Source organism: Sceloporus occidentalis, unplaced genomic scaffold (genome assembly GCF_023333645.1).
Source record: "Sceloporus occidentalis isolate IW3139 unplaced genomic scaffold, rSceOcc1.0.p SCAF_1, whole genome shotgun sequence".
Taxonomy (NCBI): domain Eukaryota; kingdom Metazoa; phylum Chordata; class Lepidosauria; order Squamata; family Phrynosomatidae; genus Sceloporus; species Sceloporus occidentalis.
The window spans coordinates 219,058,524-219,995,819 of record NW_028316981.1 but is presented as its reverse complement, the minus strand read 5'-3'; the positions used below and the strand labels follow the sequence as shown (position 1 = coordinate 219,995,819).

The 937,296-nt window shown below is 42.1% G+C and overlaps 6 protein-coding genes across 41 annotated transcripts; 2 read left to right on the top strand and 4 right to left on the bottom strand.

Annotated features, from left to right (window-relative positions):
* The first annotated feature begins 6,903 nt into the window (after positions 1 to 6,903).
* Positions 6,904 to 17,957, top strand: SYCE3 (synaptonemal complex central element protein 3). 3 transcript variants are annotated; one of them, XM_089489016.1, is made up of 3 exons: positions 6,904 to 7,037; positions 15,361 to 15,469; positions 17,642 to 17,957. In XM_089489016.1, the coding sequence occupies exons 2-3, from the start codon at positions 15,361 to 15,363 to the stop codon at positions 17,809 to 17,811; spliced, it is 279 nt and encodes a 92-aa protein (XP_089345142.1). In that variant the 5' UTR covers positions 6,904 to 7,037; the 3' UTR covers positions 17,812 to 17,957. The 3 variants fall into 3 exon arrangements, with proteins under 3 accessions (XP_089345142.1, XP_089345143.1, XP_089345144.1); XM_089489017.1 differs by lacking the exon at positions 6,904 to 7,037 and adding an exon at positions 7,055 to 7,244; XM_089489018.1 differs by lacking the exon at positions 6,904 to 7,037 and adding an exon at positions 12,823 to 12,898.
* Positions 17,958 to 54,918: 36,961 nt separating this feature from the next.
* On the bottom strand, positions 54,919 to 550,485 carry ADGRL3 (adhesion G protein-coupled receptor L3). 26 transcript variants are annotated; one of them, XM_089489003.1, is made up of 29 exons: positions 550,085 to 550,485; positions 519,137 to 519,222; positions 421,852 to 422,001; positions 403,130 to 403,335; positions 388,856 to 389,069; positions 332,806 to 332,915; positions 297,987 to 298,001; positions 296,167 to 296,967; positions 267,758 to 267,838; positions 256,802 to 257,104; positions 250,009 to 250,112; positions 244,151 to 244,336; positions 217,991 to 218,029; positions 202,294 to 202,477; positions 195,889 to 196,011; positions 194,828 to 195,036; positions 193,600 to 193,776; positions 185,147 to 185,356; positions 182,270 to 182,490; positions 156,711 to 156,777; positions 155,493 to 155,584; positions 125,864 to 125,890; positions 116,956 to 117,124; positions 116,261 to 116,386; positions 98,014 to 98,110; positions 81,733 to 81,861; positions 63,486 to 63,537; positions 61,210 to 61,309; positions 56,483 to 56,567 (listed from the first exon to the last, which is right to left on the bottom strand). In XM_089489003.1, the coding sequence occupies exons 4-28, from the start codon at positions 403,212 to 403,214 to the stop codon at positions 61,222 to 61,224; spliced, it is 3,909 nt and encodes a 1,302-aa protein (XP_089345129.1). In that variant the 5' UTR covers positions 403,215 to 403,335; positions 421,852 to 422,001; positions 519,137 to 519,222; positions 550,085 to 550,485; the 3' UTR covers positions 56,483 to 56,567; positions 61,210 to 61,221. The 26 variants fall into 26 exon arrangements, with proteins under 26 accessions (XP_089345113.1, XP_089345117.1, XP_089345119.1 ...); XM_089488987.1 differs by lacking the exon at positions 61,210 to 61,309 and having other exon boundaries at positions 54,919 to 56,567; positions 63,520 to 63,537; positions 550,085 to 550,482; XM_089488991.1 differs by lacking the exon at positions 61,210 to 61,309 and having other exon boundaries at positions 54,919 to 56,567; positions 63,520 to 63,537; positions 193,600 to 193,773; positions 550,085 to 550,482.
* Positions 550,486 to 582,300: 31,815 nt separating this feature from the next.
* On the bottom strand, positions 582,301 to 599,322 carry LOC149323478 (dual specificity protein phosphatase 12-like). The gene is made up of 7 exons (XM_089478070.1): positions 599,087 to 599,322; positions 596,100 to 596,213; positions 595,885 to 596,003; positions 594,347 to 594,443; positions 591,933 to 592,119; positions 583,001 to 583,100; positions 582,301 to 582,658 (listed from the first exon to the last, which is right to left on the bottom strand). The coding sequence occupies exons 1-7, from the start codon at positions 599,320 to 599,322 to the stop codon at positions 582,543 to 582,545; spliced, it is 969 nt and encodes a 322-aa protein (XP_089334196.1). The 3' UTR covers positions 582,301 to 582,542.
* A 7,500-nt stretch (positions 599,323 to 606,822) lies between these two features.
* Positions 606,823 to 632,954, bottom strand: LOC149323477 (ganglioside-induced differentiation-associated protein 2). Of its 3 annotated transcripts, none has more exons than XM_089488984.1 (14): positions 632,850 to 632,954; positions 630,098 to 630,555; positions 627,265 to 627,404; positions 625,718 to 625,871; positions 623,038 to 623,126; positions 621,131 to 621,207; positions 617,190 to 617,349; positions 615,860 to 616,010; positions 615,413 to 615,489; positions 611,481 to 611,557; positions 611,087 to 611,226; positions 610,228 to 610,282; positions 608,948 to 609,091; positions 606,823 to 607,061 (listed from the first exon to the last, which is right to left on the bottom strand). In XM_089488984.1, exons 2-14 carry the CDS (start codon positions 630,256 to 630,258, stop codon positions 607,017 to 607,019), a joined length of 1,470 nt encoding a protein of 489 aa, XP_089345110.1. In that variant the 5' UTR covers positions 630,259 to 630,555; positions 632,850 to 632,954; the 3' UTR covers positions 606,823 to 607,016. The 3 variants fall into 3 exon arrangements, with proteins under 3 accessions (XP_089345110.1, XP_089345111.1, XP_089345112.1); XM_089488985.1 differs by lacking the exon at positions 632,850 to 632,954 and adding an exon at positions 631,562 to 631,733; XM_089488986.1 differs by lacking the exon at positions 632,850 to 632,954 and having other exon boundaries at positions 627,265 to 627,421; positions 630,098 to 630,166.
* Positions 632,955 to 632,978: 24 nt separating this feature from the next.
* On the top strand, positions 632,979 to 741,697 carry LOC149323476 (WD repeat-containing protein 3-like). 5 transcript variants are annotated; one of them, XR_016275165.1, is made up of 31 exons: positions 632,979 to 633,363; positions 636,600 to 636,809; positions 636,916 to 637,034; positions 639,936 to 640,014; positions 644,964 to 645,059; positions 647,824 to 647,934; positions 653,878 to 653,979; positions 654,092 to 654,189; positions 654,837 to 654,941; positions 656,081 to 656,311; positions 662,319 to 662,412; positions 664,770 to 664,871; positions 666,608 to 666,693; positions 667,538 to 667,673; positions 671,799 to 671,855; positions 672,299 to 672,399; positions 673,166 to 673,277; positions 673,391 to 673,525; positions 673,914 to 673,964; positions 675,853 to 675,918; positions 676,477 to 676,569; positions 677,825 to 677,872; positions 678,853 to 678,896; positions 683,179 to 683,307; positions 686,393 to 686,486; positions 688,054 to 688,299; positions 709,667 to 709,760; positions 711,326 to 711,571; positions 732,892 to 732,985; positions 734,551 to 734,796; positions 741,674 to 741,697. XR_016275165.1 is itself a non-coding variant. In XM_089488982.1 (26 exons), exons 1-26 carry the CDS (start codon positions 633,193 to 633,195, stop codon positions 688,207 to 688,209), a joined length of 2,826 nt encoding a protein of 941 aa, XP_089345108.1. In that variant the 5' UTR covers positions 632,979 to 633,192; the 3' UTR covers positions 688,210 to 688,753. The 5 variants fall into 5 exon arrangements, 1 of the variants encoding a protein (XP_089345108.1); XR_016275159.1 differs by lacking the exon at positions 741,674 to 741,697 and having other exon boundaries at positions 734,551 to 734,981; XR_016275171.1 differs by lacking the exons at positions 732,892 to 732,985; positions 734,551 to 734,796; positions 741,674 to 741,697 and adding an exon at positions 718,449 to 718,473.
* Positions 741,698 to 763,210: 21,513 nt separating this feature from the next.
* SPAG17 (sperm associated antigen 17) lies at positions 763,211 to 932,735 on the bottom strand. 3 transcript variants are annotated; one of them, XM_089488980.1, is made up of 48 exons: positions 932,572 to 932,735; positions 918,646 to 918,786; positions 914,028 to 914,093; positions 912,496 to 912,627; positions 908,308 to 908,527; positions 902,941 to 903,135; positions 894,594 to 894,775; positions 892,475 to 892,621; positions 890,164 to 890,245; positions 885,164 to 885,255; positions 878,925 to 879,062; positions 878,732 to 878,842; positions 874,718 to 874,868; positions 866,577 to 866,804; positions 864,887 to 864,939; positions 864,280 to 864,381; positions 862,465 to 862,619; positions 859,620 to 859,810; positions 856,204 to 856,289; positions 854,378 to 854,662; positions 846,906 to 847,017; positions 844,385 to 844,525; positions 837,886 to 837,999; positions 828,993 to 829,216; positions 826,234 to 826,351; positions 822,309 to 822,748; positions 821,290 to 821,416; positions 818,354 to 818,568; positions 818,000 to 818,144; positions 815,576 to 815,730; positions 814,678 to 814,869; positions 809,748 to 809,884; positions 807,630 to 807,760; positions 801,505 to 801,632; positions 797,510 to 797,692; positions 795,254 to 795,367; positions 791,609 to 791,651; positions 786,673 to 786,775; positions 783,994 to 784,047; positions 781,286 to 781,388; positions 779,329 to 779,455; positions 778,506 to 778,613; positions 776,471 to 776,622; positions 774,956 to 775,125; positions 770,880 to 770,940; positions 768,994 to 769,138; positions 764,916 to 765,053; positions 763,211 to 764,219 (listed from the first exon to the last, which is right to left on the bottom strand). In XM_089488980.1, exons 1-47 carry the CDS (start codon positions 932,689 to 932,691, stop codon positions 764,917 to 764,919), a joined length of 6,756 nt encoding a protein of 2,251 aa, XP_089345106.1. In that variant the 5' UTR covers positions 932,692 to 932,735; the 3' UTR covers positions 763,211 to 764,219; position 764,916. The 3 variants fall into 3 exon arrangements, 2 of the variants coding, with proteins under 2 accessions (XP_089345106.1, XP_089345107.1); XR_016275138.1 differs by lacking the exons at positions 763,211 to 764,219; positions 764,916 to 765,053; positions 768,994 to 769,138; ... (2 more) ...; positions 776,471 to 776,622; positions 781,286 to 781,388 and having other exon boundaries at positions 778,528 to 778,613; XM_089488981.1 differs by lacking the exons at positions 890,164 to 890,245; positions 892,475 to 892,621; positions 894,594 to 894,775; ... (4 more) ...; positions 918,646 to 918,786; positions 932,572 to 932,735 and adding an exon at positions 887,910 to 887,944.
* Between the last annotated feature and the right edge of the window lie 4,561 nt (positions 932,736 to 937,296).

Sequence of the window (937,296 nt, the reverse complement as noted above, 5' to 3'; positions counted from 1 at the left end):
TTCTGGATAGTTTTATTGCTTCAGTACTATATACTGAGCAGTTAAAAAGCAGGGATGAAATTGAGTCTGCTAGCTTTGCTGTTGGTGTGGGCTTTCAAGTCATTTCTGACTTAAGGCAACCCCAGTGCAAACCTATCAATAGGTTTTCATGGCAAGATTTGTTCAGAAGCCTTTGCCTTCCTCCAAGGCTGCGAGAGTGTGACTTGCCCACAGTGTCCAGTGGGTTTTCGGCCCCATTAGTTTATTTGCAAATGAACCAGCTAGAGATTCTCACATCTGGCCCAAGAAGGTAGCAAATTTCTTGGCTCATAAATAGACATTTAAAGAGGTCGAGAAAATAAAAATCCATATGTGTAGCAAACTGGAATGAATTAATAGTCATATCCGTAGCTGCAATTACCTCTCCTCTCAATAACAGTCATCAATTAGGATGACCACAGTTGATTCCTCCCAAGTGAAACCCGAGTAAAGTGGGGTTAGAAGATAATGGATATCATTCAAAAGCTCTTACAGCTTCAACACCAAAACCATATCAAGACCTCCCCCCCCCCCCTGTTAATTCACACTCAGGTAGGAGTTATCAAGACCTAGTGGACTCAAAGTGGTTTTCTGTATGCATATTTCCTTAAGGGCAGCACATACTACATCCCATTGTATTCACTACAGATTGCACCCTTCTTGCCATTCTGTCTTGGCTTGTTAAATTAGAGACTGGAATGTTAATAGAAAAGGCTTAAGTTTGGGAGTAGTGAGCTCAGAAATCTAATATATTTCTTTAATGTTGAGAGAAGGTTCTTAACATGTTGAATTGCCATTATGTCAATGTTAGAAACCAGGGAGTTGGTAGAAGCCTGCAAGTGGCACGTTCGTTTGCTGGATCCTTCAAAAGTGCTATTTTGGAATTAAACTGTCTTCTTCAAGTTGAGTTCAAACTGCCACTTTCTACATTTGTAAATATCCCATGGGCTGATTGCTATCTGGGGATGGTGGGATTTGTAGTGTAGTTCTTCCTGGAAGAGATGAATTGAGTATGACTACTTTAAAGCATGTTGTCTTAACAACAGCCTGTTACAGACTGCCAAAATAAAGCTGCTTTGGGTCTCTTTGGAGGTATGCTATTTAAATGATGCATGGGTCCTAAGAGCCCAGAGGTCGTGCCAAAGCCACACTCCATTTCTAAGCACTGGAGGGCAGCTTTGGTGCAGCTTCTGGATTCTTAGGGTACATGCATCATTTAAATAGCATACCTCCAAAGAGAACCGAAGCAGCTTTATTTTGGCAGTCTGTAACAGGCCAACCTCTACAATTTAGTTTTGCCACATCTTCTTTCTCCTTTCACCCAACCAACTTCACTCATGCTTCAAACAACACAGGTTAAGATAATTATATACAATTTGAAAAAAAAATATCCTAGCAAAATGCCATTTAAAAATAACCACAACAAGTTAAGTGTTTAAGTATCCCTGCCAACACTCATATAGTTACTTCTGAAATTAACTGTTACATCCTTGTTACCAAATAAAAGTAATTAGTTCAGGCAGACCAGTTCCTAAACACAGGAGGTAGACATTTGGAGGAATATGACACAGAAGAGGTTGAAGGGCCAGGGTGAGTTTAGAGTTTGGAGCTACAAAATCAATCAAGTTGAGTCTCTCCCTTATCAGGGACAGTGAGGAACAGCAACAAGAGCAACTGTGTCAATCCTCAGAGAACATGCAGGTGATTTTGGAAGATTCAGCACATAAAATGGCCCCTGTCAACCCTTAGATGAGATGTGTGGTAGTGGTGGTGGTATAGGACTCCCTGCTGAGGGAAACAGAAGCAGTGGTTTGTGGGCCTGACAAGTTGAGTCAAGAAATTTGCTATCTCCGTGTGGGGAAAAAATCCATGTTGTAGCACAGACTGACGAGACTCATCAAGCTCACTGACTGTTACCCCCTCTCTTTTGGTCCATGTGGTAGGCAATAACCCCACAAGGCATAGACTTCTGGGTATCACAGGGAATTATGAGACTGTGGGTAGGAAGCTGAAGGACCTTGATGTACAAGCTGTCATTTTCTATCTTCTCCCAGTTGAAGGATATGGCCCAGGAAATGAGAGAGGAATAGTAAAGACGAACAACTGGTTCCAAAGATGGTGTTGCTAGGAATGATTTGCTTCTTAGATCATGGTCTGCAGTTTCAGGAAGACTTCTGGCAAGGGATGGGTTGCACTTCACAGCCATTGACAGGGATATTTTTTTGCTAAGAGTCTGAAAAATCTCTCCAGGAATGTTTAAAACAGATGTGTGTGTGTGTGTGTGTGTGTGTGGGGGGGTATTCTTGAAGGCAGGAGTTCATCAAGTGCTGGAAATAATTGCACAAGTACCCAACAGTAGGAGGGAAAATTGTCCATGGTCTTACATGTCTTTACACTAATGCACAAAGCATGGGAAATAAACATGGTGAACTTGAACTCTAAACACAGCAAAGTAAATATGACATAATAGGCATCACTGGAACCATGTGGGATGAGTGTCATGATTGGAATGTAGTAACAGAGGAGTATAGCCTATGTTAGAGAAATAGATGAAACAGGAAAAGGAAAAGAAATATAATTATATGTTTAGGATGTTTATACCTGTAAAATGATCCATAACTTAAATCCAGCAAGCCAGGATGAGAGCATTTGGGTAAAAATTAAGGGCGAGAGAAACAGCAAGGATGTCATTGTGAGGGGTCTGCAACAGACACTCAGACCAGACTGAAGACTTGTATGATGCCATCCTCGAACAGATGATTCAGAAAGAAGAAATATAGTAGTAATGAGGAATTTCAACTATCCTGATATTTGTTGGAATGCAAATTCTACCAAGAATTTAAGGCCCCCAAAATTCCTTACTTTGCGGACAATTTCATTGTCTAGAAGGTGGAAGAGGTAGCAAGGGGATTAGATATTTTAGATCTGATCCTAACTAACAGTGATGAGCTAGGTAATAGTGGAAATTCTTAGTTGGCAACTAAGACCTTTGGAACTTTACCCCCAGAGAGGCCAAGATGACCCCGTCCCTGCTCTCCTTCCAGGGGCAAATTAAAACATTTTTGTGCCACCTGGCCTTTACAAACAATTGAGGTTAGGCTTTTAATGATTTGTGGTGCTGGATCTGAAAGTTTTAAAGGTCTGTATATAGTTTTATTTTTATTGCCTTAATGGTTAAAGATTTTTTAAACTCTTTTAATATGTACTGTTTTTAAACACTTTTAAATTGCATTTTAATCTTTTAATGAGTTGTGTATTTTAATACTCTACCAGTTTAATTTATTTAGTGTCTACTTTTGTATGTTTTTAACAGTATTTTTTTTTTAATTTGTAAGCCACTTTGTATCCCAATTTTGGGGGGAAAGTGGGATATAAATAAAGATGATGATGATGATGACGACAACAACAACAACAACAACAACAAATCCGAGTATTAAAAGAACTATTAGAAATAATCTCAGACCCACTGACAATAATCTTTGAGAATTCCTGGAGAACTGGAAAAGTCCCCACAGACTGGAGAAGGGCAAATGTTGTCCCAATTTTCAAAAAGGGGGAAAAAGATGGCCCTAACAATTACCACCTGGTTAGACTGATACCAAGACCAGGAAAGACTCTAAAACAGATTATTAAGCAGACACTCTGTAAGCATTTAGAATGGAATTCCATAACCACTAAAAGTCAACATGGGTTTCTCAAAAACAAGTAATGCCAGACTAAAGTTACCTCTTTTATTGATAAAATTACCAGCTTGGTAATACTGAAGAGAATACTGTAGATGTAGCCTTCAACAAGGTCACCCACAATATTCTTGCAAACAAGCTAGTAAAATGTGGGCTAGACAAGGCAACTGTTAGGTGGATTTGGAATTGGTTTGGAAGGCCAAATCCAAAGGGTGCTCAACAACGGCTCCTCTTCATCCTGGGGTCCCACAGGGCTCTGTCCTGGGCCCAGTGCTATTCAACATCTTTATGAATGACTTAGATAAAAGAATAGGGTGCATACTTATCAAATTTGCAGATGACACCAAATTAGGAGGAGTAGCTAATACCCCAGAGGAAAGGATTAGAATTCAAATAGATGAGAAAGCTGGGCTAAAATTAACAAAATGAATTTCAACAGGGAGAAATGTAAGGTACTATACACTTAGGGAGAAAAAATGAAATGCACAGCTTTAGGATGGGGGACACCTGACTTGACAACAATACATGTGAAAAGGATTTAGGAGTCCTAGAAGACCACAAGTTGAACATGGGCCAACCGTGTGATGTAGCAGCTAAAAAAGGCAATGCGATTCTAGGTCGCATCAATAGAAGCACAGTGTTAAGACTGAGGAAAGTAATAGTGCACTCTATTCTGCCTTGGTCAGGCCTCACTTGGAATAAGACTGTGTCCAGTTCTGGGCACCACAGTTCAAAACAGATGTTGAGAAGCTGGAGCATGTCCAGAGGAGGGCAACCAAAATGGTGAAGAGTCTGGAAACCATAAAGCCCTATCAAGAGAGACTTAGGGAGCTCTTGTTTAGTTGGAGAAGAGAAGGTTAAGAGGTGATACAATAGCCTTGTTTAAATATTTGAAGGGGTGTCATATTGAGGTTGGAGCAAACTTGTTTTCTGCTGCTCTAGAGAATAGGACACGGAGCAATGGATGAAAAAAAAGATCCCACCTCAACATTAGAACTTCCTGACATAAAGAGCTGTTTGACAGTGGAACACACATGTCAGAGTGTCATGGAGTCTCTTTTTGGGGAGGTTTTTAAACAGGCTGGATAGGCATCTGCCAGAGCTGCTCTGATTTTGAAAGGAATGGGGAAAGGGCTTTCAATATGGCATTACAGTTGCTCTGCTGATTCTCGCTAGGTCTAAGGTTCTACTCCACAAATCAAATGAATCAAGACCTCTCAAGCTAGATCTGCCAGGGTCACCCTTCGAGACTCCTTCTGCCATGTCAAAGTTAGCTTTGCTTAAGCCATATTGAAACCATTTTAGAATAGGAGAGGTAAGCAGCTGCTGAAAAGTGCCATGAGATTCAAGTTCCTTCTAGCTTGCAAAAGAATACAGGCATTGGGGACTGGGGAGCCCTAGAAGGGAGTTTTAATAGGGAAATTCATGCTGTAGCCTCAGATCAGGCAATGGATGTATTACTGTGCTGACCTCCTTTAATAGTGTATTCACCAAGTTAGATAAAGACAGGGCATTATGAGATCTCAATCAGGTTTCCAGGTTACCTGTCCAGGGTCCAGAACCTCTACTATAGACCAGGTTCTTCCCATCACCCTTCGTAATGAGTGTTGTTGCTTTTTTTTTTTACACATAATGTGCATGGACACAGACGCACCATTTGAGCTGGCGGACAGATTTGGGAGTTTTGGAGCAGCTGGAAACATTTTAGTTTTAAGCGCTCCCATATGACAGGGGAAAAGGAAGGGAAGGCTCCATTTCCATTGCCTGGATATGGGAAGTGAGGATGGCCTGGTGAGGCTGAGCTGATGGTTATCTAATGGCTAAAGTGGAGAAGGATGAGGATACAATAGCTGGGATTAAGGTTTAGAGGCAACTTTACTATGTAAAGCGCTGTGCAAACTTTACAGTGCTCTATAAATGTTAATAATAATGATAATAACAACAACAACTTGAGAGTGGTGGCTGGAGAGGATGTGTGGGCAGGGCAGCCCAAAGGAGGAAGATATTAGCGACTGATATGAATAGATCTTGCATGCTGGGATGCTCAAGTCCCATGAAATACAGTGGGCAGTAAAATGAATATCCCTTATATGAAATGACACAATCAAGAAATTGGCAGCATGCACTTTCGTAGACTGCAGTCTATTTCCTCAGATGCATTTGGGGGAATGCACAGATGCACCAAATGCATCTGAGGAAGTAGACTGAAGTCTAGGGAAGGTCATGCCGCCAACTTCTTTCTTTCAGTTAAACGGAGGGCCAACGACACAAAAAGACAAGACAAAGTGGGGGGGGGGGTCATTCTGTACTTGAATCGGGTCTGTTTTAAGACACACCTTCACCGCAAGCCTAGATTTGGGGCGAGTTATTTGTCCTTGAGCGTCCTTGATTTGCCCTTTTGTGAAAGGCAGAGAATAAAACGAGGGGCTCCAACCCCTCCTCCTTTGCCACACATTAGGGAGGCCTTCCAAATCAAGGGTTGCTAACCTGCTGCTTACTTTGCTTTTATTGTATACTAATTAGTATTATTTTAGTCATGTCATGTTTTAGATTGTACGCCACTTGGCAGATTTTTATTCTATGTGAAGCGCTGTGCAAACTTTACAGTGCAATATGAATAAATAAATGATGATGAAGGTGATGATAATAACTCAATTTCTGTGGTAAATTCCTCCCGCCCAAGGCTCTGCTGCTGCTGCTGCTTTTAATGGCTTCCCTCATCTCGGCAGCCATTTTGTGAAGGACAAACGCTGTCCCTCCCACTCAGGAGGAGGAGGAAAGATGGCCTCCTTCCCGCAGAGCGTGAGGGAGAGTGTTCCTAGCTCCCCTCAGGAAACAAGGGCTTCCCTAGGTTTCCATGGCTTAAGCCTCCATGATGACTCTCTCGGCTTCGATGGAGGAGAGGGGCCGCCGCCATTAACGCGGCCTCATCCTCCTCTCCTCTCTCAGGAACATTGTCCACGACGACGACGCCATTATCCCTGAAAGGGTTGTTTACTGTGCAGGAAACATGTTATTTACACAAATAAAGCCAGCTTTTTGCACAAAGTTTATTCGTTTTTGCCTCCAGGGATGAAATTTATGACGATTTACATTGCATTGGGCCAAGCGAACAACCTGGTTTTCCAATGCCACGGACTGGCAGGAAACGGTTGTTTCTTCATGCGCGGCCATTCTGTGTTTACTGTCAGGAATGGGGGAAAGAACGAGGGCCAGGGAGGGAAGAGGGCGGCGGGCGAGCAGGCAAGCGGCGGGGGTTTAGGCGGGAAAGGAGCGGCCTCGTCTCGCCTGAAGGAAGAGGGAAGAAAAGGCGCCCCTGCCGTTCCCTTTCTGAAGGCGATGGCGGAGGCCCTGGGAAGCGCCTAGCATGAGGCGGGCGTTGTGAAACTGAGCCCCTGAAGGGGAAGGACGGTTGGGCCGAGCGAGAGTCGTTGCTGAGGGGAGCGAGCCGGGAGGGAGGGCCTGGTGGCGGCGCTGGTGGTCTCGGTGGGGACCCATTGGAGGCTTTGCCCTGACGGGGGAGGCGCAGAGCTCGGCCCGAGGGTGAGTACGCCTCTCCGCCGTCGCCTCCTCCTCCTCAAGGAAGGAGAGGACTAGGGCGAGGCGAAACGAGTCGCCCGCGGCTTCTGGGCTGAAGGCTCCCTCCTCAACGCAACCTCTTGCTCCGCCCCAACGGCCTTATTTCATATCTATGGAGTTGGAACTGGACAGAAGGCAGAGGTGGAGGACATGTCCTGGAAAAGGAGGACGTGCCTTAATGTCACCCTGAACCAGAGTGAAGAACAAGCGCAAGGAAACAACAACACAACCACAGTTTTTTGTGGGGGTTTTTGGGGCTGTGTGGCCATGTTCTAGAAGAGTTTCTTCCTGACGTTTCGCCAGCATCTGTGGCTATGGGCATCTTCAGAGAATGCTTGCCTGGAAAGGAGTTGGGTATATATATACTGTGTGAGCCTGTGTGAGTGTGTGTATGTATATATATATGTGTGTGTGTGTGTGTGTATATATATATATATATATATATATATACACACACACACACACACACACACACACACAATACATACATACATACACCCAACTTTTTCCAGGCAAGCATCTTCTGAAGATGCCCATAGCCACAGATGCTGGCGAAACGTCAGGAAGAAGCTCTTCTAGAACATGGCCACAGAGCCCCAAAAACCCACAAAAAACTATGGATGCCGGCCATGAAAGCCTTGGACTTCACATTAAAAACACAACCATTCAGCCACTCCAGTCCTCGTTTCAAAGCTGCGTTGAAAATGATTTTAGCCATTTCTCTTGCAGGCAGTACTTTGAAGAAGGGGCACCAGTTGCTCAAGGGCTCTGCGCTTTGTTGTTAACTGCCCTCAAGCTGACATCGATTCATGGCAGCCCTATCAACCAGAGACCTCCAACCCTCCCTCTCACCAACAGCCCTGCTCAGGCCTTGCACACTCAGGCCCCCCATTGTGGTTTCCTCCATTGAGTCTCTTTGTCCACCTCCCTCTTTTCCTCTCTCCTTTTACCCTCCCAAGCATTGTCTTTCCAGGGAGTCATGTCTTCTCCTGAAAGGGCAGCAGTCTCAGTTTAACCTGAACTGAGAGTTCAGGCTGGATTTGCTCTTAGGCCAATTCACTTGTCTTTTTGGTAGTCCCTGGTGTCCACAGAACTCTCCTCCAACACCACATTTCAAGTGGGCTGATTCTCTTCCTATCAACTTTCTTCGCTGTCTGGCTTTCACACAACCCTATACAGAAATTTGAAATTTCATACACAGAAATCAGAAATTACATGTCTATGTAGAACTAAATTCAGTGGGACTTGTTCAAGAGTAAGTATGGCCTGTTACAGACTGCCAAAATAAAGCTGCTTTGGGTCTCTTTGGAGGTATGCTGTTTAAATGATGCATGCATCCTAAGAATCCGGAAGCTGCACCAAAGCTGCACTCCAGTTCTTAGGAATGGAGTGTGGCTTTGGCGCGACCTCCGGACTCTTAGGACCCATGCATCATTTAAATAGCATACCTCCAAAGAGACCCGAAGCAGCTTTATTTTGGCAGTCTGGAACAGGCCTATGTTTCTGCAGTGGGACTTCATCCCAGAATTATAGCCTTGAGGTGGCTGTCGTGTGCCTTCAAGTTGTTTCAACTTATGGCGACACTAAGGCAAACATACATGGGATTTTCTTGGTAGGGTGTGTTCAGAGGGGGTTTGCCATTGCCATCCTCTGAGGCTGAGAGAGAATGACTTGCCCAAGGTCACCCACTGGTTTTCTATAGCCAATTTGGGATTTGAACCTTGTTCTCTAGAGTCATAGTCCAGTGCACAAACCACTATACCACTCTGGCTCTCTGCATAGTAAAGTTATATAGGTGGGGTACAGACCACCCAAAAAGGGCGGTCTGCCGGCGCCTTGTTTTGCCGCGCGAGGAAGCCTCAGTGGACAAAGCGCACGGCTTCCTCGCGCAGCAAAAAGAACCCGCAAAAAGCGGGTTCTTTCTGCGGCGTCCTTGTGATGCCACAGTGTGCCAATGGCGCACTCGCAACATCAAAAGGAGGCGCGACGTGCGGACGCTAAGTGTCTGTCGCGTCAAAATGGCAGCGCCCGTGTGTACAGGGTGCCATCATTTTGACGCCCTTGTCACATTCTAGGGGTGAGGCACGTATGGGCAGTGTGTCCTCGGCCAACCTGTAGCACGTGACAAGGGTGCACTATAGGCCCGTCTGTCCAGGGCCATAGTAACTTATAATTCACTCCATTAGAAACCATTACTTTCTCATGAGATATTTATATAAAATAAAACCAGGAAGCTTGGTATTATTAAAGTAGAGTGTTCTTTTCTTTTGTTAAAAAAATCCAGGTGTCTCTCATAAAGTCCAAATATTAGATTTCAGTGCAGTTTATTAATAAATCTCTCTCTCTCTCTCTCTCTGGGAATAGGTCTCTCCCCAAATAGGGAAAGAAACCTAACCAAGTGAAGCATGAATCCATTTTCAAAAAGCTGGATGAAATGAAACAGCCAAACCGAATCAAACTGACCAGATCTCCTCCGAATCAAACTGGCCAGATCTCCTCCTATCTCGAAGGAGGAGGAGGCAAAATGGAGGGCACGATAAAAGAAAAGCTAAAAAAACCTAAAACACTTGTGTAAATATATAAATCCATGTTGCTTAGCCTACTCTTACAGTAGTAAAAGCTTGTAGTTCAGTTGTGGAGGCTTTTCAGCAATCTCTTGTTCTCCCCAGTTTCACATCTTGGCTAGTGATGATGGCCCTGTCCAGATAGGCCTTTTAGCACGTACTGAGTACATGCTAGGGTTGCCTTGGAGCATCTTTTACAGACGCTCCCTAACCCTGGCACATACTCCATACGTCAAAATGGCGCCACCCTGTACAGATGGGTGCCGCAATTCTGACATGACGGCTGTGCCGCATCCAAACAGCGCGGCACAGCCATTATGTGCTGCCACCGTTACAGGGTGCTTCTGGAGCCCTTTCAGCGGCATCTAAAGGAGCTTTGAAACAGAGCTCCTTTCGCCGCGCATATCACTGGCGCGGCCTTTACATGGCCGCGCTAGCGATATGGAAGAGGGCTGAGCGGCCTCTTTCTCTCTCTCCCCGCCACTGTTAGGGTGTCCTTGGGGCATGAAGCCCCAAGGACACCCCTTTCCAGTCTTTGGGGAAGCAGCATTTTGCTGCTTCCCCAAGGCCTGGAAAAGCAGTGAATCGGGGCTTCTAGGGCTGCCGCTGTGGCTGCTGAGGCCCCAATCTGTCGGGGAAAGGAGTGGTCTGTATCCCACCAATGCCTTCTATCTCTTACCTGAGGAGCTAGGATATCCCTAGCCATGGAGTATGCCAGCCATGGAGAATTTTTTTTCCAACTTGTTATAAACTAATTCGTCTTTATGGATAGCAAGCTAGAGTCACAAAGGAAGAAACAAAAGGACTCTCAGGATAATCCAGCAACCAGCTCAGCCAGGGAACAGCTCCCCACCCCCCCCAATAATCTTTGCTGTCAAACAAATAAATACATTTGTTTCCCATTCTGATAGCTATAATAATGGATGCTGCTAGATACAGCAATGCCCAAAGATATTAACTCCTTAGATGCCTATTTAGAGATGTATAGTTCCACAACAGAAGAGATAGTATTCCTTAGTGGATAAATGGCTACATGTTTAAAATATTAATGTTCTTCTATGTGTTAACTATAGCATCATAGAATAATAGAATCCTAGAGGAGAAAGAGAACACAAAGACCATCTGGTCCAACCTCCTGCCATGCAGGAATACACAAAGCCTCCACTAACAATGGTGGTCTATCATAAAAATGTTTGGGAATATTACTCTGACTTGTGAGAGGGTGGGCAACCTCTGGGACTGAGAAGCACCTTTTTATACCAATACAAACTGATAGAAACTCCAGGCACTGGTGAACTAAGAAAGCTTTTATTTGGGAGGAATCAGAGAATCATAGAGTTGGAGGAGGCCACAAGGCCCACCCAGTCCAAACCCCTGCCATGCAGGAATTCAAAGCACCCCTGACAGATGGCCATCCAGCCTGTTCCAAGGAAGGAGACTCCACTACCCTCTAAGGGAGTGTGTTCCATGTAAGAAAGAATGTGAAAGAACACATATACAATAATAACTCACTGTAATACATACAGCATACAGAGCTAATCAAAATGGAGAAGTGAAAGGAGATAGCTGATTTGGAGGGCTAGTTTGAAAGGTGATATCAAACCTGTCTCGAAGAATGGTTCACGAAAAGCAGGGACAGCTCAGACAGGAATCTGAGGGCAACAGCCATTGGACATAGCCACTGGATGGAGCAAGCTTGTTTTCTGCTGTTCCAGAGACTAGAACACAGAGCAATGGATTCCAGCTAAAGAAAAAGAGATTCTGCCTGAACATTAGGAAGATCTTCCTGACAGTAAGAGCTGTTTGACAGTCGAACACACTGCCTTGGAGACTGGTGGGATCTCCTTCTTTGGAGGCTGGGTGGCCATCTATTGGGATGGCTTTGATTGTGTCTTATTCCATGGAAGGATGGGGTTGAACTGGATGGTGCTTGTGGTCTCTCCCAATGCTAGGATTCTATGGTTCTATGTTAAGCCAGGTGTTGCCCATCCTATATCTATGCATTCCATTTTTATTGCCCAAGTATATGGGAAATACATTTCTCCTATTGCCCAAGTATATGAGAAATACATTTCTCCTATTGCCCAAGTATATGGGAAATACATTTCTCCTTCTTGAAATGTATTTTGTTAATTTGGGCCCAGTTTTCTAATCTGTTAAAGTCACTTTGAACCCTGATCTTGTCCTCTGCAGTCAACCCCTCCTGATTTAGAGTCATCGGCAAATTTGATAAGCATGCCCTCTGTTTCATCATCCAAGGTATTAATAAAGAAGTTCAATGGCATTGGGCCCAGGACAGAATGCTGTGGCATCCCAATAGTTACTTCTCTTTAGGATGAGAAGCCATTGTTGAGTACGCATTAGGTTCAGCCAGTCAACCAGTTACAAATCCATCTAAGATTCACATTGTCTAGCCCACATTTTACTAACTTTTTTGCAACAATAGCATGGGGGACCTGGTCAAAGGCCTTACCAAAAACAAGTTATATTACTTTCACAGCATTCCCTTCATCTACCAAGCTAGTAATTATATATATATATATATATATATATATATATATATATATAAAGATAAAATTAGTCTGGCATGACTTTTAGTAATCACAACATTCATTTTCAAGTGCTTAACAGGTTGTGTAATTATCTGCCCTAGAATCTTCCTGGTATTGACGTCAGGCTGACAGAATGGTTATTATTTGATTCTAGTTTTGATCCTTTTTTGAATATGGGGGCATTTTTTCCTCCTCCAGTCTTCTGGGACTTCTTCAGGAATGCTCAAAGATTATTGACAGTGCTTCTGAGATTACTTCTGCAAGTTCTTTTAATACATTTGGATGTAGCTCATCTGGCTCTGGAGATTTGAATTTATTTAGAGTAGCCACATATTCCTGTACTACCTCTCTACCTGTGCTACATTTTCCTTACTGCATCATCTCTATTTCCCCAAGATTCATCACTATTCTCCTTTTCAGAGAAGACTAAGGCAAAGAAGGTGTTAAGAAGTTCTGCTTAAACTTATCTCAGGTTCTCTTTCTGAAGATATGGTTGCTCCAGGTAGAGTTCCGGTACTTATTTCAGTTCTGGCAATCTCTGATGTCCTGTCTCTAGCTCAATAACCAGACTTAATGGATGAACCAGAAAGAGTTTATTGCAGATGATCATCACAGAAATCCATTCCCCCCCAGAACTGAACCCAAAGTGTCTGTGTCACTGTTATAACTTCCTGCAGTCACCATCATCGACATTCTTCTTACATTCCTCTCCCAGGCTGAATGGCCCTGGAGCTTTTCAGTAACAATCTGTGTCTGAAGCTCTGATTCTCAATCACACTTTCCTGCCTCGCATCAACAGTCAAATTACAGCTAACAAATATAACAATAAAATCATGGCAGAGGGAACCTATGCAGGAGACACTGGCAAATAAAGGAGGTAGAGGATATGGATATTTATACCAACGACTAGCATGTGGAGATCAAACATGTAATTGCCTTTTTGTGCATGTTTTTTGTCTGTTTGCTTGTGGTGTGTTAAGTTTTGTTTAATGTTTGTTAAGTTTTTCCTCCCTTATATGTAGTTTTACTCTAGAAAATGTTTGTGTTTAATAAAAATGTTTTTTTAAAAAGGTGTGGAAACAAAGCTTTAGGAGGAACAACATAAGGAGATAAGCATGTTTAGCTTTCGGAAGGCTGAGCTTATGATAGTTATTTTTAATAGCTAAAGGAATATCATCTAGAAGATGGAGCAATCTTGTTTCCTGTTCTCCAGAGACAAGAACACAATGCATGGATTCATTTCTGTTTTTTTGACCAGATACTTCCTTGGGAAAGGCTTGCCTCTCAGAGTTTGTGAGACAGGTGTATTATTCTCTAGGCCTAGTTAAAGTTCATTGATGATGTGTTTTAGTGGTCTCAGCTGGAGACTGTAGGCAATAACTAGGACTGTTCTGTCACTCTCTGTTAGGCTGAAAACAGAATCCACAACATGTGGGTTTATCCCTCATGCCCACTAGGTCAGGCAGTATCTCAGCACTCAAAAAATGTTATAACCATTGTTTCCGACCCTTCTCACCTCAGTTTTTAAATTTCCTACCTTAACGACTGGTCAGAGAATTAGACCTCTCTCCTATTAATCAGTAAGTTAGTAGTAGAAGTAAACGGACTACATTAAAATGTCTTCAGACTTAGGAAATAAGAAAAAGAAACAAAAAGAGTTAGAAGACATCTCGTCATCCAAAAAACAAAGACGTCAGGTGGAAAATGGCTCTGGGGCTTTTCAACTCTCTAAGATGCCCCCATGACGCCCTGAAGGCACCCAGAGCATCCGCATGTCAGCCAGCTTCCGGGTGTCTTGGGCATGGTGGTTACACGCCACAAGCCCCCAACACATCAGGAAGCTTCCCCAGGGCCGTGGAAGAGCCGCTAAAGACCAAAACATGTTTGTGCTCATTCTACCAGATCAATGGCATCATCAACAGCCTATGCAGTAGTTGCTTCCAAAGTATGTAAAGCTGCAAGCTGGAAGGAGTCGCTAACTTTCTGAAGCACTATAGAATGGACAAATTCAGATCTAGTCAAGCAGCCTTTGGGAGGACAGTCCTCCAGGCTCTTGTTAACCAACAGAATGCTTAGGCCCTCCCTGAGATTTGGTGGTTGGGTATATTCCATGTGTCAGCCTTACAGAGAATGAATGGTCGACGCTTACCAAGAATGGTCATTCTAGTGAGGCTGAAGACATAATCCACCCCTCAGGGGTAAAAAAGTTTAAGTAAGTAATGAAAGTATGGTCTAAAGTTGTTGGATTGCTTATCAGTGCTGGAAAGCAAAACTGAGGTGAATGAGGTTGGAGACAAAGGTTATGACATTTTTTGAATTTTGAGATCCTGCCTGACCTGGTTGCCATGAGAGATAAACTGTTGTGTTGTGGACAGTGTCTTCAGTCTCACAGGAATGACTATTCTTGGTCTAAATGCTCATTTTTGGTTTTGGTTTGTCTTGTAGTAGATGGCTCTTGCCTTGTTGATTTGTTTCTTCACTTCTTTAGGAGATTATTGTAGACCGAATAGGGAATATTGTGTGTAAAAAAGGTTTTCCTGGGGAATATATTTTGTGGGTGCTGGTGCCCTCAAAAATGGCCTTGTGGAAGCTGCATGCAATTCATGGGTGCACTTTCCCCACCCTTGCTCTTCTAGAGCAGTGGTTCCCAATCTTTTGTCCTCTCTTTGTTTTGGACTTCAGCTTCCTGAAGCCCCAGCCAGTTGAAGTCTGAATCATCTGGAGGATCAAAGGCTGGGAACCACTGCTGTACAGTGATTCAGTCACTCCCCCTCTCCCCACTTTCATTCTTACAGGTTTTAGATAAGCCACATGGGATATTTTCAAATGAAGACCAGGGTGAAATGCTTAACATAATTTTATCTCTTCTATGACAATTAGTAAAATGGCCTCAGGGCAATCTTTGATGTCAGGGCATTACATGTTGCATTGTCATTCATGTCACTGTTACTTTTTTCTTGTTAGATGGCCAAATGTGAAACCTACGAAAGAAATTATGACAACATGGTAAAAATGCTTGAGGATCTGAACAGAGACTTAGAAAAACTACTGGAAGACATGGAAAAACTATCAGGTGTGGATGTATGCTTGCATACTGCCATCTCAATCCAATAAGGGAGAAATGAACATGCAGCTGACAAAGATCCTACTGCCCATCTGGGACCCATTCAGTTTGTTGTAGATGGCTTTGACTCATACTTATCTGGTCAAGTACAAATCAAATGCAGCAGAACTGGATAACGTCTGTTTTATCAGAACAATACAAACACAGGCTGAAGTATTTGTGAAATACTTAAGAATTATATCTTTCAGCTAAATATGATTTGTCCTTGTGACATTTGGTATTTTGTAACTGCTGTCAATATGAACAGTGCTCATTTAAGCACCTTTAAGAAAGCTTTCCAATAAGTAAATTAAAGTCCTTCATTATTTGTGAAGAGATTTTAAAATGGATATTGTTCAATATTCTTTAAACTGTCAGACCAAAATAACGATAAGAACAAAATGTCTCATTTTTCTGATTCCGTTAACTATATAGGAAAAAAGTTTTCCTGATATAGATTATCTTAAATAAAAGCCTTATCATAAGTAAGGGCCAAGCTACAGATTGTGTTTGGCTTTTGTAAATAGCTTTAAAATGCTATGAGAAAACTAGCCATTTGTGAGTGGTTTTTTTAAAAAAGAAATGAGTGCACCACTTCTTATTTTCATCCAGGGACTATCAGCCTACTATAGACTTTAACTGGCTCCTTTAAAATAAAATAAAATAGATGCTGATTTGTTTTAATGTTTCTCTGTGTTGTTTTTAGAACACACCAGAGATTGCATGGTGCTCAAAACTGTTTTGGACAAGTGTGATCTTTTCATTCAAAAGCAGGATTTCTGTTACGTGAATTAAAGGGAAGGGAGATTGAGCTCAAAAAGAAATATTGTAAGAGCTGGGCTAGGTCAGACCAAATCTTTGCTGTCCCCATAGTTTCCAGCACAAACTGCACAAACAAGACATGAGTGCAGCAAAGATGTAGGATATCGTAATTTTGAGGCCTAGAAAATAGTTTTCTCATATTCCCCCTCATTTTTTGGGGGTAGAAAATGATGTTTTTGTGAAAAATGAGGGGGGGGGGGAATGTCATATCTACATCCTTTACAGACTAAAAGTCAACTTTGTTACTTCAGAAACATAAAATGTATTAGGTTTGATTTTGTTTGGCCAAAAACTGTTTGGTGTATTAAAAGAACAGCTTAATAGCAAATTGAATTTCCTTTTTAAATTCTAATTTTTTTGTGAAAGGGTCTTGAGCTGTAAGGAGAACCCTTTGGTTTAGTCAGTTTATTAAGAATGGGTAAATATTATTATTATTATTATTATTATTATTATTATTATTATTATTATTACCATCTACATAAATAAAGCAGAGGAAACTATTTTGTCTCCTCTAGTTCTCCATAGTTTGGGGTAGATACAGTGCAATCATTCCCATAAGAACAAGTGAGAAATGATAGCTGAGAAAAAAGAAACCAAGACCAGGCAATGAAGTGATGAAGTTTTATATATTTTCTTATGTAAAGATCTGTCAGTTTCATCTTCAGTTTGCTAATCAACAATGTTCTGTATACTTCAGACGTACACAGAGACTTTAAAACCTGTAACAGAAGAGAATCCCTAAAGGAATCTGAACTGTCACGTAGCATGTTTTTTCATTACTGGGAAGAGTTTAAAAGATTAAATCACCCAGTTTTTTCCTACTGCAAAGCCTAATATGTGTTCTCACTTTATGTGACAGTTCAGATTCCTTTAGGGGCCGTTTTCTGTTACAGATTTAAAAGCCCCTTATGTGTGTTTTGTAGTATATAGAACATTGCCCTTGTTGATTAGTAAACTGAAACCGATGTTGAAAACCATAATTCCCTTATGTCTCAAGGCATTTTTAAGTCTACTTTGTTTCTTAGACAACCAGTGCATGCTGTTTAGCACTGTCCACCTTATTTAGTATATTATCTAGTATATATAAATTTGTTGAATCAAGCACAATGCCCTTGTTGAAAGCTATCTGTGATCCCCAGTAGTTGGTGAAAACTTCCACAGCTAGGCTGTCAAAAACCAATCATTCAAAGACTTACCTTGAGAGTCAGTGATATGGAAAGTTGTGGGGAAGTTAATTAATTGGTAATTAATTGCCAACTTTTATACATTTCTTAATAAACCCCAGCCAATTACCCTTGTTTTTTTGTTGTGCTGTTCCAGTGCAGGCTACCTGGATGGCTTATGATATGGTGGTGCTGCGTGCTAACCCAGACTTGGCCAACTCAATGAGACGCCTGGAAGATGCCTTTCTTACCTGCAAGGAGGAAATGGAGAAAAACTGGCAAGAAATGTTGAAGGAAACTAAAGGCGCAGAACAAAAATCAGAATAAATACCAACCTTTAAAACATCTGGTGGAAATGTAAGCCTTGGAAAAAATTGTCTTGACATCACTTTGTTGACACATACATAAATGTCTGTTTATAAAATACATTTTAAATTCGATGTTTGACGTAAGTCCGCATTAAATTCCTGTTAGATAATTAGTGTTGCTTTCATTCATTTATATTTAACCATTGTATTTTCACAACTGACCGTGTCATCCATATGGTCTGGTTATATTTTGGTTTGTCCTTTAAAAGTAATGTCTATGGGAAAAATTATAAGGTGCTGCTAAGACAGATGACTTGTTTTTCCTATATATGGTTGTACAAAAGTAAGACCTGAGGAACAAACAGAACTTTCTCCCACCAACATGTGATAGGATTACAGTTCTTGTTCACAAATGAAGGTGGGAACAATACCTGCTGGGCCACCAGATGGCTCTCATGCAAATAAGGTTTCAGAAAGCAAACGTCAATATCAGGAACTGGTCGTTTCTGGAAATGTTTCTGGAGATATAGCTAAATAAGCAACCAGTTTAGCTAGGAACTCTCTGGGGGCCAGTGTTCTAGAGCTCTCTGAGCCAATCAATTTTCAAATACAGCATTTGGAGCTGCACTTTGACATCCATTATGTAACTGCACAATGGACTTCTAAGCAACGTGCTTTTTCGAAAACCCACTGATTGCTGCACATACTTATGTACCTCCATTTTCCCCCAAGATCCCCCACCCCACCCCATGGATACCAAAATTCATGGATGCTCAACTTCCATTTTGTACAATGGTGTAGTAAAATGTATAAAATGGCAAAATCAGGGTTTGCTTTTGGGATTTTAAAGAAAATATTGTCAAGCTGTGTTTGGTTGAATCCATGGATATGTAGGACTGACTATACTTGCTCATCCTCTAATGTGAAATATGCCATCCTATGCTAGCATTGCCCCTCTGCACTGGACAAACAAGACACTCTAAAAGCAAGAGGATAAGTCTATTCACTTATTCTGTGCTGAAATTCCCCTATTCTGTCCTCTGCTCCATTATCCTCAGGTTGAGCACCCTTTTCCTTTTCTGAGAAGACTGAGGTAAAGAAGGTGTTGAGTAATTCTGCCTTTTCTCTGTCTTCTGTTAGCATTTTGCCATCTTCTCTACGCAGTGGCCCTACCATTTCCTTCTTCTTCCTTTTGCTGCGGACATATCCAAAAAAGGCCTTTTTATTGTTCTTAACCTCTCTAGCAAGCCTGAGTTCATTCTGCGCTTTAACTTTTCTGACTTTACCCCTACATGTGCTTGCTATGTCTTTGAATTCCTTTTTTGTGGTTTCCCCCTTTTTCCATTTCTTATACATCTCCCGTTCAAAACTTAGCTTAATTGAAAGTTCCTTAGTCATCCATCCTGGTTTCTTGAGACACCTCCCGTTTTTCTTTCTCACTGGAACTGTTTGAAATTGTGCCTTCAGTATCTCCCTTTTGAGAAAGTCCCATCCGTCCAACACTCCCTTCTCTTTTAGTATTCCTGACCATGGGATCACCCCCAGTATTTCTCTAAGTTTACTGAAATCCGCTCTCCTAAAATCTAGAATGTGTGTTTGACTTTGCCTGACTTCTCCTTTCCACTGTACAGTGGAACCTTATTATACGCGAGGGATCCGTTCCGGATCCCTCCGCGTATAAAAAAATCCGCCTATGCTCGAGCCCCATTGTTTCTAATGGGGCTCGTGCGCGGCAGCGCGGCGGTGCGCGAGGCGCAACGGGTGCGTGCGCCCATTCAATTGAATGGGACGTGCCGCCCCTTCCGCCCCGCGCGCGCCGGCGGCTTTGAGCGCCTATGCTCAAAGCCGCCTATAAAAAGGCAGCGTATGAGGAGGCTCCACTGTATAACAAACTCCAGGAGAACACGGTCACTTCCACCTAATGATCCCACCACTTGCACTCCATTAACTAGGTCATCCTTGTTGGTTAGGATCAGATCTTAAATAGCTGACCCCTTTGTTGCTTCTTCTACCTTTTGGACCATGAAATTGTCTTCCAGGCAAGTGAGGAATTTGCTAGACCTTGAGAATTTGGCTGAGTTTGAATTCCAGCAAATATCAGGATAGTTGAAGTCGCCCATCACTACTACATCTCTCCTTTCTGAGTGTGTGGTCATCTGTTCTAGAAAGGCATCATCCAATTCCTCTGTCTGACTCGAGGGTCTGTAGTAGACTCCCACAATAACATCCTTGTGGTTTCCCTCCCCTTTAATTTTTATCCAGATGCTCTCCACCTGGCTTCCATGATTGATGTCCTGGATCTCTTGACTGGTGTAAATATCTCTGACATATAGTGCTATTCCTCCTCCTTTCCTGTTTGGCCTGTTTCTCTTGAAAAGGTTATACCCCTCTATTTCTACATTCCAGTTCTGAGACTCATCCCACCAGGTTTCAGTGATGCTTATTATATCATATTTGCTTTGTTGTAATAGGAGTTCGAGTTCATCTTGCTTATTTCCCATGCTCTGTGCATTAGTGTAGAGACATCGCAGACCACGGGTCCCATTTACTTGCTGCCTGTGCAAGTCTTTTTGCCTCCCACTGTTGGGTGCTTGCACTTTTTTTCTTGTTTCCTCTATGTCAATTTGACTATTTTTGCCATCCCTTTCACCTTCCTTAATATTGTTTCCCTCCCCCACGGAACTCAGTTTAAAGCCCTCCTGATCAAATTCTTGAGACTGTTGGCAAAAACATTTCTTCCAACCGGTGTGAGATGCAACCCATCCTTTGCAAGAACCGCAGCCCATGATTGAAGAATCCAAATCGTTCTCGGTGACACCATCTGCGGAGCCAGTTGTTCACATCCGCTATTTTCCTCTCCCTTCCTGGACCGTGCCCTTCAACTGGCAGAAGAGACAAGATGACAACTTGTGCATCCATTCCTTTCAGCTTCCTACCAAGCGCCTCGTAATCCCTTCTGATGTTCTGAAGGCTGTGTCTTGCAGTATCATTGGTTCCCACATGGACCAAAAGGAAGGGGTATTGGTCAGTAGGCTTGACCTATCAACTCATTTGAGATGAGGTGCTATAGAAGAGTGCTGAGGATACTATAGATGGCCAAAAAGACAAACTAATGGGACCTTGGACATATCAAGCCTGAAATGTTCTTAGAAGCCAAGATGATCAAACTGAGGCTGTCGCACATTGGTCACATCATGAGAAGGCAGGAGTTGCTAGAAAAGACAATAATGCTAGGAAAGGTGGAGGGCAGCAGAAAGAGAGGAAGACCACATGCCAGATGGCTAGACTCAGTCACAGAGGTCATGGGAATGAATTTGCAGGACCTACACAGAGCAGTGGAGGATAGAGGGGCTTGGAAGTGTCTCATCCACAGGGTTGCCATGAGTTGGGATCAACTTGAGCAATAGCAGTTAGCAGCTTTATTTATATACCACTTCATACTGGACTAGGCAGTCTGTAAGTGGTTTACAATGTGTAAGCCAATTGCCCCCAACAAGCTGGGTACTCAGTTTAGCAACCTCGGAAGGATGCCAGGCTGAGTCAACCCAGACCCCTTGGCTGGGATTGAATTCACAATCTTTTTTTTTTTTTTACTTTCCTTTTTCAATATCATTTACAATATATACAAGTTGATTTTCTCATACAGATGTCTCCAATCATTTATAGTTTACATTTGTAAATTTTTCCTATCCATATTTTTAATATTCCCAATAGAATTAAAAGATATTACATGTTATCAACAGATTTGTCCATGACCTTTCTATTTCTCTATCATTATATACCAACAGCCCATATTTAAGTATTTTTGTCCACTCCTTAGTACATTCTTCAAAAGCTTTTTTGTCCATGATCCTGTTTTGTTGGCATTTTTGTTGGTATATTTCCTTATATTATTGTGGGTTTTACATCATGAGATCTTTCTTGATGTTGAATGTCCTTTCCCAAAATTTTAATATCGGGAGCCATTCTTCCTGTAGTCTATTTTTGTCCTTATTATTTATCATAGCTGTAAGTCTGTCCATTTCTTTTAACTCCTGCCATTTTTGTGCCCACTCCTCGATCGTTGGCGGATCACTATTCTTCCATTTTTTAGCTATCACCAGTCTTGCTGCTGTCACAGTATATAACAATACCAGTACTTGTTTTCTATTTCCTTTTTGAATACAAATGTCATATTTAACAAGTAGAATTCTGGTAGCATTTCAAAATCAATCTGCAATATTTTTTGAATAGTTGAATGTCTTTCCCTCCAAAACTTTTGAATCTTGCTACATGACCACCACATAAGGTATAGTAACCCGGGTTGTTGTTTTTTTTACATCGCCAACATTGCATATCTATTATTTTATATATATATATATATATATATATTTTACGGGAGTGAGATACCATCTATTTGCTATTTTCATCTGGTTTTCTTTTAGATCCTATGATGCTGTAAACTTACCTGTCATTTTCCACGCTTTTTGCCAATCATCATATATTATTACCCGTCCGAACTCACAATCTGTGAGTGAGTGGCTGCAGTACTGGCATTTAACCACTGTGCCACATGGAACACCATGCCATCCATGTTCATCCTTATTTCTGTCTCCTCCCAGGCTGTTTTGGATGGGGCTGTGGTGCAGATTTTGCTCTCTTGATACTCGTACAAACATACTTAAGAACTCATGTCTCTTATTCACTTTTTAATCTTGCTGCAGTGTGACATTAATGTACTGCAGCAAACATGTTTGCCACATAGTATAGGAATAGTCTTACTGGTGGCACAAATGGGCACTCTCTCAACCTAACCTACCTTAAGAAGAGGATGAAATATGAAGATACATTGTTTGTAATGTCACCTTGAGTTTCCTGGTGATATAAATGTGTATAAAAGTGATTAAAGGGTAATATCTCTCACTGGCATTTCTAGATTGGCGCCTAAGATGCACCCTGTAGAGTACACCTGACAGGAATGCTACAGAGTGAATACCCCAAATAATCAGTATATAATCCTTCTGTTAATCATAATGGAAGCAGCATGGTGTGAAGAATAAATTTTGAAATATCTTGCAAAGCGGGGATGTCTGAATGCATAAGCCTAGTAATCAGACTCCATGTGAGTTTCTTCTTGCTAACCTGGCTGATTAATAAAGCAGCTGCAAACATTTGCTTTACCTGATAAGAATACTAATATTTGGGGGGCATGTTCTGCAAATTGCAGCCAGATTTCATTTTAAAAAATCCTGTCAAACATTTGCATGGAGTCTCTCCTGGACTCCCTCCTGATGGAGAAAACACATATGTTGTATGATTTCTTTGGCCTGTTACAGACAGCCAAAATAAAACTGCTTCGAGTCACAGTGGAAGTATGGTGTTTCAATGATGCATGCGTCCTAAGAGTCCAGAAGCCGCACCAAAGCCACGCTCCAGTCCTTAGGGCTGGAGTGTGGCTTTGGTGTGACTTCTGGACTCTCAGGACGCATGCATCATTGAAACACCATACCTCCACTGTGACTCGGAGCAGCTTTATTTTGGCTGTCTGTAACAGGCCATTGTTTCATTTGTAATTATTTGACATTTACAACACATATAGTTTGTACTAAAAATGTACTAAAAAGGAAACACAACAAATCACTGACATATTTTGTTTGTAGAAATTTCATTCGCCTTTGAATTGACTGACCATTACATTTAAGTCCATACTGAAATAAGAGCACTTTAGAAGGGAAGAAATATTTCCTTAAATAATAATAATTTCCCTCATTTGAATAGTTACAAGTACTTAATATTTAGCTGGCTTTTCATTTGTTTTAAAAGATGAACACTGCGTGAATGGGAAATTAATTCGTGAGTTTCATGATGTAAGCCCCTGAGGAGCTTAGTTTGAGCCTGACAGTCTCCTTGTAATAAGAGTGATAGAAATTTCTGGGGTTGTTGGCATAGATCCCTTTCATATGTAGTCTTGTTAAGCCAAGTGTCCCCCACCTTATATCTGTAATCTGTGCATTTCATTTTTTTTTTCTGCCCAAGTGTAGTGCCTTAGATTTCTCCTTGCTGAAGTTCATTTTGTTAGCTTGGGCCCAGCTTTCATCTACGGTATTCAGGTCATTTTGAATTTTGATCCTGTTCTCTGGAGTATTAGCTACTCCTCCTAATTTGGTGTCATCTGCAAATGCAGATGCCTCTATTTCTTCATCCAGGTCGTTGATAAAGATGTTGAATAGCCCTGGGCCCAGGACAGAGCCCTGTGAGACCCCACTGGTCACTTCTCTCCAGGATGAAGAATGTCCAGCCCTCCTCCCTGCCATGCACCATTCTATTCACTTGTTGAGTGGTGTCTGGAAGGGAGGTAGGCAGGGCCAAAAGGACTCCAGAAGCCTTGCCTGGAAGCCCCAACCCCCTCTCCAGCCAAACAATAAGGTCAACAATTATTATTATTATTAACCTTTATTTATAAAGAGCTGTAAATTTACACAGCGCTGTACATACAATCTTTTTAATTAGACGGTTCCCTACCCTCAGGCTTACAATCTAAAAATGAATTATTTCCCACACTCTTGCTGATTTTAACACTTTCTGTACAGTGGAGTCTTTTCAAATAAACTATGTTGGGGCTTTAAATTGCTGGATTCATAGTATTTTAATTTCTATTTACTGTCCTTTCTTGCTACTACTTAGAATCATAGAATCATAGAGTTGGAAGAGACCACAAGGGCCATCCAGTCCAACCCCCTGCCATGCAGGAACTCTCAATCAAAGCATCCTCGACAGATGGTCATCCAGCCTCTGTTTAAAGACCTCTAAGGAAGGAGACTTATAATTGTTGTAAAATAAAGGGACCCACTGTCTTCCACATTCACATTTGGTGTTGACTTACTCGATATTTCAGTTGTAGATGTGTTGATGCTGGAAGTAAAATGTCCCCATCAGCTAGCAGGTTCCCTTAATTCTCCAGGTTGCTAATTTGGGAAGTAAGGAAAGTTGCATGCACCATCAAGGTTCTTTTGGTGGCTTATGGGTGATCGTTTCTCCATGGCCTCCTCTATTCCACCCCTGTCTTGGTGACAACAGCACTTGTCACCTTGGTGCTAGGAACAGGAATTGGACACAAATGAAGCTCTTCTGAGCCTCCCTTTCCAATTCAGTGGGTTTGTTTGGTCCCAGCCAGCAATTGCCACACCCAGCTCAGGTGCCCTCCCCAGAGTTGCTAAAGGGGACTGCTGCAGGGCACCATCTTCCACCTGGAAATCAACCCTGCTTAGCTTCCAATGTCAGAAAGGACAGACTAACCCTCAGCATTTCTGAGAGAAAAGGCTGGAGACGCCAATAAAGACTTCTTCTTGATTACTTTCTTCTAGTGTACTGCTGCTCAGCTTAGGAGTAACACTCTCCTTGACTTTCAAAGTGTATCCACCAGGTCTGATGAGAAAGGGATCTCTGCAGATAATATAGCCGAGATAAAGCATCTAGTGGTACGAGTCAGTTGCCATGGGGAAGCCTATTTGTGCATATATCTGTCAGAAGTGGAGGAAGCAATTGCTTTCATGTCCAACTGGTCAAAAGCATTTGTTTAGGCTGGCATTTGGCCAGATGTTTATTTCACCACACTTGCTTTGGTGGGAATTAATTTTTTTTTTGTAAGCCTGAGGGCAGGGAAATGTCTAATTAGTAATTTGTAAGCTGCTCTGATAGCCTTTTGGCTGAAGAGTGGAGTATAAATAAATAAATATTATTAAATATTATCCTCACCTGTCCCACATTTATGTTGGTGGGAAGCAGATATTTGGTTTTCTCCTTCTTCCAGCTGATTTTTTAAAAAAAGGAATGAAAACCAAACAAACCAGAAAGCATGTGAGTGTTGTGCCTTCAGGTCATTTCAGACTTACAGCAACCCTAAGATGACGCTATCATGTGGTAGTGTTTATTCAGAAAGGGTTTGCTATTGCCTTCCTTTGAGACAAAGGAGATTATCACACGGGACGGGAGGCTCTCAATTTCGAAAGAGAAGCTAGCGAGGTCAATTCACAAATTCATGCAATTACGTGATTACTTATCCCACCTTAAATTCACTGTAATGGCATCCCCGAACGTGACCCAGATTCTGTGCAAAGTACGCCATCACATCGGTAGGTTCTTATTTGTGAATTGGCACCCTTGCGCATGATCTGTGAGACCCCAGATGACTGGAGCATAGCATATTTAGGCGAGAGAGAGAGAGAGGAACCAAGGAACCCCACAATTTACAAAACAGGTTGGAGGGGGGCCAGGAAGAATGGAGCATATATTCACTCTTGTCACGTTAAAATGTGAACATAATGGTTAACCAATAGCTTTGGGTCCATGCCTCTTAATTAGCAGGCAGCAGCCCCCCCTCCTCAGCAATTCTGAAGGACAAGCGGAAGCAAAATTGAAGCGGAATTGCAGCATGGCTTCATGGGAAATGCCCCCTTCTGGATGGGGGGGGAACCAGGACCAAAGGAGACATGCACATCACACCAAACAGCGCACTGAGTGCAAAGTTGCCCAGGAATAGGGTTTGTGACTTCGCTAGTTCACCAAATTTACTTAACTGTGGATTGACGCGTGATTGCGTTCGGAGTGTGTTTGGACTGCCAGCGATCGCGCGTGGTAACCTTTTGCGCAATAATGTGAATAGGCATGATTGTGTTCAGGATGACACTGGATTATACTTCCAATTTCAGTCGTGTGATATCCTCCAGAGAGCGACAGTGAGTTTCCACAGCCAAGTGGGGATTTGAACTCTGGTCTGCTAGAGTCCTAGTCCAACACTCAAACTGCTGCACCGTGCTGGCTCTCCCCAGAAAGTATGCTATAAATAAAACAAGACACAGAAACAATGGGGGTTGCGGTTACTCTGTTTTTAAAAAGTAATCAAGGATATTGGAAGAAATATCAGTAGCATTTTTTTAAAAAATAATAAAAATATTAAATGTGGAGGAATCATGCAATTTGTTTCTCATCCTTTCAAAATTGCTCATTTTGTTCGGTTTTTTAAAAATATGGTGCTGTTTACATCACTTGGGACTTTATATCCATTGAAATGGTTCATTGGACAAATGCAATGTAAAGTCACTTCCCTTTTCCTTCATGGTGTATTCAGGCTAAGGACAGATTGACTAGTTTATGTTTGGCCAAAGACAGTTTTGCATGTGTTCCTGCATCAGTCCATTCCAGCCTGTATCTTCAGATTTGTAAAGAAATCCACAGGAATATTAGAATGGAGTTTATTTACACTTGATGGTTTGAAATATGTTTAATGCACCTTTTTGTGCATTCTCTCAGTGAAAACAGAACAGTGAAATTCAGAACTAGAAGAATAACATTTCCAATCTAATTCAGCCACAGAAGAAGAGCCTTCCCTCTCTTCTTAAAGATGAAAATATCGCTGTAAGGAGCTGTACACAAATTTGTTTGTGCACAACATTAATCAGTTTATTAAAAGCATTATTCATTTTAAAAGATTTACAATCCTGTATTATCAATGAGCCGGTGAGATTTTGGGGAACTAGAATTGATCTTCACATGTAGAGGGGTATAAAGATGTAAATTAATGCAAGACAAGGATCTATGAGAGCATCAGTAAATGAAACAACCATATTTTAAATGGTGACCCTAAAAATGCATTGTTGTTTATTTTTGATGGGCAGAATAGAAAGATATCACACCAAAAATTCTTATGTTTTTATTAGCAGCCATAAAAATCACAATTGAATCTGCTAAATCAAATATGGCACCATCAGTTAACAATAATAAGAACTAAGGCCTGTTACAGACTGCCAAAATAAAGCTGCTTCGGGTCTCTTTGGAGGTATGCTATTAAAATGATGCATGGGTCCTAAGAGTCCGGAGGTCGCGCCAAAGCCACACTCCATTCCTAAAGCACTGAACTGCAGCTTTGGTGCAGCTTCTGGATTCTTAGGATGCATGCATCATTTAAACAGCATACCTCCAAAGAGACCCCAAGCAGCTTTATTTTGGCAGTCTGTAACAGGCCTAAGTTTTGAGGGACAGGGAATTGTCTTTTTTACTCTATTACCATAACACTTTGGCCCCATTTTAATTGCTATGGCTGCATCCTGTGGAATCGTGGGGATTAGTAGTTTGGTCAGACTACAGAGCTCTCTAGCAGAGAATTCCTCATGGGAATATTTCACAAACTACCAATCCCAAGACTCTATAGAACAACACAAGAGCTCTCTGGCTTCTTCTTGGTGGAGGTAGGGGTATGTGCCTTCATATTGTTTCGGACTTATGGTGGCCTTTAGGTGAAGCTATTACAAGGGTTTTTTAAACAAGATTTGTTCAGAGGGGTTTAGCTTCTGCTAGCACTGGCAGAGAATTCTAACTACTTTACAAAACTACAAATTGCAGAATTCCATGCAATGGAGCCATGATAGCAAAAGTGTTATCAAAGTACTATAAATCACAGAGTTGAAAGAAACCCCAAGGGCCATCCAGTCCCACCCCCTTCTGCTATGCAGGAACTCACAATCAAAGCACCTCTAAAAGTTGACCATCCAGCTTCTGTTTAGAAACAGTCTCCAAAGAAGAGGCCACCAGACTCTGAGGGAGCAGCGTCTTCCACTGTCAAATAGCTTTTGCTGTCAGGACATTCCTCTTAACACTGAGATGGAATTTATTTTCCTCAAACCCAGCAGGATACCAAAGTGTAGAAACTCAGGCTCAGAAGTAAAAACTCAGGCCTGTTACAGACTGCCAAAATACAGCTGCTTCGGGTCTCTTTGGAGGTATGCTGTTTGAATGATGCATGCGTCCTAAGAATCCGGAAGCTGCACCAAAGCTGCACTCCAGTGCTTAGGAATGGAGTGTGGCTTTGGCGTGACCTCCAGACTCTTAGGGCCCATGCATCATTTAAATAGCATACCTCCAAAGAGACCTGAAGCAGCTTTATTTTGGCAGTCTGTAACAGGCCTCAGAAACCATTATCAAGAAACTATAGATCCAACTGACTGTCAAACATGAAAACTGCCTAAATTATACACAGTTTCAAATCTCAGGTGGGTTTACTTCTTATTCATTGTAATTAATAAACACATTTTATTAATTCTGGAACATAGGGGTGCAAGGGAAAGAGTCTGCTGTTGGGGCTGATCCGTGGGCTTGCTCTCTCTTATAAAGTCATGGGGTTTGGGAGGGAGCCCCCCCCAGGTTGGCCTTGCAAAAATGGCTGTCCAAGATGGCAACCAATCTCTTTTGCTTGCCCTTGGGGTCTGGTGTTTCGTCTGGTTGACAGCTGTGCCTTAGCTCAACCCGCACCAGGTTTCTCCCCGTTTCATTTGCTCAGCCCTAGGTCTCAAACATTTTAGGTTTTAGGTCAGTAAAGATGGCCCTTGTTTAACCCCAAATACTGTGTGTCTTCTCTTTAATTCATGGTTGGTCAACAATGCTCCTTTCCTGTATTATCTCAGCACTGTGTCTGAGCAAACCCTTGTAAACCATAGTTTTCCTACCACATATTGCATCACTACATAACTCAACTACTGTGGCAGGACAAAAGCATGTGCAACTTCTGAAATTCATCCCCCCAAAACACACTTTTCCTACTCCCAAAAGTAAAAGTAGTTACACAAACACAGTGGGCTTTCATTATAAACATAAACATATGTCAATTTCTTCCCATTCAACCTGGTCCAGGTCTTCCTTCCTTCCTTCCTTCCTTCCTTCCTTCCTTCCTTCCTTCCTTCCTTCCTCCTTCCTTCCTTCCTTTTCACATTATGGCTGAGCACCCATTCATTCTGAGCATCAGAGAAATGTTTCCATTGAATGAATACTGAAATATGTCTTTATACAGTTTAGACTCCCAAGTCCCCCCCCCCCCCACTTTGTGTTGTTGTTTGACATCCACCAAGAGAGGAGGGGGCATTTTCGTCAGAGCATGCCACATGCTACACTCTGCTGCCAGTTTGAGTAAGCTGAAATGGAAAACAGAGTGTAAATGTTTGCAAGTGCTAGCTATTTGTTTGAATTCCTCTTTGGTGATTTCCCCCTCTTTCCGTTTCTTAACCACATCCCTTTTAAAATGTAGCTCACTTCAACGTCCCATTTTTCCTCCTCCCTTCAACTGTTTGACATTATGCCTTTAATATTTCACTTTTAAGAAACTCCCATCCATTATGAACTCTCTTCTCTTTTAGTATTCCTGACCAAGGTACAGTGGACCCTTGTTATACGCTGGGGTTTGGTTCCAGGATTCCCCGTGGATACCAAAATCTGTGGATGCTCAAGTCCCATTAAATATATCGACATAGCAAAATGGTATATATATATATATATATATATATATATATATACACAGTGCTACCTCGGGTTACGAAATTAATTCGTTCCGCGGCGCCGTTCGTAACCCGATACATTTCGCAACCCGAAAAGGCGCTGGAAAGCCGCTAGCCGCGCTTCCGATTTAAATTTCGCGCCGAAATTAATTTCGTAACCCGAAAAATCTTTCGTAACCCGGAACAGTTTTTTTAAATCTAATTTTTTCGTAACCCGGAAATTTCGTAACGCGGTCAATTCGTATACCGGGGTACCACTGTATATATATATATATATATATATATATATATGTTTATTAATGCTTAAGCCAAAGGCCATTCGCATAACATATATTTAAAACCAATCACAAAATTTCAGTATTACAAAATACTACATCAGTTAATTAAATAATTAACATCCAAATCTTATACTTTAGCTTAAAAAAAACAATTCCAAACGATTAACTAAAACATCATTAAAAACAACTTGATGGATTAGATAAGATCGTCCCCATGGCAATCAACTGCAATGTCTGCTATGACTCTAGCCCGAATTTTGATTGCTGCTGAGGTAAACAATGACACCTTATAGGTTACCTTGGTATCAATATCCGACAGGAGATAAAAAATCTTTTCAGTAATAGTATTAGACTGTAAATTGGACAAGATAGATCCCAAAAATTTAGTCCTTGGGTCAATATAAAGAGAGCAGAAAAGCAAATAATGGGGCAGGTCCTCGATTTCTGGTGCCCCGCAGATACATAAGCGGGAGGCCTTAGGTGTGTGTGAATATTTGCAATCAATCATGGCTGATGGCATTGTTTGAAAACGGAGAGCTGTAAAAGCCTGCCTAAGCTTTGGAAATGTAAGCTTTCCTAGATAGATGGCCATCTGATGGTCCAGTTTATATAGCAAAATGGTGTCCCTTATAAAAAAATGGGTAATGAAGGTTTGATATTTGAAATTTATACTTTTTGGAACATTTTCAAACTGTGGATGCTTGAATCCGTGTATAAAATATCAGTGTATAAGAAGGGCCGACTGTATTATCCCCAGTATTTCCCTTAGTTTATTGATGTTAGCTCTCCTAAAGTCTAGAAAGGATGTCTGACGATGCCTGCTTCTCCTTTCCACTGTATAACAGACTCCAGGAAAACATGGTCATTCCCACCTAAAGATTCCACCACTTGCACCCTATTAGCCAGATCATCTCTGTTGGTCTAAAATAGCTGATCCCCTTGTTGCCACTTTCTGGACAATGAAATTGTCTGCAAGACAAGTGAGGAGTTTGACGGATCTTTTTTTTTTTGCTTTGTATTGATACTTCTCATAGTACATAGTTTGACAAAACACAGGTTTTTATGTATCTTTACAAAAAAAGAGCAAAAATTCTATATAATATAATATACCATAATAATATCTCATCTTTTCTTTTGTTATATTTTAACTAAATGAATCTTCTGAATATTGAAGTACCTTGTACCACTGAATAATTCTATATATAATATATAAAACTAAAATAGAAAAAAAAAACCCCACAACTCTTTTGGTACAATCAAAAAATGTTCATCAGATCTAGGCCTCTCTTTGATTCTTATCTATCTCCTTCTTATCTCTATTTGTTATCCATCAAGTTAATATAATAAACCTATATATATATATATATATTCTTTTTTAAAGTGGGCCAGGCGGGCTCGAACCGGTAACCACCTGCACCGCTTCTGGTCAGGTACGCCGGTGCGCCATCATGCCTGCCCCAATAAACCTCCATATATTATGTGATTCATACACACACATGTACTCATACACACGTATTTTGTCTGCTGTGTCTATAACCCTTTCTTGTATATCATTTATCATATCTGTAATTGATTTTTCCATATACAGATTATCAACATCTTCAGTTATATCTATTTTTAGGACTAAAAATATATCACTGCTAGATTTCCCCATTTGTCCTTCCATTTCAAAATAACTTCTTTCCAATTTTTGAGCAGTTCTTTTTCAGTTTTGTCTTCAATAATATTCATTAATATATCTATCTCAGCCATACCCACTAATTTAAGTAACCATCTTCATCTGGGTTTTCCATATTCTTCCATTTTGGTGCATATGCTAAACGTGTTGCTGTTATCATATATAAGATAATCTTCCTATATTTATTTTTAGCTTGAGTATCCAGTACATCAAGTATATTAAGTAAAAATATATATTTAACATCTTAGAAATTGCAGTATGTATCATTTTCCAAAACGTTTTCGCCTTTTCACATTTCCACCACATGTGGAAATACCTTAAATTGGACCTTATTTTTTTGTCAGAGTTTGACTGCCGCCAAATATCAGGATAGCTGACATCTCCCATTGCTACTACATCTCTCCTTTCTGAATGTGTGGTCATCTTTTCCAGGAAGGCATCCTCTGGGTCCTCAGTTTGGCTTGGAGGTCTGTAGTAGACTCCCACAATAACATTTCTGTAGTCTCCTCTTTTCTAATTTTTACCCAGATTCTCTCAACCTGGCTTCCCGATTTATATCATGAATCTCTTCACAGGTGTAAATATAATGCTATAATGCTACAGGGCCTATAATGCTACACCTTCTTCCTTCCCATTAGGCCTATTTCTGAAATAGGTTAGACTCCTCCATTACTACATTTTAGTCATCAGACTCATCCCACCAGTTTTCAGTGATGCATATTATATCATGCTTGCTTTCCTCTGTTATAAGTTCAAGTTCATGTTGTTTATTTCCCATGGTCTATGCATCAGTGTAGAGATGTTTAAGACAATGGGCCATTACCCTTAGCTGCCTATTTGAAGCAATCTTGAAATATAGAGATTAAAATCTCCCAAAACATAAATACATTCAAGTAAGCATTTACTTTATTTACTTAAAGTTAAGTATTTACTTTAAAATCCAGTAAACCAAACATTGTCAAAATTCTCTCTATCTTGGTTAAGTGTCCAGCCTGTGCTGTGTGTTTCAGGAGTGGTGGTGTTGTAAAAGAAAAGTCCATCCTTAGTTTCTGGGGACCAGATTAAACTTTTAACAATAGCAATAGCAAGTATATCTCTATACTGCTGAGCATTCCTTAAGCGGTTTACAATGTGTAAGCCAATTTCCCTCAACAAGCTGGGTACTCATTTTATCGACCAATGAAAGGATGGAAGGTTGAGTGGACCTTGGAGCCCTCCTCTAGGATCAAACTAACAACGCCGTGGCTGCAGTACCAACATTTAACCTACTGCACCACCAGGGCTCCTTACTTTTCTGTAAGTAATGGTCTCTTCTGCCCTTTATTAACTACTGCCACCAGCTACAATGGCTTGCATCCTCAGAAACCAAAAAAGCCTCGGTGCCCTTTCTCATTGGCCTGTTACAGACTGCCAAAATAAAGCTGCTTCGGGTCTCTTTGGAGGTATGCTGTTTAAATGATGCATGGATCCTAAGAGTCCGGAGGTCGCGCCAAAGCCACACTCCATTCCTAAGCACTGGAGTGCAGCTTTGGTGCAGCTTCCGGACTCTTAGGATGCATGCATCATTTAAACAGCATACCTCCAAAGAGACTTGAAGCAGATTTATTTTGGCAGTATGTAACAGGCCATTGTAAGGTGTCTTCTAACATCTAGCTGAGAGTGATTGATACACACACAGAGAGAAAATGAATGAGTGAGAGAAAGAGTTTGAACTATTCCAGCTGTTTAACTCAGCTGCAGCTCCTAAAAAATCCCCTGTCTTTGGTTGCTGACTTTGCAGCTTTATAAATCTAAACATATACATACCTTCTTTCTTATATAGAAAAATCATCATTGAAAGTGGATATTTTGTTTAAAAAGGAGAAAAGATATTTGATATGATTTTGTAGGTGTTTACTATAGAATACTTAAATGAAATTATTTGTAGTACTGAAATGAAATCCCTGCATTGAAAAGGGGAGTTGGACTGGGTCGCCCTTGATTCCAACCCTATGATTCTATGAAAATGATGCCTGAAAGTGATGGCAAGGAGGAAAGTGGGTGTGGAAGAGAAGGCGCATGAGGCACAAATACTGAGCTTTGCTCATCTGGAGCAATAGCTTAGTCAGGTAATGCTCAAGAAGGGCCACCACAAGCCTACAATTGAGGCTGGGTGCACTGTGGAAAGTAACTACTACTACTACTACTACTACTAATATTTCTTACCCGCCTCTCCTCATGGCTGCTGTTTATGTTAGCAGTTAATGGACCAAGAACTAGAGTTCATGTTTGAAAACAGAGATATTTCTATGAGAAGACTTCCTGTAGTTACTGATTGTCTAACTAAAACATGGACATTCTGTCCTTTTCTTCCCAAATACCAATTGTTTAGCTTTGGAGTAATTGACTTGATAAGAATACCTTAGCAAAATATAAACCCAGGGCTCTCAGAAGTCTACACCTTCCCTTAAAAGCAGAATAGTTTCTCTCAGAGAAGCGTGAAAGAACTACTCTACAGCTAGTTGAGAAAAGACTATTAAGAAACATTAACCTTGAATAAGAGAGGAGATAGTAAGCACCCCAACATACTTTTTGTTAACAGAAATAGCTTCTGAGACACAAATGCCTGTGGTTATTCCAAAATGTTTATTGGAGTTGCTATACATTCCTGGAATTCTTCTTAGCAAACTACTGTCACTATTCAGGAACTCCAAATTATGGCAAAAGCAGACACAATCAAAAGCTGCCCGAAGAGCATGACAAAGATAGTCACTGATTTGTAAACCAAGCCTTAAAATCATAATCATAGAATCATAGAGTTGGAAGAGACCGCAAAGGCCATCCAGTCCAATCCCCTGCCATGCAGGAACTCCCAAACAAAACATCCCTGACAGATGGCCATCCAGCCTCTGAGCAATGTTTCCCAAACTTTGGACCTTCAGGTGTTTTGGACTTCAATTCCCAGAAGAAACCCTAGCCAGTTGGGCCAACAATCAAGAATTCTGGGAGCTGAAAACCACCCGGAGAACCAAGGTTTGGGAAACACTGCTTGTGAGGAACAGCTTAGGGAGTTAGAATCATAGAATCATAATTGGTAAGTTTAGCCTGGAAAAGAGAAGACTGATACGATAGCCACTTTCAACTATCTGATGGGCTGTTGTGCAGAAGTTCAAGTGAGCTTGTTTTCTGCTACCCGAACCAGTGGGTTCAGATCATAAGAAAGGAAATTCTGACTAAACATGATGAAGGACTCTTTGAGGGTAAGAGTGACTTGGCAGTAGAAGACTCCCTGAGAAGAAGAAGCTTTTTAAATCAAGCTTGGGTGGTCACCTCTCAAGGATGCGTTAGCTGTGGATTCCTATACTAGCAGGAGGTTTATCCAGGTAGCCTTTCTAATTCTAAGACTTTATGATTTTGTAATCTATAAGGCAGTGGTATGAGAAGAGCATATATTTCTTTACTACATATATCACAAGAAAAATGCCGCCGATTTCTCATCTCCTGTCACAAAAGTCTGCTTGCTCTTCACCCAAAAGATTTTCAGAGCAAGCTTTTTAGTTTGCCCAAAAGAAGCCTCAGCACAAAGCTTACTAACCACATTCTAATGCAGGAGTTCCCAACTTGGGGGTCGCTCGACCCTTTCTCGGGGTTCACCAGGTTGGGAATCCCCCCCGCCTCCCCCCTCTCCTTCACCCGCGGGGAGAAGGAGAGGAGGAGGGAGCCCTGACCCTGTCCCCTTCTCTCCGTGGCTGCTGGACAACCGTGGGGAGAGGGGGACGGGGACTGGTCTCCTTCCTCCTCCCCTTCTCTCCGCAGCTGCCAGACAACCGTGGGGAGGGGGGACAGGGACGGGACTGTAAGCCCTAGCAGCTTTTGCGGCCGGAGGTCCCGCCCCTTCTCTCCCCGGCGGCCTCCCTAATTGGTTGGGAGGCCAAGAAGGGGCGGGAATTCCGGCCTCAAAGCCCGCTGTGGCTTGTAGGCGGTTGAAAGTCACGCCCCTTCCTGGCCTCCCAACCAATCAGGGAGGCCGTGGGCGGGACTTTCGTCCTCAATGGGGGTCGCAGCCCAGCAAAGGTTGGGAATCGCTGTTCTAATGGCTTATTATTAGTTTTCCTATTGGGCCCAAACAGACAGGCCAAAATAAAGCTGCTTCAGGTCACTTTTGAGGTTTGCTGTTTAAATGATGCATGCATCCTAAGAGGCCAGAAGCTGCACCAAAGCTGTGCTCCGATCCTTACGGCTGAATCATGGCTTTAGTGCAGCTTCCGGCCTCTTAGGACGCATTCATCATTTAAACAGCATACCTCCAAAATGATCCAAAGCAGCTTTATTTTGGCCTGTCTGTTTGGGCCCACAATTGCCTTTAACAAATCATCAGTAGAATACCCAGTTCTGTGGATAGGTCTGAATAAGGGAGCTAATGCCAGGATCCACCAGTCAATACACTATATCTATCAGGATCACAAGAATCCTGTTCCTCCCAGATGCCTTTCCTGCTTTTGAACTTTCTTAATAGGAATGTAATGAACTGATCCTATGCACTGCCAACCCATCAGAATCTCACTGGGGTCATCTTGTAAGGCCAAGTAATCTGCCAGTGTTAAAACAAATCCAGCTCCTTCGCCATACAAGAAGGAATGAAAATGCCTCCTTATTTCATACAGGAATCCAATGGTAGCTGGTGGCTTCCAGCTCAAGGAAGCATTAAATTTGTTTTAAGCTTTGGTCTGATCTTTAAAGGGTCTTGCATTATCCTACTTTCATCCAGTTTACTTTGCCATTTACTTTGCCCCTGAGATGTTTGTATGAGCAGTAAAGAATCTGCGCTTTCATTAAAGATTCAAAATCCTTACTAAAATAGTACTTTTATTGGGTCATTTAAAAAGGTAAAAAGCAATGAGCTGCATATGCAGCCATTGCATATTACCACTGTAAAATTTTGATGTTGATATTGCTAGTGCCATCTGGATGTTATTGCCTAGGCATAACTAAGAAGTAAGAAAAATAATTCATATGTCCCAGTCTAATGAAAATGTTACATTAGACAGATAAAGAGCCATGATAATTTAAAAAGAACTTACCACCAGGCTGGTTTCAAGCTGTCATAATACTAGCGAGGGCTTTCCCCCGGACTTACAAACCTACAAACTAGAGAAAACACAGAATCATAGAATCATAGAATCATAGAGTTGGAAGAGACCGCAAGGGCCATCCAGTCCAACCCCCTGCCATGCAGGAAATCTAAATCAGAGCATCCCTGACAGATGACCATCCAGCCTCTGTTTAAAGACCTCTAAGGAGTGAGACTCCACTACACTCCAGGGGAGTTTGTTCCACTGTCGAACAGCTCTTACTGTCACGAAGTTCCTCCTAATATTAAGGTGGACTCTCTTTTCCTGTAGCTTGCATACATTTTTCTGTGACTCTGGAGCAGCAGAAATCAAGCTTGCTAATGTTGTCAGATCCAGTCATTTGAGTTCAGTTGCAATTGTTGATCACATATATATCTGAACCAATATTACTGTTCTGTCTAAAGGTGTTATAGGTGGGGGTTGGGTTATAGAGTAGAAAAGTTTTAGTAGTTTTAGCAGCTTGAGTTTAGTCAAGATGAGGCCTAGCTAGGAAGATTGGAATGTGGGAGATAAGGGCCTGTGAAAAGGCCTTCAAGGTTACGGTGTTTGGGAAAAGAACTGGTAGTCATGACAATGTGTGTGTGGTGGGGTGGTTGGAGCTGGCCTGGTGAAGGAGGGGCGATGGGTTTAAAGTGTAAGAATTTTCCTGTGGGCTTCAGATTATGTAAAAACATGTCAATAAACTTTGGCCTGTTACAGACTGACAAAATAAAGCTGCTTTGGGTCTCTTTGGAGGTATGCTATTTAAATGATGCATGGGTCCTAAGAGTCCGGAGGTCGCACCAAAGCCACACTCCATTCCTAAGCACTGGAGTGCAGCTTTTGGTGCAGCTTCCAGATTCCTAGGATGCATGCATCATTTAAATAGCATACCTCCAAAGAGACCCAAAGCAGCTTTATTTTGGCAGTCTGTCACAGGCCTTTATTTCTTTTGAATGAGTTTTCTTGTGGATGACTGGACTGAAAATCCCAGATCTCACAAATGTTGAGGTGAAATGTCTTTTCCTGGAGCTTGCATCCATTGTTCTGGGTTCTTTTTCTCTGGAGCAGCAGAAAATAAGCTTGCTCCTTCCTCAATATGACATCCCTTCAAATATTTAAACAGGTCTATCATATCACCTCTTAACCTTCTCTTCTCCAGGCTAAACATCCCCAGCTTGTCATTCCTCATAGGACATGGTTTCCAGACCCTTCACCATTTTAGTCGCCCTCCTTTGGACACGCTCCAGTTTCTCAACATCCTTTTTAAATTGTGGTACCCAAAACTGGACACAATATTCCAGGTGGGGCCTGACCAAAGCAGAATATAGTGGCACTATTACTTCCTTGATCTAGACACTATACTTTTATTGATGTCGCCTAAAATTGCATTGGCCTTTTTAGCTGCCGCATCGCACTGTTGATTCGTGTTTAACTTGTGGTCTACTTGGACTCCCAAATCCCTTTCACATGTAGATTCATTCAGCCAGATGTCCCCCATCCTATATCTGTGCATTTCATTTTTCTGCCCTAAGTGCAGTATCTTACATTTCTCCGTGTTGAATTTCATTTTGTTAGCTTTGGCCCAGCTTTCTAGTCTATTCAGGTCATTTTGAATTTTGATCCTGTCCTCTGGGGTATTAGCTACTACCCCTAGTTTGGTGTCATCTGCAAATCTGATAAGTGTGCCCCCAGTTCTGTTATCCAAGTAATTGATAAAGCTCCTGTGCTTGGAAAACAACAAATTAATAGAATAGAAATTACACAACCAAGAGGCGGAAGAAAGGAATAGGATCAGATTCAGGGTTTGTCTGTTTTCATGTGTGCACACTCAGTTCCTGAAAGTCTGCTTCTTCAATTAGTCCCAATGAGACTTACAATGAGACCTGCAAACCTTACATCATCTGCTCTCCAGTTCACACCTAAAGCTTTACATGGTCCTGTTTCCATTATAAACTGTCAAATCTGGGCTATAGCATATGTTGGGGATAGTTCATGCAGTTAGGTTTTGGGTTAAGTATTGCTCTGCTTCTATCATCATGGGCTTTTTGGTTGAACAGGCTTTGAGAGAATAGTATCAGCTATTTATGCAAGTAGGCTTCTTGGATGGGGGACACTTGGCATCAACTGTATATATGAAAGGGATGTGATGCAGCTGCCAAAAAGCCAATATGATTCAAGTCTGGTTATGGGACAGAGCTGGACAGGGAAAATGTATCCTGGTAGGTTCTGATGGACCTCTGGGATGCTTTTGCCACTGGTCATGCTCTCCTTTTGGGTCACCATGTGAGACTGGGATTTGGCTTCAATTCCTTTCTAGAAGATGTTGCTGGGGGATACTTCTTAGCCAATGAAGTCCCAACAGTCCCCCCAAAACCCATGTCAAGTGTGAATACAATTGACTGCAGCCTAAATCTCTTTGAGGGTTACTAATTAATGAACAAATTAATTAATTGGCCTTCTCAAGAGTTCGGTGTAAATAGCACTTTTGGGGCTTGATTACTTTTACTACATTTTTCCTTTCCAAACTTTCACTCCTTGACCAGGCTTAGTTACATAGTAGTCTTGTGTGGTTGAATTTCACCGATTCACTTCATGTGGAGAAGCAGGAAGGCAAGCTCCTGCTTTGTATCTTTGATCTTGGGGTGCATGGACAGAAAGTATCCAAAGTGGAGAGTGGCTGAGTATGACCAAAAGGAGAGATCTAGAAGGAGGGTTGCCTCCTATCTCTTTCTGGAGAGCTTTGTAAGATCCCTTTTAAAGGGAACTAGGCTTCAAAACAGGGAATATCTTTCCAAACGTTCATATTCCACAGTTCCTTCCTTGACACATATCCACTCGATGGGACTCAGGCTGCCACAGATGGGGCAAGGGGCTTGGACAGTGGGAGAGCAGGAGCCACAGAAGCCTCTCACTGGCGCATTACAGATGCGCCTATAGTGTGTGTTAGGGTTAGGAAAGGGCGTGCTAGGGTTAGAAAGGGGCGTCACTTTCAATGAAGAAATAGTAAAAGAATTCTCATATCTGGGATCAAACATTGATAGGAATGGGGACTGCAGCCAGGAAATCAGAAGAAGATTAAGAAGGGAGAGCGGCTATGAAAGAACTAATAAAGATCCTAAGAGATATACAACTGAGCACAAAATTTAGATTCATACTAGCCATTCTGTTCCCTATTACCATGTATGGATGTGAGAGCTGGACAGTTAAGAAAGAAGATAGGAAGAAAATCAATTCATTTGAGCTGTGGTGCTGGAGAAGAGTGCTGAGAAACCCATGGACAGCCAAAAAGACAAACAAATAGATCCTTTTACAAATCAAGAATAAACTCTCCCTGGAAGCCAAGATGATGAAACCGAGGCTGCTGTACTTTGACCGCATCATGAGAAGGGAGGACACATTAGAAAAAACAATAATGCTAGGGAAGGTGGAGAGAAGTAGAAAGAGAGGAAGGTTACATGCTAGATGGATGGACTTATTAAAAAGATCGTGAGTGTAAGTTTGCAGGAACTAAACAGAACAGTCCTGGAGATTTCTTATCCTTGGGTCACCATGGTCCGAGATTTATTCGAGGGTAGTTAACAAAGCAACAACCTAATCCTTAAACATATACTGACATAAACAAATTATTCCCTTAATTTTTGTAGAAATTCAGTGTTGCCTGTTTTCCTCTGTATACTTGATTGTTGTGGCCTGGATTCAATAAGCACCTTGGCAGTGCACAAGTCTCTACCAGAGTACCTACACTGTCGTTGGCTGCTGATTCAACCTTACTTTCCCCCCAGGTGTGCTGCATGAAAATATATATCATGCAGCTAAATGTCTCCTTGTCATACTCAGAAATAATCATGTGTAGCCCAGATATTTAAACCCTTTTCATCATCGGGTTTTTAACTAAATACGGTCCACTTTGAAGGTTGCAAGAAAAAGAAAAAAAGGCTGCTATTGGCGCAACGGAAATCTCCCCTTTTAAAACTCTATTGAATCTCGAAGGCTGTGCTCACTGTAGTTGACTCCTAGCCTGAACCACTCCACACACACACCATACGGCTGCCAACTCTTTTACTAAGTTATCTCAGTTTACCCCCTTTAAGCACCTTCACCTTCAGGTCACATAACTAGGGTTACACCTAGTGGTGTTACTGCCTGAGGTGTCAACTAGTGTGAGGGACAGGGCTTCTGGGGAGTAAAAGGGTATGCCTCTTCACCTTGCTGCTGTGCACTGGTCTACTCATTAGTAAAATAGCTCACTGCAGGGAGGGTAGGGTGCTCCGGGCTTTCTCCCTTCCTGCCATGCATCGGTCTACTCATGAGTAAAATGGCACATGGCAGGGAGTGGGGTGTGTTTGGCCCTCTTCTAGGGTGTCACCTGGCAGTGGCATCCTTAGGGTTGGTATCAGCCAATGCCGTAACTCATTGTGTGAGTTACAGCATTGGGTGCAGTGGTGTGCATTCCACACCATACAGAATCCTTAGTGACGCTTTTTTGCACTAATGTAATTGTAATTGTAATTGTAATTGTAATTCTCATATACCGCTGAATATCATTGCTAATATTTGTGATATAAAAAACTAAAAAGGTAAAGGTATTCCCTGTTGACAAGGTTGTCAAGTCGTGTCCGACCATAAGGGGCGGTGCTCATCTCCATTACTGAGCCAAAGCGCCAGCATTTTCAGAGACTACTCTGTGTTCATGCGGCCAGCATGATTGCACACAACGCTGTTTACCTTCCCACCGGAGTGGACCTGTTTATCTACTTGCATTTGCATGCTTTCGAACTGCTAGGTTGGAAGAAGCTGGGACTAGTGATGGGAGCTCACCCCATCATGTGGCACCCGGGCCTCAAATTGCCAACCTGCCAATCATGCAATCAACAGAGTCGTCATCTTAACCATTTGAGCCACTGCGTTCCACATAAACAACTAGTGTCATGGCCAGCCATGAGGAGGACTCGGAGGACAACAAAGAGGACTTGGTTCCTCAGGTGCAGGAGGAACCTGAGGCTGTGCCAGGCCCCAGTTCTGCCAGCTCTGCTCTCCCAGCCCCAGTGGATTTGGCTCAGCCAGACCCTAGCTCTGTGGGAACTCCTCCAGTGGAGCCTGGGGCTCAGCAGCCAAGCCTTGCTCCAGTAGAAGTGCTAGACTTGGGAGACATAGAGCAGCAGAGCATTGAGATTCCTACCTTCAGCCAGAGGAGATCAGAAAGGGCGTGCCTCTGGCGTTCCAAGAGGCTTGCTGAGAAACGCTCATTAGCCACTCAGCACCTGTGATAAGGGAGCTAAATATAAGGCACCTGGCAGACACAGAGCTCTTTGTCAGAGTCTATTAGTTCTCATTAGTGAATGCTGCTTGATCTGATTCCTTGCTTCCTAGACCTTTGACTGCCTTTGAATCCTTGACCTTGGATCGGACACTTTGAACAGCCCTCTGGCACTCTTGACCTTGGACTGGACTGGTAGTATTGCTCTCTGTAATCCTGAACTTTGGACTGGCTAGTGGCTTATTCTATTGGACGTCGTTTGGCATTGTTGCTTGAGGAACTGCTTCTTGGCAGCATGGCGTGGTTTTCTTTTGCCGAGCAGGCTCTCATCAGCCGTGTGTGTGTTGGCAGCATTCCCAGGCAACTAGCAAAATTAAAATTGTACCTTCAAATTACAATATCATATGCACAACTTAAATGTAAGTACATATGCACAGTGAAGATTTGGTTAAAATGTAATGTTTGAAAAATTTAAAATTTTGAAATGTTAACTTTAAAGATTATGGGGAAAATTATCCTTTCTCCTCCCACTGAGCTTCACCCCAATCCCACCATCTCTTAAAGCATTTTAAAGGGAAGCAGCTGGATGCCACAACCCATTTCTGCCAAAAAGTAGGTGTTTGAGGACCAGTGATGTCACCCCCCTTAATTTAATGTGTCACATGCTGTGGTCTGCATCCCCCACCCCCCTAGTGGTGCCACTGTCACCCGGTATGATATGCTCTCTCTGCACCCCCTAGTGATGCCACTGGCCTCACCACCTCCAGGTAAAGACCCATCCTGTAACTGACACTACCAATTGGATTGCTGCCAGAATCAAGGAATACTGTCAGTGGAGGCAGACACTGAGCAAAGGTAAGGGAGGTGACTAGAAGCCTACTGTTCTTACCAATGTGTACTTTCTGGGTGTGACATCCAAAGTGGCAAGCTGTTGCAGGATCATGCTCGGGTCTCCTCCACATGTCTTGACTTGATCTGTTCAGGATGCTTCTTAGCCATCTTTTCCTTAGCAGCTCCACCTGAAGCACTGAGGTCTTGCAGGGCAACCAGATACCTTACAGTCCTGCTTCATGAATGTCTCTAGCTGAAGGGGCTAGAACAGCGGTGGTGCTCTGTGATGTGCTGCCATAAACCTCGATGTGAAGGCAGTCGGTTTTTAAAACAAAATCTATAATACAATGCCTCCCCCCCCCCCCCCCCCACTGATGCACTCCAGTCCCAGTCCAGATCAGGGGCAAATACTAGAGAATCAGCTATACAACAATGTGGGAGGGTGGGCTTTGGAGTCACCACCGAAGTGTTAACATCTCCTTGGGCGGGGGGGGGGGGGAGGATTATTAGCTCAAAAGGAGGCATATGAGAGATAACCCAAGGGCATCTTAACACCTATGCATAGCTGTACTCACTGCAGAGAGTACTCCAGTTTCAGTAAATGAATTTTATTTTAGAAATGTGGAAAGGTATATGGAAACTCACAAAACCAATGTAACCTTAGAAACTGTACAGAAAGAAGCATAGAATCATGGAATAATAGAGTTGGAAGAGACCGCAAGGGCCATCCAGTCCAACCCCTGCCATGCAGGAACTCTCAATCAAAGCATCCCCATTGACAGAGGGGCATTCAACCTCTGTTTAAAGACCTCCAGGGAAGGAGACTCCACTACACTCTGAGGAAGGAGTGTGTTCCACTGTCAAACAGCCCATACTATCAGGAAGTTCCTCCTAATGTTGAGGTGGAATCTCTTTTCGTGGAGCTTGCACCCATTGTTCCGTTTTCTAGTCTCTGGAGCAGCAGAAATCAAGCTTGCTCCCTCCTCAATATGACATCCCTTCAAATATTTAAACAGGGCTATCATATCACCTCTTAACCTTCTCTTCTCCAGGCTAAACATTCCCAGCTCCCTAAGTCGTTCCTCATAGGTCATGGTTTCAAGGCCCTTCACCATTTTAGTCACCCTCCTTTGGACACGCTCCAGTTTCTCAAAATCCTTTTTGAATAGTGGTGCCAAGGACTGGACACAGTATTCCAGGCAAGGCCTGACCAAAGAAGAGTAGAATGGCACTATTACTTCCCTTGATCTAAACATTATATATCTATTGATGCAGCCTTACACTGCATTGGCCTTTTTAGCTGCAGCATCACACTGTTGAATCATGTTCAGTTTGTGGTCAGTAGACTCCCAGATCTCTTTCATACATAGTCTCCTTAAGCCAGGTGTCCCCCATCCTATATCTATGCATTTCATTTTTCCTCCGTAAGTGCTGTACCTTACATTTCTCCATGATGATATTTATTTTGTTAGCTTTGGCCCAGTTTTCTAATCTATTACGGTCATCTTAAATTTTGATCCTGTTCTCTGAGATATTAGTTACTCCTCCTAATTTGGTGCCATCTGCAAATTTAATAAGGATGCCCTCTATTCTTTAATATTCTTTATGGAGAGTTGTTCTGACAGAATCTGAAGGCGACATAGTGAGTGAGAGAGACCTTGTGTGCACATATGGTCCATGGGCAAACTGTGAGCAACTGTGAGCACATGAGGCTAGAACTGGTATATTGGATTTCATAGCCTCAAGGAGTACATGATGCTATCACACAGTGTGACAAAAGCTCGATGGTTTTCCTATGGAATAGACTCTGAAACAACTGATGGCTTTGTCTCTGGAGTAACAAAACATTGACAGTATTTGTGACATCCCTTAGATAGTTTGTAAGTGAGAAAACAAACTTGCTTACTCTCAATTGCAAGAGGATATGTGGAAACCATAGGGGAGCAAGCAGCAAACCCATTTAACATTTATTTTAGTAATATCTACGTCTCCCATATGTCCTCCCACAGCATGCCTTCTCACACATATAACTTCCTAATGTTCCAAAGGTCATTGTGACTTCTTAAAAACATGCCTGATGCTAGATATCAAATATGAAAATATGAAACCCTTTATTCAACAAGAGAGGTGTGAGGTATGCTAACAGCTACAAATCCCATGGTTTCTGGGGGGCCATTCAGACTACCTTTTATCCCGGATCAGGAACCGAATTATGCACATGAAGTTCATATTCGCCCCGAATGTCCCACAAGCCAATTTGAGTTTTGCACACCCATTCCAGGGCAAATGCTCATTTGAAATCGGAGTAAAAGTTGTATTTTTTTGGGGAAAAAAAAAGGGGTCCGGCAAATATGAACTTTGCGCTGGTCATGATCGGGACAAGTTCAGAGGAGGGATTTAGGTCAGAGGGAGGGCAGAGGGCGGAACTGGGGAAAGGGTGCCATGCCAAGAGAATTGGGGTGATGGAGGAGGAGCAGGAGGGAAGGAAGGAGCCTTGGAGAAAGGGTGCCAAGAGACGGAGGAAGAGGAGGAGGAGGATGAAAGAAGGAGCCTTGGAGAAAGGGTGCCAAGAGACGGAGGAAGAGGAGGATGAAGGAAGGAGCCTTGGAGAAAGGGTGCCAAGAGACGGAGGAAGAGGAGGAGGAGGATGAAGGAAGGAGCCTTGGAGAAAGGGTGCCAAGAGACGGAGGAAGAGGAGGAGGAGGATGAAGGAAGGAGCCTTGGAGAAAGGGTGCCAAGAGACGGAGGAAGAGGAGGATGAAGGAGCCGGGGGAAAGAAGGGGGCCATGAGGGGCAATTGAGGTGACGGATCAGGAGGAGAAGGAAGGAGCAGGACGAAGGGTCAAGTTCAGGAGAGGGAATTAGGTCAGAGGGAGGGCACAGAACGAATAGAGGGGTAAAATGCATAACAATAAAGGGATAGAAAAAGGGAGGGATGTTAAAACTGCCCCTATATTTTCCTCCTTGTTGGACCATATCCCTTTCTACTATATTTATATTTTACCTCCTCTGTCCCCTTACAATCTTTATTGTGCTCACTTTCTTCCTTGATTCCACCCTACAGCAGTGCTTCTTGAGCTATCTGTTGTAGGGGACTGGCATTTCCTCCCTTAATTTGCCAGGGATCAGTACCATATTTGTGCCCATTGGATACAATAGTTTATTTCCTGGAAACTTTGTAGGGACCAGCAGCTGATGCGTCGTAGATCAGCACCAGTTCTCGGACCACTGCTTTGAGTAGCACTCCCCTTTGTACTTTCTATTGCCAAATACATAAAATTGCATGTGTTACACAGAAATGTGTACTTCAGGTTAAGCATTTCTTGCCAAACCGTGCTGATCAAAAAGTGATGTGCCTTGGAACCTATTTTCAGTCAAAAAACAAGGTTGAGAGGGGGAAGGGATCATCTTATTTTTTCATACCGAAGCACGCAAAAGTGGCCATCTCTTTGAAAACTGTCAGCTGAGTTATTTACACAGTCTTCTCACAGGAAAGAGACTGATGTCCTCGGTGGTGAGTATGCTGCCAGTCAGCATGCTATAGGCCTGTTACAGACTGCCAAAATAAAGCTGCTTCGGGTCTCTTTGGAGATATGCTGTTTAAATGATGCATGCGTCCTAAGAGTCCGGAAGTCGCGCCAAAGCCACACTCCATTCCTAAGCACTGGAGTGCAGCTTTGGTGCAGCTTCTGGATTCTTAGGATGCATGCATCATTTAAACAGCATATCTCCAAAGAGACCCGAAGCAGCTTTATTTTGGCAGTCTGTAACAGGCCATAGTGTCCGCAATTATGTCCTTATCAGAGATGAACACGAGGTCTTTAAGCAAGGCGTTTGATTATTTTTTAAAACAGCTACCCCCAAAACTGTGTGAATCGAGGAAGATATGTTGGGGGGAGATAGGGGAAGGGAGACAAAAAAGTTTAGTTCAAATTTGGCTGGAAAAGTTGGTGCTTACAAAGGCCCCTTCTCTGTCTTTCCCCTCCACTCTTCCAGGCTTTTGTGAATACGGAGAAGAGGAATCCCAGGAGGGCTCTAGATACGCCAAGCGGCAGGTGGGAAAGGGCTCGAATGGAAAATGTGCCATCTCAGAAATAACACCTGCCTGTAAGAAGAACATGGGTGTACCACACACAGACTGCCACAAATCAAATACAAGCTTTTTGAATCAGGAGGGCCAGGGACAAGAGTTAGTAGAAAAGGGTATTCACCAGAAAGTGGTGTGCAAACTGGGAAGAGGGATAATTAGTGCCATAACTGGACCTGGAATTGGAACTCGATTTATTTTATCAACATAAATATGACATATTTGGATAAAATTGCAGCTAAGCATTCAAGATGTCTTGCTAATTCATCAATTTTTGCTGGTGTGCAGTTCACTGTGACACCTCTATTGCCATTTGGAGTGAGTAGCTTGTAGCAACCCTGCAATAGAGTCTACTGCTAACGTTTCATGCCAGAAAGAGACATAATAAAATTGCCCTCCCAGAAGAAATGGTCTAAATCTTTTGCACATTTGCTCATGAAAATACAACACAGACTCCTGTTTTTAATGCTACCATCTCCCCCATCAACCACAGTCCCAGCCAACAGACATACTCAACATTTTAGCTGTATCTATTTTGCCCTTTGGTCATCTTCCTTACACCATAATCCCAGGTTTGTTGAGCCCTCATTTTCAGAATGCCTACCGTCATGCAACTAATATAGCACAAATATACCCACAAACAAGAAGGAAAATATCAGCAGGCTTGCCCAGGGTGAACAATTTTTTTTAAAGGGGTGAATGAAGCGGATTCCCCTGCCCCCAGCCCAGGGATAATTTACTTAATGGGTTTTGGTCATGTGGGTGACTGAAGTGTGAAATGTGTGGAATGGGGTATGAATCCATCCTAGCCCTATCCTTAACTCTAGCCATGTTGGTTACAGACTAGGTCTCCCTCTGTGTAACCCTCAGATATAGTCTGGGCCACTCTGCGTTTTCCATGGCCTGTTACAGACTGCCAAAATAAAGCTGCTTCGGGTCTCTTTGGAGGTATGCTGTTTAAATGATGCATGCATCCCAAGAATCCGAAAGCTGCACCAAAGCTGCATTCCAGTGCTTAGGAATGGAGTGTGGCTTTGGCGCGACCTCCGGACTCTTAGGACCCATGCATCATTTAAATAGCATACTTCAAAAGAGGCCCGAAGCAGCTTTATTTTGGCAGTATGTAACAGTACCCTTACAGGATGGGTAATTATTGCCCTCTTTAACTCCTACCTTCTCTCTGTTCAACTTTCCACACCTTTCTTTCTGATAGCCTTGTAGATTCTTAAGGTCGCTTCAGTTCTTGTATGTCTGCATTCTTGCACATTTCTAAATAAAACATTTTACTTACTGAAACTAGATCACTTTCTGAAATTATTAGCAGTATACATAGGTGAAAAGATCCCTGCAGCTAACCTCCTCTTGCAAACTTCCTTTGAGCTAGAATTTCTCCAAATTTCAAGGAGATGCTGGCATTGTAGTTAGGGACCCCCCAACATTGTGGGTAGAGAACGTCACCTTTTAGCTTGGTGGAGAACATGGGCGACATCTTATATACTCCTGACTCATGTATCAATGCACATGGTATAGGAAGTGCAGATGTAGGGAAACCTGTAGTTATTTCAGAAGGCTTTGTGTGTGTGTGTGATTGCAGATCTGTGTGATCAATTCCTTGCTATCTGTATAAAGATCTATACACAGACAATCTCACATTAACTTTAACAGAGGGATAGATCCAGGCTACCTTTTGCTGGGGGGAGAACCTGCTGCTCACAGCTTTGCTAAAATCCTGGATTTCTTCACTGTTTTATCTTCAGCGGCTTTTGTTTCTGGAATGAGGGATGAAGGCATATAGAAAAGGCCTAATATAGGCATAGCAACACAGCACCCTCCAGATGTGTTGGACTATAATGCCCACAAACCCTATCTATCATGGTCAGTGGTCAGGTATTATGGGAGGCATTGTCTGAAAAAGTAGGAGGATCCCAAATTGTCTCACCTTGGTTGAGAGGAACCAGAGATTTGGCAGATTGTTATGCTGTTCAAGCACTTGACATTCTTTTGGTACTAAACCAGTAAAGAAGCTAGTAGGACTAAGCAGGTCACCCCACATTGCTTGTTTATTCTCTCTGCTCCCAATGGTCAGTGTTAGTCTCTGGGTTTTGTGCAGACAGGATTTCCTCTGCCTGGATAGAAAACCTGGCTGAGAATCCATTAGTCGCAGGAGGCCTGGCTGGGTGGAGGTGGAAAAGGCAGACCTTTTTCATCGTATCACAGAATCATAGAGTTGGAATAGACCACAAGGGCCATCCAGTCCAACCCCCTGCCATGCAGGAACTCTCAATCAAAGCACCCCCGACAGATGGCCATCCAGCCTCTGTTTAAAGACTTCCAAGGAGGAAGACTCCACCACTCTCTGAGGAAGTGTGTTCCACTGTCCAACAGCCCTTACTGGCAGGACCTTCTTCTTAATGTTGAGCTAGAATCTCTTTTCCTGTAGTTTGCATCCATTGTTCTGGGTCCTGCTCTCTGGAGCAGCAGAAAACAAGCTTGCTCCCTCCTCAATATGACATCCCTTCAAATATTTAAACAGGGCTATCATATCACCCCTTAACCTTCTCTTCTCCAGGCTAAACTTCCCCAGCTCCCTAAGTCGTTCCTCATAAGACATGGTTTCCAGGCCCTTCACCATTTTGGTGGCCCTCCTCTGGACACGCTCCAATTTGTCAACAGAACTGGACACAGTATTATTTCAGGTGTGGCCTGACCAAAGCAGAATAGAGTGCCAGTATTACTTCCCTAGATCTAGACAATATACTTTTAGTGATGCAGTTTAAAATTGCATTAGCCTTTTTAACTGCCGCATTGCACTCTATTTGGACTCCTTTTGTCCCCTCTCAAGTGACATGAGAACCAGAACAAGCTCCCTGAACACGAACGTGTCCTATGGGGGAGTTGTGCGCTTACATTTTGCTGAAGGATGAACGTCTTAATATTAGACAAGGGGTGTGTGTGCGATATGTTACTTCATACTTCAAGGATCCAAGTAGGGCTTAATTGCATATTACATTGCCTGAGATTTTGGGAGAGGTATATATATATATGTTCAAAGTCTATCAGCAAGAAAGCAATCTTATACCATTTTAAAAACAATTACCAGTTAGTAGTGTTGAGACCATAAGTCTTCCTTCAAGGGCTTTGTTTCCAGTGTTTATAGCCTAGAAGTCATAGGCACTGAGAACCCAAGCGACGTTGTGCTCCTCCGACCCCTAAATATTTGACTGTGTATATCCTGAGACTATGAAAACAGCCTGTGGCCCCTCTCTCAGTCACACTGCCATTTTGCAATGGTCCTTGTCCTCATGCTCTGGCCAAATGCATGGAGAAGGTCTCTGACAGGCGCACAGCTTTAGAGCCTGCCACACTTGCGTAGAAGGAAAATAATGTGCCACTTAAAATAAAATAAATATGTTAGTGTTTTCTTTTGACAAATACCATAACATTTTAAGACAAACACATTGATAATATGTTAGATTTGGTGCTTTTAAAAAAAAATACAGGAATGCACTAAACAAAAGAAAAATGGCAAATGTGGTCAACAATGCTCTCTATATGACCCACCTAAAAGAACCCCAACATTTTAGACGTAACAGATAAACATTTCTTGTTGCACCCAGAGTAACCAGCTGTTAGGTTACTCTGCAAAAACCAGGCCATTACCTCCTTCCTTGTTAGAGGTTACGGGTACTTTGAAGCTCTGAGAAGCAAAACCTGAGAAAGCGAACAAGAACACAAGTCAATATACAGTGGGCTCTCCCTGTACTTTAAAACCGACTCTCTCAGCCCTAAGGCAGAGGCAACCTGAAAGGCAGGAATGACCATGTGAAAGGCAAAGAAGGTCCTTGGCCCCATTCCCACTTGGCAGATAAAACGGCTTATATTGGTGCGATTCTGACTCGGATTATTTTCCGAGTCTAATTCAAATTTTTCCCATCGTTTCCATTACGAAAGGGGGCAAAGGACCTCGATTTATTTAAACTCTGTTTTCATTCCCATTTATTTTAAATCGCTGTATTTTAAAGCGGAGTAATTTGCTCCCTGTTCCCATTTGTGTCTGCAAGCTGTCAATCAAGCGCATAGGCTTCAGACGTCACAAGTGTCGTCACCTGATTCGAAACACTTTGACACGGTTTATTTTGCTCCCCGTTCCCATTTCTGTTGGTTTTTTTGAGGGGGGGGCAGCCAATGAAAATCGGCTGCATCCGAGGCTCTTCTGTGTCTCCCCAAACTCCCTCTAGAAAAGAGAGAAGAGGAGCCTCTATTCCCCTCAAATCCCTTGGCATCCAACCTCTTCTGTGTCTCCCCAGACTCCCTTTGGGAAAGAGAGAAGAGGAGCCTCTATTTGCCCCCAATCCCTTTGCCTCCCTCATTGCTCCCTGGGCTGTTTGGGGGGCGATACTTTATAATTTACTTTAGAAATACACACACACACACACACACACACACACACACATTTGTGTTTGGGGAGAGACTCTGCATCCAAAGCCCAGGCTTGGGAAATCGGATCAAGGGGGAGAAGGCAGTGGGTTTCAGTGGGGAGAGACTCTGCATCCAAAGCCCAGGCGTGGGAAATCGGATCAAGGGGGAGAAGGCAGTGGGTTTCAGTGGGGAGAGACTCTGCATCCAAAGCCCAGGCGTGGGAAATCGGATCAAGGGGGAGAAGGCAGTGGGCTTCAGTGGGGAGAGACTCTGCATCCAAAGCCCAGGCTTGGGAAATCGGATCAAGGGGGAGAAGGTAGTAGGCTTCAGTGGGGAGAGACTCTGCATCCAAAGCCCAGGCTTGGGAAATCAGATCAAGAGGGAGAAGGCAGTGGGTTTCAATGGATAGGTAATTTATCTTCACACAGATAAATATGATTAACAAACGCTAAGGAATGGCTACATGTGAAAATGAACAGTCTATTTAACGTTCCTAAATAGTTGCTGAAACATTACTGTGTCCGGTGTGTGAATGTAACTGTTTTGAAATCGTTTTGTAATCATTTATTGCTGAATTCTGATATATCAACATTTTAAGAATACTAACAGCCTCATGTGAAAATCTTCAGAGAGAAGAGGAGCCTCTAATCACCCCAAGTCCTTTTGCCTCCCCCATTGCTCCCTGGGCTGTCTGGGGGGCGACCAAGCAGGCATGTACTGCAAAGCCCATCTGCTGCTCAGGCACTCAGGCAGAAGCAAAAAAAAGAAAAAAAGAAAAAATAATAGTTTAAAATGGTGTTCAATGGGTCTCGTCACACATCGGTCTATGAATGTGGAGCAGTGGGGAGGTTGCAGGGGGAATAATGTGTTTACTGTGTTTGGAGCTCAATGTAGCGCGATCGCCTTACCCTGCTTCCCAGTCCACTGGGGGAAAGGCTATGCGAACGGAAGAAAATGGTGCCAGCGATGCAGAAAGAGAACAAAGAGGGTGACACCCCCAGGCCAGACCCTTGAGCACTGCTCCTGCCATCTCCAGGTTCCCAAATCAGACACCCTTTCGTTCCATTCATTTGCCCTGAATCAGACTAAGGAGGCAAAGGAAAACTCGCTAAAAAGCCACTGTTTTTTTAAAACCGGTTTATCGACCAATAATTCTGGTTTTTCAGGATATTTCGATTCGGATTCGAATCCCAATGGGAACGATATCGGAGCAATGCGGGTCGAATGTGCGCTCAAATGGAAACGATGCACCCATGATTCGCATCCTGATCCGCATTATAGGCCAGTGGGAATGGGGCCCTTGTGTTTTGATAACCATTTTTGCATCGCAGTGAGGCTGGTCCACGAAACCCAGTTCCAGTTCCTTCCACACCTTTTTTGGTATTGATTGTGATCTACACAGGACTAAACAACAAGAAGAACAAACAGTACGTGTATAGAAACAGTATGTCTAGTTTCAAAAGAGTTCATTGAAACTCCGTGTGAGATGTTCCGGGAAGCAGGAATAGCATTTAAACACAGCCTTCACAAAAGGACAGGAGTCACTGGATTAATTTTATTTTGACCACATATCATCTTTTGAACTATCTAGACTTATTTTGTTGAATTATTCTAATTAACACATTGGATTTTCCTAGTTAAGCCATTGGAAGTGTTATTAAATTCCTTTATCTCAATAAATAAACTTCAAGTAGCACTGGTGGATTTATTTTAATTTATTTTGCAAAATCCTGCAAGCAAGTATCAACAAAAGAGCACTTAGGTTGGGTTTATGGAATGGCAGAGGGGATCTCCAGAAGACACAGTTCAGCACAGCTGTTTCATTTTCTCCTGAATTTAGTGGGCTCTTTCCAATTAAGTGTTTCCCAATGTTTAGCATGCTAACGTGATTGAGAATAATGCCTTCTTTGCAGAAAACAAAATTAACAATTACCAAGCGCTAAAACAAAGAACTAATATTCTTGGAGAGGCATCATGAGAGCTGGCTTTTGTTTTTGACACAACACAGGGCCAAACTAGATGCAAGGTTAATTGCCCAAATGCTATTAATGTGCACCTCTTTCTACAGAGAGCCACCAAGGGAAGCCTCAGCCATTTAGGGGTGTGTGTCCACATGCACAAATGTGCATTCATGCCTGTAGTGAGCACATGGAAGTAAGTTTTTTCCCCCTACCAGACAAAACCTCTTCTCTGATGCTGGTATTTGCATTTCAGGGAAAGCTCCCACGGGTGTGAGAGCAGTGACTTCCATTGACAGGCAAATAATTGCAGAAAGGTTTTTGTTTGGATTGTGACAGGGAGGAAAAAATATTGAGCTTCCTCTTCTCTGTGCCACACAGTCTCAAAGGTACTAAGACTTCCCCGTGGCTGCTATATACACAACACAAAAAAGGTACATGTTATTAGCATTAATGCAATTACTTTAATTTTTCAGACCCTCTCTGTATAATTCTGTGCTGAATAATCTTTTTATTTGCATAGCTATCTTCACTCTAAAAGAACTAAAATCTTTTGCTAAAGATGGGGAAAGGGAGATCAGTTAGGAGAGACTGTACATACAGTGCCTTCTAAATCTTCATCAGTTGTTTATTGGTTGGCAAACAATTTTCACTGTTACAACAAATATTAGTAATGAGGTCATTCAATTTGGCGATCATACAAAATGCATCATAAATTTAAAAAGGTAGAATCTGTGCTGCTAGTTAACCTCTTGGGAAGGCCCAGAGTACTTTAAATTTTGTCAAATAAATATATTTCCTGTTAGGAAAAAAAATAATGGAAAGATTTTTTCCCACTTCAAAATAATTTTTTTAAAAACTTTGCTTTCAAACTACTGCAGTAAAATTGCAGTAAATTTTACTGCAGGAAAATGTTTTCTTGCCTATGCATTAGATTTTGACTTCTGCAGAAGCACTGAGTTCACCTTCAGAAAACCTCTTTAGGGTACTATCCAGACTCCTAGAAATGTTCCTAACACCTTCGTGAAAGACTGGTTGCCACAAGTGCTGCCACATCTCATCGGCTGTGCCTGCAAATATCAGCGTTTGTCCAGGTTTCTAGTTTGAAGAAGGGTCTGTTGGCAAATTTATAGACAGAATTAAGGACTAAAATGTTGAGGAAATACATATTATACTTCAGAAATGTGGTGTGCATTACTGAAAATAAACGGTCTTTATAAAGTGAATTACTTTGTTTTTATCCAGTGGATATTTTTAATGGAAAAATGGCCAAAACAGGATGTATGAAAAATCTTGCTTCTACTGGTAGACAAACTTGCAAGACCAGCACAACAGAAAAGTTTGTTTGTTTTTCCACTACATTAACAGGGACGCAAGTTCTGGCAGAACAAAAAGCAGACTATATGTGCAATGCTAATATCTGTACATTACATAGGAATTGTTCCATTTTTTTCTGCCATTAGAATTATCATCAGTTAATACAGAAAAATGTGAAAAATATGCTGTGCAGCATACAATTACAGACTTCCTTTCTATTTCATTAGGTATCGTTTGCGCCACAGCTAAGGGAGCTGTGGTTAAATCAAGTGGTAAGAGACCAGAAAACTATTATGTGATACAGATTTAGAATAGAGTTTTACTATTTTTGCTTCTGTTTTGTGCAGCACTCCAATCTAGATGCATCATTGCTAGTAGTTTCAAATGCATGTTTGGCCTTTTGTAAACCAGGTCCTTGGTAATAAGAGGAAGAGAGCATCCACAGATGCCTACTACACACAGTATAATCTGAGCAGGTCCATGAGAGGACCATTTCCTGTTGCGTCCCTTTAATTAGCATTCGGAAGTCTCTCCGGTGTGGGCCAAGGGCAGGGGGACAGGACCGTGTGGGGTGGGGGTCACAGCAGTTAGCATTCTTTCTGGGTGGGCCTACAAATTCCATTAAAAAGATATGAGAAGTGATGTTTAGAACAGCATGAAGTAGGAGAACACACAATATTATCACTGCTTTAACTCCAAACAGTCATCCAGGTGTTGGACAAAGGACATTTGTTGTGTTAAAATGTTTTCTTAGTGTTCTATAGACTAGTGACCAAGTGAGCTGGTCCTTTCAAAGTTCCTTCTGCTGGGGTCCCATCCTTGTTTGGTGGAACTATAAACCCATCGCTGCTGCCTCGCCCCAACTGGTAGTAAGTGTGTAGCTGCTGGACATGGTTCCTGGAGCCCAGGTTTGGCATGCTCTTGTAGTACACGTCATCAGCATCACTGCTTTTGGCTGGCGGGACATCGGTCTGAGTGCTGGTGGTGACACTTTCTGTGGCTGGCATGCCGACCAGAGTAGGCATGCTAGTATAAAGAGAATCCCTGTTGGGTGACTGGAGATCTTCTGTGTGTTCATTGGTCAACAAGGGGAAAAAACTCTCACTGTTGTCTTGTGGAATCCGTTTCCGGCTGTAATGGTGAGGCTGGTGGTTCTCCGCAGAGTAAACCTTGGGGGGCAGCAATGGGGCGTCTGATTCCTCATGGATGAGTTCCAAGCCCATGGTCTCTTCCTGGTTGAACGAAGTGACATCATCGAGAACGATGGCGTCATCCTCATTCCTGCTGCCTAGGTTGTTGACAAATTTGTTCATCAGATTCCTACTCTGTTCATTAGCGCGCTCGTGGTTGTTCAGATAGGAAGGTATATAGTTCGAAGTGAGTTCTTTCAGAATCTTTTTCTCTAAGGCAGTCTCGCTCTGGTTATAACTATGGTCAATGATTTGCACACAGTTGCTCAGGTACTCACTGTTGGCAATGCTGTAGCTATTGCCGTGGTTACCATTCAGTGGTAGAGTATCCATGACACTTGTATCCCTGGCATTGTTCAGAAGCCCCTCTGAAAAATATCACACAAAGAAAAGATGACTTGTATCAGAGGGTACAGGCATGTGAGTGTTGCTCTACAGAGATATTGCCCTAAGGAGCAAGGCTATACTGTTTAGGCAACAGAATAACAATAACAACACAAGAAGAGGTGGGGCGGAAAGAAAGAGAAATACATAAATCACAGGGTTTGGAGATGAAGAAAACAGCATGGACTAAATAAGCTTTATTCTGTACTACAAATAGAAACCTATGAAGCCATTCATCACCTTATGTAGTTCCGAGTTAGTTCTGAAAAATCCCAATTTAATACAGATACGTTGATCATGAAAGAAGCTTTTTGTGGCAAAGTAAAATAATAATAATAATAATAATAATAATAATAATAATAAACCCAAAGTGCAATGTAAAAGGATGGTTACAAATTAACAGGATAAAATAATATTTTCCATGCCCAGCAACCCTACTGGAGAAGCAGCTGCGTGTACAGTTCCCTAAATGACAACATTTTGAACTTGGTCTTTGGTCTACTCCACTGTGTTAAGACATTGCTGTAATCACTTTTTGTCTCTTGAAATATATTTGCCTCCTCAAACTCAGTGGTGGGAAACATCTGAGCCCCTGATTTGACTGGGTTAAAAACTTTCATCAGTCCCAGATAGCAGAAGAGGAGTTGTAGTCCACCAACATATGAAGGCCAGTAAAGTTCACATTCTGGAATCTTCTGGCCTCCAAAGGCTGGCAAATTACTTCTACTTAGTGGCTGACTACTGCTATGCAACATAAATTAATGAGGTTATTAAGGTTAATAATTAAGATCAAAGAACGATTAATCATCATGTTTTACAAACTCCCCAAATATGATGCTGAATACAGGGCCAAACTAGACAAGGCACCAAGTGACCAGATGCTTTTGTTTCAATACAAAGCAGCTGCATGCATGTCTCGGTCTGCAGCTCTGACTTCAAATGGAGTCTCTCCTCTCAATGAATGTCTTAAAGAGGTAAAGTGGATGAGGAAAAACAGATTGAAAATGAACTAAGAGACAAAACGGAGGTACTTACAGTAGGGGCCCCTAACCCAGGTATTGTGGTACAACCTCCAATCCTAGATGGGGTCACACTCCCCTCAAAGGACTGTGTTCGCAGTCTGGGGGTGCTCCTAGACCTGTCACTCTAAATGACAAATCAGGTAAATGCGACGGTCAGGATTGCCTGCTGTCAGCTTTGGCCAGCTGTGCCCTTTCCTGGAAGTGAGGGACCTAGAAAATGTGGTGCATGCATTGGTAACCTCACAACTCGATTTCTGCAATGCACTCTACATGGGGCTACCTTAGTTCAGAAATTAGTGCAGAACATGACAGCCAGGTTGGTTTCTAGCAAAGCCAGAGGCGATCACATAACACCTATTTTAAAATCGCTCCACTGGCTGCCCATTAGTTCCTGGGTGCAATACAAGGTGTTGGTTATGACCTTTAAAGTCCTAAATGGCTTGGGTCCAACCAATCTTCAGGACTGCCTCCTTCCATATAATCCACTCTGCGCACTCAGGTCCTCTGGGAGGAATTTATTGCAGCCTATGCAAACTAGGCTGTCTGCAACCACCGAGAGGACCTTTTTGGCAACCACTCCCAGATTATGGAACGGCCTGCCGGAGGAAATCTGTCACATTACCAGCTTAAACAGGTTTAAAAGCTGTTAAGACGGATTTCTTTTGGCAGGCCTTTCCCGAACAGATAACCGGCCACTAAAATCAGAACCCATTACCTCTTTGAATCTGCTATAGCCACTATTGGAACAGTTTATGGTTATGTTTGTTTATTTTAAGGTATGTTGTAAACTGTGAACTGTTTGTTATTTTAGGGGGTGGGATAATAATAATAATAATAATAACAACAACAACCCTGCTCTTCAGCCAATAGGCTATCAGAGCGGCTTATAAATTGTTAATTAGACATGGGAGCGGCTTATAAATTGTTAATTAGACATGGGACTGTACTGTTTTAGCTTGTAAGCCACCCTGGTTGTCCCAGACAAAGAGGCAGGATATAAATTAAAAAATATTATTATTATTTATGGTAGGGCTGGGTGTGTATCAGACTTGAGAAGCAATGCTGGGGAAAGGGATTTTTAATCCTTCTTTTATTATTTTCTTGATCTGAACAATATTTCTGCAGTTGGTCTTTTGAGACTCTGGACTTCATAGTTTCTGCCTCCCACCTCCAGCTATTATCCTGTGATTTCTCTGTTCTCAAGTAACTATCTTGTAATTGCATGATTTGCAACTGCTGTTACTGCAAAGCAACCAAAGCAAAACAAAACAATGTACCTTTACTACCATAATAATATATTTTTACATAAAAGAAAATAAGCACCTGCAAGCATGTCTCTGGGTTGGAAAACCATCTAGTTGCTATTGACCACAGCACACCCTTAAAACTACGTCTTTCCTGCCTTTGGAAAAGTGGGTGGATCAATCCACATCTAGGTGGGCATTCAGGGGGCATTCACACTCATTTTTTTGTCCTGAGGAGATGCAGATCTTTACACTGATGCACATCAGGGTTGTTGTTCCCATTTTGTTTTGGGTTTGTGAATCTGCTCGAGTCATTTTTACCCTAGTGTTATTCATACGTGCCATCGTTTTGAGATAAAATGGATCCGCTTCCTTTCAAAGAAACGATACAGTGTGAGCCGAATCGATCTGGAAACTTATTCACACTGCCAATGATGTGGATCTTTCAGAAAACGTCAGTAAAAAATCAAATATTCTGGGTTAAGTGGATTTCTTGCCAGACCCTCCCTAAGTGCATCGAGTGCATTCAGGACATGTGTGAACAACGGAGGTTCAACCCAGATCCATCCTGGATTATTTTTGTAGTGTGAGTGGGGCCTTAACGCAGGATAATTTGTACTGGGTGTTTTTCCATTGGGGGGGGGGGCAAGATTTGCATCATGGGCAGTGTGAATAACCAAAGCAAATAGACCTGGAACTGGACCCTACATGTCCAGCTGTGTCCTTCCCCTCCGGTGAGGAGAGGAGGACCCTCCTTCTCTCATCCCCCCCCCCTCAACAGCGCATCTTGGCAGCTGGCAGTTTCAGGGAGAAGCAGGAGGTGTTGTCAGCGCCTCAAGACACCTGGCTGTGGACAATTTCACACAGGAGGTGCTAGAAACCTTGTGTGGGAAGCACAGGGTTGGTGAACACGTGTGAGCAACAGAACATGGAGAGATCCATGGGGGGCACTACTACAACAATGGCGGCCACTGTACTAAATGAGGCTCCACAGTACCGTTTTCCAGCCCTTGTCCCTCCCAACTCCACCATCACTAAGACGAGGTGGCAAACCATGGAGCCAAAGCCCTGCAACACATAGCAGAACCTCTTTTGCCTTCAGGTTCTGGTGGTGACATGGGGAAGGTTCTGGTGGTGACATGGGGAGCGCTCATCCTGCAGTGGGTTGAGGTTTTCCTAGACAAGTCACACAACCCTGGTGAAAATGGAGGGCAAGGGGGGCAGTGTCAGACATCCAGAAAGGCAGGCTTTCCCCAGTAGGGGAAAGTGGCACTCCTGGGAACATTTGAGGCATCTCCTCACAGGGCAGCACAAAGGGGGCTGGCTTTTATAAGTTAAAAGAAAGAAAGAAAGAAAGAAAGAAAGAAAGGAAAAGGCCACCACTTTGCTTTCCTGTATGACGGTCAGCTGTCATCCCTTGCTGCGTTTTGCTAATTTTCTCTACTCCCAGCCCCCCTTGTGCAGAGCCACTAAATTTCTCAACTGGTGTTGCATTGATCTGCCTGGTCCCTGTGTGGTTTTCTCCCAAGTAACAGGTTATAGAGATGGGGAATCCCCTATTTGGCAGAACAGAACAGCGGGAAGGATTCAGCCACCCGGCCACAGTATCGCTTCCCAACTGACTCAGAGGCACTGCAGCTGCTGTGAATTTCAAGACAAAATGAAATTGGGAGAGATCTGATCATGGAAGGCATTTTACCTAATTTGGCCCTAATAGGCAGCATTAATTTAAAAAGAAAAACATTCACAGGTTGAAAAGTTCAATATACAGCAGTCACTGGGGCGTAAATTTGATTGTCTGTCCCAACTAGAGTAGACCTAGATCCAGTGGATCCAGTTGCTCTTAGCTAACTGGATTTTAATTAAGCAGTCCAAGGTAGCAATAAGCAGCCAACACACAATCCCATGCTCACTTATTAACAAGTCCCCAGCATTTCAGCAGGTCTTACTAGTAAGTGTGGATGGGATTGCCTCCCTCCTCAAATCTGATGTACGGCCAGGAGGAAGGTCTACTGAAGTGAGAGCTGGCTTAGTCAGTTTTTAGTTACTTGCTCTTACTTTATGTTTGATATGTATTAATTAGGGATAATAGTAACATTTAATTGCAATGTTTAAAACAGATTTCATCCTACTAACATTTTTAGATTTTATAATATTTTTATGATGCCATATCTTATTCTTTTTACATGATGTCTATTTTTGCCCTTTTGGGGAATGGTTCACTGTTGAAAAGTGGCATATTAATGTACTCAACCTCTATTATTCAAGTTTCTAGAAAGTCATTATAACATTAATAGCCAATTACATAAACAGATTTGTTTAACTTTATGCATGTAGGCTGCAATCCTATACACACTTACCTGAGAGTACCTTCAATTGAACTTGGCGAGACTTACTTCTGAGTTGACATGCATAGGATTGCACTGTAAGGATACAGTCCTAGGGTTTCTGAGATGGTGCCTGAGGGGACATAAGATACCTTGTGGGCAGAGAGGTACGGAGATCCTCTCTGGATGGCACTAAAATACTATGGCCACCAGTGGTTAGGGCAAAAAGGAAATGTTTTGGTTTGTATATTTCAGGGGTTGATCATCTTCTTACCCAGAGAAGCCCCTGGAGCTGGTAGCATTATTGTCAGCCCCACTAAAATCAGTACCAAGAAAAAATAAACAAAAGGGGGGGGGGACCCTGGTGCCAACAGAAATCAGACAGTAATCAATAGTAAGAACTTGAAAACATGACTGGTTTTGGCTACAACTCACAGAACCTCCAGACTTCCCAAATCAACCATCTTGAGGATTCTGGAAATTGCAGTCCAAACCTGTGCAGCAGGAGGCCCAAGACCAAGTAGGAACCTGCTGAGACCTTTTTCGGTTCACTGCAGGAAGTCATGCAGCTCTTGTCTTGGTCCTTCATGTCTCTGATCACTCTTAAACATTACTAAAACTTGTCTGACAGCTGTAATGTGTAACATTTTTATGAATGTGACTATATATATCTATATATATCTATATATATCTATATATATATATATATAGATATAGATATAGATATTGATTGATTGCTCTTTTGTCTTTCCTATCTTGGCTTTTATATTTTCAAAGGGAGAATAACCATTATTCCTTTGACTCAGACAGAGGCTCAGTGCACTTAAAGTAGTGCACAAAATCTTCCTAAACTATCTTAAGGCTGTAAGTACCATGCTTTACATGAGAAAAAATTCCAATACACTTAAAAATGAGTCTAGTGCTTTATGAACTATAGCTGGTCCTACTAAAGGTGTTTTGACCCTGTTCCTGTTGGGTTCTGTCTGTCATATGGCTAAGTGCAGCCATTGCAGCAGCCTGCATATCTTGAATATTCAGGGTTGGAAGGGCTGAGAGAACAACCCACTGGATCTCTCCAAGTAGGATGTTCTACAGGAGGCAACAGTTGGCCTTCAGAGGCTCAGGGTCCAACTGGGTTTCTTAATGCAAATTGCAATCCTTTACAAACACAGGAAATATGAGACATGGGCCTGTTACAGACTGCCAAAATAAAGCTGCTTCAGGTCTCTTTGGAGGGATGCTGTTTAAATGATGCATGCATCCTAAGAATCCGAAAGCTGCACCAAAGCTGCACTCAGTGCTTAGGAATGGAGTGTAGCTTTGGTGCGACCTCCGGACTCTTAGGACCCATGCATCATTTAAATAGCATACCTCCAAAGAGACCCGAAGCAGCTTTATTTTGGCAGTCTGTAACAGGCCATGATTAAGGCTTCCATACGATCTTTCCTCTTAGTTCAGATGTTGTTGCAAGAAATAGCAAACAAGGCTTTTGGAAGAGGAAAGCAATTTGTTGAGCACTTGTTGTCCATTCACATCGGGAAGAAAAACTATTCATACACTGTTTGTGTATCTTCTAACACAGTGATTTCAGTCTGCGTATGTGAGGCAGTATAAGCCCCATAGAACTGAGAAGTGTCTCTGCATGCAGAGCTTGTGATTATCACAGCTGAATTGTCCCCAAAATGTCATTTTTACTTGACATTTTAGTACTTTCTGGATATACATCTAATCTGTGTTTCAGACAAGCAGAAAAAGCTATGGATAAAAATAGCCATCACATATGTAGAATGAAGCCATTTATTGTTGTGGTATAAAACTCCATTAACAAACCACAGGGATATAACAACAGATACTTCTGGGTTACTTTGTGTTTATGGCTATGCACAAGCCATTGCTGCTTCTTTCTTTTGCTAACCATTTCATGGAATTATTAGCTGGATGCTCCCATTGTTGTTGTTACTTACAACAACAACAACAACAACAAATTTAGGACAATTAAGGGTTGCCTTGCCTTGAAAATGAATTATAGCTCCCATGAAATGTACCACAGCAACAGGAGAAAACAGCATGATTTTGCAGACAAAGATGTTTTAACCAAAAATAAATTTCATTCTCATACATAGTTACATAAAACTAAAACAGATTGGATGAAAGGCAAAACAAAAAGAGACAAAATAGACTTATCTAATCTCTATTAATATTTATCAAATATGGCTTATTCTTGATTTCTGCACTTTAAGAGATGAACTGTTTTAAATATCTACATCATTGATATATGATGCATTAAAAAGTGAACTGAAAAAAATTACATTTGATATGCAATGTTTAGCTTTACTCCCATACTTGTCTCTCTGTAGGGCTCTAAACGACAGCATGAAGAAAAGGAAAGAAAAAACAACAAGTAAGCTTACAGCGACAATAGGAGGAATATGAGTCAAAAGCAAACTGATGATATGCAGAAAAAAGTGTTAACAGAAAGCATTTCAGTTCCCGAAAAGTGAATGAAGTAACATTACATGGGCTATTCCTACTTGACGGCATTAGTCACATGTTTTAGTCACAATAATATATGCAGTAATTTAAAACCCGTCTTCAGATTTTTAAAGCAAAACCCAAAATTAGCCTGGCACCTGTAAAATCACCATGTCGGTGTCCTAAAGTATTTTCTGAGTCTTGAAAATGCTTTTATTTACTGTCAGTTATGATAACTAGTGCTTGAAATCAATTCCATGTTAACATGACTGATTCCCTTCTCTTTTCTGTGAGCACCACGTTCCTATTGTAGTTTTCTTTTCATACACAGCATTCAAAGTATTCTCAAATGAACACTAACATTCTGAAGAACATTTCCAAAGTTATGCCAAGCATTTTAAGGTCTTTGTGCAGAGTCCACAGCGATCAGTAAAACGGCTTTTGGATCGACAAATACTTTTTAGCCTAGTAGTAGGAAACTTTGGGAAACTATACTCAGTATGTAGATATAAATATTTTAAATCAACAGGAAAATGATCCTTCATAAATTTTCATCTTGCAGTGTCATTTTCCCTAGGATTTTTCATGGGGCGGATATCTTCAACCCCACGGAGAGTTGCTCCAATTGCCCAATGGCAGAGTCAGCCCAGCGGATGGCAGTCTATGGTTCCTGAGGTCTCCCTTCGTGGAGGAGCTTCAAGGCCCAGCGTGAACAGCCATTCCTCCTCCTGCTGCTTTTTAATGCAGCTGGGCCATGCTTTTTCCTCCACAGCAGCAGCAGACTACGGCTGCACCCCATGATTCCTACGTCCATCCAGGGCCTCATCCCCATTACCTTTTAAATTGGATCGCAAATCGATTTGAACTGGTTCAAACAACCTTGGTTTCCACTTAATCTAAATTGCTGAAGCGATTCCGAGAGGGGCCCCCATGCTCCAGACCCATTTAACCCACGTCTTTTTGATGCTGATTTTTTTCTGCTTCTTTTTCGATAAATCGATTCTGTGCAAGTGTGAACCACAAGCGGATGAAAATCGATTCAAATTTCCCCTTTGGCCATCTGGAACCAAATCATTTTGAATCAATTCATTCGTGAATGGGAACCACAAGTGGGTTATTTTGATGCCAGAAAATGAGATCGGGGCAAGTGTAGTGTAAACCATGATCAGATGTCGAATCGATCCATCGATTCGGATCGCACACCAATTTATCTGTAAGTGGGAATGAGGCCTAGGACTGTTTGCTTGCAAAGAGAATCAGCGGGTGCCATTCTAAAGGCATGAGTCGCTTTTCTTTTCTCCTGGGAACAAGTAACTCCTCCACACTGCAGAATTAATGCAGTTTGGCACTGCTTTAGCTGCCCTGGCTCAATGTTATGGAATTCTGGGATCTGTAACTTTGTGAGATACTTAGCTTTCTCTATCAGAGACCTCTGGTGCCATAACAAACTACAAATCCTGTGAATCCATAGCATTCAGCCATGACAATTAAAGTGGTGTCAAACTGCAGTGCAGATGCACCTGAGGATACATAAGTTAAAGTTCATTTGGTTGGATTCACCACAGTCACCTTGGAGAAGCACTTCATGCAATTAATGCCAAAGTTGAAAATGCCACATGTATTTACCACATGTCTGACATAAATCTGTATTGAATGAATGTTTCACCACATGAAACATGAACGTGCTCATGTGGGACATTCATATCTAATGGCTGTTTGTCAGTTGCCATGCATTTTTAAACAGTTTTTATACAGTTACACTTGCAGAGAGCAGAGGGCTCAGGAGCAGAGCCTGGTCCTTCCCAGCCAGCTCAGGCAAAAGCAAACTGTTGCAGCCCCTCCTAGCTTGTCTCTCCTGCCTTATTAGCAACTTTTGCCATCTTGACCACACTTTGATATCGTTGTCATCTGTCATCTGTGAAATGTTGAAGTGTAGGAGAGAGTAATAGCTTCTGCCTCTTCCTGCAACTGCTAATGCAGTGCATTTTTTTTTGTGGCCCTCAGTATCCCCTACATCCCCAAAGGCTCTCTGGGGTGGGGGGTGGGGGATCTGGGGGGCATTTTCACCATGCTATGTCCCCCAGGCCATTTTAAGACCAGGAGAGGCATTTTGCAAAACCAGAGGTAAAGCAGAAATGGCTTCTGGTGAATTCCTTTTTTGAAAAAAGGCTTCTCCTGGGCTTCAAATGGCCAGGTTGTGTGGTACAAATATGGCAGAAATGCCCCCCAGACTCCTTAAAAGGGCTTTGGAGGGCATCTGGGGCAGGGCATTTTGTGTGTGTGTGTGTGTGTGTGTGTGTGTGTGTGTGGTTGTGGCCCTCCAAGGTCTCTCCTGGAAGAGGAATCCAGCCCCCTTGCCTCCCCCTAAAGGAAAATGGAGGGTGAGATTTGATGGCAGGGAGGCTGTAGTTCGGCTACACAGCAATTCTCACAGGCACACTTTCTCTTTTTGTAATATGGCTGTAGTGTGAAAGAGGAAAGGAGAAGGCTATGAATGGTCTCTTAAAAGCCTTGAGACAAAGCCTAAGGTGTTGAGAGTGGTATCCCCGTCTCCTGTGGCTTTCTAGGTCCAGCATGGTCAGAAAGTGACTCAGCACCGTTCGGCCCCTCAGGAAGTAGCCTGTGAGTCATTGACCAACTGACTGAGGAGGGATCCCTCTTTGGCTTTTCTTTGAATCAAGGACTTGATTTCACAGCACAATCCTAGCCATGTCTACTCAGAAGTACGTGGCACTGGGATCACAGAACAGAGTGGCATTGTGTTGTCGTGTGCAACAGGGAGACCCCCTCCCTTTTCCCACACACACATTTCTATCTCCCCTTTTTGTGCTGCAGCTCCTGCCATTCATTGAAAATGTGTCTTTTATGTGTAGTTGGGCAGCTTCCCTCCCGCCTTCTCCTTTGCAGGCATAATATTAGAGCTGTGTCTCCTCAGTTTCCCTTTTCTGCACAATGGGTTCCTGAGCACTGTGGGTAACATGCAATGTTTGTCTTTCCATGGGTATGTTGCTAGCTGCCCTGCTCTCCCTCCCTCTAGGCCCAACAACATGAAGGTGCCCTTTGGCCCTTGGTAGCCAACCAGGTCTGGAGAAGAGACATTGCCAGAGCTTTCCAGGGAGGTCTTTCCTTCTTCCCAGGAGGACCGAAGGGCAGTGGCCAGGAAGAGAGCCCTTTCTACAGAGACCCCTCCACATCAGCCAGGCCTTCCTGGCTTTACCATCCTTTTGGCACCACCTTAAAAGGCTTCTCTGTTTGCAGGCATTGGCTAAATATCGGGCCACTGGATATGCATAAATAATTTCTATCTTTTAAAATATGTGTACCTCTGTATTACCCAATGTAGAAGACCTTTAGGATTTTTATTGCAGAAGGAATATAGTTTTATAACTTTATGTCACTCTATGTCAACTCCACTTTAATGCATATTGCTTATTTTTGGATATCATAAATTAATAAACAATGGAATCGAAAGGTGCAACATTTGTGCAGGGCAATGAACATGGAAAGTTTTGGCAGATCCTCACAAGTGCATAAATGCTGAGGTTCTGGACCCTGTAAACTTTGGCAGGGTACAGACCACCAGAAAGAGGCAGCTGGCAGCCACCTCTCTTTTGCGCGTAGCCACACCGCAGCAACCAAATTGCGTGACATGGCTACGTGAGAAAAAAAGGAGCTGTCGCAAACTGTGGGCAGTGTGAGCATATCGCTGCTGCGTGGCTCCAGGGACGTAGCCAAGGGGGGGTTCTTGGGGTCCGGACCCCCCTTCCATTAGAAAAATGAATGGTGTGTGCTGCTGCGCCACCACACCCAAGCCCCATTATAATGGTGGCACTTAGTCTGGACCCCCCCCCCCTTCCTAAAATCCTAGCTATGTCCCTGGTGGCTCCATCTGAAGGCTGCGCAGCAGTAACCTCATTGCTACGCGCACTGTCTATTTGTCACCATGCAGCGAGGACGCCCTCGTCACATGCAAGGGGAGTGTGGACGGGGCGCCCCTCGCACATGACGAGGGCGTCCTTCAGGGCCCGTCTGTACAGGGCCTTCGATAACAAAAATGACCACATGCGTGTTATTTATTTGTTTACACCTTACTATAGATATTCAAACAAACTGCCAAGGCCACTGCCATGATATGACTAGACATACCTTCTAAAATTCTGGCAAATATTGAATTTGTACATTGCCTTTCACAAATTCATTTTTTTAAAAACTTGTATTTAGAATTATGCTTTTTAGTCTAAGCTTTGTATCATTTTTGCAATATGGGATAGCAGAAATACAGTTCTTCAGGGCGTGTAATTCTATTGTCCATCACTTGGGATGTGTGTGTGTTTGTGTGTGTTTAATCACACTACACATTGCAATGGGAGAGCCAGCATGGTGTAGTGGTTTGAGTATTGAACTACAACTCTGGAGATCATGGTTAGATTCCATGCTTGGCCATGGAAACTCACTGGGTGACCTTGGGCGAGTCACACTCTCTCAGCCTCAGAAATGATAGGGTCACCTGCTAGAAACAATTTGTAAATATACAACAAAATCAACAGCATGCATCAATAAGCTCAAAATATAATTCAAAAATATTGCAGTGTTAGTCTCTAGAATCAGTATGTAGAGAAATCTTGTAGCACCTTTGAAACTAACTGAAAGAAAGAAGTTGACAGCATGCGCTTTTGTAAACTAAAGCATCTGAGGAAGTACACAGAAGTCTACAAAAGTGCATGCTGCCAACTTCTTTCAGTTAGTCTCAAAGGTGGTACAAGATCTTTCTACATACAAGTTCAAAATAGTAAGGGATGTCAATGTTTTGTGAATGGCCAATGTCAATATGGTAATGATCATTGTCTGTACTTTATGTAATTTCCCTCTGACCTTAGTTTACAGTACCATCCCCACCCCATTCTGGTCCCAACAGTTTAGCTATTAAAATGCTACAAGATTTTTAATTGGTTTTGTTGCAACAGACTTAGGGGCTATACAGACTGCCCCAAAGGGGAGGTCTGCAGCCGCCCCTTTCCTGGCTGGATCGGGGCCACAGCAACTTCATGCCACAGCCCTGATCTGGCTTTTGGAGGGTGGAAAAAGGAGCTGCAAAAAGTGCCTCCTTTTTGCACCCTCCAAAGGGTGCCATTGGCACGGCTCTAGGAGCCCCTTCAGCACTGCGTCATGATGGCACATGCTGTCTGGAGCACCATGATGGCACCATGGGGGCAGAGTTAGGGCAAACATCCTCAGGATGCTGTACCCTGACTCCACCCACACCCCAGCCTTTTGGGCCAGTCTGTAGAGGCCCTAAGGCAAGTATCCCTCTGGAAATCCAAGCAAGTGTTGCTCTACGTCTTGTCAGAAATATGTAGAAGAGGATAGCCCATATCACAGTGACTAAAACTACAGTGATAAAGTCAATAATAGTGATTTGAAGATTGCTCACAACTTAATGCATGTCCTTGAAGGACACATCTGATGGACTGCATGCTAAATACTAGAGAAATTAAAATACAAAATCAAGCATCTATGTTTCTGTGAGGCATTCAGTTCTTCAAACACTTGAACAAACATTCACATTACCACATCAAACTGTATGTACAAGTCCTTACTGAAGTACACAAAGACAGCAGCTAAGGACATCCAACTTGAAAAAAATGAAAAGGATTTCCAGGGGTGCATTACTATTCCCTGTCTTGAATGAAGTGAACTCCAAGAATGAAAGTTTCACTCACAGTGATTTTGGAATTAGGGCAGAGAAGACATTTGACAAACTGCAGTGTTATAAACAAGGTGGTTGCATGTTTTTGAAACATGTAAAATTCCTTGTGCTGAAGGAAGCAAACAAAGAAGTGAAAAGGTTAAATAATATATTTTTAACAAGTGGTATCTTTGGCAATCATGGGCCATGGCAGAAGTCAGCAACAGGAAGTATTGTTTGTGCTGCTGGAGGGTTTGTATAAGTATGATTTACAGTTACCATTGCAAGGGATGTTATTATTTTTCTACATTAGAGGTAAGAGAAGGCAAGGGCACCAACTCAAATTTTTTTTGAGGGAGGAATGAGGAAGTTCCATTATGCTGCTCTCATGAAGGCTTCCTATTCCTCTTCCAACCTTCCCTTCTGGGTCCCAATCCCTTTCTTCTTTCCCATCCAGTGAAAACAAAAGTTTATTTCTGCTTCCAAAATTCATTTGACCTATTTTCTCCTTCCTACACCATTGTGGCTGTGAAAACAGGCTTATTTCCAGTGTGCAACAGAGCAGAGGCAAACACTTTCTCGACAGGGAATCTGTGCCTCTGGAAAATGTCTGCTGCCACACTGGATCAGCTGCGAAGGGGGGCTGGGAAAGGCATAGATGTGCATGAATGCAATGAGTGCGTGTTGCATGTACACACATTCATGTGTGTCTTTCATTGTGGAATTTGGGCGGGGGATGCACATGCATATCTACAGGGGTTCCTGAACTACTTTGGAACCTCAACATCCTCACTTGCAGTTAGTTTGTCTCATGGGCTGAAAAAAGTTCCTTGCTCCTCTTCTAAGGGTTATTTTTAAGGCTAAATGCAACTGGAATGAGAATTTCCATTGGGATTATACCTGGGAGGGAAGATTTGGAGGGAAGATTTTCTCCATGGTTATTGCAGTCCTGATCAATCTCTCTCTCTGTCTCTGTCTCTCTCTCTCACACACACATGTACCTGGTTTTATTTTTACATATACATGTACTCCAGTCTTGCATTATACCTAATAGGTGGTAACCTGATCTTCTCCTAGAGAAGAATATATATAAAGTGACTACCAATATCAGCTTTCTAAAACTCTGACGTCACAACCCTAGGCAGCAGCCCTGAACTAATTGTTTCTTCCTTTCCATCTCCAGCCTTGTTTTGCCAAGATGCACCCTCCCAGCCTGAGGCTTGCCATTAGCAAGAGAACAATACACATGCAAATCACTCCTGCCTTCCCAGGTCACACAGTATATTTATACCCAACTCCTTTCCAGGCAAGCATTCCCTGAAGATGCCAGCCACAGATGCTGGCGAAAGGTCAGGAAGAAATTCTTCTAGAACATGGCCACATAGCCCCAAAACCACACCAAAAACCAAGGAAGCTGGCCATGAAAGCCTTCAACTTCACAATATATATATTGAAATCATCCACCATCCACACTAGTAACAACCCACTCTGTCTGAGGTACAATGCTTGTCACTACTCTAGCAAAGACTCCATGAGGCATACTAGCCCTTGCCTCTCCCTCTGGGGTCACAAAGGACCCAGCCACCTTCCTGAGTGACTTTTCAGACTGGCAGCATTCTACAGTACTTTACAGCATTTGTTGACTATCTTTTTGATGTCACTTCCTGTTTAAATGCCTAATAATTATAGCTCACAGTAACCCTTTAATACCTAGTTACTATTAAAACCCACATTGTACATTTTCCTTGTGACTCTATATCCCAACAATCCCCTCCAAAAATGAACAATGTGTGTTTCCATGAACCTTCCCGTTCCACACAGTACCTCAGGCTTTCAGCTTCCGCTCGCGGTGCCATGCCCAACTGCACTGGCAACATCTCGTGTCCGTCTACCTGTAGGGCCTTTGTGAGGATGTCTGCAACATTGTCCTCCGAACTAATATAGACAAGACTCAAGACACTGTTTTGTACTAACTCCCTCACATTCTGGTACCTCACACCTATATATTTCCTCCTGTTCTTTAGGTTTTCTGCTTCAGATATGGCAATACAAGACTGTGAGTCCTCGTGTACAACAGTTGGATCTGTACACTTCTCACCCAAGTCTTCCAGCACTTGCTTACCCACTGCACTTCTCCTGCCACCTCAGCTTCTGTGGTACTCAGCTTCTGTGGTATTCAGTGCCATGCAACTCTGCTTTCTGCTCCTCCAAACCACCGGACTATCTGCAAACTTGACCAACAGACCAGTCACCAACTTTCTGTCATGCAGCTCTGAGGCAAAAGAGCTGTCCACAAAACACTCCAGCTGTGTGTCAGATCCCTGCAGCACTAGCTTCCTTTCCTTGTTCCCTTTCAAGTATCTCAGCAGCCCTTTTGTATTGCTATCCAGTCCTCCACTTTTGGACTGCTAACTCTCCTGCTCAAGACACCTACAGCAAAGGAAATGTCTGGCCTGGTGTTATTAGCAACAAAAAGCAAACTTCCTATTATAGATCTATACAGATCTGGATGTTCAAACACTTTATCAGACTCACTGGGCTCTTAATTACCTTGGCACTCTCTAAACTGCACTTTTCCTCCAGCCTCTCTATGTTTTTGGTCTGACTCAACAAGATCCTGCCATCCTTAGTCCTCTCCACCCCAATCTGAAGATAGGACTTGAAGTTTCCCAGGTCCTTCAACACAAACGTCTTTGCCATCTCCTTCTGCACAGCTTAACTTTCTGCTCAGTCTGAGCAGCCACACATAGGTCATCTACATAAATCACAAGTGTGACCTCTCCTTTTGTGTACACACAAGCATCTGTAATGCTGTGCTTGTATCCCAGTCTCACCAGCTCTTCATGGATACAGAGGTTCCAACAGCATGCACTCTGCTTAAGCCCATAAAGAGCTTTCTGAGCTTGTATACCTTGCCTCCTTGGCATGATCAAACCCTGGTGCTTGCTCCATGTACACTTTCTCATCCAGCTATGCGTTCAGGTAAGCTGTCTCAAAATCAAAATGCCTAATTATCTGGCGATTCTTGGCAGCCAATGCTAACACTAATCTGAGCCTTTCTAGCTTTGCAGTTGGAGAGAATGTCTTTTCAAAACTCTCAAAATGCTGCTGAGAGACTCCTCTAGCCACCAACCTGGCCTTATATTTGTGGGTATGTTTTTAATTCAATTGTTCTTTTCAATTGTGAGCCACTCTGAGTCCCTATTTTGAGGGAAAGCAGGGGATTGGACTGGATGGCCCTTGCGGTCTCTTCCAACTCTATGATTCTATGATGGGTTCCATCTGGCATCTCCTTCCTCTTAAACACCCACTTGCAACCTACAACCTTCCGGTCTCCTGGCCTTTCTACCACTTCAAATACCTATTCACCAAGGATGAAAATTCACACTCCATGGCCTCAAACCATCTCTCCTGCTGTTCCCTGGGATAGGTAAGAAGCTCCTGGTAGCTCTCTGGCTCATCAGCCACAACAGTACACATTTTGACATTCTGCACCACAAAACAATCAGGTAGCCTTCTGGCTCTCTGAGTCCTCCTGGGGATTATTATCTCTGTACACCCCTATCATCCTCCCGGTCACTACTTGTCTGCACCTCTGCATCTGTACATGACACTTTCACTAATTTTCTAGTAGTGATGGGTGAGTTCTGTGTACCTGTGGGTTCCGTGGAGGTGCTAGGCTGGCCATCTGGCTTAACCTCTGCTGTTCCCACCCCTCCAGTTCCAGTACTGACTCCTTGTTGTCCCATTCTCACACACACCTCCTGGTTCGTGTGGATCTTCTCCCACCCAGAGTCATTTTCAAAATTTGCACTCCTGGACAACAGGATGCAGCCATTTCCCAGATAAAACCTGTAATTATTCCCCTGATACCCCACAAACATCAATCTCCACCACTTGGGGTCACCTTTCTTTCTGAAATTTTGGGGAACCAATACATTGGCATACTGCCCAAAAACCCTTAGGTAGCTTAGGTTGGGTATCCTCCCAAATAACATGAAGTAGGGTGTTTGTTTCACAGCAGAATTCCAAACCCGGTTAGTGATGTGGCAGACAGCCAGGATTATTCCCCCCACAAAGTCCTTCTGCAGGCCCTGCATCAAGCAGCATGCAAGCCTTTATCTGTTTTAACACCCCAATCTTTCTTTCCGCCAAACTGTCTTCCTGCGGAATGGCAGCATTAGTGGTGTTATGGCGGATGCCCTTCTGTTTCATCCAATTGTTCAAGCTTTGGGACAAAAACTCACCACCCCTATCTGTCACCAGAGTACCAACCTTGTACTCAAATTCCCTTTCCACCATCTCCACCCAGTTCTTGAATGTGGCAGCAGCCTGATTCTTTTCCCTGAGTGTGTAAGCATAGGAGTATCTGGTGTGTCTATCGACAATGACCATCAGATATCTATTATTGCCCACAGATTTAGTGAAGGGACTGGCCAGATCAGCATGCACCATTTGAAAAGGTTTCTGGGTGGTGCATTTGCTTTTCTTGGCAACAGGAAAAGCCTTTAGCTTTATCTTGCTGCACACAGAACAATCCAGATGATTCCTGCAGTCATTCAATTTCAGCCCAGGGCAAACACTTCCCAGTTTCCCCAAACTAGTGAAACTAGTGTGTCCCAGCACCTTATGAAAATAGTGTGCACAATTTGAGTGCAAAGGCACATTGCTTACTGTAGCACACTCTGCATGGTCATCTAAGAAATATAATTTGTTGTGCTTGTATGTTTTTGCACAAACCTGCCCCCCTTTAGTAATGACACAGTCACACCCCTTAAAATGTAGGGCATATCCATCTGTAGTCTGTGAGGACACACTGACCAGACAATTTTGTCATGGGGAACACACAACACATTCTCAAAGTCTTTAGCAAACCCAGGAAAATACACAATCCCCATGTCACTTATTTGGCTTGAACCCCCATCAGCCAAACCCACAGAGTCTACACATGAGGGCTTGCAGTTCTTCAGCAAAGACTTCCTGTTAACTAAATGATGGGTTCCTCCACTGTCAACAAGCCAAATGTATCTGGCTTTAGTGGTGAGATGGGCTTGACAGTCACGGTTCTTCACTGCCGATACAACTCCCTTCCTGTTCCCAGGAGACCTGTGTTGTCCTTCTTTCTGGCAGCAGGTGGATTCTTGTAGTTCTTCTTGAGATGACCTGGCTGCCCGCAACTGTAGCATCTCCTGGCTTTGCAAACAGCTGCATTCTCAGCTTTTTGAACTGCCTCTGATGATGTGTTTGGTGACCTTGGTTTGGCATGTTGCTGTCTTTGAATGCCTTTCTCAAAACAACATCTTTGGCATTCCTCCAAGACACATGTCAGCACCTAGTCCATTGAGAGCTCGCTCGTTGGAATCCCCTGTAAGCTGTACAGTATATGATCAAATTTACTGGGTAAGCTGCCTAGTAAGAGGAACAGGTGTCGCATGGTGGACAGATGCTCTTCTGGAGACTGCCCCTTTGGCATCTTGCAAGCGTACAGTATCTTGGCTCCAGAGCATTTTCGACAGCGCAGAGTCAGATTGATGCACTTCTCTCAGTGCATTCCAAACCTCCTTGGCAGATACCTTATCCCTTAAATGCTCTAACGGACTGGGCTCCAGAGTGAGACATAACGTAGCTCTGGCTCTTCTATCTTCTTCAGCATTTTTGACAGTTAAACCTGCTTCAATTACATCCCAGAATCCTTCTCTTTTTAGGACTGCCTCGGCATAGACAGCCCATTGGCTGTAATTGGAGTTATTTAACTTTGGAAACTTCACAAAATCTATGCCGGCAACAAAACAAACAAATGCTCGGCCTTGACAGCCTTCCACAGCTCTCACTATGTGCTGAATATAAGATAATGGCTGGCAGTTCAGCTCCTTAACTCTTTGCCTTCCGGCCCTCAGACAGTTTTAGTTACTCTTCTGGGTAACTGCTCACAAAACAGCTACTCACTCAGATGCACAGGCAGATCCTGAGGCGCACACTGGGCCCATAACCCTTGTTAAAACGCTTTTGATGTTGCGCAGCACGTGAGGCAACACGTCAACGTTTGGCACCAGATTTTCCACCTTCGTGACTGTAGTCAGCAGCTTGTGAGCTGGAGAAACACCTCTCCCTCTGGTGTCACAAAGAATCCAGCCACCCTCCTGAGTGACTTTTCAGACTGATGGCATTCTACAGTACTTTATAGCATTTGTTGACTATCTTTTTGATGTCACTTCCTGTTTAAATGCCTAATCATCATGGCTCACAGTAACTCTTTTATGCCTGGTTACTATTAAAACCCACATTATACATTTTCCTTGTGACTCTACATTCCAAGAAATAAAAGCATTGGTAGCAGGCAAAACGAATCTGTGAACCCCACTTCTTGGAAGATGAATTGCAGCACCTGGACTGGACTCTACAGGCTAATGGTACCCCAGCTCATAACATAACATCAGAATGGCTACCAGACCCAGAAAAAACCCAGAGGAGTGAAGACAAACAACCACTCAAAGGGAAGGTATTTTTTTACCATACATCAAAGGAGTCACAGATAGAATAGGTAAACTGGTGAGGAAAAACAACCTCCAGATGATCTATAAACCGACCAAGAAAATCCAGCAAATGCGTCGCTCAGCGAAGGACAGGAGGGACCCTCTTGCGGCCGCAGGAGTTTCTTTTATTTATTTTTATTTTATTATGTTATTTATACCTCGCCCTCCAGCCCTATAGGCTATCAGTTTACCGCATACCATGCAGCTGCGGACATGTCTACATAGGGACCACCAAATACAGTGTTCAGACAAGAATCAAGGAACATGACAGACACTGCAGACTGGGTCAGCCAGAAAAATTAGCGGTAGCAGAACATCCTGGGCATAAAATGCTGTTTGAAAACACTGAAATTCTGGCTCATGCCAACAACTATCAGGTCAGAATGCACATAGATGCCATTGAAATCCACAAACACCTGGACAGCTTCAACAGGAAAGAAGAAACCCTTAAAGTAAATAAAGTGTGGCTACCAGTCCTGAAAAACACCAAAATTAAGACCCAGCAAAATGCAAATGAAAAACCACCCAGAATCAGCAGACAATGAACCACTAATTAAGCAGACACAAATCCTCCTTGCATATCCTCCCAACCTGAAGCCTTGCCATTCAATAACAGAACAATACACAGATTAATCCCTCCTCCCAACCTAGAGTCACACAGTATACACACACACACGCTTCCATGTCAGCATTCTCTGAAGATGCGAGCCCAGATATGTAGGTGAAACGTCAGGAATAAACTCATCTGAAAAACACATAACCTGAAAAACCCACAAAAAACTATCCCCTCTTGGTACTTGCCCCCATTTGACATCAGGAGGGTGGGTGGAAGTTGGGCAAGGGTGCGATCTGATACTTCATTCATGATGGTTACGATTCAAGCGTTGTCATCGCACACTGGCTATCAGAATGTAGCCTTCAGCTTTGAGGAAGGGGAGAAGTGAGTCTTTATAGTGCTCAGGTCTATCTGAGGTCTGGAGGAAAAACACAAAAGGGCCTTGGGGACGATTCTCCTTATGGTTGTTTTTGGACACTAGAAATGCCCCTTTCTCATTTTTTCACTCTGAGTGCTTGAATCTTATTTCCATCCCTAGCAAGCTTCCAACCTCTCCTCATAGCAGAAATTCTATGCCATCATGTAGCTGTGTGTATTCTCAGTGCCTTCCTCAAGAAGACAAATCGAGGGAAACAGTACCTGCTAACATATATTAACTTGGCAACCCAGTGCAGTGCCTGGTTGACATTTTTGCCTGACCCTGAAGTTGGCCCTTGGAAACCTTTGGCAATTCCAACAGGAATTTCCCGGTCAGGACCACAGAACATATTTGAAACGTCCATAGTTATATCACCTCTTAACACCATCAGATAAATGGCCTGGTGGATAATTATATGGTGCTTTAGAAATTAAGATACAAAAATTTGTGAATTAACATTATAATGACTAGTACTGTATCTGGTTTTGCAGCAGATATACCCTATGCTCACAGCTTATCCAGAGGTATGGCATCTCAGTTTAAAGTACCCAACCTCTGGAATCTTCAATGGCCATGAGGTTATGAGCCAGAGCAGTGGAGGGGAGGTATTTCTTCCTTACATTTAAGACTTTATAGAGAAACACAGAACACTGTCAGAGATGCTTTAGCCCTTGCTCAAGAAAACCTGAAGAATGCATAAGAGCAAAAAGCACCTCAATGGTCTTGAACTTATTCTAGACGAAAGCAATTAGAATGAAGTATTTATCTGGAACAGCTTTGAAGAAAGATATTATTTAAGTTTTTAAAAATAGTTATCATAGCATTAAAAAATACCTTATCAAGGGGAGGATCTTTTAAACTGCCAATTCTTTTGTTAATCAGTTGAGGTCTGGTGACATATTAAAGGTTATACGATGGTTGCTTGTATCCGCTGGGGTTTGTTTCTGTCCCAGGACCCCTCATGGATACAAAAATTTGTGGATGCTCAAGCTTCATTATATACACAATTGTGGTAAAATCGTGTCCCTTATAGAAAATGACAAAATCAAGGTTTGCTTTCTAGAATATTTTTAAACCACAGATCGTTGAATCCATGATGCAGAATCTGTGGATATAGTGCGCCAACTGTATCTATAATAGTCAGATCATCTGAAAGTAAGGACTGTAGACTAATCACAGGATGCAGAAATTAATAATCTTTTTTTGGAAATTAATAATCTTTTTTTGTAAGGGCAGGTTTTGCTGTAAGATGTCAATTTGACATCATCATGGCCTGTTACAGACTGCCAAAATAAAGCTGCTTCGGGTCTCTTTGGAGGTATGCTGTTTAAATGATGCATGCATCCTAAGAATCCGGAAGCTGCACCAAAGCTGCATTCCAGTGCTTAGGAATGGAGTGTGGCTTTGGCGCGACCTCCGGCCTCTTAGGACCCATGCATCATTTAAATAGCATACCTCCAAAGAGACCCGAAGCAGCTTTATTTTGGCAGTCTGTAACAGGCCATTATCACCATCATAGAATCATAGAGTTGGAAGAGACTGCAAGGGCCATCCAGTCCAATCCCCTGCTTTTCCTCAAAATAGGGACTCAGAGTGGCTCACAATTGAAAAGAACAATTGAATTAAAAACATACAAAAAGTGAGCATTAAAATAGAATCATACATTGAAAGAATAAAATGAAATTTAAAAAGATAAAAGCACATAAAAATAGTACAGTTAAAACTGTACAGCACCCCGAGCCTGTTCTTTAAAAAGCATTTGGTTTAAAAGCCTCTGCATAAAAAGGCTTTAGCCTGGCAATGGAAGGGCAATAAGGAGGAGGCCATTTAGGCCTCCCCAGGAAGAGAGTTGTAGTGCCTATGGTGCAGCCATCGATAAGGCTCTCTTCTCTCGCGTCCCCACCAAAGGTGGGTGTGATGGTGGTGGAATTGAGAGAAGGGCCTCTCCTGAGGACCTCAGAGCCCAAGCAGCCCTTTTTCCTGTTTTATTTTTGATGCTTAAGTCCCAAGCAAGCTAAAAGATAAGGCAGTGTGGTAAGGGAAGACAAATGTGGGGATGCAACAAACAAAGAGGGCACACGGGACGGAGAGAAAGAAGAAGAATTATTCTATTTGGAGTCGAAGGCTTTCATGGCTGGCATCCACAGTTTTTTGTGAGGTTTTCAGGCTATGTGGCCATGTTCTAGCAGAGTTTCTTCCTGATGTTTCGCCAGCATCTGTGGCTGGCATCTTTCTCTGAAGATGCCAGCCACAGATGCTGGCAAAACGTCAGGAAGAAACTTTGCTAGAACATGGCTACATAGCCCGAAAAACCGACAAAAAACTATTCTATTTGGGTTTGCAGGTCTTCATTAGGAGGGAACATCCATGCAGTTCTGGGAGATGAGCTGTTGGATTATCAGCATTTGGTTTCTCTCATGTATTTTCCATGCTCCATTGAAATTCATGCTATCCTTTTCAAACCCACTTGTATCCCAAGAAGGCAACGGATTAATTACATCAACATCTAGTCATGGAGAAGACTTCTTAATTTACATGCTTCTTCATGTAGTGCCTTTTGTGGGTCTTGTGGCCAGATTCTTATGGTGGTTCACGTACTGATTTTACCATCAAAATTTAGTGGCACTAAAGAGCAAAAAGCAGAGCCTTTATTTCATAAGTGCCATTTGGCCTTTAAACAAAGTCCATGCTACATGTCAATGCAGTTCATATTTCTGGAAGGTTTCCAGAGCATGTATCTGCTTGTCAACAAGATGGGCAGGGAAGGCACACCTTGTTTATAGATAAAGTAGAGGAAGAACACTGCTAGATTTTGTCAACATGACAAATTTTAGATGCCTAATCAACAAACAACTATTAGGGGAGCTGCATATAATTTCTGTGTCGCTCACCTTGGTTTAATCTGTTCACACTGAAAATCACCATGGATTACATCTTGAATGAACTGAAACAGCTAGTACATACATTACTTTGCCGATTTTGAAAACAATTCAGGTTTTCTATGGCTGCAAAGCCAGAAATAATTGTTGTAGGAATATCATACAGTAAGCGCACCATTATCATTACACTTTATGATCTCACTTCTGATCTCTCATGATAATCTGTTGGCAAAATCCATTATGAAAAATACCTGATTCTCCTCTTTATAAACTCAGCTGCAATAGCCAGAGAAATCCATGCTGACTTGTGTACATTCATACAATACCTATTTACTTTATAGACGGATTTACTCCACAATCTGGATTTATCTATGGCATATGCGCATCTGAAACAATGTGAGTGAAATAAACAGTTGATTTATTTAAGTCCTTTACAATCTTTACTGTCCTCATCAGTGACTGGATGAAAACTATAATGCCACTCATTTCATTTCCAGGGACTATGTGGCATTTTTGTTTGCAGTTTGGGTCTCAATAAAAAACACAGACCATGTTTGCCCAATCAATGGATAAGGTGCCAGTCAGTGTTAGGAGAGAAGAAGCCATGGTGCAAACAAACACATTTTAACAAAACTGAACCAACATGACATGTCCACTTACACTATACATGCTAGTCTGTAAAGAAGTCTGTAGGATTTCTGAGTAAATAGTATAGGATTGTGCTGTTAGCCGAAATCAAGTTATTCATTATTTAAATCTCATTTATTTCAGTGAGAACCAAAGGCAACAATCTTAGTCTGGATCTGATCCATATGACAGGCCATAAATATATAATTGCAATATCTTGTCATAAGCACCACAGAATATGTGCAACACAAACTAACTTTTTTTAAGAGAACTGAGTATTCATAGGCTTTAGGATTATGGGAAATGTAAAGTATAATTCTCACTATTAGTGTCTGGTATGGCAACCTTTTTAAAAATAATTAAGGGTAAGTACAGACATGATTAATTATTTACATTATGAAAAAAAAAACCTTCCATGATTTATAATGGATATGTGCCACAGCAGTTTATGTTCTATAGCCGCCTTTTCATGGGACTGAATATAGAGCAAAGCATAACATGTATTGCAAGACATTAAATGTTTGCAGGAAAAATAAAGTCAGATTAACATGTTTTTGTCTCTTAGCTTGAAAGACTAATGAACCCATTCAGCATTTCATAGCAGAAGACCACACAGTCCAGAGAAGGTATTATTTGTATACTCTAATATATTTGAGAAAGGAGATTTCCACAGTAGGCATAAAACGTTGAGGGGAAACGCCAATAAGTTCTTTGCATTGTTCTACAAGTTTATGGGATAAATAACTCCATTCGGTTTATATTGTGTAATGTGGCTCCTCTCTCTAGGTTCCTATCCAACTAAAGGCAGCTATACCTTTCTCACAGAAATCAGTATTTTATAATTAATTTAAGCCCTATTAATTTAAGTGACATTTAAACCCAATGACACCAGCTGAATTGCTAGCCATACTTCATTAAAATTTGGGAGTTTGGGGAGACAACAGGGACATATTCTTCACTAAACTAACCTTACTCTGAATGTTAAAAATCAAGAGTATTTGAGTTAACAAGCTTTTTCAATATTACTTACCTTGAACAGCATTCCTGTTTCTTAAATGAATGATTTGACAAAGAAATATATGAAGGATAAATGGATACAAGTGACAAAACATATACTGGGGAGGGGGGGAAAACAACATGAAAAAATACTAAAATGAAGCACCACACATCTAAATAGATTTGATTAATGGGCATAATTAAAAATTAATTTAGATCCTTTGAAGAAAAGCCTGAGAAAATGTAAAAGTGTTCTGAAATGAGTGAGGAAATAATTATTTGTGCTCAGAAAAAAATGGGGTGGGGGAGAATAAAAAGAAAAAATTGTGCCTATAAAAGCCAAATAAAATGGGATTCTCACTAGAAAAATGAGAGAAACTCCGTCACACCTGGTGTGTTGTACATGCTGACAGAAGGGTTGTTATAGACGGCCGATTCCCCGAGCAATGTGTTATAAGGGTTGTTAGTGCCATGAGGACGAAGAAGAGCATTGGTTATAAGATGGTTAGCCATGGCTCCTGGAGCAGCCCAGTAGAAAGACAGAGGGAAAAGCAAAAGAAAAAGAAGAACAAAAAAAAGGGTCAATCAGGCCAATGTGATTTTAAAAAACCCATTCAGACCAACAACAATTTCAACGACCCTGATTAAAAACAACCAGCTAATTAATTTAATAAGCAAGTTAAATGCCTGCAAAACACAGATGCCACTGATGAGGAAAAGGAAAATGAGTGCCAGGAAACCCCCCCCACTAACTGCTCCAGGTGCAAACCGAAGGGAGACGCTCCACATGCCTTAATGCTTCTCACACTGGAAACAAAAGGAAAGGCCAAGCAAATATAATGAGTGACCAATACAAAATGGCACATTGAATATTCAGCACATGTTAATGAGAGCCAGGATGGTGTAGCAGTTTAAGCGTAAGACTATAACTCTGGAGACCAGGGTTTGGATTCCTGATCAGGCATGGAAACCAATTGGGTGATCTTGGGCAAGTCACATTCTCTCAGCCTCAGAGGAAGGCTAAGGCAAAACCCCTCTGAACAAATCTTGCCAAGAAAAGGCTGTGATAGGTTTGCCTTAGGGTTGCTGTAAGTCAGACATGGCTTGAAGACAAGACAACAACCAATAACAACAATAACATGTTAATCATGATTTCTTCCCGATTTTAGTTCTGGTGCTACAGTCTCAATAAAGATTACTCTTTAGTTCTTTTCCGTTCATTTTTTTAATATTTATAGCAAAGATGTAAATAACAATAGTCATTTTCCCCATCCTTGATAAGACAGGACATCTTTACCCATTGAGAGAGCCATTTAGAAATTATCAATAACTGCCAAGTTTTTCACAGATCAGGATTTTTTGCATAAATTTCATTTGCGCAAATAATACTATTTTTGGCAGGAGGTCCCCAAATGTGAAAAGTCATCATAAATGCACACAACTCATAATCTCATTCAGTGAGGAGTAATCCTTTGAAATTATTCATTCATGCATTTGAGAATTAAATAAATGAAAATGTACATCCCTAATTTATTGACAGTAGATAGAGTAAGAAAGATTGCTTTGAAATCATAAACCACAAAATTAACAATTAAAAATCATAAAATGGCAGGACTGAGTGAATCTGACAACAGGAGTTTCCCCCAAAACAGGATATGCCCTTGGAAAGCACTTTGTAAGGACTGAGAATGTCTGAGAAGTATGCTATACTGAGTTGCTCTCCATACACATTTGCATTCTTTTTCTTTTTACAGGGACAATCCTCAGATGTGTAAGTAGCTAACTCAGTGTGCAACCTGAAAGCTGACGGTTGCAAAGATAAAGAAAACCAACAGTGCCAGTTGTGCTCTCCATTCTTACACACTAACTCGTATGATCAGAAGCACGAAAAGAGATAGGGGTAACAGAAGTTTGGTTACTGTAATGGTGGTACAAAAACAAAGATACTGTTAGAAAAGACACTATTACCTTTATAAAAACAAGTATATTGATCTGTTCAAGGACCCACTTGTTTGTCTTTAAGAAACTATACCACTACTGAAAATAACCTGCTGCTCATATTACCTTCCTGGCTTATATCAGGTGACATGGGAAATTTTAGTTTGCGATATGGAAATAAATTAGGGATTTACTCCTACTTAGAATAATAGAACCATAGAGCTGGAAGAGACCTCAAGAGCCATCCAGTTCGACCCTGTTCTGCTATGCAGGAACACACAATCCAAGCACTCTGTGTGACAGATGGCCATCCAGCCTCTGTTTAAAAACCTCCAAAGAAGTAGACTCCACCACACTCCGAGGCAGCGGAGATTTTCACTGTTGAAGTGGAAGTTCTTTCTCATGTTGAGGTGGAATCTCTTTTCCTGTAGTTTGAACTCATTGTTCCAACTCTCTGGAGCAGCAGAAAACAAGCTTATTCCAACCTCAGTATGACATCAAATATTTAAACAGGACTATCATATCACCTTTTAACCTTTTCTACTCCAGGCTAAATATACCCAACTCCCTAAGTCTCTCTTCATAAAGAAGTCTCTCTAAAGAAGTTTTCAGATCCTTCACCATTCTGGTTGCCCTCCTCTGGATATGCACCAGATTGTCAACATCCTTTTTTAATTGTGGTGCCCAAAAATGGACAAGTATTATTCCAAATGAGGCCTGAACAAAGCAGAACAGAATGGCACTATTACTTCCCTCCATTTAAACTTCTATTGATGAAGCCTAGGAAAAAACTGCCTTTTTCAGCTGTAGCATCACACAGTTGACCAATGCTCACCTTGTGTTTTACTAGGATTCCTAAATCCATTTGATGTTGAATAGCAAACTGAGCCCAGGACAGAACTCTGTGGCACCCCACTGGATACTTCTCTCCAGGATGAAGAGAAGCCATTGCTAAACATCCTTTGCATTCAGCTGATCAACCAATTACAAATCCTTCTAACTGCTATTGTCTAGGCCACCTTTTACTAGCTTATTTGCAAGAATTTCATGGGGAGCCTTGCCAAAGGCCTTACTGAAATCAAGATATGCTTTGTCTACAGCGTTCCCTTCATCTACCAAATTGGTAATTTTAATCTGGCATGACTTGTTTCTCTGAAACCCATGTTGACTTTTTGTGATTATGGTATTCCCTTCTAAATGTTCACCGACTCTCTGTTTAATGATCTGCTCTAGAATCCTTCCTGGTATTGATGTCAGACTAACCTAACAGTAATTGTTCGGGTTCTCTTTTATCCTCTCCTTTTTGAAGATGGGGACAATGTTTGCCTTCCTCCAGTCTGTTGAGACTTCTCCTGTTCTCCAGGAATTCTCTAATGACTCTGAGATTACATTTGCTAGCTCTTTTAATACCCATGGATGTAGTTCATCTCATCCCAGAGACTTAGGCCTGTTACAGACTGCCAAAATAAAGCTGCTTCGGGTCTCTTTGGAGCGGTATGCTATTTAAATGATGCATGCATCTTAAGAATCCAGAAGCTGCACCAAAGCTGCACTCCAGTGCTTAGGAATGGAGTGTGGCTTTGGCGCGACCTCCGGACTTAGGACCCACGCATCATTTAAATAGCATACCTCCAAAGAGACCTGAAGCAGCTTTATTTTGGCAGTCTGTAATAGGCCATAAATTTATTTAAATTACCCAGATATTCCTGTACTACCTCTTTATTTATTCTGTACTGCATTTCCCCTATTATGTCCTCATTTTTCTCAGGTTCAGCACCCTCTTCCTTTTGTGAGAAGACTGAGGCAAAGAAGGTGTTGAGTAGTTCTGCCTTTTCTCTGTCCACTGTTAGTATTTGTTCATCTTCTCTGTGCAGTGGCTTTACCCATTCTTTCTTCTTCCTTTTGCTATGGAGCTCGTTACGTAAAGCTTTTTATGTGGATACAGAAGTATTTCCTAAAAGTGTGTGACTAAGGTCACTGACATGGGTAGTGACAGGGCATTTCTTTTAGTATATTAGCGTATTATTTTACTATTTTAGCATTTTACAATGTTGTATTTTATTGTTCATTTCTGATTACTTATGCTTGATGTTCCGCCCTTTGGTGGAGAGGATGTTATAAATAAATGTTGTTGTTCTTGTTGTTTTTACCATCATCGTCATTCATCACCACCACCATTTCTTGGATTGCAATTTTCAGGTCACTTTGTACGACCCAGAAGAGTGACACTTCCATAAGTTAGATATAAAGTAACAAATCCAAAATTTACTATTGAAAAACAGAAGTAATATTGAAAAATATGCTTTCATCAAGAGCACTTTCAAAGCCTATCTCTCACGTATGCATGCATTTGGACACCTCTTTCCATTTACCTGTGTACATATTTAAGCATCCCCACACTTAGCTGTGGCATAGACTATTTCATCTCCAGAAACTAGGGCTTAATTACATTTCAAGAAAACAAGAGGTGACAGGGGACTTTAGCTCAGGTTACAGTGGATAGAAGTCATGGTATTAAAACTTTGAATTTTAATTTCCTTCCAGAGTAACATTTCTACTGTTTGAATTTGAGATTAATTTGCATGAATTATTATGGAGCCCATGAAACTGAAATTAAACTGATTATCTCTGAATGCAGTTGCCACAACACTAGCCTTTTCTCTCTGTGTGCATTTCAGATTATGTCTCTGCAGAGACTGAAGAATATTTATTCAAATATGTATATGCAAGGTTGTACAACCATCAAAACATGTCTTCTTCAGAATAGTGAACAAGAATTTTCTCCATTTTTTGCCCTTCTCTACATCAGCTGAAGCACAGAGTTCAAAGTACATGTTTTGTTGAAAGGGTAGTTTTTAAAAATAATTATTTAAAAATCTTAAAAAGCATCCCCAGTTGAGACTGGGCCCTCCATTTTACCTGCAATCTGAAGGGTGGGTAGATTTTCCTCTGTCCTCCAAAGCTATTCATTTTGGGTTGTAAGCTTTCATGGTAGTTTCTTTCCTACTTTCTGACACAAATAGCAACTTTGGGGGCAGGTGTGTTTTAATTAACCCCAGGGGATTGGAATAAAGAGTTGTTGTTTTTCAAATACCCACCCCATTAATGTGATCTCATGCATGAACATCCTTTCCCTGGTATTTAAAGCTTTTTTAAAACAACAACATGCAATGCCAAATTATATGCTTAATATAAATATGTAATGTGCCTGTAAGACGAATGAGAATCTGATCCCTTAGAACTGCATACTATTCATACTTTGTTGGGTCTTCTAATTGAGTGTCTGAGTTTGATTAGCAGTCAGGGCTACATCCACACTGCAGAAATAATCCAGTTTGACACCACGTTCATCACTTTCAAACCACTAATTCTCAGAATTGTAGTTTTGTGAGCCATGTAGCTTTCTCTGTCAGAGAGCTCTGGTGCCAAAAACAACTGCAAATCCCAGAATTCCACAGCACTGAGTTAAATCTGGATAATTTCTGCAGTGTAGATGCAGCCCAGGATTTATTTGAAGATGGTAGTGAAATAAATGTGAAGAGTCTTGTGGCATCTTAAAGACTTAAAAAAATTAGCATATACTCACCATATTTACTCGACTATAAGTCAACCTCATATAAGAATCAAGGGCAGGTTTTCCGGGCCAAAATTATGGATTTTGGTATAGCCCATGGATAAGTTGAAGGTTAAAAATTTAGGGGCATGTAACAAAGAATCTAACAAATGAAGCAAAGGAAAGTGATGCCAAAGGACTTAGAAAATTCCAGCAGTCATAACTTTGGGGTCACAATAAAGGCTGGATGGATAAGAAATCAGAGAAGGATTGGTGCTTCCAGGACAGATTACATGCTTGCCTTTCACCAGGGGATGTTTCCTTTTAAAATAAGTGTTAAAGTACCGTACTTAACATTGACCCATGGATAAGTCAACTAAGTTTTTTGGGGCCAATTTCATGACTAAAATTTCTAGACTTATACATGAGTATATACAGTAGATATATTTCAGTCCACTTGATCAGGTGCATCTAATGAAAAGGGGTGAAAGCTTATGCCAGATAAAACTTGTTAATCTGCTGTTGTTTTTACAGAATAGGAGCCTTTGCACACAAGGCAGGTGTCAGAGTTCCCTATTTGGGTCCTTCTGCCATAGTGATGCTAGTGTATAGATGTGGTTGGTGTGTGTAGAATGTGCTGTTAAGGCAGGTGTTAGTATAGCAACACCATGGGGAATGTGGAGGAGGTGGTGGAGACAGACACCCAAGGCTGACTGGTTTGGGAATGAAATGTGTGAAGGGGTGGTGATAATATCAAAACTGCCTGTAGCTCCTCAGTCTCAGCAAGGAGTGCTTTCCTGTGCTGATCAACTTTAATAAACTCTTTCTGGTTCATCCAAGAAGTCTGGTTATTGAGTTAGGACAGAGATAGGACATCACAGCAGGTAAATTGCAACTAGAGAAACTTAATAGTACCTTCAGTGATGTTTCTGTCGTGTCCTCTCATGGGAGACAGCTTGGAAAGCATTTCTTTTTATTGATGCAAACAAGTCTGTTAATTACCTCCTTTCTTGCTATTGTTCTGCTAGGATTTCCAGTGCAAAAGGTTAATTCTGCTCTAATGCTGGTTTTGGGTGGTCAGTGAGTGTGGCTTAGCTGCCCTTTATGATCAAAGTGAAAGAGAAGCCAAGAAAACCTCAATTCAATTTGAGAAATTTTAAAGATCTTTTTTCTCCATGGAAAAAAATCCATTGGCAAATGACCACTCCCAGCCCCAATAGGGGCTTGTCAGAGAAGCTGAGAAGGCAAAACCTAGCCCATTGCTCCCACACCATCTCCTTCTCAGCAGAATAGTCCAGTTACCAATGCTCTTTTTCTCTTTCACACACACTCACCTGAAAATGAAAGTAGAAATAGGTATCAGAGGAGTTTATCACATGGGAGGGAAGCACCCAAATCCCACAAATAAACGGACTTTAAATCTGTGACTATCCCGCAAGAGCAGGATTGTTTTCAGATGATGGCGCATGATTTTGGCAAAAATCCCGAAGTTAAAAAGTGAAGTTAAAAATCCAGAAGTTAAAAAGTGGCAGGATTTTGCAGCTTTCTGCATGGGTTAATGCCAAAGTGCCCCGATATGTCTGAAAACAATCTTGCTCTTGCGGGATATTCATGGGATTTAAACCCTGTTTATCCATAGGATCTGGGCGCTTTGCCTTCCATGTGAGAAACTCCATAGTTAAAACAACATTTAGTTCATTGTTCTTCCTGATCTTGGCTGAGCAAATTTGATTAATCACTACTTTAGGTAAAGGTAGTCTCTTGACATGAATGTCCAGTTGTACCCGACTGTAGGGGGTGGTGTTCATCTCCTTTACTAAGCTGAAGATCCAGCATTGTCCGAGGACTGCTCTACTGGTCATGTGGCCAGCATGACTGCACCAAACGCTGTTACCTTCCCATTGAGAAGTGATTCCTATTTATCTACTTGCATTTTGCATGCTTCCACACTGCTAGGTTGGCAGAAGCTGGGAATAGTGATGGGGGCTCACCCCATCATGAAGCACTTGGGCCTCAAACTGCCAACCTTCTGATCTTCCGATTGTCAGAATTGGCGTCTTAACCACTGAGCCACTGCATCCCTTAATCACTATTCTAACTGCTGGCTTTCATCCCCCAGCAATTAATTAAGTGTATTCTGAATAAGGATGCTCCCCACCCCAAGAGAAAAAGGCATTTTAAAATATAAGATTGCTTTAAATTTATATTTCTGTGAGGGTGGATCTCTTTCTCTCTGTGTGTGTTTGTGTGTATGTGTGCATATCAAACTAGAAAAGGGGGTCGCATTGAGTGGGCAGTGCCAAATGCTGTATGTGATAAGTTCTTAGTGCAAACAAAGGCTGCAAAGCTGGAAAGATTATGAAGGAAGAGAGTGGTCCTTGTTGCGTAGTGCTTTTGACAACACCACTATTTTAGCAAGAGAAAATGAGGTGAATCTTGGGCCAGTTTTTGGATGCTGTAGCCCACTGGATGAGGACCAAAGAACTGAATGTCTGTGGGTGAGTGCTTCCTGTGCCTGTCCCTGGGATCTCTCTGTGTGTTTCTCTTCACAGTGCTATGCTTTGGCTACTGTTTGTTTACAGGATGCATTATGGGGTATTTCAGACATTCTTTGGGTGTACCTGGGGAAGATGCATCAGCCACAACTCTTAGGGAAACATGAAGCAGCAGACAAAACATGCTAGAGGCCAAGTAATGGTGAAGTACAGAGTAGCTACGGGGAACTGCAATTTTCAGGAATCTCTGTAGTCAGTGGAGTTTATCAAACGGGACGGGAGGCTCTCAATTTCGAAAGAGAAGCTAGCGAGGTCAATTTGAAAATTCACGCAATTACCTGATTACTTATCACACCTTAAATTCGCTGTAATGGCCTCCCCGAATGTGACCCAGATTCTGTGCAAAGTAAGTCATCACATCGCTGGGTTCTTAATTGCGAATTGGCACCCTTGCGCATGCTCAGTGAGACTCCAGATGACTGGAGTGAGAGAGAAGTACCAACGAACCCCACACTTTACAAAAGAGGTTAGAGGGCGGGTGGGAAGAATGTTGAAAGAACATGCTCTATCCACATTAAAATGAGCATATATTCACTCTTGTCACGTTAAAACATGAATATAATGGTTATCCAATAGCTCCCGGTCCATGCCTCTTAATTAGCAGGCAGCAGCCCCCCCTCAGCAATGCTGAAGGACAAGCAGAAGCAAAATTGAAGCAGATTTGCAGTGTGGCTTCATGGGAAACCCCCCCCCTTCGAGATTGGGGGGGGGGGAACCAGGACTAAAGGAGACATGTACATCACATCAAACAACAGCGCACTGAGTGCGAAGTTGCCTAGGAACAGGGTTTGTGACTAGTTCACCGAATTTACTTAACTGTGGATTGACGCGTGATTGCATACAGACTGCCACCAATCACGTGTGGTAGGTAACCTTTCACGCAATAACGTGAATACGCATGATTCCGTTCAAGATGATACTGGATTATACTTCCAATTTCAGTCATGTGATATTGTCCAGTGCTAGAAAATTAACAAGTTACTGCTTTTGTCTCACACATGCAAGGCAAATCTACCTAGTTATTGCTGGGATTTAGGAAAAGGCCATCATTTCATGGGTACGTTGATACATCTGCTGAAGGCTGGGGTAGTGGGAGAAGCAAGCCTAGCTGTACATGGGAATCAGGAATTCTGAGCAAGAAGATGTATGAGAGCACCATAGTCATTAAGTTTGAGGGAAAATCATGGAAACCACTTATGGATAAATGGTGCTATAGAAATGCCAGGAGGTAGTGGCATCCAAATAAAGAAACTGCAATATTTTGCTCTTTTCATTCCTGTATCTAATGCCTATTTTGAATGAGTTTACAGTTTAATAACATAGTTGCAGACTAATGACAGAAAGAGGTTGAGTGATAGCATTGTGAAGGCTGATCTGTAAGCGAAACTAAAACTGAATATGACACAGGCTGTGTTTCTTGATGCCTTAAAAAAATGATTTTCAAAAATAGCAAGAGGCCACTCAAATACAAATGTAAAAGGAATGGAAGCAAAACAACCCGGATCTAAGATTTTTTTTAAAATCACAATTAATTTCAACCATTTCAGTCTGAAAGTGCCCCATCGCCCATCTAGTCGCTGGGAAGGAGGATACAGCATGCTTAGAGCAGTGAGGGACATGGCCTCAGAGAGTAGATGGCAGCTCAGGGAAACCTATCGCTTTTCCGAGGTGGACTATTTAAAGCTAGCTGAAAGGATTCAGTCTCTGGATTCTAATGAGCAGGTACAGGATGGAAACAGTATGTATAAGATTTGTTCTTGGCCTAAAAACCTTCCAAAACCCTAGATCTTGAGAAATTTCCCCCAGGGGACAAAAACCTCCAATAAGCATCAGTAAACATGGAGAAGTCTGTGAACTAGATGTTAGTCTGAGGACTACGAGACTAATGGATTTTACATTGCTATCCGTACATGTCCTTGTTGAAGCTAAGGTACTGTGGACATGTCCAAAATGTCAGCAACTTTTTTGTATATTTTTAGGTAATTATATATTGTTTGTAGATTATTTTAATTGTTTTGACTTTTACTGAATTTTTAAAATGTTTTTTTATCTGCATGCTGCCTTGGGTCCCTCCTGGAGAAAGGCAGCATACAAATGAAATAAATAAATAATAAATAAAATACTCTGAATTTTCTAAATTAAGAAAAGATTATAATATTAAATTTTTGCCTCTCCATTCTTTAAAAGATTCCCAGTTTCCCAATGCTGTTTTTCTGATTTATATTTCTTATTTATCACATTACTATTTTAAAATGAAATACAGTGTGCCCGCATCATATGCGGACATGCTATACATGGATTTTAGCATATGCTGAAAGCCGCATACCAGAAGAGGCAATGGTGTGTAAGCCTGTGGTGAACACACTGTGTCGCACCATGGGCATGAGCCCCATTGTTTTCAATGGGGCTCCACCATACATGGTATTTCCTGTACGCAGGTGTGTGTGTCCAAAACGGATCCCCGCGTAAGGGAAGGGCGCACTGTACATTACAAAAGAGATATAACGCAAGGCTCTCACCGAAATAAAATGTCATACTGTAGTACTGATATTCTCAAATCTGCTTTGTTGCTGCTAACTGCTGTCAAGTTGACCTATTTCACAGCAACCTTATGGGTGAGACATCCCCAAGACCCCTGTCCCCCACATGTCCTATAGATTCAGGCCCAGATTGAGTCTAGCCATCTGGCGTGTGGTCTTCCCTCTATTACCTTCTACCTTTCCTAGCATTATTCTCTTTTCTAATGATTTGTGCCTTCTCATGAAGTGGCCAATGTATAACAGCCTCAGTTTCATCATCATGACTTCCAGGGAGGGTTCAAGTTTAATTTGTTTGTCTTTTTGGCTGTCCATGGTATTCCCCAGCTCTCTTCTCTCGGCTTTCTTCACTGTTCACCATACATGGTGATGAGGAATACAATGGATTAGACGATTCTAACTTTATTGATCAATTGTATATTTTTAAACTTTAGGATCTTTTTGAGTTCCTTTATAGCTGCTCTTCCTGTTCCTATTCTTCTTCTGGTTTCTTGACTGCAGTCTCCTTCCTGGACAATATTTGATCCAAGGTATAGTAATTCTTTAACTATTTCAATTTCATTATTGTCTGGGTTGAGTTTATGTATTTCCTCTGTGGTCATGATTTTTGTTTTCTTTATTGAACAAGCAGGGTGATAGAATGCAGCCTTGCCTGACCCTTTTGCCAATTTGGAACCACTCTGTTTCTTCCTATTCTGTTATAACCATAACCTCTTTTCCTGAGTACAGATTCCTTATGAGGACTACCAAATGTAGTGGCACTCCTATTTCTTTAATTTCCACAGCTTTTTGCAATCTATGCAGTCAAAGGCTTTGCTGTAGTCTATACAACATATGCTAATAATATTCTTTTGGAATTCTTTAGTGCACTCCATTAGCCATCGCATGTTTGTAATGTGATCCCTAGTGCCTCTTCCTTTCCTGAACCCTGCTTGTACCTCTGGGATTTCTCTCTCCATATATGATTGGTGTCTATGTTGTAGAATTTTGAAATAATTTTGCTTGCATGGGATAGTAATGCTATAGTCCTATATTTGTTGCAATCTTTTGTGTCTCCCTTTTTGTGGATTTGGATGTTTATAGATTGTTTCCAGCCTGTTGGGCATTGTTTTGTTTTCCATATGTGTTGGCATATTTTATTTATTACTAGAATTGATTTGTCTGTGTGGATTGTAGCAATTTTATTGTAATATCATATGTTCCTGGTGATTTACTCTTTCCAATATCTCTTATTGCTGTTTCCACCTTGCTGCATGAAACCTGTAAAGCCAGTGGGGCTAAGAATGCAACTCCTTGGAAGCCACAACAGGATGAAACTGTTGTTCCCTGCACCCTCGATTTATGTGGGTTTTGTAAAAGATTTTCAGGTATGTCCCAAGTAGTTTGTGAAATATCTTGCATGATTACTGCCAAAAAAACCCACGTACAACTTTTATGTTTATACCTTGAGGGAGGCATTTTGATTCAACAGACATTTTAATTCAGATTGACATCAAGAGTTATTTCAGGTTCTATAATCAATCTCAAGTAATGTGGGTAGTTTTTGGCAGCCCTTCAATATATTCTTAAGTATATTATTCAGTGTATTTATCTCAATTTATGTGTAGTACTTTGCATTATAGTGGGAACAGTTGTAGTGCCGAGAGGCCATTTTCAATGGTTAAATGGATACAAAATGATTTGTGTTCTTCCTTATCACAAGAACACCTAAGTAGGATTGTTACTGACTTCAGACGAATATAAAGTCAAGAGTGGCAATTTGACTGAAGACAATACTTTAAAAAGGATTTCCTCATTAAATAGGATACTACAGAATTGACTCTTAAATGACTAACTTCTATATTGTTATTTAGCAATGAACTGGCTATCACAATAAGCTCTTAAAGGGTTTTTGTGTGCACAAAGGAAGAGTGTTGGTTTATCTAAAGGCAATATACATGGAGAAAGTAGCATGCTTTTTTGTTCAAGACATGCATACATGTATTTTAACACTATATGTCAAATAATGTCCTCTTCTCATTGAAACAAAACGTAACTGCAGTAAATGTGAACAACATATTTATATATGCATTCACGGCATTTTCATATATAGAGAGGGAAATGAATTTTGTCTACCTGGGTTCCATATTTTTAAATGGGGCTTCAGAAGGGGTGCCACTGCTGTTAGGGAGGGAGGGGACTTGGCACAACATCTGGGGAGCTTATTACTATTAATGGGAAACAGAAAGAAGATCATGTGTAAGAACATTTATGCAAATTATTTTCCTGTAGCCATGAGTTGTCTAAATCTTGTGAGCTGTATTGGAGTCAAAGATGAGAGGAGCAAAGTCAGTGGACACTGAGAAGCAGTGTTCCAAAACTCAGCCTCTGCTGCTGGCCCAGGACCTCCTCCAGAACAGAACAAACAGGTTCAGGAACCCATCTGCACTACAGAAATAATCCAGGTTGACACCACTTGCAGCCAGAGATCTCTTATCTAGCTTCTTTGTTGACTACTGAGCATGTAATAGCTCCCTGGCTTCCACCACTCACCCACAGGAATAAATTAAAAATGCCTCTGAACATTTCAGCAAGTGCTACAAACTCTCCTCTCATCTCTTCACTCCTCTCCCAGCTCCTTCTTTAACACACACACACACACACACACCAGCAAGAGCTTATAGGGCAGATAGCAATGCTTCCCCTCTCACCACCACTTTCCCTGTATTTGTCATTTTAGAAATTAAACACTGTCCTCAAACACCTTTGAAAATTTACAGTCCAAAATTAAGAACACAGCAAGCCTTTCCCCAAGTATTACAAAATCAAATGAGGTGTTATACCTCAAGGCATCTTTCCCATCTGCACGCACATGGTGATGGAAGATAAATTTGTTAGGTTCATATTTTATATAAACCAACTTCATTTGCCCTTGCCAAATTAATGTACAAACCAGAGCACTATGATCTTTTGGATCTACCTGACGGAACTGCAGCTCTCACCTTCAACATTGGGTAAGGAATATATATCATCATATATACATATATTTCAGACCAGTTCCTACCACAGAGAGGAGAAAGAGAGAAGGAGCTAATGGTGCAAACTACATGTCCCACACTTCCAAGCATTCTTAGCATTTGAAACAGTACAAGCAGTCCCTTTTGCCATTGCAAACTACATGTCCCACACTTCCTAGCATTCTTAGCATTTGAAACAGGACAAGCAGTCCCTTTTGCCATTGCAAACTACATGTCCCACACTTCCAAGCATTCTTAGCATTTGAAACAGGACAGACAGTCTCTTGTGCCATTGCAAACTACATGTCCCTCACTTCCAAGAATTCTTAGCATTTGAAACAGAACAGGCGGTCCCTTGTGCCATTGCAAACTACATGTCCCACACCTCCAAGCATTCTTAGCATTTGAATCAGGACAGGCAGTCCCTTGTGCCATTACAAACTACATGTCCCACACTTCCAAGCATTCTTATGGAATTTGAAACAGTACAGGCAGTCCCTTGTGCCATTGCAAACTACATGTCCCATTGTCCCACTTCCAGGCATTCTTAGCAATCCCCCCCGCCTCTCCTCAGTGGCCAAAAAGGCTGAAAATGGCACCATGGGGCGCCAGGAAAGGGCCCTTTTCTTCCCCGCCCATGGCCGACCCAGAGGCCAAAAAGGCTGAAAATGGCCCCATGGGGTGCCATGGGGTGCCAGGAATAAGGGCCCTTTCCTCCTGCCCCATCCCCCCGTGTCCTACTTGGTGGCTACTGCTGCCAGCCCAGCCTGCTCCTCCTCACTCTCGGCCCTCGCCGGCTTGCTGCGCACCCACGCACAGGCCCAAATAAAGGAGCAGAGGCGGGTCCTGCATGCTCCTTGAGGGCTGGCCAACAGGGGGCAGGGCAGACCGGCAGAGCCCTGCCAGCTCCAGTCCTGCTGTGCTTCCTCAGCTCAGCAGCAGGGCTGGGAGCCTGGAGCCGGCCAGCCACCCGGGAACTGAAGGAGAGCGGGACGGGACTGTGCCCGCCTCCCAGAAAGCGGGCCAGTTCCCAGGATATGGCAAGCCTACTGCCACGCCACTGTGAAAACAAGTGGTGGGCAAAAGGGAATTATCACTGGGAAAAGTGAACAAAATGCTGGTATTAGCAGGGCCATAATCACTTATCAGAGGGAAAGATGAAATCATGATGGGTGATATTAATTGTCTATCAGGCTGCAAAAGGTCTAGAAAAGTAAATAACAAGATGCATGGTGTGGGTATGTGTGTATGTGGGTGGGTGAGTTAGGTATCCATCTTGCTGAAGAAATGGTGGGGAGAGAAGGAATTGCAGTTCCAACATTTCCTATTTTCCTGTTGCAGTATTTTACACTAAGCAAATAAAGAGGCTCCAATGCACACAGTAGTGAAGTATGACAATCACAGGTCATTTCTGGGATAGTTTGATCGATCAGATATTAACAGAGCTTTGAGAACTCACCAAATCAAGGTCCAAATATTATCAAAACACAAATAATTTTCAAATAACACCATTTCAATAATGGTGTTTTCGGTGCTCTCCAGAGATGTTTAAATAAATCTCAGAGAAATTCTACACCTTCCCTTACCTGTCTTTGATCAGAGTAAATTGTAGCCCCAAAGAAATCAACCACAGTAATCCAGTAAATTTAGCATACATGTAATTGCTTTGCACATAATATGGCTATTTAACACAAGAGAGAATTGTAATTTATTATTATTTTTAATTCCGAAAGGATAGGAATTTGGGTATCTTTCAGTCAAAAATAACCTGCTTTAGTTCCAAGGAAGAAATAAGCATCTTTGGAATAACAGCCACTGCAAATTTAGAAGGGATTCAGAGCACACTTTCAGGTTCAGGGCCCATAGAGAAGTTTCTGGCTGCTCACAGAATGGAGCCATAGCCCCCAGCCAAGAGTCCAAGGGCCAGTCAGATATCCAGGTCACTCAGGAGCATTATGCACTGGCCCACACTCTGCCCAGCATTGTTGGTGCAAGTCAGCCAGGTCAATACTACATTGGCCTGGCTGACCCATCCCCAAGAGCTCCACGGAGAAGCTGCCCCACATGCCGCTGCTTCTCCTGAGGGTGGTCTCACCCATGTAACAGTGAGAAGAGAGCGGAAAAGGGGTCCTGACCCCATGGTGGGGGTCTCCAGAGGCAGGTCTTCTTCTTTCTCTGTGTGGGAATGGCGCGGGCCTTGGTGGGCAATCAGCCCCCTGGCATGATTCGGGCCTGATCCAAGTGTTTGCATAAGCTAACCCACAACTTTGCTAATTCCAGGACAAGGTGGGGTTAATGAGGAAAGCCCACAGTATTTTGCCAGAGGTTGCTGTGTGTTGTGCAAAAGGGCAGCATTGGTTGAAGATGGGGCTTTTGACCCCAAAAGGCAAGGCCTAAGAAGAGTGAGGGAAGAAGACTTGCTGAAGCAAGACGGAAAAGGAAATGGCAGAAAGAATAAAAGGGGTTGAAAGAAGAATGATGGCTCATGGGAGAGGATTATATCACAGCCTTCCAACTTGGAACTGGATTCAGAATTTCCTTTTCCCAGGTTATTGAAAATCTTTGTTTCCAAACTCAGTTTTAAACTTCACTGAGTCCGTTCATTAGTTACTTCACATTTTAAACAGATTTCCCGCAAAGCTCTGGATTGTGAGTCAGACACCCATTTTGGATACTGAAAGATCTGCTTTATGCAGCAGCAGCAACAGCCTTTCACTCCCATAAGGCCTTCAGTCCTGTTCCACTCTCCAAGGAACCATAATGGCCAGCAGCCAGTCTCTCTCTCTGCAGCTGCCTGTTTCATTGATGGCAAGGAAGATTCACAACTGGCACTCACAAATGACTACATCTATCTTTCTGCCCTCAGCACCATCACTTGTGCAAATGGGAGGTAAAAATATAAGCATTTTTTTTAAAAAAAGAAGAAAACCTTTTTAGTTGCTGAAGAGTATTGCAGCATGCATTATTTTCCTTTTAGTACATGTTCATGCAAGAGAACACGGTACAGCACATTTCAAAGCCAACCGGGCATTGCCATTTAAACACCTTAATCATTGCAACAGTCACACATGTTTGAAAAGTTCATAATTACCTCTGTTGAGTGATGCTGAACTGTTTATATCACCAGTGATGAAGGACGACTCGGACTGCTTTCGAACAGTGTCGTTCCACATCCTGCGAATGCGGCTCTGGAGAAAGGGAAGGGGAAAAGGAAGGAGAAGAGGGTGAACTCTGAGCAGACCCTCAGGAGCAGAGGGGCCTGAGGAGGATCCGAGACCCCTCTTCTCCCCCATAATCTAGAGAACAGGCTTCACTGGTACTCAAAATGCCCAACAATCCCCCCAAACAACAAGAAACCAAACCCCAGAAAAACACGGTTCTGGCTTCTGAAGGATAGAAGTGGTGGGCCTGGGGCCCAAAGAGACTCTCCATTTCCCACTTGCCATGCCTCTCTCTGTGGCCTCCTTCAGGGAGAGAAGAGTAGCTGGTCTCCCATGTACTTCATCCCCCCCACCCCTGCCCTTCTGTTTGTTTGGTTGTTGTTGTTGTTGTTGTTGTGTGCCTTCAAGTCATTTCTAAATTATTGTGGCAGCCCTAAGGTAAACCTATTACTTGGCAAGAGTTGTTCAGAGGAGGTTTGCCATGGTCAAGCTGACCCAGTAGTTGTATTATTTATTTTGTAAGTTTGATTTAATTATCTGTTAGGTGCTCTGGCTGATGATCAGAAGATCAGAAGGCTGGTAGTTCGAGGCCCGAGTGTTGCTCCTGTCACTAGTCCCAGCTTCTGGCTATCAGTTCAAAATCATGCAAATGCAAGTAGATAGATAGGTACCACTTAAGTGGGAAAGTAACAGCATTCGGTGCAGTCATGCTGGCCACAACAGTCCTCAGACAATGCTGGCTCTTCGGCTTAGAAACGGAGATGAGCACTCCCCCTACAGCTGGTTACGACTAGACATTCATGTCAAGTGACTACTTTTACCTTTACCTTTGAGATGCTCTGGGACACACACACACACACACACACACACACACCCCATTTGATGTTACCTGTAAAACTTATAATCTAGCCTTCTATTCCATGTGAAGCGGACATATGCAGAAATTAATTGTTTAACGTGCTCTTGCAAACTCATATTGTGATGCATTGTTTAAGAGGTCACAAAGTGTACAGTGTTGCCTACAACTTAATTATAAAGAGTGTGCACAAAGGGTGGGATGAATTTAGAAGCCTAGCTGAATCACAACTCACTGCAATAATACATGGTTTAAATGTTAATTCAGACTGAAAGTTGGATTCCTTGACAATATGAAGAAAATGCAGTATGCAATATGAAATACCACATTTATTAAAATCAAATTTGGTTATGCGAAGATATCAAAGATACAATAAACACATATACTGTCCTGGGTCAATTTTCTTTTCCATATCAGACTAGGAAATTAACTGATATGGTTTACCATTTCAGAAACACGTATGGTATAATATTTTATTATAAAATTCTGGTTTTCTTGGATTTGCATGTGGAAACGGACTATAAAATGCTTATGGCCAATTAAGATTAAATTGTTAAGAAATATGTATCTCTCTATCTATTGATATATGAGGAACATACTTGGAATTATGGGCAAAACTTTCTGGTCTGTATCTGTCTGTTTTGGTGCAAAACTGCAAGCCTTTGGAATGGCTGCTCAGTAATGCCTCCCCTCTTTCCCCCCTTGACACTCCTTCTTTTTGGACTGCCATTGCTTGCTTTTGTCCACATTAGTAATACTGCAAAGCACTTAAACTTTTCAAGTGTATTAGGCTGTAAGATGCTTCATTTTACTTGAGATGCTCTTCTCCAGATACTTGGAGATTACATGTTGCAAGTAATGATGTTGCCATAATACTAGAATAGCAAAAGGGACAACATCTCCACCTGCAACAAAAATAGGGTGTCACAGAATATCTGGATTTTTTTCACCAGCCCTAAAAATTTAAAATATCAACCCAAAATACTTGCACCTGAAATCCCAGAAGCTAACCTCACTGCCGGGGGCCAAGTAAAAGGGGGCTGGCCATGCCGCTGGAGCACCCAGAAGCCAGCCCATTTGTGGGAAGCTGGGCAGCGTAAAGTGGGCTTTCAAGCAGCTTCAGAGCGTGCAGCATCAAAATGCAGCGCTCTGAAGCTGCCCGAACATCAGCGCAAAGGGGAAGTCTGTTTTGCCCCTAAGTCTTAAAGAAGTTTATGTTTGGTAAATGAAAGTAGAGAAGGATAGATAAAGTCTTTAAATGAATCTGAATATGCTTTCTTGGAATATAAAAGGTTTCAATATTTCACAGAAAGGAAGGAAAACATTTCATTATTTGAATAAAAGCAAATAACATATACAGTTGTCCCTCCACATTTGCTAGGGTTAGGGGCACAAGACCCCCGTGAATATAGAAAAACCGCAAATAACAAAAACACCATGTTTTTACTGATAGGACACCTCTCTAGGAATCTCTAGGTCCTCTAGGGCAACTCTGTGGCCAACGTCTGAGAGACACTGACCACAAATGCCTAGTAGTGTATCCTCTCTAGGAATCTCTAGGTCTTTCAGTGCAACTTTTAGTTAAAGTTGACCATAGGGTTGCACTGGAGGGCCTAGATATTCCTAGAGAGAGCCTATTAATCAAATCCATGAATAATCAAATCAGCAAATATGTAGGGATAACTGTAGTGTGTCTTCAGGAGACGCACATAAGAGAAAAGAATGTGAGGCTATTGGGGAAAAATTGGGTAAGGAATATATATCATTATATATACATATATTTCAGACCAGTTCCTGCCACAGAGAGGAGAAAGAGAGAAGGAGCTAATGGTGCACAATTTTTTTTTTGATCCAAAGAAATCTACAGCAGAGGAAGCAGGTGACAAGCAAACCTTGAGTCAGAACCTTGCCATTAAGTACAAGCTAGCAGCCGGGACATTCCTATAATGTTATATTCCCAGCAGATTGAGCTCGCTGTCAGAGACTGGTGAAAAGGCCAGGTCATCAGGGGCCTTAACGTTGGTGTTTACCAGAGGAATTTTTGAGGAGGAAGCCCACAGTCCTGTTTCAGTCATTACTAAAGATTTCGCAGTATAGACACTGAGGGAATTGCTGCAGTCACATGCAACTCTTGTGGGATGTTTCTCTTCTTGCCTAAAGAAGTGGAGAACTTCACATGCACCAAGTGCAAGTTGATAGCACTCTTGGAGGAGAAAGTACAGCAGCTGGAGTCCAGAGTAGCTACACTTCAGCATGTTAGGGAGCAAGAGGATTTCCTGGACAGAACAGAACTAACGATCTTGGATGAGTACCACACAGAGGAAGATGCTGGGGCGGAGGAAGTCACTTCACATACACAGGAGGCAGACAGCTGGAGGAATGTCACACAGAGAAGTAGGCCAAGAAGGGATTGTTTTGGGAGCTTGCAGCTAGAGAATTGATCCGAAGCTCTTTCCCTTACCAAGGAGGACGAAGATGAGCAGCATGGACAGACTTCAGGGACAGAGCAAGGGAGCCTGAGAGTCCCACCCGAGGGAACAGTCACTGCTAAGCCTCGGAGGAGGCATGTGGTCGTAGTGGGGGACTCCTTGCTGAGGGGTACAGAAGCAGTGATTTGTAGGCCTGACAAGATGTCTTGAGAGGTGTGTTGTCTCCCGGGGGCAAAGATCTGTGATGTGACAGAGAGGCTGACAAGACTGGTCAAGCCTACTGACCAATACCCCTTCCTTTTGGTCCATGTGGGAACCAATGATACTGCAAGACACAGCCTTCAGAACATCAGAAGGGATTACGGGGCTCTTGGTAGGATGGATGACTAAGAAACTTTCAACTGAGCTAAGCTTTAAACAGAACATGTATAAGAAATGGAAAAAGGGGGAAATCATGAAAAAGGAATTCAAAGAAATAGCAGACATGTGTAGGGGCAAAGTTGGAAAAGCTAAAGCGCAGAATGAACTCAGGCTTGCTAGAGAGGTTAAGAACAATAAAAAGGGCTTTTTTGGATATATCCGTAGGAAAAGGAAGAAGGAAATGGTAGGGCCACTGCGTGGAGAAGATGGCAAAATGCTACTAGGGGACAGAGAAAAGGCAGAATTACTCAACACCTTCTTTACCTCAGTGTTCTCAGAAAAGGAAAAGGGTGCTCAACCTGAGGATAATGGAGCAGAGGACAGAATAGGGGAATTTCAGTACAGAATAAGTAAAGAGATAGTACAGGAATACCTTGTTAATCTAAATGAATTTAAGTCTCCAGGACCAGATGAATTACATCCAACAGTATTAAAAGAACTGGCAAATGTAATATTGGAGCCATTCGCAATAAACTTTGAGAACTCCTGGAGAACAGGAGAAGTCCCAGCAGACTGGAGAAGGGCAAACATTGTCCCCATCTTCAAAAAGGGGAAAAAGGAGGATCTCAACAATTATCGTCCAGTTAGTCTGACATCAACACCAGGAAAGATTCTAGAGCAGATCATTAAACAGAGAGTCTGTAAACATCTAGAAAGCAATGCCACAATCACAAAAAGTCAACATGGGTTTCAGGGAAACAAGTCATGCCAGACAAATTTGATTTCTTTCTTTGATAAAATTACCAGCTTGGTAGATGAAAGGGAATGCTGTGGATACAGTATATCTTGATTTCAGTAAGGCCTTTGACAAGGTTTCCCATGACATTCTTGCAAACAAGCTTGTAGAATGTGGGCTAGACAAAATCACCGTTACATGGATTTGTAATTGGTTGACCGGCCGAACCCAAAGGGTGCTCAACAATGGCACCTTTTCATCCTGGAGAGAACTGACCAGTGGGGTCCCACAGGGCTCCGTCCTGGGCCCAGTGCTATTCAACATCTTTATCAATGATTTGGATGACAGAATTGGTTGCATACTAATTAAATTTGCAGATGACATCAAATTAGGAAGAATAGCTAATACTCCAGAGAACTGGATCAAAATTCAAAATGACCTGAATATACTAGAAAGCTGGGCCAAAGCTAACAAAATGAAACTACATCCAAGAGTGCCACAAAACCATGGTGGTGGTAGAAAAGCCAGGTTGGGACCGTGGCATGTAGTTACCACAGTTCCAACCCAGCGTGCAAAGGAGCGGTGTCAAGCTGTCCCTCAAGGGCTGTTTGTTTCACCCCTAAAAGAATTTGAAAAAAATAATAATATTTGGACTGACAATTAATGAGGGAAAAACCAAAATGTTGACAAAAATATATCACAAGAGAAAGAAGAGAAATTGATAGAGAGATCAGTTTTGAAATATGTAAAAAAGTAAGATATCTGGGAATAGATTTAACTGCTAATAATGCAAACTTATATAAAAATAATTATAAGAAAACATGACATCAAATCAAATGGGAAGAATCACCTGTATAAAATATTGTAATATACAGGAAGCCAAGATATCAAAGAAAACTATTATAAAATGTTGTATAGACAGTATCTAACACCAGATAGATTGGCAAAAATTTATGGAGCTGACAACAAATGTTGGAAATGTTCTAAAGAAAAGTGTATTTTTTATTATGTATGGTGCTCTTATAAGAAGGTGAAGAAATTCTGGTTAGAAATACATAATATAATAAGAGATATATTTAAGAAAGCTATAGCATTCACTCCAGAAATGTACTTACTGACTATTACAGATACTAAAATTGAAAAATTATATGGTAGGGTGTTATTTCATCTAATTACTGCAGCTAGAATGACCTATGCTAGACACTGGAAGGAAGAAACAGAAATATAAGAATGGATCAAGAAGATTTATGATTTAGCAGAAATGGACAAATTAACAAGACTTCTTTCAGAAGGAAATTTAGAAAAATTTGAAAAAGACTAGACATGGCTATCAGAGGATCGATCTCAGAAATGGGGGTGATAGGCGATAGAAGGGTTTAAAGACTAGATTGCAAAGAGGGGGAGGCAAAAAGGGGAAAAAAGGAAAAAGCAATATGAAATAAGGATTGGGGGGAAGCTGTACTGAAAATTAATCATGGTCTTTAGCTGTAATATAGATGACTAATTAACAGAATTACTTAATTGAAATTATAATTGTTGAATCTGTAAAATAAGAAGTATACAACTGTTTCAGAGTTAGAAAACAGGAATATAGACAGAGTTTAGAGAAAGGTTAATCTTCAAATGGGGGGGGAAAGAGGATCAAAACAATTATCGTACAGTTAATCTGACATCAATACCAGGAAAGCTTCTAGAGCAGTTCATTAAACAGAAAGTCTGTGAACATTTAGAAGGGAATGCCATAATCACAAGAAGTCAAGATGGGTTTCTCAAAAACAAGTCATGCCAGACTAATCATTTCTCTCTCTCTCTCTCTCTCAAATTACCAGCTTGGTAGATGAAGGGAATGCAGTAGACATAGCACATCTTGATTTCAGTAAGGCTTTTCACAGTCCCCCATGATATTCTTGCAAACAAGATAGTAAAATGTGGGCCCGACAATATAACTGTTAGATGGGTTAGTAATTGGTTGACTGACTGAATCCAAAGGGTGCTCAGCAATAGATCCTCTTCATTTTGGAGAGAAGTGACCAATGGGGTGCTACTGGGTTCTGTCCTGGGCCCAGTGCTATTCAATATCTTTATCAATGACTTGGATGACAGAATTGGGGGCATACATATCAAATTTGCAGATGACACCAAATTAGGAGGAGTAGCTAATACCCCAGAGGACAGGATCAAAATTCTAAATGACCTTAATAGATTAGAAAGCTGGGCCAAAGCTAACAAAATGAAATTCAACACAGAGAAATGTAAGGTACTGTACTTGGGGGGGGGGGGGGGATGAAATGCATAGATACAGAATGGGCGACATCTGGTTTAAGGAGACTACGTGTGAAAGGGATCTATGAATCCAAATAGATCAGAAGTTGAGCATGAGTCAACAGTGTGATGCAGCAGCTAAAAAGGTCAATGCTATTTTAGGTTGCATCAACAGAAGTATAGTGTCTAAATCAAGGTAAGTAATAGTGCCACTCTATTCTACTTTGGTCAGGCCTCACCTGAAATACTGTGTCCAGTTCTGGGCACCACAATTCAAAAAGGATGTTGAGAAGCTGGAGCATGTCCAAAGGAAGGCAGCAAAAATGATGAAGGGTCTGGAACCCATACCCTATGAGGAAAGACTTTAGGAGCTGGGCATGTTTAGCCTGGAGAAGAGATGGCTATGAAGTGATATGATAGCCCTGTTTAGGTATTTGAAGGGGTGTCATACTAAGGATGGAGCAAGTATATTTTCTGCTGCTGCAGAAAATAGGACAAGGAGCAATGGATGCAAACTGCAGGGAAAGAGATCCCACCTCAACATTCCTGACAGTGAGAGCTGTTCGACAGTGGAATACACTCCATCAGAGTGTGGTGGAGTCTCCTTCTTTGGAGGTTTTTAAACAGAAGCTGGATGGCCATCTGTCAGGTATCCTTTGATTTTGGTTTCCTGCACAGTAGGGGGCTGGATTGGATGACCCTTGTGGTCTCTTCTAACTCTATGATTCTTTGATTTTATGATGGAACATAAAAAGAGCAAGAGTAAGATTAGGAAGGGGGAAATGTATTTTATCTAGGTTACAAAAAGGTTGCATCTCAATAGTGAATGTTTGTAATTGTTAAATGGAATGTCTGTATGTTAGGTATAGATGTAGTTGTCAGTTTGTTCATGTATGTACATGCCAAGTATTTGGTTTGTTTGTATGAATAGATATATACTTAATGAAAAACATTTTTTAAAAGTTGCTGCTTTGCAAGAAATATCTTGCCAGAGTTTTCTCAGTCCTTCTCCGGCTTCTCTTCACCCAGATCCTCGGTATTCAACAGCAGCGAGATTTGTTTGGTTTTCGGAGGCCAATTACTAGTGCAGCATTATCCATTTTTTTTTGTTGTTGCAACAATTGTGTGCTACTTGCAAAAGTACTCCTCTTAAAAAGTATTCTGGTCTCCTATGCAAAGATCATAATGATTATTTCTAAGTTTTGGGGCACGTCTACGTGTGTGTGTATGTGTGTACTGACTGACATGATTTATCAAACAATGGCTTACATAACAATCATACTTTTTCAGCACGGAATTTACTCCGCATGTCTAGTAATACAATGATCATATTCAGATGTTGAGTCATATGATACTGCATATGTGTGCACATGTTTAGCTCATTGAAGTAATGTTTCTATTTAAGAAACACAGTGAGTGATTCATATATGGCATGAGAGAATATTAAACCAGTTCAATAAAACTATTAGAAGTGTTGGAACAGCTTTCAATAATCATATAGTTGGAATTTGTGTACCTCATCCTGGTTGAAATCCTGGTATTTTATTAGAAAGTAATAGCTCATAACTTCAACAATATTTTAAAATAAATATTCTCTGTTCATTTTTAAAAATAATAATAATAGTTTAAGCAATGACATTAACTTAATACTTGAATTAGGTACAAAATTGCTAAGAAAGCCCATGTATGACTATTTTGGAAGGAGGTTATTAACCCAAAAAAAAAAAAAAACAATTTAAGAGCAATATGTTAAACTTTCTAGGATCTTCAGTGCAGTGATTCTTGTGAATATGTGCATGTTTGAGATTTGCAATCTTGTGAACTGATCAAAAGAACCCCTGGAATGTCCAGTTCATTTGTCAGGATAAGGGAGAACAGTATTGCTTGGATGGCTAAACTGGTACTGAATACTGGAAAATCATGCATCATAGAATTTTACTTTATATTTTAGGATGGAATGAAATACAGATGATATATGTGAGGAATTGTTAAAAGTTTAGTAAAGAAAAATGATTTTACGTTGCCTGTGTGCTTTTCATGAGTGGTGATTTACATGTGTAATTTTTAAAAAAATAGCAGGAGAAAGTATTTTACACAGCAGTGATTACAAATCTGGTTTATATTACAGAGGCCTGGTTGGATGAAGATGGAGGAAAGGTCTGGAAACCATTAAGCCCTATAGGAGAGACCTAGGGAACTGTTTATCCTGGAGAAGAAAAGGTTAAGAGGTGATATGATAGCCCTGTTTAAGTATTTGAAGGGATGTCATATTGAGGTTGGAGCAAGCTTGTTTTCTGCTGTTCCAGAGACAGATTCAAACCACAGAAGAAGAGACTCCACTTCAACATTAGGAAGAACCTCCTGACAATAAGACCTGTTCAAGGGTGGAACACACTCCTTTGGAGTGTGGCACAGTCTCTCCTTTGGAGGTTTTTTAAACAGAGGCTTAATTGTGAGTTCCTGCATGGTGGGGATTGGACTGGATGGCCCTTGTGGTCTCTTCCAACTCCATGATTCTATGAAATCTCTCTCAGCTTTGCACACCAGGCTTCTCTGTGCAGCGCTATGCAAGACTTGGGAGACGATGTGGTGGAGGTAGAGTAGTCTGTTGCAGCTCCATCTTGTCCCCAAGTGCCCTTTCTCACAGGCTGCCAGGTTTGAATTGTATCTCTGAACTTAGGTATTTGGGACTGAATAGGGATTCTGCTGGTGTATCTTCTACTTGGTTGCTCACAGTCCCTTCCTAGCAGAGAAATTCTCGGTGTTGCTGAAGTCCCCTCGGCTTGTTGTGTTGGGAAAATTCAAAATCCGTGCTGAGACTACCCTGTCAAGGGAGGCCAGGATTTCATGTCCACCATAATGGCCACAGGCTTGTCATTCATGTTGCAGGACACACTCCAAACCTGGTTTTCTGTCTGGGGAGGCTGGTGGTGGTCTTTGGATGTGGGAACTCTCTGTAGTGCTGTTATCATGGGCAGATCATTACCTGATGGGGTTTAATCTCACAGGAACCTGGAGCATCTGCAGTCGTGGGGGCTCATTTGAGGTGATTTGAGAAAGAATCCTCATGGATCTGGGTCTTCTGATTACTCTTCAGGATTTTTGTTGTTGTTTTTTCAGCAGGTGATTCTGTCAAAGCTCTAGTTGGAAGAAATAACCAAGGGAGGGGGTATAATTACTCCTGTGCATCCTCTTCCATATAAGGCCTAAATCTCCAAAGGCACTAGATCTATCTGATCTAGGAAGCTAAGTAGGGTCAGCTCTGATTAGTACTTGGATGGGGTACCACCAATGGGTACCAGGTGCTGTAAGCTATATTTCAGAGGATGGAACTTGCAAACCCATCTTTGAATATTCCCCGCATAAAAAGATGCAGTGAAATTCATTTGGTCACCATAGATCGACAGGCAACTTGAAGGCACACATACAGATGCACATCCTCTCCCATGGAGTAGAGCCAAACTACTTCTTTAAGGAGTGGCTGGGGATAAAACAAGCAAAGCAATGGCAGTAGAAAAGTTAGAATGAGTCTGAATTCAGGTTAGAGCTGTCAGGAATGCCTACTTTGTGCTGGTGCTGGCAGCAAAACAAACAAACAAACAAAAAAGGCATTTTTTCTCAGCCAGCATTGCATCTGCTCAGAACTGTCCAGCAAAGAAGTTCAATGTGTCAAGAACTTACTACATTTTGGTCTATGAATGGAAGATATATACACAGCACGCTGTAAACAGTTTACACAAGTTTGTATATCCCAAAGATGTGAGGTAAGATGTAGATCCTTTCCATTCCTGGCTTATAAAAGTGGTCAGAGTGGGAAAATGACTGACTGAGTAAAAGGAAAGATGAAGGTATCTTTGCAATAAGAGAAGTTTCCATCAAGCTGAAAGTAGGCCATTGTGAGCATCCTGTTCAAAAATTTCTGCCTGAAACCTCTGGCACTGGATCACTACTGGCAGGACTCCATTTTGAGGCAGCATCCTGGAGTGCATGGTGGCCTCTCAACTCCAGGAGATAGATTATCTAGATCCATTTCCACTTGGTTTGTGGCCCGCTGGTAATGAAATGGAATCAGCTTTGTTTCGATGGACAACCTGTGTTAGGTGTTTCTCTAGCCATTCTGGACCTCTTAGCAGTTTTTGAAATCATCGATCATGGTATAATTCTGGGTTGTTCCTCTGCAATGGATGTGAAGATTTAGAAGGAGGTGTGGATGCAGCAGTGTGGGGCTCTGACATCATGGCCACAGTGCGTAAAAGGAGCCTGGTGCTTGCCCCTGCGGAACATTAGTACAAAAACATTACTAAGGATCCTCTAGGGTCTGGTATGGGAAGAGATCAACTGTATGTGTGTATGAATTATCACACCAGGTGATGCCAACCCTAGGGCTGGCTGCCTCTCAGCATCTCCTCCACTGCTACAAAGAGTACTCTGCCAAGGCTGAGAAAGAGTAACCACTCTCCGTCCCACCGCACTTTACCCAGCCAGATTTCCATCAGACGAGCCAGGTCAGCATGCTCCTCCAGAATCTAGCTGTTGTTTCCCCCTTCACTTATCTGGCATTGATCTTTCAACCCAGTGGGACAGCCACCAAGACTCTCCTGCTATTTGGAGGTGAGGATGGTTTGGGAGCAACCATCACCCTGTTAGGTTCCCTTCTCCTGCGGCAACATGGCTGTCTCCATGCTGGACATCTCCTTTTGCTCTCCATGACGGCCGTGGCCGCTCTCTGATTCCTTACACCTCCCCTGACCCTTTGAAAACATGTGCTCTTTTGTAGGCAGGCAGCAACCCCATATTAAAATATTAAAAATGCACAATATTCTGACAGACAGTCAAAAGAAGTAACTGTTGCTCCCTTTTATTACGGACAGCCGGCATGTTGTAGGGCTGGCATGTTGTAGTGGCTTGAGTGCTGGACTAGAAGTGTGGGAGACCACTATTTAAATCCCTGCTGAGCCATGGAAGATAACTGAGTAACAAGCCACACTCTCTCAGCCTCAGAGAAAGACAAAAGCAAACCCATTCTGAACAACTCTGGCCAAAACCCAAAACAAAACCAAAAATCACGATGGGTTCGCCTTAGAGTTGCCATAAGTTGGAAATTACTTGAAGGGACACACACAACACCAACATCTGATCCTCCCCTCTGTTAAATAGCGGCTCCTCTCCAAGAGGTGACCACACGGTGGTTGGGGTTGCTACCACAGAAATCTAGCTTCAATGTTGATGTGTTAATAGGGCACAAGTCCCAGTTACTGGTGGGTCGGGGCTGCAACCACAACAGCAATGACATGGGGGCTTAGTACAAATAATCATTAACAGAACAAATTGTTTACAGTTACACTTTGCAAAACACTGAGTAAAATAATTTCTGTTACTTATTTTGAATAATTTTCCAGAATCTGATCTGTGCCTTACTGAAAAGAACACTAAATCTCACCCGATAAATAAATAATAAATTCTGGGACTGCTCCATATAATAGAGCAAATAATGCTTAAGGTAGGATTTTGGAAGAAAACCTCCACAGTGTTGCAGAAGTATGGTACTAGAAAGAGGTGGGCAGATTCCAATTTAAGCAGAAGGCTGGCTGATTAAATATTGGTGGAGAGCAGGTGGACGGCAGGAACACACAGCAGCACATGAAGGCAGGAGCTCAGCTCACAGATATGATGGGGATAAATAATCGCACAACTGCCAACATTTCAGAGGTTAGAACAGAGCTATTTCTGCATACTCATAACAGAAAACCACATCAGAAAACCAGAGATTATTATATGCATTCTTCCCATCTTTATCCAATTATTACACAAAATTCTCCATTTATTGTATGGTATGTTCTTTTACTGAGCCACAGGTTTACCTGCACAGCTTTCAAAGTGGTTGCTTAAAGATATTCTAGAAAAACAACGTTCAATATAATATAAACAGTTTGAAATGAACCAAGTATCTTTTCATGCTGGGCCTATGAGTTAACATGCATGGATTTACAGTGGGCCCTTGGTATCTGCTGGGGTTGGTTCCAGGATCCACTGTGGATACCAAAATCCATAGTTGCTCAAGCCTCATTAAATACAATAGGATAGTTAAAATTGTGTCCCTTATGCAAAATGGCAAAATCAAGGTTTGCTTTTTCTAATGTATATATATTTTCAATATTTTCAAGACATGGATGGTTGAATCTCTGGATAAGCAATCCATCAAAACAAAGGGTTGACTGTATTTACATGTGCTCTAGAAGTAATATGCACCCTTCCTTCCCTTGCTGATAGTAATTATTATTATTATTATTATTAGTAGTAGTAGTAGTAGTAGTATCCCGCTCATTGCCCAGGACTGGAATAAAAAGAATGCAACTCAAACATGGTATCAAAATTTGAGAATGCATTACCAAAATCCCCTCAGCAGATAGCATTGGGACAGAGACCTACAAGGGGCAGAACCCAGAAAATAATCAAGGAATGGGGACTTTATCAATTATTTTGGCACCTTTTGCTCTATATGTTTTAATTTGTAAGTTTAAAAGGTACTGTCTGCCTTTTTGTTGCAGGAGAATATAAAATGTTGATATAAGCAACAGAATGGAAGCTTATTCTGGGTGTGGAGCCAACACCCTCCCCCCAATAAATAAGAGTTTGTATATGCAGTTGAGCATATGTAATAAAATGTATGCTCATGATAAAATGCATGCTCACAATTTAGCATACATAATAAAATTAAGCATGGCTCATACCTGTAATATACAGATACTAATTAGGAAGAACTGGCATATAGGAAAACATGGACAGAAAGCCAGAATTTTCATTTTGAGCACCTCAAATTTGCATGTTTTGAGGTGTATTGCAACTAGTTCCATGAGAGAAGAGATAAACAAATGCAAGGAATCCTATTAGGGATTAGCTAATGACCAGTCTGCCCACTTGGCTGCAACCAAGCCAATGCTGTGTGCTGACCGCAATCCTCAGGATGCACCTGAGGATGATTATATTTGTAAAGCATGCCGGTATAACAGGAAGAGTTTTACACTCAAACAGTAGCTATTCTGAATGAATGCAAGGCATATAAATGTACTACAGGTACTACATGTATTTAAATGATCTAGGCTGCTGCCACATTGCAGAATTAATGCAGTTTGACACCACTTTATCTGTCATGGCCTCATCCCATGGTATCCTGGGATTTGTAATTTGTTTGTGGCACCAGAACTCTATGTCAGGGAAGACTAGATATCTCACAAAACCAGAATTTCCACAGCACTCAGCAATGACAGTTAAAGTGGTATCAATATGGATTACATCTGCAGTGTGGTTGCAGCCTCAGTTGAAAAGTATCTGACCTATATTGTGTAAGAAACTAGAAACCTGAACAGAGGAAATACAAGTTGTAGTCTTCCAGTATTGTATAAGTTGGTGTTTCTTGCCATTGAAATGTATGACACATATCATGTTCCTTATAAGAAGAGAATGTATCTTCTACAAGTACTATGTTCCTTATAAGTATGAATGATTTTTCTTATGAAATGAAAGGTCTATAATATCTATGAACAATGATGTACATAGACTGGAAATGCCTGTGACGATCTTCCAGTTCTTATAGGAGTGGCAACTCTGTTTACTTGATAAACTTTAAAATGATATAAAGCTGCATATTCCTTCTCCTGTTATTAAAATGTACTTCAGATTTGACAATTTAAGAGATTCTTGAGGGGTAATCCAAAATCCACAAAAGAGTGATACTTTATTGGGACAACTAAATAGCATAAAATACATCATCCAAGCTTTTGATCTTGGTCTGGATCTCAATGGAAGTTACACTGCAGCTGCAAATGGCGTGAAATTTTGTTGCTTATCTATTACTGCCTATTATCCCCAGTCTCTGCACAGCCAAGAAGGAAAGTGGCGTCTGCCTGCATGGATACCCTTCTAGGCCTTCTTAAATGACAACAAATATCTCAGACAAGATGTAGGCCTGTGGTTCTAACACCATCACTTCTCTTCTCCTGTATGATTTTTTAACATCTTCACCTGATGAAGAAGCCAAGAAAGCTTCGGAAGCTTGCATGAGGTATTTTGTGTTTTTAGTTGTCTCCATAAAGGTATCACTGTTTTGTTGGGGATTTTGAATTTTGTTGCATTTTGCTGCATGGCCAACATGGCTGCCCCTAAATACGCTTCCTTGATAGGTTAAGAGAGAATGTTTGTGTTCATCTGCTTGCTAGACACTACTGTTGTTTGCATCCTTGAGAACTTAGGTGACTAAAATAGTCAACTCTAGAGTCCTCCATATAAATGCAGACTTACAGGCAGGAGGCCATCATGCCTTTAGTCCCTAACAAAGAACAAAAAGAGGGAGGACAGCACACCGATTCCAGGCTGTCATAGAGAAACAATATGGAGTATATCACACGGAGCTTTTGGGTGGTTTTCTGGGTCACTTCAGAGTCACTTCTGAAGTGACTGCACTTCCAATGATGCGGTTTCAGGTCGTAAAATGACCGTGTTATCAGACACCATTGATTTCTATGGAAGCTCATTGTGAGGTGCTTCAGCAATGATTCCAAAGTGACCTCTGATTTTGGTAAAACCAGTAAAAAAGTGACTTCACAGAATTCGCTTCCAGGCTCCCTTCGATTGCACTGCAGATTGGTCTGGAATGCAGCTTTGCTACTGCTCTGGTACTCCACCGCAAGCGCCCCAGGAGGAGGAGGAGGCAGCCCCCGTCCCTTCCTTCCCGTGGGTGCCTGGCACCCGTGGGAAGGGAGGGAGGGAGGGAGGAGGCATCCCCCCAGTCCCTTCCTTCCCAGGGATGATGCCCATCATCCCCAGGAAGGGAGGGAGGGAGGAGGAGGAGGCAGCCCTCCCAGTCCTTTCCTTCCAGGGGTCCCCGTCACCCGCGCCCCAGGAGGGAGGAGGAGGGAGCCCTGCCTCCAACCCCTTCTCCTCATGGGGGCGATTCAAATCGTTGAGCCCTCTGGTGTGGTAATACAATGTGCTCTCACTCCCCTTTGCTTGAATCCGCATCACGTGACTTGCTTGGAATCAAACTGACTTCACTTGCCCCTCACTTCAGAAGGACAACAGAAAGGCAGCCAGGTATGGTAAAACATCATGTTTTTACCTCAACTCGCATTGCGAGAGAGGAGTGACTCTGGATCTGGTGTGAAAAAACATCACACTTTGCATTACTATAACAGGAGTGACTGCGGATCTCAGCTGCAAACCCCACCACGTGTGATAAAGTCCTATATTAGGAGTAAGTGATGAGTCCAAAGAGTGAAAGATTTACAAATGGATTTTGATTAATCTCTTTCTCAAAGGCATATAAGCTTCATGCAGATTCTAACACTCATCAGAATGACAGGTCCTGAAGATATGATCAGAATTTAACTTCTAAATTGTGTAAGGAGAGAACAGAGAAATATGCGGTCTGGAGATTTCAGTTCAGATCTTCAACAGTGTGATGCAGCAGTGAAAAAGGTCAATGCAATTTTAGGCTGCATCAACAGAAGTATAGTGTCTAGATCAGGGGTAGGCAACTTTTTTGAGCCGGGGGCCGGGTTGCTGTCCCTCAGACAACTGGGGGGCCGAACTCAAAATGGCACCCAGAGCGGCGTGGAAGCTGCGGCGGGGGCGGCAATCGGTGGCAGGATCGGGCTGGGGCTAGTCCCAAGGCCTCGCCAGGCCGGATCCGGCCCGCGGGCCATAGGTTGCCGACCCCTGGTCTAGATCAAGGGAAGTAATAGTGCCACTCTATTCTGCTTTGGTCAGGCCCGACCTGGAATACTGTGTCCAGTTCTGGGAACCACAATTTAAAAAGGATGTTGAAAAACTGGAGGGTGTCCAAAGGAGGGCAACTAAAATGGCGAAAGGTCTGAAAACCATGGCCTATGAGGAACGACTTAAGGAGCTGGGGATGTTTAGCCTAGAGAAGAGAAGGTTAAGAGGTGATATGATAGCCCTGTTTAAATATTTGAAGGGATGTCATACTGAGGAGGGAACAAGCTTGTTTTCTGCTGCTCCAGAGAACAGGACCCAGAACAATGGATGCAAGCTACAGGAAAAGAGATTCCACGTCAACATTAGGAGGAATTTCCTGACAGTAATGGCTGTACGACAGTGGAACACACCCCCTTGGAGTGTGGAGGAGTCTCCCTCCTTGGAGGTCTCTAAACAGAGGCTGGATGCTTTCATTGAGATTTCCTGCATGGCAGAAGGGGGTTGGACTGGATGGCCTTGCGGTTTCTTCCAACTCTATGATTCTAGATCAGGAAGCTGCTTTGCTTATGTTCCTTCTGTCTCTCACTTCTGGGTCATCCTTTCATCACTTCAGCCATAAGTCAGCTAACAAGAAACTGCTCTGCTGGAGCATGCCCCACTAAGACTTTGAGTTTGATATTCAACGTATGTCGGGAAGTTCCAATATGGTGGTTGACTGTTCCTGTTGCAGAGGGCGGGTGGGAGGCTAAAAGTGGTATTTTCCCACATGCCTGACTTGACAATATAGCTAACATGCAGTGTAGTCTAACTTTTTTCCCCTAGATCACAGGATAACATCACAGTCAACGTGGTTCTAGCTTCCAGCTGTTCCCAGGCCAACTGAGATTGTGTGTGTTTGTGTGTGTGAGAGAGAGATAATGCATATCTTTTTTTCTCTTTCCTAAGGTACAGGATAAAGTCATAGCCAGTGTGATTCTAACTTCCAGTTCTTCCCAGACCGATTGTGACAGGATGTGTGTGTGACAACGAGGAGTCCTCTCATTATCAGAGCGCAAATGGAATCCCAGCAATGTCCTGTTGTGTTGCTAAACAGAGAAGTCTCAAATCAACAGGTGGTGGAAGTCAGAATCAATTAGATACGGAAGGTGTTCTCAAGGGATCCCATCCAGCAAAGTAGGAGGAGGATCCAGAGAACCCTTATACCTAGGAAGGGAGAAAATACATCCCTCTCCTGCTACTATGCTAGTACATTCTGGAGATCCAGGAACACAATGTCTGCTCTTTTGTCTCAGCTGTAGATCTGCAGCCGGATGCCACCTGGGTGCCACTTGGCCTTTCCAGGCCACTAACGTGTGCTCTGATACTGGAAAATTGCATTTTTTTGTGGTGGTGGGCACATTGTGTGAAGAGTTGTTGAACATTCCTTTCATGGGTTTACTTTTTTGGGGAAAATATATATGTATGTTAATATTTTCAAGCTGTGAATAGCTGAAGAATAAGGAGGGCCAACTGTACTGGTATAACATCAACAAACGTCACCAAAAGAATTCTGGCCTTGGTGTGGTGATGATGTGACATGGGGCAAATACACTGGGGGAGGTGGGGGGAAAACTACCATGGGGTTGTCATTTTTAGTGAAAGTATTGGATTGTTCATAACGTACAGTCCTGCCCATCTCTTAACATCAAAAGCAGTGCGGATACAACCTTGACAACCATATAAACAGAGCCAGGTACTCAGATACTGAACAGAGCTATAATGGCAAAAATTATTTGGGCCCATGTTGCTCAATCCCCCTCAAACTATGCGGTACTCTTTACCTGTGACCCTGTGGAGTATCGTCCAGGAGTTCGTGACCCAGATGTTTTTCCTGAGCCAATGGAGCTCTCTGTACTTTTCCCACTACAGCAATGTGTACGCAGGCATTTCCCGTATTCTTTACGTACCTAAGAAATCGGATTGCAGTATTTATTAACAAAACCTGATATTTGGTTACTGATGAATAATGCATTCTTACCGTTTATTGGTTATATCTGGCAATTTTATATTTATAACCCATGCGTATGATTTCTTATTAAATGCACGCCATCAAGAAAGAACTGAAAAAAATGCAAACTACCTATACAAAGTAGAGGTGGATAAATTAGGTTCTTTTTGGTGCGTATTACTTTTGCATGATGTTATTCATAAGTCTATTCCAGTTTATGCAATAATTTATGCATACATTTTTATATTTCAAAATTCTGCACAGAAATTATATTTAAATGAACATTTAAATCCTATGTGATTTTAGTGGTATTTTCTCTCTGAAAATATGCATTCTTGAATGCATATTCTCTCAAAATATGCACCTTTAAAAATGGCTACTGGTTATGTTACATATGGCATACTATTGTTTATGTGAACTGGCTCACAGTCCAGCTGTGACACCAACAAATGCAAATGTTGTCAGTAAAGTTTCAATGTACTTGCTAGATAACCAAATAGCTATCTTCCTTTTCTTCCCCAATCTTACCTTTTTCTGAAGAACACAGTGGAAAATAAATATAAACATTCCCTGTAGAGAATTGAAAATGGTGAAGAGGTATGCCATGATGACTGTGCTTTCATTAATATACATAAGTCCAAAGGCCCAGGTCAGTCCTAGCAGGCAGAGCAGAGCTATAGCACCTATAACCCATGACCTGTTGAGAAAGAGAGAAAGAAAAGAGACAGACAGAAAGGGAAAGTGTCTTTGTGTCATCGGGAACACAATGCACAACTCATGCTGTTCTTTGGGGAGGAGAAAAGTATTACAGGGATATTTATGAGAAAAGCACTTCTAGAATTCAATGCATTTTATTATCAAATGTTTAAGTTGGAAAAAGAATGCAGAGGAAGCTGCCATGAGTATGAAAATGCCTTTTTAGTAAATCAGGTTTGTAGTAAATGCTTTTGGAAAGGAGTACTGTAAATGAAGTGAAAAATGAATGCTGCATGGCACAGGAAAACACAAAATATTTTTAATTTGCCTCCATTCATTCCATGCCTTTTCTTTAAGGCATACAAGAGTCCATCCTACACAAGTCCACTTGAAAACAATGGGAGCATACTGGTCCTTTTGTATAATTTTGGGGCTGTGCAGAGGCGGTCTCCAGCCACTCCTTTTACAGCCAGATTAGGGCTGTGGTAACCACACGATATGGCCCTGATTTGGCCTTTGCAGGGCACAAAAAGGAGCAGCAAAAAGCGACTCCTTTTTGCGCCCTGCAAAGGGTACGATAGCTGTGGTGCCACGGCTTTACAGTGCCTCTTTCGGCACTGCATCGTGTCAACGCAGTGCCAGGTGAGCGCTGTGATGCCGCACGCCGTGTGGTGTGGCACGCAGCATCATGTTGCCCTGAGGGTGGATCCGGGTCATGCATCATATCGACGCTAAGTCCTGACTGTGGCACCAATACAGCCTTTCCTGCCGGTGTGCACAGTCCCTTCTTTAACTTTCAAAGGACTTGTGTAGACGAATTGTTCACTATGGCATTAGGTGTTTTTCTTTAAACATTTTCTGCAGTTGATTTGCCTCCCTAATTCTTTGTAACTGTTATTTCCAAAGGAATTACAAATTAAATAAACAGAATACTATATAAATACATCTTAAGGCTATGCTTCTCACATTGTCTGATCTGGGGAGCTTGTATTCCCGCTTCCCCATGTGCCAGGAACTGACAGCATATTTGTGTCTATTGGCTACCTTTCTTTCTTTCTTTCTTTCTTTCTTTCTTCCTTCCTCCTTCCTTCCTTCCTTCCTTCCTTCCTTCCTTCCTTTCCTGCAAACAGATTAGACTGGCAACTGATGGCTCAGGGAGCAGCATGGTACAGGGACTATCACTTTGACTAGTACTGGTTTAAGGGGTCACTTTTCCCCTTCAATTTTTTTTATTACCTTTGTAGTTGTTAATATCTGTTATAAATACTGTCCTAGCTAGCTGAAGAAATGCCTGAAATATACCACTATAGTACCAGAAAATGCATCAAGAACATGTGCGGCCCACAAAATGGGGAAAAGAAAATACAAAAAAGTAATATGTAATTGTTGTTGTTAGTTGCCCTTGAGTTGTCCCCAACTAATGGCAACCTTATGAATGAGAGTTCATTCATAAGGTTGCCAGTTCTCCATTGCTTTGCTCAGGTCCTGCAAACCTATGCCCATGACCTCCCTGACTGAATCCATCCATTTGGCAGCTGGTATTCCTCTCTTTCTACTGCTTTCTACTTTTTTTTTTAGCATTATTGTCTTTTCTAGTGAGTCATCTCTTCTCATGATGTGGCCAAAGTACAACAGCCTCAATTATAGTTAGTCAAATATTAATGAGAAGGAATAACCAAACTAAACAGATGCAAATGATACATACCCTAATTACCCTGTTGAAAGCTGCTTCCAAGGGGGTAACTGATATTTTTAAAAATGTGGTGGTGGGAAAAATAGCAAGAGGAGAAAAGAAGAAAAGTGGCACACCCACCCCTTTTTTGATAGCCTGTTTAAGTAAATTCTGCTTTTGTAATGGGCACTCTGCTACATGGATCTGCATGTAATCTCTATTCTGGCACTGATGGCATGGGCAGTTTGGAGATACTAAGTCTGGATTGGGTGGTTTCAATGTACAGATGGGGTCATCTTGTGTAGGAGCTGCTCCATTCTATGGTATGGAAAATGCCCCAAGCATATAGAAAGTAAAATCAATGAACATATAAAATACTTCCTCTCTTGATGCAGGCTTGGAATATAGGAACTGAATTCTAAAAAGTACATTATGATGCTCCAAACAAAAACCAAAGGGGGGGGGGGGCAACCTAGTTCAGTCTGAACACATGGCTCTTTTGAGAGGTTACTACATACTGAAGCAACATTTTTTGATCTAGTCCCACATTATATTTTCCAAAGATACCTTCCGATTTCTTAGTAAATCTTAATTACAAATTTGTAAACTTTAATAACAAATAATTGATAATATACAATCACTGATCAGTGGGCTGATTTATGTGGATTTGTATGAAAGAATAAGAAGATCTGGTTCTGTTCAAGATTTAGAAACCAGAAAAATAATTTTTAAAAAGATTGCAGGAAAACTATTTTAAAACACAGGGAATTCAGACACGAGAACAAGCAGCTACAATCTGTATATAAACCAAACATGAGGTGAAAATTATTATGTGGGAAAACAGCTACTACTATCATTTGAATCTGTTTAGTTTGGTTATTTCTTTACTAAGTATGATGCAAAAATAAAATAAAACATAATCTCACTCTCTTTTCAGAGGAATATGATAAAAATATAAGTAAGCCAATCAAGATCAAACTGCCAGAAATAAGACATTCAATGAATAGTTTTGGTGGCATACATGTGGGAAAGAAAACATCATAATGATCAGAACTCTATGAAGGATACATTTGGATTACATTTATTATTATTCTAATACTCCAGTCATTTTCATTAGGGTCAGGAATACATACTACCCTATATCTACAGTCTACAACTTTGGACTACAACTAGCATAGTGACCTGGCCCCAGGAAATCTTCTCACAGGAAGATTAAAGGCCTGTGGAGATATTGTTCTGCATATCACCTTTTATACATGACAGTGCGAGTTCATATACTGGGATCATTCAGCATCACAATAAATATGGTTATTCCATTTAGGTGGAACAGATTGGAAGGAGTGATTTTTATATTTAAATAACATGGTTTCAATTTAATCCTGTACAGAAAGTGAGATAATATTTGGGAAAATTTAAAAGGGAAATAGATGAAATGCAAATGGCATATGAAACCATAGTTAAATCATAACAGTTGCAACAAGAAGGGAAGAAGTGAAAGAAGATTCTTCTACATTAGATGCAATAGCTATGGACCCTTCTAAATTACAGGCCCAATTATGGATTACAAATGTTTAATGTGGAATATAAATGGGGCCAATATTTCCCAAGAGAGAAAAAAAAATCATTATCTGAGAAACTAAGATGTAATTTGTCTACAAGAAACACATATTAGAAAGAAGGATGCAAATAATTTATAAAAAGAATTTATCTTGGCAAGATTTTTTTAAAAATGAAGTTGTTTTCTTTATAAACCCCCAATTATGTCTACAACTGAAATTGACTAATGAACATAGCAAATATGTGGGGGTGCAGATCAACAGTCAAAGGGCTAAGATGTTATTGGTGGGCGTTTATGCCCCAAATGAAGCTAAATCAGCATTCTCTAAGGGACTTGTGGGAAAACTGTTGGGAGTTTTCTTATGCAAATTGATGACGTATTGGTGATTGGAAAGGGGTGGTCTCCCCAAAAAGAACAGAATGTCTGAGACAAACATTAAAATTTCACAAGGCAAGCTACCTATTTTAGTAATATTATTCCTCCTTATACAAACAACTAGGAATTTCTTCAGGAAAGAGGAGGAATACTTAGGTAAGCAGAATTTACCAAAATTTAGAGACAATCAAAGACAGATAATGAATGGTCCAATGACAGTAAGAGAGATTTGAGATGGTATTAATAAAACTAAAACAGGAAAAACATCTGGCCCAGATAGTTTATCTGCTCTTTCTTATAAATATTTTGAGGAGGAACTTTTATTACCTCTGCAACAAATGATGAATAGTATTTTGCAACATGGATTTGGAAAGAGGCTAATACAGCATTGATACCTAAAGAAGATCAGGACCTGACATCTTAGAGTCTGAAACCTCTGATAAGGAGGGCTTTAAACTGAGTTATACGGGGGAGGGAGACAGTATTCAGGAGTTCATCAAGTGCTGTAGATAATAGTCTTACTGCTATACAAAGAACAAGGCAAATAGTACAAGAACCCAACAGTGGGAGGGAAAAAACCCTTAAGGCAGCTAGGGGGAATGGCCCATGGCCTTAGATGTGTATACACTAATGCACAGACCACTGGAAATAAATATGATGAACTTGAACTCTTAACACAACAAAGCAAATATGATATAATAAGCATCACTGAAATCTGATGGGATGAGTCCCATGATTGCAATGTAGTAATAAGAGGGGTATAACCTATTTCAAAGAAATTAATCAAACAGGAAGGGAGAAGTAGCAGCATTATATGTCAGGGATATTTTCATCTGTGAAGTGATCCAGGACTTAAATACTGGAAGATAGGTGGAGAACATGTGGGTAAAAATTAAGGGGAAGAGAAACAACAGTGATGTCATTGTGGGGGTATACTACAGATCCCCAAGTCAGAGACCTATTCTGCTAATTTCTTTCTCTAAGGGGAAAGAATAAACTGGTTTCCAACTGCTTTGAAGGTGGGGTGTTTACATGACGCACATCTTGAAAGTGGTAGGAAACTAGACCAAAGCCGCACTCTAGGGTGAAAAAATAGAGCAAAAAGAAGACAGAATTGTCGGCCTCAAAGTGAAAAATGTGCATCTTTGCTGCTGCATATAAATGCTCTGATGTGAGTGTGAGACTGCAGCAAAGCAAAGAAATAAAAGTGCAACAACTCCAATGGATATAATTACAATATACACAAACTAGCCAGTCCAACAGGGGAACATTGGGTGAAGGGGGGGGGGGTGAAGGGGGCATGTATGTTCTTTGCCAGTGTATCACTTGCACATTGATGCACCTTTGACCTATACCAGTGGAGCATCACATGTGCAATTGCGTAGCCAGTCAAAGGGGCAGCCATGCAATGAGATGGCATCTGGACAAACATGGGAAGTACTTGGGGGTTGCCAGTGGTGTGCTTGTGTAACAGTGCATATGTATGGTGGGGAAGCAACAACAAAAAATTACCCAGTAGTGTGGTTTGACACGAAGCCATACAGTCTGCCCATGCAAATGCAGCCCACCTTGGGAGTGGGCCATGTGGGCAGCAGAGTTTCAACCCACTTTTGGAAAAAGCAAGTTTGAGCTGTTCCTTCCTGCCTGTCTGCTCCAGCCCTAAGTCTCAAAGGTACTACGAGATCCCTTTATATATTGCGACTTCTGTTGAACTTCTGGATGATACAAAATGAGAAAGAAGCTTTAAAGTGATATTGCTACAAATCTGAAATGAAATACTTCAAGATAAACGCAAAAGCTGAACATGAGAAATGAAAAAGGAGTGATCAAGTGTAAGAAGAACTTACAAGTGGCTAGTTAGTATCACTGCAGAAAATTTAGGAAGAGCTTATAGGTTATGAACTGAACATGAGTCAACCATGTGTTGTTGTGATCCTAATAAAGATGGATGGCTTGAAATCAGCAAGGTAGGCAGACAGATACCTACAGAAGCTACACAGAGTATCTGCCGTGCAGCATCAGAAAGTGAATCCCCTTAAATCAAATAGTTATCTTCTGTTAGTCATGTCTATGGAGGTCAGATTCTGGATCCAACCCAATGCTATTCTATTAACAAGAATATTGTATCTAAAACCAGGGGAGTGTTATTAGGACCACTTTTATTAACTCTAATACTATTTCATTTTGAATATTCCTCTAAAGCTAAGGATCACAAAGAGTGGGAGCAGATATGGGTGAGTTCGCAGGTCTATGGAGATTCTAAAATTTGAAGACTATCAATGTTACAAAGGAACTACTCATGTTTAATCAAAATAGGGCAGGGATTGCTACTTTAACTGCTCTTTTATGACACAGACATTTACACTAGGCTATAAATCTTATTTGTGTAGTTGATGCATCATTGTCCTGACATATATAAATTATACTGACACATTGGGTAATTTTGCTACTTCCTCTTTCAACTGCACAGACTGCCATATGCTGGCTTGCTCTATAGGAGAAAAAAGGTATGTTGGTATATTGGATTCCACGTCACGTTCATCTGATACAGATCAATATAGTTAAGCATTCATGCCATATCTTTCTGCATAACTCAGCTCCAGGATCCAACCACTCCCCCACCCCCCAACCTCCCACCCACCCCGACTTTCAAAATGGAGACATCTACCTGGTAATATACTCCCCCCCCCCCCGGGCAACCACCTGTATTCTATTGCCATTTCCATTCTGTTTTGTTCCTGCTAGTGGGACTTCAGACTTACATTCACAGTCTGCTGGGGGACTGAAATCCCCACCTTGTTTGGGTGGTAGGGCATGAGACCAAATGCATGAATTCAGAGTGAGAGGTCTCCTCTGTGCTGCTGCTAAACACTTTAACTTGGAATAATTCCAAGTGTCACAGTGTAACTTACTTTAGTGCCAGGTAGAATTATGGCAAAGTCACTGGGAAGAATAAACTCTGGGCTAATTACCAGTATCTACCTGGATTTCCCTAATTCCCTTCCAGCGCATCCCTTTCCTCCCTACCATCATCAGAGAGCAAAAAAGAGGCCTCCAGCAAAAGTTCACCTCTTCTGCCTATAAAGCTGGCAGAGAGGGAGAGAAATACAACATCCAATGGCTCCTCAGCCACTACTCTTGGGAATTTGAGATTCTAAATTAAACATTAATAACATAATAAATAAGAGATTGAACTGCTATGATAATATGACTAGGGCCTGAAACAGACGAGCCAAAAGCGTTGCCTTAATGCTGATCTGGAGGCATGGCGTTCAGATGATGCATGATCCCAACTGGGTCGAAGCCATGCTGTGGCCGCCTAAGGTAGTCCAAACCCGGTCACAAAAGGAGTGCAAAAAAGAAAAGAAACAGGGGGCCATTGGTTCATTGCTGACTGCGGTGGTGGCCAGTCTTAAGAATGCGGCGTCTGATCACCGCGGTCCCACACCAAATGGGGTGAGATGGGCTGCAGCGGCCAGAGGCCAACCCAAGCTGCTGGTGTGCTTTCCTTAGGAGAAATTTTAAGGCTCTGTTATTTATTTATTTGATTCATTTATATCCTGCCTTTCTCTCAATAATGAGATTCAAGGCAGCTAACAGCATACTTTCAAACGCTAATGATTAAAAACTGTACAAAAACTTGGATGAAAGTGTAACTCTAAAAGTTACTTAAAATGTGTGCATGTATAGATCAAAAAACACAAGAGTTGTGGGTCGTAGTCTAAATGTTTTTACCAGAGGTATGTAAGCACTATACTTTGTGATGAAGCTCTGGCTCAAAGATTGGCAGTTCCAATGGGTGTTTATGGATGTCATAACTATGGTGATTCTGCTTTAACTTCAGTTATCAGGTGGAGCTCCCTGGGAGCAATAATATCTTTACGTGAACTGAAATTTGCAAACCTTGAAGCAAATTTCTTTCATTTGCAACCCTTGAAGGAAACCTTGAAGCAAACTTCAAAGCTCTGGGTCACATACATGTTTGCTTCTACATCTACTCAAAGTGATTTCATTCACAGAGAAGTTTGAGGTTGCTCACTGTGTTTTCAACAGAACTGTATAGCAATTTTCCTGAGCTGCAGAAGACACAATAAATAAATGCCAGATGTTTTCACACCAGATACTGAATAGTAGTGGAAAAAGCTTTTTATTTTATGAACACGGAAGCGCCAGTTCAATTACCTTAGGAAACTGAAATTTCTTTGATTTAGACTTTTGTACGTATATCTCAGTGGAAAGGACTCTTCTGCACAATAGAATATGACTGTGGAATTTGTCCTACAATTGAAGTATATCATGAAACTTGACACTTTATTCATAACTGAAAATAAATTTTGGGGCGTCAAGCAGAAATTGTGCAATTTGAATTGGTTTTAAACTAGAAAGTTAAGTGAAGGCAGCATAAAATAGATTGTATTTTACAGATTTGTAGAGGATCTAATAAATGATATAGATGAGAATGAGACAAAATAGATGAACACAAAGGACTCTTCACCAGAAGAACAAACTGAACGTCCACTGTAAAATAGAGGCATTTGCATTAGATATACGACAGATCCAGCATTTTTATTGCAGGCTACATGATATTTTATTATCTAAGGCCTATAATTGTTGCTTCCTTGTTTCCATTAATTGTCAGCAATTTTGTACAGACTTGTGTTATTCAAAGGCTTTATTTTTAAAACACAGACATAAAATATTTAAATCTTGTCATGAAGCTATTGACTGTTTGGAAATTACAGTTAATGCAGAGTTTTCCAAGCTGTCACCCAGAATTGCCAATTTAGGATTCTTAAAACAACAACAAAAAAATCACCCCTCAAATTTATTTACTGTCCTAAGGTAAAATGATTACTAAATGTGTGTTCAGTATGCAGAAAAGCACATTGTGACACATCAAGGAGATGTTTGTGGAGGCATCAAAGTCTGTACAGGAACAGATGACAAGAAGGTCCAGGTGACAGCAAATCAAGAAACATGAAGCATAGAAACGCCTTACGGTTTTCCTGCACAGTTTGCTCTTCTGCCTTTAATGTGAATGACAGAAGCTGTAATGATTTTATATACTGATCTGACACCAGTTCATGAGACCACACTGATAAATTGAATTTATCAGCCATTCAGGTCATTCTTACTTGATGAAGGGTCTGTTATCCTCAAAGCTGAAGAATGCATAGACATAAAGACAAGAATGTCAACATTAGAATATAATGACAAAAAGGTACCATGTAGGTAAGCAATCAAACGAACTTATCCCCAGTTTGAATGACAGAAAGTTAGAACGATGCTACTGTCTTGTTTTCACTGAAGTGGTAACCATGTTGTATATGGAAACTCACATGACTGAATGTACTATCTCCCTCTCTCTAGCACACAGAAAATGATCATATCAGAGAGATGGGTGCTGTTGTGTTAGAGAAAAATACTCTCTCCCTGATATGTTAATTTTCTCTAAGTAGAAATATTTCTTCCTCATAAAGAAGCTTTCCACTCCTTGAGCCCCCAACTTCAATTTGAAACAATAGAGCCCAAAGATGGTTTACCATCTCATTGCAAACTAGCCCTTTATGAGCCCACAGGGGTTCACAGCAGGGGTCTCAAGCTTGATTCTGGGAAGATCAACTTTTGCAGCTGATGGTCCTTATTCTTGTTTGCCTTACAAAATGCTAATTGATTCTAAAATGTGATGCCTTTGAAAAGCATTATGACTGGAGATTAATAAAGATATTACAAACAATTATAGCATATGAATAATCCTATACATGTTCTTTACCCAGAATGTAAAGAAACTTCCTAGCACTTTATATTTCTAAACCACTTCATAGTGAACTAAACACTCTCTAAGTGGTTTACAGTGTGTTAGCCAACATCTTACATGCCATTATTATTTTTCCTCTATAAGCTCTTGACATAATGGGCACAACTTTATTGCATAACACAAATGTACTAAATCAATTATAATTTCAATCAGAACTCAATCATAATCCGGTTGTAAATCAGTCATAATAATGCCATCATAAATCAATCATAATGTCATCATAAATCTTTCATGCTATCATAAATGAATCATTAGGCCATCATAAACCAACCACTGTCAAAGATAAATCATTTATGACAAGTTGCATGCAAATTCAGGTTGAGGGGACACAGGGCCTGAAGCTTCCATACTTAGTCAATTGTTGAGTGGAGTTCCCTTCCGCTCCTGTCTGTTAATTGCACTCCATCCAATCAGTGTGATTTAGCCCAACTGGCCATGTGCAGGGGTGTCCTACATCTGCCCCAACTGTTATCCCACTTTTCTGTCAGCTTTGCTATTCCCGCATAGGTCCCTCATCCTCATCTTTATATTATACTGAATGTCCCCTCTTTCTTCTGATACTCACATGGAGTGCCTGATGCAAAATGCTGGCAATCATGTGGGCCAGCCTAAATACTCCCCTGAAGTCTTGTGCCAATTCCCGGGAGACCAGCAAGTCCGACTTGGGAGGGGGGATCTAGAGTGAGACTTTGGTCCCAATCTTGGGCGAAGTCTTGCACTGGTTGGAGACTATTGCAAGACGTGGTCATGTGCTCTGAGCAGCCACTTGGAGCTGGCAGCAGATCCTGGCATCAGTGCCCGCAGAGACCTGGTGTAAATGCCACCCCTCCATGAGGCATCGGGGTTAAGTCTTCTCAGCTTACCATACTGATTTTGCTGAGGAAGGGAATGGGTGCAAATAACATAAGGACAACCAATTGGCAAGAAAAGGCCACAACTTTATTAAATACAGCAACAGTGAAAACAAGAGGGTTGGCCTGAAAGCATGAGGTCTGGATCTGACATCCACCAACCCACGCTGGTCGATGAACTGAAATGCCTGATCTTGGCCAGGCTTTGGGATGACAGAGGGGTAACCGGCCTGAAGTGTGCCCCACTTAAAGAGCCGGCTATGCGCATATGCGCATCTTCGCCCCATGTCACCGGGGGACGCTGTATTGATGTTGCCCCCACACTGGTGACATCGCTACCCCTCAGCACCACCGGGTCCCAGTGGGACTCCCGATCCCGTGCTCCGCAGCACAGGAAACCATGCCCACCAGATCCGAGACTTATGCTACCGCTAAGTTGTGACAAGAAGCACAAGCAAAACAAGGGAGGGAGGGTGGGGTGCCGGCAAAAATGGCGCCGATCGCTGGCGCAACACAGGCCTAAATAGGCCTCCTGGCCAATGAATGGCTGAGAAACCGGGTAGGCCTGCCCCCTGTCCAGCCACTTGGCCAATCAATGGCAGCGGCCCCCTTCAGCATTTTTGTCGCCTTCCTTTGGACACGCTCCAGCTTCTCAACATCTTTTTGAATTGTGGTGCCCAGAACTGGACACAGTATTTTAGATGAGGCCTGACCAAAGCAGAATAGAGTGGCACTATTACATCCCTTGATCTAGACACTATACTTCTATTAATGCAGCCTAAAATTGCATTGGCCCTTTTAGCTGCCGCATCACACTGTTGACTCATGTTCAACTTGTGGTCTACTTGGAAAAAGGGAAGGCTGGTTCTCTGTGTCTATTTGCTTGGGTGAGATCTTAAACTTTTAAACTGTGATCCATTTCTGTGGGTCACTGGGAGGTGGAGCCTGAAGCCTAATTCTATATAACTCCTGGCAGAGGATTTCTAGACCATTCCTTGGGGGGGGGTCTTTTTTATATATATAGTCAATGAGGTTTTGAAGTAGAGAAGAGAAGGTGATCTGGGAACAGTGTTGGTGGGGGGCTCCTTTAATTTTTCACCTTTCTTTTCCCTGTTTTCCTTAAGGGGCTTGTAGGGACTTTTGCTCAGAGGAAGTGAGTCAGAAACTTTACTCTGGAAGGTGCTAGTAGCCAGGAGCTCTCTAGTTAACTAAAGGCCCAGTTTATTGAGCTCCCTAACAGAGCTTGGGCACAAAGGCCAAGCCAACAGGGGTCCTTTACACTGGTGTTTAGCAGGGGGAACCCACAGACTTGTTTCAGTGCCTCCTTAAGACTTCTCCTTATGGACACTGAAGGACTTGCTGCAGTCACCTGGAACACTTGTGGGATATTTGTCTTCTTGCCTAGAGATGTGGGGAAATTGACCTGCACTAAATGCAAGTTGGTAGCCCTTTTGGAGGAGAAAGTCCAGCAGCTGGAGGCCCAGGTAGCTACACTTCAGCATCTTAGCAAGCAAGAGGTTTTCCTGAACAGAACAGACCGGATGGTCTTGGATGGGAAACACACAGAGGAAGTTGCTGGGGAGGAGGAGGTCACGTCACATACAATGGAAGTAGATGGTTGGAGGAATATCACACACAGAAGAAGGGAAACCAGGGATCGTTCTGTGAGTATGCAGCTACAGAATTGATTTGAATCTCTCTATTACCAGGGATGATGAGGAAGTGCAGCATGGACAGACCTCAGGGACAGAGCAGGGGAGCCTGAGAGTACCACCACAGGGAACAACCACTGCTAAGCCTCGAAAGAAGCGTGTGGTGGTGGGGGACTCCTTGCTGAGCGGTACTGAAGTAGTGGTTTGTGGGCCTGACAAGATGTCTCGGCAGGTGTGCTGTCTCCCTGGGGCAAAGATCCGTGATGTGACAGAGAGGGTGACAAGACTTGTCAAGCCTACTGACCATTACCCCTTTCTTTTGATCTGTTGGAAAGGCGGTATATAATAGGGGAATTTCAGCACAGAATAGGCAAATAGATAGTACAGGAATACCGTGTTAATCTAAATGAATATAAGTCTCCAGGACCAGATGAATTACATCCAAGAGTATTAAAAGAGCTGGCAAATGTAATATCAGAGCCATTGGCAATAATCTTTGAGAACCCCTGGAGAACAGGAGAAGTCCCAGCAGACTGGAGGAGGGCAAACGTTGTCCCCATCTTCAAAAAGGGGGAAAAAGAGGATCCCAACAATTATCGTCTAGTTAGTCTGACATCAATACCAGGAAAGATTCTAGAACAGATCATTAAACAGAGAGTCTGTAAACATCTAGAAGGCAACTCCATAATCACAAAAAGTCAACACAGGTTTCAGTGAAACAAGTCAAACCAGACAAAACTAATCTCTTTTTTTGATAAAATCACCATCTTGGTAGATGAAGGGAATGCTGTGGATATGTTATATCTTGATTTCAGTAAGGCCTTTCACAAGGTTTCCCATGACATTCTTGCGAACAAGCTTGTAGAATGTGGGCTAGACAAGGTAACTGTTACATGGATTTGTAATTGGTTGACTGGTCGAACCCAAAGGGTGCTCAATAATGGCTCCTTTTCATCCTGGAGAGAAGTGACCAGTAGGGTCCCACAGGGGTCTGTCCTGGGCCCAGTGCTATTCAACATCTTTATCAATGACTTGGAGGAAAAAATTGGGGGAATACTTATCAAATTTGCAGATGGCACCAAATTAGGAGGAATAGCTAATACTCCAGAGGACAGGATCAAAATTCAAAATGACCTGAATAGACTAGAAAGCTGGGCCAAAGCTAACAAAATGAAATTCAACACGGAGAAATGTAAGGTACTGCACTTAGGGCAGAAAAATGAAACACAAAGATAAAGGGTGGGGACACCTGACTGAATAAAACTACATGTAAAAGGGATCTAGGAGTCCAAGTAGACCACAAGTTGAATATGAGTCAATAGTGCGAAGCGGCAGCTAAAAAGGCCAATGCAATTTTAGGCTGCATAAATAAAAGTATAGTGTCTAGATCAAGGGAAGTAATAGTCTTTAAGTATTTGATAGGGTGTCACACTCAGGATTGAGCAAGCTTGTTTTCTGTTGTTCCAGATACTAGAACACGGAATAATGGATGTAAGCTACAGAAAAAGATTTTCCACATAAACATTAGGAAGAACTTGTTGACAGTAAGAGCTGTTCGACAGTGGAACACACTCCCTCGGAGCATGGTGGGGTCTCCTCCCTTGGAGGTCTTTAAACAGAGGCTGGATGGCCATCTGTCGGGGATGCTTTGATTGTGAGTTCCTGCATGGCAGGGGGTTGGACTGGATGGCCCTCGTGGTCTCTTTCAACTCTACAATTCTATGATTCTATGTTGCCCATCCCTGTCTGAAAGTGATCAATATGGTTAATGGCTTCATGGAAAGTATTTACTATAATTCAGAATAAACTACAAACCACTAACCCCTTTGATCAGATTTTTTTTTAAAAAAATGGAAAATAGCCAACAGCACAAAAATATTGTTTATCACTGCTGCAATTCAACATTAATGTTGTTGTTGCATGCCTACAAGTAGTTTCTGACATATGGTGACCCTAAGGCAAACTTATCACGGGGACTTCTTAGCAACATTTCTTCAGAGAGGGTTTGCCTTTGTTTTTCTCAGAGGCTGGTAGAGTGTGGCTGGCCCAATGTCACCCAGGGACTTTCATGGCTAAGTGAGGAGTTCTGTCAATCATTTATTGTATTTGTGCCTTGTCTGATTCCTTTTGTTGTATTAATTTCCTCCACCAACCTTCCATCTGTACTAATCCTTATGCTCATAGTCGTATTGGTAAATAATTCCTGAATTAGTAGTAACAACCTCTTATCTATATTAGTCCTGCCAAGGTTATCCCACAGATGATTCCTATTGATAGTAACAAAAGCTGAGAAGTCGATAAACACAGCAAACAGCCATTTGGAAGGACCACTAGTGTATTTCTGAATTAAATGGTGTAATACAAAGATCTGATGCACTGTACTGTGACCCTTCCTAAACCCAGCTTGATCCTGGTCGAGAATATTATTCTCTTCCACCCAACTCATCAGTGTCTGTAAAAGAAAACAGCTATAAATCTTCAAACTAATGTCCAATAGACTGATTGGCCAATAACTTTGAGGGTTTCGTTTCTCTTCTTTCTTATAAATTGGAAAAATTATGCTCTGCTTTCAGCTCTCAGGAAAAATGCCGGCAGAGTTTATACAAGGAAATAATTTTGCTAAAAGAGGGGCCCACCAGTGAGAGTTGTTCTTATAAACCTCTGGTACAATCATATCCACACCAGGTGCTTTGTCTGTTGTCAGAGCACAAATGAGTTTGATCACTTCCTGTACTGATACTGGAGGCCAAGCTGGGATTTCCCTTAATAAAACCTGGTTGTTGCTGCTTGATCCGTTGTAGTTGCTATCCACATCACTTTCAAAAATACTGCTATAGTAAGAACACCAAATATTAGCTGAAATACATGCATCTATTGACGGATTAAAGCCAGAGTTTGAAATTGAAATCAAATTCCAGAACTGTCTTTCTTTCCTTTCCAAGGCTGCCAACCCCAATGCCTTCCATGAGCGAGGAGTTGAACCCTGTTCTCCAGAGTCATAGTCCAATGCTTAAACCACTACATCACACTGGCTTTCCAACATTAATATAGCTATCTTAAAAGAGGAGGTAAATACATCAGCAAAAATCATATAAAATACAAGGTAATGCTATATGAACAGAACAGAACAGAATAGAATCTATTACGGTCATAGACTAGAATATTATATGAGGAATAATAAAAGAGCAAAACACAAAATGATGAAATCTATCCACAAAGGAGAAAAATAGACGCATATAGATATCCAACTCCAAATGAGTGCCTACAAGGGAATATATAGCATCAATGTCAAGGCCCCATGTGATGAAATTACCATGTTTTTAAAGTGAAGAGAGACAATATATAATTAATTTACAGATTCTTTATGCTTTACTTGTACTTTTGTGAATAACTGATCCAAATACAAAAAGTATTTCCTATTTTGTAGTTGTACATTCAGCACTACCATCTGAAGTAGAATGCCACTCCCTCTGCAAATTAAGCTCCACTCTCAGAAAGGAGAGGTGATAGTAGGAAGAGAAAGGCCCCATACAGACAGGCCAAAATAAAGCTGCTTCGGGTCACTTTGGAGGTATGCTGTTTAAATGATGCATGTGTCCTAAGAGTCCAGAAGCCACAGCAAAGCTATGCTCCAGCTCTAAGGACAGGAGTGTGGCTTTGGCATGGCTTCCGGACTCTTATGACACATGTATCATTTAAATAGCATACCTCCAAAGTGACCCGTAGCAGCTTTATTTTGGCCTGTCTGTACGGGCTCACAGATTCCAGAAATGACAGGATGGGTCTTTCATCGGTTGGGAAATGACAGATTTAGGCATGGTCACATACAGTACATCACTTTTGGTTACTCGGATTGTGCTCACATTGTTCAGTTGGGATGCAGCCAGCTGAAGCTTAAAACATTTGTTCTGCAAACATCTCTGCAGCATTCCTCCTCCTCTCTTCTGTTTTTCTCTGTGTATTGTGCTTGTTCAGGTCTGTTCCTCATCCTGATTCCAAATCTTTGGAATCCAAGCAAAGTCAGCCCAAGATATTTTGGTGCCTGAGGCACCGCAGCACAAGATGTCCTCAAGTCAAGGAGTGTAATACACACATTCAGCCAAGTTAATTTGGTAGAATATCCAACAACCATTTCCCCCTATTCCAGGCAGTTAAAATATAATGATATGAAATAACTGTTCATTTGGTATCTCAAGTCTTCCCTTTTCTGAAATTTTTAAAATTTTACATGCCCCACATTTCTTGTTATTTTTGGCTTCTTTCTGGTCTTTATACCTTATGGCCTGAGAGGTCCTCCTTGCTGTAGAGATTGTGATGTTTTTTCTTATGCACTTTAGCTGAAGCCATGGCTCCTGATGGTGCTTCTCTGGGGGATTTATGGTGTTTACAGAAGGAGCAGGAGACACCTTCCAGTTGCTGCTCCCCAGGCATCTTGAGTTCAGCTGTATCCTGGAAGTGGAAGTTTGCTGTCATGACTAATAACCATTGACGGGCCTCTCCCTGCTGCCAAGCCAGGAACCATCACCATGTCTTGTGGGTTGTAAATTCCTGGAACATGATTGTTCATTTGCTGAAGTGTACAGTCTAGACAGCTCTTCATCTCTTTAATACCTGGAGTGAAGCTTGATTCATGCTAGACAGTTAATATAAAGGCCTGGATGATTGCCAGTCTCCCCAGAAGCTTTCATAATACCTGGAACACTTGCGATGCCGTGCCACAAAGATCTTGCTATATTAGGTTGTGGTCCTGTGCTTATTTCTTAAGGGCAGCAGCAAATCTTGATAGTCACTGAAGATGCTTATTTTGCACAAACTGACATATGTCCTGAGTGGTGTTCTGGGCTTGAGTCCACAGAGAAGCAAAATTCATTTGCCAATGCTGAGCACTTGATTTCAGAGAAGGAAGTCAAGGAACTGGTGACATCATCATTCATCAGAGCCTAGCAGCATTCTGTACAAAGAGTAACTTGCTATGCCTTGGAGAAATCCTCCACACTGGGTTATGAGTGCTGCCAAAGATATGGAAAGCACCATGATACATCATGAGAGGCAGGATGGCATAGTGGTTTGAGAGCTGGACTATGACTCTGGAGATCAGCGTTTGATTCCCAGCTTGGCTATAAAACCCACTGGTTGACTCACTTGGGCAAGTCACACTCTCTCAGCCTCAGGTTAGAATTGCCTTCTAACCAAATCTTGCCAAGAAAAACCCATTATAGAACTGCCTTGGGGTCACTACAAGTCAGAAATGACTTGAAGGCACACAATACACACATACATAATCCATCATGAAATCACTTTGTTGTTTGAACTGAAGATTCCTATGCTGTCACAGATGTGCACCTCATTTGGAGATAGAATGGTGATGGTTGCATCAGTGCTATTCAGGAAGATCTTGATAAATGTTTTACTCCATATAGCTATGGGCAACAGACTGACATTCAGTCTGTTAAAAAGAACTTTGACCATTACAGAATCATGAGAATGTGATATTCACTGGCTTACCACTTGAGCCAAATATTAATGATCTAGCAAGTCAACAATTAATCTCTCTTTGCTTAGGGTTCATATTATCATTTTAGAACTGAATATATACCTGCACCTAGTTTTGATTCTGCTGCACTTTCAATTGGCTTTTACTCTAAAGTACCCCAAAACAGCAAAAGTATAATGTTAAAAGGCTATTCAACTTGAAGAAAAAAATTAAAAAAAAAAAACTTTTTGCAAATTCATCTAATACCTTTCAATTATTCAAGGGCACCTAGTGAGATGGTAGCATAGCTCTATTGATGCCACCATCCATTTTACAAACTGCTGTGGGTAATTCTTGTGATTTCATAAGGAAAAAAAATGAGAGAACTTGCAAAACCCTCCAAAAACAACGAACTCTAGTCAATACAGCATGCAAGAGTCCTCTAAATATTGAAGGAATGAAGCCTGGTGATCACTGCTGCTGCTGCTGAATAAAAGCATAAAGGCCTCTCTGAAAAGAGAAGACAACATTTGGTGGAAAAGAGATGGCTGGTCAGACAACTATTTTGTCTTGATGCAAAACAAAGAAGGGGTCTGGAGTGGAGGGCACAAAACTAATTCAGTCTCCTGAATAATATTATACAAACTAGGCAAGTTACTTTCATGAACAAGAGATAATAAGGAGCTTATCCCATGGCATTTTAATTTGATTTACCTCTATCCGTTTTAAACCTTAATTCGGGTGGCATCCTGATATTATCAGATGGTTTTTGCCGCCTATTTTGCCACTTGAATACAGCCCGAGTCCATCTCTGCTTTCAGGAGTGCTCCGTGGGCCATTTTCTCAAGCTGGAAAACTCCTGTATCTGAAAAGAGCTGAGAGGAGCAGCTCTGGAAGCGGGGATGGATCCAGGATGTATTTGGGTGGCAAATTAGGTGGCAAAAACCATCTGATAATGTCAGGTTGCCTCCTGAATTAAGATTTAATCTGGATAGAGGTAAACCTAATCAAAACACCATGGGATAAGATCTACTTCTGTCATAGCCAGAGGTTCAAACAGTCCCCCTTCTAGTTGTAAGATACATGATCCAAGGAAGTATAGGCTTTCTTACACATAAGGGCAGAAATTATGATGCCTAAAGTACTCAGGCAAGCAGCCACAACTACCATGCATTTTGAAGATGTTTGTGTTGCCTCTGACAAACTGAATGCAAATACTGTGAATTGGAAGTGGTTAATACCAACTGCAGATTTCAGGAACTGACAATGGATTAAAGAGTAGTGTGAAAAGATGCATCTTGAAGACTGACAGTTGCCAAGTTCCATGATCAAGAAGAGGAAGGTTAATTTGGATGGTGACTGTATAGAACTTTTTTTTTTGCATTTAGAGTTCTAGGACAGAGCAACCTGCCACCTCTCTTCACAACCAGACAGTTACTGGAATAAAAGCCCTTGGTATCTTGGGAAGATGGGACAGAGTATACTGTCAAAAAGGTTAGCAGTTCCAAAATGGACCTCTGGTATCAAACAGGGAACCTTGTAAATGCTCTGCGGTGGTAAACAGTCAAATCTGATGGCATACCCTTTTTAGACTATCAATGGTATTTATTGTCTGATGTAACTCCTACTAGTGATTTAACAACAGGTAGAGTCTGTTGTTGAGTACATGCCTCTGCTTGGCTGTTTTCAAAGCTTTGCATTTAAACAAGGATTTATACTTCCCTTGACTTTTAGATTGGTGAGTTGATGAGGATGCTCAAGAAGGTGGCCAGGATGAATTGTAGGCAGGTGATTTTCTGGGTTGTTGGACACAGAAACAGCACTGCCACTGGATCAAGATGATGAATTCTCATTCACTTAGCTTGGTTCTAAGCTCATCGTAATGATCTAATTTATCAATTGGTTTTGTGCTGAAGAGGCCTGCCTCATCAAAAGACAGCTTTTCTAATATGAACATCTTATAAAAGACTCAAAAATCTAAGCCATGTGTGCCTCCAGAGAACCACAGTGCCTGCCAAGTTGTAACCTCACAAATCCATTAAGGATCTTGTGTCAGTTTGCTGGTCTGCAAATTGATAAGCTTTTATTTGATCATTAGGGAGTTTAAGAAGGATATGCCTTATTTCCAGTGGTATTGTTGGTATGCACCTAAGAAAACATGGTAGCTTAAGATGCACAAGAAGAGAGCAAATGGCAGAATAGAATCATAGAATCATAGAGTTGGAAGAGACCGCAAGGGTCATCCAGTCCAACCCCCTGCCATGGAGGAAATCCAAATCAAAGCATCCCCAGCAGATGGCCATCCAGCCTCTGTATAAAGACCTCAAGGAGGGAGATTCCACTACACTCCGAGGGAGTGTGCGCCACTGTCAGACAGCTCTTATTGTCAGGAAATTCTTCCTAATGTTGAGGAATCTCTTTTCCTGTAGCTTGGATCCATTGTTCCTGGTCCTAGTCTCTGGAGCAGTAGAAAACAAGCTTCCTCCTTCAATATGACATCCCTTCAAATATTTAAACAGGGGTATCATATCACCCCTTAACCTTCTCTACTTCAGGCTAAATATTCCCAGCTCTTTAAGTCTTTCCTCATAAGGCATGATTTCCAGACCCTTCAGCATTTTTGTCGCCTTCCTTTGGACACGCTCCAGCTTCTCAACATCTTTTTTGAATTGTGGTGCCCAGAACTGGACACAGTATTCTAGATGAGGCCTGACCAAAGCAGAATAGAGTGGCACTATTACATCCCTTGATCTAGACACTATACTTCTATTAATGCAGCCTAAAAGTGCATGTGTTTTCCAGTTTTCTCCTTGTTTTGTCATCCTGTACAGCAAGGCTTTTATTTTGCTCTGAGCTACATCCACATTAATATAGTTACAGTAGGATTCAGATAAATAAGACGGCACAATTTTTGTTTTAGATGGGGCATAGGTCTGGGTTTGTAACCTTTTGCTAACTATATCAGTGACACCCTTTGGCTTGTGGATTTCAAGTTCCAGTGCCGTAGCCATATGATTTAACTTTGTTTTGAGATCCATCGTGTGTTACTTTACTGCTATTGTTTTATTCCCTTTTTGTCAGCTGGATTTAATGCTGCTTTTATGGTTTTATGGCTTTAATAATTTAATTGTCTTTTAAACACAAGATAAAGCAGAGTACATAACAAATGACTATTAAGCTTTCTCCTCCTGTGCAACTGATTATTAAGCAGTTCATTTTCTGAGTCCCAGACTTTCCAGCTTTCAGTTTGAATGGTCTTTGGATATGTCTGTGAATATTAAATTTTATTTTAGTGTGTTAGAGGAGACAGAAGGCAGATACCTGCTAGAAAGTACGCTCTTTCAGTATTTGCTTATTTATAGAATAGAGCCTAAGCAGCCCACTGGTAGTAATCCCAAATGAAACAACTACATGTCATTGGATGAAGTACCAAAGCTGGGCTTGAAGATACCAAATTAGTTTCATCCGACACAAGTTGAGCCAAAGAAGGCAACAGGCAGTAGTAGGCAGAGATGGGGGTAAATCACTAGCAAAGATAACAGAAGAGAAGACTGAATTCTCCAAAGCAAGAAAAGAGTGTGAAAAGCTTTGTTTTACAACTCTGAGGTGGTTTAGTGTTGGGCTATGACTCTGTAGTCCAGGGTTTGATTCTCCACTCAGCCATGAAAACCCACTAGGTGACCTTGGGCAGGTCACATGCTCTCAGACTCAGGGGTAGACAGTGCCAAACCTCCCCTGAACAAATATTTCCAAGAAACTAGGAGTACCTTAGGGTCACCATAAGTCAGAGGCAACTTGAAGGCACATAAATGCAAGCTCCAGGAAAAGAGATTCCACCTCAACATTAGGAGGAACTTCCTGACAGTGAGGGCTGTTCAACGGTGGAACAGTTCAGAAATGCACATGATTACATACTACCTCATCAGAGACAAACGAGAACAGCCTCCATCTTAAAGAGAGAGCAGTGCCAATACGAATGAATTCATCACCTGAAGACATATCAATCAGCTTTCAATTGCGAATGAATGCGATTGCACCTGCGCAGAGAGGACAGGAACTTGTGTGGAGTATTTTACCTTTCCAGTCCTAAGGACACCCCCCCATCCCGGCAGTTAGAGAGAAATAAGGACAGTAAGGGCTGTTCAACAGTGGAACAGCCACAGATGCTAGTGAAACGTCAGGAAGAAACTCTTCTAGAATATGGCCACATAGCCCGAAAAACCCACAAAAAAACCTATGGATACTGGCCATGAAAGCTTTCAACTTCACAGTGGAACACACTCCCTCAGAGTGTAGTGGAGTCTCCTTCCTTAGAGGTCTTCAAACAGAGGCTGGATGGCCATCTGTCGGGGATGCTTTGATTGTGATTTCCTGCATGGCAGGGGGGGTTGGACTGGATGGCCCTTGCAGTCTCTTCCAACTCTATGATTCTATGAAAAACAGTGGAATGCTTCCTCCCAAAAATGGGCCCAAGACTCTCTGTGTCTAGACAAAATTATAAATGATCAGTCAACAGAAGAACTGGAGGGCACAGCTTATGAGCAATGGGTACAATGGAACTGAGGCAAAAATGGAGGGAAAGAGAGGTGGCATGTGCAGTTAGGTGAATGAGGCCAAAATACACTGACTGAGCTCTAGAAGTTTCTGGATGTTTTATCCAGATACAGGGCATGTTCAAGTTACACAGGGACTACAAAAACAAAACAAAACATGATGTAAGTTACTTGTAGTTCCTGCACTCATAATTAGAAGCATTATTTCTCAATTGTTGAACATACGGATATACAATAATCTTCCAGCAGAGAGGAATGGAATAATGCAATGACATCAGTTTAACATAAGTCAGATCTCAATATCCACTTACAAAAGTTATTGTGGCTGGAGATTTTAATGCAAGAATTGGTAATGACTCCTCCCTGAAACCTTCTAAAATAAATAATCTTAGGCCTGGAACAGACTTGCCAAAGGAAGCAACTTCTGGCCACTTTGAGAGCGTGAGATTTACATGACCCATGTCCGCAAAGCAGCCCAAAGCCACTCTGGTACTTTGGAATAAAGCAACAGGGAGCTGTGATAATCCTGGTTTGGATTCTGCAGTGGTGGTCCGCTTTGGGAGTGGATTGTACGGTCACTGTAGTCCTGGCCCACTTGAGTGGTCTTGGGCTGCTCCATCTTGCCTGACTACTCCAGACCATAGTGATTCAATTAAGAGCCTTCTCTACACATTTCTCTATAAAGACATTCATATAAAACTGGGTTTTGTTTAATAAAATTCCCTATTGATTTGATAACGTTATTCTAAATAGATTTTTGCCCTTTGATGTAGCTTCATCTAGTCCTGATTCAATGAGCCAGAACTCATAGAATCATGGAATCACAGAGTTGGAAGAGACCAGAAGGGCCATCCAGTCCAACCCCATTTTTCCATGTAGGAACTCTCAGTCAAAGCATCCCCATCAGATGGCCATCCAGCCTCTGTTTAAAGACCTCCAGGGAAGGAGACTCTACTACACTCTGAGGGAGTGTGTTCCACTGTCAAACAGCCCTTACTGTCAGGAGGTTCTTCCTAATGTTGAGGTGGAATGAACAGTTTGCTCACCTGTAACTGTGTTTCTTCGAGTGGTCATCTGCGAATTCACACAAATGGGTTTATTCTGCGCCTGCGCAGCAATCCTCGGAAACTTCTAGAATCTCCAGGCAGAAAGCAATGTATCTTTCTGCAACTTTTTGGCGGTAGCCCCACCCACCCATATATAAGGCCCCTGGTGGTCTGCTCCTCTTCAGTTCCGAATGAGCCGCTAATCAGCGCAGCAACAAGCGTTGTCAAATGAGCAGACACTGAGGGGATGGATGGGCGGGTTTGTGTGAATTTGCAGATGACCACTCGAAGAAACACAGTTACAGGTCAGCAACCTGTTCTTCTTCTTCGTGGTCTCTGTGAATCACACAAATGGGTTTAGACTAGCGAGCTATAGTCTATGGAGGAGGGAGTGTCAATAACCAATAATCAAAACAGAGAATAAAGTATGTAACCAAACAACTGTGTTATTTATTTACAGTGCAATAGGTTCAGTGCATGGCAGAAAGTAACACTGCCCTCCCAAAGGCTGCGTCCTGTCTGGCCCTGGCGTCCAGCCTGTAATGTCTTATGGATGTCAATGGCTGGGACCAGACTGCAGCCTTGCATACATCCTCAAGAGGGATCCCGGTCAAAAAGGCTGAGGATGCGGCTACCGCCCTAGTTGCATGGGCTCTAACCCGACCTGGCAAGGGCTTCTTGGCCAGTTCGTAGCAGAGACGGATGGTGTTGGCCACCCATTTGGAGAACCTCTGCGGCGAGACCGGCAGCCCTCTCTTGGCTTTGGAGTAGCAAACAAAAAGTCTCTCCGATCGCCTAGACGCAGCAGTTCTGTCCAAATAGAACGCCAGTGCCCTCCGGACATCCAGGGCATGGATCTGGCGCTCAGAGTCCGTGGTCGGATTAGGAGCCAAAGTCGGCAAAACAATGTCCTGGTTGATATGGAAAGCAGACACCACCTTGGGCAAAAAAGTAATGTCTGTACGGAGCACCACCTTGTCCCTATGAAAACGGAGGAAAGGTTGGTCCACCCTCAGGGCACATACTTCACCAGCCCGGCGGGCTGACGTGATGGCTACCAGGAAGGCTGTTTTCCAGGTCAGGAGTCTCAGGTCCGTGGTAGCTAAGGGCTCAAACGGTTTAGACACCAGCTGTGCCAGGACGGTGTCTAGACTCCACTGCGGTGAAAGGTCTGCGACGGGTGGATGCAGGTTGTTGAATCCCTTAAGGAACCTCTTTATGAGAGGGTCCCCAAACAGAGAAAGTTTGTTTTGAAACAAATAGTGCGACGAAATGGCAGAGAGGTAGCACTTGATAGAACTCAGGGAGAGACCTGCTTCTGTCAGTGTCATAAGAAAGTCCAGGACCACAGGGATGGAGACACGGGATGGTGGAATGCCCTTTGTCTGCAGAAAGGCAAGGAACCTATCCCATTTGTAGGCATAGGACCTTTGTGTAGATGGTCTTTGAGCTGTTTTGATGATATCCTGAACACCGGATGGAAGCGTGCTCAGGACTGAATCCTCCATGCCACCAATGGGAGGGACTGCATCTCGGGATGGTGGACTCTCCCACCGTGAAGCGAAAGCAGGTCGGGCTGGTGTTCCAGTCGGAGATGCTCCTGTGCCCGCTGTAGGAGAGGGGCGAGCCACGGCTGCCTGGGCCACCACGGAGTTATCAGGATTGCGTCCGTGTGGTCCGACAATATCTTCGAGATCACCTGTGTGATCAGAAGAAATGGGGGAAAGGCATACAGGAGGCCTTGAGTCCACTTGAGTTGGAAGGCATCCCCTTCCGATCTGGGCATTCTGTACCGTGAGCAGAATCTCGGTGTGTGGGCGTTCAGCCGGGAGGCAAACAAGTCCAGGAGAGGGGGTCCCCAGCGGTTGAAGAGTTGGGTCACCACTTCTGGATGCAGCCTCCATTCGTGGCAAGTGGACAATGACCTGCTGAGTTGGTCTGCAAGGTCGTTCTGGTTGCTGGGCAGATGGATGCACTGCAGTAGGATCTTGTGCTGTATGCACCACTCCCAGATGCGGATGGTGACTGCCAACAGAGTCCTCGATTTTGTACCCCCCTGTTTGTTGAGGTAGTACATGACCGTGGTGTTGTCGGTGAGAAGAAGCACCACCTTGTCCGTGAGGACCGTCTGGAAGGCTCTGAGTGTCTTTTCCACGGCCAGTATCTCTAAGATGTTGATGTGGAGAGTGGCTTCCGCCGGTGACCATTTGCCCTTTATTGTAAGGTCCAAAGTGTGGGCGCCCCATCCTTGCAGGGAGGCGTCCGTGGTCAAAGAAAGGTCCGGCTGCGGAGGTAGAAATGACATTCCGACGCAGACGTTGTCAGGCTGGAGCCACCATCGAAGGGACTTCTGTACGGTCCTCGGGATGGTGAGCAGCTTGGTAGGCGTGTCTCGGAGGGGGTCGAACACGGATAGGAACCATGATTGCAGGGGCCTGAGCCTTAGCCTGGCCCATGGTGTGATGAAAGTGGTGGAGGCCAGGTGCCCCATGGCGACTTGTACCAGACAACATACGCCTCCTGTCACTGGGCAAGTCAGCAATGGTGGGGTCCATCTTCTCCACCAGAAACTGGACGTAGGCACCCATGCAAGCCGCATAGTTCGCAATCTTGAGGTCGAGAGCTGCCGAGGCGTAGAATTTCTTTGCAAGGCCATCCAGCTTTTTGCTGTCCTTGTCGACAGGCGAAGAGGAGGTTTTGGGAGCGAAGGTGGACTGGGCTCCCTCCACAATAGCTGAATTCAGCTTGGGATGATTTGACAGCCAGGACGGGGCAGACAGAGTAACCCGGTACAGGTTCTCGATCCTGCGTGAAGTTGACGGGATGGTGGCTGGGGCGTCCCAAGAACGCTTGGCGATTTTCTCCAGGGATGGGAGGTAAGCCAGGGCTGGTGGAGCCGGGGCAGAGCCATGGATTCTCCTTTCCACCGGGTCAAGGGCATCATCCTCTGGATGGGCGATTTCCAACTTGAGAGCATCGGCCATCCGTATGACCCTGTCGGCGAAGGCCCGGACGTCATCCGTGGGCGACGGGACAGATGGGCCTTCGGGCACAAACGGGGCATCCTCATCCGATATGGGAGACACGGAACGAGGAGAGCCCGAGCCAGACCTCGAAGCAGACGGGCTCCGCCGTCTGGAGAGAAGATCGGATGTCCCGAAGTCGTCCCGGTCGTCCCGGCGGGAGGTGTCACCATCCGGGCGACGGGCCTGTGAATGAGCACGGAGGTCACCACACAGGCGGGACGGGTCAACCGGGATGAGGTACTGTCCCGTGTGCTGGTCGTAAACGAGATCCGGGAACGCATGGAAGAGGTCCCGATCGCGCTCTGCAGGGTCACAATGGTCTGCGGCCAGAGCCTCATCAGCTTCGGTCCCCAACGTAGCCCAGTCCCGTGGGGCAGAGCGTGGCCTTCTACTTGGTGAGGGAGATCTTGACCTCAGTCTCTGAGGAGAGAGTGGAGCATCAGAGTCCTGGAGCTCTCCCTCCGATTCAGAGTCCATGGTCACGATCTGTAGGCTGTCTGCCGGTAATAATAATAATAATAATAATAATAATAATAATAATAATAATACGTTTTATTTATAGACCGCTATTCCGCAATGATCATACAGAGAGATGACTGGTGAGGAGGACTCTGGGCTCAAGCGGCACCATCCGGGAAGGGGCCAGTACAGACGGAGTCAGGGACTTCACCGGCTCTGCGACAGGCGATGTCGACAGTACTGGCCTCGACTCAGGCGGAGGCACTGAGACCGTGCTTGGGGGCCCCTTGTGGCGGCTCTTAGAAGGCGGTGAGGACGAGCGAGCCCACTTCTTGTCCTGGTCGGAGTGCTTATCCCCTTTTCTCTTGGGGGCCTTGGGGGCATCCGCATCCCCAGAGGCTCCAGAGCCGCCAGGCTGGCTGAGAACCCTCTCATAGAGGGCGGTCTTGAGTGTCCGGTCCCTGTTCTTAAGGGCTTGGGCGGACATGGCCTTGCAGTGGGCACAACTGCTCGGAACGTGTGCCTCCCCCCCAAGCAGAGGACACACTTGTCGTGGCCGTCGGCCTTGGGGATTTTCACCCCGCACTTGGTGCATTGCTTGAAAGAGGCCATGGTAAGAAAGACCGTTACCAGTCCGAAGTCAAGCCGTAAATCAGAGAAAGTCGTCAAGTGAAAGTCCGAAGGTCAAATAGCCAGAGATTCCAATAAACAAAGCGCAAACGAATGCTAGCGAAGTTCCTCAAGCTGCTTAGCGCGGCGGAATGAAGGAAGTGAAGAGGAGCGGACCACCAGGGTATATGGGTGGGCGGGGCTACTGCCAAAAAGTTGCAGAAAGATACATTGCTTTCTGCCTGGAGATTCTAGAAGTTTCCGAGGATTGCTGCGCAGGCGCAGAATAAACCCATTTGTGTGATTCGCAGAGACCATGAAGAAGAACTCTTTTTCTGTAACTTGCATCCATTTTGATCCCATCCTCTGGAGTATTAGCTATTCCTCCTAGTTTGGTGTCATCTGCAAATATGCCCCCAATTCTGTCATCCAAGTCATTGATAAAAACGTTGAACAGCACTGGGCCCAGGACAGAGCCCTGTGAGGCCCCACTGGTCAGTTTTCCCCAGGATGAACTTTGACTTTTTGTGATTATGGAATTGCCTTCTAGATGTTCACAGACTCTTTGTTTAATTATCTGCTCTGGAATCGTTCCTGGTATTGATGTCAGACTAACTGGATGATAATTGTTGAGATCCTTCTTTTCCCCCTTTTTGATGATGGGGACAACGTTTGCCCTCCTCCAGTCTGTTGGGACTTCTGTTCTCCAGGAGTTCTCAAAGATTATTGCCAATGGCTCCGATATTACATTCGCCAGTTCTTTTAATACTCTTGGATGTAGTTCATCAGGTCCTGGAGACTTATATTCATTTAGATTAACAAGGTATTCCTCTACTATCTCTTTACTTATTCTGTGCTGAAATTCCCCTGTTCTGTCCTCTGCTCCATTATCCTCAGGTTGAACACCCTTTTCCTTTTCTGAGAAGACTTTGCAAAGGTGTTGAGTAATTCTGCCTTTTCTCTGTCTTCTGTTAGCATTTTGCCATCTTCTCCACACAGTGGCCCTATCATTTCCTTCTTACTTTTGCTGTGGACATATCCAAAAAAGCCCTTTTTATTGTTCTTAACCTCTCTAGCAAGTCTGAGTTCATTCTGCGCTTCAGCTTTTCTGACTTTACCCTACACATGCCTGCTATTTCTTTGAATTCCTCTTTTGTAGTCCCCCCCCCCTTTTCCATTTCTTATACATGTTCCGTTTAAAATTTAGCTCCGTTGAAAGTTCCTTTGTCATCCATCCTGGTTTCTTGAGACACCTCCCATTTTTCTTCCTCACTGGTATTGTTTTAAATTGTGCCTTCAGTATCTCCCTTTTGAGAAACTCCCTTCTCTTTTAGTATTTCTGACCATGGGATCACCCCCAGTATTTCTCTAAGTTTACTGAAATCTGCTCTCCTAAAGTCTAGAATGTGTGTCTGACTATGCCTGGCTTCTCCTTTCCATTGTATAACAAACTCTAGGAGAACATGGTCACTTCCACCTAAGGATCCCACCCCTTGCACTCCATTAACTAAGTCATCCCTGTTGGTTAGGATCATATCCTAAATAGCTGATCCCCAAGATGCTGAAAATTTAGCAACTACTATTTAAATTTTATTTTTAATTTTTAGTACCCTTGGTGTATTTTGCTCATTAGCCAATTACAAATCCACCTAAAAGTAGCTTCATCTAGTCCACATTTTAGCAGTTTGTCTAAAATAATATTGTGGACCTTCATTACGCAAAGGGATCTTGTAGGACTTTTCATACTAACTGAGCAAAAGAAGTTGTGGCATAAGCTTTCATAAACTTGGCCTATTTCCTCAGATGCATGGAATAAACTGATGCTCAGGAAGGATACACTATATCAATATTCATGGGCATCAGCTCACTCCATGCATCTGAGAAAGTACACCAAGTGTACAAAAGTGTTTGCTGCAACATCTTTTGTAGAGTTAGTCTCAAAGGTGCTACAAGATCCCTTTGCATACTGATATTCCAGGCTAACATGCCTAACAGGCTGTGCAGACTGCGCCAGCTGTGCTGGATTGGGGCTGCAGCAATCGCACACCGCGGCCCTGATCTGACCTTTCCAGGGCGCAAAAAGGAGTCGCAAAAAGCAGTTCCTTTTTGTGCCCTGGAAATGGTGCGATACCTGAGGCAGCGCAGCTTTAAGGCACTCCTTTGGTACTGCATCATGTAGATGCAGAGCCAGACTAGCGCTGTGATGCTGCGTGCTGTGTGGAGCGGCGCACGGCATCACATCACCCTGTGTCATGTGGATGCCATGCTCTGACTCTGCCCCCAGGCCAGCCTTAATTGCCAGTGTGGACAGCCCCTAAGTCTCTGAATTGTATTCTGAAATCAAGATACTCTGTCTTCACAGCATTCCCCTCATCCTTTGTTATTACTGAATTGTTATGAAATTATTATTATTATTGGGGAGTATTTTTGTCTAAGCTTCTTTGGGCAGGAGGACCTGTACAGGGGTTATTAGGCACTTCATTGGTGTCACGCCTGATTATAATTTCCCCTATTGCAGCTCCCTCTAAGGTCTTTAAGCTCCTTCATATAGGATAGCTGATTAGAATTTGGGGAGTAGAGAGTGGCTAAGGTAATGGGTGTATCTAGAAAAAGTCCTTGTATGATTATATATCTATTCTTTGTGTTTCTGACAGTTTTCTCTACTTTAAAAGGACAGGCACTGCTAAATTGCCACTCCTCTACATTTGTTGGGAGTCTCCTGTGTGGTCTATTGTGAATTAAAAAATGAGTCAGGAAATATGAATGTTTCATCTTTTTTTTTATCAGTCTCTTGTAGGAAAATAATACTGGGTATCAATTGTTTCAAGTAGGCAGAATTTTTTTACTTTGGCAGGGAAATTCAAGACTTTTCACATTAAGTGAGACTAATTTAGCTATACATGATGTCCGGGGCGGGGGGGGGGGGGATATTATGATTATGGCATTCTTCTTCTAAGTGCTCACAGGTTAAATGTTTAACAATATGTTATTTTTGCTCCAAAATAACTGCCAGCCTAAGCTCATTCTGAGTGTTAGCCTTCCTAACCTCCACCCTACAAATACTGACCACTGATCTGTACTCTTCCTTGGTGGTTCTATCAAAGGATTCATTTTAAAGCCCTCCTGATCAGGTTTGTGGGATTAGTAGTACACGAGGTTTTACCAAATGCCATGAACTGCAAGTCATGGCAAGCCAGAAAGCAATGAAGCACAGACCATGCCCCAAACAACCATTTGCACAGCCAGTTGTTCATCTGATGTATTCTTCTTTCTCTTGCTGGGTCCACAATCTTCAACAGGAAGGAATGATGATATAAAAATCTGTGGTCCAAGGTCACCTGAAACAGGTTGAATGATACTACCAGACACAGTATCATTTATTCCCATAAAGAATCAAAAGAAGAGTTTTGGTGAATGGCTTGATGATTTGGACATGCCTCTATCACCACTTGGATTATAGCATTTCATGAAGACAGCACAACAATTGAGACATCCTGCTTCTGTCTCTTTTCATGGTGATTTACCAACACCACCACATATCTCTTCCTCCTTTGCGAAGTGGTAGGAGTCTTTCCAGCTGCAGACCCTCCAAGCCTCCTAAGGCTGCCATTGTCATTTCAGTGACTGAGAATCCAAGGGAGGGCCCAGAACAGACTGCCTAGCTCCAAAGACATAACACAGTTCCTCCTAGTTCTGCTCTTGTATGTCACATTCTTCCAAATGTTTACTTTCTGGAATTAATTGTCCCTAGTATTGTCACTCTGTTCCGTCTATTAGAGTCTGCTCTGCCCTATTCAGAAACCATTAATCTTCCCTGATGAGTCTGTGAGTAGGTAAGAGTGTGGATAGGTGGGTCTCAAGCTGTTGTACCTTCTGTTCCAGCAGCACAACCAGCTTGCACTTACTGTAGGAATAGCCTTCTACAACCTCAGGCAAACAAACATGGCACAAATGTTGCTGTTCACTTCAATAGCTCCATCACTGTCCAAGTCTCTCTGTACTTTGCAGGCAGTCAAACAGCATGCCAGGCCTCCCCCTAAAACTGCGAGACTAACAATTCACTTAAAATGCCCCAGTTTAATCACAGGTATTTGCAAACTCAGACACTGGGAAAGAAGTTATCTAGAGCCAGCAGCTGCTAGCTCTGCTGTAACCCTGCCCAGTGACTCCCTTCTTCCCAAGCACAGACCCTCTGCCCATGGAGGCCACATGCTCCAGCAGGGCTCAGGCACCAATACACAGGAAATCCTCCAAACAACTCACAGCCCAAACACACCTACAATTAACAGGCAACCCTGTTTGGCTGGATCTACTGCACTAACCTATTTCTTATCTGATGATACTGAGGCAAGAGATAGTAACTAGGCAAACTCTGGGGCAAAATGTGATTTTAAAAATGAAGAAATGAAGATTTCTAAATAAACAAATAAATAAATAGGCACAATTTTTCAGAATACACATATTTTGGTACACTTTTTTTTAGTAACGTACATATTTGTTTACAGTTTTCCAGTTGACCATGACATATTTCTTTGCAAGTTAGGTAGTTTTTATTGTGCACATTTTTTAAAAGCTGTATACAACCTGGGAGTGTATTTTAATAACAAAATTCACTTTGTAATTTACAGGTTTCTGCAACAAGATGCAGAACTAAGGAGATGCAAAACTTCTTTTGTTTGTTTTTCTTGGGGAAATATGAACCAAGTGAATTTTAGCTTGGGTAAGTCACATGCTCTCAGCCGCAAGTGACGGTAATGGCAAACCTCCTGTGAATAAATCTTGCCAAGGAAACCCCATGAGTTGCCTTAAGTCAGAAAGGACTTGAAGGCACTAACAACAGGAGCAACAACAACAACAGGCAATGGATTGACATAAGATGATATGTGGAAGAAATATATAGTTGCATTGTGATGCAGCAAAAATAAGATATCTGTGCTGATTGATCCAAGGTAAGGTTGATGGTGGGATGGAGATTGTTGTAGTCTACCTTGAGAACACTACCTTCTAGCTTTATTGGGAGAGGAAGCCATAGTTACAAATAGCCTCTCTTTTACCCAGTATATGTGCCCAGTTAGCATTCTGTAGAATCATAGAATAATAGAGTTGGAAGAGACCACAAGGGCCATCCAGTCCAATTCCCTGCCATGCAGGAAATCACAAGTGAAGCATCCCTGACAGATGGCCATCCAGCCTCTGTTTAAAGACCTCCAAAGAAGGAGACTCCACCACTTTCTGAGGGACTGTCTTCCTCTGTCGAACAGCCCTTACTGTCAGGAAGTTCCTCCTAATGTTGAGCTGGAACCTCTTTTCCTGTAGCTTGCATCCATTGTTCTGTGTCCTATTCTGTGGAACAGCAGAAAGCAAGCTTGCTCCATCCTCAATATGACATCCTTTCAAATACTTATACAGGGCTATCACGCCACCTCTTAACCTTCTCTTCTCCAGGCTAAACATAACCAGCTCCCTAAGTTGTTCCTCATAGAGTTTTATGGTTTCCAGACCCTTCACCATTTTAGTCGCCCTCCTTTGGACACGCTCCAGCTTTCACATGTAGCCAGCTATTAAGCCATCTCCCATCCTATATCTATGCATTTCATTTTTTTTCTGCCTAAGTGCAGTACCTTATATTTCTCTGTGTTGAAATTCATTTTGTTAGTTTTGCCCCAGCTTTCTAATCTATTAAGGTCATTTTGAATTTTGATCCTGTTCTTTGGGATATTAGCTATTCCTCCTTATTTGGTGTCATCTTCAAATTTGATAAGCATGCCTTCTTTCATCCAAGCCATTGTAGCCACAAGATAATAATTTCAGAACTGGTATTGTGAATAGATCACTTATTTTGTGCTTGTCTGGGCCATGCCTCTTGGCTCAGTTATTTACATATTTCTTTATATGTCTCTGTGTATCTATCTCTTTGTCTGTCCATCAGATCTTTCATACATTTGATAAAGTGGGTTCAATTCCACACAATCTTGTGGCAAAATAAATGTTAGTTTTGTAGGTGACACAATATTATTTCCCAACTTACACACATTACTATTATGCAGCAGAATGCCATTATGGTGAAAGAGAGTTTTGGGTTGCAACTGTGCCACAGCAATAATATTAGAGCTAGTCCTGGGATTGCGGATTGCTGAGATCACAATAGAACCATGAGAATGGCCCCTCTCTTGTTGAAGCAGCAACATAAGCCAATAACTCAACCCGTGTTTTAAATTGTGTTTCAGAGGAATAATCAATACAGCAATCCTGAGCTCTAATGGCAGGCACTCTAGCACCAGCAGGATTATTGTTGTTGTGCACCTAAGTGCCTTTTCCAAATTACGGCAACCCTAAGTTGACCCTATAGTGGGGTTTTCCTGGCCAGATCTGTTCAGAGGGATTTTTGCCCTTGCCTTCCTCTCAGGCTGAGAGTGTGTGGTTCACCCAAGGTCATCCAGTGGGTTTCCATGGCCAAGTGGGGATTTGTACCCAGACCTCCAAAGTGTAGTCCAATGCTCAAACCACTACATCATGTTATATACTGTAAATCATATCGCTCCTCAGCCAAAAGGTTGGGCCTTTGGCCTCACCTTTGAACATTCTGATTTAAGAACAGTGATCTGCAAATATGTATTGTTTGATTTTTCTTCTTGCTTACATGCATTTCATATTGTTATCTTAACTCAAAGGGGTTTTAGTTTAGTGATGTCAGAGGTTCAATATCGTCCAGTATATTGGTTTCGGTTATTCTTGCCTGCCACTTGCCAGTGCAGAAGTACAAAGGGGACTGTTTCCAAAAAGGGGCCAATGTCTAGCTCAGGGGTAGGCAACCTGCGGCCCGTGGGCCGGATGCGGCCCGGCGAGGCCTTGGGACCGGCCCCAGCCCAGTCCTGCCACCGATTGCCGGGGGCCTTTGGGGGGCAATTGTCTATAGAAGCCTCAGAAACATGCATTTATATTAACATTTTTAAAAAAATCAGCAATTTTTTTCGCCTGTCCTCCATTTTTTTTAAAAAAGTGTCTTCCATTTGAAAATTTTGTCCTACATTTGTCCTGGTTTATTTTTATATTTAATTTTTTTAAAAAATATTTAATTATTTATTTTTTGGCTTCGGCCCCCCAGTTGTCTGAGGGACAGCAACCCGGCCCCCGGCTCAAAAAGATTGCCTACCCCTGGTCTAGCTTGTCAAACCCAGTTGGTTTACTGGCTGGACAAGTTAATAGCTTCAGCTCTCACTAGCCTCACATCTACACTTGTTTGGCATCTGCACACACACACATCTGTGTGGCACTGCCTGCCTCCCCCACTGTGCTCTTGTTAAATGAAGCAAAGTAAGAGAAGGGTCAAAGATTTCTGGTGGTCTGATTCCGAACATGAACTTGTCATGAGAGTCTCCTTTTGGCTTTGCTTGACAATTTCTATCTGAGGAATAAACAGGTGCAATTGCACTCTGGTGGGATACAGACACCTGTACCCGCCCCTTTCCCTGACGGATCAGGGCCTCAGCTGCCACAGTGGCAGCCCCAGAGGCCCCAATCCGCCGCTTTTCCTGGCCTCAGGGAAGTGGCAAAATGCCGCTTCCTCGCGGCCTGGAAAGGGGTGTCCTTGGGGCTTCATGCCCCAAGGACACCCCGACAGTGGCAGGGAAGGGAGAAAGGGGCTGCTTGGCCCCTTTCTCTTTGTATTGCTGGTGCGGCTGTTTAAAGGCCACGCCAGCGATACACATAGCCGAAGGAGCTCCGAAACGGAACTCCTTCTGGCGCCGCTGAAAGTGCGCCACAAGCGCCCTCCAGCGACGCCAGGACGTCACATCCGTGCCGCGCTGTTTGGCTGCGATGCGGCTGTGACGTCGTAATGGTGGCGCCCATGTAGAAAGGGCACCACCATTACAACATACTAGGGTTGTGGGGTGTCTGGAAAGGACGCCCCAAGGCAACCCTAGTATGTATCGAGATCGGTACTTTGCGCCCGTCTGGATACTGCCTCTGTTACTTGTATTAGGTTCTCACTAGTCCACACAATAGCCCATAATGTAAATGGCCCTTGCATTCTCTGCTCTTGAAGCTAAAGAGGGAATGGCCAAAGAAACTTCTCCAAACACTCCTTTCTTAAAGCAATGAAAGCCTTTGTTGTTTGAAATGTTGTTAAATTCAAAGTAAAAAAACACCAACCCCCTTTTGATCTCTAAATTTCATAGTGCTCAGTGAGTGATTTAGGTCTGAACACTTTCTTACTGTCTTGCAGAAATATTGTCCATGAGCTGGGCATAACTGAGGATAATGAGCAAAATTGGTGGTGGTGGTGATGATGATTGACAACAGTGACAGTTCTGGTTCTGACTTATAAAGCTCTTAAATTGATTAGTTCAGGGATGGGCAAAGTGTGACTAGTGGGCTGAATGAGGCCCTTGGGAACATGAAGTGCAGAAGACATCTACAGCCCGCAGCTCCACCCCAATTTTTTTTTTTAATGGTGGACTAAGTTTTGGGAAACCTTTTTGCCCCAAAACAGATGAAAAGCACTTTAAAACACAGCATTCTTCTTCCCCTAATGCTGCAAAGCCTCCCCCTCCCCACCCCTAGCCTCATGATCACACCAACAGTCTGGAGAAAATTGATCAAATATTGGCCAAAATGGCATTTGGAAGTGACAAAGCTCATCAGTGTGGCCCACTGGATGGGTGCTGGAAAGTAAAATGGTCCCTAACTCCTGTGCAGTTTCAGACTGCATCTCCCCATACAAAGCTGGCCAGACCCTGGCACCCATGGGAGGTCCTCATCTCTGTCCTATCACCCTCACATTATGGGGGCTGGTGGGAAGATAAGAGAGGGCCTCTTAGGTGGTTGGCCTGGACTTTGGAAGATCCTCCCCCAGGGAGGCTCCAAGGGCCCCCCTTCTTGCTGTCTTTCTATTGGCAGGAGAAGACTTTTTCATTCAGGCAGGCTTTTAAAATGGGAGGTTTTTAATAAAAGGGCTGAAAATGCTGCATTGCTTTTAAACTGCATTGTTTAACTTTAAAAACATCTTTTTTTAGATTGTATATTTTAGTTTTGTTAACAATTTATATTTTAATGTTTACTTTTTATATGTTTTAAACTATTATCTTTTAAATATTTAAGATGCCCTGAGTCCTAGTCTCAGGAAAAGGCAGGATATAAATAAAGATCATCATCATCATCATCACATAACACTTTAGAGAGAGAAAGAAAGAGAGAGAGAGTATTTTCATGAATAACACCTTGTTCTAAACTCTTGCTGCGCCATATGATCAGGGGGCCGTCTCTGTCCAGAATCCGTCCCTTATTTGATGCAAGGCTGACATCCATCAGGTTTAGCATCTTCAGTGGTGTGGCCAAAGCTACAGGAAAGTCTTCTATATGAAGCCTGTTTGTCAATTCCTTATCAGTTTTTAGCAAGTTAAGAGTATTTAAAATTGGTCATGTCCACAAGAAGTAAATTCCTCTGCCATTTTTTCTATTTTCTATATTTCTATTTATGCTGCACTAATTATGATACATCATTTAAAAAAAATCAACACAGGATAATGTTAAATTTCAAAACTGATTTTCAAAGGGCATGATAGAGTACTATTGAATAAATTTGCTACTACAGGGATTAGAAGACAGTAGCCAAGATCCGATGAGGTCTGTTTGGTACCAAAACCGTGCTCCAAACAGTTCCCCCAATTCTGGGAATCACTGATGTATACAAGCCCTATATACAGTATTTCCCTCTTTCTAGTCATTTGCAGAATCCCAAAGGAACTATGATTACAAGATTTGGAGAAAAGGATTTGTGTTTTACAGTTAGAATTTAATGGCTGTACTTCTGAATGAAGTGAAACAGATGAAAACAAGAAGAAGCAACTGAAGAAAAATTACAGATATCAAATTTTTAGATTGGTGGATGACAGAACAAATATTTAATTATAAGATCTTAGGTGATGTTATGGAGGCAAATACATAAAGCTAAAGTAATTTCAGTATACCATGGGTTCTGATACTAATCGAGAAAGAAAGGATAAAACAGAATTTGGTGGTTTAGACATGACAACAACCCAGGGTGAGTGTTGAACAGGAAATGGAAAAAGAAGCTCTGGAGAGCGGAAGGAGAAGAAAATGGAGGTAGAAATGGAAAAGAGCAAATATGCAAACTTGCAGCTCCAAACCAAAGTCTGGAGAATTGCTCTATTAGAATGAACTAATCCTCAAAATCTGTCTTCCATTCTGCATGCCTATGATTTTGAAGTAATGCCATGAGTACTGCAAACTATTGGGGACAATGTCATTCTACCGCAACACTCAAATTCTAGAAAAGACAAGATATAGCCACACAAAGATATATCCACTACATTGTATCATACAGAACAACTGATCTAACTCATAGTGAACATTGGTAAATAGTTTATTAGTGCATTTAAAACATTTTGTTATCAAACGTAATCAATTATCTAAGTAACAATTTAAAGAAATATTGGTATTGAAGTCATATCATGGAAGGATTCGATATGCTAATTTAAGGTATATTGAATAAACTGTACAACCTATAATTACACCCATTTTCTGAAGATTATTTAGTCTAACTTTCAGTATAAATTCTATGCATGTATTTTATTGTAAAAAAGAAATAAATGTTTTCATGTTAAAGATTCAGGTTTTGTTTTTGTTTTTGGTGACAACTGAAAATGGTCATCTGTAGGTATTTTTAGAAAGATTTCATTGTACAAATCCTCTGATGCCTTTCAGATGTAGAAGCAGTTACTGGCGTTGTATAAGAATGATGCAGAAAGTGCACATTAAATGTCTTTGACATGGACTCAGTCCTTAATTTCATGAGATCCCTTCAGAGAAAAGAAACTCCAGGCTGCTTCTATGTCATAATGGCACCTTCCTCACAAAGTAAAGCATTTATATAAAAAACTGGAACATAAGAAAGTGAGCAATAGGTGTTGAATCCATTAAAAGTTTGCTTCTATTGAAATTCACATTATCTCACTTTCAGTGAGACTGATGTTCAACTAACTTCTGGATCCACCAAAATTTTCTTTTTTTCTTCATTATGAGAAAATTATGATACTTCTGTTCAGAAAGCAACAGAAATAGTGACCCAGGTAGGTAGGGCTTGAAAAGACACTTTTAAGAGGATTGAACATAATGACACACCATAGTTATCCAAAGTACAGGAGTTGGAACTCGGCTCAGTTTTGGATGGCCATCAGATTGATTGCTATTAAAAGGGAGTTTCCAAGCCCTGACCACCTTGGAACAACTGAAAAGGGGAGAGCATTCACTTACTTGATATTGTCAAGACACCCAGACTCCGGTTTCAATATGGCCGTATGATGAAACATTTTATAAAGAGCAATTCCAAGGAAGATTACATTGAGCTGAAATTGAAGATTAAAAAAAAAAAACACAGTAGAGGGTCACATGGCAAGTTATGGGAATTATGAGAGACATGTTAGCTTTCTTTGTTCAAGGAATTTGATTTTGGGGGTGGGTGGGGTGGAGAAATGTTCCATTGCGCAAGTCCCCACCTCCACCTTTGATCAGACCAAGAGTTGGTGCTTGCTTACAGTCGTCCCTCCGTATCCGTGGACTTGCAATTTGTGGTTTTGTATTGACTCTCTCCTTCCCTTCCCTTATTGAGGCAGGACTTGGACGGTGTGGGTTTCTTTGTGCCGGCATGGCTTTGCCTTGGCCGGAGCACCGCCATGCTGGCTGAGAAAATGGCCGCACCGGCCAAAGGAAGGCTGCGCCGGCCAGGGCAGAGGCGCACCAGCCAGGGTCTTTTATCCAGCCGAGTTGGCCTTTGTCCAGCTGGTGCAACTTTGCCTTGGCAGAAGCAAGGCTGCACTGGCCAGTAAAATGGCTGTGCTGGCTGGAGGAAGGCCACGCCGGCCGGAGCAAGGCTGTGTCGGCCTAAGGAAGGCCTTGCCTCGGCAGTCGTGGTCTTCCTCCAGTCGTCGCAGCCTTCCTCCTGCCAGCACAGTTGTTCCCCCAGCCAGCACAGCCGCCAGTGTCAACCAATAAAACTCCTTTGCTCTCAAACATCAGCAGAAAATAAGGCAGGTCAAGAAAAGATATTAATGTGCCTTCGCCTCTCACCCACTGATATCTGTTCACGTTAGTAGCAACTGAGGATACAGTTTTCTTTCTTGAAGAGGAATTTTCTGAAATGGATTTCAATCTGAACATTTTTGTTGGAAAGGAAAATGCTTGTGGATGGTTATTTGATTATATTTTAAGATGGGAATGCAAACTCCACATGCCCCATTAGTAAGAACAGGCTGCCAGAATCTGCCTCTTTCTATTTATTCATCTTTTCTTCAGGGATTTAGCACCGAGGCACAACATTTTTGATGGGTGTATCTCCATGGGGGAAAATTTACGGACCTTTCCACCAGCTGTTCCTTCATTAAGCTGGTTTAAAAACATACGAAACTGTAAGTGGGTACTGGAAATTATATATCTGATCTTTAAACACCAAGGTATTTAATAAAAAATGCTTACCATAATGATCAAGGTTGCTGGTCCTATAAAGCTCCAGATGAAGTAAGTGTCAAGTCGAAGCCAACATCTGTAATGAAAATGCAGGGAAATATAGCATTCATGGTCTGAATAGGAGGCATATACTGACAGTGAATGACAGACAGGAAAAGTAGCTGCAAAATATTCTGCCAGGAGACAAGGAAAAATTATATCACTTCTTCATTTAACAACTCAGTTATATGTCTGTGCTCTGCCATGGTAAGCAGGAGGAAATGGACAGGTTGTTTACCTGTAACTGTATTTCTTTGAGTGGTCATCTGTGAATTCACACAAATAGGTTATATCTGCACCTGAAGCCCGGAAACTTCTAGAATTACTGGGCAAAACATAGTTTGCAACTTTTTGGCGGTAGCTCCGCACCCCGGCACTCCCGCTCTTTCCTCAGTTCCATAAAGTACGCCGCATAGCAACAACAAAGAGAATTTAGCAATGAGCAGGACACAACTGAGGGGAGGATGGGCGAGATTTGTGTGTATTTGCAGATGACCACTCAAAGAAATACAGTTACAGGTAATCAACCTGTCCTTCTTCGTGGTCTCTGCAAATCACACAAATGAGTTAGACTGACCAGCTTTGGTCAGTGGAGGAGGGAGTGTTATGACACAAGTTGTAAAGTTTCAAACAAGTTGTATTTATTTAACAACAATAAACTCTTGAACTTAAAGTTCAACTGTCAGAGTCATTTCTTTAGTTACAGCATATGTAATATGCAACACATTTGAAACTGACATTTGTAATTTTCAAAAGACACACAATAACAACAATGTAATTGTCAGCGTAAACGTTTTTGGTTTCAATAGCATATAGAACATATAACGTAATACAGGGGTAGGCAATCTTTTTGAGCCGGGGGCCGGGTTGCTGTCCCTCAGACAACTGGGGGGCCAAAGCCAAAAAATAAATAATTAAAAATTAAAAAATTTAAATGAATAAATAAACCGGGACAAATGTAGGACAAATTTTTCAAATGGAGGACACTTTTTTTAAAAAAAATGGAGGACACGCAAAAAATTTGCTGATTTTAAAAAAAAATGTTAATATAAATGCATGTTTCGGAGGCTTCTATAGACAATTGCCCCCCTTGCCCGCCTCCTCCTGATAGGCCAAAGGCCTCACACGAGAGGCCAAAGGCTCCGGCGGCAATCAGTGGCAGGACCGGGCTGGGGCCGGTCCCAAGGCCTTGCCGGGCCGCATCCGGCCCGTGGGCCGCAGGTTGCCTACCCCTGACGTAATAAAACACAGTTTAATGCAAACCTGACAGTAACACTGCCCTCCCAAAAGCTGCATCCTGTCTGGCCCTGGTATCCAGCCTGTAATGTTTGATGAAAGTTAATGGCTGGGGCCAGACAGCAGCTTTGCAGACATCCTCCAAAGGCACCCCAATCAGAAAAGCGGAGGATGTTCCTACCGTCCTAGTTGAATGGGCCCGAACCCGAGCAGGGAGAATTTTACCTGGGAGTTGATAACACAAATGGATGGTACCAGCCACCCATTTCGAGAATCTCTGAGCAGTCACAGGTAACCCCTTCTTGGCCTCTGAGTAGCACACAAAGAGTCTCTTGGCGTACCTTGAACCCGAAGTCCTGTCCAGGTAAAAGGCCAGCACCCTCTGAACATCCAAGGTGTGGAACTGGTGCTCACCATCTGTGGTCTGGTTTGGGGCCAAAATTGGCAGCACAATGTCCTGGTTGACATGGAAAGCCAACACCAACTTCGGAAGGAAGGTAATGAACATATGGAGGACCACTTTGTCCTTGTGAAATTGAAGGTAAGGCTGGTCCATCCGTAAGGCAAAAAGTTCACTTGCATGGCAAGCAGAGGTGATGGCCACAAGGAATGCTGTTTTCCAGGTCAGCAAGAGTCATTAAAAACTCCAAGAGTATTGGGACCGAGGCTCGGGATGGAGAGAGATCCCTGGTGGAGAGAAAGTCCAAGAACTTGTTCTACTTGAATTGGTAGGCCCTCTGTGTTGAAGGCTTCTGGGCAGCCAGGATGACCATCCATACCGAGTCAGGCAGTGTCTCTAGGGATGGATTCTCCACGCCACCAGGGGAAGCATCTCAATGTCTGGGTGAAGGATGTGACCTTCATGGAAGGATAGGAGGTCGGGACGGAACTTGAGGCAGCGGTATTCCCTTCGGGATAGGTGCAGAAGGGGAGAGAACCATGGCTGTCTTGGCCACAACAGTGTGATGAAGATGGCATTGGGCCGGTCAGATGACATCTTTTCCACAACCTTCATGATGAGTGGAAATGGAGGGAAGGCATAGATCATCCCTTCTGACCACTCAAACTGGAAGGTATCTCCTAGAGAACTTGGCATTCGGGTTCGAGAACAGAACCTTGTACAGTGAATGTTTTGAGGAGAGGCAAAGAGGTCGATTGTCGGCTCACCCCAAATGTGAAAGAAGTAGGCGGCTGTCTTGGGATGAAGAAGTAGACGGCTGTCTTTGTGGCATAGGCTGGAAGATCTGCTGAGCCGGTCTGCCAGTTTGTTCTCCTCCCCAGGGAGGTAGATAGATCGAAGGAGAATCCTATTGTGGATGCACCAGTCCCAGATTCAAAGCGTGATCTCTAGCGACATCTGGGACCTTGTTCCTCTCTGTTTGTTCAGGTAGAATGTGACTGTGGTGTTGTACGTCAGGAGAAGCACTACCTTGTTTGAAAGATGTGACTGGAATGCCCTGAGAGCCTTTTCTACTGCCAGCATCTCAAGGGCATTGATGTGAAGTTGACTCTCTAAAACAGATCACTTGTCCTTGATGGTGAAATTCAAGGTGTGAGCACCCCATCCTTTGAGGGATGTGTCTGTGGTAAGGGTAATTTGTGGAGGAAGAAAGGGCATTCTGACGTAGACATTGTCGGGTTCAATCCACCAGTGTAACGACCTAGCTATGGGCCTCGGGACCGTTAGCCACTTGGATGAAAGATCACACACGGGATCAAAGACGGAGAAGTACCAGGACTGAAATGGTCTGAGACGAAGCCTTGTCCATGGTGTAACGTAGGTTGTTGAGGCCATATGTCCCAAGGCTATCTGAACAGTCTGTGCCTCAGTTCGCTTGTGCAAAAGGTACTCTCAAACAGCCTGGGAGAGAGCTTGAAACCTGTCTTGAGGTAGATAAGCCATGGTTGTCTAAGAATCGAGAGTTGTCCCGATGAACCTGATCTGTTTGGATGGAGTCAGGTTGGCTCTGCATTTGTCTGGTCGGGCTCACAATGTCAGGCCACGGGCTCATGTCTCCTCTACCAGGAGGGATCCTGCTAATCTCGGGACTGAGGCTGATGAGGCAGCAATGGTTGATATCGACTCATCCTTTCATGATGACCTTCTATAGCAGTATCCTGATCTTGTGTTCGACCACAGCTCTGAAACATACCTTCTGCCGGTGAACCCCGACGATCTCCACAGGAAGCTTCCTTCTGCTCCTGCCAAGATTGTGACCAAAGCCCAGGTCATCTGGGCCTCCACTCTGACACTGCCGTCGGTAACACCTTGCTGGGAGTCATCGTACGACAAGCTCTTACTGAGGACTCCAGAGGACTCGCCTGGTTCTGGCTGGTCCTGGAGGGACTCTTGCTCGCCAAGCCTGGGTTCAGATGTGGTTCTCCATTGCTCCAACATCTAATAGAGCTTGATCCTGCCTCTCCATCCCCAGACTTAGACCTTCCCATCACCTTACCAGAGGTAAGCAATCGAAGAGCCGTCCAGGGCTGGGGCAAAGGCTGGTCATAGGGTCTGATCCCACAGAGCTGCCTTGAGTTTCAAATCCCGATTTTTCAAAGCTTGAGCCGTCATGGACTCACAAAGAGAACAATTCTTAGGGTTATGTGCTTCTCCCAAGCACAAGACACAGGAATCATGACAGTCAGAAGTGAGAATTTTAGCCCCACACTTGTCGCATCTCTTGAAGGAGACCATCATAAAAATCAACATAGTCAAACAGCAAAATGGAGAGAATAGTCAAAGAGTCCAAGTTTTCAATCGTCAGCAAACAATATCCAGGCAAAAATTCAATAAGAATGGCCAAAAACAAGTTGTAAGGTCAAGATTAAGCTGTTGGTCAAATAGAAAGTACAAGCATTCTAGAGTGAAGTTCCTTTGAGCTGCTAGCGCGGCAGACGAAAGGAACTGGGGAAAGAGTGGGAATGCCAGGGGTTTTATAAGGGTGGGCGGAGCTACCACCAAAAAGTTGCCAGTAATTCTAGAAGTTTCTGAGCTTTACTGCACAGGCCCAGATATAGCCCATTTGTGTGATTCACAGAGACCACGAAGAAAAAACTACTGTTTGCACTTTCTAAGCATCACTCCCTAACAGAGTGCCCTTGGGATGTACTGGACTGCAATTCTCATCATCCTCAGACAGCACATCTGATATGAAGGACACCAGATTAAGGAGATATTAAGATCTTTATCAGTCATGAAAAAACAGTTCACGTAAAGCCCTGTGCTGTGCACTCAAATAAAAGACCTGTTACTTGGAAAACACACTCATTTTTAAATCTTGCAGATATTCTTTAAAATTAAATTCCTGATAGAGTGCCCAAACACCATGCTTCCCTGGAGGTCTCCCTTGGCAGGGCTGCCACGCTCCTGGTTGACCAGGTTTGATCCAGCTTCTAGGCATGCCGCCCAGTACCACTTTGGACCACCATTTGGCCTAAACCCCAGGCTTTCATTAAAAAGGAAGCCAGACCATGTAAGAGCCAGGACAAATGTCTGGTGGCTTTGCAAGAAAGAGGTTGGCCCCTTCCTTCCAGGCACAAGGAACGTTCCAGACACAAGGGAGCAGGAGAGAAGGGAGATTGAGCAGCAGAAGTGGTAGAAGACAAGAAGGAAGAGAGAGAGGCACACTTGCTGCGTGCCTTCAAGTCCTTTCTGACTTATGGCAATTGTACAGTGAACTCATCATGGGGTGTTTTGGCACCGAGAGTGTGTCATTTGTCCAAGGTCACCCAGGGGGTTTCCATGGCCAAGTGGAGAATCGAACCCTGGTCTCCAGGGTTGTAGTGCCACACTCAAACCACTATGCCATGTTGATGTAAATGAGGATGCAAATGAGTCAAAAGAGGGAGTAGAAAGGGGAGGGGATTGAGTGGGAGAAACAGCAGAGCACACATAACAAGGGAGACAGGCTTTTCAAGGGCATGTGGTGAGGCAGAGGAGGGAGTAGGCGGGAAGGAAAAGTGAAGGGTGCAAGCAGCCGAATAAAGAAGCAAAGGAAGGAACCATGGTGAGGTGCAAGAGATCATAAGAGGGGAGAATCACAGAATCAGAGACCCATAGAGTTGGAAGAGACCTCAGGGGCCATCCAGTCCAACCCCATTCTGCCATGCAGGAACTCACAATCAAAGCACTCCCAACAGATGGCCATCCAGCCTCTGTTTAAAAACCTCCAAAGAAGGAGACTCCACCACACTCCAAGGCAGTGTATTCTACTGAATGCCAGGAAGCCCTTCCTAATGTTGAGATGGAATCTCTTTTCCTATAGTTTAAATCCATTGCTCCGGGTCCTATTATCTGACGCAGCAGAAAGTCAGCTTGCTCCATCCTCAATATGACCTCCCTACAAATATTTAAACAGTGTTATCATGTCACGTCTTAACCTTCTCTTCCCCAGGCTGAACATACCCAGTTCCCTAAGAGGGCTTTGTGGTTCCCAGAACTTTCATGATTTTGGTGGCTCTCCTCTGGACACGCTCCATCTTCTCAACATCCTTCTTAAGTTGTGGAGTGAGGAGCACACATAATGGAGTGTAAGAAACAAGAGAGGTACCAAGACGATGTGTAAGGTTTGGGAGGGAGTGAGAAGGAAGGAAGAGTGTGAGGTGCATGGGCATGTGGTAAAAAACTGATGGCAAAAAAAAATTACAGTGATCTGATAGGAACACCACTGTGCATGACAAAATGCTACTATTACTATTGTACTTTTATTTTTTTACCAAACTAGTAATGTGCATGATTTCCCTCCCTCATTAATCCCCATGAACACTGCTGAAAGATAGAGGCAGTCAAGGGCACGTGGTAAATTCCACAACCAAGCAGAGATCTGAATTTGGGTCTTCCTATTCAAAGTCCAGCATTTGAATCTTTACTTTATACAGGTTCTCTCAGATCAGCTTTTACAATATAGTATGAAGCTTGAAACACAGAAGAAAAATGCAACTAATGTGCTTAATATGTAGAATTTGAATGAAAATTAGTTAATTTATACAATTAGAATATTAGAACACCTCAGTTTGAAGAACTGGAATATTATAGCCCTGTCCTTTTGGATCTAGTTCAGGAGTGGGCAACTATGGTTCTCCACCTGGATTTGGCCCAGAACTCCCATCAGTACTAGTAAGTACAGTTCTTAAATATTCATGGCTACAGTTATGTTCAGTAGCAGTTAAAAGGAGCCCTGGTGGTGCAGTGGTTAAGTGCTGGCCCTGCAGCCAAAACACAGTGAGTTCAATCCTACAGGAGGGCCCAAGGTCCACTCAGCCTTCCATCCTTTTGTAAGTCAGTAAAATGAATACCTAGCTTGTTGGGGATCATTGGCTAAAAACATTGTAAACTGCTTAGAGAGTGCTTAGTTCACTTAAAAGCAGTACATGCTATTGCTATAATAACATTTGGAGTTCAATAAATCATGTTGAAGTTAAATTAAAGTTAAGTTGAATAGCATAACCAAATTTATTTATTTGCTTATTTACTTATTTTCACTTCTATGCTACCTTTCTTCCAAAAAGGGACCCAAGACAAGATAAAATATTATTAAAAAGTCAGAATAAAATTTAAAAACAATTAAAATAATCCAGTTAAAACAATATAAAGTTAACTTTAAAAACATACAAAAGTTAAAAACATAACTAAAACACACACCCCATATAAAAGCCATCCTGCCGGCATAAAAACATTTTTTACTTGCCGGCAAAAGGCCAGCAGAGAGGGAGCCAGTCTAGCCTCCTGCAGAAGAGAATCCCAAATTTGAATTGTCTCTCGTGTCCACACCAAACAATCCTGGGTGGGGCAGAGAGAAAGCCTTCTCCTGAAGATCTTAGGGTTCTCGCTGGTTTGTATGGGAAGATACTCTCTCTGGACTTTTTCACATGGAGAAAATTGGAAGGTTATCCCAGGGTCAATCATGTGGTTTGATGTTATTTCACAAGAGAATATAAAACGATATCGGAGGCAATCCAAACCCGATCTGAACGCAATCCCCAGTCATTGCAGGGATAAGTACATTTGGAGAAACGTTGAATTTATAAATCCTGTTCCACTCCAAATGTTCAGTCAATTGGTTTTTGCCTAGTATAGAATGCATCTCTAGCATGGCCTTATGGTTGACCAGAAGCACCTCTGTCTTGTCTGTAAGTGAAACTGCAGTCATAGGACGTTAACATCCTAGCACACTATGAATAAAAAGTATAAGCATACATGATAATATTTGTGGAGAGCCAGTGTGCTGTAGTGGTTTCAGCCTGCTGGGAGATCCAGTCCCAGTACCCCACTGGGCTACTAAGATTCACTTAGTGACCTCAAGCCAACCATTCGCTCTCTGTTTAGCCTCCCTCATAGATGATAGGTGTTAAAGTGAGGAGGAGGAGAAATGGTAGGATAAAAAGGCAATAAAGTATTAGTCACACAAGCATTTGCAGTAAGTTATGGCCTGTATGCTTTCCCCCCAGCCTCAGTAATGAGAGATACTGACATTTAAAAGACTCTTTCAAAGCCCTCTGCTGTGTTTTAATGAGCAAATTAATCCCTAGTTTTTTGTGGGTTTTTCAGGCTATGTAGAGAAGAATTTATTCCTGACGTTTCGCCGGCAATTTAATCCCTATTGCACTATGTGCACTCCTCACTCCATATTTTAAAAAGCGTTAACAAGATCTGGGAATACCTACTATGCCTGGTTCATGGCTTTGGAAGGGGAATCACAGCCAGAGAGAGTAGTTTTCAAAGGGCAGAAAAATGCTTCCATGCAATAACTACACCAATTCCTAAATTTAGCTCAGTGCTAATACATTCAAAAGACACCATCCCTCAGTGAAATGAGACAACACTTTGATTTTTGACACCTTTTCTAAGCATTTTTCATTCTTACTCTAGAGTAAGTGGGATTTCTCTTGCCAAAAAGTGATGCATTTACTTTAATGTGAAGTCCAAGGCTTTCATGGCCGGCATCCATAGTTTTTTGTCGGTTTTTCAGGCTATGTGGCCATGTTCTAGAAGAGTTTCTTCCTGACGTTTCGCCAGCATCTGTGGCTGGCATCTTCAGAGAATGCTTGCCTGGAAAAAGTTGGGTATGTATATACTGTGTGAGCCTGGGAATGCAGGAGTGATTTGCATGTGTATTGTTCTGCTGCTGATGGCAGGCCTCAGGCTGGGAGGCTAATGCAAAACAGGATTAATGTCTGCTAATTGGTGATCATTACCTGCTGGGAAAGCCCCTGACTCAGTGGTTTCCCATTTGCATTTGCTGAATCCTCATTTTGCTATTCTACAGGACTGGTAGCCATATTATGTTCACTTTAAGGGTTTCTTCTTTCCAGTTGAAATTATCCAGATGTTTGTGGATTTCAATGGCTTCCCTGTGCAACCTGACATGGTAGTGGTTGGCATGGTCCAGAATTCCAGTGTTTTCAAACAGTATTTTATTCCCAGGATGGTTTGTGGCATGTTCTGCTCCTGCTGATTTTTCTGGCTGGCCCAGTCTGCATTTACTTTAATGTTTAACTTTTTGGCAAATCTCAAAGAACCATAGAACCATAGAGTTGGAAGAGACCACAAGGGCCACCCAGTCCGACCCCATTCTGCCATGCAGGAATTCTCAATCAAAGCATCCCCAACAGATGGACATCCAGCCTCTGTTTAAAGATCTCCAAAGAAGAAGACTCCACTACACTCCGAGGGAGTTTGTTCCACTGTCAAACAGCCGTTACTGTCAGGAAGTTCCTCCTAATGTTGAGGTGGAATCTCTTTTCCTGCAGCTTGCATCCATTGCTCCGGGTCCTAGTCTCTGGAGCAGCAGAAAACAAGCTTGCTCCCTCCTCAATATGGCATCCCTTCAAGTATTTAAACAGGGCTATCATATAACCTCTTAACTTTCTCTTCTCCAGGCTAAACATCCCCAGCTCCTTAAGTCGTTCCTCATAGGGTATAGTTTCCAGACCCTTCACCATTTTAGTCGCCATTATTTGGACACACTTTGGACATGGAAGGCAATAGAACCCCCCCCCCCCCGAACAAATTGTTCCTGGAAAACCCAAGTGATAGGTTATCCTTTGGGTCTTCATAAATCAGAAATTACCTCAAGGCACACAACAACAAGAAGAGACCTCCCTCCATGCCATCGGTCATCATCCAGCCTGGGAGGGAATGAAAAGGCATGCCCAACTCCATCAGGCCTAGCCAAAGAAAGAAGAAGGGCCCTCCCCTCCAGTCCATCTGCCATGGTCCAGGCCTCAGAGGGAGAGAAGAACCATTGGACTTGATTCCCTTCCCCACCACCATTCCCTTCTCCTTTTGTGTCATTTCTTTTACGCCTGAGGGCAGGGAACCGTCTGAATAAATATCTGTAAGCCTTGATGTAACAAATTCCTTTAATCTTCACTAGGAAAAAAAGTCTTCCCTTCTAAGCGCTTACAAATTTTTGATTACAATTTTATGAAGTCTGTGTAAAATTAAAATGCTGTTTAATATTTTCAATATACATATCTCAGGATGGAGACTATAATCAGAATCAGAATTCATCATAAAATATGTGAGAGCTGGATAGTGAAGAAAGCGGATAGGAAGAGAATCAATTCTTTTTAGATATGGTGATGGAGAAGAGTGCTGAGGATACCATGGATGGCCAAAAAGACAAACAAATAGGTCATCGGACTGATCAAGTCTGAATTCACCCTGGAAGCCTAGAAGATGAAACTGAGACTGTCATACATTGGCCACAACACGAGAAGTCATGACTAACTGGAAAAGACAATAATGCTAGTAAAGGTAGAAGGGAGCAGAAACAGAGGTAGACAGCACGCTAGATGGTTGGATTCAATCAAGGATGTCATGGTCCTGACTCTATAAGATCTAAGCAGAGAAGTGAAGGATAGAGAGTCTTGGAGATAGTTCATCCACAGGGTCACCATGAGTTGGGAGGGCAGTTAACAACAATAGCAGCCTAAGACAGATGTGTCTTTCCCCAAGATCTTGCAGGCTATTTCTCTGTTCAGTCTTGGCCCCATTAACAGGCTAATGGCCTTTTCCCTCCCTCTGTCCCTTAATTATTTTAAGGAATTGGGGGCCCTGGAAAAAGAATTCATACTGGACCTGTCTAGAGGCCCTGTGACAAATGGAAGGAATAAGACCATCCTCCCTTCATATCTATGGAACTGTTATCCAGTGCTTGAACATGGTACAGTTGGCCCTCCTTATCAAAGGATTCTTTATCCACAAAGTCAACCATCCATGGCTTGAAAATATTCAAAAATTGTAAATTCCAGAGCAAACCTTGATTTTACCATTTTATACAAGGGACACCATTTTACTATGTATTTAATGGGGCTTCAGGATCCATGGATTTTGGTATCCATGGGAGGGTGACGGAAAAAAACCTCAGCAGATACCAAGGGACCACTGTACTACAGATAGATTAAATTGAATAAAATTAATCAATTCAAGATAATAACAACTCCAAGTTGTATAACACTGGAATCTTCTTAGTATCAGTGCCAAAATCCAAGTGGCCTTCGAGCTACCACAGAGACAAACATGCAAACATTCTCTTTTATTCAAAGATATAGCCATGTTAGTCTGTAGAATCAGTAGAATCACTCACATAGCTGGGCATGTTGGTCGTATATGGTTTAAGGATGGTTTAAGGGTTGCCCTGGATGACCTATTGCCTCCAGCATTGGAACACATATAGTTGGTGCCTCCAAATATATGGACAATATCCTTAAACCATCTCTCTCTCTCTCTCTCTGGCTTTGCTTCGCGAATGAAGATTCAGGAAGGACGCATCCCGCGCTTCGTACAAGCACGTTGGTGACTAAAAAGGCCAATTCGGGATAAACAGGTCCGGTTGCAGAAAGCACAACAGAAAGTCTCCTTGGGTGATGTTTCCAGGTTGTGGTACTTTCTGCGTTGTTGTTTCTCTTTGAGGCTCGTTTGGCGTGAGCTTTTGAAGAAGGCTGCAGCGTCATGGATAGTGCGTCTCCATGCCTCCCGATGCGAGGCCAGGGAGGACCATTGTTGCCACCATTAAATATCCTTAAACCATATGCCACCCCCAACTATGTGAAGGACACCATGGACTTCCTACAGAAGATACCATCTATCCACAACCTTCCAGGAAACACCATCTCAGCCACTATAGATGTGGAATCCCTGTACACCAACATCCCACACAAAGATGGCTTACAAGCCATCAGGAACATCATTTCAGATGGGAATCTATCCCACCTAGCCACTCAGGTCTGCCAGTTTGTTCTCACACACAATTACATCACCTTTGATAACAACATATACCTTCAAGTTAATGGCACTGCCATGGGCACACACATGGCACCACAATATGCCAATATCTTCATGGCTGACCTAGAACACTTCTTTAACACCTGTACCAAAAAACCACTTCTCTACCTGAGATACATTGATGGACTCATGGAGAGGACTCATTCAAGACATTTCACCAGAGTTTCAACAACCTCCACCCACCATCAACCTCAGCCTAGAACTATTATGCTAACAGAAGAAAGAGAAAAGGCAGAATTACTCAACACCTTTGCAAAGTCTTCTCAGAAAAGGAAAAGGGTGCTCAACCTGAGGATAATGGAGCAGAGGACAGAACAGGGGAATTTCAGCACAGAATAAGTAAAGAGATAGTACAAGAATACCTGGTTAATCTAAATGAATATAAATCTCCAGGACCAGATGAACTACATCCAAGAGTATTAAAAGAGCTGGCTAATGTAATATCAGAGCCATTGGCAATGAGCTTTGAGAACTCCTGGAGAACAGGAGAAGTCCCAGCAGACTGGAGGAGGGCAAACATTGTCCCCATCTTCAAAAAGGGAAAAAAAGAGGATCCCAACAATTATCGTCCAGTTAGTCTGACATCAATACCAGGAAAGATTCTGGAGCAGATCATTAAACAGAGAGTCTGTGAACATCTAGAAGGCAATTCCGTAATCACAAAAAGTCAACACGGGTTTCAGAGAAAGAAGTCATGCCAGAGAAATCTAATCTCTTTTTTTGATAAAATTACCAGCTTGTTAGATGAAGGGAATGCTGTGAATATGGTATATCTTGATTTCAGTAAAGCCTTTGACAGGGTTCCTCATTACATTCTTGCAAACAAATTAGTGGAATGTAAGGTACTGCATTTAGGGTGGGAAAATAAATGTATAGATATAGGATCGGGGACACCTGGATACAGATATAGGATGGGGGAAGGGATCTGGGAGTCCAAGTAGACAACAAATTGAATATGAATCAACAGTGCGACGTGGCAGCTAACCAGGCCAATGCGATTTTAGGCTGCATCAATAGAATTATAGTGTCTAGATCAAGGGAAGTAATAGTTCCACTCTATTCTGCTCTGGTCAGGCCCCATCTGGAATACTGTGACCAGTTCTGGGCACCACAATTTAAAAAGGATGTTGAAAAACTGGAGCGTGTCCAAAGGAGGGCGACTAAAATGGTGGAGGGTCTGGAAACTATGCCCTATGAGGAACGACTTAGGGAGCTGGGGAAGTTTAGCCTGGAGAAGAGAAGGTTAAGGGGTGATATGATAGCCCTGTTTAAATTCTTGAAGGGATGTCATATTGAGGAGGGAGCAAGCTTGTTTTCTGCTACTCCAGAGACTAGGACGCAATAGATGCAAGCTCCAGGAAAAGAGATTCCACCTCAACATTAGGAGGAACTTCCTGACAGTAACGGCTGTTCGACAGTGGAACAAACTCTGCGTGTACTATATGGCCCGTCTGTAACAGGCCAATGCCACTCTTTCAAGGACTCTTGGTGGCAGACTTTTACTCGCCTACATACAGCCTCCAAAGCTCAAACAGGTACTCATCTACAGGAAGACACATGACACAGATGGGGACACAGGTAGTAAGCCTGGCCACAGACCAAGACGCCAACTCTGCCCACACATTTGTCCAGAAAATGTCATCACAAGGCATAATGTCATTACCCACAATATTAGGGGGAACTTCATGTGCTCATCTTCGAATGTTATCTATACTATACAATGCGTGTGCGCCATGGAGGACACATTTTATGTCGCTTCCAGCTTACATATAAGCCGCTTGGGGAGGGAAACAATGGCGCGTGCGCCCGTGGCACACATGCGCCAATCTGCCACATGCACAAGCTCCATTATTTCCTATGGAGCATAGGCAGATTTTCCCTTAAACGTGGGGCTCCGTAAGGAGAGGGCCCACTGTACTGTGTCAGCAATGCCCATCAGCACTCTACAGTGGGCAAACAGGCCAGTCCCTGCACCAGACATAAGTCAGACATCAGGAATGCAAATACACATGGCAGAATATTTCATTTTCTCTGGGCATTCCATCTCAGATCTCAGAACAGTGGTCATTGAACAAAAGAACTACAAAGGTAGATTGGAAAGAGAAACAGCAGAACTGGATTTCATCCACAAACTACAGTTCCTCAGCAATGGATTGAACAAAGACAATGGTTTCCTGATACACTACACCCACTTTAACACTATCTGACCCCATCCTCATGGGGGTGCCTTATATTCATCTATTCCCCTCACCGCAAGTTAGTCCCATTGAAAAACTGAATCTGCCAGTTCATCTCCATGCCCATAGACCTATGTCTTTGTGCACTAACGACCATCGACCATAGTTAAAACTGGACCTGCAATTTCCATACACAAAGGATTTGTAATTTGAACTGATATCCTCACATACTAATGGCATATATATATATCTGTACCTGGTTTCCACTGCACCAAATGCATCTGAGGAACTAGACTGAAGACTACGAAGGTTCATGCTACCAATTTCTTTCTTTCAGCCACTCTCAAAGGTGCTACAATATCTCTCTATGTACATTCTCTTTTATTATTATTCATAGTTTCATATTAATTTTTTTAAAAAAAACAATTCACTCTTAGTTTGAAAAGCTTACAAATTCCAAGTACGTAATTACTATATTTAAGAATAAGAATTTCAAAAATCCTGCTTTTTGGTTGCAATATAATATATAGGTTGAATCTCTCTTTTCCAGAATTCCAAAATCTGGAATATTTCAAAAACCTAATTTTTTTTTCATGGGTAGTGAAAAAATGGATAGTGACATCTTTGCTTTCTGGTGGTTCAATGTACACAAAGTTTATTTCATGCACAAAATTATTACAAATATTGTATAAAATTACCTTCAGGCTATGTGTATAAGGTGTAAATGAAACATAAATGAATTTTATGTTTAGACTTGGGTCCTATCTCCAAAACATCTCATTTTGTACATACAGTATAAGCAAATATTCCAAAATCCAAATTACTTCTGTTCCCAAGTATTTTGAATAAGGGAGACTGTATGGCTACCTAATTTAATATTTTGGTGCACACTGTATGTTTCCTACTACAAACCCCCAACATACTTACTATGTTAATGCTAATCGTGTTCCATGTGGCCCTCCTCTCCCTTGCTTTTTATCTTCCCTTACAGTGATCTTTTTAACTACCAATATTTTGGTTTCTCAAATTATAACTAGAAAGAATTATAAAGTTCTCTTTTATTTTCTGCAGAAAAAGTAAAAAACCCATAAACGTTTCCTAGCGTATATTAAATTTTTAATAAACAATTATTAGCTCCATTCAGCTATAAAATCTGAAGAGCTCCAACTTGTCATGCTCTTTATAAATATATAATGTTGCCCCAAATAGTATGCAACTTCTTACTTCATATGTAGATCATATGTAGTAAAATCACAATATGTGTGTGTGTGTGTTAAAATTAAATTTAGTATTTCAATAGATCCAAATAGATTCCAGTGATCTTGTTGCTCATATGATGCTGAATTTATATCCAGCAATTATATCAGACTATTTAACTTGAATAAAATAATAATATAAGATACTGGCCCAAAACAGATGTGGCCAAAAAAGCTGGCTTCTGCACGGCTTGAGGTGTGGCATTTAGATTACGCATGCCGCTAACTTGCACAGAAGCCATGCTGGGATTGCTCCTGGGCCACCTAGGGCGGCCCAAACCCAGCCCTAGAAGGAGCGGCTCTTTCCTGCTCCTTGCTGTGGTCCATTTGGGACCATAGCAGGGGTCGGCATCAGGACCACATTGTGTGGTCACCCCAGTCCCAGGGTGCTCCGATGGGAATGGCCTCTGACTGCTCCTTCCTGCCCATCTGTTCCGCCCCATTGTTTTGAAGGATACATGGATACAAGGGATTTAAACTACTTCAGAATATTAACGGGGGGGGGGGGGATCTGTTATGAGGTTAGCCAAATCATTACAGGCCTAACACTATGTAATGTGCAAACGTGTGAAAAGTTAGGTATATTCCACTCACTTTTTTCAACACATGAGCACAAGAATGCCTAGACCCAGTGCCTCATCACTTTCCTCATTTAGAAACTGAGATGTTTGAAGAGGAGAACTTCATGTTCATATGGAAAGTAATTATTTCTTGCAAAGAATATGCCCTTCTTTTCATCTCAGCTCCTGGGGTTCTGGATGAGGTGGATTATCTACATCCATTTCAGTCTGGTTATAGGCTGGAGACTGCTTTGGTCACCTTGCTAGGCAACCTACCATAGGAACTTGGACAGGGTGAATGGGTCCCTGTTGCTTCTGCTGGACCTCTCATAGAGTAATACTATTGACCATGGATTGTCTCACTGGGATGGGGTTTGGAGGTCCTATTCTATTGTGGCTCCATTCTTTCCAGGAAGGGTGATCTCAAAGGGTGGTGCTGGGGGGTTTCCTATTCGACTCCGGGGTCCTTCAGGGCTCTCTTTTGTCCTCTATTCTGTTTGACATATGCATAAAACTACTGGGGGAGGTCATCTGGAGTTTTGAGATCAGGCATTACCAGTAGGTTGATGCTATCCAGCTCTATAACTCCTTTCCACCTACTTGCAAGGAAGCTGTAATGGACTGGGTGAGAGTGAACAAACTGAATCTAAATGTAGGCAAGAGAAGAGTGCCCCTGGTCAGTCAAAAGACAGATCTGGGAATAGGGATTGTTTTAAGGTTTATATATAATTTTTAATGAATTTTAATGTTTAATATTTTATCTCAAAATTATTTAGTTATTTTTAATAATAAAAAATAATAAAACTTTATTTATATCCCACCCTCTGTCAACGATAATTGAGGTGTCTTACAAGTTAAAATGACATATAATCCCATTTTAGAAAAACTTTTATATTTTTATGTCATTTTAACTTGTAAGCCACCTCAATTGTCATTGACAGAGGGGCGGGATATAAATAAAGTTTCAATCTCTTATACCTTTTGATGCTTTTGTTTAGTTTTGAATCTGTGGCGCGGTCCAGACCAGAGCTTTGCCAGGCCACATACTAGGCTTGCATGGTGGCAGAGGAACCGCACACACTGCAACCCTAGTACGGGGCAGCGGTGTAATCATGGCAGCCTCCTATCAACACAGGGGCCACCATGATAATGTCACACACGCGCCGTATCCAGCCTGGGGTGGCGCAGGAAGGAGCTCCAAAACGGAGCTCCTTTTGGGTGCATGCATCGTCCCCACAGCAACCAAATGGCTGCGGGAATGATGCCGAAGAGAAAGGGTTTGGGCAGCCCCTTCCTCCCATGGCTCTGGCTCCCAAGGTGTCCAGGGGCATGAAGCCCCACTGACACCCCTTTTCTGTGCCACGGAAATTTTGCTGCTTCTCTGTGGTCCGGAAATACTCTGGATTGGGGGCCGCAGGGCTGCCGGTGAGGCTGCCCTGCCTCCAACCCAGAGCTAAAAGGGGCGCCACAGACCCGCTCCTTTGTCTGTACCGCACCTGTGTTAGCTGACTAGAGTACTATTATGGAAAAAAGGTGGGATAAAAATTAATGAAAACAAACAAATAAACAAATAATTTTCATATAAGTTGCTTTTCAGACCAGGAAAGTGATGATGGAGGTGCCAAGGATATGTGTTCACCTGCCTGCATGGTGAACAATGTGAGATGAGTAATGTCTGAATATAGCTTCTGCCACCTGCTTTTCATAAGGAAAATCATAGATTTGTGATGAGACCTTCCTTACATGCCTGAGGTTACCTTATATTTACCCTGCTTCTATCCTTAAGTGTATAAGGGCCAGGTTCCCTAGCGTCTTCGCCAAACCAGTTCAGTATTTTAGGTAGCATGCTTGCCTTGCTTTATAGTGTCATCTGTAATAAAAAAATAAACATAACTTTGGCCTGAAACAGATGGGCCAAAAGAAGTGGCTTCTGATCACTTTGGAGGCATGTTATTCAAATGATGAACGTCTCCAACGCAGATGGCGTGCACTTGGGCCGCTCTTTCCCATCCGTCTGCTCCAGCCCTCAATTAAATAACATTAAGTTAGACAGTATCTTCGGTAGGCTTCTTCAATGTCAGGGTGCTTACATTAACGTAACACTTGCAGGCTTATCACAGCCCCCCCCCCCCCGACTTTCTTAAGTGAACTCCCTCTCATAGTCAGGATCCCCCTCTGATTTCCAATGGCTCCCCCTCAGATCCCTAATCTGACTCACACTTTAGTTCCTCTCTCAGTCTCTCACTCCTGCCTTTTATATGTTCCAGTTCCCCCACAGCCGTCCCGAGTCAGCCTGAACCATAATTGGCTGCCAGGAAACCAGGTCTGCCTAGCAGCTCCATCACAGTATTAGATATTACGTACATACGTTGCTTGTAATTCTGGATAACAGGTTATGCGGTACAAGTGTGATGTTGGGCGAAAATAATGTAGATTTTCCTTACAGCTAGCAAATAAGCAGGAGAGAGGGATGGAAGAATGCGCTATCAAGGCCAATTTGGTGGGAAATGCTTGATACAGAGGAAGGGAGGGGCAGCTCTGGGAATGGGAACATTTTGGTTAAAAGACAAATGGGGGGCAAGTGCAGGAAAATGTCTGAATTGCTAATTGCTTTTAATATAGAACAGAATAAATCTTTATTATGGTCACAGACCAACCACAGGTGCTTTCGATATACACTGTAACTGAAAGTGTCTCAGCCCTGACAATAATGCCGGTAGTTTCTTGAATAAAGCCTTCCCTTTGGCTGAATCTTGTGTCTCTGAACTGAAGTGACAGCTGAAAGGGCAAAACTGGAGACAGCTCCTAAACCTTTAACAGCCACAAAATCAGGTAACAAGCAACACTTGTGGAAAATCATTCTTCTATATAGCCATTAAAAGAACAGAAGCGGTCTTCAATTTTCACTCTGACAACCCAAGTTTGTATCATTCGACAATGGAGGATGGGTGGATTGGAGAAAAAAATTGTGTAGTGATTTGGAGTAGAGTAGTGATATCACCCATCTTGTTTTTTCTCTGCTCTAAATTCAGCCTTTACACTACTTTGAACAATAACAAAGCAGCTGCTTTAGACCTATTGGTGTCTGTATCTGTATAAAATAAGCATCATACTTATGCATTTCTCTTTCTTAAGATTGTATAGTCTTCTAAAACATTGATTAAAATGTTAGAGAGTAAAGACCCTCAGAGAGAACTTTGAGGTAACCACTCAAGACCTATAAACAAAATATAAACACATGGCAGATTCTATAAATTCTAACAATAACATTAGTTTGGCAGTACAGTGCGCTCACACCATGCGTGGCTTCAACCTTATGCATGGGCATCAATAAAACATCAATAAAACACACGATGTGCACCGTGAGCATACACCCCATTGGTTTCAATGGGGCGCGAGCATATGCAAAATTCCGCTTATGCATGGCGACCCGGAACGGATCCCCCATGTAATCAAAGGGCCCACTATATTTGTTCTGGACAAATCCATGCTGCTCCTACTGATGTCATCAAGATATTTGCAGACTGATTTCTATGCAATCTGTTTTAACTGAGGTCAGGCTGACGTGGATCTTCTTTTGTCTTTTTTGAAGAAAGGAATAATGTTTGCTTGTCTCCAGTCCTTTGGCACCTCAGCCATTTCCCAAGATTTCTCAAAAATTATGGCAAGAGGTTCTGTAAGCCCATCAGCAAGTGTTTTCAATACTCTGGGATGCAGTTCATCTGGCCCTGCAGATGTGAATCATAAAATCATAGAGTTGGAAGAGACCGCACGGGCCATCCAGTCTAACTTCCTGCCATGCAGGAAATCCAATCAAAGCATGCCCAATAGATGGCCATCTAGCCTCTGCTTAAAGACCTCCAAGGAAGGAGACTCTACTACACTCTGAGGGAGTGTGTTCCACTGTCAAACAGCCCTTACTGTCAGGAAGTTCTTCCTAATGTTGAGGTGGAATCTCTTTTCCTGTAGCTTGCATCCATTGTTCCGGGTCCTGTTCTCTGGAGCAGCAGAAAACAAGTTTGCTCCCTCCTCAGCTGATTTAGGTTAACTAGGTGATTCCTGACTAACTCCATATCAATACTGACATGCAATCTGGAGTCCTCATTAATGTCTCTGTTGATGCATGGAAGCACACAGTCTTCTTTTGGGGAAAAACCTGAAGCAAAATAGCTATTGAACAGTTCTGTCTTTTCGCTGTTAGTATTTTGCCATTCTTTTTGAGCAAAAGTCCCACCATTTCCTTGGTCATTCTCTTGCTTCAACGATATTTGAAAAAACCCTTCTTGTTGAGAGAGTGTGGCTGGCTGCTGAACATGGCAGGCATATAACGGCAGAGTGGGGCAAGATTTCATTGCTTTTCCCAAAACTGGAGATAATTTTGATGAAATTTTAGAAACAAAATAAATTCCCCTGATGCAGAACACCAACAGGTTGGCGGATCAAGATATTTCTACATTCTACCTAGAAGCAAAAGAGCTGAAAATCCAGTTGGAGGACGGAGGCCCAGATCCAGAAATGATATAATGCTCACACAGGAACAACAAAGATAGTAGAGGAGACAATCTAATGTCTCTCCTGAGCTGCTCAAAAAACTAAGGGAGAACTTAGTAAAAGATAGGTAGAAAGATTGGGCACTAGCCCTGGAGCATGTAAACTCATAACTGTCGGTGATTACAGACTGCATCCACAGTATACAAGATACTGCAAATGTGGCCTTTGGACATGGAGCGCAACACAAATCCCGCCTGTGTCAACTTGAACGAATGAATGAATACCTATCTAACAAAATGGAGGACTGGGAAAACCAAAGCAGACGCTTCAATATTCGGGTGGAAAGGAATCGCAGAACAAGCAAAGAAAAATGACACAATATTCTTCTTACTTAACTGGCTGAACACAACCTGCTCAGATCTTCATTTACAGGCATCTGATATCAAACAAGCACACAGCATTCCCACAAGAAGCCTAAATCAAAGCTCCATACCCAGAGACATCATCATCCGCTTCACGCATCATATTAAGAAGGCTTTGGTTCTAAGGAAACTTACCGGAAATCCACGCCTCACTTTCCAAGACGCAACCTTACAAATATTCCAGGACATCTCACCTGAGACACTCCAGAGGCGCCAAAGCTTTAAACTGCGGACAGAACTTCTACAGCTGGTGGGTATTAAATATAGATGGGAATTCTCCTTCAAAGTTATTATATTCAAGGGTGACACTGTCATGTTTGCTTTGACTAAGACCCAAATGCTCAATATCTGCAAGGCTCAAAGTGCCTAGGGAGCTGGAGCAAGAAATCCTGGAAGAAGCCCCATCTCCAACACCAAGCAAGCCTACATTCAGTGCCCCAAGATGGATGACAGCTCACCATGGGTGGAACAAGCGTAGGGAAGGAACTGGAAAACCACTATTTAATACATCCACCTAACTCTATATGACTCTGGTCATTCAGGCAAAAATCTCTTTATTCTATTTGTGAGTTTGTCCCTTTTTGGCTTGTTTTTTTTCCATGGTTGTACTGATTGCCTATCATCTTCTTCACCCTCTCATGCTAGTTACTTTTCAGTTCCTGCCATCTTGGCATCTTCTTCCCCAACCTGTTTTTTTTTTAATAACTCTACTCCAGCACATCTCCATTTTGTTCTCTCTAGTGACAATTATTTATATCCAATCTCAAATGTCACAAAGCCTCTATTGACCACTTCATTCACACCCACCCCTTACTGTGATTATAGATCCACTCAACCCCTCACCCTCTGCTGTTATATTTCACTCTCTTCTCACACCTTTACTGTGCTTATAGATCTATTCAAACTCTTGGCCTCTGCTGATATATTCTCTAATTCACTCTGCTCTCCATTACATACTAAACCTTTTCATTGAGATCTAAGTCCCTATGGCGGGATACAGACGGGCAGGGGAAGATGTCTTGGAGGTGTATTCTGCTGAATACGGAGCCTCCAGACTGCCCGCCCCCGGGGCGTGGCTCAGGAGATGGGGCTTCCACATGGGGGGCAGTGAAGACGCCTCACTTGGGGCCGTTTCAGACCCAGAGTTCCCAAACCGCCGCCTCGGAGGACGCTGCAAAGAGAGAGGCAGCTTCCTCACGGGCGGCCAAAAACGGGGCTTTTTTTTTCTTTTGCCGGCTGGCGGATGCGCAGCTGCGCAGCTGCAGCGCTAAGCAGCGGCGGCAGAAAGCCTATGGGCACATTTAAAGTGCCCAAGCCCCTTTAAAACTTTTCCCCCCACTCTGCCCAAGAACAATGGTGGTCTCCTGCCAGCTGGTGATCAGCTGGTGTTGGCATCCTTGTCCGCTTCCACTTTGCCAGTGTCACCAGCATCATAGATGCCTCCTCTCCTTTGGTCCCCGCGCTCCTGCTGAATCTGCAATGCACAGCCACAGCTGTCTCCGCTGCCACTGCTGTCCCCCTGCCATCCCCCATCACCTCCCTTGTATATATGTAAATATTTACAGTTTTAGCGTTTTTTATTGTTAGGTGAAAATGGCACAGGAATGTGTGTAGGGGTTCACTTTAAACTTTCCAAACTTTCCAAGCAGCGCATGCGTACATGTTGCTCTAGGGTTAGGGTTAGGGTTAGGGGTCTTAAAATGTGCTGCAGATGTGCTGCAGCTTCCACACCTGCATGGCAGCTGACGCTGCAATTAAAGCCTGACTGCAAACTGCGCATGTTCCAGGACCCTGACTCATTATGCGACGCAGCAGACACGGAGCTTTTAAATGGGCAACTTAAATTAGCGGCTTAGCAATTCTGGCGTACCGGTGCAGCAGCTTACAGACGGAGCTGCGCAGCTGCGCATCAAACGGAAAAGAAGCAGAGAAAAGCAGCACCTTTTTAATGCCACCTCTTCCCGCTTGGGGCGTGCGGGGGGCGTGTTCATGGCGGCATTCAGGTAAGGCCCGTCTGAAGGCTCTACCTTCATGACGTCATGAATACACCCCTTTTTGCCCGTCTGTATCCCGCCTATGTCATCATACATTGATGACATTTCACCCATCCCACACTCCAGGGGAGATCACCAGAGCATGGTTAGATTGAGGTGCAGGGCATGCCCTGCGCTTCCCTCCCCTTGATCTGTTCCTGATGTTGGTTAAAGTTTTTCAGTTAAGATTGTTTGTTCAGTTAAGATTGTTTCAGTTAAGATTGTTTGTGCTAGTTATAAGGATGTGATCCTCTGAAAGTGAAACTCTGAGTCTCTTAACATATCCACCACTCAATGTGTGACTGCTGATCCTTGCTATAAGGGCTATTTGAAAGTCAGGTTTCTTTGGGGTTCTATTCTAGGAATAATGTATTTACAGCCCAATTTTTCGAACTCTGGATAGACTCAGAATTGTATCTCTAAATGTGAAGGGGCTGGGGTCTCTCTGAAATGCACCTTTGTTAATGGTTACTTGAAAAAACTTAAACCAAGCTTAGTTTTCCTACAAGAAACACATAGGAAAAGGAAAGGGACAGGAAATATTCTCTCAAGGTCTCTCTTTGCAACTCAATACACTACAGATGACTCAAAGAAGTCAAGGGGAGTGGCGATACTTTTCCCAGATTCATGGCCATTCCAGCCCAATACAATAATACGCAACCCATCTGGTAGCTTTCTAATATTGAAAGAAACTGTAGCCAACACTATCATCATTTTGGCAACCTTCTATTCTCCCAACTCTAATCCACAAGCCTTTATATGATCCTTCTTGCAAATCTTGAGGGAGATGGCAGAAAGGACGACAATTATTAGGGGAGACGTGAACAAGGTGCTTGACTATAAAATGGATAAATCGCACCATCTTTTCAAGACTAAAAGAAAGCTATCCCCAATTTCAGACCATATATCTAAAGAAGGGATGCTAGACTCGTGGAGAACACTATATCCATCAACTAGAGATTACACCTTCTATTCACACACACACACACCACACTTACTCTAGAATTAAGTACTTCCTTGTGTCACGATCCTCCCTTTCCAATGTAATTGATGTCCAGATAGAACCTGTCGTCTATTCCAACCATGCAGTGCTGAACTGGCAGTTAAACCCAGACTCACAGAAACCTTGAATTTGGAGGTTTAACCCCAGCCGTTTTACCAACGAAAAGTGCAAAACCCAGATTCAAGATGTTCCCATGAACCCGAATAATCCCAATCCCTAAAACAAAATAGGATAGCCCCGAAACTAAATCCTTCTGCCCTATAGCTCTCCTTAACTAGGATGCCAAATTATTTACTTCAATTATGGCCACCAGGATAAATGGGTTTATCTTGGGAGTACATCAATCCTGACCAGGTGGGCTTCATGCCAGATAGGCAACTGGCAGACCTGATCTGTAGGGTATTAAACATTCTGCATTATGCCAAACAATCCAAAATGCCTCTGGCCCTTCTATCTCTTAATCCCTTAAAAGCTTTCAGCTGAATGGAATAGCCGTACCTTTTTGGTATATTAAAAGAAATGTATTTTGGCCATAAATTTATTGAAATGTTGTGTCATTTTTATGATAGCTCGGAGGGAACAATTTTAGTCAATGGGTATGAGCCTATACCTTTTGCCCTTACTAGGGGAACTAGACAAGTGTGCCCACTTTCGCCTCTTTCTTTTTGTACTAATGATTGAACCCCTAGCAAACCTCATCAGATCCAAAACCAGCATAACTGGTCTCAATATTAATGGCGAACATCGTAAGATTGCTCTTTACATGGATGACATGCTAATTTTTTTGTCCAACCTAGAAACATCATTTCCCACACTTAAAGAAGTATTTGAAATGTTAGGCAAATTCTCAGGTTTCCAAAGTAACTTTGATAAATCTACCATGATGACCCTGAATACATCCCACAAATAGCAGCAACATTGGCAATCCCCCATGAACTTATATATCCATCCAGATTTTACCTGCCTAGGACAAATATGGGACAAAGTATTTAATTCTCCAAGTACTTCTAATCAAACAGCTCTCATGATCAAACTTGTTATCACAAAATTGCATCGTTCTCAATTTTAAAATCAGGTCATTAATGGCTTTATGACAACTTTGTCTGGAGTTACAGCAGCTGAATAATCTTTTCCAGATGGAAAAGACTGTTTTTGGCAAGTCTTCCAAAATACTACTCTCCAATAGTCAATGAAGATTTTCATGCTTGCCTGCATCACTGCTAAAACATCCTCCAAACGGAGCTAAACGGAAAAACAAGCCCCTGTGTCTGAAAGCCTGGAACGCTGCTGAATCGCCATGGAAATTTGACTCTCTCCTTTGCGTGCCTGAATCGCCTCACAGGGAGAGGAATTCCTCTGAACTGCAAACTTTGCATTCAGAAGAATTCCTCTCCAAAGGAATGATTCAGGCATGCAAAGGAGGGAGGCACATTTCCATGGCGATTCAGCAACGTGCCAGCCGATGCAGGCAAGTGTGAAAATCTTCAATGCTTTACAAGTAAAAGGAGATGGTTCTTTACAAGATGCTATTGCTCAAATTCTGCTGAGAATTTGAAAAAGACTCCCTTTTCTCTCAAGCGAAATAGAAGCAATGTTAACAAGTCAAAGCCAAGAGCTGAAATGGAAAAGCTGCAAAGTCAGAGACTGAATATCAAAATCAAAAGCAACTTTAAGAAAGAAGCTTTTAATCCTAAGCAGAAATCCTCCAGTCATGTTGATATCGATTTGATTCAACAATTATTTCAAATTGTCACCTTCTAGCAACCAGCTGCCTTCCTTTCCTGCACCCAGAATGCTTCTGGGCGCTACATTAGTGCAGAAATATGTTTTTTTTAAAGGAAAGAAAAAGGCAGGAGGCAAAGGGTTGGGAAGGCCCCTGTCTGGTACTTTGGGGAGGGTTGCAAGATGACCTGGAGATAGGAGGGGGTCTGAAGTGTACCAAGAAGGGGCGAGGGAGGTGGGAATGATCCATGGGGGCTTTCAAGCTCACCGATAAGGCAAGTTCATTGTACTAGTTTCACAGATTTCCCCAATGACAAGCTGGGACACAAAATGACACTCACACTTTTCCTGTGCCGTAACTTCTGTAGTCTACTGCTGCTGAAACTGCTACAATCAGAGCAGGCATGCCATAGCCAACCAAGTAGAAGTATTTTTTACGTGAACGTTCACTCTCGAAGACCTCCACCAACATGATGTACAGCTGTACTCCCTCCAGAAACATCCAGGTGAAAGCAGAAAGGAAGAAGAAGTGCAAGAGGGCAGCAAATACAGCACAGGCTATCTGGGAGAGCAAAAAGACAAAGCAAAGCAAAAAATTGGAACCTGAAATGACAAATCAAATATGATGTGTTGCAGATGCCCTAGTAGAGATTAGTGTTCAAATGACTGGACAGTGGAAAGGACCCCAGCCCTCTTTGGAGGTTGCCCTATTGTTTACTGAAGAATGAAGAGGGAGTCATGATTTCACTAAAATGGGAGGGAACTGGGGCTTGATGTGCGTGAAAAAGGAATGATTCCAATGAATGGAAGGAAAATGGGCACTCCCTTACACTATCTCCCAGATCCCACTGGTTCCCACAACTTTCAGATATAGTATATTTGGATTTAATATGTACAACATTCTTGCACTGCTAGTAATGGTCTTTGCCACCCCTTCACCTCCCAAACTATTTTTCTGGAGTTGCCTCTGTTTGTGTCTTTTATTAAGGATCTATCTACATTTTCTCGATAATTCGAGCACTGTTGGTAACGATTAGGAAGATTAGGAATGCTTTTCATATTGGACCACACAATAGTCTTTTCTGAATGACAGCATAAAACACCAATCAGTGGCATATTGTTTGGTTTTCTAGTTATTGTTTGATTTTCTGGTGTGTATTGAAATTTTCTGCACAAGTACTGAAGTCTAATGTTTCCCTTGGCAGCATTTTGCAAATTCAAGATCAAACATCATCTCTGCAGTAGCATTTTCAACTATAATATGTTTGTCTACTCATGGATCACTGCAGAAAGCTTTGCAGTATAGCAGAGTTCATTTTCCTGCCTCTCAACATGCAGGCAGCCATGATGGTCTACTAGAAAATCTCCAGATTCTCAGGCTGAACACCACATAAAATAAATGGAGAGAAGAATGAGCTTTATGCTAGCCCCCCTGTTGTTTGTAAAGATCTTAGGGTGGAGTGAATTAGATGTTAATCAGTTACGATTCTGGGACAATAATAACTGCTGTTTCATTTTTTAAAATGAAAAATACAGCACTTTTCTGGGTCACTAGCACAGAATGGTGCACAAAGATTACCTGTGAAACAGAGAGCTGAAGGAAAGAGAAACCAGGTAACATTGTATTACAAGAGCAAGATGGGGTGGGCTTGTGCTGTACACATCTCTCACTCTGTGCAAAAAAATCAGAATCAGAAGATTTCCACCTCACCGCACCTGGACAATTTATGTCTTTTTACTGTGAAAACATTTATTAAAATGTGCAATCAAAATCTACTTCCCTGCAACATAAACCCATTTGATCTAGTTTATCCCTGTAGGGCAGCAGAAAACAAGCTGTTTGTAAAGATCTTAGGGTAGAGTGAATTAGATGTTAATCAGTTACGATTCTAAAAGAGATGAGAGAGAGAGAGAGAGAGAGCGTGAGAGAGAGAGAGAGAGAGAGCGCTAACTGGAACAATAATAACTGCTGTTATTATACATAGTAGCCCAAAGGTACATCGAAAGGGCCAAGGCAACCCCTCTCAATTTTCTCTTCTCCAGCAAGATTTATCTTGTCCCTTCAGTCTTGCTTCATAGGACTTACGCTGCCTTCCTCTAAAACCCCTCTAGATGATGTATAAACAGTTCAGAATAAAGTTTTGATGAAGAAAGCAATTGTTCTGTTAATGCAGCTTATATTTCATTAGACTTTTCTTTGGCAGCTATTTCTTATTGCTCAGTCCTGTGGGGCTTGTGATGGACACACTCCCTGCCCTTTTGGGACGTAATGAGAATCCCAAGATTCTCTTTGCATCTGTTTCCCAAACTGAAGATTAAGTTTTGTGGTGCGTTAGAGAGAGTCAACAGAAGCTAAATTGGGCAATATTACCCATTGGGTAACATTACCTAGTATTTGCAGAACATGTAAACCCCTCAAATTTAAGTCTTATCTTCTAGAGGTAGAAGATAATCTTTTCCCAAGTTTAGACTCTTTTTCCTAGACAGCCGTGATTGTTCACTATTATGTGCCATTTTAGTTCTAATAAAAATATCACCCTACTGAGGCTTTTACTTTTCTTCTCATGGAACAACACAGCTCTTTATGATTTTTGCATCTTTTGGAGAATGATTTTTTTAGTGTGAAGTCAAAGGCTTTCATGGCCAGCATCCATAGTTTTTTGTGGGTTTTTCGGGCTATGTGGCTATGTTCTAGAAGAGTTTCTTCCTGACGTTTCACCAGCATCTGTGGCTGGCATCTTCAGAAGATGCTTGCCTGGAAAGGAGGGGTGTGTGTGTGTGTGTACACTGTGTGACACAGTGTGTGTGTGTGTGTGTGTGCGCACACACACACACACACACACACACACAACTCCTTTCCAGGCAAGCATTCTCTGTAGATGCCAGCCACAGATGCTGGCGAAACGTCAGGAAGAAACTCTTCTAAAACATGGCCACATAGCCTGAAAAACCCACAAAAAAACTATGAATTTTTTAGTCATTCAGAAGAGACATAATGAAACGATTTTCTCCTCCTTCTGCCCCCAATTACAGCTGAAGTTAAAAGGATAGCTCTGGAGAGCTTGAAAACTCGCTCACTACTTTGTAACGTTTTAGTAAAAGATGCTCTGTTTAACTATCATGGCCAAAAAGCTTTTGATTTTCTGGAGGACAATGATGCTTTAGTGATGGACAACAATGAAGAAAAGAACTTTTGGTATTTTTCACTGAACGGTTACCGGCTGGTCTGCCCTGTTGATTCCAATGAGGAAGAGAAGCTCTGCCACAAAGAGGCTGATACACAAGTTTTTATGGATAGTGTTTCTGTCACTCTGTAGCCCACGAAAGAAGCAGAAAGTAAAGATGCAGAAGAGGAGGCAGACAAGGGACAGGAGAATGCCGACCCAGGTAATTACATCCAGGAGCAGGTCGTGGACGGTATCACCATGCTGCAGACACAATAAAAACAGAATTAGTCAGCAGTCACATACAGCTATCCGACTCTGTGAAAACATAATATGCCTGAAACAACACACAAGCCAGTCTCTCATGGTTGGGGGGGACGGGGAAGTGCATTAACTAGGATGTAAAGAATACTTGCAAATTTTATCATCAGCTACTGTGAGATGCTTTGCATCAACATTGTGAAAAAAGATTTGAGTTTTACACAAAAAACAAACACAAAAGTCTCATATGCAAAAATGTTTAGCAAATATTATTTTTTCTTCACATTTTTTGCAAAAAGGCTCCAAAGGAAATAACAAAAAATGCAAAAATTTCATAATTTCATCCAGTACTGAGAAAGATGTCGATATTGTTGTGGTATGCATGAATGAAACAAGGAAGGATTTCAATTCCCAGTATTAACAGATCAAGAGAGTGTGGTTCTACTTTTGCCTATCTGCAATAGCACAGAGAATGTACCACAACATTCAGAATCATAGAAGTGGAAGAGACCTCAAGAGCCATCCAGTTCAACCCCATTCTGCCATGCAGGAAGACACAATCACAGCACCCCTGAGAGATGGTCATCCAGCCTATGTTTAAAAATCTCCAAAGAAGGAGACTCCACCATACTCCTCTGAGGTATTATTTGATGTCATCTGTAAATTTGTTAAGCATGCCCTGTATTCCATCATCCGAGTAATTGATAAAGATGTTGAATAGCACTGGGCCCAAAGCAGAACCCTTTGGCACCCCACTGGTCACTTCTCTCCAAGATGAAGAGGAGCTATTGCTGAGCACCAACTAATTACAAATCTATTTAACCATTGCACTGCCTAGCCCACATTTTACTAGCTCACTTGCAAGAGTATCGCGGGGGACCTTTCAAATGCCTTATTGAAGTCAAGGTATCTTACATCCATGGCATTCCCTTCATCTGCCAAGATGGTAATTTTATTTTTTTAAAAGCAGGTAATATTAGTCTGGCATGTCTTGTTTTTGAGAAACCCTTGTTGATTTTTTTGTGATTATGGCATTCCTTTGTAAATGCTCACAGACTCTTCATTTAATTAACTGCTCTAGAATCTTTTCTGGTATTGATGTCAGGCTAATTGCACAGTAATTGTTTGGGTCTTCTTTTTTCCCCCCTTTTGAAGATGGGGACGTTTGCCCTCCTTGTCTGCTGAGACTTCTGTTCTCCAGGAATTCTCAAAGAGTATTGACAGTGACTCTGAGATTACTTTTGCCTGTTCTTTTAATACCCTTGGATATAGTGCATCTGGTCCTGGAGACTTGAATTCATTGTCATTCAAGTCATACTGACTGGACTCCATCACCCTCCAAGGCAGTGTCTTCCACTGTCAAACAGCTCTTACTATCAAGAAGTTCTTCCTAATGTTCAGGTGGAACCTCTTTACCTGTAACTTGCTCAAATCCACTGCTCCATGTCCTGCTCTCTGGAGCAGCAGAAAACATGCTTGCTCCATTCTCAACATGACAACCTTTCAAATATTTAAACAGGGTTATCATATCACCTTTTAACCTTTTATTACCCAGGCGTAACATATCCAGTTCTCTAAGTTGTTCCTCATAGGGCATGGTTTCCAGACATTTCATGATTTTGGTCACCCTCCTTTGGATATGTTCCAGCTTGCCCACATCCTTTTTGAATTGCCCAGGACTTGGCAAAGCAGAATAGAGTGGCACTATTACTTTCCTAGGCGCTATACTTCTATAGATGGAGCTTAGAATCACATTGACTTTTTTAGCTGCCACATCACACTATTGACTCATGTTCAATTTGTGGTCCACGAAGACGCCTAGATCCCTTTCTCATGTGTTGTTGTCTAGGTTCCCCCCATCCTATGTCTGTGCATTTCATTTTTACTGCCAAGAGTAGTATCCAACAATTTCTCCTTGTTGATATTCATTTTGTTAGTTTTAAGGTCATTTTGAATTTTCATCCTCTCCTCTGGGATATTAGCTACTCCTCCTAATTTGATATTACCCGAAAATGTGATAAGTATTTCCTCTATTCCTTCATTCAAGTCATTGATAAAGATGTTAAACAGCACGGGTCCCAAGACAGAAACAATTTCTTCTCATGCTCTACTTCAAGCATACATAAAATGACATCTTTTACACAAGGAGAAATTAAATTCTCAGCTATAGTATAATTCTTACCACATCTAGCAATACGATAAATACATAGGAAGCTTTAAGCCCTTTTTCATTATCTTTGCAAGCTGATGACAAGAACTATGTCATAGTCTGATGTTTTGCTAACTAGTGAAAAAGTCTGCATTCTTTGTATAGCTGATCTATTTTCTTTGTAAATGCCACAAGAGTGAAGAGGGTTTTTTGGTACCATTGGATGATACTTCCCTGCAAACTACATACTGGGTCTTAGGACAGTCCTCATCTCCTACAAACAAAAATCCATACTTCATGTCTTCATCGCAGTATTTTCTTTTTTTTGCCTTTTAGAAGAACTGAAGACTGTGCTTCTCAGTGTTTTGAACTACTAAAGTGGTAAACCTGTCCTGAGAAATTCCTAGTGATTGTTCAATATTTACAGCATGTTTCAGCTTTTTTTTACTCTGCTGGTTTTCAACCACTGATCCATATACGATATTACACAAACTGAAAACTTAATTAAAAACTTAAAATGATGACAAAGAGAAGAGATGTAGAGAAGACTCAGAATAATTCACTCATTGAGGAACACCTGCCTGAGTTTCATTTATGTTATACTAAATCTCTCTCAGCCTCATAAGAAGGTGAAAGCAACCCCCCTGAACAAATCTTGCAAAATAAAACAAACAAACAAACAAACAAACAAACAAAACCCTGTGATAGACTCACCTTAGGGTTGTCATAAGTCAAAACCACTTAAAGGCGCACACGAAGAACGATAACAACAAGAAAGCAAGTCAAGATGAGAAATCCAAGGGAGTGGGTTTTCAATAAAAGACATTGACAATATTCAGTTAAAATAATGTGAGTCCCCCTGGATGCAATCACTGTATGCATTTGGGAACCTATTAAAAGTGATCCATGAATGTCATGGGAGGTCCAGAATGCTCCTCCTGGATACACTTCATAGATGAAAATAAGCATATGATTGTTTTCTGTTTCTTTAGCATACCTTTTCTCATATGAAGCATCACCCCTTTAGTACAGGCCACCATGCACGCTTTTGCCCCCTATTCAAACCTCTTTCTGGTGTGCGTTCATTCATTCATTCATTGGGATATCCTCCATGGGTTTAGAAGATAACATCTATGTTTTCCCTTTTGGCTAAAGATATACAGGAAAAATTCAGCTTATCTGACAATGGACATCGCCATGACATTAGGCTATATATAGTACCTAGTGTGACAAATGGCAGAATATATGTGAGGAGAAACGGTGGCTGTAGTAGGTGAGCCCAGGTGGCGCAGTGGTTAAATGCCTGTACTGCAGCCACTCACTCAAAACCATAAGGTTGCGAGTTAAATACCAGTGAAAGGGCTCAAGCTCGACTCAGGCTTGCATCCTTCTGAGGTCACTAAAATGATTGTTGGGGGCAATTAGCTTACAGTTGTAAACCACTTAGACACTGCTAGTTCGGTATGAAGCAGTATATAAATGAAGCTGTTTGTTTGAGTGAATGGGAAACTCATCTATTCCAGCTACTTTCCACTTGCTATCAGAATCAAGAACTCAAAACTTCTGTGCATTCAGTGAGTAATGTATGTTGAAGCAGAACAGAACATTATTGAAAGTCACCGATTCACCAATTCAGGGTTTAAGCTGAAACTGCCCATCTATCAACACAACCTATATATTGAAACCCCAACATCTCCTAGTCCACCCACTAACAAAAGGCACGAACTCTATTCATAGAATCATAGAATCGTAGAGTTGGAAGAGACCACTAGGGCCATCCAGTCCAACCCCCTGCCATGCAGGAAATCCAATTCAAAGCATCCCTGACAGATGGCCATCCAGCCTCTGTTTAAAGACCTCCAAGGAAGGAGACTCTATCACCCTCCGAGGGAGTGCATTCCACTGTCGAACAGCCCTTACTGTCAGGAAGTTCCTCCTAATGTTCAGGTGGAATCTCTTTTCCTGTAGCTTGCATCCATTGTTCCGGGTCCTGTTCTCTGGAGCAGCAGAGAACAAGCTTGCTCCCTCTTCAATATGACATCCTTTCAAATATTTAAACAGGGCTATCATATCACCTCTTAACCTTCTTTTCTCCAGGCTAAACATCCCCAGCTCCCTAAGTCGTTCCTCATAGGGCATGGTTTCCAGACCCTTCACCATTTTTGTCGCCCTCCTTTGGACACGCTCCAGTTTCTCAACATCCTTTTTGAATTGTGGTGCCCAGAACTGGACACAATATTCTAGGTGGGGCCTGACCAGAGCAGAATACAGTGGCACTATTACTTCTCTTGATCTAGACACTATACTTCTATTGATGCAGCCTAAAATAGCATTGGCCTTTTTAGCTGCCGCATCACACTGTTCACTCATGTTCAACTTGTGGTCTACTTGGACTCCTAGATCCCTTTCACACGTAGTTTCATTCAGCCAGGTGTCACCCATCCTATATTTGTGCATTTTATTTTTCCGCCCTAAGTGCAATACCTTACATTTCTCTGTGTTGAATTTCATTTTGTTAGCTATGGCCCAGCTTTCTAGTCTATTCAGGTCATTTTGAATCTTGATCCTGTCCTCTGGGGTATTAGCTATTCCCCCTAATTTGGTGTCATCTGCAAATTTGATAAGTATGCCCCCAATTCTGTCATCCAGGTCATTGATAAAGATGTTGAATAGCACTGGGCCCAGGACAGAGCCCTGTGGGACCCCACTGGTCACTTCTCTCCAGGATGAAAAGGAGCCATTGTTGAGCACCCTTTGGGTTCGGCCGGTCAACCAATTACAGATCCATTTAACAGTTCCTTTGTCTAGCCCACATTTTACAAGCTTGTTTGCAAGAATGTCATGGGAAACCTTGTCAAAGGCCTTACTGAAATCAAGATATACTATATCCACAGCATTCCCTTCATCTACCAAGCTGGTAATTTTATCAAAGAAAGAGATCAGGTTTGTCTGGCATGACTTGTTTCTCTGAAACTCATGTTGACTTTTTGTGATTATGGCATTGCCTTCTAGATGTTCACAGACTCTCTGTTTAATGATCTGCTCCAGAATCTTTCCTGGTATTGATGTCAGACTAACTGGACGATAATTGTTGGGATCCTCTTTTTTCCCCTTTTTGAAGATGGGGACAACGTTTGCCCTCCTCCAGTCAGCTGGGATCTCTCCTGTTCTCCAGGAGTTTTCAAAGATTATTGCCAATGGCTCCGATATTACATTTGCCAGTTCTTTTAATACCCTTGGATGGAGTTCATCTGGTCCCGGAGACTTAAATTCATTTAGATTAATAAGGTGTTCCTCTACTATCTCTTTACTTATTCTGTGCTGAAATTCCCCTATTCTGTCCTCTATTCCTATCTATTCTCAGTATCAGGCTATTCGAAACCTCCTACTACATTCCAAAACTCTGAAGTCCAAGGTTGAGATAGCAGCCCATCTGTGCCTTCCCAGCCCCCACCAACCAAACCTTAGTTCTAACGCAATATCTCGAACCACAATACATGATTATCACAATCCCCATAATCCCCAACACATCTGGTAGGACTACCAAGTTCTAACAGCTAGAGACTCTTGCATGTGCAATGACACAACCAAATGTTGGTTCGGTTTGTGAACGACCAGGATATCCAAGGCTGTTTAGTTTGGTTGACTTAGTGGAGGCTTGCTTGTGTGCACATTACTGTCTATTGTTCTATTTTAGTTTGGTGGCCTTGTGTCTTTTGGGTCAAGGCTGATTGTGTGTTGTTCTATTGTGTATAGCCCCAGATCCCCTTTTTGAGCATCTGGTCTCAGGGTGGTTGGGCTCAGAGGAACTGAGTCAGACTTGGTGGTGTATAGAGACACCTAAGATCATAGATTATTCCCATCTGCCTTTTAAAGGTCCCCCCCTTCATTGTTCAGTTCTTGTGCTATTTGCCTTGTTCTCTGTATATAATTTAGGCTATTAAATCCAGCATCTGATGTACTCCAGCATTCAAGAATATTGTCTCACTCCCCCACACAACTCACTTTAAAGCTCTCCTGATCAGAACTTTCAGATTATTTGCAAAAGATTTCCTGCCAACTTTTGTGAGGTGCAACCCACCCCATGCCAGAAGTCCACCTCTATGAAACTACACATTATGGTCCAGGAAGCCAAGTAGTTCCCAGTGGCACCATCTGTGGAGCCAGTTGTTCACTTCCACTATTTTTGTCTCCCTTCCTGGGCCATGCCCTTCCACTCGAAAGACAGATGAATACATGATTTTGTGAGAGCTCCAGAAGCTCCCAGGACAACCATCCTTTCATGATTTGCAGGCCTCATATTGGAGACTGCGGGGCAGTTTTGACAGAGGGTTTTTACAGTTTTGACAGAGTTGAAAGGTACAACAACCCATCTAGTCCAATACTGTCAATTCAAGAATCCACAGCTAAAATATCCCTAACAAGTAGTCATTAAAACTTTGTTTAGAGACAAGTACAGGACCTCTTGTTTAAAAACATTCAGTGGAGGAGAGTACCACCTTCTGAGGTAGTTTATTCTATTGTCCAACAGTTCATGAAATTCTTCCTAATGTTTAGTCAGATTGCCTTTCTTCTAAGTTGAATTCATTGATGCAGGTCCTGCTTTCTGGAACAGCAGAAAACAAGCTCGCTCCATCCTCCACTTCATATTACTTCAGAATTTTAAAAATGCCTACCCTATCTCCTCTCCAGGCTAAACATAGCTAGCACCCTCCAACAATTCTCACAGAGTTTGCCTTGTAGGCCCTTTACTCTCTTGGTGACCCATCCGTTTTCCAGTATCCAGTGCCCAAACCAGGATGCAGTACCTGCACTGTTGCTTTATGGAGGGCATATAACTTTGGGAGATGATACATAACAGAGACGGGCAAGTGTGAAAGGCCACACATCTGCATTAGTCCTCAGGGGACCTAGGAGTGCCACACATGCTCCTGCCAAAACAAACAAACAAACACAAAAAAACACCCTGCCCCAAATACCTCTAGGGGGAATAGGGCATTTTCACTATGTTTGGGGGCTTTATAAAAGGCATTACCTGGACCTAAACTGACCAAGGGTGCTGCAAAATGTAGCAGTAATGCATCCCACGTCCCACACTGGACATCCTAGAGCATTTCAGGGGGGAAAGTTACACCACTCCAGCCCTGCTGTTTGAGAGGAGGCGTGCCTATGAGAGAGGCACCTTTAAAAGCTGGCTCACAGACCTTTGAGCCCAGGGACATCAACCCAAATGTTTGAGAGGAGGTGTGCCTGTGAGAGAGGCACCTTTAAAAGCTGGCTCACAGATCTCTGGGCCCAGGAACACCACTCCAGCCCAGCTGTTTGAGAGGAGGTGTGCCTGTGAAAGCGGCACCTTTAAAAGCTAGCTCACAGAGCTTTGACCATTTTGCCCCAGCCCCGAGCGGAGGACAAACCCTGGAGCTCGCTTCCCTGCCTGATACCAACTATGACCAGCTGTGAGCGGTGTCGAGGGAGCATGAGGCCACGCTTCAAAAGCCTCACGGCTCTCCTCCGGACCATCTCGCCCCAGCCCCGAGCGGAGGATGAATCCTGGAGCTCGCCTCCCTGCCTGATACCAACTATGGCTAGCTGTGAGTGGCCCTGAGGGATTCCAAGGCCAGGCTTCAAAAGCCTCACGGCTCTCCTCCGGGTAATCCAGCCACCAGCCTAAGAAGGAAGACGGACCCGGAGCTCGCCTCCCACCCAGTACCAAATAGGGCCAGCTTAGACGGAGTGTGGCATTTTACTTGTTTTGCATTGTTTTAATTGTTTAATAGCTCACCCCAATATATAAGTTGGATCCAGTATATGATATGTTGCATCCCTGCTGTTAAATTTAAAATTGGATTGAAATGCACAACATGCCTAAACTATTATGAGCCTGTTGGCAGCATTCATTTATAATTGGCCCCAAAGAACATAAGGAAGTGGAATACCTGCACAGGAAAGGATTGGGTTACTCTAGTATTGAGAAATGTTAATAGCCAGTCAGAATAGCCTTCACTTTATAAACACAGATGCTATTTGTCCTCACAATAACCAGAACCTACTGCTGAAGGATCCATCCATTCTTCCCTCTGTATATTGTAATTCTTACCTTCACTTCTACGTGAGCCATCAGGACAGCAAAGTTGGTTAGGTGGTTACAGGAACATGTTGTGTGTGTCTTGTTTGTTGTTAGCAGCCGACATCCTTGAGTTGACCAATATCCTGTCATTGTGCGTTTAGAATAGCTCCAGAATGAACAATTTGGGTTGAAATTTTCCTCTGACTGCTATAAATAAAAATAAAGTATATAGATAGACAGGTAGACTGGAAACACTGAAACATTAAACATATTATCTCAGCCACAAAAGCAGACATTGAAACACTGCAAATTCTTACTTTGTTCATGACTGATATCTATCCTAGATTATACTGAGCTTTTCAGAACTATTTTTTTATACTTCCACTGCAAAACAGAGATCAATTGCCGAGCAATGACAGTCCTTTTTGGCTGGATCATTGTCATTCTCTCTCTGTAGCCAGGATAAAGTAATACTAGGTTTGTTGCCTTAACAAAGCCTTAAAGGCAGGAGGACTGTACATCAAATAAACCACTCTCATTTCAAATAAATAAAAATGAAATGATTATATTAAAATAATGGTTCTACATCTTATGAATGTGGTGTGTATGACTAGATTTTTTTTCCCTTTTAAAAATTCACAGAAAAAAGATACCTTAATGCACACACAAAATGTTTATTAGATTCACAACGTATTGCCTGAAAGAAGTGATAGATTTGAGAAAACCTTGTAAATGCTTTCTGATATGTGAAACTGAAGGCTTTCATGGCTGGTATCCATAGTTTTTTGTGGGTTTTTAAGCTATGTGGCTGTGTCCTGGAAGAGTTTACTCCTGACAGTTTGCCAGCATCTGTAGCTGGCATCTTCAGAAAATGCTGGTGTGAAAATGAGTGGGGTATATATGCTGTGTGACCCTTGGCTGAGAAGAAGTGATTTCCATGTTAATCTCTGTGTTGGTCTGTTGTTGAATGGCAAGGCCTCAGGGAGTCTATTTAATTAGTGATCCACTGTCTGCTGGGAAACCTTCCTGAATCTGGGTGGATTTCATTTGCACTTGCTGGGTCTTGATTTTGGTGTTTTTCACGACTGGTAGTCAACCTTTGTTTACTTGTTTTCTTTCCTGTTTAAGTTGTCTAGGTGTTTGTGGATTTCAATGGCTTCCTTGTGCATTCTGACTTGATTTCTGGTATGTTTTCAGGAGAAAAGGCAGAAACAGCCTAGGCTATAAATATAGTGTTACCTGCAAGGTATTTCCTTACCTTAATGTGTCTGACAGTGAACACAACAGGATCAGCCAAATAAACCTTGTTGCTGAATTCTTTGTTTATTGCTGCTGTAATGATAGGAGAATTCACTATTACGGAATGATTTGTAGACATTGCTTCCAACCCCAGTTTCATGCTGGCATTCTCTGTGGACAGGTAAGGGCCCAGGTTGTTGTACAGGACAAAAGCCACTCGGATTTCACCTGGAGAGGAAAAAGGGGATAATGGGGAGATTATAGCCGTCGTCATAATCCCTTCCTCTAGAGCAGAGTAGCAACCCTTAAAGGTGTCTGTCAGAGATGGAGCTCTAATAGTGGGACATTCTAAAAAGTTGGAGGAAATCCTACCCACGTCAAGAACTAATGTGTTCACGATTCCTATTTTGCAGTGACTTCACAGAAAAGCTAACCCTGCCACTATGGCAGTTATTAAAAAAAAACCCACACCACATAGGTATTATAAATGGTAAGGTGAACATATTTATCATAGTGTTACACAATAAAATTAACTTATTTACAGACATGAGAGTAACTGCAGCATGGCTATTGCTGTACATCAACAGCACTGAGGTGACACTTCTTCATCACCAGAAGACACCAGCAACACTGGAAAAAGAGTGATCTACATGTCGATTGTTCCCATAAGACTTCACACTGACTACTAAATGGCAGCACTGGAGCTACTTCTTTATAGAACAAGGTAGCAAACGAAAGGCCGTACATTGTACCATTAGCTGTCTTTCAATGGGGGCCTTAACAAATCTGTCATGTTTGACTGATCCTTTAAGACAAAAAAACATAGTCCACAGTTCTGCAAGTAAAGACACACTTTCCAGGCTGAAGGTCCCAGTTCCTTCCTCCAGAGTAAGCATGGCTAGTAAAGATCTCTGTCTGACGTCCTGGAGAACTACTGACATTCAGACCAGATGGTTCTAGATTACAGAGAACCACACTTGACTCATGTCATTCTAACGAAGCAAAAACAAAGTGAAGTCATATATATCAGCTACACGAATGCATTGTTTAAACAGTATCATTGTGAAGTGCTGAACTTACCATTTCGACCATTCTGCTTCAGTGTGTTTGCCGAGAGCTGGATAGTGCTACCATAGCCCGTATTCTGTGGAAACCTAAGGCCTTCCAAGTTTCCTTCTGTACTTAATCTTGCTACTTCCAACTCTATTAATATGAAACAAGTAAAAATTGAATTCATGTAAGTCAAAGAGTGCAACTGATAACAAATATGGAAGCCCAAATGTAGTTCTTTTATAGTTCAAATATGCAACAATTATTTATTAAAACCTCTTGAGACACCCATCCCCCTGCAGATATCAAAATCCACCACACTTTTGCCCACTTATAAAATAATTCTTCAACCAGCTTAAGAGCTTCTAGTAAGACTTAGCTCTGAACTAGAACAGCCTCAAAAGGGGCAGTTTCAGGCTTTTTTGCTGGTAACCGCAGAATCGTTGCCATTTCTTGGAGTGGTGGACATGTGTGGAACAGTAGATTGCATGTAGGACAGACTCCAGGAAACCAAGGTTCAGATCCTCACTCAACCATGGAAACCCACTGGGTGATCTTGGGAAAGCCACATTCTCTCAACCTCAAAGGAAGACAATGGCAAGCTCTCTCTGAACAAATTTCCCAAGAAAATTCAGTGATTAGTTCCCCCTAAGGTTGTTGTACATCAGAAACAAGATGAAGGCACACAACAACACAATGTACAAGAGCTCATCTATGTAAAAAAGGTGAGATGCATTTCAACAGAATCTGTGACTGACAACTATGGGAATCACGACTTGTATCTTTCCTGTTCCTTTGTAATAGGAACAGGAATAATATCTTTAAACACAGGGGCCTCTATTAATGTGTGTCCTTTTAACTGACATCACAAGACCTGCCTATACTGTATGTACAGTAATTTGCACCTATGGAGCCTTATAATCTCCACAACTGTGGACATAACCCACCGTGGATCACCCCTGTAGTTGGAATGCAAATCTACATTTATTTACTTTCTTCAAGTAACATCCCCCCCCCCCCCGGACACCTAGGACATCCAAATGAGTAATTTGCACATGAATGCACACCCACACCCTAGAAAAACCCATGTGGGGTTTTTTTTTTTTTGGGGTATAGATTTTCTAAAATAAATTTCTAAAATTTACAAAAACAAGGACAATTTGTACTGGAAGCGTGGGAAAGAAGCAGGATCTTTTTATCATTGCTGATGGTCATGCAAAAAAGTGGGAAAATACTGGAATATGGTGAATAAAACACTATGTGAGATGTTGGACACCACTATCCAGAGACAGCCTGAATTGTATTTACTAAATATGTTGAATAATGAATTAGATAAAGAGCATGGGAAAATCCTTTTTTTATGTGACTACAATGGCAAGAATAATTTATAATTTGGCTTATAAATGGTATATAGAGATACACCAAAAAAAGACGATTGGCTAATAAAACTATATGAAGCTATAGAAATGGATAAATTGACATTGCTGTTAAGAGGTGAAATGGTAAATAAGATTAACAAAGGTGCGGTACAGAACGCCATAAAGCGGCATACCGGTGCCAATTCTAGGGTTAGGGAGCACGCACCAATCGCACGCTCTCTAACCCTAGTACGTGCGGGTGCCGTAACAATGGTGGCGCTGCCATTGTTACATAAGCGCTGTGCGGCATCTGCACATTGTAGTGTGGCGCTTATGTAACAGGTGCTCCAGTGGCGCACTTGTTAAGCCGCCCCTGCAGCTCAAAAAGAACCTGGTTTTTCCAGGTTCTTTTTCCTCCATAGGGAACCCATGTGGTTTGGTGGCTGCGGCTTCCCTCCAGATGAAAATAGACCACCGGCAGGCCGCCCTTTTTGGGCGGTCTGTCCCGGGCCAAAGACTGGGAGAAAGTAACAGAATACCTAAAAAATATGGGAGATATAACTTTTCCCTTGTCATTGGCTAGCATATAATGATATAATAACCTACCTGAACACTTCTGGAATTTTGATTGATGGACCGTTAAAGACAAAATGAATTTGGTAACAGAAATATTACTAAATTTAATAGGAGTATGATAAGAGGAGCAAGGTGTAGACAAATATACAAAACAAAGAATAGTGAAAGAACGCAGATGGAGTTAAAAGAAATAAATAGAACAAAAAGTTGGAAAATGTAGGAATGAAATAATCAGTAGTTGATAGGAAAGGAAGTTGGTGTGGAAGGAGAAAAAGAATGTGAATGAAGTTTAGAATATGTGAGAACAAAGGAGTTGAGGAAGGATTGAAGGAGAAGAAGGAAGGGAAGAAGAATGAGGTAGGAAGGTTAGAGGAAGGAGGAATAAGAAAGGGAAAGATAAGGAAAGAGTAAAGTAAGGGAATGTTAAGATACTGTAGATGTTTGGAAGAGAATGAAGAAAAGGAGAGTTATTGCAATGGGATAAGATACTGTATTGAAAATAAGTTAATGAATTCAAAAATATTAGTTTGAGAGTTTGAAGGATAAGAAAGAACTAAGTGAGTAACGTATGACTTTTAGATGTCTTTTATTGACTACAATAATAGTAATAATTGTATAATAATTACTTTAGTGGTCAGTTATATATGCAGTGCACCCTTGTTATATGCTGGGGTTTGGTTCCAAGATCCCCCGTGGATAACAAAATCTGTGTATGCTCAAGTCCCATTAAATATAATGACATAGCAAAATGGTGTCCTTTATAAAAAATAGAAAATCAAGGTTTGATATTTGAAATGTATACTTTTTTGGAATATTTTCAAATTGTGGATGCTTGAATCTGTGTATAAAAAATCAGTGTATAAGAAGGCCTACTGTAGCTTATATCTATTGTTCCGGGTCCTGTTCTCTTGAGCAGGAAAAAGCAAGCTTGCTCCATCCTCAATATGACATTCCTTTAAGTATTTAAACAGGGATATCATATCATCTCTTAAACTTCTCTTCTCCAAGCTAAATATCCCCAACTCTCTCAGTAATTCCTCATAGGGCATGGTTTCAAGACCCTTCACCATTTTGGTTGCCTTACTTTGGGCACGCTCCAGTTTTTCAACATCCTGTTAAAACTGTGGTGCCCAAAACTGGACACAATATTCCAGGTGCGGCCTGACCAGAGCAGAATAGAGTGGAACTATAGTGGACCCTTGTTATACTCTGGGGTTTGGTTCCAAGATACCCCGTGTATAACAAAATCCGTGTATACTCAAGTCCCATTAAATATAATGACATAGCAAAATGGTGTCCCTTATAAAAAATGGAAAATCAAGGTAAATTTATACTTTTTTTGAACATTTTCAAACCGTGTATGCTTGAATCCATGTATAAAAAATCCGTGTATAAGAAGGGCCAACTGTATTACTTCCTTGATCTAGGCACTATACTTCTATTGATGCAGCCTAAAATTGCATTGGCCTTTTTAGCTGACTAATCACACTGTTGACTCAAGTTCAACTTGTGGTCTACTTGGACTCCTAGATCCCTTTCACAGGTAGTTTCATTCAGCCAGGTGTCCCCCATCCTATATCTGTGCATTTCGTTTTTCCGCCCTAAGCGCAATACCTTAACATTTTTCCATGTTGAATATCATTTTGTTAGCTTTGGCCCAGCTTTCTCATTTATTAAGGTCATTTTCAATTTTGATCCTGTCCTCTGGGGTGTTAGCTACTCCTCCTAATTTGGTGTCATCTGCTAATTTGATAAGTATGCCCCCAATTCTCTCATTCAAGTCATTGATAAAGATGTTGAACAGCACTGGGCCCAGGACAGAGCCCTGTGGGACCCCACTGGTCACTTCTCTCAAGGATGAAAAAGAGCCATTGTTGAGCACCCTTTGGGTTTGGCCAATCAACCAATTACAAATCCATGTAACAGTTGCCTTGTCTAGCCCACATTTTACAAGCTTGTTTGCAAGGATGTCATGGTGAACTTTGTCAAAGGCCTTATTGAAAGCAGGATACACTATATCCACAGCATTCCCATCATCTACCAAGCTGGTAATTTTATCAAAAAAGAGATTAGATTTGTCTGGCATGACTTGTTTCTCTGAAACACCTGTTGACTTTTTTACACAATGGTGTTGCATTCTAGATGTTCACAGACTCTCTGTTTAATGATCTGCTCCAGAATCTTTCCTGGTGTTGATGTCAGACTAACTGGACAATAATTGTTGGGATCCTCTTTTTTCCCTTCTTTGAAGATGGGGGACAACGTTTGCCCTCCTCCAGTCTGTTGGGACTTCTCCTGTTCTCCAGGAGTTCTCAAAGATTATTGCCAATGGCTCCGATATTACATTTGCCAGTTCTTTTAATACTCTTGGATGTAGTTCATCTGGTCCTGGAGACTTATATTCATTTAGATTAACACGGTATTCTTGTACTATCTCTTTGCTTATTCTGTGCTGAAATTCCCCTATTCTGTCCTCTTCTCCTTTATCCTCATGTTAAGCACCCTTTGCCTTTTCTGAGAAGACTGAGGCAAAGAAGGTGTTGAGTAATTCTGCCTTTTCTCTATCTCCTGTTAGCATTTTGCCATCTTCTCCACGCAGTGGCCCTACCGTTTCCTTCTTCTTCCTCTTGCTGCAGACATATTCAAAAAAGCCCTTTTTATGTTCTTAACCTCTCTAGCAAGCCTGAGTTCATTCTGCGCTTTAGCTTTTCTGATTTTACCCCTACACATGCTAGCTATTTGACTGAATTCCTTTTTGGTGATTTCTTATACATGCTCCGTTTAAAACTTAACTCATTTTTCCTCTATCCTGGTTTCTTGAGTCACCTCCCATTTTTCTTTCACATTGGAACTGTTTGGAGCTCTGTGCTTCTCCCTCCAAATGCCCCTGGTTAGAAACCCATGAAAAGACCCCTGTTGGCTTGGCCTTTTCATCAAGCGCGGTCAGCTATAACTGTATAGAGAGTTATCGATTGCTAGCTCCTTCCACAAGCAAGTCTCTGACTCACTTGCTCTAGGAAAAGCCCCCCACTTAGCCCCCTAAATTAAAACAGTTAAAAAGTAACAGTGAACCCTTAAGCACAGTTCCAAGATCTCCTTCTGCTCTTCCAAACAGTCTGCTAGCTTCGCCCCAGTGACTCTCAAAACCCCCATATGCCTCAGAGTCCATTTTGCATTGTGTTTATTTCTACAGTTTCAATTATTTCCACAGGATGAACACTGAGCTCCTCTTGCTCAGAAAATATATGTGAGTTGGAACAGAGTACTTTCCCCACAGTTGTTTTTTTTTTTTTTTTTGCTTAGCTTTGATGGAAGTAATGGTCACCACAATTCGTTTCCTAGCTGCAACATGGTTTTCCTGACACTCAAGAAACTCAGTCAGGAAGAATAGCACAGTGGCAAGAACTTTGCATGTGAAGTTGAAGGTTTTCAGGGCCCTCATTCTCTGACTATGCCAGCCACAAATTCGGGTGAAACGTCAGGAATAAATTATTCTAGAACACAGCCACATAGCATGAAAAACCCACACAAAAGTTTGCATAGTTTTGGCCTGGAATTTGCATATTCCAAAGTATTTCACGAAATTATTCTGCACAAAAACACACTTAGGTCATCAGTACAAAGGCTGTGGAGGGTTGTGTAAAATACTGTTTCCAGAGAGCCATATGGCATTTTTAATGTTCAATATTGCTGGGAGTGTTTGTGTAAAAATGATAACCTCATGAGTTATTCTAGGCAGCAAGCAACATTTTCTCTGCAGAATATAACATTTCCATTCAGAAAATACTGTTGTCTGTACAAGATGGTGAAATACTAAGATTACAATGAAAAGGTAAAACTACTTATGTTGCTTCAATGTTTCCCCAAAAAGAGAACTGTGTGATAAGGGATCTGGGTTTCAAATCAAGATTGAGAGGCAGTCACCTGGTTAATCTCAACAAGTTGAAATCTGCAGGACCAGATAAACTTCATCCCAAAGTACTACCAAATAGTATTGAAGCCAACCAGGTTGTTATACGGCAGCTATTTGGCATTTCTTCATTGCTAAGTAACTGTTCCTGAAATTAGGCAACACCAAAGCTGTCATATTTTTGTAAAAACCTACAAAACGTCTACTGGGAATATTTCTTTCATGGTATTAGAATACTAGCTAAATGAGATAGAAAAAAAGCCAGTGCCACTTTCCTTCTAGGTATCAGAAGCATCACTAGTTTCATCTAACATTTCTGCTACCCTTGAAATTCACTGGATTCTTCAATTGAATGGGAACCATATTTTGTCTGCCAAACCATACCCAAAATCCACTATGCAATGCCACTCGATAATTCTTGACCAATTATTTTGGTTAATTCTATTGAAGACTTACAGACTACAAGTATCTAAATCCCACAGCCTCCTAATTTTGAAAACTTTATTATCATTTGGTTGTCAAAACCCCCCAGATAGGAACACAACTGAATACCAATGCAACAAATTCCCCTCAATTATTTTTGCTACTTACGAATGTTGTCAGTACTCTCCCTCACAATGTCAGTCTTGAGAAGGTTGTCAGCAAGCACAAAGGCACTTTCTTCCACAGTGTCTAGTAACATGGTTGCTGCACGCAACTGGTCACTTGCAGGTAAATCCCTCCAAGCATTCAAAGCCTGTGGCTGAAGGAGGTTATTGACAGTTTCAACCATGGCCTGTGAAGAAAAGGGGAAAAACATTTTCTATGAGACTCTTTCACCCATAAGAAGTGCAAATGTTGGTCTCCTGTAATTTAATAGTTGGTGTGCTTCTACAGCTCTTTGTTTTCTCTCTAACTTCCACTCAGCATTCCTGAGCTAAACCTTAACAAATTGGTATGTTCGGATCACCTGGGCCCAGCACACTGTTTGGAATATTCCCAAATTTTCTTCTCTATCATTCTTAGGAGGCCATAATGGAGACAGGGGCAGGAAATCACTCCTTTTCGTGCACACATATATGGGCCTGATCAGGCTCTACAGAACCAGTCAAGGACATCAAACTGATGTAAGCTGGGTTGGTAATAAAAGCACCCCTTCAACAATTCTTATTTCCCAAGTAATTATCTTATGCATTGCACCTGCTCACCACTGGCCAATGTTACCAGTGAGTCTGAATTTTATTTTCCTAACAGTTCCCAAAAAGAAAACAGTTGTTGGATTACAATTAGAATGGCACAGACCCAGAGCTCCTGCCGAATCTCTGATTTAGACTGATGTCCTCTCTCTTTTTTGACCAACAAGAAGTAGGAGACCATGTTTGGGTGTAAGGTCCTGCCTGCACAGACCACATAAAGCATACCCACCCCACTTCCTCTTGGTGGGGAAACCAGATGGTCCAAACCCAGGTTCTGGTGCAAACTGACCAGATGATGTCCAGCCTCGTAACCCCTCTCACTACACATTAAAATACCACCCTGCTTGCTCTGGATCTTCCCAGAAGATTCAGGCCCCTCCATTCCAATGTCAGGTGACTGTTTGAAATGCATCCTCCTGTGCCGCAAGTCTTTTGCTCTTAAGGGTAAGAGAATGAACAGTGATGTCATTGTGGGGGGTGCACTACAGATCCCCAAGCCAGGACTTAGGTGACTACACACTTCCTGGAACAAATGGCCACACACTCAGAAAGGAGAAAGGTTGTAGTAATGGGAGATTTCAACTATCCTTTCCTGATATTTGTTGGAAGTCAAACTCTGCCAAAAATTTTTAGGTCTAATTAATTCCTCAGTTGTCTAGCAGGCAGTTGTCAAGAAGGCGGAAGAGGCAACATGGATAACCAACAAGGATGATCTGGTTAATGGGGTGCAAGTGATGCGATCCTTAGGTGGAAGTGATAAGGTTCTCCTGGAGTTTGTTATACAGTGGAAAGTAGAAACCAGGCATAGTCACAAATGCATTCTAGATTTTAGTAGAGCTGATTTCAGTAAACTTAGGGAAATTCTGGTAGTGATCTTGTGGTCAGGAAGACTAAAAAAATAAGAGTGTTCACAATGGATGGAAGATTGTTAAAAGTGAAAATTTTCAATTTCAAAGAATTCCACTGAGGAAGAAAAAAATGGGGGGGGGGTGTCTAAAGAAACAGGATGGATGTTTAAGGAACTTTCAGTTGAGCTAAGATTTAAAAGGGACATGTACAAGAAATGAAAGAAGGGGGAAGTCACCAAAGAGGGGCTCAAACAAACAGCCAGCTTATGCAAGGAGAAAGTCAGAAAAGCTAAAGCATGAGCCTAAATGAGTTCAGGCTTGCTAGAATGATTAAAAACAATAAAAGGGACTTTTTTTGATTATGTCAACAGTAAAAGGAAGAAGAAGGAAACGGTAGGGCCATTGCATGGAGAAGATGGTGAAATGCTAACAGGGGACAGAGAAAAGGCAGAAATCTTCTTTGCCTTGATCTTCTCCCAAACAGTGCTCAACTTGGGGAAAGTGGAGCAGATGAAGCAATAGGGAAAATGCAGCAAAGAATAGGTAAAATAATATTTGGTTACTCTTAACGAAATGAGGTCTCCAGGGCCAGAGGAGACTACATCCAAGGGAATTGAACGATATGGCAGAAGTAAACAACAGAATGTGGGAGGATTATGATGATGGAAGATTTTTTTGGTAATAATAATAATAATAATAATAATTCTATTTTTACACAGGAAACAGAATATTATTTAAAAGGTAAGCCATGACGGCTTTATACACTTGTACTTTGTATTTGTTATTCTTGTTGACATCAGTCTAGTACCTTGCCTAATATATATTGTTGCTTTAAGAGTGACTGCATTGGCCAGAGACTCTGGGCAGGGAAGAGCAAGGGGGACCTGAGGCTACTGCCTGATTTTTGTACAATTTGTAATTCACTGTACTTAACTGTATTTATGAGAGCCGGCGTTGTGTACTGGTTTGAGTGCTGGACAAGGACCCCTGGGGGAACAGGGCTCGAATCCCTGGTTGGCAATGGAAATGCACTGGGTGTCCTTGGACAAGTCACACTCTCTCAGCCTGAGAGGAAGGCAAGGGCAAACTCCCTCTGAACAAATTTTGCCATGAAAAACCCTATGAAAGGCTCCTTGGTCAGAAATGACATGAAGGCACTCAACAACAATTCGGTTTAACCCTACCCTTCTGAAAGATGCAAAGCTCAGAAACTTCAGATTCATTCAAATGATTCATAACTACTAAGTTGGCAGCCCAGTCAGAAAACCCACAGAGGCGTGTTCCTGACGGGCCCTATGGGGCACCGTCGCCTTGCCCCTTGCGCATAACGACTATGTCAAAATGGCGGCGTTGCATATAGATGGGCACCGCCATTTTGATGTCGTGGACGCACAGCGCCTGGACGTTGTGCATCGGAAGTGGTGCTGCAAGTGTGCGCCTTGTGCCGCCTCTTCCGGGGCACAGGAAGAAGCACCATTTTGGCGCTTCTTTGTTGCTGCGCCCGGGAACCGCGCGGTTTGGCTGCTGCGGTTCCCGGATGCAGCAACCGGCAGCGGCGTGAGACTGCCCCTTCTGGGCGGTCTGTAACGCGCCAAAGATTCCTTTCAGTTCTCAGTCCAATGTCTTGGAAGGAAACATGATAACAATTCCAAAGTGTGAAACAGATTGGCAGCTTACAGCACTAGTTCCTTGTCCCTGAATACTGTCTCCCACTTCTCTCCCAAAGGGATGGGCTTTGTCATACTCAGTCCACTTGCTTTCAGCCCATCAAGTAGCAGTTTGAAACCCCCTCACTGCCGTATGTGCCCAGGTACATCCATTGCCAGATACGCAGTAGAATTCTCACAGAGGGCTATCCATGCCCACTCATTCTATAGGTCACTACCATGTAAAACTAGCCTACTCCCTATAAATGTTGTGGGGCTCCACCGTCTTGGGATTCATCTGCTCTTGTTACAAGCCCATCAAAATCTTAGGGGGTGATACCTTCCAGAATATTATTCCATTTGTTCTTAGGGCTGTGCATTTTTTTTAGTGGACAAGTTGGGAGCCTAGAAATGCCTGGTCCCAAATGAAGCACAACAAAGATTCAGACTGCATCCCTCCCTGCATTTTATCCAAGGTAATTTTGTTCTTTCTGTATTTTTTATTTTTCCCAGATAAGTCAAGATCCAGGGAACTATTTTAGGTACCTTATTCCAAATTCTATTTTTTTCAACCAAACTGTATGGTTACAGGGTCCTTAATAAAGATCTTGTTATCTATTCAATCTCCTGATCATCACTTGTACTCTTATTACCAAAAGAACAACTACATTAGCCTAGTTCTTAGTATGCTCATAACTTTATTTGAATATGTCTTTGAACATTTTTTGGCTGTTTCTAGACAACATGATACTCAGGAGGTACCATGATGATTGCCTCATTTCAGGTATGTCTCCAGACAGCTGTAGACCAAACAGTACCCGGCATCTTTTGTGCACTTCCAAGTATTTATGGCCAATTAAGAAGTGAGAACAAATAGGTCCTAGAACAGATCAAGCTAGAAATCTCCCTGGGACCAGAATGACTAAAGTGAGGCTGTAGTACTTTGGCCACATCATGAGAAGGCAACACTCATTGGGAAAGACAATTATGCTAGGAAAGGGCAGCAGAAAGAGTGGAAGACAACACACCAGATGGTTAGACTTGATCAGGGAAGTCAAGGGCCTAAATCTATGAGACCTAAGCAGACCAGTGGAGGACATAGGGATTTAGGGCTGCCTCATCCACAGGGACTCCATGACTTGAGGTTAACTCAAGGGCAGTTAACAAGTAAGTGAGGGCTATTTGTACTCCCTTTATATGGATAAACATACTCAAACAAACAAACAAACAACAAACAGCTTCAGTTATATACCGCTTCATACTGAACTAACAGTGTCTAAGCAGTTTATAACAGTAAGCTAATTGCTCCCCAAAATCTGGGTACTCATTATAGCGACCTCAGAAGGATGCAAGCCTGAGTCAAGCTTGAGCTCTTTTGTTGGTATTCAACTTGCAGCCTTATGGTTTTCAGTGAGTGGCTGTAGTACAGGCATTTAACCACTGCGTCAGCAGGGCTCCTACTCACTTTTAATTTCTTTGGTTTTCTTTGTCTCTCTGAAAAAATATTCTACCCCCTCCCCATTGAAGTCCATTTTGTACCACTGTTACTTTATCTTACTACCCATACCTTCTCAACTCTGGTCATAATATTCCCTTTGTGCATTTCCTGCTTTTTAATTGTCAAACGCTAATTCCTCACCTCCATCTTTCCTTACCTCTACTTTAACTAGTAAAGCTAGTCTATTACAAGTATATTGCTTATGGTGGTGGGAGGAAGCAATAACTATGGGGCATCTTTTCATAAATATTTAATGATACCATAAAGTTTTGTCCTTTATACCCAGTCTTTGTAAGGACACTGAATGACCTCATTTGAAAAAGTTAATTTGTCAGTTTGTGTTCAATCACAGTGTTTAATTTATCAGATACAAAATAGCAGTGAAGGTGGAGTCAATCACAAAATTATATCAGTATGCAAAGAGATCTTGTTAGTACCTTTGAGACTAACTGTGTGAAATGAGACGGTAGCATAAGCTTTAGTAGTCTCTGGTCCAAAATACACTGCAGAAATCATCCAGTTTGAGACCGCTTTAACTGACCTAGCTCAGTGCTAGGGAATCCTGGGAATTATAGTTTCTTGTGCCACCAGAGCTCTCTAACAGAGAAGGCTAAAGGTCTCAGAAACCTACAGTTCCCAGAATTCCCTCGCATTGAGCCAGAGCATTTAAAGCGATCTCAAGATGGATTATTTCTGCAGTGTGTTTTGGACCTTGGTCTACTTCTTCAGATTAGCTGGTGCCCTGGAAGAATTGTATGGATGCTCACGGAAATGCAAAAGTTGTGGGTATGGTCATGAGGGGACAAAGTCAGCTTTAACAATGGTCATTGAAGGACAAAAGCAGGAGTCACGATGCTGCCTAAAGCCAGGTTGGGTGGATGTCCATATTAAATGGTGCAAAGGAGTTTTGGAATGTGATGTGGGAAGGCTAGGGAGTGGAAAGGACATATGTTAAACTGGCTAAGTGCATTCAATATTACAATATGTGTAGTGTGCCAGGAAGCCATCGTTTTTGTTGTTGGATTGGAGTTTATGAATACATTGTAATTCAGCTGTTTCTCTTTCTAATCTCACTTTGTAGTTTTTTAATTCAAGGACTGCTGTTCTGAGGTCAGAGATGAAACACCTAGAAAGACTGAAGTGTTCTGCAACAGGCTTTCTCATTTCTAATATCTGATTTATTTATTTTTAAAATTATTACAGTTTCTTAAACAATTTAAAAATTACAATATTTCATTCATATCAAAACACCATCATGTAACATACAACATCCATTGTACATCATACATTCTACAATCAATCCATCACTTGATCTCACCCATAAACATTGAATCCCCTCTACCCACCCTCTCACTTCTTTAACCCTAACTTCTTGTCATCTTATTTTCTTATCTTCATGTCTTCTTCCCTTCTTCTCTTCTTATCCTATCTATCCCCATACACAACAAATTAACATTGCAACATTACAAATGAAAAAGAGTGATTCCTAAAAGAGAGAATACTTTATTATTATTTCCTTCTTTAAGTTCCCTCCTTATTACAAACTACTTTCTTAAACTTTTCTTGTTACATCTCTCTCCTAATCCCTTCTAACTTCTTTCCCTTACCTCCTACCTTCTTTGTTGGACCACACTCATCTATCTCCAACAAATTACATTCATGCACCTTCTTCAACTTCCATTTACCCTGTTGTCTGTCCTTCTTTCTTTCCTCTCTTCTCACTCTTCTTCATTCGTTCCACTCAACTATGAACTTCCCTCCTGACCTATTAGGGATTATAACATATTGTTTCTCAGCCCTCTTGAAGACTGATTTAATTAAAATTAATTACCTACAAAATTATATATAATCTGTCCCCTGTGTGAAATATTAAATTCTCTTTATTTAATTCACACGTTTTCACGAATACTTCTAGCTATACTATAATCCTCTTGTCTATTTAACCATATACTTCTCATTCCATATTACCTCCAAGTATAACATATTCTTATTTATTGCAAGAAACATGACTGAGTTAAATTAAATAAAACCTTTTCCTAATTGTTTTACCCATATCTTGTACTCTATCATTAATATTATCAATTATCATTATCAACATCATTCTCTTTTAACTTTACCCTAAGGTTTAGGATAATTTCATTTCACCTTTTTAATCATAAAAAGAAACTGTTTCTAAGTCTCCCTTCCCATTCTTTTTGTAGATATTGTAAAATTGGTTTCCATTCATTTTCTCCTTTCTTTCTCTTATCTCCTTTCTTTCCCAATCTTAAAAATTGTGTAAGATCATCCATTTCAATTAAATCATATAGTTTTAGCTTCCATTCCCTTAAACTTGCTAAACGTTTGGATTTCCATTTTTGTGCCAATTTAATCCTTGCAGAAATGATCAAATAAAATATCCCCCCCCCCCCCCCCCATATTTCTTATCCATATAGTCATCCCACAGGTTTAACAAAAATATCTCTGGTCGGGCTTGTATTGTTTCCTAAAGTATAAAATTAATAACATCACACACGTAATCCAATAATTTTTAACTACCTTACAGGTCCACAGACAATGGTATAATGTGCCAGGTTCATTCCCACATTTCCAACAAAGGTTGTTTTTGCTTTTGTATATTTTCAATATTTTATTTGGTGTAAGGTACCATCTATAAAAAGTTTTTCTTAAATTTTGGGATGGTGTATATTTTAATCTTTTAGTCCATACTTTCTCCCATATTTTTAATTCGAGAGTATGTCCAAAATTTTGGCCCATTGAATCATATTTTCCTTGATTGCTTCTTCTTCTAAATCCCATTTTAATAACAGTTTATAAAAATTGCCAATCCATTTTTTGTTATCTCCTTTCCAAATTTTATCAAATTCATTTAAGTTCATATCCAATCCTTGTAATTTGAGATTCATTTTGAAACGCTCTGAGATTTTTCTGTATTCAAACCAGTTTAAGTTATATCCCTCAACATTTAGCTCTTCCCGTGTTTTCAGTTTATAGTTACCCAATTTATCTTTACTTAAGAGCTTTTGGTAAGTTAACCCATTTGTGCCTTGTTTCTTTTCTCTGAATTGCTTCTTGCGGGGAGAACCAGAATGAGAATTTTGGCATAATTCTCACTTTATATGTGTTCCAGATATGAAATAGCAAGTGTCTCACACAATGAGAGTTAAAATTCTTATTTGCTCTAACTTTCCCATCTGATTTATGTCCAATTATCCTCTGGAGTAGAAACTGGCCTGTTTGCCTAATGTAAGTGCGGAAGAACTTCACTGACAGAGGATGGCACATATCACATTATCAGATGAGCAAGTGAAACTGCCTCCAATATTGTTGGTTATGTGGTTGGGTCCCGTGAGGACATTTCCTGAGTAGATGTTTGGGAAGAGTTGGCATGTGAGTTTGTGCCAAGGTCTTGTACCTGTCTCCTCATGCAGCCCCTTCTCTTTTGAGAGATAATAAGAAATAAAATGACACATGAGATGAGGCTACTATATTATTACTGCTAAAAAGTCACTGCTTATAGAAACAGGCCCAATCTACTTTAGAAATTCAGAGGCAAGATTGTTAAAGCACTGAAGTGTAATGGTTGCCCTTCATTTTGGATCAACATACTTTTCTTTCCTGGGGGAGGTGTTCAGATTTTACCAGCTCTGATCAAACCTATCCTTTGCTGTTTTGGAAGCTAACATTCTGACTACCTATTTCGAATATGTTTTCCTATTTTTGATGTGTGTATGGAGTGGGAACAAATCTCATTATATTTTACCAGCTGACTGAAGATGCCAGCCACAGATGCTGGCGAAACGTCAGGAAGAAACTCTTCTAGAACATGACCACACAGCCTGAAAAACCCACAAAAAACTATGACTGAAACACTTCTCAGGTTTTCCAAGTCTTAACTGTAAGCATAATATAAGCTAAAGCTTCTCAGATCAAATTGTTTTTAATAGATAACAACACCACAAGGTATTTTTCTCCAAGCTCCTTTGGAGTTTTATCACATGGGAGGAATTTCTCTTAATTTTGAATGAAAAGAAAGTGGGGCCAGAACGCATTCACATGAATTTGCTACTTCAGTGAATTTACATGCATTCGAACTGACTTCCCATTGCCCGAAAATAGCTTGCCATTGTCCAAAATTGCATGTGGTAGTCTATCACGCAATAACATGAAAACCCATCATTGCATTCAGACTGACTTCCCATTGCCTGAAATTGTGTGTGGTAGTCCATCACGCAATAACGTTAAACCCCATGATTGCATTTGGATTGTCATTGGATTATACTTCCAATTTCCCTTGTCTGATAAACTCCTTTGACACAGGACAAATAAAGAAATAGTGGGGGAGGTCCTTGACTTCATTCTGACCACAGTGATACTTGTTCCTGAAGACACAGGGGCTAAACAGACTGGCGATAAATGCCGGCATCGGGGTGCAGTGGGGGTGTGGTGACTGCACACTACATGCCCTGACTCCGTCCCGATGCCAACATCATGCTGTGCACCTGAAAAGACAGCGGGTGGCATCATGCCATTTCTTTGGCGCAGTGTTTAGACAAGCTGCACCAAAGAAACCCAGAAAAGCCTCCACTGCTGCAGCAAGGGCAGCCTTTTGCCACTTTAAAAAGGAGCATCATTTTTAGAGCCAGAAAAATGTTGGATCAGGCACGTGGCATGCGGTTGCTGTAGCCCCAATCCAGCGCTGAAAGGGGTAGTGTCAAACTGCTGCTTCGGGCCCATATAGTTAGATCCCTATAGTTTTGCTAGGCAATTTTCTGACATTCCTTTCTGTCTTAACCAGAAATTAAAGATAAACAGACAGATCTTCATTAGCCAGGATTGTGATTCCATTTCCAACCACAAATACTGTATTTGGGTGCATCTTGGGAACTCAAGAGAACTTTTAAATTTCTGTTCTGGATGCCATCCAAATCTGCAGCAACTTGAAAGCCCCCAAACTCAGATCTGTACAACACCTGGGGCTGGAGTTTCTGTTCAATTATATGCAAAATTGGGGAGACCTGCCTGCCTCCTGTGGTACACCAAAACCTAATAACTGCATTTATGAGCTGCTCAGCCTTGAGCTTTTTAGCTCTGACATGAAGTTGTCATGAACCAGAAGCAGCAAACACTATATCTAAGTACCACTATAAAGTCACCTGTTCTGTCTTATTTTGCCTGATATGCTCATTGTGCTTTCTACGTCCACCTCTGAAAACTACAACTTTGGTCTTTTCATAATTGGATGACAATTTGTTGGCTGAACAATATACATCCAGATTAGCCAGGAGTCTTCTAAGTCCAATTTCAGCACAAGAGAGGAATACCATGTCACTTGCATAAAGAAGCAGGGGGACTTTCCTTCCACAAATTGATCTGGGGGAGAATTTATCATTGCTTATATGATATAAATATCATTAATGAAAAAGTTAAAAAGAGAAGTGTCAATATGTAACCTTATTTAACCCCTCTACATGTTGGAATGGATTCCATAAAAGATTCCAGTGAGGAGAATCTCACCTTCACGATGTATCAGTATAAAGTATTCTGACAACAAACAAAATGCAATGATCAATGTTGGTATTAGATACCTTAAGACACACACAAAAAAAAAAATATCAGTAGTGTCAAAAGCAGCTTTCAGATCAACAAATGCTATATAAAAATATCCTTTCCTGTGTCATGAGTATATACTGGATGGTTCAGCACCAAGTTGCCCAAGGTGGAACATTCACTCCTGAATCCCGCCTGTTCTTCAATAAAGATACTGTTTACTGTGGCCCAGTTCTCTAACCTGTCTAAAAGATACTGGGGATATTTTTTGCTACTATATCTAACAGACTAATTGGAGACAGAGAAGATTTATTATCTTTTTCCAATAAATGATGGAGAAAGAAAAGGAAGGAACACTGTCATTCTTGGATGTCCTGGTCATCCGCAAACCAAACCACCATTTGGGCCACACAGTATACAGAAAACCTACACAAGAACTCCAACCATCACCCAGGACAAAACAGAAGCACAATAAAAACATTGGTAGGCTGGGCAAAAAGGATCTGTGAACCCCATCTCCTGGAAGACGAATTGAAGCACCTAGACTGGGCTCTACAGGCTAATGATTACTCCATCTCCAACATCAGAAGGGCTTCCAGACCCAGAAAAACCCAGAGGAATGAAGACAAAAAACCACCTAAAGGGAAGATATACATCAAAGGAGTCACAGACAGAACAGGGAAACTGGTGAGGAAACACAACCTCCAAATGATCTACAAGCCCAACAAGAAAATTCAGCAAATGCTGCGCTCAGTGAAGGACAGCAGAGACCCTCCCACAGCCACCAGAGTTTATCATATATCATGCAGCTATGGACAAGTCTACACAGGAACTACCAAATGCAGTGTTCAAACACAAATCAAGGAACACTAAAGCTGGGCCAAAGCTAACGAAATGATATTCAACACAGAGAAATGTAAGGTACTGCACTTAGGGCAGAAAAATAAAATGCATAGATATAGGATGGGGGACCCCTGACTTAACGACACTACATGTGAGAGGGATCTCAGAGTCCAAGTAGGCCACAAGTTGAACATGAGTCAACAGTGTGATGTAGCAGCTAAAAAGGCTAATGCAATTTTAGGCTGCATCAATAGATGTATAGTGTCTAGCTCAAGGGAAGTAATAGTGCCACTCTATTCTGCTTTGGCCCCACCTGGAATACTGTATCCAGTTCTGGGCACCACAATTAAAAAAGGATGTTGAAAAACTGGAGCGTGTCCAAAGGAGGGCGACTAAAATGGTGAAGGGTCTGGAAACCATCCCCTATGAGGAATGACTTAAGAGAGCTGGGGATGGTTAAGAGGTGATATGATAGTCCTGATAATCACTATCTTCAAAGGGCTCAACCATGAAGTTAGCTATTCTGTCTAGGTGGAATTTTAAAGACTGATGTAATCTATAACACTGGAACCTCATGAAGAAACATAGGTGAAATCTCCACATACATCCTGTGGTCATCTCCAATTGATACATCTATAGTTGATTTTATATAGGAACTTTGTCAGAGAGATTCCATTCACATTAATAAGGGAAGTCCTAGAATTTCAAAGGGGAGAGGGAGACGTAGTCATCATCTGCTTCTATGCAAGTCATAGCTGATAGGTGCTGAATGTTATCTATTAAAGGTCACGACTATAATTACGACAACATACAGGTAAGACTTTTTTTAGGTGTCTACAAAAGTGGAGAGGGAGTCTCAAAGGGATGTCTTTGACTTGGGACGATGTCATCACTGTGCGTCCTATGATGGAAGGGGCTGCCAGACCTCCTCTGATCTTTCCCTGCTCATCTTCAAGCAGGGAACTCTCATGGTGGGGCAGCTTTGGGGCCTCACAGTAAGTCAAAGGGCTGGTCTTAATGACCATTTGGAGCAGGTTCAGAGAAAGCAACAAGGATGATAAGAGGTATGAAGAACAAAAATATGAGAAAGCATTGAAGGAGTTGGGCATGATCAGTCTGGTAAAGAGAAGACTGACATGATCTTTAAATTCCTCAAGAGCTGTTACAGAGGGTGCAACCAGGTCTAATGGTTTTAAATTAGAGGAGGGTAAATTTTGGTTGAATATTAAAAGGCAGATCTTGACTGTAGGAGTGGTAGGGCAATGGAATAATTTGCCTAGAGAAGTGGTGGGGTCTCCTTCTCTGCACCGCTTCAAACAGAGCAGGGGGTTGGATCTTATGGCCCATGCAGTCCTCCCAAATTTATGATTCTATGAACTGAGGCCAAGATGGAAGATATTTGTGTCTGACCCACCTTGGTTTTTTTTTGCGGTTTGTTAACTTGTATCTTCAATTAACGCTATGTCTACAGTTTTGAGAGAAGAGGTTGCAAAGAGGGATAGTCAAGTGCTGTTCTTTGTCAACAAATGTCTTCCTTGGAAGGGTATGAGGCCCTTTGGGACAGCTACACCAACTGCTCCCTCTCTCTAACGCCGCACAATTGGTCCTTGTTGTTTGGGGCTCTCAATTGGAGGTACTGGTCTATCTATTCAGATATGACAAAATCCATCCTGACTTTGCAAGGTACTTAGTTATCTCTGAAGGTCCAGTTCAATGAAAGTAAACTGCACATTTAGTCTCTGTCTAAATAGCAATGACTTGTACCTTGAACCAGATGTTTAACATTCCAGCAACACCCTATGAGCAGCGGCCCCTGGAATTTAGAGGTGTGACTTTCTAGCACTTTCCTGGGCAACCTTTTTCCAAGCTCTGTGTGTGTATGAGAAAAAGAGAGCGAGAAAGAGAACGAGAGGAAAGCTGCAATAATAATAATTGTTAACTGCCCTCCTGATGACGACACTGTGGATGGACCTCCAAACCCCTCTGTCCTTCACTCAGGCCCTACAAATCTAGGTCTGTGTCCTCCCTAATTGAGTCTATCTATCTGGAGTGCAATTTTTCTCTTTCTGCTGCCCTCTACCTTTCCTAGCATCATTTTATTTTCTATTGATTCACTCCTTCTCATGTTGCGGCCAAAGTACTACAGCCTCAGTTTCATCATCTTGGCTTCCAGAGAGAGTTCAGGCTTGATATGTTCCAGGACCCATTTGTTTGTATTTTTGGCTATCCATGATATCCTCAGCACTTTTCTCCAGTGCCTCATCTCTAATGAGTTGATTTTCTTTCTTTTACATCTGTACATGGTTGTGGGGAATACAATGGCTTGGATGATTGTGACTTTAGTGATCTGTTGTATATCTTTACACTTTAGGATCTTGTCTAGTTCTTTTGTAACTCCCCATTCCTAATCTTCCTCTGATTTGTTGACTGCAGTCTCTGATCTGATCAGTGTTTGATCCAAGCTATAGGAAATCTTTAACTATTTTGATTTCTTCATTATCTAGAGATTGAATGTATGTAGACCTCCATGGTAATTGTTTTTGTTTTCTTTAAGCCTGTATTTGCACTTTCTTCCTTGATCTTCCTTAGTAGTTGTTCCAAGTCCATGATGTTTTCTGCTAGTAGTATGGTGTCGTCCATATATCTTAGATTGTTGACGTTCCTTCCTTCTATTTTCACTCGTCCTTCTGAGTCTAAACCTGCACTTCTTATGATATTTTCAGCATACAAGTTGAACAGGTAGGGTGCTAATACTTATGTGTATATAGTAAAATCATATCTGGTTCATATGTGCAACACACTGAATCCCATTTCCTACCACATTTCTATTAATGAGAGGTCAGAAGCAACCCCCTTTTCAAGTAGAATCTCAGGTCCACATGCCTAATTTAGCTCACACTGGTCCTCTATCTAGCAATGGCATTGCTTTTGCCCTCATTAATGGTCACAAATCTGAGATAATGAGTCATTGAAAGTGTAGGACATTTTTGCAGTGAAATGAACTCTGGTTTGCAGTTCTAGAAGGTATTCTATGGAACAGGAGCTTAGGTTTGCCAACAAACAAGGTTTTGTTTATAAGGACTGAGTTATGCAGACCGACAAGAATTTGCATGGTACAGAAGCTCAAGTGCTGACTGGGAAAGTTTCGTATGGTGCATGAGATTACCTTTACAGACTGCCAAGGTTCTTGCGTAAGATGCTATATTGGGGCAAATTTATAGATTTATATCTGCCCCTCTCCCATTCTACTTTAGTTAAACCCTGTTAGCTCCACCCACTCCTGAGACATATATCCAAGGTCCTTCCCAAATTGAAATTCAGCTCCTGGTCTAGAAAGATTTGTTATGGTGTGCCTTCAGGTCATTTCTGATTTATGGAAACCCTAATGTGGTTTTCTTGGCAGAATTTGTTCAGAGGGGGTTTGTTCTTTCCTCCCCCTGAGGCTGAAAGAGTGTGATGTACCCAAAGTCAGCCATTAGGTTTCCATGGCCAGACAGGGATTCAAAGCCTGGTCTCCCAATGCTCAAACCACAACATCACTCAATACTCAATACACCACTGGCTCTCACAGACAGGGCTGCCCTCCCCTGTCACAGAAGGCTTTTTGATGGCAGGTATGACCTACTGCAAATGCAAACTGATATATCATACACGATGGTGGTACAAAGAAATCTTCATTAAGTCCCCCATATTATGGTAGATTTCTCATAATTTGTCCATTTAAAAATTCAAACCATGTCTGTTGCTAGACGCAATATTAATACAAAGAACGTGGAAGTGAAAAGGGGAAAAGAACTATCACGATGAACAGGGTAAGAAGCCCCACGTGGCTAAACCAAATGAAAGAAATACCTTCACTGCTGGTTTCATTCCCCCTTTCAATCTCAGCTTCCACAGCAATATCAGGACCACAAGTGGTCTGGTTCCCCTGCCTGATTACCTTTGCTTGGAGAAATTTTTTTTGAGGAGGGGGAGCGCAGAAGACACCTGTTATGGTCCAGAGAGTGCTAATGGTCCCCCCCCCCCTGTTGTCATTATGGGAATTGTTGTGTCTGTCCCCTTGGCCTCCCATGTTTCCCCATTTCCTGAAACTGCACCTAAGATCACTGGAAGAGCATCTGTGGAGCCTGGAACACTCCTGGCTCAACCACTCACTGCTCACAGACCCACAGATAGAAGTCAATTCCTTCGACAGCTTTTTCAAGATAACCGTCAGCTGGATGACGGTAGATAGGAACTAAAATTTAATGTAGATAAGGCAGAGAAGGAGTATTTCCCATGCCAGAAACTGGGTACAAATGCTAATGTTGAAATGAGGCTTCGACTATATTGCACACAAGGCAAATTGCATACAAGTCTAAAAATAAACCAGCATTTTACCAGTCTGATGTGCTGTCAAGCTGTCTGCATCTGTAGATTTCACAAATGAAAATGTACCCATATTTTCTGAAAACTACGAAGGTGTAAAAACACTGAATTTACCAATGATATAAACACCACATACAACATTGTGTACGCTTGCTTAAATGGTCTGCAACTACTGAGAAAATTAGTGGTATGAATGGCATTTGTATATCATTGGTGTAATCTCTTTCTGTCTTCAAAATGTTTTGAACAACATTTCTGTCTTGTTGGCGCCTTCCTTTACTGTTTTCCTTGTTATTTAATATGTAAATAGCAAACACAAGACAAAACAACTCTATACAGAGAAAAAAAAAATGGAAATACCTGAACATAGGCTCTGCAGGAACGTTCCCGTTTCTGAAGCTGAATCCATAAAGATGACATTTATAAACACAGGATGTTTGGAAAAAAAAAGTTAATGTCAGGAAAAAAACAGTTATATAGAATATTTACAGTTATATAGAATATATACTCATTCCTTACAGCATCATTCCAACAATAAACAGCAGATAATAATAAAAACTTAAGCAGTCTATCAGTATCTTTGAAATCCAGTCACATGCACAGTTGTCAGTTATAAAAATATTTGGGACAAGCTGTAAACATCATAGATTCTCTTTCCAATTAACTGCCCCCATCCCAGTTCAATTTTTATTGAGGCCTTCGCTAGAATTGCTTCTTAATTCTTAAGACTTCATTTGAAAACTCTGTGATGGTGATGAGATGATCTGATTCAAAAGACCACTTTTGCATGAGTAAATTGCAAAACGCTTCCAGGTGGCATATCTGGAGAACATTTTGAAGGCTTCAAGGGACCTGACCGCCAAAGCTGGCATAGAAAATTGTCTAAATTGTACTTCACTGTATTGAATCTAGACTGATCTCCCTATGTAGAGCAAGCTGCACAATTTTATCAGGACTGATAAATATAAATAAGGCACACAGTTAAACATAAAAGCCTCTTACTGTTTTTCATGGGGTGGGCACTTGGATGCACTGGGGAACATGCAGCTCCCATTTATATCTGAGTATAGTTTGGATGTCATTACCTCTTGCAAAGTAATAGACGTCACATAACTGACATTAAATTCAGATGCATATCCAAATTATACTTGTAATTCCTGACAGTACTGTCGATTTCTTTCTCTTGGATTTACATGAAAAGCCATTGATTTCTAGTGCACAATGTGTGGAAGAAGAGAAAGTAAATTACTGAAACAGTGGGCTTCATCACCGATTTGCCTGATATGTGACTTGGGTCTCTCTAGCATTCAAACATGGATGTATTGAACAGTTTTGAAACTAGACCAAAGAAATTTGGTAAGATATAACTGTTTCGGTAGACCATTCTCTTTTTTGTCTTTTTCCGCCTTTTTGTCATCTCCATGTCTTGAAGAAAATGGTTTTAATCCAATGTGATCTATTGGATGAGAATTCATTTATTTGCCCTAATATTTTTATTAATCTTCATAGAAGACAAATTTAATCAAATTAAAACATCACAGAATAGCTTTAAACCAAACCTAAAAGTAAAATTAAATAATTAAAACAAAACCAAAGGTCAAACCAGGCTCTCAAGTCCCACAACCCAACTCTTCTTTGTGGAGAGACAGAAAAAGACCCCAGCAGTTTTGCTTCAGATTAAATATATTTCCAGGAGTTTTAATACATTTAAAGATCTGTTAATATCTACCTCCTATTTAGGGAACTAATAATTGTGATCATGATTACACAGACTCTTCAGTGTTGATAATTCAGTTCAGGGGCTGACTTTTATTCCTTATAATTTAAATGTTTAAAAAAATCTATATCTGGAGTATATATAATAATTATTCTTTATTTTATTAATGAATTTCCATGAAATTTATTGGTTTATCAAAATTCTGGCTAGCTTGGGTGCCAAAAGAAATGATTAGTTATGCTAAGAAGGAAGTAGGAGGAATGGTGGACATTTTCATTTAAGCAGAAATGTATATCATATATGAACTGGATTTTGTACATATAATCATGGAATACATTTAAAAGAGAAAAATATCATCTTTATTATTATTTTTAATGATTTACTATTTTAATAAAAGTAATATGAAAAAAAAAAGCACACACACAGCCAGCCAAGCAGTTGCCAATATCCAGCACTTTGTGTAAGATGGGCCTTACTTACATCATTGCTCTTCAAATGCCTGTTGGAATGAAAGCATTTTTGCTTGTTGGTGAAAAGAAAGTAGGGAAGGTGCCAGACTTAAATTCTCAGGGGAGGAATTTCTTTATAGAAATTCCTTTATAGAATCACAGAGTTGGAAGAGACCACAAGGGCCATCCACTCCAACCCCCTGCCATGCATTCAGTCACTGTTTAAAGACCTCCAAATAAGGAGTTTCCAACACTATCCAAAGAAGGATGTTCCACTATTGAACAGCTCTTACTGTCAGGAAGTTCCTGTAATAATCCTGGGGCAGCCACTGAGAAGGCCCTGTTTCTCCCGTGCCCCCCACCAGATGTACCTGTGAAGGTGGCAGAACAGAGAAAAGGAAGCAGACCAGCAGCCAGTGGAGCTTTCTGCAACAAGGGAGTTGTATACTTCTTGTGGCCAGCACCTGTTAGTAATCTGGTTGAAACTGGTTGTACTACTTGAAGTATCTGAACATTCTTCAAAGGCAGCCCCATACAGACAGTGTTAAAGTAATACAACTGGGATGTAACCAAGGCATTTGTCACCATGGCCAGATACAACATCTAAACTGCACTCCTGGCTTCTGCTGAGACCTGGGCATCCAGGCTGAGAGGTGAGTCCAGGAGGAAAAACATCCAAGCTGCAAGTCTGAGATTTCAGGGTTGTAACACATCTAGCAGAGGAGACAGACCAAGAGCATGTCTGTCTTTCCTGGATTTTTTCATTCATTCATTCATTCATTCATTCATTCATTCAACCTTTATTAGGCATACAACAACAAAGATTTACAATAAAACTTCAGGATCATTATTATAAAATTTAATCCATAATCTTGTTGCCTCCACCAGAAAATTGGCCATTAGCCTGGTAATATATCACATCCAAATTCTGGAAGACAATCCAATCCTAGTTGGAAATTGATCCATCTACCTCTTCGATCAGTAAAAGGCCCCACCCGCTCTAGCGCAAACGGTTGTGTCCAAACTTAAAAAGCACTCTTTTCTGCAATTTCATTTTATCCAGTTCAGTGACTAGAAGGGGGTAGTTCAGATCTGTCACTCCTTTCATGGAAGATAGCTGGCTGGCTCAATAAAAACTCAGATATGGAGTTCATTGACTATATTGGTAAATTCGACACTGTATGTTTACAAGAAACCTGGTGCCCATCTGATATCCTACTGCCAGGATTTGTATCCTTTTGTGTGCCTGCATGTAGATCTTCTAATAGGGATAGATATAAGGGGGTGTGGTGCAGAAAACACCCGGCTACCAATCAGAAGGCAGCTGAGGTCCAGCCAATAGAATGTGGGCTGGGACTTTTGAACATTCAGTGTGTCCATTGGTTTTGGCATCTGGAATGTTGACAGTTGGGATTTGACAGTTCAGGGAACAGTTGAGTCCAGGAGGGGATTGGGTTCCATGAGTTCCTGAGGGAATAGTCAGTTAGGGCTTGGAATCCTGAGAGTGAGGGTTCCAGGGATAGAGAAAGACGGTTGGGGTAAAGTCTGAGTACGAGGGTCATTCAACAAGTACTTAGCCTCACCGCCCGATGGCGCTGCTGTCACAAAAGAGTTTTACCATTGTGCAGTACATTCTTTTAGAAGCCTACTGTCAAAGTTTCAGTCAATTCCCTTCATTTGTTTTGTTTTGATAGCCTTTGGAAGCGAGCGTGTCGGTCGGTTTTACAAAAATGGAAAAAGAGCAATATCATTCGGTGATTTGATTCTTGTTTTTGGGAGGGAAAACACGCAGAGAAATCAAAGAGCGCTTGAATGCTGTGTACGGTGACTCTTCTCCTTCGATGGCGACCGTCAAGAATTGGTTCAACGAGTTTGTTCGTGGTCACACGTCGGTTTTTGATGAGCCATGCCCAGGTGCCTCAAAAACGGCTACTACGGAGGAAAATGTAAAAAAAAATCCACGATCTTGTGTTGGCAGACCGCCGATTGAAGGTTTGCGAGATAGCTGAGACTGTAGGCATCGCAGAAGGAACGGTGCATCATATTTTACATGAAGAACTGGGCATGAGAAAGCTGTCAGCGCGATGGGTGCTGTTCCACCACGACAACGCGCCGGCTCACACCTCCGCGGTCATGGCCAAATTGGTCAAATTGGGCTACGAATTGCTGCCCCATCCACTGTATTCCCCAGATTTGGCCCCCTGTGACTTCTTTTTGTTTCCAAACCTGAAAAAGTCACTCGCCAGGAATAGATTTGGGTCGAATGAGGTCATCGCCGCCATGGAGGCCTATTTTGGGAAAACGTATTTTTCGGACGGGTTGAAAAAGTTGGAGCATCGCTGGGCCAAGTGTATCGAGCTAAAAGGAGACTGTGTTGAAAAATAAATCGCCACTTTTCCCAAATTTTCATTTTTCTTTTGTAGGCTAAGTATTTATTGAATGACCCTTGTAGAAAAGGGCTCCCTATCGTTATACTTCCAGGACTCTAGGAAAGGGAGTGGCTGGAGTGTGATATCCTGTGGGATAGTGTTAACTTTGGTGACTGTTAGGTCTAATTTTAAGAGAGGAACTTAATAGAAAGATTGAGTGACTCTTAAGTTATAAGAAACTGGGGATTTAGATAAGATTTATAAACCCAACGGCAACTATAACAAAGTAGAAAGTAACAATTACATAAGATATTATATTAAAACCAACACTGTTAAACCTTCTTGTAAATAAAGTTTATTTGTTTGATTCAAGAAGGACACGCCTGGACTTGAGTTAATACCACACTACTCACAATACAAAACACGGGTGGCAGCAGTGGGAAACAAACTCCTAAGCGCCTGCCATCATAGAAAAGGATTGTGGTTTGAGTGTGCATTACATAATTTGGTGGCAGCGTTAGGGTGAAGGGTGACTAGATGGGGCCTTCACATAAATTGGATGCCACAATAGAAAGGGTATTCTTTACAGGGGGAACTGGCCATATTTCTAAAACTTTCTAGTGGTCTTAAGTATAAAGTACTGACATCATGTGCATCAACAGTGCAAGTTATTTCTTTGCAATTAAGAAACATTAAGATACTTCTGTTTAATATCTATATTCCCTCTACCTCAAATGAGCCTAATTTAGCCACTTACTGGGACCAACTGTTTAGCTATGTTGAAGATATTACCAATAAGTTTGTTTCTTTGAGGTGCATTTTAATGGATCTTTCCTGGATTAAGTTTCAATTTGTTCACCCATTACTGATAACAGGCACCAATTTAGAACCCAAACAGCTTTCTTGGCTTGTAATAATTGGAGTAATAGAGTTGGGTATTATCCTCATACTTAAGGCACCAAATCCCAAAACTCCAGACAAACCCCCCCCCCCCACCCCAGTAGTTTCACATCCATGTAAAACAGCTCAGGGGACAGAACCGAATCCTGAGGAACCCCACAGGCAAATGGCCAAGAGATCAAACAGGGGTTCTCCAGCAACAACTTCTAGCTTTGCCCCTCCAAAACAGAGCAAAGCTATTGTAAAACAGTGCTCCCAAGCCTCATCCCAGTGACCCAGCAGTTCGATGGTATTGAAAGCCTCTGAGAGGTCTAGATGGGCCAACATGAAAACACTCCTCCTGTCTAGCTCCTGATGTAGGTCATCTACCAAAGCAAACAAAGCTGTCTCTGTCCCATAGCCAGGCCTGAAACAGACTGATCATTCATTTCATCCAGAAACCCTTGGGGGTGAGAGGCCATCACACACTCCAGAACCCTGCCTAGAAATGGTTCTGCCCAGTTACTGTTTCCTGCTTAACAAGGCAGCCATTTAGTTGCTAAGGAAAGATTGCCCGGGGGGCATCTGAAACAACAGTTGTCGTCCTCCTGGATCTCCAGCAGGTAAGCAGCTAAATTCTGCTTAGTAGCTCTGCAAAATTCCCTGGCCACTAAAAGATCCTCGTGGCGGTGGGGGGCAGGGGTGGTCATGCTCTGCTCTTTGCCCTTTGCCCCAGGCTTAAATGTTGGTGGTGGGGGGAGATACTGTGTAAGGAACTTCTATATTGTAGCAACTGTGCTTTTAAACACCCATGTCCTTGTGCAAGGGATTCAAGGGACATATGCACACATAACCCTAAATTACCCCTACATGTGCTTGCTATTTGTTTGAATTCCTCTTTAGTGATTTCCCCCTTTCCCCATTTCTTATACATGTTCTGTTAAAAACTGAGCTCAATTGAAACTTGTTTAGCTTCTGGTTTCTTGAGGCACCTCCCATTTTTCCTCCTCATTGGAACAGTCTGAAATTGTGCCTTCAGTATCTCCCTTTTGAGAAGGACAGGTTGCATACCTGTAACGGTATTTCTTCGAGTGGTCATCTGCGAATACATACAAATGGGTTTTACTGCGCCTGCGCAGTACTGTCGGAAACTTCTGGAATCACTGGGCAAAGTACACTTTGCAACAAAATGCAACATTTTGGCGGTAGCTCCGCCCACCCGTTATAAGGCCCCTGCCTTCCCGCTCTTTGCCCAGTTCCAAACCTTTTCGCTGCGTACGCGACTTGTAATGAGCCAATCAAGAGCAGGACACTGAGGGGAGGATGGGCGGGATTTGTATGTATTCGCAGATGACCACTCGAAGAAATACCGTTACAGGTATGCAACCTGTCCTTCTTCTTCGTGGTCTCTGCGAATCATACAAATGGGTTTAGACTGACAAGCTTAAGTAAGCGGCGGAGGGAGTGTCCTGAAACCAGGAGTGGTTCAAACATAGTGGTTTATTACTCCCAATAAAGTTATTAACTCAATGGACTTGTGTACAGTCATTGTTGGAGTAACCCAAAACCTGTATAACAGGCATCATAATCCTGTATCAGCAAACAGTGCATAACAGTTCAAAATTGCATGACAACATACAGTAATGCAAACAGGTAACTTGCATGAAAGCTTTGCATCCGCAAAGAAAAATACCGGTTAAAGAGTTGTATATATACAAACAGCAAAAATACAGTCAAACCCTGCATGATGGAAGGGGTGGCGAGGAAAGAATGCATACGGTTGGACCAAGGCAAACATTGCAATCACTTGTCAGCAACATAAAAGCGTACATTGGACCACTTTAATGTAGCCCTGAAACCAGTACAGCCCTTCCAAACGCTGCGTCGCGTTTGGCCCTAGTGTTCAGCCTATAATGCTTAATAAATGTCATTGGCTGGGACCAAACCGCAGCTTTGCACACATCCTCCAAAGGGACCCCAGTCAAAAAGGCAGAGGATGCAGCCACCGCCCTGGTTGAATGCGCCCATACCCTGGCGGGAAGAGGTCTGCCCAACAGTTCATAGCAGAGGTGGATGGTTTCTGCCACCCATTTTGAAAACCTCTGCGACGATACCGGCAGACCCCTCTTCGGTTCCGAGTAGCACTGGAATAGTCTCTCGGATCGGCTCGAACCCGACGTTCTGTCCAAGTAGAAGGCCAAGGCCCTCCTAACGTCCAGTGTATGCATAGTCCGCTCGACCTCTGTTACCAGGTTCGAGGCCAGGGTAGGCAACACAATGTCCTGACATAAGTGGAAAGCCGACACCACCTTTGGCAAGAAGGTGATGTCGGTACGGAGGACCACTCTGTCCTTATGAAATCTTAAGAAGGGCTGGTCCCTCCGTAAAGTACAAAGTTCACCCGCACGGCGGGCAGACGTGATGGCCACAAGGAAGGCGGTCTTCCAGGTTAAAAGTCTCAAGTCCATTGTGGCCATTGGTTTGAAAGGCTTGGACTGCAGGGCTGCCAGCACAATGTCCAAGCTCCAAGCCGGAGTCGGTACCGACATCGGGGGGTAGAGGTTCCCACAACCCTTTAGGAAACCCTTCACTAAGGGGTCCCTGAAAAAGGAGGGTCTGCCCTCAAACTGGAAGTGGGAGCAGATTGCAGACAAATAGCACTTGATGGAGGTCAAGCTGAGCCCGGCCTCCAGCAGTGCCATGAGGAACTCCAGCAGCACCGGAGTTGTGACCTGGTCCGGGGCGAGGTCTCTCTCCGCCAGGAACTGCAAAAAGCGCTTCCACTTGGAGGCATATGATCTGCGAGTTGAAGGTCTTTGAGCAGCCAGAATCACCCTTCGCACCGAGTCTGGTAAGGCTGCTAAGGGAGGAGCCTCCAAGCCACTAGCGGAAGATGATCGACATCTGGATGACGAACCCGGCTGTCCTGGATCGTGAGCAGGTCTGGGCAGGGTTCGATGCGGAGCCAGGTTCTCCTCGACAGGTGCAGCAGCGACGGGAACCACGGCTGTCTGGGCCACCACGGTGTGATGAGGATCGCATCCGAGCGGTCTGTGGTCAACTTGGCCACCACCCGGACAATCAGTGGGAATGGAGGGAATGCGTAGAGCATGTCCCCCGACCAATGGAAGGCGAACGCGTCTCCGAGGGAGTTCCTGCTGCGCGTTCTGGAACAGATCTGGGGACAATGTGTGTTGTCGTCGGTTGCAAAGAGGTCGATCGAAGGGGTCCCCCATCGATCGAAGAGCTCGGCCACTGTCTCTGGATGGATTCTCCACTCGTGAGAGATTGACGACGTCCTGCTGAGCTGGTCTGCTAGGTCGTTCTCCATGCCTGGGAGGTGTACAGCTTGGAGCAGGATATTTCTCGGGATGCACCAAGCCCAGATCCGCAGGGTGATGTCCAGCAACGTATTTGACTTGGTGCCCCCTTGCTTGTTGATATAGAAGAGCACCGTTGTATTGTCCATTCTGAGAAGGACTACCTTGCCGGTCACAGTCTCTTCGAAGGCTCTCAGGGCCTTTTCCACTGCCAGCATCTCCAACGCGTTGATGTGGAAGTATCTTTCGTCTACTGACCACCTTCCCCTCATGCTGAGGTCGAGAAGGTGAGCTCCCCAACCCTCCAAGGATGCATCGGTCGTCAGGGTTAGCTCTGGCTGAGGCGGGCAAAAGGGTAAGCCTGCGCAGACGTTTTGGGAATCTTGCCACCACGTGAGGGAGGATGCGACGGGCCTCGGAATCGTGAGCCATCTGAGGGGAGGGTCCGACGCTGGGTTGAATACCGAGAGGAACCACCTTTGGAGAGGTCGAAGCCGGAGTCTTGCCCACGGTGTCACGAAGGTGGTCGAGGCCATATGACCTAGAGCTACCTGGACGTCCCTGGCCCTGATCTGCCTGTGCGTCGTAAGAGGCCTGATTGAGGATTGTAGTGCCAGGAAACGGTCCCCCGGGAGGTATGCGATGCAAGAGTCGGAGTCGAGGACCGCCCCGATGAAATGTACTTGTTTGGAGGGCGTGAGGCAAGATTTTTCTAGGTTTACTATTAGTCCCAGGGACCTGAGCATCGTCAACGTGAAGTCGATGGAGTCCAGGAGGTCGGCCTCTGAATCGGCTGCCAGGAGCCAGTCGTCTAGGTAAGGGAAGACTCTGTAACCCCTTTGATGGAGATATGCTACCACCGGCGCCATGCACTTCGTGAAGACCCTTGGAGCCGTAGCCAAACCGAAGGGAAGGACGTTGTAGTGATAGGCGTCGGAGCCGACGGCGAAGGTGAGGAATCTCCTGTGGGACTCCCGGATTCCTATGTGGAAATAGGCGTCCTTGAGGTCGATCGTGGCAAACCAGAGTCCCTGGTGAAGGAGGGGCAGAATGGAAGACAGAGTTACCATTCGGAAACGATGGTATCGAAGGAAAGAGTTCAAGTCCCTGAGGTCTAAAATAGGTCTGACCCCGCCGTCCGGCTTTGGGACCGTAAAGTATCTTGAAAAAAAGGCCCCCTTCAAGTCATCCCGCTGGACTGAAGAGATGGCCCCTTTTGCTATCAGAGAGCGCACTTCGTCGAGAAGGGTGTCCAAGGGTAGGGTTGACAGAAATTTCCCCTTAGGGGGAAGAGATTCGAATTCGAGGGCATAACCCCTACGGACGATGTTAAGTGCCCAAGAGTCTGTCGTGATGGAAGCCCAGGTGTTAAAGAAGGGCTGCAGAATATCTAGGAAGAATGGAGTGGGGACGAAGTGCGCTGGTACCCTTCAAGACCTTTTCTTGGCCTGGTCGTTATCCGGCCTGCGGCCCTTCCGGTAGCGAGGGGACCGCCGCGCCTGCCAGAGGAGGAGGAAGATTGCGAAGGGTACCTGGAACGCTGGGACCCCTGTTGCTGATACTGACGGTCCTGGCCTGCCGGTCTAAAAGACTGACCTTGAGGCTGCCAGGGGCGTTGCTTCTTCCGGAACGGAACCGATGCCGAGGAAGACATGCCGTGTTTCTTGGCAGCCACTTTCATCTTGAATTTCCGGTTCAGCTGGTCGTCCGTATCTGCATGGAACAGGCCTGAGCCGTCGAGGGGCATCTCCTCAATGGCTGCCTTCACTCCCGGATTGAGATCTGATCCGCGAAGCCAGGCATGGCGGCGAAGAGCCATCAATGCTGACATGGCTCTACCCGCGCAGTCAGTCACATTTCTCGACGCCGTGATGAGCCAGCCCCCAATGGAGTGTGTCTCATCCCTTATCTCGACAAGCTTCCTCTGCGTGTCATCCGGGACGTCTGGGATAAGCGGCGAGATCTCCTCCATGAGCGACTGCACATACGTGCCCATACATGCCATGTAGTTCACGGCCTTGACAGCCAGGGGTGTGGCGGAGTAGGCTTTTTTGGCCAGGCCATCTATTTTACGGGCCTTACAGTCCACGGGAGAGGTGGCCTGCTTGTGAGTGGAGGCGACCTGAGCCCCCTCCACGATGGCGGAATTCTGCCTAGGATGGGTGGACAGCCAAGCGCAGCTCGCGGGGGCGACACGGTACAAAGATTCCACCTTGCGCAAAGTCCCAGTCAAGGAAGCAGGGTTCTCCCAAGACCTCTTCAGGATTGTCTCCAAAGAAGGCAGAAGAGGGATGGATGGAGGCGTTGGAACACGCCCATGGACTCGGCGTTCGACTGGGTCCCGGGCCGACTCATCTGGGTAGGCGAGCTCGATGTCCAGGGCCCTGGTCATCTTAATGACATGCTCCGCAAAGGACCGAAGATCATCCGTAGGCGAGGCAGGCTCCGGGTGATGCATATCCTGAGGAGAGTCCTGAGGGGACAGTTCGTCGTCGGACTGGTAGGCCGATGAGGGCACTATCTCCAGGTCGGATTCTGTGTCCGATTGAATCCTCAGATCCTGAACTCTCCCTAGGTCGTGGGCCGTCTGGGCTCTGGGTTCAGTGCGCTTCTCGGCCACCCTGGCTGATTCTGGTCTGGGAGGACCGGATGGCGCCGTAGGTGTTTTAGCCTTGGGAACCTGGCGCCGGCATCCTTCTTCAAAACTACGTAGCGCCGTCTCTCTAGGGACCGCCATATAGTATTTGTCTGCCTCCGAATCATAGAACACATCGGGGTCGTTGAGTTGGACCTCCGATGCACGCCCGGGTGACGAACGCGGCACTGGAGTGGGGGAACGCCGTCCACCCGTAACGGAGTCCTCATCCCCCGAGTCTTCTACCGGAATCACGACGAGTCCAGGAGAACTTGGGGCTACCTCACTTTCCATCCGTCGAGGCGAGAGATGTTGGACGAGCTCCTCCCGAGCTCGAGAAGGAGGTGGCGAAGGCCGCGATGCAGGGACCGGTGTCCTGGGCACTCGGTCCGGAGACCGGTCTGGAGACCGGTGTTTGGAGCCCGAAGAGTGGCTTGACTTTTTTGGAGGCTTTGCCGACGCGGAAGAGTCCTTAGAAGTGCCATCATGGGTCTTTTTCTTTTTGTGGGCTATCGGCGAGGGCTCAGGAACATTAGCCTTCCTCTTGGAGCCTTTGGGAGCTTCAGGAGGGAAAAAGGGGTTGTCCTCCAACTCCACGAGCGCCGACCTGGGGGTCTTATCTCTGGATCCAGAAGAGGCACGGCTCGGTCCCGCGGTTCCCGGTTCCAAAGGGCTAGGTGCCGGGACGGAAACCTCCTTGTGTTTGGAGGACCTCTTCACAGGGTCGCCCGCCTTTTTGGATGGGACGGACTCCTCCCGGCCAGAAACCGATTTTGCAGCCGAAGTAGACCCAACTGGAGAAGCAGCAGCCGCTGCAGCCTCAGACCCCGACTTTTTGTGGGGGTGTTTAGAGGACTTGTCGGTGGTACTGGGCCTGTCTGGGCCGCAGACCACTTGCGGAGACTTGCCGGTGGCTCTGGGCTTATCCGGGCCATGGGCCGCTGAGGAAGAAGGCTGGACAGGAGCCGGGGGCGCCGAAACGGCACTGGACGGGCTGTCCCGGGGCTTGGAGACCAGGGAAATAGTGGAAGGTGAGGGGGCTGCCGGACGGGAAGCCTCCCCGTGCACCTTACCCTGTGCTATCGCCAAGGTCAAGCGGGACTCCCGATTTTTTCTCGCTTGGGACGTCATGGACTTGCAGAGCTGACAAGCCTTCATGTCGTGGTCCTTCCCCAAGCAGAGCAAGCAAGACGAATGCGGGTCCTGAACAGGGAGTTTGCCCCCGCAGACGTCACACTTCTTGAATGGAGGTGACATTATTCCGAAGATGTTGACGGAGTCAGACGGTCCGAGGTCGCAGCACAATGGGGAAGAACAGCAGAAGAATGGTCAAGCACAGTCCGAGGTCGAAGTACAATGTGGAAAACTAGACAGGAATGGTCAAGAACGGTCCGAAGTCAGATAGCCAGTGATTCAATGGAGAAGAGCGATGAGCGAAGTTCCAACAATAGCCAACGCGGCGGAAAGAAGGAACTGGGGAAAGAGCGGGAAGGCAGGGGCCTTATAACGGGTGGGCGGAGCTACCGCCAAAATGTTGCATTTTGTTGCAAAGTGTACTTTGCCCAGTGATTCCAGAAGTTTCCGACAGTACTGCGCAGGCGCAGTAAAACCCATTTGTATGATTCGCAGAGACCACGAAGAAGAAACTCCCATCCGTTCTGAACTCTTCTCTTTTATTATTCCTGACCAAGGGATCACCCCCAGTATTTTCCCGGTTTACTGAAATCAGCTCTTCTAAAGTCTAGAATGCATGTCTGACCATACCTGCTGTCTCCTTTCTACTGTATAGCAAAATCCAAGAGAACATGGTCAGTCCCACCTAAGGATCCCACCACTTGCACTTCATTAACCAGGTCATCCCTGTTGGTTAGGATCAGATCTAAAATAGCTTATCCCCTTGCTTCTTCCATTTTTTTGGCAATGAAATTGCCTTCCAGGCAAGTAAGGAATTTGCTAGGCCTTAATGTTTTGGTTGAGTTTGATTTCCAACAAATATCAGGATAGTTGAAATCACTCATCACTATTACATTTCGACTTTCTGAGTGTGTGGTCATCTGGTCTAGAAAGGCATCATCCAATTCCTCAGTCTGACTACAACAGATGAGACCTAAACTCTAATTGGAAGCCAAGATGACCAAATTGAGACTGTCATACTTCAGATACATCATGAGAAGAAATTACTCATTAGAAAGGTAAAAAATGAGGGTAGTAAAAAGAGAGGAAGACCACAAAGTAGATGGATAGACTCAATAAAGGAAGTCACAGCCCTGGGCCTGCAGGACCTGAGCAGAGTGACTGAAGACAGGAGGGACTGGAGGTGCTTCATTCATGAGCCCAAGTCAACTTGAGGGCAGTTAACAACAACAAAACCAATAGCAAGACTAAGCTTGTTCTGCATGCACATTAGCTTTTCTGACTTTGTCCTAACATGTGTTGACTATTTGTTTGAATTTCTCTTTGATGATTTACATTTTACATTTCTTGTACATGGCCTTTTTAAATCTTAACTCAATTAAAAGTGACTTCCCATTTTTCCTCCTCATTGGAACTGTCTGAAATTGTCTCATTTGATATCTGACTTTTAATAAGCTTCCCTCCATCATGAAATCCCTTCTCTTTTAGTATACCTGACCATGTGTTCATACCCAGTGCTTTCCTAGGTCTACTGAAATCAGCTTTCTTAAAGTCTAGAATGTGTGTCTGACTTTGCTTGGCGTCTCCTTACCACTGTGTAACAAACTACAGGAGTTTGGAATATTTTCAAGCCATGGATAGTTGAATCCATGAATAAAGAATCCGTTGATATGGAGGGCTGGTTGTACTTCAAGTTCATCTTGTTTATTTCCATGCTCTGTGTTAGTGTAGAGACATCTAAGACCATGGATCATTTCCCTCTAGCTGTGCATTTAGGGTTTTTCCCCCCTCCCACTCTGCCTTTTACTATTCACCCAGTCCTTTCTATAACAGCATCTTCAGGACAGAAGCCCAATTGTTCCTGGTGGCACCATCTTTGGAACACTTATTCCCCTCCACTATTCTTCTCTCTTTTCCTGGCTCACATCCATCACGTCCAGGGCCAGCCATATAACACCGGTTTTAAAAAACCTCCATTGGCTGCCCATTTGCTTCCGGGCGCAATACAAGGTGCTGGTAATGACCTATAAAGTCCTAAATGGCTTGGGCCCAGGTTACCTGAAGGACCGCCTCTCCCCATACATTCCGCCTCGCACCCTCAGAACATCTGGGCAGCAACTCCTTAGGGTTCCCGGGGCGAGGTTATCCTCCACTTCTAGGAGGTCTTTCTCCATCGCCGCCCTGGCCCTTTGGAACACGCTGCCCATAGAGCTCTGCTCAGTCACCTCCCTGGCCCAATTTAAACGGGAGCTGAAGACCCACCTGTTTAATATCGCATTCCCCGATTAGTCCTCATAGACCCCCCCGCCATAAGGCCGCACAGGCAATGGTTTGCTAACCCGGGGGCATTTGTTGTTGTTTTTTTTGCTTTTGTACTGTTTGTATTTTAATATTGTATAATGGAATTTTATGTAATTTTAACTATTGTGAACCGCCCTGATCTTTGGAAGGGCGGTATACAAATAAACCATTTATTTATTATTAACTTAGAGGAGAGACAAAATGACAACCTGTGCATCAAGATACTTTAGCTTTCCTATCCAGAACATCACAACCCCTTACAATATCCTGAAGTTTATACCCTGCAGTGTCATTGGTACCCGGGCAGACCAAATGGAATGGGCAACAGCCAGTAGGCTTCATAAGCCCTGTCAGCCTCACAGTCATATTGTGAATTTTTGCCCCAGGGATACAGCACATCTCTCAAAACATCCTGTCAGGTCCACAATGGCTTCTGTTCCCTTCAACATGGAGTCCCCTACCACCACCACACATCACTGGGGATTGATAGGGGCCCTTCCATATGCTGAATATCATAATCCAGAGCATTCTGTAGCATGAAGAAAGCGTTTTTGGTGCATGCAAGAATAGCTGAAAGAGTGAGAGTCACATACTCTTTATTTTGCTGTTTTGCATCCTTGTGGTGCTTTACAGTTGACAGATGGAACCTCTGGGTTTACTTTTGGTGCAATAATCATGGGATAAGCAGGTAATTGATAACAAACCCTGTGCTTTGATAGCATTATGTGCCTTATTGATTAAGTTATGAGCTCTTAACATCTCCTTTATGATCTGGAGTTGATAAAAATATTGGACAGGTCCCAAAGGAAAAGCACAACTCACAACTTTCTAAAAGAGCTGTGGGACCTTGGGAGTTTGTAATTGTGCAGGGAGTTCTCTGTGTCCTAACTACCACTCAGTCATTTGACAATGCAGCATTTGAATGTGCTACAGACTTTGCTTAGGCCAAGTGGGGTGCCATCTGCTTCCTCCCTGAGATCATGCTCCTTGTGTATCTCTCTACCACTAAGGAACAAGGCCTCATGTCATGGACCAATGCCACCCAAATAGTGACCATGCTCTTTTTGCAACACTCACAGCTGCAATTCCTCCCAGACCCATCAAGGTGATTGGAGGATGACATACAACATACCCTACGAATTCTGACACCCACCCACCCACACACACACACACCGTCGGCAGTTCTTTCTGACTTCACTGGCACCCAGTCTGTTGGCCCCCTTTCAAGATTTCACTATTTAAGCCCACCTTTCCATCATTCTGCTTCAGATATCACTGAACAAAGGTAATTTTCAAAAAGATGAACTCAGATTAAAGCCAGGCCATTCATTATTCCCAGCACATACTGTTCTATTTGCATTGGAGTGACTACCTCTGGAATTGTCTGGGGATTACTCACTACACAGATAGAGACAGCAAGTAGCCTGACCAATTCCAGATCCTTGCCCTGCGACATGCCAGATTAATCTACGCTACCAATAATGAGTATGATCATTTGTGGTCATTTCAATGTCTCACTTCCCTTCCTCTGGAGCTAGAGGGCAATCAGTGACAAACATCACAGAGGTCATCTTGGACTTGGAGCTGAAGTCTCCAGCTATCAAAGTTCTTTGAAATGCCAACATTCATATCTCTTACTCTGATAAGTAAATATTTGCAAAGCCTTGCAAGCATAAAATTGCTTGCATTCAGTCTGTCAGTTTCAAGTGAATGCCATTGTCTGAAGTGGGGCACATTAGTGTTACCTTGTCATATTGTCTTGGAATCTTTCCACTTTGTTTCTTCATCAAATGTTGACACTGTATTTGTAGAAATCTATCCAACAAAAAGAACATACCACAAGACCAGGAACAAATAAAAAGACATTGGATGCAAAACACTTAAGAGTTATATAAATGAGATGAACAAATGAAAGACAAAAGAATGAACAACCATATGAGGATGAACCCCAAATTCTAAAAAGCAAGATGGAAGATGTAATAAGAGAAACTGGGAATAATACATCACCAGGAACAGATGATATTCTAATCAAAGTGCTATAATCCACACAGAATCAACTCTAGTGTTAACCAATATATGTCTCAGCAAATATGGAAAACAAAATGGTGTTCAACAGACTGGAAATAATCAATATACATTCTCATCCACAAAAAAGGAGACACAAAAGACTGCAGCTCTTAAAGACATGGGAGTGCTACCACATGTGATAGTCCTGATGAGGAATCTGTACTTAGGACAAGAGGCTACTATTAGAACAGTATATGGAGAAACAAAATGGTTCCCAATTGGCAAAGGGATCAGGCAAGGATGCATATTACCATCCTACTTGTTCAACCTGTATGTAGAAAATATCATCTGAAGAACAGGGTTAAACTCTGAAAAAAGAGGAGTAATGTTAGGAGGAAGGAATATCAACAATCTAAGATATGTGGATGACCCTGTGGATGATTACTAAAGAAGGTCAAAGAAGAAAGTGTAAAGGCATGTTTAATGCTGAAGATAAAGAAAATAGAAATAATTACCATGGAGGACCTACATACATTCAACCTAAACAATGAGGAAATCATATAGTAAAATAATTGCTGTATCTTGGATCCAAGATTATTCAGAAAGGAGTCTGTAGTCAAGAAATCAGAAAAAGACTAGGAATGGGAAGGGCAGCCATGAAAGAAGTAGACAAGATACTAAACAGTAAAGATATACAACTGAGCACTAAAGCCAGAATCAGCATGTATGGATGTGAGAGTTGGACAGTGAAGAAAGCAGATAAATTCATTTGAAATGTCGTGCTGGAGAAGAGTGCTGAGCACACTGTGGACAGTCAAAAGGACAAACAAATGGGTCCTTTACCAGATTGAACTCCCCCTGGAAGCCAAGATGACTCAATTAAGGCTGACCTACCTTGGCCACATCATGAGAAGACAGGACTCACTCTAAAAGACAATACTGCTAGGAAAGGTGGAGGGAAGTAGTCATAGGAAGACCACACACCAGATGGCTAAACTCAGGGAGGACATGGGCATGAATCTGCAGGACCTGAGCTGAACAGTGGAAGACAGGGTGTCTTGGAGATGTCTCATCCATAGGGTCGCAATGAGTCAGGGCCAACTCGAAGGCAGTTAAGAACAACACCAATCCAACACATTCTTGATAGCCTACATAGCTACTAAAATTTACAAGGATAAATTTTGTTTTCCAAATCTAGTATTGTGTCAGATCCCTTTACCCAGGCTGAACCCCAAACTCCAACCCCTGGGAATCCTGCCCTTGTTTCCCCAATTTTCCATTGCTGGATTGGGTTAATGGACCTCAGGGTAACCCCTTTAAATGTGGACTTGTGGCTGTACTGTTGTGTGGGATCTTTCCAATCCAAGCTTGACAGACAGTCAAGGACAGGTTTAAAGCAAAAGCAGAAATTGACTTTTTAAACAGTGTATAAGAATACAATAAACTCTAATATCCTGTTTTTTAGACTCCCCAACATCATAGGCAGTTCTTTCTCAGATCCAAAACGCTATTCTCTATTAGCTCAAAATTGTCTGTGACAACTCAACACCAAGACAGTGCCAACTACCAACCCTGCCTATCTTGTGGTCTCTTCCAATGCTACAATTCTATGATTCTATGATACTAATCCTGCCTGCTTCATTCAGAGACACACTTCTCTTTTTATTGCTTTCTGATCACCTGTATTATTATTATTATTATTATTATTAAACTTTATTTCTAGAGCGCTGTAATTATACACAGCGCTGTACAAAGTCGGTAAAATTAAGTATATAAAAGCCTGCCCAAGGCGTACACTCTAAGATAATAACAATTAAATAGAGGAATAGATAGATGTAGCCCCCCTTCGCAGCACCTTCTCAGTGACAATTGCCTGCTTCCCTCCCAAATACTTTCTTAGGGCGTGTCTACACCATCCGCTTAATCTGGGGCCAGTTCGGAGCATTATGCCCCAGATGGGCCCCAGATTGACCATGATGGGGACCACACGCGGCATGGGTCAAATACAGTGAGATGCCACGTCATCCTGTGCATTGGCCAACTGGGCCCACACTACATCGGGCTTGCTAGCCTGTTCCTCATTTTCAGAGCCACCGGTTTTTTAAGGGCCAGAGCTCTGTGTAAAGCCTGCCCAGCAAGTGGCTGCCTCAATGTGGGACCAACAAGGAGCCCAGCTTCTCATTTGCATTTGCATGGCCTCATTGGAGACACCAAAGCTTTATGCAAAGCTCCTGTCCGCCAAGAAGCTATGGAAGCAGTTCCAAAACCAGTCCAATCCATTACCCTGGCTGCTCAGTGTGGGTGAAGAGGGATGGTGGGCGGGCAGCTGGATGACACCTAGTTGGACCTGATCCAGCTGCACATGTGCCAAAAGGACTGAAGTCACTCCAGAGGTTCAATGAAACCCCGGTATTTCCCCCAGTTGTGCTTAGTTCAGAGCAAAGTCACGCTAAAGGCAAAGCCCCACAGACCTTCCTTGGAAGTGGTGTCAAGAGAGAGTACAGCATTTCCCACAAGTGTAGACAAGCCCTTAGTAGTCATCCAATATAATTTGCATGCTCTGAATAATTTTAAGTGATGATAGAGAAAACGTCTATATATCTCTTAAGGATGTAATTATCCATCCATTCCCCAGGGGATTTGGAGTGCTGATGACCCTGTAAATCTTTGTCAGGCATCTGATCTCCTGTTTCCAAGCAACGCAACTGAACATGCGGTTGCTTAGCAACTCCAGGCATACCTGGATGATAAACATGTTCTTGGTCTCTTTTTTAGCTTGAATTTTGGTCATGATTTTTAGCAAGAAATCCCAGTAATGCTTAGCGTTATTCCACACTGTTTGAAGCAGTTACAAATTCTAGTGGGCAGACCCAAATTTGACCGACAATGATTTCTTTCAACAAGGGCATTATCTAATTAAAGAAGTGCTAAGACTAAGCTACTGATGAAGTCCGGATGCAGCAAAATTGAGTGACAGAATGGAATGAACCACTTCAGAGTACAGTGGAAGGGGGGCTCCATTCCTATGAATGTTACCCTGCCTTGAAAATATCCCTCCCCCTCCCCGCAGTGGGATCCTCACCAACCAGACTACTACAAAAAAGGAGTTTTGTGCAGTACTATAGAATTCCAACATGGAACCCTTAACCTGTAGTCTGAAATTATATTCTGTTTGTCACTTCAACATTTAACTGTCTCCTTCTACTTGTCCCTAGTCCAGTGATGGAGAACCTTTTACAGACCGAGTGCCCAAACTGCAACCCGGACCCCACTTATTTATTGCAAAGTGCCACATCCCTCTGGCTTTCTAGTAAGAAACTCTGGCAAACTCTGTGCTAAGGCAATAGCATGTGTGCCCATAGAGAGGGCTCTGAGTGCCACCTCTGGCATGCGTGCCATAGGTTCGCCATCACTGCCCTAGTCTATTAATCATATAATTTTAATAAATTGAGTAAACTTGAAAGACTTGACATACAGAAAAGAAAGAAAAAGAAAGCACATTTTTGAAAATGGTAGGTGTATATTTATGTGTCTATAATCTTGGCTTAGTAACGGAGATAATCACTGCCCACTACAGTTGGACAGACTAGACAATCACGCTGAAGGGGAAACCTTTACCATTTTTAATCATATCATATGAAGGACCTCCCTAGTGTTTGAAAGAAGGGCATGTTTCTTTTGAGATTACACTGGTTGGCTTCCTTTTTTGCAATTATATGTCTTAAAGACACAATGGGTCCTTGCTATCCACTGGGGTTTGGTTCCAGGACCCTCGTGGGTACCAAAATCTGGGGATGCTCAACTTCCATCATGTGGCACAGTGAAATGATGTCTCTTATTTTTTTTAAAAATGGCAAAAACTAGGTTCGCTTTTGGAATGTGTATTATTTTTGAGTATTTTCATGCCATGGACTCCATGGATAAAAAAATCAAATAAATTACTCAGGTTCCTGCCCCCCAGAATACATTATTAGATCACACAACAGCCTGCTGGACGTATTCAACAATCACTTTGCAGATAAAATCTCTCAAATAAGAGCCAACTTGGATGCTGGTATTATAGCAGAGTCGATCGGTGAGGTGTCCAGCAACTCCGTGAATGAGATTAAACTGGATCAGTTCGAGTCTGTGAGTACCGAGGACATGGATAAATTCCTTGGTAGTGTAAAGAAGACAACATGCCCTCTCAATCCTTGCCCTTCATGGCTGGTTGTTCTGGGAGAAGATGCCATAATGACATGCTTGAAGTGCATTATTAATGCATCTCTTCAGGAAGGTCAGCTTCCACCTTGTCTAAACGAAGTGGTCGTGTGACTGCTCCTAAAAAAACCTTCCTTAGACACCTTGGACATGAACAACAACAGACTAGTCTCCCATCTTCCGTTCCTGAGCAAGGTAATTGAGAGAGCTGTTGCCGTTCAACTCCAAGAAGCTTTGGATGAAACTGATTTTCTGGATCCATTTCAAACTGGCTTTAGGGCAGGATATGGAGTTGAGACTACCATGGTTGCCTTGGTTGATGATCTTTGTCTGGTTATTGACAGGGGAAGTGTGACCATGTTGGTACTCTTGGATCTCTCAGCAGCCTTTGACACTATCAACCATGACATCCTATTAGAATGCCTGAGAGTTAGGAATCGGGCAATGCATTGCAGTGATCCTATCTTTTGGGTTTCCACTTGTGGCAGGAGTCCAGAGTTCAGTCTGTCTGCAAGCTCGTTTTCCTCCCCGGGAAGTAGATGCCTTGTAGAGTGATGTGTCTGGAGATACACCAATTCCAGATCTCTAAGGTAAGATTGTGTTTGGTTAGGGTGACAAACAACCAGTCGTCGAGATATGGAAAAACAATGATGTTTTGCTGGTGGAGGTATGCTACCTCGACTGCCATACACTTGGTGAACACCCTCAGTGACGTGGAAAGTTCAAAGGGCAAAACATGGTAGCAAAAGAAGTTGGGACTGACAGAAAAGGCAAGGAGGTTTCGGTGGTCCTCTCTGATGCTGATGTGAAAATAAGCGTCCCAAAGGTCCAAAGTGGCGAACCAATCTGACTCCTGCAATAGTGGTAAGATGGAAGCGAAAGTTACCATACAGAAATGCTTATATTCAATAAAGGAGTTCAAGAGGCATAGATCTAGAATAGGATGGAGGCCTCCTTTGGGCTTAGAAACAATAAAATATCTGGAGAAAAAACAGTCTCGGATTTGAGGAGGGGGTACAGGCTCAATGGCTCCTTTGCTGAGCAGAGAGCGCACTTCGTTGAGAAGGGAGTCTGAAGGGGGCTTGGTCAAAATATTACCCCTTGGGGGAAGGGGTTGGAGCTCAAGGACGTAGCCACTCCAGACAATTTTTAATACCCAAGAGTCAAATGTTATGGAGGCTCAAGAATGATAAAAGTGGGCCAGATGGTCCCCAAAGGGGGGGGGGGGGGGCAAAAGATCAACGTGTGCTGAAAAACTTCAGAATCGACATTTGCCCTGGTCAGAATTCTTATTTTGGAAGGGCTGCTTGTACTTGGATTTAGATGGGCGTTTTCCCATCTTCCCAAAGATGTTGCTGAGAAGGGAAAAGCTGTTGTTGAAAATCAGAAGGTTGGTTGGATCTCCCCTGGTTGAGGGGAGGGTGGAGGGATAAGAAGGTTGTTGCCATCCCAAACGACATTGGTATGGGAAGGGAGACGGAGGAGTTGCGGAGGAGGACATACCGTATTTACAGGCTGTGTTCCTCATTTTGCTCTTAAACTCCAACTTCTCATCGGTGTCCTTGTGGGAAAAGCCTGAGGCATCAAAGGGGAGTTCTTCAATGGCAAGCCTGGCCTGGGATGTCAAGTCAGAGGATCTCAACCAGGCGTGGTGGCGGAGGGTGACGACCCCAGAGAGATGTCTGGCGGCACAATCGGCCGAATGTCTGGGAGAGGTGATTTGTTGGGAGGCCAGAGAGTGTGCCTTTGAATGTTCTGTCAATGCCAGGTGCTTTTTTTCCTCTGAGAGGTCATAGTAGAAAGGTAGAGCACGTTTCCACAATTGTTGCTGATATGCGGATATGCAGGCTGCGCACTTCGCGATCTTAAGGTCTAGAATGTCCATATGGAGGACTTCAACGTGAAGAGCTTTGCCCATTCAGATCACTTGCTCAGCAAATGACTTAATGTCATCGGTAAGAGAGGCAGCCTCATGGGCCGTGAAGGCTTGAACATGAGTGTAGTCTGAATTGGGAGTAGTCAGCTGATTCTGAAGTGTCTGAGGAAGTTTTGGGGTAGGCCCTCAAAGAGGTCTGCAAAGAGGAGGCTTGAAGTGGAAAAGACTGAGGACGGGCTGGAAGAGTGGCCTTGGGGGCTGGAAGAGCCTGTCGGAGTGGAGCCAAAGAAGTAGACAAGAGGGCTCACGCTGGGTCAGCGTGTGAGGTCGCCAAAATGGGTTGGGACTGAGAGGGTACTGCCAAGCTCGAGGCCATATGAAAAGGCAGATGTGGCTCATCGGTGTAGGAAGTCAGAACAAACCACCCAGCTTGCACCTCTGAAGGGTCCAGGGGCAGATAATATGTGCCTGTCCCATCATCAAAAATAATGTCTCGGCTCGAAGGCTCTGGAAAGCCAAAGGAAAGATGTTCCTCGGGCTCTTCCTCGAAATAAACCATGGCGGAGGTTTGTGAGAGGCTGTCAGCCAGGATTTGTTGAGAGGAAGCCAAATCCACATTCAGGAGCTGGCGAGGGGAGACTTCAAGCTTGCCTTCGGAGAGCTGATAAGATTCAGGGAAGCCATGAAGAGAATAGGGAGAGATTCAGCCCAAGGTGGTGAACGAAGATCATCTTGAGATGGAAGAAGAGATGTCTCAGTCTGGATGGGTATTTGGCCACACGGTACCGAACCCGAGTTTGTGTCAGTGAGCGCAGAGAGTTCATCTGACCAATGGTCAGCATCAAAGGTTGATTGTGGACGAGATTTCTTGTCCTTCTAGTGGGAGGACTCTCTGCCCTTGTCCTTAAAAGACTTGATTCTTTTTATCAGACTTAGAACCGTCTGAGGATTTTTTGTGCTTGGGTGAGGGCTGCTGCCCGGACCCCTTATTATCCGTTTTTCTGGAGAGGAAGACCGTGGAACCTCAGAAGAGGGTTTGCCCTCAGTGGAAGGAGCCTTTGCAAGGACCTTAGAAGCAGAGGGAGGCTTGAGAATCTGCACATAGAGCAGAGAATGAAGGCCATTCTCCCTGTTTTTCTTGGCCTTCGGTGTAAAGGCCTTGCAATGAGGGCAGATGAAGAAGGGTAGAAGACGAGAGAATGGTCAAACAAGCCATCTATTACTGCTGATCAGAGTCCAAACAAGCCAAACCCACCATCCAAAGAGAAGTCAAACCAAAACATTGTCAAAAGTGAAAGCAAAAGGAAGAAGCAGATTCCAAGTGAGGTTCCCTGTGCTGCTCATGTGGCAGACAAAAGGAACTGAGAAAGAGTGGGAAGACACCAAACCTATATAGAGGGTGGACGGAGCTACCACCAAAAAGTCTTCCCTAGCGATTCCAGTAGGATCTGAAATTGCTGTGCAGGCACAGAATAACCCATTTGTGTGCTTCACAGAGACCACGAAGAGGAATGACCTTTAAAGCCCTTCATGGCCTGGGTCCAACCTTCCTGCGGCATCACTTTCTTCTGTATAATCCACTCTGTGCATTAAGGTCCTCTGTAAAAAATGTACTGCAGCCAATAAAGACCAGGCTGGCTGCGGTTACCCAGAAGACCGTCTTATCTACCGCTCTATGGATACTATGGAATGGCTTGCCAGAAGAGATCCGAAACATTACCAACCTTGACAGCTTTAAAAACATGGTCAAGACAGATCTCTTCCGACCAGCCTTCCTAGAATAACCCACTTGGTCTCCCGTTGACATGGACCCCATACAGAATATTCTATGCACCCATCTCTTTGTTGTTGTTTGACTGTTTGATTGTTTTAATAATCTAAATGTCAATTTATTGTTATAAGGGAATTTTAATTGTATTGGTGGGAGGAATAATATTTTATTCTATACTGTTATATTGTTGTATTTTTCCCTTTACTGTGGGCCACCTCAATCCTGGTGGAGAGTCAGGATGATATTATTATTATTATTATTATTATTATTATTATTATTATTATTATTATTATCATCATTGATACAGAGGACCAACTGTAATTTTTTAAAAAATCAAACATGGCTGCTGTTTAAGTTTTGAATTTTTTTAATTAATTACTTATCATCTTTTTGTACACAGGTCAGTCCTTCCAATATTCCTCTGCTATCCTAGGCATGCTTACCTTGTAGTAAATCTCAGGGCACCTGAACAAAGGATTGCACACTAATGGACTAAATACTGATGTTAAAGTTTCATTAGTTTCAATAGAATTGCTTATTTGGGTTTTTGTTAACTTTAAGATGATAACATATTGTATATCTATCAATGGCATTTCATTTGTCCGTGTGACCTTTCTTTCATTATACAGCAAGAAACAGACATCCATTGTTCACAGAGGTTTTGCATTTTGAAACAATTAAAACACTTTAAAAACTGAACAATTTAGCAGTGCATACCATGTAGGCAAAACAGTGTGGCAATGTCTGAATGGAAGTGTGGCTGGATGTGTGCATGTGCACATTTGCAGTTGATAAGCATCTGGGAATAGTGGAGGGGAGGCAGACAAGCGGACCAAGAACTCACCTACACTACAGAAATAATCCACTTTATTTGGCACCACTTTAACTGCTAGAGCTCCGTGCAATGGAATTCTGGGATTTGTAGTTTTGTGAAATATTAACCCTCCCCTGTCAGAGAGACATGGTGCCCCCATCAAACTACAAATCCTAGGATCTGACAGGACAGAGCCATGACAGTTAAAATGGTGCCAAATTGCATTAATTCTGCAGTGCAGATCAGACCCAAGAGACACATGCCGTAAGGGGAGGCACCACATACAAAAGGCTGAAGAAACCACTGGCTCCCCTCCATGTCCATTATTGATTCTCCTTCTCTCTGTGTGTTTCTAATTTTCTTTACTCTTCTTGTCTAAAAACATAGGGAAAATATTGGGAGATTGTGGGGGGTTATACAACGGATACAGGCCAGCCAAGGACCACTTCACTGAATTATATCCTCTGTGGTTAGGACATCTGGGCCTAATTCCCACTATGGTTTAAACCGGATCATGATTCCAAATGATTCGGTTTAAACCACCATGGTTCCCACTCAATTTGAATCGCTGAAGCGATTTGGAAAGGGGAGGCATGATTTTTATGGGTAAAAGACACTGGTAATATGGAGTGTTTTTTCGGGTGAATTGATTTATTTAGAAATAAATCAATTCAGCCTAAGTGGGAACCAGGTGTATTCGAATCGGATTCAAATACGCCCTGGTTACCACTGGCAGCAGCTTTCCCCTGGCCTCTCTGCCCCAGCCATGCCTCCCTCTGTCCCTGGCCTTTTCCCATCACTGGGCTCTCTTGCCTGTTCTGTCCCCGGCCCCTTGCCTTCTGGTCCCCATGGTCTCCTTACCGGCCTCCCAGGGTTCTGTGCGACCTCTGTACTGGCCTCCCACTGTGCAAACACTGTGAGAACTACTGTGTTTGCAGAACCGGTTTCAGGAATCAGTTCAGGAATCAGTTCTAAAGGAAGTGGGAATTAGGCCCTGGTCACCCTGGCCATAGGGAACACTGGCCTTTGTTTCTGAGGTGTTTCTTACCTTGTTTAAGCTGCGTGCAGCACTATCTTTCCCTCCAGGCGTCAGGTTTCGGAGCTGCACATCCAATAAGCCCACCAACTGGTCCATAGCACGAACTGAGTAGGTGATGTCTCCAGCATTCAGGTGGCTTTTTGTTTGCTCAGCTAGTTCTCTGGCAACGTTGGCTGCTGTCTCTCCAGATTTCAACTATGATTTAAAGAAATTATCAAGATATTTCAATGCCTTCAGCAAAAATCTCTTTGTGTTTTCACATGTTCAACCTACTTTTCTTAAACGAATGGAATACATGAACTAAAAATACATAAAATACGTAACATGGACATAAAACATTAAATACATGTTTTTTAGATTACTTATTGCTAAATTGTGTGTTGTCCACAAGAATTAGAAGGAGTTTGCCAGCTCTGTATCTTGCTAGATTCTGTCACTGAGAACACTGGCATCTTCTAGGAAATCAATTGTCTCATTTTCTGCTCTTCAGTCACAAATCTTATAAGAGCTTGCATCAGACAGCACAGACCATTATGAAGGAAAATACAGCTGGTGGTTTAGCAGAAATAAAAACACTGGGTTTGGGTGGGAAGGTAACAGCAACCTTGGTCAAAGCGTTTGAATCTGCTTGCTCTTCACAGACATTCTGTACACAAACATGACAATTTATGCAATGATGCATCCTCAAAATAGCAGAGTTCTATAAGTACAACATACTGTTTGAAATTAAATATATTTCACATAATGATTCTTGCAGGAAATAATTTTTGTATTGTGTTCTTCTTTTAATGTTGTGAGCTGTTCTGGGAAAAGAGTGAAATATAAATCACCACCATCATCATTTTGCTACCCATAAATAACAAATATGGATTTGGACTATAACCTAGACTAACTAAAAAACAACAACAAAGGTCCAAAACACATTGCAGAAATAATCCACTTCGAGACCACTTTAACTGCCCTGACTCAGTGCTAGGGAATTTTGGGAGTTGTAATTTGTTGTGGCACCAGAGGTCTCTCACAGAGAAGACTAAATATCTCACAGAACCACAGTTCCCAGAATTCCCTAGCATTGAGCCAAGACAGTTAAAGCCAAAACTGGATTATTTCTGCAGTGTGTTTTGGGCCTATGTTATTTTCAATTCATTAGTGATAATGAAAATTGATAAATGATAATTACCCATCCCAAAGCCTTCCAAAAGAGTTACAACTAACAGGATTATTAACAATTATTATTATTACAGTTAATGTTATTTTGAAGATGTCTTTCCTTGCCACCATTACATGGACCCTGGAAAAAGGTAGCTGTTGGTATAGCAGTCCAATAAGGATATAAGGTTGCAGCCCTCATGAGCAAGCCATGGAGTCAACCTAGAGGCAAACATTTATTTGCTGAGTAGGCATGCTGTTAATTTTAATTAATTTTTTCCTGAACTAAAAATGCCATACTCGGTGTCATTCATGCTCTTCAAATAACATTGCAATGGTATAGACAGACCCAGAAAGAAAATAGCAATTAGCAATAGGTTTTAGAGATCTGAAGATAAAAAGTCTAATACAAAGCTCAATAGAAATTATGAGGATGGATCTGAGGGACCAGATAATATCTGATGTGACGCACTAGCTGGATTTATATTTATATTTTTATACAGGCAATGTATGACAAATATCTTCCAAAGGAGAACTATACACAGTATGAAAGTAAACATCATTTATACTGAAAACAAACAAAATGGACTGGGGGGAAAAATCCTGAACTCTTGCAAAAGACATGGCAGCTATATCTCTCCCAAATGAGATTATGTTCTGATGCCCTCCACATTTACTAAGCTTGGAATTGGTTACAGGCCCTGGTACCATACAGACATCATTCTGATGAGAAGCAAATTTGAATTAAAGAAAAGGTTTGGGCTTCTGTAAAATATAGTGCTGGCAATGAGGGAAATTGTGTTACTAGAAAATATAGGGCACTTAGTCTTACCCATGTTGTCCTTCCAAACTTAAGCATTATTTCTGATGTATTTCTTGCATGATGGAATGGAAATAATAATAATAATAATAATAATAATAATAATAATAATAATAGAGTTTATTTATATCTTCCCGCCTCTCCCAATTGGATTGAGGCGGGATCACAACAGAGTTTTAAAAATACAATTAAAACATTAACAATATTATTATCACACAGGTTAAAACCACAGTTAAAAACATAAAATCAACAATCATGGGGTCAGATGCTCTCATTGCATACAGAAACAGTCTGTAATTCATAGAAGGTCAGGTGGGTATGCATGTCGAAAAAGCTCTGTCTTAACTGCCTTCCTGAAAGTTTCCAGGGATGTAGCAAGGCGGATCTCCTCTGGGAGTCCGTTCCATAGTGTGGGGGCAGCAATACTAAATGCTTTTGGGAAGTAGAAACATATTTAGAGGCTGGTATCTCTAACAATTTCTTCCCATTTGTTCTAAGAGTGTGGGGCGGATTGTATAGGGAGATGCGTTCCTGTAAGTAACTCGGGCCCAAGCCATGTAGGGCTTTAAAGGTAATAACCAACACCTTGTATTATGCCCAGAAGCTAATTGGAAGCCAGTGTAGATCTTTCAGAATAGGTGTTATGTGGTGAAATATCGAGGATCCGGTGAGCAACCTGGCTGCTGCATTTTGCACTAACTGAAGCTTCCGAACTTGATACAAGGGTAGCCCCATGTAGAGCTCATTGCAGAAATCAAGACGAGAGATTACCAGAGCATGTACTACAGCTTCAAGGTCCTTTCGGTCGAGGTAGGGTCGCAGTTGGCGTATCAACTGAAGTTGATACCAAGCACTTCTGGCCGTCGCATCTACTTGAGATGACAAACGTAGAGACGGATCCAGAAGTACTCCCAAACTGCGAAATTCATTCTTCAGGGGAAGTGTGACCCTGTCTAGGAATGGTTGATAAATTTCCTTCCCCGGGCCTAAGGATCCTATGGCAAGTATCTCCGTTTTCTCTGGATTCAGCCTGAGTTTGTTTTTCCTCATCTAGCCCATTACCAACTCAAGGCAGGGATTCAGAGGGGAGATGTCATCCTTAGTCACTGTAACAGTCGGGGACATAGAGAAATATATTTGGGTGTCATCAGCGTACTGATAACCCCGCGCCCCATGTCTCCGGATGATCTCTCCCAGCAGTTTCATGTAAATGTTAAACAGCATGGGGGACAAGATGATGCCTGTGGGGATGCCAGATGTTAGCTCTTTTCTAGAAGAGCAACTGCCCCCCAGCCTCACCATCTGGAACCTGCCCAAGAGTTAGGCTCTGAGCCACTGGAGCACAGTGCCTCCTATACCCAACTCCCTCAGGCGTTCCAGAAGGATACCATGGTTGATGGTATCGAAAGCCGCTGAGATGTCCAAGAGCACTAGCAGGGTCACACTTCCCCTGTCTGTGTCCAGACAGAGATTATAGATTAAGATGACCATGGCTGTCTCCACTCCGTATCCTGCCCTAAAACCAGTTTGAAATGGGTCCAGATAATCGGTTTCATCCAAGACAGCTTGGAGTTGGAAGGCCACTGCTCTCTCGATCACCTTGCCCAAGAATGGTAATAGGGAGACCGGTCTGTAGTTATTTCTCTCCAGGGGATCTAGGGAGGTTTTTTTTAGAAGTGGTTTGACCACTGCCAATTTTAACTGAGATGGAAATTTGCCCTCCCTAAAGGATGCATTAATTATGGATTGCAATAGTGCAATCATAGCATTCCCTCCTTGGGCGGTCAATCAAGATGGGCAAAGATCAAGAGCGCATATCGCCTTCCTTACACTTCCAAGGAGCCTGTCCACTTCATTGGTACTTACAAACTCAAAGTGATCCAGTTTAACATGGTCCACGGAGTCTCTGGACACCTCTCTTACTGTTTCTGTTATAATGCTGGTGTCGAGATCAGCCCTTATCCGAGAGATTTTGTCTGCGAAGAAGTCATTGAAAGCATCACAGCAGGCTTTTGTTGGTTGAAGTAAAGGGTTCAGGGTGGGAGGCAGTTGGGTTAGCTCTCTAACCACCCTGAACAGCTCTGCTGGATAGGACTCTGAAGATGCGATACGTGCAGCATAGAAAGAATTCTTTGCTGCACCTATCACCACTCCATAAGACTTCAATAAGTTCTCAAGGAGTGTCTTGTCGGATAAGCACTGATGTTTTTGCCAACAGCGCTCTAGTTGTTGCGCGGCCTGCTTCATCCATCGGAGGTCTTCCGTATACCAGGGTTTTTTTATTCGAAGCGGGTCGGAAAGGATGCTTGGGAGCAATACTGTCTATAGCCCTAGTAATGTCGTTGTTCCAGGTATTGACCAGGACGTCGACAGAATTGCCATCAGTCCCAATCATAGAACCCTCTAGAGCTTCTTGGAACCTTTTGGGTTCCATCAGCTTTCGAGGGCGGACCATCTTAATAGGTCCTCCACCCCCGGGGGGGGGGATCTGGGTAATCACCTTCAGTCCCACCTTGACTAGAAAATGGTCCGTCCATGACAGAGCAGAGGTTTGAATTACCTCTGACTATGGCTGTTCCTGCTCCGTACTAAAAACCACATCGAGTGTATTACCAGCACAATGTGTCGGACCCGAGGCTAACAGACTCCAACACCAGCTCCGAGACCAGCTGTGTCAGCTCGGTCAGGGAGTCTGTTAGGCTACGGGGTGGACGGTAGACCAACAGAATCCCCAGGCTGTCTCTGGCCTTCAGGGTCAGGTAAATACACTCGATGTGGCTAGTTTTCCGGACAGGTTTTCTAGCCAAGGTGTGAGTGTTTTTATGAACTAAGGCAATCCCTCCCCCTCGCCCACTTTCACTAACCTGCTCCTTAACAGCGTAACCAGCTGAGAGGGCCTGGGCCCAGACTGCATTACTCTCGGCCCCCAGCCAGGTCTCTGTGATACAAGCCAGGTCAGCATTTTCATCTTCCAAGGTCGTAGATTATATGGGCTTTATTCCTAACCGTCCTGGCATTACACAGGAGCAGAGAAAGGGTTTGAGGTATGGTTGGGACGACCCTCGGTTCTCTTGGTTTAACAGGGTGGCAGGAAAGTGAGAGAGATATTAAGCATCAATCTCGTCTTCCTTTATGCCTCATGCCCACCCTGTTACCGCTATATCTCCCCTTGCCCCGCACTACTGTAATAGCTGTTCCACACCCTAAATCGATGTTATTACAATTGCAATTACAACCCTTTCCTGCCATACTAAAACAAGAGCACTAGCAAGTTGGTTTTAAAGGGAGCCGTTCTCACCTGGCCCCTTCCCCTCCTCAGTCACCCCAACTATTCTGGTGCTGGTGCTGGCACTGGTCTTCTGGGCCAAGTGGGGATACAGTAAGCAAGCTGGATTTAAAGGAGCCGCTCTCACCTGGTCCCTCCCCCTCCTCAGTCACCTCAGCTGATCTATCACTAAGATTGCAATGTTGTACCTACTGATGTAACATCAAGCCCTCTTGAACAACATGGAACTTACTTCCATGCATACTCAAAGGGAATACTTTTATAAGAAACAAGCACACAGGCAGACTAGTATCTCCTGCTATTTTTACTTATTTCTTGCAGTCTTGAAATATGTCTTGAAAAAAGTCTTGAAATATGAATAGTGGGAAGTCATGCCAAAATTCATCAGCATTCAATTTCTTACATTAGACTAACATCAGTTCTTCACTGCTTCTCCCTCTTTAAAGCCAATTTTGCATTTCTTTTCCCATTCCTTGCCTTCAGAATTGGATGCAATGATTTTTCAGGTCACTTCATTCATACAGTCACAGCAAAATCATATTTGCAGAACAACGCAATGTTGTAGCAGTAAGATTGTGAGCGTCAAAAAATAAGGACAAAGAAGTATCTTACCTTCTGTGTAATATGGTTGACCCAAAGCGAAGAGCAGTTGCTGAGGTCAGGTCCTTGGGGATCCCAGATCCCTCCGGGGGCAAGACAAATAAACGTTGAAACACCTGAAATGACAGAGAGAGCATGAAACTCAGGCAGTCCCATTGGCCTGCCCATCTCCCTACCATCCATTGGCCAGGCGCCTCTCTGAGGTAGGATTCATCTGACATTTCTCCCCAATTAAGGCTGAAATCCCGCCTTGGTAATGTCATATGTAGATAGCACAGCAAATCATGCGTTTATCACAGGTTCACAGTATAGATATCTTCACAAAAAAGACATTCACTTTTTCTGAGACATTATAGGATGGTAAATCTTGCCTAGCTTGTTACCACATGCAAAAATGAATAGTTTCAGCAACTTTTGCCCTGTTTCAATACTTGGTTGTGGCAAATTAATGTGTACAAAAATACTCATGGTTATCCTGTGCAGAAATCATATTTTTGGGTAAAGAAAATGCATATTGCACATAATAGACTGATTCTTGCACACAAATATAGATTTCTTGTCCAGAAAACACATGCAGGAAACCAATACATGGTTTTATTGCCCAAGAATTTATGCAAAACACATGGATTTTTGCACAGAAAATTTCCCAGCTTTTCTTTCTGGCCAAAAAACATGTTTCTTGCACATAGGTTTATGAAAACCTATTTTCAAAAAGGTAACCCAGTGGTTAAGACTGACTCTGTTGAGTGCAAGATCGGCAGGTTGGCAGTTCGAGACTGGAGTGACGCATAACAGAATGAGCTCTCATCACTAGTCACAGGTTCTGCCAACCTAGCAGTTTAAAAGCATGTACAGTTGTTATACGCTGGGGTTTGGTTCCAAGATCCCCCGTGTATAACAAAATCCGTGTATGCTCAAGTCCCATTAAATATAATGACATAGCAAAATGGTGTCCCTAATAAAAAACGGAACATCAAGGTAAATTTATACTTTTTTGGAACATTTTCAAACCGTGTATGCTTGAATCCGTGTATAAAAAATCCGTGTATAAGAAGGGCAGACTGTAAAATGCAAGGAGATAAATAGGTACCATTTCAGTGGGAAGGTAACAGTGTTCGGTGTAGTCATGCTGGCCACATAACCACCAGAGTCGTCTTTGGACAACAATGGCTCTTTGGCTTAGTAACAGAGATGAGCACCACCCCTACAGTCAGTTACAACTAGCTATTCATATCAAGGGACTATCTTTACCTTTCTAACCCCACCGAAGTCTTGAAATATAAAAACTCTCAGCATTGCTCTCCCTTTCCTCTATTTCCCAAGTATTGAAACACTCCTTCCCCACTAAGGATGCAAATATTAATAAGTATCCTCCACATCCCTAAGACATCATAAGAGGCAAAAAGAAAATTAGCCCTCATTATGGTAGATGCTGAGATGGCGTTCGACAGGATCAATTGGTCATTTCTCTTAAGGATAATCAAGAAAAATGGATATGGGAGATAAATTTTTGTTCTGGATTAACTCTCTATATAAAGCTCAAAAAGCTCAAATAATCATAAATCAAGAAAGAACGGAATTTATCAAAATTGAAAGGGGCAACAGGCAAGGGTGCCCACTATCACCACTTTTATTTCTGTTAGTCCTCGAAGTTCTGAATAACAAAATAAGAGGCAACCCTAATTATTGTAGGAATTAAAATAAAAGGCTATCAACAGAAGTTGCAAGCCTTTGCAGATGACTTAATCTGTTTTTTGGAAGAACCACAAAAAAAAAGCATTGGACATTTAATTTTAGAATGTATGGAATTTGGCAAATTCTCAGGTTTTAAAATAAATCAAGAAAAAAAATATTTGCAAAAATATGAATTTAGCGGAAGAAAAGGAAATACAACAGAAATCAAAATTTTAACTAAAGAACAAAGTGAAATATTTAGGCATGTCGATAACTAAAAGAAATATTGATTTATTTTCAAATAATTATGAAAAGATGTGGAAAGAAATTAAAAGTGATCTTGAAAGATGGTCCAGATTAAGGCTCGCTATAATGGGATGGGCATCAATTATTGAAATGAATATCTTATCAAGGTTACTATTTTTGTTCCAAAATTTACCTATAATTTCTAAGGATAGCTACTTTGATCACTGGCAAAAGGAACTTTCAAGCTTTCTTTGGCAAGGGAAGTGGGCCAGAGTTAAGTGGAAATTACTGACAGACGACAAGAATAAGGGAGGATGGTCACTTCCATATCTTAGATTATATTATCAAGCTTGCTGCCTAAAATGTTTGGAGAACTGGATAAAACTAGAAGATGATCACTTACTCTGTCTTGAAGGAAACAACATGCATTTTGGGTTTCACGGATATACATGGTACGAGAAATCTAAAGTGGATAGAAATTTTGAACAGCATTTCGTACGACGCTCTTTGTACAGAGTATGGACTAAGATTAGAAAACAGTTTTACAGAAAATTTCCACTATGGGTATCTGCCCAAGAGGCCTTTTTTGTATAGGACCAGAAATAGTAAAGAACCATGGCGGAAATATAAAGACATTTTATCTTTTGAAAATACCAAAGAAGACAGTATGAAAAGTTTAAGTCAACTACAAAAAGAAAAATTCAGTATAAACTGGTTTCTTTATAACCACCTGCAAACTTGATATAGACAAGACAAAAAAGAACAAGGAATAACGAAGCAAGAGAATGAGCTGGATGAAATATTTTTGAATAATAAAGAGATTGTACGAATAAGCAAAATTTATAAAATACTAAAAAGACTTGATTTGGAAAGAGAAGTAGTGAAACATACAATGATACGGTGGGCCCAGGACCTAGGGAAAATAATAAAACTCGAGACTTGGGGAAAATCATGGACGATTACAAATAAATTTACTCTGTGCCAAAGCTTAAAGGAAAATTACTTTAAGATGATGTTCCAATGGTACATGACGCCTACGAAAATATCAAAAATCTACAAAACAGGTTCCAAAAAAAAAATGCTGGAAGTGTAATACACAAGAGGGAAACTTCCTCCATTGTTGCTGGAAATGTGAGAAAGCTAAAACATATTGGAAAATGATTCATGAAATGATGATTCAGATATTACATATTACCCTACCTCTAGACCCTGAACTTTTTCTACTCAATATGATAGACAAGAAGATTCTTACAAATAATAGAAGATTAGCTAAATTTATAATTTATATGGTCGCATCAGCGAGAATCTTGTATGCCAAATATTGGAAAAACTCCAAAAGACCTACCAAAGAAGAATGAATATTGAGGATTAGGGAAAATATGGATATGGACTTACTCACAAGCCTATTGAAAAATGAGCCAACAAAACAGATCATAAAAGATTGGGATTGTGTTAAAGAATATGGGAAAAAACAAGGTTGGGATTTTAGTGATTGGTAAAAGGAAACTTGTAAATTGAATTATAATACGGTTGTAAGAAATATAAAGTAGATCTTTCTTTGTTAGACTAGTTCTGGGAAACTCGTTATCTATTATTTATCAGTTAAATTTCAAATAATAAAAATATTACACCTATATTTAAGTCTACTTTACAATTATGGAACAATGAAGTTAGATACTAAGCCTTGAGGATAAGGATGATGCTATGAAGATAAGGAAGTATCTTAATAGGAAAACTTATGATAATTTGAAAACTAAGCTCCTCTATGTTGTAGTTATGTTAGTAATGTATTTTTTCTTTTCTTATATGTTTTTGCTGTTATTTATTTTTGTGTTATTTGTATTCGTGTATGTTGTTTAATAAAAAATAAAATAAAAAATAAAATTCTTTCTCTTTCTCCTCTCAAAAAATTACATGAGAAAAAACCCTTGATACATTCTTGCAAGAACTCTAAGTAAGAGTCAACATCTATGCTAAAAACCTTCCTCACTGATTTTTAAAATAATAATTACATAAATAATAATGATTAGGACAAAATATATAAAATATGATGATTATGTAATGACTATATAATAGAACAAAATCATTTTTCCTTTCTCTTTTGTTAAAAATAATTATGCAGCCACCTTGAGTCCCTGTACCAGGAGGAAGGTGGGATATAAATAAATAAAATAATATTAATAATAAAATATTATAATTTTTATAATCATCACCAAACCAAGTAAAACAAAGCACATAGTCTTAAATATTTATAAAACATATCAGTCTGATTCAGGTGTACATTACAAGGGCGCATGGGGAAGAAGCATCAAACCAGCATGCTTTATTTTTCCTTCTTTTCCTCTCATGACAGTCTTGATTAATTCAGAGCACCATTCCCTACTATTTCTGAAATGGGGAATTGTACTTTAATGTCACTTTATTAACCGAGATTGTAAAACCATGTAGAAGTCATTGTGTAAGATGCCAGCTAATAAAGTGATATTAAATTAAAACTACTCATTTTAAACATAAGGATAAACTGTCGGCCTAGTTCTTCAGGACTGAGATGCTGAATTATGCATGTGAAGAAAGGCCCAAAAAAAAAGGGTGTGTGTGGGGGGGGGGGGGGGGAGACCCAGAAATATACATCCAAACTGGGCAATATTGCAATACATAAGGAATTGTTTCCAGTCACATGATCCTCCTGAACCTGACCGAAATAACTGAATGAAGTAATTGCTGGCATGTCTCAAATCCTACAGCACTCAGCCAGTTGAGCATGGCAGATTTCTCTTCTAGTAGTATGTTAAAGTTATTCATTTTTAAATTGTCTTTCATCCTAGGATATAAGAACAGTACAAAATATGCTGCAATACATGTCACCATACAATGCAATAACTATTTTAAAATTACCAATAAAGGCAGCAGGGCATATTAAGCATAAACTATCATGACACTTTAAAATGGCTATGCAAAAAGAGAAGTGTTAATCTGGCACCTAAATGATAACAAGGTCATAACCAATAATCAAATATCTATAGTTAATGTCCAAAGGAGACATCTTTCTTGTTCTTACAGAGCAAAAGGAGCCTGGAGACAAGTTTCCTTTGAAGGCCAGAGAGAATGGTAGGCCGGTTGCAGAGAGGGGCTTCAGTATTTATATTCAAAGGGCTCTCAGCATAAAGCACCAGTGGTGAACATCTGAATCATCTTCAAGAGAAGCCCCATATGTATCACATTATAGTACCCCAGTTTAGAGGTCACCATCTCACCATAGCCAGGACACACCTTCCCAGGAATATTTGTTGCTGGTGGACCATCCAAACCTGGTAAAATGCAGTGCCTCCACTGACAATGCTGTATGTACAAGAGTGTAGGTACTAACTACATGCCTGCTCTTTCATCAGGAGCCTAGTTAGTTGAGTTTGCACACCTAATACCTGGACATAATCACCTGTTGCCCAGCATGTCTTCATCTCGGTAGGATTCTATTACCAACCCCAAGTATTTGTCCAACCACTCAATAGTCTCATCTGCCTCATATAACATAGAAGGCTGAGTGCCATCAGTATATTGATAACCCCTCACTTTAAAATCCTTGATGATCTTCCCCAACAAGCAAGACCACAGGGGATAAGACGGATCTTCTCAAGACACCATAAATACCATGGAGAAACAGAAACTTTCACATACTAGTGAGCAAAGTCACTTTTAGAGGCTGATTCCTATCCTCCAAAGCTATGCTAGCAAAATGCAATGTATTATCAAAAACTGCTCCTGAAGGATCAAGAAGAATTAGCATTTCCCCATCCTTCTCTACAAAGAGATCAACATCAAGATCACCAAGACCTTGCCAATGCCAGATATGATCTGGAACCTGGATTGGAAACAGCCCATGTAATCTGCTTCACTCACAAGAACCTCAGGTCACAAGTAACCTTGCAAAAACGTTTCTCCAAAGGCAGATATTGAGCTAAGAACATAACCCCCAGAATCCAAACAGACTTTTGGATGAATGAGTCACCACACACCACTGCTTCCTCCTAGGTGCCAGGCAACCCTTCTTTTTGCAAAGAAGCATCAATCATAGCTTAGATCCACCCAGTCAGTTCCCAATAGCTTATTACTAACAATGAAAATGGGTAAGTAGGGCCTGGGCATTTGGCAAAACCTCTCCAACTTGAAGTGTTGCATGTCATTTCCCCAAACATGGTCTACCACAGAAACTATACTAATGCCACATTCAGTGTGAATATGAACAATTTTAATCTCAAACCGTTTTGCATAAATTGTCTCAGCAGGTTTTTGAGGGTTTGCTCAAAAGCACCACTATAGTCTGATTGTAATAACACATTCACGGCCCCAAAATCTTCATTGAACAGCTACTTACTGACAAAATGTTGGTGATGAAACAAGACTGCTTCAGCATCAGCACTGAGTGACAGTAGTCATAGCTTCTATGAGATTTGCACCCTGTGTCCCAGCAACTGCCTTAGCCTTGGGGCTTCCTGGGGTGCTGTTAAGGTCTGATTTGTAGGAGAGGGCACATGGAAGTGATCCAGTCAACAGCCCTCTCCACCTCAGTGCTTCCTAAAGAGACTAGTGCTTCTTCAGAAGCACCAAGAGCTTTCAGAAATCCTTCAGAACCCATTCTCCTACATGGGTCCATCACCTCTGTGAAGTGGATTAGCCACTAGCAATAAATATAATAATTTTCTTTAGAAATTGCAGCTGTCAGTGTGTTTGCTAGCATCACTAACTCCATCTTCTCAATCACATTTTGCAAAAAGGCCAGATAATCTATAGGAATTAGGTGACCCGTTTTCTGTCCAGTATGAAACAAATACAGAAGTCTGAAGGACTTCAACAGAGCAGGCCAGTAGCATTGTCCCACTGGGCTCACCTACAGTGCCCCTTGGGCAGGGCTGCTTGGCAACCTGTCCTTGTCGGGTTTTGAACCACAGAATCTCTCGGGCTTCCACCGTCTCACAGCTCTCTGCTCCTATTGCTGGCAGCTGGGAGGGTGCAGGCGGCAGGTGAGTGACCAGGTCATTGGGGATGTCTGGGGCCAGAGAAGGCGTGATTGTGCTCCTGTTCCTTCTGCCCAGAGGCGGCATGGTGGTCATGCGTGCAGTACTACTGGTAGTAACACGTGCGGTGGTGCTCGTAGACGTCCCACCCAGGCCCATGGCTCCAGATGTTGATCCTAGCAAAACAAAAACCAAAGTTAGAAAAATGATAGCTGCCTGGATTCTAAATCTCTATTATCTAAGTTATTTATTGGAATAGGGTGTTCTAGTTTTTAGCAGGGGTGTGTTCTTCCCACTTTTTTCTCCCAGCTGTTGTCAGTATATATATATTTTTAATAGTGAAGGCTGCACCATATGGGCTAAATGACAAACAGAAGGCAATGAAGGTAATCTACTTTGAGCTTCTCAAATATGCTGGGCTATATTCAATAACAGAAGCCAGTGTGGTGTAGTGGTTTGAGCGTAGGACTAAGACACTGGAAATCAAAATTCAAACCCCACTTCCATTCAGCCATGGAAACCTTGGCCAAGTCGTACGCTCTTTGCCTGAGAGAAAGGCAAGGGCTTCTCTGAACAAAGCCTGCCAGGAAAACCCTCAAGGTCTCTGTAAATTGGAAGTGACTTGAAGGCACACTAAAACAAGAACATGCTCACCAAAACACAAACCCACCATTGTAGAATATGATTACATTTCAAATGTAACTTGCCTTACTCCGAGTCACACCCATTTGTTCATCTAGATCAGTATTGTAATGGATGGGTGGCAGAATTGAGAGGTTTCAGGAAAGATCCTTTCCAAGACCTGCTTAGAGATACCTATATGCCTGCGGGATTTTTGTATCACATCTCAGGCCTCCAGGGCTCCCAGGGTAAGACATGGCAGATAAAGTACTTTAAAATCAAAATGTGTGTACAGTGCACCCGTGTCATACGCAGGCACGCTATATGAGGATTTGAGCATACGCTCAAACCCACGTAGAGCTGCGTGGGAGCACATGGGAATGCATGTCCCATTTAAATGAGTCTCATTCAAGTGAATGGGGCTCGAGCATACACGTTTTTTGGCTTACGCGGGGGGGGGGGGGTCCAGAACGGATCCCCTGCGTAAGCCAAAGGTGCACTGTATATGTCTTTTGTCTCCTGGAGACCCCAGGAATTCCATAAATTTTTCTTAGGCAAGAAATCTTCAGAGGTGGTTTTCCCAACTCCTTCCTCTGAAATAGAGCCCACAGCACCCGGTTTTAAATTTAGATTGGGCAAGTCACGCTCTCTCAGCCTCAGAAGAAGGCAAAGGCAAAACCTGCCAAGAGAACTCTTAGGGTCACAGAAGCAACTTGAACGCAAATCCAGGGCATAACAATTTCTGAAATTGGGATTAATATGTGGTACTATTTTATCACGCTTAGGAGTTTATCACACGGGGGAAAATCAGGGGTTTAAACTGTCATTATCTCGGGAAAGCTGCACAATTGTGCTGAAGATTTTCTCACCCATCACAATTAAAGAGGATTTATTCCAGCAATAATCAGGTAATAACCAGCAACAGGCTGTGGGCTCTATTTCAGAGGAAGGAGTTGGGAAAACCACCTCTGAAGATTTCTTTCCAAAGAGCAAGCTGCTAATGTGGTGGAAAAAAGGAACCGAGAAAGAGTGGGAACACTAGGGGCTTTATATAGGATGGGCAGAGCTACTGCCAAAAAGTTACAAAAAGTTGCAAAACAAAGTTTGCCTAGTGATTCCAGAAGTTTCCAAGCATTACTGTGCAGGTGCAGAAGAACCCATTTGTGTGGTTTGCAGAGACCATGAAGAAGAAATGGATCCTAGAAAAGTAAGAGCTGTTTTGATTTAGGAGCCTCCAAGAATGCAAAGGCAATTGCAGAATTCTTTGGAGTTTGCCAACTTTTATAGACAGTTTATTCACTCAAGTGGCCTTGCCACCAACTGATTTGCTGAAGATAAAAAAGGAAGACAAAAGATGTCAGAAACCAAGTCAAGCGCTAAAGTGAAGTGGGGTGACAAGTGTCAGAAAGCTTTGGAGGAGCTAAAGCAACAAGCATCCATTGTTTAGTTCTAAAACAAGGGGAAAGGTTTGAGAAAAGGAAGCTACAGCCATTGAGCAGACTCTAGAAGTGTGGTGGCATTTATTAGAGGGATCTACTTGTCCGTTTTGGTGTGAACTGACCATTGAAACTTGGAGGCATTGCAGACAAGGTTGAATCCAAAACAGATTTGGTGGGCAATGTTCTTTTATAAGTTCAAATTTCAGTTAAAGTATTTGCCTGGGAGAATTTTTTTTTCCTGGGGGATACATTGTCATGATTACCCCAGCATAAAAGTCAATGGGAGGATGTACTGGACACACTGTTCTCTCCTAAGCAGCTTGGGTTGGCTGTAATGATGCACAGCCAGACCAAACAGAACAGACAACAACAAAGGTGGAGGAATCCTTTCAGCAAAGTTTAAAAGAATCTCTGTGGGAGATTGAATGGATGAAAAATACCCCCCCCCCCAAAAAAAAACAACAGGAAAATGAATTGGTTTTGAAAGATGTTGCATAATGCAAAGGAGACCGAATATATGTAGTGGAGGGGTTGTAGCTCAAAATTCTGCAACAACGTCATGACATGAAAGCCACTTCAGGCTTGTAAAACTCTGCAGCCTCTCAAAAAACTTGTACCAAAATACGTGGGATTGTTTATCATAAAAAGACTTGTTAATGAAGTGACTATTGAACTAATGTTACCTAAAGCTTATAGACACATTTATCCTGTGTTTCATTTCAGCCTGTTGGAACCAGTAGGGTTACACCCATGGTGACAAATAGATCTGTTACTCCTACCTGTCTTGATTGACAGAGTTTTAAGGTGTTGAAAATTCTGATCTCTAGAGTTCAGAAGGGCAAATTACAGTATTTTGTATGATGGAAACACTTCTCGTCAAGGGAGAAGGAGTGGGTGGATTCCAAAGTTGTAAGAGCCCCTACATTGGTACAGAAATTTCATGCATACTACACTGATAAGCCAGCACCAGGTTAATGCTGGGTTGTAGTGATACTTAGTAATGAACATTGCTGCGAGGCAAAAACTATCCGGGTCGCCACTATCATATAAAACAAAAGTACACCAAATTTATCTTCCAGCTTTGAATCCGAGATCATATTCAACAAATAACATTTTGGTTCAAACTCAAATTGACATCCTAGTATCATCTGGATTTGTTCATGAACTTGGGTCCAATATTTTCTGGCATACTCACAGTTCCACCACATATGCAAAAAGGACCCTATAACCTTTTCACATTTCCAACATAGAGAACTGCTATTTTTGTAAATTTTCGCAATTTTTGCCGGAGTCAAATACCACTGATTTTACATTTTATAATAGTTTCCCTTAAGCTCCACACATACAGTATGTTTTAACCTGATTTTCCATGTTTTTTCCCACTGTTCCAGGAGCAAAGGCTCCTGTAAGTCTTTCGCCCATTTGATCATTGATGGTTTCACAGTCTCCTCATACATTTCAAACTTATTTAAACATTTATAGAATAGGGATACTTTTTTGGGATTGGGAGAAAAAATAATTTTGTCAAAGTCTTGAGTTGCCATTTCAATACCCATTAGCTTATTATCATATGTATATCTCTCTCTAATTTGGCGATATAAAAACCAATTTATAGGGATTCCCTCTGCAACCATTTCTTCTTGTGATTTTAATATAAGCTTATAAGTATCCCTATCAATCATGACCAAATCCTTATAAGTTAACCATTTTGTAGTGTGGCTAATAGCACTTTTATGAAAGGCTTCGTTAACTGATGTCCAAAAAGGCAATTTAAAAAAAATTAAGAATCTATATTTAAGCCAAGCCTTAATTAAGGATTTTCTTATACAGTGGTTAAAGAAAGCCTTGTCTTCTTTGGTTTTATCATACAAAAGATAAGCATGCATCCTGTATGTCAGATCTACAGTTTCCAAACTCAACAATTCTGTATTTTCAAGCTTGAACCGCTCTAACAGCTACTCAAAGCAACAGGAGTAAAAGTAAATTTTTAAGTTTGGCAACCCCATACCGCCTCTATTCACATCATCTTGCATGTTCTTAAATCTAACACACTTTTTTCCCCATTCCAGATAAATTTACTAATTTCCCTGTCCCATTGTACAACAGGTTTTTCATTCAAGATAACTGGGATAGTCTGGAACAAAAAAATAAGCTTTGGAAGGATATTCATCTTTACTGTAGCGATTTTTCCAAGCCAGGATATTCCTAGTTTTTTCCATCTAGCTATGTCATTTTTGATATTTTACCAGACATTTTCATAATTATTTTTTATAAAGATCCACATTTTGTGTGCTCAACCAGATTCCCAAATACCTTCTTTTGGTCTTTATTTTGGTCTATCTTATTTAAATTCATCACCAGCATTGACGTTTTTTACTTAATAACCAATAGATCGGAAACGTTCCCGAACTGGTCTAAAATTTTGTTCACATTAGTTATCTGATCAATTGGATTTGACAGGACCAGGATTAAGTCGTCTGGGTAAGCTTTTAGTTTAGCTTCTTTACCTTTGATTTTGATTCCTTCTATATTTCCATCATCCCTAATAGAGTTGGTGAGTACTTCCAAAACCAATATAAATAAAAGTGGGGGAGTGGGGGCAACCCTGCCTTGTGCCTTTGAATTTTTATTTTAATTTTTCTCCATTAATTATCAAACTCGTTTACTGTTTTTTATAAATTTGTTCAATCCAACCATAAAAGTTTTGACCAAGTCCCATCTTTTTAATAGTTTCTTTCAAGAAAGACCAATTCACTCGATCGAAAGCCTTTTCGAAATCCAAAAAAACCTAAAGCTAATTTCTTATCTTTTCTCTTCCCATGATATTCAATAATATTTAGTAAATGTCTTATATTGTCTTTCATTTTTCTTCCTGGTAAAAACCCTCTTTGATCTTGGTTAATCCACACCTTGAGAATCTTTTTCAATCTAGTTGCCAATATATGCACAAATATTTTATAACCTGCATTAAGCAGAGCTATCGGTCGATAGTTTTTAGGGTCCAAATGGTCTTTTTCCTCCTTGGGGATTAAAGTTGTATTAGATTCTGACCAGGATTCAGGAATTTGACCCACCAATAAACATGCTCTGCTACATGTTCCTTGAGTTCTGTGGGCTCCCTTCTTCCTTGGTCTGCTTGCCTAGTCTGATTCCCTGATTCATTCTCACCCCTGGGCATTGCTTCATCCATGACAAGACTGCTCCTCTCCTGTCACCCCTTCCTCCACTGCTCTTTCTCAATTGGTTTTTTATGCAATTTGCTCCCTGAACTCTTCCAAGTCTACACTTCCCTTCTTTCTTGACCTTCCTGCTTACTCCAATTATGGGTAGGGAGATGAGAAAGGGAGCCAGAGGAGGGAAGCAACAGGAGAGGACCAATCTCAGTGACATCCCTATCCCTGGTGTCACCCAGTACAGGGGGCTGCTGGGGGCGTTGCCAATATGGCATGCTCGCTCCTTCTCCACTGCAGTGGCAGCCACCTCATGAGGAGACTGTTGCCACCACTGCAAAGAGGGTCTGGAAACACTTGGCCTTTTTTTTTTTACCACAGTGGCAGCAGTCTTCTTCCATTGCTGCTGCCACAAAGCATAACTGGGTACACGTGGCCTTTTCTGTCCTTTGCCATCACCACTGCAAACTTATCCTGAAGAGGCCATGTTCACTGTGGCAAAGCCAGGATGGGCACACTCGCCTCTTCTCACTCCACAATGAGAGAAAGGCCCAATCAGATGTCACCCCTCTTCTGGAGTGTCACCCCGTGTGGATCGCAACACTGCACCCTCTCAATGATGCCACTGAACAGCCATGGTGGGGATGAAGTGAATTAGCAAGGAAGAGAAGCAATTGGGGAATTAGAGTAGGCAGACAGGTCAAGAAAGAAGGGGAGCACAGACCCAGAGCCCAGAGATTCAATTGTTTAGAAGTTCCTATGACTGGAGGGTGAAAGGGGCCTATCAATATCTTCTATCAAACAAGTCTAGAAACCAGCTCAAAAACTTCAGTACACAATATACCTTTATTTATTAATTCCTGGTATCTAATCCTGTGCTGTCTTTTCTCTCTTTCTCAAAAAGTTGTGCAAAATGAAAAAGCCATGGCCAAAGGCAGGTAATAATTATAATTATTATTATTATTTGGAGTTGTTCTTGGTGCAGTTCCAAGTTAAACTGTGCAAGTTACTTGAAAATGTGCAGTTTTTACATGTTGGGGTGACTTAGCCATCCTTTGCAAGAAAAAAAAAGCCCTCAAATACTTCAAGGCTATGGGAAGGAAGACCAATGCTTTTTTCTCAACATCTGTCAGAAAGGGGGGAAATCAAGAACTTTCATCCTACTATCCAGTAGCTATTTGGCACACCTGTCTGACATGGGAGAACCTATGTAATGTACTGGCAGTCTTTGACTCAGGAACCCAGTGTAAAATAGCAAGCTTTATTCAGAAACAAAAGCAATTCACAGGATGGTGATGTTGTTAGGACTAAGGCATTTCTGTTACAGAGTATAATAAGAGAACAATGCAATTCAAACTTTTTCCCATGCTCAAACCTCATTTGTCAAAAAGGCAAAACATTTTCTTTCCCAGGCCGCCCAATTGTTTTCCCTTGTACCGGGAATTCTAACGGAACTGACTTGGCAATCCCCAGTACATATCTCTTCACGTTCACATCTGCTCATTAAGCTAGATGTCCATTTCCTACCACATGGCACCACTAGCATGACCTATCCCAGCATTTAGTAGCATGAAAAAGGCAGTGCAAAGACAAAAGCCAATTAGATAACAGGCAAGGCAAGAACATGAAGAACTAGGATCCTGCCACTCTACCAGCAGCACTGCTATTGTCAGCATAGCCACCAACAAAGTAAAGATGAATAATTAAATAGCAAAGTCAGAAGCATCCAGGCCATAGTACTTCTGATTTCTGCATATGAGTGTGAAAGCTGGACAGTGAAAAACATTGAGAGGAAGGAAAATCAATTCATCTGAAAACTGCAATTTTTGTAATTTCTAATTGTAATTTTGTAATTGTATCTAAGAGTGGGAAATATGTGTTGAGGTATGTTAATGATATCCAAATATGTTTCTCCTTCCAATGTAAGGAAGGCAATTGATGATTTCAATACCTGTGGAATTGCTCAGAAAACTGAGACCCATAATGGACAAGAGAGAGATATTTTCGGTGAGTGTTCTATCAGGTCAGAATGCATAGGGGGGCCATTGAAATCCACAAACACCTGGAAAACTTCAACAAGAAAGAAGAAACCCTGAAAGTAAACAAAGTTTGGCTACCAGTTCTGAAAAACACCAAGATCAAGACTCAGCAGATGCAAATGAAAATCATCCAGAGTCAGGGGCTTTCCCAGAAGACAATGGATTATTAATTAAATAGACACAAATCCTCCTCACATATCCTTCCACCCTGGAGCCTTGCCATTCACCAACACACAGATTAACATGTAAATCACTTCCTCTCAAACAAGGGTCACACAGTATATATACACCAATCACTTCCATGCCAGTATTCTCTGAAGATGCCAGCCACAGATGCTGGTAAACGTCAGGAATAAGCTCTTCCCGACACAACCACATAGTCCTAAAAACCCACAAAACACTATGGATGCTAGCCGTGAAAGCCTTAGACTTTACAAGTGTTCTGTCTGTTTCAGGCAGGTCTGCACAACATATGGCCTGTGGGCCATCAGTACCTCCCAAAAGATTTTTGGCAGCCCATGGGAAAGAGCCAGGAGGAGGAGGAGGAGGAGGAGGCGGTGGCTTCGGCGGCGGCAGCTCCATGTTCCAGTTCCCAGAAGTAGGAACAATTGACAGAGAGAGCAAGCGGGGAGAGCTTTTAGTGGGCCTTGGTGGGCCTGGCAAGGCTTTAATCGGCTGCAGCGGGGGGGGGGGGGGGGGAGGAAGGCCACCGCTGCTGCCGCTGCCTTTCCCACACTTTTTGCGGGGCAGCCTGGCAGCAGGCAGGCCTTGGAGATGCCCAGGGGACCATGCCTTGCAGAGAGGGAGAGCCCCAGGGGACCCTTTCCTCCCTGCCCAGCAAGGCTTTACTCATGAGTAAAGGCTTGCTGAGCAGGAGGTAAGGTTTGCCCTGGGACTTTCCCTCGACCCAGTGGGTTTCATAGCCAAGCTGGGATTCAAGCCCTGGTCTCCACACTGGCTCTAATATGTGGTTCTTTTGGCTTTATTTAGAAGAGGTTTGCCATTGCCTTCCCCTGAGGCTGAGAGAGTGTGAGTTGCCCAAAGTTACCCAGTGGGTTTCATGGCAGAGCAGGGATTCAAACCCTGGTCTCCAGGATGGTAGTCCAACACTCAAACCACTAACGACGCTGGCTCCTATTTTCATGTGCTACCAATGAAATACTGTAATTGCAGACTTCTGTTGTTGTTCTTGTGTGTCTTCAAGTCCTTTCCAATTTATAGAAACCCTAAGGTAACCTTATGGGGTCTTCTTGGCAAGTTTCTTCAAGGGAGAGTTACTATTACTATTCTCTAAGGCTGTGAGTATGTGATGTGCCCAGGGTCACTTACTTGACCACAAATTGTACATACCACAGAATGCATCACCCAATATATTGGCAGTCCTTCCCCATAACACTTTCTCGTTTCCCTCCAACCATCACATAGCTGGGAGCTGGAAATAATTTTTAAAGCAATATTTAAATCTGGGCTATTTTTTTTTTAAGTAAGGTCCAAAACACACTGCAGAAATAATCCATTTTGAGACCGCTTTAACTTCCCTGGCTCAGTGCTAGGGAACATGAGACCAGAACTCTCTGACAGGGAAGGCTAAATATCTCACAAAATTACAGTTCCCGGGATTCCTTAGCATTGAACCAGGGCCATTAAAGTGGCCTCAAACTGGATTATTTCTGCAGTGTGTTTTGGACCTAGGTGGCCCATATGCTATTACTATTATTCAGTTTTGTACCTGTTATTATAGATTGGAAAGACATAGAGTGCAAACTACTCACGTATATTTATCTTCTAGAGTGAGATGTGCTTTTCCAGCCTACTCTCACCTCTAAGGAGAGGGCTGCCAGGTGGGTGAGGGGGTGGGAGTGCAATGGCATGGGGGCGCATCAGGAGCTTTTTTGTGCATTTATATTTATAAATGTTGTGAATTTATATTAGTGCTTTTAGCTTTTATTTTGTAATGTCGCCTACATTTTTCTTGAACGTCCTATATTTTGTGGTTTCTTTTCCTCCATTCTGGTTATGACATCTGGTGACCCTGCGCAAGGTTCCTTCACTGCTTGGCCTTCTCCCAAGAAAGAGTAGGATGGCGGCAGGGGAGGATGGAATTAATAGTATCACTATTAATTATTAATAACTATTAATAATTAGTCATTATCAATAATTAGTAATTATTAATAATTAGTGATTGACAATAATTAATTAGTAATAAATAATTAGTAATGATAATTCATTATAATAATTAATTAAAACCTATTTGCAGCCTGGAGAAGTTTGGCAGTTTTAATTTTGGCCCCTGCCTACTTCCAAGTTGTGCAGGCCTGGTTTGAGGGGTGTTAACCCCGTTATGGAAGAGCTTGCATTCCTCTTCAAGAATCAAGTATGCAGTTTGGATCTACCCTTGCCAATAAAAAGGCATATGACCTCCATGCCTTGGAGCACCTTTTATCAGAGTAGGCTGACTAATCAATTATAACCCCACTTAGAGAGAGATAGCCTTGCAACTATTACAGATATTCTAGTCACTTCCTATGTGGATTATTATTATTTTCAAATGGCTAGAAATGCCTGTAGCTCCAAACTCAGCATGTCAACAGTTAATAGGGACTACCCAATAGTATCATATTGCATGTTATGCCACTAGTTTGCCATCTGCTCTGGATACCAGTCTCCTTCTGGGCCCAAATCAAGGGCGGATATCCAGCATCAAGAGATAAATTGGTAACATATAGCTCTCTCTCCACAGCTACATCCGCCCTCAGAAACTCACCTTGTAAGCAATGCACACATCCCCTCCCAACATGGCCATTTCTGTGCTACTGGAGTGTGGGGAGCTGAGTGGGACTCTATTCAGCTCTCTTCCTCTAGCTGGATGCACAGCAATAGCATTTGGAGAAAGCTCAGAGGGTTTGGCACGCTCTCTGCAACTTACAACTTTGCAGCATCTCTTCCTGCAAGAAAATAGCTGGACATGTTCCTCCTCATCCCTCAAGCTCTCTGACAACATAGAAATGACCATGGGCTTACAAGGTGACCTAGTAATATTTTGGTTCTTCCATGGTCAGAACAGAATTTGACCAGAAAAGGGAGTTCTGACTGTGCACATTCAATTTATACCATTACAATTCACTAACTGGATGTCAGCCTAAGCGTTGGTTTTAAAGCCGTTAATCACTTGGGCCCAGGTTGCCTGAGGAAGCATTTCCTCCCATATATATTTGCCTTAACCCTCAGGAATTCAATTGAGGTCTTCCTCCAGGTATTTCAGATTAGGTGAGGAAGGTGATACAAGGGGCAGGGATTTCCAGTTCTGTATATAGGATTATGTCCACTATGAAGAAAACCCACCTTAGTGAAGTTTACCTCGGGCAGACTCATGAAAATATTCAATACAATACTTTAGGGACTATTGCATAAGGAACAAACAGGGGGAACCAGTCTAGCAAGCATTGTTTGTTCCTTATCACATCTGCTCAGTCCCTCAAACAAAATACTTCTCACAGGATCAGTAACTGTGGTAAGTTAATGCACACTTTCAGCATAGAATTATTACATTACCAACTCACCCTTAAATGACTGTTTCTCAAGATCAGAGTCCAGATGAACTGGAGGAACAAGGTAAGAAACTTGACCATGATGTGTCTGCCCTGTGAAAAAACAGAACAGATGCATTTCTAGGATTCATACTCAGATTGGCAAAGATCATAATTTACTACCTTAAAACATTATAAGCACAACATGTATTTCTCTCTGTTTTTTGTCTGCAATCCTTCTCCCATCCTAATGGTTATGAGAACCATACTACAGTGGACCCTTGTTATACGCTGGGGTTTGGTTCCAAGATCCCCTGTGGATAACAAAATCTGTGGATGCTCAAGCCCCATTAAATATAATGACATAGCTAAATGGTGTCCCATATAAAAAAGGGAAAATCAAGATTTGATATTTGAAATTTATAATTTTTTTGAACATTTTCAAACCATGGATGTTTGAATCCGTGTATAAAACCCCATGTATAAGAAGGGCCAACTGTAGTAATTTACTAATAGGGAGGTTTACTGGGAAGTCTGCCCCCAGCTAATGGTTTGCTTGCATGCTTGAACTGCTAGGCTAAGGGGAAACTATCTAGCAAGTGACACTAAACATAAAGTAACTCTTTTTATGTCAGTATACATCTGTTGATGTTTGACCATGCTGCTGATAAGGATACTCAATTCTATTTGCTTAGTGGGAGTAGGATCACATCCCGTACAGGGAGAGACGAGTGTACAACTGGATGATGAAGACACTGAAATGGTCAAAGATTTTCTGTACCTAATACTAAATCGATTCATTAATCAATCAAATAATTATTAATCAGTCACCAATCAAAATGGCTACTGTAGTGTAGAAATTAAGTCTAGAATTATAGAATCACAGAAGTTTAGAACTTGGAAGGAATGACAAGGAACATCCAGTCCACATCCTGCCATGGAGCTGCACAGCTAAAGCACTCCTGAAAGATGTCCGCTGAACCTCTGTCTAAAAGACCTCCAAAGATAGAGAGTCCACCACACTCTGAGGCAATTTATTCCACTGTCAGACAACTCTCATATTTAAACAGTTCTCTTTCTTTTGAATTTGAATCCATCAGTTTGTGTTGTAGTCTCTGGAGCTGCAAAAAAACCCCAAGTTGGCTCCATCTTCTACATGACATCCTTCGTATATTTAGAGATAGCTACCATGTCACCTCTCACTCTTCTCTTCTCCATGCTCCCTAAGTTGTTCCTGATAAGGCATTGTTCCCAGAACTTTGTTCCTCTTGATCATCCAAGCCTGTAAATACCACTTTTGAACTGTGGTGCCTCAAACTAGAAACACTATTCCAGGTGAACTTTGACCAAAGCAACATGCTCTGGCATTACTATTTCCCTCAGTCTGGACACTATAATCCCTTTGATACAGCTGAGAATTGCATTAGCTTTTTTGACCACTGTATCACAGTGTTAGTCTACTACTACCCCTAGAGAATGTGCACAACAACAACACCAACTCTAGATTTTTTTCACATGTACTGCTTTCAAGCTGAGTGTACCCTATCCTATTGTGTGTTTCATTATTGCTGCTTAGATGTGTACAAAATTATCCCTGCAGAAATTCATTTTGTTAGTTTTGGCCCAGCTCTAAAATTGAAGAAGGTAGTTTAGAACAGAGATTTTCACTATGCTCAGGAGCTGAAAATTATAATACTGAAATGTATTGAGGGCAAGGGTTGCCAGGATGATGGACATAAGGTCGTGTCAAATCCTTGGCTCTGGAATGCAACAACACTGAAATGGTTCCTGCTTTGACCCAAATAAAAGGAAGTAATACAGAGACAGTTTGGAGGCAGTAAAGAGAAACATCTAGATAATAGTTTGATGGATAGGTACCACAAGGGATAGAGAAACGCAGCTCAGACATATGAATAAACATCCAATTAGCGCAAAGGAGGTGCATATGTTTAATTCATATGTAACCAATGAATGTAATTTGTAAGTTTTCTTTGTCTAAAATGCTATAAAAGACTATATTGTCCGGAATTCGAGGCCCCAATAATTTAGATGTATTTCCTCTGGGGACACTGAAGCTCAATAAACTACGGTTACCTTTTCAAGCTGACTCCTGGGTCTCTCTATGGAAAAAAGAAATCTGCAACAGAAACTCTCAAAGTCATTTAGAATTCTGTATTAACTACCCCTGCCTGTCCCAACTTGATGTTGTCTTCAGATCTGATAAACCTGCCTTCTATTGCATTATCAAAGTAATTTTTAATTAATATTTTAATTCAATTTTTTCACAATCCATTGAACTACAATTAAAACTTCATTTTAACACAAACACTATTATATAAAAAAGAGCTGTATTTCTTTAACCTATCTTCATTTTTTCTTCCTCTTCTCTCTCTCTGACTCCTTGTTTCTTCCACTGCTACTATGATTTTACAAATACAAGCATAACTCACCTCATATATATTATATAATGTATACATCTCATATACATAATATGAAACCTAGAGGTAAGTAAAATATTAATCCATATTACATTGGTTACATTGATTGCACCATATATCATACACATACATTTTGCATTCCCTCCTTAATTACTTCTCCTTGTTCCTATATGAACTCTTTTATATCAACCTATTGCCACCCTGATTTGATTTAGCAATTTAGAAAACATTGTTCTTGTTGACTGACCTTATTTATATCACAGCACCTCTTGCAACATTTTGCTACTTATGTCTATTATCCACTTACTATCATTTGTTTACAAGCATTTTACATCACTTCTATATATTGGATGAAATTTTTACTGCCACATGCCATGTTTTGGTGAATATTTCAATTTTTTTGTAGTTTAGGTTGAATGATAGTAAACTACAGTTTATGTCCCATATCCCCACCCAGTATTTAACAACCGGATTCCATTCTTTTTCAATATGTTGTGTTGATTTGTAATTTATCAAATGCGTTAATTTATCAGTTTCTCACATCTCACAAATCTTTTGAAGCCATCCCTTTATAGAGGGGATAGCTTCTGTTTTCCATTTCCTTGCTGTAACTAGCAGATATAATAACATTCTTCAATCTCTAACCTCATCTTCTTTATTTAGTATCACAGTTATATTGAGTAAGTTGATCTCTGGATTGAGTTAATAGTGTAAGTTGAGCATTTTTTTGTATAATTGTATGTATTTTTGTCCAAAATTTCTTTATTTGGGGGCATGTCCACGTGTGGTATAATGAATCTATTTCTTTCTGACACGTCCAACATTTGTTGTTACTGAGATGATGTATTTTCATTGAGACTCTTCAGTAGACCTGCTCCATATGTTTCCAGATTTGGAAATAACGGATGAGCAAGATGTCCTAAAAGCCAGCTTTATTACATCTATTAAATCAATAATTTGTTAGCTCTTTTAAAAAAAGAGATTATAGATTTTCTCTAGCTTCCAGGGCGTATAATACCATCTACTAAACATTTTAAGAAAATTATCTTTTACGTCTTGTGACGCAGTGAATTTGTTTGTTCTTTTCCATGCATTTCCCCCTCTCTCTAGTGGAATATTATGTCCCGCATCTCGCGCCCATTGTATCATCAGTGGTTTAACTAGTTCAGCCTCTAGATCTCTTGATAACAGAAGTTTGTATAATCGAGTTACTTTTTGATTTTCTCAGGACGGAAATATTTTATCTATCTCATTAGAATTTTCCTGAAAACCTTCCTTAGAGCGATCTTCAATGAATATCCTTTTCATTTGGAGGTGACTGCACCAGTGCACATTAATATTCTGTTCTCCTAATTCCTCCCTTGTTCTTATGCAGATGTTACTTTCTCTATCTGTTATAATTAGTTCTTTATATGTTATCCAATGTTGAGATCCATGTAGGTATTTTATTATAAAATTTACTCTTTATTTGATACCAAAACTTTAATAATGCCTTTCTTATTATGTGATTGTTGAATTTTTTATTCACCTGTATTTTATTATACCACAAATGCTTGTATCGCATATCTTAGATTTGCACCTTCTAAATCCAGTGGCTTTTAAAAACAATTCACCCATTTCATCTGTCCATAACAATGCACAAGCTTGGTGGTATAGCTCTAAATCTGGTAGTTGACATCCTCCTCTTTCTTTATAATCTTTTAATGTTTCCCATCTAATTCTGGGTTTTTCCCCTCTCCAAATGAAATTCCTTAATTCTTTGTTCCAGTCTCTAAAGGTTTTCTTTTATCCATAACAATGGGAAAATTAAGAAAAAGAAATATTAATTTGGGCAGGACATTCATGTTGATGACTATTTTTCCAGTCAGGATCAATTTCAGTTTGTTCCATTTTTGAAGGTCACTCAGTATTTCCTTCCACAGAGATGTGTAACTATTATTAAATAAGTCTATATTTTTATTAGTAATCCATATTCCTCGATACCTAATTTTTCCTTTTTATTCTGCATCCTGATTTCACTTCAAGCTTTACTTCCTCTGATCTTTTCATATTTTGGTTAATATTCATGTCTTCTCTTTGTTCAAACTGAACCCTGCCAATTTTCCGAACTTACTTATTACTGACATTACATGTTTGATTCCTATCAGAGATCTTCCACCATGATAATTTATACGTATGTCCTTTATTGCTTTTATTCCTTTGATTTTTGCTGTATTTCTTATTCTATTTGTTAGAATTTCTAGAACCAATATGAAAAGAAAAGGCAAAAGTAGACATCCCTGTCTGGTCCCTTTGGTTATTTCAAATTTGTCTGTTTCCCCCCCCCCCCCCCATTTATCAATAATTGTGCATATTAGAGATTATAAATTTGTCTCCCTTTTCTTTGAAACTTCAAACATAAAGCTTGGATTGGAAGGGTCAAACTTCAAACATAAAGCTTGGATTGGAAGTCTACCACACAGGAGGCAAACTTTAGAACCTCTTCTAAGCATTTCTTACTTGAGGTTTAATTGTTTCAAATCTGGATAAAATTCTTTCTTCATGTGAAAGGTCTTGGATCTCCACCTAAACATACCTGGATTATATTGAAAAAACTTTGACTGTTGTTGTTGTTTTTACAAGAAACACATAGAAAGAGTACAGGAAACATACTATCACGGTTTGATATTCAATATACAACTTGAAATTGTAATCAATCCAGAGAGGTTGCAGTATTATTTTATTAGGTATGTTCATTTCAAGCTGACAAAGTAATATGGGACCCCTTGGGTGGCTACTTAATATGAAAGTTAATGTGGCCAATACCTGGCCAGCGATTTCAGTTGGGACACAGTGGGCTGGCAAATGATTAAATTCCTTCTCTCCATCTGCTATGTCCTGCTCTTGGTAGAAGATTCCCACTGGCAGTGGTTTCGACCATGCATTATAAGACAAATTACATTTTTGAACAACCAATTATATTTTCAGACTGGGCGTTTTTACCCCCCAATGACCAGCACACATTTTTGGTTCCATTCCTAAAAATCTAAGGAGAGATTGCAAAGGGCAATATTGTTATAGGGGATAATGTGAACTGCATTACATGTCAGACAAATCACATACACGTCCCCAAAAAATGAACAAAGAAATGATCACCAGTATCAAACTTCTTAACTAGCTTTGGATTTATAGACCTCTGGAGAGCGCATCTTGTAGAGACTATACTTTTTATTAAACACACACCACACCTACTCAAGAAGAGACTACTTTATAATTTGGAAACTATGCCTTCCTAGCATTGCCGATGTACAGGTAGAGCCTATCATTTATTCAAACCATGTTACCACAACACTAACCTGGCAACTTGGTCCTTATTTACCAAAAACATGCATCTGGAGATTTAACCCCCACCTTTTCATGAATGAACACTTTAAAAAACATATTCAGGATGAAATTAAGCAACTTTATCTTGAAAACACATTGCCTGAGACATCCGAGACGTTATTACGCGATATCTTGAAGGTGGTTCTCAGATGTTTATTAATTAAGGAAGGGGCTACACAAAAGAGACTTAAGGTAGCCTCTAGACAAAGCCTCTTCCAAGAGATAGAAAAGCTTTCATTAACTCATAAAAACTCACTTGATCAAAAGATATTCCTTCAACTCCAGAAGAAAAACAGCAGAGCTGGCAGTTCTTGACAATAGAAAAATTCAAACTGCCTTACATTATACTACATCTTCCTATTATGAAATTAATAAAAACTCTCAATTCCTTGCTAGAGCTCTCAAGCGTAAGGTAGGGAGAAAAACCATATCTCTCATATAGTAAAATGAGCCCTGGTGGCACAGTGATTAAATGCCAATACTGCAGTGACAATTTTGTGAGCTCAATCCTGGGGGCAATAGGGTTCACTCAGTTTTCCATCCTTTTGTAGGGCAGTAAAATGAATACTCAGCTTATTGGGGGCAATAGGCTTAGAGACTGATTAGAGACTACTTAGTTCAGTATGGAGCAGTATAGAAATGTAAATTGCTATTGCTATAAACTTCCTTGACAAAATTATGAAGGCATTGCAGGACTTTTATTCTAAATTATATACCTCTGAACTGCCACAAAATTTGGACCTGGACCATTTATACATTCTCAATGTGAAGAAGCTCAAAGAATCTCCGAAATCACTGTTAAACAAACCTATCCAACTAGATGGACTCAAAAATACATTAGCTAAGCTGAACTATTTGTGAGACCAGGCCCAGATGGCTTCTTGAGTCAATTTTACAAATTGTTATTTGACCAAATTTTTCCTCTTTTTTTTTTTTTTTGCCTTTTTGAACTCCATTCTTAATAATGATCCTGTGCCAACAAGTTGGCATAGAACCCGAATAACTGAAATTTTGAAAACCAAAGAGGAATGCCCAGAAACTAAATCTCCTCATCCTATTGTACTCCTTAACCAGGATGCAAAAATATTTACCTATTAAAATCAGTTTATTTTGGAATACATGGAGCCTTGCCTTACGTAGGGATCCATTCTGCACCCCGTGTAAGGCAAATATCTCGTAAGCTTGTGCTCGCGGCAAAGTGTGCATCATGGGCGCACGCACCATTCAATCAATAGCAATGCGGCTTCCACGTAAACTGGAAGCCGCGTATGGCACAACCGCGTATGGAGCGGGCACGCTGTATATTGATCCTGATCAGATGGGCTTCATGCTGGGCAGATGACTAGTTAGACCCAATCCACAGAGAACTCATAGAATCATAGAATCGTAGAGTTGGAAGAGAACACAAGAACCATCCAGTCCAACCCTCTGCCATATAGGAACTATCAATCAAAGCATCCACAACAGATGGCCATCAAACCTCTGTTTAAAAACATCCAGGAAAGGCGACTCCACTACACTCTGAGGGAGTGTGTTCCATGTCGAACAGCCCTTACTGTCAAGAAGTTCCTCCTAATGTTGAAGTGGAATCTCTTTTCCTGGAGCTTGTATCCATTCTTCCGGGTCCTGTTCTCTGGAGCAGCAGAAAACAAGCTTGCTCCCTCCTCAATATGACATCCCTTCAAATATTTAAACTCAGTATCATCCACCATTCCAACCAGTTGAAGACTCCTCTAGCCCTACTTTCACTTGATGCTTTCAAAGCCTTTGACAGGCTGTAATGGCCATTTCTTTTTGGTGTCCTCCAAGAGTGGACTTTGTATATGTATTCATAGGAGAACTCTGCCTGATCTATGAAAAATCGTAGGCATCGGTATTAGTCAATGACCTTGACTCAACACCTTTCACACTCTTCAGGCGCACCACACAAGGATGCCCGTTATCACCTCTCCTATTTCCACTAATGACAGAACTTTGGCTAACCTAATTCAACATAATGCTGATATCACTGGCTTTCACATCAACAACCAACATCATAAGGTTGTCTTTATGCAGATAATGTGTTGATTTTTTTTTCACAACCAGAATCATCATTTCTGCCTCTAAAAAAGACAACTGAATCCTTTGGTAGATATTCAAGTGTAAGAATTAACTATAACAAATCCACATTGATGGCTCTAAACCCTTCACATCAATAGCAAAAATCCTGGCAAGATCTAATGGGCTTGTAACTTCATCTCTCAGGTTTTTCCTACTTAGGAATAATCATTACTAAAGACATCCAATATGTCCCAAAACTATAATCCGATAGATACATGGATATTATGTAAATCTAAAGAATGAAAGGCTTTAAAACTTTCCATCCTTGGCAGGATCACCTTAATCAAGATGTTCTTCATTCCTCACGTCATTTTTCTGTTTCAAACAATCCCACTGAATCTCCCCCATCTAGATTTAAGAAATAGCAAAAATTAATTAATCAATTCATTTTCAATAAGAAAAGATCTAGATGTTCTAAATCCACTAGACATGTTACTTCCAAAGACAGACGTCTGGCAGTCTCAGATATCAGACCGTATTTCCAGGCTTTCCAACTTAGCCAAGCCATACAATTAATTAAGGACAACAGTGCTACCAGGTGGGTAAACCTAGAAGTTCATAAAAGGAAGTTGACTGAATTTACCTACCCTCACACCTAAACTTCAAAACATAAACTTAACAGGATATCTAACCTTTTCTTCATCCGGAACAAGTGGGAACACAAATTGGCCACTGACCCCTCTCCCATTAAACTCCTTTTCTTGCATCCTCTTTCTCACTCAATTCCCACTAATCAGACAATGGAGGCAACTTGAAATCTACCGCACCTTAGGCCTGTTTTCTGGTGGATTACTAAAGCCCACCACCATAAAATTCTCCCTATGACAAACTAATAATACCTGGCTTCAAGTACACGAAATTACTTGCTTCCTTTGCATCACACCTAGCCTCAATAGGAGAAGCTCCACAGCCGCTCTCCTTTTAAAAAAACTTTTGCATGAATGCTGCATCTCACACTAAAGGGATGGCAGCACTTATATACAAACAGCTCCTTAAGCACACATATTAGAAAGCCATCAGAACTAAAAATTACAATATCACTTACTGCATGGGCACATATTTGGTCTTCATCCCCAAACAAATCCTGTTTGGCATCAGTGGGGGAAAATACTCTAAAAACCATCCGTAGATAGTATCTCACATCTGTTACGATGTCTAAAATGGTCAAAACACTTTCTCCAGATTGCTGGAGGGGTTGTAAATCTAGAGGCTCTTATATGCCCATGTGGGCTGAATGTCCTAAAGTGAGAAAATTCTTGGATGCAGTCCTGTATCAAATTTCCTGTATTGCTAATCAAACCATAATCTTTTGTCCAATCTTGATTTTACTTTTCATATTTGTTACAGATAATTCTAAATTGAAACATAGGAAACGTATCATTTTTTTTCTTCACTGCTGCCAGATTAGAAGTTGTTAAATGCTGGAAGGCAGGTGACCTCACCATTGATAACTGGTGGATTAGAATGTGGACTATGTGATTGATGGAGAAACTTTATGATACAACAAGATTTTGCAATGGACAAAAAAGAACTGATACATTTCAGAAAGATTTGATGAACCTTAATGATTATGTAAATCAACATTCCCATCAACTTCCACCTCCTATTTCACAGATAGATCTCTGGAAAGACACCCTATAGCTGGACAAGACAGACTCTCTGGCTCTTGCTGAGAACCAATTTCTTGATTCTGTTGCAGAATCATATTGTAAAAACACAATAAAAAATTAAAAAAGAAAAAAAAAAGAAGTCATACCTAGAGCTCCTATATTTTCTGTATTAGTATTTCATTTGTAACTTTGCCTGCCCTTCTCATAGAATCATCGAGTTGGACAAGACCTCAAGGTCCATCCAGTCCAACTCACTGCCATGAGGGCATTTGGCCTCTTTTGAAGGCCAAATAGAAACCTGAAATGGGTTTATCTGTGAGGCACTTGGTGCCTTCCATGCAATGTCTTGTAGTTGTACAGCTATGATGTCATTTTAAGTTCTAGAAATAAAACCATAGAGTTGGAAGAGATCTCAAGACTGACTGGGTGACAGACTCTGCCCCCAAAGCCTAACCGGGGCAGAGCGGAAGGAAGGAGGCGGACGGGTGGGACTTTTGTCCCTAATAGTGGTGTGGCTGAGTGTGCACCACCATTGGGGACAATATGGGCGTGCCATCCATGGATGTCCAAATCCACGGATGGCAAATCCACGTATAAGGAGGGCCCATTTTACTAGCAATTACCAGAAATTAGCAACTTTAGACATTAGCAGAAATTAACAGAAAGAATATTTAACTGGTGAGGCAGAATTCTGATGGAAGAGAAATTCCTCCCCCCATTGGTATTCCCCTCACCATGCCCAAATCACTTCTAGCTTAGGGACAAAATCACAAAGCTGACATAAGGTTAGGCCACAGCAAGGGGAGCCTTAAATAATTTCCAGCATCCCTAGATTGGAACAAGCTTGGATTCACCATAGTTTTACCCAGCCTGGCATTGACTGAGCTGGCTCTTGGCCATCTTCACCAGTTAGGACGGTGCTCTTAATTTCATTGCCAATACATAACTCTAAACCCTTTGAAAAATTTTAATGCTTCTCTTTCTAAGGTAACTTGTAATTCTTTCCAATTCAGCATTGACTAGGATGTTAATTAGTATCCTGTTCATACTGTTCTCTCTGTGAGATCATTAATGGAAAAATTGATTATTTTGGCTTTGTTTCCAGTCTTCAAATTACAGTTCAGCCTATATTACGTGCTCATATACAAAGCCTTGTCTGAAGATGTTTCAGACACATGTTCAGTGGGTGGGTGGCATATTCCCACTAACAATTTAATCCAAAAGTCTATCAGGACTAGTTCCTATGTTGATGTGGAAGTTGCTGGTGATGAATGGAGGGGGGGATGTCAAGAACAGAGAAGCACCCATTCTAATAAAGACTGGAAATCTCAGAATACCAAAAAAAGTGGTCTGTTATTTGCTAAAAAGCCCAGTGATATTTGCCTGTAGATGCTCTTAAAGGTTTCTCCAAGGGCTATATGGGGAAAATATTACAAGAAGAGGGCACATAATGCATGGCATCCAGTTACCTAATAACATTGTTATATTTGTTCATTGCTTATACTTTGTACGTGCCTTCTATAAATCAAAGCTGGAGAAATATCTGAAACATGAACAGCAAAACCACTTACTGGCAGAAGAAAAGCATATGAATAAAGGCTGACATTGAATATCATGTATTTATGTGTTGTACTCTTGTGGACCACACTTCTAGAAAGAAATGATGTGATTACTAAGAGTCAGCACGGTCTTCTCAAAAACAAGTCATGCCAATTTTTTAATAGAAGCACAGCATCACAGGATCATAGAGTAGGAAGGGTCTGCAAGGGCCCCCTGGTCTCAGGGCCGGCTCTAGGTATTTGACCACCCTAGGCAAGAAATATATTGGCACCCCCCCACCGTAGCCCCTCAAAGTGTAGGGAAAATGTAGGGCACGATGTAGGACAAATTGTAGGATGTTCAAGACCACCAACTAGAAGCCAAAAACATTAATAAAAACAATATAAATTAATGTTTCTCAGTCATGCTCAAAATGGGGGACATTTTGACACACCTATCAGCACAACTCCAAGGCCCAAATGGACAGGTTGCTTACCTGTAACAGTATTTCTTCGAGTGGTCATCTGCGAATACATACAAATGGGTTTTACTGCACCTGCGCAGTGCTGCTCGGAACCTACTGGAATCACTGGGCAAAGTTTACTTTGCAACATATAGAAACTTTTTGGCGGTAACTCCGCCCACCCGTTATAAGGCCCCTGCCTTCCCGCTCTTTCCCCAGTTCCGCAATTTTTCCGCCAAGCAGGCGATGGAAAGAGCCAATAAGAGCAGGACACTGAGGGGACGGACGGGTGGGATTTGTATGTATTCGCAGATGACCACTCGAAGAAATACTGTTACAGGTAAGCAACCTGTCCTTCTTCTTCGTGGTCTCTGCGAATCATACAAATGGGTTTAGACTGACAAGCTTAGGTAAGCGGCGGAGGGAGTGTCCTGAAACAAAGCTATGGTAAACCAAAGGTATATTTATTGCAACAATAAATACCTTGAACAATAAAAGAGTCAGTCTTTTGTTCATGCACAAATCAAACATAGCAATAACCTTGCTAAACCTGAGAACGGGAGCAAAGGGTCGTGCAAGACCAGTCCCATTGAAATTGTGTAAACAACATTCTACAGAATGTAAAAACAGAGAGAGGCATTAAGTACATAAATGCTGAAGAACAAACCATCAGTAGTGCAATCAATGCAACCCTGAAACCAACACAGCCCTCCCGAAAGCTGCGTCTCGGATGGCTCTGGTGTCCAACCTATAATGCTTAATAAAAGTCAGAGGTTGGGACCAGACAGCAGCCTTGCAGACATCCTCCAAGGGAATCCCCGACAGGAATGCAGAGGATGCTGACATTGCCCTTGTAGAATGGGACCGAACCCTGCCAGGGAGAGGTTTGCCTAAGAGTTCATAGCAGAGGTGGATGGTACCAGCCACCCATTTGGAAAACCTCTGCGCAGAGACAGGCAACCCCTTCTTCGGCTCCGAGTAGCATTGGAAAAGTCTCTCGGACCGACTGGAGGCAGCAGTTCTGTCCAGGTAAAACGCCAGCGCTCTCCTGACATCAAGAGAGTGCAAGCTTCGCTCTGCATCCGAAGTCGGATTGGATGCGAGACTAGGCAACACAATGTCCTGGCACATGTGGAAAGCAGATACAACCTTAGGCAAGAAAGTAATGTCTGTCCGCAGGACCACCTTGTCCTTGTGAAACCTCAGGAAGGGCTGGTCCCTCCGCAAGGCACAGAGTTCGCCCGCATGGCGGGCAGAGGTGATGGCCACAAGAAAGGCGGTTTTCCAAGTCAGTAGTCTCAAGTCCGCCGTGGCCATCGGTTCAAAGGGCTTGGATTGGAGTGCGGACAGTACCGCCTCCAAGCTCCAAGCCGGCGTTGGTACCGACACAGGAGGATGCAAGTTGGCACATCCCTTAAGGAACCCCTTCACCAAGGGATCCCTAAAAAAGGAAACCCTCCCCCCGAATTGGTACTTGGCACAAATGGCAGACAAATAGCACTTGATGGATGCGAGGCACAACCCCTCATCCAAAAGCGCCATCAAAAACTCCAGCACCACTGGAGTGGACACCTGAGCAGGAGACAGGCCCTTTCGATCAAGGAAGAGGCTAAACTTCTTCCATTTCAGGGCGTAGGACCACTGGGTGGAAGGTTTCCTCGCAGCCAGGATCACCGTCCTCACCGCCTCCGGCAGGGCAGTTAGGGCTGTATCCTCCAGGCCACCAGCGGCAGGCTCTCGATGTCCGGGTGGAGAATCCGTCCGTCCTGGATCGACAGCAGGTCTGGGCGGGGATCGAGGCGGAGAAAGCATCTCCTGGAGAGATGGAGAAGGGATGCGAACCAGGGCTGCCTCGGCCACCACGGGGTGATCAGGATCGCATGCGAACGGTCCATTGTCATCTTGGACACCACCCTGATGATGAGAGGGAACGGAGGGAAGGCGTAGAGGAGCTCTCCCGTCCAAAGGAAGGCGAAGGCGTCTCCGAGGGATCCGTCCATTCGTCTCCTGGAGCAGAACTGGGGACAGTGGCTGTTCCATCTGGTCGCGAAGAGGTCGATCCGGGGAGTTCCCCACCGGTCGAAGAGGTCGCTGACCGTCTCGGGATGGAGCCTCCACTCGTGGCACACCGACGGAGATCTGCTGAGGCAATCCGCCAACTCGTTGTCCTCTCCGGGGAGATGAATCGCCTGGAGGAGGACCTGCCTTTGGATGCACCAGTCCCAGATGCGAAGAGTGAGGTCGAGCAGGGTCCTGGATCTGGTGCCTCCTTGCTTGTTGATGTAATACATCACTGTGGTGTTGTCCGTCCTCAGGAGGACCACCTTGCCTGCGACAGCGAATTCGAAAGCCCTCAGTGCCTCCTCCACTGCCAGCATCTCCAGAGCGTTGATGTGGAGAAGTTTGTCCTGGGTGGACCACCTGTCCTTGACGACCAAGTCGAGCAGGTGGGCCCCCATCCCTCCAGGGATGCGTCAGTTGTGAGTGTCAGTTGCGACTGGGGCTGATGGAAAGGCATCCCCGTGCACACGTTGCGACAGTCCAGCCACCATCTTAGGGAAGCAGCTACAGGTCTCGGTACCGTGAGCCACTTGGACGGGGGGTCCTCCATCGGGGAGAAGACCGAGAGGAACCAGGACTGCAGAGGTCGAAGGCGAAGTCTTGACCAAGGTGTGACAAACGTCGTTGATGCCATGTGTCCCAGGGCGACTTGAACATCTCTGGCCCTCACCCTTCTGTGGGAGATGCAAGGCCTGAGCGACGTCGTCAAGGCTTGGAAACAGTCTTGAGGGAGAAAGGCGGAGCATCTTTCGGAGTCGAGGATGGCCCCGATGAACTTGACCTGCCTGGTCGGTGTGAAGTGAGACTTTTCCCGGTTGATGACCAGACCAAGGGAGTCCAAGAGGTGCAAGGCGAAAGAGACTGCCTCCTGCAGTTCCTGTCGGGATTCGGCGGCAAACAGCCAGTCGTCCAGATATGGGAAGACCATGAAGCCTTTCTGATGAAGGTATGCCACCACCGGTGCCATGCACTTCGTGAAGACTCTCAGTGCCGTGGCCAAACCGAAAGGGAGCACGTTGTAGTGGTACGAGGTGAAGCCGACGGCGAAGGCGAGGAATCTTCGGTGGGACTCCCGGATCCCAATGTGGAAGTAGGCGTCTTTCAGGTCGACGGTCGCGAACCACAGGCCCTGGTGAAGCAAAGGCAGAATGGAAGCCAAGGTTACCATTCGGAAGCGACGGTATTCAAGGAACAAATTCAATTGTCTCAAGTCCAAGATGGGCCTGATGCCACCATCCGCCTTCAGTACCGTGAAGTACCTGGAGAAAAAGGCCCTGGAATATTGGTCGGGCGGTAAAGGGGAGATTGCCCCCTTTTCAAGCAAGGTGCGCACTTCGTCGAGAAGGGTGTCCGAGGGGAGAGTGGACATGAAGGCATATCCCCTACGGACGATGTTGAGAACCCACGAGTCCGATGTTATCGAGGCCCAGGTGTTAACAAAGGGCCTCAAAATGTTCAAAAAGAAGAGGTGTGGAGGGGAGACAAAGCGCGCTGCGTCCCTTCAGGTTCTCTTCTTCCCCTGGTCGGTGTCCTGCCGGCGGGACTTTCGGTCCCGAGGCGGGAAGTTGCGACGGCCAGAGGAGGAGGAAGACTGTGAGGGGTAGTGACGTCTCTGAGAGCCCTGTTGTTGAGACTGCCGATCCTGAGGGAAGGTCCCCTGGGACTGACCTTGTTGCTGCCATGGGCGCTGCCGCTTCCGAAATGGCAAGACAGATGCGGAGGACATCCCATGCTTCTTCGCCGCCGCCTTCATCCTGAACTTCCTGTTCAGGCGGTCGTCGGTTTCAGCATGGAAGAGCCTGGTCCCGTCGAGCGGCATGTCCTCGATGGCCGCCTTGACACTAGGGTTAAGGTCCGAGGCCCTTAACCAGGTGTGACGTCGGAGTGCCATCGAAGCCAACATGGCCCTTCCCGCACAGTCAGCCATGTTCCTGGAGGCGGTGATGAGCCAACTCCCAATGGAGTGGGCCTCGTCCCTGACCTCGACCAGCTGCCTCTGGACGTCGTCCGGGATGTCCGGTATGAGGGGGGAGATCCGCTCCATAAGAGTCTGTATGTAGGCCCCCATGCAGGCGTTATAGTTGATGGCCTTCACCGCAAGGGCCGCTGCAGAGTAGGCCTTCTTGGCCAGGCCATCCACCTTCTTAGCCTCCCGGTCTACGGGGGAGGTCGCCTGCTTCGTGACGAAGCTGTGCTGGGCTCCTTCCACAATTGCCGAGTTCGGCTTGGGGTGATCGGCCAACCAGGTGCAGCTTGCCGGGGCGACCCTGTAGAGGGATTCAACCTTGCGGGAGGAGCCGGACAGGGAGGCCGGGGAGTCCCAGGACATCCGGACTATGGTCTCCAAGGACGGATGCAAGGGAATGCAAGGTGGTGTGGGCACCCGTCCGTGCACTTGACGCTCCACCGGGTCGCGGGCATCATCCTCCGGGAAGGAGAGCTCGATGTCAAGAGCTCTGGCCATCTTCACGACGTGCTCACTGAAGGAGTGCACGTCATCCGAAGGTGAAGATGGTTCTGGGTGGTGCATCCTCTGCGGGGAAGCAGACGCCGAGAGGTCGTCATCGTCCGAGGGAACGTCGGATGGAGGCGGAAGCTCGTCCTCAGAATCCGTGTCAGAGGTGAGAGGAATGTCCAGAACCCTGACCTGGGATCTTGGCCGAACCAGGATGGGGCCTGTCGAGGACTGAGAGCGCCGGCGGGGTGACAATGGAGGCTTCTCCATAACCGAGACACTCGGGATCGACCGGGCAGACGTGCCCTCCCGCGGATCAGCAGGACGAGGCTTCAGCCTTGTAAACTCCTTGAAGGCCACATCCCTCGGGACGGACATGAAGTACCGGCCCGTCTCGGAGTCGAAGAACAGGTCCGGGGCTTCGTGACTACGGACCTCGTCTCTGTCTTCCTCATCCTCGGAGTGGGGGAACAGCGGGGGCAGTTCCCCAGGAGGGGAGGAGGGAGCGGCGCCTTCCACCTCGTGGACGAAGTCCATGGTGGGTTGAGCTGGCGTGTCCAGAACCGGGACCGGTTGTACCTCAGGAGCGGATTCCGGACCGGGAAGAAGTGCAGGGGCGCGGGCCTTCGAGGAGGAGCGCTTCTTGTCTCTAGGCTCGGAGGGCAAGTCCGACCCAGCATGCTCCTTCGGCCGCTTGGACTTTTTGGGCGCAGGGTCCCGATCAGCCTCCTTGTGGTGCCTCTTTTTTCCCGATCTCGGGGTCTCTTCTGGTGGGAAGAAGGGGTTCTCAGGAAGGTCCAAGAGAACAGCGGCTCCCGACGAGGAGGGCTTTGGAGACCTAGCCCTATCAGCCGTCGCTCCTGAAGACGAAGCCGGCTCCCTCGGCTTGGAGGCGTGTCGGGATTTGGACGCCTTGGAGGATGAAGGCGAAGCGAGCCGGACCTCCGCCTCAGTCCGTTCCCTCGCGTGCGAGCCGTCCGGTTTCCTCCCGGATTTCAGTTTCGGCTCGAGACCCTCAGTCCCCGATGACTTATGGGGGCGCTTGGAGGGTTCGTCAGTGGCGCTGGGCGGTTTGGAGCCACGGGCCACTTCGGAGGTGGTGGGAGCCACTGTCCCGGCCGGGACAGACACCACGCTGGACACGCTGGCCCTGATAGACGTCACACTGGACACGCTGGCCCTGGAGGATGAAACGGGCGGTGCGGAAGGCGGAAGGGATGACGAGCGGGGACCTCCCTCCTGCACCTTGCCCAGGGCGATGGCCGAAGTGAGCCGGGACTCTCGATTTTTCCGGGCTTGCGCCGAGAGGGACTTGCAAAGCGGGCAAGCCTTGGTATCATGGTCCTTGCCGAGGCACAACAGGCAGGAGGAGTGCGGGTCCTGGACGGGCACCTTGCCCCCGCAAACGTCACACTTCTTGAAAGGTGCAGGCATTTCCGAAGTCGTCAAAGCCAGAGGAGAATTCAAAGCGAGGTCAACAGTCCGAAAGTCCGAAGTTACCAGGGGCGGGAGACAAAGAGTAGTCAAAAACGGTCCGAGGTCTAAGTGATTCCAAAGAGCTAGAGAAGCGAGCGAAGTTCCTTCAAGCAGCTAGCGCGGCGGAAAAAAGGAACTGGGGAAAGAGCGGGAAGGCAGGGGCCTTATAACGGGTGGGCGGAGTTACCGCCAAAAAGTTTCTATATGTTGCAAAGTAAACTTTGCCCAGTGATTCCAGTAGGTTCCGAGCAGCACTGCGCAGGCGCAGTAAAACGCATTTATATGATTCGCAGAGACCACGAAGAAGAATCACAACTACTAATTCATTGGGGACAGAAAAAGAGAGAGAAAAACAATAGCACATGCAAGGAAGCCTTGGAGCATTCTGAGCATTGGAGCATTCCCTGAGACCAGGGTTCGAATTCTGGCTGAGCCAAGCAAACCCACACACTCTCTCTCAGCCTCAGAGGATGGCAAGGGCAAACCTCCTCTGAATAAATCTTGCCAAGAAAACCTCAGGATGCAGTCATCATAAGTTGAAAATGACTTGGAGGCACACAAGATTGTAAGCCCGAGGGCAGGGATCCGTCTAACTAACAAGATTGCATGTACAGCGCTTCATAAATAAAGGTTAATAATAATAATAAATAACCATAATATGAGAAGGAAGCCAAGATCCAAAGTGCAGAAAGAATCCAGTTTGAGACTGGTTTAACTGTCCTGGCTCAGTGCTGGGGAATTCTGGGAACTGCAGTACTGTGAGACATTGAACCTTCTCTGTCAGAGAGTTCTGGTGCCATAATAAACTTCAAATCCCAGAATGCCCTAGCACTGAGGGCAGTTAAAGCAGTCTCAAACTGGATTGTTTCTGCAGTGTGTTTTAGACCTTGGCTTTATGTGCTATAGGAGTCTGAAATCTTTGCTGCTAGGACTCAGTGTATATATACATACATATATATAGTATGTTTATATGTATACACACACACACACACACACACACATATATATATATACTTCTTAGGCTTCTTAGGTCCAAAACACACTGCAGAAATAATCCATCGGAGACCACTTTAACTGCCCTGGTTCATATAAAGAAATTAACAATAATAACAATAGCAGCAGCAATAACATTGAGAACAGCAAACTATCATCCCTAGAATTGTAGTTCCTGGGAGCTGTGGCTTCTTGTAGCCCCAGAGCTCCCTCTGACAGAGAAGACCCAATGTCTCCATAAAGTACAGTTCCCAGGATTCCCCAGCATTGAGCCAGGGCAGTTAAAGCAATCTCAAACTGGATTGTTTCTACACTGTGTTTTGGATCTTGGCTTTAAGTGGTATAGGAGTCTGAAATCCTTGCTGCTAGGTCTCAATGTATCTCTCTCTCTCTCTCTCTCTCTCTCTCTTATTCTTGGGATTCTTAGATCCAAAACTCAGTGCAGAAATAATCCAGCTGGAGACCCCTTTACCTGGTTCATATAAAGATATCATCATCAACAACATCAACAACAACAACAAATAACATTATTAGCAACAAACTACCATTCCCAGAACTGTAGTTCCTGGTGTCAGTAATAAATTCCCACCAGATGTTTTGGTCTTTAAAATGATGACGTCCGGGAACTGTAGTTTCTTGTGGCCTGAGAGCTCCCTCTGTCAGAGAAGGCTCAACGTCTCTCAAAACTACAGTTCCCAGGATTCCCTAGCATTGAGCCTGGGCAGTTAAAGGGGTCTCAAAAATGGGTCGATTTCTGCAGTGTGTGTCCTGGGGACCTGCTCCATTTGGGAGCCCCTAGTCCTGGAGGGAAAGCTGGGAAAGGAGGACCCACCTGTCCTGTCAGCAGCCGCAACTGCCTGCCCTTCTCAGGCTGGACTCTCAAGGCTCCAGGGACGTAGCTAGGATTTTAGGAAGAGGGGGTCCAGACTAATTGCCACCATTATAATGGGGCTTGAGTGCGGCGGCGCAGCAGCACACACCATTCATTTTTCTAATGGAAGGGGGGGTCCGGACCCCAAGAACCCCCCCCCCCTGACTACGTCCCTGAAGGCTCCCTTGGCTGCATGGAGGTAGGCACACACTGTTTTGCCTGTGCTCCTCTCCTCCCCAGCGCCCCCCTGCCTTCCAGGGCCAAAAGCAGGAGGAAGAGGCGGAGGCTCTTTCTTCTTATTGTTTTTGGGTGCCTCCAAGTCTTTTCCCTTCCTGCCTCTCTCTTCCTCGTCCCACGATTCGCGCCTGTTGGCGGAAGGAGGCAGGACTTCTGGGACTTCTCCCTGGCTCTCTCTGGCCTCCTTGCCATGCCACCCTACTAAATTTTGGCACCCTAGGCCGCTGCCTAGGTCGCCTATATGCACAAGCCGGCCCTGCAGCTTGTCTAACCGCTGCCGTGCAGGAATACCCACAACTAAAGCACTTCTGAAAGAGGCCGCCTATCCAATATCTTTTTGAAGTCTTTCAAAGAAGAAAAGTCTACCACCCCGTTTTCGCATGTACTGCTTTCAAGCCTTTCAATCTTATCCCTTTTTTAATAGAATTATCAAATATCTTGGTAGATCTTTGTAAATCAAGGGAATGTTGTAGATGTAGTGTACAGTTGGCCCTTGCCTTATGTGGGGGATCCGTTCCATACCCCGCCACATACGGGGAAAAAAGCGTAAACCCAAGCCCCATTAGAAACAAGTGAAGAGGGTGTAAGGAAAATATCATGTAAATTCAAGCACCACTGTTTCTTCCAGGGCGCGGGAGAAGCCTTTCTGGTGCAGCTTCCAGCATATGCTGGAAGCCACGTATAGTGCGCCCGCATAAGACATGGGTGCAGTGTACCTTGATTCAGTAAGGCTTTTGACAATGTCTCCCTTGATTTTCTTTCAAACAAACTGGTAAAATGTGGTTTGGTCAATGCTACTGGTAAATTAATTTGTAACTGGTTGATCGACTGAACCCAAATAGTTCTCACTAATGGGCTCTATTCATCCTGGAGGGAAGTGATCAGTGGAGTGCCACAGGGTTCTTTTCTGGACGCAATGTGGTCCAACATCCTTATCAATGACTTGGACGATGGAATAGATATCATGCTTATCAAATTTGCAGATGACACCAAATTAGGAGGGGCAACTAATACTTTCGTTCAAAATTGCAAATTGCCATAATAGATTAGAGGGCTAACAAAATGAACAGGAATAAATTTAAGATACTAAGGCCTGTTACAGACTGCCAAAATAAAGCTGCTTCGGGTCTCTTTGGAGGTGTGCTATTTAAATGATGCATAGCTCCTAAGAGTTTGGAGGTCGCGCCAAAGCCACACTCCATTCCTAAGCACTGGAGTGCAGCTTTGGTGCAGCTTCCGGATTCTTAGGATGCATGCATCATTTAAACAGCATACCTCCAGAGACCCGAAGCAGCTTTATTTTGGCAGTCTGTAACAGGCCTATGTTTAGGCAAGAAAAATGAAAATGAAATGAACAAATATAGGTTGTATGAGACCTGGCTTAAAAGCAGTACTTGCAAAAAGGATCTAGAAGTCTTAATGGACAACAAGCTAAACAACAGTGCGATGCAGTGGCCAAAAAAGCCAATGCAGTTCTAGCTGCATCAACAGGAACATAGTGTTTGCCTTGTAGGCCTTCAGTAACTAACTGGGTGTAACTGGATGTGCTGGGCTTTTAGTGCTTTAGTGCTGTAATGTATATAATAAGAAATTTTAAATTAAAGAGTATTTTAATATCTATAATTTACTGTATTTTACTGACATGTTTCAATATGCTTTAAAGTCATCTTCTACACCAACCTTGGGAAAAAGATGTGATATAAATAAGCAAGAAAATGAAATTAAATTATTTGGTTTGTTTCATGATTTGTTTTTTGATAAGAGGGAACTTCCTCAGTGGAAAATAAGGTTTAAATTGTGGAGTCGAAGGCTTTCATGGTCAGCATCCAAAGCTTTTTGTGAGGTTTTCGGGGCCTTGTTCTAGAAGAGTTTCTTCTTGACGTTTCGCCAGCCACATATGCTGGCGAAACGTCAGAAAGAAACTCTTCTAGAACATGGCCACATAGCCCGAAAACCTCACAAAAAGCTAAGGTTTAAATTCTTGATTGATATCAGCATTAGGTTTCACCAATTACTGAACACAACATAACAGTGGGGATGACTAGTTCTCAGGCTCATGGATTGATAACAAAACATAGTATGTGTAATCTATAAAGTCACTGTAAAAACCAACCAATGAATCCATTCACCTACTTTTCTCCAAAAACAGCTGAGACATTACCCCACCACTAAAATTAAAAATAATTCATATATATATCCATATCATATTTTTAAAAAGATTTTTACATTCGCTAAGGTTTGGTTCCAGGACCACTCACCACCCCCACCCCCCTCACCCCATGGATACTAAAATCTGTTGATACTTAAGTCCCATTATATACAATGGCAAAATCAAAGCTGGGGGGGGGGGGGGCTGGAGGAATATTTTCAAGCACTGTATAGTTGAATTTGTGGATAATCAGGGCCAACTTTATCACTCTTATTACTACCTTCTAGTCATCAGACTCATCCCATCAGGTTTTAGTGATGTCTGTTATATCATATCATTATATATTAATATATCCTATTTGCTTTGCTGTGTTAAGCATTCAAGTTCAGCTTGCTTATTTCCCATATTCTGTGTATTAGTGTAGAGACATGTAGAGACATTCCTCCTAGCAGCTTATTTAAAGTTTTTTTCCTCTTCCACTGTTGGGTTCTTGAACAATTCACCCAGTTCACTCTATAACATTTAGGCTATCTTCACCACTTGATGAGCTCCTGCCCTAAGGAATACTGTCTCCCTCCCCAACATAACAGTTTAAAGCTCTCCTGACCAGATTTTTAATACTCTTTACCAACTGCTCTGAGATGCAACCTATCTCTTGCCAGAAGTCCATCTTCCTGAAACTGTAGACCACGGTCCAAGAAATCAAATCATTCCTGATACCACCATCTGCTGAGCCAGTTGTTCACCTTCACTATTCTTTCCTCCTTTCCTAAGCCATGCCCTGCCATTGTAAGGAGAGACAAAATGACAACCTGTGCAATAAAGATCCTTCAGCTTCATACCAAGAGACTCCTAATCCCTTGCGATCTCTTGAAGAGTGTGCCTTGCAGTGTCATGCGTTCCCACATGTACCAAAAGGAAGGGGGAATGGTCTGTGGGCTTGACAAGATGTCAGCTTCTCTGTTACATCATGGATTTTTGCCCCAATAATTTTTGCACACCTCTTGAGACATCCTGTCAGGCCCATAAGCCACTGTTTCTGTTCTGCTTAGCAGTGAGTCCCCTACCACCTGAGCATTGGCAGGGGCCAATCCATGTGCTGAATACATCAAACATTCACATTCTCTGAGTACTGACACTTTTGCTCTTGTTCCTGTTCCTCACCATCATTGATAAGGGAGAGAGCTTCAAACTGATGCTGCAGCTCCATACTCACAGAATGATCCCTGGTCCTCCTACTATAACTGTTGCAGGTGAGTGCAGCAACTCCATCACCATTCATGTTCAGTAATGTTACTCCAGGCCTCCTCTTCAAAACTGCTGCACTAAACACCCACATAAAACACCTGTTGACCTTGCCTGTTTACTGAGCTTGAGGATCTGAGACTACAGCTGTATAGAGAGCTAGTGGCTGCTAGCACCTGCCTCAACCAAGCATTTGACTCACCTCCTCTCAGCAGATGCCCCACCTCCCAGAGACCATGTGTTCAGGGAGAAACAAGCAAAAGAACACTAATGCGCACACAACCAAGCCTCCACTCAGCTCACACAAACTATCATCCAATACAACTATACATGCATCGGCCAGCACACAAGCAAGCTTCGTCCCACACACACAAACAGCTTGACCCCAACAGATACATCAGCCTTAACTCAACCAACTCTCCCTAAATATTATCTGGGTCTGGGGAAGTTTAATCCAACACACACACAAGCTCACTTTATGCCATCTCTTCCAGTACGCTCACGCAAAATGCCTGTTAGCCTTACCTATTAGCCAAGCTCCTGTTCACCGAGCTCCAGGAACTAGGATACATGCACACACTACACGTAGCATAAATATAAATATATAAATATAGCATAAATTCCCTAACTAGCTTTGGCAGACCAAACCAATTAATAGTTGAGAATGTTAATGCTTTGCATACACACACACACACAAACACACACATATACACACATATTATTGAAAGTATGAACATTCTCATATGATTTTGGGTGCCAAGGAAAGCCAGTATAAACCTAGAACGAATAAGCTGATTTAGTTTTGTCTGGAAATGAAAACCTGTTTGCGCACAACAGATAATAAATGCACTCCAACAGCATATGGATATTTTTAGACTTCTGTAATTCCAAAACTATGACAAGATCAGTTGTTGTTGTTTCTTCTTCTTCTTCTTTTCTTTGTTTAACGATTAGTCAAATGAAAATTTTGTATTCAGGTAGCAGACCCAGTGGAAAGTTTCATGCATTCACAGTTGTCCCCTATTTGCTCCTAAGGCTGAAAAAATGGTAATCACTGCCTTTGCAAGAAGTAACTGTAGGAAAATAATTGAGTGTAGCTGCCATGGCAATGGAAAAGATGCAAGCCAAATTTAATTCAAATCAACAGGAAAACTTTTTAAATGCTTCTCTGTAGCAGCAGCTTTTTACTTGTTCCCTCTGGCTAAAGAGCAAAAATAGAGTGAGATAATTCATTGCACAACTAATTTCAATTAATGAGGCGCATACATTCCGAGAAAGATATTAATGAATAAGGCAGGCCTAAATAATGTCGCTTTTAGTATATAAACTGGAACAAATCATTATTTGAAGACTGGCCATTGCAAAATTTATCTCAAACACTGATTATCTGAAACACCCGAAGAACATATGTTCCGAAATTTTCAAAAATAACAATATTTTATAAAGTTGAAATGCCCCTCATCACATGCCAGTGACCTCTGCCTGAATCCATTGTCAAGAGACGCATATTTATTTATGACCTGTGTAATTTGTTTATTTTTGCTAGTTATATTGTTTTATAAGAAAATCACAGCATATAACATCACTTTTTAAACAGTATGTGTGTGTGCACGTGAACTCCTCAACATACAATGTAGACAAACCAGGGGTGTGTGTCTGTGTGTGTTTGTGTGTCCCCATGTGCATTTGAAAGTGAGATGTCTCCTCCCTTCAGGCCAAGATGGTTCTCCTATCGTGGCAGCTTTGAGAAGGAAGAGGCCCTTCATCTTCTCTCCAATGGCTGTTAATGCATCAAATTAAAAGTTAAAGAGAGTATTATTTTTTTAAAAGATAGGGGAGGGGAGCAAGCAAGAAAAATGGCAGCTAGGACCTTTCTCTCAACACATATGGATTTATAGATTAGAAATTAAATGTGTTGGTTTGTCCCTGCCGAAAAGTTCAACTTTTAAAATATACTGCGATCGTGCTGAAATCCAAAGAAATGCATTTTGCAGTGATAAGAAGAAAAATATGAGTATGTACCCCAGAAGCTTTGAACATACATAGTGATTTAAAAGGAGCAGGTCTAGGAAATAATTACTGTCTTTGAACTTTGAAATACTGGTAAAATTACCTTTTCTTCTACAGAAAAACTCGTGTAAGATTTTAATTGTGAGCTGCTTTTCAAATTTTAATAAGTGTCTGAAAAGTAAAGGTCAGGGATTGGTTGCAAAGGTGTTTTGTCCTACAAGGAGATATGGAAATGTAGGAACCCATAACCTGTACATGGCATTTGAAAGTTTGCAACCTTTACAAAGGAGCAACCAAATGAATTACATGATGGCTAATGATTTATTCTCAGAATATGCCCAGCTATAAGCCAGGCCACATCCCCAAAAGTGAGAAGCTACCCCACTGCCAACATGCACTGCCCATGGGACCACTCATGGATGTGCATGCACACAGTACCTCCGCCGTCACACAGTCCTCCCTCCAGCCCAACTGCCATGACCATGGCCCCACAGGGAGAGAAGAACAATGAACCTGATCCCTTCCTCACCTCCATTCCCTTCTCCTGTTGTGTCATGCCTTTTTAAATTGTAAACTTGAGGGCATTGATTCCATGATTCTAGGGTAGGGAATTGTCAAATTAAAACAAATTGTAAGCCGTTCTGAGAGCCTTCGTTGCTGAAGAGCGGGGTATGCATACTCCAAATAAATAAATAAGTAGCACCCACTACTATCTGGGCTACAATTAGATTTAAAACATACAAACAAAAACTTCAGTGGTCTCCACTAGTGATGGAAAGAAATTCACTGACTTAATATTTTTGTGTAGGAAAAATATCGTTTTGAGCTACTTTGGACCAAGGGAAACAGAAAAGGGGCCCTCCTGCTACTGAGCGGACAGAGCAACTAGGAATGGGGCAATTCTCTTGCTTCTGCCAATATTCCAAGCTTTGAAAATGTGTACATTTTAGAGGAAAAGCACACTCCGACTCATGGATTTCTTTACAGGGAGAAAAGCAAGTCTTGCATCTAAAGGCGTAACTGGGATGGAACAAGAACACCAGTGAGATCCTGGAGGTGGGGTGCAATGCAGATGAGACTGACTGATTCCCACATTCCTAGTTTCAGCCCATTTTCAGGTGGATCTCAGGATTTTCAGGCAGCAACATGGCGGGAGCAGCAAGAATTGTGAACAAGAAAACTGAAAATAAATTACTGAGGAGGAGGAGAATACTTTGTGAAGTGCACAGTGGGAGCGGAGAAAAACAAGACGAAATAGTACGGTATGTACAGCCTCTGGACCAACAGATTCGGCCTGGAATAGAAAAGCTGCATCATGACACCCCAAAAGACAATGTCTGGATTAACTTGAGGGGGAAAATTGATTATTAAACTTCTTGTTACAAGACGATCATTGTGGCAAAAAATTCAGCCATTTTTAGAGAGGGATTAAATATGGGTATACAATTGTATCAGTAAATCACAGTTGATAACGGAAAGCTTTACCTCACCCATCACTGTTTTGTGACTGGTTCAGCCTCTGCAACACAGTTTTGCCTCGGACTTGTTCCCCTTTCTCAGGGGCCATGAAAGGAGAAAGCATGAGACCTTTGGACATTCTTCGAGTGTGTTGCTACTAATACCAATGGGATTCACAGGACTGATCCCCAGACAAGAAAATAGTTTTGTTATTTATTTATTTATTTATTTATTTATTTCAATTATATCCTGCCTTTCTCCCAAGAAGGGACCCAAGGCAGCTCCCAAGACAAAACATTAATAAAACATCACAATAAAAATTTTAAAACAATTATCTAGTCAAAATAGTATAAAATCAATAAAAACACACAAAGTTAAAAAACATAACTAAAACACATACACCATATAAAACTACCTGATTATATGTTTAAATGCCTGCTTAATTAAAAACATTCTTACTTGCTGGTGAAAGGCCAGCAGGGATAATAAATAAATAAATAATAACAATAACAATAAATAAATAAATAAATAATGGTTAATAATAATAAGGGAGGGGGCCAGCCTAGCCTCCTGTGGGAAGGGAGTTCCAGAGCAGCCACCAAAGACGGACCTCTCTCTCTTGTGTCCCCACCAAGGGAGCCTGGGATGGTGGTGGGACCAAGAGAAAGCCTTCACCTGAAGATCTTAGGGCTCTCGCAGGTTCGTATGGGGAGATGTGGTCTCTCAAACTGTCTGGACCTAAGCTGTACAAGGCTTAACTTTTTAATTTTAAATTGATTTTAAAAGTAGTTAACTTTATTTTATTGTTTTAAACTTTAAGACAAACATTTAAGCATTCTAAAAATCCAGCTTTCCTATAGTTTTCCCTGAAAACCACTAGAACTCCTTCTTTACCGAAATTGTACATCTTGTCTGAGATACAGGGGAGTAGATTGCCTATATGTGGGGTATGCTATTATCAAAAACAGAAGTCACCAATTCACTAACATCCATCCTGATATTTTCTCTGCACTTAAAGAAGGCAACGAGGCACCCGACTGGCTCAAGCAAAGAGAACTACTTTAAGCAGAAATATAGATCTCAGTAAGAATAAAAGAGGACCAGTTTTGTTGTTAAATTCACCGGCTTCACAGAAGATGCACAAGGACATATGCTATCCTTAATTTACATGTTTATGACAGTGGGCTTTTGTGATAAACATTCTTTCAGAATTCTGTATATTTTGAGAGTAGTGATAAGTTTCCTGAAATGAAAACCACCATTTCATATTATGAAAAACAAACAAACATTAGAACAGCACAACAAAGATTTAGCATGGCAGATAACCTACTGATGTGTGTGTCCGCGCCTTCAAGTTCCCTGTTGATTTATAGCAACCCCATACATTTCTTAGGTTTTCATAGGCAAGAAAAACCCAAAGGTAATCTTCCCAAAATATAGCTCACAGCACCTGGTATTCTTTGGCGGTCTTCCATCCAAAAACTAACCAGGGCTGACCCTGCCTAGCTTCCAAGATCAGACATAATCCTGTGCCTAGAATAAGAAATGCATGCCTATTTTTAAGAGCAGTGTCCTACTATATTATGTCTAACATATTAACATAACACTGACAGACAACAACTTTCTCTAGATCTTTACACCAGAGATGCCAGGAACTAAATCTGAAGGTTTCGTATCAATTGTACAGTATATTCTAACAACAATAAAGATACTTGTCTTTCTCCTTCTTCGAAGAAATAGCGATTTGTGGGAGAGAATTTATATTGTGAAATACCCGGGGGTGGTTTTGCCAGGAAATTCTCGCTGTGGTTGTGGAAGGAAAAGATAGACCCCTGCCCCACGTCGCCTGAATCTCAGTCAAGATCCTGAGTTGCTGAGATTAATGAAATTGGGAGTAGCCTGAGCCTAAACCACCACCGAGTTTGTCCGTAAACATCAGAGAAAACAAAAGCAAAATTTGCCAAACAGCCTTACCTGTTTTGCTGTCCATGGGTCCAAAATCCAAGGAGTATTTAACCACGTGGTAATTATTCCATACGTAAAGAAGGTTGTCTCTTGGGTTATAATCCACAGCAGCAATATACTGGTAGGAATTTGGGAAAGGAACATCCACCACACTCTCCTTGCTTTGTTCTGTGTTGTAAATATAGTCTATTTTATTTCCCGTTGCTTCATTATCATCATCTTCATACACAGATTTCACCACATATAAAATGCCACAAACCATGAACGCGTTAGAAGCCGACCTCTTGTCATAAGATGTATCCCAGGTCCCTTCAATCCGCAAGGTGTAAGGGTTCAGCTGGCTAATGACAATTTTGCCGTTGTTTTGTTCAGTTGCATAGATTACCCAAAGGCCATTCTCGTCCACAGCCAGATCTATATCGGACTTGCCTCCCCATCGGTAAGGAGACGTGTCGTGGTAGTTGGCATTGGCAATGATGGCTTCCCCACTTTTTATTCTCGTCCGTAGATCAAATTTGACAATATTCCTGGTTCGTTCCTTGTTGAAAAACAAAGCCCCATCATACACCACAAACCCTGTGCCGTCCACCCGGTGCGGCAGCTTGTATGTTGTGGTTGGCCTCCCGGCGATGAAGTCATCTTTGGAAGAGTACTCTGTTAGGGTATCCGTCCTGTACGGGGTCCAGGGCATGTAGTAGATCTTGTCGGAGGCCTGCAGGGGATCCTTGCACCAGGCCCCCGACTGGTGGTCAGACTCAAACAAATGTTCACTCTGATATACGCCTTTCAGTAGTCCGGGGCAAAGAAAAACTGAAAGGGGGGGAAAGGTTAAAAACAAAGCCGGTTACTCAATGTAAGGGAGACTCCCTGGGATGCACTTAGAGATCTGCAACTGGTGGACAGGAAGCGAATTCAAAGGAACCTCAGACTCCCCTGAACCCTGAAATGAATGCATGGCTCCTTACATTAAGATGAGGGCAAGGGAAACTCACAGAAATTGCTCTCCATTGCTTTCGTCTTTTAAAAAAAAAACATTTTCGAAACTATGTACTTAACAGATACAATGGCACAGTAAAAGAAATATCTCTTCACATCCATAAAGGCACTTAAAGCACCTAGGAGGAATCAATCCTATTTCAATTCAATAATTTAAAAAAACACACACACATTTTGGAAACTGCTACATAAACGCACAAAGAATTCAATCACAGCAGTAAGGAAAGAACAATGAATGAATATGTCCAGAAGAAGAGAGAGAACAAGGATGGTCAGGAGAAAAAGGAAAAGCTCAGTGAGCCCCAGGCTAGGACCAAGATGCTAGCCAAGTAAAATGTCCTGTGAAATACAATAGAATTAAAGCATCAGTTAAACATACCCCAACTGCCAACACTGAGAAGTTAAATTGCCTGCTTCACAGGCCCCACAGCTATTTTTTCCTTTTCTCCTTCCTCTCCCCCCCCCCCCCCCAATATGATTCACCAAAGTGTAGGGTTTTTTGCTACTTTATACTAATAGGAAAAATGTAGCTGTAAAATGCTGGTTTTCAGAAAATATTCCTGGGTTATAGAATATTAATATTTCAGGAAATGTTTTATCTTGGTATAATTTTCAGGTTTTGGCAGTCTCCATTTCTTTTACAAACAGTCTTCCCATTCAGTTGCAGTCCATTGTACATGGGAAACTGTGTGTGGAAAATAGTTCTAAACTTTAACCAACAGATTTAACATGCTTTTAAGTTATTCAAGAAAGAAATTCAACTAAAGCATTAAAACTGTTAAATATTTTGTCCCATATGAATATGCAAAAATATGTGAAAGGTATTTAATTACCTTTTTGTTCCACTTCTATTGTAGAGAAAGAAGAAAAGCAAGAAAGGAGAAAAAGAGAATAGATTAATGATACTATACTGTCAAAACACTTTTGTTCTTGCACTGCTGTATTTATCAATCAGATTCCAATTGACTTCCTGCTATTAGGCTGGATCCAGGACCGGTGCCCCTACTAGACTTTTCAGAGAGTCCCCTTCAGTCCAATACCCACTCCATTCGACATGAAGTTTTTCCACCACTTTCTGCCCTACAACCTGCTGGATGGCTGGGTTTTCTAAGCTCACGGAGAGCTGACCGCTGAGAGGACGAGGCAAGGAAGTTTGGGTCTGCCAGTGAAGCTGCAAGCATTGGAATCTGGATCCAAACCATAGTTATTTTAGGCATTTCAATAAAATACAAATGCATCGATTGCCAAAGTTTATTGCAGTCCTTAACAACACCCAAAGGCAGTGCAAGGTTCACACTAATTTTGCTGGACTAAGGATTAGCAACCCAAGGAATCATGGGAACAGCTGGAAACTTTTGATGATAGCAAGAATCTTAGTCACTAGAAGATTAACCTTTCCAAATATTTTGAAAAAAATATTGACACATCCCACAACAGTTACACTGCCTTTAAAAAACAGATCTTTAACAGAAAAAAAATGAAATAATTGTAAATGGTTATTCTCGTCAGATAAAACAATATATACTATCAGCTGAGAAAAGCTTAGTCAATTGTTAAGTAATTAATAAATTATTTAATCAAATCTACACAATTAGCATACAATCAAGCTATAGCTGAAAATGAAAGTTAACACAGTGGTCTCTCTGGACGTGCTTCTCACTCTTCATGATGCATTTGGGAATAGTCTCAGCGATTAGGTACAGGTGTGGATTAATCCAAGCACTGTTTCCAAAGAGATGAAAAATGTATAAAGCTAAGGGCTAATCTAAGAATACCTGTAACTTTGGGGGGGGGATCTGTTATAAAAGTGATGGTATGAAATGCACCTTTGAGGAAGATGTGCAGAGGAGCAGGTACTGACTCAGTTGCACATCTGTTGCATTACAGTCAATATTACTGCAAGTTTTGCTTTAGTGTCATGAGATACAGCGGCTGTTCATTTGTTACTCTCCACACTGATGCCCCCAACATGTATGCCAGAGCAATAAAACTAGCTAAAAAGATGTTGGGATACAGGAATAAACAAAATATTGAATCAATAGAGGAAGGCTAGTTTCAGAAGTTTGCATTCTACAGAATGCTATACTCCGCTCTGTTTGCTGCTCCAGCTTTGCCCCGATGCAGCACCCATGAGGAGTGCCTGCTCTGTAGAATTGGCACAGAAGGGTTGACAGCAGCACAAAGGGAAGCGCCTGCCCAGCCCAGCCCAGCCCACACACAAGGTGCCAAACACAAACCCCCGCAGCTCAACGTGGGGGGGGGGGGGACAGGACCCAAGGCCAGCAGCTTCCTCAGCATCTCCCCTGGAAGGCTTCCCCACTGAGACTGCAAGTACTTCATCGCAGACCATCACAAATTACTTTCTGGACTGATTTGGGGAAGGAAAGCAGGACTGTTCCCCCTTTATCATGAAATGGTGGCGATGCTTCTTCTATTTCTTTTGTATGTTTAAAAACAAAGGGGTGAAACAAATAGGCCAAATAAAGCGGTTTCCACCTCATTTGAAGGTGGGGTGTTTAGATGTCGCACACGTCCAAAGGAGGCAGAAACTGGATTGAAGCCATGCTCTGGGACTAAAAACTGGAGCAAAAAGAACCCGTGATAAACTGACTCAAGGTGGAAAAATGTGCACCCTCGGCCATGAATGTACATACCGCAATGCGAGAGCAGTTCTAAAGTATCTATCCTAACCCTAAACCCTAAAGCTGAAGATAAACCCACCAGTGCAGGTGTGCATTAAAAAGAATGGAGCCAGCATACCCAAGCAGTCAGGGCAGCAATGCAAAAAATTGAAATTGTGACACCTCCAATGGATATAAGTAGAACATACACAAAACAGGTACTTCAAGACAGGGCATGGGGTGAAGGGGGCATGATTGTGCTTTGTCAGTGTATTACTGGGCTCACCAAACCTCTGATGCCCTGTGTCAATAGAGGATCAAAGTGTGACTGTGTGACTGACCAAAAGGTCAACCATACAATGTGATGGCATCCAGGTAGCAGGCCGTCGCCAGCGATGTGTGTGTGATAATGCGCATGCATGGTGGGGAGGCAAGAAAAAATATTACCCAGAAATATGGCTTGATGCCATGCTGTGTGGTCAGTCTGTGTGCATTTAGGTTTTGACCTGCTTCTGGAAAATCCAGGTTCAAACGACTTTTTCCTGCCATCTACTCTGGGCCTCAATCAGTGAGAGCATATCATCTGTTAGCCTAAAATGATGGCTGGCTTCCAGAATCTCTTGAGAATAGCTAAGACCCTCCATGTCTAATTAGGAAGGGCAGCAGAGTATCCCTGTGAACAAGGGCCAGAGGCTGGATGGAGATGACAGGGAGGCCCAGGTGGTCCCAGGACCAGGCTGGCATATTCTGGCCAGGGCAGGACTGGAGGTGCTTAACGGGCTTTTTTACAAACTTCACTCCCATCTTTAATTCCACTTAATTTAGGTTAAAAGGGAAGAGAAAGTCACACCGTTAAGATGCATCCAGTTAGAGAAGGTGATATGGGTAACAGTCTTACAAACTTACAGTGTGATGATGTTAAGTCAGTCATATTGGTTCTTATGCTGGGCCAAAGCTAACAAAATGAAATGCACAGATATAGGATGAAATGTAAGGTACTGCACTTAGGGCGGAAAAATGAAACGCACAGATATAGGATGGGGGACACCTGGCTGAACGAGACTAGGTGTGAAAGGGATCTAGGAGTCCAAGTAGACCCCAAGTTGAAAGTGCTGTTGGACAGTAGAACACACTTCCTCAGAGTGTATTGGAGTCTCCTTCCTTAGAGGTCTTTAAACAGAGGCTGGATGGCCATCTATCAGAGATGCTTTGATTGTGATTTCCTGCATGGCAGGGGGTTGGACTGGATGGCCCTTGCGGTCTCTTCCAACTCTACGATTCTATGATTCTATGATAATAACCTCCCTCACCTCACAGCACCTGGCATAGCCTTCCAAGTCAAACCTCCCCTTGGTCAACTGTCAATGGAGCCCATGGATAAAGTGGGCAATTTCATAAATATTGGCCAGCATTCTGTATCAACCATTTAGTTGCTTTTTGCATCCAGTCCAATGAGAGCGCAACGTTGGTCTCCAACCCTCACAGAAGGACAGGTTGCTTACCTGTAACAGTATTTCTTCGAGTGGTCATCTGCGAATACATACAAATGGGTTTCACTGCGCCTGCGCAGTGCTGTTCGGAACCTACTGGAATCACTGGGCAGAGTTTACTCTGCAACATATTGAAACTTTTTGGCGGTAACTCCGCCCACCCGTTATAAGGCCCCTGCCTTCCCGCTCTTTTCCCCAGTTCCGCAATTTTTCCGCCAAGCAGGCGAAGGAAGAGAGCCAATGAGAGCAGGACACTGAGGGGACGGACGGGTGGGATTTGTATGTATTCGCAGATGACCACTCGAAGAAATACTGTTACAGGTAAGCAACCTGTCCTTCTTCTTCGTGGTCTCTGCGAATCATACAAATGGGTTTAGACTGACAAGCTTAGGTCAGCGGCGGAGGGAGTGTCCTGAGACCAAAGCTATGGTAAACCAAAGGTATATTTATTACAAATAAAGACCCTGAACCATAAAGAGTCAGTCTTTTGTTCATGCACAGATAAAATAGCAATAACTTTGCTAAACCTGAGAAGGGAACAGAGGTCATGCAAGACCGATCCCATAGGACTTGTGCAAATCAACATTCAACAGTATAAACAGTGTAAACTGTATAACACAAATACATCAGTAGTGCAATCAATGCAACCCTGAGACCAACACAGCCCTCCCGAAAGCTGCGTCTCGGATGGCCCTGGTGTCCAACCTGTAATGCTTAATAAAGGTGAGGGGTTGGGACCAGACAGCAGCCTTACAGACATCCTCCAAAGGAATCCCAGACAGGAATGCTGAGGATGCCGCCACAGCTCTTGTGGAATGTGACCGAACCCTGCCAGGGAGAGGTTTGCCCAGCAGTTCATAGCAGAGGTGGATGGTACTAGCCACCCATTTGGAGAACCTCTGCGTAGACACGGGCAACCCCTTCTTCGGTTCCGAGTAGCATTGAAAGAGTCTCTCGGACCGGCTGGAGGCAGCAGTTCTGTCCAGGTAAAACGCCAGCGCCCTCCTGACATCAAGGGAGTGCAGGCGTCGCTCCTCATCCGACGTCGGATCGGATGCTAGAGTGGGCAACACAATGTCCTGGCACATGTGGAAAGCAGACACCACCTTCGGCAAGAAGGTGATGTCCATACGGAGGACCACCTTGTCCTTGTGGAACCTCAGGAATGGTTGGTCCCTCCGTAAGGCACAGAGTTCGCCCGCACGACGGGCAGAGGTGATGGCCACAAGGAAAGCGGTTTTCCAAGTCAACAGTCTCAAGTCCGCTGTGGCCATGGGTTCAAAGGGCTTGGATTGGAGAGCGGACAGTACCGACTCCAAACTCCAAGCCGGTGTTGGTACCGACACAGGAGGATATAGGTTGGCACAACCCTTCAGAAAGCCCTTCACCAAGGGATCCTTAAAGAAAGACACCCTCCCCCCGAACTGATATTTAGCACAAATGGCAGAAAGGTAGCCTTTGATGGATGTGAGGGACAGCCCTTCCTCCAAAAGCGCCATCAAAAACTCCAGCACCACTGGAGTGGAAACCTGTGCAGGAGACAAGCCCTTCCGGTCCAGGAAGAGGCAAAATCTCCTCCATTTCAGGGCATAAGAACGCTGGGTGGAAGGTTTTCTGGCAGCCAGGATCACCGTCCTAACCGATTCTGGCAAGGCGGTCAGGGCCGGATCTTCCAGGCCACCAGCGGCAGGCTCTCGATGTCCAGGTGGAGAATTCGTCCGTCCTGGATCGACAGCAGGTCCGGACGCGGGTCGAGACGGAGGAAGCATCCCCCGGAGAGGTGGAGAAGGGATGCGAACCACGGTTGTCTCGGCCACCACGGGGTGATCAGGATCGCCTGCGAGCGGTCCGTTGTCATTTTGGACACCACCCTGACGATAAGAGGGAACGGAGGGAAGGCGTAGAGGAGCTCCCCCGTCCAAAGGAAAGCGAATGCGTCTCCAAGGGATCCGTCGAATCGCTTCCTGGAGCAGAACTGGGGACAGTGGCTGTTCCAGCTGGTCGCGAAGAGGTCGATCCGGGGGGTTCCCCACCGATCGAAGAGGTCGCTGACCGTCTCGGGATGGAGCCTCCACTCGTGGCACACCGATGGAGATCTGCTGAGGCGGTCTGCCAGCTCGTTGTCCTCTCCGGGAAGGTGAATCGCCTGGAGGAGGACACGTCTTTGGATGCACCAGTTCCAGATGCGGAGCGTGAGGTCGAGCAGGGTCCTGGACCTGGTACCACCTTGCTTGTTGATGTAGTACATCACGGTGGTGTTGTCCGTCCTCAGGAGGACCACTCTTCCTGAGACAGCAAACTCGAATGCCCTCAAAGCCTTCTCCACTGCGAGCATCTCCAAAGCGTTGATGTGGAGGAGCTTGTCCTGTGCGGACCACCTGTCCTTGACGACAAGGTCGAGCAGGTGGGCGCCCCATCCCTCCAGGGATGCATCGGTTGTCAGCGTCAGCTGTGTCTGAGGCTGATGGAAAGGCATCCCGGTGCAGACGTTGGAGCCGTCTAGCCACCATCTGAGGGAAGCGGCTATAGGTCTGGGTACCGTGAGCCACTTTGAAGGTGGGTCCTTCAACGGAGAGAAGACGGAGAGGAACCAGGATTGGAGAGGACGAAGACGCAGTCTTGCCCAGGGGGTGACGAATGTCGTCGATGCCATATGGCCCAGGGCGACTTGGACGTCTCTGGCTCTTATCCTTCTGTGTGAGATGCACGGCCTGAGGGATGTAGCCAGGGCCTGAAACCGGTCCGGAGGAAGGAAGGCTAGGCAGTTGTCGGAGTCGAGGATGGCCCCGATGAACTTGACCTGTCTGGTCGGCGTGAAGTGGGACTTTTCCTTGTTGACCACCAGCCCGAGGGAATCGAAGAGGTGCAAGGCGAATGAGACTGCCTCGTGTAGCTCTTCCTGGGATTCGGCTGCAAACAGCCAGTCGTCCAGGTAGGGAAAAACCAAGAAGCCCTTCTGATGAAGGTATGCCACCACCGGTGCCATGCACTTCGTGAAGACTCGTGGGGCCGTGGCCAAGCCGAATGGGAGCACGTTGTAGTGGTACGAGTCGGAGCCGACAGCGAAGGCGAGGAATCTCCGGTGGGATTCTCGGATCCCGATGTGGAAATAGGCGTCCTTCAGGTCGACAGTCGCGAACCACAGGCCCTGGTGGAGGAGAGGCAGAATGGAGGCCAAGGTTACCATTCGGAAGCGACGGTAGTTCAAAAACAAGTTCACTTGTCTCAAGTCCAGGATGGGCCTAATGCCCCCATCTGCTTTAGGTACGGTGAAGTACCTGGAGAAAAAGGCCCGAGGATGTTGGTCGGGCGGCAAAGGGGAGATTGCCCCCTTACAAAGCAAGGTGCGCACTTCGTCGAGAAGGGTGTCCGAGGGGGGAGTGGACATGAAGGCTCCAGTTGGAGGGAGCTCTTGGAACTCGAGGGCATAACCCCTACGGACGATGTTAAGAACCCACGAGTCCGATGTTATAGAAGCCCAGGCGTTAACATAGGGCCTCAAGATGTCCAAAAAGAAGAGGGGTGAAGGGGAGACGAAGCGCGCTGCGTCCCTTCAGGCTCTCTTCTTCCCCTGGTCGGTATCCTGCCGGCGGGACTTGCGGTACCGAGGCGGGAAGGTGCGACGGCCAGAGGAGGAGGAAGACTGCGAAGGGAAGCGCTGTCTCTGAGAGCCTTGGTGCTGGGGCTGTCGGTCCCGGGAGAAGGTCCCTTGTGACTGACCTTGCGGCTGCCACGGGCGCTGTCGCTTCCGGAACGGAGAAGCCGGTGCTGAGGACATGCCGTGCTTCTTCGCCGCCGCCTTCATCCTGAACTTGCGGTTCAGGCGGTCGTCGGTCTCGGCGTGGAAGAGGCCGGTCCCGTCGAGCGGCATGTCCTCAATGGCCGCTCTAACCGTCGGGTTGAGGTCGGAGGCCCTGAGCCACGCGTGGCGCCGAAGAGCCATGGCAGCTGACATGGACCTCCCGGAGCAGTCCGCCATGTTCCTGGAAGTGGTGATTAGCCAGCTTCCGATGGAGTGCGCCTCGTATCTGATCTCCACCAGCTGCCTCTGGATGTCATCTGGGACGTCCGGAACCATGGGAGAGATCCGTTCCATGAGGGTTTGGATGTAGGCCCCCATGCAGGCGGTGTAGTTGGCGGCCTTGACCCCAAGAGCCGAAGCCGAATAAGCCTTTTTTGCCAGTCCATCGATTTTCTTTGCCTCTTTGTCGACAGGGGAAGTAGCCTGCTTCGGAACGAAGCTGTGCTGGGCTCCCTCCACAATGGCCGAGTTTGGTCTGGGGTGTTCTGCCAACCAGGAGCAACTCGCCGGGGCGACCCTATAGAGGGATTGGACCTTGCGGGAGGGTGCCGATAGGGCGGCCGGAGCATCCCAGGACCTTTTGACGATGGTCTGGAGAGAGGGAAGGAGAGGAAGGCATGGCGGAGTGGGGACCCGTCCATGCACCCTACGCTCTACCGGGTCCTCTGCGTCGTCCCCCGCGGCTGCGAGCTCGATGTCGAGGGCCCGTGACATCCTGACCACGTGCTCTGTGAAGGCCCTGACGTCGTCCGACGGCGAAGACGGCCCTGGGTTGTGCATCCTCTGAGGGGAGGCCGAACCCGAGAGGACATCCTCGTCCGAGGGTGCCTCCGAAGGTGGCAGCGGTTCGTCCTCAGAATCCAGGTCGGAGGAGAGGGGGTCCATCACCCTGACCTGGGATCTCGGGCGGGCGAAGTCCACTGACGATCGGGAGCGTCTGCGGGTTGAGGACGGCGACCTATCACGAGTACGGAGTGGAGACGGCGACCTCTCGCGTCTACGGGACGGCGATAATGACCTCTCGTAGACCGACACGGTGGGAACCGATCTGGCCGGGTCGGCTCGGTCTACGGGGTGGGGGTTCAGCCTGGTGAACTCCCTCAGGGCTCTGTCCTCCGGCACCGACATGTAGTAGCGGCGCGACTGCACGTCGTAGAAGAGGTCCGGGATCCCCTGTATGTGGGCCAAGTGACCTTCATCATCGGTCGCCGGATGGGAAGGAGACCGATGATCAGGAGAGCGAGGGGCGTCATCCGTCCCGTGGATGAAGTCCAAGGCCGGGGGAGGCAGGGATGTAACCGGGGTCCCCTGGTCTACCGGCATCGGCTCCTGGTATGGAGCTGGCAAGGCGGAGGCGCGGGCCTGTCTGGAGTGGGAGCGCTCCTTGTCCTTTGCCCTCGCCGGGTCGGTGGTGGGCCGATCCTTGGAGGGCTTGGCCTTTTTAGGGGCCGGATCACGGTCAGCCTTGTCATGGTGCCTCTTCTTCCCCGGCTTGGGAGTCTCCTCCGATGGGAAGAATGGGTTGTCCGGGAGGTCCAGGAGGACAGCAGCCGGTGTCGATGACGAAGGCCTCGGGGACCTTGATCCTTGCACCGGTTCGGTATGCTCGCTAGGCATCGCATGCCGTGGTCCCTTGGATGCCTTGGAGGACGAAGGCGAGGCGAGATGGACCTCCGGTTTGGGAGCCTCCTTGGAACGGGGGCCCTCCGATCCCTCCTTTGGCTTGGAGGCCCGTTCGGTACCCTCAGTCCCCGATGGCTTATGGGGGCGCTTGGAGGGTTTGTCGGTGGCACTGGGCGGTTTGGAGCCACGGGCCACATCGGAGGTGGTGGAAGGAGTCCCGGCCGGGACACACACCACGCTGGGGACGGCGGCTCTCCCCGATCCCACGCTGGAGACACTTGCCCGAGAAGATGAAGCGGGGGGCGGCAGAGGCAGGACAGAAGAAGACCGCGGACCCCTTTCTTGCAATTTCCCCAGGGCAATCGCCGAAGTAAGCCGGGACTCACGGTTTTTCCGGGCCTGGGAAGAGAGGGATCTGCAGAGTGCGCAGGCCTTGGGGTCGTGGCTTGGACCAAGGCAAAGCAGGCAGGTGGAGTGCGGGTCCTGAACAGGCATCTTGCCCTTGCAAATGTCGCACTTCTTGAAAGCCGCAGGCATTTCAAAGTCGCCAAGTCGATGGGAGATCCGAAAACGAGGTCAACAGTCCGAAGGTCCGAAGTTACCAGGGGCGGGAGACAAAGAATGGTCAAGATACAGTCCGAGGTCAAAAATGAAAGTGATTCCAAGCAAGCAAAGCAAGCGAAGGTTCCTCTGAAGCAGCTAGCGCGGCGGAAAAAAGGAACTGGGGAAAAGAGCGGGAAGGCAGGGGCCTTATAACGGGTGGGCGGAGTTACCGCCAAAAAGTTTCAATATGTTGCAGAGTAAACTCTGCCCAGTGATTCCAGTAGGTTCCGAACAGCACTGCGCAGGCGCAGTGAAACCCATTTGTATGATTCGCAGAGACCACGAAGAAGAAACATCATTCACTAAATCTTAAATTGCTGGCTGAGCAGTTCTGCATTCACAGCCTGAGCTTAGCCACCTTCATGCACAATCACTAGATGGCAGCTCCTTCCCCAAGTCACTCTTCCAGGGGTCAGCAGCACAGAGGGAAAGTGGGGGAGAAGTCTCTTCTGCTGGCCATTAAAACACAGAGGAAATTATCTTTCCATCATGTTGGGGCCAAGAGAGGCTTCTCTGTTAATTATACAGAATACTTAGTAAAGTGTACAGCTGATACAGGATACTGGCCTTTGATACCATGTCTGCCCAAAACAAGCACATAGCCAAGAGTTTATAATAAACTGCAATAAGACTAAAATAGAACAGAACATTGTGAAATGATAATCAAAATGGCTTCCCTGTGCATTCTGACCTGATAGTTGTTGGCATGGTCCAGAATTTCATTTTATGGCCATGATGGTTTATAACGTGTTCTGATACTGCTGATTTTTCTGGCTGACCCAGTGCAGTGTCTCTCATGTTCCTTGATTCGTGTTTGGACACTGTGTTTGGTGGTCCCTATGTACACTTATTATTATTATTTATTATTAACCTTTATTTATGAAGCACTGTAAATTTACACTTGTCCGCAACTACATGGAATGCAGTAAACTCCTGTGGCTGTGAGAGGCTCTCTCCTGTCCTTCACTGTGCAGCATTTGCTGGATGTTCTTGGTCGATTTGTAAACCATTTGGAGGTTGTGTTTCCTCACCACTTACAAATTTACAGTCAGATGATGTTAGGTCAGTCATATTGGTTCTCATGCTGGGCCAAAGCTAACAAAATGAAATTCAACACGGAGAAATTGGCTTAAGCAGAAAATAAAGTGGGCCGTTGGAATCCACTGGAGTTTGGTTCCCGGACCCTCCATGGATAGCAAAATCCATGGATGCTCAAGTTCCACTCTATACAATGGGGTATTATTCTTATTCTTGTTCTTATCTTAAACTTATTATTATTATTGCAGTGGGCCCTTGGTATCTGCTAGGGTCTGGTTTCAGGTTCCTCCATGGATACTGAAATCTGTGGATACTCAAATCCCATTAATTAAAATGGCACAGTAAAATGGTGCCGCTTATAGAAAACAGCATAATCAAGGTTTGCTTTTCGGAAATGTTAAAAACTTTTTCTTTTTAATTTTTTTTATCATTATCACTATTATTATTATTATTATTGAAACTAAAACAAAAAATACAAATATATTATAAAAATCTTACATGTCTTCCTAAGTCATATTTCAGTACAGCGCCCACATTATGCACGGGCGTGCCTTATGTGGCTTCCAGCATACACTGGAAGCTGCGCCAGAAGAAATGGTGCCGCGCACTGGAAAGAGTAATGGCGTGCATGCCTGTGGTGTGCATGTGCTGCCACCGCACCGCAAGCAGGGGTCCCATTGGCTTTAATGGGGTTTGAGCTTACGTGGAATTTCCCTTACTAGGGGGGAGGGGGTTCCAGAACAGATCCCCGCATAATGGAAGGGACTACTGTATATTTGACTTCCTCCAAATATGTTTTGTATTACAGATTTCTTTTTTGTAAACTATTTCTAGCATTGGTCACACTCTTCTTCAACTAATTAAAAAACTAAACAAAGCAAAGCAGCAAACAATGTTTCTATCTAAATTAAGCATATTAGATACATTCTTATATCACTACCTGTTCAATATATCCATTTTAACATTTTTTTTTGTTCTGTGACCAGATTTCATGTCCCTTCTCCGTTTCTACATAGCTGTTAATCTCACTTATCTATTAATTTATTTCCTTTTAAATTAATTCTCATTGATTCATAATGTATTTATTGGTTTTCTTCAAATCTTGTTACGTTTTACTGCTCTAAGTTGACTATTGATCTTTTATTGTTTACATTTCCATGTTCATCTTTAAATATCTTTCGATCTATATTCCAACAATTCTTTTCTTATTCTGCTTGTTTTTTCCAAATACATTAAAATTGGGGACCACCCCTTATCTAATTTTGCCATTCATTTATTTTCCATCATGCATTTTAATCTGTACATTTCTCTTAATTCATTTATTTTTAATATCCCATTTTCTAAAGAAGGCGCTTCCTCGTTTTCCCATGTTTTTGCTATTGTCAATCTCAATGCAGTTAGATATAGGATCACTCTCCAATACTCGATTTCATCTGGTGATTTTAAAGAATTGTTATGTTCAGTAAGTGGAGTTCTGAAACCAAAGGAAATTGAATATTGAAGATTTTTTGTATCTGATTATGAATTGTGGCCCAGTACTTTTTGATCTTAATGCAGGACCACCACATATGATATAACAAGCCTGTATTTGTCTGACCCCTCCAACATTTGCTTTCTTTTAAATTATAAATCTTTTTTAGTTTCAAAAGTGTATAGTACCATCTGTTTTATTATTTTCATGAAGTTTTCTTTAAGATCTTGGCAAGTTGTGAATGTATTTGTTTTCTTCCATGCCTTACACTAATCCTCTAATGGAATCGGGTGTCCCACATCTTGGGCCCATCTTATTATATATTATTTAACCAGTTCATTTTCCATTTCTCTACTCAAAAGTAAATTGTAAATTGTAGACATCTTTTTCTAATCTGGTTCCCATAGGATTTCATCTAATTTGTTTTGCGCATTTTCTATTCCTTCAATTTTCATGTCTTCTAAAAAAATGTCTTCAATTTGCATGTAATTAAACCAGTATACATTCTCTCTTATCAATTCTTCTCCTTGTTTTAGATATATATTGCCTTCCTTATCACTTTTAAATATATCTTTATATGTTAACCAGTTTTCTTCCTCATTCCATCTCCCATATAAAGCCTCTTGAGTTGATATCATTTATTTATTCCCCAGATCCAGGCCACTGCCAAGGCCTGTAGATTCTTTCTCCACAACATTGCCAAGATCCGTCCATTCCTCTCCATCTCTACTGCCAAGACTCTGGTCCATGCCCTAGTGGTTTCATGACTAGATTATTGTAACCTCCTTCTAACAGGGCTTCCTCTTTCACACCTCCATCCTTTAATCTCTGTCCAGTATTCAGCTGCCCGTATTGTCACATCCGCTCGCCGCTTTGACCATGTTTCTCCTCTTTTCTCCTCCCTTCATTGGCTCCCCTTCCCCTTCTGCATCCGGTACAAGCTTTTGTTACTGACTTTCAAAGCCCTCCATAAGTTGGCCCCTCCTTACTTATCTGACCTTCTTTCTCCTTACATTCCTACTCGCACCCTCCGCTCTGGTAGTCGGGGTCTCCTGTCACAGTGTAGGACTACCACTGCCCCCTCCCGAATTCGTCCCTTCTCGCTTGCTGCCCCTTACTCCTGGAACCTTCTTCCCCCACATGCACACCTCATCACTTCTCTACCCAGTTTCAAAACTGAATTAAAGACTATATTGTTTAGAGAAGCATTCCCAGAGGTGAACCCTTCTCTGACCCAGGAAGCCTCCTTCTAACCATCCATCAAGAAGCCAAGCCCTACCTCCAGTCCATCTGCCTTGGTCCAGGCCTCGGAGGTGGAGAAGATCTGCTGGACCTAATCCTATTCCCCACCACCACTCCCTTCTCCTTTTGTGTCGTGTCTTTTAGATTGTAAGCCTGAGGGCAGGGAACCGTCTGACTAAAAAATTTATGTACAGCGCTGTGTAAATTTACAGCACTTTATAAATAAAGGTTAATAATAATAATAATAATAATAATATCCATTGAGGTATTTTGATATAGAATTTTCTTTTATCTTTTCCCATGTTTTCAATAAGGCATTCCTAATTGGAATGGAGTTGAGACTGCCATGGTCGCCTTAGTCGATGATCTCTGTCTGGGCATCGACAGGGAAAGTGTGACCTTGCTGGTGCTCTTGGACACCTCAGCGGCTTTCTATACCATTGACCACGGTATCCTTCTGGAGCGCCTGAGGGAGCTGGGTATCAGGGGCACTGTGCTCCAGTGGTTCCGATCCTACCTCTCAGGCAGATTCCAGATGGTGAAGCTGGGGGACACTTGCTCCTCTAAGAGGGAACTGACATCTGGTGTCCCTCAAGGAGCTATTCTGTCCCCCATGGTGTTCAACATTTACATGAAACCGCTAGGAGAGATCACCCGAAGATATGGGGTGCGGTGTTATCAGTACGCTGATGACACCCAAATATGTTTCTCCTTTCCGTCTGACTCCAAGGAAGCTCTTTTTATACTGAACCAGCATGAATGGGGCCCTTGATTACATCCTGTTTGGACTACTGTAATGCACTCTACTAAAACTTCAGTGGGTGGATGCTGTGACCAGAATGCTGGCTGGGGCCAGTTATAGGTAGCATATAACTCCCTTGTTAAAACAGCTCCACTGTCTACCGGTTCATTTTTAGCCACAATGAAAAGTGCTGGTCATGACCTATAAAGCCCTACACAGCTTAGTTCCAGACTATCTGAGAGACTGTATTTCCCCATATGAACCTGTTAGATCCTCAGAAGAAGGCTATGTCTCAGTCCCACCACCATCTTAGGTTTGCTTAATGAGGATACAAGAGACAGGGCCTTCTTGGTGGCTACTCCCACCCTTTGGAACTCCCTTCTATGGGAGGCTAGGGTGGACCTCTCCCTGCTGGCCTTTCACCAGCAAGAAAAAATGTTTTTATTCAGGCAGGCTTTTTAATATATGATAATTGTTAGGGAGGCTTTTATATGGTATGCATTCCATTTATGTTTTTTAATATTTGTATTTTAATGTGATTTTGTACTGCTTTAATGACAGGGGAGCCCAAGATACAGACTGTTGCTGAAAGTCTCAGTCCTTGGGCTGGGAAAGGAAGGAAGGAGGGCAGGTAGCTGAGGATCTGTGTAGAGTTATAATGTTGAAACTGACAGTGGGGGTGTGGCATCCACACGGCGCACACCTGGATATTCCCCTGACACTGCTATCTTACCATGCGCCCAACTGCATGGTGGGTGGCATCATGGCACACCTTTGGCACTGGTTCAAATTCCTACTTGGCCATGAAAGCTAGGTTGACCTTGGGCAAATTGTGCACTCACAGCCTCAGAGGAAGGCAAAGGCAATCGCCCTCTGAACAAACCTTGCCAAGTGAACCCCTTAGGGTCACAGAACCAACTTGAAAGCACAGAACAACAACAACAAGTGGTGGGGGCAAGCAGGATTTGCTGATGGAGCAACTGCACTCGCCTGAGTCTCTCAGAGCACTTTGTGGGGATGAAGAGGTCTCAAGGGGGAGTACATTTCCAGCCACGTGAAGTTCAGGTTCGAAGGTCTAAGTGGATGGCAATCCTGCATAAAACTGTCTGTCCATTCTCCTCATCCGTTGAGTATTCAAATCAATTAAGTCTGCAGTCTGATCATGTTTATGTTCTGCGAATGATGTACAGCTGAAGCATCAACATAATTCTCTTGGCAAGTGAACCTTGTGCTGTTTCTGCACATGATCTGTCCACAATATGCTTTCAGAGAGGTTTCTCCTTATTTTCCAAGTTCGCAAATACACAGCATATTTAAAGGACTACCATGCAAATATCAATGATCTTTCAGTTCAAAGTAACCAGCAAAATAAAGAGACAATAAAATCCAACACAGACTGATTTGGAAATTAGTATAAAAAGCCCAGCATAAAATAATGCCCAGTCCTTAGGAAGCCTATGTAAGTATTTTTGTCTGGTTGTGAAAGGAGAATAAAAGCGGCATGAGTCCAACACCTCTGGGGAGATTGTCCTCCAAATGCGGTACTAAAAGGCCCAGTCTCCTGTCACTACTCTCTTTTGAGAGTGATATTAATGGTATGGTCCTGCATTGAGGTATGTGGTGGTTCAAGTGGTGAAGATGCTGACTCTGTTGATTGCAAGACTGGCAGGTTGACAGTTTGAGACCCAGGTGTTGCATGATGGGGGGAGCTACCATCACTAGTCCCAGCTTCTGCCAACCTAGCAGTTTGAAAGCATGCAAATGCAAGTAGATAAATAGGTACCACTCTGATGGGAAGGTAAACAAAGTTCTGTGCAATCATGCTGGCCACATGAACACAGAGTAGTCTCAGACAACGCTGGCTCTTTGGCTTTGTAAGAGAGATGAGCACTGCCTCCTATGGTTGGACACGTTTTGACAATCTTGTCAACAGGGAATACCTTTATCTTTACCTTTTTCCAGCAGGAGGAGGTGATAGGTAGCTTTGGCCCTAAGCTACCTAGGTTGCCATAGGTGGGAAACAGCTGTCTCAATTATACTTGGAAACCAGCAGCCAGGACAGCGCTCTCAATAGGGGCACAATATGTTGTATGCCATGGAAACCCCATATTTATGCATATATATTGCAGTGCCATGGTTAATGTGACAATCCCATGCACACCTGCTTCAAAGTTCTGTTGAGTTCTTTGGGACTAAATTTTAGGCAAATGCTGTCTAGGTTTGCAGTATGAGACTAAACGATAAGCTCAGAAGCCTCAAGGTGAGATCATGCCTCTAGGTGAGATCATGAGACTAATAGATGGCAATTAGACTTATTAGAGTTGCCAGATGGATCACTTTAATTATGTGTGTGAGATGCCATATGCACTTACAGGAACAAACTCTAGAAGATTTCACAATAGCAAACAACAGGATTGCCATACCTTGCATCACCTTTTCCATCATTCCAGCATCCCACCGAGGAACCCTCCAAGGAAATTTTGTATATGTCACATAACATATATTTTAAGTCAGACTAAATATATTTTTGGAAATATCAGTGTCTGCTAATATCAAACTATATGCTAGGTCCTCTATAGCCTATGCATTCTCCTTCCCTTCTCTCCCATTTTCCTTTCTTTCCTGTTTCTTATCTATATAATCACACTTTAAAAATCATATTTTAAAAATAAAAGTCAGGCTATTGCAAATATACCCTCCAAATATGGTGTGTCCTATTGAATTCCCTGGGGAAGTGTGTTCTACACATGCCACATAGCACATTAGTACAAAAAACATCTGGAATGAGAATAGGTCCATGGAGGGTGACACCATCAGATAACCATACTGGGTGACACCAATGCTAGTGCTGCCACTGAAGAGAAAGTTCAGCAACTACACTTCACCATATTAGGGTTCATAAGGTTTCCGTGGACAGAGCAGAGTAGACTGTCATGAATGAGGAAGACACCAGGGATATTGCTGAGGAGGAAGTTCGTTCTCAAGCACAGGAGGTGGACATTTGCAGGAATGTGACATATGGAAGTAGAAAACCAGGGATCATTCTGCGAGTTTGAAGCCACAGAATCGATTTGAAGTTATCTGGGACAATGAGGAACATCAATATAATTATCAAATTTGCAGATAACACCAAATTAGGAGGAGTAGCTAATATCCCAGAAGACAGGATCAAAATTCAAAATGACCTGAATAGACTAGAAAGCTGGGCCACAGCTAACAAAATGAAATTCAACACGGAGAAATGTAAGGTACTGCACTTAGGGTGGGAAAGTGATATATATAAGATGGGAGACATCTGGCTGAATGAGACTACATGTGAAAGGGATCTAGGAGTCCAAGTAGACCACAAGTTGAACATGAGTCAACAGTGCAATGCACCAGCTAAAAAGGCCAATGCAATTTTGGGCTGAATCAATAGACGTATAGCATCTAGATCAAGGGAAGTAATAGTGCCACTCTATTCTGCTTTGGTCAAGCCTCACCTGGAATACTGTGTCCAGTTCTGGACACTACAATTCAAAAAGGATGTTGAGAAAGTGGAGCGTGTCCAAAGCAGGGCAACCAGAATGGTGAAGGGTCTGGAAACCATGCCCTATGAGGAGAGGCTGAGGGAGTTGGGATGTTTAGCCTGGAGAAGAGAAAGTTAAGAGGTGATATGATAGCCCTGTTTAAATATTTGAAGGGATGTCATATTGAGGAGGGGGCAAGCGTGATTTCTGCTGCTCCAGAGAACAGGACCCGGAACAATGGATGCAAGCTCCAGGAAAAGAGATTCCACCTCAACATTAGGAGGAACCTCCTGACAGTAAGGGCTGTTCGACAGTGGAACACACTCCCTCTGAATGTGGTGGAATTTCCCTCCTTGGAAGTCTTTAAACAGAGGCTGGATGGCCATATGTTGGGGATGCTTTGATTGAGAGTTCCTGCATGGCAGAGGGTTGGACTGGGTGGTCCTTGCGGTCTCTTCCAACTCTACGATTCTATGAACTCTTTACAAGGCAAAGCAAACATAATATAATAGTGATACAAGATATGGCTTGGGTCTAGATTATTTTAAGGATCATATATCCCTTTACGAGCCCACTAGAACATTAAAATAGTCCAGAGAGGCCCCTAGAGCATTAAGATAGCCCTGGTGGCGCAGTGGTTAAATGTCTGTACTGCAGCCATTCATTTACAAACCACAAGGTTGTGAGTTCAATTCCAGCTATGGGCTCCAGGTCAACTCAACCTGTCATCCTTCCGAGGTTGCTAAAATGAGTACCCAGCTTGTTGGGGCAATTAGCTTACACATTGTAAACAGCTTAGGAAGGGCTTAAGTGCACTGATAAGCAATATAGAAATGTACTTGCTATTGCTATTCTCTCTGTCCCACCACCCTCTCAGGCGCATCTGGTGGGAACAAGACAAAGGGCCTTCTCAGTGGCTACTCCCAACCTCTAGAACTCCCTCCGTAGAGAGGCCAGGTTGACCCCATCCCTACTCACCTTTTAGCGATAGGAAGAAACGTTTTTGTGCAATCAAAATTTTTAAACTGATGAAAGTTGGACTTTCAAATGCTATGTAAATCAGATGTCAGGCTTTCTATATAACTTTAGGGCATTGTAATAGCATAATTGTTTTAACTTTTTAAATGTGTTTGTTTTTTAAACTTTATATTATACTTTTAAAGCTTTTTGTATTGTTCAAACAGATTGGAAATGACCAATATACATCTCCATCCACTAAAAACGACTGCAGCAACTATAAGACCATAGCAGTAATCTCACATGGAAGCAAAACCATGTTCAAAATTCTACAACATAGCCTTCAATCATACATGGAAAGAGAAATCCCAGAGGTGCAAGAGTGTTCAGAAAAAAACAAAGCATGAAGGACCGCACTGCAAATATATGAAGGATAATGGAACATATCAAGGAATTCCAAAAGAAAATCAGCATGTGCTTTACAGACTACAGCAAAGCCTTTGACTGTACAGATCATCTGATAGTCCTGTTGAAGAATTACGACAAGAGACTACTGTTAGAACAAAACATAGAGAAACTGAATGGTTCCCAAATGGCAAAGGGATAGGCAAGGCTGCATCCTTTCACTCTATCTGATCAACTTGTACGCAGAAAATATTATTTGAAAAGCAGGCTTGGACATAGAAATAGGAGGAATGAAAATAGGAGGAAGGAATATCAACAATCTATGATATGCAGATGACACCATAATACTAGCAGAAAACATCACAGACCTGGAACAACTAAAGTGGAATGTCAACAAAGAAAGTGTAAAGACAGGCTTACTGTTGTATATAAAGAAAACAAAAAATAATGACCATCTACATAAACTCAACCTAGACAATGAGGAAACAGAAATAGTAAAAGATTCCCTATACTTTGTATGAAACATAGATCAGAATGGAGACTGCAGTCAAGAAATCAAAAAGACTAAGAATGGGGAGGGCAACTATGAAAGAACAAGAAAAGATCCTAAAGAGCAAAGATACACAACTAAGCATGAGAGTTACAATTGTATAAGCAATTGTATTTCCCATTACCATGTATGGATATGAGAATTGGACAATTAAGAAAACAGATAAAAAGAAAATGAATTCATTTGAGATTTGGTGCTGGAGAAGAGTGGTGAGGATAACGTGGGCAGCCAAAAATAAAACATAGAACAGATCAAGCCTGAACTTTCCCTGGAAGCCAAGATGATCAAATTGAGACTGTTGTACTTTGGCCACATCATGAGGAGACATGAGTCATTAGAAAAAACAATAATGTTGGGAAAGGTGGAAGGAAGTAGAAGGAGGAAAGCTGCATGCTAGGTGGATGGATGGGTATGAATGTGCAAGAACTAAGAACAGTGGTGGAAGACAGGGAGTCTTGACATTGTCTTATCGAAGGGTTGCTATGAGTCAAGATCGACTTGAGGCTGGCTAATAGCAAATGGTTTTTAACCTGTAGTGGTAGTAGTAGTAGTAGCAGCAGCAGCAGCAATAATATCACTATCAATGAAATGTGGTGGGATGAGTCTCATGACAGGAATGTAATAAAAGAGGAATATAACCTATGATATTTCACAAAAATAGATCAAACAGGAAAGGCAGAGGAAGGACAGGTTGCTTACCTGTAACAGTATTTCTTCGAGTGGTCATCTGCGAATACATACAAATGGGTTTTACTGCGCCTGCGCAGTGCCTTCGGAAACTTCTGGAATCACTGGGCAGAGTTAACTCTGCAACATATTGAAACTTTTTGGCGGTAACTCCGCCCACCCGTTATAAGGCCCCTGCCTTCCCGCTCTTTCCCCAGTTCCGCAATTTTTCCGCCAAGCAGGCGACGGAAGAGAGCCAATGAGAGCAGGACACTGAGGGGACGGACGGGTGGGATTTGTATGTATTCGCAGATGACCACTCGAAGAAATACTGTTACAGGTAAGCAACCTGTCCTTCTTCTTCGTGGTCTCTGCGAATCATACAAATGGGTTTAGACTGACAAGCTTAGGTATGCGGCGGAGGGAGTGTCCTGAAACCAAAGCTATGGTAAACCAAAGGTATATTTATTGTAACAATAAACACCTTGAATCCCAAAGGGAGTCAGTCTTTTTGTCCATGTCCAGATCAATGTATAGCAGCAACATTGCTAAACCTGAGAAGAGGACACACGGTCGTGCAAGACCAGTCCCAATGAATTGTGCAAACAACATTCAACAGACTGTAAACAGCGGCATTGTATCCATAAATGCTGAAACATAAGCATCAGTAGTGCAATCAATGCAACCCTGAAACCAACACAGCCCTCCCGAAAGCTGCGTCTCTGATGGCCCTGGTGTCCAACCTATAGTGCTTAATAAAAGTCAGTGGTTGGGACCAGACAGCAGCCTTACAGACATCCTCCAAAGGAATCCCCGAGAGGAACGCGGAGGATGCTGACATTGCCCTTGTGGAGTGAGACCGAACCCTGCCAGGGAGAGGCTTGCCTATCAGTTCATAGCAGAGGCGGATGGTGCCAGCCACCCATTTGGACAACCTCTGCGCAGACACAGGCAACCCCTTCCTCGGTACCGAGTAGCACTGGAAGAGTCTCTCGGACCGAGTGAAGGCAGCAGTTCTGTCCAGGTAGAAGGCTAGTGCCCTCCTGACATCAAGAGAGTGCAGGCGTCGCTCCTCATCCGATGTAGGATTGGATGCGAGAGTGGGCAACACAATGTCCTGGCACATGTGAAAGGCAGACACTACCTTAGGCAGGAAGGTAATGTCCGTCCGGAGGACCACCTTGTCCTTGTGGAACCTCAGGAATGGCTGGTCCCTACGTAAAGCACAGAGTTCGCCCGCACGGCGGGCAGAGGTGATGGCCACAAGAAAAACGGTTTTCCAAGTCAATAGTCTCAAGTCCGCTGTGGCCATCGGTTCAAAGGGCTTGGATTGGAGGGCGGACAATACCGACTCCAAGCTCCAAGCCGGCGTAGGCACCGACACAGGAGGATAAAGGTTTAAACAACCCTTCAGGAACCCCTTCACCAAGGGGTCTTTGAAGAAAGAAACCCTCCCCCCGAACTGGTATTTGGCACAGATGGCAGACAGGTAGCATTTGATGGATGTGAGGGACAGCCCTCCATCCAAAAGTGCCATCAGGAACTCCAACACCACTGGAGTGGACACCTGTGCAGGAGACAAGCCCTTCTGGTCAAGGAAGAGGCAAAATCTCCTCCATTTCAGGGCATAGGAGCGCTGGGTGGAAGGTTTCCTCGCGGCCAGGATCACCGCCCTCACCGATTCCGGCAAGGTAGTCAGCGCCGAATCCTCCAGGCCACCAGCGGCAGGCTCTCGATGTCGGGGTGGAGAATCCGGCCGTCCTGGATCGAAAGTAGGTCCGGGCGAGGGTCGAGACGGAGAAAGCATCTCCTGGAGAGGTGGAGAAGGGATGCGAACCACGGCTGTCTCGGCCACCACGGGGTGATGAGGATCGCATGCGAGCGGTCCGTAGCCATCTTGGACACCACCCTGATGATGAGAGGGAACGGAGGGAAAGCGTAGAGGAGCTCTCCCGACCAAAGGAAAGCGAATGCGTCTCCGAGGGATCCGTCCATTCGTTTCCTGGAGCAGAACTGGGGACAGTGGCTGTTCCAGCTGGTTGCGAAGAGGTCGATCCGGGGGGTTCCCCACCGATCGAAGAGGTCGCTGACCGTCTCGGGATGGAGCCTCCACTCGTGGCACACCGAAGAAGATCTGCTGAGGCGGTCTGCCAGCTCGTTGTCCTCTCCGGGAAGGTGAATCGCTTGGAGGAGGACGCGTCTCTGGATGCACCAATCCCAGATGCGGAGTGTGAGATCGAGTAAGGTCCTGGATCTGGTACCACCTTGTTTGTTGATGTAGTACATCACGGTGGTGTTGTCCGTCCTGAGGAGGACCACCCTTCCCGAGACTGCAAACTCGAACGCTCTCAAAGCCTTTCCCACAGCAAGCATTTCCAAGGCGTTGATGTGGAGGCGCTTGTCTTGTGTGGACCACCTGTCCTTGACAACCAGGTCGAGCAGGTGGGCGCCCCATCCCTCCAGGGATGCATCGGTTGTCAGGGTCAACTGTGCCTGAGGTTGATGGAAGGGCATCCCGGTGCAGACGTTGGAACTGTCTAGCCACCATCTGAGGGAAGCAACCACCGGTCTCGGTACCGTGAGCCACTTCGAAGGCGGATCCTCCAACGGGGAGAAGACGGAGAGGAACCAGGCTTGGAGGGGTCGAAGACGAAGTCTTGCCCAGGGGGTGACGAATGTCGTCGACGCCATGTGGCCCAGAGCGACTTGGACATCTCTGGCTCTCACCCTTCTGTGGGAGATGCACGGCCTGAGGGATGTTGTCAGGGCCCGAAACCGACCCGGAGGAAGGAGAGCTAGGCAGTTTTCGGAGTCGAGGACGGCACCGATGAACTTGACCCGCCTGGTCGGCGTAAAGTGGGACTTTTCCTTGTTGACGACCAGCCCGAGGGAGTCCAGGAGGCGCAAGGCGAATGAGACTGCCTCCCGCAGTTCGTCTTGGGACTCGGCTGCAAACAGCCAGTCGTCCAGGTAGGGAAAGACCATGAAGCCCTTCTGGTGAAGGTATGCCACCACCGGTGCCATGCACTTCGTGAAGACCCGTGGAGCCGTGGCCAGGCCGAAAGGGAGCACGTTGTAGTGGTACGAATCGGGGCCGACAGCGAAGGCGAGGAATCTCCGGTGGGACTGTCGGATGCCGATGTGGAAGTAGGCATCCTTCAAGTCGACGGTCGCGAACCACAAGCCCTGGTGGAGCAGAGGTAGAATGGAAGCCAAGGTTACCATTCGAAAGCGACGGTAGTCAAGGAACAAGTTCAATTGTCTCAAGTCCAGGATGGGCCTGATGCCCCCATCCGCTTTCGGTACCGTGAAGTACCTGGAAAAAAAGGCCCGAAAACACTGGTCGGGCGGTAAGGGAGAGATTGCCCCCTTTGCAAGCAAGGTGCGCACTTCGTCGAGAAGGGTGTCCGAGGGGGGAGTGGACTTGAAGGCTCCAGTTGGAGGGAGCTCTTGGAACTCGAGGGCATAACCCCTACGGACGATGTCGAGGACCCACGAGTCCGATGTTATAGAGGCCCAGGTGTTAACATAGGGCCTCAAGATGTCCAAGAAGAAGAGGGGTGAAGGGGGGACGAAGTGCGCTGCGTCCCTTCAGGCCCTCTTCTTCCCCTGGTCGGTGTCCTGCCGGCGGGACTTGCGGTACCGAGGCGGAAAGTTACGACGGCCAGAGGAGGAGGAAGACTGCGAGGGGAAGCGCTGCCTCTGAGAGCCCTGCTGTTGGGGCTGTCGGTCCCGGGAGAAGGTCCCCTGCGACTGACCTTGTGGCTGCCACGGTCGTTGGCGCTTCCGGAAGGGAGAAGCCGGTGCGGAGGACATGCCGTGCTTCTTTGCCGCCGCCTTCATCCTAAACTTGCGGTTTAGGCGGTCGTCGGTCTCGGCGTGGAAGAGGCCGGTCCCGTCGATCGGCATGTCCTCGATGGCAGCCCTGACGGTCGGGTTGAGGTCGGAGGCCCTCAGCCAAGCGTGGCGCCGAAGAGCCATGGAAGCTGACATGGCCCTCCCGGAGCAATCCACCAGGTTCCTGGAAGTGGTGATTAGCCAACTTCCAATGGAGTGCGCCTCGTCCCTGATCTCCACCAGCTGCCTCTGGACGTCGTCTGGGACATCTGGAACGAGGGGGGAGATCCGCTCCATGAGGGTCTGGATGTAGGCCCCCATGCACGCGGTGTAGTTGGCGGCCTTGACCCCAAGCGCCGAAGCCGAGTACGCCTTCTTGGCCAGTCCGTCCACCTTTTTGGCCTCGCGGTCGACAGGGGAAGTGGCCTGCTTCGGGACGAAGCTGTGTTGGGCTCCCTCGACGATGGCAGAGTTGGGCCGGGGGTGCTCGGCCAACCAAGGACAACTCGCCGGGGCGACCCTATAAAGAGACTCCACCTTGCGGGAGGGTGCCGAAAGGGCGGCTGGAGAGTCCCAAGACCTCTTCACGATGGTCTGAAGAGAGGGAAGGAGAGGCAGGCACGGCGGAGTGGGGACTCGACCATGCACCCGACGCTCAACCGGGTCCTCGGCGTCGTCCGCTGCAGACGCGAGCTCGATGTCGAGGGCCCTCGCCATCCTGATCACGTGCTCCGTGAAGGACCTGACATCGTCCGACGGCGAAGATGGCTCCGGGTTGTGCAACCTCTGGGGGGAGGCCGGGCCTGAGAGGACATCCTCGTCCGAGGGTGCCTCCGAGGGTAACAGCGGCTCGTCTTCGGAGTCCAGGTCGGAGGAGAGGGGATCCGTCACCTTGGCCTGGGATCTCGGGCGGGTTGGAACGAAGTCAACCGAAGAACGGGAGCGCCGACGAGGTGGAGACAGCGACCTCTCACGTCCACGGGGTGGAGTCGACGACCTCTCATAGACAGACACGGTCGGAACCGACGTGGAAGGATGAGGTCGGTCCGCGGGAGGGGGGTTCAGTTTGGTGAACTCCCTCAAGGCTCTGTCCTCCGGGACCGACATGTAGTAGCGGCGTGACTGCATGTCGTAGAAGAGGTCCGGAACGTCTTGTCTGTGGGGCAAGTCGTCTTCATCTTCAGCTGCCGAGCGAGAGGGCGACCGGTGCTCCGGGGAACGAGGAGGCGCGGTATCATCCATACCGTGGATGAAATCCATGGTCGGGGGAGGCAGAGGCGTGACCGGTACCGGGGTCCCTTGGTCCAGCGTCGGTTCTTGGTCACGGGGAGCTGATGGAACGGAGGCGCGAGCTTGTTTGGAGGGAGAGCGCTTCTTCTCCTTCGGTCCCGGTAGGTCGGTAGCGGTCCGATCCTTGGAGGACTTTGCCTTCTTAGGGGCAGGGTCGCGCCCAGCCTCCTCGTGGCGCCTCTTCTTCCCATGCTTGGGAGGCTCCCCGGATGGGAAGAACGGGTTGTCCGGGAGGTCCAGGATGACAGCAGCCGCTGTCGATGACGAGGGCCTCGGTGACCTCGTCCCTTGAACCGGCTCGGTCCGCTCCTTCGGTGTCGCATGGCGCGATGCCTTGGACGCCTTAGAGGACGAAGGCGAGGCCAGATGGACCTTAGGCTCGGTAGCCTCCTTCGAACGGGAGCCCTCCGATCCCTTCTTCGGTTTGGAGGCCCGTTCGGTACCCTCAGCACCCGATGACTTCTGGGGGCGTTTGGAGGGCTTGTCGGTGGCGCTGGGCGGTTTGGAGCCACGGGCCACATCGGAGGTGGTAGAAGGCGTCCCGGCCGGGACACACACCACACTGGGGACGGCTGCTCTCCCCGATCCCACGCTGGAGACACTTGCCCGGGACGATGAAGCGGGGGGCGCCAGAGGCGGGACAGAAGAGGACCGCGAACCTCCCTCCTGCACTTTCCCCAGGGCGATCGCAGACGTGAGCCGGGACTCACGGTTCTTACGGGCCTGAGTAGAGAGGGATCCGCAGAGCGTGCAAGCCTTGGGATCATGGCTGGGTCCAAGGCACAACAGGCAGGAGGAGTGCGGGTCTTGAACGGGCACCTTGCCCTTGCAGATGTCGCACTTTTTGAAAGGCGCAGGCATCTTCAAAACGTCAAGCCAAAGGGAGATCCGAAACGAGGTCAGCAGTCCGAAGGTCCGAAGTTACCAGGGGCGGGAGACAAAGAATGGTCAAGATACAGTCCGAGGTCAAAAACGAAAGTGATTCCAAGCAAGCAGAAGCAAGCGAAAGTTCCCTGAAGCAGCTAGCGCGGCGGAAAAGAGGAACTGGGGAAAGAGCGGGAAGGCAGGGGCCTTATAACGGGTGGGCGGAGTTACCGCCAAAAAGTTTCAATATGTTGCAGAGTTAACTCTGCCCAGTGATTCCAGAAGTTTCCGAAGGCACTGCGCAGGCGCAGTAAAACCCATTTGTATGATTCGCAGAGACCACGAAGAAGAATAGCATTATATGTGAAGGATGTCTACACTTGTGAAGAGATTCCTGACTCGGAGCCGCAGGCAATAATCTTTGAAAAATCCTGGAGAGCAGGAGAAATCCCAACAGATTGGAGGAGGGCAAATGTCTCTTTTCAAGAAAGGAAAAAAAGAGGAACAAAATAATTACTCAGGTAATAATTACATTTCCCTTTTAAAAATGGTGACAACATTTGCCCTCCTCAAGTCTACTGGGACTTCTTTTGTTGTCCAGGAATTTTCAAAGGTTATTGGCAGTAGTTCTGAGATTACTTCTGCCAGTTCAGTAACTTTGGATGTAGTTCATCTGGACCTGAAGATTTGAATTTGTTATGAATAGCCATGTATTCCTGTACTATGCTATGTTATGAATAATACTGGCACATTATTATCCACTAGTCTCAAGCACTACTCGCACAAACAGATCTCTGAAATGTTGTAAGGTGTGTTATTATCCCATCCTTGTGGAGATCCCACAGGTGTGGTGCTACACACTTTCAGAATTGCATACACCAAATTCCTTATGTTGTTCTGTATTTGTATCTCTCCAAAAGATATGGAAAAATATTCATATAGAAGTATTCATATAGAAGTGAATAAAAGAAAATGCACATATAGATAAATGTGGAATAATTTCAGAAATCAGCAAATGCATTATATACTTACAGAGTATATAATGCTGGGGTTCTACTAATATCCAGGTAGAACTGATCTTTCATGGATCAGTTCATTGGCTGGAGATGCCAGGGGTGGAATCTCAGACACTATATTTGCTGGCATCTCCAGCCACAAAGAAAAGATGTCAAGTGGAAGGGCTACAGAATACTACTACCTTCTGCTGCCTTAACCAGCCTCTGCCAAGCAGAGCTTGACTACAGTATGGTTTTGTACTAAGGCAACCGTAAGAGGTGTTCATGTATGCCTCTACTGGGCATATAGCAGTGTTACAAAGCATATGAACCAATTAAAAGGCAGAGCTATCCACTATTTTTCCTGTTCCTTCTTCACTCCCCCTTATGTACTTGGACTCAGCTATACAGAGATACCATTTCAGTAGAGCAAATGTACAAAGAGGTTATTGTAGAGGCTGCTAGGCAGATGCGTTTTAGAGTCAAATCTTAACAGCTGTTCAACGGGGTGGAAGAGTTAACTGTTAGTGAGCTTGTTGGATACTTTTTGCTTTTGCTTTATAATTAGAGGCTGGAGAAATATATGGAGGCTGAGAACTACTTGCATAGTTCTCATTACACACTTTGATTTTTGTTTGCTTTTGTACTACATAACACTTGGGAGCACACCTTCCATTAGCTTTGATGGAGGGAGGAGACGGACAGGTTACTCACCTGTAATGGTATTTCTTCGAGTGGTCATCTGCGAATTCATACAAATGGGTTTTACTGCGCCTGCGCAGTGCTGCTCAGAAACCTCTAGAATCACTGGGCAAAGTACACTTTGCAACATATAGAAACTTTTTGGCGGTAACCCCGCCCCCCTCCTATAAAGCCCCGGTTCCCGCTCTTTTCCCCAGTTCCAAATTTTTCCGCCAAGTAGGCGATGTCAACAGAGCCAATCGAGCAGGACACCGAGGGGAGGATGGGCGGGATTTGTATGAATTCGCAGATGACCACTCGAAGAAATACCATTACAGGTGAGTAACCTGTCCTTCTTCTACGTGGTCTCTGCGAATCATACAAATGGGTTTAGACTGGCAAGCTTAGGTCATGGCGGAGGGAGTGTCCTGAAACCAAGCTAGGTTAAGCAATGTGTTTTATTGAACAATAAACCTCAAACCAGTCCAAACATGTGTCAGTTACCTTAGTTACCTGAGAGATACTCTACATTATCTACAAGGCAACACAACATCCAAGGCAGGAGAAAACGAACCCTGGATGACAAGGTAAAATGTGTACAACTGTATAAGAACAGTATCATAACATAGATTAGACAGCAGCCTGGTCAATGTAAACCTGAAACCAACACTGCCCTCCCAAAGGCTGCATCCCTCTTAGACCTGGTGTCCAGCCTGTAGTGTTTAATAAAAGTCAAAGGCTGGGACCAAGTTGCAGCCTTACACACATCCTCTAAAGAAACTCCTGCAAGAAAGGCAGAGGATGCCGCAACTGCCCTGGTCGCATGCGAGCGTACCCTGGCCGGAGCCGGCTTGCCCAAGAGTTCATAACAGAGGTGTATAGTGTTTGCCACCCACTTTGACAATCTCTGAGATGATACCGGTAGTCCCTTCCTCGGCTCCGAATAACATTGGAATAGTCTCTCGGAGCGGCTCGAACCCGCAGTCCTGTCCAAGTAGAAAGCCAAGGCTCACCGAACGTCCAGCATATGTAAGCTGCGTTCTTCGGCCGTGGATGGGTTCGAGGCTAAGGAGGGCAAAACAATGTCCTGGCATGTGTGAAAAAATGAAACCACCTTAGGGAGGAAGGTGATATCCGTCCGGAGCACCACCTTGTCCCTATGGAACCGAAGGTAGGGCTCATCCCTCCGTAAAGCACATAGTTCACCCGCCCGGCGGGCAGAAGTTATGGCCACCAGGAATACAGTCTTCCAAGTCAATAGTCTCAAGTCTGTTGTGGCCAAAGGTTCAAAGGGCTTGGATTGGAGAGCAGACAGTACCAGATCCAAGCTCCAGGCTGGGGCAGGAGCTGAGACCTGGGGATGGAGGTTGTTGCAGCCCTTTAAGAAGTTCTTAACAAGGGGGTCCTTTTAAAAAGAGGGCAGACCATTGTATTGGAAGTGAGCACAAATAGATGAGAGATAGACCTTAATGGACGAGAGGCAGAGTCCCGCATCCACTAAAGACATTAGGAATTCCAGTACCACCGGTACCGTGACACCATCCGGCGGCAGGGCTCTCTCTTCAAGAAAGTGCAGAAATCTCCTCCACTTGGAGGCATAAGACTTCTGGGTAGCCGGCTTGCGTGCGGCGCGAATTACCCTCTGTACCGAGGGTGGGAGTGACATCAGCTGCGGAGCCTCCATGCCACCATCGGTAGCGAGTCGATGTCTGGATGCTGAACTCTCCCTTCCTGGAGAGTGAGGAGGTCTGGCCACGACTCCAACCGGAGGAACTCGTCGTTGGAGAGGTGGATCAGCGACGGAAACCACGGCTGTCTCGGCCACCACGGCGTAATGAGGATCGCATCGACATGGTCCCTCAACATCTTGGAGATTACCCTGGTGAGGAGGGGAAACGGGGGAAAGGCGTACAGCGTCTCTCCGGAGCAATCGAAGGCGAAGGCATCTCCGAGAGATCTCTCGTGGTGCCTTCGAGAGCAGAACTGGGGGCAATGACTGTTGGAGGCCGTCGCGAACAGGTCGATCCGAGGAGCTCCCCACCGACGGAATAAGTCACTGACTGTCTCCGGGTGCAACCTCCACTCATGGCAGGTTGAGGAGGCCCTGCTGAGCTGGTCCGCTAGCGTGTTGTCGTCCCCCGGGAGATGAATCGCCTGTAGTAGGATGTGCCTCTGGATGCACCAGTCCCAGATTCTCAGTGTGATCTCCAGGAGCGTCCTCGACTTGGTGCCTCCTTGTTTGTTTAGATAGTACATCACGGTGGTGTTGTCCGTTCTGAGAAGGACCACCTTGTCCGTGACGCTGGATTCGAAGGCTCTCAGCGCCTTCTCCACCGCCAACATCTCCAGTGCGTTGATGTGGAGAAGACACTCTTGTCGGGACCACCTCTCCCTTACAGACAGGTCCAGAAGATGGGTGCCCCAGCCCTCCATCCGTCGTTAGGGTCAGCTGTGGTTGGGGCTCGGCGAAGGGCATGCCGACGCAGACGTTGTGGGAGTCTAACCACCACAGAAGAGAGGCGGCGACGGGTCTCGGTACGGTAAGCCATTTGTTTGGAGAGTCCGACATGGGGTTGAAGACTGACAGGAACCAGGCCTGAAGTGGCCTCAGTCGTAGTCTCGCCCAAGAAGTCACGAAAGTTGTGGATGCCATGTGCCCTAAGGCCACTTGGACGTCTCTCGCCCTCACTCTCCTGTGGAGCCGTACGGCGTTCACCGCAGCTGACAAGGTCAAGAATCGGTCTTGAGGCAGAAACGCGGTGCATTCTTCCGAGTCTAGAATGGCGCTGATGAAGCGGACCTGCTTGGATGGTGTCAGGGAAGATTTCTGTAGGTTGACCACCAGTCCCAGATCTGAGAGGAGGAGCAGAGTGAAGTGGACGGCATCCTGAAGCTCTTCTCGGGAGGGGGCTGCCAGCAGCCAATCGTCCAGGTACGGGAAGACTCTGATGCCCTTGCGGTGAAGGAATGCCACAACCGGTGCCATGCACTTCGTGAACACCCTTGGAGCGGTGGCCAAACCAAACGGCAGGACGTTGTAGTAATAGGCGTCGGAGCCGATGGCGAAGGCGAGGAATCTCCTGTGGGAGTCTCGAATCCCTATGTGGAAATAAGCGTCCTTGAGGTCGACTGTGGCAAACCAGAGGTCCTGGTGAAGCAATGGTAAGACAAAAGCCAAAGTTACCATTCAAAAACGTCGGTACTTAAGAAAAAGATTAAGATGTCTTAAGTCCAAGATAGGTCTAATCCCACCATCCGACTTCGGTACCGTGAAGTACCTTGAGAAGAAGGATCTAGACAACAGTTCGGGTGGGACCGGTGAAATTGCCCCTTTTTGGAGCAGAGAGCGCACTTCGTCGAGAAGGGTGTCCGAGGGGACTGTGGAAATAAAAGCTCCGGTGGGCGGGAGCTCTTCGAACTCGAGGGTATAGCCCCTGCGGACGATGTTTAAGACCCAGGAGTCGGAAGTAATGGAGGCCCAGATGGTGAGATAGGGCCTCAGAATGTCTAAAAAGAACGGAGTGGGATGGACGAAGTGCGCTAGGGATCTTCATGCCCTCTTCTTGGCCTGATCGAAGTCCTGCCGGCGGCTCTTACGGTACCGGGCAGGCTGGTTGCGGCGGCCAGATGAGGAAGAAGACTGGGAAGGATCCCTCTGACGCTGGCCCTGTTGGTTGAATTGACGGTCCTGGTAGAAGGACCTCTGGGACTGACCTCAGTGGTGTTGCCACGGGCGCGAGCGTCTGCGGAACGGAGAGGGTGCCGGGGCCGACATGCCATGCTTTCTCGCGGCCGCTTTCATTCTGAACTTTCTGTTCAGTTTGTCATCCGTCTCCGCATGGAACAGCCCAGAGTCGTCAATCAGCATATCCTCAATGGTGGCCCGAACGTTGGGGTTCAAATCAGAGGCACGGAGCCATGCGTGACGTCGCAAAGCGATCGAAGCTGCCATTGCTCTACCGGAGCACTCCACGATGTTCCTTGAGGCAGTAATTAACCAGCTGCCAATGGAGTGGGTCTCGTCCCTAATCTCAGTCAGAGTGCGCTGTACTTCATCCGGGACATCCGGGATAACCGGGGAAATGCCCTCCATAAGGGTCTGAATATATGCGCCCATACAGGCAGCATAGTTAGTGGCCTTGACCACCAAAGCGGCCGCCGAGTAGGATTTCTTGGCCAAGGCGTCGATTTTCTTGGCCTCTTTATCAAGGGGTGAAGAGGCCTGACGCTGGATGGCAGTCTGCTGGGCTCCCTCAACAATTGCAGAGTTCTGGCGAGGGTGAGAGGCCAACCAGGGGGCGACCGGAGAAGCCAGCCTGTAAAGGGACTCTATTTTTCGGGGCGGACCCAGAAGGGAAGAGGGGGCATCCCAGGAGCGCTTGACTAGGGTCTCTAACGAAGGCAGGAGTGGTATGGCGGGAGGCGTCGGAACGCGACCATGAACACGTCTTTCCACCGGGTCCTTGGCGGTCTCATCAGGGTAGGCCAACTCTATATCAAGGGCACGGGACATCTTTATGACGTGCTCACTAAATGACCTCACGTCGTCGGTCGGTGAGGTCGGTTCCGGATGATGAAGCCCCTGTGGGGAATCCTGCGGAAGGTCCCCTTCGTCGGAGGAACGATCAGACTCGGGGAGGGGGTCCGGTTCGGAGTCGGAAGCCAGCAGGTCAACTGTGACTCTGGGCACAGGGCGTTCAGCCGGGCGGTGGGTAGATGGAGCCTGAGTTGACTTAGAAGAGATGGCTACGTCTTGACGCCTATCCTCTCGGTGCCGGTCCCGTGTGGAGGGGAACTTGAGCATGGCTACATCTCTCGGTACCGCCATATAGTACCGGTCGGTCTCGGAATCGTAGAAGTAGGAATCGTCGTTGAGGTCACGGACCGGTGAACATGGCAGGGGGGTGGGCGATCTCCTCCGCTGCATTCGAGCGTCTACCTCCCTCGGGTGCGAGGCCTGAGTCGTTGACTCCGAAAGGCAAGGGGCAGAAGGCATGCCCTCTGCGGCCGAAACGCTGGGGCGGTCGTCCCGAGATGAATGGCGACGCCTTTCCACGCCTTGAAAAGAGTGACGGCGCCTGCCTCCGTCAGATGTGGCCCTTGGTGATGGAGACCGGGACCTGGACTGGTCACGCTGAGGGACAGCCTTGGCAGGTGGAGTCGACCTGGCCTTCTTGGATGTCACGACGTCCGAGGTCGAAGCGGAGGAGGGTCTCTTCTTGGTAGACCTCGGCTCCCGCGGGGCGTCGGGTGGGAAGAAGGGAATAGGGAGCTCCGAGACCCTAGATCCCGACTTCGACTTGTCCCTCTTGGTGGTGTCAGCTCCCGATTTAGCAGCCTCAGAGCCCTCCGGCTTAGAAGACTTGGAATGAGCCTTAGAATGCCTGGATGCGTCCTTGGACTTCTTCGGGCTCGAAGATGAAGTCGAAGCCACTGTGGACGCCTTATGATCTGAAGGTCCTCGCTTCAAAGTAGGCGCTCCAGAGGCATGGTCCCCACGGGCTGGTGAGGCAGGGACAGGCACCGCAGACCCCGATCCCCGGGGGTTTTTGGCGGGCTTGGAGGAGGCACTGGGTTGGGCAGAACCACGGGCCACATCAGAGATCAAACTGGGCTCCCTAGAGCCCTGGCCTGGAGTGGCCAATGTAGGCGGAGCGCTGGCCGGGCTGTCGCACGAGGAGATGGGAAGCAACGCAACCGAGGCAGAAGGTGCTGAAGAAGGACGCGGGTCCACCTCCCGGATCTTCCCTTGGGCAATCGCGGATGTCAGTCGCGACTCCCTATTTTTCCTGGCCTGGGAGGACATGGATTTACATAATGGGCAAGCCTTCGCATCATGGTCTCTTCCCAGACACAGGAGGCAGGATGAGTGTGGGTCTTGGACCGGGACTTTGCCCCCACAGACCTCACACTTCTTGAACGGCCGAGACATACTTGCCAAATGCCGAAAACGAGGGAGATCCAAATCAAAGTCGAACAGTCCAGTGGTCAAATAGCCGGGGAAATAGAGAAGCCAAATCCAAAAACAGTCCGAAGTCCGAAAAAACCAGTGATCCAAAACGAGCAAAAACAGCGAGGTTCCAAACAGCAGCCAAACGCGGTGGAAAAAAGGAACTGGGGAAAAGAGCGGGAACCGGGGCTTTATAGGAGGGGGGCGGGGTTACCGCCAAAAAGTTTCTATATGTTGCAAAGTGTACTTTGCCCAGTGATTCTAGAGGTTTCCGAGCAGCAGAGAGAGTCCTAAAACTACAGCTAGTCCTGGAGCTAGGCTGTCACTAACTTCAGTTTTATTGTTTTTGTTGTGGTAAAATGCTTTGCCTACTTTATGCAAATCAAACAAAGTGACAAGCTTATTTTCTGCAACCTGACATTCTTCTGTTATGGAGAACAACTAATATGTAACATTACCAGTACATTTTCAAGCTGAATGTTAATGCTTAAGGGGGCTTGAAGAAATGTCATTGGTTTAGAAATGTGTAATTAAGAAGCAAACATCATACCATGATATCTCATCATACACTTTCTCTTTCTGATTGAAAATTGCAAGAGAGGACTCAAGAATACTTAAACATAATTTTGAAATGTCACTAATAAATACCATCAATGTTTGCTAACACGAGTTTGCAATTATAAGAATGCTTAGCATTAATACAGTACTTTTTAAGAGTTCATACAAAATGTGTCATACAAGAAAAACGTTGCTGAGTCAGACCATGTTTCTCTAATCCCATGTCCCATGTTGATGAATTATGTGTTTCTAGAAAACTACAAAGGAAGAATGAAGGCAACCACCTTCTCTTGTCATTTCCCCACTCCTCCAAAGCTGCAATGTTGACAAACACAGATGCAGAGCCCAGAGGTTCTGTTTCGCTTTCTTGGTTGATGGCTAAGGGCAGGCAGTTGTGGGAATACATCCAGTAAAAAGCATCTAAGTGGTGGTTTTATACCTTTTCACACAAGAACTGGCATTGTTTCAGTTACAATAATCCCGCTATAATCACGGTTTTGCAGATTGCAAGGCTGCATGGGGAGGGACAGTTCAACTTCATGCCAACTGGTAAGTTTATAGTAGAAGCAAAAAACAAATTTAGCATTTTCTAAACTACAATCATTCTTTTAGCTGGAATATCACACCATTCCTCAAATTGTTTCAAGATAACAAATGTGATTACACAGTATTTTTTGAAATGTGCAACTAACAAGCTATATCAACATTCATGCACCTCATAATACTTATTAATTGCACAACAGATACAGTATACATACTGTAAGGGACACATTCGTATTGCACTTCTAGGTACTTGTATGTCCCTGGACAAGGGTCAGGAAACACATCTGGGCCTGCTACCACAGCACACTGTGTCCGGTTGCTGCACCTGAAAAACCAGCAAAAATAAGCAAAGTAAAAACTCAAACATCATTGCAGGCAATATTTAAATTAGGAATCCAAGCTTTCAAATGAACATTCAAAGTAAATGATGGCCTGAATCCTGGTAATTAGTCCCTACTAGAGTACAGTATGCCCTTGACATTTGCAGGGGTTAGGGGCAAGACCCTCACAAAAGTGAAAAAAAAATGCAAATACAGGGAAAAGCCCAGGACAAAGGAGGAAGAGAAGATGTACACCCTTCCAATCCAATCATGGGCTCCCCCCCCCCCCCCCCGGTCAGGAGCATGTGCACAGCCTTCTGAGCTATGCGGTAGGTGAGTAGAGCATGGGCAAACTCACAAATAATCATATCCACAAATGTTAAACCTGCAAACAATGGAGGGCTGACTCCATTGAATCGGTGAATCAACATGTAAGCAAATTCTACTGAATCTATTCAATCTGTCTAGTTGATATTAACCTCAGTATACACAGAGCAAAAGACAGAGAAAGAGAGAGCTCAGACATAAGAGATTATGGACTCTGGATTCTGACAAGCAAATAATTCAAAATTATTTGTAGGAAGCATTCTGATTTTCACTTGGTTTCCAAATATTTTAAAATTTGCGGTGTGTCTTAACAGCATGTAATATACATCATGTATTGCCACATCATCCACCCCAAATTATTCAGGCATAATATTGCCTAAGATGACCAGGATGAACTACGTTCTACTAAAATAAAGCACTGTAAAAAATTAATGAAATAAAGATTTTTGATACTTTCTTAGCTATGCAATGGGATAGCTCTATACTGAGAACCATAAACTAGTCAAATTTCAGACAGGTCCACTGGGAAATGGCTAAGAAACCACAATATCAAGAATGTTTCTGCTTGACAGCATAATACTTTTTTTTTTCCTGCACAGGTGGAGAGAGAGAAAACAACCAGTAGCCAAGAAGCCTGCAATGTCACCGTTCCAAAAACCTGGAATGACCTGCCGGAAGAGATTCGCCAATTATCCTCACTTGAGGCTTTTTAAAAGGCGACAAAAACCTTTCTCTTCCGGCAGGCCTTCCCCGATTGATAATGTCCAGAACCAATTGAATCCCCCTTTTATTATTTTTCTTATTTGTGATTTGTTTTTAACTTTGATGTATTGTTATGTACTTTTTAAACCTTTTTTTTACTGTTTAATTTTATAGTTGGGAGCGAGGGTTGGGTCAGGGTTTTGTGGGGCTTGTTGTTTTTATTGTTGTATATTGTATTTACTTTGTTGTTACGCGCCTCAATCCTCAATCGGAAGAGGCGGGATATAAATAAATATTTATTATTTATTATTAAGCCATTTTCATTGAGTGACTTCTTTTCAAACTTGGAGTGTTTTTGTTCCTGAGTGGTTGGGCTTTTGTGAGGCATTGGGGTGGAGGTATTATTATTATTATTATTAACCTAGGAGCCTAGTTGTTTTTAGCTGATTTTAGATGCTTTAGACCCCATTTCCTGCAAAGGAGGAGAGAGAGAAAAACCAGTGAAGTCAAGTAACTCACAACATAGAGCACAAGGTGATCTGGGAGCTGTGTTTGGGGGTTCTCTGTTAGTTTTTAACTGTTTTTCTTTAAGGTGTTAAGTGGGGGCTTTTGCTTAGAGCAAATGAGTCAGAGAATTGCTTGGGGAAGGAGCTAGCAATCAATAGCTCTCTATATAGCTACGGCTCCAATCTCTTCAGTTCGCTGACAGCTCTTAGTGAACAGGCCAGGCAAACAGGAGTCTTTTTGAGAGTGTTTAATGGGGGTCTTTTGGAGGGGGAAGCCCAGAGTCATGTTTCTCTGACTACTTTAGGCATATCAGTATGGACTGTGAGGGAGCTGCTGCAGTCACCTGTTGTGGGATGTTTATCTTCTTGCCTATGGAGGCAGGTAAATTCACCTGCACTAAGTGCAAGTTGATAGCCCTGTAGGAAAAAAAGGTCCAGGAGCTGGAGGCGCAGGTAAAGACACTTCAGCATATTAGGGAGCAAGAGTTATCCTGGAAAGAACAGAATGGATGGTCCTGGATTGGGAACACACACATAGGAAGTTTCTACACAAGAGGTCACTTCACATACATAGCAGGTAGACAGCTGGACGAATGTGACACACAGAAGTAGGGAAACCAGGATTCATTTTGGGAGCTTGCAGCAACAGAATCGATTTGAAACTCTTTCCCTTATCAAGGATGCCAAGGAAGAGCAGCAGAGACAGTTGTCAGGGACAGTGCAGAGGACTCTGAGAGTACCAAAGCAGGGAACAGCCATTGCTAGGCCTCGGAGGACTTGGTCATGTCCTCCATTTTACTTGAAAGTCCTACATTTTGCGGTGCCTTGTCCTTCTTTGCGGTTAGGACAGCCGGTCACCATAGGAGCCATGGGCAGCTAAAGTGGTGTCAAACTGCATTAATTCTGCAGTGTGGCAGCAGCCCTGGTCCTTGCACCTGGTGACCCTACTGGTTTTCTTCTCTTTCTTGTGACACCCTTTTCTGCCCCTTGGGTGAAGATTTTTAGTTTTTAGGGGTCATAGAAGGACCACTACTATCCCATAAATTCATGGGGGTAGGATCCAGATTTTTCCACATCATTAAAATGAATAATGCTTCCAGCTTGCAAAAGGAATATGTGTGCATTAGTCTCCATTCCAATTATCACAGCAATAAATTAGTATTTAACCTGTAAAAATCTAATTGGCTTTTTGACTAATTCTCAGTACTATGAAAAACGATTGGAACCTAAGTTTTATGTCATGTTTAGCTTTAACAAACGAAACAGTGGAAATCAAGGAGTGAAAATAATTATGAGGGGCGACAGGGGATGCTAAAATATTTCTCACCTAGGGTGGCCAAATACCTAGAGCCGGCCCTGATAAAAGGTGGGACCTGACCAAAACAGAATAGAATGGTGAGGGTGGGATACAGCCTGCAGCTGCCCCTTTGCGCCACCTACTGGGGCCAGGGCAGCCACAGCGGCAGTCCAAAGGCCCCAATCCAGCGCTTTTTGGAACCAGGGAGAAGGGGTGTCCTTGGGGCTTCATGCGGCAATCTGGTTGCTACGGGAATGAGGCGCCCTCCAGGAAGGAGCTCTGTTTCGGAGCTCCTTCTGGCGCTTCTGTTAGGCCTCCACAAGCAGCCTGACGCGGCGCGAACACGTCATGCCCGTGCCACATTATTTGGATGTGGTGCAGCCGTGAAGTCATAGTGTATACAGGGCACCACCATTATGCCGCCGCAGCTACGTGTTAGGGTTGCGAGGTGTCTGTAAAGAACGCCCCAAGATAACCCTAGCATGCATCCTGGCTGGTGGCAAAGTGCCAGTCCGGATAAGGCCACTATTACCCTTCATCTAGACACTATACTTCTATTGATACAACCTAAAATTACATTGGCCTTTTTAGCTGGTGCATCGCACTGTTGACTCATGTTCAACTTGTGGTCTACTTGGACTCCCAGATCCCTTTCACATGTAGTCTCATTCAGCCAGATGTCCCCCATCCTATATATTTCATTTTTCTGCCTTACATTTCTCCGTGTTGGATTTCATTTTGTTAGCTGTGGCCCAGCTTTCTAGTCTATTCAGGTCATTTTGAATTTTGATCCTGTCCTCTGGGGTATTAGCTACTCCTCCCAATTTGGTGTCATCTACAAATTTGATAACTATGCCCCCAATACTGTCATCCAAGTCATTAATAAATATATTTCACAGCACTTAAATCCTGGAAGCCAGGTAGAGAGCATCTGGATAAAAATGAAAGGGGAGGGAAATAACAAGGATGTTATTGTGGGAGCCCACTACAGACCCCCAAGTCAGATGGAGGAATTGAATGATGCCTTTCTAAAACAGATGACCAGTCTCTCAGATAGGAGAGATGTAGTAGTGATGGGTAATTTAAACTATCTTGATATTTGCTGCAAGTCAAACTCAGCCAAAATCTCAAGGTCTAGTAAATTCCTCACTTACCTAGAAGACAGTTTCATTGTCCAAAAGGTGGGAAAGGCAACAAGGGGATCAGCCATTTTAGATCTGATCCTAACCAACGGGGATGACCTGGTTAATGGGGTGCAAGTGGTGGGATGCTTAGGTGGAAATGATCATGTTCTCCTGGAGTTTGTTATACAGTGGAAAGGAGAAGCCAGGCATAGTCAAACACGCATTCTAGACTTTAGGAGAGCTGATTTCAATAAACTTAGAGAAATACTGGGGGTAATTCTATGGTCAGGAATACTAAAAGAGAAGGGAGTTCAGGATGGATGGGAGTTTCTCAAAAGGGAGATACTGATGGCACAATTTCAAACTGTTCCAATGAGGAGGAAAAATGGGAGGTGCCTCAAAAAACTGAGATGGATGACTAAAGCCTGTTACAGACAGCCAAAATAAAGCTGCTTCGAGTCACAGTGGAGGTATGGTGTTTCAATGATGCATGCATCCTAAGAGTCCAGAAGCCACACCAAAGCCACGCTCCAGTCCTTAGGGCTGGAGTGTGGCTTTGGTGCGACTTCTGGACTCTTAGGACGCATGCATCATTGAAACACCATACCTCCACTGTGACTCGAAGCAGCTTTATTACGGTACTTTCAATAGAGCTAAGTTTTAAACAGGGCATGTTCAAGAAATAGAAAATGGGGGAGGGGAATCACCAAGGAGAAATTCAAACAAATAGCAAGCATGTGTAGGGGTAAATTCAGAAAAGCAAAAGCACAGAATGAGCTCAGACTTGTTAGAGAGGTTAAGAACAACAAAAAGGGCTTTTTAGGGTATGTCTGCAGCAAATGGAAGAAGGAAATGGTAAGGCCACTGTGTGGAGAAGATGGGAAAATGCTAACAGAGGACAGAGAAAAGGCAGAATTACTCAACACCATCTTTGCCTCAGTGTTTTCAGAAAAGGCAAAGGGTGCTCAACCTGAGGAAAATGGAACAGAGGACAGAATAGGATAGGGCAAATGTTGTTCCCATCTTCAAAAAAAAAAAAAAAAAGGGGGGGGAGGCTCCCAACAATTATCATCCCGTTAATCTGACATCATTTCCAGGAAAGCTTCTAGAGCAGATCATTAAACAGAGAGTCTGTGAACACTTAGAAAGCAACACCATAACCACAAAAAGCCAACAAGGAGATCAGCCATGCCATCTAATCTGATCTCCTTTTTTTGATAAAATTACCAGCTTGGTAGAAAAAGTGAATGCTGTAGATATAACATATCTTGATTTCAGTAAGGCCTTTGACAAGGTCCCCCATGGTATTCTTGCAAACAAGCTAGTAAAAAATGGGCTAGACAATACAATTGTTATGTGAATTTGTAATTGGTTTACTGACTGTACCCAAAGGTTCTTCTTCATCCTGGAGAGAAGTGACAAGTGAGTGCCACAGAGTTCTGTCCTGGGCCCAGTGCTATTCAACATCTTTGTCAATGACTTGGATGAAGGCATAGAGGGCATGCTTATCAAATTTGAAGATGGCACCAAATTAGGAGGAATATCTAATACCCCAGAGTACAGGACCAAATTCAAAATCACCTTAATGAATTAGAAAGCTGGGCCAAAACTAACAAAATGAACTTGGGAGAAATGTAAAATACTGCACTTAGGTAGGAAAAAATGAAATGCATAGATGTAGGATGGGGGGGGCACCTGGCTTAACAAGACTACATGTGAAAGGGATCTAGGAGTCCTAGTAGACCCCAAGTTGAACATGAATCAACAGTGTGATGTGGCAGCTAAAAAGGCCAATGCTATTTTAGGTTGCATCAATAGAAGTATAGTGTCTAGATCAAGGGAAGTAATAGTGCCACTCTATTCTGCTTTGGTCAGGCCTCATCTGGAATACTGTGTCCAGTTCTGGGCACCGCAATTAAAAAAGGATGTTGACAAGCTGGAATGTGTCCCTAGGATGGCCACCAAAATGGTGAAGGGCCTGGAAACCATGACTTATGAGGAAAAACTTAGGGAGCTGGATATGTTTAGCCTGGAGAAGAGAAGGTTAAGAGGTGATATGATAGTCCTGTTTAAATATTTGAAGGGATGTCACATTGAGGATGGGAAAAAAGCTGGGAGGTGAATCCCTAAACAAACACAAGCAGGTGAATGAGCAAAAAGTTTAGGGGAGATGGACACTCGGCAATTTTATTTAAACAGTGTGTTGCACTCAAATGCAATGAATGTATTTAAAAAAATGTTAAAATACAAAGCATGCGATCTATAAAAGGTAATTCAAGCCTGTGGGCCACGCCCTACAGACATAAACGTAAAATGAACAATCAGTACTGGGCCAGAAAACTGCAAATCCCATGGGAACATATACAGTACATATACAGTACATGAAATATCAGTTCATTTGTGCCTCACAGAATGAGATTAAAGGGTATACAACAGGTTAGAGAGTGCAGAATGACTAACAAATTAAAAGGGATAATACAGTATGCCCATTACAAAATAATAAATGTTGACCAAACGCGTTTCGACATATGTGTCTTCCTCAGTGGTCATGTACAACTGTAAAAATAAAATGAAAATGGGTCACATACATTGCCATATAAGTAGTAGCAAAGACCATATAACTAAAAGAGCATATCTAGCACTGAGCCAGAACAGTTAATGAGGTGTCAAATTGGATTATTTCTCTGGTGCAGATGCAACCCTAGTTGCAAATCATTATGCTTAATTGTTAGAAGAAGCATATAGATCAGTGGTTCTCAACCTGTGGGTGGCTACCCCCTTTGGGGGTTGAATGAACCATCAGAAAACACATATTTACATTGGTCTTAGGAACCGAGACACCATTCCTTTTATGGTTGTGGGTCACCACAACATGAGGAACTCATGTTAAAGGGTCACAGCATTAGGATGGTTGAGAACCACTGATATAGATGTAACATGGGAACATTAGTTTAATAGTAACCTGAATAATTACACTTTTGGAATATGTGAAAGAGTTACACAACTTCTGTGGGCATCAGTCAAAATGGATGGACATTACTGAGTGTCTGTACATTTCTACTTTGCCTTTTTCTGCCACAAATGGGTTTCAAATTAATTAGCCACATTGGGTTTAATATATATTGGTTTATGCCACATATCAGCCTTAAATCAGAAAATGTATACAGTGCCAAGATCATGCAGGGGAGGGAACATACTTTATATAATATATACACATTTGAATGTGTGGAATTTGGCTTGAAAATCAGAATGCAAGAATAGTAGAAGTGGAGCTGTGAGGACGTTTCTCAAGAGGTATGTAAAAACAGTCAGCTGTCAACATAGCTGGCTGGTCATTTTAATGAGAAGAAGATTTATATGATAGTGATAAGAACTGAACTATTCTTCAATTTCGTAATGAAAGGCAATTCTATCTGAAAGTTTTAGAAAGAGGAGATATAATTAAAACCTGTCAATAAAACAACGCATTAAGCTTGTGGCAGGACCTTCCTATACAGACACTGCACAATTCAGGCAGTTACTCCATCACCCCAGTGCCTCAAAAGGCAATGGAAGACTCAGGTGGAGGAGGACTGCCTCGCCCCACCCACCATGATGATGATGGCTTTAGAATCAACAAGACATTAATTAATAGCCACTCATCTTTTAAATATAAGGAATCTGATATCTAACATCTCTGCTTCCTTCTCTTTTGATTGTTTAACGAATGGTTTTAATGATTTATTTTATATTTTATCATTGTTATATTTAGATATTTTGTTATAATGTAAAAGAGGGAGGGAATTATTTGTATTGTATTGCATTGCATTTGAATTGTATTGTATTTTATGTTTGTATTGGTTTTTATTATTGTACTAGCTGTACCTGGAAACGCATTGCTGTGGCCCAGTCTGGTTAAATGGAAAAGAAAAAGAGAAATATTTAATTTCACAATGCTTGTGGGTATACAATATTTTTTGTTATTCCATTGTCTGTGTAGATATAGAGATTGTCTGGTTTGCCGACTCTAGAACACGCAACATATAATTGTCCATGTGAGAAGCTCTTGCTGCTGGCTCCTATCCTCCAAGGCCCATTTGCTGGCCTCTCAGTGTCCCAAAGAGACCGACAAACTCAGGAGGACGGTGACCTATAAAAACATGTGTGTATTCAAATGGAACTTTGTGTCTAAATTTCAAAGCAACCGGTGGAAAACTTTTGGAGATTTAAGATTTTGAACAAACATTTACATTTTTATTTATATACATTACTGTATTATATTTTACTGTATTTTATGGATTTGCTTTTGTAATTTTGTAAACTACCTTGATCTTTTGGAAAGGCAGTGTGTGTGTGTGTGTATACACACACACACACACACACACACTTTATTATTGTTGTTGTTGTTGTTATTTTATATTCAGAAAGATCTGTAAGTGCAACAAATAATGAAGGTATTTACAATTTCATCTTTGATTAGATCTTGAGCCTTTGTGTCTACTGAAATACAAACATTACAATTCTCCTTCAGAAATCCCTTATCTTAAAACTTTAACAGGATAGTATTTATTTTGTTTTTTAGCTTGAATTAAATTTTATTAATTTTGAGCAATAAAAACATCCAACAAACATCAAACATATCATATCATCAAACATTAAAAAATCCACCTAATATAACCTATAATAGCTATCATATTCAATTCCTACTCACTTTCTTATATCCTTATATCTTCTTAATCCCTCAGTCCCTTTTTGTTCCCTACTTTCCTATCACCTGCTTAATTTCAATCTTATATCTTTCTTGTTTCCTATCTCCTTATTTCCTCCTTCCCTTATCCTTCCTCTTCTTTCCAACTTCTTCTATTCCCTTTTCATCATCTCCCCCCATACCCTTCTTTCTTCTTTTCTGTCTATCTTACTTAGTCTCCTCCTCTACCTTCTCCTATACTCTCATATTCTCTTTCACATATTCTAACCCTGTTTTACTTACTTTGCCTTCATCACATCCACCTACTCCCCTTTCTTCTTTTAATCTTTGTACTACTACCCCCCCCCCCCCCAATTTCCACATATATAAGTTCAAAAACCATACATTTCAACTTCCTCACTACCTACTTGTTTTATTTCTTTTTGGTTATAGAGGTGCGATACAGACCGCCCCTTGGGGCCAGAGGATTGGTGCCAGGGCAGCTATACCGGCAGCCCAGAAGCCCCAATCGAGCGTTTCTCCAGGCCACAGAAAAAGCAGCAAAATGCAACTTCCTCGTGGCCTGGAAAAGGGGTGTCCTTGGGGTTTCATGTCCCTGGACACCCCAGGAGCCAGAGCCAGGTAAGAAAGGGGCCACTTGGCCCCTTTCTCCCTGGTGTCGTTCCCGCAGCCATTTGGTGGCTGCGGGAACGTGGCGCACGCACAGAAGGAGCTCCATTTCAGAGCTCCTTCGCGAGCTGTGCCCGGACCACCCTAAGTGGCCTGGGGCGGCGCAAAGACGCCACGCCCACGACGCACCATTTGGATGTGGTGCGGCCATGACGTCATAATGGTGGTGCCCATGTACACAGGGTGCCTCCATTATGCCGCTGCCGGTACGTATTAGAGTTAGGGAGTGTGTACATGGTGTGCGCTCCCTAACCCTAACACTGGTGCTGGTATGCTGCTTTTTGGCAGTCTGTACTGCACCATTGACTCTCTTATTACCATCTCTATGCTTTCACTCCGCTACTATAATTCGTACCTTTTCCTTTGCAGCCATTACCATATTTGTTTCATGAACCTCTTATATCTCTAAATCTATTTCATATCTATATTATTTTTTTCCAGCAATGGAGGTGGAAACATCCTATATCATGGGTTGAGTCCATCTCCTTGCTCCAAATAGGCAGGAGAACAGACTTGAAGGAGTTGCCACCAGAGCAACCCCCACCATCCCTCAGTGTTTTTCCTGCCTTGGCTCCGAGTAGGCTATGTTTTTTTTCTTTACTCCACCTTCCTTTACTTTGTCTTAAAGACTTTAATATTTATTTATATTGTGCTTGCCTTTTTAAAAGAAGAGGCAAAGCTGGAACTGAAGTTGTGGCAGCCATTTTGATTAAGTGCAGCAAGGCTTTAAAAGAACTCGCTTTTAAAAAAAATAATTTTATTGCAATTTAAAAAAGAAAAGAACAATAGTAGATGTCAACATAACATACGCTATATGACAGTTAAACATCTGCATTTACATGGTTATATAAATTTTAACAGTGTATCCCAACAGCTTAAACTAATTACGATAATCTGTATTTTCCAAACCTTTCTTCAGTTGCTATTCTTATATTCAATATTTAAAAGAAATAGTTACTTCCTTCGTATAACATTCATCTTGTGTGCTTATTCTTGTTGCATTACATAATTTCCCTATAAATCTACTATATCTTTAATAACTTCAGTATATCAATACTGCTCTAATAATTTACTTGACCCCATTATTCTTATTGCAAAACCAGATTTGCTTTTAAAATTCTTAACTGTATTCAAATATATATTATTTCCATCGTTTACCACAATATATTTCTACCCTCTCCCATTCCTTTTCAGTTTCTTCTTCCCCCTTTCCGTGGATAATGTTTGTCAGGCGATCCATTTGCATCAAATCATACAATTTTAGTAACCACTCATCTAGATTTAGAAGCGTATTTAGTTTCCAATATTGCGCCAGGAGTAGCCTTGCAGCAGTAATCATATAAAGAATTTTATGCCAATGTTGATTCTCTATTTTCTTTGGAAGTTTATTCATCATGTTTAAGAGATAAGTCTCCGGAGGTTTTTCAAATTTCATTCCAATAATTTCAGTTATTGCCAAGCGGATTTGGTTCCAAAATTGCTTTATCTTGGGAGATTCCCACCAAACGTGGAACCATGTTCCTTTTGCTTCCTGGCATTTCCAACAGATGTTCGTTCCTTTATGAATTCTCGCAATCTTAGTCGGGGTAAGGTGCCACCTAAATTCCATTTTCTTATAATTTTCATGAAGACTCTGGCAATGTGTAAATTTCAGTGTTTTTTTCCTGGCATTTTGCCAGCTTTCCAAATCGATTGTTCTGCCGATACCTCTGGCCCATTGAATCATAGGCCCGTTACAGACTGCCAAAATAAAGCTGCTTCGGGTCTCTTTGGAGGTATGCTATTTAAATGATGCATGGGTCCTAAGAGTCCGGAGGTTGCGCCAAAACCACACTCCATTCCTAAGCACTGGAGTGCAGCTTTGGTGCAGCTTCCGGATTCTTAAGATGCATGCAACATTTAAACAGCATACCTCCAAAGAGACCCGGAGCAGCTTTATTTTGGCAGTCTGTAACAGGCCATAGAGTCTTTTACCACGTCTTTTTCAACCTTTCTTTGTAACAAAATTTTATATAGTTTAGATGTTAATTTTTGCTTGTCTTTTAGCAGTATTTCGTCCAGTTCATTTTTTTCCATTTGAGACCTTCTGTTTCAACATCCAATTTGAATCTACAGTGGTACCTCGGGATACGAAATACCCAGGTTACGAAATTTTCGGGATACGAAAAAATCCCATTGGAAAACATTGTTCCGGGTTACGAAAGTTTTTTCGGGTTACGAAAAAACTTTTGGTGCTTTTCGGCGCGATTTCACACGGAATCGCGGCTTTTCCCCATTAGCGCCTATGGGAATTCGGCTTGCGAAAGCCTTTCGGGTTACGAAATTGACAGCGGAACGAATTAATTTCGTAACCCGGGGCACCACTGTATTTGAAATTTGTGTGTAGGAAGCAATGTCGCTGTTTCTCCATAGGCTTTATTTCCTCTATCACTTTCAGGCTTAGCTTGTTCTCATTATTTTTTGTTAACAAATCCTCATATCTTAGCCATGTAGAGATCTGCGATCTGGAGAAGAGCGCCTCATGCGGGGAGACCCAACCACGAATTTTCCTGTAGAAAAGATGTTTTACTTTTAACCAATTTGTCAGAATAGCTTTCCGAATGGAATGATGTTCAAAATCCCTGTTAATTTAATATTTTTTGTACCAAAGGAATGCATGCCATCCAAAGCAGACATTAAATCCCTCCAAGGCGAGCAATTTATTGTCTTTTAAATTTATCCAGTCTTTTGCCCAGATTAAGCAGTTAGCTTGGTAATAAAGTTGAAGGTCAGGCAAACCACAGCCACCGTTTTCATGGGTATCAATTAAAGTCTTCCATTTTACACGTGTTTTTTCCCCAGCCCATACAAACTTCCTTATTTCTTTATTCCATTCTTCTAATATTTTTAAGTTGGAAATAATTGGAACGTTGGTGAAAAAATAATTGAGTTTTGGCAGAACCGACATTTTAACAGCTGCCATTCTTTCATAAATAGATTTAATTTAGTCCATTTCAGAAGACCCTGTTTAATTTTTTTCCAAGTTTTCTTATAGTTGTTCTCAAAGAGTTCCGTGTTTCTATTAGTAATACATATTCCTAAATATTTAGTCTTCTTTATTCTTTTACATTTCATACGATCTTGTATTTCCTTTTCTTCAGCTGAGGATACATTTTTAGTTATTATCATTGATTTCTGTGTGTTTATTTTAAATCCAGATGCAGTACCAAAGTTATTAATTGTGTTAATGGCTTTATGTATAAAAACAGAAGGATCTTCTAGAAAAAGGGCAAGATCGTCCGCATAGGCTTTGAGTTTGTATTCGAATTTCTTTATTTTTACCCCCGTGATTTCTGTATTTTTCCTTATTCTATTGTTGAGGTCTTCCAAAACAGTTATAAATAATAAGGGAGACAGGAGACAACCCTGCCTTGTCCCTTTTTGTATATTAAACTGTTCAGTTCTTTCTCCATTAATAAGAAGCATTGCGGTTTGTGTACTGTAAATGCTTTGTATCCAGCTAAGATATCTGTTGCCGACTCCAAGATTATTCAACATATACTCCCAATTGAGGTTATCAAATGCCTTATATGCGTCTATGAAAAACATTCCAAATTTTTTCTGATTATTTTTTTCAAAATACTCAATAAGGTTTAACATAGCTCTTATAATTTTGCTTTAAATGTCTTTCAGGTAAAAAGCCTGTTTGATCTTCCTCAATTGCTTAATTAAGACAGGCTTTAGAAGTTCAGCCAGGTTGAAAGCAAATATTTTATAATCTAAATTAAGTTTAAAAAAATTGGTCTATAATTTTTAATATGAGTGCTTGTCTTTGTCCTCTTTAGGGGGGACTTTATATCATTTATTGTCCATGAATTTGGAATTCCCTCTTCTGAGATTGCATTTAGCGTATTTTTAAAGGTGAAATTAACACATCTTTAAGGGGTTTTTTTTATATTACATAGCTGTAAAGCCATTACGTCCTGGGTATTTATTCGGTTTAAGATTTCTAATAGCTTTCCTTATTTATTATTATTATTATTATTATTATTATTATTATTATTATTAACCTTTATTTATAAAGCACTGTAAATTTACACAGCGCTGTACATACAATCTTTTAGTCAGATGGTTCCTTGCCCTCAGGCTTACAATCTAAGAAGACACGACACAAAAGGAGAAGGGAGTGGTGGTGGGGAATAGGATATTATTTCTTCTTCTGTAAATTCTGCATTCAGTTTGTTATATTGTTCTTGCGGTATTTCTCCCCATTTTTGTTTACCAATGTTTTCTTTTGTGGATCTTTCTTTTTCTTCTGTATATAGTTTGGTGTAGAATTTGGTGTAAATTTTTCTTTAATTACTTCTTGTGCTGTGATGGTTCCGTTGTTAACTTATATTTTTTCAATTAAATTCCTTCTTCTGTTTTGTTTTAGTTTTTGGGCCAGCCATTTTCTGTTTTTATTGGTGTAATCGAAATTCCTTTGCTTAATTATTTTAAGGTTCTTTCCGATTTCTCTAGCTACTTCTATTTTTAATTGTTTTTGAAGAGATTTCAACTGAATTTTTAACTTTTTGAAGCCGGCTCTAGCGTTAGTTCCTTTTCTTTTACTTGTATTTCTTCTTCAATCTTTTTCTGCATTTCATTTCTTACTTTTTTTTGTAAGTGCCCCGTTGTATTATGAGACCATGAACAAAAGCTTTACTAGTGTCCCATATCGCATTTTTTTTGTTTCTGCTTTATTGTTTTCTTGAAAAAACCTTTTGAGTTGAAGTTTCAAACTTTTCACAAATTCCTCATCTTCCAAAAGATTTCAATTTAATCTCCACTTGTATTGCATTTTGTTCATCTTAGGTTCGAGGTATATTAGTTTGTAGTCAGATTCTGTCCCCAGCAATGTAGACATATTGTCAATTTTTTTTAACAGTGTGCTTGTTGTTAAAAACAGATTTTTCACTATGCTGAGTTATATTGATCTGGGGGAAAAGTATATCCCGGAGTTTGATCATATACAGTAACTTGGTCCAAAGAAAGAACCCGTTTTGCGGGTTCATTTTCCGCTGGAGAGAAGCCGCATGGTTTGGCGGCTGTGGCTTCCCTTCGGGGGAAAAAGGCTGTCACCACTCCAGACATTTTCTAAGGTATGTACCGAGTCTATATGATCCATGGAAGCTGAAGGTTCCTGATCCTCCTCAAGGGAAGGATTCTCTTGCCCTTCCAAGTCTGGGCCTTTAACATCAAATACTCTATTTCACACAGATTTTATGAAGGTCATAAGGGCTCTATAGCTTGTTATTTTGAGACCAAATCGAATAGCTGTTAAAATATACACACGCACACACACACACACACACATTATTACAACTCACCTCAAATTGTCATGGGAATCAACAGATCCCAGTTGTGATTGCCGGAGTTTATGCTCAGAGTTGTCTCTGCTATTTCCCCTTTTTCTAGAGCTGCTAGAGTTCTTGCTAAGAAAACACTTCAGGGCAAAATAAAGTTCTGCCAGGGCATTAACAAATGACTGAAGGTAGTGGCTATTTCAGGAGACAGTAGCTTCAATGCCATTCAATGGACTCCAAGAGCACAACTAGTTCAGCTCCAGTGCAAAGGCAGATTTGACTAAAGGACTAACACATAGATGCTTGTTCCAAGCAAGCAAAATCTGACATTTCCACCCCTTACTAGGGGCAAATTGTTTGGAGAAAAATAACTTGGCTGAGACTAAGGATAAGAAAAAGGCCTTACCATCTTTTATTTAGAATGAAAAAGAAAAAAAATAGAGAGAAAAGGGAAAGTATGCTGACGATACTCTATTACTCTCTCTATCTCAGGTGGGGATGGTAAGAGCCTTGAAAAGATTTTCTGAATATTGTGACAAATTTCACCTACTGGTAAACTTTGAGAAATCCAAAATATTGGTATTTTCTAAGATATTTGTACCGAGAACGTGGAAGATTGGTAATCAAACAATTGAGCAGGTCAAAAAGTATGTTTACCTTGGTGTCCTTTTTCATTTTAACAGGCAATGGAGTAAACAGAGAGATAAAGTAATACAAACAGGGAAAAGATTGTTGGTGGCTATACAATCTTTTTATTATAAAAAAGGCAACCAGGATATTCTAGCAGCCTTAAAAATTTACAAAGCCAAATTATTTTTCAGCATATTCACCTGGATTCTAGCCTTTAAATAAGGAGATTGAATGTTTGCAGACACATTTTTTCAGGAGACTATTATCTGTACCGTCATGTGTACACCATCTGACTCTCTATGCGGAACTGGGATTGAATGCTCTTGAAACTGAAGCCTGGTTTTGGTTTAAGATACTTTTCTGGCCTAATAGATCCAGTCTTTTATGGTTCCTACTATCTGACATTTACTATGCTAGTTGGGCTAAATTTTATGAAAGTAAAGTAATTTTTATAGGTTTAAATGTTGATTCCCTCCTTTTACTTTCCGAAAAGGAGTGTCTTCAATCTATTAGGGTCTGCCTTGCAGAGAGAGAATATCAACTGACATATCCCACTCCTCCCAGAGTGTGTTCTCCAGCGATGCTCGGTATCTACCCCTTGCAGGGTAAGATACCAGACTATTTTCAAACCCTTTCACTGCTGGTGTTGAGGAAGGCCTTTTTGTTTGCAAGACTGAATGTACACCCCTCAGATGTGACCAGGGGCAGATATCTGCAGACCCCATTTTTGAATCGTGTATGTCACTGTGATCAAGCTCCAGATGTTCTCCATCATATTGTATTGCTTTGTCCATTTGTTAAGAAGGTTATTGGAAATGAATATCTGTTTGGATGGGTTATCAGTGGAATATTTATTGGAAGATCGGAATGCACATATTACCAGGCTAATGGCCAATTTTCTGGTGCAGGCAACAAGATTATGGCTTAAATTTTAATAATGATCCTGAAGTTTTATTGTAAATGTATGTTGTTGTTGTATTTCTAATAAAGGTTGACTGACTGACTGACTGACTGACTGACTGACTGACTGTATATACCTTCTTCAGTCCCACTGTTTTCTGTTAAGACGTTTATACCTGACTGCTTCAGCCTGAGTTGTTTGCTGGCTTGGGAGTAAAGTGGGAACAAATGCTTGTGCAGTAGCAATGGTCTGCATTGAAGGCCTGGTTTGTTTGCTAGGCTGACATGAGAGTAATGCTGGAGCAGGTGCTTGTGCAGTAGCAGTGGCCTGCGTTAAAGACCTGGTTTGTATGCTAGTTTCCCCTTCATACAAAGGTAGGAAGACCTACTTGTTTGCATGCATTTTACCCCAATTCTGATTAAAAGCAAAATTAGCAGACCTTGAAATGATAATTACTTCATTTTTGTCTAAAAATTACCATGCTTTTGCCTCTGTGCAGAACCCACCATAGTTAGCTTTCTAGCTTTTTCTTGTCCCTTTCTCCTAAGAGCTTTTGGAATGAAAACCTATGCTTGGGTTCCAAATGTTCGTAAGTGTCCTAAATAAGGCTTCTTCTGGTATAACATAAAATAAAGTGTGGTTTGAATAGGCTCATGCCAGAATCTGTTAAGTAAATAATTTCCAGTTATTATGGCTTCTCCCCCCAAGGTTTGAGGAAAACAAATCCTGTAACTGAATTCTGTAACAGAGAATCCTTCACTGTTTGTATTTTTCTAACAAACCTCTCTATTTTTCCATTCTCTGCACTTTGGTAAACACATGTAAGTTTGTGCCTTATTCCTTCCATTTCAAGAAAGTTTTCAAAATTATCCTCCTTTGTTATATGATTGTTTAATCTCTTTGGTATCTTGTTCGGCAAGTTGTCAATGTAAAGGTGGATCTAAATTTGTTTCAATAGAAAAAGTAAGGGACTAGATAAGCTTCACAAGGTAAAAGTAAGTAATTAAAGAAATGGTAATATGGTGATGAAGTTACAACAATTAAAAGAAAGGAAAGTTAGGTAATGATGTAAGGAGATAATCAGTGATCAATGGAAGAGGGAGTTGGAATGAATGGTAATAAGAAGGGAAGGAAGAAAAGGATGTGAGAAGAAGGTTAGCATATGTGGGAAGTCCCTCATGACCTCTCAGCAAGACGCCCTGTAACCAGTGGTGTTTCCAGCCTGGGTGTCACCTGGTGTGGTGTGGGAGGGCAGGGCAGCCTACACCCAAGCCTTCCGAGTCTATAGAGGACTCGCAGGGCAGCCTCACTCCTACCTCCCCTGATGCCCCTGAAACCTCCAAGGACTTGCAGGGTATCCTCCCTCCTCCCATGCCCCTGAGCAGGACATCCTTCCTCCCCCCGTGCCCTCCGAGTCAGAGGGGAGGCCACACTGGACTCAGAAGACAACTGGGGAGGTGCCAGTGGCAACACAATGGCCCTCCTCCTCCATCCTGGGCTTTCTCCCTGAGAGGGAACCCTGGGCAGAGCAGCCTGGAAGGGTGCGTGTGCACCCCTACTGACCCAAAGAGGGAGGGGGCCCAACCAGGTATCACCCCCCCCCCTTCTGGGTGTCAGCCAGTGCAGTCCGCATCCTCTGTACCCCCTCAGTGACACTATTGTCTGTAACTTGGCCCACTGCTGCACCACACACAAGCCATTTTTGCTCACAGATTTTTAAAAAATGGGACATTTTTTAATGTGAACGTGCTAGGAGAGGCTGCAGCCTTTCTTTTTGCCTGGGCCTACCCAGGATGGCAAGATTCTGCTTCTTTCTTTCAGTTATTTCAGTGCAAACTACTTTTGCCCTTCAGCTTCAGTTTGCAGCAACTGAAGTAAGCTGAACCAAAGAAGGAAAGTGGAAGGAGAAGAGAGAAACTGTAACATTTCAAAAGGAGCTGAAAAAAGAAGGAAGACTAAAGTTTCATTGGGACTGTCCCTGTCAAACTGTGGCACTTGGAGGATATGATGTTGTTGTTCTATGTTTTAAAGCCACATCCAACATAAGGTGAAGCTGACTTGAGCCTATCATAAGGTTTCCTTTTCCTTTTCCATGTTTAATTCAATCATAGCAGTGTGATTCTGGCTCCAACCTAAACTCAACAGCTCAGTTGACCTTTCTTTAAACCATGTTCCATGACTACATACATGGATATCCTTTTCCTTAAAAGTATTGCTCTTGTTTCATATTATTCAAAGCACTGGTAGATCAGCTCCTTTTACACTTGGCTCTAGACTATTTCTCACCAGGATGCTGACTGTCTAATGTAAGTGCCCTGATATCCCCATGATCCGATTTTTGCCTATATTTTCAAATCACCTTGCTCTGCATGGTTTGCAGAGGCTGCAATGACTTACAAAACACTGGAAAAAGGTAGCATTGTGGATATAGTACGTAGGCCCCAGACACATGGAAGGCTACAACAATGGAAGAAGGAGCTTGAGAGACAGGACCCTCCACCACATACACATACACTTTGTATTTCTTACAGAAGTTGAATATCAAAAGATGAGTTCTGTCAACTAGATCAAATGCGACCAGAATTCTCTTTTCTCCGCTGATGCATTCCTTCCTTTTTGCTTGTTTTGGTGTGCTCCAGATCTTTTCAGGGTGTTGTAAACTCAATGAAGCTACTATCAATCAAATTATATTTTCATCTTTTTTGATATCAAAGCAAGCCTTTTGGTCTTTCGAAAGGACTATCAGGTGGTCTTTGTTTCTCATGGAATCACCTTGGTCTGAGGCTGTTTTAAAGGTATAAAGATATAAATATGCCCAGGAAAACCTGGCTTCTTTGCTGCCCTGGTGTTGCCCATAGACTCTTGTACTGATTCACTCCTGCTTTCTGTCAGGACAGGTAGATATTAACCCTCAATCAAATCCTAAACTGCTTCTTTCACTTTTCTATTTTAGTTAGCTGTGTATGCTGGGTTTTAGAGTGAGTCCATCTCATCTGTGTGTTCTCCCATATCCTTCCCAAATAAAGGTTAATTATTTTGATCATGCCTGGAGTCTTCATCAGTTGATACCAATATATTGGTGCTTCGATCCTGATGTTACTCCCTTCCTGCAAAGCCAAGCCAAATTTCCCCACTTTACTAAAGATTGACTGATTTTTAGTATCCACAGGGGTTGGGGGGGGGGGGCCTGGGGCCAATGGATACCAAGGGCCCATTTTATTAAGTAGAGCATCTAAGAATGTATAATCAGCCCTCCTTATCATTGATTTTTTTATCCATGGATTCAAGCACCCAAGGCTTGAAAGTATTTTTAAAGAGTATAAATTCCAAATAGCAAACCTTGATTTTACATTTTATATAAGGGACACCATTTTGCTATGCTATTATATTTAATGGGACTTGAGCATCCACAGATTTGTTACCCACAAAAATTTTGTTATCTTTTTTCTTTTAAAAAAGATCTACACTTCTGCAATTGTATTTTTTTTTTTTTACTGTCTAAGGGGTTAAAGGTTTTGGATAGAATTACCAATCCTCTTTGTTATTTGTTTTCTAATCTCCAGATGCTTTACAGCATTTCAGTAAACTAAAAGGAGTTTGCTTGGCAATTAATGCCAAGAAATCACAGGATTTTAGTAGATAATCCTGTGATTTACATAGAGCTCAATCACTCATCAGGGGCTGTTTGTGAGATGGTTTATTTGGCCTAGAATATAGCAGCTGTCCCTAGTCCTGATTCTTTTCGAATGTAAAAAAGAAAAGAAAAGAAAAAAGAAGCAGCAATGTTCTTTGCAATTTTGTTTGCGTTTTGTGACAGCATCTATTAATCTGATTCAAATGAAATGCAAGGAGCTCAAAGAAATCAAGACAGAAAATGAAGCTATCATGAGAAACATGTTTTTTATTCTTGACATCTGCTAGATATCTGCTTCAGATGATACCAGGATTGTTTGGAGTGTCTGTTTTTAAATATCAGAGGCTTTTAGTTCTTCGAACAAACGTCTGCACAATGTTGCCCCAGTTTACATGCACATGGAATTTTTAAACTTATTTTTTCTGTGTCAATGAATGTCTACAAGGAAGAAGAGACCAATTCCTCTTTCAATAAACCCAGTGGCAGCAATCTGTCGTGATGATGGACTCTATATTAAGGCAACATACCTAAAGAAAAATGTGTTAATGCCCTCCCTACACTTTCTTCTTTGCAGTGGATGCAAAGAGGAAATTGGAAGCTTTTTTGTCGTTGCCAGCTGCTCTCAAGTAGACTTTGACCTATGGTGGCCCTATGAATGAAAGGCCTCTAAGCCACTTTTCTCCAGTCTTGCAGACTCAGGGCAGCCATGGCCTCCTTGAAATACAGTCTTCCTCTTTTCCTACTGCCTTCTACCTCACCAAACATTGGCCTGTTACAGACTGCCAAAATAAAGCTACTTCAGGTCTCTTTGGAGGTATGCTGTTTAAATGATGCATGCATCCGAAGAATCCGGAAGCTGCACCAAAGCTGCACTCCAGTGCTTAGGAATGGAGTGTGGCTTTGGCGCGACCTCCGGACTCTTAGGACCCATGCATCATTTAAATAGCATACCTCCAAAGAGACCTGAAGCAGCTTTATTTTGGCAGTCTGTAACAGGCCATTATTTTCTTTTCTACTGAGTCATGTTTTCTCATATGTTCAAAAGTGAACTTGGCTTCTAGGGAGAGTTCAGGTTTGATTTAATTAGGGCACATATATTGGTCTTTTTAGCAGTCCACAGTATCCAGAGAATTCTCCTCTAGAATCACATTTCATATGAGTTTACTTTCTTCTTATCAGTTTTCTTCTCTGTCCAGCTTTTATATAAAAAAGAAATATAATTGGCCCTCCACACCTGTGGATTTTACTTCTGCAGATTTGATTATTTGCAGTTTTGATCAATATGTTCTCTCTAGAAATCTCTGGGTCCTCCAGTGCAATTCTGCCAGAAGTTGTGCTGGAGAACTTAGAAGTTCCTAGAGAAAACATTTCTCTAGGCATTTGTAGGTCCTCCAGCATGATGCTATAGCCAAATTCTCGAAGGTGTTGACCAAAGGGTTGTACTGGAGGACCTGGAGATTCCTAGGGAGGTGTTCGCCTAAGTAAAAAGAATAGTGTTTTTTATTTGCAGTTTTTCCACATTCATGGGGGTCCTGCACCCCTAATCTCAGCGAATGTAGAGGGACCACTGTCCTATGCTGTGAACATTCCTAACTTTAGTATTCAATGATATACCTTCTGCATCTTTTCTAGTTCCTTCATATCTGCCCTTCCAAGTCCTAGTCTTCTTCTGATTTCTTGACTGCAGTCTCTATTCTGATTAATGAAAGAGCCAAGGTAAGAAAAATCTTTATTTCAATGTCTTTATTGTCTGTTTTAAAGTAAAGTAAATCTTGTGGTCCTTTCTGAATGTGAGGTCATTCTCCTCATGATGTGGCCAAAATACAACAGCCTCAGTTGATTCCGCCTGTGTGGACTGTAGTAATTATGATATTGTTCAGATCATATTTTGGTATGGTGGCTGTTTTTGTCTTCTTATTCAGCTTCATTCTAATTTTTGATATAAATAGTTCATGATCTGTTCCACAATCTGCAAATATTGAGCTTCTCCATCTTTTGATTACAATTATGTAGTCTATCTGATTTTGTATTGTATTAGCAATATTATTGCTAATGAGAGAGAGAGAGAGAGAGAGAGATAATATTAGCAATAATATTGCTAATACAATGCAAATATAGTGTAACACAATTATAATACTGATGTATAGTAGTATTATAAAGATATATAATATACAGTAGTATAACAGTAATAATATTAATTATATATAATATGTAATGTCTGATATACAAGAGTTATGTGTGAAAATTCATAGATAGGTACGTATACAGCTATGCATATACAGTGGGGTATGGTTCCAAGATCCCCTGTGGATAACAAAATCCATGGATGCTCAAGTCTCATTAAATATAATGACATAGCAAAATAGTGTCCCTTATACAAATGGAAAATCAAGGTTTGATATTTGAAATTTATACTTTTTTTGAACATTTTCAAACTGTGGATGCTTGAATGCATGTATAAAAAATCCATGTATAAGAAGGACAGGTTGCTCACCTGTAACTGTGTTTCTTTGAGTGGTCATCTGCGAATTCACACAAATGGGTTATTCTGCGCCTGCACAGCAATGCTCGGAAACTTCTAGAATCTCTGGGCAGAATGCAAAGTAACTTTCTGCAACTTTTTGGCGGTATCCCCGCCCACCCCTATATAAGGCCCCTAGTGGCCCGCTCTCCTTCAGTTCCGAATGAGCCGCCACAGCATGACGGTAACGTCAGCAATAATCATGAGCAGGACACTGAGGGGATGGATGGGCGGGATTTGTGTGAATTCGCAGATGACCACTCGAAGAAACACAGTTACAGGTGAGCAACCTGTCCTTCTTCTTCGTGGTCTCTGCGAATCACACAAATGGGTTAGACTGGCTAGCTAAAGTCAAAGGAGGAGGGAGTGTCCAAGCATGTGAATCAATGAAATTTATTGACACAGAATAAACAATACGACCAACAAGGCCCTGTCTGTGTAATCAATGCAAACCTGAAAGTAACACTGCCCTCCCAAAGGCTGCTCCCTGCCTATCCCTGGAGTCCACCCTGTAGTGTCTAATAAATGTCAGCGGCTGGGACCAGGTAGCAGCCCGGCAGACATCCTCAAGGGGAATCCTCATCAAGAAAGCTGAGGATGCTGCCACCGCCCTAGTTGCATGGGCCCGAACCCGTACCGGAGCAGGGACGCCTGCCAATTCATAACACAAATAAATAGTATTTGAGACCCACTTAGAAAATCTTTGAGATGAGACAGGCAGCCCCTTCTTTGCTTCCGAGTAGCAAACAAAAAGTCTATTGGAGAGCCTCGAGCCCGAGGTCCTGTCCAAATAGAATGCCAATGCCCTTCTGACGTCTAGCGAATGCATGCGACGCTCCTCATCAGTGGATGGGTTCGGGGCCAGAGTGGGGAGAATAATGTCCTGGTTGAGGTGGAAGGCTGACACCACCTTAGGCAGGAAGGTGATGTCGGCCCTAAGCACAACCTTGTCCCTGTGGAAGCGGAGATAGGGCTGGTCAGCCCGAAGCGCACACAGTTCACCGGCCCGACGAGCAGAGGTGATGGCTACTAGGAAGGCTGTCTTCCATGTCAGCAGTCTCAGGTCCGTCGTAGCCATGGGCTCAAAGGGCTTGGAGGTTAACTTGGAAAGTACCAATTCCAGACTCCAAGCTGGGGATGGAGAAGAGCAAGGCGGGTGAAGGTTGTTGAACCCTCGCAGAAATCTCTTCACTAGTGGGTTCCTAAAATAAAGAGGGTTTATCTCCAAACGTATAGTGCGAGGAGATAGCAGACAAGTAGCACTTAATGGAATTCAAAGATAGTCCCGTGTTGGTCAGGGACATAAGAAAGTCCAAAATCGTGGAAATGGAAACCTGGGATGGTATAATATCCCTCTCGTTGAGAAAGGCGAGGAATTTGTCCCACTTATAATTATAGGCCCTACATGTAGAAGGTTTCTGGGCCGCCATTATCACATCCTGGATGTCAGCTGGAAGGGAAACTAACAGTGGATCCTCCATGCTGCCAATGGGAGAGACTCCATGTCAGGGTGGAGGACCATCCCGTTGTGGAGGGAGAGGAGGTCGGGTCGGTAGTCGAGTTGGAGATAAAGACCTTGGGACAGACGAAGGAGTGGGGCAAACCACGGCTGCCTTGGCCACCACGGGGAGATTAGAATGATGTCGGCCTGGTCTGCCATGATCTTTGACAGCACCCTCGTCAGCAAAGGAAAGGGGGGAAAGGCATACAACAGCCCCTGGCTCCAGTCAAGTTGGAAGGCGTCTCCCTTCGAGCCCAGTCCCCGAGTTTGAGAGCAAAACTCCGGAATGTGGGTGTTGCTTGGGGAAGCAAAGAGGTCTAGCACTGGGAACCCCCACCGGAGAAAAAGGTTGGTGACCACCTCGGGATGGAGCCTCCATTCGTGGCAGGTCTTTGAGAATCTGCTTAGTTGGTCTGCTTGGTCGTTCTGATCCCCTGGCAGGTGGATGCACTGCAACAAGATGTTGTGGGCGATGCACCACTCCCAGATGCAGAGGGTGATCTCCAGGAGCGTCGTTGATCTCGTGCCTCCTTGCTTGTTGAGGTAGTACATGGTGGTAGTATTGTCCGTAAGTAATAGTACTACCTTGTTGGCAAGAAGGTAGCAGAAGGCCTTGAGAGCTTTCTCCGCTGCGAGCATCTCCAGGGCGTTTATGTGGAGAGGAGCCTCTATCATCGACCACTTGCCCCTGATGGTAAAATCCAGGACGTGGGCGCCCCAGCCTACTAGGGAGGCATCTGTTGTAAGGGTAATGTCCGGTTGTGGGGGCACGAAGGGCATTCCCACGCAGACGTTGTTGGGTTCGAGCCACCAGCGCAAGGATCTTTGGACCTTTCTCGGGATGGTGAGCACCTTTGCTGGAGAGTCTCGTACGGGATCGAAGACGGAGAGGAACCACGACTGAAGAGGTCTGAAGCGTAGCCTGGGCCAGGGGGTAACGAATGTCGTGGAAGCTAGGTGGCCCATGGCAACTTGGACTGTGTGTGCCCGAACTTTCCTTCGGGAGAGACAGTCCTTCAGAGAGGAAGTGAGCGCTTGAAATCTAGGACGCGGGAGGAAGGCCTTCATCTCCTCGGAGTCCAGAGTCGTTCCAATAAAGCCCAGCCTTTTCGTTGGGGAGAGATGTGATTTTTGTAGATTGACCTGGAGTCCCAATGCCTGTAGCAGCGACAGAGCAAACTGGACGTCCCGCAGCAGCGCCTGTCGGGACGGAACGGTGAATAGCCAGTCGTCCAAGTATGGAAAGACAGTTATCCCTTTCTGCCGCACATATGCCACGATGGGGGCCATACATTTCGTGAAAACCCTTGGTGCTGTGGAAAGTCCGAAGGGCAGAACCTTGTACTGGAAAATGTCAGTACCGATGGTGAAGGCGAGGAACCGACGGTGACTTTCTCTGATGGAGATATGAAAATAAGCGTCCTTCAAATCTAAAGTGACGAACCAGGAGTCCTTCTGTAACAACGGCAAAATAGAGGCAAGAGTTATCATTCTGAAACGCTTATAGATAATAAAAGAGTTCAACTCGCGTAAGTCCAGGATTGGTCTAAGTCCGGAGTCCCTTTTCGGGACCGTAAAGTATCTTGAGAAGAAGCAGTATCGGGCCCGAGCGGGGTTTACGGGCTCGATAGCGCCTTTATCTAAAAGGGAGCGCACTTCGTCGAGAAGGGTGTCCGAGGGTAAGGTGGAATCAATAGCTCCGGTGGGCGGGAGCTGTAGAAACTCAAGGGTATAACCCCGTCGGGCAATGTCTAAAACCCAAGAGTCCGTGGTGATCAAAGCCCAGGTGTTAAAGAAGGGCTTCAACCTGTCGGAAAAGGAAGGAACGAAGTGTGCTGGGGGACTTCAAAACCTACGCTTGCCTTTGCCATCTTTCTTCTTATAGCCCTGCTGGTATCTGGGCTGGGACATCTGGCGTCGATCCGGCTGGGCCGATGGAGACTGGGACGGACGGCTCTGAGGTGGCCTGTCTTGAGGGTGAAACTGATGGTCCTGTTGTTGGGACCGCTGCTGTGAGTGAGGGTACCATGGGCGCTGGCTGCCATATCTCATGCGAGGAGATTTGGAGGATGAGGACATTCCATGCTTCCGTGCGGCTGTCTTCATCCGGTAACGGAGCTTAACTTTTCGTCGGTCTCCCTGTTGAACAGACCGGAATTATCAAAGGGCATGTCCTCTATCGCAGACCTTGCTTGTGGGGTAAGGTCCGAGGAGCGCAGCCATGCATGGCGTCTGAGGGCTATCGAGCCCGACAAGATCTTGGAGGCGCAGTCAGTAGAGTGTCTGGCCAAAATGATCTGCTGTTCTCCAATTAGATGAACCTCATTGCGGAGAGCTGTCATGATCCGCCTCTTGTCATCTGGGAGTTCAGCGATGGTTGGGTCCATCTTCTCCATGATGGCCATCTGTTGGAGGTGCTTTGATTGTGAGTTCTTGCATAGCAGGGGGTTGGACTGGATGGCCCTTGAGGTCTCTTCCAACTCTATGATTCTATGAATTGACCTGTTTTAGGTGCCATCACTATCTTGAATTAGTATGCAAAAAAAGCTAGATGATTTGAAAGGAGCAATACATTCTGCATGTATAGTTCCTGAGTATGTGTGGACTACCATCTTCCATTAAAATGAAAGGGCAAGTTGTGGGCACGGTAATTTTGTGTGCATTTTGTTGTGCATATATAACTCTGGGTCAGACCTAACATTTTCTTATTTCTGTGATTCTAAAGTGTACTCTTTTATCCCTCTGAATGTGAAAAAGTTATAGCATCTGTCAAGCATATCCTTTTGGGAATGGGAAATTTCACCAGCCCCTGAATGAGGCTTTAAAAATGCAGAAAGCTTCTTGATTCAAAGGCAGCTGTGATTGATAAGGAGAACAGTGGACAAAAAAACTTGACTTGATTAACTTACTGACCTAGAAAATGTAATGGGCAGTGATTTCAGCACAGCAGAACAGAGAAACACTCATTACAGAGTCTCTTCCTCTGAAAAGATTCACAAATCTGACTTCCGCACCCAAAGCAACTATTCAGAAACTTGGACGCTCTGTTTAAGTCTTTATGTTCCTGACTGCCAAGAGCCAAAGAGAACAACAAAAACACACACAAGCAACTCACTCACTTTCTCTCCTTTTCTGTCCCTTCCTCTTCTTTCTTTTGCCATTTAAAAGAAATTTAGTTAGGTCTTACTCTAAACACTAAAATGATTATTTTATCTTTGCTGTTAACAAAGTTTTTATTGTTTCCTATTATATGTGTATCTACATAGTCATATGTATTCAGAGATATGAGGCATAGGTATTTAAGGCTGTGCTTGGATGTTGTGTAGCTGTTAAGTGAATTCCCTCTCTTCCTCCCCTCCAGCACAAGTGTGCGGAAATAGGAACATTTACAAATTGTCAAAATATACTCTTCCAAATTGGGGCTACTTTTATCTATGGTTTACAAAGCAAGCCAGCTTTGTTTTGTTTGTTTGTTTTAAATCTTGTTTCCTTTCCTAAACAGTAGTAAAGTTCTGGGTCAGCTTGACTTGGGATATCAATACTTTTCCTTAGCAAGCATTGGGGACAAAGCATTATCACCCTCTTTGTCACACCAGAGAGTGTGCATGTCAGACTTATAGCCCTGCAACGTGCCACAGAAGAAAACAGGACGCATGAGGCTGAACAATATCCATGTGTGGCCAAAAGTGGGTGGCCTGACAAAAAGAGGGCAGAAGTTATTAAATTAGTTATTAACACTACTACTATTCTAAGCAAAGAATTCTTAGAACCTATGCACTGAATTTAGAAAAGCTTGAACAAAAACTCAAATTAATAAATAACAGTATCTCTCTGTGTGTATGTGCATATGAATATAATTAACAAGAAATGCACTACTATATAATACATCACTATAAATTCAAAATGCCTTTATCAGCCCCTGGTACAGCTTTTTCCTGTGACCTAATGTCACTGCATGAGCCCTGCATCCACACCCTTCACCAAACTCCAATGGGGATATATATATATATATATATATGTGTGTGTGTGTGTGTGTGTGTGTGTGTGTGTATGTATATGTATATATATATGTATATGTATATGTATATATAGCTTCACAGCCCAAGTTCCTCACAATATTCATGTTATCACCTGAGAGTGGATCAGCCTCTCGGCCTAATCTACTTTATGTCCCTCTCCCCAGCTTAAGATAAAAATGGGGGAGCAGGAACATGTACAACACTTTTAGTTCTAGAAAATAAATGGAACAAATTTAATTAAAAACAATTTAGTTTTTAAAAAACATTATTGTTGCAATGAATTCCAATGGCCTTTTAGAATGCTCCATCCTAGCTACAATATATTATATATTTACAATATTTACAAAGTCCCACTGAACGCATTGTGCTTTACACCTGATAAAGATATGTAGATGGTGGCATTGTTAATAGAAATGGAGCAGAAAAGGCAGTGGCGTTGTGGAAACTCTTGGTGTCACCCCCATACACACACTGACCTCCTTCCTCACTACACCATACAGAATCCTTCGTAATGGTTTTTGTACTAGCATTACAATAGTTCCCATATATCACTGAATGAAATGGCATTAGTTGTACCATAAAGAACTAGCAAAATTAAAACTATAATTTTAAATTACAATATTAGGACAGCCTATTTACATGTTCATAGTTTCATGTGAAATCAAAAATCCATGGAAGGTGGAAGAGGAATCCCACCTTTCTCGGATTGTGTTAGAAGAATTCTTCCAATGCTGGCCCCACTTCCTGCCAAATTAAAGTTTCCATCTTCACCCAAGCTTTCTGGTTCCAATGACTGTGGCTTTACTTACAGAGCTGGATTTCTGTACATTGTTTTACTCTGTTGGATTGTTTTACATTGTTTTATAATGTAACTGCCCTGTACCTCATCTTGAGATCTCTAGATATAGGTCTACACACACACACACACATCCCACACCAACTACTAACATTTAGTTGAAAACAGAAGTAAAAGCTTCCTCATAGCAGCAAAGCAGGAGGGGGAATGTGAGCCTAAGGCTGATGCATGCAGTGATAAGCCTTTGTAGGTAATGGCTATTGCCTTGCATCCTGCTGGGGTCTTTCTGAAAAGAGAATATGTGTCTTCCCTTTTTACCAGATTTCTCCCTCTCAAATCAGTTGGGACTGGAAAGGTGGATTGCAAACAAATTGTCAGGCTATTGTCTTAAATAGGTACATGAATTCTGTTTACTTACACATGCACACTGTTGATGTAGACAACCTTAAAAGGAGGAGGAGGAAATAGATTGGGATGGAACAACTGTGGGTTGCAAGATAGTGACAGAGACAAAACCTTTCTCTAAAACTTTTTTTTACAAGCTATGGTTTAATCTCTTGAGTAGCACTTTTATTTATCCTTATGTATTTTAACTATTTGAATTGCAAGAAAGAAGCTTCTGAGTTGAAAAAAATAGGGTTTTATAGGCCCGGTCCAGACAGGTCTATAGGGCGCCCTTGTCACATGTTAGGAGTTGGCCAAAGGCACTGCGCCCACACGTGCCTCAACCCTAGCACATGACGAGGGCGTCAAAATGGCAACGCTCGGTACAGATGGGCGCCACCATTTTGACACAACGGACACCTAGCGTCTGCATGTCGCAGCGCCATAATGACATCGCAAGTGCACCACTGACACACTGCAGTGTCATTATGGTGCCGCAAAAAGAACCCGCTTTTCACGGGTTCTTTTTGCTCCGCAAGGGAGCCACGCGGTTTATCCACTGTGGCTTCCTCGTGGAGCAAACCAGGGCGCCAGCAAAATGCCCTTTTTGGGCACTCTGTACTGGGCCTCTGTTTAGGACTGCTTGCTGTAAATGTTAAGCCTTGTTGCGAGCATGGTATGTGAGAGTGAAATGGCCAAAGTAGTAAAAGCTTCCCTTAGTACTGCTGAGGGTGAGACTAACCAAGAACATAAGCAAAAGGAAGTCAACAATAATATTAAATGTGAAGTCGAAGGTTTTCATGGCCGGCATCCATAGTTTTTTGTGGGTTTTTCGGGCTATGTGGCCATGTTCTAGAAGAGTTTATTCCTGATGTTTCGCCAGCATCTGTGGTTGGCATCATTCTCTGAAGATGCCAGCTACAGATGCTGGCGAAATGTCAGGAATAAACTCTTCTAGAACATGGCCACATACCCTGAAAAACCCACAAAAAACTAATAATATTAAAGTACTGTGGCCACTCTGAAATAGGAAACAAGAAACATAGTAGAATATGTTCTAGGTCTATTTAGTCAAGTAAAGGCATGAAACATTTTAGGACTGAGCAATTGTTTGCACCAAAGGAAGCAACAAGCAAGCCAAATTCTAACCCTGTACAAATAAATAAACCTTTTTTCTTTCTTTTTCGTGGAACAGTGTTTTCAAGCCTTGGAAATGTATGACAGTGGACATACGGAGGGTGATATCTATACATGAGATATGGTGGAGTATGTGTTGCTACTTTCATTAGGAGGCAAAGGCACTCTCCCCAACCAGCTGCAACAGCAGCCACAACAAGAGTAGTAGCCCACTTTAGATTTTGTTGTATCTCAATGTTTGTTGACAGGACACATAGTCATTTCTTTATTTGAACAGCTGGCTAAAATCAATAGGAATATTCACAATACTGAGCAAGCATTTGAGGAATTTTCATCAAGGTACAATGAAGAGCTTAAAAGAATGGTTCAAGTACAAGCTAGAGGTAACAAGCTATATAAGAGGGAAAATGAGAGAGAATGAAGCATCAAACAACAGAAGAACACAAGTGAGACATTTCCAAGGTCCATATTTACAAACTCAAGCCCTTCAAGGGTTTGGGAAGAAAAATACATTGTCAATTTTGCTATCAAATAAAGATGTACTATATATTGAATATAACAAGGATAACTGGGACTGCTGGAATACCTTAAAAGCTGTAAGGCTCTCTGTTAGTAAACTCATGAGAATAAATGAAGACACAAAAGAACCTTATTAACATTTCAAGTAGCTACTACACCTTCTATGCTGCTCAGAATAAAGGATTTCCCAGTTTTTGGTGATCCAGTGGTGCCTCCCTTACTTAAGTCAAATAAAGTGAGTGTGAACCCAGTTGCCAATTATAATTAGGGACATGCAAATAAATCAGATGAGAGTCCACAAACTTAGCAAGATAAAAACAGACCTGCTGATGTTCCCTTAAACTTCTGGTGAGATGGCGCCATGAAAGGCTGGGTATAGGGTACACTCCTGGCTTGCAACCACATTAATGGTTTAGGAGGATGGATAAAAAAATATAATTTTCCATCAGAACTCCCCTCTGGTAAGGTGCTTGGTTGGGATCCAAGTAACCTCCCCGTGGTGGGCAAGAAGAAAGAAAATCTCTCAACTTGCAGCTAGGAGAAGCTTTAAGATCGAAGAGCTTCCACAACCCATTAATGTCATTGTCCAAGGATGGCATGAGCAGCATCTTCATCCTGTTTTTAAAGATAGCATTTGGAAAACAGCAATGACATTATAAAAGGTGGTTGAGATAAACCTTACCATGCTCTCTTGTATTGATGAACTTCTATATACAAAACTAGAAAGAATTCACTGGAAGGAGTGGCAAAAGCAGTCATAAAGAAGTTGTAAAACTGAATAATTCAAATAAAAAGGAAGTAAACAGAAAGAGGGGGGAGTAAGTGGAGAAAAGGGCCAAGTGGAGACTAAGCTAAGCAGAGTAAGTCAAGCAGAAATGAAGTGGAGCCAAACAGAACTTAGTGAAGAAAGCCAAGCAGAGACAGAGACAAGACAAGTAGAGATGGAGACAAGCGGAAACGAGCGGAGAAAGCCAAGTGGAGACAGAGCTGAGTAGAAAATCCAAGCAGAAATTCAGCAGAGCTGAGCGTAGCAAGCTGAACAGAGGCAGAGTCAAGCAGAGAAAGCCGAGAGGAGAGGGAACTGAATAGAGAAATTTAAGTGGAGATAGAGAAAGAGATAAGAAGAGGAAGGAGAAGGTGGGAGGAATCAAGTAAAGATTAAACAAAACTGAACAAAGCAGAGAAAGGAGAGACTGAGAGAATCCACAAAGACTATATTAGCAGCTCAAGAGAGAAATCCTATGGGAAAAGAAGGCCCAAATCAGGACTTTCATCAACTTGATGCAATTCAAGAAGATATTATCCATCAACTAAAAGGATTAAAAGATTTAGGGCTGTCAGATGAACTTATAACCAAACCAATATATGACATGGCACCTTCAAAATGCTTACAGGAAGAAAATAGCAGGTTGAAGAAATTTTGGAAGGAAAAAGTAACTTCAGGTGCCTTTGAACTAGGGAGTTGTGTCATAGATTCTGAACTAAATATTGTTGACAAACCTCTGAACAATGCAAAGATTGTCAGGAATCTCATTCCCTTTATAGATTTGGAAGTAGAGGAGGTAACAAGTAGAACTTCTCACACCCTACAGATGAGCAAATAACTAATATGGCCATACTGTGATCAATTTCAATGACACCAAGACAAACACATCCTATAAAATCTGGAACTCAGCTAGACCACTCGAGAATTCAAATAGACTCAGAAAAGAAGAAAGATTATTACAACATTGCTGATACAGTGAAAAGCCAGAGCAAAGGGAGTCATCTGCTCACCCTGTTTGTTTTTTCACTAGGTCAGCAGTCAGGACTTCAGAAGTGTAATAACCAGTATTTAATTAATAATTTGTCATGCATGTATAATTTCCATGAACGTGAAAGGCTCAGGGTTGGCAATTAAGAGACCTAAAACATTGAAGCAAACTGGACAACTTAAACCCAATCCTATTTTTATAAGAGACCCATAATAAAGGCTCTCAGGTTGTCTCACCTACTTGATATTTTGGTGATCAATTTGTGGTTGGAGAAATGGGGAAAGCTAAAGGGCTTACTATAATATTTGATAAAACTACCCCAGTTCAAGTGAACAACATTATCAGCAGACACAGAAGGGAGGTTGCAAAGTCTAAATGGAGCCCTGGTGGTGCAATGGTTAATAATAATAATAATTAGTTTTATTTATATACCGCTATTCCAAAGATCATAGCGGTGAACAGCAAGTAAGCTAATTAGCAAGTAAGCTAATTTGCCCCCAACAGTCTGGGTACTCATTTTAGCGACCTCGGAAGGATGCAAGCCTGAGTCGAGCTTGGGCCCTTTTGCTGGTCTTGAACTCGCAACCTTGTGGTTTCGAGTGAATGGCTGCAGTACAGGCATTTAACCACTGCGCCACCAGGGCCAGTTAAATGCCAGTATTGCAGCCACAAGGTTGGGAAAAGTTGAAGGCTTTCACAGCCAGCATCCATAGTTTTTGGTAGGTTTTTCGTGCTATGAGGCCATGTTCTAGAAGAGTTTATTCCTGATGTTTCGCCAGCAGCTGTGGCTGGCATCTTCAGAGAATGCTGGCAAGGAAGAGAATGGGATATATACACTGCTGGTTAAGAGGAAGTGATTTGCATGTTCTGTTGTTGAATGGCAAGACTTACAGGCTGTCTATTTACTTCATGATCCATTGTCTGCTGGGAATCCCCATCACCCTGGGTGGTTTTCATTTGCATTTGCTGGGTCCTGATTTTGGTGTTTTTTAGGACTCAAAAGGTTGTGAGTTCAATCCCAGGGGCTCCAAGGTTGACTCAGCCTTTGATTCTTTCATAGGTTGGTAAAATGGATACCCGGTTTATTAGGGGCAATTAGTTTACAGATTGTAAACTACTTAAAGAGTGCTGAGTTCACTGATAAGTGGTATAGAAATGTGCATGCTACTGCTATAATTCAGGCTTGTCCAATCACACTGGGCAATTACTATGCCACAAAATGTCCTTTTTTCAACCAACCTTATTGTCAGTGGCTCTGCATGAAAAAAATAATAGTGGGAGATTCCAATCAAGTTCTGAATAATTTTCTAAAGAGATTAAATACAGATGGTCCCACCACATCCTCCTTTTCTAATAAGATAGAAAATGCTAGGCTAACCTGTGGTGGACACTCCATATAAATGAACGTGGTTATACCTCCCTCCATACCTCATAAATCATATTCCCATACTGACCATTTTTTAATTACCAAAAACTCTCTGTCAAAGGCCATAGATATATCAGTCAAGAACATTTTATACTCAGACCATTCTCTCCTCTTACTGGTATGATCCCCAATAAATGAATTCACTCCAACTTTTCATTTCAGATCTTCTGTCATGGTGAATGAACCCTTTAAGCAAATGAGGAGAATAACTCCCCTGAAGCAAGTGGGGTGCTCTTCTGGGAGACCCTTAAGGAAGTGCTTTGGGGAGTCCTCATACAAGAAGGTGCTAAAGAAAAGAAACCTGGAAAATCCAAAATAGTTCAACTGCCAGATGAAATAAATGATCTAACTAAAACCCACAAAATCTCTGAAAGTCCCAAAGTATTAATTGAACTTAATAGGAAAAGAAGCTCTTTATAAAACTATGCTTCACATTAAGGCATATTATTCTGAAGATATTAATAAAAAGGCTAAATTATTAGCTAGAATGGCCAAAAGAAAAGCTTGTAAACAGATGATTTCTAAGCTTTTAGGAAACACTAAACATAGAACTGATGTAATTTTATCAGAATTTAAAAGATTTTATACAAGATTATAGACATCAAAGCAAATTCAGTATCTTGATGTTAAAGTCTTTATTTACTCACACTGATTAAAAAGAATTAGCAATACGCATAGCTCACATCTTAACGAACCTATTTCTGCACAAGTTATCAACAGGAAAATCTCCACGACCAGATGGCTTCTTGGGAGATTTTTATAAATCCATGCAAAATGAATTGTTCCCACACAGAAAACATTTTTAATAGGGTCCAAGATCTGTTTTTGAATGGGGACCCTAAATCAAAGAAGGAATTATTAATATCTCTTCTTCGTTTTCGTTCCAATTGGCTGCAACCAAATCAAATCACGGCATCCCAAAAAGCCAATTGGGGTTGAAGGTTGCCCCCCCCCCCCCCATACCCTAACCCTGTTTGAACAGTACTGTGTTTAAGGAGACAAAAAATTTAAAAAGGTTCTCTACTAACTTTTATGATTTAATTATGGACTATATAAATGGGAATGGTCAATTTGCAAATAGGTGATGAGAACTGGACTTAAACATAACAATTTCTGGTGCAGAATGGCTCAAAATTTGGAGGTCTGTTTCCTTTAAATCCAAATCAATTTTTTCTTAAAGAATGCTCCTTCCAACTGATACAGAAATGGCACCTTACTCCAATTAAATTTGTGAGAATTACAGGTAATATATCTCTCCCAAATGCTGGAGAGGTTGTGACTGTATGGGTACATTTTTACATATGTGCCTACACTGTATCAGGATCTATCAATTTTGGCTCTCTGTACTTTCAGTCAGAATCTAGTACCTTGCCCTTGGTTACTATTGTTGTCTATATTTATTAGTAACAAAAAGAACTTGGAGCATAAACTTATAATTTGTTTCCTTTTTGTTATTACTCATTTGGAGATAACACAGAATTGGAGGACTGGCTGCTTGCTCATGGAGAACTGGTGGCAAAGGCTCCAGAACACTTTACAAATGGAAAAGCTATCAGACAGGATGATCAGCTCTACTTTGTGCCATTATCCTTTCAAGGAGAAATGATTTCCCTTTTTGACTTTTGTTAATTTTTAAAAACATTCTCCTCCACCACTGTCTCAAAATTTGAACTTATGGAATGACACTGTTTCCTGACCTGACACATCTGCTCAAGGATATATATTGTAGTAAAGAACTTTTCTCAGTGGATTAACAACTTCCATAACAGCATCAATCACCCTGGGAAGATTTCACACTACTCTTTGTGATGTACTCAGCTCCAGTGTGGACACCATGGAGAGGATAGCTTTCACCTCACTTGCACTGTGACTGGGGGCAAATGTGGGGTGTTGCTGGAATGGAGGGACCTTCTCTTTCTCAAATGCAGGCCTCCGTTCATCTCACAGGTCTGATTGGCACAGGGAACTCAAAAGGGAGGAAGGGCCCAAGCACACAGAAGAGGGAAACCATTTAGTGACAGCTGGTGGGTCTCATGTGAATGGAGTAATAAAATGACAGTTGGAGTTTTAGCCCAAATTTTACTGCAGTTATCGAAGATCCTGAACCTACTGTATTTATGGAATAAAGTTCAACACATTGGACAGTTCCTCTGAAGTATGGACTAAAACCTGGAACAGGTTCACTGTCTTGCAGCCACCAGTTGTTCCTGGAACATAAAAATATTTGTAAAGAGAAGCTTCTTTGCCAGAGGCTTTTTAAGCTGATCATTTAGTACAATTCTAATAGATAATGTCCAAGAAAGCTCAACTACACAAGAGCATTTCTGGTCCAATTTTGTTAAGTCATTTCATGGGAGGGGGGCTCAGTCCCTGCAGCCTTGTCTTACAAGGGCTCAACATGGCATGTTTCAACTGTATAATGAAACTCACCCCCTTTAGACTTACCTAATTATGTAAGAACCTGATTCTAATTATTATTATTTTCTTTAACTCAGCAGATGCAACCAGCAGAAACAAGGATTCATTTACTTTTGCACCTATGTACTAAGTACTAATTCTTTTGGTTAATTTATACTTCATTTCCCTTCACAGTACACAGGATCAGTTAAGCCCTGTTGGATAGTTAAAGCATTGGTTTTGATTCATGAAGGCAATCATGATAAAACTATGAAGTGTAAACTTTTTCTTGCCACAGTACAGCTCAAATGCCTTAATTCGTCCCTGACTGAATAGCAAGTTATGCTTGCCTGGCTTGTAGATAAACTGTGTGAGAAGGAAATATTCCAACAAGAAGTCATGATCCTGACCTACTTCTGCACTAGGATTGGTGTGGAAAAGGAAGAAACGAGCAGTCAGAAGCTGGATAAAAGCTGGATTACTTTAATACTTTCTACGTATAATTGTTCCCCTGTAATGCAGGGGAAGGACATAGTAAAATGATGAGCATTTAAAGATGTAAGTGAGCAGAACATTGGATATTCCCACGTGTGCAAGCGAACTGTACCAGAGCCAATAAATCTGACTCAGGAAATTAGTGATGATGGCACATATAAAGCACTACTTGCTCAGCAGAAATGTTGGGGGAAAGGAAAGTGCTCATTCAGTCTCTGGAAAGACTGTCTGGGCCCACATAAAGAGGAAATTGTAATCCCTTGGCCAAAAAAAGAAAAATGCTACATAGTTTGTAGGGGAGGAGTAACCAAAAGGCAAGTGGACAAGACAAGGATGAAGTAGACAGAGCTCTGAGAAGAATGGCCAGGTGTGGAAGGATGAATGGATGAAGGAAACTGAGGGAAAAGGAAGGAAAATGGACCACTAGCAAATCAGGGAATGAAAAAGCCATGAACAGGAAAAATTGTAATAGGGAGTGTGTCATTTTTGAAATAGTAGTGGTTGGGATAGTGTGGTGGTTTTCTCTGCTTCCTACCCTGTCTTAAATCCCCTCCCGGGGAGTAAGACAGAAGCAGAGGAACTCAATACCAACATGGGAAGGTCCTCTGTGGTCTCACTCCACTCTGCTGAGCTGGATGGGGTCCCTTGAGACCACCTTAATCCCAAAACAAATGTGCACCACCACCCAGAGACTTAACTTGTCACATCCCAGCAATGCACTGGGACATTGCTGGGGCCTTCTACTAATAACCAACAATCAGAACAAACAGTAGCTAAGCTAAGGCTATTAAAAGGAATAAAGGAAGAAGTAGAGTACTAAAGAGTACTAAACAGTACTTGGAAGTTGGGCCCAACCTGGCTCTGATTTATTTCAAATCTCAGCCGGTCTGGGAACAACTGCAAGTTGGCCCAAACTGGCTGGGATTTCATCACGTAGCCCAAGAAAGGGAAAAACATAAACAGACATACATTTACCACACCACCCCCCAAACTCCGTTGGTCATAAAAACTAAGAAAGAACAGCTTAACAGACATGAACTACATGATAACATTTGTTAACTAGACATGTACATCTTAAACATGTAAAACAGATCAGCCAATTCATCCTGGATCCAGGGATGTAGGCAAGGGGGGGGGGGGGGGGTTGGGGTCTGGACCCCCCCCCCTTCAAGCCCTGGGGGCGTTCAAGCTCCTTCCTCCCCCCTCCTCCCATCCATCAAAACCATGGAGAACTTGGAGAGGGAAAAGGGGAAAGACAAAACAAAAGTTGCAAGCTCAGAGAGAGAGGGAGGGAGAGAGAGAGAGAGGAGGGGGAGGGAGGGGGTCCCTGTGATTTCTTTCCCTTTCGTTTCCATCGGAGTCCAGCTTCCACTTCTCTTCCTCCTCCCCCTCCTCCCTTGTGCTTTTGCCAGAATAAAAGTCTCTTCCTGGGGAAAGAGAGTAGGAAGAAGAAGGGAAGGAAGGAGAAAAAGGAAGGAAGAATGATAGGGAGGGAGGGAGAACTGAAGAAAAGAAGGAAAAGAAAGGGAGGAAGAGGAAGGGGAGAAAGGAAGAAAGAAAAAAGAAGGAAGGAAGCTTCTAAAAGGAAATATAAAAGAAAGAAAAGGTGACTTCTAACTTTCCTTTCAGCAGTTATATCCATATACAATATAGTAAAATAATAATAATAATAATAATAATAATAATAATAATATCCCTTACCCAAAATGCTGAGGACTAGATGTATTTTGGATTTTGGAGTTTTGCAGAGTTTGGTATATTTATATACAGTATGTCTAATGGGATATAATGGGAGATGGGATCCATGTATGTCTCATATGCATCTCATAGACATAGGCTGAAGGTAATTTAATGCACAATATTTTTAAAATAATGTTCTGCTTCTGTACGCTGAGCTGTCAGCAAAATCCTGAGACCACTATTCCTTGTATAATTCAATAATTCAGTGATTTCTCTAAACCTTCAGGATTCCCAGGTGTCCTTGAGTTGGGGTCAGACCAGATGCTCTCAGGGTCAGTTTTGGGTTTTGGAATAATTCAGGTTTCAGAAGTCCAAAGAAAGGAGACTCAGACTCTACTCTGGACATTTCTTCTGATAATGAACTCAGGTTTTCAAAAACAGTCATTCTGGATTTTTGCAACAACAAAAAAGAGGAGGATCTGTGATGCAAAAAGGCAAGAGGCTTCCTTCCAGCCTTGTTTTTTCTCTTTTTTAAAAGACAAAGAGAATAAAATACAGTTAGCTGGCCCCTTTTTAGCATGTCAATGGGGGTGCTTTGATGGAGAGTTCCTGCATGGCAGAATGGGGTTGGACTGGATAGCCCTTCTTGGGGTCTCTTCCGACTCTATGATTTTATGATTAATTAACCAATATATGGAATCAATCTAAGATGATGAATCGGGGCTGTGGAGTCCTATGGCCCTGCTCCAGGCAATGCTAGACTGCAGGCCCCATCATCCAGCAGCACCACAGATTGCTGGGAACTGCAGTCTAATAAGGCTGCACACTGCAGAAATAATCCAGTTCGACCCTACTTTAATGCTATGGAAAATCCTGGGATTTGTAGTATGTTGTGCCACCAGAGCTCTCTGACAAAGAATGCTAAATGTCTCACAAAACTACAATACCCAGTTGTTGTTGTTGTTGTTGTTGTTATTTTCTTATATCCTGCCTTTCTCCCAATATACGGACTCAAGGTGGTGATTTTCCATAGCATTAATCTATAGTATATCTTTCTACAATGTAGATGGACACCTCCATTACATAATTTGTTGAGGATGCTTTGACTGGGAGTTCCTGCATGGCAGAATGGGGTTGGACTGGATGGCCCTTGGGGTCTCTTCCAACTCTATCATTCCATGATGCTATAGCACTCTGAGCCTACTGTGATTTTAATTGTTTTTAAAATTATACAGTTTTAACGTTATAAAGTCTTATCGTGCAAACCATGCACTGATCGACTATTGCACTATAATTTTTTATTGATTGATTTTATATCCTGCCTTTCTCCCAAAATAGGATTCTCTTAAAGGGGTTTGTTTTTCATAAAAAGAAAGGAAAGTATAATGTCTTGAAATTTAAAATTATGATAGATAGATGGATGGATGGATGGATGGATGGATGAGTCTTGGAATTAAAAAGTGTGTGTGTGTGTGTGTGTGTGTGTGTGTGTGTGTCTTGGAATTAAAAATCCCTCTTGGACATGGGAATGAAATGTTGTGTGGATGCAGCCTGGGTTCTTAGCTCAGCTAAGAAGTTGGAATGCAGTGTCTCAAAGCATGAGCAGAGTGTCTCTGAGCATGAACAGGGTGGCTGTCACTCATTGCTTTGCTTTATCGAGCTGAATTTATCTGATGTAAACACCTTCAGAGGAAGGACTCAGTTTGCATCTGCACTGAAAAAATAATCCAGTTTGATGCCACTTTAACTGCCCTTGACTCCATGTTGTGAAATGCTGGGATTTGTAGTTTGTTGTGGCACCTGACAGATGACTCAACAGGTCCTCAAAACTACAGATCCCAAGATTCCATAGCATGAAGCCATAACGGAAGTTAAAGTGGTACCATCGAGGTGTCGAGGGTAAACACTCGGCCCTCTTTTTGTATCTTGGGGGGGGGGGCTCTTAGCCTCTCAAAATGGTGGCACTTAGTCTTGACCCCCCCTTCCCAAAATCCTGGCTACGTCCCTGCTGGATCATCAAGCCAATACTGCTAAAGTACTGAAAGACAATCTCGAGGTGACTCAGTGACTGTTCTTGGTGGGCTATCAGGGGAAAAAACCCAGGATGTCCACAGAAACTCACTGGAATGGTCCATCAGAACTGAGAAGCCTATCAACCATGCCCTGTGGTTCAGGCGACCTCTTCCTATCACAAACTGAGACCCACTTGCACAGTTCAGGAGACTGGGCCTCTATCTTGTTTACTCTGTCCATGCAGTTAAAAGACTGAGGTCTCCTCCCGGCTGTCCACTGTGACTTTGACATAGAAAGAAACTGAACAACCTCTGTATCTAGCAGACTCTGGTTTCCGAGCTCCCTTTGAAACATGCCCCTAACGTGAAGGACTTGTTTGAAAGTCTGCTGCATCCTGGCAAAAGGTAATATCTGCTCAGATGCAGAAACAGTAATTGCTGATGTCTGAATTTGTTTCTCCTTTATTCTGGGCACATCAGCCAGTCTCTGTCCAGCCTCTGCTTCCTTGGCCGGAGCTGGCACTGGAACGTCCACTGGGCTTTGCACTGCTGGTTCTTCCCAGAATATTTCTACAGTTTGCAATGTTGGTGCCTCCTCTGCTGCATTATACTCTTGTTGCAGATCAGTCAGGCCATGCTACCTGTGACTCTGCTCATCCACCATAAATTCCTCCACCCGCTTGCGCTGAGCTGATTCACACGGGCTGAGCACAGAGTACTCAGTTTCCTCTTTAAGCTGTTGACAGACAGAAGAATAACCTGGATGCTTTCCAGACTCTGAGGAACTGCTCCCAGACCTTCCTCTGAATCCTCTTCCCCCAAAACCTCACTGAAGGCTTCCTCAGTTTCTGCCTCTCCGGCCACCATTGTCACTGGCCTACAGCCAGGACATGCAACTCTCTCATCTTGCTGGGCAAAGTAGGACTCAATATGAAGTCAAAGGCTTTCATGGCTGGCCTCCATATTTTTTTGTGGGTTTTTCGGGCTATGTGGCCATGTTCTAGGAGAGTTTATTCCTGATGTTTTGCCAGAGTCTGTGGCTGGCATCTTCAGAGAATGCTGATCTGGAAGAGAAAGTGTGTGTGTGTGTGTGTGTTTGTGTGTACACACCCACTGTACCCACTGTGTGTGTGTGTATATACGCGCACGCGCACGCGCACACACACACAAGGACTCAATAGCTCAACTGTCTTCGTCTTCAAGACGAAGTATTTTATTATATATTATTACAGCCGCTCGATTGATTTGGGCAAAATATTGGAAATCCAGCAGTATCCCAACAGTAAGGGAATGATGTTTGAAGCTGAATGATCTAGCACAGTGATGGTGAACCTTTTCGAGGCTGAGTGCCCAAATTGCAACCCAAAATCCACTTATTTATTGCAAAGTGCCATGTCCCTCTGGCTTTCTAGTAACAAACTCTGGCAAACTCTGTGCAGGGATGATGGCACATGTGCCCACAGAGAGGGCTCTGAGTGCCACCTCTGGCATTCGTGCCACAGGTTCGCCATCACTAATCTAGCAACTTCAGATATGATATCAATGTCTAAAAACAACAGAACCTCACAACAATACAAAGAGAAATGGGAAAAAAATTCAAAATTATGGGAAGACAGCAGTAATGATGCAAGATAAATAGAATTAATAATTTTTTCATTTATCCATTTGTTATATCTCTCCTATGTTGTGTATGTTTATGTTTTTGTCTTAATAAAAAAAAAATAGCTCAACTGTCTGCTCTCCTGTCTTGACTCCTTACTGGAAGTCAACTGTTGCCTCCTGCATTTGGATAAGTTGATTGCCAGGCTGGAGAACATGCTTAGTTTCCACCTGGGTGTGCACAATTTCATCGGGGTTTTAATTATGGGTATATCTTATTCTAACCTTATTCTAAGCTGCTCATGTTGGGATAAAAATGGGATATACATTCAATAAATAAATAAAATCTGATACAGACTGAAGGTAACTGATTCAGCTTTGCAAATTGTGGCTTCAATGGTTTACATCCTTACTTGTGGATTAAGTTCCCCTGAAATACATAGAACTTTTGAAGAAATATGTAAAGGACTATGCTGCCAGGTTTATGTTTGGAAGTGAATGAATGCTGGGGAGTCAGTAATTCCTTTAGAAGTAGCTATTGAGATAAAGCCCGAAAGCAAGAAACTGAATTGGCAGTGGCAATGATGTTTCCAGTGCTGATCAAAGTGAACAGTCCCCTTTATGGGCACGATGGGAAAAAGGCAGATACATATAGTCAGGCCTGATATATTTTATGCATTATTTTCAAAGGAAGAATCTTCAAATTATAGAATTGGAAGAGACCTCAAGAGTCATCCAGTCCAGCCCCTGTCTGCCATGCAGGAATATGCCCACCAAAGCCCAAAAATGCATATTAGTCACAATACAAGAAAGGTTGCTACATGCGCTGAAATGTTCAGTAGCTCCTACACTAGTCTCAATGGCCTGGTAGATTTCAATTAAAGTGGGTAGACATGTCTTGTATTTTCAGCCATTCTTTCCATGACAAACTCCCCAGCCTAATCTGCTTCAAAAGCTGCCTTTCTGGTCGGCCAGAGAGCCAACTCTATTAACTCCATGTATGCTGTTAATTCACAAGCAGCAGATAAGTTTTCAAGATAAGAAAGTTTTCCTCCCTTTCTCACTCCCAGGATAGAGCCAAATAACCCTTCAAAACAAAAATCTCACTGAGGTGCCAGCTATGTTCTTCAAGGTGACTGTTCCTGTTTACTTAGAAAAAGAGGTGGAAGGAACAACTCCATTTTATTCTTAACTTCTTCATCCAAAAATGGCTTTTATTGCTTTATTTCCTTTGGGGAGGGGGTAGGTCAAAAAGGCATTACAATGAAGTATACATATATTTGGCATGCAGCTTTCCAGAAATGCCCACCAACATTTATTTAACACAAAGAAGTATATTCATACTATTGTTGCTGCATAGAATCATAGAGTTGGAAGAGACCCAAGGGCCATCCAGTCCAACTGCATTCTGCCATGCAGGAACTCACAATCCAAGCCCTACCTCTGAAGGATGGCCATCCAGCCTATGTTTAAAAACCACCAAAGTAGGAGACTCCTCCACCCTCCGAGGGAGTGTGTTCCACTGTCAAACAACCCTTACTGTCAAGAAGTTCCTCCTAATGTTAAGGTGGACTCTCTTTTCCTGTAGCTTGAATCCATTGCTCCATGTCCTTTCTCTGGAGCAGCAGAAAACAAGCTTGCTCAATGTGACATCCTTTCAAATATTTAAACAAGGCTATCATGTTTAACCTTCATTTCTTCAGGGTAAACACACCCAGCTCCCTCAGCCACTTTTCATAGGCCTTGGTGGTTTCCAGACCCTTCACCATTTTAATCATCCTCCTATGGACATGCTCCAGCTTGTCGACATCCTTTTGGAATTGTGGTGCCAAGACACAATATTCCAGGTGAGGCCTGACCAAAGCAGAACAGAGTGGTGCTATTACTTCCCTTGATCTAGACACTACATACCTATTGATACAGCCAAGAATCGCATTGGCTTTTTTTTAGCTACTGCATCACACTGCTGACTCATGTTCCCCTTGGGGTCTACTAGGACTCCTAGATCCCTTTCACATGTACAGTTGTCAAACTAGGTGTCCCCGTCCTGTATCTGTGCATTTCATTTTTTTTCTACTTAATTGCAGTACTTTACGCTTCTCTCTCATTTCATTTTGTTAGTTTTGGTCCAGCTTTCTAATCTATTAAGTTCATTTTGAATTTTGATCCTGTCCTCTAGAGCAGGCCTCACCTGGAATAATCCTGTGTCGAGTTCTGGGCACCACAATTCAAGAAGGATGTGGACAAGCTGGAGTGTGTACAGGGGGAGGGCGACCAAAATGGTGAAAGGTCTGGAAATCATACTGGCCTCTGAGAAGCAGCTGAGGGAGCTGGGTATGAAGTGAAGGTTAAGAGGTGACATGACAACAACATTTATATATTTGAAGGGGTGTCACAAGGATGGAGCAAGCTTGTTTTCTGCTGCTGCAGAGAATAGGACCCGGAGCAATGGATTTAAACGATAGGAAAAGAGATTCCACCTCAACATTAGCAGGAACTTAAGAGCTACTTGAGAGTGTAACACACTCCCTTGGAGTATGGTGGAGTCTCCTTCTTTGGAGGAGGTTTTTAAACAGAGGCTGGATGGCCATCTGTTGGGGGTGCTTTGATTCTATGACCCTGCATGGCAAAATGAGGTTGGACTGGATGGCCTTTGAAGTTTTTCCAGCTGTGTGATTCTATGATTCTATGAAATCAAGACTAGGGCTTGAAACAGCAGCTATGAAGGAACTAGACAACATCCTGAAGTGTAAAGATCTATCACTGAATACTAATGTTAGGGCCCATGTTACTGTATTTCAACCATCTATGTATTGTTATGAAAGCTTGGCGGTGAAGAAAGTTGATAGGAAGAAAATCAGCACAATAGAGATGTGGTCCTGGAGGAAAGTTCTGAAGATACCATGGACTGCTAATAACAGAAATGAATGGCTCCTAGAAGCAATCAGGCCTGAACTCTTCCTAGAAGCCATAATGACTAAACTGGAAAAGTCATACTTTTACTATATCATAATTAACTAGAAAAAAAACATTGTCATGTACAGCAGTCTTCAGTTCAGGAACACACGTTTTAGAAACGTTCAGGAAATTTTACTCAGAAAACTAAAGATATTCACAGCATAAACAATATTGTCAGGACTGAAGCAATTTTGGTTACAAGGTATATTAAAAACTCAACAATTTAAACAGCTTTGCACCTTGGTCTTCCTGTATCAAGCATTGACTTGATCTTGACAGTTCAAAGCTCCTTCTTCTTTTCACGCACATTTGTTCATTAGCCAGATTCCCCAAAGGAAAACAATCTCTCCACTCAGTGTCACCACTAGTTCTGTATAACCCATTATCCTGACAATGATAATGCTTAGAAAGGTTCAAGTCAGTAAGAAAACAGGACTCCAGATGGATAGACTCAGTCAGGAAACCCATGGCCCTGAGTCTGCAAGGCCTGCGCAGGGCTGTTGATGATAGGGTGAGTTGAGGTCTCTCTCTTATTTATAGGGTTGCCATAAGTTGAAGTTGACTTGAAGGCAGGTAAAAACAACAACAAATCAACCCTTGTTTGTCTTTTGCTGACTGAGGAAATAAATAAATCCAGGCCTGGAAACAGAAGTGAAGAGTTCTTCCTTTGGGAAAGGATAAATACTTCCAACATGCTTGCAATTCAAATGAGATGAAAGAAGCAATTTCGACTTGGTTTGTTTATCAACATGCCACAGATTTGAAAACCTCCTAATGCTTTTTCAACCTGAGTCTGCTCCTTAGGATGGGATTAAGAGTTAACCATGGGCTAAAAAGCTAACAATGGCCTGTTACAGACTGCCAAAATAAAGCTGCTTCGGGTCTCTTTGGAGGTATGCTGTTTAAATGATGCATGCATCCTAAGAATCCGGAAGCTGCACCAAAGCTGCACTCCGGTGCTTAGGAATGGAGTGTGGCTTTGGCGCAACCTCCGGACTCTTAGGACCCAGGCATCATTTAAATAGCATACCTCCAAAGAGACCTGAAGCAGCTTTATTTTGGCAGTCTGTAACAGGCCATAGTCAGGAGTTCCTGTGCTGACACTATAGAAATTAAATTAATGGAGATGCTATTCAAATATACACAAAAAGTAAAGCTCAAATACCATAACATGATTAAAATCTTGAATTAATTCATGAAAGTCCTTGCCTTCATGAAAAATAGGTTTGACAGGCAGCCATTTATAAATAAGACTATTTATTAATTCATGTTTGGCAGTGAAGCTCTACTTCCTGAAGTTGTTTTACTTAATTGATACTGTTGCTTTTAGAAAAACAAAATCAAATATTGTTCATAAATGTTAACTATGCTGATTAAAATAAAAGGAATTATATAGCTATGTATAATTAGTAAATATACCGATATGAACTATAAATGCTTTGGTAATCTGGAAAGATGGATTAATCCAAATGGAAGGAGGCCCATGTTTAATCCTGGAGTCCAGGAATTAAAACAATGAATGCTGTTGAAAGAGCTTATACTCTCAACTATTTTAATGACTGGGCTTGTATTTTTGTGTGCTTTTATTGACATTTTGTAACTGTATTGTTCGATTTTATCTGTTGTAATCCCGCCTCGATCCGCAGAGAGAGGCGGGAAATATAAATATTATTATTATTATTAAAACTACACAGAATTTTCTTTACAAAAACAGTCACTTTTGACTTCATAGAAGGAAAATGGTCTAAAATGAGAGAACTGAAAAAAGGAGAGTCAAGAAGGTTAAACTCACCACCATCTGTGGGAGTTACTCAAAATCTCAATGGCAATCTCTCGCCTTGTTGTCAGTGACAATGAAGATTATGGAAGTATTCCAGAAGAAAAGAAGGCTTATTTTGTACAACGGATTATCTCTAAACCAGCAGTAAAGAAGTAGTGAATGTGAGTAAGACTGATGTAATTGTATTTACTGTAATCGTTTGTTTTTGAATGTACAGTAGGACCTCGGGTTACGAAATTAATTCGTTCCGCGGCGCCGTTCGTAACCCGATAAATTTCGCAACCCGAAAAGGCGCTGGAAAGCCGCTGGAAAGCCGCTAGCCGCGCTTCCGATTTGAATTTCGCGCCGAAACGCGCCGAAATTAATTTCGTAACCCGAAAAATCTTTCGTAACCCGGAACAGTTTTTTTAAATCTAACTTTTTCGTACCCCGGAAATTTCGTAACGCGGTCAATTCGTATCCCGGGGTACCACTGTATGGAAGGAATGTATGTGTAACAAGGAGAAGGACGTGACAGAGCCAGAAGAGGGTTGTCCCGGAAAGGGAGAGGCGGTGTCGCTGCAAAGGGAGAACTCTGACTAGGGAAACTATAAGACCCAGCAATCCCTGGGGTGAAAGGAGAGAAGGGAAGACCCCAGGAGGCAGACCCTAAAAGGGAAAAGGTAGAGGCACTCGAGGAGGAGGGGGTGAGCGGAAGAGAAGGCAGTGAGGCAGTCGCGTGGAGAGAAAGAGGTCAGCATTTGGGCAAGCAGCAAGGCTTAGCCAAGAGGGGAGGACCTTGCCGGCTAGAGGAGGAAAATTCAGAAGCGGTGAGAGGCTCTGGAGAGGAGAGTTTCCTGGGGGAGTTTGCTCATCCTCATTCTCCAACCCCAAGCTCTTCTGAGAGAGGTTTGAGGCTTGGGTGCAAGGGGAGCGTTCCGTTGGGACCTTCAGGGGTGTTACTGGCCTGCCCAGGGGGAGGGCCAAAACCCCAAAGAAGACTTGTAAGACCTTACTGCCACTAAGGATTTGGGGTGAAATAACCCAAGACCAGAACTCTGTGAAGTAACAGTGCTTTTTGCTGGTGTTATTAGTTCTATTAAAGATACTCAGCATTATCTTTAAGTTCTTTGAAGTTATTGTCCGCCATGGACCCTGCTAAGAAACTTGGAGTTGGGGGCATGCCCTGTGGCCCTGCGACAGTATGCAATTTTATATAGAATCAAAGAATCATACAGTTGGAAGAGACCACAAGGGCCATCCAGTCCAACCTCCTGCCATGCAGGAACTTTCATTCAAAGCATGCCCAACAGATGGCCATCCAGCCTCTGCTTGAAGACCTCCAAGGAAGGAGACTCCACTACACTCCGAGGGAGTGTGTTCCACTGTCGAACAGCCCTTATTGTCAGGAAGTTCTTCCTAATGTTCAGGTGGAATCTCTTTTCCTGGAGCTTGCATCCATTGTTCCGTGTTCTAGTCTCTGGAGCAGCAGAAAACAAGCTTGCTCCCTCCTCAATATGACATCCCTTCAAATATTTAAACAGGGCTATCATATCACCTCTTAACCTTCTCAAAAATAATTTGAAAAATCCCAATAGCAGTAGTTTAGTCAGTATGTGTAACTACAGACCACAAAGCCGAAGAGGTCAGGGACAGAGGGAGGAGCTAGAAGCCACTGGCTCCCTATCTTCAGCTAAAGCCCCAGAGTGAAGCAAAGAGGCAGAGGCTAACAGGGGTGTTTGGTGCAGTGGAAGAGAAAGCATAAAGTAATCTTATGTCTGTTGAGTTTAACTTCTCCAGCTCTGAAGTCCTTTGGGAGAGTCTGTTGGGCTAAGGCTGTTGGTTCCTGGGAGCTGAGGGTAGGTTTGCTCTCTTAACCATGGCTGGCAGTTTGGGAAAGCTTGACGAAAGACCTAGACTGGGAAATGGACAGCAGAGTGTGACCCATTTGGTTTTGTAGAATCTCTTGCCAGTTGTTAATATCATTGCTCAAAGTGTCTTTCTAGGCCAGTGGTGGCGAACCTATGGCACACACGCCAGAGGTGACACTCAAGAGCCCTGTCTGTGGGCACACATGCTGTTGCCCTAGCACAGAGCTTGCCAGAGTTTCTTACTAGAAAGCCAGAGGGACATGGCACTTTGCAATAAATAAGTGGGGTCCGGGTTGCAGTTTGGGCACTCAGTCTGTAAAAGGTTCACCATCACTGCTCTAGGCCAACTCACAGAGATTGGACTTGGTGGCACTGTTTTACAATGGCTCTTATTTTCTGAGGGTAGGAACTGAGGGATTCTTGTTCGACACCTTACCCACAGGCCTAGCTTTTCCAGCTTTTCTTTTATTCCCCCATGTACAAAAAATCACTGGGAGATGTTATCCAGCATTTTGGGGTCGGGTGTCACAAATATGCTGATGAGACCTACCTCTACTTTTCCTTCTCACTATGCCAAAAGGGTAACTGTTGTCAATGAGAGCAAACACACTGAAACTTAATCTAGACATACCAGAGGTGTTCCAGACCAAATCAAATCCAGATTAGGGAGCAGGGATTCAGTTTTTGCTGCATGGGGCTACACTCCCCTTGCTGACATATCTTATGGGTACTCCTGGATTCAACCTTGAGCTAGGATGTACAGGTGTCAGTGGTTGTTGTTGTTGTGTGCCGTCAAGTCATTTCTGACTTATGGTGGCCCTATCAACTGGTTTTCTTGGCAAGATTTGTTCAGACAAGGTTTGTCATTGCCCTCCCCTAAGGCTGAGAGAGTGTGACTTGCCGAAGGTTACTCAGTGGGTTTCATGGCTTAGTGCGGATTCAAACCCCAGCCTCCAGTGTTGTAGTCCAACACTCAAACCACTATGTCAGAGAATGGAATAACTGTGATTTACAGATATCAGTGAAAACTGTTACTGTGATTTTAAAATACCTGTGATTCAAAACTGTGATTTCTGTGATTTTCTGTGATTTCTGTGATCTGTACACTATTTTGGAGCTCAGTAACAGAATGAATCACAGTCACAGAAAAAGTAGCAGTTCACAGTTTGGAGGCTCAGTAGCAGAATGAATCACAGTCACAGAAAAAGTAGCAGTTCACAGTTTGGAGGCTCAGTAGCAGAATGAATCACAGTCACAGAAAAAGTAGCAGTTCTGTGAAAATCACAGTTTGGAGCTCAAGAGCAGAATGTGTGGCTGCATCCACACTGCAGAAATAATCCAGTTTCAATCACTTTCAGTGCCATGGCTCCATCCCACAGATTCCTGGGATTTGTAGTTTGTTGTGGCACCAGAGCTTGTTGACAGGGAAGCCTAATGTCTCACTCACAAAACTACAGTTTCCAGAATTCCATAACACTGAGCCATGGCATTTAAAGCGGTGCCAAACTGGATTATTTCTGCAGTGTGGATGCAGCCACAGTCACTGAAAAAGTAGCAGTTCTGTGAAAATCACAGTTTGGAGCTCAGTAGCAGAATGAATCACAGTCACTGAAAAAGTAGCAGTTCTGTGAAAATCACAGTTTGGAGCTCAGTAACAGAATGAATCACAGTCACAGAAAAAGTAGCAGTTCACAGTTTGGAGGCTCAGTAGCAGAATGAATCACAGTCACAGAAAAAGTAGCAGTTCACAGTTTGGAGGCTCAGTAGCAGAATGAATCACAGTCACAGAAAAAGTAGCAGTTCTGTGAAAATCACAGTTTGGAGCTCAGTAACAGAATGAATCACAGTCACTGAAAATCACAGTTTGGCCTTCAAGCCAGCCACAGTTCCAAAATGTGACTAGTGAATATCTGTGAAAAAGTAACAGTTCTGTGATTCTATTCCAGAGTGAATTAGTTATTGGTGTGGCCGCTGTGCCCATTCCTGGAAATGTGTGAACTAGAAATGGTCACATGCCTTATTTGCATCCCATCTGGATTGCTCTAATGTGCTATATGTGGGGTTGCCTTTGAAAATTCCTCAGAAACCTTAGTCAGCCCAAAGTAATGCAACCAGATTGTTAAGAGACCTGGCAACACAGAGGACTCAGCTCCCTTATTGCAACAGGTCTACTGGCTGCTGCTCCATTTCTTGGCACAATTCAAAGTGCTATAAAAATATATATAGCCTTATCTTCCAAGATAATCCTGCCTGGACTTCAGTATATTCAGAGGAGGTTCTTCCCTTCTCTTTAAAAAATGTATCACTGTGCTCTTACATTCATCAATGTAGCCTGATAAAATATACAGCATGCATCCTTCAAATAACAAAATGAAGTCTCAGCAACATTCAAAGTGTTCCTCTACAGGTATTAATTAGCTGGCACTATGTTCAACATGTCTCTAAAGCACAGCACAAATGATGTCATGAGCTTCTCTGACATTTCTCCTGCATGCACGCCACGTCAGCATGGTTGGTCAGGAATATTCCTTATGATTCCAGAAGTTCCCGAGCTTTACTGCGCAGGCACAGATATAACCCATGTGTGTGATTCGCAGAGACCACGAAGAAGAAATTAAGAAATATAAAAAAGAAATGAAAAGATGTCAAATTCCTGCAAAGTAGACTCTTTTGATTAAAAAACCATACAATTTTAGAAACTGAAATGGAAACTGTTCTTGAAACAGTAAGGAGAACTAAATCACAGGAATAAATGGCATGCCAATAGAGAATCTACCCAAATATTGACAAAAATCTTCCAACAATGTGAAAAACAAAACAATGAGCAACAAAGAGAAAATACTCCATACATATTCCAGTCTACAAGAAAGGAGACACCAAGGTTTGCAATAACCTTTGGGCAATTTGCAATGATTTCCCATGGAAGAAAAGTAATGCATAAGATTTTACAGCAAAGACTTTTAGCATGATGAAGTGAGAAATGCCAGATATCCAAACTGGATTCAGAAAAGGAAGGGGCACTATAGATTGTATTGCAAACCAGCCTGATAGGATGCAGCAAGGAATTTTAGAAGAACATCAGTCCAGGTTTTAAAGATTACAGCAAAACCTTTTACTTGGTGGATAATAAAAAGCTATGAATTATGTTAAAAGAAATGGTAATGACACAATGTTTGCAAGTCCTTGCAGGAGTCTATCTGGACAAGACTGTATCAGGCCTCATTCCCACTTACCTTTAGAACTGATTGCTGAACCGATTCCTGAAATCAGTTCAGCAAAAAACATGGTTCCCACTGTATCTGCACCAGTTACAGGAATCGATTCAGGAATTGGCCAAGGGAATGAGGCGACGGAGGTAGCTGCATTGGCCCAAGCCTGTCACTGGCCTCTCCTGGCTCCGACGTCTCCAGCCCAGTCTCCTTACCAGCTTCTTTGGCCTCCTTTGGCCTCTTCCTGGATCCCCTGGATCCCCTACAGCCTCCTTCTGTTCTCTACGAGTGAGGAAGTTGGGAAGGAGGTCACAGAGAAGTTAGGGGAGATCTGAAACCTCCTTCTCATTCCTCGGCTTCTCTGCAACCTCCTTCACAGCTTCCCCGGCCACAGGGAATGAAAGGAGGCCATAGAGAAGCCAGGAAGAGGCCGAAGAAGCTGGGAAGGAGGCTGGGCTGGGGACATCGGGGCCAGGAGAGGCCAGTGATGAGCCAAGCCATTGCAGCTGAACCCCCCCCCCCCCCCATCAGAAGTAGAGGCTGAGCCGGAGGCACAGAGGCCAGGGAAGCTGGGCTGCCAGAGTGGATTCAAATCTACTCTGGTGCCAACTTTGGGCTGAATGGATTTATTTCTAAATTAATTTCTAGATTTCTAAATTTATTTCTAAATAAATCAATTCAACCCCCAAAACGCCCCATTTTACCAGTGTCTTTTTAACATGGGTTACATGGGCAAAAACCAAGGCCCCTTTCCGAATCACCTCAGCGATTCGAATTAAGTGGGAACTATGGTGGTTTAAACCAGATCGTATCAACTCACGATCCAGTTTAAACCACAGTCGTAATAAGGCCTCAGGAAACAATATGGAGAAACAGAATTATTTTCAATTACCGAGAACGCCAGACAGTTGGCGCACATGTTTTAAATGTGGAAAAGCACTTCCGGTCACTGCATAGACTTGGGCCTCCAGGTTCAGAGCTGAGTCCAGGAATACCCCAAACTGCGAACATGCGTCTTCAAAGGGAGTGTAACCCCATCTAATACTGGCTGAATCATCATTCCTTGATCTGCCTTCCAGCTAACCAGGAGCACTTTTGTTTTGTCTGAATTAAGCTTCAGGTTTGTTTTTTTTGCCCTCGCCCAGTCCATCACAGCTGCCAGGTACCAGTTTAGTACAGAAACAGCTTCCTTGGAATTAGTGGGAAGGAATAGTAGATCTCAGTATCATCAGCATACTGATGATTATCACCCCAAAACTCCAACCAGTTTCATATAGATATTATATAGCATATATATGCTCAGGATTGTCAGTATGCCTCTTGAATTGTGGCGCCCAGAACTGTTACTTCCCTTGATCTAGACACTACATTCCTATTGATGCATTCTAGGATCATATTGGCTTTTAGCTGTTGGATCACACTGTCAACACATGTTCAACTTGTGGTCTACTAAGACTCCTAGATCCCCTTTGTATGTACTGTTGTCAAGCCATGTGTCACCCATCCTATTATTTGTGTATCTTATTTTTTTCTGCTTAAGTATAGTGCCTTGCATCTCTACCTGCTGAAATTCATTTTGTTAGTTCTGGCCCAGTTCTCTAATATGTTAAGGCCATTTGAATTCTGATTCCTAATTTGGTGTTGCCTGCAATTTTAATAAGCATGCCCCCGATTCCACAAATGAAGGACAGAATGGGCCATCCAGTCAAACTCTGTGCCATGCAGGAACATGGCTTATTTCATTTGTGAAACAATTAAGTTTCAGGCCAAAAAGAGTATCTTATATCTGAAATGTTGGAATATATTTTTAAGTCAGGAGGGAAAGGAAGAATTTGCAAAAATTATCTCTACCACACCTATCCATTAATGGAACCTTCCACTAGATCAACAGCTATTTGCTTTAGGAGCTAAACCAGTCTTCACACACAACTGCATCCTAAAACCCATAGTGGAAACCCATGCTGCTGTTAAGACTGCAGGTCAGGATGTATGTCTGATGGTGACAGCAAAATATACTGAAGCTTCCTCAATAGTTAGTAGAAAAATTGCCAACAAAAGTGTGATAGGTAAAACACAGAGAGGCCATTTACACCTAGATCTGCATAACATGTGATGTAGTGAGATGGATCTCTGCCATCAAGCAGACAGGTTTTGAAGTCCAGCATGGCCAAACACTAATAGCTTACTATTAGTACTTAGTGACTTTCTTAGGGGCAAAACAGATGGGCACTAAACACCAGCATCGGGCTGGAGTGAGGGCATGGTGACTGCACGCCAGATGCCAATGTCACGCCACCGTCAGCCCACCGCATGGCTGGGTGATATGACACCCTTTCTTCGGCACAGCATTTAGATGCGATGTGCCAAAGAATTGACTAAAAGCCGCCGCCATGAGGGCAAGGGTGGCTTTTTGCCGCTCTAAAGGAGCAGCATTTTGCTGCTTCTCTTTAGAGCAGCAAACTGGTGGATTGGGTTTGCGGTTGCTGTGGGCCCAATCCAATGCTGAAAGGGGTAGTGCCAAGCCGCAGCTTTAGGGCTGTCTGTTTTGCCCCTTAGAAACCTTTCTGCATTAGTTTGGCACTTTGAGGCTGACACAATTCATGAAGGTTGAGAATGGATTAGCAAAATGAATTTTCCTCTGTTGCTAACCTGATTGTATAGTCCTTCTAACCATAGTGGTGGAGGTGGGTCATGCTTGCCCACTTTCTTTGTTTGCTTCTCCACTATATAACCCTTGGCAGTCCATCTTCCATTGGCGTTGCTGGGGTAATGGGGTGGTGGAGCCTAGAGGCTCCTCAAAGCTGACCAGGGATAGCTTGACTAGAATTGTTTGCTTAGGGGTCCAGTTCTACTATTTGCTGCAAGCTGGTGCTGGATGTGATCATTTAAAGGACAGTGGTGCTTCCTCTGCTATAGAGCATCTGCTGCATCATTTACTATCATAAAGCTGATCTTATAACAGTAATATGTGTCAGTGCTTGGTACCAAACAAATTCCTGGGACTACACCTTGTTCCAGAAGGGAGCCTGTAAATATATATCATAGATAGGCAGACAGACAAACAGATGCAGGTCACAAGGCCATAGATGCAAGGCATATAAATTAGATGATAGATAGATAGATTTTTTAAAAACCTACTCTTTAGCAATGCTTATTATAACTGAAATTCAGAAAAAAATAATCTCATTATAGTGAAACTATACATTATGTTGTCCAGGGTCCACTTCAAGGCCCCTGCAATCTCCTTGTACAACCCTTTATCTTGAAACCTGGATGAAACTTCAAGTAAAAGAGTAGACTTCTTTGGGGGACCAACACCATATTTCTGCTTATTGGCTACAATTGTTTCTTTCCTGGACACTCTCTAGGGACTAGGTGCCAATGGTTCAGGGATCATGTCTATGGATCACCACTTTGAACAGTATGGAAATAGATGACTGTCCTCTGCAAAGTAGGAAATATAGCCACTATAGAAGGCACACAATACCAACAAAACATCACAGGATTTATTTTTTGTTACAATGATACTATTACAATTAAATCTTAAGGTAAGGTATGTTCAATATACAGTATAATATAGCAACAGTGACTTTCAACTGGTGGAAGGGGATCACAGCTTAATTCAAACTGGGTCACAGCAACAGCATCGTAATGTCTTTGTCTGTTTGGACTCTTCTTTTAAGAGAGAGGGAGGGGGAGTTGTGTAGAAGGTTAGTTAGATGTAGTTAAGAACTGTGAGGTATGGTCTTCAGAGGATTGAAATCAGGAAATTTGAATTTGCCATGTTCCATTAACTCATTACTCATTTTCTGCTCTTGTCTCTCCACTCATGCAGTATGGCAGATAATAATATAGCCTGTCTTTGAACTAAAAGATTGCAGAGAAAAAAATATGAATCAAACTGAACTCTGAAAATGCTGAGAATTACTTGGGCTAGAAATGATAAAGGATGGGGATAATGAAACCGAGCCTGGAATCATTTGCCACAAAGAACTGTATACATTAATGTGCAGAAAGATTCCATATAGCCTTTTATAAACAGAGAAGTTCATAAATAGCAAGAAAGATTAACATAAATCCCACCATGCAAGAATAGAAAATGCCTACCTTTGAGTCATAATCTTATAAGCATCTGGCAGATAACAGCGGATATTCTCCATCTGAGCAGGATCAGAATCACAGATTTTATCGTCTGTCCTACCATAGTTGGCACTTTCAATCATGATAACATCTGTTCCTGGGCAACGCAGTTCTATTGGGTAGCTTTCACAGGAGAGTTCCCTTCGGACCACAGCCATAGGAACAGGGGCACGGCTAAAAGCTAGAAAGAGAAAATAACACATTTAAGGGAACTGCAGAACTCAAACATAATTAAATTTCTTTACATAAATGCAAACTATTGGGAGATTCAATGGTGCAGTGTCACTTTCTAAACCAAATAACTCCTTCAGATGCTTCCATGCAAAATTTTATACAGTTTATTCTGTTTATTCATACATTACAAAAATCAGAATTTATTTATGCTTTTTATTAGACTTCTGTGAATAAAATATTTAGCTGCAGCATAACTGAATTAATAAATGTGGTGGTCATCCCCAGAGTATCTAAAAAATCACCTCTCACTAACAAAATGCAATTGTTAAAAGCCCATTGAGTTTATTAAGGTAGCAAGTTCATGTGGGCATAAACGCACCCTGTCTTACCTTACTATTCCAAAAGCATCTTATTTAAACAGGTATTATATTAAATCACAATCAAATATATTAAGTCTTTATCTAGTAAGCCTTATGTTAAGTCATAGCATGGTAAAATGTGAACAGAAGGAACATTTTAAAAGCTACATGCAGGTGGGAGCGTTTATTTCTGTTTAATGCATTTTTAGATCTGTTGAAGGCATTGTTCATGTGCTTTCCCCAAAACTTTGTAACAGGAGAGCCCTCCCACAACTGATCCAAGATATTTTGTACTGGCACAGCTCCCATATAATTTAGAGCAGCTGCAGGAGAAGCCATGGTAAAATCAAGGGGGGATTTGCAGCCCTCCCAGTGGTAAATCTAGTGGCAAAGCCTCTGCTTCAGAGATTCTCCTTCACCCTGAACAGCATGGGTCTCCTTCAAATAGTGTTGGCACTGCAGGATCTGAGTCCCTGGCGGCATAGTGTGTTACTGATGGTAGTCTTTGTTACATTTGTCCCAGCTCTCCACAGGTCATTCACTAGGTCCCTCTATGTGGTTCTAGGATTTTTGCTCACTGTTCTTGTGATCATTTTCACCCCACGGGTGAGATCTTGCATGGAGCCCCAGATCGAGGGCGATTATCAGTGGTCTTGTATGTCTTCCATTTTCTAATTATTGCTCCCACAGTTGATTTCTTCACACCAAGCTTCTCGGCTATTGCAGATTCAGTCTTCCCAGCTTGGTGCAGGTCTACAATGTTGCTTCTGGTGTCCTTCAACAGCTCTTTGGTCTTCACCATAATAGAGTTTGGAGTGTGACTGTTTGAGGTTGTGGACAGGTGTCTTTTATACTGATAACAAGTTCAAACAGGTGCCATAAATACAGGTAATGAGTGGAGGACAGAGTAGCCTCTTAAAGGAGATGTTACAGGTCTGTGAGAGCCAGAAATCTTGCTTGTTTGTCGGTGACCAAATACTTATTTTCCACCATAATTTGCAAATAAATTCTTTCCAAATCAGACAATGTGACTGTCTGGATTTGTTTTCTCATTTTGTCTCTCATAGTTGAGGTCTACCTATGATGTCAATTACAGGCCTCTCTCATCTTTTTAAGTGGGAGAACTTGCACAATTGTGACTAAATAATGACTTAATAATAATAATAATAATAATAATAACAATAATAATAACAAATATTTATTTATATCCCACCTCTTCCGATTGAGGATCGAGGCGGGTAACAACAAAGTAAATACAATATACAACAATAAAAACAAGCCCCACAAAACCCTGACCCAACCCTCGCTCCCAACTATGAAATTAAACAGTAAAAAAATGTTTAAAAAGTATATAACAATACATCAAAGTTAAAAACAAATCACAAATAAGAAAAATAATAAAAGGGGGATTCAATTGGTTCTGGACATTATCAATCGGGGAAGGCCTGCCGGAAGAGAAAGGTTTTTGCCACCTTTTTAAAAGCCTCGAGTGAGGATAATTGGCGAATCTCTTCCGGCAGGTCATTCCAGGTTTTTGGAGCGGTGACAGAAAAGGACCTCCAAGAGGTCACCACCAGTCTGGTCTTTCTAGATTGTAAGAGGTTTTTCCCGGAGGATCAGAGTGTATGGAAAGGATTGTATGGGAGGAGGCGTTCCTTCAAGTAGACTGGACCCAGGCCATCTAGGGCTTTATAGATAATAACCAACACTTTGTACTGAGCCCAGAAGCTAATAGGCAGCCAATGTAGTGATTTTAAAATAGGTGCAATATGGTTGAACTTGGATTTTCTGGCGACCAGTCTGGCTGCCATGTTTTGTATCAATTGGAGCTTCCACTTCTACTTTTTTGCCCCACTGTATGGGTCACTTGCAACCTGATAACCAAGGAATTGGTTGCAGCTGGCACAGGACATGTGATGTATCTGCAAGGTCATCATGTACCAGAAAGCACTGTGATATGTTGAAAAACTAATGTAAATATAATTTTTTGTGGTTTTTTCGGACTATGTGGCCATGTTCTAGAAGAGTTTCTTCCTGACGTTTCGCCAGCATCTGTGGCTGGCATCTTCAGAGAATGCTTGCCTGGAAAAAGTGTGTGTGTGTGTGTGTGTGTGTGTGTACACATACATACTGTGTGAACCTGGGAATGCAGGAATGATTTGCATGTGTATTGTTCTGTGCTGATGGCTGCATTCCCAGGCTCACACAGTATATATATACCCACTTTTTCCAGGCAAGCATTCTCTGAAGATGCCAGCCACAGATGCTGGCGAAACGTCAGGAAGAAACTCTTCTAGAACATGGCCACATAGCCTGAAAAACCCACAAAAAACTATGGTTGTCAGCCATGAAAGCCTTCGACTTCACATAATGTAAATATGCTTGGTCATCTTGGTTGGTCCTTTGAACAAAAGCATTGTTAACAACCATTATTTTATGATAATTGTTGACCGTGATACCAGGTAGTCATATGTCATGACTCTGAAAGAAAAGAATGAGGCAGTCGATTCATTCAAGAATTGGGTCAACATGGATGAGAGGTAATTTGAGTACAAAGTGGGGGCCTTGGTAAAAGACAGAGGCAGTGAATTCCTGTCAAACAACCTCAAAAATCGGTTGAGGGGTAAGGGGATACGCCACAACACAACCAATCCTGCAGTTCTGCAGGAAGATTCTGCTGTGAAGAAAACCTCATATCACATGCTGTATGGGAGACTGCCCAATATGAAATATTTGAGGGTGTTTGGCCAGTTTGCGAATGTGTATGTACCTGCAAACTTCAGAAAGAAGGGCGGCCCCCAAGTGGCGCAGGCTGATGTTTGTAGGGTATTCAGGGAACAGTTACAGGTTTCACCTTGGCCATGGGCAGATCATGTTGTCAAGGAGTGCAAACTTTGAAAAGCACTCAGGTTGGGAAAGGCTACATGCCAACCAAGAGGAATTTCTCAAGCTGGGGCAAAAAGAAACAAGTACTGGGAATGGAGGGGTGAAGAAACATGAAGCTTCGCTAGAGAGCAAGCCTAGCACCTCAGAACACACTACACAAACATTCCCATCTCTTCCCTCACCAATATCAACTAGGAAATTTGAACAGGTGCCAGTTGTAGATACTGAGGTTCAGACTAGTTCTGATAGTGAGGATGAGAGAGGAAGGATTAGGGTAATTGCGCCCAGGAGAACCCAGAGAGTGAGGAAACCTCCAGAACGTTTTGTTGTTCAGAGTGCAAAGGTTTGTGCAGTAGTGGCTGATGAGCCTGAAAGTTACAAAGACCTGCAAACTTACCCTCAGGAGGAACAGGAAAGATGGTTGATGAAAGTCAATGGCTGGGACCAGACAGCAGCTCTGCAAACATCCTCCAAAGAGATCCCAGTCAAAAAGGCCTTGCATGGGCCTGAACCCGAACTAGAAGAGGTCTACCTGACAGTTTATAGCAGAGGTGGATGGTATTGGCCACCCATTTCAAGAACCTCTACACAGTCACAGGTAGTCTCTTCTTGGCCTCCAAGTAGCAAACAAACAGCCGCTCGGAGCACCTCAGATCTGAGGTTCTGTCCAGGTAGAAGGCCAATGCTCTCCGAATGCTGGGCAGGTCTGTCCTCAGCTTGGTACTGACGCTCCTGCTGTTGGTACGGCCGGTGTTGGTTTGGAGGGTACCAAGGGCATTGAGAACCATATCTCTGACGCAGTGATCATGCCAAGGATGAGGACATGCCATGCTTCTTTGCCGCTGTTTTCATCCTGTAGCAGAAATTAATTTTGTTGAAGGGCATGTCTCCTATGGCTGATCTGGCCTGTGGAGTGAGGTCAGAGGAGCAAAGCCAAGCATAGCGTCTGAGAGCGATGGATCCCGACAGAATCTTGGAGGCACAATCAGTGGAGTGCCTAGCTGAGATAATAGAGTAGAGGTCAAAAAGATCACGGTCGGGTTGGTCGTGAGCTTGGGCCTCATCAGCTTCTGTCCCGAGCGTGGCCTGGTCTCTATGTGGAGGAGAACGGGACCGAGAACTATCCCTATGAGTGAAGATAGGAGGATCAGGATCTCGGATCTCTCCTTCCAATTCAGAGCTCTGGTCAAGGTTGACAATCTGCAGATCGTTGTCCTTCAAAGTCAGATGGTTCGACAGAAGCACCCTTGGTTCCAAAGGAGTCGGAACGGAGGCTGAAACAGCCGTCAGGATCAAAGTAGTGGTGGGCATCGAGTCTGGTGGGGGCGCCGAGACAGTGCTGGAAAGGACCTTACGACGTGATTTTGCCACAGGGGAGGCAGATCTGGCCCGTCTAGGGTGCTCTTGCTCAGTCAGAGAGGACTTGGAGGACTTTTACTTGTCTCTGTGTTTCCTCTTGGAGGACTATGCAGTATCCCCAGACAGATCCTTCCCTGATCTTAGGGATATTTTCTTTGGGGCCAATGAAGTGGATGGCCTCGTGGAAGGCTCTAGGTGAGGAGCCGAAGTAGAGGCTGGAGAAGGTTGGAGGACCTTTTCATAAAGGAAAGCCTTCAAATTTTGATTCCGATTTTTCAAGGCCTGAGTAGTCATGGCCTTACAGTGGGGGCAATCCCTGGGGTTATGGGTCTCCCCTAAGCAAAGGACGCATTTCTCATGTTCGTCCGAAGTTGGGATCTTAACCCCGCACTTGGCACATCTTTTAAAAGAAGCCGTGGTCAAAAAGGATAGTCAAGAATACCGTAGTCAAGCCGTAGATTGGTAACAAAGCCCGTAGGATAGTCCGTGAGAGTGCTCAAGAACAATTCCGTTGGTCAGTAGTCCAGAGATTTCAACAAGAAAGGCCTATAGCAAGGTAAACCAAGCTAACAAAGTTCCTCGAGCTGCTAAGAGTGGCGGAATGAAGGAACTGGAGAAGAGTGGGACCGTTAGGGGCTATATATGGTATGGGCGGAGCTACCATCAAAAGGTTGCAAAGGGTTGCAAACTAACGTTTGCCCAGAGATTCTAGACATTTCTCAGCATTCCTGCGCAGGCGCAGAATAACCCATTTGTATGATTCGCAGACACTACAAAGAAGAAATTTCAATTTTGAAACTGCCTACTTGAATGCTCATCTTGATGAGGTGGTTTTCATGGAGAACGCACCAGGGTTCGATCAGGACAGGGATAGAAAAGTGTACAACTTGAACAAAGCATTGTATGGATTGATGCACGTTGCTGGAATCAGTGTATTCATGAAGAACTGGTGAGACCTGGGTACAAACGCAGCATTGCTGATGCGTGCATGTGCACCAAGGGGGAGATAACTCTAGTGATTTCTGTTGATGACCTTTGTGTGGCAGTGAGGTCAGAACAAGAGGTACAGTCTATACAAAAGGAGTTGTCTAAGAAGTTCATCCTAAAGGACTTAGGAAATCTCAAGACTTACCTCTGGATTGAGGTACAGTGGACTCAGGATGGCAGATGTTTGTTGAGCCAACGTAAGAAGATAGAAATTACTGAAATTACTGTTCAACACTATTTTCGTGACCTTCTATCTATTAACTCCAACCATCTTGGTCAGACCCTGGATTGATCTCTCTCTTCCCTAAATCTTAGGGATTCTGCTGATTCTGCAATGTCTTTACTTAACTCCACTCTTTCCTCAACTCTGGACAGCTTTGCCTCTGTCTCTGTACGCACTTCTTCCTCTATGACTAGGCCGGAGCCCTGGCTTACCCCCATTATTAAGTTTCTCTGGTCCTGCTCTAGAGCGGCCAAACGTCTTTGGAGAAAGTCCAAACAGTGGGCTGACTTTATTCATTACAAATTTGTTCTCTCGTCCTTCTCATGCGCCCTGTCTATGGCAAAACAGAATTATTACAAATCATTGATCTCTGCCAATGAGAAGCGCCTGCAGCGTTTGTTCTCCACCTTCAACACTTTGCTTAAACCTCCCTCTCCTCCTGTCTCTTCATCATTCTCTCCTAATGACTTTGCTAATTATTTCATCTCAAAGATTATCACAATTCACTATGAGATAGTCCCTCCCGATTCTTCTTCTGCTCATAATCTTCTATCGTCCTCGCCTAAAAAAAAATCTGTTTTTCCTCCTGCCTCTTTGGATGAACTCTCTACACTTCTGAACTCTTCCAAACCTGCAACCTGTTTTCTTGATCCAATTCCTACTCGCCTTCTAATCTCTATATCTCCCTCCTTTCTGCCCTCGCTTTTCCATATTTTCAATCTCTCTCTCTCTACAGGCTTCTTCCCGTCGGACTTCAAACATGCTCTCATTTCCCCAATTCTGAAAAAAACCTTCTCTTGACCCCTCCTCTTTGTCTAGCTATCGTCCAATTTCTCTTCTTCCCTTTCTTTCTAAGGTTTTGGAACGGGTTGTTTATTCTCGCTGTCTTGAGTTTCTTGAAGCCAACTCCATCCTCGATCCCTTTCAGTCTGGTTTCCGCCCAAGGCATTCTACAGAGACAGCTCTCACTAAGATCTCAAATGACCTTTTACTAGCCAAGACTAATGGCCTTTACTCTTTTCTCATCCTTCTTGATTTGTCTGCAGCCTTTGACACCGTTGATCACTGTCTTCTAGTTGATATACTTTCTGACCTTGGGTTCTCAGACTCTGTTCTCGACTGGTTTAGATCTTATTTGTCAGGCAGATCTTTTGCAGTGGTCACAGGTGGTCAGACCTCGTCCTCTGTTCCCTTATCTGTTGGAGTGCCCCAGAGCTCTGTTCTGGGTCCCCTTCTCTTTTCTCTCTACACACTGTCCTTAGGTAAACTCATTAGCTCTTTTGGTTTTTCCTACCATCTGTACGCCGATGACACCGAGTTGTATCTTTCCACCCCTGACCTTTCTCCAAGGCTTGAACAGCAAGTTTCGTCCTGTCTCACAGCTGTCTTGCAGTGGATGCGCCATCGGTGTTTGAAGCTCAACATGTCCAAGACGGAGCTTCTTGTCTTTCCCCCTAAGTCCATCCTTCAACACTCCTTTTCTGTTTATGTGGACAACATTTCTATTCAACCAGAGCAGCAAGCCCGTAGTCTTGGTTTTATCTTTGATTCTTCCCTGTCGTGTATCCCTCAGATCCAGACCACAGCCAAGGCTTGTAGATTCTTTTTATACAATATTGCCAAAATCCGACCATATCTCTCTGCCTCTACTGCCAAGATTCTGGTCTATGTCCTAGTGGAATCACGACTTGATTTCTATAACATCCTCCTGGCTGGGCTTCCGCTTTCTCACCTCCGTCCTTTAATTTCTGTCCAGCATTCAGCTGCACGCATTATCACATCCGCCCACCGCTCTGACCATATCTCTCCTTTGTTGGCATCCCTTCACTGGCTACCCCTCCCTTTCCGTATTCAGTATAAGCTCCTGCTGTTGACGTTTAAAGCCTTCCATGGGCTGGCCCCTCCTTACTTATCAGATCTTATTTCTCCTCACCTTCCCACTCGGGCCCTCCGCTCTGGTAATCAAGGTCTGCTGTCCCAGCCCAGGATTTTCTCTGTCCCACCTCGGATTCGCCAATTTTCACTTGCTGCCCCTCACTCCTGGAACCTTCTTCCCCCACGAGCAAGGGCCATCACTTCATTAACCAGCTTCAAAACAGAGTTGAAGACCATCCTGTTCAGAGAAGCGTTCCCAGGCATTGCGTGATTACCATTTGCTATGTGATGTTCTTTTCCCCCCTGTTTTATTGAACCATTTCCTGTATTGCTATCTATTTTATATGTATTATCCTATTATCTCCTAGATTGTACGCCATAGGCAGGCTTTCTCTTATATATCTATTGTTTTATGTACAGCGCTGTGCAAATCTACAGAGCTAAATAATAATAATAATAATAATAATGAAAGGCTGATTGAGAAATGTGGTCTGGAAAGTGCTAAAGTAGTTAGAAGTCCAATGACTCCTGGTTACACCAGCTGTGAGCCAACAAAGGATTTTGAAAATCCAGAACTGTACAGAAGTACAATAGGCAGCTTGTTGTTTATTGCAAATAACACAAGGCCTGACATTTCTTTTGCTATAGGGGTGCTTAGCAGAAAAGTAAGCAATCCCAAAATTGAAGATTGGACAGCAGTGAAACATGTGCTTAAGTATCTGAAGGGAACCAAAGACAGAAAGCTGGTGATACAGGGAAGCATGGATCAGCTTGATTGTTTTGTGGACAGTTCTTTTGCTTCTGAACTGCATGACAGAAAGTCAGTGTCGGGTTTGCTGGTGAGATCTGCAGATAGCCCAGTACTGTGGCGAAGTAGGAAGCAGAACTGTGTGGCACTGAGTACTACTGAGGCAGAATTTGTAGCATTATCTGAAATGGCTGGAGAAGTCCAGTGGGTACGTCAGTTGCTAGAGAACTTAGGTAAAAAATGCACAGGTCCAACTGTAGTGCATGAAGACTCGCAATCTTGCATTGCAATGTCTGAAACTGAAAATCTGAAGTGTCGCATGAAATACATACCTGTCAGAATGTCAGGGAGATGGTCCAGAACAAGATTTTAAGTCTGGAGTACATTGACACCAAGGACAACATAGCTGATGTTCTAACAAAAGCATTGCCAGTGAAAAGGCATAAACAGCTATCACATCTGTTGGTATGGCACCTTAAATGCACAAGTTTGGCTGTTCAGCTAAAGTGCAAAACATAGGCAGGATGGTTAAAAAATGTATTTGGCACAATGACACACACACACATCAGTACATTTTGGAGGGAAATGTTAAAGAATAAAGCCTGATATAAAATTTCCAGATGTGAAGAAGTGACAAAGGTAACTATGGTTCACTTGCAGCCTGATAACCAAGGAATTGGTTGCAGCTGGTACAAGACATGTGATGTATCTGCAAGGTCATCATGTGCCAGAAAGCACTGTGAAGTGTTGAAAAACTAATGAAAATACGCTTGGTCATCTTGGTTGGGGGACAACAATTAAGGTGACACAGCAGGAACAGGCTGAGCTTGGTGGCAGCATGGCAAAAGTGTATATAAAGCCCAAGCCTCATTGTACAGTGTGGGTTTGTTGGTTGTCGGTGGTGGATGTGTAGCTGTGGATTTTGGTTTCTGTATGTAGCAACTGGAAGATTAAAGAGCCTCTTTGAAGAGACAATTGTTTCAATGTGCTTTCTCAGCATCTGGAGGGAAGGAGGAGATCTGGCACACAGCTCCGTGACAGTCTGCTTAGTGTTTCTTGTGGCAAGAAGTTTCTGTGTAAATCCATGCAGTCTGTGCACTCTGCACATTCCAACACCTTCTGCCCCACCTCCGATATCCATGCTGATCCAGATGGAGGAGCCAACTGAAAACACGGGAGGCTGAAGAATCGGCCCCAAAACGCTCGGAAAGAAGGATAAGAGGGTGAGGCATGGACCAAAGAGAAGGGACTAAAAAGGGAAGAACCAGGAGGGGGTAGGTGCAAGAGAGATCCCCGGCCTGGAGTTGGATGGACACACTGAAGAGAGAAGAAAGGGGCTTGTGAGAGAGTGAGAGGCAAGTCTGGACTAAGAGGAAGAAGGTACTTGGGAGAGCCAATAAGGAAAGGTGGATGGGATTTTGGAGCCAGGGAGGTAGGCACTGGCAGCTGGTAAGAGAGCCGAGAGCCCTCCCAAGACCAGGTTTTGGGAGATATTTGGAAGGTCTGCACCCAATGTTGGGGAAGGAAGAGACTATGGGGCTAGAAGAAGGGATGGAAGGGGGACAAGGAACTGAAATGACTTGAAAGGGAGACCCCCTGCGGGAAGCCCACACAAAGAGATCTCCACACGTCCTCCTTGAGGAAGGGCATGCCAAGCCCTAGGGGTTTCAGCCTGTGAGAAGGGGAGTGGTGAGACGTCAGAGGCCAAAGGTGGAGTATAGGGTGAGGCTGCTGCAGCAATGGAAATGCCAACTGGGAAGTGTCCAAGAAGGAGAGAGGAGCCAGAGAAAGAAGTTCCCTTCCTTGGGGCCGAGAGTGAAGACTCAGCCATTTTATGCCTGTTTCACTTTTGTTTGTGTTGCGTGGGAGAAGTTTGAGTTACTAGAGGAAACAAGACATTGTGTCAATAGAGAAGATGTGTTGAAAGCATACGACCTTAGACTACATACTTCCATGGAGAAGCAAGGAAGGGTGGGACCCCATCCAGCAGTGGGCCAGAAAGAGGCCACATTACCCTTCAGATTCTGTCCTAAACAGCAAAGGAGCTATGCAGAATCATGAGTCCTATCACTACAAAAGGAGATTCACCACTCCACTGATAGCAATTATCCATATCACTTATCAGTGAACTAGCACTCTCTAAGCGATTTGCAATGAGTAAGCCAATTGCCCCCAACAAGCTGGGTACTCATTTTAGTGACCTACAATTCTGGCAAGCAGTCCTCATCCCTCCAGCTGTGGAGTAATATTGTTCTTGGTCAAAAAATAAACATGCAGTCCTAAACGTCTGCACTTCCCACCTGGAATGCTCCTTGCTTCCCATGATTCACATTAAATCTATATCACTAAATTTCAATGTCAAATCAAGCAACTAAATTTCAGTGACAAACTAATAAAAGCCATGGAAAGAAGCATAAGGGCTGCCACAGAAATTGGCAGCACGCTAGGAAACCCACATTTAAACAAGCATGTCCTCCTTGCTTTAACGACCTTTTCCAGTTCATTCAGCAGTAGGGTTTTTGGAACAGTATGAAATGTATATTATATAGAAAAGATTACAATCAATGCTTTAGTTTTTACCTTAGAAATGTGAGGAAGAAGCAAGAAGGAAAATTTATGATAAAACAAGATAAAGAAAAAGAGAGAGAGTATATTGTTAAACTATGAGGAACAAGAAGTAAAATTTTTGTTATGTGTTTTTTATAAAATTGTAAGAGGGACATGTGGGTATGTGGAGGAGATGTATGTACTTTGTGTTGGTAGGTTATATATGTATGTTTTATGTCTTTTGGATGTTATGTGGAAACTATAAATAATAATAATAAAAAAAGAAATGTATATTATAAAATGGTAGAGCTGTGCTTTGATGTTACCAGTACTTGTTGGGGGGGGGGGGGGCTTCCATGTGTAATAATAATAATAATAATAATAATAATAATAATTTGTTTTATTTATATACCGCTATTCCAAAGATCATAGCGGTGAACAGCAAGTAAGCTAATTAGCAAGTAAGCTAATTTGCCCCCAACATCTGGGTATTCATTTTAGCGACCTCGGAAGGATGCAAGCCTGAGTCGAGCTTGGGCCCTTTTGCTGGTCTTGAACTCGCAACCTTGTGGTTTTGAGTAAATGGCTGCAGTACAGGCATTTAACCACTGTGCCACCAGGGAAAAGGGGAGGGAGTCCCAAGGGTAAAAAGTCTAAGGACCGCTGCAGTAGAGAATTCACCAATGTTTCCAAGAGAAAGAGAATTATTCCAGGAGTTGGAACCAGTTTTCTTTAGAAGTCATGTGAAGTTTTCATAGAATCATAGAGTTGGAAGAGACCACTAGGGCCATCCAGTCCAACCCCCTGCCATGCAGGAAATCCAAATCAAAGCATCCCTGACAGATGGTCAGTGCTAAGATTAGTGATCACAGGAAGTATCCAATCAGACAATAGATGTTATCCAGATTATCAAATCTAATGCTGTACTACTAAAATGTTTATTTTTTTTCCCCTTTTCTGGCTTGTTTGATAGTCTTTATTACAAATAAAGCTTCGCTGGAGCTCAAGTAGTTTGCTGACTACAATATTTGGCTAAATTTTCCCTGTCAAATTCCCAGGATCTTCTTCCACTCTGTATAGACTTTTACATGCCACAGAATATGGCTCTAAATCCAGAGTGGATAACCTTTGGCCTCTAAACTGTCATGGAGGCCACTCAGGGGACCTTGGAGGGCTTCACCCCTCACTGCATTTTGGGGGTCCCCAAATGCCCCAAAGTTGCCCACTTGAAGCAATTTTATCCTATTTTGACTCTTCTCTGAACCATGTTAGGCCAAGTAGAGCCTTTTTAGCAACAGGACATGACCTGGAAGTTGACTTCTTTCTTTTTTCTTTTTTAAAATCTTTTAGCATACACAACACAACATAACATAACACAACAACACAACCCACTCCCCACCCCACCCACCCAAACCACCCTCCACCATTTAAATTAAAACATATGACTTCCATCCTCTTTGCGTAGTATGTTACTTCTAGTATCTCTTATACACAACCTATTTATCTCACCTAATCTTTTATCATCATCTTCACTACTAACTATACTTACATCTTATTCTTCCTATTTGTTTCTTTACTTCTTATTTCCTTCTCCATTACGAATGCTATACTTATTCAATAGATATTCAAATAAAAATACCCTCGAAACAAATACAATCTACAATCAAGTTAAGTACCACAAGCTCCCCCATTGCTTCCTCATATATTCAAACACTAACTCCCATTCTTGGTTAATTTTTTTCGAGATATTCCCTATAGATTTCTCTCTTATTATTTGAGTTAATTTATCCATTTCTATTACTTCCATTAGCTTCAATACCCATTCCTCTTTCTTCGGAATATCCTTTGATTTCCATTTTTGTGCTAATAGTATTCTTGCTATTGCTACCATATAAAAAAGTTGTTTTCCGTATTTCGTTTCTATTTCATTATCAAATATACTCAATAGGAAGCTTTCTGGTTTTAATTCTAACTTAATATGTAAAATTTCACTAATTAAGTCTCTAATTTGTTTCCTTTTTTACCTTTTTGCAGTTCCACCAACAGTGTATGAATGTCCTTATTACCTCTTCGCATTTCCAACATTTGTTGTTTTTATTTTTATAAATCTTTGCTAATCTTTCTGGAGTTAAGTACCAGCGATAAAACATTTTAAACCAGTTTTCTTTTATATTTTGTGATGCTGTATATCTCAACCCTTTTATCCAAACATGTTCCCACTTCTCTAATTGTATATTATAACCAAGAGAGCTAGCCCACTTTACCATCGTATCCTTAATGGTTTCATTTTCCATATCCAATTGTAGTAATTTTCTATAGATTTTCCCGATTAGTTTTTCCTGATGATTGATTAATAGTGTTAATAGGAAGTTGACTTCTTGTTGAAAAAACAAGGCCACTCCTGGCCCAAAATGCCCTGAGAAGCCCAAAAGTTTCTCCCCAGAGCAACATTTGGGAGTGTTTGGGAGCATTAAAAAAAAATAAGAATTAGACCACAATATCTCCACTCCTGTACTAAGCACTCATACAAGGAAAATGCAGAGGAATCAGTGGTGTGAATTACTGTAGCTTTCTTGCACAGTGCCAGCATGGTATTGTGGTGTGAGTCCTGGACAAAGATTCTGGGAAACCAGGGTCTAAATCCCTACTTAGTCATCCATGGCCCACTGTGTGGTCTTGGGAAAGTCACAATCTCTCAGCCTCAGAGGATAATGGCAAACCCGGTCTAAGCAATTCTTGCCAAGAGAACCCCATGATACATTTACCTTAGGATCAGAATAAGTTGGAAACTATTTGAAGGCACACAACAACAACAACACCTTCCTACCTGGAGGAAGGCCATGGAGGCGACTTGTGGACCTAATGCTTCCCTTTCTGGAGAAACCTACATATGCAATGTTTCATTTCTATGGAACACTTTCCAGGGGCAAGCAGAGCTATAGAACCCCGTATCTGTGAAAGCATTATTTTAAAAGGCCACACAGTCAATCAAACATTTCTTGTTTTTATACCCCAGCCAACACGATCTATTCCAAACTTTTCAAAGCTGCAGTCAACAGAAACTGAAATGGAGCATCACTTACAACTGACGGTGGATGCCAAGAGCATTGTGAAGAACAGCAGCTGCGATGGCCACATGACGGTGGACAAAACTTCAACGGGGCTCATCAGGGAATGTTTCCAAAAGTTTTCTTTCTGCCAGTAATCTTCCAGGAGACAGTCACTTTAATCCAAAAAGGGGAGGCAGACTTTACTGATCCACGTTTGCTCAATATTCAGAATTCTAGACCTAGAAGTAAGTGAAAAGATGAAGTTAAGCGTTTCCAGTAAAAAAATCCATATTATATTTGACATCTAGTGGAACAGTGGTTTCTAACCACAGCACATTATTTTTTTTAGTAACGATGGAATAATCAATAATGGAGGTGTGGCTGCAAGTGTGAGAAAGCGAAGAGACTATAGACAATGAGTAGGGAGGTGTGCCAGCTCAAGGTGGTGTTATTAATTGGGCATCCTCATCCTCCTCCCGGGCCCCATCTCACTCCCCGCTCTGTGCTCTCACAACCTCTCCCCTCTTCATGGCAGGAGTGGGGATGATGGAGCTGACTAGCAAAGCAAGAGGTGGGAGGAAGGAAGAGAGGCAAAAGGAGGGCAGGTGAAGACAGCTATCCATGGGGCTTGGCACCAACTCATCCACGCGTACATTTGTCTTGCTTTTAACGGTGCCTCATGGTGGCTGCCACTGAGGAGGAAAGGAGCTGATGCTTTCACCACTGCTTTGGGTACCTGCTGATAGTGTTCACTTGTCTTGCTGGAAGGCCCCACAGAGAGAAAACAAGAAGAATCCATCACCCTCCAAAGCAATTATTAGTGACCATTGTATTATCCTTGTTTGATCCTTACTGGAGACAATACACATGGTTTAAGGTATAAATATTTTAAATAAAATAAATCCAGCTCAGTGCTATGTGGCGATATTCCATAATGTCCAGACGGAGTGCAACGAAGTCAATTTTAACAATTTAAGTATAGTCTGCCCTCCACATTTGCAAATTTTCCATCACCACCTCTCAGCAATTCTCCTTGGTACTGTTCGAAGTTGGAGGCGTTTATGTGAATGCATGCACAACAGCCTCAAGCTTTGTGAGTGGGGAACACCAAGAACCTGCACCGCCAAACCCCCTCCCAACGTTAATATTCTAACAATTTAATTCTGTTTTAATGTATCACTTTTCTACGTTATTAATTGTATTGTTTTAAATGTTGTGAAGCTGCTCTGAGTCCCAGTTCAGGGAAAAGAGCGGGATACAAATAAATATAACAACAACTCCAAAGGCCACTGCCTCAATGGCGCCTCCCAAAGCGGGAAGCTTTTGTGAACTCCCCGCTTGCAAAGCCAGGGACACTTGTTAACACAAACACTTCCTGCTTTGATGTGTGCACATTGAGGCAGCCACCCTGGGCTTGAAATACCAGCAATATCAATTACAAACATTTTGCTAGCATACAATCTATGGCTGCCAAGGAGTACATAAGTGAAAATAAGGATGGGAACCAGTGCAGTAGAGGAGAATGACATTGATCTTTCCCAACAGTATTTTGGGAAATTAGTGCTGGAATGATACTGAGAACAAAGATACACATAGCATTGCATTGCTTTCAATCTTTCAGAAGTATTAGACTGTCTCCAAGATAGCTTAGAATCACAGTTATTTTATCTGTTGCATTTATATCCAAAGAATCAGATTGGCAGATTTGGTCCTCCTTCCCATATTTAATCTCAGTAACTCAGTAAAGGCAGGTTTTGCCCATTCTAGTCCAACACTACAATGTATAAATATTATTAAATCTCTTAGAAGCAACTTAATAGTAAAGGGAAACTGAATCAGAATTGCTTTAAGTATGGATGTAGTTTATATCTATATTTTTATTGTTTCAAGTTATTATTGTCGGCAACATCTTGACCAAAGTGTTGGTTTTGTTCTAAATCAGACACAGGAATGACAGAGACCTGGATATTAATTTGAAGACTGTTGGGTGTATGTGTCTCCTTATTATTAAATCAAGGTTCAAAACACACTGCAGAAATAATCCAGTTTGAGAGCTGCTCTGAAAGCCTTTCTGTCAGAGGAACAGGGTATAAATACAGTAAATAAATAAATCCAGTTTGAGACAGCTGAATGCTGGAGAATCCTGGGAATTGTAGTTTATTGTGGCGCCAGAGCTCTCTGACAGAGAACATGAAATGTCTCACAAAACTATAGTGCCCAGAATTCCCTAGCAGTTAAAGCAGTCTCATTATTGGCATGCAAAGCTATCACCACAAATTCCACATTCTCTCAATTGGGGCAGGCAAGCTGAAAGACTCAGATGCTGAAATCGGATCCCGCTCTGCATCTCTTACCTTTAAAAGTTTCATTCTAACAAATCTGTGGAAGTTCTGAAAGTCCACAGTTAAATTGGATCTGTTTTAATAATAGGCACAAGGATACATTTTTATTTATTGCAATGCAGGAACACATTTTCAAAATGCACGCTAGATTTTGTTGTTCTATCATTCTATGAAGGTTTTGTGCAGTATAAATTTGCTACCCCTGCCATGCTGTCTCACCAGATGGCATGCTAGGTATGTAATACTAGTTAATATGTGGGGTAGCTAAGCCACCTGCTTTGATTGTTTGATATAGTGTTTTAGCGGCAACATTAGAATTTTTTATTCCCTAAAAAGTCAAAAGGTCTTTCCTTGTTTAGCTCACTTTTGTCTATTTGTAGAGTAATATTTAAAAAACAACAATCCTGATTTTTAGAGCAGATATTCTCATTACTCAAAGCATTTTAAACATTATATATGATAGCATTTGTAACCTTAAATAAAAACTACATTAAATAAAAAGTACATTTACAGCGCTATAGAAATAAAATATAATAATAATAATAATAATAATAACATACAAAAAATTTATAGCCTTAAAATCAGTACTTTTCCCAGAAGTGACCATAAGAAATGTACAAGTCACAATAAACAAGGTCAAAATATGGAAACCAAGTAGCATAGAAATTATATAAATAAAATTTATTTTTAATCACTAACTTGAGCAGTTAGTTTTTCCACAAGTGTGCTATTCTAGATACCTATGTCACTAATCTAATGACAAAAATTGAGACAATTTTTAATCTTGCTGCCAAACATAGGAATATAAAAAGATATTTGTGTATCAATTGCTTATGATCTTTGGGGAAAACAGATAAAAGAGAAATTGCTGTTGAAACAGGAACCATCTGCCCTGTGATTATACTAATTTTAGAAAATGTATCTGTAAAGACTGGGCCTCCAGTCATTTGAGGACACCTCTCAAATCATAAAGGGTTAAGCTGGGGGGAGGTACATGCTAATGAGGGCTTACATCACATGCTAATGAGAATTTACATCATAGCTGACCTAAGGCCCAACTGGCCAATCAGTAGAGCAGGACCGGGTTTTTCAAGAACCTTCCGCCAGAGGTCTTTAAAAGGCCTCTGAGGCCATGTGGCTTTATTTTAGTCTTCTTGTTTTGGGAACCCAGCTGATTGGACCTGTGCCAAAAGGGCAGGCTTAAGGGATGCAAGTTGAGCTAGGCAATGAGAGCCAGCTCCTTGCATCCAAAAACCCATCAAGGACTGCAGAACCCATCTCTGTGTGAGTAGCTTAGGAAATGTGATAGCTAGTGCGTCTAGGCTTTTGTAATGTTTATCTTTTGGCTTGCCTGAAATGAACATCTTGTAACTATACATTCTGTACCTGCAAGGCAAGGAGGCCTTGCATGAATGTTACCTGTCTACTTAGAATAAATACTGTATTTTCCGGCGTATAAGACGACCCCCAACTTTTCCAGTTAAAATATAGAGTTTGGGATATACTCACCATATACGACTACCCCTCTTCCAATGCACACCAAATAAAAAATTTAAAAACATGAGATTTGATTTCAATATGGTAATTTTAATTGCAATGTTTATGACATGCAGGTACTTAGCAGGAAAACTTGTTTTATACAAAGCCCGTTTGGATTGGTCAGCTCTCCCCCTGCCTGCCCAGCCCTCCCTGTCTCTAAGACTATCAGAGCGGTAATGCAAACACAGCTCTTTTTTCCATACCCCGGACGTCCTGGACGCCTGCAGCTTGCTCCGCCCTTCACTTACACCTTCCCGGTGAGGTGCCCCTCACCTTGTCATCAGGACCACATTAAGTCACTTCTTTCCACAAATCCTGGTGAGTCGCCACATACAGTGGGGATGCAGCCGCGGCCATTTTGAGCTCCCCCTCACCATATGCGGCAACCGCAGATCCTCCAATCCGGCTTGGAGGTTTCAGCACCTGCCCTATAAGACAACACCCGCTGTATAAGACGACCCCTGCCTTTTGAGAAGATTTTCCTGGGTTAAAAATAGTCTTATACACCAGAAAATACAGTACCTTCCTTTAAAAATATCTGCTGTCTCTGTACTCTTAGCTCGGTCATCGCTTACGTGGGTTAGCAAGGGAAAATATACGCAATTTGAACAAATAATTCAGAAAGGAAAAGAACTAGAGGAAATTGAAAATATGAAAGGAATAACTAGCAAAATGTATAAAATAGAATAAAAGGGAAAAAATAAACCAAAATATTTGGAAAGAGATATGGGAAGAAAGACAAATCCCAAATTTTGGAGAGTGAAGTGCAAGCCACAGTCAAAATAACAGAGAATAATAAATCACCAGAACAGATGACATATCAATAGAACTATTACAATCCACAGAGGCAGAATGTTTTAACTAAAATCTGCCAACAAACATGTAAACAAAGCAGTGGCCCACAGACTGAAAATGATTAATATACAGTGGGCCCTTGCCTTATGCGGGGGATCCGTTCCAGTGTTAGGATGTAAATTTTGTGAAAATGAATGGAATAAAATTTGGGAACAAAGACATCTGAAAAATCTATAGGTACGAATTAAGGAAAAAGATTATAAGATGATCTGGAAAAGGTACTTAACGCCAGTGGGATTACACAATACAGATAAAAATAATTCAAAATACTGTTGGAGAGGATGCAATGAAGTGGAATCATATATACATATGTGGTGGCAATGTAAATATGTAAAAAAATTGGGAAATAATAGTATTAGAAATAGAAAATATTAGGGATATAAGAATAGATAGAAAACCAAGTACAGTGGTACCCCGGGTTACGAAAGTAATTCGTTCCGCCGCCGCTTTCGTAACCCGGAAACTTTCGCTAGCCGAAAAAGCCCATAGGCTTTAATAGCGAAAGCCGCGATTCCGTGTGAAATCGCGCCGAAAAGCACCAAAATTTCTTTCGCAACCCGGAATAACCTTCGTAACCCGGAAACAATTAATTAAGTGAATTTCTTTCGTAACCCGGAAATTTCGTAAGGCGGCGCATTCGTATCCCGGGGTACCACTGTATAGTATTGTTATCACTATATAATGATGTAAACTGGAAAAAAGAAGAAAGAAGTCTTGTAACAAATTTACTTACAGCAGTGAGATTAATTATAGCGGGAAGTTGGAAAACAAATATAAATGTGGAACTGGAGGATTGGTATAAAGAAGTCTGGCAAATAGCGATTAATGATAAATTAACATGTAAATTGAAAGTGAAGAAAGGATTATGGAAAAGAAATGATTTTGATGAAATATGCAATAAAATTATTGAAAAAGTATTAAGAAAAGAAGATGGAAAATTACCTTCATGAGATGAATTAAAATTTTGGTTGGAAGGAAATGGCTCCAGGGAAAGGGTGCACTGAGATGATTTTTAGTATAAAATAAGTAAAGTAGTAAAGCATGTATTTGTATGAAGAAAATGTAACAATTCGAATTGTAAAATTTAAAAATATTAATAAAAAATACCTCAAGGGCTACCACAGGGGGGAAAAGAATATCATCAGATGGTAAACACAAAAAACAGATAGACTACATAATTGGAAGTAGAAAATGGAGAAGCCCTATCCTTGTGACCAAAACCGGACCAGGAGCTGATTGTAGCACAGACCAGCTGGTCATAACGAAAGTCAGAATTAAACTGAAGAAGAAAGCAAAAACCATAATTATATTAACTGAATAACATCTCAGAAGAATTCAATGACAATGTAAGAATCAGATTTGAACTACTGACTACAATCAAGCGGAAACCGAAGAACTGTGGACAGAAGTCAGAGACATAATTAATGATGAATGAAGTACCAAAAGGAAAGATAGGAAACAATGGATGACAGATGAAACACTTCATACAATAAAAGAAAGAAGAAAAATAAAGCAAAGGGAGATAGGAACAAAACCAGAAGTATGAATAGAACTGTGCAACATCTGACACGCAGGAATAAGGAGAAATACTACAATGATCAATGCAGAGAAATAGAAGACAACAATAAAAAGGGAATAACGAGAGACCTCTACCAAAAAATCTCAGAACATAATACAAGAATGAGAAAAAATAAAAAGACTCTGGAGGCAATACACAGAGAGTTATACAAAAGAGATGGGGAATAAAGGAAATTGGGGGGGGGGGGGGATAAATCACCAGGAACAGATGATATCCCAATTGAACTGCTACAATGCACATAGACAGATGCAACTTTAGTACTAAGTACAGTCATCCCTCCATATTTGCAGCTTTGATATTTGTGGATTTGATTATTCACGGATTTCATTAATATGTTCTCTCTAGGACTGTCTAGGTCCTCCAGTGCAACTCTGTGGTCAACTTTAACTAAAAGTTGCACTGAAAGAGCATTTGTAGCAACTCCAGTGCCATTCTATGGTCAGTGTATGTTGGACATTGACCACAGAGTTGCACTAGAGGACCTAGAGATTCCTAGAGAGGTGTCCTCTCAGGTAAAAACAGTGTTTTTTGTTATTTGCAGATTTTCCATATTCACGGGGGTCTTGTTCCTCTAACCCTAGCGAATATGTAGGGACAACTGTAAAATATGCCAACAAATATGGAAAACAAATAGGTGACCAACAGACTGGAAATGCTCAATATACATACCAACCCACAAGAAAGGTGATAGAAAAGACTGCAGCAACTATAGGACAATAGCATTAATCTCACATGCAAGTGAAATAATGCTCAAAATTCTGCAGCATAGACTCCAACCAGACATGGAGAGAGAAATTCCAGTGGTGCAAGCAAGATTCAGGATAAGATATTGAAGAGCAAAGACATACTACTGAGCACTAAAGTTAGAATTGTTCAGGCCATTGTATTCTCAATTAACATGTACGGATGCTAGAGCTGGACAGTGAAGGAAGCAGGGGGGTTTGGGGCAAGAGCTTGCAGGATCTGGGCAAGGCTGTGGAGGATAGGGACACTGGGAGTCGACTCGAGGGCAGCTAACAACAACAACAAAAACAACGGGTGTAAAAATTAAACTGAAGCTATTCAATAGTGAACTCGAATATATCATCAAGAGAGGAAAGACAGGAAAGAAAAAGGATGCAGAGAGTAAAATAAATGTTGAAATAAACGACTGGAGAAATAAATAAGGAAGTGTTGTATGTAATATTATTCGGATATATGGAACTTAAATGTATGTTTTATGATGTATTATTTGTGGAAAATAATAATAAAAAATATTTTAAAAAAGGAGAAATGTACCATTTTACTATATGGATGAAACATATTCTGTTACGTAAGCATGCCAAGTTAGGAGAAAAACATTCAAGCAACAATGAACTTTTGATCCAGGAGCTTGACAGAAAACTGACACTTTCTAAAAAAAGACAACATCAAATTTAAGTTAACTGAAAATCATGTCCCTGTGAATCCACAGGACCTATCCATGCATTTACAGCTAGTGTATTGAAATTCAGTGCTTCCACAGTGTGCTCACTAATCTCCACGCACAGAGCTGAGGCAAGCTGGCTCTTGATAACATACTTGGCCTTGAGTTATCAGAACCTGGTACAGAGGTAATTTGAGCTGGTTGTGACTCAGAGAAGGGATCTCCAAAAAGTGGTTCTATGCCTTTTGTTGCCAGTGAGTTGCTACAGAGATCACTTCAGCCCTTTTGTTTCTTATTTCTATTAGGACCTTTGGAATCAATTCATAAAACCATAGAATCATAGAGTTGGAAGAGACCACAAGAGCCATCCAGTCCAACTCCCTGTCATGCAGGAAATCAAAATCAAAGCATCCCCATTCTCAAGGACAAGACTTGGAAGGACGACTGCAAGTTCCTTTTAAAAAGTAGCATTCCATTCTTTGTATGAATGTCAGGTGCTGTAGGCTATATTTCAGAGGAAAGAATTGGCAAAACTTCACACATGGGAAGAAACATACAAAGACAAATCCCAAATTTTGGAGAGTGAAGTGCAAGCCGCAGTCAAAATAACAGAGAATAATAAATCACCAGAACAGATGACATATCAATAGAACTACTACAATCCACAGAGGCAGAATGTTTTAACTAAAATCTGCCAACAAATATGTAAAACAAAGCAGTGGCCCACAGACTGAAAATGATTAATATACAGTGGGCCCTTGCCTTACGCGGGGGATCCGTTCCGGACCCCCCCACATAAGGCAAATTCTGCCTATGCTCAAGGCTTGTGCGTGGCGGTGCGGCGGCGCAGGAGCGTGTAGGGTGCCACGGGCGCGCCCCCCATTCATTTGAATGGGACGCGCCACCCCTTGCGCCCTGCGCGCTCCCCGCAGCTTGAGTGCGTACACTCAAGTCCGCGTAAAGCGCGCCCGCATATAACGTGGGCGCACTGTACATTCCTATACACAAAAGAGGAGACACAAAAGATTACAGTAACTATAGGACCATCACACTAATTCCCCATGCAAGCAAATTCATGTTCAAAATTCTGCAGCAAAGACTCCTACCATATGTAGAGTGAGAAATTTCAGATGTACAAGAGGAAGTGGGGATCACACTACAGTCATAAGATGGAAAATGGAGTGAACTAGGAAAGGCTTTATTGACTACAGCAAAGCCTTTGACTAGACAAACTACCAGAAGCTATGGAATGCTCTCAAAAAAGTGGGAGCGCTACTACATTTGATTGTCCTGATGGACAAATGGCTCTCATCAGAACAGGACAAGAGGCTGCCATCAGAATAGAACACAATGAAACAGAATGGTTCCCAGTTGGCAAAGGGGTCAGGCAAAACTACTTCCCCATCTGTTCAACTTGTAAGCAAAAAACATTGTATGCAGAACAGACTTAAACTTAGAGGAAGGAGGTGTGAAGATCAAAGGAAAGAACATTAACAACCTAAGACATGCAGGCAACACAATATTATTCGCAGAAACCAACAAAGAGCTGGAGCAATTACTGGAAAATGTCAAGCAAGAAGGTACCAAGGTTGACTTGATGTTGAACATTAAAACATTAAAAAACAAAAATTATCCATAACACACCCTGGAAGCCACTTTGAGCAACCAAAAAAAGGAGCGTGGAAAAAGGAATAATTTGGCAGTGGGCCACTTTAAGAGAAGGCTGTGCAGTTGCCATGGTCCCTGGGCAATCGCTGGGCGATAGCAGGTGGAGTGGCCTCTGGCCACTCTATCTTGTCCGTCTGTTTGACCCCAATAATGATCATGGAAGATCTACAAGAATTCATCCTTGATAATAGGAAAATTGAAGTACTCAAGGAGTTCTGAAAACCTTTGATCAAACATTAATCAGAACAGAGACTGCAGTCAAGAAATCAGAAGAAGACTAGGTTTGGGAAGACCTGCTATGAAAGAACTGGACAAGAGCCTAAAGCAGTGATGGCGAGCCTATGGCACGCGTGCCAGAGGTGGCACTCAGAGCCCTCTCTGTGGGCACACATGCTCTCTCCCTAGCACAGAGTTTGCCAGTTTCATACTAGAAAGCCAGAGGGACGTGGCACTTTGCAATAAATAAGTGGGGCCTGGGTTGCAGTTTGGGCACTCGGTCTGTAAAAGGTTCACCATCACTGGCCTAAAGTATAAAGATATAACTCTGAACACTATAGTGAGGGTCATCCAAAGCACTAAATTCCCCAACACCATATACAGATGTGAGAGCTGCACAGGGAAAAAAGTGAATAGGAAGAAAATAAATACATCTGATATGCGATGCTGTAGAATAATGATAACTATACCTGGAATAGACAAAAAACAAACAAACAACAAACATAAACAAATGTGTCCTTGAACAGATCAAGCCTGTACTCTCCCTGGAAGCCAAGATGACAAAACTGAGGCTGTTGTAATTTGGACACATCATGAGAAAACATGACTCATTTGAAAAGACAATAACACAAGGAAAGGTAGTGGGCACAGAAACAGAGAAAGACCACATGCTGGATGGATAGACTCAGTCAGGGAAGTCATGGACCTGAATCAGAGAAGTGGGCAGAGGCAGTCTTGGATATGTCTCATCCACAGGGAAACTGTGAATCGAGGTCGACCTGAGGGCAGTTAACAACAACAACAACAACTTCAAAAACCAAACCAAAAAAATACCAAAACCAAACTAAGCCAAAACATTATTCTTCAGCAGCAAGTTTGCTTCTGTTTGCCTGTACGCTATTAGAACTAAAATTATATTAAATCGCTTCTGAAGTGTGAAAAGGTTAACTCAAGGAGAGACTGGAAGAAAACCAACCTAGTGTAAAACATAAATCTGTTTTACATTTATACTTCATGTCACCCTGTAGCCAAAAATAGCAATGATCATTAAACTAAATTTGTTCCTAAACGTTAATAGAAATTTATGACATCTTGCAGCTCTGAAAGACAATTAAACTTAATTTTCTTACAAAGAACATTCCCACTGTTGCCTAGCTGGTATATTTATTTATTTATTTGGTTAGTTCATTGTAAAATGCTTGTGATTAAAGATAGTGTTGTCACAGCATCACACAGTCTCCTTCTCACAGTCATCCCTTTCTCTTCCTCCATTCACTAATGCACATTCTCTCTCTCTCTCTCTCTTTCACATACATATCTCACAATCCTACTCAGCCAAGCAGGCCCCTACCACTTCCCCCCACTACACAACCTGTCAGCTGGTGGACCTTGTGGCCGGGGCAGGGGTGCAGATGGTGCCCTTAGGTAGCATTCGGCTGCATTTCTGTGCCAGAAGCACAAATCAGGTCCACAGCAGGATTTATTTATTATTTATTTTGTTTCATTTTTTCTGCTGCCTTTCTCCCAGAAAGGGATCCAAGGGGCTCACACAATAAAAGGATGACATCTACTTTGTGTCCCCAGCTTAAGGAACACAGTGGGATGTTTACTGCCCTTCCCAGTTAAGAAATAGCTGAGGGATGCACTCCAGTAACTGAGAGATCATCTGTGCATGAAGAGGACATTATGCAAGGAAGCATTGGAAGCCCCTTCCCTCACTGAGCTTAAATATACTGACATAACAGGCATTTTGGCCCCATATGTCACCACTTGGATTCCAGCTGTTGTGGGCTGAGGAAGAGAGATCTTATTAGCAGTACAGACAAGGACTTTAGAGAGAAATTTGATTCCCCCCACCCCCTTGCAAATAAACCCCTACCCTGGTACTATCAACCACAGCATTCCTGACTCTTAGAGGTAAAACAAACGGCCCCAAAGGAGCAATTTGCCACCACCCATTTGAGTATGCAGCAGGCCTGATTCAAAACGCCGTTCCTTTTAAGAGCAGGAAAAGGGTGCCTTTGCACTTTTCAGCACTTTTTTTGGCGTGCAGCGTCTGAACGCCGCGCCAAAGGAGCTCCGTAATGCCACCTGCTGTGTGGTCAGGTGGGCAGCATGATGACGGCTTGGGGTGGAGTCAGGCCATGCAGTGTGCGGCTGCCATGCCCCCACTCCACCCCGACGCCAGGCCTTTTGGCCAGTCTGTTTAGCCTCTTAGACCAACTAAATACAATTTCCTGTGAAACCATCTCATTGTATTTCAGGAAAAATGGCAGACATGTTCTCTCTTGTCAGTGCACTCAGAAAGCAACTAAGTGCAACATGTATAATGTGCATTTTGGTTGGTCCAATAAAAGTATCACTGTTTTGTGGATTTTGGATGACACTGTACTTTGGTATATGGTCAAAACAGCTATTCGTGGAAATCTTTTCTGGATGTGAAGATACCCCATTTTAGCTGCCATAAGGGAATCCTAAAGAGAGAACCGATGGACTGGGACTTTACTATTTGAGGTTTCTGCCTTGAACAATGGTAAAACCATTTTTAAAAAAAATAGGACTGCATTGGTTACCTTAACAACACCTAAAGGTTTTCCCAATGCAAAAGCATGGAGAACTGCTGAGAATTCAGTGTTCTCTTACTAAAAAGGGGGCTTGTAGCCTCACAAAGGATTCAAGACAAACTGGACCTCAAAGGCACTAGCTTTTCGTCTTGCTAATAGACTTTAAAGTTTATTTCCTTGACTAAATCTCACAGCACCCACATGGCCAGGAGGAGGAAGAGCCCATCTGCACAAATACCCTACTAAACCATATGAACTGAAGAAAACAATCACAACATCTTGACAAAATGCAAGCCTTGTCATTTTATTTTTTTCTTCTTCTTCTGTGTGATTTTTAACACCTTTGTCTGATGAAGAAGCTAGTGGACCATCAAAAGCTTGCTTCATGTATTTTGCGCATTTTGGTTGGCCCCATAAAAGTATCGCTATTTTGTGATCCTGAACAGGCCTCTGGCAAGGAGTGGCTTTACGCGGCTCTCTGCGCAGCTTCTGGCCACTCTGGGGGTGTGCACCACACTTTCCTGCCCGTCTGTTTTGGACCTAAAGCAACTAATAGAATGAAACATACATTTTGTGAAGTCATTGAGAAGACTTATATAAAATCTCCAAACATAGCCTTCTTTCTTCAGTTTCACATTTAAATAAAAAAAATATCAATCATAACAAACATTTTATGAATTCTCTGAGTTGTATCAATGCAATAAGCAGTTCTTGGTACAGATTTCATAACTAAACAACTTAAAAGATTCTTTCCCATTAGAACTCTAATTTAAACACTTAATGGCATTAGATATTCTTTCCAATTTGCATTTTGTGCTGATCCTATCTGCTCCAATCAGGGCACTACTAGAATCAGAATCATGTTCGTTAAAACAAACAGAATTCAGTAAACAAATGCTTTCACTAAATGGTGCTTTTGGTACACTGAGAACAAGAATGCAATTAGCTGGAGTGTTTACAAAATTTTAATCCTAGAGGCCGGGCTCTCAAATTGCTGTTTACATTTGTTTGGCTGCTTCCTCTGCCAAGAATAAGTAATTTGACAGATTTTACAAAGCATGGAAGCAGCACACACAGCACAGCAGTTAAGTGATTTCATACACACCTTTCCTCCCAAGTGTCACAAGTTGGCAGAGTTATTTCTGTGGCATAATTTTCTTATTACAATTGGCTCACCCATAGCCAGAGATTTTGCATGCAGAGAGTTAACCATCTATGGACTGAAAATATTTTTTAAAATATTTTATAGTTTTTAGCTGGATGATTTTAAATAAATTGCCATTTCCCATAAAGGATACCATTTTATTATCCCATTGTACATAACCAGACTTGAGCATTCATGGATTTTGGTATCCACAGGGGGAAGGGGTGTCCTGGAACCAAATTTCAGTGGATACCAAGGGCCCCCACTAAATATGCATTCTATTCCTTCCACAAAGAATTCAAAATGTAATGAGAGAATGACACTCAAAATACAATTTTCAGTTTCTTTATTCACCAAAAGGCTCTGGATATTTCCCCACTCAGTTTTAAGGTAACCAAATAAGCTCATAGGTCAGTGATGGCAAACCTATGGCACACGTGCCAGAGGTGGCACTCAGAGTCTTCTCTGTGAGTTTATGTGCCATCATCCCAGCACAGAGTTTGCCAGAGTTTGTTACTAGAAAGCCAGAGAGACATGGCACTTTGCAATAAATAAGTGGGTTTTGGGTTGCAGTTTGGGCACTCGGCCTCGAAAAGGTTCACCATCACTGTCATAGGTAATGGGAAATGATGAGTGGAAAATTAAATTTCTAATTTTTTTTACATCCTCTAAAGGAAATCAAGGGTTTCCAGGCTGAAATGGCATTGTACCACAGGGACCTTTAAGAGCTCCTGCTCAAGGTTCCCTGCGCTATCCGAGAGGACTGTAAGTTTGCGGTTTAAACTGGTGGAAATTGCTTCCTGGGACTTAAGAGGCACACTCCACTTGAACCCAGCACCCGTTTCCAGTGGCAGAGTCCAAGAAACATCGCCGATAGCCATGGCATTATTGGCACAAATGACCCTCCCCCTTGCAAAAATGTAGGGTTCCACATTTTCAAGTCCCATAGGCTTGGATGGGGTGCACTCCGTGCGTGAGCATCAGGCATGCGCGCTGGTTGCACCCGCCATTGAAAACAGGAGAGGTCGCCTCTCCACAGATATACAGATACGGATCTTATATCCGCAAGTTAGGAGGGGCGACTATAATCAAATCTGAGAATGTTAAACCAGTAAAAGTCAAGAGTTGACTGTGTTTCTCTTCCACATAAAAAAGTGTATGACACAAAAGACCATATTTAAAGAAATTAAAAACTGCACATTTTCAGTAACATTACTGTATCAAACTCAATATACAATATACCAGGTTTAAACAATTTTAAAGAACTTAAAACCCCTACCACTATAGTATTAAATATGAGAACAATATAGCTTTATAAGAACACAAAGCTATTTGATATCTTTGTAAATTTCTTATTTTTACTACAGGCCAAATGAAATTCATTCCAGTGAAGAGGAATTAAATATGAATTATTCCAGCTGAAGCAAAAACATGTCCTAGAAAACCTGGAAGCTGGGACAAGACACCTGGGAGACTAAAATACACAAATTCAGATCAGCAGACTTTGGGGAGACATTAAAGTAAATAATAGCCAAAATCCTTCGGTAACATAAGCACATATAATCTACGTTTATGCCCACTTATCTTTTTGTACAGCCCTTTCAAAAAGCGTGATCCAACCGCTTTTTAGAAACACCCGTCCCCCTGCAAACTTGCTGTAAAGGGAAGATACACACATCTCTCAATCACTTAGTGGCTGGGTGCTAAGTTGTCACTGAGAGAAAAGAGCAGCTGTCCCATTCCTGTATCTCTAGCATCTTCTGTGGAGATCTGGAATAGACACAAGTCCGTTTTTATCACATCTGCAGAAGCTGCTCCTGCTAAATGGCCAAGAGGACACATGCCTGCGTTTTCAATTTTCCAAACAGTCTTGTCCACTCAGGCAATGTTACCCTGAGCAGAACTGCATGGACACAGCATTACACTTCGCCTCCCAGGATATAAGATATACTGAGTAACTCCCTCCAGCCACCACAAGTCATGGAACAGGAACTCAAGTCCGTTGGGAGGCTTGAAACCGTAATGCATGTGTTCTTCTAAACAAAGTATACCTAAATAACTTTTATAATTTATGCTGTAGGTCTAATATCTTTTACAGTAGAAACAATGTTGACTGCATACAGAGACAATACCAACTGAACCTAGTCGCCATCCATTATGTAAGATCGCAATGGCTTTTCTTTTCCCTTTTCAGTTTTAAATTGCATACATACAGTGGCTAAAAGTAGCCCAGAGTACTCAAATGGTTCAAAACTGCAGCCCAAGCAATATATACTTAATGAAGACAAAGCTTAATGAAGACAACAGAATGCCTCTATTCTACAGGACATGTTAAGAAATATAATTTCACCATAATTTCACCAATTTCACAGGACCCGGAAAAATGGATGTAAGCTACAGGAAAAGAGATTCCACCTCAACATTAGGAAGAACTTCCTGACAGTAAGGGCTGTTCGACAGTGGAACACACTCCCTCAGAGTGTAGTGGAGTCTCCTTCCTTGGAGGTCTTTAAAGAGAGGCTGGATGGCCAGCTATTGGGGATGCTTTGATTGGATTTCCTGCATGGCAGGGGGTTGGACCGGATGGCCCGTGCGGTCTCTTCCAACTCTATGATTCTATCTCTAGCTTCCAGTGATGGGAGGGGCAAGAAATGGGCAATGCCTCTATGGGCAATGCATCAATTCCAAAATGCAGGAGAGAGATATTTGGAGGAATGTGACACACAGTAGTAGAACAATTAAGAGCTATGTTTCAAGCCTGGAATTACACAATTGATTTACAGCCCTCCCCTTCATCCACAATTATAAGGCACAGGACAAAGGTGTTCTACAGATGTGTTCTATGGGTGGAATTCCCAGAGGAAGAATAACTGTGTGGTAGTGGTGGTAGGTGTAATAGGTGATTCCTTGTTGCAAGGAACATAAGCAGCGATGTATTGGCCTGATGTCTCAAGAGTCAGGGTTAACAGAGAGGCTGACAAGACGCAACCAGAAGAGTTATAAGATAGAAAAGTTTTCAAAGGTTCTGTGAGAACTCAGTCTATAGTTTATAATTAAAATGTATTTTTATTGTGGATGGGAGGGCTTATTAGTTATGATGTTTTACTGTATTTTAATGTTGTTTTATTATTGTTAGCCGCTTCACTCTGAGAGGTGGGATATAAATACATTATTATTATTATATAGACCTATAAAAACAATTACAGAGACAAGCTAAAGAAACAAGCTAATAAAGTATTTATACACTGTATCAATTGTAAACAGCGTCCACTAAAAGAGTTACTGTATTCAGCCTGACTTGTAAATAAATTGAGTATTTTGTTTCAATAAGCAGCTGTTTGAAGTGATTTCATAAACACATTAAAATGGTATGAACATTGAGAAAAGTCTTTTAGGTTTGGGACACATTAGATAGTGGGTGTGTGGCTGTCAAATAATAGTTGGTGCCAAGCTTGGGGAGGGGGGGACTGAAACCTAGAGGGCTGGCATCTAAAGAGAGTTACAATGCAGGAGACACTGAACAGAATCCCGGGTTCGGGTTTCTCAGGGATAGTGGCCATCACCGTCACATATTGGTGGCAGCAGTGGGATCAAAAAGATCCATTGGGCTGCCACCCAAGAAAGTAGTTGGATGGGTGAGTCTCATCGTGACAGTGGGCGACTGTTTTGTCGTCCATATTTGTTGGCAGGTTTGGGGTAGAACTAGAGCTGATCCTGTTTGTATGGATTGTACATAGCAGTTCAATTTGAATATTGTTTGTTCCTGGTTATTTATTCTTCCCAAATTCTTTGAGTGCATCTTTTAAATTTGGGGTTCATCTTATTATTCTGCTTTCCGTATGTCATTCATTCTTTCTTCTTTTCTATATACCTCTTCTGTGTGTTGCTTCCTTCATCTTTTTATTCCATCTTGGTCGTGTAATATGATCCTCTTCTGTTCATACAGCATACCCAGTCTTGGTTTGAATTTCCCTTTGAGTTCATGGATCTTGTGGGAAATTCTCTTGTTCTTCTTCTTTTCTTTTCTGTCTTCTATTTCTCTGACTTGATTGTTGTAGTACAGCGCGGCAGGTGCATACGCGGGCACACCATATGTGGCTCCCGGTTTATGTGAAAGCCGCGCTGTAATAAATTGAATGGTGTGCGTGCCCATGGCACGCGCACACCGCACCACCGCAAACACAAGCCCCCTTCTATTGAATGGGGCTTGAGCTTATGCAGTATTTACCTAATGCGGGGGGGGGGGGGTGTCTGGAACGGATCCCTGCATAAGGCAAGGCTCCACTGTAATTCTCTTTATGCTTGTGCACTAGTTGTTCAATAGTTGTATTCACAGTTCTGGTTCTGTTCCTACCTCCATTTTCTTCGGCTTCTCATCATTCCTTCTTTTTCGCCATAGATACCATCTTTATGCATTCTACTTTGATTATCTCCCTGGTGGCGGCGGCGGCGACTGTGGCTGATTCTTCTTCTTCTTTTTGAATGGGCATTAATTTTATTGCTTTTTTCTTTTTACCTTCAGACAGTTTACAAATTACAATATATTACAATACATTCCTAAGTTATTTTCACTAACACAGTTGTTTTGTATTACTTTGTAGTCTTTCAGCTTAAGGAGGTGAATTGGAAATAATTGCTTTCTACATTGTTTCACTTCTTTTCATAAAAACTATGACGTCCATTTTGGAAATTGTAACTGTTACATTTAGCTTATCTACTCCCTATTACTGTATTTTAATTTTCTGTACCTTCAGTTTGCAAATAATTATTCATTAATACCTTCAGTTTGCAAATAATTATGCATTATTCCTTGGAACTATTCTGGAGAGTTTGCTTTTTAAGATATTTTAATAAGTTGGGAGTTATTATTTAAGAACACCTCTTTTAGCAGAAAGCTGTGATTAATTCCCAGTCCTCTCTTGCTGATTCCGGAGATGTTCTGTCTATCCAATTGGATAGTCTATCCATTTCTACTGTGTCTAATAATTTCAATAACCAATCATCTAGTGATGGTAAGCCTTTAGACATCCAGGTTTGTGCCAAAAGTATTCTGGCGGTGGTAATCATGTATAATATCTTATTGCAGATTGCTTTAAAATGTTGTTGACCATATTTAATACATAGATTTCTGGTTGAATGTCAAATTTTATATTTAGAATATTGTTAATGATAGCATGAGAGCCTTTAGGGTATAAATACCATAATAAATAAATAAATAAATAAATAAATAAATAAAGTACATTTCTTGCAGTGAAACTCACCCTGGAATTTTAATATAGAAGGTTGATTTGATTTTTCTCTAGATAAATAATACTGATTTACGAATGAAGTGGTGTTCAAATTCTTTGTGAACCTTGTTTTTCCTATACCATAGGTAGGCATGCCACCCATAACATCTATAAAATCCTACCAAGTTCAGTAGTTTGTTGTTTTCTAATCTTACCCAGTGTGTGAGCTACATAAGTTAGCTTGATAGTAACAGCAGGTCGGGTAGATCACATCTTCCATTTAATCTGCTATCCTTTAAAGTCTTCCATCTAAGCTGGGGCTTCTTTCCTTTCCAGATAATTTTTTTTCAATTCTCTGTCCCATACTAAAAAAAAAAGGTCATAATTAGCTATGGATACATTTAATTGTGGATAAATTTGTAAATAGAAAATTAAATTTCTGCAGAATTGACATTTTAATTTGGCCTATCTTTGTAAACCTTTTTGAATGTTTTTCCATGTCTTGTCGTAGTTGTTGAAAAGTTCTGTAATCTTATTCATTACCCATATCCCTAAATATTTTGTTTTTGTAGCTATTTTGCATCCAGATTTTTTTGTAATGAAATTTCTTCTAAATTCATCATTTTTTTTTTTTTTTTTGTAATTAGTACTGATTTCTCTTTATTAATTTTGAATCCGGTTATCTTCCCAAATTTGGTTAAACTCATCATTAACATAGTACTGCTTTGTAGAGGGTCTTCTAAAAATATCACTAAGTATCATAATATCACTAAGTCATTCTTTTAAAAAAATATAACTTTTCTGAGTTGAACGCTGTTATTGGCATGGATAAGAGACAATTAAGAGAATTCCTTTTTTGGACTGATTCAACAAAAGATCTGCAGTCAGTCAGGACCTCACAATTTTCCTTTTGGTTCTCCTTTTTGAAGACTGGACGTTTTTGAGCCAGATATTTGACTAAACTCAAGTCGCCTACTTTCAGAATTGCCTTCACTGAGCTACAACTTCAAGTAATGCCTACTGCAGTTCTAGATGGACACTACAACAAAGTGCCTTTTGAGAACAGACTATGCATCTGCAGCCAGCCTCAGGTGGATGATATTGTTCACTACTTGTTAATTTGTCCGTTGTACAGTGACCCTAGAAAGAAATTTTTAGCACCCTTGCTGACAAACAAAAGTGGGAACTCTACTGTTGATTTGGTCCAGTTCCTTTTGAGTGACACCAACAACTATGTAACATAGAGTGGCTCTTTTTGCCTTGGATGCAAAAAAGATTAGAAAGAGAGAGTTAAATAAAATTGCCATAAAGTGCCAGGGAGATGCCAAGTATTAATTAGATTTCATGATTATATTATATATGTTTACTAATATCCAGGAAAGATGTCTCTTCTTCCTTTTGTCCTTTTTAAGCGTTAACCATTTTAATTGCACACTAAATGTTGGGACATTTATTATTAACCTTTATTTATAAAGCGCTGTAAATTTACACAGCGCTGTACATACAATCTTTTTAATTGAACAGTTCCCTGCCCTCAGGCTTACAATCTAAAAAGACACGACACAAAGGGAGTGGTGGTGGGGAAAGGGCCTCTCTAGTAGGATAATACATATAAAATACATAGCAAAACAGGAAATGATTCAATAAAAGCCTTTTGTTTCACCTACAAAGCTTGACTGGAAATCAGAACTCTTGGTTCTGACACACATATTTTGCAGGTAAGAACCCAACCTGGTCCTTCTGTATCATGTCCGTTAGGATCTTCTTTAGTCTTTGTTAAAATCAATGTAAAGATCTTGTAATCTATATTCACTAATGATATTGATCCGTAATTTCCCATTGCCGATCTTTCTTTCCCTTCCTTATGAAGTAAGGTGACATTTGCATATCTCCAGGATTCAATGATTCTGTCTCTTAAAACTGAATGTTTCTTTTAATGGTTTCCTTATTACTACTTCTAGTTTATACTAACTTGCAGTGAACCCATCTGGGACCGGGGATTTACCTGTCTTTTGATTTTGAATAGCTGTCAAGATTTCATCTTCCGTAAACTCTGCGTTCAGGATTTTCTGTTTATCTTCAGAAATTATTTGCGATTCTTCCTCTTGTAAAAATTCAGATATTAAATTCTCATCTGATACTGATCTTAAATTTTTTATATATAAATCTGTATAACATTTCGTAAATTTACACGTTATTTGTTCTTGTGTTGTTAGATTATGTTTACCATCTTGCATTTGTTCTATTACTTTTCTTTCTTTTGCTTTTTTCAGTTTGTTTGCCAACCATTTTCTTGATTTACTTGCAAAATCAAAATGGTTTTGACATATCTCTTTTAATTTCTTTTCTACCTGTGCCGTTAATTCTCTCTCAGTTTCCTTCTGTAGCAGTTTTAACTGGTTTCTTAGTGTTCTAGATGTTGGATTTCCTTTTAGGTCTACTTCTTTTTCTTTTATTTCCTCTTCTAGTTTTTTAAATTTTGTCCTGCTTCTTCTTTTTTATTTCTGCCCCTCTCTGAATAAGACTGCCTAGTGCAGTGATGGCGAACCTATGGCACACGTGCCAGAGGTGGCACTCAGAGCCCTCTCTGTGGGCACATGTGCCATTGTCCCAGCACAGAGTTTGTTACTAGACTGCCAGAGGGACATGGCACTTTGGGCACTCGGCCTCAAAAAGGTTCACCATCACTGGCCTAGTGCTACTGCCTTACTGGTATCTCATACAATATTCATTTTAATGCTTTCTGTTGTATTTTCCATGAAGTATTGTCTGACTTGAGATTTTAATTTCATTTACTTTCCAGTTATATTGGGTCTTTCTATTAGTAGTGGGCTGTGATCAGAGTCTATTCTTAGCAATATTTCCATTTTTATTGTTTAACGTAAGACCTGTTAGCTAAAACATATCAATACAGGATGATGAATCATATTGAGTCGAGTGGAATATATAACCTTGAGACATGAATCTGGCTACAGTGACACATGCCTTGATTACATCCCACTTGGACTACTATAACGCACTCTACGTGGGGCTGCCTTTGGAAACTGTCCGGAAACTTCGGTGGGTTCAAAACAACACAGAATGCTGACCAGAGATAGGGAGCATATAACTCCCATATGGAAACAGCTTCACTGGCTTCTGGTTCACTTCTGCACACATTCAAAGTGCTAGTCATGACCTATAAAGCCCTACACGATTTAGGTCGAGACTATCTGAGAGATCGTACCTCCCCATACAAACTAGCTGGAGTCCTAAGATCCTCGGGAGAAGGCTTTCTCTCAGTCCCACCACCATCACAGGCTCGTTTGGTGAGGACACGAGAGAGAAAGCCATCTCAGTGGCTGCTCCCACCCTGTGGAACTCCTGTCTGCAGGAGGCTAGACTGGCCCCCTCGCTGCTGGCCTTTTGCCAGCAGGTAAAAACGTTTCTATGCAGGCAGACATTTTAAAATTATGCAAGCCTGGTTTTATTTGGAGGAAGGTTGTTTTAGATTGTTTTTTAACTTTTGCATGTTTAAATTTTAACTTTGTACTGTTTTAATTAGGTTATTTTAATTGTCTTTAAAAAATTTTGTTTTAATGCATTATTATATCGTGAGCCACCTTAGGTCCCTTTAGGGAGAAAGGTGGCATAGAAATGAAATAAATAATTAAACGCTTAATATATATATATATATATATATATATATATATAGTATAGTATAGTATATGTAGGTCTATATGTACAGTGGTCCCTTGCCTTACGCGGGGATCCGTTCCAGACCCCGCCACGTAAGGCAAGTTCCGCCTACGCTCGAGTCCCATTGAGGATAACGGGGCTCATGCACGTGGTGGCATGGCGGTGCAAGTGTCGCGGCCGTGCACACCATTCATCGAATAGTGCAGGGCTTCCAGCATAAGCTGAAAGCCGCGTAAAGGGTGTCCGTGTATTACACAGGCACACTGTATGTATGTATGTATACTTATACCTATATCAACAGCAAAAGTAAAGGAACAGACAATATAGTTTGCCTTCATTACTTATTCTCTGTCTCTGTTCAGTCGCTCTAATTTTAACACAATCAAATGATTATTAATTGTTTAGCCTCAAGGGGGTTGTTTACATAAAACCAGTATCCTTATTAATTACCAGAAATATTTTCCTTCCCCTTTTCTGACTGGTTTTTAACTGTTATACCGAATTGTGATTGTATAACTAGTTTAATAGTCTCAAAGTGCTTGACAAACCTCCTTCCCAGAGATTGACTCTCAGACAAATAAAACAGTAAAAACAGTAAAGCAGTTAATGGCAATAAAACAATAAATCAATGAAGCAGTAAAGCAGTGAAGGATTAGATACCCCCTTGATAGTTGCTTACTTTGCTGACAATTACCCGTTTTTTTCCAAAGTAAAAAAAAAAAGTTATTTATTATGGTACAGTTCTTCCCCATTGACCAAGGGCAGTGAAATTAATTTTTTTTAGCTTAGTCTAGTTCTCATTTCTTTCTTAATGTTATCAGCACTTGTTTTCCTTCTGTCTTTTGTCTTCCTTGTTGCGTCTTTTCTGATGTCTCCCACTCCAAACGCACTGAAAACAGTAAAGCAGTAAATGGGCAATAAAGCAATAAATCAATGAAGCAGTAGAGCATTGAAGCAGTTAAATACTCCCTTGATAGTTACCTGCTTTGCTGATAATTGCCAGGTTTTTTTTTCAAAGTAAAAAGACTGTCATTTGTTATGTTACAGTTCTTCCCCATCTACCAAGGGTAGTGAAATTAAATTTTTAGCTTAGTCTAGTTCTCATTTCTTCCTTAATGTTGTCAGCATTTGCTTCTCTTTTGTCTTTTTGACTTCCCTGTTGTTATGTCTGCTCTGGTGTCTCGAGCTCCAAACGCTCTCAGCTGCTCTACTCTGATCACTCACAGCCAATCTCTCTCCACCCAGCTTGGCTCTGGTTGCTGTGATTGCTCCCAGCTGCTCCCAGTCCAGAGGTTCAGGTTAACTGTTTCCGGTGTCTTGGTGTATTTTGTTGAATTTATTTTGTTGCTTTTTCAAGACTTCAAGACACTTTTATCTGAGTAACGCGTCTTAGTTTTTAAGTAAAGATTCCCTTCTCCCAGATCTCACAGGTTGGCTTTCAGTGTCTCTGAGCTCCTGAGCACCTCAGGGTGGAGGGATTTAAAGTTGTTGGCACTCTTTCTCTCTTTGTTATCCAGGATTTATATGTGTTGGTTCTTCGGTTCAGTTATTGTATGCTGATTTTATGCTTCTAAAACCTTCTACTCCCACATTTCTGAAGTTGTTGCTACTCCAAACGGGGCCTTGCTTTCTCCTCTGGTTAGTTCATAAACTCTGATAAGTGTTTAAAACAAAAAAGGTTATTGTTGTTGTTGTTTTTAATTACAGCTAACTGAAGTCAATGTAGAAGTCACAATTATCAGGTTATTTCGTTTCTTTGTCCTGTGTTTCAACTGTCATTGATAGTCACAGTGAGGTTTTGCCTTGATTTTTCAAGGTATCCACTGGAGCAGCAGGTTGCTTCTCAGCTTGACTGCAAACATCCTGTGTTGTTCTTTCGCTATTCTCTTATTTAATCTGCTTTTTTTCCTTTTGGGGAAAAGGAATGCCTCCAGCCTCTTTAAGCTTTCTTTCCCAGCACCCTTCCCAGGAAACCAGGTAGCAGGCTTTTTCTTTGTGAAACAGTCGCCTCAGAGGTTAGAGGAGCTTCTCTAACACACATCTGAACACCCACCGTGACTGGAAGTCATCCTGGCTCCTTGACTATAGTTCTTCTGGTTCCCAGTTGTTCATGCTTAATAATACAAATCTGTTTCTCACATTGTCTGTAAATTCTGTTGGGATTTTCTTCAGATTATATTTCACTATGAAGACTGATTTGGTGTTCTTCAGCTTTACTCTTATTTTTGATATAAGTAGTTCATGATCTGTACCACCATCAATACTTTGGTCTAGTTTTGGCTGCAAGAATAGAGCTTCTCCATCTTCTACATCTAATTGTGTAATCTATCTGATTTTTTACCGTCTGGTGATGTCCACATGTATAGTGCTCTTTCTGGTTGTACTAAGAAGGTATTTGTGATTTAAAATATTGTTGGTCTCACAAAATTCTGTCAGTCACTCTCCTGATTAATTTCTTGATCCTAGTCCAAACCTTCCTAGGTTTTTTATTCTTCTCTACTTCCACTTTAACCTTCCAATCCCCTATGATTAGCAAGCAATCCTGTTTTGGTGTATTTTCCTCCTGGACTCCATCATATATTTTCTCAATTTCTTCTTCCTGCTCCTCTGCCTCTACAGTTGGTGCATATAATTGTATTATGGTGCTGTTTATAGGCTTTCCCCGATGTCTTGACATGACTCAATCTGACCTTGTATTATATTTTTGACTGCTCTTGTACACCTCTCCTCACTATTAAAGCTGCCCCATTTCTTTGTGTCTTGTCATTTCCTGAGTTTCCACTGCTGATTCTTGTCCGTTTTAGCTATCTAAATATTGCTATATTTATGCATCCCATTTCCTTTTTTATATGTCTACCTTCCCTTAGCTCATGCTTCTCATATTCCACGTTTCTACAATACGAGTAGTGCAACTTTGAACATTCTTTGTTTTACTGAACCTGTCTACTGCTCGACTCCCCTTCTTTTTGAGTCCTTCTGTGTCCTTGACCAGATCTCTGCTTGTGATTTCCCTTTGTACCTTTTAATTATGTTTGTATCCTAGTCCTCTCTTTTGTTTTATTTTGGATTGCCTCATCATAGGGATTTCTTCATTAGTGGTTCTAGAGAGGGGTTTCACCATTGCCTTCCTTTGCACAGTGTAACATACATTAGCAATTGTGTCACTGCTCTTCTCTCTCTGTAAAATCCTCCATCACGTTCACTCACACCACTACTGCCCACTAGTTGTTTATTACTCTATTACTTACTTTCTATTATTCTAGACTGAGTTGTGCCCTTCTCTATCTGCCCAAACCCCACTCTCCTTCCTTCCCCTCTCCAGTTCTTCTCCCTCAGAATGTTCTCCATTCAAGTCTTGTCAAGACCCCTCAAGTCCATCCCAATTTATGTTCTCTCCTATTGGTTTTTCTCCTCTCATGTCCATTCCCTCTTAGGTAAACTGCTGGTGCCGGGGCTGTGGCCATACTGTTCCATGGTGGTGGCAGCAGCTATGGTGGTGGTGCTCTGGCCATTCTCTCTTTCCACCTGCTGCCCACTCCTTCTGAAGACCAAATTAAGGGTAGAAGTATATATGATATTTGAGTAGTTAATTGGAAAGATACCCAGGTGCTACATTGACACCAATGCTGGGAAAGAAGGAAATCATGTTGATATTTAATGTTTCTTAATGTGAGTGTGGCATTTGTTTATTGCAGGATTTGTTTGTCAGGGGCATTTGTTTTTGATTATATACATGCATTATATACAGTTGGGGTGTTTATTATTATTCATATGTAAATAAAATATTTTTAAAGAAAAGAAACAAACCAGTCACCGTGCATAATTTAAATGTTTTTCAATTATTGTTCAATAAAAAGAAATGTAGACACACAAAATTATTACACTGCCATAACGTGAAATTAGTATTTTAAAACAACAAGCATAAAGTCAGTCCGCTATTTGTATGAAAGAATGTAAAGCAAGGCAACACATTAAAAGTCTGTTGATTCAGGGTATAAAATACCTTCTCAGCATTTAGTATGGTCTTCCAGTGACCGTTAACACTTCTCAACTATTTTTCTTACATTGTCCATTACCGTTTTTCAAAAAGATACATTTAAAAAAGACTGTTTTGGTTCTGAACAGTCTAGAAAAGAAGAGATATATCACATATATAAACAGCACAAACAATATCAAGCTGCCTCGATTATCTTTGATAGAGAGACGAGATAAAAATAAAATTTCATTTATTTATTATTTATAAACAGCAGATATGAACAACTGGCTCTGTAGATGGTGCCACCGAGAACGATTTGGATGCTTGGATCATGATCTGTGGTTCCATAAGGGAACTTATTGCAAAGGATGGGTTGCATGTCACGCCAGCTGGCAGAAACGTTTTTGCCAATAGTCTCAAAAATTTGATCAGGAGGGCATTAAACTGAGTTTTGTGGGGGAAAGAGACAGCATTCTGGAAGACAAAGGGGCTGGAGAAAATAGTCAAACTGTCATAGAGGGAACAAGGCAAACAGTGCAAGGACCCAACAGTGGGAGGCAAAAAAAACTTGCACAGGCAGGAAGTAGGGAGGAACACGTGGTCTTAGATGTCTCTATACTAACGCACAGAGCATGGGGAAATAAACAAGATGAACTTGAACTCCAAACACAACAGAGGAAATACAGTGGACCCTTGCCTTACATGGGGGATCCATTCCAGCCCCCCCCCCCCCGCGTAAGGCGAATTTCGCCTATGCTGGAGCCCCATTCATTTGAATGGGGCTCGTGCACATGGCAGTGTGGCGGCAGGCGTGCACCCCCATTCATCTGAATGGGACATGCCGCCCCATGAGCCCCGTGCGTTCCCTGCGGCTTGAGCGTGTAAGCTCAAAGCTGCATATAACGTGGGTGCACTGTATTATATAACAGGCATCACTGAAACCTGGTGGGATGAGTCTCATAATTGGAATGTAGTAATAGAGGGGTATAACCTTTTTAGGAGAAATAGGCCGAACAGGAAAGGAGGAGGAATAGCATTATATGATCATAGAATCATAGCAAGGGCCATCCAGTCCAACCCCCTGCCATGCAAGAAATCAAAATCAAAGCATCCCCGACAGATGGCCATCCAGCCTCTGTTTAAAGACCTCTAAGGAAGGAGACTCTACTATACGCCAAGGGAGTTTGTTCCACTGTCGAACAGCCCTTACTGTCAGGAAGTTCCTCCTAATGTTGAGGTGGAATCTCTTTGGCAGGAATATTTACACCAGTGAAGAGATCCAGGATATCACTCCTGAAAGCCAGGTGGAGAGCATCTGGATAAAAATTAATGGAGAGGGAAACAACAGAGATGTTATTGTGGGAGTCTACTACAGATCCCCAAGTCAGATGGAGGAATTGGATGATGCCTTTCTAGAACAGATGACCACTCTCCCAGAAAGGAGAGATGTAGTAGTGATGAATGACTTCAAATATTCTAATATTTGCTGTAAGTCAAACTCAGCCAAAACCTGAAGGTCTAGCAAATTCCTCACTTGCCTCAAAGACAATTTCATTATCCAAAAGGTGGAAGAGGCAACAAGGGTATCAGCTATTTTAGATCTGATCCTAGCCAACAGGGATGATCTAGTTAATGGAGTGCAAGTGGTGGGATCCTTAGGTGGGAGTGATTATGCTCTCCTAGAGTTTGTTATACAGTGGAAAGAAGCATAGTCAGACACGCATAGACAGACAGGCATTCTAAACTTTAGGAGAGCTTATTTCAATAAACTTAGGGAAATATTGGGGATGATCCCATGGTGTGGTATACTAAAAAGAGAAGGGAGTTCAGGATGGATGGGAGTTTCTCAAACGGGAGATATTGAAAGCACAATTTCAAACAATTCCAAAGAGGAAGAAAAATGAAACCAGGATGGATGACTAAGAAACTTTCAACTGAGCTAAGTTTTAAATTGAACATTTATATATTTATTTAGAGTACAGTCGGCCCTTATACACGGATTTTTTATACACGGATTCAAGCATACACAGTTTGAAAATGTTCCAAAAAAGTATAAATTTACCTTGATTTTCCATTTTTTATAAGGGACACCATTTTGCTATGTCATTATATGTAATGGGACTTGAGCATACACGGATTTTGTTATACATGGGAGATCTTGGAACCAAACCCCAGCGTATAACAAGGGTCCACTGTATTTATACCCCATTCGTCAGCCACAAAGGCTCTCAGAGCAGCTTGCAAATGGTTAGATGGTTCCCTGCCCTCAGGCCTACAATCTAAAAAGACATGACAGAAAAGGACATGGGAATGGAAAAGGGGAAGGGGATCACGTCCAGTAGTTCTTCTCTCCCCCGAGGCCTGGAACATGGCAGATGGAGTGCAGGGAAGGCTCTGCTTCTTAGTCCAAGCCAGGCCCAATTGAACTGGGCCTACATCTCTCTCTCCAAAGGCCGGATGGCACCAGATGGAACATGTATAAGAAATGGAAAAGGGAGGAGATCACCAAAGAAGAATTCAAACAAATAGCAAGCACATGTAGGGGTAAAGTCAGAAAAGCTAAAGTGCAGAATGAGGTCAGGCTTGCTAGAGAGGTCTAGTACAATAAAAAGGGCTGTTTGGGGGTATGTCTGCAGCAAAAGGAAGAAGGAAATAGTAGGGCCACTGTGCAGAGAGGATGACAAAATGATAATAAGGGACAGAGAAATGAACATTGGCTTACCATGTGACATGTTTGTTTTCAGCGATGGAGGTGGAGGAATTCTTGAGTAGGTTGGTTCTTTCTATTCCCCCCAATAGGCAGGGCTTAAAGACTTGCAGGGGACGTCACTGGAGGGAGCCGCCCCCTGCATCTCCAGTCGTTACAGCAGAAGCCGAAATATATATTAACATTAACCAATAACAGGTAAGTAAGAAAACACAGTAATTATACTATCTAACTAGTGTGTTAACAAATCTTCTCCATCACCAAAGGGCCCCCTCAGTTCTGGAAGGGTAGGATTCCTCTGCTTCCTTCACTAAAAACAAATATGTCACAAGGTAAGCCAATGTTTATTTTCCCAGCAATGGAGGGGAGGGTTCCTTGAGTGGGATATACCAAAGTTCCCTGACCACTAGGTGGGAGAACTGAGAATAATAAACGATTGGAGAACTCACCTACCAAATGACGCCTCTGCAGATTGGAAGACTTTGAGATGGTAATGACAAACAAAGGTGGAAGGCGAGGACCAAATGGGTGCTTTATAAATGTCTAATATAAGGGCATTGGTAAGTAGGGTGGCTGAGGTGCCAGCACTACGTGTGGAATGTGCAATAATGGCACGTGGAATAGAAGCATTGTTTGACTTGTAACATTTGGTGATACAGTCCCGAATCCATCTCGATAACGTGGAGAAGAAACCATTTTTCTTTTGAATGAAGAGGCAAAGGAGATGAACAAGCAGTCCAAAAGGCGGAAGCTGCGTGTGTGGTTGATGTAAATCAAAAGGGCCCTACAAACATCTATGCCAGGTTTTCTCCAGATCCTTTTTAGGATTGGGACAGAATGACGATAAGACAATCTCCAGGGATCTGTGCAATGCAGAATTGACTTGGGCACAAACGTGGGATCAAGACGTAATATCATCGAATTGTCTCTAAAGTTACATAATTCGCTTCTGACAGATAGAGCTCCCAGTTCGGACACTCTTCTGGCGTAAGTGATTGCTACAAGAAAGAGGACCTTCCAAGTGAGGAATTTGATATCTATTTGTTGTAGTGGTTCAAATAGGGCCTTCGTGAGAGATGCTAACCCTAGATGTAGGTCCAACTTGGGTATCGATCAACTGTGGGCGGTCCTAGTAGGGTGGCTGCCTTCAGGAATCTTTTAACATAGGGATGAGTCGAGATCTGATTGACAATTTTAACAGGTAGTGCTGAGGTTACAGCTGAGATTTGTCTCCTTAGGGTGTTAGGCTTGAGGCCTTTGTCCAATCCTTCTTGTAGATAGAAGAAGAGGTCGCCTATAGAGTAGGCCAAAGAGGATATTTTTTTGCTTTGCACCAAGAAGAGAAGTTGTGATATGAATATTCATAGATCCGTCTGGTGGAAAGTCTCCTAGACTGGATGATAGTCTCTGCGACCTGTGGGTTTAATCCATCTTTTAGCAACAAGTGGCATTTACAGTGCGCCCGTGCCATACGTGGCCTTGAGCATATGCGCTCAAGCCACGGTGCGTGCGCGGGGTGGAAGGGGCGGTGCGTCCCATTCAATTGAATGGGCGCGCACGCATGTTGCGCCCCGCGCTGCCGCGCCGCCGCACACGAGCCCCAATGTTTCCAATGGGGCTCGAGCATAGGCGGAATTCGCCTTACGTGGAGGGATCCGGAACGGATCCCCCGCGTAAGGCGAGGACGCACTGTAATCTCCATGAGTGAAGATTGAGCCATTGAGGGTCTGGATGAGAGATCTGTCCCTGTGTCAGTAGGTCTGGCTATGACAAGAGCTTGACCTGGTCCTGAGCCAGGCTCAGGATTTCCGGAAACCAAGTCCTTCTTCGCCAATGGGCGCAACCAGTATCATTACTGCTCTTTCACTTCTTAGCTTTTGTGGCATCTTGTGATCACTGCCGTCAGTGGGAAGGCGTAGAGGAGGTCTGTTGGCCACGGTGCATGGAGTGCACCCATGTCCTCTGCGTCCTGTGTTGCGAACCAGGAGAAGAATCTCGGTATCTGGTTGTTGATCGGAAATGCAAATAGATCTACCTGAGGTGTGCCTAGTTTGTGTGTTAACCCCTCTGAAACAATGAAAGCTAAAAGGAGATTGCTGGGGACCTGGCCAAGTACTCTGTTGTTGGAAGGAGATGAATTCTTGAGAAAACAGAAAGGCTGTAGGGGTCAAAGAGCTGCCGCAATCTACTAGAGGCAGCCGTTCCATGAAACAGCATTAATGATGCTGGCACTCTTTAAAAAAAATATCAGCTCAAGCAACAATTGAACCAAACAAAAGGAAGGTTGTAAAATCTTAATTTACAATTTCTACATCTGAGAACTTTTGTGGATGTTTGAAGGACATGAGAAGAAATACAGTTATCAAATGACATGAGGAATAACAGGGAAAACAAAAGTGGAGAAGCGGAGATGCCAAGGATGCCAGCGAGGAGGAAAGGGGGAAAGGAAAACAAAAGGGATGAATAGAGATGAGACAGAAAGAGGATGGCATTACCGCACCATAAAACAAAGACTTTCTTTAAAAAGGTAAGAAAATATAAGCATTGAAGTGAAAGGAAGAGTCTGCCAAATACCAAAAATTAGCACACAAAAAAAACACCTTTAAAATAACAAATCAAGAAATCAGCAAATTGACTAGATGAGTGAAACAAATATTGATTACAAAGCTGGTCTGTTATAAAAAGACGTATCACAAGCTAAGAAAAACAGATGCATTGACTTTGCTGATGGACTGACTTTGCTGATGGATTGACTTTAGAAGTGAATCATAGAATCACAGAATCGTAGAGTTGGGAGAGACCACAAGAGCCATCCAGTCCAACCCCCTGTGAATTAACTTTATTTTCTTTATAAACTTGGACAAATATAACCTGCACAAAAACAAGCTGCTATATAATAGGTATAATAAGAGAGTGAATCAGCATAAATAAGGAAACATAAAGTAATAACAAAGAATTAATGAATTACTTGGAGAACGGATGCTACCAACAGATGAGTTCTAGGGAACAGGGAAATATAAATAATACAGTACGGAATAGGGAATAGTGAAAGCGTTGGTAAAGGTTAAAAGATAAACTTGATTGTATATGTACAAATGAAGTGAATATATGAATGGGAAATAGATCTACTAGTATCTTGGGAACAACAAAAATAATAGAAACAATTTCAATCTCACAATCTATGACTATTAATAATTTAGTTATCACAATTTATTTTTTTATAAAATAATATCATCATTGACTATACAGTGGTACCCCGGGATACGAATGCGCCGCCTTACGAAATTTCCGGGTTACGAAAAAAATCCATTTAAAAACATTGTTCCGGGTTACGAAGGTTATTTCGGGTTACGAAGAAAAATTTGGTGCTTTTCGGCGCGATTTCACACGGAATCGCGGCTTTCGCTATTAGCGCCTATGGGCTTTTCGGCTAGCGAAAGTTTCCGGGTTACGAAAGCGGCGGCGGAACGAATTAATTTCGTAACCCGGGGTACCACTGTATACAGGTATTGTGCAACATTAAGACATTCTTAAGCACTGACTATATACAAATATTGTGATATTAAAAAGTTTATCTCAATTAATACTGTGCTACAGATTAACTACACTCTAATCTGAGTCTGTATAACTAACTGTGTTTATATGTGTGTGTGTGTGTGTGTGTGTGTGTAAATGGTATACACACAGATACTGATATAAATATAAAATGGCATCTGGAACAAGGAGTCATGATTCAATCACAAATACAGGTCACCTCACAAAGAAGAGGCTCAACAGAAGAATCATTAAGTTCAAAATGCAATACAGAGCCCTGGTGGTCCAGTGCTAAATGCCTGTACTGCAGCCACTTACTCACAAACCACAAGGTTGTGAGTTTAATACCAGGTGGGGACTCGGACTCGACTCAGGCTTGCATCCTTCTGAGGTCGCTAAAATGAGTACCCAGATTGGTGGGTGCAATTAGCTTTACACATTGTCAATCGCTTTGGGAGTGCTTAAGTGCACTGATAAGCGGTATAGAAATGTACTTGCCATTGCTATACTTCTGGAGAAGATAAGGAAAATAAAACAAGAGATGACAGAAAATCTGAAAGGACTTAGACAAGAAATGAGGGAAGAATGTAAAGAAACTAGGGCCGAAATAAGAAAAGATTTGAGTAAAGAATTAAGTAACTTTGGGGGAAAGATTGAAAAAAGAGCAGAATAGACCGCCCGAAAGGGGCAGCTTCAAGACACCACTGAAAGGGCCAGATTGGGGGTGTGGCAACCACACACTGCGGCTTTTCCCTCCTTGTTCCTGCAGTGTGTAAATGCCGTGCCACCAGAGTGCCCTTAAGCCGGCTGCCATGTGGGCAGCTGGGCAGCATGAAGCCAGCTTCTGAGCATCTTGGGGGCATGAGTCGTGAGTATGCCATGCCCCCAAGCCAGCTGGAAAGAGGCTTTTCATACCAGTCTGTACCGGCCCAAAATCATAAAAGATCTGACTAAGGTCCAAAAAGACGTCCCTCCATAAATTTTGTATGAAAGACAGAAATATAAATTATTTACATACCTCTTTAGAAAAAACAAAAAAGACTTTAAAGTGGGAAAGCATTGGAGGCCTCTCCTTCAATTTTTGTATCAGACAAATTACAAAATCAATTTAAGAGAAAAAAGCAAAGGAAATGGAGAAGATAAGACTATAAAGATAAAAACAAAGAGGAACACAACTCAGAAATGATAACAAGAAAAGGAAAACATCAAGAAAGAAAGAAGGAAAATCACAAAGGAGAAGAAGAAGGAGAAGAGGAAGCGAACTAGAAGTGATTAGGAAGAAGAACAAGAACAAACAAAAGAACAGTAAAAGAACAACAAAGACAGAAAGAAAATAGAAACAAAGGTAACAAGCAAACAAAGACATTCAAAATTCTATCATGGGACATTAAAGGACTAAACTCAGAACACAAATGAAGCACGACATTTCACTATTTAGAAAAAACAAGATGTGACATCATATCACAAGAAACAAGAATCAGAAGAAACAAGAATCAGAGAAAGAGACACAAAATACTTAATAAATCCTAACTTGGTCCACAATTTTATATCGGCAACAGAAAAGAAAGCTGTAGTGATGTATATCAACAAAAAATATCCAGCAAAATAAAATTTTAGATATTAATAGTTCCTATATCACCACAGAAATGAACTTAAAGGATTTGAAACTGTTGTTCAGAATATATGCACCCCAAGGGAAAAAGGAAAAATTATTCAATGATATATCTCCTTAGATATAAGGAAACTTGACTATGATAAAATATTACTCATGGGAGATTTGATGCAGTAATAGACCCAATAACAGACAGAGCATCAGAGAATTAAAAAAACAAACCACAAAGTATATTACCAAGATTTTTTTTTTTGAATTAGCAGAAGAATTTACAATGATTATTATTTGGAGATCAAAATATGGACATGCGAAAGGATATGTATTCTACTCAGACGCGCATCGCAAAGTTTCTAGCATTGACATGTTCATAGCATCAAAGACACTACAGCTGATACTCCAAAGTATGGAGATACTGCCTAAAATCATATCAGATCATAATCTCATTGTGTTAAAACTAATGGAAAAGAAAGCTGATTGTTCTTGGATACTTAGAGAAAGCATGTTTAAAAAGTAAAAGAAACATTAAAACATTATTTTGCAGAAAACTTCACAGAAGGTGCTACATACAAAGCACTGTGGGACACTAGCAAAGCAGTAACCATTGAGAGAATGAACATGGGGAAATTTTTTGAGAAATGGATTAAGGTGATATACAAAGAGCAAAATGCCCAGATAATAATCAGTGATGAAAAATTTGAACAAATTTATATCGGAAAAGGCACAAGACAGGGCTGTCCCCTATCACTATCATTATTCACTCTCACCCTGGAAATATTAAATAATAAAATAAGAGAGGAGCAAGACATTTGAGGAATCAATATAGGATGACAGAACTATAAAGCTTAAAAGTCCTGACCTGCCGTGCTTCATTAAAGGAAAAGTGAGTCCTCAAGTGGGGACTTGTTCAGAAAAACCAGTTGTACAGAAAAATCACCCCTTACATGGCCACTCTTTCCAAGGGGAGCTACTGTGTGAGTATGAAAAAGAACTTAATACTTCGTCTTTCTACTCAGTTCACTGGGACTTACTCCTATGTAATTGGCACAGAACTGTATTAAAGAAAGAACGACACCTGGAAATGTGGAAACTGACCAGAAATAAAAATGGACTGCAGGTACAGACAAGCCTGCTGCTCCTGCTGTGTTGTTTTATCCTGTTTTAAGCTGAACAGATGTATACTGAAGCATGTACAGAGTGCATCTCCTTCAGTCTTGTATAACTACAATTCAGTCCCATGATGCAATGTCATAATCACTAACACCTAACCTTGCCAGCTTGCCAGAGGATATCCATGCATGATATGATGGTTTTCTCTGCTTCCTACCCTGTCTTAACGCCATGCCCCCCAGAAGAAGACAGAAGCAGATGAACCCAATGTGAAGGTTCTCTATGGTCCCACTCCACTCCCCTGAGCTGCATGGGACTCCATGAGAGCACCTTAATAATAATATGAAAAGCATCTCGCTGCCACCACCCAATGACCTAACTTGTCACACCCCAGCAACGCATTGGGACATTGCTGGGGCCTTCTACTGGTAACCGACAATCAGAACAGACACTAGCCGAGGAATGAAGAAAGAGGCAGACTACTAAAGAAAAAGAGGTTTATTTTGAAGTAAAGAACATTAAAGAAAAACAACAACATGGACTCCTATATATAACACATAGTTATTAGAGGGTGTTGCTGTTTTACTCTACAGAGGACTGCCAGCTGCTGAACCCAGGATCGCAAATTACCCAGCTGAACCTCTATAGCCTTGACTGCTCAATTCTGCCTCACTGTTTCTTTCCACATCTGACTAAAGGGTTTGCGCTAACCTTTTCAGTCAAGTTCTTCCCACACTTGTAACAGTTTGGGCTTATAGTTCTTCCTGTTTTGCGAGAAACTTCTGCTTCTTGTCTTTATCAGAATTAATTAAAGCCCAGGATAAAAGCTTCTTGAGGGCTAAGTACAAAACTCTCAACTCATTCAAATACAGTGGGCCCTTGGTATCCTTAGGGTGTATTTAGTCCCAATGGGAAAGTTAGAATTGTTATTTCCCATTTTAAGCTTGAATTTTAAAAGAGTAGCTGTGTTAGTCTGATGCAGCAAACACAGCAATGAGTCCTGTAGCACATTAAAGGATAAGAAATTTTAATCATAATTTAAGATTTCATGCAATATTGCCAGGTTCATCATATGCTGTCACAGTAGTAGAAAGCTGCATAACAAATAAAGCTTTTAGACTCTGCAAAGTACATAAAATATTAAAAGCACCAGCAAGTTAAGCTGCAGCAAAGGTTGCAAATAACTATCGGTATCTCTGGACATGGATTATATCAAATGACTATTATAAAAACTTTACCGTCTACTGTTATGGTTATGTGTCACCACAGCATATGTGATACCATATACTTTAATTGTCTAGAATCATGGTAGCACGATAAAAAACATTGAGGGCTCCATGCTGGAAGGAGGACATTGCCACACGGCGTCCTGCAACTACGGATGGATGGCAGAGAGAGCAGGGAAAGAAAGGCGTGAGATAGAGGCTATGCAGGGCATAAAGAAAACAGGCTGCTAATCTGAATTGAGCACAGCATTAAAAGATTAATGAATCTGGGATAGAAAGATTGCCTCTTCTCATTTTAACATTTCTACATTACAAGAAAATAACAGCTCATATCCTAACCCAGGAATTACATGGAATTCCTCCAGTGCCACACTGCCCTCAGCCATTCTTGCTCTACTTCCATCTTATGCATCCTCAAAGGCTTAACTGCCTTCAGACTTGCTCAAAAGCTTGTTCTGACAGTTAGCCCTTTGGGTTCTTCTCAAAACAAATTAACTTCTATCTGAGATAATATATCACATAGATAGATAGATAGATAGATAGATAGATAGATAGATAGATAGATAGATATAGATAGATAGACAGACCGACAGATAGATAGAACATATATTCCTGTAATTTTAAAAAAAAAGGATTTTTAAAGATGTTTTGTAGAATAATTTTTTCCCTGAATCCACAGAACAACTGCATTCCATTTAAAGACCAAAGTGCGACAGCCTCAGTTTAGTCTTCTTTGCCTCCAGGTAAATTTCAGGCTTGATCTGCTCTAGGACCCACCTATTTGTTCTTTTTGCTGTCAACACTCTTCTCCAACACCACATCTCAAATGCATTTATTTTCTTTTTGTCCATTTTCTTAACTATCCAGCTCTCACACCCATACATGATCATGGGGAATACAACTGCTTGTACAATTCTGATTTGCGTGCTTACTTGTATATCTTTACTCTTTAGGACCTTTTCTAGTTCTTTCATAGCTACCCTCCCCATTCTTAGTCTTCTTCTGATTTCTACACTGAAGCCTCTATTCTGATCTATGTTTGATCTCAGGTATAGGAACTCTTTTACTACAGTGGGCCCTTCTTATACACGGATTTTTTTATGCACGGATTTAAGCATACACCGTTTGAAAATGTTCAAAAAAAGTATAAATTTCCAATATCAAACCTTGATTTTCCATTTTTTTGTAAGGGACATCATTTTGCTATGTCATTATATTTAATGAGACTTGAGCATACATGGATTTTGTTATACACAGGGGATCTTGGAAACAAACCCCAGCATATAACAAGGGTCCACTGTATTTCTGTTTCCTCATTGTCTAGACTGAACTTGTGAAGATCCTCCGTGGCTATTATTTTTGTTTTCTTTATGTTCAATAGTAAGCCCGCCTTTGTACTTTCTTCCTTGACTTTTCTCAGTAGTTGTTCTAGGTCTCCGAAGTTTTCTGCTAATAGTACAGTGTTGTCTGCATCTCTTAGATTACTGAGAAATGCAGGAAAACTAGTCATGCCACATAAGAACCATATTTGGAGATCTTCCTGGCCAAATATTCTGTCATTTTCCTGTAGCCAGTCAAAAAAGGAGGACATGCTTTCCAAAAGAAATTGCTGGTAAACCCCCATACTGGCTTCATAATTTGTAATGTGCAACAAAAGCACCACAGAGGCATAAGATATTCAGGCCATACTGTCCAGCTTTCCACTCTCTGCATCAGAAGGTCAAGAGTGCTGTTTGTGAGGCTTAGATGCTTGCACCACTACAGAGTTAGACTAAAACAGCACAGGGCAAGTGCCCACCTGTACCTTAAGCAGGTTTTAAAGGTGCTTTGAGGTAGACAGGATGAAGAATGGAGTGTTCCAAGAGTTACAATAAACTTTAATGGGGGATGGAAGCATTGAGATGGATGCAAAAGGAGCAGCTAGGGTTTGCACCCTTTTAACAGGAGGATCAGACTTCCGGTGGGAATGGCCAGACAGTAAGCATCACCTCAGTGTAGGTTTAATTAAAATTTAAAATCTGGATCTTCTTTTAAAAGTAGGATGCAGGGATTGCACCAGCTAGGAAAACTGACAGCCAGCTGCAGAGGGGTCTCATCTTTGTCCCCTCTGCCCTTCAGTGCCACCCTTGTTGTCATCATGGATCAGACCTGGAGCAGATTAAGGGGCACCTGATATCGACAATTGGCAAGTGACACGTCAGCAGCTACACATAATAAAGTTGTGGCCTTTTCTCTAACTTTGTGTTACGGTTTGATTTGCAACTTCCCTCCACAGCAAATTTCATTTTGCAACTATATCTTACAGTTAATAGTTTCTATAGCCTTTATTCCAATACAACCAGCTGGACCAGAAAGGGCTAACTGCAGTGAATGAGAAGAAGAACATTGCAGACTTGAGAATGTGAGTACTGCATTTTGCAACAGATGATATTCTAGCCGAACTGCTGTAATCCACGTTGTCAACTATAGTGATAACTAACATATGTCAACATATTTATGGAAAACAAAACAATGGCCAACAGATATACATCCCCATCCACAAAAAAGGAGACACAAAAGCCTGCAGAAACTGTAGAACCATAGTGCTAATGCAAGCAAAATTATGCTCAAAATTCTGCAACATAAACTACAAAGGGTACAAGGAGAGAGAAATCCCATAGATAGATCCAAGCAGGGTTCAGGAAAGGAAGAGGCACTGGGGACCACATTGCAAACATGTGGGCTAACGGAGCTCACCGGGGAATTCCAAAAGAAAATGAGCATGTGCTTTATAGACTAAACCAAAGCCTTTGACTGCATAGATCGTGAAGGGCTATGGAACATCCTTAAAGACATGGGAGTGCCAATACATCTGATAGTCCTGATAAGGAATCTATACTCACGACAAGAGGCTACTGTCAGAACAAAGCATGGAGAAACAGAATGGTTTCCAATTGGCAAAGGGGTCAGAAAAGGTTGCATCTTATCACCTTACCTGGTCAACTTATACACAGAACATATTGTAAGAAAAGCAGGATTGGACATAGAAGGAGGATTAGTGAAACAGGGAAGAAGGGATAGCAACAATCTAAGATACTCAGACAACACTATACCAGCAGAAAACCTCACAGGCCTGGAACTGCTAAGGAAGATTAAGGAAGAAAATGCAAAGGCAGGCTTACTGTTGAACATAAAGAAAACCAAAATAATGACAACATATGGAAGTGAGAGTAGGATAGTTAAGAAAGATGATGTCATACTGGATAAGAATGCTGAGGATCCCACAGACAATCAAAAAGACTAACAAATGGGTCCTAGAGTAGATCAAGCCAGAAATTTCCCTGGAAACCAAGATGACAGAACTGAGGCTGTCGTACTTCAGACATATCATGAGAAGGCACAACTCACTGGAAAAAACAATAAAACAATTAAAAAGATAGAGGGAAGACAAATGTGAAGTAACATTACAGTCGTATTGGGCTTTATTAAGTACTATGAAGAACATAATGAGAAAAAAGAGTATTGGCCTTTATAAGGAGCCTTGGATGCAGAGAAAGCCTTCAATAATATAAATGGGATATTCTTGTTTAAAGTACTATAACAAATGAAATTGGAGAATTTTCAAAGTTGGATCACAGCAATATATTAAGAACAGTATGCCAGAATATTCATTAATGGCAACCTGCCACAGAAAATCATATTGGAAAAAAGGACATGGCAGGGTTGCCCTCTGTCTCCACTGGTATTCATTTTATCCTTAGTAGTCCTGCTAAAGACCATTAGATAGGAAGATGAAATGAAAGGTGTCAAAGTGGGTGGTTATTAATTTAAGATTAAAGCATTCAAATATTACATTGTTATATTTTTAAAAGACCCTCTACCCCAAATTGATACTTTAGATGATATTCTTAAAAGGTTTGGTCATGTAGGAGACTTTAAAATTAATAAGAACAAAACAATGATAATAAGAACAAACCTTCCATCTAAGGAAAAGAGCAACTGAAAGGAAGATTTGGGTATAGCATATAAAGTAAAATAGTTAGGAAAAGAGGTAACTTCTAATAATAGGCAACTGTTCAAAAATAATTACCTATGAATATGGAAAGGTATAAAAAAGAATTGTGAAGACTTGAAAGGTTTAAACTTATCTCTACTGGGTAGAATTTCATCTATTAAAATGAGTGTCTTGTCCAGACTAATGTACCTCTTTCAAATGATCTCTATAATTACTTCCAATTCATGGTTTGATCAGTATAGAAAGAATATGTCTAGATTTGTTTGGGGAGGGGAAAAACTCCAGGTGAGGTATAAATTAATGATGGATTGTAAAGACAGATGAGGACCTCATCTATCAGAATTTAGACCTTACTATGAGGCAGCAAGTCTGAGCTGGATAAGACCATAGGTACTATTAAACAACCTCAAGCTGCTAACATTGGAAGGCCAGGATCTGTATTTTGGCTGGCACAGTTTTCTTTGGTATAACAAAGCTGAGGTGCAAAAATATTTAATAATCATGTAGCAAGACAAAAACTATATAAAGTTTATATTAAATATAAAGAAATATTATATACAAAATTTCCCCTTTGGTTATCATCCTGTGAGACATTTTCACTTACAGTGTTGCAGAAATAAGGACAATGACTAACATATAGAGAGTTGCTGACCCTTGTTGGAGGGGTTTATTGCTAATAAAATTTAAAAAGGATTTGATTTAAGAAAGAGCAAATTTGTTAAAAGATAATCATCTGATTGGAAATTTCTATAGAATGCTATGAGATGATAATTTAGAAAATGAGATACAGTAGTTAAGGACTGCATCATAAAATGGCCAAGAATATATAGTATAGACATGGATGAATGGGAGAAACTGTGGAAGAACAATATCCATAGCACTAAAAATTTTGAAGGGAAAGCAAATAACAAATTTACTAGAGATTGGGGAAAGTTCTATGTATATTTACAATGTAAATTGGATAATTTGATTACTTCTCAATTTGATCACTGTTCAATTGTTTAATTTCTGTTCGTAGGAGATAGGTTTATGCGGTGGATAGATTAATTTTTAAAAAACTTTAAATTTTTAAAGTATTAAAAGAAAAATGATATGATTGTATTATCAATTCTCTTTTTATGTTTGTACTAAGAAAGTTTATTTAACTATAATGACATAGCCTTATCCAACATTATCTGACAAGTCTCTTTTATCATATTGGTGATAGGTAATTGTTTTGTGTGTGTGTTCCCTGTGATATAGGCACAGTACAGACCGACGAAAAACTGCGGCCTGTCGGTGCCTATTTTTCCTCCAGAAGGAAGCAGCAGCCACCAAACCATGTGGCTTCCCTCCGGCAGAAAAAGAACCCGTGAAAAGCAAGTTCTTTTAAAGCCACAGGGGCGTAGTAACAAGTGCACCACTGTCACACTCATTACATAAGCGCCACACAGCAACATGTGGATGCCACACGGTGCTTACATAACAATGGCGGCACCCATGTATACAGGTCGCAGCCATTACATTCTAGTGTTAGGGACCGTGCAGTTGCCACGCGGTCCCTAACCCTAGAATCGGCCCTGGTACACCACTTATTGGTGATATGTATTAGGCCATAGAGTGTTTTCATGTGGATAAATTGTTTCATGTTGATTTATATTCTATGTGTGTGATATATCAATAAGGATATTATTGTTGTTTAAAAAAGCGAAACTGTCATTTCTCTGAAGATGCCAGCCACAGATGCTGGCGAAACGTCAGGAAGAAACTTTTCTGGAACATAGCCACATAGTTCGAAAAACCCACACAAAACTATGGATGCCGGCCATGAAAGCCTTCGACTTTACATTGAAACTGTCATTCTTTGTATAGAATTTTAGTGATAAAAATGAATGTTTTGTTGAAGATGCTTTTTATGTTCCAAACTATACCTGTTTTGACAAATGATGGTCCCTTTAAGCAGTGGCAAAGAGACGTATCAGTACACTTTTCCCTCCCTTTTTGTGGACTTGGAGTCTGCGGTCTTGCTCTTTGCAGGAGGGACAAGCAGGGAGGGATAAAATGGCGGCGAGCACCCACATATGCCATTATTTTCAATGGGACTTGAATATTTGCGAGTCGCCATTTTCACTGATGGCGATAAATAAATAAATAAAGAGTGGCAGCCTGCCTATTAAATCTCATGCACATCATGAATCAACCAAAATTTACAAAATTAAGTATTTAAACATTTCGTTTGTATAAACATTTCTATAGAGATATCATTTAACAAGTAAATGGGAAAGTAAATACAAAGTTATTTATTTATTATGTTTTCAACTGAGAGTTTTTCATTGTTAGCAGCTTTGAATACTATTCCTGGGGGAAGGATGGGGTATGAATTTCTAAACTAGTAACCTCAGGTAAATAAATATCCCTTTTATGGTAGTTCATTTGTTTAACTGTGCATGTACAGTATTTCAGAATTTTCTCAACAAAATAATATTTCATCCGTTTTCTATACCAATGTGTTTGTTTTAATTAAAACTGAGATAAATGAGTAGGACTCATTTATAGGACTTTAAAAATTACCAAGTGATTTAAGGTAGAAAAAATTACCACATGACTTAAGGTATTGGACTGTATTATTGGGTCTAATAAGCACCCTATTCTGACCGGCTGAGCAACTGGACTGAGCATTTCCTCCCCATCCACAACCACCACTCTTATAGCAACTGCATCACTCCTTAATCTCTACCTAGGGGACACAGAAACCCACGAAGTACATTCCATTATCACCAACTGCAGGCTCAAACAGGGCACAAACTGTGGCCTGTTACAGACTGCCAAAATAAAGCTGCTTGGGGTCTCTTTGGAGGTATGCTGTTTAAATGATGCATGCATCCTAAGAATCCGGAAGCTGCACCAAAGCTGCACTCCAGTGCTTAGGAATGGAGTGTGGCTTTGATGCGACCTCTGGACTCTTAGGATCCATGCATCATTTAAAGAGCATACCTCCAAAGAGACCCGAAGCAGCTTTATTTTGGCAGTCTGTTTTACTAAAAAAAACTACAAACATTTTAAACTACTACAAGGACAAAATCCATAGCAGATAATAATAATAATAATAATAATAATAATAATAATAATAATAATAATTTTTGTTTATATAGCGCTTTTCCAAAAGATCAAAGTGGTTTACAAAGAATTAAAACCAGTTACAAACATAAAAATAGACAAAAACCAGTAACACAATATACACTATACAAATCTAAAACAGTCATTCAATAGGGTGAGGCAGAGAGTCAATGGGGTCAAAATACACAACTTCATTTTCCAGAGGGGAAGGCTTGACAGAAGAGGCAGGTTTTAAGCCTCTTTTTAAATGTTTCCAGGGGGTGATAAGGCGGAGCTCCTCGGGAAGACTGATCCAGATTTGTGGGGCCGCTACTGAGAAGACCATCTGGGATGTGGTAACATATTTAGAAGGTGGGATTTCCAACAAGTTCTTCCCGGATGTTCTGAGTGTGCGGAGCGGATTATATGGGAAGATGCAGTCCCTCAAGTAACTCGGGCCCAAGCCATATAGGGCTTTATAGGTAATAACCAACACCTTGTATTGTGCTCAGAAGCGAATAGGCAGCCAATGCAGATCTTTCAGAATCGGTGTTATACGGTCAAACCTGGAAACACCAGTGACCAATCTGGCTGCCATATTCTGTACTAGCTGAAGCTTCCGGGCTTGGTACAAGGGTTGCCCCATGTAGAGCGCATTCATTACAGAAATCTAAGCGAGAGGTTACCAGAGCATGTACTAAAGTTTCAAGGTCCCTTTAATCTCCTTACATCCTAAACAACATAATATAAATGGAGAAATCAACCAACCAATTCCAACCACAACAAAATCAGAGACTGGAAGGCCAACAAACTGCTGGACAAGATCTAGTAAGCATACGTTGTAGCATCTACAGTTGTAGCTGTAGCATGTACTCACCTCTCTCTGCCTCACCCAATGTATTTCTAAAATGAAAGTATGCCATCCATCTATCCTTAGTAGAGCCATAACTGGGACCCTATAACTCAAAAAGTGCCATATATTTGCATTATGACATTGACAGTTTTATCTTCACTCCATTTCATAATTAATTTCTGCATCAAATTCACATTTTTCATAGCTGCCACACACTGGAATAGCAATTTAATTATACATCTACCAGAATTTCAAGAATCTCTCAATAAAAGAGTCAGGAAGTGGTCAGGAGACAAATAAAAAAATGACTATGATTAGTAAAAATTCATCTTTGAGTCTAGCATATCCCCTATAAACCTCTGTTCTTGAGATGGAGTGAGATTGGATTTTTCCCGACTGACAATCAGGCCTAGGGAAGCAAGAAAAGACAACGTGTAATCCATGTGACAAGAAAGCCTTTGAGGGGAATTTGCCAGAAAAAGCCAATCGTCTATGTAAAGAAAAATGACAATACCCTTACAGCCATGCACTTCACGAAAACTCTGGGAGCTGTGGAGAGGCCAAAGGGTAAGGCTCAAAATTGAAAGGCACTTCTTCCAATAGCAAAGGACAGGAATCGCCAATGTGATTCTTGAATTCCAACATGGAAATACGTGTTGTTGAGATACAGTACGGCGAACCAATTAATTTCTGCAGTAATGGGAGAACAGAAGAAATCAATACCATCCAGAACCATCTGTGAAGGGTATAGGAATTGACAGAATTCATGTCTTGAATATTGTAATAATAGGGAGAGTAAATGAAAGGTAAAGTTTAAAAAACTGGAAGGCGGTGCGACAGGAAGAACGTAATCCAGGGGGGAGGAGCCATGAGCGATGGTGTGAGCAGCTAAGATCGACCGCTCCTGAAAGCAAAGCCTAAAAAGCTAAAAAAATCTCTCCTAATGAGAAAAAAAAACTGTGAGTAACTGCAAATAAATATATTGGAAAGGAAAGAGAGCAGATTGGAACTGTTTAATTAAAGTTTTAAAGGGAAGGAAGAGAAATAAACAGCAATCTTACATACGGCATTGCCGGCTAGAGGTTTGTCAGCCGAGCGGACGCTTGGATTGCTGGTAGATGTCTAAAAGCCAAAAGAAAAAAAAAGGAACTCAAACAAACAGTGATAAATTGGGGAAGAGAGTCTAAACAACACCCTTCCGATAAGGCTTATAGTCGTTTGCAAAGAATAAGTTCACAAGAGAAGCTTGGAACTTGTAATAAAGAAATGAAAAAGACAACGTCTTTGGAGGCGGTGGGAAAAAATGGAGCTAGACCTAAAGAACATGGCGAAGTTCCGGGAACAGAGCCAAAACAAGAAGAAATAAAGATATGGTTAGAAAAAACTCTCACTGAAAACCAAAACAAAGGTTTTGAGACCATGAACGAGTTGATAATTAAAAATAATGCTATTTTAACAGAAACTATAACTAAGACAATTATGGGTGAAATGAACAAATCTTTTCAGATGATTACAAAAGAAATTGAACAAGTGGATAAAAAAGTCCAATTAATACAAAGTCAACAGAAAGATCAACAAAAAATAACTTTGGAACATTCAACCAGATTGGACCAGCTGGAAAGGAAAATTATTGACTTGCAGGATCGTAACAGAAGGAATAATATCCGCATCCGAGGCTTCCCTGAGTTGCCAAATAAAACATCCAGATCATTAAAAACAGAAATCCTTAAATGGCTACATAGCATTGTCCCTCAGATGACTTGGGCAGAGGAGGAAGTGGAACGACTACACAGAGCGTCAACAGTTAAAAGGGGCTTGACCCCTAGAGATGTAATCATGAAAATAACAAGTTTTTACAAGAAGGAACAGTTAATGAAAGAAATCAGGAAACTCTCAGGAGGACTGAAATATGGAACTACCACAATTGAAATTTACAATGATTTATGTCCAGAGACTATTATTTGGAGAAGAAGCATTAAGCCTTGTATTGCAGTTCTGCAAAAAAATGGAATAAGATACAGTTGGGGCTATCCTGTATTTTTGAAATTTCAATAGAAAGGAAAGCAGCACAAGATTTTCTCCATGGAGCAAGGATTGCAGCTGTTGGAGCAATTGGATCTGGCCAAGCAAGGAGGAGAGAGCGACAAGGGTGCAGCTGGAGGAGCCAAGGAATGATAGAAAACAAGGACAAGGACGTTGACTTTTTTGCTATTCTATAATTTTCTCTTTTTCTTCTTTTTCTTCACTTTCTTCTTTTTTTTTTAAAAGGACATGACAGGAGAGATTAATAATAAACAACCAGGAGGACGAAATGGACCACACATCGGAGAGATGGCTTCTTTCTCCCCCCCCCCTCCTGGAGGGCTAATAGAAGCCATGGGCGAGGTCTAAGACCTTGGGGATGGAGGAGGGGAAGAAGGGATAGGTGGGTTAAATGGGGAAGGGTGGGAGGGAGGGAGGGAGGGAGGGAGGGAGGGGGGAAATGTTTGTAGGGGTAGTGCACTGAAGAGCCTAGATAGAAGATGTAGAATAGCAACATGGATAACAAAATAAGGATAGCAACATTAAACGTGAAAGGACTGGGGTCTGTAATTAAAAGGAAAAGGATTGAATCATTAATGAAAAAACAGAAAGCGGATTTTTTTTTATTCAGGAAACGCACCAAGCGAAATCAGGATCGTCGGAATTGAAGATGAACTGGGTTGCCACATATGAAAAAGCATAAGGTACTTCTAAAGCAAGAGGAGTAGCAACCTTAATATCTAAGAAATGTGGGTTTGATATACTAAAAGTTAAGTCAGATGAAAAAGGAAGATTTGTATTGGGGCAAGGAACGATGGGGGGAGAAAAATACTTGTTGGTAAATGTGTATGCTCCAAATGAAAATCAAATGGAATTTTATGAAAAAGTATTTAAGGAAATGGAGGATATGCAGGGAGATTATACAATTATGGCAGGAGATTTCAATATGGTCATGGATAAGGTTAAAGATAAATCAGACCCAACAATAAGGGACAGACTTAATAAGATTACACCTTTGAACAAGATAATGAATAGGAAAGAATTAAAAGATGTATGGAGATTGATTAAAGGAGATGAAAAGAACTATACTTACTATTCAGTGGTTCATAAAAATTATTCTAGAATAGATTTCATTTTTGTATCCAAAAATATGATGTCAAGGGTATTAAATAGTGAAATAGAAGGAATAAAAGTTACAGATCATGGAATAGTAAACATGGATTTCATAATTAAAAAAGATTATAGAGAAGCAAAAAGATGGAGGTTAGACACTAGCATACTTAATAATAAAGAAATAGTGAATAAAATAGAGGAAGAATGGCAGGTTATATGGGATATTAATAACAAAGAGATTTCTCAAGCTTTATTATGGGATACTATGAAAGCAGTGGCAAGAGGGATTTGTATTAGGGAAACATGCAAGGTAAGGAGACAAAAGGAAGAGAGAAAAATCAAATTGGAAATGGAAATTGAAAAATTAAATAAGGATTATATAAAGAATAGAAGTAAAAATATATATATAAAACTGCAAGCGAAAAGAAAGGAATTAGAGAAGATAGAAATAGATCCGATCCAGAAAAATTTGATATATTTACGGAGGGAGTTTTTTGAATATAGTAACAAAAATTCAAAAATGTTAGCAAGATTAACACAAAAAAAGAAAGAAAAATCTGATAGGGGTTATAAAGGACAAAACAGGGGGAAAATGTATGCTGATGAAAGAAAAGATAAAGATATTTGAAGAATACTACAAAGATTTATATACAGCAGGGGATAGTTCAATTGACAAAATTGAGGAATATGTAGAGAAAAATTGGAGAACAAAGATAGAAGAAGAGGATAAAGAAATAATGGAACAACCAGTTTCGAAAAAAGAAATTGAAGAAGTGATAGATAAATTAAAAGGAGGGAAATCACCAGGAATGGATGGATTAGGACCAGAATATTATAAAACTTTTAAAAAGGTTTTAATACCTAAAGTAGAAGTGTTATACAATAAAATTTTAAATGGAGAAAGGATCCCACCATCATGGGACCACTCAATGATAATATTGATTCCAAAACCGGATAAAGATTTGTCAGATCCAGGCTCATACAGACCTATATCCCTTATCAATCAGGATGCTAAAATATTAACAGCCATAATGGCAAAAAGAATGAATAAGTTATATATAAATATATTCAAAATGATCAATGTGGATTTGTGCAAGGAAGACAAATGTCAAATTTAATAGGAAGAGTACTGAATAAAATAAATATAATAGAGAAAAGAAAGCAGAAAGCAGGAATAATGGCATTAGATATTTATAAAGCTTTTGATTGTGTGGAATGACCAGCATTAAAAATAACGTTAAAGAAATTAGGTATGGGAGAAAAGTTTAGAGGATTGATAGATCAGTTATATTTAAACAATACAGCAGTAGTAACAATAAATGATGGAATAACAGAACAAATTTCAATTTCTAGAGGAACAAGGCAAGGATGCCCTCTTTCCCCGGTTTTATTTGCAATAATTATTGAAATATTAGCAAATATTATTAGGGAGGATAAAAATCTGGAAGGAATTGGGATGAGAAAATTGAATAAGATAAGTTTATTTGCAGATGATACTCTATTAACAATTAGAGACCCCTTGGAAAAAATGAATAATGTGAAAAACCATTTAAAGGAGTTTGGACAAATGACAGGACTAAGAGTCAATTGGAATAAATCAGAGCTAATGTTGTTCAATTATCCAAAAACGGAAGAACAGGAATTTGTAAAGGATGGAAAGATAGATATAAAGGTAAAAGATACAATTAAATATTTAGGAATAAAAATTACAAAAGATCTACACAAATTAGAGGATCAGAACTATAAAAAATTAAGAATAGAAATTAAAAGGAAATTAGAAGAATATAAAAATATAAAATTATCATGGTTCGGTAGAATCGCATTAATAAAAATGAAAATTCTGCCTAAGATTAATTTTTTGTTTAGGATGTTGCCAATACAAATATCAAAGGTTGAAATTAAAAATTGGCAAGTATTAGTGAATAATTATTGTAATGGGAATAAAAAAGCAAGGATTAATAAAAGATATTGGTATAAACTCCAAAAAGAAGGAGGTTTGGGTCTCCCAAATTTAAAATTGTACTATAATGCAAACCAAATAAGATATATTATAGATGGAATCATAGAGAAAGGGGAATTAGATTGGTTAGAGATGGAAACAACAGGAATAGAGGAAAAATTGGAAAATATATTTTTTAAAGAATTTACTATGAAAGAAATGAAGGAAATAGAAAACCCCTTTTTAAAGAATATATTAGAAATTTGGAAAAAAAATAAAGAAAAACTAATGCCAGCTATTTCACCTTTAACACCAGTCATAATGCTAAAAAAATTTCCAGTAAATTTGAAGGAAGAAGTAGGGAAATTAGTAAAAGGTCAAGAAATATATAGGATAAGAGAATGGATGAAGACTATGAGGGAGAAAGGGAAAATAAAGGAGAAATTGCAAGGATCAAAATTAACTTGGTATAATTGTATTCAATTGGAACAATGGATAAAGAAGTATGAGAAAAATATAGGAGAGATTAGAGAATACACAAAATTTGAACAGTTGATTAGGCAAAGAGAAAGTATAGAGGCAAATGAAACTTTGAAAGGGGTCACAAGTGAAATATATAAATGATTATTAAAATATAATGAGAAAGAAGATTATTTAAAGACAACATGGGAGGTTGATTTAGTACAAAAAATAAATGACCATGAATGGGGGAAAATTTGGAATCAACGCCATTTAAAATTTTATTCTATACGAATAAAAGAGAACTACTACAAAATAATTTGGAAATGGTATTTAACGCCTGTAAGGTTAAGTCATATAAATAAGAATTATTCAAGGTTATGTTGGAGAGGGTGTCAAGAGATAGGCACTTATATGCATATGTGGTGGGCTTGTAGAACCGTAAGGAGATTTTGGCAAATGGTATTTGAGGAGATAAAAGAAATAACAAAAATTGATTTAGAATTTAGTCCAAAGATAGCGTTATTATCTTTATATGATAAAATTAACTGCACCCAAGTTATAAAGGATCTAATTACAAATTTATTAACAGCGGCGAGATTAATGATAGCAAAAAAGTGGAGAGACCAGGGAGATTTACAAATACAAGATTGGTATAGAGAGATTTGGCAAATAGCAATTAATAAGTTAACTAGTGAAATTAAGTTTAGAAGAGGAATAATCAAGAGAAATGATTTCGAAGCAATATGGAAAACATTTGTACAAAAAGTTTTAGGAAAAGAAGGAGGTGTTTTACCAGCAGAGGAAGAGTTACAATTCTGGAGATAGAGTAATAAGAAGACAGGCTCAGGGGATGGGGAGCACTTGGGGGAAGGGGGGAATTATGAAACATATATGATGAAAAGAAATATGAATTAAAGTTAGATAAAGTAGTAAAGAATCGAATATAAAGGGATATATTATATGTATGGGGAATATAATGTAAAAGTCTTTTTTATATATTATTGTAAGGTGAATTTAATCAATATTTTATCAATTTATTATAATAACATGTATTAATTTCATTCTACCAATAAAATAATTTTTTAAATAAATAAATAAATAAATAAATAAATATAATGGCAGAGCAAAAAAAAAAAGAACGTAATCCAGCAAGAGCTCCAGCAATGGTGGCAGGCATTTTTTGTACTGTACATCCTCCAGGGAGAGGGGTGGACCAGAAGACTGCAAGGAGGAAGGGGATAATGGCTGAAAAGAAGTTTAAGATGTCGGCGCTGGAAATTCAAATTAAACAAGGTGTGGGTTGAGATGAAGGGAATTAATATCCTTTCTCTCAATGTTAATGGTTTGAGTACTCCAGTCAAGAGATATACACTATATAAATTTTTACGAGACAAGAATGTGGACATCCTTATGATTCAGGAAACGCACAAAAAACAAAATAAATCCAAGCTTCTTAATTATGTTAACTGGGATAAACAGTTTAAATCCAGAGGAACTGATAAAGCTAGAGGAGTTGCTATTAAGGGAAGGAATTAACTTCCAGGTGGAAAAAATAGTAAAAGATACAGAGGGGAGGTATATATTTATTAAAGAGAATCTAATGAATCTGAAAGTTACCTTTGCCTGCATTTATGCATCGAACACAAACCAATGCAAATTTACAGAGAAGGTTTTTTTTTCAAAACTGGATCACTTTAGTGAAGGAGACTTGTTTGTTGGTGGAGATTTCAATTTTGATTTAAGCAAACCAAAGCTAAGTGGGGTAAAATATAGACATTCAGGAATAAATTTAATTACAGTCCGCACTTACTTTTCGCGGGGATCTGTTATGGACTCCCCCGCATAAAGCAAATACCCCCTATAATAATTAATAATTTGTTTTATTTATATACCGCTATTCCAGATCATAGCGGTGAACAGCAAGTAAGCTAATTAGCAAGTAAGCTAATTAGCAAGTAAGCTAATTAGCAAGTAAGCTAATTTGCCCCCAACAATCTGGGTACTCATTTTAGCGACCTCAGAAGGATGCAAGCCTGAGTCGAGCTTGGGCCCTATGCTCGAGCCCTATTTATATGCATGGGGCTCGTGCATGCGGTGCACTCCATTCGTCCCTATAGGATGCACCACCCCTTCTCCCCACGCGGCTTTCAGTATATGTTGAAAGCCACGTAAAGCGTGCCTGCATATGACACGGACGCACTGTAAATGGAATATGATAGAAGGTTATGAAAAGGTAGGGAATAAATCCCTTGACAATACATTTTATTCGGCAAGACATAAGAAATTTACCCAGATAGATTTCTTTATAGCGAAAAAAGACAATACGATTCAGATAAATGATATCAAAACCGAGGGGATCTGGTATCCGATCACCCACCCCTGTATGTGAAGTTAGCAATAGCATCGGTAAAAAGGTTAAAGAAGTGGAGATTCAATCCTATAGTGCCAATGAAAGAAGATAATAAGGATAAGGTAATTAAGGAAATTAAATCCTTTTTTTAAATAAATGATACTGGGGAGGTATCAATGCAGACTGTATGGGACACCTTCAAGGCAGTGATAAGAGGGAAATATGTTTTATAAAGTGAGAATATGGAGATAGGAATCAAGAAGGAAAATCATCAATATAGACAAAATTTGGTTAAGGAAGTAGAAATTTTATAGAAAGAATACCAAAAATATAAAAGGAAAAACATAAAAATACAATGGGACAAAAAGAAGAGTTAGAAAATTTAGACCAGGCTGCTAGTACAAGGAGTTTATTATATACAAGGAATGATTTTAAAGCTTGGGAAACTAAGAGCATGAAAGCTTGGGCAAGATAATTAAAAAAGGGGAGGAAGAAAAATTGGATTAACAAGATACAGGGAGAAAATGGTGAGATATTTTATAAAGGTGATAAAATAAGAGAAGTAATGGAAAAATTCTATGAAAATCTATATAGAGAAAGGGAGACACTAAATCAGAGGATAAATATTCAGACTAAATTAAAAGGTGCAAAGAAAATATCTGAATGCACCCATAAGAAGGGAAGAGATTGCAAAAGTAAATTGATGAACTGAAAGGAGTTAAATTTCCTGGCCCTGATGGGTTTTACCAGTATTTTCAACAAGATATTCAAAAACAAAGTAAGCAACTATATAACCAAAACATTTAATGAAATATTATGTACAAAGTTAATACCTAAGACCTGGAAAAAAGCAGATATAATTTTTATTTTGAAACCAAACAAAAACCCTGATAATCCCAAATCTTATGGTCGTATTACTCTGTGTAATCAAGATTATAAAAAATTTTACAAAAATTTTGGCTAATAGGCTAAAAACTCTTCTATCAAAATTAATTGCCGAAGATCAATATGGATTTATTAAAGGGAGAGTTATTGAGGATCCAATTAGAAATGTTTTCAGTGTTATATATCATGCAAAACAACGTAAGAACAAAGTGGCATTAATTAAATTGGACGTATATAAAGCCTTTGATTCAGTGAATCATAACTATTTGTAAAAAAATTGTACAGAATTTGGGCTAGGGAGCCACTTTAGTGAGGTAATAAAAGAAATATATACAGACAGTGAGGTCCAAGTTATAGTTAATGGGAATGATTCTAGGAATATTAAAATTAAGAGTGGGATGAAACAAGGATGCCCTCTCTCTCTTTTATTGTTTCTATTAGCAATAGAACCTTTGGCAAATGAGATCAGGGATGAAAAAGAAATTAAAGGATACTGTGTTGTTAAAGAGAAATTGAAATTAAATTTGTTCACAGATGACGCATTGATAATCGCTCAAAATCCATTCAGAAGTGTTAGCAAATTAGTAGATGTAATTGAGAAATTTAAGAAGTTATCTGGTCTTACAATAAATATGCAAAAATCAGAAACATTGTTCATAAATACCAAATTGAGAACAGAGAAAAATAAAAATTATTACTGATTTAATGTTAGGGATAAAGAAGATGCAGTATTTGGGAGTACTGTAACTTTAACCAAAAATTTGAATAACATAGTACAAGGCAACTATAATCAGTTATGGAAAAAGATAAATAACAAAATGAATAAATGGCCAAGTAAAAAATGGAATAGGCTTACAAAAGTGTCCTTGGTCAACAATGTGGATCTTCAAGGAGAGCTGACAAAGGACTAGTGAATCAGATGTAACCCATCAAAGTGAGCATCAGTGGGCCCACCAATACTTCCGGGAGATCTTGAACAGCAAAGGGAGGAGAGAAATAGATGCTGGCATAAAATCTTTGGACTGAATTTGATGATATACAGGATCCAAAGGTTGTAAGTCCTGCTGTTTTATATGTAAATCCATCCAAAGGACCTCTTCTGAGAAGGCCTGGACCTCATCAGTCATAGAATCATAGAATTGTAAGAGACCACAAGGGCCATCCGGTCCAAACCCATTCTGCTATGCAAGAACTCTTAATCAAAGCATCCCCAACAGATGGCCATCCAGCCTCTGTAAAGACCTCCAGGGAAGGAGACTCCATCACTCTCTGTTGGAGTGTGTTCCACTGTCAAACAGCCCTTGCTGTCAGGAAGTTCTTCCTAATGTTGAGGTGGAATCTCTTTCCCTGGAGCTTGCATCCATTGTTCCAGGTCCTAGTCTCTGGAGCAGCACAAAACAAGCTTGTTCACTCCTCAATATGACATCCCTTCAAATATTTAAACAAGGCTATCATATCAGCTCTTAACCTTCTCTTCTCCAGACTAAACATCCCCCACCTCCCTAAGGCGTTCCTCATAGGGCATGGTTTCCAGACCCTTCATCATTTTGGTCGCCGTCCTTTGGACAAGCTCCACATCCTTTTTTAATTGTGGTGCCGAGAACTGAACGCCATATTCCAGGTGGGGCCTGACCAAAGCAGAATAGAGTGGCACTATTACTGTTGCCTGCGACTAATGTTGGAGTGACCTGCTCTTCTCCTTGGCTGTACTGTCCCTCTTGCCTAAATTGGAACCTACTTCTATTTCATTGCTGCTTGTATTTTCTGGCCTCATTTTGCTTTTGCCTTTCTCCTCAAAAGTAGTCTTTTCCCCCTCTGAAAAATCTTCTAACTGTTTTTTTTTTTGTGCAGTAGGAAGCAGTTGCTTATTATCTTCTCTTTCCTCTACAACCCCCTCCAGAACTTTTCATCCAAATACTCACTCGAAGGTGATGTTCTCCAAGTTCATCCTCAATATTTGGTCAGTCTCCCAGTGTTTCAACCATAGAGATCTATGACCAACTGTATATACTCATGTATAAGTCTAGAAATTTAAGTCAAAAAATTGACCCAAAAAACCTGAGTTGACTTATCCACGGGTCAAAGTACTGTATCTTAACTGTTATTAAAAAGAAGGAAACATTCCCTGGTGAAAGGGAAGAGTATAATGAATCTTGGAAACACTGATCCCCTCTCCTCTCTCATCCATCCAGCCTTAAGAGTGAGCACAAAGAGCTATGTCTGCTGGAATTTTGTTAGTTTTTGACAGTGTTTTTCTTTACTTCATCCTTTAGATCCTTTGCTAAATGCCCATGAGTTTTACTCTCGACCTATCCATGAGTGATATCAAAATCCATAATTTTGGTCCCAAAACTTGCCCTCGACTTATACATGAAGTCAACTTATAGTCGAGTATATACGGTAACTGCTACTTCAGCCTTCTTAGAATGATAATTCACCAGAAGTATAAATCTCTCATTCTCATTAAGGCTATAGGAACAACTCACATACACTGTGTTTCTCCCACTATCACCAACCATTATCTAATACATTTTATCACACAACAGCTCTAGTGAAAACTCCCTTGTTTTCACAGAAAAGATCTCTAAACATATTCTCAGAAAAGATATTTGGGTTATACACAGTTTTTATATCTACAGTGTGAGCAGATAACTGGCCATAATAAATTCTCTGGTCATAATAATGCAAACAGCCCCAGGAATACTGTCAGGTATGTAACTAGATCTATCAGTCTCCAAGGGAACAGGCTCACTGAACAGACTCCCCATACCTGGAGAAATAAAAGCAGCCAATAAATGAAAACATTATCAGGTACCAATCTGCCCACAACAAATAAGTCAAATTCCCTCAACCGTCAAATCACCTATGGTCCTGTCTAGCAAACATCAAATCATGAATATGCCCTGCAGGATGATTAGGATGAGAAATTGAGACTGGCTAGTATTTTCATAGACAGCATTAATTCCCATGTTGCTGCACTCAAGGGGTCATTGGTATGGATGCCAGTATTTTACAGCCCAATCAGAGAAAAGATAAAATAGCCTCTGACATGTCTTTCATCAGTTTAGGCATATCGGGCAGTAAGAAGACATCAGCATAATCTCAATTCTCTCTTAATAAATCACTACTAAACTTATGCATGTGCAATTAAAGGATTTCATTATGGAAAGGCCAACTCCAAACATTTTGCTCCCTGAAGCAATGAACAGATTTCCCTATCTTTCACACTTCCATGACTCTTGTACTGACTGTTGAAGAAACAGAAGTAGTACAGAAGTGATCTGGAAACCATACACATTTAGACACAAGTATCATATTTTCATTCATACTGCATTGCATTTATCTTACTACCCACTTCGAAAACATGATGCTCTGCAGATTCCCCTGCCCTAATTCCTACTTACATGAAACATGCAGGGGTAGCTGTGTTGGCCATTTAACAAATGCAAACAAAAATCCATCAGTGATGCCTTCATTGGCCAACCAAAATGCACAATGGGGCTTTCTACACGGACATTTGGGACGTCCTCCGGACGTCCCATTTTAAAAAAGGGGCGTCTCTTTTAGACGCCCCATGGTCTAGTACGGACTCCGTCCGTACAAGATGGCGGCGCCCCTTCTACATGGGCGCCGCCATCTTTACGCATCGGACGCACAGCGTCCAGACGCGTCGCGCCGCTGCTGACGTAGCGAGCGCGCCCCTGGCGCCTCGCTACGTCGCAAACGCGACGCAAAAAGAAGCTCCATTTTGGAGCTTCTTTTTTCGGTCCGCGCGGGAGTCGGGCCGTTTGAAGGCTCCGGCTCCCCCGCGGACCTTCTGGCGGCGGTGCCAGACCGCTGCAAAGCGGCGGTCTGTACCCCGCCAATATACTTGTTGCAAGCTTTCGAAGCTCCATAGACTTCTTTATCAGGTAAGATGTTACAAACCAAACAGGAGAAAAAAATGCCTAATATACCATCTTTATTAAGGACTGAAACAACATTCATTCATTCATTCATTTATTAGAGTACTTATACCCTGCCCTTCAGCCCTAAAGGCTATCAGAACGGCTTACAATTATTATTTTTAATTAGGCGGTTCCCTGCCCTCAGGCTTACAATCTAAAAATGCAGACATCTGACTAACATCTCCAATTGTTTTTCCCCTCCTGTTTGGTTTATAACATCTTGCCTTATGAAGAAGCCCATAGAGCTTTGAAAGCTAGCAACAAATATATTGTGCATTTCAGTTGGCCAATAGGTATCACTGATGGATTTTTCCTACTTACATGGTTAGGGATGCTATGCTGGATATGCTACTTTTGAGGGCTGCAGTGATCCTAAATGTCAGAGGATAGGATCCGACATGAAATTTCTAAGGTGACAGGTACAGGCCCTCATATTCTTTCTACAAATTTCCAAGACAGTGCCTCCTTTCTCCCCTAACTTCGAAAGGATGTGAATAAGTATAGCTGTAGCCTGGAGAACTGTAGGGATACTCTACACATGTTCAGAAGCAGTATCTTACACAATTTTTCCTATTACAAAGAGCTCATGGGGTCAAGCCCTCTTGAAAATATTGCCCTGCTGATTCTCCTTCAACCTGGATAGACCCCAGGGAATAGACAGGCTTATGATAGTGAAAGGTGGTTAAAAGCTAAAAATTAAAAGCTAAAAAAAAACACACAACTAAAAACCAGCTGAAGACTAAAACTAAACCACCTTTACCTGTCCTGAGTGCCCTCAGAACCCACTCTACTTTCTGGGGTTTATCCAGGCTGTGAGGATCCTCATGCGAGGGGGGAATTTCTGCCCAGATTTCCCAGCAGACCGCACACAAACTCAAATATTTCAATTTTCCTCTGCAGTCTTATTTTCTGTAGTCCTGCTCACAAGGGCAATAGGCAGTACTAGAGGGTTAAGGTGGTGGATTCTTGAATGTATCTAACAAGCCCAGTCTTCCATGTACCCACTCTTATCCTAACTGTATAATTAAAAGGGGAAGAGGAGAAGGAATGAGATAAACTGCAGAATGGCTGAAGAAGGGTGAGAGAAGCCAAGGTAGAAAGAAGAGGGGGGATAGGTTTGAAGAAAACATTTTCCCAAAAGAACTGCAAAGAGGTTTATTGCAGCTAGACTTGTCCTAGAAAACTGGGGAAATCGTAGAATGGCGGGTCTAAAAATGTCCTGGTCAGCTGGGCATGTTTGAAGCAGCAGATCCTGGCTTCCTCCTTTGTTCCCAGCTGCATTTTGTCAGACACATCTGTTTCCAGTCCTTGTACTGAAACTAAGTCCACCATCCCTGTAACTGTATCTTTTTTTATTCTTATAACCGCTTGGATTCCAAGTGATTAAGCAGAATATAAATTATTATTATTATTATTATTATTATTATTACTCCCCTCCTTTTATTCTTCTCTGCAGGGACAGAGAGCAAGACAATGAAAAGAAAAGCCAGGTGATACAAGGCAGCCCTTTTAACACCTGAAGCTCTTTGGCTACTCTTGCCAGCAATATGGCAGGGGTCAGCTGGAAGGGCCCCCAACAATCACAGCTTTAAATTTTTGATGGGCGGGGAGGCTGAGGGGGGGTCTGTTTTTGGCCTTCTCTCTCTCTCTTTCTCTCCCCAAATGGACTTTCAGGAGATGGGGAGGGGTTTTAAAAAATGAATAAAGGCAGGTTTAATTTTAGGCAGAGCTCAGCTGAGACAGGAGGGTTGAGTGAGGGGAAGAAGGAGAAGAAGAAAAAGGAGAACAAGAAAAGAGTTGTAATTACAAAATATCCACTTTTCTGCACATTATAAGTAAATATATTGTGTTGTCTCCAATTCATATGGCTTAATGCATGGGATGGTGGTTTTGATTTTGGAAGGGGAGTGAAGCTGGCAGGAAGCACACAGGGACTTAAGGGGGGGGGATCCTGAAAACCCTAACCCTAATCCTTGAGGAGAGGGGGTAGAGACAAAAATGGGGTGGATGCTTCAGGATCTGGTCTGTGACACTGTCTGCCTTCCTCCCTCCAGAATGAACAAATGACTAAATATACCAATCCTAAATAGGTCTACTCTGAAGCAAAATTTATTGGGTTTGATAGGAATTACTCTATGTGCACACACCAAGTGACTCCTGCTAATCTAGCAGTAAGAGAAGAATCCTTTAATCAAGCCTAGATATGTCTACTTCAAGGGAAATGTTACTACGTTCAATCAGGCTTACTTCCAAAGTGAATGTGCCCCACTTACTCAACTCAATGGAATTGCTTCTGAGTAGCCACCAATGGGTTATACCTTGAGGAAGAGGACTAATGAAAATTTTGGCGGGATACAGACCGCCGCTTTGCGGCGGTCTCCCGCCGGCGCCATTTGCTCCGCGAGGGAGCCGCAGCAGCCAAACCGTGCGGCTCCCGCGCGGAGCAAAAAAGAAGCTCCATTTCAGAGCTTCTTTTTGCGGCGCCTTTATGACGTCGCGAGGCGCCTGGCGCAGACTCGCGACGTCATAGGCGCCGCGACACGTACGGACGCTCAGCATCCGATACGTAAACATGGCGGCCCCCATGTGGAAGGGGCGCCGCCATGTTGTACGTATTCTATACGTACTAGGGTTAGGGGGGGGCGGAAGCACCGCCCCTTCCTAACCCTAGTACGTATAGAAGACGTACTATATGGCGGTCTGTATCCCGCCGTTGTTAATAGTTTCAGTCACCTTTCAGGTTTTACAGATTTTAGTCATGGACATGATGGTAAGAGTTCAAACACCTGCATATTAATATAAAATGTTCCTTTGTTAAATGTCATGTTCTGTTAATTACAAAGGGGAAGCATGGGGAAGATTCTTAAAATGCATCTGTGAACTCAATTTTCCAAAGGGTTTTTTTGTTTGTTTGATTGATTAATTTTTGCACTACATTTGGAAAAGAGGGGTGCATCATGCTGCATGAGTAAATTTCCAAAACAGCAAATGTATTAGTCACATGTACCAAAAGCAAACTGTAAAATTCCCCATTTGAGCATTTTTTTAAAAAAAACACTCGGTAGGTCACACTCTCTCAACCTCAGAGGCAACAGCAAACCCCTTCTCAAGAAACCTGCCAAGAAAACCCTATGATAGGTTTGCCTTAGGGTCATTGTAAGTCAAAAATTACTGGATGCACAAAACAACAACAAAGGTAGGTTTGCTGAGAGGTCACATGATAAATTCCATGACCAAGCAGAGAAGTCCTGCACTTCAAACATTGGTCTGTACTGTTTCTGTCAGATCAGTTGTAATTTTTAAAACGATCTGAAGGATAAACAGAGTGGAATAAATAAAGCAATCATTAATGTGCTGAATTTGCATAATTATAATGTACATTGTTTACATAATTAGAATACAATCCTCTCTCCATTTTCACAAACTTTGAGTCCACAGTCTCGGTCCTTCACAGATTGGCAAGTGGGGAGGGTTAAAATGGTGCATGCCCATGGAACATGTGCCCATGAACACCAGTGGTGCAGGAATATGTGCGAATTTCCATTTTCTTGGGGGGGGGGGGTGTCCAGAACGGATCCCCCGTGAAAATGGAGGGACAACTGTATTTTCATAATTTGCAAGTTAAGATACCTAGATTTTAAGAAGTGGAATATCTTTCAGAAGTGGAAGAACAGGCTGCTTACCTGTAACTGTGGTTCTTCAAGTGGTCATTTGTGACCTCACAGATTAGGGTTTTACACCTGCTCTTTCAGAGGTTCAAAAGCTGAGTAGACTGGCAGGATTCAACCAGCCTGGGAGCCTGAGATAACAGCCCTTGCACAGGTGTAATAGGTGGGCAAAACAAGGCTGTCTCAGTCATTATGGAGCCACAAGGATTGCATTTGGCCTGTCCTCCAATAGCTTGACCACTACCCTTGCCACTAGTGGAAGTGGAGGAAAGAGGAAGCGGATCAACCAATCGAGGAAAGCGTCCCCTAGAGAGTTCTGGTCTGTGCCTGCTCTGGTGCAGAAAAGTGGGCACTTCGCATTCTCTGGAGAGGCTAAGAGGTCTATTTGAGAACTCCTCCAACGAGAAGTGATGAATCTGAATCTGAGTCCACTTGTGTCAGAGAGCCCTGTCATGGCTCAGAGAGTCCGCTAAGATGTTGTCCTTTCCTGCCAGATGGACTGCTACAGGATGGATGAAGAGGATGTTGCACCATCTCCACAGTTGCAGTGTGGGGTGGAGAAGAGGCTAAGAGTGAGTGCGACCTTATTTGTTAATGTAACAGATAGCGATGGTATTGTCTGTGACAATTTGGACCACCTTGTGATTGAGGTAGTTCTCGAAAGTTCTGAAAGCCCTGATGACAGCCAGCAGTTCTAGGGCACTGATGTGCATCTGAGCCTTGGTGGGAACCCACTGGCCCTGAACGTGGGGACCTGCCATGGTGACCATCCTTGAGAGCTGTGTGAAATGGAATAGCATCCCTCCCAGAATTTTCCAAGGGATGGTCCATCAATGGAGCAAGGCCCATACTTGTGCTGAAAGGGTTAAGCAATTGGACTGTCAGTTAGAGAGGTGGTTGAACACCGACAGGAACCAGTTCTGTAGAAGCCTGAATTTCATGCACGTCAAGTAGGCTCCAGCTGTGCTCAATGCCATTTGGCTTCGTTGGCTGAGAAGCCGAAGACACCTCTTGTAAGGAGGGAGAGGAGACAGCAAGGGTCACTACCGAAGGGGTAGAATTCATAGCGGCTCGAGGTGATACCAAGACCAACGGTACTGGGGCTGTTGGTACTGAGGCTGTTGATATTGAGGCTGTCGGTGTTGACGAAGGTTGTGTCCTCCTCAAAATCTTCAGTATCCTTGGTAATTTTGATATGGGAACAAGAGTCAGAGGACTGCTCCCAACAAAAAACTTTGAGACAGTGAGTCCTATTCCAAAGAGTCTGCACTGTAAAAGAATGGAAGATTGAACAGCACTCAACAACGTGGCTCTCTCCCAGACAAAAAAGACTGAGAGTGTCCATCTGTGAGTACTACTTTATAACTAGAGGAGACATAAAATTTAAAAAGAGAAGTAGACGGCATAAGAGGCAGAAAAAGAGAGTGTGCAGTTACTCTTGCAAGCAGACAAAAGAGAACTGAAGGTGGAGCTAGATTGGTGGGATTGGGCAAGCTCAGTACACAGGAATGAGTGGGGCTACCAATCTGCTCAGCTTTCAAACTTCTGAAGAGTCTCCGTGCAGACGGAAAAACCGTAATGTGTGAGTCACTGAGACCACAACGAAAAATCCTAGTCACAGCTCACCCTTAATAATATTAAAATATTACAGGTAGGATCTCCCTTATCTGAAATCTGCCCCCCCCCCCGCAAAAAAAAAATCATGGATAGTTGAGATAGTCACACCTATACTTTCTGATGATTCAACGTGCACAAACCGTGTTTCATAATTATTAAAAATACTGTATAAAACTGCCTTCAGATTGTGTGTGTAAGGTGGATATAAAACATAAATGAATTTTGGGTTTAAAATTAGATCCCATCTCTATGATATCTCAGATATTCCAAAATCCAAAGTAAGTCCAAACTCCAAAGCACTTCTGCGCTCAAGAATTTTGAATAAGGGAGACTCAACCTCTGTAGTACATTATACTGTAATACAAAATAGTGATTAGTCCATAATATAATCAATAAAAGGAGAGAATTTACTGAAGATAGTATCCCTTTGCCATAAAAACTTCAATCACTTTCTTTTCATACATTCCCATTCCATACAGAGGCTGTATCTATACAGCAGAAACAATGTAGATTTATACCACTTTAACTGCCATAGCTCAATGCTGTGACATTCTGGGATTTGTAATTTGCTCTGCCACCAAAGCTCTCTGCCAGAGTCGGCTAAACACCTCTCAAAACTACAAATCCAGAATTCCATGTCATTAAGCCATGGCAGTTACAATGGTGTCAAACTGGATTATTTCTGCAGTGCAGATCAAGCCAAACATTCTAAAAAGGCCCGCATTTCTGCTAATCAAACAAATCATTCTCTCCATCCCCATTCTTTTGCAAAACATTTTTTTCTGTTCTTTTTTAATTCTTTCCCAGACAGCTGTTCCTCTTTTCCAAAACCAGCTATCAGAGGCCCCATACAGACAGGCCAAAATAAAGCTGCTTCGGGTCACTTTGGAGGTATGATGTTTCTTTTTTTTTTTTTTTTTTTTAATAAATTTTATTATTAAAATCAAATACAATTGTTTACAACACAAAACACCATTAACTCTCATACAAATTAAACATAAAAACAAGAGAAAGCAAAATTCAGAAAAAATAAATAAAAATAAAAATAGAAATAAAAATAACCTCAACACAACACATTCTATATTACACTATACATAATGCCTAATAACTTATACTAAAGTATACACACAAAAAACTGAACTAAGTCAAAAAATAAAGAGAAAAATAGGAAAAAGGACCATACACAACCATACACATTTAAAACATGACCTTCCCGTCCTTTAAGCTGAATATTTATAATATTTCACATATTATGACTTTCCTTTACTTATTCTTATATTTCTTTACAAAAGTTACTTACTTTTCTTTTAATTAGATCTTCTATGTCTTTCTTAAATGTGTAAATATATAAATAGTATTGTTTATACTTTTGATATCTTTCCTTAGTGTACTATTACCTTAGTAACTTTTATTGAGTTCTTAACATTATTTTACTTTTACAATTGCCAGTATATTCATAACATCTTTTTTCCTTAGCACTTTAGCATCTTCTTAACAATCCTAAATACATCATACACATCTTAAGCAGATTTCATTTTTTCCCCTTCTCTGATAAATATTTCATAATTGGTTCCCATTGCTCTTCCGCTCTATTAGCAAAATCATTCCTAAGTAAACATGTCAATTTATCCACAATCATCATATCGTAAATCTTGTCGTACCATTCCTCCACTGTTGGGTTTTCTTTACATTTCCATTTCCTTGCAAAGACCATTCTTGCCGCAATTATCAAATAGAATATCAGTTTCCCATACTGTCTTTCAATATGCTCGTCTGCTATTATTCCCAACAAAAATAACAATATATCCTTCTTTATTTTAATATTTAATATTTTCTCGATTTCCAGATGTATTTGTTTCCAGAATTTTTTTGCTCTCTCACAATCCCACCACATGTGTTTGAATGATCCTACATTTTCTTTACAGTTCCAACACTCTAGCCTCTGCTCTTTGTTTATCTTACATATTTTCTCTGGTGTGAGGTACCATTTATATTGCATTTTATAGTAGTTCTCCTTTATATCAACACAGAGTGTATATTTTATTCTTTTGTTCCAATTTTTCTCCCAATCATCTAACATTATTGGCCTGCCAATATCTTGTGCCCAAGTTATCATATAGTGTTTTATTGTTTCATTTTCCATTTCCAGATCTAGTAGTAGTTTGTATAATTTGGATATTTTATGTTCATCGTCATAGATTATTGTCTTTGCCAATTGCGTCTCTTCCATTTCAATTTGTGATAATTTGGAGTCTAATTTATATCTTGCCCCCATTTGCATATAAAGGAACCAATTACATTTCAGGCCTTCTGCTAGTAATTCTTCCATCGTTTTTAATTTATATTGTCCTACCTCCTTTTTTAGTAAATCTTCATATGATATCCAATCTTCTTTTTTCATTTTTTCTCTCCTAAAAAAAGCTTCGTTAATTGACGTCCATCTAGGAATTTTTTGTATAATGTGGGGCTTATATTTTGTCCAAATTTTAAATAAAGATTTTCTTACCAGATGATTGTTAAAATTTTGATTTACTTTAATTTTGTCATAAATTAAATATCCATGCCACCCGTAGACATTATCGAATCCCTCTAGTTCTAATAATTCATGATTTTTGATTTGTATCCAATCTTTTATCCAATTAAGACAACATGCGTAGTAATATATCCTGAAGTTTGGCAATCCTAGTCCTCCTTTTTCTTTTCTATCTTGCAAAATTTTCAATTTGACTCTTGGCTTTCTGTTGTTCCAAATGAAATTAGATATGTCCTTCTCCCATGTTTTGAAGTGTTTATCATTTATAATTATTGGGATATTCTGAAATAAAAAAAGTAATTTAGGAGTTACATTCATTTGTATAGTCGCAATCCTGCCTAACCAAGACACATTTAAATTATTCCATTGTTTCAAATCTTTTTTTATCTCTTTCCACAATTGTTCGTAATTATTTTTGAAAAGATCTGAGTTTTTTCTTGTAATTTGTATTCCCAAATATCTGATTTTCTCTTTTATTTCACATCCCGATATTCTTTGAATTTCTTCTTTATCTTTTTTAGTCATGTTCAATGCCAATATATTTGTTTTATTTTTGTTGATTTTAAAGCCCGCCAATTCGCCAAATTCTCTAATAGTGTTGAATACTAAAGGTATTGTTTCCGAGGGATTCGATAATGTCAAGACTAGGTCATCTGCATATGCCTTTAGTTTAAATTCCGAATTTTTAACTTTTACCCCAGTGATTTTTTTGTTTTTCCTAATTTTGTTATTCAATATCTCTAAGGCTGTAATAAAGAGTAGAGGTGAAAGTGGGCAACCCTGCCTGGTTCCTTTTTCAATTTTGATTATTTTAGATTTTTGTCCGTTAATTAAAATTTTTGCATTTTGCTCCTTATATATTGCTTGTACCCAATTTATAAAGTTTTTCCCCAATTTCATTTCTTTTAACACGTTAATCATATATTCCCAATTTAGGTTGTCGAACGCCTTTTCGGCGTCAAGAAAGACTAAAATTGCTTGCCTGTCCTTTCTTTTTTCATAATACTCAACTATATCTATAATAGTTCTAATATTGTCTTTTATTTGTCTTTTTGGTAAGAAGCCTGATTGATCCCTATTAATCCAATTACCCAATACTTTTTTTAACCTTTCTGCTAAGATTCCTGTAAAAATTTTGTAGTCCGAATTTAAAAGAGATATTGGCCTATAATTTCTAACATCCTCTAGATTTTTTTCTTCTTTTGGAATTAAGGTTATATATGATGTTTTCCATGTCTCTGGTATTCCCTTTTGCAAGATTTCGTTCATTACAATTTGGAGTGGTCCTATTAATTTCTCCCCTAATTTCTGATAGTATATAGCCGGCAGTCCGTCTGTTCCAGGTGACTTCCCTTTTTTCATCTTATTAATCATATCCATAATTTCTTTTACCGTTATCTCCCTGTTTAGCCCTTCCCTTTCTTCCTCCTTAATTTGATTTACTGTCTCTTTTTTCAGAAATGCATCCAAATCGTCCTTGTTTATCTCTTTTTTTGAAAATAATTTTTCGTAATATTTTTGAAATGCTTTCTTGATTTGATTTTGTTCTGTATGTATTTTTCCACCCTCCTTAATCTTCCAAATTGTATTTTGTTCCTTTCTTTTTTTTAATTTCCAAGCCAGCCACTTTCCAGGTTTATTTCCAAATTCAAAATATTTCTGTTTTGTAAATCTTATTTTAATTTCCATCTCCTCTACCATAATTACTGAGATTTGTTTTTGAAGTTTGGCTATTTCTCCTATTATTTTTTTATTATTTGGGTCCTTTTTGAGTATTTTTTCTTTTTCCTTTATTTCTTGTAAGACCATATCCATTTTAGCACCTCTTTTTTTCCTCTTTTCAATGCTTTTTTGAATAAAGAATCCCCTCATGTATGCTTTGGAGGCATCCCACACTGTCCTTGTTTCTACCTCGTTATTTAAATTGAGTTTAAAAAACCATTCTAAATTTTCTTTAGCCTGTTTTAATACCTTTTCATCCTTTAATAAATTTTCGTCTAATCTCCAATTGAAATCTTTGTGGCTTCCTTTCATTTCCAGAGATATAGGGCAGTGGTCTGAAATTAATCTTGGGAGTATATCTACTTTATTAACTCTAGGCGTCAATGCTGATGTAATAAGAAACATATCAATCCTAGACCACGATTTGTGACAGTCCGAATAGAAAGTAAAATCCTTTTGTGTACCCGCTTTTTCCCTCCAGATATCAATTAGTGCCAAATTATCTTTCATGTCAAAAAAAGTCTTGGGTAATTTGCCCTGATTCTTTTTTATTAATTTGTCTGACCTCCTGTCTTGTTGTGGATCTATTACCCCGTTCCAATCCCCTAACAGAATCATATTTTCATAGTCCAATTGGTCTATCCTTTTTTTTAAATTTTGAAAGAAATTTTCTCTATTTTCTGTTGGTGCATAAACCCCCACGATTAGAATTTTTCCCTGTTGGCAGTTTATTTCTAACCCTAAATATTGTCCTTTCTGGTCTTTGAATATTTCAGTGGCTTTTATTTTTTCCTTAATATATATCACTACTCCTTTTTTTCTCTTGTCCCCACTTGCTACATATTCTTTTCCTAATTTATTACAAATTAAATATTTTTCTTCTGTTTTTTTTATTTTGGTTTCCTGCAAACATATTATATCACTTTTTAATTTGCCCAGATAATGATATACTTTCCTTCTCTTCTGTGGACTGTTAAGTCCTTTTATGTTCCACGATATTATTTTCATACAACTATCCATCTTCTACCCCGTTTTCTTCTGAGCTTAAAGCCTCTGCTTCCGGTTCTTTCGCTTCTTCTTCTGTCAGTAAATTTGTCTTCGAATTGGTTTTCCCTCCTTTATTATCCTCCTCCTCTTCTTGTTCTTTATCTTTTGCTAGGTCTTCCAAAAATTCTTTTGCTTCTAATAGTGTTGTAATTCTGACTCTTTTTTGTCTGTAACGAAATGAAATCCCTTCTGGTACCTCCCATCTATATCGGATTTCATTCTCTCGCAGTGTTTTTGTCAGAAAAGCGTAATCTCTCCGTTTCCTCAAAATTGCACCAGGGACATCTTTCAGTATTTGAAGTTCCACCTCATCAACAACAAGCTTCGCTTCGAAATATCTTTGTAGTATCGTTTCTTTCATTTGGGTCCTCACGAAATAAATAACAATGTCCCTAGGGAGCTGCTTCTGCTTTGCCACCCAAGAGTTCACGCGAAAGACTTTATCCAGTTCCCTTTCCATCGAATCTTTGTCTTTTCCAATAAATTCTGCTAGAATTTCAGTCATATTTTCAAAGATTTTTTCACCTTCTATTTCTGGCAACCCTCTGATTTTCAAACATCTTTCCCTCATCTTCTGTTCCCATATGTTCCTCTCCTCTTGCATCTCTTTCCTTTTTTCTATTTCTTGTTTTAGTTTATCTTCCAATTCCTGATTTTTCTTTTCCACGACTTTCACTTTTGTTTTAACCTGTCTTACATCTGACACAATTGATTTAATTGCTTGATTAATCTCTCCTATCTCTGTTCTGATCCCTTGGAGGTATGATGTTTCAATGATGCATGCGTACTAAGAGTCTGAAAGCTGCGCCAGTCCTTAGGACTGGATCGTAGCTTTGGCTCAGCTTCCAGACTCTTAGGATGCATGCATCATTTAAACAGCATACCTCCAAAGTGACCCAAAGCAGCTTTATTTTGGCCTGTCTGTATGGGGCCAGAGATCAGCACCAGAAAGTTCTCTCTCCCTCTCCTTCCTTTTTCCTCCAAAGAGGACTGGAAGATTAATCCACCTGACAATGAAGATATGTCATAGAATCATTGAATCGTAGAGTTGGAAGAGACCACAAGGGCCATCCAGTCCAACCTCCTGCCTGGATGGCCCTTGTGGTCTTTTACAATTCCTTCCATACAATCCTAATACTTCCCAAGGAAGCCTTTTTGTTTCCTGCATGTGGCGGAGGAAGCAGCAAAAGGGGGGAAAAAACTAATGAATTCTAGCAAATTATAACAACGCAATTCACTAAAGCACATTTTTAACTTCAGCATTAACTAGGGCATATAGAAAGTCTGATGAAATCACTAGGAAAACATAATATAGGAATAAATTGGTGATTTAATCAACTAACAACAACAACAACAACGTTCATTTATAACACCCTTTTCACCAAATGGAAAAAAAAATCAAACATATATAATCAAAACAGACGATAAAACATGAGACTATAAAATACTAAAATACTATAATAATATGCTAATATACTAAAGCAACCTCCTTATCAGTCACTACCCATTTCAGCAACCTTAGGCACACTCAGCAACTCAGCAATCTGGCAAATCGAAGAGGAAGGTCTTCAGCCTTTTACAAAAGCGAGTAAGATCCTCCTCCAGCCAGAGGTGCAAAGGAAGACTGTTCCAGAAACATTAAGCCAGATCCTGACAGGCTCGCAACCTTGATACGCATTAATGAAACTGCCAATAATCCTTTGCCTGTAGAGCTTAAATTCCTAGGTGGTACAACCATGCTAAATGAGCTGCCATACACTGGGGCAGGTTAAAGTACAGGGTCTTATATACCAGGAGATTTAAGACAACCCTATCAGCACTGTTTTGGATTAAAACCAGAGGAATAAAGGAGCGGGACGGTAAACCTGCCAGTAAACTATTACAATAGTCCAGGCATGAAACAACTAAGTCCTGGACAAGAAAATGGGCATTCTTGATGGTCAAAAACCTATAGATCCCATGTATGTTCAGAAAATAGAAACTATACATGTGTTCGCAGTTGCCCTGATTAATTCCAAGTTCTGCAAAAGAGAAAACAAAAAAACCACTAAAACAAGGATGTGGGTCACATCCTTTGCATTTTAAACAAAGATTTTCCTGGAGGTTTCCAAAAGAGAAAATTGGCAGAAAATAAAAGGTTAAAGTACTGTTCAGGACAAAACTACACAATATATGTCAGACTCAGTTCTCACTAAGCTAGTAAACCTGTGTCTATCCTATCTGAAGGTGGAGCTCACAGAACTGAATGTTCCTATATAGAACAAATCTGCTCTTCATTGAAAATTTGAAGCCAATGAAGTGATACGTTCAACAAGTGTCCTCTGGGAGCAACAGCAGAAGGTGAGTTTGTGCTTTAGAACAGTGTTTCTCAACTGAGAGCCATATGCCCCCCTGGGAACAACCCCCCCCCCCGGGATATTCCATGGGGCCACTGGTGAAAATTGTGTAAATGGGGGGGCCGCGGCCTGAGACTAGGGGCCACAGAGGGATGTGAGAACTGAAGAAGATACTGAGAAAAGAGAACAGAAAAGAAAATGGTACACAGAGAAGTAGAGTGAACAGAGAAGTGACCGTGCTTCTCCGGTGGATGGACTGCCCCATAAAATCAGTCTGCATCTGTATTGAATTTCATTTTATTATTTTTAGATATCCATGGCTGCCTCCGCAAAAAAGAAATTTCGACAATATTCAGCTGCGTATCTTGGCTACTGATGTATTCCATCACCAAAAGATTACATGATATCGATTGACTCGAAGGCAGCTAACAACAACTGGCTAAAACCTAATTTTTGCCCAACCTGGCTGGCTTCGTTAATGCTAATTGACAGCTTTCAATCTGCATGGAAACATGAATTATACAAGAACTTCTAACATACAGGTTCATACGTAATGTCTTGATAGCAACTCCAAATCTGCCATCAAACAATGAATAAGAGACACATAGCTACAAAATCACCTGAGCTCAATTGCCAAATATCCCATTAGAAATTATTACAAAATGTTTTGCTCATCCCAATTATCGTATTAAATTAATAATACAAGAAAGCTCTTACTCCAGCACAATTCAATTACCATTCAAGTCTTTACCATCTGCTGTACTGGAAAGAAAATATAAGAACTCTGTATTATGAATGCATTGTCCTTGTGCTAATGGGGCAGTAGACAACCCCAACCACATTCTTCTACACTGCTCTTTTTATCATGGGATATGTCTTGCTCTAATTACACACATTATTCAAAACATCCCAGGAAGCATTTTATCTTTTTTTTTATGCTCACAAACCAGGACACACAAATTACTAATAAGGTCAATAGATTTTGTGCATCTGCCATTGCAACTCATAGGCAGCTGATAAACCACCAGTAGAGAACAGCAATAAAGAACTAGCTAGCTGTGTGAGTTGCAAAGGAGTGGGATTTTCACATGGACTTAGATAAAGCACTTTCATTTATATGCGGGGTTATTCACAATTAGGATTAGCACTACTATTACTAAAAGGGAATTTTAAGAATTTTAAAGAATTTAAAGAATTTTAAATTTTAAGATTTTATTGTATTGCATTTTATGCCACTCTGTTTTATAGGACTCATATATCCTATGTATTTTATGGTAAAATCTGTTACTTTGGCTATGCTGGTCTATGGCCCTAATAAACTATTGATTGATTGATATGCTCATGAGAAAAGAAGCACAGATAAGCGAAAAGAAATAGAGTTTTGCTCCAAACATCAAGCCCATAGTACTTAACAAAGGTGAGTAGCGGAGCTCAAGTAGCTGCTTGATAAATACATAGTCGGAATGGACACAACAACCAAGAATGCAGATGAAGTAGAGACAGATCTTATGGAATGAGAATGCCTACCAGACTTCTTGACAATCTGACAGGCTAACAAGATGTTAGAAGCCACCCATTTGGAAATGCACTGCAAGTTTATTGAGTCAGAAAGTCCTATAGCTAATTAGTCCTATAGCAAAGAGTCTAGATTTCCTGAAATGCTTTATCTGATAGAAAGCAAGGGCTTGCCTGACATCTAGTGTGTGCCAGGTCTGCCCGTCATCAGTTGATGGATTCAGGAAGAAAGTTGGAAGCTAGAGTTGCTGAAACAAATGAAAAAGATAAATCCACTTTTGGGAGGAAAGTGGCATCCTGAAACAGGACCATCTTTCTTTTGTAGAACTAGAAGATTGGTGAGTCTACTTGAGAAGTAGCTAATTCAATTACCCTTCTGGCAGAGGTGATGGCCACAAGGTCTTCCATGTGGGAGACATAAACCACAAAATACCAGGGATTCAATTGACGGTCTCATCAATTGGTAGAACATCAATCATAGATCCCAATTATAGCAGGGGTTCCCAACCTGGGGGTCGCAACCCCTTTGGGGGTCACTTGACTCTTTCTTGGGGGTCGCCAGGTTGAGAATCCCCCCTACCTCCCCCTCCGCTTCTCCCTGCAGGTGCTGGCACCTACGGGGAGAAGGGTACGGGGTCAGGGCTCCTTCCTCCTCTTCGCGACTGCCACGCAACTGTGGAGAGAAGGGGACGGGGTCGGGGCTCCTTCCTTCTCCCCTTCTCCCCATGGCTGCCAGGCAACCACGGGGAGAAGGGGACGGGGTCGGAGCTCCTTCCTCCTCCCCTACTCTCCACAGCTGCCAGGCACCCGCAAGGAGAATGGGACGGGGTCGGGGCTTCTTCCTCCTCCTCTTCTCTCCACGGCTGCCAGACAACCATGGGGAGAAGGGGATGGGGTCAGGGCTCCTTCCTCCTCCCCTTCTCCCCGCAGCTGCCAGACACCCGCGGGGAGAGGGAGAAGGGGACGGGACTGCAAGCTCCAGCGGCTTTTGCGGCCGGAAGTCCTGCCCCTTCCCCCCGGTGGCCTCCCTGATTGGTTGGGAGGCAGGGAAGGGGCGGGATGTCTGCCCACTGGGGTTCGTAGGCAGTCGAAAGTCCTGCCCCTTCCCAGCCTCCCAACCAATCAAGGAGGTCGCAAGCAGGACTTTCATCGCCAATGGGGGTCGCAGCCCAACAAAGGTTGGGAACTGCTGACTTATAGCAATATGACTTCCTAGTTAACTCTACACACAGAGCAAAGGATGCCTCCAGGCATCCTAATAATAATAATAATAATAATAATAAAATTTATATTTTCCCGCCTCGCCCAGGTGGATCGAGGCAGTATTACAGCATAATATCAAATATCACCATCTTGGGGGGAGAGAGGCAGGCTGGCTCCAACTGCCTGCCTGAAGAAGACAAGCCCTCCCTTGTATTGTTTTTAAATTGTATGGGTGAGTTTTTGTATTGTTGCGCTATGTATTGGTTTTGATGGTGTTTTTGTAAACCGCTGTGATCTACAAGGAATAGCGGTCTAGAAATACAGTGGTGTATAGACCTGATATGATGTCTTTAAAAGTATGTTGACACCAAGATCCATGCTGTAAAAAAGAGGATGACAGGATACATCAAGTCCACTAATCATTACCATTTCCTTCAGATCCACACAGGAGCAGATTATACTGCAAGATACTTACTTCCACATACTGCAAAGTACTATGAGGTATTGTAGTTAAAAGATACTTCAACCACCCTGATATTGGTTGGAAACTTCCTAGTGGATAATTTAATGGACAATTTAATTGTCCATAACATGGATGTGGCAACAAGGAGATCAACTATTTCAAATCTGAACCTAACCAACAGGGATGGAAAAGTCAACGAAGTAAAGGTATTCAGACCCTTGGGTTGGAAGTGACCATGTTCTCCTGGAATTTTTTATAGAGAAGAAAGAGGCAGCCAAATGTAATCAGTCATGCACTTGAGCCCAGAACAGGTAAATAGATAATACAAGAATATCTAGCTACTCTAAATGAAATCATAGAATCATAGAGTTGGAAGAAACCGCAAGGGCCATCCAGTCCAACCCCATTCTTCCATGCAGGAACTCTCAGTCAAAGCATCCGAACAGATGGCCATCCAGCCTCTGTTTAAAAACCTCTAAGGAGGGAGACTCCACCACTCTCCGGGGAAGTGTGTTCCACTGTCGAACAGCTCTTACTTTCAGGAACTTTCTCCTAATATTGAGGTGGAATCTCTATTCCTGTAGTTTGCATCCATTGTTCTGTGTCCTGTTCTCTGGAGCAGCAGAAAACAAGCCTGCTCCCTCCTCAATATGGCATCCCTTCAAATATTTAAACAGGGCTATCATATCACCTCTTAACCTTCTCTTCTCCAGACTAAACATCCCCAGCCCCCTGAGTTGTTCCTCATAGGGCATGGTTTCAAGACCCTTCACCCTTTTAGTCACTCTCCTTTGGACACGCTCCAGTTTCTCAATGTCCTTTTTTAATTGTGGTGCCCAGAACTGGGCACAGTATTCCAGGTGGGGCCTGACCAAAGCAGAATACTTCCCTTGATCTAGACACTATACTTCTATTGATGCAGCCTAAAATCGCATTGGTCTTTTTAGCTGCCGCATCGTACTGTTGACCCATGTTCAACTTGTGGTCAGATGGCCAGATTGACTACATCCCTGATGGACTACATCCCAGAGTACTAAAAGCTCTCAGGGCCACTGTGGATCATCTTGGAGAACAAGAGAAGTCCCTACAGATTGGAGGAGGACAAGTGGTAGGCTGAGGCTGATGAATCATGATGGATTTCCAATAGGTCTGGGGGATTTTGCTTTCACGTGGGCAAATGATTCTGTTGAATCCCTCATTGACCAAGGCAATGAACATGATCATTCTTGAGTATTCTCTCTCATGGAGTGGTGCCACCAGAAATATTTAAACAAATAGCATGGGGACTATAGTGGCACTGGCAGGTGCAAGTCTGGCTGAACATGGAGCAGAGTCAATTTGGCAGTACAAGTAACCAAGAAACTATTCTTTTTTGCCACTATTGCATCTGCAAGTAGTCACACAGCAGAGCTGTTCCAAGCAGTCAGAGGTCTGTTACAATAGGGCCCCCAAGACAGAGTAATTCAGATCAATTCAACCTTGGATGTCTTGGTTGACACAGTCTGAGAGGATGTAAGATTGGTCCCTTTATACAGTGGAGCCTTGCCTTACGTGAGGATCCGTTCCGGACCCTCCCCCCCCCCCCCCCCCCACGTAAAGCAAATACGTGGGCTTGTGCTTCTGGTGGTACGGCACACACACACACCATTCAGTGTATTGCAGCACGGTTTCCACTTTATGGTGCGTCCACGTATGGAGCGGCCGCACTATAAGCTTAACTCAGTTTAAAGTTCTTTAGACACCTCCCTGGTTTCTTTAAACATCTCCCATTTTTCCTCCTCTTTAGAACGCTTCAGAATTGTGCCTTAGTATTTCACTTTTAAGAAAACTCCCATCCCTCATGAATCTTCTCTTTTAGTATCCCTGACCATAGAATTGCTGCCAGTATGCATGTCTGACTATGCTTGGCTTCTCCTTTCCACTGCATAACAAACTCCAGGAGAACATGATCACTCCCACTCCACCCCCATTAACAAGATCTTCACTGTTAGTTAAGATCTAATCTAAAATAACTAATGCCCTTTTTGCGTCTTCCACCTGTTGGACAATTAAATTGTGAGCAAGGCAACTGAGGAATTTGTTGGACCTTAAATTTGACATATAATGCTACTCTTCCCTTCCTGTTTCTCTGAAATCAGTTATAACTAGGGCACTGGACAGACGGGTACTATAGGGTGCCCTCATCGCGTGCGAGGGGCGACGCTTCCAGATGCCCCTCGCACGTGACGAGGGCATCAAAATGGTGGCGCCCTGTACAGATGAGCGCCACCATTTTGACACGACAGACGCTTAGCATCCGCAACTCGCAGCACCATAATGACATCGCAAGTGTGCCTCTAGCGCACTGCGGCGTCATTATGGCGATGCGCGGTTTGTCCCCTGCAGCTTCCTCGCGCAGCAAAACATGGCGCGGGCAGACCGCCCTTTTTGGGCGGTCTGTACCCCGCCTAAATCTTTGCTATGATTCTTTATGATAGCCATATTTAAATACCTGAAGGAATGTTGTGTAGAGAATAGAGTAGGGATCAAATCATGAACAAATGGATTCAAATGACAAAAATGAAAATAAAAGAGATTTCACCTAAATATTATAAAGAACTTCTTCACTATAAGAGCTGGACTCCCCTCCATTGGACATCTTTAAGCCAAGGTTGTACAGTGGTACCCCGGGTTACGAAAGTAATTCGTTCCGCCGCCGCTTTCGTAACCCGGAAACTTTCGCTAGCCGAAAAAGCCCATAGGCTTTAATAGCGAAAGCCGCGATTCCGTGTGAAATCGCGCCGAAAAGCACCAAAATTTCTTTCGCAACCCGGAATAACCTTCGTAACCCGGAAACAATTAATTAAGTGAATTTCTTTCGTAACCCGGAAATTTCGTAAGGCGGCGCATTCGTATCCCGGGGTACCACTGTATAGCCATTTTTCAGGCATGTTTTACCCGTGTGCATGGCAGAAGACTGGTCTAGACAGCATTTGTGGTCTTTTCCAACTCTATGGTGCTATGTGATGGAAGAAAATTGTATGAAATAATAATGCAGTTATATGAAATATGTGCAACTGTCTTTGAAGTTTAAAGTCAAGCACAAGTTTACAAAATTACAGAGCTGGAAGGGACCATATGGACCACCTATTCACATTCTCTAGCCAGGTTTTTTAACTTCATTAACAGAGAATGAAGATGCCAGCCACAGATGCTGGCAAAACGTCACGAATAAACTCTTCAAGAACATGGCCACATAGCCCGAAAAAACCACAAAAAACTATGTGAGAAGTGGCCTTTAGTTTTGATGATTTTTGTCCTCAGCTAAATCCCAAAACTATAGCCAAGAACAAAAGAAAGGTATTTTAATTCAATTGTTTTTGGGGCAGTATGTAAATGAAATAATCAGAAAAGGGCTAACTATGACAGGAAACCTGCATCACCAAAATTTCTCCAATATATTTTATTGGAGTGTTAATTTATAACTTTTATCATTATCTTTTCCTCTTCTCTTTTTTCTCTTTTTTATCACATATTTTAAAGTCTTAGATTGTGAATATTGACCCGTTGTTGTTGTTGTTGTTGTTGTTGTTGTTGTCTGTAGTCTTTTTCACTGAAAAGAAAATTATGGAGACTTTGTAGATGTGATGTCCTATTTAGCCAGAGGACACCCCAACATGCTCCTTAAAACTGCTTGCAGAATTTTCCACATCTGCTATTTATTAGTTAAATAAAAGTAAATTTGAATAAACCTCTAAAAATGGTACGAATATAATTTTATACTGAATAAATAATTAGACCAACTCAAGGAACTGAGCAGCTCGATCAGAAAAAAAAAGCCTGAAAGGTTCCAAATGTAAGAGAATCTTAAATTGTTAATGAAACTAAGGTGGTAATATATGTAAATTAAATTATATATGCATTTTCCCTTAAACCAGACTTAATCTGCATACATTAATCTGAATTCAATGTTGTAAGGAGCATAGGAAAAGGTAATTCACTTCTTTATTACTTTCAACTGCAAATGATAATTTACATTCTCTCTTAATACAAAAGGACAGGTTGCTTACCTGTAACTGTAGTTCTTCAAGTGGTCATCTGCGAATCCACACAAATGGGTTATTCTGCGCCTGCACAGCATTTCCACATACTACTGGAATCACTAGGGAACACTTTTTGGCGGTAGTTCCGCCCACCCTCTATATAGAATCATAGAGTTGGAAGAGACGGCAAGGGCCATCCAGTCCAATCCCCTGCCATGCAGGAACTCTCAATCAAAGCATCCCCAACAGATGGCCATCCAGCCTCTGCTTAAAGACCTCCAAGGAAGGAGACTCCACTACACTCCGAGGGAGTGTGTTCCACTGTCGAACAGCCCTTACGGTCAAGAAGTTCGTCCTAATGTTGAGGTGGAATCTCTTTTCCTGTAGCTTGCATCCACTGCTTCGGGTCCTGTTCTCTGGAGCAGCAGAAAACAAGTCAGCTCACTCCTCAGAATGACATCCCTTCAAGTATTTAAACAGGGCTATCATATCACCTTCTCTTCTCCAGGCTAAACATCCCCAGCTCCTTAAGTCGTTCCTTATAGGACATCATTTCCAGACTTTTCACCATTTTAGTCGCCCTCTTTTGGACACATTCCAGTTTTTCAACATTAAATTGTGGTGCCCAGAACTGGACACAGTATTCCAGGTGGGGCCTGACCAAAGCAGAATAGAGTGGCACTATTACTTCCCTTGATCTAGATACTAAACTTTTACTGATGCAGCCTAAAATTGCATTGGCCTTGTTAGGTGCTGCATCGCACTGTTGACTCATGTTCAACTTGTGGTCTACTTGGACTCCCAGATCCCTTTCACATGTAGTCTCGTTCAGCCAGTTGTCACCAATCCTGTATCTGTGCATTTCATATTTCCGCCCTAAGTGCAGTACCTTACATTTATTCAGGTCATTTTGAATTTTGATCCAGTCCTCTGGGGTATTAGATATTCCTCCTAATTTGGTGTCATCTGCAAATTTGATAAGTATGCTCCCAATTCTGTCATCCAAGTAGTTGATAAAGATGTTGAATAGCACTGGGCCCAGTACAGAGCCCTGTGGGACCCCACTGGTCACTTCTATACAGGATGAAAAGGAATCATTGTTGAGCACCCTTTGGATTCGGCCAGTCAACCAATTACAAATCCATGTAACAGTTACCTTGTCTAGCCCACCTTTTACAAGCTTGTTTGCAAGAATGTCATGGGGAACCCTGTCAAAAGCCTTACTGAAATCAAGATATACTATATCCACAGCATTTCCTTCATCTACCAAGATGGTAATTTTATCAAAGAAAGAGATCAGATTTGTCTGGCATGACATGTTTCTCTGAAACCCATGTTGACTTTTTGTAATTATGGAATTGCTTTCTAGATGTTCACAGACTCTCTGTTTAATGATCTGTTCTAGAATCTTTCCTGGTGTTGATGTCAGACTAACTGGGCGATAATTGTTGGGATCCTCTTTCTTCCCCTTTTTGAAGATGGGGACAACGTTTGCCCTCCTCCAGTCTGCTGGGACGTCTCCTGTTTTCCAGGAGTTTTCAAAGATTATTGCCAATGGCTCCGATATTACATTCGCCAGTTCTTTTAATACTGTTGGATGTAGTTCATCTGGTCCTGGAGACTTATATTAATTTAGATGAGTGGTTCCCAACCTGTGGGTCAGGACCCCTTTGGGGGTCGAATGACCCTTTCATGGGGGGTCGCCTAAGACCATTGGAAAACAACTATTTAATTACAGTTATGAAGTAGCATCAAAAATAATTTCATGGGTTTGGGTCACTACAACATGAGAAACTGTATTAAAGGGTCATGGCATTAGGAAGGTTGGGAACCACTGATTTAGATTAACAAGGTATTTCTGTACTATCTCTTTGCTTATTCTGTACTGAAATTCCCCTATTCTGTCCTCTGCTCCATTATCCTCAGGTTGAGCACCCTTTTCCTTTTCTGAGAAGACTGCGGCAAAGTAGGTGTTGAGTAATTCTGCCTTTTTTCTCTCTTCTGTTAGCATTTTGCCATCTTCTCCACCCAGTGACCCTACCATGTCCTTCTTCTTCCTTTTGCTGAGGACATATCCAAAAAAGCCCCTTTTATTGTTTTTAATCTCTCTAGCAAGCTTGAGTTCATTTTGTGCTTTAGCTTTTCTGACTTTACCTCTACACGTGCTTGCTATTTGTTTGAATTCCTCTTTGGTGATTTCTCCGTTTTTCCATTTCTTATACATGTTCCGTTTCAAACTTAGCTCACTTGAAAGTTCTTTAGTCATCCATCCTGGTTTCTTGAGAAATCTCCCATTTTTCTTCCTCATTGGAACTGTTTGAAATTGTGTCTTTAGTATCTCTCCTTTGAGAAACTCCCATCCATCCTGAACTCCCTTCTCTTTTAGTATTCCTGACCATGGGATCACCCCCAGTATTTCTTTAAGTTTACTAAAATCAGCTTTCCTAAAGTCTAGAATGCATGTCTGACTATGCCTGGCTTCTCCTTTCCATTGAATAACAAAATCCAGTAGTACATGATCACTCCCACCTAAGGATCCCACCGCTTGCACCCCATTAACTAGGTCATCCTTGTTGGTTAGGATCAGATCCAAAATAGCTGATCCCCTTGTTGCCTCCTCCACCTTTTGGACAATGAAATTGTCTCTGAGGCAAGTGAGAAATTTGCTAGAACTGGAGTTTGACTTCCAGGAAACATCAGGATAGTTGAAGTCACCCATCACTACTACATCTCTCTTTTCTGAATGTGTGGTCATCTGTTCTAGAAAGACATCTTCCAATCCCTCAGTCTGACTTGGGGGTCTGTAGTAGACTCCCACAATAACATCCTTTTTGTTTCCCTCACCTTTAATTTTTATCCAGATGCTCTCTACCTGGCTTCCATGATTGATGTCCTGGATCTCTTCACTGGTGTAAATGTCCCTGACATATATGACTATTCCTCCTCCTTTCATGTTTGGCCTATTTCTCTTGAAAAGGTTTCCATTCATGAGACTCATCCCACCAGGTTTCAGTGATGCCTATTATATCATATTTGCTTTGTTGTACTAGCAGTTCGAGTTCATCTTGCTTGTTTCCCATGCTCTGTGCATTAGTGTAGAGACATCGAAGACCATGTGTCCCCTTGACTTGCTGCCTGTGCAAGTTCTTTTGCCTCCCACTGTTGGGTCCTTGCACTGTTTGTCTGGTTCCCTCTATGACAGTTTGCCTATTTTCTCCAGCCCTTTTGGTTTCCAGAATACTGTCTCCTTCCCCCACATAGCTCAGTTTAAAGCCCTCCTGATCAAATTTTTGAGACTATTGGCAAAAATGTTTTTGCCAACTGGTGTGAGATGCAACCCATCTCTCTTGCCAGAAGTCCCTCCTCATGGAACCTCAGACCATGATCCAAAAATCCAAATCGTTTCATCATGGTCTCTGTGCATCACACATATGGAAAGAGAGTGACAAGCTTTCCAGAGAATGGTAGAGAGAAGCATGTAAAGCTAAGACAGAGGACAGCACGGCCCATCCAAAAGCAGCATTGCCCCAAACTCTGACATGAAGGTGGTAGTGAAAGATAAATGTGGAAGTCTATGCCCAAATAGCCACCCTGCATAGCTCAGGATTCTAGATGCCCACGAGGGCTGTGGAGATGGATGTCACTCTAGTCATATGGCTATGGATTAAGTCAGGTGTCAGCAGGTGCCAGCACAAGCTCATATGTGAGGAGAATGGTCTAAGTAATCCACATCACCAGTGTCTATGGAAACAGGCATTTCTCTGTCCACTGACCAAAATCTTGGTGTCAGGTGGAAGACTTATATGTGGGGAGTAAAGAATGCCAGAAGTCTGCTGACATCTAGAGTATGTAGATTGTGAGATAAGATGGGAAGGACATGGTCCTGGTTCAAATGGAAGGCAGAGAACACTTTGGGGAAAAAGGAAATGTCTGGCCTTTGTCTTGAATCAGATGATAAATGGTGGGTCTACCCTGACTGTCCACAGTTTGTTTGACAGCATGTGCAGTCATTACCACAATAAGGAAGAAGCTCTAGCCAGAAGCTCAAAAGGCACCTTGGTGAGATGTGTTAACACTATTGAGAGGTTCCATGTGGGAGACCTGAACCATCTTTATGGCTAGAGATTCAGTGTGCCCATCAGGAAGTGCTCAAGTATTGGCATCACAAAGAGGGATAGCTATAGAAATCGGAGAAGCAGTACAACCAGATAAGACCAGCTGTTTCCAACCTTTGTTGGGCCCCGACCCCCTTGTGGCTGGAAGTCCTGCCTGGCGGCTCCCCTGATTGGTTGGGAGGCCAGGAAGGGACAGGACTTCCATCTGCCTACAAGTCCCAGTGGCCTTTGCGGCCAGAAGTCCCGCCCCTTCCCGGCCTCCCAACCAATCAGGGAGGCCGCCAGCCGGAAGAAGGGGTGGGACTTCTGACTGCAATTCTGCTGGAAGCTCCGCCTCCTCCTCCTCCTCCTCCCCTCTCCTCCTCCTTGTCCAGTGCCGGCCAGGCCTCTTCTGGCCTGCCACCACTGCCACCGCCGCCGCCGCCTCCTCCTCCTCACCACTCCTCCTCCAGCACTGGCTAGGCCTCTCTGGCCTGCTGCTGCTGTGTGCTGTTGCTGCTACAATAGCAGTGGTGGTGGCGGCGGCCGCAGCCCTGCACAATGGCGGCAGTGGCCATGAGGAGGAGGAGGAGGCGGCAGTCCCAGCCCCACGCGATAGCAGCAGTGGCAGCAGCCGCGTGAAGGAGGGGGGAGGGAGGGGGCAGTAGCCCCAGCCCTGCACGATAGCCCCATGAAGGAAGAAGAGGTGAGGAGAAGAGGAGGTGGCAGCTTACTGATGGTGGCGGCAGCCAAATGGAGGAGGCGGTGGCAGCTGGCCAGAGGAGGCCTGGCCGCTTGGAGGAGGAAGAGGGGTGAGAATCAACCTGGCGACCCCCAAAGGAGTCACCACCCCCAGGTTGGGAACCCCTGAGGTAGACCTTGATGGAAGAGCAAGATAGCCCCTTCTTGTGGAGTGAGATCAAGAAGTCTATGTGAGAGAGCATGCAGTGTTTAAGGTCAAAATCATGTTGGAGCACATAAGCACAGAAAGCCTTACATTTACTTTCATAAGAGTGCCAGGTCAAGGGTCTGCAAGCACTGGCTAGAATTTGGGCAATTCTGTCCTGAGCTTGTGGATTCATATCCTCCAGGCTGTCTCCCAGGACATGTGGAAGAGTAGCAGAAACCAGCCCTGTCTAAGCCACCAGGGTGTTATCAGGATGCAATTTGTGTGTTCTCTCCTGATCTTGGACACCTTTTGTATGCAGATATAGGATATAGGAAAGAGTCCATCCATCAGAAAATAAACACACCTCCTTATGGCTCCCGTCCTGTGTCTGCTCTGCTGCAGCATAGAGACAGATCTGTGGTGATCTGGGAAGTGAAGTTATCCACTTGAGGACAACTCCAATGGCAAAAGAGCAAAAGACTGGGATGGAACTCCCACCTGTGCAGATCTGAGATGAATCACTATCAGGAATACCCAGTGCTTGATTAACCGTTTTCACAGTATTAAGTGAGGTAAAGACATCTCAGAGATTTTGTCTCAGCCTGGTTGTTGAACATCACATTATGGTGTTACTACCTGAACTTTTTCCCCTTGAGCAGAGTTGGGAAATCTTGGCACAACTTGATGACAGTCATTAATTCCAACAGATTGGTTTGACTCCTGTTGCAACCAGTGCCCCTGCACTCTATAATCTTAGAAATAGCCTCTGCACCTCTGAAAAGAGGTACACATCATCAGGTTCTTTTTTTAAAAAAAGGACCTGCCCGCAAATCTGGGGTGATAAGGCCTCACAATGGGCACCCTTGTCGCTGACTGCATGGCCCTATCTGCTTTTAATATCTGGGCCAATTCTAGGCCAAAATAGTGAGGGTTTTTTCCTCCTCCTCCCTTCCCAGCACTGCCAAAGGAGGAGGAAGGAAAAACCTCATCGTTTGCGCTGGGAACTGGCCCAGGTAGTTTGAAGATGGCACTGGGTGGTGATGGCAGCGTCAGTGGCAGGGACAGGAGTGAGGGCAGCGGACCCAGGAAACTCTGCAGGGATAGTCAGGTAGTGAAGACGATCTATCTGATGTCCCTGTAGAGAAAAAGGTATGTGGGGTGGCTCCAGGGCAGGTGCAGGGGCAAGATAGGCAGAAGTCCATTCTTACTTTTGCCCCTAGTGTAGACTAGTGTCTACACTAGGGGCAAAGTGCCCCTGAGTGGGGCAGTACACCATGTCAAAGTGGCAGTGATCTCCTGGGGTATGTTGGGGGGGGGTTCTTGGGCTTAGTTCTGGATGCCTAAGAGGATCGATAGGACCCAGGGCAATTTGCAGACAGAAGCAGTTGACATGGTTGTTGTAAGAGGGACAGACCTAATGGCCTGATTGAGGAGAAGCCTTGATAAAGAACTCAGAAGATGGTGTGGAATGCCGCCACTTAAAATTGGTGGGGAGGTGCATAGAATCCTTGACAAAAAAAATCCCTGCTTTTGGATTTTTATGGAAAGACATATATATATAGAAATAAACACAACATAAACAAATACAACAGATTGCACACTTTGTTACTAAGCTTTGGATCAGACCAACTTTTTTCAAGTCATGAGGAACCATCAAAGGTACCTTGCCTACAGAACCCAAATCCTGCTTGCAAGCCCTATTAAATCCAATGGGACTTGTTTCCAAATACAGAAGTACAGGATGGGAATACAGAGACAATTTTAGAAGTTTTCTCATCACATGTACACTTAGGGCCAAAACAGATGGCTCTAAAGGGGTGGTGTCACACTGCCCCTTTGACGGTCAGATTGCGGCAGCAGCAAATGCATGCCATGGCCTCGATCCAGCGTTTTTCAGGCTCAAAAAAGCAGAAAAATGCTTCTCCTTTTGGGGGCAGAAAAAGGGTGCCCTCACCACTGCTGCCGTGACTTTTCAGCCTTTTGGTGGCACGGCGCATGCAAAGGCCACGCTGCCGAAATACCATGAAGCCACCACACATGCGGTTAGCTGTGCAGCTTCCCAGAGGTGTGGGGGTGGCATCAGAGCATGCAGCGTCTCAATGCCACTGCCACTGCCACCAACCCTGTCCTTACTGCTGATCTGTTTTGCCCCTTAATGAAGCTCATTTCCATAGTGCTATCAATGAACATCATGTCTGAATATCCAAGTAAGCTCCAGCCCTGAGTTTTCAGTGCTGCTGATGACAGGTTGTCTTGGCATTCTCTCATTCAGAGAGACACTATAAATCAAAGCCAATTTGACGGCAATTAACAACAACAATAACATGCCAGAACACAGCCAATTTGACTCACACATTTGCTACTGTAGCATTGCAGGCACCTTGGCATCATTTTTGAGGAACAAATGTGCAGTTCTCAGATATATGCCTGACATAGTTTTTTTTCATGTTTAGCTCACTTTTTTAAACTGCCTACCTAAACGTGTAAATCAAGGTATGGATCATATGAACTTCCAGAAATTTGGGAATAACAAATCACAGCAGCCGTCACCACTGGATGTTCTGGACAGGGCTGATGAAGAGTTGTAATTCAGAAAAATTTGGATGGCTGCATGATTTCTACCCCTGGTGTAAGTGATCAGCATTCTCTTGGAAGATCTTAATGCTCCTTGCATTTCACACTCGCATTATAAAAAGAATTAAAAGATACAGCCGTCTTAGTCTGTAGAGTCAGTACGTATGTAGCACCTTTGAGAAAGGTTTGAGGAAGCAGACCAGAGACTACTTAATGAAACAATGGCTACTCCTGTTGCTAATATTGGACCATTTAAAAAATTATTTTCATATGAATATGTGCATAAATACATAGTAATTATTTTTTAAAAAATAAATCTGGAATCTTATCTAGTTGAAATGCAATTTATTAATTTATTTTAAATATACATCATATACTGGTTTTATCTTTTTAAAATACATTTTATTCTTTTAATAATTATCTGTTTGAATACCATAATATTTTAATTCCTTTTTAATGTATTTTTAAATGTTTTTAATTGTCCTGTTTTTAATGCTGTGAAGCCACTCTGAGTCCCAGTCCTGGGAAAAGAGCAGGATACAAATAAATAAATAAATAAATAAATAAATAAATAAATAAATAAAGTATATACTCGACTATAACTCAATAAATTTATGCCCCAAAATTGCTCCTAAAATCTTGGGTAGACTTATATAAGGGTCAATACATCTGTAGTGCTTAGAAAAGTCCTAAAACAAACAAGCCTTCCCAATTCCTTCCCCTTCCAGTCTGTTTTGCAAGCTTTTGCTTCTATGGAAAAACTCCCCATTTAAATCCACTTGCTTCTCTCTTGCTTTGTTTAGCAAGCCCTGGCTTCCCATGGAAGAACCTCTCCATTTAAATCCACTTACTTTCCTCTTGCTCCATTTTGGAAGTGCTGGCTTCCCATGGAAAAACCTCTCCATTTAAATCCACTTAGGGATCATTTCCTCTGCAGTTTGCTCCAAAGCGGGATTCAGGGCAAACAACCTTCATTCCCATTTGAAACCACTAACGATCCTCACTGGATCGATTTCAGGGGGAAAGAAACGGGGCAAACCCAAATAAACTGGGGTTTTCTGACACTACTTTCAAAATAGGTTTTTTTGGGAGGAATCAAAGAATCATAAAGTCATAGAATCGTATAGTTCGAAGAGACTGCAAGGGCCATCCAGTCCAACCCCCTGCCATGCAAGAAATCTCAATCAAAGCATCCCTGACAGATGGCCATCCAGCCTCTGCTTAAAGACCTCCAAAGAAGGAGACTCCATCATCCTCCGAGGGAGTGTCTTCCACTGTCGAACAGCCCTTGCTGTCAGGAAGTTCCTCCTAATGTTGAGGTGGAATCTCTTTTCCTGTAGCTTGCATCCATTGTTCCGGGTCCTGTTCTCTGGAGCAGCAGAAAACAAGCCCCACCCCCTCAGCAACAAGCACACTCTCCCAGAGTTTAAAAAAAATTCAAACACTCACCACTCAAAATGGCTGCCCAGTTCCTTCTCTCCTTCTCCTCTCTGTGGCAGGAACTGGCCTGAAAGGGTTCTGGAGGGAGTTATATAGAGCTAGTCTGCTTGCTCCACCCCCTAGTGACTCACAGATGTGACTCACAGAAGCTCCACCCCCTCAGCAACAAGCACACTCTCCCAGAGTTTTTTAAAAAAAATCAAACACTCACCACTCAAAATGGCTGCCCAGCTCCTTCTCTCCTTCTCCTCTGGTCTGAAAAGAATCGATTCTGAAGTATGCCCAATAAGTGGGAACAACAGATCAAAATAGATTCTTTCTTCTTCTTCTTTTTTGCAATAGAAATAATTGAAAAATCAATAGATCAATTTTTTGATTATTTCTTTTAAAAAAAAAAAAATCTCATGTCCTCCTCCTCCCTCCTCCCGGGTCTCCCAGCCTTGCCCTGCTTCGGGCAGTGCGGATGCAGCAGCTCTCCCTTCCTTCCTTCCTTCCCTTCTCCTCTCCTCCTTCCTTCCTTCCTTCCTTCCTTCCTTCCTTCCTTCTCTCTCTCCCCCTTCTTTTCCTTCCTTCCTTCCTGATTACCTTTCCTCTTTCCTTCCCACTGCTGCCACTTCCCCCGGTGTTGGCGGGGCTTGCAGTGCTGCTGCCGTGCTGCTGCCACTTCCCCAGAACTGGCAGGGTTGTGGTGCTGCTGCTGCGGCGGCACCCACACTGGTAATTAACACAGACTTCTAGGAGGACAGCCATTTAGATTCCTTTCTCCTGATGCAATTGATATCTGCCTTTCTCCCCTAGGACTAGCTTCCAAGCCAGCTTCACACGATCACTGTTCAGCCTCTCCTTCTCTCTGATAAACATCCCATGAGACTTCCTAAGACAGCTTTTCCTAAATCACTCTAAGAGTGGCAAAAGTGGTAGAAGGTACATGTGGATCTACAAGTAATCACTGGGAGGCAACAGTATCAATAAAATCCCTCCACTGCTTCAAGTTAAACTATTGAAATGAGGAAAGCTTGGGATCAGCAGAAATAGATTTGGCTGCAGAAGTATTATGAATCTTTTCAATTCTGGTATTTAAAACAAAATCCTGGGTCCATAATTTGTAACATTATGCATTTTAGAACATGCTCTGGCTGGTGAATCTCAAGGTTCAAGCTGAACAATAAAGTAGATCTCACACGCCTCATATGCTCACTCTTTCTTTAGAGCTATCAGTTCTTCTTCCTTATGTGGTCCATTCGCATATATAACTTCTCAAGCTCTCCCTTGCCTCCATCTGTCTCTATTATTGTTTTTTTAAAAACCCAGTACTTGATGGTCAAGTGCTATGAAAGTTAGTATACTAATCCAACCCTCTTTGTGTAAACATGTATGGTAAATAAAGCTGGGTCTGTGAGATTAATTTTCTCATCCCCATATGTTACCTGTAAATGACTTATTCATGAGGCTGTCAATGTTGTAAGAATAGTTTCCCACTACTCAAATTCGGGGGGGGGGGGGGGGGGAGATCGAAGGCATGTCTACTCACAGAAAAAAATTTAAAGCCTTCTACAATAACAGAGAATTTAAACTCTATCACAAACTGTACTGCAACAACGTTCATGTTATGCCACATTAACACAAAAGATTTTGAGATACGCTGAATAATACAAGCCCTATCCATAAGGTGGAAACAACATGAAGGCACACAACACACGAAATTAAACACCTAGAAGGAGGAACATTTTATCCATGTCCATCCTAACTAATTAAAACCACCAGAGGAGGACTGGCCAATGGAGTGGTTGTGATGAAACAGATTACCCGAACCAATTCCAATCTGCCTTCAAGCCTGGTTATGAAACAGACACAACCTTGATTGGATGACCTACACTGGGAGTTGGTCCTCCTGGATCTTTCCAGGAGAATATGGCAGCTAGGCTGGTCACTGGATGCTCCAGGGCCGACCATATAACATCAATTTTGTATGATCTCCATTGGCTGCCTGTTCGCTTCCGGGCACAATACAAGGTGTTGGTTATAACCTATAAAGCCCTAAATGGCTTGGGCCCAGGGTACTTGGAGGACCGCCTCTCCCCATATAATCCGCCCCGCTCACTCAGGTCAGCAGGGAAGAGTTTATTGATGATCCCTTCTACAAGATATAGGTCAACCTCTCAAAGGACATTTTCCATCTTGGCCCCTGGGATCTGGAACACCCTCCCCGAGGAGCTTCACGCCGCCACCTCCCTGGATCTCTTTAAAAGAGACTGAAGACCTTTTTGTTTCATCAAGCCTTCCCTGATGTTCCGTGATATGTGTGCTCCCCACTATATGATTAACATCTTCGAGTATATTGCTGGCTTGGTTTAATGTTGATTTTATGTATACTGTGCACTGTTTTGTAGTTTTAATTATCTATTGCAATTTTTATCTTGTATTGTATCGTTATTGCAATTGTTGTACACCGCTGTGATCAAATGGAATAGCGGTATATGAATAAATTTTATTATTATTATTATTATTATTATTATTATTATTATTATTTCAGTGGCATTTGATACCATCGTGGGATCCTTCTGGGTAATTTGCTGATATGGGGCCTTGTTTTACATTGATCCTGGTCTTCCTTGGCTGAACATTCACAGAGAATGGGGGCAGGGGGGACTGCTGTTCAGCCTTTTGGCCATTAGCCTGTGAGATTCTACAAAGTCAATGCTATCCCCTACACTTTTCAACATCTACATGAAGCCTGAGAGAGATCATCCAGGACTTTGGGACTGGTGTCATCAATATGCTGACAATCGCCAGCTCCAGCTGAGTTAGAGACAGAGAGATATTTAGGAGTGATGAGTACGACAACCTTGCAAGATGTATTATCTCAGAGTGTTGAATGGAAATAAAAACTGGGAAACTTGATAGAAATGTTTTTAATGGCGGGCATGGCTAGCCAACAGACATGCAGTTGCATAAAGAAAGAGCAGAACTGGATCTCAACCCATTTTTTCTCAATTGAGGTTTAATTAAGCACAGATAGCATCTCAAAACAGCACATCTGATGCAAGAAACAAAACGCTTCACAGATCAATCAATTTTGGGATTTTACCCCTTGGCGGAACAACAAAATTCCTACCAGAAGAATAACACTTATTGAGTGACACTAACATGACAGGTGGATTGAACAGAGGGACTAAAGGAGACCACATTCTAACTTTTGATCTACCTTTTCCTGAACTTTTAGAGACGCTTCGAGAACCTGGTAAGCAATCTCCAGAAAGACTGGGCTCTTCCATTTGAACCTCTAGACGTGAAGTTATCAGCACTTACCAGGCATATACATGATATAGAAGAGACAGCAAATGCAGCTCTTCAACAGGGTACTTTACATGAAGACAGAATACAGAAACTAGAGCAGGTAAATGATTACCTCCAAAACAAAGTAGAAATCCTGGAAAATCAAGAAAAATGCCTGAACATACATTTAAGAGTGTATGGAACATGGAGAACGAGATAACTTACTGTCATTCTTGACTAATTGGATCAAGCCTGCCCAGACTTGAACCTTAAGCCATCTGATATTGAAAGGTCACATAGGTCCTTAACCTTGTATCACAGATCAAATACTTTTGCACAGGACATCATTATTTGATTTGCCCACTATCAGACGGAAGTGCAAGTATTATCCAACCTCAATGGCATCTCTGATCTCACTTACCAAAGTTGCAAGATACAAGTACTTCAAGATCTCTCCTCTGAAACCCTGCAAAAGAGGCATGTCTTCAAACCATTCTCAATCCTACTACAACAAGCAGGTGTGAAATACAAGTGGGGATTCCCATTTAAACTGATCATTATTCAAGGTGAGACAATCATGTCTGCAACATCTAGTGAACAAATGCTGCATGTCTGTGAAGCTCTTTACATCAACATCCCCCGTGAGTTAGAGGGAGAAATGCAAGAAGAAATTACTTCCTCTAATAGAATGGCTATAAACAGAAGAGATCTCAAAATGGCATATAATCAAATGGAGAAAAGAATAAAAGAAAGGAAAAGAATCCACATCCTGAACTGAGCATCTTTATTTTGCTACTCATGAGTAACTGAAATTCATTGTGCCATTTTGGCAGTTCTTCTTCTTCAGTCTAGGTCTGGCCTTTAAACTGGTGCTGCAGGGAACTGTTTTCTGTTCCACCAGATGGCCATCTGCTTATGTCTTTGTCAGTTAGACCTTGCTATAAGGAGCTGCTTTTCTACAACCCTAAAAGCCTTTGCCATAACTCCAGGTCTGGTAGCTGAATGGTGAGGTTTGGCTGAATTTTGAACCTCCCAGACTCCAAATTGTGGCCCCTGCACTCTACCTACTACTCATCAAACCAGAGCGTGATACCCTGACTCATATCTCAAGTACAATTCTCATCCCTTGATCTAAACCACCATCTCCGCACCAGATTGCCATCACTCTCTGGATCAGATTACCAACACAGGAAATCGCTAAAGGCTCCTTTAATGGCGATCATATATTTTATTTTGTAATGTTATTTTGCCTAACTTGCCAATCTTGTATCTTGTTGCCCCAATATATGTACTCTTTTGAAGTTGCCTAAACAGTGTTTGAGATCCAGTCTCCCTCCCATCTACTGTTGTATTAAGATCCTCACAGTCCCCCTGCAACCCCACAGAAGAGATTAGCGTTTCCTAACTGATTGGGAGCTGGGTAACTTCCCAGACTCTCTTTCTCTTGCTACTTATATGGTTCTCAATTGTTTAGTTTTGTTAATGTTCTTAATTTCATAGTATGATGAAATAAGGTATCTTTCCTTGGTAGCCAATACTACCTACTTGGAAATAGGGGGACCAGGTAAATAGGAAAAGATCTGGTAAATTTCTAACATATCATATAGCCTTCCTCTGGTCCCAAACTCACTCTCAACTCCTCTACCTTGTCTCTGGATAAACTTAAAGTTGTTTCATTTATTATTATTATTTATTATTAACCTTTATTTATGAAGCGCTGTAAATTTACACAGCGCTGTACATACAATCTTTTTAGTTAGACGGTTCCCTGCCCTCAGGCTTACAATCTAAAAAGACATGACACAGAAGGAGAAGAGAGTGGTGGAGGGAAAGGGTAAGAGGTCCAGCAGTTCCTCTCTACCTCCAAGGCCTGGACCAAGGCAGATGGACTGGAGAGAGGGCTTGGCTTCATAATGGAAGGTTAATCTTCATCCAGGGAAAATACATACTCTCAAGTAGGATAATGCATATACAGTACATAGCAATTCAGGAAATGGTTTGATAAACATGTCAATGTCAATAAAAATGTCAAAGGTTTAGGTTAAGCGAGCACAAGTTACCCAATATTTAAAGCAACTCAAGCCAACAATTATATTTTTACAGGAGTTTCATTGCAAAGGCAGTAATCCTATCCTCTCTACATCTCTATTTAATCAGCAGTACACAACAGGTGACTCAAACAAATCTAGAGGTGTAGCAATATTACTTGACAAATCATGCCACTTTCAGTTGAGAATATACAAAGAGATTCCTGTGGACAATATATTATGCTGCAGGGAACCTTAGCAAGGAAACCACTCACACCTTTGGCACTTTTTACTCCCCAAATGCTAATGAGCATAATTTCATGCATTTTTCCTCAAAACCCTGAATGAGAAAGCATTGCGGGAAATCATAACTGGAGGAGATGGAAAAACAAAACAAACTGACCCACTCTTAATTAGCAGCTTTAATTTCTGAGTCAGATCTAATTAACCCATGGAGAGTCCTACACCCCCAAAAGAGGGACTACACCTTTTTCTCACACACATACACCCCTCTTACTCAAGGATTTACTATTTTTTATATCTAAAACACTACTTTCATTATATATGGAGTAAAAAAATAAGAGAACTAAAAAGCAAACAGTAATTCAAGAAATAACACAGTTGTCTCAAATTCATAAAAGCTCACCTGACCCAAAGATATATGCCCAACGTCTCCAGAAAAAAAATCAGATCTAGCTGCATTAGACACTAGGAAAATCCAGACCTCACTTTTTTATACGAAATCCTATTATTACAAATTTAACCACAAGAATCCTCATCTCATTGTCAGAGCAGCAAAACAAAAAGCATGTTTTGTATGACAAAACCTCTCAAAACAGCTTTTCCAGGATCCCAAACTGTAGCCGTGAACATTTATGAACATTTTCTTGAAAGTAACATGTGAGATTTTTTTTGCTTCTTCCTTTATTTCCTTATTTTGTAACAAGTTTTCATTTAAACACCATGAATAGTCTTTCTTTGCCTTTCTTTGTTTGTCTAAAACATTGGTTTCCAAACTGTGCTCTTTAAGAGATTTTGGACTTTAGCTCCCAGGTCTGAAAATACTCTTGATAATATATCTGTTTTTGTGGTAAAGTACGACAAATTTTTTGAAATTAGACGCAAATCTATTCAAGAAACAGACTTGTTTGTGGTGGTCTGAGAAGAAAGTATATTCCTTTACTGGTTCATTTTTATGTCACCATACATTAACAAGAGAGAAGTCCTCCATAATCTTAAAGACGTTTTTGTGGTGTTTTCCTTGATTTTTTAATTTAATCTTTCCCAAAAGTTTATTTTTAGTTGACTCCATTCCAGTCGCCTATCATTAAGTCATCTTACACATATTTTTGTAATATCTATTTCCTGATAATACGCCCTTTTACAGCGCTTTATAAATAAAGGTTAATAATAATAATAATATTACGCACTAATAGCACTTTTTGTCCTTCATTTTTAATTTCAAGTCCTATGTAATGCCCTTTAGGGTAATTGAAAATCTCTCTGGTTTCTAAATTTACAGGAGTATAAATCACCATCCCTCCCCTTTTTTTACTACTTTTTTTTTTACTCCTGCCCTAGTTTAACATTTCTTAAGAGTCTTTTATCTTGCATTGTAATATGAATACATAGACCCAGATCTGGTAGGCTTCATGCCAGGAAGACATATGACCAACTCAATCCACAGAGTTCTAAATATCACACGTCATTCCATCATGTCTAAGATACCACTAGCTCTCTTACCTCGCAATGCACTAAAAGTGTTTGACAGAGTGAAATGGCGGTATCTTTTCAGAGTTCTCCAAGAAATTAATTTTGGTAAGGAATTCATTAATGTAATCTATCAAATTTAATCATAGAATCATAGAATCATAGAATCATAGAATCGTAGAGTTGGAAGAGACCACTAGGGCCATCCAGTCCAACCCCCTGCCATGCAGGAAATCCAAATCAAAGCATCCCTGACAGATGGCCATCCAGCCTCTGTTTAAAGACCTCCAAGGAAGGAGACTCTATCACCTTCCGAGGAAGTGCATTCCACTGCCGAACAGCCCTTACTGTCAGGAAGTTCCTCCTAATGTTCAGGTGGAATCTCTTTTCCTGTAGCTTGCATCCATTGTTCCGGGTCCTGTTCTCTGGAGCAGCAGAAAACAAGCTTGCTCCCTCCTCAATATGACATCCTTTCAAATATTTAAACAGGGCTATCATATCACCTCTTAACCTTCTTTTCTCCAGGCTAAACATCCCCAGCTCCCTAAGTCGTTCCTCATAGGGCATGGTTTCCAGACCCTTCACCATTTTTGTCGCCCTCCTTTGGACACGCTCCAGTTTCTCAATGTCCTTTTTGAATTGTGGCGCCCAGAACTGGACACAATATTCTAGGTGGGGCCTGACCAAAGCAGAATACAGTGGCACTATTACTTCTCTTGATCTAGACACTATACTTCTATTGATGCAGCCTAAAATAGCATTGGCCTTTTTAGCTGCCGCATCACACTGTTCACTCATGTTCAACTTGCGGTCTACTTGGACTCCTAGATCCCTTTCACACGTAGTTTCATTCATCTATCACTCAGAAGCAACAGTTTTAGTTAATGGCATGGACTTGGTACCATTCAAACTCCATAGAGGCACCAGACAGGGTTGCCCGTTATTGCCCCTTTTATTTCCCTTAATGATAGAACTTCTAGCAAACCAAATCCAATCCAATCCTATCCTATCATAACTGGCCCTCATGTTAATGGCCATTATCATAAACTTGCCCTTTATGCAGATGATATCCTTTTATTTTTGAAAAATCCAGAAACATCTTTCACATCACTCAAACAAACCATAGAAGTGTCTAGCAAATACTTGGACTTACAAATAAACTTCCAGAAATTCCTGATGATGTGTCTTAATGTACCACTTTTGAAACAAAATGATAGGCACTCAATGATTAATCTACAATTGAAACCGTCTGGATTTACATATATGCGTATCTTGCTCACTAAGGAAATAACACAACTCATTCCAAGAAATTACAACTCCATTACTTCTTGGATGGCAAACAAAATGAAATCATGGCAGTCACTAAAGCTTTCACTAGTGGGGCACATTGCCTTAGATAAAATGTTTTTAACCCCATCAACTGTTTTTTTCTGTTCTAAAGCATACCTTTGCCCCCTTTCTACCTTTAAATTCAAACTGGCAGAAAATGATAAATCAATTCATCTTCAGTAAGACAAGACCCAGTTTTCCTAAATCTACTAGACAGCAAATACGGTGGCTTGGCAATTCCTGACTTAACACTCTATTTTGAAGCTTTCCAAATGAGTCAATTTACTAACCTAATTTCACAAAATTATAACACCAGATGGTCAGCTCTGAAATCAAAGAAATTTCTTCATTGGAATCTGCTTACCTATACTCACAAAACATGAGACAGAAGCTAGCAAAAGTCACAAAACCTAATTATTTGGAACAAATGCCCCAGATCAATCTCCAATAAGACCCTTCCTTAGTTCCGCAGTTTCAGATGAATAGTAATTTCTCACAATTTAACTCATGGAAAACCTGCAGGCTCTATAGAGTTGCAGATCTATTTGTTCAGGGAACCCCCAAATCCATAGACTCCCTTAAAATAAATTGTCAAGTATAACAAATTGTCTCTTTCATATCATTTCTAAACTTTTTGGGGGAAGTTCTAAGACCACAAACTTTTGCAAACTTCTCTGTATGGATGAGACTCCACAAAAAAAGAGGGGGGCGCTACTGCTGCAATTATATACAATCACTTAATTGAATATACATACGACCAAGACTGCTATGTGCAAAAATCTTGGCAATCAGATTTCAAGTTAGAGATATCAGATGCAGCTTGGTCCGGTATATGGTCCTCTGCCCCATATAAATGACGATCAGCTGCTACAAAAGAAGGGGTTCTGAAATGGTATTTAACACCAGTCCAGCTTTCCAGAATAACTAAAAATGTTCCATCATCCTGCTGAAGAGGCTGTGGAGCTATGGGATCATATGAACATATGTGGCTTGATTGCCACAATGTGAAAAGGTTCTAGACCAGATATCTCACATTACAGATCAAATTATTCATTTCTTCCCTACTCTTTTATTGTTATCCTTTTCTGTTAATGCTAACAGTAACTTGAAATACAGAAATTTAATTGTTTTTTCTTTCATAGCAACACGTCTAGAAATAGCTAGATATTGGAAATCAGGTGATCTAACAATAGATAATTGGTGGGAAAGAGTGTAGGACTCTCGGCTAATGGAGAAACTCTCCTATACAATAAGAAACTGTAACAGATACAAGAGACGAGACATTCTATGATGATTGGACAAAAATTATTGAATATATTAACAATCACTCACCATGACTACAACCTCCAGCTGCTCAAGTAGACCTATGGAAAGATATATTGTGTTTTGATTCCCCATCCGATTATAATATGTCAGCATTTGTTTATAATATTCTCTAGTACTCAATTGGCAAAACTATGGCGGGGTACAGACGGGCAGGGGAAGACGTCTTGGAGGTGTATTCTGCTGAATATGAAGCCTCCAGACCGCCCGCCCCGGGGGCGTGGCTCAGGAGATGGGGCTTCCACATGGGGGGCAGTGAAGACGCCTCACCTGGGGCCGTTTCTGACCCACAGTTTCCATACCGCCGCCTCGGAGGACGCTGCAAAGAGAGAGGCAGCTTCTGCACGGGCGGCCAAAAACGGGGCTTTTTTTTTTCTTTTGCCGGCTGGCGGATGCGCAGCTGCGGCGCTCAGCACTGGCGGCAGAAAGCCTATGTGCACATTTAAAGCGCCCAGGCCCCTTTAAACTTTTTCCCTCGCCCTGCCCAAGAACAATGGTGGTCTCCTGCCAGCTGGTGATCAGCTGGTGTTGGCATCCTTGTCCGCTTGCACGTTGCCAATGTCACCAGCATCATGGATGCCTCCTCTCCTTTGGTCCCCACGCTTTTGCTGAATCTGCAATGCACAGCCACAGCTGTCGCCGCTGCCACCGCTGTCCCCCTGCCATCCCCCATCACCTCCCTTGTACATATGTAAATATTTAAAGTTTTAGGGGTTTTTTATTGCTAGGTGAAAATCGCACAGGAATGTGTGTAGAGGTTCACTTTAAATTCCAAACTTTCCCCAATTCTAGCAGCGCATGCGTACATGTTGCTCTAGGGTTAGGGTTAGGGTTAGGGTTAGGGTTAGGGTTAGGAGCATTAAAATAGAGTGCAGCTGTGCTGCAGCTTCCACATCTGCATGGCATCTGACGCTCTAATTAGAGCCTCGGTGCAAACTGCGCATGTTCCAGGACCCCGACTCATTATGCGACGCAGCAGACACGGAGCTTTTAAATGGGCAACTTAAATTAGTGGCGTAGCAATTCTGGCGTACCGGTGCAGCAGCTTACAGACGGAGATGCACAGCTGCGCAGTATATAGAAAAGAAGCGGGGAAAAGCAGCACCTTTTTAATGCCGCTTCCCGCTTGGGGCGTGCGGGCGGCGTGTTCATGGCGGCATTCAGGTAAGGGCCGTCTGAAGGCTATACCTTCATGACATCATGAACACACCCCTTTTTACCCGTCTGTATCCCGCCATTGTATTGTACCATTGTTAATTGTTCTGTGTTGAAGTTTCTTCTGTGTATGGTTGATGCCATGTTAATCTACTATATTGTCTCTTTTTTCCCCTTATAACAAAAATTGCATAAAAATTAATGTAAAAATGTTTTTAATGGTCCAGATCAATAGTTTTTTACAGCTGGCAGGTGGTTGAGGCTAAGGCTGCTCCAAAATGCCCCAATACTGGATGAGGGGAATTACTGAGCATGCTGGGATTTGCAACTAACCAGATTGTCATGCTGAGCCAGCTGGACCAACTGGGAACCACCCCAGAAGACCAAGGGACTAGTGACCAAAGACAAGTGTGTTCAGTAAAAGGAGGCACAGATAGGACAAGCGGATCCCTCAAGATCAGCTGGAGGCAGATCTGGTATGATCCATGGGTGCCCACCTCTGTGTTGCTGGAAAAGTGAAGAAAATTGCTTAGGCATCAGCAATTCATAAATAAGCCAGTCAGGCCCACTGCCCCGCCTGAGAAGCCACTAAAGACCAGGCAGTTTTGTCATGATAGCATGGGATGAGGCTGAAATTGTAGAATATCCAGATTTCAACTACCACCAGGTTCAACTGGAAGATTGGTATGATTGTTGATGATTCAGGGTTCTGGGTGGGACCACCCTGCCCTTTTGCAGGACAGTCTGAACCTTGCCCAATGTGACTGTGGCAAGAGTGTGGGAAACATATATAGGTTTGTCACCATTTAATGCTTAAGAGTTGTGAGACTATAGGCTGGTACAGATGGGCACTTTACACCAGACTGGGCCCAAAAGTCCTAGCCCAGCCCTACTATCAGCGTCCCTGTACCATGTTGGCATGCCATGATGACGCATGAGCATCAGAGTGCCTAAACAGCACTCCGCGCAAGGGGCGTCATTATGGCACGCTGGCACACCTGTGACGCCCCTAAAACTAGGCAGCTTCTTTTGAGAGAGTGGGTCGGTGCCGTAGTGTGTTGCTGCTGCAGCACCGACCAGGGGCAAAGATGGGTGGCCCCTTTCAAGCCCCTATGTGGTCCAAGACTGGAGATCCATTATAGATTTTGTATCACCATATATTTGCCCCAGTCATTAATATATTTTATGTTTTGGAGGTGGGGGGTGGTTAGTTTGAATTTGTGCCTTTATGCCTATGTCTTAATGCTGCTTGCAACCAGCAAGAATTATGGTGCCTCCAAGGGGCTGCTGAGAATAACAGATATCCAGATTTCAGCTGCCACCAGGCCCAACTGAAAAATTTATATGATTATTGAATTTGCTTTGCATTGCTGTATTATGTATGGGTTTCCCCCCTTTTTTCTTAATAGTTATATGTGTTACTGTTTTTTCCCTTTAATATGTAACTGCTTGGTTTTAGGAAATAAGGGGGTGGTAGAAAGAAGTGATTCCAATATTTGTAACAGTGATTTGTTGCTTGTTATTATTAAATTGATGTTATGAGACAATTGCTTACATTATGTTCTAATGATTAGTCATTCCACTTTCTATGAATGGTCAAGATAAGGCAAAGAAGATCTGGCTCCCTCCGGGGAATAAGAAAAGATTGTAACGCCCCGAGAACATTCCTTGACCATTTGAGGGTGGAGTGTTGGGCCCAGAGTTTATGGTTTTAGTAAAAATGTAGTTCAGGCTTCATTTAATAGTAAAAATGCATAGATTGTGCTGTGAGAATGGGTCATGGAAAGTTCTCTGTACTGGGATGGTACAGAGGGGAGGAAGAATGACATTCCAGTTCTAAAAGATAAGCTGTTCCCAGTTCATCCTGGCACCTGGAGATTGGGGAAAGATCTGAGAAATCAAAAGGAAATTTAAACCAAGAGTTGGGATGCTATACTCCTTTCTTATGGATTGGAATGTATATCGATCATTTCCAATATGTGGGTCAACAGGGGAACACATTTCATGACTAATTAGAAATAAAAAGATAATGGAAACAATAAAACAAAGAACCATATAAGAGACATGGAAGGATGGCAGATTCACATCCAGAAGAACTATATGAAGATGAACTCCTAGTTTTAGAAAGTGAAGTGGAAGCAGCACTCCAAGCGCTAGGAACAGACAGCATACAAATAGAGCTGCTTCAATCTATAGAGACATACTCTACTCTAATTCTTACCAAAATCTGACAACCAATATGGAAAACAAAACAATGACCCACAGATTAGAAATTATCAATATACATTCCAATCCATAAGAAAGGGTTAAAAGGTATTGCAGCAACCACAGGACCATCACAAAGTGATGCTCCAAATTCTTTAACAAAGACTGTTACCATACAAGGAAAGAGAAATGCTAGATGACCAAGCGGGCTTTGGAAATTATTCAGTACATAAATTAATCAACACATATAATGCTGGTAGAGCTTACTATTTTATAAACATGAAAAGATCAGTCTATGAAAGCCAAAGTATTGTGCTTAACTGATTTATTTATTTTGGAGAAAAAGTAGCCTTATAGTTCTCATCAAAAACATGCTCTTGATTCAGATCAGGGCCCTCCTCCGTCCTTCTTTCCTTCCTTCCTTCCTTTCTGCTAGAAATTGCCCCTTGACAATGGTTCCTTTTTCGTCCTAGAGAGAAATCCAGCTCAGGTACCTCAGGAACCTGTACCTAGTGTTGTTTAACATCTTTATGATGGACTAGAAGGCATGCTTGCCAAATATTCAGGTGACACAAAATTAGCAGAGGTAACTAATGTCCCAGAGGACGGGATATTATGACTGCAATCTCCACTCTGAGCCAAGGTATGTAAAATCTTGAACTGTTTCCTGCTCTTCATATAATGTTTTCAGTATATATGTTAAACAGATATGGTGATAAAATGTAGCTTTTACCAATTGCAAATCAATCCATTTTTCCATAGACCAGGATTCAAAATGACCTTAACAATTTGGAGAGTTGGGCCAAAAATTAATTTCAACAGGGATAAATGTAAGGTACCACATTTAGACAGGAAAAATTAAATGCACAAATATGAGTTCTGCCTGGATTGGAAGTAGTACAAGTGAAAAGTATCTAGGGGTTCTAAATACTGGATGAAATCGCTTATCTAGATCCATTTTAATTTGGCCTTAGGTCTGGCTATGTGACAGAGACAGCTTCTGTCACCTTGGTGGATGGCGTATGCAAGGAACTGAATAAGGGGAGTGAGTCTTTAGTGGCTGAGATGAATGTTGAGATTCCACCTCAACATTAGGAGGAACTTCCTGACAGTAAGAGCTGTTCAACGGTGGAACACACTCCCTCAGAGACTGGTGGAGTATCCTTCTTTAAAGGCTGTTTTTAAACAGAGGCTGGGTGGCCATCTGTTGGGGATGCTTTCATTGTGAATTCCTGCATGGCAGGGTGTTGGACTGGATGGCCCTTGAGGTCTCTTCCAACTGTATGATTCTATGATTTTATACTTCTATGATTCGATGGTTCTGCTGGACCACTTAGTAGCTATCAATACCATGGTATCCTTCTGAGCTGTCCCTCTGGGATGGCATTTGGAGGCATTGTTCTACATGGGTTCCAGTCCTCGTGGAGGAGCAGACTCAGAAGGTGATGCTGAAAGCTGCCTATTTAACACCCTGATCACTGAGGACTCAGGTCTGTCCCCCATGCTATAAGGCCCCTTTGCATAGTGAAACTGCAGAGAGATAGCTTGGACATACTCATGGGCTCAGAACAGAGTTTGGGTGCCCAAATTGTGGCAGTAGCCAAATATGTGTTTGCACAATTAAAACTAGTGCACCAGCTGTGCCTGTTCCTATAAAAGTTAGATCTGCCTACAACGACACATACCTGGACTACAATCCTTTTGGATTACTCATCATCAGCCTTTACTGCAGTTAACAAACCATAAAGCAAAAACAAAAGCATTAAAATACATTATAAAATACATTATAAAAAAGAATTACTTAGCCTTACAGGTAAAATATTCAGAAACACAAGGAATTTCATTACCTTCTCAGTTACTCTTTTATCAGAGTTACTCATTAAATATTTTAAAAACCAATTCCAAGATCTTCCTGTTTGTTTGTTTGCTTTTTAAAGGGGGCTTAACCATCTCAACTGGGTTGACACACTCTCCGTGTGGCTTCCAGCTGCGTTTGTGCATCATCTAAACACCACATTCCCAAACTTGGCCCAAAGCCGGCACTTTTGGCCCATCTGCTTTGGACCAAAGTTGTCTATAATTGACCTTTCCCTTCTGAATCCTGCCTCTTCTCCCCCTAAGATTTTTTTTTATTCCATCCAAGCCTGGAGACAATTATTTTGATACAGTGCACAGACTTTTCCCACTACCGATGAAAAACTTATTGGTTGAAAGTTTGGGAATCGTTATCATCTTCTTTCTTGTATATCAGGATAGAGATACCATGGGACCAGCTAACTGGGAGTTTGGACGTTTGATTGATATGTGTAAAAAGTGGTGCCAAAAGTGATGCCCTTGAGATGTTTTCTCTTAGACATCCTGTCATGATTAAGTTAGGTCCAGGGGTTTTTCCAGGTCTAATTGATTATATTAAGCTCTTTTCCTGTAGCATCACCATTGACTACTGGAGGATGTCCAATGAGCTTCATCTATCTAGTTAATTCTTCACCTTGTGTGTTCTCTAATGCTCTGCAATCTCTAAAAAGGTTGGAACAACAAGGTTCCCAAGTATGTGGTGGTATATTACAATGTGGTAGTCCCACCCACCCCGGTTTCCCAACATAGCTGTCATTATTTCCCAGCATTCTGCTTTATCACACAAGCAGGCAAACAGGATTTAAACAAGAGTTAAACTAGAGAAGACGAGGAATTTCCTGAAGTTTATCACACGACGTTTCCTGGTTTCCCCTAATTTAACTCTCGTTTAAAACCCATTTGCCCGCTAGTGTGATAAAGCAGATTGTTTCGAATTGTTTTGAAGTACAAAATCTGATAGGGCCAACCACTGTCTACAGCAAGATTCCCCTTTTTTCTTTGCTGTGTTAGCTTTACATTGTTTTTTAATTACAGTCGTCCCTTCTGTTATGCGGTGGATCCGTTCCAGACTCCCCCCCCCCCACGTAAGAGAAATTCCGTGTATGCCCAAGTCCCATTTAAACTAAGGGGGCTCATGCCCGTGGTGGCGTGGCGGCATGTGCCACAGGCATGCGCGCCATTAGTCCTTCCAACGCAGCTTTCAGCGTATGCTGAAAGCCACGTATATCGCACCCATGTATGACACGGGTGCACTGTGTAACGTATCCCAAGATGCAGCTGAAGAACTAGGCTCAATTCTACAAAAGCTTATGCTGCTAACATCTTTCTTTCAGTTAGTCTCAAAGGGGCTATAAAGCCCCTTTGCATACTAATTTTCCAGACTAAACATTACTATGTCTTCGAAAAGTATCTCTTTGGGAGTATTCTATAGTTATCTCTCCTATATTTAAGCTATAGTTGTCTCAGGTATTTCCTATTTTCCATACAGTCTTTATACACCCCCATGACTATCCTTATCTTTCTGGGGTTCCCCCTAGTTAGTTGTTATTCATGAGACAATTGATGTGAGTTGGGAGTACTTTGGTAGAGCCTCCTCAGGCTTAGCTGTCTTTATATTGTCATTTTTGAGTCCTTTATTCAGAGATTAATTTAAGAAACTTGCCATCTTACATCCTATGTTTGCTGACCATTCCAATCTTCCTTTCCATCATGACATTGTCCTTAAACTGTTTTTGAGCCATTAAGTGGATTTCTTTTGGGAAGCAAAGGCTGAAAGTAATTGGCAAATGGTCACTCTTTGTTCTTGCTATCATATCACATTTTCCTATATGATTGTAAAAGAAATTTGACACTATAATATGATCCATCCGACTACTCCCGTGACCTCATATATACATATACTCCCTACTGAAGCTCAAGCTTGGGATCTCCAATTATAATTCATTTATTTTCCTTGATATCATTTCAGACTTTTGTTCCTTATCCATAATTTTAAATAATTTTTGAATATTCATCTTTGCTCACTTCTGGGATAGCTCTGACCTTTTCTTTGGCTATTTATGTTCTTACTTTTTTTTGTTGCTTATATTCTTTCTGCATTTTTGGTGACATTTGTTTATTGACTTTCTTCTCTTTATCTGCCTTCTTCCAAGCACACTACTGTTGCATAGCAAACTCCTTATCTGGTTCCTTGGAATCACCTCTAAGTTTCTACTAAACTCTACTAAAGTTTCAGTGACCGTTGTCAAAAGACCACTGTATTCAGAAGAATATTGCTTATAGATACTTACTCATAGTTATAGCCTGTCTTGTTGAGCCCTCTGTGGGATCATGTTTCTTTCACTCATCTATTGTCTTACACTGCGAGCCACTTCTCCAAAGCTATTGCCCACTCATCTTGCGTAGATTGCTTAAGAAGCGATTCATTTCACCCCAATTCTGGAGTAATATCCGCAATTTTTTTTCCCCTGCAAATGCAAACTCCTCAGCCATGTTAATGCCAGTTGTCTTATATGGATTGAATAGAGTTTCCACTCTAATTTTGTTTTGGAAAGTGATTCTGTCACTGGATTTTCTAATAATAAATAAATAAATAAACGTTTTATTTGTATACCACCCTTCCATAAGATCAGGGCGGTTTACAGCATTTAAAAATACACAAAAATTCCAGTAAAAACCATATCAAAAATTACATCAATACACTACATCACGAAACAAAAACAAAGATAAAACAACAACAAATGCCCCCGGGTTAGCCAACCATTGCCTGTGCGGCCTTTGCGGCGGGGGGGCCTATAGGGACTTAATTCTATTTTAATTTACTGGTATAGTGGTTCCACCACATTCGCTGGGGTTAGAGGTGAAGGGCCCCTGTGAATATGGGGAAAACGCAAATAAAAAAAATACTATTCTTTTACCTGAGAGAGGACCTGCCTAGGAATCTCAATATTTTCCAGTGCAACTCTATGGTCAACATCTGCCAGAGGTTGATCTGCCAGAATCATGCTGGAGGACCTACAAGTGCGTAGAGAAGTGTTTTTCTCTAGGAATCTCTAGGTTCTCCAGAACAACTCTGTGGTCACCTTCTGCCAGAGTTGCACTGGAAGACCTAGAGATTCAGAACATCAAAACCACAAATAATCAAATCAGCAAAAGCCAAAGCTGCAAACGTGAAGGGCCGACTGTAACAAGTATATATTAATTTCTTTTTGTTTTTTCAGATTCTTCTTTGTTTAAAGCGGCAGAGACTCCTTAGGGGGTTGACATGATGCATCACTGTCTAGTTAGGACCACCATCATTGCTGCTGTTAATGAGGGTTCCCCCAAGGGTTTATTATTTCTAGCTATAAAATTTTTATCTCTTTATTTTGTTGGCAGTAAACACCTTGGTAATTTGGACTGCCTTCATCGCTTGCTTATTTTTGTACTCTTCTGCTGGCTTTTATCCCCTACACAATCTATCAACTCCTACTCCTAGAAACTTTGTTGGTTTTCTTGCTTTTATTACATTATCTCCTCCACTTCCCTTTTATCTCATATGGGTAGCTCTGCACTCTTATATTTCAATAAGTCCAAACTATATTGAGAAACCTGTACATAGCTTGTATAATACTATTCTCACTACCAGTCATAAACTTCCTTTGTTTCTTTGTTTCCTAATCTCGAGAAATTATAATAGATAGTAAAGGTCACATTAATTACTGTGAGTACTACTGTATCTGAAATTTTTCCCAACAATCCCCAAAGTCTTTATAAACATAGTGAATTTCATTTTAAAAACTATGGGCCCATGCAGACAGGCCAAAAATAAAGCTGCTTCAAGTGACTTTGGAGGTATGGCATTTTAAATGCTACATGCATCCTAAGAGACCAGAAGCCATGCCAATGCCATGCTCCAGTTTAAAGACTGGAGCACAGCTTTGGCACAGCTTCTGGCCTCTTAAGATGCATGTTTCATTTAAACAGCATACCTCCAAAGTGATCCTTTATAATAATAATAATAATAAATGTTTTATTTGTATACCGCCCTTCCGTGAGATCAGGGCGGTTCACAACATTTAAAAGTACATAAAAATTCCAAAAACAGTATTAAAATTACAATACAAAAATAAAATAACAACAAATGTCCCCGGGTTAGCCAACCATTGCCTGTCGGCCTTTACGGTGGGGGGGTCTATAAGGACTTAATCGGGGAATGTGATTTTAAACAGGTGAGTCTTCAACTCCCACTTGAATTGGGCCAGGGAGGTAACTGAGGGGAGCTCTACGGGCAGCGTGTTCCAAAGGGCCGGGGCGGCGATGGAAAAAGACCTCCTAGAAGTGGAGGATAACCTCGCCCCGGGGACCCTAAGGAGTTGCTGCCCAGATGTTCTGAGGGTGCGAGGCGGAATGTATGGGGAGAGGCGGTCCTTCAGGTATCCTGGGCCCAAGCCATTTAGGACTTTATAGGTCATTACCAGCACCTTGTATTGCGCCCAGAAGCGAATGGGCAGCCAATGGAGGTTTTTTAAAACCGGTGTTATGTGGCTGGCCCTGGACGTGCCAGTGACCAGCCTTGCAGCCATGTTCTGCACCAATTGAAGCTTCCGGGTTTGGTACAAGGGCTGTCCCATGTAGAGTCCATTGCAGAAATCCAATCTCGAGGTTACCAGGGCATGTACCACAGTTTCAAGGTCCCTCTGGGCCAGGTATGGGCGCAGCTGGCGAAGAAGCCGAAGCTGATAGCAGGTGCTCTTGACCGTCGCATTCACCTGAGCAGTCAGGTGAAGGGACGAGTCAAGAAGCACCCCCAGACTGCGCACAGAGTCCTTCACAGGGAGCGTGACCCCGTTCAGGACAGGTGGAACCACCGCCATTCCTGGACCAGGGGAACCTATCACAAGTACCTCCGTCTTCTCTGGATTCAGCTTGAGTCGGTTTTCCCTCATCCAGCCCATTACTGACTCCAGACAGGCCACGAGAGGAGAGACGCCATCCTCAGTCACTGCATCAGTCGGAGACATAGAGAAGATTATTTGGGTGTCATCAGCGTACTGATAACCCCGCGCCCCATGTCTCCGGATGATCTCTCCCAGCGGTTTCATGTAAATGTTAAATAGCATGGGAGACAGAATGGCTCCTTGAGGGACCCCGGTTTTAAGGGCCCTCTCATCGGAGCACACGTCTCCCAGCTGCACCATCTGGGACCTCCCGGAGAGGTAGGACCGGAACCACTGGAGCGCAGTGCCCCCGATTCCCACCTCTGCCAGGCGTCCCAGAAGGATACCATGGTCTATGGTATCGAAAGCCGCTGAGATGTCCAAGAGCACCAACAGGGACACGCTTCCCCTGTCGATGCCCAGACGGAGATCATCGACTAAGGCGACCATGGCCGTCTCAACCCCATAACCTGCCCGAAAGCCAGTCTGAAATGGGTCCAGATGATCCGTTTCGTCCAAGACCCCCTGAAGCTGGATTGCAACCGCCCTCTCGATCACCTTCCCTAGAAATGGCAGCAGTGAAACAGGCCGATAATTATTATACACCAGGGGGTCGAGGGAGGGCTTTTTTAACAAAGGTTTTACTACGGCCAATTTAAGAACAGATGGAAATTGCCCTTCCCTCAGAGATGTATTGATTATCCGGCGTAACAATGAAGTTACAGCCGGTCCCCCCTGGGCTGCTAGCCACGAGGGACAGGGATCGAGAGAGCAGGTTGTCTTCCGAACACTTCCGAGGATCTTGTCCACATCCTCGGTACTAACCGACTCGAACCGATCCAGCTTAACTAAGTCCAGGGAGGCCCTGGACGCCTCTACGTTAGGTTCTGCCTGAATGTTGGCGTTAAGACCTTCGCTTATACGAGAAGTTTTATCCACGAAAAAGTCATTAAATAAGTCGCAGCAGGCCTTAGAAGGTTCAAGGATCTGGTTCAGGGCAGGAGGGAGCTGAGTGAGCTCCCTGACTACCCTGAACAACTCTGCTGGACGCGACTCCGCGGACGCGATACGAACACCATAGAACGAATTCTTTGCTGCTCGTATCGCCTCTCCGTAGTCCTTTAACCGTTGGGCTAGGAGAGTCTTGTCGTCTAAGCGAAGGTGTTTCCGCCAACGGTACTCTAGCCGTCGCAGCTCCCGCTTCCTTGCCCGGAGATCTTCCGTATACCAGGGCTTGCGCTTGGAAGCGGGTCTGAGAGGGCGCTTTATAACTTCAATTACCAGTATTGTTGCCAATAATGTATTTGTTATCTTAGAAGAAAAAGAGCCCTCCCTCCATACCATCTGTCATTATTCGTCCTGGGAGGAAGTGAAAAGGTACGGCTAGCTCTATCAGGCCTGGCCTCGATTAAGAAGCAGAGCCCTCTCTCTAGTCCATCTGCCTTGGTCTGGGCCTCAGAGGGAGAGAAGAACTGCTGAACCTGATCCCCTTCCCCACCACCATTCACTTCTCCTTTTGTGTCGTGTCTTTTTAGATTGTAAGCCTGAGGGCAGGGAACCATCTAATTAAAAAGATTGTATGTACAGTACTGTGTAAATTTACAGCGCTTCATAAATACAGCTTAATAATAATAATAATAATAATAATAATAATAATAATACACAGGGGGACCTGGATTAAACCTCATCTGATATATAAATAAAGCTTAATAATAATAATAATCCACAGGGGGACCTGGATTAAACCTCATCTGATAACTAGGGCACACCATATATTTGGATTACTGTAACTGAGATACCATCTTCGAGACACCAGTCTTTGGAAACTGTTCAGAAACTTTAGCAGGGTCAAAATGCTGCAGCCAGGCTGTTGACTGAGGCTAGTCATAAGGATCATGTGCAGATTGGGTCCAGACTGAAAGATGCTATCTCCCTATACAAGCCAGCACAAGTTTTAAGGTCTGCAGAGAAAGGCTTCCTCTTGGTCTCCCCACCTTCATGGTGACATCTGATGAGGACATGAGATATTCTACAGAAAATCTCATTCCCCCCCCCCCCCCCCATTCTCTTTCAATTGGCAGGTTAAGACTTCTTTATTTGGACAGGCCCTTGAATTGTAAATGATATAACAGTAATATGGATGAAGTGGTGGTGGTTGGGTGTACTTTTAAGTTTTTTCCATCTTATGGCAACCCTCAGACAAACCTATCATGGGGTTTTCTTGGCAAAATTTATTCAGAGGGGATTGCCTTTGTCTTCCTCTGAGGGTGAGGGAGTGTGACTTGTCCAAGGTCACCCTTTTAGGTTTCCAAGGCTGGGTTTCGAAGAATCTTAGTCAAATGTTCGAACCACTACATCATGCTGCTGCATCTACGCCATGCTGGCACACAAAGCGATACACAGTATTTTATTTTAATTTCCATCTCTTCATTGTAATTATGTTTTAAATGTGTTTTAACTGTTTTGATCATGGTTTTAATATATTATTTAATTCTTTCTTAACTTTTGTAAAATGAGATTTTAATTTAATCTTGTTTTAAACTTCTGGAAGGCCCCCTGGATCTTATCCTGGAAGAAAAGCAGGATATAAATCCAATAAGTAAATAAATAGCAGACCACAAATTAAACGTGAGTCAGCAATGTGATGCCTTAAAAATACCCAATGCTATTCTAGGCAGCATTAACAGAATTACAGGATGCAGAACAAAATTATGTAAAATTTATGTAATTTTATACTGTTTTTATATTGTTTAAATTATTTACAAAATATATGTTTTTATCTATAAGCCGCCTAGACTACTACTGACTACTGCTTGCCCAGATGGTTTTGTTCGCAATAGAAAGCACTCAGTGGGCAGTGGCAGATGCTGATTTCCACCTCAGTGGGGAAGTGGATCTACTCTGGGTTTCACTCCAAACTCTAAATAATGCTATCCAAGATTCTGAACCACAAATGCAAAATGAACTGACGCACTGCCATGGGTGCTAGCAGCTGCCACTGGCAGGATGGGTAGCAAAATCAGAAAAGTGGTGTAGAGCACCAGTTTTGAATTCGTGGCAATGATATATGTTGAAGTAGACCTAATCAGTCACCTTCAGTGTTGAATGAATAATGGATGCAAAAGGATAATGGATGCATAATGGATGCAAAAGGTATGACAGGATTATAACAAAGGGAAGCATATGAAACAGTGCAGGGATTCATATTATTTGGTGACTATTTCAACACAAATATACTTTAGAATTAACAGCTCAGTTGGGGGGGGGGATACTCTAAGGAGCTGTATGCATGGACCAAAAGGCCCATTTTTCCCCTAGCCTGGTATTGAAAGGTTTATTTCCTAAAGATATTAACATTTTTAAAATTATAGAGTTGGAAGGGGGCCTGTCCAACCACCTACTAGTTCCATCTGGGGTACAAAACCATCGTATCCTGCCCATGGATCCAGCCCTTTCCCACCCTGGACACTTAGCTGGTCTAGTGCAGCAACAGGCCAGTGTTCAGATGCCTGCCTACCATAGCCTTTTGTCTGCCAGCCACATCTGCCATCTTACCTGTTGCTACTGCTGTTCTCCTTGCAGGTCCCAGGTTCACAGCCTTTAAAGTCAGGAACAGGGCACCTGTCTTCACCCACATGGCCAGTTGCCCCCTTCCAACATCACAGGCTGTGACTGGAGCCTGCAAGGAGAATGGTAGCAGCAGTTCAGGTGGGGCATAGCAGTCTGAATTACCAGTTATTGCGGTTGGGTTTATGGGAAATTCTGTTGCAAACAGCTGGTTATTTAAAACTGGGCTAAGACCTGGTTGGGTTGAAGTCGGATTGGATCCATCAAAATGGCATCCAATCTACCATTCCTGGCCGGGGGGGGGGGGGGGTGTTGACCTGTGTTGTCTGAACTGGATAGTGCAAAGCAGTGGTATATATGCAAAAGACAGGAAGAGAGGTCAGACTTTAAAATAGCTGTTGAGATTTGGATGGGAAGGTAAAGAGATGCCATGGAGAAAATGTCTTAAAAAGTCAGAATATGTTTTAGCATCCACCCATGCACCAAAACTGGGTACTAATTCCTGCCCCATTTTTTAAATTCAGAAACAATGCGCCACAATAACACATACTGCCTCTTCAGTCCTTTGAAAAAGCAATAAAACCAATCTAAAAGATCGGGCATATGATTTCAATGGAATATTTCCCTTTCTGTCACACACTTATTCTGGAGGATTTAAAGATATTAACTGTGATTCTATATCATGGCTTACAATGGCTAACTTTATGTATACTCAGCTACATAGCAGAGGTACTATGGAACCCTGCTAAGCAAAGGCACATATCAGGACACTGGCAAGGTAAGTGTTGCAATGGGCATCAGGCTCTACTGAAGCACACTGGCACGACCTAGCCAGTGTCCTGGTTGCACATCAAGAGTATCCAATGAGCAATGGTCCCACTATGCAGCAGTCACTTCACTGGGTTCCCTGAATAGTAATGTCATGGTAGACTCTTGCTGAATGCAGGTGTTGCAAAACTGTTCAGTTCTATTTCTTGAAGTCCCATAATGAATTCCAGCCAATGATTTTTCTGAAGTTCCTTATGTCTGAGTCTTCAGTTTTGATCAGAGAGACTTAAACGAAGTACGTCATCTCTATTTTCTAGTTTGGGAGTTGCAAATAATACCCCAAGTGTGAGAGTTGCAAGTAGCTGCAGTCAGGGTGGAGCAAGAGCATCTACCATAGATGGAAATGTATACCATTGTAGGGCATGTAGGTGTATGGTGTAAGGTAATGTTGGATTTGTTGGATTTGTGACTGGAATGTTTCAAAGGTGTAAAACAGGGGTAGGCAACTGTGTTGCGGATAGAACCCAGTTATCAAGCCCACACCAAACTTTCACTCATGGACCACACTGGAAGTGATGTCACAGGATAAATGCCCCAAAAGAAGTATTTGGGGAGATGTGGAGGGGTCCAAGGAGGAAGAAAAGCCAAACTGTCACAGGTTGTTTTCTTTTATGTTTTGGAGCATTTTCAGACAAAAACACTACTCAAAAATAAGTTTTTTAAAAAAACAAGGACTTAGGATACCTCCAGAGGGCTTTGGAACCTGTCAAAGTAGGGTTCAGGAACAAATGCAGCTTGTGGGCCACACTTTCCCACCCTGGTATCATGTAACATTGATGTGTAAGTAACTTAAAAAGAGGAAGTGGAGCAGACTACTCAGAGGGTGGCAGACTCTCCTTCTTTGGGGGTCTTTAAACAGAATGTGGATGGCTGTCTTTTGGGAGTGCTTCGGTTGTATTTTTTCTGCATAGCAGGAGGTTGGACTGGACTGCCCTGGTGATCTCTTCCATTTCTATGATTCTGTGATTTGTTTTTCAAGAAACAGGGTGGGAGGGAGGAAAAAACTTCTTTCTACTTTTTAGTCTTCTCTTGATCCTCAAAACTGAACAGATACTTGGACACCAGCCATTCTTGCCTATGGCAAAAGATTCTGGGGCAGTGTTTTCTTCCTGGATCGCAGCTTGTTTTATAACAGCCAGAACTGTACACGGCTGGTATTACCTAATATATGAGCACCTTAAACAATGTTTCAATGCAAACAGACACTGCTCCAGTCTATTATTTTTGCTAACCATAGCTAGAAAACAGATTGTTGACTTTCCATGCCATGGCTTCATATTGTTTGTCTAATTTCATTTTCTGTACTCTTGGCCCTCTGCCTTATAACTTATCTCATAGCCTTGGGAAAATAAGGAAAAGTAAGCTGTTTTTCTATTTAAAAAAAAAACCCTGAGAAAACTAGGATTTGAGTAAAAAAAAACTAAGGAAATTTGAAATGTATTGGTTCTTCATAGCTGGGTCTCTCCTTTGTTAAAAGATAGACCCTGCTATGAAAAACTTATAAATTTCAAATTTCCTTAGGTTTTTTATCCAAAGCCTAGTTTTCTTGGATTTTTTTTATATCAAAGGAATAATTTAAATAGTAACTTAATTCTAGAATTAAAGTAATGCTGCACTATAAATTAAATCAGTGAATCAGGTTAATAACCATTTTAATTCTAACTTCAAAAACAATTCACTTATTTAACTTGTTAGTTCTTATCCATGTTCATCTGTTTTGATCTGGAGAAAGGAATACAAGTATTTTCTGGTTGAAAAATGTGACTGCATCCTGATTTTGCCTCTCTCTTTTTACATTAGATCCCAGTAGTAAATGGTTTCATTTCTCCGAGAATGCTGTCCCTATCATCAAACTGAACAAATAGAAAATTATCCATCAAAATTAGTCAAAGGATTGCCTCTACCTGACACATTTATGGTACATTCAAATTTATCTTTCTGAAAAGGCAGGCTAGAAATATTTTCCCCCTGAAACCATTTATCTGGGTATTTATAAGATACCCTTCATCAAAATATATCAGGGTGCCAAACAATAAAAACAAGTATGTAATAAAACAATAAGACAGCATAGACTGGGTGAGACTATCCGTCAATCATGGCACCTGTCTGATTGTGGAGTTTGGCTGGATCCCAATGACTACTCTTAAATAAATACAATAATTCAACCCTGAAAATTGGTACCATGATATAGATGTCCACACTTTAAAAAGCAGCAGATCAGTCAATTACGATTTTTATTTGTCTGCAAAAGAATAACAGTGGCGGGTTACATACCGCCATCTGGGACGTCCCCAGGACGTCCCAGTTTTAAAAAGGGGCGTCTCTTCTAGACGCCCCTACTCCTGTTACGAACTCTGTCCGTAACAAATAGCGGCGGCCGTTCCACACGGCTGCCGCCATCTTGATGTAGTGGATGCTGTGTGTCCGCACGTCGCGCGGAGCTTATGACGTTGCGAGGGCGCCATTGGCGCCTCGCGTCGTCATAACTGCGACGCGAGAAGAAGCTCCATTTTGGAGCTTCTTTTTTGCTCCGTGCGGGAGCCGCGCGGTTTGGCTGCTGCGGCTCCCTAGCGGAGCAAACAGCAGCGTCGGCAGACCACCGCAAAGCGGCGGTCTGTAACGGACCAAAGCAACTACAAGGAGGAGAGCTGCCACTTGCCAATATGGCACGTGGCCTGAATACAACAAGCAGAACTAGCAAACCTGGCTCATCTACTGTAGTGAGCTTCTCATTTCCACCTGAACATAGGCTCCGTAAGCTCAAAGAAACTGATTTCCAATTACAAGGCAAACTGGAGGATTTAGGGAACCAAAAGAGACAACTGAATAATCATCTGAAAGGGGTCCCGGAGACAGTGTCTTCTGCATCTCTACAAACCTTAATTGTTGCCTGGAGGAATTGATTATGTCCCAAACTGGAACTAACACCTAATGATATGGAATGCATTCATTGTTCTTTGACCCCACAGAGACCGGCCAATAAGACACCAAGAGATATCATTATGAGATTTGCCACGTTTCCAAAGAAAACCTTAGTGTTAAATTCATTATCACATATCAAAAATCTGAATTATGAGGGACATAAAGTGGCCATCTACCAAAACATCTCATTGGAGACACTGAGAATAAGACTTTTGTTCAAGTCTTATTGTTATCTACAGGCATAAAATAGAAATGGGGATTCCCCTTCAAGATCATTATTTTCCACCAGAATAAAATTTGAAGCACCAACACCACAGCACAAATTCTTTCAATTCTCGAAGCACTTGATATGGGAGTGCCCACAGAATTAGAAAAGGAAATTAACTTAAGACAGATCTATGGCCCCAGGCAATAAGGATCCACAAGTAACACACTGGTACAACATAATATATGGTAGATACATAAAAGACAAAAAGAATAAGACCGGTTCCCCAGCATCAATATAAAGGACTCTAAAATCTTCAAGCCTTGCATCTCTTCTGTATTATCCTGGTGCACCCTTTCTGAATGAAGTAGGGACACCACCCATATTACATCTCACCTTCCTGTCACATTAACTGCCATCTTAAGCTGCCATCTCCATACACAACTCACAAAAGTGAGACTACTTTTAACTTCCACATAAGAAAACGGTACTGCTTGACGTGACAGACCATACAACCCATCACACTGGGGTAATATTAGATGACACCTTGTATAATAATTACAAAAAAGAAACCCTGAGGTGCATAACTTCTATTAAGACCACGAATTGTGGCTATATTGTTTTGTACCAATGTACAATGTAAACCAATGGCACCCATAGAGTTAAACCTTCCTATTTCTTCCATCAAATTTATCAACTTTACCAGATCAAAAATCAGGGCACAGCCTCATAGCTCACCAAGCTATAGCTTGGTCCAAAGCAGTGATGCCCTCCCCCCATCCTCCCAGCAAAGAACAGAAAAACAAAGTCTGATCGGGACAGCAGAACCTCTTGATAACTTGTTAATTGTTTGTTATAGATATATATCTGATCTCACTTTGCAAACAAGAGTTTTAGAAAACCACACTGATATACAGAAATTTGCTTCTTTTGGCTGCTCCACACTAACCCAATAGGCAAAATGGACAATAAAAACTAGGGGCAGGAAGACCACATTTTCTCATATACCCCAATAGAGTGATCTATGACGACCAGCTGTTGAGACTGTGCACAGTAGTAAAAAGAGTAAAGATTCTTAAACAAATCGAGCAATTCGGCCTTTAAAAAATATGGCAGCCAGACTGGTTGCAGGAAAATCTATATTCGACCAAATAACACCTATTCTAAAATCTCTAGACTGGCTGCCTATCAGCTTCTGGGCACAGTACAAGGGGTTGGTGATTACCTTTTAAAGCCCCACATGGCTTGGGTCCAGCTTACTTGCAGGAACGCCTCCTCCCATATAATCCTCACTGCACATTCAGGTCCTCTGGGATTGGAAGAATCTATTGCAGCCGAAGAAAACCAGGCTCGTTGCGACGTCCCAGAGGACTTTCTAAGGTAATGTGTTTATGTTTTTCTTTGTATAAGTTTGTATTTGAATTCTGTTGTTACCCGCCTCAATCCTCTGGGAGAAGCGGGGTGCAAATAAATAAATAAATAAATAAATAAATAAATAAATAAATAAATAAATAAAATTATTGTTGTTGTTATTATTATTATTATTTTGTTTCTTCAACTAACCTGAAAGGGCCAGCCCCATTTTGCCTCAGAGTTTTTTTGGCAATCAATGGCGGGTTATAGACCGCCAAAAAATACATATTGAATACGTATTAGGGTTAGGAAGGGGCGGTGCTTCCGCACCCCCCTAACCCTAATACGTCTTTAATACGTATAATATGGCAGCGGCCGTTCCACACGGCCGCCGCCATATTGACATAACGGACACTCTGTGTCCGCACGTGGTGCACCGGAAATGATGCTGCGAGTGCGCCCTTTGGCACTTGTGGCGCCTCTTCCGAGGCCCGAGAAGGAGCGCGATTTCCACGCTTCTTCCTCTGAGCGTCTGGGAGCCCCGCAGTGTGGCAGCTGCGGCTCCCGGACGCCGCAAGAGGCGGTGGCGGGACAGCGCTGCTTCTCGGCGGTATGTAACCCGCCAATATGTAGAGGGGGGCAATTTACAGCTGACGAAGAAGTAAGTGATACCATGGGCTTAATATTAGAGGGGAAACTTAATATTAGAGGGAAAACCTCTCAGCTAACGCTACGTGTTTGACACATTCTACACGCCAAACACAACCCAACAACAATTTATGGTATCCATCCTGCACACACTAAGCGAAATAGCCACTGGAATCACAGTAGTAGGAAGTAACACTAACAATGTTGTACATTCCTATTTAGATAAATCACAGCCTCTCAAATCTTCCATCTTCAAGGACTTGCATTCAGCCTCTCTCAACCAATCAATCACATTAAATGAAATCAGAACAGCTATTCAAAAGTTTAGGCTGGGGAAATCTGGTCCGGATTAATTTACAGGTGAATTTTATAAACTATGCTACAGCAAAATTGGCCCACACTTATTTAACAAATTGATGACAAAAGGATTATGCCCTCAATCCTCTCATACATCCAAAAGCATCCCAGTCTTTAAAACTGGGTATTGTTCAACAACAAAACAGAGTATTGTTACCCCCCACCAGTTCAGCATTTAAACCAATTGCATTAATAAATGAAGACAAAAAATAATCTTACCTCCATTTTGGCTAATACTAAATGGCTTCGTAACAGACTATGGTCAGCCTTTTGTATCCACAGGGATTCCATTCCAGATCTTCCCTCTGTGGGGAAGACATATATGCAAGCTTCAGAATTAACTACTAACAATCCAGACTGATGTGCCTCAATACCATTTACAAAGATCAACTTCACATTCAAAAAATGACCAACCTCCAACTACATCTTTCAGACTTTATCTACTTAGGTACCATCCTTATGAAAAATCTCAACCCACTGATTCCCAGAAACTATAAAGTGTCAAAATGGAATTATTTCCAAAACAACACAATGGAAAACTCTAAAATTATCCATATTAGGTAGGATAGTCCTGTGAAAAATGTTGCTTATTCCCTGATTAATTTTTTTTTAATCCAAGCAATCCCTTTGCATCCACCATGAACAAAATTGAAAACTTGGCAAGATCTCATAAACAAATTTGCCTTCAACCATAATAAACCCAGATTCAGAAAAACTATTAGACAACTCTCTTCCCAAAAACAAGTGTTAGGAATACTCGATATCTCAGTGTATTTTGCTGACTTCCAACTTAGCCAAGTATCCCATCTCATTGAAAAGGATCTGGACATTACATAATTATGTACCAATGGAATTAAATAATCTCTTGACTGCTCTTCCATTATTCTTTCATAAAACCTCCATACAAAAAAATTAAAACCCCATGGCTACAAACTTCCATCCGATCCTGGTCGAAAAAGAAGCATATCTTATTACAGTCAACCCTTCTTATACACGGATTTTTTATACATGGAATCAAGCATACACGGTTTGAAAATGTTCCAAAAAAGTATAAATTTACCTTGATTTTCCATTTTTTGTAAGGGACGCCATTTTGCTATGTCATTATATTTAATGGGACTTGAGCATGCACGGATTTTGTTATACACAGGGGATCTAGCGTATAACAAGGGTCCACTGTACTAGACCCTTCACCCATTTGCCCCTTCCTGAGCAACAAGCTTTTTTACTCACCAAAAAAACCGCATCAATTTCCTGGTTGGGAAGAATGAAGTATTTATCACACCTGAGACCTTTTCCAAAATGGCAAACCCAAAATAGTAGATGACAGTAGTTAATAACTTCAGATGTAGCACCACTAAGAATGAATTGATTTCAGCTTAGAAAGGTAATGGCTTTTTCTCAAAAACTAGTATTGTCAAGGTCCCTAAAGCTTTTTGAGAAAAGGTGTGACCTCTCTTCTTAAAACACCAAGGGTTTAAATTCCATGATTTATACCTGCCTTATTGACTATTCTTATAACAAAAATCAGAGCTTTAAAACAGCTTGGTAAACAGATTGAAATATCTCAATCCCCAACTCAAACTGGACCACCAGCATATGGACCTGTCCCCATCTTAGATCCCGCTCAGTGTTAATTAGAGAAACTAATCTGAAAATGTTAAATTGTACATGACACTAGCAAAACTTGCTAAACGATGAGAAATGTATCCTCCAAATGCTGGAAAGTTTGCAACACTACAGGGATATTTCTACATATGTGGCTCAATTGTCTTGTCACAATGCCACAATAGAGGGCATGGCCAACCGTTCAAGGTGGCAGATGTGTTTTAGAGCAGCTCAGCACAGCTCTGGTGGCTGTCATCATTTATAAAGCATAACATGAATTGCATGGTTAGGAGACACCCTATGCAAGGCACCAAAAGCCTCATTTCAGGCTTCTGTATCCCTACAAAAGAAGCAAAACCTCCTCTAGAAGATGAACAGTATCTGGAAGAGGCAGATATGGCCCAAGGCCCTGGCAAAAGCCAATAAGGGGAGGAAGCAAGGGCAGCAATAATTAACAGATCCATAATTTGCAGATCTTCTAGCGCAGTGGTCCCCAAACTGTGCCCTTTAAGAGATTTTGGACTTCAGCTCCCAGAAGCCTCAGTCATGTTGGCCAATAGTCTGGGAGCTGGAGTCCAAAATCCCTTAAAGAGCACAATTTGGGGACCACTGTTTTAGCGAGACTGCATGAAAACCTTAGCTGGGATTTACCGAAGGGATGGTCTCTGGCTTTAGAGCTAGTGACCTCAAAACTCATAGCCCTTACTACTTGAATTAGTGACATTGACGACACTGCAAATGCAACCTTCAAACAAGGCTCTCTGTAACACTCCAGAATTCAGCAACTATAACATACTACAAATATTTCAAAGTAAGGTGGAGGACCTGCGGAAGCAGAGACAATGCCTAACTTTTGACTGACGGGTGTCCCTCAGAAAGTTAAACAGGGAGATCTACTCCCCCTCATCCTAACCTGGATCAATGGTCTTTGTCTCAATTTGGATTTTAAATGTTCAGGTGTAGGATGGGCACACAGATCTCTTGACACACCACTAAATTCAGGCACCAAACCCAGAGACATCAGCATCATCTGCTTCTACATAAAAACTCAATACCATCAATAAGCTCTCATATAACGAGTGTAAAGTGAAAGTATCTCAGGACCTGGCCTAACACCTTAAGAAAATGCCATGACTTCCAACCTCTTATATTCATTTTACAATGGCCAGGTGTAAAGTATAAATGGGGTTCCCATTCCAACGGATCATCTTACACAGAGACAAAACAATGATTGCCACAACTAAATTGCAAATGTATGTGACCATATGTTATTTAATATCACTATCCATTAGATATGTTTACGACAGTGGATATACAATATAGTAAGATTCCTAAGATAATTATAGGTATAATATATATACTTTAGTAGGCAATACATATACAGTTGCATACGTGTTTGTGAGGATAGGTATGTTTAACGATGCATAGTAAGAAGGTTTATAATATGAAATCATATATTATATACAATAGGATACAATATGTGATTTATACCTATCACACATGATCATACGTAACGTGCATAAAGGAAGCAATACACTACAGTGCACCTGTGCCAACTGTGGACTTGCCATCCGTGGATCTGAGTTTCTGCAGATGGCAAGCTGTGGCTTTTTCAATAGGAGCACATGTGTACAGTTGCGCACATGGACATGAGTGTGCACACATGACCGTTGAAAAGAACAGAACTTAAGATCCAGCGGTTTTTGTTATCCGCAGGAGGGGTCCAGAATGGATCCTCTACGGATAGTAAGGGACAAGTGTACACTGGTGCCTCGGGATACGAAATGATCGGGTTACGAAATTTCCGGGATACGAAAAAGTTGGATTGGCAAAAACTGTTTCGGGTTACGAAATATTTTTCGGGTTACGAAATTCATTTCGACGCGAAATTCAAATGCTGCAAAGTGCAGCTATAGGCTTTCCAGTGCTAACGGATTATTTTTCGGGTTACGAAATTTTCGGGTTACGAAAGGAATGGCGGAACGAATTAATTTCGTAACCCGAGGCACCAGTGTATGTGCATAAGGTATCTAAGGGTCTATATACATGCTCAAAAGAATTGCTGCCTACTTGAAAAAACTGAAATACAATATTGTTTTTCTAGAAGAGACCCATAGAAAACATGAAGCATCCATATTTCCCGACTCACTCTTTAACTCACAATATGTCACAGAAGACTCCACTAAATCCAGAGGAGTGGCAATTCTGATTAGCAGTATTTGTACTTTCAAAGTGGAGAAAACAATCAGAAACACAAAGGGTAGATGGACAGGTTGCATACCTGTAATGGTATTTCTTCGAGTGGTCATCTGCGAATACATACAAATGGGTTGTACAGCACCTGCGCAGTGCTGCTCAAAAAACTTCTGGAATCACTGGGCAAAGTTAACATTGCAACTTTTTGGCGGCAGGTCCACCCATCCCTTATAAGTCCCCTGCGTTCCCGCTCTTTCCCCAGTTCCAAAATTTACACCACGTAAGTGACATGAGAGCGAGCCAATGAAGAGCAGGACAATGAGGGGAGGATGGGCGGGATTTGTAGGTATTCGTGGATGACCACTCGAAGAAATACCTCGACAAGTATGCAACCTGTCCTTCTTCTTGGTGGTCTCTGCAAATCATACAAATGGGTTAGACTGATAAGCTTCGGTCAGTGGTGGAGGGAGTGTTATGACACCAAGTAAGGTTCAAATAAACTGTGTTTATTAATCACAATAAAACATTGAACCAAAAACTGTGTCAGTTGTATTCAGTACTTTAATAAACAGTCAAACGGCACAAGGTCATGCAAGACCTGTCTGTAAACATTAAGAATACAGTAAACCAAGCCAATTCTGGCAAAGACATTTTTTTCAATAACATGTAAACAAATGAAATGCAGTGCAATCAATGTAAACCTTAAACCAACACTGCCCTCCCAAAGGCTGCATCCCATTTGGCCCTGGTGTCCAGCCTATAGTGTTTGATGAAAGTCAAGTGCTGGGACCAAACAGCAGCCTTGCAAACATCCTCCAAGAGGACCCCAGTCAAAAAAGCGGAGGATGTCGCTACCGCCCTAGTTGTATGGGACTGAACTCTGGCCAGGAGAGGTCTGCCCAACAGTTCATAGCAGAGGTGGATGGTACAGGCCAACTATTTGGAAAGCCTCTGCGCAGACACGGGCAGTCCCAACTTCGGTTCCGAGTAGCATTGGAAAAGTCTCTTGGAACGGCTCGAACCCGCAGTTCTGTCCAAATAGAAGGCCAAAGCCCTCCGAACGTCCAAGGTGTGCAAGCGGCGTTCGACGTTGGTGGGCAGGTTCGAGGCCAGGATCGGTAAAACAATGTCCTGACATATGTGGAAGGCTGACACCACCTTAGGCAAAAAGATAATGTCAGTATGGAGGACAACCTTATCCTTATGGAACCTAAGGAAAGGCTGGTCCCTCCGCAAGGCACAGAGTTCACCCACACGGCAGGCAGAGGTGATGGCCACAAGGAAGGCTGTCTTCCAAGTCAACAGCCGCAAGTCAGTTGTGGCCATGGGTTCAAAGGGCTTGGATTGCAAAGCAGACAGCACAGCGTCCAAACTCCAAGCAGGTGCTGGTTCTGAGAATGGAGGATGAAGGTTGGTGCAACCTTTCAGGAAACTCTTCACACGAGGGTCCCTGAAAAAAGAAGGTTTGCCATCAAACTGGAAATGAAAACAGATGGCAGAAAGGTAACACTTAATGGAAGTGAGGAATAGCCCTGAAACCAAAGGTGTCATCAGGAACTCCAGCACAACCGGTATCGTCACTCGGGATGGAGAGAGGCCACTCGCAGAGAGGAAATTCAGGAACTTCTTCCATTTAGAAGCGTAGGCTCTTTTGGTGGCAGGCTTCTGGACAGCCAAAATCACCATCCATACCGAGGGAGGTAGCGAGTCTAGGGACGGAGCCTCCACGTCACCATCGGCAGGTTGTCTATGTCTGGGTGACGGACTCTGCCATCCTAGAAAGTGAGAAGGTCTGGATGGAGCTCAAGACGGAGAAAGTCTCTTCTGGAGAGGTGGAGCAGGGACGGAAACCACGGCTGTCTCGGCCACCAGGGAATGATGAGAATAGCATCCAAGCTGTCCCTTGTCATCTTGGACACCACTCTGGTGATCAGCGGGAATGGAGGGAAGGCATAGAGCATCTCTCCTGGTCAAGTGAAGGCGAACGCGTCTCCGAGGGAGTTCTCGCTGCGCACTCGGGAGCAGAACTGGGGACAGTGGCTGTTGAGAGTGGTCACGAAGAGGTCGATCCGGGGAGCTCCCCACCAACTGAAGAGGTTGTTGACCGTCTCGGGATGGAGCCTCCACTCGTGGCAGACTGTGGGAGACCTGCTGAGCTGGTCGGCCAAGTCGTTCTCCTCTCCTGGCAAGTGAATTGCTTGGAGCAGAATCCCCCTCGGGATGCACCAGTCCCAGATGCGAAGCATCATGTCAAGCAGGGCCCGTGACTTGGTGCCCCCTTGCTTGTTGAGGTAGTACATGACGGTGGTGTTGTCCTTCAGCATAAGCACTACCTTGTTGGTAAAGGTCATCTCGAAAGCTCTCAGGGCCTTTTCCACGGCCAGCATCTCCAGGGCATTGATGTGGAGAGACTGTTCTGTGAGAGACCACCTGTCCTTGATGAAGAGGCTTGATATGTGGGCACCCCAATCTTCCATGGAAGCATCTGTGGTCAGGGTGACCACTCCCAGTCCAGGCTGCTACCAAAGTCCTGAGCTGGACCACCAGAAGGAGAAGATTCTATCTGCTCCTTCTTGGCCTTTTTTGGCGCTACCTCGACGCAGCTTCAGGCTGCGATTGGAGTGTGTATGATGTAAATGCCACGCCCCCAATGTTGCCTGAAGCCATGTCAATTTGCCCATCTGTTTCAGGCCCATGTCAACTCAACCCTGATGGCATGGGTGCCCAACCACCATAAAATTGCTTTAGATGCAAATTATATTTTGATTTGTTTAAAACAATCCTGAGAAATCTTTCCCAATTCTAAAACATCTGTTCGAACTGTTTGGCACCTATTCAAACCTTAGGATTAATTTAAAAAGTCCTCTTATGTACATAAATTTATCTTGTCTACAATAGGAACACTGGCAGCAGTTGACTGACTTGCAACTAAGCCCCTCAGAAGTCCGCTATTTAGGAATACTAATTATTATAGATATCATAGAATGATAGAGTTGCATTAATTAAATTGTTCTTAGCATCTTGTTTCTTCTTTCTCTTTCAATCCATTCCTTTAACTCCTTCACTGTCTAAATTTAAATTGTGTCAGGTGCTCATTAAAAATTTCATTTTTGACAATAAGTGATCTAGATTTCCAAAAACAGACATGTCCTCTCTAATCTTGGGGGACTAGCTATCCCAGGCATCAAACTCTACTTTTATGCTTTCCAAGTGGCCCAACGTACCCAGATTATTAGACATACAGCCTCATCCAGATGGGTCAGGTTGGAGATAAAGTCTGCTTCCGCGCCCAAATTCAACATCAGACCTTATCACACGTGAAACTGGAACTCCAATCCAGAGCCAATTCAAAGTGAAGGGGAAGCAGAGTCAATTCGAATCCAAGGCAATTCACGTGATGAATTATCACACATAAAGAATGAAATTGTAGTCATTCCTGAGTCAAAGTGGAGCGAGTGCACATTAAATTATCACAGTGGTACATACCATGCGGATTCAACGATTCGAACTGGCAACCTTGCGCATGCTCAGTGGGGCTCTGAACGCATCGTGAACCTCTGCACTTCCGGGGTGCAAAAAGGGGGTCACTTCTTCGTACCTGTTTCATGTGAATGCAACCCTCACGTGAATTGTTCCTCTCATCTCTCCCTCCAGCTTCAGATCGCCCCTCCGTTCCTGTCACCTCTCCCTCCAGCCTCCAATTGCCCCCTCTGTTACTCCCATCTCTAGGTTGTGGAATTCTGGGAGCTGGAATTTGTTGTGGGGTCCTTGGTTCGAGGCTATGGAATTCTGGGAGTTGAAGTTTGTTGTGGGGTCCTTGGCTCGAGGCTATGGAATTCTGGGAGTTGGAGTTTGTTCTGGTGTTCTTGGCTCAAGGCTATGGATTTCTGGGAGATGGAGTATGTTGTGGGGCCTAGAGTGGAGCAACAAACCCCAACTCCCAGAATTCCATATCCTTGAGCCAAAGAAAGATGCCAAACTGGGTTATTCCTCTCTCTGTCACCTCTCCCCCCAAGCCTCCAATTGCCCCCTACGTTTTATTCTACATCCAAACGTGCCCTCAGTTCTTGAAGGAGCACCGGAAGCAAATGGAGCAAAATTGCAGACCCACATCATGGGAAATTTGCCACCTTGGAGGTTTGAAGGGAGAGGTGTACCAGGGTTGAAGCAAAGTTGCATTCGACACCAGAAAAATTCAGATTGAAAGCAAAGTGAGCTTGGAAACAATTTTTGTGAATTCGCTTGTTTCCGAGTTCACCAAAATCAGAAGTCACTTTGGATTGACTTTGGAATGACTCCCGATAGAAAGCAATCACGTGTGATAATACATCACGTTTTAACATGAGTTCGCATGGTTGGACCAGGAGTGACTTCGGATTTGAGCTGCAAAACCCATCATGTGATAAGGGCCATCATCTTCTCCACAATCGCAAGAAAATCATTCACAGACTGACAAAACCCATTTCTCTGTCACTCATTAACTAAATGGGAAAACTGGAGATATGTTTATAGGGCAGTTTTGCTTTCCTTCTTTCCTTTATTGCTTGTAGTGTTTTATCTGTCATCCACGGTTTCTTCTCTTTCTTTCTGTCTATTAAAAGTGTCTATCTCCATTCTTCTTTTATTGTTTCCCTGGCAATAGTTCTTCTCGTTCTCATTATGCTTAGTAGTGCAAATCTGTTCCTTATATTGTCAATAAATTCTGGGGAGATATTGTTTAGATTAGAACATATTTTGATATGATGACTGGTTTTGGTTTTTTCCTCGAGTTGTACTCTTATTTTTGATATGAGTAATTCATGATTTGTGCCACAGTCAGAATCTGGTCTCCTCTTGCCCACCATCCTTCTCTACAACCAGTTAATTGTCAAATGCCTATTTAATTTTTTTAAAGTCTGCAACTGCTGCAGAAGGGGATCAAACAGCAACCCAGCCAAGGCTCCTCTGGAAGAAAATTCCACAGCCTGGGAGAAGCCACTAAGAAGATCTTCTCACATGCCCACACCAGATAGGCCTGTGAAAGGCCTAAGAGAATGGCAAGAATGTCAAAATTCGTATAATCCTGCTTATACAAGTAGATACGGTCTTTCACATCATCTGAACAATAGATAGGGCTTTATAGTTTTATTGCCTGGAAGCCAATGAAGCTGCCAAAAAAGTAGTTTATATGTTCCCTGTAACAGCTCCATTCAGCATTCTGGACCCATTGAAATTTCCTATCAGCTTCCAAAGGCAGCACCATGTAAAGTGTGTTGCAGTAATCCACAGAGATCAAAGCATATGCCAGTGTAACCAAATCCAACATTTTCAGGGAACAAGTGCAGTTACTGCATAAACTTCAACTGTGCTACAGCAGTATCTTCTTTAACACATTGTTGCCAACTGTCACCAAAAACCTGTGTTTCTCCAGTCCTCCTTCATCATCCTCTAAATACTGATGCTTCTCTCTAAACAAAGGACAAGAAAGAAGGGGCGAGGAGTGCATAGAAAGACTTTGTATTTTAAAAAAACTTCTTTGTCAGAGGCTTTAATAATTGAGGTATCCCTGATTTCAACTGACCAGGAGAAGCTCTGCCTTCTGTATATTAAGCTTTAATTTGTTGTTGTTGTTGTTGTTGTGTGACTCCAAGTCATTTTTTACTTATGGAGACCCTAAGGTGAATCTATCATGGGGTTTTCCTGGCAGAGAGTGTTTGCCATTGCCATCCTCCAAGGATGAGAGAGTGTCACTTGCCCAAAGTCACCCACTGGGTTTTTATGCTTGAGTGGGATCTGAACCCTGGTCTCCAGAATTGTAGTCTAATGCTCAAACCACTACACCATGTTGGCCCTCAATTTGTTTACTCTCATGCAATTCTTTTCTGAGAGTAGATGCCACTCTAGCACCAAATTCCTTGGAATCAGATGAAAAGGAGAGATCTACTCTCACACCTTCTGATGGCACACTTTTCCATTGTTACACAAAGATCCATTACAATTTAGTCCTAAAATACAGTGCACCCTTTCTTTACGTGGGGGATCCATTCCGGACTCCCCCGCGTAAAGCAAATTCCACCTATGCTCGAGCCCCATTTAAATAAATGGGGCTTGTTCACATGGCGGCACGCATGCACCACAGGCACATACCCCATTATTCCCTATGAGACGCGCCACCCCTTCTCCCACCGCAGCTTTCAGCATATGCTGAACAAATGTACTTTGGCATCACATCCAAATGAGCAAACTGTGGTTAGCATTTGTCTTCTAAACCAAAATCAGAAAACAAATACGTTTCAGGTTCTGATTTGGAGGGGGTACACTATTTGTTAGACTATAAAATCCGTAACAAACTATAGTTTGAGTTGCAAACTGAAATAGTGTACCCCCTCCAAACCAGAACCGGAAATCCTAGAAACCCTTCTTTACAGTATCTTGTGGAAGAAGCTTCCAGCGCAATGGATCACCTGCAAACTTCTCTGAAGATGCTAGCCACAGCTGCTGGCGAAATGTCAGGAATAAACTCTTCTAGAACACAGCCTCATAGCCGGCCACGAAAGCCTTTGACTTCACATGCAGTTAGTCATTCCAGAACTTCAGCTGGAGTCCTCCTTCTTGTTTCCCTTCTCTTTTGTCCTCTTTTCCCAGCAGGAAAAATCCAGGGTCCTGTCAGAAACACTTCAAATTGCTCTGCTTCCCCCCTTCTCCATCAGATGGGAGGAAGAGGTGGGGGAGAAGGGTGGGCAGGCAAGCCAGCAAAGGGTCCAGCAGCCCTCCTCAGCATGATGCTAACTAGCAGTTAATTAACCCACACGTGAGAGCAGCATGGAAGAGAAAGTTACAAAGATTAGGAACTTGGGTTTGTGGTGTAGCTGCAATTGAGGTGGTGATGGTGGAGGAGGAGTGAGGGGGCTGTAGTTGCTTCAGCCTGGAGATGCAAAGAGTTTTTGTTGGTGGTGTCACAGTTTGAAGAGAAAGTTTGTAAGAAAAAGTGAGCTCCCCACCCCAAACTCTGGTTATATCACCTCTGGTCCTTGTTTTAGGTGACCTATCTTGGTCTCCTCACCTCCTGTTCAAAAAGGGGGAAAGGGTGGGTGGGTCTGAAGCCTTTCTGATAGGAACCTGGACTGCTCCCAGCTGCAAATGAGGGAGTTGAGAGGGACAGAGAAAGGCAAAGGCTGGCTGTCACCTCTGCTGTCCCTCGGCTGCTCAGCCTTCCTTCTCCTCCCTGCAGTGGTGCTGCCACGGGACAGGCAACGCCAGCCTTCGCCTTGACTGCCATCACACAGCTCCTCCGCTGCAGGGAGGAGGTGGTCTGGTCAGCCTTCAAGCCTCCACGGACCCCCTGTAAGGACTTTGTGGCTCCCTGGGGGTCCATGAGAACCAATCTTCTAGATGAACATATTTGTCAATTTAAGTTTTTTTCATCTATTAGTTACTGTAATTCTAATGTGAACTTCATAATGTGAATACATCTGGCCCTTGATGGTCACTACTATAAGATACTGATAAAATCTGGTCACTCATTATAATATACTGATCCACCACTCAGTACAAACGTGAGTTGAACAGCAGTTAGTCCTGGTGTTGTTAATGGTTTGCAATGAAGTCATTCTTTATAAGTGCTTTTAAACACATCAGAATCAACATGTGCCAGGTTTCTTAGCTATTTCACACCAGAAAAATGCTATATATTATGCAGATTAAATCCCTTCTTTGTATTTGAATGTTTAATTGTGCTCACTGTGTTATTTAATAATAACTCAGTTAGTCAAGGAAATCATTTAAGTGGTTTAGTTTTCAACAACTGATTAGCCTTTCAGCGATATATATAAAATTGGATAATAACTCTCTGCTAGAACAAAATTTTATGAAATGTACTTGCAAAAGAACACAACAAGGGATTTTTAAAGCTATTACCACATTTCTATTACCTTTATGATCTGCCTGTTACACTCAAAAGAGAAAGACAGCCAGCCATAGTAAGAATTATAACAACATTTCAGGTTGCATATCATCTACTAAATAAAATGAAGGGTTTCAACATCTTTCAACATCTTTATCAATGACTTGGAGGACAAAATTGGGGGAATACTTATCAAATTTGCAGATGACACCGAACTAGGGGGAGTAGCTAATATCCCAGAGGACAGGATCAAAATTCAAGATGACCTGAATAGACTAGAAAGCTGGGCCAAAGCTAACAAAATGAAATTAAACACGGAGAAATGTAAGGTGCTGCACTTAGGGCAGAAAAATAAAATGCACAGATATAGGATGGGGGACACCTGGCTAAATGAAACTACATGTGAAAGGGATCTGGGAGTCCAAGTAGACCACAAGTTGAATATGAGTCAACAGTGTGACGCAGCAGCTAAAAAGGCCAATGCAATTTTAGGCTGCATCAATAAAACTATAGTGTCTAGATCAAGGGAAGTAATAGTGCCACTCTATTCTGCTTTGGTCAGTCCCCACCTGGAATATAGTGTCCAGTTCTGGGCACCACAGTTCACAAAGGACATTGAGAAACTGGAGCGTGTCCAAAGGAGAGTGACTAAAATGGTGAAGGCTCTGGAAGCCATGCCCTACAAGGAAGGACTTAGGGAGCTGGGGATGTTTAGCCTGGAGAAGAGAAGGTTAAGGGGTGATATGATAACCCTTTTTAAATATTTGAAGGGATGTCATATTGTGGAGGGAACATGCTTGTTTTCTGCTGCTCCAGACTAGGACCCGGAACAATGGATGCAAGCTCCAGGAAAAGAGATTCCACCTCAACATTAGGAGGAACTTCCTGACAGTAAGGGCTGTTCAACAGTGGAACACACTCCCTTGGAGTGTAGTAGAGTCTCCTTCCCTGGAGGTCTTTGAGCAGAAGCTGGATGGCCATCTGTCAGGGATGCTTCGATTTGGATTTCCTGCATGGCAAGGGGGTTGGACTGGATGGTCCTTGTGGTCTCTTCCAACTCTATTATTCTATGATTATATGGTTTTTTTACTTCCCAAAAATTAAGTTTTGACCTGTTACTAAATTTTGTACATTTTAAGATGAGATGGATTGTCTAATAAATGTGCCTTTGCTTGTTTGTTTGTTTTGACTGTCCACTGTATCATCAGCACTCTCCTCCAGCACCACTTCTCAAATGAGTTTATTTTCTTCCTATCTAGTTTCTTCATTGTCCAGATCTCACATCCATACATGGTGATGGGGAATATGATGGCTTATACGAGTGGGGGCAAACCTATGACACGCATGCTCTCTCTGTAGACACATGGCCTCATCCTCCTCTTCCTCCACCCTCCTATCCTTTCAACTGTCTGTGGGGAGGCAGTTAAAGGCACGGGAGGAACAGGCGGGCACTGTCTCTTCCTCCACCTTCCCGCACAGGAGGGCGGGGTGGGGGAAGAAGGATCAGGCGCACAACTGTGCCTCTTCTCCCCACCCTCCCGTCTCTTTAACTGGCTTCCCAAATCCAGTTAAAAGCAAGAGAGGGCATGGAAAGGAGTGGAGCAGGCACGTGCCTATTCTTTCCTCCTCCCCTCATCTGATCATAGAATCATACCTTTAACTGGCTCCCAGAGTTGGGAAAGGGGCAAGTTGGTTTGCCCTTGCCATCCCTTAATGCTGAGAGAACATGACTTGTCTGTGTGGTGCCTTCACGTTGTTTCTGTCTTATGGCGACCCTAAGGTGAAACTAACATGGAGTGGTAGAAGGTGATGAATAAAAAGTGCCGCTAGAATTCCTCTTTATTCATGGGATAATGGTGCATTTATTGCAATGCTGTGCAATATCCGATAATCTCTGCACAATTGTGCAATAGTGATGGCAGCATCCCACTAAGCTTCCGTCATTTTTGCCCATGTGAAAATCTCCTATCTTTAAGAAACCATGGAAGACGAGAATTGCCTGAAGAGTGGGAAAATCAGAGCTCTTATTGAACTCCACCCAGTGGCATCATGGAGGGGGGATGACACCCAAAGGGGGTGTGACACCAGTGTTCCTCAAACACCTACCTTTTGGCAGAAAAGGGCTGTCACGTTCACCTTTCTCCCTTTAAAATGCTTTAAGAGATGGTGGGAGTGAAGCTCAGTGGGAGAAGAAAGGTGAGCCCCCAGAATTTTTTAAAATTAAAATTTCAAAATTTTAAATTAAAAAAAAATTTGTTGAATTTTTAAATTTTATTCTTTTTTTAAATTTTCTTTAAAAACATCACATTTTAACCAAATCTTCACTATGTACAGTCGGCCCTCCTTATCCATGGATTTTTTATCCATGGATTCAAGCATCCATGGCTTGAAAATATATTTTAAAAATATAAATTCCAAATAGCAAACCTTGATTTTCCATTTTATATAAGGGACACCATTTTGCTATGCCATTGCATATAACTGGACTTGAGCATCCACGGCTTTTGTTATCCACGGAGGGTTCTGGAACCAAGGACCCCACTGTATAGGTAAATACATTTAGCTTATGTATATGATATTGTAATTTGAAGGTATAGTTTCAATTTTGCTAGTTGTTTATGTCACAACTATTAGCATTAAAACCAGTGGAATATGAGAATTAACAATTTATGAGTAACATTAGTGCAAAAAAGCATTACTAAGGATTTTGTATGGTGTGAAATAAGAGGTCAATGGAGGGGGTGATACCATGAGTGACCACAATGGGTGACACTAACCCTAGTAACGCTACTGACATCACCCACCACTCAGGCTTCAGATGAACTGCCCTGGGGCAAATGCATCCGTTCTTTCCTGATAGTGCTAGCAATAAAATTGGAGAAAGAGTTTTTGACTTTTTTCTAGTGCCCCTGAATCATCTGTCTGGGTAAGTAAAAAAGTGGTAGAGTGAATCGTGGACCACTGGGTTGGAAGTAATTCCAATATTCCTGCATAAAAGAAGGAGGACTTATGCTCCCCTGGGCCCTGTTTTGAGGAAACAAACATTTCCATCCCATCTCTATTTTATAGTCAGCCATATGGGAAGGGTGTGTGTGTAACTACCCATCTGAGTGGGTGGGGAAGAGAAGCAGGTTTTCATACACAAAAGACATATTTATATATTCATTTGGAATGTATTATTATTATTATTATTATTATTATTAGATATTTATTTGTACCCTGCCTATACCCAATACTGGGCCTCAAGGCAACCTTACAAAATTTAAAACTTATACATTTTAATATCTACGAAAATAAAATAAATATATTACAATATTAAAAAAATTAAACATTTTAAAAATACAATTTTACAAGTCCTTAAAAACATAAATATAGGCTCAGGTTATTTCCCAAAGGCCTGCCAGAACAAAGACATGTTTGCCTGCTTTCAAAAGGAGGTGTCAAGAAGAGAGCCAGTTAAGTTTCCCTGGGAAGAGAGTTCCTGCGCACTGGAACAGCCACTGAGAAGGCCCTCTCTTTCCCATGTTCCCACCAGGCACGCCTCTGAAGATGGTGGAAGAAGGGCTTCCCCAGAAGGTCTCTAAGCATGGGCAAGCTCATAAGGAAGAATGCAGTCTTTCAAATAACCTGGACCCAAACTGTATAGGACTGTATAGCTCCAGGCCACCAGAACTGTTTTTGCAGGGGAGTTCTATGCTTCCTGTAACCAGCCCTGGTCAACAATCTAGCTGCTGCTCTTTGAACCAGCTGGAACTTATAAACGTGTTTGCTATCCTCCTGAAGAATCCTGTTTCATTGGTTGAACAACAGATCACAATCACCACACTGGAGAGATGTCTTGTGAAAAACAAGAAAATATGTGCTGTGGTTGGCATTGGCAGCTGCTTGGGATTTATACGTTCCATGAGCAAGCTGAAGAAGTATTACATATGGCTTCAGGTATTAGTGTTCCTGGTTTGAAAAGAAAGCCAGCATGTCATCAGTACAAGGACACATTGAAGAGAACCTTTGATTAGCTCTCTTATGAAATGAGCAAAGCATATTGCAACACACCGATTACACAGCAAGTGGAATGAGTGCTCCTCTCCCCGAAACAGACAGGGATACATATGTTTGGTTAAGAAAGGCTTCTCAAACTGAAAGAAAGCTCTAGAAAAGCGGTTCCCAACATGTGCTCCGTGGAGCCCTTGGGGCTCCACATGAACTTCCCAGATGCTCCGTGGCCGCTCCAGGAAAATGAAAGAAATAAAAATTGAATGAAATTAAAGAATAAGAAAAAAAAATAGCACTACTAAACACCTTTAACTTGTAAGACATAGGATAGACCTCTTAGGGGCTCCGCCATAGAAACTGACTCTAAAAAGAACTCCGTGAGTCAAAAGGGTTGGAAACCCCTGCTCTAGAAAGTTTGCATAGCCGTGAACATTCACATTTTCACCATGCAGCTGTTCAAATTATGGCTGCTGTTGGAAGTGGTGTAAATGACCATGCCATTTGCTCAGAAGGAAAATAGAAGCAAATGCAAGAAGCTAGAAAGGCACTGCTGAAAATGTAATTCTCTGTAAAATAACTTGCCTGCCAAGGCCTTGCAGTTTGTGGCTATACTGAAAAAGGATGAAACCTTAGTCAGCTCTTGCTACTTTATGTTGATGATATTCCCCAGTTGAGATCATAGCTGGATCATACAAATTACAAATGGATTTAACCAGCTATTGTGAATGAGTTTTTAAGATCGTGGCCACCATGTTCTACATACATTAATAGGGGTTGTTCTCACTAGGTGAAACCCCGCGTTCTGAATCGAATCCAAGGAGTGGCGTTCCTATTAGGATCCGATTTAAACCTAGAACGGTTCTAGAGCAACCCGCAATCGTCCCCACTACAAATCGAATTGTAGAGCGGAATAAAATTTTGAATCGAGTTTTCCTCATTTAACGCGTGTTAAAAAAACACTAGGGTCCGACCTACGTTTTTCCATTGATTTGATTTAGGAACCGGAGCATTTAAATAGGAACGACAGCCTTTGAAATTGCGTTAGATGAATGGGAGGAGCGGAGTGCGATGGGGCTGTCCTTGGGGGAGTTGCCCTTTCTGTCCCCATCCGTCTGGCTGTGGCCATTTTTGCTTCCCTCACCCCTTTGTCCGCTGTGGTCTTTCAATAAGAGATAAGGATTATTTTTATTTTAATGGTTTACAGGCGCTTAATCTCTTCAGCGCTTTAAACACCTGAAGTCCCAGCTGCTCAAGGCTTCCCCCGGTGGATTGCAACCTCCCCTCTGTGTGGGGAGAGCCCATTTCTAACGGAGGAGAGGCAGGGAAGGGATGGCTCCTCACGAGGAGACATCTGATCTCGCCCAGGCAGGGAAGGGCTCTAATCAATTGGGGGGGGGGGGTGGATGCCTTTCTCTCTCCCTTTCTCAAATGGAATCTGCCTTCTCCTCCAACCCTGGAAAGAGAATCTTTGGGAAGAGTGCTCCCTCCCTGCTTTTCCAGCAGCCTCCTTCATTGATCTCTGGGCTCTCTGATGGGATTCTCCCATAGTTCCTCTGGAAAGAGCTTCGCTTTGCCAGAAGCCTCTCCCGTTGATCTCTGTGCTCTCTGAAGGGATTCTCCCTGGCTGTCTTGGGAGACAGGATGCTGCCCTCCAAAACCTATCCCATAGTTCCTCTGGAAAGAGCTTCGCTTTGCCAGAAGCCTCTCCCATTGATCTCTGTGCTCTCTGAAGGGATTCTCCCTGGCTGTCTTTTGGGAGACATGAAGAGGGGATGCTGTCATGGAAAACCTATCCCATAGTTCCTCTGGAAAGAGCTTGGGTTTCCTAAATTCGCTTTCCTAAATTCGCTAAATTCACAAACAGTCAATGAAATGGAAACGATGCCAAAAGATAAATCGCTTCCAAATATTCCGGATTAACGTTACGTCATTCTGACGTACTATTGATTGACAGCTCCAAATAAGGTATGGAGGAGAAGAATCGCTTTATTTAAACACCGATTTCATGCCAAGTAGGAACGCTTGCAGGTAAAAACTTCGATTTAAATAACCAGATGGGAACGATGAACAAAGCGATTCGGATAGCGGGATAAGAACAGTGTTATTTTGAATCGATTTTATTAAAAACGTTGTATTTTAAATCGTTTCAAATCTTAAGTGGGAACAACCCCATAGACTGAAGTGGCTTTTTACTACAGTATAGTATACAGTTGTCCCTCCACATTAGCGGATTTGACTTTTATGGATTTTATTATTCATGGATTTGATCAGTATGTTCTCTTTAGGAATCTCGAGATCCTCCAGCATGACTCTATAGTCAACCTCCAGCAGAAGTCACACTGGGGAATCCAAATATTCCTAGAGAATACACTTCTCTAGGCATTTGTTGGACCTCCAGTACAATTCTGTTGTTAGGTTACAGCAAATATGAACCACAGACATCTGCTGGAGAACCAAGAAATTCCTAGATAGGTGTTCTCTCACATTTAAAAAATTGCATTTTCCCTTCACAAGAGTCCTGCTTTAATCTTCCTCTTAATAGGTGCCGTGGCCAATGCTACGATGCAGCATAAAATGTAGCTGGATGCATTAGTGGGCTGCAGGATCATATGAATGAAGAATAACTAATGTGCACTATGCGGCCCATGCTGTGAATGTAGTTGTGTAGGATGTATAAGGAAATGTTGCCATGCATAGAAACTTTTTTTGAGTGAAGTAGCTGACATTATTTTGGTTTGAAGTTCACCCAAAAGTGTTGCCTGGTTTAAAAAATTTCAAGAGGAAGACAAGAACTTATATCTGAAATGATTTAGTCCCGCAAGACCACAAAACGGACTGTTAGCTCATTGATTTCTTTGAGGCTGTGGCATCCAAGGAAAGGGGAAATGTGGGGGGGGGGGGGAAGCAGATAGATAAGTGCAAAGCTGCTTTTTTCTTCACGCTGCAGCTCTAATACTTGTGTTTGGCTGTTTGGATACACTAAATACAGCACTTCAAAAAAGTAACCTACAGTTCCATCAAGCAAAACTTCTTTTGGGGTCTGTCAAGGTGAGTATAAAGTAGCCAAGGAACAACTTTGAAGAGTTCTGGACAGAGATAATACTGGCAACTAAAGACTTAGATTTAGGAAGCTCTACCCTGCCCAGGCACAGAAAGTCCCTGTGACAAATTGAGCATCACCAGTCTGAGGAGTTTATCACACAGGACTGATCCTTTGCAGAAACTGGATTTAAACTGAAAAAACCCTGCAAAGGCGGGTAGTTTTTCAGATATTTGGGATTAACCCAAACAGAATGTAGAAAAAAACACACAAAAGTTGATTGTTTCTCGGATGACGTTAGCATTAATGAGAATTAACCACAATTCAAAAAGGACTTTGAGAAACTAGAGTGTGTCCAAATGAGGGCAACTAAAATGGTGAAGGGTCTGGAAACCATGCCCTAGGAGGAAAGACTCAGGGAGCTGAGGATATTTCGCCTGGAGAAGAGAAGGTTAAGAGGTGATATGACAGCCCTGTTTAAATACTTGAAGGGGTGTCATTGAGGAGGGAACAAGTTTGTTTTCTGCTGCTCCAGAGACTAGGACCCGGAACAATGGATGCAAGCTACAGATTCCACTCCAACATTAGGAGGAACTTCCTGACAGTAAGGGCTGTTCGACAGTGGAATGAACACTCTTCCTCGCAGAGTAATGGAATCTCCTTCTTTGGAGGTCTTTAAACAGAGGCTGGATGGCCATCTGTCGAGGATGCTTTCATTGGGATTTCCTGCATGGCAGGGAGTTGGACTGGATGGCCCTTGTGGTCTCTTCCAACTTTATGATTCTATGATTCTAATTAAGGCTACATTAACCCAAATGGAAACTAGACAAAACCTGCTCCTTTTTTATTTTCAGAAAATCCTAAAAGTAAAAAGGGGCAGGTTTTGTCTACTTTCTGTTTGGGTTAATGTGTTTGGGTTGTGTGTGAAAAACTACCCATTTTTGCGGGGTTTTTTCTGGTTTTTAAATCCAATTTCTGCATGGGATTTTGGCAGTTTGGCCCCATGTGATAAAGTCCATAGTCTACTGAGGCATTCTACTGGAAAATATTTTATGATGTGATTAAATTAATAATATCATCAGCGGTTTACACAATCATTTTTCCTCAGACGTGTGTAAACATATGAGCAAAACTGAAAAGTTTATCACTTGCGAGATTGACAGCACATCCATTGCAGGCTTTTATACGACCAACATGAATTCTTCTAGATTACAGCTTCATTGTGATATGCTTTTGAATACTGCAAGGGAGATGAAAGTTAAAGTTTCAGCTCTTCGGGGTGTAGTTGATCTTCTGAATGGGACACAAGGCAAATATCTGCAGCACCAACTATCAGAAATAACATAGCTGATCAAAATCTCTCTGACAATACTGGTTTCATCATGTTCATCAAAAAAAGTCAGGCCTTCCTAGAATAAAGACCTTTCTGCCGTGGTTTGCTATGAGGCAAACCAGGCTCAGTCTCATGGCTGTTGTAAATAGACATAAAGAGATCAGTCTGGAGATGGATGTGAATATTGCACCTAACGAGTTCATCCAGGCAAAAGAAATAGATTCAATGTGGAAGAATTCTAGAAGCTCATGTATTTCTTCGGCGTTGTGCTCTGTTTAGTTATCTACCCTTCAGTGTTCCCTCTAGTTGGTTATAATAAATTTATTTAAATCCATAAACAGAGTTTGTTGATCTTTACCTTGGGCTTGAACTCCTAGTACAACAAAGCAAATATGATATAATAGGCATTACTGAAACCTGGTGGGATGAGTCTCAGGATTGGAATGTAGAAATAAAGGGGTATAACCTTTTTAAGAGAAGCAGGCCAAACAGGAAAGGAGGGGGAATAGCATTATATATCAGAGATATTTACACCAGTGAACAGATCCAGGACATCAATCCTGGAGAGTACCTGGATAAAAATTAAAGGGGAGGGAAACAACAGGGATGTTATTGTGGGAGTCTACTATAGACCCCCAAGTCAGACTGAGGAATTGGATGATGCCTTTCTAGAACAGATGACCACACACTCAGAAAGGAGAGATGTAGTAGTAATGGGTGACTTCAGCTATCCTGATAATTGCTGGAAATCAAACTTAGCCAAAGCTTCAAGGTCTAGAAAATTCCTCACTTGCCTCGAAGACAATTTCATTGTCCAAAAGGTGGAAGAGGCAACAAGGGAGTCAGCTATTTTAGAAATGATCCTAACCAACAAGGATGACTTGGTTAATGGGGTGCAAGTGGTGGGATCCTTAGGTGGGAGTGACTATGTTCTCCTGGAGTTTGTTATACAATGAAAAGGAGAAGCCAGGCATAGTCAGACACGCATCCTAGACTTTAGGAGAGAGGATTTAAGTAAACTTAGAGAAATACTGGGGGTGATCCCATGGTCAGGAATACTAAAAGAGAAGGGAATTCAGGACAGATGGGACTTTCTCAAAAGGGAGATACTGAAGGCACAATTTGAAACAGTTCCAGTGAGAAAGAAAAACGGGAGGTGTCTCAAGAAACCAGGATGGATGACTAAGGAACTTTCAACCGAGCTAAGTTTGAAACGGAACATGTATAAGAAATGGAAAAAGGGGGAAATCACCAAAAAGGAATTAAATCAAATAAGCAAGCACATGTAGCGGTAAAGTCAGAAAAGCTAAAGCGCACTTAAGAACAATAAAAAGGCCTTTTTTGAATATGTCCACAGCAAAATGAAGAAGAAGGAAATGGCAGGACCACTGTGTGGAGAAGATGGCAAAAGACAGAGAAAAGGCAGAATTACTCAACACCTTCTTTGCTTTAGTCTTCTCAGAAAAGCCAAAGGATGCTCAACCTGAGGATAATGGAGCAGAGGACAGAATAGGGGAGTTTCAACACTGAAGTAAAGAGATAGTACAAGAATACCTGGCTAATCTAAAAGAATAGAGGCCTCCAGGACCAGATGAACTACATCCAAGGATATTAAAAGAACTGGCAAATGTAATATCGGAACCATTGGCAATAATCTTTGAAAACTCCTGGAGAACAGGAGAGATCCCAGCAGACTGGCGAAGGGCAAACGTTGTCCCCATCTTCAAAAAGGGGACAAAAAAGAGGATACAAACAATTATCGTCTAGTTAGTCTGACATCAATACCAGGAAAGATCCTAGAACAGATCATTAAACAGAGAGTCTGTGAACATCTAGAAGGCAATGCCATAATCACAAAAGGTCAACATAGGTTTCAGAGAAACAAGTCATGCCAGACAAATCTGATCTCTTTCTTTGATAAAATTACCATCTTGGTAGATGAAGGGAATGCTATGGATATAATATATCTTGATTTCATTAAAGGCTTTGACAAAGTTTCCCATGACATTCTTGCAAATAAGCTTGTAAAATGTGGGCTAGACAAAGTCAGTTACATGGATTTGTAATTGGTTGACCAGCCAAACTGAAAGGGTGCTCAACAATGGCTCCTTTTCATCCAGGAGAGAAGTGACCAGTGGGGTCCCACAGGGCTCTGTCCTGGGCCCAGTGCTATTCAACATCTTTATCAATGACTTGGATGACAGAATTGGGAGCATACTTATCAAATTTGCAGATGACACCAAATTAGGAGGAGTAGCTAATACTCCAGAGGACAGGATCAAAATTTAAAATGACCTGAATAGACTAGAAACTGAGTCAAAGCTAACAAAATGAATTTCACCACGGAGAAATGTAAGGTACTGCACTTAGGGCAGAAAAATGAAATGAACAGATATAGGATGGAGGACACCTGACTGAATGAAACTACATGTGAAAGGTATCTGGGAGTCCAAGTAGACCACAAGTTAAACATGAGTCAACAGTATCATGAGGCAGCTAAAAAGGCCAATGCAGTTTTAGGTTGCATTAATACATGTATAGAGTCTAGATCAAGGGAAGTAATAGTGCCACTCTATTCTGCTCTGGTCAGGCCCCACCTGGAATACTGTGTCCAGTTCTGGGCACCACAATTCAAAAAGGATGTTGAGAAACTGGAGCGTGTCCAAAGGAGGGAGACTAAAATGGTGAAGGGTCTGGAAAGCATGTCCTATGAGGAATGACTTAGGGAGCTGGGGATGTTTAGCCTGAAGAAGAGAAGGTTAAGAGGTGATATGACAGCCCTGTTTAAATATTTGAAGGGATGTTATATTGAGGAGGGAGCAAGCTTCTTTTCTGCTGCTCCAGAGACTATAGCAATAGCAAATACATTTCTATCCCGCTTATCAGTGCACTTAAGCACTCCCTAAGCAGTTTACAAATTGTAAGCTAACTGTCCCCAACAATCTGGGTACTCATTTTAGCAACCTTGGAAGGATGCAAGCCTGAGTCGAGCTTGAGCCCTTTCGCTGGTATTGAACTCGCAACCTTATGGTTTGTGAGTGGCTGCAGTGTAGGCATTTAACCACTGCGCCACCAGGAGTAGGACCCAGAAGAATGGATGCAAACTCCAGGAAAAGAGATTCCACCTCATTAGGAGGAACTTCCTGACAGTAAGGACTGTTTGACAGTGGAACACACTCCCTCGGAGGGTGGTGGAGTCTTCTTCTTTGGAGGTCTTTAAGCAGAGGCTGGATGGCCATCTGTCAGGGATACTTTGATTGAGAGGGCAGGGGTTTGGACACGATGGCCCTTGGGGTCTCCTCCAACTCTACGATTCTAATTCAACTTGGATGGTATATTTCATGGGCCTTTGGATGGTAGGATACTGTATAAGATAACATAATATTATACTTAAAATGTAATATTTTTGTTGAGTACTTGTTATTTTAATGTTGCTTTGAACATTCTATGATCTATTGAAGGGTGGTTTCTAAAAACAGAAATATATCAATACATAAATATAAACAAATGAGTCCAGGCCCCTTGCCCAGGTTTAGCCCCATGCCCACCCATTCCAGGAAACTGAGGTCTAACCCCCCCCCCCCCCAATGCTTTGGATAGGCCTGAAACTACATTTAGTTAGTCTCAACTAGAGTAAATGCACTGAATCAAATGCACATAACTATTGGCCCAGCGACCTGAACTCAGTGACAAAGGCCAAGTTTAGCAGGGGAAGCCCACAGTCTTGTTTCAGTGCCTCCTTAAGACTTCTCGGTATGGACACTGAAGGACCTGCTGCAGTTACCTGCATCACTTGTGGGATGTTTGTCTTTTTGCCTAGGGATGTGAGGAACTTCACCTGCACTAAGTGCAAGTTGGTAGCCCTCTTAGAAGAGAAAGTACAGCAGCTGGAGGCCCAGGTAGCTACACTTGAGCATCATAGGGAGCAAGAGGTTTTCCTGACCAGAATGAACCAGACGGTCTTGGATGTGAAATACACAGAGAAAGTTGCTGGGGAGGAGGAGGTCACTTTACACACAACAGAAGTAGATAGTTGGAGGAATGTCAGAAGTAGGCAGACCAAGGAACATTCTGTGAACTTGCAGCTACAGAATAGATTTCAATCTTTCTCTACTATCAAGGGTGATGAGGAACAGCAGCAGAGACAGACTTCAGGGACAGAGCAAGGGACCCTGGGAGTACCACCAAAAGGAACAGCCGCTGCTAAGCCTCGGAGGAGGTGTGTGGTGGTGGTCATGGGGGACTCTTTGCTGAGAGGCACTGAACCAGTGGTTTGTGGGCCTGACAAGATGTCTCAGGAGGTGTGCTGTCTCCCTGGGGCAAAGATCTGTGATGTAACAGAGAGGCTGACAAGACTTGTCAAACCTACTGAGCATCACCCCTTTCTTTTGGTTCATGTGGGAACCAATGATACTGCAAGGCACAGCCTTCAGAATATCATAAGGGATTATGAGGCTTTGGGTAGGAAGTTGAAAGGGATGGATGCACAGGTTGTCATCTCTTCTCTTCTCCCAGTTGAAGGGCATGGTCCAAGAAGGAAAAATAAAATAGCGGATGTAAACAACTGGCTCCGTAGATGGTGTCACCAGGAACGGGTTGGATTCTTGGATCATGGACTTAGGTTCCATGAGGAAGGACTTCTGGCAAGGCACGGGTTGCATCTCACGCCAGTTGGCAGAAATGTTTTTGCCAACAGTCTCAAGAATTTGATCAGGAGGGCTTTAAACTGAGTTATGTGGGGGAGGGAGACAATATTCTGGAAGGCAAAAGGGCTGGAGAAGATAGTCAAACTGACAGAGAGGGAACAAGACAAACAGTGCAAGGACCCAACAGTGGGAGGCAAAAGAACTTGCACAGGCAGCAAGTAAAGGGGACCCATGGTCTTAGATGTCTCTACACTGATGCACAGAGCATGGGAAATAAACAGGATAAACTTGAATTCCTACTACAACAAAGCAAATATGATATAATAGGCATCACTGAAACCTGGTGGGATGAGTCTCATAATTGGAATGTGGAAATAGAGGGGTATAACCTTTTTAAGAGAAATAGGCCAAACAGGAAAGGAGGAGAAATAGCCTTATATGTCAGGGACATTTATACCAGTGAAGAGATCCAGGACATCAATCATGGAAGCCAGGTGGAGAGCATCTGGATAAAAAATAAAGGGGAGGGAAACCACAAGGATGTTATTGTGGGAGTCTACTACAGACCCCCAAGTCAGACTGAGGAATTGGATGATGGTTTTTTGTGGTTTTTTTCAGGCTATGTGCCCATGTTCTAGCAGAGCTTCTTTCTGACGTTTCGCCAGCATCTGTGGCTGGCATCTTCAGAGAATGCTTTCACCAAAGTCCCCATAATGGACACCATGACACTCATCCAATAGATTTTTCCAGAAGACATCATAGCCCTGTTCAAACATTGCCTCACCACAAGCTATTTCCAGTGGGACAATGGATTCTACGAACAGAGAGATGGGGTATCAATGGGAAGCCCTCTAAACCTGGTGATTGCAAACTTTTACATGGAACACTTTGAAAAGCAAACCCTGGAAACAGCACCAAAAAAGCCCACAACTTGGTTCTAATACGCGGATGACACTTTCGCCATCTGGAGCCATGGAGAAGAAGACCTGGCTGTATTCCTGAACCATCTGAACAACATCCACCCTAACATCCAATTCACTATGGAAAAAGAAAAGGAAGGAACACTGCCATTTTTGGATGTCCTTGTCATCTGCAAACCAAACCTACGTTTGGGTCACAGAGTATACAGAAAACTGACACATACAGACAGATACCTGCACAAGAACTCCAACCGTCACCCAGGACAAAAAAGGAAGCACAGTCAAAACACTGGTAGACAGAGCAAAACGCATCTGCGAACCCCACTTCTTGGAAGATGAGCTGAAGCACCTGGACCAGGCTCTACGGGCCAATGGTTATTCCAGCTCAGCCATCAGAAGGACTGCCAGGCCAAGGAAAACCCAGAAAAGTAAAGACAAGCAGCCACCCAAAAGGAAGTTATTTTTACGATACATCAAAGGAGTCACAGACAGAATAGGCAAAGTGGTGAGGAAGCACAACCTTCAAATGGTTTACAAACCGACGAAGAAAGTCCAACAAATGCTTCACTCAGCCTAGGACCAGAGAGGCCCTCTCACAGCCGCAGGTGTTTATTGCATACCATGCAGCTGTGGACAAGTCTACATAGGGACCACCAATTGCAGTGTGCAAACAAGAATCAAGGAACACGAGAGACACTGCAGACTGGGCCAGCCAGAAAAATCAGCAGTAGCAGAACATGACACAAACCATCCTGGGAATAAAATACTGTTTGAAAACACTGACGTTCTGGACCATGCCAACCACAACCATGTCAGGATGCACAGGGAGGCCATTGAAATCCACAAACACCTGGACAATTTCAACCGGAAAGAAGAAACCCTTAAAGTGAACAAAATTTGGCTACCAGTCCTGAGGAATAGCAAAATAAGGACTTAGCAAATGCAAATGGGAAACCATTCAGTCAGGGGTTTTCTCAGCAAATAATGATCACCAATTAGCAGACATTAATCCTCTTTTGCATTAGCCTCTCAGGCTGAGGCCAGCCATCAACACAGAACAATACACATGCAAATCACTCCTGCATTCCCAGGCTCACACAGTATATATACACCCAACTTTTTCCAGGCAAGCATTCTATGAAGATGCCAGCCACAGATGCTGGCGAAACATCAGAAACAAACTTTGCTAGAACATGGCCACATAACCCCAAAAACCCACAAAAAACTATGGATGCCAGCCATGAAAGCCTTCGACTTTAAATTGGGTGATGCCTTTCTAGAACAGATGACCACACACTCAGAAAGGAGAGATGTAGTAGTGATGGGTGACTTCAACTATCCTGATATTTGCTGGAATTCAAACTCAGCCAAATCCTCAAGGTCTAGCAAATTCCTCACTTGCCTGGAAGACAATTTCACTGTCCAAAAGGTGGAAGAGGCAACAAAGGGGTCAGCTATTTTAGAAATGATCCTAACCAACAAGGATGACTTGGTTAATGGGGTGCAAGTGGTGGGATCCTTAGGTGGAAGTGACCATGTTCTCCTGGAGTTTGTTATACAATGGAAAGGAGAAGCCAGGCATAGTTAGACACTCATTCTAGACTTTAGGAGAGCTGACTTTAGTAAACTTAAGAGAAATACTGAGGGTGATCCCATGGTCAGGAATACTAAAAGAGAAGGGAGTCCAAGACGGATGGGAGTTTCTCAAAAGGGAGATATTGAAGGCACAATTTGAAACAGTTCCAATGAGGAAGAAAAATGGGAGATGTCTCAAGAAACCAGGATGGATGACTAAGTTACTTTCAACTGAGCTAAGTTTTAAACATGACATGTATAAGAAATGGGGAAATCACCAAAGAGGAATTCAAACAAATAGCATGCATGTGTAGTGGTAAAGTCAGAAAAGCTAAAGTGCAGAATGAACTCAGGCTTGCTTAGAGAGGTTAAGAACAACAAAAAGGTCTTTTATGGCTATATCTGCAGCAAAAGGAAGAAGAAGGAAACGGTAGGACTACTGTGTGGAGAAGATGGCAAAATGCTAACAGAAGACAGAGAAAAGGCAGAAATACTCAACACCTTCTTTGCCTCAGTCTTCTCAGAAAAGGTAAAGTGTGCTCAACCTGAGGAAAATGGAGCAGAGGACAGAATAGGGCAATTTCAGCACAGAATAAGTAAGGAGATAGTACAGGAATACCTGGTTAATCTAAAAGAATTTAAGTCTCCAGGACCAGATGAACTACATCCAAGGGTACTAAAGGAACTGGCAAATGTAATATCGGAGCCATTGGCAATCATATTTGAAAACTCCTGGAAAACAGGAGAAATCCCAGCAGACTGGAGGAGGGCAAACATTCTCCCCATCTTCAAAAGGGGGGGGGGGAGGATCCCAACAATTATTGTCCAGTTAGTCTGACATCAGTTCTAGGAAAGATTCTGGAGCAGATCATTAAACAGAGAGTCTGTGAACATCTAAAAGGCAATGCCATAATCACAAAAAGTCAACATGGGTTTCAGAGAAACAAGTCATGCCAGACAAATCTAATCTCTTTCTTTGATAAAATGACCAGCTTGGTAGATGAAGGGAATGCTGTGGATATAGTATATCTTGATTTCACTAAGGCCTTTGACAGGGTTCCCCATGATATTCTTGCAAACAAGCTTGTAAAAGGTGGGCTAGACAAAGGAACTGTTAAATGGATCTGTAATTGGTTGACCGGCCGAACCCAAAGGGTGCTCAACAATGGCTCCTTTTCATCCTGGAGAGAAGTGACCAGTGGGGTCCCACAGGGCTCTGTCCTGGGCCCAGTGCTATTCAACATCTTTATCAATGACCTGGATGACAGAATTGGGAGCATACTTATCAAATTTGCAGATGACACCAAATTAGGGGGAATAGCTAATACGCCAGAGGACAGGATCAAGATTCAAAATGACCGGAATAGACTAGAAAGTTGGGCCAAAGCTAACAACATGAAATTCAACACAGAGAAATGTAAGGTATTGCACTTAGGGCGGAAAAATGAAATGCACAGATATAGGATGGGTGACACCTGGCTGAAAGAAACTATGTGTGAAAGGGATCTAGGAGTCCAAGTAGACCACAGATTGAACATGAGTCAACAGTGTGACGTGGCAGCTAAAAAGGCCAATGCTATTTTAGGCTGCATCAATAGAAGTATAGTGTCTAGATCAAGAGAAGTAATAGTGCCACTGTATTCTGCTTTGGTCAGGCCCCACCTAGAATATTGTGTCCAGTTCTGGGCACCACAATTGAAAAAGGACATTGAGAAACTGGAGCGTGTGCAAAAGAGGACAAGTAAAATGGTGAAATGTCTGGAAACAATGACCTATGAGGAATGACTCAGGGAGCTGGGGATGTTTAGCCTGGAGAATAGAAGGTTAAGAGGTGATATGATAGCCCTGTTTACATATTTGAAGGGATGTCATATTGAGGAGGGAACAAGATTGTTTTCTGCTGCTCCAGAGACTAGGACCTGGAGCAATGGATGTAAGCTCCAGGAAAAGAGATTCCAGCTCAACATTAGGAGGAACTTCCTGACAGTAAGGGCTGTTCGACAGTGGAACACACTCCTTCCTTGGAGTGTGGTGGAGTCTCCTTACTTAGAGGTCTTCAAACGGAGGCTGGATGGCCATCTGTAGAGGATGCTCTGATTGAGATTTCCTGCATGGCAGAATGTGCTTGGACTCGATGGCCCTTGCAGTCTCTTCCAACTCTACGATTCTATGAATGCATCTGTATGTCCATTCTGTAAATTAAATAATTCAGGGAGGTAGAGAGAAGAGAGGAGGAGAAGATCCTTTCTCGCTTCCACTTGTGGGTTTAGCATTACGAAATAAAGCACTAAAACCTGCCAACCCATAAAAACCGGATCTCTTTTTAAAGAAAAGAATCATTCACAAGTAGATGTAGGAAGCATGTTTTGCAGAGTAAATATTTCACAGTGCAAATCTACGGCAATGTATAAATAAAGCATAATGATAATAACAACAACAACAGAGCAAATACATCTGTTGCCGAAAGCTAGTGGAGATCCTCCCAGCGCACAAATCAATGACAAAGACGAATGCGCCTTATGTCAGAATGTTGTGCCGACAAACAGACTCTGCTTTGCTGCTCCATTGCTCCTTCTCTTGCATAATGACAGGAGCAATTTCCATGGATGGCGATGAGGATGAGGATGATCTCCATGCTCTTGTGAATGTCTTGTTCTTTCTATACACAGACTCCAAGAGAAAGAGTCTTAGCTTCAGCGCTGGCTTTATTAAGGACTAAAGGAGCCCATCTTACTGGGCCTGGGTCTGCTAAGAAGGCGCCGCTTAGGCCTGCTCTGGATGCAGCCCCCTCCGCGCCCCTTCTCTGCGGCCCAGCCAGGAGCCAGGGGCCGCTCCTCCTCCTCTCTTCCAGAGCTATGCATCCAAGGAGCGCAGGGCTCCCCGCGAAAAGCAGAACCAGGCAGGGAATAACCGCTAGGCCGGAAGGCATAGAAATGTATTGACGGCGCTGGGCTCCCAGAGAGAGAGAGAGAGAGAGAGAGAGAGAGAGAGAGAGAGAGAGAGTCTCTAGCCACAAAAGGGCGGCAGGAAAAGAAACGCCCCTCGCGGGGGAGGCCTCGATCCGCGGCAACAAGCGCCCCCCCCCCCCCTTTTGAGCCCAAGGCGCCAAATAGAGGGACGGCGGCGACGCTCCCGTCAGAAACACGGAGGCTCGGGTTGCATCACCTTTCCAGCAGGGAGGGAGGGAGACGCTTCGCCTTATTCGGGGAGAGGAATAACGGGCCTCGTCGGCACCCGTCTTGGGAAGAGGCGCCAAGGCCTCGATGGGGGGGGTTAAAAAGAGGAGCAGGGGGGGGTTAAAAAGAGGAGCAGGGGGGGTTAAAAGGAGGAACGGGGGGGGCTCTGAGGCGCAGGTGACGCCCCTCCCTCCCTCCTCCCCCCCGACAGGCCCGGCTGAGGCGTCTTCGGAGGGAAAGCCAAGGGAACAGCGACTGGGGAAAGAGGGAGGCGGAACCCCCCACACACACACACACACAGGACAAGGCCCCTCAGAGCTAATGACACAAGCGTCGAATCCCCCGCCCCACAGCAACCGCCACGCGCCCCCGTCAGAAGAAGCACCGCAGCCCCGTCTCCTAGGCAACGGCGCTGCTCCCCCTCCCTCCCTCCTCCGCTCCATGGCGACGCCGCCAACCAGGCGCCCCCCCTCCCCCCCCCCACTCTTGGGAGGGCCTCAGCACTCGACTCAAGTCGCAGCCCCCCTCCCCTTGGCCCTGGCTCCCGGAGCCCCATCCCCTCCCTGCCTTCCGAATATGGAGAGCCTCGAACGGGGCCCCAGCATTACCTGCTGCGGCCACAGCGGAGGGAGGGAGGGAGGGAGGGGCAGGTCTCTGCGGACACTGAGGAGCCCCCCCCCCCCTCAGAGGAGGAGGCCGCGGCGAAGACACGGAGGGAGGGAGCCAGGCCTAGAAGGCGACGAGGAGGAGGAGGAGGAAGGGAGACGCCCGTTCGCCCAAAGCGGCCTCCTCTCTTACCTTTCGGGTCTGCGGAGGCCCTAGTCCTGCTCCTGAGGGAGGGATGGAGGAGAGGTCGTCCTCCGCGACGGACGCCTCGGCCCCCTTCGCTCGCTGCCTCTCTCGCTCTCCCTGGTCTCTCTCTCTCTCTCGGGCGCCCCCCGCCGACGCCGCTGCGCCTCCGCTTCCCACTCTCTCTCTCTCTCTCGGCCTCCTCCTCCTCCTCCTCAGCGCCCAGAAGCGGCTCCGCAGCGCCGCCGCCGCCGCCGCCTCCCCGGGCACGAGGACCACGGCCACCACCGCCGCCACGACGGCGCCATCGGAACCCCGACCAGGACCCCGCACGCACGCGCTCCCTCCAGAGCCAAAGCCCCGGAAGGGCAGCCGCACCCGAGGGGGCCGAGGAAGGGTCTCCTTCGATCGCAGGAGGAGGAGAGGGAGCCGGTGCCGGAGCTACGAGGAGGAGGAGGCGCTCGGAAGACCCGGATCGGAAGGGAAGGGAGCTCCGCCCACCGCCGGGAGAAGGGAGGGGAGGGCAGCTGCGTGCCCCGGCGTCCCCCAAGTCCCTTCAAAGGCGACGAAGGGGCCGCCGCCGCTTTGCCTCGGGCCCCGTTGGCAACGCGGGGCCCCGCTTCGCCTCGAGGGTCCCTCAGGAGCCGAGCACTGCGCGGACCGACGGAGCTGCTGAATAAAACACTGCCCTTCTGCGGCTTCCCCAGCCTCTCTGTCCGCTGCTTTCCCAGCCCTTCTCCTCCTCGTCCTCACGCCTTCTTCTCCTCCGCCGCTCCCCTTCGGTTGAGAAACTGCAGCCAGGTGTCCAAAGGAGGGCGACTCAAATGGTGAAGGGTCTGGAAACCATGAAGCCCTATGAGGAAGGACTCAGGGAACTGAGGATGTTTAGCCTGGAGAAGAGACGGTGAAGAGGTGATAGGATAGCCCTGTTTAAATATTTGAAGGGGTGTCATATTGAGGAGGGGGCAAGCTTGATTTCTGCTGCTCCAGAGACTAGGACCCACAACAATGGATGCAAGCTCCAGGAAAAGAGATTCCAGCTCAACATTAGGAGGAATTTCCTGACAGTGAGGGCTGTTCGACTGTGGAAGACACTCCCTCAATGGAGTGTAGTGGAGTCTCCTTCATTGGAGGTCTTTAAACAGAGGCTGGATGGCCATCTGTAGAGGATGCTTTGATTGAGAGTTCCTGCATGGCAGAAAGGGGTTGGACTGGATGCCCTTGCGGTGTCTTCCAACTCTATGATTGTAAAGTGGCCAGAGGACCACGTCCCCTTGGTGTCCATAGAAAGTGGGCTCCCTCGAAAAGGCCAGTTTCAGGGCTGTTCCCCACCCTGTGGCCCTCTGACCAGAAAAAAGTCCCTCCCATCGGACACTTCCTTGCAATGGCCGTCCATTGAAATTGTATAGTCTTAATTAGACAGTGACCCCTTGACGGCTTCCTCCCTCCCTCTCTCCCTCCCTCTCTCCTCAAGGGAAGTTGGTGAGCGCTGCTTCCAAGTGGAAGTCAGTCCACAAGACGTAAGGGGTTTGAGCGGCTGTCCTTCGACGCCACAAGCACCACTCTCCAGAAGCATATTTGTATTCACAGAAAGTGGCCCATAATGGATTGCAAGGGAACATACCTTTCCTTCTGCTTGTATTGGTAAAGGGACCCCCTTCCCCTATTTTACCAAGAGAATGAGTTAAGATTTCCTTAACAAGAGCAAATGGAAATGTGCTGGGGATTCAAATCCTGGGATTTGTAGTGCGGTGGGTGCTAGCACTCTCTGCTTGGGAGCGCTAAATACTCCTCACTAAACTTCAAATTGCAGGACTTCCAGTCGTCAGGATTTCAACCCATCCGCCCTGTAATCTCCATGTTTGGAGTTTATCACACGGGACGGGAGGCTCTCCATTTCGAAAGAGAAGATAGCCAGCTCAATTTAAAAATTCACGCGATTACATGATTACTTATCACACCTTAAATTCGCTCTAACGGCCTCCCCAAACGCGGCCCAGATTCTGTGCAAAGTAAGCCATCACATCGCTAGCCTCTTAACTGCGCATTGGCACCCTTGCACATGCTCAGTGAGACCCCAGATGACTGGAGCGTAGCATATGTAGGCGAGTGAGAGAGAGGAACCAAGAAACCCCACAATTTACAAAAGAGGTTGGGGGGCAAGAAGAATGGCACATATATTCACTCTTGTCACGTTAAAACGTGAACATAATGCTTAACCAATACCTTTGGGTCCATGCCTCTTAATTAGCAGGCAGCTGCCTCCCCCGCCCCCCCCTCCCCTCAGCAATGCTGAAAGACAAGCGGAAGCAAAATTGAAGCGGAATTGCAGCATGGCTTCATGGGAAATGCCCCCTTCTGGATGCGGGGGGGGGGAACCAGGACCAAAGGAGACATGCACATCACACCAAACAGCGCACTGAGTGCAAAGTTGCCCAGGAATAGGGTTTGTGGCTTCGCTAGTTCACCGAACTTACTTAACTGTGGGTTGACGCGTGATTGCGTTCGGAGTTCAATCGGACTGCCAGCAATCGCGTGTGGGAACCTTTTGCGCAATAACGTGAATAGGCATGATTGTGTTCAGGATGACACTGGATTATACTTCCAATTTCAGTTGTGTGATATCCTCCTTTCGTAATATGCTTTGGGGTTGTTTGTTTTTTCCCCAACCCCTCAGGACAGCTTTCCAGGGGGCCAAAGAGACTGCAGGACAAGCCTCATCACTTTCCCTTATAAAAAGGAGGACAAGGTCCAGCTCCAGCTGCAGCCCACACAAACCAATCTCATCATTCACTGCTAGCACTAATGCCATGGAAAGCATTATTGTAGCTAAAGATCAGTACACTAGGGATTCAGACACACACGCAAAATATGACAATTTGTGGATGCTCAAGTCCTGTTGTCCTTCATGGCAGCACAGCATTATAGCCAGGCCACTTGTAAAAAGAATGGGACTGAAGTCATAGAATCATAGAGTTCGAAGAGACCACAAGGACCATCCAGTCCAATCCCCTTCTGCCATACAGGAACTCTCAATCAAAGCATCCCTGACAGATGGCCATCCAGCCTCTGTTTAAAGATCTGTTTAAAGAACATTACACTCTGAGGGAGTGTGTTCCACTGTCGAACAGCCCTTACTGTCAGGAAGTTCTTCCTAATGTTGAGCTGGAATCTCTTTTCCTGGACCTTGTATCCATTGCTCCGGGTCCTAGTCTCTGGAGCAGCAGAAAACAATCTTGTTCCCTCCTCAATATGACATCCCTTCAAATATGTAAACAGGGCTATCATATCACCTCTTAACCTTCTATTCTCCAGGCTAAACATCCCCAGCTCCCTGAGTCATTCCTCATAAGTCATTGTTTCCAGACATTTCACCATTTTACTTGTCCTCTTTTGGACAAGCTCCAGTTTCTCAATGTCCTTTTTGAATTGTGGTGCCCAGATCTGGACACAATATTCCAGGTGGGGCCTGACCAAAGCAGAATACAGTGGCACTATTACTTCTCTTGATCTAGACACTATACTTTTATTGCTGCAGCCTAAAATTGCATTGGCCTTTTTAGCTGCCACGTCACACTGTTGATTCATGTTCAATCTGTGGTCTACTTGGACTCCTAGATCCCTTTCACACGTAGTTTCATTCAGCCAGGTGTCCTCCATCCTATATCTGTTCATTTCATTTTTCCGCCCTAAGTGCAATACCTAACATTTCTCTGTGTTGAATTTCACTTTGTTAGCTTTGGCCCAGCTTTCTAGTCTATTCCGGTCATTTTGAATCTTGATCCTGTCTTCTGGGGTATTAGCTATTCACCTAATTTGGTGTCATCTGCAAATCTGATAAGTATGCCCCCAATTCTGTCATCCAAGTCATTGATAAAGATGTTGAATAGCACTGGGCCCAGGACAGAGCCCTGTGGGACCCCACTGGTCACTTCTCTCCAGGATGAATAGGAGCCATTGTTGAGCACCCTTTGGGTTTGGCCGGTCAACCAGTTACAGATCCATGTAACAGTTCCTTTGTCTAGCCCACATTTTACAAGCTTGTTTGCAAGAATATCATGGGGAACCCTGTCAAAGGCCTTACTGAAATCAAGATATTCTATATCCACAGCATTCCCTTCATCTACCAAGCTGGTAATTTTATCAAAGAAAGAGATTAGGTTTGTCTGGCATGACTTGTTTCTCTGAAACCCATGTTGACTTTTTGAGATTATGGAATTGCCTTCTAGATGTTCACAGACTCTCTGTTTAATGATCTGCTCTGGAATCTTTCCTGGGATTGATGTCAGACTAACTGGACGATAATTGTTGGGATCCTATTTTCCCCCCTTTCTGAAGATGGGGACAACGTTTGCCCTCCTCCAGTCTGCTGGGACTTCTCCTGTTCTCCAGGAGTTCTCAAAGATTATTGCCAATGGCTCCAATATTACATTTGCCAGTTCTTTTAATACTCTTGGATGTAGTTCATCAGGTCCTGGAGGCCTCTATTATTTTAGATCAGTGGTTCCCAACCTGTGGGTCGGGACCCCTTTGGGGGTTGAATGACCCTTTCATGGTGGTCGCCTAAGACCATTGGAAAACAACTATTTAATTACAGTTATGAAGTAGCATCAAAAATAATTTTAATGGGTTTGGTTCACTACAACATGAGGAACTGTATTAAAGGGTCATGGCATTAGGAAGGTTGGGAACCACTGATTTAGATTAACCAGGTATTCCTGTACTATCTCTTTACTTATTCTATACTGAAATCCCCCTATTCTGTCCTCTGCTCCATTATCCTCAGGTTGAGCACCCTTTTCCTTTTCTGAGAAGACTGAGGCAAAGAAGGTGTTGAGTAATTCTGCCTTTTTTCTCTCTTCTGTTAGCATTTTGCCATCTTCTCCACCCAGTGACCCTACCATGTCCTTCTTCTTCCTTTTGCTGCGGACATATCCAAAAAAGCCCCTTTTATTGTTTTTAATCTCTCTAGCAAGCCTGAGTTCATTCCAGGACCCTCCATGGTTACCAAAATCCATGGATGTTCAAGTCCCATTAAATTTAATGGCATAGTAAAATGGTGTCCCTTACATAAAATAACAAAATCAAGGTATGCTTTTTGCAATGTATATATTTTTTAAAAAAATTTCAAGCTATGGCTACAGAGACTGGATGATCATCTTTCAGGGATGCTTTGATTGAGAGTTCCTGCATGACAGGGGTTGGACTGGGTGGCCCTTGTGGCATCTTCCAACTCTATTATTCTATGAGTCTATGATTCTATGTTCCATTTAAAACCTGGCTGTGTTGAAAGTTCCTTAGTCATCCATCTTGGTTTTTTGAGACACCTCCCGTTTTTCTTTCTCACTGGAACTGTTTGAAATTGTGCCTTCAGTATCTCCCTTTTGAGAAACTCCCATCCATCTTGAACTCCCTTCCCTTTTAGTATTTCTGACCATGGGATCACCCTCAATATTTCTCTAAGTTTACTGAAATTCGCTCTCCTAAAGAATGCGTGTCTGACTATGCCTGGCTTCTCCTTTCCACTGTACAACAAACTCCAGGAATGCATGATCACTTCCACCTAATAATACCACCACTTGCACCGCATTTACCAAGTCATCCTTGTTGGTTAGGATCAAATATAAAATAGGTGATCCCCTTGTTGCCTCTTCCACTTTTTGAATAATGAAATTGTCTTTGAAACAAGTGAGGAATTTGCTAGACCTAGAGGATTTTGGCTGAGTTTGACTTCCAGCGAATATCAGAATAGTTGAAGTCACCCAACACTACTACATCTCTCCTTTCTGAGTGTGTGGTCATCTGTTCTAGAAAGGCGTCATCCACTTCCTCCATCTGACTCCCGCAATAACATCCCTGTTGTTTCCCTCCCCTTTAATGTTTATCCAGACGTTCTCCATCTGGCTGCCAGTATTGATGTCCTGGATCTCTTCACTGGTGTAAATATCTCTGACATATAGTGCTATTCCTCCTCCTTTCCTGTTTGGCCTATTTCTCTTAATAAGGTTATACCCCTCTATTTCTACATTCCAGTTCTGAGACTCATCCCACCAGGTTTCAGTGATGTCTATTATATCATATTTGTTTTGTTGTACTAGGAGTTCGAGTTCATCTTGCTTATTTCCCATGCTCTGTGCATTAGTGTAGAGACATCGCAGACCATGGGTCCTCTTTACTTGCTGCCTGGGCAAATTGTTTTTCCTCCTACTGTTGGGTCCTTGCACTATTTGCCTTGTTCCTTCTATGACAGTTTGTCTATTGTCTCCAGCCCTTTTGTCTTCCTTAATATTGTCTCCCTCCCCCACGGAACTCAGTTTAAAGCCCTCCTGATCAAATTCTTGAGTCTGTTGGCAAAAACATTTCTTCCAACCGGTGTGAGATGCAACCCATCCTTTGCAAGAAGCGCAGCCCATGATTGAAGAATCCAAATCGTTCTCGGAGCCAGTTGTTCACATCCGCTATTTTCTTTTCCCTTCCTGGACCATACCCTTCAACTGGCAGAAGAGATGAGATGACAACCTGTGCATCCATTCCTTTCAGCTTCCTACCTTCTGATGTTCTGAAGGCTGTGTCTTGCAGTATCATTGGTTCCCACATGGACCAAAAGGAAGGAGTATTGGTCAGTATACTTGACCAGTCTTGTCAGCCTCTCTGTCCCATCACGGATCTTTGCCCCAATCAATAATCATTACCGAGTTATGTATCTTCGGGTTTTTTCTGTAGTTCAATAACAAACATATACTTGTCTTTTAAAATATAATTTCAATATTAATTTTACTTGTTTGTTTTTAACTCATTACAACATTTCAATCTAAATTCAGATCCTTATGTGCTCGTCTTAAATTTATTACCCAGCATATGAAATTTTCTAATCTCTTTCTCTTACTTACTTACCCCTTTTCCCACTCCCAGTATGGTTCTGAAAATATTTATTTTCCCATCATATTAATGGCAGACAGCAATACCTTGGTTTTCCAGCCTATTAACTCATTTATACCATTGTCCTTCTCAGGGGTTTCCACTAGATCAGTTCTTGCAACCGACAATGTATATCTTTTCATCAGCTGTGGACTTAACATCTCATCTGGTAAAAAGTCTCTGTTTCTTCCTGTTTCACTGGACCAGATTCTTTGAGTGCATTGAGCAGTCTTTAAATCTTCTCTCTCACATTGTAAAACATCTTTTAACTATGTCATCAAGTTTTTTATATAGGTCATCTCGATCTCTGGTCCTGCTTTCTCTACTGGATCTTTTTTTTCTGTTGTTTGATGTCTTTTGTTGTCCAACCACTGACCATCTGTCTTCTGGTCTTTGCTGGTATGTTTGACAGCGAAGTTCATAGATGCTAGCATGTTTTGTATATACACGTCCATTCTTTCAAGTTTCATGTTTTTAAAATTCTTCCAATCTCTTTGAACTAGACAATTCTCTTAGGTTACACCACCCAGTTGCCAAGCCAAGAATTCTCCAACAATGTCCCATTTTTGGTGGGTTTTTCGGGCTCTGTGGCCATGTTCTAGAAGAGTTTCTTCCTGACGTTTTGCCAGCATCTGTGGCTGGCATCTTCAGAGATGCTTCAGCCACAGATGCTGGCAAAATGTCAGGAAGAAACTCTTCTAGAACATGGCCACAGAGCCCGAAAAACCCACAAAAAACTATGGATGGTGGCCATGAAAGCCTTTGACTTCACAATGTCCCATTTGATATATAGCTTTCAGATATATGTCAGATCTGAAAGTATAGAAAGTACATCTAGCTGGGATCTATGAAGCTTATTATTATTATTATTATTATTATTAACCTTTATTTATAAAGCGCTATAAATTTACACAGTGCTGTACATACAGTCTTTTTAATTGGACGGTTCCCTGCCCTCAGGCTTAAGTTTGCCCTCTACATCTATAAGAGGTGGATTAAAAATGAATTTTTTCATTATTATTATAACAAGAAACTTGTTGAAAGTATTATTTTGTGTCTTTTTGACTTTGTAAGGTTGTTTTCCTTTTAACTTTGAGGTTTTCTCCTCATCTGATTTCAACAAAAGTTTTAAACTTTTAGGACTCTTTTCTTCCTGGCTAAATTCTTTTTTTCTTTTTAGCTCTTATGATCACAGCCAATTTTCCATCAGGTTCTTTAGACATATTGACCTTATTGTCTATGACTGGCACTTTTTCTTCCTTATTTACTGTTTTTTTTTTTGTTATTGTGAGTTTTTCCTTTCTTGTTGTTTAGTCTCTTTTTCTTTTCGTCTGTGACTCTTAGACTTTATATTGAGAAGTTTAAATTGGATAGAGTGTAATTTGTTTTTACGTGATAACATGTCTTTGTTTCCCATCTTTTTGTCTGTGTATTGCCTCTGTGGCAATTTTCCAAAAGTTTCTGAACTTCTTTGTCTTTAGAGTTTAGCCTATTTTCCAGTCTGGCAATCTCTGTATACAGATTTTCAGTTTTTAACTTCATGTTATCAAGTTCATTTTGACCTTTCTTGACTTTTTGATGCAGAATTTCATTTTTCTGTTTAAAATAATATACTTGCTCTTGTAACTTCTCATTTTTGTGTATTAAAGCCTTTTCTTTTCTGTTCTTTTGAATAACATTCTCATTTTCATCATCTAGCAAACCCTGTAGTCTGGTAATATCTTTTTTATATTTGTGTGGTGTTTCAGTGGACTGTTTAGATGACTGTTTTATCCCAGAAAATATATATTCTAAATCTGAAACTCTTTTCTTTCTTATCTAAACTCTATTTTAGAATAACAATTTTCTCTGTTTTCCCTTCCATAAGGCCTTGTAAAGTCTGGTTTTCGGATTTCAGCTCAGCTACTTTTTCTTCAAGTGTTCTAATAACTTCATCCTGTTTTTTAAAACTTCTCTTTAAAAACATCCAGTTTTTCTGTTAATTCACTGCACTTTTTCACAGAATCATCTAGCTTTTGTTCAGTTTGTAAAAGCTTTTGTTCAGTTGCTTATTTAGAATATCTTTTTCTTGAATTAAACTCTCCAAATTTTCTATCTGTTCTAACTTCCTTGTTGTGTCATATTTTCTTTAGGTAACTGTTGTTTTTTATTCTTTAACTGTTTACCACTGTGTTTCGTTATCATGGCATCTTAATATAATAATAATATGTTTTATTTATAGACCGCTATTCCGCAATGATCATAGCAGTGTACAATAAAAATTGCAATACAAAATTAGCCCCTACCCACCCCCTCACTCCCTCCAGAATGGACGATGACAGTTGGCCGTGGAGGGAGGGCTCTGTCCCTTCAGGGCAGTCCCGAATGTCTTTAGACCTCTGTCTCTGACTGGAGTTTCTGTCCTGTGATGACAGTTTTTCTACATAATAAATTGCTTTTGAATATGACTTTCTTTCCTTATTTTGTAACTTGGGACAATTATACTGTATTTTAAATGTCCTTGATTGCCACACTCATAAAATGCTTTATGGCTGGATTCTGAGTTATCTTCTTTAGACCAATTATTTTGTTATTTACCTCAGAGTCACACTCTCTCAAACCAAAACCTATTTCCTCAGCCTCATTTCTGCCAGGGTTTCGTATCTTTCCCCTCACTAGATCTCTCACTTGAAGCTTCCCAGTTTTCAGAGAATTTCTTGTCACCATACTGTGTTTTAATTTTTGTTAACTTTTTCTCATATTCTTCTTCTGATAAATATTTGTTATGCTTCAGTTCTCTCAACTGTTTTTTAAGCTCAATTTCTCTTAGCTGTCCCTCATGTTCTTTTCAATTCCCTCTCGTGTTGCCTTTCTTTTTCTTTTATTTCTCTCTGATATTTTAGTTCTATTATCTCTCTCTCATATTCTTTTCTCCATAATTCTCTCTTATGTATCAATTCTTTTAGTTCAAGCCTAATCATGTCAAGCTCTTTGTCTTTTAACTCCATATCATCACAAGCTTGTTCAAAATTAGCTATATATAATTCAAGGTTATCTCCAGTAACATATTTAGGGGGAAAAATTGCATCATATAGAGGGAAACCATTAATGTTATTCTTGACAGTATGAGTAACTCTAGATTCTAAACTGATCATTAAGTCCCATGTCTTCATCTTTATGTCATGCATTTTCTCTATTGTGAGCACTCTTATTCTTCAGTTCTTTCATTTTTATGTCATGTATTTTTCTGTTATGAGCGCTCTCATTCTCCCTTTCTTTTTCTTCTTTTTTAAGTCTAGCCATTTCCAGCTTGATTTTCCAAATCTCCACACTCTCCTGAGATTCAGAAATGGAAGAATCAAGACTAGCCACCATTTCTTCTCCAACCAGTTCTTCTTCTACCATTTCTGGTCCCGTTGGAGGTTTGACTTTCTTAAGAGATATCGTTATAGTATTTCCCTACAATTATCCAAAATTTTTACCTCAGGAAATACTTGTATCTATCTTTGCCTCAACTGGGTATGGAAGTGGCACTTGGACTTTAACCACCACTTAGTGATTTCCTACTTTACTCCAAATTTTTACCTCAGAAGTCACCCTCTAAGTTTGTTTCTTAAGTGTGTTTTTTCTCCTTTTCCTCCTAGTCTCAGCAATTTTACCTCAGAGACTAGATATTATCTATAGCGTGGTTAGTCCTTCAGTAATCTCTTACAAATACCCTTTCACAACTACCTCAGAGATTACTCCCCTGACACAAATGCCTAGTCACTCTTATTCACATTCAAATTAAGTATTGGGCTTCTGGCACCTCACACTCAGAACCCTATAACTCAAGCACACACTCAGCAACTGGGTTTTTCGGATCCCAACGCTGCCACCAAAATATGTGATGACCACTCTAAATTTTTCATACCACGGTTCTTATAGGTTGACCCTGGGCCTCCTAATAATAATAATAATAATAATAATAATAATAATAATAATATGTTTTATTTATAGACCGCTATTCCGCAATGATCATAGTGGTGTACAGTAAAAATCGTAATGCAATACAAAATACAAGGTGACAAAGGAGGGAGAAGTCTCATCCTTCAGGCAGTCCCTGATGTTGCTGGGTCTGCCTGATCGCTCCCTCTGAGGCCAAGATGAGAGTTGAGGAGGGAGGGGCCTCTTCCTTCAGGCAGTCCCTGATGTTGCTGGGTCTGCCTGATGGCTCCCTCTGAGGCCAAGATGAGAGTTGAGGAGGGAGGGGCCTCTTCCTTCAGGCAGTCCCTGATGTTGCTGGGTCTGCCTGATGGCTCCCTCTGAGGCCAAGATGAGAGTTGAGGAGGGAGGGGCCTCTTCCTTCAGGCAGTCCCTGATGTTGCTGGGTCTGCCTGATCGCTCCCTCTGAGGCCAAGATGAGAGTTGAGGAGGGAGGGGCCTCTTCCTTCAGGCAGTCCCTGATGTTGCTGGGTCTGCCTGATGGCTCCCTCTGCTTATCCCACTGCTGTCCCCCTTTCCTTAAGACCCTTGGGTGCAACTTATATTGTATAAGGTTTAGTGGCGTGTTTCTGTTTTACTACTCCAACCACATGTTTCTTGAAACAATAACAGAAGTTGATTTGAAAATAGAATTATATAAAGTATCAATGATATGAAGTTGTTATTATATTTTTTCCTTGTTTTACTAATATCCTTCTTTTTATATATATACTCTTTAACCACCCCAGGACTTCCCTGTCCCTCTTTGGGCAGTTCTTATCACTAACTCAGCCACCAAGGTTATTGTATCCCGCAGTATAATAAATAACCACAACCCTCTTCCAGAGTTCAGTTATCTCTCGAGTCTCTCAATTCCAGACTCTAACTATATCACTGTCCCTCACTGGACGTAACAGACCCTTCTTGGTCTAAAACCAAAACCCTAACTTGGAGTATCTATCAGGTTGTGAGCCCTTCACACTGGACTTAAACCTCAGTTCCCCTCTGGAACTCATAAAACTGTGTCCACTCACTGGACTCAACAGAACCTATCTGAAGTTCCTAACCAGTGTTGCCAACAAGCCTCGGAGATAATTCCCGGAAATGTTTGTCCAAAACCCGCTGAATCCCCCCAGATCACACGGAATATTCAGCCACAATTCCCGGAAAATTCCCATAATGTTAAAATGGCGGATGTTTTGCAAATAAACGTAAACATAATTGAATAAAAATAATTGTAACTTATTTCAACTCTCAAAATCACCATTGAACCAAAAAAAGAATCTTTCAGTCCTTTTAAGATATTTATTTTGACATGAAGGGGGTTCAGGAAGCTTTGTGCCAAATAGAAACGTGTTCAGCTGCAACCGCACTGCAGAAATAAATCCAGTTTGACACCCTTTTAATTGCCATGACTCAGTGCTAGGGAACCCTGGGAATTCTAGTTTTCGGAGACATTTAACCTTCTCTCTCAGCAAACTCTGGTGTGACAACAAACTACAATTCCCAGGATTTCATAGCACTGGGCCATGGCAGTAAAAACGGTATGAAACTGGGTTGTCTCTGGAGTCTGGAGTGAAGATGCAGCCTGAGTTAGGTCCAAGACACACTGCAGAAATAATCCAGTTTGAGACTGCTTTAACTGCCCTGGCTCAGTGCTAGGGAACCCTGGGAAGTGTAGTTTTGTAAGACATTGAGCCTTCTTTATCAAAAAGAGCTCTGGTGCCACAACAAACTATAATTCCCAGGATTCCGTAGCACTGAGCCAGGAGAGTTAAAGCGGTCACAAACTGGATTATTTCTGCAGTGTTTTGGACCTTCGTTATTAAAAATGCTCAAGGTCCAATCCATACTTGCAGAAATAATCCAGTTTGAGACCGCTTTAACTGCCCTGGCTCAGTGCTAGGGAACCCTGGGAATTGTAGTTTTGTGAGAAAGAGCTCTGGTGCCACAATGAACTACAGTTCCCATGCATCTGAGGAAATACGCTTAAGTCTAGGAAAGCTCATGCTGCCAACTTTTCTTTCAGTGAGACTCAAAGGTGCTACAAGATCTCTCTGTCATCATCACCATTATTATCATTATTAAATCCAAATGCAGCTGAAGAACTGGACTTAAATTGGCAACACTGATATCCTGTAGACTCATTCTCTGGGGCTGTGATATGGAAGCGTGGAGGCAATTCCCTTGTTCAACCAGGGAATCCTGGGAATTGTAGTTTGTTGTGACATGTTGAGACACTGCTTTTACCAGCCAGGGCTCCATGCATGAAATTCTGGGCTTGGTGGTTTGTTGTGCCCAGAATCCTATCATCGCAGGGAGCCTTGCAGTTAGAAGCAGTGCCAAACTGGATTATTTCTGCAGTATGGATGGCAATGGAAAAGGGAATGAAAAGAGAGCCACAAAACAAAATTCTGGGAAGACAGGGCAGGGATGCCAACTGACCAGGTGCTCTGCCCATGCTCAGAGGCATATTTAATCACTAACACACACACACACACACTCTCAGGGACATCACATTCACATCACACAACCCAAATGGTCCTGACAGTACAACAACGACCCTGAGAGGTAGGCTTGGGGCACTCTGCCCAAGCTCAGGAATTCAGAAATTCAGATGTCACTCTCAGGCAGACACAGAAGTCCACAACATCAAGCCATGAGACCATGATCAAGTATTGCCTTTGTGTGCCTTAAAACTTATGTCTGTCTTGGAAATCCAAGGCAATTTATAAGCCAGCCAAGATCCCTCACTCCCTGCCTCTCTCCAGCACTGCAGCCACTTAGCTTTGCCCCTGGAGCCTGAGAATGCCTGGGGCGGGGGGGGGGGGGGGCAATAATCACTGTCCTCTCTCTGATTGGCTGAACTATTCCTCCAAACAGTTGGGGTTGGTTGGGCTTGCTCCCTCCTGGCTCTCAGAGGGAGTCATTAGAGAGAGAGAGAGATGGAGAGAGTTTTTTCTCCAGCCCTCTTGGCTGAAAACTGTTACACTCCAGCAGTCTGGAGCTGAAAGGGCCAAAGTCACGGAAAAGGCACTGAATTAGAGCCAGGCGCGAAAATCACACGAAAAGCTCTGAAAAGTCCCCGTTTTCGCGTGAAAGTCGCGAAATTGGCAACACTGTTCCTAACTGCCACAGCGGAACTTTCAATCTTTCCCCGAAAGCATCTCATTGGCTGAGGGCAGCTGGCTCGTGATTGGCTGCCACTGTTTGCTAGGCTAAGCAACATACTTCCCCTCTTAATAAGTCATTGATGCATTCAAGCTATTTTTAAGCTTGCATGTGTCAATGAGTATTCAAATGATATTCTAAAACAATAATAATTAATTAATAATTTGTTTTATTTATATACCGCTATTCCAAAGATCATAGCGGTGAACATCAAGTAACCTAATTAGCAAGTAAGCTAATTTGCCCCCAATAGTCTGGGTACTCATTTTAGCGACCTCGGAAGGATGCAAGCCTGAGTCGAGCTTGGGCCTTTTTGCTGGTCTTGAACTCGCAACCTTGTGGTTTCGAGTGAATGGCTGCAGTACAGGCATTAAATCACTGCGCCACCAGGGCTCCTAAACACTTTACCTGTTTTTATACTTACCATTGTCTATAAATCATTCCTAATATCATATCACATTTATTTGAACATTTTATATATTCTTTTATATATAGATATCAGTTTTTTCTCTATTGTAAAAGCAATATTTAAAGATCCTCTTTAAATCAATAGTTATTATTGTTGTGGCTCGTGTGCTGCTCCCATAACCCTTGTTGGGACCTATGGAAATGACGCGCAGTGTCTACCACGACCACCTGCAGAGTTCAACCACGTCGACAGGACGCCAAGAAGAAGGAATCTGTGAAGATGTCTTCAACTAATAACGACTCTTTCAAGTCTTCACTCTAAACGAGGGCTTTAATCTTCCTTTGCAGTATTTGCAACATAGATATACACAGTGTATTGGACATCCGTCTCTAATACACATTATTTACACCAGCCAACAGTAACACAACCTCTGAGGCAGCCACATTAACACACAACCTTCTCACTGCCTCTCAGTAACAGACACAGCCCACTCTCAGGCACCAACTGTCTCTCTCTCTCTCTCTCAGTGACAGTTGAGAACTGACAGTTGACAGTTGCATCAACATTCCGATGATGCCCTGTTTGAATGCTGACACATCTAATTGCCACTAGAGCTGCAAATTATCTGCACAACAGCTCCCCCTAGTGGCCACACCAATGTCATTTCCTGACAATTATCACTTTACTATAACATACAATATAATTTTTATCGATAAGCATTACCAAGTTATGTATCTTCGGGCTCTTTCTGTAGTCCAACAACAAACATATTGTTATTGTTGTTGTTATTATTATTATTATTATTATTATTATTATTATTATTATTATTTCAAGATGTATATGTTGCCTTTCTCCCACAAGCTGTCTCACACTGATATGGGTGCTCTATAATGCGGTCTCAGAGTTTTATATAGAGTGTTTTACATTTTGCTATGTAATGTTTTTAACTTGTAAAAATAGCTTAATTGGGTCAGGAGAGGTGGTGAGATGAAACTAAACTGACCATTTGGAGTATAATTTAGGTTGAGGGGAGAATTTGTTGTACCTTTCATTTGTTATTACCAGTAACATAGGGTTGGGGTTTGGAGTAGGATTAGGATTAGGGATAGTATATAGGGTTAGGGTGAGGGTTGGGACTAGTGTTAGGGAAAGGGTCAGAACAGGTGATGTGATGGAATTAAATAAAACGTTTGGATTACCAGTCAGAGTACAATAAAAGACAAGGGTAGAATTTGATACAGAACTTTTTTTATTTCCAGTAACATAGGATTAGGGTTAGGATGTAGGGTTAGGGTTAGACTCGGGAGAAATCTCGGCCTCAGAGGGAGCCATCAGGCAGACCCAGCAACATCTTGGACTGCCTGAAGGACGAGACTTCTCCCTCCTTTAACTGTATTTTGTATTGTATTACGATTTTACTGTACACCACTATGATCATTGCGGAATAGCGGTCTATAAATAAAACATATTATTATTATTATTATTATTATTATTATTATTATTATTAAATGGTGAGATGAAACTAAACTGACCATTTGGAGTAGGTTTTGGAGTACAATATAGGCTGAGGGTAGAACTTGTTATACCTTTTCTTTTTTATTACCAATCACATAGGGTTAGGGTTGAATTGGGGTTAGAATTAGGATTATAGTTAGGGTTGGGTTTGGTGTTAGAGTTAGGGTTAGCATTAGGGTTGTGGTTGGGGTTAGGGTCTGTGTCAGGAGAGGTGCTGTGATGGAACTAAACTTTCCATTTGCATGAGCATTCAAAATACAATAAAGGAGGAGGGTAGGATTTGGTAAAGGTTTCTTTTATATTACCAGGAGCATAGAGTTAGAGTTAGGGTTCAAGTTCGAGTCAGGAGAGGTGCTGTGATGGAACTAAACTTACAGTTTGTATTCGAGTTCAGCATACTATGTAGGCTGAGTGTAGAATTTGGTATAGCGTCCTTTTTTAGTAACAAAATGACAGTATGTTGAAAGAGGGGTGAGAGCTGGCTTGCCTTTCTTTCCACAAATCAGTGCTAAACTGTGTAGTACTAGTGTAAGACAGAGAAGATAAATTGGGACGCTGTCCTAATTTGCTTATATAGAAAGTCCATAAGAGCTCCTAGGATTTTCTTGAAATAAGAAATGCAAGCTTGTTCATATTGAGTTTATATGCTGCCTGGATTTGCTTACATGAAATGGCCATCCTTCCTCATGGGATGTTTTTGAAATACGAAAAGCAGTCTTACAAATACGAGGGTAATTTGGAAGAACCTTCTATGGAGTAAGGTCTGAATGATGCAAATGGAATATACTCTGTGTCACAGCGAGGATGTAGCTGGATTAGGATTTCTTATCATCCTGTTCTAAATCGACTCTTTAATTGGAGATTGAATTTAAAATCCAAAAGTGAAGCATTGACTGTATTCATTCCACCTGAAAGAGATCATTGATTATATCTGCATTTCATCCAATGATGAAAGCATTGTTAATCTGTCTATAATAAATAAAGCAACATACATTTTGTTTCCCACTGTTACATATACGGTGGGCCCTCTCCTTACGCAGGGGATCCGTTATGGATCCCATTCAAATGTATGGGTGTGTGCGCCCATGCGCCCCGCACACCACCACGCCGCCGCACCGCCGCGCACGAGCCCCATTGTTTCTAATGGGGCTTGAGCATAGGTGGGATTCGTCTTACGCGGGGGGGTCCGGAACGGATCCCGCGCGTAAGGCAAGGGCCGACTGTATACACACACACACACACACACACACACACACACACAAAACTCACCTCAGTTTGTCATGGGAATCAACAAAGGAAAAGAGCCTTCAGGAAAGTCTTCAAGACCATTTGATAAAAGAAAGCAAAAAGGACTTTCTTACAGTACATTCCACAAATGAGGAATGGGAAGAGGGCGCAGTCTAAATATGAGTCTTTGTGGGGAAGAGGATGGATCTGGTGCAGGGACTCCATCTTTTGACAGGCTTCTTCAGACTGAGCATTTTGCAGTGTTACTACACAATGCAGCTGAGATCTTGGAATAATCTTCCTCAGTATTCCTGAGGGCCACCCCTCCACCCCAGTGAATTTAGAACAGAAGAACCTGATTTGCCACAAGGCAAAGGGGACTTTTCCTAGACCAACACCTTCAACACTAGATGCACTGTTCAGAGCTGACATCATGAAGGTGTCAAGGAAGAGTGTGTTAAATCTACCACAGTACACCTACATTCTATGTCTGTTAATAAGCTTTATCATTTACCTTGATGGGTAATGGCAAAATTACAAATCTATTGGATGGATGACTCAGTATAAGCCCTGGTTTTCTTCTTCCATTTATACTAAAGATGGAGAACACACACACACACACATATACCATATATACTCGTGTACAAGTCAACCTCATGGATAAGTCAAAGTGGGATTTAGGGGCCAACGTTATGGATTTTAATATGACTCGTGGATAAGTCTAGGGTGCAGTCACTGTCCCTCTTCTCCACTTGCCTCTTGGTGTTCCTTTGAGTGGCTGTTGCCCCTGAGCCGTTCCTGCTGCTCTGCTTGCCTTTTGGTGCTCTGTGAGGGGAAGCACCAAAAAGCCATCTCTCCTGCCATCCCCAGTGCTACCTCTCTCTTCCCCTTCCCCCTCTCCTGTGTCTCTCTCTTGGGATAGGGTTGCCATAATTCTCTACCACCAAACAAGGACAAAGTGTAGGACAAATGTAGGACAAAATTTAGGTTGAAATGTGGGACATTCAAGAAAAATGGAGGGCACAACCAACTACAGGCCAAAAACATTAACATTTTGCATCTGAGTAAGCAGACTTTAGGAAAGGTCATGCTGCCAACTTCTTTCTTTCAGCTAATATTAATAATAATAATAGAATTTAAAGACAGAGATTTTGAAGCACCTCTGAGACTAAATATATCTGAGGAAACACAACAGGAGGCAGCGGTGGAGGAGGACCAGGGGTCGATCCCTTGCTTGGGCATTAAAAAAAACCTCACTGGGCTAGTCACACTTGCTCAGCTTCAAGGGAAGTGAAAGGCAAACCCTCTCTGAATATACCTTCCAAGAAATACCTTGGACAAGTCACACTCTCTCAGCCTCAGAGGATGGCAGGCAAAGGCAAATCCACCCTAGGCCACTCTCCATGCACCAAAAGCGCAGGAAATGGCAGCAGCGGCCTCATTCTTCCCTCCAGCCCCCCCAGGAAAAAGAGGCATAGAAGGCCTAGATCCCCCTCTGCCACACCAAAAGCATGGGAAATGGCGGCAGTGTCCCCATCCTCCCCCCCCCCTCACTAGAAGGCCTAGGTTCCCCTCCACTGTTCTAAAAGCATGGGAAATGGTGGCAGTGGCCCCATTCTTCTCCTCAGCCCCCCCAGGGACGTAGCCAAGGGGGGGGGTTCTTGGGGTCTGGACCCCCCCTTCCATTAGAAAAATGAATGGTGTATGCTGCTGCGCTGCCGCACCCAAGCCCCATTATAATGGTGGCACTTAGTCTGGACCCCCCCTTCCTGAAATCCTAGCTATGTCCCTGCCCCCCCAGAGCCTATTAGGGCCTGGGTGGTGCCCCCTCCACCCTACCCCCCCAGGCGAGGCCTAACTGGCCTTCCTAGGCCTGGGCATCACTGCTGCTGCTGTTGCCCAGTGTTGCCACTGCTGCACCAAAAGTGCAGAGAGAGGCGGGGGCGGCGGAGGTGGTTGAGGAGGCTCCCTCCCAGGGCCAGCTCCTCAGCCACCGCCGCTACCACTGCTGCCGCCTTTAGACCCTCCCATACTGCTTTGCGGCATCCCATCCCAGAAGTCCCATCCCCTTTAGGCATTCCCATACTGCCTTGCAGTGTCCTGTTCCAGAGGTCCCACCCCCTTTAGGCCCCCGTTCCAGAAGTCCCACCCCCTTCCGGGTAATTTGGGGGAATTCCGGGGAACAAATCCAGGGAATTCTTCGAGGTTTGTAGGCAACACTGGTGTTAAGGTTTATGCTCCTTTAAGATCCATTTCCTTTCCTGAAGCAGATGATCTGGAGAAATCTCCCAGCCACTGCTTGAAAGAGAGGCTCTCTCAGTCAAAGGGGAATGGAGCTCTGTTCATGTTTTTAAAGGGGAAGAAACCCCTAATCTTGGCTCCTCATTGTGACGAACTGACTTACAAACCAGCCAGTCAGAAGCCAGAGATCCTAAGCCAATCAGGTGCTGGCTGAGGAGTGAAGATGATGTTGGCAGTTGGGTGGAGTCAGTTAGAGTTTGGAGTCCTGAGGGATAAGGCTGGAGTGGAGTTGGGGAGATAGTTAGGATTAGAGAGTGAGGGAACCATAGAGTCCAAAAGAGGACTGGGTTCCGATAGTTCTTGAGGGAATAGGCATTTAAGGAACTGTTTTGACCAGAGAGGGACAGTATTAGTTATGGAGAGTCTAGAGAGGAGAGACTCAGTGTAGCCAAACTCAGGAAGAGGGGTTTGGGTTACATAATTTCGAGAGTGATAGTATAGCCTGTCTGGCGGAGTTATTATTATAGAGTTAAAACCAAACCTGTATATTTGTAACAAAAGAAGACATAGGCCTATTACAGACTGCCAAAATAAAGCTGCTTCGGGTCTCTTTGGAGGTATGCTATTTAAATGATACATAGGTCCTAAGAGTCCAGAGGTCGCGCCAAAGCCACACTCCATTCCTAAGCACTGGAGTGCAGCTTTGGTGCAGCTTCCGGATTCTTAGGATGCATGCATCATTTAAACAGCATACAGTACCTCCAAAGAGACCCGAAGCAGCTTTATTTTGGCAGTCTGTAATAGGCCATAGTAACAACCTCACGTAAAAGTTACCTTTACCTATTCTGTTATAAAAATAAACTTTTACTCTTGTTTAACTATCCACTTGGCCTGTGTTTTAACATTCATCCACGCTACTGGCCTTCAAAACCCAAAGGGTTATTGGGCTCAAAGGAAAGAAAGGATTGTGAGGGGGTGGGGGATCGTTACACTCATGCTACAGAGTCCAAAGGGAGAGGAAAAGGGACAGAGGAGGATGTCTCTTTTTTGCTCTCGTGGAGCAAGTGAGGGAAGGGGATTGTTCTAGGAGCTTGCAGCTAGAGAATCGATTCGAAGCTCTTTCCCTTACCAAGGACGACGAGGAAGAGCAGCATGGACAGACTTCAGGGAAAGAGCAGGGGAGCCTAAGAGTTCCACCAGAGGGAAGAGTCGCTGCTAAGGTTCGTAGTGTGGACTCCTTGCTGAGGGGTACAGAAACAGTGATTTGTAGGCTTGGCAAGATGTCTCGAGAGGTGTGTTGTCTCCCCGGGGCAAAGATCCATGATGTGACAGAGAGGCTGACAAGACTGGTCAAGCCTACTGACCAATAACCCTTCCTTTTGGTCCACGTGGGAACCAATAATACTGCAAGATACAACCTTCAGAACATCAGAAGGGATTATGAGGCGCTTGGTAGGAAGCTGAAAGGAATGGATGCACAGGTTGTCATCTCGTCTCTTCTGCCAGTTGAAGGGCACGGTCCAGGAAGGGAGAGGAAAATAGCAGATGTGAACAACTGGCTCCGCAGATGGTGCCACCGAGAACGATTTGGATTCTTCTATCATGGGCTGCAGTTCCATGAGGAGGGACTTCTGGCAACGGACGGGTTGCATCTCACGCCAGTTGGAAGAAATGTTTTTGCCAACAGTCTCAAGAATTTCATCAGGAGGGCTTTAAACTGAGTTTCTTGGGGGAGGGAGACAATATTAAGGAAGACAAAAGGGCTGGAGAAGATAGTCAAACTGACATAGAGGAAACAAGACAAACAGTGCAAGGACCCAACAGTAGGAGGCAAAAGAACTTGCACAGGCAGCAAGTAAAGGGGACCCATGGTCTGCGATGTCTCTACACTAATGCATAGAGCATGGGTAATAAGCAAGATGAACTCGAACTCCTAGTACAACAAAGCAAATATGATATAATAGGCAACACTGAAAACTGGTGGGATGAGTCTCATAACTGGAATGTGGAAATAGAGGGGTATAACCTTTTAAAGAGGAATAGGCCAAACAGGAAAGGAGGAGGAATAGCACTATATGTCAGAGATATTTACACCAGTCAAGAGATCCAGGACATCAATACTGGCAGCCAGATGGAGAATGTCTGGATAAACATTAAAGGGGAGGGAAACAACAAGGATGTTATGGTGGGAGTCTACTACAGACCCCCCCAATCAGATGGAGGAATTGGATGACGCCTTTCTAGAACAGATGACCACACACTCAGAAAGGAGAGATGTTGTAGTGATGGATGAATTCAACTATCCTGATATTTGCTGGAATTCAAACTCAGCCCAGTCCTCAAGGTCTAACAAATCCCTCACTTGCCTTGAAGACAATTTCATTATTCAAAAAGTGGAAAAGGCAACAAGGGGGTCAGCTATTTTAGATCTGATCCTAACCAACAAAGATGACTTGGTTAATGGGGTGCAAGTGGTGGGATCCTTAGCTGGAAGTGACCATGTTCTCCTGGAGTTTGTTGTACAGTGGAAAGGAGAAGCCAGGCATAGTTAGACACTCATTCTAGACTTTAGGAGAGAGGATTTAAGTAAACTTAGAGAAGTATTGAGGGTGATCCCATGGTCAGAAATACTAAAAGAGAAGGGAGTTCAGGACTGATGGGACTTTTTCAAAAGGGAGATACTGAAGGCACAATTTCAAACAGTTCCAGTGAGAAAGAAAAACGGGAGGTGTCTCAAGAAACCAGGATGGATGACTAAGGAACTTTCAACCGAGCTAAGTTTGAAACGGAACATGTATAAGAAATGGAAAAAGGGGGAAATCACAAAAAAGGAATTAAAAGAAATAACAAGCATGTGTAGGGGTAAAGTCAGAAAAGCTAAAGCACAGAATGAACTCAAGCTTGCTATCGAGGTTAAGAACAATAAAAAGGGCTTTTTTGGATATGTCCGCAACAATAGGAAGAAGAAGGAAACGACAGGGCCACTACGTGGAGAAGATGGCAAAATGCTAACAGGGGACAGAGAAAAGGCAGAATTACTCAACATCTTTTTTGCTTCAGTCTCCAGGACCTTTAAGTCTCCAGGACCAGATGAACTACATCCAACAGTATTAAAAGAACTGGCGAATGTAATATCGGAGAAATTGGCAATAATCTTTGAGAACTCCTGGAAACAGGAGAAATCCCAGCAGACTGGAGGAGGAAGGACTTAGGGAGCTGGGGATGTTTAGCCTGGAGAAAAGAAGGTTAAGAGGTGATATGATAGCCCTGTTTAAATATTTGAAGGGATGCCATATTGAAGAGTTAGCAAGCTTGTTTTCTGCTGCTCCAGAGACCAGGGCCCAGAACAATAGATGCAAGCTCCAGGAAAAGAGATTCCACCTCAACATCAGGAGGAACTTCCTGACAGTAAGGGCTGTTCGACAGTGGAACACACTCCCTCTGAGTGTGGTGGAGTCTCCTTCTTTGGAGGTCTTTAAGCATTTCCTGCATGGCAGGGAGTTGGACTGGATGGCCTTTCTGGTCTTTTCCAACTCTACAATTCTATGATTCTAAGGAGAGAAAGAGGGATGCCTCCACTGTTGCAGGAGCAACTCTGTCACTGTTAAGGCAAGGAGAGCGCCGAGGAAGGGAAGGCAGCGTTTCTTTTAAGGGAAGTCTCCCTGGACAAAAGGATGAGCCAATCAACCCCCGCTCCCCCGAAACAGTTGCAGCCGCCATTTTTCTGAGCGACATTACCATATAGATCCGTATATAAATCTACCCAGGATTTTTGGATCCATTTTTGGCATAAATTTTTCGTCTTATAGATGAGTATATATGGTATATACATACACACATATACTGATGTGTGTATGCAGATGTAATACTTAAAATGGCACAAAAACCATTTTCCTTGGTGATTACCGCTGCATCGACTGTATCAACATTCTCGAGCACCACCTTTGTGTGGACTAAAGATTTTATCTATGAGGTCCCTCATAAAAAGAGAAACAAAATTATGCCAGAGAATCTACAAGCTACTCAAAGTGGCTACTTTCTCATCTGATGTCAGTCTAAATCAGTGGTTCCCAACCTTTCTAATGCCTTGACCCTTTAATATAGTTCCTCATGTTGTGGTGACCCGCAACCATACAATTATTTTCATTGCTATATGCAAGTATGTGTTTTACGACGGTCTTAGGTGACCCCTGTGAAAGGGTCGTTCGACCCCCAAAGGGGTCCCGACCCACAGGTCGGGAACCACTGGTCTAGATGTAATAGAATTTAGCAACAGAACATCGGCAGCCTCTGTATTAGTCTGAAAGCAGATTTTATATACAAACACACTGTCATGTAGATGCCTGTACTAAACAATATTTGATATTTTCCTCCTGTACTGGTGACACACTCTTTAAGGAATCAATGAATTGAAACAGATTAACGATAAGGGAATTATAAGCATGAACATTTTTCTCATAAAAAGAGGAAAAGAGGTCCCTTCATCAGAGACATTTCTCCTTTTGTCCCTATAATTACCATATAATTATGGTTCTTGTTGTACATGAGACAAAAGGTTTGGCAGACAGTGTTCAGAGCATAGTTTCCAACCTCAGCAGTAGTTCCAGACACAGGGGTTCACCACAGCCAACAACAACATCAGTGGCAGTACCTATCTTGATAAGCAGTAATGGGAGGTAAAGGGTGGGAGGAAGACTACAGTCTTTCTTTCACCTTTGGGAGGAAACTCAATAGAGCAATGGGTCCTCTCAACACTGAAAAAAGGTGCTCTGATATACTTTGTGTACCATTCCCATTACTTTTTCATTGCTTCCCCAAGATACAAAAAGACAGAGAAGCATCGTCTGAGGCTAGAAGCCACAGAACATCTAATCAAGATTGGGTCTATAGCAGGGGTCGGCAACCTCCGGCCCGTGGGCCGGATGCAGCCCGCGGAGGCCTGGTGACCGGCCCCTGGCTGCTGTTGCCACTGCTGCCGCCGCCGCCGCCCGTCGCAGCTTTTTGCCGCTCTGGGCGCCGCTATTTTTTCGCCCCAAATGGTGGCGAACTCTCACGCGACCTCGGGGGAGGTCATGTGAGACTTCGCCACCATTTTGCCACCCAAAATGGCGGCGCCCAGAGCGGCGAAAAGCTGCGACGGGCGGCCGTGGCAGCGGGCCTCTAGGAGGCCCGCTGCCATCGCTGGGGCCCTCCAGGAGGGCTCCGATGGCGGCAGGGGGCCTCTGGGAGGCCCTTTGCCGTCGCTGGGGTCCTCCAGTAGGGCTCCGGCGATGGCAGGGGGCCCCTGGGTGGCCCTTTGCCATCACTGGGGCCCTCCAGGAGGGCTCCTGCGGCGGCAGCGGGCCTGTGGCGTCAGGGGCCGGCAAAGACAGGGAGGCCTCCAGCGCTGGCAGTCCCCGCCGGCTCTTTCCCGGCCTCTGACAGGGCCTGGGGCCCCGTCAGGGGCCGGCAAAGAGGAGGTGGCCTGGCCCCTGGAGGTGGAAGCTCCGCCCCCGGGGCGGAAGCTCCGCCCCCAGGGGTGGGAACTCTGCCCCGGGGTGGAAGCTCCGCCCCAGAGGGTGGAGGCTCCACCCCCGGCATGCGGCCCCGCCCCCGGGGGGTGGAAGCTCCACCTCCCCGGCTTCGGCCCCCCAGTTGTCTGAGGGACAGCAACCCGGCCCCCGGCTCAAAAAGGTTGCCTACCCCTGGTCTATAGCAACTATACCATCTTTGGAGAGAACAAAAGATACTTATTCCAAATCTCTTTGTGCATTTAAAACAAACAAGCAGGAAAACAAATTGTGGAGAATGGTGCTAGAGCTGAAATGGGTTAATTGGTTTGTGAGGAAATGTGATTTCTGGCTGGTAACTGTCCACATGGTTCTGGAGGCACATCAGTCCCAGGGTTTTTCTGAGTCCCTGGACTTGATTGTAGTATGTTTGTGCATCCCAATTTACCCACAAGTATCTACACTTTGCTTACTAGGGGAAACTTTTTCCATACACGGCTCTACCATCCAGTCTGTTGTCTTCAACGGCACTCACTAAAGTGATAGCAGCACACTGGAAATAGTGGGGCCATATTCCCATACCTTCACAATGTCCTGATCAGATCTGATTCTCTTCCACAGGGTGTATTAGATGCCGTTAGTGCTTTCCTTCCAATCCAGACATGGTTTTCTGATAATACGTGGGCAGAGCAACTTAGTTCCATTTCAGAACCTACAACACCTTAGAATGATTGTCAATGGGTTGCTGGGGAGAATCTACCTGACCAAACAAAGGGTAAGATCCATCAGGAACAAGCAAGTAAGTTGTTCCCAGTTATTGGACATACTGTTATTGACACACTTACAGTGCCTGATTTCCTGCAGTTAATGGTTTGGCATGGGCACAGTTTCATGCCAGGAGCCTGCAGTGGTTCCTCCTACTGTATCCAAAACAAATGACACAGATGAATCACCTGCGCCGGCATGTAGCAAAATAAGTTAAAACCCCTTTGAATGGTGGTTGTTACCAGCAATTGAGAATGGTTGTTTGATTTGAACCCTGCTGGAGTTCCAAATAATGATGAACACCAGCTTAGAGGGATGGGAGCAGTTTGCGACTCCCCATAAGCAAGAAAAGTGAGATCTACCCCATATTATAAACTGGCTTGAGCTAATAAGGTTTGTTATTTAGGCTTTTTACCCATAAGTACAAACAGCTTAATTCTGATTCAGGTGGACAAGGTAATATTAAATGCACAAAGGTGTGAAGGTGAGACTCTCTCACCCAACCATTTTTCTCTCATGGCAGCACAGTGGGTCTTTTTGATCCTACCGCCACACCCCTTATGTGACGGTGAGACTCTCTCACCCAATTATTTTCCTCTGATGGCAACGCAATGGGTCTTTTTATCCCACTGCTGCTACCTATATGTGTCAGCTACCTCCAAATTGCACGGTGCCACCAAATTGCACGGTGAGACCCTCGAATTCAGAACCCTCACTTGAGTGACTCCCACACTTTTCATTTACCTCTGGGCTACTCTGTAGGAAGACAACGCACTCATTGTTTTGAATGTTCTGAACAACAACAGTATTATTAATCCCCAGTAGCATTTGGTTTATTGTTTCTTAAAATACCTCAAGTGACCACACATTGAACCAAAACAAAATAAAACTTTATTTACAAGGTAGTTGGTAACAGTAGCTCTCATCTGGTTGCTATTCAGAGTTGATGTGGTGATTATTTTGCTTAAACAGTTACAAAGATTTACAATATCTGTTACTATATTCTATAAGTCGTCTCTAAGTTACAGTTTCACTTAAGACTTTTGATTAGACTCTGAGCTTTAAAACTTTGTTGCTACTTTATGACTTTACCAGCCACACCAATTCAGTTTCCACACTTGACCTCTTTTTTTAGACCAACCTAGGTACTCAAAGCCCCTTCCAACTACTCCTTTCAGCAGTATGTCTCAGCTACCTTGGCTATTAAAACTCCTCAAGGTCTAATAAACCTCTAACTCAGAGCACTGTCCCTATCCAATTCCCTATTTAATTCCACACTCCTCACTCAGCCTATTTATACTTGCTCCTGGAAGTAGCCCCCACATTTTCTTGGCCAAGCTCCCATTAGCTGATGCCAGGCTCACTCTGACTGGATGTTGCCAATGCTCCAATCTACCTTTTCTCTCACTGTTGGAGTGCCAAATAATGATAGATGCCAGCTTAGGGGGATGGGGAGCAGTTTGTCTCCAAATAAGCAAGAAAAGTAGGATCAACAAGATCTACCCCAAAGTATAAACTGGCTTGAGTTAAAAACAATAAGCTTTGTTATTTGGGCTTTTTATGCACAAGTACAAACAGTGTAATTCTGATTCAGATGTACAAGGTAACATTAAAGGCAAATGTGAACCACAAAGGACGGACCGAATCCAGGTCACTGGTGGCAAAAGCAACATTTCTAATAGCTTGGTTCAAGAAATGATTTTAGCATCTTTTTGTCATAATCAAAAGAAGGAGTTGGTAAAATTGTGGCATGCCTTGGATGAATTTTAACCTGCTACAAGAAGATTGGGATATCTCTGATGGGAGCCGTTGTTGATCACTCCATTTACAGTGCAGATACTTCCTCTGCACTAGCAACAATCACACACATCTTAGATGAATATAGGACAGTGACATGCCCTTCATCTTCCCCATTTGCATGCTACTACTGTTAGGTTGCCTTTGAATCATAAGAAACTTCCTTTGGAAGACACATATTATATCTTGTGGTTTTCATATAAGTGATACGCCTCAGTTCACCCACCCATTGGTTGTGGAGTTTGGTAGGTCCCATGCTAGGATGTTTCCTCCATCACTGAAAAACGGTACACTGAGTCTTATCTGTGAGGCGTTAATTTTCAGCAACGGAGGTGGAAATATCCTCTCCACCCAGAAGTGAGGAGGCTGTTTTCCTTGGTTCTGCAAGTGTAGTTGTTAGTTAATATGTTTTGGTTTAATTTTATGTTAGTTTCTATTTATTATACTTATATTTGCATTTATCTGAAAGAACCAATGACCCAAATGGAACATACTCTGTGTCACAGCGGGGATGTCACTGGATGATTTCTTACAATCCTGTTCTAAATCAACCTTTTCATTTGAGATTCAGCGTAAAATCGAGTAGTGAAGATTAACCATAGCCATTCCACCTCAAAGATATCATTGATGACATCTGCCTTTCGTCCAATACAGCAAAGCTCTCCATTTGGGTATACAGAATCTTTGTTCTTACTATTAGTTTAGGATTTGACAGTTATGCACCCTGAGACGAACCAGCTTGCATGTCTTATTTTTACAACATTGTATGTGCTAGGAGGTAACTTCCATATCAGCTAAATAATCTGCTCTTTTGCATCCTGAAATTTTAGATTATTGAGTTTGTCCTGGTCAGCTCTGCATTGATTTGTAGAAGCAAAGTAAAGAGAGATTTCATCTCTGTATCAACTGGAATAGCCTTGGTCAATTTAGCTCTGCTGCATTCTGTAGTTTTGAGGTGCAGATGACAGGTGCAGGAAGGCTCAGAAACGTGTCAAATCCCCATCTTTCTGACCCACAGTATGTGAAGATTGGAACATTAAGATTGCACTCTACAAAAGGTTCTCCTCAGTAACACAGATATGAACAAGTTTGTCTTTCACATTTTGAGAAAACTAGAATCAATGTCATCACAGAAGTTAGGATTCCGTTCTCTCATTAGACGAGAAGCAGATCAACATTTTCCCTGTTGTTGGCATATCCAGAGTGAATGTTCTGCTTCACTCTTCTATATTACATTGAATCAGACTTGAGAGGGTCAATTTAGAACAGGATTGCAAGAAATCCTAATCCAACGACATCCGCTATGTAACTCACAGTATGTTACATTTGGGTCATTCAGATCTGACTGCATAGCAGATACCTTACAATGAATCTGATATTTAGAAGAATGCTTTTTGTATTTTGAAAACATCCAAGAAGGAAACCCAGAGAGCATATCAGCTTGATAGAAACAAGCTTGCATTTCTTAATTGAAGAACATCCAGGCATTAGGATGGGCCTTCAATGTCAGCTAAGTCGAACAAAATCAGGCTTCATCTGCTTCCACTTTCAGAAACTGGGATATAAAGTGTTACTGCTGGAATTGTGGAGGTCAAGCAAAGGCAGATCCCAAACCTCTATCAAAAATATGTAACTGAGAATTTTAAAAAAGCTAAATCCATTTTGACAGCCTACATTCTACTTGTCTCTGGCTTTTCTTCGCGAATGAAGATTCAGGAAGGACTCATCCCGCGCTTTCTACAAGCGCGCTGATGACTAAAAAGGCCAATCTGGGACAAACAGGTCTGGTTGCAGAAGGCACAGCGGAAAGTCTCCTTGGGTGATGTTTCCGGGTTGTGGTTCTTTCTGCGTTGTCGTTTCTCTTTGAGACTCGTTTGATGTGAGCTTTTAAAAAAGGCTGCAGCATCGTGGATAATGCGTCTCCATGCCTCCCGATGTGAGGCCAGGGCGGACCATTGTTGGTGATCAATTTGGCCGAGCCTGAGATGTTGTTTCAGGGAGTCCATGTGTCTCTTCTTTGGAGCGCCCCTCTTATGCTGACCTGTGGCGAGTTCAATGTAGAATACTATTTTGGGGAGGCGATGGTCCTTCATCCTAGAAATGTGTCCTGACCAGTGCCGCTGTGTCCTCAATAGCATGGCCTCAATGCTAGTGATCCCTGCTTGCTCAAGGACAGCAACATTTGTCACATAGTCAGTCCAATGTATATTTAGAATTGTGTGTAAACAGCGCTGGTGAAAGCGTTTGAGGAGTCGTAGGTGTTGGCGATAGGTGACCCATGTTTCAGATCCATAAAGGAGAATAGACAGTACAATGGCTCTATACACACTGATTTTTGTGCTTCGCCTCAGGTGTTTTTTACTCCAGGCTCTTTTGTGAAGCCTTCCAAATGCACTATATGCCTTTGCTAATCTGTGATCGATCTCTTTATCAATCTTGACATCTGAGGAGATGATGCTTCCCAGGTAGGTGAACTGCTGGACAGACTTAAGCACAGATTTGCCTACAGTGATGTGGGGATGGTAGTGTTCTTCCTGTGGTGCTGGCTGGTAGAGGACTTCTGTTTTCTTCAGACTGACTTCCAGCCCAAAGAGCTCTGCAGCTGTAGCAAAACAGGATGTTAGGCGCTGCAGGGCTGCTTCCGTATGGGCAACGAAGGCAGCATCGCCAGCAAAAAGCAGCTCACAGATTAGTTACATTCTACTTGTACCTCTAATACAAACGGTAAGTTTAGTGACCTCACATCTCCTTGGCTTTCCATGACCTAAAACTTATCCCTAACCCTAATGTGAACCTCAACTGAAACCCTAATCCTAACATTTGTCAGGACCATCTGGCATACTGGTCTGAAAAATGACATGGATGTGGCCACTAGGAGTAACTGGAGCAGATGTTAACTACTGTTCACATGGCTGGTGCATGAGTTAGTATTTGGTGAGCTGTGCATCATGGGAAATCTAATGCAACATGCACAGTAGCTGAAGTCAGACAGCAGTGCATCATGGGTAATATGATGATGCAACAGGTACTGGGTATGAAACCAGCCAGGTTTCATTGGTGGCATGACTCACATGACTTCCAAGAAAACCACCTATATAAGGGAGAAGGTGACTATCTCCATTGTTGAGCTGTTATGGTTAGTGGTTGGCAAAGCACTTTGTTAATTTGCATAGCTGTGAGTATTCAAAACGGCTGTCTGATACTCTGTGCAATCTTTGTAAATAGTTTGCAACAAAGATTAAAAAGCCCTCGTGTTGAGTGAAGTCTCGCTGTCCGGAGATTTATTTCCTCAGGCTAGAATTCAAAGCAGCAGCCTGTGTGTGGAAGGAAATTTGCTGTGCAGCTGCAAGCCTCGCAGAATCTTTGCTCTTTGCAGACCTTTCTCTAGGCGTCCTGCCTATGTGCATTGTACTCTGCATGTGGTCGTAAGGGACACAGCTTGTCTCTCAACATCCCAATATTAACCCTAGCAATAGCTCTTGCCCTGGCTCTAGCCCTAACCCTAACGTGAAACTCAACCCAAATCCTTACCCTAATCCTAGTGTGAACCTCAGCTGAAACCCTAACTCTAACCCTAATGTGAACCTCAGGTGAAACCCTAACCCTAATGTGAACCTCAGCTGAAACCTCAACCCTAACCTAGCAGTAGCTCTTGCCCTAACTCTAACCCAAGCCGTATAATGAACCCAAACTGTAACCCTAACCCTAGGAAAAGGCACCCTTGCCTTATGGCAAATCAGGATCCTCTGTTTTAGACTCAATCGGTTATGGGGTGGAGTGGTAGGATAATTCCAAGAGCTTAACTGCATTGTGTAGTAACACTGCAAAATGCTCAATCCGGAAAAACTTGTCAGAAGATGAAGTCCCTACATCACAGCCATTCTCTTTCTCAGAAAGCTCCCTATCCTCATATTTAGACAATACAGAAAAGACTGGGTTCTCTTTCCATTCCTTCTTTAAGGAATGTACTGTAAGTAAGTGGGTTTCCCAGAAAGAAGTCAATCCATTTTTTGCTGTTCTTTGTAGACCAGGAAGAAACTTTTACTCTTCTCAAATAATAATAATAAATAATAAACTTTATTCTTATATCCCGCCTTTCTGCTGCATCCATCAAGGCAGCTTACATGACTAGAATATATTGGAATAATACATACTCTCAATAAATAAACTGACCCCCTCTTTAAACCAGGATTAAATACAATACAGTTTAAAAATTCAACCTGTTAAAATGACAGCAATTTTCTAGTAGAGGCAGTGGTTACATAAAGTAGGGAGAGTACAGAAATTAGACTGAACTTTTCTGGGAAGGCCTGTCGGAAGAGATCCGTCCCGACAGCTTTTTCTGAAGTTGTCTAGGCTGGTTATTTGACGGATCTCCTCCAGCAAAGCGTTCCATAGTCTGGGAGCGGCAATGGAGAACATCCTCTGGGAAGTTGCCGTTAGTCTGGTTTTTCAAAGCTTTGCTCTTACACATAGAATTGTTTCTAGATACAAACAACTTTTCATGTTTTTTGTTTTTTAAAAAAGAGTAAATGCTATGATTAGGTAATTGCAGAGCATGGGAAATGGGGTTAGCCCTTCCCTTTTTGGGGTCCTGATGGCAGAATGGGATTATCATTAGGACCAAGGCAGATGAAAGTGGTTTAAATCCTCATTTCCTGGTGCTGCAGTCTTAATGCTGATTTCCCCCACCCAAATGTTTTTCTTTAAAAATGAAAAGAAAAAAGACACAAAATAAAGGAAACATGATCACACATTTCCTGCAGTGTTTATTTGACAGTTTGGTACAAAATTACTTTTGGTACAAAATCACATCAGAAAAATGCCAGTTGTATACTTCTCTTGCATGTTTCTGGAAAGCTGCAGGAAAAAGCTTTTACTTCAACCCACTGACTCATAAGTCTCATACTGTAAGTTCTTAGAGCTTTTGTGCCAACTGAACCAACCTCACTTTGTCACATCCAGCACAGCACCAACTGGCAGCCCCTTTGCTTCATCCACGCGGCTCTTGTGAATTTGGAAGGCAGGGGTAACCCAGTGGCCACATGAACACTGCGCCCCATGCCAGTGAAAGGAGCCCAACTTTGATGTACATTTCGGGCACAGCAGCTGTAAGGGACCCGAACATAAGGATCATTAGGCAAATTTCTCACTTCTAATCATTTTCCTGCTTAGTTTTAATCAACACAAAACATGGCCTCTTTCATCTAGTTTATTTTTATTTTTTAATTTTTGAATCAATTATTTTGAAACAATTCTAGAAAAACTAGAATAATTTAAGTTGGATCAATAATTTCAAATAATTCAAATAGCATAAAACTGTTATTAAATAAGGCACTAGGTTAAAACAGCAGAAAAAACTACAGCTGTTAAAACCATGTACTGTATAATTCAAGAAGAAATATGATTAGGTCCCAAAGGCTTTAATAAAAAGGAAAAGTTGGTACTTACCTGTGATACATTCATTTCCAGCATACAAGATCCCAGCATCCTGTAAAAGCAGGTAATTCCTCCCACTTGCTCCTAATAGGCAGGAAAAACAAAACAATACCTGTTCCCCCAAGGGAGAGGCTATCACCCCTTCAGAAGCCAGGCATTAGCCAGCCAAGATATACCAAACAATGACACAGTTCAAACATAGGTTTTTTGTGGGGGGTTTTGGGCTATGTGGCCATGTTCTAGAAGAGTTTTCTTCCTGATGTTTCGCCAACATCTGTGGCTGGCATCTTCCTGCTACGCTGCAGAGACACAGATATCATACCACAATTTCTCAATCCTCTGAAGATGCCAGCCACAGATGCTGGTGAAACGTCAGGAAGAAAACTCTTCTAAAACATGGCCACATAGCCCGAAAACCCCCACAAAAAACTATGTATGCAGGCCATGAAAGCCTTTGACTCCACATAGTTCAAACAGTTTTAACTATCAACCACTTTATTCTGGAAGGAACATACTAGAAAATAAGAAACCATAGACAAGAATCAATTTTGGCCACTGCCCTTGAAAACAAAATGTCCCCCCCAGGTGTCCAAGATGGCGTCCACCATCCACATGTCTAAGATGGTGGCTGCCATTCACCTGGGCAAGATGGCAACTGCTATCCATGAGGCCAAGATGGTGGCTTACTTCTGCCATGGTAAGGTAGCGGGCAGCTACTAAAACACTTGAGGCTCTCGCCTCTTAGCTCTGGGCATTAGAGCTCACTGGAGCTTGCCTGGGAGCGTCCAGCGGTGGCCTGACCCCTGGAAGGCGGCCAGGCTCACAGTTGAGTGGGTGGGGTTGCCAGAGCTGAGGGAGGAAGTCCCCGAAGAAGAGCCCAAATCCCCCAGGTTTCCCCTCACACTACATGGAAAAGCCCCACTATCACCAGCCAAGGTCTCCCTGTCTCTGCTCATCAGCTAAAGTCCTCTTAGGCAAGCGTCCACTTCGTGGGTGAATATCACCCGTTATGACCCAGGAAGGAAGCAAAGTACTTGCCCCCAGCTCCACAGCTCCAGCTGTTGCCAGCAATGCCTCCAAAAAGCCCTGGCTCTGAATGGGCTGGGTGGAGGACCTGGGGATCCACAGCGACTTGGAGGGTAAACCTCTCCCCAGTCTGAGCCCCAGACTGGGGAGAGGTTTACCCTCCAAGTCGCTGTGGATCCCCATGGACAGTAGCTCCATGGACAGTAGCTCAGGCTGCTCTCCAGTGGGCTGGGAGGAGGGTTATCCCCTGGCTGCGAGTTCAGACCCTTCTCCAGCCTTTGTACCCCTTAGACCCAAGAAGGAAAGGGGGAGGGGAAGACAGGAAGGAAGGGAGGCCATGTAAAAGCCTCCAAAGATGTTAATCCTGTGGATGGTGGCTAGCTCTTCCAGAAGCATCCTACTAGAAGTGTAGGTAAGAAAAAGGCTGACTTCCAGGGGGAAGGCCCCTTCCATGGGGTAGATATTGTTTTGTTTTTCCTTCCTGTTAGGAGCAAGTGGGAGGAGCTACCCATTTTTACAGGACGGGACCTTGCCTGCTGGGAAAAGGTGTTTTAATTTGGTTCCAAATAGGACAAAATTTGGAGACAAGAGCTCCATAAACATAGCACTACAAATAGCTATCCTCTGTTCTTGTATTACTCCTACTAGTGGGACACAGAGCAGAGCCTCATCTGGAAATCTTGGTTTTCAGGCAGGTAAAAATAACACTGTCCCAACTGTTAAGGTCTTTGAATATCATCACCAGTATCTTGAATTCAATGCAGAAGTGAATTGGCAGCCAATACACCTCCTGTAAGACTTGTGCTATGTGTTGTCTATATGATATTGCAGTCTGCATCTTGCACTGACTGTAGCTTCTGAGTCACCTTCAAGGGCAACCCCACATAGACCATGTAACAATAGCCTGATTTGGAAATTACCAGTGTGTGAACGACTCTGGTTAAGTTACCTCTATTCAGGGAAAGCTGCAGTTATACATGAATTGGTACAGGCTCCAAGTAAGACAGATAAATCTAGTATTCCCAACCTATGTGCTTGCTCCTTCAGAGAGAATGCAATTCTATTTGGTCCAGCTGCTTACCGCAGTTTCCAGCCCCAAGAGCAACTAATTCACAGAGCCTCTATCTTACTAGGATTCAGCTTCAGTTTACTGGCTCACATCCAGCCCAATACAAAATCTATGCACAGCATCAGCTGACTCCAATGAAGAGTAGAAAATACTGATAGCACCCCACTCCAAAGCCTCGTATGACCTCACCCAGTAACTTCATGTATTGAATAGCACAAAAGACAAAATACAGCTCTTAATAGCCATGAACCTAAATAGGAATCTCCTTGTGTTGTTCTCTGGAACTGCTCCCACAGATAAGAGTACAATGGGCCCTGCCCTTACGGGGGATCCATTCCGGATCCCTCCGTGTAAGGAGAAATCCACGTGTGCTGGAGCCCCATTAGAAATAATGGGGCTTACGCCCGCAGTGCACAGTAATGCACGTGCACCATGGGCACGTGCCCCATTACTTCTTCCAGGGTACGCGAGGGGCTTTTTCAGCGCAGCTTTCAACATATGCTAAAAGCCGCATATGCCGCGCCCGCGTAAAACACGGGCGCACCGTAAAAGCACTTTAACACTGTGCCCTTTCTCCCTCCTGATGAAGCCACTCCACTGACCAAAGGTATCAAAAGTCACTGAGTTATCCAGAAAGATCAACAGCGTATCGCTCCCTCTGTTTTTTATTCAGAGTAGGTCATCAGTAAGGCTACACAGCCCCAGGCAGATTGAAATGGGTCAAGATAATCTGTTTCCTTCAAAAATGTCTGAAATTGCTTCAGCATGTTGCCCAAACAGGAAGCACCTTGGCCAAATCAAGTAGGGAGAATGCCAGCCAACAGAATCTTCATTCTGTCTGGCTCAACTAAAAGTATAGACCCTCAGAAATGGTACTAGGGTGGCAGGATCTTCTCAAGGGGAGAAAGACTTATTATGGACGATGGCAGATTCTCCACTAGAAGTCTCCAATTGGAATTGGTACTGCACTGAATATCAGGGTGTACAAAGCTGGGAGAGGTCCACTCCACCAAGTCATGCACACCAGGTTGGCTCCTTTATGAGAAAGCTCATTTTCATACTCTTTCAGCAGCCTTTGAGTGAAGCAGAAGCTAGGTTTGGTGAGGCAGAAAGCTCCAGGACTGGAGCTTTGGGAGTATAGGCAACCCACCTCATACTTTCCCAGCAGTGTTTGCTGAAGATGTTGTGATCAAAGAGGAAGCTAGCAGCACATGCCCTATAGCATGTGTAGTTACAAATATTAAAGGGAGGAAGGGGTCAACAATAATTATAGTGATGGAGGCAGAAGGATCTGTAGTTGTCTGCTGAAATGTGTGTTAACGTTTGTCTTCTTACTGAAGATTTCACCAACTACACCTGCAACAAGTAGTGGGGCCTGGACAAAACAGCACCTATCCTACAGAATGAACAGGGTTCTGTTGTCAAGGAACTACCAAAGAAAACAAAGAGAATTGTTAACAGTGAGGGAAAACACTTGAAGACAGTCACCATCAGAAGCAGACCATGCAGAGGTGATTCAGAGCTGCTCCAGTAAACAATTGCTTCCTACATCTTCATGAGGACAGAAGTGAAGATGTTTAAACAGAAAACAAGCTTGAAATCCTAGCGTAGGAGGAAAAATCAGACTTTATAGATACAATAGAGACACAGAAAGATGATTCCCAGGACTGAAATATAACAATTATAGGATAATTGTTCAAAAAGAATGCATGTGGCAGATAATGAAGAGCAGCATTATATCTCCAATACAAATTCACAGAAACCCATGAGCATGATCTCTAGCTGAGAACATTTGGTTAAAAATAAACTGAGAAAGAAATTGCATTGTGGTAGGAGTCCACTATAGGCCACCATGCTGAGAAGATTTGGTAGAGATGAGGCTTTTCTGAAACAAATCTCAGAGATCCAGTAGGGTATTGCCCTACTTCAGCTACCCTGATGATGGGCTAGACAGTACCTTCTGGGAAAGATGGGTTAGCTGATGCTTTTTCTTCTAACAGGGCTTTCTTGTAACTGTAACACTTAATTGTGTTAGCTGTGCTTCTCTTTGTAAAGAAGGAATGCAAAATCACTAGGAATCTGGCTTTGGTTGGAGCTAAGTGATAATATGCTAGAAACATTTTAAACGTGGCAGAGGGAAGCAGGGTCAGTTTGTAGCATTTTGGAGTATCAGAAAAGCTTGCAAGCTTTGCTTGTCTACTTTCACTTTTCTTGCCTTGAACTGTTTGAAGTAAGCTGCTGGTCTGCAAAATGTAGCAAGTACCGGAGAACCAGTTGGTAACAGCTGAGAGAGACAGTGGAGAATGGATGCGTCTGGATAATGCAGAGGTAGTGAAGGAAAGGAGATTTGATAATACCTAGCTGGAATTCTGCTCTCTGTTTGAAACTAAGCACTGGAACTATTTAAAGCATCAATAATTTATGTCATGTAATAAACAAAGTTGAACAGCCTGCTAATCTGTAGCATCATACTATGTAATACTATAAATCACAACTGACTGACAGACAAAAGAGTATAGGCAAACACCAAACTTTGATTTCAGAAAAGCTGAGTTTATCAATCGCGGGAAAACAGTGAGTAAAATCCCATGGCTAGAGATGCTACAAGAAAAGGACACCCAGCAAGAGTAGGAATTCATAATGAAGAAACTGCAAAAATTACAACAACAAATCATCCCATGGAAGGAAAAAAAAGGATATACAGTGCTACCTCGGGTTACGAAATTAATTCGTTCCGCGGCGCTGTTCGTAATCCGATACATTTCGCAACCCGAAAAGGCGCTGGAAAGCCGCTAGCCGCGCTTCGAATTTGAATTTCGCGCCGAAATTAATTTCGTAACCCGAAAAATCCTTCGTAACCCGGAACAGTTTTTTTCAATCTAACTTTTTCGTACCCCGGAAATTTCGTAACGCGATCAATTCGTATCCCGGGGTACCACTGTATCTCAAAAAGCCAATGTGGTTTCACAGCAGACTCAAGTGCAAAGGAAAAAAAGAGCATGTATAAAGAAAGCAAAAAAGGACACTTCACCAAGGAAGATGTGTAGTAAAAGCTTGCAGGAATAATTAATAATAATAATTTGTTTTATTTATATACCGCTATTCCAAAGATCATAGCATTGAACGGCAAGTAAGCTAATTAGCAAGTAAGCTAATTTGCCCCCAACAGTCTGGGTACTCATTTTAGCGACCTCGGAAGGATGCAAGCCTGAGTCGAGCTTGGGCCCTTTTGCTGGTCTTGAACTCACAACCTTGTGGTTTTGAGTGAATGGCTGCAGTACAGGCATTTAACCACTGCGCCACCAGGGCTCCAATAGTGTAAAGAAAACTAAAGCTCAGAATGAGCTGGTACTGGCTAAGGAAGCAGGATTTAAAAAATGTATTTTTGGATGTATTCAAAGAATGACTAAGGAAACTGTGGGGCTGCTGCTCAGTAAGAATAGTAAAATGCTAACAGATTACAACAAAAGGCAGAACTGCTCAACACCTATTTTCCTCGTTTTCTCACAAAACAAGAATTGTATGCTTCCATGCATTAGCAAAGATCTTAGCAAAGGACCTGGATTGCAATCCAGAAATGGCAAGGAGATAACCAAGAATCACCTGCTTAAACTAAATAACTTCTAATTTGCAGGGCCAGAAAAACTGCACCCCAGAAGATTGAAGGAGCTTGTGGAACATGAGAACATGTGAAAAGGGCCTTAGAATTATTGTTGATTATAAATGAACATGACCCATCAGTATGATGCTGCCAAGTAGACCACAGGATGAACATGAGTTAACAGTGCGATGCGGCAGCAAACAAGGCCAATGCGATTTTAGGCTAAATCAATAGAAGTATAGTGTCTAGATCAAGGGAAGTAATAGTGCCACTCTATTCTGCTTTGGTCAGGTCTCACCTGGAATACAGTGTCCAGTTCTGGGCACCACAATTTAAAAAGGACACTGGGAAACTGGAGCGTGTCCAAAGGAGGGCAACTAAAATGGTGAAGGATCTGGAAACCATGCCCTATGAGGAATGCCTTAGGGAGCTGAGTATGTTTAGCATGGAGAAGAGAAAGTTAAGAGGTGATATGATAGCCCTCTTTAAGTATTTGAAGGGATATCATATTGAGGAGGGAGCAAGCTTTTTTCTGCTGCTCCAGAGACCAGAATGCAGAACAATGGATGCAAACTGCAGGAAAAGAGATTCCACCTCAACATTAGGAAGAACTTTCTGACAGTAAGGGCTGTTCGACAGTGGAACAAACTCCATCGGAGTGTGGTGGAGTCTCCTCCCTTAGAGGTCTTCAAACAGAGGCTGGATGGCCATCTGTCAGGAATGCTCTGATTTAGATTTCCTGCATGGCAGGGGATTGGATTGGATGGCTCTTGTGGTCTCTTCCAACTCTATGATTCTATGAAAAGAAGGCAAATAATATTTTACTCTGCATTAACAGAATTGTAATTTCCAAGAGAAGGAAAGTAATAGTAAAACTGATTCAGCCAGGCCTCATCTGGAGTACTGCATTCAGTTCTGGACACCTCATGTTAGGAAAGATACAGATAAGTTGGAGCAGGTTCAGAGTAGAGCAAAAAGGATGATACAAGGATTGAAGAACAAACATATTAAGTAAAGCTGTGGGAATTGAACACTAAGGGGTGAGATAATTGCACTCTATAAATATCTAAAGGGCTGTCACAGAAAGGAGTGAGCAGGTTTGTTCTCTACTGCTCCAGATGGTAGGACTGGATCTAATAGTTTTAAGCTGCAGGAAGGTAGATTTTAATTAAAGTTTAGAAGGAACTTCTTGATAGTAAATGCACTTTGACAAGAGAACCAAATTACCAGAGGGGTGGTGGGCTCTCTTTATCTGGATGTCTTCAAACAGAGACGAGGTATTTCCTGCATTATGCGAAGTTGGGCTCATTGGCTTATGAGGCCCCTTCTAACTCTATAATTCTACAATTCTGTGATTTCATCTCTTTGTCTAGATGCACTTTAAACCGGCTACAGAGAAGGATATGGAGTTGAGACCACAATGGTTGCCTTAAATGTGCCTGGGAAAGTGTTTCTGCTGGTACTTTTGAACCTCATTCCATATCATTGACCATGGTATCCTTCTGGAATGCTGGGTGGTAAGTAGGAATCGGAGGCACTGTGCTTCAGTGGTTCCAATCCTATCTCTTGGATATGTGCCAGATAGTGGTGCTTGGGGACAGCTGCTCTTCAAAAAGAGAGCTGTTATTTGGCATACAAGAAAGTATCATTCTATCCCAAATGCTGTTCAACATCTACATGAAACCACCGTGAAAGATCATCTAGAAACATGGTGAGGTGCTGATGACATTTAAAGATATTTCTCCATGCCTTCATAAACAGTCTCAGCTAAGGATATTGTGTCTCCTCTAAGTGAATGCCTGGAAGGAGCAGTGAGCTGAATGAGGAAAAAGAAACTGAAGCCAAATACCAAAAACACAAGAGGCGATTACTGTCAAAGGTTCCAACCTGGGTTTGGAGATGTGTGAACCAGTCCCAGATTGGGTTACACTCCCACTGAAAGATGTGTTTGCAGTGTGGGAGTGCTTCTGGCCCCATCATTCCAAATGGCAGCTCAGATAAATGTGATGGCTAGGAATGCTTACTATCAGCTTTGGTTGTTACACCCCTTCCTGGAGTTGGAGGCCCAAAAGATGGTAGTGCATGTGCTGGTAAACGCAAGGCTGGACTTCTGCAATGTGCTATACATTGGTCTACCTCTGTACCAAGTTCAGAAATGTCAGTCAATTCAAACCACGGCAGCCAGATTGGTTACTGGTACATCTAGGACTGATCACATTACAGCAATATTGAAATCACTCCACTGGTATTAGTTGGTTACAGTCGGCTCTTTTCTTCCGCAGGCTTACCCAACCCCATTCTCCCCAATGATGGCACATGCGCATTGCTGTACCAATGCAGTCATACACTCGTCACACCTCCATTGAGGAGAGTGAGACTTGAGGTACCATGGAATTTGCTATCTGCAGGGAAGAGGATCCAGCACACAATTGGCTCCTTTATGAGATATGAAGTGCCAATTGTCTTACATTTAATGCCCTCCATGGTTTTGGTCCAGGTTAACTATGGGATCTCCTCTTCCTGTAAAATCTGATCCATATCCTCTGGGGGACATTTACTCCATTCAAACAAGATTAGGGAGGCCATTTTGGGTGAAAGGTGGGATATAAATCCAACGAATAAATAAACTGTCACCCAAAGACTTTTTCCTCAGCTGCTCCTGGACCATGGAACAACCTGTTGGAAGAGATTAACAATGGAATATGCTGTCTGAATGTAAAACAGCGTTAAATATCGTCTTTCCTGGGAAGCCTATGGTTATATATGGGGTTTATATGTTCTTTAAACTGATGCTATGTACCTTAACTGCTTAATGTGTTTTAACTGATGTTATGTGCAGTGCACCCTTACTTTACGTGGGGGATCTGTTCTGGACTCCCCCACATAAAGCAAATACTGCCTATGCTCGAGCCCATTTAAATGAATGGGGCTCGTGCATGTGGTGGTGTGGCGGTGTGCACGCCATGAGCACACGTCCCATTCATCCCTATGGAACACGCCACCCATTTTCCCCGTGTGGCTTTCAGCGTATTATATTTTAATCTATTTCTGTTCCCTGCCTATATGAGGAGATAAAAAAATAAATATTATTATCAGTCACTCTAAGGAAGCATGTACAATGTGTTTAGCCTAATGATATCAATCAAGGTCTAGTTCTCTATATAAAAGACACCTTTGCTGTTCAGCCTTTAGCAATTAAATAAGTATTTTTACTCCTTCCAAAGATTAAGGAGGATTGTTTTCCTCACCTGTCCTTCCATCACTCCTAAAAGCACTGGCTCCATCCACTGTAGAGGCTCAACGAAGTAAGAAGTACAACTGGATCTGCCATTACAGTGAAAAGGAACAGGTTCTGAAAATTTCTTGTGAGCAAAAGCTGCCGGTCCTTTGCCTTCATCATGAGATAAGATGCTTGAGCTTTGAAAGAGCTGACGCCTATTTTCCAGATAAAAAGATAAGAGAATGACTTGAAAAAACACTAACAACATTGCAGCAGCAAAAATTAACTATTTCAAGCTATATGTTTCCTTGCATTCTTTGTTATTTAATAAGGCATATAAAAACAGTGAGGAAAAAATACCACTGCAAAGCAAATACATACCATTAAAGCATGCTTCTTATCAAGAAGGAAGTATGAAGTAAACAGAAACTACACCATGAAGAACAGAATTTTTTTTAATTACAAGGAAGACACCCTCTTGGTATATAAAGCATTTTGCTATTGCCAGTACTTCAAAGTTCTCCAGTATATGAATGTCATGGGAAATGGCTGTTTAAGAGTGGCATATTAAGAGTGTTTATTCTGACTTTAATTAATTATGGTTTAGCTAGCTGAGACTGATGTTTCTGACTTGGCCTACTCTCATAATGACCATTCAAAGGTCATTTCTGTTCTGAAAAGTACAAAATTATTTCCCATTGAGAAAAGTTTAATGTTTCAAGTTTAACAGGTCACTGTCAGATATCTAATGTTAAATGGAAGAAGTCACACTCCAAAAGGTGCCCAACTTTTCTAACCACAAGACTGAACTTTCTCATTATCACCTTAGAATCAGCATCCACAAAAGGAAAACAAACTGAACTCCATCATCAATGGAGCTCTGACAAAGTAGATTGTCACCGTGACTTACAGGATTGAACTGCTGTACCCAAATACCCCTCTCAGTGGCATCTTTTCTATCAGAAACCAGTGGCACTCAATGCTGCTATTGGAGAGGAGGTGCGCTCTAGGATCTGGGGAAGGAAATCCTACACATGGTGTAGGCAGAATTCTAGAGAGATTCTTTAAGACAATGTGGGGAAAGCTGCACATAGGACCTAAGGATGATATTTTTTTGCTCTCAAATATCCCCTTTGTGAGCATGGGAGGTAACTTCTCCACATTCCCCAGGTCATTTTAGGCCAAGAGGCCTTTTTCCAATGGAAAGACAACTTCTGGTCCTAAAATGGCCAAAAACATGAGGGCAAAAAACTTTTTTTCAGGGCATGTGGTGGGAAGATTCCCAGAAGGCCCAACTCTGCTCCTTCAGTTCTGGCCACTACTCAGACTATGTCAGTTTTAGCACTTCTTCAATGAGAATGCCACTTCTTCAAAATACATGCCTCAGGCTGCCTTGTTAAGATAACTATGATGGTATACACATGAATTCATATACATTTATGCATATGAATGTATGACAGTTATCTTTTAAAATCAGACTTTATGCTTACACTTATTTGGACTCTTATTCTGAAGCCATTTCAATGACTTGCATTGTGAGCCCCTTGGGAAATTAGAAAAATGCTATAAGGAACTCTGATAATAGAATCATAGTTGGAAGAGACCGCAAGGGCCATCCAGTCCAACCCCCTGCCATGCAGGAACTCTCGATCAAAGCATCCCCAGTGACAGATGGCCATCCAGCCTCTGTTTGAAGACCTCTAAGGAAGGAGACTCCACCACTCTCCAAGGGAGTGTGTTCCACTGTCGAACAGCCCTTACTGTCAGGATGCTCTTTCTAATATTGAGGTGGAATCTCTTCTCCTGTAGCTTGTATCCATTGCTCCTATTCTCTGGAGCAGCAAAAAACAAGTTAGCTCCCTCCTCAATGTGAGAATCTTCAAGTATTTAAACAGGGCTATCATATCACCTCTTAACCTTCTCTTCTCCAGGCTAAACATCCCCAGCTCCCAAAGTCATTTTTCACAGGGCATGGTTTCCAGACCCTTCACCATTTTAGTCGCCCTCTTTTGGACATGCTTCAGTTTTTCAACATCCTTTCTAAATTGTGGTGCCCAGAGCGGGACACAATATTCCAGGTGGGTCCTGACCACAGCAGAATAGAATGGCACTATTACTTCTCTTGATGCAGCTTAAAATCTCATTGGCCTTGTTAGCTGCCGCATCGCACTGTTGACTCATGTTCAATTTGTGGTCTACTTGGACTCCTAGATCCCTTTCACATGTAGTTTCACTCAGCCAGGTGTCCCCCATCCTATATCTGTTCATTTAATTTTTCTGCCCTAAGTGCAGTACCTTACATTTCTCTGTGCTGAAATTCATTTTGTTAGCTTTGACCCAGCTTTCTAATCTATTAAGGTCGTTTTGAATTTTAATCCTGTCAAAATGATCACAAAGGACAGATCAGAATATAAATTTAATAAATAAATGTCAGCTTCATACCGGCACTTCCTACACTTGTAAAGAACTTCACAATTTGGAGTCTGTTGTATGTTGTTTGGATCAACTGCAAAGACTTCTTCTGGAAGGTCCTGTGAATCTGAAAAGAAGAAGCAACACTAAATGTATGAACTGGCAAACAAGCATGAGGGAATTTTTGATACACTGCTTATTTAAAAATGCATAATAAATACATAAACTATTTTAATAACAATTTCAGGAACTGAAGTACATATCATTTGCTAAGCATCTTACTGGAACATCTACAGCACAATCCCTGGCTTTCTTTGCTAATTACAATTGTATCTATAAATGTTCAAATGTTTATTTTATCCTCATTTATGGGACTGTTGACAATGGGTGAATAATATAAAAATGTCATCAGTTCACTTAAAAAAATCAGGACAGTAGTATATTATGATATATAACATAGTTATATTATTATTATATAATAATAATAATAATATATAATAACATAATAGTATATTAGGACATTAATCCTTTCATTACTTCTCTGCTGCTGTGTTGAACAGATATAGTCTGTGTACGAGGATATAAACTATACTCCCCATGGCTACTGTTAGCAAGAAAACTCATCACACAAGGCCCAAGATGCCCATGTTTGCTTCCAATTAGCACCAAGAGGAGCCCTGCTTCCAATATACAGCCTGCTCAACTAGCCACCGTCATCCTTCTCAGATTTGTCTAATACTAGTTTAACACCCACTCAAGTTGGCAGCCATCACATCTGGCATTAAAAGATTCCAGAGTTTATATCTGCGCTTTATCTGTCCTACATTTTCTGCAACTCAGCTTCAGGGAGTGATTGCATTCTAGTGTTATCAGAAGCAGATCAATTCCACACCATACACAATTTTTTATACTCCTGCAATGTCCCTCTACCCACACATGTTGAATGTTCCAATAATTTATTTCTCCTCAGAGACATCCTCCAGTCCCGCGTATTCTGTACTTTACCAGCTCTATAATATCCTTTTGGAAGTGCAGTGATTAAGACTATGCGACAATATTCCAAGTGGAATTGCATTCGTGTGGATGCATTATTACACTGGTAGTTTTGTTTCCAATTTCCTCCCAATAATATGCAATGTTGACTCCGTCTTCATCACAGCAGTGGCACACTGAGCCAATCTTTTCAATAACCTTATTTAGTTCTTTCCTTGTCAGTTACCATGAGTTCAGATGCCATTAGCATCTATGTGAAAGTAAGATTTTTGCTCCACTTCACACTCACATACACAGGACACCATTCACAATGCTAATGCCTGTTCCCTGAGTCTGGATAGATTTTTCTAATGCTCTTCACTGTCTCTTTTTATTTTAATTATCCCAAATACTTCAAGCTGTAAACAACTTGATCACCTCCTTGCTAGCTGATAAATCCCAAAGTCCATGTTTTTGCAGATAAGGGAACTATTATTTACTGTCAAGTTTTTCAGTACTAATTTCTGTTCTGTCGCAACTGACAAAGCATAGCACAAAACAAAAATCTTGTATGTAATAAAGTTTAGTTCCCATACCAGGGTATCTCTCTGCAATCCTCTGCAAACGATATTGTTTGTAAACAGGACTGGTTACATTAACTTCACACCCCATTTTTTCATAGAGTTTCAGTTGCCACTCAAAGCCCTCGTTCATTCTGGAATAACAAATCAAAGACACATTCTTGCATCACAGAGAATGCATGCTCGATTCCTCAGGAGAATACAATTTTTAATAAGGGTGAAGAACGCACTTGGCATCGGGTTTGATGGCCTGGATGAAGGCATAGGCCTCTTCAAAGGGGAGATTGTTGGCCTTCATCAAATAGGCAGTCACAACAGCGACACTTCGGCTGACTCCAGCTTGACTGAAAATGCAAAGAGGACCCAAATAAATATAGTCATTACATAGTAATATCCAGCAAAACCAGGCATCTTGTTCTCTTAAAACATATTTTACCTTGAGACCTTTTATAATGTTTATAATGTAACATTATAAAGGGCTAATTGCAGTCTCAGAGCACTTTTCTAAGGCAGCTCCACATAGAGCTCATTGCAGTAGTCCAAATGGGATGTAACCAAGGCATGTCATAGAATCATAGAGTTGGAAGAGACCGCAAGGGCCATCCAGTCCAACCCCCTGCCATGCAGGAAATCTAAATCAAAGCATCCCCGACAGATGGCCATCCAGCCTCCGTTTGAAGACCTCTAAGTAAGGAGACTCCACCACACTCCGAGGAAGGAGTGTGTTCCACTGTTGAACAGCCCTTACTGTCAGGAAGTTCCTCCTAATGTTGAGGTGGAATTTCTTTTCCTGCAGCTTGCATCCATTGCTCCGGGTCCTAGTCTCTGGAGCAGCAGAAAACAAGCTTGCTCCCTCCTCAATATGACATCCCTTCAAATATTTAAACAGGGCTATCATATCACCTCTTAACCTTCTCTTCTCCAGGCTAAACATCCCCAGCTCCCTAAGTCATTCCTCATAGGGCAAGGTTTCCAGACCTTTCACCATTTTAGTCACCCTCCTTTGGACATGCTCCAGTTTTTCAACATCCTTTTTAAATTGTGGTGCCCAGAACTGGACACAATATTCCAGGTGGGGCCTGACCAGGGCAGAATAGAGTGGGAGTATTACTTCCCTTGATCTAGACACTCTACTTCTATTGATGCAGCCTAAAATTGCATTGGCCTTTTTAGCTGCCGCGTCGCACTGTTGACTCATGTTCAACTTGTGGTCTACTTGGACTCCTAGATCCCTTTCATACCTAGTTTCATTCAGCCAGGTGTCCCCCATCCTACTGTGGCCAGATCAGACTTCTCTAGGAACAGGTGCAGTTGGTGCACTAGCTTTACCTGTGGAAACACACTCCTGGCCAGTGTTGAAACCTGGGCCTTCAGGCTAAGCACCGAATCCAGGAGTACCCCCAAACAGTGAACCTGTGTCTTCAGGGGCAGTGTAATCCCATCTAACACCAATTGCATTTCTGTTCCCAGATCTGACTGACCAGGAGCACTTCTCTCTTGTCTGGATTAAGCTCCAATTTGTTTACCCTCACCCAGTCAATTCTACCTGGCAGATACTGATTTAGTCCAGGAACAGCTTCCTTGGTACTGGGTGGAAAGGAGAGATAGAGCTGGGTATCGCCAGTACCTTGGCTACACTTTGGACAACCGCTCCCAGCAGTTTCACATAGATGTTAAATAGTAAAGGGGGCAGGACTGAGCCCTGAGGGACCCACAGACCAGTGACCCCAGCACCTCCTCCTGGGTCTCCTTCCAGGAAAGGCCTCCACACATTGGTGACCCCATCCCCATCCCAGAGAGGTGGCCAGAGGCCCCCAAGAGCCCTAGCAGGGCCAAGAGGGAGGTCTCCTGTCCAGCTCCTAGGGCAGGACCTCATCTGAGGCTGCTTCTGCCCCACAGCTGCCCCAAGGTCCATCCCCCCCTATCTCTCTCAAACAGGGAAGCAATCCCATGAAGATGCTAGAGAATTGAATAGAATCGCTGTTACTTTGTCACTGTTGGAACTGTGACTGGCTTGAGCACCAAACTGTGATTTCAGTGACCGTGGGCCTGAACAGACAGGCCAAAATAAAGCTGCTTCAGATAACCTTGGAGGTATGCTGTTTAAATGCCGCATGCGTCCCAAGAGGCTAGAAGCCGTGCCAAAGCCACGCTCCAGACTTGAGGAATGGGAGGCAGCTTTGGTGCAGCTTCTGGCCTCTTAAGATGTGTGTGTGTCATTTAAACAGAATGCCTCCAAAGTGACCTGAAGCAGCTTTATTTTTTGGGACTGTCTGTTCGGGCAACGTGATTCGTTCTGTTCTTTTACCCGCTAGAACGGTGAATCACAATGGTAGTTGTAGAACCACTAGTAGTAAGTCAGAACAAGTGCTAGGATCACGGGAATCACGGTTCTGAATCACAGATATTCCACAGTCACAGTAACAGTTTTCACTGGCCCTATACAGACAGGCCAAAATAAAGCTGCTTCAGGTCACTTTGGAGGTACGGTGTTTCAATGATGCATGCGTCCTAAGAGTCCGGAAGCTGCGCCAAAGCTGCGCTCCAGTCCTTTAGGTCTAAAGCATGGCTTCCAGACTCTTAGGACGCAAGCATCATTTAAACAGCGTACCTCCAAAGTGACCTGAAGCAGCTTTATTTTGGCCTGTCTGTATGGGGCCTCAGAGTCACTAGAAACATTCACAGGGCTGCAGCCTAGGCATCCTATCACTCAGAATTAATGTATCCCTCCTGAAAGCATTTTAATAATTTCCTACTTTAAACTGGAGTAAGTGGGGAGGGGGGGGGAAGGATAAATAGTTAACATTTTCTGTATCTTGCCTCAGTCTTTAACATTAACAAAATGAAATTCAAGACTGAGAAACGTAAGGTGCTGCACTTAGGGCAGGAAAATGAAATGCACAGATATAGGATGGGTGACACCTGGCTGAATGAAACTACGTGTGAAAGGGATCTGGGAGTCCAAGTAGACCATAAGTTGAACATGAGTTGATGGGGGGACACTTGACTGAATGAAACTACGTGTGAAAGGGATCTGGGAGTCCAAGTAGGCCACAAGTTGAGCATGAGCCAACAGTGTGATGCAGCAGCTAACAAGGCGAATGCGATTTTAGGCTGTAAAGAGGAGTAGAACGGTAGAATCACCGGCGTCTTGGCAGAGGAGGCGAGGAAGGGCGAGAGGCAGAGGGAGGGCGGCCTCTCCCGGCCCCCTGCTCACCATCGGACGAGGACGCCCCTCCCTCGGGCCTCGTGGATGAAGCGCAGGGCTGCGTCCAGGCTGCCCAGGAGGTCCGTCTGCGGCTGGTCCAGCGCCTCCACGTGGAGCACCGCCTCCGCCTGCCGCTCCTCTTCCTCGGTGGGCGGCTCCGAGTCCAGCAACAACAGCGCCGTCCCCGGAGGAGGAGGAGGCGAGGAAGAGGAGCCCAGGAAGAGACCCGGCATGACGGGGACCATGGCCGAGGAAGGAGAGGCGTGGCCCCCTTCCGGATCCGGAAGTGCCTCTGCGACTCACACTTCCGGTTCCGCCTACTTCTTCTGCGCAGGGATAAGGCCTCCCTTCGGAAGCGCCTCTTTCCCACGTTCCCGCTTCCTTCTAGTCCCACAGGAGGGGCGGGGCCTGTTTCTGAGCCCGACCCCGGAAGTTTACCCTTCTTCTTCCGGTTCAATTGTCAGATGGAGGAGGAAAATGGCGGGAAAAGCGCTTGATAAAAAAAAGACAGTTGAAAACAGCCTCCCATTGAAAGCATAGAGAGAGCAATAAAGGAACAAAGGAACAGGAGGCTCCATAGAGTCCTATAACCCTGGAGTTGGAAGAGAGAGCCAGATTCAAGGGCCATCCAGTCCAACCCCCTTCTGCCATGCAGGAACTCTCAATCAAAGCATCCCCATTGACAGATGGCCATCCAGCCTCTGTTCAAAGACCTCCAAGGAAGGAGACTCCATCACTCTCCAAGGGAGTGTCTTCCACTGTCCAATAGCCCTTACTATCAGGAACTTGAGGGCGTAGCGGTTTGAGTGTTGGGCTAGGACTCTGCAGATCCGGGTTCGAATCCCGGCTCAGCCATTAAGACCCACTGGGTGGCTTTGGGTAACTCATACTCTCTCAGCCTCCTCAGGGGAAGGCAAAGGCAAACCCTCAAGGAAGCCTCAGGATGGGTTCACCACCTGAGGTTCAACATAAGTTGGAAGGTTGGAACCTAAATTGGAAACACAATAACAACAACAACAACACTAGAGATAAATTTCAGTACTGAAGAAGAGCTGAAGCTTGTCGGGATAAAGACTTCACAATCACAAGTGTAATTTAACCACCCTGTACTGCAATTCAATAATTACAAGAGCCTAAAATAAAAGAGCCACAACTGAGATGGATGGGATGGATGGTGGTTATAGCACAGCCCATCAATTGTCTCTTATGTGTGGTGACCACTGGTGCGGCTGTGATGTTAAAGGACTATAAGCCCATTTGTGGGACTATCTTTTACTACCCAGAGGAGTCCTCTGCCTGTCTTTGAGATCAACTAAACATTAAAAGGAGGTGTTTGGTCCCACAGCCATAGAAGGCTCCCCAATGCAAGGAGCAACGTTTGCCCAGATATGGAGCCGTGGCTTGAGAGCGCCAGAACGTCTGAGACTGAAATCCACCCATTTATCAGAAGTGTGATAGCGGGTGGTGTGCCTGGAATGTGTCAGAAAGTTGGAAATAAAAGGGCACTGCCATCCAGAGCTGATACCTCTTGATTTAGGATGCTGCATTTATTGACCGGCTATTTCCACACGTCTCTGATCACCCCCCCCCCCAAAGATCTAATCAAAATTCCTTAGAAATGGCCCTAAGACACAGTTCACCCCATAAAAATGGCTGTTTAGGCTATCCCAATTCGGTCTTGGTCAAAACCAGGCCGGACCATTAACAGATTTCAACACAAAGGCTCCTCCTTGGCATGGCTGGCCAACCGTCTCTCAGGCAGCATTCTGGGCACAATCCACTTCACAGACTTCCCTGTGCAGTTGCCCCAGCCCCAATCTGGCTGTAAAAGGGTCAGCCTGCACAGCCCCTGTGTGTGAAAGGGATCTAGGAGTCCTAGTAAATCACGAGTTGAACATGAGTCAACAGTGTGATTGGGCAGCTAAAAAGGCCAATGCGGATTTTAGGCTGCATTAATAGAAGTATAGTGTCTAGATCAAGGGAAGTAATAGTACCAACTCTATTCTGCTTTGGTCAGGTCCCATCTGGAATACTGTGTCCAGTTCTGGGCACCACAGCTTGAAAAAGATGTTGAGAAGCTGGAGTGTGTCCAAAGGAGGGCAACCAAAATGGTAAAGGGTCTGGAAACCATGCCCTATGAGGAACAACTCAGGAAGCTGCTGGGTATGTTTAGCCTGGAGAAGAGGAGACCTTTTTAGGCAAAGAATGGAATGGAAGCAGCATTCCATAGCGTATTTTTTCTTGCAAGGATTTCTCTTACCAACTTTGTCATGTCAGATAATGAAACTTCTAAAAATAAACAAATTAAGAAACCATCAAGTAACATTTAGTCGGAATTAAAAAAAAAAATGAATGGTTTTTCACCAGTGTGTTCCAGTAACCTGTAAAGACCTGAAGCAAGCCTACAGAATATCTGGACTTCACAGTTCAGCTACAAGTTTGTACTTGCAGTAGGAATTTCAAGGCGCAAACCCTTCCATGTCCTCTCCATACTGAGGTAGGTATTATTGGGAGGTTTTCTGAGGAGGAAATCATAGCTGCAGTTCTGAATGCTTAAGCATTCTGAACAGCCCTAAATGCCTTAGGGTGGTCATAAATTGTAAACGAAGGCACACAACAACCACAATGGTAGCTATGATTTTTCCATGATCCTATAACACTAATATTCACAATTAGCAGAATAAGCAAAAACAACTTTCATGTAATTATCTAGCTTTATAATGCAAGATACCTTGAAAGCAACCATTCTGCTCTGGCATTGTTCCACAATGTATTTCAGCCTTCAGTTTTAGAACTATAGAACCCATTCCTAATCACTGATTTATTGGGGGTTCTTCTCCCAATACTTCATAGTCAAAAAGGAGGATGGAGGACTCCACCCAATCTGGGACCTTAGAGACATCAATGCTTATAGTCCACACAAGCATTTTATGATGGTGAGCCTGTCTTCTATCGTTGTTGTTCCAAAGAGGGGACTGGTTCACCACACTTGATCAGTCTCCAGGATGCATATTCCCATACTGGGACTGACCGATGCATGGGCAATTCCTATCCTTTGCTGTGGGAAGAAGAGCTTTCCAGTTTCGTGTTCTTCCAATTTGGCCTTTCCACAGCTCTCCATGGTTTCATGAAATTCATGGCAACCATTGCTGCATGGATCAGGCAACGAGGGTTAACTGTTTTCCCGTACATATACAATCGCCTCCTGGTAGTAAGTTCTCATTTATTGTTGGCTCAATATGTGGATTACATCCTAGAACTATTGCCTTCATTGAGCATACTGGTCAATTGGAAGAAGTCAAACCTCACGCTATCCCAAGATGATTCATAGGCACAACCATAGATTCAGTAACAGCTGCTGCATATCTCCCAGAGGACAGGTTTAGAACTCCTATAGAAGCCATTCACAAACGCTTTGTATCAGCCAAGTGTGTACTTGGCTTGAATTCTTCTAGAGCATATAATACTAATATTTTTATTTGTATTTCCCGCTTCTCCAAAGATCGAAGCGGGATTACATCATATTAAAAATACAGTATAATACAAATATAAAGTATAAAATACTAACATTGAATTAAACATTCCTATTAGTTCCTTAATATATACAGTGGTACCCCGGGTTACGAAAGTAATCCGTTCCGCGGAGCCCTTCGTAACCCGGAAACTTTCGCTAGCCGAAAAAGCCCATAGGCTTTAATAGCGAAAGCCGCGATTCCGGGTGAAATCGCGCCGAAAAGCACCAAAATTTATTTCGCAACCCGGAATAACCTTCGTAACCCGGAAATAATTAATTAAGTGAATTTCTTTCGTAACCCGGAAATTTCGTAAGGCGGCGCATTCGTATCCCGGGGTACCACTGTATAAACAACTGTAGTCCTATGAGTGTCATTGGGAGTGGAGCATTAATTATGGTTTTATATAGAATCAGGTGGATATGCCTGCTGGAAGAGATCCATCTTAAGTGCCTTCTATAATGTAGATGATTAAGATGGATACCAAGATCTGCTTCGTAGTGTTGAACTAAAGGAGCATCTTTGTTCCGAGTTCAACCTTTGCCAGCTGTACTGAGGTTTGGAACAGCTTTGATAGCTCAAGGGTGTGCCATATTTTCATATCTGTGGCAAACTCCAACTTCTCATCTGTCTCTTTGCTGAAGAGACCTGATTAATCAAATAACAGGTCCTCTATTGTTGCCCTTGCTTGAGTCGTGAGGCCAAAGGACTGCACCAAGCATGCCTCCTGAGTACTGAACCAGTCAACATTTTAGCTGAGCAACCCATCACATGGCATGCTGAGTTGATCTGCTGATGTGCCAGAGTGTGAGCCTCCAACTGAATAGCACTGGCCAGGCTTTGTCTTTCTCTGGGAGCTCATCAAGCAGGGGCAGAACCCTTTGCCGAAAAAAGTTTTGCCGATATAGTTTTGCTGAATAGTGTATAATACTAAATACCAAGGTGGAAACCAAATAGAATTTCCTGGCCATAAAATCAAGCTTGCAACCTTTATTGTCAGATGGCGGTAGAATGAGACTTCTGAGGGTTCTTTTGACCAAGAAGCTTCCACTATCAGAGTTGAGTTTTGGATGCCGTAAAAGCCAACTTGAATCAAAATTGGAGATCCTGACCAAGAGGCTTCCACTATCAGAGTTGAGTTCTGGATGTTATAGAAGCCAACTTGAATCAAAATTGGAGACCCTGTACAAGTTGTCATTTTTTTTCGAGGCTGAGGGAATGGTTCAGGGGGTAGCCCATGACTTTCAAGAGATCCACAGCATAGAAGGCAAGAAGAGAACAGCAGCCAGAGTTAGGACTTTCTACTGAATATGCCACTACACAGTGTCTAACATAGAATCAGGAATAGCACAGAACCCTGAGGGACCTCATAGGCCAATGGCCAGGGGGTTGAGCAGGAGTCCCCCAGCACCACCTTCTGGGTTCGCCCCTCCAGGGAGGAATGGAGCAACTGTAAAACAGGAGCTCCAAGTCTCATCCCAGAGAGGTGGCCCAGAAGGGTACCATGGTCGATGCTATCGAACGCTGCTGAGAGGTCCAGGAGAACCAACAGGGACACACTCCCCATGTCCAGTTCCTGTGTAGGTCATCCACCAAAGGTAACCAAGGCTGCCTGTATCCAGGCCTGAAACCAGATTGAAATGGACCTAGATAATCTGTTTCATACAGAAACCCCTGGAGTTGGAAAGCCCGTGGAATTGAGAAACCCCTGGAGTTGAGTAGTAAGAGGGATGCTCTTAAAGTTTCACAATATCTATGATCCCAAGAATCCTCTTGGAATCTTCTTTCAGCTGTTGAATTCTGCCTTGAATGACACCTGCAACTATTAGTCTGGGAATGGTGATCTCGAAGAACAACAGACCAAGTATTGAGATAGAATGAGCATGGAAGGAATGATCTGAAAACCATGGGGAAACACATGAGAAGAAGAGGGTAAGGAGAATCATGCGTAGGTGGTTGCGGTTGTAGTATCACAAATCACACATACACAGTAGGAAAATGAAAAAATGTGTATTCCGCAACCTGTGATTCTCCTTACCCTCTTCTTCTCATGTGTTTCACCATGGTTTTCAGACCATCTTGCTTGGTCTGTAAAAACTACTGCCATGTGGATCCTCGATACTGTCATAAAGGAGTACACCACTGAGGTCAAGGAGTTTCCTCAAACAGAAATACTCCAGAGTACCAGCTGGAGAACTGCAGAACCAGCTGAAGGGTGAGCCAGAGGGGACTTCTGTTGAGATGCCATTTGCTTTTGGAGGCTCCACAATTTCTCCATCAAAGGCATACCCTACCTCTACTTGAACACCTGAATAGATTTATTAGGAGGTGAGTCTCAGGACCCAGGAAGAAACCTATTTGGTTGGTTCAGGGATCATCCAAGCCACAGCAATCTGAGGAGGTTTGGAAATGACCTCCTTTTCCACAGAATGCCTCAAATGCTTCTTTTTCCTTTCATCTCCTAAACAATGCAGTATTGAGGCTTGAAACTGAAGCCTTCCTCTTGGATAGTTTATTGTTTATTTATTTATTTATGTCACTTCTCTGTTGCCTTTCTCCCAAAAAAGGGACCCAAGACAGCTCACAAATGGATGGTTTCGAGGAGGCATTGTACTCCAGATAGTGCTATGACATATGACTGCTAAAAAGGGACGGATTCTTGATTGTGCTTCGGCAGCGTTGACATGGAGTTGACTCTGGCTGTTGATGGCTTGGGAGTTGGTTCAGAGGCGGACCTGGGTGGAGCAGACATAGTTGCCATTAGTGGTTCAGACAGCTTCAGAGGTTGCTCATACAATATCTTCAGGTGAGACTCCTGTTTTTTTAAAGCCTGAGGCCTTATAGTAGGTCTTACAGTAGACACAAGTATTGATGTTGTGTCCGTTGAACAAGCAAAGCAAACAGTAGGAATGACCATCGTGGCTGGGAAGCTTAGCTCCACAGTCAACCACTTAAAGAAAGAAGACCACCATTATCCAGAGAGCCGTAGTCTACAAACCCAAGCTGAGGTCAGTAACCAGATCAAAACCAAAGGGGCATGAAGAAGCAAAGTCGAGCATCAAAAACTGAGAAAACAAACACAGTTAAAGGATTTTGTGAAAGAAAGTGCAAGCGAGCCAAATCAACCACCAGAAGAGAAAACAACTAGTAAGGTACCTTAGATGCGACTTCTGCAGTGGATGAAAAGGAACTGAGGTAATTGAGTGGGAAAACTGAGAGATAGAGCTGAGGGTAGGCAGAGCTATCGCCTAGTGATTCTATAAAGTTTTGATAGTGTTCTGCACAGGCACAGAAATGTCCCACTTATGTGCATCACAGAGACCAGGAAGGAGAAAGAAAAGACTGCGTATCAGTCACAGCCTGGTATAATGAGCAAATGTGTGCAAAGAAAGTATGAGATGTAAATTATCAAGATGGGTAGTAAGGTGGGAAGCTTGTGGGAAGCTGTAGCTTGATAAAGGAGGAATAGGTGGACTAAGACCTGGGAAGACTGTATGTTTTGAGTTGCTGACAAATGGGATGAAGGATTTTGTAATGGGTGACTTGTAAATCTGTTACTGTGTAACTGGAAAAATTCTTCACTTCTGACAAGAACTATGTATTGTGATCAACTCTGCTGACAGAATAAAGCATTTTTGACTCTGCTGAAGGCTTGTGTTCCTGAAGTGGAGTTAACCTGTAACTTACAGAACCCAAGGACTACATGTGGCCTGCGTTTTGCCTACCTTTGTTTTATATGGTACAAACAGATCTGTTTTCCAAACCAGTATTTTTTCTCTGTACCAGCTGGAAATAAAAAAAAGTTCAAAGAAAATAAAAACTACAAGAGACATCTGTGATTTTTTTCCCCATTTTACAATTTAGGAAGGTAGCAGAAGTCTTACCATCGCACACAAGCCATGAAAAAAATAAATAGATTATTGCATTCCAATCTAAGTAGAATTTATAATGCTGAACGTTGTAGTTGTTTTAGGACTTTAAACAGGACTTTTCCCAGTCTGTAGATATTTCTAGAGAATTCTGCAAAATGTATCAGCACTAATGATGGATTCAATGTGCTAAATCTTCTTCCAAACTGGTCAAAAATGGATGGGGGGGGGCACTGAAAACTCACAGAGTCAGATTAAAATATGTTCATCAATGGATCTTTTCAGAAAACAGTATTAGTGTGGGTGATATGAAAAATTACTGTCATATGCACCTAGCAACCTTTCCACTTGAAAAGAGCTGAAACATAGTTGATTGTGATTTAATTTACTGATTGTTTGTATTCTTCCAAATATCTCCTTATACAAAAAAATAGCAGAGGCAGGATCACCCTCCCTCTGATCTCTGAAAATGATTCAGGCCAACATGGTTCATATGCTGTTGGCAAGTAATACATCATAGGGTGTTGGGAAACTAAATGGAATGGCAGAGCTGCAGAGTCAGAGGTCCGGAGAAGAAGGATAAGAATAGTATGATCCATTTTCCTGCAGAGACAAAAAAGATGTCCTGTTGTAGTGAACAGATATGTACACCAAGACAACAACAAAACAGAAATCCTTTTCTACTACCACTTAAAACTTTCTCTCAGGAGTGGGCAAAGTGTGGCCCATGAGCCATGTGCACCTGCTAGGGCCATTTTTTTTAACACACTAGGGTTACAAAAATTGTTATTCAAAATGCATTCCAAAATGCTCCCAAATGATCTCTGACACCCCCTTCTTTCTCCAATCAGCCCTTTGTCTCTTAAGGCATTCCATTCTGGACTTCACGGATAACAAAAAACACAGGACCTCAAGTCCCAAGGTTTCCAATGGTGGTGTAGCCACATGGACGCACTGCCATTGCCTTACAATGACTCAAAATACCCTCTAGGGCCTAGGAAGCCCAAACGATGCCTACCCCTCCATCAACTCAGGCTCTGTAGAAAACCACTGAAAACAACTGCACCAGTTCATGTGGTGAGGAGAGGGAGGAAGTGGGTCATCAAAAAAGCAGCCAAGCAACCCCAGCAGGCAGAGAGAGAGAGAGAGAGTGTGAGAGAGAGGCCTGCTCATTTTTACTTTCCTTTTCTCCCCAGCGAGGCAGGCTGGCCTCTGTATGCCTGAAGCTGAGAAGGGGTTCTTGGATTGCTTTTTAATTATCTGCTTCCACACTCCCCCTCCCGAATTCCAGCGGATCAGGCTCCATGGAAAACCACTGGGAGCAACTGCCCCAGATCGGTTGGGGGAGAGAGGAAGCATGGAAATGGGCCATCAAAAGGCAATCAAGCCACCTCATTCTGGCTTCCTGCACACCAAGACCAGCTTGGCTCACTGGGGAGAGAAGGCAAGTGAAAAAGACCAGGCTGTTGAAAAAAGGGGGTTCAGCTGCATACAGCCCATAGGGCAGCTGGCTTTGGGAGGTAGTTGGTGGCAGCCGTGGCAAATGCTGATGCTTCTCAATCCTGAAGTTCGTGGTATGTGAATGTGCATGTGGCTGCCTCAGGCTTTGGGAAAGTGGTGGGAAAACTATGAATCATAAGTTCTGTGAATCTCAAAACCACAAATGTGGGGAACTGACTGTAGTTTAGATAATGTAGCTTCACCAAGAAATATGAATCGACTCTTTTGGTAAGAAAAAGTGCTTTCATGTCCAACCCTGCTGTCGACGTTTAAAGCCCTCCATGGACTGGCCCCTCCTTACTTATCAGACCTTCTCTCTCCTCACCTTCCCACTAGGCCTCTCCGTTCTGGTAGTCAAGGTCTGCTGTCTCAGCCCAGGATTTCCTCTGCCCCATCCCGGATTCGCCCCTTTTACCTTGCTGCCCCTCACTCCTGGAACCTTCTTCCCCCACAAGCAAGAGCCATCACTTCTTTAACTAGCTTCAAAACGGAGTTGAAGACCATCCTGTTCAGAGAAGCCTTCCCAGGCACTGCATAATTGTCACTTACTATTTGATGTTCTTTTGGTGTCTGTTTTATTGAATCATTTCCTGTATTGCTATGTATTTTATATGTATTATCCTACTAGAGAGGCCCCTTCCCCACCACCACTCCCTTCTCCTTTCGTGTCATGTCTTTTTAGATTGTAAGCCTGAGGGCAGGGAACCATCCAATTATAAAGATTGTATGTACAGCGCTGTGTAAATTTACAGCGCTTTATAAATAAAGGTTAATAATAATAATAATAATAATAATAATAATAATAATAACCCCTTTACCAATGCAAACACAATCAGTTTAACATAAATTTGCAGACTAGGCAGATTCTAAAGCAATTCTGTAATCCTTTCAAACAATGGAAAGGAAAGCCATTTTTCAGTCTACTTTTTAAAATTATTAAGATATTGATTAGAAAGAACAACAGATATTTATCTCTTGAAACCACTTACCCTGGTATCATATTCAAGAACAAATGGGGGGAAGTCAATTTGTTCAGGGGGAATGGCTGTGAACAACTGTTGCAGGCTTTCCACATGGTGGACTTTGTCCTTTAGACCCGAAACAGTAAAAGTTGTAAAAAACCATGTTGAAACCTAGTGCACAGAAATTGAAAATTAATGGTAATGCATAATCTTTAATAGAAAACAATTGTCCAGAGAACATTCTAACAATCCATTTATTCTTCCAGCATAACTGTACATTCAAAATTCAGATTGTTAGTTTAACAGTCCAAGATACTGTTGCCCCTACTGTCTTATACCTCAGTTATGATATAATCTTTCTGTAGTGTCCATGAGCATTGTGCTTTAGAGTTATGTTGGCAAAATTACTGTATGTTGGGTCATTGTAAGAAATTTTAGTGAAAAAATTGACCCCCCAAAACTTGAGTTGACTTATCTACGGATCAATGTAAGTACTGTACTTTAACATTTATTTATTTTTTATAAAGGAACCATCCCCTTGTAAAAGGCAATAGTGTAATCTGTCCTGGAAGTACTGACTCCTTCTCCGCACCCCACCGTCTATTGTCTCATCCATCCAGCCTTTAGAGTGAGCACAAACAGTTATGCCTGCTCGAATTCTGTAAATTCTTTGGCATTGTTTTCTTTTGCTTCATCCTTTGTTACATGTCCCTAAGTTTTACCCTTGACATATCCACAAGTCATATAAAAACCATAATTTTGGTTCCCAAACCTGCACTGAACTTACATATGAAGTCAACTTATAGTCAAGTATATACAGTAGGTATGTTTTCCTCATTAAAAGAAATGAAATTTAAAATAGAAAATGGGGCGTGGGTGTGTCAAGAAATGAATTGTAGAAATGTAGTTATTTTATTCCTATCATAGTTGAGAAATAGGGAATTCTGGATTCTGAGGAGAAATTTAAATGAATATTTGGTTCTTCAAACATCTTAGCCAGTACAGCTTATTCAACAATATTTACATCCAGTCTTCAAGCAATGATAAGGTTAAGTTAACCACGAGAAACAATACTAAGGCAGATGGAATTAAATGTGTTAGATGCTATTGACAAAGGAGCTAGCTCACTGAGAACTAGCTAGTCACCAAATGCAAATGATTGCATTGCTTATTATCTTGCCACTGAACTAGCTCATAGTATTAAACAAAAATCTACAAGCTTTTAAGTAATACTGTCCAATACTTTGGGATCCAACACATCTACTTTCAAAAATGTCCACTTTCCACCTCTGAATGGCATACTTCACCTTAGAGCGAAATGTTGGATGGACAAAGTACAAGGCCTTCAGATTCCTTTTGTACCTAGGTTAATGACAAGAGTAAATCATATTTAAAACAAATGTTTGCATAAGCATATTAGATGTTAGCAGTCTTCCACCAAGACTTGTGCTCCAGATCAGAAAGGACACTTGCTCCAAGACTTCGTTTACCAATGCAAGCGCAAGATTGTCTTGAATAATTTCTCTATTGTAAAACAAAAGTACACAAGCAATGAAATGTGAAGTCTCATGACTGCTAATGTCTTCCCACATGTCTTCTTTATAAACTTATTCTAGCAACTGAATATGCTACAGGAAAGTATCACTTAAGCAAAACAGACATGCGCTAAAAAAAGTTTTCAGTACTGTAGTTCTTCAGTACATCTGTAGTGATTTTCACAGGCTAGCAAATGAGTACCAATTCAGGTGCTTGGCTGAGGAGCCAATGGGGCGAAGCTACCATATGTGGGATTATGACTGAACGCCTCCAAATCAGAATCCCCCCTAAAGGTAATGATACCGCAGCACCGAGGAGCCTTGGTTGGCCTCGGATAGCCATGCCTGAGCCCGCCAGCCCGGCGTGGAGAGCCATCCATCTCAGGAGTGGAGCGTGGCCGGAAGGGGGCCGCCTCCCGCCCATAGCGCAGCGCACATTCGTGGGAAACCTGGCACTAAATCATTTGTAGACGACCTGATTCTGAATTCTGAACGACCAAATCTTTCTGAATTGGTACTCATTCAATATCCTCACCTCCCCTGATTTCTTTTAGAAAAGAATTTCTGTGTATTTCCTCATTTGCTAAGGAAATAAAGGAAAAAGTTATAAGATATGCTAATGAATACTTACTTGAAATCAACAATGTCAAAAAGCTTCTTCAGAAAATCAGAGTCTAAATGATTGTAGGCGTTAGTGAGAGTGTGAAAATACACAATGACATATTCTTTTACAACAATGTGGTCCATCACATGGATGAAGTACAAGAGAGCCTAAGACAGAAAAAAGTCACAGATGTCAGAAATATTGTTCAGCCAGTAATTATGTCAATAATTTGTTTTATCCTAGCAGTAAAAGAGCAGGCAGCTAGTTTATGTAAAAGTGCTTTATAGTTTATTTTCTTTCAGCAAAGGTAATAAAATTCCCTTCTTTCAGCAGTCAAATTAGTAGCAGTGAGGTAAAAATCCAGAATCAGTGCAATAAGACTTTCTTACAATTTGGAGTATCTTCTGAAATTGTATCTCACCTTTTCCATGTCTATAAGAGTTACAGGAATATTTCTTCCAACCACTGCCATTACTGTACGACCACAGTTATCAACACCTACAGAAAGAATGAATATCAGAAACCCCTTCAATTAAAAAAAAATCCCAGTTGTTTGTATAACGTTATCCAGCCTAATAAAATTATGTTTTCAGCAATCACGGCAAGGCATTTTAAAGAAACTGTCATTGGATATCTAGTCTTCCATTAAAATTATTTGTTTATGTCTTTGTCACCTAGATATTGATATGAGGAGTTGCTTTTCTACAGCTCTAAAAGCCTTTGCCATAAGTCCAGGTCTAGTAGCTGAATGGTATGGTCTGGCTGAATTTTTGAACACCTCAGAGTCTGAATTGTGGCCCCTGCACTCCACCAAACCATCCAACTCCACCATTCATCAAACTAGAGTGTGATACATCTCTCAAGCACAGTTCTCATCCCTTTGTTCTCCTCATCATCATCATCATCACTTCCACACTGGAATGCCATCACTCTCTGGACCAGATTACACAGGGAATTGCTAAAGCCTCCTTTAATGGTGATTATATACATTGAAGTTGATTCATTATATTGTTATTTTGCTAACATTACTTGCCAATCTTATATCTCATTGCTCTAATATATGTACTCGTTTGAAAGTACCTAAACAGTGTTTGAGATCCAGTTCCCCCCCCCCCACTATCTACTGTTCCCCTCCCCTCAATTCCCGCCTAAGGCAATCATCCATGTCTGTGCTGATCAGGCTCCCAAGCCTCAGTTTGGGATCCTGTCCTTTTGGCGACAATGTTTTTAAAGTTTATTATTGTTATAGTTGGGTTTTTGCATTTTATATGTTGGCCTTGGAAAGGAGTATTATTGGGGAAAGCTTCTGTCAAACTGCACTCAGCTACAAGAGACAAGCCAAATTGATGCAGATGTTTAGGCTCTTTTTTGATCTGGGTAATCTTAGAATAGTTTCATTGAATGTTAAAGGGCTAAATTCCCCCTCCTCCCAACGTACCTGGATTGCAAATTATTTAAAGAAATTAGAGCCCAATATCACATTTATACAGGAAATTCCCATTTACTAGACAGAGCTGTCAAAAGGAAAGCTAACAAAAAACTAATTGTGTCATTGTCCTCCTGCAATGGCAAACTAATCAACTTTTCCAAGGAGGTTATCAAACAATTACATAATTTTTATAAAATCCTGTACACGTCAGAAATCTCAGGTGCTCCAACTACAAAAGATTTTATACAAAAGCTAAAACTGCAAAAACTCTCTGAATCTCATTGCTCCCTCCTAAACAAACCAACAGAATTGGAAGAGATAAAAAAGCCATAAACAAATTGAAAACATTTAAATCTCCATGTATAGATGGCTTTTCTGGTGAATTTTACAAACTTCTAATAGATGACCTCGCTTCTTCTTTATATATCCTTTTTAATGAAGTCATGGATGGTGGTCACCTCCCTGCAACATCTGGCACAGATCACAAATTATTCCCATCCCAAGATGCAAAATGAGAACCCCTTGCAGCACTACTGAACCAGGATGCAAGATTATCCACATCCATTATGGCAAACAGGTTAAATAAATTCATCTTGGATTATATTAGCCCAGATCAGATGGGTTTTATTCTAGACAGGAAAACGACAGACTCAATATGCAGAGTCCTCATTCTAATACACTACTCATCACAAACAATAACACCCTTAGCACTCCTTTTATTTAGACGTCTTAAAAGCATTTGACAGGGTTGAATGACATTTCTTGTTCGGGGCGTTAAAAGCGACAGTGTTAGTAAATGGGATGAGATCTGAGAAGTTTAATTTATACAAAGGCACTAAACTATTTCACCAATATTAATTGCACTCTATATTGAACCTCTAGCTGAACTCATTAAGTCAAACCCAAGCATAAAAGGTTTACAAGTCAATAAGTCGCACCACAAAATAATGTTGTATACAGGTGACATCTTACCAGCAGTGCAACAACCTGAAACTTCCTTCCCCCAAAATAAAAAACACATTAAACATCTCTGGGTAGCATTCTGGCCTTAAGAATAATTACCAAAACTCCAAATTGATGTATATGAATGCCCTCGTCTGTGGCCCAAACTGCCACGGCAAAAACCTCTGGTCTCCAATTATGTCTCGCAATGTTTTCATACCTGGGAATCCTCATAACAAAAGCTGTATCTCAGCTGGTCCCTAGAAACTATAATCTCATCATTAAATAGATGAAAATAAAACTTAAAGAATGGAAATTTCTAAATCTTTCTATATTGGGGAGAATCGTTATTGTCAAGATGTTTCTCACCCATGCCTCTTTTTCTTATTCCAATCCATCCCCATTTCAGTCATCCCCTCCAAATTCCAACTCTGGCAAAAAATGATCACAGAATTTAAATTTAATAAAAAGGGACCTAGATTCTACAAATTGGTTAGGTACACTAGCACAAAAGAAGGTGGATTAGCAATTCCGGACCTGAAACTATATTAATATGCATTCCTATTAAACTGGCTCTCCAATCTTATTATGGAAGCAGATTCCACCAAGTTGGTATTTATGGAGGTAAACTCACATAGTATGGTGGAGTTGAAATTGTTCTTCCATTAAGCACATTAAGAGAGATCCAAAAGATATTTCTTTATAATTCTTTTTTTATTTGGAAGCAATGGATTCATATACTAGCACCAAGCCCCTCCCCATTTGCCCAATTCTATTACATCCACACTTCTATGACACAGACAAACAAGCTCAGTTTAAAGGTTGGAAGGGGGTGACATTTAGAGACTCTGACAGATAGCCTGAGACACATCAATCACAACTGGATGCAGATATCACAGGTGTTATCCTTTGCAAAGAATGTGATTTGCCAGGGAACTACCCTTGTCTTCTATGAAATATTATGCATGAACAAGGGGCGGGCCTGCAAGGGAGGGGCAGCCATTATATATGAAAATTTAGTGCAATCTGTTGATGGCAAAAATCAATCATCCAGGCTAATGCGGCAATAGGACCTAAATTTAGATATCTCCAAAGCTATATGGGAATGCATATGGACCTCCCCCAGTATAAATCAAGATTGGCATTGACAAAAGAGGGGACCCTAAAATTAATATACAATGGTATCTAACAGCTGTGAAACTGTCCCAGATGACAAAAAGGTATCTCCTAAATGTTGGAGCGGCTATGACACCTTGGGCTCCTTTGAACACATGCGGTTGGACTGTCCCAAGGTTAAAGATTTTTGGAATGGAATACTGATGCAAATCTCTTTTTATTGTGAAAGAAACTGTAACCTTCTGTCCAAGCCTTCTCTTATTGTCAATTTACAGTAAAGAGGACACTTGTCTGAAACATCGTAAGTTCATCACATTTCTCATCTCAGCAGTCAGGAATATAATTGCGAGAAGCTGGAAAACAGGGAATGTACTAATAAATGACTGATGGAAAAGAGTTTGGGATGCTTGGTTATTGGAAAAGCTTTCTTACACTTTTCAACTCTGTAACGGACAAAAGAAACCACACACCTTTTTGAGGATTGGTCGTTTTTTATTGTTTACATCAACACCAACTCATTTGCTGTCGGACCTCCTACTCATCAAGCTATTATTTGGAAAGATATTTTGATGCCCACTTCATCAACTAGCAAATCTGAGTGATGTCTTTAGGACTCTTTTACTGCTATTATCCCACAACAGATAGCTATTATGCAAGTTTATATATAGTCCTCCAAGGCTATTTGTTACTTATGTATTCATTGTTTGTTCTGTATTGTTGTTATAAAACAAATAAAAATACTTAATTATAAAAAAATTCCCACATCTTACATGTGATGTTGACATACAGTACACTTTTCTTCAAAATATGCTTATCAATAAAGAATAATTATGAGGAGTAATTAGGACTTCAGGATTTGAACGTACCTGTTTGGTACAAAGCTTTAAGGGAAGCAATATCAGACAGGTCTTCAGCTCTTGCCCGACAAAGCCAGCGGTTGTAACTAGAAGGAAACCATATGATGTCAGAACTTTTCAAATAATCTAGCACCATGGTTAATGAACACATTGTGAAGATAAATACATCTAGCTGAACTTCTCATATAACATTAGGCTTTGTCATTTATAAAATCAAAAAGGAAGATATAACTGATTCAGAAGTGATTATGCTGAGGGGGGGAAGCTAAATAAAAAGAAGCAACATAGGATGCTAAAGTCTAGTGCAAATTACAGGTCTGCCTAATAATCCAAGTATGTTTTTAAAAATGAATGCTTCTTTTATGTTCTAAAAACTGCTACAATAAAACACTTTAGTGTAGCACTGGACTGAAATCAATGAATTAGAAATAAACCCTTATTTTGTAATTGTCTCACTTTCTCTGATGCTGTTTTTGTAGTGCTGCCTCTGAAAGCTGCCCTTGTAAGATGAGACGTCTCTGTTTATCAACATCTCCCTCCATGCGAGCAAAAGCATGGGAGCCAATAAAGGATAAATCTGCTTCTAGTCCCTCCTCATCTGAATTATCTGTGACAAAAAAACAAACAAAAAGCAGAGAGAGAAAAGAAAAAATATGTGAGAATAATGAATGTCTTAACAGAGCCACAACACAAGTCCAGTACAGGAAAATTATGACATTTGTGAAAGGCACCTAAGAAGATACACTGCACTAAAAGAGGTGCATTAGAATTTGGCAGTCTCTCTTGCTGTGAATGCCATGTTCTGGATTCCTTAGCTTCAGAAACTCAAGCTTCAGTATTGAACCAGGAAACTTTATTCAGAAATCAAAAGATTTTCTAGGAGATTTACACTGTCAGGACTGAAAAGACAGCATTAACAATGCATAATTAAAGCATACAGAAATGTAAACTTTAAGTGAGGTAACATCTCATTCAATCTTAAACCAAAACACTCTCATTCTCTCCCTGTCCCATGGGATCCCTTTCTTCTGATCTCACACTGTCCATTCTCACGTGACTGATCTTGAAACTCCAGGCACAAACTCAACTCCTTTCCCATCTGTTAGCTGACCATAAAAGAATGCAACAGTCTAAGCAATTAACACACTACTACATGTCCCATCTTCCAGCATCAGTGCCCATACAGTATGTTGTAAGCAAGCCAAGCTATGGCAAAGCAAAAGAGACCCTATTAATAATGGCAGGCAAGCTAAAAGACTCAGCTTCTGACAGTGAAATAAGTAGAACAGGGAAAGTTATGCTTTATTACCAACACAGATTTTATAGTAATGCAAAGTTCAAATACATAAAACAGGAATAGCAGACCAGTTCGAAAACAGAACAATTATGAAAGTGTTTCTTCATCTTGAAGAGGATGAGGGCAGGGAAATGTCTAATTACCAATTTATAAGCCACTTTGCTAGCCTTTTGGCTGAAGAGCGGAGTATAAATAAATAAATGTTGTTGTTGTTGTTATTCTTGGCAAAGGATGACTCAACCTACCAATTTTTCAGAAGCAGACTTGTCAAATTTTCCCCTGTCCAAAGGCTTTGAGAAATACAGAGTACTTTTTAGAGGTTAGATAAGTAGGAATGAATGAGCAATTTCTTTCTCTTGTTCTCTTCCATTCCAGCCACTATGGAGGTGTAGGAGTATTTCCCCAGTACCTCAAAGATAAATTAAATTGGCTTTTTAGATGACAACTGACTACCCTGACAGTCTCTCTTGACATGTATGGTTGACTCACCCTCTGAAACTCCTGGCTTTTCACTAATTCTGATCTGACGTTCTGGCACCACTGGTTCCCCTTGTGCATTGCCAATATCATCAGGAAGGAAAGGAAAGGACTGACTCTCTTCTTCTAGTGACCTTGGGAAATACAGAGGTAGCATCTTCTGATAAACAGCCTATGAAAGGGAGAGAATTTGAGAATACCTTGTCTTCTATGCCCACTTTTCAGGGCTAGGCTAGTTAGAAAATGATACACCAAAAAGATCATTGACTGTAGACAAAAACAAATGGAAGCTGTTTGTCACAGACACTGATCTGTATAGCATCAATATATATCTTCATAGCATCAACACCAAACTTGTTTCCTCAGCCAGTATTTATAATTTTCCTGCAAGTAGTGGCAAATTTCTTTAACAGTCTTCATCTGTTTTTTTCAAATTTCAACAAACATAAAATGTTCAGGATAGAAATACATAAATGATATATTTGAAAACATAAAGAAAAGCAATTATTTACCTCTGTGACAACTTCATTATCTATTCATTAATATCTTGTATAAAGCAGAAGCCAGAGCCTTGCTCACCATATTACAGTCTGCCCTCCCCATATGTGGGGGATCCATTCCGGACCCCCTGCGTATGGGGAAAAGAGCATATGCTCAAGCCCCATAGAAAATAATGGGGTCTGTGCTCATGGTAGCGTGCGGGGCATGTGATGTGGGTATGCGCCCCATTATTTTTGCTGGGCCTTGCTTTCCGCGTAAGCTCAAAGCTGCAGAAGGCAAGCCCACCTATGGGGAGGGCGGACTGTACTACATTCTAGGCTCTTTTCCAGTCTGGAGCATTTCTGCTACATTTCCAAGACAGTCAATGCAACTAGAGGGCTAATATAGCTTTTCTGGCTCTGTTATTCCAAGTGCTCCAAGCTGGACAGTGGGGTGCAGGTTGTTGGCTGGACAGCACCACTCTATTAAGGTCATTTTGAATCCAGATTGAAAGGATCTGGGGTATTAGGAATCCCTCCTAATCTGGATATCATCTGTAAATTTGATTAATAATGCCTTCCACTGCATCACCAAAATTATTTATAAAGAGTTGAACAACACTAGTCCCAGGTCAGAACTGAGGCACCTTAAAAGTCACTTCCCAAAATAAAGAGGAATTACTGGTGAGGAGTCTTTGGGTTCAGTCTTTCAGGTAGTTACAATCCAGTGCTGTTGAATCTTTGGGAAAATGTGTAAGACCTAAGCTTTTTGCAAACACTTAGCTCAAAGTAAACCAATCAGTCTGAACTAAACAATCGTATACTAAAGGCAGAAATGGACAACTGTGGTCAGGGGAGAACGGACAGGTCAAGAGTCACAAGAACAGCCTCAGGGAACACATATGGCTTCAGAACCTCATTTTTGTTAGCTCTTACTTTATAGTAATGTTATGACCGCATTCTGCCTTCCCTACTACAACCCAATATATGTATGTATCAAGGCAAAACACCAAGGCTAACAGCAGCAGCTGTGTGCTTTTGTCAAAGGCCAAAGGCAGATGACATGATCAGATTCAAGATTAAACAGACAGTAGGGCTTCTGTTTGGCTATTCAATATGACAGGTTGGACAGGAAGAATCAAGCTAAACGTTATATAATCAGGAAGCCTATTTTTGGATCCTCATGTCATCTGTTCACCCACAGAGCACCCACTCACTAGTAATTTTCTAGGTGGAATGTAAGTACAGTGGGCCCTTATTATACATGGATTCTCATACATGGATTCCAGCATCCACGGTTTGAAAATGTTCAAAAAAAGTATAAATTTCAAATATCAAATCTTGATTTTCCCTTTTTTATAAGGGACACCATTTTGCTATGTCATTATATTCAATGGGACTTGAGCATCCATGGATTTTGTTATCCACGGGGGATCTTGGAACCAAACCCCAGTGTATACAAGGGTCCATTGTACATTAGAAAGATCAAGACCAAACAAAATTGCAGCTTGCTTCAGGGAGCATACAACTTGCAGCAACAGCTCCACTGGCTGCCAGTCTGTTTCTAGGCCCAATTCAAAGTGCAGGAGATGACCTGTAAAATCTTTTAATTGATTTTAATGTTTAATGTTTTAAATTTATAAATTGCTTAAATAACTTGCTAAAATGCTTTTAAAGTAACTTATATTTATGCTTTTAGAAAAGTTTGCATATTTTAAATCTTTTTTTTTTGTTTTTAAATATGTCGTTAACTGCCTTGTGTCTCATTATTGGGAGAATAGTTGGATATAAAATAAATAAATAAATAGCTTAAAGAAATAAAGCAAAGTAAAGGCAAAACAACAGCTTGTATGTCTTTAACTTAAATGGTCACCTGAACACCAACACAAAAGGGTATCAGGCTTACACAGAGAGCTGAGTAGCTTTGGCTGGAATGCTGCCCATTCCTCAATACTGAGCTTGCTCCAGCACTCCAAAGCTACTCTCTTCTCAGTTCCATGGTCTGATGAGAGGAAAAGACCCTATAGCTGAAAAAGAAGGGCGAAGGAAGGATTGTGGGACAGCACAGATGGCACTGCAAAAACCAGTTACAAAAGCTGAGTGCTGTGACTATGTAACTTCCCTGAAGAGGTATGGAAGAGAAACTCTTTACAGTGGGGCCTCCGCATACGCGGACTTTTTTTAAGCGGCTTTGAGCGTATGCGATCAAGCCGCGGCACACGCGCGGGGTGGAAGGGGCGGCGCGTCCCATTCAGTTGAATGGGTGCGCGCGCCTGTTGCACCGTGCGCTCGCACGTTGCGCCCCGCGCACCTCCGCACCGCCGTGCACGAGCCCCATTGTTTACAATGGGGCTCGAGCATAGGCGGAAATCACCATATGCGGCGGGATCCGGAACAGATCCCCCGCGTATGGCGAGGTTCCACTGTACTTTAATAATGATAGGTATTCAGCTGAACTCATGAAGGGTTTACTGCTTGCCTTTATAACAAGTGAGACACAGTCCCCAATATCATATAAGCAGAACTATCTACAATCACCATAATTTTGTATTAATTATAAAATAGTAAGTCTATGAAGGAATAATTTGGGATTATATTGGAAAAAGACTAAGATTTGGAAGGGCAGAATGAAAGAACTAGACAAGATACTGAAGTGTAAAGATATATCATTAAATACTGAGGTCAGGATCATCCATGTCACCTTATTTTCCATTTATATGTATGGCGGTGAAAACTGGATAGTGAAGAAAGCTGACAGAAAGAAAATCAACTTATTTGAAATGTGATGCCAGAAAAGAGTTCTATGGATATTGTGGAATGTTAAAAAAGACAAATAAAATGGTCCTAAAGCAAATTAAGCATGAACTCTTTCTAGAAGCCAAGGTGATTGAACTGAGACTGTTGTATTTTGGCCATAACATAAGAAGACATGACTCTTTTAATAATGCTTCCCCTCTAGGAAAAGAAGACCACATTACAGATGGATAGACAGGCCTCAAACAGATGGGCCAAAAGGGCCACTGTCAGACTGTGTTGGGGGTGTGGCGTTTACATGATGAACACCCCAAATGCCGCTGGAAGCCACACTGAGCCTGCTCCAACCTGGAAGAACCAGGCCAAAGAGGAGCAGAAAAAATCATCTCCTTTTCAGCGGCCCGGATCAGGTGTGTGCGGTTGCTGCGGTCCTGGCGCGAACGGTGGTGCCGTGGACCTTATGGACTCGCTGTTTTGATGCCTCAATCAAGGAAACCATGGTCCTGAGTCTGCAAGACCTGAGCAGGATTGTTGATGACAGAGTGACCTGAAGGTCTCTCATTGATGGGGTCACCATAGGTCAAAGTTTACAAAAGCTAAACAACAATTTTGGCTTTAAGAAGCAAAACTGAGGCTATTGTGCACCTTAGAAAGGCGTCAATAGAAGCAGTGGAGAGGAATCCATAACTGCAGAGTGAATGCCTATAGTCATGAACATACCTCTTCAATGTCAGACACTGCAAAAACCACTTTTTCAAGTGTTTCCCCATGAACTTCTAAAAATCTCCTCACTGTTCCTGTGGGGAAAAAAGAAAAATATACAATAAGATGAAACAGCATTTAAGTCTATACTAACAGAAGCAAAATATAAACATTTCTTCCTTCATGTACTCCCCAGCTGAGAGCCTTCCTCAGACAAATGTGTCATCTATAAGTGTACAATGTTTAAGACCCAAACCATTTTAGTTTCTTCCAGTGAAATCTTTGTCACAGCTTCCCAGTTTCCATACCCTACTATGACTAATCCTAAGACTTTCTTACTTAAATAATTACATATTCTTCCCTTGTCTGCCTCATTACCTTCTTTAAAGTTATGTAAGTCATCTGTAGTAATTGCTTTTGTTTTCTTAATGTTCAACTGTAAAATTGCCTTTGCAGTTTCTTCCTTTATTTTTTTCAGTAATCATTCAAGGTTTTTGCTATTTTCTACTACTAGTATGCTGTCATCTGCATATCCTAAACTGTTGATAGCCTCTTTTCCAATTTTCAAGCCTCCTTCCTCTGAGTCTAATCCTGCTTTACAGTCAGGAGTTGCATATGCACCTTGCCACCCATAAAATATTGAGTAGCTGGTGTGATGGGTTATTTAATAGAAAAGGTCCAGCTCCATCAGGACTAGCCTGGAAGAAGGAAGAGCCCTCCCTCCAATCCATCTGCCTTGGTCCAGGCCTCAGAGGGAGAGAAGTATCACTGGACCTCATCCCCTTTCCCTCCACCATTCCCTTCTCCTTTTGTTTCGTGTCTTTTAGATTGTAAGCCTGAGGGCAGGGAACTGTCTCATTAAAAATAATAATTGTAAGCCGCCCTGAGAGCCATTAGGGCTGAAGGGCGGGATATAAATACCTAAATAATAAATAAATAAATAAATAAATAATGTTAAGACATGGTGACCTCAGACAGAGGTGCAGCGATAACAACGGAGGGGAGATAAGCATTGTTCAAGATTGTTTCAGTGAAAGGAATCTGGTGGCAATAATGCAGAAGGGGTGGTATGAAATGAGAGGGGGAAGTATATTTATAATGAATATGAATTAAGCCTGTCTGGGGTCTGAAATGGTGTACAGCTTAATTAGGTAATTTTAACATCTGCTGGTCAGTTCCGACAATGACTGTCACTAGACTGAATCGATAATTTTCTCTTGGAAAAGTTTTCCAAGGGGCGAAGCAGACTGAAGGCTGCTTTGGCCACAATTGGGCTGGGACTGTGGCAACAGCACAGCCTGCTTTGGAAGCCAGCCACCACCAGGAGCCAGTTTTAATCTGTTCCTTTCGCTGTGGTTTCAGGCCGTTTTTGGCGGCCTTAGAGTGGCTTCCAGACACTTTGGGAGTGTGTGTCATGTAAACACAATGCCTGCAAGTAGCCAGAAGCCACTTCTTTTTTCCAATGTATTTCAGGCCTGTGTTTCAATTACTGAATCCTGGATTTTTGAATTTGGTATCCTGCTGGATTTGACATTTACATATGACAGTGGTAGCGAACCTATGGCACTCAGAGCCTTCTCTGTGGGTACGTATGCTGTTGCCCCAGCACAGAGTTTGCCAGAGTTCATTACTAGAAAGCCAGAGGGACGTGGCACTTTGCAATAAATAAGTGGAGTTTGGGTTGTAGTTTGGGCACTTGGTCTGCAAAAGGTTCACCAGCACTGACATATGATATTTTGGGTATAAATGTTAAACAGAAAGGGTGATAAGATGCAGCCTTGCTTGTCTCCCTTCCCAGTTGGAAACCATTCTATTTCTCCATATTCTATCCTCTCACCTCCTGAGTACAGTTTACAGATCAGATCAGACGTTGTGGCATGATATGTGGTCTATATCAATAATAATGACATTTCAAAGGTACTTACGCAGTGCTATGTGTGTGGCATCCACTAAAGGATAACCTCTTTTCACAGTGTTTATCACACAGAATCCAACTGAAGCCATTGCTTGCTCCCTAAAGTCAGAAATGTAAACTACATTATCAGCAATTCACGAGCATGATGATGCTACTTGAAGATAAGCAGGCATAAAATCTCACAGAGTAAAAACAAATATGCTTCTCCTCCCTGTTCTAATATGTTCCTCCTCATTCTGGAGGGGGAAATGGAATATAAGAACTTCTTAGTGGGCACTGAGGAAAACCATTGGTCAAAATGAGTCTGGCTTCTATTTTACTGAATAATGTTTTACTGAAAATCTGTCAAGGACCTGCATCATCTACAGAATTATGCCATATGGACCATAACTCTTTACCACCTTGAATTGTGCATGTTTTGTTGTTGCTGTTGTGTGCCAACTGATGATTTCATTCACTTATTATATCCTTTTTATATTTGTTCAAATATATATTGCTGTTGTTGTTGTGTGTGCTTTGAAGTCATTTCTGACTTACGGCAAAACTAAGGAGCACCTATCCTGGAGTTTTCTTGGCAAGGTTTATTCAGAGGAGGTTTGCCATTGCCTTTACCTGAGAACATGGGACTTTCCAATGGGTTTCATGGCCAAGAAGGAATTTGAACCCTGGTCTCCAGAATCGTAGGCCAACACTCAAGCTACTATGCCATGGTACAGGTTAAGTATCCCTTATCCAGAATTTTGAAATCCAAATACCATATATACTCGACTATAAGTTGACATCATGTATAAGTTGAGAGCAGGTTTTGGGGCGAAAGGTATGGATTTTTATATAATCCGTGTATAAGTTGAGGGTAAAACTTAGGGAAATGTAACAAAGGATGCAAAGGATGAAGAAAAGGAAAATGATGCCAAAGCACACTTCTATTTTCTCACCCAGACATTAAAAAAGGCCAGAAGTGGCACCTTAATGGATAAAATAGAGAAGGATGGTGCTTATTTTAGTTTCTTTCAGGATGGACTAAGCTCTTGCTTTTTGCCAATCTACTCAGAGAAGGGGATGGTTCCTTTTTTGATAAGATTTAAGGTACAGTACTTACATTGACCGAAGGATAAGTTGACCCAGGTTTTTGGAGTCAATTTTTGACTAAAATTTCTAGACTTATAATTGAGTATATACAGTACTCCAAAATTCAAAATCCACATGAGTGCCTGAGATAGTGACACTTGGCTTTCTGATGGTTCAGTGTACGCAAATTTTGTTTCGTGAACAAATTTATTAAAAATATTGTGTATAAAATTACCTTCATTTACATAAAATGTAAATGAATTTCCTGTTTAGAATTGGGTCCCATCTCCAAGATCTCCCACTGAATCCCATTTTTGGGAGAAAGGTGGGCTATAAATCCAATAAATGAACAAATAAATTAGGTATGTTTGTATAAATATATAAAAATTCCCAAAAATCCCAAATCCAAAACACTTCAGGAAAAAGGAGACCTAACTTGTACGTATTTTGGAAAAGGGAGACCGAACTTGTAGGTATGTGTGTTCTTATTTATCTTCCAACTCTTTCTTTTCCATTAGCTTTTAATCTCACCAGTTTGTTTTCTGTAAAATATATTTAAAAAAATATATTTTGCTAATACACATACACTTCTCCCAAATGCTAGATGTGCCTACCTTCCTCAAAACTTTTTAGGATTCTGTTTTAAGATACAACATGTGTGCTAATTTTCACAATTCTCACAAGTTATATAGAAAATATTGGGACACAGTGTCTTAGTGGTTAAGACACTGACTCCGATCATTGCAAGGTTGGCAGTTCAAGCCCCAAAGTACCACATGATGGAATGAGCTCTGGTCACTAGTCCCAGCTTCTGCCCGCCTAGCAGTTTGAAAGCATGTAAAAGTGCCACTAGATAAATACTGTATATACTCGACTATAAGTAGACCTCAAGTCGTGGGTAAGTTTTGGGGCCAAAAGTATAGATTTTGCCATGACCCACAAATAAGTCAAGGGTAAAATTTGGAGGCTCCTTCAATGTATGTATGTCTGTGCGCCAGGCAAGAGGGACTGTTGTAGCAGTAGTCAACCACAAGGCTTTCTGCTTCAGTTAACCTGGGACAGTGAGGGAGACAGAGGTGTATAGGCAGGAGAGGGACTCTTAAACAGCTATCAATCACTCTTTCTGCTTGGCTCAAGAGAGAAAGAAACTGCTCTCCCAAATGAATGGGGAAATCTGAAAGAGCTGCTACCACATTACCATAGTGACCTGTAAATAAGCTGATCTGGAATTTTGGGGCCTATTTTTGAGCATAAATTTTTTGACTTATACACGAGTATATATGGTAGATACCACTCTGGTGGGAGGGAACAGCATTCTGTGTAGCCATGCTGGCCACATGGCCACTCAAGTCATCTTCAGACAATGCTGGCTCCCTTGGCCTAGTAACAGATAAGCACTGTCCCCTACAGTCGGACATGACTTGGCAATCATGTCAAAAGGGAAACCTTTAACTTTTCACATAAAATGCTTTCTAAATTGGTGTAGCTATACATCCACATATTTTACATATGAATGAGTGTGTGTGTGGTTGATAGCAACTGCACGCACACAGAAGAATGAGAAAACAAGTATATACAAACATGCACACGCATATCTCTTTATAAGCAGTCCTTACTCTTACTTTGCAAGTTGAAGGATGTTGCGGTAACAGCTGTACAAGGAGCTCTCTGCTGCAGTCCGATATCGACTTTTGTATTTGGGTCCCACCGTGTGAATAATGAAACGAGCAGCAAGATTATATCCCTTTGTCAGTTTTGCCTCCCCTGTCCTACAGCCTTGAAGATACCAAGAGTAAGAGACTCAGTATTGAAACAAATTAAGTATGAACAAGTAAAAAAAATCATAGAATTATTCTGCTTAGTTCAGACCCCACCTGGAATACTGTGTCCAGTTCTGGGCACCACAATTCAAAAAGGATTTTAATAATAATAATAATAATAATAATAATAATAATAAAATTTATTTGTATCCCGCCCCTCTGAGAACAATTGGGGCGGATAACAAGTTAAAAATATACAACATATCAAATCCCTGGTACCCTCCCCCCCCTTAAAAAGGTATTAAATCTAACAAAGAATTAAAACCATACAGGTTAAAACTGACTGAAGGGTCAAACAACAAAACAATACAACAGAACAATAATCAATACAACAGTGATCAATGGGAGCAGTATTATCTGAGGCCAGGTTGGCTATTCTGGAAAGGCCTGCCGGAAGAGATCCGTCTTAACAGCCTTTTTAAATTGGAGCATGTCCAGAGGAGGGTGACTAAAATGGTGAAGGGTCTGGAAACTATGCCTTATGAGGAAAGACTTAGGGAGCTGGGAATGTTTAACCTGGAGAAGAGACATTTAAGGGATGATATGATAGCCCTCTTTAAGTATTTGAAGGGGTGTCACATTGAGGAGGGAGTAAGCTTGTTTTCTGCTGCTCCAGAGAACAGGACCTGGAACAATGGATCCAAGCTACAGGAAAAGAGATTCCATCTAAACATTAGGAGGAGCTTCCTGACAGTAAAGGCTGTTTGACAGTAGAAGATACTCCCTTGTGTAGTGGAGTCTCTTTCCTTGGCGGTCTTTAAACAGAGGCTGGATGGCCATCTGTCGGGGATGCTTTGATGGCAGGGGGTTGGACTGGATGGCCCTTGTGGTCTCTTCCAACTCTATGATTCTATGATTGTAATGTTTAAGGAGTACTTTATACTAATATATCTATCAATTGCATTGATGGTACTACTAATACAAAAAATTTTTTGATACATACATAAAACATGTCTCTTGTAGTTCACAAGTTTTTGAAAGTTTCTGAAAGCTGTAAATGGCTCAGATGGTCTGAAACTTTGGCCAGCCTTCACATAACATGCAGTATCTTGAAAATACACATATGTGTAACTTACAAATGTGTAAGTCTCTTTTTAGATGTGGCACAGGGGGCTTGTCCTCTGAGCTCTGTTCAAGCCCTATCCCTCAGCAGCCATCAAATAGGGGAAGGAACTATACTATGGTCTCCCGGCTTAGTGTAGTATCCCAGCTAATGTATGTTTGCTAACACTTGGATTTTTTAAATAGTGAAATGAATAATGTAGATAGTCAAACTTTTAAACTTAAGACACAGTCCCTCCTTTGGTCAGTTGTATGTTTCTGAACTGAGTAGATTAAGAGCATTATACCTTTGAGTTTCTGTAGCTCAGCCCTAAGGTCAGGTCCTGCATGCATGTAGATACTTTCAGACACTGGATTCTTATCTGTCAGAGCTTCATTGCTGGTGTTCACGATGGCTGTGCAGTTCAGCAATGCCACATCACCTCGCCTGGTGAAAGATCACTACTATTCAGTGAACAGCACAGAAGAAAATAAGAGCAAACAAAATGACATACACAAAAAGGATGTTCTTCACAGTTAGTAGGTGAATTCTGCAATGTAGCTAGAAAAGTGTACTGTTTTGTTAGAGGAGTAGTAAAAATATAGAAGGTCAGGTAAGAGGAGTTTCATAACAAATTTTGTTATGATGTCAAATACATTAATTTCCCAATTCTACTATATGTGGACAGAGTCCTTACAAACTAAAGGGTTATCCTCTTTATTTACATCTCCTGAGCACTTAAGAGAAAAAGTTTTTATAAAAACAGTGAACATTTATTATGATATATGATAAAAAGGTGAAAGGGAGATAAAAGAAACTAGTAGCACCTTTGAGATAAGTGATTTATTAAATATGGAAAGATAAACTATTATCCTAAGCATTCTATAGTCTGCCCTTGCCATCCGCAGGGTTAAGCATCCGCAGATGACAATCCCACATTGGGTGGCGGGGTGGCAGAGGAGGCAGAGAAGACAAGGAGGTGGAAAAAGAGGCAGCAAGACGCGGTGGGATGAGGAGGAGGAAGAGGAGGCAAGAGGCAGAGGCACTGGTGCAAATAGGAGGAGGAAGGAGGCGGTGGGAGGAAGAGGAGGCAGCCTCTCTCAGAGTCTCCCTAAACTATTTCTCCCTAATAGTTAATTATCCTGTCCCCCCATTGTCTTCTGACCCTCCTCTCTAGGTCCAACCGAATCAAGGGGGGAGCTGAGACACATCCTTTCTCACAATACCACACCCCCACATGTCCCTTTCTTCTGAGCTCCTCCCAACCCCTGAATTTCCTTCATCTTCTGACCCTCCTCTCCAGGAAAGGCCCCTCAAGGGAGCCCCTAAGAAGGGAATAACAGCCCCTCCCCACACTGCCATTTCACAAACATAACACAATCCAGAACACACACACTAACCGTCTAGGGATGTCCCCACCTCAGTGCAAGGGAGCGAAACACAGCCAGAGCAAACATTAACCCCACCAGTCTTTTAAAATAATTTTCTTCTAACCTGGGGGGAAGAAAGCTGTAGTCCTTTCTCTTTCGAGATCTTCAGCCGCTGCCCTCCAGGGGAGCCAGGGTGGCAAAGAGGAGGAGGAGGAAAGAAGAGAAGGAGGAAGGAAAAAGGGCGGTGATGCCAGTGGCGAGGGGAAGAGGAGAAGGAGGAAGGCAACAAGGGAGAGGAGGAAGAGGAGGAAAAGCGGTGACAATTGAAGTGTAAGAGGAGGGGGAAGAGCCGGTGGAGGGAAAAGGTGGAGGAAGAAGATGGGCAGGGACAAGGAAGAAGAGGCAGCTTCCCGCTGCCTGCCGCAGTAAGAGTGGCAAGGCAGGATTCAGGAGGCAAAGTGCCATTGTCCCCAATGATGGTGTAGCCACCTGCCACACCACCATTGAGTACTATGGGACTTGAGCGTCCGTGGATTTTGGTATCCATGTGGGGATCCAGCATGGATCCCCTGCAGATATTGAGGGCTCATTACAATAAGTCTGAACCCACTTCCTTTTTCAGTACTGATCATTCAAGCTTACTAGTTGCCTAAATTATAGGCCTGAGGCTGCTTGGGGCTCCTAATCTCCTTTCTGTGACCCTAGTCCAGCCTCAGCAATACAACCCCTCCTATTGCTTTTCTGGATGAAATACTGCACCAAATGTGCAGGTGGCAATAGTTGTAATACTAACAAAATACCAACACACTCTCTCTGCCTCCCCCCTCCTGGTTTTCCAAATCAGCTGAAAATTCCGGAAGAGAAAACCTGAAGTAGACATTTTGCTACTTCCAAGAGAGATTATTGGATGAAAATCATGAAATATGGTCTTGATCTTAGAGCTAACTATGGCCTGTTACAGACTGCCAAAATAAAGCTGCTTTGGGTCTCTTTGGAGGTATGTTGTTTAAATGATGCATGCATCCTAAGAATCCGGAAGCTGCACCAAAGCTGCACTCCAGTGCTTAGGAATGGAGTGTGGCTTTGGTGTGACCTCCGGACTCTTAGGACCCATGCGTCATTTAAATAGCATACCTCCAAAGAGACCCGAAGCAGCTTTATTTTAGCAGTCTGTAACAGGCCATTGTAATATTCATCTGTACAATAGTACTGGTTGAGTACCTCTTAACTAAAATGCTTGGGACCACAAACGTTTTGGATTCTGGACTATCTCCATATATGTACTGGGAGACCTTGGAGATGGGATCCAAATCCAAGCATTAAATTAATTTATGTTTCATGTACACCCTATACAAATAGCCCTAAGTTAATTTTATACACAACATTTTAAATAATTTTGTGCATGGAGTAAAGTTTTGTGCACTGAACCACCAGAGAGCAAAGCAGCCTGTATCTCAGCCACCCATGTGGAAAATCTTGGATTTTGGAGTATTTTACAATTCTGGGTAAGATTTACTCAACCAGCATAGAAGTTAAATTGTATCCTGTTATGAAAGTGTCTGCGTAGTTTTCCGATGAAAAAAACAAACCCGTATCTCACTGCTTCTTTGTTGAGAGATATTTTACCTCGGTTTGTAGCTTAAAACCAAAAATGGGGACAAAAGCAACGTAACAGGAAAAAGGAACCTGAAGAGACATACCCCAACAAAGACATAGGCGACAACACAGAACAGGAATGTATAGGAAAGAAGAATCTCTTTATGAACCCACCACAGTATTATTTTTGCATTGATGTCCTTCCTACATGGAAAAGGTGAACGGACGTCATCTTGCTTGTTTTCAGCCAGTCGAGAAGAGTCCAGTTGGTCAGTTGCCCATCCTGGCAAACTATCAACGTCTACAAAGTGCGAAGGAGCGCCCAAAGGATCCATGGGATGAAAGGACCGGTGCCTCCCTCGGTTCACTTTGAAAACACTTGACGTGTTACACAGGTCTCGGTGGTGGCACTTTGGCTGAGAGCCACTCACAGTAGAAATGGGCTTCGGCTGCCCACCAGCTGCATCCAAGCGTCACGTGGGGCTGGCAGCTGGCAGCCCTGTCGCACAAAGACACCTGTGCTTGAAGAAGGAAAGCTCTTACGCTGTGGCTTTGGCGGCTCCGAGGTTCTTCTTTGTCCACTGGCATCCGACAGCTGGGCCTGGTTCCCTTCCCCTCGCTCTTGCCTTAGTCTTCATGGAAAGAAACACCATGGGTTAATGTGTTAAACTGTGACTAGGGTGTTTCCATAAGCCCCCTCTCTCTACATTCAGATCAGCCGGAAGTACACTCATCCCTCCACATCTGCGGCTTGACTTTTGCAGCTCTGGTCATTCGTGGATTGCATTAGTATGTTCTCTCTAGGAATATCTAGTTCTTCCAGCCCAACTCTATGGTCAATTTTAACCAGGAATCTCTATTGTTGTTATTAACCTTTATTTATAAAGCGTTGTAAATTTACACAGCGCTGTACATACAACCTTTTAGTTAGACAGTTCCCTGCCCTCAGGCTTACAATCTAAAATGACACGCGACAAAAGGAGAAGGAACGGTTGTGGGGAAGGGGATCAGGTCCAGCAGTTTTTCTCTACCTCCGAGGCCTGGACCAAGGCAGATGGACTGGCTTCTTAATAGATGGTTAAAAAGGACCTAAAGGCCTGTTACAGACTGCCAAAATAAAGCTGCTTCAGGTCTCTTTGGAGGTATGCTATTTAAATGATGCATTGGTCCTAAGAGTCCGGAGGTCACTCCAAAGCCACCCTCCATTCCTAAGCACTGGAGTCCAGCTTTGGTGCAGCTTCCGGATTCTTAGGACGCATGCATCATTTAAACAGCATACCTCCAAAGAGACCCAAAGCAGCTTTATTTTGGCAGTCTGTAACAGGCCAGAGATTCCTGGAAAGAGCTTTTGTGGCTCCTCCAGCGCAATTCTATGGTCAGTGCTTGTCAGACGTTGACCACAGAGTTGCGCCGAAAGACCTAGAGATCCCTAGAGAGAATACTCTACTAGGCATTTGTAGCTGCTCCAGTGCAGTTCTATGGCAGTGTCTGTCGGACGTTGACCACAGAGCTGCCCTGGAGGACCTAGAGACGTGTTCCCTCAGGTGAAAAACATCATGGTTTTGTTGTTTGTGGGTTTTCCATATTCACGGGGGTCCTGTGACCCTAAACCCAGTGGATGCAGAGGGACAAGCGTACCACCTCAGTGAAGCCTTTTACTCATTCAGGGAAGCACTGCCTTCCAGACGAACAGTGAATAGGACCCAATGGAGCCATGGATGCAAGCTCCAGGAATAGAGATTCCACCTCAACATTAAGAGGAACTTCCTGACAGTCAGGGCTGTTCAACTGTGGAAGACACTCCCTCAATGGAGTGTAGTGGAGTCTCCTTCTTTGGAGGTCTTTAAGCAGAGGCTGGATGGCCATCTGTCAATGGGGATGCTTTGATGGAGAGTTCCTGCATGGCAGAATAAAGGGGTTGGACTGGATGCCCTTGAGGGGATCTCTTCCAACTCTATGATTCTAGAGGGAGAGAAAGCAGCCTCTGTCCTGGACAGAAGCGGCTCCTGAGGCGCCCGAGAGAGAGACAAGAGAGAGAGGGAGGGGAAAAGGGCCCGCAATGGCAGGGGAAGGGAAGCGCCCGAAGCAGGCAGAGGCAGCCCTCTCCTTCCTTCCTTCCTTCCTTCTTTCCTTCCCTCCTTCCTTCTTTCCTTCCTTCCTTCTTTCCTTCCTTCTTTCCTTCCCTCCTTCCTTCCTTCTTTCTTTCTTTCCTTCCATCCTTCCTTCTTTCCTTCCTTCCTTCCTTCTTTCCTCCCTTCCTTCTTTCTTTCCTTCCTTCTTTCTTTCCTTCTTTCCTTCCTTCTTTCTTTCCTTCCTTCCATCCTTCCTTCTTTCCTTCCTTCTTTCTTTCCTTCCTTCTTTCCTTCCTTCCTTCTTTCCTTCCTTCTTTCCTTCCCTCCTTCCTTCCTTCCTTCCTTCTTTCTTTCTTTCCTTCCATCCTTCCTTCTTTCCATCCTTCCTTCTTTCTTTCCTTCCTTCCTTCTTTCCTCCCTTCCTTCTTTCCTTCCTTCTTTCTTTCTTTCCTTCCTTCCTTCCTTCTTTCCTTCTTCCCTTCCTTCTTTCCTTCCTCCCTTCCTTCCTTCTTTCCTCCCTTCCTTCTTTCCTTCCTTCCTTCCTTCTTTCCTTCCTTCCTTCCATCCTTCTTTCCTTCCTTCCTTCCTTCCTTCCTTCTTTCCTTCCTTCCTTCCTTCCTTCTTTCCTTCCTCCCTTCCTTCCTTCTTTCCTTCCTTCCTTCTTTCCTTCCTTCCTTCTTTCCTTCCTTCCTTCCTTCCTTCCTTCCTTCTTTCCTTCCTTCTTTCCTTCCTTCCTTCCTTCTTTCCTTCCTTCCTCCCTCCCTCCCTCCCTTCCCTCTTTCCTGGGGCTCCCTCGGCGTGCCTCCGGCTGAGGAGGCGCTTCCAAAGGAAGGAGGAGCGGAGGGCGGCCTTACCTCCCTCCTGCGGCGGCGGCAGGGCCGGGATCTCCCCCGGAGTCTCCCGGAGAAGAGGGAGGCGGAAGAGAAGACAGCCAGCCCTAACCATCGAGTGCCGCGCCTAGAGAGGCTCCTGCGCCCCCTCCCGCCCCTACTTCCGGTTCCGGTCTCCCTCCCGCCCCTACTTCCGGCCCGGCGCTTCCCTGAGCCTCGTGGGGGGACTGGGGAGAACACCGGCGACTGAAGCGCAGAAGGAGGAAGGCGCTCCGGGCGCCAGCAGCAGAGAGTGGCCCCGACGGCATTTTGGCCTCCATCGTTCTTCCAAGTCTTCGGCTTGCTCTTGCCCCTCGCGAGAGAGACCATGGGCCTCACGAAGCAGTACCTGCGCTACTCGGGCGCCGCTCTCTTCGGGGTGGTGGCCAGCCAGAAGGGGCGCGTGGCCTACGTGGCTCTGCGGGGGGAGAGGGGCCGCTACGTGGCAGCGCCCGCCTGCGAGCACGTCTTCATCTGGGACACGCGCAAGGGAGAGAAGGTCGGCGTCTGGCTGCGGGGAGCTGCGGAGTTAATTCCCCATTGATCCTTAATGATACTCATCCCTTTGAGTAATAGGTCCTCTCTAGGAATCTCTAGCTCCTCCTCCAGCGCCACTCTATGGTCAACTTGCACTAAAAGTTGCACTGGAAGGCCTCCTAGAGATTCCTAGAGAGGACACTCCAGGGGCCCTTGCAGCTCCTCCAGCGCAGCTCTATGGTCAGTGTCTGGCAGATGTTCACCACAGAGTTGCCCTGGAGGACCTGGAGATTCCTAGAGAGGACACTCCAGGGGCCTTTGTAGCTCCTCCAGCGCAGCTCTATGGTCAATGTTTGGCAGATGTTCGCCACAGAGTTGCCCTGGAGGACCTGGAGATTCCTAGAGAGGACACTCCAGGGGCCTTTGTAGCTCCTCCAGCGCAGCTCTATGGTCAATGTTTGGCAGATGTTCGCCACAGAGTTGCCCTGGAGGACCTGGAGATTCCTAGAGAGGACACTCCAGGGGCCTTTGTAGCTCCTCCAGCGCAGCTCTATGGTCAATGTTTGGCAGATGTTCACCACAGAGTTGCCCTGGAGGACCTGGAGATTCCTAGAGAGGACACTCCAGGGGCCCTTGTAGCTCCTCCAGCGCAGCTCTATGGTCAACGTCTGGCAGATGTTCACCACAGAGTTGCCCTGGAGATTCCTAGAGAGGACACTCCAGGGGCCTTTGTAGCTCCTACAGCGCAGCTCTATGGTCAGTGTCTGGCAGATGTTCACCACAGAGTTGCCCTGGAGGACCTGGAGATTCCTAGAGAGGACACTCCAGGGGCCTTTGTAGCTCCTCCAGCGCAGCTCTATGGTCAATGTTTGGCAGATGTTCGCCACAGAGTTGCCCTGGAGGACCTGGAGATTCCTAGAGAGGACACTCCAGGGGCCCTTGCAGCTGCTCCAGCGCAGCTCTATGGTCAATGTCTGGCAGATGTTCACCACAGAGTTGCCCTGGAGGACCTGGAGATTCCTAGAGAGGACACTCCAGGGGCCCTTGTAGCTCCTCCAGCGCAGCTCTATGGTCAACGTCTGGCAGATGTTCACCACAGAGTTGCCCTGGAGATTCCTAGAGAGGACACTCCAGGGGCCTTTGTAGCTCCTACAGCGCAGCTCTATGGTCAGTGTCTGGCAGATGTTCACCACAGAGTTGCCCTGGAGGACCTGGAGATTCCTAGAGAGGACACTCCAGGGGCCTTTGTAGCTCCTCCAGCGCAGCTCTATGGTCAACGTCTGGCAGATGTTCACCACAGAGTTGCCCTGGAGATTCCTAGAGAGGACACTCCAGGGGCCTTTGTAGCTCCTCCAGCGCAGCTCTATGGTCAATGTTTGGCAGATGTTCGCCACAGAGTTGCCCTGGAGGACCTGGAGATTCCTAGAGAGGACACTCCAGGGGCCTTTGTAGCTCCTCCAGCGCAGCTCTATGGTCAATGTTTGGCAGATGTTCACCACAGAGTTGCCCTGGAGGACCTGGAGATTCCTAGAGAGGACACTCCAGGGGCCTTTGTAGCTCCTCCAGCGCAGCTCTATGGTCAATGTCTGTCGGACGTTGGCCACAGAGTTGTCCTGGAGGACCTAGAGGTTCCTAGAGAGGTCTCCTCTCAGGTAAAAACACAGTGTTTTTGTTATTGGCGTTTTTTCCATATTCACTGGGGGCTTGTGTGCCTAACCCTAGCCAATATGGAGGGACAAGTGTACCTATTTAATCACATGTATGTAATTATTGAATTGGCTTGTAGATTTGCGAAAACATTAATGCTGAATGTACTTTGCTCCACGCCCCCCAGAAAACTCTCATGTGGAGTTTAACTGGTTGTTATGGTTAACTGGTCTCAAATCAGCCCTGCCTCATGGGGGCCCAAGCAGACAGTCCAAAATAACACTGCTTCAGGTCACTTTGAAGGCAGGCTGTTTAAATATGGAGGTATGTGGAGTCTCTTTCCTTGGAGGTCTTTAAGCAGAGGCCGCATGGCCATCTGTCAGTGGGTATGCCTTGATTGAGAGTTCCTGCATGGCAGGGGGTTGGATCAGAGCCCTTGTGGTCTCTTCCAGCTCTACGGTTCTAAATGATGCATGTGTCCTAAGAGGCTGGAAGTCGCGCCAAAGCCACGCTCCGGGCCTAAAGACTGGAGCGCAGCTTTGGCGCAGCTTCTGGCCTCTGAAGGTGTGTGTGTCATTTATAACATACCTCCAAAGTGACCCGAAGGAGCTTTATTTTGGTCTGTCTGCTTGGGCTCATGGTTTCCCTGAGGATAAGACATTTCCAAGACCCCCTGTCCTCTTCCACTCTGCTCTGGTCCTGTAAATTGAGGGCTATGGTCTCCCTGATTGAGTTCCTCTATCTAGCATGCAATAGCAAGCACATTTCTATACCTTTTATCAGTGCACTGAAGAACTCCCTAAGTGGTTTACAACTGTAAGCTAATTGCCCCCAGCAAGCTGGGTACTCATTTAAGCAACCTCAGAAGGATTCAAGGCTCCTCCGTTGCTTGGCTTTATCCTGAGAAGACCAAGCGGCAGAGGAAGAAGAGGGGCAAACATTCACCCCTCAAGGTTTCTCTGCCACTCGGCTTTCTCCTGAGGAGAGGGCCGGGCGGACAGAGGAGGGGGAGGACGGAGACCTCTGCACTGGCCAAAATGTTCCTGATGCGAGAACATGAGACATCTTGAGGGATCCGTTGTCTCTGGCTTCACAGGAATGGAGACATGTTGGATTGCAAAAGAGGAGTCCTTGTTGATATGCAAATGGACTTTAAATTTCCTGGACTTTGAAGATCTCTCTATTGCTACAGGACAAGAGGAGGAGGGGGCAGCCTGCTAAAGATAACCTCCCCATACCATCTTAAATAAGAACAGAAACAACAAAATGCAGGCTTGTTACTAATATCTCCAATTTTTCTCCTGTTTGGTATGTAACGTCTTGCCTGATGAAGAGGCCAGTGGAGCTTTGAAATCTTGCAACAATTATATTGTGCATTTCAGTTGGCCAATAAAGGTATCACTGTTTGGTGGATTTTTGTTTGAATTTACTAAATGGCCAACACAGTTACCCCTGCATGTTTTCATTTAAAAATGGTTAAAGTACATTATAATAGTTAAGAAGTCTGTGTTATGATCTCTGAGGCATATAAAATGTGTTTAATTTAAACTGTGTTCTCTCAAACTTTTCCCATGTACACTTGTTAAAAGGGCTTTATATTCCACACTGCAGGTTCTCGTACTTCAAGGTCGTAAGCAGGAGGTTACTGCTCTTTGCCCGTCCCCAGATGATCTACATTTGTCTGTTGGCTACGAGGATGGCTCAATTCGTGTATTCAGCCTCTTGAGTGGAGAAGAAGAAATCACATTCAATGGCCATAAAGGCACTGTTACTGCCCTGAGATATGATGCTCTGGGAGGGAAGCTAGCTTCAGGTTCCAAGGTAATAATTGAATACGGACAGTGGGGACAACTGGTCATTAATAAATGCAACTGTTAAATTGATCTGACAGTGTACAAAGAGCCTTAAGATTTTCTTTTTCTTCTAGGACACAGACATCATTGTTTGGGATGTGATCAATGAGAGTGGTTTGTACCGTCTGAAAGGTCACAAGGATGCTATTACGCAGCTTCTTTTCTTCAGCGAGAAGAATGTACTGATCTCCAGGTAAAGGTGTCATAAGATAAGGCAAATTTGTTAATATACGATGACTTGATTTAATGAGTTAATTTTAAGCACTTTGTAAATCTTACTGTAATAATGTTGTGAACCAGATAGTGACCAATCATGCATTATGGTCTGCTAAATTATTAAGCTCCCTTTTTGTATTCCTGGAAAGCAGGGTATGCCTTGCCATCTAGATTTCATTTCCATATTGATTTGTCAGGTGGCAATTTCATTCATCAGATGACAATTTGTTTGCTGTTTTTATTTACACGTCAGTATTTAAAATCTGATGAAATATTCTTTAAAGTATGATTACAAAAATAAAAGGAAAGAAAGAAGGAAAGATGAATGAATTAAAAGGATGGGAAAGTACATAGGATGGGAACATGAGGTTGTTATATATATTGATATAAACTAACCATATTTCTAAAAATACGTTTTCTGGAAATTGAGGTCTGTACATACGCATGTGCACATAGCTAAAGTAGTATGATGGTTTTGCAAAGTAAAAGCATGCAGAGTCCAACAACGTTGATTCTCAGTTAAATTGCATGTTGCAGGTATATACATTAATGAACGTGTACATGGAAAAATGCCAAAGATTTTCTGAATACAAAATCAATATATTGTAGTATATCCATCCCAAAACAAGTAATTGCTGAATATAGTGACATCATATGCCACAGGGAGTTCATGCATTATTATAGAACCATAGAATTGGAAGAGACCCCAAGGGCCATCCAGTCCAACTCCCTTCTGCCATGCAGGAATACACAATCAAAACCCTCTCTGTGACAGATGACCATCCAGCCTCTGTTTAAAAACCTCCAAAGAATGCATTTCCATTGTTGAACAGCTCTTAAGATCAGGAGATTCCTAATAGAATCTCTTTTCAGCATTGCAGCACTAATATTAAACTGTTACAGTCAGTTTCTTTCTTAAAAGGTGTTCAATACACAGTTGAAACATATTTTTTCTGGACTTAATGTCCAGATATGCAAAATTTTCTTGCTTACAGCAGTGTACCCAATGTTTTCTATTCCCCAGACACCTAGGAAATGTTTGATCAATGTTCGCACCCCTTAAAAAATAATCTATCTCTCTCTTTTTAAATTATCTTTTATTGGATTTAAATAAAACAGTTAGATAATCACATGTATCAATATACCACAACAATAACATTAACATTAGGACATCTCACAAACATCAGCCAACAAGACAAAAAAAGACATACAACAAAACAAAAAACAATCAAAACATCTTAACACATAACATCCTCAAAGAAAGTACAGTTACATATACATAGATTATTTACAAAGACAAATACAAAAACACAACTTCCTGAATTTCAACCAAGTCATGGTTTATCATAAATAATCTACCATTTCTTAGTTTAATAGCCATATCTAGTATTAAACTATTACCGTATATACTTGACTATAAGTCGACCTCATGTATAAGTCAAGGTCAAGTTTTGGAGGCAAAATTATGCGTTTTGATATGACCCTTGGATAAGTCAAGGGCAAAACTTAGGGGCATGTAACAAAGGATCTAAATGATGAAGCAAAGGAAAACAATGCCAAAGAACCTGCAAAATTATGGCAGGCGTAACTGTTTTAACTCGTACTAAAGGCTGGATGGAAGAGAGTAGAGGGAGGTCAGTGCTTCTAGGACAGATTGCACTCTTGCCTTATACCAAGATATCATTCCCTTTTTAAAAAGAGTTAAAGTATAATATTTACATTTGACCCATGGATAAGTCGACCTGGGATTTTTGGGACAATTTTTTGACTAACATTTCTAGACTTATACATGAGTATATACAGTAGTTTAATAGTGATATCCAGTATTAAACAAATTTTCCTTATCCTTAACCTCTTAATGCTAAATTACACATCTTTATCGTCCTTAACCCTGTGTTTATTAATATAGTCATAAAAGGGTTTCCAGATCTCACTGCATTTTCCCCAATCTTATCATCTTAAAATATTAGTAAGTTTATCCATCTGCACCAATTTCGATAATTTAATCAACCAAGAAGCAATTGAAGGGTGATCTGCAGCCTTCCAATTATTAGCAAAGACAATCCTAGCGCTTGTGGTTACATAAATTAAAAGTTGCCCATATAAATAATCTCTTTTGAAGATAGAGAATGTCTGAATGTTGAACCACATACAATACTGCGGATTAACAAACTGAACTTAAAAAACGAACAAAAAAAAGCTTTTAACTCAATGCATAAAATGCAAATCTAAATTTATTCAGCAAAAATTTGAGTGATGGCTCATCACACAAGCCACTCTTTGTTGTTTCTCGTCAAATTCCATCTCGTACCCCTGGGGAGGTGGGCACCTCAAGCTGGGAACCCTTGGCTTGCAATGCCATAGAGCATTGCAAATGTGTGTAGCAAAATACTATACAATAAAGTACAGTGGGGACCCTTGTTATCCTCTGGGGATAACTGGGCTCCAGGTCCCCCATGGATACCAAAATCTGTTAATATTCAAGTCCCATTAAATATAGTGGCATAATAAAATCACGTCCCACATATAAAATGGCAAAACCAAGGTTTGCTATTTGGAATTATACTTTTTAAAAAATATTTTCAAGCTGTGGATGCTTGAATCTATGGACAAGGAATCCGTGGATATGGAGAATCAACTGTATGTATCAATGGAGACAAATATGGTTATGTTTAGGTAAATAAGTTAATATGGTGTCACCTTGCAATGAGGCTGTCCATTGGGTAAAAGCTACATGTATCTCAGTATGCATAAATGTGCCTGATATTGTATGCAAGCTTCAGCCAGTACTGAACAATGAGGTTTGAGCGGATCTATCATGTATGTTAATTGATATGAGATCATTGCCATTTATTGTGCAATGTTTTCCCCCCTTCAGTGGAAAAGACACTCTGGTAAAATGGTGGGATCTGGATACTCAGCATTGCTTCAAAACATTGGTTGGACATCGAAGTGAGGTAACTAAAATGAAAGTACAAATGTTACAACTTTGCTCTTTTCTGTTTGATTTTCAAGTGAGATGGATTTTTCAAGCGAGTTGTGTGGTTTCAAACAGTTTGGTTTTGTTCAGTTTGCTACTTTCCAGGTTGTTCAGCTCTTTGGAGAGAGCTGTCAAAGATATCTTAGAGGAAACCAAAGGACGGGGGGGATGCCCAAGGATGCTAAAAGGAAAGATACAAAGTTTTTTTTCTTGTCTGTTGAACTGACATAGGATTTACATATCATTTAGCCATGGAATCATCAAGTTGGAAGAGACCCCAAGGACCATCCAGTTCAACCCCATTCTGCCATGCAGGAGCTCACAATCAAAGCACTCCCTGGGACAGATGACCACCCAGCCTCTGCTTAAAAACAGGCTCCAGAGAAGGAGACTTCATCACACTCTGAGAAATTGTGTTCCACTGTCAAACAGGTCTTACTATCAGGAAGTTCCTCCTAATGTTAAGGTGGGATCTCTTTTCCTGAAGTTTGCATCCATTGCTCTGGGTCCTATTCTCTGCAGCTGCAGAAAACAAACTTGCTCCTTCTTCAGTATGACATCCTTTCAGATATTTAAGCAGAGCTATCAGGGATTAAGATATTCTTGGAACATCACTCCCAGTCACTTTTGGGTGCTCAACAATGGTTCCGTTTCATCCAGGAGAGAAGTTACCCGTGGAGTGCCACAGGGTGCTGTCCTGGGCCCAGTGCTATTCAACATCATTCTCAATGACTTGGATGACAGAATTAGGGGCATACTTATCAAATTTGCAGAAAACACCAAATTAGGAGGAGTAGCTAACACCCCAGAGGATAAGATCAAAATTCAAAATGACCCAAATAAACTGGAAATCTGGACCAAAGCTAACAAAATGAATTTCAACAGAGAGAAATGTAAGATACTGCACTTAGGGCAGAAAATCGAAATACGTATAGGATGTGGAATACCTGGCTCAAGGAGACTACATGTGAAAGGGATCTAGGAGTCTAAGTAGACCACAAGTTGAACATGAGTCAACAGTGTGATGAGGCAGCTAAAAAGGCCAATGTCATTCTAGGCTGCATAAATAGAAGTATAGTGTCTAGATCAAGGGAAGTAATAGTGCCACTGTATTCTGCTTTGGTCAGGCCCCACCTGGAATATTGTGTCCAGTTCTGGGCACCACAATTTGAAAAGGATGTTGAGAAACGAGCGTGTCCAAATGAGGGGGACTAAAATGGTGAAGGGCCTGGAAACTATGCCCTATAAGGGAAGACTCAGGGAGCTGGGTATGTTTAGCCTGGAGAAGAAAAGGTTAAGAGGTGATATGATAGCCCTGTTCAAATATTTAAAGGGATGTCATATTGAGGAGGGAGCAAGCTTGTTTTCTGCTGCTCCAGAGACTAGGACCCGGAGCAATGAATGCAAACTACAGGAAAAAAGATTCCACCTCAACATTAGGAGGAACTTCCTGACAGTAAGGGCTGTTCGACAGTGGAACACACTCCCTCGGAGTGTAGTGGAGTCTCCTTCCTTGGAGGTCTTCAAGCAGAGGCTGGATGGCCATCTGTCGGGGATGCTTTGATCTGAATTTCCTTCATGGCAGGGGGTTGGACTGGATGGCCCTTGTGGTCTCTTCCAACTCTATGATTCTATGCTTTGATTGTGATTTCCTGCATGGCAAGGGGGTTGGACTGGATGGCCCTTGTGGTGTTTTCCAATTCTATGATTCTGCATTTGGGATGTGGTTGACTCACCACTAAGAGGAAAAGGGGAGATCGTGCTAGAACGCTACATTGGACCTTCTTTGCAGTCCCTTTGGGACTGGACCTTGCCAATGCAGTACACCTATTTGCGGTGTCATTGGCAGAAACAAAACTGTTTTCTGTATAGAGAAGTTGCAGAGACAAGATGCTTTTACTTTAAAGAGAATTAGTATTTTTGGGAGTATCCAGTAAGAACTTAAAAGCAAGGAAAATGGCCTCCATATGATTTGTGCATGAATACCGGCTGGTTTTGCTGAACTTCGATATCAAAGCAGCAACATTTGGTCTGTTTTGTTTTTTTTTTACATGTAAACAAAAGTGCATTGTGGAAGCATTTTTTTTTTTTTTTGAGAATGATCACATTCTTTCTTTGAAAACAAGCTGTCTTAAATATCCTGTTGAAAAGAGCTTCAGAGGGGCTATACAGATTAGCCTGAAGGCGGCAAGATGCCGCGCCTTTTTGTCCCGGATTAGGGCTGCAGCAACCGCACGCCATAGCTCTGATCTGGCCTTCAAAGGACGCAAAAGTGGGTGGCAAAACACAGCTCCTTCTTACGTCCTCTGAAGCGTGCCATATGTGCCACAATGCGGCGTGATAACTGTCATAATATTTAATGAGACTTGAGCATCCACAGATTTAATGAGACTTGGTATTTCCACTGGGGGAGGGTCCTGGAACCAAAATCCAGCAGATACTCCAAGGGCCCACTGTACTGGTATCTGTCTTCAGTGATAGACTGAGTGAGGACAAACAAATTTAATCTTAATTCCGACAAGACAGATTAGTTGAAAGGGAAACTGAATAATCAAATAGAGATTCAGACAAGACAGAGGTGTTCCTGATTAGTTGAAAGGGAAACTGAATAATCAAATAGAGATTCTGCTGGATGGGAGGCTAGACCGGCCACCTCCCTGTTGGCCTTCCACCAGCAGGTAAAAACGTTTTTATGTAGGCAGGCTTCTTAAAATTGTGCAAGCCTGGTTTTATGGGGGGGGGGGGTGTTCTTTTAGATTATGTTTTTTAACTTTTGTATTTTTAAATTTGAACTTGGTAGTGTTTTGATTAGGTTATTTTAATTGTCTTTAAACATTTTTATTTTAATGTATTTTTATATTGTGAATCACCTTGGGTCCCTTTTGGGAGAAAGACGGCATAGAAAATAAATAAATAAATAAATAAATAAATAAATAAATAAATAAATAAATAAAATTAGATAAAAAAATAAATGTGTCCTTTCCTTGATTGGACCCTCTTAGGAATGGTGAGGGGGCAGGAGGGGAGATGGGTGCCACTGACATGGTCTTGCAAAGCTTGTTTACTGTCCGTGCCTCTTTCTCTGTCCCCTGCTCATCCTTGCTGCCTCTTTCTGAGTGCCTGTTTGCCTTTCCTGCCTCTTTCTCCATTACCTTGCCTTCTCTTCCTCCGTGAATGTTTGGCTCCCCTGCCTCTTTCTCCACACCAGCTCACCCTCATTGCCTCTTTCTCTGCCTCACTACTCACTCCCACTGTCTTTTTCTCCCTGCCCACTCACCTTCCCTGCTTCTTTTCCCATTCACCCTCAGTGTCTCTTTCTCCGTCTCCAGTTACCTTCTTTGCCTCTTTCTCTGTGCAATGGAGGAAAGGAGCTCATTTTTTTCTCTAGTTTGCTTTCATCCTCTTTCCCCACATCCTTCCAGACCAACTTGCAAATAATAGAATCTGCAAATGTGAAATCAGTGAATGTGGAGGGCCGACTTGGTATCTTATATTCAGGCCTTTGTGTAGGGACTTTATCTTCCTATAGGTGCCCACCTAGCTCTAAGAGCTTTGCTGGGGTACTTTTCTTAGTCCCAACTCCTTCATAAGGATGTGTGTGGGACATTTGATGGGAGTATGGGAGAGGACTTCCTTTGTGGCTGCTCCGAGATTTAATTGTATAAGCCATCTTGTGTCCTGGTTAATAGCCAAAGGTGGGATAATAATTTATAATAATAAAAAATAAAAATAAAATGAGACTATTTGGTGAACCTTCACCAGGTGGTGCTGACACCATTGTGCCAACTACCAGCAGGCCTGAGTCAAGGGGCTACTTCCCCTTCTCAAATCAGTCCTGAACAGCAGTCTGAAAGGGATCACGCTTTCTAAGTAGACATTTGCCCTGTCTTTGCTGCTCTTCAAGCTGCAGTGCCCTGCCGCCCACAACTTGGATCTGTACTGCACACCAGATGTTTTATTTGGAGAGCAAAATACAACAGAATCCAAAATCACAAAGCAGTGATGCCTTTATTGGGCCAAATAGTATAGAATACATCATGTAAGCTTTAGAAGCTTTACTGTATTTTTCATCAGGCAAAGTCATACAGAAATAGAAGGGTGACAGTTGAATTTCTGGCCTGTTACAGACTGCCAAAATAAAGCTGCTTCGGGTCTCTTTGGAGGTATGCTGTTTAAATGATGCATGCATCCTAAGAATCCGGAAGCGGCACCAAAGCTGCACTCCAGTGCTTAGGAATGGAGTGTGGCTTTGGCGTGACCTCCGGACTCTTAGGACCCATGCATCATTTAAATAGCATACCTCCAAAGAGAGCCGAAGCAGCTTTATTTTGGCAATCTGTAACAGGCCTCTGTTACTTGTCTTTTGTTATCCTTTGTCTGTAGTCCTCACATGGCCAAGAAGGGGAGTGCTCTGCCTGCACTGAGATCCCTACAGACCATCTCAACGGACAACAAAGTAACATCTGAGACAAAATGCTGAATCTGAAAGGCTATGAGAATGAACTCATTGCTTTGTATATTCTCTTTGCCAATTGCATATGGAGCTCAATGTGAAAGCCTTATCTGAAAATGGAGGGTAGTTCATATTCTGTCTCTTCTTTATGTATCAATATTTTAAATCCTTTCTGAGCTTCACTAATTTTTATCCTGCTTAGATACAAATAGAAATAAAAGAGAAGCCAAAGGTCACTATTACTTGGCCAGAAGGTTTATTTGGCAGTTGAAGAACCTAAGCAGCTTACTCACCAGATTGGAAGGAATCAAAATTAAAAATCAGCCTTATCTCAAGGTTTGGGGTCTCTTGATTTAGTGAGTGTAAAATACAGAAACATATATTCTACAACAATGGGAAATGTTATAGACAGGGAGGGGGCTCTACTGATATTAAATAAAGATAATTAATCCTTCTGACATGGTCTCTTTTAGGTGTGGGGATTAGCTTTGGTTTCTCAAGAAAGCCTTCTTATTACTGGTTCTGCTGACAGTGAGCTGAGGGCCTGGAATATCAGCTTTTTCCAGGAAGTAAGTGTTTAACATTTAAATAACATCTTGATCTTTTGTGTTACATGTTTATATTTATATATATATATATATATTTGCATTTTATCAATTATTATAATACATTATTATACTTCATTGAATGCTTTATGCATAAATATGACATATAAATGTAAAAAGTCAAATAATATTTCTTTGTTCTGCTACATTTGCAATTTGTTCCATATCCAATGGGTTGTACTACTGGCTGCCTTGCGTTAACTCAAATTCAGAGGTTTTATTACTGTCTTACTTAGGAAAATATCATTTGCTTGCTCTGGTTGGTTTTATAGTTCTTTATAAAGCCCCTGCTTTAACCTCATGAGTAAAAACAGTATGTTCCTAGAATCTATGTGTATATGCAGTCTAAGAAATCCCTTTAGTTATTAAGCTGCCTTCAGTTTTTCTTCCACCCTCAACTTGAGAAAAATAGGGGATTGGAACAGGTCTTGTAGAATGAAGCCAGCTGTCAGGTTGCACTGGATGGCCAAAAGTACCGTATATACTCGACTATGTCGACCTCATGTATAAGTTGAGGGCAGGTTTTGGGACCAAAATTATGGATATTGCCATGACCTGTGGATAACTTGAGGGTAGAATTTGGATGCTCCTTCAGTGTGTATGTGTGTGCGGCAACAGAGACTTTAATTTCAGCTTTCATTTCATCCTTCATTTCCCAATCATCAGTTGGGAGAGGGAATCTGTTTGTTTATTTAAAAGCAATTAATCACCCAGGACTCTTTCTGCTTGGCATAAGAGAGAAATAAACTGCTCTGCCGACTGCATGGGAAAACCTGAAAGAGCTGCTATCACATTACCATACTGACCCGTAAATAATTTCTCAGTTTATAGACAAGTATATACAGTAAGTCCTTAAGATGAAGCATTTGTACCTTATTAATAGTCACAAAATCCCTGTTTTCAGTAGGTGTAGCAGTGCTGAAATTAAGGGGCTGAGCAAGCAGAGGGAAAACTGGTCCATTCCTGGGTTTTCCTGACATGACTGGCTCCCAAGGCAGGACAAACACTATATGGCTTAGGTCCAGATCATTTGAAGAACTGTGTCTCCCCATATGAACCTGCCAGAACTCTAAGGCGGGATACAAACCGCCATATAGTACGTCTTCTATACGTACTAGGGTTAGGAAGGGGCGGTGCTTCCGCACCCCCCTAACCCTAGTATGTATAGAATACGTACAAGATGGCGGCGCCCCTTCCACATGGGCGCCGCCATCTTTACGTACTGGACGCACAGCGTCCAGACGTGTCGCGCCGCTTCTGACGTAGCGAGCGCGCCCCTGGCGCCTCGCTACGTCGCAAACGCGACCGTAAAAGAAGCTCCATTTTGGAGCTTCTTTTTTCGGTCCGCGCGGGAGTTGGGCCGTCTGAAGGCTCCGGCTCCCCCGCGGACCTACTGGCGGCGGCGGCAGACCGCCGCAAATCGGCAGTATGTACCCCGCCTAAGATAGTTGGGGGAAAGTTTTCTCTCGGTCCCACCATCATCACAGGCTCGTTTGGTGAGGCCATGAGAGAGAGCCTTCTCGGTAGCTGCTCCCATCCTGTGGAACTCGCTTCCATGGGAGGTTAAACTGGCCACCTCCCTCCTTGCTTTTTGACGGCAGGCCAAGACATTTTTATTTAAGGAAGCATTTAAAATATAAGCACGCCACAGTGGTTTTTATATTGAGCATGTATATTGCTTTTTAACTTCCAGTATATTTTTAATGTAAATTTACATTGTTTTAGGTGATTTTTAACTGTTTTAAATTTTATTGTTATGCTTTTTAAATCTTTGAGCTGCCTTGTGTCCCTTTCATATACATGAAATAAATAAATAAAACAATAAATACACAAACAACTATCAACAGTCTGCCATATGCAGCGTCAAGCTGCTCTGCTCAGTTATTTTTTGCCTCCCCCATGCATGCGCACCATTGCACGAACACACTGTGACTATCAATTACCTACCTTATCCTGCCCAGCGGACATTCCATTGGATGCTCCATGTGTCCAGCTACACAGTTGTACAAGCACTACACCACCTTAGTGCACCTAGTGACACATTTACAGAACACAATCATACATGCCCCCTTCTCCCCATTGACCCCCATGGCCCCCTGTTGGACTGGCCAGTTTGTGTATGATTTTATTACATGCATTGCATTATTGGTGCTTGCAGCTGCATCTCAGCAGCTGTATCTCACCAGGCACCAGGGACATACTCCAGACCGCTTCCGTAAATCCCCTGGGTCTTCCTGCATTCATGTTGTGCTTTTTATATGCTGGAGCGACAGTGCACATTTTTCAAGTTGGAGCAGAGCAAAAGGCTTTATGTTGCTCTGGCTTTTCACCCTGGAGTACATTTTCATCCCTGTTTTGCCCTGTTTCAGCCTCATCCATCATATGAACAGCTGAGGCCTGAAATGGGGTGCAACTGCTGTTGTTGTTTTTTTGCCAGTGTAGACAACCCCTAAGTGTCTGACTACTCTTGTTTCAATTTGTGCCTATTAAGCATCACTTGTTTCATACTTGTGTTTGCCTATTTGCTTCTTTTGCTTGTCTGTACTTTGGCTGTATGTCCAAGCATATCTTGTGCATATTGTTCCATTTTGTAGTATTAAATTGTTAAATCAGAAATGTTCTATTTTGTACTATTAAATTGCAGAAATAATTGCACAGTGGGAAGACAGAATTTAGAAACTAGGTCCCAGTCTTCATTCTAAGTTTAAATTACATTTTTATTTAACAGGATGAAGATCCCAGTGAGCCTGAATATAAAAGAATCAAAGGATCTGCAGAGAGAATAAAAGACCCTACTGAAGAGGACAGGACAATAGATAAGGATGAGACCCAGCAGCAGGTATCTTTTCCAAGCAGTGAAAAGGTCAGCAGCACACTCTCAGCTCGATAGGCAGCAATGGTACAGAACTTTGTGGAGCACCCTCTAGTAAGAGCAACTCCTGAGAAAGTCAGTCCCATTCTTGCCTGCTGCATTTTTCTCTTGCTTCTCTTTGCTTCACAATCCCTCTCCCACATATTAAGTATATAAAAAAATGAATGAATATTGCTGAATGAATTTTTATGTGTTAAAATACAGTGCGCCCGCGCCATACGCGGCCTTGAGCATATGCGCTTAAGCCGCGGCGCACGCGCGGGGAGGAAGGGGCGGCGCGTCCCATTCAATTGAATGGGCGCGCGTGCCCCTTGCGTCCTGCGCGCGCCCGCGCCGCCGCGCTGCCACGCACGAGCCCCATTGTTTCCAATGGGGCTCGAGCATAGGCGGAATTCGCCTTACGTGGAGGGATCCGGAACGGATCCCCGCGTAAGGCGAGGACGGACTGTAATTCCTTTCTGAAGCAGGTGTATATTCTCTGTTATTATGAGGATATGTTTTCTGTTATCAAATCACCTGGGTCATTTCCATGGCTTTGAAATGCTTGTTCAACTGCCAAATTGATATAAACAGAAAAACAACAACAAAAGCAGCTGTTTTGTCCCACCCTACCTGTACTAGTGAAAATCAGCTGAGATAATGTCTGAAGCAACAGATTTCAATCGCTTACACATCATTTTTTGTATGACGTTGACAGTGGTATCTGTTATGTGATCTGGGCAAAGCAGCAGAACAGGTGCTTTTGCTTTTGGCCACCTTACATTATAAAGAAATAAACTAAATGTGTTTTGGAAGGAGGGCCTGTTAATTATTTCTGCAGATATCTACAGGGTCCCTGTTGATGGACACCAGGCATCTTATGTTTGGTGGGCAGATTTGGCCCTGCTAAATTATCTTCTCTAACTGCAGCATGTTATTTCTTCCAGTTGGAGTGAATGGCAGTGGGTGCAGTGGGCCTGTTGTTGGACTAGCCATCTGCAGATTGGAGCTCCTGAGGATTGTCCTGCCCTATTAGTTCATGTCAGTGCGCACACATATCCATGTCGACACTGGTGCACATATGTCACTGCCCATTGACTAATATGGGCTTGAGCGCCCTCATTTTTTTCCATCCATGGGGAGCCCCAGAAATCCTGCAGATGGAAAAGGCGTACTGTATTACACTACATTGTAAGAGATTGATATACAGTTTTACAGTGTTCTGTATAGTCTTTCATACTGTGTCATTCTAAGGGTCAGGCTAGATGCATGGGCTGACCGTATTTGTTCATATGGATAAGACAGCTTATAAAGAGGAGGAGACATAAAATGTATGTACATAAACCATATGTACATGCTGTTTTCAATATGTAAATTATACCTCCCATGAAAAATACCGAAATATAGGGACAAACAATGGACTTAGTTTATAAAAATTACCCAATCACATGCTGTCAAGTGCATGAGAATAGAGAAGGAATGGAAACTGGCAGCTTCCAGAATTCCTCACTGTTGACTATACCAGCTTGGATTGCTAGGAGTTGGCAGCGTTGTTGGTTCTCACATGAATAAAAAAAGGGTACTGATCTGTGCTTATGATGAGTTTTGGCAAGTTGTCAGTGACATCCCAGATATATGGGCACTTCCCAATTCATCCTCTCATGCTGGCACTCAGGTGCCTCTGAGCCATGGGTCCCCAACAGACAGCACCTTTCTTTTCTTATAGTTGGCTGTTACATTGACTCCCTCCTTGGCATGCAGGGTCCTTCTTGCTGGTTTACTGTTGCATTTTCACTGCTGCTGTCTTCATCAAAAATAGGAAGTGGTTGCTTAGTTGAAGTAGTTCTGAATCCCATTTCTATGTCTTCTTAGGGTGACTATTCTCCAGGTTTCTTTCTTCACTGTTTCAGGTCTTTTCATTTTCCTTCGCCATTTCTTTTCTGTTGGCTCTGTAAGACAAATTGTCCCTGTGTTGTATCCAGGAAGCCCTTATTATTATTATTATTATTATTATTATTATTATTATTATTTATATAGCGCTGTAGATTTGCACAGCGTTGTACATATAAACAATAAATATATAAGAGTAAACCTGCCTATGGTGTACAATCTAAGAAATAATAGGATAATACATATAAAATACATAGCAATACAGGAAATGGTTCAGTAAAACAGGCAACAAAAAAGAACATAAAATAGCAAATGATAATCACGCAGTGCCTGGGAATGCCTCTCTGAAAAGGATGGTCTTCAACTCAGTTTTGAAGCTGGTTAATGAAGTGATGGCCCTTGCTCGTGGGGGAAGAAGGTTCCAGGAATGAGGGGCAGCAAGTGAAAATTGGCGAATCCAAGATGGGACAGAGAGAATCCTGGGCTGAGACAGCCGATCTTGACTACCAGAACGGAGGGCCCGGGTAGGAAGGTGAGGAGAAAGAAGGTCTGATAAGTAAGCAGGGGCCAGCCCATGGAGGGCTTTAAACATCAACAGCAGGAGCTTATACTGAATACGGAAAGGGAGGGGGAGCCAGTGAAGGGATGCGGTGGGCGGATGTGATAATGCGTGCAGCTGAATGCTGGACAGAAATTAAAGGACGGAGATGAGAAAACGGAAGCCCAGCCAGGAGGATGTTATAGAAATCAAGTCGTGATTCCACTAGGACATAGACCAGAATCTTGGCAGTAGAGGCGGAGAGATATGGTCGGATTTTGGCAATATTGTATAAAAAGAATCTACAAGCCTTGGCTGTGGTCTGGATCTGAGGGATACACGACAGGGAAGAATCAAAGATAAAACCAAGACTACGGGCTTGCTGGACTGGTTGAATAGAAATGTTGATCACAGAAACAGAAAAGGAGTGTTGAAGGATGGACTTAGGAGGAAAAACAAGAAGCTCTGTCTTGGACATGTTGAGCTTCAAACGCCGATGGTGCATCCACTGCAAGACAGCTGTGAGACAAGACGAAACTTGCTGTTATAGCCTTGGAGAAAGGTTGGGAGTGGAAAGATACAACTGGGTGTCATCAGCGTACAGATGGTAGGAAAACCAAAAGAGCTAATGAGTTTACCTAAGGACAGTGTGTAGAGAGAAAACTGTGCTGGCCAAATGGCCGTAATAAAGTTATTATTATTATTATAGAGAGAAAACAGAAGGGGACCCAGAACAGAGCCCTGGGGAACTCCAACAGATAAGGGAACAGAGGACGAGCTCTTACCACTTGTGACCACTGCAAAAGATCTGTCTGACAAATAAGATCTAAACCAGTCAAGAACAGAGTCTGAAAACCCAAGGTCAGAAAGTATATCAACTAGAAGACAGTGATCAACAGTGGCACAGGCTGCAGACAAATCAAGAAAGATGAGAACAGAGTAAAGGCCATTAGCCTTAGCCCGTAAAAGGTCATTCGAGATCTTAGTGAGAGCTGTGTCTGTAGAATGCCTTGGGTGGAAACCAGACTGAAAGGGATCGAGAATGGTGTTGGCTTCAAGAAACTCAAGACAGCGAGAATAAACAACCCATTCCAAAACCTTAGAAAGAAAAGGAAGAAGAGAAATCGGATGATAGCTAGACAAAGAGGACGGATAAAGAGAAGTTTTTTTCAGAATTGGGGAAATGAGAGCATGTTTAAAGTCCAAAGGGAAGGAGCTTGGAGAGAGAGATTGAAGATATGGAGAAACGAGGGCAGAAAAGAGGGAGCTATAGAAATTAGAAGACAAGTAGGAATTGGATCAAGCGATCAAGTTGTTCTCTGATTGATTGTTCTCTGCGTTCTCTGATTGATTGAAACATCTCAATGCAAAGCAGTAGCATGCTGGCCTTCTTTTGCAAGAAAGCCATCAATCTGAATTTGCTGCAGATATAGTTTGAGATTTTCTGGCAAGAAGGCAAACGTTGCAGTTACATTGCAGCACATGACTATCCTTCTACCTCCATCATTGCAGTAATTTTTCTTCTCTTCCTCCCCGTAATATCTGTATGGGATATTACTGCACACTCTACAAAGTGTGCTCTGCTTAATTGAAACCCAGCTGCTTCTTCACTCATGGCACCTTCATCAATGGCTGGTCAAAAAGTATGCACTGGGTTTAGATGCTACAGCAGCTCCAGGATCAGATTGGACAGGGTGTGCTTCTGTGTTCAACACATTACCTGCACAAATTTATCACACAAAATCCTTTTCGAACACTAGAAACATACACTGCTGAGCAGTCCCTTCTTTGGAGGAGCAGCTAACTCCCCCCCCCCCCCATCTAAAGTTATGTGAGAAGGAAAACACCCTTGAAGGGTAAAGACGAAAGGGGAAGGGAGGCATCATTTTGTCCCAACCATTTTGAGAGCTTAATTCTCCTATCTCTCAGTTCACATTTATGACTTTTTAGCCAGATCACTTCTTTTTCTCCCTTTCCCCCTTCTCTCTCCCCAGAGCTTCAGAAGTCTTCAACACCTATTTTTATGTATCCATTCCACAGTCTCCAGACTATATGAACTCCATAGAAGGGTATTAAAAGAACTGGCAAATGTAATCTCAGATCCACTGGCCATCAGTTTTGAGAATTTTATGAGAAATCTCTGGAGGAGGGCAAATGTCCCCAAAAAGGGCAAAAAAGAGGACCCAAATAATTACCACTCTGTTGGCCTGACATCAATACTAGGAAAGATTCTAGAACAGGTCACTAAACAGATAGTCTATAAGCATTTAGAGAAAAATGCCATCATCACTAAAAGTCAACATGGGTTTCTTAAAAACAAGTCATGCCAGACTAATCTTCACTCTCATTTTGATAGTCTTACAAGCTTTGTAGATGAAGGGAATGTTATGGATGTTGCATATCTTGATTTCAGTAAGGCCTTTGACAAAGTTCTCTGTAATATTCTTGCAAAAAGGGTAAAATGTGGTTTAACAGACAACCCCAACTGTGCTCAGCATTGGCTCCTCCTCATCCTGGAGAGAAGTGACCAGAGGGGTGCCATAGGGTTCTGTCCTGGGCCCAATGCTATTCAACATCTTTATCAATTATTTGGATGAGGGAACAGAAGACCTGCTTATCAAATTTTCAAATGACATCAAATTAGGAGTGGTAACGAATACCCCAGATCAGAATTCAAAATGATCTTCACAGATCAGAGATTTGGGCCAGAAATAACAAAATAAATTTCAATAAGGATAAATGTAATGTTCTACACTTAGGCAGAAAAAAATGAAATGAACAGATATAGGATGGGGGACACTTGACAGTTTTTGGAAGGATGTCATATTGAGGATGGAGCAAGCTTGTTTCTGCAGCTTCAGAAACTGCTGCATGAAGCAATAGATTTAAGCTACAGAAAAAGAAATTCCACCTCAACATTAGGAAGAATTTTCTGGCATTAAAAGCTGTTCAACAGTGGAAGATGGTGTTTTCTCAGAGAGTGGTGGAGTCTCTTTCCTTAGAAGTTTTTTAACAGACGCTGGATGGCCATCTGTCGTAGGAGGGCTTTGATTGAGTGTTCCTGCTTGGAAGGATGGAGTTGGATTGGATGGCCATTGGGGTCTCTTCCATTTCTATAATTCTAGCACCCATGTTTCTTAGGGATTAGGCAGCTGCTTGTCCTTTCCCCCCATGATTCTTTGGCAATTTCTTATCTTTTTCTATATTCCAGGCCCTTCCTCTACCCTTGGTGGTGACTCCTGGGGAAGTGGTTGCTGCAAATAAGGTTTACCCAATTGCATCTCTTTGGAACGATGTCAAGAGCCACAAAGTTTGTTTTCCCCAAAGAGAATTGAACTGCCAGTGCTGTAGGCAGCTCCTAACTGCACTTTGACTGCTCGTACAATGTAGCTTAAAGAGAGAGGATCCTCTTCTATCTTCTTAGAAGTGTTTTTGATGGCTTTGTTGAATATGTTCCCGTTATATTTCTTTGTACTTCCCTTTGCTTCCCTTTCTTTTTTTAGGACATTCTGAGTTGCAGCAAATCTGGTTCTATCATGCGGGAAGGAAGAGACAGAACTGTTAGTCTTGGCACTGACCGGACAGGGAGGATTCTTGCTTGCCATGTAAGTTAATAACGTGTGGATTTCTCACGAGGTTAATGTTTGCCTTGAGCACTTTGCTATATTGAATTTTCTAGTTCAGAGAATTCTGCAACTTTGTCTGTTCTTTTTTAAGGGAACAGATTGTATCCTGGAAGTATTCCATGTCCTTAGCAAGGAAGAGATTGACAAGAAAATAGAGAAGAAGATGAAGAAAGCAAGGAAGAAGGCCAAGTAAATGATTATTAGATATATATTTCATTTTTATGTACTGACAATGGACTTATTCCATGTCAGAGTACAGGTGACAGATTGTGAGCATTTTTGAATTCACACTACAACTTAGTGCCCAGTGAATCCAGAATTTACAACTAGAATAAATGATAAGTTATAGCTAATTTTAGAGTGTGGTTTTTCAAGTTGATTTTCAATACATAATTGTAAAAATTCCAAAATATTCTTTCTAATCCTCTGTATATGCACTGTATAAGTAAGGCTGCTTACTTTTATATAACACAATTGATAAAAACCTTATTTAATTGTACCATTCCATAAATACTTAATCTACCTAGCCGTCTTGGTATGGGACTTCGGGGATTTTATAGTCTCAACACTAATTTCTGCTGGCTTCTTAACATACATACTGGACAAAGCAAAAAATAGCCTAATTACATTAGAGTTTATAGCACAGATGAGAAACCTCCATGTCTGCTGTAACAAATTCACTTTTAGAAGGTGCCTGCAATAACTAGGTGACAATCTCGCAGATAACTGAACCTGGCTAAGATTGTTTACCTTGTTTGTTTGTAATATCAAATTCTAAAACAAACTGAAATTTGAATTTAAATGTTTTAACTCATTTTTTCTCTCTTCTGTTCTAGGCAGATATCACATCTGGAGGAGGAAGAACTTGATGCTAATATAGAGTGTAGTCTGCAAGAAAGGATTCAACGTCTCATTAACATCAAAGCCTCTGCAAAAATCAAGTGAGCAGGAAGAATTGCCTATGATGGTCACAGTTTAGATTTTTCTGCTTATGTTAAAATTAAAATTACAGTGCCATCTATGTACATGGCGGTTTACACAGTATGTAAACAAAGGGGGAAATCCCATTTGACTTTACAACATAACCATTGACTGTAGAAGAGGCAAAAGAAGGAAAAACTAAGGGGATTGAGACATTGATAGGATGAGTGTGAACATTTATGTGTGCTTTCTTATGTGTGCAATTTTGGCTTGTCCATCATTCGTGACTTCTGCAGGATTCATTGCAGCATACAATCCAAAGAATTCTAAGGTGGCTTCCTTAGAATTGTTAAGGAGCACCTAAGACCCTCAGTGCAGGATAACTGGAAAATGTGAATTAATGGAGTGTCCAGTGGAATGAGATGCAGTGTTGTACAACCCTCACCTAATTCTGAACCTGATGGCAATGTCCCATTGATTTTTCTGTTTCATCCTATGTGGCCCTAAAATGTAGTGTAGAAGAAAAGTGACAACGATTCTGGCTGCAAATTTTACTCATATAATATGAGCAACATGGGACCCACTCATGCCACCATGTTAGAAAATCAGGATCTGGAGGACAAGGAATCTGACAATGAAGAGTTGCCCTGTTATTCTGAGGATAACTGGGAGTTTCTGGCTGCTCACAGGAATCTCATGCAGAGGTGCAGGAATCTCCAGTTATCATCCTCCACCCTCCAAATGACCTAGATCTCAGATTACAGATTCTCCAACTTATTTGGGTGTAGAGAGAAACCTAGTCAAATGTATTCCTTAGCAGTCACTTCTGTAGATACCTCTAACAGTTATGTGGTGGACTCCAGAAATAAGGTTGAACTGTCAAGAATGTATAGGCAAGAGACTACCTGCTCTAGGGATGGGAGCACGGAGAAGTTGTTCCAAATCAATTCAGTGTTTTAAGCAAGCTTAGTTAGAATTTCAGTTCTTCTAACTATCACTAGCCTGGCTCTTACATTAAACAATGAGTATAAATGATGGTTGTATGTATCCCTATGCTCTTCCTTTCCTAATGTGTGTTTGGGTGGCATTCTCAAATCTACTCAACTTTTTTACATGGCAGTTAATGTTTTTCTAATTAATTATTATTTTATTGAAATAGGTCTTTTGACTTGATACTTACTCCAAAAGGAGAGCTGAAAGCCACTGTAATGCTCCAGAACAACAAAATTGAGTCGTACACCTTGAATCCATCAGTGCAGATACCCAGAGCTGTGCAGATGTCCAATATATCTATCGGAGGTCACCGCAGTGATGTCAGAACACTGTCATTTAGCTCTGACAACATTGCTATTCTCTCTGCAGCTGCTGAATCAGTTAAGATTTGGAACAGGTATGAAATATAACACTGTAGGAAAGCTATAGATTCACAGTAGATGTTAAACAATTTCCGATGTGTTGAATATTGACTTCTTTTTCCACTTTTGAGCTTTGGATATATTCCTGTGATTTGAGAAGTCAAGAATGTGGAACATGCAGGTAGCTAAGCTAATTTTAGCACAATTCTTTGTTTCCTAAATCTAAATTAAATTTTATCCATGATTTAATTTTATGGATCCCTGTGGGTTCAGAGGCAGCATGCAGGATAGTGTTTTGCTCTGATTCCATACTTGTGGCCTTTACAAAGGAATCTGATTGCCCATTGTAGAGAACAGAATGCAGGATTAGATATACCTGAATGCTGAGCCTGAAAAGTAAGCTTGTTTGTATTCTTTAGTGAGTCTTTGTGCATCCGTCTAGGGCAATTACTTAACTCATTCTACCTTTCATATTTAAGTCTGGTGGTTATTCTAGAGGGGATGCCAGATAGAGCACTTTACCACATTAGCAGGTCCTTATTTTGTTGTTAAAAGTAAGTTGCTCTTTGCTCTTCAAATGGTATTCTTTCTGTACGACTTGTGTACCAATGGGAAAATTCACGTTGTTATGAATATTGTATTTTCCAGCAGAGAAGGAGGGTACCCAACTTTAATGCCACTTCCATAGAAGAAGTAGTTAAATGTTTTCCATCCTAAATTGATTATGATGCAAAATAGCTTAGTATGTCTTACTCTAAATTAAGCCTTTCACTCACCAAGAGACAGGACTAGTGCAAATCAGTTAGGGAGGAAAACCCTGTACAGTTTCAGGCTCTTACTGTAAAAAAGATTAAGGGTTGTTGTTGTTGTTGTTGTTGTTGTTGTTGTTATATTTACATCCCACCATCCTCCCAGTACATGGACTCAAAGTGGCTAACAAAATTTTGAAAAGTATAAGTTAAAACAGTATGAAACATTAAAAATACAAAGCTTAAAAAACAAACAATTCAAATGATTAAAATATTACATTATTAAGATTTAAAACTCTTTAAAACAAAAACAAAACAGTACCTGTGTCAATATGCCTGGCAACATAAAAATGTTTTTATCTGCTGTTGAAAAGAAAGCAAAGACTAGGGAGAGAGTTCCAGAGCTTGGGTCCCTTGTTCCCACCAAATGAGCATGAAAGAAGGGCCTATCCAGAGCCTCTAGTGGGCTCATACAGGGAGAATAGTCCTTCAAATAACCTGAACCCAAGCCGTATAGGGTTTTATAGTTCAAGACCAGCACTTTGAATTGTGCCCGGAAATGGACTGGCAGCCAAATGAGCTGTTGCAACAAGGGAGTTGTATGCTCCCTGTAGCCAGCTCCAGTTAACAGCCTGGCTGCAGCTCTTTGAGCTAGCTGAAGTTTCTGAGCACTTTTCAAAGGCAACCCCATGTGACCAAGGCATGTACAGCTGGGGTAATATCTGACTTCCTCAGGAGCTGGCACAGTTAGTGCACAAGTTTTAGCTGTGCAAAAGTAGTCCTGGTCACTGCTGATACCGGGCTTCCAGGCCCAGTGCTGAATCCAGAAATACCCCCAAACAGCGTACCTGAATATCGGGAAATATAACCTTATCTAACACAGGCTGAATCCCTGTTCCCAGATCTGTCTTTCAACTCACCAGGAACACTGGATTTCTTCAATTTGTTAGCCCTCATCTAGTCCATTACAGCAGCCAGATACCAGTTTAGGACATGAATAGCTTCCTTGGAATTAGGTGGAAAGGAATGATAGAGCTGGGTATCATCAGCTTACAGATGATACCTTACTCCAAAACTCCAGACAACATCTCCCAGCGGTTCCATGTAGATGTTAAATAGCATAGGCGATAACATTGAGTCCTGAGGAATCCTACATACCAGTAGCCAAGGAGTTGAACAGGAATCCTCCAGCACCACCTTCTGAGAGCGCCCCTCCAGGAAAGTACGAGGCAACTCAGAAGGATACCAAGGTCGGTGGTATTGCAAGCCGCTGAGAGGTCCAGCAAAACCAATAGGGACACATTCCCCCTGTCTAATTCCCTTCGTAAGTCATCCGCCAAGGCAGCTAAAGCTGTTTCGGTCCCATAACCAGGCCTAAAACCAGACTGATATGGTTCTTTATAATCCTCGCCCAGAAATGCCTGGAGTTGGAAAACCACCACACGCTCTAATACATTGCCCCAAAATGGAAGGCTGCAGATTGACCTGTAATTATCTAGTACAGTAGGATCCAGCGAAAGCTTTTTCAAAAGAGTCTTACCACAATCTCCTTTAGGTGTGTTGAGACCCTGCCTTGTTGTAAAGAGGCATTCATCACTTCCCTTACCTTCTCCACCAGTCCTCCTCTGGCCTGTTTAATAAGCCAGGAAGGGCAAGGGTCTAGTATACATATGGTGGCTCTCACCTCTCCAAGGATCCTGTCCACATCCTCAGGCTGCACAAATTGAAAAGTGTCCGTCAATATTGGACACACAGAAGCCAAGGTTGCATCTACTGACATCCTAAGTCAGAGTGAATCTGAGCAATTCTATCAGCAAAATGGTGGGCAAATTCTTCACAATGAGCTGTTGAATGGCTTACCTCCTCCTTAGGACCAGATCGTTTTTCTCAACTCCGGCAGCTTCAAGACCGTTTCAAGGCCCGAAGTATCTCTAAACTATTTTTTCTTCCCTTTTGATCTATCCTCTTCCCTGTTTTGGATTATGTCAATGAAAAGAAGGGAGGTGGTACACAGTGCAGTGCTGTCTGTATCAATCTCCAGAGAGCTGCCGGGGTATTGGGAAGACTGCACCAAGGGGAATATTCCCTTTGAATTAGTCAATTTCCAACTGTATGGAAATCTGGCCTATCTTCTCCCACTGCTCTGCTGTTGAGTTTTCCCAACCATGCCCCTTGTGGGTGTCTGTTGACTGGTAACAAAGCCAGCTTGTTTCCTTGAGTGGGCAGGCTTCTAGCCAGCAGATTTTAAACAATACAGTTGGGAAGGTATGATAGATCACTACCCCCTCTTCCTTAATAACAGAGTGGTAGAATAGCACAAAAAAACCTTTTGCGCCTTCACCCATCACACAAGAGACATTGCCTTTTTTAAAGATTGATAGAGGGTGCTTCTGCAGTCACTGAAGAGGTAAGCTTTTTGATGACCCCCTGCCTAAGATTTCCTTAATTAAAGGCTAGTCTTTTCATCCAGAGTTCTGCTAAAGGATTAAGAGATCCTTCCTCCTCAAGAACAAAATCTGAGCAAACTCCTTTTCAAGTGGGAGGTAGCTTTGGAGACACATCAGACCTTTTCTCCCAGCTTTCTGACAGGAAGGTCAGAAGGACAGGAGCTTTCAGAGGATATTCATCTTCTGAGTATTCTCTTGACTAGTGTTAGACTAGAAACTAGAACTAGTACTTGACTAGAAACACATTTAGTGTGTTTCCCCAAAGTCTTAGAACCCAAGGAGTAAAGTCAAACCACCACAGTGTATATGCCTCCTGGTTACCAGAGTTATGTCCATGTGGCACTGACTTCCAGCCTAACAGGTTGTTAGGGTAAGTTCACTTGAAATGAAAGAATGTCAGAAGCTGAGTTGGCAAGGGTAAATGTAAAGATTTTTGTTGGAAAATTTATGATTCTCCTATTTCTCTTTATTTAGATAGGGATTTCCTGCCTTCTCCCTCTATCATTCTGTCATTCTTAAGTGACAATTTAACTGACTCTCTGAACATTATAAATTGCCAGTATCCATCAATAACTGCAGTGTGCAGTCAGTAACAGTCCTCCTCTGAGTGAGGTCAACAGCTTTCTTCCTGCTATATTAACTCCAGTTAGATTAGGTTTTAGTTTTGTTATGTATATATTTATAAAAGCATTATTGTTTGTTTTTAAACCAGAAACTACATGTTTATTGTTTTTGAGTTATTCTTTATTCTTTAGGAAAGCATATTAAGATATAGTCTGACCCATGTTTTTGCTGCTCTGCTTAGGAAGCTGAACTCCAACAAGTTTATCTTTCATACCTGCATCTTTTAGTTTACCTTTAAAAGGGTGAACACCCTGGGAAACTAAAATTGCACCCCACATTTTTGGAATGCTGGGTTCTTCTGTTTCCTCCTCCATCAGTGAGAAATACCTCATTTGCAAGGTTATGTCAGATTATGACTAGATTTGTGAAGAGCTTGACATTCCTGAAGGGTAGAGTAAGAAAAGCCCCCTCCTGTTCTCTTTGTATTGTGAAAAGAAAGAGCCTAAGTGTGACCTGAAAAAGTAAGAAGTGTTTCCTTTTATCCATCATTGTTTCAGTTTGATGCATTAGTCCACAGATGTTCCTCCATATTGCGAAGTCATAAGAACTTTTGAAAACTTGGCAGTAAGTCATGTTGATAGGAACAATGCTGGTTGATATATCCAAAGATTAGTTGTACCAATCCAGGCTTTTTCAACCTTAGAAGCAGAAGATGCAGCAAGCTGCCATTACTTGAATTTTGAGGAGACTGTTAGGGAAAGAGGGCTAAATTGCCTCTAATAAGACTTCTGTGATTCTTTTTTCCTGAGCAGAGGTTATTCCCTCACAAACAGATAAGAGAGAGAATTTTCTGGGCAGAGACAAGGGCTTCAGCCAAGAATCTCTCTGACCTAGCAAATGGATGCCTGGGCAAATAATGAAGTTACTGCCAAAATTTTAATACAAAGTTAGAACCTTGTAGCACAATAAATGTCAGTTTATGCAAGTGACATCTCTTGCCACTAGGAGCTTAGCTGTGCCATTTGTGGCCAGCATGTTCACTCCATTAGTGGACATTCTTTTTAAGCAGCTGTGTGGTCTTTGGCTTTTTCTTTTGTTTGGTTTGGATAAGTTTACTTTAGTAGAAGTGTGCTTTGGGAGGAGGGTTTTTACATTCAACATGAAGCCCACCTGGGATGACTGCTTTTGGTGTACCCTAGAAAAGGAGACTGGTCCCTGCTACTAGAAAATGGATTATCGGTTCATAGAATCATAGAGTTGGAAGAGACCGCAAGGGCCATCCAGTCCAACCCCTGCCATGCAGGAACTCTCAATCAAAGTATCCCCGACAGATGGCCATCCAGCCTCTGCTTAAAGACTTCCAAAGACAGAGACTCCACTACACTGTGAGGAAGAGTGTTCTACTGTCGAACAGCCCTTACTGTCAGGAAGTTCTTCCTAATGGTGAGATGGAATCTCTTTTCCTGTAGCTTGCATCCATTGCTCCGGGTTCTAGTCTCTGGAATAGCAGAAAACAAGCTTGTTCCCTCTTCAATATGACATCCCTTCAAGTATTTAAGTAGGGCTATCATATCACCTGTTAACCTTCTCTTCTCCAGGCTAAACATCCCCAGCTCCCTAAGTCGTTCCTCATAGGACATGGTTTCCAGACCCTTCACCATTTTAGTCGCTCTCCTTTGGACATGCTTCAGTTTTTCAACATGGTTATTTACCATGGAAATTATTTTTCAGCAGCAGATGGAGGGTATCCAGAGTGTTTTAATCTTGCTGATAAAATGTGCTTAGTGTGTTTTTTCCTTCCCCTTTTCACATTTGATTTTTTTTTTTCATCTAGCATTTGTCGTCTAAAATTGGGTAGGGTTTTTCTCCCACACTAGGTAGGAGATCTAACTGATTTGCAAAGGTCAGGCCTCTTGGTGAATGGGAACAATTAGCTCAGAGTTAACTTTTCTTTTATGTTAAAATTTATGGTAACAAATGTTCCATTATTTTGCATAGAATTGGGGCTGTTTCTCTCCTTAGGCTCTTCCATGATATATCTTTTCTGGAATTTGTACTATTATATAGCATATTTTAAGGGGAGTGATATTCTTCACAAAGTCTTTGTCTTTTCTCTTCTAATATGTAAAACAGAAATTTGTTGTTGTTACTGTGATGTGTCTTCAAGTCAATCCTCATTTATGGCAAGCTTGTCATAGGGTTTCCTTGACAATATTTATTTAGAAGTTTGTCATTGCCTTCCTCTAAAATAAGTATATATATATGTGCTGTTTTATTCCTAGGTCTACCTTGCAGTGTATCCGGACCATGGTGTGTGAGTACGCACTTTGTTCGCTCTTTGTCCCAGGAGACCGACAAGTTATTATAGGAACTAAGGCAAGTTCTCATCCCTTCTTTAAGCACTAGGGATGATACTGAATATCTATTGAATGTCCTTTCCAGCATCAAGTAAAACTGTATCCATTTAACTCATATTTCTTTCTGTGTGTGCAATGTCCACTTGCTGTTACTTCAAGAGGCCTTCATAGTGGCATGATATCGGTGCTTGGCTCAGTTTGAGATCTTGTGACATTTTGAGCATTTTTATTTTCAGAGAACATATTGTGATAGAATTGTGGTAGTGTTTCTTCAAGTCGTTTTCAACTTATCATGGGCTTTTCTTGGCAAGTTTATTCAAAGAGGGTTTGCCATTTCTATTCTCTGAGGATGAGAATGTGTGACTTGCCCAGTGGGTTTAAAGGGCCAAAACAGAATTCGAACCCTGGGCCCCAGAGTCATAGTCCAGTGCTCAAACAACTACATGATGCTGGCTCTTTATTCGTATACTTCTTCTTCGTGATCTCTGTGCCTCACACATTAGGGATTTGTGCCTGCGCCGAGACTCCATTTGGACGTTCAAAAGCTGAGCAGGTTTATTATTTATATATTTATTTATGGTATTTATACCCCGCCCTTCAGCCCTAAAAGCTATCAGAGCAGCTTAGGTTGGTGGGTAGTCCTGTCCACTCCGGTGTACTGAGCATGTCCAAATCCCATCAATCTAGCTGCTCCTTCAGTTCTCTTTTGTCTGCCACAAGAACAACTTGTATTTGGTTGTTCGAGCTGAGCCACTCCCTGTGTGGTACTTTTGCTATCTTTTTCTTATTTTCTTAGTTTTCTACGTATTTTACTTTAGTTTGCCCCCCAAATTTTTTTGTTAAAGAACGGTAGCTTTTATTTTGTCACTGCCTGGTTGGGCATCCTTCCCTGCCTCTTATGGCTCTACCTCTCTCTTCAATCTTTGTATTTCTTGCCACCACAAGGTAGTTCTTTCTGATGGCCATTCCCAATGTCTTTTTTGTTTGGCTGAACACATTGTTGAGTGCTGTGCTGTTTGGCACTCCTTTACTCATCAGCCACTCCGTAATAGGGCCTAATGCCTTAATGTCTTTGTTGGTGGCAGAGCAGGCATCTGCCACTAAGGAGCCCCTAAAGTTCCTTTCTTCCATCACGCTAGCAGCTTGAAGAAACTTCATGTGTGGAATAGCTTGTACTTTCAGTTTTGACCTAACAGATCATTTTTGACCATTCCCTTGGAATTTCTCTTGGATATTGTTGATTGATCGATTGACCTACATATTGTCTGACCTTGTCTCTGCTTTATGAATTTGGTACCTTAACTCTAGTTGAAATGGCCTCCTTTAAGTATGACAGGAAAAGTGAAGAGGGGAGTGAGAAGTGGGGTTAGATAGGAAGATTATGGAAAGAGATTTAGGTTAAATGGGAGAAAGGAAGTGGAAATGGAAATGTATGGAAGAGAGTTGGGCTAGAGAAGAAGGTAAATCTTTTATTAATATAATATTAAGTGCGTAACAAGTGTTCTAATGTATGTGTAATGTATATGGTGGTATGTTATGTGTGAATATGGAACATAATAAAATTAATAAATTAAAAAAAAAAAGAAAAAGCTGAGGATTGCCATCTGTAGGAGTTTAAACTGCAGATGCCAAGCCCACAGTTGGTGCAGGTGCACTGTAATTAACTGATAATATTTTGTAATATTGTCCTATATTTCTAGTGTTTGACTCAGGGGCCAAAACTTCAGTGTAAAAGCATCAAGCTTTATTCAGAAGCTAAAGCAGTTCATAGCACAACAGATGTTGTTAGGATTGAGACATTTCAGTTGCAGTATAATCAAAAACACCACACTATTATAAACGCGAAAATGAGATTAAATATGATGTTAAATTCTTTGCATACTCTAAGCCACCATATTAGTCAGGGGTCGTGAAAACTTTTTTTCTGTAGAAGATTGTATTCCTTTGTGTGTTAATTTGCTGGAAGCTGTATTCCAGCAGTACTGTAGTGCGGAAGACTGACAGATGGAGCCAGAACCAAAACTGGTTGGAAATACCACTTTTCTTTCATTCTCTGTCACTCTCCAATTTCTATCTTTTCTGTTTTCCTCACCCTTCATTTGGACTTTTGGACAGATTGATTTTAAAGGGCCTTTGAAATTACACTGAGGGCAACAGGTTGCCCCCTCTCACCAATGCACACACACTAAGTTGTTGGGGTTAGTGGTAAGGGTGGAATGTTATCCAACCTATTTCTAAGTAGAGATAACTAAATTTAAGTAGCTAACCATTCCACTTCCTTTTTTCCCCTTGCACATCAAGCATTGAATTGTATTGTTTATTTATGAATTTTTGTGGTTTCTATAGCTAACTGACCAATTTTATAATTTCCTTTAGACTGGGAAACTGCAGCTCTTTGATCTGGCCTCTGGGAATCTACTGGAGAGCATTGATGCTCACAATGGAGCTCTCTGGTCCATCTCTCTTTCGTCAGATCAGGTACTTCATGCCCACTTTCTATCTATTGTATTTGAATTTCTCATTGAGCAGTTAGAAAAAAGTTTATCTGGCTTGTGGTCAAATGTTTCTCAAGAGAACTCTCAGTGGATTATAGCAAATCACATAGGAAAGCCAGGCCAGAGTCAGTCGTAGCTTTGTACTACATTTGGGGATGCCTTTCATCAGTGAGTGCTGATATAATGACATCTTACTGTATGAGGTCAGGGAGTTCACAAGTATGCTAACTATGCCAATGCCATACAATTTAAAAGTCATAAAATACAAACTATACAAAATTAAGTGAGTTATGCAGTTACATTACAAACTGTAAAAACAACTAATACATATAAGCAAATATAAAATTTTAAAACAATATTAAAATACAGTTCCAAATGCTTTAGAGAACAAGAAAGTCTTTAATTCGGATTTAAAACTATTAAGAGAAGAGATAGTCTTCATATGTTCAGGGAGGGAGTTCCAGGAGTATGGTGCAGCAAGTAAAAAAGGATGAAGCTAAGCCAAGGAAGAAGAAACCCTTAGCTGGTTAAGAAGCCCTGAGCTCCTGGACTGCAAAGCTCGAGCAGGATGGTGAGCTGAAATAAAGACTGACACATACGGGGGAAGCTAGGTTGTGTAAAGCTTTAAACGTTAAGAGAAGAAGCTTGTACCAAATCTTAAAAGGAATGGGTAGCCAGTGAAGAGATGCTAGAAGTGGGGTGACATGATCAAAATGACGAGCTAAAAAGTTAATCTTAGCAGCAGAATGTTGAATGGAAATTAGAGCTCTAAGGTGGGACAGTGGGAGCCCTGTCAAAAGAAGACTGCAGTAGGCAAGGTGGGAGATAACTAGGGCATGAACTAAGGTCTTACCAGAGGAAGCCAATAGAAAATATCTAATTTTAGCAATATTATAAAGATAAAATTGACATGACCTGGCTAAAGCCTGAATCTGTGGAGTGAAGGACAAAGAAGAATAAAAATAAAGCCAAGGCTATGTGCTTCCTTTACAGAATGATGAGTAGTTCTGTCTTAGCCATGTTAAGTTTTAGACACCAATGAAACTTCCATGATGAGATAGCTGAGAGACATGATGTAACACATTGTTCAGTATCTGACGAAAGTTCTCGGGTAGAAAAATATAACTACATATCATCAGCATAAAGATGATATTGAAAAGCATAGGAATTGATAAGATTACCAAGAGATAAGGTGTATAAAGAAAATAACAACAGGCCCGAAATGGAGCCCTGTGGAATCCCAACCAACAGACGAAAAGGAGAAGATACCAGACCTGACTTAGATTTTTGTAGTCCCTACATTCCTAATGAAGTGAAGGGAGAGCATTCATCACCAAATTTACAGTACAGGATATGAAATGCTAGGGATATTAACTTCATTGTGGACCTGTAGTATTGGTTCCCTTGATAGGTGAAAGGCAGGGCGTAAGTTAAATACTAGGAATATTGCGGAATTAACCTAAAGCGAGATTCTGCTGTGCAACTTCCTTGGGGGGCAGGGAACCTTTTGCCCTGTAGATGTCTTCAGCTCATACACTGACACCTCTGAATCCAAGCCTTTCTATAAAGTAGCTTCTCTTAACAGCCTAAACTGATAGATCTTGCATGAGATAAAAGTTATACATGTGATTACATTCATGTTTCTTTGGAAGGAAATAATTTTTATATGCAAAGGAAGTGACCATGCTTACTTTTAATTTAAGCATTGTTCTCCCTCAGCGTGGCTTTGTAACAGGAGGTGCAGATAATTGTGTCAAGTTCTGGGAATTCCAGCTGGTGAAAGATGAGAACAGTATCCAAAAATGGTGAGGATGTCTTTTTTCTGGAAATAAATCCCATCAGAGTTCCATTTTATTTTTACTGCTTGGCTTATTAGAGAGTGAAGCTTCTTAAAAATACAGCATAATATGCTGAGCACATAAAACTGCTTTTTGTCATGTCATTGGTTGTGTAGGTATGCAAGGGAGCATCGTTGTGATGCAACATACAGCTCACATCGTTTAACACTGTATTGATCTGTTGAAACCTCTTCTATAATTCCTAGTTTGCTTATCCTTTGAGTGTCATGTTACTTTGATAGCTCTAAACAAGAGTTTGCTACATTTCATTAACCAACCCATAGTGTGGTACAAGAAACTTCATGAGTGGCTAGGAGAAGTGTGGACAATAGAAGGGAATCTATATAATCTTGATCTTCCTGTAATGCCACAGGTCTGACTGAAAGCCCTCCATGTAGGTAGACAGTGGCAATATAGAGGTGAAAGTCACAGATCTTTAAGGGTCCTTTGGGCTCTGGACCAAATTCAGTGCCACGGAGCATACTGACTTTCTTCTTACTAGGCACAAATAGGGAGAATGAAATCTCCTATTGAAACAGCAGCTGGGTGTTCAACTGTCACAGGGAGGACTTGGATTGTGTCATCCTGCATGGCAGAATGGGATTGGAATGGATGGCCCTTGGGTTCTCTTCCAACTCGATGATTATAGAATGGCCATAGGACCAAGACAATAGAATGTATTTGAACCTATGAATACAAAGTAAATTTCTGAATGTGAGAAACTCCTTGTGTAAGAATTAGCAACATCCTTCAAAGCTGCCTGAACTTGATGTATTTTAATGCCATTAGTGTTTTACTCATCCCATTTTAGGCTCTCTGTGAAGCAAACACGTGTTTTGCAGCTGGATGAACATGTTCTCTGTGTCCGGTACAGCCCTTGCCAAAAACTGCTGGCTGTTGCCTTACTGGACTGCACGGTGAAAATATTCTACACTGATACACTCAAGGTAATAAACATGACCTTTGGCATTTTGGTAAAGAACTGAGAAGAGCAGTTGCTAAAGAAATTTATTTCAGGCATAAAACTGTAAGACCTCTTTATGCAGATGCAATTTATAATGCGGATGGAGGATCAGTAGGATCAGAATCTAGCTAAATTTTGAACATATACTTGAAATTGGTGTAATAGTTGAAAAGAATAACAAAATTGTAACTCACTTTAAAATGCAAAATTGAAACTTGGGGGCTGTACATAAAGCCCCTCGGGCAGCATGATGTCGGCCCTTTCCTAGCTGGATTGGGGCTGTGGCAACCTCACACTGTGGGCTCAATTTGGCCTTTCGAGAATGCAAAAAGGGGCCACAAAAGTGTTTCACTTTTGCACCCTTGAAAGGGCACTATAGCCGTGTTGCTGTGGCCATACAATGCTCTTTTGGCACTGCATTGTATAGGCGCAGTGCTGGAGGAGAACCATGATGCCTTGTGGAGTGGCACGTGGCGTCAGGGTGCCTTGGGGGCAGAGTCGGGCGTGTGTCATGAGGAGGCTACGCTCTGATCCAACCCCCATGTCGGCCTTAACAGGGCCTCAGTCTAAAGTAGCAGAACTGCTTAAACCCTAAGACAAAGGAGCAGTAAACCAAATACTGAAGTACTTCTTCCTATCAACACCACATCAGAATTTCTTATTCAAGTCATCATTCATCAATATTTAAAACAGAACTCTTTCTTCAGTGCAAAATCCTCAGCCAAAAGTGAGAAATGCCTGTTAAGGTATATTTGGTATGATGACAATTTCATGCATGCAAGTTCTTCTTTGTGGTCTTTGTGCCTCATACAAATGGTTTGTCCAGTGCAGTACTGGCACCATCTGGAACCTTCTTGAAGGCTATGTAAGTGTTTTGGTAGTAGCCACACCCACCTCCAACAACCATATGTAATAGACTTACAGCTGCAACTACCAGTTCCTTTTTGTTGGCCGCTGCAGCTGCATCATGAGGAACATTCCTGATCTTTTGCTTTCAGTTTTGCTCATCCTTTGGATGCTGGCTTTGCCATGTTTATTTTGTCTTTGCCCTCTATTTTGTTTAATTTATTGTTATTTTAACTAGTTATTGTGGTTTTAGATTAGATATGTAGTTTAATAACTTTTTAAGGGGGGAGGGAAATATATTGTTTTTATGCTGTATGTTATTTTAATGTTGTAAACCGCCCGGATTGGTTCACCACAGGATGGTATATAAATAAAAAATTATTATTATTATTATTATTATTATTATTATTATTACTAGTGTTTGGTCGTCAAAGCCACATCTCCCCTCGGGACTCAGACTTCTCCCTGGCACTGTTAAAGAAGTGCATCTCATGCAGAACCAAACATCAGGACATATAACAAATTACAGCAGCAAGACAATGGCTGGAGCAGTGGCATGCAGTAGTCATGCATGGCTATCGTCATTAGGGCTCTTTGACCAGGCTTAGTCAGTGATTGAGGACCTGCCATTTGACGGTGGTGGCCTTCAACACTGAAATGAATTCTAAGTTGGAACACACTAAAAAGATGAGATCAGTGGTCAAGAAAAACAGCTTTATTCTTCTTGTCTAGACAACCTCCAGATCCAGACACTAGTGGTACCAGTATGATACAACCTCCAAGATGCCTTTCCCTCCACTGAGGTCTCGGTACCATTGTATGCTCCTGTAGCTATCCTCTGCTGCTGAAGAGAAAGCTACTTCTGTACCAAGATACATGTCTGACAAATAAAATACAGTATACCCGCCCCTTACACAGGGGATCTTTTCTGGACCCTCTTGTGTATGAGAAATCGAGCATATGCTCAAATCCCATTCAAAATAATGGGGAGCGCTCTCGCAGCGCGCGCCCCATTGTTTTGATTGGGGCTTGGCTTCCACATGAACTCAAGTCTGCGTATGGCAAGCCCGTGTAAGGCAGGCCTGTGTAAGGGGCGGGCCAGCTGTAATAATAATAATAATAATAATAATAATAATAATAATAATAAACAAGGCAAGCTGTCTAAGTGCCTTTGACTCTTCCTTGGCTGACAGTTCCACTGCCACTATATCACCAGTGCCAAGGCTATTTTTCCCTGGCCACCACCAGGACTCTACTATTTCACTAATAGTAATGCTTCCATTTCATGATCATTTCCAGAAATACCACTCTACTTCAGTCTCCATCACTTAAAACTCCTGGGTCCTTGATATCATTGAAAGAGGCTATGCTACTGAGTTTGAAGAATAACCTTAGCCATTATTATAGTATGATAGCCGTCATTAGAGATGATATTCCAAGAGGTGGATATTCTCTTGCAGAAAGGAGTTATTGAACATCTTCCAGCTGTTCATTACTGCCAATGTTTCTTCTGTACTTCATCATCAAGAAGACTGGAGACCTTTGAGGCACAAACAGCTATATCTGTTCACACCACTTTAGCATGATGACTGTCTGTCCTTCCCTTGATACAAGAGGGTGATTGGTTCACCAGCTGGGCTTGAAGTTTGCCTACTTTCACATTTCGACCGAGGAATCTCAGGAAGTTCCTCTGCTTCATGGTGGAGAGAAAGGTGTACCAGTTCCAGGTCCTACCCTTCTGCCTTAGCACAGCACCTCATGTTTTCACAGAGATCATGGCAGTAGTGGCAGCATTCCTTTGGCAGTGAGGTGTTGTCTCTTGTCCCTATATAGACGATTGGCTCGCCATAGCTCTTTCCAAGAAACAATGTTTTGCAGACCCAGGGACAGTCCTGGGGCGTCTTGGACTGATGTTAAACAAAGAAAAATCTCCCTTAATCCCCACAGTGCAGATCAGATTCATTGAAGTGATCTTGGATCTTCAAAGATTCAAGCAGCCACTGCCTGTCTCATTGCAGGATGAGGACATGACTACCTGAGTGGACTTGAGGTCTAGGTCTCCATTCCAACAGCTATCACCCTCACCTTGGAGGGAGAGAAGAACTGGCAGCAACTGCTGGGCTTGATCCTCTTCCCCACTGCTATCTCCTCTTTTGTGTCATGTCTTTTTAGATTGTAAACCTGAAGACAGAGAACTGAAGGCAGAGAACTAACAAATTAGCAGTCTGCAAACCATTCTGAGAACATTTCTGACGAGTGGGGTATAAATAAATAGGACCAGTGCTGCCTTTGGGAGCGCTATTCTACATTCCAATTTGTCTTGAATACTTTTTTTGTACTTTGAATACTGTACTTACATGTTACAGGGGATTTCTATTCCTTGAAGCAGTTTCATGATTGGGTGGGAGGCATAATGTTCAGTTTGACTTGTTTGCAACAACACTCCCAGCTCCTTATGTGTAGCTTGCTAGTCTTTCACCTATGTGATTCACGGAGATCACAAAGAAGGAGGACAAGTTGCATATCTGTAACTATAGTTCTTCAAGTGGTCATCTATGAACTCACACAACCCTGCCCATCTTCCCCTTGTTGTGTCCTGCTGGTCACTATGGATGGCTGCATTGGTGTCCATGTAAGTAGCGCTTTCAGTGGGAAGCACCTTATATGGGCTTGCTGGAGGCCATAACGTTTACATAACATTCTAGATTTCAAATAGTGCAGGATAATCCATTTGAATGAATGCACAGATGACCACTTGAAGAACTATAGTTACAGATATGCAACCTGTCCTTATCTGATGTTGATGCCACTCATTGGATACTGTTCATACATATATGAATTCACTCTCTGCAGATACATCTGCTGCATATCTCTCTGCTGGTGGTCTGTTCACTTCTTCATGAGCTGTTATTATCAGGAGCTTTTAAGAAATCCATCCTTTTTCAATATTGTACTGAGCAGAACTTAATATTAGATCCTTATTCCATAACCTCTTGAAAATTGCTGCAGGTTAAAGTAGATGGTACGGCTACAGATGGACAAACAGTCTGCTTATCTTCCTTAATAGATATGATGAAAACTTAATGCAGAATGTGATATTGGTTGGATGAATATTCTTTCTCTACAAATAAATCAGCTCTGTTGTTTTGGAAAGGCATGTACCCTGCTACTGACATTGTGGGAGGGTGCAGGAAAGATTAAAGTATTTTCCATACTTCTCTACACACTTTAATGTTACTTATACATTTCTCTTGCTTTCTAGTTTTTTCTTTCTCTTTATGGACACAAATTGCCAGTACTGTGCATGGATATCTCTCATGTAAGTATATTTTGTACTGGAATTTTTAACACTTCTCAGTGTTAGGTTGATAAATGGCAGCTCTGTTCCATAGCAAATCCAGGGAACCTTTTTTGTATATAGCAAATTTGCTCTTTTGTTTATTAGCTTTTTGTTTATTAGTGAATTTCCATAGGGTGCCCATCAGTATATGTTCTCTGAGTTGTGATTGACTGGTGTAATGAAAAGCAGGGTGCGACTACTGAGCTTCTTCTAGGCAAACCAGGTGTTTCACTAGTGCTTCACTAGTGCACTAGTGACACTGGAAACTATACAAATTGTATATGCAAAAATAAGATGTAGAGTTGATTCCCTTTGTCTGCCTTTGAGTATAATGCCCAGGAAAGCAGTGGGGTATGCTTGGTTTTTTTACTTTGTATCAGATCAGGGACTGAGTTCCCCTTTCTTTTTCTGCTTTATTCTAGGATGGGGCATTAATTGCTACTGGCTCTGCTGACAGGAATGTGAAAATTTGGGGCTTGGACTTTGGGGATTGTCATAGATCCCTTTTTGCTCACGATGACAGGTAGGTAGATAAAGTACACCTAGATTCAGATGATGTGAAGGGTTTGGAAACCATGTTCTGTGAGGAGCGACTTAGGGAGCTGAGTATGTTTAGCCCAGAGAAGAGAAGGTTAAAGGGTGACATGATAGTCCTGTTTAAATATTTGAAGGGGTGTCATATTGAGGATGGAGTGAGCTTTTTTTCTGCTGCTCTAGAGAATAGGACATGGAATGATGGGTGCAAGCTACAGGAAAAGCGATTCCACCTCAATATCAGGGAAAAGCTCCCTGACAGTAAGAGCTGTTCAGCAGTGGAACACACTCCCTCAGAGGTTGGAGGAGTCTCCTTTTTGGAGGTTTTTAAACAGAGGTTGGATGGCCATCTGTTGGAGATGCTTTGATTGCAAGTTCTTGCATGGCAGGGATTGGATTGGATGGCCCTTGTGATCAAAGCACCCCTTTGTAGTCTTCTCTTGATAGGAGTTTGTGATGACAGCAGCAAATGCTGCTCATCATAGATGTTGCTGCCTTCTTGATTCTTCTTAAGTGCTGCTGTATAGCTGTATATGGGGTATTGTACAAGTATTTCTGGTACTCTTCCATGTAGAGCCAGAGACTCATGAGGGAAGATTATAAATGGGTGAATGGAAGGAAGTGCCAATTGAAACTTTTTCTGTATAAGAAGTCTGCTTCTTCCCTTTTCCAAAATAACCCCAGGAAGAATTGGTGCTTTTGAAGTGATACTTTTGATGCTTACTCATCATTAACAATCTTTTTCTCTTCTTTAGCGTAATGTATCTCCAGTTTGTATCCAAGTCCCACCTCTTCTTTACAGCAGGGAAGGATCATAAGATTAAACAATGGGATGCAGATAAATTTGAGCACATCCAGACCCTGGAGGTAAAAGATTGATTTTGTATTCTCTGGGCTTGTTGATTTCTCCTGCAGATGGTGGGTGGGCTGCAGGATTGACTTCTTTTCTCTGTTCATTGTCTTATCTATTTAATTTGTAGGGACACCACCAGGAAGTATGGTGTCTGGCACTTAGTCCCAATGGTGACTATCTTGTGTCTTCCTCTCATGATAAATCATTGCGTCTCTGGGAGAGAACAAGGGAGCCACTTATTCTGGAGGAGGAGAGGGAGATGGTAAGTACAATTGTGTAAGAAGTTAAATTTGCATCTATTAAACCCATATTTTTCTTTCAGGTGGCTCTTAAATCTCTGTTACTTCCATGTTTGTGGTCTTATCAGTTTTATCAGTATGGTGGTTTCATATTGTTGAAACTAGATTTTCCTGGACCAATTTGCTGTGTTTTTATTTGTTTTAGGTTTTAAAAAATATTTTTGATAATGTGCACAGGACAGAACCATAGGAAAGTTGTGGAATATAATTCTATGAATCTAAGGGCATTACAAAGTTGTAATTAATAAATTAATTTATTAAACAAATAGTGGGAAATGTGCTTCTTTGGGTGTTGTATGTCTGGAATAATTGTTTTTCACTTGCTAATGCACTGAAAAAATATATCTACAGCAAAGAGAAATGGAGTATGAAGACAGTATAGCTAAGGAGGACCAGCCTTTGGTAAGTAAGATCTCCTTAAACATCTCTTGTTTCTAAGGCTCTGGCTGAGTTGGAGAGTTTCTAGAAGCCTCATGATGCAGTTCTCTAATTAGAATGGAAGGTTGGGGTGATTTAGTACATCGGAGATGTTAGACACGATGACTGATACTTCTTGTGCATACTATTCAGAGACAGCTGTGTTAGTCTGGAATATTACTATGTAAAGTGATCTTGTAGCACCTTTGAGACTAACTGTGCAAAAGAAGTTGTAGCATAAGCTTTTATAGATTAGAGGTACTTCCTCAGATGCATGGAGTGAACTTATTGAGTATGCTTGCCCTTCAGCTATGATTTACAATGAGCCCCCGTATCCACAGATTCTGCAGCCACAGATTCAACCATCCATGGCTTGAAAATATTCAGAAAGAGATCTAAATTCCAAAAATCAAACCTTGATTTTGCCATTTAATATAAAGGATACCATTTTACTGTGCCATTGTATTTAATGGGACTTGAGCATCTATGGATTTTGGTATTCATGGGAGGTTCTAGAATTGAACCCCAGCAAATACAGAGGGCCCACTGTACCTTGCTTGTAGTTAGTCACATAGAACAAAACTGCCAACTGTCTCCAGATGCTGGCTGCCCTGTGGAGAGCTCTATGCAGGTGTACCCCCTTTTCAGGAACCTGGTCTTTTTACTCTCTCTTCCTCCACAGCTGGGTAGGCTGGCCTCTGCATGCCTGAAGCCAGGATGGGGTTGCTTTTTGAAGATCTGCTTCCACATTCCTCCGCCAGCTGCTTAGGCTTTCAGGGAAACCAGCAAGAGCCATCGTCACAGAGCGGGTGACGAGGGAAGAGGAGCATGGGAGAAAATCACCAAAAAGCAGCGGGGATTCTGCACCCCTAACCTCCATCAATGTGGGGGCCAACTGTACATGGATTGTGACCCTGTACTCAGGGTCACCATGGGGTGGAAATGACTTGAAGGTACACAACAGCAGTGAAGAATACTTTGACACTTTTGTTGTTAACTGCCCTTGAGTCAGCTTCCACTCTTGGTGACCTTGTAGAAGAGAGACCTGCAAGTCACACTCTCCCGCATCACCCTCCTCAGCTCTTGCAGATTCATGGCCATGGCTTCTCCAATTGAATCTGTCCACTTGGAATGTGGTCATCCTCTTTTCCAATTGCCCACCACATTATAGTTTTTCCTAGTGAGTCCTTTCTTCTCTTGATATGGCCAGAACCTCAGTTTAGTCATTTTTTCTTCCAGGGAGGGTTCTGACTTGATCTGCTATAGGACCCATTTGTCTTTTAGGGGTCTACAGTATTCTTAAAACTTTCTCTAACCACATTTTAAATGTTGATTCCCCCCTCCATCAGCTTTCTTTACTCTCCAGCTTTTACAAGCATACATATTATGCTTTGTATTCATAAAATACAAACATAGAATAAATAAAACAAAAACCATACTTTGATCCTTAAAGCCCCCAAAAGTGCACTATTTACTATGTTTGGGAATTAAGGTGTTTAATATTCTTGTCTTGGAAGTTTCTGTTATTATTCACCATAACATAGTAAGAGGAGCTTCAGGACTTGGGAGTATTGCCTGTTTCATTCTCATTGCATTTAATTTTGCTGTCATTCTGTCTTCATTCCAAAACGGAGAAGATAAAATGATGCATAAATTGGATGTACTGCGAGCAGTTAAAATGTTTATTTATACACACACACACGATTTTAGGAGAGCCAATTTCATGTTTGCATTGAGCTGCTAATCCCATGATCCCTGAACAATTAACCAGGCTATTTGGGACTGATAGGAATGTCTAGCAACATCTGAAAGGCCACGTGTTTCTGTATGTTGTGTTTCTCAGGTTTTGACTTAAATTTGTATTTCTTTCTAGATTGCCGGTGACGTTCAAGGGGAGTCTGGATTAGCAGGGAAAAAGACCATTGAGACAATCAAGGCGGTGAGTTGACCCTTCCAGGAATCTTTCCTGATAGCCATTCAGATGGGTAGAGGGAAGGACATGATTTAGATAACTTACTCCTTTAAAAAAATACAAATTACAGATTTTCTGGGTGTATTTTTCTTTAAATTACGCAGTATCTGTTAGTGCTTAAAAATCCCTCTTATGGAAACACAGACTTTTTAATACATTGAATTCCTCTATTTGTCTGCTTCAGCAAGAGACAGAATTCTCCATAATGAATGAAACTTCTCTTTTACAGCTAAAATTCTTTGTTAACATTGGCAGCAATCAGACTGAGGATTCTCTATCTCAATTTTCTAGCGGTTCTATAGCTGAAGAGGGAAACAGCATGCCTTTATCAGAGGATGATGAGGCAGTGCTATTGCTGTGTATAACCCACCAGAATCACTCACTCTCTCACACATACACACCTTAGGGGCAATGATTATTCTTTCAGCATTGTGTGTAATCACTCTAGCATGTAGATTTCTGTTCCACATTAACAAAATAATGTTTTCTTTTTCCACTCTTAACATTCTGTTTTTGTATCTGTAGGCTGAACGGATTATGGAAGCCATTGAGCTATATAGAGAGGAGACTGTCAAGATGGAAGAACACAAAGCTATCTGCAGAGCTGCTGACAAAGAAGTAAGGAAGGGACTATTCTGCATTATGCCAGAGTCGCCAGAGTGCAACCATTCCCTTTTCAGAGAAAATGATGAAAAAGCCAGAGAGAGAGAGTGGTTGAGGGCTGGCAGGATTATCCAGTCAGTCTGGGCAACATCTCATAGTTTTTCTTCCGGTTCTGTTCTCTACTCTGTTTCATAGAATCATAGAATCATACTCTGTTTAAACAACACATATTTTCATAAGTGTGAAGTGCGAAGCCTGTAAGTGGATTTTAAAAATACATTTGCCCCTGAGAAAGCTTCAGTTCTAAGTTAAAGACTGAATATAATAGTCAGTTCTGTCATTATTTATTTATTTATTTATTTATTTAGCGCTGTAGATTTACACAGCGCTGTACATATATCAAATAAAATCGATAAAAATGAAACCTGCCAATGGCGTACATTCTACAAAATGCATATATACAGTTCTGAGCAAAATTATGCTGAGGCTATTTCTTTGTGAATACCACTGCTCCATTTTTACAGTTTTTCTTTTCTAATGTGTTTTTGCTACTCACTATAAATGGAGACATATCTAAATAACTCTATACATATATATTAATGAAGTTTTACTTTCTGGCTTGTAAGTTTTCAGCACACTGCATGAACTTTGTCAACTGTGAAAATTAAGAGCTGCCCCTTTCTTATGCAATGATTTTCTGGAGATCCAAGTTCCCTACTAAAACACCACATTTTATGTTGTTTAGTAACATAACATGCTCAGCCAATCAAGTGGCAGGGAAATAAGTTAGTTTTTTTAAAAAAATAGAAAATAAAATAGAATACAGAAGAGAGGACTTTCTGAAAAAATTGATTCAAGAGATACGACAGGGTAGGTGTCAAAACAGAAGCAACCATTTATGAAAGGAGACCAATATATGGAAAAAAGTTCTACTGGCAGATGGTAAACTATGGAAAAACACTTTGGGAAATTCAAGGAAGCATGGTGTAGTGGTTTGAGCATTGGACTATGACTCTGGAAACAGGTTGAAATCCCTGCTTGGCCATGGAAACCCACTGGGTGACCTTGGACAAGTTACACTCTCTCAGCCTGAAGAGGGAGGCAAATGCAACCTCCCCCTCTGAACAATTTTGTAAAGAAAACCCTGTGATAGGCTTGCCATAAAGTTGCCATCAGTCAGAAACAATGTGAAAGCACACAACAACAACAACAGTGCCTATCCTGAAAGTCAGAAGTGTCTCTGACTTGTAATCTTTTTTGCTGTTTACAGGTTCCTCTTCCAGTAAACCCAGTTCTCCAAGCTTTCGGCAATATTTCAGTAAGTCAATCTGCTTTTTCTTAGCATGCGAGCATGGATTTCAGGATTTCAAAGAAATAGCTGTGTTACTCTGTTACACCATAAAAATGAAAATGGGTCGGGGAGGAATCTAGCAGAACTTTTAAGACTAAGTAATTTGCTTTAGTCTGAGCTTCAGTGGATTTCAGTCTCCTCCTATAGATGCTCTGAGTGATATTAAAGCCACAGGCATGGAGGACTGTATCTGATATTGATCAATCTGTGGCCATCCTGGGGTAGGAAGATGGACATATGTTTTTGTAACTTTTTCATTTTACAACAGCATAACCTTGCTATACTTTAGGGGTAGGCAATGGGACTCTCCAGAGAGCCTTAGCATGTATTGCCAGGGATGAAGAATGATGCAATATGCACTGGCAACATCAGTAGGGCCACAGTTTGGTCACCCTTGTTGTAATTTGTAACTCTCTTTTAAAGGGTCAGTTTTTTGCTCTCTCTCTCATTCTGGTGAATTCATTTTTTTAAAAAATAGTACCATCCACCTTCATTCTCCCTTTCTCAAATTCCCTCCTTTTGCTCAATTTCTTTTCTTTTGTGGGAAACAGGATACATGTTATTGTTGAGAGCACTTAGTCATGTGTATTCTGATGTGACAGAGATTTGCTACTTCATTGAGAACTGGGCCTAATTTATAGGTGATGACAAACAAGCCTATCTGTTAAGGGAAATTTGTTGTTAACTGCAGCTTAATTGAACTGGCAGTTAAGTGAAATAATGTGAGCAAAACCTGAGCATGTTCTTTGAGGCCAAACCCAGACAATGTAACCATGTGACAAAGCTCTTGGATGAGCTTCTTTTGTGGCAATAAACCTTTTAGTTTGCTTGTTTTGAGAAATATGAATTCATAAGCGTAAAGCTTTTCCTGGTGTAGATATTTCCATAAGGAACTTGACTTGACACGTCAGAGCTAACCATGAAATCCACTCATCTTTCTCTTGTAGCCTTCTGCTTATGTGCTAGAAGTTCTGAAGAAGGTGAAGTCAAGGTGAGTGCCAGAGAGCCTCTTGCTGTCAGAGGCGTTTGAATAGTTGTATGGTCCTAGTTGAAGGTAAACAAGGATGGCTACAACAAGCCCTGTGTAGTTTTGTTCAGGATGATCCATGCATTATGTTACTTTACAAATCATCGTCTTAGTCTCAGATTTCAAATTATATTTAAGGCAACTCTGCTATATAAACATTTCCTTTTCTGTCAGAATTAAAGAAATCACTTTGTCTTAGATATGGAATACGTTCCTAAATCTGACACATAAGTAAAGATTCATGTCAGTCTTTAAATGCTTTTAGTTCTCAAATCATCAACTTATCTATTGTTGATGATTTAACATAGGTTATTATACTGAATGTTTTAAGTAATCTATCACCATTCCCCATTCTCTTTCAAATTTTTCTCTCATAGCCCCTCTGAGTAGCAGTGTTAGTTTGTCATTATTCATATATTCAAACATCTTTGGCTTCCATTCATTTATTTCTGGGGATTCAACTACTTTCCATTTACTAGCATATATGACACTAGCAGCAGAGATCATATAAAAATGTATTTTCCCGTATCTCTTTTCAAATTTTTCTTCCACCATCCCTAATAGAAATGTTTTGGGTTTGATTTTCAATTTTATTTGTAAGATTTTCATTATGGCATCACAAATCTGTTTCCAGTATATATGTGCTTTCACACATGACCACCACATATGGAACATGGTTCCCTTTTCTATAATTGGTGAGAGCATTTTCCTGGTGATGGGTGAAGATCATGTATCTGAGGTCATTGATTCAAAGCATTTCCTTCATTAGCCACTTAGTTTCTTCTAGGACTTCTGTAGCAGCTCTTTCTGGGTTCTCTAGATATATCCTATTGTTGTATGCCTATAGCCCTAGGATATAGACACAGTTCAATTTTCCCTTCTTCTCCATTGTCCCTTATTTGTATTTGTATATTTATTTCACAATATAAAACAAAGGGATTATACAGTACACTAGATCTGAATATTTCAGTTTGCTTATCTGTTGTGTTAAAGTTGCCCATTACTGAAGGGTCTTCAGCTAGTAGCATCTCTTGGAAAACACTAGCTATTTCTCTTCAGATAGGCAGATGAATGGGCTCTTGACATTCTCTGAATATCAAAGGAGGAGCAGTCCATTCACTCTTAGGCTATTCCCCATAACTAGACAGGAGGGAGCCCAAACTTCTTTTTCTGTTGTGTTGGTTGACTCTGTTCCAATCTTAGTTAGTTTTTTGTTTCTTGCCTTTCCAGCTAGACATGTTTTATTCATGGGATGGCAGAGAAGAACAATCCACTTAGATTGGGTTATACCCGCATGCCAACCGAATCTGCAGAAGCCAGGCTTGTCCAGAGGATGGTGACTAAAATGGACCCACAGTTTTTGGTATCCATGCAGGGTTCTGGAACCAAACCCAGGGCATACCAAGGGCCCATTTTAATCCACTAGAAAATATTAACAAATGTCTGTTATTTTTGAAGAGTACTTTACTGAGTTTAAATCAATAACTCTGGTAATGGCATCTCTGCACCTTGAACTACCTTTCTCCTAATTACTGAAGCCACCTTTATCATCTTTCTTCCTGCTTTGTGATCTGACTTCACTATTATCCACACCTAGAGTTCTCAGTACCTTCTTCATTAGATTCTTAAAATCTTCTGTGTTGAACAGCCTATTTGAATCCAACTCCTTCTCATTTTCCTGGTCAGAAGAGTCAGATGCAGTGTCCTGTTCTGTATCACACACCATCTCCTCTTGCCCCAACTCCATATCAGAATCTTCTGAATGTTTTCTTAAGACACTTCCTTGGTTTACCTTTCTCATAGAATCATAGAGTTGGAAGAGACCACAAGGGTTATCCAGTCCAACCCCCTGCCATGCAGGAACTTGCAATTAAAACATCCCCGACAGGTGGCCAGAATCATAGAATCAGAGTTGGAAGAGACCACAAGGGCCGTCCAGTCCAACCCCCCTGCCATGTAGGAAATCTTAATCAAAGCATCCCCACAGATGGCCATCCAGCCTCTGTTTGAAGACCTCCAAGGAGGGAGACTCCACTATACTCCGAGGGAGTGTGTTCCACTGTCGAACAGCTCTTACTCTGAGGAAGTTCTTCCTAATGTTGAGCTGGAATCTCTTTTCCTGTAGCTTGCATCTATTATTCCGAGTCCTAGTCTCTGGAGCAGCAGAAAGCAAGCTTGCCCCCTCTTCAATATGACATCCCTTTAAGTATTTAAACAGGGCTATCATATCACCTCTTAACTTTTTCTTCTCCAGGCTAACATTCCCAGCTCACTAAGTCATTCTTCATAGGAAATGGTTTCCAGACCCTTCACCATTTTAGTCGCCCTCCTTTGGACACGCTCCAATTTCTCCACATCCTTTAATTGTGGTGCCCAGAACTGGACACAGAATTCCAGGTGGGGACTGACCAAAGCAGAATAGAATGGCATTATTAATTCCCTTTCATCATTGTAGGTTGTTTGTAATCCTGCTGGGTGGAAGGAGACTTCCACGCTTATCAGGCATTTTATATATATATATATATATATATATATATATATATATATATATATATAGGTTCAAATTGGCACAGTGGCTTTTTGTGCGGTAACCAGAGAAGTGAATGAAAGGCAGCCACACATTCTTCAGAAATAGGGGCTTGGGCAAATGCACAGAGTATGTGGATTGCTCCTCCTTTGCCATCCAGAGAATGAGAAGTTGATACTTCTTGTCTTTCCTCCTAAGCCCACCCTTCAACACTCCTTTTCTGTCTCTGTGAACAACATTTCTATTCAACCAGTCCAGCAAGCCCGCAGTCTTGGTTTTATCTTTGACTCTTCTCTGTCGTGTATCCCTCAGATCCAGACCACAGCCAAAGCTTGTAGATTCTTCTTGTACAATATTGCCAAAATCTGACCATATCTCTCCGCCTCTACTGCCAAGATCCTGGTGTATGCCCTAGTGATCTCACGACTTGATTACTGTAATGTCCTCCTGGCTGGGCTTCCTCTTTCTCACCTCTGTCCTTTAATCTCTGTTAAGCATTCAGCTGCACGCATTATCACTTCCACCCACCGCTCTGACCACATCTCTCCTGTGTTGGCATCCCTTCACTGGCTCCCCCTCCCTTTCCGTATTCAGTACAAGCTCCTGCTGTCGACGTTTAAAGCCCTCCATGGACTGGCCCCTCCTTACTTATCAGACCTTCTTTCTCCTCACCTTCCCACCAGGGCCCTCCGTTCTGGTAGTCAAGGTCTGCTGTCTCAGCCCAGGATTTCCTCTGCCCCATCCCGGATTTGCCCCTTTTCACTTGCTGCCCCTCACTCCTGGAACCTTCTTCCCCCACAAGCAAGAGCCATCACTTCTTTAACCAGCTTCAAACGGAGTTGAAAACCATCCTGTTCAGAGTAGCCTTCCCAGGCATTGCATAATTGTCGCTTGCTATTTGGTGTTCTTTTGTTGTCTGTTTATCAAACCATTTCCTGTATTGCTATGTACTGTATATGCATTATCCTACTTGAGAGTATTATTTTCCCTGGAAAATGATTAACCATCCATTATGAAGCCAAGCCCTCCCTCCAGTCCATCTGCCTTGGTCCAGGCCGTAGAGGTAGAGAGGAACTGCTGGACCTCTTACCCTTTCCCTCCACCACTCCCTTCTCCTTCTGTGTCATGTCTTTTTAGATTGTAAACCCGAGGGCAGGGAACCGTCTAACTAAAAGATTGCATGTACAGCGCTGTGTAAATTTACAGCGCTTCATAAATAAAAGTTAATAATAATAATAATACTTACCATGAATTTATTCTAGAATGGCAGAAGGAGCAATCTGCTCCTCCCAATTTGTGGCTTCACACCAAAAAAGAGATTAGGTTGTTCGAGAAGGCTTATAAATGAAACTGATAGAGAAAGGAAGGGAGTCAACAGAAAAAGGACCTTAGACTCCTGTCTACTTAGCTGGTGTATGGGATGTAACCCAAGAGTGTGTGATTTGCTCCTCCTGCCATTAGTGAACATTCACAGTAAGTACCAATCTGTCATTAAATCCAGGCAATCCCTTTTTTGTTTAGTAATTACATGGATTTCTTTTCTCAGAGAGCTGCCAGTAACCAAATGGTTGTTAACAGTGTCATCCTTGGCTTAGATGTCTACCTGTATTGATTGCTGAATTTGTGCCAGTGACATCTAACTGATAATGGAGTGTTATTATGGCTTGATGACTGGAATGGGAGGGATGTTGGAGTCATACATGCTTCTCTTTTCTACAGTGAATTGGAAGAATCTCTGTTGGTGCTGCCATTTTCATATGTACCTGACTTGCTTGTGCTCTTCAATCAGTATCTCCAGTTGGGTTCAGAGATAGAGCTGCTTTGCCGAGCTCTTCTGTTTCTGCTCAGGTAACCCTCATGGACAGAAAGAATGCATGGAGCCTTCATTGTTCAGAGGTTATTAGCCTTATGTCTAGTTCAGTGCCTATTATTATTACTATTATTGGTGCATTACAGACCGTCTGAAAGCGGCGGTCTGCTGCTGCCTCCATTTCCGCCACCAGGAAGCCTCAGCCTCCAAACGGGGAGGCTTCCCGGCAGCGGAAAAAGAAGCCGCAAAAAATGGCTTCTTTTCGTGCCGTGCTTGCAACACACAAGTGCGCAAATGGTGCACTCGTGACGTTGCAAGGCAAGGGGGACGTGCGGACGCTAAGCATCCGGCACATAAAAATGGCAGCGCCCGTGTGTATAGGGCACCGCCATTTTTACGCCCCCGTCACGTGCTAGGGGTGAGGCCAGTATGGATGCTAGGTCCTCGGCCAACCCCTAGTACGTGACGGGGGCGGCGCAAAGGCCCGTGCAGAACGGGCCATTGTTATTATGAAGGGTGCTGAAACATTCCTGGCCCAACCAAGAAAGGTATGACCTAGAGCCCTGAAACTTACATGCTATTCCACATATAGTATATACATGACTATAAGTTGATCTCATGTATAAGCCAAGAACATGTTTTGGGGCCAGAATGATGGAGTTTGGCGCACTTGGCACATCATTTCTCATGTTTCTTTGACCCTCCCCCCCAACTCTGATGTCTGGTTAAGGCTGCTCCCTTGGTACCGAGGGATGGCACTGTTTCTGGCTATATACGGTCGTCGCTGCGTATGTGGAGAAACAGAATAGTTCCCAGTCAGAAAGGCCGTCAGGAAAGGCTGCATTATGTCACCCTATCTGTTCAAACTGTATGCTGAAAATAACACAGACACAGAAGAAGGAGAAACGAAGGTTGGAGGCAGGAATATCAACGTTAAGATTTTCCATATCTTGGATCAGTCATTGATCAGAATGGGGGTATTGTAGTCAAGAAATCAGAAGAAGACTATGATTGGGAAGGCCAGCTATGAGAGAACTGGACAAGATCTTAAAGTGCGAAGGTATAAAGCTGAATACAAAGTTAGGATCATCCAAGCCATTTTATTTCCCGTCACCATGTATGGATGTTAGAGCTGAACAGTGAATAAAGCTGATAGAAAGAAAATCAACTCATTAGAGATGTGTTACTGGAGAAGAGTGGTGAGGCTACTGTGGGTAGTCAAAGTCTCCCTGGAAGCCAAAATGACTAAATTAAGACTTTTGTACTTTAGACAACATTCGTAGGGATGCGGTGGCTTAGTATTATATGACGCCAGTTCTGATGATTGGAAGATCAGAAGGTTGGCAGTTTGAGGCCCAGGTGCTGCATGATGGGGTGAGCTCCTGTCACTAGTCCTAGCTTTTGCCACCCTAACAGTGCAAAAGCATGCAAATGCAAGTAGATAGTTACCACTTCAGTGGGAATATAACAGCATTCATTGCAGTCATGCTGGCCACATGACCACCAGCACAGTCCTCTGACAACACTGGCTCTTTAGCTTAGTAATGGATATGAACACCGTCCCCTACAGTCAGTTATGCCTAGACATTCATCACAAGGGACTACCTTTATCTTTGGCTACTTCAGACACATCATGAGAAAGCAGAGTTCACTAGAAGAGACAATAATGCTCGGAAAGGTGGGCAGTAGAAAGAGGGGAAGACAGACACAGATTGGACAGACACAACCAATGAAGCTATGGCCCTGAGCCTGCAGGACCTGAGAAGAGAGGTTGAGGACAGCGGGGCTTGGTTGTGTCTCATTCACTGGGTTGCCATGAGTCAAACTCAATCTGAAAGCAGTTAAAAACAGTAACATTTCTTTCTCGTTTTACTTTTTGGGCTAGTGACGATAATTAGAGAAATGGTTTGAAATATCTTCAGAATTTGGTTAATAAGGAAATTGATCTTTGCTGCAATCTGTGTGGGCAGATTGTATTGTGGAATGTGTAACTTTCACCAGGCAATGCTGATTTTTACACTTCACAAGAATCATCTCCTGAGCTTAATATAATTTAATAAATTTAACACAAATGTCAAATTTCATTTCTGTCAATTAATTTGTATCTAGTGCAAATATTAGGGATGCTAATATCCTTAGTTCAGTTGGTTTCCAGAGCAAAGACATTTGCTCATCCTCAATATGACAGTAATTCGTACTGTTGGCCATCCATTTTTGTAGGGGATCTTTTCTGGACCTCCCTGCAAAAACAGAGGCTCACACATATTCAAGCTCCATAGGCTTGAATAATTTCTTAAAACTAGTCTTTCTGACTTATACCCACTGGAAGAGTTCCAGAGAGGAATATCTGCCTGTTATTTCAAATCCTTTTGCATAGCATAGAAATTTTGTTGAGGTCTATCTGCACTTCTCTAGATAAGATGGTGTTGAACTTAAAACTCCAGTCCATTTCAGAATTTAGCTCATCAGTTGTAAGCATACTTCCATCACCCTTCTCCTTTCTCTCATCCTTTAGTCTATTTTAGGACTCTTAAGTCAAGGACTAACTGAATGGAACCCAGGTGATCACTCTTTTATAGGCCATGCTAACCAGCATGTGTACCAAGTTTAAAAACAGGCACCTCTTTCTGTACAACATTTAACAGTATTGTTATGTGGCTCAGTTGATTGTCCGTTGCCTCCCTCCTGCCACCCAGTTTCCATTGCTTTTTCTATTTTAATAACAACAACAACAACAATCATAAATTTATTTGTATCTCACCCAATCAACGAGGAATCCTGGTGACTAACAACAATGGAAGTACAATAAAAATACAGTAAAAAACAAACTAATCCCTCCCAGCTCTCCAGCCATATAAAGCAGGCAATAACAATAAGCAATATCAATACAGTGGCAATCAATAGGAAAACATATTTTGTCTTTTCTGTCTTCTTTGACTCTCCCACTGGGCTTGAATAAACTAAGGGCACACACTTGCCTTATGAGACTGGTTTACCTCTTGACATGTTTTCAAATCTTTTATTCCTGCAATCAGAAAGCCATTAAGAAAATACAGCCAGCATTTTAATATACTTCACAATTTGAACCCTGCGATTTCCTTTTTGTCCATTCCCCCATCTCAGGATACACTTTGGGCAGATCACAAGCAACCAGCTGCTTGTTAAGGTGATGGAGAACCTGAAGAAAACCACCAAATCTCAAGTCAGTGAAGTGAGGGTAAGTGTGCATCTGTGAGGTGTTGCTTAGTGTAAAGAGTACACAGTTTGGGTGCCAGTCCAGTTCTCCCTAACTCCACAGCATCTTCCTTACTCTTATAGAGGGGGCAAGGAGCAGTGCAAGGTGGGTTAATAAGTAAATTCTGATTATCTTAGACAGTGGCTGCATTAGTGTATTGAAGACTACATTCAGCTGTGTTAGCTATAATACATTATGTGACAAGCTGCATTACAGGTTCAAAACATACAGTGGTGAGAGGTTTGTCACTAAAAATGAATTCATAACAACTGAAACAGTGAGAAGCATGGAAACTCAATATTGATACAGAGGCATCATATTCTACTTTAGAATATGTTCCCATCATCATCCATTCTTCCCTCTCTTCCAACTGCCAGCAAAATGGAGTAGGATTGGACAATTTACATCACAGTTGTGAACCATCATTTAGCAAGTTAAAGCCAGGATAGAGTTCTCTGACTGTGAAGGTTGTTATGGGACGATCTCTATTGTGCAGTAATACACATCTAACCGATATATAAATTAGTACTTTTAAGAGAATGATCATGGAAATCTTACCTCAGCTGTCTCAGATTCCCATCTGTGCCTTCCCCTAAAGCTGAGAGAGTGTGACTTGCCCAAGTGGGTTTCATGGTCCTGCTGGGATTCGAGCTCTAGTCTCCACAGAGTCACACGCTCAAACCACTATGCCACGTTGGCACCTGGTGACACCCAACGTAGGAATGCCACTGAGTTTGGGCACTCAGTCTCTAAAAGATTCACTGTCCTAGGACATTAGCTTGAGATTTTTACACAGGGCAGTTGAAAGAATAGAGAGGGCCCTGCAATTTGTAGCAGATGTGAGACATGACTGCAGTTTGTAACAGATGTGAGGCATTTATAGCTAGGAACATTACTGCTACAAAAGGCTCCTTCATTGGGAGGCTGATAAAAAATTTAGTTCAGATTTAACGTATATGTCTTTCAAACTACTTTTTGCAGAGAGACCCTAGAAAAGGTGTTACTGCAGAGTAGGGCTAAGAAGCAAATTATGCCTACAGTTCAGAAAAAAACCCTGAAAAGGAAGCAATGTAGAAATAACTATTGTCGTTAAAGGGGAGTTATGAAAGACAAGATTATAGTAGGTTTGGAATACCACAGTAGAACAGATCAGACTTTCAGCACAGGAGCAGATTAAAAGAGAGGTGAGCCAGGCCAGTAGAGACCCTGTGTTTGAGGCCTCTGCTCAGATCATCGAATTTACAGCCTGTGGCCTCGGATCATCAGTTGGAATTGGGGGAGGAGGGGAGAAGTTGCTCAGAATTCAACAAGTGATGTTAAAATGTCTTGAATAGGCCTTCAGAATAACAAATGCCACTTTTGCTTTTGTTTATTTTTGTGCCACATAAAATATTTTTTGTCTTCAGACACTGTATCTTAGATACATCAATTGATAGCCATGGCAGTGAAATAATTCACAGGTTGTAACATAACTAAATGTGGAAAAATCAAAAGGGAGCAGGTACACTGCACTTTTCCTGTTTCCTTCTTATATATTTTCCATCTACAGGATACGCTGGGATTTAATATGGTTGGTCTCCAAGTCCTAAAGAGGGAAATAGAGGCAAAAGATGAAGTGACTTTTTTTGCTGATGCCACTGCCCAATTTGAAGAGAGAAAGAGAAAAAGAAAGAAGAAACAGAAGATGATTCTTGCGATGGTTTAACTGGGACAGACTGTGGGTGGGATTTGTTGCTTGAAGGAGGAGGCTGGGCTGCTCTCTCCAGTATGCTGAGATGGTGGATGTAGGATGGAGGTAAGCAGGTATGTGGGAAAATCTGTTGAGTTGAACTGGATTTTCACTCGGCTGTTTTCATGTCAAAATGAAAGGAGTGGAGGGGTTCAGGACTTACCTGCAGCGAAAAAAAGGTCCCTGCCGAGGAACTGTATAGACAGTGGGCATTCACATCATCATTTTCATGCCACAAAACACTGTGATAGACATATTTGCAATTTGCTTATTAATGAAGGCAGTGCTTTTCTTCTACCAGATAGACCTGTAAGTGAATTCTTTCACAGAATTAAACATTTGCCTCAGCAATAGTGTTAAACATTGTGGCACTCTGACAGACATATTTGTAATTTGAGCCTGATGCTTATTTCTAGACCTTTTGAAATGTTAAAATGATGGAAGTGGCTTAGTACCTCATCCGAAATGCTTTGGCTCATTTTCTTTGAGGTTACCTGAATTAAAAGTGACAGAATAATTATTTGTTGTTGTTGTTATTTAGATTCTTTTAGCTCAGAGACACAAGCTTTAGTAAAACAGAAAGCTTTATTCCAGAAACTAAAGGTTGTTCACAGCATGGTATTATTGACAAAACTGAAGCGTTTTCAGTTGCAGAGTACAATAAAAGCACACAGCAATTCAAACTTTTGCATCTTTGCACCCTATTTGCCTTAAAATCAAAACAATCTTGTTTCCCCTTTTTTCTTCTTTGCATGAAGCGTTCCCATTGACTTGACTTTTACAGTTCAAAGCTCATTATTTTCCCCTCACATCTGCTCATTAGCCAGCCTCAACAAATAATGCTCCTTCTAAACAGCATCACCATTGTAGTAACACAACCCATTATCTAGCAATATAAAGTATATACACATTAGACCGGCAAACATGGTAGGAGCTATGATCCTGACAGCTGCCTGGTCATCATTGAGTTGGGGCAAGCTTGGTGAATGAGAGACCTTACCTAGCTTCTTCATAGCTGCTCTTCTAAGTCTTAGCCCTGTTACAGACTGCCAAAATAAAGCTGCTTCGGGTCTCTTTGGAGGTGTGCTGTTTAAATGATGCATGGGTCCTAAGAGTCCGGAGGTCGTGCCAAAGCCACACTCCATTCCTAAGCACTGGAGGGCAGCTTTGGTGCAGCTTCCAGATTCTTAGGATGCATGCATCATTTAAATAGCATACTTCCAAAGAGACCCGAAGCAACTTTATTTTGGCAGTCTGTAACAGGCCTTAGTCTTATGATTTGACAGCAGTCTGCATTTCAGTTAATGACTGAGCCAAGATATAGAAAATCTTTTAACTATTTCTATGTCTTTATTACCCACTTTAAAGTTATATAAATCCTCCATGGCCAGTAATTTTGTATTCTTAAAGTTTAGTTGTAACATAGCCTTTGCATGTTCTTCCTTAAATTTCCTTAATATTTGTTCTATATCTTTGCTGTTTTCTGCAAGTAATATGCATTATATACATATCTTAAATTGTTGATGTTCTTTCCCCCAGTTCTTCCTTTGAGTCTAATTCTATTTTCTGTATTATCTACATAAAATTAAACATTCTTTAGTAGCTATGTTGGCCATGCAGCGAGATAAAACAAAATCCACAAAAGAGTGATACCTTTATGCACAAAATGTACAAAACTCTTCATGAAAGCTTTTGAAGCTCCAGTGACTTTATTAGGCAAAGGATGTTTTTAAAAAAACCATACAGAAGTAGGAAAGTGATGATGTATGCCTGTATTTTGTATCAGATGTTGTAGTTTGTTGGTATGGAGGGATCTCAGTGCAGGCCGAGGCTGATCCCTTCTTTTGCCAATTTGGGGACCCAAAGGGGAGTCAAATTTAAACTCCATTAGCAGCAGTAAAGTAACTCCTCTTGGGATCCAGGATGTCTCTGTGTTTTGTGAAGACCTAGACCTCATTTTGGGGCATTTCTGAAGAAGTACAATTGGAAAAACATTTAGATGCTGTATAGGTAAAAGCTGAGAGCCAGTATGGTGTTGTGGTTTGAGGGTAGGACTAGGGCTCTGGAGATCATGGTTCAATTCTTCACTTGGTCATGGAAACCCATTGGGTGACCTTGGACAAGTCACACCCTCTCAGCCCCAAAAAACCCTGTGATAGTTTGCCTTAGGGCTGCCTTAAGTTGGAAATGGCTTGAAAACAGAGTTAAAACTCAGGCAATTATAGTCCCAATTAAAATGTTACCTTTGCTGGAAGTAGAAACCTCAAAGAGTTAAGTCCCAGTTCTTAGTTCCTTCTTGTTTAGGATTCCTCTTTTGCAGCAAAATCTGGTATCCTCAAATCAAGCAAACATATCCAGGGGTATGTGTGAGGGCCAAACAGCAAGATAAAATGCACAAAAGAGTGATAACTTTATTGTCCAACCAAAATGCACAAAACAATTTGAGCAAACTTTTGAAGCTCCACTGGCTTTTTTATACTAAATGATGTTTGGGAAATTAAATAGATAGGGTGATAAAATGCACCCATGCACTCATTGCCTTGCCAATTGGAAACTATTATGTTTCTCCTTATTCTGCTCAAACAGTGATCTCTTGTTATGCATCAGGATTACCAGGTATTGTGACAAACCCATTTCTTTTAGAGTGAACTATAGGCGGGATACAGACCGCCGCTTTGCGGCGGTCTCCCGCCGGCGCTGCAGCAGCCAAACCGCGCGGCTCCCGCGCGGAGCAAAAAGGATGCTCCATTTCGGAGCTTCTTTTTGCGGCACCTTTATGACGCATTCGCAACGTCATAGGCGCCGCGACACGTCTGGACGCTATGCGTCCAGTACGTAAACATGGCAGCCCCCATGTGGAAGGGGCGCCGCCATGTTGTACGTATTCTATACGTACTAGGGTTAGGGGGGTGCGGAAGCACCGCCCCTTCCTAACCCTAATACGTATAGAATACGTACTATATGGCGGTTTGTATCCCGCCATAGTTTCTTATGACCTACAAAATCAAATATCATATCTATCAAGCACAGGTTAATTTTCATCTGAAATTATTTGGTGCCTTCCATTATTAAATATATGTTTACAATATAAACCTAATGTCTCTTTTCTGAACCCAGCTTGGAGTTCTGGCATTTCGCATTTCATGGATTGTAAAAACTTGGTTGTAAAACTTGGACCCTCACTAGCTCTTGTTTCATTCATCTTGAGTTAAAAGGCTTGTAGAAGTGCTTTACTTCTGCACTGTACTAACAAGACTGCCATTATCTCTGTTCAGTAGCTGTTTGGCTGCCTGGCTCTGCAGCAAAAGCCTATTGAATGTGGAAGCATTCACATTGTTTCATGTCTCCCAGAAGCATGGAAAAGCTAAATCTAAGAAGACAGAGTGACAGTAGTGCTTAATCTATGAACAGTGAGAGAGCTGCAACAGTTGTGGTACGTTTGTGTTCTTGTGTGTATCTTCACCAAGTTGGTAGCCCTTCAGCATATTAAGGAGCAAGACGTTTTCCTGGACACAGTGGAGGAAGTTTCTGGGGAAGAGGTCAGTTCCCATACACAGGAGGTAGACAGCTGGAGGAATGTAACAAGTAGAGGTAGAGAACCCAGGGGTCATTCTGTGAACTTGCAGGTACAGAATCGATTTGAAGCCCTCTCCCTTATCAGAGATGATGAGGAAGGGCAGCAGGGATAATTCTCAGGGAAAGTGCAGGGGACCTTGGGAGTACTAGCACAGGGAATAGCTGCTGCTAAGCCTCAGAGGAGACACATGGTGGTGGTGGTGGACTCCTTGCTGAAGGGTGAAGAATCAGTGATTTCTGGATCTGACAAGATGTCTCAGGAGGTGTGTTGTCTACTGATCGTTACCCCTTCCTTTTGGTCTATGTGGGAACCAATGATACTGCAGGGCACAGCCTTCAGAATATCATAAGGGATTATGAGGCTCTAGATAGGAAGCTGAAAGAAATGGATGCACAGGTTGCCATTTCATCTCTTCTCCCAGTTAAAGGGCATGGTTCAAGAAGGGAGAAGAAAATAGTGGACGTAAACAACTGGCTCCACAGATGGTGCCACTGAGAATGATTTGGATTTTTTTGGATCATGGGCTATGGTTTTAGGGGGAAGAATCATAGAATCATAGAGTTGGAAGAGATCACAAGGGCCATCCAGTCCAACCCCCTGCCAAGAGGCCTTCTGGCAAGGGAATGGTTGAACCTCATACGCTTTTTCCCTGTACAGAATGGGTAGGGATGTAAGTATTGGTTTAGAGAGCTAGTAGTAGAGCTTTTTCTGCTTGAGAAGAAAGACCAAAAAGTGCCCCCTCTCATTCCATAAACAAAAGTCAACTAGACTGGCCATTGAATCATTTCTTCTCAGTGGTGATTAGATAACATCTGCCACACTTGGAGTAAACAGACTAGTAAAATGGCTGTGCTCACTGTCTATACAGCTTTACTTCTGACACTTTTAGCTTCCCTCCAGACATCTGCCACATGAAACAACCTACCTGACAGTAGGCACAGCTACTTTTACTGTGTTTATATTATACCAATCTACTAGTATGCAGCCATTTCAAATGTCATGGCCCCATTTTTCAGCATCATGAGTTCCATAGTCTGGGGAGGTAGTTTGACATCTTTCCGAAAGTTCAAAGATGTCCTAACTCACACCTTGTACAATTCAGGTGAAGAGGAGAAGGAAGAGGCAGCTTGCCAGGAATCCGCTACTCCTGATAGTGAAGGTCCCAAGAGCTGGGGCTGAGGTAGTAGGGGTCCCTGCTCCCCATCAGGAGGTTGCAGAGGCTGAGGATGCTGAAGACACACCACTACCCTTTGCTGAATAATGAACATTAAACACTGATCCCAGAAGCTGTAATGTAAGAGATGCTGATGATTTTAGTAGCTGGTGTTATTGAAGGAAATGCCCATAGTTCTTCCAGCAATCCCCAATGTCTTTGTTGTTCACAGCTGTCTTATGTAGACTGACTGAGTGTAGTTGTGACTCCTCGATTTTGGACTAGCTTTGGTTTGACAGCTTTGTTTACTCCTTGATGGCTTCTGGTGTCTTTAATGCTGATTTGTTATAACTACTCCTGGACTGACTGACAACCACCCTTTTGTTTCACCCTCCACCACACACTAGGCCTGAACTTGTCCCAAAACAGAGATCATTGGCGTTGGCACACTTGCCTCATCTGGGCAAGGCACCTTGACCATGGTCTGCTATATGGACTTTCAGGAGCAAAGCAAAGTCTAGCTTGTGACCTTTACCTTCAAAGAGAGTGCCCACCTTGTCCCATTCTGGACAGATTGAAATGCTGTATTGGAAAAGTGACATGCACTACCTTGTATGTTCAGTTTTTTTGGTTAATCTTTTCTATTTAAGCTTCAGTTTGTTAAATCTCATCCATCTTATTACTGATTAAGGCATCAATATCTTCTCTAAAATCTGATGGATAGACAGAATTGTGTGCCACCTGAAAAATGATGTTCAGTGTACCTCAGATCCCCTTATCCACGCTATAATTGTATAGTCTGGATACACTCACATTGTTGTCCTTTTGTGCACACAGAGACTGGGATTTCAGTCTACTTCTTTCAAAGTTCTTTCATTGACTTCTGTAGCGAACTTTAATTCTCAGTGTGGACCATATACAACCAATCCTATTCATTTACTCCAAAACCCTGTTTATTTCAGTGGAATCAACTCTTTGGGTGAGTAGTCTTATATTTCAATCCTAACTTCTTCAGATATATATGGTCAGTTGCAATCTGCTTTTAAGCAAGTGTGTATTGCATTTCTAACACCTAAAACCTATTCAAAGATATAGCTATGTTAGTCTCTTAGTCACAGAACATCTGAGGAAGTAGATTGAAGTCTACGAAAGCTCATGCTGCCAACATCTTTCTTTTTGTTAGCCTCAAAGGTGCTACAAGACCTAAAATGTATTGTGACTGAGAGGTCTATTTCACCAACAATTAGATCCAGAATTTAAAACTGAAACCATGAGGCTGACACAATCAAAATGTCTAAAATGTAAGCCCATATCCCTAGCTATCTGGCAGATAGCTATGTTGTCATAGAATCCATGCAGCATCAGGTAATAGAAGTGAAAAAGGCAAAGGAAACAAGAAGTAGTTTTTTATCAATACATTTATTTTTCTTTTATTATCTCTTATTTTTATTTATGCTGGTTTATCTTTATTAGTTTTAATATTTTGACTATGATGCTTTTTGAAAATTGATCTGCATGTGCCAATTCACCTAACCAGTGACTCCTGCCCAGTGCCCAGGGGAAGGCGAAAAACCTCCAGGATCTCCGGCCAATCTGCCCTGGAGGAAAATTCCTTCCCGACCCCAAAAGTGGCAGTCAGCACTAGCCTGGGCATGCCATGAGCAAGAGCCATGCGCAAGCGCACCACCCATGCTCCCTCTTCCCCCACCAGTTCTTGTGCTGTGCTCCTTGCTGGCTCCTGTGAAGAAAAACATTGTGAGAAGACACATGGAAGTGAGGATGTATAGCCTTCTTTGTGCAGCTCTGAAATCAACTGATGCTTTGGTGAACAGCTCTGAACATTGACTCCGGAAAGTTCACCTTCCTATTAAATTAGCAGAGAAATCACATGTACGTTCTTTAAAAAGGTTCAGCAGTATTTTGGGTACATAGGATTTTGAATCGGCATCAACATCAAGAAAACTTTTCCTGTCTTTTCTTCCTTAAGGACTCACCTCCATGATGGGAATGTTCATTTATGATGCTTTACACTCCATTTTAAAGAAATATGTTGTGCATCTTAAATTACTCGAAACTTGTTTTTGGAGCTGACTGCTTTTTCAACCATATTCATCCTTTACAGAAGATTTCTTTATCTTTCATTAACTAAGCTAATCCCTGCAAATAAAAATGGTCTTGTCAAATTCTATATACTTCTGTTTATTGCAGATGAAAATTTACCTTAAAGATCTCTCTCTCTCTCTCTTTCTCTTCAGAAAACAGAGGGATTCCACTTCTTAGCCTGAAAAATACTTTCAGATCAACAAAGACGTTATTTACAAAATGAGGACATAACCCTTAAACCATAAAATGTTTCCCGGTTCTTAGTTGCAAGATGCTGTCAAGTGAAGAAAAACAGGAACCTGTTAGAGACCTACCTTTTAGGGACTTACCAAAATGTTGGAGATGTTCATTGGAAATGCTTCTCACTTTTCCTTTCTTGAAGGAAAATGAGTTCTATACCGTGTGTTGGATAATTTCCTATTAAATGTGGAGAGAAGTCATAAATATGCTTTTAAAAATGGTTAACCACTATTTTCGGTACATAGGATTTTGAACCTGCCCATCATCAGGGAATATGAACCAGAAATCTTTTCCCTTTTTCCTCTCTTCCTACGGACTTACCTTTATGATGGGCAGATCCATTTACAATGCTTAACGCTCCATTTTTGAAGAAATATGTTGTGCGTCTTATATTTACTCCATACCTTTTATTAAACGTTGATTACTTTCTTAATCATGTTTATGCTTCACAGTAGATTGCTTTATCCCTTTTAAACTAAAGTAATCCCTGCAAGTAAAAATGGCCTTGTCAATATGTGCATTCTTCTGTTTATTGCAACTGAAAATTTACCTTAAAGATGTATTGTTCTTTCTTCAGAGAACAGAAGGATTCCATTTCTTCTTAACCTGAAAACTTTCTTTCAAATCTACAAAGAGCTCATTTATAAAAAAAGATGGTGTCACCCTTTAACTGTAATAAGTATTTCCCCGTTCTTAGCTCTAAGCGACTGTCAAGTGAAGGAAAACCAGGAATCTGTTCTCTTCCTAATAAAGGAACCTACCTTTTAGCGACTTACCAAAATGAAGATGTTTTTTGGTAACACTTTTCACTTTTCCATTCTTGAAGGAAGATGAGCTCTTTACCTTGTGACACATATTTTGGTGCATGTCTTGAACTTCCATCCTTTTCCTACTCAAATGTTATTTAGAGAGCCAGGCAAAACAGAGCACATAGAACTAGAAATACTGCAATGTGCACCACTTCTGCTGGATTGTTGTGTTTAAGTCTCTCCAAAGCATAAAACCATTTGTTCAAGAGCTACGTCTTTTAAATCTCACCTCACTGCTTTGCTATAATATTGTGCATTTTAAATGAAAAGCAGCTTTTTTCAACTGATACTCTTTAAATCATTTGGCTTCTGTTCTTCAGCCTATGTTAATGTATGATCCATTGAACTTTCCAAGATTAGATAAATAACAATGAAAAATATAAAGACTGTCTCTGTGTAGCTGAGATCTTTAAATATTATTTTTAGTTTTTAAACAATAAAAGTTCTCATACCTGCCTTTTTCTCACCTATGCCCTGTTGTAGTTATTGGAGCTCACAAATTTAGCTTCACTTCCATAGAGTTTGCTTTTGGAGGTCAATAGTTACTTACTCCGTTCCTCTCCTGGTTGAGCTGTGAATATTTGCTATATCCATGGCTGGAGAGATGTACAAAAGCAGCATTTATTGTGTGTCTTATATACAAGAACGTAAACCCGTTCCTGTTTATTAAATGAAGATCATCTATGCCTGGTGATAGCATTTTAGATAAGGCATTGACTATGACTTTTTAAAAACAGAAACAATTACCTTCTCAGAGCGAAAGACGTCACTTAAATTATCAAAACCATTTCAGCCAGCAGCCAGAAAAAGTGACCATGTACCTGTTTTCCTTAGCAATGGATACATCATAAAGACCTTCTTCTAAGTTTCTGAAGTTCGTCTATAATGTTTCTTATTCTCCTCTTTTGGAACGCTCTTTAAAAAGTTTAACCAGTATTTTGGATACATAGGATTTTGAACCTGCCGATCATCAACGAAAATTAATCAGGAATCTGTTTCCTTTTCCCTTCCTTCCTACAGACTCACCTCCATGATGGGAATATTCACTTATGGTGCTTTGCAAACCGTTTTTGAAGAAATATGTTGTGTACCTTACGCTATTCCAGATTATTTATTAGGAGCCGATTGCTTTCTTAATCAGGTTTATACTTTGCAGTAGATTTCTTTATCCTTTTTAAACTAAGATAATCCCTGCAAGCAAAAATGATCTGGTCAAATTCTGTGTTCTTCTAAGATTATTGCAGATGAAAATTTACCTTAAAGATGTATCTTTCTCTCTCTCTTCATAGAACAGAAGGATTCCACTTCTTCTTAACCTGAAAATTTCCTTTCAGATCCACAAAGAGGTCATTTATAAAAAGATGGTGTAATGCTTTAACTGTTATAAATATTTCCCAGAGCCAGGCACCAAGTGAAACTGTCAAATGAAGGAAAATAAGAGCCTGTTCTCTTCCCAATAAAGGGACCTACCTCTCATAGACTTACCAAAATATTGGAGACACTCCTTGGAATTGCTGTTCACATTTCTCTTTTTGAGGGAAGGTCTGTTTTATACCTCTTTTCAGATACTTTGGCGCATATTTGTGCTTTTCTTAACATTGACAGGAACTTTCATCTCTCTCCTAGTTAAATGTTATTTGGAGAGCCAGGCAAAACAGAGTATATAGAACTACAAATACTAGAATGTCTACTACATCTGCTGGATTGTTATGTTTAAATCTTTTCAGAGTATATAACTTTTTGTTCTAGAACTATGTCTCTTAAATCTCACCTGACTTCCTTGATATAGCGTTGTGTATTTTAAAGGAGCAGAACTTCTTTCCTCATCCAATTTATTCTTCATGTCGTTTAGCTTCTGCCCTTCCGCCAATGTTAATATACGATCCACTGACCTTTCTTTTGTTTCAGTTCTCCTAATAGTAGATAAATAACATATGAAATGTGGAGAGTGTACCAGTGTAGCTGAGGTCTTTATATTTTGCATTTGTTTTTTAAAACAAGAATAATTCTCACGTTTGCCTCCTTCTTACATACATATTATTGTAGTTATTCCAGTGCACAAATTTAGCTTCAGTTTCATCTAGTTTGACTTTTACAGTTGGTAAGTACTTACTCAGTTCCTCTCCTGGAGGAGATGCAAATCTGTGCTTTAAAGAGGCCTGGAGAGACTTACAAAAGCTGCATTTATCTTGTCTGTTCTGCTCAAGACTGTAATCTCTTTCCTGCTTAGGTGTTTATTAAATGGAGATCAGTTATGCCAGGTGATAACTTCTTTAGAGAATGGACACAGAAAATTACCTTTCAGAATACAAGAGCTCACAAAAGATATCAAAACAATTTCAACAGCCAGAAGAAGTGACTATGAATCTGTTTTCCTTAGCAATGGACACATCATAAAGATCTTCCAGGTTTCTGAATGCAAAGGGATACTGCAGTACCTTTGAGATTAACTGAAAGATAGAAGTCGGTACCATGAATATTCATAGAGTTGAGCCTACCTTTTCAGACGCAGGTTTGTGAAGTTAATCTCTGGTTGTTGCTCATTCTCCTCTTTTTGGAACAGTCTTCTGTTCGGTTCCTTGCCTTGCTCTGGGCTTTTTGATACTCATAGGCGTTGCTTAAACTCATTTATTAACTTGGGTCCCTGTTGAACTTGCAAAGTCACAAAGGTTATCTTAAACTGTTTAACCACTGTAGATATTTTCAGGCCTTGGGACGCTGAACAGTTCCACTTTATTTCTTTCTACAGAACCTACGTCCAAGAACTCACTTCCGCCTTATATTAACTTATGATATTTTAAGCACTCTTGTGAAAAATAAATATGTCTTACACTTCCAACATTGCACTGGACTTTTTGTTCTGCGTTTCTTGCTTAATTAAGTTGAAGCTGTCGTTCTCTTTATACTTTTTTAAGCCATGGCATTTCCTGAATCATCAAAGAAAACAAGCCAGAGATCTATTCCCTTTCCCCTTCCTTTGTAAAGACTCACTTCCATGATGGGAACATTCATTTATGATGCTTGATGCTCCAGTTTTGAAGAAATATGTTGGAAATCTTATATTACTCCAGACTTTTTCTTAGGAGCTGATTGCTTTCTTAATTATGCTTCTGTTTTACAGTAGATTTCTTTTTCCTTTTTAAACTGAAGTAATCCCTGCAAGTTAAAAGGGTCTTGTCAAATTCTGGGTTCTTCTGAGCTTATTGCATATGAAAATTTACCTGAAAGATGTATCTTTCTCTCTCTCTTCAGAGAACAAGAGGTTTCCACTTCCTTTCAGATCTACAAAGAGGTCATTTATAAAAAGATGGCATAACCCTTTAACCATAATAAATATTTCGCAGTGCTTCGTTCCAAGAGACTATTAAATGAGGAAAAACTGGAATCTGTTCTCTTCCCAATAAAAGGACCTTCATTTTAGGGACTTACCAAAATGTTGGAGATGTTCATTTTTCCATTCCATTCTATACCTCATGTCATAAACTTTGGTGCAGAAACCTGAACTAGTGAAAGGTTAGTTAAAGAACCAGGCAAAACAAAGCACATAGAACTACAAATACTACATTGTGTATTCCAGTCTTTCCAGAGTATGTAACTTTTTGTTCTAGAACTGTGTTTCTTATTTCTCACCTGATCTCCTTACTGTAGTATTGTGTATTTTAAAAGGAGCACAACTTCTTTCCTCATTCAATCTATTCTTCATATTATTTAGCTTCTGTCCTTCAACCAATGTTAATATATGATCACTAGCCTTTCTTCTAATATTAGACAAATAACATGAAATGCGAGAGCATCCCAGTGTAGCTGAGGTCTTTAAATCTTGTATATATGTTTTAAACAGTAAAGGTTCTCATACTTGCCTCCTTCTCACCTACACATTGTTGTAGTCAATGCTGTGCATGAATTTTGCTTTCATTTCATATAGATTGACTTTTCCAGTCAATAGTTTCTTAATCAATTCCTCTTCTGGATAAACTGGGCTTTAAATAGGCCTGAAGAGATTGAACAAAAGTAGCATTTATTTTGTGTGTTATACACAAGTTTGTAAACCCTTTTCTGCTTTGGTGTTTATTAAATGGAGAGCAGCCACGTCAGGAGATACTGATAAAATCTTTAGGGAAGGAAAAGACAATGAATGTTTTTTTAAAAACCAGAGAAGATTACCTTTCAGAGGGAAAGGACACAGGAATTATCCAAATAAATCAGCAGACAGACAGAAGGAGTGATTGCGTATCTGTTTTCCTGAGCAATGGACACATCACAAAGATCTTCTTCCAGGCTTCTGAAGTTCATCTGTGATGCTTTCCATTCTTCACATGTAGGTTCCTTGCCTTGCACAGAGCTTTTTGATATAAATACATTTCTTAATCTCATTTTAGGTTCCTGTTAAATTTGCAATGTCACAAAAATTATCTTCAAAATGTTGAACCAATGTAGATATTTTCAGGCCTTGAGATATTGAACAGTTCAGAATTCCACTTTCTTTCTCTCTATAGAACCTGCTTCTAAGTACTTACTTCCACCTCATATTAACATGATATTTTAAATGCTTTTTTTTTTTTGGGGGGGGGGGAGCCTTATACATCTTAGACTGCACTGGACTTTTTGTTCTGAGATTATCGCTTAAATAAATTGAAGTTGTGAAAAGCCATGGCATTTCCTGCAAAGAAACATTGTCATGCTATCATCATTTCATTCTTCTATATTGATGACAGTTAAAAACATACCTCAATTTGGAAGGTGTTACTGCTCCATCTTATAAAACAGAAGTGTTTGCAGTTCTTTTTAAATCTGAAAATTTCCTTTTAAATCTGCAGAGAGGTCATTTAGAAAACGGTGAAATAAAATGTTCCACTTTCTTTCTTTCTACAGAACCGACTTCTAAGGACTCACCTCCACCTCATATTAACCTAAGATGCTTTTAAACACTCTTCTTGAAAAAATACTTCTCACGTTGCACCGGATATTTTGTTCTAAGATTAATGCTTAAACTGGAAGCTGTGAATCTGAAAAGAAACATTGCTATGCTCTCACCATCTCAGTCTTTTATTACGATGATATTTGAAAACATACCTTAAGTAACCTGGAAGGTGTTACTGCTCCTCCTTATAAAACAGATCTATTGCAGTTCTTTTTAAATTCCTTTCAAATTTGAAAATTTCCTTTTAAATCTGCAGAGAGGTCATTTAGAAAATGCTGAAATAAAATGTTAACCATGGAAAATACTTCCCCATAATTAGGTTGAAGAAGCTATTAAGAAAAGGGTTAACAAGCACCAATACTCTGGTTTTTTTTCCAGGACCTCCTCTGTAGGGACTTACCAGAAACTTGATATTCACTGGAAATGCTCTTTCCTTCTTTTCTTTACTGTGCTTTATATCATATCTTTTAAGACCATGGGAAATCTCATCGTTTTTCTAGACAAAGGTTATTTGGAGAGCCAGGCGATCTAAAAGATAGAGTTTGGCAACTCACCTCAGCTGTTGGACCCCTTTGCTCCCATCTCCTTGGGAATCTACAACTGTTCATTCTAGAACTGAACTGCCAGCCTTGCCTTTTGTTCTGCGAAACAATCTGAATAATCTGAGAAGGATTATTCCACATTGATTGCATCATTTTGCCTCCATCTTCTGAGTAGTGGAGGCACATTAAAGAACATCACTTTCTAAGCTTTGGCTATTCGTACATCTCAATATCCTTGATTTGAGACAAATAAAAGAAATATATAGAAAGTTCACTTGGCTACGTGAAGTTTTGAAGTTCGGATGGGGAAATGGTTGGTTGGTTTGGGTTGCATGTCTCTCCCCCTCCCCTTTTTTTGTGTGTATCTAAAACATATGTACACAGTATCTTCTCTTCTGTTATTTTGTGCTGAATCCCCTCCTCCTTTAACAGAAAAGGGCCCACAAGAAATGCCAAGTGTCTCCCATGAAAGCTCCCTTCCTCCTTCCCCTTGCTTTCTACTAAGCTTGATGCATCACTGAAAGCTTTATGAATGCGCCTCAGCAGAAACATCACCAATTTCATCACAATCACAATGTGCAAATGGCAAAGTGTGGGGGATAGGGAGACAAAGTGGAAGTTATTTGTTTTATTTTATTTTATTTAATATCCCACCTTTTCCTAATATGGGACTCAAATGGTTTGAAATATATTAAACCAAAACAGCTAAAACAATACACAGGTTGAGTTTACCGTATCTGGAATTCTTAAATATTCCAAAAACCAAAACCTTTTCATGTATGGCTAAGATAGTGGCATTTTTGTTTTCTAATGGTTCAGTGTAAACAAACTTTGTTCCATACACAAATTTATTTGTAATACTGTATCAGAGGACCTCTAGGCTACGTCTATAGGATGTATATGAAACATAAATCAATTTATAGTTTTTTGTGGGTTTTTCGGGCTTTGTGGTATGTTCTAGAAGACTTTGTGAAGATGCCAACCACAGATACTGGCGAAACGTCAGGAAGAAACTCTTCTACAACGTGGCCACATAGCCTGAAACACCCATAAAAAACTATGGATGCTGGCCAGGAAAGCCTTCAACTTGACATAAATCGATTTTATGTGTAGACTTGGATCACATCTCCAAGATATCTCTTTATATACATATATGCGAATACAGGTATTTCAGAATCCAACGAAATCTGAAATCCAGAACACCCCTGGTCCAAAGCATTCAGGATAAGGGAGACACAACCTGTACAGTACAAAAGTTTAAAAACTGTTAAACAATGAATCAAATTAAACCATTAAATGATTTTTTAAAAATCAACGTATTTAAAAATATATAGCACACTCATTGACTATTCCTCTGTCCCAACCAGTTAAAAGCTGAAGGCCTGTTTAAATAAAAAGGGTTGCTCTGGCAGCAGAAAGAGAGCAGAGAGAGGGCAAAGGAGGAGCCCTTGGAAGGGAGCTCCATAGCTTAGGAGCAGCCATCAAGAAAGCTCTTTGCTGACCAACCATGGAATAATGAGATCAGATACAGCATTTGTGGTTAAACAAGGGCCATCTTTATTGATTTAAAACCTCATTAAATGTTTGAGACCTGGGGTCTGATAAATGAAAGGAGGAAGAACCTGGCACAGGTTTAGCTGGGGCCACAGCTGTCAACCTGTGAGACCTCCCCAGCCACCCTTGGTTGAAACACCAGACCCCAAGGGCAATCCAAAGAGACCGGTTGCCATCTCGGACAATAATTTTTGGAAGGCCAACCCTGGGGGCTCCTTCCCAAGCCCCACAACTTTATAAGAGAGAGTAAGGCATGTTACAGACCGCCCAGAAGGGGCAGTCTCGCGCCGCTGCTGGTTGCTGCGTCCGGGAACCGCAGCACTCAAACCGCGCGGTTCCCGGACACAGCAAAGAAGAAGCACTGAAATGGCGCTTCTTCCATCCCAGATGAGACGCCGCGAGGTGCTACTCACGCACTAGCAGCGTCACATCCGGTGCGCAACGTGCGGATGCTATGCACCCAGCATGTAAAGATGGCAGCGCCCGTGTTTATAGGGCACCGCCATCTTTATGCCCTCATCACATGCTGGGGTGAGGCCGGTGTGTACGCTAGGTCCTCGGCCAACCCCTAGCATGTGACGGGGGCACCGGAAGAGCCCGTCTGTAACAGGCCTTAGTGCACAGATCAGCCCCAAGGACAGACTCTTTTCCCAACTCAATGGTCTTATCTGGAGACAGTTCACAACATTTGGAGAGCCAAATGATTTCTGCCCCTGGGCTATAGTAATAGCCCCAAGAACTGGGTAACAGCTGAGCAGAGAAAGAGGAGAAGAAAAAGTATTTGCAACTACAGGAGAACAACAACTGGTTTAATGTTTCATTATACTCTTGTGTTAATTCCATAAACTTTATGGTGTAACATCATATAACTCAATGACAGCAGCAATCCTTTACATGAGGAGATAAGAAAGAAAATTGATGATGAAGATGATGATGAAGAGGTTTCCAGATTCACTTCCTGCAATTGCTCAGAGCTGGGAGGGATCTAAGAGACCTGCTGCCAGTTATCTTAGACCCCATTCCCACTGGCCCAGTTAACGTGGGTGGAACTGGGTAGATCTGGATGCCCCTCCCCTGAATCTCTCCATTAATGAGTGCCGACTACGATTGAGGGGCATTTTATCCCGAATGCCTTATCGGGTTTAACTTGAGGGCGCCTGCTATCAATCAAGCAATCGTCATAGGTGACATTTGCAGGGGCATTGGAAGTGTGCTTCCCCCATCCTTTTTTTTTAAAGAGCCATGCACAAAATGCCTCAAAGTATGCACATTTTGTCAATTTAAAATCTCGTGTGTGTGTGTGTGTGTGCGCGCGCGCATTTGGGTCAGTGCAGGGTATGATCTGCCCTTGGCTCCATTTTCAACCCCAAAATGCAAGTTAATGCATCCTGTATCCCCCACTCCTTGCCACTCCAGAATGCCTCTTACACATGTAATAATATAATAATAATAGATTCCTCACCTTGGAAATGCCAGAATAGGATGCGATTGCCTTGCATTCTTTTTTGCTTTTAAAAGCAATTCAGGGCTGCCCCTGAAGAGACAGTAGCAAAAGCATGTATCGTTTTGTCAGTTGCCTAATTGACAAGAGCAACAAATGTAACATTCACATTTTTGGATTGATTCGCAAAGGAAAAAAAGGCTAGCCCATTTGCAACATTTCCCCTTTTCTGGAAGCCAGCAAATGAAAGGGAAAGGGAACAAGCTGCCAGCCATGTTCTATCTATCTATATAACAAAACAAAACATGCGCATATTTTGTCAAAATTAATTTTTTTTAAAAAAAAGGGAGGAAAGTGCCTGATGGGAGCTCCATTCGTGCCCTGCCTTTGACCTGACCTGACCTGACCCCTTTCCTCCTGCTTACACTTTGCCATTGCCTTCCACTGAGGCTGAGAGAGAGTGACCTGTCAGTTCCAACTGACCCATGGAATCAATTGGGAATAAAAGGGAAATGCAGCGCAGGCATTCTGACTGTAGCATCCACATATAACACTAACAACAACAACAACAACAACAACAATAATAATGGCTCTTAAGTTCCAGGAGCAAGAGGAAAGCAAGCACCCAAAAAATCATGCGCATAAATTGTCAAAAGAGGCTGCTTCTACTGCATCCATTTCCCTACATCCCCCAGCTTGGCCCCACAGCCCTATTTCCCTGGGCAATCCTCCTCCTCCTCCTCCTTCCTTCCTTCCTTCCTTCTGACCCTCACCTCCCTCTGCCCTGGCTCCTTCATCCTCCTCCTCCTGCTCCATTATAGGATGCCCTCCATGGCTCCCTTCTTCCCATGGCTCCCTCCTCCTCCTCCTCCTCCCCCTCCTCCATCACTTTCTCCTTCCCCCCCCCCCACAAGCCCTTTGCAGCCCAGTCACCCTGATTTCCCCTTTGGCCTCCTGTCACCCTTTGCATCCAGATTCCCCTTTTTCCTTGGGCTCTTTCCTCCTCTCCCTCCCCTCCGATGAGAGGAGCGAATGCTCTAACCAATGGAATCAATTGGGAATAAAAGGGAAACGCAGCGCAGGCATTCTGACTGTAGCATCCTCATATAACACTAATACAGTGGAACCTCGCCATACGCAAGGGATCCGTTCCGGATCTCGTCGCGTATGGTGATTTCCACCTATGCTCGAGCCCCATTGTAAACAATGGGGCTCGTGCACGGCGGCGCGGAGATGCGCCGGGTGCAATGGGCACGCACGCCCATTCAACTGAATCGGACGCGCCACCCCTTCCGCCCCACGTGCGCGCCGCGGCTTGAGTGCGTATGCTCAAGGCCGCTTATGGTGCGCCCGCCTATGGCGAGGTTCCACTGTAATAATGATAATAATAATAATAATAATAATAATAATAATAATAATAATAATAATTCAGGAGCAAGAGGAAATAAAGCACAAGCAAGCACACAGACATGTCACCCAAAAAATCATGCGCATAAATTGTCAAAAATAAAAGCCTGATGTTACAGCCTGATTTCCCTACAGATCTCCTCCGGCTTGGCCCCACAGCCTAATTTCCCATTAGAGAAAGTGTGACTTCATAAACACTACTTGAAAAAAATGCTTAGGTTGACTATTCACTCCTGTAACCTGAATTCCTTTCGGCCTTCTCTATATCTTTCCCCATTCTGCATAATCTGATGCTTATAGTGAGACAGAGGGGGGGGGGGGGGCAGAGGGAGTGCAGGGGACACTGAACCCACATGACTGCCAGTATCACAACTGCCCTGGCAGTGAGGGCATCTCATTTTGTACCCAGAGACTAGTGTGATTGGAAGATCATTGACAGATATCCTTGTCAATTAAAAGAGATGCCCTCACTGTGTATCAGGAAAACAGCAGCTATGGGTCAGAGGCATCATTGTGTGATAAGTATCATGAAAGCCACTTTTTTGCCTGGCTGTACTCATGATTTCAAAGCCCCATGTAATAATCTTGTTGGTCTCCAACAATCAAACCAGATGTGTGTGTGTGTGTGTGTATGGCACTCAGAGTACTACATGGGGGAGCATACTACAATTTTCTCCTCTCCCACCTCAACTCATGACTCATCCTGTTTTAAGCTGGTTTCTGTCATGCAAGCCTGATAGTGAAGTAAGTGAGCAAGGAGAAAGGATTTAAAGATGGGAAGCGCATCAGGATCAGGTGGTGAGCCTCTTCTTCCACAAAGGTGTTAAGTCCCTTTTTGTTGCTAATACTATACTAAAATGGTGCACTCGTGACGTTGCAAGGCAAGGGGGACGTGCGGACGCTAAGCATCCGGCACATAAAAATGGCAGCGCCCGTGTGTATAGGGCGCCACCATTTTTACGCCCCTGTCACGTGCTAGGGGTGAGGCCAGTATGGATGCTAGGTCCTCGGCCAACCCCTAGTACGTGACGGGGGCGGCGCAAAGGCCCGTGCAGAACGGGCCATTGTTATTATAATGGGTGCTGAAACATTCCTGGCCCAACCAAGAAAGGTATGACCTAGGGCCCTGAAACTTACATGCTATTCCACATATAGTATATACATGACTATAAGTTGATCTCATGTATAAGCCAAGAACATGTTTTGGGGCCAGAATGATGGAGTTTGGGGCACTTGGCACATCATTTCTCATGTTTCTTTGACCCTCCCCCCCAACTCTGATGTCTGGTTAAGGCTGCTCCCTTGGTACCGAGGGATGGCACTGTTTCTGGCTATATACGGTCGTCGCTGCGTATGTGGAGAAACAGAATAGTTCCCAGTCAGAAAGGCCGTCAGGAAAGGCTGCATTATGTCACCCTATCTGTTCAAACTGTATGCTGAAAATAACACAGACACAGAAGAAGGAGAAGCGAAGGTTGGAGGCAGGAATATCAACGTTAAGATTTTCCATATCTTGGATCAGTCATTGATCAGAATGGGGGTATTGTAGTCAAGAAATCAGAAGAAGACTATGATTGGGAAGGCCAGCTATGAGAGAACTGGACAAGATCTTAAAGTGCGAAGGTATAAAGCTGAATACAAAGTTAGGATCATCCAAGCCATTTTATTTCCCGTCACCATGTATGGATGTTAGAGCTGAACAGTGAATAAAGCTGATAGAAAGAAAATCAACTCATTAGAGATGTGTTACTGGAGAAGAGTGGTGAGGCTACTGTGGGTAGTCAAAGTCTCCCTGGAAGCCAAAATGACTAAATTAAGACTTTTGTACTTTAGACAACATTCGTAGGGATGCGGTGGCTTAGTATTATATGACGCCAGTTCTGATGATTGGAAGATCAGAAGGTTGGCAGTTTGAGGCCCAGGTGCTGCATGATGGGGTGAGCTCCTGTCACTAGTCCTAGCTTTTGCCAACCTAACAGTGCAAAAGCATGCAAATGCAAGTAGATAGTTACCACTTCAGTGGGAATATAACAGCATTCATTGCAGTCATGCTGGCCACATGACCACCAGCACAGTCCTCTGACAACACTGGCTCTTTAGCTTAGTAATGGATATGAACACCGTCCCCTACAGTCAGTTATGCCTAGACATTCATCACAAGGGACTACCTTTATCTTTGGCTACTTCAGACACATCATGAGAAAGCAGGGTTCACTAGAAGAGACAATAATGCTCGGAAAGGTGGGCAGTAGAAAGAGGGGAAGACAGACACAGATTGGACAGACACAACCAATGAAGCTATGGCCCTGAGCCTGCAGGACCTGAGAAGAGAGGTTGAGGACAGCGGGGCTTGGTTGTGTCTCATTCACTGGATTGCCATGAGTCAAACTCAATCTGAAAGCAGTTAAAAACAGTAACATTTCTTTCTCGTTTTACTTTTTGGGCTAGTGACGATAATTAGAGAAATGGTTTGAAATATCTTCAGAATTTGGTTAATAAGGAAATTGATCTTTGCTGCAATCTGTGTGGGCAGATTGTATTGTGGAATGTGTAACTTTCACCAGGCAATGCTGATTTTTACACTTCACAAGAATCATCTCCTGAGCTTAATATAATTTAATAAATTTAACACAAATGTCAAATTTCATTTCTGTCAATTAATTTGTATCTAGTGCAAATATTAGGGATGCTAATATCCTTAGTTCAGTTGGTTTCCAGAGCAAAGACATTTGCTCATCCTCAATATGACAGTAATTCGTACTGTTGGCCATCCATTTTTGTAGGGGATCTTTTCTGGACCTCCCTGCAAAAACAGAGGCTCACACATATTCAAGCTCCATAGGCTTGAATAATTTCTTAAAACTAGTCTTTCTGACTTATACCCACTGGAAGAGTTCCAGAGAGGAATATCTGCCTGTTATTTCAAATCCTTTTGCATAGCATAGAAATTTTGTTGAGGTCTATCTGCACTTCTCTAGATAAGATGGTGTTGAACTTAAAACTCCAGTCCATTTCAGAATTTAGCTCATCAGTTGTAAGCATACTTCCATCACCCTTCTCCTTTCTCTCATCCTTTAGTCTATTTTAGGACTCTTAAGTCAAGGACTAACTGAATGGAACCCAGGTGATCACTCTTTTATAGGCCATGCTAACCAGCATGTGTACCAAGTTTAAAAACAGGCACCTCTTTCTGTACAACATTTAACAGTATTGTTATGTGGCTCAGTTGATTGTCCGTTGCCTCCCTCCTGCCACCCAGTTTCCATTGCTTTTTCTATTTTAATAACAACAACAACAACAATCATAAATTTATTTGTATCTCACCCAATCAACGAGGAATCCTGGTGACTAACAACAATGGAAGTACAATAAAAATACAGTAAAAAACAAACTAATCCCTCCCAGCTCTCCAGCCATATAAAGCAGGCAATAACAATAAGCAATATCAATACAGTGGCAATCAATAGGAAAACATATTTTGTCTTTTCTGTCTTCTTTGACTCTCCCACTGGGCTTGAATAAACTAAGGGCACACACTTGCCTTATGAGACTGGTTTACCTCTTGACATGTTTTCAAATCTTTTATTCCTGCAATCAGAAAGCCATTAAGAAAATACAGCCAGCATTTTAATATACTTCACAATTTGAACCCTGCAATTTCCTTTTTGTCCATTCCCCCATCTCAGGATACACTTTGGGCAGATCACAAGCAACCAGCTGCTTGTTAAGGTGATGGAGAACCTGAAGAAAACCACCAAATCTCAAGTCAGTGAAGTGAGGGTAAGTGTGCATCTGTGAGGTGTTGCTTAGTGTAAAGAGTACACAGTTTGGGTGCCAGTCCAGTTCTCCCTAACTCCACAGCATCTTCCTTACTCTTATAGAGGGGGCAAGGAGCAGTGCAAGGTGGGTTAATAAGTAAATTCTGATTATCTTAGACAGTGGCTGCATTAGTGTATTGAAGACTACATTCAGCTGTGTTAGCTATAATACATTATGTGACAAGCTGCATTACAGGTTCAAAACATACAGTGGTGAGAGGTTTGTCACTAAAAATGAATTCATAACAACTGAAACAGTGAGAAGCATGGAAACTCAATATTGATACAGAGGCATCATATTCTACTTTAGAATATGTTCCCATCATCATCCATTCTTCCCTCTCTTCCAACTGCCAGCAAAATGGAGTAGGATTGGACAATTTACATCACAGTTGTGAACCATCATTTAGCAAGTTAAAGCCAGGATAGAGTTCTCTGACTGTGAAGGTTGTTATGGGACGATCTCTATTGTGCAGTAATACACATCTAACCGATATATAAATTAGTACTTTTAAGAGAATGATCATGGAAATCTTACCTCAGCTGTCTCAGATTCCCATCTGTGCCTTCCCCTAAAGCTGAGAGAGTGTGACTTGCCCAAGTGGGTTTCATGGTCCAGCTGGGATTTGAGCTCTAATCTCCAGAGTCACACGCTCAAACCACTATGCTACGTTGGCACCTGGTGACACCCAACGTAGGAATGCCACTGAGTTTGGGCACTCAGTCTCTAAAAGATTCACCGTCCTAGGACATTAGCTTGAGATTTTTACACAGGGCAGTTGAAAGAATAGAGAGGGCCCTGCAATTTGTAGCAGATGTGAGACATGACTGCAGTTTGTAACAGATGTGAGGCATTTATAGCTAGGAACATTACTGCTACAAAAGGCTCCTTCATTGGGAGGCTGATAAAAAATTTAGTTCAGATTTAACGTATATGTCTTTCAAACTACTTTTTGCAGAGAGACCCTAGAAAAGGTGTTACTGCAGAGTAGGGCTAAGAAGCAAATTATGCCTACAGTTCAGAAAAAAACCCTGAAAAGGAAGCAATGTAGAAATAACTATTGTCGTTAAAGGGGAGTTATGAAAGACAAGATTATAGTAGGTTTGGAATACCACAGTAGAACAGATCAGACTTTCAGCACAGGAGCAGATTAAAAGAGAGGTGAGCCAGGCCAGTAGAGACCCTGTGTTTGAGGCCTCTGCTCAGATCATCGAATTTACAGCCTGTGGCCTCCGATCATCAGTTGGAATTGGGGGAGGAGGGGAGAAGTTGCTCAGAATTCAACAAGTGATGTTAAAATGTCTTGAATAGGCCTTCAGAATAACAAATGCCACTTTTGCTTTTGTTTATTTTTGTGCCACATAAAATATTTTTTGTCTTCAGACACTGTATCTTAGATACATCAATTGATAGCCATGGCAGTGAAATAATTCACAGGTTGTAACATAACTAAATGTGGAAAAATCAAAAGGGAGCAGGTACACTGCACTTTTCCTGTTTCCTTCTTATATATTTTCCATCTACAGGATACGCTGGGATTTAATATGGTTGGTCTCCAAGTCCTAAAGAGGGAAATAGAGGCAAAAGATGAAGTGACTTTTTTTGCTGATGCCACTGCCCAATTTGAAGAGAGAAAGAGAAAAAGAAAGAAGAAACAGAAGATGATTCTTGCGATGGTTTAACTGGGACAGACTGTGGGTGGGATTTGTTGCTTGAAGGAGGAGGCTGGGCTGCTCTCTCCAGTATGCTGAGATGGTGGATGTAGGATGGAGGTAAGCAGGTATGTGGGAAAATCTGTTGAGTTGAACTGGATTTTCACTCGGCTGTTTTCATGTCAAAATGAAAGGAGTGGAGGGGTTCAGGACTTACCTGCAGCGAAAAAAAGGTCCCTGCCGAGGAACTGTATAGACAGTGGGCATTCACATCATCATTTTCATGCCACAAAACACTGTGATAGACATATTTGCCATTTGCTTATTAATGAAGGCAGTGCTTTTCTTCTACCAGATAGACCTGTAAGTGAATTCTTTCACAGAATTAAACATTTGCCTCAGCAATAGTGTTAAACATTGTGGCACTCTGACAGACATATTTGTAATTTGAGCCTGATGCTTATTTCTAGACCTTTTGAAATGTTAAAATGATGGAAGTGGCTTAGTACCTCATCCGAAATGCTTTGGCTCATTTTCTTTGAGGTTACCTGAATTAAAAGTGACAGAATAATTATTTGTTGTTGTTGTTATTTAGATTCTTTTAGCTCAGAGACACAAGCTTTAGTAAAACAGAAAGCTTTATTCCAGAAACTAAAGGTTGTTCACAGCATGGTATTATTGACAAAACTGAAGCGTTTTCAGTTGCAGAGTACAATAAAAGCACACAGCAATTCAAACTTTTGCATCTTTGCACCCTATTTGCCTTAAAATCAAAACAATCTTGTTTCCCCGTTTTTCTTCTTTGCATGAAGCGTTCCCATTGACTTGACTTTTACAGTTCAAAGCTCATTATTTTCCCCTCACATCTGCTCATTAGCCAGCCTCAACAAATAATGCTCCTTCTAAACAGCATCACCATTGTAGTAACACAACCCATTATCTAGCAATATAAAGTATATACACATTAGACCGGCAAACATGGTAGGAGCTATGATCCTGACAGCTGCCTGGTCATCATTGAGTTGGGGCAAGCTTGGTGAATGAGAGACCTTACCTAGCTTCTTCATAGCTGCTCTTCTAAGTCTTAGTCTTATGATTTGACAGCAGTCTGCATTTCAGTTAATGACTGAGCCAAGATATAGAAAATCTTTTAACTATTTCTATGTCTTTATTACCCACTTTAAAGTTATATAAATCCTCCATGACCAGTAATTTTGTACGGTGGACCCTTGTTATACGCTGGGGTTTGGTTCCAAGATCCCCCGTGTATAACAAAATCCGTGTATGCTCAAGTCCCATTAAATATAATGACATAGCAAAATGGTGTCCCTAATAAAAAATGGAACATCAAGGTAAATTTATACTTTTTTGGAACATTTTCAAACCGTGTATGCTTGAATCCGTGTATAAAAATCCGTGTATAAGAAGGGCCGACTGTATTCTTAAAGTTTAGTTGTAACATAGCCTTTGCATGTTCTTCCTTAAATTTCCTTAATATTTGTTCTATATCTTTGCTGTATTCTGCAAGTAATATGCATTATATACATATCTTAAATTGTTGATGTTCTTTCCCCCAGTTCTTCCTTTGAGTCTAATTCTATTTTCTGTATTATCTACATAAAATTAAACATTCTTTAGTAGCTATGTTGGCCATGCAGCGAGATAAAACAAAATCCACAAAAGAGTGATACCTTTATGCACAAAATCTACAAAACTCTTCATGAAAGCTTTTGAAGCTCCAGTGACTTTATTAGGCAAAGGATGTTTTTAAAAAAAACATACAGAAGTAGGAAAGTGATGATGTATGCCTGTATTTTGTATCAGATGTTGTAGTTTCTTGGTATGGAGGGATCTCAGTGCAGGCCGAGGCTGATCCCTTCTTTTGCCAATTTGGGGACCCAAAGGGCAGTCAAATTTAAACTCCATTAGCAGCAGTAAAGTAACTCCTCTTGGGATCCAGGATGTCTCTGTGTTTTGTGAAGACCTAGACCTCATTTTGGGGCATTTCTGAAGACGTACAATTGGAAAAACATTTAGATGCTGTATAGGTAAAAGCTGAGAGCCAGTATGGTGTTGTGGTTTGAGGGTAGGACTAGGGCTCTGGAGATCATGGTTCAATTCTTCACTTGGTCATGGAAATCCATTGGGTGACCTTGGACAAGTCACACCCTCTCAGCCCCAAAAAACCCTGTGATAGTTTGCCTTAGGGCTGCTTTAAGTTGGAAATGGCTTGAAAACACACAACAGAGTTAAAACTCAGGCAATTATAGTCCCAATTAAAATGTTACCTTTGCTGGAAGTAGAAACCTCAAAGAGTTAAGTCCCAGTTCTTAGTTCCTTCTTGTTTAGGATTCCTCTTTTGCAGCAAAATCTGGTATCCTCAAATCAAGCAAACATATCCAGGGGTATGTGTGAGGGCCAAACAGCAAGATAAAATGCACAAAAGAGTGATAACTTTATTGTCCAACCAAAATGCACAAAACATTTTGAGCAAACTTTTGAAGCTCCACTGGCTTTTTTATACTAAATGATGGTTGGGAAATTAAATAGATAGGGTGATAAAATGCACCCATGCACTCATTGCCTTGCCAGTTGGAAACTATTATGTTTCTCCTTATTCTGCTCAAACAGTGATCTCTTGTTATGCATCAGGATTACCAGGTATTGTGACAAACCCATTTCTTTTAGAGTGAACTATAGGCGGGATACAGACCGCCGTGCGGGAGCTGCAGCAGCTCCCGCGCGGAGCAAAAAAGAAGCTCCATTTCGGAGCTTCTTTTTGCGGCGCCTTTATGACGCATTCGCAATGTCATAGGCGCCGCGACACGTCTGGACGCTATGCGTCCAGTACGTAAACATGGCGGCCCCCATGTGGAAGGGGCGCCGCCATGTTGTACGTATTCTATACATACTAGGGTTAGGGGGGTGCGGAAGCACCGCCCCTTCCTAACCCTAATACGTATAGAATACGTACTATATGGCGGTTTGTATCCCGCCATAGTTTCTTATGACCTACAAAATCAAATATCATATCTATCAAGCACAGGTTAATTTTCATCTGAAATTATTTGGTGCCTTCCATTATTAAATATATGTTTACAATATAAACCTAATGTCTCTTTTCTGAACCCAGCTTGGAGTTCTGGCATTTCGCATTTCATGGATTGTAAAAACTTGGTTGTAAAACTTGGACCCTCACTAGCGCTTGTTTCATTCATCTTGAGTTAAAAGGCTTGTGGAAGTGCTTTACTTCTGCACTGTACTAACAAGACTGCCATTATCTCTGTTCAGTAGCTGTTTGGCTGCCTGGCTCTGCAGCAAAAGCCTATTGAATGTGGAAGCATTCACATTGTTTCATGTCTCCCAGAAGCATGGAAAAGCTAAATCTAAGAAGACAGAGTGACAGTAGTGCTTAATCTATGAACAGTGAGAGAGCTGCAACAGTTGTGGTATGTTTGTGTTCTTGTGCGTATCTTCACCAAGTTGGTAGCCCTTCAGCATATTAAGGAGCAAGACGTTTTCCTGGACACAGTGGAGGAAGTTTCTGGGGAAGAGGTCAGTTCCCATACACAGCAGGTAGACAGCTGGAGGAATGTAACAAGTAGAGGTAGAGAACCCAGGGGTCATTCTGTGAAATTGCAGGTACAGAATCGATTTGAAGCCCTCTCCCTTATCAGAGATGATGAGGAAGGGCAGCAGGGATAATTCTCAGGGAAAGTGCAGGGAACCTTGGGAGTATTAGCACAGGGAATAGCTGCTGCTAAGCCTCAGAGGAGACACATGGTGGTGGTGGTGGACTCCTTGCTGAAGGGTGAAGAATCAGTGATTTCTGGATCTGACAAGATGTCTCAGGAGGTGTGTTGTCTACTGATCGTTACCCCTTCCTTTTGGTCTATGTGGGAACCAATGATACTGCAGGGCACAGCCTTCAGAAAATCATAAGGGATTATGAGGCTCTAGATAGGAAGCTGAAAGAAATGGATGCACAGGTTGCCATTTCATCTCTTCTCCCAGTTAAAGGGCATGGTTCAAGAAGGGAGAAGAAAATAGTGGACGTAAACAACTGGCTCCACAGATGGTGCCACTGAGAATGATTTGGATTTTTTTGGATCATGGGCTATGGTTTTGGGGGGAAGAATCATAGAATCATAGAGTTGGAAGAGACCACAAGGGCCATCCAGTCCAACCCCCTGCCAAGAGGCCTTCTGGCAAGGGAATGGTTGAACCTCATACGCTTTTTCCCTGTACAGAATGGGTAGGGATGTAAGTATTGGTTTAGAGAGCTAGTAGTAGAGCTTTTTCTGCTTGAGGAGAAAGACCAAAAAGTGCCCCCTCTCATTCCATAAACAAAAGTCAACTAGACTGGCCATTGAATCATTTCTTCTCAGTGGTGATTAGATAACATCTGCCACACTTGGAGTAAACAGACTAGTAAAATGGCTGTGCTCACTGTCTATACAGCTTTACTTCTGACACTTTTAGCTTCCCTCCAGACATCTGCCACATGAAACAACCTACCTGACAGTAGGCACAGCTACTTTTACTGTGTTTATATTATACCAATCTACTAGTATGAAGCCATTTCAAATGTCATGGCCCCATTTTTCAGCATCATGAGTTCCATAGTCTGGGGAGGTAGTTTGACATCTTTCCGAAAGTTCAAAGATGTCCTAACTCACACCTTGTACAATTCAGGTGGAAGAGGAGAAGGAAGAGGCAGCTTGCCAGGAATCCGCTACTCCTGATAGTGAAGGTCCCAAGAGCTGGGGCTGAGGTAGTAGGGGTCCCTGCTCCCCATCAGGAGGTTGCAGAGGCTGAGGATGCTGAAGACACACCACTACCCTTTGCTGAATAATGAACATTAAACACTGATCCCAGAAGCTGTAATGTAAGAGATGCTGATGATTTTAGTAGCTGGTGTTATTGAAGGAAATGCCCATAGTTCTTCCAGCAATCCCCAATGTCTTTGTTGTTCACAGCTGTCTTATGTAGACTGACTGACTGTAGTTGTGACTCCTCGATTTTGGACTAGCTTTGGTTTGACAGCTTTGTTTACTCCTTGATGGCTTCTGGTGTCTTTAATGCTGATTTATTATAACTACTCCTGGACTGACTGACAACCACCCTTTTGTTTCACCCTCCACCACACACTAGGCCTGAACTTGTCCCAAAACAGAGATCATTGGCGTTGGCACACTTGCCTCATCTGGGCAAGGCACCTTGACCATGGTCTGCTATATGGACTTTCAGGAGCAAAGCAAAGTCTAGCTTGTGACCTTTACCTTCAAAGAGAGTGCCCACCTTGTCCCATTCTGGACAGATTGAAATGCTGTATTGGAAAAGTGACATGCACTACCTTGTATGTTCAGTTTTTTTGGTTAATCTTTTCTATTTAAGCTTCAGTTTGTTAAATCTCATCCATCTTATTACTGATTAAGGCATCAATATCTTCTCTAAAATCTGATGGATAGACAGAATTGTGTGCCACCTGAAAAATGATGTTCAGTGTACCTCAGATCCCCTTATCCACGCTATAATTGTATAGTCTGGATACACTCACACTGTTGTCCTTTTGTGCACACAGAGACTGGGATTTCAGTCTACTTCTTTCAAAGTTCTTTCATTGACTTCTGTAGCGAACTTTAATTCTCAGTGTGGACCATATACAACCAATCCTATTCATTTACTCCAAAACCCTGTTTATTTCAGTGGAATCAACTCTTTGGGTGAGTAGTCTTATATTTCAATCCTAACTTCTTCAGATATATATGGTCAGTTGCAATCTGCTTTTAAGCAAGTGTGTATTGCATTTCTAACACCTAAAACCTATTCAAAGATATAGCTATGTTAGTCTCTTAGTCACAGAACATCTGAGGAAGTAGATTGAAGTCTACGAAAGCTCATGCTGCCAACATCTTTCTTTTTGTTAGCCTCAAAGGTGCTACAAGACCTAAAATGTATTGTGACTGAGAGGTCTATTTCACCAACAATTAGATCCAGAATTTAAAACTGAAACCATGAGGCTGACACAATCAAAATGTCTAAAATGTAAGCCCATATCCCTAGCTATCTGGCAGATAGCTATGTTGTCATAGAATCCATGCAACATCAGGTAATAGAAGTGAAAAAGGCAAAGGAAACAAGAAGTAGTTTTTTATCAATACATTTATTTTTCTTTTATTATCTCTTATTTTTATTTATGCTGGTTTATCTTTATTAGTTTTAATATTTTGACTATGATGCTTTTTGAAAATTGATCTGCATGTGCCAATTCACCTAACCAGTGACTCCTGCCCAGTGCCCAGGGGAAGGCGAAAAACCTCCAGGATCTCCGGCCAATATGCCCTGGAGGAAAATTCCTTCCCGACCCCAAAAGTGGCAGTCAGCACTAGCCTGGGCATGCCATGAGCAAGAGCCATGCGCAAGCGCACCACCCATGCTCCCTCTTCCCCCACCAGTTCTTGTGCTGTGCTCCTTGCTGGCTCCTGTGAAGAAAAACATTGTGAGAAGACACATGGAAGTGAGGATGTATAGCCTTCTTTGTGCAGCTCTGAAATCAAATGATGCTTTGGTGAACAGCTCTGAACATTGACTCCGGAAAGTTCACCTTCCTATTAAATTAGCAGAGAAATCACATATACGTTCTTTAAAAAGGTTCAGCAGTATTTTGGGTACATAGGATTTTGAATCGGCATCAACATCAAGAAAACTTTTCCTGTCTTTTCTTCCTTAAGGACTCACCTCCATGATGGGAATGTTCATTTATGATGCTTTACACTCCATTTTAAAGAAATATGTTGTGCATCTTAAATTACTCGAAACTTGTTTTTGGAGCTGACTGCTTTTTCAACCATATTCATCCTTTACAGAAGATTTCTTTATCTTTCATTAACTAATCCCTGCAAATAAAAATGGTCTTGTCAAATTCTATATACTTCTGTTTATTGCAGATGAAAATTTACCTTAAAGATCTCTCTCTCTCTCTCTCTCTCTTCAGAAAACAGAGGGATTCCACTTCTTAGCCTGAAAAATACTTTCAGATCAACAAAGACGTTATTTACAAAATGAGGACATAACCCTTAAACCATAAAATGTTTCCCGGTTCTTAGTTGCAAGATGCTGTCAAGTGAGGAAAAACAGGAACCTGTTAGAGACCTACCTTTTAGGGACTTACCAAAATGTTGGAGATGTTCATTGGAAATGCTTCTCACTTTTCCTTTCTTGAAGGAAAATGAGTTCTATACCGTGTGTTGGATAATTTCCTATTAAATGTGGAGAGAAGTCATAACTATGCTTTTAAAAATGGTTAACCACTATTTTCGGTACATAGGATTTTGAACCTGCCCATCATCAGGGAATATGAACCAGAAATCTTTTCCCTTTTCCCTCTCTTCCTACGGACTTACCTTTATGATGGGCAGATCCATTTACAATGCTTAACGCTCCATTTTTGAAGAAATATGTTGTGCATCTTATATTTACTCCATACCTTTTATTAAACGTTGATTACTTTCTTAATCATGTTTATGCTTCACAGTAGATTGCTTTATCCCTTTTAAACTAAAGTAATCCCTGCAAGTAAAAATGGTCTTGTCAATATGTGCATTCTTCTGTTTATTGCAACTGAAAATTTACCTTAAAGATGTATTGTTCTTTCTTCAGAGAACAGAAGGATTCCATTTCTTCTTAACCTGAAAACTTTCTTTCAAATCTACAAAGAGCTCATTTATAAAAAAAGATGGTGTCACCCTTTAACTGTAATAAGTATTTCCCCGTTCTTAGCTTTAAGCGACTGTCAAGTGAAGGAAAACCAGGAATCTGTTCTCTTCCTAATAAAGGAACCTACCTTTTAGCGACTTACCAAAATGAAGATGTTTTTTGGTAACACTTTTCACTTTTCCATTCTTGAAGGAAGATGAGCTCTTTACCTTGTGACACATATTTTGGTGCACGTCTTGAACTTCCATCCTTTTCCTACTCAAATGTTATTTAGAGAGCCAGGCAAAACAGAGCACATAGAACTAGAAATACTGCAATGTGCACCACTTCTGCTGGATTGTTGTGTTTAAGTCTCTCCAAAGCATAAAACCATTTGTTCAAGAGCTACGTCTTTTAAATCTCACCTCACTGCTTTGCTATAATATTGTGCATTTTAAATGAAAAACAGCTTTTTTCAACTGATACTCTTTAAATCATTTGGCTTCTGTTCTTCAGCCTATGTTAATGTATGTTCCATTGAACTTCCCTGTTGCAATTCTTCCAAGATTAGATAAATAACAATGAAAAATATAAAGACTGTCTCTGTGTAGCTGAGATCTTTAAATATTAAACAATAAAAGTTCTCATACCTGCCTTTTTCTCACCTATGCCCTGTTGTAGTTATTGCAGCTCACAAATTTAGCTTCACTTCCATAGAGTTTGCTTTTGGAGGTCAATAGTTACTTACTCCGTTCCTCTCCTGGTTGAGCTGTGAATATTTGCTATATCCATGGCTGGAGAGATGTACAAAAGCAGCATTTATTGTGTGTCTTATATACAAGAACGTAAACCCGTTCCTGTTTATTAAATGAAGATCATCTATGCCTGGTGATAGCATTTTAGATAAGGCATTGACTATGACTTTTTAAAAACAGAAACAATTACCTTCTCAGAGCGAAAGACGTCACTTAAATTATCAAAACCATTTCAGCCAGCAGCCAGAAAAAGTGACCATGTACCTGTTTTCCTTAGCAATGGATACATCATAAAGACCTTCTTCTAAGTTTCTGAAGTTCGTCTATAATGTTTCTTATTCTCCTCTTTTGGAACGCTCTTTAAAAAGTTTAACCAGTATTTTGGATACATAGGATTTTGAACCTGCCGATCATCAACGAAAATTAATCAGGAATCTGTTTCCTTTTCCCTTCCTTCCTACAGACTCACCTCCATGATGGGAATATTCACTTATGGTGCTTTGCAAACCGTTTTTGAAGAAATATGTTGTGTATCTTACGCTATTCCAGATTATTTATTAGGAGCCGATTGCTTTCTTAATCAGGTTTATACTTTGCAGTAGATTTCTTTATCCTTTTTAAACTAAGATAATCCCTGCAAGCAAAAATGATCTGGTCAAATTCTGTGTTCTTCTAAGATTATTGCAGATGAAAATTTACCTTAAAGATGTATCTTTCTCTCTCTCTTCATAGAACAGAAGGATTCCACTTCTTCTTAACCTGAAAATTTCCTTTCAGATCCACAAAGAGGTCATTTATAAAAAGATGGTGTAATGCTTTAACTGTTATAAATATTTCCCAGAGCCAGGCACCAAGTGAAACTGTCAAATGAAGGAAAATAAGAGCCTGTTCTCTTCCCAATAAAGGGACCTACCTCTCATAGACTTACCAAAATATTGGAGACACTCCTTGGAATTGCTGTTCACATTTCTCTTTTTGAGGGAAGGTCTGTTTTATACCTCTTTTCAGATACTTTGGCGCCTATTTGTGCTTTTCTTAACATTGACAGGAACTTTCATCTCTCTCCTAGTTAAATGTTATTTGGAGAGCCAGGCAAAACAGAGTATATAGGACTACAAATACTAGAATGTCTACTACATCTGCTGGATTGTTATGTTTAAATCTTTTCAGAGTATATAACTTTTTGTTCTAGAACTATGTCTCTTAAATCTCACCTGACTTCCTTGATATAGCGTTGTGTATTTTAAAGGAGCAGAACTTCTTTCCTCATCCAATTTATTCTTCATGTCGTTTAGCTTCTGCCCTTCCGCCAATGTTAATATACGATCCGCTGATCTTTCTTTTGTTTCAGTTCTCCTAATAGTAGATAAATAACATATGAAATGTGGAGAGTGTACCAGTGTAGCTGAGGTCTTTATATTTTGCATTTGTTTTTTAAAACAAGAATAATTCTCACGTTTGCCTCCTTCTTACATACATATTATTGTAGTTATTCCAGTGCACAAATTTAGCTTCAGTTTCATCTAGTTTGACTTTTAGAGTTGGTAAGTACTTACTCAGTTCCTCTCCTGGAGGAGATGCAAATCTGTGCTTTAAAGAGGCCTGGAGAGGCTTACAAAAGCTGCATTTATCTTGTCTGTTCTGCTCAAGACTGTAATCTCTTTCCTGCTTAGGTGTTTATTAAATGGAGATCAGTTATGCCAGGTGATAACTTCTTTAGAGAATGGACACAGAAAATTACCTTTCAGAATACAAGAGCTCACAAAAAATATCAAAACAATTTCAACAGCCAGAAGAGGTGACTATGAATCTGTTTTCCTTAGCAATGGACACATCATAAAGATCTTCCAGGTTTCTGAATGCAAAGGGATACTGCAGTACCTTTGAGATTAACTGAAAGATAGAAGTCGGTACCATGAATATTCATAGAGTTGAGCCTACCTTTTCAGACGCAGGTTTGTGAAGTTAATCTCTGGTTGTTGCTCATTCTCCTCTTTTTGGAACAGTCTTCTGTTCGGTTCCTTGCCTTGCTCTGGGCTTTTTGATACTCATAGGCGTTGCTTAAACTCATTTATTAACTTGGGTCCCTGTTGAACTTGCAAAGTCACAAAGGTTATCTTAAACTGTTTAACCACTGTAGATATTTTCAGGCCTTGGGACGCTGAACAGTTCCACTTTATTTCTTTCTACAGAACCTACGTCCAAGAACTCACTTCCGCCTTATATTAACTTATGATATTTTAAGCACTCTTGTGAAAAATAAATATGTCTTACACTTCCAACATTGCACTGGACTTTTTGTTCTGCGTTTCTTGCTTAATTAAGTTGAAGCTGTCGTTCTCTTTATACTTTTTTAAGCCATGGCATTTCCTGAATCATCAAAGAAAACAAGCCAGAGATCTATTCCCTTTCCCCTTCCTTTGTAAAGACTCACTTCCATGATGGGAACATTCATTTATGATGCTTGATGCTCCAGTTTTGAAGAAATATGTTGGAAATCTTATATTACTCCAGACTTTTTCTTAGGAGCTGATTGCTTTCTTAATTATGCTTCTGTTTTACAGTAGATTTCTTTTTCCTTTTTAAACTGAAGTAATCCCTGCAAGTTAAAAGGGTCTTGTCAAATTCTGGGTTCTTCTGAGCTTATTGCATATGAAAATTTACCTGAAAGATGTATCTTTCTCTCTCTCTTCAGAGAACAAGAGGTTTCCACTTCCTTTCAGATCTACAAAGAGGTCATTTATAAAAAGATGGCATAACCCTTTAACCATAATAAATATTTCGCAGTGCTTCGTTCCAAGAGACTATTAAATGAGGAAAAACTGGAATCTGTTCTCTTCCCAATAAAAGGACCTTCATTTTAGGGACTTACCAAAATGTTGGAGATGTTCATTTTTCCATTCCATTCTATACCTCATGTCATAAACTTTGGTGCAGAAACCTGAACTAGTGAAAGGTTAGTTAAAGAACCAGGCAAAACAAAGCACATAGAACTACAAATACTACATTGTGTATTCCAGTCTTTCCAGAGTATGTAACTTTTTGTTCTAGAACTGTGTTTCTTATTTCTCACCTGATCTCCTTACTGTAGTATTGTGTATTTTAAAAGGAGCACAACTTCTTTCCTCATTCAATCTATTCTTCATATTATTTAGCTTCTGTCCTTCAACCAATGTTAATATATGATCACTAGCCTTTCTTCTAATATTAGACAAATAACATGAAATGCGAGAGCATCCCAGTGTAGCTGAGGTCTTTAAATCTTGTATATATGTTTTAAACAGTAAAGGTTCTCATACTTGCCTCCTTCTCACCTACACATTGTTGTAGTCAATGCTGTGCATGAATTTTGCTTTCATTTCATATAGATTGACTTTTCCAGTCAATAGTTTCTTAATCAATTCCTCTTCTGGATAAACTGGGCTTTAAATAGGCCTGAAGAGATTGAACAAAAGTAGCATTTATTTTGTGTGTTATACACAAGTTTGTAAACCCTTTTCTGCTTCGGTGTTTATTAAATGGAGAGCAGCCACGTCAGGAGATACTGATAAAATCTTTAGGGAAGGAAAAGACAATGAATGTTTTTTTAAAAACCAGAGAAGATTACCTTTCAGAGGGAAAGGACACAGGAATTATCCAAATAAATCAGCAGACAGACAGAAGGAGTGATTGCGTATCTGTTTTCCTGAGCAATGGACACATCACAAAGATCTTCTTCCAGGCTTCTGAAGTTCATCTGTGATGCTTTCCATTCTTCACATGTAGGTTCCTTGCCTTGCACAGAGCTTTTTGATATAAATACATTTCTTAATCTCATTTTAGGTTCCTGTTAAATTTGCAATGTCACAAAAATTATCTTCAAAATGTTGAACCAATGTAGATATTTTCAGGCCTTGAGATATTGAACAGTTCAGAATTCCACTTTCTTTCTCTCTATAGAACCTGCTTCTAAGTACTTACTTCCACCTCATATTAACATGATATTTTAAATGCTTTTTTTTTTTTGGGGGGGGGGGAGCCTTATACATCTTAGACTGCACTGGACTTTTTGTTCTGAGATTATCGCTTAAATAAATTGAAGTTGTGAAAAGCCATGGCATTTCCTGCAAAGAAACATTGTCATGCTATCATCATTTCATTCTTCTATATTGATGACAGTTAAAAACATACCTCAATTTGGAAGGTGTTACTGCTCCATCTTATAAAACAGAAGTGTTTGCAGTTCTTTTTAAATCTGAAAATTTCCTTTTAAATCTGCAGAGAGGTCATTTAGAAAACGGTGAAATAAAATGTTCCACTTTCTTTCTTTCTACAGAACCGACTTCTAAGGACTCACCTCCACCTCATATTAACCTAAGATGCTTTTAAACACTCTTCTTGAAAAAATACTTCTCACGTTGCACCGGATATTTTGTTCTAAGATTAATGCTTAAACTGGAAGCTGTGAATCTGAAAAGAAACATTGCTATGCTCTCACCATCTCAGTCTTTTATTACGATGATATTTGAAAACATACCTTAAGTAACCTGGAAGGTGTTACTGCTCCTCCTTATAAAACAGATCTATTGCAGTTCTTTTTAAATTCCTTTCAAATTTGAAAATTTCCTTTTAAATCTGCAGAGAGGTCATTTAGAAAATGCTGAAATAAAATGTTAACCATGGAAAATACTTCCCCATAATTAGGTTGAAGAAGCTATTAAGAAAAGGGTTAACAAGCACCAATACTCTGGTTTTTTTTCCAGGACCTCCTCTGTAGGGACTTACCAGAAACTTGATATTCACTGGAAATGCTCTTTCCTTCTTTTCTTTACTGTGCTTTATATCATATCTTTTAAGACCATGGGAAATCTCATCGTTTTTCTAGACAAAGGTTATTTGGAGAGCCAGGCGATCTAAAAGATAGAGTTTGGCAACTCACCTCAGCTGTTGGACCCCTTTGCTCCCATCTCCTTGGGAATCTACAACTGTTCATTCTAGAACTGAACTGCCAGCCTTGCCTTTTGTTCTGCGAAACAATCTGAATAATCTGAGAAGGATTATTCCACATTGATTGCATCATTTTGCCTCCATCTTCTGAGTAGTGGAGGCACATTAAAGAACATCACTTTCTAAGCTTTGGCTATTCGTACATCTCAATATCCTTGATTTGAGACAAATAAAAGAAATATATAGAAAGTTCACTTGGCTACGTGAAGTTTTGAAGTTCGGATGGGGAAATGGTTGGTTGGTTTGGGTTGCATGTCTCTCCCCCTCCCCTTTTTTTGTGTGTATCTAAAACATATGTACACAGTATCTTCTCTTCTGTTATTTTGTGCTGAATCCCCTCCTCCTTTAACAGAAAAGGGCCCACAAGAAATGCCAAGTGTCTCCCATGAAAGCTCCCTTCCTCCTTCCCCTTGCTTTCTACTAAGCTTGATGCATCACTGAAAGCTTTATGAATGCGCCTCAGCAGAAACATCACCAATTTCATCACAATCACAATGTGCAAATGGCAAAGTGTGGGGGATAGGGAGACAAAGTGGAAGTTATTTGTTTTATTTTATTTTATTTAATATCCCACCTTTTCCTAATATGGGACTCAAATGGTTTGAAATATATTAAACCAAAACAGCTAAAACAATACACAGGTTGAGTTTACCGTATCTGGAATTCTTAAATATTCCAAAAACCAAAACCTTTTCATGTATGGCTAAGATAGTGGCATTTTTGTTTTCTAATGGTTCAGTGTAAACAAACTTTGTTCCATACACAAATTTATTTGTAATACTGTATCAGAGGACCTCTAGGCTACGTCTATAGGATGTATATGAAACATAAATCAATTTATAGTTTTTTGTGGGTTTTTCGGGCTTTGTGGTATGTTCTAGAAGACTTTGTGAAGATGCCAACCACAGATACTGGCGAAACGTCAGGAAGAAACTCTTCTACAACGTGGCCACATAGCCTGAAACACCCATAAAAAACTATGGATGCTGGCCAGGAAAGCCTTCAACTTGACATAAATCGATTTTATGTGTAGACTTGGATCACATCTCCAAGATATCTCTTTATATACATATATGCGAATACAGGTATTTCAGAATCCAACGAAATCTGAAATCCAGAACACCCCTGGTCCAAAGCATTCAGGATAAGGGAGACACAACCTGTACAGTACAAAAGTTTAAAAACTGTTAAACAATGAATCAAATTAAACCATTAAATGATTTTTTAAAAATCAACGTATTTAAAAATATATAGCACACTCATTGACTATTCCTCTGTCCCAACCAGTTAAAAGCTGAAGGCCTGTTTAAATAAAAAGGGTTGCTCTGGCAGCAGAAAGAGAGCAGAGAGAGGGCAAAGGAGGAGCCCTTGGAAGGGAGCTCCATAGCTTAGGAGCAGCCATCAAGAAAGCTCTTTGCTGACCAACCATGGAATAATGAGATCAGATACAGCATTTGTGGTTAAACAAGGGCCATCTTTATTGATTTAAAACCTCATTAAATGTTTGAGACCTGGGGTCTGATAAATGAAAGGAGGAAGAACCTGGCACAGGTTTAGCTGGGGCCACAGCTGTCAACCTGTGAGACCTCCCCAGCCACCCTTGGTTGAAACACCAGACCCCAAGGGCAATCCAAAGAGACCGGTTGCCATCTCGGACAATAATTTTTGGAAGGCCAACCCTGGGGGCTCCTTCCCAAGCCCCACAACTTTATAAGAGAGAGTAAGGCATGTTACAGACCGCCCAGAAGGGGCAGTCTCGCGCCGCTGCTGGTTGCTGCGTCCGGGAACCGCAGCACTCAAACCGCGCGGTTCCCGGACACAGCAAAGAAGAAGCACTGAAATGGCGCTTCTTCCATCCCAGATGAGACGCCGCGAGGTGCTACTCACGCACTAGCAGCGTCACATCCGGTGCGCAACGTGCGGATGCTATGCACCCAGCATGTAAAGATGGCAGCGCCCGTGTTTATAGGGCACCGCCATCTTTATGCCCTCATCACATGCTGGGGTGAGGCCGGTGTGTACGCTAGGTCCTCGGCCAACCCCTAGCATGTGACGGGGGCACCGGAAGAGCCCGTCTGTAACAGGCCTTAGTGCACAGATCAGCCCCAAGGACAGACTCTTTTCCCAACTCAATGGTCTTATCTGGAGACAGTTCACAACATTTGGAGAGCCAAATGATTTCTGCCCCTGGGCTATAGTAATAGCCCCAAGAACTGGGTAACAGCTGAGCAGAGAAAGAGGAGAAGAAAAAGTATTTGCAACTACAGGAGAACAACAACTGGTTTAATGTTTCATTATACTCTTGTGTTAATTCCATAAACTTTATGGTGTAACATCATATAACTCAATGACAGCAGCAATCCTTTACATGAGGAGATAAGAAAGAAAATTGATGATGAAGATGATGATGAAGAGGTTTCCAGATTCACTTCCTGCAATTGCTCAGAGCTGGGAGGGATCTAAGAGACCTGCTGCCAGTTATCTTAGGCCCCATTCCCACTGGCCCAGTTAACGTGGGTGGAACTGGGTAGATCTGGATGCCCCTCCCCTGAATCTCTCCATTAATGAGTGCCGACTACGATTGAGGGGCATTTTATCCCGAATGCCTTATCGGGTTTAACTTGAGGGCGCCTGCTATCAATCAAGCAATCGTCATAGGTGACATTTGCAGGGGCATTGGAAGTGTGCTTCCCCCATCCTTTTTTTTTAAAGAGCCATGCACAAAATGCCTCAAAGTATGCACATTTTGTCAATTTAAAATCTCGTGTGTGTGTGTGTGTGTGCGCGCGCGCATTTGGGTCAGTGCAGGGTATGATCTGCCCTTGGCTCCATTTTCAACCCCAAAATGCAAGTTAATGCATCCTGTATCCCCCACTCCTTGCCACTCCAGAATGCCTCTTACACATGTAATAATATAATAATAATAGATTCCTCACCTTGGAAATGCCAGAATAGGATGCGATTGCCTTGCATTCTTTTTTGCTTTTAAAAGCAATTCAGGGCTGCCCCTGAAGAGACAGTAGCAAAAGCATGTATCGTTTTGTCAGTTGCCTAATTGACAAGAGCAACAAATGTAACATTCACATTTTTGGATTGATTCGCAAAGGAAAAAAAGGCTAGCCCATTTGCAACATTTCCCCTTTTCTGGAAGCCAGCAAATGAAAGGGAAAGGGAACAAGCTGCCAGCCATGTTCTATCTATCTATATAACAAAACAAAACATGCGCATATTTTGTCAAAATTAATTTTTTTTAAAAAAAAGGGAGGAAAGTGCCTGATGGGAGCTCCATTCGTGCCCTGCCTTTGACCTGACCTGACCTGACCCCTTTCCTCCTGCTTACACTTTGCCATTGCCTTCCACTGAGGCTGAGAGAGAGTGACCTGTCAGTTCCAACTGACCCATGGAATCAATTGGGAATAAAAGGGAAATGCAGCGCAGGCATTCTGACTGTAGCATCCACATATAACACTAACAACAACAACAACAACAACAACAATAATAATGGCTCTTAAGTTCCAGGAGCAAGAGGAAAGCAAGCACCCAAAAAATCATGCGCATAAATTGTCAAAAGAGGCTGCTTCTACTGCATCCATTTCCCTACATCCCCCAGCTTGGCCCCACAGCCCTATTTCCCTGGGCAATCCTCCTCCTCCTCCTCCTTCCTTCCTTCCTTCCTTCTGACCCTCACCTCCCTCTGCCCTGGCTCCTTCATCCTCCTCCTCCTGCTCCATTATAGGATGCCCTCCATGGCTCCCTTCTTCCCATGGCTCCCTCCTCCTCCTCCTCCTCCCCCTCCTCCATCACTTTCTCCTTCCCCCCCCCCCACAAGCCCTTTGCAGCCCAGTCACCCTGATTTCCCCTTTGGCCTCCTGTCACCCTTTGCATCCAGATTCCCCTTTTTCCTTGGGCTCTTTCCTCCTCTCCCTCCCCTCCGATGAGAGGAGCGAATGCTCTAACCAATGGAATCAATTGGGAATAAAAGGGAAACGCAGCGCAGGCATTCTGACTGTAGCATCCTCATATAACACTAATACAGTGGAACCTCGCCATACGCAAGGGATCCGTTCCGGATCTCGTCGCGTATGGTGATTTCCACCTATGCTCGAGCCCCATTGTAAACAATGGGGCTCGTGCACGGCGGCGCGGAGATGCGCCGGGTGCAATGGGCACGCACGCCCATTCAACTGAATCGGACGCGCCACCCCTTCCGCCCCACGTGCGCGCCGCGGCTTGAGTGCGTATGCTCAAGGCCGCTTATGGTGCGCCCGCCTATGGCGAGGTTCCACTGTAATAATGATAATAATAATAATAATAATAATAATAATAATAATAATAATAATTCAGGAGCAAGAGGAAATAAAGCACAAGCAAGCACACAGACATGTCACCCAAAAAATCATGCGCATAAATTGTCAAAAATAAAAGCCTGATGTTACAGCCTGATTTCCCTACAGATCTCCTCCGGCTTGGCCCCACAGCCTAATTTCCCATTAGAGAAAGTGTGACTTCATAAACACTACTTGAAAAAAATGCTTAGGTTGACTATTCACTCCTGTAACCTGAATTCCTTTCGGCCTTCTCTATATCTTTCCCCATTCTGCATAATCTGATGCTTATAGTGAGACAGAGGGGGGGGGGGGCAGAGGGAGTGCAGGGGACACTGAACCCACATGACTGCCAGTATCACAACTGCCCTGGCAGTGAGGGCATCTCATTTTGTACCCAGAGACTAGTGTGATTGGAAGATCATTGACAGATATCCTTGTCAATTAAAAGAGATGCCCTCACTGTGTATCAGGAAAACAGCAGCTATGGGTCAGAGGCATCATTGTGTGATAAGTATCATGAAAGCCACTTTTTTGCCTGGCTGTACTCATGATTTCAAAGCCCCATGTAATAATCTTGTTGGTCTCCAACAATCAAACCAGATGTGTGTGTGTGTGTGTATGGCACTCAGAGTACTACATGGGGGAGCATACTACAATTTTCTCCTCTCCCACCTCAACTCATGACTCATCCTGTTTTAAGCTGGTTTCTGTCATGCAAGCCTGATAGTGAAGTAAGTGAGCAAGGAGAAAGGATTTAAAGATGGGAAGCGCATCAGGATCAGGTGGTGAGCCTCTTCTTCCACAAAGGTGTTAAGTCCCTTTTTGTTGCTAATACTATACTAAAATGGTGCACTCGTGACGTTGCAAGGCAAGGGGGACGTGCGGACGCTAAGCATCCGGCACATAAAAATGGCAGCGCCCGTGTGTATAGGGCGCCACCATTTTTACGCCCCTGTCACGTGCTAGGGGTGAGGCCAGTATGGATGCTAGGTCCTCGGCCAACCCCTAGTACGTGACGGGGGCGGCGCAAAGGCCCGTGCAGAACGGGCCATTGTTATTATAATGGGTGCTGAAACATTCCTGGCCCAACCAAGAAAGGTATGACCTAGGGCCCTGAAACTTACATGCTATTCCACATATAGTATATACATGACTATAAGTTGATCTCATGTATAAGCCAAGAACATGTTTTGGGGCCAGAATGATGGAGTTTGGGGCACTTGGCACATCATTTCTCATGTTTCTTTGACCCTCCCCCCCAACTCTGATGTCTGGTTAAGGCTGCTCCCTTGGTACCGAGGGATGGCACTGTTTCTGGCTATATACGGTCGTCGCTGCGTATGTGGAGAAACAGAATAGTTCCCAGTCAGAAAGGCCGTCAGGAAAGGCTGCATTATGTCACCCTATCTGTTCAAACTGTATGCTGAAAATAACACAGACACAGAAGAAGGAGAAGCGAAGGTTGGAGGCAGGAATATCAACGTTAAGATTTTCCATATCTTGGATCAGTCATTGATCAGAATGGGGGTATTGTAGTCAAGAAATCAGAAGAAGACTATGATTGGGAAGGCCAGCTATGAGAGAACTGGACAAGATCTTAAAGTGCGAAGGTATAAAGCTGAATACAAAGTTAGGATCATCCAAGCCATTTTATTTCCCGTCACCATGTATGGATGTTAGAGCTGAACAGTGAATAAAGCTGATAGAAAGAAAATCAACTCATTAGAGATGTGTTACTGGAGAAGAGTGGTGAGGCTACTGTGGGTAGTCAAAGTCTCCCTGGAAGCCAAAATGACTAAATTAAGACTTTTGTACTTTAGACAACATTCGTAGGGATGCGGTGGCTTAGTATTATATGACGCCAGTTCTGATGATTGGAAGATCAGAAGGTTGGCAGTTTGAGGCCCAGGTGCTGCATGATGGGGTGAGCTCCTGTCACTAGTCCTAGCTTTTGCCAACCTAACAGTGCAAAAGCATGCAAATGCAAGTAGATAGTTACCACTTCAGTGGGAATATAACAGCATTCATTGCAGTCATGCTGGCCACATGACCACCAGCACAGTCCTCTGACAACACTGGCTCTTTAGCTTAGTAATGGATATGAACACCGTCCCCTACAGTCAGTTATGCCTAGACATTCATCACAAGGGACTACCTTTATCTTTGGCTACTTCAGACACATCATGAGAAAGCAGGGTTCACTAGAAGAGACAATAATGCTCGGAAAGGTGGGCAGTAGAAAGAGGGGAAGACAGACACAGATTGGACAGACACAACCAATGAAGCTATGGCCCTGAGCCTGCAGGACCTGAGAAGAGAGGTTGAGGACAGCGGGGCTTGGTTGTGTCTCATTCACTGGATTGCCATGAGTCAAACTCAATCTGAAAGCAGTTAAAAACAGTAACATTTCTTTCTCGTTTTACTTTTTGGGCTAGTGACGATAATTAGAGAAATGGTTTGAAATATCTTCAGAATTTGGTTAATAAGGAAATTGATCTTTGCTGCAATCTGTGTGGGCAGATTGTATTGTGGAATGTGTAACTTTCACCAGGCAATGCTGATTTTTACACTTCACAAGAATCATCTCCTGAGCTTAATATAATTTAATAAATTTAACACAAATGTCAAATTTCATTTCTGTCAATTAATTTGTATCTAGTGCAAATATTAGGGATGCTAATATCCTTAGTTCAGTTGGTTTCCAGAGCAAAGACATTTGCTCATCCTCAATATGACAGTAATTCGTACTGTTGGCCATCCATTTTTGTAGGGGATCTTTTCTGGACCTCCCTGCAAAAACAGAGGCTCACACATATTCAAGCTCCATAGGCTTGAATAATTTCTTAAAACTAGTCTTTCTGACTTATACCCACTGGAAGAGTTCCAGAGAGGAATATCTGCCTGTTATTTCAAATCCTTTTGCATAGCATAGAAATTTTGTTGAGGTCTATCTGCACTTCTCTAGATAAGATGGTGTTGAACTTAAAACTCCAGTCCATTTCAGAATTTAGCTCATCAGTTGTAAGCATACTTCCATCACCCTTCTCCTTTCTCTCATCCTTTAGTCTATTTTAGGACTCTTAAGTCAAGGACTAACTGAATGGAACCCAGGTGATCACTCTTTTATAGGCCATGCTAACCAGCATGTGTACCAAGTTTAAAAACAGGCACCTCTTTCTGTACAACATTTAACAGTATTGTTATGTGGCTCAGTTGATTGTCCGTTGCCTCCCTCCTGCCACCCAGTTTCCATTGCTTTTTCTATTTTAATAACAACAACAACAACAATCATAAATTTATTTGTATCTCACCCAATCAACGAGGAATCCTGGTGACTAACAACAATGGAAGTACAATAAAAATACAGTAAAAAACAAACTAATCCCTCCCAGCTCTCCAGCCATATAAAGCAGGCAATAACAATAAGCAATATCAATACAGTGGCAATCAATAGGAAAACATATTTTGTCTTTTCTGTCTTCTTTGACTCTCCCACTGGGCTTGAATAAACTAAGGGCACACACTTGCCTTATGAGACTGGTTTACCTCTTGACATGTTTTCAAATCTTTTATTCCTGCAATCAGAAAGCCATTAAGAAAATACAGCCAGCATTTTAATATACTTCACAATTTGAACCCTGCAATTTCCTTTTTGTCCATTCCCCCATCTCAGGATACACTTTGGGCAGATCACAAGCAACCAGCTGCTTGTTAAGGTGATGGAGAACCTGAAGAAAACCACCAAATCTCAAGTCAGTGAAGTGAGGGTAAGTGTGCATCTGTGAGGTGTTGCTTAGTGTAAAGAGTACACAGTTTGGGTGCCAGTCCAGTTCTCCCTAACTCCACAGCATCTTCCTTACTCTTATAGAGGGGGCAAGGAGCAGTGCAAGGTGGGTTAATAAGTAAATTCTGATTATCTTAGACAGTGGCTGCATTAGTGTATTGAAGACTACATTCAGCTGTGTTAGCTATAATACATTATGTGACAAGCTGCATTACAGGTTCAAAACATACAGTGGTGAGAGGTTTGTCACTAAAAATGAATTCATAACAACTGAAACAGTGAGAAGCATGGAAACTCAATATTGATACAGAGGCATCATATTCTACTTTAGAATATGTTCCCATCATCATCCATTCTTCCCTCTCTTCCAACTGCCAGCAAAATGGAGTAGGATTGGACAATTTACATCACAGTTGTGAACCATCATTTAGCAAGTTAAAGCCAGGATAGAGTTCTCTGACTGTGAAGGTTGTTATGGGACGATCTCTATTGTGCAGTAATACACATCTAACCGATATATAAATTAGTACTTTTAAGAGAATGATCATGGAAATCTTACCTCAGCTGTCTCAGATTCCCATCTGTGCCTTCCCCTAAAGCTGAGAGAGTGTGACTTGCCCAAGTGGGTTTCATGGTCCAGCTGGGATTTGAGCTCTAATCTCCAGAGTCACACGCTCAAACCACTATGCTACGTTGGCACCTGGTGACACCCAACGTAGGAATGCCACTGAGTTTGGGCACTCAGTCTCTAAAAGATTCACCGTCCTAGGACATTAGCTTGAGATTTTTACACAGGGCAGTTGAAAGAATAGAGAGGGCCCTGCAATTTGTAGCAGATGTGAGACATGACTGCAGTTTGTAACAGATGTGAGGCATTTATAGCTAGGAACATTACTGCTACAAAAGGCTCCTTCATTGGGAGGCTGATAAAAAATTTAGTTCAGATTTAACGTATATGTCTTTCAAACTACTTTTTGCAGAGAGACCCTAGAAAAGGTGTTACTGCAGAGTAGGGCTAAGAAGCAAATTATGCCTACAGTTCAGAAAAAAACCCTGAAAAGGAAGCAATGTAGAAATAACTATTGTCGTTAAAGGGGAGTTATGAAAGACAAGATTATAGTAGGTTTGGAATACCACAGTAGAACAGATCAGACTTTCAGCACAGGAGCAGATTAAAAGAGAGGTGAGCCAGGCCAGTAGAGACCCTGTGTTTGAGGCCTCTGCTCAGATCATCGAATTTACAGCCTGTGGCCTCCGATCATCAGTTGGAATTGGGGGAGGAGGGGAGAAGTTGCTCAGAATTCAACAAGTGATGTTAAAATGTCTTGAATAGGCCTTCAGAATAACAAATGCCACTTTTGCTTTTGTTTATTTTTGTGCCACATAAAATATTCTTTGTCTTCAGACACTGTATCTTAGATACATCAATTGATAGCCATGGCAGTGAAATAATTCACAGGTTGTAACATAACTAAATGTGGAAAAATCAAAAGGGAGCAGGTACACTGCACTTTTCCTGTTTCCTTCTTATATATTTTCCATCTACAGGATACGCTGGGATTTAATATGGTTGGTCTCCAAGTCCTAAAGAGGGAAATAGAGGCAAAAGATGAAGTGACTTTTTTTGCTGATGCCACTGCCCAATTTGAAGAGAGAAAGAGAAAAAGAAAGAAGAAACAGAAGATGATTCTTGCGATGGTTTAACTGGGACAGACTGTGGGTGGGATTTGTTGCTTGAAGGAGGAGGCTGGGCTGCTCTCTCCAGTATGCTGAGATGGTGGATGTAGGATGGAGGTAAGCAGGTATGTGGGAAAATCTGTTGAGTTGAACTGGATTTTCACTCGGCTGTTTTCATGTCAAAATGAAAGGAGTGGAGGGGTTCAGGACTTACCTGCAGCGAAAAAAAGGTCCCTGCCGAGGAACTGTATAGACAGTGGGCATTCACATCATCATTTTCATGCCACAAAACACTGTGATAGACATATTTGCCATTTGCTTATTAATGAAGGCAGTGCTTTTCTTCTACCAGATAGACCTGTAAGTGAATTCTTTCACAGAATTAAACATTTGCCTCAGCAATAGTGTTAAACATTGTGGCACTCTGACAGACATATTTGTAATTTGAGCCTGATGCTTATTTCTAGACCTTTTGAAATGTTAAAATGATGGAAGTGGCTTAGTACCTCATCCGAAATGCTTTGGCTCATTTTCTTTGAGGTTACCTGAATTAAAAGTGACAGAATAATTATTTGTTGTTGTTGTTATTTAGATTCTTTTAGCTCAGAGACGCAAGCTTTAGTAAAACAGAAAGCTTTATTCCAGAAACTAAAGGTTGTTCACAGCATGGTATTATTGACAAAACTGAAGCGTTTTCAGTTGCAGAGTACAATAAAAGCACACAGCAATTCAAACTTTTGCATCTTTGCACCCTATTTGCCTTAAAATCAAAACAATCTTGTTTCCCCGTTTTTCTTCTTTGCATGAAGCGTTCCCATTGACTTGACTTTTACAGTTCAAAGCTCATTATTTTCCCCTCACATCTGCTCATTAGCCAGCCTCAACAAATAATGCTCCTTCTAAACAGCATCACCATTGTAGTAACACAACCCATTATCTAGCAATATAAAGTATATACACATTAGACCGGCAAACATGGTAGGAGCTATGATCCTGACAGCTGCCTGGTCATCATTGAGTTGGGGCAAGCTTGGTGAATGAGAGACCTTACCTAGCTTCTTCATAGCTGCTCTTCTAAGTCTTAGTCTTATGATTTGACAGCAGTCTGCATTTCAGTTAATGACTGAGCCAAGATATAGAAAATCTTTTAACTATTTCTATGTCTTTATTACCCACTTTAAAGTTATATAAATCCTCCATGACCAGTAATTTTGTACGGTGGACCCTTGTTATACGCTGGGGTTTGGTTCCAAGATCCCCCGTGTATAACAAAATCCGTGTATGCTCAAGTCCCATTAAATATAATGACATAGCAAAATGGTGTCCCTAATAAAAAATGGAACATCAAGGTAAATTTATACTTTTTTGGAACATTTTCAAACCGTGTATGCTTGAATCCGTGTATAAAAATCCGTGTATAAGAAGGGCCGACTGTATTCTTAAAGTTTAGTTGTAACATAGCCTTTGCATGTTCTTCCTTAAATTTCCTTAATATTTGTTCTATATCTTTGCTGTATTCTGCAAGTAATATGCATTATATACATATCTTAAATTGTTGATGTTCTTTCCCCCAGTTCTTCCTTTGAGTCTAATTCTATTTTCTGTATTATCTACATAAAATTAAACATTCTTTAGTAGCTATGTTGGCCATGCAGCGAGATAAAACAAAATCCACAAAAGAGTGATACCTTTATGCACAAAATCTACAAAACTCTTCATGAAAGCTTTTGAAGCTCCAGTGACTTTATTAGGCAAAGGATGTTTTTAAAAAAAACATACAGAAGTAGGAAAGTGATGATGTATGCCTGTATTTTGTATCAGATGTTGTAGTTTCTTGGTATGGAGGGATCTCAGTGCAGGCCGAGGCTGATCCCTTCTTTTGCCAATTTGGGGACCCAAAGGGCAGTCAAATTTAAACTCCATTAGCAGCAGTAAAGTAACTCCTCTTGGGATCCAGGATGTCTCTGTGTTTTGTGAAGACCTAGACCTCATTTTGGGGCATTTCTGAAGACGTACAATTGGAAAAACATTTAGATGCTGTATAGGTAAAAGCTGAGAGCCAGTATGGTGTTGTGGTTTGAGGGTAGGACTAGGGCTCTGGAGATCATGGTTCAATTCTTCACTTGGTCATGGAAATCCATTGGGTGACCTTGGACAAGTCACACCCTCTCAGCCCCAAAAAACCCTGTGATAGTTTGCCTTAGGGCTGCTTTAAGTTGGAAATGGCTTGAAAACACACAACAGAGTTAAAACTCAGGCAATTATAGTCCCAATTAAAATGTTACCTTTGCTGGAAGTAGAAACCTCAAAGAGTTAAGTCCCAGTTCTTAGTTCCTTCTTGTTTAGGATTCCTCTTTTGCAGCAAAATCTGGTATCCTCAAATCAAGCAAACATATCCAGGGGTATGTGTGAGGGCCAAACAGCAAGATAAAATGCACAAAAGAGTGATAACTTTATTGTCCAACCAAAATGCACAAAACATTTTGAGCAAACTTTTGAAGCTCCACTGGCTTTTTTATACTAAATGATGGTTGGGAAATTAAATAGATAGGGTGATAAAATGCACCCATGCACTCATTGCCTTGCCAGTTGGAAACTATTATGTTTCTCCTTATTCTGCTCAAACAGTGATCTCTTGTTATGCATCAGGATTACCAGGTATTGTGACAAACCCATTTCTTTTAGAGTGAACTATAGGCGGGATACAGACCGCCGTGCGGGAGCTGCAGCAGCTCCCGCGCGGAGCAAAAAAGAAGCTCCATTTCGGAGCTTCTTTTTGCGGCGCCTTTATGACGCATTCGCAATGTCATAGGCGCCGCGACACGTCTGGACGCTATGCGTCCAGTACGTAAACATGGCGGCCCCCATGTGGAAGGGGCGCCGCCATGTTGTACGTATTCTATACATACTAGGGTTAGGGGGGTGCGGAAGCACCGCCCCTTCCTAACCCTAATACGTATAGAATACGTACTATATGGCGGTTTGTATCCCGCCATAGTTTCTTATGACCTACAAAATCAAATATCATATCTATCAAGCACAGGTTAATTTTCATCTGAAATTATTTGGTGCCTTCCATTATTAAATATATGTTTACAATATAAACCTAATGTCTCTTTTCTGAACCCAGCTTGGAGTTCTGGCATTTCGCATTTCATGGATTGTAAAAACTTGGTTGTAAAACTTGGACCCTCACTAGCGCTTGTTTCATTCATCTTGAGTTAAAAGGCTTGTGGAAGTGCTTTACTTCTGCACTGTACTAACAAGACTGCCATTATCTCTGTTCAGTAGCTGTTTGGCTGCCTGGCTCTGCAGCAAAAGCCTATTGAATGTGGAAGCATTCACATTGTTTCATGTCTCCCAGAAGCATGGAAAAGCTAAATCTAAGAAGACAGAGTGACAGTAGTGCTTAATCTATGAACAGTGAGAGAGCTGCAACAGTTGTGGTATGTTTGTGTTCTTGTGCGTATCTTCACCAAGTTGGTAGCCCTTCAGCATATTAAGGAGCAAGACGTTTTCCTGGACACAGTGGAGGAAGTTTCTGGGGAAGAGGTCAGTTCCCATACACAGCAGGTAGACAGCTGGAGGAATGTAACAAGTAGAGGTAGAGAACCCAGGGGTCATTCTGTGAAATTGCAGGTACAGAATCGATTTGAAGCCCTCTCCCTTATCAGAGATGATGAGGAAGGGCAGCAGGGATAATTCTCAGGGAAAGTGCAGGGAACCTTGGGAGTATTAGCACAGGGAATAGCTGCTGCTAAGCCTCAGAGGAGACACATGGTGGTGGTGGTGGACTCCTTGCTGAAGGGTGAAGAATCAGTGATTTCTGGATCTGACAAGATGTCTCAGGAGGTGTGTTGTCTACTGATCGTTACCCCTTCCTTTTGGTCTATGTGGGAACCAATGATACTGCAGGGCACAGCCTTCAGAAAATCATAAGGGATTATGAGGCTCTAGATAGGAAGCTGAAAGAAATGGATGCACAGGTTGCCATTTCATCTCTTCTCCCAGTTAAAGGGCATGGTTCAAGAAGGGAGAAGAAAATAGTGGACGTAAACAACTGGCTCCACAGATGGTGCCACTGAGAATGATTTGGATTTTTTTGGATCATGGGCTATGGTTTTGGGGGGAAGAATCATAGAATCATAGAGTTGGAAGAGACCACAAGGGCCATCCAGTCCAACCCCCTGCCAAGAGGCCTTCTGGCAAGGGAATGGTTGAACCTCATACGCTTTTTCCCTGTACAGAATGGGTAGGGATGTAAGTATTGGTTTAGAGAGCTAGTAGTAGAGCTTTTTCTGCTTGAGGAGAAAGACCAAAAAGTGCCCCCTCTCATTCCATAAACAAAAGTCAACTAGACTGGCCATTGAATCATTTCTTCTCAGTGGTGATTAGATAACATCTGCCACACTTGGAGTAAACAGACTAGTAAAATGGCTGTGCTCACTGTCTATACAGCTTTACTTCTGACACTTTTAGCTTCCCTCCAGACATCTGCCACATGAAACAACCTACCTGACAGTAGGCACAGCTACTTTTACTGTGTTTATATTATACCAATCTACTAGTATGAAGCCATTTCAAATGTCATGGCCCCATTTTTCAGCATCATGAGTTCCATAGTCTGGGGAGGTAGTTTGACATCTTTCCGAAAGTTCAAAGATGTCCTAACTCACACCTTGTACAATTCAGGTGGAAGAGGAGAAGGAAGAGGCAGCTTGCCAGGAATCCGCTACTCCTGATAGTGAAGGTCCCAAGAGCTGGGGCTGAGGTAGTAGGGGTCCCTGCTCCCCATCAGGAGGTTGCAGAGGCTGAGGATGCTGAAGACACACCACTACCCTTTGCTGAATAATGAACATTAAACACTGATCCCAGAAGCTGTAATGTAAGAGATGCTGATGATTTTAGTAGCTGGTGTTATTGAAGGAAATGCCCATAGTTCTTCCAGCAATCCCCAATGTCTTTGTTGTTCACAGCTGTCTTATGTAGACTGACTGACTGTAGTTGTGACTCCTCGATTTTGGACTAGCTTTGGTTTGACAGCTTTGTTTACTCCTTGATGGCTTCTGGTGTCTTTAATGCTGATTTATTATAACTACTCCTGGACTGACTGACAACCACCCTTTTGTTTCACCCTCCACCACACACTAGGCCTGAACTTGTCCCAAAACAGAGATCATTGGCGTTGGCACACTTGCCTCATCTGGGCAAGGCACCTTGACCATGGTCTGCTATATGGACTTTCAGGAGCAAAGCAAAGTCTAGCTTGTGACCTTTACCTTCAAAGAGAGTGCCCACCTTGTCCCATTCTGGACAGATTGAAATGCTGTATTGGAAAAGTGACATGCACTACCTTGTATGTTCAGTTTTTTTGGTTAATCTTTTCTATTTAAGCTTCAGTTTGTTAAATCTCATCCATCTTATTACTGATTAAGGCATCAATATCTTCTCTAAAATCTGATGGATAGACAGAATTGTGTGCCACCTGAAAAATGATGTTCAGTGTACCTCAGATCCCCTTATCCACGCTATAATTGTATAGTCTGGATACACTCACACTGTTGTCCTTTTGTGCACACAGAGACTGGGATTTCAGTCTACTTCTTTCAAAGTTCTTTCATTGACTTCTGTAGCGAACTTTAATTCTCAGTGTGGACCATATACAACCAATCCTATTCATTTACTCCAAAACCCTGTTTATTTCAGTGGAATCAACTCTTTGGGTGAGTAGTCTTATATTTCAATCCTAACTTCTTCAGATATATATGGTCAGTTGCAATCTGCTTTTAAGCAAGTGTGTATTGCATTTCTAACACCTAAAACCTATTCAAAGATATAGCTATGTTAGTCTCTTAGTCACAGAACATCTGAGGAAGTAGATTGAAGTCTACGAAAGCTCATGCTGCCAACATCTTTCTTTTTGTTAGCCTCAAAGGTGCTACAAGACCTAAAATGTATTGTGACTGAGAGGTCTATTTCACCAACAATTAGATCCAGAATTTAAAACTGAAACCATGAGGCTGACACAATCAAAATGTCTAAAATGTAAGCCCATATCCCTAGCTATCTGGCAGATAGCTATGTTGTCATAGAATCCATGCAACATCAGGTAATAGAAGTGAAAAAGGCAAAGGAAACAAGAAGTAGTTTTTTATCAATACATTTATTTTTCTTTTATTATCTCTTATTTTTATTTATGCTGGTTTATCTTTATTAGTTTTAATATTTTGACTATGATGCTTTTTGAAAATTGATCTGCATGTGCCAATTCACCTAACCAGTGACTCCTGCCCAGTGCCCAGGGGAAGGCGAAAAACCTCCAGGATCTCCGGCCAATATGCCCTGGAGGAAAATTCCTTCCCGACCCCAAAAGTGGCAGTCAGCACTAGCCTGGGCATGCCATGAGCAAGAGCCATGCGCAAGCGCACCACCCATGCTCCCTCTTCCCCCACCAGTTCTTGTGCTGTGCTCCTTGCTGGCTCCTGTGAAGAAAAACATTGTGAGAAGACACATGGAAGTGAGGATGTATAGCCTTCTTTGTGCAGCTCTGAAATCAAATGATGCTTTGGTGAACAGCTCTGAACATTGACTCCGGAAAGTTCACCTTCCTATTAAATTAGCAGAGAAATCACATATACGTTCTTTAAAAAGGTTCAGCAGTATTTTGGGTACATAGGATTTTGAATCGGCATCAACATCAAGAAAACTTTTCCTGTCTTTTCTTCCTTAAGGACTCACCTCCATGATGGGAATGTTCATTTATGATGCTTTACACTCCATTTTAAAGAAATATGTTGTGCATCTTAAATTACTCGAAACTTGTTTTTGGAGCTGACTGCTTTTTCAACCATATTCATCCTTTACAGAAGATTTCTTTATCTTTCATTAACTAATCCCTGCAAATAAAAATGGTCTTGTCAAATTCTATATACTTCTGTTTATTGCAGATGAAAATTTACCTTAAAGATCTCTCTCTCTCTCTCTCTCTCTTCAGAAAACAGAGGGATTCCACTTCTTAGCCTGAAAAATACTTTCAGATCAACAAAGACGTTATTTACAAAATGAGGACATAACCCTTAAACCATAAAATGTTTCCCGGTTCTTAGTTGCAAGATGCTGTCAAGTGAGGAAAAACAGGAACCTGTTAGAGACCTACCTTTTAGGGACTTACCAAAATGTTGGAGATGTTCATTGGAAATGCTTCTCACTTTTCCTTTCTTGAAGGAAAATGAGTTCTATACCGTGTGTTGGATAATTTCCTATTAAATGTGGAGAGAAGTCATAACTATGCTTTTAAAAATGGTTAACCACTATTTTCGGTACATAGGATTTTGAACCTGCCCATCATCAGGGAATATGAACCAGAAATCTTTTCCCTTTTCCCTCTCTTCCTACGGACTTACCTTTATGATGGGCAGATCCATTTACAATGCTTAACGCTCCATTTTTGAAGAAATATGTTGTGCATCTTATATTTACTCCATACCTTTTATTAAACGTTGATTACTTTCTTAATCATGTTTATGCTTCACAGTAGATTGCTTTATCCCTTTTAAACTAAAGTAATCCCTGCAAGTAAAAATGGTCTTGTCAATATGTGCATTCTTCTGTTTATTGCAACTGAAAATTTACCTTAAAGATGTATTGTTCTTTCTTCAGAGAACAGAAGGATTCCATTTCTTCTTAACCTGAAAACTTTCTTTCAAATCTACAAAGAGCTCATTTATAAAAAAAGATGGTGTCACCCTTTAACTGTAATAAGTATTTCCCCGTTCTTAGCTTTAAGCGACTGTCAAGTGAAGGAAAACCAGGAATCTGTTCTCTTCCTAATAAAGGAACCTACCTTTTAGCGACTTACCAAAATGAAGATGTTTTTTGGTAACACTTTTCACTTTTCCATTCTTGAAGGAAGATGAGCTCTTTACCTTGTGACACATATTTTGGTGCACGTCTTGAACTTCCATCCTTTTCCTACTCAAATGTTATTTAGAGAGCCAGGCAAAACAGAGCACATAGAACTAGAAATACTGCAATGTGCACCACTTCTGCTGGATTGTTGTGTTTAAGTCTCTCCAAAGCATAAAACCATTTGTTCAAGAGCTACGTCTTTTAAATCTCACCTCACTGCTTTGCTATAATATTGTGCATTTTAAATGAAAAACAGCTTTTTTCAACTGATACTCTTTAAATCATTTGGCTTCTGTTCTTCAGCCTATGTTAATGTATGTTCCATTGAACTTCCCTGTTGCAATTCTTCCAAGATTAGATAAATAACAATGAAAAATATAAAGACTGTCTCTGTGTAGCTGAGATCTTTAAATATTAAACAATAAAAGTTCTCATACCTGCCTTTTTCTCACCTATGCCCTGTTGTAGTTATTGCAGCTCACAAATTTAGCTTCACTTCCATAGAGTTTGCTTTTGGAGGTCAATAGTTACTTACTCCGTTCCTCTCCTGGTTGAGCTGTGAATATTTGCTATATCCATGGCTGGAGAGATGTACAAAAGCAGCATTTATTGTGTGTCTTATATACAAGAACGTAAACCCGTTCCTGTTTATTAAATGAAGATCATCTATGCCTGGTGATAGCATTTTAGATAAGGCATTGACTATGACTTTTTAAAAACAGAAACAATTACCTTCTCAGAGCGAAAGACGTCACTTAAATTATCAAAACCATTTCAGCCAGCAGCCAGAAAAAGTGACCATGTACCTGTTTTCCTTAGCAATGGATACATCATAAAGACCTTCTTCTAAGTTTCTGAAGTTCGTCTATAATGTTTCTTATTCTCCTCTTTTGGAACGCTCTTTAAAAAGTTTAACCAGTATTTTGGATACATAGGATTTTGAACCTGCCGATCATCAACGAAAATTAATCAGGAATCTGTTTCCTTTTCCCTTCCTTCCTACAGACTCACCTCCATGATGGGAATATTCACTTATGGTGCTTTGCAAACCGTTTTTGAAGAAATATGTTGTGTATCTTACGCTATTCCAGATTATTTATTAGGAGCCGATTGCTTTCTTAATCAGGTTTATACTTTGCAGTAGATTTCTTTATCCTTTTTAAACTAAGATAATCCCTGCAAGCAAAAATGATCTGGTCAAATTCTGTGTTCTTCTAAGATTATTGCAGATGAAAATTTACCTTAAAGATGTATCTTTCTCTCTCTCTTCATAGAACAGAAGGATTCCACTTCTTCTTAACCTGAAAATTTCCTTTCAGATCCACAAAGAGGTCATTTATAAAAAGATGGTGTAATGCTTTAACTGTTATAAATATTTCCCAGAGCCAGGCACCAAGTGAAACTGTCAAATGAAGGAAAATAAGAGCCTGTTCTCTTCCCAATAAAGGGACCTACCTCTCATAGACTTACCAAAATATTGGAGACACTCCTTGGAATTGCTGTTCACATTTCTCTTTTTGAGGGAAGGTCTGTTTTATACCTCTTTTCAGATACTTTGGCGCCTATTTGTGCTTTTCTTAACATTGACAGGAACTTTCATCTCTCTCCTAGTTAAATGTTATTTGGAGAGCCAGGCAAAACAGAGTATATAGGACTACAAATACTAGAATGTCTACTACATCTGCTGGATTGTTATGTTTAAATCTTTTCAGAGTATATAACTTTTTGTTCTAGAACTATGTCTCTTAAATCTCACCTGACTTCCTTGATATAGCGTTGTGTATTTTAAAGGAGCAGAACTTCTTTCCTCATCCAATTTATTCTTCATGTCGTTTAGCTTCTGCCCTTCCGCCAATGTTAATATACGATCCGCTGATCTTTCTTTTGTTTCAGTTCTCCTAATAGTAGATAAATAACATATGAAATGTGGAGAGTGTACCAGTGTAGCTGAGGTCTTTATATTTTGCATTTGTTTTTTAAAACAAGAATAATTCTCACGTTTGCCTCCTTCTTACATACATATTATTGTAGTTATTCCAGTGCACAAATTTAGCTTCAGTTTCATCTAGTTTGACTTTTAGAGTTGGTAAGTACTTACTCAGTTCCTCTCCTGGAGGAGATGCAAATCTGTGCTTTAAAGAGGCCTGGAGAGGCTTACAAAAGCTGCATTTATCTTGTCTGTTCTGCTCAAGACTGTAATCTCTTTCCTGCTTAGGTGTTTATTAAATGGAGATCAGTTATGCCAGGTGATAACTTCTTTAGAGAATGGACACAGAAAATTACCTTTCAGAATACAAGAGCTCACAAAAAATATCAAAACAATTTCAACAGCCAGAAGAGGTGACTATGAATCTGTTTTCCTTAGCAATGGACACATCATAAAGATCTTCCAGGTTTCTGAATGCAAAGGGATACTGCAGTACCTTTGAGATTAACTGAAAGATAGAAGTCGGTACCATGAATATTCATAGAGTTGAGCCTACCTTTTCAGACGCAGGTTTGTGAAGTTAATCTCTGGTTGTTGCTCATTCTCCTCTTTTTGGAACAGTCTTCTGTTCGGTTCCTTGCCTTGCTCTGGGCTTTTTGATACTCATAGGCGTTGCTTAAACTCATTTATTAACTTGGGTCCCTGTTGAACTTGCAAAGTCACAAAGGTTATCTTAAACTGTTTAACCACTGTAGATATTTTCAGGCCTTGGGACGCTGAACAGTTCCACTTTATTTCTTTCTACAGAACCTACGTCCAAGAACTCACTTCCGCCTTATATTAACTTATGATATTTTAAGCACTCTTGTGAAAAATAAATATGTCTTACACTTCCAACATTGCACTGGACTTTTTGTTCTGCGTTTCTTGCTTAATTAAGTTGAAGCTGTCGTTCTCTTTATACTTTTTTAAGCCATGGCATTTCCTGAATCATCAAAGAAAACAAGCCAGAGATCTATTCCCTTTCCCCTTCCTTTGTAAAGACTCACTTCCATGATGGGAACATTCATTTATGATGCTTGATGCTCCAGTTTTGAAGAAATATGTTGGAAATCTTATATTACTCCAGACTTTTTCTTAGGAGCTGATTGCTTTCTTAATTATGCTTCTGTTTTACAGTAGATTTCTTTTTCCTTTTTAAACTGAAGTAATCCCTGCAAGTTAAAAGGGTCTTGTCAAATTCTGGGTTCTTCTGAGCTTATTGCATATGAAAATTTACCTGAAAGATGTATCTTTCTCTCTCTCTTCAGAGAACAAGAGGTTTCCACTTCCTTTCAGATCTACAAAGAGGTCATTTATAAAAAGATGGCATAACCCTTTAACCATAATAAATATTTCGCAGTGCTTCGTTCCAAGAGACTATTCAATGAGGAAAAACTGGAATCTGTTCTCTTCCCAATAAAAGGACCTTCATTTTAGGGACTTACCAAAATGTTGGAGATGTTCATTGGGAATGCTTCTCATTTTTCCATTCCATTCTATACCTCATGTCATAAACTTTGGTGCAGAAACCTGAACTAGTGAAAGGTTAGTTAAAGAACCAGGCAAAACAAAGCACATAGAACTACAAATACTACATTGTGTATTCCAGTCTTTCCAGAGTATGTAACTTTTTGTTCTAGAACTGTGTTTCTTATTTCTCACCTGATCTCCTTACTGTAGTATTGTGTATTTTAAAAGGAGCACAACTTCTTTCCTCATTCAATCTATTCTTCATATTATTTAGCTTCTCTCCTTCAACCAATGTTAATATATGATCACTAGCCTTTCTTCTAATATTAGACAAATAACATGAAATGCGAGAGCATCCCAGTGTAGCTGAGGTCTTTAAATCTTGTATATATGTTTTAAACAGTAAAAGTTCTCATACTTGCCTCCTTCTCACCTACACATTGTTGTAGTCAATGCTGTGCATGAATTTTGCTTTCAGTTCATATAGATTGACTTTTCCAGTCAATAGTTTCTTAATCAATTCCTCTTCTGGATAAACTGGGCTTTAAATAGGCCTGAAGAGATTGAACAAAAGTAGCATTTATTTTGTGTGTTATACACAAGTTTGTAAACCCTTTTCTGCTTCGGTGTTTATGAAATGGAGAGCAGCCACGTCAGGAGATACTGATAAAATCTTTAGGGAAGGAAAAGACAATGAATGTTTTTTTAAAAACCAGAGAAGATTACCTTTCAGAGGGAAAGGACACAGGAATTATCCAAATAAATCAGCAGACAGACAGAAGGAGTGATTGCGTATCTGTTTTCCTGAGCAATGGACACATCACAAAGATCTTCTTCCAGGCTTCTGAAGTTCATCTGTGATGCTTTCCATTCTTCACATGTAGGTTCCTTGCCTTGCACAGAGCTTTTTGATATAAATACATTTCTTAATCTCATTTTAGGTTCCTGTTAAATTTGCAATGTCACAAAAATTATCTTCAAAATGTTGAACCAATGTAGATATTTTCAGGCCTTGAGATATTGAACAGTTCAGAATTCCACTTTCTTTCTCTCTATAGAACCTGCTTCTAAGTACTTACTTCCACCTCATATTAACTTATGATATTTTAAATGCTTTTTTTTTTGGGGGGGGGAGCCTTATACATCTTAGACTGCACTGGACTTTTTGTTCTGAGATTATCGCTTAAATAAATTGAAGTTGTGAAAAGCCATGGCATTTCCTGCAAAGAAACATTGTCATGCTATCATCATTTCATTCTTCTATATCGATGACAGTTAAAAACATACCTCAGTTTGGAAGGTGTTACTGCTCCATCTTATAAAACAGAAGTGTTTGCAGTTCTTTTTAAATCTGAAAATTTCCTTTTAAATCTGCAGAGAGGTCATTTAGAAAACGGTGAAGTAAAATGTTCCACTTTCTTTCTTTCTACAGAACCGACTTCTAAGGACTCACCTCCACCTCATATTAACCTAAGATGCTTTTAAACACTCTTCTTGAAAAAACACTTCTCACGTTGCACCGGATATTTTGTTCTAAGATGAATGCTTAAACTGGAAGCTGTGAATCTGAAAAGAAACATTGCTATGCTGTCACCATCTCAGTCTTTTATTACGATGATATTTGAAAACATACCTTAAGTAACCTGGAAGGTGTTACTGCTCCTCCTTATAAAACAGATCTATTGCAGTTCTTTTTAAATTCCTTTCAAATTTGAAAATTTCCTTTTAAATCTGCAGAGAGGTCATTTAGAAAATGCTGAAATAAAATGTTAACCATGGAAAATACTTCCCCATAATTAGGTTGAAGAAGCTATTAAGAAAAGGGTTAACAAGCACCAATACTCTGGTTTTTTTCCAGGACCTCCTCTGTAGGCACTTACCAGAAACTTGATATTCACTGGAAATGCTCTTTCCTTCTTTTCTTTACTCTGCTTTATATCATATCTTTTAAGACCATGGGAAATCTCATCGTTTTTCTAGACAAAGGTTATTTGGAGAGCCAGGCGATCTAAAAGATAGAGTTTGGCAACTCACCTCAGCTGTTGGACCCCTTTGCTCCCATCTCCTTGGGAATCTACAACTGTTCATTCTAGAACTGAACTGCCAGCCTTGCCTTTTGTTCTGCGAAACAATCTGAATAATCTGAGAAGGATTATTCCACATTGATTGCATCATTTTGCCTCCATCTTCTGAGTAGTGGAGGCACATTAAAGAACATCACTTTCTAAGCTTTGGCTATTCGTACATCTCAATATCCTTGATTTGAGACAAATAAAAGAAATATATAGGAAGTTCACTTGGCTACATGAAGTTTTGAAGTTCTGATGGGGAAATGGTTGGTTGGTTTGGGTTGCATGTCTCTCCCCCTCCCCTTTTTTTGTGTGTATCTAATAAACATATGTACACAGTATCTTCTCTTCTGTTATTTTGTGCTGAATCCCCTCCTCCTTTAACAGAAAAGGGCCCACAAGAAATGCCAAGTGTCTCCCATGAAAGCTCCCTTCCTCCTTCCCCTTGCTTTCTACTAAGCTTGATGCATCACTGAAAGCTTTATGAATGCGCCTCAGCAGAAACATCACCAATTTCATCACAATCACAATGTGCAAATGGCAAAGTGTGGGGGATAGGGAGACAAAGTGGAAGTTATTTATGTTATTTTATTTTATTTAATATCCCACCTTTTCCTAATATGAGACTCAAATGGTTTGAAATATATTAAACCAAAACAGCTAAAACAATACACAGGTTGAGTTTACCGTATCTGGAATTCTTAAATATTCCAAAAACCAAAACCTTTTCATGTATGGCTAAGATAGTGGCATTTTTGTTTTCTAATGGTTCAGTGTAAACAAACTTTGTTTCATACACAAATTTATTTGTAATACTGTATCAGAGGACCTCTAGGCTACGTCTATAGGATGTATATGAAACATAAATCAATTTATAGTTTTTTGTGGGTTTTTGGGGCTTTGTGGTATGTTCTAGAAGACTTTCTGAAGATGCCAACCACAGATACTGGCGAAACGTCAGGAAGAAACTCTTCTACAACGTGGCCACATAGCCTGAAAAACCCATAAAAAACTATGGATGCTGGCCAGGAAAGCCTTCAACTTGACATAAATCAATTTTATGTGTAGACTTGGATCACATCTCCAAGATATCTCTTTATATACATATATGCGAATACAGGTATTTCAGAATCCAACAAAATCTGAAATCCAGAACACCCCTGGTCCAAAGCATTCAGGATAAGGGAGACACAACCTGTGCAGTACAAAAGTTTAAAAACTGTTAAACAATGAATCAAATTAAACCATTAAATGATTTTTAAAAATTCAAGGTATTTAAAAATATATAGCACACTCATTGACTATTCCTCTGTCCCAACCAGTTAAAAGCTGAAGGCCTGTTTAAATAAAAAGGGTTGCTCTGGCAGCAGAAAGAGAGCCGAGAGAGGGCAAAGGAGGAGCCCTTGGAAGGGAGCTCCATAGCTTAGGAGCAGCCATCAAGAAAGCTCTTTGCTGACCAACCATGGAATAATGAGATCAGATACAGCATTTGTGGTTAAACAAGGGCCATCTTTATTGATTTAAAACCTCATTAAATGTTTGAGACCTGGGGTCTGATAAATGAAAGGAGGAAGAACCTGGCACAGGTTTAGCTGGGGCCACAGCTGTCAACCTGTGAGACCTCCCCAGCCACCCTTGGTTGAAACACCAGACCCCAAGGGCAATCCAAAGAGACCGGTTGCCATCTCGGACAATAATTTTTGGAAGGCCAACCCTGGGGGCTCCTTCCCAAGCCCCACAACTTTATAAGAGAGAGTAAGGCGCGTTACAGACCACCCAGAAGGGGCAGTCTCGCGCCGCTGCTGGTTGCTGCGTCCGGGAACCGCAGCATTCAAACCGCGCGGTTCCCGGACACAGCAAAGAAGAAGCACTGAAATGGCGCTTCTTCCATCCCGGATGAGACGCCGCGAGGTGCTACTCACGCACTAGCAGCGTCACATCCGGTGCGCAACGTGCGGATGCTATGCACCCAGCATGTAAAGATGGCAGCGCCCGTGTTTATAGGGCACCGCCATCTTTATGCCCTCATCACATGCTGGGGTGAGGCCGGTGTGGACGCTAGGTCCTCGGCCAACCCCTAGCATGTGACGGGGGCACCGGAAGAGCCCGTCTGTAACAGGCCTTAGTGCACAGATCAGCCCCAAGGACAGACTCTTTTCCCAACTCAATGGTCTTATCTGGAGACAGTTCACAACATTTGGAGAGCCAAATGATTTCTGCCCCTGGGCTATAGTAATAGCCCCAAGAACTGGGTAACAGCTGAGCAGAGAAAGAGGAGAAGAAAAAGTATTTGCAACTACAGGAGAACAACAACTGGTTTAATGTTTCATTATACTCTTGTGTTAATTCCATAAACTTTATGGTGTAACATCATATAACTCAATGACAGCAGCAATCCTTTACATGAGGAGATAAGAAAGAAAATTGATGATGAAGATGATGATGAAGAGGTTTCCAGATTCACTTCCTGCAATTGCTCAGAGCTGGGAGGGATCTAAGAGACCTGCTGCCAGTTATCTTAGGCCCCATTCCCACTGGCCCAGTTAACGTGGGTGGAACTGGGTAGATCTGGATGCCCCTCCCCTGAATCTCTCCATTAATGAGTGCCGACTACGATTGAGGGGCATTTTATCCCGAATGCCTTATCGGGTTTAACTTGAGGGCGCCTGCTATCAATCAAGCAATCGTCATAGGTGACATTTGCAGGGGCATCGGAAGTGTGCTTCCCCCCTCCTTTTTTTTTAAAGATCCATGCACAAAATGCCCCAAAGTATGCACATTTTGTCAATTTAAAATCTCGTGTGTGTGTGTGCGCACATTTGGGTCAGTGCAGGGTATGATCGGCCCTTGGCCCCATTTTCAACCCCAAAATGCAAGTTAATGCATCCTGTATCCCCCACTCCTTGCCACTCCAGAATGCCTCTTACACATGTAATAATATAATAATAATAGATTCCTCACCTTAGAAATGCCAGAAAAGGATGCGATTGCCTTGCATTCTTTTTTGCTTTTAAAAGCAATTCAGGGCTGCCCCTGAAGAGACAGTAGCAAAAGCATGTATCGTTTTGTCAGTTGCCTAATTGACAAGAGCAACAAATGTAACATTCACATTTTTGGATTGATTCGCAAAGGAAAAAAAGGCTAGCCCATTTGCAACATTTTCCCTTTTCTGGAAGCCAGCAAATGAAAGGGAAAGGGAACAAGCTGCCAGCCATGTTCTATCTATCTATATAACAAAACAAAACATGCGCATATTTTGTCAAAATTAATTTTTTTTAAAAAAAGGGAGGAAAGTGCCTGATGGGAGCTCCATTCGTGCCCTGCCTTTGACCTGACCTGACCTGACCCCTTTCCTCCTGCTTACACTTTGCTATTGCCTTCCACTGAGGCTGAGAGAGAGTGACCTGTCAGTTCCAACTGACCCATGCAATCAATTGGGAATAAAAGGGAAATGCAGCGCAGGCATTCTGACTGTAGCATCCACATATAACACTAACAACAACAACAACAACAACAACAACAATAATAATGGCTCTTAAGTTCCAGGAGCAAGAGGAAAGCAAGCACCCAAAAAATCATGCGCATAAATTGTCAAAAGAGGCTGCTTCTACTGCATCCATTTCCCTACATCCCCCAGCTTGGCCCCACAGCCCTATTTCCCTGGGCAATCCTCCTCCTCCTCCTCCTTCCTTCCTTCCTTCCTTCCGACCCTCACCTCCCTCTGCCCTGGCTCCTTCATCCTCCTCCTCCTGCTCCATTATAGGATGCCCTCCATGGCTCCCTTCTTCCCATGGCTCCCTCCTCCTCCTCCTCCTCCCCCTCCTCCATCACTTTCTCCTTCTCCCCCCCCCCCCAACAAGCCCTTTGCAGCCCAGTCACCCTGATTTCCCCTTTGGCCTCCTGTCACCCTTTGCATCCAGATCCCCCTTTTTTCCTTGGGCTTTTTCCTCCTCCCCCCCCTCCGATGAGAGGAGCGAATGCTCTAACCAATGGAATCAATTGGGAATAAAAGGGAAACGCAGCGCAGGCATTCTGACTGTAGCATCCTCATATAACACTAATACAGTGGAACCTCACCATACGCAAGGGATCCGTTCCGGATCTCGTCGCGTATGGTGATTTCCACCTATGCTCGAGCCCCATTGTAAACAATGGGGCTCGTGCACGGCGGCACGGAGGTGCGCGGGGTGCAACGGGCACGCACGCAGCGCAACAGGCACGCACGCCCATTCAACTGAATCGGACGCGCCGCCCCTTCCGCCCCACATGCGCGCCGCGGCTTGAGCGCATATGCTCAAGGCCGCTTATGGTGCGCCCGCCTATGGCGAGGTTCCACTGTAATAATGATGATAATAATAATAATAATAATAATAATAATAATAATAATAATTCAGGAGCAAGAGGAAATAAAGCACAAGCAAGCACACAGACATGTCACCCAAAAAATCATGCGCATAAATTGTCAAAAATAAAAGCCTGATGTTACAGCCTGATTTCCCTACAGATCTCCTCCGGCTTGACCCCACAGCCTAATTTCCCGTTAGAGAATGCCCTCCATGGCTCCCTTCTTCCCAGGGCTCCTTCCTCCTCCTCCATCACTTTCTCCCCTCCCCTCTGTCCTCCCTCTTACAGCCCTTTGCAGCCCCCGTTAGTCACCCTGATTTCCCCTTTTGCTTCCTTTCAGCCTCCAGTCCTTTGGCTCTTTCCTCCTCCTCCTCTTCCTCCCCCTCCCCTCAGATGAGGGGAGGGAATACTCTGACCTCTGGCCGTCCTCTGACCCTAATCCCTCCCTGAATTTTCCCCGATCATGATCGAGGGCAAGTTCATATTTCGCGGAACCTGGGTCTTTTGGGAAAAGACGGATTTTAGCCCGATTCTGGATACCCCGGGGTAAAGGGCATTTCCTTGTGCAAGCTCGACATGGATTGTGATAGAATCGGGCCCAATATGAACTTCACGTGCAAATTTCGAATCCAGAACCGGGTTAAATGGCCTGAATGGCTCCTTAGAAATGCTAATCAAAACAGTTCAGCAGTCTGACTCTACATAAGGCAATGTTGTGTGTGTTTTGTGCAATTCCCCTGTCAACATATGGTGACCCCATGAAGTTCATAGGGTTTTCTTTGGAAAGGAATATTCAGACATGGTTTACCTTGTTTAGTTTTCAAGATCAGATGAGATCTAGTGGCTTTAGAGTCTTTAGAGTCTCTTATATATCTGTGGAGTAATCCTGTTTGTACACTACTCTAGCATAGCTATGCTAGCATTTAAATGATGACAGCAAAAAGAGAAAGGCTGTAAAGGAAGGAACAGGCTGGAGAAACAGGCCACTCAGCACTGCCAAATTTTGACTGTCTTCTCTGTCCAACTCTGTGCAACCATGGAGGAAGTGTGACCACAGTCACAAGGCACCAGGATTCTGCCCTGCATATTTTTAAACGAAATAAACCAGAAGGCCTTCACTGGATAACACTCAATGGCCACATTGAAGAAGTAGGCCTCAACAGTGGGAATAATCCACTGCTCTATAAGGGGGGAAACAGGCTATATAGTCCACACACACAGATACACAAATGGGCTGGTGGCTGCTTGCGTAGGGTGCTCTGTTGGTCCAGAAGAATATGATCCCAGGCTCAAATTTCTTGAGGGACTAGATCTACTGGTTGGAGGAACAGGCAATACTGGTTCTCATGTCAGTGGCAGGGATAAAGCTGCTCTGGCTCTTACTGTGATCTTTAAAGGAACTGTCCAGGTAGTGTTCAGAGGGAACACTACTTTTGAAGATTAAAACCAAGAAGGGAATTCACTACACTGACTTTGGTCCCCATGCATCTGTGGAAGTAGCTAGAGTCTGCAAAAGCTCATGCTACCAGCCTTTCTCTTTTAGTTAGTCTCAAAGGTGCGAAGATAGCTTTACATACCGGTTTTCCAGATTAACAGGGTCTTTGAATTCTTGGATCCATTGACTGCTCTGGGAACAGGCCATACCAGAATCCACAAGAAACTTGTACAGCATGCCCGTGCCATACATGGGTGCACAATATGTGGCTTTCAGCTTATTCTGAAGCCGTGAGATAGTAGTAAGAATGGCGTGTATGCCCGTGTTTTCAATGGGGATCAAGCATTCACAGTATTTCCATTACACTCGGGGTATGTGTGTTCAGAAAGGATCCCCGCATAAGTGAAGGGCCGACTGTATAGAAGTGCTTGTAAGAAATAAAAATAATTGCATTTTTCACATTATGTAGTAGACTCAAACTGATTTATGGTCATGGCATACCAATGCGCAAGCAAAACAAGGCACAGCCTGGGAAAAGACCACTTAACTGAGAGGCTATTAGGCTGCATTTTAAAACTAAACCCACATGACAAGTTGTCCAGGGCACCTCCTTCCAGTAGCAGGCATCACTATCCACAGAAGATTTCTCTCATTCCCAGCAACAGAGTCACAGCTCATCATGAGAAACATGTGCTTGCTGTTGTTTTATGACCTGATTACTGATAAGTTTGGATAACACTGATATAATGAAATATGTTTGAGATGAATAAAAATGACTTTAGCCAGAGTTGTTGCTCTTGGGGTTTTGTGCAGTTGGCGGTCATACCTGCTAATTCAGCATTTATTATTGATAGATGCTTTACATGAACCACGTCCCCAAATATAGCACTGATACCACTGCATGTTCCACTATGTGTACCCATGTGGTTTGTAACACTCTCCATTCCTAAATATAGTTTTGATACCACTAAGTGGTCTCTGTTCTTAACGCTGGTTCATCTCAACACTTTCTCCCCATATTGTTGTGACAGCAAGTTCACATTGCCATTTGCACACTTCCAGGCATTCTCAGACACTGCTAAGAACACAAAATGGACCTCTGTGCCAAATGTGTGATATATTTTTCTAGATGTTCTTGATTTGCCAGTGCTTCTTCTCTCACTGCCAGCCCTCCACTTAGAATTTGAAAAGTTTGGAGATGAAGAGGATCCCCCCTTTAACCATTTGGACTAAGATAATGCAGCAGAGAAGAGTTGTTGTTAACTTCCTTTGAGTTGACCTCGACTCATACGGATCCCATGAATAAAATACCTCCAAGGCCCCTTGTCCTCCACTGCTCTGCTCCGGCCTGTGGCCTCTCTGATTGAATCTAGCCATCTGGCATGTGGTCTTCCCCTCTTTCTGCTGCCTTCTACCTTTTCTATCATCATTGCCTTTTCTAATGATTTATGTCTTCTCATGATGTGGCCAAACTATGATAGCCTCAGTTTACAACTTAATCAGCACAAGACGTGGTCAGTCAGTACTCATACTTTGTCTTTCTTCTCAATTCTTTACCTCCAACACATTAAAGACATAGGAAGCTTCAAGATTCATTTCATGGAAAGTTTCTGGAGTAGTCTCTGGAGAAAAGTATATAGTTTAGGTAGGTTCAGCCTAAAGAGCCATTGATGCCACTGATCTGTATTTTGGAACACTGATATTCATGTAAGCACTCAATTTTTTTCACAAGAAGTATATCAGTCGCTAGTGCCCAAATACATCACAAAGGAACATATACTGTTCTTGTTGTCTGCCTTCAAGTCATTTCAAACTTCTGGCAAACATATAGGCCTGTTACAGACTGCCAAAATAAAGCTGCTTTGGGTCTCTTTGGAGGTATGCTATTTAAATGATGCATGAATCCTAAGAATCCGGAAGCTGCACCAAAAGCTGCACTCCGGTGCTTAGGAATGGAGTGTGGCTTTGGCGCGACCTCCGGACTCTTAGGACCCATGCATCATTTAAATAGCATACCTCCAAAGAGACCCGAAGCAGCTTTATTTTGGCAGTCTGTAACAGGCCATAGTGTGGTTTTCTTGGCAAAATTTGTTCAGAGGAGGTTTACCATTGGCTTCCGGAAAGTGTGACTTCATAAACACTACTTGAAAAAAATGCTTAGGTTGACTATTCACTCCTGTAACCTGAATTCCTTTCGGCCTTCTCTATATCTTTCCCCATTCTGCATAATCTGATGCTTATAGTGAGACAGAGGGGGGGGGGGGCAGAGGGAGTGCAGGGGACACTGAACCCACATGACTGCCAGTATCACAACTGCCCTGGCAGTGAGGGCATCTCATTTTGTACCCAGAGACTAGTGTGATTGGAAGATCATTGACAGATATCCTTGTCAATTAAAAGAGATGCCCTTCCTGCTGATCAGGAAAACAGCAGCTATGGGTCAGAGGCATCATTGTGTGATAAGTATCATGAAAGCCACTTTTTTGCCTGGCTGTACTCATGATTTCAAAGCCCCATGTAATAATCTTGTTGGTCTCTAACAATCAAACCAGATGTGTGTGTGTGTGTGTGTGTGTGTATTGCACTCAGAGTACTACATGGGGGAGCATACTACAATTTTCTCCTCTCCCACCTCAACTCATGACTCATCCTGTTTTAAGCTGGTTTCTGTCATGCAAGCCTGATAGTGAAGTAAGTGAGCAAGGAGAAAGGATTTAAAGATGGGAAGCGCATCAGGATCAGGTGGTGAGCCTCTTCTTCCACAAAGGTGTTAAGTCCCTTTTTGTTGCTAATACTATCTGGAGCAATGGATTCAAACGAGAAGAAAACAAAGAAAACAAAATATTATGTTACCCCAAGGACCAGCCTTCCTTCACCCGTAGTTGTCCTTTTGTATTAGATTAATATTATTAGGAATGTTTTATCATGTAGCCACAAAAGGCGCCCATTGCAAAGAAGCAGCCTGCTTAAATAAGGAGATCAAAAAGGCTCAGTTTGGAAGCCCTGGTGCATGTAGGCAAAATTGGACTATTGAGGCAGAAATCTGCATAATCCCTTCAATTGGAGTGTGATAGTCGGTGATGCATTGAGTAATCGCCAGGAGGTTGGAAATCAAAGGGCATTTCCTTCTGGAGATGGCACCTCTTTGTATGGCTGTCATTTCCACCCATCTCTGGCCATTCATCCTTCTGGAATATCTACTCAAACTCCTGAGAAACTGCTACAGGACACATTTTACCCTATAAATATGCCTGTTTGGACATTTTTGATTCAGTCTAGTTTAGGATCAGGCAGGCACTCTTCCAGAGTTTCGCTTGACTCCTAAGTATTGTTGTCAGACCTCACTTTTGTAGCCAATGTTCACAGCCTTCTCCCAATCAGGACTTCTGGAACTGGTATAGTATTCCCCTCTGCCACCCACAAGTCACTATCCACTACCACCTTTTGTATCTTACTTGTTGTTGTGGGTGCATGTCTTGCATCAGTGTTGAATTCCTCTAAATTAAAAAACTGAACTGATTTGGAATCATAGAATCATAGAATCATAGTTGGAAGAGACCGCATGGGCCATTCAGTCCAACCCCCTGCCATGCAGGAACTCTCAATCAAAGCATCCCCAATAGATGGCCATCTAGCCTCTGCTTAAAGACCTCCAAGGAAGGAGACTCCACTACACTCCGAGGGAGTGTGTTCCACTGTCGAACAGCCCTTACTCTCAGGAAGTTCGTCCTAATGTTGAGGTGGAATCTCTTTTCCTGGAGCTTGCATCCATTGTTCTGGGTCCTGTTCTCTGGAGCAGCAGAAAACAAGCTTGCTCCCTCCTCAATATGACATCCTTTCAAATATTTAAACAGGACTATCATATCACCTCTTAACCTTCTCTTCTCCAAGCTAAACATCCCCAGCTCCCTGAGTCGTTCCTCATAGGGCAAGGTTTCCAGACCTTTCACCATTTTAGTCGCCATCCTTTGGACACGCTCCAGTTTCTCAATGTCCTTTTTGAATTGTGGTGCCCAGAACTGGACACAGTATTCCAGATGGGGCCTGACCAGAGCAGAATACAGTGGCACTATTACTTCTCTTGATCTAGACACTATGCTTTTATTGATGCAGCCTAAAATTGCATTGGCCTTTTTAGCTGCCACATCACACTGTTGACTCATGTTCAACTTGTGGTCTACTTGGACTCCCAGATCCCTTTCACATGTAGTTTCATTCAGCCAGGTGTCACCCATCCTATATCTGTGCATTTCATTTTTCTGCCCTAAGCGCAGTACCTTACATTTCTCTGTGTTGAATTTCATTTTGTTAGCTTTGGCCCAGCTTTCTAGTCTATTCAGATCTATTAAGAGTTCCCAAGACAAGGTTTGTGTCTTCGTCACAAAGGGCATTTTCCATCGTGGCCCCTCAGACCTGGAACTCTTTGCCCGATGAGCTCCGTTCAGCAACTTCTCTAGATCTTTTTAGGAAGAATCTGAAGACTTTTCTTTTCCGTCAAGCCTTCCCCCATGTGCCTTGATGTTATTCTTTCTCTCCCCTGTGCATTTTGTTCAATCCAGCTAATTTCTTATATAGGTTTTTAATTTGGTTTTAGATGGAATGATTTTATGGATTGTTTTTAGAATTTTTGTATTGTTTTTTAAATGGTATGGGTGGGTTTTTGTATTGTTGGGCTATGGGTTGTCACTTTGTATTGGTTTTGATGATGTTTTTGTAAACCGCTGTGATCTGCAAGGAATAGTGGTCTAGAAATAAAATTTCATTCATTCATTCATTCATTCATTCATTCATTTTGAATGTTGATCCTGTCCTCTGGAGTATTAGCTATTCTCCTAATTTGGTGTCTTCTGCAAATTTGATAAGTATGCCCCCAGTTTTGTCCTCCAAGTCATTGATAAAGATGTTGAACAGTACTGGGCCCAGGACAGAGCCCTGTGGGACCCCACTGGTCACTTCTCTCCAGGATGAAAAGGAGCCATTGTTGAGCACCCTTTGGGTTCGGCCGGTCAACCAATTACAAATCCATGTAACAGTTACTTTGTCTAGCCCACATTTTACAAGCTTGTTTGCAAGTATGTCATGGGAAACCTTGTCAAAGGCCTTACTGAAATCAAGATATACTATATCCACAGCATTCCCTTCATCTACCAAGCTAGTAATTTTATCAAAGAAAGAGATCAGATTTGTCTGGCATGACTTGTTTCTCTGAAACCCATGTTGACTTTTTGTGATTATGGCATTGCCTTCTAGATGTTCACAGACTCTCTGTTTAGTGATCTGCTCCAGAATCTTTCCTAGTACTGATGTCAGACTAACTGGACGATAATTGTTGGGATCCTCTCTCCCCCCCCCCCCCTTTTGAAGATGGGGAGAATGTTTGCCCTCCTCCGGTCTGCTGGGATTTCTCCTGTTTTCCAGGAGTTTTCAAATATGATTGCCAATGGCTCCGATATTACTTTTGCCAGTTCTTTTAATACCCTTGGATGTAGTTCATCTGGTCCTGGAGACTTAAATTCTTTTAGATTAACAAGGTATTCCTGTACTATCTCCTTACTTATTCTGTGCTGAAATTCCCCTATTCTGTCCTCTGCTCCATGATCCTCAGGTTGAGCACACTTTACCTTTTCTGAGAAGACTGAGGCAAAGAAGGTGTTGAGTAATTCTGCCTTTTCTCTGTCTTCTGTTAGCATTTTGCCATCTTCTCCACGTAGTGGCCCTACCGTTTCCTTCTTCTTCCTTTTGCTGCGGACATATCCAAAAAAGCCCTTTTTATTGTTCTTAACCTCTCTAGCAAGCCTGAGTTCATTCTGCACTTTAGCTTTTCTGACTTTACCCCTACACATGCTTGTTATTTCTTTTAATTCCTTTTTTGTGATTTCCCCCTTTTTCCATTTCTTATACATGTTCCGTTTCAAACTTAGCTCGGTTGAAAGTTCCTTAGTCATCCATCCTGGTTTCTTGAGACACCTCCCGTTTTTCTTTCTCACTGGAACTGTTTGAAATTGTGCCTTCAGTATCTCCCTTTTGAGAAACTCCCATCCAGCCTGAACTCCCTTCCCTTTTAGTATTTCTGACCACGGGATCACCCTCAATACTTCTCTAAGTTTACTGAAATCCACTCTCCTAAAGTCTAGAATGTGTGTTTGACTATGTCTGGCTTCTCCTTTCCACTGTATAACAAACTCCAGGAGAACATGGTCACTTCCACCTAAGGATCCCACCACTTGCACCCCATTAACCAAGTCATCCCTGTTGGTTAGGATCAGATCCAAAATAGCTGACCCCCTTGTTGCCTCTTCCACCTTTTGGACCATGAAATTGTCTTCCAGGCAAGTGAGGAATTTGCTTAGACCTTCAGGATTTTGTTGAGTTTGACTTCCAGCAAATATCAGGATAGTTGAAGTCGCCCATCACTACTACATCTCTCTTTGCTGACTGTGTGGTCATCTGTTCTAGAAAGATATTATCCAATTCCTCAGTCTGACTTGGGGATCTGTAGTAGACTCCCGCAATAACATCCTTGTTGTTTCCCTCCTCTTTAATTTTTATCCAGATGCTCTCCACCTGGCTTCCATGATTGATGTCCTGGATCCCTTTACTGGTGTAAATGTCCCTGATTTATAATGCTATTCCTCCTCCTTTCCTGTTTGGCCTGTTTCTCTTGAAAGGGTTATACCCTCTATTTCTACATTCCAATCCTGAGACTCATCCCACCAAGTTTCAGTGATGCCTATTATATCATATTTGTTTTGTTGTGCTAGGAGTTCATGTTCATCTTGCTTATTTCCCATACTCTGTGCATTAATGTGGAGACATTTAAGACCATGTGTTCCCTTTACTTGCTACCTGTGCAAACATTTTTTTTCCTCACTGTTGGGTCCTTGCACTATTTGTCTTGTTCCCTCTATAACAGTTTTATTATTTTCTCCAGCCCTTTTGCCTTCCAGAATATTATCTCCCTCTCCCATATATCTCAGTTTAAAGCCCTCCTGATCAATTTTTTGAGACTATTGCCAAAATCTTTTTTCCAGCTGGTGTGAGATGCAACCCAGAGATGCAACTCATGGAACCGCAGCCCATGATCCAAGAATCCAAACCGTTCTTGCTGACACCATCTTGTTCACCTCTGCTATTTTCTTCTCTCTTCCTGGACCATGTCCTTCAACTGGGAGAAGAGATGAGATGACCTGTGCATTCATCTCTTTCAGCTTCCTACCCAGAGCCTCATAGTCCCTTCTGATATTCTGAAGGCTGTGCCTTGCAGTATCATTGGTTTCCACATGGACCAAAAAGAAAGGGTATTTCTCAGTAGGCTTGAGAAGTCTTGTCAGCCTCTCTGTCACATCATAGATCTTTGCTCCAGGGATCTCTTCACTGGTGTAAATGTCCCTGACATCTAAGGCTATTCCTCCTCCTTTCCTACCTATTTCTCTTGAAAGGGTTATACCCCTCTATTTCTACATTCCAATCATGAGACTCATCCCACCAAGTTTCAGTAATGCCTATTATATCATATTTGCTTTGTCGTACTAGGAGTTCAAGTTCATCTTGCTTATTCCCCATGCTCTGTGCATTAGTGTAGACATCATAGACCACGGGTCTCTCCTACTTGCTGGCTGTGCAAACATTTTTTCCTCCCACTGTTGGGTCCTTGCACTGTTTGTCTTGTTCCCTCTATTTTCTCCATCTCTTTTGCCTTCCAGAATACTGTCTCCCTCCCCCGCATAACTCAGTTTAAAGCCCTCCCAATCAAATTTTTGAGACTATTGGCAAAAATGTTTTTGCCAACTGGTGTGAGATGCAATCCATCTCTTGCCAGAAATCCTTCCTCATGGAACCTCAGACCATGATCCAAAAATCCAAATCGTTCTTGGCGGCACCATCTGCGAAGCCAGTTATTCACCTCTGCTATTTTCTTCTCCCTTCCTGGACCATACCCTTCAACTGGGAGAAGAGAAGAGATGACAACCTGTGCATCCATCTCTTTCAACTTCCTACCCAACGCCTCATAATCCCTTAGGATATTCTGAAGGCTGTGCCCTGCAGTATCATTGGTTCCCACATGAACCAAAAGAAAGGGGTAATGGTCAGTAGGCTTGACAAGTCTTGTCAGCCTCTCTGTCACATCACGGATCTTTGCCTCAGGGAGACAGCACACCTTCCGAGACATCTTGTCAGGCCCACTAACCACTGGTTCAGTACCTCTCAGCAAGGAGCCCCCCACGACCACCACACGCCTCCTCCAAGGCTTAGCCGCAGCTGTTCCCTTTGGTGGTACTTCCAGGGTCCCCTGCTCTGTCCCTGAAGTCTGTCCCTGCTGCTGTTCCTCATCATTCTTGATAATAGAGATTCAAATCGATTCTGTAGCTGCAAGCTCACAGAACTTTCCCCGGTTTCCCTACTTCTGTGTGTGACATTCCTCCAACCATGTGCCTCTGTTGTATGTGAAGTGACCTCCTCCTCCCCAGCAACTTCCTCTGTGTGTTTCCCATCCAAGACCATCCTGTCTGTTGTAGTCAGGAGAACCTCTTGTTCCCTAAGATGCTGAAGTGTAGTTACTTGGGCCGCCAGCTGCTGGACCTTCTCTTCCAAGAGGGCCACCAACTTGCACTTGGTGCATGTGAAGTTCCCCACATCCCTAGACAAGAAGACAAACATCCCACAAGTGTTGCAAGTGACTGCAGCAGGTCCCTCAGTGTCCATACTGAAAAGTCTTAAGGAGGCACTGAAAGAAGACTGTGGGCTTCCCCTGTTAAACACCAGTGTAAAGAACCCCTGTGGGCCTGGCCTTTGTCCCCAAACTCTGTTAAAGAGCTCAATCAACTGGGACTCTAGTTATGTACAGAGCTCCTGGCTACTAGCTCCTTCCAGAGGCAAGTCTCTGACGCACTTCCTCTAAATACAAGTCCCCACAAGCCCCTTAAGGAAAAAACTTTAAGGAAGATTGAAAATTAAAGGAGCTCCTCTCCAACACTCTTCCTAGATCACCTTCTCCTCTGTAATGTAAAACCTCCTTGACTATAAAAAAAATAGAAGGAAAATTTGTGCACCTTTAGGCATGCGCCTCTGCTAGGAGCTATGTAGAATTAGGCTTTTAGCTCCTCCTCCCAGTGACCCAGAGAAATGGCTCACAATTTTAAAAGTCTGAGAACTCACCCCAGCAAAATGAACACAGAGAACCAATAGCCTTCCCTTTTTCCAAGAGAATGGGTAAGCACTGGGTCTCAGGAAATTAACAGGAGAACAAGTTGAATCTTTTGTACTAAGATTTATTCTAGTAACACAAATAGCACATATAAATGTGCAATTTTAATAACAGCTTACATAGTTCTTGGATCAGTCTGGACACAATCTTATACCTCTGTTATTTCACCCCCTCTTCTAGTGTGTCTGTTTAACCTTATCTATGAACTGGCATTTGGTTGAATGTTCATTAAATAACAAGCTTCATTAAAAAAAAAGGAATATCTTACCATATACAGGAGTTCAGGTTGTCAGCAATTACTTAGCAACAGCAGTAGAGATGGACCAGTTTTGCCACAAGCAAAGGGTTTATATTTTATACAGTTGCTCAAAGGGTTTATATTTTATACAGTCTTCAGCCTTCATTTAGTTTCTCCTTCTCTGCTCTCTCATGCATTCAAAAGAGTGTCTGAGGCAAGCCATTGTGCATATTGAGGTTTATTTTCTTTTCCAACCTACTGGTGTTTCATTTTTTTGCTTACAGGTGTGAAAGTGGTTTGCTGGCATTAGTAACCTTATACTATCAAGATTATGATTATGATTATTAGATGGCTATTACCTTCATCTTATCTTTCTCTTATCGTATCTTTTCCCTTATGGCTCCCTTCCCAGAGCAAACATACTAATCTGCAATACATCTCCACAGTTCAAAAAACTTAAATGAGACAAACAGAAATAAAAAAGCAGTGCAGCCTATTACATGGGAGTATATGGCCCATGAAGAGGATGGCCAGACATAGCCACTGAACCTTCAAAAGTTGCTTACTCCTGTGTTACAATTTGTATCAGTGCAATAGGTGAATTGCTTGTTGTTTTCCTTCAAGTCAATGCTAACTGGTGGTTTGTCTCTGGCTTCCTTTTACACTGACAGACTTGCCTGTTGGTCGCCCAGTGGTTTTCCATGGCTGAAGTGGGTATCTGCATAAAAGTTCCCTAGAGTCCTAGTCTGAATATTAGTAAATGCTACATAAATACTAGTAAAGAAATCAAAGTATAACTTTTATTAAAATGGAAAAAATGTGATTTTAACATTTCTGTGAGATGAGAAGCTTGCATCGTATGGCTGTCATAATATTGAAGGCACTGCTCCAGGCTTGCTGTTCTGCAAAACAAAATAAGTATAAGGGCAAAATATATCAGGATATGAACTTAATTTGTTTATAGATATCTCTAGGACAATGTGGCAAACATGCAAAAGAATAATAGTGAAAATGCCAAATTTCTAGTAGACTGAAATAAAGAGTCTGAACCAGGAAAATTATGAAGAAATCTAGGCCAAAGATTTTTACTAGTGCTTTTATCTCTGTATTCAGAGAGAAATACAGCAATTTGATTAGCAGTGGATCACATGAATTAATTGGTATACAAAGGATCTTAATTCAAAAGAATCCAAATGCTGAGAAAGCACTGTGATGTTTTGCCCACTTAAAATTACTTAAAAGGAATCATAGAGTTGGGAGAGACTTTAAGGGACATCAAACCCAACCCCCTGCCGATCAAAGCAACCCTGACAAAGCACCTCCTTCACTGTCTATGTTCAGTAGTCTTAAATAGACAGTGAAAGAGAACTCTGGGATTCCCCCTCAAACTCCCCAGCTAAACACCCACGCAAAACACCCCTGTTTTCCAAGCCTGTTCGCCAAACCTCAGAGCCTGAGACTGCAGCTGTATGCTTTTTTAGAATTGGTTTAAGGAGAGCAGAAGATTATGTTCTTATACAGATTTTTATAGAATGTAGAGAATGAGAATATAGCATTTTCATGCTTCATTGTATTTATTATTCAGTGTATTTACTTACATTAACCAGGAATCTTGTGAGGTAGTATAACCCGAAAATGAGATATTGGACTTGTTGAAACCAGCCGGATGGTGGAGGCCTTCCCCCCCTGAGGATAGTTTGCTGGTCTGTCTTCATAGATGTTGCCTGTTAAAACTGGTAAAAACATGTTAAGGATGGATGACACCAAAGATGACAACAAATTAGGAGGAACAGCTAAGCAGATGACACCAAATTAGGAGGAATAGCTAATGTACAACACACTACTGTAAGAACACTCTGAAGTATTGTAGCAGCAAGAAAGATGTATGATGAACATCTAACATGAAAAACTGCATTTCTTCATAGAGATGTATCTGAACACATTTATATGGAGCAACCTCCAGGCTTTGAAGACAAACAAGCAGCCAGAACATAGAACGAGAAACTGAATAAGATGCTCCTTGAGTCTGATAGATGCCTCTACTCAAAATACAAAGACAACAAGTGGACATTTATCTTGACCTATGCTGATGACTTGATTGTTTCTTGTGAGGCAAGAGAAGACTGTAATGAAATTATAGATCATTTAAACAAGGAAGTAGAAGTGAAATGATTAGGAGACATCTCATATTATCTTGGAATACAAACTGAAAGTGAAGAAGATGGAAGTTACCTTCTTAACCAAAAGCAAAAGATAGTAGAACTACTGAGGCACATCCAGTTATCACTCTTATGGAGACCAACTACTGGAAGCACACCATAAAAATGAAGCATTACCAGACAACAGCCAGTATAGAGAAGCCATTGGAAAGCTTTTGTACATAATCAAAACAACAAGACCAGATATATTGGCAGATATTTCAGCAGGTTTTGGAATTTTGTACAGAAAAATTAACAGGCTGTGCAGACTGGCCATTAAGGCTGGCCTGCGGGCAGAGTCATGGCATGGCGTCCATCTGACGCATGCCCTGACTCTGCCCCCATGCTGGTGCAATGCCATGTGCCACTCCACATGGCGTGCGACATCACGGCACTCCTCTGGTGCTGCATCCACATGATGCAGCACCAAAGGAGTGTGTAAAAGTTGTGCACCAGCGGCTAGCATACCCTTTCCAGGGTGCAAAAAGGAGCCGCTTTTTGCCACAGTGTGGTTGCCACAGTCCCAATCTGGTGAAGATGGAGGCGGTTGCAGGCCACCCCTTCAGTCCCTCACTCACCAACTGAGTGTGACTGGTGTGCCCAGTCCCTCACTCACTAACTGAGTGTGACTGGAATGCAATAAAGAGAGTAGCCAAATACTTGAAAGGAACTGCGCATTTAAAACCTCAACTGCAAGCAACCAGCAATCCTAAACTGACTGGATACGTAGATGTATATTGGGCCAATGATGTCATGGATTGAAAATCTACAAGTGGATACTTATTCTTCTATGGAAATGGAATGACTGACTGGACAACACAGAAGCAGAAGACAGTCGCAACTTCCTCTATAGAAGCTGAATATGTCTCGGCCTCAGAAACACGTAAACAACGAAACTGGCTACACATGTTGCTATTAGCTTTTGGAATAAAAGTGCCAACTCCAATAGAGATATACAAAGACAACCAAGCATGCATAAAGTTCTCTCAGGCAGAAAAGATAAATCCTAAGATTAAGCATGTTGAAACGCAGTATCACTTTGTAAGGCATGCACATGAACAAGGGCTTATCAAACTGGAATATTGCCCAACAGAAAACATGCCCTTACCAAGCCCCTGACCAAGCTCTACAAGAGATGACTCTTGTGAACTTGTGCATGTGTCATTGAGAAATGCAACAATGCTCTGCACTGAAAGAATTAAAGCCTCAGAGTGGGGAGTAGTGATAAGATTAGATAGCTTGAATGACTTACAGTGACTTCCCTCTCTGTCTACCTATCCTAATCCCTCTGTGATGTAAATTGATACTCTCAGGGAAACTTCTGCTCCTTCTCATCCTCTCTTCTCCCAGACCATGCTAGAGATGTAGCTAGATTAGAATAGTTCCCTCAGTACCTTTCCTATCTAAGAATGGAGTTGGTATAATAAAGACTCAGGGCGAAATGGACCGCTGCTTTGGAGCGGCATCTCAGTGCCTCTTTCCTTGCTAGATTGGGGCCGTGGCAACTACATGCCACATTCCAGTCTGACCTTTTCCTAGTGTAAAAAGAAGTGGCTTTCCTTGTGGCAAAAGAAGCTGTGGGACCTCTGCCTTCCAGGGGCTGGACTTCTGTGGAGACAGCTAAAGGTCCAGGAGGGCAGAGAAGAGGAAGAACAGGAGTGCATTTGTTCCTCCTCTTACCCTGCCCTCCCGAGCCTTTAGTTGTCTTCGGAGAGGCAGCTAAAAGCATGGGAGGGCAGGGGAACAGAAGGAACAGGCATGTGCCTGTTCCTCCTCCTCCTCCTCTCTCCCGTCTCTCCACACACCCTCCAAAATAGCTTGCCATAGGTTTGACACCATGCATGCATGCCATATGTTTGGCACCATGGCACTATACAATTCACCAGGGATTACTTCATCCTAACAAAAGGGAAAGCTTAAATCATTTGTATATACTGCCAGACTAATCCAGGCGTGATCAGTACATGCAGGACTGATCACTTGACACCGATCTTAAAATCGCTCTATTGGCTGCTAATCAGTTTCTGGGCAAAGTACAAAGTGTTAGTTATTACCTTTAAAGCCCTAAATGGTTTGGGTCCAGGTTATGTAAGGGATCACCTCCTCTCATACAATCTGCCTCGTACACTCAGGTCCTGTGGGAAATGTTAGCTTCAACCGGCAAAGTCTAGACTGGCAACCATTTCCCAGAGGACATTTTTGTCTGCTGCCCCCAGACTGTGGAATGACCTACCAGAAAATACTGACTGAATTCAAAACAGCATTAAAGACGTATCTCTTCTGGCAGGCCTACCCAGTCAACTGGAGGGGACCACTGATTGGCAGGATTTCATGTGGCTACTGCTCCAGCATAAAGAATGGCTGCCAAATCCTTTTTCTTAATCTGTCAGGGTTGAAAAAATATTGAAAATAATATAGAGAACATACGGTTCTCCTTGGAGAAAAAACGGGATAAAAATAATAATGTAAATAGTGCAATAACAATATTATTGTTTTGCATGCAATTTCAGTGATATTTGTCTTATGGTTTCCCTTTCTCCATAAGCACAGATTTATGGGAGCCACCTTGGGCGAAAACCTGGGAGAAAGGCAGCATACAAATAAAGTAAATAAAAATCAAACAATAATAGGGGTAATGGCTCCTAATTCAGGTTGTTTAGAACTTTTGCAGAGCAGTGTATCAGTGTCTCCACATATGCCTTCTTTTCCGTTGCAGAGCTGGTAAGCAGCTATGCTAGGAATGCTAGTTTTTTTCTGGGCGTCCACGTGTTCTCCTCCCAAAGGGGTGGCTGTTTCCATGCTGCATGTGGCATGGCTCTTCCCTGCGACCATCCATGAGGATTCTTGCCATACATTGATTCTACTATCACTGTGCAAGGACAGGTAATTTCTCTCCCTGATATAAGAGCAGCACTACAGCAGAAATATTATGTTTAGTGTCAGTGGCTTTGCCATGTGTTAAGTAAATGTTCTGTAGTTCAGTTTGATGCTCCCCTCTAGACACTTGGTATGCTGCTGGGAATATAGGGGTAGCAATTATATTGTGCTACTACTAGGATATTACGGTCTTGTATAGTCTTGGTTATAAAGTTCTTTTCAAATGTTGCTTTTATATTTGGGAAAATGACAGACTTAAAACAATACGAAGTTATTATATATACTCAATAAAGGAATGGGAGATAGATATGGCCTCAACGTTACAGGCTTTTATTCCAGTCTACTACATCATATTGGTTCATTCCAATCTGCTACATCATATTGGTCACCTGTAATTTAAGTGCTGTGCTTTTAATGGTATATTTTGATATAATTTAGTTTAATGATTATGTTAAGTATTATAGTTATGCTCTATGCTGTCTTAGGAAGGCAGAATAAGAGTTTTTGAAATAACTGGGCTAGAGAGAAGTGAGGTTCTTTTGCAGCCATCATGGGAATTTGTCCTCCACAAATAATTAAAGAGAAAAGCAGTAAAGGATATTTGCTTCCACAGGAAGGAAGAGAGTTTCATTTTCTGTGTAAATTTCAATCCTATGAAAAACTTCCCCACAGCCCTCATCTCCTTCCACTCCGATAGCCATAGCATAAATCTCAATTTCCAGCTCAGTTTGCAGTCCAGCAGCTACCTAGAAAAAACAGATAAGGACAGATCATGTACCATGAGCAAAGTTAGACACCCCCCGCAATCTAATACTTAGTACTCAAAGTAAGAGGAAAAAATATTGCTGAAGAATCTTGAGGTCAACAGCACCTTGAGATTTACACCATTTACTATTTTTCATTTAATGTTGGATTTTTGCTTAATTTGTCTACACTAGCTTTCCCAGCCAGACACTCTTCAAATATGTTGACCAAGACCAGTAGCAGCTGTAGCCCATAACTTCTGCTGAAGGGGGATATCTTTTATTCTCTTATGATGGAAATTAGGATAAACAGGATGAAATCTAGCACATTTAGCACTGGCTTAGTGGTTAGGACTGGAGCGTGGCTTTTGTGCGGCTTCTGGCCTCTTAGGACGCATGCATCATTTAAACAGCATACCTCCAAAGTGACCCGAAGCAACTTTATTTTGGCCTAGCTGTATGGGCTCAAAATAACTTTCAATCTGTCAAGGATGCTAATTTCATTTTTTCTGAAAATTTTTATCTGCTCTGCATAAAACTAGAAAAATATCCTCTTTTATAGCTTCTAAATTTCCAGAAAATTTACTGATTTAGTTGTTTGCAATATGTTTGATTAGATTTCTCACTATAAGGTTTCTCTTCAGCTCTGAGAGAAATTACAAATACTGTATAGTATGTTTCCTTTTTCCATAGAAAATAGCAATAGCATATACATTTCTATACCACTTAATAGTGAACTCAGCACTCTCTAAACGGCTTACAATATTTTAGCCAATTGCCCCCAATAAGCTACAGTAGGTATTCCTTTTACCGACCTACAAAAGGATGGAAGGCTGAGTCAACCTTAGAGCCCTGGGATCAAACTCCCAACCTTGTGGCTGCAGCACCTGGTAGTACTGGCCAATAAAATGTGCTTTTATTCCAGCTAGTTTGTCTTAGATTTATTTATTTATTTTTTGTTCACCAGTTTTTTGCTATAAAAAGACTACAACGAATAATCAGTATTGCAAATATTTTAAAATTATTTTCCAGACCTGGGGATCTTGGTGCAATATACTTTTAAACAACAGAAAAAATATTTTGATTGACTGAATGATGACTCACATCCAACTTTCTACATTAGTGAACCAGGGGACTGGTCAGATGACAGCTGATAGTTGGAATGTTTGGTTGGTTGTGAGCTTTTGTTGGAGAAGCAGGTTATTGCTGTGACTATGTGTGGACTAGGTTTGGTGCTGTGAAGCAGACTTTGAAGTTGATTGAAAGTCAAAGAGGAATGTGTGTGCATGTGTGTGTATATATATGTGTATTATATTGTACATATTATAACTGAAGATAAAACCTCCAGGACTTTGGAGGAATCAACTATCTGTGATTGTTTCTTTTAAGCGTGAAAAGTGGTCAGTGCACTGCCAATGCCAATTAGTTGGGGGATTTGTTTTTATACTCTGATGTGTATAAAGTGCTGGGCGTTGGCCTTCATCTCAATGTAATGTACTGGCTCACAGGGGAACCACATTTTCATTATTCACAAGACTAGTTATTATGCTAGAAAACAGTAAGTAGGTTGCTCCTCAATCAAACTAATCACATGAAATGAAATAACTTCTGAGAATGACTTTATCACAGTATTTCATGACTCCAAGCTTAGACCTTCTTCTCTTCCTGCTCTTCAATGCTGGGAACCCACCATAGGCATGTGAGGACTATGGAGCGTGAAAAACAACCCCCCTCGGTCACTTACAGGCCCCGGGATGTAGCTCACTCGCAATCCAGTGCAGGGGGGTGGTTGTTTCACTCGAAACCTGCCAAGGAACAGACAGATTTAGATTTCTCTTTGTGACTGGGCTAGGGAGATATGAAAATATCACAGTCATAATATCATTTGCTTTCCTCATTGCCAAGAAGTTTTCAACATCCCTTTATCATATGGTAGCACTTTCTGGCTTTTTTTATGTAACATGTAGGAAGGAGGAAGGGAGAAAAAACAGACTGGAGGACCATATCTATTCTGATCTTTTTCTCAATCATCCTGTTCTTCTATAGTACAGGAATACCTCAATTAAGGGACATTATTTCTTTAACAAAAAAATTGGTACAAGAGACAGAAATTACATGGAAAAAATATGGACTAAGAGGGCTTTCCAGTGTTTGCAAGGTCCACAAAGTCCCCCACAGTACACAGTAATATAGCAGTCATGGAGGCTTTTCAGGTGCTTGAAATATCCACTCAGGTGCAAGTTAATCAAATGACTCCACAAAGATCAGATGCTCACTTCTAGATCTGGGGATGTTGGTGTAATATACCTTTAAACAACACAAAAATATTATGATTGACTGAATGGGATAAGGAGGTTAAAGACTAAAGATTGATCAGAGAATGGACAGAGGTGGAGGAGATTGGGAGCAGCAGCTGGCATGTATGGATAGCAGCTAAGCCAGCACAAACACCACCACCAGTCCATTTTAAATGCTAGCAAGAGCTTGGCAAATTTACTGTTACATATTTTAAATTCTTTTTTTTTAATTTTTTAAAATAAATTTTATTAATTAAAACATCATAACATACAACACACTCTTCATTATTAAAGAATTCCACAATACATATTATCCAATAAAATAAGGCTAAAGGTGGAAAACAAAAAAGTTAGTATAATTCATCTTTAATCAATTCCTCATAAAACATATTAAAATTAAAATCTAATTTCCCCCCACACTCATTACATACGATTGTATTATTGTGTATATCAAAGCTAGTATTCATCAACCTTCCATTTATTAATGTCCCTTACTACCTACCTGCCCTTCTATTTTCTGCTCCTCTTCCCATTTTACATTCCTCATCTTCCCTTCTAACACCTTCCACTAATTGCATTTCTCCTTCCTTCCACACTCCATTCCTCCTTTCTATTCTCTTTCCCTTCTATTTCACCTACTCTAACATTCTACATTTTCTTCCACTCTCATTCTGCCACAAAGAAGAATGCAGAAAGACGCAACAGGTGACCGAAATGAAATAGAAGAGATAATAGATAACAGATAACAGATGAAATGCTTCAAGCAGTTAAGGAAAGAAGAGCAGCAAAAGAAAAGGGAGACAGGGAACAAAACCAGAACTATGAATGCAACTGTTCAACAACTAGACTTAGAAGAAGAAGGAGTGAAGACAGGAGGAAAGAACAACAACAATCTAAGATATATGGATGACACTATAATACTGGTGGAGAACATCACAGACTTGGAACAATTACTAAAGAAGATCAAAGAAGAAAGTTGTCAGAACTTGGTGAACTCCCCCCTCTCCAGACACAGTCAATCAGGCTTCTGTGGATGGATCAGAAAACTGTTTATTGTAGGAGTCCTAGAGGATTAGAAGTTACCAGTACTGCATCTTTGGACAGAACTGAAGAAACAATAACATACACATCTAATAAAGGCATTTGAAAGTAATTAGCTCCATCCCATACAATTGGCAGGCTAAACATTGTATAGTTTTCAAAACAATAGGCACTTCAGTTGCATTTTCTGCTTTCCCAGGAAGGCTTAGCTTAGTTGTACGAATCTATGATCTATAACCATCCTTAGTGATAACAAAGTCATTGCAGTTTTTAGAACTGCAAAGGTAGGGGGAAATACTCCTTTACATTCCTTTACCAGGCCCAATTATTTCAAGCTCTTTCTGAAGCTGTCTAAACCTATGTAGTTAACAATTTGTTTTAAACATATAAAATAGCACATATTTGACTGCCTATATGATTATCAATCTAATGCACACTCTATATATCTGTTCAATAAACCTAGATAACTACTTGTGTATATTCCCCAAAATATCACAACCCTCATATTATACTGTACCAGGAATAACATATCATAACTATACATGTATAATATAAATTGAATGTACCTGTACCCCAAATCCAGGTCCCAATGGGCCTAGTACAGGGGGAGCCCACTGTAACACTCCAAGAACTTCAACCATGCCTCCATGTCTGCCCTCACCTCTCTGGTAATCCTGATGCAATGGTGAGGAGCCTTGACTTCTGCTATGATTCTGACTAGCCAGTGCAGAAGACCCACCCTGGGGCTACCAGCCTGCATGCAAAGGTGAGGTGCCCCAGCAACTCCTGCACTTCCTTGAACATTGCCTTGTTGCAAAATAACAGACCTGTGAGCCTCTTCCTTGGCACTGCTAACTTGTCAGTGGCAGGCAGCACACTGTTACCATCTGACATGCCTAAATAAACCAAGGAAGAGGTGGGACTTTAGTTAGGTGCTAGTGGGACACCTAACTAATTGGCCAATGCCTGCAACTCTGTGCCAGCCTTGTATATCATCAAGAAATCATCCAGCTAATGGGTAATAGGTACCTAGGACTTGGCTGCCCATTCCAAGAATGTGCTGAATGTCTCAAATGTGGCACAACTGACTGAACACCCCATCGGCATGGCCCTGGTTTCTTGAAACCCAAGAAACAGAAAGCATATGGGTGAACTGGTAGAAGCCTGAAAGCTGACTGTATATGGCATTTTGCTATGAGAGCCCCTGGGATACATGTCCGAATGAGGCAGACTGCCTGGTCAAAAGAAACACAGTGGGCTGAGAAAAGTTCTGAAAGGGCAGCATCATTGACTGATGCTCCTCTGGGGTAGGACAGATGATGGATAATCCCATACTCTCTTGGGGCCTTCTTGGGAAACACTATCCATGGCAACATTCTCAGATTGCTGAAAGGTGGCTTGGAGAATGGACCTGACATCTGCCCTGCCTTGCACCCTTTAGCTATCTTTTGTACTAGCACTTTGGATAACTTGGAAGCTGACTTCAGGTTACCTGATTCAATTACATCCTGAGGACCAACTGCAGGTATTCTGAAACTGTGTGCAAACCCCTCCCCAAGGAAAAGGGAGGCTTTTTTGTTGGGAAAACTGTAGTAATGAGAGCAAAGTGGCCAGCCACATGGGTGCATGTGCTTTGTCCCTGGCCCTCTCCCGATTTTGTGGCTCTTCCTTGGCACCTCCCATGCTGGCTCCTCCTTCCTTTTGGCTGCTGGCTGCCACATGGGGGCAGCCCAGCTGAAAGGGATGCTGCCCACTGTGGGTACGAGAGCAGGATGGCTCGGAGTGGGACTGAGGGCAAAATTCACAGCCATGCTCAAACCTATGATGGGTGCATTAACATTTATCCAAGTTGAATTCCCAATGAACGAACTGCCAAACATCCTTTCTGTCTCCCCAACGAAAAGGTTTGGAGCCCTCCCCCTTCCCTCTGATGTTTTGGCTGACAGGTATGCTTATCATTAAAAGGATCCTACCTAGTTCTGTCTTTCTAGGAGGCTCATTTCCTGAAGGCAATGTCATGATCTGTGGCTGCGGCACTGTCTATCAAGGTATGAGCCTTGAGATGTTACCTAGATGGTTGGTGAGGTGACAGTCCCTCTCTAGTGTGCCGCTTGCACCACTCTCACAAAGACTGTGTGACCCACCAACCAATTGTTGAACGAGCACTCAACTGCTTCTCCTCTATCCTCCTTTTTCTTTTTGTCTGCCTAATATTTCCCAGATATTATGTAGGTTAAATATGGACATTCATTAAATGTCATTAATCAGTTAAATACTCTTCTCAGCTTTCGTCTCCTTATCTTTTTACTGAAGTGAATGGAAATGCACTTAGATGTCTATCAGCAACCATGTGGTAGATATGGAAATCTCCAATCGGCATGCATAAAAATATTTTGGTATGTTGTTCTTATGAAAATACAGAGCATGCTAAGTGACCTTTCAGCTGAGAGAAGTTTGCAATTTATTGATAGTACATGCATACCTGCAGAAGTCAATACCAGTGTTCTTCAAGACAACTGTGGCTACGTAAGTGCAGCCCTCCTTGAGAACCCCAAACATGACCTTAGGTGGGATGAGAAGGAAACCTGATAGTTGCTGGGAAGCTGCTGCAACACAGCACGAACGTACTTTGCCAGAAACAGGACCTTCAACCTTCATAAACAGGAAGGACTGATTAGAAAGGCCAAATATAGGTTATAAAGTAAGGTGACAAGATAAAAATATTTTTAAAGACAACTTTGAAGGCAACTTGATAGGATTATAATTCACTTAGTCAATATGTAGATCCTCCCTTATCAAGCAAACATCCTCTTGCAGGCTATGTTCTCCATGGAATGCAACATTTTATGTGGATAGAAATGCACAGTTAATAATGTGAATAGACGTGTGCTAAACTAGTTGTGTGTTATATCACAACACAGCATTCTGAAATAGCTTTACAATGTGGGATAGAATCATAGAGTTGGAAGAGACCACAAGGGCCATCCAGTCCAACCCCCTGCCATGCAGGAAATCACATTCAAAGCATCCCCGACAGATGGCCATCAAGTCTCTGTTTAAAGACCTCCATGGAAAGAGACTCCACTGCTCTCCGAGGGAGTGTGGCGTTTATCACATGAGGTTTTTTGCACTCCTGGTCTGGGATGCGAATTCACATTAAAACGTGATGTTTTATCACACCTGGTTTGCTTTCTATGGGGGGGTCATTCCGAGGCGCTTCTGCAGTCAATCTAATGCAATCCGCAGTGACTGCTGTTTTAGGTGAATTCAGTAACAAGCGAATTCACCAAAAACCAGTTCCAAGCTCGCTTCAATTTCACTCCGATTAGGTCTGGTGTGAAAGATCACCCCGATCCCCTGCCTCTTTCATCACTCCGATCTAGCCCCCAGTGACCCCCTGTGACCTATTCCATCATCTCCTGCCTGCTCTTTCATCCTGATCCTGGCCCTAGTGATCTCCTCCGACCTATTCCCATCACCTCCTGACTGCTGCTTCATCCCGATGAAGGATGACAGCGTCCAGAGCCCCACTGAGCATGCGCAAGGGTGCCAATTCGAATAGTTGAACCCTCTGGTGTGGTAATACAATATGCACTCACCACGCTTTGCTTGAATCCGCATCACATGACTTGCTTGGAATCGAACTGACTCCGCTTCCTACTCGATTTGGAAGGGCAATGGAAAGGCAACCAGGCGTGGTAAAACATTTTAATGTGAATTCGCATTGCTAGACAGGAGTGACTGCATATCTGGTGTGAAAAAACATCACGTTTTGCGTTGTTAAAACAGGAGTGACTGCAGATCTGAGCTGCAAACCCCCCACGTGTGATAAGGCCCTGTGTTGCACTGTCAAACAGCCTTTACTGTCAGGAAGTTCCTCCTAATGTTGAGGTGAAATGAAAAACAGAATTTCTGGCCTGAGATTAGGAAATGCATAAACTTTTCTACAGTTTGAATTAATGGTTCAGGGTAGAAGTGTGTAGATAATTCTACTTACCTTTTGCTTGGGTATGGACTGTGGCTTGCCTGCCTGTATGAATGAGGGCAGTTTCACCTTCCCTTTCCTTGGAGATCCTGTAGCATCCACCAGAAGAGACTGGAGTTTCGGCTGGAAAAGAATCTCTAATCTATTTTCACTTGTTTCTGCATCTGTTGAAAAGAGAAGATTTCTTGTGCTGAATGCTGACTCTGTACAAGCTTCTGAAGTGAGTATTGTGGGATTTGAAGACAGCAGATGAACACATTGCCTGAGGATACTGGTGATTCCTTTGAGGGATCACCTGGGAACATTTTTACTGGGTTCTGAGCTCGCCTATACCTATTTTTGAACCTTCCTATATTTTTTGTGGTAGGGTTGGGCGGGATGTATGACCTCAGATGTGACCACTCCTAGAACCACATTTACAGGGGGGGGGGGGGGAGAAAAGAAAAGAAATTCGTTCTTCTCTATCATCTCTGTGACCTAAACATATGAGCAAATAGAAGGCTAAAGCATGCACCTTATGTCTCCCTCAAATCTGTTCAGCGCTGAAAAACACTGAAGTTACTGTTTTATAGATGTCAAGCAGAGGCACACCAGAAAGGTTGCTGAGGAAGTGTCAGACTTGAGCAAACTCAGAATCGATGTGCATCAAAGAGTCCAGTGTGTGAAACAGCAGAGAACTTTATTGAATACACATAGTCAGAAATTTACCAGTCAGTGTTTAAGCCAGAACTGCCCCTCAACAGCCAAGCAATACATTAAAACCCCAAAAATCCAAACTCCAACCCCACTCCATTCGGCGCCAAATCTAGCGCCCACCTCCAATTCCCATACCTTCTCCCCCCCCGCTAGCCAGCCCCCCTCCTCAACCTTCTCACCAACTCTGTCTTTTTCAGACTCAGGCATTTCCACCATCCACCCTCCTTTTCGTCACTATCAGACACCAACCTGATGCAGCCCGCATCTTACATACTCCAAACCTACTGTTCCCAAAACTATCCTAACCAGCTGCACATATCCCCTCCCCCCTATGCCAACTTACACATAAGCCACAACAACTATTAGACTACCCATCAGTCCCAAGCAAGCAAGCATATAGCATAGTTCATTATTTGAAAAGAAAACATCTCCCAAACCATTCCTATCTTTTGGCCACATATTCAGAACTCTGACAGACTCTATGCATGCATGCATGGTTCTGACAGGAAGACACTACTCTGGTGGAATGGCTTCTAATAAAAGATGTGTGAGCTGTCTCCCGGGAAAGCCTAATAGTCCCAGCCAGCCATTTGGAATACTTTAGGGATCCCTGGCACACCTGTTTTCAGGCTATCACCACAGATGACATCTCATGCTTGATTCTGGCCAATATAAAATGCAAAAGCTCTTTGAATATCTAGGGAGTGTAATTTAATCTCAAATTCAGATTGAGAGCTTGGAAAGAAAACTATGAAAATAAATTTCTGGCCCATATGAAACTGTAAGACTCTTTCAAAATAAAGATGGTATCATATTATTTTACCCCTGTGAAATTGCAGAGAAGGTGAATGTAGATGCAAGGTAACTGAAGTAATGGAATGAGTATTAGGGTTCCTTGTATTCTCAGCCAGTCTTTCACTAACTCGGATGGGGGCCATGAAGATTTTGCTTACTGGGGTGGCTTTTGGAGGGTTGTGGGCTGGGGAGCAAGGACAGAGTCTTGGAGGAAGGAGGTGATGCCTGTTATTATCCAACAGTATTCTGCTGTTCCAGCCCCATACTCACAAGGAGAATTAGATTCATGGCTAGGACTATGAGTGCAAAATAGTAGAAGGAGAGGGGCAACTCCCCTGACATATCACACTATTTCCAGCAGCAAGCCACATTAGAAAGTAATTCTAAGATCATGCATGGATCCAAGTTTATAGAAGTAACTTCAAATGTTACAATTACACTGAAAAAAGAGTAAAGGTATATTCCATAATGTAACTTCATTATACTTTGACTACTGGAAAAGAAATTAATAAACAGTAAAATCATGACAGTTTATTTACAAGCTCTATGCTTTTACCTGTTGCAGAAAGATCTGGGTAGATTGCAGCACAGAGTGAAGAAGAGATCAGTGAGTTATGGCAGAGATCTTCTGCATGGTTGTCTCTGGCTGAATGGTCTTGATCTTCTAGAAAATAAAATAGTTTATATGGCAAACTCTGTGTGTACATGCAATTTGAATTTATGGGAGCTATGCACACAGCATAGTTTACCAACAATTCCTGTTATTTTTGTACAGACCTCTTGGGAATTTCACCCACCCTGACTAGTAGGCATTCTACTTGCAGGTCATAATGTTTTATATATGTAATATGCACAGTACATACCTAATCATGGGATTTGCATCCAGAAGGTCTAGGTTTACTGAAAAGACTAGTAAGAAGCTAATAAAAGATCTCCTTCTAGATAACAAATATTACTAGACACCAGGGACACTGATCTCCTAGATATTCCTTGTGAAGATAGAATAGAAGACAGGATGAATTCAGTCAGTTTCTAACACTGTGTATTTAGATCATTTTGGTTGTGAGACTCCAGGACAATGAACGTAAGATTTTCAAACCAGAAGGAAAATTATGATAAGATATGATAACACAAAAGGAAGAAACAGAGAGCATGTTAGCATGGGAGAGAAGAAAGGAAAATTGATCCTTGAGTTCCATTTAACTTTACCTGATTCCAGGGTGGGGAGGCACTATCCTCCTGTGATATTTTCTGTGGGTGCCCTAGTGGTGCGACGAAATGTGGTGGACTTGCAAACAATGCCACAAACAATGATGATAAGAGTAAAATTTCATTCTTAGCATCACCATGCAGCACCTCATAAATCCAATAAAGGTTACCTGAAATACTGTTACACTGAATGATTCTCTTTTCAGTAGAGTCTATAATTGTGTTTAAAATTGGTTCCTTCTGTTCTTTTCTTGGAAATGGAGGGAGCATTTTTGAAAGATGTTCAACATCAGGCAACTTTAATAAGAAACAAGAAAGAAGGAAATATCATTTCTAACAAAAAAATGTTATTTCTCTAAAACAAGTCTATATGGGTTTGCTATGATTCTTGATGTAGAGAAAGAAAAGAAAGAAAGAAAATGGCTTAGCTCAATGGGAACTACATACCTGTGAGTGGCTGTAGGATGCAAACATAATGGTCAAATCACAATAAAATATTTTCTTGCATGAAATACAGGATACTCATATAATCCAAGTCCTTCCAGTCCATGGAATCATAGAATCACGGAGTTGGAAGGGGCTTCACTGAATCCAACCCTTAGCTCAGTGCAGGAACTCCAGCAGAAGCATCCCCACACTCTTTTGGAAATCGTCCAGAGAAAGAGACCCCATTTGCTGTAAGGCAATTGGTTCCATTGCCAAACTACTCTTAATGTCACAAAGTTTATTTTAATGTTCAATCACAATCAACTACCCTCCTGCAACCTAAAACCACTAGACCTGGTTCTCTGGGGCAGCAGAGAACAAACCTTGAGCCCACCGTGCTGTGAGCAGACCTTGAGATATTTACCAAAAGGAGAGAAACTCTAAAATTACAGTCGTCCCTTGTTATACACAGATTCAAGCATCCACGGTTTGAAAATGTTCAAGAAAAGTATAAATTTACCTTGATTTTCCATTTTTTATAAGCGACACCATTTTGCTATGTCATTATATTTAATGGGACTTGAGCATACACAGATTTTGTTATACATGGGGGATCTTGGAACCAGCGTATAACAAGGGTCCACTGTATGTTTATGGAGATTTTATGGTCACATTTTGGAACATTTACTCACTATGACATTCTACATTGCAGTTGGTTCATGCTATTGTCCCAGCGTGGTAGTGACTGACCAACAGTTCTATTTTCAGCTTCAAAGTAGACCAACCTTCCATGTGTTTCAGTAAAGATGTCAGAATCTATTGAATCTGCCATATTTTGTTTATGTTGGAGTATGACTATGTTCTGATTTGTATTTGGTGGGGGACATTGCAGGGGTTAAAGTGTCAAGACACTGTTTGCTGAAACGGTTTAACTGTTACAATATAGGTGGGAGATGGGGAACTGTTTGAAAATTGTCATGGTAATGGGCTGAAGTATTGGGGCGGAGTTTATTGGTTCAACTGCCTTTATTATATTGTGGGGTGTGTGTGGATCTTTAGTTCTTCTTCCCAAGACGTGATACTGTTAGTTGCTGTTTCTGAGGTCTGCAATAAAAGCCTTTTGTTTCACCTATAAAGCTTGATGGACTGAGCATTGGGAATCAGAATTGTTGGTTCTCACAAATGAGAAGACACAGAAACAATTTGTAAGTAGGGGTGGAAAAGGAATTTGCATCATTTTTGTATGTGTGTGAATTTAATGAAGTCATGTTTTACAAGACTATTTTTAAAAAGTGTGTGAATATGTTGTGATTATCTAATGCCCAACATCACACATAGGCTACAAACATCAGCTTCCCCATGCCCATTTTCAATTATATATAATTAAAAACACAGTTAAAATATACATGCTTTAAAATACAAACACACACAGTTGAATCAATGGGAAACTGGATAGAAGTGTGTATATTAAGAAAATGTGCATAATCTTAGGAAAGATTAGTGAAAATATACTATTTTCCTTGTGGGAAGAAAAAAAGTCTTGAAATGAGCATGAGAAGAAAATGCAGGAGGGATGCAGAGAAATGGACTAAAACTTAAGACAAGTGATTTTACATCCCTACTTAAAAACACCCCTTGATGGTCAAAATGAGATACTGGTACTGGACCATATTTTCAAAGCTCCAACAACCAAATTTTTACCTCTTTCTGCAGAAATTTCATGCCAAATTCTGATTTGAAATAAGGGCAGATCTCTTTCTCCCTCATCTTCAAAAGACACTTCTTTCCGTCCTCAACTTCCTGCCTAAAAAGTTTTTATAGATAGGGAAAATATGATATACTGTACTGATATAAGAATTTGACATTATATCCCAGTAATTTATTCAGGAATTCTTGCATGCTCATGACTAGGGATGTGACGATCATTCAATCCAATTTGCTAAACATATTTAAACAGGGCTATCATGTTACCCTTAACTGTCTCTTCCGCGGGCTAAACATACCCAGCTCCCTAAGGCGCTCCTCATAGCGCTTTATGGTTTCCAGACCTTTCACCATTTTGGACATCCACCACCAGCTTCTCAATGTCCTTTTTGAATTGTGATGGCCAGAACTGGACACAGTGTTCCAGGTGAGGCTTGACCAAAGTAGAATAGAGAGGCACTATTACTTTCCTTGCTCTAGACTCTATACTTCTATTAATGGAGCCATTGGCTTTTTTTTCCTGCTGCTGCATCACACTGTTGACTAATAATCAGCCTGTGGTCTACTGGGACATCTAGGTGCACTGGCATTAAGCCAGGTGTCACACATCTTATACATGTGTATGTCATTTTTTACCACCCAAGTGTAATATTCTACATTTCTCCCTGCTGAAATTCATTTTGTTAGTTTTGGCCCAGCTTCTGTCAAACTGTTTTGTACTGATTGTAGCAAGCACCAACTCTGAACCCAACTCCTGCATCTTGTCAGACCCATATGCATGGTTCTGTCATGATGATATGATACAATAATGATATGATGATATAGTGCTGTAATAATAGGTTGGTTTATTGAGAGGGGATATTGATCATGCTAGAATCTACACCTGGGGAAAAACAGGAGAGGCAAATGGCCAGCAGTGAGAAAGACTGGTGATTTTAGGACCCCCTCTTCCTGCAATGGATATTGGCTGTAAACTAGGGAGAATTTTCTCCCTTTAGTGAGATTGAATGATAATACAATAAGGGAAAAAGAGAATATGAAAGGCTACTTTCAGGGCTGGATGAGGGGAACTTTTAACTCAAGGTTGAGGGGAAAATTTCCACTGCTGACACAAACCCTGGACGGGGGAAACCATGTTCTAGAAAATTTTCTTCCTGTCGTTTCTCCAGCATCTGTGGCCACATAGCCTGAAAAATCCACAAAACCCCACAAAAAACCAATGTGACATCCCTTCAAGTATTTAAACAGTGCTATCATATCACCTCGTAACCTTCTCTTCTCCAGGCTAAACATCCCCAGCTTCCTCAGTTGCTCCTCATATGGCATGGTTTCCAGACCCTTCAGATGAAGGCCACAGATGCTGGCGAAACGTCAAGAAGAAAATTTTCTAGAAAATGGCCACATAGCCCAAAACCCCCACAAAAAAACCATGGATGCCAGCCATGAAAGCCTTCGATGTCACACTGAGGAGGTAGCTAGCTTGTTTTCTGCTGCTGCAGAGACTAGGACCCGGAGCAATGGATGCAAGCTGCAGGAACACCTCAACATTAGGAGGAACTTCTAAGACAGATTGGGAAACGTGTGGATTTAGTTCTAAAATACTGACCTTCTGAAAGACAATGTATTTATTTAAATGTTTATATTCTGCCCATTCTTTACAGATCTCAGACAATAAAAACAACTTGAACAATTATCGCAGCTGGTGCTTTCCGCAGAGCCTCACCTCCAGGAGAAAAACTGTCATTGATTTTCTCCGTAAGATGAAATATTGCAAAACAAACAAACAGAAACAAAACAAAACAAAACAAAACAAAACAAACAAACAAAAACCAAGGCTGCAAAAATCCATCAAGAATACCTTTCTAGGCAGTCTGTGATGACTCTTTCTCTAACTAACTCAATAAACATGCTTCATGGATGAACCAAAAGGATTTATTGAGCAGCTCAGCACAGTAGACAAATGTTTGCCAGAATCGGCTTCAAAGACCTAAACACAAGCATATAAACCCTTTCACACTTAGCCCCCATACCAGCCCATTCTCTTTCCTTCTCATTCCTTTCCAGGAGAATGACCTTGAAGCTTTGGTAATATCACATGTCTACTGCCTTCCCAAAAACTAACCTGCAACTGTTTCTGCAACAATAATATCAAATTCCCCAGTTATAGCATCACTATACCTTCTACAACCCAAACTATCCTAACCAATAACCCATGACAGGATACCGTGTCACAGTGATTGGGAAAAACATAACAAGCCCCTACTCTGTCTTTTTCAGATATTTTTTTCAGGATTTACATCAGTTAGTCACTTCTCAAACAATCATAGAACTGGAAGAGACCACAATGGCCATCCAGTCCAACACCCTGCCATCCAGGAAAACACAATCCAAGCATCCCCAATAGATGGCCATCCAGCCTCTGTTTAAAGACCTCCAAGGACGGAGACTCCACCACACTCTGTTTAACATGTGCACACTATATTTCTGGCAGAAGTTGACCACCGAGTAGCACTGGAGGACCTCCAGATGCCTAGAGGTCTCAGGGACATGGAGGTTTCAGGAACGGCTCTATAGATACAACACTAGAGCCTTATTAGGACATAGAGACATCAGAAAAACATCTAGTTGCTACAACAGTTTTCAGTCAGGAGCTTCTGAATCACACGCTAAAGTTAACAACACTCATGGTTAATACACACTGTTACCTGGTTTGTGCTAACTTGATCTGCCAGAGGGATACCTGCATAGCCCCTTCCTGCCTGCATGAAAGAAAGGGGGAAAATAATCACAAAACACAATATATCAGAAAACATGATATTGTTTTTGAAATTAAAGATTTTAAACCATGTTCCTGTTGCATTATTGAAATTATTACTATGAAATAAATAGCTATTAATATTAGCAATGAAATTACAATAAAAACATGAAACATTTAACATTTACACATTTATGTCTAATGATTTCTACAGTGGCCATTGCATCAGCATAAGAGCTGGGTACGACTTTATTTGCAAGAAGCATTGCCTAGTATGAAGGTGAGCAGGGGAGACCTTCTGTGCCTGCAGAGCTGGTCCAGCCACCCTTTCAGGTTCACTACATTTTACAGGACCAGCCTGCCCCACACTCATACCCCAGCCATCTCTTTCCAACGTATGGGAGAAAGAAAAGGGCTAGACCCAAGAGGCTGCCCCATGTTGCCCCAAATCCATACATCAGCTCCAAAGGACCTTGCCTACCCTTTCTGTGCCCATATTCCTAAACCTTTTATTGTTCAGGTCTCCCTCCACTCACTTTAAGCCTTGCCACTCATGACATAAGATCCAGAAAGTTGCCCAACAATATTTACAGTCCAACATATTCAGAAATGATCTGACATTATCCCACCTCTCCACATATCCTGTGAGTAGTCCCCAGGGAAAGTGAGAAAATATGCCACAATGATATGAAAACATTCCTTCTTTACCAGCAATAGCCCAGGGATAACTGAACAGGGACAGTGGCTAGGTGGTAGGTAGCCAGCACCCTAAAGAAGCTGGGCCCAATCTGTCCAAATCTCCTATGAAGTGGCCTCTTGCAAGACTACCCAATGTTACAAAACTAATTGCTTTTCTGAGATTACACTCTCTGTGAGGTCCCACAATGGCTGTAAACTGGAGCCATCACAATATTCCTCAGATACAGCATTCCTTCTGCTGCTACTGTGTCTTTTAATCTTCTGCCAAGCTCCTTTATAGGCCTTGATCTGTTCTTTTCTTCTCCTTTTACTTCGTCTTATTAAGCAGAACCATGAAGGCATGGTTTTTGTCAGGGTTCTGCATATGTGATTAATGGAGGGAGTAGAGTTGGTGTTCAAACAATAGAAGTATATGCTTGGTTGCTGTTGCTATTGGGGCTGATGGGTCGACTAATAGTTGTTGTGGCATAGGGGATGGTGGGTAGCTAGTTGGCATAGAGAGGATGGGAGGGGTGCAGCTTGCCAGAACAGTTTTGGGAACGATATGTCTGGAATGTGTGTATGAGGGGGATGTGTTGGTGTCTGGTTCTGTGAGAAGGGGCTGGATAGTGGAAATGCCTGAGGCTAGAAGAGATAGTGTTGGTGAGAATGTTTTAAAGGAGAGTCAGTTTGTAGGAGAACTAGGCTATGAGAATTGGAGGTGTGTACTAGTTTTGGCGCCAAATGGGGTTGGTGTATTTAGATTTTTGGGTTTTAATATACTGCTTGGTTATGGGGGGTAGTTTTGGCTTAAACACTGGCTGGTGAATTACTGACTACATGTATTCAATAAAGTTTTTTTGGTTTAAAAAAAAAACCTGGACTGATTGGTGCACAATGGATCTGAATTTACTAAAGTCTGACGCAAGGAAAGCTCACACAATAATCATGATGTGCATGTGTGCAACCATGAACAATAAAACATTGGAGGCTTAGGGTTTATATGACCTGTCAGCTGCCATTCCTCAAATGAGATGCTGCTGAGTGTTGTTTGTGCAAGTCTAAATCAGACTTGCCTCTATAAAGTTAAATAAATGCAATGCCTGTATTAATAAAAAAATTGTGATTACTTTTCTTAAGCTATTTTTCATTGTCAGCTACATGCCAAAAAGAAAAGAATCCACCCTAAAATAAGTTACATCAAAAAAGCCAAACAAATTAGCCTTTCTTAGAAATGGGATGAGTCAGTGTGATCTGAGACCAGGAGTCTGGAGACCAGGGTTTGAATCCCTGCTGAGCCATAGAAACCCACTGGGCAAGTCACACTCTTTCAGAGGAAGGCAAAGACAAAGTCAAAGCCCTTTGGAGCAAATCTGCCAAGAAACATTGTGATGAGTTTATGGCCTTAGGGTTACCAAAAGTCAGAAATGACTTGAAGAAAGACAACAAGAACAAGAACAAGAAAATCAACAGAGATGGAACAGTTTTTGTTAAACATGTTGAGTTGTTTTTTAGTGTGGCACATTGGCTGCAATTATTTGATAACAATTATCACAATAGCAAAAAGAAGTGAGGTCCAGACATTTGTAGAAATTGCGAACAGAAATAAAAATATGAGGGGCCCTTTTGTCCATTTACACCTGTTGTTGTTTGGTATCTCAGCAGCTCAATGGACTGAAAATCTTCCTTATAAATACAGGTGTCAGACCAGTGGAATTTTAATTTCTCTGCAGTCACCGCAAGCACCAAATAATCTGTGTGCCCGGTCAGCAAGAAAGACTTCTGGACCTCTCATTGGTTACACCAAACGTTGGATTAAAGCTAACATTGAAATAAACTATCTGGAAGACAGAACTGTGTTATTTTATGCCCCCCACTCCCTCTATCACACAGAAAGTTACTAAGTCAGTGGCATGATTTATGAAAACCTCTTACCACACTGAACACTTACTGGAATTGCTGCCAATATTCCTCAGTTTTCTTTGTGAGTGCCTCTCCTGATGGATTCTTCAACTGAGAAGTCAAAGCCTGCTCATATATTTCAGCAACATGAGCTGTTTTTTTTTGGAAAAACAAGAACAGGGAATTAAAATTATTAAACATCAACTGAAAAATGGCATGCCTATTACAAAGAAAACAAGGCTGGTATTTTCTGTGAACATGTATTTTCTCAGTTGAATGGATAATACTTTATACAAAGTCTTGATTGCTTCAACCCACTAAGAAATAAGCCATATCCAAGACTGTAATCGTAGGGTTTGTCAATGGGTCCAACTCCTGCTCAGTGCAAAATCTCCGGCTAAAGCATCCCCACTCAGTAGCTGTTTAGCTTCCTTTTAAAGATACTAAAATTGGGAATGGCTGCATCTTGACAAAATGCAGGCTAGTGATTAACGTCTTCATTATTTTTCCCTCCTGTATGATTTTTAACATGTTTGTTTCATGAAGAAGGCAGTGGAGCTTCAAAAGCCTGCAACATGTATTTTGTGCATTTTGGTTGGCTCAGTAAAGTTTGATGGATTTGGGATGTTGTTGGACTTTACTAAGTGCTGTCCAAGACTTTATGTATCCAAGGGAAGGCAGATAGAGAAAACACTTATGGAGCAGAAAAAGCCCTGATAACTATGTCAATGCATCAAAACTCTAGTGCAGGATAGCTTCAGCTTTTCTGTTGCATTCACCAATCAAAAATACTATCCTTTCTCTGTTTCTGATTCCTTTTGTAGAAGTGCCTTCTTCTGGCAGATTCCTCTTCTCACTTCTCTGGCAGAAATGCATTGGATACCCCACAGGAATATTCATCTTAGGAGCAAGGGAGGGCTGGATTGTGTTTTCAGGTAAGATAGTAAAAGCTGTTTTCAAACAATTATTGACTAAAGCTGTTTTCAAACAACTTCCATTCCTTGGAAAGGAAACAGACTGGAAACGGATCAGAAGCTGGTGGGAAAGACAGATAAAATTATTTTGAGCTTTTGCCTTTGAAAGTAGAATTTTTGGAGATTTCTTTGGTTGCGTCTATTGATGAAGTTTCCAGGGGGTGTAGTCTGACTACAAATGGAAGCTGTTGATTTGGTGTTTTAGATAATTACCCCTTCCTATGTTTGGTGGAGAATGTTTTGGACATACAGACATTTTTAAGAGGGTTAAAATGGAATTGCTGAATCTTATAAGTGGATATTGGTGTAAGTATAATTGCTTTAGTTATTAAGGTTTTGTGTTAACAGTTAAGGTTAAAAGCTGAAATTCTATACATCTGCTTCACTGTTTATAGAATAGCCAGGTGGAGAGAAAATGAGATAAAGCCAGTCTGAGAAGAGAGCCATGTTTATGTTCCAAAATATTTTAAGGCTATTGAGTCAATGGAGATTACTGCATACGCTTTATCCTGTTGTTTTCCGGACGGGATACACATATGTTTAACTTCAAAGACGGGTCTTATCGCATTCTCCTGTATGCAGCCCGTATGTAACTTGGGCTTGTCCAGCGGCTTTTCTAGGATAGGTTGTATATGGGCTGCATACAGGAGAATGCATTTTTAAAGTTCCAGGTTAACAGATTATTATCAAAATGTCTCTGTCATCCAGAGAGATATAAAAAAATTCCTATGAATGCCTTATCTGTGATCTTTTTTAAAAAAAAATCTTAAGAGAATCCTGCTCTATTATGGGGTATAAAAATGCCCATGTCCATAGGAATGATTACATATCCAGGGGAAGCTGTCTTGGCCACAGAGCAAAGTACAATAACATCCAAAGTACAACAACATACTTTTATTGGGCCAACCAAAATGCACAAAATAGATATTGTAAGCTTTCAAATCTCCACTGGCTTCTTCATCAGGCAAAGGTGTTAAAAACATACGGGGGCGGGGGGGGGGGAATATAAGGATCTTAGTCACAAACCTGCATTTTGACAAGACATGGCTGTTCTAAGTTCAGGTGTTATCGGAGGGTCATTCATGAAGGCCGGCCCTTCCTCCTCCTGGCCATGTGGGGACTTCAGGAAATTAAATTTAAGTCCTTTAGCAAGATGAAAAGAGAAGCTCCTTTTGGGATCCAAGCTGCCTTCATCCTTTGTGAAGTGACAAACCCCTTTGTTAGGCAAAGAGCACTGAATTTGTAGTGTCTATGAGTGCAAGATCAGGGGTATTTCGCAGCACCCAAATACCCAGCACCAGAAAATACAGACATGGTTTCAGTTGCTCTCATGGGTGCTTGTTGGGAAGGAAATATAACCAATACAAATACTGTAACTCATTGGGATTATTGATCCTGACTAGTTTTTGTCTGTAAAAACAAGCGCCACTCCTACAAATAACAGGAAGCTGAAATTTGTTGGAAGATTTTTGCATTTTTTCTCTCCCCTCCCCTAGATAGATAGGGAATTCCTGCATGAAAATTCTCTCTCTCTCTCTCTCTCTCTCTCTCTCTCTCTCACACACACACACACACACACTCACCATCTGACTTTGGTTACTCCCCCTTTGGTACTAACAGGCATTCTCTCTCAAGATTTTCAACTGAGCTGTTTCTTTGGAAAGATGGTGAGATAAATATTTCTTTTACCTGAACTATTCACTAGCTAGATTAGGATACAGCTTCTATGTAAATATAGATGCAAGCCAATAGTAAGCTTTTATTTTAAACTACAAACTATATGTTTGTTGTTTTTTGGAGTCAGTCTCAGTTCTTAGGAAAGCACAGTTAAGACAAGAGCACATTTCTCCTACTCTGCTAATTTAAAGCTAGACCTGAAAAAGGCTTGGCTTTGACATTTTTTTGATATTCAAAACTCTGCCCACCCGTTATAAGGCCCCTGCCTTCCCGCTCTTTCCCCAGTTCCGCAATTTTTCCGCCAAGCAGGCGATGGAAGAGCCAATAAGAGCAGGACACTGAGGGGATGGACGGGTGGGATTTGTATGTATTCGCAGATGACCACTCGAAGAAATACTGTTACAGGTAAGCAACCTGTCCTTCTTCTTCGTGGTCTCTGCGAATCATACAAATGGGTTTAGACTGACAAGCTTAGGTATGCGGCGGAGGGAGTGTCCTGAAACCAAGCTATGGTAAACCAAAGGTATATTTATTAGAACAATAAACACCTTGAACCATAAATGGAGTCAGTCTTTTTGTTACTGCACAAACCAAACATAGCAACAACATTGCTAAACCTGAGAAGGGGAGATAAGATCGTGCAAGATCCATCTCATTGAAATTGTGCAAACCAACATTCAACAGAATGCAAACGCAAAGGCATTATATACATAAATGCTGAAACACAGCCATCGGTAGTGCAATCAATGCAACCCTGAAACCAACACAGCCCTCCTGAAAGCTGCGTCTTGGATGGCTCTGGTGTCCAACCTGTAATGTTTAATAAAAGTCAGAGGTTGGGACCAGACAGCAGCCTTGCAGACATCCTCCAAGGGAATCCCCGACAGGAATGCCGAGGATGCTGATATTGCCCTTGTAGAATGGGACCGAACCCTGGCAGGGAGAGGTTTGCCCAACAGTTCGTAGCAGAGGAGGATGGTACCGGCCACCCATTTGGAAAACCTCTGCACAGAGACGGGCAACCCCTTCTTCGGGTCCGAGTAGCATTGAAAAAGTCTCTCGGACCGACTGGAGGCAGCAGTTCTGTCCAGGTAGAACGCCAGCGCTCTCCTGACATCAAGAGAATGCAGGCTTCGCTCCGCATCCGAAGTCGGATTAGAAGCGAGGGTCGGCAACACAATGTCCTGGCACGTGTGGAAAGCAGACACAACCTTAGGCAAGAAAGTAATGTCTGTCCGCAGGACCACCTTGTCCTTGTGAAACCTCAGGAAGGGCTGGTCCCTCCGCAAGGCACAGAGTTCGCCCGCACGGCGGGCAGAAGTGATGGCCACAAGAAAGGCGGTTTTCCAAGTCAGTAGTCTCAAGTCCGCTGTGGCCATCGGTTCAAAGGGCTTGGATTGGAGCGCGGACAGTACCGCCTCCAAGCTCCAAGCCGGTGCCGGTGCCGACACAGGAGGATGCAGGTTGGCACATCCCTTAAGGAACCCCTTCACCAAGGGATCGCTAAAAAAGGAAGCCCTCCCCCTGAATTGGTACTTGGCACAAATGGCAGACAGATAGCACTTAATGGATGCGAGGCACAGCCCCTCATCCAAAAGCACCATCAAAAACTCCAGCACCACTGGAGTAGACACCTGAGCCGGAGACAAGCCCTTTTGATCAAGGAAAAGGCTAAACCTCTTCCATTTTAGGGCGTAGGACCGCTGGGTGGAAGGTTTCCTCGCAGCCAGGATCACCGTCCTCACCGCCTCCGGCAGGGCGGCTAGGGCTGTATGTTCCAGGCCACCAGCGGTAGGCTCTCGAAGTTTCCGAGCAGCACTGCGCAGGCGCAGTGAAACCCATTTGTATGATTCGCAGAGACCACTAAGAAGAAGTGTAATTACACATGGCCTCCTAACTCAACGTCCCAAATCTACTTTAAGAGCCAGTAGCCACACTGAGTGACAGAGGCCTGCTCTGCTGGCAATGAGGCATGGCAGGATGATATTTCCAGGTATGGGCTTTTTGGGTTGTGTGTTGGTGCATTTGTGATTGTAACAATAGTGCCATTATCATAAACATTAATACCGAACAGTTACAGAGGCACAAGCCTAGCTTAGATATTCACAACTGCTCAGTAACATGTTCATGGTTCATGACTGTTCAGAAGATAAGGATGCAAAATACCTATCTTGTAGTTCTGTGTGAATTCTGTAACAAAATATGACACTAGAGACTAAAATGCCTTGAGAAAAATTAAAAGAGAAGAGGCTAGCGAAACAGGAAAGGTAGATGAAAGCAAATACAACTAATGTGACAAGGCAATATTTTTTAAATAGAACATAAAGTTCTTACCTCTAGTGCAGTGATCTGAAGATTCCTCAAGGCTAGGGAAAGACTGCAGGAGACACAAATAGCTTGAGCTGTGTCATTTCTAAACACATATTTTTGAGGCATTTCAGTCATCACTACTGTATCCCATCCCCCAGTACTACCAGACAGACAAATAAACAGATATTTCAGCCATTTATACACAAGTTTTGTGAATAATCAATGTTGTGGGGCTTAGGATGTGAAAAGACATTCACTGAAGATCCAGGACTTTAGAGACAAAGAATATATGTAGCCCACATGCCTACATTACAGATGCACATGTTTCTGAGATCTCAGAATAAAAATAGTAAAGACATTTTCACTGGATTAGTGCAGCATAAAAATAAATAATCTACATACAAAATTTTTTGATGGAACCACATTTGTCTCTTTTCCCCTGCATGAACTCAACAGCTTCTAAATGTTCATGGAGGATACAGATTATCTGGACCTATTTCAATCTGGTTTCAAGCCAGAGTGCAGAACTGAGAGAGCCCTGGTTTCCCTGACTGACAACCTCCCATGGGGAGTGCCACCCTGTTGACCTTCTTGGATTTCTCAGTGGCTTTGGATTCCATTGGTCATGGGATCCTACTTGACTGGCTTCATTGGATGGAAGCAGAAGGCATTGTGCTATTATGTTAATTCTGCTCCAGTCTGTGAGAATGGTGTTGGAGGCCTCTGGTGCTGTGCTGTGGAATGTCACAGGATCCCTTCTTCTCTCCCATATATATAAGGCTGCTAGGGGAGGCCATGAGGACTTTTGGGGTTGGAGTCCATCAGTATATTGGTGACAGTCTGCATACCCTGCATTATTTGGGGGTACAAATATTTTGTTATATTTTATTATAATAGAAGTTACAGAGAGGCCAAAAGCATGAACTTTGAAAGGTAAGATGGCCTTTAAGTGAGTTTATGACTGGTCACATACCTGAGGGCATGTGGAAAGGACCATGTAACTTTATGGCTGTGAATACTGCTGCTTCCCAGCCCCCTGCCACGTGCATTTCCTCTTGAAGGCCACAGACAAAGAAGCCTTTCAGCCTAAAGCATTATGCCAATCTCTCTGCTAGCCCCCATGGCATTTTTCCGCACCTCATCTTATCCCAAACTCCCTGGAGTTGTCCTGATCTTATTCCTGCTTGATTAAATCAATGTCATTGCCATCAACTAAAAATATTTCTTTTATCATTCTGAAACCATCAACCAGGTGGAAACCCATTGTTTCTGGGATTCCTTGAAAATCAGCACCAACTGCCTCAAGTCAAGTTTGGCCCATAATACCCCTGGTGGGGCACTCTTATTTCAGTCTCAGTTGGAGTCAGGTAGACATGCTGTCAGATTCCAGCTGAAACTCCCCAGATTGCTAGCTGAACCCAGTGATCTGAGTCCAACTCACTCTGTATCTGTTCTCCAGATTGGAGCCTAGCTTCCGGAACTGGTAAGCATTGCCCATTGCAATCCTTTAATTTGCTATCCACTATCACCTTTTTATATAGTTTAGTTCGTGTGTGTGTGTGTGTGTGTGTGTGTGTGTGTGTGTAAGTGCTTTGTGTGAATGTTGACATCCCTCTTGCTGTTCATATAATAAAACTGAGTTGTACTTAGTACTCTGGAGTTCTAGTTTTTCGGAATCAATATTACCAAAGCCCTCTTGCTGATTCTCATTGGGCTAAATTAATTTCCCCATCACATTCAATTTGTGGGTGCCCTCTTGCAATTTAGGTAACACCTAGCTCTACTTTTCCTTCTCTTTGGAAACATCTGGGCTGTGAAGCTGCTGGAACAGTGTCTGGATGCTCTAATGGGCCAAATGAAGGCAAATAAACTGAAGCTGATTTTTGCTAAGGCAGAGGTTCTGTGGAGTGGTAGTTCTCAGATCTGGGACTGGGTAAGCCACATGGATCCCTCTTTGTCAGTGGAGACCCAGGTAGACTCTATGTTTAAGAATGGGGCTACAGTGTTTCTTAAATTTACGAAATAATTTAGCCATCATAGTCTATGCACTGGTAACCTCCTAGTTAGATTTGATTAGTTAGAGTAATCTAGAGTTAGATTTCCATATGAGGGGTGGCCCCTGAAGACAACTTAGAAACTGCAGCCAGGGCAAAATGCATCAGCTAGTCTGTGGATATGAATATCATTCAGAAATTATATAACACTCGTTTTAAAGGAATGATACAGGCTTGCATCTGGTCTGAATTCAAGATGTTGGCAGTAACATTTAAAGGCTTAAATGGCTTGGGACCTCAATCCTTGAAGGAGCCTCTCTCACTATATGTGCCTGGCTAAGAATTGAGGTTCCTTGGAGGGGCTCTCCTTTGTGTCCAATATGGTGAGGGGAATACGCTATGAGAAGACACAACTGTGGCACCCAGGCTAGAGAACACCCTCCCCACAGAGACCCGACAGGTGACAATTCTGGGGCAATTCCAGCTCCAAGTCAAAGCATAGCCTCCAAGGCCTCATTGGTTTTATCCAATTTGTACACATGTTATGGCTGGCATTATTTTGAATTGTTTTGATTCATTTCAAATTGTCATGTTATAAGTGATAAATGGTTTAATAAATTTTAGTATTTTAAAATTATTATTGGCATTTGAAATTGTTCTAAATTTGCTTCTATATTTGCTTCTATACTAGTGACATGACTTAAAAATATTCTTATCTTTTGGATACATGAAGACCATTCTGGGTCCTTGCCCACCAGAACAATTAAAGATAACATAAGACACATTATTAATTTGGTTGAATTTCATGAAAAAAGAATAGACAAAAAAGTAGCCTTTATTTTTTTACATGCTGAGAAGGCCTTTGATAATGTTAACTGGACATTTATGTTGACGTTATTAAAGAAAACTGAAGTGGGATGAAACTTTATAAAATGGATAGAGGCAATTTATTCTGAACAAGAGGCGAACATGGGGAAAAAACAAAAAAATGTTAAATTAGGAAGGGTACTAGACAAGTTGTCACCTTTCCCTGCTTTTGTTTATAACATCACTGGAAGTACTACTGAAGACCTTGAGAGAAGACAAAATAGTAGAGGGAGTTAAAGTAAAAGATCGTAAATTTAAGGTTAAAGCACAGGCTGATTACATTTTGATTTCACTAGCAAACCCAGCTAAGAACACTGAAACATTAATGAATGTTTTAAATGGATACTGTAAGATCTCAGGTTTTGATATAAATAAAACAAAGACATCGGTAAACATATTAGGGGAAGATGGAAGAGAACTAGCATTTTGGATTAAGTGTGAACTGAGCCATTCTTGGCCCCATACAGACAGGCTAAAATAAAGCTGCTTCGGGACACTTTGGAGGTATGCTGTTTGAATGTTGCATGCGTCCTAAGAATCCAGAAGTCACACCAAAACCACGATCTAGTCCTAAGGACTGGAGCACAGCTTTGGTGCAGCTTCCAGACTCTTAGGACACATGCAACATTTAAAGAGCATACCTCCAAAGTGTCCCGAAGCAGCTTTATTTTGACAGTCTGTATGGGGCCAATTGCTACTAGTGATAATACTGTGTGTGTGTGTGTGTGTGTGTGTGTGTGTGTGTGTGTGTATATATGTGTGTGTGTGTGCGTGTGTTTAAACCATTTAAGATGGGTATATTGCTCACCATAACCAGCTTGAGAAGATCTGCAGCATTTTCCTTCTCCTCTTCCATTCTTGGATCCTTAACAGTCATTTCATGAATTTCTTCTTCTTGCTTCATTATTTTGTCAATGTATTCCTAACAGAGGAAAGCAATATAAAGAAGAAATTTTCTTAGGCTGCAATCCTAAACAAATTCTAGTCAGCAGAAATGAATGTTTATCACAGTGATATGCGGTGAATATGAAAACTCATAACTGAATATGCATTTTTTTATTTTAATACCTTTTGTCAAATTACAGCAGCTCTCTCACATCTCTGTATTGTCTGAAACACATCTGGGAAGATGTGCAAGCTCTTTCAACACTGACTTAAAATTTTACATATCCCACAAGATGAGTTTAGGAGGAGGTGAGACAGAAGAATTTTATTTTGTATAATACACACATAGATTAATTGGAATAAGGAAGGACTGTGTTCCCTTTTTTACACTGTATAATATTTTTTTATTTCATCTGAGAACAATCTTGATAAAGCCTGCTCATTCCATCCATTTTTCCTTTCCTGAATCCCATTTGGGATCAATCTTTAATTAATTAAAACAAACAAACAAACAAACAAAAACTTTTCATGTAACTGAAATGCTTTTTGAATTGATTCAAAGTTACCTGGTTGTTGAACTTACCTAATATCAGAATCACATCCCCCTTATTGAGCATGTCCTTTACAGGCTGAAGCCCTTGGGGTTAATTAGGTAGGAGTTCATCAATGTGGAAAATCTATGTCTGAGAATCTGGGGAATGTCTTCCAAGTGGAACATACAGTACTGGGCTACATGGCTGACCCGGTACAAGGTAACTTTCTGTGTATTAGATTTTCAATTACAGTGGTCCCTTGGGTTACGCGGGGATCTGATCTAGACCCACCCCCTGTGTAAGCTAAAAAACACCTAAGCTCAAGTCCCATTCAATTGAATGGGGCTCGTGCTGGTGGTGTATGTGCCATTTATCGTGTAGCTTCCACATAAACAGGAAGCTGTGTATGGGGCATCCGCCAAGTGCCATGTGACAAAGTGAGCTCTGGTCACTAGTCCCAGTTTCGGCCAACTGAGCAGTCCAAAATCACGTAAAAGTGCAAGTAGATAAATAGGTACCACTTCAGTGGGAAGGTAACAGCATTTGGTGCAGTCATACTGGCCACATGACCACCTGAGTCGTCTTTGGATAATGCTGGCTCCCTCAGCTTGATAACGAAGATGGACACTGCTTCTACAGCCGGACATAACTAGACAATCCCATCAAAGGGAAAACCTTTACCTTTACTTGCTATATTTGTAACATGACTTTTGGCAGTGCTTTGTGTGTGTTGTAAATTGTTGCATTCTAATTAATTTTGTGTATATTCTTAGTCATTTGTTATCCATAACAACTATAAACATTATCTTCATTTATTTTGTTATCATATCCTTTAATGTTCTTTGTTTATCTTTTGTGATGGTCTTTTTTGGTGTATACATTCCTTGAAGAGCCTGCCTCTTGTGTATGGCAATTGATATCCTCCTTAGAGATATCCCGTGTGATCCTTCCACAAGAGTTGCTCTGTCCAAAAATGCCTCATCCTCCCTGATAAATGAAGTATCATTGAAGAACAAAAGCCTCAAGCTGTTGCACCTATTCTTCCAGCAGGGCAACTGGCTTTCATTTGCTGCAGATGTAGCCACTCACAAACAGAAAAACAAAGGACAAACACTGCAGAACACAGCATACTCTTGACAACTATGTTAGGCTATGTTAGGCTGTCCCATATAAGCAGAGGAGCAGCATTCCAGGTCTCCCCCTCAAACCCTTGATGAAATGCCGCCCCCCAAATGCCTGGTGTCCTTGTACAGATAGGCTCAGCTCATGTTTGCTGAGGTTCAGAGATGGAGGGAGGAACTAGCCAAAGAGAATGGCTGCTGGTTCTGTCCTCAGTCACGTCAGTGATCCACTTTATCTCTGAAGAACCCCTAGTTCTTAGATCACATACTCAGGAGAGCACAGAGACCAAAACACACAAAAACACACAGGGTGTTTAAACAATCAGTCCTAATCCTAAGGATTCATGTTTACCATGTCCTCTCTCTTCCACCAATTCCATGAAAAAGCCAGTAGACTTTGTCCTACTTGCTGAGATCCTGCTGAGTTTTACTATTCAGCTTATTTATTTATTTGTACATACTGATGAGGGATACACAGGTTACCTATGAATTTACCCAGGTAGGCCTTCACAGGGTTTGACTTACCTTGACAGAAAGCTGCAATTTGTGCCTCAGTTCATCAGTGACTGGCTCATACTGAATCAGCCGTCGAATCTTGAGTACATTTGGGCATTTCTGAATAGGTGCAGGAGAATCTGCCAGCTCTTTGAATTCTATGCAGAGCCCTTTCCAAGCATGCATTCCAAAGGGAGGGCCTGGAGTCCTTCTCTGAACCCAAATGACAAAAAGAAGAATCAGTTATTTGTTATTAAGCATTTCAGTAGAACTTTCATCTTAGTAACAGTTTTCAGAATCAGCCAATTCCGCTGATCTGCTTTCAGCCAGACAGAAGAAATATTGCTGCTTACAAAACAGGAATCATATATTGAGATAAGCAAGAAGCAACCCCTAAGGGGTTCTGGTAACTTCCTTGGGGGTGGAGTTAGCAACCAGAAGCTCAATATAACTGCTCTAAATAACAGGAGCACATTGTAAAGTAAGCTCTTCCCATTGTAGGTTCTAAAGCAGAGGATCTTGCATGGCTTGTTTTGAGGCAAAGAGAAACTCAAAGATGGGGACCCAAACAGTAGGCATAGTCAACCAGGCAGAGCTTGTCTGAAGCAGCACATATTGGAGGAATGACACATTGGCGGCTATCTCTGAATGAATTTTTATGGTAAGTTCAATGTGTCATTCATGAGATGGCCAGAGGCACAATTCACTACTAATGGGATACACCCAAGCCCTTTCTTCATAGGTGTGATTAATCTTTTGACAAGACAGTTTAACAGTTCTACCAAACGCTACTTTTGCAGAATATTTATCAAATTTGTAATGGTGACTAAATCTTGATGGCTCTTTCCATCCTGCAGTGTCACATATTTCTGGTAGTGATCCTGCCACTGAATATGCTGATGTAGTGGACATAGATCTTGTTGAATGTGGCCAAACTGGTCCTAGCCTTGATTTCTTTTCCCAGTCATAACAGAGAAAGATGCATACTTTTATCCATCTTCCTATAATTGGTTTTTATACTTTTTGACCAATATTTCATAGACTCATAGAGTTGGAAGAGACTGCAAGGGCCATCCAGTCCAACCCCCTGCCATGCAGGAAATTTAAATCAAAGCATCCCTGACAGATGGCCATCCAGCCTCTGTTTAAAGACCTCTAAGGAAAGAGGCTCCACTTCACTCCAAGGGAGTGTGTTCCACTGTCGAACTGCCCTGACTGTCAGGAAGTTCTTCCTAATGTTGAGGTGGAATCTCTTTTCCTGTAGCTTGCATCCATTGCTCCGGGTCCTAGTCTCTGGAGCAGCAGAAAACAAGCAAGTTCCCTCCTCAATATGACATCCCTTCAAGTATTTAAACAGGGCTATCATATCACCCCTTAACCTTCTCTTCTCCAGGCTAAACATCCCCAGCTCCCTTAGTCGTTCCTCATAGGGCAGGGATTCCAGACCCTTCACCATTTTTGTCGCCCTCCTTTGGGCACGCTCCAGTTTCTCGACATCCTTTTAAAATTGTGGTGCCCAGAACTGGACACAATATTCCAGGTGGGGCCTGACCAGAGCAGAATATAGTGGCACTATTACTTCTCTTGATCTAAACACTATACTTCTATTGATGCAGCCTAAAATTGCATTGGCCTTGTTAGCTGCCACATCACACTTCTTGGATTATAGGAAACAAATAGTGACTGTTTTCCTAAAAGATTTTGTTCTCTTTATGTATGCCTTTATGGCCCTTCTCACATCCAATGTATGCCACCTCATTTCTTCTGGACATATTGGGTTAGGAGAAAAGGTAGGTAGATACAAAACCTCTGGTATCATATAACTGTTTGGGCATACGCTGGATCTATATGCTTGCTTGCTTGGGGACTGATGGGTAGGTTGATAGTTGCTGTAGCTTATGGATAAATGGACAGCTAGTTGGCATAGGGGGTATGGGGTATGGGATGTGTGCAGCTGGCTAGGATAGTTTTGGGAATGATAGGGCTTGAATGTGTGAGACGTGGGCTGTGTCAGTATCTGGTAGTAAGGGGGTGGGTGGTGGAAATACCTGAGTCTAAAAGAGACAGAGTTGGTGAGAAGGTTTGGAAGGGAGGGCTGGCTTGTAGGGGGGGAATAAGCTGTGGGAATTGGAGGCTGATGCTAGTTTTGGTGCCGAATGGGGTTGGAGTGGAGGTTAGATTTTTGGGGTTTTAATATACTGCTTGGCTGTTGGGGGGCAGTTTTTGACTGGTGAATTACTGACTATGTGTATTCAATAAAGTTCTTTGCTGTTTTAAAATCCTGGACTCTTTGATCCACACTGATTCTGAGTTTACTCAACTCTGACAGGGTCATTTAGAATATCCAGCCAGACAGCTCTTAAGCCTCACTGAACTACCCAAAATGCAGCAGGTGGCAGTCAGAGCAGCAAGAGTTTTTGAGTTCCATTTTTAGAGTGTAGTGTGATAATATGTTCTCCTGAAAATGAAATGAAGGAATCCCAATATCGCTACTGAAATGTGATTGCCTTTTGCACATTTTGCAATAGCGCAAATGAATTGATCAGCAAGCCATTTATGTTTTATTATTGTCTATGAGTAATTCCAGTAGCACGACACTTCCAGGGCGTTACAAGAATGATAGGAAGATGAAATTGTGTGAAAATCTTTCCCCGATTGCACAAGAATGACGGTAACAATGCTCTTATCTAACGTTTTTTGCCCTGTGCGATAATCTTCTTGATCATGGCTCCCTTTGCCACTCAGCCACCCTGGAAGCAGCAACCAAGCAATTGGCTGAGCTGTGACTGAGAAGCCTCTTGCCAGGCCAGCAAAGGCTAGCATAATCAAGAGGCTTCTCGGTGGCTACTTGAGTGTCTGCTCCCTTTGCACCTTGCCACCTTGGGAATAGCATCTGTGCAGCCGGCTGAGCTGGGACTGAGAAGGCTGATATGGGCAAGAGGCTTCCTAGTTGCTTTGATCTGCTTGGTTGCTACTCAACTGAGTCTCAATCTGAGTCTGGCAAAGGTCTCTTTTGAAGAATCAATTTCCGATACTTCTCCCCCAGAAACGTGCCTTCTCCACACAGCTTTACATATTCTCCACCCCCCAAAAATATTGTTTTTTCTGCTTCCTCTTCTCCTGCCAGAAAGAAGGCAAGAGCAGCAGTGCAGCTCCAACCTGCCAGCTATGTCCTAGCAATGCTCACAAGTCTTAAGCAAGGTCCAAAATGTGAAAACTCCTTTTTGCTATCACTTTTCCCCCACTGCCACGTGCTCAAACTCCTCATTCCCATCATGGGCCTAAAGGCCACTGGTTCCCCTCGTCTTCCTTGAGTGCCAAGAAAGACACCAGCCCCAACTCACTTTGGGAATCACTGGTCTAACTTAAAAGGCAAACAAACCACTGACAGGAAAAGAGAAGGCTAGGAATAAATGGCCTCAGTAAAGGAATTCCTGTCCCCAATAGGACATAGCTCATTCCTTTTCTTTTCATTTTCATTATGAATACAAAATGTACTTTCAAGACAACCACAGACAACTAAAATCTTTCACTTCAAAGAGTTGTATAGTTGCATTGGCTTAAAATTGTAGAAGATACACAATTCACAGAACATAACATGTAAAAAAATGGTAACGGTTTCCCCTTTGACAGGGTTGTCTTGTCATGTCTGACGGTCAGGGCCAGTGCTCATCTCCACTCAGTTGCTAAGTCAAAGAGCCAACATTGTCAAAGACAACTCTGGTGGGCATGTGGCCAGCATGCTGTTATCTTCCCACCGAAGTGGTACCTATTTATCTACTTGCACTTTTATATGCTTTCAGACTGCTAGGTTGGTAGAAGCTGGGACTAGTGATGGGACCTCATGCTGTCATGTGGCACTTGGGCCTGAAACTGTCGACCTGCCACCTTTGAAATTGTCAGAATCAGCATTTTAACTGCTAAGCCACCACGTCCCTATGTACAGTGTGCATGTACAATAAGCAAAGTGTTACTATGTCACAGTTAAGCATAAGGGATTTTTTCTTTTTTTTTAAGCTGCATACCTCAACTGTTGGAAAATTTTCCCAGGCCCTTGATTGGAGATTATAAGGAACAATAGTGGCACGGTCTCTCTTCATTATCCATTGAGATGTCTCGGACAAAGGATGGAGGACAGTAATACTTAGGACTCCTAATTTAAAATATATAGAGAAAAACATATCATCAATCATTGAGAAGCCTGAGCAGTTCAGAAGAAATTTCACAAGGGAGAAATTCACACCTTTTTGCCGAAGTGAAGTTGATTCTAAAAGGATTTATGCTTTTGGGAGACACATATCCAGTAATCCAAATGTACATAATTGGGGTTGCTTGTAGTGTGGAATAAAGATCTACTGCTGTTCCCATCTTATTACTAGAGGAAAACTATATTAATATTTTAACACCTATCTATCCAGAGTGGAGAGGGGATACACAGCTTCAGGGGGGCAGCCATTTGAGTCATACAGGGCAAAGGAAGATTATGAAGGGAGGAGACAATTAAAATATCATGGAAGAGAGGAGCACAAACTGTCTCCCAGCCCAAATAGTATGGATAGCCTTGGTAACAGTCCCCCCATCCCAGGGTTTGAAAATGTTGCTGCTGAATGCCAGGTCAGTTAATGGCAAAGCAGCTGCCATTCAGGATCTGATCCCGGACAAACGAGCCCACCTGGCCTGTATTACAGAGACCTGGTTGGATGAGGCTGGGAGGAGGGTTTAAATCTCTCTCAGCTTTGCCCACCACAATTTTCTGTGCAGCAACAGCAAGCGAAACCTGGGGAGGGGGGTGGTTGCAGTGGTTTCTCGTGTTTCCATCCCTTCCCTCTGACAAGATGCCACCTCACACAATCTACAGATTATTGGGACAGAATAGGGATTCTGTTGGTGGGCTGCCCACCCTGCTACTCCACAGACTCCCTCCCTGAGATAGCTGGGGTGGTCTCAGGGTTGGTGTTGGAGTCCCCAACCCTATTAGTGTTGGGGGACTTCAACATCCATGCTGACACTACCCTGTCAGGAGTGGCTCAGGAGTTCATGGCTTCCATGACAACCATGGGTCTGTCTCAAGTGGTATCTGGCCCTCTCCTGCTGCTTGGCACACTCTGGATCTTGTTTTCTGTGCTGGGTGGGGAGATGATGATCCTGATGTGCAGGAACTCTCCACAGTTGTCATGGACAGATCATTATTTTGTCAGGTTTAAATTAACTGGGACTCAGAACCTCTGCAGAGGTGGGAAACCAATCATGATGGTCCACCCCAGGAGGCTAATGAATCCAGATGCACTCCTGAAGGCTCTTGGGGAGTTTCCTGTCACCTTGGCAGGTGATTCTTGAAACTCTGGCTGAGCTTTGTAATGGGGAAATGGCCAGGGCAATGGACATGATTGCTCCTGAGTTTCCCCTCTGACTGAGTGGAGCCAAACCAGCCCTCTGGTTTACGAGGGAATTGATGGTGATGAAGCAAGTGAGACGGAGACTAGAGTGACGTTGGCAGAAGACTGGAAGCAAACCTGAGCGTACATGGGCTAGAGCCTCTTTGAAGGCCTATTCTGTGGCAGTTCGGTCAGCAAATAAATTATTTTTTGCTGCCCGCAGTGCATCTGCACATAGCCATCCAGTAGAGCTGTTCTGAGTGGGTCAGGGGTTTTGTACACATTTCCCCTCAAGTAGAAATTGCAGACTACTTGGTGGCCCACTGGAAAGAATTTGCACAGACTTTGCAGATAAAGTTGTTCAGATCCACTCTGACTTATAGTGCCAATAGATGTAATCTTGGTATATGTCTGTCCAGTGTCAATTGATATTTTTCAATTTGTGCAGCCTGATGATGTGTACAGGATCCTTGAAGAGGTGAAAACCATCACACGTGTCTCAGACCCTTGTCCTTCTTGACTGATTAAACAGGCCAGAAGAGGACTGGCTGAGTGGGTGAAGGAGGTAGTAATGCCTCCCTGCAACAAGGCAGAATTCCATCTTGTCTAAAGGAGGCAGTTGCGAGGACTTTGTTAAAAAAGCCATCCCTAGACTTACAGAGGCAAATAGCGGTACAAAGATTGCACTTCTGAGTAGTTAACAAGGGCATTTGCTTATTGCAGGGATTAGACTGAGTGGTGAGACAATCAACTTGATATACAGTGTCCCATTGAGAAAACGGAAGCAGAGGGGCTCCCTAGAAGCACCCAAGACCCCCGTGCACCCACAGAAAAGAAAGGACAAGACAAGGATGTCCTCTGTCTCCCCTCTTATTTCTGTTAGTGATTGAAAGATTAATATTAAAAATAAAAGAAAATGAAAAAATACAAGGCGTGAAGAAGAAAGAAAACCATTATAAGAGGAAGACCTTTGCAGATGATTTGGTGATTATCCTAAATAACCCACGTGAGAGTGCAGAAATGCATTAGAAGAATTTGGAAAGATGATGGGATGTAAAATTAATAGAGAAAAATCTGCAATTCTTACAAAATACATGGTAAAAAGAAAAGAACAAGAATTAAGTAAAAAGATGGGAATCAAAGTTCAGAACAATGTGAAATATTTGGGAATAAATATTACAAAGAAGATAATAGATCTCTATGAGAAAAATTACAAGAAAATTTGGAATGAGATTAAAAAAAGATTTCACCAATTGGAATAAACTAAATTTATCACTACTTGGTAGAATATCTACTGTCAGTCTTGCCCAAGATATTATTCCTATTCCAAATGATTCCAATAATCACAACAGATACACCATTTAAAGAATGGAACAAAGACATTTCTAAATTCATATGGAGTGGGAAGATACCGAGGGCTAGATTAGACATTACAAGAGTTAAGAGATAAGGGAGGACTAGGAGACCTGAATATGAGATTATACTTTAAAACATGCACTCTCACATGGATAAAAGAATAGGTAACCCTGAAGGACAATAGATTGTTGGAATTAGAGGGAGACAACCTAAAATTTGGACAGTATGCCTATCTACAATATGGAAAAGACTAACATGAATTTCAATGCCCACTGCGTAAGAAGAACACTATTACATATTTGGAAAAGATATAGAGAAAAAATATATAGCAAAACTCCCCAAGAAGCGTTTCACAGAAGCGAGATAGGAACAGATAATAAATGGCTTATGAAGGGGTAGGCAACCTTTTTGAGCCAGGGGCCGGGTTGCTGTCCCTCAGACAACTGGGGGTCCGAACTCAAAATGGCGCCCGGAGCGGTGCGGAAGCTGTGGCAGGGGCAGCAATCGGTAGCAGGACTGGGCTGGGGCCGGTCCCAAGGCCTCGCCGGGCCGGATCTGGCCCACAGGCCGTAGGTTGCTGACCCCTGGGCTTATGTATAGAATATTACTTAAAAAACAAGAAAATACATTTCATTTGAAATCCCAAGAGGATTTTAAAAAAAGGATATGAGACACATTGGTTTACATGTATTCAAATTAGAGAACCCTACAAAATGACCAATAAATTATATGAGTTTGAAGAAAAAGAAACAAACTTAGATAAAAATTTATGTGAAGAACAGGATAAGATGATTGGGAATTTTTATAAAATGTTGCTGAATACAGATTTAGAGGAAGAAACAGTTAAAGATGAAATGATTTGATATGATAGAGTTTAAAAATGGGAAAACATCTGGGCAAAAGTTTCAAAATATATAATATCACAAAACATGAGGAAAAACATTTAAAAAATGTGTTTCCGCTGGTATATCACAACAGTAAAAATCGCAAAAATCTACAAAAATACTAATAACCTATGTTGGAAATACAAGGAAGAACCTGAAACTTTCTATCAATGTTGGTGGTCATGTAAAAAAGCAAAAAAGTATTGTAAAAATGTAAATGAAATAAGTAAAATTCTGAATATTAAACTACAGAGGAATCCAGAATTTTATTTATTAAGTTTGTTTGAAGGAGATATAGAGAGAAAATATGGAAAATCTATTACATGACCACGATGGCAGGATTATTATATGCACAGAAATACAACTCCAGTTTTATTCCTAGCATAAAGGAATGGTTGATAAAATTATATGATACCATAGAGATGGGTAAGTTAACAAAATTGGTAAAATTTAATATATCAGGGAAAATTAAAGAGGAATGGGACCCAGTGATTAAGTATCTAGAAGAAACATGGGGAAATATTGCGACATAGGTTTCTCTTCTTGATTAAGTAGAATATATATACAGTGGTACCTCGGGATACGAAATACCCAGGTTACGAAATTTTCGGGATACGAAAAAATCCCATAGGGAATTATTGTTCCGCGTTACGAAAGTTTTTTCGGGTTACGAAAAAACTTTTGGTGCTTTTTTCGGCTTTTTCGCACCAAATTGCGGCTTTTCCCCATTAGCGCCTATGGGTTTTTTGGCTTACGAAGCCTTTCGGGTTACGAAAGCGGCCGCGGAACGAATTATTTTCGTAACCCGAGGCACCACTGTATACATATAAGTGTGTCCATATGCAGGTATCTAGACAGATACAAATTGAAACATATTGGTTAGCTCATGAAGAAGAAATGTGTGAACTGTATGGTAAAATAAGAAAACAAAACAAAAATGTTAATGAAATGTAAAAAAAAAGATAAATAAGTGAATTAATAAGATAAGAAGTAGTAGCAAGAGTAAACTAGAAGAGAATCTAATGGAAAATTTCAGAAAGAAGTAAAGATAGAATAAGTTTCAACTGAAAGAACAATAATGGAAAGTCAAAGAGTAAAGAAATAACCAGTGGGAAGGAAGCTAGAATGACAGTGGAAGAAAATGTAGAAAGTTAGAGTAGGTGAAGTAGAAGGAATAATGTGAAGAGGGTATAAGAAATTAAGAAGGAGAGAGAGGTAGAGAGGAATAAGAGGGAATAAAGTATAAGGGAGAGAGAATAGAAAAGAGGAATGGAGTGAGGAAGGAAGGAGAAATGAAAGTAGGTGTTAGAAGAGAAGATGAGGAAAGTAAAATAAAAAAGAGGAGAAGAAAATAGAAGGAAAGGTAGATAGTAAGGGAAATAGATGAACTGAAGGTCAATGAACTACTAGCTTTGAAATACACAATTATACAATGCTATTTAATGAGTGTGGAGGAAAATTAGATTTAATGCTGTTTTAAGATGTTTTATGAGGAACTAAATCATAGATGAACTATACAGTGGTACCCCGGGTTACGAAATTAATTCGTTCCGCCGCCGCTTTCGTAACCCGGAAACTTTCGCTAGCCGAAAAGCCCATAGGCTTTAATAGCGAAAGCCGCGATTTCGTGTGAAATCGCGCCGAAAAGCACCAAAAATTTTCTTCGTAACCCGGAATAACCTTCGTAACCCGGAAACATTTAATTACATGGATTTTTTTCGTAACCCGGAAATTTCGTAAGGCGGCGCATTCGTATCCCGGGGTACCACTGTACTTAGTTTTGTTTTTGTTTTCCACCTTTAGCCTTATTTTATTGGATAATATGTACTGTTGAATTCTTTAATAATGAAGAGTGTGTTGTATGTTATCGTGTTTTAATTAATAATTTAAAAAAAGCCATCCCTGAATCTTGCAACAATGAACAATTATCGGCTAATGTCCAACCTACTATTTTTGGGCAAGGTACTGGAATGTGTGGTGGCTTCCCATCTCCAGGGGTTTCTGTATGAAATTGATTATCTAGACCCATTTCAATCTGGTTTCAGGCCTGGCTATGGAACAGAGACTGCTTTGATCGCCTTGGTGGATGACCTATGCAGGGAACTGGACAGGAGGATTGTGTCTCTGTTAGTTCTGCTGGACCTCTCAGCAGCTTTTGATACCACCGGCCATGGTATCCTTCTGGGCTGCCTCTCTGGGATGGGACTTGGAGGTACGATTTTACAGTGGCTCCTTAGTGGCTCTATATTTTTCCCCAATTTCCACATTTGGCAGAAATATGCAAGAATCAGTCATGAAAATATATGAAATCTCTCTGAGATGAAAAAAAAATTAAAATATCATTCTATGACAAGGAAGATTTTAATGCATTTTTTTCATTTAGCAAACTGATGTACAAGGTCAGGATTTGCATCTCTATTTGATACAAAGAATGTAATATATGAAGTATATATCTAATCTACAAATGTACAAAAACCTAAAAGCGGAAAGGCCCTGAGAATCAAGAATAATATGAATTATATGATCCATTCCTGCCTGGGCATTCTTGTATTGGTTCTTGCAGAACGACTGTGACTTGGTCTCCGTAGACCATGGCCAGGTACTCCTCTGCGTCTCTTGTACGGAGCAGCTCAGTGCCTGAGCCATCGGCATAGACAATGAAGAACCTAAACAGTCGGCCACACAGATCTGATCAGCACAGTACAGCATATTCATTTCAATTAATTAATTATATCAAATTAAATAATTAATAATTATCTTGCCCTGTGTCTCAGATAACCTGCTGAATACAGATACAGCAATTTTAGAACAATTGAAATGTAAAACAATTTTTATTTTAAATTTAATTTAAAAAATTTACATAGAGGTTAACTCTTCCTCATCCAAAATGCTTGGGACCAGAAGAGTTTATAGAATCCTAGAATCCTATAGTTGAGAGAGTCCCCCAGGAGTCTTCCAGTCCAAGCCTCTTCAAGAATGCAGGAATACACCACCTAAACCCTCCCCAAATGGATGATAGTCAGATGGCCATCCATTTCATTTTATGTCATGCCCAGGACTGGACACAGTTATTCCAGATGAAGCCTGACCAAATCAGAATAAAGTGGTACAGTACTATCTTCCCTCCATTTAGACTAGTGGTCTCCAAACTGTGCCCTTCAAGAAATTTTGGATCTCAGCTCCCAGAAGCGTCAGCCATGTTGGCCAATACTCTGGGATTCTGGGAGCTGAAGTTCAAAGGCCATTAAAGGGCACAAATTGGGGACCACTATCTAGACACTGTATTTCCACTGATGCATCCTAGGATCATATTAGCTTTTATAGCTCCTGCAGCACACCCATATTTGCATATATGCACTTAATAAGATATTTTGGAGATGTGGGCCAAATCTGAACACAAAATTCATTTACGTTCATATACACTTTATACACATAGCCTGAAGATAATTTTATAAAATATTAACAATAATTTTGTGCATGAAACAAAGTATGTGTGCCTTGATCCATCAGAAAGCAAAGGTGTCACTATCTTGGTCACCCATGAGTAATGTTTTGGATTCTGGAATATTTTGGATTTCTGAATTCTGGATAAGGGAGACTCCACCTTTACTCTAAATTATAATAGACAATTCAGTAACTTAAGACATTAAACATTTTAACAGTTATAACATACTGAAAAAGTTTAAAATCTGTACAAATCTGGGCAGAATGTTTAGGCCCCCAAAGGCTTTGAGTAAAATCCTGGTGCCTGAAAGAAGCCAGTGCTGGCGTCAACTGGACCTGCAAGCAGACGGCATCCTGCAACTGGGGCGCCTTGAAGAGAAGGCCTCTCCCACACCCATCCACACACAGTCCATGCTGCTCCCGGTGGAGTGACACAGGCAGGGCCCTCTGGCAGCACTTTGGAGGGAGATGTGCACTTTCAAGTACCAAGATGCATGCCTAGCTATTTAGGGATTTACTGTATATACTCATGTATAAGTCTAGAAATTTAGGTCAAAAAATTAACCCAAAAAACCTGACTCGACTTATCCACAGGTCAATGTAAATACTGTATCTTAACTCTTATTTAAAAGAAGGAACCATCTCCTGATGAAAAGCAAGAGTATAATATGTGAAGCACTGACCCCCTCTCTCATCCATCCAGTCTTAAGAGTAAGCACATAGAGTTCATTTTATAAGTTCTATGACATTGTTTTGCTTTGCTTCGTCTTTTAGATCCTTTGCTATATGCCTCTAAGTTTTACCCTCGACTTATCCATGGGTCATAGCAAAATCCATAATTTTGGCCCCAAAACTTGCCCTCGACGTCTACATGAGATCGACTTATAGTTGAGTATATACGGTAAATGCTACATCAGAGCACCTTGTATTAAGAACGGAAGCATAGTGGTAGCCTTTGCTATTCTTTTAAATATGGCATAATATGGTAAGACATTCTCAGCAGCAGCAGTCCTGTAGCAGGTACATTTTTTTTCTTTTTCTTTCAATCGCTGTACCTTTCAGGGAAGGTTGTTTACCTAATTCCTGGACATGGCAACCACGAAGCCAAAGAACTTCCATTTAATCATGAGAAAGAAGAAATACTGAAGGGTCAATATTAGGCTTATGGAACAATTTATTTAGAGGAAACAATAGTCACTTGTTATTCACCTGGGCGCATGTTCCCCATATATGACTGGCATCTGTGTGTCTGTGGGCTCTGATTCCTTTTCATCATCATTATCATCATCATCATCATCATCATCAATGGTAGCAATGTATTCAGATGTGCTGCCATCTGCCATGACCTGCAATAAGAACAGAGTTGCATTTCTGTAACTAGTTCTCCTGGTCCCTTCTGAAACTTGGACATTTTTGACAGCATTTATGAAAACGCCACTTCTAAGTGTAACTGCTGAGAGGAGTTCGCAGGGACAGTGAGTCGCAAGCAGCCCCATGCTTTCTCTTCAAGAAGGTTGGGCTGGTGTAGAGTGGCATTTTTCACAAATAAATAGGCAATCCAATTAGTCTTCCTTTTGTAATATTTTATGGAAAGTTTCAATTGGGTTAAAGTCAGAGCTGAAGTGTGGCCAGATGGTATTGCACAAATCCATCACAACCAGAAATATTACCACGTGGACTGTGTGCTCCAAATGTGGTGGATAATGAAATAAATCAACAATGACAAATTCAAAACTCCCATCATAGTCAGAATGGTGCTCCACTCTGTATCAATAAGGCTGCACCCATACTGCAGAAATAACCCAGTTTGAAAGCATTTTAACCGCCTTGGCTCAATGCTATGGAATTTTGGGATTCGTAGTTTTGTGAGATGTTTATCCTTTTCTGTCAGGGAGCTCTGATACAACAACAAGCTACAAATCCTAAGATTCATTGAATAGAGCTATGACAGTTAAAGTGGTGTCAAAATGAATTACTTCTGCAGTATGATTGCAGCCAAAGAAAGAGAAAAAGAATTAGGAATCAATACCATTCATAACAGATAGTACAATTAACATGCCTTAGGGTTTACATATATAATGTCCATTTCCTCATTCTGTTTTTGCAGTCATAGGATCAACTAAAATACCTTTCCAAAAAGGTAACTGATATTTCAAATGTTGATATAAAAATGTTCCTTATAAATGAGAGAAAATGAGACAAAATCACTTCAGAATTGCCCATACGTTTCTCCCCTTCTATATTTCATCACATCATAGAATCTTAGTTGGAAGAGACCCCAAGGGCCATCCATTCCATCCCCGCTCTGCCACACAATCAAAGAGCTTCTAACAATGACCATCCAACCTCTGTTTAAAAATCTCCAAAAAAAGGAGAGTCCACTGCCTTTCAAGATGGTCTATTCCACTATCAAACAATTCTTACAATAAAGAAGTTTTTCCTAATGTATAGATAGAATCTCTTTTCTTGTAATTTGAACCCACTGGTTTGTGTTGTAGTTTCTGAAGCAGCAGAAAACAAGCTGGCTCCATCTTCTACATGCCATCCCTTCAGATATTTAAAGATGGCTATCATGCCAACACTCAGCCTTTTCTTCTTCAAGCTGGAATTACCCAGCTTCTCCATGCTGGGACCTCTCCAAGAATTCTCAACCGTTATTGGCAGTGTCTCTGAGATTAAAACAGCAAATTCCTTTAGTGCTCTTGGATGCTGCTGAAGTCACCTGGAAGCTGGTGACTTCACGCCGCCTGGTTGCCCATATATGGGCCAGCTTCCGGGTGCTCCGGTGGTGCTGCGTTTAGAAGCTGTATGCTGCACTGGAGTGGCAATTTGGCACTTCTTTTTGCACTGGCAAGAAGGTGGATTGGGACAGCAGCATGTGATTGCTGTGGCCTCAATCCAGCTTTCTCAGGGGCAGCTTCAAGCAGCCTCTTCTTCATGAAAGTGGAGATCATGGTCAAAGAAGCAAAATCTTTCTTGGTGGCACCACCTGCAGAGCCAGTTGTTCACTTCTAGTGCCCTTGGGCCATGTCCTTCAACAGAAAGACACAATGAAATAACCATCTCAGAACCAAAGTCCTTTACCTTCCTCATAGTCTCTTGCAATATGTTGAAGGCTATATCTTGCAGTATTGTTTGTTTCAATGCAAGTCAGAAGGAAAGGGTAGTGGTCGGTGGGCTTGATGGGTGTTCTTAGTATCTCTGTTACAGAATAGATCTTCACCTCTGGCACACAGCATACCTCTTCACACATCTATCAGACCCACCCACTACTTCTTTTATTCCACACAACAGGGAATTACTTACTACCACTTTTCTCCTTGCCAGACAGGAAATAGCTAAAAACTGGACAATGGTCACCTCCTTTGCCTTATAGCCCTGAAGCTGTTGGTTAAGGAGTTTACTGCACATGGCTTTTAAACTGCGATTACACTGGGAAAGTAGTGGCTTCAATGATATTCATGGCATGCCACCTACTCCGACCCATACCTGTTGTTCCCGATCCATCCATTTTCATTCACAGGGGAAAGCTGTGAATGACCTGGCAATTGCACAAGTTCCCATGCGTAAAATGTCCTTCTTGGGCAGTTATGGGATTGGAGGTCATGTGGTGTCAGTGTCTCCTCCTATCCTGCCCCCCCCTCAGTATTCCAAAGTGCCCTGATAACCTTTCTTTATTCTATCTATCTATCTATCTATCTATCTATCTATCTATCTATCTATCCTCTCTCTCTCTCTCCTTTTTTTTCTTTTCTTTTTAAAAAAACTTTTAAAGAATTAAATTGTGGCAGCAGAGCTCCGGAATAGCATGGAAAAACGGGAGAAAATGACCCCCCCAAAGGCATGCTGGGTAGGGCATATGGCAGGGAGGCAGGGCTAAGGTGCGACAGTGCCAGCAGACCCGGTCATGTGACTGCAAGAGATGCAGCAATGGCTGCCTAGAAATTGACATGTTCCCATTTTATTGTTACTTTTGCAACTGCTGCAAGGACGAGGCTCATGTGCAAAGTCCTGAGTCTATCAAGGAGTTTTGGCAGTTGACAGCAAGGGTGCCTGAAGGTCTAAGGCTACCGAAATCAATGATACCACTGTGCTTCGGTTTTAATATTGTCAGAGAACTGACATAGCAGAAAGGACAAAACTGAATGCAAAATGACTCAAATTCCTTGTGGAAACATGGTTCACTTTTGATTTGTAAATCAAGACATAACAGGGTTTCATTGTTTCCCTGTTTCTCATGGTCACATATGGAGAAATGTGTTTAATTAATTGGTTTTTTACTGTTTCCTTTTCCCATACCTTTCAATTTCCCATACTCTTCAATCCGATATGCTTGCAATTGTAAATTGTATTTTTGTTCTTTGTTTTTATAGTTCATCTTTATATTGTATTTAAACTTTATAAAAAGTTTGTTAAAAAAGAAAAAATATATATGTTGTTGTTAACTACCCCAACTCACAGCAATCCTATGGATGAGACTTCTCCAGTATCCTCTGTTCTCCACTGCTCTTCTTAGGTCCTGCAAACTCAGGGCCCTGTCCTCCCTGATTGAGTCCATCCATATGACATGCAGCCTTCTTCTCTTTCTGCTGCCCTCCACTTTTCCTAGCATCATTGTTTTTTCCAGTTAATCCTGCCGTCTCATTATGTAGCCAAAGTACAACAGCCTCAATTCGATCATCTTGGCTTCCAGGAAAAGTTTAGGCTTGATTTGTTTAAGGACCCATTTGTTTGTCTTTTTAGATGCCCATGGAATCCTCAGCATTCTTCTCCAGCACCATATTTCTGGACTAAATACAGGTGTCTACTGGTAAGGGTGCGGCTATTGCTGATAGTCAACGGCCATATTAAAAGATTTTCATTGCTGTTGACACTGTAACCAGTACTGGTAGAAGAAGGTTGTATGCCTGAAATTAAGAGTCATGAAGACTATAGAAGGGGCATGAATATTTAATTTGTAGGACTTGGCAGGGACAGTTCCAGGACTCATAAGGAAAGGCAAACATAAGTAATAAATACAAACGCAAATATACGTAATTCTAATTATGGCTGAGATATAAAATCATAGAATCATAGAGTTGGAAAAGACTTCAAGGGCCATTCAGTCCAATGCCATTCTGCCATGCAGGAACTCACAATCAAAGCACCCCCAACAGATGGCCATTCAGCATCTGTTGAAAGACTTCCAAAGGAGACTCCAGCACTCTCCAAGGGAGAGTCTTCCACTGTTGAACACCTCTTACTGTCAGAAAGTTTCTCCTACTGTTGTGGTGGAATCTCTTTTCTTATAGTTTGAATCCATTGTTCCAGGTCCTAGTATCTGGAGCAACAGCAAACAAGCTTGCTCCACCCTCAATATGACATCCCTTCAAATACCTAAACAGGGCTATCATATCACCCCCTAACCTTCTCTTCTTCAAGCTATAGCTTTAAGAACAAAATTTCATGAAGTGACCATTAGTATTTTGTACACAGGATGGTCCAAAAGAGACCAATTTTCATCTGAACTTCTGTTTTTATTTGCTTTGAACTGATTTCCTCAAAAGTGATCTCAACAGATCCACCACTGCCTGCATAGGTTTTGGAACCAATTTTGTAACAACACGACAGTGACAAAGTCTTTGCTTACAGGTGACTTTGATATGGTTGATACAACTGATAGTTATGGAAATCCAACTATATGGTGGGTGAGTGGACGGAGTGATAATAGTACCAAGGTTAATCCCATCCATTTCATCCAGATCTACCACAGGCCATCCTGGATGGAAGCAAGCTGGAAGGCAATTTTATCAGCCAGGGCACCATCTCTCTCATATAACCTGTTGGGTTTGAGAAGGGATCTTTCCTTGCTGATTTCCAATGTCACTAGTTTGATGAATGGCTGAGAAGTCCACAGAACAACAGACCAATCCAGAGATACACTCCAAGAAGGAAGGGAGCATACTTGACATTGCAGGCACAGCAGGGATAAATAGGGGAGGCACAGATCCATCAAAATTTGGTTTGGTTATGAAATGTCCTGAACAAGGCACTATAGGCACAGAACCTTTGTGTGTGAGTCCAAGAGACCACAAAGAACAAACAAACCATCTAAAACAAAGCTGCAAAACTGTTTCAAAAATAAAGTTTATTATTTTACCTTAAAAATGTTTCCAGCAGGATCCATCACTTCACAGACAGTGTCAGAGTTGTGTTTCATAAAGTATTTTCCCATTTGCTGGTCCTCAACACTGGATATAAATTCATTTTCATCTTTTTCAAATGCCTCAGGAGAATAAACTGCAGAACAATCTTCATCAATGAAGAGGCAGCCTTTGTTCATGGGTAATATCTACCATGACAAAAAAAAATGGGGAAAAGATTCAGTTCTCATTAAACAGACTAAATGTTAATAATAATGTCATAAAAGATATGGAAAAAAAGGATGAGTTATACAGTAAAAAGCATCACTTTAAACTTAGTATAAGTGATTATTTTTGTGTAGTTGTTTATGCTATCTAGTAATCTTCATTTCATTTTCTAGAACAGAAGTGAGCTACCTGTGTCTCCATTTTGTGTGCCCCACTGCTGTTGAATATATTCTGGCATAGCTGAGTTTTAATGTGCTGCAATAGGAAAAACCGATTTTAAAAAAGATATGCTCCTGGGAGCCTCCCTGAAACAAAATTCAGCTTAAAAGGAATGCACATCTACCCCACATACTTTGTTTAAGGTAAACCGTGGCTTTAATTTGCTACACCAATGAAATTTGGTGGTGCACTAATGGCAGCAGCAAATTTTGCAGCAATGGTTGTGAAGCAGAGTGTAATTTTAATGGCTTTGATGTGGGGGCAATGAGTCCACCCTACTTCCAGAGATTGTCCACCTGACTCTAGAATAACAACTCTTTCAGCATCTTTCAACATGTGAAATAATGATATTTATTGCTTTTATATCAAACTTCAAATAATGGGACTATTGGGATCTGGAAAGCAATAAAGCACACAGGACACTGTGATTTAAGAAGGTGGGACATCTGTGCTTATAGTAAGACTCACTTGGTACGTTCCTTGTGGCTTTGATATAATTGAGGTGCCATCAGCAAAAATAGCACAACAAGTGCTGTCCTCACAGTTTGTTATGACAGTTGCAAAATCTGGATTTTCTATACGCATACATTTCACCTTCCTGGTGATGGTCTGGGAGTTACCTTCTAAGAATGAAAGCAGACAAGCAGAACCTCAGAAGAGCATTTATACTGAATGTGAGAAAGTCTACTTTGAAGAGTGCAACATTATTTCTCATAAGTAGTCTTCTGCAATTGGATGCTCTCCAGATGTTTTGGACTACAACTCAAATTGGCCCAAGCCAATATGGCAACTGTCACGGATAAAGGGAGTTGCAGTCAAAAACATCTGGAAGTTGTTAGGTTAAGAAAGGATGCATGACATGGATGAATACATATACTGTACTTCAGAAGCTTGATGAAACACTAGCTAGACAAAATATTTATAAAACTGTTTATATCCCTCACTCTGTATCCTAGGAACTTTTAAGGTGGCTTACAATCAGAAAGCAAAACAAAACAATTAGAGCCAAAGTAACTTCTAATAAGAAACAGATTCAAGTTTTAAGAACTTCCGTATATACTCAACTATAAGTTGACCTAATGTATAAGTTGAGGACAGGTTTTGGGGCCAAAATAATGGATTTTGATATGACCAATGGATAAGTCAAGGGTAAAACTTAGGGCCATGTCACAAAGGATGTAAAGGATGATGCAAAGGAAAATGATGCTAAAGAAATTCTGGCAGACATAACTGTTTGTGCTAATCCTAAAGGCTGGATGGATGAGAGAGTAGAGGGGATCCATGATTCTTTTTGGTGCTCCTAGGATGGAGTAAGCTCTCGCCTTTTAGCACACCATTCAGAGAAAGGGGATGATTCCTTTTTTATATACATATATAAGAGTTAAAACATAGTACTTACATTGACCCGTGGATAAGTCAACCCAGTTTTTTTTGGGTCAGTTTTTTGACTAAAATTTCTAGACTTATGTATAAGTCTAGAAATTTCTAGACTTATGTATAAGTCTAGAAACTTATGTATAAGTCTAGAAATGTATAAGTCTAGAAATTTTAGTCAAAAAACTGACCCAAAAAATACTCAATGGAATAAGACTGGTTTCAAAGCAAGGTTGATGCCTATTAAGATTCCTAGGGCAGGGCATTCTACATCTTGGACACAGAAAAAAGCACACACCATGTCCCAGTCAACTAAATTTCTCATAGTGGTTGGATATGAACCTCCTCTGGGACATGTTGCATTTGGACAATGTGGAACAACTCTGGAAAAGGCACTCTGGCCTCAAAGTTTAGGCTTTGAAGAAAATACCAGAATTATGAGTTGAGCTCAGAAACAAACTGGAAGCATGAGGCCAATATCTCTGTCTGCTTTGTACCAAACTGTGGATTTCTGTTGCACCAGGGTCATCTATGTTATCATGACATTAGTGCTTCTGTTTTTTTTAATGGAAAGGTTCACGTGAGCATGTACTTGCTGCGATGCTACCTCTGAACAGGTAGGTTACCCTTGCAAATGTGGAGCTGCCTCTCAACTGAGCACACTCACCAGGTTCTCCGCATCACATCTCACCCAGAAGATGGCACGGCACATTACGTTATGTGGGACAAAACTGCATACAATTGTGCAAGAGATTTGTTAGGACAGTTTTGATTTCTGCTAATGTTTTGGTGACAGGTTGATGAAACTATGTGGACACTATTTAAAACTCTTGAGGTGTCAATGTCATAAAATGCCTACTGTGTAGCTTCTTCTTTCCACCTTCCTCCCTGGGGCCCTTCATGCCTGGAATGCTATTGAATTCATTGCAGAGACCAGCAGAGGAGTCTACAAGGCAAGGTGAGGCCTGCAAAGTAAAGGAGGAAGTGGAGGAAAAGAAAGTGGTCCCTCTCTCCTTGCTGTTGTTATTTGAACAGAGGTAACTTGTACAGCCTCTCTCAGTATTTTATATACTACCAAGATAAAGACTTTGGGGCTAGTAATTGTAAACTGGGGGCTTGGGAAAGAGCATCCCAGCTATAATCTGAATGGAGATGTGTTCTTCAACAAGTGTCTTCTTGTAGCAAAAAGGAGCTGTAATTCTTAATGTCCCCAAATTATGACAAAAACACACAATACTCCCCAAGTAAGATGGTAACTAAAGCTGATTGTGTTATGTGCTTACAAGTCAATTCCAACATCCATCATCATAGGGTTTTCCTGACAAGGTTTATTCAGAGGAGGTTTGCCATGGCCTTCCTCTAAGTGGATGTGTCCCTTCCCCAAGGTCATTCCGAGGGTTTCCGTGGCTGAGTGTGGATTCAAACGTTTGGCTTCCAGAATCCTAATCCAATACTCAAACCACACTGTCTCTCAATGAAATGCTTTGAAAAACTGTTACACTGAAATTAAATTTGTACCTGTTTCTTCACTGTCGTTAGCTACCATAGTTTCAACACAGTCTTGGAAGAATGTAGTTATTCTGGTGCCATCAGCATGATCTACTATTTTGGAACTATCTTTTTTTTCCACCACAACTACCCTGTCTTCTCTCATAGTCATTACCTGGAATAGCAGAATAATAATAATGAAGTTTCATGAATGGATTAATTTTGAGCATAGTCATCACGTGTACACACACAGACACAGACACACAGACACATGCGAAGCTAGAGTCTGGTCTTGCAAAAAGTCTACAGTGCTGTGACAGGACTAACTGTGAAAGAGAATTCTATGAAATGGTTATATAATGATAGATGGTAAAGTAGCATTACCGTTCCGTTAACGGGATCAGTGGCCTGGTAGGCCAACAGGGGCTTTAGGTCAAGTCGTTCTAATCCCTTGGTACCTATTTGAGTGCCCAAAGGGGTAGTAGTAATCCAAGTGCCCGCCAGGGCATCAGGGGGCTGTTCTGTATCAGACAGATGATCTTGAACAACTGCTTCAGCTGCTTCAACTTTTGCTAGAAGAGCACCCTTGGTATATTTCCCTAGAGAAGCAGACAAAAAAATTAGTAATTCTTACGTGCAATGGCAGTATTCTAAGTACTATTACTTATACTATCAAAATCATCATCACCCCATCTGTCAAGATTTTTCCCTCCAGCAACTGTTCTTCACCTTGCACAACCTACACAGAATGGCAGGTAGCTGGAAGACTTTATTTTCCTTGCTAGTCGCCACTATTTGAGTCCTGGTGGCACAGTGGTTAAATGCCTGTACTGCAGCCACTCACTCACAAACCATAAGGTTGTGAGTTCAATCCCAGCTAAGGTGGCTCAAGCTCAACTCAGGCTTGCATCCTTCTGAGGCTGCTAAAATGAGTACCCAGATTGTTGCGGGCAATTGGGGCGGGGTACAGACTGCCCAGAAGAGGCGCCTCCTCAGCGCCTCTCTCTGCTGCGCAGCTGCACCGCAGCATACAAATTGCGTGGCGCAGCTGCACAGCAGAAAAGGAACTCAAAAAAGCGGTTCCTTTTTGCTGTGCCACAAAGCACCAAAGACGGCGCATATATATGTGTGTGTGTGTGTGTGTGTGTGTGTGTGTATATATATATATATATATATATATATATATATAAATATATATATATGTCGCAGCTGCACAGCTCCGTATGGCAGCTGCGACGTAACAGTTACGTGTGCTGTGTGTAAGGTCCTGCGTAACGGTGGCGCGTGCACAATGTGCTAGGGTTGCAGAGCGTGTGCACACGCCACATCGAGACAACCCTAGCACATCGTGGATGCACCACAAAGGGCCCGTCTGGAGAGGGCCTTGGTTACACTTTGTAAACCACTTAGGGAATGCTTAAATGCACTGATAAGCAGTATAGAAATGTACTTGCTTTTGCTATTGGACTCATCTTACTCAGTTACTAAAGCTGGACCACAACAATCTCCCCCAGACAGCTTATCTGGAACCTTTTAATGTGCAGGCCCAAGAGACAGCTCTAACAATCCAGCTGCCAAGCTTCCAGTGTGAACTATGCTGAAAAGCAGACATTTGGTGCTATCAGATTGGGTGACACATTCCTTAGAAATATCATTACCTCGTTCAATTATTCACTATAGCTGCATTACAGAAAAAAATCCAGTTTGAAACCACTTTAACTGTCATGGCTCAATGCTATCGAATTCCAGGATTTGTCGTTTTGTGTGAGATTTAGCCTTCTGTGTCAGAGAGCTTTTGTGTCACAATGAACTATAAATTCCAGAATTCCATAGCACCGAGCCATGGCAGTTAAAGTGGTGTCAAACTGGATTTTTTCTGCAATGCATATGCAGCCTATATCCTAGTAAATGCAAACAACAAAAAGAATGTGAAGTCGAAGGCTTTCATGGCCGGCATCCATAGTTTTTTGTGGGTTTTTGGGGCTCTGTGGCCATGTTCTAGAAGAGTTTCTTCCTGACGTTTCGTCAGCATCTATGGCTGGCATCTTCAGAGGATGCTTGCCTGGAAAAAGTTGTGTGTGTGTGTGTGTGTGTGTATACACACACACACACACACACACAGACACAGCCTCACACAGTATATACCCAACTTTTTCCAGGCAAGCATCCTCTGAAGATGCCAGCCACAGATGCTGGTGAAACGTCAGGAAGAAACTCTTCTAGAACATGGCCACAGAGCCCCAAAAACCCACAAAAAACTAACAAAAAGAATCCCTTTAATTAACTTATGCTTGTACAAGCTGAGTATCCTTTATCCAAAATTCTTTGGACCAAAAGTGTTTTGCATTTTGGGGTTTGGAATATTAGCATATAAATGAGATAACTTGGAAATGGCCCCAAATCTAAATACAAAATTATATTATGTTTCATATAATTCACCTTAGACATAACCTGAAAATAATTTTCTACACAATATTTTAAATAATTTTGTGCATGAAATAGTTTGTGTACATATCAGCAATCAGAAAGAAAAGGTGTCACTATCTCAGCCACCCATATGGATAATTTTGGATTCTGGAATATTCTGGATTTTGGATTTCTAGATAAGGGATACTCAACCTGTATTGCTATTTGCTCAGATGAGTCCACTGTGTGAAGCTGTGTTGTCTATTTCGTGCTTTGTTTTCCTTAGTTGTGACAGGTGACAACTGAGATTATTCACTTTCTGCTATGGCTATGTTACTTGAATAATCTTGATATATTTTATTTGACATATTACTTGGATTAGAGGTACCTCAGACATTATTTGAGCAAGTGTGTTTCTTTCTTTTTAGCAAATCATGGTTTAATAACTGGCATTGTCATTTGAATTTCAAATCTGAAGTGGGATAATATGACTTTACCTGCAGTAACCATTTCATCATAAGTTTAGGAATCTTCTAAAACAAATGTATGCTCACTGTGCCAAAAGGACAACAAATATTTAATGTAGAAACCATGTTAAGACAGGTGTTGTAAAATGGTAAAAAGCAGCTAGGTATCCTGCTTCACTGCCACTAACATCACAGATCTATGGACCAACTCTGTTTTTCTCTAAGACTCTGTCCCCATTATATAATGAGATTCTTGGTCCAGATGTAAGGTAACATTTCATCTGTCCTTTTGATTTGGGGCTGCCATCTTGAAAGCAGAATAATGGTAAATCCGTAACATCATTTTCCTGAGCCTATGGGGGCCATGAAACATGAACTGGGAGCCAAGGGAACTTTAGTTTTGGTCACAGCTTCTATGATGAGTCCCTGGACTGGAGGGATACCTACTATTTTTCTTGGTGCTTATTTCAGGAGTGGGCAGGACTTCTGTGTGTGGTGTACTAGGTGCCGGTGGAGGAGGTATTACTGGGCCAGAATCAGGACTCCTAATCACCGTGCCATCAGCAAACAGTATCTTTGGATGAGCAAAACAAATACACTGTGTTAAAATTCTTAAAACAGTAACAAGTATATTTCAGAAAATATAGCTAAAATTGTTTTTTTAAAAAAAACAATGTGACAAAAACCAAGGAGGAAAATCATTTCAATTTAAAAAATAGAATAATTTTTTCTTAATTTTTCACTGTTTTGTAAGAAAAAAAATATTAAAACAGAATACAGCCACATGTTGATGGATTTTTCACACAGGGCAAGGAGATTACCACATGAGGCTTCTGTAGCACAGCAACTACATTTTTGAAGCATACACAAACATTCTGGTATTGAAGCAACCTTTACCACACTTCTGCTTCAGCACCAGTATGCCGCTGCACTGTATGTGGCTCTGGTCCCTGAGCTGCCCTGCTTCCTTCCCATTATTGCCATACTTGGGGCATGCCAGGATGGGATTGGGGGGGGGGGAGCTAGATCAGGCAGAGGAGAGTGACATGGTGTGAGGGGAAGGCAGGTCAGGTGGTAGGGGCACCAAGGGGGACAAGAAGACAGATCAGGTGGTGGGCGTAGCATGGGGAAGGGAGGTCAGGCAGCAGGGTGATGGGGTGGTGACAGGGGACACGGAAGAGACAGACTGTGCAGTGGTTTGCCTACTGGAGCACCTGTGGCACCACATGTGAAAGTGGAAGTGGGCTGCAGGATAACACATACTCTCTTGGTCTATTCTCCTCTAGATGGTGGGTATTCCCCTTAGCAAAATAATAGGTTAAGATATTTAGGAAGCAGTGCTATTAACTAAGGATATCCAAGCTTAACAAGGGAAATGAGGATTTTTGCTAAACCAGGGTTTTATGCTGCAGGTAATCGCCACCTCTAGTAAACTGTAATAAACTTGAATTTAAACTAATGCCAACCTGGGTGGATCCATCCAACATGGTCTTTATAACAGTCCCTTGTCTGGTAATAACTCTGGATATTTCCTGCTCTACTGGTTTCTTCACTGTTTTGTGCAGCTGTGAATGTTTCACTCTTTGTGGATAGCTTTGCCTAATAAGGATTTCTAAAGCAGATTCTTTGGTCTTGTCCACATTGTCTCCTTCTCCTTCTGCTTCTGCTTTGTCTTCAGTGGCCTCGTTTCTTATGACCCCATCTGTTGCAAATTCATCAGTGGATTTAGCTTCATCTGCCATGTTAATATTTACTTTGATCTTGCTTGCTATGTCCTCGCTGCCCTTATCCTGTTCTTCTTTGGCTTCTTGTATCCTGATTTCATCTTTCTTGGCTTTGTCCAAATTAGCCTCATCTATTTTGTTTTCTTCATTATTGTTCTTGTCCTTGTCTCCCTTTTCTTCACCTTTCACATACCAAAACATGACTTTCATTAACAGGGTATAATTATTTCAACAACAATCATATATACAATTTTACAGAGTTTACTGATTATCAAGAAAACTAGTCAATAACAGTAAGTAATGTATTGAAAAAGCAGGCACCAGTATGTGAATGTGACTAGGAAGAGATTCTATCAAATCTATTCATGTCTGAGACAACAAGGACACAAGAATGTGGGAGGCCTTCTGGCCACCTGCACCTTCTCGTACTCCTATTCCTAATGCTTATTGTTTGTCTAGATGAGAGGTTCTAAACCTTTTCTTTACTAGAGATCCCCTTTAAATACATTTTGTGTGCTGTGGGACCCCCAAGACTTAACTTGAGATTTAAAACAACAACAACAACCACCACCTTAACACTGAATAATTAATCATTACACCATCCACTGAACCTTCCCTCGGAGGTACAGGAGAAGACTTTTCTCCCGCCTCTTCTGTCCAGTTTGTGGCTGGAGTACATTGAATGGCAACATGCAGGCCATCCATCCAGCCAGCCATTGTTTTGGTTTCTGTGATGCGGCCATCCCATCTCAGGGAGGAAGCTGAGCAACAGTGAAGCGACCACGCAACAGGAACCAAGGCAAAGGTTGGCTGGCTGGGCCTGCGCATTGGTGTTTAATATGCTGGAAGGCTGTAGAGGACTGAACTCTGCTCCCCAGAAGAAAAGAATCGTGCCCAAAAAGAGACTTGTGTACATGAACTGTGCATCCTCCTTGCTCTCCTCTCTTCTCTGTCTCCTTTCCTGCCAATAGTGTCAGAGTCATAGCTGTCGGGTTACAGGAAACCTGTCCCAGAAGATAAAAAGCCTCTTTGTGAGTTACTGGCTGTATAGCAGTGTCTTTATCACACCAGCAGCAGTCTCTGCATGGGATGAATTTTCCTGTGCAGCCTGGAGCTGAGTTTCACGACAGAAACTTCTGCTGGCATTTCCTGGTCTAAGTGCATGTCTTCTGCATGTTTACATGTTTGATTCTTGTTTCTGCATGCTCCAACAAATAGTCCCTTACCTCTCTTTCCCACCTTGGCCAAACCTCAAACTCTTCCACCTCCACCTTTTTTTCTTCTTCCTAGGTTATTTCTGTCTCCATCAAAGCATTCTGAGGAGTATGACAGAATCACAGGATCAGGGGAGCAGACTTCCATGTGCATAAACTCTGCTCCCCATAAGTGGTGATCTGAAAACATTGTCCAAAAATGGATTTATGCACATGGAAGTCTGCTCCCCCGAGCCTGTGATTCTATCATACTCCTCAGAATGTTTTGATGAAGACTGAAATAACCTGGGAAGAAGAAAAGAGGTGGAGGAGGAAGAGTTTGAGGTTTGGCCAAGGTGGGAAAAAGGTATGGGACTATTGACAGGAAAGGAGACAGAGAGGAGAGGAGAGGAGAGGAGAGTGAGGAGGATGCAGAGTAGGCAGGTGGCAATGGAGAGCTGCTTTGTGTGTAAATGCCTTGGTTAATTCTAAATTAAGTTAGTATGCAAAGGGATCTTGTAGCACCCCTGAAACTAAGTGAAAGAGAAAAGTTTTGAAGACCTGAGCATTCCTCAGATGCATTGGATGGCACCAGAAATTGGAAGACAGGTGTGTGTGCAGGGGTAATGGAGAGGGCGAAGGAAGAGGGGCAGAGATAAGCTGCCAAATACTCCTCGGCAAAGCGTGAAGATGTGTTTTCACAGGGCAAAGAAGCCTAGACTTTTGTTTGTTGCTAGCAGGATTGTTGCGAATTCTGCAGAAATCCCTCAGGGAAGTTTTTGTAGTGTCACAACATCCTTGGCCTGTTTAGAGACTTGAAAGCCAACTTTGCTTTCTTCATAAACATGCTTCTTAGGAAACAGGATTAAGTCTACAAAAGCTCATGTTCCCAATTTCTCTCTTTCATTTAGTCTCAAAGGTGCTGCAAGACACCTTTGCACACTGGTTTTCCAGACTAAAACAGTGATGTCTCTGAATTCTGACTAAGTTAGTGTTAGTTGACATTAGTGCTGAGGAGAGTGCCAGAACTGCTTGTTCACAGTTTCCGCATGGATAAGGAAGTAGATGATGCTAATTTCTGTTGAAGCAATTTCCTTGTCAACAGGACATAACTGCAGGATATAACGTCATGGAAATTCTCTTTGTACTTGGGTCTAAAGTCTGATTAATGATTTTCTGGATCCTTTACTTGGCTGGTACTTGACTGGATTTAAATTTCTGAGGTCTTGCTCCTCCATGTCCACTGACTTTTACCATGGCATCTTCATGGCTTTTCTAATATCAATGTGCTATGTTTGATCTTCCAATCATATAGACTCCAATCATATAGGGGAAGAGAAATCCCAGGTGTAAGCAGGGTTCAGGCAAGGAAGAGGCATTAGGGAACACATTGCAAATATACAATGGCTAGTAGAGTGCACCAGGAAATTCCAAAAGAAGATCAGCATGAGTATTATAAATATACCAAAGCCTTTGACTATATAGAACACGAAAAGCTATGAATTGCTCTCAAAGACATGAGAGTGCCACTACATGTAATAGTCCTGATAAGAAATCTGTACTTAGGACAAGAGGCTATTTCTAGAACAGAATATGGAGAAACAGAGTGGTTTTTGGCTGGCAAGGGAACCATATTAGCACCCTAATTGTTCAAGTTGTATACAGAAAGGAGGAAGGAACAGTAACAATTTAAGATATGCTGATGATACCATATTACTAGTGGAAACATCATAAACTTGGAAGCACAGAGCCTTGGCTTTATCTTTGACTCATGCTGCCAACTTCTTTCTTTAGTTAGTCTCAAAGGTGCTACAAGATCTCTTGACAAACATTATGGGGCATTGTTGGATTAACCACAAAAGAATGATTGCTATAGTATTTCCTGGAACATCTAAAGGGCATCATTATCTATATTCTATTAGCAAAATGCCCTCTTGCCCTCTCACTTGATAACTGTGCCCATCTTTTCTGCGAAGGGGGAAAGCATTTGGCATGAGTGATCCCACTGGAGCAAGAGCATCCCACCCTCTGGTCTCTTAGGCCTAAATGGCTTAGTGGCACTGGCAGATAGTATGAGCTCTTTCTCTTTTACTCTATGAATTGGTAGGTAGAAGAATCCACCATGAAATGGAAATGGAGAATTTTCTCCTTCATTCTGGCCTGAAACATCTGCCAAACATATAATATCAATCAACCCCACTTATCATATTATAATTATCATATTATATAGTGGACCCTTCCCATTCATGGGAGTTCACTTCCAGGTCGACTCCCAACAAGAAAAATGTGGACGGCCATGCACATATAATTAAATGTGTGTGTGTTCATGTGCATATGGCACTAAGGAATAATGTGGGGCATGGCAATCCATGGGTGGTTGAACCCACAGATCTCTAGCCCACCAATATGGCAGGTCCAATATATTATATATTAGAGAATGTTTCAGCTGCTGTGAAATAATGCACAGAACTAACCTGTGAACTTTTGTCCAAAAAAGGTCAGTACCAATCCATTGGGACAGGACACATTCAAAGTGTTGAAAATATGGGCCTCTGGGACATGTTGGATTTGGACAGGCTCATCTGCTTCTACCTACAGAATGAAAGAGAGACAGGAAATTAAAAATTAAAAACATTTAAAATTATTTGTACAAATATTCAACTGTTTGCTTTTTATGGAACCTCATTTGATGGAAGTATTACCACTACTCTCACCATAGCATTATCTTTCCACAATGAAGAGATTACATGAAAAATGAAATGCAGAAATACAGGATGGGTGAAACCTAGCTTCAAAGCCATGCATGTAAAAAGATCTAGGGATCTTAGTAGACCAAAAGCAAACATGAGTCAACAATGTGGTGTAATTCTGGGCTATATCAACAAGAAGACAGTGTCCAGATCAAGGGTAGTAGTAGTGCCACGCTATTCTACACTGGTCAGATCTCACACGATATTCTAAAATTATACCTTGCCTTATATCAAAGATCTCAGAGTGGCTTAGAAAAAAACATTAAAACAAGTTTCAAAGATTAAACATTAAAAACAGTAAACAGCAATATTAACTTTAAAAAACAGATTTTAAAAGCTTTTAAAACTATGTACAACTGTATTTGGGCTGAATTAATGAGGCTGAAGGGCTCTGATGAACAACCAAGCTTTAACCTGGTGCCTAAATGCCCTGACTGTAGGCCCTAGTTGGGCCTCCAAGGGGAGATCATTCCACAGCTGGGGTGTCATGGCCAAGAAGGCTCTGCTTCCATGTCCCAAAATAGTGTACAGTGCGCCCGCGTTATATGCGGTTGCACTAGATGTGGCTTTCAGCATACGCTGAAAGCTGTGAGGGAGCTGCGTGGGAGCAAGGGGTGACGCATCCCATTCAGATGAATGGGGCACGCGTGCACTGTTGCGCCGCCGCTGCATGCACGAGCCTCATTACTTTCAATGGGGTTCGAGCATATGCGGTTTTTAATGCGGGGGTGGGTGGGTCCAGAATGGATCCCCCAATAAAAAAAGGGCGCACTGTATTGACCTCACTGGTGGGTGGGACACAGAGGAGGGACTTCTCAGCAGACCTTAAGCCTTGGGCAGGTAGATATGGGGATAAGTGTTCCCTCAAGTATCAAGGTCCCAAGCCATTTAGGACTTTAAATGTCCTCACAAGCACCTTGAATTCAAACTGAAAACATATCAGTAGCTAGTGCAATTCTTTCAAGAGCAGCATGATCTGCTATCTATATATTATTCCAATCAGCAGTTGAGTTCTGGACACTACAGTTCAAGAAAGAAAGTAGCAAAATATAATGTGTCCAGAATAGTGTGATCAACATGATCAAAGTTCTGGAAACCAAGCCTTATAAAGAACGTCTGAGGGAGCCGGGTATGTTTAGCTTGGAGAACAGAAGACTGAGAAGTAGCCATGCTTAAATATTTGAAGTGAAGTCATATAAAAGATGGAGTGATCTTGTTTTTCTGAGGCTACAGTGATGAGGACATGAACAAGAAAGGAGATTCCACCTAAGCATTAGGAAGAACTTTGTTACTGTAAGAGCTGTTTGACAGCAGAAGAAAATGACTCGGAGAGTTGTGGACTCTCCTTCTTTGGGTAGCCTTTGAAAAAAAATTGAATGGGAATGTTTCAGGATAATTTTGTATCCCTGCATGGCAGGGTGTTGTATTAGATGGCTATTGTGGCCTTTTCCAACTCTAAAATTCTACGATGCTACAAAAAAATCTGAAAGGAGAGAAACAATTTCGAACATACAGTGTGCTGTGTCATATGCGGGTGCGATATATGTCGCTTTCAGCATACACTGAAAGCAGCCACTGAAGATGTAATGGGGCACGCACATCACGCCATGGACACAAGCCCCATTATTTTTAATGGGGCTCCACCATACACGGTATTTCCCTTACACGGGGGTGGTGGTGGTCCAGAATGGATCTCTCATGTAAGGGAAGGGCCCACTGTATTTTGTCCTCTTGTGTCCCATTTATAAATAAAGAAAATTCTGTCTGTAGATTCTATGACTCCACTATGCCACCTGATCAAATGACAGGTTTCTGAGCGGAGATAAAAGACCATAAGAAGAGCAGCAGCAGCAACAACAACAACAACATTTTATTTCTTTCCTGTCTCTTCTTAAGGCTTGAGACAGGGTACAACATGTTAAAATACAAAACATAATTTAAAAAAAGAAAGAAAACACCTAAAAAAGATAAAAGAGATGTGAAAACACCACAATGAAAACTCTTTACTTTAAATAGCTCTAGGTTCACAATTCCTAACTTGAGCGCAGATAGGACTGAAACTAGATGAGAACCCCTCTTTCTGGTAGATAGACACACTTCTGTCTTAGAAGTTAAATGAAGTGATAGAAAGAGAGTGGAAGAGTTGCAGCTGACATGTTCCCCCAAAGGGCAGGAATTATGTCACATGCCTTGCAGCAGTATATATGAATGATTAACAGTAGCATATATAGTTGTAGCACCCTGATGGAGCAGTGGTTAAATGCCTGTACCATAGCCACTCACGATAAGGTTGTGAATTCAATACCAGCCAGGGGCTCAGGCTCGGCACAGGCTTGCATCATTCTGAGGTTGCTAAAATGAGTACCCAGCTTTTGGGGGGTAATTAGCTTACACACATTGTAAATCACTTAGGAAGTGCTTAAGCGCACTGATAAGAGGTATAGAAATGTACTTGCTATTGTTATTGCGTTATATTCCCTTACCTTTCTCTCTTCTTGTTTTGGAGCTTCTTCTGGTGATACAGTCACTGTGAGACGAGAGCTCATTTTGGCAGACTGTAATGATTTGACTGATTTTTCCTTACCAGGCCTGGTTTTTCCTGAAGTAGAAACCGTAGCAGCAGGGACAGCCGAAGCAACAAGAGTGGAAGTGGGAACATTTACGGAAGGAATAGACAAAATTGCTGCTAAATCAGGATCTTTTTCATCTGCAAGGGGAAAATGGTATACACAGTTTAATTAAAGTAGTTCAGATACATGCTAGTAAATTTGTTGACTCTTTGGAGAAACTTCCAAAACTTTTAAATTTTTGTAAAAATCTGTTCAAAGCATACCATCCAAGCTGAAATCAGATACTAAAGGTTCATGGCAGGGATGCACAACTGTGGCAGGCCTGAGACCACATGGACTGTCAAGAAAAACATCCAAATTGGCTAGGTACCAACTCTTGGTTTTGAAAAACTAGTAGGTTTAAAGCTTATTTAAAAATTAGGTTGCTTTTCCTGGGTCCCCTTCCTCCGTACATGATCTCAGGGAATGGCAGGGTGGGGTGGGGGCATTTGTTGAGAGGCAGTGAGTCAGAGAATTGGCTGAGAGAGGAACCACCACCTGCTCTCTTCTCTCTATAGCTGGAGCCCCAGACCCTGGAGATGGTGGTCAGAAAGCTGGCTGGCTGGCTTCCTCCCTTCCTTGCATGCTTCTTCGCAGTCCCTTGAGTCTGTTGGCCTAAGGCTGATTGTGTGAGTTGAGTGGAATCTTGATAGTGTGGAAGTAGGGCTTCTGCTGAGAGGAAACAAGTCAGATGGAGGGGGGTAAATGAAACCTAGGAAACACATTCAGGGGGAGCTGTGTTGGCCATATAACAAAGTACAGTATCATTCAAAATCCACAAGACAGTGGTACCTTTGGCACCACAATTTAAAAAGGATGTTGAAAAACTGCAGCGTGTCCAAAGTAGAGCAACTAAAATGGTAAAGGGTCTGGAAGCCATGGCCTATGAGGAACGACTTAGGGAGCTGGTGATGTGTAGCTGGGAGAAGAGAAGGTTGAGACGTGATATGATAGCCCTGTTTACATATTTGAAGGGATGTCATATTGAGGAGGGAGCAAGGTTGTTTTCTGCTGCTCCGGAGACTAGGACCTGGAACAATGGATGCAAGCTACAGGAAAAGAGATTCCACCTCAACATTAGGAAGAACTTCCTGACAGTAAGGGCTGTTCAACACTGGAACACACTCCCTCGGAGTGTAGTGGAGTCTCCTTCATTGGAGGTCTTTAAACAGAGGCTGGATGGCCATCTGCCGGGGATGCTTTGATTGAGATTTCCTGCATGGCAGGGGGTTGGACTGGATGGCCCTTGTGGTCTCTTCCAACTCTATGATTCTATGAACCAAAATGCACATTATACATGTTGCAAACTTTTGAACCCAGGGTTCAGCACATTGAATGGTTTCTGCCAAACTTTTGAGGACATACATGGTGGTGATAGTAGTAGTTTGTAGGCCTGACATGATGTCTTGAGAGATGTGCTGTCTTTGTGGGGCAAAGATTCATGATGTAATGGAGAGGCTGACAAAACTAGACAATCACACTGATTGTTACCCCTTCCTTTTAGTTAATGGGGGAACCAATGACACTGCAACACATACCGTTTATACCTGACTATAAGTTGACCTCATGTATAAGTTGAGGGCAAGTTTTTGGGGCCAAATATACAGATTTTGATATGACCCGTGGATAAGTCGAGGGTAAAACTTAGGGTCATGCAACAAAGGATTTAAAGAATGATGCAAAGGAAAATGATGCCAAAGAACTTAGAAAATTCTGGCAGACATAACTGTTTGTGCTCATCCTAAAAGCTGGATGGACGAGGGAGTAGAGGGGATCCATGCTTCTTTTTGATGCTCCCAAGATGGACTAAGCTCTCACCTTTTACCATTCTATTCAGAGAAAGGGGATGCTCCTTTTTTATACATATAAAGTACAGTACTTACATTGACCCGTGGATAAGTTGATAAAGTTTTTTGGGTCAACTTTTTGACTAAAATTTCTAGACTTATACATGAGTATATACAGTAGTCTTCAGAATATTTAAAGGGATTATGAGGCTCTGGGTAAGAAGTTGAAGAACCTGGATGGCTCTTTACCTGCAAGGATTGTCATTTCATCTCTTCTCCCAGTTCAAGGGCAAGGATCAGGAAGGGAGAGAAGAATAATCTAGGCGAACAACAAGTGTGTGATTATGGCTGTGTGCGTGTGGATTGAGTCTGGAAGTGTGAAGCAGACTTTGAAGTTGATTATAAATCAGAGATGTGTGTGTGTGTGTGTGTGTGTGTGTGTGTATGCCGTATTATATTGTATATATATATTAACTGAAGATAAAAGCCCCCAGGAACTTTGTATGAATCAACTGTCTGTGATTCTTTTCTTTTACTTGTGAAAAGTGGTTAGCAGCAACAGAAGAAAAAGCCTGCAAGGGAAGCCTCAAGAGAAACTGTTCCTGGAAAAAGCTATTTTAATTCAGCAGCTTGTGATGCTGAGTCAACAGACGTCTGGATCATGGGCAGTGGGACAATGCACCATGTTGTGAATCGTATGGAATTGCTTCAGGATGTGAAGCCGGCATCAGTGACCAAAGTGAACTTAGCTGATGATGCTCCTAGCAAAGTGGAGAAAATGGGAACAGTCTACATTCCCTGCATAGGGGAGACATTTTCATGTTTTGTTTGCACATAATCTAAAGAGTTGTTTTTTTAAGTGTGTCTACTTTAATAAGTGATAGATATAAGGTGGAATTTGAAAATGATGCTTGTGTTGTATCCATGAATGGGAAAGTCTGTGCTACTGTGAGTAGACTAAGTTGCAGCCACTGTAGTAGTAGTTATGTTGCAACAACTGCATTGGCTGTCAGTCCGTTTCCGGGCACAAACCAAAGTGCTGGTTTTGACCTATAAAGCCCTATACGGCTTGGGTCCAGGTATTTGAAGGACCATATCTCCCTGTACGAGCCCCACAGAATATTGAGATCATCTGGAGAGGCCCTTCTCTCTGTCCCACCATCCTCTCAGGTGTGTTTGGTGGTAACAAGAGAAAGGGCCTTCTCAGTGGCTGCTCCCAAGCTCTGGAACTTCCTCCCCATGGAGGCCAGGATGGCTCCATCCCTGCTGTCCTTCTGGTGGCAAGTAAAGACATTTCTGTGCCACCAGGCTTTCACATGACAGGGATGCTGTTTTGTTTTTACTTTAAAGAATTTTAAAAACGTTAACTTTTAATAATGTAATGTTTTTAAATTGTTAGCATTGTTTAATTGTTTTTTAAACTTGTATTTTGCATGTTTTACAGTGTTTTAACTTGGACTGTTTTAGATTTAGCCACCTTGAATCCCTGTACTGGGAGGAAGGCAGGATATAAATGAACATAAACATAAACATAATAATAAATGTGCGGATAGTCCTGAACCCCCTCTTCTGGGCTCTGACCATAAAAGGCAATAGAGTGGTGGCAGACTATGATAGATAGACTGGAGTGTGTTGTCAACTACTGACTGGACAAAAGGAACTGTGTTGAGACCAAATTGTATATAAGCCTGAACCCACTATACATCTGGGTCCTGGCAATGGCACCCTCGAGCACCCAAGTTTTTGTTTTAGTTCTTAGTTTTTGTTTTAGTTCTTAGTTTTGTTAAGCGTGAAGTTTTAGTTTTTAATTTTGTTATAATAAATTCAATATCTTGGACCAAAACCGTGTAGTCATTGCCTGCAAGTCCAGCTGAGGCTGCACCTTATGGAGGCAAAGGTGACACTACAGGTATAAAGAGGCTGTGGTGGATTCCCAGAAATCAAGTCAAAGGCAAGACTTGTACAAAGAAGATGGCCACTTAAATGAAATAGAACTGGGCTGCATCAATAGGAGTACAGTGTCTAGATTAGTGATTCCCAAAGTGGGAAGTAACCCCAGGGTTGGCGGAAAGATCCAAGGGGCCAGTGAGGGGGAAAAGGAGGCAAGGGGGGAGCTTCAGTCAAAAGCACTGGTGTGCAAGAAAAACAAGGGGAACCAGCTGCTTTCAGGACCATGGTGGGGAGGAAGGAAGGTTGCATTAAACTTCTTTTTAGGGTCCCTTAAATCCACCATGAAGCCTCACTGATCACTTTGTGTGGTGGTGTCTCTCATTCTTCACCTGCCTGTGTGAGTTCACTCCCTTAGCCTTGTCTTTCACTAGCAGTGGCAGGAAACTCTTGCGAGGCTTCGGAGCAGCACATCCTTTCTGTGGCTTGGAGTGGTGCCATTTTGGGACAGACTGACTGATTGGAGCACAGAGTTAGAGCATGTGGCAGTTGGGGAGAAGTAGTGGCAAAGGAGGAGCTTTCACATTTGGGGTCTTGCTTAAGCTTTTTGAGCTTTGCTAGGATTTGGCTAGCAGTCTGGAGCTGCGCTGCTGCTTGTCAGGGCCCCCTTGATGTTCCCCTGTCATGGGATGTGATAAATGGGAGTCTCCAGCTAGGATGGGGTACTGTTCTGGATGAGGATGGTTGCTGAGGAGAAGTGGAGAGAGAGGCCTGAGAGAGAAAGAAAGCCTAAGGGAAAGAAGAAGGCTGAGTGGAAGCAAGGTTTGGGAATATGTTACATTTGGCTGACACGATCGTGTTTTGAAACTGATACTTTACGTTTTTGTGCCTGGAGGACAAGTTGTCTTCCATGATTCTTTTCTTTAATGTTCCTTCTTTCAAATAAAATCCTTTTCCTTAAGTACTGCCTCTTTATATTCCTTTTCACAGTGTTAGCTATTTATAGTTTAATTACATTTTTTAGTAACGAGAGTCTCTGCCTGTAGCTGGGAAATGGGAAAAGGGAAAAGGAAGAGGAGGTGGTTACTTTCCTGGTGTCATCAATACCTGAAGATGAAGAAACGTTCTAGTGGGGGGGAGTAATGTTAACTCAAAGGAGTGGTTAATAAGGGATCTTTGTCACGGATGTATCAGAGGTTGATATGATATTGTCTTTGGACTAGCCCTAAACTTGACCTAAATCAATCAGTCAGGAATAATGTGCTATTTGTACCCTCTTTATGTGCCAGATGTCTGAGTACACTGAATTTTGTTCAAACAAGGGGTCATCATGCCTTTCAGACAAGCAGTTCTTCATTTGTAGAAGGCAACTGAAACTGTTAACCATATTTTCAGGAAAGGTATCTTTATCTATTTCTGGAAAAGGTATCTTTAAATAAACACCACGTGGATATTGTTGGGAGTTGTCTTGTTATTGTCTTATTTTTTCTTTCTTTTTAAATAAATTTACTGAATTATTTTAACATATATACAAACCATGTTACACAGGCCCCCCTCCCCTCTGGCTTATTAGAGGTTAAAATCACTGCTTACAATTAGAAACCTACATTCAATATGTGGGATATGGATTACATTATTGACTTCATTTGTCCACCGTATTCCCTTTGATCTCCTCAAGCAGAATTTCCCAATCCAAGTTCTAAGCTTCTTCCCTCCTTTCTGCTGTATAATTTAATCTTCTATCTCTAATAACATTGAACAGCAGGTTATCTGCTAAATACCTGTCTACCTTGTTGAAGTTCCAATTTTTATTTTGTTTCCACCCTGATACTATCACAGTTTGTATTGCTTTTAATATATACTTCACTGCTTTTTCTTCATTCTTCATTCCTTTATTCTTCAAATTTAATGTTATACAATTCTCTTTGCTCAAATGAACATCCTTGCCTATTATTTTGTTAATCTCTCTTATCACTTCACCCCCAAATTTCTGACTCAAAGTACAAGCCCACCACATATGCATGTAGAAACCCTTGGACCACTGCAATGCCAACACTTTGCTGATAAGTTTTTTAAAGATTTTTTTAAATTAAATCTTTTTAAATCATACAAAAACCATAAATCATAAATCATCACAACACGCATCGCCATCAAAATTTCATCTCAATATACATACATACACATATCAGTACATAGCTACTCAGCTTTAAACTTGTTTTAGCAATCTGTTTGGCAGTAATGGCCTTCAGCTATTTCCCTCTTTCTATTTCCTCAACTTATCACCTTTCCTTTCCCCCTTCTCTGTTACTTCCTCTTCAGAGGTACTTGCTTTTCCCTTTCTCCTCTTCTCTTCTGTTCTTTTCTCCCTTCCTTGTCTCTTCGTTCTCACTATTCTCCTTTTCTTTATTCTATCCTCTCAATCTATCTCGATTCACTTACTCTTCATCTCTCTTGCTCTCAGTTCACTTACTCAGACCCTCAGTCACTTACTTTAACTCTCAAAACTTCATCTACATCTGTACATTACTTCCTTTCCATCTTATCTAGCCTTCCTTTCCAATTTATCTATCCTTCTATTACTGACTTTCAAACGTTAATACATACTGCAGATCATACCTGCTTCAACTGTTATAAGTCCATTTCAGTTGTTACAAGGCTCACTCATATATTTTATCATCTTCTTTGTCTTATTTAATTAATGTCCTTTCCATCCTAGTCTTTCTATCTCTTAACTTGCTAATCTAGAGTCTATACATTCTTATACTATTTTAGGAGGTATCTTCATTGTGCAGTCTACCAATAAACTAACAGTCATTTGATAGCATTTCTATATACAATGCTTATATATGTATTGTTACTGATTACTTATGTGTCACTATTTTTCTTTCTTATCTTCTTAATTGTTTTAAGAATATAATTCTCTATTGTTTTTTCCCTTTCTCTCTATTTGATATGCTACTGTTACTGCATTTTTCCTGAAATCAAGAAAGAAATTTATATCTCTCTCCCTTTTAAAAAAAATTACCATGTTTTATTTAGATAATTATATATTGTTTGACACTCATTATTTATATTGTCTGATTGCTTCTCATTTAGCGTTTGAGTTACTTTGTCCATTTCCATTGCATCAAATAATTTTAGTAGCCATTCGTCTTTATCAGGGACATGTTCAGATTTCCATTTCTGCGCGAGAAGTACTCACGCCATATTACTCATATAAAAAAGCAATTTCCCAAATTTAGTTTCTAATTCTTTATCCATCATATTCAACAAATAGATTTTAGGTTTCATTTGCATGTTAATGTTTAGGATCTCATTAATTGTATTATTCACCATTGTCCAATATTTTTTTACCTTACTGCACGACCACCAGCAGTAGTAGAAAGTTCCTATTTCCTCCTTACATTTCCAACATGAATTACTAGTGTTTTTGTATATTTTTGAAATTTTTGCAGGAGTCAGGTACCATAGAAAGTACAATTCTCTCTCAACAATTGTGATACTGAATATTTTAATGTTTTCCCCCATGCATTTTCCCATTTGTCTAATTCCAATAGATGTCCTATGTTCTTTGCCCATTGAATCATCCCTTCTTTAACCACCTCTTCTTCCATTTCTATTTTCAGGAGGGCATTGTAAAGATTTTAAATTAATTTTTTAGAGTCTCCAATTAAAATTCTACTTATTTTGGAATCCTCAGTCTCAAATCCTGCTGCTTTATTGTCAATTCTATACCTTTATCTGATTTGTATGTATGGGAACCAATTTATGTTATATCTTTCCTCTCTCAATTCTTCCTGTGATTTTAGTCTTATTGATCCTATTTGACTTTTTAGTAGTGATTTATATGTTAGCCAATTCTTGTTATGTATCATCTCTCTTCTATGGAGGGCTTCCTGTGGGGATAGCCATAATGGTGTTTTGCTTATTATTCTAGGTTTGTATTTTTTTTTTCATATCCTTAACAGTGGCTTTCTAATACAGTGGTTATTGAAGTCTTTGTTACATTTCTCTTTTTCGTACGCCAGATAACTGTGCCACCTGAATCTCAGGCTGTCTCCCTCAAATTCTAACAATTTGTTGTCCTCAAGTTTTTATTGAAAAGTGCTGAGAAGGAGTTCTGTACTATCGTCCTATTAATTTCATCTGTTGCTCTCTTATCCTAGCGTGCTTGTTTCTCTTAACTTCATGTATCCACAAATGTATAGTTTCCCTTGTTAAATTTAAATCTCTTTCCCAAACTCCTTTCAAAATGTATATAATTTTAAACTGATGATCTAATATTACTCTGTATATGAACCCAATAATACCGTTGCCTTCATTTCACATCTTTTTAGTAATCCCCTCCAATGGTGTTTTATTATCTTCCTTCATATTTTTAACTATATCCTTCATCACTTTATTTATTCCAGCTGCATGGACCCAATACTTCTTTCCAATTAAGTTGGTGAGTCTCTCCACTCCCCATGGCTCACCCTCTTCACCAAGCAGGTCACGTCTATAACCATCATTTTAAAATTTCTTTAGTTTTCTTCCTAAGTCTTCTTTAATGCATGTATTAAAACTTTCTATAGGACACCATTTAAAATTTCCATTTACCATTATATTTTGCCATTTCCCCCAAATTTGTTTATTTAAACTCAAGGGGTCGATCAAATATGCTTCTGTCCCTTTCCACTGAATCTAATTAATGAACTACGTCCCATATTATTTATTGATCTTTCCAACCTTAACCATTTCTTCTCCCTCTCATGTTCATATTCTAAGATTCTTTTCATCTGAGATGCTTCAAAATAAATATCTAAAGAAGGGATTGTGATTGTCCATGTTTGCACATTTTCATTGACTCTACATGTACGCAAGGGTGGAAAATCAGAAGAAATATTTCAAAACCTATATGCATTCTGAAATTTGATTTTTAAATCATGTTAAGAAAATAATCTACTTTGCTGAAAAATTTTCACTATGAGATAAATCATATTTTCATAATCCAAGTTAGCATAACATTGAATAGAACTGAACCACTTTGACAAGGATCTTACAATCAGACTTTTATTCCCCCCCCCCACACACACACCTTTTGCTTGCTTTACCTGCTGCTTTCCCTGAAGCTCCATAGTAACTAATGGAAAGATGAATGTCATTTTCTAAGGTTGCAGAAAATGATCCAAATTTGCTCACACATTTCTCTTGATTTACTGGTTTTTCTAAAGATAAAAAAAATGGTATGTTTTTTACTCAAATATTTTGAAATGGTTATTTAAAGTGTTCCTTGATTCACAAATAAATACGATGTACACATATATATTGAGCTTTGATTTATCCCTCAATGGAATAACATTTCAGAGTCACTGTAATTAGACAAAATATGAAGCCATACCCATCTGAAAGATGCAAAACACTATGGCAGATATAAAGTGTGTGCATGTAGAAATTTTCCTTAGTCGTTCATACAAAGTAGTGAGCCGATCATTTTGCACCATGCAATTTTAAAGTGGAACAGTGACCTTGCAAGAATGGCTATACTCTCTTTAGGTTCCAGAAACAAAGAAAAGAAGTAACATTGAGCAGAAACTTTTTTCAGAGAAAAAGTTTCTACATCCTCAAAAGATACCAAGATCCTCAAAAGAAGCTTTGAGAACTGATGCCTACCCCAGCAGACCAGATAAAAAATCCAGGAGAAGGCTCCATGCTCCACTACAATGGTGAGCATTGCTCCCCCTCTAATTTGTTTCTCCCAGCTCCCTGACTTCAACGGATGATAATGTAACTTTCATAACAAGATGTAACAAACAAACAGCTTCATTTATATAATAATAATAATAATAATAATAATAATAATAATAATAATTTTATTTATATATCCCGCCTCTTCCTACAGATCGAGGTGGGAGAACAGCACAAATATAAAGTTACACATAGTTAAAATACATTCTCATTATGCAAAGAAAAATTTAAGAACACCTTAAAATACCTGTACATGTGGAATATCAAAATCTGATTCCTCATCAAGTTCCGAGTGGAGTATCATCTTAAGCTGTTAAAGCACGTTTGGGGGGTAGGCTCACCGGAAGAGATCCGTCTTGATTGCCTTCTTAAAGGCAGCTAAGGTGGTAATGAGACGGATCTTCTCCGGAAAGCCATTCCACAATTTGGGAGCCATCACCATGAATGCCCTCTGGGAAGTAGATCTTAATCTGGTCTTTGGGCAATCCAATACAGTCGGCCCTTCTTATACACTGATTTTTTATACACGGATTCAAGCATACACGGTTTGAAAATGTTCCAAAAAAGTATAAATTTACCTTGATGTTCCATTTTTTATTAGGGACACCATTTTGCTATGTCATTATACTTAATGGGACTTGAGCATACACGGATTTTGTTATACACGGGGGATCTTGGAACCAAACCCCAGCGTATAACAAGGATCCACTGTAGATTCTTGCCAGTTGTTCTGAGAGTGCGGGGCGGATTGTGTAGGGAGAGACGTTCCGTCAAGTAACTCGGGCCCAAGCCATATAGGGCTTTAAAGGTAATGACCAACACTTTGTATTGCGCCCGGGAACTAATCGGCAACCAGTGAAGAGATCGTAAAAGTGGTGTTATATAGTCAGTCCTAAATGTACCAGTGACCAATCTGGCTGCTGCATTTTGTACTAATTGAAGTTTCCGAACTTGATACAAAGGTAGCCCCATGTAGAGCGCATTACAGAAATCTAAACAAGAGATTACCAGTGTAAGCACCACTGCTTCAAGGTCCTTTCGGTCCAGGTAGGGACACAGTTGGTGTATCAACCAAAGTTGGTACCAGACACTTCTGACCATTGCATCTACTTGAGATGATAATTGTAGTGATGGATCCAGAAGAACCCCCAAACTGTGCACTTTGTCCTTTAGGGGAAGTGTGACCCCGTCCAGGACTGGTTGACAAATCTCCATCCGTGGACTTGAGGAACCTATCGCGAGTACCTCCATTTTCTCTGGATTCAGCCTGAGTTTGTTTTCCCTCATCCAGCCCATTACCGATCCAAGACAGGCATCCAGAGGAGATGCAATAGTCACCGCAATAGTCGGGGACATAGAGAAATAAATTTGGGTGTCATCAGCGTACTGATGACACTGTGCCCCATGTCTTTGGATGATCTCTCCCAACAGTTTCATGTAAATGTTAAACAGCATGGGGGACTTCATACTGAAATAACAGTGTCTAAGTGGTTTACAACTATAAGCTAATTGCCCCCAACAATCTGGGTACTCATTTTAGCGACATCGGAAGGATGCAAGCCTGAGTCAAGCTTGAACCCTTTTGCGGGTATTGAACTCGCAACCTTATTTTTTTGAATGAGTGGCTGCAGTACAGGCATTTAACCACTGCGCCACCAACAAGAGTTACAAAAGAATTAAAAGTAGGGGAGTCCTCCCTGTGGTAGAATTAAAAACTTCATTTGCCCAAGTCTTAACTAGAACAAATGTGAGAGAATCCCAAATCACAGTTCACTGTCTGTGAAACAGAGCAAGCAGAAAAAGGAACCTCCATCTTACCTTTGCACTTGCACTTTGGCTAGTTTTTGTATGGTTTTTAATTTGTGTTTTTAATTCTTGTTTTTAATGTTGAATTGTTGTATATTGATGTTTATACTTAACGTTTGTTGTTATTAAGATGTTGTAACCCGCCTTGATCTCAAGGAAAGGCGGGCTATAAATAAACGATTTATTATTATTTATTACCTGTGAGATATTTATTTTCAGTGGTGGAGGCAGAAACATCTGTCATGGGCTCCTCCTCCTCATAGCTCTTGTAGGTAGGAAGTAGACTTCAAGGGAATTATCACGAGGGGGAACAACCCCTGACAGCCCTCAGTCCATTTTGCAGCCCAGGAGAAAAGAGTACTGTATATACTCATGTGTAAGTCTAGAGACCAGAGTTGACTTATCCATGGGTCAATCTAAGTACAGTCGTCCCTTCATTTTTGCAGACTTGAGATTCGCGAATTTGATTATTCACGGTCTCAGTGTGAACCCCTCCCACCTCCTTCTCCTGCACAGAAGAAGATGGATAGAACCAGCACACCCACTGCCTATTCCCCTTTTCCTGTGCTTGGGACAGCTGCTGTCCCAAGCACCAGAGGAGGAGGTGGGCAGCTCTTGTGCTATTCATGAATTTTGCATATTTGAGGGGGTCTTGTTCCCCTAACCCCTGTGAATATGGAGGAGGGACAACTGTACTGTACTTTAACTTTTATTTTTTAAAAATGAACCATCCCCTGGTGAAAGGCAAGAGCATAATCTATCCTGGAAGCACTGAACTCCCTCTGTACTCTCATCCATCCAGCCTTTAGTGTGAGCACAAACAGTTATGCCTGCTGGAAGTTTGTAAGTTCTTTGGCACTGTTTCATTTTGCTTCATCCCTTAGATTCTTTGTTACATGCCCCTAAGTTTTACCCTCAACTTAACCATGGGTCATATCAAAATCTGTAATTTTGGCCCCAAAACCTGCCCTTGACTTATATATGAGGTCAACTTGTACAGTCGACCCTTCTTATACACGGACTTCTTATACACGGATTCAAGAATCCACGGTTTGAAAATGTTCAAAAAAAGTATAAATTTCAAATATCAAGCCTTGATTTTCCATTTTTTATAAGGGACGCCATTTTACTGTCATTATATTTAACAGGACTTGAGCATCCATGGATTTTGTTATCCATGGGGGATCTTGGAATCAAACCCCAGCGTATAACAAGGGTCCACTGTAGCTGAATATATACAGTAACTAACATGCCACTCCCAATAGAAACAAAGACGATTACAGAGAAAGAACTCCCAATTAACCATGTGAATAAAAAGCTAAACCAAGATTCATTACCTCCCTCATCCTCGAGGGTTTCCTAACAAGCTGGAAGCGGCACCAAAGCCATGCTTCCTAAGGACTGGAGCACAGCTTTGGCATAGCTTTGGGCTTCTTAAGATGCATGTATCATTTAAACAGCATATCTCCAAAGTGGCTCAAAGCAGCTTTATTTTGGCCTGTCTATACGGGCTCTATGACTGTAGAGAGCAAGGCAACACGCCTGTTTGAACAGTTTGTAGCCTTAGAATGCCTAAAATCCCTTACATGAGATTTCATAGGAGCAATTGTTTTAACGTCTCTGCTTGTATTTTCATTACTTTCTTGGTACGTAAGAGCGTTTTTTCACTTTTTAAACTCCTTTAAACTCCCTGTTTCAGGCAGGCGATTGCTTGGACTCATCTCCTCCACAGCAGCCATGGCCAATTTAATTCATTTCACTTTCACTGGATGACACAAACATTTGTTTTAAAGCCACATTACCAGAGAGATGTTTATTTTCACTCATCTGGTGAGGTGAAATAACATTGGTCATCTGAGAGGGCTGCTTTCCTTTTTTAGTTTGTAAATTCATTGTTTCTAATGCTGCTGCAATTGGCTGCTTCCCTGACTCCTTTCCTATCTCTTTAGTATTTTTTATCTGTTTTAAATAGAATAAAACCTCGCAGTAGAGGTTGCCTTCACCCGGATGGCAGGCAGACAGTTAAGAACCTGTCGGAGAAGACGATTAGGAGTCTTTTTTAAAAAAGGAATGTTGACTCTTGCCTTGCAGATGGTACATGGGGTAAAACCCAGGTTATCAGTGGATTACTTATACTGCCATCTGGAGAATAGGGCTTGGCCATTTCTAGAACCATTTGCTTGTCTTCTTGGATATCCATGGTATCCTCAGTGCTCTTTTCCAATACCAATGAGTTGATCAATGAGTTGACTTTCTTTCTATCTGCTTTTCACCTCTCACATGGTGATGGAGAATATGACTGCTATGATACTCACTTTAGTGTTCAAAATTATATATTTGCTTTTCAGGATTTTATTCAGTTCTTTCATAGCTGCCCTTATCAGTCCTGCCTTCTTCTAATTTCTTGACTGCAGTCTCTGTTCTGATTAACGTTTGATCCATGATACAGGAATTCTTTTACTATTTCAATTTTCTAGTTATCTATGATGAATTCCGGTAGATATTTTGTGGTCTTTATTTTTGTTTTCTTGATGTTCAACATCAAGCTTACCTTGGCACTTTCCTCCTTGACTCTCTTCAATAAGTGATCCAGGTTTTTGTTGGTTTCTGCTAGTAGTATTGGTGTGTATGCATATCTTAGCTTGTTAATGCTCCTGTCTTCGATCTTCATTCCTCCTGTATCTGAGTTTAATCCTGCTCCGTGTACAGTATTTTCTGCATACAGGTTGAATAAATAGAGTGATCGTATGCAGCCTTTCCTGACCCCGTTTCTCATTGAGAACCATTCAATTTCTCTGTACTCAGTTCTGATGGCAACCTCTTGTCCTGAGTACAGGTTACACATTAGGAAAATCAAATGTAGTGGTACTCACATTTCTTTGAGAGCATTCCATAGTTTTTCATGGTCTAGATCAGTGGTCCCAAACTATGCTCTTTAAGGGATTTTGGACTTCAGCTCCCAGAATCCCAGATGATTGGCCAACATGGCTGAGGCTTCTAGTACAAAGGCTGTCTGTGCTCTAGTGCTAAATTGCACTACATCTAGACTGGCAACAGCTGAGAAAGCAGCCAATTTGAAAAACTTGTTGATGCCCTGGCATAATTTGCAGTTTCCCTTAGGGACTTCATCGATAAAATCTTTAGTCCATCCAAAGGCAGCCGTAGGTGATATTGATATAGCTGAGGCCACCCTAATTGCCAAGAAGGATACCTCATTTGCCATTTTGAGTGATGCATCTACCCTTGGCTCCTCAGGATTTTAAAAAGTGTTTTCCCCATCTTCAGCATATGAAACTGAAACTGAGGCATCTCTTACTGGATTTTGTAGTTTTGCCATTACCTGTTTAAGTTATAAAGCTTCTTAATAATCATAGGATGTGGCAGGTTTAGCTCACTCTTCCTTAACCACTTTCATGAAGACAAATATGAATGGTATATTTAGTGTTGAAGGCCCTGGCCTAGGAAAATAGTTACCCTTGTCTTTTGGCAAATAAGGATCTTCTGCTTTAGACTGATCAGGGAGCAAGGCAACTCACAATCAAAGCATCCCCAAGGGATGGCCATCCAGCCTCTGTTTAAAGACCTCCAAAAATGAGACTCCACCACTCTCCATGGGAGTGTATTCCACTGTCAAAGAAGTTCTTACTGTCAGGAAGTTCATCCTAATGTAGAACTGGAATCTCTTTTCCTGTAGTTTGCATCTATTTCTCCATGTCCTATTCTCTGGAGCAGCAGAAAACAAGCTCGCTCCATCAATATGACATCCCTTTAAATATTTAAATATTTGGCTCAATCAGCTAAAGGCGGTGATGAGAATGAAGGTAAAACTCAGTTCCTATCAATGTTGCTGCAGTGGAGTATGAAAATGAACTTGCAGTTTTGGCAGGAAGTGCCCTATATAGGGGCTGCTGGAAGTGGGCAGAGCTACTGCCAAAATGCTTATGTAATGCTAAAGAAAGTTCCAAAAGATGCACGGCACAGGTGCATGTAACCCATTTGTGTAAGCAACAGAGACCATGAAGAAGAGAATATATACATATATTGCAATCATTCACTGACCTGTTTCTGTCTCTTGTTCTTCTAGAGAGCCAGAATGTTTTTCTTTATTATTACTTTCTCTGGAGCTTTTCTTGGGGTCTATGATGTGAACAAAGAAACTGTGGTTGTCCTTTATTACCTTCACTTTGATCAAGGTTGACCCTGGGAAAATAAAATATAAGTCAGAATGCCCTCCGAAGACTAATGCTTCTGCTGTCAAAGAGTTGTACAGCAGAAATATGTAGTGCTAGCACATTTGATGAAGTACTTAAATGTTATTGTTTGTCAAGGTTAAATACAGCTATCAATTCATTTCCAAAACATGACTCAAAAATGTCCAGAATATAGTTTTACAGAGATATATGTCTAAAAATATTATATTTAATGTAATATACTTATTGATAAATATATCCTTGAGAATTCTAATTCTTAAACACTGGGGCTATACAGAACACCCCTTTGGGGCGGTCTGCAACCGCTTCTTTACTGGCTGGATCAGTGCCGCAGCGCCGTTTGGACCCAGTGCCAGAGATGGATCATTGTGGCGCATGCCATAAAGACTGGCATGCACCACAATGGCGCCCTGCTGGTGACAGTAGGGCTTGGAGCGTGTGAGCGATCTGCCCTCACCACGTCCACAGGCCAGCGCTTTTTGCCGGTTTGTACAGGGCCACAGTTACCCAATCTGCCTGGAACACTTCCCACTTTATGTTATATTGTTATATTATTACAGTAATGGCCTTTACAGCAAAGGTACCACATCCAATTTGATCTTGGAAACTAAAGGTCATCTCTGATTAGTACTTGGATGGGGGACCACCAATGAATTCCAGGCGCTGTAGGCTATATTTCAGAGGAAGGAACTGGCAAAACCACCTCTGAGGAGTTCTTGCCTCAGAAAATCCTATGAAAAATTCATAGGGTTGCCATATGTTCACAGGCAACTTGAAGGCAAATATTGCCATTGGCAATAATCTTTGAGAACCCCTGTAGAACAGGAGAAGTCCCAGCAGACGGGAGGCGGGCAAACGTTCCCAACTTCAAAAAGGGAAAAAAGAGGATCCCAATCATTATCATCCAATTAGTGTGACATCTATACTAGGAAAGATTCTAGAGCAGATCATTAAACAGAGAGTCTGTGAATACCTAGAAGGCAATTCCATAATCACAAAAAGTCAACATGGGTTTCAGAGACAGAAGTCATGCCAGACAAATTTTATCTCTTTTTAAAAATAAAATTACCAGTTTGGTAGATAAGAGAATACTGTGGATATAGTATATCTTGATTTGACAAGATTCCCCATGACATTCTTGCAAACAAGCTTGTAAAATGTGGGCTAGACAAGGTAACAGTTACATGGATTTGTAATTGCTTGACTGGCGGAACCCAAAGGGTGCTCAACAATGGCTTCTTTTCATCCTGGAGAGAAGTGACCAGTGGGGTCCCAAAGGGCTCTGTTCTGGGCCCAGTGCTATTCAACTTCTTTATCAATGACTTGGACGAAGGAATAGAAGGTATGCTTATCAAATTTGCAGATGACACCAAACTAGGAGGAGTAGCTAATACCCCAGAGAACAGGATCAAAATTCAAAATGACCTGAATAGACTAGAAAGCTGGGCCAAAGCTAACAAAGTGAAATTCAACACGGAGAAATGTATGGTACTGCACTAAGGGCAGAAAAATGAAATGAACAGCTATAGGATGGGGGGCACCTGGCTGAATGAGACACCATGTGAAAGGGATCTAGGAGTCCAAGCGGACCACAAGTTGAACATGAGTGAACAATGCGATGCGGCAGCTAAAAAGGCCAATGCAATTTTAGGCTGCATCAATAAAAGTATAATGTCTAGATCAAGGGAAGTAATAGTGCCACTCTATTCTGCTTTGGTCAGGCCCCATCTGGAATATTGTGTCCAGTTCTGGGCACCACAATTCAAAAAGGATGTTGAGAAACTGGAGCAAGTCCAAAGGAGGGTGACTAAAATGGTGAAGAGCCTGGAAACCATGCTCTATGAGGAACGACTTACAGAGCTGGGGATGTTTAGCCTGGAGAAAAGAAGATTTAGAGGTGATATGATAGCCCTGTTTAAATATTTGAAGGGATGTCATATTGAGGAGGGAGCTAACTTGTTTTCTGCTGCTCCAGAGAACAGGACCTGGAACAATGGATGCAAGCTACAGAAAAAGAGATTCCACCTCAACATTAGGAGGAACTTCCTGACAGTAAGGGCTTTCGACAGTGGAACACACTCCCTCGGAGTGTAGTGGAGTCTCCTTCCTTGGAGGTCTTTAAGCAGAGGCTGGATGGCCATCTGTCGGGGATGCTTTGATTGAGATTCCCTGCATGGCAGGGGGTTGGACTGGATGGCCCCTGTGGTCTCTTCCAACTCTACAATGCTATGATTCTATGATTAGTCTATCCTGCTTCAAAGCTATCTGGGTTAATGGGGACAACTATATCTTATGTTAGGTAACACATGCATCATTCAGTACACATAATAACTGTATTTGGGAAAAACAGAGAACTGGAGAAAAATCACCTTTTTCAAATGTTATTGTTTCTGCCTGGATCTGCCCGCCATCAGTAGGGAAGAAATATCGAATAGTTCCAGCAACTTGAATGGGGTTCTCACCCATATTGTATCCAAGAAACTGAAAGGGAAGAGTTACAGAAATGGGTGTAAGCAGGCAGAGAAGATTCAAATAACTTAAATTGGCAAGTTCAGGTCAAATCAGGCAAATTTCCGTCCAGGCTCACAATGTTTTGTGGCCTTGCTGCCCTTAAAATGTGTGAATTTTGTATAACTCTTTCTTTTTTAAAAAGTAGTTCAGAACAGCAAGATAATTTTCTCATCAGTAATAAAACACATTTGTTTGAGGTGCATTAGATTATTTTTAGCAATCTGAGCTACACTTGGTTAATCTGCTGTCAGTTTTCATGTTGGTCCCTTCATAGTGAAGAGGGAAATAACAAGGCAGAGCTCATATCAGAAACATTTTCCCTACTGCTGAAAACTCTTATAAAGAGGGGGAAATTAAAGAGAGGGAATTTAAAAAAAAGGGGGGGAGGAGGGAGAGGAAAGGAGAAGAAAAAAAAAACAAAATAAGAAAAAAAAATAGGGAAAGGAAGGTATTAGTGCAAAAATATTATATATAGGGAAGAAGAGAGGATATAGCGAAAGCACCTGATATGATAGCCCTGTTTAAATATTTGAAGGGATGTCATATTGAGGAGGGAGCAAGCTTGTTTTCTGCTACTCCAGAGACTAGAACACGGAACAATGGATGCAAGTTACAGGAAAAGAGATTCCACCTCAACATTAGGAGGAACTTCCTGACAGTAAGGGCTGTTCAAGAGTGGAACACACTCCCCTGGAGAGTGGTGGAATCTCCTTCCTTGGTGGTCTTTAAACAGAGGTTGGATGGCCATCTGTCATGGATGCTTCGATTGTGATTTCTTGCATGGCAGGATGTTGGACTGGATGGCCCTTGTGGTGTCTTCCAACTCTACGATTCTGTGATTCTATGAATCTATCTTGAAAGGTGAAGTGGTCTTTCTTGATGGATGCCTTCAAAAAGAGGATGGATAGCTATCTGCTGGAGTTCCTGCACTGAGCTGGTGGTTGGTTTCTATGGTCTATGGTCTTCTGATTCTATGATTCTAAGCTTCTAACATTTCATATTCCTATTATATGTGTTTGATAACTTCAGACTTCCCTTTTACATCTGGGCATACAGGTTGAGGTTCTCTTATCCAAAATATTTCCAAATCCAAAATTATCCATATGGAGTGCTAAGATAGTGACACCTTTGCTTTCTGATGGTTCAATGTACACAGACTTTATTCCATGCACAAAGTTATTTAAAATAGTGTGTATAAAATTTCCTTCAGATTATTTGTATAACAGGTATAAAGTAAAAGGTAAAGGGAAAGGTTTCCACTTGACATGAATGTCTAGTTGTAACCAACTGCAGGGAGTTCCTGTTCCTAAGCTGAGGGAGTTAGCGTTGTCAAAGACAACTCTGGTGATCATGTGGCCAGCATGATTGCATAGAACGCTGTTATTTTCTCTCCAAAGTGGTACATATTTATCTACTTAAACGTTTACATGCTTTCAAACTGCGAGATTGGCAGAAGCTGGGACTTGTGATGGGAGCTCACCCCATCATGTGGCACTTGGGCCTTGAACTGCCAACCTTCCGACCTTATGATAGCCAGAATTGGTATCTTAACCACTAAGCCACCACGTCCCTTATAGGTGGTATATGAAACAATAAGTTTCATATACCACAAATAAGTACGCTGATGACACCCAGATAATTTTCTCTATGTCTCCGACTGATGCAGTAACTAAGGTTGGCATCTCTCCTCTAGATGCCTGCTTGGCGTCAGTAATGGGCTGGATGAGGGAGAACAAACTCAGTGTGAATCCAGGGAAAACGGAAGTACTGGTGATAGGCTCCCCGGTTCCTGGTGGTGAGATTTGTCACCCGGCCTTGAACGGGGTCACGCTCCCCCTGAAGGACTCGGTGCGCAGCTTGGGAGTACTCCTTGACTCGTCGCTCCAGCTGACTTCCCAGGTGGATGCGACGGTCAGGAGTGCCTGTTATCAGCTTCGGCTGATACGCCAGCTGCGTCCCTACCTGGACCGAAAGGACCTAGAATCTGTTGTACATGCTTTGGTAACCTCTCGATTGGATTTCTGCAATGCGCTCTACATGGGGCAACCCTTGTACCAAACTCGGAAGCTGCAATTAGTGCAGAATATGGCAGCCAGATTGGTCGCTGGTAGTTCCAGGTCGGACCACATAACACCTATTTTAAAAGATCTTCACTGGCTGCCTATTCGCTTCCGGGCTCAATACAAGGTGTTGGTTTTGACCTATAAAGCCCTAAATGGCTTGGGCCCAGGGTACTTGGAGGACCGCCTCTCCCCACACAATCCACCCCGCACACTCAGAACATCTGGGACCAAATTGCTGGAGGTCCCTAGGTCTAATTTGACTCGGACCTCACAGAGGGCTTTTACCACTGCTGCCCCTGTACTTTGGAATACGCTCCCTGCAGAGCTTCGCTCAGCCGCCTCGTTAGATGTTTTTAAAAAACAGCTGAAAACATATCTATTCCGGCTGGCCTTCCCACCTTAAATTGTTTGTCTGTTTTTCCTGCCCCTTTTTGTTTCCTTGACCCTGGATTGATGATTGTTTCTGCCTTTTTCTACTGCCCCTGTTAGATGTATTTTTACTTATCATTTTCCTGTTCCTGTTTGTAATAATGGTTTTAATTGCTAACTGAATTTTATCTGTATTGTAATGTTTTTAAAATTCTGTAAGCCGCCCTGATCATTGCTTGGAAGGGCGGGGTAGAAATAAAATTTATTATTATTATTATTATAAATGAATTTTATGTTTAGGCTTGACTCCTAAGTTCAAAACACCTCTGGTCCCAAGCATTTTGGATAAGGGAGATTTAACCTATAGTAGCAGCTGAATATCTTTATGGTTTGAATCAAGTCTCATCACTAGCCTCAGCACTAATTACACTTGTCCTCTGCTCTTCTCTGGTTAGCTGGTTCAGTGCCTCCTCATTTGTGAGTTTCAGCTTCTGGAACTATCTCTTGCTCTAGTTTGGATTATATAATGACAGGGCATTCAGTAAAAGGCATTCAGAAGTGGTTTATTGGTGCTTTCTTTTTCTTTTTTAAATAACTTTATTTCTTACCAAAAAAGGCAGAAAACAATAACAAATACAAAAAAACCCCCCAAACAAAAACAAAAAAAACCACAAAAAACCAAGCTAAAATACAGGTCCTTAAAAGCCAACTCCAAAAATTCAAGGTCACATGGGATGTAAAAGGGCAACATTACATAAAAACAGGGATGGACTCAGAACACAGAGATACCTTCTTTGCACCAGTTCAATCATATTACAAAGGAAGACCCACTTTTGTTCCAATGAGGTTTATCACACGGAGGTTTTTTGCAGCTTTTTGCAGCTCAGTTCCGATATGACTGTGGGTCCAACGATGCGAATTCATGTTATAACGTGAATGTGTTATCAGACGCGATTCCTTTCTATGGGAGCTCCTTCCATGGCGCTTCTGCAGTGATTCCAAAGTGACCCCTCATTTTGGTGAAATCAGAAAAACGTGAATTCACAGAATTAGCTTTCAAGCTCACTTCGATTTCACTCTGAATTGGTCTGGTGTGGAATGCAACTTTGCTTCTGCTCTGGTACACCACCGCAAATCTTCCGGGTTGCAAATTTCTCATGATGCAGCACTGCAACTTTTCCCCATTTCCTTTCGGTGGTCTTTTCACTTTCAGGGCAACTCATTTTTTGGGGGGGAATATATATATGTTTGTATGTGCGTGAATGTGAATATACAGATATGTATGTACTGTCTATCCATCTATCCATCTATCCATCTATCTATCTGTGTGTTGCAATTGCTGAAATGGAAGGGAAAATTAAAAAAGGGGATGAAGAAGACACAGAAATATTCACAAGACAAATATTCACGCAATTATGCGAAACAGCTAAAAAGGACCTGCACCCCTTTTCACCCCAGAAACGTACAAGGTCATGATGCATTCAGACCCCTGCTGAGCATGCGCAAGGGTGCTGATTTGAATCGTTAAATCCCACTGGTGTGGTAATACAATTTGCACTCAGTCCGCTTTGTTTTAATCCGCATCACATGACTTGTCTTGGATTCGATTCCCCCTCGATTCGGAAGGGCAATGAAAGGGCAACCAGGTGTTATAACATGAATTCGCATCGTTGGACCCGCAGTCACCCCAGATCTGAGCTGCAAAAATCTCCGTGTGATAAACACCAATGTTGTTGAGATAAGATATAAGTGGGGACCATCGTTCTTCAAAAGGCAGAGGAAGATTCCACCCCTGGAACCTTCTAGATTGATCAGTGAGCTTTTCCATAAACCAAAAATTCCAAAATCGAGACCACCAATCAGTCAAATTTACCTTTCAAGTTTTCCAAGCCCTGGCAATTTCAATCCTGGCCAATGCCAACAAAAATGGAATAATATCTTTATTGTGTAATGTCTTGTTTTCATCAATAAACACTGAAAGCAATAAAAGTTCTGGAGAAGGGACAATTTTTTGATCAGTGATTTCTGAAACTAAGTTAACTACTGAATGCCAAAATGCAAATACACTTGGACAATCATACCACATGTGCAAGAAGGTATCTCCATTACTACACCCTCTCCAACAGCATTAGGTGGAGTTCTTAGTAATGAGTGCAAGCTGTAGTGGTGTGAGGTCTATGCACAACTTTAAGAGTAGTTTCTTTCAGGGTTATAGAATTAGATTTATATGGGGGAGTGTTCCAGATTTTAAGCCACTCTGAATCTGTTATTTGAATGTTTAAATCCATCTTCCACCCCACTTTATGAATCAGCCCATAACCGAAAGTCTTGTGTAGCATCCACTTGAATATTTTTGCCACTCTGCCTTTAATGCAAGTATCTTCGTTTATACACATGCATTCAAACAGAGTAAGTGAGCGAGAGAGTTCTGTCCTCCTAATGAGCTGAGCTAAAAAGGATGCAGTTTGATTCAATTGCATCCAAGAGGGCTCAAAGGGGGAAGGGCCTTGATCAGACACTCTCTGGACCTGGGTTTACCATGTATAAATAGGTCTCTCACCATAAAACCCCCTGCTGTACCATGGATGGAAACAAGTCCACCTATCAGGCTCCACAAACAAGGGATGAGAAATAAATGGTTGTATTGGTGAAGGGCTTGGAGTAAGAATGTGCCTCCATTTTTTCCAGGCCATAAGTGTATGGTACATTAGGGAAGGTAATTCATAGAATTAATTCATAGAATTAATAATCCATTGCTGCCTTCTTCTATGAGAGTGATCTGAAGTGCCACAGCTGTGGTCTTTGAGAGATATGTCCACAAGTGTAAGCCCTCCCCACTACTGCTGCTGCCCAGAACCTTTTAGGCATGTTTAGGGTGGCTCCTCAGCAAAAGTCTTATCACCTGGGAGAACCTACTATCAGCATAGCCTTTACCCTCACAGGAATGCATAATCCCACCATCACAGAAAGGTAGTGAAATGGTGGGGAAACTTTCCAACAAAAACAAAACATCCTTGAAGAATTTTGTAGTAAGAATATGGAAAAATAATTTAGGCCAGCTGCCTAAATTAGCTTGATCTCGAGGATGTTTGTATCTTATCTCTTTTGATGTGAAATCTCTAGGAGGAAGAACAAGAAGGAAATTGAGCCAATCTTCTTCAGAACTGTTGAATTTCTAAAGTGCTATATCAGTAGGATCCCAAAGCAGCTTCTGGCCTGAAAAGGAAATGGGTGGCTTTGGAGTTAATGTCTCCATTCCAGTTACACAATGAAGAACTGCTTTTAGTGACTGTTTTGCATGGCACTTCTAGAAGCACCAACAAGAAGGAAAAAATTAACATCTGTTTGATACCGTTATTCATTAACCTTTTCAAGTCTCTTGAGAAGATAGCTTATTTGTCTACATAAAGAAAACTTGCAAAAATAGGAAAAGTGCCATAAAGGATTTTGGAACCACTTTATAAAGTACTATCTCCCTGCACTGGTCATTTTGATCTGAAGGCATCTCATTTTTAGGATTTACCTGCATATTGCACTGTATATTCACAGCAAAGGACACCCACAAATAGTTTACTGATGCCTATTTCTGTGGAAAGGAACACAGTTTTCTTCTATTGGCTAAATCAAAACCCACTAGGCCTGGCAAGTTTTGGCAGAATGAAATGTGCTCAGTTGTAGTCCCTTCTGAGAGAGAAAATTTGTTTTGTAACTGTATGTAACCTTCAGCTCTTATAAACTCCTTGTTTTACATCCCACCAGGTAGCAGAAGATATCCTTGTCCAATCAAAGGCAAGACAAATAACTCTGTCCTTTCCTTCTTAAATGATAGAACAAGTGTTGCTGCAACTTACAAGGTGTTCAGCATGGTACTTGAATGAAGCTGAGGGATCCCAACTTGATAGGCAAGAAGAATAAAATATAGTTCTTTTTGTTTAAGACGTATTATCCAGGTTACTGCTTCTGGTATTTCAAAACTTGATCGGAGAGATGCTCTGAGTAATGTTCTGTTTATTGGAGAGTGTCCCAGTAATGTGGCTTGCTTTCTGTCACCTCTTTTTGCGACCTCAGTAACTGGACGTGGTGAAAAAGGAGACCAGCAAGCCTTACCAGAAACCTTTGAAACATTTCTGTGATCACAAGGAAGCATCAGGAAAGCTAGCACTATCCTATGGAGGGAAGAGGTGAAGCAAGCACCTCTGATATCCCATTAGAAACTCTTGAGTAAAAAGAATGATTAAATAGACTGCACAGATTTTATTTTTGATACACCTACAGGAGTGAGGGCAAGACAAGACAGTGAAACCATGATATCCATTTTTTGAAGGCTCTCGGGATGAGGTAAGATTTTTAATGTCTATTAAAACTGAACAAATAAACTCTTCATAGTTCAGTTTAAAAAAAGAATGCTTCTGTTTAAAGAAAAAATTAACTCCCAACGTGCGTATCCTCTAGAGAAAGGGAGACCTGGAACTCACTTCACACATTCCTAGTTTTGGCACTTCTACCTCAGGGAAAGGGTAGACCTAGCTTGAGCTCTCTCTTTGTCAAAAGAAGACAAAGTAAAAAGTCCCTGATGCAACTACTATTGTGACCATCAGCGTGACTTAACCAGGAAGTCATGAGTTATGGTCCCTTAACAGAGTGCAATGAGGGTGTGATGGGCTGCTCACTGTAGTGGAAGCCTACCTCTCAAAAGTTCCAAGGCTCTATGAGATGCAGAACCTATACATGGACTGCAGAGAGGCCACAAAGAAGAGAATGGTAGAATAATTCATTTTATTCATTTGGAAAACTCAGGCTTCAGCCACTACATGGGAGCAATGGAAACCTCACTATTTGGAAACAAACAAGCACAATCCTTTCCAAAACAGGACTCAAGTAGTAATTAAAATTCTCACCTCATAGTCTTTCTCTGGAGGCAGGAGAGGAATATTCTGTTTACTTTGTTTTTGTAGTTTTGAGTGATCTTCTGTTTCTGGTGATTTAGCTGACTCTGGTGATTTAGATGGTGATTTAGGTTTATCCTTGGAAGTTTTTTTTTTAGATGTCTTTCCTTCATCAGATGCTGATGTCTCCTTACCCTGACCCTTTTTTTTGCCACCAGACTTTTCTTTCTTCTCAGCTTTTTTTAATTCTTTCAAACGTTCTTCCTCTAATAGCCTCTCTTGCTCTTCCTTCCAAGCCTGTGTTTAAAAAAAAAATTTAAAAAGAGAGGAAGACTGCATATTAGATGGATAGACTTAGATGGATGTGGGTTTATGATTTAGGCTAAATTTGGCATTCATTTGTTTAGAATTGGAGCAACCTGAACAACTTCTGCTATAGGCTCAAACTAATAAAGGGCTTGGGCACTGGAGGTCGATGGCCTACCAGGGGTATATTAGGCTATTACAGCACTAACTAGTTCTGGTTGTTCTTATTATTTCTTACATATTCTAGGATGTACCCACTGAGGCATTGTGTCCAGACTGCAGACATAGCTTTGTCTTCTGGGCAGTACGCCATGATCGAAGAGGCTAATTTTGATCCCACTTGGGATTGGGAGACATGGCTGTGGTCAACTGGCTGGGAAAGAAGAGCCTTTGGTGGCATGGCCTGCTGCCGTTGGTGTTCATGGAGTGCTTTGGGCCTCTGCTGCAGATCCTGTTCATTCACCTGGCAGCATAATGCTCTAGATTTGTTGCCCTTATTATTCAAAGCCCTTATTATTCAAGCATGAAAAGATATGAGGGAGATTCAGTATTTCTGATCAGATGTGGCTATAATTCAACTATTCAAAAAGGGCAAGGAGGGATCTTTGCCATGTGTGTAAAGATTGCCATTTTATCCTAACAACAACCCTCTGGGATATGTTAAGCTAGAAGAATTCAATTGGTTCATGGTAAGCCCATAAACTTTATATGGGAATTGGGATTTTAACTTCATAATTCCATGCCATGAATCTGTCCCTAACAATATAATCCAAAATAGATCTACTCAGAAGTAAGTATTAGAAATCTGTGGAATCCCAAATATAGAATTGTTGCCTTAAAAGTGCACAAGGCAAAATTCAAAGGCTTTATTCTGAGTAGTTCAGCTGCTTGGCTTGCACTACACATCTCTAGGAGGAGAAGCCCAAGCGGGTCTATTCTCAAGTAAATCCCTTTGAGCACAATGGGACTGATTTCTCTTGCTAGCATGCATAGGATTTTAATCCTATCTGAATGCACAGACAGGACACTCTAGACATGTGTTTGAAGAAGAAACATTTAAATGGTAAAAAAAAACCTTCTTAGTGGTGAATTTCTAAGACAAAGAAAAGGGGTTAGATGACAAACTTTAAACCAAAGAGATCTTGTTGTAGTTTATATAGAAGCAGAATGAATGGTGCCCTATGCTGTTTTAAGCGCTTGAACTTGTCTGAATGCCTGAGGCACTGTTTATGTAAAGTATTTAAAGAATAAAAAAGTTCTCAACATCAAATTTCCCACTGATGTGCCCCATTACTTTGAGCAAATGAAACATCTACAAATTCTGACATTCGGAGTGAGCAGCTCGCACCTGAGAGCTCAAAAAGACTTGAGTGTTCAAGATATTGAAAAACAAAGATACCATGTGCTTTCCAAACCACGATGCATTTTTGTCATATCCTTATGGCTAATTGTGCTGTGCAAACACACCTTTTTCTGGTACAGATGTAACAAATAAAATTATCTGAGAGCTGGAGATTTTATTATTATTTTACCTTGAGAGAGTCATCTCGAACAAAAATATCTTTTTCCTTCTCAACTGTGGGTTCTGGAGAAACATCGGTTTTGCTTTTAATTGGACCTATAAGAAGACAACAAAACAGATTGTGAATATAATATTTAGAAAAGAAAAAAGAAGAAAAAAAGAAAGAGGGATATGATTCATTCTTCCCTGTGTTTTCCTATTTTTTAACTAGGTAGAGTAAAAAAAAAAAGGGGGGGAGGGAACAAAACCATTCAGTAGAAATACATTTCAAAAGGAATTTCCTTTCCTGTTCCAGCTGACAAAAAAGAATTGATGAAAAGTAAGCATTCTAGACTTCAGCAATGCTGATTTCAGTAAACTAAGGGAAATGTTGGGGGTGGTCCTGTGCTCAGGAATAGTAAAAGAGAAAGGAGTTATTTTTATTTATTTATTTATTTAATTTTTATCCCTCCTTTCTCCCAAAATGGGACCCAAGGCGGCGATGGGACCCAGGTTCAAGATGGATGGGAGTTTCTGAAAAGGGAGATACCGAAGGCACAATTTCAAACTGTTCCAACAAGGAGGAAAAATGGCAGGCTTTTCAAGAAACCAGGAGGGATGACTAAAGAACTTTCAACTGAGCTAAGTTTTAAATGGAACATATAGAAGAAATTGAAAAAAGGGGAAATCACCAAAGAGGAATTCAAACAAATAGCTAGCACCTGTAGGGGTAAAGTCAGAAAAGAAAAGCGCAGAATGAGCTCAGGCTTGCCAGATTGGTTAAGCAAAGAAAAGGGGCTTTTATTTTGGTTAGGAAAAAGAAGGAAATGGTAAGGCCACTGCGTGAAGAAGATGGCGAAATGATAACGGGATAGAGAAAAGGCATAACTATTCAACACCTTCTTTGTCTCGGTCTTATCACAAAAAGAAAAGAGTACTCCATCTGAGGAAAAGTGAACAGATGATTCAATGGGGAAGTGCAGCACAGAATAAGTAATGACGTAGTATAGGAATACCTAGTTAAGGAATTCAAGTCCGTAGGGGCAGATGAATTACATCCACAAGTATTAAAAGAACTGGCAATGTAATCTCAGAGCCATTGACAATAATCTTTGAAAACTCCTGGAGAACAGAAGAAGTCCCAGCAGAATAGAGGAGTGCAAATGTTCTCCCCATCTCCAAAAAAAAAAAAAAGGGGGGGGGGGAAGGAGAATCCAAATAATTATTGCTCAGTTAGTCTGACATCAATACATCATAAAAGATTCTACAGCAAATCACTGAACAGAGTGTCTATACACATTTAGAAAGGAATGCCATAAACGTAAAAAGTCAACATGGGTCATGCCAAATTAGTCTTATCTTTTTTGGGGGGGGATAAAATTACCATCTTGGTAGATGAAGGGAATGCTGTGGATGTAGCATATCTTGATTTCAGTAAGAACTTTGACAAGGTCCCCCATGATATCCTTGCAAACAAGCTAGTAAAATGTGGGCTAGATGATGCAACTGTTAGGTGGATTAGTAATTGGTTGACTGGCCAAACCCAAAGGGTGCTCAATAATGACTCCTCTTGATCCTGGAGAGAACTGACCAGTGGGGTGCCACAGGGTTCTATCCCAGGGCCTTTGCTATTCAATGACTTGGATGAAGGAATAGAGGGCGTGGTTATCAAATCTGCAGATGAAACCTAATTAGGAGGGCTGGCTAATACCCCAGAGGACAGTTTCAGAATTCAAAACTAGCCTGAAGGAAGGAGACTCCTCCCTCCATAACTGCCATCTGCCGGCCTGAGAGGGAGTTCACCAGGCAGGTCCAGCTCCATCAGGACTAGCCTGGAAGAAGGAAGAGCCCTCCCTCCAATCCATCTGCCTTGGTCCAGGCCTCAGAGGGAGAGAAGAACCACTGGACCTCATCCCCTTTCCCTCCATCATTCCCTTCTCCTTTTGTTTCGTGTCTTTTAGATTGTAAGCCTGAGAGCAGGGAACTGTCTGGTTAAAAATAATAATTGTAAGCCGCCCTGAGAGCCATTAGGGCTGAAGGGCGAGATATAAATACCTAAATAAATAAATAAATAAATAAATAAATAAATAAAACGACATTAGTAGATTAGAAAACAAGGCCAAAGCGAATAAAATGAATTTCAACATGGAGAAATGTTGAGTGCTACACTTGGATACTAAAAATGAAATGTACAGATAGAGGATGAACAACACCTGGCTTGACAAGAGCAAATGTAAAAGGAATCTAGGAGCCTTTGTTGTTGTTGTGTGCCTTCAAGTCATTTCCACTTTTGGGGGTTTTGTGGTGGTGTAAAATATGTGACTTGGCTGAAGTCATCCAGCAAGTTTCCATGGCTGAGTAGGGAATCAAACTGATCTCCAGAGTCCTAATCCTAGGCTTGCTCTAGGAGTTTTAGTAGACCACAGTATGATGTAAAGGTTTCCCCTTTGACAAGATGTCTAATTGTGACTGACTGTAGGGGGTCGTGCACATCTCTGTTATTAAGCCAAAGAGTCAGTGTTGTCAACTCCATGGTCATGACTGCATGGAACGCTGTTACTTTCCTACCAAAGTGGTACCTATTTATCTCCTTGCATTTTTACATGCTTTTGAACTGCTTGGTTGGCAGGAGCTGGGACTAGTGACGGCAGCTCATTCTGTCACATGGTGTTTGGGTCTCGAACTACCGATCTGCCAACCCTGTGATCGTCAGAGTCAGCATCTTAACTGCTAAGCCACCACATCCCTACAGTGTGATGTAGCAGTTAAAAAAGATAGTGTGATTCTAAGCTGTATAAATGCAAGTATAGTTTCCAGACTGAAGAAAGTAATAGTATTATTCTGTTCTGTTTTGGTCAGACCACACCTGGAAAACTGTGTCCTGTTCTAGGCACTGACATAATTCAAGAAGGAAATTGACAAGATGGAATGTGTCTAGAGGAGGGAAACCAAAATGATAAAAGATCTGGAAACCATACCCTATGAAAAGTAGCTTAGGGAGCAGCATACATTTCACCTGGGGAAAAGAAAGTTAGGATAACCAATGTTTAAATATTTGAAGGGATGTCATACCAGAGTTAGAGCAAGCTTTTTTTCTGCTGCTCCAGAGACTGGGACACAGAGGAATGGATTCAAACTACAAGAAAAGAGATTCCACATAAATGTTAAGAAGAACTTTAAGACAGTAAGAGCTGTTTGACAGTGGAAGATGCTGTTGCCTTGGAGAGTGGTGGAGTCTCTGTCTTTGGAGGTTTTTAAACAGAGTCTGGATAGCCATCTGTTGGGGGTGTTTTGATTGTGTCTTCCTGCATGGCAGAAGGGGCTAGGTAGCCCTTAAGGTCTCTTCCATCTATTTGATTCTATTAAATATCTGGAGATAACAGGTAGCCTGAACTATCTTCTCACACTGCTTTCTCAGAGTGAACACATACAGGACTACAAACTTACTTTTGGATTTCTTTGAGGCAGCACCTTTTTTTCCAGTAGGTGGGGACTTGACTTCAACGGGTGGTTTTTCTGCCATCTCTTTAGCTAACCTAAGTGCTTCCAGTTCCTTAGCCATTTTTTCTTCCTGATATTTGGCTTCTTCTCTTAATATCCACTGATCAATGGAGCTGGCCACCAATTCCAGGTAATTCCTGGAAAATCAAGTTTTACTTTTTTTATTACATAGTAATAAACACATACTGGTCAACATGTGTCCCTCCCATATCAAATTATTAAGACATCTTGTTAGGGTTTGTATGACTTGATATTCACCTGAATATCAACTGCTCGGGTGGGGATAAAAGGATGACTTATACCTGTCATTCCTCACTTGTGAACCCCTTAAAACCATCTGACTAGCTAGTGTCTGAAATCGGATTCTGGATTAGATCACTGGTCTTCAACTAACCAATTTCTGGAAAAATCCAAAAGTGTATTGCAAGCCACTTCTGTAATTCAGTGATATAAAAGTGCTGCCATTATATGACTATTTCATGTATAGTTTCATGTATAGTTCATATCTAGTTCCACAAAGTAGAAGCTAAGCTAAAACCTTCAATGGCATGTCCTGTTATAAGGAAGGATGGTGTGCAATGTCACAAATTGTTTTTGCTTAAAATTTTACCTTCAGCACATCCATTTTTCACATTGGTTTATTAGGCCAAAATTTAAAAGCGTGAAATGGATTCAAATCAAAATCAAAATTCTGCACTCTTTTCTGGTCCTGTACTACCTAATAACATATCTGGAACTTGCTACATTGCTAGATGAATTCTCCTGTCAGTTGCCTCCTTTTGTATGGCAGGAGCTAGCAATAATAATAATAATAATAATAATATAAAATTTATTTATATTTCCTGTTTCTCCCTTCGGATTGAGATGGGATACGATTATTTTTAAGTAAGGGACTGGAAGGTACAAGCTAACTCCACTCCAGGAATACAAGCCTTATCAGATTCAGATAAGCTTTATTCAGTAAGCAGTTCTTAGTACATAATTGTTCTCAAGACTGAAGAATTTGTCCAGTTACACAATATATTTAGAGGTCAAATAATTCACCTGCTACAAAAGCCTTAATCCCATTTATCAGCAACTCAAAACTTATGGTCTTCCTAGGTTCCTCCTATCCCCCCCCCCCCCCCAACAACACAACAAGGATCCAGAATAAATATGCTAAACAGCTACTAGGCAGCTGCAGTGGTGGAGGGTGACACTGGCAGAAGTTCTCTCAGAGACAACAGCAATGGCAAACTAGCTAATGTTTTTTAATACTGTGCAGAGAGAGGCACAGAAAACCTCCTTTTGAAAACTGTTTGCCATGAAAAACACTATGAAGAGAAGATGGTGTCTGAGTGAACAGAGCCTGGCAAAGTAGCTGGTGACGGACTGTGCCAACCGTGGCAGTTTGCTGAAGAGGGAGCGATCCCAAATTGGCATGAAGAGCCCCCCCCCCATAAGGGAGACCTGGTCAGGCTCATGGGGATCAATTGCAGTCCTAACGCCCGTGGGGAAAGAAGAGGAGAGAAAAGATAGCCGCGGGCACGACTGTTTAGACCACAAGCAAAGCTACATCTGCGGCTTGGAGCTGGAACCAGCTGGAAACGGTGGAGACCAGCGAAACTTGGTCAGTCCCACTTCTTTTTAAAATCAAAGAAGCAGAGAAAGATTATATAATATCAAAAGAAGCATCCGTGTTTTGAAGTTCTTCTGATTTAACCACAATCTAAGGAAGATTACAGACTTGGGTATTGATAACCAACAAAGTTAGAGAAGGAACTTGGATTAGAGAAAGATGAGGCATGAGAGGGGAGAAAAGATGGAAGGAGGAGGAGGAGGAGAACACAGACAGGATAAACATATAAGAGGAGATTTTACAATGATCAAAAGTGATTATTGGAACATTTCAATATAAGCTGGATGGAGAGAGTCTGCTCTTTTTGAAAGTAATAGTCGGTAAACTAGAGAGATTTTCAAAGTCAAGGAAATTTAAAGTCCTGAATGTTTTCTGTATTTTGAGATATCACATTGTAGTTGCAACAGGGGAACTAGGAAGAGTAGCCTGTGGACTGGGATTTCAACCAAAGTAAAACATTTTTTTATTCTTAAATTTGGACTGGATTCGCATGTTTTACCTCTACATCACCAAAATGTTCCTGATACAAAAACATGGAGACTTCTTGAGGAATCCATTGTTCTCTGCCTCCAAAGAGGCCTGTGACCTGAGTGGAATGGAGACATATTGGATTGCAAAAGAAGGGTCCCTATTGAGATGCAAATGGACTTTAAATTTCCTGAATGTTGAAAATCTTCCTATTACCGCATGGCCAGGAGGAGGAGCCTGCTTGCAAAAGGTATCCCCTCCATTTTTATTAAGGACTAAAACAACATGTAGGCTTCTGACTAACATCACCAATTGTTTTTCCCCCCTCCTGGTTGGTTTGTAACATCTTGCCTGATGAAGCAGCCCATGGAGCTTCAAAAGCTTGCAACAAATATATTGTGCATTTTGGTTGGCCAATAAAAGTATCACTGATGGATTTTTGTTTGTATTTGTTAAATGGCCAACACAGCTACCCCTGAATGTTTTTAGAAAATAATGGTTAGAATTATATCTTACAGTTGAACGTTACTGGATATTCTATATTGTTGAAGGAATTGTCATTAGTACTTCAGCATTTCCTGTTGCCAATAATACTATATTAAACAACCATTTTTCATCATCATAAAATATCAGCTTCCTTTTTATGTGGTATTTCCTATCCATAGTTCCATGAAACCTGCAGATATCACAAGAAGAATCTTTTACCTGAATCCAACATCAGAATGCAAAGCAACATTCCAGGACTCCTGAAACTGATAACGCTGGTTCATGGGATTGTGAAGGACTATCAACAAAGAGTTATCTTGAGTGTGATAGTAAGTATCAATGCACCTGTAATTCTCAGTTGCATTGTGAAGAACCTGAAAATGGAAGAAAAACTAATAAATTCAACTTTTTAGGGGAAGATATTGGGAATGTTACAATGTAAATGATATGGTGTAGGTCATGGGTAGGCAACCTTTTTGAGCCGGGGGCCGGGTTGCTGTCCCTCATACAACTGGGCGGCCGAAGCCAAAAAATAAATAATTAAATCATTTTAAATAAATAAATAAATAAACCGGGACAAATGTAGGACAACATTTTTAAATGGAGGACACTTTTTTAAAAACGTGGAGGACACGCGAAAAAATTTGCTGATTTTTTAAAAAATGTTAATATAAATGCATGTTTCTGAGGCTTCTATAGACAATTTCCCCCCTTGCCTGCCGCTTGCCCCCCCGCCCGCCTCCTCTTGATAGGCCAATGGCCCCACGCCATCACGTGAAAGGCCAAAGGCTCCGGCGGCAATCGGCGGCAGGACCGGGCTGGGGCAGGTCCCAAGGCCTTGCTGGGCCACATCCGGCCCACGGGCCGTAGGTTGCCTACCCCTGGTGTAGGTAGAGGACATTCTGTCTTATTTCCTTTATTTATTTTTTTCCTTTATTTTATTTTTCTGGCCTTGATTGCCTATAAATCTTGTTGAATAAAGTAAACCAAAGAAAATAAAAGGGCATAAATGTATATTTACTATTTGCACAATGTAACGTGTCTATTTAAACACTGTTTTGAGAACTACAGCAACATGTGCAGAAAAAAACTACCCTTGTTTTTAAAATCAAACTCTAAAATAATAGTTTATTCAAATGCAGCTATGATCAATATTGAGACCCTGAACCATCTAGCCTACAGAAACCAATGACTGGATGGTTACATTGTTAATATAAAACTTAGAAATCATAGCCATAAGCTTGATGCCTCCCAATTGCAATTAAGTATTTTTAGGTAATTAGTCGAGTGAACTTAGAGGCTCAACAGACCACCCCAAGGGGCAGCACTGAGCTGCCCACAGATTCCTTGCCATATCAGGGCCATGGCAACCACACATCAGGCCCTGATCTGGCCCTTCTGTGGCGCAAAAAGAAGCTGCAAAAAGCAACTTCTTTTCGCACGGAAAGGGCACCCTAGTCACCGTTGTGGCAGCTTCTCAACGCTCCTTTGCCACAGCACATTTAAATGCTGCGTCAAAGGAGCACTGCTGTACTCCCCACCGTGCAAATGAGCATGTGATGTGTGACGTTGGTGTGGGGGCAGCTGGCATGCGTACGTGATGCACCCACACCACCGCCACGCTGGCGTGTAACACCAGTCTGTACAGGCTCTCAGTAACCCAGTGACTCGCTGATAGTATTGTCCTGAAATACATTTTAGGATCCAAAACCAAATGGAGAACAGTTGCTGACTCAGAACACTAGATTTCTTCTTCCTACAAGAAGAAACTCAGAAGTTCTTAATACTCTCTTTATTTAACTACCTCATCTCCTGTGTTCCTCATGTCACATCAAAATGGTGATGGTAAAAGTGACAGTGGGAAAATCCTTCCAATAAACAGACGTATTATTGGTGATGCCAAAGATGAACAAAAACATCAGACCCTTTCCGGTGTGTGTGTGTGTGTGGGGGGGGGGGTGATTAGAAGAAAAGCAAAACTTTAAAGCAGCAACTAAGGACAAATCAATGATACAGAAAGCAGACCAAAAATACCTGGAAGAGAAGATGTGGTTGAAAATGTTCCGCAAAACTCCATTCTTTCAAACATCGCTGCTGTGTCTTTTGTATGGCTGCTAAATCTGTCTCCACAATTACCTTATCAAACATTTAGAGGTATATAACATTAGTCACATTTAACTAAATTTGGGGCTTGCATGGCAGGGGAATCCTTGTGGTCCCAATGATTCTATGCTTTTAAATCATAAAATGTGAAAAATAATTTTAAAATGCATAAAATCTCTGTAATCTCACCCAGTGGGGAGATGTGACATGCTTGTTTTGGTAATCATATTATGGGTCAAAGCTCCAAGGAAATCAATATTGTAAAGGGTGCACTCTGAAATTTACACAAGGTGCCACCTCTACCATGGCTATTGTAATACCAAGGAATATTCCCATCTTTGTATCTAAGATGCAAGAAGATACTGCTTCAAGCAACAAAACCAAAATATTAATTTCACAGTGAAACAACCTCCCAGGAGAAGATCCTATCCCTCTTTTGTTACGATATAAAATCCTAAAGATCAGCTTCGAATCTATAGGTATATGCTGCACAAACATAATTTACTAGGACACACACTACTTTCAAGTTACTTCTTGCCTTGTTTTCAAGAGAATTTCTTTGGTCCCTTCCACATTTATCAAGAATGCAATCTGAAAAACATAAATTTTATATACATGAACACACCACCCATACACCCTCTTCATCAGACTTAAGATAGAAAAAGCTCTGTTTCCCATTACTCTGTCCTTTAACATATACAGTACTGACATGGTTAAGACATGAAAACAAAGTGATTACAGGAAAGTGCCTCTCCTATAATCCTACAAAAGCTTCTCAAGTACTAAAGGACTATTTCCCATCACTTAAAGATATTAATCTTAAAAAATCAGAGTGATGACCATCTGTCAAACAAACAACCTTAAACCAGCTCTGACAGACTCATCAATCATATCGACCAAGAAGATGAAACAGTACAACTTATTTCACAGAACTCACCGGGGTCTATTGCAGGAGCCAAATAACCATGTAACATCCTAGTCTGTTCCTTCAGATTTCACTACAGATGTGCCACTGATGAAGCTAACGGAGTTCACCCCTCCATGAGAAACATTTTAGAGGACAATCTACAGACTTTGGGGAACATACACTAAATTATGAACTAAACTAATTGGGTCCTTGGCCATTAATTCAAACATTTTTACTCTGTTCCCACTAATAATAACTAGAGGACCAAGAATGAGAACCTATCTCCAGCCTTAGGAACTGTGCTGGAGTCAACCTCAGAACCCCCAGGATAGTTCTTAAAATTTTGTTTTATAAACAAAATCCAGTGATGTCTCTTTAGTTGCCTGTAACAAACCTGTTTGCCTCAAAAACACTGCTAAGTTGCTGACCTGCTTCCTATCTTGGTCTCAAGGCCAAATTCTCCAACAATAATTTGCTTTGTTACATACTTTTGCATTCTAATGACTATAATACCAACATGCCTTGCTGTAGTGTATCATCAATCTATTTTATCTCCCCAGACACCTATTGATTCATTCTGTTGAATATCTAGATCAGAACCAGACATACCTACAAGCCAGTTCAGTGTTCTTGCTACAATAATCTCTTTGTATTCCCACACCTATGATTCCTATTTATCTGTATATATGTTTGTACACGGTTGTGGCTCTTCTTCTTGCCAATAGTGCTTAGCTGTTTCTTTCTCCCTAGCCTTAATGAAGTCTTTCAAAAAAATCTAATTCTTCTGCAGCCAAGGCACATTGGGTATGCACAGCCATCTTGGTGGTACTACCTTTCACCATTGTAAGGGAGAGGTCAGAGAGGAGGAACACCAGCTCATTCAGAGAGGTGGAGGAAGAACAGAATGCAAGGGAGGGCATGTCTGAAATTCTGGAAAGTACTACTAGGCCTGATACAGACAGGACAAAATAAAGCTGCTTCGAGTCATTTTGCAAATATGCTGTTTAAATGATACATGCATCCTAAGAGTCCAGAAACCACACCAAAGCCACGCTCCAGTCCTAAGGACTGGAGTGCAGCTTTGGTGCAGCTTCCAGACTCTTAGGATGCATGCATCATTGAAACACCATACCTCCAAAGTGAACTGAAGCAGCTTTATTTTGGCCTGTCTGTATAGGGCCTAATGATTCTTTAAAACGTCTTTTTGATCAAGTACTTTCACTAGTCATATTTTATCATAGGGTGCATCACATGTTCAGTAATAATTCATACAATAACATGCTTTAATGCATTAATGATAACACATACAAAACTACTTTACCTGATTTGTTGATACTTTGTTCAGAAATGCTTTTTCCAGTTATTTCTTGCCTCAGTTGCATAGCAAATCTAGCAGGATTATCCCATGGGATATAGGAGACCTCATAATCACCGCCAAGCATTGTGCCAGGACCTTCTAATTGTCCAGAATCGTCTACCCCTGTCAGCTTCAGACTTTCAAATGTAAACACTTTAAAAGCTCGTTCTACTTCAGCCCAATTCATGTAGTCTGCAGGAAAATCATGACACAAAAATAAAATTCTCTGTATGGTTAAGTTACCTTGACATTTCTGTCAAAATAACAGCAAAATGTTTTATGTGATAAGGAATGTACAATGAATATTGTTTAGTTGTCACACTTATTTTATATATGCTAATTACTCCTTTTTTTTAAAAAAAAAAAGAGGGGCTTTTTTTAGCCACTTTGCTTCTAGGTATCTTTTCAAGGGCCTTCCAGACCTTCCTATTAGCCTCTTCCCTTCAGTAACAGGCAGGGTCAAATAATATTGATTCTCTTCTGGTGGAAAGTTTACCCTGAGCCCCCAGGTTGGACTAGACTCCAAAACTATTCTTCCTTTCCACACTATGGACAGCTTCAGAATCTGCCTAACATCTTATGAAAGCAATGGTGTGGCAAGGCAAGGAACATGCACAGATCGCAGGTCCCAGGTTGGCACCAGTACAGATCCATATTGACACCAAGTCAAGGACTGGCTCAGGTAACCACTGAGGCCAGGAAACCTGACCTGTGCTCTCCTGGATGAGGGAAAACAAACTCAGACTGAATCCAGCGAAAACGGAGGTACTAGCGATAGGATCCCTAGGTTCAGGCAGGGAAGTCTGCTAACCTGTCCTGGATGGGGTCACACTTCCCCTAAAGGACGAAGTTCGCAGTTTGGGAGTGGTCCTAGATCTGTCTCTGCAGTTGTCATCTCAAGTAGATGCAACGGCTAGGAGTGCTTGGTACCAACTTCGGTTGATATGCCAACTGCACCCCTACCTGGACCAAAAGGACCTTGAAGCAGTGGTACTCGCATTGGTAATCTCTAGTTTAGATTTTTGTAATGCACTCTACATGGGGCTACCTTTGTACCAAGTTCAGAAGCTTCAATTGGTTCAAAATGCTGCAGCCAGATTGGTCACTAGAACATCTAGGCTTGACCACATAACACCAATATTAAAATCTCTTCACTGGCTGCCGATCAGCTTCTGGGCCCAATACAAAGTGTTGGTTATTACTTTTAAAGCCCTATATGGCTTGGGCCCAAGTTACTTGAGGGAACGCCTCTTCCTACACAATCCACCCCGCACTCTAAGGACATCTGGGAAGAAATTATTAGAGTGTGCAAAAACTAGGTTAACAACAACTTCCCACAGAGCATTTTCCACCAGTCCCCATGTTATGGAACGACTTGCCGGAAGAGATCCACCTTATTATTCCCTTAGACGCCTTCAAGAAGGCACTCAAAACAGATCTCTTCCGGCGAGCCTATCCTCCAAATTTCCTGTAAAATATCTCACCCAAATTAGTACTGTATGTTTTATGAAAGTTAATTGTATTTTACTAAACTTATTGTATTGATAATATGCTATTGTTTTTATTGAATGTATTTGATATGTTTTTATTGCGGGAATAATTTGTTTGTTGTAATCTTGCCTTGATCCGCAGGGAGAAGCAGGAAATAGAAATAAAATTTTTTATTATTATTATTATTATTATTATTATTATTATTATTATTATTCCTGGTCCATCTACTCAACCCCCTAGAAAGTCTTTTGCTTTTGGTACTCAGTTTAATGAAGGTACTGAGTGTAATGATTGTGTTTTTTTTTTTTTTTTTGCTGAATTGTTAAAGAAAATCCTTCAACATTTGATCATCTATAAATTATTAATTTTCTTTTCAGGACTTGGGTAGAAAATTATAATTATAATCTTTTAATTTTCTCAGTACCAATGTGATAAGCTTCTATCACCAGCTTATATCTACAATTATACTGCAAAATTATTTCTTTTACTTGTTCTCTGATTAAATAGATCACTACAGTGCTCCCTTTGTTTACGTGGGGGATCCGTTCCAGACTCCCCCGCGTAAAACAAATAATGCCTATGCTCAAGCCCCATTTAAATGAATGGGTCTCGTGCACGCGGTGGTGTGCGTGCGCCATGGGTGCGTGCCCCATTCGTCCCTGTGGGACGCAACATGCCGCCCCTTCCTCCCCTCGCGACTTTCAGCATATGTCAACAGTAGATTTCCTTTTATCGGAATTTTAGAGTTAATTCTGAATACCTTATCGATCTCTAAGTCCATCTGTTCAGGAGCTCAGCCAATTAATTCAGCAAATTTGGAGTTATTCAATTATATAAATCTTCATCATACATCTCTTTCAAATTTCTGGTTTTGATACATTGAACTCTGTTTTTGACTTCAGTTGTTATGTTCAGTGTTGCTCCTTTTTCTGTTATTTGTTCTAGGTTCTTTGAAATTAATCTCCAAGTTTTCTGTTTTATCTTAGAATTCCTGAATCTTAGTTTTCATTTGGCTTCTTTTCTTACCAACTCTAATTTCTGTCCAAACATCTCTAATACTTTCCTCAGATCTGATTTTATTTCTTGTCTCATCTCTTTTAATTCCATCCTTATCTCTGCTCTCATTTTTAAACTTCTTCCAAATTCAACAGATTAGAGTTGACATTCTTTGTTTGTATTTCCAAGGAATTTCTTCTTTGACTTTGGAATTGTAAAGTTTAAGAAACTTTATAGGCCGATTTCACTCCTGAACATCAACTATAAGAATTTTTTCTTTGATACTAGGAGAAAATTAAAAGGCACTACTAAAAGACAGGAATCAGAAATTCCAGACTGTTTTCTTCCAAACAGACTGATGAGGGAAAATGCTACAATAGTTTTAGACATGACTGAGTATTATGAGGCACATAATTAACAAAAATTAGCTATGGCTTTCCTGAACACTAAAAAAACCTTTGATAAAGTAATTTGGAAATGTATGATAGAAGTACTTAATAAAATGAATCTTCAAACAAATTAAACAAATTGGATAAAATGTTATTTATAAATACCAATTAGGGCAAATTTTGATAAACAGGAAAAAAACTATGGCCTGTTACAGACAGCCAAAATAAAGCTGCTTTGAGTCAAAGTGGAGGTATGGTGTTTCAATGATGCATGCGTCCTAAGAGTTCAGAAGTCGCACCAAAGCCACGCTCCATCCCTAAGGACTGGAGCGTGGCCTTTGTGTTGCTTCTGGACTCTTAGGACGCATGCATCATTGAAACACCATACCTTCACTGTGACTTGAAGAAGCTTTATTTTGGCTGTCTATAACAGGCCCATGTATGATTTAAAAGGTACAAGACAAAGATGCCCTTCTATGCCATTATTATTTTTGATGATACTAGAAATATTTATAAAGAATATATCTACGAAAGAAGAAACTGATTTGGAAAAAGATTAAAAATTTTAAACACAAAAAAGTGAATTAGTTAGGAAAAACTGTAACTAAAAAGAATACTGAACTATTTGTAAATAATTACAAAAAATTGGACTCAAATAAATGAAGATATGAGAACTTGTGTCTTTTAGGCAGAATATCGATGATCAAACTGAATGACATATTGAAGATGCTATTTTTATTTCAGAACATCCTGATAAGTATGAATGACAATGTTTAAATATTGGCATCAAGAATTATTCAAATTCATACAGGCTGGAAGGAAAAAAGATTAAAGAATAAAAATAAAAATCACTGAAACCTGGTGGGATAAGTCTCATGACTGGAATATAGAAACAGAGAAATTTCAAAAAAACAAAAAACAAAAAACAGACCAAACAAGAAGGGAGGTGGAATAGCATTATACATTAACGATGTATAATATCTGTGAAGAGATCCATGCCTTAAATTTTGAAAGCCAAGTTGAGAGCATTTGGGTAAAACATAAGGGGGAGAGAAACAACAGGGATGTGGTGGTGGTGGTGGTGGGGTCTACTACAGGTCCCCAAGCCAGACTGAGGATGTGGAACAGATTACCCCACTTTATGAAAGAAGACGTGTCATAGTAATGGGGATTTCGAGTAATAATAATAATAATAATAATAATTTTTATTTATATATCTCCCTACGGATCGAGGTGTGAGAACAACACAAATATACAATTACAAATAGTTAAAATACATTCTCATTATACAAAGAAAAACTTGGGCCTGTTACAGACTGCCAAAATAAAGCTGCTTCGGGTCTCTTTGGAGGTATGCTGTTTAAATGATGCATGCATCCTAAGAATCTGGAAGCTGCACCAAAGCTGCACTCCAGTGCTTAGGAATGGAGTGTGGCTTTGGCGCAACCTCCGGACTCTTAGGACCCATGCATCATTTAAATAGCATACCTCCAAAGAGACCCGAAGCAGCTTTATTTTGGCAGTCTGTAACAGGCCTTAAAAACACATCAAAAACCTGTACATGTGAAATATCGAAGTCTGATTCCTCATCAAAGTTCTGAATGGTGTATCGTCTTAAGCTGTTATAGCAGGTCTGGGGGATAGGCTCGCTGAAAGAGATCCATCTTAATTGCCTTCTTAAAGGCATCTAAGGTGGTAATAAGATGGATCTCCTCCGGAAAGCCATTCCACAATTTGGGAGCCATCACCATGAATGCCCTCTGGGAAGTAGATCTTAATCTGGCCTTTGGGCAATCCAATAGATTCTTCCCAGTTGTTCTGAGAGTGTGGGGCGGATTGTGTAGGGAGAGGCGTTCTTTCAAGTAACTCGGGCCCAAGCCATGTAGGGGTTTAAAGGTAATAACCAACACTTTGTACTGTGCCCAGAAACTAATCGGCAGCCAGTGAAGAGATCTTAAGACTGGTGTTATATGGTCAGTCCTAGATGTACCGGTGACCAATCTGGCTGCTGCATTTTGTACTAATTGAAGTTTCCGAACTTGATACAAAGGTAGCCCCATGTAGAGCGTATTACAGAAATCTAAACGAGAGATTACCAGTGTAAGCACCACTGCTTCAAGTATCCTGATATTTGTTGGAAGTAATACTCAGCTAAAAATTTAACATCCAACAAATTTCGCAACTGCCTTGCAGACAATTTCATTAGATTGAGAGGCAAAGTCACACGTGTTGTGTGATGGTCCAAAAATTTTTATTTCTTAAAAAGCCCAGCACATTTCAGCCTTGTAACCAATTGGCCTTCTAAAGGGGCTACTACCAGAAATTCCCGGAGTTGCAGTCTGCACTCTCAATCAAAGTGGACTCTCTTGAGTATTGGAAGGAAGAGAGTCCACTCTGATTGAGAATGCAGATTGCATTTCCAGGAATTTCTGCTATTAGCCCCTGAAGAAGGTCAATTGTTGACAAGGCCGAAACATGTTGAGCTTTTTAAGAAATGAAAGTTTTTGGACCATCACACAGCAAATGGGACTTTGTCTCCTTCTAATGTCCTAATGAAAATGTCTGCAAGGCAGTTGAGGAATTTGTCTCCTAATTATCTATTTTAAATATGTGCTTTCCAGTTTTTTGTTCTGTTCCTGCCAGACCATTTCATTACTCAGAAGGTGGAAGAGGCAACAGAGGGATCATGTACTTTAAATATGATCCCAATGAACAGTAATCATCTGGTTGAATGGGGCAGAAGTGGCAAGATCCTTAGTTGGGAGTGACCATGTTTTCCTGGAATTTGTTATAGAGCAGAAAGGAGAACTCAAGCATAGTCAGGCATGCATTCTAGACTTTAGGAAAGCTGATTTCAGTAAACTTATGGAAATACTGGCAGTGGTGCTATGGTCAGGAATACTATTACAGAGGCAGGTTCATGAGGGATGGGAGTTTCTTAAAAGGATTATATTGAAGTCACAATTTCAAACAGTTCCAATTAGAAGGAAGAATGGGAGGTGTCTCAAGAAACCAGGATGGATGACTAAAGAACTTTCAACTGAGCCAAGACTCAAAAGGGGGATGTACAAAAATGAAAAGGGGCAAATTACCAACAGTTGAAACAAACAGCCAGCTCATGTAGGAAGAAAGTCAGAAAAGCTAAAGGACAGAAAATGCTCAGGCTTTCTAGAGAAGTTAAAACAATAAAAAGGACTTTTGGGATTATGTCTACAGCAAAAGGAAGAACAAAGAAATAGCTAGGCACCTTTGTGGAGAAGATAGTGAAATGTTAAGAGAGAACAGAGAAAAGGCAAAACTTTTCAACACCTACTTTGCCTCAGGCTTACCTAAAAATGTGAACAGTGCTCAACTTGTAGAAAATGGAACAGATGAAGCAGTAGGGGAAATGCAGCACAGATTAAGTAAAGAGGTAGTATAGGAACACCTGGCTACTCTAAACAAATTTGAACTACATCCAAGGATTTAAAAGAACTGGCAGAAGTGATCTCAGAACCACTGGCAATAAACTTTGAGAATTCCTGGAAAACAGAAGAAGTCTTGGTGGGAAGGGAGCTTGCGAGGCTCTGACCAGGGTCTTAGCACAAAGCTCATCAGCATGTAGAGGTGCTCCCACAGGCATCACCTCTTGTGCTTGAGGAGCTTCTCGTTCTCCACCACTTCATTTCAACAAGTGTTACAAACCATCAATGCAGCTAAGTGGAGAGTCCAATTCTAAGCACCAGTACCAGCCTTTTTAACAGACTGCTCTCACAAATAAAAGCTTAGGGTGGAGAGTATTTTTAAGGTTTTGTACTGTAAAACCTTTACAAATAGTGCATGACCAAACACAATGTTTCTTCCAAGCAAAAAGGCACTGGGTGTGGCTGCTAGATTTTGAAACTTTGTAAGTGCCTTAAATGCACTTTTAAAACTGTACAAAAGGATATAGGCCTCTGATTGAAGTCCAGAGGGAAAGAGAAGAACTGCAGTGGAAAAGTTCACTAACATTAATTTTTAGTAGAAGAACTAACAATGATTAAGACCAATAAGAAAACGGGATGAAAAAAGAGAAGCTACTCAACTCTGGGCAGAGAGTTGGACAGTGAAGAAAGCTGATAGAAAGAGAATTCATTTGAGATGTGGTGCTGGACAAGACTGCTGAGGATACAATGGACTGCTAAAAAGACAAATGAATGGATTCTAGAGCAACACAATCCTGAATTCCCTCTCATAGAGGGAAGCAGAAGAGTAAAACCTGCACCCCAAAGCATCCAGACATCCCCTCTTTGCCCACTGGTGCAGAGTGGGGCTTCCCTGAAGATTTTGATTGGGATGCCTCCACCACAATGGAGTTTGATGGTGAGTAGGTGAACAAAAAGGTTGCAGGTTGTCCAGCTTCTCCAGAGATAGAACATTACAGTATGTATGGCCATTATGCTAGGCTGTAATACCAGGTCCCAAGATAAAAATATGAAATCTGTCCCTTTATCGCCTTCAAAGACCAAAGTACTTGCAGGTTCTTCTTTTGAGCCTTCACAGTCAAGAACATGCACAACTATCATGTATGCATATTTTCAAGACCCGCAATATATCTTCCAGAATTAACAAACTCTTGTCCATCTGCATTAGTATTGAATGGTCACCACAATAAAACACAGTTCCTATTGTGAAGTATCTTGACATCTCCTTTTAAAAAAGGTCCTTGGATGTCTCCACTCATCCCTCTTTGAATTTTGCAATTCCACATAGAACCATTTTTAGAAACCAGGGTACCTCTTCCATGGGCAAGATCAATAATTGGTCTGAAATGCCATCCAGAAGGCAACTAAGAATTATGTGTATTTTACAACCAATTTCATGGGTTGGGCAAACACTCAGCAGGACAGTTCTCCCTGTGATTAGCAACGAGATCCATTATCTGATTTGTTTTAACTTGCCAGGAAACCCCACCACTATAATTAACAGCTGATTCACACTAGTCTCTCAACAGCTTGTATAAATAAAAGGGCCTATTGTGTATTGAACAAAGACAGCCTCTGTTGTCCTATGAACCTCTTATAACCTCTTATTACAGGTGGGGAGGCTGTGGCCCTCCCACTGGATACCAACCAGCTAGTAGTCAAGAATTATGGAAGCTGCAGTGAAACAACACTGCAGGTTGTATATTCCCTGTTCCTGTCTTACAACAACATTTTGGACCTTCCAGAAAACTGCCTACAAAGAAAGATAGTAAGTGAATGATTTTACCACTAGTACAATAGTGCATTAGCTCATGAATCCTGGCAAGGCGTTTTGTATTGTTTCCAGGTGGTGGAAGAGGAAATTTAAGAAGATTCATCAATGGCAGCTGGTTCATCATTTCATCTTCAACCTTTTCTGGGTCTAAACCATCTTGTATCTGAAGTGAAGAGAAGTATATCAAACACGAGCTTATGTCAATGATATTATTTAAACTAAAAAGTTTAGAAGAGTACAATTTAACTCAAAACTGGGTTACTGAACTTTTGGGCAAGGACACACTTTTTAAGTAAGGTTCATAGTTCCTGTATTGTGAAATCACTGGAAGGCTACTGTAACCCTATGTTTGTTCTGAACCGCCAACTAATTCCATCATGAATGGGGAAAAAAGAATCTGCTCTGATTCATGTCATTATGTCCTAGCTAAACAATTATGCATTGGTACACGTTTTAAGAGTAGAATGGATTTAGGCACTGTATTTCCTTACAGAGGCCAAGTAGCAGCTCCTAGCTCCTTGTACCTGATGCTTCAATCTTTGGAGCTTAGTCTCTGAAAGTGACAGAAGAAGGCAAGGTTGTGTTTTTAGAATTAAGGTTGATCATGTGGCTAAGCTATTTGGAGGTTTCCTTGTGTGATTTTGTGAGTTTTGCTCTCTCTAACTGCATTGTCCAAAGGAGCAGGGCTTCTGCTGAGGAAACATGAGTTAATGACTTGCTCCATGAGGGAGCCGTAGCAGTCACACCGCGCGGCTCCTGCGCGGAGCAAAAATGGAGCTCCTTCTTGCGGCGCCTCTATGATGTCGCGAGGCGCCGCTGGCGCATTCGCGACATCATAGGCGCCGCGACACATCTGGACGCTATGCGTCCAAGACGTAAAGATGGCGGCGCCCATATGAACAGGGCGCCGCCATTTTGTACGTATTCCATACGTACTAGGGTTAGGGGGGTGCGGAAGCACCGCCCCTTCCTAACCCTAATACGTATGGAATACATATTTTTTGGCGGTCTGTAACCCGCCAGAGTTTCATCTAAAAACTTTGGCACGTAGTTCAGCACATTCCAGCTTGTCAAGAAAAGCCCCAGATTTCATTTAAAAGAACCAAACATGTCAGAGATATTTTGGAGAATGGCATTTCAGAGAAGAAAAGCAAACCTTCATGGCCACTCTGAACTTTACCACTATGGAATCCCAGGGAATAGTCCCTCCTATTATAAAGGTCTGCTTCAAAAGAAGAACTGATAAGAATTGAAGATGAACGAAGCAGATTTTTAGAAAACCTAAAGCCTGGCTGAGAGAGACTGCTTGTAGGTGAAACAATAGGTTTGGGCCTGGGCCAGAGGTAGAATATATTGATAATTGGGTTTACCACTTTGTCCACTTTGTCTTGACCAAGCCCCAGAAGCTAATTGCACAAGGTACCAGAACAGTAGGCTATGCATTAGAAGCAGTAGTGCAAGGAAACGAGTGGGAGAAATATTTCTCTAAATATATACAGGTCCCAAATAGGTCTGTCTCCCCAAATTCATTACACCCAATTACTAGATCTTCCTGAATGGCCTGACGTCACCTTGAACCAGATTAAAGGGATCACCACTAGACAATCAACCAATAAAGCCCCTGGAGACGATACGATCCCAGTGGAACTGTGTAAGGCAAAATTAGACTATTGCTCTCCGGTTCTTGCAAAATTGTTTACTCATATTCAGTAAATCTAACTGTCTGTATACCAGAGGGATGGAAACTGAGTATTATTGCCCCTATAAATAAAAAGGGTGACAAGAAGGACCCAGCCAATTATAGGCCCATTAATCTTTTGGACATCTCTTCTAAATTGTACATCAGGTTCCTCCTCAAAAAGATAGAAAAATGGGCAGATAGACAAAATCTATTATCAGAAGTACAAGCTGGCTTCCAAAAAGGGAAGTCAACAATTATTTGTGCTTTGTGCTGAATTTCCTAATGTGTAAATATGTCCATAACCTGAAGCAAAAAATTTTCTTGCCTTCATTGATCTGAAGTCAGAGTTTGACTCAATTTTCAGACGCTTACTGTGGCAGAAACTGGAAATGACAAATATTGAAGTTATAGTTATAGTTATCTTAAATTTTTTAAATGTTCAATTTTGTAAATCATAAATTGCTGTATAATCATAAGACTGATGTTGCAAATATAATATGTATGTACTTTGTTGTTATTGTGATATTGTTTTATGCAAAGGCCATTGGCCAAAAGCAATAAATTTGACTGACTGATTTCAGCATCATCCCTATCAATGTCAGTTCTTGAGATGGAATGAGATTTGATTTTTTCCTGATTGACAAACCTACCTAGGCAGGTGAGAAGCAACAATGTGTAGTCCATGTGATGAGAAAGCCCTCAAGGGGAATTTGCCACAAAAAGCCAATCATCTATGTAAGGGAAAATGACGATACTCTTTTGTCTCATCCATGCCACTACAACTGCCATACACTTCATGAACACTCTGGTTGCTGTGGAGAGGCCGAAGAACTCAAAATTGAAAAGCCCTTCTTCCAATGGCAAATGACAAGAATCACCAGTGAGATTCTCTAATCCCAGTGTGGAAATGTGTCTTTCAGAACAAATGTGGCAAACCAACGTCTTTCCTGCAGTAATGGGAGAATAGAAGAAATTGATACCATCCAGAAAAGTCTGTGAGGGATGTGGGAATTGACAGCTCTGAGGTCCAAGATCGGACTTAGTCCACCATCCTTTTCATTGACAATACAATAGCAGGAAAAGAATCCCTGGTGCATACAATGAACTGGGACAGGCTCAATAGCACCCTTGGGGGAACATGTGAATACCTCCTCAAGGATTGCTGATGGAGGAGTAGTGAATCACACGTAACTTGTTGGGCAGTATTCATAGAATTCAATGGCATATTCCTCCCTCCCCCAAGATAATACTGATCACCCAAGAGACAATGGTGATAAACATTTATACATGATGGTAGGTAGCATGTTTCCAAAGACTGCAGGAAGAGATGGAAGAGGGCTGACATACCTGTCAAAATTGCTTCTTGAGGGGGGATCTTGCATCTTTTTCTTATACTGGGGTTGAAGCCAAGAAAACCCCAAAGTTGCGTTTCCCCAAAGAAGAAGAGGATTTGGAAGGAAACCATCAATGAGTAAATGCAGGGCTGAAAGATCATCTTGAGCAATGCACAGGATGGTACCAGAGAGTTCTAGGTGTATGAGGCTGATAAGACGGCATACCATACTTCCTGGCTATAGTCCTCATTTTCTATGCATGCTCTAGTTTGCCATCTCTGTCCTTGTTGAATAGCCCTGTTTCATCAAAGGGCATACCTTCAATGGCAGACCTAGCCTGATCCAAAAGCCCCAAAGATCTGAGACAGGCGTGTCTCTGTAGAGCTATTGAACCTGAAAAGATTTTGGCACAGCAATCTGCCATGTGGCAAACAGAATTTATCTGTTGTAAATGAGTGCACTTCTGACTGCTACCCTTGTGCTTGACCCAGAAACTGGAACTAGTACAGAATATGGCAGCCAGACTGGTCTCCGGTACATCTAGAAGAGACCACAAAACACCGATCTTAAGATCACTTCACTGGCTGCCCATTATTTTCCGGGCCCAGTACAAGGTGTTGGTTATTACTTATAAATCCCTAAATGGCTTGGGTCCAAACTATCTTCGGGACTGCCTCCTCCCATATAATCCACCCTATGCACTCAGGTCCTCTGGGAGAAATCTGTTACAGTCTTTAAAAACAAGCCTTTTAAATCTGGGGAAATTTATAGGAAAATATTTCTACCCTCCTTACCATTTTCTGTGATTGGTAATTCAAAATTTCTATGTATAATTGATTCTATAGATAGCTTAACTGCATTTTAACTTTCATTTTTGACTGCGGTTTTTATCTGTACTTGTTAAAGTGCTGAAAGCCACCTTGAATCCAAGTTCTGGGGAAAGTGTGGGTATAAATTAGTACTATCTTAGTAATGGGACGGGCATCTAAACCTAATTATATTACATTATACCTTTAAGAAGTGCAGCTTTTGAGACAAAGTATCATGATAATTCAGTAGCAGGGGCCATCTGAGAGTCATCCTTTTTTCTTCATTTTCAGGATAAAAAGAGTTATACAGATTCTGTTAATGAAAGAAAATAAACATTTTAAACAGTGTAAATTAATTTATCATGAAAGAAACAATTATAGTAGGCAACACAAACCTTTTTTCCAATCTCAGGAAGGGCAAGAGAAGGAAGAATTGAAAGAATATGACATGCTACCGCATGATCCAGCCCATCTTCACGTGGCTCTGGAACCACCAAACTGGGTGGTGTAAGGTTTTCTTCTGACGCAATGACCTAGAACACAAAAACACACTTATTTCATTGTATCATTGCTCAGGTGTAAACACACATTTTATAGGGAAATTAAAGATATTAAAGCAATGCAAACTAAAGTATCAATGTTATGTACTGCTCAATTGTCTGTGTGCCTTCAAGTAGTATTCCTCAAGTAGTTAAAAGAATTCATTGTTGCTGTTGTGTGCTGTCAAGTAATTTCTGCCTTGTGATGACTCTAATGTGAACCTATCACAGGATTTTCTTGAAAAGATTTGTTCAGAGAGGGGGTTATACTGAGAGAATGAGACTTGCCCAAGGTTACCCAGTGGGATTCCAAAGCCGAGCAAGGATTCAAACCCTGATCTCCAGAGTCCTAGTCCAACATTCAAACTACTATACAATATGCTGGAAGATCTAGGAAGAAGCCATATTTTTAAATAGCATTTGCCTCTGTGGAGCAGCTTTAAAGGAGGCAAAATGTTCACCTATATACAGTACTTTACAAGCTATTTGTTTTACAAAGGAAGAAATTCAGATGGCAGGTTTTTTCCAATGGTATATTGCTATTGAAAGCTCACAGAATTGACAGTAATATGTAAAGACAGTTTACCAGTAAAGAAATAAACATTGAATCATAGAATCATAGAGTTGGAAGAGACCACAAGGGCCATTCAGTCCAACTACCTACTATGCAGGAACTCTCAAAGCATCCCTGACAGATGGCCATCCAGTATCTGGACTTCTAAAGAAGGAGTCTTCTCTTCCTCTTCCCCCTCCCTCCTCCATCATTCTACCTCCGTTCATCCTCCTTTTCCTTCCTCCTCCTCCTCTTTTCCACACTTCCTCCTCCTCCTTCTCCCTCCTCCTCCTCATCCCTGCCACTTCCGCCTCCAGCCCCCCAGAACACTGTCAGGTAAAAATGATCAGTATGATCAATATGTTGTGGTAGGAGACAATATCTTGGAAGGCAGGAGTTCACTAAGGGCTGAACATAATAATCAAACTGGTATAGAAGGAAGAAGGCAAATAGCACAAGAACCTAACAGTGGGAAGGAAAAAAACTATACATGGGCAGCTGGGGGGGGGGGTGCTGGCTGGAGAGAAGTGACCAGTGGGGTCCCACAGGGTGCTGTCCTGGGCCCAATGCTGTTCAACATTTTTATCAATGACTTGGATGACAGAATTGGGAGCATGCCTATATTTGAAGATGATAACAAATTAGGAGGAGTAGCTAATACCCCTGAGGACAGGATCAAACTTCAGAATGACCTTAATAGATTAGAAAGCTGGGCCGAAGCTAACAAATGAATTTCAACACAGAGAAATGTAAGGTACTGGACTTAGGGCAGAAAAATGCAATGCACAGATATAAGATGGGTGACACCTGGCTTAAGGTGACTGATACGTGTGAAAGGGATCTGGGAGTCCAAGTAGACAACAAATTGAACATGAGTCAACAGTGCGACACGGCAGCTAACCTGCTCTCTGGAATCCTGGATCGTTGGCTTGTCTCTGACTCTGCTCTATTGGACATTGTATTGGTACTGTGATAGTGGACTTGGTTTCTTGCTGCTGCAAAGCCTTGAATTTGTTTGCCTTTTCAAGTTGGCCTCAGCCTTTATCAGCAGTTCATTGGCTGCTTTCCTGGATAGCTTGCTATTTGATTGAATTTCTTTTAGGTGATTTCCCCCTTTTTCTATTTCATATACATGTTCCGTTTAAAACTTAGCTCAGTTGAAAGTTCATTAGTCATCCATCCTGGTTTCTTGAGACACCTCCCATTTTTCATCCTCATTGGAACTGTTTTAAATTGTGCCTTCAGTATCTCCCTTTTGAGAAACTCCCATCCGTCCTGAACTCCCTTCTCTTTTAGTATTCCTGACCATGGGATCACCCCCAGTATTTCTCTAAGTTTACTTAAATCCTCTCTCCTAAAGTCTAGGATGCGTGTCTGACTATGCCTGGCTTCTCCTTTCCACTGTACAACAAATTCCAGGAGAACATGACCACTCCCATCTAATGATCCCACCACTTGCACCCCATTAACCAAGTCATCCCTGTTGGTTAGGATCAAATCTAAAATAGCTGACCCCTTGGTGCCTCTTTCACCTTTTGGACAATGAAAGTGAGGAATTTGCTAGACCTTGGGGATTTGGCTGAGTTTGACTCCCAACAAATATCAGGACAGTTTAGGGGTGACTACATCTTTTCATCACTACTACATTTCTTATTTCTGAGTGTGTGGTCATCTGTTCTAGAAAGACATCATCCAATTCCTCTATCTGACTTGGGGGTCTGTAGTAGATTCCCACAATAATATCCCTGTTGTTTCCCTCCCCTTTAATTATTATCCAGATGCTCTCCACTTGGCTTCCAGTATTGATATGCTAGATCTCTTCACTGGTGTAAATAGCCCTAACATATAGTGCTATTCCTCCTCTTTTCCTGTTTTGCCTATCTCTCTTTAAAAGGTTATACTATTCCTACATTCCAATTATGAGACTCATCTCACCAGGTTTCAGTGATGCCTATTATATCATATTTGCTTTGATATGCTAGGAGTTCAAGTTCATCTTCCTAATTTCCCATGCTCTGTTCATTTGTGTAGAGACATCTAAGACCATGTGTGCACTTTACTTGCTACCTGTGCAAGTTTTTTTTACCTCTCACTGTTGGGAGGTAAAAAACTACAAGTCAAACTACAAGAAAAGAGATTCCACATAAATGTTAGTAAGAACCTCCTGACTGTAAGAGCTGTTTTAGAGTGGAAGACGAGCTGTTTGATAATGGAAGACGTTGCAGCCTTAGAGAGTGGTGGAGTCTCCTTCTTTGCAGGTTTTTAAACAGAGGCTGGATGGCCATCTGTCAGGGGTGCTTTGATTGTGTCTTCCTCCTTGGCAGAAGGGGGTTGGGCTGGATGGTTATATGATTCTGTGATATTAATCAAAGTTAGTATTCCAACTACAGAGGCATAAAAATAAGAAATGCAAAATTATATGTGGGAGTCCAAGAGGAAACTGATCACACCAAAACAGAACTTCTTGTTAATCATAGGAGATTAGAATGCGAAAACAGGAAACAGAGTAGAATCAAAGATGTTAGGAAAATTTGGCCTAGGATCACGGACAGGTTGAATACCTATTGTTGTGGTTTTTCAAGTAGTCATCTGTGTAATCACACAAATAGATTATTATGCTTCTGCCCAATACATCCTTCAGAACTTCCTAGAGCATTACATAAGCTTTCTAGAGCAATACATTTTGGTGAAAGCCCTGCCCACCTCTGGGAACCCTGTCAGGACCATGTTGCACATAGGTCTGAGAAAATGACATGGATGTGGTCACTAGGTGGACCTGAACCACAGTTTATTACAGTTCAAGTGGCAAGTACATGAGTCTGCATTTTTGAAGCTGTGCATCATGGGAAGGCTGATGCAATAAGGACAGTGAGTGAAGTCAGCCAGCAGTGCATCACGGGTAGTCTGATGCAATACGGTATGCCTACTGAGTATGAAATCAGCCAGGTTTCATTGCTGGAAAGGCTGTCACATGACTTCACTCAAGACCATATATATATAAGGGAGAGAGTTACTATCTCTCTGTCAGTTGGTTGTTGGTGTTTGCTGGTCTGATCTGTTCTGTTGTTGAAACATTGGTCTGGTGAGTAATCAAGACAGCTGTCTGATACTCAGTGCAATCTTTGTATATAGTTCTGTAAAAAAGATTTTTAAAACCCTCTTGTTGAGAAAAGCCTCGCTGTCCAGATATTCATTTCTATGTGTAAGAAGAAATTTACTGTACAGCTCTGAGGCCTCATAGATCTTCAGATTCTTCGCAGACCTTCATCTAGACGTTCTGCCTACGTGCTTCAACTCTACATGTGTGCGTGCTAGACACAGCTCGTCTTATACGCCCCGACACCCTTCTTGTCAGCTGATATTGGGTTGTTTTCAAGAAGCCTGTGACTGATCGAATTCACAGTGATCGAATCCAGCTTTAGATGTTGACCAAGCCGAAGCATATCAGAGGTGTTTATCACACGTGAGACTGGAACTCTAAACCGAAGCGCTTCCGTAGCAGAGTCACTTCGAATACAAGGCAATTCATGTGATGAACTATCACACGTGAAGAACGAAATTGTGGTAATTACAGCGAAGCGAGTGCACATTGAATTACCACACCAGTATATACCATGTGGATTCAACAATTCAAATTGGGACCCTTGCACATGTTCAGTGGGGGTCTGAATGCATTGTGAACCTTTGCACTTCTGGGGTTAAGAAGGGGGCCACTTCCTGGTTCCACTTTCACGTGAATGCTAGCCTCACGTGAAATATTGCTTCATGTTCTATGGGCTTTGGAGTCCGTTTTGGCATCCTAACTAGCACTCTTTTTCTGGGATATATGGTCCGTTTTTTGGAGCCACACAAGCACCCTTTCTATGGGAGATATGGTCCGTTTTTTGGAGCCACACAAGCACCTTTCTATAGGAGGTCTGGTCCGCTTTTGCAGCCACACAAGCACCCTTTCTATGAGAGACATGGTTTGTTTTTCCAGCCACACAAGCACCCTTTCTATAGGAGATATGGTCCGTTTTTGCAGTCACACAAGCACCCTTTTTATGGGAGATATGGTCCGTTTTTGCAGCCACACTAGCACCCTTTCTACAGGAGATATGGTCCATTTTTGCAGCCACACAAGCACTCTTTCTATGAGAGATATGGTTTGTTTTTCCAGCCACACAAGCACCCTTTCTATGGAAGATATGGTCCATTTTTCCAGCCACACAAGCACCCTTTCTATGGAAGATATGGTCCGTTTTTTCCAGCCACACAAGCACCCTTTCTATGGAATATATGGTCCGTTTTTTTGCAGCCACACAAGCAGCCTTCCCCAGCGGTATTGTAAACAGCCGCTTTCCCCCTCCTCTCCAGCATGTCTCCTGTCCACATTAAAATGTGAATACATTCATTCCCCTGTAGCTCTCTGCCCTTTCCCCAGCGGCATCAGAAACAACCACATTTCGCCTCGGCAGCAATGGAAGCAAGGGGGGGAGTATCGGAAGCAAATGGGGCAAAATTGCAGCATGGCATCATGGGAAATATGGGACCTTGGAGGTTTGGGGAGGGTGTACCAGGACGGAAGCAAAGTTGCATTCCACACCAGACCAATTCGGAGTGAAATCGAAGTGAGCTTAGAAACAATTCTTGTGCATTCGCTTGTTAATGAATTCACCAAAATGAGGAGTCACTCCGGATTGACTGTGGATCTGCCTTGGAATGACTCCTCATAGAAAGCAATCAGGTGTGATAATATATCATGTTATAAAGTGAATTTGCACGGCTGGACAAGGAGTGACTTCAGATCTGAGCTGCAAAACCCCTCGTGTGATAAGGGCCAGAGTCATGAATCCTGTAGAAAGTTTTAATCTCAATGGATGTAGAAAGGATTGAGGAGGGAGTCACCCAGGATTCATTAATGGTCTGAACAAGGTGTGATAACATTGGCAAGGCCAAAGGCACATCATTAATCAGAATGGAGACTGCAATAAAGAAATCAGAAAAGACTAGAACTTGGAAAGGCAGCCATGAAGGAAACAGACAAGATCCTGAAGCAGAAGGAATACTAAAGCTAGGATGATCTATGCCTTAATATTTTCTATTTCTATGTATGGTTGTGAAAGCTGGACAGTGAAGAAAGCTGATGAGAATAAAGTCAATTTACTTGAAATGTGGTGCTGGAGAAGATACTATGATTCCATGGATTCCATGGACTGCTAAAAAGAGAAATAAAATGAACTTTCCCTAGAAGCAGAGATGACTAAACTGAGACTGTTGTATTTTGGCTATATCATGAGAAGATATGATTCACTAGAAAATACTGTAATGCTTGACAAGCCAGAAGGCAGTAGGAAAAGAGGAAGATCACATTCTAGATGGATACACTCAATGGTGGAAGCCACAGCCCTGACTCTGAAAGACATGAGTAGTGTGGTTGATGACAGGAAAACTTGGATGTTCCATAGGGTCACCATAAGTCAAAGTTGACTTCACAGCAGTTAACAACAACAACTAAGTCTTCTTCTTGTTCATTCCTGGATAAATGGAAGATTGTGCTTACCTGCTGCAGCATGCAATTCAATATTAGTGCAACAGAAACAACTTCATCAGGAATTGGGCTTAGAAGATCATTGTAATACCTCATATCCACATCTGTAATTAAAAAGTAATGTTTTCTTTTATTAAAATAAAACAAACCCATTTAACTAGAGATACTGATAAAGGTTAATTTTGTATATTTTAACTCTTGTTAGATAGCACCCCTGAACTGTTTTGAGCACTAGTACTTTGGAGGGAGCAGAAACTGGTTTGTACAGTGAGGTATTCCAGTTTCTTCTCAATTATCATCTAAAATAAGTCTATTAAAGTTTGATTCCCAAATTAGCATTCCCCCTTTTGTGTACAAATTAAGGTTTTGTAAATGTTTGTGACTAGTCCTTCTAGATTTATGGGGATTTCATAATTTGAGTTAGTGACCCAGAGGTCACTAAAACTGCAAGAACAGTGACTTGGGCACACTGAAACCAAGGTAGTCTTAACTCTATTTTTTCTGCAGCTGGTTAGCTATAACAGGCTTACCTTTTAGAAAAAGTCTCTTATTTTTTGCACAGCTTCTTTTCATTTAATAAATTACTTATATTTGTTCTAATGTTTGAAATTTGGGTGTTTAAAAAGAGGAGAATGGAAACTGCAGTGGAGCAAGCAATATTCTGCATTTGTGCCAAATACTGTTGTAAACATTTCCATTATAAATGGATTTGTTAAGTTAGTACAGTATTTGTGAATATTAAACAGAATCATATAGAGTCTGTTATCAGCATCTCTCTAATTCAAAAGCCTGTCTAAATAAAAATGTCTTCCTTTACTGGCAGAAAGAAAGCAGAGAAGGGGTCAAAAGGATCTCCCATGGAAGGGAGTCCCACCAGTCTGGGAGCAGCCATGGAGGAGTCTCTCTCCTGAGCCCCCACCAACCACAGCTGCAAGGTGATGGGACTGAGAGAAAGCCCTCCCCCATAGATATAATAATAATAATAATAATAATAATAATAATAATAATAATAATAATTTATTTATATCCTGCCCCTTTGAGGCCAATCGGGGCGGCTAACAGCAATAAAATACAATACATTATACAGTGGTACCCCGGGATACGAATTGACCGCGTTACGAAATTTCCGGGGTACGAAAAAGTTAGATTTAAAAAAACTGTTCCGGGTAACGAAAGATTTTTCGGGTTACGAAATTAATTTCGGCGCGTTTCGGCGCGAAATTCAAATCGGAAGCGCGGCTAGCGGCTTTCCAGCGGCTTTCCAGCGCCTTTTCGGGTTGCGAAATTTATCGGGTTACGAACGGCGCCGCGGAACGAATTAATTTCGTAACCCGAGGTAGCACTGTACATCAAAATTCCCTCCCCCCCTTAAAAAGTTATTAAATCACTTATAATTAAAACCAACAAATTAAACAACATTAACACATACACGTTACAAGACAAAAACAAGCCAAAACAAAACAAAACAAAACAAGTAAAACAAAACAAAACAAAACAATAAACTACGGTGGCATTTCCAAGGAGGATAAGAAGAGAGCTCATGAGGCCGGGGTTATCTATCCCGGAAAGGCCTGCCAGAAAAGATTCGTCTTGACAGCCTTTTTAAAGCTGTCTAAAGATGTCAATTGACAGATCTCATCCGGCAGGTCGTTCCATAATCTGGGGGCGACAACAGAAAAAGCCCTATGGGAGATAGCCGAAAGCCTAGATCTTTGAGGCTGCAGCAAATTCCTCCCAGACGACCGGAGTGTGCGGGGAGGATTATATGGGAGGAGGCGGTCCCTGAGATAGTTTGGACCCAAGCCATTTAGGGTTTTAAAGCACACACTTGCTCACATAAGGAGATACAATCATTCAGACAGGATAAAACCAGCATTTTCAATTCTGCCTGGACATGAACCAGATACAGGGCCCAGCAATACTACATGCAAAAAAGACCTTGGGATTATTGTTGTTCATAAACTGAACATGACCCAGCAGTGTGTTGTTACAGCAGAAAAGGCAAATGCTGTTTAGACTGCACTGAGAAAAGCATCGTTTCTAAGCAGCAGTCCCATTATATTATGCACTGGCCAGGTCTCATCTGGAGTACAGTTAATTTTATGAAGGATATAGACAAGTTGGACCAGGTTCAGAGAAGGACAACAAGGATAGTAAGAGGTACAAATGACAAAATGTATGAGGGAAAGTTGAAGGAGCTGTCCTTGTTCAGCTTAGTAAAGAGAAGATTGAGGAATGATGTGGTTGCACTCTTTAAATACCTGAAGGGCACAGAGAAGGGCACAGGACTTTTTTTTGTTGCCCCAAAGGGTAGGCACAAGTCTAATAGTTTGATGTTACAGGGTAGGCACAAGTCTAATAGTTTGATGTTACAGGAGAGTAGATTTCAAATAGGAACTTCTTGGCAGTAAAAGCAGTTCTGCAAAGGAACCAATTGTCTAGATTGGTGATGGAGCCTCCTTCTATGGACATTTTCAAAGAGGATGAACCACTAGCTGGAAATCCTGCATGGATGGCCCATGAGATCTCTTCCAACTCTATGACTCTATCATTCTATGATTTTCTTCATTTTCCTTGAGCAAAGAGAGGGTCCCTGTCCTGAAGTGCCTATCCAGCGAGATAAGTTGTCCTGTTCCATCAGACTGTAGAACAAGACTGTACTTCACAGCCTCTAATATAAAAAGAAAAACCTTGCTCCAAATGATACTGAATTTAATGATGAATTTAAACAGTAAATTTGTATGACAAGTATGCTTACCTGTGAAGTGATCCAGGACTTAAATCCTGGAAGGCAGGTGAAGAGCATCTGGATAAAAATTATCAAGGGCAAAGAAACAAGAGGGATGTTACTGTGGGAGTCAATTACAGAACCCCAAGTCAGACTGAAGAATTGGACGATGCCTTTCTGGGACATGACCACACACTCAGAAAGGAGAGATGTAGTAGTGTTTGGTGACTTTAACTATCCTGATATTTGCTGGAAATTAAACTGAGCCAAAACTTTAAGGTCTTGAAAATTCCTCACTTGCCTGGAAGACAATTTAATTGTCCAAAAGGTAGAATAAGCAACAAGGGGATCAATCATTTTTGATCTAATACTAAACAGCAGGGATGATCTGGTTAATGGGATGGAAGTGGTGGGATCTTTAGGTGGGAGTGATCATGTTCTCTTGGAGCTTGTTATACAATGGAAAGGAGAAGCCAGGCATAGGCAGACATGCATTCTAGATTTTAGGAAAGCTGATTTCAATAAACTCAGGGAAATACTGAGGGTAATCCTGTGGTCAGGAATAGTAAAAAAGAAGGGAGTTCAGGGTGGATGGGAGTTTCTCAAAAGGGAGATACTGAAGGCACAATTTCAAACTGTTCCAACAAGGAGGAAAAATGGCAGGTGTCTCAAGAAACCAGGATGGATGACTAAAGAACTTTCAAGGGAGCTAATTATTAAACAGGGCATGTATAAGAAATGGAAAAAGGAGGAAATCACCAAAGAAGAATTTAAACAAATACTGAGCACGTGTTGGGGAAAAGTTAGAAAAACTAAAGCACAGAATGAGCTCAGGCTTGCTACAGAGGTTAAGAACAATAAAAAGGGCTTTTTTGTGTTCGCAGCAAAAAGAAGAAGGAAATGGTAAGTCCACTACATGGAGAAGATGACGAAATGCTAGCATGGGACAAAGAAAAGGCAGAATTACTCAGCACCTTCTATGCCTGCCTCAGTCTTCTCAGAAAAGGCAAAGGGTGTGCAACCTGAGGAAAATGGAGCAGAGGACACAACAGAGGAAATCCAGCACAGAATAAGTGAAGAGATAGTACAAGAATACCTGATTAATCTAAATGAATTTAAGTCTCCGGGACCAGATGAATGACATCCAAGGGTATTAAAACAACTAGCAAATGTAATCTCAGAGCCATTGGCAATAATCTTTGAGAACTCCTGGAGAACAGGAGAAGTCCCAGCAGACTGGAGGAGGGCAAATGTTGTCCCCATCTTCAAAAAGGGAAAAAAGAAGAAGTTCCCAACAATTATTGTCCAATTAGTCTGACATCAATACCAGGAAAGATTCCAGAGCAGATCATTAAAAAGAGAGTCTGAAAACATTTAGAAGGGAATGCCATAATCACAAAAAGTCAACATGGGTTTCTGAGAAACAAGTCATGCCAAACTAATCTGATCACTTTTTTGATAAAATTACCAGCTTGGTAGATGAAGGGAATGCTCTGGATATTGCAAATCTTGATTTCAGTAAGGCAAGGTCCCCATGACATTATTGCAAACAAGCTAATAAAATGTGGCTTAGACAATGCAATTGTTACGTGGATTTGTAATTGGTTGACTGGCCAAAACCAAAGGGTACTCAGCAATGGCTCTTCTTCATCTTGGAGAGAAGTGACCAGTGGGGTCCCACAGGGTTCTGTCCTGGGGCCAGTGCTATTCAACATTTTTATCAATAACTTAGATGAAAGAATAGGGAGCAACCTTATCAGATTTGCAGATGACACCAAATTAGGAGGAATAGCTAATACCCCAGAGGACAGGATCAAAATTCAGAATGACTGGAATAGATTAGAAAGCTGGGCCAAAGCTAACAAAATGAATTTCAACACAGGGCAAAATAAAATAAAATAAAATAAAATAAAATAAAATAAAATAAAATAAATGCATAGATATAGGATGGGGGACACCTGGTTTAATGAGACAACATGTGAAAGGGATCTAGCAGTCCTAGCAGACTACAAGCTGAACAAGAGTCAATAGTGTGATGCGGCAGCTAAAAAGGCCAATGTGATGAGAAGCTGAAGCGTGTCCAGAGAAGGGCAACCCAAATGGTGAAGGGTCTATCAGTTCGCCATCACTGATCTAGATCCCCCGACCAGTCTGCTCCTCCTAATTTTATAACAGCCAAGAAGGGGAAGGGTCAAGTTTACATCTAATGGGATTGACTAATTCAAGCAGCTTGTCCACTTCATCAGTCTGCAACTGAAATTTTATTAGCCAGTCAGCAACCTACCTGTTGTTAATACTGGTGGTGCCGCAGGCTCTTCAATCGCCTGTTTTTTCCTTGCAGGAGTAATCGGAACAGTAGATTGTACCTAGTGAGACAAACAAACAAACAGATTAAAAAATCAGCTCTTCTTATAGATGTCTGTCATAGGTTTGTCCACCCTTTGATCAATGGAAACTGAGATATTGCTATCAGTGAAAACAAGACGTCTTGCAAAACCTCTCTCTTCTTTATTATTATTACTAAAGTTGGCCCTCCATATCCACGGATTCAAGCATCCATGGCTTGAAAATATTAAAAACATATATAAATTCCAAAAAGCAAACCTTGATTTTGCCATTTTCTATATGGACACCATTTTACTATGCCACTGTATTTAATGGGACTTTGGCTTAGTGGAAGCCAGGGACAGATATGTGCCATAGGTATGTGAGAATGTCAAATCAAATTCAAATTCAAAATCCATTGGGTATGGAAATGAAATAGTAACTCCAGTTTTAATGATGGTCATTTGTGGACAAAGACATAGCCATTCTGCCTTTGTAGTTCTTTTGTTCAAGGACTGTTGTCAGTCCTCAGAACAGTTGTCCTTGAACAGAAGAACTACAAAGGTAGAAAGAGAAACAGCAGAATTAGAATTGATCCTCAAACTACAGTCCCTCAGCAATGGATTGAACAGGGACAATGGCTTCCTGGCTCACTACACATTTCAACACTATCTGACCCCATCCTCAGGGGGGCATCCCAGACTCATCTATTCTCCCCACCTATAGGCTACTTTATATTGCCAAACTGATCTTGCCATCTCATTTCCATATCCAATGGTGATGCCTTTGTCCACAAACGGCCGTTGTTAAAACTGGAGTTGTTATTTCATTTTCATACCGAAAGGATTTTGAATTCAAATTTACATTCTCACATACCTATGGCATATACATATCTGTCCTTGGCTTCCACTTTGCCAAAAGTATCTGAGGAAGTAGGCTAAGGTCTACAAAAGCTCATGCTCCCAACGTCTTTCTTTCAGTTAGTCTCAAAGGTGCTACAAGATCTCTCTACACAATGGCATTTACAGTAATTGACAAAAGAGGAAAAACAATGGCAAAACATTGACACAGAACTGGAAAAATCTTGGTTTTGAGGGTGTTTGCTAGGTGTTGAGCTGATGTGTCAAAAATTTTTGGTTTTGAGTTTAGCAAAATGTGTGAGTTTTATTGCAAAACACTGGAAAACAATTGCAAATTCTGGCATAGGTTTCGAGCAAATTGGGCAATGTTGGGTTTCTGAGGGTTTACCAGGAGCCCTGAGTTTGATGGTCTGTATCTTCTTTTGGGGGAGTTGAAACATGTGGATTATTTTTTGTGAATCATTGGAAGACTATCGCAAAATTCTGGCACAAGTCGGGAATTAATCAGACAAAATTGAATTTTGGCAGTTTGCTAGGAACACTGGTGCGAGAAACCATCTACTCAGTTTGCAGGGTGTTGCAAAATAAGGGAGGGTCCCCCCCCCCCAAAAAACGTTACCAAACAATTACGAGACTTCAGCACAGTTTTGGTGCAAATTGGATGTTGTTGGGAGTTTGGGAATGTTCTAGTAATCCCAGTTTGACACATCTACGCCTCACTTTTGAGGGCATTGCAAAATGCCCCCAAAAGTGGTTTTGCAATGCCCCCAAAAGCGGTTTTGTTACAAACCAAATGCAAACTTTGCCACAGGTTGGAAGCAGATTTGGAATATTGGATTTTAAGGGTTTAAGAGGAACACTGATTTGAGACTTCCATTACTCAGTTTTGGGAGTGCTGCAAAACATAGGTGTTGCGTGCAACATCTTTGAACTTTGAAATAGGTTTGGAGCAAATAATAAAATATTGGTTTTCTGGATGTGTAAATAAAAACTTCAACTAATGTGTCTGTATCTTGTTGGAGGGCACTGCAAAACATGAGTTTTTGTTGCAAAATGTGGCAAAACAATTTCAAAACGTTGGTACACACTTGGAGGGGATTCTAAGCTTCAGAGTTTGTAGTTAACAAAGATCCTCTGGACATATATTTTGTGCTGAGAAGTACATCATAGAAGGGTAACTGGGATACCAATTAATTTATGGTGACTGAAGGTGGCCTGCTCATTTGCCAAGACTGTAAAATTGACCAGTGAACCAGGATAATGATTGCCCAATACCAGTTGGTCTTGCAATAAAAGCTCTGGGCCATGGCGTGGGCCCCACAAAAGAAGGGCAACAGAAGCAAAGAGGTACTTCCATGGACTGATTTGCGGCATTATATTCTCTGAAGCACAATAAGCACAGTCTCTGACCTCAGCTGCTAATTTGCTTTTCTTTTCTACTAGAGGAATGTTAATAAATCTGGTGGATTTCAAGTAGTGCTGATGTTGTCTTTTCCAATCCAGGCAGTCATACATCAAACATGCCACATTTTCAAAGATGTCTGTTCCAAATTCAAGCTACAGAAAAGAAAAGAAATAAATAAAAACACAAGGGTTATAAGTATAGAGCACAGAAAATAAACAGTTTTTAATTATTCTTATAGAAATTTAAATAATTGATAACACACTCCACATAACCTTGCCTAACACAGTCAAAAACCATTCTAATAACATTAACCCCCTTCACAAATTATCATAATAGGAAAAGAAAAGGCATGTTCTGAAAGGCCTTTTTCATTTTTGTTCCACCCACCAACCTATGGCAGTCTGTTCAGTGATGAATATGTCATAAAACCAACCAACTAACCAATTAAAACACAGAATTTTGAGTTCTTTTTTCCCTTCTTTCCACCATTTATTATAGGAAGTATAATCAATGTTCCTGATAAGAGAATTTGGCATAATGCCATGGAGGAAGCAAGAATGTGGTCAGCCCTCTAGCAAAACAAATAACTGGCTCAGGGAGGGGTGATGTCTATGTATGTTAAAATTTATAATGTATTCACTATTAAGGTTTACACCCTGTCTTTCTGTAAAACATACCCATCATTTTATAACCAGGATTAAAATAGACTGTCCCTGATTTTGCATCAATAAAAGTATAGTGTCTAGATCAAGAGAAGTAATAGTGCCACTATATTCTGCTCTGGTCTGGCCCCACCTGGAATACTGTGTCCAGTTCTGGGCCCCACAATTCAAAAAGGATGATGAGAAATTGGAGCGTGTCCAAAAGAGGGCGATAAAAATGGTGAAGGGTCTGGAAACCATGTCCTATGAGGAACGACTTAGGGAGCTGGGGATGTTTAGCCTGGAGAAGAGAAGGTTAAAAGGTGATATGATAGCCCTGTTTAAATATTTGAAGGGATGTCATATTGAGGAAGGAACAAGCTAGTTTTCTGCTGCCCCAGAGACTAGGACCCAGAACAATGGATGCAAGCTACAGGAAAAGAGATTCTACCTCAACATTAGGAGGAACTTCCTGACAGTGAGGGCTGTTCGACAGTGGAACACACTCCCTCGGAGTGTAGTGGAGTCTCCTTCCTTGGAGGTCTTTAAACAGAAGCTGGATGGCCATCTGTCGGAGATCCTTTGAGTGAGAGTTCCTGCATGGCAGGGGGTTGGACTGGATGGCCCTTGTGGTCTCTTGCACCTCTATGATTCTATGATTCTACCCACCCTGTTGGTCTTGTCTGTTAACTGAACTATGTTTGCTGAGCTCCAGGGACTGAGGTGGAAAGGTATATGGAGAGCTCAGTGGGTAAGGAGAAACAAACTGAAGCTTCATCCAGGTAAGACAGAGCTGCTCCTGGTTAGTGCCAAAGGGGATAGCAGGGAATGGGGATTTATTTTGTGCTGGATGGTCTTACTTTCCACCCTAAAGTTTCCACCCTGAGTCCCAAACCCTGTGTGCAGGGGCCAAAAAAATGCCCACCCTTAACCTCTCTGCAGAGTGTCTGCAGGACACATGGCCTAAACACTACTTCTGGTGTGAACAATCTGGATGATATCCAGCCAGTTCAGCATTAAATCTGCTGCTTACTTCCCTTGAAACTGATTAAAATAAGTTATCTTTTGTCCATTCTGACACCAGGCAGCTGCTTACAACACATCCCACTGTGCTGTCTGGCCCAGCCGCCACCACAGAAAGTTACTCGCTCTGAGGTCTGAATGAAGCACCAAATTCTGACCTCACAGCGATCCCCCCCCCCCCCCCATGGCAGCAGCTATGCTGGGCAGCACAGCAGGCTGCACATGCAAACTGTCACTGGACATCACAACAGAGGCCTTCTGGTAATGGAGGATGTCAGAGCTGCTACCTCAGGTATGGGGGGGGGCTACTTCCAGAGTATTTTGGACTATGCAAACACCACCCTAGACTTGAGGGAAAGATGCATTATATGTAAATGAAGTAATACAGTAACACAATATAATACAAATGATTGCTTTTTCTACAACACAAACACTTTGCAGAAAGTAGAAGATTACTAACCACCATATCATTATTACTCCAATCAGCAGGAAAGGTAGATTCATGGACCATATGCTGGAGTCTAGCAATCTGGAAAAGGTTTGATCCTTGTTTCCCACTGTTCAGAACTGGTTCCAAGTATTTCCAGAAGTTTTTCAGGTCCTTAGCCATTTTCTTCTTCTTCTTGTTTTCTGTTTCAGCAACTAGAATTATACCAGCATTACATTTTTAGCACTCTTTTCTTTTCATGGCAAATGTGAAACATAACTTTGGAATACTTTGGCAAAAAGAAAAAAGCCAACATTTGCTTCTCTACTGCAGGCTGCTATCACAAGTACTGTATATACTCATGTATAAGTCTAGAAATTTTAGCCAAAAAATTTACCTCAAAAACTTAAGTCGACTTATCCACAGGTCAATGTAAGTACTGTACTATAACTCTTATTTTAAAAGGAACCATGCCCTGGTGAAAAGCAAGAGCATAATCTGTCCTGGAAGCATTGATACCTCCCCTCTATTTTCTCGTTTGTTAAGCCTTTAGTATGAGCATAGTTATGCCTGTTGGCATATTGTAAGTTCTTTGGCATTGTTTTCCTCTGCATCATCCTTTGAATCCTTTGTCACATCCTCCTAAGTCTTACCCTCGACTTATACATGGGTTATCTCAAAATCCATAATTTTGGCCCCAAAACCTACCCTCGACTTATACATGAGGTTGACTTATAGTCGAGTATATACGGATTTATTCTTATACACATTTCAATTAAATATTTTTTCTGATATAGATAAACAAACATAAACACTGACTCAGGTACAGTATACTAGTTTTAAAAACTGAACACTTTTTTTCTAATGAAGTGGGAAAAAGCCATCTTTTTCAAAGGTTTTTAAATCCCTCTGATCTGAGTCCCTCAGAATCCCTGCCATACTTATCAATCAATTATATTGTATTTGCTTTGCTTTTTATTACTAGATGGTGGGCTATGTCATACTTTTGCTGTTGGTGGGTGGAAAGGATATTTATCTTTCAGGTGTTGGTTAACAAGTAGATATGAAGTCAAGGTGACAACTATAGTGGACACACTGGTTGCTGGATTAAGTGTGGTAAAGAGTGATCAGTCTTCCTTTTTAATTGCACAGGACTGTGATGAAAAAACTTTTTAAAAATACTTTAGCTGTTTTTAATATATTTTTGGGTGCTGAATTTGAAAAACACAGTAAAAATGTCACAGTTCTTCCACAAATTCAATTTTTTAAAATCAATTTAGTTGATAAACTGTAGACACTGCTGTTCCTGTGTGATTTCTTTTAGTTCTTTTGAATGGATTTTTGTGTATCGTATCAGCAAATTAAAGTACTTCGAAAGTCTAATGGAAAACTTTAACCCCTTTCTTACTCGTTGCAGGATAATTCTTTGCAAGACCATTACATTCAATAACATATTCGAACGCAGAAACATCAAAGCAAATTGTGAAGAATTATATGCAGTGGAACAAATCTGAGTTCATTTATTGATTTTAGAATGCCAAATGGCTGCTTGTGGGGCACACTGAGGGAAGTCCTGGAAAGTCGTACTGCTATCTGTGCAGGATGACACATATGGATGGTGGTGGACCTATGATGTCTGTGCTATGTTTGTTCTCTTGCCAAAGGAAGTTCAAGCCTACACTCAGGGCTGGCTCATCCATATAGGCAAACTAGGCAGCTGCCTAGGGCGGCAAAATTTAGGGGCATCTTGGTGGCTTTTTTGTATAATTTTTTTGCATAATTAAACAATATTAAAGTGAAAACTCATTACAGCAAATGGCGTAAAAGCAAGCGACTTTATGACGGTTTCTTTGTACAATGGCTAAAACATAAATGTGTGCCCCCCGTGTCTGTGGTGCGGTCACATGGTACATCATCTGCCTTCCGCATGCGCCTTGAATGTAACCTCAAGGTCAACAGCCCCCTCTCCTCTTGCTGCCCACCCGCCTTACCCTTGGTGCCACAACACGGAACACTGGTTGCCAGTTGCTGTGAGTTTACTGTTTACAATAAACAAACTGATTTGATTTTAAATGTTTGCCTAGTACGTTTAATACTGTGTTCCATTCTTATGAAAAGTGTTAAACTAAGTAAAGAGGAAGTTTTAGTTGTTTAGGTGAGTGCTCTATTTAATATTACATTATCTTAGGGGATGGGGGGCGCACAATCGCCCTGTATCCTATGTCTTTTATCATTATGTAATCAGAAATCAGAAATAATAACCACCTGTTGATATACAGTGGTACCCCGGGATACGAATGCGCCGCCTTACGAAATTTCCGGGTTACGAAAGAAATTCACTTAATTAATTGTTTCCGGGTTACGAAGGTTATTCCGGGTTGCGAAAGAAATTTTGGTGCTTTTCGGCGCGATTTCACACGGAATCGCGGCTTTCGCTATTAAAGCCTATGGGCTTTTTCGGCTAGCGAAAGTTTCCGGGTTACGAAAGCGGCGGCGGAACGAATTACTTTCGTAACCCGGGGTACCACTGTATTGGTTTTTATGGTTTTGCATTAAAAACACTATTTTCCTGTGTTTTTACTGAAACTATATTCCAAATGTTACAGCAATAAAAAAAGTCTTTAACCTGTAAAAACCTAATTGGCTTTTTGACTAATTCTCAATACTATGATGAGAGATTGGACCCTAAGTTTTATGTCATGTTTAGCTTTAACAAACAAAACAATGGAAATCAAGGGGTGAAAATAATTATGAGGGGCAACAGGGGATGCTAAAATATTTCTCGCCTAGGGTGGCCAAATACCTAGAGCTGGCCCAGCCTACACTTGTAGCAAGTGCGACTGGCTGGTCTCCTGGAAGAAATGGGACATCAGCTACACTTTAACTTATCAGGGAGGATGAACTTAGGTTTGGGAAGAGTGGCACAGACTCTCCTGGAAAGGAAAGAATCAGAAGATACTTGTAGGAAGGAAAACAATTCTCAAACACAGGAGGCTGATACTTAGAATTATAGAATCTCAGGCCCTTTCACACTTGTGCTTTTGCCCTGGGTAGAATCGGGCATACTCAATCCTCCAAGATTGAGTATGTCCGGAATGGATGTTCCCACTATCTTTATCCTGATTGAACGTCTCCGGTGCAATTTAACCTGGTGGATGTTCACACTTACAAAGTATCAATTTAAGATGGAGCCTCCTTATCAATCACTTTCGATTATTCCCATGGCTTTTTTTGTTCTGTCAATCAAATGATGAGCATCTGCTGTCGTCAATGGTGACATGTTGCTTGTATCTGCTGCAGCCATTTTTTCGTCAACTGCATTGGTGCTTCAATGGAGCCATCTTATCAATTGCATTTGATCATTTCCATTTTTTTAAAAAAAAATATCCAACAGAATATGCACATTTGATCGATTTGGGAACATGAAGCACCAATGGCCCTGCAAAATAGCGGCGTCTAGTAATATTGCAGCCATGTCAGAGGATGGAATGGGGAATGACACCCTGCAAGAGTCAACACACAAATCCCAGACAGCGCATATTCTGTCAGTGAAAAGATTAATAAATACACGTCACCCAAATGACCACCCTATACCAAACATTCACATAATCTATTTTAAAAAAATAAAATCAAAACCCCAAATGCCAGCCCCAGCAACTTCAGAGCAAAAAGTGCATATATGAACTTTTGGCTGCAGTGGCGAGAGAAAGGGAAAGGAAAAAAAAGGGAGGGAGTAGTGCTAAAAATTAAACTTGGCATCCAGCGTGTGCAAAAAATGGCATTTACCGAGAGACCGGGGTGAGAGGGGAGGCATGTTTCGTCCAACTGCCCATCCTCTGACCTTTATCCCTCCCTCTAAATGAACTGAGTAGGATCGGGGACAAGTTCACCTTTTTCAGCACCATGGGGAAAAAAAGGGTTTTCCAAAAAGAAACAGGGGGGAAAAATGCTTTTGGAGCCTGTGACAAGAGGATTTGCCCCGGATCCACCTCAATTCGGGTGTGCAAAAACCAGCATCAGTGAAAAATACCCACTTATAAACCAATTTGTGATCCAAACTATAATGTAGTGTGAATGGCCCCACAGTGTTGGAAGAGACCACAAGGACTATCCAGTCCAACTCCATTTTGCCATGCAGGAACTCACATTCAAAGCATCCCCGACAGATGGCCATCCAGCCTCTGTTTAAAGACCTCCAAAGAAGGAGACTCTACCACTCTCTGAGGGAGTGTGTGCCACTGTTGAACAGCTCTTATTGTCAGGAAGTTCCTCCTAATGTTTAGGTGGAATCTCTTCCTGTAGCTTGCATCCATTGTTTTGTGTTCTAGTCTCTGGGGCAGCAGAAAACAAGCTTGTTCCATCCTCAATATGACACCCCTTCAAATATTAAACAGGGCTATCATATAACCTCTTAACCATCTCTTCTCCAGGCTAAACATCCCCAGCTCTTAAGTCTTTCCTCATTAGGCATGGTTTCCAGACCTTTCATCCTTTTGGTCACCCTTCTCTGAACACATTCCAACTTGCAACATCCTTTTGAATTGTGATGCCCAGAACTGGACACAGTATACCAGGTGAAGCCTGACCAAAGCAGAATAGAGTGGCACTATTACTTCCCTTGATCTAGACACTATACTTCTACTGATGCAGCCTAGAATCGCATTTTCAACTTGTGGTCTACTCTTATTCATCTTGTGATCTACTAGAACTCATATTCAACCTGTAGTCTACTAGGTCTCCTAGATCTCTTTCACACGTATAAGTCTCGTTAAGCCAGATATCCCCCATCCTATATCTTTACATTTCATTTTTCTGCCCTAAGTGCAATATCTTACATTTCTCCCTGCTGACATTCATTTTGTTAGCTTTGGCCCGGCTTTCTAATATATTAAGGTCATTTTGAATTTTGATCCTGTCCTCTGGGGTATTAGCTACTCCTCCTAGTTTGGTGTCCTCTGCAAATTTGATAAGCATGCCCTCTACTCTTTCATCCAAGTCATTGATAAAGATGCTGAATAGCACTGGGCCCAGGACAGAACCCTGCGGCACCCCACGGCAGCTTTGTCAGCTACTACCAGCATGTTACAAAAAACAAACAAACAAACAAAAAAAACATAGATCTCTTAAGTCTAGCCACCAAAATGGAAATCATAAGAAAAATGAAGGCTGTTGAAAGGAAGGAAGACACCAGAGGCACATGGAGACCTGGTGGCACAATAGTTAAATGCCAGTACTACAGCCATAACATTGAGAATTTGAACCCAGAGGCTCCAAGGTTGACTTTGCACTTCATCCTTTCATAGGTCGGTAAAATGAGTACCCAGCTTCTTGGGGCAATTAGCTTACACATTGTAAACTGCTTAGGGAGTGCTTAAGTGCACTAATAAGCAGTATAGAAATGTACTTGCTATTGCTATTGCTATCTTTGGAAGAAGCTTTCAAATGGTCTCTAGAAGGAGCAAAGTGTTTTTCTTTACATATGCAATGCTTATCTAATGTAGTTGTTTTCATTTCCCATGTGTATATAAGTGTTGAAAGTTTTGAATAAAATGTTGGCTGAAGCATGTTGGACTGTTTTGGGTTTTTTTGGAGTACAGAATCATAGAATCCTAGAGTTGGAAGAGACCACAAAGGCCATCCAGTCCAACCCCCCTGCGATGCAGGAACTCACAATCAAAGCATCCCTGACAGATGGCCATCCAGCCTCTGTTTAAAGACCTCCAAAGAAGGAGACTCCACCACACTCTGAGAATGTGTTCCACTGTCAAACATTAGGTGCTTGCTCCTAATGTTGAGCTGGAATCTCTTTTCCTGTAGCTTGCATCCACCACTGTTCCATGTCCTATTCTCTGCAGCAGCTGAGATCTTCTTTCCCCCCTTTTTTAAAGATGGGGACAATGTTTGCTCTCCTTGTCTGCTGGGATTACTCCTGTTCTCCAGGAATTCTCAAAGATTATTGCCAATGGCTCTGAGATTACATTTGCCAGTTCATTTAAGTAGAGAAAGAACTGGCCTGACTGGGAAGACTTGGTCTGAGATTGGCTCAGGGAGGCTGTGAAATTGGACCGGGAGTGAAAATGACTGCAATGAAACAGCAGATTTATCTGAAGGAAGCCAGGTGGGGAGCAGGCAGGAAGATCCTGTCGCAGAGATGGAATTGGGAGCTGAGAAAAAGAGAGACCAGTTGATTGGATGGAGACGCTGTGGTGATTTCTGAGAGACAGGATGGCTCATCAGGAGATGGAACTGGCTCTGGGTTTTGAGAAGCATCCAAGAATAGAATATTCAAAACTCCATGTATTATCTTTTTCCAGGGTGACGAGATGTCCTGATAACCACAAAGGAGGACAAGGCACCAAAAAGAAAATGGACATTCAAGAAAAATGTCACGACCAAATAAACAATGAAAAGCATTAATATAAATATTAAATTAGTACTTCTTTGTCATGCTCAAAATGAAGGACATTTTGAAATTTCTCCTGGAAAGAAGGCTGAAATGGAGGACATGTCCTGGAAAAGGAGGATCTTCAATCACCCTGTCTTACCGTGTTCTAATAAACTATACTTATTGTTTTTTGCTAAAACAGTCTCCGGATCTTTAGATTAAACCTAGTAAGGAGTCAGACCAATACAAGCCCACCACCACAGGCCTATATTTAAGGGGTAACCGTAGGGCCCCATTATCTGATTCAGGAGGGGATTACAGGGTGAGTGGCAGGATTCCAAAGGCTGGAATCAAGAGTCTGTGGAAAGGGGACTGTCGCAGGAACCTCTCTCTCAACTCTCTACATTATTTCTGATTCTGGTACCGTCTTTTCTGTTAAAGAAGTAATGCCCAGGAACACATATACTCCATTAACTGTGGTATATGTTTAATTAACTCAATATGCTTTTAAAACCAATAAAGTGCTATGAATACATCGCATAACCATAAACCTATATAGACAACAACAAAATTTGCATTCACGCAACTGTCAGTACTGGTGAATTCTCCCCCACCTCCCACCCCCCGACACAGTCAATCATCTCCAATGAAGAATCAGAAGAACTTTTATGGCTGGAGTCTAAGAGGATAGAAGTTGTCAGTAAGGCCGCTCGGACGCTCAATCACAGATAGACATTTAAAAATTAATTGCTCCACCCCGTCTGCTTGGCGGGCTTTGTACATCATTCCCAAACCAATGTGGCACAGTGGTTAAACACCTGTACTGTAGCCACTCACTCACAAACCACAAGGTTGTGAGTTCAATCCCAGTCAGGGGATCAGGGTTGACTTAGCCTTCCATCCTTCTGCGGTTGCTAAAATGAGTACCCAGCTTATACGTTGTAAACCGCGTAGGGAGTGCTTAATGTACTTGCTGTTGCTACTTGTTATTACATTTTTTCATTTTCCCAGGATTGCTGGCTTTTTTTGTTTAAACTGTCAGACTAGTGATAAACCTTTGCTCTGCCATGAGAAACACTCCTATACATTCCTTTGCTCATTTCAAGCTTCCATCTAAGCAGCCTCAACTCAGCAGTCAACCCTTGGTTTAAAACAGGGGTAGGCAACCTTTTTTGAGCTGGGGGCCGGGTGGCTGTCCCTCAGACAACTGGGGGGCCGAAGCCGGGGAGGTGGAGCTTCCATCCCCCGGGGGCAGGGCTGCGTGCCGGGGGTGGAGCCTCCACCCTCCGGGGGCGGAGCTCCCACCCTGGGGTGGAGTTCCCACCCTGGGGGGCGGAGCTTCCGCCCCGGGGGCGGAGCTTCCACCCCCAGGGGCCAGGCCACCTCCTCTTTGCCGGCCCCTGACGGGGCCCCAGGCCCTGTCAGAGGCCGGGAAAGAGCTGGCGGGGACCGCCAGCGCTGGAGGCCTCCCCGTCTTTGCCGGTCCCTGACGCCAGAGGCCCGCCGCTGCCGCAGGAGCCCTCTTAGAGGCCCCAGCAATGGCAAAGGGCCTCCTAGAGGCCCGCCGCCGCTGCCACCGCCGCCGCCCGTCACGGCTTTTCACCGCTCTGGGCGCCGCCATTTTGGGCGAAAAAATGGCGGCGCCCATAGCCCCAGAGGCCGCTATGGGCGCCGCCATTTTTTCGCCCAACATGGCAGGGGAGGTCGCGCGAGACTTCGCCGCCATTTTGCCACCCAAAATGGCCATGCCCAGAGCAGTGAAAAGCTGTGGCGGGTGGCCGCGGCAGCAGCAACAGCAGCCAGGGGCCGGTCGCCAGGCCTCCGCGGGCCACATCCGGCCCGCGGGCCGGAGGTTGCCAACCCCTGGTTTAAAACATTCAAAAATATACAATCAGTTAACTACATAGCCATATAACATCTATCCCATCAAACATGCCTCCCGCCACAATATCATGGCAGGATCATTACATTACATTCTGACAGTGACCAGCTCACCTTCTGCTCCAAGAAGAGTTTCCTCTGGTGAAGATGTTGCTTCCAGGTGGGTCTGGAGTGGCTCATAATTGTCAGAAGAAATCTTAATGACACTTCCAATATTGACCCCGAGATCACAGAGGACAGGCAAAAGTTGGGGGTAGTAAAATCCACAAACTATGAAATAATACTGAGCACCGTCATCTGGTTCATCATCTGTTCAAAATAACATCCAAATGCTTATATTAAAATATATAATCTCAATTGGCAATAAACTAAACTAACTAACTAAATAAATAAATAAATAATTTTTATATGAGAGCAAGTGTTGTGTAGTGGTTTGGGCACTGGACTATGACTCTGGAAAACAGAGTTCAAATACCCGCTCAGCTATGGAAACCCACTGAGTGACCTTGCACAAGTCAGACTCTCTCAGCTTAAGAAGAAGGCAAAGGCAAAGGTAAACCCTTTCTTAACAAATCTTGTAAAAAAAACTTGATAGGTTCACCTTATGTTGTCATAAATAGGAAATGACTTGAAGGCATACAACAACAACAACAACAGAAGGTATATCTGTGTAATTGTCATATAGAGTTTTTATAACTACAGCAACTGAATTTATAGTCTGGACATTGCTGATAAATAAACGTTCTGCCCAAGAAAGATAGGCAAAGAATTTTGTCTTCATGAGAACATGTTTCAGAAATTCTCTTGCAGAAATATGTTCCTGGAACCAAATCTCAGTGGATACCAAAGGCCCACTATATTTTGGAGAAAACATACATATTGAGTGTTAGTGTGCTTAGACAAGGGAAAGAGGAAGTCCATTTTTGTTTTGCTGTATTATTTAAACTATGCTGATGGTGTGTGTAATGTTAGTTTTATATTTATATTTTTAATGGGTGAGGGAGAGATTGGAGGGGGGTAGTTTAACTATTTTGGGTTAAGCTGGTAGTTTTCTTTCTTTCTTTCTGGCAATCTTGCCCAACAACTAATATTTTCAATCTGTTGGCTGGTGGTTTCCTGCCTTTCCCAGAAATCACCTCTTATACCAAGTCATGCCAGACTATGTGATCTTATCTCTTTTTTTGATAAAAATTACCAGATTGGTAGATGAAGGGAATGCTGTGGATGTAGCATATCTTGATTTCAGTAAGGCCTTTGACAAGGTCCCCACAATGTTTTTGCAAAAAACCTAGTAAAATGTGGGCTAGACAATGCAACTGTTAAATGGATTTGTAATTGGCTGACTGACCAAACTCAAAGAGTTCTCAGCAATGGCTCCCCTTCATCCTGGGGAGAAGTGATCAGTGGGGTGACACAGGGTTCTGTCCTCGGCCCAGGGCTAGTCAACATCTTTATCAATGACTTGGACATTAGAGTAGAGAACATGCTTATACAGATTTGCAGATGACACCAAATTAGGAGGAGTAGCTAATATCTCAGAGGAGAGGATCAAAATTGAAAATGACTTTAACAGATTAGAAAGCTGGGCCAAAACAGGAAAAACAATGAACTTCAGCAAGCAGAAATGTAAGGCATTGCATTAGGTAGAAAAAAAAATAAACGCATAGATATAGGATGGGCGATACCTGGTTTAACAAGACTAGATGTGAAAGGGATCTAGGAGTTCTAGTAAGCCACAAGTTGAACATGAGTCAACAGTGTGATGTGTCAGCTAAAAAACCAATGTGATTCTAGACTGCATCAATAGATGTATAGTGTCTAGATCGAGGAAAGTCATAGTGCCTCTCTATTCTACTTTGGTCAGCCTTACCAGCATTAGGGCAATGGAATGTAATGGCTATGTAGTTGTGTGCATGTGCTGCCATGTGACAACGGAGGCTGTCCCTAATAGTGGCACAGCCACGTGCAAGAGCCACCACTGGGGAAAACACGGGCTTCCCATCTGCAGATGCTTGTATCCGTGAATGGCAAGCCTGCGCATACCAAGGACCGACTTTAATAAGAATAATGTAACAAAGTATAATAATATAACCTTGAATAATTGTGTGACTTTTTCTTAAAGGCAAGCTTATACTGTTTCTTGCCAGACAATGAAGACTGGGATGAAAGTTGAATTCACCTAAATGCAGATGGGCTGTAGGACAATCTTGGTCCCAAGGATGAACATGGCCATATTGATCATGGTCTGTTCGTTCCTTGAAAATATGGTGAAATGCCATAATGTTGGTCGATAGAGTTATTTTCTGTGTGAATTTGAGTCTCTTATCAGTGACACTGAATAGGGCAGATGCATCAAAAAGCATGTCTTCCATAGTAGATTTAGCCCAAGTGGAAAGGCCAGATGAATGAAGCCATGAATGGGGGTGAAGTGCAATAGATCCAGCAATAACTTTCACTGAATAATTGGCCACATGGCAAGTAGAATTAAATCTGCTGGTTGGCCAAAGAGTGAGCCTCTGCTTGTATGTCATTGGCAAATCTTTTCTTCTCCTCTAGGAGCTTGTTGACTAATGATAGGATTCTTTCCCACAGAATCTGTTGGTACACTTCCATGGAAGCTGTACAGTTTGTAACTCTGGGGCTAAGAGTGGAAGCGAAGTAAAACCATGAAGCCATGAAGTTGCATTTCCAGCTCTTCCTGTCATCCGGCATCAAGGATGACTTTTGAATCGACTTGGACTTAATCACCACCAAATTAGGCCTAGGATGCTCTAGCAGCCCGTCCAAATCAACCACTCGGTCGAGGTTGTCAATATTCCTCATTGTGGAGGGAAAAGTCAAAGAGATTGCCAGTCAACATCTAGATATCATCAGTAAGGAAGGGAGAAATAAGAGGGTAGCTGATGTAGGAAACTTTGTTTGAATTTGATGATAAACCAGGTCCATAGGCTCCAGTTCCTGGTGTTTTACCAGGAGCTCTAAGGTGTTGGCTATCCAGAGCATTTGCTCCAAAAAAAGCAGAGACATCATTAGTGGACTCACGCTCTACCAAATGGCGAGATGGTGAATGGTTAGGGGGTATATGTGATGAAGTGGTGTCTGAACCAGTACCAGTGGTCATAGGCAATCATGATCACTGAGGTGGATTGGGTGAGCATCACTTCCTAAAAGACTGCTTTCTCAGGGACACTGGAGAAAGGCCATTTGTTCTGTCTCCTGTGTCGCTGATCAACCATCTGAGATTAGGCAGCAGTTTGTACAGATAGTTGTATTTGGGGAGGGTCCATTTGCCTTTAGAGGGAACAGGAGACAAGAGCTGATTGTAGGACCAGTGATCGTGCTGGTGAGTGTCCCTAGAGGATATGATGGTAAGGGACCTCACACAGATAACCCTGTATAAGAAGTAGTGACCATGACAGGATATAATACGACCCCTTAGAAGGGGAACAGTAAGGAGAGCAATACCATCCATGAGGAGAGGTGAGGTGAGGAGAGGAGTGTCAACTGTGTTGGCGACCTCTTGATTCCATCTAGGCCTTCTTCTGTTGACAGAGGCATTCCTAGAGGAGTGCCTTGAAACTGTCTGACCTGAAGGAAAGGCGGCCAAGCAGCTGACAAGGAATCTTGACCAAGGGGGAGATAGTATCAGGAAAGGACTCCTTGTCTTATGAGGCGAGGAATGGATTATAGTAGGATCCTCTGCTTGAGAAACTGGCTGAACTATCCTAGATGGGGTCAAATCCAAGATTTCTCCTTCTGAAGGTGAACTGAGGTTCACCAATATGATATGCAGGGATATGGGAGGTGATTGCGGCTACACCAAGGCAGATGTCTGAGCCACACTCTGAATAGCAGATTGTTTCTATGGAAAACCGTGGTTTCTCAACTCCCAAACATTAGTCCACTGTTCTTTTTCTTACGTTTTCTCTTCTCCAAATGAGGTTCTGGGTCTGGAAGCTACAGAACATCCTGGTGATGGAATGATATCTTGGCAAGATGGTACAACACACTCCAGGGTGACTCTTGAATCCATGTCTCTGGAACCAATGGTTGAAACTGGGTCATTTTGTTGACTTAGCTGCAGTGACTGTTTTGTGAGCTTGTTTCAATGAATGATGTAGATCAGATCAGAGTATCTGATTCTTAGAGAGACAGAAGAAATAGTACTAGGCACCTCATGCGGCTTCAAGGCTTGCTCATAGAGTAGAGCCTTAAGTCAGAATTCCTGGTTTTTATGATTCTGGGGTGTGAAAGCCTTACAGTGAGTGCAGGTACTCACATTGTTCCCCTAGCTAAGCAAAGTAGGTGACGAGAATGCTGATTTCAGCCAGGTATGGCTCTACAATCAGCACATTTCTTGAAGGAGGAGGATACCATCTTAGATCAACAAACTAGGACTTAGGTCAACAAACTGGGAATTGAGATATCTGAACAGAACAGAACAAATACATGAAATACCTAAAGAGGTATCATGCAGCGGACAAAGCAAACTTGTTTTTTGTTGCTCTAGAGAACAGAACAGACCATATTACACCTATATTGAAATCACTCCACTGGCTGCCTATTCGGTTCTGGGCACAGTACAAGGTGTTGGTCATTACCTTTAAAACCCTCCATGGCTTGGGCCCAACCTACTTAAGGGATCGCCTCCTTCTGTATAATCCGCCCTGCACCCTCAGATCCTCTGGGAGGAATTTGTTGCAGTCCACAAAGACCAGATTGACACTAACCTCCCAGAGGACTTTTTCTGCAACCGCTCCCACTTTATGGAATGGCCTGCCAGATGAGGTCCGTCAAATTTCCAACCTTGAGAGCTTCAAGAAAGCTATCAAGACGGATCTCTTCCAGAATAGATCCTGGCCATGTAACGCTCCCCCCACAGACATACATAAGCAAAGACTCTGCCCACCGTCATTTTATTATTGTAGTATTGTTTTTAGATTTTTATCGTCTGTAATTTTAATGGATGGAATTGTTTAATACTTTTTAAGGGGGGGGGATTGTATATATTGTATTTTTAAAAGGTTGTACGCCGCTTTGATTGTGGAAACAAAAAGCGGGATATAAATTAAAGTTTTATTATTTATTTATTTAGAATGGGAATAATGGGGGGGGGGGACAAAGGGCATGTTCTTGTATGAATTAAGAAAGATGTATTTACTATAGCAATGCTTTAAAAGTGGAATAGACTTCTTCATACGGTGGTGGATTCTCCTGCTTTAGAGGACTTCACACAAAGGTTGGATGGGCATCTTTCGTTAGTGCTTTAGCTGTACTTCCTGCATGACAAGGGGTAGGACTAATGACTCTTGCAACAGATTTGAACCCTTAAGATTCGGGGGGGGGGGGACAATCTGGAATTAGAATTAGTCTAAATGTAGGTTTCCCCTGTACAATGTTAACAGGTCAAAAGAAATCAATCTGTAGAACAGTTCAGATATTTTTGAGAAAGAATATGTCACAAATTTATGTTTTACACACCAATGTACTTATCCAGGTCATCCTCTTCTCCACGTCGCTTAAGCTTGGTGTCTTTTTTAATGGTGCTTGCAGACACATTTGGTGAATCAGATACCTTCTTTCCTTTCCCTCCTTTTCCACCAGACTTGGCACTAGGAGGCTTCTCCTTTTTGCTAGCAGGTTTCCCTTTCCCTTTCCCTTTTCCCTTTTCTTCTTTTTCCTTTTCACGATCTTCAACTACCTACCAAAATGTACATATTTTATATAAGTTAACAGGGGAAGGAGGTGAAACTTGAAAAAAAATATATACTTAAAATTCTGCTTTCAAATTACAACCTTGTTCTGCTGCAAGGATCTGACTGTTGAGTAGAAATCCTAGAATGATTTGTAATTTTCATATTTTTAAATATTTTAATAAATTGATAATTTTTAATATAATACATAATTGCAATTCTGTTCTTTTGACTCAGTTATTTAAAATATACATAGCATTTCCAAAACAATTCTTTGAGTGTCTATTGAATTCAGAAGATACAGGGGGAATATAAAAAATTGGAAAAAAATCAAGTTTATACACATCTAGTCAGCATAAAAAGCACTTCCTAACTCAGGATAGGAAATTTTGAAGCACCTGAAATCTTTGGTAGAAGTGGTAGTGATGTTGACAACAGCAGCAGCAACAACAACAACATCATGCATCTGCAGAGAAATCCTCCAGTTCTTACTCCATGGAAAGAAAGCAGTATCAAATAGTAAAAAATATTTATTTGAAGTACACTTGTCCCTCCATATTTGCTAGGGTTAGGGGCAGAAGACCCCCGTGAATATGGAAAACCACAAATAACAAAAATTCCACATTTTTACCTGAGAGGACACCTCTCTAGGAAACTTTAGGTCCTCCAGTGCAACTCTGTGGTCAACATCCAACAGTCACTGACCACAGAACTTCACTGGAGGAGCTACAAATGCCTAGTAGAGCATTCTCTCTACTAATCTCTAGGTCTTTCATTTCAACTTTTAGTTAAAGTTAGTTAAAGTTGACCATAGAGTTGCACTGGAGGACCTAGATATAGGAAAGAACATGTTAATCAAATCCGCTAAGAATCAAATCCGCAAATATGGAGGGATGAGTGTACATTGCTTTGTTTCAGTAACAATCCATGTTGCACGTAGCTGTAAGGAAGACCAAACTGCTAATATCAAGTCCAGAATTAAATCTATAGCAATAACTATAAAAGTAACTAGAAGTTAGACTCTGATACAGTCATACTGAAAAAAGAATGGTTATACTGTACTGATTTAAAATTGTAATGTAACTTAGTTAGAGATTAGCTATTAAGGAAAAGATATAACTATCTAACAACAAGAGATCTCTTTCATAAGATACGGGAAATCAAAGGGAATTTAAACCAAAAGTGGGAATGCTATACAACAAGCAGAGGAACACATTACATGACCAAATAGAGATTTAAAAAGGTTATTGAAACAATACACAGAAGACCTATATGAGGGCTGAGGGTCTTAATAAGACAACATGTGAAAGGGAGTTAGGAGTCTTAGTAGACCACAAGTTGAACATGAGTCAACAGTGTGATGTGGCAGCCAGAAAAAGCCAATATGATTCTAGGCTTCATCAATAGAAGTACAGTGTCTAGTAGATCGAGAGAAGTAATAGTGCCACTCCAAGCTTTGGTCAGGTCTCATCTGGAATACTGTGGAGGATGACCAAAATAGTAAAGGAGAGGCTTAAGGAGCTGGGTATGTTTAGCTTGGAGACGAGAAGGTTGAGGGGTGTTGTGATAGCCCTATTTAAATATTTGAGGGGTGTCATGTTGAGGCTGGAGCAAACTTGTTTTATGTGGGACCCCACTGGTTACTTCAGGATGAAAAGGAACCATTGTTGAGCACTATATGGGTTCAGCCAGTCAACCAATTACAAATCCATATAACAGTTACTTTGACTAGCCCACATTTTACAAGCTTGTTTGCAAGAATGTGATGGGGAACCTTGTCAAAGAACTTATTGAAATCAAGATATATTATAGCCACAGCATTCCCTTCATCTACCAAACTGGTAATTTTATCAAAAAAAGAGCTCAGATTTTTGTGATTATGGAATTGCCTTCTAGATGTTCACAGACTCTCTGTTTAATTATCTGTTCTAGAATCTCTCCTGGTATTGATGTCAGACTAACTCAGTGCTTCTCAATTATTTTCTGTCATGCCCCCCCCGCCCCCCCTAGGAAGAAGAAAACATTTCATGCCGCCAGCACGACTGTAAATAGTATCATTTATATATATGACAGTATTTGCCGAGGTCAAATGAGCCCCCCATTACGGAGCCTCGCGCCCCCTTTACGGAGCCTCGTGCCCCCCCTGGGGGGCGCGCCCCACTATTTGAGAAGTACTGGACTAACTGGACGATAATTGTTGGGATCCTCTTTTTTCCCCTTTTTGAAGATGGGGACAACATTTGCCCTCCTCCAGTCTGCTGGGACTTCTTTTCTCCAGGAGTTCTCAAAGATTATTGCCAATGGCTCCGATATTACATTTGCCAGTTCTTTTAATGCCCTTGAATATAATTCATCTGAGAAACTTATATTCATTTAGATTAACCAGGTATCCCTGTATTATCTCTTTACTTATTCTGTACTGAAATTCCCCTGTTCTGTCTTCTGCTCCATTATTCTCAGGTTGAGCACCTTTGAGTCTCCTTTTCTGAGAAGACTGAAGCAAAGTAGGTGTTGAGTAATCCTGCCTTTTCTCTGTCCCCGTTAGCATTTTGCCATCTTCTTCACGCAATGGCCCTACCATTTTCTTCTTACTTTTGCTGCCTCTTCCCAGGACAGCCTTGTTGTTCCTCTTTATACCAGGCATTCCCATGGAATGGACTTTGACAGATTCTAGTGCCTATCATCTTCCCTTCACATTTGCTCAGCTAACTCCAGCAAATATAAACATCTATTTTATTTTCTACTTAACAATACTAAAGGTATAATACATCCCACTATCCAGCAATACAAAACAAAGCAGATACAGCATAAATGGCTAACAAGCATGGCAAAACTCTTCCTGACACTGTCCGTGATGTGCTAATTCCTTCAGACATTTTGGACAAAAGGGAGAATTTTTGGATTTTGGACTAAAAATTGTAATAGCACATGGTCCCAACTTAGAGGGAAAAATCCACTAAGAATGCTGCCACCTGCTCAATTTCATCTTGACAACTGAAGAAGGCAGAAGCTGGAATGCTTTGCTCTTGATAAGTTCTATTTACTAATCACAGCAATAAATATACATATCTCCACTGACTAACTAGATCCTTCTAGGGGTTTGCTTTTTAATCACATCTATTTATCTATCTGGCTTAGGTGTTGAACAATGGCTGGAGACCAGGGTTTAAATCCCCACTCAGCCATCAGTACTGGGTGACCTTCGTCAAGTCCAGGGCTGGGGAGTAGAAATAGGAGTAAGGAGTAAAAGATTAAGAGGTTTTTACAGGAGTATGAGTAGGAATAAGGAGTAACAAAATATATTTGTTACTCCCTGTTCCTGTTATTATATTGTACATGCAAATATCATTTTTTATTTTTTATTGAGAAATATAATAGGAATAGAAGTAACATTAAGAAAAAGTATCTTATTCTGGAGTAGGACAAGGAGTAACCCCAAAATCACCACAACTCAGCCCTGGCAAAGTCACACTCTCTCATCCTCAGAGGAAAGCAAGGACAAACCCTTACTGAACAAATCTTGCCAAGAACACTGTGATTGGTTTGCTTTGTTCTTGTTGTGGTTGTTGTGTGACTTCAAGTCATTTCTGATTCCTTAGCAAGATTTGTTCAGAGGCAGTGTGCCACTGCCTTCTCCTGTGGGTGAGAGCATGTGACTTGCCCAACATCACTCAGTGGGTTTCATGGCTGAGCTGGGAATCAAACCCAAGTCTCCAGAGTTGTAGTTCAATATTCAAACCATTACTCCACACTGGCTTTAGGGTGACCATAAAGTCAGGAATTACTTGGAGGGAGACAACAACAAATATCCAGCAAAAATACAGATGACGTAATCTAGGATATATGCTTCTGAAATATTTTTCCTTATATTTGACAAATAATACAATACTGTACATGTGTGTCATAAAAAAACTGCCACTGAATTCAGTGGAAGTTATTTTCAAGTAAGTGTGTATAGGACTGCTGTCTAATATACCTTCTTTTCAGCATCTCTTCTCTGCATGTCTTTCTGTTTGAGGCAAAGCATCTGATATTTAATTAACTTTCCAATCAGAGTTATAGGAAGCTGTTCCCCAGCATCCATAATGTTTTTTGCTGCTTCTAGTACCTGAAAAGAGAAACAGAATGATCGAGCTTTTAAGCACTTATTTAACTATAAGTTAAAAAAAATCAACCAAATATTTTAATAGATTTTCCAGACCCTAAAAGGGCTCCTGCCAATGTGAAAATATAAGGGGCATTTCCCCCAATCTTCCCCTAAACCTTGGGTTTTAGACTTGGAGTAGTGATAAGAAGAGGCATCCTGGCAGTAGAACATTTCTGAAAAATCCTCATATTACCCCCAAATTCAAGATTTTAAATCTCATACCAAAATAAGCCATTTGGAGCTTCAAGAGGTGAAGTCCATGTCACTTTCCTATTTTTTTTCTGGCATCTCAAAATTCAATTGGGCATCAAAATTACTGGGTACAGAATCTGTAATTGGAATTTTCTTTTCATATATAAAATAATAATAATAATAATAATAATAATAATAATAATAATTTATTAATTTATAATAAAGAAATAATGTATTGATAATAAATTAATATATTCTGGTGTACCTATGGTGTCAACAAAGCACTGGCCCATTGTCAGATATTAGGGGGCCCTGAATTTAATTCTGTCTGTCCTTTGCAACACCTTGGCTGTCTCCCACAGGTAATCTCAAGCCAAGTGCCTCAACTTACTGACCCAGGGCCATTACTCTTCCATGTTTTTAATCAATGACTTAAGCGATCAGCTGGAGAGATTCCTTAATAAGTTTGCAAATGATACAAAACTGGGAGGGGTGACTAACACAATGGAAGACTGGAAGAGAATTCAAAAGGTTCATAGAAACATAGAGATGGAAGAAACCACAAGGGCCATCCAGGCCAACTTCTTGCCATGCAGGAACTCAAAATCAAAGCATCCCTATCCAGCCTCTTTTCCAAACCCTCCAAAGAAGGAGACTCCACCACTCTCCGAGGGAGTCTGTTCCACCGTTGAACAGCCTTTACAGTCAGGAAGTTCTTTCTAATGTTTAGGTGGAATCTCTTTTCCTGCAGTTTGCATCCATTGCTCCGTGTCCTATTCTCTGGAGCAGCAGAAAACAAGCTTGACCCCTCCTTAATATGAAATCCCTTCAAATATTTAAACAGGATTATCATATCACCCCTTCTCTTCTCCAGGCTAAACATTCCCAGCTCCCTAAGTCTTTTCCAATGGGCATGGTTTCCAGACACTTTCTTCATACAAGGACAGTTTTTCTGTCCTTTGTGCCAGTTCAGGAAGCCGTCCATTAGATCCAAGGTAAAGAACAGATCTTTCGGCTGCAGTTCCTCCACCCAATCAAAGGAAACAACTGCAGTCAAGACGGAGATCAAAGGACATATTAAAACAAAGTTCACGGAATGACAGCATCTATTCCAGAGAAAGCTGGAACAAACCATGTGAGCAATGGTAATAGAAAATGCTTTCACTTACTTCATAATACAAGGGTGTTTCTTTTTCTTTGATCTTCTTTGCTTTTACATCTCCAGCTTCTATGATCTGCATGAATACAAGGAAACAAACTAATCTAATGGAAATCATTTCCTGGATTCATTGTTTATATTGGGTTTAATATTCAGATGTCTTTAATTTGAAATACATTAGTTTCCCCATTTTTGTTTTTTTTTCTCTTTGAACAGCAGGCTGCCATGATATATAATATATTGTTCCCCTGTGTTTCAGAAGTGGTTTACAAAGTGCATATCGAGGAACAGGGATGAATGAGTATGAATAAATTGCTTACCTATAACTCTTCAATTGGCCATCTGTGCAGTGACACATATGAGTGGTGTGCCTGCACAAAGGCTCCTGACAATCTTTCCATACTCAAAGGATGTGGTTCTCATGCATATCATACTTCTAAACAACTACTAATACATCAAGGCTGGCATCAAGGAAGAGAATTTACAATAGAGAAAGAAGGTGGGGCATGTTGACTGCACAGATGACAACTCAAAGAACCATAATTACACATAAGCAGTCTTCATGATATCTATGCATCACATATATGGGTGACTAACATGCTAACTTGCTAAAGAAAGGAGAGGTACATCACAAGAACTGTTCATTCATTAAATTAATAATTACATTAAGCACACTTCATTTGTTTTTAAAGAAACAATAGGATTAACAGGTAATTATAACTATATTAATCCTATCATCAATGTTAATGTTAATCTTATAAGTATTACCATGCAATTGCCTAAAGGCATGAGATCCTGTCTGATCTTGGAAGCTAAGTAAGGTCAGTTCTGGTTAGTAGTGGGATGAGAGACTGCAAACAAATACCAGTGCTGTGGGCTTTATTTAAGAGGAAGGAATTGGCAAACCACTCTTGAGTATTCCTTGCCTAAGAAAACCTTATGGAATTCATGAGGTTACCATAAGTCAACAGGCAACCAACTCCACTGAATTAAGAACAATTACTCAGTGGCAGAAAAACAGCCAAATAAATTAAACAAAATAAGAGAAATTCACAAAATTTACATAAACTGAAGAATTCATTTTTTTAAAATGTGGTGATACAGATCACACTAAGATATAATTTGTGTGTGCGTGTAGTGAATCAAACCATGAAAAAAAATTTAGAGCTCTGAGAAGATGATTAGCATGCTCAAGTAGATATCTTCCAACAATATGAGCATTAGTTTCATATAGAGCAGTGGTCCCTAAACTGTGCCCTTTAAGGGATTTTGGACTTCAGCTCCCAGAATCACAGACTATTGGCTAACATGGCTGAGGGTTCTGGGAGCTGAAGTCCAAAATCTCTTAAAGAGTACAGTTTGGGGACCATTGATATAGAGTATTTCACCAGTTTGAAACCTATACATATTCAGCAAGGAATGATTCATATAATTTGATCTCCATGATGAAAAATTTTGCCATATGAAACAACTCTTCTGTATTCATGACAACATACCATCATACCCAGTTCCATCAGGGCTAGCCTGAAGAAGAAGAGCCCTCCCTCCAGTCCATCTGCCTTGGTCCAGGCCTCAGAGGGAGAGAAGAATGCTGGACCTGATCCCCTTCCCCCCTCACCATTCCCTTCTCCTTTTGTGTCGTGTCTTTTAGATTGTAAGCCTGTGGGCAGGGAACCGTCTATTATCCCCTCTGTTGTAAGCCGCCCACATTCCCAGTGATTGGGCAGTATATAAATAAATCCTATTATTATTATTATTATTATTATTATTATTATCTGTAGGTAACACAGAAGTTACAGAACCTTACAGCAATAGCAGACGTTGAGTTGCAGATGGCTGACAAATTGAAATCAGAGTTCAACTGGTTCCAACCGTGTTCTTTGGTGTAAGGCCTTTAGGAATATTAGTCCCCAAAAGTCTTCAGGAAGGGGTGATAGACCCCAAAAAGACAGAAATGCAGACAACTAATATATTTAAAGCAGGGGAGATTACCAAAATCTTTTTTTGAACTAAAAGAATCCCTTACGTTAGAGGATACGTGGAGAATTAAATATGGTTTGTCTAAGGAATTTACGTTTTTTTCAAATACCCATCAATCTTGATTGAGAATAGATATGTTTCTGACTTCCCCAGCTATTAGTACAATGGTAGAAACAGTTGAGACTCTACCAAAAATCCTATCGGACCGCAACCCAATTTTACTGTCTTTGAAAAATAAATCTAAGGAACTGATATGGAGATTAGATGAGACTTTACTAAGAGATGAAAAAATCCTAGAGAAAGCAAAAAACAAACAACCCCCCCCCCCACTGAAAAAAACCCCACTTAGCTTCTTTTTTGAAGAAGATTCGAATGGGGAGGTCAGCCCAGAGATAGTCTGGGATACAAGCAAGGCTGTAATGAGGGGTGTCTTTTTGAAACAAGCTTTTGAAAGGAAGAAAAATAGAGAAAAGAGTTGGAAGGAATTACAGGAAAGGTTAAAAGATAAGGAATAACTACTTAAAGAAAGCCTCCAAAACAAAAAAATCCAGCAACAGATTAAAAACATTCAGAAGGAAATATCTACATGGCTGATACAGGACCAGGAGAAAAAAATTAAGATACACCAAACAAAATCATTTCGAGAATGCTAACAAATCTGGCAAATGGTTAGTATGGAAACTGAAAAAAGAAAAGGAGAAACAAATTTTTTCAAGTATTAAAGAAGGTGATAAGACCTACTCCAGTCAAAAATATATGAAAGAATGTCTATATAGATATTTCACAAATCTATACAAAGAAGCATACGTTCCCCAGGAGAAAATACAGGAATTTTTGGAGAGGCAAGATGTTGCCAAGATCGATGAGGAACAAAGAAATGAACTTAATAAACCAATAATGATTACGGAGATGCTCAAAGCAATGAGTAAAACCAAAACATCTAGAGTGCCAGTGCTGGATGGCCTAATATATTATAAAAGTTTACAGAAATAACTGATTAAACCTCTAGTAGAAATCATGAATAGAATCTCACAAAAGAGAATGCCTGACTCCTGGAAGACAGCTGATATAGTACTGATTCCAAAAGAAAGTAAGGAGGTGTTGGAGGTAAAACATTTCAGACCACGGGGAGGAAGGGACGGGGGGTCGCCTCCTCCTCTCCCTTCCTTTTCGCGGGTGAAGGCAGCCACGGGGAGGAAGGGACGGGGGGCCGCCTCCTCCTCTCCCTTCCTTCCCGCGGGTTCAGGCACCCGCGGGGAGGAAGGAACGGTGGGCCTCCTCCTCCTCTCCCTTCCTTCCTGCGGGTGCAGGCACCCACGGGGAGGAAGGGAGAGGGGGCCGCCTCCTCCTCTCCCTTCCTTCCCGCGGGTGCAGGCAACCACGGGGAGGAAGGGACAGGGGGGGGGCTGCCTCCTCCTCTCCCTTCCTTCCCGCGGGTGCAGGCACCCACGGGGAGGAAGGGACGGGGGGCCGCCTCCTCCTCTCCCTTCCTTCCGGCGGGTGCCAAGCAACCGCGGGGAGAAGGGGACGGGACTGCAAGCCCCAGCGGGCTTTGCGACCGGAGATCCCACCCCTTTCCCTTGGCGGCCTCCCTAATTGGTTGGGAGGTCGGGAAGAGGCAGGACTTCCGGTCGCAAAGCCCTCTGGGGCTTGTAGGCGGCCGAAAGTCCTGCCCCTTCCCGGTCTCCCAACCCATCAGGGAGGCCGCGGGTGGGACTTTCGTCCCCAAAGGGGGTCGTGGCCCAACAAAGGTTGGGAACCGCTGCTTTAAAGGACTACCCAAATATTACAAACGACGACTGCTTTGGAGTTTGGAAGCCATTTTAATTTACGTCTTTGCCTGACTTCTGTCTCTGTTTCATGTGTGTGTGTTTATATCTGGTGTGTATATGTTGTTGTTGTTTTTATATACAATAAAGAATTTAAAAAAAAGGAGTATTAGTCCCCAAACGTCTTCAGTACCAAGATGAAGGACTGTCATAAAGCGATCTGGAGAGCTAATGTGGCTTCGTAATCCCTGACGGTTGCCCAAACCTGCTCCAGCTCTTAAATTCTGCCTCTAAGACAGGGGTAGGCAACCTTTTTGAGCCGGGGGCCAGGTTGCTGTCCCTCAGACAACTGGGGGGCCGAAGCCAAAAAATAAATAATTAAATAATTTTTTAAAAAATTAAATACATAAATAAACCGGGACAAATGGACAACATTTTCAAATGGAGGACACTTTTATTTAAAAAATGGAGGACACGTGAAAAAATTTGCTGATTTTTTAAAAAAAGTTAAGATAAATACATGTTTCTGAGGCTTCTATAGACAATTGTCCCCCTTGCCCGCTGCTTGCCCCCCTTGCCTGCCTCCTCCTGATAGGCCAAAAGCCCCACGCCCTCGCGCAAGAGGCCAAAGGCCCCAGCGGCAATCGGAGGCAGGACCGGGCTGGGGCCAGTCTCAAGGCCTTGGCGGGCCGCATCCGGCCCGCGGGCCGCAGGTTGCCTACCCCTGCTCTAAGACCAAAACTGTATTCTGCTCCTACCCAGTTCCTTTGCAACAGCATATTCCTGAAGACATGTAGCAATAGGGACTAGAGTTCTTCTGACTAAGGTGACCCTCAGTTTCAGTTCCAGGTTCGAATCACAATTAGAGAGACAAAATACCTGCGCTAATATTCCTTCCCAGGACACCACACTGAAAAGCCTCCTCTGCGGCACCTTCACAGCAAGTGACAGAGCCTTCATGTGGAGTTCATCCTCAGCTTGGCTCCCAACAACAAAGGCAATACTGGGAGTCCAATTTTCCTGTTCCAAACAAACAAGCAAGCATTTTAGCTATATTTTAAAAGTGTAATGGTATTTCTTCCTTCTCCTTTAATGTACTTTTCATGTTCATAGTGATTATATTTGCATGCAGCTAGTCTTTCCCACCAGACTATTGAAGAAATAATTTTCATTGTATACATGAAGTTAAGAAAATGCAGTAAACATTTCTGTTATTCTGGTAACTCATGCATTAGTTAGGAAAATAAGAAAAATAAGATTAAATCTTAATGTTAGTAAAATTAAAAAGTCTTAGCAATGTACCACAGATTACAAAACATTGCAGAATAAAGGTCTAATGGCTGCAAAACAATGGCAAATTATTACTTCATTAAATTATTAGTAAAATGTATTTCTCAGCAAAATACAACCTGTTAAATAATAAAGGTTAAACAGTTTGTTTCTTCTTTGCCTTCTCCTTCTTTATGTAAGCCCTCATTCCCATCGGGCAAAAAAAGCGGCTTATATTGTTGCGATTCTGACTCGGATTTTTCCCCTGAGTCGTATTCGAATCTGGTCCCTCATTCCCATTACGAAAGGGTGCAAATGGACTTGGGGTTTTTTGACCCATGTTCTCATTCCCATTGAAATTTTCTCGGTTGTAATTTGAAGCGGACTTTTTTGCTCCCCGTTCCCATTGCCCTTCTGGAACTTCTTTTTAAAAAGCAGCTGTCAATCAAGCGCTAGGTGCTTGATGTCACAGCCAATCAAGTGCTCTATTCCCCCAAGTCCCTTTGCCTTCCAGGCTCTGCTGTGTCTTCCCAGAGTCCCTCTGGGAAAGGGAGAAGGAGCCTCTATCCCCCCAAGTCCCTTTGCCTCCCGCATTGCTCCCTGGGCTGTCTGGGGACGATCGAGCAGGCATGTAAAAAAAGGAAAAAAAATTGTTAAAAATGGTGTTCAATGGCTCTCCTCACACGCCGGTCTATGAATGTGGAGCAGCAGGGGGGAGGTTGCAGGGGGGCATAATGTGTCTACTGCATTTGGAGGTCAATGTAGCAATTTGCTATGTTTAGACATGTGACAGAACGCCTAGACTATCGAAAGTTTAATTTAAAAAATAAATAAATTTGTCTACACATGCGATTGTCTTACCCTGCTTCCCACTCCACCATGGGAAAGGCTATGTAAACGGGCGAAAATGGTGCCGACAATGCAAGAAAGAGAACAAGTGGGTGACACCCCCAGGCCAGCCCCCTTGATCACTGCTCCTCCCATCCCCAAATTCCCGAATCGGACACCCATGTCATTCCCATTCATTTGCCCCGAATCAGACTCAGGAGGTGCAAGAAAAACCTCCAGAAAAGTACAGTCAAATTTATCCGATTTATCCGCCAGGGTTTTTCCTGGAAAAATCGATTACATGGGGATCAGATCCAAATTCCAATGGGAACGAAATCAGCGCAATGAGGATCGAATGCACGCTCAAATGGGAATGATGCCCCCATAATTCGAGTCTTGATCCGCGTTATAAGCCAGTGGGAATGGGGCCTAAATGGAGTTTTTAAACCTATCTCAAGGGCACACCAAATACCAGGGACAGCAAAATTGAAATCTAAAACCATTAGCCAAAATTTCTTATCATGCCCTTCTTCTATTCTAGCGCATTTCAAGAATGTACCTGATGCTAGATAATAAAACACACAAGGAATGTGATACTACTTTTCTCCAGTTTGGTCCTCGCACTGCACCATGCAGCCTTTACCTGGGGAGAGGTGTTTGCTGAAGAGAGCAAATGAAGGCCATGCGGGGGGGGGGGGGGGGAGAGCCAAAGCCTTTTTTTTAGCTCTTATCACCCATTCCTCTTCCTCTCCAGCTTTTGACCTACCCTCCCACCTCTTGTGTGGGCTTACTGGTCGCTTTGGGGCTGGATAGGGATTTCCCCCCTTTCCACCGATGTTTTTGCTACCCCACACTATTCACTCACTGCGGAGTTGGATAATTGGCAAAGGGTGGAGTCTTAAGTAGGTCATTACCTGGCAGGTTGTTGTGGGGTGACAGATGAGGAGTTTGATGAACACCAATGGTGCCTTTTGGGTTTAGCGGGGCCTCTGGATCTGCCCCTACAGGTCATGCGACATGAAGGGTGGGGAAGGAGAGTGTCCTTAGGTCGGGCTCAAAGGTTCCGTCCCTACTTTAAGTCAAGTAATGGGACGGGGTGGACCCTTGGGTTTCCCTTCCAACAGCTGGCTGGCCAGGGAGCAACCAAGCTCATGGGTTACCCTTGAGGGTTTTGTCCCAGGGAAGCTGAGGAGGAGGTCTAGGGAAGACTGTCTGCCCCAGGTGCTCCTGCACCAGGTCCTCCCTCTCCTACACATCTTGGGGGGGAAATTCTTAAGTAAGTGACAGTTTTAGAATAAAGTGGCCCCAATTTCAATGCAGCTTATTAAAAGGGTTGGCCAGCAAATAAAGTAATAATGCACATTTATTTAAATGTTAATCACATTAAAATCAGGCAGGCATTGTTGGATTAAACACACCTTTATGATTATGAAGTTATATCAGCTTGAATTAAACAGACAGTCAGGATGCACTTGAAAACCCAGATCTTTGGTCCAATCTGTCCTACACACAGTTTCAAATCTTTAGTCCTCGGATGATAATAAATGGAAAATGCAAGTGTCATTTCAAAATCTAAATGCCCCAACCTACTTTTTTCTCTCTATCTAGTGTTCATGCAAAACCTGACAGCACAGTTATCATGGAGTCTGGTGTTCTATCTGTTGGGTGCCTTGGGTTTCCATTTCAATCCACATGCTGTTTAATGTCTATCTGAAGCTCCTGTTGGAGTCAGTAAGGGTTTGGGGGCTAGGTGTCATCAGTATGCTAGAAACATTCAGTTCTGCTTTTCTCTGGCATTGCACTTGGGTGGCACTATGCAGGTGACAGACCCTGCAATGGATGCTATAACAGACTAGAGGAAGGCCAGCACCATAAATGCTGGGATCTGGTGGCTCTTGGGTCTTGCAGCTGCACAACTGGCCTGGGCTCACTGGGAGGGCACTACCCTTAAAGGAGCAGCTGAGTGGCTGCAGAATACACTTGGACCCATTTTGGTGACTTGAGGCCCAGGTGGGCTACACTGCAGGGAGGGCTTAAGGCCAGTTTCAACTGGTTCAGCAGCTGCAGCCTCTCCTACAAAAGTAATAAACAGAATAATAATTATAGTTCATCTACTGGTAACCTGGACTACCCTTGAAGATCTTACTCATTGAATGTAGTACTGAATATCAATGCAACAGAGCTCCCGAGGTGATGTACAATTAATAAAAACATTTACAACATTAAACAGATAAATGAAAACCTTTTTAAAAGGCAAGACCCAACCCTTAAAATTTATTTAAAGCCACAGACAATTAAAACGGCCACAGCACCACTCTAATTTTTAATTAATTTTATTAGGTTTTAAAACATATATCAGACACAACAAAAACACTCAAATGCACACAAAAACATATCATATTCTGATCAACAATATATCCCTAAATCAAAATAAACTACTTCCCACCTCTCCGTTTCCCCTCTCCTTCCCCTTCCCCCTTAAAACTACATCTCATACCACCCACATATCAATGTAAACTCCAATTCACATATTTGACACCAATTAAAACTGATTTCCCACTTGCCAAGCTTAGAAATATAAATGCTCAATATCTTAAATTTCTCAATAATATTAACACATTTTTATTTCATTTCTGGCCTAAAAATCTGAATACAATTGCTTCAAGCCTCAAAACCTGCAACTAAAGTCTTCCCTTGTTTCTTCTTCATATAGGTAAAAATATTTCCCAGTCTTTTAGTTATCAAACAATTCAGCAGTGCCAATTTATCCATCTCTGCCAAATCTAACACTTTGATAACTCAATCCTCTCCTGTAGGCAAAAAGTCTGTTTCCCAATTCTGGGCATACAACAGTCTTGCCTCAAAAACCATATACTGTACTGCATCAAAAACAACTGTTGTCTAAAATCAAGTTTACATTTTAAAATAGGTTGCGTTAATTCTTGTATCTGTCTCCAATCATGTTTTATGTTTGTTTTTTGCTTTATCACAAGACTGCTACATGTGATAAAAAGTCCCTTCTTGTGCCCCACATATCCAGCATTTATTTTTAGTGCCTTTATATTGCTTAGATTATCTTGCTGGTGCCAAATACCATTGACAGAACATCTTACAAATTTCTTCTCTCATATTATAGGATAATAAGCCTTTCAAACCAGTCGTCCACATTTCCCCCCAATATAGCACCACTTCTAATTTTAAAGAATGAAGGCCAGGAGAAATAACTGTCTTAACTGCCTGCTGGAAATTCAGAAGGGATGGAGCTGGCCTGACCTCCCTTAGGAGGAAATTCCAGTTAAGCAGAGGACTCAAAAGCATCAACTAATGCAAAAGGCAGCAGCTACATAAAAGTTATGTTATATATGTTGTAACATACAACACTGGTTGTAAAGTAATTGCATTGGATGCCAGTAAACCTCTGGTCTGAATTCAAGGTGTGTGTGATGACTTTTCAACCCCCTAAATGGCTTGCGAGTGCAAAACTTGAGGAAACCCCTCTCTGTAGATATTCATCTGAGGACTAAGGTCCAGAGGGATTTTCCCACTGTATCCCATCACTGAGGGCAATACTGTACATCATGGAACAACATGAGAAATGGCTTTCTTGCCTGTGGCACCCCTGTTACAGAAATCAATATTAATAAACCAATTTAAATGATGGGTTCCTGAACGGAACAGCAAACAAGCAAAGAAGACCTAGTTTAGTAAAGAAAACAATTCATTTTGCTAGCAAGATTTCAGTTTAGGATCTGGATCCTAATTAACCCCTAAGATAAAGAATCAAAGTAAAGTCCTCCTTTTTATAGACATCTTAACAACAACTTTCTGTGACAAAATTCTGTTGGATGTAAACGGTTTTAAACATACAAAAATTCATTCAATCAGGACAAAGAATTCTGAATACATCAAAGTCTCATTACTTATGCATTAGCAACCTATGCCACAAGGACGTAGCCAAGGGGGGGGGGTTCTTGGGGTCCGGACCCCCCCTTCCATTAGAAAAATGAATGGTGTGTGCTGCTATGCCGCTGCACCCAAGCCCCATTATAATGGTGGCACTTAGTCTGGACCTCCCCTTCCTAAAATCCAAGCTACGTCCCTGTATGCCACATTCCAAGCTTTTCTCTTATCAAAGGCCTCTCACCAAATATCACACATCAACCCTGGCCTTGCACTCAGTAGTCTACTACACATTCCATGCAGGCAAATCCTTTATCAACATACATTATTCTGACTCAAAGTAGACATCCTGCACCAGCATTTATCCTTCAAAATATGTCACGCCAACCTTTTTATCCATCTTGTTAAAATTCGTACTTCAACAAACTTTTACTATGGTTAAGTTCACCCTTTCTGAGCCTCTTTCTATTATTCATTTAAGGGAACTAGATATTGATTATACAGAACAAAAATTGCCATCTCACCCCAACTGTGGAATAACCAGCCCTAGGCAAGGTGATCAAAGGTCCTCCTTTTCCTGGACGGCCTTATGTCTGGTGATCCGGGAAGAATTGCAAAACGTCCTCTATTTTGAGCCATAAAACCTGGCCTTGTGTCATCCTGTGCCTCTAGCTCAACAGATTTATTATTACTCTCCAGATTCTGCAAAAGGCTGTGGAGAGGACTATTACTGGCCATGTGATGGTTTTGTTGTTGTTATCTTCTGATGGAGGTGTGGAAAGGAAAGGAGGATCTGGGTTGTTGAAACAGATTAACAACACCAGCGGGAAGAACGGGTGTGTGTGTGTGTGTGTGCAATTTGGGTTGAGGAATAAGCAAATAGATTCAGTCAAGTGCCCCATCCTTATTGGTGACAAGGAAGTACCGAGAGAAGAAACTTCAGCAATAATGGATGGTCAGAACCAGTTTGATGCCCTTTTTTTTACAAGAGATTATCCACCTCTTGGAATAGTGTAGTGTAAGGGTGCATGGGTCTCATGACACCAGTAGGGAGGATACTCTTCAAATTCAATAGCATTGCCTCTGTTGATAATGTCAAGGACCCAAGAGACTGAAGTAATGGAGGCCTAAGTAGAATGTTATTTCTGAAGCCGATCATGGAAGGGAAAAGTTAGCATCGGTAGAATACTGGAGTTTTGCTGAAGGGCAGAAAAAGAGAGTATTGGTGATGACAGTGGCAGCAGAACTGTTGTCCAAGGTAGAATCAAAGGTGGTGTCTGGATGCTTCACCTTGTCTTTTCTTAGACTGGCCATGCTTGTAACGGGGCAGAGGACGCTTGCTTCTGACCAGCAGAGGACAGCAGCATGAATGTATGATAGTACCAAGACCTTGATGGAGAGAACTGTCTGTTGGAGGTTGTATCATACCAATACCATGAGTGCCTGGATCTGGGAGTATCCTAAAAAAGAGAGTTGAACCAATACTTTATTTATGTTTATATGTTTTAATTAATCTTTTAAAAATATTTTTAAAATAACTGTAATTTAATTGTTATTTTAAGGGGGGAGGGTAGAACTTGGGACTATTGTATATTAATATTTTACTATGTTTTGACTGTTTTACTGTAAGCCACCTCGGTCCTAATCAGAGTAGGTGGGATATAAATAAAACAGGGATGTAGCCAAGGGGGGGGGGGATTCTTGGGGTCTGGACCCCCCCCCCTTCCATGAGAAAAATTAATGGTGTGTGCTGCTGCGCCACCGCACCCAAGCCCCATTATAATGGTGGCACTTAGTCTGGACCCCCCCCTTCCTAAAATCCTAGTTACGTCCCTAAATAAAACATTATTATTATTATTATTAGCTGTACCTAGCCACACATTGCTGTTGCCCAGACTGGTTAAATGGAAAAGAAAGAAAAGAGAAAGTGCATGTTTTTGAAATATTTAATTTCACAATGTTTGTGGGTATACAATATTTTTTGTTGTTTAATTGTCTGTGTAGATATAGAGATTGTGTGGTTTTCCGACTCTAGAACACGTAACGTATAATTGTCCATGTGGGAAGTAATCCGTGTCTAGATTTAAACCGCACAATTGTAAAGACTGGCCCTGAGCTTTGTTGATGGTGACTGCAAACACCAATTGAATATTTAGTACAGTGTGTGTTGCTGTTACATCCAACAGACGACACTGTTTTCCAGAAAAAAACATATTTTTACCTGTCACAGGTGTGACATTTATATAATAGTAGGTATATGTATATAAAAACATGTGTGTCGTCGAATGGAACATTGTGTCAAATTTCAAAGCAATCAGTGAAGAACTTTCGGAGGTTTAAGATTTTGAACAAACAAACATTTACATTTTTAATTTATACACAATTATTATTATTACTATTATTATTATTATTATTATTATTATTATTATTATTATTCCTGACCATAGACTGCAACTTTTGCATGTGTGCTAAGTTAGAATTGGAATAGCTTTGGAGTTGAAGAGCCCATCGTCATCAAATACACTGGGACCTTGTTATCCACTGGTGTTTGGTACCAGGATCCCCCGTGGATAACAAAATCCGTGGATGCTCAAGTCCCATTAAATATAATGACATAGCAAAATGGTGTTCCCTATATAAAATGGAAAATCAAGGTTTGCCATTTGGAATTTATACTTTTTAAAAAAAATATTTTCTAGCCGTGTATGCTTGAATCTGTGAATGAAAAATCCATGGATAAGGAGGGCCGACTATAGCAGGTCTTCATTCACTGACCAAGCCTGCTCAGAGAGCCCTGAGGAGGATAGCTACACATGCCTATGGAGTGCGACCACACCAGACATCCTCTCAAAACACATCAATGATGTATCTCGAGCTCATGAACTGCTAGCCAGCCAGCTGCTGAGCCTCACACTGAATCATGGATGCAACTCTTCTGTCCTCAACACTCAAATTCTCAAGGGTGAGGGTAAGTTTTCTCAAAAGCAAAAAACAACATTTGATGATAAGTATTCTTGCAAGCCAGACAACTGGAAATCTCACAGAATAGGGCAAAGGAATAGAATTTTCTGTACAAGGAATCAAGCTTCTTCCCTTATCAGCAGTGGTGGAGTGCAGATGGCTAGAGCCTGGGATTGAGCAGAACCAACAATTATTGAGTCTGGCTTCAGGTGTTGCCCCAGCCAAGGGATATCCAAGTCCTAAACTCTGTAAAGATTCTCTGTCTTGGTCGAAGTACCAGGAATGGAAGATGGTGACAACGAGGACTTGTGAATATCTGAGCCAGATAAGGTAGTATTGGTAGAACAGCAAAGATTGTGGCCTATGACTGAACCTGATGGAACACAGGATTGTTGAACTGAGATTGAGGCTGAGACACAGACATATCAAGAAATGTAGCCATCACTATCATCTCATCTACAAATACTTTGATGCCATCCATTGGTGAGGATGAGTCTCATGCTCCAAGAGTGAGAAGAAAGCAGTAGTGTCATTGGGAGGGTTTGCAGGTGTGTGTGCAGTCTGCACCATGTAACACCCCAGAAGGCGCCCTGCACCACCAACCCTGCTCCGTCTGGCATGCATGCCGCTTCGTTCCTCACACCGTTCCATCTTCCTGTGTGCATTGCTTCATCCTCCCCACATGCGCTACTTCATCCTCCACAGGCGCGTGCAACTCCTCCCTCGCGCTGTTCCCCACATGCCATCCCGTCTTTTTCCTCATCAGGAAAAGGATGAGTGGGCTCGGAGAGAGGGAGCGCACACTGTCTCTGGAAGCCCACCCACAGAAACCCCACCAGAGGTCCCACCCTCAGAAGTCTCAGTTACCCACACCAGGTGTCATTTGCTACAGGAACACCATTGTAAGAGAGGACTTAGATGCAGGGACTTAGTCAAAATCCAGAGGTACCAGTGGCAAAAAGGAAAATTATTGCAAAAGCTGAGTTTCAACAGCCACAGATTGCTTCAACGTTGAGGCTTGCTTAATGGTATCTTGTTGTGTCCCAGAAGAGAGTTGCTCTCACTCTTTGGGTGGTGGTTTTTCTTGGCCTGTACACTGAGAGCCTTCGTCTGCAGAAGTGGTGTCAATGGCAGAAGCAACAAGGTTGTGACATCTGTGTCGAGGTCTTCTATGCATCTTAAAGTACTGCCTTATCCTCATAGAAGCAGGCATAGTCACCTGGAATCATCCACTGCCTTCCCTACTCCTTCGAAGCAACTTCCATCTCTGAAGTTGCTGAGAAGTTGCTATACAGTCACCCCTCCTTTTTCGCAGGGAATCCATTCCAGACCCCGCCACGGAAACAGAGTTTCGCTTATATTCAAACCCTATTAGCTTGAATACAGGCATGTCACTGTGGGTGCGTGCGCTCCTCGGACATGCACCCTTGTTTCCCCCTCTGTTCATCTCTCGCGGATAGGCACGGCACACGAGTCTCAAGACCGCAAGAATGGAGAGAGGACTGTATATGGAGTACTCAAATGACTGGGATCAAGAGCATCCAACAGCATGGTATATATGCTGGGCTGATGCTAATGTGATCACCAATGGTGACAGCACTCTCTAGAGTGGGTCAAGCAGGAGCAAGTTGTGGAACGTGACCTCAAGGCCGATCTACATTGGGAGTGACAAGCTGGATCACTGCCTTCTAGGGAGGGTGAGAGAGTTTGGCAAGGACCAGGAGTTTGGAGAACGTTTCAGAGATGGAAGTTGCTTCGAAGGAGTAGGGAAGGCAGTCACTCTAACCAAAGGTGAGGACTCAAGGATCCTTCTCTCAGAAATATTGTGACCAGAATGGGCCACAGCTACCAAATTGTCCACAGGACAGACAACTGTAAACCCTGTCTGGAACAAGAGTGATGGAGGTTCTTCCACGTTCTGACCAGCTGTTTCAGGAAAAACCTGTTCTAATCATGAGTCTTTGGGATGAGAAATGGAAGGTTCATCTTGACATGGAGACTGAGATCGATTGTTCCTTAGCCTTAGAATATATTTAGTTTTTATGCTTCTTCTTAAAGTCCAGCTCAACTCTTTCCTGTTCCCATCTGTGTCAGGATTTCCCCCCCACTTTCTTCAGCACATCTATTGCAAATGCCATATTCTATTAACTAATATTCTACAACTAATTAGTTTTAGTTTAATTATATTTGTGTGTGTGTGTGTGTGTGTGTGTGAGAGAGAGAGAGATAGAGATAGATAGATAGATAGATAGAGAGAGAGAGAGAGAGAGAGAGATTATTGACTAGCTGGCAAGGCAAGAGAAGAAAAACTGTCAGGAAAAGAGAAAGAGGCAGCACATTAAATAGTTTGGGATTTTGGTCTTCTCTCTTGATCAGTTGGCATGAGGGAATATCCTAGTGGATTTGGATTGCTCTTTAAGCATTGCTGAAAAAAGGGTTGAGTTCATTAGACTAGGCTAGTACAGTTCACCAGTAATATGCATGATCAAAAATTAGCCACTTGCTCCATATAAGGAAGTTTGGCAACTACTGCATTGCCAGTCTTTCACTTGGGCAAGATAAGGGCCTTGAAACCATGTCCTATGAAGAACAACTCAGGGAGCTGGGTATGTTTAGCCTGGAAAAGAGACAGTTAAGAGGTGATATGATGGCCCTGTTTAAGTATTAGAAGGGGTGTCATACTGAGGATGGAGCAAGCTTGTTTTCTGCTGCTTCAGAGAGTAAGACACAGAGCAACGGATGCAAATTACACGAACAGAGATTCCACCTCAAGATTAGGAGGAACTTCCTGACAGTAAGAGCTGTTTGAGAGTGGAAGTTGTTGACTCAGAGTGTGGTGGAGTTTCCTTCTTTGTAGGTCTTTAAACAGAGGCTGGACGGCCATCTGTCGAAGATGTTTTGATTGTGATTTCCTGCATGGGAGGGTTTGGACTGGATGGTCCTTGTGGTCTCTTCTAACTGTAGGATTCTTTGATTCTTTTTTTTTTGTCTTGCATTTACTCTGTAAGCCTCGTCAGTTACAAAATTCATCTCTTGGTTCTCTTTCTCAAATAACAACAACAACAAAACAAAAACAACAAACCAGCTGAAGTATTGGTCATTTATTTTCTAATATCTCTAGTATTTTCCTAACATCCTCCAGAAATGATCTCAGTCTTAGGTAAGAATACTTTTCTCTCAGCTCCCATAAATTTAAATGGTCCAAAACTTTCTATCTGTCCTTCTTAAAGTTCAGTTTTCAGTTTGAAAACATCAACATTCTCGTTTACTTTTTCACATCCTGACAGCTGACCAATAGATTCCTTTATTTCTCTCATCCCTCTAATATTTCATCCAAGATTTTTTGGGACAAGTCTGCGATATCGGATATTTCCAACCGTGAATAATAGGATAGCTTTTTTTACATGAGTATCCTTCATACTCTAAAGCCTAGTTGTCCTGGATGTCTTGGTAACCATACATTCCCTTTTGCCACCAGATAAGGGGCTGAAGGGAGGAGGGAAATCAGAAAAATTATATTCCTTTTGTTATATACTTTTTGCTACATGATGATGATATGGAATCGAAATGAAAAGCAGAAAGAATTCTTCTTTTTGCAGCTACTTTTCTTAGCCACAAGATGGTAGTCTAAAACCATAAATAAGTTTAAGGGAAGCGGCTGATCTCAAGCAGTCCTATACATTACTGTACCTCCTTCCAGCCAGACAAGAAACTTTTCATGGTAAGTAATTTCTTTGCTCTTGTAAATGATTCTTTATTAGCAAGAATTTTTAAACAGGATTTTGTATCCTTCCCCTTTCTCCGTATTATTAGTCCTAATAAGTACAGTTATGTTGCATTTTAGTTCCTTTTTTTAAAAAAAAAACAAAATCACTGAAGGAAGACGGTTCCATAGATCATGTCTCTGCTCCAATGAATATTGTGAAATATAAAACTTGCTGCACTGAATTAATAGAATCATAGAGTTGGAAGAGACCACAAGGGCCATCAAGTCCAAACCCATTCTGCCATGCAGGAACTCTCAATCAAAGCATCCCCATTGACAGATGGCTAGTCAGCCTCTGTTTAAAGACCTCCAAGAATGGAGACTCCACTACCCTCCATTGAGGGAATTTGTTCCACTGTTGAACAGCCCTTGCTGTCAGGACGTTCCTCCTAATGTTGAGCTGGAATCTCTTTTCCTGGAGCTTGCATCCACTGTTCCTGGTCCTAGTCTCTGGAGCAGCAGAAAACAAGCTTGCTGCTTCCTCAATATAACATCCCTTCAAATATTTAAACAGGGCTGTAATATCTACTCTAAACCTTCTCTTCTCCAGACTAAACATCCCCAGCTCCCTAAGGCGTTGCTCATAGGACATGGTTTCCAGACCCTTCACCATTTTAGTCGCCCTCCTTTGGACACGCTCCAGTTTCTCAATGTCCTTTTTGAATTGTGGTGCCCAGAACTGGACACAGTATTCCAGGTGGGGCCTGACCAGAGAAGAATAGAGTGGGCACCACAAATCAAAAAGGATGCTGACAAATTGGAGCGTGTCCAGAGGAGGGCGACCAAAATGGTGAAGGGTCTGGAAACCATGCCTTATGAGGAAAGACTACGGAGTTTATCAGACAAGGGAAATTGGAAGTATAATCCAATGGCGATCTGAACGCAGTCATGTGGTTTCATGTTATTGCGTGATAGACTGCCACATGCAAATTTGGGCAACGGCATGCTATTTTTGGGCAATAGGGAGTCAGTTTGAATGTAATGCACATTCACGTAATTGTGCTAAACTAGTGACTTTGAGTGAATGCGTTCTGGCCTCACTTTCTTTTCATTCGAATTTAAGAGAAATTCTTCCTGTTTGATAAACTCCTTAGGGAGCTGGGGATGTTTAGCCTGGAGAAGAGATGGTTATGAGGTGATATGATAGCCCTGTTTAAATATTTGAAGGGATGTCATATTGAGGAGGGAGCAAGCTTGTTTTCTGCTGCTCCAGAGACTAGGACCCAGAACAATGGATGCAAGCTCCAGGAAAAGAGATTCCACCTCAACATTAGGAGGAACTTCCTGACAGTCAGGGCAGTTCGACAGTGGAACGCACTCCCTTGGAGTGAAGTGGAGCCTCTTTCCTTAGAGGTCTTTAAACAGAGGCTGGATGGCCATCTGTCAATGAGGATGCTTTGATTGAGATTTCCTGCATGGCAGAATGGGGTTGGACTGGATGGCCATTCTTGGGGTCTCTTCCAACTCTGTGATTCCATGATCCTATAAGTTAGTACAGTATTTGCAGATGTTAAACAGAATCATAGAGAGCCTGTTCTAAGCATTTCTCTCATTCAAAATCCTCTCTAAATAAAAGTGTCTTCCCTTACTGGCAGAAAGAAAGCAGAGAGGGCAGAAACATCCCGGAGGGGACCAAGCCCGTCCTCCTTTCCCCGGACGTGCCCTACACTTGATCCTCCTTGCCAGGGAAGAATCCCAGCACGTCCTCCATTTGGAGCAAGACTCAGGGAAGCATGGCTGTCTATGAGCTGACATGAGTGTTTTCAGCTTCTGCATGTTGGCATGTCCCCCATTCGTTTCCTTGAAGCGTCCTTCATTCTTGAAGCGCTGCCTTGTCCTCCTTTCAGGGTTAGGAGGACGCCTGCGATCCCTGGCCATGCGATCCCTGGCCATGCAGCTGCAGACAAGCCACACATCTCTGTAAAGGGAGCTTTGATAGAACAGTATCACAGAGCTGGAAGAGACCCCAAGGGCCCTGATCCAGTCCAACCCCATTCTGCCATGCAGGAACTCCCAGTCAAAGCACCCCAGACACTTTTCCTCGGGGCGTCCTCCATTTTTGGAGCCGGGCAGCCACCCACCTCCTCCAGGCGCGCCGCCACCAGCCCGGCGTCCCAGTTTTTGGAGCCCGGCGCCGGGGAGGCCGCCCCCGCTCCTCCTCCTCCTCCTCCTCCTCCGCTCTTGGGGCGCCTGGGAGCCATCGCCAAGCCCAACACAGGCCCCCAAGCCCTTCTTTGTTGACGGAAGTGAGCGCCGCCAGTTGCCCTGGCAACCGCGTCCCTCGCCGCCTTCCACGCCTGCGCACGCACGGGCGGAAGCTCCGCCCCCTTGGCGCCTCCGCCGCGACGGCCTGCGTCTCTATAGCAACCGCGGGGAAACGTCCGCCCCGCCCCCCTCCCTGCGTCTCCATAGCAACCGCGGGGAAACCTCCGCCCCGCCTCCTCACTGCGTCTCCATAGCAACCGCGGGGGAACCTCCGCCCCGCCTCCTCACTGCGTCTCCATAGCAACCCTTTGCGGCCTTCAGGCCTTTTCCTACTTAAGGCGCCCATTAGGGCTGGATTCCTCTCAGAGAGGTCTTGCTAATGTTATGGTCGTCCTCTGGGGAGGCTGAGAGAGTGTGTCTCTTTCTTCTCCCCATTGGGTCGAGCCTCTCAGTGTCCCACTCCAGCTCTCAACTGGCTCACTTGTTTGGACTCAGTTTTATTTTAAGTCCATTTTAGCCACAGTGTTTAAGAAAGAGATCCCAAGGGCCATCCAGTCCAACCCCCTTCTGCCATGCAGGAACTCTCAATCAAAGCATCCCCATTGGCAGATGGCCATCCAGCCTCTGCTTAAAGACCTCCAAGGAGGGAGACTCCACTACACTCAGAGGGAGTGTGTCCCACTGTCCAACATCCCTTACTGTCAGGATGCTCTTCCTAATGTTGAGGTGGAATCTCTTTTCCTGGAGCTTGCATCCATTGTTCTGGGTCCTGTTCTCTGGAGCAGCAGAAACAAAGTTTGCTCCATCCTCAACATGGGAGCAAGTGTCAAGTGTTTTTTCTTCCCCCCTTGAACCTCTTCCTCTGGGATAATACTTGAACCCAGAGCAGAAAGTGGGGGAGCAAAATGGAGGGAGACATAGAAACATATAATAATAATAATAATAATAATAATAATAATAATAATAATATGTTTTATTTATAGACCGCTATTCCGCGATGATCATAGCGGTGTACAGTAAAATTGTAATACAATACAAAATACAGTTAAAGGAGGGAGAAGTCTCGTCCTTCAGGCAGTCCCTGATGTTGCTGGGTCTGCCTGATGGCTCCCTCTGAGGCCGAGATGACAGTTGAGGAGGGAGGGGCCTCTTCCTTCAGGCAGTCCAAGATGTTGCTGGGTCTGCCTGATGGCTCCCTCTGAGGCCGAGATGACAGTTGAGGAGGGAGGGGCCTCTTCCTTCAGGCAGTCCCTGATGTTGCTGGGTCTGCCTGATGGCTCCCTCTGAGGCCGAGATGACAGTTGAGGAGGGAGGGGCCTCTTCCTTCAGGCAGTCCCTGATGTTGCTGGGTCTGCCTGATGGCTCCCTCTGAGGCCGAGATGACAGTTGAGGAGGGAGGGGCCTCTTCCTTCAGGCAGTCCCTGATGTTGCTGGGTCTGCCTGATGGCTCCCTCTGAGGCCGAGATGACAGTTGAAGAGGGAGGGGCCTCTTCCTTCAGGCAGTCCCTGATGTTGCTGGGTCTGCCTGATGGCTCCCTCTGAGGCCGAGATGACAGTTGAGGAGGGAGGGGCCTCTTCCTTCAGGCAGTCCCTGATGTTGCTGGGTCTGCCTGATGGCTCCCTCTGAGGCCGAGATGACAGTTGAGGAGGGAGGGGCCTCTTCCTTCAGGCAGTCCCTGATGTTGCTGGGTCTGCCTGATGGCTCCCTCTGAGGCCGAGATGACAGTTGAGGAGGGAGGGGCCTCTTCCTTCAGGCAGTCCCTGATGTTGCTGGGTCTGCCTGATGGCTCCCTCTGAGGCCGAGATGACAGTTGAGGAGGGAGGGGCCTCTTCCTTCAGGCAGTCCAAGATGTTGCTGGGTCTGCCTGATGGCTCCCTCTGAGGCCGAGATGACAGTTGAGGAGGGAGGGGCCTCTTCCTTCAGGCAGTCCCTGATGTTGCTGGGTCTGCCTGATGGCTCCCTCTGAGGCCGAGATGACAGTTGAGGAGGGAGGGGCCTCTTCCTTCAGGCAGTCCCTGATGTTGCTGGTCTGCCTGATGGCTCCCTCTGAGGCCGAGATGACAGTTGAGGAGGGAGGGGCCTCTTCCTTCAGGCAGTCCCTGATGTTGCTGGGTCTGCCTGATGGCTCCCTCTGAGGCCGAGATGACAGTTGAGGAGGGAGGGGCCTCTTCCTTCAGGCCGTCCCTGATGTTGCTGGGTCTGCCTGATGGCTCCCTCTGAGGCCAAGATGACAGTTGAGGAGGGAGGGGCCTCTTCCTTCAGGCAGTCCCTGATGTTGCTGGGTCTGCCTGATGGCTCCCTCTGAGGCCGAGATGACAGTTGAGGAGGGAGGGGCCTCTTCCTTCAGGCAGTCCAAGATGTTGCAAATATTTCTTCAAGTAGGGAATGTGAGAAATTTCCCACCAGAACAATAATGAACAATCAGGATGTGTATGTGTGTGTGTTGCTTGTGTTGTGTGCCTTCCAGTCCTTTTTGACTCATCATGGCAACCCTGAGGAGAACCTATCATGGGGCTTTTTAGGAAAGATTTCTTCAGAGGAGGTTTGCCCTGGCCTTGCTCTGAGCAGGCCGAGAGAGTGTGACTTGCCCAAGGCCACCCAGTGGGTTTCATGGCGGAGCTAGGAAGCTAATATTCTCCCCACGCTCCGGCAAGGGGAGTCATGGCGCTCTGTTGGCACAGCATAGAATCGTAGCACTTAAACATGCTGTGCCAAAGGAGCACCAAAAAGCCACCACCACCGCAGCTAATGTGCCCTTTCCACAGCATGAAAAGGGGCCGCTATTTGCAGCTTCTTTTTGCGCCTCGGAAAAGCTAGATCAGGGCCGCCGCATGTAGTTGCCTCAGTATTCCTACTGAGAGAGAAAGAGAGAGTAGGACATGGCGTATTCCAAAGCCTGCCAATTGTTGTTAATGTAACTGCACTAAGCCCGGAGAATCCTGCATAAGACAACTTTTATTCTTAATGTCATTTAATAAAATCACTATTCATTTTTTACAGTGGATATCTCTGTCTGAGTGATTTTTATAATCTGTGGACAAAGGCAAGCACATTAATTCAAACATTGAACTGGTTTGTGAGACACTTTGGCCCCTGGCCCTATACCCTTCACAGTAGTTTTTTACATTTATTATTTATACATGTTTACATTCTGCTAATCAACATAAAGTTGGATATTCACCCAAGTACTGTATTTATCTATCTTCTACATTACCTCAAGTACATTAATATAGTAACAAAAATTATATATTTTTAATTATATATATATATATATATATATTTTCTTTTGTTGAGTCGGAACAAATCTTGCTTTATTTCTGTTCTACTGACTTCGTTTCCAAGTGGATAGAGGTCTCCCTGTATTTTCTTCTGCTTCTGGGTTACATCATTTTTCTTCTAACAGTATTTTTATATTTTCTCTAAATCAAACCTTAATCTTACTTTATAGTAATATTTAGATATTTGAATATTTTTTCTTTTCTCCTTCTCTATTGCAATCATACTATCCATCTTTCATGTGTTTCTTGTTGTATTCCTCAATGTAGATCGGACAAATAAATTCTGTACTACATAAAATTTGAGTTAATATGAAATATAATCCTTCATCTACACACGTGTCCTTATATAAATCCAGCAAAGCCATATCTGCCTCCTACTATTTCAACATATTTAACTGTTTTCAGTAATCACTTGCGTGTTCCCATAATATCACACTGTTTCCATTCTGCTTCCCACTTGCTTATAGATTTCTGATTTAATATATATAATAATTTATCCATCTCCCTCATGTTTTGAATTTTTGCTATCCAATCCTGTATAAAGGGTGGATCCCTCATTTTCCATTGTTTTGCTATAAGAATCCTTGCTGCCATAACCAAATATAGAATCACCCTCCAATATTTCCCTTCATCCGCTGCCCTTAATACAGATGTTGTATTAAGTAAATATAATTCAGGTGAAAAAGGGTATAATAATAATAATAATATTTTATTTATATTTTCCCTCCTCTCCCAGGTGGATCAAGGTGGGATTACAACCTAGTATAAAGATACAGATACAACGGAAAACAATAAAATACATAAGCACTTAATAATTAAAAACAAAGTATCAAAAGGCGACAGTGGGATAAAGATATTCCAGTCCTAATCAAAGAGGTGGATCTGTGTGTTTTATACAAGGTCAGGTGGGTATGCTCGCCGGAAGAGGTCCATCTTAACTGCCTTCTTAAAGGGCTCCAAGGAGGTAGTAAGACGGATCTCTTCTGGGAGACTGATCCACAATGTAGGAGCTGCTGTAGTGAAAGCTATTTGAGAAGTTGAGGCTAGTCTAGTTGTTTTTAATTCCAGCAAATTCTTCCCTGATGCTCTGAGAGTGCGGGGTGGATTATGTAGGGAGAGGCGTTCCCATAAATAACTGGAGCCCAAGCCATATAGGGCTTTAAAAGTAATAACCAACACCTTGTATTGCGCCTGGAAGCAAATTGGCAGCCAGTGAAGATCTTTTAAAATTGGTGTTATATGGTCGAACCTTAAAGAGCCGGTGACCAACCTGGCTGTCATATTTTGAACTAATTGAAGCTTCCGAACTTGGTACAAGGGTA

Coding starts and splice junctions, on each gene's coding strand:
- SPAG17 (XM_089488980.1), bottom strand. CDS start 932,691: ATGGCTCCCAGGCGCCCCAAGAGCGGAGGAGGAGGAGGAGGAGGAGGA. Junction 912,628..914,027: donor AAACACCCTTGTATTATGAA/GTAAGTGAAAGC, acceptor TTCTCTTTTCAG/GTACTAGAAGCAGCAAAAAA. Junction 775,126..776,470: donor AGTCCATACCCAAGCAAAAG/GTAAGTAGAATT, acceptor CTGTTTATGAAG/GTTGAAGGTCCTGTTTCTGG.
- SYCE3 (XM_089489016.1), top strand. CDS start 15,361: ATGGCCAAATGTGAAACCTACGAAAGAAATTATGACAACATGGTAAAA. Junction 15,470..17,641: donor AGACATGGAAAAACTATCAG/GTGTGGATGTAT, acceptor GTGCTGTTCCAG/TGCAGGCTACCTGGATGGCT.
- ADGRL3 (XM_089488987.1), bottom strand. CDS start 403,214: ATGAGCCCCGTTGAAGTTTTGTCCACCGTCATGTGGCCATCGCAGCTG. Junction 389,070..403,129: donor CTTGGCATCCACCGTCAGTT/GTAAGTGATGCT, acceptor TTCTCTTTCTAG/CTTTTAGCCGTGCCCCTGTT. Junction 185,357..193,599: donor TGGCTCACGTAGAAGTGAAG/GTAAGAATTACA, acceptor TTGTGTCTGCAG/CATGGTGATACCGTCCACGA.
- LOC149323478 (XM_089478070.1), bottom strand. CDS start 599,322: ATGGTCCCCGTCATGCCGGGTCTCTTCCTGGGCTCCTCTTCCTCGCCT. Junction 596,214..599,086: donor AGGGGCGTCCTCGTCCGATG/GTGAGCAGGGGG, acceptor TTGCATTTTCAG/TCAAGCTGGAGTCAGCCGAA. Junction 583,101..591,932: donor TAGGAGTGATGGAAGGACAG/GTGAGGAAAACA, acceptor TTGGGGGAACAG/GTATTGTTTTGTTTTTCCTG.
- LOC149323477 (XM_089488984.1), bottom strand. CDS start 630,258: ATGGATCCTTTGGGCGCTCCTTCGCACTTTGTAGACGTTGATAGTTTG. Junction 627,405..630,097: donor AATGCAAAAATAATACTGTG/GTGGGTTCATAA, acceptor ATCTTTCACCAG/GCGAGGTGATGTGGCATTGC. Junction 611,227..611,480: donor CTCTTATAGACATGGAAAAG/GTGAGATACAAT, acceptor TTTCTGTCTTAG/GCTCTCTTGTACTTCATCCA.
- LOC149323476 (XM_089488982.1), top strand. CDS start 633,193: ATGGGCCTCACGAAGCAGTACCTGCGCTACTCGGGCGCCGCTCTCTTC. Junction 633,364..636,599: donor ACACGCGCAAGGGAGAGAAG/GTCGGCGTCTGG, acceptor TCCACACTGCAG/GTTCTCGTACTTCAAGGTCG. Junction 637,035..639,935: donor AAGAATGTACTGATCTCCAG/GTAAAGGTGTCA, acceptor TCCCCCCTTCAG/TGGAAAAGACACTCTGGTAA.